The sequence below is a fragment of the Vulpes vulpes genome, chromosome 12 (genome assembly GCF_048418805.1).
Source record: "Vulpes vulpes isolate BD-2025 chromosome 12, VulVul3, whole genome shotgun sequence".
Taxonomy (NCBI): Eukaryota; Metazoa; Chordata; class Mammalia; order Carnivora; family Canidae; genus Vulpes; species Vulpes vulpes.
This window is the reverse complement of record NC_132791.1, coordinates 49,193,252-50,270,893: the sequence shown is the minus strand read 5'-3', so window position 1 is coordinate 50,270,893 and position 1,077,642 is coordinate 49,193,252. Positions and strand designations below refer to the sequence as shown.

The 1,077,642-nt window shown below is 43.0% G+C and overlaps 1 protein-coding gene, 1 long non-coding RNA gene and 2 pseudogenes across 2 annotated transcripts; 3 read left to right on the top strand and 1 right to left on the bottom strand.

Annotated features, from left to right (window-relative positions):
• Nucleotides 1-274,452: 274,452 nt before the first annotated feature.
• Nucleotides 274,453-299,222, top strand: LOC140594897 (uncharacterized). Its single transcript, XR_011996174.1, has 4 exons — nucleotides 274,453-274,688; nucleotides 276,168-276,302; nucleotides 277,601-277,807; nucleotides 299,159-299,222. It is a non-coding gene; the product is annotated as an uncharacterized lncRNA (long non-coding RNA).
• A 33,149-nt stretch (nucleotides 299,223-332,371) lies between these two features.
• On the top strand, nucleotides 332,372-334,270 carry LOC112921925 (G2/mitotic-specific cyclin-B1 pseudogene; annotated as a pseudogene).
• Nucleotides 334,271-491,286: 157,016 nt separating this feature from the next.
• Nucleotides 491,287-982,120, bottom strand: SPOCK1 (SPARC (osteonectin), cwcv and kazal like domains proteoglycan 1). The gene is made up of 11 exons (XM_072728537.1): nucleotides 981,882-982,120; nucleotides 981,134-981,319; nucleotides 759,967-760,012; nucleotides 644,317-644,431; nucleotides 623,888-624,014; nucleotides 576,119-576,233; nucleotides 511,292-511,408; nucleotides 507,569-507,790; nucleotides 502,677-502,739; nucleotides 495,316-495,453; nucleotides 491,287-494,811 (listed from the first exon to the last, which is right to left on the bottom strand). Exons 2-11 carry the CDS (start codon nucleotides 981,317-981,319, stop codon nucleotides 494,621-494,623), a joined length of 1,320 nt encoding a protein of 439 aa, XP_072584638.1. The 5' UTR covers nucleotides 981,882-982,120; the 3' UTR covers nucleotides 491,287-494,620.
• Nucleotides 611,776-612,125, top strand: LOC112921946 (small ribosomal subunit protein eS24 pseudogene; annotated as a pseudogene).
• Nucleotides 982,121-1,077,642: the final 95,522 nt, after the last annotated feature.

Here is a 1,077,642-nt window from a genome sequence, read left to right as displayed (position 1 = left end):
TAAAATAAAAATTGCATATTGAAGAGTTTATTGACTTAGAAATGCTCTCTTGAACTACTGGATTTAACATTTTGTTAAGCATCCCAAGGAATAATGTGAACTTACTGCTAGGACGACACCTGAAAACAGGAAAGAAAACAAGTGTTCATATACACAAAATTGAAATGACAGAATTTCCATGGCAGAGGATAAAAGGAATGGAATAAAAAGCTTAGCACTCTGATTGATTTCACAAATCTAAGTTCTCTATTCCCTTCCATATAAAAAAACTTATCAAACTCAACACTCAAAAAACAAAAAATCCAGTCAAAAAATGGGCAGAAGACACAAACAGACATTTCTCTAAAGAAGACATTCAAATGGTCAACAGACATATGAAAAAAATGCTCAACATCACTCGGCATCAGGGAAATAGAAATCAAAACCACAATGAGATATGTCACACCTGTCAGAATGGCTAAAATTAACAAGTCAGGACACAGCAGATGTCGGCAAGGATGCAGAGTAAAGGGGAATCCTCTTCCACTGTTGGTGGGAAGGCAAACTAGTGCAGCCACTCTGAAATACAGTATGGTGGTTCATTAGAAAGTTAAAAATAGAGTTACTCTATGACGCAGTAATTGCACTACTAGGTATTTATCCAAAGGATACAAACACAATGATTTGAAGGGGCCTATGCACCCCAGTGTTCAAAGCAGCAGCAATGTCAACAATAGTTAAAATATGGAAAGATCCCATTGACAAATGAATGGATAAAGAAGATATGGCACATGCACACGCACACACACACACAAAGGAATATTACTCAGCCTTCAAAAAGAATGAAATATTGCCATTTGCAATGATATGGATGGATCTAGAGGGTATTATGCTAAATGAAATAAGCCAGTCAGAGGAGGACAAATACCATTTGATTTCACTCATGTGGCATTTAAGAAAGAAAACATGAACATAGGGAAGGGAAGGAAAAATAAAATAAGACGAAAGCAGAGGCAAATCATCAGAGATATTGAACTCTAGGAAACAAATTGAGGGTTTCTGGAGGGGAGGTGGGTTGGGAGCTGGGGTAACTGGGGTGATGGACATTAAGGAAAGCACTTGAGTAATGAGTGCTAGATGTTATATGCAACTGGGAAATCACTGAATTCTACTTCTGTAACTAATAATATATATTAATTAAATTGAATTTAAATAAAAAAATTAAAAATAAAGAGCTTATAGACGTGAGGATATTGAAATGAGTATCTTTGCCTGGAAGGCGCATGAGCCAATTATATTCATGGAGCCTAGAGGACACATCTTTTACCAAAGGCAAAAGAAATGCACTCATTAGAAGAGCACCAGTATTACACAGTTTTCAATGTAGTTCTTCTTTGTAGGCCAGGGCTGACAGTAGCACGGTCTCTTACAAGGCTTGGTTCACTGACTGCAGTGGGCATAATAGAACCCTGAAACAATGGAGGCCAGATAGTGGCACTTAAACGTCCTAAACCAGACTGTTTCATTGCTGTCATTACCAGCGAGAATGGAGGGGCAGTCAAGAGCCTACAGAGTAATGGAAATGGTTATTAGAAGATAGCATCTCTAAGGAGAAAAAGGATGGGTAACTGACTAAGGTAACTAAGTTTGTGGCTATAGAAAAATCAAGAAAGGGGTACTTAGTGAAGAAGCCTTTGTGAAAAGACTGTATACTGTATGATTCTATCTATATGACATTTAGATCAATGATTGCCAAGGGCTTGCAGAGAGAGAGAGAGAGAGAGAGAGAGAGAGAGAAAGAGAGAAATGAATAGACAGAGCACAGAAGATTTTTAGGGCAGTGAAACTCTTCTTAATTATATTATAATGGTGGATATATGCTATTTTACATTTGTCAAAATCTATAGAATGTACTACACCAAGAGTGAACCCTAATATAAGCTGTGGACTTTGAGTGATAATGATGTGTCAATGTAGGTTCATCATTTGTGACAAATATGCCATTCTGGTGGGGCATGGTGATAATGGGGAGGGCTGTGCATATGTACGGGCAGAGAATATATGGGAACTGGCTGTACTTCTGTTCAGTTTTTCTGTGAATCTAAAACTCCTTTTAAAAATATAGCCTTCATTAAACAAGTCACGTTCCTTGTCCAGTTTCTGGATCTGATCCGTTTTTCAGTTCTGGAAACCATTATTGAAGTGGTGGGCAAATTCCTAGGAAAAGAATACGTATTTTCTTTACACGTTAATGCTTCCCCCAGCCCTTCTCCAAAGGGTCCTACAGTCATTTACTAGAATAGCTTTTCACTAAGAAAAGAGAAAAGGGAATGGCCAGCTATTTTGACATTTCTTGGACACAGGGTCTGAGTTGACATTAATATCCAAGGACTCAGTGCCTCATCATGGTCCTCTTGTTAGAGTGGTGGTATAGGATGACCAGGTAATAAATGGAGTGCTGGCCAACATTGAGCTTACAGGAGGTCTACTGGGTCTATGAACCTACCTGATGGCCATTTCCTTGGTCCCAGGATATTAAGTGACTTTGGCATACTTGACAGTTGGTATAGCCTACACTTTGGGTCTTAGTCATGTGGGATAAGAATTATCACAGCAAGCTAAGCAAAGTGGAAGGCTTTTGAAACTATCCCCCACACTCCCTGCAAAGCCAAGATAGTTAAAGTAAAAAACATCCCAGAGAAGGAAAACAGTGAAGATTAGTGGTATCCTTTAAGATTTAAAGGGTACAGAGTTGATAGTCCCATGGTATCTCTATTTAATTGGTCAGTCTATGCTTCCAGAAGCCAGTGTCCCCAGGGTAGTAAGTGTAGACTGCTGCAAGTTGAAGCAAATAGTAGCCCCAGTCAGAGCCACTGTACTATATGTAGTGTCTTTTTGGAGTAGATTAATAGGCCTCAGGTGTGTTGTAATTATTTTGGAAAATACGTTATTTTCTATCCCAAATTATCAATGAGGATCAGATATTCACATGAAACAGACAATTTTGCTTGAGGACTTATGTTAACTGTCCTACTCATTGTCATATTATAGAATAAAGAGATCTGAACTGCCTGAGCATACTGTAAAACACCATATTAATTTATTAAGTTGATGATGATGATATTATATTGACTGGACCTGATGAGTAAGAGGTGGTCAGCATATTGGAGGTCTTGGTAAGACAAATGCACTCTAGAAGATAGGAGATGAAACCTGTGAAGATTTTTGTTTTTTCTACATCTATAAAAAGTTTTTGGGCATCCAGGAATTAGGAACATACTCATACATCACCTCCAAAGTTAAAAGACCAGTCATTGTGTCTTGCAATCTCCTACCCAAGAAATGTGTGCAGTTTTTTCTAAAACTAAACAGCATGTATTGTGTCTTTTGCATGATGATCTGAATTTAATCTGAGATCATAGTCTAATTTTTATGCATAAGTCTGGTTTTTTTTGCACTGAGCAGAGTACTGCTACCTCAGTCAGTATTTTTTAGTTTGCCGTTCCCCTCACCCTCTTGGCCCCCATTCACCTCCACCTCCACCTCCACCCTGAGCCCTGGGCTGGCTACTTCACCTGTAAGGTTCCTATGGTTCTGTTTATATCAGTCTTAATAAGAGGTATGACTGTTCTCACTTGCGCAGAAAACATTTTTCCAGATTCAGTCGACTACATTCATGTTCCCCCACATAGTTTTTATGGTTATTTATTATAATGTCTAATGTATTTTATTGTAACAGACATTGTTATGCCAACATTGCCTATTTCAGTGGCACTTCACAATCTAGTTTAAAAAGGAAAATAAAAGATTTTAAATGGAAAAGAAAAACCAAAAAAACCCAACAACAACAATAACAAAGCAGAAGGTATTATGGATCTGGCGTCAGCATATACTACAGCTAAGGATTCTGCTCAGCCTATATTTCAGGAAGCATGGAAATTTGCCAGCTTTGACTGGAGACTGAGCAGGAAAAGAATCTGTAATAGGATCACATTGTAGTGCAAGGGGCACTGCTCTTGGGCCATACAGTCTGGCAGACTAAATAATATTAGGGGTTATCATTGGTGGGAAAATATGTCATGTATAGTTTGTGTTAAGCCACAATGAAAGCATCATAATGTGAACTTTTGGCATTCTGGAGCATGAGGTGCAGTGGAGAATTACATACCTTTTGAAAAACAACTTCTGTCATGTTACTGGGTTTTGGCAGAGATGAACCATTCAACCATGAGAAACTAAGTGACCATATGTCTAGAGTGGTCCATCATGAGCTAGCTTCTATCAGATCCAAAATTCATAAGGTCAAATGGGTCCGGGAACAATTCATAGTAAAATGGAAGTGGTATATCTAGGAATGAATGGTGGCAGGGCCAGCGGACACATGAAAACTGCATGAGCTTTAACAGGTAGCTAGATCCCTATGGCACTCACCATACTGGCACCAGTGTCCTTTACTCAGCTTATATCTATGGTCATATGGAGATTTTAATGTAAAGAGGAGAAAAAGTTTGAATTCAGTATATAGATGAGTTAGCTCAGTATTTGTATATGTGTCAAAAATGGATGGTAGCTACACTACAGTCTTACTAAAGATGGCCTTGAAAGATAAAGTAAATCCTCTCAATACTCAGCGGCCTAAAACAGAAGTTATCCCTTTTGCATGGAAAGAAAACTAACCTGAGGTTAAGTATATACAAAGTCATGGACAATGATAAATGATTTGGCCAGCTGATCAAGAGCCTGGAAGAAGAAAGAATGGAATATTATTGATAAAGTCTGGGTTAGAGACATGTGGATAGACATATGGAGTGATATGAATTGTGAAGATCATTGTACATGTACATTGGACATGTTAATGTCCACAAGGTAGTATCTACTGTGAAACTGATACTTAATGTCGCACCAAGTAAACAAAATTACCTGTTTAGCTGATAGCAGCCAGTCTCTGCCATCACCTGCCGCAGTGCTGGCACAGAGGGCACATGAAAGATGTTGGCAAAGATTAAGGATATGCAAGACCCCAGGAGCCTGGACTCCTGTTTATGAAGGCTTGTCTTTCTGAGTATCGAATATGCCAGCGACAGAGAACAATATTAATATGACACCATTATTCAAGAAGACCAAATAGCCTGTAGATTGCAGGTTGACTACATTGGGCTCATTTGATCCCGGAAGGGTTAGTTGTTTATTTTTATATGTCTTACAAGAGTGGATGTATATTCTGGGTGAATTTGCCTTTCTTGTCCATATGGTCTCATTAGTAGGGAAATACTATAAATGCCACATAAATGCCACTTTATAGCAAAAGAGGTTCATGAGTGAGTGTATGACCATGAAATTCACTGGCCGTATCACATTCTACTCCACTTAGAAACTGCTGGCCTGACAGATTGTTGGAAGCTCAGAGACAGTGGTCTACACAGATGGGATGCCATCTTCTAGAATATTCTATATGCATTGAATTAATGACTTTTACCTGGTGTGTCTTCAGTAATATGTGGACACAGGGATCAAGGGGTGGAAATAGTAATGACTCTAGTTACTATCACTCTCAGTGACCCACTGAACATCATTTGTTTCCTTTCCCCATAATTATGGGCTCTGTTGGGTTATAGGTCCTGTTCCCCAAGTTGGGGGGGGGGTACACTCTCAAGTGGACACAGAAAAGTCCCATTGAATTATAAGCTTTAGTTGTCACTTTTTACTTGTTAACCTCCTTGTTTGGGGATCAAAAATAAGATGAGTCACTCTATAGACAAGGTAATTGATTATTTAGGGAAGATAGGGCTGCTATTACACATTGGAGGCAGGAAGGAATATAGTAGAACTCCACTGATTTGCTTGAGCCTATCTAAATATTCCCTTGTCCAATTGTGACTATAAATGGGCTAGTCTAGTGACCCCAGCCAAAGGGCATGATAATCCAAGGCTCAGATCCTTAGGGCTGAAGGATCTGAACACTAGCAAGTAAGTAGCCAGACCAGGAGTAGTGGTAGCTAATGGTTAACAGAATCTAAAAAGGACGATGGAAGAAGAAGATAATTAGTTGGGACTCTGAGACCCACCTCTGCTTTAGTTAGGCACTGTAGTTATCTTACTAACATCTCTCTTCCAAGCATCTTTTATGAAGGAGGTACACCAGATACTGGGAGGAGCTTCTCTTCATTCTTGATGGAGAAGGAAACTGAAGTAGAAAAAGAGGTGGAAGGGCCACTCAGCTTCATGTCAAGGAAGGACTTGTTGCTACTGAGGGTATTCCCATCAGCAGACATATTTCAACTTCTTCAGAGGCTACCTCACTTCTAGAGACCCACCTTGCCTGATCTCACATCCATGTTAGGGAAGCCTGTGTCTGGTGACTAATTGAGGAGGGGAATATACCTACCAGTATGGCTTGCCACAGGACCATGCTCACTTCAGAGCACCCTGCCAGGTTGGCGGAAGTTTGATCAGGTCTGCATTTTTTTTCTGTCTCCAGTCCTACTTCCTCCCCTGTAAAAGTGTTGATTACCTGTGAGTATCTTGCACTGCTCAAACTCTTTGTTTGATCTGTTTCTGGAGAAGATGACTTACAGGAATATATAAAATGCAAAACAAATTAGAGATAGGCAAAAAAAGAATAGGATAATGATGATAGGGACATAAACTGTCAGATTTAAGCTAATATGTAGATACTTCTTTTGAGTTCTATCCACAGGATATAGATAGGCTCCAGATTTTCTAGAAGCCAGAATGAAATAAAAAGAAGCCAAGTAACTACTGGAAAGCATGTTTTCAGGGAAAGGACAAAAGTTCCTCATCCTAAGAGCAGAGGAATTTTTTTCTGAGAAAGGACCCTGTATAATGAAATGAACAACCTTAACAATTACAGTTGTGCTGCATGGTTAACTGGATGGCACATTGCCATTTGTTACATTTATTTCAAATGGAATTACAATCAATCACATTATCCTAAGCAGGTTTATTGTTTGCATCCACAATTCACAGGCTCTGGATCAGTAGGCATGTATTAGTCATTGGAACCAATTATCCAAGGGTGTTTGGGTAAGATGGTTTAATTGGAGTTGGAGTATGCAGAACCGCAATGGCTAATGGTGCTCCACACACTATTATTATTTATTTCATCCTCCTGTGCACCAGGATGTTTGCTTGAGTTGATTCATTTCTCCTTATGGTCCTTCCCCCTAAACGGCGATGCTATCAAGTGCAGAAGAGGACACTGGCAAGTAGGAGAAGTCTAGAAGGAAAAGTAAAAAGGAAGGGCCTAGAGAATTCTTTCTTGAGTGCCTGAAGCACGGGTCAGCAAGGTGTCTAATTTTGAGCCCTTGATTTTCTAGGAAATTGAAGAGAGATACATTATTGGTTTCCTTATGAGAAAGTGATCTTGTTTCATTAGACTAATTCTGAAAATAAATCATTCCTTCCAAAAATCAAAATATTTGTTTTATGGGAATTATCAATCCTTCAAAACTGGGGTTATATTTGAATTTTGCTAAATTAGGATATATAAATAATTAATGGATTTCTTAAGGTGTAAAATGGAATGTTATATTTATTAAAGCTCATATTTCTAAAAACATTGCATTAAAATGTAGCACCTAGAGATGAAAAGATTATTGAATATAAATTTTATGCCTCTGATCCAAACGTTTGAATTGCTAAGCATTATTTGTTGTTTTGAGTGTGTCATACAGTCTAGATTTTATGTTATGATTGATAGGTACACGTATATCCCAAATTCTAAGACATATAAAAAGTGTTTTTAAATCGATATTTAATAAGGCTTAATAACTTTTAAAAATAAAGTAAATCACTTTCTTAAAAAATGCAGCACCTAGGGAAATTATAAAAGATAAAAAGAAATTTTTGCTTCTCCTAAGTATCTATAAACTCCTGCATTTATTGTATATGGCTTATAAATTTCTTTTTTAAAAAATTCAGTTTTAGTATTTTAGAATAAAATTTAGATTTATTTTGTTCAGTTGTTTTCAGTTATGTTTGATCTCAATCTCAGTCACTTGGATGTTTTTAATTTCTGCAGGGCTAATTCTATTTTTGAAATCTTTCTAGTCCTATCCCTGTATTCTTAATTTCCTCAATTCTGCTTCATGCCAAATGTATACACAATAAATAGCTCACTGATCCAGATTATTTTCAGAGAGATGATTGAACTATAAGAAGATTGTATTACAGTCTGTCCTTAAATCCACATATACCTTTAAAAATTTACTTAGAGGAATTTGGCTCCTGGAGTGTTAATAAGTTATAAGTTACTAAGTGTTAATTAGTTAATACATTACAATTTGTTGTAATGAAAAGATAAAAAGAATTCTTATTTTTTCCAGAGTATTGTGCTGCCCCTTTGTCCTCAGAACAATTCTTTTTTTTTAAAAATTATTTATTTATATATTTGAGAGAGAGCACAGGGGGAGGAACAGAGGGAGAGGGACAAGCAGACTGGGCTTAGCTTGGAGTCTTAAACAGGGCTTGATCTCACAACACTTAGAACATGACCTGAGTGGAAATCAAGATTTGGATGCTCAGATGACTGAGCCACCTAAGCGCCCCTATTCTCAGAGCATCTCTTGCCCCTCTTCCATCTCTCTTCTATTTTGCAAGAGAGTTACACTCTGTAGGATGTATGTCCCAGGCTCCTCGTGAACTGATTTCCATCCAGATTTGGCCAGTAGGAACCACTGGTGGGAGATTGGAGGATGGGAAGAAAGGAAGCATTTCTTTACCTATTTCTGTACTTAGGCAGTAAGTGCAATTCTCGGAGGGCTTCAGATCTTATTGGACCAATGGCCATGATTGCTGCATTGGCTTGGTGCCCCTAAACCCTGGGTTTCAGGAACATCTCCTTCTCTATTTGATACTTCATCCCAGGGCTGATGGTGGTTTCTTGTGGTTGCTAGTCTCAGAGCTTGTTTGACTTCTCAGCTATCCATCATTCACAAGACAAAATCTGTGCCTCACGTTCCCTCTGCTTTAGAAAATAGGCAGTCTTAAAATAAATGGCTTTGGGACAACTGGATAGTCATTTGAAAAACAAAACTAGTTTCATATGTCATACCAATTGCCAGATTAGATTCCAAGTGAATCGGAGATCTAAATGTAAAAAATGAACATGGCTGATTTATGTCTTGACCAGAGTGTGAATAAACTTAGAAGCTTTAAACCCCAAACCCAGAAACAACAAAAGATTGATAATATCAATCATATAAAAATAAAGAAAATATTTTTTATATGGAAGAACACTGTAGGCAAAGTCAAAGGACCAGTAAAAAATCAGGAGATTTATATGATGGTCAAAGGCCTAATTTCTATAATAAATAATTCTTAAAAATTAAGAAAAAATCAGAAAATATATATAGTGAACAAAACCCCTTACATAGTTCACAGAAACAATATAAAAATGGCCTTTAAATACAAGAAAAGATATTCAAGTTTACTTATAAAAAATGTCAGTGAGAACTTGAGAGACCATTTCTCATCTATCAGATTGGTAGGAAGTCTAAAATCTAGATAATACTTTTGTCAAGGCTGTGGAAATTAACATATTTTTATATACTTCTGCTTGAAATGCAAAATGATAATAACCCCTCTGAAGGGGTTTTTATTATATTTAACAAAATTATGTATGCATTTACCTTTTGAAATGGAAACTCCACTTCTAGAAATTTGCCCTACGACATACCTCCACAAATATGAAACAGCGTGTGTGCAAGGTTTTCATTCAGGAATAAGTTGCAATAACAAAAGACTGTAGTCATTCTAAATGATGGCTCAAAGGAGAGTGATTGGCTTAAATGTAGTGCTCCGTACAATGGTATACAGTGTAGTCAGAGGAAGAATCAAGAAGCTCTCTGTAAGTCCAGGATATGGTGTGCATATTTACCTATCATGTAAGAAAGAAGAGCAAATTGCTTATTTTTGCAAAAGGAAACAAGATATATCAGAAATTAATGAAAATATATACTTACAATGTAAGTAGGGATAGTGTGGAGTATATAGGGATGAATGTGAAATTTTTTTTAAGTAGACCACTTTTACATAGTTTTGATTTTGAACCATGTAAATATCTTAAATGTTAAAAATATAGCAAAAACAAAAAGACAAACATTAAGTTTGAATACAAACAGAAAAAAATAACCCAACTGCATGTCAAATTGATAATAATCAGACAGAGAAAAAATTCAAGTAACTTAGAGCATAGGACTTCGATGATACACACCCTAAGTGGAATATATTACAAGGTCGAAAAGAGCTGCAAAAGGACTATTAACAATTGCTTAGCAGCTTTGTTCTTGGTGGTCGTATGGGTGATAGAGTTATTAAACTCTTTCATGTGTATAATAGGATACAGCATATGAGGAAATATGTTGATGTTTTTGGGAAGTAGAGTTTTTACATTCCAGGTAAGGACAAAGGATACAGGGTTGGATTTCAATGAGAGACATCAATATGAGCTCATGGTATATGTATATATATATATATATTGACAGATAGCATGAGCACACATACACATTTCCTACCTCTGTTCCCTGAAAGAGCTTTAAGCGAAATCTACTTCAGTAGCATTGACTACACTTGACGCCTAGATCTGGATTTCTAAACATTGATCACCACTAAAATGTTTCTTAGAGAAATGGCTATTTCTAGGCCCAGAGCAGGGAATTTACAAGGTAAGCCTGAAAAATCTCATGTCAAAAAGCAAGTAAGTGCAAAAAGACTAATGGGTTCATTAAAAAGAAAAGCATAGAAACTGGCTTGGTACAAGTGACACATTAAAAAGAATGATGATAATTGATTATAACATGCTGAATAAAAACTGAATTCATGAGTTCATAGTGATGAGATTGGGGGTGGGGGAGCCATCAAGAGAGATCAAGGGAGAGAAGAAAAGCTCTTTTTATAAAAGAATGGTAGCCAAAAAATGTAGACATAGTAACACAATTAGAAAATCTGCATTTTACCTCATGTAATCAGTTATTAAGTGTCAATTTTTTTTTAAAAAAGAGTTATTTATTAACTTGAAAGAAAGAGAAAGCATTCCCAGGTTGAGGGAGGAGCAGACAGAGAGAGAGAGAGAGAGAGAGAGAGAGAGAATCCTCAAACAGTCTCCCTGCTGAGCAGGGAGCTCGATGTGGGGCTTCATCCCAGGATCCTGGGATCATGACCTGACCCGAAATGCAGAGTCAGCTGCTTAACTGACTGAACCACCCAGGTGCCCCAAGTATCAATTAATTATTAATTACCAATTTTTTCAGCTAGAATGATCAATGACTACTGAAGCTATTGAGTGAAAGATTGTTGGGGAACAGGATATTTATATGGTCTCAAATCATCACCCCAGAGATTAGTTGAGGTAAAAGGAAAATGTGTTTTTATAGTGGACATACCTGATATTTTACACCTTAACCAAGTAATCAAACCTGGGATATCTTAGAGTGGGGTAATCTAATATTATGTGCCTCCTGAAGGAATGCAGTAGGAAGTACAAAATGTCATCTAGGTGGTATATTTGCTAAAAATATTTAATGTAAATATAGGTCATTTTGGTAAGTTTTGTTTTTTGAGGAATTTATCCATTTCATCAAAGTGGTCAAATTTGTTGGTGTAAAACTCTTTATAATATCCACTCATTATCCTTCTAAGATTAGTAGTTTTTCTGTTTTTAGCAATGTCATGTCTTTCATTCATAATATTGGTAATTTGTGCCTTCACTTTTTTTTTCTTGATCATTCTTGGCATTTATTAATTTATTTTTAAGGGAATTTTCTCTCTTGTCTGGTTCAGTTTTATTAATTTCTATCTACGTTATTTATTCCCCCCTTTCAATTTACTCTGGATTTGACTTGTACCTTAGGTCACTGATTGAAGACTGTTTCTTATTTTCTAACATAAGAATTCAGAGTTATAAAGTTGTCTAGATTAAAAATAAAAACCTAAAGGGGCAGAAACAATACAGAGAAGCTTATGAACCTTGAATAGATCTTGGATCAGGAAGGGAAAACCAAAAATAATAAAAGGTTGGGGACATTTGAAGAAATGTAAATATGAACTGAATAACCTCATTTTATTGAATCTTTTTGGGTATGGTTAATGCATTTTACTTATGTAAGAGAATGTCTTTATTTTCTGGAAATGGTTGCTGAAGTATTTAGTGATGAAGTATTAGGCATGAGATCTGCAACTTATTTTCAGATGGCAGAGAGTGAGAGAGAGAGGGGGAGAGGTGCAAAGTGTGAAAAATTGGTGAATCTAGGTAAAGGGAATAGGGTTATTGTACCATTCTTTAACGTTTCTTTAGGTTTGGAATGTCTCAAAATAGCAAATTTGGAGGAAAAAAACCCTCCCTCTGGGTAAATAATTAGGCTAATTTTCTTGATTACTAGTTAGACCCTAGGAATCAGGTAAGCATTAGGCACATTGATTTAGTTCATAGTACAGCCAGCACTATTGTTACCATCACTCTTTTGCTGAGCCAGAGGAAAAAAAAGATTAATAATGTTGCTGGTGTTGCAAGAGTTAATTTTAAGAGCAGTAGGAGGTAAGAGCACTCAGACTTGAGTGACCAATTCCGCATGTGTTCTAAACCTCTATTCTGTCTTTCTCATAGATTAGCTCCCCAGGTGCTTGAGTTCCTCATTTTTTTTTTTTTTTTTTTTTTGGTTAGTAGTTTTATCTTTCTCTGCATAATACATGTTTTCTCCACAGGTAGACTAGAGTTAAATTCTGCCCATTCCTAATTGGGCTTCTGATGGCCAAACCTAATGAAGTTCAACAGGTAACAAAGACTTTATTCAAGGCTACTCCAGCAAGAGCAGAGGCCAGAACCTGATCTGACTTCTGCTCTAGCAATGTATGGGGCCAGAACATTGGGACTGCAGGTGGGGAGGATCCTAGGCTGTTTGCTAATTGGCCTTCCCCAAAGGAAAGGTAAACTTCCTGTCTCTTTGTGACAGGAGATGGTTGTTATAACTTGAAGTAGGGTGTCCATGGGACATTAGTCTCCTATCCTCCCGCAGAAACAAGGAGATGGGGTGCTATCTACATTTCAAAGGATGTCTTTCTCCTCAAGAAAGACCTTACAGGATTATAAAACTGGTAAGAAGCTTTTTAACAGATTTACATCTCAGAGAAGCTGAGAGAAAGGATTTACAATGACAGTTTTCTAAAATAAATACTCTGAGAAAAGGGAAACCTGTTTAACATTTAGTCAAGCTGGAGGAGGGTGGGGTTGAGCCATTTTGGTCATGAATTTGTAGGTTTACAGAGGTCTTACTGAGAGATGAGCAGCTTAGGTGTCCCTCCGCAGCCCTCACTCCTGACTTGATCTTAATCTGCTCAGGACTCCAGACAAATCCTTCTTTTCCTTTTGAAAAAAGGAGTACTTTCTGTTCTCTGTTGCACACCTTTCTTCTTCTCACCTTAGTTCTGCTGAGTATTCTCCTTATAGACCCACGATTCCCCACTCTCACTTTTTTTCCTGAACTTCTAGTCCTCTTTGTTCTTTGTTTCTAGGGATAGACCATCTGTTCCATCCCTTCTGGTACTGACTCTTTTTAGATCTTCATAAAAGGTGATGACTGGAAAGATTTTCTCTAATACCACAGGAGTAGCAGAGTGAATTGGTGATGGGCAGGAATTACAGAATCAGAGAGATGTGGGTGCCAGATTTGCAGTTTGCTGCATAGCTTTGAAAAAACCTATTAACTTCTCTATACTTCAACGCATTTGTTTGCAAAATAGGAGTAACAAATACAGTACTAACCATGAGTGTTAAGGTAATGGCTGTAAATTCATGGTGTCAAGTATTTAGTAACTAATTACTGTTTCTTTGTGGGCGGAAACAAACACAAAGTTTTGCCCTACATAATGTCAAGAGCTGCTTTGAGAAGATCTAAGGTAATATTTTCTCAGGTAGAGCATTTGAGTACTTCCTTTTTTTATTTTTTTATTTTTTTATTTTTTTAAATTTTTATTTATTTATGATAGTCACAACACAGAGAGAGAGAGAGAGAGAGAGAGAGAGAGGCAGAGACACAGGCAGAGGGAGAAGCAGGCTCCATGCACCGGGAGCCCAACGTGGGATTCGATCCCGGGTCTCCAGGATCACGCCCTGGGCCAAAGGCAGGCGCCAAACCGCTGCGCCACCCAGGGATCCCCTTCCTTTTTTTAAATTTAAATTCAGTTAGCCAACTTACAGTACATGATTAATTTCAGATGTGTTCAGTGATTTATTAGTTGTGTATAATACCCAATACTCATCACATCACATGCTCTCCTTAATGCCCATCTGAGTACTTCCTTTTTGCATTAGATCTAGCCTCAAAAATGGGTGTGGTAAGTTATGTTGGTCAACCTAGCTAAAACTTCATTTCCCAGAATTCCTTTCCCAGAATAATTCCAAATAGGTTGGACCATAGAGGCATTTGCAGGAGATATGGCAGGTGGAATTGAAACAACAGCCATATTCTTTATGCCCAGGAGGTCAGCAAAGGGCACAAGGTGTTGCTGTACCCCCCTGCATGTTGTCACATGTTTTAGATGATCTCCTGGCTTACCTCCAGCTTCTGCTGCATTTCTGCCTCCAGGCTTCTTTGATTCTGGGATCACACCTATGCTTCGCTCTGTGAAGGAGGGTGCCAGCTCTCCCTGCAGGATACCACCATCATCACAATAGGAGCTTGGAGGCAGCAAGAGCCTGCAGTGGGTACTAGTTTTTTCTATGCATTCTGATAGTTTCCAATTTCTCCTTGCTTCCTCCACTGCCTATCTGTCTGCTCTTCCTGATGCCCTTGTCTGCAGATTCAGGCTCCAATACCATAAGCAGGTGGAATAGCTTCACATGGACTACTTAGCCTGCTCCACTAGTTGTGTAAAGCCAACTCCAAGTGATTCATCTTTTGTTATATCTGATTTGTCATAGTGATTTTGTTTCTCAGAGTGAGCCCTGTCAGATACAATACATAATGAGTTTCATCAGAGAACTGCATCGCTCAAGCTTGATATATCTTAGTTAGTAGGATAATTTCAGTAAAAAATGACTGTTTCCTCAGGAATAAGAAAGGAGGCTCTGTGCCTGGGCCTTCAAGTTCTCTCCTGTGAAGGGAGAGAGAGAGAGAGAGAGAGAACAAGCGTGAGCACACATGCACGTGTATGTATTTCCCATTTCTAATTCTTTTGAATAAGACTAATTCTAGGGTAATGTTTTTACTCCATCAAAGATTACAAGTTATAATGATAGCCTTTCCAAATGTGGTGACAAAATATCGCAGAACTTTGCAGATGTGACTTTGGTAACTTCTAATCCAGGCATTGAATGAGTTACACAATTGGTGTGTGCCAAACTGCCAATTTTCACATTTTGAAGATAACATGCAACAGGAGTACCTTTTGCAAGATAAGATATGCAGTATAAAATATAATGAAAAAATCTGAGTAAAATTTCAGAGAAGCAGCCAATTGTAGTAGTTAGAAATGTAGAATTGGCCCAGACAGCCTGGAGTTTTGATTGTTAGCTCTGAGCTTACTAATCATATGATTGATGCTGGGTGATTACTTGGCCTTTCTGTGCTTCAGTCACCTCATGGACTGTACTGAGCCAGGTAAGAGTGGGGCGGTTGTGGTAATGCAGTAATGAAAATGCAGAGCTTGGAGCTGTGTGTGGCACAATGCAGGCAGAAGCTTTGGTTTCATTAAACTAGGTTCTTTCATATAAAATAGAAAACAATGGGGCACCTGGGTGGCTCAGTGGTTGAGTGTCTGCCTTTGGCTTGGGTCATGATCCTAGGGTCCTGGGATTGAGTCCCACATCAGATTCTCTGCTCAGGGGGAAGCCTGCTTCTCCCTCTGCCTGTGTCTCTGCCTCTCTCTGTGTCTCTCATGAATAAATAAATAAATAAAATCTTAAAAAAAAAAAGAAAACATTGATTTCCTCACTCTAGGAGGGTAGGGATCAGGGCTTTCCGCCCTTTTATCCCTTACCTACCCCACTGAAAGTGTATGTTGCCTCACACAGATCCCACTTCAGGATGTGGGTTCTGGATTCCTGCATGTGCTGGGAATGTTGTCCGCTAATCTGGCAGCTGAGTCCCTCCCCAGGAGTCGCCTTGGGCCAAAGGGACCTTCCAAGGTTAGGCTTCACCTCATGATGAAGTCATGAGTCATATCTAGTCACTAGTCATATCTAGTGACTGGTGGAAGTGGGATACACAGGATGGAGTCCCTTGTCACTTGGGATGATTTGTCTCCATGTGGGTTCAGCCAGGCTGAGCCTCTGTCATCTCTTCATCACAGTTCAACCCCAGCCCTTTCTGCCTCCAGTCCTACTGCATCCAGCCCAGCTCCTGCACTGGTGGTGGTCCTGACAACACTCCGGCCAAACCTATGCACAGACAGCTGTTTCAGAGCCTGTTAAAGAGGCGCAAGGAGGAAACTTTTGGGAGTGATTGAGATATTCATGATGTTTGTTTTACAGATGGTTAAAAGGGGATGTCTATGTCAGAGTTGTCATAATACTTCAGTTTATTCTTTATTTATTTTTATTTATTCATGAGAGACACAGAGAGAGGCAGAGACACAGGCAAAGGGAGAAGCAGGCTTCCTGCAAGGAGCCTGATGTGGGACTCGATCCCGGGTCCTGGGATTGCGCCCTGAGTCGAAGACAGATGCTCAACTGCTGAGCCTCTAAGGCATCCCAATAGTTCAGTTTAAATATTTGTGGCTAATTATATGTCAATTATACTTCAATAAGGAAAAAATTAGATAGTAGGAGAAAAAAGTAAAGTACATTTTGGGTATGTTGTATTGTTTGTGTTTTTCTAATGTGTTGCTTGCACCCTTCATTATACTTTTTCTTATGAACCTTTACTGCACATTCAATCCAATTCCTCTTGATTCCATCTATTTGCATTGTCATTCTTTCTCTTGGACAGATGTTCTCTGAGCACCCTACAAGCCCAGATTCTAAGTATTTGGGCTAAAATGACAACTTGGGCACAATCTTTCTCCACTGAGTTCATGGCCATACAGGGAGACTGAACCATAGGTAATCCCAACATTCATGACCCTCCATAGGTTGACTTCAGCCTGTGATGGCAGAAATAGCACAGTTTATGGTTCAAAATGAGAAAGGTGCAGTACAAAATAAAGAAGAAACTAATGGTCACATTCTAGTACAGGTACTTATTTATCATTTTATCCTTTCTCCTGTATCACTGAATCTTCTCAAAAGAAGCTTCCTTTGTTAGAAAGATTTCTTTAGGGTCACATTGGGACTAACCAAAATGTGGCAGGATTTCTTTTTTTTTTTTTTCTATTTTTTACATTTAAGTTCAATTAATTAACATGTAGTGTATTACTAGTTTCAGTGGTAGAGTTCAGTGATTCATCAGTTGCACATAATACCCAGTGCTCATTCCATCATGGGTCCCTTTTTAATGTCTGTTACCCAATTATTTCATCCCTCCACTTCTCTCCCCTCCAGCATCCCTCAGTTTGTTTCCTAGAGTCTGATGTGGCTGGATTTCTAGCCCAAGTCATTCCATTTCTAGTTCATCAGCCTTTTGGATATCTACAGCTCTGCACTCACCCACAGAGTTCAAAGGATTTCAAAGAGGGAAGAATAAGGTCCACGTGTTCAGTAAAAGGTAGTCAAGTCGAAATGACCCCTTTGGATGTTTTAACTATGGAATTGGTAAAAGGGCTTCGTTGGGAGCAGTGAACATGCTTGGAGAAAACAAGTGTGAAAAACTAGAAGCTAGTTGCTCTGGTTGGCCCCCTCCACTGTGAGGTGGTGTTTGAACCTGATATCTCTGGTGCAGATTTAAAAAAGATGCCTTGTGACTAGGTGGAAAACCTAAGAGGAATTCATTTCGTTATATTGAAGAGCAAATGTTACAACAATAATAGCTACAACAAAACAAATTTAAATAAAAACTAGGAAAACAAACATTAGCTATTTTTATGTAATCTGGTTTTATGCCAAGTGCTGTGTATGATCTCATTGAATTCTCACACATCCTTATGAAAAAGACACTTTCCATTCCAACTTTGAGGAGCCTCTGACACACAAAGGTTGTGTCACTTCCTTAATGTCACAAAGCTGTTAAGAAATGAGCTGGAATCCCCACTGGAGACTCCTTGACTCCATAGGCTACATTGTTATAGTCCTTTTTCTTTACTTGTATGGAAGAAGCCATTCACAGCATCCCTTTTGAAGAGCTTAGCAATATAAGAAAAATTCCGTGAAAGCTGGACATGTGGACTTTGAAAAGGTGCCATTTTGTATTGATTTTGAATTTTATTGTCCTGTAGTAAGAATTCAGTGTTTGGTATTGATTGTTTGGTGAAAACTTCTTTTATGGTACAGAACATTGTCAATTTTTGTGAATTATCTATATGTGCTTGGAAAGAATGTTTTTACTCTATTTGTAGGCTATGTCCGCAGGATCAATATTGTTTGTTTTGTTATTCAAACTTGTATTGTCTTTATTTGTTTATTTTTTTTTGCCTGTATGGCCTGTCGGTTTTAGAGAGAAATGTGTTAAAATATCCAATGGTGATTGATTATTTTCTCCTCTCAAGCCTACTTACTCTTTTTATACATTTTGAGACTGTATGTTTGCATTTATACCAAATCAGGATTCTTATATTTTCCTGATGAATTTTTTTTCATCATTAAGTAAGATCTTATTTTATCCCTAAAGGTTCATTTTGCCTTAGTATAATTTGATAATATCATCATATCACATTCAGTTAATATTCTTTGCTTTATATTTCTTTACTAAACTTTTAAAAATGTAAAAAAGGATTGTATGTATGTGTGTGTGTGCATTGGATGTTTACTTGTTTTTGGGAATTCAATTAATCCAAAAATTTATAGAGAACTTCAAAAAGGTAGTGATAGCCAAAACTACACAAAGGAGAAAGATGTGATGGAGGAGATTGGTCTAGCTGATATCAAGATTGACTTTAAAGCTATAAAGGTAATTCAATGAGTAATTAGTATACGGATAGAAAAACAGACCAATGAATCTATATAGAAAATCCAAAAATAAACTTCACAAACATGGAAACTTGATTTCAGACAAAATTGGAATTGCAAATTAGTGGGGGAAGGGATGAGCCTTTCAATAATAAATGGTACTGTGTTCATTTACATATTAAATATATAATTGGATTCCTTCCTAGAATACAACAAAAAATTAGAGTGAAATTGGAATCATATAACTTTAGGAAACAATATTGGAGGATATATTATGACTTAGAGGTAGGAAATGATTTAAAATAGTGGCAAAAATTCTAAACTACAAAGGAAAGATAATTATATTTAAGTACAGTAATGATAAAAATTTTGTTCATCAGGAACTGTCATGAATAAAGTGAAAAATGCCCCCAAAATGAGAGATGATGTTTACAACACATGTACTTAACAAGAATTAATATTTATAATATATAGATATCTTCTCAAAAACTCAATAGTTTTTGAGTATACATATCATGCACAAAAGATAAGCTAGTCTGTCACAGAAGAAAAAACTGAAGTGACCAATAACCATATAAATGGAGATCAACCCCAGTAATAAACAATTGCAATTTAAAAACCATCCTTTTTTTTTTTTAAGATTTTATTTATTCATAAGAGACACACACACACACAGAGGCAGAGACATAGAGAGAGAAGCATGCTCCATGCAGGGAGCCTGATGCAGGACTCGATCCCCAGACCCAGGGAACTTGCCCAAAGGCAGACATTCAACCACTGAGCTACTCAGGTGTCCCCAAAGTCCCATCCTGATAAAAACTTTCATCAAAGCAGCAACAGAATACAACCTCCTCAACTGAAAAGATATATACAAAACGCTGTGAAAGACAAATACTTAATGGCAATGGACTGCAAGCTTTCTCCTTCATAATAGGAACAAGACAAGAATGTCTCTCTGTTATCAGTTCTTTTCAATCTTGTACTAGGTATTCTAGCCAGTGCAAACAGGCAAGAAAAAGAAATAAAAGGCATCCATGTGGAAGCAAAGATGTAAAACTGTCTTTATTCACAGATAGCATTAATGTCTTTAGCATTGGAAAATATGAAAAAAGGTCAGTATAAAAATCAATTATATTTCCGTATTGGCAGAAAACAATTGGAAATTGAAAAAAATACTACTTATAATGGCACTGAAAAATGTAAAATACTTAGAAGTGTGACAAAAGTAGTAGAAGATCTATACATCAAGAGAAATTAAAGAAGACTTAAGAAAGTGGAGAGACTTTATTTATGGGTTAGACAACTCAACACTGTTAAGATAATACTACTGGTCATCAGATATTGTTGATGAATCACAAAATCACAGGTCTCCCAAATTACTTCATAGATTCAATCCCAATAAAATTCCTGGAAGGCTTTCTTTTCTTTGTAAAGATATTGACAAACCAAATTTAAAATCCTATTGGAAATTCAAAGGACATGAAATAACAAGAAAACTCTGAAAAAGAACAAAATTGGTGAGCTAACTACTAATTTTAAGACTTATTATAAAGCTACTGCAATTAATATCATATGACAACACTGCAAAAAAAGACAAATAGAAAAATGGAATGTAATAAAGTATCCAGAAGTAGACTCAGATGTATATGGAAAACTGATCTTTGACAAAATCACTATCAAGTGGAGAAATAGTGGTCTTTAAAAAAAAATGATCCTGGAACAATTGGACATCCATATGCAAGAGTAAACATACCAATCAAACAAACAAAAGGGCTTTGATCTTACCTCACATATATTCAAAAAGGACCATGAACTGAAATGTAAAACCTAAATCTATAAAGCTTCTTGGAGAGAATATGGAAGGAAACATTTTTAAACTTGGATTAAACCAACATATCATATATGACACCAAGAGCATGATCCATAAAAGAAAAAAATTGATAAGTTGGGCTTCATCAAAATGAAAACTTCTGCTCTTTGAAAAGCTCTGTAGGAGAATGAAAGGAAAACCCAGAATTTGAAAACATGTATTTGTAAAACCTGTATCTGAAAAAGGGCTTGTATCAGAATATACAAAACTCAAAATAAGAAACTCAAAATAAGAAAACAGTCCACAGATATACTCTTAAGACTCAAAATAATTATGCTGAATGAAAAATATTACATAGGAAAAGAGCACATGCACATACTATGTGCAACTGTTGCTTGTCTGAATTCATAGGTTGGGACATAATGGGAAAGGGCAGGAAAGAAGGATTGCAAAGGCTTATGAGGCAGCATTTGCCACTGATGAATATATGTTCATTATCTTGATTGTGGTAGTGGCTTTGTGGGTGGTGTACACATATGTCAAAATTGATGAGATTGTACACTTGAAATAGATATAGTTTATCATGTCAGTTATGATGCAATAATAGTGTAAAACAAACAACCCTGAAAAATTATTTTATCTGTGAAGAGATTGATGTTTGGAGGTTATCTTGCTTACTGGCACACAGGAAAAAAATCCAGCTAATGCGTTTTATGTATGTTGACTTAATCTTTATGACAATTCACAAAGATATGTTATACCTGTTCCATTTTACAAAAAGGAAAAATGAGACTGATAGAATTTAAATAGCTTGTCCATGGTCCAACTCGTGTCTCTGTTCCCTCCAAAGCTCTTTTTACTGCTGAGCATCTTGATGTCTTTGGGCACTAGATATGATCTCGGAGTCCTTACACATTAAAAAGAAAGAAAATTACCTCTGAACCTTGAGAATTCCACTTCTAAAGCAAGGCTTCTGGCTGTGCCCCAAGGAGCATGTCTGAACCTCTCTCCTACCTCAATACATGACGAATGATGTTTTTATGTGTACAAGGCACTCTATTTGGTATTCCTGAGACGGTGAGCAAATTCCCACAGCCTAACTACACGTACTCCAGCCTTTCCCCGTCATTCGAGAAATCATATCAGAATGTGGGTCAATGAAAGTGATACCTTGTGAATTTAATTTATAAAAGCAAATAATTTATATGCTTTACTCATTAAAAAGAACAGCTAACAGTTGTTGAGTGTCAGACACTCTCTGAGCATTTTATGTGTATTGTTCTGTTTAATCCTCAAAATGTGTAAGAGGCAGGTCTTAATATTATTTTCTTTAAAAATAAGGGAACCCAAGCTCAAAGAGGTTAGAGTCATTCCCAAGGTCATGCAGCCCCAGTCAGTGGAGAAACCAAGAGTAGAAATCAGCCTAATTCTAGGATGTGCTTATTGTCATGCTGAATTGCCTTCTAGTATTTTAACTCTTATTTAGCATATTTCTGGTGGAAAGTGATTTAAAGCATACTTTGTTAGAGATCATAGCAGCCTGTGGTGCTTGATCTCTGCTACAGAAAGAACCCTGGATGGCCCACGACCCCCAACAGTCTGCAGTGACTCTGCAAACCCAGCAACGGATTGTAGGCTCTTTAGGAGAAGGAGGAGGTCTGGAACACCAGTTTGATTAAGAAGAATTAACTCAAAAAAAAAAAAAAAAAAAAGAAGAATTAACTCAGCCAGGGGAGGTGAAACATCAGTGACCCCTTTGGGATTACTGATGTTATCACTGTTAGGATAGATTAAGGGAGCACAGCAGATGGCACTCTCTCTGTAAAAGCTTCGAAAACTAACTAGGGGTGGTGGAAGGGGAGGTGGAAGGGGGGTGGGGGTGACTGGGTGATGGGCACTGAGGGGGGCACTTGATGGGATGAGCACTGGGTGTTATTTTATATGTTGGCAAATTGAACACCAATAAAAAATAAATTTATAAAAAAAAGAAATTAAAAAATAATAAAAGAGCTTAAATTATCAAAAAAAGAAAAGAAAAGAAAATGATGTCGGCACCTTCCCTGTCTTCTCTGCACACTCTGAAGTGAACAGGTCTGGTTCCTCAAATTGGGAGAGAGACAAGATGAGCCAGAACTTCTCTGTCAGAATGATGCAACCCCCAGCTTTAGCCCCCCTGCTAGAACAACCCAGTTTACAGGACATTTAAAAAGTTCACTAAAATTAATAATTAATACGCAGTCTTTAAGTATTGCAAATATAAGATAACAATGCCAGAGATTCTTTAGGATATTAAAGATTAATTACCATATGCATGATGGGAAGTGGTCTTTTTGAGCTCTTGTTTTGTTTTGTTGGCAGCATGGGACTTGTTTTCAAAGATTTCACACATTTTAAAACAGATAAGGCTTTTTATTGATACAGGTTGATGTTGTGTTTTATTATTCATTTCTATAGTCAGCCAATGTCTCTGGTCTGATGGCATAAATATTTGAAATTGGACATCATGGTGGTACACCTGGGCTCACAGTCGTGTCAGCCTCTTATGAAACTAGAAGCAAACCTTGGTGGGACAGTGCAAGGTGGAATGTTTGGTGACATGGTTTGGAGCTGCAGGTTTGATGGATATAACAGGAGAGTGATTCCCGTGGCTGCAGAATCCAGGAAAAGCTCCAAAAGGAGTTAGGATTGGAGTGAGAAGGGATTGTTGGTGAAAGGGATCGGGATGGGATGCGGGTCTAAGTAAATTATCTTGGTCCTATGTCCTTTTCTGTACTTTGCTAAATGCTCACGACCTGCTTATTCACTGAGTAGGGTCCTAGGGGAGGGACAGGAGTACAAAGTATGAAGCAAGAGTTTATATCCTCCCAATTTCAAAAGGCTCATTAGGTCATGCCTGAGGCTGCCATGTTCCCCTGGCTAATAAAGTTTGTCAGAACTTCACTGTTAATTCATGGAGTTCATAGGGACTCTGTTTCCTTTGGGAGCAGCCTGGAAAATGGGTGGTACATAGGTGTGAACCAACCCACCTGCATAGACTCTGTCCATGCAGGCACCCCAAAGTGGACATTTTGATCAATTGGTGTGCTGATTGATTTTTTTTGTGACTTTCTTTATAATCATTTCAGAACCTTTGACACGCACTTTGCTCTTACCTCTTCAAGTCACTACCATGTCTCATGAGATTCTGCACGTGAATATGTGAATACACCCAGCCCCTCCTAGGTGCAGATACTGAGCTGGGTGCTTTAAGGACATCCAGGAGTTTAGAGGGTGGGGTGAGGACACAGGCATCAAGGAAGGTACAAAGACAGTTCAGCATAATTGGTTTAACTACAATAGGGAGCTGTGACATGGCACAGAATGATTAATTGCCAAGTGAATTATGCCGACAGTTGATGCTCTGGGGGTTCAAAAGAGGAAGGCAGGAATTGTCAGGGAATGATTTACGGAGGATGCGGAAACTGAAGAGGCGCTTGGGGCATGGAGAGGCTTTAGGCATCAGAGGGTGTACTCACCCGGTGGAGAAGAAACTTGGAGGGCAATGCACACTCTCTATTCGGCAGGCAGTGGGCAAACTGGGCAGAAGGAAAAATAATATTTTTGATTGGAGATCAAACCTGAACAATGACAATAGAGCAACGACACTGAACATTTATTGAACATGTAATTCTTGTCATATACACAGCTGAACACATAATAATCATAATCTAAGTTAATTCTCATAAAATCATACGAAGCAATCAGGATTCTGCTAGCCTGGTAAGTGAGAAGGTAGTACCCCTTGGGCAGACATACCTCATGGGAATGTGGCTTGGAGTGACTCAACAACTTTGTGCAGTGCACAGCTGCTGAACTGGACATGGTGGGAGAAATAGTCATTGTGTTTGCCTCATGTATTTTAACTTGTGTGTCACATGGGTGTTTTCTTACTCCTCATAACTGCTCCATGAAGACTGTGCTATTCATTTCATTGCACTCCATACAATTCTACTTTGGGGGGATGGTGCTAGTAAAGTAAGCTGAAACGAAATTATGGAATGTCTTTACTATAGGCTTGGGAAATAGGATCTTATTCTGTGGGCTTAGGAGACTTACCCCAGTCACAGGCGAATCTTTGGCAAAGGCCGTTTGCCAAGGCCTACAGGCTCAGCCAGGGTAGGCTCTCTCACACACTTGCCACATGCCTGCTCCATCCTGTCCGTCCACTTCCTGCTTCAGTGAAGTCACTGGTCTGGCTGGACACTCCCCCTTAAGGCTGGAGCAGAGAGCTCTCTGGTCTCTGTGCACAGGAGCCTCTCAAAGGCAAAGGCAGTCTCACTGGGCCCTCACAGCACTAACTGCAGCCCTTTGGATTTAGCAGCAGCTGTGTGGACATTTCCCAAGAAACTCCCCTTCCTCAGAATTTCCATTTACTCAGTTTAAAATTACCCCAGCTTGGGATCCCTGGGTGGCGCAGCGGTTTGGCGCCTGCCTTTGGCCCAGGGCGCGATCCTGGAGACCCGGGATCGAATCCCACGTCGGGCTCCCGGTGCATGGAGCCTGCTTCTCCCTCTGCCTATGTCTCTGCCTCTCTCTCTCTCTCTCTGATGACTATCATAGATAAATAAAAATTTAAAAAAAATAATAAAATAAAATTATTCCAGCTTAAAGAGCTTGACCGTGGGTGCCTTTGTGGTTCAGTGAGTTAAGTGTCTGCCTTGGGCTCAGATAATGATCCTGGGATCCTGGGATCAAGCCTTGGGTCCAGGGGTCCAGGATGGGGAGCCTGCTTCTTCCTCTTCCTCTGCTCTCCTCCCTCCTCCTCCCTCTCCCGGGATACTGGGATCAAGCCCTGGGTCCAGGGGTCCAGGGTGAGGAGACTGTTTCTTCCTCTCCCTCTGCCTTCCCTCCTCCCCCCTTCCTCTCATACTCGCTTCTCTCTCTTCCTCTCTCTCTCAAATAAATAAATACAACATTAAAAAAATAAAAGATCTCGACCTCATCGACTTACCTCACTTCCAGGCACTCATCATTACACACTTGGTGTTCCTGCCTTACTAGTTTCAGTCCATATCAGGGCCTTTGGATACTAACTCACCTGCTGCCCCAGATGTTCATCTTCCCTGCTATTTATCTATTGTTTCTGGCTGCCAGGCTACTGGATGCTGCAGGGTTCTGACAAAATTATAAGATTGTACTTTTGATCCCTCATTTGAATCATTGCTGAGTATCAGTTGCTTTTTCAACCTGACTCCTTCAGATAAGAGGAACAAGATTTTGGTTCTTCTCTTCCAGTCTGGCTGCACTAATTAGATCACCTGCAGAAGAGGGACCTTGGTACTTCTTATTCTAGATGGGGTTATGGTTTCAACTTCAGATCTCACTGACTAGTCCCAGGCAACACAGGTTGTTCAATATTTTGAATTTCACTCTTGCTTCCAGCCATGGAAAGCCCAGCCTACCTTCTAACACCATGCTTGTGGAGAGAGGAGGAACATGTTCAGTAGAAGAAAAGCTTCTGGTCCAGGTGAAATGGGAGCTGTTATTTATTAAACATTCACTCTTTATCATGTCCCGTGCTGAGCACTTTACTTGAAACACTTCATTTAATTTTTACAAAGGCACCTTTGTGAGGCCTCTACTAAAGTTATGCCCATTTTTTTCTTGGAAAAAAAAGGCTCAAGAGGTTGAGAACTTTCCCAGGACTGGTAAGTGGCAAACTGAGATTTGAACCCATATCTCTTGGGCTACAAGCCCATGGAGTGGGATTTGGATAATCTCCATTTCCATTAAATCTTCTTGCCCACTAGACTCAAAGTGTACCCAAGGAGGTCCTCCTTTAGTTATATCTGTCCTCCTTGTGGGCTGCTTTGATTCTGGTGAGCATACTTGGGTGTGGTAAAACACTGCAGGTCACTTCTCACCAAGATTTGGCAGGGAGAAACTCTACTCTTCTGAATGACATCATTCCATCCATTTGGAGAGTCTACATGTAGACTCTTCAAAATAGCATCCAATGAATTGGGCCTTCTTGTATCTGTAGCCTTCTTGTGTCTGTAGACTTTGCTGTTTAACTAATAGAAATGTACAGTCTTTCTTCCTTCCTTCTGAATCTGGACTGACCCCATGACTTGCTTTGACTAAGACAGTATGATGTTAGAAGTAATGTTCTAGCATTTGGCAGCCCAGATGTTAAGAGTCTCTGTAGCTTCTGCTTTTGCTCTCAGAATTTGGCCACCATGTAAAGAAAGGCAAGCCATCTTGCTCAAGGGAGGCCACTTGGAGAGGAAGGTCATTTAGAGGAGAACTGAGGCCCCCAGCTCACTGGCAGCACCGAGTTCCCAGACATGTGCATGAGGCTTTTTTGGATCTCTGTTGCAAGGTCAGTCAACTCAGCTTACCCCCTATGGAGCAAACAAAAGCCATCCACACTGAGCCTGGCCAACCCACATTGTGAGCAATAAAATGGCTGTTATTTTAAGCCATTGAGTCTTAGAGTGGTTTGGGATGCAGCAATAGGTGAGTGAAGCAGTATATAAAGGAGAGGAAAATTCTCTTAAAAGTCAAGGCCTAAAAAAATGGTTCATAATTGTTAATTCTATCAGTATAGATGGACTTAACAACACCTCTGCTCTTTGTTCTTGGCTGAGAGTTAAACAATATGTTATACAGAGAAATGTCATAAATACAAAGGAAGTCAAAGAAAACTCTTCATCTAAGGAAATTACTATTAAAACATACCATTTGATACCCAACATCTCCCCAAAGTGAATAGCTGAGCCAGAATAAAGGATGCCCTTGACAAGATCAGCAAATGATTTTCTTTATTTGGACCTTTCTTTGAAACTTCCCTGATTTGTTACTTTTAATGCAGTGGTAAGATGAAAGTAAAGATGTTAGAACCCACAGAGGAAGGTGGCTACACCTCTTGGTTCCCTTTTGTGCAACAGGCATTTGGACACATCATAGATCATTACACGTATGCACGTCATACATATAGGTACTTGTAATTAAATCCAGCAAGCACTTATTGAACACCTACTATAAGTAAAGGTAGAATCATACCTGGATAAGCAAGAGTGTTTGAAAAAGATCTATGAAAATTCCCAAAAGACTTCAACAATTATGTAAAATCTCCAGTCTCTTCCTAACAGTTCTAATATTTTCTGATGCCAGGTTCTGGATACCAATTAATTGGTGGAGTCTCTGTATGTATTTGTTGAATCAATGAAATAATAAATGATTGGAGAAGCTGATAAAAGGGGCCTAAAGGAAGGAGAATGAGAAGAATATTCCAGGACCTTGTGGGAGGTGGGAGGCAGGAAAATCTAAACACATTATGATCAGTTTCTGGGTGACGGAATTGGCTGAGTCTTTCTCAGTCAGGAAGATTATTCTCTACCAGAAAGAGCTTCTATACCTTAGGGACTTTAGACACCAGGCTGGAGGGAAACTGAGCACAGATGGATATGGCAGTGTGGGACAATTGAGCATCATTTTTAGCTGTGTTTAGTGTGTTGTTGTGTAGTCCTGGCCTGTGTCCGGGACAGACCACCCTTGTGGTTATATGTCTAGTATGGACAGACCATTTCTAGGTGACAAAATCAGAGGAATACTGAAGTGGATAGTGAGCATCTAGAAAAATCCTAGGAATGTCTGATGGGATGAAGAGTTGAAGAGGCTGAGATGTTTAGTTTTTAAAAATGGCTCATTGCTCTGCTTGACCTCAGAGGGCAGAGGGTGGATCAGCAAGCAGTAGTTGCAATTCTATAGGATACATAAATAATAGTACTGAGGGGGGAAGGAACACCAGATCCCAAGGCAGACTCTGTTCTGGAGAGTTGTATTTAGATTCTTTTAGCTATTTTGTGGCCCAAAGAAGTAGGGCTCTACAGTAGGATCAAAGATAAAGATGGCTGAGGGGACACTAGGAGACAGGAAGACATCCTTACCCAAGGTATGAAGAACAGGGATTCTGGAGCCACATGGCAAGTGACTTAGCCTCTCCTTGACTCCATTTCCTTATGTCTAAATGGAAATAATAATAGAACCTACCACACTAGGTTGTTTGAGGATTGAATGAGTTAATATTTGTGATCACTGAACATTGTAAGAAGTGAGAACCTTGGGAATGTGAGCTGTTATTGTTGAATTCCTACAAGAGGGACAGGAAGCATCAGCCTGTTAGCTGGGTAGCCATCTCTCCTTTCAGAAGGCATGATGTTTTACAGTGCGCAAAACTCTTTCACATGTAGCAACCGATTGGGTCCTCACAACAACCATGCACTATCCATAATGTCCATATTATTTTTCCTGGGAAAGAGATGAGAAAACAGGGTCAGGGTGACTTAACAAGTGAGGAAGGCTTGAGTTCAAGTTTTTTGTCTAAGTCTCCTTCCTGGTTTCCAATTTAGTAATACAGCTGAACAGCAGTGACTTTAGGATGAACCTGAATCAGTGACTCCATCTGATTTTAGAGAGCATAGTCGTCTTCATTCTCTAGCCAGAGTCCAAGGAACAATGCACCTGTGATTTTTATTATAATATTTTTCCCGTTAAAAGTAAATAATTAACTCAGAAAGGAGGTTACCTTCTGGCACTCGCAGTATCCTTTTACGATAAAATTTTCATGCCACGTATTTCAGCTGTGTTGATTGAAAGTCAAATTATGAGCCTCAGGGCAAATGCAATATGAGGTTTCCAAGCGCCTTCCTGAGCTTATTACCAGTTTTCCCATATTAACTTCTATGAATTTATCTCTGTGCAAGAACTGATAATACAAAACATAAAGTGAAATGATAAATATTTTCCCTGGTTTTTCACTTGCAGATCTAATGAGGTCAGAGCCACAAGTGCTAAGAAAGATACTCGTTCTCTGTAACTTCCCATGTTCTCCATCTCACTCTACCTGGTCTCGGTGGCTATTTTGTGGGGGAAAGAGAGCCTTACCATTTTCTGTGAAAAAACTGGGCTTCAAGCACTCAGAGTCTTATTCCCTAAAAGATTGCATGTTCTCATTTCTAAGATGAAATTAAGGGAGATCATGTATGTAATAGTGTCTGACTCATAGTTACAGCTTAGTAAATGCTGAGCAGAAGAATCAAGATTAGCCATTCTGTTGGCTCTACCATTCAAATACAGGGAACTTTATTTTCTTTGTAGTGCTTATCTACACTCTGTTTAAGTTTATTATTTTGTGTATTATATTATTGCTTATATTGTTTATTGCTTGAAATCTCAAATACCATGAACAGAAATCAATGTTTTAGTTATTTATTCAACTAAAATTTATTGAGCACATGGTATTAGTCAAAGAAATGAAATAATTGCTTTCAGAGAGCTCAGTCTGGTGGAGAATCAGATAACTAAGAGGTAGTAAGGTACTATTTTGATGTATTTAGTACTGTATTTGGTTATTAGAATTTTGGGGAGAGTCCTGTGTCACATTCCTTATTTAAACTATACCTCAAGGCATTCTTTGCCTTTGAAAGAATTTTTACAGCAAAACACAGAAAGGTATGAGTCTCAAGGAATCAAGTCTTGGGATGGAGTTTCAAGATATGTTTGAAAACTCAGGGCACAGATAATAGTTTGAAAGGAAAGACTTGTAACTTCTAAAAGCTTAGAGATCTGAGGTTTCAAAAACCTTTGCCTTGAAGAGACTCAGGGTCTACAGAATATAAGAGTCATCAATCAGAGTTTGAGATTTTTCCCTCTTACTCCATAAAAGATAAAACTTATCTAGGCTAAAGGAGGAGAATTGTAGGGAATGCAACAGAACTATACACTGAAAAAAAAAAAAAAGAAATATACATTGGTGCTGTTCCCTTAAAAGGGTCCCATGACTCTCAGGGTGAATTCTGGGGAGGCTGGGTGAGTCAATTGACAATATATCCATGGATTTTTGGGATAACTTAGAAGGACATCTACACTTAATTTTCTTGGGAGAGCCTGGAAGGATGGCAAGAATTCTTGAGTTGTTCTTCATTTGTCCTGACACCTAAGGGCAGTAGAGAGGAATATGTGTAGTGTGTAGGGCCAGTGGCCTCAGGAGGGCTTCTTAGAGCTCAGCATTGCATAAAGAACAGGAACATGATTTGCACATGCCCAGAGAGATGCAGAAGTAAGCACATAGTGCTGGACTTGGAGAGGCAGATCATGGAGCAGAGGATCTGAGGGGAATGGGCTGCATCTCAGCAGATGCCAACATGTGTTAATGACAACAGCTGAGGAACAATGCCTCATCCATCTCTCTCCTCACCCCACCCCAATCTCAATACTGTATGAGACCCTGAGAGCCCAGAGCAAACTGGGAAAGATGTGGCTTGTTGAGGGTGTGGCCAAATTGGCTGAGAATATCTTAAGGTCATTAATATTACTGGAAGTGACTGAGATTATGATTTGGGAGCTCAAATGGAAATGAAGGTCAGTTTTTGAGCAAAGAAGGAAAGGTATTCTTTATGCACAATTTTTTTGGTATATTTTTTTTATTGGAGTTCAATTTGCCAACATATAGCATAATGCCCAGTGCCCATCCCGTCAAGTGCCCCCCCTCAGTGCCCATCACCCAGTCACCCCAACCCCCTGCCCACCTATCTTTCCACCACCCCTTGTTTGTTTCTAAGAATTAGGTGTCTCTCATGTTTTGTCACCCTCACTGATATTTCCCACTCATTTTCTCTCCTTTCCCCTTTATTCCCTTTCACTATTTTTTATATTCCCCAAATGAATGAGACCATATAATATTTGTCCTTCTCCAATTGACTTACTTCACTCAGCATAATACCCTCCAGTTCCATCCATGTTGAATTATTGGGACTTAAGATAAAAAGCTTCTGCACAGCAAAAGAAACAGTCAACAAAACTAAAAGACAACCTACAGAATGGGAGAAGATATTTGCAAATGGCATATCAGATAAAGGGCTAGTATCCAAGATTTATAAAGAACTTATTAAACTCAACAGCAAAGAAACAAACAATCCAATCAGGAAATGGGCAAAAGACATGAACAGAAATTTCACAGAGGAAGACATAGACATGGGCAACAAGCACGTGAGAAAATGCTCCGCATCACTTACCATCAGGGAAATACATATCGAAACCACAATGAGATACCCCCTAACACCAGTGAGAATGCTGAAAATTAACAACACAGGAAACAACAAATGTTGAAGAGGATGTGGAGAAAGAACCCTCTTGCACTGTTGGTGGGAATGTGAACTGGTACAACCACTCTGGAAAACTGTGTGGAGGTTCCTTAAGGGTTATGCACAATTCAGATTGTGGGCTGAGATGCTTATCTGCAACACTAGCCATTCTGATTCTGTGTGATATTGGCATTGATAGGAGAAGGACAAGGTCCTATGAAAATTCCTAAGAGGTCACCTGACTCAGCTTGGGTGGGAGGGGATGTCAGGGAAGGCTTTCAGAGAAGGTGATGCTTGGATGGAAAGAAATAGAAGCAGGCTAGAAGGAAGCAGACAAGGGAATCCTAGGCAAAGGAAAAAGCCATGCAAAGATACAGAGGCATGAAACACACCATTTTCTCTTCAGAAATGTGTATCTCATCCTGTGGAGTAAGAGTTAAAGCAATGTATGTCAGGAAAGGGAGTGGACTAGGTTGTGAAGGTCTTAGGTGTTAATGCTCATTTGGGGAGAAGAGGAAGGCTCTCTTGTGACTGTACTGAAACAGAAGTATCTGTACACATGTAGAGGCCCAGGAGGCAGTGAACAATGGAAATACAGACTCCCGTGTCCTCAGCTGAAGTGAGGAAATGGGTACCCTGAGCTGTCACCAGCCAACATGGGATGGGCTGTTACCAGCTTTTGAATGCTAATTCTGTTCTGCCTTGTGCTAATTTCTTTGTGTGCATGAAATCATGTAGCCAGTATAGCAACTCTGTGAGATGGGTGTTACTGTCATTTGGGTTACAGGTGAAGAAACTAAAGTTCAGAGAAGCTAAGGAAGTTGCTTGAGGTCACACAACCAGCACCTAGCCTTGCTGGAATCTGAACTTGCTCTTAACCATAAACTCCACTCAATCGGGGGACATTCCAGGCGGGCAAGGAGTTGGGCTGTCAGCTCCAGGGGAGAAGAGCAGGCTAAGCTTCAGCCCAACCATGGGTCCGTCAGTTTAGAAGCTATTTGTCAAGGGTTGTTTCCATGCCCAAGTGGACTCCTCCTTGTTTTGGAGGGGTGATCTGGCCTATCATAGCAGCTGCTCATGGCCATCACCAAGCAGATGGATTTTGGGACTGAGTTGGACCATCTAATTCTGAACATACCAGGCAGAGGTGGGCAGTTGTCACAAATGCTCATGCTGTACCCTGCCTCAGTACCTCCAGGAAAGCCCTGGACAAAAACATCTCAGTGTAGAGAAGCTTACAGAAGAGTAGGGGATTCTACAGCATAGGCCACGGCTGTGTGTGAGAGAGCAGAGGCTGCACTCTATCCTGGGGATGTGCCTCTCAGCCCAGGTTCTCAGAAAGGTACAGATGCCCTGATGAGGCCCATTTGGGTGATAGCCAAAATCACTTAGCAAGAGAGGCAGGCATTGTACAGAACAGCAGGATCCTACTTGATTGCTGAGCTTGCAAAGCCAGTCTAATGTTCCCTAGGGAAAGCTTTGATATAGTCTCTCACCTTGGAACAGACTTAGTTATTTATGTAAATTATCTCCAAAACATTATTTGGTTTGGTCAAATCCACTTTGGAGAATTCTTGGACAGTTTCATCTTGGCCAGTAAGGCATGGGACAGGTGAATGGGTGGAGCAGAGAAACAACCCTTTTTCTTGGAAGATGGATCCTCACAGCCAAGAGGGAAATGGCCTTGTGGAGACCTCAGCCCATGTCTCCTTGAGCAGGGAAAGAGATTTGCAGTCTCTGAAATCAGGTGACCTGCACCCTCTCCCCTGCTCTGCTGCTCACTATCTGTGGGGTATTAGGACAAATAACTTTCCATTTCTGGATCCCATCTTACATTTGCACATGGGGTCGTTAATGCTGCCTTAGGTTGTTATGGGGTGAATAGGAGAGGATGTGTGTGAGTGGCTCAGAAGAGGTCCTTGTGCACAGCAACTCCTGTTCATGTTAGCTCCAATCCCACAATTGTCATTGTCATATTTATTGTTCTTACTGTGAATCTGCAGGCACAGCTGTGGCTTTAGGTGGGGGGTAATCACCTGGCTTTTGTCCTGCCGGAGGGTCTCCTCCAAGTTTCCCTCAGAGTTCAAAGTGGCACCCATCCCCCGGGGAAGGAGGAACCCGCACTGAGGACCCAGGTTTCCTTTGAGTCCCTTGGCAATGAAGATGGGAGTGCAGTCCCAAGGAGGCTCTCTCCTGAGTGTAACTTAACAGAGAGGCTGGAAAGGAGCAGGTTGTTTGGGTAGAAATGATAGTGTTGGCTCCTATGCTGATCCGCACACAATGAAGTTGGGCCTGAAACTCCACCTGCTGGAGATGAAGTGGAGGCTGGCTGGCGCCATGGCTGTGGCTCTCCTTGGAAAAACTGCAGCTCCCATTTGTTCTCCCAAGACTGGTCCTGAATTTCTGAGGGAATTGGGTGAGGAGGGAGGTTTTCGACAAATTTTGGATGGAAGGTTCTCCAAAACTTGGTTTGGGGAGTCAAGATGACAAAAGAGCCCAGAGCATGGGTTTTGATTCCAGACACACTTGGATTTAGCTTCTGATTTTGCTATTTATCAACCATGTGATTTAATTTAATTAACATATACTGTATTACTAGTTTTGGAGGTAGAATTCAGTGATTCATTAATTGCATATAACCCCTAGTGCTCATTACATCAACTGTCCTCCTTAATGCCCATCATGCAGTTACCCCATCCCCCTACCACCTCCCCTCCAGCAACTCTGTTTCCTATAGTTAAGAGTTTTTTATGATTTGTCTCCCTCTGTTTCCTTTTATTTTTCCTTCCCTTCCCCTATGTCCCTTTGTTTTGTTTCTTAAACTCCACATATGAGCAAGATCATATGATAATTGTCTTTGTCTGATTGACTTATTTCACTTAGCATAATATCCTTTAGTTCTATCCATGTTGTTGCAAATGGCAAGATTTCATTCTTTTCAATGGCTGAGTGATATTCCATTGAATATATATGTCACATCTTCTTTATCCATTCATCTGTCAATGGACATCTGGACTTTTTCCATTTTTTGGTAATTGTGGACATTGCTGCTACAAACATTAGGGTGCATGGGCTCTTTCAAATCCCTATGTTTGTGTCTTTTGGACAAATACCTCATAGTGCAATGACTGTTATAGGGCAGCTCTATTTTTAATTTTCTGAGGAACCTTCACACTGTTTTCCAGAGTGGCTGCACCAGCTTCCATTCCCACCAACAGTAAAGAAAATTTCCCCTTTCTCTGTATCATTGCCATAATCTATTATTTCCTGACTTGTTAATTTTAGCTGTTCTGCCCAGTGTAAGGTGGTGTCTCATTGTGGTTTTGATTTCTATTTCCCTGATGCTGAGTGGATGAGTTGCTTCTGGAGCCTCAGTTTCCCTGGTAAATACCAGTGGTAATTTAAAACTGCCTGCCTTTTGGAATTGTGAGAATAGTGCTTGGCAGAAATTAAGTGCAAATTAAATGGTACTGAAAATGATAAAGGCATTTTAGAAATACTCACGTGACTCTTTTTATGTATCAGGCACTATTCTAAATATTTTGGAGATATCATTTTGTTTATTATTCTTAGCAACCTTCTGAGGTGTAGATAATTGCTTCTCTTTGTTTTACAGAGGTAGAGACTGAGGTATGGAGAGGTGAAAAAAACTTGTTCAAGGTTGTACAGCTAGTCACTGGACTCTGACCAAGGCAGTCTGACTCTGTGTCAGTCTGTACAGCCTGATTATTATAATGATGTTCCACAGAGGATGAAGGCAAAGGCGCATGAAGGTGTAAATATGGACTAGAATGCAGAGGATTCCCCCACTCTAACCAATATGTTGCTAGCACTTTAGTGTAATGAGGTTCTGCAATTCTTGAGGGACAAAATGAATCCATACTTCTAGTGACCAAATAGATGATTTCCTGAAGACCTAGCTATCTCTATTCTGTTTCCCCTTTAAGAAGCTATTTTTCTTGAGGCACCTGGGTGGCTCAATTGGTTGAGCATCCAACTCTTGACTTTGGCTCAGGTCATGATTTCAGGGTGGTGAGATGGAACCCAGTGTTGGACTCCACTCTGAGTGTGGGACCTGCTTAAGAGTTTCTCCTTCTCCCTCTACCCCTGTCCCCCTCTCTTAAAAACAAAAATTTTTAAAAAAAGAAGCTATTTTTCTTAAGTAGTTCAATAAATAGAACACCATGGGCTTGGTTTATACGTTTCACTTTGTGTTCAAGCTCATTTGCCTGTGGGTTGGATAGATAAAGCCTTAAAGGGTTCCCCTTCCTCCATAATGAGAGTTTCTCTAGGTCTAGAATAGTGGGGAACCCCAAATCTGTGGGACAAAGTCTGCTTTGGTTCCATCAACCAGGTATCTGCTTTGTTCTTGAGCTAAGCACCCATCTCTGTGGCTACACAGCTCCCTGTACACACACTATCCTCATCACAGTCCTTCCCAGCAGTTTGAAGTGATATGCTTATGTGAGTGAAATGAGGTAGAGAATTTCTTGCAAAAATAGCAACTACATGAGAAAACAACTGCTCTGCTCCTTTCTGAGTAGAGAAGACTGGGGCTCCAGTCTTCATAGGAGTCACTGGGTCCCCAGCTTTCCTGGGACAGCCTGGAGGAGGCTTTGTCATAGCAGCCACTTCCAGCAGGGAAGTGCTGTTTCATGTTGAGGGAAGAGAGAAGGAAGGGCCCTTGTAATTAGGGCACCAGGGAAGCCTTGAGAAGGAGCCAGATGCAAGGATGGCCTCAGAGGCTCAGGCACGTGGACCTTCAGAGAGATTAGGAGATGAGATGGGAGAAGGGGGGATTAAAGACCAGAAGAATGGGGGTGATGAACTGGATCACCTTTGATATCCTTTGAGAGATATAACTTAGAAGTGCATTTTAATTACTTTTAATTGTGGTACTTATTTCGTTGAACTCATCATTTAATCAAGACTGAGGTATGTGGGGGTCCCAGGACTTATTTTGGTCACATGTTTGTTTTTTCCATTAACTGTGTTGTGAAGTTCTTGAGACACTGTGTCTTACCCTCTCCATATCCTTAGCACCTAGCCTGGAGCCCAGGACAGAGTCACTGGACTTGCAGTGGGCCAAACTAGTGTGACTGGTTTGTATTGGTTCTTCTGGCACTTTCCTGGATTTAGCATGGGAAGCCTGATGTTCAAGAAGACCTGAGTACCAGGCAAACTACCACCCTAGGCTGAATCAACAAAAACTGAATGCTAATAGTGACTTGCTCCTGTGCCTTTAGCTGTAATTAACTTGAGAGACTAAGTAAATGTTCAGTAGAAATTCAGTTGCACCTCTACTCAGACCATCCAGCATGGAGTCTCTTGCTGTCCTCTCAGTGGAAGTGCTGTCTTTTTCCCGCATGAGTCATTTTCATTGGATGGTAAATGTACAGTGATGCCGGCCTGGCTACCAGGCCCAGCCTAGCGGTCTCTCTTTCCCACAAACCCCAGCAGCTGTTAGGTGCTCATCACTGCTTCCCCAGTTTCGAGAAAGCATGATCTTTTCTCATTCTGAAAAAAAACTGACTCCATATCACTATAGCATAAACAACTTTTGTGTATCAAGGTATTGGGGGAAAATAAATTTTCTTAATCTAAGATGCAAGATTTTATTGAATGCCCACCAATCCCAGAATCTCATGGAGTGTATACTTTTTAGTGTCTCCAGCCCAGTCTGCTTCCTCCCCCTGGGCCTTGGAATATGCTATTTCATTTGCCTGGCATTTATCTTTTTCTTCACCTGCTCAGCTGCTCCTCAACTTAAGTAACTTCCTCTAGGCAGCTCTCCCTACCTCTTCCATGAAGATAAGGCCTCCTGCCATATGTTCCCCCAAGAATCCTTTATGGGGTCATGACCTATGTGCATGACCTATGTGTTCTCTTCTCTACTGTGAGTCCCTGAGGACTGGGCTATGTTGGAGGTACTCTCCTTTGAGTCTCCTTAGCCAAGTGGGTGGAAAAGGGAGTCCCCTGTGTGTGACAGGATGACTTTGGAACATGTCATCTCTCAGAAATCTGTTGGATCACCTGGAAATGAGTTTGCCAAAGATGATTATGACTTGAACAGAAGCCTTGGCTGAACATGTGCTACAAATGGATCACAGAAATGTGAAAAGAGAACAGATAATTTGTCAGAAGGAGCTTAGAGCCAGAAATCTGATTACTAGCAGATATAAGATGAGAAGCTCCCTGGCAGCTCTTTGGCTATTATTCTTTCATTTTGTGGTGATGGAAGAAGCAATTCTTGTTTATGGAGTCTCTGTTACACAAACATGTTTTTACACCTTTCCTTCTCTAGGCACAAGATAGAAAGTGGCCAGGCAGTTCTCCAGCTGCCTTAACCAAGTCTTAGGGAAAGAAAACTGGCCACCGAGAAAGTCTTCATGCAGAAAAGAGTACTGCAGAAAGAGCCAGAAGCCTGTGTCTCCGACCTGGCTCTGTCCATCCCATATTATGACCTTGAGTAGTCTTGTCTTTTTTTTTGTGCTAATAACATACATTGTGTGTGCTAGTCATCTCATATGTTTCATCTCACTTATTATAAAAAAGAAAATATCTTGAGAAGTAAATTTCCCCCACTTCATAGATGATGATCCTGTCATTCGGTAACTCTCTAACCAGGGTTTGTAGCCACTGTCACTCAAGTACTATGAGAAGTTGGGGTTCAAACCCAAATCCATTTGACTCTATGGCTGAGCCCTTAACTATGAAAGAGTATTCTTCTTGGTCTCTTTACCTGTTAAATGATGTCTCTTCTAATTCTATCATTCTTAGCTGTGTGAGGATAAGCAGGTCATGTACATTTTTAGCCATACTAACAGATGAAAGCTGTCAGAAAAGAAGATACCACACACATGCATTTTGAATTGAATGGTTCATGGAAAAAGTCTTAGGGTAACACCTTCAATTCTTCCTCTGAGCACCCCAACATTTGGTCTTTGCACATGTCATTACTCTGCCTGAGGAAAACAGGAGTCAGCAATGTCATTCTGAGATGTCTTAGTGAAGTCACTGGAGGAAGTATCTTGCAAATGTGAAGGCAGTACATGGGGACATAGAGTTAAATTCTTCAAAGATCATAAAAAATGATACCCCCCTCCACCTGAAAAGGACTGATCTTTTGGATGAAAAAACAAACATACATTCCTCCAGTGTTCACTTCAAGCAAGCTGGGATCACTCAGGTTTTTGATGGCATTCAAAACAGCTAAAAGGATTGCTCTCACTCTCAAAGCCCAGTAGAGTGTGCTGATTAAAGCAAAGATAATGGAGTCTGATAGAAAAGAGTTCAGATTTCAGATTTTGCATGTGGATTCTAGGAATCAGCCCTTTCCTTTTAGGCCAAGGGAAATTCATGTTTCTGGGCCCCAGACCTTTCAGTATCTGGTGAAGTTCATGAACCCCTTTTCAAATAATGATTTTAAGTGACTAAAATAAAAAATGTAGGATTTTATAGAAAATCAATTATATTGGCTATGAAAACACATAAAATAATATATATGCTTCTTTATAATGCTGTAAATAATGGGATCTAGTAAGGGATCTAATAGCCACTGATTTTGAGGTAGGGATAAATTCTTGAAATATATCAACTATAATATGATATGAAGATATCTGTGCCTTTTATTGGTAAAAATGTCACAGTAGTATTAATTCTTCTGTAGATGGTTACCCTGTATTCAATTCCTCTTTATCTCAAGTATCTAGAGTGGCTTCTGCTTTTGAGTTATGGAAAAAAAAAATCCTAGCTCTATCTCTTACCAGTTCTGGTCCTTTGGTAAGTTAATAACCTATCTGTGCCTCATCAGCATCATACCAACCTCAAAAGTTTGTTGTGAAAATCTAATGGTGCAGAATATAAAGCAGCTCTTGTACATAAAGAGCTTTCTTTCCGTATTAGCCAGGAAACTATGACCTAACCAATTATGTTTATGTTAAAATACCATTTCAGAGAAAGTGGATTCATTGCCTATAATTGATATGGAAATCTCATCTGTTTGAAGTATCCCTTTGATATAATTAAGTAGGGTCATCTATTTGTTTATAAGGACAGTTTTAAAAATTAATGAAAAACATCTGTAGAAAAAATAATGAAAACTACTATTACTAATGTTATTCATTTGCTTTTGCTAGTCTTAAATGTAGACCCTTGGACAGTTATGCTGTAATGCCCCATGACCAGCCTAGGTAAACTCAAACTCTAGCAAGATTATGTATAATAATGATTGTAATTTCAAGTCACCTTATACTTGTGGCTGATCTCTTCCTCCTTGCATTTTAAATAGAAATAAACAACAATATTAAATGTCAGGGCAAATTGCCTTCATCAAACTCAGAAAAGAGAATATTTTATCAGACTCTTAGGAGCTAATGGAGTATCTGAACTGAATTCTTTGGATAATTTTACAGATTTCCAATTTTTTTTTTTGTGGACAAAAGATTTGTCAGAAAAAAAATATATTAAATTCCTGGGGGCAATAGCCCACCACAAAGTGGGAAGGGAGGGAAAGGAAATAGGATAACCCTTTGAGAATAAAAGTTACAATTAATGCATACTGGTCAGAACAGACCTACGTTAAGAGACCTAAAGGAGAAACTGGTCCTCCATTCAGAAAGACTGTCTAGCATTCACCTTATCAAATAAGAGAAAGGCAGAGGAGAGCTATAAAATGGTGCCTAAGCAGTGTTCATCTGACCAGAAAAGAGGAAACTTTAAGCAACAGATTTCAAAAATTTTGACTCCACTGATAAAACCTTCCATATATAATAGAGATGGGCGTGCCATACTTCTTGGATGATGCCAGTAGACATTAGATTCATCCTAATGTGCGGACCCCTTGCTTCCCAAGCAACACTGTGCTTATGATGTCACTTTGCCATGTGGATCTGCTTACAAAGACAGAATGGGATGGTAAGAAAAGTAATACCAACAATAATAGCTAATCTTACGGAGTGATTCCTATCTGCCAAGAATTGTTCTAGTATATGATTTGATTTAATCAAATAATATGATTTGATTTAATTAATTTAATTGTTCTAGTATATGATTTGATTTAATCTTCTTAATTAAGAAGATTCTATTAATATCTACATTTTACAAGCAGTAAGACTTAATGAGACTTAGGCACAGAGAGGTTATACAACAAAACTGAAGTCCCACAGCTAGATCCCAGAGTTGACACTTGGAACAATAGATATCCCTGATATAGCTCATTTGCTTTTCTTTTCAGCTATGTTTGTGTTTTCAGGTTTTGATCTTTGTTTTATTCTTTTTCATGCTTTAGCATGTGTGGAAACAATAAATTACCATATATGAGTGATGATAGCTGATTTTGCTTTCTTGAAATACTGATTACATTTCTAGTTGGCTGCTTCAGAAATCTGTTCTGTCAGTGGAATTGGTGAGGGGAGGAAGGCTTGACAGGCTGTATTTTGTAATTCCCTTATCTATAATTTCAAAAGCAAATCCAACAGACTTATTTTTGTCTTTACTAAGGTTTGCTTTTATCCACTTCACATGACCTCCTCTAAGCCATGTCTTACCTCAGGTGATGTCACCTCTTTTATAGAACAGCTTTCTACTTTGGTAGCCAAGGACCTGGTGTCTGTCTGTCAAACTGGAGAGGCTTAACTTGAGAGCTGGGCAGTATTCTCAGTGCACCCCTATTACAAGAGGTTAGGCCTGGGGGTTCTGAGGATGGGCAGATCTTTAATGTCAGCTCCAACCCAGTGTCTTGTACTCCTGAAGATGTACATTAGGGGCAGGCAGAGCTGGAGAACGAAATGGAGCAGGAATGAGGAATGATGGTACCCACCTCCAAAGCTATTTGCTATAGACTATTCATGAAATAGCTAGAAAGTTCAGGTTTTCTTGTCTGTTACCCAAAGGTTAGAAATGATACAGTTCCAAATCAATTGAAAGACCTGGTAAGCATGCCGCAAGAAAGGAGGGCATAACTTTGATTCCATGTAATAGGCTTCTTACAAGTAATGAAGCCTATCCCTACCTCTTTTGGAAAGACTGGAGCGGCTTAACAACCAAATGCAAAGAGTGTGACACAAAGATGGGCACAAGAGGAATAAAGGGAATGAGAGAGAAGATAATGTATACATAGGCATACATGACCTGAAGAAGGCACACACTGTCTTATCACAGTAGCACTCCTGTGGTGAAAACCTCTGAGTTCCCATGAAGATTTCTGATTTTATGTACATTAAGTCAACTTTTATTCAATAGAATCCCATGACCACCGAATAACCCAGAGGGACCTTTTGTGTTCATAGTTGGGATTTTATCTCTGTGTAAATGTTCCAAATATTTTGCCTACACAGGGCAAGGTGCACACTCCTGAGAATTGGACTCACTTTTCAGATATTTATGTCTTTTGTCTCGGTCACCACTCTGACATGGTTTAATGGAAAATTCTCATCCTGTAGTTCAAAGGTCAGGGACCAGGAACAAAGCAATGAAAGGTTTTGAGTGCTGCTCTATCTGTGTAAGTCGTTTTGCAGTAGCATATACTCATGTCAGACAACTACATCATCTCTTTGGAGATTAAGTTGTTGTTTTACTTTTCATTAGTTTGCTTTTTAGCTAAGAAGAACTAAAAACAAAGGCTAGTCTGAAAATACCCATTTGCTTAGGTCTTGGAAGCAAAGGGTGCCAAGGCAGAGAAGGTTACTGGGAAGGGAGCAAGTCTAGTCCACTTGTCAGTTGAGGAAGCAGTGTGGGTAATAATTAGGGAAAATGAATAAAGAAGCCCATTTGTGATATGTCATTGTTGATATGGGGGTGGCCTTCTTTTGCCCTTTAAGGCCAAAGGTGTTGGTATTAGTTATTCAGTTATCCCAAACTTAGCAGCTTAAAGCAACAAACAGTAAATATCTCATAGCTTTTGTGTATCAGGAACCCAGGAGCAACCTAGCTGGGTGGTTCTGGCTTGGGATCTTTCAGGTTAAACTTTTGGCCAAGGCCACAGTCTCTGAAACTTGACTGGGGCTGGAGGTTCCTCTCCCAAGCTAATTCATGTGGCTATTGCAGGACTTGCCCCTTGGGCCTGTCTATAGGGCTGTATATGACATGGCTTCCACTAGTACAGTGACAAGGCAGGGGATGGGAGCATGGAATATGATTGAAAGCTGCAGTCTTAAAAAAAAAAAAAAAAGAAAGCTGCAGTCTTTTTATAACCTTATCTATGATGGCAAACCATCACTTTTGTGGTTTTTCTCTTTGTTGGAAGCCAGCTACTAAGTTGAGGCTGAGCTCTGGAAGAGGGGAGGTAAGCTTCACCTTTCGAAAGCAGGAACACCAATACTTTTGTGGACTATTTTTAAGGCTAAATCAGTGTCCATGCTTAGCCTGAGAAAACATTAGGAATAAATGCTTAGGAGGCTCCAGATGAGGAGGAGGACAGGCAAGAGAGGTGAGAAGCTGTCCAGGCCAGTGTGGACCAGAGAGGCTTAGTGTGGGCACAAGATCCTGTGTATTAAAGAAGAGCTCTGATGAGAGAAAAAGTTCCCAAACAAGAAGAGCTGAGATCAGAAAAGACAGAGGCTAGCTGTGATGGAGATTCATTGCAGAAGGTGGAGGGCAGCAACTCTGAGGTTAGTAGTCTAAGCATAAAAGGAGACCAGCAGAATCAGCTAAGGTGAGGTGATAGAGGGAACAGACACAGCCCCAGGGCTAGTGTGAGGGTCAGATGAGCCTGGGTCTGGGCTGAACATACAGCGGCCTACAAAGGTTGAGAAAGGGCCCTGGAGGCACAACCCGGCTTGACCACTCACCCATTCTGAGGCCTGGGGAAAATTATTAATTTGCCATTTTTATTAGACAGAAATGATTGAATATAATCAATCTCGTGGTTCAATTGAATATTTTGCCTCCCTGAACTTTGATGTCTTCAGCTCTTAGATGCAGATGATAATATGTACCCTGAAGAACTGATACTGAGATTAGAAGTAATGTGTGTCAAAGGTCTGGTTCCATGCCTGGCATGTAGGGGACACTCAATAACTGGCAGCTCCTTTCATTATCAGGTTAACCCTGGTGGGGGCAGTGGCTGAAAACCATCACCTAAAGGAACCAAGGACCATTTAGCTTAGGAAACAAGGGCCAGATTCATCCTTGACCATTACTGATTCACTTAAAGCAGTTCCCTTCCCCATCTGGGCCTTAGTTTTTCCACCTTTAAGATGAGATTGGCTTAGAAAAACTCATGACTCTTCCAGTACAACTGAGAAGCTAATAAAATAAGACAGGACTCCATTGGTATAAATTGCTCTATTTTCACCAGCAAAGTAGAGTGTCAAACTCATGATAGAAGTAATGGTCATTTTAGTCCCAAAGCTTGTTACTAAGTTAAAGATGCTTATATGTGTGTCTGTGCACACTAGTATGTGCCTCCCATCTATTTGTGTGTATGTACTGTGCAGTGTCTGAGACTTTCTGTGGATCCGTGTTTCCCTGCATGTGTCTGTGGGTGTAGGAGGGAGAGGAGTGAAGACAATAGTCAGAGAGGAGACACCAGGAATTTTTAGTGTTTTTACTCTGGGCCAGGGACTGAGCAGGGAGCTAGGAATTCAGCAGTGACAGATGGGGTCTCTGTCCTTTCAGAACTAGTGGCTTAGTGGTCCTGGCTACTGCTTCATTCTGTACTCAAGTGTCTCAATCTGAGAAATGGAGTTTCTGGAGCCTTGGAACTACCTTCAGGTCCATATTGTAAATATTAATTATACAGTCAAGAGCTGTATGCACCAGGGGAGGTGAGTGTGTGTTATTCGTCTTCTAGGAGTCTACTAGAGAAGCCTCATCCCTTGTTTGGACTACAGGCTGCAATGATTGATGGTACATAGAAGCATGGGGCAGGTGGCCCTGAGCTTGCACATGGAGCAGTTAACATTTTATGGCTCCTCCACTCCCTGCCTCTCATTCAGAAGGCAATACTTGGCTCAAAGCCAGCCTTTCCAATTATGCCATCAATAAATTTAGTGACACTGGCAAGAGAGGCAAAGGAAGAAAGTGTTTGCTTTGCCTCAGCATCTCATTTCCACCCTCACTCTCTGTCACCTCTGTTTGTAACTTCCTCATGGACTATTTGAGGAAAAGAAAAGGAAATAATCATTTAATGGTCATGCTGGAGATTGTTGATTTATAGAGCTAACATATGTTCCCTGATGAGCTTTTTATTGGAATACTGCCCCCCACAAGTCATTTCCTTGTCAATCCAGACAGAAGCTGATGGCACTTAGATCCATAAATGAAAGGGTCAAAGTTAAATTCACCAGGGAGTTGGTTGAAGGTGGGCCTAGAACTACATGCCCAGGTTAAGTGGCTAGTCCTAGAAAGAAAACATTCTGGCCGCATTGGATATTGCTTGCCTTGGAGTTGTCTTTCTGATGTGTATATATATATATGTGTTTGTGAAGTTTTGTCTGTGATAGTCTTTGTATTCTCATTTCCGTGGGGCTGGGAGTATATATGACGTGGTCCCAGTGGGGCTTAAGAAATGCCAGAGAGCTCCGGATGAATGGACATGTTGGAACATGGGCCAGTTAGGGTTTGAACTTGTTATGAGCTCATCATGCTGAGTTAGGTCTATATAGAGTCTCTCACTCATCTCTTCCTGGGGCAGTCAGCCACTGGTATAAACGGTGACCCATAAAGAATCGGAGGAAAGAGGAAGGAAAGAGTGATCTTTTCCCCCAGCCCCCATCTCTGAAGGATCCTGAGGAAGGCCATCTCCATTGCTGGCAGAAGGGACATCTCAGGAGCCAGCAATCCCTCTTTTAGCTGGGTATTCAGCTCTGAACTTTTTCCTTAAACAATAACCCATTCAGCTAGCATATGTCATGTCCTGAGTCCTCTTTAATTGTAAATTAAATGGCATCTTTTTTCCAACAGAAGGCTATTTTGTCTACTTTGAAAATCTGTTGTTTGGTGTACCATCTTCATGAATGATCTTAGCTAACCCTTGGATGACTTGCTGAAGCTTCTCCATCAGCACTTGCTGCTTCAACTTGTACTTTTATGTTATGGAGATGGATTCTTTCCTTAAACCTCATGAACCAACCTCTGCTAGCTTGAAACTTGTCTCCTGCAGCTTCCTCACCCCTCCCAGCCTTCTTAGAATTGAAGAGAATGAGGACCTTGCTCTGGAATCTACTTTGGCTTAAGGGAATGTTGTGGCCAGTTTGCTCTTCTATCCAGACCATGAAAACTTATTTCACATCAGCAGTAAGGCTGTTTTTCTTCTTATCATTTGTGTGTTCACCAGAGTAGCACTTTTAATTTCCTTCAGAAACTTTTCTTTTGCATTCACAACTTGCTGTTTGGTGAAGGAGGCTTAGCTTTCAGCCTTGCCTGACTTTTGACATCCCTTCCTCACTAAGCTTAATCATTTTTAGCTTCTGATTTAAAGTGAAATGTGCGACTCTTCCTTTCCCTTGAACAATTCAAGGCCATTGTAGGGTTATTAATTGGCCTAATTTTAATATTGTTGTACCTCAGGGAATAGGAAGACTCTAGAAGGAGAGAGATGGGGGAGGAACCAGTGGATGGAGCAGTCAGAACACATATGTTTAACAGTTAAATTCAGGGTCTTACTTGAGTGTGGTTCTTGGTGCCCTCAGACAATTATAGTAGTTACATCAAAAATCACTGATCACAGCTCACCATAACAAATACAATAATAATAATAAAGAAGTTTGAAGTACTGCAAGAATTACCAAAAGGTGACATAGAGCCATGAAGTGAGCAGATGCTATTGGAAAAGCATTTGCTCATTGGAAAAGTGACACTGATAGACTTGCTTGATGCAGGGTCGCCACAAACCTTCAATTTGTAAAAAAACACAATATCTGTGAAGTGCAGTGAAGTAAAGTGCAGTAAAACAGGGTAGGCCCAAAAGGTTTTCTCCCTTGTTTCTTGGCTTAGGCCTCTGTTTGATGTATGACTAAGTCCTGTGGTGAGCGGGGGGCTGGAGAAGGTTCTAAAAGGAGGTGACTAAGAGCATTATTTCTGGATCCCTCTGAGAGCAACTGAAACCTTGGTGACTTTATAACCCCTTTGCCATTTTGAGTACCCCAGGGACCACATCAAAGGCACTCAGTTCCACTGAGAAATGGCAGCAGGGTCTGGGTGAGGAAGTGGGGCCCACTGTGTCTTCCTAACATTTGTAACATCGGTGAATCCTGCTCTCTCTTTTTTGGCTGTCCACATAAATGTAGAATACTTGGTCCTTATTGCCTCCTAATTTAGCTTTGGAAATCTACTTTTTTATTTGGAAAAAAAATGACGCATTTTCAAGGAACTTATTTGCCAAATTGGGCCATCAAGTTTATTATACTGCTGGTTCTTAAAGGCTCCAATTTACCAAAACTGCACTTTCATACTTGGTCCTGCTGTGTTTCTGCCATCATGTGACCTCATTTTTAAGTTTTGGGTTTAATTTTTTTTCCCTAACACATAGCTGTATCCCCAGCAGTCTCTTGTGGATTAAAGAGCCTAGAAACCATCCATGCTGGGATCTCTGTGTGACAGCACTGAGAGTGTCATCTGAATGCAGCAGGAAGTCTGACAGACATGAAACTTTTTTTTAGAAGCTAGAAATCCTGCCATTTGTGGAGTTGAAGACAGTTTCAACATTTCTGGATGAACGCTGCCATTTGTCTTTGGAATGGAACCTCCTCAAATTCTTGGAGGACCATCTCCTGGAGGGGCCCTTCAGTCATAGACTGGAGCAATTAACAACCCCCTCATTGTCTTGGGAAAGCCCCCATGTGTACCAAAGGACAAAATGGAAATGCTGCAGGCTGAGATTTTCAGTGTTTTCATGTGAAAAGGTGGCTGGCAGGGCTGACAGTGTGTCTTGTCCCTGCAGAGATACGGACCCGTTTTCTTTTGTTTTGCTGCTGCCTCTGGATTTTGCCTGCCCATGCCTATTCTTAGAAGACCCATGAGTCTTCTCACCCCAGCATCTGCTCATGGTACAAGGTAGCTCAAGGAAGACAAGAGAGGGTGGGACACAGGCCTCAACTCATCTCTTCCCAGTGAAGTGAGATGATGAAGGGGGCTGGAACCAGGCTTGGAGAATGCAGGTGGGACCCCAGGTATATCTCATGCTGTCACTTCATCTAGGAAGAGGCCAGTGTTGCTAAATTTTCTTATGACTGACCATTATGACTGTCTTTTCCAGGGTGTGGTTGTGGGTTTTTCCTGAAGCAACTGGGATTTCCATGGTCAATCTGAGAAGTTAATCCTAGGGTCAGAAGGGCACAGTGTTCATGAATGGAGTTGTGGAAAGACCTCTTCCTTAATTTGGAGCCAAGAGGGAAGGGAGTGTGGCGGAGGTCAGAGACATGAAGGTGCTGGGAGCATCCTACTGAAAGCAGTGAGTTGGGCCCCACCATCTGGTACAGGCTAAGAGGTAGGCTGGGGCCAGCTGCTCAGTGGGGTAGAGCCCAAGGGCCTTTAGCACAGTTCCAGATCTGTGTAGTTACTTTTTTAGAAACAAGTTAGGCTCATCTGAACCTGTGCTATCTTGTTACCATCACAGTACACTGTGGGGAGTTAGGAAGCCCAGGGCCCTTTCCCAGAAGTTTAGAAGCTGTGTTGATCACCAGCAGAGAGCAGGAGAAGGCATCTGTGTCTGGTCAGAACAGCAGGTTCCCGAGGAAGTGCTTAGAGAAGTTGCTGGGGATTTGACAGAGGAATTTATATAAGTGGGGCTTATGCCACAATAATTTGAGTGTAAAAAAATGGTAACTTTGTTTTGTAGTCACAGACTGGTGGTAATGTAAACTTGGTCCTTTCTATGGGGATCCCCACAAATGTCAACAAAATGTTGTTTATCTTTTTAAACTCAAAATTAAGTTTATATAGGCATGTGGGATTCATGCCAAGGCTCAAGAGTGGAGAACACAGGGAGTAGGCAGGACCAGAAAGACAGAGGCCAAGGGGTTAGGACAAATGGGCACATGGTCACACCTATGCGAGTGTAGATGAGGGTAAACAAATTTGTTCTGTAAAATTACTCATTCTGGAGGATGTAGGGCTGGCTGCCTGCTTCTCTGCTTCACTGCTTTCCTGCAAACCAGGATTCGTGGAGTAGGATAGTTACAGTGCTGGCCTCCGAGTTTTAAAAAGAGAATAGAGAATGCAACATTTGTGGAAAATATAAGAGCTGGAAGGAGGTGTCATTATAGAAACAAGTTCACAAACTTGCCTTTCCAGAGACTCTGATATGAGAAGCCAGTAAGAGAATAGAAATAATGGGTTTCTAAACTTACCACTGAACTTAGAGCATTGTTGTGTGATTCTAGTTTGAGGAGAGACTCCAATTCTCTGTGACTTGGAGGAGTGCCTTGCCTCACTCTGGACTTCAGTTTCCCTCCAGTGGAATGAGATGTCAATCTTAGCTAGTGCCCATTCCTTTCCAGCTGTGATAGCCTCTACAAGGGGGCTATCACTTTCTGGATGCCTGGTCTTTCTCAAAATGAGAGGCTTTGAGTGCTGCCCTAGACTACACACAATCTGATAATGGCTTAAGTAGAGGAAGACTGGCTTACAAGTGCCTGAGTGTGACAAACTGAAAAGGCCTGTGACTGGGGCAGCCTGGATGCCTGATGGTCCCTTGTCTCCCTGCAGTGCCCCCTGGTGTTTCTGGGCGTCATATTGAGGCATCCAGCTCACTTGCAAGAAGCCAAGAACCTATTATGTAATGCTGGGAATTCATCTTGAGGCTGTGAGGATTGCTGGGTCATTTCCCTCAGCCCAACTTCACATCCAAAATGGCAATTTTCAAATGCTGGTTATTCCCAATAGAAAAGCAGAAAGGAGCATAAAGCAGCAGTGCTGCCATTTCTGCATGATTCCAAATCCCAAGCACGGACAGGACCAATGGGAAAGAACACAAACCTGGGAGGTACAAAACTTTTTTCTCTAGAAACACAGTAATTTTATCGTGAGCCTTAAGTTAAAAGTGTGTCCTGAGCAGCTCTTGGCTTTTGGCAGCCAGTGTTCCTATCACGTTCCAGTTTACAAGCAGCTGATATGTGATTCTGGGTATAACAGTTATCTGTAATTGAAATCATTATAAAACAAATCCCCCCTGCACTGACTGAGACAGTAATCAACATCAGGAATACTGTGTATACAGCATTCAGGACCCATAAAATATGCAAGATTAATTTGCTGAACTTCATTCAGGCTTCCAGCAGCGCTGTCACCTGGGACCAGAGAAGCAGCAAATTAATTCTGAGCCTCCACTAGTTTCAAAACATCAAGAGCAACCTCCTTCATGTGGCTGTATTTTGTACTGTTTCTCTGCTTGTGCAGATGCTTTCTGGAAAAATCAAACAGCAAATCAGTAGAATGCAGAATTCTGTTTGGCTGTCGAAGGTACCCCAGTGTCCCTCCTGGTTCCCAAACTCTCCTTCCTTCCCGTCTCAGTGGCCCTCATTTCCTCCTTCAGGTCCCTAAAGCCACACACTCAGGAAAATGGAAAGTCTTGTCTTGGGTGAGCATACTGGGAATTGTCGCTTAGATATCAAGTCAAGGAAGGGAGAAGTGCCTGATGTCAAAGCACTAGGATTCAAGTCAGGAAGCAAGTCTAGTCCCAACTCTGACACTAATTGCTGTGTCTCTTTGGATAAGTTGCTGTCCTCCTTTAGGTTTTAGTTACACATTTTAAAAGAGAACTTTGAATTCTTCAAATCCCTTCTCATTCTTTTATACTTTGGTTTTGCAAGGAAGGCCAGCTAGATGCTTTTAGGCTTCCACTTCCTTCTGCTCAATCTGATTTGTTAACTTTCCTTCTATAAGGTTCTATATATTAAAATATTAGAATTTATCTTCCCTTTTGTCTACTCTCTGTTCTCTTTGTTCTTGCATACTGTATTTTTGTTTATTCCTTAACTATTATTTTAGTAAGTTTAGTAATGTTTCAGACCTCAATGTACTTATTCCATCCTTTATGTTTACCTTGAAGTGGCTATGACAGTTCATCTTCCAAATACAGTGGAGCTGTGAGAATCTCATTATTCCACATGAGGAAACAGAGGCCGAAGAGGTTAAGAAGATTGCCCAAAGGCACACAGTAAGTGACAGAAGAGAGATTTGAACCCAACACTGCTTTTTAACAAAACCTGTGTTCTTGGCTACCTGACTGTCTTGGCATTGTGGGATCTTTGGCAAATGTTGTGAATTTGGCTCCCTTGTGTTTACCTCTGACCTCTACAACACCAGGGTTCTGAGCTGCTGAACTGAAGAAAGACCATGGACCATGGCAAAGAGACCACAACAAAGAAAGGCTATTCTGACAGACCTGTGAGGGACAGTCTGCCAGCCTTTTCCCCTGTGCATCATTGTACATACAGAGAGAAATGTGCCTTCTTTTGTGATTTTAATTTCTCCCTAAAATATATGGTCATCTGGCCATCTCTGCAGTGGTGGCTAGAATCAGAGTGAGGAAGACAATGTAGGGTCTTCTTTCATGCACACTCTTGTTATTATTTTTTATTTAATTGAAATTTCTTTTGAGGTATGTGTAGATTCACATGCAGTTATAAGAAATAATGCAGGGATATCCCACATACCCTTTAATCATTTTCCCCTGAGGGCAACATTTTATGGTTTATTATTATTTTTAAGAAACTAAATACTATATTAATACATTTTCATCATCATAGGTTCAGATAATATCAAAATATATAGAACAAAGCATGAAGGTCTATTTTGAACCCTGTTCTCGTGGACTGTCTCCTCATCTGGGCCCAACTCTAATGGGCTGTGCCTCCTTCCTCCATTCTTCTTCCCTTCTTTCTTGTTACACTGGCTAGGGTCATTCTGGGGCAAAATGGAACTTTGGGATTTCTGGCTGGTCTGACAGCCTCAGAATTCCATGGAACCCGCTCTTTGCTCATGATGGTAAGTGACATCAGCAGCTCTCATCTCCGTTCTTCTTTTCATTGTCTGACAGCCTCTCAGTTAATTGATCCCACGCTTCTGTGTACCCAGTCAGAAAGAAATAATATGTAGTGTGTAATATAATATAGATATGTAATATCTGTTCTGTACTTGGTAGGATCAAGTATTATCTCAGGTCCTACTAAGTGGTCTGTATTTGGTTGAAGACACTGACTTTGGCCTATTTAACACCCTACCATGAACTATTCTAAGCATTTTAGAAATATTAATTCATTTCACCTTTAGGAGGTGGGCATCTCTATTATTTTCATTATATGGGTGAGGATATAAGGTGTAGAAAGTTTAGGCAGGCTGCTGTAGGTCACACAGCTAGTAAATGATGGAAACAGGATCCAAACCCATCAGTCTGGCTTCAGAGTCTACTCTTAACAACTTATGCAGCCAACCACTTATCACCTCTGCTCTGCATTGATAGAGTTCACCTCTTTTCCTTTTCTTTTCATCATATTTACATACTTTTCCCTCTACAGCAGCTCCTTTCTTGCACGCTATCAATGTGTTCTAATATTTGCCGCCCTAAAAGATACACACACACACACACACACACACACACACACACACACACTATCTTTTAGGCACAAAATGCTTGTGCCACAATGCCCTTGTCTCTAGTTATCATCCCATCCCTCTTCCCTGTGCACATTCATAGGGATCCTGGAAAGACTCCCTACAGTTGCTATCTTCTCTTCTTCCTCTGACTCCCTCCCTGGTGGAGCTGCTCAGTCCCAACTCTTGGCTTCACTGCTTTGGGGGACTGCCCCCTGCGTTACCAGAACCATCATTTCCCCTTACCTCTCCATATATTGATGTCATTAATTATATTACTGCATTTCCTAATATGGAAACATTCTGGCACTCACATCCGTTCTCATTCTTTAAACTTAATGCTAGATTCAATTTGCTAATATTTTATTTATGATTTTTGTTAGCATTAGATGGACGGACTATTTCCTTAAAACTTAGAGGAACATAGGAAGTTCTTTCTAGTTCATTTAATTTCCTTGTTAATTTATAGGGGTTGATTTCCTTGTATAAATAGTTTTACTCTTTGTATTGTTCATGTCTCTCCCCATGGGATGTCTTTAGTCTACCAATTAAAAGGGAAATAAATGTGTTTTCTAATTATCACTGAATAGGCATGTAAGGTAGTACCTTCACATTGAAGCACGAATTAGGAAAGCTAGAAAAATTGGATTGGCTTTTACACAGGATTATTTATTTTTTGAGCCCCCAGAAAATGCAGATTGGCAGAAAGAACATTCTCTCTTGAGAAAAGCCTGAGGGTAACAATAACGATAGTGACAAAAGGTTCTTTTGAAAAAAGAGAGAGGGCAGATAGCATATTTTAAGGACTTCGCTGTGCCAGTGGTTGGGTCGAGGGTGCTGAACGAGTTCCTTCCCAGGATGGAAAGTCTACAGGGACAACCATGAGGACTGGCTCCATGTACCTCTGTGAGGCAGGTCCTACTGTTACCCTCCCTTTACAGAGGAGGGAGCCGAGGCTCAGGGAGGGGAAGTCACTTGCCCAAGCTCACTGAGAAGGACTCTAGAATGGACTGCTGGTTTCTCCATGAAAAGGATTATTTTTGTATGTTTTTTTATTGGAGTTCGACTTGCCAACATATAGCATAACACCCAGTGCTCATCCCATCAAGTGCGCCCTTCACTGCCCATCACCCAGTCACCCCAACCCCCTGCCCCCCTCCCTTCCCACTACCCCTTGCTCGTTTCCCAGAGTTAGGAGTCTCTCATGTTCTGTCTCCCTTACTGATATTTCCCACTCATTTTTAAAACTGTGTTTAACAGGCAGCAACAGCGTCAGGCCTCTGGTCAGTACAGGGCTTCAGGCTGCCGCACTCTGGCAGGCGGAGGGACCATCCCTTCATGTCTGTGGCTTTACAGGTGCTACTTCCCCTCCCTCAAGTGTCCGGAGCCCTGCTTGCCTGCTCACGCCACTTGCCCTTTGAGGGTTGTTCAGAGTTTGTCCCTTCCTCCCCTCGTTCACTGCCTCTCTCCCATCTCTGGAGCATGTTCCTCTCATGGGCCTGACAGGGGGAGATCTCCTGCATGAGGTGGGCTGCTTGGTTGCTCCTAGTGGGCCAGGGACCTCCAGGACCTCTTGTAATGTATTGTTGGGTGAGTAAATGGTGAGAGTCTCCTGGTGGTTCCCCTTCAACCTGAGCCTGGCTCTGGTGAGCTCTCACCTCCCACCCTCCTCCGGGCCTACTCCTGCCTCCCACAGTGTTCGTGGTAAGGCCCTTTGGGGTTCATGTACTCACAGCCTCTGACCATTCTCTGTCTTTCTAGGGGAACCCCCGCTACCCCATTATTCAAGAAAACACTATACTTTCCTCCCAAAGAAAACTACGTTATTGCAGATTATTAATAAGCCAGAAAACTCATTGAGCAGGAGGCTGGAAACAGCTTTAAGAAAATCCCACCGAGGTCAGATACATTGGGATTGGGACGCCACAGCCCTCAGAAATGACATGAATCTCTGAAAATCCTTTTTCTGAGTCTTCTAACTAGTTCTTGAAGAAAAACTGCATCCAAACAATCTTTTCTTTGTGATAAATATCGTAGTGTTAGACTCTATTAGAGTAGGTCAGCTTATCAGTATTTCTAGGGGATGCATAACTTATCAGAAGATGCTTTTTTTTTTCTTTTTTTTTTTTTAGAAACAAACATTTCTTTCTATGGGATAAGTACATGGAAGAAAATTCAGAAAAATACATCATGCTATTCAATCCAGAGATAGATAGAAAATTTCTAAGGAGATTCTTTTCTAGCCTAGAGTAAGAACAGAAGAGAAAAAGCCATATTTGTATATCAAAATAGAGATCGTGGGGGAGGGGGGAAGACACTGTGATTGTCTCTGCAGTATGCCTTTTTCTGTTCATCTCCAAAATCTCAACTTTTCCTGACGTTGAATCTGCAGGTCAGGATGACACAGGTGAAGCAGTTGTCAACCCTGCAGATCACTGTTTTCTGAAAGCAGGTTTGTTCATGGGAGAACTACCAGTACTTGTTCACTAGCCCGCCTATCTGTGTGGGTCACAGCCACATCTCTCAGGCCTCTGACTGAATTCTCAGGACTGAGCTTTGAGCCTGGCACCTAGTCAGAGTTCACTTAATAGATAGCAAGTGGATAGATGAGTGAGTGAGTGACTGCATTCAGTCCTCTGACACGTCACACTGTGACTGGCCTCTGTATTATACTTTGTAGACATAGACATAATTTTCCCAGAATCCTGCCCACCCTTAAAGCCCATCTATGGTGCTCTCATCTCCATGACATAGTGAAATTGTGTGAATACAGAGGACAAATCACCCAACTTTGCCTTAGCTCATTCGGAAAGGCTTTATGGAGGAGGTAGCGTATGAGTTGAGTGTGCGTGGATTAAGAAGCAAAGAGAGAAAGCTTTCTAGGAAGAAAGAGGGGTGCCCCTGCAGGTGAAGAAGCCTAGGTGAGGGAAAAGGCATGCTTCTCCCCACAGTTTCAGGTATCACATTCCAGGAAAGCTAGGGAGCATTCGTACGCCATCACAGAGCTGTGAGGGGAGCATGTCAATTGCCTTCTGCTGACCTCCCCAGTACACAGCCCTGGGCCTAGCACATTGCAGGGCTTCATAATTATTTATTGAATGCTTAAATACTAAATTTTGGAAGTGATTTTTCATTACCACACTCCTCCTCAAAAATAACCCTGGATTATGTCTTCATTCTCCGGACACTCAGTAGAAGAGTGATTTGGAACATTTCCATCCCCACTTCATGTTCAGACAGTGAGTTGTTCCTGTTTTCCTCTGGGTCAGTAATCATACCATGACATGAGGGGATAGCCTCTTGTCCAAACTGCAACCAGACATGAAATAGAATGGCTCATTCTGCAGTCAGATCTTATTAGCAGTAAGAGGGCTGGTCTGGTCCCAGGGATGTGGGAGACAGGTAAATGGCAAGATTAAGTGCATAGGAATTGCAATCGACCCAAGACCGAGCAGCATGGTGAAAAATAATCCAGTATGTTGTAGAAAGGCTATTACTCCCAAGAACATGGGAATGATCACTTTTGAAACCCCTGCCAGGCATATTGGCAGTAGAGGGGAATTTGAATGAGCCAATAATGCTCAGAGCCATATCCCTTCCTTTCCAGCCATGGTGAGTCTCTGTCTCTGCTTATGGCTGGCTCTATGACTTGGTACACTGAATTAGTTCCAGTAGCTGAAAGATCTTATCATAGGTGAGATGTTAGGACAGATTTCCTCCTGGAGGCATAATGGACTTGAAGTTGTGACCCGTTTCAGGCATTTTAGCAGGTGATGCACTCTGCCTCTCTTTCATGCACCTCCTCCTTGCCAAACCATGTTTCTGATTCTTATCCCTTGTCTCACTGTAGACAAATTGTAGCAGTCTCCTCTGTCCCAGTCTCCTCTGGCCCCTGGTTCCTCTCCCTCTTCCCTCCCTAATCCATGCTAGCATGCACGAAACCTGACCACATTCTTCCCAGGTGAATGCCTCCTAGTCATTTGCAGAGTAAAATCGGAATCCCTCGTATGGGGCCTGACCCCACATGGTCCTCGTCTACTTTCTCCTTCTCTATCTCCCTCTTCCTTCATCTCTCTTGATCTCTCCTCTGGCCTCCAAGCAAACTATGTGTTCTGCTCCTTTGCCTCTGCTAGTAATTTTCTTTCTCAACACCACCATACCTTTCTCGTTCCCTGAGCATATCTGAGTGTTTTCCCTTAAAATTTTGTCGCCTCCCCTGAGAAACCCTCTTCCTGCCAATCAGTCATCCCCTCCAGTGTTCCCAGAACACCTAGACAAGTCCTATCAGAATGTTTTTCTCATGGTATTTGTTTGCTTACTTTACTACTCAGTGCTGTCGATGAAGGTGGCAACTGTGTTTGATTCCCTGTCACAGGATTCTCAGACATCGGCAGAATACATGGGACATAGCAAGAGGTTACGTGCTGCTGTCTCTACACATTTCCCACCGCCTGCTGGTTGATCATTGCAGTCCCTTTCCTCACACCACACGGATCTTTAGACACTCAGTTGTCAACATTTTAGATTGATTTACATACATATAATCAAATGTATATATCTTCAGTCTATGTGTTTTGATAAACATATGCAACCATGTAACTCACCACTCCAGTTAAGATACAGAACATTTTAATCACTCTGAAAGTTTCCTTAGATCCCTTTGCAGCCAACTCGTTACTCATCTTATTGGTCTAACACTGATCTGTTGTGTATATAGGAGTACTCTTGCCAGTACTAAAACTTCATGTAAATGGAATCATACAGTATATATCCTTTTGTGTCTTTCCATAATTGGCATGTTTGTGTGATTCACCTGGGGTATGTGAGTTAGTACTTTGTTCCTTTTTGTTGCTAAGTAGCATTACATTGTGTGAATATGCTGTAGTTTGTTAATCCGTTCATCTGTTGATAGACATTTGCATTGTTTCCAGTTTGAAGCCATTATGAATAAAATTTCTACCAATATTGTCATACAAGTCTTCTTGTGGATATATATTTTCATACTTCTTAGGTAAAACATCTAGGAGTAAATTTGCTGGGTCACCGGGTTAGTATGTATTTAACTTTTTAAGAACTGGAGAAATAATTACCTGAGGTGATTATTTCATTTTATGTTTCCACTGGCAACATACAAAAGTTGTTGTTGCTCTCACTTCGCCAGTACTGCTATCATCTTAATTGCAATAATTTCCGTGGGTGTGGGGTTGTAGATTATCGTGATTGTAGTTTGCTTGTTTCCATATTTAATATCATTTCATGTGCGCCTCCTCCGTGTGTGTGTCCACTTTCTTGTTGTGTCCTCTTCAAGTCACCTATCCATCTTTTATTGGCTTGTTTGTCCTTTTACTAATGTTGTGTATCCTGTATAAAGTATTTGGACTGCCCTAGGGTTGTGGATATTTTCCCTTTATTTTCTTGTAGATGCTTTATGGTCTTAGCTTCTAAGGTTAAATGTATGATTCATTTTGATTTAGTTTTTGTGAATGGTGCAAGGTGGGGAGTGAAATTCAGTTTTTATATGAATGTTTAATTGCTCCCTGTCTCTTTACAAAAAGGCTGTCCTTTAACTATTGAATTGCCTTGGCCTGTGTGTCAAAAAAAGAGCAATGTATTGTATATATGTGGGTCTTTTTCTGGATTACTACTTGGTTCCACTGATGTACAGTCTATCTGTACACCAGTCTCATTATTTTCCTAATTGTTATAGCTTTATAATTTATCTTTAAATGTGATAATAGAAGTCCTCTAATTTGTTCTGCATTTTCAAAATTTTCTGGAATCCTAGGTTCTTTAAATTTTAGAATCAACTTGATAATTTCATTTGTTGAAAGGCTTCTAAGATTTTTGTTGGTATTATATTGATTCTATGAGTTAGTTTTTGTGAGAAATGAGTTTTAGTTTTTTGAATAGAAGTCTTAGCACCTCTTTTGTTGAACTTATTTCAAAGAATTTTATGGTTTTGATGCTATTGTAAATTTTATTATATTTTGAAAAATAAATGCTCTGTTTTAGAACAGTTTTGTATTTATAGAAATATAGCAGATAGTACAAAAAGTTCCCTTTTACCACGCATCCAGTGTCTGCTATTATTAACATCTTACATTAGTCATAATTAACAAAACAAATCTGACTGTTATTTTTAACTGAAGTCCGTACTTCATTCAGATTAGTTTTACCTATTATCTTCTTTCTGTTGCAGGATCCGATTAGGGATATCACAGTACATTTAGAAGTCATGTCTCCTTAACTACTATTGCCTGTAACAGTTTCTCAGACTTACATTGTTTTTAATGACTTTGATAATTTTGATGATTTGTGGAAGTTGATTCCACAGTTGGAATTTTTCTGATGTTTTTCACATGGTTCGTTTGGGGTTATATATTTTGAAAGGAAGAAAACAGAAGTAAATTGCCATGTTCATCATATCTTATCAAGTGTACCTACAATTAATATACTTATCACAGTTCATGTTGACTTTGACCACCTGGCTGAGGTAGTGTGTGTAGTGTGTGCCAAGTTTCATTACTATAAAGTTATTCTCTTTCTCCTTCCATACTGCACTCTTTGGAATGAAATTGCTATCTGTAGCCCTGACGTAAGGAGTGGGTGTCTATGCTTCCTCTTTCTTGAGGGTGAGGAGGTATCTATATGCATTATTTGGAATTTTACTGCACAGCAGATTTGTCTCTTGTCACATCTATTTATCAATTTAATCATTTATTTATTTAAGTATGGACTTAAATATATTTATCTTAAACTTTGGTTTATAATCCAGTACTACATTTTGTTGCTCAAATTTTTTTAAGCCTTGGATACTGGGAGCTCTTTCATTTGCTCTTCTGTCCCTTTGATCTTCTGTCCCTCCAACGTTGTATACCTTTTTAAAAATTATTAGTTTTAGGGGTAGAATTTAGTGATTCATTAGTTGTGTATAATACCCAGGGCTCATTACATCACATGCCCTCCTTAAGGCCCATCACCCAATCACCCTATCCCTCCACCCAGTTCCCCTCCAGCAACCCTCAGTTTATTTCCTATGGTTAAGAGTATCTTATGATTTGCCTCCCTCTCTGTTTTCATCTTATTTTATTTTTCTTTCCCTTGCTCTATTTTGTTTCTTAAATTCCACTTATGAGTGATACCATATGGTATTTGTCTTTCTCTGACTTACTTCACTTAGCATGATACCCTCTAGTCCCACTTTTTTTTTTTTTTTAAGTTCTTCTTTACTTTCTGGTACTACAGGATGATCAAGGCTCATTTTATATACTTTCTGCTTCCAACCTAGAATAATATATTTCTCCAAAGAACAGTGGTTCCTTTCAATGGCATTAATGGAGAATGATATTAAAAACTCAACTGAGAAGGGATCCGTGGGTGGCTCAGCGGTTTGGCACCTGCCTTTGGCCCAGGGTGTGATCCTGGAGTCCTGGGATCGAGTCCCACATTGGGCTCCCTACATGGAGACTGCTTCTCCCTCTGCCTGTGTCTGTGCCCCTCTCTCTCTCTGTGTCTCTCATGAATAAATAAATAAAATCTTAAAAAAAAAACTCAACCATTGGAAACCTCTGGTTCCATCCAGGTAGAAGTAAATGGTGGGGGTCCGTCCTTTCCAATGGCTGAGACTGGCATACTATATGTGCTCATTGCTGTTTGATGCTGTTATTTCTAGGTTCTCTTTCTCAGCAGACAGACCAAGAAAATAATATATTAATGTGTATATACACATATCTATCACTATTTCTGTATGTAGCCATCTGTGTTTATATTTAGGTAAACGTGAGTTCATACTGATGTCTGCAGCTCTGAGTCAGTACCACATGGTACTAGCCTCTAGCCTCTTGACCTTGCATATCTGTAACTTCTCATTCTGACAATTTACCATTTACTAAATTGTTCACTTCTGGTATATGTGTGTAAACAGCGTCAGGATTGTTAACCAGTACTCACTCACATGGGGAACTCTATCACCTGGAGCCCAAGGTTTATATAGAGTTTCTTTTGCCTTTAGTCTTACAGATTTCACTCATTTCAAAGTTACGTAGGTCAGTACCTTGTACCAGTCCCCTGAGGTTGTTTTATATATAGTTAATTGTTTTGTCATTTATGTATTTCATCTTGGGACTCTCCCAAATAATTTCCTAAGTGATTTTTAAAATTTGATGTTCTATGTTTTATTTTTTTTTGTTTTAAAGATTTTGCTTATTTGAGAGAGAGAGAGAGAGTGAGTAGGAGTGGTTGGGGAGGGTGCAGAGGGAGAGGGAGAAGCAGACTCCTTGCTGAGCAGGGAGCCAAGGTGTGTCACAGGACCCCGAGATCATGACCTGATCCGAAGGCAGCTGTTTAATCAACTGATCCACAGAGGCACGCTTCTATGTTTTTTTTTTTTTTTTAAGATTGCAGTTTAGCAGACACACCATGTTATATTAGTTTTAGATGTACAACAGAGTGATTTGACAAGTCTGTTATATCTTATATCTTATGTCATGCTCACCACAAGTAGCTACCATCTGTTACCATAAAAACATGTTCTGTGAGTTTTGACAAATGTGTAATGTTATACATTCACTGTATTCACTAGTATCATACATAATGATCTTACCACTCTCAAAATCCTCTGTGCTTTACTTGTTTCACACTCTTTCCTCATCTCAGACCCCTGCAACCATTGATATGTTTACTATATATGCAGTGTTGTTTTATTATATAATTAGAATACTTTTCAGATTGGCTCCTTTCACTTAGCAATATCCATTTAAGGTTCATCCATGTTTGTTCAAAATTTGTTAACTCATTTTTTTCCCTTCAGATTTATTGAGAAATAATTGACACATCACTGTATAAATTTAAGACATGCAGCATGATGGTTTGATTTACATGTATGGTGAAATGTTTACTACAATAGTTTCAGCTAACATCCGTAATTTCATACAGATACAATAAAAAGAAGAAAAATTGTTCTCCTTTTGATGAGAACTCATAGGATGTATTCTTTCTCTTCACATGTTTCCTGTATACCAGACAGCCCTTTTATTTTTATTTATTGATTGATTAGTTTAAAAATTAATTTTTTACTTAAATTCTTTCTTTCTTTCTTTCTTTCTTTCTTTCTTTCTTTCTTTCTTTCTTTCTTTCTTTCTTTCTTCCTTCCTTCCTTCCTTCCTTCCTTTCTTTCTTTCTTTCTTTCTTTCTTTCTTTCTTTCTTTCTTTCTTTCTTTCTTTCTTTCTTATTTTTATTGAATTTCTATTTGCCAACAATACTATAACACTCCATGCTCATCCCATCAGGTGCCCTCCTCAGTGCATGTCACCTAGTCACCCCATCCTACCGCCCACCTACTTTTCCTCTACCCTTTATTCGTTTCCCAGAGTTAGGGGTCTCTCATGTTTTGTTTTCCTCTCTAATTTTTCCCACTCATTTTCCCTCTTTTCCCTGATAGTCCCTTTCACTATTTCTTATATTCCATGTATGAGTGAAAGCATATGATGATTGTCCTCCAATTGACCTACTTTACTCAGCATGATACCCTCTGGTTCCATCCAGGTAGAAGTAAATGGTGGGGGTCCGTCCGTTCCAATGGCTGAGTAATATTCCATTGTATATATAGACTACATCTTCTTTATCTATTCATCTGTCGAAGGACATTGGTGCTCCCTCCACAGTTGGGCTATTGTGGACATTGCTGCTATAAACATTGAGGTGCGGGTGTTCCAGCCTTTCACTGAATCTATATCTTTGGGGTAAATCCCCAGAAGTGCAATTGCTGGGTCATAGGGCAGATCTATTTTTAACTCTTTGAGGAACTTCCACACAGTTTTCCAGAGTGGCTGCACCAGTTCACATTCCCACCAACAGTGCAAGAGTGTTCCCCCTTCTCCACATCCTCTCCAAAATTTGTTGTTTCCTGTCTTGTTAATTTTCACCATTCTCACTGGTGTGAGGGGGTATCTCATTATGTTTCATCTGTTTTTGCCTGATGGCAAGTGATACGGAGCATTTTCTCATGTATTTGTTGGCCATGTCTATGTCTTCTTTGGTGAAATTTCTGTTCATGCCTTTTGCCCATTTCATGATTGGATTTTTTTTCTTGGGTGTTGAGTTTAATAAGTTCTTTATAAATCTTGGATACTAGCCCTTTTTCTGCTATGTCATTTGAAAATAACTTCTCCCATTCTGTAGTTGCCCTTTAGTTTTGTTGATTGTTTCCTTTGCTATGCAGAAGCTTTTTATCCTGATTAACTCCCAGTAGTTAATTTTTGCTTTTGTTACATTTGCCTTCATAGATGTATCTTGCAAGAAATTACTGTGGCCAAGTTCAAAAAGGGTCTTGCCTGTGTTCTCCTCCAGGATTTTGATGGATTCTTGTCTCACATTTAAATGTTCATCCATTTTGAGTTTATCTTTGTGTATGGTGTAAGAGAATGGTCTAGTTTCATTCTTCTGCTTGTGGCTGTCCAATTTCCCCAGCACCATTTATTGAAGAGACTGTCCTTTTTCCAGTGAATAGTCTTTCCTTCTTTGTAGAAAATCAGTTGACTGTAGAGTTGAGGGCAATTTCTGGGTTCTCTATTCTGTTCCATTGATCTATGTGTCTGTTTTTGGGCCAGTACCACACTGTCTTGATGATTACATCTTTGTAGGACAGCTTGAAATTTGGCACTGTGATGCCCCTAGCTCTGGTTTTCTTTTTCAAAATTCCCCTGGCTATTTGGGGTCTTTTCTGATTCCACACAAATCTTAAGATTATTTGTTCCAACTCTCTGAAGAAAGCCCATGGTATTTTGATAGGGATTGCACTGAACGTGTAAATTGCAGTATAGACATTTTCATAATATTAATTCTTCCAACCCATGAGCATGGAACATTTTTCCATCTCTTTGTGTCTTCCTCAATTTCTTTCAGAAGTGTTCTGTAGTTTTTAGGGTATAGATTCTTTACCTCTTTGGTTAGGTTTATTCCTAGGTATCTTAAGATTATGGGTGCAATTGTAAATGGGATTGATTCCTTAATTTCTCTTTCTTCAGTCTCATTATTACTGTATAAATGCCACTGACTTCTGGGCACTGATTTTGTATCCTGCCACACTGCCAAATTTCTATATGAGTTCTAGCAATCTTGGGGTGGAGTCCTTTGGGTTTTCTACGTACAGTATCATGTCATCTGCAAACAGGGAGAGTTTGACTTCTTCTTTGCCAATTTGAATGCCTTTTATTTCTTTTTGTTGTCTGATTGCTGAGGCGAGGACTTCTAGTACTATGTTGAATAGCAGTGGTGAGAGTAAACATCCCTGTCATGTTCATGATCTTAGGGGAAAGGCTCCCAGTGTTTCCCCATTGAGAATGATATTTGCTGTGGGCTTTTCGTAGATGGCTTTTAAGATGCTGAGGAATGTTTGCTCTTTTCCTACACTCTGAAGAGTTTTGATCACAAGTGGATGCTGTATTTTCTCAAATGTTTTCTTTGCATCTATTGAGAGGATCATATGGTTCTTGTTTTTTCTCTCGTTCATGTGATCTATCACGTTGTTTTACGAGTTTTGAACCAACCTGCATCCTGAGGATAAATCCCACTTGGTCATCATAAATAATCTTCTTAATGTACTGTTGGATCCTATTGGCTAGTATCTTTTTTAAAAAAAATATTTTATTTATTTATGAGAGAGAGAGAGAGAGAGAGAGTGAGAGAGAGGAAGGCAGAGACACAGGAAGAGGGAGAAACAGCTCCATGCAGGGAGCCTGACATGGAACTCAATCCCAGGTCTCCAGGATCCCACTCTGGGCCGAAGGTGGCACTAAACCGCTGAGCCACCGGGGCTGCCCTATTGGCTAATATCTTGTTGAGAATTTTTGCATTTGTGTACATCAGGGATATTGGTCTATAATTCTCCTTTTTGGTGAGGTCTTTGTCTGGTTTTGGAATTAAGGTGACACTGGACTCATAAAACAAGTTTGGAAGTATTCTGTCCCTTTCTATCTTTCAGGACAGCTTTAGTAGAATAGGTATTGTTTCTTCTTTAAATGTTTAATACAATTCCCCGGGAAGCCATTTGGCCCTGGACTTGTGTCCTGGGAAGTTTTGGATGACTGCTTCAATTTTCTCCCTGGTTCAGGTGGAGATGAAGAGGGACGCTATATTATACTTAAAGGGTTTATCTAATAAGAGGACCTAACAATCATGAATATTTATGCCCCTAGTCTGGGAGCTGCCAAGCATATCAATCAATTAATAACCAAAGTAAAGACATACTTAGATAATAATACACTAATAGTAGAGACTTCAATACGACACTTTCTGCAAATGACAGATTTTCTAAGCACAACATCTCCAAAGAAACAAGAGCTTTAAATGATACACTTGACGAGATGGATTTCACAGATATATACAGAACTTTGCATCCAAATGCAATGTGGAGAAGGGGGAACACTCTTGTACTGTTGGTGGGAATTTGAACTGGTACAGCCACTCTGGAAAACTGTGTGGAGGTTCCTCAAAGAGTTAAAAATAGTGCTACCCTACCACCCAGCAATTGCACTGCTGGGGATTTACCCCAAAGACATAGATTCAGTGAAACGATGGGACACCTGCACCCCAATGTTTACAGCAGCAATGTTCACAACAGCCAAGCTGTGGAGGGAGCCCCGATGTCCTTTGGCAGATGAATGCATAAAGAAGATTTTGTGTCCAGTTTTGTGTCTTGGGCAGTTTGATGACTGCTTCAGTTTCCTTCCTGGTATTACCCTGTTCAGGTTTTCTATTTCTTCCTGTTCCAGTTTTGGTAGTTTGTGGTTTTCCAGAAATGCATCCATTTCTTCTAGATTGCCCAATTTATTGGTGTATAGCTGCTAATAATATGTTTTTAAAATCTTTTGTATTTCCTTGGTATTGGTTGTGATCTCTCCTCTTCATTCATGATTTTATTATTTTGAGTCTTTTCTCTTTTGTTTTTAATAAGGCTGGCTAATGGTTTATCTATCTTATTCATTCTTTCAAAGAACCAACCTCTGGTTTTGTTGATCTGTTCTACAGGTCTTCTGGTCTCTATTTCATTGAGTTCTGCTTGAATCTTTATTATTTCCCTTCTTCTACCTGGTGTAGGTTTTACTTGCTGATCTTTCTGCAGTTCCTCTAGGTGTGAGGTTAGCTTATGTATTCGAATTTTTTCCAGTTTTCTGAGGGAGGCTTGTATTGCAATGTATTTCCCTCTGAGGACTGCTTTTGCTGTATCCCAAAGATTTTGAATGGTTGTATCTTCATTCTTATTAGTTTCCATGAATTTTTAAATTCTTCTTAAATTTCCTGGTTTGACCCATTCATCTTTTAGTAGAATGGTCTTTAACCACCATGTGCTTGAGTTTCTTCCAAATTTCTTCTTGTGATTGAGTTCTAGTTTCAAAGCATTTTGGTCTGACTATATGCAGGGGACAATCCCAATCTTTTGGTATTGGTTGAGACCTGATTTGTGACCCAGCATGTGGTCTATTCTGGAGAAAGTTCCATGTGCACTTGAGAAGAATGTGTATTCAGTAGCGTCCCTCTTCATCTCTTCCTACAGTCTTTGGGATAAACTTTACTTTATCTGATATGAGGATTGCTACCCCAGTTTCTTTTGAGGACCATTTGAATGGTAAATGGTTCTCCAACCTTTCATTTTCAGGCTCTAGGTGTCCTTAAGTCTAAAATGAGTCTCTTGTAGATAGCAAATGATGGGTCTTGCTTTTTTTCTAGTCCAAAATCCTGCGTCTTTGATGGGATCATTTAACCCATTCATGTTCATAGTAACTATTGAAAGATATGAATTTAGTGTCATTGTAATATCTATTTGGTCCATTTTTGTGGATTATTTCTTTGGGCTTCCTCTTTCTTTTACAGGGTCCCCCTTAATATTTCTTGCAGAACTGGTTTGGTGGTTACATATTCTTTCAGTTTCTGCCTATCTTGGAAGCTCTTTATCTCTCCTTCTATTCTGAATGAGAGCCTTGGATGGATAAAGTATTCTTGGCTGCATGTTCTTCTCACTTAATATCCTGAATATATCCTGCCAGCCCTTTCTGGCCTGCCAGGTCTCTTTGGAGAGGTAAAAAAAAATTCTGACATTTTTCCTCACATAAGTTAAGAATCTCTTGTCTTTTGCTGCTTTAAGGATTTTCTCTTTATCTTTGGAATTTGCAAGTTTCACTATTAAATGTTGAGGTGTTGAATGGTTTTTATTGATTTTTTTGGGGGGGGGGGAACCTCTCTATCTCCTGGATCTGAATGCCTGTTTCCCTCCCCAAATTAGGGAAGTTCTCAGCTATGATTTGTTCAAATATACTTTGTGGCCATCTCTCCCTCTCGGCGTCTTCTGGAATCCAAATTATACATAGATTCTTCCTTCTGAGGCTATTCTTTATTTCCATTAACTTTTCCTCATGGTCACTTGTTTTTCTCTTTTTTTCCTCAGCTTCCTTCCTTGCCATCAATTTGTCTTCTATGTTGCTCAGTCTTTCTCCTGCCTCATGTACCCTTGTTGTTAGGACCTCCAGTTTGGATTGCATCTCATTTAATTGTTTTTCATTTTGTCCTGATTAGATCTAAATTCTTCAATAACGAAGCCTTCAGAGTCCTTTATGCTTTTTTCCAGAGCCACCAGTAGCCTATAATTGTGCTTCTGAATTGGCTTTCTGACAGCGAATTGTAACCCGTATTTTGTAACTCCGGAGAGTAGTGTTTCTGATTCTTTCTTTTGTAGTGAATTCTTCCTTCTGGTTCTCTTGTTCAGTGCACTGTGGCTGTATGAGTGGGCTGAGCTAAAATTATCAACCACGACCTAAGTAAATTCCACTCTAGATGATTCCAACGAGGTCAGAAAGCAGAAAATGAAAAGAAGATCAGAACAAAATAAAACAAAAGGACTACTAAAGTGAAAAATTTTAAAACAAAGTAGTAAATAAAAGGCCAACAACTATGAAGAAGAACAAAAAAGAAAAACAATAAAAAAATAAAAGGGAAAAAGAGATAAAAGTAAAAGGGGGGGGACTGGGAGATGGTGGTGGTGAAGAGGTGGTAGTGGAGAGAGAATGTAATCTACCTGAGGGGTCCTAGAGGGTGATCCTCTTGGTTCTTAGTGTATTTTGTTCTGTATGTTGAAAGATGCTCAGTCCCAGTTTATATAAACCAGCAATACTTACAGAAAGCCCCAACATTGACCACCAAAACATAAACGAGATAAAAGAGGGGGGCAGAATGGGAATGAAGAGAGAATATAATATCACAGAATGAACCAGCACAGTATTCCACTTGATTCTGGGTGCATACTGGTCATGTTTTATGAGGTATTAACTTCCGCCATTGTATTACAAAACAAGGCAGAGAAAACAAAAAACACAAAACAAAAACCCATATCTTGTGTATCTCCCAGAATTGAACTGAGTATGTTGAAGGGAGTCCAGAAGTGAAAAAATATATCTAAGACATGTAATTGTAGAAATATGAAAGTCAAAAATGAAAAAACTTAAAAATGAAGAGCTATTAATATATTGTAGTTAAGGTGGGAGAAGAGAAAAATATTGGAAATTTTAGTCTGATACAAAAAGAGTTGTAATGGAAAAAGGAAAAAAAATTTAAAAAGAGGGGGGAACCTCTAGTTCTATATACTATATCCCCTCGATATTTCCTTGGTTCTGGATCTTTCCAGTGCTGCTCGGTCAAGAACTTGCTCTTCCCCGTCCTTCCAGCTGGTCTTCTGGGGGAGGGGCCTGCTGTGCTGGTTCTCAGGTGTGTGCACCTGGGGGAGCTGCCCTGCCCCCTGCCGGGTGCCGGGCTCAGTGGGTCTGTTGACCCTGTGAGGCCCCTGTTCCTCGGAGGCCCTGCCCCTCCTGGGCACACGTGAAGCGAGGAGGAACAACCACAGTGGCCAGTGTCAGGTCTCCCGCTGTGGACTCAGGTCCCCATGAGTAACACCTCAGTCTCCCCGTCTGCACTGGCCTAGATGCTCCTGGAGCTGGCGCGGGGGTGCTGATCCATACAGCTTTGCGGCGCCCAACAGCAGGAGAGTCCTCACTGTCCCGTGGCCTCTGCACTTCGCCCGGCCCCAGGGAGTGCAGGATCCCCGCTGTGTCTGCTCGGGCGTCCTGGGATCCGGGTCCTGTGCTGCTGGGATCGCGCTCCCGGGGCCGCCTCTCCAGAAGGGATGGGGCTCAGCCACCTCCGTCTGGAGCCCTTGCCTGACCCACCGGCTTCTCCCCGAGCCCTGTGGGCTGCACACTCCAGCCCTTTATCGACATCCGCTCGGGTGGATGTTTGTTCTGAGCTCTCCACGAGCATCCCTCCCCTACTAGTGACTCCGGGAATTTGGAGGCTCCCCTGCCCCTCCTGTGGTTCTGCCGGATTTCCCTGCTGAGCACTTTTCCCTCCGGGAAAACTCCTGCGTGGATTTTTTTTTGTAATAATAAATTTATTTTTTATTGGTGTTCAATTTGCCAACATACAGAATAACACCCAGTGCTTGTCCCGTCAAGTGCCCCCCTCAGTGCCCGCCACCCAGTCACCCCCACCCCCCGCCCTCCTCCCCTTCCACCACCTCTAGTTCATTTCCCAGAGTTAGGAGTCTTCATGTTCTGTCTCCCTTTCTGATATTTCCTACCCATTCTCCTCCCTTCCCCTCTATTCCCTTTCACGATTATTTATATTCCCCAAATGAATGAGACCATATAATGCTTGTCCTTGTGGATTTTTAAAGTTCCCGCTTCACCAGGGCTGGGCTTTCCTGTCCCGGAGGCTCTCTGCTCTGCTGCAGCCCTGCTCCTCGTGGGCTCCTTCCTTGCTTGACTCTTTTTAATTTTTTTCCTGCCGTCTACCTTGTTAAAAGTGAAAACTTTTCGCTCTGTAGCGTTCCAGCTGTTCTCTCTTTAAATCTCAGGTCGGATTCATAGGTGACCAGGATGTTTTGAAAGTAATCTAGGTGAGTTGGTGGGGCCAGGTGAGGTGAGGACCCTACTCCTCCGCCATCTCGCCCCGCCTCCTGATCCCTTTTTCGGTGAGTTTTAGTTTTTGGTATTTTTGTTTTGTTTGAGATTCTATATGTGGGATCATACAGTATTCACCTTTCTCTGATTTATTTCGCTTAGCATAATGCCTTCAAGGTTTATATGTGTTGTGAGTGGTAGGGTTTCTTCATTTTTTTATGACAACATTTCTCTGTGTGTGTGTCTGTGTATTGAAAATTCTTTATCCATCCATCCTCCATGGATATTTTGTTTTCATGTCTTGGCTATTATAAATAATGCTGCCATGAACATGAGGGTGTGGATACTTTTTTGAGTTATTGGTTTTCTGCCCTTTGGATATAGTCCCAGATGTGGAATTGCTGGGTCATATGGAGTTCTACTTTCAAGTTTTTGAGGATCCTTCATGCTGTTTTCCATATTGGCTCTAACAATTTACAATCCTACCCAACATTATAGTGTTCCTTTTTCTCCACATCCACTCTAGAATCTGTTAATATCTTATCTTTTTGTTGATAGCCATTGTAATAGTCGTGAGGTAATATATCATCCCTATGGTTTTAATTTGCATTTCCTTAATGACTAGTGATGTTGATCATCTTTTCATGTACCTATTGTCCTTTCATATAGCTTGTTTCTAAAAAATATCTATTGGGTTCTTTTTGCCTATTTTAAAATTGAGTTATTTGGATTTTTGTGCTGTTTTGTTATTGTATGTGTTCTTTATAGATTTTGGATATTCACTCCTTACTAGATGCACAGTTTGCAAATTTATTTTCCCATTCTGTAGGTAGTCTTTTCACTTTGTTGATGGCTTGTTTTGCTGTGTAGAAAATTTTTAATTGGTTGTAGTATCACCTGTGTTTTGGTTTTGTTGCTTGTGTTTTAGGTGTCCAGTCATTACCTGTCCAATCATTACCAATCATTTAACCAGTACCCATGTCAGTGAGCTTAATTCCTATGTTTTCTTCTATAGATTTCATGGTTTCAAGTATACAGTTAAATCCATTTGAGTTCATTTTTGTGAGTTCTGTAACATAGGGGTCCAGTTTTATTTTTTTACATGATGAATATCTAATTATTTTAGCTGCACTTATTGAAGAGACTGTTTTGTTTTTTTTTTTATCCCCTGAGTATTTTGGGCTCCCTTGGCAAATGTTAGCTGTACATGCTTGGGTTCATTTCTGGACTTCAAATTATGCTCATTTGGTCTATGTGTCTGTTCTATGCCAGTTTTATATTGTTTTGACGACTGTAGCTTTGTAATATACCTTGAAATCAGGAGGTGTAATGCTTCCTGCTTTGTTCTTTTTCACCCAAGATTTCTTTGATATTCAGGGTCCTTTGTAGTTCCATATAAATTTTAGGAGTGTTTTCTAAAAAAAGATTTAATTTATTTATGAGAGAGAGAGGGAGAGAAGGAAAAGCAGGCTCCCAACAGAGCAGGGAGTCTGATACCAGACTCAATCCAGGACCCTGGGATTACCACTTGAGCCAGAAGGTAGACTCTTAACTGACTGAGCCACCCCGGCACCCCTAAGAGTGTTTTATCTACTTCTATAAAAAACAGAATCTTGATAGGGATTGCATTGACTCTAAAATGGCTTTGGTAATGAAGTTTAACAATATTAATTCTTCTAGCCCACAAACATGAGATACTTTTCCATTTACATCTGTCTCCTTTGATTTATTTTAGTAATGTCTTAGTGTTTTCAGAGTAGAGATTTTTTATACCTCCTTGGTTAAATTTATTAAGTAAGTATTTTATTGTTTTTGATGCTGTTGTAAATGGAATTGATTTTTTCCAGGAAAAGTGTTGTTACTGTAAAAACTGTACTGATTTTTGCATCCTGTACCTTTACTGAATTCATTGATGAGCTCTAACAGTTTATTGGGTGGATCTTTAGGATTTTCCAATTATAAAATCATGTCATCTGCAAATAAAGACATTTTTACCTCTTCCTTTCCAATTTTGATACCTTCTATTTCTTTTTCTTGCCTGATTTTTCTATCTACAACTTTCAGTACTATGTTGAATAGGGGTGGTGAGAATGGGTACTCTTTTCTTGTTCCTGATAATAGAGGAAAAAGTTTCAGCCTTTCACCATTTAATATGTTAGCTGTTGGCATGTCATATATGACTTTCATTATGTTGACATGTGTTCCTTTTTTTTTAAATATTTATTTGAGAGAAAGAGAGAGAAAGAGCAAGCATAAACCGGGGGGAGGGGCAAACGGGAGGGATAAGTAGGCTCCCCACTGAGCAGGAAGCCCAACTTGGGGCTCAATTCCAGGACCTGAGCCGAAGGCAGACACTCAACATACTGAACCACCAAGGCACTGGAGATGTTTTCCTTCTATACCTAATTTCTTAAGAGCTTTTTTTTTTTTTTTTTTTTTTTTTTTTAAATCATGAATGGTTTGGATTTTGTCAAATATTTTTTCTGCATCTTTTGAGATTATATGACTTTTTTCTTTCATTCTACTAATGTAATGTATTAAATTGATTTAGGTATATTGAACTGTACTTGAATTTCAGGAATAAATCCCACTTGATCATGGTGAATGATCTTTTTAGTGTGCCACTCAATTTGGCTTGCTAGTATTTTACTGAGAATTTCTGCATCTATATTTATGAGGGATATTGGCTCATAGTTTTCCTCCTAGCAGTGGTTTTTTTTTTTTATAGTTTTTAAATCTGATAATGCTGACCTCATTAAATGACTTTGGGAATATTCTCTCCCTTAATTTCTTTTTTTTTTTTTTTTTTTTTTTGGAAGAATTTGAGAAGGATTGCTATTAATTCTTTGAATGTTTGACAAAATTTACCAGTGAACCATCTGGTCCTGGGCTTTTCTTTAGGAGATTTTTGATTATTGACTCAATTTCCTTACTGGTAATTGATCCGTTAGATTTTCTTTTTCTTCTTGGTTCAGTCTTGTAAATTGAATATTTTTGAGAACTTATTTATTTCTTCCATGATGTCTGATTTGTTGGCATATAACTGTTCGTAGCCTCTTGTGGTTCTTTGTGTTCTGGTTATAATGTCAAAATACCTGTAATGTCTCCTTTTTCATTTATCATTTTGTTGGCTTGGGGTCCTCTCTCTTTTTCCCCTGCTTAGTCTAGCTAAGGGTTTCTCAGTTTTGTTTATCTTTCTAGAGAATCAACTTTTATTTTGGCTAAAACAATTTTTTTCTGATGTGTTTCTTTTCTCCATTTTATTTATTTCTACTATTTTTAGTATTTTCTTTCTTCTGCTAAATTTGGGCTCAGTTTATTCTTCTAGTTCTTTAAGGCATAGAGTTAGATTGTTTATTTGGGATCTTCTTTGCTTTTTAATGTAGATGTTTATTGCTGTGAACTTTCCTCTTAGAACTGTTTTTCCTAGATTCTATAAGTTCTGGTATGTTGTGTTTCCATTTTCATTTTTCTCAAGAGACATTTTTGTTTTCCTTTTAATTTCTTCTTTGATCCATTGGTTGTTCAGGAGAGTGCTGTTTAATTTCTGTGTGTTCATGAATTTTTCCAGTTTTCCTCTTGTTGATTCTAGTTTTATGTTATTGTGGCCAGAGAAAACATTTCATGTGACTTCAGTCTTCTTGAATTTGCTAAACTTAGTTTGTGGCCTCACATGTAGTTTATCCTAGAAAATACTCCAAGTGTGCTTGAGAAGATGTTCTCTGCCCTTGTTGAATAGAATGCTTTGTGTGTTTCTTTTAGGTCCAGTTGGTCCATTGTGTTGTTCAAATCCACTCTTACTAATTCTGTTTGTATATCTATCCATTGTTGAGAACGGGATGTTCAAGTCTCTAATTATTTTTGAAATTACTGTTTATTTTCTCCTTTTAGCTCTTTTAATTTTTTAAGACTTATTTATTTATTTTTAGAGAGAAAGAGGGACAGAGAAAGAGCGAGTAGGGGTGGGGTGGGGAGAGGTATAGGGAGAAGGAGAGAGAGAATCCCAAGCAGATTTTATGCTGAGGGCAGAACCTGATGCAGGGCTTGATCCCATGACCCTGAGATCATAACTGGAGCCCAAATCAAGAGTTGGACTCCTAACTAACTCAGCCACCCAGGCTCCCCTAGCTCTCTTAAGTTTTGACGTATAAATTTAGGTGCTCTGTTCATTGGCACATAAATGTTTACAATTGTTTTACCTTCTTGATGAATTGATCCCTTTATCATTTTGTAGACTTCTTTTTCTCTTTTTATCATTTCTAAAGTCTGTTCTCTGTGATACAAGTACAACACATCTGATTTTTGTTGTGTTACCATTTGTTGAAATGACTTTTTCTATCCCCTGCTGTTAGTCTATGTGTGTCTTTATGTTCCAAATGAGTCTCTTGTAGGCAGCATATTGTTGGATTTGTTTTTTTTTTTATCCATTTAGCTTTTCTATGTCTTCTATTGGAAAATTCAATACATTTGCATTTAAAGTAATTATTGATATACCAGGACTTACTAATGCCATTTTGTTAAATATTTCCTAGTTGTGGGATCCCTGGGTGGCTCAGAGGTTTAGCGCCTTTGGCCTAGGGCATAATCCTGGAGACCCAGGATCGAGTCCCACATCAGGCTCCCTGCATGGAGCCTGCCTCTCCCTCTGCCTGTGTCTCTGCCTCCCTCCCTCTCTCTCTCTCTTTCTCTCTCTGTCTCTCATGAATAAATAAATAAAATCTTAAAAAAATATTTCCTAGTTGTTTCATAGATCAATTTACTTTTTATCCTTTTGTCTTTTGGTGTCTTTTGTTATCAATATATTTTGATTTCTTTATCAAGTTATTTTGTGTTATTGCTACAGGACTTTCCCTTGTAGCTACTGTGAAGCTTTTATAAAATATCTTAAAATTATAACACCCTATTTTAAGCTAGTAACAACTTTAGTAGAATTCTTAAACTTTATAATTTTACTTCTCTCTCTCACACATTTTACATTATTGTTAGAATTTACATATTTTTTATATTGTATAACTAATAGGTTATCATAGTTACAGTTATTTTTACTCAGTTTATTTTTTAAAACTTTAATTAACTTCTGGTTAGTTAACATACAGTGTAATATTAGTTTAAGGTATATAATACAGAGATTCAACATTTCTGTACATCACCTGGTGCTCATTATAACCAGTGCATTTCTTAATCTCCATCACCTATTTCACCCATTGCCCCACCCTTCTACCCTCTGGTAACCATCAGTTAATTCTCTGTAGTTAAGAGTCTGTTTCTTGGAGTGCCTGGGTGGTTCAGTAGGTTAAGCGTCTACCTTTGGCTCATGTCATGATCTCAGAGTCCAGGGATCAAGCCCTGAGTCAGGCTCCCTGCTTTGCAGAGTCTGCTTCTCTCTCTTTCCCTCTGTTTCTCCCCACATCCCCACTTGTGCTCACTCTCTAATAAATAAATTAAAAATCTTAAAAAAAAGAAGTTATTTAAAAAAAGAATCTGTTTCTTGGTTTGCCTCTTCCCCCCCTTTGATCATTTATTTTGTTTCTTAAATTTCACATATAAGTGAAATCATATTGTATTTGCCTTTCTCTGATTGACTTATTTCACTTAGCATAATATTCTCTGGCTCCATGTATTGCAAATGGTAAGATTTCATTATTTTTTTATGGCTGAATAATGTTCCATTGTATACACACACACGCACACCACATCTTCTTTATCCATTTCCAGTTAATGAACACTTGGGCTGTTTCCACAACTTAGGTATTGTTGATAATGCTGCTATATGAATATCAATGGATGGATCATCTAAACAGAAAATAAACAAGGACATGATGACTTTGGGTGACACACTGGACCCGATGGATTTAACAGATATATTAAAAACATTCTATTCTTAAACAGCAGAATACATTTTATTTTCAAGTGCATTTGGAACATTCTCCAGGATAGATCACATATTAGTATACAAAACAGGCCTCAACAAATACAAGAAGATTGAAGTCATACCATTAGCCTTTTCTGACCATAATACTATGAACTAGAAGTCAACCACAAGAAAAAATCTGGAAAGAGCACAAACACATGGAGGTTAAACAACATGCTAGTAAACAATAAATGGGTAAATCAGAATATCAAAGAAGAAATAAAAAATAAAGTGAAAACACTATGTCCCAAATTTGGAATGCAGCTAAAGTAGTCTTAAGAGGGAATTATAGAGTAATACAGGTCTACCTCAAGAAGCAAGAAAAATCTCAAATAGACAACCTAACCTTACACCTAAAGGAGCTAGAAAAGGAGCAACAAATGAAACCTAAAGCTAGCAGAAGGAAAGAAATGATAAAGACAATAGCAGAAATATATGATATAGAAACTAGAAGTAACCAATAGAAGAGATCAATGAAATCAGAGGCTGGTTCTTTGAAAAAATTAATAAAATTGATAAACTTCTGGCCAGATTGATCAAAAAGAACAGAAAAAGGACCTGAAGAGATAAAATTACAAATGAGAGAGGAGAACTATCCATCAACACCACAGAAATACAAAGAATTATAAAAGAATACTGTTAAAAACTATATGGCAACAAATTGGACAACTGAGAAGAAATGGGTAAATTCCTAGAAACATACAAACTATCAAAACTGAATCAAGATGAAGTAGAAAACTCAGACCAGTAGTCAGCAAAGAAACTGAATCAGTAATAAAAAAAAGCTCCTAAGAAACAAAAGTGCAGGACCTATATAGGCTTCACAGGTGAATTCTACCAAACATTAAAGAAGAATTACTACCCTATTCTTTTGAAACTATTCCGAAAAATACAAAAGGGAGGAAAACTTCTGAATTCATTCTATGAGGCCAGCATTACTTTGATATCAAAACGAGATGAAGATTCTACCAAAAAAGAGAACTGCTGACCAATATTCTTGGTCATGGGTGCAAAAAGTTTCAATAAAATATTAGCAAATCTAATCCAACCATACATTAAAAAAGCCATTTACTACTTTGTTCATTTTTTAAATTTATAAACTGGAATTGCAAGTGAATTATGCATCACCATTACCAAATTACAGAATCTAACAACTATATTTACCATTGCCAGTGAGTTCTACATGGTCTTTTTATGGTTTTATGATGTTAATTAGAATTTGTTTTGCTTCCACACAAAGAACTTCCTTTGGTGTTTCCTGAAAGGCAGGTCTACTAGTGATAAATCCCTCACGTGTTGTTTTTTCAGGAATGTCTGTATCCCTCTTTCATATTTGAAGGACAGCTTCACTGGGTCTAGAATTTTGACTTTGCTATTTTTTAAAAAATTTTTTGAATATGTCATCTTATTCCCTTCTGGCTGAAATGTTTCTGTTGAAAAATCACCAAAAGTCTAACAGTGTTCCCTTGCATGCCACTTCTCTCTTTTTTCTTCTAAGTTTAACTTTCTTTCTTTGTCTTTGACTTTGGGAAGTTTAATGTGTCTTAGTATATAGAACCTTCTTCAGGTTTAACTTTAGGGGTTTTCTGAGCCTCATGGATCTGGATGTCTATTTCTCTTTCTCAGGTTTGGGAAGTTTTCAGCCATTATTGGTTTGAATATACTTCACATCCCTTTCTCTTCTCCTAGTGTGATTTCCATAATACAAATATTGTTTCCTTTCGTTGTGTCCTATAATTCCCATAGGCTCTCCTGATTCTTTCAAATTATTCTTCTTTTATTTTGCTCCTCTGACAGAATAAGTTTTAATGTCGTATCTTGCAGGTCATTGATTCTTCTACATGTTCAAGTCTGGTTTTGAAACTATCTATTGACTTCACTTCAGTTATTGAATTTTTCAACTCTAGGATATCTGTTTTATGGGGTTTTTGTTGTGTGTTTGGAGTGGTTTCTATTGCTTCATCAGACTTCTCATTTTGTTCATGTGTTGTTTTTCTAATTTCATTTAGTTGTCTTTCTGTATGTTCTTATAGTTCATTAAACTTCTTTAAGGAGATTATTCTGAATTCTTTGTCTGATAGTGTGTAGATTTCCATTTCTTTAAGATCAGATATTAGAGCTCTGTTAGTTTCTTTTTTTTTTTAAAGATTTTATTTATTTATTCATGAGAGACAGAGAGAGAGAGAGAGAGAGAGAGAGAGAGAGGCAAAGACACAGGCAGAGGGAGAAGCAGGCTCTATGCAAGAAGCCCAATATGGGACTTGATCCCAGGACTCTAGGATCACGCCCCGGGCCAAAGGCAGGTTCTAAACCACTGAGCCACCCAGGGATCCCATCTGTTAGTTTCCTTTGAAGGTTCCCATTTACCTGTGTTGTTTTTTTCTAGCACTTGTAGTTTATTCTTTTTTTTTTTTATGGCTTTTTTGTTTTGTTTAGGTGTTCCTTAATTCATTAAACTGGTATCTGCATATTTGAGTTATTTGATTTTTTTCCTCCAGCCTTTACATGTTTGCATTGATAGAGATGGTTCTTCACCAGTTAGGTCATTTAAGTGTCTGCTGATAATGTTCTTGGGCAGGTGGAGTTGCTCTTACTGCCATTTTAGAGGCAGGGCAGCTGTTTCAGCTCTGAGGACAGAGATGGTGGGGAGGGTGTGGCACTGGGTAGGACTGTTGGATTGATTATCTACCCATGTAAGGCAGTAGGATGGCATTTGCAGTTGCCTGGATTCTTTGTTCAAGTTGACCAGGTGGTTGGGACTGAGTACTATACTTAGTAGTATTTGGAGCTAGGAATTAGCTTCTTTGTTTTTCCAGGGCAGCAGGTTGGGACCCAGGGCCTACATGGCTTATTATTGGGGATCTGAATTAGGAGAGAGTGTGCACTGAATTTTCTGGTCAGGTGAGGCCCCTGGTCTTCTCCTGCAGATGGGAAAAGCCATGGGTTGGACTCTCTGTTCAAGTGTCACTGTGAACAGGGCTGTTGGACAGGCTACACAGCTTCCTGTGTGCTCTGGTTAGGTTCTCTGGTTGGGCAGGCTGAGGTCTGTGTTGAGCAATGAGTAGGGCTATGAATTGGACTCCCTGTCCTGGCACAGTGGGAGAAGCAACTGTGAAGCCAGGAAAGCTCTTTGTTTTCTTAACTGAAACTGACCCACACCCCAAGTTTTTTAATGTACAGTTACATTGACTTTGTGAATTCTGTGCAGCCTGCCCTCCGCATGGCTCTACTCCTTTTAGGCAGCACAGCTTCTAGGTGTTCTCATTAATCTTTCTGGTCAGATGGGACTGGAGGCCACAGCAGGTAGGGCTATGTTCCAGCTCCCTTGCCTGGCCAGGAAGGAGATGAGGGTCACTCTAGGCAACTCTCAGTTTCCCAAACAGGCTCTCTAGTTGGAAGGGACTGGGAGCTATCCTCATTTCTTCTTATTGTCGAGCAATATTCCATTATATGCATGTGCCAGTTTGTGTATCCATTTGCCTATTGAAAGACATTTTGGCTGCTTCCAGGTTGGGGTGATTATAAGTAAAGCTATCATATAAATGGGTGTGCGGATTTTGTGTGAATGTAAATTTCTGATCAGTTTGGTAAGTACCTAGACGTCTGATTGCTGAATTGTATGGTAAAACTATGGTTAGCTTTGTAAGAAACTGCCAAACTGACCTGTAAAAAAAGTACTGTACCGTTTTCATTTCTCACTAGTCATTCTATGTTCTTAGTAGCGATTGATATTGTCAGGTTTATTTTTATTTGTGTCACCCTAACAGGTGTGTTGTGGTATCTCAATATTGTTCTACTTTGCAGTTTCCTAATGATAATATGATGTCAAACATCTTTTCTTATTCTTATTTGTCATCTGTTTATCTTTAGTGAGGCTTTTGTTCTAATATTTTCCTACTCTTTGATTTTTTTCTTACTGTTGAGGTTTTTTTTAAGATCTTATTTATTCATGATAGACACACACACACACACAGAGAGAGAAAAAGAGAGAGAGAGAGAGAGAGAGAAAGAGAGGCAGAGACACAGGCAGAGGGAGAAGCAGCTCCATGCTGGGAGCCCAACGTGGGACTTGATCCCGGGACTCCAGGATCACGCCCTGAGCCAAAAGCAGGCGTTGAACCACTGAGCCACCCAGGGATCCCTCTTACTGTTGAGTTTTAAGAGTCTTTTGTATGTTTGGGTTACAAGTCCTATATCAGATAGATGTTTTGGAAAATATTTTCTCCCAATTTGTGGCTACTCTTTTGGTTCTCTTAACAGTGCTTGATGTCAGCTATAAGAAAGGATTTTCTTTTCTTTCTTTCCTTTTATTATTATTATTATTTTTTTTTTTACAGAAGGAGAGAATCTTAAGCTGACTCCATGCCAGCATGGAGCCCAACGTGGGGCTCAATCTCACAACCTTGAGATCATGACTTTAGCTGAAATCAAGAGTCAAATGCTTAATTGGCTGAGCTACCCAGGCACCCAAGAAAGGATTTTATTTTCTGATGAGAGTTAATATTGTTAAGATAATATTTCTTTAATTCATCAAACATTTTCAGTTATTTCTTTGAACATTCCTATATATTTTAATACCTTAGTGTGCTAAATCCAACATCTCAAGTCAGTTTTTAGTGATAGCCTCTTTCTTGAAAATAGGTCACACATTTTCATTTTTATTTTCTGTTTCTGTCTCTGTTTCTTTCACTTTCTGTCTCTCCAGTAACTTTTGATTTTGTGCTGGATGTTGGTAAGAATACATTTAAGAAATTGTTGAGTCTATCATTTTCCTCAGAAGAGTATTAATTTTTATTGTCTTAGCAATTCACTTACTGGTTGATTGTTTTCAACCTATGTAGACTTGGTTTTATGCTTTATTTAGAGTAGATCAGTGAAAAACCTGAGGTGTTCCCTAAACTGCTCAAACTTGGTGGGACTCAGCCTCCAAATTTCTCTCCCCTTATAGATCTTATCAGTGTTGGCATTAGGCTTTTTAGGATAGGTGTAGAGTATGCCTTATTTTAGGATGCAGTCTTTACTCCTTTGACTTAGCTTTTCTGGTCTCTCAGCTCTACATCTGGGATGTCAATGAGATACTAATGAGTTTTACCCTCTCAGGCTAGATTTGACATCCCACATTCCATAGCATTGCTTGACTGCTGTTTTCTTTGTTCTGATCTCAACTATGAAGCAGCCAGTAGATCTAACATTGTCTACTGTGTATAATCACAGCCCAGTTTCTAGCCAAAGCCTTGTGGGAAACTCCCAAGTAGGCTGTGGAGGATACTTTTGCCCAAGTCCCATGTAGTTGGGACACCACTCTTCAGATGTTAGTTACTCCAGGTGCCCAAACTGTGATCTCATTTTCCTTGGCACCATGGGAATGCCTTGCTGGGTGCAGTTTCTGGCTCACTGTGCACTGGTCAAGAACTTGTTCCTCAGCAGCTGATGGGGGGTGCAGAGCAGGGCATTGTAGGCCTCACTTCAGACATCTCCTTTTCATAGGCATCATGCATTTTCACTGCTTGCTGGCCAAGGTTGAAAAACAATTGCCTCAATATTTTTTTTCAAGTTTTATATTTGTTTCCAGTGGGAAGGCCCCTGAAATCTAGGGCCAATAACTCTTTTATAGCTAGAAAAAGAAGTCGCAATACAACAGTATTTTAAAATTTTTCTTGTCTTTCAAAGACCCTCTTAAATACTACTTCTTTCTTGAAGTATCTCATAATAATGCCAGGGAGAATGACTCTTTCTCCTTTTCATGTCCATTGTGTTTTGCACTTTCTGATCACTATGAAGCATGAAAGAAGTAGCTACTCTGAGATCTGCTTATTTGAGGAATGCCATCATTGTATTACAGCTAATGACTGGACTATAGGATAACAGGACTGGGGAGGGTCTGTCAGAGTTTCTGATTCTATTCAAGATCAGTGACCAGTAGGATGCATTCCCACATGCTGCACGTTTTTCTCCCCCACTAGAAGGTAGCTCCTCATCAGGAAGGATTGTATGGTGGTTTTTTTTGTTTTTGTTTTTTTTTTTTTTGGTATTTTCTTATTGGAGTTCAATTTGCCAACATATAGTGTAACACCAAGTACTCATCCCGTCAAGTGCCCTCCCCTCAGTGCCTGTCACCCAGTCACCCCAACCCCCCACCCACTTCCCCTTCCACCACCCCTTGTTCATTTCCCAGAGTTAGGAGTCTCTCATGTTCTGTCACCCTCTGATATTCCCCACTATTTTTCTCTCCTTTCCCCCCTTCACTACATTTTATATTCCCTGAATGAATAAAACCATATAATGCTTGTCATTCTCCGATTGACTTACTTCACTCAGCATAATACCCTCCAGTTCTATCCATGTTGAGGCAAATGGTAGGTATTCTTGTTTCTAAGGGCTAAGTAATATTCCATTGTATGCATAGACCACATCTTCTTTATCTATTCATCTTTCGATGGACACTGAGGCTCCTTCCACAGTTTGGCAATTGTGGACATTGCTGCTATAAACATTGGGGTGCGGTGTCTCGGTCTTTCACTGCATCTGTATCTTTGGGGTAAATCCCCAGCAGTGCAATTGCTGGGTCATAGGGCAGATCTATTTTTAACTCTTTGAGGAACCTCCACACAGTTTTCCAGAGTGACTGAATAAGTTCACATTCCCACCAACAGTGCAAGAGGGCTCCCTTTTCTCCACATCCTCTCCAACATTTGTTGTTTCCTGTCTTGTTAATTCTCACTGGTGTGAGGGGGTATCTCATTGTGATTTTGATTTGTATTTCCCTGATGGCAAGGGATGCGGAGCATTTTCTCATGTATTTGTTGGCCATGTCTATCTATGTCTTCTTTGGTGAAATTTCTGTTCATGTCTTCTGCCCATTTCATGTTTGGATTTTTTTCTTGGGTGTTGAGTTTAATAAGTTATTTATAAATCTTGGATACTAGACTTTTATCTGCTATGTCATTTGAAAATATCTTCTCCCATTCTGGTTGCCCCTTAGTTTTGTTGACTGTTTCTTTTGCTGTGCAGAAGCTTTTTATCCTGATTAACTCCCAGTAGTTCATTTTACTTTTGTTTCCTTTGCCTTCATAGATGTATCTTGCAAGAAATTACTGTGGCCAAAAAGGATCTTGCCTGTGTTCTCCTCCAGGATTTTGATGGATTCTTGTCTCACGTTTAGATGTTTCATCCATATTGAGTGTATATTTGTGCATGGTGTAAGAGACTGGTCTAGTTTCATTCTTCTGCATGTGGCTGTCCATTTTCCCCAGCACCATTTATTGAAGAGACTGTCCTTTTTCCAGTGAATAGTCTTTCCTTCTTTGTCAAAAATCAGTTGACTGTAGAGTTGAGGGCGATTTCTGGGTTCTCTATTCTGTTCCATTGATCTATGTGTCTGTTTTTGGGCCAGTACCACACTGTCTTGATGATTACATCTTTGTAGGACAGCTTGAAATTTGGCACTGTGATGCCCCTGGCTCTGGTTTTCTTTTTCAAAATCCCCCTGGCTATTTGGGGTCTTTTCTGATTCCACACAAATCTTAAGATTATTTGTTCCAACTCTCTGAAGAAAGCCCATGGTATTTTGATAGGGATTGCACTGAACGTGTAAATTGCAGTATAGACATTTTCATAATATTAATTCTTCCAACCCATGAGCATGGAATATTTTTCCATCTCTTTGTGTCTTCCTCAATTTCTTTCAGAAGTGTTCTGTAGTTTTTAGGGTATAGATCCTTTACCTCTATGGCTAGTTTTATTCTTAAGTATCTTAGGATAATGGGTGCAATTGTAAATGGGATTGATTCCTTAATTTCTCTTTCTTCAGTCTCATTGTTAGTGTATAAATGCCATTGATTTCTGGGCATTGATTTTGTACCCTGCCACACTGCCAAATTTCTATATGAGTTCTAGCAATCTTGGGGTGGAGTCCTTTGGGTTTCCTATGTACAGTATCATGCCATCTGCAAAGAGGGAGAGTTTGACTTCTTCTTTGCCAATTTGAATGCCTTTTATTTCTTTTTGTTGTCTGATTGCTGAGGCTAGAACTTCTAGTACTATGTTGAATAGCAGTGGTGAGATGTTAGGGGAAAGGCTCCCAGTGTTTCCCCCATTGAGAATGATATTTGCTGTGGGCTTTTCGTAGATGTTTTTTAAGATGCTGAGGAATGTTTGCTCTTTTCCTACACTCTGAAGAGTTTTTATCACGAGTGGATGCTGTATTTTCTCAAATGCTTTCTTTGCATCTATTGAGAGGATCATATGGTTCTTGTTTTTTTCTCTTGTTCATGTGATCTATCACATTGATTGTTTTACGAGCATTGAACCAGTCTTGCATCCTGGGGATAAATTCCACTTGGTCATGGAGAATATTCTTCTTAATGTACTGTTGGATCCTATTGGCTAGTACATTGTTGACAGTTTTTGCATCTGTGTTTATCAGGTATATTGGTCTATAATTCTCCTTTTTGGTGAGGTCTTTGTCTGGTTTTGGAATTAAGGTGACGCTGGCCTCAAAATGAGTTTTGACGTATTCTGTCCCTTTCTATCTTTGGAACAGTGTTAGTAGAATAGGTATGGTTTCTTCTTTAAACGTTTAATAGAATTCTCCTGGGAAGCCATCTGGCCTTGAACTTTGTGTCTTAGAGGTTTTGGATGACTGCTTCAGTTTCCTCCCTGGTTATTGGTCTGTTCAGGTTTTCTATTTCTTCCTGTTCCAGTTTTGGTAGTTTGTGGTTTTCCAGAAATGCATCCATTTCTTCTGGATTGACTAATTTATTGGTGTAGAGCTGCTCATAATATGTTTTTAAAAATCTTTTGTATTTTCTTGATATTGGTTGTGATCTCTCCTCTTCATTCATGATTTTATTATTTTGAGTCTTTTCTTTTTTGTTTTTAATAAGGCTGGCTAATGGATTATCTATCTTATTAATTCTTTCAACGAACCAACTCCTGATTTTGTTGATCTGTGCTACAGTTCTTCTGGTCTCTATTTCATTGAGTTCTGATCGAATCTTTATTAACTCTCTTCTTCTGCTTGGTGTAGGTTTTATTTGCTGTTCTTTCTCCAGTTCCTTTAGGTGCAAAGTTAGCTTTTGTATTTGAGTTTTTTCCATTTTTTTGACAGATGGTTGTATTGTGATGTTTTTCCCTCTTAGGACTGCTTTTGCTGTATCCTAAAGATTTTGAACAGTTGAATCTTCATTCTGATTAGTTTCCATGAATATTTTAATTCTTCTCAAATTTCCTGGTTGACCCATTCATCTTTTAGCAGGATGCTCTTTAACCTCCTTGTGTTTGAATTTCTTCCAAATTTCTTATTATGATTGAGTTCTAGTTTCAAAGCATTTTGGTCTGACTATATGCAGGGGACAATCCCAATCTTTTGGTATTGGTTGAGACCTGATTTGTGACCCAGAATGTGGTCTATTCTGGAGAAAGTTCCAGTGCACTTGAGAAGAATGTGTATTCAGTAGCATTCAGATGGAAAGTTCTGCATATATCTGTGAAATCTATCTGGTCCAGTGTATTATTTAAAGGTTTTGTTTCTTTGGAGATGTTGTGCTTTGAATATCTGTCATTTGCAGAAAGTTCCATGTTGAATTCTCCTACTATTAGTATATTATTATCCAAGTATGTCTTTACTTTGGTTATTAATTGACATACTTGGTAGCTCCCAGAATAGGGGCATAAATATTCATGATTGTTAGGTCCTCTTGTTGGATATACCCTTTAAGTATGATATAGTTTCCCTCTTCATCTCTTACTACAGTCTTTGGGATAAACTTTAATTTATCTGATGTGAGGATTGCTACCCTAGCTTCTTTGAGGACCATTTGAATGGTAAATGGTTCTCTAACCTTTTATTTTCAGGCTGAAGGTGTCCTTAGGTCTAAAATGAGTCTCTTGTAGACAGCAAATAGATGGGTCTTGCATTTTTATCCAGTCTGAAACCCTGCGTCTTTAGATGGGATCATTTAGCCCATTCATGTTCGGAGTTACTATTGAAAGATATGAATTGAATGTCATCGTAATACCTCTTCAGTCCCTTTTTTTGTGTATTATTTCTTTTGTCTTCCTCTTTCTTTTACATGGTCCCTCCTTAATATCTCTTGCAGAGCTGGTTTGGTGGTCACATATTCTTTCAGTTTCTGCCTATCTTGGAAGCTCTTTATCTCTCCTTCTATTCTGAATGAGAGCTGGATAAAGTATTCTTGGCTGCATGTTCTTCTCATTTAGGATCCTAAATATATCCTGCCAGCCCTTTCTGGCCTGCCAGGTCTCTGTGGAGAGGTCTGCTGTTAATCTAATATTTCTCCCCATATAAGTTAGGTATCTCTTGTCTCTTGCTGCCTTAAGGATTTTCTCTTTATCGTTGGAATTTGCAAGTTTCACTATTAAATGTCAAGGTGTTGAACGGTTTTTATTGAATTAGCAGGGAACCTCTCTATCTCCTGGAACTCAATGCCTGTCTTCCTCCCCCAAATAGGGAAGTTCTCAGCTATGATTTGTTCAAATATGTTTTTTGGTCCTCTGTTTCTCTGTACTCTCTGGACTCTACCCAATTACACATAGATTTTTCAATATGTTTCAATATACGTAGATTTTCAAATATGTTTTTTGGTCCTCTGTTTCTCTGTACTCTCTGTACTCTAACCAATTATACGTACATTTTTCCTTCTGAGGCTATTCTTTATTCTTTATTTCCCTTAACCTTTCCTCATGGTCTTTTAGTTGCTTTTCTCTTTTTTCCTCAGCTTCCTTCCTTGCCATCAACCTGTGTTCTATGTCACTCAGTCTTTCTTCTACCTCATTAAACCTCATCGTTTGGACCTCCAGTTTGGATTGTATCTCATTTAATTGATTTTTAAATTCAGCCTGATTAGATCTAAATTCTGCAGTCATGAAGTCTCACAATTTCCTTATGCTTTTTTCCAGAGCCACCAGTAGCTTTTAATTGTGCTTCTGAATTGGCTTTCTGACAGCAAATTATAATCCAAATTCTGTAACTCTGTGGCAGAGAGTATCTGATTCTTTCTTTTGTGGTGAGTTCTTTCTTCTAGTCATTTTGCTAAGTGCAGAGTGTCTGTATAAGGGGATGAGTTAAGAATATCAACCACTACCTGAGTAAATATCACCCTAGATGATGCCTCCAAGGTCAGAGACCAGAAATTGAAAACAAAGATCAGAATGAATTAAGATAAAAGGACCACTAAAGTGTATGTATACAATGGAATATTACTCAGCCATTAGAAACAACAAATACCCACCATTTGCTTCGACGTGGATGGAACTGGAGGGTTTTATGCTGAGTGAAATAAGTCAATTGGAGAAGGACAAACATTATATGGTCTCATTCATTTGGGGAATATAAAAAATAGTGAAAGGGAATAAAGGGGAAAGGAGAAAAAATGAGTGGGAAATATCAGAAAGGAGACAGAACATGAGAGACTCCTAACTCTGGGAAACGAACAAGGGGTGGTGGAAGGGGAGGTGGGTGGGGGGTGGGGATGACTGGGTGACGGGTACTGAGGGGGGCACTTGAGGGGATGAGCACTGGGTGTTATTCTGTATGTTGGCAAATTGAACACCAACAAAAAGTAAATTTATAAAAAAGTGAAAAAAATTTAAAACAAAGTAGTAAAAAATAAAAGGCCAAGAATCTCAAAGAAGAGAAAAAAAAAGAGAAAAAAGAAAAAAGAAGAAGAAAAAAAAGGGAGGGGACTGGGAGATGGTGGTGGTAATGAAGTTGTAGTGGAGGTAGAATGTAGTCTACCTGAAGGGTCCTAGAGGGTGATTTTCTTGGTTCTGAGTATATTAGGTTTGTATGTTAGAAGATGCTCAGTCCCAAATTTATATAAACCAGAAATACTATTAGAAGTCCCCACCATTGACCACCAAAACATAAATGAGATAAAAGAGGGGGGCAGAATGGGAAGAAGGAATCTCACAGAAGGAACAGGCACAGTATACCACTTCATTTCTAGATGCATGCAGGTCATGTTTTAGAAGGCATTAACTTCTGCCATTGTAGAACAAAATGAGGCAGAGAAAAAAAAAACACAAAACAAACAAACAAAAAACCATATCTTGTATATCTCCGAAAATTAAGTTGAGTATTTTGAAGGGAATCTAGAAGTGGAAAATATATCTAGGGCCTGTAATTGTAGAATATGAAAGTCAAAAAGGAAGAATCTTAAAAATGAAGAGGGTGTAAAATATTGTAGTTAAGATGGAAAAAGAAAAAAAAATTGGAAATTTACAGTCTGATATAAAAACGAGTTTTCCTGGAAAAAGGAAGAAAAAAATATAGTAGGAGAACTCTGTAGTTCTATATACTGTAAAACCCTCTGACTTCCCCTGGAGCTTCACAGCGCTGCGTGGTCAAGAACTTGCCCTTCCCCTGTGCTTCCAGCTGGTCTTCTGGGGGAGGGGCCTGCTGTGCTGGTTCTCAGGTGTGTGCACCTGGGGAGATGCTCCGCCCCCTGCCGGGTGCCGGGCTCAGTGGGAGCTGTTGACCCCGTGAGGCCCCTGTCCCCTGGCGGCCCCGCCCCTCCCAGGCACAGGGTGACACCAGGGGCACAACCCCACTGGCGGCGGCCAGGTCCCCAGCCCTGGCGTCAGCTCCCGCAGTACCGACCGCAGCTCCCCGTCCGCACTGGCCTGGATGCTCCGGGGGCGGGGGGCGCTGACCCGCACAGCTCGGGGGCGCCCGGCGGCGGTGGCAGGAGCGTCCCCGCTGTCCTGGGCCCTCCCCGCCCCCCTGTCCCGGGGGGAGCGCAGGATCCTGGGCTCCGGGGCCTGCGCTGCTGGGGTCGCTCCCGGGGCCGCGGCTCCCGAAGGCAGCAGGGCGCAGCCCCCTCCGCCCGGAGCCCCCGCCTGACCGACCGGCTGCTCCCCGAGGCCCCGCCGGGCGCTCCAGCCCTTCACCGCGCTCGGCCCGCGGGGTGTGGGGCGCCCTCCCCCGGGCGCACGTCCTCTGTCAGTGACCCCAGGAGGCTGGAGGCCCCACGGCCCCTCCTGCGGCTCTGCCCGGGCTCCCTGCTCAGCGCCTTTCCCTCCGGGAAGAATCCGGGGCGGATTCCAAGTTCCCGCTTCTCCGGGGCGGGGCCTCCCTGTGCGGAGGCTTTCACCGCGGCCTCGGCCCGGCTCCTCGGGGCCTCCCCCACTGGATTCTTTTTTATTTCATTTTTCCACACCTCCCTACCTTGCTAGAAGCGAAAACCCTTCCCTCTGTAGGGTTCCAGCTGTTCTCTCTAAGTCTCAGGTCGGATTCACAGGTGTTCAGGATGGTTTGGAAGTTATCTAGGTGAGTTGGTGGGGCCAGGCGAGGTGAGGACCCCAGTCCTCTGCCTTTCTTGCCCCGCCCTCTGTATTGTATGTTTTTAATATTTGTTTCCCTTCATTATGTTGAGCATAGTGCCTGACTCACTGTTGTTGTTGATGACAGTGATACATATCTGCCAGGAGCTAGACAAGACATTTTATGTAATGAACAATCATCTAAATGTCATTTACCATGTGCCAACAATCACTCCGAGCCCTTAAAAATATTACTTTACATACATCAAGTATCTCATTTAAGCCACACAATAACTTTATGTAGAGCTCTATAACTGTCTCCATTTTATAGGTGAGAAAATAGAGGTTTGAGAAAATTGAGTAACTTTTCCAAGTGCTCATATATCTAATAGGTAGCCAGGTGGAGCCAGTAGGTAATCAGGAGATATTTTTGAATTACATAAAATTTCCATCTTCTGTTTGGTGATACTCCACTGCACCTTAATGGGGAATGATATTTTATCAACATCCATAGTGTGTACTTATCCTGCAGTGATTTGTCTCATCCTTCCAGCTGGCTGCATACCTATATCCTGAGCCAAGGCAGTAGTGTCAGCAGTGAAAATTTATGGAAAAGGAAGTCCTGTTGGGATTAGGGGCCTTCCTTCCACAATATTCCATTTGATGGATGCAGAGCTGCCAGAGCGAGTTAGGGCTATGTGGCTGGATCCAAAACAATAATGGCCCAATTCTTACTGTTTGCAATCACTGCTTCCAAATTATATTTTGAGCAAAACAGCAGACTGTTGAAATGACCAGGAGGAATGTTATGCTTCCCCAGAAAGATGAATCAGGTAGTGAGTAGGTACAATAGTCCCACTATATCTGTGATTTTTGCTTTCTGCATTTCCAGTTCCCTCTGGCCATTCTAGAAGCAGTCTGGAAGCAGATGTCCCTTGTTCTAATGTATCATCAGATGGTCAGCAGTAGCTCAAAGGTACATCACAGTGCCTATGTTATTTCTCTCATTTCTTTTCATCACATAGGCATTTTATCATCTCCTATCATAAAGGAACTAGGGTGAACACAGAACAATAAGATATTTTAAGAGAGAGATCACATTCACATAACTTCTATCATAATATATTGTTATAATAGTTATATTATGAGTTACTGGTTTTTGTCCCTTACTGTACCTAATTTATAACTATAATTTTATCAGAGGTATGTTATGTATGTACAGGAAAAAACATAGGCTGTGTACGGTTTGTGTATATGTATAGCCATGGTTTCAGGCATCTACTTGGGTCCTTGCAGGTAAGGGACAGACTACTGTATTACTCACGTTAATTCAGGTTTTATGGGGTTGTAAGACTCAATAAGACAGGTTAGCCTGATGTATCAAGAAAATCTCAGCACAGTATTTCCCAAAGAGCTTCATCTTCTTCCTGCCAGCGTGGATAAGGAGAGGGAGAAAATTCCCCTGGTCAAAACAGATGCTGCTGGGCTCCAAATTGAAGCAATCTAAGAACACAGGAACATCTTTCCTGTGGTGTAAACCCTTCCCATTCCCCCAGTAGTCAGAAGATCTTACCTTTTCATTATCCTGCAACTTGTTATTTCTTCTAAATCCTGAAGGATTTTTAGGGGAAACTTAACTCATTTTCAGAGCTCCTGTAAATAATTGCATTTGCCTTTTGCATGTACCGATTTTTAATGAGATTAGCCTTTCCCTAGTCCTTGTACTGCATGTGTGTGCATGCGCACAGGTTGGTGGTTATATCCTAGTGCTAGCACTGATTTTGAAAGCAGTTCAAGAGCACATACTCTCCTGATCCAAAGATTGGTATTGGTCTCAGGATGAAGAAATTTCTTATAGGACACAATTTAGGGAACCAGTGAAATGCTTAGTGAACTGAATTGAACTGTGACTTGTATTGTTAAGGAACCAGGGGAGGTGGTATAAGGAGGTGGTAATGAGTACTATACTATGGAGTGAGATAAGTAAATAAACATATGACATTTCTTGAGTGCTTGCCACATGCTAAGCAGTTCCCTACTTTTTTTTTTTTCAAATTATCTCATCCAGTTTTCATAGTAACCCTGTAGGACTACAATTATCATCCCTATTACAAGTGCTGAGCTGATATTTAAATGTTTATTTACTCAATGTCACAGGGCTTATAAGAGGCACAACCAGAACTGGAATCCAGGCCTGTCTAACCCTAAAAGACTTACTAACTTGCTGACTGTGTTAACAGACTACCTTTCAGACACAAGGGCTTCTACATTAGCTGCAAGATCCAGGGCAGTATTGAGAGTTCCACAGTGTTCAACCTCAACAGCCACCCTCATGTTGATCCTGTTTCTGTGTTTTTAAAATTTTTCTTGATTATTTCATATGCCAAGTAACTTGACACTTCATTTGTAAATTCTGAAATAAAGTTGGCCATCAACAAAATGGAACAGCTCACACTGGGATTTTAAAAATTATTAACCATTAGGCATTTCTTGTGAACCTATTGGAGTAATATTTTGATTGAACCTAAATACTTACTAAAATATCTGGCAGTACAAATTTATCCCAGGATCAAGTTTGAGAATCATTTATTTAAATTAAAAAAAATCACAGCTTTTTTTGTTTTTCTTTCTTTCTTTCTTTTTTTTTCCCCATAGGAAGATAAAACATTTTCTCTACACCTACTTCTTGAATTCAGGATGAGTTACTCTTCCATGAATAATATAAATAATTATTATCCTCCAGGCTCATATTATGACTAACAAAATGATGCAAGTAGGGAATGAAGTATCTCAGCATCTTGAGAACAAAGCACTAGATTAAAATATAATTTTTATATTGTTCTTCCTTTTAAAAAATACTAGATTGGCTTTTTAGACTGACAGTTGCCAGGTTATGATACAAAATGTGCTCTAATTCCTGTCTGAAGTTGAGCCATTTGACAGGAGGACAAGTGAATGCAGAGTTGGGAACTTGAGTACTAATTCCAGAGGCGCCAGCTACTAGCTGTTTGACTAAAGGAAGCTGTGCATCCTCTCAGGGTCATGATGACTGTTCGTGGAACGAGAAGACTACAGGCACTGCATTATTTCATTTAATACTCACAAGAGTTTTGAAAGGTTATGTTTGCCCCAATTTATAAAAGAGAGAACTGAAGCTTGTAGAGTTCACATACTTTTTTCAGAGTTGTGTTGTAATTTGACACCTTCAAGGCAAAGTTGATGTACACAGGTCCAGAGGTCTAGCCTTGTCCTAGATGCACACGAATAATAATCTATCACAATTCAGTTGATTCTGGTCTTTCACACAGTCCTTGAGGTGTGAATTGCATGGGGGTAGATTTCAAATGAAGCTTCTTGGAGGAACCGCCTATGCAAGATGACTGCAAATGCTGTTTGGCATCATTTAAATTAGATTGGGAATGTGCTGAACAGAGGACTGACTAAAATGTTAAGGCACTGTGTTTGGGCTGTATTCGAGGACAGCTGAAATAAAAAGTGTAAAGCCAGCTGCAGAGGAAGAAGACATCAGATTGGCTGCATCAGCTGATGGCAGCTCTCCCTGGTCTCAGCTCTGCTTGGCAGCTCTCCTGTCCCACTGGGCAGCTGCAGTGAGGAAAGCTTCAATGGGCAGCCTCAGGAGAGAAAGAGCCTGCTGGGTGGCATGTTATTACTGTCAGATGGGAATCATTCCTCCAACCAGAATGAATATTTTTCTACTGATGTCATCTTTTAGCAATTAATTGTAATTGTGAATATTATTGAGATATGTGTGCTTTGTCACTCTGAACATTTGCAGACCAAGACACAGCTACCCATTTTTAATGAGTTCAGTCTGCAATGTCTATGAAGATTCAGCTCAAGAAGAAAAATGTAGAATTTTTTATCTTTCCCTGTTGGTTATAGTTTTATCTTGAACGCCCACTATGTGGATTGTTTTGTATGCTTGGAATAAGCATTTGTGAACAAGACAGGCAAAGATCCTTGTTATCAGAGAAATTAAATTCTATTAGTTTACATTAGTAAGTGGAAAGGACACCAGCTTTGGAGTCAACCATTTCTGCGTTCTGAAGTTAGTCCCACCATTTCTGAGCCATGTGACCTTACCTGCCTAAGCCTTGCTTTTCTCATGGGTAAAATGTAGACTATAATTCTAGCTCATAGAAATCATGAAAGGCTCAAAATGAATAGTAGATACTAGCTGACTTATGAATAGTAGATAAAGCCATGCTTGGTCCCTGGGAAGTCCTCAATAAATGCTACCTCCTACTTTACCCTGACTGACTTCCTTCACAACACATGACCTTACTTTTTACTCTGCACCAGGCAGTTCCACACCCAGGAATTTATTCTGTGCTCAAAGCACAAAATTTATTCATCCTTTTCCCAGAGTTGGATTTTCAGCTACAACTGGCTAGAAACTAGCAGAAAGAAGGGTGAGCGGATGGATAATGTTAGCATTCCTGCAAAATTCATCTCTTGACTCCCAACCCCCAATGTGATGGTGTTAGGTGGCAGAACCTTTGAGAAGTAATTAAGGTAGGAAGGAATCATTGAAATCACGAGGTGAAACTTTTGAGAAGAATTAAGGTAGGAAGAAATCCCTCTCATGGGATCAGTGTTCTTATGGAGCAGGAAGACACTAGCACTTTCTCACTTTCATGCAATGAGGAAAGAGCATGTGAGCATACAGTGAGAAGGTGACTGTCTACAAGCTAGGAAGAGGGTCCTTACTAACAACAGAACCTGCTGCTGCTTTGATCTTGGATTTCTCAGCGTTCAGACTGTGAGAAGGAAGTGTTTGTTGTTTAAGCCATCCAGTCTATGGTACTTTTTTAATAGCAGGCAGAGCAGACTAAAGAGGTAAACTTGATGCCACCTGGTGAGGTAAGATGACCATTGGTGCTGATTCATCCATTTCATTGGTTTGAGGACTCCCTGATAGTCACTTGGCATCTAAACAGGAGTTTTCACAGCCATGTCTCTCCTTCACAGGCACATTACAAAGGTGGGACTTCAAATCTGGCCCACCACAACAGGTGCTCCTAGAACAGGCCATATAAAACAGTCTTCCCTCCTGCAGAGCTCTGAATTATAGTCAAACCTTCTTTATTTTTTAATTTTTTTGGGGGGGGTGGGGAGGAGAGGGTGTGGGAAAAGAGAGAGGGAGAGACTCCCAAGCAGGTTCCATGCGTAGCATAGAGCCTGATGTGGGGCTTGATCTCACAACCCTGAGATCATGACCTTAGCTGAAATCAAGAGTCGGACACTTAACTAACTGAGCCACTCAAGTGCCCCTAACCTTCTCTTTTTGATTAAATTGTGGTTAATTATTATATTTTCCATTGGCACCAAAAATGCTGATTGACTTCAGAAATGCCATTTCTTAATATAAGTTAACATTTTTGCCTCTTGTATCTTTTTGACACTGAGTTTTTCTTTGAATTTCTATCTAATCTTGGGGTGCCTGGGTGGCTCAGTTGGTTAAGCATCTGCTTCCACTCAGATCATAATTCCAGGATCCTGGGATGGAGCCCCATATTGGGCTCCCTGCTGGAGCCCTGCAACCTGCTTCTCCTTCTCCCCCTAGTTGTGCTCTCTCTCTCTCTCTCTCTGTCAAATAAATAAAATAAATAAAATCTTTAAAAAATGAATTTCTGTCTAATCTAAACGGAAATTAATAATAGCTAAGAAATTTACTAATGACCTTTGATACAGCTTAATCAATGGAGGTATCAATTTCAGTTTTCACTAGATAGTTTTCAGGAGAAAGGTTGAGAGAGGAAAATCTTTTAATTGTGCTATATTTTTAATATTATATTGCTTCAAATGTAGTAGGTAATACATATTCATGATAAAAAGTATAGAGAATAAACAAAAATAAGGAAATAATATTCTTTGTAATCCCAAGATCCTCTGATAAGTTTCATAGTCATTTTGATAGTTATTAAAGACTGGTAATATACTTTTATATTTGTCAACCTAGTTCATCAACCTAGGTAATCAATTTTTATATTACATCATTTTTTCTCTGTGGCTCAATTTATTTTATTCCAATTACATAACACCTCTTAATAACTTCATAGTGCTCCATTATATGCAGTACTATAACTTAATAAATCTCAATTTAAAATTTTTAAAATAAATTCCCTGCATTATACCTTTCATCTTTGTGACTTATTCATTCCATAACCAGAAGCACATGACCTACACCACCCTCCCATTCTTTACATCTTTACATTTATATGAGAATCTATGTAGCCAAATATTTTATCTCTTTCATGCTGATTTCTTTAGGCTGAATTTCTAAAGGCAAAAAGGTGGATCTCCACATACAACCAGATTCCCATTAATTCATGTATTTATTTAGCAATTATTTTTAAACACCTCTTACTTTCATACAGTAATAGACCTGGAGAATAAAATCATGTGAATGAGGTACAGAGTCCCCATCCTCACAAAGCTTATCATCTCATGAAGTTGTCCAGTTTATCTTTCTGCAAGCCAAATATAGGAGTGTCTTTCATAAAATATGAATTGGCTTCTTCCAAAATGCCTTTAAAGTGTTTCATATACATTTGTTGAATTGTTGAATTGCAAAATAAAAACTTGTCCACTGTTCCAGAATTGTTCTATGTGAAGATGCATGACCGAATTGCATCAATGCGTTGGGATGGCTGGTCAGAAAATGATGACCTTTTAGTTCTTAGAAGTGAGCATAGACTCATTAAAATTGATAAACTAATGTTTTTATGTCTTGACTTGACATGTTTTATGCTTAAAACCTTATGTGTTCTTCATTTTAGCACCTCTGGGTCTGGGTGTTTGGTGCAACCAAGTCTTGGATGTTCTGTTTGAATGTCATGGTATTTGTGTCCAAACAAATTAGTGTCCAAAATGGCTCAAATGGAAACACCTTCCCACATGGGGCAGGGGACTGGATTAGATGGCTTTGAAATGCCTTCCAGACCTATTTTTGTCCCCTCCTGTTGTCATTTTAAAGAGAGAAAAGGGTCCTCAAAAAGCACAAAATCTGTTTGAGCTCAGATAAAAATTATTCTAAATCATTAACAAAGAAACACATCTATCTTTCCTCAACACAAAGAGATCCCAAAATGTCATACCCAAATCTGCAACATGGACAATCTGAACCATTGAAAATCATGCATTAACTATGGTTATAAGATAGTCATCTCATCTCAACAGCTAAAAATACACTGGGACAGTCAGAAATATTGCCATTTTTTATATGCAGTGAAATAGCTTCATTTTTACTCCACAAAGAAAAAGGCTCCTTTGAACACTGAACAATATTAAATTTGCTCTTAACTCCCATTATGCCACATTCTGTCTTAAGGTCATTACTGCCAGTTCTTTGCTGGCCAGGGTGCCTCCACTGTACTAGGGTCCTCCCAGGGCCCTCCCACATTCCTCATTCTTGGTGAACTACAGCCCTTCTCACTCGGATCTATGTCCTTCATACTCTTTCAGTGTCTCCCACAGCTCTTAAACACCCCTTACTGCCCACCATGCTTATTTAATGGCTAGCTAAGCCAAAAGTGTGGGATTGAGTTAGTGACAGCCTTTAGAAAGGTGACTTGTGCTGAGAGAATAGGGACTGACACATTTCTCCAACACTTTCAAGTAAGGCTTTGGGCAAAAGAAACTGATATTGGAAAGAAGAGGTGTGAAGTCAGTAACCTCAACATCAGAAGTGAAGATAGTGAGGTAGGGAGAAATGAGCCACCAAAGGATCATTTGATTTGGCAGAGTAACACAAGCTTATGTAACAATTACTATTATGTGTTTTCCTGCTTAGGAACATTATATTTTGGAGAACTCTAAACGACTATTTCCCTGAAATGCCCAAATCAATTTTAACTTAAATTGGAGCCATTTACTTTCAAAATACTCATGAGGCTATATTTTTCCATGAGTTTATCTAGAATTAGACCAGTCTGTTGCACACATCAGTGAGATTAAAAACCTCCTGGAGACCTTGCTGTAATGCAGAGTCCCAGGCCTTACTCTCCATTTGTCTTCATCTAGGAGGTCTGGGGTAGATCCAGATAGTCCTGATGCAGGTGCATCTAGAGATGACGTGCCTGGCGCCTGGCTTTGGATATATTATGGAGAAGTATGGACTCATGTTTGGTGAGGTGTGAGGGTTTGGAAATCATACCAAGATTTTTAGCATAGTAGACCATAAGTTGTGTGATTTGGTGAGTCAAGTTCAGACAAAAGAAGGGAAATAAATATCCATGTTCCATGAGCTAATGGGGGAACACACCATCATGCAAGAAGGCATAGCTTTGGTTCTGAGCCAATTAAATATCTCAGACAATTAAAAGCCTGCAAGTCTCAAGTAGATTAGATAGCACAGGCCCAAGTGTAGGGAAGTGAGTTACAGGTATTGAAAGCTTTTGATGCCCAGCATGAATGCTTGGTACCTCAAATTCTTATTACAAAAGTGAGTCTGAGGGCCAAAAGATAATTTATGTAAATTAAAGAGTAAAAGAATTGCCTTATTTCTGGTCCCTCTTACCCTTTCTGATCTGTTAAAGGAGGGCTCTATCACCTATAGGCTAGAGTCCCTACTTTCCCAGTCTGGTACATCAATGCATTAATAATCAGCTCTGTCTACCTGACCAACCTACCTGCTCCAATTCCTCAGCACTCCCCATACACACCGTCATCTAGTCCCATCAACTGCTGGAAGTCCCTCAAGTACACACCCCTAGAGAGCATGCCTTCCCCTCATCCACTATACTTCCACAGGAACTGTGCTCCAGAGCCATCATAATCACCTCTTATACCTCTGTTCTGGAGCTGCCTCCTCTTTGAACCATTTCCTGAACTTCTCAGCCATAGCAGTGGAGTATCTGGGTTTTTCTTAATGGCCCCACAGCAGTCTAAACCCACTCTATAATGGATTTTAGAGCAAATTATTACATTAACTTGATTTACTTGTCTGTTTCCCCTTATTAGACTTGCAACCTTTCCAGGCCACAGGACAACCACGTGTGTGATGGCATTACAGAGCCTGGATATGAGCAGATATTGAATGAATATTTTTAATGTGAAATACCAAGACCATTAGTTTCTTGGGCAAACTTAAGGACAGGGAACTAGCATTTTAAAGCTTGTCTCCTTTTATAATACTTCTGTCTGGAGCTAAGCAGGATTGTGTTGGGGATGTCCCTTTACATTACCACAGTAGTCTGTGGCTTTCTCAGCTTCAGGGTCTTTTGTTGGGGTGTATTTGAATGGGCCTCTAATCTCTGTGCCCAGCATCTGTTCACCAGTCACCATGTGCTCTCAGAGGCAGAGCCTTGAGAGCTCCCCAAGTCAGATAGGGCCACAGGTGAATGCCTTTATTCTTCATTTTTCAAGATTTTTATTCTTGAGGCACCTGGGTGGCTCAGTGGTTGAGCGTCTGCCTTTGGCTCAGGACGTGATCCCAAGATTCTGGGATCGAGTTCGCATCGGGCTCCCCACAGGGAGCCTGCTTCTTCTGCCTATCTCTGACTCTCTCTCTGTCTCTCATGAAATTTTTTTTTTAAAAAAGCCCCCCCTTTTTTTTTTCTTGACCTGAAGTCATTCATTTTAACAGTCCTACATCTGAAATCCTGTTATTTTGTATATTTGGTGATTTATATCACTTGATCAGTTTTAGACATCTTTTTCTTTTCAATGAAGAAAATGGGATTACTCAGCAACTCTAGACTGAATTTTCTCCTGTTTTATAAATTAGTTTTTTCAGTTCTATCCAGACACAAGACTGGTCTGGCTGCTTGTCAAGAAGTAAAAGAGTGGAGTGGCAAATCCTTAATTGCCCACACTGAACAGCCTAGAACATCTTCACCTCTGAGCTCTAGGGTGGATGCCAATTTAAGGAAAGCTGAAGACATTTATTCATGAATTTACATTCAGTGATTTATTCATTCATTTTAATATTCGATGAGTCCCTCTCTGTGTTTAGAGAACTGGAACTTGGTCTAAGGTGATGACTATTTCTGGCCTCATTGGGGAGACCTATGAGTATATAGTTACAGGGCATACAGGGTTCTGAACTTGAAGAAAGTGTGGCATTGGGCACCCTGAAGAGAAGCCGGGGAAGAAAGAACTCTGTGGGTAAAAGTGAGCCAGGGCTTCCTGGTGGGAAAAGTGCACCCAGCAGGACAGCATGCCTGTGGGTTGTGAGTAGGACAAACCAGGAGATAAAAGGGCTGCTAAAATTCTTGGAGGACATATCTTACTTGGAGACCACAAATTCGTTGGTCTAGCCAGAGTATTGGGTACAGATATGAAGGTAGAGACAGGAGGCTCTCAAATGGGAGAACAGTCCCATATCTAAAGGGCCTTGCCTGCCAGGTTACTACAGGTCCCCAGGGGATGAACTTGTTTTAGACTTTGCTTTCTATTGTGGCTTATCTTCCTATCAGCATGCAAATATACATCCATATACTAGACAAAAATAAAACATTAGAACAGCTGGACCATAAAAAAACATGAGACTACAATGATAATATAATGCATTTAAAATAGTACCATGCCAAACAGACTGATTTGATCCTTGTTTTCTCCCCCACTAACGTGCTTCTGCCACCTGCTTTGGAGGAAGGGCATCCTGACAGCATCCCAAGCACTATGGTTTCCCCAGACTCCCCTTGAGCGCAGCTAAAACAGAGAACATGCTTCTAATTGCCAGAGACATCTTTGTTCTCCCTACAAAGACAAGCTTCTTTTAGCCCTTTGTACCGTCATCTCAATCTATTAGACACTTTCTGTTGGGTGTGGGTTTTGCCGTGATGGGTTTCTTTAACAGGCCTCGCTGTTGCTTTTTATCTGAAATAAAGGGCTGCAAGAATTCAATGGATTATTTATTAAACAGCCAGTCCTGCTTTGAGAGACTTTTTTTTTTCTTTTGAGTGTTTAATAACGATTCTCCTCTTGGATGCTCTCTGCATAAAAGAAGTTAAACCACTGAAGAAATGATTTAACCATTTTAAAACTAATACACTTTAGAATTCTGATTTGAGATAAGGTAGAATTTTATTAACAAAGGGCAAATCTCATTTTCACCAAGTGGCGATGTGTTCCTACTGGAGGACAAAACCAGAAGACAGTCTGGGAAAGTGTGATTCAGGTGATTGACAGCTCAAGGTAGAAGTAATGTAGTGCTCAATGTCCTGTTCCTGAAACCAGACTTTCCTTGCCCTCTGACCCCCTCCTTCCTCCCCTCCCTGAAAATAAGTAAGACCCAGAGAAAGATATATATAAAGGTAATATCCCTCATATATGGCTTTTGGCCAGATCCTTGTGTAAATGAGCAGATAACTACATGTTATTTATTCATAATATTAGCTAACATGCATTGCGTGCAGAGATTTGCAAAGCATCTCATAGGTGATATTACCTTTTCCTGTATAGAGCTCTGTGGGGCAGGCATAATGATTTTACTCAGGGCCCGAGGGGTTATATAGCTGCCAAGTTGTTAAACAGCTTCTAAATATCATTGTCAGCATCCAAATTCTAGTCCATCCTCAAAGCAATTGAGGGTTTTTGACAATGCTGTCACAGTCTCTTGATATTTTTTATTAGTTTCCTTGATAAAATTATAGGACTTCCACCTCTAACAATCAGTCTTCAAAGGCCTGATAGTGATAGGCTTTTTCAAAAAAAAAAATTTTTATTTATTTATTTATTCATTCATTCATTCATTCATTCATTCATTCAATCATGAGAGACACACACAGAGAGAGAGGCAGGGGCAAAGGCAGAGGGAGAAGCAGGCTCCATGCAGGGAGCCCGATGTGGGACTTGATCCCGGGACTCCAGGATCATGCCCTGGGTGAAGGCAGGCGCTAAACCACTGAGCCACCCAGGGACCCCCTAGTGATGGGCATTTTGAAAAGAGTCCAAAGGAGCTTATTTAACATAAGACTTGAATTCCTGCTGCCACCACTACCACTAATAATGGCACCTGAAAAGTGTACATTTTGTATAAGCCAGTACAAAGCATTGAAAATAATCATGTGTAGTCATTGTTAGGGCTACTAATTATAATTACTTATGATTTTATAATAGATAAAATTATGATTTTTTAAGCATTTGGTGTAAAATCAGGTCAATTTCAGGGCTTTGGTGCAGAGAACTGTTTCTACCATTTTGCAGAGGATGGAGAAAAACAGGAAGAATTTAGGAATAAGCTGCCTGGGAAATTACAGAGCGTCTTGAGAATTACAGCTCATGGAAAAAGGGAAAAAAATAGACTCAAGTCATTGTATTTGATTCAGTACTGAACACACAAGTTGGTTGTTTCCAGAAAGAAAGTACTTGTTTTTCTTTAGTTGCATACTTTCAACATCTGGATTAAAAGTGTAAAGCTGAGTCAAGTAAGTCAATTGGAGAAGGACAAACATTATATGGTTTCATTCCTTCGGGGAATATAAAAAATAGTGAAAGGGAATAAAGGGGAAAGGAGAGAAAATGAGTGGGAAATATCAGTGAGGGAGACAGAACATGAGAGACTCCTAACTCTGGGAAACAAACAAGGGGTGGTGGAAGGGGAGGTGGGTGGGGGGTTGGGGATTGCCGGATGGGCACTGAGTGGAGCATTTGGTGGGATGAGCACTGGGTGTTATACTATAGGTTGGCAAATGGAACTCCAACAAAAAATATCCAAAAAAAAATGGATAAAGCTTTTTAATTATCTTGCAGTCAACATCTGGATGCAATTTTTTTTTTAAAGAGGTTCTGTGCAGGCAAAGACAGGTTGTGAAGACCTTTCCTGCTGTCATTTCTAGTAGGCTCATTTTCATCATGGTGAGTCTATTTTAGGTGTTAAGAATAATTACAAAACTCTTTCAGCTATAATCCTGTGCTCTCTGCCCACTCCAGTATTACTCCAGTTAATGATTCAGTGTTTATTATTCCTCAAATAGAAGCTGGCTTAGACATGCCATCATTATATATGTATGTTCTTACCTTCATCAGGACTGTCTTCCTGCCCCTTGAAAATGTCAGGCACTTTTCTGCCTCAGGGCCCTTGCACCTTCTTTTATCTCTGATGCCCTGAGCATTACTTCCTTCCTCATTAACTTCAGACATCCTATCTTAGTCACAACCCCGAGCACTCCTGTTTTTCTTTCCCCAATTTACTTCCCTCCATCAGCACTTACACACTCTGATATATGTTTTGTTTTACATTTGTGTTCATTATCAACTTCCCCTCGCTAAATGTAAGGTCCATGAATGTAGGGACTTCTGTTGGTTTTATTCACTATTCTATCCCTAGCATTTGAAGCTATGCCTGGCACATGGTAAGTGTTCAGCAAAATTCAGTTAAGCGTGTTATAAATAAGTGCATATTATGAATAGAAAACACAAGATGCCATATGTGCTCATTAGAATGTAGTGTCCATGGGGGCAGGAACTAAGTTTTGTTCATGAGCACTGTCTCCAGTGCCCTGATGAGGGCCTGACCCATAATAGCCTTTCATTATACCTTTATGCATTGGGTGGATGAGAACTCATTAATAAAATGATTGGGAATATTACTAGATTTTTAAAGGGGAAGGGAAGGCAGGGGGAAAGAAGAAGGAAAGAACAAGAGAGAGAATGAGTAAGTATTGATATATCAGAGCTCACTCCTGTTTCCCATTGGTCTTACAGAGATTACGTGTAGTTTATTAGGTTAAAGATAAAATTTCAAATAAAATTTGCAATCCCCAAGAACAGAAAATCAAATTGCAAATAAATAATACAGCTTATTGTGCAAACCCATACTGACTCCCTGTAAGCCACTTTCTATGTATGTATGTATGCATGCATGCAGTCCTGGTCACTCTAAAGTGGGGGAATGTGTTTGATCTTATATCTCATTAGTCTAATGATATTCTCTTGTCTTTTTTTTTTATTCTCCTGTCTTTAAATATATTGGATTCATACATTACCTAACAACCACTTACTCAGCGGAGAAAATAAGAAAGGTTATTCTTGTTGTGTTTATTCTTTGTGGACCCAGAGACCAAACAGACAGTTCAGCTCCACCATCACCTAACCATCATCTACCTGGGAAAGTGCAGGGAAGGGTCAAACTATAAGATGAATTTTAATGATGAATAGGACACTGGCATTTGAAGTGACTGTTTATTACAAAAATGGGAAAGCTTCAAAGTTATTCTCTCTGCTGGTTGGGAACCAGAGCTAAACAGAGAAAGGAAAATTGCCTTTGATTGAAGCATGTGGCCAGTAGCCACTGGCATGCTCCAAAAGCAGAAATAGACATTATAAGATAGTTTGACCCAGATCACTGTTTGACCCAGAGTTCTCTTTAAATATATTAAAGCACATTTCTTAACCTAGAACAATGTTAATAACAATATAAAATTTTAGAATTTGGAACTTAGATGCTTAGATCTTTTTTTTCTTTTTTTAATTTTTTAAATACATTTATTTTTTATTGGTGTTCAATTTGCCAACATATAGAATAACACCCAGTGCTAATCCCGTCAAGTGCCCCCTCAGTGCCCGTCACCCATTCATCCCCACCCGCCACCCTCCTCCCCTTCCACCACCCCTAGTTCGTTTCCCAGAGTTAGGAGTCTTTATGCTTAGATCTTTAATTTATTTTATTTTATTTATTTATGATAGGCACACAGTGAGAAAGAGAGAGAGGCAGAGACATAGGCAGAGGGAGAAGCAGGCTCCATGCACCGGGAGCCGGATGTGGGATTCGATCCCGGGTCTCCAGGATCGCGCCCTGGGCCAAAGGCAGGCACTAAAGTGCTGCGCCACCCAGGGATCCCCAGATCTTTAAATAATCAAAAGTATTTAGGTGTAAGACCAAATGAGGTAGAGAACATAATAACTATAAAGAATAGTTAAATAAAGATGAGGAGGAGATTATGGTGGCAAAATACTACGTTAGCCAGCAAATAATTCATTAGGAGAAGAAATCTTAATTAGTTCAGGAAAAATGGACAATCAGACCCACCTATGCCTACGTGGACCCTATGGTTCATTATGTTACTGTGAAAATAATGACTAAAACTAGCTCCCAGCTCATTTCTAAGGGAGGAGTTGACTTCCTGACTCCTTGACAGCAAGCTAAGGAATATGATTTTCTTTTGTCAGTGAAATATAAGTGGAAATGGGATGCGATGCTTCCTAGCAAAAACTTTAAGAGCCCTCACGAGAATCTGCCATTTCTCTTTGCCCTCTACTGTGACATCAGATGTCCCAGATAGGGACTGTTCTTCAGCCCAGGTCCCCAAATGAGAAGGACATGTAGTATATTCATATCCAAATTGTAAGGGCATAAATGTGAGCCCAGTGAATTAACCTTTGCTTTTATAAGCCACTGATGTTGGAAATCTTTTATTCCTGCTGCACAGCTTAGCCTAAGCTGATGAAATTTTCTCTACATCTGTAGAGGATATTGAGAAAATGGTCTGGTCTTCTGAGAGGATGTTCTGAGAGGAGTGGTATTGTGACCTAGAGAACAACAGAGTTCTAGGAATTCCAAGCTTCTACAAATGTGATTCCACATCAGAATTGCCTAGGTGCTGGTGAAACCTGCAAATTCACAGGCCTCATCCCTTCATCGGCGGATCTGAATATCTAGAGAGGGGTTTATGTTTCTGCATTTTCATGGACTCCTCAGATGATTGTTGTACCAACCCAAACCTGGTAACTGCTGAGCAAGATGTTTACCTAAGACTTAAGTGTAAGAGCAGAGAGGCAGTGAATAAGAAGTTAAAGATCTTATCTCTGGAGAGCTTGAGATTGGGTCTTGATTCTGCTACTCATTAGCTTTGGGATCCTGAGCTAGTCACTTTAATTCTAGAACTTAGCTATCTCATGGCTAGCATGGTTTTGATGAATAGCCATCTCCATTGCCTCCCAGACTGTTATGATAAAATAACTCAAAAAAACTTTTTACACTGAAAAAAAACTTTTCATATCAAGATATTGGGGTCTTGTCAAGATGTGGGCTGGGAAAGGGCTTTTCTCTCATGACCCTGGGAACCTCTGAGATCATATATTGAACTAAGATGGAAATCCACAGCACAGCATTGGAAAGCAGGCCCAGCCCAGTCGAAGCTAATTCTATTTTGCTCATTTAATAACCAGTAGGAAAATGAGTTAGAGTTTCTTCATGTCTAAGAGATAACTTAATGTCTAGAGTCCATCAAGTTTAAGCTGTAGAACTGAGGAGATAGACACATCTTGCTATTTCGTTTAAGAATCCAGGATTCTTAGAGAAGCCAAGAAGGGAGAACCTGCCAAGTTCTACTTAAACAACTCAGTTATGGGTGGATATAAGTTCTTCCAGGATCTTTTCCATTCCTGCTAAGATAGTAAGCACATTGATGGATCATCCATCAGGTCCTAGGAGTATTTCTAAGCATTTTTACCTGAGGCTTCACAGTAATTTCAAGAGATAGGTAATTTCAGCCCACTTTTGCAGATGAAGAAACTGAACCTTAGCGAGGTAAAGTTGTTTGTCAAAATGACCCCTCTAATAAATGACAGGGTCAGGATGTGAGCCAAGTTTCTGCCTGACTCCAGAGTTTTTGCTCTCAGTAACTATGACTACTTTCTCTCTACAAAGCAGATATAATTATTGTGGGTGAAAGGGTAAAAACGCAACAAGTGTTATTGCTTTTATAACCAGAAAAAAAATGAAAGTGATACTTGGAACCACTGAAACTCACCACTGAAACACCAAGGCATTCTATGTAGCTAGAACAAACTCAGATCTCTAGGAAAAACTGTAAAACTGCAGTAGCTCTTATATGGCCATCTTCTTACCCTACTTTAAAAAGTAATAAGTACAGAAATGCATGGCTGTGGCATAGCTGTCTTTAGATTTGAAATGAATAAGTGAAAAGAAATAAAAATCATTGTAACCTTTAAGGTTTTTTTTTTTTTTAATGTCAGAGGAATCTAGACAAAGCTCTAATGATGAAGGAAAAGAAAAACACATCAAGTGCAGCCAGCTCTTTTTCCTGCAATTATAACCCATTTAAAATGGGCATCCTGTGTCTTCTTAAAATGCTTTCCTTGATTTACTTATCAATATAACTCAAAATCATTCCTAAGGAAGGCATGCCAAAGAAAAAATGCCCTGACAATCAGGAGAATAAAAATACTCACATGTATATTTTAAAGTTACACACTGTACTGAATCATGGTTAAGTGCTTTACTGTCTGATTGTCTGTTATGTTCCACACCTAATACTGGGCCAGGAGAAGATGCTGCTCTGGCAGTACAAAACTGTTCATGTGCTAATACATTAAAACATAATTTATAAATATGAATTTCCTTGACATGATCTCATGCACGTCAGTTTTTGGACCATCCTCTGCCCACCAAAGCTCCAATGGCTCTCAGTCTTTAAAATCCTTGTAAAACAAAGCTAATATGCAATACGGGCTACTGTGTGGAAAAAAAGCTGTTTTATCAGAACAAATGGAGTACATAAAGAGAAGTAATAAAGCCAAGGAAGAGCTTTATAGGACTTTAAAATTAATTTAAACCCATAATAAATGGTGACAGTTTGCGTTCTTGGAAATACTTAGGAATTCATTTAACCATTTTATTAGTCACTTTCTTAGGTGTATTTTAAAACATATGGAAATGGTCTTTCTTTTATTTTCCTCTCTTTCTTTTCCCCCTTCTATTCCCCTTCCTGTTTCCTTCCTTGGGTTCTTCTAGTCTTTCTTCCTTTTATTTTTACCAGTAGAAGAGGCAAAGCTTGATTATTTAGGGAAGCATTATAGCAAAGGTAAAATGCAGCTGTACAAACAAAGAATCCTTTGTTCAGACTAAATAATAAATAAAACAAATCTGTGTTCCCACTGCTGCTTTTTAAAAAAGGCCATCCCAGGCTCGTTAATCGTTCAGTCATCATTTTTCGAGTGCTTACTATGTGCTAAGCTGTAGTCATTTTTTTCCCTTATATCCCAGCCAGGAAGGAGGAATAGCTGCAGAACAGGGAGAAAATCTGTGAGGTTTTGCCTCCCTTTCAGGGTGAGGTCAGAGGCAGACCCTCAAGTTCAAGGCAGCTAAGGGTTCCCCTCCTTTGCATTTCATTTAGTTTCACTGTAATGCCTCTGCCAAGTTGATGTTCCTTGTCTGAACATTCCTCACCCTGAATACTGCTGGAAATTGGTAACCAGCGTACCTGGTTGGCTAAGGACTGCTGGAGAAAATTATGCCATCTGGCAGGTTGGTTCCATTGTATGTTCATGGTCTCAGCTTCAGCCAGGCCTTCGGTGTGGACTTCTTTTGGCTCAATCTGTTCCTGTGTCTGCAGAAGAGGTCTAAATTCCCTTCTCTGTCCTTCATCAGAGCAGATGATCTGTTGAAGAGGAGGCAGAAGACATGGGAGAGGAGTTCCTGTGGCCCTCTCAGCAAGCCTCTCTGCCTTCCTCCTCTCAACTCCACAGTACTCTGGATTCTCTCTCTTCTATCTTTTTAGGAACCGAATGCTCCCAATTATTGGCATTCTCTGTTTCATCATTGTGATCTTCTTGGCCACACTTAACAAGTTCTGGTTTCCCTGGTATCAGACACAACTCTTCCTGAACATTCCTCCAGACTCATTATACTTTCTCTGCTTTACGACAATGCCAGATTTCATTTTGGCAGTGATTTTGTTAAGATGGCTAATGCAAAGTGGATCTTGAGGGAAACATGTGTTTTTCAGTCTTAATAACTCTTGTGAAGAACTATTAAGACTTCATGGACTGAGGGTTCCCCTCCTTTGCATTTGATTTAGTTTTACTGTAATGCCTCTGCCAAGTTGATGTTCCTCGTCTGAATATTCCTGACCCTGAATACTGCTGGAAATTGGTAACCAGCCATACAGAAGGTGTTTGTTTGCTGATATTTACTGAAACAACGCTTCTATTCCTGTAACCAAAATCAGCAAGCTTAACAAATAATTAAAGGCTGCTAGAAATAGACCTTGGTGCAAGGCATATCTTTCTCCATTTTTCCTCAGTGGCACATGTTTCAGTGCAAAATATTCACTTGATCATGGGGAAAGGGTAAGAACATAAGGGGAGGAATGCATTAAAAAAAAGAAAAAAGCCAGTGTCTGAGTGTATGGTTGATGGCTGGCTGCGACTTGAAAGATCAGAGGAACAGAATTTTTAAAATCTAATTTCCAGTGGGCCAGAAAAATCATTCCTTGTCCCTCTACTCTGGATTGTGTTAAAAACCTATACCCAGTTTCATTAGAATCGTGTTCATAAGGACAAATAAATAAACAAGGACCAAAAACAACAATAGACAAAACCAGGCACCTGAACAAAACTGCCTCTGATAGTTTGAGATAAACGGGCACATTCTGATACTCTTTCTGCACATGTATTCCAAAGGTCTACCTAAGTAGGAAGGTTTGGCTTTCAACTGCAGAAAGCCCATGCCCGAGAACTCTTGTTGCTAAAACCCCCACCCAGCCCCTGTCTACCGGCAGCTGGGAGCTGGCGCCCACGAAGAAGATGGATGTTTATAATTTGAAGCTCAGCTCCTGTTCCACGTAGGAGAATCAGCTTTTTTCAGCTATCAATATCAAAGGCAGGATTAATGGCTTCATAACATTTTTACTATTACTAATAGTAGTAATAAATCTGGATTTTATACTGACCTCTGTCCCAAAGCTCTTCACAAGCATAACAAGAAATACAAACTCCCCCAAATATTGTTTTATACAGTCAAAAACCATTTCCTGTGAAATGAAAGGCACTTGTTGTTTAACAACCCACAGATACATTAGACAACAATTTAAGGCAGGATTATCCAATTGTAACCAAAGCCAGAATTGATTTAGGTAGAATGCAATTACCTCAGACACTCCTGATCTCCACTTTACTTCCCATGTGAACAGACACTAAGGAGGAGTCCAGTTATTACCCACCTCTGTATTTGGTCCCATCCTGAGTCTTTTAGGAAGATAACAGAGCAGGTGGTGTATGTCCCTACATGGGAAAACTGTCTACCTGACCCCAGGGCACGGCACGGCGTGCCTCCATGAACCAAAGAGCAGTGGTCTCATTACCAGGTGTTCTCGCCAAAATGGTTGGATTTCTCTGTTCAGCTGTTGGGACTCTCCTTGTGAATTTTTCTCTTAGCTTATACCTTGTTTTCCTGGCCAGTCTGTTCAGAGGCTCAATTAATTTGACTGTCTTTCCCTGGGCCAATTCCCAGCTCTCTCCCAAGAAAATCCCTTGAAATATGGGCCACAGCAGCACGTGTTGCCCATTGCTTCTCTACGAGTCACTATCCTGACAAAGAGTCATGAAAATGGTTTGGTGAAACTGCTTATTGTATTCTCCCTTTGGGGGCTTTCCTCATCTTCTAGCAAATTAAAGGCTCTGCGAATCCCAATAGTAGATACTTTGCTTAAGTCAACACTTCCCAAATCCGATGACATTCTTTTTTCCCCTTTCATGAAACAAATATTGACATCTCATAAAACTTTGGCTCCAAGGAACACTCTTTGAAAAGACACTGTTTTATGGAGTGTCTCAGAGATTGAGTTATAGCTACATTCAGGTTTTCTCATCTATAGAATAAAAGCATTAGACTGGAACCTTTCTGAGACTCTTGTCAATTCTAAAACAACAAACACATAATGTTAAATATAGTGCTGGAGGAATCATTCTCAGGGTGACCCTGAGTCTATAACTAAATACTCCTCAACCTATACTTTTTTACACAGTCTCTCTCAAAATTCCAGATGTTTTTCCCCTGCTAAGAACTGGAAATCTCTTGTCAATAAAATGTAAAATTTATTGGTGGATGGGTTTTATTAGTTGGCAGACACAGGAAGCAGAATTCCCCTGAGAAGAGTGTATCCATTATCTCCACTCTCCTAGATGTTAATCTATCTGAACTTGAGATATTAGTTAACAGAGTCCATATACTACGTAAAATTGACTCATTGTGAATCTTGAATTAATAATGGGATACAGAGCTTGGATCCTCATTTGGATCTTTCGTGGTCAGTCTAAAACAAAACCTCTGACTTGGCACACAACAAATTAGCATATGAAAAGAGCCCAAAGACAAAAAGGAAGATATATCCTAAATTTTCCTTTAGATCTCTGGAATATTTCATTCCATCCATTCAGTGATGACTTGGAGAATCTAGACAGATCTTTCAATAATGGATACTGAAAGAGTTTAAGGTGTGGAGGGTTAGGGCATAGCAACTGATGTTCACTGAGACGTAAGCATCGTCAAGAGACCCTGAGAACATAAAATAAATACTTTACCTGTCTTTTTTTTCTTCCTTTATTACCTAAAGTTTGACATTGGTTGGTGAGAAATTTAGTAAATTTAGTAAAGGGTATATGAGAAAGGAAGTACCTTGCGGCCATCCATCCACTTAACAAGAATGCATCCAGCACCTCTGGCGATCTGGATGCTTGGTGCTAGAGCTGCAGAGATGGGAAGGGCACAGATGGGTATGTTTCCCTTTCTTTGCACCTGGGAGTGTGACTGTGAAGAGAGACATGGACAGTATTCACATAACTACATTGTTCATTCTGTGAGTTCATACTAATATACAGTCTCTGAATGCAAGAGGCCTGTTTCTATGACAGCATATATCTAGGAGGCCTGGCCTAAAACAGTGGCATAGACTTCTCAAATAGAAGGATTTGATGGATAAGAAAGAGTTCCCTGAGTTGGAAAGAAGAAACAACAAGAACCAATGTGCAGTGGAAAGAAATTTTCTCACAGTGTGTGCAAGGAGTAGCACATTGTTGGTATTTTGGAGTACAGGTTTCTTAGATACCTTGGTACATTTTTTGTGGGTATATTTCTTTTTTTAAAAAAATATTTATTCATGGGAGACAGAGAGAGAGAGGCAGAGACATAGGCAGAGGGAGAAGCAGATTCCCTGCGGGAAGCCCAATGTGGGACTCAATCCCAGGACCCCAGGGTCATGCCCTGAGGGAAGGCAGATGCTCAACAATTGAGCCACCCAGGCGTCTCCAGATTTGAATATATAAAACTAATCTTAAAATATTTTTAAAGCAAAAAAAAAAATAATAAATAAAATAAAATATTTTTAAAGCATCATAGAAAATTCTCCTTAGAAAATGTACCTCTCTGAGGCACAATATCTATTTGGGAATAGGTTTTATTCATCAGAAAAGGTGCATCGAATGTGGTATTTGTAAAACCTAAAATTTTAAATTATAAAGTCCTATAAGATAATTGTAAACATTTAAAATGATACAAACGTGTACAATTAATTTTTTTCTTCCCATGGCCTATGCCACTTCTAGTTTCATTGCCTAGGGAGGTAAACTTAGAGTGTCATTGTTAAAAGTTTGCTGTGCCTCCACATTCATGGTCAGTTGATTTTTGACAAGAGCATCTAGAGATTTCAGTGGGGAGAGAATAGTCTGTTCGACAAACAGCTCTGGAACACCTGAATATCCTAAGACAGAAGAACTAAGTTGGACCCCTTCATCACAGCCTCTACAAAATAAACTCAAAATGGATTGTGGACCTAAAAGCAGATGCTAAAATGATAAAACAATTAGAAGGAAATGTAAGAGTAAATCTTTGTTGGTTTTAGGGTAGGCAAAGCCATCTTAGATGTGATACCCAAAGTACAGGTAGATGTAAGACAAAAAGACTAGTTGTACTTCATCACAATTAAAACAGCCATTTGACTGACTGTATATTTCTCATGAGAAGCTGCAGAGGCAAGAAGACAGTGGGACAATTTCTTTAAAATATTGAAAGAGAAGAACTGTAGGCCTAGTATTCTAAAAATAATAAAAATATCCATAAGGAATAAATCCAAAGTAAAGGCATTAAAATATGGAGGAAAAATGAACAAATTTGTTGCCAGCACCTTTGCTCTATAAAAAGCATATAAGAACATTGAGACCAGAGGGAGGCTTAGAACTTCAGAAATAAGAGGATAGGAACAGAAATGGTAAATATCTGGTAAATAAAATATTATTAAAATAGTACTAAAAATAATAAAATAGTATTACCATTGATAATTTAATAAATTTATTTATCTAAAATTTATTTATTTATCTAAAATTTATTTATTTATTTATTTTTTAATCTAAAATTTAAAATATGACATCATCTGGTGGGGTATGTATATATACGTACACACACACACATATACATATATAATCCTAAGGAATCTATAAAACACTCTTAGAACTAATTTGTGAATTTCTTAAGTTTACAGAATACGGGATGCCTGTGTGGCTCAGCAGGTCTGCCTGCAGTTCAGGGCCTGGGATCAAGTCCCACATTGGGCTTCCCACAGGGAGCCTGCTTCTCCCTCTGCCTATGTCTCTGCCTCTCTCTCTGTATTTCTAATGAGTAAATAAATAAAATCTCAAAAAAAAGGTTTACAGAATACAAGGTCAGTTTTTTAAAAATGAATTGTATATATACTAAGTGGACAACTGAAGATTTAGAAAAATACACTATCATTTATAAAAGCACAGAAAATCTGCAATATTTATGTATAACTCTAACAAAATGTGTTAAGACTAATGCAGTGTAAGGAATCATAATCTTATATTGCTAGTTAGTGCCATCACATTTTTCTGCGGTCCCCCAAATTGACATGTATGAATGAATTGTTTCCTTAATTAATCTGTTTCTTAAATGTGGCATTCATTTGTCTCTATCATTGAAAAAACAAATCCTAGACACAAGGAAATTGAAATAAGCCAAATACTTCTAGCAAAAAATAAGAGTTCTTCCCAGAACAAGAGGACTAATTATATGATAATCAGGAAAAAAAAGAAAAAAAAGAAAAAAAAGGCCCACCACTGTCTATATAGACTCTGTTCCCTTTCTCCAGGGAGCTGAAGTTTCTGAATGGCAACATAAATAAAATAAATAGCATGTGGGGCAGTGACTCCTGCGGTATGTGGCAGAGAGGGAGGTTTTTTGGGAGAATTGTAGTGTTAGTTGAACTCCTCTATCTCAGAGGTTTGCCTGAGCAAGGGCTGTACTGGGCTTCGCGGTGGGAATACAGTGAGAGCAGCCTCTGCACTTGTCTCTAGAGAGTTGTGAGGGAACTGACTTGGAGTGAGTGATTTAGGGCCTCAGTACAGACAACCCGGTTGACTTCTGATCATACCAGGTGAGGAGGGCTGATGCACAATCATTGAGAGGTTAGGGACTGTTTTAATTTAAAGGGATTGCTGTTTACTGAGTTTTCCAAATTCCAGGGTACTGTTTAGTGTGCTAACAGGATGTATTAGGGAATGTTAGACCTTAACTTAGAATCCTATTAAAAGCAGGAGAAACCAACCCCGCCCTGGAGGGTAAAACATTCATTGCAGATATTCAGACTTTACAAATGCCTGTGATTCCCTAAAGAAGAAAATGCCTTTAGACAGGAGAATGTGAGAACCAAATTCAGGAACTGGAGGCAGTGGCAGTGGTGGACCGAGGACAAGCATGAGCGAGGTTGGAGGGGGCAGATGTGTGCTTGTCTCTGCCTCCAAAGCATGTCTGCATGCTTCCTTCCCTGGGCTCCTCTGACTCCTTCTCACACTCCCTCAGGCATCTTGAAGCATGTAAGGGAAGGAGAGGTGGTGGAAAAGAAAGGAGGACACTATGGCACCGCCATGGATTAAGTTTTCCTCCAGTGACTAGTGTTCATTTCTATGACTATGTTACCTAGTATCCATGGTTGACTTCATGCACTTAAAAAAAAATCCTCTACATTTTTGGACGTACTTCCAAGTATTTTCTCATGTAATGGTTTGGTGGTGGGTCCCTGAGTCATCTACATTTCCTTACTCACATTTTAGAGGATAGAACATCCCATTATTTAATTCTGCGTATGTGTCCCAATTGTCACTTCAAGCTTCCAGCCTAGATTTCCAGCACAGGGTCACAGTTGGATTGTATCGCAGGTGGTGATACAGTGTACCTCTGTTTGTTTTTCCATCTGGAAATGAATCACTAAAATCTCAAAATTCATTCTTAGCCACCCACCTATAGACAACATGCTAATAGAATGTTTCACTCCTGCAGGTTATTGGAATGGAAAAGGGGAGCTAAAATGCAGTGCATCATTGGCAGAAATATTTCTCTGATGGAATTTATTAGTTAAGCCACTATGGAGGAATACAGATTTTCTCTGATGGGTTTCATTCTGGTTTGCTAGGTATACAAAACATTTTTTCAAAGAAATTTATGAATTTACACATAGGTTGGAGATGAAATTGTTCTTGAAATCTACTGCTTAGAACATTTGATCAAATACAGCTTCAATTCATTCTAGATATAAAATTTATAAAGAGCCTGGCCAAGCAATTGATGAAGGGTCACCTTTTTTAAAAAAGAGAAAATTAATAGAGAAGATTCTCATATGGGTAAGCGTCCTATCTCTATGGGTAGGGATTAGAAGATGTGTGCTTTGGACAAGGAGGTGATCACATGGATCCATTCACATTCTGCCACTGGGTTATGCTTATAGTTGTTCAAGATTTCCATGGTCTTGTTTCTTCTTCTGCTTCTCAGGCTCCAGCTTTTCTAAAGCACCAGGATATTGTTGATTTTTCTGTTGTTTGAAATAAGCAACAGTGAGTTGGGCAGGAGTACAATGGACAGGAGTTTGTTGGTCAAAAATTGCCTTATAATTTTTGAATTTTCAAAAAAGCAAACCATTACTATATGACTACGTAACACCTTCCTAGTGTTGTAGTTGCATACAAAATATTTTATCATCCTAGATTTTCAGATTAGGTTCTGTCACTCCTAAAATGAGGGTTATTAAGTTGCAGTCCAAACATTTCTTGAGCATCTACCACATAAGGGCATTTTCCTAGCTTTTCCCAATTGTGAAGTCGGTGACACCATTCTGAATTCAGTGAGGAACCAGCTGCTTTCTAGGAAGGGATGCCTTTCCAGGCTCAACTTTAGCTCACATAAATCCTTAGCATGACTGAAATCCTTTTTTCTAAACGTGAAACCTTATGGATTCAGTCCCAAGGCCATGGTTCGCTGAGGATGGATGGTTTCCATTGCCTTGTTTGTTGTGTAGCATTTGGATCTTCTCCAGCCAGTGGGAGTCAAGGCAGACTGTTCATTACATATGCTTAATGGAACGGGAAATTAACACAATGGAAAAATATGTATTGCTACCCAGTCTCTGAGAGTACTTCAATTTCAACTAAGTACAGAAAGGTGATACCTTGTTATTTTATAACATTGTTTAATTACTCAAGCAATACATGTTTACTGTAGAAAAATAAAGATAAGCGGAAAGAAGAAATAAAAGTCACTTACCCTCAATACCTAAAGATAACTAGTATTAACATTTTGATATACATCATCTCAGATTTGTTTGTGTGCTTAGATTGGACCATACCGTTTGTGTTTTAAATTCTGTTTTTCTTTGGTTTAATCATATTTGATTAAAAACTTCCTCTGTTGATAAATCTATTTCACAACATTTAAAAATGGCTCCTTAGTTAGTTGTGGCACTTTATATACTCCTATCCATTTAATTGAACCCTCCTTTGGTAAATGTGTAGTATTTCCAATTTTTAGATATTATATGTTACATCATAGTAAATGTTATTGACATCAATTTTTTTACACTTATTAATTATTTCCTAAGTAAAAATTGCTTAAAGTTTAATGCTTTGTCAAAAGGCCTACATTTTTGTGTATTTTGATAAATATTGTTAAATTGTCTTCTAGGAAAGTTATGCCGGCTTCTTTTCACAATAACATTATATGAAGGTACTCATTTTCTCTACATTGCTGGCAATTTCAAGTATTATTAATTTAAAAATCACTACCAATTCTGAGAGGTGAAAACTAGTAATTTATGGTCTTAAGTTAAATTTCTTTGGTTACTAATGAGTTTCAGTAATGTTTTTATGTTTAATGTCCATTTTCACTTTTTCTTTTTAAATTGCTTATTCATATTCTTTGTCTATTCTATCAATGTGTATAATTTTCTCTTATTGAAGTAATCATTTTTGGGATTTCCATAACAAGATGGTTTTTATGTAATATTTGTTAGTAGTTGAGGTAAAGGAGCCAACCATCCTGGACTCACCCAGAGCCCAACACTGAAGATGTTTATATTAATAGTTGGATTGTAATACCTGTTGTTTATTAAGCACAGTTTAAAATAATTCTCCACTGCTTACCATCTCAGAAAATACCCGGCCTCTTCATCATTTTTTAGTGGTATACCATAGTAAATGAGTGAAATAAATATTTTTCTCTTACATAGGATTTTTGCTTCAATCTATCTGCATTTCTGTGTCCCGTTAGATCTGCTTCCCTTTTTTATGCTCACTAGTTCCCAGTGCATTTCACTATAAACATCCACCACCTCCATTTCTTAGTGGAAGTGCTGCCCTCTTGCTGTCTTAACTCACTTTCCCATCAGGGCCCTTTGAACACATTGCCTAGGGACATTCCATAACCAGTGGCCATGGCTGTACAGCCTCCTTGTCCCCCAAGAGGGCCAGGACTGAGGTGTGACTTATCCCATCTTTGAGCTCCCATGTGAGACTGAGCCAAAGCCACCCTCCACGGGATTTTGCTTCCTTTCACACCCCAGCATGATCTCTTTCCTTCCCAGTTCCCACTTGCCCTCTCCCACTTTCCTTGAGAACATTTACTGCAAAATCACTTTCACAAAATGCTTGTTGTTGGGTCTGCTTCTGGGATATGTCCCCTAAGGCACATATGTCAATATTTAGAACTTCAAGGAATGTGGCAGTGAAGGTCAGTTCATATTGTGAACTCTAATGGCGAATAATAGCTACGGTAATTGGCATTTTTGAGACATTACTATGAATTTAACACCTTGATAAATGCTTTCTCATGAAATTAATTTCTCATCTGATCCCCATATATGGTATCTCTGTTTTTTTTTTCTCAAGGCAAGAAAACTAAGCTAAATTTGTTTATGTTCATATAGATTCTCAGTGGCCAAAATGGGATTCAGAGCCAAGTCTAGCAGACTCCAGAGCCCAAGATCTGTAATTATACCTGAGAAGAGGCATAGGGTAGGCTGTGGCAGGGTCAGAAATTGTTCTCAGGACCCTTGGGCATTCTTGGACACAAATTGAGGTGCATGGACACTGACTGACCCAAGCAGTGTGTGACTCAACATTCTCCTGAATTACAAATGTGTACAAGGTGCCTTTAAAGGACTACTCCCCCCTATTTTTTTCCAGCTTACTACAGTTTTGTAGGAGAAGGAAAACATGAAAAAAACCCCTCTCTGTTGGGCAGAAAGTCAAGGTAGAGATATATTTGATAACACAGAATCTGGATCATCAGAGATTTTTTTTTTCATTTAGTGGCCTAAGTCCTATGCACTTATTAGCACACAAGCACAAGATGTGCATAATTATAAATTCTGCAGTTAGTGACAGGATGCTTTCTTTTTTTTTAGAATTTTTTTTAATTTTTATTTATTTATTATAGTCACACGGAGAGAGAGAGAGAGAGAGAGGCAGAGACATAGGCAGAGGGAGAAGCAGGCTCCATGCACTGGGAGCCCGACGTGGGATTCGATCTCGGGTCTCCAGGATCGCGCCCTGGGCCAAAGACAGGCGCTAAACCGCTGCGCCACCCAGGGATCCCCAGGATGCTTTCATTTTGACTTTCTCCTACATACCCAGACCAAAATCACAAACAAAACTGAGATTTAAGAGACTTGTGCAGATTGCAACTCTTCTCCTGTTGGCTAACTCAGCTTTAGAAGCCCTCAGTAGGGTTCCCGATGGAAAATAGCAGCAACAACACCAAGATGCCCATAGAAATTTGAATTTCAGATAACCAATGAATGATTTTTTAATATAAAGATATTCCATACCATTTTTCTCTATGTAATATTTGGGGCCTACTTAGACCAAAGGACTATTTGCTGTGCATCTGAAATTCAAATTTAACTGGGCATCCTATATTTTATCTGGCAACTTACCTTCCTTAAACCCCACCTCCACCCCCATAGCAATGCTCTTTGTGTTATGGCCTGCTTGTAGGATCTTACTGTTAGGCTCATGTATTCAAAAGTATCCATCTCAAGACAGGTAACATCACCACGGGTAAGCTCTTATTGGGCCCTCTGCTTCCAAGTCACTAGCTACAAACCACTTTCCACCCAGGTGTCTGAAAGCATTCCAAAACACAAATCATACCACTCCCTTCCTTAAAACCTTTTAGTGGATTTCTATCACATTTAGAATATAATCTAAAGGATTATCTGCGTGGTCTATGAATTTTTCTGTGATCAGACCCTCTTTTCCTCACTGACCTCTATCTTGTCCCTCTTGTCAAATAAGAGAGCAGTTCCAGATTAATTTCTAACCTTGCCCAATCCCCCAAAGGGATCAGGAGGAGAGTCTTTCCCCTTCAGAGGAGCTGGGCTTTCATCCTCTTAGAATAGCCAGTCATTGGCTAAGATTTACCCCAGAAACATGTTAACTCCCAAAGAATCCTTCAAAGATTCTCTTAAAAGCACACTGCTATGTTTTCTGATCGCTGCTTTATAATTGTTATAATCCATCAATTTAATATTGTTATGAAAAATTCTAATAAATCATGACTTAGTCACAACTGATAAGACATGACTAGCATCCTGGGCTATGTGTTGAGTCCCCCTAATTTATTATCCCATTTATTTGAAATCGATTGAAATTAAAGATCTTCTCTGAAGGCTAGGTAAATGGCCTTGGGCAGAATTCCATCCAGTGTTCAAATTAAGGAATTGCTTTTCAAGCTGAAGTTGGGGTCTGAGAGATTTTATCTGAAAACTCTTTTCCTGTCTCTCTGTTCTGGAGATGTGAGGGCCTGGGGCACACCCGGTCCTGCTTCTGTCTCCTGGACTGTAGACTATGAATCCCTGACTACACCCACGCCACTCCTACCAGTGCTACCCAATTCTAAATAATTCAGGCATTTTCAAGGGAAAATGTACTGTGAAATGACATTTTCAGAATCGAATAGACTGATATCTTTGATTAAAAAAAATTGTCTCAATCAAAAAGGAGCCAAAAGTCTTAGCCACTCTCTTTTAAAATTAATTTCCTAAATTATCTTTTTAATCAGAAACTTTGGTTCTTTATTTTTTTATGAGTTATTACTGTTTCAAAAGGCCAGATGTCCCAAAAAACTCACTCTTGGTTTATAACGTCAGACTGCCTCATATGCATATTAAAAAAATGCTTTTTTATAGTTAGATCCATGCATCTGGCTCATTTACAATGGTGCCAAGTAATAAAGCAAATGTTTTAAAATGGGAGTTACGTTTTAAAATTAATAAAATTAACTGGTAAATATGTGAAGAGACCTCCAGTCTTAGTAATAATCAGAAGAAAATGAACTAAAACAATAATGAAATGCTTAAAAAGTCAGATAATGCCGGGGTAGGGGGAGTCAGATGCAAAGAGATAGGACTCTATAATCTCCCATCCTCCTCTAGACATATACCAGAGCACAATGAGGTGAGGGCTTTGCTTGTACAAATGAGAGTGTGAATTAGTACAAGCAATTTGGCAATAGCTACTAAAATTAAAGATAAGTAAAGCCTATAAACCAGCTGTTTCATTCTGAGAATGTAATACCACATAATTCTTGTGCATAAGTACCAAGAAACCTAAATGAACATCGGTTCATTACAGGGTTGTTTCAGAAAAAAAAAAAAATCTCATAATAATCCAGTTGTCCTTCAATAAAGGAAAGGAGAAATTCACCGTTTTATATTCATAAAATGAGATACTATTATGCAGTAAAAAACATCTATAGTAATAGATATAGTTTAAAAAAGATCAGTGTGATCAACAAAGGTAGATCTTTTGAAAACAGTATTGCGTTAAAAAGCAAATTGCCAATGCTATGTATAGTACAATATATTTTTTAATAAAGATTTTATTCACTTATTCATGAGAGACACACAGAGAGAGGCAGAGACATAGGCAGAGGGAGAAGCAGCCTCCCTGCAGGGAGCCCAATGCCGGACTCTGTCGCAGGACCCCAGGATCACGCCCTGGGCTGAAGGCAGATGCTCAACTACTGAGCCACCCAGGGGTCCCTAATATAATATATTTTATGTGGAAATAATATATTTTGCTAACTAAAGAATGTATACATAGTTAAAAGTATGCAATGGTGTAGATATATGTTAAATTTATGATAGAGGTCACCTCGAGGGAGAGGGGATAAGAATGTAGTATGGTGGAGAACAGAGGAGACATCACCTTTATTCTTAGTTTTCTTTAAGAAATATGAGGAAATATGATAAAAATATTAGCATTTGTTTCTCTGAGTGGTAAGTACATGGAAATTTATTATCCTTTGCATTATGTATTTTAAAAATAGTAACAATAATGGAATGGAATAATGGAATAATCAATCAATATAAAAGCAACAATCACCCCAAAAGAAAAATGGGCAAAGAACATGAACAGGAAATGTTGCACTAATATGGGAAATTTAAGAAATGAAATGGATGAACATAGGGGAAAAGAGAGGCAAACCATAAAACAGACTCATAACTATAGAGAAGAAAATGAGGGTTGATGGAAGGAGGTAGGTGGAGGATGGGCTAAGTGGGTGACCGATATTAAGGAGGGCACTTGTTATGATGAGTCCTGGGTGTTACATGTAAGCAATGAATCACTAAATTATACTCCTAAAACCAATATTACAGTATATGTTAGCTAACTGGAATTTAAATAAAAAATTGAAACTATGAAACAAGTAAAATTACACTGTGTATGAAAAAAATGAAATTCCTAACGTTGTATAAAGTAATGCAAATTAAAAGATGTAAGTATTTCACATACAAGACTGCCAAAGATTAAAATGAATGATAGAACTATAGAAGGTAGGGTCCCTGGGTTGCTCAGCAATTTAGTGGCTGCCTTCAGTCCAGGGCATGATCCTGGAGTCTCGGGATCCAGTCCCACATCGGGCTGCCTGCATGGAGCCTGCTTCTCCCTCTGCCTGTGTTTCTGCCCCTCTCTTTCTCTCTGTGTCTCTCATGAATATATAAATAAAAAATCTTAGAAAAAAACTATGGAAGGTATAAGGAAGTATGATTTCTTGACACAGCTAAAATCAAGGGAGGTTAATACAGTATTTCTGTAAGGTAATTTAGTTATATATTAATGATAAATAGGTATGTAGATAAATTAAAATGTGCAGTTATGTTCATCTAACAATTTTTCTTTTCGAAATTTATAACAAGAATATAGAAATATATCCATGCCATTATTTATATTTGGTAATGCAGAAAATATGTATTGAATGACACACAAAAAAAGTGGTGAATGTCCCTCTGAGAAAGGGGATGGGCAATATTTGAAGTGATATAGGGAAATCCATTATATATTTTTCATATACTCTGATTTTTAAAAGTTTTTATTTAACTCCAGTTAGTTAACATGCAGTGTTATATTAGTTTCATGTGTACAATATAGTGATTCAGCAATTCTTATATCACTTGTCATGATAAGTGAACCCGTTAATCTCCATCATCTATTTCACTCATTGCCCCACCCACTTCTCTGCTAACCATCAGTTTGTTCTCTATAATTAAGTCTCTAAAAAAAAAGTCTCTATCTTGGTTTATCTCTCTCTTCTTATTCCTTTTGCTCATTTGCTTTATTTCTTAAATTCCACATATGAATGAAATCATATAGTATTATTTCATACTGACTGACTTATTTTGCTTAGTGTTATATTCTCTAGCTCCATCCATGTCTTTGCAAATGGCAAGATACCATTATTTTTATGGCTGAATAATATTCTGTTATATAATATATATATTCTAATATATGTTATAATATATTATATATAATATAATATATAATTATATGTTATTTTTACTATATTTTATACTGCATATCTTTGTCTATCGATGAATGCTTGGGCTACTTCCATATCTTGGTTATTATAAATAATAATGCACTAAACATCAAGGTGCATGTATCCCTTTGAATTAGTGTTTTTGTATTTTTTGGGTAAATACCCAGTCATGTGATTGCTGGATTGTAGGATGCTTCTCTCTTTTTTTGCTTTTTAAAAAAGATTTTTTTTATTTATTCATGAGAGACACAGGGAGAGAGAGAGAGGCAGAGGGAGAAGCAGGCTCCACGCAGGAAGCCTGATGCGGAACTTGATTCCGGGACTTTAGGATCACACCCTAGGCCAAAGGCAGGCGCTAAACCACTGAGTCACCCAGGAATCCCCCAGGATGGTTCTCTTTTGAACTTTCATACCTCCATACTGTTTTCCAGAGTGGCTGCACAAGTTGGCTTTCCCACCAACAATGCAGGAGTGTTCCTTTTTCTCCATATCCTTACCAGCACCTGTATCTTGTGTTTTTGATTTTACCCGTTCTGACAGGTGTAAGGTGATATGTCATTGTCATTATGGTTTTGATTTGCATTTCCCTGATGATGTGTGATGCCAAGCATCTTTTCATGTATCTGTTGGCTATCTGGATGTCTTCTTTGGAGACATGTCTGTTCATGTCTGCTGCACATTTTTAAATTGGATTGTTTGTTTTTTGGGTGTTGAGCTGTATAAGCTCTTTCTATATTTTGAATACTAACCCTTTATTGGATATGTCATTTGCAAATATCTCCTCCCTTTCCATAAGTTGTCTTTTAGTTTTGTTTCCTTCACTGTGCAGAAGATTTTATTTTGATGTAATCCCTTTAGCTTATTTTTGCTTTAGTTTCCCTTGCCTCAAGAAACCTATTTAGAAAAAAATTCCTTATAATCTGATTTTTAAAGTCAGTGTATGTGTTACTTTTCTTTATGACAGCTTTGTTGAAATATAATGGACATATCATAAGCTCAACCTTTGAAATTCTATAATTCAGTAGGTTTTAGTATATTCAAAGGGACCATCACCATTATCTAAATTTAGAGTATTTGCATCATAGTAAAAAGAAACCTCATATTCTGTATTTTACACCTTCTAGGTTTAGGTTTACAGCCTTAAAACTTCACCTGGTTGCAGACATTTAATACATTTTCAGTCTCTATGGATTTGCCTTTTCTGGACATTTTATATAAATGGAACCATACAACATGTGGCCTGGATTCTGTTGCTTAGCCTGTTTTCAAGGTTTATCCAGGTGTAGCATGTGTCAGTATTTCATTCCTTGTCTTGCCGGCATAATATTACATTGTATGGATATGCCACATTTTATGTATCCATTCATCAGGTTGATGGATATTTATTTGGGTTGTTTCTCGTTTTTGGTTATAATGTATAACACTGCTGTGAACATTGATGTACAGTTTTTTGTGTGGACATGTTTTTATTTATCTTGGATATGTAACTAAGGAGTGAAATTGCTGCTTGATAAGGTAACTGTTTAATGTTTGACAAACTTCCAGGCTATTTTCCAGAATGGCTGTACCACTTTACATTCCTATCAGAAGAATATGAGAATTCTAATTTCTCCAAATGCTTCCCAACATTTGGTATTATCTGGCTTTTTTGATACAGTCATATTAGTGGGTGTGAAGTGGTACCTTACTATGGTTTTGATTTGCATTTCCCTGGTAGCTAATGATGTTGGGCATCTTTCATGTACTTTTTGAGCATTTGTATATTTTCTTTGGTAAAACACTTGTTTAGATCTTTTTGCCCATTTTTAAATTACTTTTTTATAAAGATTATTTATTTATTGATTTGAGAGAGAGAGCATGAGCAGGGTCTCCTGGGTGGCTCTCCTGGGTGGTTAAGCATCTGCCTTTGACTCAGCTCATGATCTCAGGGTCCAGGTATCAAGCCCCACCTCTGGCTGCCTTCCCAGCAGGGAGTCTGCTCCTCCCTCTCTCTCTGCCTGCCGCTACCCCTAATTGTGCTTTCTCTCTGTCAAATAAATGAATGAAATGTTTTTTTTAAAGATTTTATTTGTTAATTCACGAGACACACACACACACACACACACACACACACACACACACACGAGAGAGAGAGAGAGAGAGAGAGAGAGAGAGAGAGAGAGAGAGAAAGAGAGAGAGAGCGCGGCAGAGACACAGGCAGAGGGAGAAGCAGGCTCCATGCAGGGGAGTGTGACATGGGACTCGATCCCAGGTCTCCAGGATCAGGCCCTGGGCTGAAGGCGGCGCTAAACCACTGAGCCACCCGGGGTGCCCAAATAAATGAGATCTTTTAAAAATATGGTCTCTTATCAGATACATGATTTGAAAATATTTTCTCCTATCTATGGGTTATATTTTCACTTTCTGATAATGTCCTTTGAAGAGTAAAGTTTTTAATTTTGATGTTTAGTCTAGTTTATCTGTTTTTTCCTTTTGTTACTTGTGATTTCGATGTTCTATCTAAAAGACTTGGCCTAACGCAAGGTTACAAAGATCTGCTAGTATATTTTCTCCTGAGATTTTAAGTTTTATACTTAGGTCTATCATCCTATTTTTTTTTAAAGATTTTATTTATTCATTCATTCATTCATTCATTCATTCATGAGAGACACACAGAGAGAGGCAGAGACACAGGCAGAAGAGGGAGAAGCAGGCTCCCTGTGGGGAGCCCGATGCAGGACTGGATCCCGGAACTCTGGGATCACGCCCTGAGCCAAAGGCAGATGCTCAACTGCTGAGCCACCCAAGCATCCCTCTTATCATCCTATTTTGAATTAATTTTTGTACATAGTGTGAAGAAGTGATCCATTGTTATATTCTTTTGTGTATGTATTTCCAGGTATTCTCATACCATTTGTTGAAATACTGTTCTTTCCCCCATTCAATTATTAGGACAACCTTGTCAAAATCAATTAATCATAAATAACCATAAATCATAAACATTTATGCTGGACTCTTAATTCTATTCCATTCATTTATATGTGTATCCTTATGACAATATCACACTGTCTTGATTATTGTAAGCTAGTTAGGAATAGGAAAGTGTGAGTTCTCCAACTTCAGTTTTTAAAAAATTGTTAGCTATTTGGTGTCACTTGTGTTTCCCTGCGAATTTTAGGATAATGTTGTCAGTTTCAGCAAAGATGCCAGCTGAGATTTTGATAGGAATTGCCATGAATCTGAAAAGCATTTTGGGGAGTATTGCCATCTTAACAATATTAAATTTTCTAGTCCATGATCATGGTGTCTCTTTCCATTTACTTATATCTTCTTAACATACTTTACCAATGTTTTATACTTTTCAGTTTACACTTTTGTTAAATTTATTTCTAAAATTTTCTTTTTTGATATTATTGGAAGTGACATTATTTTCATTATTTCAATTTTGCAGTGTTTATTGCTTCTATAGGTAAAGACAGTTGATTTTTGTATATTGGTCTTGTATCATGCAACTTTGCTGAACTTGTTTATTTGCTCTAATAGATTTTTTTGGTATGGATTCCTTAGAATTTTCTATCCACAGGATCATGTCTTCTTGAAGAGAGAGTTTTACTTCTTCATTTTCAGTCTGGAGCCATTTTGTTTCCTTTTCTTGCCTAATTACCCTAGGTAGAACCTCTACTATAGTTGACCCTTGAGCAACATGGGTTAGGACAGCATGGGTCCACTTATATGTGGATTTTTTTTTGTTGTTAATTAGACTACAGTATTATAAATGTATTTTCTCTTCTTTATGATTTTCTTAATAATTTTTTTCTCTATCTAGCTTTATTGTATATATAACACATGTACACATATAACATATATAATATATATACACATATAACACATATAATATACACAATATGTGTTAATTGACTGTTTATGTTATTGTTTAAGCTTCCAGTCAACAACAGACTATTAGTAGTTGTTATGGGGGAGTCAAAGTTAGATTTTCAACTGTGCAGGGATCTATGCCAGAACCCCTGTATTGCTCAAAGGTCATTATATAATATTGAATAGAAATGATAAGAGCTGACATAGACATTTTTGGCTTGTTTGGTTCTTTTTTTTTTGTATATAAACTGATGTTGTCATTTGAATGTTTTCTTTTTTTTTAAGGATTTTATTTCTTTATTTGAGAGAGAACTCAAGAGAGCACAAGCAGGGGAAGCTGCAGAGGGAGAGGGAGAAGCAGGCTGCCTGATGAGCTGGGAGCCTGATGTGGGCTTGATCCCATGACCAAGGGGATCATGACCTGAGCCAAAGGCAGACACTTAACTGTCTGAGTCATCCAGGCACCTTACCTTGGCTTGTTTCTGATCTTGGTAGAAGAGCATTTAGTCTTTCATTATTGACAATGATGTTAGCTGTGGTTATTTGTAGATGTCCATTATCAGCTTGAATAAGTTCCCTTACCTTCTTAGTTTTCTGAGTATTTTTATCATAAAAGGGTGTGAGACTTTGTCAAATGCGTTTCTGTCTCTTTGATCTGATCATGGGGTTTTTGTCCTTTATTCTGTTCATATGATTTTTGAATGTTAAGCTATGATTGTTAATTTTATATGTTAACTTGACTGGACTAAGGGATATGCAGATGGGTAAGTAAAACATTATTTCTGAGTGTGTCTATGATTGTGTTTCTGGAAGAGATTAGGATTTGAAAAAGTAGACTGAGTAAAGAAGATTGCTGTCCTTAATGAAGGTGGGCATCATCCAATCTGTTAAGGGAGATGAATAAAATATAAAGGTATAGGAGAGGTGAATTTGCTTTCTTTGCTTGAGCTAGGACATCTGTCTTCTCCTACCTTTGTATACAGGTGCTGCTGGTTCTTTGGCCTTCAGACTCAGACTGGGATTTACATCATTGGCCCCCTCAACTCTTGGGCCTTTGGACTAGTGCTTAAACCATTGGCTTCCCTGGTCTCAGGCCTTTATACTCAGACAATTATGTCACCATCTTTCCTGGTTCTCCCTCTTGCAGATGGCAGATTGTAGGACTTCTAGGCCTCCATAATCATGTGAATCAATTCCTATAATAAATCTCTTCACATATGTCTATATATATTCAATTGTTCTATTTCTCTGGAGAATTCTGGAAATTAACCAAAGACTTGGAACAATACAGTGAAGGTCTGTTTAAACAAAACGGCTGAAATCTTGTTAAGAACAGCCAGTTTTGTGGAGTTTTACCTAGCACTGTTCTCATCCCTCTCTCCTCATAACCTTGAGGGCCAGCAGTATCACAATTAATGATGCTGGAAAAGCCAGCAGGCTAGCAGCCACTGGAGGGGGCAAAATGATTTGGAGCTACCCCAAAGCCCCATCTCCTAAGATTATCATTATTTGACCCATCTAGCAGCTCCTGTCAATCTCCTGTCCCAGCATTTATCTTTGATTTGACTCAGAGTTTGCTGGGGAGTCCTATCCCCAGGGTATTAATTGCCATTCCAGAGGTACTTCTCTCCATGTATTACTTTTGCAGTGGAAATGTACTTTTGAAAATGTTTGTACAGCATAATTAAGAGTTATTTATACTAGTGATCAATTGGGAACAATTAAATGTTTAAAAATTATTTTGAAAAGCATTTAGAACAAGCATTTGGGTGTGGATAGTGTGTGTGTAGTATGCTAAATAATAATAGGTAGTAACCTTACATATGTCTATAAAAGTTACAAACATATCCCAAAATATTAATAATGGCTATTTGGGGGAGGAGTTGGATTATGGATAATACTCCATATATAAATGTGATATAAACTTTAATATTCAATTAAAGTATGATGAATATATCTAAGATAATTATACTTCCTAATTCAAAGAATACATTCTTTTGTGCCATAATTTTTTAAAAATAAAAGTGTTATAAACTTGCCAGCTATTTGTAATCCATAAATGGACACAGGTTACTGTTTGATAGGAAATTTGCTATCTATATTATTACTTTGAAATCCTGGGTCAGAGGGATGAAAGATCTTAGCTCTTGACTATTAGGTATGCATGCCACTTTCTTAGTTTTATTTAGTTGGGTTCAAGAGACACTAATACCAATTCCCAGAACTACTTTTGCTTTTAGAATCTGCACAGATCCTGAGAATGTATAATTTCTCCATTGCTTAGCAACTGTTCCATTATTTTCAGGAACTTGTTAAATGAATGAATGCATTTTGATGACAAGACATCTTTATTCATTCCATGCTCTGGGCCACCATGTAATAATAAGAGATAACGAAATGAAATATTGCAAAGATCATGTCCCTAGTCACTTCAGCCCTCCAAAACCTTCAGAAGAGCTAGGTTGAAAAGAAACTTTTATGCAAACAGATTTTAAAAGCTAATAGAAAAAGCATATTGATTCTGAAATAATTGTCTATATACATTCACATTTTCTCTTTATCAGTTGTTGAATGACCTTCCATGGAAAAAATACAAATATAAATTCTATGTGGATATCAGTCTTTAGCAATTTCAAAATTCCTGAATTGGCTCTAGTTTCCCTTATACTAATGCATGTTATAAACTCGGACCTGAGTTGGAAGGTAGCTGATAATCAAGGCTCCCACTTTATTTTATTATTTCTCTATTTATTTATTTTATTTATTCATTTATTTATTCATGAGAGACTCAGAGACAGAGAGGCAGAGACATAGGCAGAGGGAGAAACAGGATCCCTGCAGGAAGCCAGATGCGGGACTCGATCCTGGGACCCTGGGATCACGATCTGAGCCAAAGGCAGATAGATGCTCAACCTCTGAGCCACCAGGTGCCCCAAGGCTCCCACCTTTAAACATTCAAAGATCGTCCTGGAAAGATTGCACATCCTACAGAACCCATTTCCTTTGTTGGAAAGCAAATGCTGTATGTTAATCCCCTTCAAATGGAAATAACAATTCTAAACCACGATGGTTAATATAGCTACATTTTGGTTTTAACTCTGAAAAAGCTCAGAGTAAAATTTTGGCACCTAAATTTCAGTTTACTGTCAGGTCCTGACAAATTTTATTTTTTCCTAAGCCTGTGTAAGGAAACATGTACACACAAACACACACGTTCATAGCAAATGACGTTAACAATAAATATGAAAAGTTGAAAATATATTAGGTTCTAGGATTATGTCACCTAAAATATGTATGGTTGAATAATGAAATTTTGAGAACTGGATATATTTATAGGCTTAAAGTCAAGGAGCAGGGGCAGGACTTTAGAATCTTTCTGCTTAGTACTTTCTCTTCAGCCCGGGAAAGCTTTAATGCTTATCTAAGGTCGAACCAACATTGGGAATCAACATTTCTATTTCCAATTCATGCTCTTCCAACTCAGTGCCTCTCTCTTCCTGCCAGAAACTTTGAGCTCAGGGTTAAAAATAATTTTGAGGTTTTTTTTTTTAAGTAAAACTAATGCTGTAATAATAATCTAAGTACATGGAGTAAAATTTAATATTTCTTTTTGAGTCTTCACATACAAAATTTGTATGTATGTGTATAATATGCCTCTTGATATTTCAGAGAAAAACAAAAATAGACTTTGATTAGGTGACTCAATTTAATTTAACATTTAAGTCTACAAGCATCATCATTTGGGAAGTTAAGGCAAGCTGGGAAGAGGAGAGGCAGAGGACATCATACAGGTGTGTGTGAAATGGCTTTTGTCTTCTGCCAGCTTATAGGCTATTTTGGGACAAAACTTGGATGGGATCCCAACAATATGAGGATGTGTAGTTTGCAAAGATATTATGTAATTCAGAGGAGAGTAAATATTAATAAATGTTTCATGAAGAAAGTAGAATTTTAGGTGGATCTTGAAAGGAGGGTGAGATTTAGAGAAGTAAAGGGAAGAAAGAAAAATTGAGATTAACTTCAATTTGCGAGCTACATTCTTACCAGAAAAATTGTAGTGTGGCTTATAAGATCAACTGCCAAGCCTTTTGTGCCTTATTTAGTTTTCTCCTTGGTAAAATGAGATAACAAAAGTAGAACCAGCTTCATGGGGTTATTGTGAAGAGAAAGTCAAATTCTCTATCTCCATAGTTTAGAATAAGGAGCTAAAGACAGCAAAGGTACATTCAGTGTTTACTACCTGAACCTCTGGTATGCAGCGTGAAGTGTATAGGGTTACATGAGGCTTTGCAGAAGTTTTGGTCATTCTTGTTTGCACTGAGGAGAACTGTGACATTCAGTTTGATGAGGCAGGTGAATGTGGAGGGGATTGCTACCAGATGAAGAGGGTGGAAATCACAGTCAGAGTAGCCAGCCATTTCCCAGAACCTGTGGCAGGGTGTTTTACTACCACTTACTTCTTTCTCTTGATGAGCTTGGAACTCAAATAATCTTCAACTTGTCCTGAATTCTCTTAGCTTAAAAGCAGTGTCATTCATTCATTCTTTATTTATTTATATTTTTATTTAAATTCAATTCACCAACATACAGTCCAGCATTTGTTTCACATGCAGTTTTCAGTAATTGGTCAGTTGCGTCTAACACTCAGTGTTCATCACATCCTGTGCCCACCCATTTGCCCCATGCCCCGACCCACTGGAGGGTATTAAACCATGTCTTTTCGAATTTAGACTTTAGGCTCATCTCAACTGAATATCTTGATGTGCTGGCTTCTTAAGCTTTTGAACCATAGGAGAGTAGCTGGGCTCCAGCTCCCTGCATACTCTGACCTGAGAAACCTGAGTGGGTCATTTGTCAGGACTGTCTCCAGTCCCTCCTCCGGTGTCATCCCACATCCCTAGCTGTATCCACGTATCTTTCTGAGTCTCATGGCTGCCCATGTTTCTCTTTCTGACCAGCTTTCATTCAGATGTGTGAACTAAAACAATAAACCTTGCTGTTCCCATTTTCCTATTGCAGAAACATTTTTGAGTCAAGGGTGACTCAAAAAGCTCACAATTACTTCTACAAGAGCAGCCTAGAAAAATCAGTTCCTTCTGAGAGAAATATACTTGAGTGCAGTCACCTATAATGTGAGCAAGGAAACGTTTCTTTAACAAGAAAAAATAATAATTAAAAGGAGTGGTTGTGGGGGGTGCGTTTGATCAGTGAAGAGAGTGGAAGGGACTTCATAGGTGACAGGTTCTGTGAAGAAAATCTGTCTCAAAATGGGCTTCTTATCAAAGAATTGTAGCCTCAATTTGAAAGCAAGAGTTGCATTGCTTTTTTTTTTATTGCCTTTACCTACCTTAAGCCTGTTTTAAGCCATTTCTGCTGTAGAACATTATAAAGACAATTAATATAAAATAAGCCACATGTAGCTTCTCTAGAAGACCCCCCAGAACTTTGTAGCACCCCAGAAGCTTCTGACAGCCTCCACCCATTCCCATCTCCACTTTTGTGACTTTTATAGTAATCACTTCCTTCCTTTATATCAAAACTTTATTCCCTAAGTATAAATCTCTCAGCACTCTAGCTCATTTCTGTGTTCAAAATTAAAATAAGTTGAATCGCATGATATGTGTTCTTTATGTCTGGCTTCCTGAGCACAGCTTTCACTCTTGTTGTGTGTAACTGTGTTCATTTCTTTACATTGCTGTATGGCACTCCATTGTGCGTATGTATCCCAATTATGTATTCCCTACATCTGTTGATAGACTTTTGGATTATTTGCAGTTTAGGATTAATACAAATCATGCTGCTGTGAGTATTCTTGTGCATTTCTTCTGATGCACATGTGCACACATATTTCTTGGCTGCATACCCAGGAGTAGAATTGCTGGATCACAGAATATGCAAATATTCAATTTCAGTAAACAATGCCAACAGTTTTCCAAAGTGTTTGTCCTAATTTACACTTTCGCCAACAGTATTTGACAGTTTTCTTCTTTACTTTTAAGAGAGGAAAGAAGGCTTTTCAGTATGCTAAAATGTCCTCATCTACATGAAATCCATACATTTGGCCAGTGCAGAAACAGAGTGAATTTCAGGGGGAGACTAAGTTCCTACAGATGGTCTGAATGCTGTGCTCAGTAAGTGCTCTTGCTCTGGACTGTGACAAACCTGAGTTCAAATCTTGGCTCTGCCATTTATTTGCTCTGTTACATTAGGCAAGGCATTTAACATTTTAAATTACAGTTTCTTACCTGTCAAATGGATGAAAATGGTATGTAGTTTGCAGGATTGTGTTGATTTAATGAGGTAATACATTTAAAGTGCCTAGCATTTTGTCTGGCATATAGAAAACCTGAATATAACAGTTATAATTACATTACATTATTACTGCACTACTGCCTGCACTCAGGATTTCCTTCTGACCACAGAGTAGTGAGAAACATTAGGAAGCAGAAAGTTAGACTCAACCATCTGTATTTGTACAGAGTCCAATAATGTCCACCCTCAGGGAACAGTCTCAGAAAAGGAGAGTTGAGATATTTATAAGGCGGGGCTTAGTTTTGTTTAAGTGGCATCAGCTGGGTGAGTAGACGTTTGTCAAGAGATGACCTCCCAGGTTACCCTGACCATTCTACATCTCTACACACCTCAAAGACAGAGTAGTTGGAACCTTGAACTCTCCAGTATCTGGCCAGGGAGCTTGAGTGCTCTGGTGCTCTCATGCCAAGCACAGCCACCTGGTGTGCTCCCGACTTCTGAGACCACAGCTGCGGGAGCAGCGTGGCAGCCACATCCAGTTGGGCCTGCGTTCTCTGCCACTCTGGGATGCAGCTGCCAGGAGCTTCTCCCAGAGCACTGTGCTGGCTGGCAGCCAGCAACACTGAGAAACAAGAGTCATAGAATCCAGGACAGAGGGTAGAAATGATCATAAAATATCCTACAGTGAGTGAACAGGAAGGCCGCCAGTGTTCTTCTGTGCTGAGGTTGAATGATCCCACAGCAGCTTCTCTGAAGCACCGGCTCCTTTGTCCACCCTTCTGTGAAGATGCCCAGTAGGCATCAGGGAGATGGCATATTCACAGGGCTTTGACAGTCCTCTGTGTGGAAGACTCATCCCGGTTCTGTGGTATGGGGCCCAGATTGGAGCTCCTCAAAGAAGGATGAATGTGACACCACTAAGGGGCAAGGTCAGAAATGAGTCAGGTTCTTGGTCTGAAAGGAGATGTCCAGTCATGATCTTGATGGGGGGAGGAGATTCGAGAGAGATTATAGGGTCTGACTTTGGGGATCTGATTAAATTGATCCACTTACTCAATGACATCATTACCCTTCTGAGGTCAAGCTCCCATTCCTGACTTATTTGTTTTATTTTTATTTATCCATTTTTTTTCTGACTTCCTTGTTTTAGAGCAGAGATGTCCTAGGAAGGACTCCAAGAGCCTGCTGGATAGGGAACTTGAGTCTAAGTCAGCCGAAAACCTGAATGAGAATACAAACACATGTATAGGCATGTGCATGCATGCATACACACATACGTGCACACACTCAGTGACACTGAAGAAACTAAATAGGGTCTTGTATCCGAGATCCTATTCTAGTAAATCTTGGAGTCATTCAAGGGTACTCATTCTTTTCATGCTGTGTATCAGGTTTTTCCACTCTTTGTCACTTGTCTCTTTGCAATGTGCTTCTACTGTATTTCACCTTCTTCTTACTTTAAATCCTGCTATCTTTATTCCTTTCTTATTGCAAAGATCTCCCACTTCAATCAGTCCTTCATAGATTTGTCAGTTTAATGTTATTAAAACAATACTTTTATCATTTCATGATGAAAATCTTTTCAAAAAGGTTCCCATTGACCTATGCAACATTCCTCAGCCTGCAACCTAAGGTCCTGTAGAATCCATGAATTTTTGTCCCCATTTCCCACTATTTCTCAATGAATTCTATGTCATACTCAAATCAGGGGGAGTCACTGTCCCTGTAACCAGCTATACCCTCTGTTCTTCCATGGCTAACTCCCCAAAACAATTCCCTCACTTTCCCTTTCCTGTCAAGCTCAGTATTGCCTAAGTGTGGTATATGTATCTCTAGTGTCACACAATTAGGTGGGAAATCAAACTTTTAAAAACTTTACTAGGTACAGTTTTAATACATATGTATCAGGGAATTATCACATCACATCCGCAACTTTCTGGACACGTTTTCCAGGATGGACTAGAGCAGATTCTGCTGCAGGGTCTCCAGACTGTACAGTCACGGGTGGCTCACATTACCATGATATAAAGGGGGTAGTTGCATATCCTTGGCCAGACTGGTCCAGGAAGGGGCACGGGGTTCAATTCAGTCCAGTGAGGAGAGGTCTGGCTGGGACTTTGAGAAAGCAGTTTCTTCAGTCCAAATAGCTGGCCAACAGAAATGGCAGCCTCCCCTCTCTCTCTGACTGAGGAGGGAGAGGCCGCAGAGAAGATTGAAACTGCCATAGGTGTGTGGGTACCTTAAGGGAAGGCAGCCTGAGGTCAGAGTCAGGCTCCACTGAGGACAAAGATCGAGAGAAGAGAGGTCTCTTAAACATTTAATTGGTTCTAATTGGATTTTTAATGTATTTCCTTACTGGTCAAGCCAGTTTGAGTTGGTGCCTCTGCCACTTGTTTCCAGAGCATGCTGATGGATTATTCACCATCTATGATACAGATTGCTAAGGTGGATCCATGCTTCCTCAATTTTTGTGTTTTATTGGCCATAGTAGAAAAATGGAAGTAATTGTAACATACTGCCATAAATGGATAATATTACTCATAATCAGAGGCAAGGAGCCCTGGAACCTGTGGCAGCATCAGCTCTACAGAGTTGAGGAATCAGTATCTCAGGAACTTGTAATCCATTTGCATCAAGTGTAACAATCCAGAAGTTGGGACTCTGGAAAAAGAAGAAGAGAGAGGAACACATTTTGGAAGGAGATTCTAGGCTTAAAGTGACCCAGGTCCCTTCCACTCACTTTCTACTGGCCAGAACTTCGTTGTAGGACCTGATTTGCAATATGGTTCTTTCTTTACACCACTGCATGGAAATTTCATTTCTAGAATCTGTTATTCATTTAGCAAATGAAATATAACATTAGAGTTAGGATTTCGCTCTTGGTTTTTCTCTTGCCTTAGACCTATTAGCAGTGGTTAACAATCAAACCTTTACAATGTCAAGGTGAACCCATTTTGAACCTATGAGTACTAGTGATGGCTGGTATTTAAATGGTTACATTGGAAGTTAAATCTACTGACCACTGTGCTCTGGCAAGCTCTATGGAAAGGTAGGTGCACACCAGCACAACTTCTATCTTGTCCTGAAGTTCTTGGACTTTCAGATAGAAAGGTTTTGAACATGGGTTGCAAATCAAATCTCCTCACCCCCAGCATGACACTCTTTCCCAATCAATCAGCCTCTGCAAAATAATGAAAATATGCATACTTGGGGCAAGCCATAAGCTTCATTCATTTAGAAGGTGCTGGTGAGGAAGAAGATGAAAAATTGAGTAAGGCACATGTGAGCAAAATGTATTGTCTTTTTCAGCTCCAGAGATAATGTGCTGGCTTTGAATGAGTTTAGCATTCCTAGAGTATAGAATATTTAAAGAAACCCCATATATCATATTTTTTAACATAACCATGGTGTGGAAACAACCTTTGTGTCCATCAACAGATGAATGGGTAAAGAAAATATGGTGTCTACATACAATGGAATAATATTTGGCATTAAAAAAGAAGGAAATTCTGCTAAATGTGATACTGTGGATGAACCTGGAGTTATGCTCGTGGGAAAAAAAGCCAGGCACAGAGGACAAATACAGCATGATGAGTACTTATAATGGTCAAACTCATAGAAACCGAGAATAAAGTGATCAGGTTTTCAGGGGCTGGAGTTAAGGGAAATGGGATATTTTTCAGCTGTCACTTGTGCCGGATGAACCTGCTGTGTGATACCATGCTTATAGTTAACAACACTGTGCTGTGTACTTATCCGCTTAGAGGGTAGTTCTCATGTTAAGTGTTCTTACTGCAAAACAAAAACAAAGGGGACAGTTGGTGATGTTTATTACCTTGACTGTGGTGACAGTTTCATGAGTGAATACAAAGCTCTGAACTCATCAAATTGTATGCATTATATAAGCCCAAAACGGTTTTGTATAACACTGTTACCTCAATAAAGCTGTTTTTGAAAAAGAAATACCATTTAGGATTCTGTTTGCACAGAAACAGTTTTTGAAATATGCACGATTGCTCTTTATAAACCAGAGAATTTTTACATTTAGCTTGTTCTGTATGTAGTTGACACATAGAAAAGTCTGACCAGAGCAGGTCATGGCTCTTAAGGGAAATGAATGTGGGATCATTTAGGAACGGAGACACTTCTCATGCTGGGTTCTAGAAGCTCCTCCCAGCACACCAGTCAATGAAGAAGACGAGAGAGGAACATGTTGGAAGGAGATTCTAGGCTGAAAGTGGCCCAGGTCCCTTCCACTCACTTTCTACTGGCCAGAACTTCATCGTAGGAACTGATTTGCTTTTTGCCATTTGTTAGGCCAAGGAAGTAAAGAGCTCATGGATTTTGGAGACCACCAGCTTTCTCCACACAGTTCTAACTCTGTAAATGGCAGCCACACAGTTAACCAAATTAACAGATTATACCTCCTCTAGCAAGGCACTGTGCCCACTAGGCAGAGCCATCATATCTGTTTACGGTGAGAATGCTCTAGAGACCATGGCATCCTGTTTGTGGCTCCCAGAACACAGGGGCAAAATCCTCAGGCAGCTTCCACTTTGGAGAAGCTGGCCTCACAGGTGATACAGCCCTTGAGTCTGTGGCCTGGGGAACACTTTTCCAACAATTGAAGTTGTTAGGTGTCAGGGATGGGCATGAGGGTTACAAGAACCCAATTTATTTTCAGAGTATGAAACAGAAGGAATAATGTCTCTGGCATTTTCCTAAAAACTCCCAAGATAATAGGCTCTGGACAGACAGACTGCATGTGCCCAGTTTGAACCTTTCCTGAACAAACTGTGCTTCTGTTTTCTTTCAAAGTACTTTTGTCTCAAAGGTGTATTTCCTTTTGCTGCTGGGAAATAGAAATGTGAGGAAGAAATGATAACAGGTTTGCAAAAAAAACTCAAGGCAGGCAGCAGTTTTTGACACAGATGGAGGCTGTGGTGGCCTGAGAATGCATCTTACCACTCTTGTACTTCACAGAGCATAATTGAGGCCCCAGATGCTACTCTTTGGACATGGGCTTGGTTTTGCACTGATGCCACACTTCCCCTGAGCAGCTGCCTGCTTCTGATAGCCACCTGTGGCAACTCCCTGGGCTTTGCTTTGACTTTGTCGTAGTCGCAGACACTGCTACCTGACTTTCTCTCCTCTCTCTCACCTGTGTCTGACTCACATCACCATCTGTTGGATCTCCCAGCGTATCCTGGTTTCCTCCTTATTCCCTTTTCCTAAGACTCTGCACGTGCCTCTTGGCATCTTCTTGGAAGACCCAGACTGACATGAAAGCTCTTGCTTCATATTAGCTTATTGACTATCCACCTAACAAAAAATATGCATACCACTCATTTCCACGAAAGTCAATTCTAGTAAATCATTAAAACTCCTATGAATTAAGAGAAGGAACTGAGTAACCAAGAACTTGTGAAGGGGTATGTCTGAGAAATCATGAGGTTTGGTACAGTATTAAGTGGTATTTGGTTAGGGAATCAGGGAGTGTGACTTCTATCTTTCGAGATCCTTGAGAGAAGAATACATACAGGAAACAAGTAGGTAATTATGTGCCACTTTAATATTTATTATGTTTATTATTGGCTGATTCAAACTCAGTAAAGAGCTATATAGTAGGCTAGGATGCACTAGGCTTAAGCATCCAACCTAGCCTATGGGCCTAAAGGACTTTACCAAATCTTTAGGTCAAACCAGATTTACAGAATCTGTCTCCCCTCCAGCCAGACCCATGGGGCAGCAGACAAGGAAGCAAGAGTAACTAAGCCCATGTGTTTGAAGAAAAGAGAGAGCAAAATGGCCAAGTCACCTCCCACATGAGCATGGACTCTGCTTACTTCACCACATAAGCCACAAGAAGAGGAGGAAGAAAAGAGGGCAACCTGGAAATTCACACTGACCCCACTATCTACTGAACATGGCTCAGAATCTTGGAAACCAATCCAATCCGATTACTATTTCCTCTTCTCAGGTGAAATGAAGAGGAGAATAGGGAGGGGCAGATAGACTTTCTCTCCTCAGGGAATATACTTAGATCCGTACTGAAATATGCATCAGTCAGCTCAGACCTGTGTGTGTATGTTTGTGTGTAAGGGGTTTATGGGAGGCAGTATCTTCCTTTGAGGAGATGAAAATTGAATTGGGAGATCAAACACATACATAGAAATAGGATAACAATTCTGTGTCCATCTCCGTTGTTCTGACCAGTAGGACATTTGGGAATAGTGTGGGCCAGGCTCACCAGCCTGAACTTCCAAGAAGAGTCAGGCCTGAGCCAGACTCTGGTAATTACACCAGGGTCAGAGAGAGGGAAGGAGAGGCTGTGGCATTTGAAAAAGGTTCAAATCCTCATTCCACATCTTGTGAGGTTTAGCAGGTTTCTAAATCTTTCTGAGCTTCAATTTCCTCATCTATAAAATAGAAATAATAATCTTATGTGACAGGCTGTTGCAAAGATGAAGTGAGATAAAACATGGAAAGTGCACAGGTTTGTGGTAGATGGCCACTTACTGCGATAGGTGGAGGCAAAGACCCTTTCCAGCAGGGAGCAGCAGCAGGAACAGAGGTGTATGTGGGAGACCAGGAGAAGACCAGTTGGCCAGAGAGAAGAATGCACTCTATAAGATGGTGGGGGGTCAGGCTGGCTGATGTGATGGACCTAGGTAAAACAGCTGTGGAAGACTGGCGAAGAGTCCAAGTTGATGCAGAAAGAAATAAGGAGAGAGAAGTTTTCCAGTAATGAGTGGCAGTTGGGGGGTGGGGGGAATTGAGTGTTTAAGTACTTTAATCTCTAGGAAGGTAAAAGAGTAAAAGGGTTCGGCTGGACTAGTTTGTCAGAAATGAGGCTGTGTTCCCCCCCCCCCCACCCGCCCCAGATGGAAGGTCCTATAGCATGGAAGAGAAGATTGCATTTTTTCATCTCAAACAGTCCCGAATGCTATCAGAGAAACTTGTGGAAAGCCAAGTGAAAAGTTTGCTGTTGCAGTACCAATTGCTTACACAGTTGTGTTAATATCCCATAGCTGCAGCCACATTTGCAAATAAGATATGTAAGAAAGTTAAATGCAGAATGACAGTGTGGAGTCTTACTGAAAAAGTTACTGCTCAAAAATGTACAATTTACATTTTTTTGATCAATCCCAACACACCTGGATAAAAGGCACTTTGACCTCTACTTTGTATCCCGCCCTAATTACAAAATGTCTAATCTATTTACTGAGCTGTTCAGTCTTTCCCATATTCCCATCTTCTCCCTGCCTGTTGAGTCCAATACACATCCAAGCTTGTTTGGTTCTTGGACTGACATGGATGTGATTTTTTTTAATGTAATTTTCACATTAAATTAAACATTCCTGGTCCTGGGGCACCTGGAAGATCAGTCAGTTAAGCATCTGACTTCAGCTCAGGTCATGATCTCAGGGTCCTGGGATTGAGCCCTGGTGTCTAGAGGGCTCCCTGCTCAGGAGGGAGTCTGCTTCTTCCTCTCCCTCTGCACCTCCCCTTGCTCATGTACTCTTTCATTCTCTCTCTCAAATAAATAAATAAAATCTTTTAAAATAATACTCCTGGACCTTACAGACTTTTTCCTCCATTGATTTAATCTTGACCTTTTTCCATAGTCAAGATGCATACTTATCGGTTTTTATTAAGATATTTTGTTCTGCCTTGGAAAATAAAAACTGCATGTGATGTAGCCCATTGGGATTTTAATCACAGTAAAAGTGACAGCAGGATTAAAGACTCACAGCTTGATTTAAACATCCTTGTGAATAAATACCCCCTTCCTCCCCTATTCATTCCAGCCCCATGTTGTTTTACTAAGCATTAGTTTGCTGTTGCCTTGGTTCTGGTCTGTTGGAGACACTAAAATCTTTAGGCCTTATGACTTCTCTGCTTTCCAATATATTCTGGCTTAGTCCAATTCTAAGCCAACTTCAAGGCTATTTTTGTGGCTAAACTTTAGAGTCAGATTTTTTTCCTGCCTCTCCCAGGCTAATGCCCCAACATTGCTCCCCGTTCTGCAACCAAGGATGCTCCTGAGCCAAGGGAGAAGCAGAGGTGGCTGGTGGATTTGATATTCATGGATGCTCATGGATGGCTTAACAGAGATGTCGAGATTGATACAGAGTACCATATGAAGAGCGTTATCAGGGTCCAACTGCAGCATGCATCAGAGTGGTTTAGGGATAACCATGCATCAGTATTGCTTATGATCTGTTTTTCTAGTGCTGATGAGGAAGGAAAGACTGTACGTGATGGAGCTTTGTGGTTGCTCCGAGGAAAGGAGTATGGAACTTGATCTGGTTGCTAACTGTGCCCAAGGCAGCCTCTCTGAGCTACCACACAAATTTAGTAAAGGCCTTTCCACCACCTCAGAAGCCCCCGATGGAGAAAATCCATGCCCAGAAGCAGCTGTGTGCTAGGAGAGGAGAGAAATATGGAGAAAACAGAAGGCCATGGAATAAGAATAATCAGGGAGAAAAAAGGAACAAAGGATTCATATTATAGAGAAGGGCAAGGAAGGGACATTCATTGATGTCCACAGCTACAGCCTTGACATGTCTGGTGTCCTAAATTGAATGGCCATGAGGACCTGTGCCCTGGATTTTCTGGGAAATTTTCCATTTCAAATCACTGTTCTTGTTGTCATACTGTGGATCTTAAATTTAGGTTCAGGAAAATGGCTATTGGAAGGAAAATAAAATGAAAATAAATGCCCTACAAGTAACATGGACCCTGCAGACATATTTAACAATCAACTTCTGGCCCCCGTGAGCATATTGAAGGGAACCTGTTATTCAGAGTGAATGAGTTATGTATCTTACAATAGACAATATTAGCTCTGATGATTGCTTCTCTGAATTAATTATAGTTGGCAGGGATTTCTTGGAACTAACTTGTGCTGTATTCATATTTTGTTTTTCTCAGGGACTGTGTGTGTGAGCCTTATTTAGTTGGAATTTCTAAAATGCTTTTAAAGTTTTAGAAGTCAGACCTCTAGGAGGAGAGGACAATGTTATTTAGCCACTGGCACTTTTGGTTCTAATTTTAATCCGGTAGATGGCATTTAAGGAATAACATTTTTTTAAAGTTACAGAATGAGTAAATGTTCATTGTAGAACATTTTCAACATACAGAAAAGCATAAAGGAAAAAACTCAGTATTCAATAGTCTACTCAAGAATAACAACTGCTCACATTTTGGATTTTTATTTGTGACCATCTAGCCTATTCTCCACATGGTGTGTGACTGAGTAGTGTGTGTATATGTGTGTGTCTGTGCATACTTCTTCCACAGCTATAAAAGCTGGGCTCACAACTTATATACTACTATTCTGTGGGCTGTTTTTTCACTTAGGAGTGTTGTGATTTTATTTCCACATCGTTAGCTTTGTTTCTACAGTGTATTTTTAATAGCCGCATTTTATTTTTTCATATAGTTATACTATAATTGATGGAAATGGTTTTCTGTTATTTGACATTAGGTAATTCCCAGATTTTTGTTTAAAAAAATACTGATATTTTTGGGACGCCTGGGTGGCTCAGCTGTTGAGTGTCTGCCTTTGGCTCAAGGCGTGATACTGGAGTCCTGGGATCGAGTCCCACATCGGGCTCCCTGCATGGAGCCTGCTTCTCCCTCTGCCTATGTCTCTTCCTCTCTCTGTGTGTTTCTCATGAATAAATAAGTAAAGTCTTTTTAAAAATGCTGATATTTTAAATACCCCAGTTTATTAGTTTGAGGTCACAACAACAATGATTTCCTTAAGATAAAATGCTTCTAATTGGACTCTCTGAGTCCTGAGCATTTTAGGGGCTTCTAATATGTATTATCTAATTACCCTCCAGAGAGAGAACCCAACTTGAGTTTCAATCTTGGGAGCAGTGTGAATAGTTACTGTCACTACAGTGGGTATTGCCCATTGGTACATTTTCATGATTGTATCGAAATCATATTCATTTAGCCATAGTGCAGGATTATAAAATATTAACAGCTATACACTGGGCCCTTCCTAAGGCCAGATCCTATGCTGAGCATTATACACAGAAATATCTCTCTTAAAATTCCCAACCATCTTTGGAGATGATGTTCTTAATATCTGTATGTTTTAAAGATAAGAAGAATTATGGATCTGGGTGGCTCAGTTGATTAAGTCTCCAACTCTTGATTTGGGCTCAGTTCATGATACCAGGGTTGTGACATGGAGCCCCATGTTGGGCTCTGTGCTGGATATGGAGCCTGCTTGGGATTCTCTCTCTCCCTCTTCTCCCTAAAATCAATAAATAAAAAAGAAAGGAAGGGCGATTGGTGAAGTAACTTCACCACAGCTCATAAGTGGAAACTTATGTATAGACTCCCACAGCTCATAAATGGAAAATTTGAAACTAGATTTGTCTCATTTCAAAGCTTGAGTTTTTACTAAATTAGCCTGCTTCAGTGGTAGATAAATCCTAGGACTTTAAGTTTGCAGATGCTACATAAACTTTCTTAGGTTGGTTCCCCAGAAAGGGACTCTGAGACTTGGGAAATTTGCATGCAGGAGGATTGCTGGGCAGTGCTCTTGGGCACAGCCCCTATGGGTACAGGGCAGGGGCAGGGAAGCAGAGTGGGCAGAGGGAGAAGGTGAACAGCAAAAGAGTGGTGACAAAAGGATGATATGCATCATCCTCAGTTGATGTCAATGTGAGTTGGAACCAGAGTGGTGGTGGAGTGGATGTTTCTGAGTGTTCAGAGTTGAGGTGAGAAGGCCAGAGCTCTGTGTCACTGAATGTAGGCCTACCCACATGGTGGCTTAACCTGATGGGAGGTAGCTCCATTTGCCCAAAGTCAGTTCCCTTCTGGGAAAAGTGTACCTTTCCAGGGAGTTTTGCCTCTTTTTCTAGGACTAGTTGGGGAAGGTGAATGTCACAGGTCTGTCTTCAGCTTCAGAACACTGGAGGTGAGACTGGGGGGAAGAACAGAGGCCGTGGCCAAAGGGAGCCCAACAGGTTATTATGCAATAGCCAGTGATGTCACAGAGGGCCTTGTAGAAGACAATTTTTGGTGTCCTGTGCCAGTGTGCCCCCTTTTGCTTCAGGAATCACCTCATCTCCATTTTAAGTCTGTGTGTCCATGAGGCCAGCCCTTTCCTCAGCCCTAGGCTAACCCTTTCCTCACCCATGACTGGGTGCTTCCATCTTCCAGTGACTGGTTAAACAATAAGCACATGACTTCTCTCAGTTAGTGACTTTCAGGTCTGAGGCCTTGGGTGAAATTGGGGGAAGGAGACTTTTTTCCCAGAAGAGTTACTCCAGCCTGGTCTTGGCTTCTACTTGGAGATAACTCACTGGTAGAAAATGAGGGAAAAGACACACAGAGGTAGAGAGAGACAGAAACAAAGAGAAGGAGAGGGAGAATGACTTCAGTGGCATGGCTTTAGTACTTGAAATCAGACAAGCCTGAGGTTATGCCTTCCTTATCACCGGTCTTCAGGCTTTTCAATTACCTGAGCAAATAATTTCCTTTTTCTCCTCTTAAGAATGTTTTACTTGGGTTCTGGCCTTTGCTTTTGACAGAGTTCTGATGACAACATAGATATCTGAAGAGCCCAGAACCCAGATAACAGGGTTTCTTGGCCACCAGCAGCAGTTGAGAAGGGTCTAAATATTCCTGAGTACTGTAGAAGGCCACCCTGAGGGCCAGAGAGGGGCCAAGACTAACCCAGGGTCACACAGATGCTGGGAAATACAGAGGACACACCTCTCCAAATGTACAGAAGGGGCTGCATGTATAATGACCTCAAAAAATATGCAGTAAATAATATGGGTATTGATTGCTGGTGAGGTGAGATGGACTCCGTGCTGTGCTGTGAAAGATACAGAGACGAGTGAGTCAGTCAGCAACTCTGGCCTTCGGGAGCTGCTGTCCAAGATTTTTCTTTGACTTTGTATACTTGAGGTAGAATTTTTTTTTTATTGGAGTTCAATTTGCCCATATATAGCATAACACCCAGTGCTTATCCCACCAAGTGCCCATCACCCAGTCACTTCAACCCCCCACCCACCTCCCTTTCCACTACCTCTTGTTCGTTTCCCAGAGTTAGGTGTCTCTCGTGTTTTGTCACCCTCACTGATATTTTCACTCATTTTCTCTCCTTTCGCCTTTATTCCCTTTCACTATTTTTTATATTCCCCAAGTGAATGAAACCATATAATGTTTGTCCTTCTCTGATTGACTTATGTCACTCAGCATAATACCATCCAATTCCATCCCCGTCGAAGCAAATGGTGGGTATTTATTGTTTCTAATGGCTGAGTAATATTCCATTGTATACATAGACCACATCTTCTTTATCCATTCATCTTTCAATGGGCACCGAGGCTCCTTCCACAGTTTTACTATTGTGGACATTGCTGCTATGAACATTGGGGGGCAGGTGTTCTGGCGTTTCACTGCATCTGTATCTTTGGGGTAAATCCCCAGCAGTGCAATTTCTGGGTTGTAGGGCAGGTCTATTTTTAACTCTTAGGAAGCTCCACACAGTTTTCCAGAGTGGCTGCACCAGTTCACATTCCCACCAACAGTGCAAGAGGGCTCCCCTTTCTCCACATCCTCTTCAACATTTGTTGTTTCCTGTCTTGTTAATTTTTCCCATTCTCACTGGTGTGAGATTTGTATTGTGGTTTGATTTGTATTTCCCTGATGTCCAGTGATGCGGAGCATTTTCTCATGTGTTTGTTGGCCGTGTCTATGTCTTCCTCTGTGAAATTTCTGTTCATGTCTTTGCCCATTTCATGATTGGATTGTTTGTGTCTTTGCTGTTGAGTTTAATAAGTTCTTTATAGATCTTGGATACTAGCCCTTTATCTGCTGTGTAATTTGCAAATATCTTCTCCCATTCTGTAGGTTGTTACTTGAGGTAGAATTGATACAATTCAAGTGTGATGGAATGGAGGAGAGGAAAGGGATGATGGAATCAAGAATGACTTTAGCCAAAATAATTGATTAAGGTGAAGAGAAGAGAAGCTGATGAACATAATTCAGTTAACTGAGGTTTACTCCTGAGGAAGAGTTGTGGCCCCTGCCATCCTTCCCCTCCCTCTCCCCTACCTTTCACTCTTTTTTTTTTTTAAGATTTTATTTATGAGAGAGAGAGAGAGAGAGAGAGAGAGAGAAGAGGCAGAGACACAGGCAGAGGGAGAGGGAGAGGGAGAGGGAGAGGGAGAGGGAGAGGGAGAGGGAGAGGGAGAGGGAGAGGGAGAGGGAGAGGGAGAGGGAGAAGCAGGCTCCATGCAGGGAGCCTGACACGGGACTCGATCCCGGGTCTCCAGGATCAACCCCGGGCTGAAGGTGGTGCTAAAACGCTGGGCCACCAGGGCTGCCCCCTTTCAGTCTTTAATACCAGAGTAAATATTCATGAAGTTGGAGAGGCTGGGATAAGAAGTACAACATGTGACAGTGGAATGACAGTGTCAGAAAGTCATCCCTGTGTTATATTCCAGGAATAAAATAAAATCCTCATATTTTTCCTGATGCAAAATTATTTATATTTATCTGCTCTTCCATCCCTTCCATTTTAAGTGGAAGAAATAATGTTTCAGAGACTCTTTTCCTTAATATAAAGCTCCTTGTTTGCCAGACCCTCTCTCTTCTCCTCTCCATTTTCTCTGTTGAATCTTATTAAACGCCAAAAGTTGATAAGAAATTAAAATAAAATGTACAAGTTGTGTCTAAATAAACTTAAATGTTGTGTTCATTTTTCCTCATTTCCTAAATTGTCTAATTTTATCAGACAATGACCTCAATCTAGCCTAGAATAATAAAGGCAATTATCAGCTACTCTGCTATATGAATAAGCCCTAGTTTTACTTTGCCAAGCATCCCATTAAGTATTTGCTGGATTCTTCCATTTTCCTTCTTTATGTCAGAATAAAGGCAAGCCAAGTCGCTGCACTGCTGATGGGAAGATAAGAGCCAAACAAGGAAAATAGACTCAAAGACAACAAATTTTCCCTAAACTAGAACAACCTATTCTGATCAAGGAAGATGAGCATCACTTAACATTTGACAAACCACTCTCCATGGAATGTATTACCATGGCAACTCAGGGCTACAGAGCACAAAACTTCTGGATCAGTCCCATTTTGTGGTCATTGGTCACAGCCTGTGCCCTATGACACTTATTGAATGCCTCCTATGTGTAAAGCATGTGATGAACTTCCATCATTAATGAAAAAAATTAACCAAACCAACCTTTCCAATTCAAAATCTAATTTAGGAATAAGATGGAGCAGAAATAGAATTCCATTCCCATGTCCAGACACTATGCAGGAATCCATTTGGAATGAGGTAACACACATCAGGCTTAGTCCTAATGCTCCAGGCAGGCTCACTTGGGCACACTCTGAGGGATGAATCCAAAAATATAACACAAATTCAGACATGTGTCCAATGGACTACACAGCCAGAGAAAACACTGCGGAGAAAACCAAGTAAAAAGCGATGCTTCCAAGTCGTGGCTGTATATTCACAGATAGACCTAAATTAATCTGTATTTGACTGTGCAATGAGAAAGCATCCTTAAATTGGATTGATGTCCAAGAACCTGCAAAAGCGAGGTAGGATTTACATTTGGCAAAGAGTAACTACCATCAGAGAAATATACAAAACTTACTCGTTGTCAGAAATCCCCACCAGGCATTCTAGCCCTGTGGGAGCCTTGCCAAAGCTTTGAATGTCTGAGGATTCACTACCAGTTTGGCAAATCTCCAAAAACTTTATGCATCATTTCAGACCATCCAAACTCTGTGATATAGATTGAAATGAAGCCCATTTTACAAAAGGGAAAACTGAGACACAGGTTAAGTAACTTGACCAGGGCCATAAGCTAGGAGATGGGAGAACCAAAGAACCAAAGAAATAAGACTCCAGAGTTCATGTTTTTTTTTTTTTTTTTAAGATTTTATTTATTTATTCATGACAGACAGACAGAGAGAGAGAGAGGCAGAGACACAGGGAGAGAAGCAGTCTCCATGCAAGGAGCCTGATGTGGGACTCTATCCTGGGTGTCCAGGATCACACCCCGGGCCAAAGGTGGCGCCAAACCGCTGGGCCACTGGGGCTGCCCTGGAGTTCATGTTCTTATCAGATCTGCTTTACTGCCTCAATCACCAGTTTATTTACCTGGCAAAGAAAACTCTTACGTATGGACTGTAGAGCCCACACAGAAGCACCTTCTCTGGGATGTCATTTAATATTGCTCCCACTGCTTTGCCAGATGTAAACAAGAGAGCAACCTGGGTGGACCACGGCCTTGTGTCATTTGTGGAAATGTAGGTAAAGGTATTTGTTCCTTGCTGTGCCCCAATTCAAGAATTGAGTAGATCTTTTCTAAGTAGTTTTACAAATTAATTTGGAGGCAGTATGCTGTTGTGGTAAAGGGCACGGTGCCAGGAGTCATCCTGCTTGGGGTAAATACCAACCCTACCTGTGGCTGCTAACCTGCCCGGCCCTCAAATCTGTGATCTTTAAAATAGAGGTAATCATAGTTCCCACTTCGGAGGTTGTGAAAAGTAAAATAAAGTACTTAAAAGTGTGCTGGGCATTGAGGAAGCCCTCAGTAATCATTAGCTTTTTATGGTTTTTGCTCAACTTGCTGTTTTCAGAAAGTAAATGTAGTTCCAGAATCTCTTACCTAGAATTCTAGCAGCCAGGTGTGCTCTGGAATTCAGAATCTGGGAGATTTTAGAAAGGCACCAGGGTATTTCTACTGAACAAGTGCTGTGATGTACGTTTCTCGGGGGGTGGGGGGGTGGGCTGGGGCAGCACACCATCATCTATGCAGGAATATTTCTGTAGCAAAATGCATGACTTTTTATTCTCAGGGCATAAGTGGGGATGATATGAGAACTTTGTGTCGGGTTTGTGGCCACGTGATTTTTCCCTGATACTCCAAATAAGTAAGCAAATAAACAAGCTGGCTTTCAGAACTCCTTGAATTTCAAAAGTGTCGTGAAGAGCTGTAGAGCTTAATACCATGGTTTCCCTGGGCATCCAGTCCTCTCCTGGGCTCCCACTGCCTCCCTGCTACAGGGGATCCCTGTTCAGTGCTTCCAGGGCTCACTCACTCACACCCAGCAGCAGAAAGGACACTTTCTGTCATCTCCTGCTGGCACTGTAGGCTTTCCCACGGGACCGGCTCCTCCTGCTCCCTGCCCCTCCCCCCAATCAGTGGCTTTCCAGGGTTTAGCCCCCTGAGAATTCCACCTTTCCAGGCAACCCACTGCTCTGACATGTTGCTGGTGCTCTCCACTCTCTGTCTCCCCAGTGTCTGCCCTGGTCAGCAGGGCCCCCACAGCTGTCCCCCTCATTGCTCATCCCAGTCTGGTCATCTCCCACCTGCTGCCAGGCCCATCTCCCCTCACTGCCACTCAGATCATGCTCCTCCACGTTTGAAGAATCCGTGTAGCATTCAGGAGAGTCCTAGCTTGCCAGCCAATGCCTAGATGTCCTTGGAACCTTTATGGCCTCGCCTGCCCTTGCTGTACCACCCCGAGGTCCTGCTGTTTTGTTACATGCCCGTGCAGCCATCTCTGTGCTTGTGTCTCCCCACTGAATTAATCCTCCCCATCTCCATCTTTTGAAATCTTACCTTCCGTGGACAACGCCAGTTGCTGCTGCTTTCTTGAAGACTGCTTTGATGGTTCCAGCAGGAAGTGTTCCTGTCCTCCTCTGATGCCTTTGTTTGTTGCTTCCCTCATACTCCAGCTCCTCTGTTCATCATGCTGATTTGCAGGGAAGCTGCACAGCATCATGGTCAGGAGTCCAGGCCCACATCCAAATCCTGCCTCTTGAATTTGCAAATGTGGCTTCATTATAAGCTCGGTGTCCTCATCTGTAAAGCTAGGAACTAAAATGACCTCCTTCATGAGGTGGTTTTTAGCACCTCACTGGAAACCATTTAGCATAGTGCCTGGGGGACAGTGAGTGGTCTACAAGTATTTGGTATTGTTTGCATTGTTTTTATTATTTTGTACATTATACCATGAGCTTCCCAGTTGAAGAAATGTATGTGACTCCTTGTTCAAATCCTACATGATGCTTTTCATACTTTCACGCACCATGGATGCAATGAATGTTTGTCCGGTGAAATTCTTAAATCTTTATACCCTGACACTTTGCCAACCATGCTTTTTGGAGTAAAGGTCCCTGAAATGCAAGAGCGGGAAGGTATAGCCTAAGTAAAAAGATTGGGTTCACATATATGGTATTTTTTTTAAATATACAAGGGTCACAAGGGAATATATGCATTTATTTGAATAGTTCAATGTACCTAGAATCTGGGAAAGTCTATATCCATTAGTGTTACTGAGTAATAGCAATATAAAGAATGAATGAAGGGGCATCTGGGTGGCTCAGTCGGTTAAGCATCTGCCTTTGGCTCCAGTCATGACTCCAGGGTCATGAGATCGAACCCCACTAGGACTCTTTCGGTGGGGAGCCTGCTTCTCCCTGTCCCTCGGCCCCTCTCCCAATTTGTGTGTGTGTGTGCACATGCACATACGCTCTCTCTCAAATAAAATCTTAAAAAAAGTGAATGAATGAGAAATAAATCAGTCTGGAGTATGAGAGCAGGACCACTTGGCAGAGGTAGTGAGAAGCTTTGTTCAGTAAAGTCTGCTCGACTCTGAATACTAGGTCAATAACAGGGGATTTGCCGTGAGCTCTCGAAAACTCTGAGTGTGCATAATTGTATTTTGTAATTCAGCCAACCCCTTGACCTTTTGCGATGCTTTGCTGTCAATCCTGCTGGTGTTCCAGGTATTTCCCTTCATCCCAACACTGCTCCCCCGGGTGTTAAGTGAGCCAAGGCAGCAGAGGAGATAAAAGCCTTCCTGTCACTGGAATTGGACCTGTGACTGACCTCTGCCACAGCCCTTCAGTGTCTGATCAAATCACCGTTGGCAGTGCCTGGGGGCGGAGGCAGCTGGGAAGCTGAGGCAGAGGCAGAACAGGGACCTGAACAGAAAAATTACCTTTAATCCAAGTTATCAGATTCAAAGGAAAATGCACTCATGACAGGGCTTCTAGGCACACAGCAGTTGCAGTTTAAATCCTACAGAATCATAGATGGAGCAGAGAGGGTCTGCCTTCCTCCACCATCTCCAGCCTGGAAGGAGGTGGGCACTGCCAGGAACTCCTCAAAATCCTAAGCTGGACACAGTGGGGACTCAGAAATGCTGTCCTGAGTGTGGATGGCCTTTGCTGGATTTTCCCTCTGCTCATCTATTCCTGAAAGCACAGCAGGTTCTTCTGGGGGAATTAACATGCTCCATGGTGTGCGGTCATGATGTGGTACTAACCCAGAGCATGTGCTCTCCCATTCTGTGGTTGAATATTCCAAGCCAAGCCTATTAGCCTTCACTTTGTTATTGCAGGCCTGCCCATAGCCTTCCAGGAAATTCTTTTTCAGGTGGAGTATGCCAGAGTAGGTTTCTATGGCTTTTAATAAAGAAACACGACTTTTAATGTTGGCCTTTCTACAAATACCACTTCCATTACTTCTAGTCCTCTTTCCCCAGAAAGCTTTTGGGTATAAGGGAGCACTCCCCAGAAGTAGAAGGAAACAGAAAACTCCCATGAGCAAATGAGTGTGGGAGCCAGATGCAGAAACAAGCCTGGGGCTGCTCAAGCTCTGAAGCAGCTCAGGCTAGCCAGACCCTTGCGGGTGCGTGCAGGCTGAGCTGACGGGCTCACTGAAGGCCCGCTAAGCTAAGCATCCAACTGAAGTTTATGTTCTTTGTTTGAACGCCTTTTCTAACACTTACTGATATGTTTGCAATTTCTGAAAAAAAAAATAAATTTCTGCATCAAGCTATAATGCACCCTTACTGCCCACTTCTTGACACACGTGGCACTTTTGATTTTGTGCTAATTCCTGTGCTGAGTGCCTACGGGCTGTTTAGTGTTCTGCCCCCACCCTGCTTCCTCAGTTTTGGAGAGTCATCTCTCATTTCTAACCATTATTTGTGTCTGCACACTCTCTGTGTCCTCTAATTTCCTGTTGGCTTAGAAACCAGAAAATCAAGCTGGTTAAAACTAAGTGTAAAGCAAGAGGGAAGAGGGTTTGGGCTGTGAATAGAGTGACATGTCTCAGGGAGGATGAGTGCCAGCATCAAATGAGGACTCTAATATGTTATTTATTTACCTACTGCATGTTTGTCTTTTCTGTAGTGTTTCATCTTAGATGCCAAGGGATCAGAGGGCATCTAAGATGGGTTCTTAGAAAACCCACTAATTTTTGTACCATATGGTACTTAGCAATGTATTGTCATTGGTGCTGCTTTTGAAGATTTGCGTTTTTATTGTATGTTGCATTCTTACTGTGGTCTCTTTCTTCATACACAGGTCTGTGAGAGATCCAGGGCCATCTATCTCCTGAATGTATGAGTGAGGGATCCAGACTAGAAGTTTAATGGCTATTTAAAGTCATAAATCTGATCAAATCAGAGGTGAATCTAAAACCCCATATTATGACCCCTTCCACTTATGGTATTGCTGGCTTTTAAATGTATATAATAGTTTATCGATCTTTTTCATGAATATAAAATGAATGCACTTATAACCCAAAAGTCTAAACAAGAAAATAAAAATTATTTAAGAGCCCTGCACCCAGAAGTGACCACTTGCCCAGCTTCTGGAATCAGTTGGCTCTATTTTCTTTGTCTTTAATATTACTGGAATTATATGTGTATATAGATTTTTACCCTTGGTTTTTGTTGTTTGGTTCATTTTCCTTAAACTTAGATCAAAAGAGCATTTTTCCATACTATTGTAAAATCTTTGAAAATATAACATTAAGGTGCTGCAGTGATATTATGTCATATGCATAGTCCATTAATTATTTAATCAATGCCCTATTATTTGACATATGAATAATTCCTTATTTTACTATAATAAATACCAGTGAAAAAGTTAATGTATAAGTCTTCTCTTATATTTATGAGTTTTTCTGTAGGACATATTGCTATAGGGCTACAGGATCAAAGCCATCATGATGGTTAAGGCACTTGACATTTCTTAAATATTAAATCTCTCCATTAAATTGGAGTGAAATCAGACTGTAAAAGAACATCTCAGTACTAAGCAACAGGGTTCTTTCTACTGGAAATTCTTTTAGGAGAGACTGGAGCATATTCAGTGGATAGCAACTTTGTTTCACCAATTAGACCCTCCGTCGAGATAGTTAGTAATTTCCTTAATGGACTTTGCTATCTTCTGGTCTCTGTGTCCCTGTTCTAAGATTACATTATCAATTCTTCAAAATTCACCATTATGAGAGTACAAAGGGGGAGCAGGAGGAAACAATGAAAGCTGGTATCTAATCCAGTACCTCCCTTCCTTTGCATCATTTCCTTCTGCCCAGAAACCAGGCCCTTAATAATACTCAGAACAGCCTTAATCTACATACTCCAGGTTGCCCTTCAAATGCCAGTTCAGTTTTGGCTTCCTCTGGGAAGTGTTCTTTGACCTCTTTCCTCTAACTCTCACTGTTAATGGCTTCAAGAGTACCTCATGCTTAGTGGTGGTATTTATCACATTTGCAACTTTATCTTTATTTGAATTGATTAGTGTCTGCCTCATCTACTAGATTGTGAAGTTCAGTCACATCTGATTTTTGCACATTTTTGTATCTTCAGTGCTTGTCATATAGAGATTCGATACATATTTGTTTGATTAATAAATGAGTGAGGGAAGGAATGAATGAACATAGCACTTTGTAAGTACCAAAATGGAAGAAGTCAGGGGACAGGGAAAGGTAGCAGGGAGGCAGATGAGTATGGCTATAAAAGAACAATATGAGGGATCCCTACGGGGATGGAAATGTTCCCTAGTTGGACTGTATTTGTGTTGATATCCTGGTTTGGCAAGATATGAGTAGAGTGGGTAAAATGTGCACAGAATCTCTCTGTATTATTTTTCAGAAGCCATGTGAATCTACAATTACCTGAAAATGAAGTTTAATTTAAAAAATAGGAGTAATGTTCAATCCAGCCAAATTGGCTTGAAACCCTGTTTTGTTCTTGGAGTTAAAGTATGAGACAAACCCCAGACTGTTTCATGTGGCTGCTGGCAGAATCTCCACTCCATGAAGAATTAAGAATCGTGAAATAGCTGTGTGTGTCTGCACGCTCTTCTTTTCTAAATGATGGGCTTGAGAAAATCCAGGTGCATGGTTTCTGAGACATATAGAGGTTATCAAATTTGAATGGAATATTTAAGAGCCATATTTTGTAGGGAGTAAAGGGTGGTTCTTTAGAAGATGTGATACCCTTTGTAGTCATGGTCTGCCTTTGCTGGCATTGTAAGATGGGAACACACCATTCAGACCTATTTATAAATATCCTGAAGGAAAATATCTTCTCATGCTTTATTTTTTTCCCCCCCTAGCAGAAACTTCTAAATTTATGATGGAAGTGACTGTTCCTAGGCTCTGGTCAGAATGTTGCCTGAGACCTACAAAAGCCAGGGTATGTGCTGATGGTTTAGAGAGCTGAGAGAAGAGAACTTTCAAGATGTCAGTGATAGTTAGGCTCTCTTCCCTAGGGAGGGAAATAATTATTGCAAAAAATGGAGACGAGGCCTTGTCAATATTAGGATCAGAGCTAGAGATCATCTTTTGATTCTTCTTTAAAAGCATTATATATTTCATCAATTTATTTTTATATTATATATATTTTTTGTAATCTTTAACAACATATTAGACTTTTTTTTCTCCTTAGGTTTGTTGTATTAATTGTGGGAGGATTCCTTTAAAATTTGGTTAGTGTCTGGTTAGTATAATTGTGCATGTATTTTTCCTGAAGGACAAAGACAATTTTGTTTTCAGTTCTTATCAACTACATTTTCAAGGGAAAATTTGGTTTTTGTGTTTCTTATACAATTCTTTGAATACTTCTTTTGATTTTTCTCCCAACTCATACCCTGCCTCTTCCTTTCTTTTATTTTCTCTGATTACTATCCTCCCATAGAATTTGCAGGACAAAATAACTCTGCAATTATATGTTGTAACTGTTCAATAATTGCAAGCACAGTGCTTGAGTGCTTCACACAATGGGATGGTACAAAAACAGAACCCCTCCAGATCATCTCTGCTGGAGATATTTATTATCAGACAGATGTGAATACAGTCATCTGGAAACTTTTTATAAATTAATTCAAAGGATGTTGGGTGAAAGTGGCCAATGTCTCATGGTCCTCAAATCAGCGAGTAAATGAGAATAATAAAATACAACTCACAGAAGCAGCATTTGATTGATGTTGAAATGAAAGAAGGTTTCAGGGAAGGAGGCTATAGTGCACAGGGTAAGGCCAAGTCTTGTTTGGCAATCTGATTACTAAGAACTAAGAGGAAGTAAACAGCCTACTGAATTAAGGCCTGGTGGGAACCATTCAGCTTCTCTCTGAGCACATTTGCTAAGGCAGTAATAAAATGATTGAGATGTGCAGAGACGCGGATCTTTCTAGCAGGAGAAAGAACAAGGAAAATAGAGATGAGAGTTGGTAAATATCTTCCTGCAAACTTGCAGAAACTCTCTTCTTTGCAACTAATGGGTAATGTGTTAGTCTTGATAAAGCTGAAGTCTAGCCTTGAAAGATGTGGCTGAAAAACAAAATGCCGCCAAGAAAATAACTTGAAAAACTTGAGGTGTAGAACACTGCAGAGATAAGTTATCTACACTCTTTGAAAATCTCCTGAATTAAGTAGTAATTATGGTGAGGCCACAATATCACATATTTAAAATGACTATAGGTCAATTAAATTATTCAGCCTGGGGAACAGAAAGAAAAAGGAATGACAAAAAATAAGCAAAGCCTAAAGAGACCTGTGGCAGAATCTATAAAATAAAAAACGATACAACCATATGCTGTCTACAAGAGACACACTTCCCGTTCTTAAGTACAAATAGGTTGAAAGTAAAAGGATGGAAAAAAGATGAAAATTTTGACCACAATAGAACTGGAAATAGCTATACTAGTATCAGAAAAAAAATACTTTCATACAAAAATTCTTCTTTTTTTATACAAAAATTCTTAATAGAGACAAAGGAGGGCACTTCACAATGAAAAAAGAATCAGTGCATCAAGAACATGTAATCTTTATGAGTATATATGCATGTAACAGAAGAGCCCCATGAAGCAGAAGTGGTCAGAATTGAAGGGAGAAATAGACAACCCAGCAATCACATTTGAAAGACTTCAATAGTTCATTTTTAATAATTGATAAACTAGACAGAAGGTCAACAAGGAAATGGATGATTTGAACAAAGCTATAAACCAAGTCGACCTCATAGGTATCTGTAGAGCACTCTACCCAGTGATAACAGAAAACACATTCTGATGGAGTGCCCATGGTACCTTCTCCAGACTGATCACATATTAGGTCCTAAAACCAGCCTCAACAAATTTAAAACGATTGAAATCACAGCTTTTGTGCCAGTACCATGAAGGAACTAAACTAGAAATCAATAAAATAAGGAGATAAATAAAATAAGGAGGAATCACAACTATGTGTAAATTAAGCAACATACTCCTAAATAACCACTAGGTCAAAAAGAAATGAAATTAGAAAATACTCCGAGATAAATGCAAAGGAAAACACAGCACACCAAAACTTAACAGGGTGCAGCTAAAGCAGTGTTTAAGGGGGAATTTGTAGCTGTCAATGACTATATTAAATAAAAAAGTAAAGATGTCAAATTATAATCTAACCTTTCATCTTAAGAAACTAGAAAATGAACAGCAAATGACCCAAAGCAACAAGTATGACAGTAATGGAGACTGGAACAGAAACGAATTAAATGGCAAATAGAAAAACACTACAATAAGTCACTCAATAAAGCTAGTGAAGTGTCTTTATGTGCCAGTCACTGTACCAGGTATAGCTTACAGAATGTGTCTCATCTCCTTGACCATTGGTTCCTTATGGGAAGGAGTTTGAGTAAATGGCCTTTGTGGTCTCTGCAGTGCTTTGTAGGTAGTACCCAATGACATTTGTTGAACATGGCCCATGTGACTGAACAGTTAATACTCTCTGCATACCATACTTCTATCAACAACACTAAGAGGTGCCTACACTCAGCTATGGCTCTTTGAGTAATAATGACAATGGCTAGAAATTATTGTATACTTTCTAAGTGCCAGGCTGCACACTGATATTCAAAGTAACTCTCAAAAAGATATGTTATCAACCCTTTTTATGTATAAGGAAATGAAAGGTTGAGGTGTGTAAGACACACCTAGCAATGTACATTAGAGATGAGTTTTGACCTGAAGCCTGCAATACTACTCCCACCACACCATGGTAGAGCAGTAAAATAAAGCCTCACTTGCCTTTGGAGAGAATATTATGTGAAGACAACATACTAACAAATCCATGTCCCAATGTGCTAACCTAAATGACCTCTGAAGAGAGCTGTCCAGGTAGGCACAGCTGTCCAAGAAGGATGCCTCGGGATGTCCTTTTACAGCAGCTGCTGCCTTTCATGAACAACAAGCTTTCAGATCTCAATGCTGAGAGCTATGTAAGGCCTTCCAAAATTGATTTTTTTTTTCCCCCTGGGATGGCTCTTGTACCCTTTAGAAACCCAAGCTTATTTTTTTGATTGAACTAGACCCTAGTAATTTCCCGACTAAATGGATTTCAGAAGATCTGAAAGGCTGAACTATTTGAAAAATATGCAGCCTACATGTGGCCACAGAGGGAATCTTCCTCTTAAGCCAGCTGCCCTCCGAATATTGAAATGTCATTTTCACAGCTAATACTGTTTTTCCAGACGGATTATTTTTGCGAATTGGTTGACATTAGCAGAAATATAAGTTTTGTTATTAGAAAAACACATTTCTTTGGGTTTGAAATGAACAAGTTTTAGAAAGACTATTCTGTGAGTGGAGATGTGAATTAAGATGTTTTTAATGTCATTTTTCCCTGATGGAGTTTTCCCCAAGGATGTTGTCAGCAATGCACTGTGATACTGTTGAGTAAGGAAAGGAGCTACTTTATAATACCTAGCAATCTCTCCAGGGTTCGTTCTCTAAGGGACAGTCAATACTTTGATTTTGGCTGTAGTGTATGATGGTCATCTGAAGTAAGTGCCCTTTCCACCTGAAAGGCAAACTTGCAAGCTAAATTCTGGATTTTATCTTGATGAGCCATCATTTTGTCATGCTGTACAATCTAATTGTCAAGTGTCTGTGTTGCAAAGTTCTGCTTTTAACTTCTTAATAGAGGCATGAGCTGCATATATAGTTAGGTGTATAAATCTTCAGTGGGCAATTCAATGAATACTTCCATATGAATACATCTGTGTAAACACCATCCAGATCAAGGTGTAGAACATTTCCAGCACCCCTTGAAAGCTTCCTTGTGTCCATTTTTAGCCAATAGTCTCCTCAGATATCCCCATATCCTAATGTCTGTTACTAGACACTTATTTTGCATGTACTTGAGCTTTGTAACCATAGAATCATGTAATATATACTCTTTTGTTTCTGATTTCTTTTGTTCAACATTATTTCTCTGAGATTCATCCTCGTTGCATGTAGTAGTTCATTCTTTTCCATTCTGTGTACTATCCCATCCTACCACATTTTCTTTTAAGAAGCATAAGTAAGTGGCACCTGAGTGCTCAGTTGGTTAAGTGTCTGATTCTTAATTTCGGCCTCAGGTCATGATTTCAGGGCGTGGAATTGGGTGTGGAGCCTGCTTAAGATTCTCTTCCTCTCCCTATGCCCCTCCCTCACTCTCCCTCTCTAAAGAAAAAAAAAGAATCATAACCAAGATGACAACCATAAATTCACTTAATGTGGTATGCAAAGAACCTATCACTGCCAGAGGAAGATAAATTGAATTAAAAAATATCCTATGATCTAATTTCCTCCTAGAGAGAGAGAGAGAGAGAGAGAACTACCATCATCTATCCAGAAATGTTCATCTCAAGTAGGCAGCCTTGTCAGAACTGCAGCCGAGTCACAGGTTCAGTACAGAGAGCTACATGGAGTGTATAAGGACCATGAAGAAAGAGGCTCTACAAGGACTTGCTCACGACAGACAGGAACAAGCAGAGCAAAGTGAGATGGGCCAGGAGCTTCAGTGGAAGAAAACCTGAGACTAAGGGTGATTTTATATAGAAATACAATAGTACTGTGAGGCTAACACATATCACACTTATAGGAGGGTGGAAATGAATCAAGAAACAGGAGCATAGATCACCTCTGAGTGTTCAAGGCTGTTTATGATCTTGCAGAGGGTGCTGAGACATTCAGAGGTCAATTCAGCCTAAAGTGGATGAAAGTCCAGACCTTAGGGCATTGTCATGGCTTGAGCCAACATCCAAATAGTCATAATAACTAGAAGCAGAGGGGCATTTGATATAATAGTAAAGAAGGAGATGAAAGTATGCTGCCTATACCTTCAAGTCTGTGACTATATGTATAGTTTTCTTTTTGCCTTTGACATTTGTACTTTTTGACTCAATGCTTCAGTAACTCTCTGCGCCCTTTACATATCCCACAACTAATAACTATGGTGCTTGCTTACGGAAAAAAAAAAATGAATCGAGTTGAGAACTCAGAACTATGAACTCAGAGCTCCTATATCCTGACTATGCATTTTCTGGGTATGGTTTATGAAGGAACAACAGAAGGGTTTGCTTAAGCACAGAGAGAAGAGGAAAGGAGGCATTTGCCTAAACTTTGGGATATCTGTAATGAAGCCCTTCACTATTAGCGACCCCCTATTACAGGAGGGGAATTTGGTTTTCTCCATCCTTTAGCTCCAGATGGTCTAAGAAACTTTTACCTATTATGGGGGTTGCTTAGTGCCCACTAAGAGGTGTAATTCTGGGGCTGAATTAGGTTTATTATACTCGAGAAAAAATGTCTGAGGAGGAGAGAATGGAGAAAATGGACCAAAGGAACGAATCTGGAAGGAAAGTATTTGACACTAGTTGAGGTTACAATATTACAGCATGGCTCCTATCTGTTGAACACTTACTGTATATGAGACCCTGTGCTACTCCCAAGCATGCATTATCTGAGTTAAGCTTCCTGACCATCCCATGGAGCAGCTACTGTTGATTTTATTGCAGATTGCAGATCAGATACTTTTTCTAGATCACAGAGCTGATGAGCAGCAGGCCTGGGATTTTAACTCTGACCCAAGTGACCCTAGAAGCCATGATTTTAACCAGCTGGCACGCTGTCCGTCACCTCTATCTCTGGGTTGAGACAAGAGAGGAGGTAAAAGATAGAGTGATTTTTACTAGGAGGTGAAGATGGTCAAAGGCAGGGTTAGCTGCTTGTTCAGAGATGCAGAAACGAAGGGACAGTTCCTCAGCTTGTATAAAAGCCAGGTTCTCTGGGCAGCCCCGGTGGCCCAGTGGTTTAGCGCCGCCTTTGGATCAGGGTGTAATCCTGGAGTCCTGGGATCGTGTCCCACGTCGGGCTCCCTGCACGGAGCCTGCTTCTCCCTCTGCCTGTGTCTCTGCCTCTCTCTCTCTGGAATAAATAAATAAAATCTACAACAACAACAACAAAACAAACAAACCAGGTTCTCTGCAGACATCAGAATGCTCCGTCCAGTGCATTGGGTAGCTCTATACTTGGGGTATATCGCGGCCAGCCAAACCTGGATATGTCCTTCTGGGGAACCTTGATTTTCTCATGTTTATTTGCTAACCACTCTAAAGCTAAGCAAAGATTTCTACAACTAGAAAAGCTCATGAATCTTCCAAGAGCTGTCTTTCTTGAAATGTCTTGTCTGCATCTTACCATACTGCTGTAAAGTATGGAGCAGACAAAATTACTTCCTTTTCACAGATGAGGAACTTGAGCCACAGGACACTCATGGAATCCGGACTGGCTGGCTCCCTGGTCCTTCCCTGTCCCTCCAGAGTGGCTCAGCTGTTTGTGCTTTAGTCTGTATAACCGTAGACCAAAGACCAGGGCCAATTCTTTTTTTTTTTTTCTCCAGGGCCAATTCTTGTCTGAATTTAAATAAAATTCCAAAGGGTTCACAGGATTTCTTTATTTCTTATTTTTCTTGGCTTCCCCCCTTCTTTTTTTAAGGAAAAAAATTATATATTCAGTCATTAGAGTCTTTCCTAGAGCCAGGTCGCTCACTTGCTTGCTTGTTTTTTCTTTCTTTTTAAATTTTTATTTAAATTCAATTTGCCAACATATAGTATAACACCCAGTGCTCAGTCCATCAAGTGCCCTCCTTAGTACCCATGACCCAGTAACAACTCTTTGTTTCCCAGAGTTAGGAGTCTCTTCTGGTTTGTGTTCCTTTCTAATTTTTCCCCACTCAGATTCCCTCCTTTCCTTGATAGTCCTTTTCACTATCTGTAGCTGTTTCTGAGAAATGAGTGAGCAGCAGCTTGTCCAGCTCTTCTGAAGCCTCTGGATGGGCAGAGCAGTGAAGAGCCCCTTTAGTGATTCTAGAATCATTAAGAAGAACTGTACGACCAACTGGCTCTATCCATGCATGTTGGACTACAGCCATGCCCTGCCTCCTCAAAAGCACCAACTCATTATTCTGCAGGCATTATGCTGTGTGCCACGGATTTATAGTGAAAGTCTGTTCTTATCTTTAAGGAGATCATAGCTTAGGTGAGTGAGGTGTGTGAGAGGGATAAACATGTTAACAAGCTACCCCTCTATCAATCAAGCATGAAACCAACTGCATGAATAATGTGCTACAGGATGAATGAGGAAGAAAGAATCCATTGTGCTTTGGGTAAAGAGAAAGAATGAAGAGGCTAAGGTGAACTTTGAGACATGAGGAGAGTATTTTTTTTTTTTTTTAAATCAGGCATCATAAGCAAAAGGGAGAAAACATAGGAATAGTTTGAAAGCAGTAACTCCAAAGAGGGTTTGGTGATTTTAATTACTTCCTTAAAGCCTTATTCATTTACTTGTTTATTCAGCAAACATTGGCTGGGTTGCTAGCTGGGCCAGGCCCTGGCTAGGCTCTGAGGATGCAGCAGTGAGCCACACTGGCCATCTCATTGTGCTATGGAAAATGAAAGTCTCATAGAGGGAGACAGAGGCCAACCATCTACTGACAGAGTGATTTATTTGGTGACAATCATGATAAATAGAAGTAAAAGGGTGCCTAAAAAGGAGTTTGAACTTTTCTCTGGAGAGTAAGAGGCAGTTGGGATGGGCGATGTTTGTTTGTTTGTTTTTAAAGATTTTATTTATTTATTCATGAGAGAGAGAGAGAGAGAGAGAGAGAGGCAGACACAGGCAGAGGGAGAAGCAGGCTCCATCCAGGGAGCCTGACGTGGGACTCGATCCCAGGACTCCAGGATCACGCCTTGGGCCAAACCCACTGAGCCACCCAGGGATCCCTGATGGGCGATGGTTTAAGTTGGGAGGCAGAAGATGGTTAGGGTTTAGGTAAGTGAATGGGAAAAGCATCCCTGATACAAGGAGGTGTTAGGGACTGAACTGTGTACCCCTCAGATTCATATATTGAAGCCCTAAGCCCCCAGTAGCTCAGAATATGACTGCATTTGGACATAGGGCCTCTACAGGAGGTGGAGTGAGTACTGATTTCATCAGACTGGTATCATTGTAAGAGAGGAAATTGGGATGCATAGAAAGATAATAGGCATGCATGTGTGCAGAGGAGAGACCATGTGAGAACACAGCCAGAAGACAGCTGCTTGCTTGCAAGCCAAGGAGAGAGGCCTAAAAGGAAACCAGCTCTGCTGACACCTTGATCTTGGAATTTTGGGCATCTAGCTTCTGGAACTGTGAGACCATGTGTTACTGCTGCTTAAGCGACCCAAGTGCTGGTATTTAATTGTGGTAGTCCTAGCAGCTAATACAGGGTTGGGGAGTACAGAGCCCCTCGGGTGTGCAGGAGCTCTGTTTGTGGACTGGAAAGGTGGAGGATGTGGCTGCTGACACTCTTTTGTTTGACCTGGTTAAGTCTCTCCCTGATTCCTGGAAGTTGGTGTTCTCTCCTGGAAGACAGAGGTCCTGGACTGACAGACGTCGCTGAGGTTCCTCCTGGGTCTGTGATGCTGTATATTCAACGCATTGAATCTTTATAATCCCAGGACCCTGGGGGATAAATGGACACGGTGATTATTTGGGAAGAATTCAATAAAACTCATGACACTTTGACAAACATTCTTATATTCCAGCTCCTCCCAGCTCAAGTGAAGTGTAATGGAGAAATAAAAGTATATATATTTAAAGTGTACAGTGTGATGGTTAGATACACATATAGTTTGTGAAATGATTACTACACTCAGGTTTATCATTGCATCCGTTGTCTCACATAGTTACCTTTTTTTTTTTTTTTGTGGTGAAAACACTTGAGATCTGCTCTCTTAGCAGATTATGGTATTCTGTAACTATAGTCACCGTGCTGCATATTAGATTCCCAGAACTTACTCATCTTATAACTGAAGGTTTGTACCCTGTGGTCAGCATCTCCGCATTTCCCCCAACATCCAGCCCCTGTTTATCATCATTCTCTACTCTCTGTGAATTTGGCATTTTTTCTTGTTACTTTACACATATAAATGAGATCATACAATATTTGTTTTTTTCTATCTGGCTTATTTCACTTGGCATTATGTCCTCTAGTTTCATCCAGTTTGTTGCAAATGGCAAGGTCTCCTTCTTTATCATGGCTAAATAATATCCATCATATCTATATATATCATATCATATATATCATATCTATATATAAATAATATCTATCATATTATTTATGTATGTATTTACATATATATATATATACACACACACACGATGGAATATTATTCAGCCGAAGAATAATACTTGTCATGTCTTGTTTATCCCTTCATCCATCTATAGACACTTAAGATTGTTTTCAGAACATCACTATTGTGAATAATGTTGCAGTACAAATGTCTCCTTGAGACACTGTTTTCAGTTTCTTCAGAAATATACCCAGAAGTAGGATTGCTGGATCAACTGGTTGTTCTATTTTTAATTTTCTGAGGAAGCTCCATATTGTTTTCCATAAAGGCTGAATCAATGTACATTTCACATCAACACTGCAAAAGGTTTCCCTTTTCTCCACATCCTTGCAAGCATTGACCTCTTTTCCATAAAATCCATCCTAACCAGTGTGAGGTGATAACTCACAGTAGTTTTGATTTACATTTCCCTGAAGATGAGTGATGTTGGTTATCTTTTCATGTACCTGTTGGTCATTTGTATGTCTTCTTTGGAAAAATGTCTACTCAGTCATTTGCCCATTTATTTTATTTTATTTTATTTTATTTTATTTTGTTTTGTTTTATTTTATTTTATTTTATTTTATTTTATTTTATTTTATTTTATTTTATTTTATTTTTTAAGATTTCATTTATTTATTCATGGGAGACAGAGAGAGAGGTAGAGACATAGGTAGAGGGAGAAGCAGGCTCCCTGCAGGGAGCCTGATGCAGGACTCGATCCCAGGACCCTGGGATCACACCCTGAGCCAAAGGGAGATGCTCAACCACTGAGCCACCCAGCTGCCCCTGTTTGCCCCCCTTTTTTTTTCAGTGATAAATGATAAGGTCTTTATTGAGCGCAAGTAGAAACAGGGAGGATGAGTGACCTGCCTGGTCTGAGATGGTCCAGGGTGGGTTTTCAGGGACACAAGGTGAACTGGGGAAGGGGTGTTTGGATGAGGAAGGCTCCATCCCAGGAAGTCTCAGGGACCTAAGGGCACTCTGCAGGGGCCACCTTCTTCTCCACGGTGCTCCCCTCATGCATGACCAGGCAGCTGAAGCTGCTGTGAAATTTCCACTTGTCAGGTGTCAGGCTCAGGTAGCTGCTGGCCGAGTACTTGTTGTTGCTCTACTTGGAGGGCTGGTGGTCTCCACGCCCCAGGCGATGGTGCTGCTGTCTGCCTTCCAGGCTACCATCAGGCTGCTGGGGTAGAAGTCGCTGATGAGGCACACCAGGGTGGCCTTGTTGGCGCCGAGCTCCTCAGAGGAGGGCGGGAAGAGTGTAACCAAGGGGGAGGACTTGGGCTGACCTGTCTCATAGGCTTCGAAAGCTGGACATGCGCCTCCTTCCTGCTAGGGCTCTGCTCGGTGGTGCTGCATTGGGGACAGGGGGCCATGGGCATCCATGGCCAGGCTCAGCTTCAGTAGGGGCTCTGCTCCAACAGGGGCCTCACAGCCCACCAGGCCTGTCTTGGGCCTCTTATGCCCTCAGGGTGGAAGCTTGGCTTGAACTTCCTGAAGAGGCCCAGTGCCTCTTGTTGGCAGCGGCTTCCCAGTGTGCCTGGCCCAGATGGCCCTGTCCTTGTGCCCAAGATTGCGAATCCGAGAAACCACCAAGGAGCCAACACTGATGCAAACACAGGAGGGTTTATTACAAGCTCGAGCTTGGGTCCAAGTGTACCCGACACAGCAGAGCAGGGACTTGGACCCCGAGGCTAAGAGGCATAGCAGCTTTATAGGGGCCAGTGGCCCATGGGATATGCAGAAAGTTGCACAGTCATGTCAGTCCACATGCAGGGGGCCGATTGAATTACATTTTACCCTAAAGTATCCGTTTGAACTGGCCTATCACTGAGCCGATTTCCGATCAGGGTGTGCCCAGTGGCTTGACTAGTGTGGGGCAGCGCCTTAAGCAATAAGCAGGTCATGTGGAGGCGATACAGGAGGTGGCTGGTGCAGCACAAAATGGAGTTTAGTCCTGCTCTGCTTGTTCAGGGGTAGGGGATTTTTGTTAAATTTCCTGGGTCCCACAGTCCTCTGCCTGGGCCTTCTCTGGTCCCTGCACCCAGTGCCCAGCCCTCTCCAGAGCCCATGGCTGTTACTCCTGGGGAGCTCCCTCAGAGTGACATCTGCCAACTGCCCTGCTGTGGTCAAGTCCTGGGCCCCACCTCCTTCCCCTGAAGCCTTCCCACAGTCCCCACCCCTGGAGCCCCGGGCTGGGCATACCTGACCTGCCTTATGTCCCTATTATTCCCCAAGGGTGTCCCAGATCTGTGGAGCATCTCCCTGGGGCTTGAAGCAGCCGTCGGGAGCAGCTGAGTGCCCAGTGGGTCAGGAATCAACAAGATCCGATTCCTTGGGGTGGAGCTGAGGCTAGGGCTCCTCTTCTGCCCAATACCCCCAGGCTGGGTCCTTGCGTGCTCCACTTCCTTGGTGAGTTTGGTCAAGACTGGCTGGTTCCCCTGTGGTCATCTCAGCTTCTCAGCTGTGTTTGCCCATTTTTAATTGGATTATTTGTTTTGTTTTGTTTTTGTTGCTGTTGAGTTATATAGATTTGTTATGTATTTTGCATATTAACCCATCATTAAATACATGGCTTACAGATATTTTCTCCTAACCCATAGTTTGCCTTTTCATTTTGTTGATTATTCCTTTGCTGTTCATAAGCTTTTTAGTTTGATGTAGTCCCATTCATTTTTCTTTGTGTTGCCTGTGCTTTTTGGTGTCATATCCAAAAAGTCATTACCAAGATTAAAGTTCAAGGAGTTTTTTCCCTATGTTTTCTTTGTTGTTGTTTTTTGTTTGTTTGTTTTGTTTTTAATAATAAATTTATTTTTTATTGGTGTTCAATTTGCCAACATACAGAATAACACCCAGTGCTCATCCTGTCAAGTGCCCCCCTCAGTACCCGCCACCCAATCACTCCCACCCCCCGCCCTCCTCCCCTTCCACCACCCCTAGTTGGTTTCCCAGAGTTAGGAGTCTTCATGTTCTGTCTCCCTTTCTGATATTTCCTACCCATTTCTTCTCCCTTCCCTTCTATTCCCTTTCACTATTATTTATATTCCCCAAATGAATGAGAACATATACTATTTGTCCTTCTCCAATTGATTTATTTCACTCAGCATAATACCCTCCAGTTCCATCCACGTCAAAGCAAATGGTGGGTATTTGTTGTTTCTAATGGCTGAGTAATATTCCATTGTATACATAAACTACATCTTCTTTATCCATTCATCTTTCTATGGATACCGAGGCTCCTTCCACAGTTTGACTATTGTGGACATTGCTGCTAGAAACATTGGGGTGCAGGTGTCCCAGCGTTTAATTGCATCTGAATCTTTGGGGTAAATCCCCAGCAGTGCAATTGCTGGGTCGTAGGGCAGGTCTATTTTTAACTCTTTGAGGAACCTCCACACAGATTTCCAGAGTGGCTGCACCAGTTCACATTCCCCACCAACAGTGTAAGAGGGTTCTCTTCTCCGCATCCTCTCCAACATTTGTAGTTTCCTGCCTTGTTAATTTTCCCCATAAGATACCTAGGAATAAACCTAACCAAAGAGGTAAAGGATCTATACCCTAAAAACTATAGAACACTTCTGAAAGAAATTGAGGAAGACACAAAGAGATGGAAAAATATTCCATGCTCATGGATGGGCAGAATTAATATTGTGAAAATGTCAATGTTACCCAGGGCAATTTACACGTTTAATGCAATCCCTATCAAAATACCATGGACTTTCTTCAGAGAGAACAAATTATTTTAAGATTTGTGTGGAATCAGAAAAGACACCGAATAGCCAGGGGAATTTTAAAAAAGAAAACCGTAACTGGGGGCATCACAATGCCAGATTTCAGGTTGTACTACAAAGCTGTGGTCATCAAGACAGTGTGGTACTGGCACAAAAACCGACACATAGATCAGTGGAACAGAATATAGAATCCAGAAGTGGACCCTCAACTTTATGGTCAACTAATATTCGATAAAGGAGGAAAGACTATCCACTGGAAGAAAGACAGTCTCTTCAATAAATGGTGCTGGGAAAATTGGACATCCACATGCAGAAGAATGAAACTAGACCACTCTCTTTGACCATACACAAAGATATACTCAAAATGGATGAAAGATCTAAATGTGAGACAAGATTTCCCTATGTTTTCTTATAAGAGTCTTTAATTTCAGGTCTTATATTTAAATCTTTAATGCATTTAAAATTAATTTTATAAGAAGTGTAAGACAGGAGTACAGTTTCATTCTTTTGCATGTGAATATCCAGTTTTCTTGATGCCATTTGTCAAAGAGACTATCCTTTCTCTATTATATATTCTTGTCACCCATGTCCAGGATTAGTTCACTGTATTATGTGTGGGTGTTTTTCTGGGCTTTCTGTTCAGTTGACTTCTGTGTCTGTTTTTATGTCAGTAACATAGCATTTTGTTTACTATAGCTTCATAATACAGTTTGAAATTTAAAAATGTGATATCTCCAACTTTGTTCTTCTTTCTCAAGATTGCTTTGACCATTTGGAATCTTTTGTGGCTCTAAAGAATTTTTTTTTTTTTGCTTTGCTCTTTATCCTACATCTTTTTTTCTTTTTTTATTAAGTTTTAAATTTTAATTCCAGTACTGTTAACATACAGTTTTATATTAGTTTCAGGTATACAATATAATGATTCAGTAATTCTATATATTGCTTAGTGCTCATCAAGATAAGTGTGCTCTTAATCCCCTTCACCTGTTTAAACCCGCCCCCCACCCCTGCCCTCACTGCCCCACCTCTCCTCTGGCAACCATTAGTTTGTTTTCTAGAGTTAAGAATCTGTTTCTTGGTTTGACTCCCCTTTCTTTCTTCCCCTTGCTTCTTTGTTTTGTTTCTTAAATTCCACATATGACTGCAATCATATGGTACCTGGCTTCTCTAGCTGACTCATTTTGCTTAACATTATACTCTCCAGTTCCATCCATGTAATTGCAAATGACAAGATTTCATTCTTTTTTGTGGCCCAATAATAGTCTGTATATATACATACACAATGGACTATTATTGAGCCACAAAATATACTGTATATTTGTGTATACTACATCTTCCTTATCCACTCATCTACCAGTGAACACTTGGGCTGTTTCCATAATGTAGCTATTGTAAATAACGCTGCTATAAACATAGAGGTGCATGTATCCCTTTGAATTAGTATTTTTGTATTTTTGGTAAATACACAGTAGTGCAATTACTAGATCATGGGGTAGTTCTATTTTTATCTTTTTGAGGAACCTCCATATTGTCTTCCAGGGTGGCTGCACTGGTTTGCATTTCCCACCAACAGTGCACAAAGGTTCCTTTTATTCTGCATCCTCACCAGCATTTGTCGTTTCTTGTGTTTTTTATTTTAGCCATTCTGACAGGTGAGAGGTGATATCCTACTGTGGTTTTGATTCTCATTACCCTGGTAATGAGTAATGTTAGGTATCTTTTCATGTGTCTGTTTGCTATCTGGATGTCTTACTTGGAGAAATCTGTTCATGTCTTCTGCCGATTTTTAATTGATTTATTTGTTTTTTGGGTATTGTGTTATATCAGTTCTTTATATATTTTGGATACCAACCTTTTATTGAATATGTCATTTGCAATTTTTTTCTCCCATTTCATAAGTTGCCTTTTAGTTTTTATTGTTTCCTTCACTATACAGAAGCTTTTTATTTGGATGTAGTCCCAATGGTTTATTTTTGCTTTTATTTCCCTTGGCTCAGGAGACGTATCTAGAAAAATGTGCTATGGCCAATGTCAGAGAAACTGCTGCCTGTGCTCTCTTCTAGGATTTTTTGGCTTCAGGTCTCCCATTTAGGTCATTCATTCATTTTGATTTTACTTTTGTGTATGGTATAAGAAAGTAGCCTACTTTCATTTTTTGCATATAGCTAGCTGTCTGATTTTCCCAACACCACTTGTCAAAGAGACTGTCTTTTTTACATTGCATATTATTACCCCCTTTGGCAAATGGTAACTGACCATATAATAGTAGATTTATTTCTGGGTTTTCTCTTCTGTTCCATTGATCTCTGTATCTGTTTTTATGCCAGCAGCATACTATTTTGATTATTTCAGTCTTGTAGTATAAGAAAGTCTAGAATTGTAATACCTCCAGTTTTATTTTTCTTTTCAAGATTGCTTTGGCTATTTGAAGTCTTTTGTGTTCCATACAAATCTTAGTATTGTTTGTTCTAATTCTGTGAAACATACTATTGGTATTTTGATAGGGATCACATTAAATTTCTAGATTGCTTTGGGTAGTAGTCATTTTAACCATATTTGTTCTTCCAATCCATGAGGATGGAATGTCTTTCCATTTGTTTGTGTCATCTTTAATTTCTTTCATCAGTGTTCTCTTGTTTTTAGAGTACAGGTCTTTCACCTTTTGGGTGAATTCACCTTTTAGGTTTATTCCTAGGCATTTTATTATTTTTGGTGCAATTATAAATGGGATTGTTTTCTTAATTTCTCTTTCTCCTGATTTATTATTAATATCTAGAAATCCAATGATTTCTATACATTGATTTTGTATCCTGTGACTTTCCTGAATTCATTTATCAGTTCTAGTAGAAGAGCAGGAACTTGTATCTAGCAGCCTGTCTCTAACATACCACACTTTTAACCTCTATTCTATATTTCCTCAGTATAATTAGATTATCTATGTCCCAGGGACACTGTGAGGACTAAATGAGATATTGCGTGCTCTAATCTGTACACATAGGAAACATATATTGTATTATTAAATAAAATGCAGAAAACAAATATTGGCTCTGATTTGCAAAGCTCTTCTATTATGTTCAGTGCTCACACCCTAGTACAGAATAGTCAGTGACAGATACAGATGTGCTGACACTCCCGTGTCTGAGAAGGATGGAGGAACGTGTGGCACTAGTTTCTGAGGGGCTTAGTGGGGATGGGTCTTGAAGACCTCATGGGGAACTGGCTACTTCGGATGACCAGCAACAGGATCTCCTGACTCCAGATACCTTTAGGAGATCATTTCCTGGTCTTGCCCAGATCCTGTAGCACAGACATGACCTCTTTTTCTGCAGCCTGGTTTCCTAACTTGTGTTTAGCTTTGGCAGCCTGCTCAGGTGCCCTTCCAAATTTCCATCCTATTTAAATAACCTTACTATGGCCAGAGAGACAGGTGGAGTTAAAGTATTCTCCAGTGATATCAAATAAACTGGCAAGGTATCTAGGCAAACTACACAACTGGAATGGTAGTGCAAGAGATACTTTTCACAGTGTGCCTGTTTCAGGCTTTTGGCTCTATATCCTGTGAATGTATTATTTATTTCTGTAACGTGAAATTCAAAACTAATATGTAAATAAACAAATACATAAGTCATGTTCCCTAGGTGATTGTGTTACACCCCCAGGTTTGAGAATCACTGCATGAACTCATCACAAGAGGGGAAAACAAACTCAAATTGCTTAGCCTGTTTATCAACCTTCTAGTGTAGTCATCTGCCTTGTATCCCCAGTACTTGCTACAGAACCTGGGGGGAGGACACTCAGTAAGTGTTCGTTGAGTTGCAGGCAATGCTTCCCTTCTGTCTAAAACAGACTGAGATGGGCGTGGTTTGTTAAGTTCTGTGTGTATCTTAGATACTACCTGTACACTAGGGGCCACCTCATCACATCCTGTGTAAAAACCTTCAATTTCCCAATGTCCAGTGATGAAGTATATTTTATCATGTCTAACACCAAAGAACAGTGAGGCTCCTTTTCTCATCCTGGTCTTGCCAAATTGTAAGTTGGGGTCTTTTGACATAAATTTGGAAATGACCTTGGGCACAAAGTCAGAACTGTATGTATGCATGGTGTAGTGGGAGTTTAGGGAAGTCTTCGTGAGGAAGGCACATCCTGACCAGGCCTATGAGAATGATTAAGATTTCAGGGTACAGTCCATCCGTGGGAAAGGTAGATCTGGGGGCCTAAGACACTCCAGGTAGGGGTACAAGAGTGGGAGAGCATAACATGGGGAAGAGCTTCAAGGAAATAAGTATATGGGTGTTTGGGAAAATAGGGAGCAATTTGCTGTAGAAAAGGAGACCAGGAGATGCAGGCTGGAGAGAGGGATGGGGCTAAGTTGTGGGAGGCTGGATGCAAACAATGCCAGTGTATGAGACTTGATGTACACACACAGGAAATTGTAATTCTTGTAGTATTAGAATTAGACCTGCTTGGGGAGATGATGCAGATTATGGCCTTGAAACTAAATTTAGGGCTGCGATTTTCAATGAGAAATGTGTCCCAAAGCTTGGTGCAGCAGCAGAACAGTACATGTGAAACCATACTCTCCAGGAAAAGAATGAGTTCTTAAGATAAATTCAGCCAGGTTTTGATGTTGAACCTGCTGAGAATAATGAGGAGAGAGGTAGTGAGTAGGCAGAGTAAGATGATAATAATTCCTTAAAGAAAGAACTGTGGAAGGAGAGAAAATCTGTTTTCTCCTCTCAGTGTAACCAGGAAAGAAAGGCCGAGATGGGTGATGATAAAGGTGGTCTGGGAGGATGTGGAGTGTGCAAGTACAACATCAGTTCCCAGATGGCTGCATATCCATTTGGGGCTCAGAGGCAGAGCCAACCTGTACTTGTGCTCTGTATCCTCAGCTCAGTGAATTCCTCTCCTTTTCCCTGAAGTGCTTCTCACTGAACCATTGCTGGAAAGGTTGGGATGTTCTCTTCCACCCTGATCTGCAAGCTGCCAGACAGCCAGTGTGCCCTGCTTTGACACGCCTTCCCCCAGATGGCGAGGAACCCCAGACAACACGAAAGCGGCCTAATTAATGGAAAATAGAGCAAAAGAAAGCACTCTGTATGTGAGCCCCATGTGCCCACAAGTGTTTGGAGAGAGGAAATAGGAAAGAAATCATGCACAATTATCTTCGTTCATAAAGTCTGTTCATCTCCTCCAGGACAGCAAGAGGAATCTGCAGCCTATGTCCCCTGCTTACAAACTCCACCCCCACCCCACAGAGGGTTTGGTTTTGAAGACTAAGAACGGTTAAAAGGTGGGACCTTTTGATGTACCCTGATGCAGAATGTCTCTTGCCCAATGAGTTTCAGGTCTTATAAATCAAGGCACATTCCTGAACAGGATTATTTTTTTCTGTTTGTGGTTTTTACTGTTCCTATGAACAGCTCTTCACGTGTGAGATGAGGATAGATTTAGAAAAAGATGTTCTTCAGGAACTAGATAGAGCCCACAGTCACCCTCTCTGGCTGAGTGAAATTTCTCATTAGGCTAGCACATAACTAGCTTTCTCAGTCTGGGTCTGGAGGGGCTATTCCATGTTAATATGCACAAAAGTCTAAGGGCGCAGCTGGAGATCAGAGTCCCTCTGCTACTATGGCCCAACAGTCAGCCTCGGCAAGGCCAGCAGAGGGTTGAGGTGAGGAAGGTGCCTGAGGCCACAATTTAAGCAGGTGCTCACTCGAGGTGGGGGGTGTCCACACAAGTGTTGGGTCAACCTTGAGTGCTTCCTTACATTTTTGCTCTCCGAGTACCTCACTGTTGTCCCTGCCCCAGTCCCATTTGCAAATAAGCAACTGGATCAATATTTATCCAGTAAATGTATTTCTAAATATTATTCACAAATATTGAGAAGCTTTATCTGTTTCTTTGGATCTTCTACTGGCAATGACCGCAACTACATTAACCTCCTATTTTCCCTATTGCTTCATGCAGAGAACCTTAAAAGCACTTCAGGAAGTTGACATTAAATGCATTGATAAAAGAAAAATAATCTTGGGGTGTTGTTAATGATCACCACCTGAACTTACCTGTTTTACAAGTTTGTTTTCACATTTTGGTTTTCTACAAGCTGAGTCCACCTGTGGTCAGTTTGGATTCCTCTAATACACTGTCACACAGACCAACCAAATGGCTAAACAAAGTAAAAGTGACCATCACTTTATTGCCTACCCACCCTGCATACACTCTAAGTCAAGGCTATATACTGTATTACAGTGTATACAGTACCCAACTGATCATGGATTCTCAGGGCTGAATTGATTGAGGGGCTACTTTAACTACCTGGAGAAATGGATTCTTTCATCCTATAGTTCTTGAGTTAGCATCTTGCCAAACAAGGGCATCTCCATCAATCTGGATAACAAGATTCAAATCCTTTGGTTTTAACCCTGTGGTGTAAAATCAAGAGGTCAATCTTGGCCAGTTTGAGGGTGAATCTAAGACAGTTTTAACACTATATACAACAGAAGACATCTTAAAGTCACTTTGTTCTGAGTATCAGAAAAGTTCTGCTGTCTCTGTAAGTTATTGCTGAATGCTGTGGCTAAAAGATAACTAAATATCTAGGAGGGATCTTAAATTTCACATGGGTGGCTCAATCATACTTTCCTTTGTGACTATTTCCATTGCTTTTGTGTTTTAAAGGTGTCCTCCCTTGTTTACTGTTAAAAAGCAAAATTCATCTGAGTATATTTTATGTATTTTATTGGCTTTATTCAACAATTCATGTATCAAGGAGCATCCAAGATAGCCAATAGAAGGGAGCTCCAAAGAACTGTACAAAGTGAAAAACTTTTACAGGCAGAAGAGAGCGGGAACAAGGTCATTCTACTAGGCAGAAAAGCAAGTTGGTTGTTGTAAAGTTACTTTCCTTTAGGGAAGGCAGGCATCTTCAGGCAATTCCTGCACAATTCCATTCCCAGGAGAGCCCAAATTCGAGTTAAGTCTCGCATTGGTGATGTGGGGCTTATCGTGAGTGACTCCAGTTGGGGCCTGCTGTCTTGTTGTCAACAACCCCCCTTTCTTATTAGACTCTCAGCCTAAGAGATGTGTTTTTTAAAAAAAATTAAGGCAGTAGCTTACCAGCTCCTCCCAGCTACTGCTCTGGAGTTCTTACACTTTTTTGCTGAATGTCTGTGAGCTGTTCACAGGTCATGATGTATGTAGGGTTCACTTTCTCTAAGTCAATTATTCTCATCGTGCCTTTTCCGTCTTAGGGAAACCATTTGCTTGGTGACTCCTGTCTTTTAGATTTAGAGCTGTTTGTCTTTGGAATGCTTTTCTTTCCCTCTGGGTACATAGTTTCATTTAACTCAGGGAAGAAGCCTAAAAACAGTTTCTGTTAGGCTCTGAATATTTGCTTTAATTTGGGGCAATTTCTGGCCAAAGAGCTACTTAAAAAAAAATCATTTCAAGTATTTTGTCAGATTTCAGCCAGGACAAACAGTAAATATTCTTGGCAATATTGAACAAAGCCCTTGGACCCCAGAGGTGTCCCCCAAGAGGGTACAAAGAATACTACCTTTGAAGATTCAGTGCCACTACCAAAAGTAGCCCAAAGAAAGAAAGACTTAGATAATTTACCTGAGAGCTGGCAACAATTCGTAGGACCCTTGCTGCAAATGAAATGTAACCCACATTTCTGTCCAGCCATATTTTGGGGCTCCCACCCTGATGACAGAACTGTCTGCATACATCTGAACTGGCAACCTGCATGTCTCAGCCAGGCAGAAAGCCAAGCCAGGTTCTTAGGACACAAAACAAGACAAGGACATAGCCTCCCCTGGTAGAGAAAACATCAGCAACCAACAGGCACCCCAAAACTAAATTCATAGAGTCCATATTGGGAAAGGAAGGGGACACCCTGAAATTTTACCCCCTTCTATCTACTGGGCAGTACAGAGATCCAGGAAAACTGACTCTGGTAAGAATTCTCAGGTTTTGCTGGCTTCTATCAGTTTCCCCAGGTCCCTCTTTGCAGGCTCTGAAGTGAGTGAGGCTTCAATTAGGGAGTATAGTGCTAATATCTATCAGAATTTGGCAACGTTTACCGTTAATTTTAGTTTCAGTTTCCTCTTGGCCATTTGAGGGAATAACTTACAACAGTTTACTGGAGCATTCCTCAGAATCCCTTCAACCATAGGGTGGGCCCAGGTGGTACAGGGACAACCAACTTGGTGGACTTTTGTTTGTGGTCTTAGAGTCTCTTCAGAGGGAACACACAATTCAGAGAGAGGATTAGCAGACTGAGCACTCAGGTAGAGCAGGGTAGAGGGGAGTAGTAAGAGTCCCATCAGCCTTATAGTCTTGTTTTAGGTTACTCTTGTATCTTTAATTTTCATTAGACTTTTGGAATATTGAAACCTTTCAGAGCCTCCTACATTCCGATTAAAATAGGTATCCTTATCTGTTTATTTGACTGGGGAGACCTTGCTTTCAAGTACATTTCTTGAACAAATGATCTCATCTAACTGGGACATGCTCCATAATGGCCATTGTAATTCTAGGTTGCCTTTGTAAGATTGTGCTATTTTTGGTGGACACGTACAGTTTCTAAGACCACAATTATTAGATATTAATGGAAGTAGGTGTGCTAGAAGGTAGCACATTCATTTCTTTGAAACTTCTAAGCCTTGGATCTCTCAGAGCCAAATTAGTACCTAAGAGGCATTAAATCCAAGCATATAGGGACAAATCAGTGACCACAAGATCTCCATAGTATTGGCATTTTTTTTGGAGGAAGAATGGAACAACAGGGTAGCATCTTATAGAGCCAAGACCATGAGAACTCCAACATAGTCAATAGATATTCACTGGAAAGCACAGCAGGCTGATATGAAAACAGCAGTAGAAATGAGGAGGGGTTTCTTCTCTCTAATCCCAGAGGAGTGTGAGGAGTCCACACTAAAAAGATTTGAGGGATCAGTAGTAGTCCAGGCCTTGAATTCTCTACACCAACCAGCCAGAGCTCTTGCCAGGACAGGGGCGTGCCCTGATGTTTAACTGATGGGAATAGCAAACTGAGCTGAACAGAGACAGAGGGACAAAGAAAGACAAAAGAGGGGAGGGGAAGAGCCAGGAAAGTCAGGAAGCTGTCCTATTTCTGAACATTATAAAACAAGAGAAGAGGGAACTTTGAGAAATTAGGAAATCCTGTTATCCTGAACCACACCTCATTCTTATGCAAGTCAAATCCATACCAAGTTATTGTCAGAAAAAAAGAGAATAGGGATGCCTGAGTGGCTCAGCAGTTGAGTATCTGACTTCCGCTCAGTGTGTGATCCCAGTCCTGCGATCCAGTCCCACATTGGGCTCCCTGTGAAGAACCTGCTTCTCCCTCTGCCTGTGTCTCTGCCTCTCTCTATGTGTCTCTCAAGAGTAAATAAATAAAATATTAAAAAAGAAGAGGAGCAGAATAGCATTCCTGCAGACAATGAGAGCACACCAGAAAGAAATGCTCTCAACATAGATTAAAACTATTAACCCACTAAAAATAAACTAAAAGAAATTAAGAAAATGATATAACCTTAAACGACAGTAAAAATCAGAATTAGAAAAAAGTCTGAAATGAGGTGGCGACAGTCAGGAAAAGACTCCAGGTAATGTAAGAATCTGTGGTGTTCATAGAAATTATTTTTATTTTATTTTTTTTTTACCAAATGACAAGGTTGACATAGATGTAGGAGTGTAGTGCTAATATCTATCAGAATTTGGCAAGGTTTACCATTAATTTTAGTTTCAGTTTCCTCTTGGCCATTTGAGGGAATAACTTATAGCAGTTTACTGGAGCATTCCTCAGAATCCCTTCAACCATAGGGTAGGTCCAGGTGGTACAGGGACGACTAACTTGGTGGACTTTTGTTTATGGTCTTAGAGTCTTAGAGATACTTGTAAAACTAAAATTCAGTGAGGGCTAAGGACAGGTCTTAGTTTATCATCACTATATATTCTGACAATGTAGATATAGTAGAACTCTAGTAAATGTTGGGGTGGGGGAGGAATGGGTACAGCATGTGCCAAAATAATTTTCATATTTTCAGTAATCATATTGTCACCACCATCACTATTAGTATCAGTGTTGTTACTACAATACTGTCATGTATATATAGTACATGAAAAGAGTAATTATGGAATATGCTTCTTTGGTCACTCCTGCTGTCCTTGAAAGCCAAGATTCTCAGTGTGAAAGAAAAGAGGTGCATATATAATAGAGAAAAGGCTAAATAAATGTTCCTCAGGCTTAAATTTGAATTATAAGAGCAAAATGAACTCATGAGGTCTTCTGTGTGTGTGTGTTTGCATGTGTGTGCTTGTGTGTGTGTGTGTGTGTGTGTGTGTATTTCTTAGCTCTGTATACTACTGAAAATGCCTAGAGATAATGACCAGGATAATAGTAATGAGTTAGTTGCTAGATTGTGGTCTTGTAATAAAATTTGTCACTGAAAGAAACATGGGCTTCCTAAAGAAATAGCTTATTTCACGTCTAGGGCAGAAAAGCCATGATAAGAATGGATCATCTTGGCTCATATCTATAGAGGGAGTTGCCAGGAGCCTACCAAATCCTACTTGCATCATGACAGAAGAACTCCAGAGATGACTTAAAGAGTCTCCCACTAGCTAAAAGGTGGGACAAATTGCATTTCAATAGTGGTAATAATTATAACAGGTTGAAACTGATCAAATATATTTAAATCCATGAGTTTATAGCATTAAAAATTAATTACCTTCAGAAAATGACAGGAAACTACTACTTTATCTTAAAAATAGTGAGTAAATGAAAAGTATTTTCCTATCTTTATGAACTGTACCATGAGTAATCCAAGAGTGGAAGAGGACAAGTACCTCTTTATCAAATAGTCCAACAAATAAAGTCATAAAATGTCTCACTCCATGTTCTGATCTTTGACTGCTGACAACATTTAAGCCTCATCCTCCCTCTTTTTGCCTTTTGTCCCATATCTGGGCAAGCCAGAAAAGCCTGACACTTTTTCCTTTAGCACCTGGAGATGGTTCAAACCATCCCAGCTCCATCTGTACATGGAAACCCTCACCTTAGCCCCTCCTTCTAATCGCTATGAAAACTACACACCAAGGGGCTCCTAGGTGACTCAGTTGGTTAGGCATCTGCCTTCAGCTCAGGTCATGATCCTAGGGTCCTGGGATTGAGCCCCATGTTATGTTCTCTGCTCAGCATGGAGTCCGCTTTTTTTAAAATTTTTTTTAATTTTTAATTTTTTTTATAATAAATTTATTTTTTATTGGTGTTCAATTTACCAACATACAGAATAACACCCAGTGCTCATCCCGTCAAGTGAGTCTGTTTCTTCCTCTCCCTCTGTGTGCTCTCTTTCTTGTTTGCTCTCTCTCTCTCCTCTCTCTGAAATAAATAAATAAATAAATAAATAAATAAATAAATAAATAAATAAATATTAAAAATCTTAAAAGAAACCACACACATGCCAATCTCCTTTACCTGCTTTTCCAAGTCATTCTTGGGCCACCATAGAAAGCCAGCCATGCTCCTCCAGAAGCCCCATATGAAAAGTAATACACCCTTTCATTCCCTCTTCATGTGTGTGTGTATGGCGTGTGTTTACCAGTCTTGACATCCAAGCCAGTTTTCTTTTTTTTTTCACTTTTAGAGTCTGTACTGTTTTCTTTTATAAATTTATTTTTTATTGGTGTTCAATTTGCCAACATATAGAATAACACCCAGTGCTCATCCTGTCAAGTGCCCCCTTCAGTGCCCGTCACCTAGTCACCCCCACCCCCCACCCACCTCCAAGCCAGTTTTCAATGGGGATCCATCCTATCTTTCAGAATGATCTCACCATAAACAAAAATGAAAATATAAGCATAGAATATTGCCATTCATAACCCCCCAATTAAAAAAAAATGTTTCTAGGCATGCAACATTAAAGGCTGCTAACATCTTAAAATGAGAGCTACATCAGATATTGTGTGCCTCCAATGATTTTTTTTAAGATTTTATTTATTTATTCATGAGAGACACAGAGAGAGAGGGGGGGGCAGAGACACAGGCAGAGGGAGAAGCAGGTTGCATGCAGGGAGCCTGACGTGGGACTCAATCCCGGGACTTCAGGATCACGCCATGGGCCGAAGGCAGGTGCTTAACCACTGAGCCACCCAGGGATCCCCTGCCTCCAATAATTTTGATAGCTTTTAAATGTGTGTGTGTGTGTGTGTGTGTGTGTAGAATAATTGAAAGCATGATGGATCCAGTACTCATACCCTGCTAATGAAAATATCAGTACAAAAATAATACATCAGTATATTTTTCTAGAAAAAGATTTGGTAATAAAGTTTAAGAAGCTTAAAAGCTGTAGAGCTCTTTTTCATGTATCTTGTAGATACCAAATCTAAGGAATAATTAGTGACATGATAAAAAATTATATATAAAGGTTTATAGTGTGGTAATGTAGTATCATATAAAGTAGTTAAAGAGGAAGGGCATATAATCTCTAAACATAAAGGAAAAAGCTAAACAACATGCCATAAATTGAAAAATGCCTTTGAAAAAATGTAATAAGCATCAGTGCTTGAACTATATGCCCGAGTGTTGTTGTTGTTGTTTTTAAGGAAAAAAACAAATGAGTGTTCAAAATGGATATATATGTGAAGAATGAGAACACTGGGAGCAAATGCAGCAATGCAGACCGGTGCACACCAGTGTGGGAGCACTGTTCTTGAATTGGCCTGTGAGAATGACACTCCCCAGCAAAGTCGTCAGGTGGCACTCGGCACACTTGAGGTTTTATGTTCACTCTGGACCATGTCTATAAAACGTATTTCTTGGTCCAAATACTCTGGCAATAAGTGTGGAAAGGAATCTTAAAACTCCTTATAAAAGGAAGGACACTGGGAAATGCCCTTACCTTTTCAAATAAAAGATGCAGATTATTGTTGCCATCATCGTCACCGGCACCACAATCGGCATTGTGGTTTTTATGCTTGTCAGAGATGGGCTCACCCGCCACGGAACCCTGGGGTCCATCAAGGCAATTTTATGCATCAAACTGCAGCACACTCCCGAGAATTTCAGTCTCCCGAGTAGGACTATGGCTTCTAAGGAACCTACTGCATGTCCCAGATCCCTGCTGGAACTCTGGCTCCCAGCCCAGAGGCTGGCACAGAGAATACCTGATTAATATTTGTCAAATGAAAGAACAAATGTTCCTGTGACAGATGTGCTCCTGGGGAACCAATTCTCCAATGTTTAAGCCCTCTTTCTCTAATGAGAGGTGGACTGACGTTATTTATGGGAAAGAATGCCATGTGCCCTATACCAAGGTAATGGATTGCTATTAAATGTGGGAGGCTGACTACTTTGGTATCAACCCTGTCTACCATTTGTTGTATCCTAAAAGGTGGAGGCATTGTGCCGAGTAGTTCATAGTCATTATATCTAACACTTAAACTACCTTACCTCTCTGTTCATTTTGCCAATATGGAAATTAAGACTCAGAGAATCAGTGTGGCAAGGCCAGGATCACAATAGCGGGGAGCTCCTAAGTCAAAGTGACTGTTTCAATAGCTCACATAGGATCAAATCAAGAAATGAAAGAAAATGAAAGTTATCTCTAGATGTCTCCAAAGAAGAGAAGAAAGAGGAATGTCATGAGTAGGCAGTGAGCCTAAGTTGCTGGGAAACTGAGAAAGCTCCCAGATATTTCAGCTGGTTTGCTTAGTTTTATATGAAAAGGAAATAAAGAATAGAGTTCTTCAAAAAGATACCTTAATCCTTCAGGGAAGGCAAAACATGGTGTTAGAGATGAGAGCAGCTTTTCTTTTCTTTTTTTTTTAAGATCTGTTAAAAATTCTTGAAAAGGTGAAACACAAAGGATGTTGAGGGAAATGAGGGCTTGAATCAAGCAGAGATTTTTTTCAAGTTTATGATAAACGTTCGCTATATGGAGATTCATTATTGAAAAGTGAAGACGAGAGAGCAGTTGGAATACTAATGGGACACAAGGCTACAGAAATGAGACAAATATCCAAATGATGACCAGTTTGACAGTTTCATCTAGAAATATATACACATGGAACTTTAATTTGACCGTTGACACTAAAAATAGAAATTCAAGGATAATTTCTGTCCTTAAATCACTTGTTTAATAACAGGGAATTGAAATGCTTTCATAAATGGGATTCAAAGCTAATATTGAAAGGAAGAAAGTTAAGATTTAAGAACAATGAAAAACTGGTTGTTAACTACTATTCAACCAATGAATAATAATAATAAACTCAAGGATTTTAGCTATGCTGACATTTTTAGAGGAATTTTCAAGTCCGTACTTGAGTAAGAATTTATTTTACCACCCTGAGACAGAAAATATCCTAGGTATCTTAGGCAAAGTTAAATAATATACAAATCAACAAGATTCTTATTGTCTATTGCAGACCATTGCTTCTCAATACTGCCTACATATTAGGATCACCTGGGCAGTTTAAAAAATATTCATTCTTGGTCTCTACTCCAGATTAATTAAACCAGAACCTCTGGGAATGAAAATCAGATTTTTTTTAAAAAAAGCTTCCATGATGATTGTATTTTGCTGCCAGGTTGAGGGTCCCTAATTTAGAAAGTGAAGAGTAAGTTTATAAACAGAATGAAAGTAAGAACCATGCAAGATTTATTCAAAACATTGCCTGGGACATGATAGATACGCAATAGAGACTTACTGAATGAATTGAGTAATTTAGTAATCCTGTGGCATATCTATAATTAGGAAAGCCTACCACTGCTTCCCACCCCAGAGTGTCATTTTAAAAATTGCCTGTGCTGAATGATAACGTATTTTCAGTTCTCCCTGAGCCTGTGTTCAAATAATAATATTTTCTAGTTGATAATTTGAAGAAATGAAGGTCCTATAAGTTGGGGCTGAGTTTCTTGTCCCACAAAAGGAACTGGTTCAAATAATAATATTTTCTAGTTGATAATTTGAAGAAATGAACGTCCTATAAGTTGGGGCTGAGTTTCTTGTCCCACAAAAGGAACTGGCTACCTGTCATGCCATCACTGTAAATGGTCCCTTAGCAACCTCACAAGGGGTGAAAAAGTGCTGAAGTTCTGGCTCAAGAAGCTATGCTTTCGCATTTTTTGATGAGGATCCTACCATAAGACATATCCTACATCAGAACCAGTGTATCCATACATTTAAATCCGAAACAGTAATCAGTACTTACCTTTAATATGTGAGATAATCCCTGATGTTTTCTGTTCTGTTTTATTAATGAAAAATGCTTTAAAAATTTAATTTCATGACCTACCAGGGGATCTGCAATCACAGTTTGAGAAACACTACAGTAACTGGAAAGTGCAAATAGCACAGCCAAGGAAGAATAGCAATGAAAGAAAAGCAAAGAAAACTTGCTGTGGAAGAGAAGGCAGATTTTCAGGACCTATAACTAACTCATGTTATCCTGGTTTGTTATACTTTCCAGATGTGTATTTTATTGTTTGCTATTTCTTGCAACATGAGTGTATGGCTCATGCAAGCTGACCTCCCATCTGCCTTGTACACCACTGTATCACCAACTAGATATAAATACAGTGCCTGGTTCATATCAGAGTTCCAGGAAATGCTCATTAGATTGTATGAACACATAAATGAATAAATGCCAAGTATAATAGTTTCTCAGATCCAGTATATTACATGTTAGTTTCAATTTTTTTCCAAACAGCTTTGTTTTTTCCCAAAGTCTTAGTCAGACAGTTTTCATCCTCTTGAAGAATTAGCTGTGTCATTATTGTTTTTAAAGGGATTGCTAAGAAGATCCATGACATATTCTTTTTTTTTTCTTTTTTTTTCCATGACATATTCAATGGAAAATGAGCCGTGGTGCTCCTGCAACTCATCCCCAGGTTGGAAAAAATCATCTTGCCTTGAAGTTAATGACCCTGAAGCCAAGCACCCCCATGAACTAAAGGAAGAAGAGAAAATGTATCTTCTCAATATTTTTCTGGGAGTAACACTTCCTAAGTACGTTGGCAGGGAAGTAGGCTGACTTTGGAAGTAAGAGAGCCATCAAATCAGGAGCCTGGGAGGCAAGTATGATGAATGCCAGTGAAGCTGCCAAAGCACAGGAAGTCCCTGGCCCTTGGGAGGGAATTGAGAAAATGAGAAATAACTAGTAATAGGCACAGGATGGAGGAAGCGAAGAGACAAAGGGCTATACGGCAGGAAACCTAGGAACACAAATGCAACCCAGGAAGAGAGAACAGAGAGAATGGTGAGAACATAGATCAACTGCTATCCATCCATCCATCCATCCACACAGCACAGCACAGATATTATGTAAGTCTTCATCAGCTAGGGCTCAGGGAGCCAAGTGACTCATAAGTTTCAGTTCAAAGATTTGTTGTGCTTTGAGATTTATAGTCCAAGTTTCTCGTTCTGATAGAGGATGAGAACCCATTCATTCACTTAGGCAGTGATTATTTACTGAATGCTTGCTTGCCTCGTGCAAACATTGGGAACAGAATTATCAATACAGTATACACAGTACCTGTCCTCAGGGAATTTCTATTCTAATGGAGAATTTAGGCAGATAATATTAATATGTTAATTATGTAATTAATTATCGATTGCAAATTTTAAGAGTTATGAAGATGCCCAGTAGTACCGTAAACACTTGAGCTATGCTCTAAAGTGTGAAGAGGAGCCAAGTGAGGTATTCCAAGTAGAGAAGACAGCATTCGCAAAGGCCCCATGGCAGTGGAAGTATGTCCCAGTTGAAGACAGTGTAGCTGGCATGCAGTGAGTGAGGGCAGAATGTAAGCAGGGTCTGGACCAGGCTGGAGGTTGCAGGGCATGCTGAGGATCTGCTATTTTCTCTCAAGAGAGAAATATGAAGCCACGCAGGGGTTTTGAACAGTGTTCAGAGGGGTGCCAGTGGGGAGACGTTGTGGGGAGGATTTAATGTGCACCTGTCTCAGGTTGATCCTGGGCAAGTATTTCAGCAGGCTGGTGGTCAGTTGTCTTGAGCATCTCATTCTAATTCTAGCTGATGTGGTTCTTCTGGACAGAAGAGCTGTAGTTCTGTTCCTCAATCATCTTTCAGTGTAACCCTGGATCTGTCCAATTTACTGTGCAGAGAAGTTCCCCAGCTTAAACTGTTTCTCATTAGAGAATGATTTAAAAAGAAAAAGGCTTTGCCTGCCTATTACTACTGAAGAAAACGTTCTGGGAGAGAGAGAGAGAGAGAGAGAGACTCCCCTTAATCTGGAGCCTGTAACTCATGCACTCCAATAATGATTTGCAGTAAATCCCCTTAAATCCTCATCGTGTCACCCTTTTAATCCTCAGCTCCTTCTCTACATATCAAGCTTGAGAGAGCACAAATCCCCTTATTTATGAAGAAAAACCCACAGAACCATAACCTGAGAATGTAGTTTCATCTGTACAAGAGTGCAGCCAAATGCATCTTTGTGAAATTTTGATGAAAATGAAACTTTGCTTTCCAGATGGGGAAAGTGAGAGACCTTGGGACTCCAAAGAGCCCTGTCTAGACAGCTAAGATGCATCTTTCCAGGGCTTCTCACACTGATTTTAAGATTAGATCAAATTCAACCTGACAGTGAACTATTGTTTCTAAAAAACCTATTCTTGAAAAAATTCAGGTGTAAAAATCTGAATCTAGGTAGGAGCATTTGAGTTTAGTCACCACATCTAACACTGAGGGAAAAGTGGGAAAATTCTTTTAAATATTTAGTAAGGGATTGTTGTGTGCCAGGCACTGTGCTGAAGCTTTAGAAGCACTGCCTCATTTTACCCTCATAACTTTTCTCTCTAGTAGATGCTGTTAACATCTCCATTTTGCAGCTGAGAAAAATTAGGCTAAAAAATGGTCCATTCATGGACACCTGGGTGGCTCAGTTGAATGAGTATCCTACTCTTGATTTTGGCTCAGGTCCTGATCTCAGGGTCATGAGATACAGCCCAGTGTCAGGCTCTGCACTGGGTGTGGAGTCTGCTTGAGATTCTCTCTCTCCCTCTCTCCCTCTCCCTCTACCCTTCCCCCTGGTTTCTCTTTCTCTCTCTCTCTCAAATAAATAAATAAATATTTAAAAAATGGTTCATTCACTACCTGAGACTGTGAAGGAGCTGCTATCTGAACTCTGTCTCTACAACTCAAACATCTACTCTTTTCATTCCCATATGACACAATAAGATTCTCTAAAACGTAGTAGCACCAGGGCAGGGTATGACAGGTTCCTTGTATTGTCGAGTACCATGAAGTTGATTGCTCAGGATGGCATCTAGGAAAGATAGTGACTTAAGGTTTAGAAATCCAATCCTTCCCTCCCCTTCCATAAAGTGACCAAAAAGACCAAAATAATCCAAAAATAGGAGGAAGAAAACCTGCATCGATAAAAGAAACCAGAGAGTGTGCCATACCTATGTCAGAAACTTGCAGGAATTTCTTCTGTAGTACCCAGAATGGAATAGGTTTAAAGGAACTACACCCTTGGAAGGGGATGGCAAAGACTGCAGGACAGAGGGGTCTCCTCCTGGGTCCCTCCTGCATCGGGGATCAGTCAACAGCAGAGTCAGCCCAGCAGGCAGAGGTCCCATCAGACAAAAAGCCTTGGAGAGGTGGACTGCATATTGAGAGGCAGTTTAGGAACATCTGGGTAGAGTTATGTTTTCTCTCCTTCTATGAACATCAAGAAGGTAACAAAACATTACCTACAGCAAATGTTTAAATCAGAACATGCAATTCATTCAAAATATCAACTGTTCCTTAAAAAAAGCCAGTTCCAAGGATTGGAGTATGCATTTGTTTTTTAGCCTTCGGATGACACAGGGAGGAGTCTGTTGGAATATGTGGTACAGAGACAAATATGGTGCACTATTTGCTGGTACTCAAGGTGTGGAAATTTAGCACTTACCTTTCCTTTATTTTCCTGGTGTCTGAACCCCACTCCCCACTCATTGTTTAAGACCCAAGCTCAAATGCCCACTCTTTCATAAAGCCAATCCTGTACCCTTCGAATTCTCATCTCCCTGAAGCAGAGGTAATAGCTACATTTATTTCTGTTTGCTGATTGTTGTTGTTTGCTTTAAGTTTAAAAGATGTAGTGGGTAAAAAAAAAATTAAAACTAAGTATTTAGGAAGGCATACAATTAAAATATATTTCCCCATGGCCCAAGCCTCAGTCTTCCTGTTTTTAGCTTCTTGAATGTCTCCAAAGATGGTTGTCTATACCAGAAAATAGAAGTTCCCTCTGCGCACTGTTCTGCCTCCTTCCTTCTTCATCTTAGCATATATCTTTTTTTTAAAGAAAGATTTATCTATTTATTTGAGAGACTGAGAGGGGGTAGAGAGGCAGAGGGAGAGAGAGAATCTCAAGCAGACTCCCCACAGAGCCCAATGCAGCACTTGATCCTAAGACACTGAGATCATGACTTGACCTGAAACCAAGAGTTAGATGCTTAACCAACAGAGCCACCCAGATGCCCCTCTTCTTAGCATACATCTTTGGAGATTATTTCACATCAGCCATGAAAATAAATGGCTAGCCAGCATACCCTTACAGCTCCCTCTTTTGAATCTCAGCGGTATACCTGCATTGCCACTGTTGTGCTTTGTATCTTGTTGTACTTGAGATCTAGTGTCCACATACTAGGTCTCTTCTCTGCTGGATTTTAACTCATTGATGGTAAAGACTTTACATCATTCTTTGTCACATTTCTTTTGGGCTTATTATAGCTGAAGGAAGAATTGTGAAATAAGTAAATTGCAAAGCTCTATGCAGCTTTTCTCTGACCATTTTGTCATAGAACAGCAGTTTTCTTTAATTGAGGTATAATTTTAAAACAATGAAATGTACCAATTATAAGTATTCAGTTTGATAAGTTTTGAGAGTTGTAACTACCAGTCAAATCATGATGTGGAATATTTCTGTCATTCTGAAAAACTCCCTCATGGAGCCTTCCAGTTTGTTTTTACCCACCCCCTCTGGTACAGATATCAAAGGCAGTGATTTTCTGATTATTATATACCAATCTTCTATATTCTTGTACTTAAGTTAAATGGAATAACATAGTACATATTTTCATGAACATTGCTGAGTAGTATTTTATTTTATGAAATGTGTTTATTTGTTCTCTTGGTAATGGATTTTCATCCCTCCCCAGTTTTACTTATCATGAATAAGGTTGCTATGACCATCCTGGTATTAGTCTTCTTGTGGATCAATGTTTTTATTTCTCTTAGAAGTGCAGTCCCTGGGTCTTGGGGCACATAAGTGTTTGACTTTAATGAGGAACTACCAAATGCTTATCTGAAATTGTTGTATCATGTTAAGTGCTGCCAGCAATGTAGAAAGGTCCCGATATTCATTTTTGCCCACCTCTGATATTTCTGTCTTTATATCGGCTATTCTTGTGTATGTGTGAAATAGTGGTTTTAATTTGCATTTCATAGTGAGCAGTGATGTTAAGAAGCTTATTGACCTTGTGTTCATCTTATTTCAAGAATCACTTGCAGTCTTTTGTCCATTTTTTTAACTCATGTATACATATGGGAAATATTCTCTCCTAGTCTACAGCTTGCCTACTTATTTACTGCATGGGTTCTTTTGATGACCAGAAAATTAAATTTGATAAAGTTGGATTTACCTTTTGTTTCTCCCATTGTCACAAGTGGGTTTTTGTGTGTGTATGTGTGTGTGTGTGTGTGTGTGTGTGTGAGTGTGTTCTGTATAGGAAATCTTCTGCCTATAAGTCATGAAGATATTCTTTCCTGTGTTTTCTTCATAAAGCTCTATTCCCCTAAGCTTTCTGTTTAGGTATATGATCTAACTTGAATCCATTTTTTTGCATATGGAATGAAATAGTGGCTGAGATTTCTTTTTATTCCATACAAACATCCGGTTATTCCACCTCCATTTGTTAAATAGCATTCCTTTCTCCATCGTCTTTGTGCCTTGAAATTCAGCTGTCCATGTATGTGTGTGTCTCTGTCTGGAGTCCCCATTCTTTCCTGCTGACCCACTGATATATCTTATACCCATATGATACTGTTGTGATTACTATAACTCGATTTCAAAATCATAGAATATAAATTCTCCAATTTGTTTTTTTTGTTGTTGTTGTTGAAGATTGTTTTTCTTATTCTAGACCCTTTGAATTTCCATATGGGAAGATTAGTCTGTCATTTTCTTCCACATTCCTACGGGATTTGGCTTAGGACCATATTAAATCCACAAATCAATTTGGAGCCAATAGACACCTTAACAATTCGGAGGTTTCTGATCCATGACAATTGTATACCTTTCCTTTTAGTTAGATTTTATTTAATTTCTCTAAGGACGTCTTGTAATTTTCAGGGCAGAGGACTTGCATATCTTCCATTAGGTTTATCCTAAGATGCTTAATATTTTGGTTGCTATTATAAATTTAATTGTATGTGCCAACTGTTTATTATCAGAATAGTACAAATACAATCGATCCATGTATGTTGCATATGTCTTATAATAGTTACATCTTGTCAGTGAATTGCCTTTTTAATCATTATGAAGTGTCCTTATTTTTCCTCTGGTAATTTTCTGTGTTCCAAAGTCTACTTTGTCTGATATAATATGGCTATGCCAGCTTCCTTATGTTTTGTGCATACAGGGTTTATGTTTCCCAGTTATTCTGTCTTCAACCTGTCTATGTCTTTATGTTTAAAGTATTTTTTAAAAATATTTCATTTATTTATTCATGAGAGACACAGTGAGAGACAGAGGCAGAGACATAGGCAGAGGGAGAAGCAGGCTCCCTGCAGGGAGCCTGATGTGGGACTCAATCCCAGGACTCTGGGATCACAACCTGAGTGAAAGGCAGATGCTCGCCCACTGAGCCACCTAGGTGTCCCTAAAGTATGTTTCATATAAACAGTCTTGCTTTTTTATCTTTTCTGACAATGCCTGCATTTTACATGTACTGCTAAGTATTGATATTGTTGGATTTTATGTTTGGCTTCTTAATATTTATTTTCTTTGTCTCTATTAGTTTACTGGGCCTGCCATAGCAAAGTACCACAAGCTGCATAAAAAACAGAAGTTTATTTTCTCATTGCTCCAGAGGCTGGACGTCTGAGACATAGGTGTCAACACAGTTAGCTCCTTATGAGCATGGGGAGGGAAGGGATGTCCTGGGCCTTTCTCCTTGGCTTGGAGATGGCCGTCTTCTCTGTGTGTCTTCACATCCACTTCCCCCTTGTGCCTTTTTTTGTCCACACTTCCTCTTCTTCTAAGGATACAGGTCAGATGGGATTAGGACCCACCATTAATGACCTCATTTTAACCTAATTACTTCTTCAAAGACCCTCTCTCCAAATACACTCACATTCTGAGGTATTTGGGCTCAGGACTTCAACGTACGAATTTTGAGGGGACACAGTTGGGCCAATAACAGTGTCCCATAGCTCCTTAGTCCTTCATTCCTCCTTTCCCACCTTTTAGATGAATCATATATGTTTACAGATTTTTATCTTACACTTTTCCTTGACTTTGTAGCTTTACCTCTTGGGGTTATTTTTTTCGTTGGCCATCCTAGAGAGTACCATCATCGGCGGCTTCAGCCTCTTACAGCCACCTTCAGGGTTTTCGCGTGGCCCTTCTGTTGACCTCACCCTGACATTTGTGTTCTATTTGTTTTATACTGACTTTGACATCTGTTATGAACCCCACAATATGTTTATTGCTACTAATCTTACCTTAAATAATTATCTTTGAAAGAAATGTGAGAATAATAAAAAGTTGGTAGTCTTTAAGCAGTTATATATATATAAGAGATAATAAAAAGTTGTATGGTATTCTAAAGAAATATAAAGATACACAAACATTTATTTATATACATTATTAATTATTTATAATTAATACAATCATAATCACATATGATTACATTAATATTTATAATAATATTATATTTATATAGGATATATAAATGTTATGACAATTATAATTATATAATATATATTCATATATTATATTTAATTTATTTAATGTATATTAAATAAAATATAATAATATATAATAATAATATAGATGACCTTTTATATTCACCCAGCAGGTTAAGCATGCTGTTCTGTTGGCTCTGGCCTCCATGAAAACAGCAATTTCTATTGCTCTTATCACCAGAGAGGTAAATGCTCTGCACAAAGGCAAAGTCCCAAAGAAGGACAAATCTCAGTCTTCCATGTAACACTGAGCTTATAAACTACCACTCCCACCTGGATGTAGAAGTGCAGACATAGGAATGCTGCAGACATAGGAATCCTCCTCTACCATAGCCCCAGGAAGCTCTTTGTCAGGGCTTTGGCATACCTGAAGAGAGATAAACCTCCCAGGTTGTAGCATCCAGTGAATCTGTATACGAAATCACCGTTGGACTCTTCATACCCCATCTGTTACCCTTTGCAAGGTTGATGGGAAAGAGCAGAGGCAAACAGAGAAAAGGTGCCTTCTTTTTTTTTTTTTAATATTTTGTTTATTTATTCATGAGAGACACACAGAGGGAGAGGCAGAGATACAGGCAGAGAGAGAAGCAGGCTCCTCTCAGGGAGCCCAATGTGGGACTCGATCCCAGGACCCTGGGATCACGACCTGAACCAAAAGCAGACGCTCAACCACTAAGCCACCCAGGAGTCCCAGAAGAGGTACCTTCTTAAGGTAGGAGTGATGTGGTTTCCAGGGGTGACTCTCTACTGGTGACAATCCTGGGATTTGGAGAGGTTGCAAATGTTTTGGTGTGTAATTATAGAGCTACCAGTGAGTGGAGTGGTTTCATTGGTCCTCTCTGTCCCCCAAGCAACCCTTCATTCTTCGTATCACATAGCCTTAGGGCCTTGATGGCAGAAATGAGTCAAGATGCAGCGTGCTAAGTGTGGGCATCTGGGAGTTAGCAAGGGGGGTGCTGTGCAAGCATGCCTCTTTCTTGACTTCCCATACTCCTGGCTGTCAACCTTGGCAGTGGCTGCTCTCATTTCAAACTGAGGGACTGAGGAGACCCTAAAGGCCCTAGTATCAGGCAGGGTCCAACTGCCGGAATGAGAAGCAAGTCACTAAATTCAAAATGAGAATAAGAGATGGTAAGTGTTTCACCTGAATTATTTCATGTACATAATGCTTTAAAATTCACCACATATGAATGTTTTATCAACCTGTGATATTCCAAATGTAATTATCTTAACTGATGAACTTGAATTTTGAATATAAAACCTCATTAGAAAAGGCCATTATGTGGTAATCGTTATGATCTGATAGATTTGACAGATACTCACATGTCCTATTTCCAAATATAGGTTACTGCAAATATCCATAAGGAACTCTGCTTTGAAAATATTGCTAGGTATTTGTTTTCCACAAACAGTTAATACTTGGAGTGAACATACTCATGCGATAAATTGAAGCAAATTAAATAATCTCAGAGCCTGCTTGTCTATTGTTACTGGTTAGGAATATCTTGGTTGTAAAAGCAGAGAAAAAAGAACTCAAATGAAATTAAGCAGAAAATGGGAATGGGGAGGGTAGTTCTTGGCTCACAGGTTCAGAAATATTTCTGGGTTCAGGCATTGCTTGATCTGGGAACACCTATGTTATAACCAGATCCTGATTTTTCTGTTTCGCTCTGACCTGTAGTGTTGGCTTCATCTTCAGACTCCACACATTGCACCTGTCCTCATTCTGAGCAAGTTTTTCTTTTTCACAAATGAATGCTGCTAACTGCGACCTCATGGATGTCCTTGAATGACCTTGCCTAAGGGAAGAAGAGGGATCCGCTCTGGTTGTTTTTTTCTTTTCTTTTCTTTTCTTTTAATTTATTTATTTGAGAGAGAGAGAGAGAGAGAGAAAGAGAGAGAGATTGTACACATGCAAGTGTAAGAGTGGGGGAAGGGGCAGAGAGAGAGGGAGAAGCAGACTCCCCACTGAGCAGGAAGCCCGATGCAGGGCTCCATCCCAGGACCCTGGGATCATGATCTAAACTGAAGGCAGCTGCTTAACCAACTGAACCACCCAGGTGCCCTACCCTCTGGTTGGTTTTGCACCGATCCTTAGATACCCCTTCTCTTAATGGCTCAGATTTGTTCTTGTATCCATTTTGAATTAATCATGGTGCAAAGAAGAAACCATGCCTGGCTTAAAGCAATCAAGACCTGGCCATGGAACATAGGGTGGGTCAACCCTGCATGAACCACATAGTGTCAGAAGGAGCAGGGGAGGGATGGCTCCCCACCATGGTCTGGGGATACTGGTCTGCCACCTGTGTTAGCATCTTGCTAATGCCATCCTTGGCAGTGGTGACCTAAGGAGCTTAAAATCATATTCAATCCTTCCCTTGTTTTCTGAACCCCAGGCTTTGGAATTTTTGTTATTACATAACTATTGCTTCCATTCAGGACATACGTAGGCTCATTTCACCCTTAACAGGGCTCTCTCCTTCTTTTAAGGGCCAGTTTATCTTCAGGCTATTAAAGTACCCCTAATTCAAAGGCCTCTAGGAACAAAATTAAATACTGTATGTTTCATTTCAAAACATACACTTAGCTTTTTTATTCCTGGGTACTCCAACAATGTAGTGTGTATCTACACTGAAGAATTGCTTGAATTACATCATCATCATCATCATCCTCATCATGTTCATTACAGACACTGTACTAGGCACATTGCATCCTGCTCTCTTCCACTGCTGGAAATCATTCCTTTTTAAAGCCACACATGTTTCAAGGCCTGGCTTTAGGTCTTCTTCATCCAGGGGACCTTCTATAATCACTCTCAGGAGTATCTGCCTGGGATATTTTTGTTTAAGTATTTTCTCCTGCTCTACTTTGATCTGTCTTCCCAACTGGGTTGCTATGTGCTCAAGGGCAGGGGCCTCAGCTTCTACTTTCTGTATCCCTGGAATCTACCATAGTGGTTTGGAACATCAGGAGTTCAGTCATTATTGATTATCACTCTAGTCTTCAGAATACTCACTCCTTAGAGGAAATTGGGAAACCTTTGTGCCACATGGGAAAGTTGTTTATTTAGGCCACATATCAGGACAGTCTCCTTTGTCTGCATGTTTGCAAGTTTATTCTGCAAAATTACATTGCTCTGAACATGTCTCACACTAAGGAGACTAAAGAGCGAGGATCAGAAATGGTTTCTGTTAGCAGTTCTGTTTTCAGCAGCATCGCTGATAATGGCCTTCAGGTAAGCCTTTGTTGTATCTGACCTTTGTGAGTGTTGAAGCAGTTTGTCATGAAGCAGAAAGATCACAGACCTTGGGTCACATAGATCTGGGTTTAAATTCTAGGCCTACCACTTACTACCCGTATTAGCTGCTGTTTCTCCCATAAATGTAGAAATCTAATTCTTATCTCAGAAAGTTGGGAAGTATTCTTGCCTCCATCCCAGCTGAACACACTGTGCTACTCTTGAATTCTGCTGTTAACCAGATGGAGTTAGTACCAGACTCCACAGATTTAAGAACTAGGTCTATAACAAGTTTGCCCTTGACACTAATCATTGTGTGTCCCCCGGCCACCAGCACTTCAGGCTATCAACTCATGAGGTTCCTAGAGTGCCCCTCAGGTTTGATAATTGGCTAGAGCTATTCAAATAACTCAGGAAAACAATGCATATCACAATTTTATTATTAAAGATACCCATAGGACAAGGTCTGGGAGGCAGCACAGAGCTTCTCTGCCCTTTCCCCATGGAGTCAGGGTTCATCACCCTCCCAGCATATCAGTGTATTTATCAACAACCTAACTCCACTGAGCTTTGGTGTCCAGAGATTTTATTGGCAATCAGTTATGTAGGTATGATTCATGAGATCAATGGCCATGTGCTGGAACTCAGTCTCCACCTTCTTCCTCTCCCAGAGGTTGGGCTGGTCCATGTCTCAGCCCTCTCATCATGATAGATCTTTCTGATGACCAGCCCAGCTAGCACAATGGAAGCCATCTAGGGTCTCCACCGTGAATCCCTTTAATAGCATAAGAGACACCCCATCACTCAGGGAATTTCAGTGGTTTTAGAAGCTCTGTATCAGGAACAAGGGACAAAGACCAGACAAATTCTTTATTATGCTAAAGGAAGTTTGTGAGATAATGAATGATAATGCACCTTTATTGTGAAAAAGAGTCTACATCAAACTAATTAAAGCATTGAGTTGAAAAGCTAAGTTTTATGATTATACTATTAGCACTGTTGTACCTCCTTCCTTTTTTCTCTGCTTTCCAGAACTCTACCAAGATTCCAGCCATTTAAAGGATCTGGCACATATAGTGAGTGGTATAGTTGTGGCATAACTCAACATGAAAAAGGATCTTCCATAACCTATGTTCAGATGTAATTAATGAAGTATAGGACAACTTCTGAACAAAGAAACTACTTTAGACATTCTTCATAAATGTTTCTGTAACAAGAACAACAGAGAGAAGGCTAGATGACCTCCCTCGGATAATTAAGAAGGAGGAGTGACAGTGGAAGCATGCTCAGTTCTTGCCAAGTTATAGATATGAGGAACACACTCGCTGAAGACTTAGTGGGCCAGAGTAAAGAGCTGTGGTCTTTACATTTTACCATACTATTTTGGAACTGCATCCCTAGATGAACTCTGTTTGATCTTCTACCAGGTTTTCATGTCACCAGTGGCCTTGCAAGCAGGCAAAAAACTGCTTTGAGAAAGCATTTGAGTGGGATCACTACAGTGAAACTGCCGTCAGCCACACATCACTTCCCAATCATGGCATGTTATACCAGGTCAGAATAAATTATGTAGAGTAGTGTTCGTGTGACTATGCTCAGTGAAAAAAAAAGCAGGTTACAAAATTAAGCATGAATATGATCCTAATTCCTGTCCTTATGCACACATGCAGGTGGGCATAAAAAATACGAGGGAAACATATAAAAATATCAATACTTTAAAATTGTGATTCATGGCATTACCATTTATTTTTCATTCTCTTCTTTATTCTCTTCAAAACATTTATATTGCTTATGCATTGTTTCATCATAATAAAAATAGTTTAAGACAGCACTGCATGACTGTGTATACCCTGCCCTGTGATTGTTTTCACTTTATTCCCTGTGTGCCTGAATGATAATCTTCTCTCATCAGGTGGAATTAAGCTTGGGGCATACAGGCATGAAGCCTCTTATTTTATGTGCATGGTTGCTTTTATGTTAGGTTCTCACTGTTCATCAGTTTCTGGGTGGACACATTTGCTGCCAAGGCTTGCTTGCTTTGCTAGAGGCCAAAATTTGGTATGAATGTGTAAAGTTTGTCAAAATATTGACAACCTAAATTCATCTTAAAACTCTATACAGTTTTATCTAGCCCCCCTTTCCAGTGAAGCCCATGCAGGATTTTTAGAAGGCCGGGATGCCTGGGTGGCTCAGTCAGTTAAGCGTCTGCCTTCAGCTCAGTTCATGGGTCCTGGATCGAGCCCTGCACTGAGCTCCTTGTTCAGTGGCGAGTCTGCTTCTCCCTCTTCCTCTCCCTCTCCCTGCCACTTGTGTTCAATCTTTCTCTCTCTCAAATAAATAAATAAAATCTTAAATAAAAAAGATTTTAGAAGGCCATCCTTCCCTAAGAGCCTGCTGCTCGTGCTGGACATGGCATACATATCGCTTCCTTCAAAGGCCGACAATTCAAACAAGAGGCCTGAAAGTAGATTGCCTTCAGAATGAGTGTCAGTTCATTTTCAGAAGTACAGGATTGGTAGGAAATATTGAAGAATGAGTAATATTTTATCATAGAATCTGACAAAGCAAAACCATTAATTGATTTAAAAATATCATGTAACAGCTTGTAGAATACTATGGTGAGCAAAACAAATAACTTGCATGGAACTGGCCCCTGCGATGTAGCTGAAAATCCCCTCAGCGAATAGATAACATACACGTTTTTCCCAGTCCCATGATGCCTCATTGTCAGCAGGTGTTGGCTATAGAAATAGCCTACTTTGAGCTTGAAGGCACCACCCTTTCTATCTTGCTGCCTCATTTATTCATTCCTCCCCTCTCTCACGCACTTACTTACTCATATGAGCAAAATTCAAAAACATATGTGATCACTTTCGATATAGCTAGGCATTGTGGGAGTATAGGGGGTACCATACTTGGTTAAACTTTCTAATGAAAATCATCACCCGATAGACCTTATGCTTCTGATCAATGATGTGTGTATTACCTGGATTTCAGAGCTTTCCTACCCTTCAGAGCCCTCAACTTAAAATGGCTGAATTGCTTCCCCCTCCCACCCTTTTTGTGATCTGTTAAATATAAACTTGGAAATAACTTAGAACACATGCATTTTGAATATACCAAATCTTACAAGGTAGAACTTTTTCTGCTCTCCAGATAACTGAGGAATAAGGAAACAAGATTCCTCTCTGGGTGTTAAACTTTAAATCAAAGTAACAAGACCAGGGATCCCTGGGTGGCTCAGCGGTTTGGCGCCTGCCTTTGGCCCAGGGTGTGATCCTGGAGACCCAGGATCAAGTCCTGCGTCGGGCTCCCAGCATGGAGCCTGCTTCTCCCTCTGCCTGTGTCTCTGCCTCTCTCTTTCTATGTCTATAATAAATAATCTTAAAAAAAAAAACCCAAAGTAACAAAGACCCTATTTTCTGTCCTATAGAGACTGGCCATGGTGGCCCTTGCTGGCTTTCTTCATATAATGCCCCTGCCATCACCATGAATTAAGTCTTGACAATAGAAATTTCACCAGACAGAATTAAAGAATTCAGAAAAGTTAAGAGACTTTAAGAGGGTCAAAGGGGAAATGCATACATTAATAGGTAAAGAAACAAATTTCCTAGAAATGTGGTGTAGAAATATGCTTTTGGGGGATCTCTAGAAGCTTCCTCTCCCTCTGTGATACTAAGAAAGGAATGGGATTCTGGCAGAAGGTCTTACTTCATTTTTTTCTGCCAAGATGAATTCTAAACTAGGCATTTTCTAGTACATGTCTTGTTTGCGAGAATTGCTTCCCTGATACTGTGGCACAGTGATGCCTTTCCCTTTCATCTAAGTCGTATGTGTTTCCCTATCTGACCATTCAAGCTATTGCAGCCAGAGACACAAAAAGAAATTACTCTGGCTGATTTCCCGAGATGTTGGGATAGGTGCTAGCATTTATAACCACAGATTAGGAGAAATCTCTTGAAGGGGCAAGAGAATCTCCCTGTGAAACTTAATCTGTTTCATTGCAGCATGATGGAATATGAACACTATCACATACTGTGTTTTCATCCACTGACTGAGTAGGTGTTTACTCCTGAGTGATAATGACAATACATATAATCCGTGACTTACTAACAAGAGGAATAGGAATTTACAATCAGTCATCTTATAAAAAGCCCAAAATGCAATTTGAAACTGGAAAAAAAAAAATTCAAGCAAAATTGAAATTCCCCAGGGTACTTCTGGGCCCATCGCCCAGAGCTTTCTGTCTCCATGAAGAGGTACCTCTTTCTCTGTACAATATGAGCAGAAGGCTCATCTCCCAAGACCCTGACTTCATGGAGTTTGTGTTTTACCCCCAGGCATGGCTTCAGGGGTTTCCCTTTCATGCCAAATATCATTTGTCTAGGAACTGATTTGGTGTTTCAATAGATTTACTCTCTAGTACACTGTATGCTAGACAATCCAGTGATTTGCTTTAAAAAGGTCATATACCAGGTCAGTTTAGCAAACAGATCTCTTAGACTTAATGTCTGGTCAGCATTTATTGAAATTTTGCACAAAGAAGGACACTTTTTTCATTCCTAAATATTTATTTTTCAAGGGCTTAGTTTATAGTGGGTGATGTTGTAGGCCCTGGGATTTGGCAAGAAAAGGGTAAATGTCCTTCTGTCATGATACGTATGAATATGTTGGAGAGGAGCCCCAATAGGTGAATTAGCAAGAAGAAAGAAGGAGGGAGAAAAGAGAGAGAGAGAGAGAGAGCGGGAAAGAGAGACAGGGCAAAGGAGAAAGAGAGAGAAGGAAGGAAAACAGAGCACAGGGAAGGTACAAGGGAAGGAAGGAAAAAGAAGGAAGGAAAAAGGAAGGAAGGATAACTCTGAAGGAAACAAGGGACAGGACATATGTATGGAAACCATGGCATTTATATATCTCACAGCTCTGGTACATGTTTGTGCTTTACTCCTGGGCATGAGTTTTAAAGATCAGAGGCCTTTAAACTTCAACCCAGCAGGTCTGAGTTATTTCATTGATAGTTCATGGCCACGTTGGTTTCTGCAGTGTTCCTAAAAGACTGTGTAATGTGGAAACAACTTCCTACTCCCCACTCCCACAAAAGAAAGCACCAAGTTTCAATTATACTCCCCTTTGTGGAGAGTCATAACTGATATTACCATATGAAAGATTCTGGAAAAGTCCTGCAATACCTATTTTATTAACAATTCCCCAATCTTATTTTGGTATGGATTTTTTTTTTCCTGTCCTAAGTACTAAGCTCACACCTTGCTTGTGTTCCAATGGTTATCACATAAGTAGGCTAGCTAGTAGAAGAGGGATCATTAAACCGAAAACATTATCAACTAGGCACTCAAACTACTGGAGACAGTATGGCTATAAGACAAAAAAGCAGTATCCATACACTCGGAATTTGTGATATGAGTATGAGTCAGTTCAGTTTACTTGCACCCATTCTGTAACATAAGTCCTGGGCACGGAGAGAGGAGTACGGCACAGGAAGATACAGTATAATAGGGAATGTGTTTACATGTAAATTAAAATTTATGATTCAGTATTACTTGATATAGTAAAAAGAAAGGCACAGAATTCCAGAGGAGCACAGAGATCACCTGGTTAAGCCTGAAGGAAATATTACAGCAATCATGGAGGACTTCTTAGAGGAAGTGGTAAGAATTATTCATATAACATTACAGGGGACTAATCCATGACCATCAGGAAATATGTGTATAACATCACCTCGAGAATAATTCATGATACTATGTGATCAAGAACTGGATTGTGTAGTGCAGATGGCATATCCCATACGAATTCAGAAACTGGAAGGAAGGTCATGAACGCTTGGTGGGATATGAGTTTTGATTAAAATAGTGGAACATGAGGGATCCCTGGGTGGCGCAGCAGTTTGGCACCTGCCTTTGGCCCAGGGCGCGATCCTGGAGACCTGGGATTGAATCCCATGTCCGGCTCCCGGTGCATGGAGCCTGCTTCTCCCTCTGCCTGTGTCTCTGCCTCTCTCTCTCTCTCTCTCTCTCTCTCTCTCTCTCTGTGTGTGTGTGTGTGTGTGACTATCATAAATAAATAAAAATTTTTAAAAAATAGTGGAACATGAGCCAGATATTGGGGGAAGTAGAGCCAATAATTATTTATAATTATCTATAATTAATGATATTATTAGCTTTCATTAACTGGTTCTCAAGGACCTTCTCTGTATCATACTCTTTGCGGAAGACTTTTCACAGCACCTTATCTACTCTCCCAGCAGCTCCTTGAGGGAGGTGTTACTGTTGTGTTCTTCTAAGGATGAGGAAAAGAGGCTTTTGAATTCAAAGAACTTGCTGCAGGTTACCTAAAGGTCAGGGCAAGGATGGAGAGTCCATCCTCCCACATCTGTGACCTGTATTGTGATGCTGATTACAAAACCTGAACTCCATGCATAGTGGCAGGGTGGCTGATGTTTAATAGCATATTTTGAAAGAAAGATAGGTTAAGAAATACTCAAGGAAGCTTTGAATGTAACACATTCACTAGACTATGTTCCCTTTGGATTTTTTTTTAAATTTTTTTTTTTTAATTTGTGATAGTCACACACACACAGAGAGAGGCAGAGACACAGGCAGAGGGAGAAGCAGGCTCCATGCACCGGGAGCCCGACGTGGGATTCGATCCCGGGTCTCCAGGATCGCGCCCTGGGCCAGAGGCAGGCGCCAAACCGCTGCGCCACCCAGGGATCCCCTCCTTTGGATTTTTGATACACAGGGCTTGATGATAAACATTTACAAAATATTCATGACCTGAATACGAATCATAAACTCTGTTGAGGTCTGTGTGATATAATGGTACCAAAGAATTCTTGCATTCTGTTCGAAGTTTATACCACACTTGTAAAAGCTCCTCTTCTCAGTACTGCTATGTTTCTGAAAAAGGAACATTAAATATAGAGCTCAGGATTCCGTCGCCTTTGAGAAGAGGATGTATGAGAACAGGAAAGGGGCTTCTGCACTTTAAAAGATGTTCTCTAGTGAGAATCAAAGTGGTTGCGATGTTGGCATTACAAATATTTGTGAATCTCCCTGCTTTTAGAGAAACAGAATTTAAAGGTGTAATCTCAGTGTCTTGGTCCTTGGGAATCTTCTCCGTCACCTAGGTAAAAAAGAGGTCCACTTCATTTTACGTTTCTGTTTGAAAGAAAAACCTGATGGGGGTCTATTTTGTTTTCATGTTGCTAAGAAATCATTTTTTTTTAATTTAAGTTCTACATTTCACTATTACTCCAAAAATATTCTTTAAAGGAAGGTGATACTTAGAGCACCTGGATGGCTCAGTGGTTGAGCGTCTGCCTTTGGCTCGTGGTGTGACCCCACAGTCCTGGGATCAAGTCAGGGATCAGGTTCCCTGCAGGGAGCCTGGTTCTCTCTCTACCTATCTCTCTGCCTCTCTCTCTGCGTCTCCCATGAATAGATAAATAAAATCTTTTAAAAAAAAAAGTGATACTTGTCACAGAAATTCAAGAATGTCAGGATGCCTGGGTAGTTCAGTAAGCATCTGCCTTTGGCTCAGGTTGAGGTCCTGGGGTCCTGGGATCAAGTCCCACATCCGGCTCCTTGCAGGGAGTCTGCTTTTCTCTCTGCCTGTATCTCTGCCTCTCTCTGTGTCTCTCATGAATAAATAAATTAAAAAATTCAAGAATGTCAAATATATGCTCCCACCCTTGCCAAATCCTAAATTTCTTATGAGATTATTATTTATTTGTTGCATTTAGTGCTGGATGTACATCATGTTGGTTTGTCTTTTGATTAGGAGACGTGACGCGCACCGTTAGGACAGTCCATACAAATACGTGGCAATGTGGCATGTGCTTTACCTTTGAATGCTACATATAGAGATAGTAGGTGAATGGTATTTAAAAGAAAATACCACAGGGGTATGTTTTAACCCCTGTGTCCAGAGCCTCAATTTTCTCATCTGTAAGAGTGGGTAAAGTAAGTAGAGAAAATATTAGTGGATAAACAAAACCTTTTCCTTTCTTTAAATCCCCTTTCTCAGGACCTGGTTTTCCTGCAGCGCTGCCGAAAGCTCATTAGCTCACTCTGTCTCTCTACCCAGGACTCGAGGGTCAGCTGGTGGAGTGTGTGACCCTTGTAGCCTACCACTGTCACTTCTGAACCATTTCCTCCCATCCAACTGGCAAATGAACATCAAACAAAAAACATCTTTTCTCTTGGGTCCTGTGCCCTCTAGACTCCCGCTTTTTGCTTTTCAGATTCTTCCTGCCGCTCTCGTCCTTTCCCAGGTATCAGAAGGGTGGTTCCCTGTCTTTCTATCTTTCTTTCCACCCTCTGCTCGGCTATTGTCCTGGGGGACTTTAGTGGCTACGTGGACAACCCATCTAGCAACCTGGCCTCTCAGCTCCCTGACCTCCTTTTTTTTTTAAATTTTTTATTTATTTATGATAGTCACAGAGAAAGAGAGAGAGGCAGAGACACAGGCAGAGGGAGAAGCAGGCTCCATGCACCGGGAGCCCAACGTGGGACTCGATCCTGGGTCTCCAAGATCGCGCCCTGGGCCAAAGGCAGGCGCCAAACCGCTGTGCCACCCAGGGATCCCTCCCTGACCTCCTTATCTTTCTTGTCATGACCATTCTACCCAAGACTTCCAGTCTGATCCTTATCATCACCTCAGACAGCTATCTTTCAAGAATCTAAAGTTCAAGCATTCCCCGTCTCTGCCACCATCACTTCTCTGCCATCTTCCCTGTCCCCCAGTTGTCACCTGGTTTCTTCTTCAGCCACACTGAAACATTCTTTCCCTCCTTGACATTTCTCTCTGCCCAGCTGACGTTCCAACAACTCTGTCCATGCCTTCTCAAACATTTTTGCACCTCTTTCTTCTCAAAATAGCCATCTAGCAGAACCTTGATTTGGAAGGAACTACATTATGTCTTTTCCCTCTGCCTGCACTGAGCCATTGTGTAGGGCTGGGCAAAGTCACACAGTAGGACAAGGCATTCCACTAAGAACAGGTATCATAAAGTGAGGTAGACTTTCAACATTCTCATAATCCTGCTATGCATAGCTGCTGACTAATAACTCTGTTATTTCAGACCTCCTCCCCTGTCTTTGATCATTTGACCTCCACCATCCAGTCTTTGTTCCCTTGCTCTCTCAGTAGTTGACCCCAACTCTTGCTTCATAAGGAAAACTGAAGCCCTCATCTAAGAAATGCTCTCAGCTACCCAACCAGAACTCTATAGACTGCTTTTCCACCTGGTCCCACCCTCTCTCCTTTTCATTTCCACTCTGCTTTTCTTATATGAGGCTTCTATGGACTACGGAGTCTTTCTCTTTCTCCCTTTAATCTTCTTGAAACCAGGTCCTTCCTATCAGCATCTATAACATGCTTAAGTTCCTCTGTAGTAAAGCAAATAAACAAAACCAATCCTCCCTGAGGAAATCCTCCTGGTACCATGTCCCCCTCCACTTACCTTCCCTTTGCAGCCTATCATTCTGTGAGAACTGCCTTTACTCCTGTCTCCAGTTCCTCACCTCTTAACTCTTAACCCAATGACTTCTGATCCCATTGAATCAGCAGGATAGTGCTTGCTACGATAACCAGTAACCACACTTCTAAATTCAGTGACTGTCATTCAGCTCTCCATGATTTAACTTCTCTGTAGCATTTCTTGGTATAAATTGACTACTCCATCCTCTCTTGAACTACACTCTCTCTTTGGCTTTTGTGACATGACATCTACTTGGTATACCCCTAGCATCTCTGTTCAATCTCTCTTTAGGTCATTGTTTATTAGAACTAGTCAAGTTTTAATCATAGGGCTCCTGTATATTTCACTCTGTACTTTTGACTCTATACTATGCTTTATTCCTAAGTTGTCCTATTGATGTTCATAGATTCAGTTATTACTTCTGCACAGATGACCCATTAATTTAAATCTTCAGCCCAGTTTCCAACACATATATCTAACTGCCTGCATGACATCTATACTTGAATGCTTCTAAGTACCTTGATCTCAACATATCCAAAATATCAAGTGTAGTCCCTTTCTAATGTCCTCTGTCTCAGTGACTAGATCCCTATCCATCTAGTATCATAAGCCAAACTTGTAGAAGCTAAACTTAACCTCCTTCTCCCTCACCTCTGCAAATCTAATCTACCAACAAGCTCTTTCAACTTCTAAATCTGTGCATGTCTCTTGCCACTACCAGACTCTTAGTCAAAGTGGTCATCATTTCTCACTCATCTTGACTATGCAGTTAGCCAAATATTTTTCAAAATGCACACTGACCAGGCCTCATGCCTACCCTCAGCTTGAAGACCATAATTTTTAACATGGTCTTCAAGGCCCTTCTTTTGTTTATTCATGCATTGCTTAGTTCATTCTTTTAAGAAATACAGCATACCTTGAAGATATTGTGAGTTCCATTCAAGATCACTGCAAGAAAGCAAGTGTTACAAATAAATAAGTTAAATAAATATTTTGGTTGCCCAATGCATATAAAACTACACTACACTGTAGTCTAGTAAGTGTCCAATAGCATTATGTCCAAAATTACCACAATGTACACATTTTAATTTAAAAATGATTTATTGCTACAAAATGCTACGCATCATGTGAGCTTTCAGCAAGTTAATATCTATTTGCTGGTGGAGACTCTTGCCTCGAAGCAAATTGTTCCTGACTGATCAGGGTGATGGTTGCTGAAGGTTGAGAGGGCTGTGGCACTTTTTAAAAAAATAGGACAACAGTGAAATTTGCTGCATTGACAGATTCTTCCTCTCACAAATTATTTCTCTGTAGCATGTAATGCTTACTTGATAGCCTAATAGAACTTTTTTTAAAACTGGAGTCATTCCTCCCCAACCTTGTTACTGCTTTGTCAATTAAGTTGATTTAATATTCTAAATCCTTTGTTATAATTTCAAAAATCTTCACAGCATCTTCACAGGAGTAGCTTCAATCTTAAGAAATCACTTTCTTTGTTCATCCATGAAAAGCAGCTCCTTATCCATTCAAGTGTTATCATGAGATTGCAATTCAGTCACGTGTTCAGGATCCTAGTTCTCTTGCTGTTTCCACCACATCTGCAGGGTCTTCCTCCACTCAAGTCTCTAATCCCTCACATTCATGAGCGGTGGAATCCACAATTCCCAGACTCCTGTGCACACTGATGGTTTGACTTCTCCCTGTGAATCACTGATGTTCTTGAGGGCATAAAGAAAGGCAAATCCTTTCCAGAAAGTTTTTAGCTTACTTTACACAAACCCATCAGAGGAATCACTGTCTATGGCAGCTGTAACCTTAGGAAATGTGTTTCTTAACGAATAAGACTCAAAAGTCAAGATGATTCCGTGACCCATGGGCTACAGAATGGATGTGTGTTAGCAGGCATGAAAACAACAGTAATCACATTGTATATCCCCATCAGAGCTCTTGGGCAACCGGGTTCATTTTCAATGAGTAATAGTACTTAGCGATCTTTTTTTTTTTTTTTTTTTGCAGTAGATCTCAACAAGAGGCTTAAAATACTGTAAACCATGTAAACAGATGTGCTGTCATCCAGGCTTTGTTGTTCTGTTTACAGAGCAGAGGCAGAGTATATTTAGCATCATTCTTTAGGGCTCTAGGTTTTTCTGAGTGGTAGGTAGATGAGGATTGACCACCATTTAAAATTACTAGCTGCATTAACCCCCAAAAGAGAGTCAACTTGTCTTTTGGGGCTTTGGGGCCAAGCCTTAACTTGTCTTCTCCAGCTATGAAAGTCCTAGAGAGCATCTTCTTCTGATAGAAGGCTTTTTTGTCTACAATGAAAATCTATGTTTGATGTAACCACCTTCATGAATTATTGTAGCTAGAACCCTTGGATATTTTGCTGCAGCTTCTCCTTCAGCACTTGCTGCCTCACTTGCACTTTTATGTTCTGGAAATGGCATCTTTCCTTAAACCTCACAAACAAACCTCTGCTAGCTTCAGACTTTCTTCTGCAGCTTCCTCACTTCCCTCAGCCTCCACAGAATTGAAGAAGTGAGGGCCTTGCTCTGGACTAGGCTTTGGTTTAAGGGAGTGTTGTGGCTGGTTTGATCTTCTATGCAGACCACTATAACTTTCTCCATGTCAGCAAGAAGGACGTTTCAGTTTCTTATCATTTGTGTGTTCACTGGAGTAGCACTTTTAATTTCCTTCAGGAACTCTTTCTCTGCATTCACAGTTTGGCTAACTGGTGCAAAAGCCTAGCTTTCTGCTTCCCTGAGCTTTCAACTTGCTGTCCTCCCTGAGCTTAATCATTTCTAGCTTGTGATTTAACATGAGAGATGTGTGACTCCTCCTTTCACTTGAACACATTGAAGCCATTGTAGGGTAACTAAATGGCCTAATTTCAGTATTGTTGTGTCTTAGGAGATAGGAGGAGGGGAGGTAGGGAGATGGGGCAATGGCTGGGCAGTAGAACACTCAGAACACATATAACATTCATCAGTTTTGTTCACCATCTCACATGGGCTCAGCTCTGGGTACCTCAAAACAATTACAGCAGTAATACCAGAGATCACTGATCACAGAACATCATAACAAACATGATCATAATGAAAAAGTTTGGAATATTTCAAGAATAACCAAAATTTGACACAGAGACACAAAATGAGAAAAATGCTCTTGGAAAAATGGCATCCATATACTTGCTGAAGGCAAGGTTGCCACAAATCCTCATTTCATAAAAATGTGGTGTCTGTGAAGCTTAATAAAGCAAAGTGCAATAAAACAAGATATGCCTATATATCTTGAATGCACACACTGTTCAGAGCACCATGGAAACAGTGGTGAACAAAACAAGCAATTCCTGTCCTCGTCAAGCCGTAAAAAGAATATTTCTTTCTTTTGTGGGGAAGATCAACAATTAAAAAGTATAAAAAATAGAGGCTTATTTTCAGGAGATGGTAAGTACTATGAAGAAATATTTAGTATAAGGAGTTAAGGAGTAAACAGCTAGGAGTATTTTTAGAAGGAGGCGGAAGAAGCCTCTCTGAGGAGAGGGCTCAATGAAGAACACAAAAGGAGGTGAGGGCATATGTGAGGCTCTTGCTGTCTGCCCTCCCTTGTTCTCCATGCTCTAGGCTGGAATTGTTTGTTTGTTTGTTTGTTTTTTCTTTTAATTCCCCAATTCCTAAGGCTACCCCAGGGCCTTTACACATGCCCCCAATTCTTCCTTCTCCTCTTCTTTCTTCCCCTGCTTTTTCCTCCTTTTCATTATTCTCCTCCTTTTTAAAAATTTTATTTATTTATTTATTTATTTATTTATTTATTTATTTATTTATTCATTCATGAGAGACAGAGAGAGAGAGAGAGAGAGAGAGACAGGCAGAGACACAGGCAGAGGGAGAAGCAGGCTCCATGAAGAGAGCCCGACATGGGACTTAATCCTGGGTCTCCAGGATCAGGCCCTGGGCTGAAGGCGGCGTTAAACTGCTGAGCCACCTGGGCTGCCCTTCTCTTTTTTAATACTTGAAATGTTTGTCTCTTTTCCCTTCACTGGACCTACTTGTTTCTTAATCTTTAGCTCTAGGCTAAACTTACTTCTTTAGGGAAAACCTTTCTTGTCCTCCAACCCAAATCAAACTCTGTTATTATGTATTCTATATGTATTCTATTGATCGTGTTCCTGTCTTCATATTGTCAGTTTATTTTTGTGTTCTATGTGTGTGGACTTTCCACATTCAATGAAATATTTACCATTTACTTGTATTTTAATTAACACTAAAATTACTACAATTGAAATTTTTGAAAACTGGGTCTTCTTAAGCTTTACTCTCAATGATGAATTATGTTTTTAAATTTGTGAATCTAGTTAATTTCTGTATAAAATTAAAAATATTTAATTTATTATTTGATTTATGTAATTTGATTAATGGGAATGTTAATTATAAATTTAACAGATTAAGCTTTCTATAAAATTTAACCTGCCTTCCTTAATTAATCAAACCTCCCTAGATATTTTAGATGACAGTCACAAATATTTTGGATCTGATTCTTCCAGAACACAGCTGTAGGCAGACCTACAAGTTGAACACAATTTTCTTAGCCACTTAAATGTTGCTTTCAAAACTAATAAATCTCAACTTTCAAATGTAATGGGTCAGATTATCAAATAAACATCATTTACAAATATAATCAGTCAGATTATTGTAAACATTTCAAAATAAAATTACTAGTACCCATAGCTGTTTAAAATCAAAATAGCAAGTCCAGTGGTTAATGAGCTTACCCATTTCATATACCTTAAATTGGCATTTACCCACCAGTCTGCCCAATGTATCTCAAGAATTGATGCCCTCAATCTGTGGGGCAGGCAGGTGAGCCTTAAGGTGGCCAGAGTCCATGGTCTGATTGCATCCTGCCCAGAGCAACCTCATACAGAGTTCCAAACCCCGTCAGTTAGCAATCCCAGTATTCCTTTGAAATATTGTTTGTCCCATGGTAAAAGTTGGGAAGCACTGCCATGAATAACAAACACACACAAGTTCTTATGATAATAAAACCTTTCAAAGCCACATGCAAAAGTGTTAATTCTTTGGGTGTGTTTTACCTATTTTATCAATTCTAGACTTATTTCCAGACTTCCCAGGGTCGAATAGGGAGAGCAGATGTGCCATCTCTGGTCAGCTGAGGTCACTGGCCTAAGACATGGGGTACTGGTGGATTTGGCTGCAGGTGCAGAATAAATCTACCTGAGCCTGAGATTGAGAAGATGAGCCCCTATTTTACAGTCAGGCTCTGTTTCCCTTCCTTGTTCTCAGAAAGCTGTGACCTTGTTCACAATTGAACTACCTGATTTGTCCTGCCTAGACTGAAACTAACCCCTTTCCATAGTGTGGTGACTTTCTACACTCGTTGTATGTTGGCTTCTCCTCTCTTTCTTGCCACCATTATTCTACAGACTTTCACTTATATATGATGTTAGCACAGTTGTAATTTCACAGTTAGGTCCTCGGCCACTTGAGTGTCATCTCTTTCACTGTGGACTCCATTTGGGCCACAACTCTGTCTACTTTTTTTGCTCAATCCTTTATCTCTGCTCTGTGGGACAGGACACTCAGATGATAAACTTATCCAGAAAGTGAGGAAACAATGAATAATTGTCCAGAGAAGCCTACTGCATTTCACCTATCCTCAAATCTGGGGGAATCCTGTATACCATTTTCAAAACTTATCAAATAGGTAATACATAGGTATTACATTGAGAGATATATTCCCTGGACAAAGACTTGGGCGTAACCAACACTTAATTGCTCTCTGAAGAATGAGGAGCACACCAAAACATAAGAGATCAAGATAGATGTACATGAAGTCAAAGATAGAAAATATTCTAGGCCAGCAAGATTGGTTTGATTTTTCAATGAGAGGATGCTCCTCAGTGTGATGCTCACCAAGGGAGATCCTGATGTTAGCCTTCCTAGCAATATCCAGAGAAAAAGGTGCCCCAGGATAGCTGGTGTGTGGACTTTGAGGAAATAATATTCAACTTCAAACATCCCTGCAGAGAAAAAGGCATTTGTGTCCTCTCCCTTCCACCTCTTACCAGGCTTCTCCTCGTCTCCTACCCTGTCATCATTCTTTAGGTATTAGCTCCAGGAGCACTGCCTCCATGCTTTGCCCACCTCACCTATCCTCCACTCCAGTCCCTCATTCTTGGATGGATGCCTCTTCCTGGGGCCCCCACAGCATCATACACCTCCCACACTACATTATACCAGTTCCACATCATTTCACAGTTACTTATATGCCTGATTATATACTTTAATAGGTGGTGAATTAGATGCTGGCAAGAACGAGGTATACCTGCTTTTCCCTCTGCCTTTGTCTCTACCTCTCTCTCTCTGTGTCTCTGATGAATAAATAAATAAAATCTTTTAAAATGGGGTGATACACCTGGGTGGCTCAGTGGTTAACCATCTGCCTTTGGCTCAGGTCATGATCCAGGGGTCCTGAGATCAAGTCCCACATTGGGCTCCTCACAGGGAGCCGGCTTCTCTGCCTGTGTTTCTGCCTCTCTCTCTGTGTCTCTCATGAATAAACAAATAAAATCTTAAAAAAAAAAAAAGGTGAGGTATGACTTGTTCATCATTCAGAGGATCTCATGCAGAGCCACCCTTGTAGCTGCTGTTTAGTAAATGGTTGTTGAATGACTTCATCACTGTGACCCCCTGTTTAGGTGGCCACTTTCTGATTATCACTGGCCTTCACATGAAGCGAGTGTGGACAGGGAGAAGGAAGTGAGTTGAAAGTAACCCATGTGCAATCCTCTCAGAATTTCTAATTTTTACTAGAAAGTGGTTGGTTGGCATTCTGGCCTCTGGCCACTTAGTAAATGTGAGTCCATTTTTGAGAGAGAATTCTGTTTGGCTGGGCTCTACCCAGGTCCATCAGCAGCCTCCACCATGCAAACAACTTCTCCATTTGCATCTTGTTCTGACCCCAAGCTTTGCTTTAAAAATATGCATGTATGGGAAGAAAAGCGATTCAAGACTCAACCTGAAGGCAGTTCTACCCTGAAAGAAATGAGCATGCAGATGATAAAAAGCAGCCTGCATAAAGACTGCATTCATCGGAGGTGCCGTGATGTTAGACTTTTTATTCACTTTAGTTAGCTGTATAGCTATTTAGCTATTGAGTGTTATGATCTAAATTTATTCTACATTTGAATTTGCAAAGTATTTAACCTGTAATGAAAAAAAGAAAACCAGCTTGTTTTACTGGTTTTATCCCAGGAACCTAATTTCCCCTTAGATGAAATATTATACAGGGCTTTCTTCTCCTCCTTTTCCCAAAACCTTGGGGTTTAGTGAAAATGAAACTCGAAGCAGAGGTGGAGAACTACAGAGGGGCTCTGGCTGCTGTTGGGAGAGGCCATGTCCCTGTGTGCGGCCTCGGGGGTGGAGGAGTGTTTTCCCCTCCAGGCCAAGATTGTCTCTGTTATTCTGGGCTCCACTTAGCTTCCATAATGATCAGCTGACAATGAGGAAACAATAAAAAATTCCAGCTCTCTTTTCGGACAGTCCTGGCCGAAGAGAAGAGCTATATATATCAACAATGCTTGCCAGGTACAGTAGAGACATGAATCAAGGGGAAAATGTAGTTTTTCTCTGCTTTCTAGTTACGGATTTGAGTGCTTTATTATTATTTTTTGTCTTTTCCAATTAAGGTCTTTATTTTCTCTGTGTAAACACTTAGTAGCCTAATTAGGGGATCAAGAGGTATTTTATTTTGCATATTTTTTATTGGAGTTTGATTTTCCAACATATAACACTCAGTGCTCATCCCGTTAAGTGCCTCCCTCAGTGCCCGTCCCCCAGTCACCCCATCCCCCCCACCCATGTCCCCTTCCACTATCTCTTGTTCGTTTTCCAGAGTTAGGAGTCTCTCATGTTTTGTCACCCTCTCTGATTTTTCCCACTCATTTTCTCTCCTTTCCTCTATAATCCCTTTCACTATTTTTTATATTCCCCAAATGAATGAAACCATATGTTTGTCCTTCTTCGATTGAGTTGCTTCACTCAGCATAATACCCTCCAGTTCTATCCACGTTGAAGCAAATGGGTATTTGTTGTTTCTAATGGCTGAATAATATTCCATTGTATACATAGACCACATCTTCTTTATCCATTCATCTTTGGATGGACACCGAGGCTCCCTCCACAGTGGAAGGACTACTTGGCTACTGTGGACATTGCTGCTATAAACATTGGGGTGCAGGTGTCCCAGCATTTCACTGCATCTGTATCTTTGGGGTAAATCCCCAGCAGTGCAATTGCTGGGTCGTAGGGCAGCTCTATTTTTAACTCTTTGAGGAACCTCTACACAGTTTTCCAGAGTGGCTGCACCAGTTCACATTCCCACCAACAGTGCAAGATGGTTCCTCTTTCTCCACATCCTCTCCAACATTTGTTGTTTCCTGTCTTGTAAATTTTCATCATTCTCACTGGTGTGAAGGTGGTTTTGATTTGTTTTCACCTGATAGCAAATGATGCGGAGCATTTTCTCATGTGCTGTTGGCCATGTGTATGTCTTCTTTGGTGAAATTTATGTTCATATCTTTTGCCCATTTCATGATTGGATTGTTGTATCTTTGCTGTTGAGTTTAATAAGTTTTTATAGATCTAGGATACTAGACCTTTATCTGATATGTCATTTGCAAATATCTTCTCCCATTCTGTAGGTTGTCTTTTAGTTTTGTTGACTATGTCTTTTGCTGTGCAGAAACTTTTTGTCCTGATTAAGGCCCAATAGTTCATTTTTGCTTTTGTTTCCCTTACCTTCATAAATGTATCTTGCAAGAAGTTGCGGTGTCCAACTTCAAAAAGAGTCTTGCCTGTGTTCTCCTCTAGGATTTTGATGGATTCTTGTCTCACATTTAGATCTTTCATCAATTTTGAGTTTATATTTGTACATGGTGTAAGAGACTGGTCTAGTTTCATTCTTTTGCATGTGGCTGTCCAATTTCCCCAGCACCATTTATTGAAGAGACTGTCCTTTTTCCAGTGGATAGTCATTCCTGCCTTGTTGAATATTAGTTGATTGTAGAGTTGAGGGCCCATTTCTGGGTTCTCTATTCTGTTCCATTGATCTATGTGTCTGTTTTTGTGCCAATACCACACTGTCTTGATGATCACAGCTTTGTAGTACAGCTTGAAATCTGGCCTTCTGATGCCCCTGGCTCTGGTTTTCTTTTTCAATATTCCCCTGGCTATTCGGGGTCTTTTCTGATTCCACACAAATCTTAAGAGTATTTGTTCCAACTCTGTGAGGAAAGTCCATGGTATTTTTTTTAAAGATTTTATTTATTTATGCATGAGAGACGCAGATAAAGAGAGGCAGAGACACAGGCAGAGGGAGAAGCAGGCTCCATGCAGGGAACCTGATGTGGGATTCGATCCCAGGTTTCCAGGATCACGCCCTGGGCTGAAGGTGGCGCTAAACCACTGAGCCACCCAGGGTGCTCAGTCCATGGTATTTTGATAGGGATTGCATTGAATGTGTAAATTGCCCTGGATGGCATAGACATTTTCACAATATTAATTCTTCCAATCCATGAGCATGGAATGTTTCGCCATATCTTTGTGTCTTCCTCAATTTCTTTCAGAAGTGTTCTGTAGTTTTTAGGGTATAAATCTTTTACCTCTTTGGTTAGGTTTATTCCTAGGTATCTTATGCTTTTGGGTGCAATTGTAAATGGGGTTGATTCCTTAATTTCTCTTTCTTCAGTCTCATTGTTAGTGTATAGCAATGCCACTGATTTCTGGGCATTGATTTTATATCCTGCCACATTGCCAAATTGCTGTGTGAGTTCTAGCAATCTTGGGGTGGAGTCCTTTGGCTTTTCTATGTCCAGTATCATGTCATCTGCGAAGAGGGAGAGTTTGACTTCTTTGCCAATTTGAATGCTTTGTATTTCTTTTTGTTGTCTGATTGCTGAGGCTAGGACTTCTAGTACTATGTTGAATAACAGTGGTGAGGGATCCCTGGGTGGCGCAGCAGTTTGGCGCCTGCCTTTGGCCCGGGGCACGATCCTGGAGACCCGGGATGCTCCTGGTGCATGGAGCCTGCTTCTCCCTCTGCCTGTGTCTCCGCCTCTCTCTCTCTGTGTGACTATCATAAATAAATAAAAACTAAAAAAAAAAAAAAAAACAGTGGTGAGACTGGACATCCCTGTTGTGTTCATCTTAGGGAAAAGGCTCTCAATTTTTCCCCATTGAGAATGATATTTGCTGTGGGCTTTTCATAGATGGCTTTTAAGATACTGAGGAATGTTCCCTCCATCCCTACACTCTGAAGAGTTTTGATCAGAAATTGATGCTGTATTTTGTCAAATGCTTTCTCTGCATCTATTGAGATGCAGCTTTAGTAGAATAGGTATTGTTTCTTCTTTAAATGTTTAATAGAATTCCCCTGGAAAGCCATCTGGCCCTGGACTTTTGTGTCTTGGGAGGTTTTGGGTAACTGCTTCAATTTCATTCCTGGTTATTGGCCTGTTCAGGTTTTCTATTTCTTCCTGTTCCAGCTTTGGTAGTTTGTGGTTTTCCAGAAATGTATCCATTTCTTCTAGATTGCCTAATTTATTGGCATATAGCTGCTCATAATATGTTTTTAAAATTGTTTGTGTTTCCTTGGTGTTGGTTGTGATCTCTCCTTTTTCATTTGTGATTTTATTATTTTTAGTCTTTCCTCTTTTCTTTTTAATAAGGCTGGCTAATGGTTTATCTCTCTTATTAATTCTTTCAAAGAACCAATTCCTGGTTTTGCCAATCTGTTCTACAGTTCTTCTGGTCTCTATTTCATTGAGTTTTGCTTGAATCTTTATTAACTCTCTTCTGCTTGGTTTAAGTTTTATTTGCTGTTCTTTCTCCAGTTCCTTTAGGTGCGAGTTACCTTGTTTATTTGAGTTTTCTCCAATTTTTTGAGGGATGCTTGTATTGTGATGTATTTCCCTCTTAGGACTGCTTTTGCTGTATCCCAAAGATTTTGAATGGTTGTATCTTCATTCTCATTAGTTTCCATGAATCTTTTTAATTCTTCTCAAATTTCCTGATTGACCCATTCATCTTTTACCAGGATGCTCCTTAACCACCACATGTTTGAGTTTCTCCCAAATTTCTTCTTATGATTGAGTTCTAGTTTCAAAGCACTGTGGTCTGAATATATACAGGGGACAATCCCAATCTTTTGGTATCTGTTAAGACCTGATTTGTGACCCAGAATGTGGTCTCTTCTGGAGAAAGTTCCATGTGCACTTGAGAAGAATGTGTATTCGGTTGCACTTGGATGCAAAGTTCTGTATATATCTGTGAAATCCATCTTGTCCAGTGTATCATTTAAAGCTCTTGTTTCTTTGGAGATGTTGTGCTTATAATATATGTCATTTTCAGAAAGTGTCGTGTTGAAGTCTCTACTATTGGTGTATTATTATCCAAGTATGTCTTTACTTTGTTTATTAATTGATTGATATGCTTTGCAGCTCCCAGACTAAGGGCATAAATATTCATGATTGTTGTTGGATAGACCCTTTAAGTATGATATAGTGTCCCTCTTCATCTCTTACTACAGTCTTTGGGATAAATTTTAATTTATCTGATATGAGGATTGCTACCCTAGTTTTCTTTTGAGGACCATTTGAATGGTAAATGGTTCTCTAACCTTTTATTTTCAGGCTGAAGGTGTCCTTGGGTCTAAAATGAGTCTCTTGTAGACAGCAAATAGATGGGTCTTGCTTTTTTATCCAGTCTGAACCCCTGTGTCTTTGATGGGATCATTTAGCCCATTCGAGTTGAGTTACTATTGAAAGAAATGAATTTAGTGCCATTGTAATACCTATTTGGTCCATTTTTGTAGATTATTTCTTTGGGCTTCCTCTTTCTTTTACAGGGTCCACCTTAATGTTTCTTGCAGAGCTGGTTTGGTGGTCACATATTCTTTCAGTTTCTGCCTATCTTGGAAGCTCTTTATCTCTCCTTCTATTCTGAATGAGAGCCTTGATGGATAAAGTATTCTTGGCTGCATGTTCTTCTCATTTAGGATCCTGAGTATATCTTGCCAGCCCTTTCTGGCCTGCCAGGTCTCTGTAGAGAGGTTTGCTGTTAATCTAATATTTCTCCCTATATAAGTTAGAGATCCCTTGTCTCTTGCTGCTTTAAGGATTTTCTCTTTATCTTTGGAATTTGCAAGTTTCACTATTAAATGTCAAGGTGTTGAATGGTGTTTATTGATGTTGGGGTGGGGGGGGGGAACCTCCCTATGTCCTGGAACTCAATGCCTGTTACCCTCCTCAAATTAGGGAATTTCTCAGCTATGACTTATTCAAATATGCTTTCTGGCCTTCTGGCCCTCTCAGCACTCTCTGGAACCTCAATTATACATAGACTTTTCCTTCCGAGGCTATCTTTTATTTCCCTTAACCTTTCCTCATGGTCTTTTAATTTTCTCTTTTTTCCTCAGCTTCCTTCCTTGCCATTAATTTGTTTTCTTTGTCACTCACTCTTTCTTCTACCTCACTAACCCTCATCGTTAGGATCTCCAGTTTGGATTGCATCTCATTTAATTGATTTTTGACTTTGTCCTGATTAGATCTAAATTCTACAGTCATGAAGTCTCTTGATTTCTTTATGCTTTTTTCCAGAGTCACAAGTAGCCTATAATTGTGCTTCCTAATTGGCTTTCTGACATCGCATTGTAATCCAAATTCTGTAACTCTGTGGCAGAGAGTAGTGTTTCTGATTTTTTTTTTTTTTTTTTTTTGGTGGTGAGTTCTTCCTTGTAATCATTTTGCTCTGTGCAGAGTGGCTGTATAAGTGGGGTGAGTTAAGAATATCAACCACTACCTGAGTAAATATCACCCTAGATGATGCCTCCAAGGTCAGAGACCAGAAATTGAAAATAAAGATCAGAATGAAATAAAACAAAAGGACCACTAAAGTGAAAAACAAATTGTAAAACAAAGTAGTAAAAACTAAAAGGCCAGGTATCCCAAAGAAGAAGAGAAAAAAGAAAAGAAAAGGGAGAAGAAAACAAGGCATGGGGGAGGGGGGACTGGGAGATGGTGGTGGTGATGAAGTTGTAGTGGAGGGAGAATGTAGTGTACCTGAGGGGTCCTAGAGGGTGATCCTCTTGGTTCTGAGTATATTAGGTTTGTATGTTAGAAGATATTCAGTCCCAAATTTATATAAACCAGAAATAGTGTTAGAAGTCCCCACCATTGACCACCAAAATATAAATGAGATAAAAGAGGGGGGCAGAATGGGAATGAGGAATCTCACAGAAGGAACAGGCATGGTATACCACTTGCTTCTGGGTGCATGTAGGTCATGTTTTAGAAGGTATTAACTTCCGTCATTGTAGAAGAAAGTGAGGCAGAGAAAACAAAAGGCATAAAACAAAAAAACCCATATCTTTTATATCTCCCATAATTAAGTTGAGTATGTTGAAGGGAATCTAGAAGTGGAAAATATATCTGGGGCCTGTAATTGTATAATATGACAGTCAAAAAGGAAGAATCTTAAAAATGAAGAGGTGGTAACTATTGTAGTTAAGGTGGGAAAAGAGAAAAAAAATGGAAATTTACAGTCTGATATACAAATGTGTTGTACTGGAAAAAGGAAGAAAAAAAACTAGGAGGGGTACCCTCTGGTTCTATACACTGTAAATCCCTGGACTTCCCCTGGAGCTTTCCAGCGCTGCTGGGTCGAGAACTTGCTCTTCCCCCGTCCTTCCAGCTGGTCCTCTGGGGGAGGGGCCTGCTGTGCTGGTTCTCAGGTGCGTGCACCTGGGGAGATGCTCTGCCCCTGCAGGTGCCGGGCTCAGTGGGAGCTGTTGACCCTGTGAGGCCCCTGTCCCCTGGCGGCCCCGCCCCTCCCAGGCACAGGGTGACACCAGGGGCACAACCCCACTGGCGGCGGCCAGGTCCCCAGCCCTGGCGTCAGCTCCCGCAGTACCGACCGCAGCTCCCCGTCCGCACTGGCCTGGATGCTCCGGGGGCGGGGGGCGCTGACCCGCACAGCTCGGGGGCGCCCGGCGGCGGTGGCAGGAGCGTCCCCGCTGTCCTGGGCCCTCCCCGCCCCCCTGTCCCGGGGGGAGCGCAGGATCCTGGGCTCCGGGGCCTGCGCTGCTGGGGTCGCTCCCGGGGCCGCGGCTCCCGAAGGCAGCAGGGCGCAGCCCCCTCCCCCGGAGCCCCCGCCTGACCCACCGGCTGCTCCCCGAGGCCCCGCCGGGCGCTCCAGCCCTTTACCGCGCTCGGCCCGCGGGGTGTGGGGCGCCCTCCCCCGGGCGCACGTCCTCTGTCAGCGGCCCCGGGGGGCTTGAGGCCCCACGGCCCCTCCTGCGGCTCTGCCCGGGCTCCCTGCTCAGCGCCTTTCCCTCCGGGAAGAATCCGGGGCGGATTCCACGTTCCCGCTTCTCCGGGGCGGGGCCTCCCTGTGCGGAGGCTTTCACCCCGGCCTCGGCCCGGCCCCTCGGGGCCCTCCCCCACTGGATTCTTTTTTATTTCATTTTTCCACACCTCCCTACCTTGCTAGAAGCGCAAACCCTTCCCTCTGTAGCGTTCCAGCTGTTCTCTCTAAGTCTCAGGTCGGATTCACAGGTGTTCAGGATGGTTTGGAAGTTATCTAGGTGAGTTGGTGGGGCCAGGCGAGGTGAGGACCCCAGTCCTCTGCCATCTCGCCCCGCCCTCCTCTCAAGCGGTATTTAATTTTTTGAGGAACCCCCCCAAACTGTTTTCCATGCTTCTACACCAATTTGCAGGTGGAATTTAAGAAACAAGAAAAAAAGGAAAACAGACTCTCACAGAAAGCTGGTGGTTGCCACAGAGCTTGAGTGCTTTAAGGTAGGAAAAGACACGTGAGAGTAAGCGTGTCATATTCAGTGTGATGTAGAGTAAACCCTCAGATAAGGCCAATCATTTGTGCTCCATGTAGATCAAATAGGTAGCATCTAGTAAGAAGAAACTCGGTTACATCAAATTAGTGTGAGTGATTTTGGTCTTTATTCAAGAAGTATTTATTGAGTATTTAGTTTATTTTATGGAAGGCTCTGTGCCAGATGCTGGAGACTGCCCTCCCCCCTTAACTTTCTGGTATGGTTCTGAGATCATAAAAAGTTACTAAAGATAACTAATGATGACCAAAAGGTGACATGGGCTCTAAATGCACTTTACCCAGAGCCAGGTACAAACCTTCCTCTTCAAGGCCGGGGTCCTGTGGGGGTGGGAGAGGCCCATGCTGTGAACCAGCTGCGCTCATCCCGGAGTGTGGACCTGCCGAGGAGCCCCTCCCACATCAGATAAGTGGTGTCACCAAGTCACTGCCAGGGCATGTTTCTGCCTTCTGAATAAGGATTTGGGAAAAGGAAAAATACGGGTTATTGTATAGTGCTCAGCTTTTATTGAGCTTGTTATCTCAGGATGCTTCTCATCTTTTTCTGTGTCTTAAAGAAAGCATCTTGGGTCTAAGGAAAGAGCATTCTCTAAATATGCCTTTTGGGGGGACTTCTAAGACAATACCAGGCTGTTGAAATCCACTGCCTCTTTCTCTCAGGTCTGTCTTTAAGATACACAAATCCTCCCTCCACACCAGCAGACTTTGTGGCCCATCCCTTCTTTTCAAACTTCCAAAAGGATTTGTCTAATCTGAAATATGTGACTTAATAGATCACATAATAGTCACTTAGGACTTCGAATGTAGCAGATCCTGTACTGAACAGGTTTTTTAAATTATTTTTTTAAGATTGTATTTATTTATTCATGAGCAACACAGAGAGAGAGGTAGAGACACAGGCAGAGGGAGAAGCAGGCTCCCTGTGGGGAGCCGGATGCGGACTCATCCTAGGACTCCAGGATCATGCCCTGAGCCAAAGGCAGACACTCAACCACTGAGCCACCAAGTGCCCCCCTGAGCAGTTTTATAGGTGCTATGTCAGACTGGTTTTCTTCTTAGGCCCATTGTACAGATGAGGGAAACAGAGGGTTAGCAGATTTTGGCCATTTGCTGAAGTAAGCAACAGAGCTGGGGCCAGGTGCAGGTCTGATTTCAACAGCCCTGACCTTAAACGAATCCAGATGCTCTCTGTTCAACCAGTAGTTACAGAGCGCCTGCTGCGGCCAGATCCACTAGACACTGGGGATGCAGAGTAGAGGAAAACAAAGTTCCTGCTGTAGACACTTCTTTTGGGATGATGCTGGGGGAACAATGAACCATGAAATACAGTATTGGGGGTGAGGGCTGTGTGGGCCATGTGGTCTGTGTGTGTGCTACCTGGATATGTGCTTACAACCAACGTGCAGAGGTAAAAAGACTAGGAAGACATATATCCAGAGGGGTGGTTATCTCTGGGGGTCAGATTTTTATTTTCTCCTTTACACGTATTTTTGAAATTGTTCAAATATTCTGCAGCAACAGAATATTTCTAATATAATCAGATGAAGCCTGTAAATGTCATTAAAAATGGAGTTTAATCTTAGAAAATCTTGACAAATGGCTTACAGTTTAGGTTCCATCCTCTTCCCTCTCGTGTTTCGGTTCTTTATATTATAAAAGCAGCCTAGTTTGTTTTCTTTTGTCTGTGCCAATGTCTAAAACATTTACTACCCCACCCCCCACCCCCCCACCTCCTGCCCGGGCACCATGCTGGTTCCCTCCGTTTTAAGCTCTGCTGAGTTTGTGCAGGTTAGGGCTTCTCACCCTGGGCTCCACATTTGAATCTTTCAGGAGTTTTTCAGATCTGAGGCTAAGGCCTCGCCCCCAATCCTGCTAAAGCCAAAGCTCTGGGGTGGGGTCTGGGCCTTCTTCTATTTCAGAGTTCCCCAGATAACTCTACTGTGCAGCCAGGGTCTGGAACCCTTGGAGAGTGGGCTCCCTCCCCCTGCTCCTCAGAGCTCCCAAACTCACTCCCTGGGGATCGGCCAGGGTGGAGGGGGGCCTCCTTCCTCTGTCTCATCAGCCCCAGGGTGGCCAGGGAGCAGGAGGGCGAGGGAAGGGGCCTGAGCCGGTGGCCAGGACCAGGCAGAAGCAGGGCCCATCCCGCACCTGGCTGCAGCCCTCAGCACCTCCCCTGACCTACTTACTCAGAGCCTGCAGTGTGAGGGACTCAGAGCTGGAAGTCAGCAGAAATTATTAACAAAGCCAAACATCGTACAGATGGGGAGCGGAGGACACACTCCAGCCACACTAGAATCCTCACCGTTCCGGAACACAGCACTCCCTGTCACAGCTTCGGGCCTTATGCCCGTGCACTCTCATCTCAGACTGAAATCTCCCCTGATGCCAACTCTCTCTTCCTCTGGGACCCACTTCTGCTTCCCCTTAAAGGCTCAGTTTTGTGAGTTCCTCCCTGACCCCCTGCTTCCCAGGCAAAGCACATGCTCCACCTTTATCTGTGGCTCATCCCACCCCCCCCCCCCCCCCCCCCGGCAGGAATCTGTTTCTAGCATCAAGACGGTGTTTTGCAGCCCCTGTTGCCTGCGGAGGTGTCTTCTTCCCTGACCAGGTGGGGAGCCCTCGAGGGTAGAGTTGGTCCTCATCCATCACAGCATCCCCCATGCCCCACACAACTGACTGTCAAGTTGAAGTTGGACAGAACTCACTCAGCCTTTGGCTACTCACCTTCGCAGGTTAGAAATGCAGAGTCCCAGGTCCCAACCCAAACCAGAATCTGCATTTAATAAGATTCTTTAGGGGATTCTAATGCACATTAAAGTTTGAGAAACATTGGTATTCTCCTTAATCCTCAACTTCCTCTGCTGTGAAATGGGAATAGTAACTGCTGATTTACAGGGCTGCTAAGAGGCATGAATAAGGAAACGTCCTCACGGTTTTGGATGGAGACATTGTCATCTGCTTCTGCCCTGGAGAAGACAAGAGTCCTCTTACATGCAGTGGCCCACGTTAAGGGGTCTGGACTCTACCCTAGTGAGCCCTGGGCAGTGAAGTAGAGCAGGCTTAGCAGCCCTACAGTGGGGAGAGGGTGAATGGGGAAGACAGAGTGTCATGGTGGCCCAACTTTGAGTAGGGCCTGTGGTCTCTGCTCAGCTGCTGCTTCTTCTTCTTCTTCTTCTTTTTCTTCTTCTTTTTAAAAGATTTTATTTATTTATTCATGAGAGACACAGAGATAGGCAGAGACATAGGCAGAGGGAAAAGCAGGTTCCCTGCGGGGAGCTTGATGTGGGACTCCATCCCAGGACGCCGGGTCATGACCTGAACTGAAGGCAGACACTCAATCGCTGAGCCACCCAGGAGCCCCTCTGCTCTGCTTCTTAAGGGGTCTTGATCCCCACCAAGAACAAGTGCATGCTGACCTGTAGTGTTCTGCTTTCTGAGCCAGACCCCTGGTGAAGACCACCCAGATCTCTTGCACTTTGTCAAGTCCCTTATCTGAACGGGGTGAAATCCTCTTTAGTTTCTCAGAGAGCTGCCAGCAACTGAGCAAGCTGTGGAACAGAAAAGTGTGGCTGTTTGGATTGGGCATTTTTAAAAAATTAATTAGACCTTCATACTGATTAATATTGATCCAGCACAAGGAAGCTACCACATTTCACATATATGAGGACTTCTGCATCTGCCATTTCATTTTATATGGATTTATTTAATATTGAGAATCTTGATGAGACTCATCCAGAGATCAATTTTGAGGGAGAATTACTGGTGTTTCAAAAGATAGCCAGAGAAATGCTGTTCCCATGTAGTGTATTCTCCCCTTGGAATTCCCTGACTCAGTTGCTGCTGGAAAGTGGGCCCCCTGTCTATCAGGCCTGCAGGCAGCCTTCCTCTGGGGCAGCAGCTGGACTGAGATACCTCTCTGCTTATCTGTGCTCTCCTCTCATCAGATCCTGCCAGCCCATCAGGGCAGATAACAGAGGGGAATGGTTAATTCAGTGACAACAGCTTCAATTTTTAACCTTTAGACCTTGGGCCCAGACAAATTAGATCAAGGTTACTCTCAACCTATTCTCTGGGACATAGCTAACAGAAGCCACTAGAGAGATGCAAAAACATACTGGCAAGAGGCATGTGTCTTTATCAATGACATGGCCTGAGGTCGGCTCTGGTCAGAAAAGAGAATTTGGGATTCTGGGCAGTCAGCAGGCATTTTTTTGATAGGGCTACTACCAATTGGCCAAGGTGGGGCCAAGCTGGTTTCTTATTACAACAGCACAGACTCAGGACACACTTAATACAGATTGAAGTTGCCAGGAAGGTGGCAGACCAGGGAGCAGGAAGCCAGCAGGTGCAGGCCCAGGGCCATCTAAGTCTGAGGATTCACCTTCCAGGACCTTATAATCTAATAGGAGACCTTAGGCTCCCAGCTACAAAGAGTTCAGATAAATGCAGTCATTGCCAGAGTGAGTCAGCACCTGCTCCTGCCTGCAGTCTCAGATCAGAGCTCAGAGTAGTAGAGTGACTGGAACCGGAAGGCCAAGGGCTGAACTCATTTTTTCCCCAGCATCATGGACAGGTAATTGACATATGATAAATTGCATATACTTAAAATGCACAGTTTGATATGTTTTATCCTGTGTGTATGCCTCTGAAATTAACGCTACACACAAGATAATGAAAATATCCATCACTGCCAGAAGTTTTCTTGAGCCCCTCTGCAAAATTTCCCATCCATCCCTCCCTGCTACCCCAGTCCCCAGGCAATCACTGATCAGCTCTCTGTCACTGTGTCCTAGTTTGCATTTCCTAGAATTTTATTAAATGGAATCGAACAGTATACACTCTAGTCAGACTTTTTTCACTTAGCGTAATTATTTTGAGATTCACTCATGTTTCATGAGCCAGCAGCTCATTTGTTTTTATCGATGAGTCGTATTTCATTGTGTACAACAGTTTGTTTATTCATTCACCTGGACATTTGAGTTGGTTGTGTTTTTGGCACTTAAAAATAAAGCTGCTATAAACATTTGTTTACAAGTCTTCATATGGACACCTCTTTCATTTATCTTGGTAAATACATAGGAATAAGGAATGCATCATACACTACATGTATAGTAAGCTTTGTAAGTAACTGCCAGACTGTTTTCCAAAGTGGTTTTATGCAGGCAATATTTAGGACATATTTATACTAAAAAATTATTTATCTGATGTTTAAATTTTACTTGGCACCTTGTATTTTATCTGACAACCCTATCCTCTGGAAAAGCCCAAGATCATGACCGTTTTCTCCTAGATCAGTGGTTGGCAAACTTTTTCTCTAAAGGCCCACATAGTAATTTTTCTAGGCTTTATGGGCCATGCAGTTATAATTACTCAACTGCCATTATATTTTGATGCCAACTATAGAGAATATGTAAATGAATGAGCATCGCTGTGTTCTAATAAAATTTTATTTACAAAAAACAGCAGATAAGCTGGAGTTGGCCCACAGGTCATCTAGTTACTAACTCCTATCTTGTATCAGTTTCTCAAAGTGTGACTCCAGGATCCACAGTGTATCACCTGGGAAGTTGGTAGAAAAGCAAATTCTCAGGCTCTCCCCCAGAACTGCAGAACCTGAAGCTCTAGGGATGGGGCTCAGCCATTTCAGCATGCTGCTGAAATTGTGATGCACACTGCAGTTGAGAAGATTCTAGTTCAAGATTCTAGTTCCCAAACGTGGATGACCAGCAGAATCACCTGAGGCATGTCCTCAGATACCCCAGAGTCCAGCAGATCCTCTGACCATAAATGCAGTACAAATTGGGAGTGAGCATGGGCAAGCTGAATATGAATGTTTTAGAAGGTTTTACAGTTTAGAACATTTATAATGAGTGATCACTAATATTAGATGCAGGGCCTGCTCATGCTTTAAGATTTCAAAGCATGAATGTAAAAAGAGTTAATCTCCCCAAATTAATGGATCTTTCACATCCTCAGTTATCCCATAATAAGGAAATGCATAAAGGTGAAATTAGGTTCAGATTAGGAATATAAAAACAATAATGTCCTTTATTCAAAGATCTTTTTTCTTTGCCCAGAAACTAAAAATGCATTTAATAAATCCCATTAACTGCATTCCCATGATGCTGTCCCTCTAGGCAGATTCCTCCTTTCCTACTGGGTAGGAAAACTAACATCATTTATACAGGCTAATATACTACAGTTCTTTACTACACAGGATATTATTCTGCCCAAAGATAAATAATTAAATCAGCCAGCCCTGTTTCCTTTTGGCTAATTCCCCACTCCCTAACCTTCCAAATATTTCCCACCCTGGCAAAGTACAAATATGTCAGAATATTATAAGCATAGGAAAGGAAAACACAAGAATTCATTTAATGCCCCTTTTCTTACGAAACAGCCTCAATTAATGTCTTAGTGCCTTCTCTGCCTGATAGTTATTGACTTGTTTTATTTCATTAAGAACAAGTGATCAAAATGCTTTGGGCAGAGGCCTTTGGTCTCTCCTTCAGAAAAAGTATTATTAATTAGTTGGCAAAATGAGAAGTCCCTAGGAAGGCGTTCCTAGGTCTGAAGCAAAAGAAGAAAAAAAGCAAATAACACTCCAGACCCTGGGGAAAAAACAGCTTCCCATGTCTGCCTCTTAAATTTTACTTTGAATACCCCATAAATTTGAACAGGAAACTTAAATAGTCATCTGGCTCCCACTCTCTCTCTAAAATAAATAAATCGTAAAAAAAAAAAAAGAAAAAAAATAAGGTAGGGGACCCCCTAGGTGGCTTATTCTGTTAAATATCTGACTCTTGATTTCAACTCAGGTCATGATCTCAGGGTCATGAGATCCAGCCCTGGGTCAGGCTCTGCCCTCTGTGGGGAGTCTGTTTAAGATTCTCTCTATAAAGAACTTATTAAACTCAACAGCAAAGATACAACAATCCAATCATGAAATGGGCAAAAGACATGAACAGAAATCTCACAGAGGAAGACATAGACACGGCCAACAAGCACATGAGAAAATGCTCTGCATCACTGGCCATCAGGGAAATACAAATCAAAACCACAATGAGATACCACCTCATACCAGTGAGAATGGGGAAAATTAACAAGACCGGAAACAACAAATGTTGGAGAGGATGTGGAGAAAGAGGAACTCTCTTGCACTTTTGGTGGGAATGTGAATTGGTGCAGCCACTCTGGAAAACTGTGTGGAGCTTCCTCCAAGAGTTAAAAATAGAACTGCCCTACGACCCAGCAATTGCACTGCTGGGGATTTACCCCAAAGATACAGATGCAGTGAAACGCCGGGACATCTGCACCCCGATGTTTATAGCAGCAATGTCCACAGTAGCCAAACTGTGGAAGGAGCCTCGGTGTCCATCGAAAGATGAATGGATAAAGAAGATGTGGTCTATGTATACAATGGAATATTACTCAGCCATTAGAAACGACAAATACCCACCATTTGCTTCGACATGGATGGAACTGGAGGGTATTATGCTGAGTGAAATAAGTCAATCGGAGAAGGACAAACATTATATGGTCTCATTCATTTGGGGAATATAAAAAATAATGAAAGGGAATAAAGGGGAAAAGAGAGAAAATGAGTGGGAAATATCAGTGAGGGAGACAGAACATGAGAGACTCCTAACTCTGGGAAATGAACAAGGGGTAGTGGAAAGGGAGGTGGGCGGGGAGTTGGGGTGACTGGGTGATGGGCACTGAGGGGGGCACTTGACAGGGTGAGCACTGGGTGTTATGCTATATGTTGACAAATCAAACTCCAAAAAAAAAAAAAAAAAGATTCTCTCTCTCTCTCCCTCTCCCTCTTCCCCTGCTTCCTCCCCCCACCAAAATAAATAAATAAATCTTAAAACAAACAAACAAACAAACAGTCGTTCAGGCCCAGGTGAATTAAGCAGCTCTGAACAGGAGCACTCAGTCTGGGACGAATAAGACCAAGAGATTGGAAAATCAGTTTGGCAATATCTTAGCAAGAGTCAAAGTGCTTCATGACTTTGAGATCGAAAAGAGAGGCGGGATGAGGAATTCTTCCAAACAGCTCCAAATCTCTTCTCCAAGTATGCTTTTGAAATATCTCATAGGGATTACTTCTCTCTTAAAGATTTAGTGAGTATGAAGGACTGGGAAATTTGAAATGTGTGTGTGTATGAAGAAAAGTAATACGTAATAATAGGTATAAATACTTAGAAAACTAAATATCTAACAATATATATGTGTATATATGTATTTTATATATATATAAAGAAAACTAAACATAGCCATCCATGGAGAAAAGGTGCTCACTTTCGCAGTGAAGGTGATATTTGCGAATCTCTCCCAGCGGGATAGTTCTGAGAACTCCTTGCTATAGTGGAGCTCTACCTACTCTTTAATAGTTGGCCAGATGTAGGGCAGCTGTCTATGAATGGCTGATCTTCTGAAAAATAAACCTGCCATGTGGCAAAGTCTCCATGTGTAGGATGCAATGTATATTTGCAAATGAATAATCAAAATGTCGACCACAGTTTCATTCTTAGAGGCTATCATATGTCATGTATACTTGCTTCTTAAGAGCTTTACGTACTTTAAATGACTCCTTTCCTCACAAGAACCCTTCTAGGGAGATACGATTTTCTTCCGTTAACAAAAAACCAAATTTCAGAGTCAAAAAATAGGCAGTTTGCCTTAAGATGACATTGCTGATGAGTAAAATAGAAGAGCTGTGTGAACTCAGGTTCATTCAGTTTTATTTTATTTTATTTTATTTTTTTATTTTTTATTTTTTTTATTTTTTTATTTTATTTTATTTTATTTTTTTCATTCAGTTTTAAAGCCTTGTCCACCCCACATAGTTTCCTCTGTCCAGTTTCTGTACACCTGGGCAGATAATAATGGAGTAGCTGTTACTAAGAATACATAATAAAAGTAATAATTTTTAGGTGCTTGTTTTTATTAACTTTTACTTGTCCTAATTCATTTTCTTTGTAACTCAACAGAGTATAATCATTGTAAACAAATTCTAAAATGTTAAATTTGTAGACAGTCAAAACCAACAAAATCAACAGCAAGACTATGTGTGAGTGCCAGTATTTCCTTTACTTTTTTTTCTTTTTTTTTCTTTTTTTTTTTTTTACTGGAGAAATGCAAAATTTCTTCTACCCCATTCTCTTCGATTCTAGAGACTGAATAGTGGTCAAGACCACGGACTCTCAGATAATACAAATCCAGACTCACCCACTTGTAAACTACATGATTTGGGGGTAGTCTCAATCTCCCCATTTGTAAAGTGGGAGTAGTAACAATGCCTATTTTATGGGGTTGTTGGAAGGATAATAATATATGAAAACCATTGGCCTATGCCTGGCACATAATAGGCATTTATCAAATTTTTTCTCCCTTTCTACTTTCCTTCTGATCTTGTTTGTTAAACGTGGCAGGCAAATCCATTGTTTATAGATAAAGTTGAAACACTGCCCCACTATACATACATATGTATGTATGTAAATAAAATTTTTCCTTAGATTTGTGGCATATTTTTTAAAATCCTGTTATCTAAATTCTTTCTGCCATTTCTTTCTGTGAGCAGAGAATCTCTCTCCAAAGATTTCTTTTTCTATTCTTTCAGTCAGCAAGACAAATAGACTAAGCAGACCACAGGAAGAAAAAAAAAATATGTAACAAAACAAAAACACCAGGGGAAAGTGGTGCACATCAGTCAAAAATAGAAGGAAGGAATCTTGCCCATCTGAGAGCCCCTACAATCTCTTTGAAGAGTCAGAAAATAAAAAAAGAAAAAGCACCTTTTTCATTAAGAATGAGTGAGCACCTCCTGTGCCCCTCTCAGCCAGGTGCAGAACCAGCCTGGTGCCCCAAGGGCATCATTTAGAGAACTGAGGGAGCAGCCTGGACCAGCGAGCCGGCCAGGAAGGTTTTTATGCTTTGGGAAGCTCTCCGCCAGCCCCCTGGCTCCACTGCCCACCGCACCTGCCAGATCAGAAACACGGAGCTGCTCAGCTCCCCTAAGGAGCGGCTCTGAGGTCCAGCCAGGCATGTTGAAAGACCTGGCCTGTGTTCAGGCTTCTCCAATGGTCTTTTCACCATTATCCAGTGATATCACTCTTCTCTGTGGAGCGGTCTTCCAACACAGGTGTTCCCATCTCCCAGGCCCCTCCTTGGTTTAGTAGGAGGCGAAAAGGAGAATTTGAGCGTGCAGTAATACAGTTTTCTTTGGAGTTAGAGAGAGGTGACAGCAATGACTAGCCCTCTCTGTGAGTCACTCATCTTCATATCTTTACATATAACAGCTACTGTGGGGCAGCCTGGGTGGTTCAGCGGTTTAGCACCGCCTTCAGCCCAGGGTGTGATCCTGGAGACTCAGGGTCGAGTCCCATGTCAGGCTCCCTGCATGGAGCCTGCTTCTCCCTCTGCCTGTGTCTCTGCCTCTCTCTCTCTCTCTCTCTCTCTCTCTCATAAATAAATAAAATCTTTTTTAAAAAACATAACAGATACCGTGTATTGGGCATCGGCAGATGGGACTCCCAGCACTTCTTATACGTGATCAGATTGGACCTTGATAGCAACCCTACAAGATAACTCTTTTTTTTTTTAAATTTTTTATTTATTTATGATAGTCACAGAGAGAGAGAGAGAGGCAGAGACACAGGCAGAGGAAGAAGCAGGCTCCATGCACCGGGAGCCTGACGTGGGATTCGATCCCGGGTCTCCAGGATCGCGCCCTGGGCCAAAGGCAGGCGCCAAACCGCTGCGCCACCCAGGGATCCCCAAGATAACTCTTATTATCATGTGCATCCTGTAGATGAATAGACAGAGGCTGAAAGAGGTTAGGCTACTTTCCTAGGGACAAGCAGTCAGCAATCAGTGGTGCAACCCAGGTTTCCTCCCATGCCTGGGCTGGCTTTCTTGTTTTCAAAGGGTGGACACTAAGTCCTAAAGGGGGAAGCATCTGTGGATACTTAGTGATCCGATGTGCACGTGGCTCAGGGTTTCTCCATAAAGTCTTCCTGGCTTGACATTTCAGAGAAGAGTCTTTGTGCAGGCTATTGATTCGGGTGTTTGGACAGCAGATACGATGGCGTCGTGCCACCCTCGTTCCTGAGTATAATATGCCTTGTGCGAAACCTGGGTGCCACGTGGGGTGCACACTGAAGCTTTGACCCTGTTGTGAGAAGGAGATCCTGTTGTGTACAGGCCCATTTTTTTCATGAGGTCAACCTTTGGATAGGTGAAAACAGGATGATAGGCCTTCTTCCCTGAGACTATAAAAAAAAAAAAGCAGATCCAGAGTGAAGGGGGGCCTCCACCAGTGAGAAATTACTGTGGAGGAAATGTCTCATTTCTGTTCATTGTGGAACCACCTTGACGTGAAATTTTGTGGCCATGAAACAGAGGTAAAAGTCAGGGAAAGGGCAGCACCTCCAAGAACAAGGACTGTTGAGATGGGCAAAGCGACAGGAGAGGAGAGGGCATTGCCACCATCCTCATATGAGGCTCAGGACTGCTCAAGAGGCTATCGGCACCTGTTGAGCAAGTTGGTCACGTCTCCCCAAAATTATATGCCCCTGGCCAAGGCAGCCTCTGGCAGCAGGAAGCGTGGACCAGGAGAGGTGCCTCATGGATATCCCTTAATGTTTAATGAAAAAATAAAATGCATGTTTTTCTATGATGTCTGAGAACTGTTTTACACTGTTTAGAGAGGCTCCACAGGTGGTTTTGGGATCTAGTTCTAGCTCCAAAGGAATCCCCACCCAGTGTAATGGTGCGAGAACAGGTTTGACCTCCCTACATCTTTTTTAAAATCTGCATTTCCCACACTCTCCATGGTCCATCAGGAAATTAAGGGACCCTTGATGTGACAGCACTGTCTTGTAGCACTCTATCCCCACTCCCTGGCATGGGGACTCCCTGCGTATTGGTTGTTGAACTGAATTGAATTGATCAAGCCCATTAGTTCCTTGTTTGTTATGGGACTCCCTATCTAGCCCAGTTCTCCAGACCTAATAAATCATTAACACCGAGAAGCCCTTCTTGATACCCTTGGTGTGTTCACTACTGATTTTGCAGAAGGTTTACATGGTGTCCGGGGTAGAGGGTGGGGTCTGCACCCTGCCCATTCAGCCTTGAACTCCAGTAGGTGACAAAGACTCAGGACCATTCCCTACCCAGGACATGACACCTGTCCTGGCATTCCTGACATTCCTTTGACAAGGCCCCTCTGCGCTTGGATTCCACCATCTGTTAGGTGCCTGTAGTCCCCTGCTGATGTCCCAGAGGTCAGGTCTGGCCTAGGCAGGAGGGGGAACTTCTGGCTAGCATTAAGGACACACGTGAGAGTCTACCCTAACTGTGTGACATGGTTCCTCAGTGGCCTCACTGCAAAGCTGGAGCTGCAAAATATTTCTCAAGGGTTGTTCAGATGAGCACATGTCCCTGGAGAGTAGAGGTGCTGGCATGGCAGTGAACCCCAGACCCCTTCATTCAGTCACTCACCCTCCTCTCCATGTGTCCACTGGTGTGTGGCTTCTTTGGAAGAGGCTGACAGGGCACTAGTAAAGAGGGAATGAGAGGGCATCCTTATTAGCTGTGCCACATGGAAGCTTTTCTGATTACCCTTGCCCTGAGTTTGAGAACCTAGACTGGAAAATCTCAGTTTGCATTGCTTCCTTTTTCAGCTCTTGCCAGGGCCATTTGCCACTCTGGTTTCATGTGACCACAGAGACTTCAGTTCCTTGAAAGGCACTAGAAGAGTGAAGGATGACAAAAGGCACAAAAAGAAAGTGGGTTTGGAAATCATAAATTGACATTTGTTTGAAAAGGTGGTGTTAAGCTGTTTACTACGCTACTGCCTGTGTGCAGAGGACATGTAGGTCCATGCAGGCTGCAGGCACATGCGCAGAATGTGCGTGTGAAGTCGTCATCCTCTGGCTCACTGTGCCCCTGCCGTGTCCAAGCTCTGGAGCTTACTGTTAAGTAGCGATTCACAGTCACCTAAGTGTGTGTCAAGAAAGTGAAAAGAGCAGAGCTGCCACCAAGCATCACTGGTGTGGGAAGTGAGATTGATTGGCAGCTTGAAGGATAGAAGCTCAGGGAATGTAAAGAAGTGCAAGGTGAAGCAGGCAAGGGCAGAGAGTGAGCAAAAGCACAGAGGCTGGACACCAGGAGGACAGGCTGAGACAAGGTATGGGCTGTGCATCCTCACGCCACCTCACTGTCTCAGGACCTTCTTTAGAATCTCAGAGATTGACCTGAAAGGAGCCAAATTGTAGAGCCACCCCTCCTACCCTGGGGACAGAGGCTGAATTTACAATGCTCGAGATCCCAGTCTCCACAATGGCTCCTGGCACAACCACTTACAGGCTGCAAAACTGAGCATTCACTTGCTCTTGATGGGCCTCCTTTCCTTGCCTTAAAATCAGGGAATTTCTGACTCTGCCTCAAAGCACAGTTGTGAGCATCACATGAGGTGACCCATGTAAGACATTCTGTGCTATGCTTGATAATGGCTTAATACGTTGTTAGCATTATAACTATCACTTTTAACTTGCTGACAGGGCAATGGAAACTTAAAGAAGTTAAATAGTTTATCAGGGTTGCACAAACTAGAGACTGTGTTAGGACTAGAACCCATAACTCCTAACAGCCAGCCAGATGCTTCATCTCTGGGGGAGAAATGGAATTTTTGGTAAGGAAGTAGAGTTGCATAATGTCTCAGGGGCAGGTTTTGGTGTCAGAAGGCTCTACCCCTCAGGAATGCCATGACCAAGTAAATCACCTAATCTCTCTGGGCTTTATCTTCTTTACTGGAAAGTGGAGGTGCTGTCACCTGCCTCATGGAATATCGTAAAGATTAGATGAGGTAAGACACGGGAGGGCTTAGCAGGCAGCCAGGCACACAGCAAGTGCTGGATACATGGACTACATATTAGCTCACCTTTGGAGAAGAGCACAGAATCTGGCCCTAGTGCAGCATTTGTGTGAAAAATGGGTCTCAAATGTTACTACAAGGGAAGGTTGCTTCATGTCATAACTGGAGGCAGAACCCACAAAGGTGACGAAACTAAATGAGCTGATTCACTGCCTGAGAAGCTTTCAACCTTATGTATCTCCCTTGGAAGAGCCAAATAAACACCTGTTGCTTGAGAGAGCAGAGCTTTCCTGAAGAAGAACTCTGAAAGCTGCCACTCAGACCCACCGGACAGAGCCTGCCTGTCCACCAGAGCCCTTGAGATTAGCACAACAAAGCAGGGAGTCCCTGTTGGGAGCTGATCTTAGCATTTGCAATGACATCCATCCCCTCCTACCTTTTCATTTTTGCTGATTCTGGGGAGGACGCCAAGTCAATTCAACAATGTATATTGAGCACCTTCTGAGGGCTATACTTACCCATATACCCTCATGCCCCCAACTGAGGGCAGGAGCCACTGAGGTATGTAGCCTGCATCACCAGCCTGGGTTACAAGGAATTATTAACTATTTCATTAATAATATTTACTTAATAAATACGTAAAGTGTCCCTGGCAATGAGCTAAAGTACTTGACTTAAAAGTGTTATTTTAATTAATCATCCCAGCAATCTAGTGAAGTAGGACCTATTCCTACGTGTGAGGCTCAAAGATACCAAGGGCATGCAGGTTGCAGAGTTAGTAGGTGGTAGGACTGGGTGTGAATTCAGACTCCGGAGTCCACATGATTCACCGGATCAGAAAGGCAAGATCAGTCAGGTAACAATGTGAGAGTCAGGAGTCTGGCTTATCTGTCCCTTGGTCAGAATCTGCGCAGCGTCAGGGCTGAGGTATCAATGCCACGTGTCTTTGTGGAATGGGGTCATGACAGGCAATAAAAAATAGAGGAATCTGGGAATGACAGCTTTTGCTCTAAGAAGTCCCTTCAAGCCTCCAACCTCCTTCAGCTCTAGCTGGGCCACCTCCCCTGCATGGCTCGACCCTGACCAGGAGTTTTGGAATGAGGCAGACCTCTATCCTGCTGCTTCCTGGCCTAGTGACCTTGGATAGGGCCCTTAGCTTCTCTGAGCCTTGGTCTGGGTTGTCTGTGGAAGGATATGATATTACCTGATCCTTGAAGTGCGTCACAGATGATAAAATGAGTAAACATGATGTGAAACTGTGTCTGCCACAGAGTAAGGGTTCAGTGAGAACCTACCAGACCATCCCCCTCTTAATTCAGAGGACCCCGGCTGGCCTCTGAGACAAGACTTAGTGTAACCATTCACTTTTGCCTCTCTCCTAGGATTGGACAGCAACCTGATATACTCATTTGATATAGTATTGCTGGCTTTGGTACCACAATACTTGAGTTCAAACCCTGTCTCCATCACTGACGGCCTGTGTGATCCAGAATGAGTTGCTTGAACTTTCTGAGCCTTGATCTCCTTATATGTAAAAAAGGAATAGAAATGGGTTACTCTGAAAACTCAATGAGATAATCCACGAAAAGCATATATAAGACATTCAGTAAATGTTAAACATAAAAAGGAAAAAAAGGTATAAACTAATGTTTATGCAGCATCTTCTGTGTGTTATCCTAGCCCTGGCTGCTGGGGATACTATTGTAAGTGAAATCAATCCAGTCCCAGCCACCATGGAGGCCACAGAGTCCAGTGAGGAGGACCCATAAGCCAGGAAACCAAGAAATAAATCTATCATTACAAATTGTCATACAATCTGGGGAAGAAATGAACATGGTTTGGTGGTATTAACAGGTGAGACATACTTGATGGAGGTCAAGGAAGGTTGTGAAGGCTAGAAAATTCTTCATTCTATAGTTCCCCTCTTGGAAATTCATAATACTCATTAACATATTAAAGACTGAAGAAGCATCAGTAAAGAAGGAAAGAAGTCCGTGTAATTTTGTTTATCCTAGGTTTTCCCAGATCATTTTGACTGCACACTATTTTCCCCTGTAGAAGACCTTTTAATCATCTTTTTAAATTAGTGTTCTCCTGAACACATTTCAGAGACCTGAACTAAGCTAATATTTCTGTGTAATTAGCTCTTTTTGGCAGCTGGAGGCAGGAATCTTTCATGGGGTTATTCTTTAGACTATAATGACAATACCACTGGTGAAAAACGTCTTACCAGGTGTCACATTCATCCTGTTTTTCTTCAATGCTATTGATTTCTTCTCTCTCTTTGGACTTCTTTCTTGGCACATTTGTTCATGTCTCTTTGTTAGCAAACTACTTTTCACTCTCTCTTTTTGCAGAGGGGTGAAAAAGATGCTTTTCAAGGGGCCATGAACTCAGGTGAGTTATGTGGCAGGCATCACAGTGTGGAGCCTTGACAGTATTTTCCTGGAGCAGCCCGAGGCATCTGTACCTGCATGGTGACCGCAGATGTCCTATTTAGCATTCAGAAGTGACAATGAGGCCATGCCAGCTGGCAGAGAGTCCTGGGCATTCCCTGATTGGCACCAGCAGGTAAGAAGAGCAAGAAAAGAAGCACAGTGCTGCCAAACTCAGGGTCACTCTCCAGAATAAATGGGGCTCATCCGTTGCCATGAAATGCCAGGGTAAAGAGTGTGGAGCAGGAAAAGGATGACCTTAGGGCACAAGAAGATCATCTTGTGCACAAAATGTTTCACGCTTCAAGCTTAAAGGGGAGCTAGACACCCCACCACCGGGTCTACCCCTGGAGGTGCTTAATAAAATGTGAATATTTGCTGAAATGAAATTGCGAATATTTCATGAACTTGGGAATCAGATGGACTTGTGTTTGTTGACTGCCTTGGGCACCACACTAGCCCTGTGACCTTATATACTCCTTTTAAGCCTCAGTTTCTTCATGCATAAAGTAGGGATATTGCCACAAACCTCACATGAGGATTGTGTGTGAAGGTAGTAATAGTGTAATCATAGGCACTTAGTATTTTAAAATGTCATTTTGCCTCCTCTGCTCATTGTGGGCCACAGTCCGCTATTAACACTGTAGGATGAGTAACTCACTAGATTAGTCCTGTTAGAGAGCTAGGAGCAGGGGACAATGGGGAATAGAAAATCCTGGAATAATCAGAAATATGTGGAGTGTAGAGATTGCAGGCTCACATCACTGGCTTTACAAGCAATAAAGCGTGGGGGCGTGGGGACGTGAGAAACAAAGAAGTGCAGAGAAGAATCTGGAAGGGCTCCACGTCACACTTTGGCTTCCTGACACCATTGCTCAGAGCAAGACATGGGCTGGCAAGGCACGGTGAGCACCAGTGACCAGATGTGTGACTGGCAGTGATGATTTGTTCTGTGCCCCTGCTGGCCACCTGGATGACAGGAATGCTCCATCTTTTTCCTCCTGAGAATGCCGTGGAATATCAGCAGAGAGAAATGTACAGAACAGGGCTTAGAGAGATTGTCTCGCTCTCCATCCTCATTTCCCTGGCAGGGAAACTGAGATATGGGAGAAAGACTGGCCTACTCAAGGGGTTAGTTTAATCTAAGAAATCACATTCTCAACTCTCTGTTTCTTCTCTCCACTCTAACTTAATACCACATGCCAGGGGAAATGTCCTGAATGAGAAAGGCTTCCCTAACAAGCTTTTAGTTTGGGGACTTGTAGTGTCTCAGACCTGGCATAATGAATAGTGATAGGTGGTGTATTTGAACCCAAATATTAAGAAGCCACCTAAGAGACCTCTCTTTTTCTTCCCCTCTGCTCCTTCCCCTTTTTGTCTTTTCTTAAAATGGTGATGGTACAGTAACCATTTTTTTGACCAAGAGATACCCCGAGGTTGGGGCCAAGAGCCACGGAGGCAAGACAGAAAAGTAGAAGGAGGCTGGGCCATCACAGGCATCGGAGAGCCATCGGAGCTGTCTAGAATATCACCTCTGGGCTTATTTGACCTGAGGAAATGTCTCCATTTTAGTGTGTGTGGGTGTCCACGTGTGTTCATGTGTCAGACAAGCTTGGTTTCAAATCCCAACTCTGTATGACTTTAAACAACCTCGTTCACTTTTCTTTGGAATTTCCCTGTCTTTATAGGTCACATAAATAATAATTGCCATTAGTTACTCTGTGCCAGGAGTTGTGCTGTGTACTTTATATATATCACAGAGTAGGTATCATCTCTGTTGTACAGATAAGAAACCAAGGCTGACATTAGCAAGTAACTTGCATAAACAGGAATTCAGACCTGGGATGATCTGACTTTGGACCCCCGTGTTCTTAAAACATGGGTGTCCATACAAGACGGATGAAATTCTTTCTACCTCGCTGATTTGTTAGGATCATGTAAAATTGGTTACCATGGCCTATGGGAGGCACTTATTAAATGGTAGCTGCTTTAATATTGCCTACAGTTCTGTTTTTTAGTTTTTAGTTTGTTTTTCGGTTTTGTTTGTGTGACTTACGAGATCTAGAAAAAAAATCTGTGAACAAAAGGAAGCAATCCCAAGAGGTAAAGAAAAAACATTAGGATGGGAGGAAGTTTTTTACCTCCTGGCAGTGGCCAGTTATTTATAGATAATTGGAGGCTAGTACTTTCTACTGTATCTAGAGGCCATTCACAATGGGCCCTGGACTTCAAAAAGCAGAGAATGTGTTCTGGTCCAGATGATAGTAACTCATAGCGTGATCCTAGGCAAATCCCTTCCATTTTCTGGATCCTAATACTCACATCTATAAAAGGAGTTGATTGGATTGGGTTGTCTCCAAGGACCCCTGCAATTGCTCCTCTGATAATTTCAAGCTCACTGAGAGTGGCCACACTACCTCACCCCAGTAGAATGCTTATTTCAGTGAAGTCTTCATTCAGTCATTTAGAAATATAGTCATATATATATATTAATTTTAAGACTGCTGCTCATGACATATGTTAATTCCAGCATCACTGAATCATTTTCCTGTAAGACATATACTATAGCTACTTCTTAAAATTCCTTTAAAGACATTAGAAGTAAAGAAAAACCTACAGACAAAATCCAAGTATCCATAATCCTCAAATCTGGCTTTCTTTCCAAATTGTGTCCTGTTCAGATTGTTGTTGAAAATGAGTCTGTATTTCCTGTCTGACAGCATCAAAAGGTGCTTACGAGATTTCAGGATAAAGAGAAAACAGCCCAAATTACATATGCACTCTTCGACATGGTGTGAATCGGTTGAGTGACCCTGGCAGCTGTTCTCATAAAGGCTGCATTCTACGCTCACTCTGGACCATTTTACATTGGAGACCCGATGGCTAGTAAGCTGTCAGCTTTGGAAATAACAGATTCAGACAGACTGTGGGAGGATACCTCTCTGGGAGGTTGCAAGGACCTGGTGCTTTCCTCTCAGTACCCACTCCTACATACCCATCCACACCCAGAGGGCAGACCAAGAGCCCTTGATGAGGAAGACTTAGGGAAGAACTTCTAATGACAAGCCATATACATGCAGTGGCTCTGTCACTGTCGGAAGGCAGGTTGAGGTCAGGTGACCTCTTAGTCACAACGTCAAGGAGGTCAATCTAGATGAAGGGTTGACTTTGATGAAGGTCATACTCCCTTCTTCAAGACTCCTGACTAGAAGTGCAGGTTCTGTTTGCATTCCCGTTGACTAAATTCCAGGCTCTATTTGGATTTCATTTCTTTTTCTGTTATTATCCTCTGTTACAGGATCAAATCCAAGGAACCACAGTGCCCTTGGTCATTATGCCTCCCGAGTCTCCTGAGGTCTATAGCAGTTTCTTAGTCTTTCTTTTCTCATAACCTTGACAGTCTTAAGGATTGCTGGCCAGGTACTTGACGGAAATTCTCAGCCTGAGTTTTTCTCATGTGTTTTGCATTATTAGACTGGGGTTATGGGGTTTTTGAAAAATACACAGAGACGAAGTCATGTCGCATCAGGGGACCCGTGACATCCACATGACAACACTGGCAACGTTAAGCTTCGTCACTTGGTTGAAGTGGTATTTGCCAGAGCTCTCCACTGTTTTCCCTGTTTCTCTCATCTAGATAGGAGTCACTAAGTTAGCAGAAATTAAGAAAAAGCTCCATAAATGATATCTTCTAAAATTGTATTTTGAGCAATTTTTGTTGGTATTTAAAAATATGGTTGATATTTTTCAAGTGACCTTGCATCTAATGACCTTACTCTTTCACTTACTAATCATAGTAAACTTTCTATGGGTTGTTCTAAAATTTCTATGCATGAAATCACATCTATTGTGAAAAATGACGACTTTACTTCTTCCTCTCCAGTGCTTACACATTTATGTATTTTCCTGCCTTATTACACAGACTCTTTCAGTACAATGTGAAGTAGATGCTGCTACAGTCAATATCATTTTCTCATTTTAACCTTAGAGTTTTCAATATTGTACCAATAAGTATATAAATACCCTGTGTGATATTTATAAAGTTCTCTTCTATATTTTTGAGAGTTTTTCTTGTGAATAGATATTGTATTTTAGTAAATCTTCTACCACATCTCTAAAAATGATCATATGGTTTTTATTTCATTTTGTGAAGGTGGTAAAATATACCAATCAATTTTAGAGTTAAATCAACCTTGCCTTCCTGGGTATGATCAGGATATATTATCCTCTTTGTGTGTTGCTGTATTTGAGTGGCCACTATTTTGTTTGGAGCTTTTGCAGCTGTATTCATGAATCATAGCTTCATTAAGTCAGGTGGGAAGTGTTTTCATTTTCTTTTCTTTTTTTTTATCATCAGGAAGTGTTCTAAAAATTGTTTTCTTTCCTCCTTAAATGTTTAGTAAAATTTACCTCAGGAGCCTCCTGAGTCTACATTTGGGGGCAAGTTTTTAATTATGACTTACATTTCATTAACATTTATAGTGGCATTTCTATTTATATTTCTTCTGTCAATGTTGAAATTGTTTTTATAGGAATTTGACTATTTCATCTAAATTTTCAAATGTATTTGCATACATTTGTTTATAATATCCTTATCTTGTGGTGCTTCTTTTTTTCATTCCTCATGTTATTTGTGTTGACTCTTACTAGTGTTTTTATGAAATCATCTTTTTCTCTCTCTTTCAATGATTTCTGATCCTATCTTTATTGTTTGTTTCCTTTTACTATGTATTGATTTACTATTCTTTTTAGTTTTTTGAGAATGGCTTTTGTTAATGCCTAAATTGCTGATTTCATGTCTTTTTTAAAAAATTTGTATTTCAGGTTATAACTGTCCCTCCAAGCACATTTTAGCTTCATATCACAATTCCATTGTTTACCTTTTTTATTACTTGTTTCAAATTTTTCAGATTTCTATTGTCCTGGTCCATGGTCTGTATAGAACCATGTCTCTTAATTTTGAAACATATGGTAATATTCTAGGATACTAGAATAACATGTGTGTGAGACACATACATACAACACTACCCTTTCTGGTTGTTCTCAGTGGTAATGTTGGTCTGAAATATTTAATCTCCCATTATCAGGAGCAGACCTTCTCTTCCTCTTTATTTTTGAATACTGAAGACTTACTTCTCCATTAAACCTTCCCTAATTATCCCCATCTGTTGTCATCCCTCAGCATATCCCATCTATTGCCCTACAGCTCAGTTGACTCCTGTATTTCTAACAAGAGTCATGCTCCTGCTTCTTTTTTCTTCTTGTTCACAAATATTTATAGCAGCATGATTCCCAGTAGCCCCAAAGTGGAAATAACCCAAATGTTCATCGACTGATGGTTGGATAAACAAAAATTGGTACATACATACAACGAACTATTATTCAGCCATGAAAAGGAATGAAGTATTGACATGTGCTACAATATGGATGAACCTTGAAAACATGCCGAATCAGAGAAGACATTCACAAAAGACCAATATCATGATACCATTTATATGAAATGTCCCGAATAGGAAAATCTGTAGAGAAGAGAGCTCTATCAGTGGCTTTTTGGTGTAGGGAGTATGCTCCTGCTCCTTTCCTGTTGCTCCCTCCCCATTCTGCTCCACCAAAGACAGTGTGTTTTAAGTCATCCGTGCCTCACCTCAGCACATGATGTAGAGGGGGGGATGCCAGGATGTGTTCCAACACTGGACCGACAGGTTAGCCTGCCACCAGTCACACCCCTGGAGTGAGCACCAACCAGGGTCTGCTGGTACAGATGATGGCCAGTGACTGACTTTAGTGACTGGTCACCCCACCAAACACATAGTCAGTCACCGTCACAAGAATAGGGACATTTGTTTTTCTACTCGGCCTCTCTCCTTGTTGATCTGGCACTCTGGCTCTGTTGTTTGAGGTCAGAAGTCCTGAGTATCTCGGGAACAAGAGGAATCTGAATTGAGGCCTGGCCCTTCTGGAGCTCAGATGAGGCAACCCGTAGAGATGCTGTCAGGTCAGACTCTTATCACGATTGTTTGGAGAAAAAAATGAGTGTACTTGGGAGTGATTTAATTATATGGATTGCAATGACTTGCTCTGTTATTGATTTTATATATTCAAGGAGTCTTTAAAGTGATTATTCTTGGAATGGGCAACCACCACCACATTGATTTCTGTGAAGTTGATGGTATCTGGAGGGGAGCCAGCCCTGCTGGGCAGAATGCATTTGGGAGAGAAGTGACAGACTGTTTCTAATGAGTCTCTGAGAGAAGAGCATGGAGTATGGAGGAGCAGGCTGATTGCTTTAGGCAAAGCCAGCATTGTCCACATATGCTCCCATCTTCCCTTTGTGGGCCAAGCTGGTCCTGTCCTTGGGACTGGACATCAGTTTCCCCTCACCTGCCCCAACCTGGCTAGGATAGAGGGGCCTCAGAACATTTTAATATAAAAGATAATCACTTAGGGGAGCCCAGGTGGCACAGTGAGTTAAGCATCCAACTCTTGGCTTCGGCTCAGGTCCTGATCTCCGGGTCCTGAGATCGAGCTCCACCTCAGGCTCTGCACCAGGCAGGGGAGTCTGCTTAAAATTCTTTCTCCCCCTCTCCATCTGCCCCTCCCCAAACTTGCATGTGCTCTCCTCTCTCTCTCTCTCTCTCTTTCTCTTTCTCAAATAAATAAATCTTTAAAAATACTAAATAAAAGGTAACCACTTAGTCATAGTGCCATTTATCTTTGAATTTATATTTGCATTTGAAAAGAAATATGTGTAACAACAGAAAAGGCAAACACAACTAGTGGTAATTACTTCCTGGTAGATAAAGCATGGATCATTATAGTTTTCTACAATTACTTTATATTCAAAAACATATTGGTATGGCCAAAAATATATTTCAAGAAAGAGCTATCTCCTCTGACCTAGTGTTCGCTTGTAGGAATACATCCTAGGTTCATAATTTAAGACACAGAGAATATATTTATGCATAAATGTGATGATGTATAACAAACGAATTATTTGTAAATGAGCTATGCTTTTAAAAATAATCTAAATATTCAGTAATAAAGAGCTAGGGGATTACATGTTGATACACTTGTAGATAGAATATGTTTTTCTACCCGGCCTGTTTAAAAACATTTTTAAAAACGAAAAAAAAAATTTTTTTAATGTTTTAATGTTTTATTTTTTAAGTCGAAATATAATTAATGTGGGATGTTATACTGGTTTCCTGTATGTAACATATTGTTTCAGTAATTCTGTCCATTATGGGTCACCATGGTAAGTCTCCTCACTGTTTATCACCATGCAACATTAGCACAGTATTATTGATCATATTTCCTACTTTTCTTCTCTGTGACTTATTTTTTTTAACCGGAAACTTATACCTCTTCATCTATTCATCTATTTCACCTGCCCCTCCATCTACCTTCTCTCTGGCAACCACCAGTTTGTTTTCTGTATTTGAGAGTCTGGTTTTTTTCTTTTGCATTGTTTGTTTTGTTTTTTAGATTTTATTTACAAGTGAAATCATATGGTATTTGTCTTTCTTTGGCTGACTTATTTCACTTAGCATAATACCCTCGAGGTCCAAACATGTCACAAATGACAAGACCTCATTCCTTTTTTATAACTGAATAATATTTTCCATTATATGTTAAAAAAGTATTTTTAATGATTTTGAGGAAAGCACAGTACATACTGTGAAAATAAAATGCAACTTACAAATTTTATTCACATTATAATACTAATATTTTTAAATATGATTTTGATTCTATAAAACATACAGAACTATGTTCAGTAGGTAGTTTTGGGAAGCAAATCCCAAGTAACTTTTCTTTCTCATTTTTTCTGTCCTATTTTGTCTGAGTTTTCATTAACAAATATGGATTACACACACGTACTCAATGAGAAATTCATATCAGAGAGAATTTTAAAATCTTAGAGTTCAAGCTTTGCTTACTTAAACAGAATAATTGAGGCTTAAGTGAATACAAGTTTTTATATTCATTTGATTTTCTCTCTCAATTCAAGCTTGAATGTTTATGCAATTATTAAACCAATATCTTGAGTAATTTCACCAATTATATGGAAATCATGTTAACTGTGAGTACAAGGGCACATGTCTGAAGTGAGCCAGAGGCTCTGAGGTCATTTGTTACTCCATTTTCAGAAGATATTCCAAGTTTATGCACTAATCAGCCTCTGTCTTTTTTCTAAAGTAATGCTTATTTTACTCAAAGATAGTGGCCTAATTTGATCTATCTATATTTGAGGGTGTTAGCATTTATAATTCACTCTGCATTTTGGATTGCTGCTGCATTTCTCACACTGCCACTAAACTGTATCACTATGAGAGGCAGTGTTCTGGGTGTACAGCGCACCCTGGAGCACTCAGTGAAAGTTGGCATCTCGGGGAATCGCTCTGCAGAAAGCATTTTTTTTTAATTTTTAATTTTTTTAAAAGATGTTATTTATTTATTCATGAGAGACACAGAGAGAGAGAGGCAGAGACATAGGCAGAGGGAGAAGCAGGCACCCTGCAGGGAGCCCGATGCAAAACTTGATCCCAGGACCCCAGGATCACCACCTGAGCCAAAGGTAGATGCTCAATCACTGAACCACCAAGGTCTGAAACCTCTAAAAACTGTTTCAGATCTTCAGTGAGATTCCATGGGATGTTATAATGATGGAAGAAGAAAAGGCTGTTCGTTAACAAAAAAAAAGAGTAATCTAATAACAGCACATGGCTAAAATTAGAAATTAAGAAGGTAATGAATTGAAAATGGATAAGGCTAGAAACCAAACTTATGAAGATGGAATCTAAATTAAACTTCACTGAATTAAAAAAAGAAAATTAAAATACATTTTACCCATCATGTTAGCTATGTCAGCAAAAATGTGGGTTGTTAGGTATCCAAAGAAATAATTTTTTTTTTTTTACCTTGCAGAAAGCATTTTTTACATAGCGTTCTTGTGGGGATCAGGGGCCCTGAATTTTACCCAAATTCCTGCTGTACTTGACTCTTCACATCTCTCTTCCTATCAAACTTCAGTATTCAGTTGGGTTGTGTTTTTCATATTAGCTAGTTGGGTTGCGTTGCTCATATTTTATAAGAATTAAATCATAAGAGGAAGAAGAGGTGGTCAAAAATGTAGGGAAATCAGAGAGAACTTACCTAAATCAGATTCCGTAATCCCTAAAATAAGAAGTATTTTAAACCTCATTTCCTAAATAGGAGTGTACTGACTCTACAATTATGGAAAATGGTGATCAATTCAATACTCTATATTATTAATATTATATTGTGATGTGCCAAGTTTGAATGGGAACAGGAGGTTTAAAGTAAGGTCATTAGCCTGATTGGCTGAATTGTTTAAGTGATTGCCTATTATGATGATTGTATATATGAAGATTTAAACAAAGCCAAGCTCCCACTGCTCCCTCCACCAAAAAGAAAAAAAGGATAAAAGTAATTTTTTTAAGTGTATTACAATGACTGAGCTATGCTGCAGTAAAATAGATTTCCCAAGTTTTTGGCTTACAACAACCAAGTTTTGTTCCTTACCTCTAACAGTTTGATATGCATTGAGGATGTTCCCAAGTGACTCTTCTCCAAGCGGTGACTCAGTGGTTCAGGGTCTTCCATCCTGCCATTCCACCATCTTGGAATCTTTTGATTCTGATTCTTTGAATAGATGACAGAGAGAAGGACCAAGGAGAAAGTGCTCCCATTCTTAATGACCTAGGACTAGAAGAAACAGATCCCTTAGATTCAAGAATTACTCATGTGACCTGCCAAAAGATGCTTAGTAACTGGATATTTGGAGAAGATTAAAAGCCTGTGCCACCAGCAGTAAGTGAATTGTTGCCTCCTAGTTGGAAGAGTTTATTCCCATGAGAGAGCTCTTACACCTTCTGTAGCAGCTTGGTGCTCTGGGGGTCACCTGCATGAGTGCCCTAAGGAGAATGAATCTGTCTACAGAGCCAGTGAGTTCTAACATCAAACTCAACTCTTTTTTTAAGTTATTATTTTTTCTTTTTATTTACTTAGTTTTTTGAATTTTTATCACTAAGTCAACTGCAAATTATCAGTTGTCAAAATGTCACTTCAAGAAGTTTGTTCAGGGGCAGCCTGGGTGGCTCAGCGGTTTAGCACCACCTTCAGCCCAGGGCCTGATCCTGGAGACCCAGGATCGAATCCCACATCAGGCTCCCTGCATGGAGCCTGCTTCTCCCTCTGTCTGTGTCTCTGCCTCTCTGTGTCTCTCATGAATAAATAAATAAAATCTTTTTAAAAAAGGAAGTTTATTCACATCAGAAATTCAGCTATCCTTTCAATCACAGTCCCCTGCCCTTTGGTCACATTTTATATGAACTAACACATGCATTCATACATTATTATAGGACATGCATGTATCCTGATGCTGCTACTTGCTTGAGAATTGAGCCTTCTGCTTCTGGACTTTTAGTCACCTGTTCCTTTCTCCCATAATCACTGCTCTCTTCTGACTCCAAACCCTACTTGAAAGTCTTCATTTCTTCAGACACATTTTGAATGAATGTGAATGTAAAGTCACATAGCTTCACTTCCATTGTGAAGCCATCTTTGAGCCTATCTGCTACGTAGTCATTGATTTAACAGGTGTTTATTTATTGAGCATCTCTTAAGTGACAGGCAGTGTCTTAGTCCCTAAAGAACTAGCATCAAACAAAATAGATAGATCCTCTCATCTTGTGGAGTTATTTCTCAGTTGAAGAAAATATAGTAAAGAAAAAAAATCACCAATTCAATTTCTTAATCACTCAATTTCTTAATCCCCAATTGTAATAATGGCTATGACAACAATAAAGTAGGGAGATGGGCTGCTTTCAGTTGGGCAAGGCCTTTTTGAGAAGGTGACATGTGGGCTGACACTTGAATGTGCGCTCTTTCCTCCTTCAGGGGCCCACTGCAGTGTGTTCCTAGTACTTGTAAAATCATTCTCATAATCTACACCATATTTATTTTGCATCTGCCTTCTGTTTTAATCTGTGAGACTGTGAGCTTTTTGAGGGCAAGAGTTATGTTTTATTGTCCCTTATATAGAAATAACTTTAAATTTAATTAAATAGTTAATGCCTAAAGAGCACTTAGTAGGTGCTCAATGAATGGAAACTTTCCATTTAGTGAACACACACACACACACACACACAGAGGATAGGTGTGTTCAGACATGGCTGTTGGATTTGAAGAGAATGGTACTAACTAGGCATCATCAGAAGTAACTCACAGTATTAAATGTGGTTTGTCTAGCTTGACAGTGAGTTAGTTTCCCTGTGGCATCTCTCAAGTCAAACAGCATATTGAGAGTCATTTCTACTTCCTTTGTTTGTCATTCTGAACACACAGCTAATTTCTTACACACAGAGAATTTTCTTAGCATCCAAGGACATTTCTTTATGTAATTTACTGGCTAGGGCTCATGCTTAGAAAAATAGAATAAAATGTATTCTTCTACAGACCATGACATCTTGCTTAAGACTCAATTGGGAGCAGGCTAGACAGCTCTAGCTATTAATCAGTATGGTCTTGGCCAGTTTCTGGGGTATTGAGCGGAGAAGGCCATGCTGGATTGAATGCCCCTGCCATTACAAGGCAAATTATATATAATACTGTTGTTGTTGTTGTTGTTGTTGTTGTTGTTTTGTGTCTGAACAAAGCCTTTGACATGTCTTAGTTTATATAACCCTCCCACCAGCTGTATGAAATTGATTCTGTTATTACCTTCATTTTCCACCCAGAGAACTGAAGCTTCTCAACCTTAAGAAACTTGTCAAGTTTCCAGAGCTGGTAAGGGGCAGAGCCCTGTTCAGAATGAGATGTCTGATTCCAGAGCTCACATGTGACATCACTACCCTTAAGATAGATGTTCTCTTCACTTGGCACTGCTTCTCCTGTTTAAGGTAGGGGACATTTCTCAGGACTTTCTTCGCCTAAGGTTCTAGGTTAGAGCCAGAAGAGGACCTTGTGTGAGATTTGGGAAGTGGAAGTGAAGCTCAGGTGTCCTCACGTTGGCAAAACAGGCACTATGCCGAACGGTGCCAGCCCCTGCGTTCTTCCTGTTGCTCATGCACTCTGTTTCTGCCAACCGACAGCAGCCTCAGGCCCACCACCAGGTGCATGGCTGCAGGCTGCAGGTGTGAACTGTGAAGGAGTGACCAATTCCCCAGAGGCCAGGGTTTCCCAGACCTCTCCAAGAACTCCACCTTTGTGGTCCCGTGTTAATAGCCAGGTGCACATGGCTTCTCCTATTTCCCTGTGAGCTCCAGCTTATCCCCCCTCACCAGTTCATCAGGTGGATGTCGCTGGAGACTCTGACTCTCTAACACTCACTTTAAGACTTTCACTTTCCCTTGGTATAAACAACAATTCTATTTAATCCTATATACTCATAGTACTCATAGAAGCTCTGTTGACATAACTGGTGCACATGTGGAATGGAAATGATAAAAGATAAATAATAAGACCACCAGTCCCTGCTTATGTTCCAGCCTCATGGGGTGGAACCCTCATGGGGAGGCTTATATTCCAGACTCATAAGGGCTCTATATGTACTACCTGGTGATTATGCAGATTAATTCTTTTTTTTTAAAGATTTATTTATTTATTTATTCAAAGAGAGAGAAAGAGAGAGAGAGACAGGCAGAGGGAGAAGCAGGCTCCATGCAGGGAGCCCAACGTGGGACTCAATCCCAGGTCACCAGGATCACACCCCGGGCTGCAGGTGGCACTAAACCGCTGCGCCACTGGGGCTGCCCTGCAGATTCATTCTTACCTGAAACCATTTCTGAGTTACTGTGGCTATCCTTTTAGCAAAGAAGAGGCTCGTTTCGTATAAAAGTTATTTGTGGCTAACAACACTAGCAAGGTGACTTTGCCAAACAGGTAGAGCTTTGGTGCTGATGGACCTGCCTATGTGATTGACCTCCCTAGTGCTTTAGTCCCTTCGAGGGATGATTTTCATGAGTCCTTAATGACTGAACTTACATGGTAACATGTATCCCTCATTTTGCTGGAACTGAAAGGTGTTAATCAAAACCTTTATGAGATGACTCACCAGGTATGTTCTTGCCAAACTAGGATTTGGTGTTTCAGAGAGCCCCTGTGTCAAAATGAATAGAAACTTCACATTTTACTTCCCATCTTTACAAATCTCTGTTCCCTTCAGTAATGACTTTATAGCTCCAGCTCTATGGACTGTGTGGTAAATATTTTTATGCAAAAAATTAACCTTGCAGAGGACAAGCATTGTCCTTGTTTCCTGAAGATGTCCATGAGAGTCTCATTATTCACGGATGATGAAGCTGTTGGTGCCGTCATTATTAATTAACTGTGATTGACTAAGTGATCATGCCAGGCTGTGTCCTTATACCAACACCCTGCTTCTATCTCTCTTAAGAAGTTTCCATGTATGGGGCTATACATCACCGCATATCCAGAGGCAGGAAGCCATATGCAACTCTTTTGTATTTCACCACTCCAATTAGTCACATTGCATGAACCCATAGGCCTTCAAAGCTTTGTCTGCAAAAACTGTCGATTCCCAGTAATTGGATACTGTACCCACCTATGCCCTCCATTTGAGAAATTAAAAAGCCCACCTTACAGGAACACCCAACCCTCATTTGACCTCATAGAATTAAGGGATGTGGAATCCAGGCCCAGGGTATTCAAAAGGAGCTGCATGTCATTATGGGCAGAAGAGGGACCAATGATTCTGAAAGTGGATACCCCATAACCCCTTTTGAGGCAATAGTGTAATGAAGTGTCCGCTGCTCCACCAAATGAATCCTTGACACTATTCCTTGATCACTATGAGCCCATAGGTCCAATACCTAACTCTCTACCTCCCATAAAGAAAAAACATAGTAAATCGTAGATGAATGAATGGCAGATGAAAAAGTTTGTGAGAATCCATCCACATGAAGAGGATTTCCCTTCTCAAAGGGAAATGACTTAAATCACAGCATAGAAATAGGTAGTTTCAAGGGACTTGAATGCCTATTTATTATGTCCTCCAAGGTAAGCTTTTAACCCATTTCTACCTAGTGAAAATATGGCATTTCAGACTTCCTTCATTGAGAGATATGGACAGATGGGTGGCCCGAGTGTCTGCTCAGTCACTCATTTGACTTTCCAATACAGTCCAAACAGTACTTGCAAGACAGGCAGGTTTTCAGGTACAGGGATATAAGTTGGAGAGGCAGACCCTTGTTTGACTGAGGGTATGTGTTTCCAGAACACCGCCCTGAGACTGGATGTGCAACAATACATGGTCATCAGATCCACCAATCCACCTAGGAAGAGTCAGGTTCTTGCCTCATTGTCCCAACCTTGCAGCCAAGTAAGTTCCCATAGCACAGCATTCCCTTCTCCCTTCGTTCAGTAAGTGCATATGATTCCAGTGGCAGTGGCTATGACAGCAATGATGATGGCGATGATGATGGTGAGCACTTAAGAGGGGCTTAATATGGGCTGAGGCCCCCTTTTAAAGATATAATCTTCATGCAGTAACAGTTGTTTTTCTCATTTTTATAGATTAAAAAAGAAACTAGGTCTTAGATTAAACATTTTGCTAAGGTTAATTAGAGCTTGATGGGCTTACTTGTTTGATCCTTTGCATTCTGAGGAGAGCACTCTTGTTTTCTTCTATTCTGACTAATTGAAAATCAATTCCTTCTACCAAAGGTTTGAGAAATACCTATTTTACATCTCCTTCAAAATCCATAGGAAATATGAATCTAAGTTCATTACATTCCTTTCCAGTTTTTCTTGGTATGATTCAGATTGCTTCATTGGGCCATGTTGATCAATAGCATAATGGAGTAAAGATGTTTTTAAAGCCACAAAGATCAGCACAGCATTATTTATAACACTAGCCATAGACACATACGTATCTTAGAGTGTTTAAAGCACTCATCATATTTCTAAAATTGAAATTACCCAAACAACATCATTAAGGAGGAAAACAAAAATGTATAAAATTAAAGCGATCTTTGGAATGACACGGATTTTGTGACAAGCTGTGGGCTATGTCAGGAAAGGGTCATTTCTGGTTCTTTTATAAATGATGTTTGGGAATTCTTCCCAGGGTTGTTAGAGATGGATGCAGAGCATCAGTTCTTAGTCTGAATCTCTCTGCCAACCCTGTGATCAGCAGGCTCCATGTGCTCCCTGTAGAAAATGGATTTGGGCAAGAGCTCGAATATCCTGTTCTATCATCTTACATGGCTTTCATCTTTGACTGATCAGAGTGCCAGACCTTAGAGGCATGAGGCAGTAGTGTAAAAAGACAAGGTAAAGAAAAGGGGTGAGTGTTTCATGGCAATGCGAAGCCAAAGGCGTTTTTCACGTGTGGCAGTTCCCCCACAGAATTTGGCCAAGCAATTTGATTCCCAGGCCAACTTCCACCTCCACGACCGTACCTGACCCAGACCTGTGGGATATTCAGAGAAGCGGTAGGATTCAGAGCCTCCTTGGCTCTGGACTGGCTGTTTGGGTACAAGCACAACATAACTCAACCTCAGGAAAGAGAACAGTTATAGGGGCACATGCTGGACGATAAGAAGACCACTTCTTGTATTATTTCAGACAGGTCCTGGGGCAGGATTGAGTTCTGTGAATGCCAAACAAAAAACAAAAAACAAAAAACAAAACAAAACAAAAAAAAAAACAAAAAAAGTAAGATGGATGAGCATTCCGGTCTCTCCTTCTGGCCTTGCCAGACTATTTCTAGGTCTAGTGTGTTTCCTGCTTCCTCCTGGTGACATACATTGGCTTTGTAGGCAGCCACACAGATTCCTGTTTGCCCCTATCTGGTTTAACAACATCCTGCTGCAGGCAAAGCATCAGGCCTCAGGGTACCACCCACCAGATTACCCGACAGTGACTCTACTCAGTTTCCTCTGTTTCTCCTGAGTCATCTCAGAGATATTTACTATCAGATTTATTTCACTGTGTCATCTTTGTTTCAGCTGGATTTTGTGAGTTAAGCTTTTGTATTTGGGAAGCAAATGGTTTTCATGCTAATTTCCCCCTAAGACTCTTTAGGCAATGTGTAAGCCAATATTTACTTTGCTGTAAGTTATAAGAATAGTGATATTTATGCAAAACACATTAGCTTCTTTGGGCCTTTTTCCTATTTCCAAGATGTATGTTCTTATAAACATACCTAAAGAATTTGGGGTAAACATACTCCTTTTCTTCTTTGCTCATTGGATATCTATTAGATTATCTATAATAAAGTATTCAGTTGTCTTTCAGTCAGCCAGAAAAAGAAACAGAGGAGACCGGTGTGCTTTGGGTCTATAATGGAGTTGAAAGGCTTATGAGGTCATGGCCCTGAAGGGTGCTGGCACAGTGACAACAGACCTGTGGGTGGGAGACTGTTACAGAGGTTATGTCTAAAGGTGTAGAGTCACACAGAGCTGGGGTTCAATCTTGGTCTGGTATTGACTGGCTTTGTGATTTACGCCTCCTAATCTCTCTCAAGCTTGGGGTTTGCAACAATAAAGAAATTGATTTTATGGAGGTCATAGGGTTAGTGAAAGGATGATATGAATTTGTACCAAAAGGTACTTACCGCTAAGCTCAGGGTATGTTAAGTATTCATTACAAGGTAGCTTTTATTAATATGAAGGAATTTAGTGAAGCACCTGGCCAATGTCTTATAGACTATTGTTGACTCAGACCCTGACATCAAGACTTGTGTGAACCCATATTTGGATTTACAGTTATAAGAAATTAAGTATCAGCTTTCTACAAGGCATTGACTAGATCACTGAAATCACAGCACAATTGGCTATTTTCACACAGAAACTGTGTCCACAAAGTAATATTTTTGGCCTCATATCTTCCCTTACCCAATTCTTAAATCCTTTTTAATACCACTAGGTACAGAACATCACAGGGGATATTCTGATACCTGTTCTTCCAGCGTGTTTCCTCATACCCACCCTCTATTTATACTCACAAACATGCACACAATGTATTACATAAAATCAAATGGGATAATAACATGCATCATCTTTTAGAGCCCTTTTCTTCACAGAGTAAAATACTGATAGTGTTTTCCGTATCCATAAAGATTGTTCTACCTGATTAATACTGTACGGTGTCAAAGTTGACTTCATCAGATGTTTGAAGTTTATTTCCACTTTTTAAATTTCCTCAATGGCATTTTGATAAGGATCCTGAAACATTTATATGTGTACTTGATTGCTATTATGTTCTTACAAAAACTTGTAAATGTGGAAATCTGGGTTCATAGAATATGTACACTTTTTTTAGGGCTTTAGTTGCATCTTGCCAAATTTTCCATCAGAAATTCTAGACCAATATTTATTCTACTAGGTGAATTCCAGTTTCCCCTCATGATTGCCAGCTAGGCTATAGTCATTTAAAAATGCTTGCCCGTTCGAAAGATGAAATTGATACTTCAATCTTACTTTGCTTTATGTGTCTTCAAACATTTTCACACATTTATTGGCTTCTCTTGAGTGAACTGCTTTTTCTAAACTTTTCCTTTATTAAAAAATCAAGGAGTTGTGGAATGAAGTTGGGAATACAATTCCTTTCAAAATATTTTGTTGGCTCTCAGGACTGAGAGTAAGCAAAACATGACGGTACTGTAGACAGCTGTTTTTTCACAGCAGAAGCATTGCCCTGTAGAACACAGCGGGCCCTCGATGTGCCAGGTGTGCTGTGGACAGTGGATGGTGGTGAGAATGAGGCCTCCCAGTAGTAACAAGTGGTGATAATTAAGGACTTAGGCCCTAAATAGCCACCATAGACAACAAATAACTCTTCCATCCTAAAATAAAAAGGTTTATTATAGGCTACCAGTGAATGCTACCTGTACCAATTTCCGGAATTTTGTCGGGAATCTGGGAAAACATTTATATAAGTCATACTTACAGAGTCCTAAGTTAAGAGTCATATAAAGAAACTTGGGAGCTAAGATGTATATAGAAGATGTATAGATGTATCATGGGCAGCCTGGGTGGCTCAGCGATTTGCTGCCTCCGTCAGCCTAGGACGCGATCCTGGAGACCCGGGATCGAGTCCCACATCGGATTCCCTGCAAGGAGCCTGCTTCTCCCTCTACCTGTGTCTCTGCCTCTCTCTGTCTCTCTCATGGATAAATAAATAAAATCTTTAAAAATAAGTAAATAAATAAATAATAAAAATATCATATATATTATATACATAATATATGAGAGGATATACATATACTTATAAGAACGTCAATCTTTTCATCATTTCTGTTTCTATTTTATAGGAGGTATTTAGCCTCCTATAAAAGGTGGTGGTCATGGTGACTTCCATGCCTATGTTGACCCTAGGCTTCACATTGAAAATGGAAACTTCAGAAGGAAGCATCTGCCATAAGGTAATATACCCAGGATATCTTACAGAGCTCACCCATGTATACATCTTATCAGGCCTACACATTCACCCCTCCTGGACCCAAGCAATTTTAAGTGACAAATCCTGGGGTGTGAGTCTGTGTGAATGTGTTTGTATGTTTCCAGGAATACATGGACAAATTTATGGTTATAGGGTGACCATCTCATAACTTGAAGAATCAAGAGTCAAGGGTTGCAAACCTAGATGCCTTAAAGGAAAAGACTGTCCCGCAGAATTTGAAGAATGCAGCTGCAATTTAATTGACTTCCTTTCCAAGATCCAGTGCCAGGTGGAACACTTGTTTGCCTCACCCACGCACCACAAGCCCAGTGCTCTTACACACACACACACACACACACACACACACACTCACGGGCACATAAACACACTCCCCTTCCAAAAGCTCTGTCTTTCACCGCCAACTCTCACGCACACTTTGCCGGGAGATACAGGATATTGTACCTTCTCTGGCTCTGCCCTCTAGAAAAAATAGAGTAAAAAAGTTAATTCGTGGTAATCACACCCCAGATTTAAGGAGCAACACAGTAAAGAAGACGGCGGCCTATGTTTCAGAGCTGAACAATAAGGACACACGCTGGCTTCTGCCGCTTTCTAGCCCTGTGACCTTTAAAAGTGACCTTAAAAAATGTTTGAAAAAAAAGTTACCAGTTTCCTTTTCAGGGAAAAGAGCATTAAAAATAGCATCACCTCCCCAAGGTAGTCATGTGGATGAAATGTGATAAAATGTGCAAGGCAGCCCAGAGTAAGTGTGCTGTGATTTAAGCTCTCATTAGGACGGTTGTTAGGAAACTTTCCAGATAGCTTCTGCAGTTAAGAAGAATACTGGTTCCGAGGGCCACACGGGAGGGAGGGGGAAGGAAGGACGGGCATTTGTACTATTCATGGATAACACAGGATTGCTAGACATCTCTATAGATTCTGTCCCGCAACTCCTTTCTGTTGCTACTGGCTGATTCTCAACACAAACATAAGCACCTGTTTAAATTTTTCCACTGAAAAAGAACACAAAGCCGGTTACCTATCACATTTTAAGAACTGAAGGAGGGAGAGAGTTTGCCGAGGTCAGGATGTTGCTCCCAGGCTCAGAGGAGCTGGGGTCTCCCGCGCTTGCATGCCGTGTGCTCTGCTGGGCCCCCGTCCTTCTGCTGGCTCCTGGGGCCAGGAACCCGGCGGCACACAGCTGAACCAGTGTCATCTTCACCGGCACAAACATCTCAGACTAACCTATTTGTTGGTGCCTTCATCTCCTCTATGAAAGGGAAAAAAAACGAAACAGCTGAGTATTTTTCCTTTTTAATGTTATCTCCACTATAATTACAAAGGAACGTTTATATAAAAAATATTAGAAAATACTCCCCAAAAATAGAGTAAAAAATTTAATTTGTGGTAAATCACACCACTCGTAGGTCGTTATTAAGATATTAGTATATATATTTCCAGACTTTTATGTATGTTTTTAAAAGATGGGATATTTTAATAGAATATGAATATATGTCCATATAAATAAATAGTTGTATTTAAGATAGTCGTATTAAAAATATTCTACCTTGGAATGATAGCTTTATTTAACTCACCTCTTATTTTTTGTACATGTGGCTTATTTGTGATTAACTTCTTGTAAATAAGTGAACAGCCTTTTATGAGCCTATCCAAGAGTATGTCTTTAGGAAGAATTAGAATTGTGGGTTAATGTGTGTATGTAGTTCAAAAGCTTCTGATACGTTTTGCCTAGGAAGTTTGCATCGACTTCTACTCCATCAGCAGCATTTGAGCTTTAACTCACTGAGAGTGTAAATGTTAGCCAGTCCAAGCCAGTGGTGATAACTACACGTCCCTTCCCGGTGATTCAGCTGGCCATGGGCACATGACCCCATCCTGGTCAGTTGAACCTGAAGGGATTCCTTGAGGACTTCTTGGAAGTGGGTCACTCTTTGATGAAAAGAAACACAGAAGGAAAAGCAGTCCATTTTTCCAGTTCTCATAGTGGAAGGGGATATCTAGAAACAATAGGTGCTGCACTCATAATGTGACCACGAGGATCACACATGGAGGACAAGAGGCCATGTGCAAAGAATGACAGAGATGGAAAAAGTGGGTCCTGGACAGTGTGGTGAGTCACTAGGTTAACTAGCAGTGATCGACTCCAGGCCAAATTCTTCTGTGTGAGATAATAAACATGCTGATCTTCTGAGCTACGTTTTCACCAGGTTTTCTGTAATTGCAATGAAAAGGATCCTACCCTTCATAAGTAAAACTGATATATAATGGTTTTCTTTTTCATTTTCTTGATTACAGTGAACTTGAACTTTTTCTTTTCTTTCTTTTTTTTTTTTTTTTAACTTGGTCACTTAGGTTTCTTCTTTGCTAGATTACCTCTTATGTCTGTTTTTGTTTTTCTATGGGACCATTCCCTTCATAGTGATTTATAAAAATATCTTTATATTTAAAATATTAACACTCTGTTGTAAATGTTACAGACATTTTTCTTCCAAACTTTTTAATATGTTGAAGCCTAAAATTTTTCTCTATTTAACATTAATTTTTTTTCTCATTTTCATTTGCTTTTATGTGTAGTGTTTTATCACACAAAGAACAGATAGTCATCTTTATTTTGCTCTAGTTCTTTCTAATTTCTAATGATCTAATTTTTTTCCATTAATTGTTTAGCATGCATTTTGGTGAATAATATGAAATAAAGATGCAGGTTTTTTAAATGTAGGCAAATTCTAACACTATTTTATTTAGAAAGGACAAAACTTCCCCGGTTGATTTGTGGTATCCTTGTCTATATCAGTACTATCCCTGGGCCTGTTTTGAAATTTTCTGTTCTTTTTTCATGGATACCTATCTGTTCTCTTACACTAGTGTCATAGTGCTTTAGTGACTGTAACTCTTTAATATAGTTAATTTTCAGACAATATAAGCCCAGCTTCACTGTAATTTTATAAACACTTTTCATATACTCTCACTGACTTTAAATGTTTTAAATCATGTTTAAAATGTCCCTCAAAATTCTACTAGGCTTTTTAAAAGATTTTATTTACTTATTCATGAGAGACACAGAAAGAGAGGCAGAGGCATAAGCAGAGGGAGAGGCAGGTTCCCTGCAGGGAGCCTGATGTGGGACTTGATCCCAGGACCCCAGGATCACGACCTTGAGCTGAAGGTAGACTCTCAACCACTGAGCCACCCAGGTGCCCCTACTAGCCTTTTTAAAAAAAAAAAAAAATATATATATATATATATATATATTAAAATAATAATGTAAAGAGAAGTAACTTATTTATAATATAGTGACTTCTTATTCAGGACTGCATTTCACTTGCCAATCTTTTAAGTCTTATTTGATTCCCCCCCCCCCCAGTATCTTGTTTTAATTTCCTTCATGTAGGTCCTATCTTTTAATCCCCCCCCAACCAATGATTAGATGTTTGCAAAAGTGATACATTTGCCTCCATGGTTATCAGAGAAACAATCAATGTTTTTTAAAAATTGTATGATACAGATGTCAGTAGCAACACTTCAGTACTAAATATAGCCAGTTAATTATGCAGCTCTCAATCTTTCAGAAAATATTAATGCATATTAGACAGGTATCAGAGTAGACACTTAGCTATCTTTTGGTGTCCTTAATGTTACGAACTTCCTGCTAATGCCAAGGTGGTAAACAATCTCATTTGAGAAGGAGAAAAAGATACTATCCATCCAATAAACCTAAACTCTCTGAGAGGTCAGGCAGGTTAAGATGATCATATTGATTACCAGATTTCTGCCACAACTCCCTTTTATATACTTCACTTCAAATCAATATAGTATGAATACTACCATTTTTACTAAATTGCTTAAAAATATTTGTAAGTCAATCTCCCACTTGGCATTATTTACATAAAACTAAGACTGTTTTATAGCACAAGATAAAAGAGTTGTGTTTGGAGGAAATTTGAAAATACCAAGCAGAATCCTGCTTTCTTGTAAGAAACTCAGCCATGTTCTGAGGAGTCCCAGCCCCTTCCTCCTGTCTAAACAAATTCCCTAAAACTCAAAGTTATTTCTTACCTGTTTCCAACTTTCAAGGCCTTACCATTCCCTACATTACAAATTAAAAATGTCATTTTGATTTCTTTAATGTTCTTTTCCCTATATATATTTTTAGTTATGTTTTCTGGTGGTTGCTCTAGGGTTTACTATCTGCATTAACTGAGAGGAGAGTCTGCGTCAAATGTGTATTAGCTTAATTACAATATTATATAGAAACATCATTCCTGGGGTGCCTGCATGGCTCAGTCGGTTGAGCCTCTGATTCTTGGTTTTGGCTCAGGTCATGATCTCATGGATCCGGGATCCAGCCATGTGTCAGGCTCACGCTCAGCACGGGGTCTCCTGGAGATGCTGTCCCTCCGCCCCTCCCCCTCACTCTCATGCTCTCTCTCTCTCAAATAAATAAATATTTAAAAATAGAAGAAGGAAAATTCATTGCTATAAGCGTTATGTCCTGTACCTCCTTTTCTGTGGTATAGCATTATACATAGTGCATCTACTAATGTTACAAACCCAAAAACATTTTGTAATAGTTGTTGCTTTACCATCTGTAGTAATTTCCTGAGCCCAGTACAGTTTTGCTCCCACTTACCTCGTTTGGTGCCATTATAAGCAAGTATATTATATATGTATTACATTTTGGTATGAGTCCAACATTACATTATATACATATTATTTTATACTGATGCTTTTTAAACAGCTTAACAATAACCTACAACCCTCGGACCAACTTACTGTTGCTTTTTAAATCAGTTATCAGAAGGAGAAAAATGTACATATATACTATTTTTTATAATTACCTTTACCAGTGCTTTTTATCATTTGGATTCACATTACTGTCTGAGGTTATTTCCTTCTACCCAAAGAATGTTGTTGAGTATTTCTTGTAAGGCAGGCCTGTTAGCAATAATTACTTTCAATTTTGTTATTTTGGAAAGTCTTTATTTCACCTCCCATTTTTTTTCTGAACAAGTTTGACATATATATATATACACATATATGTTTATATATGTTATAAACATATATATACATATACACATATATGTATATATGTCAAATATATGTGTATATGTGTGTATATATGTGTATATGTATATATACACACACACATATTATAGGGCACCTGGGTGGCTCAGTTGGTTAAGTGTACGACTCTTGATTTTGTCTCAGGTCATGATCTCAGGGTCTGGGGACTCTGCGCTGGGCATGGGGACTGCTTAAGATTCTCTTCATCTCCTTCTGTCTCCCCCCGCCCCACTCTGTCTCTTAAAAAAAATGCATCCAATATCTTCAAGAACACAAACTTTTTAAATTCCAGTATAATAATGTACGGTGTTATATTGGTTTCAGGTGAACAATATCATGATTCAACAATTCTGCACATTATTCAGTGCTCATCACCTCCAGTTTTGAAAGATAATTTGGCTGGAGATAGGATTATTGATGTTTCTTTAATTGAGAATTTTGAATGCCATCCCACCATCTTCTGGCCTCCATTGTTTCTACTGGTAAGTCAGCCATATTCTTGTTGGGATTCCCTTTAAAGTGATGTCATTCTTCCCTTTTTTGTTTTCAGGATTTTCTGCTTATCTTTGATTTTTCAGAATTTTTACCATGATAAGTCTGTGAATATCTTTGTTTTTATCATACCTGGAATTGATTGAGCATCCTAAATGTGTAGGTTGTTTCTCAGATTTGGGAGCTTTTCTGCTATTAATTTTTTGGAATATTTCATCTACTCCTCTCTCTCCTCTGGTACTTTCTTTTCATGCAGTTAATGCATTTGATGGTATCCCACATTTCTCTGAGCTCTGCCCACTTTTTTCTTTCCTTTTTATGCAATCCTTTGGCTTGCATAAGCTCTACTGATCTGTCTTCAAGTTTGCTAATTCTTTCTTTCTGCCAGTTAAAATTTACTGTTGCATCCTCTAATGATTTTTTAAATTTCAGTTATTGTACTTTTCTTCCTTTAAAAAAAAAAAGACTGTCTATTTGAGAGCGTAAGGGAGAGATCAGGGGCAGGAGCAGAGAGAGAGAGAGAAGCAGACTTCCTGCTGAGCAGGGAGCCTGAGGCAGGGCTCACTCATAAGACCCCAGGGCCATGACCTGAGCTGAAGGCAGATGCTTAACCGACTAAGCCACCCAGGTGCCTCTATACTTTTCAACTCCAGAATTTCCACTTCATTCACCCCCCTTTTTTATATAACTTATGTCTCTTTATTGATATTTTCTATTTGATCTGACATTGTTATTGTATCTTCCTTTACTTCTTTAGTTTTGCCATCCTCTAGGTCTGTAACATAGTTAAAATGGCTATTGGGAAGTCTTTTTCTGCCATATCTGAGATCTGATCTTTCACAGGCAGTTTGTGTTGCCTGATTTTCTTTTTTCTTTTTTCTTTTATGTTTTCAGTGTGGCAGCTCTGGGCATTAGTCTCCCTCCTCTGGAGCTTGTTGTTATTATTGGCTTGTTTATATTTTAGTGACTGGCTGGGTTATTGTAGTGGAATGTATCCCCCCTTCCACACAATGTAGTTAATTAAGCCTCTGATGTTGCTCCTCAGAAAGACACAGCTTTGGTTCACCCATGTACCTGGGGTGACAATAGTATTGGTAGGGTTCCGTTTCTCTCTATTCCTGATCATATCCAAATGTACATTCCATTGAATGCTCTATTGCTTTAAACAATTCCCTGGGCATACATTGCATTACAAACTAATCCTGTCAAATTGTGGTTTCTGAAGTTGGTACCATAGTCATCCCACCCACCCACCCACTTATTCACAGGGGATACATTCCAAGACCCCCCGTGGACACATGAAACTGGATAGTACCCAACCCCATATATACTGTATTTTTTCCTATATACATACCTACTATGAAGTTTAACATATAAATTAGACACAGTAACAGATTAGCAACAATAACTAAAAACAGAACAATTAACAATATACTGTAATAAACATTATGTGAATGTGGTTTCTCTCTCTCTCAATAACCTATTGTACTGTGTTCACTCTTCTTCTTTTGATGATATGAGATGTTAAATGCCTGCCTTGTGTGTGACAAGATAAATGAGGGGAATGATGCAGACATTGTGATGTAGCATTAGGCTAGTACTGATCTTCTGCGGATACCTCAGAAGGAAGACCACTGCTCTTTGACTACGGTTGGCCGCAACTAACAGGAGCTGTGGATAACGGGAGATGTCTATATTTGATCTTTGTTCTGACCTCAGAAGTGCTCCTCCCAGAGATTTTATTCCATGGATTTCTACTCCAAAGTAGGGAGCCTAAAGTACAGGCTGTGTCTTCACTAAATCCACCAATCTCCTCCAATTGCCTCTTATTACAACCTGCTCTATTCTTGAGGGCACCTTTGAACTTCTCAGCTCTCCTTTGAAAATGAAATCAATTCCTCTGCAAAGTGATTATGAGCTCTCTGTTTTATGGTCTACTTCCCACCTCAGGCAAAAATCTCTCTGCCAGGGCTCTGGAGCTGGGGATGGGGATGATGACAAGCTACCCTCTAAGTGACGCAGTTGCTCTAAGAGTTGAGTACTCACTGTGTGTGTGTGTTGGGGGGCGGGGGGGTTAAGGACTTTTAGCAGGCTTTGCTCCTCTTGGCCTGCCTCTTACATGGAAGCACTACCTCATGAGCCAGGCAACAGTGATGAAGGGATCAGTATTCTATATGTTCAAGGTAGAGCCTCCTTTTCACAAATGAGGGTTGGGTGGAAGAAGGGAGCTGCCACCTCTCAACTGCATTTAACTTGGACTTAGCCATAGCAACAGATACCTGAAGCCTTGCTCTACCCCCTGACTGGGAGCTGGGGGAAAGAGAGCCCTGTGTTCTTGCGGGGAGCAGTCACAAGTGATATCTCTGCCTTGCTGAGCTAGGAGATGGGAAAGAAGGAAAGGTTTTGGTTCAAATAATGCAGATTCTAGAATTTGAACTCAGCATATTTGTAGTAAAAAGAACAATTCAGAAAGATAGGGAGGGAAGCATGTAAACCTTGTATGTGCCAAACTTTTATGTCTATATAGCAGTCACAAATAGGATGAATTTCAAAATGAAATCCTGTCTTATAGCTTCTTCGCCTCCTTTGTTTTGTCTCAGCCCCCATGCATTTAAGACATTCAGTGCAGGCAATAGTTCTAGTCCTAGAATCAGAATTTTAATTCAGGCACAAGACCCCATGTCTCTGATTTCTCATGTAGTTCCCATGACTACATGACTGGACTCATCATCCATGTGCCCTGATTTTTGTCCTCATGCACCCGGGCCCATTAGAGCTCTTTGCCCTCATTGGAAGACCTCTTCCCAGCTCTTGACCTTCCTCCCTGCGTGAGGTGGGGCAGGTATAGGAATACTTGTGGGCTGTACTTCTGCTTTGAAACAAGATAAAAATAGAGAGCAGAGGGTTTAAGCAAGTTCCCAAAGGTCACACAGCTGGTAAGAGGAAAACCAGAATCTGATGTTAAGAAGTCTTGTTAGCATCAGTGCTCTTAGCTACCACCTTCTTCCTTCCTCTCCTAGCAAGTGTTCAACCAGCATTGGTTCCCCATTCTCTCCTTTTATATAATGAACTCTGTCTGCCCTGGCAGTGAGGACTTGATTTATATTTGGAGTCATGAAATACCAGACTGGTTCAGGCCATTTCTCTCAATCTCAAAAACCCTTACACCAGGGATTCTCAAACTTGGCTTCCCATTGCAATCACCTGGGGAGCTGTAGAAAATAGTAATATCTGAGTCTCATCCCCAAGATTCCGAGGGTATTGTTACTGGCTATGTCCTGGGTATTAGGATTTCTGCAAGTGCCTCAGGTAATTCTGATGTGTAGCACGGCTGACAACCCCTGCTCTGATAACCCTGAGCATAATCTGACTCAACTAGCAAAGACAGTTTCACTCCATCTAACCTGACTTTATTTACAGATGTTGACAACACAAGCCAACATACATGAAATATATTGGCTTAGGCACCCACATGAAGGGGAGGATGAGGTATGTCACATTTCCCCAACACAGCATCACACATGTGCCAGTAGTTGCCAGATCCCTATTTTCATATGTCTTTCACCACCAGACCCTGGAAGGGTGTGTGTGTGGGTGTAATAGCACGGGGCTGTGTCTCAGACTATTTATCCTAATCCTACAGCTGATGAAGCTGTCACTTTGTAAATGCCATTATAATATGAAGGGCTCTTCTAAAAATAGCATTTTAATCTTCCAAAGTCAGTGCTAATATTGTGGAATACATGTGGCTCCTGTGCACCTATAATAAAGATAAACACCCTCACTTACTTATCTCCATTTTATACCTGCCGGTGCTCCTGGGAAGCCTTTCCCACCTAGCAGGGACAAGCAAGTGTTTAGCACATGTGGTCTTCACACTGAGGGGTGAGATCTCAGTGGGGCAGTGGGCACAAGGGCTTGTGAGAAGCCATGGCCACTCCCAGTAAAGTGACCATCTGTGCCCTCCAGGAAGGCTTGCCCCTTTTCCAGGGAAGAATCTGAAATGCAGATGGGTTCCAGCAAGCTATATGTCCTGGGCTGCTGCAGGTGAAGAGGGAGCCATGGAAAGTCAGAGCTCAGGATTCCCTCACCCAGCCATTCTGCTAACCTGTTCATGCCACTGAGCACCTGCCCAGCTTCTACAAGGCCCCGGGACTGGCAGTGAGCAAGGCAGGCATGGCTTCTGTCTTATGGGGTTCACAGGCTCATGAGGATGGACATTTAATGTTGAAAAATAAATATAAAACTACAAATTGTAATGAATTCTGGAAATGGGGTGGAGGAGGTGCTGTAAGAGAGAATAATAGAGGGAATCTTGTTGAGTTTGGATGGCAGGTGAGGGGAGGGGCAGCTACCCTGGGCCCAAGGGGTGAGTGGGATATAGGTGGGGGAGGGAGAGAAGAGTATTCCAGAAAGGGGGCGTTATGGAGGAATGCTTAGCACTCTCCTCAAGGAATTGGCACGACTAAAGGCAGTGAGCAAGGACAAGAAGGATACTAGTAGAAGTGGAAGAGGGTCAGATCACTGAGGGCCTTGCAAACCAGGAGAGGGATTTGGAATTTTATCCTGAAACCCATGGGAAGCTTTAGGCAGCTTGAGTGAGGGTCTGATGCTGGGGGTGCTGGGGAGGCTGCCTGACCATCATTGGTCTTCTAGGAAGAGGAGGGATTGAAGAAGCACAAATGGATATGAGGTCATCAGAGAGAAGGTATGAGAGGATGGCTTACACTGTCCTCACCCTTCTGATCTGCCTCACCCCTCTCTTGCCTGGATCCTGGGTGTGAGGACGCAGCAAGTATGTCCCCTGCACATCCGCACCTGTGTTTTCTGTGCCTGGAGGAATGAGGTGGCCAGGGTAGGGGTTAACTCCTCCTCCCTATTGCCCACCGTCATCCCTGCCAGCCTCGGGGACACAGCAGAGTGGCAGGTGTTTGCTTCTACAGTGACCTGCAGGATTCTTGCCTTTGGGAACATGTCGCCTGTCTGTGCCCTTTGGTGGTGAACAAACACCGGGGCATATTTACTCTCCCCGTCTCTCCTGTCTGTCTCCTCTTTCCAGCCTCTGCTGACGTCTCAGTTCAGGCCCTGACCCTCTCTGACCTGGTTTGCTGCAGTGGATTTCTAACTGTCTCCTCACCGCCTTTAGAACCTCAATGTCTCCTGCTACTCGGGCCCACCTTGACGTCTGACTCAGCTCTCCAAGCCACAGCCTTCAGGACACCACTTCCCTGACTTTTCATGGCTCATCATGGCAGCGTGAATTAAAGGGAAGTTCTCAACATCTGCATCAAGTCCCCAGAGTGCCTCTGCCTTTTCATCCACCCCTGCCCCCCGATGGCTGAGCACACAGGGCCACTCTCTGCCCTGGCACCGTGGCCTTTGCTGTCCGTCGCCTGCCTTTGGAGTTGGCCCTGCTTTACGAGCTGAGCTGAGTGATGCTCGCCACCCGCCACCCGTGAGGGATGAGGGTGTCCTCCTCCTGCTCTTGACTCCTGGCGGCAGCATTGATCTTCGGCGCCCGCCTGTCCTGTGTGTTCCGTGAGGGCACGAGGCGTAGCTTATTATCGACCCCCACCCCCGCCGCCGCCCGTCTTAGCCACAGGGTCGGACAACACGGAGTGCACGTGGCCACGCACACCTGCAGCTTTGTCCCCCCCACCCCTTCCTCACGGGGCGCTGCCAGGTCAGCAGTGGAGCAGCGCTGAGACCCCCCTTCTTTACAGCTAGATGCCTGCTTTCCTTCTCGCCCTGCTTTGTCTCTTGCAGCGCCAGTCACCCCAGCCAGTGTTTTCTAACAGAACGTGGGGCCTCAGGGACTTTTCCTTCTGCTGGTGTATTTACAATGTCACCTCCATGCTGTCAGCTGCTCAGCTCCAGTGGTCTCTCTCTCAGTGAGGGGAAAATAGAGAAGGACCAGTTCCATTTTCACCTGTCCTACTTGTTAGTGGGCCACAGATTGGTAGTGCGAGCCAGCTTTTTGATTCAGTCCCCCTGAAGGGAGCCAAGAGGCTGAGTGTATGAACCCCGGAGGTTCACAGGCTCCCAAGTGTGCGGACCAGTGTAAGTGGGCACATCACGAGGCCTTAGCACATCGTTAGCTCAGGCAGAAAGTGCCCCCGACAAAGTGTCCCAAAGCATATTTGTGGCCTCTGAATGGTGTGCCTTCCAACACGACAGCTTCTGGTCACTGATTTCTCCAGTATCTTTGCCAAGTTTTGGGGACATCACAGCTCTTAAATGTCAAAGAAAAGGGGATGGGTGAGACTCTGGACTTAACCAGGGAAATGTCTGATGACAGTTGACAGGCTTGGAGCAATGTTGCACAGAAAGCTGCACGGTCCCCGTGTCCTGCCCTCCTGCACACACACCTTGTCAGTTTCCAAACTCAAGAACAAATCATGAAAAGACTGATCACACCAGATATTACTAAGGATTTGGAACAATAGGGGTTCTCATACATCATCGGTGGAAACCTAACGTCATACAACCACCACTTGGAAAAAAGGCTGTTTCATATCTTCTAGCTTATGATCTTAGGCCTTTACGCGAGAGAAATGAAAACATACCCGTAAGGAGGCTTCTACCCAAATGTACACAGCAGGCTAAGGGTCCTTCAGTAGAAGATGCAGGAACAAACCGAATATTCATACTGTCTGTATTCATACAGTGAAATAGTCACTGCACGTTAACAGAAGGAACACACAGCCAGCAAGGAGCATGGCGTGGATGAGCCTGGAAGACACAGGTTTAGGCTGAGTGAAAAAGGGGTCATACACAAAGAGGACATATTATCTGATTGCACATAATTCATATGAAATTCTACAACAGACAAAACTAACTTACTATAGAAGACATCAGAGCTGCAGATCCCTCTAAGGGAGCTGAGGGCAGGGATCATCACTGGGGAAGGGTAGAGACAGAACATTCTGGGGCTGGGGTGATGGGTGTGTTGTGTATCTTGATAGGGACTTTGGCTGCTCTGGTGAATGCATTTGTCAAAACCTGGACTATGCATTTACAGCTCGTGCAGGTCATCATATGCAAATTCTCATCAGAAGAAAAAACTTGGTGGGTATTAAAGTTCAGCATTCATGCTGGAATATGGAGAAGGAAGTACACTGTTGTTTGCAATTTACTTTGAAACAAAATGTAAGATGGATCAGCGGAAAGAGGGATGGGTGGTTGGGTGAATATGTGATCCAAGAAGCAGAGCATCAGAGCTAGAATTCAGGTGGTGGTTGTTAGGTGATCACTATAAAATTCCTTCAGCTTTGCTGTGTGGTTGGTATAAGGCTCAAAAATAAGGCTCCCTGTCATGGCCACTCTGACCGGTTAAAATCAGGAGGGCATCCGGTGGCCCTACCACAGCTTCCCTCCCCGCTCTACTCCAGTGGATAAGGTCCTCTAGCCAAATCTCCTGATCCCGGGGGCCACACACAGTCCCTGTGCTCCCTGAGTAGAGAGTTTCTCTTCCCTGCTGCAGAGTCATTTGGCCAGTTGTATCCTCCCATGAGGCCAAGGGGTACCCCATCTTCTTGATGCCGCAAAGCCTGCCCCCATGGCCCCTGCTTCTCCCCCTCCTTCCCCAAGCACAGCCCCCATGTGGCCCTGCACAGCATGGCGTGGCCTCCTCCCCAGGTTGTGCGTGTGACTTGGAAACCTTAATCGGTCCAGGGTCAGGTGTTTTGGGTTAGGCCATCCCTAGAACCCTAAACCAGAAATCCCTCCTTCACAGGCGGAATGAGTAAGAAACAATTAAAACACGTCGTATGTTTGCAGTGGTCATAAAATGTTGGGAACAAACTTCCCTGCCCAGCAGTGTATGACGTTACAAAGGAGGAGGCATTGCCGCTAACTTTACTGAACTTACAGTTTGCTTAGGGGAATTCGAAATGGCATTAAGTCACACACTGGTGACGTCTGTATGTCACACACCGTATCTGTTCTCTGTCATATAACCCTGGCTTGCCCAGGCTCTGGCAGTGAGTCGAATAGTGTGAGAACCCATGTAGCAGGTGCAGTGGCCTGATGCCCTTCAGGGTAGAAAGCCCTCCCCGACTTACTAGCTTCCTTACCTTTTGGCAAATCACTTCCCATCTCTGGGCCTCTGCACTTTGTCTATAAAAAGGAGCAGGTGCCACAATTCTCCCTTCCAGCCTACCAGTCTAAAGACAAGTAGTTTTAGGGCAGCCTGGGTGGCTCAGTGGTTTAGTGCTGCCTTCAGCCCAGGGCAGGATCCTGGAGACCTGGGATTGAGTCCCACATCAGGCCCCCTGCATGGAGCCTGCTTCTCCCTCTGCCTCTGTGTGCATGTGTGTGTGTCTCCCATGAATGAATGAATAAATAAAATCTTTAAAAAAATAAAGATAAGTAGTTTTAGAATTGGCACAAACTACTGCACTTACAATTACCTTATGACAGGAGAAAGGAATGGAGCATCTTATTTCTGGGCCCCTGATCCTTGCACTATAACTTATTTGGGAGATGGATTATTCTAGTGCCACCATGCCCTCTAATATCCACCTAAACATGAGCCACCAAAGAGCAGGAGTTTAATTGGTTGCCTGACTTAATTGTCTGGTCTTGAGAATTTGCACATTAGCCGGGGTAAACAAAATTAGTTGTTTTTGTGACATGAATAGTTCCCACTGTGAATCACATAGTCAAATAATTGAACCCCCCTTCCTTCTGGACAGTCTTTCAGAGGTGAGCCACAGTTTTCTCTACCTCACAGAAAGGTTAGTGCGAGCATTTCATAGCAGGGCAGGCCACATCTGTGCACTGAAGCTGAGTGTGCGACTAAGCAATCTGGATGTGCGGATAAGATTGTCACACACAGCCAGGACAGATTCCCCGCATGCCTAGGGAGATAACAGCTTTTTCCTTTTATTCTTCTCAGGCTTCATCTCTTTGAAGATTAGTGGAAGATGATGGCTGATCTGGGGCATATTCACTGAGGACAAAACGAGATAGATGTACCTGGGGGTACATTAAAATCTGTCTGAAAGCTTGTGGGAGAAAGGACAGTTAATTCTTCATTCTGGGAGACAGTTCTAGCCATTGTCGAGTGTTTTAGCACCATCCCTAGTCTCTTACCGGGAGAGGACAATAGTATAACCCTAGTTGTGGATCAGAAGCATCTGCGAACATGGTCAGTCTCCCCAATTGAGAAGAACTGTTCTGAAGCTAGGTATTCAAGAACAGTTTGAGTAGGGTGAGGAAAGGAGCTGATGGCCCACCACCCTGACCTCAGATGGCATCAAAAAAAGCTTAGTTTCTAAATACTGCCTCCAAGTTGGCACACATTTTTTTAAATTGTGCTAAAATACACATGACTCCTAATTTTCCATTTTTAAGTTTACAGTTCAGTGTTCTTAAATCTATTCACATTGTTGTACAACCAATTCCCAGAACACTTTCATCTGCCCAGACTGAAACTATACATCTTCCCTGGGGACCCCTCTGCCTAGCCCCTGGTAACCATCATTCTACGTTCTGTCTTTAGAAACTTGACTATTCTAGGTACCTCACATAATTGGAATCACACTGTATTTGTCTTTTTGTGATTTATTTCACTTACCATAATTTCCTCAAGACTTATCCATATTATAGTCTGTGCCAGAATTTTCTTCCTTCTTAAGGCTGAATAATTCCACTGTGTGTATCATATATATCACACTTTGTTTATATATTCATTCATCAAAGGACACATGGACACTTTGGTTGCTTCCACCTTTTGGTGATTGTCAGTAGTGCTGCTATGAACATGAGTGTGCACATATGTCTTCAATGCCCTGCTTTCAATTCTTTGGGGATTATACCAGGAGTGGAATTGCTGGATCGTATGGTAATTCTGTTTTTAATTTTCTGAGGACCTGCTGTGCTGCTTTCCATAGTGGCTGTACCAATTTACATTCACAACGGCAGTGCCTGAGAATCCCAGTGTCTCCACATCCTTGCTAGCACTTGCTGTCTTGTTCCTTTTTCTTTTTCTTTTTCTTTTTTTTTACAGTAACCAACCTAATGGGTGTGAGGTGATATCCCATTTGGTTTTGATTTACATTTCCCAGATGATTAGTAATGTTGAGCATCTTTCCATGTGCTGGTTGGCCTGTATATCTTTGAAGAAATGTCTGTTTGAATCTTTTGCCCATTTTAAAAACTGGTTTATTTTGTTGTTGTTGCTGTGTTATAGGAGTTCTTTATATACTCTAGATACTAACCCCTTATTTATAGCTATATGATTTACAAATATTTTCTCTCATTCCATAGGTTGCCTTTTCACTCTTAATTTTGTTTTTTGATGCACAGAAGTTTTAAATTTTGATCTAGTCCATTTTAATTTTATTTCTATCACCTATGCTTTTGGTGTCATATCTGAGACATCATTGCCAAATCCAATGCCATGAAGCTTTTCCCTCTGCTTTCTTATAAGAATTTTATAGTTTCAGGTCTTTTATTTAGGTTTTTGATACATTTTGTACCATATACTTGTATAATTCATACTATTATATGCTATAGTTCCCTGAGGCCTGAGAGCCAGGCCTCCACTGATGGCCCTCATCTGGAGTCATGGTTACAGTGATAAGCTAACTTTTGCAGGTTCTTTCTGATTTGCTACAACTTCCTGTAAGGTCTCTGCACTATTCCCAGGAGTACCAGGGTGGCCTCACCTGTGTACTCAGGCCACTGTAGTGAACTGACATGAACCATTATCCCTCTGACTGGGTACCACCAGCCCAGTGAATGCTACTGCCTTGTGCAGACCTCTCTCTCATCTCCTGCCAGGTTTGCCTCTGCTTTTCCACTAACCACTGCCATTTCCCATAACTCACTGCTGCCACTTCCACCAATTTGCATGGGACCACCAGCACCATCCTCAAGAGGTGCCAATGCTACATGGTTTGTTTTATTGTAGCAATATAGTGTTTTCATGATTTGCTGACAGTGTCTTCTCTCCTTAAATCCCACACATGAGTGGATGGGGGTGAGGCTAAGTTCAGGATATTACGTGGCAGGGCAGCACTCCACTCTGGTGACAGAGCCTGCTACCTGGGTGAAGCTCATGGAGCCTGGCTCTGCTTTCCCTCTGGATGAATGTTTTTCCATGAGGATCTTTAGTTCCTCATGCAAATGGACTTTTGTCCCCCTGCCTCTCAGTACCCCAGCTTAGTGGTCCACTAAGACACCCACCTGAATTCTATTAGAGCAATTGTGAGCTCAGGAGAGCAGCCTCACTGCCCTGCTGAGGATTTGCTGTGAGTTAGTCACAGCACAGCATACAGCTCCAGTGTAGGTGTTCCCAAGCAAGTAAATAAATCTCATCTATTTGGCACTGATGAAGAATCTCTATTTAGAAGAGATATTTATCATATACAATCAAATATTTACAAGTTAATTTGAATCCCTCAATGAAACAAAATGCAGTATCTAACCAGAAAACCCCAAGAATCCTTCCATTATGTGTCACTATTGACATACTTGTTAATTTTCCTCTAATTGCAGTCTTACTCCTGATATGTTGGCATCTGTGTGGCAGTAATTCAAAGTGCCCTGAGGTGAGGATAATGGGAAAACAGCACAAAATAAGCTGGCGGCAGAGCCAGGGGAAAAAAGGACCTAGAAATTGCAGCATCTGGCTACCAGCACCTGTTAGGCATGCAGAAAAGTCATGTGGCACCAACAGCCACTAGAACTCACCCCCTTGCTTGAACAATTTAAGGGAAATTGATCCTTAGATGCCTGGTCCAACGGCCACTAGAACATCCCTCCTGGTTGGACAAACTTCCTTTGTGCCTAGGGCTCTCATTGAACTCATGAATAGGTTTCCCGAAGTTATATATATAATAACAACTGCATTAGTAGTTGAGAAGTGTAGTGAGTATTAATGAGGTGCTGCAAGGAAAACAGGCAGCACGGTCCCTGGTATTCAGCTTAGAAAATGGTGGTTAAAAAGAAAAAAAAAAATGACAGTAACTTTCTATTTCCTTTTACAACATATGCTGAGGGCACAGTGTGCGTTGGGAGAAAGAAAACAGGCTTTGGAGTCCTACAGTTGTGACCCAGTGGCACTACTTAATAGTCATTTTTCAGTTACCCTGAGAGCCTCGTCTGCCTCATCTGTAAAATGCAGGCATCACCACCTTCAAAGAATTGTTGCCAAGATTGACACAGTGCCTAGCAGAGCACCTGGTTCATCAGCATCATCAGGTAGCAGTAATGCCAGTTGACATTTATTGATCACCAACTGTATGCCCAACACTTGGCTTAACTTCTAAGTAGGTGCTTTTATTATATCTGCTTGACAGATGAGGAGCTGAAATTCAGGGAGGCTAAGGTCACATAACTCATAAACACTCATTTTTTAATTGAAGCCGTAATCAGTTTGATGCTCATACTCGTGAATTAACCACTCTGCCACATGGACCTGTCCCTTTGTTGTGGGGATTTCTCAGTAATTCAGAAGGAAGGCTAATGAGGGCAGGGATGGGTGAAGCAGGAAAAAGAGAGAGATAGAAGTTAATAGTTCCAGGGTGCTCTATGAAGTAGCTGTCTGTGGAATGACTATGGACATGGTGGGGGTACGGGGGGGGGGAGGGATGGGGGAGGGGGCAGAAAGGGGTGTTAGAAAACTAACATGAAACCAAACGAGTAATGGACTGAGGAAACTGAGCAAGTCGTATGGTTAGAAGGCAAGAGGAAGTCCCTAACCATCTACACAAGAGGTCTTTTCTGCAGGCCACTGTGGATCCATTGGCTCCTTAAGGCTTTTAAGAGAGAAATGCAAGCATACCCTTGTGTTGTAATGACTGGATTCAAACAGTCTGATACTTGTGGGAATGAAATCACACCAGGAGGTAGTAAGCCACAGTAATCCAGTATCGCTCATACTATAGACAGCCTTCTCTAAAATGTTTCATGGTTGAAGAAGAAGGCATGGTTGAGAATCTCAAGACCATAGGAGAAAAATAGAGTTAAGAGAACCAAGGTCACAGGAAACTCTGTGAACACCTTATAAAACTTTCACTTTCATCAGTGCAAAATAAATCCAACCTGACTCTCCAAAAAGAGTATCAACTGCATTTAATATATTTTAAATTAATAGTCATTGGTACTATACAATAATTTATGTGTCATGGAAAATATTTTATATGATCCTTTCTTGGAGCTTCAGAAGAATGCCTGGAATTTCATTATGCTTTGTCACACCTATCGTATCACTTTTCCCTATTTAATTGTCAATCCAAATGTTTGACTCTTTTTTGATGAGATGACTCAGACTTCTTGACTCCCATATCCCTGGTCTTACTGTGGGGCCAGTGACTGAGCCCAAAGCACCGAACACCCATCTGTATGCTCTTAGAGATTTGTACTCAGCTCTGTCTCCCCAGCAGACATCAGGCCATAGGTCTAGGCTTCGGTTGGCTTCCTTTAGTTTTTTTCCTCCCTCCCGAGTCTTCACCATAAATTTCCGTTCTACTCTCTTTTCTCTTCCCAACCCTAATCTCTCTTTTCCATGATAACAGCTAATAGGAGTGACTCATATGGTACAGTCAAAGTTCTTACGGATGTATAAAAGTTGACACAAACAAAGCTCTGTGCCCTCGTATTTTAAGCATAGGATGTGCTTGTGATTTAGAAAGAATCATAACCTGGTGTTTTGACATCACAATTGGAAGTTTTTTCATATTTTTTCCCTAGTAAAAAGTTTCTCTACAAATACAGCTTTAGGGATGTCCAGTGAGCTCTTCCTCAGATAAAGCTGGGAAGGTCAGCTCTGTCCACAGCTGCCTCACGGTGGAGCCTCACGCCCCTTCGTTAGAACTATATACAGCATTGATTACCAATGATACTCCTAATACCTATACCTTGCGACTGTGCTATGTTTGGGAAGTTTGTACCTTGGCTTCCTATTTATCTGCAATGTTATTTTCCTAAGGAAGAGTGTTTATATTATCTTACTTGAGTAATTAAAAAATATATTTGAAGCAAATGTCAACGTGTGAGAAGTTAATATAATATAGGTGATGGACCTTTTCTTCTTTCTGCTCTTCTCCATTTTTCACATTCTCAAGGTATATGTTCTGGTATTCTCCTATTCGGCTACAATAACTCTTACATCATTTACTGAGTGCTGCTCATGTGTCAAAGATTCTACTAGCACACGCATCATTTCATTTAACTCTTTAAAAAATATATTTTACTTATTCATTCATGAGAGACATACCAAGAGAGGCAGAGACACAGGCAGAGGGAGAGGCAGGTTCCCTGTGGGGAGCCTGATGAGGGACTCGATCCCAAGACCCCAGGATCACGACCGAGCTGAAGGCAGACGCTCAATCACGGAGCCACCCAGGTGCCCCATTTCATTTAATTCTAATAACAATCCTGTCAGGTACAGGTTGTTTTCAGATAAGGACGCTGAGGCTTGCAGGATTTAGGTGCTTGTCCAAAGCCATTCATTAAAAAAAAAAAAAAAAAAAAAAAAAAGCCAAAGCGGAGTTTCTAAGTCTCTATCTCTGCCTCCAGAACTTACAGCCATAACCTGCATGCTATAGAAGAATTTCCACCTCTTGTGAAATATATTGCTGTTACTGGAGTCTGTTGGGCTGAAATCCAGGAAAAGATTCATGCCCTTACATATGCACTGAAATATTTTTTAGGGACACCTGGGTGGCTCAGTGGTTGAGTGTCTGCCTTCAGCCCAGGGCATGATCCTGGCGTCCCGGGATCAAGTCCCACATCGGGCTCCCTGCATGGAGCCTGCTTCTTCCTCTGCCTGTGTCTCTGCCTCTCTCTGTGTGTGTGTCTCTCTCATGAATAAATAAATAAAATCTTTTTTAAAAAAGAATTACTTGTTTATAATAGCTAAATTTTGTAGATATGGTTAAATAAACACATGTTTATGGCAGATCCTTATACAGCTCTGAAAAATGTTTTCAGATTAACAATATTTAATGTCATGCAGGATAAATATTTACCAAGATATTAATCAAAAAAGCAGGGTATAAAAGTATGCAGAGGAGAAGCCAACTTTGTGACCCTACATGATATAAATGAGAGCACAGAAAGAAAACAGCCTTGTCTGAGTTTTCCAGCTTTGCCGTGTATGGAGAGAAGGGTTACCTACGGCTTTACATGGAGGGTTTGGGAATCATTTCTTGCCCATTAGTGGGTGGGGGTTGAGAACAAAAAAAGACAAGAATAGATATTAGTGAAAAAGTAAGAAACTTTGAGGAGACAGAAGGTAGAGGCTCTTGACTGTCAAGAGGTATAGCCCTAGAATTGGATGCTGTTGAGAAAAGGGATTTCTGACCCTGGCAGTTTCAAAGGGGAAACTGACACACTGCGTTTGCAGCAGGCTTAGTGAGTCAGGGGCCTGGATTTCACCATCCCTGAGGAATCTGATCCACGTCTTAAAGGCTCAAGCATGATTACGGAGGGAAAGTGATTTGCTTTCATGCCTCCTTCACATCACCTTCGTGGCCAGTCTAGTCTTCAGCATCCTCTTTCTGTCCCAGATTATCTGGGAGCACAGTCACCCTGCAGAATTTGGCTGCTTGCATTTTACAGAAACAATTTAAGGGAAATTGACCTTAGATTCCCAGTGAATTGCTTCAATTTTTGCCTCAATACAATCTTACCCTCTGGCTACTTACAGAAACAATGATGAAGATGAAGCCTACTTTCTCCAGATTTTTAAAAAAACAGTTAAAAATAGAGTTGCTAGTATTTTTTTTTTCAAAAAAACAAATAAGTGGTTTCCATTGAAGTAAGTTTTAAAGTGAGTAGCGTTTAGGGGCACCTGAGTGGATCAGTTAAGCATCTGACTCTTGATCTCAGCTCTGGTCTTGATCTCACGGTCATGAGTTCAACGCCCGTATAGGGCTCCACGTTGGGTGTGGAGCCTACTTAAAAAAAAAAAAGTGTGTAGCAGTTTAACTACTAACAACTATTAAAGATTAAAAATTGGTGTATTATTAAAGATTAAAAATTGGTGCTGCTGTGATAAAAAGGATGGCATGTGGAAAACTGAACACTGCACCAAGTAGTATCAAGTTGGAGAGAAATGTATGTACTTTCAATGCTATGAGTTACAAAAGCAATCTTATCAGCACAAATGGTATAGCAGTGAAATAAAGAGTCTAATTTAGCTAAATATACTGTGTGAATATTGTAAAACTCCTGAATAATATGTTTGAAGAAAACAAGCCAACAAGAACCTTAAAATATTGAATGTCAGCCACACACTATATTGGTTAAGATGATTTTAAATGCAAGAAATATTAACTCCAACTGACTTTTAAAGTAAGGAAAATACTGATCTTGCATAACAAAGCCAGGAGGTAAGGCAGGATTTGGGGTTGATGAAGCTAGAGTTTAACCATGTCATGGTGGAGCCATATTTTTTGCGCCCATGGGGACTGCCATCCACAGTATCAGAGACATCCTAAGGCTGGTGTGTGTCATGGTTCTGTGATGCCTCCAGTGACAACTGGAGACACAAGCTTCCCTGTTCACATCCACTGAATTACGGAATCCTAGTCCTTTCCTTCTCTTCGATGGACAAAGTCCACCCATGTGCCCCCTTCCTAAATCTCCTGAGCCATAACCATTGCCAGGGACATGCCATGTACTTCTTTGGTAACAAATCATCATTTACTCCTGGGCTTGTAGGAGCCAGTTAATTTACTGTATGTTATGGGGGAGGAGGAATAACTGAACAAAATTGGGATTGTGTTATGAAAGAAAGAAGAGGAAATAGCTGCTAAGTGAAAAAGCCATAGTGTTTGCCCCACTCATCTTGATGGTTCCCAACGTGTAGACCCACCTGTCTTCCATGCATATGCTTCAGCAAGCCTGACACATGCATGAAAAACTCACTCACATGCCTCAGTCTCAGCTGCAAGATCTCTGCATGATGTGAAGCCTTTCCCTTCAGATCTGATCAGTTGAGAGAGGATCAGGAGATATCTGGGTTTTGTGGGCTGAGTTCATACCATTTGGGAGTCCTTATTTAAGAAAAATACTGATTATAAATACAAAATTAAGTACACAAAAGCACCATTTACTTAGAATAAGAAAATAAATCACAAGAGATTATAAAATTTAAAAGGCCCAAATATTTAAAAAATAGAAAAAATAATACATTATTATATAATGAACATGTTTACTAATTAACTCCCTAACTCATTATTTTCCTACATTTTTTCTGTTTTTTTCATTGCCTCTTCATATGACTGATTTCGTGATCCAAATGATTACAGAGATAATAGAAAGATAATGCCACCTTTACTTTTTTGTTTGAAAGTTTAGAAAATTCCTTTCACCTTTACAACTTCTTATCTGTAATACAATTGTAACACTCGTCACTTTTTCTTATACAGGTAAATCTCCTGCTTCGAGATGAAATACAGGAGAATTCCAGCCCTTGGTCTCACAGGACACAGGTCACATTTCAGCTTCCATGGCAGCCAGTTCAACCTGGTCCTTGGCTCCTCCAGTCTTTCCAGCCCCACCACACTCAACCAGGGTTGGGATGAGCAGGTGGTGAGAAATCTTGAACCATCCTGGCCTTCAAACAAGGAGCAGAGCAGCCTCTCCATGGGATACTTCTCCTTTGGGTTAAAGGTAAGGTCTTGTATTATCCGGGTTCTTCAGAGAAACAGAACCGATAGCACGTGTATATATACATCGAGGAAGAGATTAATTTTAGTGAACTTTCTCACATGATTACAGAGGCCAGCAGGTCCAAAACCGACAGGGCAGGCAGGCCAGCTAGAGACCCAGGGAAGAGTTGATGTTGGAGCTTGGAGTCCAAAGGCAGTCTGGAAGAAAAATAGCCCTCTTCTTTGAGGGACCTTCCATCTTTTTCTCTTAAGACCTTTGAATGATTGGGTGAGGCTCACCCACATTAAGGAGAGTAATTTGCTTTACTCCAAGTCTACTGATTTAAATATTGATCTCACCTAAAAATACTTTCACAGCAATGTTTAGACTGATGTTTGACCAATATCTGGGTACTATGACACATTAAAATTAACCAGCACAGCTTCAGATGCTAAAAAGTGTTCCAGAAGAGATGAGGTGTTTCTGGGGGTTGGACACGTGTAGAAGTAGGGCTGATAGCCCACTGACCCTCCCTGAAGCATTAGGGCCATGCTTGGGTGTAGAGAGTAAAACTCCAGTTTGGACAATATCCTCTGCCTCCATGCTGTGTCCTGTCTCTTTGATGATAGAGGTCTCTTGTAAACTTAGTAGTTCCATGTCTTTGCTTCTAGGAAATGCAGTGGGCACTCACATACCCAGAGTTGGGTATCTTCTCTGCTGCTGTGCTGTGTTTGCCCCCCTAGCAGAAAGTTGAACCTCCTTACCTTGAATCATTTCAAACCAAGGGCTTCATTTGCAAAAGCAGCAACAATAATCCTCTCCTTACCCAAGCTTCATTCTAGATACAGCTTCCCAGTGGAAAGGGAGTACTTATAAGAAGGTGGTGGAAAGAAGCCTGTGACAACAGGCTTTTCTTTCCCCGCAGTGTTACCTATTTCTAAGTCTTCTTCTTCTTCCATGTCCAACTTTAGCTTGGAGTGGAGAATCCAGCCTTTCTGACCTTGACCATTTCCAAATTATTGGCCCTGCATTCAACTTGGATTGAGCAGAAAAGGCCTCCTTTGAATAAAGCTGCATCATCTTCTCTCTCTGCTATTAGAGTTAAGCTTAAACTTAGCTCTTGTGAGACCTCGCTGAAGGCTGAAAGAAGTGGCTAAAAACATACCAACAGGCTGCGTTTTCCTACCACATCCCATGCTGAGCCAGCCTCTCCCAGCACATTGTCTCTGCCCTCAGGTACAATAAATAGCGGTACAGCATAGTGTTTCCCCACAGCATCACTGGAGTAACTCATTTGCTAAATGGAGTAACAGATCCTCCAAACTGATGACCACAGAGGACTGGGCCATGCGGGGAGTGACTGTAGTCTAATCTACAAATCTGTGCTAGATTCTCAAAGATGTGAGGATTACCTTGAGCTGCAAGTAACAACAGCAGCTCCAACAATGAAACAGAGCCACAGTGGCTTAAATCTGTAAGTATATTTGTTGTTAATGACAGATATGAGTCTGGAGACAAATGATCCCAGGCCTGATTCAGAGGACTAGCAATGACAGGGCTCCATGTCTACACCCTGGATGCGCTTGGCCTTTAACCAGAGTGATGAGGTGATCCTGAAACTCTGCACTTTCTTAGGTAAGTACAAGGATGGCAAAAGGCTCATTCCTCCTGTGATATGCTTTCTTTTATTATGAAACAGAGGGTCCCTCAGCGGATGTCAGCTTAGTCCCACTGGCCAGACTGGGTCACACACCCACACCGGGCACGGTCACCAGTGGGGATGCCTGGGATGACCTGGCCAGCTTAAACCCTCCCACCCACTCCCCAGGATGTGAAAATGCCAGGCTGTGAGCTGATTGCTGCCCAACTGCTGCCAACAAACTACAGCTCTGTCTGTAAGGAAGCCTGAATGATGGCTGAGGGAGGGGTGTCTGCCACAGAGCTCTAGAAGGAAGGAGAAAGTCTGAAGAGTAGAGAAGGTGGCGCCCAGCAGATGTTAGATTTTTGTACAATCCTTTTGGAGGCATGCTAAGTAAGGCTTGAAGACCTATATCCAATTTCTGATCCACTGACTGAGAGGTTGTAGTGTGAGGTATAGACAGCAGAAAACAACCCTCCAAGAAAGGGAAAGCAGAGAGCAAAGGAGTGGGATATTAGGGAATCGCATGGAAAAGGAGAAGGAGAAATTGAAGCACACAGGGAGGCAGGAGCAAGACTTTTTTTTTTTTATGATTGTGATTCTCACAGGGAAATGATTATGGAGACAGAATCTCAGCAATTTCTTTTGAGGAAGTTGGGGGCCATCAGGAGTGAGGGAACCCGAAGGCAGACAGCCTGTGACCAGGGTTCAGCCCAGGTTGTGGGGGACCTGAAACTTGTACAGTAAGAAGAGACTTCCTAAATAAAAAGGAGGAAAAAAAGGTACAAATTGCATAAAATTCGGTTTGAAAGTGGATGTTTATTTAGAAGGCAGAAAGGAACACATATAAGTCACAAACTTGAATAATATATCAAGTATTCCGAAAAAAAAGATACGGTTTTAACTGGCTGACATGTCATTAAAGAATGACATCTTTAATCATTCTTCTTGCACTTTTTGCCTGTATACTCTGTGCCCCCTCGTAGTACTGGCAGTGTTGTGCTGTTTTTTTATAGCAAGCCCAGAGGGTAAGTCAGTCATTGAGCAGAAGTGGTTCACAAAGGATGTTCTTTTAAAAACAAAAACAAAAACAAAGGATATTCTTGATTATTGTTGGAAGGCATGAAACCCATGGCTTCACGCTCAGATGTCCTCACTGTTTGTTGATCTGCTTCAAGCTTGTGTCCTAGAAACATGAGTACTCCTTTAAATTTTATTTCACAAAATTCCATTCAGAAAAGGACAAAACATGCCCGGCATAATTATAATTCCACTCGGGGTATATTCCTGACAGGAGGCAACTTGCATTTTGACAAGATGTCACTGGGAATGAAATCCTCTGCTTAGAATTTTGCACATGTGTTGGAGAAGTTTTTCTGGATCAGCTTCTGCCTCTACATTGGAAGCCTTGTTCCCCCTCCACTATTTTCCACTTCTGATGCCAGGCCCCTGAAGCCTGTATCTGGGCTGGTAGCCCACACCTTTGCTGCTGTGAGACCAGGTGAGTTGGAGGGCATGGCAGCAGTGAGCCTGGGTACCACTCAGACACCAGATGGCTGGCAGTAACGATGCACAGAGAGGATGGCACAGTCTGTAAACATATCTCACTAGACTCGAACTAACTGTGTTCAGAAGCCAACTTCTCCTTAGCCAGATCCCAAAAAAGTTCTCACAACTACTCTAACACTGCCTGAAACAAGAGGAAAAGCCACCGAAGGAAAGTCGCAGAGGGAAGAGACCAAGATCTCAACCGATTGTGGTTCCCATATCTGACTTTTTTCCAATTTCACAAAAACATAGGACAATGTGAAGACATAGCCAAGCCCTTAAGACCTAAATCAGAACCTAAATCTTGAGCTTCCTTTCCTTTAGGTAAAACTACCTTCTTCTGGAGGGAACAGAGGGTATGGATGGGATGATGGGGATCACTAATAATCACCTCCTCTTCTTGTTTACCCTTTGGCCCAGTCCTGCCACTGGCTTCCCGACTCAGGTGCCCCTCTGTGACCAAGGCAAGACACCATGCTGTTGACCTCTGCTGTCACCTGTATGTGTCGTGAACTGGCCCCTCAAGGCTCTGCAACTCCATCTCTATGACGTGTTCTCTGATCTCCAGAGCTCAGCTCACTTCCGTTTTCTTCCTTTGATGCATCAGTGTACCTCTTCCAGCCCTCCTACAGCCTCTGGAAACACTCACTTAGACTCTCAGATCCCTGGAGGAGGGACAAGAGCTGAAACCTGTTTTTCCTCTCTGCATTTACTACTCCATCACCTCAGTTGAGAGGAGAGGAATGTAGTATAGAGAGAGGAGAGCACATGCTCAGGTTTACCAAAGGCATTTGTTATAGGTCTGAGTCAAGGGGCCAAGTCTCCACCCTCCATCCAATGGACTTGATCTGCACTGTGATCAAGTCTAACCTCACTTTTGGGAGTCTACTCTTTTTCTTAGGATGTAAGACTCATTGGGAGATATTCTCAGTGACTTAGAATGATTTAGACAAGCTCTCTCTTGAGTTATCATGATTGAGAAATGAGGTTTTTCTGTGAAGATCTACATTCCACCTTTCTTCCACCGATCTTTTCATCCTATAATTCATCTAAATATACAAAGCCCTAGTAGATATGACTGTATAAATATAGTGAATTATAATTTGAATCAACTTTGTGAATTATATTTTGAATCTTTGCTCTTCTTTTTTCTTCAAAGGAAAATCATTGGTTTTATCAAGTTGATGGTGATTCATACTCAGCCAGTGACGTTAGATCTATCAGTAGCAGAAATGAATATATTATGAGTGTTGAAAACTGAAGTTGGAAGACAGAATTTGAGTCTCAGAGCACTCCAACCTGATTTACATCCGAGAAACATAAAATTCATTTGGGCCAGAATGGAATGAAAAACACCTAACTAGATGTATAATAAATGCCTCACTGAAGCCTCAGGTTGTCTGTCAGTGGAAATGAGCCAGCAATGACCAACCTGGAACCTCACGCCCCCGATGGCAGACTGGGGCTCCCTGAGGCCATGAAAGCCAGCATTTCCCCCCCACCCCCAGTTTTCTCAGTGCTTCCTTGAGGCTTCACTTGGGCACTGCTCACAGACTGTCCAATGAACCTGCTGCTTCCCCCACAGTTCTAGTCTTTTGTTTCTCAGACTCCAGCAAGTTATATTTTCTTATCACCAAGTTCTTATCTCCTAGCACTCTTGCTCTTTCTTCTTCTCACCCCAAGACAGTTTCAATTCCTCCATCCTCACTTCCTTCACATCCCAAAAGGGCCAGCTGAGGGATTACATTCATTCTAAGGAGTGAGGTTAACAGTCACAACATCTAGATGAAAGGCTCCTAGATGGAGAGTAGACATGTGAGTCCTTGATTTAGGCCTACATTGAATTCCTTTGGTAACTGTGACCAAGTCCCCTTGCTTTTCCCTTAAAATTATCATGATAAACATACTTTCAGAGTCTCCAGAATTCAAGTAACACATTAGCAGACAGAGAGCTGGCCAGATTTGTCTTTAGAAATCCATACTGTTGGAGTGCTTGGCAGGCAGCTCAGTCGGTTAAGCGTCTGCCTTCAGCTCAGGTCATGATCTCAGGGTCCTGGGATATAGCCCCATATCGGGCTCCATGCTCAGTGGGGAACCTGCTTCTCCCTCTCCCTCTGCCCTTCCCCCTCCCCTTGATTTCTTTCTTCCTCTGTCTCTCTCAGATGGATATATAAATTTTTTAAAAAGAAAGAAAAAAGAAAGAAAAAGAAAGAAAGAAGAAAGAAAGAAAGAAAGAAAGAAAGAAAGAAAGAAAGAAAGAAAAAAAAAATCCACACTCTTTATGTGAAGCTCACATGTTGCTTCTAGATCCAGCCTCAGCTTTGTGCATCCCACCTTTAAGCTTTAGACCTTTCTTCTGCCAAATCCTAATAGGTCTAGCCCATCTTCTCTAAACCTTGATTCTTCTTGGTTCTTGTACTCTTCTCTTACTTCTCCCTAATAACAAAGTTGATGGGACCTTTAGTTCACTTTATTATAGCCCACTTTTGGGGTCCTGAAAATCTGAAGCATGACTCTGGCCAATGGGGAAGATACTCTGAGATCGGTCTTGGCCATGGAGCAGGTGTGGACAAGTGTTGGGTGAGCTGCACTGAAATGAGGGGTAGATTTTTTTTTTTTTTTTTTTTATTATGAGGGGTAGATTTTATGGCATCTTTTCAAGTCTGACTTTGGTTACTCCACCATTCTGCTGCAGATGGAAAAATAAGATCTAGAACAAGAAACAGACAAGGCCTAGAAACAACACCTCTGGAAGGCAGCAAGCCCCTCTCTCTGACTCCTGGAATATGTGGAAGAGCGAGCATGGTAAGCACCTGCTGCTTTCCAGGCAGGACTAAATCCTTCCCAGATTTAGGCTGACTGCACTCAGCTTTCTAATTTAACAGACAGACCATCCTTCTCCAATCATACTGTAGACTCACAGGTGTCAGATGCAACTTTGACCTTTTTTGTAGTATCGGATATTTCACAAATTCATCTACTTCTCTCCCTCCTCCCTATGCCACCTTAGTTTGTTTATCCAGTCACCTAATGAAGGACATCTTGGTTGTTTCCAGTTTTTGATAGCTATGAATAAAGCTTCCATAAATGTTCACGCACAGGTTTTTGTGTGAAGATAGGTCTTGAATCCACTTTAGTAAATATCTCAGAGTAAGATGGCTGGATCATTTGTTTAGCTTTGTAAGACATTACCAGGCAGTCCTTCAAAGTGGCTGTGCCATTTGTGCTCCTATCAGCAATGAAGGCATTCTTGTTGATCCAGGCTAGCATTTGGTATCATCAGTTTTCTCTGTGTTAGCCATTCCAATAGGTATGTAGTAGTACCTCATTATTTTTTTCATTTGTAGTTCCCTGGAAACAGATAATGTTGAGCATTTTTCCCGTGCTTATTTACATTTTTCTTTGGGAAGGTGTCTGTTCAGATCTTTTGCCCATTTTTTAGCTGTTGTGTCTTTACTACTTTAAGAGCTCTTTGTGTATTTTTTACAGGTTTTTAAATTTAAATTCAATTTGCTAACATAGTATAACACCCAGTGCTCATCCTTTTTGAATAAATCCTTTATCAGATGTGTTTTGCAAATATTTTCCATCAGCTTTTGGCTCTTTTTTTTTAATTTTTTAAATTTTATTTATTTATGATAGTCACAGAGAGAGAGAGAGAGAGAGACAGAGACATAGGCAGAGGGAGAAGCAGGCTCCATGCACCGGGAGCCTGACGTGGGATTCAATCCTGGGTCTCCAGGATCGCGCCCTGGGCCAAAGGCAGGCGCCAAACCGCTGCGCCACCCAGGGATCCCTGCTTTTGGCTCTTTTGTAAGATTATTGTATGATTGCACCTCCTCCTGGAGAAGTGGTTGCTTCTCACCGCCTCACCAGGCTTTCAGCAGAGCCGCTATCTGTTTACATTATCTTAGCTCAGACACCCTCTTCCCCAAAGAGAAGGAGGGGAGGGAAGAAGATATGAGGGATGAAAGGAAGCACTGTCTTGCCATGCTAGCTATTATTATTGTTACCATCATTGTTATTTCTGGCATCTAGAACTGCCTGCTGCTTGACTGCTTCTCTGACCTCTCTGTCGCTTCTTCAGACCCTGGGTATCCCAACATAAACACATTTCTCTTTTGAAGTAACCTGATGAGCCTCTGGCCAAAACAAGCTGATGTCCAATCCCGTCCCTGTCCTGATCTCCTTCCCTCAGTGGGACAAAGACAACTTATGCTGCAGGAGGAGAGGGAAGCACCATTCAGGTGCAGCTGTTTCCATAGGAAGCAGAGAAATACAGAGTTTGACACCCACCATTTCTGATGGCTTCTTTTTTAATGACAAATGCATTGAGGAAGAAGGCAGCTTTGAAGGGTGTCTGCTGGGAAGGACCTGGCTGAATGGCATGCAGTGAAGTTACTGGGAACATGTACAGAACTGAGTCAGCAGCTCTCGCTGTTGCTGCGTCCCCTAGGCCACCTCCCCTTGCTCCTGCCCTTTCTGTTCCATCACCGGGGCTGAAGGTTAGCCCTCCTGACTCAGGGGAGGTCTGGCCAGAAGACAGGGGGCCAGCCTGCCCTTCCAGCATCCCTGTTTAGACACACCAACCTTGCACATCAAAGGAGGATGAGCAACTTCACTTTCTGCCCTGAAGGCCAAAATAAATAGACATCATAATGCCAGCCCTTAGGGAAAGGAGGGGGTGCAGCACCAGAGCCCTTTCATCCAGTTCCTTCATATTAGCATTTCAAATCCAGAGGGCTGGATGCTTTTGTTCATAAAAGGTCACAAGAAGAGCACTTTGACTCCAATAAGCATTCTTAAACAGTCACATGGGTCAGGCCATTCCCAAAAGGTTGGCTTTTGCAAAGCCACACCACACAACAACAAGAAACACAAAGGGGCCAAGAGTTGGCAAGTTCAAAGTTCTTTGTCTAACTACCCAGAGTCCACTGTTTTCCTCCAGAATGAGTTTTGAATTGTGGTCTTGTTTCCATTACATACTGGCAGGTGACCCCCCGACCCCGCCAACACACACATACAATGTGGGGTCTTAGTTTCCTCCTTCTACAAAGTGAGAGGTTGGGCTGCACTAGAACACACATCTCCAACTCTGGCTCCACTTTGGTATCACCTGGCAAGCTTTACATTTTTAACTTAATGAATGCAGATTTCTGGGCCCCATGCCAGGCTTGCTAAGTCAGGGTCTCTGGCTGTGGCCTGGGTCTTTGCTCATATTTGGTGAGCTTCTGTGGATATGCTGAAGCATCCAGCTGGGTACCCATCCAAACGCCCTTTGGGAGCCACTGAGCCGAATGACCTTTCAGGGCCCTTTCTTCTAGAACTATTTTTAAAAATACTTAATTGTGTTGTAACAACATAAAACATAGACATTTTTAAGAAAAATCAGAAAAGTAGAGCAAATAGATATTTTTGATGATAATTACTCGACCAGCCAGGGACATCTCTATGTTATCATTTATGATAACACCTATGTACACATAGGTTCCTAGGATTTTTGTTTTTGTGCAATTATAACCACATTATAAACACAAATGTGTATCTTGCTCCTTCACTTAGCATTATCTTATAAACATTTTTCCCATGTTTGTTTTCCCATGTTAACGTGGCACTCCCTTTTATTAGGCATAACATTTGGCTGCATGAAATGAACCACTTGCAGAGGGAGGGGAGAGCAGGGGGTGGGCTGTCTACCCTTGTTTCCTGGCTTGCAAGCAGCCCTGACACCTCGCAAGCTGCCCACGGACTGCCCTACTTTAGCATTTGTGCCAGGTGAGGCTAACCCACGAAGGCAGATATTGCTGTGCGAAGGCAGCCTTGCCTCCTCTCCATTGCTCTCTGCCTCCTCTCCTGAGAACACTGAATCATTGCCTCCGTATTCCAGAGTTTGACTTATACCAATTGCAAGTAAATATACTGAGGAGATATGAAAGACACTTCAAACTATCAACCAGACCAGGACTTAACAAAGCACAACTTGTTGAGATAGTTGGTTGCCACTTTAGATCTATTTCTGTGAATAAGAAAGACACCTTAACATATTTCATCTACTCAGTGAAGAATGACAAGAACAAATCAGCTCTCGAGGTTGATAGTGGTGTTCACCAGGAGAGGTGGAATTGAGATTAAGACTTGGATGTTCAGATGTTCAGACTGTTTACTGTTTTTTCACACATAGAAATACTTCTTGTGTATTTTTTTACAGAGGATTTCTCTGGTTTTGTTTTCTTTGTTTCTTTTTTTTAAAATTTTTATTGGAGTTCAATTTGTCAACATATAGCATAACACCCAGTGCTCATCCCATCAAGTGCTCCCCTCAGTGCCCATCACCCAGTCACCCCAACCCCCCACCCACCTCCCTTTCCACCACCCCTTGTTCGTTTCCCAGAGTTAGGAGTTTCTCATGTTCTGTCTCCCTTTCTGATATTTCCACTCATTTTTTCTCCTTTCCTCTTTATTCCCTTTCACTATTTTTTATATTCCCCAAATGAATGAGACCATATAATGTTTGTCCTTCTCTGATTGACTTATTTCACTCAGCATAATACCCTCCAGTTCCATCCACGTCGAAGCAAATGGTGGGTATTTGTCGTTTCTAATGGCTGAGTAATATTCCATTGTATAAATAGACCACATCTTCTTTATCCATTCATCTTTCGATGGACACTGAGGCTTCTTCCACAGTTTGGCTACTGTGGACATTGCTGCTATAAACATCGGGGTGCAGGTGTCCCGGCGTTTCACTGCATCTGTATCTTTGGGGTAAATCCCCAGCAGTGCAGTTGCTGAGTCGTAGGGCAGGTCTATTTTTAACTCTTTGAGGAACCTCCACACAGAGTTCCAGAGTGACTGAATCAGTTCACATTCCCACCAACAGTGCAAGAGGGCTCCCCTTTCTCCACATCCTCTCCAACATTTGTTGTTTCCTGCTTTGTTAATTTTCCCCATTCTCACTGGTGTGAGGTGGTATCTCATTGTGGTTTTGATTTGTATTTCCCTGATGGCAAGTGATGCAGAGCATTTTCTCATGTGCATGTTGGCCATGTCTATGTCTTCCTCTGTGAGATTTCTCTTCATGTCTTTTGCCCATTTCATGATTGGATTGTTTGTTTCTTTAGTGTTGAGTTTAATGAGTTCTTTATAGATCTTGGATACTAATCTATCTGATATGTCATTTGCAAATATCTTCTCCCATTCTGTAGGTTGTCTTTTAATTTTGTTGACTGTTTCTTTTGCTGTGCAGAAGCTTCTTATCTTGATGAAGTCCCAATAGTTCATTTTTACTTTTGTTTCCCTTGCCTTCGTGGATGTATCTTGCAAGAAGTTACTGTGGCCAAAAAGAAAACCATTAAAAAAGAAAACCATAGCCGGGGGCATCACAATGGCAGATTTCAGGTTGTACTACAAAGCTGTGGTCATCAAGACAGTGTGGTACTGGCACAAAAGCAGACACATAGATCAATGGAACAGAATAGAGAATCCAGAAGTGGACCCTCAACTTTATGGTCAACTAATATTCGATAAAGGAGGAAAGACTATCCACTGGAAGAAAGACAGTCTCTTCAATAAATGGTGCTGGGAAAATTGGACATCCACATGCACAAGAATGAAACTAGACCATTCTCTTACACCACACACAAAGATAAACTCAAAATGGATGAAATATCTAAATGTGAGACAAGATTCCATCAAAATCCTAGAGGATAACACAGGCAACACCCTTTTTTAATTTGGCCACAGTATTTTCTTTGTTTCTGACTCTGTTAGTTGTAAACTTGTGTAAAATAAGGTTTCCTGGATTCAAAAATATTTTAAATAAAGGTGATTACTATTTATATGCATGTATCTCTCCTATCTGGGTACTGGTATGTACCATACCTGTGCTCAAAGGCCATGCCATTCCAATGTCCTTTCCAGGAGTAGATGAAGGGAGAAACTGACCTTTGACCTAGAAAACTTCTGATCGTTCCCTGTCAGTTTTCATGCACTATGGCTTGTTTGGCCATCCGAAGGGTTGCCATGAGCTTTGGTATTAATTGGTGAAATCTCAAGTCTGGGAAGCTCCTTTACCGACCCAGTCACAAGCTCCTTCAGACTAAGGAACAGGCAGAAAGCTCAGGACTAGGCTTTGGGCAGAGAAGATACTCAAGATCCAGTGGATTGGAGAGGTACTGTTTCTTCTCATAGATGGCACAAGCCAGAGAATCCAGCTAAACCATGCATTCTTACTGGAGGAAGCTGAGACTTTTCTCAGAGGAAAGGACTCAATCTGGCATCTTGCCGTGAGTGTGCAGCAGAGCATGTTGGCTAGGGCTGGCTGCCTGCCCGATTTTAGACTGAAATGTTGATTCAGACTGTCTGTGACGGGGGCTTTGGGATGTTCCAGGAGCTCAGGATCTCCTGTCACTCCTCCACCCAACCGCTCTGCCTCAAAGGCCATGTCATTCCAATGTCCTTTCCTTCCTTTTTCCCTCCCTTACTTCTTCTCTTTCCTCTTCCCTCCCTCCTCACTTTTCCCCAAAGTTTTCTGAATGTCAAACAAATGGCAGGTAAGCTGCTAGAGATTCACTAGGTTCCCCCACCCCGGTCACAGGGACAGGCCAGCTCACTAGCTATTTCTCTACCAGCGTGATGAATACATGGTGGCTGAGGGAACCAGTGGTACACACCAATCGTAGACTTGCAGAGTAGAGTGGCTTTCTAGAGCCTCTAAGTCAAATCCTGAGGACCAAGCAGGAAATAGCCAGTTGAAGCCTGAGGAGGAGAAGGAGAGCCTTCCCTCCTGGCAGAGAGGACAGCTTATGCAAAGGGCTGCAGGTAAGAAAGCACAGGACATGCCTGAGGGACTGCAAGCTATTCTGTATGTGGGGCCCAAAGAGTACACTGGGGTTGTGCTTGGATGTGAGAGTGAGGATCACGACAAGACAAGAAGTAGACAAAATGGAAGGGCTACAGGTTCTAAACGGCCTTAACCAAACCCGGTGATGAGGAGAGGAGAGGGGCACATTCAAGGTATGCGCTGGGTGTGTTTGTGGCCACGGAGGAAAGCGTGGAATGGCAGACAGAAATTAAGTGAGAAATGGTGGTCCAAGCCAAGGCCAGGCTGTGGGGAAGGTAAGCCATCAGGAAAGATCCCTGGTAGGGCACCTCCTGCCGCAGGACTGCAGAGTCCTTGGTGAATGCCACTCACCGCTCGCAGACTGCACCCAGAGGCCCCAAAGCAGGCAGCGAAGCTACACAGCTCAAATTGCTAAGCCTTAGCCCTCTCTGGCACCCGGCCCGTCAGAGCCCCCGAGGCCTGGAAAAGCTGGCTGGCCTCCACGTGACACATGCCTTCGGGCTTCCTGCTGGATGGAATCTGCTGCTGGTCAGCTAAGCTTCGGAGGTGCAGGTCACTGAGCACTGCTAGGGGGAAACATGTACACCGCTGATGACAGTTCATTGAATTTTTGAGACCAGGGGCACCTGGGTGGCTCAGTTGGTTAAGCAACTGCCTTTGGCTCAGGGCGTGATCCCAGGATCCTGGGATCCAGCCCCTAGTCGGCTCCCTGCTCAGGAGGGCCGTCTGCTTCTCCCTCCTCCTCTCTCTCTGCCCTTGCTCATGTGCGCTCTCTCTCTCTCTCTCTCTCTCTCTCTCCCCCTCTCCCTCTCTCCCTCTCTCCAATAAATAAATACAATCTTAAAGTCTTAAAGAAAAGCGGGGGGGGGGGGGGGGGGGGGGGGGGGGGGGGGGGAGAAGAACACTGGTGTTTTGTTCCTCCTTGTTATGTAAATAAAACAGGTGTTTGTAAATACAGGTTTTAGAAGATAATACCCAATTTTTCTCTCACCTAAAAATCCACTGGTACAGAATGGTTTTGGTACCAAGTCATACTTAAAAATTGCATTTTACTGTAAGTTATTTGCCTTCCTCTGACCCAGCCGTTCCATCTTGTCTCAGAAGTGTGAATGAAGTGCAGGGCCCTGGGGAGAACACAGGTGCTAAGTTCACATCTCCGGGGAGGGCCAGAGTCCTGGAACCTGTCCCTGGTAGGAGTGGCATCCCCCAGACCGCTGACAGAACTCTGGCAGCAACAGTCTCTGCTCTAGCAGAGGGCGGAAGACCCCAGTAAAGTAGGGATGGGATCAGGAAAAGGCTATTATATTTAGCCATTCTCCTTGGTTGTCGTCTCTATTCTTCCGGCACCTACTTAGGCAGGCCCCCAGATAGGCACTGAAGGGATAGCGCACAGGCTGGTTAGGGTTTGAGGGGGAGAATCAGACGGTGTCTGGAGGAGAACTTCCCCAGGTGGCACAGCACTCTGATGGTCCCCGGCAGCAGGGCTGGGGGGCAGCAGCAGCCGAGGACCGGCTGAGAAGGAGGGCCGGAGAGGCCCGGCCTGGCCTGACTCTGCACCAGGGGTATCCCGGAAGCCACCAGCTTCCTTGTCTCTGGACTCAGAGCTTCTAGTCAATTAAAACCCAGTGCCATGGGTTTTCTTTTTCAAAGCATCTAATTTATTAAAACTTAAGTGCCATGAATAAGCGTTTTTGTTTTATCATGATAAATAACGGTCTAAGCTTTTTTTTATAAAAGTAATCTAATTGAAGAGTTCAGACTTCGGTCTTTATGAAATTAGCATAACTTGGGTCACACACTAATCCTGGGTGACCTCAGCTATAACTACCTACCAAAAATCAGATTGCTGGACATTATCAGTCATTTGGATTTTGTTTGTTTGTTTAAATCTGCAGTCATTCTGTGACTAAGGATGTCACAGAATCGTTTCATGGGCATCCAGGCCAGCTCATGTCTGTTCTCTGGATACAACGATGAGGTGGCAGTCTGGAAATAACAGGAAGAAAAGAGACCTATGGCCACTGAGTGACTCCTTCACATTTTGTCTTTGACCTTCACCAAGAGTCTGGGAGGCAGGTTTTCTCCCCTTGTTTTATACCCAAGGAAACTGACACTGTATAGGGGGTAATGTAGCCCGTGGAGGCGGGTGGGCACAATTCTGGGGTGACTGCCCATGACCCTCATTCTCCTGTAAGTCCTTCCCTTTCAAGGTGATGGGACAGCACTCTCATAATTAGGTTTTGTTACATGAAGAAATAATTGTGCAGATGGTATGAAGGTTATAATCATTTGACTCCGAGGTCCTCGAAAGGGTAACTCCCCAGATGGACCCTTAAATAAGATGTGGTTTATGTATACAATGGAATATTACTCAGCCATTAGAAATGACAAATACCCACCATTTGCTTCAACGTGGATGGAACTGGAGGGTACTATGCTGAGTGAAGTAAGTCAATCGGAGAAGGACAAACATTATATGTTCTCATTCATTTGGGGAATATAAATAATTGTGAAAGGGAATAGAGGGGAAGGGAGGAGAAATGGGTAGGAAATATCAGAAAGGGAGACAGAAAATGAAGACTCCTAACTCTGGGAAACGAACTAGGAGGGCGGGTGGTGGGGGTGACTGGGTGGCGGGCACTGGGGGGGCAACTGACGGGATGAGCACTGGGTGTTATTCTGTATGTTGGCAAATTGAACACCAATAAAAAATCAATTTATTATTTAAAAAAATCTGCACAGAGAAGGCAGAGAGAGAAAGTAAGGGGTCAGAGGGACGAGGTCAGCTGGACATGAGGGAGACCCTCCCTTGCTGGCTTCGAAGTTGGGGAGGCCAGGTGGAAGCATTCCCAGCCGCCAGCCAGCAACAGAGTGGGACCGCCCTCCCATAACCTCCCATAGCCTTGAGGGACTCAGCTGTGCCAGCAACGCGTCTGAAAGCCCTGAGCCCCAGGAAGGAGCGCGCACCTGCAGTGCGATCCTGTGAACCTCTGGGCGCGGAACCGGCCTGCTGCCCTGAGCTTCCGGGGCCCTGGAGCCAGGAGATGAGGAGCAGGTGCCCTCTGGAAGTGCTTCACTTGCGTTAACTGCTTGCACCGCGGTAGGATGAATCCCCAAGGGGAGGAACCGGAATTTAACCTGGAGGCTGTGGGCGCCGGGGTGGAGGGCGCCCCAGCTGGTGGAGAAGCCCCGAGGGAAGGGGGCTGAGCTTGGCCGGAACCGCTCAGGAGGCCCAGCGGGAGGGTGGGCAGGCAGACAGGAGAGGGATGGGAACCCGCCACACCCGGTGGAACCAAGCAGGAAGGAGAGTCCATGGCGAGGGCTTCGACCTGCAAGCGGGGAAAGTCCGAGCTGCGGTCCCCAGGACGCCCGCGTCGCTCTCAGGCTGAGGGACCTTAGGAGGTGAGTGCGACATGTCTGCTATTTCCGCCGCCGGGCTACCCACCTGTCTTCTTCTGTGCTTGGATCCGGGGAGCTGAGTGGAGGGAACGAGGAAGTGCAGGGGTGGCAGGAACACACTTGGTGTTCGGGGATGGTCTGGCCTCCTCTGCTGCTCTCTGACCACAGCTGTGAACTGCAACTTCGGCAAGGTTGTTGTGTCCTCTTACTGCACCCATGATGGCCAGCTCTGGTGTGTCCCTAACATTCATGACTCTGGTTTAGTTCCGTTCTCCAAGGAGCCACGGGTGGGCGAAAGCAGTGACAGGCACACACGATAAATCTGAGTTGCATTAGGCAGCCTGGGGAACCCCGGACTACCGGTTGCAGAGGGCACAGGGGGCAGGTGGAGCACAGCGGGGATCCGGCCAGGCAGGGACGGCGGGCCTTTCCTGCTGGGACCCAACGGTCAGGCCAGTTCTGTAGCCTGGAGAATAATTTCTCTGTTCTGCTGGCCCTGCCTGCCCAGAGATCTCAGGAAAATAGAAAGGCAGCTTCACCAGACAGCATTCTGAGCTGCCTTCACATGCATGAAATCTCAAGCTCTGTGGCTTCAAATGGCTGTCGTGCCTTTGGTCAATTCTTTTCATCTCATTTAATCAGATTCATTCCACAGACACTTCCTGGGCAGCAGCGCTTGCCGGACAGTGTGTTAGGTCCAGGGGCCCAGCAGGAGCCATGGGAGACCTGTTCCCAAGTTGCTGACCGGGGTTGGAAGCTGCATTGACCCTCCCTGGGGTGGAGGGCAGGGCAGGAGTGACAAAGATTAGGAAACCATCTCCAGAGGGAGGCAAAGGGAATTTAGCTCCTGGGAAATGAGGAAGGCACCAGAAAACATCAAAAGCTTCCCTTTTCCAAAACATTCTGGAACCCTCTCTGCTCAGAGAAACTGTTGCCTCTAATGAATAACTGTCAGGCTTCAGCTGGGAATTTTATGCAGGTTACCAGAACCAGTTGAGAGAGAGCAACTGTGCCAAGCTTAATTGGATACTTGGGACTGAATTTCCATGAATTCTTTGCCTTAATTGCATAATGGCTTCTTTTCTTCATTAAAATTTGACATAATAACATCATAGGCAATAAAACCTGTCAAAAGTCATTGTGGAAAGGACTGTGTATTTTCCTATAGCAGACATCTCTTTGCTAGTTTCAAGGTTAGAAGTTTTTAATCAAAAAAAAAAAGTTTTTAATCTGTTGTAAAAAAGGAGTTAAAAAATGAGCGGAGTAGTGGAATTGTTCTTAGTATCTTGACTGTTTTCACAAGTACATCAGTCTGCTCAGGCTCCCAAAACAAAATGCCGTAGAGCAGGGAGCTTCAACACTGGAAGTTAATGTCTCACGGTTCTGGAGCCTCAGAATCCTAAATGGAGGTGTCAGATAGTTCAGTTCTTCTGAGAGGCCTCTTCTTGGCTTAGAGACAGCTGCCTTCTCACTGTGTGCTCACAAGGCAGGGGGAGGGAGGGACAGAGAGAGAGAGAGAAGCTGGTGAGGACCAGAGGGCATGGTGCGAGCCAGTGAGGGAACTCTGGTGTCTCTTAACTCTTCTTATAAGGCTGCTAATCCTATCATACTGGGACCCCATTCTGTGACCTTACATAATCCCAAATCTGTCCTTGGAGGCTGCGTCTTCAAATACAATCATATTGGGGGTTAGGACTTCAGCATATGAATTGCAGTGGACTCAATTCAGTCCATAGCAATGGACATATAGATCTGTCAGACTCATCAGTTTGTGTACTTGCAATGAAGGCAGTTTATTTAAATAAACTATACCTCATAAAATTGTTTTTTAAAAAATGGAACAGGCTAGAGATAACCAGAACTTGATCCTGTAGATTTAATACAGACTTAAAAAAAAAGTAAATAAAAGGTTAGTCCTCATTCTAGAATTGAATAAGTCACTTGTTGTTCAGGGTAATAGTGGGAGCAGGAAGTGCCACCCTTCCCCACATCCCCCAGTGCCCTGGGCTTTTATCTACCTCTCTGTGACCTGGTCCAGAGGGTAGGGCTGGATGCGGCCTCCATGCCCCCTGAGCCCAAGCTAGTTCCTCCTTTCCCCCAGTCAGCTTTGGGCACTGCTAACCACTTGCACCATACTTGGTTGCAAGGGCTCCCAGAACCCAAAGAGAAGACTGACCACCTACCCTTGCATAAGCTGTTTCCAAAGAGCCCTGGGAGAGCTGTACAGTAGATGAAGGGGTTCAGGTAGCCTTTGGTCAACTGTGCTGCCCCCATCTACACCCTCACGCCCCCAGAGGCTGGTCTGTTCCCAAAGGGCTTTACGGTTCAGTGTTTCCTATGCTGTTCTGCATCTCCTCATGACATGTGGTTTCTGTCTTAGGCTCTGCAGACTCAGTGTTCAGATCATGTACTGGTAGACGGTAATAGCTTGCATGACACAGGGTTGCTTCTGAAGTTAACAGAAGCATTCCAGAGACAATGTCTGAGTCCCAAGAAATCTTGATGCTTTTGATCTAATTCTAGCCTGTGTACTTTAACCATGCCAGGGGGATTTCCCTAAAACCTGGAGTGGGTCACATCACTTGATCGATTATTGTCCTCTGTTACTCATTCCTATATTCATTCAGAAATTAAATATCAAGTTTCTGCTGTTCAGGAATGAATGAGACATAGCTCCTACCCCATAGAAAACCACTGTATAGCAGAGGAAGATAGACTTTTAAATAGATTAATGTCACAAAGGGCTCTAAGTGTTTTAATGAAAGTGATTATAGGATTTAGCAGAGCCCAAAGGAAGAAGCTGTCACTTTTCCCCAGGAAAGACGAAGGTGTCAAGGAAAGCTTCAAAGAAAAAGTGACCCTGAGCAAGGTTTTGAAATGAGAGAGTCGAGACATTCCTAGAAGGGGAAGCAACATTGAGCAAAGACATAAAGCAATATTTGTGTGCTTATCCCATCTCACTTATAAGGATGAGTCTCAGAAAGGTTAAAGCTTGCGCTTGGCCATACTATCCATATTGTGGGAAAGAGCTTTTATGAGGTTTCATTGGAGGGGATACAGCAAGAAACATGCAAGTGTAGGAGTCTCTCCACTCTTCAACTGCAACTGATCTTTTCAAATCAACAACTCAATCAAATATACCTACTATGCATATGTGAGAAAATATACCAATGAGTTTTTTAATGCCTCAAAACCTATTTGTTACATAGGAAAGGAGACTTTGCACAGGCACAAATAGTTAAGTCACCCTTTCAACTTTGCGATGTTAGCTTGAAAAAGAAGAGGATCGTTGTTTTATTTTCCTGATGACAAAGTGCAAACATTACAATAAAACCAGTCTTATTGACCTGGTACTTAGCACTTGACGAATGTTTTTATTTATATTTTCTTATGAACAATATAAAATGAGCTCTGACCCAAAGGTAGTTGGGTACTGTTCTATTTGTACTTACACTTAGGTCATATTATATGAGTTGTTATTGTGAGAAAGGTCAGTCTTTGCAGTTGGGTCTACCATGTAGATTGTCCTGTTTCCTGAAGAGGGACCCCTGAAACCATAAATGAGAATCAATACTCAATCTACTTTTATGCCAAGAAGCTTTTCACATAGATGCCTGGCTGTCAGAGGAAAAAGCAATCATGAGATCCAGATAGATAATGTCAGCATCCTACATGCCATTTGTGGGTTAAGCGAAGGTGAATCAAGTCATCTCAACTCAAGTCTTTACATTTCCCCTATAGGCTTTGCTGAGCTGGGCCAGTGGTATCCAGGTTTGATGGTATCCTGGACCATAAGACAGGAATTTGAGCATCACTTCTCTTGGATGGGAGAGAGGGCAAGAGCCCAGGAACAATTCTTGCTCACTGATCTCAACCCAGAGGTCCCATCCCCAACTCACTCCCCAGGTAACCAACAAGACCTCTGAAAGCCTTACTTGGCCCTACAAGGGGAAGTTTCAGGTCCCATATTCCTACATATAAAAGTTGGGGGATCAAGAGTACATTTTACTAGATTTTTTCAGTGCCAAGGGATCCAAGAATACCACTTACCAATAATAATACATCACTCTCCATATAAATGTCCATGAGAAATAATGTACAGAACAAAGATAAAGGATTCACTTTAGTATTAGCTTGGCCTTTGACTCTGAATTCCAATATAAAGAGTGCCAGTAAACTGGACTGGGCTGTGGGTAGCACTATTTTCTCCCATATTAGTTGAACCCACTCCCCAGCCCTGGGCCAGGTGCAGATGCCACTAGTCAGTTGCTGTATTCTGTTGATCTCAGATCTAGCCTCTGACTTTAAGTACAAAATGTAAAGAAGTAACTTCTAATTCATAAAATTAGTATAATGATTAAGCCATTAGCCAGTTTTGGCCTAGAGGATGAGTGAAACTTGCTTTGTACTATCCTGGTCTGGGCGCTTCCCACTGGCTTTTCCTGCTGTTCTAAGCTAGACTGCGTACCCATAGATTTCATGCTATGAAGGAAAATGTCATATACTTGGATTTGGGTTCCTGAAGCTCAGCCACGTACCTCCTCTCCTTCCTTCCTTTTTTCTTGACTCCTACCAACCAAGTGATGAGAGAGCATTGCATTCTCTTGGTCTTCCATTTGGGTTTTTCCCTCACTCTGATTTGAGTTATGCCCTTCTGCTTGGGTTATCTTTTGTTTATCCTCTCCCTGACCAGCTCATATTTGCTAATGGTTTCCATAAAAATCAAATCTCAGAAAGGTTACACAGAGAGTAATTTAAACCTTCACTCTCATTGTTAATAACCCACAGAGGCTTATGTGCCACATGTGCTATCTCTTACTCTGGTGTCTCTTAATTTATAACTGAAAATGTTGTCACCCACTGTTGCAGGGTTATTTTATGTCCCACTATCTCATGGTGTCTCTGAGGCTCCTGTTAAATAACATTCCTCTCAGCAAAGCCTCAAACCTCTCTGCTTCCAGTAGAAAATTTCCTTTTTCTGCTTGACTCATAGCTCCCCTTGGATTCCCAGTTAGGGCCTGAATCTCCATTTATTGCCCTTGAAGGAAGTTCGGGGAAAATGCCAGTGAATGGACTCTCAGAGTCAACTAATAATTTTTGCTTCCTTAGAGGATGGTATTCAATCAGTGTTTCCCTCTGACTCCATTGATTGCACTCTGAGGGGGGTATTAATCTGATTGGTCAGATTTTAGGGACTCATTTTTCCAGCAGGTGATAAGCCTCAAGAGTATAAACAAACCCTGGTGGACAGGCAGTTTCTCTCGTTGATTCCATCCACCCTGTAGCTGACAGATACGTTTCTTACATCATAATAATAAGATTTAAGGTTTGGGTGCTAGGGGAGTAGACGGTGAGGAATAGGCAAACTGCTCTGTGTCATCTTTTGTCTAAATTACTTAGGCTCCACTAAGTCATTGCACATATTCTGGGATGATAGGTGTCCTGAATGTCCCTTATCAGGACACTTAAATTAACTCTTCACAAGCCTCTAATTCTCCAGCCTTACCTTCTTCTGAGCCATCCTGTACTGGAGGCCATAGTGATTTTAAGAAATGTGCATCTGCTCCTATCTCTGATTTTGGAGAAGGACACACATCCAGAGCTGTGGGAGAGAGGGCTCAGAGAAGTGGTCCTGCTTAGAGGAGAGTGACCCCAAGCCATGACTTATTGGAGAATTCACATTCTGATAGAGAGTCACGTGCACTTCAGCATCTCCAGCAGGGAGGTGGTGGATGGTGGGGGGTGGGGGGTTCAGGGAGCAGGATGGTGAGAAGAAAAATAAGAAGGAACTAGAACACAGTTTTTTTAAAGTAAAAATTGGAGGGTTTGGCAAAATCAGTCAACTCTTATAAGATGACACATTTTGAATTCTTAAGTAAGTGCATATGTGGTTGCCTCCTGAGTGGGGAATTCTGGGTCCACTCATGGACAGGACCATGGGGCTTTGTGCCCCCGCAGGGAAGACTGGTTTGTTCTCCTTTGTGGGTGAGGCCAAGAGCAGGGCATGGAGGGTACAGGCTTCCCCACATCCCCTTCCAGGATTCTGTGCGTGATGAAGCAGCAGCTCAGAGGTAACTGCATGGGCAGGAGCTTCCATTCCTTAGAGGTTCAGCTGGAGGCAGTCGCAGCCCCTGCCAGCACTGGAACATCAGAAGCCCAGGCCCAGGGAATGGAGTGCAGGTGCAGAGGAGGCAGAGTGGGACCTGATGTCAGACGTGGGAGTATGAAATGAGGCCGAGCTGGGGCAGGGAGGGTGGAGGGGTCTGGAGGCTGAGGCTAGGTCAGCTCCACAAGAGACATCTAATCTAAGCAGCATGAGAAAATTGGAATTTGGGGTCAGATTCAAGGGCAAATAGAGCTTGTTGGGAAGTCAGGGCGAGCTTTCTCCAGTGAGGAGAAAAATCACTTCAAGGGGATGGAAGGCCAGAGGCCAAAGCCATCTTCAGTCTCCCTCTTCTGAGAATTTCTACCTCCTCTGGTCTTAAAGTTACAGACATCCAAAACTAGTGTCTGGTGTGATTGAGGTGCTGGCCCCAATCATGCTGTCCAAAGACATTAGCATTAGGTGGGGAACCTGGGCGGGTTCTACATCTCAGCAGAGGGAAGAATGCATTCACTACTGGTGGTTCAGGGTCACATTGAGCACCACAGCCCTTCTTTATATCCAAAGGATATGCATTAGCAAGGGTCTTTTACTTAACAAACATTTTAAATTTTCTATCATGGATTTGGAGGGAGTCGTTCATCCTGAGGCATCATCCACGAAATTTGAAAACCACAAGTGTGACCAGTGTGCAGGTAGCTTTGCAGATAAACAGAAGGTGCCATGTGCAGCGTCATCCCTTCCTCCTGTCTTTTATGAGTATCTACAGAGCACCTTCCTGTGCCAGGATGACCTTCCTCTGTGGGGTGGACACCCTGAGACAGGCTTCCCAAACACTCCGGCATGCTCTCTCCAGTCTTCTACTCTCCAAGGATCAGTAGGGCTGGCTGACTATTTTTTACAAATTTTGAATTTGAGATTAAAAAAAAAAAGTACCATAAAATGGGATTTTCAAGAGTCAAAATAACCAGCAAAAGGTCAAGATACCATCTTCATGACAGAGGAATGCCAGATAAGCATAGTGTTTATGTTTTTTTTTTTTCCTTTCCATGATATCTCTTTGCTCCTAGAGGAGAACTTCATACAATTCTCCCATTTTAAGTGATATGTGATCCAACAGGAAAGAGAGGTGGCCAGTCTAGCTTCACACTGAGAGATCTGACCCATCCTCTTAATTTTAATGTCCTCAGCTTGCAATGCCTTGACTTGACTTTGAACATCAGCAAAGGAATTCTCTTATCATTTGGTGCTTGCAGCCTAAACTGGGAACCATCAGACATCATAAAGAAATCCCCCATCTCTGATGCTAGAACTGGCCAGGGTGTTTGTTAAGGAATAACTCTCTCAGGCACCTGCGTGATTCAGTTGGTTAAGTGTCTGCCTTTGACTCAGGTCATGATCCTGGAGTCCTGGGATCAAGCCCTGTGTTGGGCTCCATGCTCCACGGGAAATTTGCTTCTCCCTCTTCCTCTGCCCCTCACCCCTGCTGGTGCTTTGTTTCTCTCTCTCTCTTTCTCAAAAAAAAAAAAAAAAAAAAAAAAAATCCTTAAAAAAAAGGGAGGGGGAGGGAATAACTCTCTTCATTTTGCACAAGCATTTCCCCTGTCTGAAATATCAGTTCCTAGCCCTGGGCCATTGCCAGCTACAAGGAGAAGTATGAGAATAAGGCACAGGTGGCACCCAGCCCTGCTTTCCTCCATGATCTGCTTGTGTGGCCCTCCTCTATCCAGGGCAGCTGGTATACTAGGAAGAGCATAGTATTTGGCAACAAAATCACTCAGAATCAGATCCTACTACTGGCCTGTGGGCTTTAGAAACAAGATCCTTATCACTGAACCTACTACTTTGTTGGAAAGATAAAATGAGGTGACAGAAAGAGAACATCCCTATTATAAAACTGGATTTGAAGACCCACCAATGTGCATAAGAGTAGCTTTGAGGATAAAATTAACCAGACGGGGTCATGTGCAGCCTCTTTTCTTCCTCCTATCCTCCACAAGCTTCCTGAGCATTTCTCTGTATCAAACACAGAGCTAAACCCTAGAAGCACCGCAATCATTAAGAAAAACATGCCTCTTACCCCACAGAGCTTAGATGTAGAGCCAGCATCTCAAAGTACACTGTGCCCTGGCACATGGTAGCCCTTCAAAAAATGGGCGGTTATTGCTGATTTAATTACTGAATGCCCTGAAGACAATTGTGCTCCTTTAGCTTTGTGTAAATCCACTTTTTCCAATACATTTCACTTACCCTCGTTTGGACACCCCAGCCAAGGAGACAGCAAGAACCACTGTGCTTTCCTCTATAATTGGTACAACATGCCCAAAGGTCAAGAAAATGTTCATTATTTAACTAACTACCTTTAGCAAAACTCAGCTTCCAGGTGAGATGTCTCTGACCAGCATCCGGCAGCATGAGTAGCGTATTGAAAATCACACCTTGAACTCAGAGCTCTGGGTACAGAGAGAAAAGAAAATGAAGAAAGGTCCTTGCCCTGCTCCTGAAGGCTGGGTTGGGCAGGGGCAGTCCAACAGGACGATGCAGGCGGACCCCCCGAGGATTGCAGGTGCAAAGGGAAAGAGAGCTCAGGCCTGCCCACCAACACCTCCTGTTTGCCTTCCCCATTTGTCTGCTGAGAGAAACACCCGATGAGGGTATTCGAGGAAAAAACAAAAAGCACATGAGCCCACAAAGTTGATTACTTGGCGTGGCAGGGTGGAGGCGATTTAACAGCAGGTGGAAATACGCTCCTACAGTACATGAGCTCCGCTGTAGTGACAGTGGAATTGTGAAGCATTGTGAAGTGAGGCTGCGACTGGCCAGCCCTCAGCTCCTGGCAGCGGTGCCCAAACCCAGCCTGATGTAATTAAAACAGGGGAACCTCCTTCCTGGGAGAGAATGTGCCGGGAAAACCAAATAAAATAGCAGGTTCTCAAAATGGATTTCCTTTTCCTTCCTAGTTCAAGACAACGCTGATCAAGGGAGCAGGATCCATTCATCGTGTATCTAAAAGAAGAAAGCCGGTGTCTCTGATGGTGAGGTGAGGCCCCAGGCCCTCCCTGTTGAGTGGAAGCTCTTCTATCTTTCAGGTCACAGGACGGCAACGGAGCCCCTCCTCACCATAAAACAAATGCAGCAAACCCCTGCCAGATTTCACTGCTGCGTTCTATCAGAAATGGGGCCAGCTTTCAGGACAGAAAATCTGGAAACCCAAGTAGGAGAAACCTCAGATGGTTTCTAGCTTAGTTTTATTCTCATTGTTTATAAATCTCATCCAGGTGGACATACCCATAGCACAACCGAATTCAGTTGTGTCATAAATGACAGACAAGCCAGGTGGCAGGCCACAGGCACACCTCCCTCAGACCTAGCCCCCCTTGTGGCCCTCTCCTTCCCCGCAGGCCTGGCTCGGCTCCCTCCTCAGGGCCTGCCCCCTGCATCTGATGAGGCTCTCTTTCTGCAGGTGCTGCCTTAGTGTAAGGGTTTGTTTACCTGACCACCACTACTCCTGGACAAAGAGCTGCTGCGGGGCAGGGGATGTTAAGGCCTGTCTGAGTCTCGCCCACATAGAAGTCTCTGGGGCTGCTGGAGGTGGGAGGCGGGAACGGAGAGAGAGCAGCCGACACAGGGAGGGGGTGCCGGGATTGTGTGGAGCACTTACCTGAGGAAACCTGGGGTGGAAGAGGAAGGATGTTGTACATGCCACTGCTGCTACCAAGAGGCCAGCGCAGACCGATATGGAGAGGAAGCCGTGAAGCATCACAAAGGAGTGGAGATTCTGACTTGCTTATAGGGATGATGGCTTGAGGGAAGGAGGAAATCCTGAGATCATGGAGGAAGGTGTTTCCAGAAACCCTTTCTTAGGTCGACGCTCTGGAGAAACTCAGATTCGTGTGCTCAGAAGCCATGCATAAAAAGGCTCATCTTCATGTGTTAGGCCCTGCAGAGAAATGGAACCAGCAGGATGCGTGTTTATATGGAAAGAGATTTATTAGAAGGAATTGGCTCACCTGACTGTGGAGCCTGCCAAGTCCCAAGGCCTGGCAGTGTGAGCTGGCAGGCTGGAGACCCAGGAGACCAGTGGTGTAGTTCCAGCCCAAAGATTAACAGGTTCGAGGCTGAGGGAGAGGCAATATTTCACTTTGAGTCTGAAGGCAGCAAAAAGTGGATGTCCTAGTTCAAAGGCAGGAGGAATTCTCTCTTGTTTAGGGGAGAGGAGGCCTGCCTTGTTGTCCTCTGCAGGCCTTCAGCTGAGGCCCACATCCATTAGGGAGGCCATTTGCCTTCATTCTACTGATTTAAATGTTAATTTCATCCCAAAACATCCACGTAAACACTCAGAATAATGCTTGATCCAATATCTGGGCACCCCATGACCTAGTCAAGTTGACATATAAAATTAACCATTACAGTTTACAAATTGCAAAAATATTCAAAATAAATATCTTTCAAAAGGGTAATGGATCAACATATTGTGATATATCCATACAGTGGGATACTGTGCTGCAGTGAACATGCATGAACCTGAGCTAAATATGAGAATGATGTCCCGTATAAAAAGAAAGTTGCAAAATATAAAAACTATATTTGTGAACTTTTAAAGGACAAAACAAGGCCATGGGTGGATGTGTATCAGGATAGTGATAGTATAAAAACACGAACAAAAGAATAAACACCAAATTCACATTTCCCTTTAAAAAAGAAAAATTGAGGGGTACCTGGGTGGGTCAGTCAGTTAAGCATCTGCCTTCAGCTCAAGTCCTGATCCCAGCATCATGGGATCTGGACCTGCATCAGGCTCCCTGCTCAGGAGAGAGTCTGCTTCTCCCTCTGCCCCTCCCACCTGCTCAAGCTCTCTCTCTGGCTCTCTCTTAAATAAACATGGCAAGAGGCTAACTTGAAAATTAAAATCTGGGTGTGTATTTTTCTGTGAGTGCAAAACAATTTCATGAGCTGTTTTTTTTTAAGATGTGATTTATTCATTCATGAGAGACAACATGAGCTGTTTTTGAAAGAGAAGGAGTGGAACCAAGGGCTTGTGCTAATCTGAAGACAAATACACATGGCCAGGCTACTAGTTTGTCTCTGTAGGGCAGAGTCTCTTGAAAATACACACCTGCTGTCAGGTTTGGGTGAACATCCTCTGCCTACTTGGGTGCTTGAAAAACTATCATGTCTTTAGGTAACAGGAGGATTTGGGGCACGCTGGGGAGCATTCTGTCTCAGTGGAACCTGATGGTCAGGGTGGGGGAGAGTCACTATTTCAGAGATCCTCTCTGTAAGAAGGCTGGCCTCTAGGACTAACGGGAACTGGGACATAAACAGGACCTTCCAGTGTCCTGAAGGGTCACCCTCCAAGGTGTGGCCAGACAGACCAAGTTCCAGTCTGGCATGCACCAATCTCATGATCTGGGGCAAGTTTGTAACCCCGGGCTGCTGTTTCCTTGTCTGTGCTGTAGAGACTGTGACATCTCTTACAGTGTTGTGAAAATGAAGTGATAGGCCCAGCTGCGTAGCCCAGATAAGGCAGCAGATCTCTCTTTTTCCACATCCTTCCCATCTTGGAAGGGGAACTTCCTGCAGAGTAGCCCAGTACTTATTCGATGGCCATGGGATTTGCGCTTTACAAATGATTATTGTCAAAGCACCCAGGGAAGAGGGAAGACACATTCCAAGGCTTTTGTTGAAAATGGACGAGTTTGTGCAAATCCTTCTTCCACGTGCAGAGACCGACACTGAGGTAGAGTCGGAAGTGGGCTGCCCCAAGTTCTCTGTGCGACCCTGGGGAGCCTCACACTGCATTGCCAGGCCTCTGTTTCTCCATGGTTAGGAGGAAGTATGCCTAAAGTCTTTATAGCAATAAGATAATATAATTTTTAGAACAGAGCAATGTAAGGTAGTAAGAAGTGATGGTAACTATAAGGGAAAGCTTTTATCTTTATTCAGCGTATTCAGTCACTGATGGATCCATGACCTAAAACTTCTTTATATCGCCATCATGAAATAGGAGTACGGGAAGCAAAACTAGCTTGGCCCTTATTTGATGACTCTTGCTCAAAAACAAGGCACAGAGTGAGCCCTGTTATTTTTGCCATGTTCTGACAGACCTATCGGAGCCACCTCCCTAAGTGCGGGTGGTGGAGGTGATGACGCACTCACTTCCCAGGTTCCCTTAGCTTCAGGGACACTTCGTCTAGTACATTTAGCGAGCAGTTCCTACTGTGAGTTGAATTCTGAGATTTAAAGGTTGTTAAGGGGAGAAAGTACCTGACAATCGGTTCTCGAAATTTATTCAGGTCACCACTATTGAGCTTTAGGTTACTGGAAGTTGTCATTCCCTTCCCGGCTTGGGAATAGTAATTGTCCTTATGAACCTCCTTGGGGCGACGCTGTGTGCCTACTTCCGAATGCTGCCTGCGAAGGCTGGAAAGCCAGTGGGGAGTGCTAGGAGGCTTCTCAGCCCCCACAGGTTGGTGTAAAGAGCCTATCTGGCTGAAATAGAGTTAACTAGAAAATACTCTGTCCACACATATGTCCGCTGACTCGATATTGCGTTGTCTTTTTGCTTTCAAATGAAAGATACATTATTTGCCGCTGGATGGCACGCTCGCTGCCTGGCGGGATGGTGTGGGCTTTGTTTATGTGCTACCGTGAACTAGTCTGGTGCTTCAGGAAAACACTCTGAACCCTCTGAAGCTCAGAATGCTGGACACAGAAATCAGAGACCATCCGAAACGTTCTGTGTGCTGAACCATTGGCCAGGTTCGGCAGGTGGCACGGAAGGTGCAGCCTGGAGTCAGCCTCAAGAAGCCTTACCAGATCGTGTCAACCCCAGCCCAGAGCCGTCGATATTTCCCTGTGCCCACTGAACAAAGTTCTGGGAATAACATGGAATCCTATCTGTGAGGATACAGGAAATAGAAAAAGGAAAGGGACTCTCTCCGCCCCCAAGATCTGTAGCTAAGAGAGAAAGGCCTCGTACTTCCTAACATAGCAATTGCTACTGAGCCAGCAGCTCAATCAAGTAAAGGAAGTTGTCAGTGGACAGGACCTCAGGTTGCCCCTGTGGGGACCTCTAAAGGGAGTGTTGAGGAGGACAGAATGGACTCTGGGATTCTGGGTCCTAGGACCTGTGGCAGCGATTCAATAGCTATTTACCACGACCATTTCTCTCTCCTCCCAGAAACACAGCCAGCCTATATCCCAGCCTCCCTTGCAGGTTGGTGGGACTCTGTCACTGACCTCTGTCCAACGAGATGTGGGTAGAAGAAACCTTACCTAACCAGACACATGGAAGCCTCTCTTACCCAAATCTCTGCAGCACCAGCCACCCGAATACCGATGTCAACACATTGAAGATGGCAGAGAATCTGTAGCCTAGGCTACAGAATGAATGTCCCTGGCACAGGTTAGACTCTGCAAGAGTAAGAAATAAACTTATGCATTCAACTGAGGAACATTTGGAGTAAAAATGGAGTAAAAAGGCATTCATATCATCAGTTACTACATGACATGTAGTCAGCTAAATGACAGCTTTTACGGGTTCACTTAATTATATCAGTAAACCATCCACTGTGGTTCTGATACCAGTTTCTATGGTTTTTTTTTTTAAGATTTTATTTATTTATTCATGAGAGACAGAAAGAGAAAGAGGCAGAGACACAGGCAGAGGGAGAAGCAGACTCTATGCAGGGAGCCCGATGTGGGACTTGATCCCAGGATCCCAGATCATGACCTGAACCAAAGGCAGATGCTCAATCACTGAGCCACCCAGGCGCCCCTGTTTCTGTGGTCTTAATGAATGAATGGATACTGAATAAGTCATTGGATAGATCAACAGTGGATAAAAAAAAAAAATCATTGGATAAATGAACAGCCCTGTCAGGAGATGGTAAAATGGCAAAAATGTTTCCTTCCCTTTGCCTTTCTTTGGAAAAGCTTAGAGCAACCCCTGATGTACTCGGTAGGCATCAGACATACATGGTCATGCAGGCCTAGGACTCTGTGAGGCAGTTAACAGGAGGCTCAGAAAGAGATTGACCATTGTCACTGCCCAGCTCCTGGGGTGGGAAGAAGGACATAGAGCAAAATGTGGAAGTGCTGTCACTTCAGTCAGAAGCCAGGGCGATGGCACCTCTGGGAAATGGGCAGAAAAGAGGCTGTTTCCCCACTAGTCTCCATCCTATGAGGTAATGTGTGTACAGTCATAATTTTCAAACAATTAAAAGCACGACTGTGTTATAATATAGAATGAATATGTGTCAAAGATTATTAATTAAACAGTGAGGGAGCCAGTAAGATGATAAAGGTAGTTCAAAGAGCATTTTGAAGAACAAGAATGATCTCATCTACGAGAAAAGGCGTTCTCAAATAAATTTGCTGAGTTAGACATAAATCTGGAATATCTTACAGAGAAGTGAGGCCTAACGTGTAGGGTGTCTTTTTTACATTAGAGAAATCTGCATGATATGTGTGACTCCACTGGGTCTAGTGCCTTAATAGCAGAGCCAAATACAGATCTGTTTCCCTGGATAATTAATTAAGTAATCCCCAAGCCTGGGAAACAATTCTCCAGTGTAACATGGAAGAGATAAGCTGCCCTCTGCCTTTTTTCGAAATTTTAAAAGATTTTCCCTAACCATCCTCCTGTTTTGATCATAAATAATACCCAGAGACAATTCTTCACCATCAAAAAGGCTGGTCTTGTTATGTTTCAGCTTGATTGTTTACAAAGGTGAAGTAAGAGGTGTTTCTTAACCATGTGATGCTCCTTGAGCCAGAGATACTAAAGCCATCCAAAGGCCAGAGAATTAACTTTTGTCTGGAAATTTTATTAAAGAATCTCAGACTGGGTTTTTTATTTATTTTTAATTAAGATTTTATTTATTTATTCTTGAGAGACACAGAGAGAGAGGCAGAGACACAGGCAGAGGGAGAAGGCTCCCTGCAGGGGAGCCTGATGTGGGACTTGATTCTGGATCAGAGATCATGCCCTGAGATCTGCCCAGAAGGCAGATGCTCAACCACTGAGCCACCCAGGCATCCCCAGATTGGGCTTTTCAAAAGACTTGATTAGTTTTGTCTTCTAGGGCTAGAAACCAAGGTCCAAAAAACCCCACTAGATCTCACATGCAGTATTAATAGATTTCAGTGAATTCCTCTTGAAGATCACCCAGATTGTAGTAAGATCACTGGCATGCCAGGAAGGACTTCCATAGCTCCTTTGAGGCAGGGAGCCTGAAAGCCATAGAATACATCTCAGGCTGGGTTTCCTGGGAGGACTTTGTAAACACTGATGCCACATGTTAAATACACCTTTGTAACGGTGAGCTTGTTCATAGTTGATTAAGTGAGGTTAATTTTCAACATGAGACTCCTGACATGGACTTGGATGCACAGCTGATTTGTCCAATTATATCTTGCGTAGAAAGGGGACCAAGTCCTCACCAAACCTATGCAAATAACTATATTGTTGTGCAAAGTAAAGAAACCAATAAATGTATTATTTTCTGAGTTCAGAGGTGTCGAGAACCAGATATCATTAAAAGTGTCATAGTTCAGTTGCTAAAGCATAGTGTACTGAAGTGGGATAGATTAAAAGTGGAAGAAAAAAGGTTTCCTCTTATACATATCAGAACTAGAACATTAAAAAATTACAATATTCCAAAGTAAATAACTATCATTTAACTTTAAGTCTGTGTTTCTCTCATCGGTTCTTTCAGCCCTATGAAACTGAATTTATTCCACTGGATCTTGTGTCAGCAGCTCCTTTCATGACATTATCTACTTCTGAATTAAAAAGAACTCTAGGAGTTCTGGTCAGTCCCCTGATACACTCTGACAGTCGTCCTGATAATGTCGGCTTTATCACTCTGGAGCTTGTCTTTGTTATATCAATAGTTATTGGTATCCAGTATGGTCCTTTCCTCGAGACTGTGAGTTTTTTTGTTGTTGAGGACATAGATTCTAGCCTGCAGGCCTTCAAGAAAAGGTCAGAGGAGAGGGAAAATCACCTGTGGACCAGACTGTGTGTCTGATGTTCATTTTGTGTAGTAAATAATCATTTCAAAATGGGGGGTGGGGTAGATTCTCTGTTGGGATGTAATACATAACTGTTTTGCTGAGAGTTCAATTAACGTTCCCTCTTGGGCAAAAACATATTATGGATACCAAGAGCCCTGGCAAATCAGGGACCTCCTATTTCCTTCTGTAACATGGGCACTTCGTGAAACATTCATAACATTTAACTATTACAGAACTATTTTTTGATTTAACAGATCATTTGTTGTTGTTTAGCTTTTACAGCTGTGTTGAGCTGATTAAGAAACCTGCAAAAACAATCCTAATTATTTCTAGCATCCTTTTAAAAATAAGATTAAAGAATAAATTTTTGTGAGTTCCCGTGGGAACTTTGGGACATCACAAAGATGTTTAGGTGGAAAGGATATAGCAGTGTTTTCCCTAAATTATGGTCTGATTTGGGGATGGCAACATCAAGAATTATGAGAGGAAATTCGGCCGCTTGAATAAGATAGAAACAATAGCTTGTTTACTTATTGATCAAAGTGGCAATGGAATACTTAAATATAAAAGGAAGTGACACAGTTTCATGAAACCTTAGCTCCTTAAGAATCCAAGGGATGATAAGTAAGCACAGAACACAGAAATTATTCTGGTGAGAATTGGAAGCTTGCTATCTAGACGGAGGACACAGAAGGTAGTGAATAAAACCGTGTACTCTCCCTTGTAAAATCAGGCTACATGCTCTAAGATCAATTTATCATTTTAACAGAAATAAAATTCTAGTTTTAAATTAATATCAGAGCTGGCAGGAAGGATTCTGCAGCTCCTCCTACCTCCTTTGTTAAACTGATCTTATGAACAAGCCCATCGGCCCTGAGCAAACTTCCAAAATTTTAGCACACACCTTTGATTATTTCAGACTCATCATTTGCAGGTATTCTAAGCCAAAAATCTAATTTATATAAACCTCTTACAACTTCCTAAATTCAAGTTTTTGTCTCTCATTATTCTTTTCCACATTCGGAAACACCCAGACACTTTTGGGTCAAACTTACCCCTCCTTTCCCTTAAGAGACACGTTCCATTGCCCTGAAAGTAGTAGCTCTTTGTCATTACTCCTAGTGTATAGTCTTAACCGTTTATGTTGATTAAAACTTTTAACTAAAGCAACTAAATTTTATCTTAGAGAAATGAGATCTAGGTAGGTAATGGAGAACTCCCACTCATACACCATCACTTACGTAGATCAGAAAGCTCACAAGAACATGTACCGTGATCCCCTAGTCTACACACATGCCTCTTAACATCTTCTCAAAGTGGCAAAAGGAACACATCAATTAACAGGACCCAAAGACATAACTACTCTGTACCATGAAAATAAGAAGCAAAAATATTTATATTTACATATTAAGACTCTACTAAGTAAGGAAGATTTCTGGATTCTATTTTTTTTTTTGAGATTTTATTTATTTATTTATTCATGAGAGACACAGAGAGAGAAACAGAGACACAGGCAGAGGGAGAAGCAGGCACCATGTGGGGAACCTGATGCGGGACTTGATCCTAGGTCCCTGAGATCACACTCTGAGCCAAAGGCAGATGCTCAACCACTGAGCCACCCAGGCGTTCCTCTGGATTCTATTTTATTTAGAAATTACCTACATACCCAAAAATCATTCATTAATTTACTCAATTTAATCTTAGTCTGTGATTTTAAAGTTAACTAAGGATGTTGGAAATTATGTTCAAACTGACACATAGCTGCGGTTGCTATAAAATGTTTTTTAGAATTATCATTCAATGTAGTTAAAATTTTTATATTTTTCATAATCCTCAATATTAGGAGTAATATCAGGAGTAATATCAGCTTATCTAATCAGTAAATTAGTTCTAAAAGTTTAGGAAATTCAGATTGACTAGTTTCTTCATGAAAAAACATACTGAAACTTGCTTTTAAAGATTCTTATATTGTACCTCATGCTAATAAAACCAGAGAAAATATGTATAACTACTGCTAAGCCATAATGACTTAATCAATTAGATTTTCTTAAAGATTCACCTTGATTACTTGAATTTTGATTCTTATAGAAATGCTTCTTAGCTAGTATTTTCTGTAAGAAAGGATTTTTGTAAGTCAGCCCATTTAAAGTATCAGAAGTTCAGTTTCTTTATTTTTGGGGTAATTCTGGGAATATGTGTAATTTATATAAGTGCTTAAAATCTCTACAAAGCAATTATTTAATTTCATTTATGAGACATTGTAATCTAATTAATTAATACCCTTCAGGAAAAGGAACATATTTCACACTCAGAGAAAAGTAAAGGCTTTTCTTAATTACACACAAATCTTCAGAGAGCCTGTAGCTTCAGTTCTAGAAATGCCATCACCAGTCATGAATAGACAGAAATATAAAAATTCACTGGTCCAGACCTCAAAGGGCTATCCTTCATTCCAGGAAGAACAAAATATTTTCTTAATTGATTTGAGGTCACAAATGACCCAAGAGACCAACAAACAGAAGAGACTAACAAACTGGTTTCTTCGCCAGCAGAGTATAGATGCCATCATCATTCCAGTAGAAATCACCACACGATCAGCCCAAAAATCTGAGGTCCCACTCATTGTAGTCACCAATGGCAAACAACATACTGATCATGTACATATCAGAACCAGAGCTAAAGTTGGTCAAGGACCAGAAATTAAAAGAAAAACATTACCTTAGATCAAAGAGAGAGAGTCAAGGAAGATGAAGTTTTATTTTCATTTGCGATCCACCCCAGGAGCCAAAATAGCATGCTACGCTGACCAGCCTATGAGGTCCAGTTCCCACGCATTATAGTTGAGTAGGTATTGGTGGGTTAGTCCACTTGGCAATCTCAGAAAAGTCTCCAGAGCAAGTATAATTACTATAATTTTCAAAAAGTTAAAAACATACAAACAGAGAATAAACATGTTAAAGATTTACTGACTCTTCAATAAGGGAACCAGTAAGACTGGTAAGGATAGTTAAAATTGCATTTTGAGGAACTGGGGTCACATAGTTTACCAAAAAAAGGGGTGGAGGGCATTCTGAAATAGTAATAGTCATTATAATGTTGTAGGCTAAATATAGTTCCCCAAAGATGTCAACACGGATCCTGAGGACCCATATTCATGTGATTTGACCTGGCAAAAAAGATTCTGAAGATGCAAGTTAGGTTAAGGATCTTGAGATACGGGGATGATCCTAGATAACCTGGGAAGGCTCAATTTAATTACAAGTCTTCAAAAGCGGAAGATGAAGGCAGAAATGCAGGTCAGAATGATGTGATGTGAGAAGGACTTGCTCTTGCTGACTCTGAAGATGGAGCAAGAGGGCCATGTGCTAAGAAACAGAGGCCTCTGCAAGCTGCAAATGGCTCTGGGTTTACAGTTAGCAAGGGCAGGGGGACCTCTGCTCTACCCCTGAAAGGAATTGAATTCTTCCAACAGCTGGAATGAACAGGAAAAGGATTCTTCCCTTGAGCTACAAGAAGGAAAGGCAGTCTACCTACAATTTTGATTTTTGTCTGGTGAGACCTGGTTTGAACCTCTGGCCTTCAACTCTGAAAAATAATAATTTTGTGTTGTCCTAAGCCACTGAGTTGTAATAGTAATTTGCTATGGCAACGATAGAAAACAAACACACCGAGACAGATAAAATTTGTTAACATACTATAGGCAGTAAAACTGTAACCTTTGAGTTCCCTTTTCTACCTGATGGATACCTACATGGTGCATTTAGCTTCACGAGAGTGATTTCATAACTACGGGTAATAGCAAAGTCAACCATAGGCACAGTACTCTAGACACGTAAACAATCTGTGTGTGAATCTGCCATACGGTTCCCCACTGACACTGAAAGAACACTCTACTCACCTTTTGCCTTCTTTCCAAGTTTAGTTAACTTTTTTACCAGATGAGATGAGGAAGTATCATTCCATTTTTGAGACTATAAGCTCCATGAGGGCATCACTTATTTGTATGGATTCTTGTTGTCTTGGCACAATGCCTAACCCATGGCAGGTGTTAAATGAATATTTGTTGGTTGAATAAACCTCTCCAACCTCATCTCTGAATGTTTCCTGCTGTGAAATCTAGGACTCAGCCAGAGTGAGCTCCTCCTATTCTTTAAATATAAACAAACAAGCCATGCTCTCCCTTGCCATGAGACTTTTGCATTTCCTTTTCCCTGGCCTGGGGCCCCTGTGTCCATCCAGGTGGACTGGCAAGCAGCCCTACCTTAGTTTTTGGCTTAGACAACACGTCCTCTGGGAAGTAATGTCTGGACACCTCATCTTCCCACATGTGATTGCCTCTGCTCTCACAACCTCCCTGCTTAACGACACAGCACTTAACACATTTGCCTTGTGCAGACCTCCCCTTAATGGTCTCATGAAGCAAACTGTCATAGTTTAAGCAGCAACTCTATAGAGTCAGACTGATGAGGTTTAAACCCTGGCTTTGCAACTGACTAGCTGGGATCTTTTAAGTTAATTGGTCTTTTTGTGACTCCGTTTTCTTATGAGTAAAACAGGCATAAAATGAATGCATCTGCTACGTACAGCTATGGTGAGGGTCAAATAACAAGGACTTAGAGCTTGGGATGTGGCTAGCATGAGGGAAGCAATTATTGCTTTGTAAGTTCCTTGAAATCAGAACCACCATCTTGTTCAACACTGTCCTCAGTTTCTGCTGCAGAATGCCTGACTAGAGTAAGTGCTCAGTACCCTTTGGTAACTTGAGTAAAATGGCGGGCCAATGAGGACCATCCCTTTTGGGGCCCCAGAATTGGAGATAAAAGAGCAGTGTCTTGATAGTGTGATAAGCTACCCAGAGAGGCTTACCTCCAAAGCCAGGTGAGGTCTTCCCCCAAAAGTCTGGAAGTCAAAGAATTAAGCAACACCAGTTCTCCCAGGAAGGGGTTGTTGACTTAAGCCTTCTGGGACATATGCTTCATTATATCACAGGTATAAGCAACCAGTACCAAAAGGAGTATGGATTCTTAGCAATGGCAAGCCCTTCTATTCCCACCTCCCCAGTATGCATGTGCACATGTGCACACACACAGATACACATATACACACCTCCCTCTATCCCACCCTCATGCTTCCTAGATCAGGAAATTCTCCAGCAGGAGCACCAGGGTGGCTTAGTCGGTTAAGCATCTGCTTTTGGCTCAGGTCATGATGATCTCAGTGTCCTGGGATTGAGCCCCATGTTGGGCTCTCTGCTTAGGGGGGAGTCTGCTTCTCCCTCTGTATGCATGCTCTCGCTCTCTCTCAAATAAATAAATAAATCTTAAAAAAGAAAAGAGAAATTCTCCAGCAGCCTTGAGACCCATTCCACTGATGCTAGGGATCAGCCTTTGAATTTCTCAGGTTTGCATAGATCCAGGGTGTCCCTTGGAGAAATATCAAAGTGCTTGCTCTGGCTGAGGAAACATAGCACCACTCTTTCATTTGTTTGACTACTGGGGTTGCTGAGCCATCACATCCTTTTTGGTGCCCAGACTGAGAATCATCCACCTTTAGCCTTTCTGCCCTGTGGGGTCTGGAAGCACCAGCCTGGCCAGGAACAGTGCAGAGCCACCCATACAGGTAGAGCCTGCAATGGCTTTAATCAAACTCACACTACTGTAGGCATCTGTGTTCAGTCCCCACAGAGTGAAAAGAGGGCATAAATTATGAGAAAGACAGAATCACTTTGCAGAAATTACCCCAAGCCAGCATGGAATTTGTACATGGACAGAAACTGAGAGTTAGTATGAATTTTTAAAGACCTGGCCTTATTATATGCTGAACCGGTGTGGGCTGCATCCAAATGAGCAATGAAGAAAGCTCCGCAAGGATGGTCTACACCCTTCCATTTGGCCATTTGTTACTGAGCGAGGTTTTAGAATCATTACTTGTGCAATTCTCATTTTAATGCTTTTATTCCCCTAACATGAAGGAGCTTGAAAACACTACATAAACAGAAGCATTAAAAATTGAAATAAAACTAAATGGCACCTCCTTGAATTATTATTCTTGCTTTGCCTTTGAGAAAGATGAGCCAGGAAAGTTACACAGAGTATCGTAGGTCATACAGCATTATAGCCACAGAGACCAGACCCCTGGCTACCAGATTTCTAGAAATACTGCCTCATTATGTGAGTTGGGTTCTGTTTTTCCACCACCATAAAACTCAGCAAGCACTCCCTTGAATGGGGGAAGACTGAACACAGTGTCTGATAGAGCAGATATTCGAGGAAAAAATACAGTTGAATTTTGTGGCTGAGAATATTTTAACAGAGAATAAGGGCATTCAAAAAGCTTAACAGTATTGGTGAAGAGTGTTCCACATGCCATGCCCAGACTGACTTTCTGCCTCTTGTCCCCCTGAGGAGAGCAGCTTGTTGACATTTGAAGGGTCATTGTCCCAAAAGGCAGCTTGCCCAGACCCGTGACATGGCCAGAAGTCACAAGACCAAGCAGAAAAGACACAAAGAAGCTCCCTCTCTGGCCCCAGGCATCTCTGGCTTGAATAAAAGATAGCATTTTAGCAGTACTGCACTACAATTTCAAAGAATAGGCTGGCATCATCCCTTTGAGAATATCATCTGGGGTCCGCGTGACGAAAGGATAGGAAGTAGAATTTTATCAAGCCTTGTCCCCTCCTACCACTTCCATCCCCTCCAGCTCTCCCAGGTGGGTGGGCAGGTTGCTAAACACCGATGTTGTAATTGGGTCAAGACCCTGCCTCGACAAAGGAGGAGCAGAATATGCAGTTCATCCTTGAACAACACAGGTTGGAACTGCATGGGTCCACTTATATGCAGATTTTTTTTTTACAGTACATTGTGTTTTCTCTTATGATTTTTTTAAAGATTTTATTTATTTTTTCATGAGAGACACAGAGAGAGAGGCAGAGACACAGGCGAAGGGAGAAGCAGGCTCCATGCAGGGAGCCCCATGCGGGACTCAACCCCCAGGACCCCGGGATCATGCCCTGGGCCCAAGGCAGGCAGACAGATGCTCAACCACTGAGCCACCCAGGTGTCCCTCTCTTATGGTTTTCTTTCTTTTTTTTTTTTTTTTTTTAATTTATGATAGTCACAGAGAGAGAGAGAGAGAGAGATGCAGAGACATAGGCAGAGGGAGAAGCAGGCTCCATGCACCGGGAGCCCGATGTGGGATTCGATCCCGGGTCTCCAGGATCGCGCCCTGGGCCAAAGGCAGGCGCCAACCCACTGTGCCACCCAGGGATCCCTCTTATGGTTTTCTTAATAACATTTTCTTTTCTCGGCCTCTATGACAAGAATACAGTATATGATATATGTGCATGACGACATGACATAGGAAATACAGGCTGATAGATTGTTTCCATCATCAGTAAGGTTGACAGCAGCTCTCCTTTGTTCAGTCTGGGGGGTCAGAAGTTACACAGGGGGTTGGGACTGCGTGGTGGTTGGCGATCCTAACCTCCCGTGTGGTTCAAGGTTGTCTGTAGCTTGCCAGAGGCCCCCTTTCCCAGCTTCTAGCCTGATGTTTTTCGGTTTCCTCTGCCCAGGAGCGCCCTGCCCGACAGAGCCCGGGCTGCCAGACTCTGCGGCCTTCACCGCCTCCCCCAGCCTGCAGCGGAGCGCACAGCACCGGGCAGCTGCCCCCCGCGGGTGTGCGGCCACGTCCTGCGTCACCGTCAGTACCTGGTGTGGGGCGGTGTCTGCTACCTACCAGGTAGTATGTTTCTCTTTTCACGCAAGTCTTGAGATGATATTTTTTTAACTGTCTTTTAAAACTAAGTACGTATATTACTTTAATAGAAATTATATAAAGGAAGAAAATCACAGGGGCTCTTTCAATGTCGTACGTTAGTTTTCCCCTCTGTAGGTCAAATGATTGCATTTCTATAAGCCATTCCCTTTGAATCAGTCATTTTCCACTTTTTATTCTTTGATGTGATTGATTCTCCCCTGTGTACTCCCCCAGGAAAGTCTAACTAAAATGCTTCCCAACAGGAGCCTAAATTACATGTGGTCTGATATATGCTTCCACATTCTCAATTTTTAAAATATCTTTTTTTTACGTCTTTCTTGGTACTTACCACCAATGTCTAATTAGTTTATTATTATTTCTTAGACCATGAAATCCCTATTTATTTATTTTTAATGGAGGTATAATTGATATACAACATTCTATTAGTTTCAAGTGGACAACATAATTACTCGATATTTGTCTGTATTGAGAAATTATTACCACAGTAAGTCCGGTTAACATTTGTCACTGTACATAGTTACCAAATTTGTGTGTGTGTGTATGTGATGTGAACCTTTAAGATTTACTCTCTTGGCAACTTTCAAATATACGGGACAACATTATTAACTTTAGTCACCATGCTGTACATTCCAAACCCATGACATATTTATTTTACAATTGGAAGTTTGAGCCTTTTGACCACCTTCACCCATTTGGCCCACCATCACCCCCACCTCTGGTGACCACTGACCTGTTCTCTGTATCCATGACCTTGCTTTTTATTTTTTTGTTTTTTGTTTTTTAGATTCTCTATGTAAGTGAAAGCATATGGTATTTGTCTTTCTCTGTCTGACTTACTTCACTTGGCATAATGTACTTCTAGGTCTGCCCATGTTGCTGGAAATGGCAATGTTTCATCCCTTTTTATGGCTGAATGATACTCCTTGGTGTGTGTGAGTGCACGTGTGTGTGTTTGTGTACACCACATCATCTTTACCCATTGGTGAATATCCAGGTTGTTTCCATAGTTCAGCCATCGTACATAATAATGTCTCAATGAATGCAACGTATGTATAACTTTTCAAACTAGTGTTTTTATTTTCTTCAGATAATTATCCAGAGGTGGAACTGCTAGATCAATGGTAGATTTGTTTTTAATATTTTGAGGAATCTTCATACTCTTTTTTTTATAGTGGCCACACCAATATGCATGCCCACCTACAGTGCACCAGGAGAAATTCCATTTCTCCACATCCTCACCAGTACTTGTTATTTCTTACCTTTTTGACGATAGCCATTCTGGCAGGTGTGAGGTGGAATTGTGGTTTTGGTTTGTATTTCCCTGACGGTTAGTGATGTGGAACATATTTTCCTGAGTGTGTCCTACATCTGGATGTCTTCTTTGGGAAAATGTCTATTCAGATCCTCTGCCCATTATTTCATTGGATTGTTGTTTTGCTATTGAGTTGTAGGAGTTCTTTATATATTTTGAGTGTTAACCTGTTATGAAATATGTGATCTGCAAATATGTTCTCCCCTTCCATTGGTTATCTTTTCCTTTTGTTGATGCTTACCTTTGCTGTCTAGAAGTTTTTTAGTGTGATGGAGTCCCATTTGTTTATTTTTCCCTTCTATTGCCTTTGCTTTTGGTGCCAAATCTAAAAATATCATCAGCAAGACTGCTGTCAAGAAGCTTCCACTTGTGTTTTCTTTTAGGAGTTTTATGGTTTTAGGTCTTCCCTTCAAACTTTTAATTCATTTTGTGTTAATTTGTGTGTATGGTATAAAATAGTGGTCTACTTTCATTCTTTTGCATGTGGCTGTCCACCTTTCCCAGCACCACTTAATTAAAAGACTGTCCTTTCTCCATTGTATATTCTTGGTTCCTTTGCCGTAAATTGACCATCTATGTATGGGGTTTACTTCCATCCCATTGACCTATGTGTCTGTTTGTACGTTAGTACAATAATGTTTTCATTACTACAGCTTTGTGATAGAGTTTGAAATCAGGGAGCATGATCCTTCTAGCTCTGTTCCTCTTTCTCAGGACTGCTTTGGCTGTTCCAAGTCTTTTGTGATTCTATATGAAATTTATGGGTTTTTTTTCTCTTTCTATGAAAAATGCCATTGGAATTTTGATAGGGATTGCCCTGAATCTGTACATTGCTTTGGGTGGTATGGACATTTTAACAGTATTAATTCTTCCAATCTACAAGGATGGATTTTATCGTTCCATTTTATCTTTCCCCCTATTTGTGTCTTCTTCAATTTCTTTCATTGGTGTCATAATTTTCAGTGTATAGGTCTTTCATCTCCTTGGTTAAACATATTCCTATGTGTTTGGTTCTTCTGATCCAATTTTAAATGAGATTTTTTTTTTTTTTTTTTTTTATTTATGACAGTCACACAGAGAGAGAGAGAGGCAGAGACACAGGCAGAGGGAGAAGCAGGCTCCATGCACCGGGAGCCCGACGTGGGATTTGATCCCGGGTCTCCAGGATCGCGCCCTGGGCCAAAGGCAGGCGCTAAACCGCTGCGCCACCCAGGGATCCCGAGATTGTTTTCTTAATTCCTCTTCCTGATTGTTCATTATTGGTGTATAGGAGCACAATAGATTTCTGGATATTGATTTGCATCCTGCAACTTTACTGAATTCATTTATCAGTTCTAACAGTTTTTTGGTGGATTCTTACAGGTTTTATATATATATATATTACCATGTCGTCTGCAAGAGTGAGAGTTTACCTCTTTGTTTCCATTTTGGATGTTTTTCATTTTTTTCTTGCCTAGTGCTGTGGCTATGACCTCCGATATTAAGTTGAATAAAAGTGGTGAGAGTCAGCATCTTTATCTCATTCCTGATCTTAGAGGAAAAGCTTTCAGCTTCTCACTATTCAGTATGATGTTAGCTGTGGGCTTCTCATATATGGCCTTTATTATGTTGAAGTATGTTTCCTTTATACCACTTTATTGAGAGCTTTTATCATAAATGGATGTTGAATTTTGTCAAATGCCTTTTCTGCATCCACTGAGATGATCATATGATTTTTATCCTTCATTTTGGTAATGTGCTGTATATTAAATACCCCTTGTATGCCAGGTATTGTATTCAGAAGTATTCAATAATCACCAATCATGGCTCCTGCCTTTAAAATCTTCCAGTTGGATTTATAAGTTTATGAGCCCTAAATCCTTTCCTTCTTCTTGCTTGGAGAAATCCATCCTTTTCAGTGTTTGTGGAGTGTGCCAGCCTCACCTGCACATAGTGGACAGAGCAGGAGTATGGGCCATCTTCCTGGTTCAACCTGTCCAGAGCACAATGTAAATATGGATTGCAGTGGTGGGAGAGAAGCATAGCCTCTGTCTTTTGCCTCACCATTCAGAGGCTCCTACTGTGTATGACAGTCCCTCCCAGGGCCACACTACAGCTAGTTACCCTTTCAGGCACCTGCTCTCCTGCTGACTTGGTTGGTCATGATCTAGCACACCAGATGCCAGAACTTTCCATTTCCTCACATCGAGTACAAATCACACAGCATTATGTAAGACAGACACCAGCACAGCCCTCTTGGTGTTCCTCCCTTGGCAAATGGAGATGACAAGTGTATGCTGTGGAGCAGGTTACAGCTGTGTCTGAGGCAGTTACTTTCCTAAGCCCTCAGCTAACCTGAGGGATAAGTAGTACCAAGAAAGGAGTGGAAACTATCAGAGCTTGAGCTCACTTGCTCAAGACCGCACAGGATTTGAACTCAGGTCTTGCTAGATCCATAGCTGGTGCTTTCCCCACTACACCAGACTTGATGGAGCAAAGTGAAGGGCTTTGTTCTGAAAAAGCAGGGAGTAGTTTGCTGAAAGGAACGAACCTAGAATCTTTGCCGTCTTACTGGAAGTTGTGGTGTTCCCCCTGTGGAACTGGAGTCTTCCCTCTCACAACCCAAAGAAAAGCTGAGTATCTGCTGGTGGAAGAGAACTGACAAGAAGGAGCTCAGGGTTGGGACGCCTGGGTGGCTCCGCCGTTGAGCGTCTGCCTTTGGCTCAGGGCATGATCCTGGGATCCAGGACCGAGTCCTGCATTGGGCTCCTGGCGGGGGGCCTACTTCTCTCTCCGCCTATGTCTCTCTCTCTCTCTCTCTGTGTCTTTCATGAATAAATAAATAAAATCTTTTTTTTTTTTTTTTTTTTTAAAGAAGGAGCTCAGGAGAGCTTTGCCAGGAAGAGGTGAAGTCACCGGTGCCCCCAGTCAACTATGGCAAATGCTTCCCTCCTCAACAACTTTATAGTTGAGCCGGGGCAGCATGCTGCCTGACGTTCCAGTGAGATCCCAGAAAGATGGGCTGAGGCCAGCTAAAATTGAGACTCATTCCCAGAGGATGTCATGAGCTGACTTGACTGTTGGGGTACTGTTGAGTACCCCATCGTATCCCGCAGGTTACAGTCATGGTGGCCAATATGTGGCATGTGCTGGCTCTGGGCAGGACTCTGGGCTGGGCCTATGCTTGCAGCCATGAGACTGGCAGCGCCCATGGGGTGGTGAGGTGGCAGTCAGATGGATGAGCCTCCTGCAGAAAGAGAAAGGCTAAAGTAGGGTAGCTCCCAGTTACACCTCTGCAAGTGTGAAGAGTAGCCCTTGCCCCAGTGCAGCTGATAGCTGCTGTGGCCTGCGTAAGACAGGGCACAGATACCTGATGGTGAGTGACACTCGTTCATTCAGGGGACACCCATAGGCCGATGAGAAGACAAGGCTTACTAGAAGCTAGCACTCCATCTTGAGTGCCTGTCTTCTGAGCATCATTCTACAAATTTTACAAAAGAGAGAAAGCACTACCAGAAGGCTTCTTAACTTGCTTGAGGTCGTGGGGTCAGTGTGTGGCAGACATGGGATTGGAACACTAGAGTATCTGACCAAATAATAGATGCTGAAATAACTCTACAGTGGTTCACAAAATGAATTTCAGGTTGTCCACCTCTGTCTTGAAGTACTCCCTGGAGTTTGAAGAAATGCTTTGATATAAGGCCAGTGTCTTGTTCATGAGCTCAATCGGGTCAGTTGCCAAGAGGCCTAGAACGAGCCAAGCTGTGGTAGAAACTCTTCCTGAGAGCCAGTTCACACTGGAGAGAGACAGACCGTGGGTCCTGGCATAACAGCCCAGTTAGATGCTCTCCGCAGCAGACACAGATCCTTCAAGAAAGTACTTGCTGTCCAGCTGGGGACATGCTGGCAGCAGATGTCTCTTGTTATTGGCATTCAGGATCACTCAGCTCCGCCGCAGAGTGCCCTCTCACCTGGGGCTGCACCCATTCCATACGGCCCCTATTCAGTGGTGCAAGGCCTGGCCATTTGGGCCCAACACGGAATGGGTGATTCTGACTCCCAGATCCCCACCACGTTGGCTGAGGTTCTGTAGGGCGTACATCATATGGACTTCTCCCGCTGTTCGCCACCATTCCCTTACCTTTCACAGGTCCTGACCCCAACAGATATCCAGTACTCCAGGCTGTCTCAGCACCTGCTCTCAGACACTGACCTACAACAGTGCCGAACACCGTCAGGGATACGCATGTGTGAGCAGAGGGCTGAACGTGAGAGATACGCAGGAACAGCCAAGCCCTGGCTGTGAAGATGCTCACCATCAGGCGCAAGGGGAGAAGTGTGGGTGGCCCAGCTCAGACTCCCTCTGCAGGAGATGAGCTCAGAGTAAAATCCCCCTCCCTCTGCCCCAGCACCAGTACAGCGGGGCTGTCCTTGGCATTCAGGCTGCTGATGGAGAATCACACAGGACTAGGGCCCCAGCAGGAGATCTTCTGGTCCCAGGTGCTTCCTTCTTCCCAGCTGACATACCAGTTACTTTGCTCATAGCCTTCTCTTCATGGTCACTGATACCATCCTGGTCCAAGCCACTGGCATCTTCACCGGCCTCTCCACCAGCCCCACCTCCTTCCCCTGCTTCTAGTCACTCTCCCCACCACATCCACAGTAACTCAAAATACGAGGCAGATCACTGCACCCACTGCTTAAAACTTCCCAGTGGCTTCTTACTGCTTTTAGAATAAAATCTACACCATTCATATAGTCTAGGATGTTCTCCATGGCCTGGCCCTGCCTCTGTTTCAGATTTCAGAAAATATTTTTTTGAATGTCTGCCATACGCCAAGAGATGTGTTATGTGTTGGTGATACAACAGTGAACAAACAAAGTTCTTCCCTCCAGTGAGCCTCCACCCTAGTGGAGAGAGACAAACAACAAGCAAGCAAATAAATAACAAATGTGTCAGATCATGGTAAATATCCTGGAAGAAAAAAAGGGAGATCTTCAGAGGTAGATGTGGAGGGAGGGGGCAGCTGGGCAAAGGAGAAGGTAGAGTGTTCATACTAAATTGACATGTTGGCAGAGACATAAAGGGCTTTAAGAGAGGGAGCCATGTGGATATCTGGTGTGGGGAATGGGGGCAGGAAGTACTCCAGCAGAGGAAGAGGCAAGTGCAAAGGCCCTGAGGTGGGGGTGTGCTCAACATGTTTCAGGAAAACAATGTGGCCCCAGGAGCACAGTGGGTGAGAAGGGGTGGAGGAAGAGCCAGGAGCACGTAGGGTCTCATGGGTGATCACGCCACTGTGTAATGCACACGTGTTATGTATATCACATCGTGGTCTGAGTGAGGTGGGAGCTCTGAGAGGGTTTGCGCAGAGCAGCACCATACCTGACTTATGTTTCTGGTGGGGAGGGCTGGGAGTGGAAGCCTGAGACCTGGCAGGCATCCTCCTACCGGGCTGGACTGGGATGGGGCAGGGGAGGTGAGACACCGTGGCCAGAGTCTAGTCCTGTGGAGCTGCCTGGACTTGCTGGCAGTTGGCTCTAGGATATGAGAGAGGGTCAGAGATCCCCCCGAGATTTCGGACCTGGGCAGCACCGGAGGGCGTTTCTCCTTCCTGAGATGGGAGAGACAGTGGGGTGGGCAGGGTGGGTAGGGAAATCAGGAGCTGCTCTTGGACATGCCAGGTTCACCGTTGCATCTCTTACCCCTCATTCACTGTGCTCTCACACTAGTTGTCCATCAGTTTCTAGAAGATCAATTCACTGGAAAGCCTTGCCCTGTGGCGCCCGCGGCCAGCTCCTCCCCAGTGTGTGTGGACAGTGGCAGCTGCCAGGTGACACACAGACCGGGCTCCGACCCTCAGGCACTTTCTCCCGTCAAGGTCTCCCGCGGGACAGTCCCTTCCTGTTCATGCCCTGAAAGTTAGCTCCCATCCCCTTCCAGCCACATAGGTGTGCTCTCTGTGGGCACTACTTATCCCCATCTAGGACTTTTTTGTTTGTTTGCTGTTTATTTGCTAGGCTCTTAGCTCCACAGGAGTCAGACCATGGCTCTCCCCCTCCTCAGCCCTTAGCTGAGGGGCCTGGCACGTGCTGGTTGATCAATAGACATTTGTTAATGGAATAAGAAGGAAAGACTGCCCTATGCTGCAGGGGCTCGCAGCCTGGAAGAGGAGATGTCACCTAGTGCTAGTTACGCATGGGAAAGAGCGAGCGCAGACGGGGCCAAAGGAACAGGGTCTGGGGAGGGCCGAGGCTCAGAGACAGAGTGGAGCCCGGAGGGCGTCGGGAGGAGGCGGCTCGGGGCAGAGCGCGGGAGCTGGAGCCCGCGCAGCGCCGCCTGGCAGCAGGCGGGGGAAGGGGATGAAGGCCGGGCCCAGGTGCGGCGGGGGCGGGGGGAGCGGCGGGGGCATGCAGAGCTGGCGGGGGCGGGGGGATGTTGGATGGGGGTGGGGGACAGAGCTGGCGGGGGGCGGGAGGGTGCAGAGCTGGCCGGGGGCGGGAGGGTGCAGAGCTGGTGGGGGGCGGGGGGGGGGCGGGAGGCAGAGCTGGCCGGGTCAGGTGGGGGGGCGGGGGAGGGGCAGAGCTGGCTGGGGGCAGGTGGGGGGCGGGGGCAGAGCTGGCCGGGGGCAGGTGGGGGGCGGGGCGCAGAGCTGGCCGGGAGCAGGTGGAGGGCGGGGGGCAGAGCTGGCCGGGGGCAGGTGGGGGGCGGGGGGCAGAGCTGGCCGGGGGCAGGTGGGGGGCGGGGGGCAGAGCTGGCCGGGGGCGGGGGGGCAGAGCTGGCCTGGGGCGGGGGGGCAGAGCTGGCTGGGGGCAGGTGGGGGGTGGGGGCAGAGCTGGCCGGGGGTAGAGCTGGCCTGGGGCGGGGGGCAGAGCTGGCTGGGGGCAGGTGGGGGGCGGGGGGCAGAGCTGGCCGGGGGCAGGTGGAGGGCGGGGGGCAGAGCTGGCCGGGGGCAGGTGGGGGGCGGGGGGCAGAGCTGGCCGGGGGCAGAGCTGGCCTGGGGCGGGGGGCAGAGCTGGCCGGGGGCAGAGCTGGCCGGGGGCAGGTGGGGGCGGGGGGCAGAGCTGGCCGGGGGCAGGTGGGGGGCGGGGGGCAGAGCTGGCCGGGGGCAGGTGGGGGGCGGGGGGCAGAGCTGGCCGGGGGCAGAGCTGGCCTGGGGCGGGGGGCAGAGCTGGCCGGGGGCAGAGCTGGCCGGGGGCAGGTGGGGGCGGGGGGCAGAGCTGGCCGGGGGCAGGTGGGGGGCGGGGCGCAGAGCTGGCCCGGGGCTGGGGGCGGGGGGGCAGAGCAGGCCGTGTGGCCCGGCCCCCTCCAGCCCCGCGCGGGGGCGGGGTGCGCGGCGCTCCACCGAGACAGGGAGCGGCGGGCGTGAACTCCAGCGGCCGCGGCGAAGCCACCGCAAAGGCCCTCCCCAGGCGGCCGGGGGCGGCGCGGCAGGTGGCGCCGTCACGCAGAGGGGCGCTCCCCAGCAAGTCCTCCCGGACGGGGCACGAAAGAAGCCCCCTGGGCCGAGCCACCGGGCCCGCCGGCCCACGGCGAGTCCTCCGCGCAGCCCCGGCTCGACCCCAGCCTCGATCCCCGCCACCGCCCTCGCCGCGCCGGTGCGGGGAGGTTCTGACCTTGCGCCCGGGCCCCGCGCACCCTTGCGAACCCGCGCTCCGGCCGAGGGCGGGCGGCTGGCGAGTACCGAGCGCTCTCCGCGCGTCAGCGCCCCCCCCCCCGCCCCCGCCGGGCCCCAACCCCGCCCGCCCCCTCCCCGCGGGCGAAGGCTTCCGTGCGGGGGGCCTGGTCGCCCGCGGCAGGGTCGGGTTCCTGTGCGCTGGGCCCGGGCGGGGGAGGACCGGACGGCGATGCTGGCGGTGCCATCGGGAGACAGGCGGTCTGGCCCAGCTGCTGGCGACTGCTGGCGCTGGGTGCGCTTGGCAGCGGGCTCCGGAGCGAGCTGGGTCGAGCGATGGGCTCCTCTGCCCTGGGGTGTTTTCCTGGCCCCGGGGAGGCTTGGACAGGCCGGCCTCTGTGCCAGGGTTGAGGTGCTGGGCTGAAGGACAGGAGCCCACTGCAAATCAGCAGTGTGTCTACGACAGAAGGGACATGCCCAAGTGAAGAAACGGCAGCCTCCCCCGCCCCGATGTCTGGGTACCCCGGGTCAGCCCCAGGGTTTCAAGGACTATGGTGGCATATGAACAAGTGGGGGAACGTAGGAAGGGCTTGGCTGTGGGTCATTCCCCTCCTCGTGCTTCGCCCTCCCCCAGACCCTGTGGGAGAGCCTCTCCCGGGGCCGGGGGTCAACCCCCCCCCCACCCCCCCACCATGGCTGCACGGTGAGGGCACCGCGGCCTCAATTCCCCTCTGGAGCACCTTCCCGAGGCTCCCGCCAAGGTCACGGCTTGGTCCTCCACTGTCCCCCAGTGGTTGTCTTGCCTCACTGCACCCTGACAGCCTAGCAGGCTATTTATTTTACTTAATTCCCTCAAACATGATAGACATCGCATTCCTACCATATGCCTAGCCCTCTCCCTAGAGCTCTAAGGGACATAGAACCTGCCCTAAAAAGGGTATATATATTCTCTCCAGGAGGTGAAGGCATACCTGCAAGGGAACAGTGAAACCGAATAGAGTAACATTCACTTTCAGGGAAAGTGATATTGTGATTTGTAATAAGAAATATACATTTGGTCTTTGTCCACTCTTCTTGGCATAGAGCACCTAAAACCCTGGGAGTTTCCTAAGTAGCAAGAGTGGTCATGGTGTCTTTGCCCAAGTTAATGAGGTGACTTTTGGAATACCTCCTGAGATTAGGGGCTGATTGCCAGGAGAACCAACCTGTGGCTGGAAGTTTGGAACTCTCAGTTCCACCCCCAGACCTCTGGGGAACGGAGAAGGGCTAGAGGTGGAAGCAATCACCAATGGCCATTGACTTCATCAATCAGGACTGTGTAATGAAGCTGCTATAAAAACTGGAAAAAAAAAAGAAAAAAAAGGACTGGGTTTGGAGAGCTTTAGGGTGGTGAATACATGGAGATTCGAGGGGAGTGGTGCACCCAGAGAGAGCATGGAAGCTCTGCCTTTTCCCCACACCTTGCCCTGGGCCTCTCTTCCATCTGGCTGTTCCTGAGTTCACCCTTGTAAAATAAACCAGTAAGTAAGATGTTTCTATGAGTTCTGTGGGCCACTGTAGCAAATTAATTGAACCCAAAGAAACAGTCGTTGGAACCTTCTATCTGTAGCTAGGCCCAACCTGGGCCTGAGGCTGGCATCTGAGGTCTCATGGGACTGAACCTTTAACCTGTGGGATCCTATGCTGTCTTAGGGTGGATAGTGTCATCATTTAGTTGAATTGTAGGATACCCAGCTGGTGTCTGAGAATTGCTTGATGGAATGGAGCACGCGCGCGTGCGCGCGCGCACACACACACACTAGAATTAGATCCCAGAATCCTTTCTGTCCATGTCACAAATGTGATTTGCTAGAACAGCACTGGGTCATGGAAATGTGGTTTGGGAAGAGACAGGATGACAGGATGAAAGGTCCCTGGGGGTAAAGAGCCTGGGATTCCTGGGTGGCTACGTGGTCCCCTGTGCTCTGGAGCATGAGCTGTGCCATACTCAGGTACGACAGGTAAAGGTTACCAGTGGAATTTAGAGAGAGATTCAGCTTCAGAGTAGGTGAGCCACTGGATCTATAGAGAAATGCAGAATAATGAGGATCACACTAACAAAATCCTTTGGTTATTGGTATTCGTAATAGCTAAAATGAAAGTAAAAGGAAGCCCTGGATTGGGCCTTGATGCTAAACCAAGATCAGATCTGGGCCTGGGTGCCTCAGATCCCGCCTCCTGGGCGGGAGCCTGGGTGCCTTCACTAGCCTCAAAGCTGCCTAGAAAAGGGGGAAAGTATGCAGGGGCAACAGAAAGTACCTCTGAAACGCCTGATCGCTAAGAAAGTTGTCACTGTGGCAGAGGAAAACTAAAAAGATAATGAAAACAGGGATATGGTATGGAGGAACGACCTCATTTTGTGGGTCAGTGTCAGTAGCTTCCTGAGGAAGCCTTACTAAAATGAACTGTGAAAGCATCACTAAGAGCCGCGTCATAGGTTTTGAATGTTGCAGTGCAGAGGAGCAGGTGTAGGTTGATACGGGACCCACAGCTCGCAACGGAACAGTCACACATGGTTACATGGGATCCGGACCCACAGGAGGCTCTTCTCAGGGGAGCACTGTGAGGTCGGTCTACCCTGTGAGGGGGTACTGTCTTCCCCTGTGAATGCCAAGTGGAACACCCGAGCTGAAGCAGCTAGCTGGTGGGTTTCACACGCAAGCCATGTGGGACTGGCTTGAAGGTGACTGGGACACTCACCTGTTAAATCTGCCTGTTTCTTGGTTTGGGGGCCGAGCTGTGGCTCAGGGGGCCCCATTCGCGTGGGAACCCCATATAGCCTTGTGTTGCCATACCTAGAGACAGTTCAGGGAGACTTCCTGCCGGCAGAGGGGGGCAGAGCAAAGGCCAGGCAGAGGTAAGCAGTCTCTCTCCTTTAAATCCCAGGAATCTCAAAACAGAGATGCAGGACGAGCCCAGCAGCTGAGCAGTGGGTAGTGTAGGCTCAGTAGGCTTCAAGGAGTAGTAAGTGTAAAGGGGCCCTGGTGTAGCCCAGCCACGGAGAAGGGGAGGTCTGCGTGGGTCTCGACTGTGCTTGGGGTCTCCTGGCCTCCGGACTTAAGTCCCACTGTGACTTTATGTGGGAGGCATATAAACTGTCCCCACTTCACAGATGGGAAAGCAGAGGCTTGGAGAGGTCAGGTATAAGGTCACACAGCTGGCAAGTGGCCAAGCAAAACTTGACGCTCCCCCCCCCCGACATTCCACAGTGGCTGTCCCTGCACGAGTGCTCGTGGTCTGCATGGTGCCGTGGTCTGCGTGGTGCTCTCCTGCGATTCATGTAATTTAATACCCACCTGAACCCCACAATGCTGGAGGTTTTGTTCTGTTTTATGGAGAAGAAAAGAGCATCTCAACGACATAATGTGCCCCATGTCTCAGACGTTGCCTAGTGGGTGGCCGAACTCAGATTCAAAATTCACGCACCGTTGCGCTGGTCACCCAGGACCCTCCGTGACGCCACGAGGTTCCATCTTGTGTCCCCACCTGCCATTAAAGTCTGAGGACTGAGCTTTTCCTAGGCAAGCTCTCGTGCCATCTCCCAACCCAAGCTGGGTGTCACTTGAGCCCTGTCCCCACCCCTAAGCCCCTGTCCCATCATGGGCAGTCGGTGGCACATGCCCTCCAAGGACAGTCCCCACCCTGCATCAGCAGGCAGGGCCGATAGGTCGGTGGGTGTTGTTGCTGCTGCCCTTGAGCGTCTAACCCCATCACTGGATTCTGGGATGGGGCGCTGTTCAAGACCAATGTCCCCGCGACTGCCACCAGCAGCCCTGGGCGTGTCTTGCTGGAAATGTCTCCTGCCGTTTCCCCTGGGAACCCCTTCCCTGGAGCTGGAAACTGTAGGGCATTCTTGTCGGCGTCTGGAGGCCTTGCCGGTGAGAACCGCCCCGCAGGACGGAACACTATGCCCGAGTCCAGTCGGACACGCATCCGGAGACCGGGCGACAGTGGCGTCCGCCCTGAGCTCGGCACCCCGGGTGACTACACGACAGGAACATAAGAGCAGCTCAAAGCCACCACTGGAGCAGCGCAGGATCGGAACCAGGGCTCGTGCTTCTTGGGAGCTGACCTGCCAAGCGCGGGCGGCTGTATCCCGGGAGAACAGGGTAAGGAGCCGGGAGGGCGGGTTGCCGTGTCCCTGCCCCGCGATGGGCGAGCAGAGGCTCGGGGAGCTCAGGGCGTTGTCAGGGCTCCCGAGCCGGTCAGCGTGGTCCCCTCCCCTCCGTTCCTAAGCACGGTGACACCGCACCCAGGGCAGGTGCTCTCACAGCGCCCGTCCACAGAATTTTCCAATAGGTCCGGGTGGGACCTGAGAATATGCATTTTAACAAGTTTCCGAGTGACCTGGGAACTCTGAGAACCGCGGCTCTAGAGGCAGGAGGCTAATGAGTAGTTTGCTCGCGAGCAGCCCTGGGGCAGGGCGGAAGGCGCTGGTTTCCTTCCCTGTGCCATCGGGCCTCTGGGCTGAGGGGGGCGGCCAGTGCCCCCCGCTCCTGGAGCCGCAGCTAGCTGCCCCAAGCTCTGCACCACTGCGCCTTACAAGAGTCCAGACAGGAGACCCCGGGCTCTGACCTGTCAGGTGTAGGTGGCACCAGAGCAACAGGCTCCAGGGGCCCGGAAAGCAGAGAAGGCCGGAGGCCGAGCCGGGGAGATGCGGCCAGCCATGAGCGCGACCGGGGCAGCCCAGTGCTCCTCTTTGTGTCCAAACAACAATCTGAGTTGTGCATCCCCAGACGCGTGATTTCACTGTCTCTGGATCAAGAAGCAGACACACTTGCCGCATCCAGTGCCCGGAGGGCATACGGCCTCCTCCCCGCCCCTGGCCCACACACATCCGACAGGAGACGATGACCCTTGGGAGGCGAGGAGAGGAAGGAGAACGAGGTAGCAGCAAGGGGTGGTCCACGTGGGAGCTCAGGAAAGCGCACCCCTTCTGGCCCTAGGCACTGCCCCTGCCGGTGAGGACTGGCTAAGGTCTAGGTGCAGGTGGCTAAGGCCCAGGTGCAGGTGGTGGCAAAAGGTTTAAATTCACCACAGGAACTATAACCATCCTTTCCTGTGTTCTGCTTCAGGTCAGGCTGACCCGGGGCTCTTAATGGGGACAGACCGTGCAAAAGCATATAGACTGCGTGTGTGAGGGTTTGTCCAGCTGGCACACATGCTTTCTAACAATTCCACACTTTGGACCTTCATTAACAGCAGTGCAGGATCTCCAAGCAGGGAATTGTAGGAGCTCTGTCTAAAAGCCTGTGTTGAACATTAACTGCTGTGTAGCAGCCATGTGTTACACTTCCAGGGTTGCCCAAAGGTCATGCATAAGCTCTGCAACTGGAGCCATTGTGATCATATAGCAACATCCAACCGGAAGACATAAATGATTTTCAAAAACCAGTTTTAGGGATGCCTGGGTGGCTCCGTTGGTTAAGCATCTGACTCTTGATTTCAGCTCAGGTCATGATCATGGGTCATGGAATCGAGCCCCACATTGCGCTCTGCACTCAACAGGGAGTCTGCTTGAGATTCTCTCTCTCCCTCTCTTTCTCTTTGCCCCTCCTTGGCTTTTGCGCATGATAGATAGATGATAGATAGATAGATAGATGATAGAACAAATCTTAAAAAATAAAGAAAGGCTTTTAGTATATGAAACATGCCAACACGAAGCCAGCTGTGTAGATTGGGAAGCAAAAGCCACAGTTCCATTTGTCTTATGTCTGTCCGAGATTCACAAAATTTTTAAATCGAGGTACATACAAAGCAAAACAACACAAAGGAGAAGGAGAAGCAAAATAAGAAAAACTACATGTATCATCATGGAGTTGTACCATCAACTGCTCAGATCATGCAAAACGTCTGATCTCCTAGACGAAGGGGAAACACTGGTGAACAAAGACAGAGACACAGCTTTAAGTCTACAGAAAGCAAAAGAGCGGTCAGAGCCCAGCAGGGAGAGACATGGCCATTCACAGGGAGCCTTCCCTGTCTGGCCCAGCCTGGGCTGGGGGAGGAGTCCAGATTTCAGCTTTCCTGGGTTTACAGGAGAATGTGAAAGGGCAGGAAGACACTAGGAGTCCACTGCCCTAATTAGCTACTTAGATCAATAGCAGCTCAGTCTTAGTTGAGGATTAGAATTATCTAGGGATCATTTATAAGTCTTAACCCCAGACCAATTAAATCAAGGTTGTGGAGAACCGCACAGCAAAAAAATTTAAAAACCCTTTAAGTGAGTCAGTGGGCAGCCAAGGCTGAGAATCCTTGCTCTAGGATACTCTTAATGACTTTGAATATACTAGATTATTGGCAGATTTTCATAATCCGCTTTATGCCCGCTAGCCATGAAGTCAATTAAGACCTGTCTCCAAATTCTTCTGATTGCCTATTTCTGTTACCCTGTTTTTATTTAATTGCATTGATTTCCTAAAATGAGCATGAACTGGTTTCAAATAATTAATTCATACTTTAAAAAAAATGAATGAGTAGAATTGTGGAAGTATTTCCCAGTTGTCCCAGCACATGATGTCTTCTAAGAATACAGTGACACGGTGTCTGACTTCTCTAACCACAGATGCCCTTGGAAAATAAACTCCAACCTTTAAATACATCAGCAAGCCAAACATTTCTTTTGCTATTTTCAATCAGTTTCTTGATTTTTATCTCTAGCCTCAAAAAAGAAAGAAAAAAATGAAAAAGAAACCTTTTTCAGAAATCTGCCACCTTTTCAAATAACTTTTTTTTCCTTTGGGTACATGTGATAATGTGGCAATTCTGATTTTTTTTCCTAAGGAAAAAAAATTATACCAGACAGACAGGTCTTAGATAATTTTTCCCTCTTCACACCAATCTCTTGTCCTATTTTTTTTTTTAAGTTCTCTTAGAAGTGCCTCTTCCAATCAGAGGAAGGCCATTTATTTCAAGATCCATAAATAGCTGTGAGTCTTTAAGATTCTCCTAGCACATTGTATTCCTCTGCTGTCTGCTGTGTTCATTTTCTTCCCAGTTTTTGTATTCCTACACAGTCTGAAAAATATTTCCCCACGGGGAAAGCTGTGACAAATGCACTAGAACAAAAGGGGCCATGCCAGGTGCTCAGGGGGTGCTTGGTTCCTTAATGAATGAGTGGTAAATGGCCCAGTGTCTGCCCAGCCCCAGTATAGGTTTCAGCACTGTGAACTGCCACACATTCCCAGATAAACATACTTGTTGCAGTTCTGGAAAAATACCTGGAGAATACACTGCTATTAGAAACTTTGCCAGGGGCCACAGCCATAAGCCAACAGTCTTACTCTCCAGTCTCTGCCTTCATCTCTGCTCTGAATCTTTAAATGCATCTTGGGGGAAATCCTGTTTGGATCCAGAACCCAAGGAAAAGACTGAGATTATTTGGTGATTTAGGGACTCTGTTTATTGTCAGTGAAGATAATCAAATTAGATTTTATAAAACAAAATCTAAATTGATTCATCTCATTTCTGTATTAATGTCTGTATCTTGGTCCTATCTTTAAAACCCTGTGTACTTCAGGGATCCCTGGGTGGCGCAGAGGTTTGGCGCCTGCCTTTGGCCCAGGGCGCGATCCTGGAGACCCGGGATCGAATCCCACATCGGGCTCCCGGTGCATGGAGCCTGCTTCTCCCTCTGCCTGTGTCTCTGCCTCTCTCTCTTTCTCTCTGTGTGTGACTATCATAAATAAATAAAAAAAAATTAAAACCCTGTGTACTTCAGTATGACACACTTAGCCATGCTTTCAAGCTGTCAATCACCTAATCTTTAGTAGCATTGACTGAGCAAAATATTTTGTTTTAGGGATGAAACTGAAGAACAATTTGGTATTATGTCTAACAGAAAATTATCCCCAGAATAATAATAATAATCATCATCATCCTGAGAATCATGCTCAGATCTCTAGCTGACCCATCTTGTCTCCTTCCCAAGTCCAGGGTTTGACAGTTCCATGGGAAAAGCCCTAGATTTGAGAGGAAACTTGTGTTCTGGTATATTCTGTGCTCTTTCTAAAGGCGTATTACTTTTTCTTTTCTTTTTTTAAAGATCATTCATTCATTCATTCACGAGAGACACAGAGAGAGGCAGAGACATAGTCAGAGGGAGAAGCAGACTCCCCGCAGGAGGCCCAGTACAAGACTCAATCCCTGGACCCTGGAACCATGACCTGAGCACAGGCAGACGCTCAATCACTGAGCCACCCAGGGGCCCCTGTTCCATGCTCTTTCTAAAGGTGTATTACTTTTTCAAAGAAGATTAAGAGTTTGTTGTTGGGAAATTTTGGATAATAGGGTGGGGTTGGTTATTTACGTCATTGTGTTAATTGTTGACCTGCTCCATGATGACCAGCCAGTCTTAAGGATGGAGAGAACACAGATAGAAATGGGCGCAAGATTTGTCAGCCCCCCCGTCAGCTAGACTGTTTAGCACACCAGCCCACCTTGTTTCCACAGTGGAATTCTTTCACAGCATTTCTCAGGGAATTTGCAGTTTTCTGAATCCCCGCTTTTGAGGAAAAAAAAAAATTTGATCCAGAAGTAAGGAAAATGGGAAACAAGTATTACAAATCTTCTTTGAGATTTAAAACTTAATACGTAACAGAGGCATTACTGGTTGGAAGGACTCATCTGCTGACTTCAAGTTTAAAGCAAGAGCGGAAGCTGAAAAGGAGAAAGGTTGAGGAGGACATTTCTGGGAGCCTGGATGATCACAATCTACTCTGCTCCTCTAGTCGCTGTTGCTGTGTTTGTGTGTCCCTGGCCTTGTCCGCTGCTAATGGTGAGTCATCCCTGAAAACAAAATGAACATTAATAAGCTTATATCCGTAGTATACTTTATACAAAACCAGTGAGTGATGTTCCAAGAAATAACGAGTTTTGCAAACAAATGAGGTTCTTAAATTGGTGATTTTGACATGTGATTCTCTGTAGTGTCTTTAATCTTGCCAGGAGATCTGAATGCTACATTATTGGAATACTATCTTAAAACATTTGCTGGCATTTTCCCAGTGAATGTTGCTACAAGCTACAGTTCTTTGTAAAGACATTGCAGTTAAAAATTTCTTATTTTTTTTATTTATTCTTACATACCAGACAAATTTTTCAGAAAACTGTAAGAGTGATTAAGGAGTATAAAGAATGTTGGAAGTATTTTAAAAGAAACCTCTGATTTAAAAAAGAAAAAAAGAAAGAAAAAGAAAGAAAAAAGCAAAAGAAAAACCTATGATTTCAGAAATTACAGAGAATTCCCAGGTTTCCGATTTCTTCTTTTCAAATCCTAAAGAGCTTCAGGAATCTGGAAATACTATTCTCAATTTTATCTCCTGAATTTCCCTGGGAGTCTGATGGTTTGTCTCTGCCCCTGCCCTGAGCTGCCAACCAGCCTCTTGGCTGGTTCCTTCCAGTCCATTCTCTGTACCAGAGCCAGAGCAACCCTAACAGAAACACAGGTCTGTTCATTTTGTCCCCTTCCATAAGGCATTTTAGTGGATGCCCACGTGAAAAGACACTCAACCTCATTGGTAATCTGGGGAATAAAAATTAAAACCACAATCAGAGATCAGTACACACTTATCAGATTGGCACAAAAATGTTGAGTCCCAGCTCAGAGAGGCAGGGACAATATCTGATTTTACTCACCATTTTCTTTATAAGCTTAGCACAATGCCAGACAGTTAGTAGGTGCTCACTTCCCGTTTGCAGATGGATAAATGTGTGAATAAATGCATGGGAATGAGAAATGCAAGAGCCTTCATGCTACGTACTACACACAGTGTCACCCACACACCTGGCAAAATAGAGGGACCTCTGGGCATTGTCCAAAGTGGTTTTTCGGTGTGCTGCGGAGGACCGGCTGTTGGCCCGCAGGCCTCAGCTCCGGGCTCCAGGTTGGCGGCGGCTCCCATGCTCTCCTCTCCCCCCGTGAAGACACGGCCATGGCGCTCCGGGTCACCAGGAACACAAAAGTTAATGTTGAAAACGAGGCGAAGATCGGTATGGCAGGGGCGAAGCGGGTGCCTCTGGCCTCTGCTGCAGCCTCCAAGCCCAGCCCGAGGCCAAGAACTGCTCTGGGAGACGTTGGTAACAAAGTCAGTGAACAACCACAGGCCAAACTGCCTCTGAAAAAGGAAGCAAAAAGTGTGGTTCCTGGAAAAGTCATTGCTAAAAAAATACCAAAGCCTCTGGAGAAGGCACCTGAGCCTGTCCCTGTCCCTGTGCCAGAACCAGAGCTGGAACCTGAGCCAGTTAAAGAAGAAAAACTTTCGCCTGAGCCTATATTGGTTGATACTCCCTCTCCAAGCCCGATGGAAACATCTGGATGTGCCCCTGCAGAAGAGTATCTGTGTCAGGCTTTCTCTGATGTAATTCTTGCAGTGAATGTTGTAGATGCAGAAGGTGGAGCTGATCCAAACCTTTGTAGGGAATATGCGAAAGATATTTATGCTTATCTGAGACAACTTGAGGAAGAGCAAGCAGTCAAACCAAAATACCTACTGGGTCGTGAAGTCACTGGAAACATGAGAGTCATCCTAATTGACTAGCTAGTACAGGTTCAAATGAAATTCGGTTACTGCAGGAGACCGTGTACATGACTGTTTCCATCATTGATTGGTTCATGCAGAATAACTGTGTGCCCAAGAAGATGCTGCAGCTGGTTGGTGTCACTGCCATGTTTATTGCAAGCAAATATGAGGAAATGTACCCTCCAGAAATTGGTGACTTTGCCTTTGTGACTGACAACACTTACACTAAACACCAAATCAGACAGATGGAAATGAAGATTCTAAGATCTTTAAATTTTTATATGGGCCGCCCTCTACCCCTGCATTTCCTCTGGAGAGCGTCTAAGATAGGAGAGGTTGATGTTGAGCAACATACTTTGGCCAAATATCCGATGGAACAATCTATGTTGGACTACGATATGGTACACTTTCCTCCTTCTCAGATTGCAGCAGGAGCTTTTTGCTTAGCGCTGAAAATTCTCGATAATGGTGAATGGACACCAACTCTACAGCATTATCTGTCATACATCGAAGAATCCCATCTAAATGTTATGCAACACCTGGCTAAGAATATAGTCATGGTGAATTGTGGGCTTATAAAGCACATGACTATCAAGAACAAGTATGCCACCTCTAAGCATGCTAATATCAGCACTCTGGCACAGCTAAATTCTGCAGTAGTTCAAGATTTAGCCAAGGCTGTGGCAAAGGTGTAACTTGTAAACATGCATTGGAGTATTGTAATATCTGCAAATAAAATTGGCACCATGTGCCATCTCTAATATTATATGTTACCTTTACTTCCTTTTAATAAGGCTTGTGGTCCTTTTTAACTTCTTATACCTTAGCTCATTTGAATGTGGCTACTTTTCTACTTGAGGATAACCTAAAAGTTGTGTTAAAGGTCTGATGGGGAGTATAAGAAGTGCTTTTCAGTTTATCGGGACCCAACTCACATATGTAATTGTTATTTGTGTGGTTGTTGTTTTACGTATCTGGCTTTGCTTTCTTGATATGGATTACTACCGTCATGAAGGCATTTAAAGCCTTTCTGTAGGGCATATTGCTCATAAGCCCAATCATCTTGGAGAATATGCAGCCTCGTTCTGCTTAAAAGTCTGCCACTTAACCTCTAGACCCCCCGTTTTCTGTTTCTTCTGGGTTGCAGCCATAACTCTTAGGTAGTTTTTACTTCTACCACTATTTCTTAAATTATCAATTGTAGCTAGTACCAATTTTTTCACTTGGAAAAATAAGAACTTTATATTCTAATCCTACTTTACTTTTTCATTTTATTGATCAAATAAAAGAGGATCCTCAAAACATACAAAAGTATCTAAAAGTTAGAGAAATTTCTAAGAAATGGGATCATTCTCTACAAAAGCACTTTCTTTTAACATGTAGAGAGCTTGCCTGGATTTGGCCATTCCATTCCATCGTACGGATATGCTGCAGCATATTCCACCATTCTGCTGGTGACCTTCACATTCATTACTTTTCCTCTTTGCTCTTACAGACAGAAGTATTTTTCATTAAATAACATACTTTCCTTTCTGTATGCTGGGTTCTGTATGTTCTAAGTTTTGGCTGGTACTGCCAGGTGACTTTTCAGTGTCCTCAGCAATGTACAAAAGCGCTGGATTTCTCTGCGTCCTTGCCAGAATTGAAAGTAATGATTCTCAATTTCCGTGAATTTGGCAAAAAATTATCTATCTTGTTGGCTGTTGTAATGTATAATTCTGATGGCTAGTTGAATAAACTTTTGTTGACTACTTCCAAAAAAAAAAAAAAGTGGTTTTTCTTCCCTGAGGCTGGTGGTCAAGATCCCTTCTTTTTCAACAATGTTTTCACTCCTACTATAGCAGTGAAATTGATCCTCGTGAGCCCGGTTTTCCCATCTTGAACATGGGGAGACTGTGCAACAGGCCTGGCATCTCCCTCTCTCCTCCACTCCCTTCCTTCCCTCCTTCCTTCCTTCTTTTTTTTTAAGACTTCATTTATTTATTTATGAGAGACACAGAGAGGCAGAGACACAGGCGGAGGGAGAAGCAGGCTCCATGCAGGGAGCCTGACATGGGACTCGATCCCAGGACCCCAGGATCATGCCCCGGGCTGAGGGTGGCACTAAACCACTGAGCCATCTGGGCTGCTTGCCTTCCTTCCTTCTAAAAAATACCAAACTATATCAAATTATATAAAAATCCATACAAACATTGCTTAACATTAGCAGTATTATTTCCTCCTGTTTTGCAAAATTGCAGTGAGAAACAAGTGAGATAATGTACATAAAAGTGCTTCATAAAGCACAAAGCATCATGCAACATTAGTGTCCCGCATTATTAAATGGGCATGCCTCTGCTTTATAAAGCACGTTCCCTGTCCACCTAAGCTTGTATCAGAGGACCTGGGCTCAGCCTCAGCCAGCCCGAAGCAATCCTTTTTCTACGTGGGAACCCCTTCTTTCCCAGTTCTCTTTGCCCTGCTTCGAGTGCCCCATATTCTGACAACTAACCTACTTACTCAAGGCTCTTGTTGTATTTGGACAAAAATGTGTTTTAGAATAAGACCCACCATGCTTTGAATTTGGGTTTTGCAGCTTAGACTTTTCTTGACCCTTGACCAGTTTCTTCACAGTTCTGTACCTCAGTTTCTGCATCTGTAAAATTAGAATGACAATCTCCCCCTACCATGGGTGCTTTTGAGAGAACTTCTTACTATCTGGTTCATACTGAGTATAAGATATACATTAGTTCCATTTCCCTCTGAGTGATCTTAACTGATTAACAAGCTCATCTTGACTAATAGAAGAGGGCAAAAGCAGATTTTCTTGAGTAAGATAAAAGGTGCAAATTTCAGGTTGGATAAAATAGTTATTAGTCCTTTAGTTAAGCAAAGGGTTAGATTTGTAGTTATAGAAGCCCATCAGCCTCTCCCAATGACCACTGAACCTTTTAGGCAATGGAAGGATTGGCATACCCAAGAAAAGTTGCTGACCAACTGAGCAGAGACTCTTGTCTGAAAGTAATTTCTGGGAGCATGGTGATTTTCCAAGTCTCAGAATCATGGCCGGCTCTGGGTGGATCCCTTTCAACACATTCTGGGAACCACACCAAAAATAATTGGGTACCAGTTGGTCACCCCCCAATCACTTATTCCTTCCACCTGGACTTTCAGGTCCAGGAATCATCATCTTGGACTGAGACTTGCAATAATAGACATGACCTTGTCAGAGGCTTGTTATGAGGGTTTGTATAAGACCACCCTCATTGGGCCTCAATCCACCCCTTATACACTGAGCAGTTGGGGCCCTCCCCGTAAAAGGCCCCACCTTGCATCCTGTTGATCAATAGTCTAACAAAGGTCTATCCATGGCAGCTTGTATCTCAGAATCAGAGAATATTTCCCTTGGTTTTAAATCAACATCATTCTTGCTGTCTTTGAAGTCTGTTCCTGTACTTCCTGTTCTTTTAATTGAGAAGGAAAGCCTTTCACTGTTACCAGCACCCAGAGACATCCTTCCTCTAGTTTCTGATTCTTGCTGCATGCTCAGGCTGAGGTTCCCAGCCTCAGCTCCTTGACCGCCAGGGTGCTTGCTGCTAGCACAGCAGATGTCAGGTCATCCCCAGGGTGCCTTTATTCTGGTCCCCGTCTCTGTCACTTTCAGACAAACAAGTATTAGGTGCATACTACACAGGTTTGCTTTTTTCCACTCTGACTCCATAAATGAGTTGAATTAGAAGGGGCCTGAGATGAGCCACAGGAGGCTCTTAGCTGGAACAGCCTCAGGTTGGAGATTTCTCAGAAGAGTCCCAATTTCAAATATGAATTTTATTTCCTGGTCAGGAATTCTGAATGTTCCTCATGAAAATAGTCATTGTTGTGAGAGTGGAGAGCAGGAGAATGATTGTGAGATTGACCCATGTCAGAGACAGAAGTGCTGAGGAAAATCCATGCCTGCTGGTCAGGACAGAATCAGCCCAGGAGAAAGGAAGCATACAGCCTCGTGATAGCCTTTCTTCACTATGCTGTCACCCAACAAGAGGATAAGAGGGTGTGTGTGTGTGTGTGTGTGTGTGTGTGTGTGTGTATGTGCGCGCGCGCGTTTTATTAGTGTGGTTTTCCTGCCCTCTAGTGTCTCAGAGTGTTAAAAACTTATCGAACCTGAAAATGCCTTCTCATCCACCACTGGCCATAGATTTTACGGGGTCACAGAACACAAAATATAAGAACTCAGAGGAAAAACCATTAGAGATAATCTAGTGAACATCATCACCCTTTGGATGGGCGAGGAACTGAAGACCAGAGAGGAAAGAATGTGTGCAAATTGCCAAAGTTAGAGACAGCACAGGGAGACCTAATCATTCATTCGGTGATCATGTATGTTTATCTTACTACGTGATATAGGTAAAAACTAATCACAGTCTTTGTTCCTTAAATTAGATAATTTTCTTTGAGTTCCCTGAGGCCATAAAGTTACATCTTTCTGACTCCAGAGCCAGCGTTCTTAATTCAAACTTTGCTCCCAAACTCTTTTATGTCCCTTAGGAGAGAGGAAAGACCAGGTCCTTGTCACCCATGACTCTTCCGGGTACTTTGCTGAGTTTGGCACATGTTAGGTATTAAATCAGTATTGGTTGAATTAATAAATGAATGAGTGGCAGAATAATTTGTTGAAATATTAATTATTGTGTTTTTGTTGTTCTCATTGCTATAGGTATGCAAGCATTTTCTTGAAAGAGCAGAGTTTAACAGGATCTGATCATAAAACAACTCTCTCCCAACTACTGCCTTTTCCAATCTGCTTAGTGGGTAGTTGTTCTTTCCTTCACACATTGATTAAATCTTGGGGTAGGTCTTATGACTTTTGTGGTTAATTTCAGATATACAAATGACCTGTGATCACTTTTAAACACAATGATTTAGTTTTCCAATCACTTAAAGGTGGACTCTGCTGTTCTAGTGCTAATCCTAGACATGGGGATAGGATAATGATGAGATATCACTTACCCTATCAATTTGGCAAAGATAAAAACATATAGCAGTGAATTTCTGATTCTGGAAATATCAGAGTAGGTTATTTCAGACATCCTTTCCTCACAATTAGAAAGGCTGAAAAAAGAAAATACCTGAAGAATAATGTGTCTGAAGGGGTTAGAGAGTTAGAGAAACAATTAAAACTTGGAGATTCGAGATTTCTAAGAGATGACAAGCCCAGAGAGGGGAGCCCAGTATTTGCAAAGCTCCCCAGTCCAACCTGAAACAATTGGAGATTGGAAATCTGTGACGAAGACTGAAAGATAAGCAGAAAGCAGTAGAAGAGAAGGTTCTTACCTGAGCAGAGATATTTATCTGTCTCATGCAATTGAGGAAAAATTGGCTTGCCAGGGGTTAGGGGGTGGCTGTTAAGTATCCTAGAATGTGTTTTGACCTCTCCCCCCAAGATTTCACAATGGATTAAGCTTTCCTTCATGAAGTATGAATTTCATTCCCTGACTACATTAAGATGATTTGCCCCCAGCGTAGCTGGCTGCCAGAAGTAATACAAAATCCTCTCTGGAGGAAGGCAACATACTCTAGAGACTCAAATGGTCTCTACAGCTGTTTAAATACAAGGCTCATAGTGAAAATTAACCAGATGTAGAAGAATATAAAATATGACCCCCCAAAATGAGCCAGACAATAGAAACAAACCAATGGGAGATATGGGAGTTATCAGATGAGGACTTTAGCAAGGCCATGATTCAGAGTTTAAAAACAGAGGCTTAGACTAAATAACTATAAAACATATAGAGAATATAATAGAAATTCTAGAGCTAAAAAATAACTGAAATAAGGATTTGATAAAGTTAGAGTCAATGAACTAAAATATAGGTCAGAAGAACATATCAAGACTGAAGCAGAGAAAGACAATTTTTTAAAAAGATTTTATTTATTTATTCATGAGAGACACAGAGAGAGGGGCAGAGACACAGGCAGAGGGAGAAGCAGGCTCCCTGCAGGAAGCCCGATGTGGAACTCGATCCTAAGACCCCAGGATCACAACCTGAGCTGAAGGCAGATGCTCAACCCCTGAGGCACCTGGGTGGCAATTAATAGAAGAATAGAGAGACAATTTAATAGAAAAGAGCAGAAGAGCCAATTACAGAAAAAAGCACAGGAAACATACATATAATTTGAGTCCCAGAAATTGAGATAGGAAAGAATGGATCAAAGGCAATATTTGAAAAATTTTCCAGAACTGATGGAAGAAACCAAATCACATATCCCACCTAGAAGCTTGACAGATGCAAAGTAAGTTAATACAAAGAAAATCACACCGAAGTACATCATCATAAAACTCGTTTAAAAAGTTAAAGGCAGTGAGTCTGGGAACAGTGTCAAAAAAGGGCATGGAAAAATAGTGACTATTCTCACTAGAGAATATTATATAGCAGTAGGGATAAACAGTTTAGATTTACTTTCAAGAATTTTTTTTTAATCTCTATGCATAACATTGAGTAAAAGAAGGCAGGCACCAAAAAAACCATATATTTTAAGTCCATAAAAATCATGAAACAAAAGAAATGAAATCAGCATAGATTTATAGTGAATGAAATCAGAGCAATGGTTAACTGTAGGAGAGATAAAAGTGACTGGAAAATGAGAGCTAATGTGGTTAAATCTAAAAAAGGTTGCATTAACCAATAATAATGTTCTGTTTTCTGAGATTTAAATATGTCCAAACATACACACACGTCTATATGTGTATGTATTAAGATAAAATATTTTATTTTTAGATATGATAGAAAAACATAAAATTATAATATATGTATATTTAAATAAACAATAACAATACCCAGCAGCCAGGAGAATTAAAGTGTTGCAGTGAAAATGGAGTTAAAATGTTCTAAGTACTTTGCAATATCCAGGAAGTATAAAAAAAATCCCACTATAAATTAGGAAATACTATATTTTAATATTTAGATGATAAAAAATTTCAAAAGAATATGTAACTGACAAGAAAATATAAGAGAAAAATAAAAATAAGTATCTCAAAAAGAAATTAAGATTTAAAAATGAAATTATAGAATATATGGCTGATAGTAGATTTAAACCCAAATGTATCAACAATCATGTTAAATATGAGTAAATGAAATAAACATCCCAATTAAATGACAAAGACTGTCAGGCCACGTGAAAAATTTTTCAAAAACTGCTGCTCACAAAAGACACACTTTAATATTTAAGGATAAAGAAAGATTAATAATAAAAGGATGAAAAAAGATAGACTTCATAAACATTATTGGTATGATCTGAATGTTTGCGTCCTAGCAAAATTGATACGTTGAAGTCCTAAGGCCCAAAGATGATAGTATTATTAGGAGGGTGGGATCTTTGGGAGGCAACAGGTCCTGAGGGTGGAGCCCGCATGAATAGGATTAGTGTCCTTATAAATGAGGCCCCAGAGAGCCTCCACCACGGGAGGATGCAGCCAGAAGTCTGTCACCTGGAAAAGGGCCCCTGCTCAACCACCCTGGTGCTCTGGTCTCAGACTTTCAGCCCCCAGCACTGTGAGCACTAAAGTTCTGCCGTTTATAAGCTGCGAGGTCTACGGAAACACTATAAACGGTTCCATGCTCAGAGGCACCCACCTGCTAGTTACAGGGTCATGTTAGAACACACATCTTTTCTGACACCGAACTCATGTTCTCTTTCTATTGGCTCGTCTCCTCCTCTCACCAGTCTTAATAATTTAGTGTGGCCTATTCCGTATCAATAAAGGGAGGTTTAGTGGATGGAGAGGCTGGACTTGATGTGGCCGCCCGAGCGGTCTGGGGCATGTCACCTGGTGGCATGGAGTGGAGTGGAGTGGGAGGGCACGGGCCCGCCTGCAGGAAGCTGCCCTGCCTGGCCACTCTCTCCTGCTCGGGCCTCCCAGCTCTCTTTGCAAAGTGCGCATCTGACGCTTTCAGGGCACTATCGCTCTCCAAGTGACAGATCTTAGTGCTTCTAATTGTCACCCATTATATCATTGTTACTTTTTCTGTGGAACCAAAATCCTTTTCATGGAAGGGCAAAGAAAGTTCAGCTGCCTGACAGCATATCCCAAACCTTTTTACTGGGTTAGTTGGTTCTTTAAAATTTGTAGCTGTGACTCCAGAGTGACATTCATTATCTTTCCCCGTGGCAGTTTGTGGGCAGGATGTTGAAGTCACATAGTAACCTCTGCTGTTAGTGTTTTCATTTGTTTTTTATTTTTAAAAACTTGTATTTATTTTATTACTTTTTTATTCTTTTTTTTAAGTATTTTCATTTTAAAATGAAAACTGCTGAACAGTGCATCCTTAAGGGCAAGGCAATACCTTACTAGGCTGCAGGTGCCTGGCACAGAGTCTGACATATTGCAGGTGATCATTAAATACTTAGCAAACTAAATTAACGTGTCTGTACCATTCCTTGTTTCAGACACTTTTGAACCTTCGGCCTTTGAATCTAGGACATGGCCCTCAAGTTTAATGGAAATAAACATACTTAGAATGACAGGAATAGAAATTTGGCGTCTGATTTTATAGGTGAGGAGCATGAGACGCTGAAATGTGGAAGCCAGTGGCTACACAGCAGAACCACAGCAGAGGCAAAGCTCAGGAGCGATGAGCAAACACCTCTCTGCAGCCTCCTGTCTCGACCCTTCCTGGACCTCTCAGAGTTACCTTGCCCTCCTCTTTCTCCAACCTCGCCGTTATGGAATTCCCTCCTGTCTGAAGCCCATGCCCACGTTACCAGCAGCTTGGAGATAATAAGCCCTTGCTCACCAGGTCAGAGCAGGGACCCAGGTCAATCACTATGAACTCCCTCTCATCTGAGTTCTGAGGAGCATCTTAAACTCATGCGTCAAAAGAGAGTGACTGGCATCACATTCTGTGGCCATTGTCTGGTGGCCTGTTTGTCACCCCCACCCCAGGGGGGTGGCTGGAGGCTCCCGGAGAGGCTATGGGCCTCATGGAGAGAGCTCAGACTCTGGGGTCACACTCTGGCTCTCTCGATCAGTAAATGTTGCCTGCCAGGTGCTTGGGGGCATCATGGTAAGAAGACAAGTATGGCTGCTGCCCTCATGGAGCCTTCAAAGCTACATCTGGAGGGTAGGCGCTTGATGGACGAATTAAAGCAGAGCTAGTATTTATGAGTGCTTATGGTGTTCTGGTAAGCACTGTGCTAAATGCTTTCCATGCATTTATTTGCAGATGAGCCAGTAGGTGGCTGAGCTAAGAGATTCAAACCATACCCACATCTGTCTGACTCTAAAGCCCAAAGCGGTGAAAAAGGATAGAAATTACCAAGTGAAACGTCTGGCACTTAGCGGGCTGCATGGTTGAGCGCACTGAATCTGGATTTGGATCAGAACCGGGCTCAAGTCCCACCTCTGCCCCCTCTGTGATGGTCGACCTTGAGGCCCGAGGCCACCCTGAGCTCCGTGGGGCAGGGGCAGGCCAGACAGCTTCACCACCTTACCTGTAGCGTCCACCACGAGAAACGTGCCTCGATTCATTATATGGACCTGACTTACAACATCCTGGGACGCTGCATCGTGGATGAACCTTGAAAGTACAACGCTCAGTGAAATAACCCAGACACAACAGGGCACATACTGTATGATTGCACGGATATGAGGGACCTAGAATGGTCAACATAGAAAAAGGAACCGGAAGAGAGGTTACTGGGGGCTGAGGGAGGGGAGAAGGAGGACTTGGTCTTTCACGGGTTTCGCATTTCTGTTTGAGATGATGAAAACATTCTGGAAATTGGTCATGGTGATAGTTGCATAGCATTGTGAATGGACTCCATGTCACCGAGTCCTTCCCTTTAAAAAATGGCTTAAAGTGGTAAATTTTCTGTATATTTACCATAAAAAATAAATGACATTTTTAATTAAAAAAATAAACAGCCTTAGAAGTCAAGCTCTGTTGCAGAATCTTAGAAAACGTTCTGAAGGGACAGAACTGCAAGATCCCAATGAGGAAATCATTTCTTGATGACATGCTGTGGCTGATCAATTATTGATCAGCCTCTCACCACTAATAATAACCTCTTCCCGCAGACTGAGGCACTGCTGTGTGTGCTCTGCTGCCACCAGGATGGAAGCCGTTGTGTCCGTGTTACACAGAAGAGAGCTTCGGTGCATCCCTCTCGGCCCCACAGCCAGGCGGTGGGAGAGTCTGCACTTGAACGGAGGTCCTAGATGTGACCGTCCCAGCAAACCATGCTTCCAGAAGCTCCTTCCTGGGAAAACACCCTCAATCCAAACAGCTCCTGACTTGTTCTGTCTGGAAGCATGCACAATTAAGGTAACAGCAAAGTTCTCAGCACACCCGTATGCTCTGGGGGCCAATCAGATCTTCTGCCAACCGGAACTGTCTGGGAATCATGGTGCCCGTGGGGCAGAAGAGGAAGGCTAGCCTTTATCAAATGGTCTAGCCTGCAGTGGCCCCTACCCACCCCCATCCCCGAGGAGGGGCGGCTGCATGAGGCTGGGCCCTGTCCTGGACACCTGCCCACTGCTCCTTCTAAGGCCCCTCAGGCTCCAAGGACAGTGGCAGCAGTCTGTCTGTCGTCCTTACCTGGGGCTTCTCCAGACATTGCCATTTGTTCCCGGAGTGGGGGGCGGGGGGGAGCACAAATGCGCACATTGCTCCTGGTTGAGAACTGCTGCCTAAGGAAGACCGCTCGGGGGAGAGGCTGCTTAGGTCTGGGTGGTTAGTCTTTGTCCTCTGCCGGCTGGTGTGCTGCCGGAGCTGGACCGCGGGGATGACCCACCCTGGCTTCACGGAGCGATTCCTGCTCCAGACTTGCCCCACATTTGTCCTGCTGCACCTGGAAGGCCCTGGAGCCTGGAGACGTGGGCAGTGCGTCTTTCAGTGATGTAAATGAATGAAGAAACGAGACATTGGGGGTGGGGGTGAGTACCGGCCCCAGTGGACAGATCCTTGTGGTGGTAGCTCTGCGAGGCCTACCCGTGGAGTCCCGAGCACTGTACAGGCCGGGCCTTAGCAGGGGTGTCTGGGGCAGGGTGCTCCTCGGGCTAGGATCAGGGCCCCGAGGCCTCCTGCACCGGGGGTGCTCCAGCAGGCCTCTGCAGGGGAGTGGGCGTGAGAGTCAGCCCACCTCCGGGCGGGAGAAAACCGCAGAGCTATTAGCAGTGGGTCACGGGAAGGCCACACACAGTGGGGGAACGAGACGGTGTGTAACCTGTCGTGAGCATTCAGTAAATGCAGTCGTGCTCTTTCTTCTGGGTGTCATGAAGGAGGCAAGGTATTCTCTGCCAGGTGAGACAGGACCTGCTCCCTCTTCATCACAGCTTCGTAAACAAAGGTCAGCAAGTTCTGGATAAAATTCAATTTTAGAGTCACCTTTTCTGTTTACTGGTTTTGTTCATCTTGTACTTTTCCTTATAAAATGAATTATGAAGGCGACGTTTGTTACAGAGAATGTAGCTACCAAGAAGGGCAACAACACAGGAAAAAAAAAAAAGCTCACAAATAATCCTACTGCCAGAGAAGGTGCAGCAAGCAAATCTGATGTTTTTGTCACAATTCTGTCCAGGTTTTTCTCTCCTGTGAGTTTTACTTATTTTTAATGTTATAAGTGACATATTGTGTTACAGTCCCCGCAAAAAAATAAGAGTAAAAATTTAAAAAAGCATATGATACACTTACACTGAGTAAATTGAAGAGAATTTAGTGAAATTAGTGTTTGTAAGGGAGCCGACGGGTTGTAGGAAGCCAGAAGCTCTGTGGGTGCAAGACCAGGGGCTCCCATTCCCATCCCACAGTCTAATGGGGAGGAGGGAGCAAAACAATGGTCAGACCCAACACGGTGAGCTGGGGAGCCATGTGGGGAGGGCCCCTGGACAGGAAGAGGGTGTGGGGGGCACCATAGGAAGGGAACACACACCCTCCCCTTGATCTTCGCCCTCCCTGCCAATGGCCCCAAGAAACCAGGGAGTATGGTTGCCCATCAGTGCAGTTGGCCACCCTAAGCATGGGATAGGTGGACAAGGGTAGAGGTACAGTCTGGAGGGACAACCAGAAGACATCCATCCCAAATAGCAGCACAGTCCTGAGGTCTAATATTCCAACATGACAGATAAAGCTACCCCTGCCTCTGAAGAGGTGACCATTTGTTGAAGTTTGGTACAGATCCTTCCAGACATTTTTCCATGTAGTTACCTGTATAATATATATCCTCATAAAATGTGCAATTTCCTTCTGCCCATGTGGGTGTGAGTGTTTTATAAATGGTATGATATAGTGTGCATTGTTCAATAACCTGCTTTTGTACTCGGCAATATGTCTTGGACTCTGCACGTCAGCTGGTGTAACCCAGCACAGTATTTTTAACCCCTGCAGGATGTTCCACGGGGCATGGTCTGGGGGAAGGCCATTTCCCAATATCTCAGCTGTGCTCTTTCCTGGGACATGACAGCATTGTAGTTCCCCACTATTAAAACTCAGGTGTGCTAATGTAATTTCTGTTGAGCAAGGATGTTGAAGCCAAATTCATATGTATTACTTCCATGCAAAAGCTTTAAGAGCCAAAGAGAGCTGCACCATCTCTCTTCCTCTGCCAGGGGGTACGAGGGATGCTTTGGATCAGCTCTGTCCAATAAAAATATAAGGAAAGCTGGTCTGCAATTTTAAATGTTCTAGAAGCCACATTTCTACATTTAAAAAACAGGTAAAAGTAACTTGATAATGAATTTTATTTATCCAGTATATCCAAACTATTCTCATTTCAACATGAAATCAGGATTATAATTAAGATGTTTAACATTTTTAATACTAAGCCTTTGAAACCCAGTTTACACTTACAGTGCATACCTGCTTCAATCAGCCCCGTTGCCAGTTGCCAGCGCTTAGTAACCACATGTGGCTAGCAGTGACCACATGGCTCTGCCTGGATCTCAGGATCCCCCAGAGCTGAATCCACAGCAAAAGTGCGATAGGCATCCAGTGTGAATGAGAAAGAAGCCTTTTTTTGTTTTCTTAAGGCATCAAGATTTGAATGCTGTCTGCTCCTACCTGGTCTATCCAGATAGGCACACATCATAATTCATTTGATCATATCCCCGTGGATGGACATGCAAACTGTTCAGTTTTCCACTGTTATAAAAACGTGTTGACAAATATCCTTATGTGCATTTCTTGTGTTCATAGGCAGGTTTTTTTTTTCTGGAGTAATCATTCATATGGACACTTTTTGCTGAACAGATAGATCTAAAAGGCTGCCCAGATTGATTTTACAAATTTTCGTTTCTAACAGCAGTGTATGAAAGGACCCATTTTCCACTTCTTCATACTAGTACTTGATATCATCAAATGTTTTTCATTTCAAAGGGTTTTTTCCTATTTCTTTTGTGTACATCTCTGATATTATATTTAACACGATATATAGCCTGTTCTTTTTAACATCATAAGTGTGTTAATCTAATGAATATTGTAAACCTTGATTTTCGATGGCAGCATGAACACATGGTATGGATCTAATGAGCTTATCAAACCCTTAGTTTTCTGGACATTTGGGTTTCTAACTTGGATTATACATAATACCATACCATGAACATCTCTGTACATTGAATTTTTTCCACACTTATTTTTCCTTGGGATAAATTCTAAAAGTGTAACTGTTGGGTCAAAAGATTTGTAAATTTTGTTTAAGGTCCTTGATGTTTCCTAGCAGTTTCTTTTTTTCCCAAATTATATCCATGACGTCCATTTATGGAAGTTTCAGATGTTTATATGACATATATCAGACACAGTTACCATCTGCAGATGCTTTTAGATGCATTGAGAGCTCACAAGGGCTCTGTGAGATGGACAAAGGGGAAAGGAGCTGTCCAGAGTTGCATGGTAGGTAGGAGGCAATGCTGACACTTGAACTCAGCTTTGGACCACAGATGTCAGCATTTTGTTTGCTTTGTCTTGTTTGACATGTCGCCTGTCTCTCTTACACTGCCCGCAGAAAAAGAGCCTTCGCCTCGATCCCCATTTCAGCCACAACTCATGGCCCCAAATAATTTTTTAATTTAGGTTTCTGAGTAAAATTAATATTAGCTATGGCTTCTCTCTATAGGAAAGACGGCTTCAGTGTCGGGAAAAGGGAATGTCAAGCTGTAGCCCCAAGACTCCAGGAGAGGGCGCGGCTGGACCACAGTCCGCTGCAGAAAAGGCCAGGCTCTCCCAGAAGGCTGCCCGTTCCTGAAATGGTTTCCCTGGGCATGTGGGAGGCCTTTCACTAAAGGAGTATTAAACTGCTGTTTGGCTCACAGAGCTTTTTTCCCAATGAGACTCATTGGGGTTCTCTGTCCAGGTGATTTATGCACACAAACGAATCACGTTGTTTCAAAATGAAAGTGGAGCCCCCAATATCACGTTCAACTGTTTTAAGTGGAAAGCATCGCATGGATTTCTCAGTATAGTTCTTACTATTACAGACAGCAGTGAAATGCAAATGGGGAAGTGAGGCCAAACGCAAAATTTCCTTTCAATGTTTAATAGAGTTGAGTGCGTCAGGAAAGGTCAGAAATAATCTCTCGACATTTCCACATGTTGTTCCTTGGACGTGCTGTAAATGCTGGCGGAAGGTTGTGCTTCCTGAGGAGGCACAGGCATCCCTCCCCTGCTGGGACCTGAGTTCCTTTCTTGCCTGGGCCTCCACCACAGTTCCTGATTGGTTTCCCCCAACCCCCTTACCCCCCCACCCCCGCTGCAGCATCTCCCCGCCCCTCTGCCCACCCCCACTTCCCAACCCCTACTCCTTAGCCTGAATGAACTTTCTATAAGACTTAAGTCTCATCACCACCCTCCTGAAAGCCCCTAATAGTTTCCCACCATATGTAAGATGAAAGCCTTCTCACGTTGTACACTAGCTTCAAAACCAGGCCTCCCCCTGCTTTCCTGGTCTTGTTTTAGCCACTCTTCCTACACCCACTCCTGCTCTGGCTCCGTGCTCTGGCCACAGTTAACCTGTGTCCCCCAAACATGCTTTGCTCTGTGGCAAAGCTATAGGCTTTGCACCTACTCTCCCCACTGTCTGCCAAGTTCTTCGCCATTTTATTCAACCTACCCTCCAAATTTCTGCCCATTCTTCAAAACACAGGTGATAAGTCACCTCTCCCTGCTGTCTTCTCTACATCTTCAGGGAGTCACTCCTCTGTTGTACTCTCATGGGTGATCATAAGTTTGCATCATGTTATTTCTCATTTTGTTTGTCCATCAGTACCTAGTACAGAGAGCTTCTAAGGGCAAGAGACTGTATCTCATCCTTCATTTTATCTCCAAATCCAAGTTTATGCTTGGCATGTAATAGACCCTCAGTATGTTGTTGTTGTTGTTGTTGTTGTTAATTGCATTTTGGTTAGAGAGGCATTGCATGAACTTCAGTCATCTAACAGTGTGCCCTACTTACTATTCTGAGAATGTTGAAGTTCTGAGCTATCATGATGTATAATTCTACAATTCACACTTAAGATGATGTGGTTCGTGTATGCTTACTTTCATTCCTTTCTTCTTCTGGTTGATATTATTATGAAAGAGGATACCTGACACTAGAATTTGGACTCAGGCCAGCGTAAGTTTCCTAAAAGAGATGGAATTTCTCTGAAAGGATTTCTCTGATCATTTGGCAGAAGAGTGCAGTTAAGACTAAAATGGAGAAAGAAGCAAGGAACCTTGGGAGCTGGTGTGCACTACTGTAGACGAGGAGAGGCAGGAGAGGACAGGAGTGAAAGGGAAGGACATAAAGGCATTTACTCCTCCTCCTCTAATTTCCATTTCTCCCCCCCCCCCCGGGGGCAGGAATTAACGTTGGGGAAAGACAATTGCCAAGTTTCTACCAACTCTCCATATTCTTCCAGATGAGTTTTGAATGATCATAACCTCTTGGAATATAGAAGGTCACTAAAGGGAAACTTATTCACCCAGAGATCTGTGGAGCTTGTCACTTCACATTCTACTTTTAACGAGTCCTGAAACTCTTCAGAGAGGTCCTATACCCACACGGAGAGTCATAACCAGCAGGCTCTACAACTACATGGGAGTCCCCTCACGCACATGCACAAACATGGGATCTCACACATCCGCTGGCCCACTTGTGGATGGCTCCATTTTCCTCTTGATGGATGGACCTCTTGGGTTGACAGGAATCATCTGTCTCCCCAATAGAGTTTCTAGTGCTTCAATTACATCTCCAATAATCACTTCCCCTAAACACATTAGTGGGAAGTGATGTAAAAAATAATTAAGTGCAACTACCCACTGTATTAGAAATTGATGATATCTATGTTTTGTAAATTACAGACATGTAGGAGAAAATGGTTATTCTCACAACTCATTGCTGCGGGACGACCTCTTCATTGTTGCATAGAATTCATCCTAGTTAGAGGAATATGGGAGAACTTGGTGTTTCAAAGGAAAAAAGCAAAGGACACGATGTACTTCAGTGGAAACCAGGTGTCCCAACTATGAGTCCTATGGGATCATACTTTATTCCCAGGAAGAGAGTCTGTGGAATATTTTTGTAGGAGGGGACTTGTCAAGCAAAACACTTGGAGCCTGACAGATTTGGCTTTCAAATATGATTCAACAACTTAAAAGCTAGATAATTTTAGGTAAGTCAATTAACCTTTCTGAATCTATATTCTAATAGAAATGTTCTAAGAATTTAATTAGATGACACATATGGAGTGCCTGACACAATGCCTGGCATGCAGACCCGGATTATAGGTATTGATTCTCTTCACTCCTTCACAGGGTCTTCAACATCCACCCTGATGATCTACTTGACACCCTGACCTCATGATCTGAAATGGGGAGCTCTCTGTGCTCCATGGTCAACTTAATGGAATATCTTTCTTTTGTGCTGTGACAGGCTCCAGGTGCCCTCTTCTAGGACCCTTTCTAATTGAACACTGAATACTGTGGTTCCTCTTGGCAAGGGTTCTACACAGCTTTGTGCTTATTGGCAAATATACCTCTGATTCACCCTTGTGTCTTTGGCTCTCAGAGTGCCAATGGTAGCCTCCATGGGGACCTCAAGGAAGGCTGGCTAAACTGCAGGGAGAGGGCAGCAAGCAGCTACATCATGTGGAAATAACTCCCATATCGCTTGGCATCCATGTGGGCAGGCAAGAATGCACTACTCAGTCTCTTGGGCTAAGTCAGATAAGGCCCAGGACTGACATCTCTGTTGAGCCTATGGGACAAATCTTAGAGGAAAGGCAAAGGAAGAAGGTTGGGTTTGGGTCCTGTCTGACACCCTACCCATCTTCTCCCTGACTGGCATGACTATTACAGTCTTGACAATATTTTGCTCACCCTGCCCTTCTTTCTGGAACATTCTTACATCTCCAGTTCTCCAGATTGTAACCATCCTTTACACTTCAATTGCAGTCCGACCTCCCCTGGAAGCATCTGTCACTGCCCCAGCACAGAGTAAGGTTCTTGCCCTCTCTCCCTTGTGTTTGAGAATCAAGACTCTGGAATCAGACAGGATGGATCTGAATTTCAGCTCTTCCTCTGATGAGCTATTTGATCTCTAGAAAGTGGCTAATCTTTTCTAAGGAAGATTTCTAAGGTATCTTTGTAAAAAATATGTATCACATAGTAGTCTTATGAAGATGAGATAAGGTAATCCAGAAAGAACATAGAAAAGTGCCTTGAGTACATTTAAGTGTTTAATAAACATTTTCTAAGTTACTTACATTTTTTCACTGTAAGTTTCTGTGGAACAAGATTGACCATCTCTCCATCCATCCTTCCATCCATCCAACCCTCACTGGGGATCCAGAGATAAACCAGACCCAATCCATGCCCCCAAGGAGCTGGCAGTCTTATCAGGAAAGCAGAAATGCAAACAAGTTCATTATGATGTGATGTATCTGAAAAGCTTAGCTGTCAAGCCAACTTGGAATCTGTCAGTCTTCCCTGCTGACATGACAGTTAGGACAACAGAGTCTCATTTGGCTGCAGTGTGCTGTCCCTTCATTGCTCCTGGCTGCTTGTTGAAGCTCTTGGTCCCAGAGAGAAAGCTGGAAGCTATGGTTGCACACAGGTCTGGACAGACCTGGGCTGTATTCTGTATTCTGATTTCAGTGCCACAATAATCTCCTCTTTCACTGCATGGGAAATGGAAGCATTTTTAGCTCAGACTGCTGGCGCTTCTCAGAAATTTGTCAGAATCTTAATCTATCCAAACCAATTATTCTAAACCGAGAGTCAGTGGACCACCTATGGATTTGATCTGAGAGCTAGACAGCAAAGGTTACAGGTCACCTGATGACCTCTGCACCCCTTCTGCCCAAAAGCTCTGTCTTAACCATCTCAGACAAAGAATAAAATAAGTCCTGTCTTTGGAAGATTTTTCAGGGGGGTCAGTTCCACCGGGGAGGGGAAAGGGGACTTATATGAGATTAATCATAAAACCTCGGAATCATTGGACAAAGCTGTGGGAGCACAGGAATGTAGGTATAATATCCAATTAGTTTGGGGGATTACACTAGCTTGTGAGCATGGCCTTAGCCAGGGCTGTGGCCGTTATATACACCAGCTGGTCTCTGATGCCTGCAGACTTAGTGCTGATCGGACAATATGCGGTCCTCGGGGTCCAGCAGGGAACATGGGTAGCTCTGCAGAGTCCCCATGGCCAACAGTCGAAGGCTGCATCCTGAATTATCTCTGTACCTTTGTACATAATGTTCTTTCCAATTGGCACCTCTGCCCATCTGGCAGATCTGCTATTCTGAAGAAACATCACTCGTATGTCCTGTCTTTTGTGAAGTTTTGCCTAATATACCATCAGTCACTTGATGCTTTCAGTTCTGTTCAATAAACATTTATGAGGCTCTCTTTTTACTTAGATGTGCATATGTCACTACATTTTATGACTTGTGTACATGACTTGAACTTCCCAAAGGCAAGGACATGTCTGTTTCATGTCTGTTTCCTATTCTAATGCTCAGCACAGAGTTGGAGTTATAAGAAGTGAATGGATAGGACTGGGTAGATAAATAAGAAATCGTAGCTTCAGCCACACTAGTGGGGAAGGTATACCTAGGAGGGATGGAGGAGCTTCTGTGGGTCTCTCGGGTGAGTGGAGGTGCAATGGACATCTTCCGGGGCTGACATGGAAGAGACCAGCCCGACCCATTCTTGGCTGTTTGGCCTCAGAGCTTTATAACCCTTTGATCTCCTGTCAAACCTAGTTTTGCGTTTTTCCTAATTATTTTGCTACATTTTACAATTTTCTAGGTTCTTGAGGTTATTTATTTCTACTGTGTCCTAAGGTGAAAATATTATGTAATGTACACCATACCAATACAACAGATGTAAACAACCTTAAAAGCCTAGAAAATAAAATACAGCAATTAGAAAGTGCTAAATTTTGAATATACATTACCTTTGCTTTTAATATAATTTATTTAATCATAAATATATATGATTTAATTTTTAACATGGCTTTGTTTAACAGCCAGCTTGGAAAATTCCTAAAATGATTACAATCAGCACATGTAATTACAATGATTAACTCTGATCATTGCCCCAGACCACCGCGGCAGGACTCCACCCACCGTAGAGAATCTACACACCCAGGACTACAGGCTTGAGCCTCAAACTTGTTCAGGTGTATGCTAAAGCAAAGGAAGTCTGGCGCATCAAGGACCAGAGGCTGCCGGGTCTGAGTCTCCGGAGCGGTTCATCCTATCCTTTCTGTGTTTGTGGTAGGTTGGGGTTGCCTCCTCGCACCCCTTGTGGGGAGGAGGCAGGAGGACTCTGACTTAGAGATGTGTGTTTATCAGGGAGGATTCCTGGGAGGGAGTGAAAGTTGGACGATTGGGCAGAGGACGAAGGTGAGGGTTGATGGAGATGCAGTGAGGGCCCCAGCTGAGGCCACAGGAGCTTCAACACTGGGAGGGCACTTCCGGCCTTTGTATGTCACATCGCCCAGTTGTTGGGCATGAGCTGTCCCTGGAGAGAAGCATGACATTGGACATACAGCTGCCTCCACCCAAGGCGGTGCTTGAGGAGAGACTCAGCTGGGAGCCCTCCAACAGGCAGTACTCTGGGCAGCAGGGATGTCAAATAAAGGTCTTGGTTCTGCAGGAGGCCTGGCCTGCCCCCCACAGCATCCCCTACAGTGAGTGGGCCCTGGACCAGTGTCAGCTGGGGAGCTTGGTAGAAATGCACCTTTTTAGGCCCCAGCACAGACCTACCGAGTTGGAAACCCAATGGAGGCACCTGGCTCTGTGTTGTAACAAGCTCCCCAGGTGATTGTGATGGGGACTGGAGTCTGAGAATCCCCGCCTTCCCACTCCCCCAAGCTCTCAGACTCTGATTTCAGCCTCTTACCCTCTGAAAACTTGCCTAGACCCCCAAAGAGCTTTATATTAATGTGTGTAATATCTACCTATATTTACCACGCTAGAAATTAAAACTAAGAGATTTAAAAGTTGCTTTATCAGTTTATTTAAAATAACAAAAATAGGCTTGTAGTTTTCATGAAAAATACCTAGATTTTCAAAATGGGAAAAAAATTAGTAAGAAAAGTGGTACTGTTTCACATGTTTTGCAAACCTCTTCAATGTTTGGCTTTCATAGAAGATCGCTGGATTTGCCTATTTACTTTTATATTCAATAGATCTTGACATCACATGTCATGTAGCTTCTGGAAAGCTCCACTGTACAAGTGTAAGAGAATGAGAAGGAAAAAGGCAAATAACATCTTTGCATCATTATAAAATGGGCGCTGAAGGGGTTCTAAGGACCTTCACTTTGGGAACTACACCTCACCATCTGACTAGGGGAAGGAGGTATGGGCCTCAAGGTCAGGGACTGTTTGTTTTTCACGTACAGAGTAGTTTTGAATTGTCTCTTGGGCCTGGTGAATGTCACGTTTGGGAGACTGAAGACTGTGTTATGTCCTAGGCCGAATTTTGTTGTTTTTATTTGCCAGGACGCAGCACATCTGGTTGGGCTCAACTAGCAAGCAAGCCCTGGCTCTTGGGCAAAAGCTTATCTGGAATCTGTTGTGTGTGTGCAGGGCTCAGGGCTGAGCCAGAGACTGGGGCATAGTTTACACACAGAATTTGGGGCTCTTCCCACTCTGGATCCGTCCTTTCTGAGTTCCCCTTCACCTTCCAGCAGCTATGATTGCCTCAAACTCAGTCCTCTGGTTTTTAACACCAGGAAGATTATTGGGTTTCTATGGAAGTTTTAGCCACCCCACAGACTGCAGCTTCAGCCTGCCCTTGGGCCCCAAACCCCGTCTCACCATCCCAAAATGTCATCAATTTGTTCTGAGTGTCCTGTCCCTTCCATATTTTTATAAACTCTCAAGTCTCAGATGCCTGTGGACAGTTGTGTTTTGGTGCTTTGTTCAGTCTAGTCGTTATCTGCAGGGGGTCAGGTGGGCACAGGGCAGAGGAAGGGCACGGGATTTGGTGGGGTTTCTTCCCAAGCCCCGCTTGTCCTATCCTCCTCAGTCCCCTCTCAGGTCCTCCCACGAAGGAAGAATACTGAGGTAGATTCTACAAATTAAATGATTGGTACATGGGCGCCATTCTCTTTGTAGCTGCTTCCCTTCCTGTGGCAGAGGGGCAAGCAGCCACATGTCAGCTTCCTTCAGCTGACCCAGATGGTATCTGTTTCTTTCTTGTTCCTCTTTTTTTCTGCTAGGCAGCTGGCCTGGAACGTCTCCCTCAGCTGAGGTCCAGGGTGACTCAGCACTAAGTACTGGGACCCCAAACCCTTTCTTCTGTTGCCGCTTCTCTCTGATTACATTCCTTTCAGTGGTGGGTTTTGGACCAACTTTTGGCCTACTACCCTTTAGGCCTAACTAGCTGAGGAAGAAGGCTACCAACTTTCTGCAGTTCTCTATTTTGGTCTTGGAGGCAAAATCACAGTGGACAAGACATTGTTTTGTTATATTTGCTATATTATTATTATTTGTTTTTGTCAGGCATTTCCCTGTATTTGTCTATCCTTCTGGGGCTATAAACAGAGGGATGTTGATTGTCAGGGTAGGATTAAGGAGTTCCCAAGTCCTTAGCAAAAATAATACATAGTGGTACCTCAAAGTCACCATCAATGCCAAGTGGAGAGACACTAATAAAACTTGACAGCCATGTGCCTCCTCTCAGACCACACCCCAGAACCACAGGGCCTGAATGATTGAGGCACAGAGTCCAGAGTCTGTCATCCCTGAGTCCCAGGCCTGAGTCCCAGGCCATCCATGCAGATGGGAGACCCACATGTGGGACAGAGGGCACCTAGGCCTTAAGGCCTACCTGGGCCACATGCCATTCAGGCCCCTGCTAGGTGGTGGGCATAACTTTCTTCTGAAGCTGCACTTGCTGGGCTGCTGTGTTTCCTTTCACACAGGTCTCCTCTGTTGGACTAGCAGGGTCTCAGCTTCCAGGAGCTCATCTTTTCCCTTTTATGCTCACTAGAGTCTTGGTCCATAGTGTTCTATTTTTTTTCTCAGACTTAGCCTGCCCAGAATCAAAGTCTAAAAGATTAGTTCTGCTTCAAATCCTTGTCACATTACCCAAAAAGGGTCTGCAGCACCATTCAGTGTGACCCCCATTCTGGTCTCAATGATCCCTCTGCACAGGACCTCTCCCCATGCTCTCTACTGGCCAGGGGACCCTATTGCCCACTTCAGCCCCCTTTCTCAGGGATGATCACATGCCTATCTCACTGATAACCTGTCCTCTTCTCTAATGCTTGCTGTGTTTGCTGTACCTGTTGGGGACCAGCAGGGGAAAATGGCATATGTTGCTTGCATAATTTAAGGAAAATGTGATAAAGGGATTTTCACAAAGTGTTGGTCAGGGTTTGTGGTTTTTTTTTTTTTTTTTTTTTTTTTTTTTTTTTGTCAGGGTTTAAAGAAGAATCAACAGATGGTGCAGTCTAAGACTAGGTACAGAAGTGAATGTTAACTGGAACCTGGAGTGGGAACTCTATGGAGGAGGCCATCTGATAAGAACTCTGGCCTGTGGTCCAGGGACACAGCCAACCCGCAGGCCATCAAGGAAATACACCCCATCATCACTCTCCTCCTGTCTTCTGACTTCCTGTAGTTGACTGCCACTAGCTTAACTCAACCAGAAGCCGGCAGGCAAAGATGCCCATTGAAGCAATACACTGAGGCCAAACTCCTGGCCTAAAGGCAGGGTAATGAAGGTAGGTGGTGATGGGTCTGGAGGAGCAAAGATAAGATTGTCCAAGATACTCTCCATCTTGTCCTACTTTCTTTCTTACTGATTCAGGGAAAAGGAACTGAGTGATTGTTTTAGTCCAAGGGAAGTAGCATAGTATAACTAACAGACATTTGTGGTCTAATCTCACTTACCTGCTGTATGATCTTAAGCAAACCATTTAATTGATATGCATTCAGTTTTCACATCTGCAAAATAATATACATTTTACATGGCTTTTATGAGGCTCTTGTGGTGGGTATAAGGCCCATAGGATGAGGCCTATCACAAAGGAAACCTTACTAAACAGCTTGTATCCTTGAGAGGCCAATCTTTCCTTGTGTGCCCTTAATTGTATCAGTACTCCCTCTTGATTTTGCAGCTTCATTCTCTCCAAGGAATCCTTCCCTTTTGTCAGAAAACATGCTCAGTCACTCCTTTTCCTAATTCTACTTTTGTTCCATTCACAAAAATAAGTGCAGTGATGGGCATTTTCCTAGACTTGCCATTCCCGGAGAGTCAGAGGCCAGTGTAGTGTGTCGCCTTGGACCAGCAGCATGCCCGCACTCACCCCAGGGGCTACACACAGCGCATTGCCTCAACTATCTGGCTGTCTCAGACTGTAGAAGCCTAGTGAAGGATAATGTTTATCAGCAAAGGCATCACCAAAATTGAGTGGCCGATCCAAACAGGTCTGGTAGTGTTGAATTTTCCATTAGAAGGGAGCAAAAGACAGGTCTTGGGATCCCTGGGTGGTGCAGCGGTTTGGCGCCTGCCTTTGGCCCAGGGCGCGATCCTGGAGACCCGGGATCGAATCCCACATCGGGCTCCTGGTGCATGGAGCCTGCTTCTCCCTCTGCCTGTGTCTCTGCCTCTCTCTCTCTCTCTGTGTGACTATCATAAATAAATAAGAATTAAAAAAAAAAAAAAGAAGGGAGCAAAAGACAGGTCTGGAAAAGACAGCCTATCTCTGGGTGTGATTAATTATGAAGCATGCATGTATATGGTTTACCGGCCTTTTCTAGTTATATCCTAGATGTAAACAATCCTCAGGCTCTAGGAGCCAGAGAGGTCTGTTACTGGTGATGTGATAAGAAAATCAGCCCTTTGGTGGACATCCATCTACCACCAGGGTTGGCAGCAGGTAAATGATACAAAACTGTTAATACCTAGATCCTCTTTGTATTAGTTTGCTAGGGCTGCCATGACAGAGTACTATAGACTGGGTGGCTCAAAGAGCAGAAATACATTGTCTCACAGATCTGGAGCTAGAAGTCCAAAGTCAGTGTGTCAGCAGCATTGGTTCTTTCTGAGGATTGTAAAGGAAGAACTTTTCCAAGGCCTCTCTCCTTGGCTTGTAGATGGCCACTTCCTCCCTGTGTCTCTTCACATTGTCTTCCCTGTATGTGTGTCTTTGTGTCCAAATTCTCCCCTTTATGAGAATTTCAGTCATGCTGGATTAGAGCTTACCCTACTGACCTCATTTACCTCTGTCAAGACTGTATCTCCAGAAGAGGTCACATTCTCAGGTACTAGGGGTTAGGCTTTCAACATGAATCTGGGAAGGAAGGTCACAGTTTAACCCATTATAACCTTCAGTCAATGGGAGCTCATAAAAATAATTATATCTAGAAGATTCTCAAAGTGGCCACATCTCCATTGTTAATATTCCAAACCATTTTCTTGCCAAGGGCAAACTCCTTTCCCATGCTCCCTTGTGATTTATTTGCTGGCTCGTGTCTATAGATGCCAAACTGACTAAAGAATTTACATGCAGTGCAGGGATGTTGACCACTCTGGTCTCTTCCCTTTGCACAGCAAGTCCCTGAGCATTCTCAAAGGAACTAACTGTTAGAGAACTCACAGCTTCAGCCAGGACCTGTCTGCTTCTAAATCTGCTTCTGTCACATCTCTGGATAATACTGTCTGAGAGCCAGTATTTGTCTTGTCAACACAGTCCAGTGAAAGAACATTCAAACTGAGTTCTCTCAACCCGGTTTTTTCCACATCTTGTCCTGCACCTCATGTCCAGAATCCCAGGGTATGGCTGGCACCTACCCCAGGGCAACATGAAGAAAAGACTTTTTCTCTTCAGCTCTTAAAATGTTTGGATTGATTCTCTAGCTCCAGGCTGCTGAATCCACAGATGTTCTGTGGCAGAAAGCTAATGTTTGTCTTGGGCTCAGGGATGAGAGTGCCTCTGAGGCAGGAGGGAGAGGAGGGGCGTACAGCTCCCATAACCAGCATCTGAAGAGAACTGTGTATTAGAAGCTGAGCCAGATGCATTGGAGACAGGAACTATCTGCCCTCAAGGGACTCATAGCTGCTCTGAGACACTTTTGAAGACCATGAGGAGACTCAAGCTGAGGGGCTGGAAAGGCACTGACCTGGGTGTATGGCCCTGCCCAGGCTAGACCGTCTGTATCTCATCTGAGAGACAGATCTCACAGATTCTTCTTGAGACTGAATAACCCAAGCTCTGGAATGTATTGATGCTGGTCTCTTGTATGGTTTTCCACTTCAGCTCTTAGGGTCAAACTAGTGATGGAGTTCCTCCTGAAGGGATTAAAAACAGCACCACCCATCATCCAAGGCAAGACATGATCTGGAAGACAGGCTGTAGATTGGGGGAAGGTAAAGCTTTCCTCCCACCCAGCATCCATCTGACCCTGATTCTGAGCCGGGGAAGGGGTGGATGGTAGGGTGGGGAGTTCACCTAGCCAAAAGGAAGCTGCTCAGTTATGAGTAAAAGAGGTAGCAGGATGAGAGACCCTAGGATTGGACTTGCCTGGGCAGTGATTGGATATTGTTCCTCTATATTACACTTTTCTCTCATCATTCTTGATACTTTGATAAAATCTCAAAGATGTAGTCTGGCTCATCTGGCACTAGTGTGGGTGGTTAAAAGAAGGGCAGGTCCCCTGTCATGGAGAAGTCAACAGGATGAGGGAAGAAGGTTGTCTGAAGCCAAAGGGTGATGGAAGGAGGGGTTAGAGGCATGGGAGGCTCTGTGTGCTCAGATACCAGCCTCTATGAGGAGACCCCTGAGGCATCAGCCAGGAGGCAGGTGGAAGGGGCCATTTCCCCATGAAAGTGCTGGTTAAACACATCACTGTGGTTTCAGTTACACACATAAGTGATCACTTGTTCAGTCTGAGACATCCTCTGCCACATGTCTGCACAGGTGTGAAGAGAATGCAGCTGCAGTGCGGACAGTGGTTCAAAGCATAGGAGTTTGACTGCAAAGAATAGCTCAGAGCTTTGGTTCTGGCATTAGACAGCTTGGTCTGAGGGAAGTTGGCACCATTTGCTGGCTGTGAGATCATGGGCAAGTTAATTTTGTTAAGGCTCAGTTTCCTCATATAACATGGGGATGGTAATAGTACATTGCAGGATTCTTGGGGTGCCTGGTTGGCTCAGCTGATTGGGTGTCCAACTCTTGGTTTCAGCTCAGGTCGTGATCTCAGAGTCGTGAGATTGAGCTCCATGTGGTGTTTAGAGTAAGCCCTCAAATAAGATAACAATATGATCCCTCTTATATGTGGAATTTAAAAACACATATCTGAGCTCATAGATACAGAAAACCTGTTGGTGGTTGCCAGAGGTAGGAGTTGCAAGAAATGGGTAGAAGGTGCAAGAAATTGGTAAACTGTGTTGTTGTTATTATTGTTTTTTAGTTCAAATAAGTAGAATATAAATAAATAAATATGAGTAATCCAAGCCAATAAGCTGCTAAATAAGATACCTATCTTCTTACCTTCCAAGTATACTTTCATAGAAAAAAAAAAAGAAAATGTCTTAGTAAATGTCTTTATGCCTTATACTACTAGTGAGCAATATGTTGAAATATTGTCAACTATGTTGCAGTGTTGGACAATTCAGTTTAGCATCCCATGATTTTTAAAAACTCTTTATCATCAGAAAACAATAGAAAAATCTAAGGTAGAGATAAACTGGGATATTAGGAAGGAAATCAGGGGAGGGGCACTGATAACTGTTTAGATATTATTGGCTAGTTCATCATCAGTCATAGAGAAAGAAAGTGAATGGCCATGGGATGAATTGCAGAAGATGGATATTTCTATGAAAAACAAAACCCAACCAGAAGTTTGTTATCAGAGAAGTGAAGTGGTTCTAAACAAAGATAAAGGAGAAGGAAATTTAAAATTTTGGGCAAATAAGATAAAAAAGTCCAATTTTTTATAGTCATGGAGAAATATATTCAGTTGTTCAATAAGCTGAAGGTATCCCTTGTGAGTAAAATGCTAAGAGGATAGACATTATTTCCTTACAGTTTTGACTCTGTGCCACGGTGAAAAGGTGGGGATATTCCAAGGTGTTTGAATGGTGTGTCCAGCTGTGAACTGGCTCCAGACCCTAAAGAGGCCAATTGCAGAGGCTGATTGTCCAATTAGTCTATTTTCACATTCTTTCCCTCAGTGTTTGTCTTTTCTTCTTCTTTGTTAGCAAAAGAAGCAACAAATGGCTTTGGGGAATAGAATTGATCGATTTTGTGTAAAATGCTAACCTGAATTTTAGGTATATATAGTTGGAGATTAAGAAAATCTCTTAATTTAAATAGAGATTGGGAATTTCTTGAAGGTTTCACTTATTCATGTATTTTATGCCTGAACAAACTACTCTCCATCTGTTTGTGTATTTATCCCTTGCAATAAGATGTTGGCAAATAGTACCAGAAATACACTGAAAAATTAAATTTTCTTTTCACGAAATCTGCTGAAGTATGCAATGATGAACAAATGATTTCAATGATATTTTACACATTAAATTCTTTTTTTAAAAAAGATTTTATTTATTTATTCATGAGAGAGAGAGAGAGGCAGAGACACAAGCAGAGGGAGAAGCAGGCTCTATGCAGGGAGCCCGATATGGGACTCCATCCTGGGACTCCAGGATCACGCCCTGGGCCAAAGGCAGGTGCCAAACTGCTGAGCCACCCAGGGATTCCCCCACATTAAATTCTGGATTATTTCTACTCCCAAACAGTAAACTCAGGTATTTCCGATTTGAAGCAGCAAAGTGTAACTTGCTAATGACTTTGGGTTCTGTTTTTTTCTCGAAGATATTTATTTTGTGTAATTCATGCCAGAGCTGCCTCATTTTATTTCTCTGTATTTGACTATGGATTGGATAGTACTATTTGAACAAGGATTAAAATGTTCTCCCTGACTTGCTTCATAATTTTCCAATTTATTGTGTGGGTAAAATTTCATTTTATTTAAAAATATTTTTATATTGATGATAAGAGTTTGATAGTTTTCCCATCAATAAAAGATGACTCTGAGGGGCACCTGGGTGGCTCAGCGGGTTTTATGTCTGACTCTTGATCTCAGGTCAGGTCTTGATCTCAGGGTCGTGAGTTTCAGCCCCGTATTGGGCTCCATGTTAGGCATGGAGCCTACTTAAAAAAAAAAAAAAGAAAAAAATGATATTTTACACATTAAATTCTTTTTTTTTTTTTTAAGATTTCATTTATTTATTCATGAGAGACACACAGAGAGGCAGAGACACAGGCAGAGGGAGAAGCAGGCTCCATGCAGGGAGCCCGATGTGGGACCCGATTCTGGGACTCCAGGATCATGCCCTGGGCCAAAGCAATGGGGAAAAAAGAGACAACAAGGCTTATCACTCCTTGAGACCCATTTGGGGAGAAAAGCAAAGGGTGAGTGAGGGCATGAGAAGGTGGGGTAGGACCTCTGTGTGGGACCCTCAGCACAAGCACACCTGGGGGTGACATAAGGTATACCCATTGGGATTCGAATGGCCATAGGTGGTCTCCCCATGCTTCTCTTGCAACCAGCCAGGTTCCCCTGAGGCAGACAGTATCTCACCAGCTTTGTGGCCCAGACATGCCTTGTTGGAGCCCACAGAATACTGTTACTTACCTGACTGTACTTTGAAACAGCCTCCACCAGCCATCTGGCTGAACTGGAGTGGTTTCTACAAATGGAAGAATCTTGCCTCACTTTTCAAATTCCGGTGGCACAACCTTCCCATTATTCTACAGGTCAGAATGGGAAGAGCAATTAGAGAATGAGAGAATTATGCAGGACTACAGCCTGGGAGAGCAGAGAAATTAGCAATTCATTATTGGAATGGAAACTGTAACAAGGGGATTTTGAGAGCAGCAGTACCCTGGCTGAGACCGCCAGCCTGTAGAAGATTCTGGCAACACTGTAATGAGTCATTTCCTAATTCAACTGAACTAAAAGCTCCTGCTGCCTTAGGAAATTGTACAGCGCTCTTTCCCCATCATCTCAGGGCCCCTGCCATCCAGAGCCTGCCAGTGCGGATGTGATGTTTGCAGGGCCCATCTGCAGAGAACCTCCATTTGTTTCTGACTTAAGCAGTTCTCTGTGTGCCCTCAGCCAGTCAGCCCCTGTGGTCTGTGAGGGGGTTGTTTGCATTTGCAGTGTTTGCTATGCAGGAGCACTGAATGGGCTCCTCACACCTGCCTGGATCACAGCGTACCCCTAACAGAAAATCCAGGCATGGGATGCCCACATTGGTACCGTCACATTCTGGGAGCCCAACTCAAGCCTTGTAACCCATCCAGAGGTGATAATTATGGAAAAAGAATAGCTAACATTAACCATGGAGTAGTAATTGCTAACCTAACTTGAGTTCCTGCTGTGATTGAGGGACTTTTCCAAGCATTCTACATGCTCTGTGTTATTGTCCTCACAAAACTTCCGCAGGATAGGTAGAGTTGTGAATTCCACTTTGCAGATGAGGAAACTGAGATGAGGGGAGTTTAAGTAGCTTTCCCAAAGTCACTTGGTTGGTAAAGGGTAGAGCCAGGGTTTGAATTCAGCGGAGCATCTCAGGGCCCTTGTTCCTCACTACTACATTGCATTTCATCTCGCTTCTCCTTGGGAGGACATGATAGGTAACTGTGGTTCCACAAGTTGCTTTAGTCAAAGGTCTGTGCAGAATCTGATTCCCCCTCAATTTTAGGGGGCTTCAGGAAAGCCGTGTCTTTTTCTGTGAGGTCTGATTCCCTACCTTGGTTTATGTGATTCTATTATCCACTCCTTAAAATACAATTGGGATGGTCAGGAGATCGCTTGCACTAATTGTTCAACTGTTTAAAATGAATCGGCCTTTTATCTGTAGTCTTTGCATAGATTTTTACAGGAATCAATCCAACCACCTGAGGAATCTGGGTGGGAGTATTGCCCAAGAGACCAGGATTCCTTTCCCTCTGGCTATGGTGATTTTATCTTCTTCATTTCACCCATAGTTGAATAGTGATGACTAATATTGTTGAAATTATTCAACTAGGCAGCGCTGCCTTGTTGTAGAAAAATTATAAAGCTCTGTTTTTTCATTACATTATTCTCCATATTCTTCTGAAATTTAGAAATTTAAAAATTATATATATAATATATATATATATATATATATATATATATATATATATATATAACACAGGTTCTATTAGAGCATTACATTGATATGGACAGAGGTGGGGTGTTATATATATTCCAAAGTTGAATATCTGAGAATATGGTAGAAGGATGAGAAAAATTATATGAGCACCTCAGATGGGGCCAGAGAACAGATTATGGGAAAAGGGCATGTTCTCATGAGTTCTGTATATCACTTCTGGATGGATGCATGCATGCATGGATGCCTGAATGGATGCATGGTTGGGGAGATGGATGGTTGGATGGAAGGATGCACAGATGGATGGATGGATGGATGGATGGATAGATAGGCATGCAGGCAGATGAACTAGGACAAGAGTAAGTTAGCAAATGGGGAAGAGAGTGCATTTCAGGTATCAACAAGGTAATACTCTTCTTTGTGACCCTGCGAAGCCGTGGTCGCCCTCATGAGTTCTTGGGTAGGGAGAGATTGTAGTACAGTGTCCCTAGCAGCCCCTGTTGCTTTGGACAGTGTCCAGAGGTCTGCACAAACTGTCATTATACCTCGGCTTTGGTCTCGTAGGGTAAATCTATTCTGTCTCTTTCCAGGGGCAGAGAGCAGGGGATGATTTCTACACCATAAGGACAACTTTGTCTTCCTCTGCTTCAGAGAGCAGAAGCATGCTGAACCCTCAGGAACAAGGCAATCACCTGAGGTGCAGACACAGAGAACCAGCACTGTTTCTTTCTCGGGGATTAAAAGCTAAGACTAAGATATACAGTGTCCCTGGATGGCAAGAGCCAGTGTTGTGAAGATGTCAACACTCCCCGATTCCTCTAAAATTTCAGTGAATTCCAAACCAAAATTCCCATAGATGTTTTATAGAAACTATCACACTGATTATAAAGTTTATATGGAAGAGAAACTGTTTTAAAAGAATAAAGGATAGGGACACAATTCAGTGGTTGAATGTCTGCCTTTGACTCAGGTCTTGACCTGGGGGTTCTGGGATCGAGTCCCACATTAGGCTCCCCTGCAGGGAGCCTGCTTCTCCCTCTGCCTGTGTCTCTGCCTCTCTCTCTGCGTCTCTCATGAATAAATAAATAAAATCTTTTTTAAAAAAAGGATTATTGAAAAAGAAGAGTAAGAAATGTACTTGATCTTCATGTATCAAAATATACAACAAAGGTGGAGTAATTAAAACAGAAGGCATTAATGAATGGGTTCTTGGGATAAAGCAGAGGAAACAAATGTATATGCAAGAGTTCAGCTATGGGAAAGATGGAATTTCATACAGGTAGTCAAAGGATGAGCTATGCTCCCCCTCAAATGGAAAGCTAGTTGTCCCAACACCATTGATTTAATATAGCTAGACCCACCCCAGCTCCCCAACCCCAGCCTCCAAATATTTCTGATAGGTGCTAGAGAACTGTATATTTAAGATAATGATGATATTAGATAAAAATGGCTGAAACTCTCTCTCTAAGAATTTATTTATTTATTTATTATTTATTTATTTAAAAGAAAGGGAGAGAGAGCATGTGAACAGGAGGAGGAGGGGCAGAGGGAGAGAGAGAATCTCAGATTCTGTGCTGAGCATAAGCCTGACATGGGGCTCAATCCCACAACCCTGAGGTTGTGACCTGAGCTGAAATAAAAAATCAGATGCTTAACCAACTGAACCACCCAGGTGCCCCATGACTGAAAAAATTTTGATAAACCTTAGAGTAAGCTAGGTATTCTAGATAGGATACAAAGACCAGAAGTTAAACAAACAAACAAAAACTATTATATACATAAAATGAATTTAAACGCTGTATGCAAAAGGCATTATAAAGGAAGTTTAAAAAATAAGCAGCATTCTTTGAACTTGCTGAACATTTTCATAGTAAAATTTGGAAACAGTAAGCAACAGACCAGGAGAAAATGAGGGAACTTATAGGTAGGATTAATATTCAGAATATATAAAAGCCACCTATAAAAGCCAAATATTGAAAAATGGACAAAGAATAAAGATGAGCAGTTAAGAAGAAATGCCAACAGAGTATAAATATATGAAAAGTTGTTCCATTTGACTAGTAATCAGGGAAATGAAAAATCAACAATTAGCTAACATTTCTTATCCATTAGATTGGAAATAATTAAACATATTGATCATATTCTGTTTTGTAAGGAAACAGACAATCTCACCAGCTCTTGTTTGGAGTATTCATTGCAAAGCTTTTGGGAGAGCAACTTAGCAGTATTATCAATATCTTAAATGTACACATTCGTTAATCCAGAAATTCTGTGTCTCAGATGTATTCCAAAGAAAGACACATTTTCTTCGAGATTCCTGTGAAGACATCGGGAAAAATGTCCATCTTTAAAGGAATAAATAAACTGTTGATATACATAAACTATGATCATTAGAAAGAATGCAGAAATATATATGTATTGATCAGAAGTGTTTCCAAGGCATTTTTATTTGTCAGTGAAAAAGGCCAGTCAGAAAACAATTCATAGAACATGATTCCCATTTTATGAAGGGAAAACAAAAATACTTGGTTTGCATAGAAACATGACTGGAAAGATGGGCATTGGCCAGAGCCTCATTTCTGTCTCTCTCTTTCCCTCTCTCCCCTCTTCCCCCCCGCCCTCTCTCAAACCTAGCAGTTGAGCCATGTCTCCCTAACCCCTTTACACACATGCACTCGTGAGCATCGCTTGCAGAATTAGGTCCTAATTCAATTCTAAGCTTCTTTCCTGACTCTGTGTTCTCATAGCACCCTATACCTCCACCACCTTCATCTCAATCACAACTGTACATCCAACCTCTTTTTCCTACACTGGCCTCCAGAAGAGAGCCACAATATGCTACATGCCATGCTCTGTACATGGGCCTCGTGATACCCTAGCCCCAAGGCCTAGCACTGTGCTTAGCACACAACAGGCACTCAATAAGTGTTCATTGAATGACACTCCTTTGTAAAAGGCAGCATTGAAATACGTTAATAGTTCATTGCTAATTAATACATAAACATATTATCATCCTGTGTATCAAATGACTAACTGGAGGAAGAGATTTGCATGTGACAAGGTTTGCATGTGAAAAGACAACATTGAAATACGTTAATAGTTCATTGCTAATTAATACATAAACATACTAATATCCTGTGTATCAAATGACTAACTGGAGGAAGAGATTTGCATGTGACAAGGTGTCTCATGAGCAGCCCTCCTCCAAGAAACTGTGTGCATCATTGTGCTTTCTTCTTGTGCTTTCTTCTGTGAGACTGCAAGCTTCACCTGCTGGTCTTTGTGTACCTCTGATATGTGGAATCACAGAGGAGAAAAGGCGGGGCCCGAGGGAGGAGAAGTTTTCTTTTAGAGTTTATCCAGGTGAATACTGGCACCTCCATTTTTATTAAAAGAAGAAAAAAAAATCCAAGCAAGGATAATATGGAGTTTGGGTTCCAAAACACAGATAAACGGTGGAAGTAATTCAGCTCTCCTGTAAACACAGATAATGCGTTATGACCAGAGAAACCCAGCATCTCAGGGGTGGAATGAATCTGAGAGGTTATCCACTCCAGTGAAATTACATTTGTTATAACGTACAGGTCTGCGGTAGATCAGGGACGGATAAAGCCACATGTGGGTGCTGGGAGGGAGGAGGGGCAGGTGGAACTTGTGGGGGAAACTGGGTAAAATGAGCCCCCTTGTCTCGGTCTTAATCTTCACACCCGCCTCCGCTCCTGTTTGCACGTTTCCAGCCAACCCTCTGGCAGGATGAGGCAGGGCCACTGCTTGAGCTAGAGCTCTCTGTGCCCTGTCTCTTGCCCATCCCTGAAAATCTGTGAGTTGCCTAGTTCTCTGGAGCCAGGCAGTGTCAGGGGGTGGTAAGCAGAGAAAGTGTATTGAATTGATAATGTCAGATGCTTTCTTTTTTTCCCCCCACATGGAAATGAGAAGGTGGTTCTTTATTTGAAAATGATTAAGTGACTTTGGAAGATGGAGACAAAGACAAAAAGTGTGACTATCTCTTTTATCTCTGAATTGGTCTTTGGGATTTGGTGTATGATTTTTTTGCCTGGCTTGATAAATAAGACCAGAGGCCTGGAGGCTCAAGATAAAGTGAATCATAGGCTCGTTTTTACTCTACTCATAGGGGACTATTGTGTATCAGTTTCCCTTTGGGAGGGAACAAGTACACCAGAAGGCAGGGGAGCAGAAAAGTGACCCCATGTTTTTCTGTTGTGCCTACTGTATTTTTCCTCAATAAGCTTTCTTCAACTTTGTGGTTCTGCCCATAATCCTCTTCCCTGGGAATTCCCTCCATGCATGCAGAGTCCATTGAAAGCGCAGGCCTTGCCAGGGAGTAGTGGCAGCCATGCTGTTGGGAGAGGAGCTGGATGAGAGTCAGTGGGGGAGAAAAAAAAACCCAGAAATCCAAACACAGACTCCATGGCCATCTGCAGTGACTTGCCAAGGGCCACCTGTGAGATTGCTTCCCTATGATGAATGCCCTTGAAGGGATCCTCATTTCAGTGGACATCTATTCCTCACTCCCAGTCATCTCTAAGACAGTTTTGGTTTGATAGAAATAATCCCTGTTTTGGTGTGGGGAGTATGTGCATGCGTGCCCATCTCCTGCCCCTGAGGGTTCAGCTGCCAGTCTTTTCAGGCTTCTGTGTGTTCTCTACCAGAAAAGACACATGTCCATGAGCAGATTGTCACATTAAAAAAAATACTTTATTTATTTATTCATGAGAGACACACAGAGAGAGGTAGAGACACAGGCAGAGGGAGGAGAAGCAGGCTCCATGCAGGGAGCCCAATGTGGGACTTGATCCCAGGACTCCGGGATCATGCCCTGAGCTGAAGGCAGATGCTCAACCACTGAGCCAACCCGGGGGCCCCAATTGTCACATTTTTTATGTTCTTTAAAAATGAAGCTCTCCAGGTAGGGCTTATTGAGGGATGTTCTGTCTAAAACAAGGCCACTTTGAATACAAATCCCATTCTCACCAGTCTTCCCCTGGCCAGTTGCATTTAGCCTTTGCCTGGTAGCATATTTATACTCTAAAAGACTTAAACTGTTAGGTCCAATCCTCTCTTTTATGCAGGAAGAAACTGAGGCCCAAGAAGGCGAAGGGACATACTTTCCCAAGGTAACAAGGTGATCTAGGACTGGACCTCTGGTGTCCTGAAGTGTGAAGCCCCACAACACTCCTTCCTCAGGCAGTCTCCGTATCCTGCCAGGGCTCTGTCATCCCCAGACTGCAACAGGCCCCTTTGCCTGGCTGAATCTAAACTTAGCCATTCTTTATTTCGTTGCCAGTGAAGTTTTTCCATATGGTCCTTTGTATAATTGGTCCTCAGCTAGAAGAGAAAATGTATGCTGGTGTCAGGGGGTAAACCCTCTGACTGTTCCAAAGTTAGCTTTCTGCCCACTGCATTTTTCAGCTGCAGAGCCAAGTAAATCTAGGACAAATGCTCTCATGAATCACTGATGGGGTCTGTAAAGAAGGATGTTTCCAGGACCTCAGAGGCCTGGCTTAAGAAATGCAAGTAGTTTTAGAAAAAGAGAAAGACTGTAACTCCTCAAACCCATACTTTGTCCACCCTCTAGGTCTCTGACCCGCAAGCACAATATTAGCTTGAACAAACATGATCCACTCAGCTTCACCTGGCTTGCCATCTCAAATCCCCAACCAGCAGTGTGTCATATTTGAGGAGCAGCACTGTTTGGAGGCAGAAGGCAAGACTACAAAAGAACAGAATAACAAGCTGAGGAGAAGCCAGCAAGGCAGGGGAGAGAGACAGACACTCTGTAGTGGCCAGGAGTGCTGGAGCTACAGGCAAGAAGTTCAAGGACGTCACAAAGTCTCATTTCCCTGCCATGGTCCTCCCCAAGGCACAGGTGTGTGCTGCTGCGAGAGGGTGGCTTGAAAGGGCCAGGAGGAAGGAACTGAATTACCTGAACTCAGCTTCTAAATCCTTGGGATGAAGAAAGCAAGGCTTCAGAATTGGAAGCTTAATCAGCCATGTGGGAAACACAGGGCCAGCCTTTAAGCCTCCCCACAGCAAGGAGCCTGTGCTGGATCCTTCTGAGGGAAGCAGGTACTACCTGTGGTGGCGGGGGCGATTACCCTAAACCTCCTCACCTCGCGTTGTCCTGGGCACTCTTTCCATGAAGTAAGCATTCTTTTGTTCTTCCCTGAAAGCCTAGTAGGAAGCTTATCATCCCTGTCTTCCAAATGAAGAAGCAGAACTGTGCAAAGTTAAAAATCTTTCCCAGTATACACAGGAATGAAGGAAAAAAGAAAAAAGCCTGGATTCAAACCAAGGTCTCTCTGGCCCTAGAACCTACAGCTGAAGTCCTTGGGCTAATAAATTACCCCTTGGACTGTGTTTGCTCTACAAGAACTTGCTGACCCTCTTGACATCCATGGTCCTTCCAGAGTAATTCAGAGGGCCCAGGCCTCCTGGCCAACTTGATCCGCACATACGACGCTCTGGAGTACGCCACTTCTTCCCTCCATCTTCTCTCCCCTCCTCTTTCCCTTTCTTTTATTCACTTTCTTTTTCTCATTCCTTTTCTCTTTCCCTCTACACCTAGTGACACTCCCCGCTGGCCCCAAACAATATTGTTGAAGCCAGTATTTGATTCCCTGTGTCAAGAGGTTTCCTGTTTGGTGACAAAGGTCATACTCCCTCTTTTTGTAATTTCACACTCTTTACTTATCCGAACTTTCTTTTCAGGATCTAACATTTACAGCAAAGTGTAAATGGTTGATGAGTCTCATAAAGGAGGTGCCAAGGATGGCCCATAAAGAAATATCACAAAAGGCCAAGACCACAGAAGAAACCCAATCAAAGTGGAGATTAAATCACCAAGGGAAGGAGTCAGTCACCAACAAGAGCTGAGATGTCATCACAGCAAAGAAGGGGGGTGGAGAAGAGATGGTTGGTAGACTGAGTACATGAAACTCTTCAGTGGACTTTGATACTACCAACTAGCAATGCTCTTCCTTCTCCCAAGGCTTTCCCGTGCTGCCCAGCCCAGGACATGGCCAGGTTATCTTCTTTCTGTGCCCTACTTGCCATCTTTCTTTAGCTGGTCTGGATTCCTGATGCATGTCCTGTCCCACCTGCCATGACTGATTTATCCAGACCAGGAACAAGGAGTTCTGTAGACACATGCCTCTTTCCTCCTCCTACCTCACCACAAGAAAGTGTAGGGGGGAATCACACCTAGAATAGGCCATTCCCAGGGGTAGTCTCAGAATTTGCAGCTTCTCACTCCCAGGGTGAACAGAGAGGCTCAGGGAACTGCCATTGCAAGCCACGGAATTACAAAAACAGCCAATGCCACTGAGGACCATCTCTCCCCATTCCTGTGTTTCATTAGCTCAGCTCCAAATGACTTAACTAGAACAGACAAAGGCTCATTAAAATATCATGTTGGATGAGATGTAATTCTCAGAATAATGTTAACATCAAACAAGCAGTTGGGAGGCAGCGTTGCTCTGGTCTTGCAAGTGAGGAGGTATTTTGCAAGGTAAGCACTCTTCCTACCAATGGGGTTTGGATGCCGGGTAGGCGGAAATGATTATGGATGAAGAGGCTGTTGCTGTGAGCATCAGAACTCCATGTTGACTAAAACGAGCTCTATCTAGTCAGCTCTATTCTCTGAATATTTGGCTTCTCAAAACATAATTCTTTTATAAACCTGAATTCACTAATTACATCTTTTCTAAATTGACCGTTCAGCAATTCTTCCTTACAAATCAACCAACCAGTTTTATGAGAAGCTACCAAATTAGCATTAGAGTCTGGTGGAGTCATCTTCCCTGTAGAGAGGACCAGTCAGTTGTGAAGCACGATGAGAAATTTCACCATGGCAAAGAATTCCAGAGGCAGCTAATTTGGGGTGGTATGAAGATTGCCTCAATTTAGAGGTAACTTTTGGTACTAGCTCAGTCACTACACTGGGTGAAACAGTGTACCCTCCAAATTTGTGTCTACCCAGAATCTCAGAGTGTGACTTTATTTGGAAATAGGGTTTTTGCAGATAGAATTAGTCAAGATGAGGTGATATTGGATTTGTGCAGGTTGGAGTGATGACTCATGTCCTTATAAGAAGAGGAGAGGCACACAGAGACATAGAGAAAGAAAGGCCATGTGAAGACAGAGCCAGAGGCTGAAATGAAGAGCTTCAAAACAAGGAATGCCAAGGATTTCCCAGAGCCACCAGAAGGTAGGAAGAGTCAAGGAAGGATTCCTTCTTAGAGCTTTCAGAGTGAGCATGGCCCTATCCACACTTTGTTTTAGATCTAGTATCAAGAACTGTGAGAGAATAAACCTCTTGTTTTAAGCCACCCAGTTTGTGGTGATTTGTTATGGCAGCCCTAGGCCACTGATAGAGTCACTCATCAGCTGAGGAAACTTGAACTGGTTATTTACCCTCTCTAGTCCTCAGTTTCTTTATCTAGGCCAGTTTAGACCTATATATTTGCTAAGTTATAAAGTAACTCTATTTCCTCATATTAAAATGAGAGTGATATAATTTACTTTTTTGAATAAAGAAAATTAGCTTTTCCATGTGTGGAACACTTAGGACATCACAACCACTTACAGGCATCTCACTAAGTATTTGTTATCTATTTTCATATCCTGCCTTGATCTGAAAAGAAATTGAGAAGGCCTAACAAATTCTTGCCATAAATAAAGCATGACAGCCTTGCAGAGAACTCGTTGTTTCCCGATACCCAGTGCGAAAAGGGAAACATGACATTTTGTGTGCCTAACAGAACCACAGGGCAAATGATCACAATTTTATCCAGGCAAACTTATGGAAGATATTAGTGGGACAGCCTGTACAATCCCTTAGGCCCAGAGGTTTCCTTTACATGTTCCCAGATTTGATTTGGCCTCATATTTATTAAATTTCTTGTACTGTATCCAGGGCTCACAATAGCAGATATAAGGGAAGACCCAATTTCTGCCCAGAAGGAATTTCTAGTTCATTAGTAGGGTAGTGAATGGAAGGCATTCATACAAGCCTACAGGAAACTGATAAAAAGCAGAATAGGATTGTGTCCTCAGTCCTTTGAAGGTTGAAGGGATGATGGATTAAAAAAAAAATCAATACCATTGGGAAACATCACAAATCCATGCCTTAACTTGCAACCAGGGGATGAATTTCTCACCAAGTAGTGGCTACTCCAAATATCTCACCTCCTGCCCCCAGCCCAGTGCCCAACTAAGGTAGTTCAAAGGATAAGGGGCTTCATTTTCCTGAAAAATCTACTATAAGGATTGCCATTACCAAGATTATCGAAGTCTGAGAATTGAAGCAAGAAACAGTATGCTGAGTGGTCAGAATACTGATGGATAAAAACAGACGAGATCCTTGCTGTGATGGAGGTTATACTGTAACAGGTTTTCATGAAGAACTGATGTTTGAGCAGAGGCCGGAAGGGTGTATAAAATGTATCCAGGAAGAAAGGAACATGCGCGAGAGAGTGTACAGCATGTACAAAGGCCCTGAGATGGCAGAGCTTGACTAGTAGGAAGGACTGAAGAGGACCCAATGTTAGTGCTTTGGAAAGAGCAAGGCAAGTCTCAAAGGGAGGATGAGGCTGTTGAGTTAGAGGCCAACAAGACTGTGCAGGACCTTGTTAGCCACGTGAGGGTTGGTTTATATCCCAACAGAAATGGGAGGCCCTGTGTGAGTTCGGAAGTTTGCTACACACTGTGGTCTCTGGATCAGCAGCATGGGCATCACTAGGGAACACATCAGAAAGGTGGGATCTCAGGCCCACCCCACACGTCCTGAAACAGAATCTGTTTCCCAGGTAATTGGTGTGCATATTAAAGTTTGAGAAGCACTGGCTTAGAGCATTTTCAGGTAGTGCAGGAATTGCCAAATGGGGAACGTCAACTTGAAACACTTGTGTAATTGAGTATGTGTGTATGTGTGCATGTGCCAGGGAGGGATGATAATAAATCCCATCAAAGAAATCCAGTTAATGGCAGCACCTGTCATTATGTTGTCCTGTATGGACTTTCCTTGAGAGCAATAACTGCATTTTTTACTACAACAGGGCTCCTCTGTGCTCCTGAGACGGTGCTCAGGGTATTTGGTCTACTCCATAATCAGTGCAAGGCGTAATGAAATCTCTCTCTACGGTGGCACGTCTAAGGCACTCAGACACAGTGCCTGGGTGGGGCCGGCTCCAGTTTCTGAAAGACATCTCTAATCGGTCAGGCTCCTTTCTACTCTGAGTTTAAATGTGGCCTGAGACTCCCCACACAGTTTGCCAGTGTTTACCAATTGATCTGATTAGACGCACAACGTTAAAGCAACTTGCCGCCCCTTGTTTCTTTGAGCGAGGCATGAAAACAAATTTCAGTAACAATCATTATTTCTGGAGATTCAGAGGTATTTGCCCAGGATCCATTTGGCTTGCAAGCCTAATTGCTGAGAATACTTTTCCAGGAGGTGAGCGGAATCACACCTCCATGGAGCTTGGCCATAGGAGGCCATGGTGGTCACACAGCAGGCTTCCCAGTCAAAAGAATAGATACCAGCTCTGAAAGCTGGCTTCTACAGAGCACCAGTGGCTCAGGGAGGAATAGCAGAGACTTCTCCAAGAAATTATTTGTTCTTTTGAATCATCAGAGCTGTCTCTGGATCTGCAAAGAAGGATGACTGGAAGCTGTTCAGAAAGACAATTTAGCAGCTGGACAACTTCAGCTACCACAAGCTTAGACAGAGATGGATAAGCTGTCAAACCCCACAGAATTAATCCTGACTGTCTGCACCAAGCAAGATTCCCAGCCTCATGAGTAGCTAGCTTCGTTTTTCCCTCAATTGTTCGTAAAAGAACAGATGAAGCTTTCTCTTTTCCAACACATGTATGGAGGTGAATGACAAAACTGTGTTTGCTACCGTCTGTGCCAAATCCGGTACTTGCTCATTCCTTTCAAGAACCAGCATTTTTCTGGACTCTTAGATGCATGACTGTAATCAAATGAGATTGATTATGTGTCTGAATCAATCAGCTTCACTTTTTTAGAGTTAAATAAACTTGTCCTAGGTTAACATTAGGTGTGTCCATTTGGTAGAGTCACAGAGACCATTGGGCACTCTGTCTCTGAGTTTCCTTTGAGTAAGAGGGGCAAGCAAGAAACTCAGGACACAGCTACAGTCCTAAATATCATCACCACATAATTAAACGACATTTTATGTATCCATGTGACATCAGCAAAGGCACACCTGGTAAACAGGAATAACATCACACAACCAAACTAAAGCATTTGTAATGTGCAGAAGAACTAACAAGACATAGGTAACAACACAGTACATAATGATACAGAACCTAACATAGTTTAGCAGTAAGTGCAGTGCTACTAACCAAGTCTGCAGGCTCAGAGGAAGAGGGGAGCCATGTGATGAATGCTTAGAACTAAGAAGAAAAAGTTGAACTATTGAGCCAGTCATCCAGTAGCTTCATTGAACATGTTTGAAAACTCTTAGCCAACACTGTGCACCTGGCACCTAGAACAGTCTTTTCAAGGAGTCAGTTGAAGATGGGTCAGATTGGCAAATCTTGTAAAAACGATCATTTAAGCCAGTACTTTCCAAGTACAAGAAATCCCAAGTAACTTCTTTCTCTGCTATGTTCAGAAAGGTTTGCTCTGGAACACAAAAAGGTGGTGACTCATTCAAGGTTTCATATCTGAGCACTCTAATTTCCATATTCCCCTGGGAGTTATTCTACTGTAGTGTTATTTTATTACTATGTTCAGTTTTATGCATAACATGAAAACCTAGCTTTGAGCCACCAGCTTCCATGATGCTGATTCAATGTATTTTATACATGAGTTAACTCCTCTGGGGAAAGTACTATTGAGATATATTTCTGTGGGAGAGAGCTATGATTGTGTTAATATACACGAAGCCCATTGCTGAACAAAATTCATGTATCTGAAGGTGTTTACTGTGCATCCTTGGCATGAGTGTAAGGCTCTTTACACAATAAGGAATGTGTGAATTTATTTGTCTGCTTGTTTCTTTGCTTATTGAAGTAGTGACTTCCATATGGTATTTCTATTTTTAATTTTTTGAGGAACCTTCATGCTGTTTTCCATAGTAGCTGTACCAGTTTACATTCCTACCAACAGGGCATAAGGGTTCCTTTTTCTCCACATCCCATCAACGCTTTTTATTTCTTATCTTTTTGAGTCTAGCCATTCTGACAGGTATGAGGTGATACCTCGTGGTTTTGGTTTACATTTCCCTGATGATAAGTAATGTTGAACATTTTTTCATGTGCCTGTTGGCCATGTGTATGTCTTCTTTGTAAAAATGTCTATTCAGGTCCTCTGCCCATTTTTAGATCAGATTGTTTGTTGTTTTGGTGTTGAGTTGTGTATGTGATTTATATGTTTTGGGTATTAACTCCTTATCAGATGTATCATTTGCAAATATTTTCTCCCATTCAGTTGGTTCGCTTTCATTTTGTTGATGATTTCCTTTGCTACGCAAAAGCTTTCTATTTTGATGTAGTCCCAATTGTTCTTTTGTTTTTTTGTTTTTTATTTTGTATCCCTTGCTAGAGGAGGCATATCCAGAAAAATGTTGCTATGGCCAATATTGGAGAAATTGCTGCCTGGGCTATCTTACAAGATTTTTATGGTTTCAGGTCTCACATTTAGGCCTTCCATCCATTTTGAATTTATTTTTGTGTGTGATACGAGAAAGTGGTCCAGTTTCATTCTTTTGCATGTAACTGTCCAGTTTTCCCAGCACCCTCTATTGAAGAGACTGGGTTTTCCCATATGATCCAATAATTCTACTCCCAGGTATTTACCCAAAGAAACTGAAAAGTAATTCAAAAAGACATATGCACCCTTATGATTATTGCAGCATTGTTTATAGTAGCCAAGATATGGAAACAACTGAAGTGTCCGCTGATAGATGGAATGGAAAAGAAAGATGTGAGATACACACATACACATGGGTTCACACACACATATTGGAATATTACACAGACATGCAAAGGATGAGATCTTGCCATTGGTAACAACATGGATGGAGCAACAGGGTATTATGTTAAGTGAGATAAGTCAGACTAAGAGAAAGAAAAATACCATATGATTCCATTCATATGTGGAATCTAAAAAACAACACAAATGATTAAACAAAAAGCAGAGTCGGACTTATAAATACAGAGAACAGACTCATGTTTGGCAGAGGAAAGAAAAATGGACAAAATGGGCAAAAGGGAGTGGGAAGTACAGGCTTCCAGTTGCAGAATGATTAAGACACAGGAATAAAAGGCTGAGCATAGGGGATATAGTCAATGACACTGTAATCACATTGTGTGGTGACATATGGTACCTATGCTTGTAGTGAACACAGCGTAACATACAGAGAACTTGGGCACCTGGGTGGCTCAGTGGTTGAGAGTCTGCCTTTGGCTCTAGTCGTGGTCCCGGGATCCTGGGATCAAGTCCCACATCGGGCTCCCCGCATGGAGCCTGCTTCTCCCTCTGCCTGTGTCTCTGCCTCTCTCTGTGTCTCTCATGAATAAATAAATAAAATCTTAACAAACATGCAGAGAATTACTATGTTGTACACCTGAAAATAATGTAACATTGTCATCAATTATACTTAAAAATAATTAAAAAATGGAAAATAAAATAGTACCTTTCCATTTATTTTTTTCTAGCTTTATTGAGATATAATTGACATATAACCTTGTGTGACTTTAAGGTATACAATGTGTTGATTTGATACACTATGTATTGTGGAGTGATTACCACAATAGAGTTGGTCAACCCCTCTATCACCTTCTATAATTACCGCTTGGTTTTTGGATTGGGCAAGAGAGAAAGGGGCCTCTTTGGCAGTGTCTTGCACAGCTGGGGAAGCAGGGTGCTTGCTCACATGATCTCTCTTTTCCCCCATGAGGGAAATCATAGTCTGAGAAAATCCCACTTGGCCCTGAGCAGTGCTGCTCTGGGAGAGGGGTGATGTAGAAAAGTTCTCTAATGTGTCCAAGCTTATATATATTCTTTTGCTCCAGTGGAGTGCTGCACTTCTCCAATGGAAACCTGGACTTCTCTAGAGGTTTTCTTGTCTGTGAGTGATTGCCTAAAACAGTGTTTTCCAGGGGCTTCTGGACAGTACCTGAGGAGGGCTGGAGCTAGTTCATGAGCCACTTTGGTGTTCAATCCCTGGACTGAGGTCCATGTGTATATTACCTGTTGCAACAGTGGGCAACACTCCTTCTGGGGCACTTGGCATATGGGTGATCCCATACTTCTCACAATGACACTTTTTGTCTGTGGATGGATCCCAAATTGTTGTGGAATGGGGGACATGGCGAGGGATGTCTTATTCGGTTATGTAGACATAATCTATCGGTTTATTTAGAAAATTGGTCATAGTTGTAAATTTCCAACAGTGACATCTGGATGAGTATAGAATTTAAATGAATTGCTTGAAATTCATCAATGCAATGGTTTTAATGAGGGAGATATGTACCAAGGAGCCTTCATTTTATTTAGCTCACTTTTTTTAAAATTTATTTTTTTTAATTTTTGATTTAATTTTATTTTTTTAATAATAAAATTGTTTTTTATTGGTGTTCAATTTGCCAACATACAGAATAACACCCAGTGCTCATCCCATCAAGTGCCCACCTCAGTGCCCGTCACCTATTCACCCCCACTCTCCTCCCCTTCCACCACCCCTAGTTCGTTTCCCAGAGTTAGGAGTCTTTATGTTCTGTCTCCCTTTCTGATAATTCCTACCCATTTCTTCTCCCTTCCCTTCTATTCCCTTTCACTATTATTTATATTCCCCAAATGAATGAAACCATATAATGTTTGTCCTTCTCTGATTGACTTATTTCACTCAGCATAATACCCTCCAGTTCCATCCACGTTGAAGCAAATGGTGGGTATTTGTCGTTTCTAATGGCTGAGTAATATTCCATTGTATACATAGACCACAGCTTCTTTATCCATTCATCTTTCGATGGACACTGAGGCTCCTTCCACAGTTTGGCTATTGTGGACATTGCTGCTATAAACATCGAGGTGCAGGTGTCCCGGCGTTTCATTGCATCTGTATCTTTGGGGTAAATCCCCAGCAGGGCAATTGCTGGGTCATAGGGAAGGTCTTTTTTAACTCTTTGAGGAACCTCCACACAGTTTTCCAGAGTGGCTGCACCAGTTCACATTCCTACCAACAGTGTAAGAGGGTTCCCTTTTCTCCGCATCCTCTCCAACATTTGTGGTTTCCTGCCTTGTTAATTTTCCCCATTCTCACTGGTGTGAGGTGGTATCTCATTGTGGTTTTGATTTGTATTTCCCTGATGGCAAGTGATGCAGAGCATTTTCTCATGTTGGCTTGTTGGCCATGTCTATGTCTTCCTCTGTGAGATTTCTGTTCATGTCTTTTGCCCATGCAGAAGAATGAAACTAGACCACTCTCTTTCACCATACACAAAGATAAACTCAAAATGATGAAAGATCTAAATGTGAGAGAAGAATCCATCAAAATCCTAGAGGAGAACACAGGCAACACCCTTTTTGAACTCGGCCACAGTAACTTCTTGCAAGATACATCCACGAAGGCAAAAGAAACAAAAGCAAAAATGAACTATTGGGACTTCATCAAGATAAGAAGCTTTTGCACAGCAAAGGATACCGTCAACAAAACTCAAAGACAACCTACAGAATGGGAGAAGATATTTGCAAATGACGTATCAGATAAAGGGCTAGTTTCCAAGATCTATAAAGAACTTATTAAACTCAACAGCAAAGAAACAATCCAATCATGAAATTTAGCTCACTTTCTTGAAATGGAAATCTAAAACCAGAGTGACATACTATATATTTTAAGCAGTAGATAAAAAGCAAATATTATCCAAGAAACAATATTCTGCTCAATTCTGATCAGAATAGAATAGGAAAAATGTATTTAGATCTGGGATCTTCTTAACAAACATAAATGTTCATGGGAAAGTGGCTAGGGTGGCAAAATATTTAGAAACTGCATCGTTTGGGGAATAACCGAGGATAGTTAGCCTAATTTTAACCCTGGGAGGAAGGTTTCAGAAAAGTGTCTTTGAAGGACAGAAAATTACTTTGTGGAAGCAAATTCATTCTGCAGTACTCTAGGAAGGCAGAAGCCATAAAGAAGTAAGCACAATGGTAGAATTTTTCAGTTATTAGAACTTCCCAGTATTTGAATGAAGAGTGGCAGAAGCAGAACAAGATGAGACACACCAGCAGCAAGAACCATCTGGGACAAGGAAAGAAAAAAGAGAACTGAGTCAAAGAGAGAGATACTGAGTCCTACACCATGATTCAAAATCTCTAAATGAAAGGAATCAGAACCTGGATAGCTTTTAAGAGAAAATAAATAAATAAACGTTATTTTTAAGAACAGGTTTAAATGTACCCAAGAATTTAAAAGGTAGTACAGGGTTCCCATATACCCCATACCCTGGTTCCCCTATTATTATTATTATACTATATAATGGTTTATATAATATATATGATTATAATAATTTATTATTGTATTTATTTAATAATATATGATGATAAAAATATATATAATTACAAATACGTAATTATCATTTACATGGTATATTTGTTATAATTAATGAACTAATATTAGTGCAATGGTATTAACTAACTAGAAGTCCAGACTTGATTTAGATTTTCTTAGTTTTGCCTAATGCCTTTCCAGGATCCCATCTAGGAGGCCAGATTACATTTATATGTCATATCTCCTTCGGCTCTTCTTGGCTGTAGGAGTTTCTCATTTGCCTTATTTTGGACGACCTTGACAGTTTTGAGGAATAGTGATCAAGTATTTTGCAAGATGGCCCTCAGATAGGATTTATCTGATGTTTTTCTAATAGATTAAGATTAGGGTTTGAGAAAGATAAAGCTCCACTTTCAACACACCCTAACAAGGTACATATAATCAACATAGTTTATCAATTATTGATTGTTTATCTCAATCACTTGACTGGGATACTGCTTGTCAGTTTTCCTCTGACACTTTCCTTTGTCACTCTCTTCCCCCATTTCCTTGCCGTACTCTTTGGAGGGGAAGTCACTATGTGAAGCCCACACTTACAGAGTCAGAATTTATGCTCTCCCTTCTTGAGAGCAGTGTCTACATAATTCATTTGGAAGTCTTCTGCAAGGGAAATTTGCTCTTTTCCATCGATTATTTATTTTTTTCAGTCATTTATTTATATCAGCATGCATTGGTGGATATTTATTTTATAACCTTGGGTTATAATCCTGCACTATTCTTTTTATTTTGTTACTCAAATTTTTCTGTCTTTGAGCACAGGGAGCTCTTTCATTTGGATCCTGTGTCCTTCTGACAATGTCTCCATCACTGTAATGTGGTTTCTTTTTTAAAATTTTTTGAGCACTTTCTAACTTTTTGTCACATCAAGATGCTCCAAGCTCTTGGAGTAATAAGTAATACACAATGTCATATCTTCTTCGGCTCATATTACACAGTAATACCCTGTGTATTTACTGCCCAGATAGTAGAATCAGTCATTTCTCCAAGGAGTCCTGGCATCTTTCCATGGAGAATGGTATTGCAGACCAAGACCTGGGTGTTGTCACTTCTTGGCCATCTCAGCCAACAGAGCAAGGAAATAAATGTAGGTGTACTAAACCATGTGTATACATTTATCTCTATTTATGTAGTATCTGAATGTGTATTAATACTCAGTTCTTCTGCTCTAATTACCATAAAGGTTAATCCAGGCTCCCTGCCCTTTGCTTATTTGTAATCCCCATTGAACACTGTTTAACCTGGCTACCACTGTGTACCATCCATTTACTTAACTTTTCAGTTCCAGTATTTGAATTGTTCATACAGACCCCCTAAGAACCAATTTTGTCCACTATTGTACAGTGCTTATGTGCATTCCGTTTGCCTTTAGTCTTACATATTGTGTTTACAGACTCCAGAGGTACATATCTTTCCCCCTCCCTCCCTTCAGGAAAGTAGTTTCATATACTTTTTTTTTTGTATTTTTTTTATTAGAGTTCGATTTGCCAACCTATAGTATAACACCCAGTGCTCATCCCATCAACTGCCCCCCTCACTGCCCATCACCCAGTCACTCCATCCCCCCGCCCACCTCCCTTTCTGCTACCCCTTGTTCATTTACCAGAGTTAGGAGTCTCTCATGTTCTGTCTCCCTTACTGATATTTCCCACTCATTTCATCTCCTTTCCCCTTTATTCCTTTTCACTGTTTTTTATACTCCTCAAATGAATGAAACCATATAATGTTTGTCCTTCTCTGATTGACTTGCTTCACTCAGCATAACACCCTCCAGTTCCATCCATGCTGAAACAAATGGTGGATATTTGTCATTTCGAATGGCTGAATAATATTCCATTGTATACATAGACCACATCTTCTTTATCCATTCATCTTTTGATGGACACCGAAGCTCCTTCCACAGTTTGGCTACTGTGGCCATTGCTGCTGTAAACATTGGGGTGCAGGTGTCCCGGCGTTTCACTGCATCTGTATCTTTGGGGCAAATCTCCAGAAGTGAAATTACTGAGTTGCAGGGTAGCTCTATTTTTAACTCTTTGAGGAACCTCCACACAGTTTTCCAGAGTGGCTGCACCAGTTCGCATTCCCACCAACAGTGCAAGAGCGTTCCCCTTTCTCCACATCCTCTCCAACATTTGTTGTTTCCGGTCTTGTTAATTTTCCCCATTCTCACTGGTGTGAGGTGGTATCTCATTGTGGTTTTGATTTGTATTTCCCTGATGGCAGGTGATGTGGAGCATATTCTCATGTGCTTTTGGCCATGTCTATGTCTTCCTCTGCGAAATATCTGTTCATGTCTTTTGCCCATTTCATGATTGGATTGTTTGTTTCTTTGCTGTTGAGTTTAATAAGTTCTTTATAGATCTTGGATACTAGCCCTTTATCTGATAGGTCATTTGCAAATATCTTCTCCCATTCTGTAGGTTGTCATTAGCTTTGTTGACTGTTTTCTTTTGCTGTGCAGATACTTTTTATCTTGATGAAGTCCCAATAGTTCATATTTGCTTTTGTTTCCTTTGCCTTCATAGATGTATCTTGCAAGAAGTTGCTGTGGCCAAGTTTAAAATGGATGTTGTCTGTATTCTCCTCTAGGATTTTGATGGATTCTTCTCTCACATTTAGATCTTTCATCCATTTTGAGTGTATTTTTGTGCATGGTGTAAGAGAATGGTCTAGTTTCATTCTTCTGCATGTGGCTGTCCAATTTTCCCAGCACCATTTTTTGAAGAGACTGTTCTTTTTCCAGTGGATATTCTGTCCTGCTTTGTCGAATATTAGTTGGCCATAGAGTTGAGGATCCATTGCTGGATTCTCTATTCTGTTCCATTGATCTACATGTCTGTTTTTGTGCCAGTACCACACTGTCTTGATGATCACAGCTTTGGAGTACAACTTGAAATCTGGCGCTGTGATACCCCTAGCTCTGGTGTTCTTTTCAATATTCCCCTGGCTATTTGGGGTCTTTTCTGATTCCACACAAATCTTAAGAGTATTTGTTCCAACTCTGTGAACAAAGTTCATGGTATTTTGATAGGGATTGCATTGAATGTGTAAATTGCCCTGGGTAGCACAGACATTTTCACAATATTAATTCTTCCAATCCATGAGCATAGAATATTTTTCCATCTCTTTGTGTCTTCCTCAATTTCTTTCAGAAGCATTCTGTAATTTTTAGGGTATAGATCCTTTACCTCTTTGGTTAGGTTTATTCCTAGGTGTCTTATGGTATGGGGGTGCAATTGTAAATGGGATTGATTCCTTAATTTCTCTTTCTTCAGTCTCATTGTTAGTTTATAGAAATGCCATTAATTTCTGGGCATTGATTTTGTATCCTGCCACACGGCTGAATTTCTGTATGAGTTTTAGCAATCTTGGGGTGGATACTATGTACAGTATCATGTCATCTGCGAAGAGGGAGAGTTTGACTTCTTTGCCAATTTGAATGCCTTGTATTTCTTTTTGTTGTCTGATTGCTGAGGCTAGGACTTCTAGTACTTTGTTGAATAACAGTGGTGAGACTGGACATCCCTGTCATGTTCCTGATCTTAGGGGAAAGGCTCTCAGTGTTTCCCTATTGAGAATGATATTTGCTGTGGGCTTTTCATAGATGGATTTTAAGATGCTGAAGAATGTTCCCTCTATCCCTACACTCTGAAGAGTTTTGATCAGGAATGGATGCTGTATATTATCAAATGCTTTTTCTGCATCTATTGAGAGGATCATATGGTTCTTGTTTTTTTCTCTTGTTCATATGATCTATCACACTGATTGTCTTACGAGTGTTGAACCAGCCTTGCATCCCAGGGATAAATCCCACTTGGTCCTGGTGAATAATCTCCTTAATGTACTGATGGATCCTATTGGCTAGTATGTTGATAATTTTTGCATCCATGTTCATCAGGGATATTTGTCTATAATTCTCCTTTTTGTCGGGGTCTTTGTCTGGTTTTGGAATTAAGGTGATGCTGGCCTAATAAGATGAATTTGGAAGTATTCCGTCCCTTTGTATCTTTCCGAACAGCTTTAGTAGAGTAGGTATTGTGTCTTCTTTAAACGTTGATAGAATTCCCCTGGGAAGCCATCTGGCCCTGGACTTTTGTGTCTTAGGAGGTTTTGTACTGCTTCAATTTCCTTCCTGGTTATTGGCCTGTTCAGATTTTCTATTTCTTCCTGTTCTAGTTTTGGTAGTTTGTGGTTTTCCAGAAGTGCATCTATTTCTTCTAGACTGCCTAATTTATTGGCGTATAGCTGCTCATAGTATAGTTTTTAAAATCATTTGTGTTTCCTGGCATTGGTTGTGATATCTCCTTTTTCATTCATGATTTTATTATTTTGAGTCATTCCTACTTTCTTTTTAATAAGGCTGGCTAATGGTTTATCTATCTTATTCTTTCAAAGAGCCAACTCCTGGTTTTGTTGGTCTGTTCTACAGTTCTTCTGGTCTCTATTTCATTGAGTTCTCCTCAAATCTTTATTAACTCTCTTCTTCTGCTTGGTGTAGGTTTTATTTGCTGTTCTTTCTCCAGTTCCTTTAGGTGCGAGGTTAGCTTGTGTATTTGAGGGTTTTTTTTCCAATTTTTTGAGGGATACTTGTATTGTGATGTATTTCCCTCTTAGGACTGCTTTTGCTGTATCCCAAAGATTTTAAATGGTTGTAACTTCATTCTCATTAGTTTCCATGAATCTTTTTAATTCTTTTCTAATTTCCTGGTTGACCAATTCATCTTTTACCAGGATGCTCTTTAAACTCCATGTGTTTGAATTTCTTCCAAATTTCTTCTTGTGATTGAGTTCAAGTTTGAAAGAATTATGGTCTGAAAATATGCAGGGGACAACCCCAATCTTTTGGTATCAGTTGAGACCTGATTTGTGACCCAGTATGTGGTCTATTCTGGAGAAAGTTCCATGTGCACTTGAGAAGAATGTGTATTCGGTTGCCATCAACTTCTATGTCTCTCACTCTTTCTTCTACCTCATTAACCCTCTTCGTTAGGACCTCCAGTTTGGATTGCATCTCATTTAATTGATTTTTAACTTCATCCTGATTAGATCTAAATTCTGCAGTCATGAAGTCTCTTGATTTCCTTATATTTTTTTCCAGAGCCACCAGTAGCTTTATAATTGTGCTTCTGGATTGGCTTTCTGACATTGCATTGTAATCCAAATTCTGTAACTCTGTGGCAGAGAGTAACGTTTCTGATTCCTTCTTTTGTGGTGAGTTCTTCTTTCTAGTCATTTTGCTCAGTGCAGAGTGGTTAAAAATGAGTTGTACTGGAAAAAGGAAGAAAAAAAAAAAAGGAGGAGGAAAAAGGACAAACAAGAAACAAGCAAAGAATAAACAAGGAGGGGAACCCTCTGGTTCTATACACTATAAATCCCTGGACTTCCCCTGGAGCTTTCCAGTGCTGCTGGGTTGAGAACTTGCTCTTCCCCCGTCCTTCCAGCTGGTCTTCTGGGGGAGGGGCCTGCTGTGCCGGTTCTCAGGTGTGTGCACCTGGGGAGATGCTCCGCCCCTGCCGGGTGCCGGGCTCAGTGGGAGCTGTTGACCCCGTGAGGCCCCTGTCCCCTGGCGGTCCCGCCCCTCCCAGGCACAGGGTGACACCAGGGGCACAACCCCACTGGCGGCGGCCAGGTCCCCAGCCCTGGCGTCAGCTCCCGCAGTACCGACCGCAGCTCCCCGTCCGCACTGGCCTGGATGCTCCGGGGGCGGGGGGCACTGACCCGCACAGCTCGGGGGCGCCCGGCGGCGGTGGCAGGAGCGTCCCCGCTGTCCTGGGCCCTCCCCGCCCCCCTGTCCCGGGGGGAGCGCAGGATCCTGGGCTCCGGGGCCTGCGCTGCTGGGGTCGCTCCCGGGGCCGCGGCTCCCGAAGGCAGCAGGGCGCAGCCCCCTCCCCCGGAGCCCCCGCCTGACCCACCGGCTGCTCCCCGAGGCCCCGCCGGGCGCTCCAGCCCTTTACCGCGCTCGGCCCGCGGGGTGTGGGGCGCCCTCCCCCGGGCGCACGTCCTCTGTCAGCGACCCCAGGGGGCTGGAGGCCCCACGGCCCCTCCTGCGGTTCTGCCCGGGCTCCCTGCTCAGCGCCTTTCCCTCCGGGAAGAATCCGGGGCGGATTCCACGTTCCCGCTTCTCCGGGGCGGGGCCTCCCTGTGCGGAGGCTTTCACCGCGGCTCGGCCCGGCTCCTCGGGGCCCTCCCCCACTGGATTCTTTTTTATTTCATTTTTCCACACCTCCCTACCTTGCTAGAAGCGCAAACCCTTCCCTCTGTAGCGTTCCAGCTGTTCTCTGTAAGTCTCAGGTCGGATTCACAGGTGTTCAGGATGGTTTGGAAGTTATCTAGGTGAGTTGGTGGGGCCAGGCGAGGTGAGGACCCCAGTCCTCTGCCATCTCACTCCAGCCCCTCATACACTTTTGATCCAGTTAGATTTTCGTGTCACAGTCTAATTTTTCCCTGGGATCCCTGTCTTAATTCAATAATATGCCTACATGAAAACATATCCTTTGTACTGTAGAGTTCTATGGGCTTTGAAACTAAAATCATATACCCATTACTACAGGATCTTAGAGAATACTTGCCCTCCGTAAAGATTTGCTGTGTTTCACCTGTTTAACCCTCCATCCTTTCCACCACAACCAAGGCCACCATATCTATTGTTTGTCCTTAAAAAAAAAAAAGATTTATTTATTTATTTTAGAGATGAGAGTGAGGGAGCACATGCAAGTGAGTGCGAGTGGGGGAAGAGAATCTTCAAGCTGACTCCCCCACCGAGTGAGGAGCCCCATGTAGGGCTTGATCCCAAGACCCATGACATCATGACCTGAGCAGAAATCAAGAGTCAAATGCTCAATTGATTGAGCCACCTGGGTGCCCCTGTCTATTGTTTGTCTCTTATAGAACGTCATATGATTGGGATCATACAGCATGTAGCTTTTTTGGGCTAGCTTCTTTTGCTTAGTAGTATCCATGTAAGGTTCATCCATCTCTCTTTGTGGCTTGATAGTTCATCTCTTTCTCTCCATGAATAATATCCCATTGTGAACACAACGTAGTTTCTCTGTGCATTCACCTACTGGATGATTTCTAGCTAGTTTCCAGCTTGTGTTGATTATGAGTAAAGCTTCTATAAATATTGACTTGCAGGTTCTTTTGTAGACTATGTTTTCAAGTAAATTAGGTAAATACCTAGAAGCATGATTCCTGGATCGTATACCAAGTGTATATCTAGTTTGAGGTGGCTAGGTGGCTCAGTTGGTCATAACAGTGTCCAACTCTTGATTTCAGCTCAGGTTATGGCCTTAGGATCCTGGGATAAAGCCATGGGTCAGGTTCTGTGCTCAGTGAAGAGCCTGCTTGAGATTCTCTCTCTCCCCCTGCCCCTTCCCAAACTTGCACTCTAAATAAATAAAATCTTAAAAGAGGAGTAGGTTTAGTTTTTTTTAAAAACCTGCCAAACTGTCTTCCAAAGTGACAGTTCTATTTTTATTTCCACCAGCAATGAATGAAAGTTCTTAGTGCTTTGCTTCCCTGCCAACATTTGGATTTGTCATTTTTTCTTTTGTTTTTAGCCATTTTAATATGTATGTGGTATTTCATTACTGTTTTAATTTGAAATTCCTTAATGACAATATTGAGAGTCTTTTCATTGGTCATTTCCCATCTATTTATCTTTTTTGATGAGGTGTATGTTCAGATCTTCTGCCAATTTTTTAATTGTGTCCTTAGTTTTCCTGTTGTTGAGTTTTAAAAATATTTGCATTTTAAATACAAGCTTTTTATCTGATACAACGTTTGCACATGTGGTCTCCCAGTTTTTGGCTATCTTTTTATTCGTTTAATAGTGTTTTTCAGAGTAGAATGTTTTAATTAAAGTTCAGTTTATCAATTTTTCTTTCATGAATCATGGTTTTTGTGTTGCATCTAAAAATTCATAATCAAATCCAAAGTCACCTAGATTTTCTACTATCCTTCTAGAATTTTTATAGTTTTGCATTTCACGTTTAGATCTATAATCCATTTTGAGTTAATTTTTGTTAATGGTACAAGGTTGTTCCAGAAAGCTTTTTCTTTGTCTTCATTTGGATATCCAGTTGTTCTAGCACCATGTATTGGAAAGATTATCTTTTCTCCATTGAATTGTCTTTGATATATAGATCAGTTGACTACCTTTGAGTGGGTCTGCTTCTGTGCTCTATTCTGTTTGTTGACCTATGTGACTTTTTTTTTTTTCACCAATATCATACCATCTTGATTATGGTGACATTAAATACATGTAGCTTTAACTACTTTTTGTAGTTATGAGGTGTTAGTCCTTTAAGTTTGTTCTTCTTCAGTATCATATTGGCTGTCATGGGACTTTTGCCTTTCCATGTAAATTTTAGAATAAATATGTCAATGTCTATCACACAGTTTGCCTGGTTTTTTATTGATATCATATTGAATCTTCAGAAGAAGTCTTGGGAATAATTGACATCTACAAATATTGAGTCTATCCATGAAAACAGATACAGAATGTCTCTCCATTTATTTTGATCTTATTTTATTTCTCTCTCCAGAGTTTTGTAGTTTTCTGCACATAGACCTTATCCATATTTTGTTAAACTCATTACTGGACATTTCATTTTTGTACTATTGTCAATGGTAATGTGCTTTTAAAGAATTCTAAATTCTAGGGGCACCTGGGTGGCTCAGTGGTTGAACATTGGCCTTTGGCTCAGGTCATGATCCTAGGGTATCAAGTTTCACATTAGGCTCCCTGTAGGGAGCCTGCTTCTCCCTCTGCCTATGTCTCTGCCTCTCTGTGTGTGTGTCTCTCATGAATAAATAAATAAAATCTTAAAAAAAATTTAAATTCCAATTCTTCATAGAAGTTGAAAGATTGCATTGGGGTGTGTGTGTGTGTGTGTGTGTGTGTGTGTGCATGTGCCATGGGACTGGCAAATCTGAAGTCTGTAGGGGATGCTGGTAGGCTAGAAATGCAGCTAAGAGTTAATGTTACGGTCTTGAGTCCAACATTTCCAGGATAAAGCAAACAAGCTGGAAACTCAGGCAGAACCTCTGTATTGCAATCTTGAGGTTAAAGTCCTTCTTTGGGAAATCTTAGTGTGTTTTTTAGGCCTTCACCTGATTGCATGAAGTCCACCCACATTATGGAGGGTAATGTGCTTCATGCAAAGCCTACTTATGAGATGTTAATCCTATCTAAAATAAATAACTTTCATAGCAACATCTAGACTAGGGTCTAACCAAACAAGTGGGCACTATAACCTAGGAAGGTGACACATACCATTAAGCCATCACATCGATGTGCCCTTCAATTCTGTTTTCTGGAAGAGATTGTAGAGAATTTATATCATCACACTCTTAAATGTTTGATAGAATTTGCCAATGGAATCATATGGGCCTGGTGCTTTTATTCTTGTAATATTATTGGGTATTGATTGAATTTTATTACTAGATATAGGCCTTTTTAGATTGTCTCTTTCTCCATGAGTGAGTTTAATAGTGTGTGTCTGTCAAAGAATTGGTCCATTTCTTTTCTTTTTTTTTTTTTTTAGAATTGGTTCATTTCATATAAGTTCTCATACTTGTAGGCAGAGAGTTGTTCATAGTATTCTTGTATTATTCTTTTGGTCTTTGCGATCTGTAGTGACAACCTCTCTTTCATGTCTGATATTAGTAATTTCTGTTTTGTTTTGTTTTGTTTGCTTGGTTAGGCAAGTAATCCAACTTTTCTCTCTGCACAATTTCATTGACTTCTCCAATTTTTATTATTTTTCTTCTTATTGCTTAATTTCTTATATTTTATGTTTTTTTTAAAGTGGAGCTTCAGAGAGATTATTAATTTGAGACCTTTGTTCTTTTCTAATATTTACATTTTGGCACTATACATTTTCCTCTGAATGCTGCTTTTGCTGTATCTCACAAATTTTGATGTTAATTTCCATTTTAATTTAGTTTAAAATATTTTAATTTTATTTTTTAAAGATTTTATTTATTTATTTGAGAGAGAGAGAGCACAAGTGGGGTGAGGAGCAGAGAGAAGCAGACTCCCCAATAAGCAGAGTCCAATGCAGGGCTGGATCCCAGGACCCCGGGATCATGATCTGAGCTGAAGAGAGCTTAACCGATTAAGCCACCCAGATGCCCCATAGTTTAAAATATTTTTAAATTTCCTTTGAGTGTTCTTCTTTGACCCATTTATTATTTAGAAACATGTTCAATTCTTTTAAATTTGTTACATTTTATGGCCCAGAATGGGGGCTGTCTTGGTGAATGTTCTGTGTGAAGTTGATTAGAATATGTATTCTGCTCATGTTGGATGAAGTATTCTATAAATGTCTATCTGATTCAGTTGATTGATAGTGCTGTTTATTTCAACTATATTCCTGCTGATTTTTGCCTGGTAAATCAGTAGGTTACTGATAAAGGATTATTGAACTTCTGATTATAATAGATTTATTTATTTCTCCTTGTAATTCTATAATTTTTTGCCTTGCATATTTTGATCCTCTGTTCTCAGATGTATATATAGTAGGGGTTATGACTTTTAGAGAATTGAGCACTTTATTATTATATAATGGTCTTCTTTACCCGTGGTAATTTTCCTTGCTCTGAAGTATGCTTTGTCAAAAATTAATATAGCTAATTCATATTCTTTTTAAAATTAATATTAGTATAGTATATCTTTCTCCAGCCCTTTACTTTTAACCTATCTATACCTCTATGCTTAAAGTGGGTTTCTTATAGACAACATGCAATTAGGTGTTGGCTTTTAATCTACTATGACAATTTTTGCCTTTTAATTGATGTATTTGGACTATTCACAATGAAGATAACTATTGATCTGGTTGGATAATATTTACTATGGTTGTAAACAGTTTATATTGCACTTCTGTATTTCTTTTCTTTTTTAAAGATTTCATTTATTTATTCATGAGAGACACAGAGAGAGAGGCAGAGACGTAGGCAGAGGGAGAAGCAAGCTCCATGTAGGGAGCCCAATGCGGGACTCGATGCAGGACTCCAGGATCACTCCCTGAGCCGAAGGCAGATGCTCAACCACTGAGCCACTCAGGCATCCCTCTATTTCTTTTCTTATCTTCCTTTTTTTCTTGCCTTTTCTAGTTTTAAATGACCACCTTATATACTTTCATATCCCTCTCATCTCTTACCATATTAATTACATTTCTCTCAAAAACAATTTTGGTGGTTTCCCTAGAGACATAGTCCACTTCCAAATAAACCTATACCACTTCTCAGATGGCACATACCTGATAACATAGTATTCCCAGTTCTTCCTTCTCATCCCTTATAAAATTGCTGTCACTTATCTTACTTCTCCATGTGATATAATCATACAGTCCATGTTTATTATAATCTTGGACAGTTACCTATTAAATCAATTTAGAATAAGAAAAAATTTATTTTTCTTCATTTATTCATTTTCTGATGCTTTGCCTTCTTTATATAGGTCCTAGTGTCTGAGCTATTTCATATCCCTCATCCCTGAAGAACTTAACATTCCTTGCAGGGCTGGCTTGCTGGTGATGAATTACCTCAGTTATTATTTGTTCAAGAGTTTTATTTTCCTTACTTTTGACTTGATTTTACTGAATGTAGAATTCTAGGGCAGTAAAATTTTTTTCTTGCAACATTTAAAACATTTCATTCCACTCTATTCCTTATATGGTTTCTTATTAGAAATCTAATTAGAAATCTTATTAGAAATCTGTAGTAGAAATCTGCTACATTTTTTCCTTTTGCTGTGGCTTCTTTCAACATTTTTCTTTGTTTTTAGTTTTCTCAATTTGAGTATGATATGCCCTGGTGTAGAATTTTTATATCTGTTTTGTTTGGTATTCTCTCAGCTTTCTGGATCTCTGTTTTTGTGTCTGTCATTAATTGCAGAATGCCATTATTACATCTGTATTTGCTCCGCTTTGTTTATTCTTCTCCTTCTGGTATTCCAATTAAGCATATGTTGTTAAACCTTTAAAAATTCCCACAGTTATTGGATTTTTTAAAATTTATTTTTATTCTTTTTTTTTTTTTTTGAAAGTTAATACTGACTTATCTTTAGATTCAGTGACATTTTCCACTGCTGTGTCTAATCTATTAGACACAAAAGCCTTGGCATTTTATTTCTGACTATGTCTTTCATTTCTAGCATTTACTTTTGATTCTTTCTTAAAGTTTCCATCTCTCCATTTACATTACCATCTGTTCTTGAATGTTGTCTACCTTTACCATTAGAGGACTTAAGAGATTAATCGTGGTTATTTTATTTTATTTTATTTTTTAAAGATTTTATTTATTCATGAGAGACAGAGAGAGAGAGAGAGAGAGAGAGAGAGAGAGAGAGAGGCAGAGACACAGGTAGAGGGAGAAGCAGGCTTCATGCAGGGAGCCCCATGTGGGACCTGATCCCAGGACTCCAGGATCACACCCTGAGCTAAAGGCAGACGCTCCATTGCTGAGCCACCCAGGAGCCCCCATAGTTATTTTAAATATCTAGTCTGATAATTCCAAAATCTGTGTCCTATTTGAGTCTGATTCTGATGTTTGCTTTTTCTCTTCAGACTGTTTTCTCTTGCCTCTTAGCATGACTTGTAATTTTTTTTCAAAGCCGAACATGATATATTGGGTAATAAAAACTGAGGTAAAGAGGCCTTTAATATGGGGCTTTATATTTATCTGGGTAGAATTGGAATGTGTCTGATATACAGTGTAACTCTGGATGCCTGGGGCTTCAAATTAGCCTAGTATCTTTGCTTTCCTCCCTCCTCACCCTCCATTGTCTTTGAGTTCCTAAGAATTCCTTAAATCGAGTCATGCTTTACAACTGGAGCACTGGTGATGTGGTGGGAAGGAGTAGGGGAGAGAAAATGTACTGGGGATGCCTGGTTGCTCAGTAGTTGAGTGTCTGCCTTCAGCTGGGATTGTGATTGGCTTCTGGAGTCAAGTCCCACAATGGGGCTCTCTGAGGGGGGCCTGCCTCTCCCTCTGCCTGTGTCTCTGCCTCTCTTGGTGTGTCTCTCATGAATAAATAAATAAAATCTTTTTTAAAAGAAAATGTTCTATAATCTTATAATTAGCTCTCAGTCTTTGAGTGGGTCTGTGTCCCTGGGCTCTGACCCTCACAAATGTTTCATAGCTCTACCCACCCCCCATATCTTTAAATGAGCCAGAGAGGCAGAGGGGGCTGGAATTGAGTTATTGCCCTTCTACCTCCTGCCTCTATGATAAAAAGTCTTTTTCACCGGGGAGGTTATTATTATAGAGAGTGTTCCAAGTACATTGCAAAGTGTTTACTTTTCCCATCCTAAAAGAACCATGAGGTGATATTTTTTTTTTGGCTCTTCATGATGAGAACTTTGTGGGTACTTGAAATTAAAACCCACAAAAGTATAGCCCACCCAAGAATCCAGTCCCCGGGGTCTTCTCAGTCTCAAATTAGCCCACATTCAGCCTTATCATCAAAACTTCCATTGAAATATTCCTATAGGTATATGGCTCCAGAGGTTTCAATCCTAGGGAAGCAGAATTCCCTGGATTCCTGCAGAATCCTGGCTGTGATTCCCTGTATTTGAGGATGGTGATTTGCCTTACAACCTTAGTACCCTGATGAGTCCCAGAAAAGTCACTGATTTTCAATTTGTTCAGCTTTTGTTGTTGTTGGAAGGATGGAAGTGATACCTTCCAAGGTATTTACATGTTGGCGCTGAAACCAGGAGACCTTGAGAGGAAGAGACAAGGAAATGAGTCACAAGGGGGATGCAGATTCCTAATTTTGATTGTTAGTCTCAGAAAGGATTTTCAGCTGTGTCCTACTTTTCTTCTATTGAATGAAGTAGGCTGTGGGCATGTAGCGTAAGATGTTGATGTTTAGCTATAGAGATAGATGTTTAGACATCTATTCACCCAATTTGAGGCCACTAAACATCAGAGAAGGCAGATTTTGTAGGCTTCCCTCAGATGTGGCTTAGAGGAGAGAGTGAACTGCTCATGATATCTGTGTCCTATTATGTGCTCTAGCAGAGGGCACAGAACTGGAAAACAGACTGTTGTCATTTGCTAGCATTGTTTTTTCTTTTGTTGAGCCAGAAGAACTTTACTTATTAATTGTTAATGTTTGTATCATTTGCTTTATCTTTATATATAAACAGGTGCTTTTTTTTCTGAACCATTTGAGTTGCAAATGATTTTAGTTGCAGCCATCTTATTGCTTCTGTTTATATTGCCTGAAAATAGGAATTCTCCTGAATAACTGTAATATAGTACTGGACTCAGAAAATTTAATTTAGATGTAATATGATAATCTAATAATATTCAGTTCATTTCAAATCTCCCCATTTGTCCCCCAAAGGTCATCTATTGTAATGTTTGATCCATTATTCAATCACAGACAATGACCTTCATCTAGTTGGCATATGTCTTTAGTGTTCTTCAATCTAGAATAGTTGTCCACTTTTTTCAGTTTTTTTCAATGATATTAACATTTTTTAAGAGCTCAGAGTGTCCCTAATTGTGTAATTGTTTTCTGATTATTTAGTTAAGATTAAGCGTCTCAGGCAGGAATATTACATTAGTTATGTTGTGTCCTTTTAAGGAATTACTTCAAGGGACGCAGGATGTCATTTTTTCCCCTCTAAAGGTGACTTTAAATCACTTTCTTTAAGGTGGTATCTACCAGTGTTTTCTGTAATACAGAAATGTTTTCAAAGTTTTAGTTAATAAGTAATTGGTGGGAAGCCACTTTGAGATGTTGTGAATCTTCAGTTCCTAACATTCTTTCCCTCAATAGTATAAGTATCTTTGATGTTTTCTGCATAAGTCAGTTTTCACTCTTGGGCTACAGAATGGCAGTGATTTTTCTATCATTTCTTCTATGTTTATGACTTGGCATTTTCTGTAAAATAGAGCCTTTTATTTAAAAGATAGAGATAGCTGTTTAGATAATTTATTAAATTTTTTATTTTAATTCCAATATATTTAATATATAGTGTTATATTAGTTTTAGGTGTACAGTAGAGTGATTCAATGATTCTTTACATTGCTCAGCACTCATCATGATAAGTGTACCCTTTTTTTTTTAAGATTTCATTTATTCATGACAGACACAGAGAGAGAGAGAGAGAGAAAGAGAGAGAGAGAGGCAGAGACACAGGCAAAGGGAGAAGCAGGCTCCACCCCGGGTCTTCAGGATCACACCCCGGGTTGAAGGTGGCACTAAACTGCTAGGCCACCAGGGCTGCCCAGTTAAGTGTACTCTTTAATCCCCATTACCTATTTCACCCATTCCCCTACCAACTTCCTCTCTAGTAACCATCCATTTGTTATCTACAGTCAAGAGTCTGTTTCTTGGTTTCTCTCTCTCTCTCTCTTTCCGTTGCTCATTTGTTTTGTTTCTTAAATTCCACATATGACAGATACCATACGGTATTGGGTCTTTCTCTGACTGATTTATTTTGCTCACCATTATTTTCCATCCATATTGTTGCAAATCTCAAGAATTCATTCTTTTTTATGGCTGAATAGCATTCCATTGTTACATCACATCTTCTTTATCCATTCATCTATCAATGGACACTTGGACTATTTCCATAATTTGGCTATTGTAAGTAATACTGCACTAAACATAGGGGTGCATGTATCCTTTTGAATTAGTGTTTTTGTATTTTGGGGATAAATACCCAGTAGTGCAATTACTAGATTATAGAGAAATTCTATTTTTAACTTTTTGAGGACCCTCCATACTATCTTCTGCAGTGGCTGCACCAGTTTGCATTCCACCAACAGTGCAAGAGGGTTCCTTTTTCTCCACATCCTCGCCCTCGCTTGTTGTTTCTTATGTTTTTTATTTTAGCCATTCTGATGAGTGTGAGCTGATACCTCTAAACCTCATGATTTAGATTTGCTTTTCCCTGATGATGAGTGATGTTAAGCATCTTTCTATGTGTCATTCGGCCATCTGATGTGTTCTTTGGAGAAATGTCTGTTCATGTCTTTTGCCCATTTTTAAATTGTGTTATGTTTTTTGGGGGTATTGAATTGTATCAGTTCTTTATGTATTTTGGATACTAACCTTTTATTGGATATGTCACTTGCAAATATCTTCTCTCACTTCTTTTTTTTTTTAAAGATTTTATTTATTTATTCATGAGAGATACACAGAGAGAGAGGCTGACACAGGCAGAGGGAGAAGCAGGCTCCCTGAAGGGAGCCTGATACAGGACTCAATCCCAGGACCCTGGGATCACTACCTGATCTCAACCACTGAGCCCACCCAGGTGCCCATCTTCTCTCATTCCATAGGCTGCCTTTGAATTTTCTCAATTGTTTTCTTCACTGTGCAGAAGCTTTTTATTTTGATTTAGTCCCAATACTTTATTTTTGCTTTTCCTTCCCTTGCCTCAGGAGGCATGTGTAGAAAAATGTTGCTATGGCCAATGTCTGAGACATTACTGCTTGAGCTTAGGGTTTTTACAGCTTTAGTTCTCACATTTAGGTTTTTAATCCACTTGTGTATGATGTAAGAAAGTTGCCCAGTTTCATTTTTTTGCATGGAGCTGACCAGTTTTCCCAACACCATTTGTTGAGAGACTGTCTCTTTCCCATTGGATATTCTTTCCTGCTTTGTTGAAGATTAATTGATCATATAATTGTGGGTTTATTTCTAGGTTTTCTATTCTGTTCTATCGATCTATATGTTTTTGTGCCAATACCATATTGTTTTGATTACTACAGCTTTGTAATATAACTTGAAGTCTGGAATTGTGATTTCTTCAGTTTTATTTTTCTTTTTCAAGATTGCTTTGGTTTTTTGGGGTCTTTTGTGGTTCCATATAAATTTTAGGATTGTTTGTTCTAGCTCTGTGAAAAATGCTGTTGCTATTTTGATAGGGATTACATTAAATCTCTATATTGCTTTCGGTAGTATAGATATTTTAGCAAAATTTGTTCTTTTTTTAAAAAATATTTTATTTATCCATGAGAGATACACAGAGAGAGGCAGAGACACAGGCAGAGGGAGAAGCAGGAACCCTGTAAGGAGCGCAATGTGGGACTCGATCCTGGATCCCAGGATCACGACCTGAGCCAAAGGCAGATGCTCAACCATTGAGCCACCCAGGCGTCCCACAATATTTGTTCTTGTAATCTTTGAACATTGAATGGCTTTCTATTTCTTGGTGCTGTCTTCAATTTTTTTCATTGGTGTTTTAGATTTTTCAGAGTACAGGTCTTTGGTTAAATTTATTCCTATATATTTAATTATATTTGGTGCAATTGTAAATGGGATTGTTTTCTTAATTTCTCTTTATGCTGCTTTGTGCTTAGTGTATAGAAATCCAACAGATTTCTGTACATTTATTTTGTATCCTGTGACTTTACTAAATTCATTTGTCGGTTCTAGTAGTTTTTTGGTGAAGTCTTTAGGGTTTTCTGTGTATAGTATCATGTCATCTGCACATAGTAAAGTTTTACTTCTTCCTTACCAATTTGGATAGTTTTATTTATTTTTGTTGTCTGATTGCTGTGGCTAGGACTTCTAGTACTATGTTGAATAAAAGTAGTGAGAGTGAATACCCTCGTCTTGTTCCTAACTTCAGAGGAAAAACTTTCAGGTTTTCCCCACTGACTATATTGTTCACTGTGGATTATTATTAGCCTTTATTATGTCAATGAGTATTGCCTTTAAACCTACTTTGTTGAGGGTTTTTATCATGAATGGATGTTGTACTTTGTCAAATGCTTTTATTGCAACTATTGAAATGATCATATGGTTCTTATCCTTTCTGTTATTAATGTAATTAATGTTATCACACTGATTGATTTGCAAATATTGAATGGCCTTGCATCCCAGGAATAAATCTCACTTGATTCCACTTGAATGGTTTTTTAATGCATTATTGGATTCAGTATGCTAGTATTTTTTTGAGACTTTTGCATCTATGTTCATCAGAGATATTAGCCTGTAGTTTTCTTTTCTTTCTTTCTTTTTTTTTTTTTTTTTTTTGTGGTGTCTTTATCTGATTTTGGTATCAGGTAAATGCTGGCTTCATAGAATGAATTTGAATGTTTTCCTTCCTTTTCTATCTTTTGAAATAGTTTGAGAAGAATAGATATTAATTCTTTAAATGTTTGGTAGAAATTGCCTGTGAAGCCATCTAGTCCTGGGCTTTTGTTTCTTGGGAGTTATTTTTATTAGAGATTCAATTTCATTGCTGGTAATTGGTCTGTTCAAATTTTCTACTTCTTCCTGCTTTAGTTTTGGTAGGTTATATGTTTCTAGGAATTTATACATTTCTTCTAGGTTGTACAATTTGTTGGCATATAATTTTTCATAATATTCTCTTACAGTTGTTTGTATTTCTGTGGTGTTCGTTATCCTTTTCTTTTATTAGTAATTTTGGTTTGTTTTTTGTTTGTTTGGTTGGTTGTTTTTTTTTTTTTTTTAGTTCTCTCTCTCTCTCTGTGTGTTGAATCTGGCTAGTGGTTTTCAATTCTGTTGGCCCTTTCAAAGAACTAGCTCCTGGTTTTATTGATGTATTCGATTGCTTTCTTTTGTTTCTGTATGATTTATTTCTGCTGTAATCTTTATTATTTTCTTCCTTTTGCTGGTTTTGGGCTTTTTAAATTTTCTTTTTCCAGTTCCTTTAGATGCAAGGTAGGTAGTTTCAGATTTTTCTTGCTTCTTGAGATAGGTCTGTATTGTCATAAACTCCGCTCTTAGAACTGCTTTTGCTGCATCCCAAAGAATTTGGACTGTTATATTTTCATTTTTGTTTGTTTCTATGTTTTATTCCTTCTTCGATTTCTTGGTTGACCCATTCATCATATAGTAGCATGTTATTTAACCCCTATGTATTTGTACTCTTTCCAGATTTTGTCTCGTAGTTGATTTCTAGTTTCATAGCATTGTAATCAGAAAAGAGGCATGATACAACTTGGATTGTTTTGAATTGGTTCAGACTTGTTTTATGTTCTAATAAGTGATCCACTCTGAAGAATGTTCCATGAGCACTTTTAAAAAGTCTATCTTCTGCCGTTTTAGAATGGAATGTTCTGAATATATCTGTTAAATCCATTTCATCCAGTATGTTACTCAAAACCACCATTTCCTCGTTGATTTTCTGTTTGGATGATCTGTCCACTAATACAAGTGGAGTGTTAAAGTCCCCTACTATTATTGTATACTATCAACTAATTCCTTTATATTTGTTATTAACTGTTTTGTGTATTTTGGTAGTCACATGTTGGGTTCAAAAATATTTACAATTCTTATATCTTCTTGTTGGATTGTCCCCTTTATGATTATATAATGTCCTCCTTTGTCTCTTGTTACAATCTTTGTTTTAAATTCTATCTTGTCCAATGTAAGTGTTGCTATCCTCTTTTTCTTTTGACATCCATCCCCTCACTTTCAATCTGCAAGTGTCTTTAGGTCTAAAATGAGTCACTTGTAGGCAGCACATAGATGGGTCTTGTTTTTTTTTATCCACTCTGTCACCTTATTTCTTTTGATTGGAGCATTTAGTCCACTTATATGCAAAGTAATTATTGATATATATGTTTGTATTTCCCTTCTGTTGCTTGTTTTGTGGTTTTTTTTTTTTTTTTGTAGTTTTTCTCTGATCCTTTCTTTTCTTGCTCTTTTTCATGATTTGTTGGCTTTCTTTAGTAATATATTTGGATTCCATTTTTTAATTCTTTGCATATCTATTACTTGGTTTTGATTTGTAGTTATCACTAGGCTTATATATAACATTTCTGCATATAGTGCTCTATATTAAGTTAATGGTTTCTTAAGTTTGAACCCATTCTTCACTCCTCTCCCCACCATGTTTTAAATTTGTAGTGTTATATTTTACAACCTTTTATTTTGTGAATTCCCTGATTTTACAGATATACTAATTTTTACTGCTTTTGTGATTCCTACTTTTCATATTCTCACTTATGGTCTTTCCTTTTCACTCAGAGAATGCCCTTTAATATTTCTTGTAGGGCTGCTTTCATGGCCATGAATTGCTTTAGTTTTTGTTTGTCTGAGACACTCTTTATCTCTCCTTTTATTCTGAGTGTTAGCCTTGCTGGATAGAGTATTCTTGGCTACAGATTTTTCCCTTTCAGTACTTTGAATATATCATGCCATTCTCTTCTTGCATGGAAGAAAAATGTTGAAAAATTGTTGAAAAATCCACTAATAGCCTTATGGGGTTTCCCTTGTATTTAACTGCCTACATTTCTCTTGTTACTCTAAAAATCTTTTCTTTACCACTACTTTTTACCGTTTTAATTACTATATGTCTTGGTGTGGACTACCGTGGCTTGATTTTTGGGGATCTCTGTGCCTCCTGGATCTGGATCTCTATTTCCTTCCCCAGATTAGAAAAGTTGTCAGCTATTATTCTTTTCAAATAAAATGTCAGCCCCCTTTTCTCTCTTTTCTTCATCTAAGAATGTGAATGTTATTACACTTGATGGAGTCACTGAGTCCTTAAGACTATTCTAATTTGCATATTTTTCTCTCACTTTCTCAGTTTGATTCTTTCCATTACTCTAATCTCCCAAGTCATTAATTAGCTTCTCTGCTTCCTCTACATTATTATTTATTCCATTAAGTGTATTTTTAATTTCATTTATTGGTTCTTCGACATTTATTTATTTATTTAAATTCAATTAGCCAACATATAGTACATACTTAGTTTCCTTTTTTTTTTTTTTTAAGATTTTATTTATTTATTCATGAGAGACACAGATTGAGATGCAGAGACACACAGAGAGGGAGAAGCAGGCTTCTCCCACAGGGAGCTCGATGTGGGACTTGATCCCCAGACCCCAGGATCATGCCCTGACCTAAAAGCAGACACTCAACCACTGAGCCACCCGGGTGTCCCCATACTTAGTTGCCAATGTAGAGTTCAATAAATCATTAGTTGCGTATAACACCCAGAGCTCATTACATCATGTGCTCTCCCTAATGTCTGTCACCCAGTTACCCCATCCCCCTACTCACTTCCTCTCTAGCAATCATCAGGGTTTTTTTTTTTTCTCTGTTTCTTATAGTTAAGAGTCTCTCATGGTTTTTCTCCCTCTCTTCTGACTTCCTATTCAGTTTTTCCTTCCTTACCCTGTGATCCTCTGTGCTATTTCTTAAATTCATCTTTGATTTTTCTTTTTTATCTCTTTGATAAGGGTCTCAGTGAAGTCCTCCATTCTTTTCTCAAGTTTAGTATCTTTATGATCATTACTTCCAATTCTCTATCAGGCATATTATTTATCTCCACCTCATTTAGGTCTCTTGCTGTGATTTTGTCCTGTTCTTTCATTTGAGACATACTCCTCTGTCTCCTCATTTTGTCTACCTCTCTGTATCTTGTTTCTGTGTGTTAGGAAAGGCAGCTGTTTCTCTTGCTCTTAAAGGATAAACTTGTGAAGACGAGGCCTCTAATGACCTGCAGTGCAGTGTCCCTTCCTCCCCAGGATCTGGAGCTTCTAGCAGGATCTCCTATGTGTGTTGTGTGTACGTTGTTGTCAAGTCCTGGCTGCTTTTTCCTTCAGTCCAGTTATCTGCAGAGGCTCTCTTTACCTCTTGTGGACAATATGTGGTCCCTAGCTGGGTGGAGCATGTTTTAACAAGGTGTGCAATGATCTGCTTGCAAATGAGAGCTGCTGGTGCTGCCACGGGAACTGAAGCCCCACAAAATGCATAAATCAGAAATGTGGTGTTGGCAGGGTTTGCTTAGGTCTTCTGTGGGAGGGGACCCATAGCACAAGGACTGAGGCAAGCATGACTGGAAAAAGCAGAGCCTCTGGAGCAGGGTGAAGCAAGGCTTAGTGTTAGCCTGTTAGATAGTGAGTGTTGGCACTGCACTGGTTCATGCAGGTGGCTATGAGTTTATGCCAGCTGGTGGGAGAGGGAAATGGTGCCTGCCAGTTCCTTTGTACCTGGAGGGCTCTCCCTATGATTCTGCCTCCCTAGGACATGCTCTGAGATAAAAACAAAACAAAAACAAAAACAAAAACAAAACAAAAAACAAACAAACAAAAAACTATCCCTCCAGGTGCCCCAGATATTTTACAAACTGCTACTTACATGCTTTATCTCTGTGGGCTGTTGGTCATGTTATCTCATTCATGGCAGGGACTCACCTTCCTAATACCCTCCAGGCTCTCCCAGAGCCAAGCCCACTGATTTTTAAAATTCTAGAATCTAAGTCCGGCTAATTGTAAGGACTCACAAAATTTGACCCCTCTTGCCTTCAAAGCCAAATTTTATGAGGAAATTGTCTTTCCCATGCAGCCTCCCTGGTGTGATAGTCCATTTCTTACCTTGCCGCATGCCACCAGCTCCCTCTTGACTGTAGACTCCCAAATTATGTCTCCACCCTTCCAACCTTCTTCAACCATGTGGCCTCTTCTATAGCTTTAGGTGTGGATTTTTTTCTGAGTTGTTTCTGACATGAATGTTATCTGGTTGTATGAATGTTATCTGGTTGAGGTGAGCTTAAGGTACTCCTGCTCTGCCATCTTCCCAGCCTACCCTCCCATAAATATATGTATATATGTATATATGCAGACATTATCAGCATAGATTCATGGGCCTCCTTTTATTAAATTATCATAATCCATTCTTGTGGTTTTTCATTTTTATACTCAAATACACTCTAGTTTGGCTAATAAGTACCCCTGAAATCTGGCTGTAGAATCCTTTTGACATGTTCCTTTTAGTCTTTGAACAGATTCTTATTTTCCATCACAACAAGATGTTCTGCTCTTGCCTAGTCCTTTCTATGTGGAAGACCTGATGTCAGCCATTTCTCAGAGAACCCAGGTTCCTTTTAGTGGGAAATGGTATTTAGAAATCAAGATCTAGGCACTCCATGTGCTCATTGCTATTGAGGTTTCATTGCTCCTAGATTCTTTCTGTGGACAAAGCTAAAATGTGTTTATGAATTATGAGTTCATACTAATGTCCCTATCAGTCCAACACCACAGAATTCTTCTCCTTCATCCTACATCCCATATTTGTATTTCTCTTCTCCCAGTGAGGACCAACACTGTATGAATAGGTGGAGGGAGAACTCTGGTTCCCAGCATCAATATACTCATTTGCCCAAATCTATAATACAAATAACAGGAATTGCAGAGTTGCTACACCAATACTAATACCAACAACAAATCTCCTAAACAAGGTTAAAATTTCTTTGCTGTTCTTTTTGCCTTTAGAATAAATCTCAATGAAGTTATCCAAAGCAATGTATTCAAAAGTTACTTGAACAAATTGTTTTTCTTTTGTATGATGTTGATATCCATTTGATATTAAGATCGGCTGTCTGTGTTCATATTTAATCTTTTCCTCATCTTTTCCAATTTATTTTGATTGTTTGAATATGTAAAACAGTAATGTAGAATCAAAGCTAAAACTATATAAAAAGATATAGTCAGAGCAGTCCCAATTCCTGCCCTAGATCTCGCACTCTATTTCTACTCCTCACCTCTGGGTTTTTAATTAAGTAACTAATTTCATTAATTTCTGGTTATTTATCCTCCTAGTACTTCTTTTTGCAAAAATAATATCATGCACACATTTTATGATTACTTGCTTTTTTTTTACATAAAAGGTAAGAATAATCTTTTGTACTTGGCTTCTTTTCACTTAAAGAACATATGTGAGAATTCACAATCACGCCACATCAGATTATAGGTATCTTCTTAGTCTATTTTTACAGATGCCTACTATTTCACTATGTGGATGCATACATAATGCATATTCAGACTTTTAAGATAGGTGTTTAGTTTATTTTCAAGTATTTTGCTCTAATAAATAATGTCTCTGTGAATTTTCTTGCTCATTTAGGTGTTTGATTTTGATGTTACTGGGGATAAATCTTTATGGTAAATTCCTAGAAGTGAGATTGCTGGCTTTCCAGGTTTTATTGTGTGTTTTGTTTTTTTGGGTTTTTTTCACTTGATATGAACTCTTAGGTTCAATTTTGAAAGCAGATTTTTTTTTTGTTTTGTTTTGTAGAGAAATGGAGAGAAAGATAAATGTTTTGGTTATGCAAAATTGTCAAAACTGAAGCAAAAAAGAGTTAAACTCTTAAATGAAATAATGTATAAGTCTAACTTCTCTGTTGTAGAACTATATCAAGAGGCAGGCCTGAAACTGGGAGTAATGAGGAAACTAGCTTTATTCTCACTCTAGACCTCAAAGACTTTGGAACCATCCAGTAGGGTAGCCTTACTGCCAGCTCCAAGGGACCTATTCATATGGAATAGGATTTAAATAGTGTCTCCTAGGAGTTAAGGCATATGGCAGCTCTGGGAACTTGGACTCCAGAAAGGAAGAGAGCTGTTCAGATGATTGACATTCGGGCACAAAAGGGAAGGCTGCCACTAAGGTTTGGAGAAACAAGGAGCATTCAAATGGTATCACCAAAAAAGTCCCACTGTGTGGAAATTATTGGATAGGTTCAATGCCATTCAACTCACATACACAGGGAAGCTGAGATTCAGGTGTTTCATGTCTATCGGATCAACATGTTTTCAGATGGTTAGTTCAGCTCCTTACCGTAGTATAATCTTGAGTAATTCAAGTAGCCTGAGACCCAGGCTTCTCGTCTGAAAAAAAGGGGGGGGGGGGAATGATAGGAAAATTGGCAACGTAATCTAGCACAGCCTTGTACCAGCAGCATGTGTGTCATCTGGGAACTTTTTAGAAATGCATTCTCTGGCTCCATCTCAGAACTAGTCCTGCAGAGAGTGGGTTTAGCAATTTGTGTTTAATGAGCCTTCCAGGTGATTCTGAAACCTTCTGGAGTTGGAGAACGAGTAGTGTAGAGGTTATGGATTCTGGAGCCTGACTCGATGGATTCTGGATTCTGGAGCCTGACTTGATGGATTCTGGATTCTGGAGACTTGATGCTTTTGAATTCTGGTAAGATTTTGCTTTTTAGCTGTACAATCTTGGTTACATTATCTCTACTCAATCTGAGATCACTCAGTTGTAAAGTGGAGATAAAAATAGTACCTGCCTCGCTGAGATTGTTATGAGCATGTAATGTACTTAAGTACAACAATCAGTATTTTATAGCTATTTCTTAAATTGAACGCATACAAATAGGGTTGTTGGGGGGATTTAGATAATGTGTGCAAATTGCACTTGGCATATAGTATGTGCTCAACAAATGTTAACAATTATTATGGTTAGTAACAATAATGCCATAATAGTTTGTTCTAAACTCCCAGAGTCATCAAGAGACATCACTAGGACTGGAGTGAGCTCTGTTCATTTCTAATGTCCATACTCTTGCTATACTTTACACTGTGCCCCACGTGAACACACTCTCCATTTCCAAAGGAAGATAAACATCAGACACCCAAACCAAGAAGTGGGCATGCAGGCAAGATAAATGTAGGAGCTAAGAAAAGATGCCGGCAGAGCTGCAGGAAACTCAGAAATCCTATGTTAGCCTCAGAGGCAGGAGGATGTTAATCCTGGGGAAGTGGTAGAGGGAGGAAGTTGATGACCTGCTGGGTCAGAATTGAAAGGGACACCTCATTTCAGCTGGAAACACTCAAAACATCATTATTGTGAAATTGCCAGGCAAATTCAATGGCTGGCATTGCTGTGCTAATGTGTTAATAATAATTCTGCAGTTAGAGACAAGCCTGGGCTGTTAGCATTCAAGGCCACTTAAATTTTAAAGAGTCATTTTATGGAAAGTTTTAATTAGCTCTGGATTGTAACTAACATTCTCTTTAAAACTGTTGTGGGCCTTTGATTAGGTCTGGGTTCTAGTGGAGGGAAATCAGAGCTGGATTTTACTCATTGCTCTGCCTTTGGGGCCAAGGCAGTTCATCCTTTCCGTGCTTCAGCTTGAGCTCTGTGCAGCCGGGCATGTGCCTGACGGAGGATTCAGGCTTGGGCGCCCTGCGTGTTCTGTGCAAAAGGAGAAGGGTAGAAGGGCCACTCAAGGTTGAAGGTCCATCTGATCCCCGACGGCAGCCCCTGCCTCTCTCCTCCTGGGTAAAGCTGCACATTCCAGCTTCACACTGCCTTTCACCTCCCTTACAGAGCCCCACCTGGATGTACAGGCTCTGCTTTGTCTCCCCTTCATTTTTGGAGCATGACGCAGTGGGACCGACATGAATGTGGTCCTAGTGGACCCAGGTTTGAACAACGCTTTGCTACAGATGAATGGTATTCCTGAGGCTAATTCATCTCTCAGGCTCAGTTTTCACATCTGTAGAATGGGAGTAAAATACCAAACAGTGTTACTATGAAAAGTGGAATTAATCCAATTGGCAGATAGTAAATATTCAAGAAAAAATTATTATGATCATTCTCCAATCTTTCCAACCGTGCTAACATTTCGTCGTGTTCTGGCTGTGTCCTTCTCACGCTGCTTTATGGTGTCTTCCCTTCCACCCCTGAGGGCAAGGACCTGGCCAACCTCTTGCACTTCCTCTTCCTGTTGCCCCTACCTAGGCCCCTCCACGATAACCCAAGTTTCGTGTTGACTGGAAGATCCACAGCATAGGGCCACTGGGGGAATCAGGATTACTGCAAGTTTCCCAGACTAATGATGGAGGAATATAAAATGGCTCTGGTGGCGGAGCACTAAAGCAGACAGAGAATTAACCAGATGGGAGATCTGGAGTTTTAAAAACGTTGCTGGCCCTGGGGGGCAAGGAGTCCAGGTGTGAGGGCTGATCGGTACCAGTACCGTGGTGCAGCTGTTATGTGAGGACAGGTGAGGCTTGCAGGAAGAAGAGGGATTCAGAAGGGTGTCGGGCATCGCAGGCATACCTATGCTGGGCAGCAGGGTGCAGAAAGCCAAACAGGTACATGGCACAGGTACATGGAAATCCGTGAGCAGGGAATGGGGGACTTCAGGCAGCTGTCCTGCGGGGTCCCAGAGCTTTGGCCAGCAGAATAGAAAGAGGAAAACCAACTGGTACCAGAGAGTGGGCAGTGATCATCCTTGGGTTTCTTCCCCACGATGGACTACCCCACACCTCATGACTATCTTTCTGCCCATGTATCCATCTGTTCCAAATGTGGCTATGACTTCCTTGAGACCTAGAGCTCTGAGTTTTGTGATTAGGAAACGTGGGTCCTTATCTGTGCCTGACCACAGTAGGGAAGCCTAGTGGAAATATGGGGAGAATATGGTCTTTGGAATTATCTGGACCTGAATTTAAATTCAGGCTCCAGCATCTACCAACCTAGTTACATTGGACAAGTCACTTTGTGTCTTTGCCTCAGCTTCTCATCTGTAAAGTCAGCAAAATAAGGCTTGTCTTTCAGCTGTGAGGTTTCTCTGTTAAGGCACGTGAAGCATATTGCCTGTTTCAGTGAATGGTAGCTGTTTGGTGTTCACATTGGTGGCTCTGATAAGATCATGGTCTAGAAGATTCAGTGAGTTGTTCAGGGGATGACAAACGAATCCCAAGTGATTGAGGTTCTCCTTTTTTTTTCCCCCCAGTTAATTTAGTCCAACTATCTTTAGCTAATTCAATCATATCTCATTCACCAGTAGATAAATTGTCCTCATCAGAGGCTTAACCATGCAGCTAATATGTTTTTAAGATAGATTGATTAACAAAGCCCTAATTGAGGCTCAATAAATGAGATAAATCCAGAAGCCTGTATGATCAACCAACAGGCCAGAAAGGACCATTGGCAATATTCAGTCACCCAATTCATTTTGCAGTATTTCTGCAAATACTTATTGTGCATCTACTTTATGCATGCCAAGGCTAGGACTATGTTCTTTGTCCAAATCGGATATTAATGAAATGTCAACTCAGCCATGATCAGTCTGAGTAGAATACACTTAAGACAGAGGAGCACTGTGGGGTCAGAGCTAGAGCAGAAATTTTAAGGCAAATGAGAAGATGGAGACAGAGTTAGAGAAGAAATTTTAAGGCAAGTGAGAAAGGGACCAGAAGACAAGGCCAAGAAACCACAGGGAGTTGACCCAAAGGTCCCCAGGTAGTAATCATCTGCCAGAGTTGGGGAACAGAAATGGGAGAAACAGAGATCCCAGAGTGATCCTGCTGAGACCAACCCCTGTGCGAGTGGTGAGTAGGTGAAGGCTGGCATGGAAAGGTAGAAGAGTGAGCATACAGATTTCTTTTCTTTCCTGGCTGGGAAAAGGTATATTTGCACATGCATGGGTGAGCAATATGATTTATAGGAACCAACCAGACCACACAATCAATTTTAAAGTATGACATTCTTGAGTCAAATATGAACTGTTGGCTTTAGAACTATGGGCCTATTTGTCCTTCCCACTAAGAGTAGGTAACTGCAAGGACAAACAAGTGTGTGTTTACTTTCTTTGATTTTGTGGTTTCAACACTGAGCCCCTGTCTTCTAAACGTACTATACACCATACTTTCTGGCCAGTGACATCACATGTTGGCTGAGCTTCCCAAAGTTGGATTCACTGGCATTGGATATATGTTTTTGCACAAAACCACCGTAGAGGCTATTGGAAGTCTTTACTCAGTATCTATTATATTTGTCCAATTCAAGCTTACCACCTTTTCCTAATAAAAATATCGATCAGTCTTCACCCAAATCCTGTTAGCTCTGTCCCCTCTGGCAGCTACGGATAATAATAGAGCAGAGCAAGAGGCTCTGGAACCTACTCAGGTGTTTTTAAACAGATCCTTGATCATCTCTTCTCTACTCCCATGCAGACATAGTTTAGGTGAAGGATATTAGAACCTCTATGTGTTTTCTTCCCTCTTGTGTAATCAGTTGGTGTTCTCTTATTTCAGCCCTGGGGTGGATTTGCTTCAAGTATTAGCTAACAGAGCCTCTTTCATCAGCCTGGGAACTTTGTATCTTGGATTCTCTGTTCTGCCTCAGAGGAATCTCTGCTATTTAAAGGAAGTAGTCTATTGTGTGGCACCAAATTACTCTCTGCCTGTAGTTCTAGAAATCAAGGTTCCAGAAAAGCTGTCAGTTGAGGGGAAAAAGTTTCATGGGAAAATAGAAGTATTCTCCAGCAATATGTCCCTGACCTTGTTGGCTCCTAAAGATGCACTAGGTTTCTTCTGATGTCTGAGTTGTTAATAGTTGGTGTTGAATGTGGTTGATCAGGGACTATATCCCACCATAAAATGCTGAGGGTACTCAGGGAGCCAGTGGAGCCCTAGAGAAGGTTTAGATGGCCTCAGGCTCTCTACTTCTCTGTCCTCATTTTGAGTTTGTCATTCTTCTGTAAAATAGAGATGGCTTTGCTTCTTGAGTCCCATTTTAGAAATGCAGCCTGTAAAAGAAAGCTGATCAGTTTTCCAACTAACCATGTTGACATCTGAACCAAAGTGAAGATGACTGTGGAAAGAGAGATCATTAATTTGAAAGAAGATCAATATCCTCCTCATCAGGCTTCAGCTATGAAGGTTACACAAACCGAGGAGAAGCTTCCATTCAGGAATATTTGTATGCTCCCATCACAGATGTTAGATACCAGTCATGGAATCATGAATGCCACCTGTTTAATGTTTCTAAATGAGAATGAACTCGCTCTTCCAAGTCATCTGTCACAGAGAGCTCCAGGAATAGAAAAACTTGCCACAGAATGTTTTCCTAGTGGGTCTGACTAGTAGGTGGTGTTTGGAATCCTTAGGCCTGCTCCTCAACCTCTCTGCTTTGAAATAGAAAGTCATTCCTTGAACAAAGCATTTGTTAATTTCTTTTGTTAGCTAATTATTTAAGTTAGCCCTATGACTGTTGGTTCTCACAGGCTAAAAACCTCTCTAAACATCCCGTTTCTCAGCTCATCTACTTCTAATCTAAATTCTTAGAATGTATTTTTAGAACAAGTATGCTTAGAAGTAGGTTTTTGACATTTTCAATTATTGAAATTTGGAGCATTTTTTTCTGTATCAAATGCACAATGGCAGAATGTATCCTTAATTTCAAGAAGACTCATTAAAAACTTCCATCTTGATACATAATTAAGCAGAGTCAAAGTGGTCATGATTAGTCAAGCCTCACAATTAAAATCCTCTGTTTGATGAACTTTTGAAATAAAATGCCATTATCATCTAAAACCTCAGTCATCTATGATAATGAAGCTCTCAATTAATTCTTTTGTTCTTCACAAAAAGATTAATAATGCTAGTTCATATATTTTTTTTAAGTATCAACATCTGCAAGAGGCATACCATATAAACCATATGTAACTAATCTCTTCCAAAGGGAGCAAGAAACAGATTTAGGCATATGTTTTATGGACAGCTAATATTTCCCTATAATAATTGTTCATGCTAATTATCTTTCTTGAATTGATTATGTTTGCAATAAATTATTATCTTTATGATTATTGCTAGTTTCAGGAAAATGTTCAAGAAATAAATGGTGGTTAGTCTAAATGACCTTGCACAGAGTTAGTGTTTCAGATAAATGCCACATTAAGTGGATAATTGCTGTGATCTGATCCTCACCCTTAATAGCTCCTTCTGGTCCAGCTGCTGCTTGGAAAATCTTGAGCACCAAAGCAGAATCCTACAAGTAGTAAGACTACATTGAAACCTACTGGATAAGTCCTTAAGTTAATGTGGAATATTGTCCTGCACATGATTACAACTTTAACTTAAGTGACCACTTGTCACCATAGTGATGGCCTTTACTTGTCTCAAGGTAGTGATTCATCATAGAAGCCAAGGACAGAATGATACTTTACTTGCCTACAGGGCCCGTGGCTAAAAATGTAGCTGAGGGCGATGTCTTATCCTCTTTCTCTGCAAATTCTCCTCATGTGCACAGTCCTCACAATCCAGAAGATCTTCCTTAATAATTTAGATTTATTTTTGCATCATGTTTATCCTTAGTTGCAAAAATAACTAGGAACTAGATGCTCAAGCTCTATGAATCTTTGGTGGACCACTGAGAGAAAGTAACAATGTACAGAGAAGATTCCCAGAGCTAACAGCGTGTGTTGATGACCTATTGCATGCAGGCATTTGCAGAAGGCTTTTTATGCTCTAGCTGAGGGGACACCTCATGAAGTCATCAGGTACAAATGAGATATGTGCTAAAAGTCTACCTTCAGTGCATTAAGCCTAGGATCTGAATATTTCTCAGTTCTTACTTTTTGTACCTAACATACCACCACCACAGCATCTTGCAACAAATATGTGAGCCATTAGTTAGGCTACATCCTGCAGAACACAGATCTGAAGAAGACATCCTTTTCCTCTGAGCAGTCTTGTGAGGGATATCAAAAAGGTAATGACCCAAAAAGGAAAAAGAAAAATAAAAAGGAAAAAAAAAAAAAGGTAATGACAATACAGTGTTCTGGGGCGGGAGGTACATGGAACTGCAGGATCACACAGAGGTGCCGCTAGCCTAGCAGCGAGTGGGAGAAGTCGGCCTGGTCGAAGGGACATCAAAGTCAAGTTTTAAGCAATGAACAGGCCTTAAGAGAATTTGGGGTGAGCTGGGTGAGGGCTGGGAAGGCACATAGATAATCTTGTTGAAAATACAAAAATTCAACTGAGTAAATTTGAAGATCTAATTGGCTTTATTAAACAAGGCATAAATCAAGCAGCACCCCATCTAGCTAAAAAGTAGCAGGAGCTTTGCTGAGCCAAACAAAAGAAAGGCCTTTGTGTGTGTGTGTGTGTGTGTGTGTGTGTGTGTGTGAAGGCAGCAGCAGCAAGCAATGGGGCATTTAAAAAAAAATGAAGAAAGGAATCTATTAGCAAGAAGTACATTGTTGAGGCAAGATTGCCCTCCTGTTGGGAGTGGAAGGGGTCTATTAGTAAATTTCCTACTATTGACCAGGAAATTCTATGTTAGCTGGTTAATTACATCCCGAGCGGGGTGGGGAGTGGAACTGTAGCTGGATTAGAGATTAAGTCGTAGTTTGTGGACTTGGCCTAAGTGACACCATCTGGGGACGGTGGAACAGAGGACAACCTATTCAAGGTTCTAGACAGTGGGAGCACGTATATATGTTCTGACGGCCAGGAAGAAGACAGAACACCTTGGGAACAATAATAGAAATTAATTTAGTATGGCTGGAACCTAAAGTACTTGTTGTAGTTGAGCCCGTAGACCTAGATGTTTGGCTTTCATACTGAAGGCTAAGGAGAACCATTACAGCGGGTTGGGAGGGGAGTGATGTGATCAGATATGCATCCTAGAAAATGTACTCTGATAGGGCTATGATGAAAGGAGGATGGGGTGGGCATAAAGAAACTGGAAATGTCATCTAGGACTAAGAATGGAGCCCCTCCAAACACTCTTGTTTGTCCATGTCCTCTGTAAGTAAAAGCCACTTTGGGAACCAAGTCAACAAGTCAAGGGTGTTTTCAGTTATTCTGGAGCAATACTGTAATCTGCTTCATAAGAGAAAAATGCTATTTGCCATTGCTGAAAAATGTTCAATTGGTAGTTCTCTGGGAGAAACTATTCAGTTTGCTAAAATTTAAATACCCACAGAGTAAAAACAAAAGCAGCTAATAAGAAATGTGTCATTGAAATTGAACAGAAGCTGGAGAAGTCCCATTTCTTGTTCTTTTTATCTTTTCAAAAGCATGGCTCCACAGCAATTTACCCATGTTATCATTCATCCTTTGTATCATTAGCATTTGGGAAAATGCCTGAAACTGTCACCATGAGACAAGCAACATGTTGAAACTGAAAATGCAGTTTGGGGAAATGAGAAAATAAAACTCTGAAGGAGGAGGATTGAACGTTTCATTAAACATAAAGATGATGCTAAAAATAAAACCCTTCCTGACTTCAAGAGTTGTTGGCCACTGAAATGTCATCATCAATTAGGCCTCTTTTTGCATGCTCTGTGGTGCAAAACCAATTACTCTGACAATCCCTGTCCTCTGGACACCGAGACCACAGATGTGGGAGATAAAACAAGCACTGGTTTTAAGCCAGACATATTTTAAAGCAGGTACAATTTTCAAAAGAAAGTCATTGGTAATCATTCATTCATCTGCTCATTCATACCAGTCCACACCATTCACAAGGCAGGGAGCATGGGGGAGGCGCCAGGAGAACTGGATGTGGGCTATGCCCATTGCAGGCTTGTTACGATCTAGGGGAAGGGTTAAGTCATGGCCTTAAATGGCAAAAACAAAGTGGAAAGTAGTTATCAGTAGAGACTGGGCTTTCAGTAAAAGCAGTAGAGGATCAGCTGGGGATTAGGGACTAGAAGGATGAGGAAAAGAGTAGACCAGGCCCCCCTGTATTGTGTGTGTGTGTGTGTGTGTGTGTGTGTGTGTTTGTGGGTGTTTAGAAAAATTTAATAGTTTGCTGGTCCTGGGATCTTGGTTGCTGTTGGCATTTGCTGGACTCTGTGGTACATTATTTGATTTCTGGTCTACCCTGGAGTTGAGGTCTCAAGGGAAAGAAGAGATTCTAAGTTTGGTTTCAAGATTTTGCAAACTTCACTAGGTCAAGGAACCATGTATACTCTTCAGATAGCAAGACAGAGGGCAAGGGAACATGGGGCTGAGGAGTTATGGGGTCTCTTCTCATGTGGTGCCAGAATAATCAGTCCAGGTAATGGGGCTCTCGGGTTTCAGGATTTCAACATGCCAAGGAATGATTCCTGCAAGAGGTGGGGGCACAGCTGGACCCGTGAAAGTAGGACCTGGGCAAAAAGGGAGACCAAGGAAATCCTCAGAAGGGAGGAGAGCTGAGAACATAAAAGCATTCTTCCTTTTCCAGAAGGATAATGTCGATTCCAGTTCAGATGACTGAGCAGAGACTTCTCTGACTCGAGGGGAGGAGACCAAGAAGTAACCCCATGAAGGCTGCTTGCACACCAGAGATGATCTGGGCCGTGGAGGGTGGAGGAGAGGTGTTTTAGAGAAGCAGTGAGTGGGAGACAAGGAAAGGCTGAGCTGCTCACTGAGTCCCCCCTGCCACTCTCCAGTTTGGAATATGTACAAGTGCACATTTTCTTAGTTTTGACAAAGGCAGTTTTAGGCGTGCCTCTAGCCCCTCCTGACTTCCAACTGGGATGCATTCCTGAGCCCCTCTTAGAGCCAACACTTGAGAGAAGGCTAAGTTAGGAGAAGAGAGCTGGGGGTATTAGAGTATATCACTGATTCTCCAGCTGTCGCGGGCTCCTCCTGTGTTGTAGATTGATCTACTGCTTTGGAGGTTTCCTTCTGGCCCTGGTTGGACCCAGTAATAAACACCTCCGGAGTTGGAGAGCTCCTTTCTGTCTGAACGTGGCACCCTCTAGTGAGGGTTAGGGCCGTGGGAGAGATGGTCAATTGTTGAAGGTAGAACATAGGATTTGGAGACTTTGGGTACATTCTGGATACTGAGTTCAGTCATAGCTGAGAAATGAGAACAAATTTATTTCTATGAAAGGGGGGTGACATGGAATTACTCTTGCTCTTCATCTTATTTATAGGAAAGCCAGCTGGAGTCAGGGAAGAGAGAAGCATTAGGTTCCCTCAATAGCCCTCCACTCCTCCCCTGAAAGTTTGGCTCTGTGATACATGGCTTAGATGTCATGAGCAGATAGATGACTAATAAATGGACAGAATTCTAAAGAGCTCAGCTCTGTTTGTAGTGGAAGGAACTCAGTTGAAATGACCCTGTTGTTTATAGGTGAACTTTTTGGATAGAAGACACATGAGATGCAGAGAAACAGAGTACATACAATAGAAGCAGATGGAGCACTCCCAAAGTGCCTTTCAAAAGACCTTGGGGGCAGCAGGACATTTCTTTCATCCTTCACTTCAGTTCTGGGATGGTGAGGATAGTGGATTTCAGTTGGGAATGTAGGAATCTATACTTTCTCCTGCTACGATCTTTTTTTTTTTTTCTCAAGATATTATTTTATTTATTCATGAGAGACACAGAGAGGCAGAGACACAGGCAGAGGGAGAGGCAGGCTCCCTGAGGGGAGCCTGACGGGGGCCTTAACCCAGGATCATGACCTGAGCCAAAGGCAGATGATCAACTACTGAGCCACCCAGGCACCTTCTGCTGTGATCTTTCCACATCCTAGATGTCTTCTTGGGCAATAAAATTTCTTTAGGAGATACCCTTGGTCTCTTTGACAGCTCTTTGTTCCAGCCTGCTGTCATTCATTCTCCCACCCAAGAGCAGTCTGACTTCATGTGGGACAACAGGAACTACTATGTGGGTAAATCTTTAAAAACAATCTCAATGGGCAGCCCTGGTGGCACAGCGGTTTAGTGCCGCCTGCAGCCCGGAGTGTGATCCTGGAGACCTGGGATGGAGTCCCACGTCGGGCTCCCTGCATGGAGCCTGCTTCTCCCTCTGCCTGTGTCTCTGCCTCTCTCTCTCTGTGCCTCTATGAATAAATAAATTAAAAAAAAACAACAACAAAACGATCTCAACTGAGCTGGTATGCAATACATAGCAAGTGTGAAATAATTCTGGTTAGACTAAACTGAGTATTGCCCCAGGTGGCAGGGACAAAAAGTAAAATCTCTCCTGTCAAACACTTGGTGGGGGCAAGGGAGGTGATGGTGGCAGGGTGGGGGTGGTATCATTGCTTTCCTTATCTCCAAATTAGAAAATATATACATCATGCCAAATAAGTCAGTGGCACAGCTCTGTTCTTGAGGACGTAATCATCGCTACACAAGTTCACATAAGGGCTATATTTTGATGTGTTATGAAAAAAATCAGTGTTATTAGAGTGGCCAAGTGAGCTTCACTGTTTTAGTTTTTATGTAATTCTTTCTTTAGTCTCCTTGATCACGTCAGTGGAAGCATAGGACAGAGCTAGAGATGTAAAGGTGATTAGGAGAAAAGAGAAGGAAAATGATGAGATACATTTAGGTGTTCAGTGGAAATTGTCAACTAGATTTGTAGGAAAGATTAATTAATGTTAGCCTATTTAATGTAATTACTCCTCTATACCACTGTGAACTAAGAAATAGAATAAAACATCTTCAAATGTACATCTTTGAAATGTACTTTACACAGGATTAGCACAAATTCTTGAACCATCTCTTTGTTGAAAAAGATCCACACATTCAGTAATTGTCTTGATACAACAGGATAACTATTATATTTTTCTAGGTTAATTCTCTCCCTTACATTATCTTATTAAAATAATTTCCAGATGAGCTGAAAGTGCTTAAAGAAAGCATAGTTAATGTATTGTAAACCGAGGACAGAGCTGGTCTTTCCAAATGTAATTCTGAAGAAGGAACTCACCAAAGAGATGGGGAGGGAGGAGATAGGACTGGCTACAATAAATTATTACTAAATCTTCTCCATACAAAAGATACTGTAAATAAAACTAAAAGGAAATTATAAAATCTGGAAAAACATTTATAACCTATGACAAAAGAAAAATAAAGGGGAAATAAATTTTTTAAAAGAAATTCGAATGTCCAATAAATGCACATGAAGTGTCCAACTCCCCTAGTGGTAATGCCAAAGATATAGCATAACAGAAAAGATTTAAAGGGGAACAATGCTAAGAGAAATAGACTCTTCTAGTCCCTGGTGCTGGGAAACGATCTTTCTGGATCACAATTTAGTAACTCATTTCAAATTTGGGTGCAGTTTTTACCTAGAAATTCTACACTTAGGAATTTATCATATGGATTAATAAAAAAATTAGGTTACAACTGATGCCTACTGCCTTATTTACTGTGTTCGTGACCCCATTCCACGCACTTTACCTGCTTTATCTCATTTAATCTTCCCAGTAATCCTGAGACTGGGGACATGTCCTCTTCTTTGTTTGAGGAAAGAAAGAATCATTCAAGTAGTAGATAGTTAGCAAATGAAATACTTCCCATTAAGTATTATTTTAAGTATGAAAAATTGAAACAGCTTAAAATTCTAAGAGAGAGATTTGTTAAATTATGTAACAATTATAAATTTAGCCCTGTTGACACTGAAAATAATGGCATGGAATATTTTTGCCGTTAAAGATGACTATTACATATTAAGTGTGAGACATAGATTACAAGAGAGTATGTACAATGTGATCCCATTTTTGTTTAAAAAAGAGGTGTTTGAATATTTTCCTCTATATACAAACATGTTTCTGTAAGTCTCAAAGGCTAAATCAAAATATTAATAGAATTTATGTCCAGAGGGTGAGATTGTGTATGGCATTTATTTTCTTCTTTTTGTTGATTGCTTACGTTGAACACATTTTTACTTGTTTAATATATAAGATTGTTCCCACCGTGAAGTCTTTTAAAAAAAATAAAACTAAGTCAGTTAATAGTTGTTAATTTTGATCTCAAGTGGAAAATTGAAGACCCAAGGGCAGTGCACTCAGGGGACAATAAAACAAAGAAGACTCAAGGGAAATAGATTTCAGTTTGACTTTCTAAAGATTTTCTTGACTAGCAGTGAGTAAAAATTGAATTACACAGCAGAGGTAGATTGTAGAGCTACGTAGCTTCATAAAGAGCAAAAAGGAGGCTCTCTGAAGCTGAATTGCTCATTTACTCAAGTGCCTCCATCTAGAGCAGAGATTCTAAACTTAGGGCACAGCAGGTCCCTGAATGCAATTAAGGGAGTCCATGAACTTGAGCAGAAGGAAACTGCATCTTAATTCTCATTAATGTCTAGCTACAAATTAAAATTTCTTCAATTGTAAATGTAGGCAACAAATCACCTATGACTTCAGCAGTACCTATAACTATGGCCCCAAGAGAAAGCCCATATATTTTCATGTCATATCACAGATGTTTATATTATTCATGTTTTTATTCCTGTGAAGTTATGACAATTACTAGATTTGCTACTTAGTCTTATTAATGAATGCAATAATACAGAAGCATATATATTACCATATCATATATAGCTTTCTATTTTTTTCATATATAGCTCTCTAAAAATACTTTGCTAACTATATTTCAATATCATGGCTTCCTTGGGAATGCTATGCATGTTAATCTTAAATGTTTAAAAACATGATTGTTGGGCAGCCTGGGTGGCCCAGCCGTTTAGCGCGGCCTTCAGCCCAGGGAGATCCTGGAGACCTGGGATCAAGTCCTGCGTCAGGCTCCCTGCATGGAGCTTGCTTATCCCTCTGCCTGTATCTTTGCCATTCTCTCTCTCTTTCTCTCTCTCTCTCTCTCTCTCTCTCTCTCTATCCCTCCCATGAATAAATAAAATCTTTAAAACAAACAAACAAACATGATTGTGAGAAGGCGTCAATAGATTTCACCAGAATGCCAAAAGAGCCCATAGGGCACAGGATAGGTTGAGTTCTCCTGATGCAAAATCTGTGGACCAGACAGGTCTGGTCACCTGTCGGGCAGAAGACACCTCTGGTCCTCTGAGATGCTTCATGAGGCCTCTTGCCTTGAAGCTAAAAGATAGGTCACGGAATTTCTGTTTACAAAAGTGAGAGCACAGTGGCTGGCAGGCAGCAGGTGCTTTAATATGGGTGTCTTACCTTCTTGATTCCCTTTCCCTATCCTCCTCCTAGAGAAGTCAGTGGCTCTCCCCACCCATAAATTGGTTAACAAATAAGTAGTAATGGACTATTTTTTTTTAATTGGCTATTTGTTTAACAGCATCCAATGGAGCTTTTTTCATCTGGCATATGTGTAAAGAGATTATCCATTCAAATACCCACCAACAATGCACAGTACAAGACCCACAGTATAGTCTTTGGAGGCACAAACTGTTGACTCCTGTTGTCAAGGAGAGCACAGCCTGCCAGGAGATAGGAGGTGCATACAAATAGGCAGAAGGCAGACAGCAGACAGAGCAGTTGAGTTTGATTTTGAGGCATGGATCTCTGTGCTTGCCTACATTTTTCTTCATAGAGGTTTGGCTTATTTTTGTGGTGTTCTTGGGAAAAAAACAACATCAACAACAAAAACATACTTACCGCCCTTTCTCTCTTCCTATTGGAGTTTGTTTTTCTGTTTCCTTCACTGTTATATTCCCTCAGTTGCCACTGAGCAGCACATACTAGGCATCCAGCTGTTGTTTGCAGATGGAAAAAGGTGGCATGCATTCTGCTTTATGAAGTGCCTTCGCAACTGTTGACTTATACCAGTGTTTCTCAAAGGGTCATCCAAGAAACAGAGATTGTTAAGAGTAAATCCCTAGGGTTGTCTGCAGTCTACTGAGTCAGAAAATTTGAGATTGGGTCCCAGAAACCTGGATTTTTAAACAAGTGCTCTCTCTTCCCTTTTTTAGTCTACTCCTCCAGTGATTCTTATGCACATAAAAATTTGAGAACTACTACCTTCCATGATCTTCACAAAAATCCTATAAAGCAAGTAGGTTAAGCACCATCAGCTCATTTTAGAATTTTAGATACTGAACATGGAAGAGATTAAGTGGTTTGTTTCTGATGATATGTTTGTACCGTGGCACCAGGGAGGATCTTATTCAGAGAGTGGAGCTGGTAGGGAGGGGGAAATGTAAAGAAAATTCCTGTCAGCCAGAAGCTCCAGGCACACGGGATGGCAAGTGTATTGTGGGCATGGTAAGGCTGAGGTCGGGGCAGAAATGTCTCTCAGGAGCATTAGCATTGGCAGATTCTGTGTTTGCAAATTCACCTGCTTGCTAAAATGTATTTGTAACCCCCCAAATCAATACTTAGAGTGTATTTGCTGATATTCAGAGATGTGCACAGAGCGGTGACAAATTTTTGTCTGACACCCGTGTTCCCAGCTGAGGTGGAACAAGACGGTGCTCTGTGCTGTTGCAGGTCTCAGACTGTATGCACCGGTCTTTTTGGCAGTCTACTTAGGAGTGCTACATTTTTGTGACTCCTTTTCCTTTTTTGTGGTGACTTTGCTGTTTAAAATGGCCCCTAAGTGTAATGTTGAGTGCTTTCTGGTGTTCCTAGTACAAGAAGGCTGTCACGTGCCTAATGGAAAAAATACAGGCATTAGAATAAGCTTCATTCAGGCATGAGTCATAGTGCCATTGGCTGGGAGTTCAATGTCAATGAAACCACAATGTATGCTAACTGAGGTGTTTCGAGGTAGAAACAAAAATAACACAAAGTTATGTATCGATCAGTTGATGAAAATGTGATTAGGGCTTCATAGAAACCTAATCCTGAATTTTCCTAAGAAGCAATGGCCCAATGTCTATCAATCCACTGCACTTGGTGTCTTTGTAAAGAATCACTGCCAGGAAGAGCACGAATCACCTGTGAGAACCGTAGCAACAGCTGGTGGCATCCCCTGTGTACCAGAGTCTCTGTGCTTTGGGTTGCTGCAGTGCATTTGCCATAATCTATGTAGCAAGGATTCAGAGACAGGCTCAGAATTGAGTTGATCCAAAGTCACTTAGTGAAAAAATGACTAAAGCAACTTTGCCATAGACATTTCAGTGTCACAACCAGCAGGGTTTTCCTTACTATTGGGATGGGCGGGCATCCCACTTCCTGAGCAGGAAGGCAGTGTTGTTGCCAGACAGAAGAGCAGGCTAAGATTTTAGGTGGAAAAGTGAGACTTGATTTTGGATGTAGCTTTGGAAGTAACCCACCAAGATGCATTTATTTCTTTTCAATATTTATTTGAGTGGTGGCGGTGGGAAGGGGCAGAGGGAGAGAGAATCTCAAGCAGACTCTGCACTGAGCAGGGAGCCCAATGTGGGGCTTGATCCCAGGACCCTGAGATCATGACCTAAGCTGAAACCAAGGGTCAGACACTTAACCAACTGTGACCCCCAGGCGCCTCCTCCCCACAGAGATGCACTTCTATGGGAGACAGTGAGACACAGCCCCCAACCCAACGAAGAAAGAGAATCTGAAAAACTTTTCTGCATATAGGAATAAGGGCGAAGAGACAGGAGCAAAGAAGCAAAGAGAACAAAAGCAACAAGCAGAAGTAGGGACAGAGTAGGAGACACGAAGTAAAAAAAAATAGATTTTCCAAAGAGGCAGACAGAAGATGGGCCGTGGTGTGAGACACTCGGAAAGGTCAAGCAGGATGAAGACGGAGAAAAGGTCACTGCGTTTGCTGATAGAATGTCACTGGTGACCTTTGGGAGATCAGCAGGCAGTGGGGACAGAAGACAGGGAAGTAGTGAGTAGGGCTGAGCGCACGAGGCCGCCGAGCGGGACGGCTGTCTCCGGGGTGCGCATCTCCAGAGGACGAGATGGAGCGGGAACTTTGAGAGGAGACAGGAACAACCTGGGGGACGAGGAACGGAGCCAGGAACAGTGGAAAGGCAGGGCCACGTGTCATTTTGAAAACCCAGAGGGTGGTAGGAGGGGAAGCACAAGCAGATGTGTCCTTGGAGAGGAGGAGGAGGGGACAATCCTCTTCCCGAGGTGGCACGTGGCTGGCCCCTACTCAGGCCCGTGGAGACGCAAACCAAGTTTCTGTCTGGCGAGTTTTTGGGCCAACATCCAACAGAAGTGAATCAACCGCAAGATAGATCGGTGCACCTGCTACAGTCAGCGTTTCGGTGTCAGAGATGCTCTGTGGAGACCTCATCAATTCTGTTTGGAGGCCTCTAGTCGTTTCGGGAAATGCCGTTGCTGGAGAGAGAGACCATGCTTTCAAGTGGATAGAGTTGCTTGGCTACTTTTAAAAAAGTGATGACCTAGAAATCTTGCTGAATCTGCTTTTGCCATTAATAATAACTATTTGGGCGCTGGCACTTTTAGGCAGACACCTTGTTTCAGTTCTTTGTAAGTAAAACAAAAACTCACTTAAATCCCTCAAGTAGGTTAAACGTTTCCCATTGTCTCTTGTCTGTTTTCCTTATTCATCAAGAAACCTGGCAAACCTTTTAACTACAGATGTTGCAGAGGCAAACTTGAGCAAGGCTTATGTTAAATGGTCGCAAAAGCCCACGTTAATAAGACCTGACTTCCTCTCCCGAGGGCCGGCTAGACCTGGGTGCCCTTAATTGCGGGGCCCGCGGGAACAGGAACGGAGGCCCGGCAGTTTTACTGCGTCTTGCCTAAGGCCTCTCAATGATAAAATGCTTCCAGACATGAAATGTTCCAAACTGCCCGTTCCCTGGGAAATGCTGTGTAGAAGCTGATGGGTAATAGCACCTTGCTCGGCCGAGCCCAGCCGTGAGGACTGAGGTAGTAAAGTTTGCTACGCTGATGTGCTAGGGGCGCGCTTCTCCGCCTGGACGTGGCTCACAGCCGCCACCCTCCCTGCACCGCCACTGGGCACAGAGAGGAATTGCTCGTCCTTGTCATCTGCTCAGCAGCCTGTGGCCTCTTCCCTCCGGCTGACCCCTTCTCCAGGGCTTCTCTGGAAGGCCAGGCCCAAATGCAAAATCAGCCGTCCGCCTCACCCTTGCAATAGTGTGACCTACCAAGCATTTGTAAAAAAAAAAAAAAAAAAAAAAAAAAAGGGTCGTCCTGAGATGCACACGAGCATTTGAAACACTCACAGCGGCTGGTACCACGTAGTACTATTCGGTGGCCCGGATGCCAAGCAGTTGCCTGTTTCAAACCCTCCTTATCTCTCTTCTCATCTCAGATGCCGGTAAGGTGGGCTCATGGTGATGAGTCACACATATAGCACTGTGCGGAGGAAGCCTTACCAATTTCCTCTTCCTTCTCTTCTAGCACCTCCTCCACCCTTCCAGAAGTATCCATGGCTAAATTTTGTGGGTAATCTCTCACCTTCCTCCCTACTCACACCAACACATACATAATGTCAGGGGCTCTATTTACCCCCTGAGTACATGTTGATGTTGTTTCACAAAAATGGGATCATTCTGCTTTCACAAATGTCTCTCTAGGTCAATATTACCAATAAACTTACTCTTTTGAAGAGCCACATGTTCTCCTAAACAGCCTGTTAATAATATAATCAGGGCAGAATATAATGTCACTGTAATCGTCTCGACCAGCCTTCTACTGATGGAGAGTCAGGCTATTTATAGTTTTGTTTCTCCAGGATAAATAATGTCATTATTGCTATTGTTCCATTATAGGCAGAAAACTGGGCCACAGCTTGGATTGGGAAAACCAGATTCCATAATTATGGCTCATATTATGCATTTTTTTTTTCTTTCCTACCTTTATATGCCTTCACGTCTCCTCTCTGCCTATCCCCCTCTACCCCCTCCACCTCTTCTCCCTCTTGCAAACCACGCTTGTACCTCTCAGCCCTGATACACCTGGAAACAAAGGGACAGTGAAGCTTTGTTTCCATCCCTCCATTTTATTGGATCTGGCCTTTGAGGAGCCTGTCGGCATTGTGTGAGAGGACTTTGCAACCCTGAAGCAAAGGTGTTAGGTAATTTAATTACCAGGCTGTGCTCTGCTGGGTTGGTGAGCACCCTGATAGGGTCATTTTATTCCTTTAGTCTCCTCAGGAAAATCAGAAATGTGAGATTCTCTTAAGCAGAGGAGAGCTCTTATTGCATTCTGGAGTATCTTTTAAAAATTTTTTTATTACTTTTTATTTTTTTAAAGATTTTATTTATTTTTTCATAAGAGACACACACGGGGGGGGGGGGGTTTGGGAATGAGAGAGAGGCAGAGACCCAGGCAGAGGGAGAAGCAGGCTCCATGCAGGGAGCCTGACGTGGGACTCGATCCTGGGTCTCCAGGATCAGGCCCTGAGCTGAAGGCGGCGCTAAACCACTGAGCCACCTGGGCTGCCCCTGCATTCTGGAGTATCTATGATAAAAAAAAATTTCAACAAATTCTGTGACCAGCAGCATTTTTGGATCTGAAGGCTTCGGTGCATCAACTGCTTCTGAGAGTTCAGCTCATTCACTTCTTCTCGTGCCTTCTGCCTCTATCACATGTAGACACTGTGGTGATTTTGAAGCCAGAGACCAAAAGTCTCGGCCCATCTTGCTATTCTGGGGGTGTCTACAGGTGACCAACACTGGACACATAGTGGCCCAGGCCAGGGCCAGCAGAGAGGGAGGGAACTGGTCCCTGGTAGGGGGGCAGATCCTAGCTTCTAGGGCAGGAAAGGATAGGCTCAGACAAGCTTTCATGCTTCAGTTTGGCAAAGAGAAAATTAAATTTTGCCTAAGGCACTATATTCAACCTGTAGCATCTCAGTCCCTCGTAAATGTCTTGCCCGGGTATTGAGTTAGATCTACACTCTGCCCTAACTTAGGTACTATTTCCAATTCAGGGGTTATGCCCCTCCCCACAAACACACGTATATATGCTTCTTGATTGCAAGATTCTAGAGCTCTCACATCATACAGAGCAGAGAGACAGGGGAGGGGTCTAGTTGTGGCTGTCTCTCTGGGGACTCCTTCCCCATTCTCCTGGAACTGGAGGCATAGAAGTTACCAGTAGCCTTTGCTATGCTCTCTGTATTGGCCTTTGCCCTCTTGAGCATCCTTGGTGCTGCCCGAGTCACTGGCCCGTGTCCTGATCACCTCCCCACCCGCTGCAGGCCCACATGAATCTGCCATGCCAGCTCTGGCTTGCAGGAGGAGGTTGGGGACCAAGCTTCGCCATGCTTCTTTCTCCCCTTGCCACCCTGCCACCTCTGCTGCTTTGCCCATTTCCCCACAGAGCTGCTGCTTAGGAAGTACCAGCTGAGAAGCAGGTGCCAGACCTCATGTTTACAGTCAGCCCTGGACTGTTAAGAACGTTCTCTGGAAATCGCCCAGAGAGGCAGAAACATTTGGGGCATATAGTTCTCCTGCCTTCTTGACTTTCCCCAAGAGCTCCTCTTCTCTTTTTCCCCAGTCCTGTTTTACCATCTGCCGTGGTGGCAAAACCCACTAAGCCACTTGTGCTTCATTTTCTGCTTGGCGCAGATTGGAAGTCTGGTCCCAGAAGGTGCATCTCCTTGCATTTAGAAGATGAAGGATTTAATCTCTCTGGTTATCAGCTGTGAGCTTGCTTTTCCATAACTGGGCACCGGAGGGAGGACTGGGCTAGTGGAGAACCGGAGAGAGCAGAGAAGGCATCTCTTGGTGACAAATTCGTATTACTTTGTCCCAGAAATCTAGAATCAACCGTGTGATTCGTCGCTTTAGTTTCAGTTTGCTATTTGCCGGGGGAGCGGGTGTGTTCACGGTGGCACAGAATGTGCTGTTCACTGTTACATCCTGGCACTCTGCGCCACACCTGCCACATCACAGGTGCCACAGTTAATATTTGCTGAACGAACGAATCCTCCATCCAGTGCCCACAGTCAGAACCCGCCTGCCCGCGGAGACCAGTTCTGCCAACCACGGGGGGCTCCTCTCCCTCCATGGGGGGCTGACTGCTGCTCCTCCACGTTTTCATCCGAGGGCTGGAATTGGCACCAGAAGCTAGGGCAGCCCGATGAACACTTGAGAGAAGAGGGGTGTGGTCTGGATTTGGGGAAGGAGGTGCGACCTAGCAAGGGGAGGGGATGGACTACATCCTAACTAGGAGTCTCCTGGTCTGCGATGCCACACGTGGAGGATGAGATTCTTTACCTGCCAGGGCAATAGTCCAGCTGTCTTCATCTTCAGCGGCCATTGTCTCTACCTTGACTTGGGGTGGATCTGTCAAGGAAGAGGAGAAAGGGTTAAGCCCCAGCACTTCGCTTTTTCACTTGGAAGGGCTTTGCCTGTGCCTGAGTGCAGGTGACCAAGGTCCTCAAGCGTGGCGCTTCCTCTTTCTTCTTACCGCAGCATGTGTCATTCTCGACTTGATGTGGGAGGCAGCATAACACAGTGTTTAAAAGAGCTTGGAATCTACAACTTTTACCCTTTAGCCATATGACCTGTTGTTAAACTCCCTAAGCCACGATTTACTTATGGGCAAAACAAAGGAATGTGCCTGTGCTGAGCATTCAATAAGTGTTAGCTTATGTAAAGGGCAGAGAAAACACCCCTCACACCTTTACTTGCATTGGTCAGTTACTTTTGTAAACATTATGCCAGCCCAGTTTCATGCCTATGATTATAAACTCATTCGTTTCACAAATCTTTCTTGAGCCACTGCAGGGTAGCTGCTAGGACCACAGACTTTGGGAGTTCCACCATCTGGGTTTAAATTCTTGCTCCCATACTTATTTACTGTCTGGGTCTCCTTGGGCAAGTTACTTAACTTCTCTATTCCCCAAACTCCCATTTGCAAAGCAAATATATCAATTGCACTTATTTCATAGGTGATTGTGAACAGTAATTAAGTTAATGCATTCAGAAGGTGGAAAGTACCCAGGAAATATGAGCCCAACGTACCTGGTGTGAGCCACTGTTACAGTTATGAGCCAGACACTGTGCTAGAGGCTAGGATACGGCCGTTAAGTAAAAACAGATGTAATCTCTCAACTAACAAGGATTGCAATCCAGCAGGAGAGAGGGTTTGCAAATGATTAGATGAATATTCTTATAGCTGTCGGTAAGCACTAAGAGGGTAACATAAAAGGGGCAGTGAGCTGCACGGGCAGAGACTTGATCAGGAACAGGTGGAGAAAACACCCATGAAAAACCTCACAGCAAAGTGACAGTCAAGGCTAGTCCTAAGGACAGGGGAGATTTGGCCACGCAAAAGTCAGAATTCTAGAGAGAGAGAAGAACATGGACAGAGACCCCGGCATACACAGGAGCAGGGCAAGTGAGAAAAGTGGAGGATGCTGGTGTTGTGGCCAGGAGACAGAGTGTGGCCCGGCTGGAGACGTGGGCGGCCTTCGAAGTCAATCAAGGCTAAGCGTTTTAGGCTTGATCCCCGAGAGCATCAAACGCAAGGGGTTTTAACGGGGAGCCATATGATGACTCCCTCCCTGCCTTGTTCTATCTGTGGAACTACAAAGGGTGATGAGAACAGGGCCTTTTGGCCCGGGTCATACTAACTCTCTCCTTCAGCACCTGTCTGTCGGCTAATCAATCTCCGCAGTCTCAGAGCCAGGGATAAAGCTGGGAAAACTCAAGGGGCTGCACATTCAAATCCTCAACCGCTCCTGTCTGACATCCCCCCTAAAAGGACACACTTTGGGACATACTTTTTCTTCTCTAGTCACTTTCCCAGTGCCTAACACGGTGTAAGATGTGATCAAAATGGACCCATCCATAAATGGCAGATGTTCGGAACCATCCCTCTGCTGACATCACTGGGAGCTCATCACTCCCCGCCCAGCCAGCTTTTCACTCTGTTTTCTGCCTGGGACGGTGGGCCTGCCCATTGGGCTCCTTCCCCAAAGCCCTGGCCCAGCAGGAGTCAGTTATTTCGGCTGTCAGGGAAACTGTGAGGTTCCCAGAGACAAAATGCTGTGACACTGCTTTGCTTTATTTCTATATTTCACTTTTAGCACCCATTTGTTTCCTCCTCTTGTGCCGCTTTGAAAAGCTCCCCATTCCAGAAGGACTGAAGCCATTTGCATTACAATGCACTGCGTTCCCAGCCCAGCGTCTGTGCTGGTGCAACCTTCCCTTGATCACACACCACAGCTACTGCGAGCCTTTGGAACAGCGCAACACTCTTCTGCTGTGCCTGAGGAGTGTATTTCAAGAAGAAAACATTGCATTCTCTGTGTAATAAATCATACCTGTCAGGTAGGCTGCCCATCTCTGGGAGCATTAAGGATGGGGTCCAAACTCCGCTGTCTTCCCTGGACCGCAGCTGATTCCTCCAGCTCTGATTAAACGGCGAAGGCGCCGTCTATACAGGCAAATATAGGTCATCTTCCCCTTTGATGGCTGAATTGCTATCATGCAGCCAGCGCTCCCGCGTGTCAGATACCTAACGGGGTTTTGTTTTACATTCCAAACACAACAGGCTCATGGAAGCCTTGCCACCCACGGAGGCTCCCACTCTTCAGCTCCTCCCGCACAAGCGCGGCCCTTCCCTCCTACCACAATCCAGGGACTTGAACCAAATGAAATAACAGTGCAATTCAATTCAGATTCAGTTTAGGGAATATTTTGATTTTCTGGTTGAATAATTCCAGAAAAGATACAGGTTTAGTCCCAGGTCCAACTGGCTTATTGGATTCATGTATTTAAAAACAACTTTGATTTGCTTCATAGCTCACTTTAAAATAAGCTGGGCTCAATCTGATTCTGGCAATGGGTGTAACCTATCCCTGTTTTCTGCTCAGTGCTCTCGAGACCCTGGGCCCCACACATGAAGCTAAAGGAAGCTCAGTTCTGAAAAGTAAACGTTTCACGGTCCTTGTCTGATTGTGCTTCGGACCCAAGGAGAGTGGGAAAGGCCTGAGAAGCCCATTTTAAGCAAAGAGTTGGCCTACAGATGACTTGAACAAAAACACGTTTACTTTTCTGCAGTGACCCTAAGACCAGCCTTCTAAAGCACCAGAGAAGCTTGCAGGAGAGTGACTACCCTGGAAAATTAACAGCTGATCTAAGTTCTTCCAGGAACTAGACAATTAACTGTGACCCAAATCAAATTGTAATGGGCTAAATGCTTCTCTCTTAATGCCTCGTGTGTGTCTCACCTGTTCTTGATCCCCCAGAGTCCTGAAGTTCATTATTCCTCATGCTGTCCCCAAAACCAGGCACGTGACCTAAGAGATAATAATTTGTTGTGTGTGAGTTGGATTGAACCTCACTCTTACCTTGTAGAAAGAAGTTAAGAGTAGATTGGCTGCAGGGAACCAAAATTCCTTCACTGGTGACTTCATAAGATTGAAATTGGTTTCTTTGTAGTGTACAAGGAGCTCAGAGGTGGGCAATCCAGGGCTGACTTTACATCTCTATGATGATCAAGGGCCCATTTTTGCTCCTCCATCTGTGCTGCATAGTCCTCCTCCTGCAACACGTGCACACACACACACCTCAACACATCATCATGAAACAAACAAACATAAAACCCATATCCAGGTCAAGAGAGAGAACATTACCAGCACCTCAAAATTCTCTTTTAGGTTCCCACCTAGTATCACCTAGTATCACCCTTTCCCTCCACCCCCAACCTCCAAAAAACTACCATCCTGACTCTTGTAGTTGTCAGTTCATTATTTTCCTTATAGTTTTATGAATTAAGTTTATCTTGATATACTACAGTTCAGTATTGTCTGTCCTGAAGTTGTTTTATTAATGGAATTGTACGGTATATATCATTGTACATCTGATTTCTTTCTTCAACTTTATGTTTTTGAGATTAACCCATTCTGTCATGCAGAGAAACTGTTTTCCTTATTGTACAGCATTCTGGTGAGTGCACAGTGGTATCTCATTGTGCTAGGAATTAGGTCTCCCCTCCATTACTAATATAGTTAAACACCCTTTCATATGGATTTTAGCTACTTGGATAACTTCTTTTGGGAATTACCTGCTCAACCCTTTCATTTTAAAATTTGCATGATCTGTTTTATTTATCTGCAAGAACCCCTTGTGTCTTCTGGGTGCAGTTTGTCAGTTACCAGTGTATTCCAAGTTGCTTCTCATACTCCATGGCTTGCCATTTCCTTCCTATCCAAGTGTCATATGATGGTAGACATTCTTGCTTTTAATTTAGGCGCAATTACCAATCTTTTTCATTATGGTTCATGGTTTTGCTGTCTGGTTAGGAAATCTTTCTGGACATAAAGAGTTTCTCCCATGTTATTTTCTAGAAGCTTTGTTATGTTGCCTTTCTTATTTAGACCTCTGATCTCCCTAGGATTGATTTTTATGTGTGTGATGTAAGCTCAAGTGTTCCCGCCACCCCATGGGATATCCTGCAGTTCAGGTACCTATAATTAGCAAGCCTACCATTTCCCTCACTGCTCTGCAGTGCTCCCTACGCCATTAATCCAGGGTCCGTATATGGTTGGGTTTGTTTTTTAAGCGCTCCGTTTCATTCTACTGATTTGCCTCTCTCTGATTCAGTACCACATCGTAAAAATGACGATAGCTTTATAGTCCGTTTTGATATCAAACAGAGCCTGTCCTTTCACTTTGTTCTTCAACAGCGTCCTGGCTTTACTTGGCCCTTTATCTCTATATAAATTTCAGATCAAGATTATCAAATTACACACGCAAGAATTTCATTAAATTTATAGGTCAAATTTGAGGAGAACTGACATCTATACAATACCGAGGTTTCCAATCCATGAACATGACATATTCTACCTTTTAGTTAGGTCTTCTTTAATTTCTCTCAATAATGTTTTATAGGTCTTTGTGTGAAGCTCTTAGCCTACGTTATTCCTAGATATTTGACATTTAACATTATTATAATTGTGCCTCTTAAAATTCCACTTTCTAACTGACAACAAGTTTTCTTTTTTCACTTTTTTTAATTTAAATTCAATTTGCCAACATATAGTAAAATACCAGTGCTCATCCCCTCAAGTGCCCTCCTCAGTGCCTGTCACCCAGCTACCCTATCCCCCCACTCACCCCCTTCCACAACCCTTTGTTCGTTTCCCATAGTAGGAGTCTCTCCTGCTTTGTCTTCTCTCTAGTTTTCCCCACTTTTTTCCCTCCTTTCCCCTATAATCACTTTCACTATTTCTTATATTCCCCATATGAGTGAAACCATATAATATTTGTCCTTCTCTGATTGACTTACTTCACTCAGCATAATACCCTCCAGTTCCATCCATGTCGAGGCAAATGGTGGGTATCCATCCTTTCTGATGGTTGAGTAATATTCCATTGTATACAGAGACCACAACTTCTTTGTCCATTCATCTTTCGATGGACACTGAGGGTCCCTCCACAGTTTGGCCACTGTGGACATTACTGCTATAAACATTGGGGTGCAGGTGTCCTGGCGTTTCACTGCATCTGTATCTTTGGGGTAAATCCCCAGCAGTGCAATTGCTGGGTCATAGGGCAGATCTATTTTTAACTCTTGGAGGAACTTCCACACAGTTTTCCAGAGTGGCTGCACCAGTTCCCATTCCCACCAACAGTGCAAGAGGACTCCCCTTTCTCCACATCCTCGCCAACATTTGTTGTTTCCTGTCTTGTTAATTTTCCCCATTCTCACTAGTGTGAGGTGGTATCTCATTGTGGTTTTGATTTGTATTTCCCTGATGGCCAGTGATGCGGAGCATTTTCTCATGTGCCTATTGGCCATGTCTATGTCTTCCTTGGTGAAATTTCTCTTCATGTCTTTTACCCATTTCATGATTGGATTGTTTGTTTCTTTGCTGTTGAGTTTAAGAAGTTCTTTATGGATCTTGGAAACTAGCCCTTTATCTGATAGGTCATTTGCAAATATCTTCTCCCATTCTGTAGGTTGTCTTTTAGCTTTGTTGACTGTTTCTTTTGCTGTGCAGAAGCTTTTTATCTTAATGAAGTCCCAGTAGTTCATTTCTGCTTTTGTTTCCTTTGCCTTCATAGATGTATCTTGCAAGAAGTTGCTGTGGCCAAGTTTAAAAAGGGTGTTGTCTGTGTTCTCCTCTAGGATTTTGATGGATTCTTGTCTCACATTTAGATCTTCCATCTATTTTGAGTGTATTTTTGTGCATGGTGTAAGAGAATGGTCTAGTTTCATTCTTCTGCATGTGGATGTCCGATTTCCCCCGCACCATTTTTTGAAGATACTGTCCTTTTTTCCAGCGGATAGTCTTTCCTGTTTTGTCGAATATTAGTTGACCATAGAGTTGAGGGCCCATTTCTGGATTCTCTCTATTCTATTCCATTGATCTAGGTGTCTGTTTTTGTGACAGTACCACACTGTCCTGATCACAGCTTTGTAGTACAGCTTGAAATCTGGCACTGTGATGCCCCTGGCTCAGGTTTTCTTTTTCAGTATCCCCCTGGCTATTTGGGGTCTTTTCTGATTCCACACAAATCTTAAGATTATTTGTTCCAACCCTGTGAAGAAATTCCATGGTATTTTTTTTTTAAGATTTTATTTATTTATTCATGAGAGACAGAGAGGGAGAGAGAGGCAGAGACACAGGCAGAGGGAGAAGCAGGCTCCATGCAGGGAGCCTGACATGGGACTTGTCCTGGGTCTCCAGGATCAGGCCCTGGGCTGAAGGCGGAGCTAACCTGCTGAGCCACCTGGACTGCCCCAGTCCATGGTATTTTGATAGGGATTGCGTTGAATGTGATTGCGTCTGGGGTAGCATAGACATTTTCACAATATTAATTCTGCCAATCCATGAGCATAGAATATTTTTCCATCTCTTTGTGTCTTCCTCAATTTCTTTCAGAAGTGTTCTGTAGCTTTTAGAGTATAGATCCTTTACCTCTTTGGTTAGATTTATTCTTAGGTGTCTTATGGTTTGGGGGTGCAATTGTAAATGGGATTGATACCTTAATTTCTCTTTCTTCAGTCTCATTGTTAGTTTATAGAAATGCCACTGATTTCTGGGCATTGATTTTGTATCCTGCCACATGGCTGAATTTTTGTATGAGTTCTAGTAATCTTGGGGTGGAGTCTTTTTGGTTTTCTATATCATCTCCCTGCAAAGAGGGATAGTTTGACTTCTTTGCCAATTTGAATTTTTCTAAACTCAATTATTCTAATTTTCATTTCTCTGTGGATTATTTTGAGTCTTTTACATATATATCTATAAAGTTCCTTAGGTAATACATGTCTGTTGAAGTTTTCTATTTCTTCTTGAGTGTATTTTATTAACTGCTCTTGTCTTTATCTCAGTCTACTTACTTTGTGCTTGATTTGTTCTTTTTCTAGTTTCTTAAGATATGTTTAAAATTTTTTTAAATAAAAATTTAATAAATAATTTTTAATGTAAAGTTTTTATTTAAAAAGCTGTAAAGTTTTTTTTTTTAAAGAGTTATTTATTTGAGAGAGAGAAAGAGAGCGTGAGCAGGAGGGGCAGAAGGAGAGAGAATCTTTTTTTTTTTTTTTTTTAATTAATTTTTATTGGTGTTCAATTTACCAACATACAGAAAAACACCCAGTGCTCATCCCGTCAAGTGTCCACCTCAGTGCCCGTCACCCATTCCCCTCCAACACCCGCCCTCCTCCCCCCTTCCACCACCCCTAGTTCGTTTCCCCGAGTTAGGAGTCTTTATGTTCTGTCTCCCTTCCTGATATTTCCCAACATTTCTTCAAGGAGAGAGAATCTTAAGCAGACTCTCACAGGGCCTGATTCCATAACCCCGAGATCATGACCTGAGTCAAAATCAAGAGTCCAACACTCAACTGTGTGAGCTACTCAGGTATCCCAAAGATTCAAGTTTAGATCATCAGTTTGAGTCCTGTCTTTACTAATATAGCTTTTTAAACTTATAAAATCCCTGCAAGAATTGCTTTACTGTATCCTAAGAGTATTGGTATATTTGTGTTTTTGCTACCCAGTTCAAATATATTTTGATTCCTCATGTAATTTCTTTTTTGAACCAAGGATTATTTACAATTGTGCTATTTAATTTCTGAATACCTGAGATTTTCTTGGTTACTTTGGTTATTTCAAAATTTTTTTGCAACTTGATTCTCCCTTCTTCAATGTTATTTCAGATGTATGTATAGTTACTGTTTGATATCATCTAAAACATCCATATAATTCTGATCATTTCTTTTTTAAATCTTCTTTCCCTTTCTCCTTCATCTTGCATAGCCTCTATTAATGTATCTTCAGGTTTGCTTATTCTTTCCTCTCTCATGTCCATTGGTCTATTAAGTCCATTCTATGACTTTTTGGTTTAATTTTAGAAATTGTATATTTTGGTTTAGGATTTTTCCATTTCTTTCTTTTTTATTATTTCTGTTTTTCTGCTGAGACGTTCTTTTACAGAAAGATGTGTTATATTACTTCATTGAGAATAGTTATGACAGTCCTTTAAGATCCTTTTATGCTAGTTTCAATGTTATGTTCATTGTTTGGTTGGACTCCATTGACTGTTTCCTCCTGAGAATATGGTCCATTTCCTTGGTTTTTTGAAAGTCAGGTAATTTCAGATTATATCCCGAACATTATGCATGTTAAGTTAGAGTTTTGGAATTTGTCATTTTTACCCAATTTTAGTTGCTTAGTTTGTTTCAGGAGATAATTTCTTTGGCTGGGCTCGAGTTGCAAATTTTATTTTTAAGGAGCAGCATTGGTCTTAATACAGATCTTTTCTCTTTATCTTAGCTTCTCTAAATCTGGCCCATGCCTGAGTCATTCAGGGGTTTTAGAGAGATCTGAGTAAGCACAGTTCGAGGATGCTCATATGGCTCTTTCCCTTTTTAGGGCCCTTCATTCTCTTCAGCACCCATGATTGCCCAGCTTCACTTTTCTGGTTCTCCAGGCCAGACAGAGTACAAGGTTTTTTTTCATGCCACCTCACCTACCTCTCTGAATGCAGCTGAGCCCCCAAAAGCCTCCAAGCCCAAAGCCTTGGATGTATAAGTTTATTTGTATAATTCTCTGGCTCCCTCCTCTAAGCTAGCATGCACTCCACACCAGTCCATTTGTTTCTCTGCACTTTGTAACACCATCAGGCAGTTTGGTTTCCTACTATGTCAAGCATTAGTATTTATTTTCTGTAGGGGAAAGGGGCTATATCTCAGCCTATTATACCCAGAAGTGGAAGTTCTCTCTCAGAATTCCATCGCGGGGAGAGGAGAAATTCAAAGGCAGTGAGACAGGCTCCAACCTGGCCTATTGCTCCACTTGTTATAAATATTTCAGCTGTTGGGATACCTGAATGGCTCAGTGGTTGAGTGTCTGCCTTCAGCTCAGAGCACGCTCCTGAGGTCCTGGTATTGAGTCCCGCATCAGGCTCTGTAGGCAGTCTGCTCCTCCCTCTGCTGTGTCTCTGCCTCTGTGTGCATGTGTATCTCTCATGAATAAATAAAGTCTTTAAAAAAATTCAGCTGTAAATTTCCTTGTTTCTGACATTGGAATATGAGTACAGAGTCAGACTGCTTCTCCTCCTACCCAAAATGAACAGATACACTGGCCTCTGAGCAGGCAGTCTCAAAGTGGACCCAGGGCATTCATCCACACTGACTGTATTTGGACAATTCTTGGGCTTCAGACATAGTCAGTGGGACATAAGTCCAGCCATTAGAATCTCATGTTCTGTGAAGAGGACCCCTCCCTGACATTTGTCGCCAATTTCCCCCAGTAATGAATATATGGTCTCATAGAAATCAGAGACAGAAGAATTGATCAGGAGAGGCTGGAAGCTGGAGGCAGACAGGAAAGGCGTATCCTGAAATTCACATCAGGAAGTAGAAACATAGAAGGCACCAGGGTTTATTAGGTATTGACTTACTGTGCCATCTGGGAAATAAAGTCAAGAGCGAATTATGGGCAGGCAAAGGGCTACTCAGTGGGTCTATCTGGGGCATGCACTCCACAGGGAGAGGATAACTGGATTTTGAGTGCCCACTGTGCTCTGGAGCTGCCTGGCCCCTTCACAGCCCCGTTTGACAGAGGAGAAATTGAACCTCAGACAATTATTATCACCTGCCCAACATTTCACAGCTGGGGAGCAGCAGAGTCGTGGTATGAATCAGGACCTGCTGGGCCTCAGAACAGGTAGGATGTCAAGCCAGGGGAGAGAACTTAGAACTATTCTCCAGATCTGAGGTTCTCTGTCTTTGCTGTGGTATAAATAAGACAGACAATGGATCTTTATCATGCATTCAAGAAAGCAAATTGAAAGGCAAATAAGCAAGACTGCTATTGTTAAAAATTAACCATGAATCTCAATTTATTTAAGAAAAGAAAGAAAAAGTCATCTGCCTGTTGCAGGATCTTGATCATTATTCATCACAGATTCCTTGGGCCACTATGTCATGTAGCACCACACTTCAAGGTGAAAGTACTCAAGGAATGTTAACTTGGGAAAAGGAAAGTGGAAGTATTTGGATGTAGGAACTCAGCGGGAAAGAAGCTGAATCAGACCATTTCCTGGGTGCTGGCAGCAGAGAAGCAAGAGACAACCAACCAGAAGCCTGGCTTCTCCCAGTGGTTCCCGGCCCCTCTCCACCTCCTAGGCTCCCTCCTGCCTGCAATCAATCTGGCCTCTTAGAACTATTGACCGGTCTGCCTGAAAGTCATTGCCCAGATTCCATCTCCTCTAAAATCCATTTTCCCCGCCTCACAGAGAACCAATTGGATTTCTCAATTATCAAATTGTACAGTCGTGAGCTTATATACTTCTAAGAGGTAATATGGTGTAAGTTTCTTTTCCATGGAAATGTCATATTGGCTCCTCTGGGGAGTGAATGGAATATTTAAAATACTCTTCTGGTCTCCATGGCCTGTTAAGGGGGGTACAAAGGTGAAATGGGACTTTGCGAAGGCTGGAATAAAAACGGGCGTTCTCTGAGAAGCTTTGAGGCAGTTTGCTTCTCTGATAGCAACCCTGCCTAGTCTTTAATCTGTTTCTCTTTCTAGTTTTCCCCATGGATTAAAAAGTACATAAGTGGGTGAAGGAAATTTCTCTGCCAACACACACCTTTGACACACATAAACTAATTTTTTGGCAATATATTTTGCACCTTTAAGGTTAATCAAATCAGCAATGCTTGCTTATTTTTTAAAATAATGAATGCGGCTACGTTTGTTGAAAGTGTACTTTGTGTCACGCAACACTTGGGCACTTTACAAATACTATATAATCTTAAAATTAATTTTTGGCTTTAAAAATCATATACAAACAAACAAATTTAAATAAGTTAGGTGACCCTGAAGTTAATTTGATCTCCATCCTTGTCCTCATCCAAGAGTATGCTGTCCTAACAGAAAGTAACCACTTTTAAACCTTTCTGTGTCCTTCCAGAATTTTCTACCTACTTACGTATATTCCTATAGAAGCAATTTAGTGTGGAGTTTGTTTTATAAATAGAATCATCACTATTTTTCATGCTATAGTTTGCTTTTCACATTCAACAGTACATCTTGGATGTTTCCCCATAGAGATAAGAGAGTTCTGGCTCCCTTCTTTTAAACTCCTGCTTCGTTGTCCAAACAAGATAACACCAAACTTTATTTAGCTATTCCATGTTAAAGCAGGATTAGGTTACCTTTTCTCCCCCTTTCCCTCTTGCTATTACACACACATGGATAAATTTCTATATTCTTCAGGACTTTAGCATTTTATAGCTTCCTTGTTACCAGCAAGAGGATACCGAAAGTCAGACCAAGCCTAGTGTAGATGGTACACAGATTTCAAAAGCTCAGTTCTAATACAAGATGACAGATGGGATGATCTGCATTTTAGGTCAAGTGTGGTAGGGAAAGGGAGAAAGGAAGGGAAAAATGCTGAAAACACAAAGGATAGCTCTCAGGTTATCACCTCTGGGATCAATTACATATTCAGCCAACGAATAAAAGGACAACTGATCCATAGGAAACATATGATTGTTGTTTTCATTTTGGTTTTGTGTGTTTTTGACGAGAAACCAGCAGAAATCTCCCGTGGAAAGGAGAATAGACTCTTTCCTAAGAGAGTGCTAGGTATGTGGAGATCCTGTTTCATTTCAGCGGTTCCTGGTCAAGGTTGTCTCCTGCATGCCCCATATGCACACGGGCCACAGCACCTGTGGTAGGCTGTGACTGGAGCTACCCTCCCTCAGGTAGCCCTGCTTGTATCCTGCAGGCTTCAGGAGAGCAAAGCACAAACATGCGTATACGTATTTGTTTATCTTTTCAAATTAGTAGTGTTTAGGAGGTTTTATGTAAACCTGACTTGTTCTCATATGAGATATTCAAGCAAGATGGAAGCATTTAACGAAGTTAAAAACATAGTCTCCCCCAGTTTCTCTCTCCCAATGTTAACATTCTGGTAAATATCTTCAAGACCGTGTACCTTCTCTTTCTTACCTCTGAGAAAAATAATTTTCTATAAATGGGATTTTAGCAGCCATGCTTTTTAAAAAAAGATTATTTTAGAGACAGAGACAGAGAGAGCACAAATAGGGAGGGGCAGATGGAGAGGGAGAGAGAATCTCAAGTAGACTCCCTGTTGAGTGCAGAGCCTGTCATGGGGCTCAATCTCAGGACCCATGAAATCATGACCTGAGCCAAAATTAGAAGTTGGATGCTTAACAAACTTAGCCACCAGGTGCCCCAGCAGCTGTGCATTTTTAGAGCTAACTTTTTCACTTGATATGTTTTATATCTTTCTTTAACAATGCTAATAGGTATGACCTGCCCTTGATATTGAGTAAATCATCATCAATCACTCAACAGTATGGTACATTTAACCATTCATTCATTCCCTCATCCATTTATCTCTAAAATCTTCATTTGCAACTTGTACATGTCAGATGTCATGCTAAGCATGGGATATTCAACAGGAAGTAAAAGAGGGCAGACAGCATGTACAAAGGCCCAGAAATGAGAGGAATCCTGGCCATTCTGTGGAAATGAATATATTCCATCTAGCTGGAACACGTATTCTGGGCATCTAGAAAGAGATGATGCAGTAACATTTGAGCAGTTACATTAGCCTGGCTCAGTGGTCCTCTACACTGAATCAGCAGCTATTTTTCCCTGCATAAATGTATTACATCTGTAAATCACCTGGTTAAGCTCAGACCTGGGTGTGACTCAGACAAATGGATGAGCAAGTTAGTTTCATCTCTTTTGCTATATTTGTGGGAAATGGTAAATATGACCAGAGATGTTCATAATACGGAGAGACCATGGATTGGTTCTTTTTCCAATGCAAGGGACTACTGACTATGTATGGGAATAGTTGCCCAGATGTCTGTGTGTCCGTTGTCCGGATCTGCCTGGGTTTATGAGTGGGTGGGTTGCAAGTACAGCAATCCCCATGAAGATTATTAAAGTATTAATATTATAGAAACATCTGACAAGATTTTCAGCATTTGTGGGCATCGTGAAGCAAATAAGCAGGAACAGCCAGGCCATGCTAGCTAGAGCAGGGTGAGACCAGCAGGTCACTGTAAACTAGATGTGGATCCCTTGTACTTCAGGAGTGTGTGCAGGTCTGGAAGAGTGAGACTGGTGAGCGATCAACATGGGAGACCTGGGACATAAGGGATAGCATGAAGAAGACCCCACCCAAGAAAAGAGAAAGCAAAAGCCCAGCAACCAGCTGTGGAGCACATCACCCCAGGAAGCCCCTAGGAAGCAGGCCAAGCACAGGAGGTGGGCTGAGGAGATGTGTGCATCCTCAGGAGGTGGAAAGGGGCTGGAAATGGGCCTTTGGTCCCAGCCTACTTGCATAGATTTGACTACAGCCTTATTAGAGATCTACTATTGAGCTCATGTCCTTTCAGTCCTTGGGCCACCCTCAAGAGTCTAAAAGCACCAGCCTGACAGCAGATAAGGCAAGGTTTTAACCTTGGCTGGGTCCCTTGCCTGTGGCGTGTCCTTGGGTAAATAACCTTCCGAAGGTTGTTTTCTCCTCTTTAAAATGGGCCATTGACAGTGCTCAGCTGAATTCAATGATGTCTAGAGCTGGTGGCGGCTGGCAATAGTGGTGGCAACCACCCTCACATTTCTTGGTGGCTTTGTGTCAGCTATCTCCAGCAGGGAGAGGATAAGAAGGCACAGAGAAGAGGCTTTCCCTGGACTCCCACAGCTGTGCCTGGGCAGAGCTCCAATGGACTGTCATTACTCTACATCCCCATGGGATGAGATTGAACCTGTTGGGGACTGAGGGGCCTACTGAACAGGTATCAGTGTCAGAGTCACTGGTTTTGAAAGACTAAGGGCAATGAACGATGTTCTGATCTTAAAGATGGGGATAAAGAAGGGACTAACACAGGGAATCTGGGACTAAATAATAATTTGTAATTTGGGCATCTAAAAGGAGCCTAATTTCTCAAGTGTGGGTTCAAATGGGCATTTTTGTATCCCCTCCCCCAACACGTACACACATCAAGGGAGGTTCTGGTAAATGAAGGCAGAGCCATGGTCCTCCTTGTTCTCCAAATTCTGTAATTCCCTGAGCTTTCTGGTTAAAATATCCATTTTTCCCCTCTATGTAGAATAAAAATTGAGTGCCTACTGGGACACAGTAAATCAGACACTGTCCAAATTATCAAAGGAAAAAATATCTTTGATCATATCCGGACCCCAGTCATTAGGTTGGAAGCACATCATTCCAATACAGTGGGAAAGGATTTGCAAATGAATTAAGTCCCAGTGACTGATACTACCGGTAGCTTATACATCAGAGGGAAATGTTTATTGACTACATATTACACTAAGAAATAGAACAGATAAATATTTATGCTTCCTCTGAGACACATTCGAAATTCCCAAATACCCATTGTATAATCTCCTAAGCAATTTGCCTAACTGTTCTGCATTCTTTTCTGAACAGGTGATTATAATATTTATTCTAGTCTGTGTGGATTTGTTATTGGTGGTTATTTGTAGTTGTTGTTTTTCTGTTGCGTTGGGTTTTTTTTTTCTTTTTTGAGGGTGTGGTAACAATAGAAATTATTTATAAGGTTATTATGAGTCTCTTCTGATTTTTTAAAATCAGAATTGATTTGGCTTCTCCGTTAATACAAATCCACAATCTTGAAGATTAGTAGTTAGTATACACTCTGCTTGCAAAGTCAAAGAACTGGCTTTTCTGCTTTATCAAATACACTGGTTAATAAAGTATCATCACATATAGAACCAGAACACAATAAAATGTATATTATCAAATTAAGATCTCACAGATCTTTTTCTTTGGTGTGAAGGGAGCACCTCAGGATCTGAGAATGCCTTGAGGGGTTTCCATTCATCATTTCTTACAACGTGGAAGACCAGGGGAAATAACAACACAGCAGAGAGCTCTGATTTCCAAATGCTGAATTGCACAGCTCACTATGCATTTTGCTCATTTCCTGTTTTCCTATTCAGAGATTGATTGTTCAGAAGTCTAAATGGAATGAAATGCAGAAATATTTGCCTTGCAAGTGTACATATGGTAGACAGGATTCAGAAGAAATGGAAGTGGTGAAAAACCAGGATAAATGCAGGCAAGAAGTGAAGAGGATCTTGACAAGGATGAGGACAGTAGAGCTTTTGAAAAGAAAAGGAAAAAAGTTGGCCAAGAAAGAAGCCAAAGAGTAGAGGAAAGAAGCCAAAGGTATTCAAGTGTTAAGGCAGGAGGTATATCTGGATTTGGGGGAAATAGGCATTTGCTTTATTACTTGCAGAGACTGCAGTCATATAAGGGACTGCGTGGTCCTTGGGTCCTACTGGTGTTCCATGTCTCGGAGAGCTTCGTTAGTAGGATTCAGTTGATCACAGAACTTTCCCTTTGTGTTATAATAGCTTTTGCATTTCTCTTTCCCAAAACCATGAGGTCTTTGGTGGCAGGGCATTTGTCTTTCATCTTTTTATTCCCAAAGCACCTAGCACCCTACCAGGCACATGATCGGTATGTTTGGAAAAGGAAGGATGTGGTAAGGAAATGGAAGGAAGTGAAGGATTAAGTGGGCATTTGTTATTTGATATTTGCCTTAAAATTTCAAAACCAAAAGGAGCAAATTCTAGAGCGACATTCTTAGTTGACAGAATGGTAAACTGAGGCTCAGGTAAAGGAAGCAACTTGTCCAACCAAGGTCAAACAGTTATGGAGAGAGAAGTAGAGTCAAAAACAAGGTTTGTGCTATATGCCCTTCTGGTAAACTCTCTTGCCTCCTCCCAAGAATGCAGTGCCTTGTTGAAGCTCTCTCAGTGAACGAGTCCAGGACACAAAACGGCAACTATATGAAAAATGTCTTAATAAACTGAGAGTGAGCCATGATGACTCTGACAGAGCTAGGTTCAAGCCCATAAGATGGACCACAGAATACATGGCTAGGTTCTAGAAAATTGAATTTCAAAAATTACTACCTGATTATTTTCTTGATTTGAAACCTTAAAAGAATGAAGAGGTATAGACAAATAGGTAGTGAGACATCTCTTCCCTGCCTTGGACCCCAACAGGCCAGTTTCTACCTGCCTTGGAGGTATGTACACTTTTAGTTTCTTATGCATCTTCTGGAGTTTCTTTGTGGTGACACAAGCCAAATGTGAATAAATTTTTTTGTTTACCTTCTTTTTACTGCACAAAATGTAGCATATTAGATGCTGATCGAAATCTTTCCTTAAATGTAAAAGATATCTTGGAGAACTCTTGTATCAATTCAAAAAGAACTACTTTTACCTAGCTACGAGGTATCTATCAGATGGATGCAACGTAGTTTAATTAAATGGTCCCTTATTGGTGGACATTTGGGTTACTTCTAATCTTTCGATGTTAGGAAAAAAATCTTTTAATGGCTAACATTGTACATACACAAAAGGTTTGTGTATTTGTAATTCTGACATATTGCCAATTACCTTCCTAGCGGTGTGCCAGTTGACATGTGAGTCAGCAGTCTGAGAGCACCTGATTCTTCACAGCCTCTACAGCAGAGGGTGTTATCAAGCTTCCACATGTTAGCCAGTCTATGGGGTGAAAAATGCCATGTCAGGGTAGTTTGATTTGCATTTTTCCTAGGAGTGAGGTTGAGCATATTTAAAATGGAAGACCATGGAGGTATACAGAAAAACCACAACAGAATCTCCTCTTCTTACCAAGGTCAGTAGCCAGCACCCACCTGGCCCCAGAGAAGGAGGCCTCTCCTCCTCTGAGGGGCATTTGTGGCACACCATCCCTCACTGGACCATCTTCACATTCACAAGTCCTCAAATGGTAGGTGCTGTGGTCTCCATTGTACAGATGAGGGAACTTGAAAGAGGGCAACCTCCCCATGATCTGGGGAGTGGCAGTGCAAGGCCTGGGCCTCAGGTATGGAGTGCTCCAGGACCCTGGTCCACCACCTCTCTGCATTGCTGAGGATGCCATCTTTATGTAGAGTGTGAATTAGGTCATTTGTATGCTGTTCTCTTCCCATCAGATTTATGCCCTTCTCCCTGGCCCCTTTGGCCCCCAGCTCTGTGCCTGCATTGAAAGGACATATTTTCTCTTGAATGTTGCTACAGTTCGTTGCTTTTCCCTGTAGGGTTTTGAGATACAGCAAGTTTGCCCCTGGGTGATCTCTCCTTCTGCATTTTTCCCTTTTCTGCTAGTAAAAAGCCACTGTGTTCACAGCAAATTATAAATATTGATCTGTTTTCTCTCTCACCTTTGTATAAAGACGGGAGTTGGGGCGCTAGGCTGTGTAATGATAACAAATGAAGTAACTGGGGAAAATTTATTATTTTCTTAAATCTGTATGAGAGATTAATTCAGCGTAATTATGGGAGAACAAAATAACTTAGGACTAGTTGACTTCTAAACTCTCCACAACTGGACTTCTTCTAGATTACCTGGGAAAGGCTAGTTCTCCCCATGTAGAACTCTTACTTGGAAAAGGCTGGAACATTCAAAGACAGAGTGAATTACTAGCCTTCTACCAAGTGGTACTCACTCACTCCTTAGGTGGCCCTATCAGCGGCAGCTCTCTATCCAGGAAGGCTCCATCATGCTGTAAAATAACTAAGGTATGCTGGCCTCTTTCCTCAGCAGGTCTGTTTGCAGACCCTTCCTTTGATGTCATTCTTGCATCTAGGCATCTGCCCCTGGTCCCACTAAGCCACACTCAGAATACTCTGTGGCCACCCAGGGAGCTCTTCTAGAAACCACTTCTGCCTTCCCAGTCTGGCCCTCTCAGTTCTTTTCTCCTAAAGCCTCAGCCTGCCTGCTGAAGGAGGACAGGCCAGGGGCTACCCCCATGAAACTTGCCTCATCACCAACTGAGGCTCATCCTTGGGTCATAAGTATGCTGGAAACCAAGGAGGACGTTAAGGTTATTTCTAGTCCAAATCACCTGGGCAAATCCAGTCACTTGAAAATTGCTACAAACATACACTTTTGAGATGGCTGATATGCAGTTCAGTTGAGGGTCAAAGGAACGTAAGGATCTGCCATCCCATGTACTGCTACTTACCTCGTCCCAGGGCTTCCCTCAAGCTATTGTTTTCTGTCCTCAGTTGTCAGGAAGAAGGGCTTGGTTGGCATCCTTCCTTCTGGTTCCACTGTGGACAACCCCCTTTTACTTGAAATGGTGTTTTTCTCTTGGTTGTACATTGGAATCACCTGGAGAGTTTTTAAAAATACTGATAGCTAGGCTCCATTCCCAGAGATTTGGATTCAGATAGTCTAGGTGTGATGTGGATGCTGAGTTGTCTTAGAACTCCCTGGAGGTGAGCCTGTGTTCACAGCAGCAGCATTCATCAGAGCCAGCAGGTGGAAGCACCCCAGGTGTCCATCAGTGGACAAATGGATGAACAAATGTGGTATATCCATACAATGGAATAGTATTCAGCCTAAGAAAAGAAGGGAATTTTGACACATACTACATCACAACTGAACCTTGAGGATTATGCTAAGATAAATAAGTCAGATATGAAAAGACAGATATTGTATAATTTCACTTGTATGAGCAGTCATGGATTTTTATCTCCCATCATGAGTATCAGTGGTACCCACATGCCAACCTCCAGATTAGCTTTATAGAACTTCCAGGGTTCTCTTGGTTCCTTCCTAAGATTACAGAATTGAAATGTCAATGGTGAGAGCCTGAGGTTATGAATTTAAATAATTTCCTAAGTAATTTTGATGTTCTGCAAGAGTTGGAAATCACTGGATGTCATGAAACCCACACTCCTTGGTCTTACCTTAAGGTCTTGGGCAATCTGGCTCTAGCATATTTTTTTCAGCTTTACTATCTTCTTTGTGTTTCCCAGATGAGGCTTTTTAGTGTCATAACACCTTGTATCTACACAATGCCCTAGTTAGGGATTTTTTGGCTGCCTGGAATGCCTTTACTTCTCTGCCTATTGTAGTCCTCCTCAATCTTTAAGACTTAGACTGACTTTTACCTCTTCCACAGAACTTCGTAGATTCCTTTCTCATCCCCTCTTTTCTCCCCTCTCTTTGACCACTGGGTACAATGGGTACAATTAGCTTTGAGCTTTAGGACCCTTTCCATTGTAAGCATGTATCTCTCACTCTCGGCATCTCCAGAATATGGTCCTGTGTTTGAGACTGATTCATCCCAGCAGAGATGAGGCTGGTGTTGCTATAGTGGGAGCAAGAGTTCAGTATTTATTACATTCAATTGAATTTAATTTTCCAGCCCCAAACTTACTTCTAAGCTCCAGATAAATATATTCAGTGACGTCCATGATGTCTCAAGCTTTTCAGTCAAAACACAGTCAAAACAAGTCTTGATTTAACCTTGCGGATTTCCCCTTCCCACAGTCTCCTCTTGTCTCAGCAAGAGCATCTCTGCCCACTCACTTGACTGCTCAGCTCAGAAGGCTGAACATCACCAGCTTACATCTCTGCATTTCTCACTTCCTACATCCCATCAGACATGAGGGCCTGACAGTTCCATATCTGAGATAAATCTCAAACCTGTCCTTTTCTCTTCATCTTTACTGTCACCACCAGGCACCAGATCTTTCTCTATTGGGAAGTGCCAGCTGGTCTCCATGCCCTTGCCACTTGGTTTTTGTCCTTGCAATCAGATTGAAGGGTATAGTGTATCTGACTATGTTACTCCACTCCTCAAAGCTTTTCACTGGCTATTCAGCCCCTGATAGCCATAGTTTTTAATATCTAGAAGGGTCTGCTGGTGCCTTCTGCCACTCTCCCTGTTTTTACTTCCCATTGTAGCAACACCAGCCCCATCTCTGCTCTCTATACTTTGGCCTACGTCTTCCCTTCCTTAGAAAATGTGTCTATGATGTCCTTTCTGCCTATAATGCTGGTACTGCAAGTGACAGTAATATTGGCCACATGCTACTCTTCTTTTAGACTTTACTCTCAAGTTTACTCCCTCAGCAAGACCTATCCTCATCCCAAGTGTAGTAGGTCCTTCACTTTCCTTCCCAGAGCACCCTTGATTTTTCCATCATAGAATGTAATATGAGTGTGCTTATAAAAAAAAATAATTGGATAGTCCTACTCCATTAGGTTCCTTCTCTGATTGTATCCCGAGTTTCAAGTATCTGTAATTGCTCTGTAAATATTAGCTGCATGAATCAGCTCCATACAACCCATCTACTTGAACAGACCATCCTTTTTTTTAAAAAAAGATTTTATTTATTTATTCATGAGAGACGAGAGAGAGAGAGAGAGAGAGAGAGAGAGAGAGAGAGAGAGGCAGAAGAGGCAGAGACACAGGCAGAGGGAGAAGCAGGCTCCATGCAGGGAGCCTGATGTGGGACTTGATCCCGGGACTCCAGGATCACGCCCTGGGCTGAAGGCAGGTGCTAAACCACTGAGCCACCCAGGGATCCCCATGAACAGACCATCCTCATTCTCTGGGACCTACTGCTTTTCAACCCCAAAGTAGAAAAAAATAATCATTAATATCTGCCGCATAACCACTCCTCTTGTGAATTGGCCCAAGATAATCACTGATACACAAAGTGAGGAGGGTGGGGTTAGGAAGGAGAAATAAAGAAATAAGGCCCTGCGCCTCATAACCATGAGGTGCTGAAGCACCTGAGTCCTCCCTCACATCTCCCCTGACTTCCAATCATGTCTCAGAACACAGTTCTACAGCTTCTAGCCCCCTACCTGCCAGACTGCCCACCTAAGGAAGTTTTAATATTAATAGTTAGGAATGTGAGGAAAAATCCACCCCTTCCTCTTTCCCTCTGTGTGCACATCATTGTAAACAAAGGAGGGAGAAGAAGGAATAGTTCCTCCTGATGAATGCTGCATTTTAAACAAAGTTTCTTAAGCATTTAAATGGTCATACTTATTTAACATTCAACAATAGTTTCATTATATACAGTGTGAATTCTTCTAAATGTTAATGTAACATTGGTCTGAGAACCTTATATATGGAATAAACAGACCAAACTATGGCCTTATGACATTGAAAGTTTACAGAGCCCAGTTCTCTCTCTGATTTAACTTGTTTTTGGTAGAAAACAATTTCTTATAGTTGTAAAGAATATAGCCTTTGAAGTTAGAAAAATCTGGGTTCAAATCCTAGCTTTGGTAACTGGGTGATTTTAAGAAGATTATTTATTGTTATTGAGACTATAGGATTTTTGAAAAGATCACATGAGAGTGCATATATCAAGTGGTGAGCATATAGTGCATTTAGTTTACAGTATATTGTATATCAATATAAATACAGTATATAGCCAATACTCAATAAATGATAATTATTAATAACTATTAGTATTGTAAGTTCCTTCTCATTTAATTCAGCAATAATGCTTACCTGGGATCCAATTGAAACTTGCCTAACATCTATCATTCATTTAATAAATATTTCTAGACCCCCTAATATGCTTCAGGCACTGTGGTAGGTACTAGATAACATTTGGGTGAATGAAACAGGCATGGTTTTGTTCACATGGAGCTCGATGTTCAGTGGGATATAAAAGAACAAATAGGCAAACCAAATAATATATAGCTATAAAATGGAATAAGTATCATAGGGAAATAAGCTGTGCTCTGGGAGGAAATGATGAAGAGGGTTTCTACAGAGGAGTAGTCAGCAAATGAACAACAGCTAACTGGCTAGGTCCATTGGTTTATTCCTGTTCCCAGCCCCACAACATGGTTTCAGAAGAGGCTTGGCCAAACACCTTGTTTATCCGTTCTGGTACTCATCAAATTTCCTGAAATATTTTACAAAACTAGCTGAACTATAGTGAATGTGGAACATGCAGCCAACCTACAAGTCAGTAGATTTTTAAAAATTGCAGATAAAATGCTAGCAAATTAAATCCAGCAGCATTTGAATAGGATAATCTAAGACAACCAAGTAAGTTTATTCCCAGACTCCAAAGGTGGTTTGGCACAAAGAAATCTGCTAAAATAATTTATTCTATCAGTTGGACAAAGGAGAAAGACTATACCTACATCATCTGTAAGTAGGAAAATCCCTTGTGTTTAACATTCAGAATAAGGCTTTTCTTTATTATTCATTGCTGTGGTTAGTTTGCCTGAAGTTGTAAGGCTTTTGGCAACCAAGTATGAAGATTAAAATAAGCAAACCTTATAGGTTAGCCAAAAAAACCCAAAGGATGTGTGTGTGGAGAAGTATAAACTGGCCATCTCCCAGGTTAGTTTTAGCCTGTATCCTATCCATAAGACCTCAAACCAACATAAGCACCATTTTTGCCCAATCCTTGAAGTCTGTTCAGCCCAGCAGTTTTGGCAGAAATAAGAGAAATAAACCCCCAAAGGCTGTGGCTGCTCACTAGTGACATGGTTTATGCCAGCATATAACTGACTGACAGCTTCCATTTCTGAAATTAATTACTTTTCTTCTGGAGTTAAATTTGCTGATGATGTTTCTCACAAAAATATGAGGCCTTTACATAGCAAATGCTCTAATTAAATAAGAATAAAGGCAGGAAACTTCCAGACCTAAATGAGATACATTTATTCCATGCATGTGTTTGAATCTTTAATAATTTGAAATGTAACTGTCTCTTCCCTCCTGGGATAGTGATAATATCTTGCTCTTTCCTATATTTGAATCCATTTCCCTTCTAATGTTTATTTATGACTATGGTGAAGAGGAGAGAATCATTCGTTTCCTTCTTCCCTTACCACCACCTGCCCAATCTCCCAATCCCCAGTGCTATCATTTGGATTGTGTCCCCACAAAATTTTTATATCAAGCCCTGAACCCCACTGTGACTGTATTTGGAGGTACAGCTCTTAAGAGGTCATTAAATTTCAAGGAGAGCATAGTCATGGGGTCCTAATCCAATAGCATTGGTGGCCTTCTAAGAAGAGGATGAAATCCTTGTCTGTCTCTTGATCCCTCCATGCACACATGCTGAGGAAAGACCCTGTGAGTTTGCAGTGAGAAGGTAGCCATCTGCCAGCCAGGAAAAGGGCTCTTACCAGAATCTGACCATGCTGGTACCCTGACTTCTAAATTCCAGCCTCCAGAACTGTGAGAAGATACAGTTCTATTGTTTAAGTCACCCAGGCCATGGTATTTTGAAATGGCAGCCTGAGTAGACTAAGGCACTCTGTGAGGAGAGAAGAGGATAGCTGGGAGTATAAGAAAAAAAAAATCCAGGGGTTTCTGGGTGGCTGAGTCAGTTAACTGTCCAGCTTTTGGTTTCAGCTCAGGTCATGATTTCAGGATCGTGAATCGATCGTGAATATAGATTTTAGGCTCTATATTCAGTGCGGAATCTGCTTATCCCTGCTTCTCCCCACCACAAGCTCACTTGTGCGCTCTCTCTCTCTTAAATAAATAAATAAATAAATAAATAAATAAACAAACAAACAAATAAAATCTTTTAAGAAATATTCCAGCTTTGTCTCATTTCTCCTGTCTAAACTTTCTTTCCTGCTTTCAACACATGGCCCACTCATGGAAGAAGGCTGTGTCTTTTGAACTTGCTTCCAGGGACCAAGGGCATAGGGACATCAGTATTGTTGAAGAACCACCATCTCTTTTCTGCATCCCTTCTCCTCTCCTTCACTCTCATCATGTGAAGATGCACAGAAGGATCAATGAGTACTTCTGTGTGTTAGGTACTGAGCCATGCCACAACCTGAGATCTGCCTCTTCCATCCTCATATCCACAATAGTAGGAGAAGCACAACGAAAGAACCCCATGTCATACCTCCCTTAAGTGATAGAATTTAAGTGTGTGTGGCTTTGAAGCTAGAGCTCTTGGCACAATTCTGTGCCCGTATCATGCTGCTCTCAAGAGCCCATTATCTCAGGAGCTACTGTTGGCCAAGAATAGGCATAATAATGCAGAGACCAAGTTGATTTCCCAGTAGCCAGGCTACTATCAAGTGTTATTCTCCCGCATCTCCCCGTTCCTCTCACCCCAGACCTGGATCCAGTAGATAAAGGAGATCGAGAAATCCCAGGTGCTCCAAGCCCTCAGAGCTCCAAATGTTGCTCTTTGATGTCTTGGGGTGGGGAGAAGCAAAAGAGAAAGATACCAAGTAAGAATCTTTGAGTTGCAAGGTAGCTTGGGTAGGGATGTGGAGGGATTTAATGAATGAAGATGGTACATCTCACAGAACCCAAAAGCAGAAAAGTGGCTTAGCCTTCCCAAGCCTTAGCAGAATTGGAAACTAGAAACTGAACTGGATGCTTTCCATTGTCTTGTTCTGAAGAGAATACTCTCTTAATGTCTTCATCCTTCTCTCTCAATATACCAGTTGCTTTGCTTTTCAAGTCTATAGATGGAATATGGGGGCCCCACATAGTCAAAGTTACTTGTTCTTGTTTCAGCTGTCCAGAGACTTCTGGGCTATCTTTTAGTTCCATGTGTCTATCCCTAGGACATAGGACCTGATTGGCCCAGCATTGGTGAGCCTTCCATTTTTGGTCTAAGTTGCTGTGACCCTGCTGTGGTCTAAGAGGCAGGACCAGAGTAAGCCAGAAATGGGATGGAAACAAAAAGACCTCTCCCTAAAAAGCATATATCCCAGAAAAAAGAGATGAAGACTGAGGAGGAAGGTAACTGGTTGGCTTTTGTTGAGTTCCTACCAGGTATCTTTATATGTTCTAGATGCCCAGGTGAACATAGGAAATAAAGTGTGATCCTCCAAGGGGCTAGCTGGGTGGACCAGAAAGACCTAGAAGAGACAGTTTCTGAACATTATAACACAGTGTTTACATAAGACCTAAATTATGTGGGCCGTATGCAGTCTTCAGAAGTTTAGAGGGTGATTAGGGTCTGTGGCAGTGAGAAGGAAAATGAAGTTTACTGTGGCAAGCATCTGCTGGATGTGTTCTCACCTTATGCCTGACTCCAGCCTCTCAACAGCCCTGTAAGAGAGATGCTACCTAAGAAAACTCCCTGGAGGAGAGGGCATTCTAGTGGCGCTAACAGTATGAACCAAGGCTAGGCAGTGGGAAAGGCCATGGGCTTGTGCAGGGGAGATTCAAGTGATTGGTCTAAATGAGGAAGAAAACACTTTGGAAAGGGAGAAGTTTGTAAGAAAGAAGTTTAATAAGAGCACACACTAATAAAATCATCACCATTCTTCTATTCCATTTACATCTTGATCCCTATGATGCTGTGCCAGGCCTGGAATGTGGCACTGGGGATAAAGAGAAGAACGAGATGTAGTTCAGACTGTAAGAAGTCCACAGTCTGGTGGGCAGAGAAGCAAGTGATGGAAATAACAGGCATACTCCTCACACGTTTCAGATGGTGACATATCTCCTGTGGATTCCGGTTTCTTGGTCAACGAGCCATGTTTTGCCATGATAAGGAGGGAAGGCAGAGGATGAAGCCTGGGACATCACGATTGCAGGTCTCCATGTGTCTCTATCATTTTAAAGGATATCTAAAGAGATTTTAAAAAAAGAGCCAATAATCAAATAGCCAAGACTTTGGGGTATTTTAGGGTGACCCAGTACCCGAAACAACAGCTTGCTGAAGACACTAATCTGCAGTACCAACTCTGCAGATTACTCTAAAAAAAGTTGCTGCCATACCATTGGGCAACAACTTTGCAATGCTGTTCATATAGAATAAATCTCATTTTTAATAAAAATGTATCTTTAAGATATACACAACGATTACCCTAGAAATAGATTGAACTGTCTATTATATTGATATATACACAATCTCAGAAATTGTCTCTAGTGCCTGGTTTACTATACACCAACAGAATTTAGAGCTCCATAAAAATATTTTATAGCATTCAGGCTGCAGTGTTCCTATTTCTTATGCGGATACATTGGAAATGTGGTTGGGACTGTCATTCATCCCTGGCACTTAAATGTTTTTCACAAATAGTTGCTGCCTTAAGAAAGCATCACCAAATAAAATGATTTTATTTGGTTCTTTGATGATATGTCAATAGACATTAAAATAAAAACTTCCTTGTACTGAGATGCTATAGCCCACTTCAGAATATTTTCACAAGCAGCTGGGGGGTCTCTGAAGACCCATCAGTGAGGGTGAGGAGGGAAAGTGTGGAGGGGGTGTTATTACCTCTTAGAAGGATGGCTCAATCTATTGGCCACTTTACTTTTACTGGGAAGGTGGGAACATAATAGAATTTTATTAAGATGTACCCTTACCTGTCCAGAGGAGGATCATCATATCCCTATGTCTCCTGTCTGTGCCAGTATGAGAGGGAGTACCTGCAGGGAACACTCAAGTCTCTATTCTCCAGACACCAACTGTATGGAGGTGTCCCCTTATTTAAGCAAATTCAGTCTGTGACTATTTTTGCTCATTGGATGTGGTTAAGGAGGATAATGATATAAAGACTTTCAAAATGATTCATATATAATCTCTTTAAATAAGGAGGCCTGATAGGACATTGAAAACAGACTTTTGCATCCATAAATTAGATTGGCCTGCCCAACTGTATTGCTTGGAATGGTTCACATAAATATAATAGTATTACTAAAAATAACGATAGCACTCCCTTAAGCCCTCTTCCTTGCTTTCTTTTTTTCCATAGCACTTATCATTGAATTTACTATTTGCTTTATTATTTGCTTACTGTTTATCTTCCTCCACTAGAAGTAAGCCTAGTACAGGCAAAGGATTTTGTCTTTTTTTCTTTTTTCCCCTCTACTACCTATGTCCTCAGTACCTGGAACATGTCTGGCTCAATGCATGTGTTCATTAAATATTTTTTGAACACATGAGAAAGCTAACCTTTAGTAAGTCTTGATTGTTTCTTATATAACATTTAATTACTACAATACCATGAGTAATGCCATGTAGTAAAATAATAAATGAATCTGTTTTGCATAGAAAGAGTTTAAATAACAATAGAGCCCAGAGTATGGTCTTCAAGTACCATTTGCCAGTAAAACAAACCAAGGCTTCCTAGAGAAATGGCATGTGACAGATCTGGGGTGGGAGGTGCACAGGATGAGACTGGAGCATTTTTTATACAGAGACCAATGGAGCAAAGACTATTTGAGTTGTATCAAAAGGTTTAAGAGGCCAACCTGAAAGTATTCCCATTGGCCAAAGATGGGGCAGTTTAAGTGTAAAAAGAATAACTTCAGTTGGTTGAAAACCTTAAAGTCTTAAAATCGATTGGTTTATCAGGGTAGTTTTTAAAAAAATTCAGATTGACCACCTGAAAGTGGTACATAAGAGAAAAGAATCAAGACTTCCTGTTCAGCTCAGAGAGGGAGAGCTCAAAGAAGAGCAGCATTGTTCCTACACAGCAGGAAAAACCAGAGATGGAGAAAAAACTAGAGGGGGGGGGGAACTAGAGATAAATGCATTTTTTTGAATATTCAGAATGACATCACAGGGCACATCACTAACCTGAAATCTGGAGTCAGAGACACAATGCAGGCGACAATTAAGGAGATGATTTTATTCAGACTATACTGCAATAGGGCCATCACCCCAGCTTCAGAGTGTCTATCTCAGCAGGATGGTTTTGCCTTACACTTTATAGGAGTGGAAGACAGGTTACAAGTGGGGGGATTTACAGGTGGGATTGTTTTGTAATCAGAAGTCACAGACAGCCATACTAAAAATAGCCATTTCTTTCTCTAGGTGGTTTGAGGTGGTGGAGGATAAACAATTCTAACTTAAGCTATTCATTCATGCCACACAAAAACAGGGAGTTGGCTGCAGGTGAAAGAGGAAGGGCTTTGTCAGAGGGTTCAGGGGCAAGGGGAAAGGCCTGTGTTTGGCCCCCTCACAGGCAAACACAAGAGTCATCTTGAGTCTTAGCCAGTCCGTGACAGAGAGTAGACAGAAAAGTTGATCTCAGTCATAGGGGGAAGGGTAGTTGTCTGTGCTAAGTCACTTCCTGGAACACAAGATGGTGGTGGGGATTTTCCAAGTGTTTCTGTGTGAAGGGAGCCCAGGACTCCGGTTAAAGTTCATCATTGTCACTGGAGAGACAGGTGTCTGCAAGTATCTAACAATCTGCAGCTGCTCACCTAGGACAATCAACCAGGTGCCATAGAAGTTCATAGATAGAGGTAGAAACTTTTAAGGAATTCCTAAAGGTTGGGTGTGGCTTATATTAAGAGTGTGAATCCCAGACATAGGAGGGGTTTGCAAACTCTCAAGCTGTGTTTTTCTCAGGAACCCCACCAGGTGCTCAGCTCAGTTCTGGCTGGCAGAGGCCAATGACAGACCCTGCAGGAACTCTACTCAGATCTATCTCCACTGTAATACAAAAGCCTTCATCTTTCTGGGGAAGGGCCCAAAAAAACAAAACCTCAGTGAGTTGGAGGCAATCCATTGCAGCTGAGTAAGGGGGAAGTGCAGGGGGTGTGTGTAGAAGGGCAGGCATAGAGCGTGTCCCACCACTAGGATTGAAGTTGGAGCAAGACCACTGGTGAGGCTACACCCCCGCTCAGCGAATGCTCATGCCTGAGGCTCAGAAGATCGGAGGACATCTCCCTTCCTGCATCTCCCACCAGCACACTATCCAGTGTGAAGAAAAAAAAATCACAGTGGAATATGTGTGGGAGAAGCACAAGAGAAATTTTTCTCTGAGAAGTGGGGCAAAGGGAAGACCCAATGCCAAGCAGGGAGCAGAAACAGAAAAACACTCCAAAGCAAGGTAGGCCTACTCATGATGGAAATGCATTCATAGGTTCCTAGCTGGTGTGTCTTTGATTGGTATAAAATAGTTCTATTTTGTCTTTTTCTCTTTTGTTCTACTTCATCATGTATCAGTAATTAACTTTCTTGTTATTACTTGCCATGTATTTTTATCCCTTTATTTTCAATCTTCCTATATCATTTTGTTTCAGATATGCTGCTTGTAAAAGCTCATGATTGTGTTGTTGGTATTTGCTGCGGTGATGTTTTATAAATGGCCTCTTAGAATCTCTCCAGAAATGGATCTGAAATAGGATCATAACCTTGGTAAAGAAGTTTGTTGGGTGTAATCCTCTGTTAGAGCATTTCCTTTACTTTGTATATTCTCTCTCTACATGGGTGCAACCTTTTAATAGTCACCTGTCTAGGTGAAACAGTTTCTTGTAGTTAGGAGTGCCTGGGGAAGGAGACTGTTGAAGAGTCTCCTCCAGATGATAGATAGCAGGTTCATGTTGGGGCTTTCCAAGCAGAGAGTCTCTCACTGAGGATTTAGCCAATTCATAAAGAGGTGTTGTAATCTCAGAAAAATATGGCACCCGTTGTCTGCAATATCCAGTTAAAATCTAAGTCCTCTCCATTTTCATTTGTGAGGAGTCTAAGATATATTTAAATCACCTTCAGTCTATCAGGAGAGAGTATTTTTCCCTCTTTAAATAGGTCATGCCCTACATAATAAATTATTTGACAGAATTTAAATGTAGCTTTTTTTTCTTTTCCTTCCTCTTTTCCTTTTTTTCCCCTCTTCTTCTTTTCTTTAAATATAGCTTTTGAAACTTGATGTCCCTTTTCTCTTAAGGCTGAGAGCAAGTCAATGGCATCCTTTTACATAAGTTTCCTTGTCCTCTGAACAAAGTAACAGGTCCTCTACATGTTGTATCAGAACTGAATCACAAGGAGAATTTAGGTCTTTTGAGTCTTGATTGAGGACCTGGGACATGTAAAGAGGAGATGTCAGTGAACCCCTAGTGTATGACTGTGCAGATATCCTGTTGCCTTCCCCAGGTAAAGATAAAAGGGTACTGACCATTCTAGTCTAAAGGCACCAGGAAAAGAAGGCAGAGCTAAGATCTGTAGTGAAGCCAGTGGCTTCAGGAGGAATTGATGACAGCTTGCTACTTGGGTTAGGTACTTGTGGGAAGCAAGGGATAATAATTTTGTTGATGGTCCTAAGTTGTTGAAGAGATGGCTATCCCCATTCATTGGTTTCTTTGCTGGCAGGATAGAAATGTTACACGAACTGGGATAGAATATGAGATGACTACCTTTGGATATAGGCTTCCAAATAAATTTGATCCTTCTTTTCTTCTGGACTGAAGGAATATTGTAGAAGTTTAGGTCATGGTAGTATGGTAGGATCAATCTGAATTTTTATATCTTTTCTTCCAATTATTATATCTATTACATGTGAAATGTTTAGCCCAAAGAGTATCAGGTACAGTAGCAAGATCCTTATTTAGGATATGCATTAAACATAATGGAGGAGCACTTGAGTGGTTCAGTCCATTGAGCATCTGACTCTCGGTTTCAGTTCAGGGCACCATCTCAGGGTCATGAGATTGAGCTCCACACGGAGCTCCCCATTCAGTAGGGAATCTGCTTGAGATTCTTTCCCTCTGCTCTTCCCCACAAATGCACTCTCTCTCAAATAAATAAATCTTAAAAAAAAATAAATAATGGAGAAAGCAGAGGTATATCCAGAGCAGACACAATTTGATTATGAATAGAACAGTCCCCTAGAACCTGAAGAAATAGCCCCTCTGGTGTGTATTTGATTTTACAATTCAATTTGCTAAGTAAGTCTTTCATTAAATGTTCACAGATAGTATCTCTGCGCAGGAAGAAATGTTTTTCAGTTAAGGACCCAAGCAGAAGGTTAAGGGCTTAGAGATAGGGAAAACCTGTTATTTGATAGTTAATTGAAACACATACCACCTGCGTCCTGTGTTTATTCAGAGGAAGAGGTCGAGCAAAGGTGGCCGGGTTTAATGCGCAGAGAATAGCACAACATCCCTTCAAGTGTGATTAGCACCAGGAGTTGATGAGGATGACTGTTTATAGTTAGTTCTCTTTAAGTGCATCTGTTTTGAGTTTAGCTAAACTCCATAGTGTTGCCACCCTGTCACCTATTTTGTGTGGCCAGTTGGCCTGAAGGGACCTTGAACTGATGCCTCTCCCTCAAGTGCATACCCTAGAAAGCCGCCCACAGAGTCAGAAATTAAGGCAAATTCCTGGTATGACTCCTCCTACGGCCCCTGTGATCACCAGTCTCCCCTGCCTCCCAGGACCTTCTACTGTGGACCTCTTAGATTAGCCTTAGATCAGCCTCAGATAACCTGAGAAACTTAACAAAACCTCCCTCTTTTGGTTCAAATGGACGACTCTGACCTTAGCCTACAAACCCCAAAATGGTCTGCTGTGCACTCCAGTAGGGACATGTGCCCCAGTTGCTGTGCTCCACCCCCACTTGCCCTACCTGGCCCCAGGAGGTGTGCTTTGTATTTCTCCAGGACCCAGTAAGGATCTCTTCTTCAATCCTTCACTTCCACTGTGGGTTTTTGAACTGAGGCACAGCATCTGACTTCCTTGGGGCTCCACTTCACAAGTGTTATTTTAATGAAATCACAATAGTATGGCAGGAAACTGGACACTTTATCCTTCCTTGGAGCACCCAGTGAAGGGATTTGTCTTTGTATTGGTTTTTTATAAGATAGGACATTTGTTTTCAGTGTTCTTCTGTTAACAATATCCACAGGCACCCTGTCAATAGGTGGTTGGTTGTGGTGTGAGCTACCTAGGCATTGGGTCTGTAGGGTGAGGTTAGTCTGGTCCCGTCTTATTTTTGTTCTAGAGTCCTATCAAAATGTTCTGCAGGGTGTTGTAGTTGAGCTCATGGGATTTTTCCTGTTCTAAATTCTGTTTTTGAATTAGGTCTTCTATTTCAGGTATAACTCTGTTGACAAATTGAGATGAAAGGCCCCTCATCCGTTAGCACCTTTAACTCTTTTTTTTTCTTTTTAGAGATAGATTTATTGATTGATCGATTGATTTATGAGTGAAAGAGAGAGAGAGAGAGAGAGAGAGAAAGGAGGGGCAGAGGGAAAGAATCTCCAGAGTCCTCACTGAGCACAGAGCCCAATGTAGGGCTCAATCTCACAACTCTGAGATGACCTGAGCAGAAACCAAGAGTTAGATGTTCAAATGACTGAGCCACCCAGGCACCCCTAACTCTTGACTATTGCCACAAGTTATTTTGTAGACAATCCTGAGAATCTTCTATAGCTTCATCTTGTTTCTTTGTTTGCATGATTAAATTATGCTCCAAACAGTTTCGGGGAATGCTTCAGGTATGCCTCTTACCAGATGCTTTGCTGGTTTTTTTTTTTTCCTTTCCTTTCCCCTCCTCCCCTTCTTTCTTGACTCTCGGGTTTATTGTGGAAAGAAGGACCCTGTAGGTCTCTTTCCAGATCAGTCCAATCAGCTTTGCCATCCAGGATTTAGCATCTGAGGTTCTGACCAACATAGGTACTAGTTGATATATGTCAGGTAATCCTAGGTCATAAGTACCCAAAGAATTCTAAATTCTCCTATGAATATTTGCTTATCTTGTTTGGGTTTAGGGAAATCTTTAGTTTCTACTCTTAATTCAGCCCATGTCCAAGTTCTTCAGCTCCCTAGACACCTGGTGCATGGGAGGGATAGATCCTCATAGACATTTGGGAACTTTAGGAAAGTTGTTAGGAAAAGCTAGAGGGTCTGGACAAGGAGAAGGATGGCCAGAAAGTGTGCAAGGAAAGAGATGAGAAGAACAGGGAAGAGGAATATGGGACATAGAGAGACAACCAGGGGATGAGGAGGGGAGGATTTACTAGGCAAGTGAGTCTCCTTGTTTCTTGCTTAATTTGTCACATTGCCCCTTAGCTTTGACCAAAGAATCTTTTAGTGAAGCGATTCCTTATTCAGAATTTCATTTAATGGTCTTTGCATAGTAATAAAAAAAAATGCTGCTTAATGGGCTTGTGAAAGATAAACTCAAAATGGATGAGAGATCTAAATGTGAGACAAGAGTCCATCAAAATCCTAGAGGAGAACACAGGCAACACCCTTTTTGAACTCGGCCACAGTAACTTCTTGCAAGATACATCCACGAAGGCAAAAGAAACAAAAGCAAAAATGAACTATTGGGACTTCATCAAGATAAGAAGCTTTTGCACAGCAAAGGATACAGTCAACAAAACTAAAAGACAACCTACAGAATGGGAGAGGATATTTGCAAACGACATATCAGATAAAGGGCTAGTTTCCAAAATCTATAAAGAACTTATTAAACTCAACACCAAAGAAACAAACAATCCAATCATGAAATGGGCAAAAGACATGAAGAGAAATCTCACAGAGGAAGACATGGACATGGCCAACATGCACATGAGAAAATGCTCTGCATCACTTGCCATCAGGGAAATACAAATCAAAACCACAATGAGATACCACCTCACACCAGTGAGAATGGGGAAAATTAACAAGGCAGGAAACAACAAATGTTGGAGAGGATGTGGAGAAAAGGGAACCCTCTTACACTGTTGGTGGGAATGTGAACTGGTGCAGCCACTCTGGAAAACTGTGTGGAGGTTCCTCAAAGAGTTAAAAATAGACCTGCCCTACGACCCAGCAATTGCACTGTTGGGGATTTACCCCAAAGATTCAGATGCAACGAAACGTCGGGACACCTGCACCCCGATGTTTCTATCAGCAATGGCCACAATAGCCAAACTGTGGAAGGAGCCTCGGTGTCCATCGAAAGATGAATGGATAAAGAAGATGTGGTTTATGTATACAATGGAATATTACTCAGCGATTAGAAACGACAAATACCCACCATTTGCTTCAACGTGGATGGAACTGGAGGGTATTATGCTGAGTGAAATAAGTCAATCGGAGAAGGACAAGCAGTGTATGTTCTCATTCATTTGGGGAATATAAATAATAGTGAAAGGGAATATAAAGGAAGGGAGAAGAAATGTTGGGAAATATCAGGAAGGGAGACAGAACATAAAGACTCCTAACTCGGGGAAACGAAGTAGGGGTGGTGGAAGGGGGGAGGAGGGCGGGTGTTGGAGGGGAATGGGTGACGGGCACTGAGGTGGACACTTGACGGGATGAGCACTGGGTGTTTTTCTGTATGTTGGTAAATTGAACACCAATAAAAATTAATTAAAAAAAAATGGGCTTGTGAAATCTTACTCCTTTCCTTTTCTAAGGCACCTCTCAAATGAACAATTTTATTCAAATCAAGTGTTCCCAAGATTGACTATACAAGGTCCAGATTATCCATGGTGAAGCCTTGCCATTTGGAAAGATAAACACAAGAATTAGGATTGTGATCACAGTACATATAAGAAGCAGGGGTTTTAAAAAAAGAAAAAAGAAAAATAAAAAATATTTTAAAAAAAGAAGCAGGGCTTTTCCAGGTGGAGGAGAGGATTTAGATTTAGATCACCCCATGAAAGCTGGTGATAGTCAGCAGGAACATAATGCTTATGTGCTGTGTGTCTCGGGCTCCTGACCTGACTGCTGGTCACTTTTCAATGAAGACCTGACATTGTCTGCCCTCAGCAGGTGGAAAACCAAAGACAGCATTTTCTCTGATCAAAGCCAAGCTCTTAGGACACAACATGAAGGAAAACCTTATTTGCTGTCATTGGTGACCTACAACAGTTTGTCCAGTGGATGTCAGTCTGGTGAGAAATGAAAACCAAATGGTGTGAGGCCAGTTCAAAAAACAGGCTTTTAGGGCCTTCGCCTGCATTCTGCCCTAGGAGCCTCCTTCTTGTAACACTATTAGGCACTGGGGGGAAAAAAAGAAAGTAAGATAGCAAAATGGAGATGAAAAGGAATGTTCTGACTCAACCAAGGAGCCAATAGAAGCCAATAATAAAATCCATATACCAAGCTGAGGAGAAATGGCCCAGGAACTCAACAGAAAGAGTAGAGTTCAGAACCAGTGCTGTGCCTGGCACAAGGGAGCCTCGTGGGTCCCACAGCTGGTTGAAGGTCAGGCCCCTGTGGTGCACAATGCAGATAAAGCTCAGGGGAGCCTCTACAGTAACTCTGGAAGTATGCAAGGGCCTAGCAAATTAGAGCAAGCAAAGGCTGTTTATTCACAGCTTCTGACGGCAAGGGAATCAGCTACCATCACTTGCCTTGGCGGAGACTCAGAGGCAGACAGAGGAGGGAGGGAAATGGGAAAGCTTCTGGAAGGAAGCCGTGGGGAGACTAAATAGAAGCAGGGCATTGTATAGGATGGGTTGGGAGTACATCCTTTACTTTCTCTGTTTGGTCTTAAGTTGGAATAAGGGATAAAACTTGGGAAGCTGTCAGTAATTATTAAAGTCCTGGCCTTTTGGGGATGATTATACAGAAGTTGATGTTTGGCTTTGTACAAGTCTAACTTCTAGAAAGCAGCCTGGCGTCTTTTGGTTAGTAACCTCTTCTGGAGCTTCCCAGGAACTCAGTAGGTGGCGGTTGTAATAAACCAAGGGAACTTGTCTACAACGCTTGTCTTGGGTGGCCCCAAGGATCCCTGCACCTGCTCACCGAATCTTCGAAGTTTATAGAGAGGCCTTAACTGGGTTCAGTCATGTATTCCATGGAGGTGTTCTCAGTATCATCTACCTGTCTCAAGGCTGTGTCCTTGGAGCAGCCTCCCAGAATGGGGAAGGCAAGCAGATCCCTCATTCAAAGGACAGGGTGAAGGTGAGGAGCCTCTAATCTCCTGAGTCCAACTCACAAGTCAGGGGGCAGCCATGTCTTCTCGGTGTTCTTTTCCAACTGGCTTCCTAGGATGGATAGTGTAGACGATAGTGTAGAGACTGATGTAGGTAATAAGCACCTGGGCTGGTCGCTGCAGGCTGTGGGTAAGACTTCTATATCTACATATAATCTGGTTGTCTACTGAGTCTTTCATGTCACTGATGTTACTCTATGTGTAGCTTTTCTGAGTTTCTCAGATTTTAGAAATTTACATGTGTCCCTAATACAATCTTGCTAGAAACTCAGTGATCTCTTTCAAAATGAAGATTCATCAGTATCCATCTTCACTTCTTGGCTGTTATTTCTTGGCTTATTGCTATCTCTCCATTATGAATCCCCACCCTCTCCAGAACTTCTGTTAGAAGCCTGTTGGTTTCTGGATCTGTATTTCACATTTTCTGACCTTCTTTCTTTCCCTCTTACTATCCTTTCAGCTGCAGTTGAAACAGTCCCATTAACTCAGCCTTCTAGCTTGCTCTTTCTCTCTATGTATTTATTTGGCTTTTTAGTCATCTCTTGAGAATTTTACCCCCATTATTTACATGTTTTCACTTTAGGAGGTTAATAAGCAATGTGTTTAGCTTAAAGGGTTCTCTTTCAGTATGTTATCTTTTAAAAAAAAGGCTTCTTCCGAGTGCTATATTAATTGTTTGTTCTCAGATACAAATTTTGCCATTGGTCAGATTTGTTGCTCTTTCAATACTGGATGATTTTCCTGAATTTCCTCCAATATTGGATGATTTTTGATTGTGTGTTTATCTCAGTGATTGACATTTCCTGTGAAATTATCCATGGTCTCTACACTTTGGGATCTTAGCAGGTGTAACTGTTTTGAATGAACTGTGTATGGTGAGAATTGGCAAGGTGGATGAATGGTTGGGTGGAAAGGTGGCATTCTGTGCTTAAGCACCCATTTGTCCTGGTGCTGGGCATACTGTCTAGCTTCTTTGATCCCAGATCCATCTGCAAACAGACACCCCTCACTGTTGCCACCTGTTCCCTAAGGAAGAGCAGGAATGATGCAGGAGGTTTTATCTGCCTGGAGTGCCTCAACTTAGCTACCACCTGATTCATTGTTTTTTGGTGACATTCAGGTTTTAACTTTCATCTTCTCAATGCAGGGGGCAGCTGCGTTGCCATTTCCAATTTTTTATGCCAGAATGCTGCTTCACAGAGTCTCCGATCCTGCCATGCGTGCACACTTAGTTTTTTAAGCATAGCCATACATTTTTATTTTAACATGTTTTCTGTAATTTATTCCAAATAGTTGTGGAAAACAGAAGATTGCAACATGTGTTTGAAATCATGCAATTGAAAACTTTTTAGTCTAGCTGTTACTAAAGTATGGCCCAAGAATCCCTGGGGTTCCCTGAGACCTTTTCAAGGATTCACAGGGTCTTTGCTTTGTCAACTTTATATTTGTGCGAAGGTAGATTCTCTTCATATACTTCAACCAAAACAACATAGTGCAGTAGACAGAGTGCTGAAGCAGATGTGAGAATTCAGCTGTCTTCTATCAAATCAGACATTAAAGAGGTTTGCTTAAACACTGAGCAGTGCTGTTCTTCTCATTAATTTGTTCTTGTTCGTGAATATATTTTTTATAGAGTATATGTTAGTATGCAACAGGCTTATTATCCTTATTTGCATTAATAAACTTAATACAAATATAATGAACCACATAAACTATTGATCTTTGAGATCTTTAATAATTTTTAATAATATATTTTTAAAGATTTTACTTATTCATGAGAGAGAGAGAGGCAGAGACACAGGCAGAGGGAGAAGCAGGGTCTCTGTGGGGAGCCCAATGCAGGACTCGATCCCAGGGCCCCAGGATCACACCTTGAGCTGAAGGCAGACGTTCAACTGCTGAGCCACCCAGGAACCTCAGTAATTTTTAAGAATTTAAAGGGATCTTGAAACCAGAGTGTTTGAGAACTGTAGTGTTAGTCCCATTTTATGTGCAAGACTCCTTGCCAAGGGTCTGAGCTAGGGAATGGTGGCACCAAGACCCACGTGTTGGGACCCAACAATCCATGTTGTGTGATTGCAGAGCTGATGTACAGAACCACTGTGCAGTTGTTTTTTTGTACTGCAGCCATCTCCCTATTATCTGCAAGTGTAATTTTTGTATTACTGATTGTATCAAAGAGAAACTCAAAGTAGTTACCATACTGGAATAGGGCATGTGTATATGGGGTGTGCATGCACACACAAATTTTTCTATCCCTCTTGTAAAGAATAGAAATGGATTGATTGATCTGTTTATTGCTATGTTATCATTGCCTATCCGACCTGAGACTTTGGATTTGGAACTTATAATTCTAGTCACGGTCTTTGGGATTGCTATGGATGCCACAGTCTTTGTTTTACCTCTGTTTTACCCCAGCACCTTTCTATCCCAAAAGGCTTTTGTGTGTGTGTGTGTGTTTTAAATTAAAGATTGAATACATACAAAAGAGTAAAATGTATAGAATAGAAAGAAAAGCAAACTGGACTGTATAGACACGAACATCAGAATCTATCAGTGCTCTAAATCTGCTCTCTGACCCCACATCCTCTCCTATCATCCTGAGGTAACTACTTTGCTGAATATAGCGCTTATCATTTTCTTGTCTCTTCATGATTTTATCACATATGTTGGCATCCCGAACCAAAACATTTCCTTAAGTCTTGCCTGTATATGACCATGCATAGAACTATGTTATAGGACTTGTGCAAATTTCTTTTTCCCACTATCGTTTTCTTCTCCTTCTCCACCATCTCCTTCTAGAGATTTACCTATATTGATATGTGAAGTATACATTTTTCATTTTTCTGCTGTATAGCCTTCAGTGCATAAATACATCATTGATTACTAATCCAGTGTCCAACTAAAAGAACATCTAGATTTTATAGAAGATTTTTTTTACTCTTAAAAACAGTTTTTCTCTATTAAACTTATTTTGCTATGATTGGATATTCACATGCAGTTGTAAGAAATACTCTAAGGAGATCTCTACACTCTTCTCCCAGTCTGTCCCAATGGTAACATATTGCATAACCATTGTGGTATCACAGCCAGGAAACTGACTTGATAAAATCCACTTACCTTATTCAGATTTCACCAGTTTTCATGCACTTGCGTGTGTGTGTGTATGTATGTATATGTATATGTGTACATATGTATTCAGTTCTATGATATTTCATCACACAGTCAAGATACAGAGAATTTCCATCACAGTAATCCCCTATGCTATTTTATATCACAGCCACCTTCTCCCTTTCTTCTTCCCTGATCCCTGGTACTCTGTTCTCCATCCCTATAGTTTTGTCATTTCAGACCTGCTCTATAAATGGAATCACACAGTGTGTAGCCTTTTGAGATGGCTTCCCCCCCACCAACTCATAATTCCTTTGAAATCTATCCAAGTTGTTGCATGCACCAATAGTTTGTTCCTTTTTTACCAAGTAGTATTCCGTGGAATAGTTGTGCTCAATTTATTCTCTGTGAAGGACATTTGGGTTGTTTCCAGTTTTGACATAGTTCACAAAGCTGCTGTGAACATTCATATGCAGTTTTTTGCCTGAAGGTAGTGTTTATTTCTCTGGGATAAATGCACAAGAGTGTGATGGCTGGGTTGCATAGTAAGCACACATTTAGTTGTGTAGGAAACTGCCAAACTTTTTTCCATTTTCCGTTCACATTTGTGAACATTTTTATATGTCATTTTGGTGTAGACACTTAAGACACTCCTATGTGTACACCTGGGAGTAGATTTGCTGGTCTGTAGAGTCTACACATCTTCACCTTTATCACAAAATACGAAGTAATTTTCCATGAGGCATACAAGAGCATGTTTTTCAGTACATAAGAGCTCTGTTTACTCCCTGATCATGTTTGACATTCTCATTTCCTCCATTTTGGGGAAGTATAGGGTGATGTCTCGTGGGATGAACTCACACTTCCTAAACATCTTTTGTATAATTAATTGCCATTTAGTTTTCTTTTTCTTTTTTTTTTAAGATCTTATTTATTCATGAGAGAGGGAGAGGGAAAGGGAGAGGCAGAGGCACAGGCACAGGCAGAGGGAGAAGCAGGCTCCATGCAGGGAGCCCCACGTGGGACTCCATCCAGGGTCTCCAGGATCAGCCCTGGGCTGAGAGCGGCGCCAAACCGCTGAGCCACCTGGGCTGCCCTAGTTTTCTTTCTCAAGGATGTCTTGTACACCTCTCGTCCATGTTTCTCTTGGGTTGCTCATCCTCTGCCTTATGATACTACAGCCAGATTATTATAATTTTGTCAGATATGAACATTTCAAACATCTCATATCTGTGGTTTGGTTTTTTGTGGCCTCTATGAAATCTTTTTGGAAATAAAAGTTATTAATATAAATAAAGTTAAATGTATCAATGCTTTCTTTCATGGTTAAGGTTCTCAAGTCTATTCTCCTATAATCTAGACGTTTTGTGGGCTTATCGTCTCTGCTTAATCCCCTTGGAATTTATGTTAAAGCATGGTGTGAGGAGGGAAGCCATTGTCACTCCAAATGGATACCTATTTTTTTCTGGCATGCTTTACTGCATCCTGTATTCTGTTCCCAATGATTTGCAGTGTCTGCTTTGCCATATGTCAAGTGTCCATTTAAGTGTGGCTCCACTTCGGGGCTCTTTGTTCTGCTATCAGTCAACATGCTAATTATACAGAGCTTCCATTATTCTAACTGTGTAATGAATCAGGATGTCTGAATGAATAAGTCTCCTCTAACTCCAGCCTGGTATTTTTTTTCCCAGGAGTGTTTGTCTATTCTTGGCCCTTCTATGTAAAAATTTTTAGATGGCTTCTCAAATTTCATAAAAATTGCAAATGATTGGAATTGGATTAAAACTATGTAAAGAGAAGTACATCTTTATTGACTTCCAGCCCATGAATATGGTACCATTTCCTTCATTAGATCTTCCAGAAATGTTTGTGTAGCACTTGCTAACATACTACTTCCAAGAAAATTTTTCACATCTTACAGTTGCTTTGGTATAGGTAACATATATTTGGTTACTATTGTAAATTATGTCTTTATTATATTTTCTAAGAATTTGCTAGTATATAAAAAATCAGGTTGCTAAATTACCATCTTTCTCCCATTGCCCTTAGTATCCTTTTCTTCCATTAATCTTTCTCTGTAGTTAGCACTTTCCAATATACTATGTAATTTTTTTTTACTTATTTTGAATTTGTTTTCCTTCACCAGAATGTCAGTTACATAAGCATAATGATTTTGTCTCTCTCTTACTCTATCTCTAGTGTTAAGTAGGTGTTCAGTAAATATAATTTGAATGAATGGGTGAATTCTTATTAATTCTAATAATCATTATAGATATCTTGGGGCGACCTTCTACCGTGCAGCTCAGTCATATCATATGCAAATAAGGACAGTTTAATTTCTTCTTTTTAGCCCGTGTCTTTTTTTGTTGTCCAGTTGGTCAAGTTACTTCCCTTCATGTAACATTGGGTAGAATTAGTGATATTGGTGGTAGTGGTATTCTTGTCACAGATTTTAAAAGTAAAACTTATAATATTTCTCTTACCTCTGTACATGTGATTTTTATGAGGAGAGATCTTTTTCTCATTTTAAGAAAGTTTCTTTTAACATCTTTGCTAATTTAAAAAACAGAAAAATAATAGGATAGTAAATATTTGATATCTTTTTATCTGTATCTACTGATAAGATCATATGGATTTTTCCATATCCAATTAATTAGTATGGTGAGTTGGATTAATGGTTTTTAATAATAAACTGGTATAAATATGACTTGGTCCTGCCTTGGTTTACTTGGGGCAAATCTGACCTTTAATATTCTCTTAGGTTGGACTATTTGGTTTGCTAGCCCTTTTTTAAAAATGATTTTCATATCTATGGTCATGAGCAAGACTAGTCTGTAATTTTTTTTAATTCCTGTAATATCCTTCTCTGGTTTTGGTGTGAAGATTATGCTAACTTCATAAAAAGATTTGGAAAGAATTCTTTCTTTTCTGTTCTTGAAAAAGTTGGTATAACATTATAATCAATTTGTTCACTGGTTTGTAGAATGCTTCTATAAAATCATCTGAGCCCAGTCATGCTTGAATGAAAGTTGTTATTTTTTAATTAATTATTTAATCTTTAATAGTTTAAGATTTTTTTTCTTGAGTCAACTGTCACAGTTCATGTTTTTTTTTTCAAGAAGTCTTCCATTTAATTTATATTCTGAAATTCACTGTGTTACAGTTCACTGTTATTCGCTTTTAAATCCCTGCTCCATCTGTGGTTATGTTCCATTTTCATTCCTAATGTTATATATTTCTTTTCCCCTTTCTTATTGTATCTTTTCCCCGATTAGTTATTCCTAAATTCCATACATATGAATGTTTTTCTATTTACTTTTTGCTATTGATTTTTTAACGTTGAACTTAGAGTTTAAGGTCTATGTGATATTTATCACTTGAAGTTTATTTAGCTCTTGTATATGCCCTGATATATTCATTTGTTTTCTCATGTAGCATTGGTTCTATACCTGTCTATTAAATCAGCTGTTAATTATGGCATTCAGTTCTGCTATAGCCTTAAGTCTGTTTTATTGAAGTATAATTGACATACAATAAATATCTTATTACTTTCAGGTATACATCATAGTGATTTGATATTTTTATACCTTATGAAATGATCTTCATGGTAAGTATCATTGCCATCTGTCACCATACAAAGTTACTGTGATGTTATTGACTCTATTCCTTATGTTGTACACTACACTACATCTCCATGACTAAATTATCTTATAACTGGAAGTTTGTGCCTATTAATCCTTTTTTCCTATTTCCCTCACTCCCCAAGCCATCCTTACTCTAGTGACCAGTAGTTTGTCTCCTATAACTGTGATTCTGTTTCTATTTTGTTTGATCGTTTTTTTAGATTCCACATATAAGTGGGATCCTATGCTGTGTCTGTCTCTGTCTGATTTGTTTCACTTAGCATAATACCCTGTAGGTCCATCCATGATGTTGCAAATGGCAAGATTTCATTCTTTTTTTTTATGCCTGAATAATGTTCCATTGTATATATGTACTGCATCCTCTTTATGCATTCATCTATGGATGGACACTTAGGTTGCTTCCATATTTTGGCTATTGTAAATAATGTGGCAATGAACATAGGAGTGCCTATGTTTGAAATGTTTTAATTTTTTTCAGATACATATCAGAAGTAGAATTGTTGGATCCTATGGTAGTTCTATTTTTAATTTCTTGAGAAACCTCCATATTGTTTTATTCAGTGACTGTATCAATTTATATTCCCACTAACAGTATATAAAGATTCCCTTTTCTGGACATCCTCACCAAGACTTGTGTCTTTTTTTTTAAATCTTTTTGATAATATTCAGTTTTATGGTTACGAGGTGATATATCATTATAGTTTTGATTTACATTTCCCTATGGTAGGTGATGTTGAGCATCTTTTCATGTGCCTATTGTTTATTGGTATGTCTTATTTGCAAAATGTGTATTGAAGTCTTTTGCCCATTTTTAAATTTTAATCTTTATTTTTTTTAAAAGATTTATTTATTTGAGAGAGAGCGTGAGAGCACCTAATCAGGGGGAGGGGCAGAGGGAGAAGAGACAATTAGACTCTCCACTGAGTGTGAGCCTGACAGCAGGGCTTGATCCTAGGACCCTGAGATCATGACCTGAGCCAAAATCAAGAGTCAATGCTTAACCAGCTGAGCCACCCAGTGCTCTTTGCCTGTTTTTAAAAAAGATTTATTTATTTGAGAGTGAGAGAAGGAGGTCACATGTGCATGTACTCAAGAGTTCGCATGCATGGTGGGAAGGGCAGAGGAAGAGAGAGAGAGAGAATCCTTAAGTGGACTAGACTCTGTGCTTAATGTGGAGCCCAATGTAGGGTTCAATCCCAGGACCCTGATTCAAAACCAAGAGTCAGCTGCTTAACCAACTGAGCTACCCAGGTGCCTCACTTTTGGCTGCCTGTTTATCCATCTATCTATGATCTTATTTTATTTTATTTTAATTAATTAATTAATTAATTATCAGAGAGAGTGAGCACAAGCAGAGGGAGAGTGGCAGGGAGAGGGAGAAGCAGAATCCCTGCTGAGCCAGGAGCCTGATGTGAGGCTTGATTTCAGGACCCTGGGATCATGGCCTGAGCTAAAGGCAGCCACTTCATGGACTGAGCTACCCAGGGTACCCCCTTTTGTCCATTTTTTTAGATCAGGTGTTCTGTTTTTTGATACTGTTGAGTATAGTTTTTATATATTTTGGATATAAATCCCTTATCAGATGTATGATTTGGAGCTATCTTTTCCAGTTTATAGATTGCCTTTTCATCTTGTTGGATTCCTTCACTGTGCAAAAACATTTTAGTGTGATGTAATCCCATTTGTTTATTTTAGCTTTTGTTGCCCTTACCTCAGGAGACTGGTCCAAAAAAATACTGCCAAGAGTGATGTCAAAGAGTTTACTCCCTAGGTTTTCCTTCTAGGATTTTTGTGGTTTCTGGTCTTACATTCAAGTCTTTAATCCATTTTGAATTTATTTTTGTATGTGATGTAAGATAGTGGCCTAGTTTCAGTCATTTGCATGTAACTATCCAGATTTCCCAACACTATTTATTGGAGAAACTGCATTTTCCTTGACTGTGTATTCTTACCTCCTTTATCATAAATTAATCATATATGTATAGGTTTATTTCTAGGTTCTCTATTTGGTTCATTTGATCTGTGTATCTTGATTTCTTTCTTTCTTTCTTTTTTTTTTTTTGTTTCTTGATTTCATGTCAGTACCATACATACTGTCTTGATTACTGCAACTTTGTAGTATGAGTTGAAATCAGGGAGCATGATGCTTTCAGCTTTGTTCTTTTTTTCTCAAGATTTTTTCTTTCTTTTTTTTTTTTTTTGACTCTGGGGCCTTTGTGGTCTGATAAAGTTTTAGGTTCTTTATTCTAGTTCTGTGGAAAACAGCATTGGTATTTTGGTGGGGATAACACTGAATCTGTAGATTAGCTGTGGACATTTTTGCCATACTAATTCATCCAATCCATGAGCATGGTATATGTTTCCATATTTGTCTCATCTTCAATTTCTTTCATTGGCGTCTTACAGTTTTCAGAGTATAGGTCTTTTACCTCTTTGGTTAAATTTATTCCTATATATTTTGTTCCTCTTAATGCGTTTATAAATGAGACTGCTTGCTTAATTTCTCTTTCTGATAGCTCCCTATTAGTGTACAGAAATGCAGCTAATTTTTATGTTCATTTTATATTTTGTAACTTTACTGATTTGTTGATTCTAACCATTTTTGGTGGAGTCTTTAGGGTTTCCTATAAACAATGTCATACCATCTGAAAATAGTGACAGTTTAGTTTCTTCCTTTCCAATTTGTATGCCTTTTATTCTTTTTCTTGCCTGATTGGCATGTCTAAGACTTCTAGTACTATATCAAAGTGGTGAGAGTGGGCATCCTTATCTTGTTCCTGATATTAGAGGGAAAAAATTAACAGCTTTTCACCATTGTATGTAATGTTAGCTGTGAACTTGTCATATATGGCATATATTATGTTTAGGTACATTTCTTCTGTACCTATTTTGTTGAGAGTTTTTATCATAAATGGATGTTGCATTTTCTGCATCTCTGGTGACAATCATAATATTTTTACCATTTTTGGATAATATGGTATAGAATGTTTGATTTGCAGATGTTGAATAATTCTTGCATTTCTGGAATGCATCCCACTTTACTGTGGTGTAAGATCCTTTTTTTACATTTATTTTAATCAGTGATATTGCCATATAATTTTCCCTTTCTTGTGGCCTTCTTGCCTACTTTTAGTATTAGAATAATGCTGTCCTCCTAAGATGAGCTTGGATGTGTTCCTTCCTCTTCTTTTTTAGGGAATAATTGAGAAGGATAGGTACTAAGTGTTCTTTAAATGGTTGATGGAATTCACCTGTGAAGTTGTCTAGTCTTGGACTTTGGTTTTGGGGATTTTTAAAATTACCGATTTAATTTCATTACTTGAAATCAATCTACTCAGATTTTCTAATTCTTTGTGACCTACTAGGAGGTTGTATTTATAGGAATTTATCCATTTCTTCTCCATTTTCCAATTTGTTGGTATACAATTGTTTGTAGTTGTCCCTTTTGATCCTTTGCATTTCTGTAATAGTTGTAAATTCTCTTTTGATTCTTTTATTTGTTTAGACTTCTCTCCTTTTTTCTTAATAAGGCTGGCAAGAAGTTCACCAATTTTGTTTATTATAATGTGTATTGCTGTGAATCTCTTTGAGGTTACTTTGGGGCTCTCTATGCTTCCTGGACTTAAATATGTGTTTTCTCTCCCAGGTTAAGTAAGTTTTTTTTTCAAATAAGCTTTCAGTCTCTCTTGTTTTTCTGCAACCCTTGTATTATTACCTTGTTGCCCCAAAGGTGACTTGAATTGTTCTCATTTTTTAAAATTCATTTTTCTTTGTGCTCTTCTGATCAGGTGATTTCCACTATGTCTTCAAGATCGCTGACCCATCTTCCTGTACCATCTAGTCTGCTGTTGAGTCCCTTTAGTGTTTTTCATTTCACTTCATATATTCTTCAATTCTCATTAGTTCCTTCTTAGATTCTCTCTTTGTCAAAGTTCTCACTGAGATCCATTCTTCTCCAGAGTTTGTTAATCATCTTTGTGACCATTACTTTGAACTCTTTATCAGGCAAATTACTTATCTCCATTTCATTAGTTTCTTTCCTCTGGGGTTTTATCTTATTCTTCTGTTTGGAAAATGTTTCTGTCTCTACTCATTTTGATTTTCTGTGTTTGTTTCTGTAAATCAAGCAGAACAGCACCCGGTCTTGAGTGGCCTTGTGTAGGAGTATTACCTATGTAGACTGTATGTCATTGGCAGCTTTGGCATGTTTTCTGGAACTGGTGCAGGTGTGGGCTGGAGGTTCCTGGGGGTACTACACCAAAGCTACCCTGGTGGGACAGCTGGGGTTGGAGTGGTTATGGGCTGTGGGGTCTTGGGGTGTGCCACACCATGTGGTGCATGGAACACCATGGTGATGCTCATCCAGAATGGTGGGGGATGGAGTGGGTGTAGGCCACAGGGATCCTAGAGCATCATACACCAAGGTCTTCTTGGTGGGGGAGGAGTTGAAGCTTCAGTGGACACAGGTGGAGGGTGGGTTTCTGGGATATGCTGCACTGAGGTTGCCTTAGCAAGATAGCTAGAACTGGAGCTGGAGCAGGCATGAGCCAGGGGGATTCTTGGGTGTAATATGCTGGAGCTGCCTTGGCAGGGATGCCTGGCTGGATGCAGGCCAGAGGGTTCCCACAGCATGGCATGCCAGGGTCTTCTTGGTAAGATAGTTCAGCTGGGTGCAGACAGGTGCCTAGGTAGGTGGAGTTCCTGAAACACACTGCGCCTGGTCTTCCTTGGTAAAACAGCTAGATATGGTGTGGGCTAGGGGCTTGGGACCTGCTGGAGTGGGCCTAGCAGGCCAGCTAGACTACCTAGTCATTGCTCCTTCCTGCATTTTCAAGGTGGATGGGGAACTAAGAAATGATGGTCTCAGGCATCTTTGACCTAGAGTTTAAGCAGTTCCTCATGCATTTGGTGGACACCCTAGGATTAGGAAATGGATTTCCTTCATCTATAGTCTAGTTGCCTTTTAAACTTCTATTTTTTTCTGTGTCCCCAGGACAGATGCATCTGTCTACAGGTCCCTCAGTAATATTCCTCCTTAACTAAGTCGCTGCACTGGGAGGTGTGGTTGCCATCCTTACAATGTCTCCTTCCCTACTCTTCTTTTTTGGTCCCTCTGTTGTTGCATGGAAGCTCTTCTATTAGCCCTCAGTTTTTCTTCAGGAGAAACTGCTGTATATGTAAGTACAGAGTCAGTGTGTCTCTGTGGGAGGTGATGAGTTTAGGATCTTCCTACGCTGCCATCTTAGATCTTGGACCTTAGCCTTACTCTTTCCTCCCCTGCATTTGACTTATCAGAGAGGTGTGTTTTTAAAAATCTCCTATTATGGTGGATTTATCAGTTTCATATTGTAGTTCAATTCAGTTTTTTACTCTGTAGGGTTTAAATTATGATATTAGGCATATATAAACTTTAAATTTTAATTTTCCTTTTTGTTCACTGCTGTATCTGTAGTGTCTAAAATAGTGGTCAGCACACAGTAGAATGTAAAAAATATATTTGCATGAATAAATTGAATTTTTGATCAATACATGTAGTGATTCTATAAATCTCAGTGATTTCTGCTGTGTAAAGTTTATTTGGTCTGAAAATAACATAGCTATGACAAAATCTTGGTTTGTATTTATTTGATACAATTTTTAAAATCATTTTTCCTTTCATTTTTTTTCTAAACCCTTGTGTTTTACATGTATCTTATATACATTGGGTGCCTGAATCTTAATTTTTAACATCTGACAGTCTATATTTGAATTAGAAAGTTTAGTTCGTGTGTACTGACAGTGATTACTGATATGTTTAGATTATTTTCTGCTACCTAATTTTTTTCTTTTTGTAAATTTTTTTGGAATATATATATATATAATATATATATAAAATATACATATAATAGGAATATATATATATATATATACACACATATATATATATATATATATTCAATATCCTTCTATACATTCCCTTAAACTAATTTGGTTGTTATATATTCTGGTTCTGTTCACGTAATAAATGTATAGGAAATTTAAAATTTTTATAAGTGTAATTATTGTTTGTTTGTTTTTTTAAAGATTTCATTTATTTATTCATGAGAGACACAGGGAGAGAGAGGCAGAGACATAGGTGGAGGGAGAAGCAGGCTCCATGCAGGGGGCCTGACGTGGGACTCGATCTCGGCTCCCCAGGATCACGCCCTAAGCTGAAGGCAGCGCAAAACTGCTGAGCCACCTGGGCTGTCCTATAAGTGTAATTAAATCGATATGTATTCTCTTCACATAAAACAAAGAACTTAAAATGTTTTAAATCTGCCCATCCCAATCTTGACCTGTATGCCTTTGCATTCTAGAGTATTTTTTAATTTTTATTTTTTAAATATATTTTTATTTATTAGAGAGCAAGCACAAGCAGGGGGGCCCAACATGGGACTTGATCCCAGGACCTGGAATCATGACTTGAGGTGAAAGAAGACACTTAACCAACTGAGCCACCCAGTTGCCCAGCATTCTAGAATATTAATTTTAAATTAACTTCTGTAGTCCTTCAGAGAAGAGACCAATGTTTTTCTTTTGCACGATTAATGTTGGTTTAAATTAATCCATGTTTACCATTTTCTGTGCTTGCATATTCCCTTTTCCATATCAGATCTTCCTTATGGGTTAATTTTATTTCTTGCTGAAGCACATATTTTAGAAGTTATTTCAGTGGAACTCTTTGGGTAACAAACATTCCTTTTTTTTTTTTTTTTTTGTTCATCCAACAAATCTGTATTTTGCACTTGTTCTTGGAAGATAGTTTTCCTGGGTTTCAATTCCAGGTTGACTGTTATTTTTCTCTGCATGCTTTATAGATATCATTCAATTTTCTTTTCTCTTAAACTGTCGCTCTTTATAATGCAACTGTCAATCTAATTCAGTGGTTTTTCAAAGGGTGCCCCCTAGATCAACAGCATCTGTAACACTTTGGAGATTAGTAGAAATATATTTCTTCAACCTTAGTCCAGACCTACTGAGGTCAAACTCGGTAGCTGGATCTCAGAAATAGGTGTTTTTAAAAAGTCCTGCATGGGATTCTGATGCACAGTAAATTTTAGAGTCACTGATTTAATTGTTACTCTTTGGTGGGGAAATGTCATTCATCTTACATGCTCGGTTATTTTTAACGTTTCTTTTCTTTGTGTTTGGTATTCTATGGATTATGATGAGTCTAGGAATTAATTTACTTTTATTTGTTTTGATTAAGATTTCCTGGGCTTCCTGAACTTAAGGGTTCATAGTTCCATTAGTCTTAGAAATTTATAGCCCATTATCTCTTGAAATACTATATTCTATTTTTTTCTATTATGTTCTTCTGGAACTTTAAATAGACTTCTACTGGACCTTCTACTTTATACTCCATATTTTTAACTATTTTCCCATATCTTAATGTATCTTTGTTACCTTTCTTGTATTTGGGGTCATTTCTTCAGGTATCTCCCAAGGATGATTTGTACTTGTTTCTGATAGAGGTACATTAAGTGTGGTTTACATCTTGGGTTTTTGGACCACATAGGTAACATTAATTGTGCCCTCAAACCCATATGAATTCGGTTTGTTAGAAATTCTCATAGGAGTGTTTTTTCCTCCCCCCAACCTCCACCCCATCCCATTCCTTGTTGTTATCCTTATCGTTGTCCTCATCCTCTTAGTCCTTGTCCTCCTCCTTTACCTCCTCCTCTTCCCCATCCTTTTCCTCCTTTCCCATCTTCCTCCTCTTCCCCCATCTTCTTCCTCCTCCCTGTCATCATCCCTGTTGTCCTTCCTTGTGCTTCCCCTCATCCTCCTTCCCATCATTCCTCCTTCCCTTCTTCTGTGTTCTCCTCCTCCTCCCCTTCACCTTTGTCATTCTGCTTCATAGCGAGCCAAGGCATACATACATACTTGTATGTATCCTACACCCCCAATTTCCAGTGTTTGTGTGTTTAACAAACTCGTCCACTGAAGTCATTGTGTTTTGAGGGTCTTGGTTTTCCTGGAATTTCTGTGCTTAACTTCATCTTTGTGAGGTCTAGTATTTCTCTCCTATCTCTTGTACCCATAGACTTTTAAACCACAGCTAGAGACCATCAAAGTATTGGCAGAAGCTAGTTCTAGTATGAGCTTACCCTGTGAATTTTTTTTTTCTTCCAGTTCAGGAATTAATCAGTGGTGGATTGATGGCTGAGTTCTCAGGAAAGAAAAATTAATTTTATTTCAGTATTTTGGGAAATATTATACTAAGAGTGTTTTCTCTGGGTACCTTGTCAGCTTATCACCAAACATTGAAATTAATTGAGTTGCTTATTCTTACTCCTCTTAACACTATCTTCCTCCTTGAGTTCCCTGCACCTCATGATAGCACTCAGTGGATAGTTTGAAGAATTCATTTCCTCATAGGCTTAGGAGGTGGGGTGATAGGTTCAAATGCCTTGAGTGACCCATAGGAGTTTTGTCCAAAAGAACCCAATCCTCACTCTGGCTTCCCCAAAGTATCCTGGCTTAAGATAACCTGGTAGTCAACTTGTAAGAGGTCGGCTTGTGGGGTCCATGCCCCCCATTTCCCTTCTATCTTGACTCAAAAGGGGCAGGTCCAAATGTGTCACAGAACCACAAACAAGATAGGCTGCAGGTCAGAAATGATGGAAGTGGGGGCAACAACATATTGGGTCTAGAATAAGTAATTATAGTACCCACAAATATGGCCTCATAGTTTGGAAATTCTTTTTAAATGTCATAGATGCCAGAGTTGGTGGGGGGGGGAAGGAGCCCAACTAACACAGCAAAATATTTTTTGAAAAATGAGTTCACAAAGATCTCCTGGAGCCTTGGGACCTTAGGTGGGAGTTCTAGTCCATGACTGAGCCCAGCTTATTGTTCTGTTTTGTAGTTCTTTCAAGATGAATGTGTATTGAGCATCTTTCCTGTATTGTGTGTTGTGCAAGCTGCATAAAAATAGACTTGATACTTGCTGTTAGGACCTTTCAGTGTGTTTGGTTCATTCCTGGAGCATGCACCAGCCCAAAGGCTCAGGGCTGTGCGTTTGGGGGCAATGGAGAAATGACCCTTTCTGATGGTTTAAAGGAACTGTAAGATATGGATAGAATATCACCAGGAAGATCTCAGGAGTAATCAAATGTAGAGATGGGAAGAAATTAGAGTATTCCAGAAACAGAAAACTACTATAGGGCACAAGTACAGTAGGTTGAGGGCCAAAGGGTTAATGTGGAAAAGGAGAGCAGGGCTGATGATGTTAGTACACTGAAGAGAAGTTGTGGAGGCCAGGTATTATTTAGGTAGCAAATGGGAACCACAGGTTTTGACCAAAAATGATCCAGGATATTTTCATGTTAACAGAGGTGGTTGACTGAACCCACAGACAGGCCAGATATTTCCTGTTGGGGTAGGAGGATTTCAGGTTGTCTCTAGAATTCTCCTGAGAGTGGATTGGTACAGCTGGTTTCAGGTGTGGAGGGCCCGTCCTGTGTCTGGAGTGGAGGGCTGGCGCCCTTGGCCGGCCGGCTGCCGCATTATGTATTATCATCACATTAAATGGGATTCTGGAAAGTGGCTTCATCACTGTTGGCTAACATTTGTCGGATCCTAAATCCTGCCTTGGTGCTCATCCAAAGTGCTAAGATCCTTTGTTGGGGAACTATTTGTTAAAGTATAAAATGACTCAGGAATTATTCTGCACAAAATGTCAAGTGGCGGAATAAATAACCATTCCCCTCATTAATCCCTATGGGCAGCGTCTGTTTGAGAGCCTGGCTTTTCCATAATGAAAATATGTCAGCCCTGAATATATATTTGCGCTATTGAGACCGAACAGTGAAATGAAATGAATTCTCCACTCAGCCACAAGTGAAATATGGCAGTTTGTGGTGAACGAGGCCCGCAAGCTGTCAAGTTGAGATCTGGGCTCGGAGCAGTCACAGGGAGGCCGAGATCAAGCGAGAGAGGGGAGGGCGGCGGGTGATTAAAGTGTGGAGCAGCCCCAAGCAAAGTTCATCTTCATCTACCCCCACGTAAAAGACAAAGCCATGCCCAACAGTACAGCCGGGGGTTTAAGGACGGGGTGAGGACATCAGAAACCCCAGAGGTGAGGATTTGATTTACAGGAAATGTGGTCCACAGGAAGCCTCCAGTGCATACAGAACCCAGAGGCCTCCGAGACCAGTCGGCCCAGTGCCTTTGTTTCCTGGGTGCAACCGATGAGGCCTGGAAAGGAAGAGACCTGCCTGCCTAAGGAGTCACAGGGAATCAGTAAGAGTCTCCATTCATAATGGCCTGCACTCGGACTCGCTGTTCGCTCCAAACCGAGCCGGGCCCCAAAGCCCTCTCTCTGTCCTCTGTCCTTATGGAAATCATGACTTTGAGGACAAAGCACATCTCGCCATCAGATGGTGCTTTGTACCTGGTAGATGTTAAATGTTGCCTGTTGACGTATTGCCAGACATTCTCCCAAGGTCCAGAGTGTCTGTTTTATGTGTGGGTGTGTGGTTGCCTTTTATTTTAACTGTCTTCATTTCATTTTTGAACAGCATAACAGTTGTGAACTCAGGCTTCAGAGCGAGCCCATCCTGAGTTCAAATCCTCACTCTGCCATCTCCTAGCTGTGTCACTTCAGACAAGTTGCTTAACCTCCCTATAAGATAGGAAGATTCTTCACATCTCCCTACAGAACTGTTGCAAGGCTTGTCTGAAATCTTGTAGACGTGGGTGAGCGGCTCCCTTACCAGGCACCCTGTGACAAGATACAATGTGCAGAGGTTGAAGTGCATCCACTTAAGACCTACAGAGTCTCCAACTCTGCATGAGAGCATTACTACTCTTTCTCACTTGCGAAGAGGATTCGAGTCAGTGTTCTTCACGGTGGGAAAAGAACGTGAGTCACCGATGAGACTTAGGTTAATGTCCTGTTAAGCACAGATGACCAAAAATAAGCACAGATGACAGCTAAGGAAACGCTGCTGAGAACCCTGGATCCAAAAGACACAGAAACAGTATCGTTCAGGTCTCTATTCTAAGTACTGACCAGAATTTTCATTAAGAGCTATCTTAGATTTTATTTTATTTTTTTCAAGTTGTTTTTTTAGTTTTTTTTTATTTAAAGTCAATTAGCCAACATAAAGTACATCATTAGTTTCAGATGTAGTGTTCAATAATTTGTCAGTTACTGATAACACCCAGTGCTCCTCATATCGCATGCCCACCTTGATTTTGATTAGGTTCATTGTTTCTTTTGCCAGAATGGGATTAGGTCTACAGGTTTTAAAATTAATCTTAGTTTTATATGAATAGAGGTCAGATTTGTGAAAAAAAATAAGCAGATAGAAAACACTCTTATATAATCCTATGGTTCCCTAAGTCTTTTTTAAAAAGAGGGAAAGGAAAGGGTGAATAAAATAGTAAAAACAACAGGAATGTCAGAAAAAGAGGGTAGTCTTCTGATTTTGGAGAGCATGGGGTAGTAGCTATTTAGTCTCCAGACCCACGGTTGAGAAAATTGGCAGATCATTATTTGGCATCCGATTTGCCATCTGAATTTCTAGTCCTCAAACCTGTGAACAGTGGAACCCAATGACATGATGGATTTGGGATCAGTGGTCCCACACAAGGCCATGTGTTACAGGATTCCATTTATGTGAAGTGTTCAGAAGAGACAAATAGATTTCTAGAGGCAGAGAGTGGTCTGGTGATTGCTTGGGCTCAGGTTGAAAAAGGAGAAGGGACTATGGCTGGGCCTGTGGTTTCATGTTAATACCCTGAAATTAGCGATGATGGGGCTGACAGCTCTATCAATTTAATGAAAGACACACTTAAAACAGATAAATGTATGCTAAGTAAATTATACCTCAATAAAGCTGTTAAATCAAGCTATGAATTGATGGAAAAATTCAACCTTTGTGAAGGTATTGATCAAATGTCACCCTTTCTGTGAGGTCTCTTCTGTTTTTCTTTTTTTTTTCTTTAAATTTAAAACCTTTCTAGGGAGAATTAACTCATCAGTCTTTTTCGGTTCCCATTACCATTTGCTCGTATTCAGCATTACATCTAACAGACAGGAAGTGGTAACTATGTGTTGGGCGCTGAAGAATGAGAGAAAGATAGGACATCTCTTGTTTTGTTTTGTTTTTTCTTCTTTACTGAAATAAAAATACATATAGCATAAAATTCAGTGTTGTAACCATTTTTAATTGTACAGTTCAGTGGAATTAAGTAGATCCACATTGTTTTGCAACCATCACCACCCTCCATCTCCAGAATTTTTTCATCATCCCAAACTGAAACTCTACATCCTTTAAACACTTACTTTCCATCCCTTGCCTCTGTCCCTGATAACCTCTCAGCTACTTTCTCTGTGAATTTGACTATTCTAGGTACCTCGTATAAGTGGAATCATAAAATATGTCTTTCATGTTTAGTTTATTTCATGTAGTGTAATGTTTTCAAACTCCATCTAAGTTGTAGCCTATATCAGAATTTTCACATTTTCTTTATCCTTCCATCCATTGGTGGACATTGTGACTGTCCTGTGAATGATCCTATGAATGTCTCTGTACAATGATCTGTTCAAATCTCTGGTTGCAATTTTTGGGGTATATACCTAGGAGTGAAATTGTTGGATTTGGGGGGTCCCTGGGTGGCTCAGCAGTTTGGCGCCTGCCTTCGGCCGGGGTGTGGCCCTGGGGTCCCGAGATTGGATCCCACATCGGGCTCCCTGCATGGAGCCTGCTTCTCCCTCTGCCTGTGTCTCTCCCTCTCTCTCTGTCTCTCATGAATAAATAAATTTTAAAAATCTTTGAAAAAAAATTATTGGATTGTGTGGTAATGCTGTAGTAACTTTTTTTGAGGAACTACTAACTTCCATAGTGGCTACCACATTTTATATCCTCACCTTCCGATGGCTTCACCTTCTGGCCAACATGTATTATTATTATTTTTTTATAATGACCATCCTTAATGATTTGAAGTGATATGTTAACATGGTTTTGACTTGCATTTCCTTAATGATTCGTGATGTTGAGTATGTTTCCAAATGCTTATGGGACATTTGAATACATTCTTTGGAAAAATGCCTGTTCAACTCCTTTGCCATTTTTATAATTGGGTTCTTTGATATTTTGTTGTTGAATTGTAGGTGTTCTTCCTGTCTTTTGGATATTAATCCCCTATCAGATATACAATTGTAAATATTTTTTCCCATTCCATGAGTTACCTTTTCACTCTGTCAATAGAGTCACATGGTGCACAAAAGTGTTCAGTTTTTTTTTAAGATGTTATTTATTTGTTCATTAAAGATATATATAGAGAGGCAGAGACACAGGCAGAGGGAGAAGCAGACTCCCCACAAGGAGCCTGATATGGGACTCGATCCCAGGACCCAGGGATCACACCCTGAGCCAAAGGCGTCTAGACGCTCAACCGCTGAGCCACCCAGGTGTCTCAAAAGTGTTCAGTTTTGATGAAGTCCCTTTTATCTATTTTTTCCTCTTGTTGTCTGTGCTTTTTGGTGTCATATTCAAGAAATCGTTGCCAAATCCAATGTTGTGAAGCTTTCCTCTTCTGTTTTCCATTAAGAGTTTTATGACTTTAGCTCTTATTTTTTGATCTATTTGAGATAGTATTTGTATATGGTATAAAGAAAAGACCCAATTTGATTCTTTCGCAAGTGAATGTCCAATTTTCCCATCACCATTTTTTTTAAAGACTTTCCCCATTGAATAGTATTGGCATCCTTAGAGAAAATTATTTAATCATACATTACAAGGGTTTATTTCTGGGCTTTGTGTTCTGTTCCATTTGTCTATATATCTGTCACATTATTTTGATTACCATAGTGTTGTAATAGGTTTTTAAATCAGGAAGTGTAAGTCTAGCTTGTTTCTTTTTCAAGATTGTTTGGCTCTTTATAGTCTCTTGAGATTCCATATAAATTTTGGGATAAAATTTCGGGGAAAAAAATACAACTCACCATTTTTGGGATGTTGGTATGGATTATTTTGAATCTCTAGGTCACTTTGGGTAATAGTGACGTCTTAAGTATATTTAGTCTTCCAATCTGTGAACATTAGATGTTTTCCCCTTACGTCTTCTTTAATATCTTTTGGCAATGTTTTGTAGCTTTCACTGTGCATGTCCTTGTTCCTTGGATACATTTACTCCTAAGTATTTTATTCCTTTTGATGCTATTGTAGATGAAATTGTTTTCTTAATTTCCTTTTCAAATTGTTCATTGTTAGTATATAGACACACAGCTGATTTTTGTGGGTTGATTTTGCATTCTGCATTTTCATGGATTTTTTTTATTATACATTTTTCCTGTAGAAACTCTAAGGTTTTCTACATTTAAGATCATGTCATCAGCAAACAGAGTTTTACTTCTTTCTTTCCAATTTAGTTGTCTTTAGTTAATTTTCCTTGCCTAATTACTCTGGTTAGTACTTCCAATACTTGTTGAATAGGTGTGGTAAAAGTGGATGTTCTTGTCTTGTTTATGATCATAAGGGATAAAGCTTTGTATTTCATCATTGAATCTGATGGTAGCTGTGGGATTTTCATATGTGTACTTGATTATGTTGAGATAGTTTCCTTGTATTCTTAGTTATAGCCTATGTTTATCTTTTAAAAAGTGTTAAATTTCATCCATTTTTTCCTGCATCATTTGAAATGGTCATGTGACTTTTTCCCCCTTCATTCTGTTAATGAGGTACATTATGTTGATTTTTTTCTTATATGGTGGAACATCTTGAATTTAAGGGATAAATGGTTTTGTCATGGCTTATAAATCTTTAATGTGTTTCTGAATTTGATTTGCTTATTTTCTGTTGAGGATTTTTACACAAATAGCTGTAAGGGATATTGGTCTATAGTTCTCTTGCAGCGTCTTTTTCTGGCTTTCAGCATAATGCTGGCCTCATAGATACTGAGCTAAAGAAGTGTTCCCTCCTCTTCGTTTTTCAGGAAGAATTTGAGAAGGACAGATGGTAACTTTTCCTTAAATGTTTGGTAGAATTTACCACTACACTAGTCTGAGCCAGAGCTTTTCTCTTTTGAGAGATTTTTGATTTCTGATTCAATACTCTTATTTGTTACAGATTTATTCAGATTTTCTATTTCTTGACAATTCAGTCTTGGAAGGCTGTGTGTTTCTAGGAATTTGTCCATTGAATCTAAGTTATTCAATTGCTGGCCACTCTATTCTAGTGTGTGTGTGTGTGTGTGTGTGTGTGTGTATTTAATATATATAATATATAAATTATTTATTTCTATAAAATCTGTAGCAATGTCCCCTACTTCCATTTCTAATTTTAGTAATTTGAATATTCTCTCTTTCTTAGTCAATTTAACCAAATTTTTAGTCACTTTTGTTAATCTTTTTGAAAAACTTTTGTGTTGATAGTCTGTATTTTTATTCCTTATTTATATCTGTTCTAAACTTTTATCTCCTTCCATCTTCTACTTTGTTGTTGTTCTAGTTTCTGAAGGTATAAAGTTAGGCTGTTGATTTGAGATCTTTTGGTAAAAAATAACAGCATTTAGAGCTATAATTTGCACTCTTAGTCTTGCTATCATTGTACCCTGTAAATTTTGATATCTTTTCATTTTCATTTGTCTCAAGGCATTTTCTAATTTCCTTTGTAATTATTCTATTTGACTCATTGTTTAAGAGTGTGTTGCTTAATTTTGCATATTTTTAAGTTTTCTTTTTTTTTGTTACTGATTTCCATTTTCATTCTGTGTGATCAGAAAAGGTATTTTGTATGATTTCAGTCTTTTAAAAATCTATCCAATTTCAAGTCTTAAAACAATGAAACTTGTTTTGCAGTCTCATATGTGGCCTATCCTGGAGCATGTTTATGTGTAAGGAAAATGTGTGTTTTTGCTGCTGTTGGGTAAAGTATTCTGTATGTGTCTTTTAGGTTTAGTTGGCTTATAGTGTTGTACAAGGCCTCTCTAACAGATGCTCTGTTTTATCCATTATTGAAAGAAGCTCCTGATATCTCCATTTATTATAAAGCTATTTATTTCTCCTTTCAAGTGTAACAATATTTTTCATATATTTTTGGTGCTCTGATTTCTGGTATCTATAGGTCTATAATTGTTGGATGTTTTGGTGAATTGACCCTTTCATCACTCTCTGATGACATTCTTTGTCACTTATATTTGTGTAAGCCACCGTTGTTATCTTTTGGTTAATATTTTTATGGACTACCTTTTCCCATTTTTATCAATTTCAAACTATTTTTGTCTACATATCTCCAGTGAGTCTTTTGAAGATAGCAAGATGTTGGATCATGTTCTGTTTTTACTGTTGGTTTTCATCCATTCTGCTAATAATCTATGCCTTTTGACTGTGGAGTTTAATCCATTGCTTTCACATAATTGCAGAGAAAGACTTACTCTTGGAATTTTGTTTTTTGCATGTCTTAAAGTTTTTTGTGCTTAATTTATTCCATTACTGTCTTCCTTTGTATTTATTGATTTGTAATGATACATCTTGATTCTCCTCTCAGTTCCTTTTGTGAATATTCTATAAATATTTTGTGATCAACATGGGAATTATACTTAACATCCTAAAGTTATAAAAATCCGTTTTAAATTGATAGCAACTAAAAAAAATAAATAATAAATTGATAGCAACTTCAGTTGCATACAAAAACTATAGCTCCATCCATCCTTTTTATATGTCACAGATTATATCTTTATATATTATATATGCATTAACATAGCTTTATAATGACTTCTTATGCATATATCTTTAAATCCTTTAGAAAATAAAAAGTGTTACAAACCAGAATTTCAATACTTTAAAAAAGTATTTGCCTATGTATTTACCTTTGCCAGAGAATCTTACATCTTCATAACAGTTTTAGGTTATTGTCTAGCGTTCTTTTCTTTCAACCTGAAGGACTCTATTCAACATTTCTTGTAGGACAGATGTGGTGGTAAATGAACTCCTCAGTTTTCATCTGAAAGTATCTTAATTTCTTCCTCATTTTTAAAGGACATTTTTACCAGGTAAGGAATTCTTGGGTGAGTTTTTCTCCCCCTTTCTTTCAATACTTTAAATAATTTTATGACATTGCTTTTTGGCCTCCAAGGTTTCTGCTGGAAAATCTGCTGATAATTTTACTAAAGACCCCTCGTATGTGACAAGCCTCTTTTCTTGTTTCTTCAAGATTCTCTCTTTGGCTTTGACTTTGAAAAATTTGATTATGATGTACCTTCCCATTCACTGAGCTTCTTGGATATGTAAACCTGTGCTTTCCTCAAATTTAGACCTTTTCAGCCATTATTTCTTCAAATAATCTCTCTATATTTTTCTCCCGTCGTCTTCTGAGGCTACCATAATACGTATATTAATCCACTTTACAAAGTTCCAGAAATCCTATGGGTTCTGTTTCCCTTTCTTTACTTTTCTTCTTTCTTTTCCTCAGACTTGATAATTTCAAAAGTTTTATCTTCAAGTTCAATGGTTTTTTTTTTTCCCTGCCTGCTCAAATCTGCTGTTGAAACTCTTACAGTGAAATTTTTGTATTTAGTTATTGTATTTTTCAGCTCCATTGTTTCTTTTTTTTTTTTTTTAATAAAGATTTTATTTATTCATGAGAGACACGGAGAGAGAGAGAGGCAGAGACACAGGCAGAGGGAGAAGCAGACTCCATGCAGGGAGCCTGACCTGAACTCAATCTGGGGTCCTCCCTTCCCTCCCTTCCCTCCCTTCCCTCCCTTCCCTCCCTTCCCTCCCTTCCCTCCCTTCCCTCCCCTCCCTCCCCTCCCTCCCCTCCCTCCCTTCCTCCCTTGAGGGAGGCAGAGGAAAAAGCAGGCTCCATGCCGGGAGCCCAACGCTGGACTGGATCCCAGGTCTCCAGGATCACACCCCGGGCTGCAGGTGGCGCTAAACCGCTGCACCACCGGGGCTGCCCTGGGCCATGCTTTCTTGATGGTTTATGTACCTTGTGATTTTTTTTTTAATTTTTGAAAATTTGGGCATTTGAGAAAACCAACCGTCTCTCTTAGTCTTTGCAGACAAGCTTTGTGCCAGTGCAGTTCTTCACTAATTAACTGGGCATTTCTGAGGTTTGGGATCAGCCCAAGGTGAAAATGTAAGGTTTTCCTCATGCATCTTGACTCACTGTGCATCCAGCCTGGACCTGTGTGTGACATTGTCCCCTCTCCCATGTACATAGGTGCTTTTGACTATTTCAATTTCCCAGAGTCTTACTTTAGCTTTCTTCAGAGCCTTAGATGGTTTATTGTATGCCTTTATCCATAATCTCTTGTCCTAGGCATTTGTGGGTCTGTAATCCCCCTGAATCTTTCATGATAAATTCCTATTTGTCTAAAGTTTGAGTTAGGTAACCCAGAGACTAGTCCCTTAAATAGCCTCATGATAGGTTAGAATAGTGCAAAAAAATGTTTTTTTCTTCTCTTTGTGATTTATGGAACTGGGAATTGGGCTGCCAACTGCTCTAGATAAAGACCATGCTGCATCAGGAAGAGAGTAGTCTAGGGCAAGCAAAACCACCATGAAATGTCCTACCATTTTGAATGTGGCTTTTTCTTGATTGGATGTTCAGTTATATGTTGCAGAATTTAAACATTTTTACAGATATTTTATTATTTTAGTTTTGGGTGTTTTCAAATGTTTCTGTGAGGGAATGAAGCCTTGGAGCTTCTTATTCTGCCATTTTGTTCTATCTCTTTTTTTATTATTATTACTAGTTTCAGGGGTAGAATTTGGTGATTCATCATTTGCTAATAACATCCAATGATCATTACATCATGTGCCCTCCTTAATGTCCATCACGCAGTTATCCCATGACCCCACTTACCTCCCTTCCAGCAACCCTCAGTTTGTTCCCTATCATTAAAAGTTTCCTATGGTTTGCCTCCCTCTGTGTTTCTTTTTTAGTTTTTCCTTCCCTTCTCCTAGGTTCATCTGGTTTTTTTGAAATTTAAATTCAATTTGCTAACATATAGTACATTATTAGTTTCAGATGTAGTTTTCAATAATCCATCAGTTGCACAGAATACCCAATGCTCATCACATCACATGCCCTCCTTAATGCCCATCAATCACCCAGTTACCCCCATCCCTCCACCCACCTTCCCTCTAGCAACCTTCAGTCTGCTCCCTATGATTAAGAGCCTCCTATGGTTTGCTTCCCTCTCTGTTTCTATCTTTTTAAATTTTTCTTTCCCTTCTCCTAGGTTCATCTGTTTTGTTTCTTAAATTCCATATATGAGTGAAATAATTTGGTATTTGTCTTTCTCTGACTTATTTCACTTAACATAATGCCCTCTAGTTCCATCCATATCTTTGCAAATTTTAAGATTTCATTCTTTTTGGTGGTTAATATTCATGTGTGTGTGTGTATACACCACATCTTTATCCATTCATCAGTCGATGGACATCTGGGCTCCTTCCATATTCTGGCTATTGTGGACATTGCTGCTCTAAACATTGGGGTACATGTGCTCCCTTCAAATAACCATTTTTGTATCTTTTGGATAAATACAGTGCAATTGCTGGGTCATATGGTAGTTCTATTTTTAACTTTTTGAGGAGCCTCCATGCTGTTTTCCAGAGTGGCTACACCAGTTTGCATTCCCACCAACAGTGGAAGAGGGTTCTTTCTCTTGCCTTTAAAGAATTATACTTGATAAGAGAATTGGATATGACACAAAGCACTATGTTGGAGATACACAGCGTGCTAGAGGAAAAGAGGAATAATACCCGATTCTGCCAGGAGCAATAGAGTAAGGTTACCAGAAGAGTAAAAATCAAGTTGAGTCCCCTAGGCATTCCAGGTAAAGGAACTATCAGCACACAAGCAAAAGCTTGAGAAGGGTGGAAGTGCTTAGAAAAAAATTAGAATTTGAGATGTGAGGAATGCAAGGAGACAAAGAAATACAGAAGAATCAATTGCAAAGGAGCTTGTTTACCAAGCCAAGTAGTTTATATGTGGTCTTGAAAGTAAGGGGAAACCTTGAAAATTAAGTAGGGTAGTGACATGATCAGATTTTCCTTTAGAATGAACTACTCTGGTGGCAGCAGCATGCTGGATGTATTGGCGCTGGTAAGGATAAAGCAGAGACACTAGTTAAAAATTTCCTTGTACAATGGAGAAAGATGGTGGTCAGAAACATGAAAGCAGAGGTGACAGAGATGAAAAGATATTTAGAAAGATGAAGACAGACTCTAGACATGTAATACAGGTTGGGAGAGGAGGTCAGAGATGGTAGTGCCATTTCTGAAGTTAAGGTACGTAGGGGGAGAAATTGTGAAGAGGAAGCTGATGAATTATTTTTAAACTATTAAACTTGTAGATGAGTTAAGACATAATGATATATTGCTTTTTTACTTAAAAAAAGTGAAATATGGAGATGAGGCTGATGCCCTTTTTGACTATAGACACAATCCCAGTCCCCCTCTTAGAAGTCACCACTGCTCCCAGCTTACTGCATGTCCTTTCAGGCCTTGCACAGTACTTCTCCATACTTCCCATATTGCCTTTTCGATACCTAACATATTCTGTATTTTATATACACCTAATTCTTTTCTTCACACAACTGATAATGTAGAAGTTTTGCTAATTTAGTGCGTATGAAGTTATATCATTCTTTTTGGCTATTGTATAGTATTCCAGAGTAGTCACCCAGCATGACCAGTGATGGATGTTTAGTTTTATCCTGGTTTTCCTGTTCTATCAATGTTGTTGCAGTGGATATACTCTTAAATGTTCTTTGTAAATCATGTGATCCCCCACTCTAGTAGTAGTTACTGAGAAGTAGAATTTCTGGGCCCCACAGTATACATTCTTACTTTGATAGCTGTTGCCAAACTGCCCTCCATGTGGGTGCTCTAGCTGTACAGTGTGCAAGTGTTCTTTATACCACATTCTCGTCAACACTTGACATGGTTTTTTTTTTTTTTTTGAGTGAAAAATGGTAGATCCTTGTTTTAATTTGTGTTTGTCTGATCATCAGTGAGCCTGGGTATGGTTTCCTTGCCATTTGTCTGTCTTCTGTGAATTGCTGGGTTTTTTTTATCTTTTCCCCATTAGTCGGTGGGGCTGTCTTTCTCTTACAGATTTAGGAGTTTAGAAAATTTTATATCCTAATCCTTCATCTGTTTTATGTCATCAATATCTTCTTTGGTGTCTTGTTTATCTTTTCAGTTTGTTTATGATGTTAATAATTGTGATGGAAAAAATTTATCAATCCTTTCCTTTATGGCTCATGTTTTTCAGAATAGCCATGCTGACTCCTGCTGCCATAGGCATATTCATACTAGGTTTCATTTTATCATTTTCATTTTTTAAGGTTTGAAATTGACTTATCAGTGGGAAATTCAGGTAGAATTATGTAAATAGCAGGTGATGCCTCAGAATGGAGTGAGAGTCAAAATGTATACTCAAGCTATAGATTGTGGGCTTCTCAGAGGAGAAGAGATGGTTGAAATCAGTGGTATACATGATATTGTCTAGAGAAAGCAGGTAAAGTCAAAGACAAGTGTGCCACAGAAGTTACCAAGGAGGTAACTTTACATAGAAGCAACCAGGTTTTATTCACATTTACATTCCTAGAACTGATGTGGTGCCTGCCCATCATGGCATTCATCAGTCCAACATATATTCATTTATAAATCTATAAATCTGCTAATAAATATATAAAGCTTTGCAAAGTGAATAAATTTAAAAATATTCCTCTTTCCTTGAATCAATTTGCCCAAGTAAATCTCATAAGTGAAAAAAAAAAAATCTTATAAATGAGTAAGCATTGTGAGAAGGTGCTATGACCTTTTTGCTTACACTGTATTACCAAAGCTGGGACGCTGGCTTCCAGGTGTCCTTTGTTTGGTCCTGACCTCTAAATGAACCACTGTGGCATCTGTGAAGTTATAACTGGAGTAGAAATGTGATATTGGACCTACACAACTGTGCTGATTTGAGATGAATTTGGAAAGTGTCCACAAATGCCTACTTTTCTTTAATGTACCCTATAACTACCCTGGAGGCTTCATACTGGTCATTGTTCTCTTGACATTACTTATTTTGTGGACTTACGAAGCACCTTTCCCTGAACTGTCAATCTACAAATTGTCTGTAAAATCTACTCTGGGGGGTAAAGGAATGGAATTATTCATAAGATAGTATCTACCTTAGTTTTTGGTGAAATTACTCACTCAGGGTATAATTAAGTCATAGGCACACTGGCCCGAATGTGGATAAAGCTGGAAAGGAAATAATTCCCATTCCAATTTGGGTGCTTTCTGATGTTTGACAAGCCTCTGGTGTGTTAATCCATGAACTGAGGAGAACTCAGAATCCCCTGTAAAGGAGAAGTTCGTGCTTTCTCCCCCCACCCTTTTCTTCTTTCTCTCTCTCTCTTTCTTTCTTCTTTGTTTTCCCCTTCCTTCCTTCCTTGAATTGGAGAATAACTAATGGGTGTGAAAGAATAAGCAGAACTGGAAAAGCTTAAAAGTTGTGAACAGGACGACAACACTGAAATCTGAGAGGTAAAAACTAAGTGACAAAGTGGAAGCCTAAAGGAGGTGAACGCAGCAAACATTGGGGTTAGGTGATATGGTTTTAGACTGTTTGGGCACTGAGTGTCCTGAGATGGGCCTGGACAGGCTGGACCTCCAGCAGGTCCACCTCCTCTGCCACATACGGGAGCCCTGGAGGAGGGGCATCTGCATTGGCCGTCCTCCTTGTCTATCCATGTTGTTTGTTTTCCACAGACTGAGTATAGACATGCTTGGTGAGATGACATGGAACCTAAGAAAATAAAAACACTTAGATGTTGCAGACAAATCAAAATTTATTGAGACAGACAGAAATGCACCTACTCAAGGACTACAGTTAAGCATTTACTATTAACCAAAGAGTCGTGTTCACATTCCAGATAAGTCTACGTGGAAAAGCATTCAGAATTTACTAGATTTTTCTACATCACTATTTCACCTACCATAGGGACAACAAAATGACACTCAGGATTTGGTGGGCTCTCATTACAATGCTACACATTAAACAGGGACAAACATCAGTGACTTTGAGAAAAAGGTATAAAAAGACCAAAACCACCCACTGTAGAAAGGGCTCTTAGATGTTACTGTACAATGTGGTCAAGGTGAAAAAACAAAACCCAAATGTGAATGGCATTCTGGGGAAAAGTAAGGGGCAGACCTGGACAGATACATAGTTGTTCACTGCTGGGTGTGGGGCCACGGGCATAAAGAAGGGGGAATTGATAATAAAATCTCAGATTGAGCAGTAAGGTATTACCCATGCCTTGAATATCTGTGGAAACAAAATATATTAATATCCCAGATAGCTAACCAGGGTGGAAGAAAATTATGAGATTTAAGGTGGATGCTGAGGAAACAGTACTAAATAAAAGAACTGTTTGTGGAATAAGAATAAAGCTATTTACTAGAGAGTTTCCAAAAAGTGAGTAAGCAAGGATTCAGTTCAATCCCTGTCTCAAAAAAGGGAATGCATTATCACAGTATTTTTGTTTATTCAAGATTTTTATGCATACTTAGTTGCTAGCAAAAGGACTCCTGCCCAAAAAAGAGGGAATCACAGATTCTACTTCTAAGGTTAGGGTAACTAGAAAATTGAATCTTTAGTACTTTGGAAAAGTAGTAAAGCCCTTTAAAAAGCTAACGCTGTCACGCCAAGTGAGGCATGAAAAGTGGTGTTAGTGTTGCTCTGTTGATTTGGGGTTCCAGTCTTAGGAGGGCTTTTCATTTAATATTTTAATGAATCAAAATATCTTCTTGGAATATCTTTAAAAACGAGCATCTCGTTACCTTACTGGGATCTGACTGTTGAGCCCACTCTTCTCCATCATTAAGTTAATGCTAAGAATCTTTAAGTGTCATCTTAATTTGACACTTGTCATAAGATAATTAGGCAAATTAAAATCAGTGGTTCTCTGTTCCTACAAGTTTTTCTAAGTGAAATCAATTTGTCGATTTTAATTTGTTCTCTTGTGTGCATTTCCAAGCTCAGAGGAGACAGTAACGATGGCTGTCTTTGATGGTCTAAACTGAAATTTTTTAATATGCCTGGATTCTCTTATATACTCTATTATGATTTAGCTGCAATTAAGCACCTGTTTTTCAATTACTATCTCAGTGTTTTGTTCAAGTGAGGGGGGAAAAAAATAGAAACAGAGGTGATGAAGTTGACATCCCAGTACAGAGATCGCCCCTGTTCTCTCTATACCTAGGGCCTGGCGGTACCCATGTCTATCAGGCCAAAGAAGTTTATTATACCATGTATGTTCATTTCTCATCTGAGATTAACTCTAGGAATGATGCCACCTTGGCCAATGCTAGGATTGGAAAATGCTGGTTTGAGGCAGGTTGGTAAAGTACAAAGAATTGGTCAATTTGAGGTGGGGGAGGGATTGGTCAGCTGCCATGGTGACCATGGTTTGGCTGAGTATATTTTTTGCCTGGTGGATGGGCTGGAGCTCATGAGGAAAGGAAGATAAACAAATGTGGGCCAGAGAGCCTCACTGAGGGGGGTGCTGACTAGGGTAGCCAGGTATTTGGAAACCAGCTAGGGCAGGAACCTAAGGGTCTGAAGAACTGAACCAAATGGGGCCACTTTGAAGATTATTCTTTGGTACTTAGATCTGAGCCAGCTTGATGGGGACAGAAATCCTTGAAATGATAGTGATGATGACCCTACCAAATTTGGAGACAGACTGGAATTATGAGCTCAATTAGGGTAAAGAAACACTGGTGGATGGCTTTCTTCATTAGTATCTCTACACTTGTGCAGGTGCAGCGATTGGCGGGGTGGGGGGGAGGAGTTGGGGAGATAGATAGCTCTTAAAAATCCAATCCTAGCTTCTGTGTGCTATGATGAAGTTCTTTTTGGCCTTCATCTGGGATTTTTTTTCTTTAGAAATGAAGTGGTCTAAAATCTGTATAGCTTACGTGCCCTTGTTATGATTGGTGGATAGCAATGGGGCAAAAGCAAATCACAAGGTTAAGAATCCTGAATTTTCCTGTGCTAAGGAACACTGTGGTGTTGTCTTCTCAGAGGGCAGGGGATTATATATGCCTTGGGAAAAGCCCTTGTGTAGGTGGGGAAGGGGAGAACCTGTGGCAGACAGGATTGCTATGGCCCCCAGGGTGGGGGTGGGGGCCTTTGAGCTGAGATGAACGAGATGGCTTGTGAAGTTGCCCATATGGGAGTCTCATGGCTTCTGCAGGAAAAGTGATTTCAGGGACAGAGGCTTATCCAAATCAAAGGGCTTCCAGTAACTCTCCTAATGCATAGGGAAAGGAATCTCCTCAGGCTGCAGGTTCTGTTATGCAATAAAGGACTTTGATACAAATTTCTTATTCCAGAAATTGTGATCCAGGTCTGGACAAGCTGAAAAATTTATAATAGTTTTTCAAATGAGTTTTTAGAAGATACTGAAACACTTTTTCTGAGAGGTGTGTGTGTGCCTTGTACACATATACAGTCTACTCTGTACGTACATACATATTTATGCAAATACAGAGAAGCATCCGGACACCATTTTTAATAAACTCAATTCCCCAAAGGAACTCTTGACTGAATTAAGGCTGTTGTTCATAGGAAGCCAGATATAGTGATATGAAAAACTTTAACTTTTAATTGTTAACACGAGGGGTGGTGGGGACTGGGGTGGGGGGTTAGAAAGTACAGTGTGGTGTGTTTTCCACGACATCTACAGGACACAAGAAAAGCACTTAGACACCGTAAGGCCGGGAACCATGCTGGAATAACCATTGGTGTGGGTAATCAAAAAGCATCTTCGACGTTTACAAGGTGGGGGCTCCCTGCACTGTCAGAATCCCACATACATCACATGCTCGTTAGCAAAAATCTCACGGGAGGGAAGGAGGCTCTAATTCAGCCAGCCAGTCCCCTGTCTAAAACACAAAACACAACACCCTTCTTCCCACACAACTGTATGCATAACCAGAATGCTCTGGGGACAAGGAGTGGTCTTCCAAACCTCGGGTCAGGTACAGAGAGCAACAATGGAGAAGAGGCCTTGGTGCTGTGGAGTCTTAGATACAAATGCAGGAGTAGGAAGTGACTTGGAATTCTGTGCCAACCTCGTGTCCTCTTCCTTGTGGGGACTACCATATGTAGCCAACCTCATCCTCTTTGTCGTCGTCCTCATCCTCATCATCCTCTGTCACTGCTCGGGTGTGCACCCTCAGCTTCCCCAACTTGTCCTTTGGTCCCAGCTCCCGTTCATCATCTAGATCATCCAGCAGGACCACGGAGCCGCCACTGCCGAAATCCCCTGAGGTCTCCTGTTCCTCTTCTGAAAGAAGAAGAAAGAAAAGATGGGAGGTTAGTTGCTGCTTATACCTCCTGACCGTAGGAGTGGTTCCTTTTCATGTGACTTAACTGTAGGGAGAAACCATGCAATTTACTCTCTGAATATTGGAGCATCTCTGCCTAGATGGGGTTAGTCTACATGGCATGGACCATGAGCTCTGAGAGCCCCTGAATTCTTGAGATGCTGCTACCTTCCTGGGTAGAACCTTGAGCAGGGGGTTGGGGAGGGGCTATCAAAGTCATGCTCTGTCAAAAAAAACAAAAACAAAAACTGATCCAATCCACTGGTTGTGGTGAGTTCCTGCTCCTCAGAAAGCTTGCTGTGCATAATCTCCTGTGACTTCGGGGGTATTGTGTTTCCACTGTAAACGTGTTTACTGTAGACCACAGATACCTCTCGAAAATTCTTCTGCCCTGATCTTTATACCATAAAGACCTGCAAGTCAACAAAGGTCATCATAGGGCTGATGCCAAAGTACTTACTCACCACAACTCACGGTGCCCTGTTTCCTGGAGCCAGCCAGCTCGTTGCCATATTTATCCACACACCAGCACTGCCCTGTGCTGCCATGGCATTGCGTGGCTTTGTAGTAGCCCTCCTCATTACACCGAGGTATGAATGCTCCTGAGGGAACAGAAAGTCCAATTTGAGTCAGATGTGCACTGATACTCAGGGTTAATGCCCTCCATGAGAGGGAAGAGGGCTAACACATCCTGCAGAGCTAGGAGGGGAAATGGAGTGGTTGGTTATTACTTAGTCCAGATTTCCAGGGTCCTGGATTTGCCCAAGGTCTGACAGGATCCTTTCTTTGATGAGTTCTTATTGCTCCCTTTATAATATGAATGGGTACTACTCTTATTAATAACTTCTTAATGTTTTCCCAGTTTTATGGAGATAGAATGGATACGTAGCACTGTGGAATATCACGTGTACAGCCAAATTGGACTTATTTATGCTGTGAAATGATTATCGTAGTAAGTTTAATTAACATCCATCGTCTCAGATTTAAAAACTGTTTTTCCTTCGTGATGAGAATGCTTAGGATTTACTATCAACAACTTTGATATGGACCATACAGCATTGTTGACTATACTCCTCATGCTGTACATTAAATTCCTAGTACTTATTTGTCTTGTAACTGAAAGTTTGTACCTTTTGACCACATTTGTCCAATTCCCCCTCTCTATGGTAAACCAGTCTGATGTCTTTTCCTATGAGGAGTTGTTTCAGATTCCCCATATAGGTGAGGTCATATGCTATCTGACTTATTTCACTTAGCATCTTTTTTTTTTTTTTTTCACTTAGCATCTTATTCTCAAAGTCATTCCACATTGTCATAATTGGTAAGACTTCATGTTTTATGGTGTATAGTATTCTTTTTCTTTAAATTCAATTAGCCAACTGATAGTACATCATTAGTTTCCTATGTAGTGTTCAATAATTTATCAGTTGCTTATAACACCCAGGACTCATCACATTAATATTCTATTGCACACACACACACACAATTATTGATCTGTTGATGGACACCTAAGTTGTTTCCATATCTTGGCTATTGTAAATAATGTTCCCATGAACATGGGGTACAGATATCTCTTTGATTTAATGTTATTTCCATGGGATATATTCTGAGAAGTGGAATTGCTGCATTATATGGTAGTTCTATTTTACATTTTTTATTTTTTTTTTATTTTTTTATTTTTTTACATATTTTTTTAGTTGGAGTTCAGCTTGCCAACATATAGCATAACACCCAGTGCTCATCCCATCAAGTGCCCCCCTCCGTGCCTGTCACCCCCACCCCCGCCCACCTCCCTTTCTACCACCCCTTGTTCGTTTCCCAGAGTTAGGAGTCTCTCATTTTCTGTCTCCCTTTCTGATATTTCCCACTCATTTTTTCTCCTTTCCCCTTTATTCCCTTTCGCTGTTTTTTATATTCCCCAAATGAATGAGACCATATAATGTTTGTCCTTCTCCTATTGACTTATTTTACATTTTTTAAAGAACCTCCATAATGCTTTCCGTACTGGCTGCACCAGTTTGCATTCCCATCAGCAGTACACAAGGCTTCCCTTTTCTCTGTGATCTCACCAACATATGTTGTCTATTGTTGTTTTGATGACCACCACTGTAACAGCTGCACAGTGGTATCTCATTGTGGTTTTGATTTGCATTTTCCTAATGATTAAAGATGTAGAGCATCTTTTGATGTACTTGTTGGCCATCAGTATGTTTTCTTTAGAATAGTGTCTATTCTGGAGTGCCTGGGTGGCTCAGTTGGTTAAGTATCCAACTCTTGGTTTCACCTCAGGTCATGATATTATGAGTGGTGAGATCAAGTCCACACCAGGTTCTGTGCTCAGCAGGGAGTCTGCTTGAAGATTCTCTCCCTCTGCCTCTCCTCCCACTCTCTCAAATAAATAAATGAATCTTAAAAAAAAGTCTATTCAGATATTCTACCCATCTTTAAATCAGATTTTTGTTGTTGTTGAATTGGGTGAGTTCTTTATACAGTTTGGATATTAATCCCTTATCAGATATGTGGTTTGAAAATATATTTTTTCTCTGTAGGTATTCTTTTCATTTTGTAGATAATTTTGCTGTGCAAAAGCTTCTTAAATTTTTTGTTGCTTGTGCTTCAGGTGACACATCCAAAAAATCATTGCCAAAACCCATGTCAAGGAGATTTTTTTCTATGTTTTCTTCTAAGAGTTTTATGGTTTCCTTTACATTTAAGTCTTTGATCCATTTCCAGTTAATTTTTGTGAGTTTATAAGATAGACATCTAGTTTCAATTTTTTACATGTGAATATTTGATTTCCCCGGAGCCATTTATTTAAGTGACTGTCTTTTCTCTAGTGAGAATTCTTGGCTCCCAAATTTTAGTTGACCTTACATACATGAATTTATTTTGGGGCTTTTGATTCTGTTCCTTTGATCTTTCTGTTTTTATGCTACCATGCCCTTTTGATGACTATAACTTTAAAATCAGGAAGTGTGATGTCTCCTACTTTGTTCTTCTTTCTCAGGATTGCTTTGGCTATTTGGGGTCTTCTGTGGTTGTGTATTTTTGGAATGCTTCCAATCCATGAACATGGGATTCCTTTCAATTTATTTGTGTGGTCTTCGATTTCTTTCATCAGTGTCATATAGTTTTTAATATATAGATCTTTCACTTCCTTGGTTAAAACATATCATCTCAAAGAAAATCTTTTTCATTTTAACTTGGATGCCTTTTGTTTCTTTTCCTTGCCTGACTGTCCTCGCTAGGGCTGACAGTACTATACTGAATGGGAGTGTTAAGAGTGGGCACCTTTGTCTTGTTCTTGATCTTGGAGGAAAAGCTTTCAACCTTTCACCGTTGAGTAGGATGTTAGTTGTTGTGTGTGGCGTTTACTATATTGAGGTTTGTTCCTTTTATACCTAATTTATGTTGAGTTTTAATTTTTTAGTACTTTATTTATTCATGAGAGACACAGAGGCAGAGACATAGGCAGAGGGATAAGCAGGCTCCCTGGGGGGGAGCCCAATGAAGGACTTGATCCCAGAACCCCAGGATCATGCCCTGGGTCAAAGGCAGATGCTCAACCACTGAGCCACCCAGGTGCCCGTGTTGAGTTTTTAAAAATCATAAATAGATGCTGAATTTTGTCAAACATATTTCTGCATTTATTTAGATACCACATTGTAGTAATGTGATGTATTTTGCGTCCCAGGCTTAAATCCCATTTGATCATGGTAAGCAATTCTTTTAATGTACTCCTGAATTTGGTTTACTAGTATTTTATTGGGGAATTTTTGCACCTATAGAGACTGGCCTATAGTTTTTTTTATAATGTCCTTTCTGGTTTTGCTATCAGGGTAATCCTAGCCTTGAAAACAAGTTTGAGAGTGTTTCCTTTTCTTTGATTTTTTTTTTTTCAGAAGAGTTTGAGAAGGTGTGGTAGTGATAATTCTTTAAATGTCTGGTAAAATTCACCAGTGTTGGGGGAAGTGAAATTCACCAGTGAAGCCATCTGGTCCTGAGCTTTCTTTTGAACCACTAATCAAAAATATCCCAACAATTTCCTTAATAATAATTGATTTGTTGCTATTCTGGAATAAATACTACTGACTGAATATGCTGATCCTCTTGGATGACTGTTCCTAGGTGATTTACTAGATGATACAGGCATGTAGTTTTATTTCTTCTATTTTTGTAACAAGGTGACTAATGCATGAAATGATTCTGGTATTATTCTTTGCCTACTACAGACATTTTGAATAAGATTTCTTCTCTGAAGGACTCACTCATTAAAATATTTTGGGCATATAGTGCCTATTTCTTTGGTTGTGGGCCAGTGAGGTTAGCATTTTGATTTAAATAGATTTCATGCATTTTCATACAGTTGGGTCTTCTGTTTCTTCCTGATCCAAGTGTGGTAATTCACAGTACTTGTTCAACTACATTTTCATAATTCTGTAAGTTGGGTTAGAGCAGTGGTTGTCAAAGTGTGGTCTCAGGACCAGCAGGTGTACCATTACCTGGAAACATCTTAGAAAAGCAAATATGTCGGCCCCACCCCAGATCTATTGAATCAGAAACTTTTGAAAGCAGGGCCTAGCAAACTATGTTTTAATAAACCTTCCAAGTGATTCTAAAACATGCTGAAATTCGAAACCGTTGTCCCATATGTGAACTTACACTCCCGTTGTTAAATTCACAACTCTTTGGCAGTAGAAAAGGCTCAAATACTATTTCACTGTTTTCTACATTATTCTTAATTTCACTTTACTTTATTTCCATAAAGGCTTTTAATTAGAAAATTTAGTGATTTTTTTAAAGTGCATTTATAGCTAAGTTTCACTTTAGTTGCTTTCACTTCTATATGTTTTTATTTAATTTTTAAAATTATATTCCACCCCCTAGTATGGGATTTTGGTAAATAATCTCATTTTTAGCTTTTACTTGTGTTGTAGTGAGTGAATTTAATCTGTGATAGGTTTTGGAGATTATTTAGTTTTCCTTTGTGGCATAATTCAAGGCAAATATTCTACTGTGTTTGAAAAGACTATATATTCCACGCTTATATACAGGAATACATGTATGTGAATGCTAATGAGTCACGTTATTTGTTTCTCCTATGTACTTAAGCTAAGTTTCAAGAGGTATGTTAATGTGTCTGATTACAATTGAAGATATGACAATTCCTCCTTGCCGTTCTGTTTTGTTTTAAAATTATGGGCATACGATAATATGGTAAAATAAAAAGGAACATTTCAACAAGATGATACTCTGTTTTTAGAATTCAAAACAAAGGAGTCTTATAGGACTTTAGTCCATTTACATTTATTATGATTACAGATATGTGTTTGGTCTTTTTTCCTCCTTTCCTTATTTTTGTTGAAATGGTCAAGTTTTTAAAGTCCATCTTTTTCTTCTATTAGTTTAAAATCCAAATATTCTATTTCCTTCTCTGTGGGGAATTTAATGATAAGGTTTAAAATTAATCTGCATTTTCTTTTCTTGCTGAATAAACTAGAAACTTACCCCAAACATTTTTGGGGTAAAAAAAGTGTTACTTTTATTTTCACTCCCCCAAACAGTCTGAAATTTTAATTCTTGGTTGCTACAAAATATTTCTGCAGGTCACATTTTATTTAGATTTAGCAGCATGTCTTCTTTTCCACAAATGGATCTAAATAATTCCTTCTGGGATTGTTTCTTTAGAGTCAATCCTTTGGTGATATTTTAGTAAGTCTGGGGTTAGTAAACTAAATCTGTGGTTTGAGAATACCTCTATCCTCACACTTGAATGCTCTGATTTTCAGTTTTGGTTTTTCTTAGGGGGTGTGTATGTTTCATGATTATGTGCTCATTTTCTATGGGAGAATACTCCTGAGTGTGATTGGAGTAGTAACGGTGATGTGAAGACAAAGGCCTTTGCTTACCACTCTTCATTTTATTTCAGGTAATAGTAAAATCCCACTTGCTTCTGGAATTTATTTTGAACCTGGATTTAACCCCAGATCCAGCTGATTCTAGCAACTAGTCTTAGAATAGATGACCAGGCTGTCAGAGATCAAATGGATAATCACAGAAAACCATTCGAGGTGGTGCCCACACTCTCAAGATCTCAGCCAGTGCACAGCACCCCTAGTCTTCAGGGAGAAAGAGGAAGGAAAAGAAAACCAAAAGGCAGAGAGACTTGTGAACAGATTTTCAATCAAGGTCTGCAAAGGAGAAGAACTACCAGAAAGCTGGGAAAATACTGATCCTTCTCCTTGTGCTGTAGTTGGAAAACAACAGCACTTGGTAGATGGAAAAAATAGCCTCCAGGTTGGTAAGAAGCAGGTGTTGCTCTAAATCTATAATGTAATAGAATTGCCTTTTTTTTTCTAAATAGGCACTAATTATAACTGATTATTGTTGCTTATTTTTTAAATTCAAATGTCCCTGAAAAGACATTTTGAGATTTCCCCATGCAAAAAATAATGTGAAAGAAGGTCAATGATAATTTTATGAGTCATCAGAGAGATGTGATAAACTTTAAAACTAGGTAGGATTCATGGTAGGACAAAAGTAGGCATTTTATTCGGATAAGCTGGGGAAAATGGAAGATGAGACATTTTATCTCAGACTACATACCTTATAAATGTCTCATTCATTCTCAGTCAAAAGATATCCATTGCCAATGAAAATAAAATTTTAAAAATAGATTTCTACTCATAACTACCTTAGGTACATCACTTAAATCCCAAATAACCTCCTACATGGAAAATCAGATAAGTGAGCATAAGCCCTTGCACTGGAAAGATCTATGGAAGGAAGGACCCAGCCAATTTGCCTCACATCAGAAAGACACCTTTGTCTTTTTAGAACCTAGGTCCACACAGGTCAAAATAACAACTTTTGTGTTCTTTGAGTCGAACAGGGGGCGTTATCAGAAGTGGAATGTCTGAGGCAAACCAATGAAAAAAGTAAGTTTCAAAAGCAGAAGGAAGAAAGAGTATTGAGATACTCTGAGATGACCCCAAAATTGCCAGGGTTCACAGACTGCCTACATTTGACAATTTGCAGAAATTTTCTTTAAGTAAACAGCAAGCTGCTTAGGGAATGCACCTGGTTCTTACTGCTTAACAAGAATACTTCTGAATTACTGTATTGCCACTGTCAGCTCTTTTTAAAAATCAAGGAAAGCAACACAGACTCCTTCTTTCAGCAAACAAAAGAGGTTTAGCATTCTCTGCAATGGCCTGGTCTGAATGCCATGACTTCCGTCTCCCCCGCCCCCGCCCCTCCCCCCAAGTGCTGGAGCCAGAGGACATGCAGCTGCAAGGGAACACTTCAACAAACCAGCATTTGGAACCTTTACCTCTGCCCCAGATTGGCATGTCACAGATTGGCACAGTTAACATTTAGATACAGAAGAAAAATATGCTTTCCTCTACAGATTAGTATGCACACTGAAATCAAGAAATGCTTTTAAGCACACCCAAGTCTTTTGAGCCTTCTCTGATAAACACAGAAGAGGGTACAGTTCATCTTCCTCCTTAAATAAATGGACAACTTGATCTGGGGAATAATTCTGGAATTTACAGACCAAGTAAGGGAGGAGTAGAGATGGTGCTGGATCCCAGCCCTTGCAGCCCTGCGCATGAGTCCTGGGTTAACAGGGTAGGCAGCATTTCTCAACCAGCAGCCCAATCCTCAGATTATGTCTGGCCAGCTGTCTGGGGATGAAGCGAGACATTTCTTTCAGAAAACACTGATACCTAATTGAATAACCATTGCTGTGGCTCAATATTACAAGAGACGTGGATGTTTTAATTAGTTGTTTAAACAAGTGACAAGAAATTGTACTTACCCAACAGGCTTTTCCCCTTGCTCAGCTTCTGAATCCTGTTCATTTCATTCTGGCAAGGGAGACCTAAAAAATAATTTATGAAAGTCAGTTTCCAGATGGTGTGGGACATAATCTCTAATGATTGGCTTCACTCTTGACGTGAAATATATACAATGACACACCTGGGACTGGAATTACTCCATATGCTGTTATTATAGAGCAAAACAAAATCATGCCATTACTGTTACTAATTTATTTTAAAAAAATCTTACACCACAAAGTATTTAAATAGTACTTTGGGACTACTTGCATCGTATAGTTTTTCTGCCCACCTTCAACTCAAGGAAATGCTAGGTTCCAACTAGGTTATCTGGTAATAGACATTTTAATCAGGTGAGAACCAGAATCAAAGCTTCCTCATGGTTAAATGTCCTGAGTGCATACATCAGAGCCACTAACCAGAGGAAGGGTGACAAATACTTAATCTACCCCAGGTCTTGCTCCAGGAGAGTAAAACACAGGCCTCATGGGACAACTATGAAACTATCCAAGAGATGTAGAGAGGCAGTGAATATAGAAAAGTGAAACCTTGATTCACCTCTGCCATCTCATAGCTCAGTGCTTTGGGCAAGTCTCCTCCATTATAGAGTACCTGTTGTGTTTTTTTTTTTTTTAATTTTTTTTATTGGAGTTCAATGTGCCAACATTCAGCAGAACACCCAGTGCTCATCCCGCCAAGTGCCCCCGCTCAGTGCCCACCACCCAGTCACCCCCCCCCCAAAAAAATAAAATAAAATACCTATTGTGGTAAAAGATGGGTAGGGGGAGCTCAAGGCTAAGTAGGGCATATGAGAGTGTGTGGTTCTCCTACAAATCCATTTTAAGCTTAAAGCAAGATAGCCTCACCAGTTCTTGAGCATTACCATGACTTGCCTGTGCAGATCCTGTGGCTGTAGGGGTGGGGGTGCTCTGCTATGTCTTCAAGAGCCTCCAGACTCTTCTGATTTTGAGGGCACTTACACTATTTCTGTTCAAGAAACTTTGGGCCTGTAGGAAGTACTCGAGCATCTCTTTACATCTCTTACCCCGTAGACTGCACATCACCACCCAGTCTGGTTTGTTCCTTGAGAAAAGCTAATATACCTTGTTCACTTTGACTATCAGAGAAAGAGAACAACTGAAAACAAGAAAGAGAAACAAATGCCATCTTTGAAGATTAAAGGTAGCATTTACTAGGACAAAGGTACCAGAAAATGTTCTAGAACAATAATCCTACAGAGTAGGCATTGTTATTATTCCTATTTTGCAAATAGAAAGGCATATCTTTGTGTGAAACCATAGGCATTTGGAAGACTGTTCCTGAAGACAGCACAAGTCACCTGCATTTACAGAAACATGGTTTCTGGAATTGAGGTCAGTTCCTCAAAGTGTCCCATGGTAAATGTAAAAATTCTGCTTCTCTTTCAGCAAGGAGACATGAATCAGACTGAGACCTACTAGAAACTGCTGCAAGAAAAGAGTTAAGAGCAAGACTGAACTCCAGAAGAATTCTAATAGAAAAAATGGCTGCTGAGCAGATGATAAGAGTTACCAAAGACTTCTCTAAGTAGTCAAGGATGCTAAAAAGACACTGTGTGATACTGGAGCTCAATTCAGATAGAAAGACTCAAGGACAAAAATGACATTGAAGAAAATTAAACACTTAAAGGAAGGCTGTGTCTGAAGCCACAGAACTTACGCACAACATGTATGTTACTGATGCTCCTAAGGGAAGACTAATCAAATGGAACCAAAATTCTAATTCCAGAGCTTACAATGCATGACATGTCTCCAGAAAAAGATCTATAGCCTGAGCCAAACTAATTCACGTCTGAGAAAATTCATGTCCTCAAAAGGGAAAAGAATAAGCATGGGTTCCCATTATTCTATAGCTAAACCCAGTGCTTGGAGAATCATGTTTAAAGATAACAGTACAAGAAACTCTGGCTGCAGGAAGTTTATCCTTAGCATCTTTGTTTCTGTATTTTTTTTTAAAAAGCAAATATTCAAGTGGTATTTCAAGGGTTATAATTCCAGTGAGAATTCTAGAGGAAAAAATATCAAAAACAAAGTGTGCTCTCAAAATTTTCTGGGGCCTAAGAAGCACTTAGTCTTTCTTACTTGTAGAATACCTACACATTTATCCTCATAAAAATACCACATATGTAGTAACTATGGTCTATGGCTAAAAGAGTGCCTTGGAGAAAAAATTTAGTTTTGAGTATATAACATATATTAATCAACAGTAAATATGAAGAAATGTGGGGAACAAATAGAACTAACTGCCAGAGCTGGTTCTGGGTCAAGGAGGGAGGTGATGGGAACCCAACAAAAAATAAAGAACCTTACTTAAGAAAGAGAGAAATGCACAAAATGAGAAACAAAAAAGGAACTACAAAAAAAATTTTTTTAATGGTACTTGGCTCCACTTCTACTTAGATGCCATTTTATGCCATGCAAGGGGGGTCTGGCCTCCTTCAGCTGTTGGTCAAAGGATGGCCCACACAAGAACATCCACATGGCACAGTGACCACCTCTGACTCTTGGTAAAGGCAGTAACCTCACTCTCAGGGTCCTGCCGCCACACCTCTGAGGTAAGCCCTAGCACTGAGACTTTGCTTATTTTTTTAAAGATTATTTATTTATTCATCAGAGACACAGGCAGAGGGAGAAGCAGGCTGCCTGCGGGGAGCCTGATGCTGGACTTCATCTCAGGATCCCAAGATCAGGACCCAAGCCTAAGGCAGACTTTCAACCACTGAGCCATCTAGGCATCCTGAGACTTACCCAGGGTTCAGTTTAGCCTAAATAAGCAAAAGTCACATGATGTCTTATGGACTCAAGCCATCTTAGTATTGAATCACTCCAAGTATTTTTATTAAGATAAGAACATGGCTATCATTTGACACTGATTTGGAAATACTAGCTGATAGCATGAGAAAACAGAAAGAGATGGCAAAGGATACGATTGCATACCTGAAAAATCAAAGGAAACCAACCAAGATAATTACTCCAAACAAAAGAAGAATTTAGTAAGGTGACTGCAAACAAAATTGATACTGAAACAACCACCAGCAAGGACATATACTAGGAAAAAATCAATTTCATTTACAAGGAGAATAAATATAAGGGAACTATAGTATCAGTGAGAATAAAACTTAAAAATGTAACTCCATTGGTTAATAGATGCTGTTGTAGAATAAAAGGATTAAATATTACATAGCTATCAATTTTCTCTGGAGTCATCTTACTTTGCTTGCTTCTAAAGTTCAAAGAGTTCAAATACAAAAGGCATAACAATAACATAAGAATATCCAGGAAAAATCTGAAAGAAAAATGAGTGGCAGGAGAGGGTGGCTCCTCAAGATGTAGGACTAGAGGGATCTACATAAAGAAGCTTTATATACAATAAAGGGAGCATTCACATTAGAGGAGGAAGATGGGTTAGTCAAAACTAGAGAGGTAACTGAAGGGTCGGCTGGGACCCTACTTGACCACACACTGAAAAAATCTAAAGTGAAAAAGATTTCAGTAACCAACCAACCAACCAAAAGATACTGAGGAAAACACAAACAAATTGCTTTAGTATTTCATTGTACAAAATACCTTTCTAACCTTAATGTAAGCCTTCCATCAAAGGTGGAGAAACTTTTCATTATTCCATTTAAAAATTTTCTTCCTAACAAAAATGCACCAAGTCAAAGTTGGGGGAAAAAATATTTGCAATACATGTAACCAGAAGAGGACTAATGTCCTCCATTTAGAGAAAATTCCTAAAAACACCAAAAATGACACCACAGAACTAGGTATTCTTGATAAGAATAAAAATTGGTACAGTCTTTTTTGGAAAGGCAATTGGAACTATTACCTAAATTAAAAATGCATATGCCCTCTGCCTAGTAATTCTGCTTTTAGGAATGTATCTTGTAGTCTTATAAACAAATACATGTACTTTACCCTGAGTGCCCTTTTGTAATGCCTACATTTTCTGCTCTGTGTATAGCGACTCTGAACACATGCGGGCATACACACACATCTAATTTTAAAACTGTAATATTCATAGCCATCTTCCTTCCATTCCTGGGGGCGGGTTCTCACAGCCATGCTTATAGTAGATGATCCATAGTACCTGATGCTTGCTACGCCAGAATTGAGGCTTGAGACTGGAATTCAGATACAAGCTACTCATGGGTAGTCCACTTAGCTGTGGATCACCACACCTGTGTTTATAACTCTAGGAAGTGAAGACAGAAGTAAAGGCCAGACCATGTGGCCCCTCCAGGAGACTTAGAGTTCCTGCCTCTGGATTCCTAAGAGGCTATAGGGAAACCATGACATAAGATACTCCTGTATTCTTTGTATTTCCCCTCAAATCTTATCTCTTTCCTAAGTTAGCTGGAGTTTATAACCAAAACGTGCTTGCCTATGAGATTCGAAGTAAATCCATATTTACCCTAGAGAAGCTGACAAGAGGCCTTCTCTAAGGGGGAGCATGGGGAAGTCATGTGACAAGGGGAATTACAGTACTTTTACATTTGTACAGTATTTCTCACATTAAGGATCTCACAATGATTTGGGGAGTTATATAACAAAAGTTTCTACACTCATTTTACAGATGAAATAGCTGAGGCACAAGATGGTTCAGAGATATTCCCAAAGGGAGACTGAGGAAATGGACTTTTTCATTATGTTCTTGGGTTTTCTAATATACGATAGAAATAAATGAGAAGAAAAGAGTCTGGATCTGCCATTCAATTGGCTGAATGTCCTTCTGCCTGCTGACCTCCGCCTGCCTCCCTAGTATGTGATATGCAGGCCTTCCATGCCCAGTGTGGCTGCCCTGAGCTCCAGACACGCCCCTTCTCCTGCCTTACCTCCAGGCTTCTGGAAGCAGTAGCACCACTCATTGTTGGAGAGCTTGCCATCCTTGAAGGAATCACAGGAGTTGAAGAGAGGCTTGATGCAGGGCTCATACTTATCCAGGTAGATGGCATTGATCTCTGAGTGGTCAAGCAGGAGGTCATAGTTCATGTCCAACTTGTTGAACATCCAGCCTAGGGAGTCCTTGCAGATTGGCAGGATGCTGGTGTCAAATCCTGTGGAGAGAAGGGTACATCTCAGGCAGCCACCAAGCCTGGGCTGGCCCTACCCAAGAGGAAGCCCATGGGCCCACCTCCAACCCATCCTTTCCTGAGGCTGGAGGCACCCTACTAGAAGATATTGTTGGTTGGGGGTTTTAAATAAAATCACTTAAAATGCCCTTAAACAGAAGTCAGCATTTGAGGAAAGTATGTCCCAAAGGGAACCAGTCCCCAACACTAATTCATCTGTGATGTAAATATGAGTTTTCATTTACCAGACTTGCTTAAAACAAGGGTATGGCCCAAAGGAAGAGTACAAACAGGGTAAGTAAAAGGAAAAACTTATAATTCTGCAAGCTACACTTTTATATTTAGGGGAAAATATTTGAAAAACCAAAACAAAAACTATTGTAAAAAAAAAAAAAAAAGATGGCAGTAGAATGAAACTATATAGCACAATCCAGCGGCACTGATTACGTCCCAAAGGACTGTTAAATCCAAGCAGTCTGAACATTAATGGGAAAACAAGCCAGGTACCTGCCTCTGTTCCCCATTCTTCTTTTCTGCAGTCCCCTCAAGAGATACATGATATGGAATCCAAATTGACTCAGACAATAATTTCTTTCTTATTTCCCTGGGGGAGGAGGGGTAGTTTTCTTAAAGAATTATTTGTTTCCACAATGGGAACCGTATGCACTAGAATAATAACACTTTGCTTAACACTCAGGATATTGAGTCTACTGTAGACAACCCCCAGAGAGGGCCTGCCCCAAATCTAAAATTGGTCTTTCTTTCAGAATCAAAAGCACTATGCAATTTTGAGTTGTTCCATAAGTTGGATTTGTAGAAGTGGTTTTATTTTCCCAGGAAAATTTCGATAAAAGTTCACTTCTGTGTTATTTAAGGTATGCCTCTAAGTGCCTTATTTTTAATTATCTCACTGAAAACTTCTATGAGTCCTTGAAAATGCTGTATCCCCTCTACCTTACAGATGGGAAGAAAAAAAAAAAACCTCAAGGCTTAAGTTATTTGTTCAGGGTTTGGGCTTGACCTGTGAGCTGGGCTTCCAAGGCAGGTGGCCCTGCCCTGAATCTACATTCTCAATCCCTCTTCTCCCAGAGTTGCCTCTACCTCACATGATCCTCCTACCCTGAGGACATCCAGCTGGCTTGTGGGCCATGCTTGAGGATGGGCAGCGCAAGGCAGGTGATACAGCGGCCATGGCTAAGGTCCTAATGCAGTTGACTGCCCACTCTCTGCTTAGCAGGGGCGGGTGGTGAGGGGTACCTATGTGCATTACCAGTCCATGCTTGAAGGATGTAGAACATATAGCAAAGTGCTTAAACCCTTTTAAAAGCCCCTCCCCCACCTTTTTTTAAAAAAGGGCCTATACTGTCCAGAAACCAGTAAAGTTAGTGCAGCACCACCACCTCTGAGCTCTCCTAGAACCCTCTGCTTCCTTTTACTGTCAGTTCATCATTTCATTAGATGCTAAGCTCCTCAAGGGCAGAGACTGCCACAAGTAGCCTCCGCCAGTGCAAGCACATAGGAAGTGCTCAGTGAAAGCATTTGTTAAAAGAAGTTCTCCAGCTACTTACTGCAGTTTGGCCCTTCCAACATAAAAATCAATTTTTATTAAAAATTAAAATCAATTTTTAACTTTATTCCCATTGATACTTTAGAACATGGCCTAGAAAACTTCCCCCTTCTCAAGGAAAACTCGGGGACAAAATGTGGCCTGTTCTTTGAAGGTCATGATTGAACAATCTCTATGATGAGGATGTCCTTAGGGCTGCTAAGGAAAGCAAGATGATTTACTCTGACACGAAATGGCTCCACAGTTTTATATAGAATATATTAGGTAATATGCATCAATTTTATAGGATATTAACATTTTAATACATGGCAAAGAGAAGCTTACTGCTCAGTAACCACCAAAAAGAAGTGCCAAGTTTGTTGGGCAGTAGTCAGTCTAAAGGTCAAGCCCCGTCCCCCAATGCCCATTTGGAAGGTTCTAGAGAAAAGGCATCTGCATCTGTTATCAAGAGGTGGAGGAAAGAAAATAGCCCTTCTCGTCGGCCCCAAGCATGTGGAACTTGTAAGGATCTGTGGTTTCTTCTTCATAACTCCTAAACTGATTAAAACATCTCTCCCTTCTATGGCCTTGTGGGCTAACCAAGCCTTGTTCCTTTATATTCCCTTCACTGCAATTACTTCAGGACATCAAATCTAAAAGCCTCTTTAGGGACTCAATTTGCTTCTGGCCAAGGGCAGGTCTTTTGCTAGTTCCCCAGCTGTCTGCAAAGGAGTCTCCTGGGACTTGAGGCTGCAAGGAGCAGCTCTCTGCACATCAATCTGCTCTTCCTTGAAAGGTTGTTCAGAAAGCCTGAGGGCCTGGCTGCTCCTAGATGATTCCAGGGAAAACTTCCTCTAGACCATCTGTGAATTAATTGTTCACAAACTCCCAAGGAAGCCTCTGGCAGGAATGGAAGAAGAAGAAACTATCTTCTTCTTTTCCACAGACTCAACCACCTGAAACCACTCTTTGGATACTTAGATCCTGAGGAGCAAGATCCAAACTAGTGAAAGAATTGGTCCCCTAGATCAATATTCTCCACCAGCAAATACAGCTACAAGCTGCAAAGAATAACTCAAAATTAAGGCGATCATTTGCATGCTGGCCAAAGTGGTTAAGCTCTAGATCCCAACAGTTGCAAAACTCTAGGTCATTGAAAAGCTGTGTTGTTGAGTATGACAGTCTGAGCCAATGGAACACATTGTGGAGAAGCTTACCCTCAAGGGTCTTTGAGTTCAAGGCACTGAGAGACTCCAACAAGGTACAAAGATGCTGACCCACTCTGAGTTTTCTCTTTAACTTATGAAGAGTCTCCAAATATATGCTCTGCCAATGCACTCAAGGAGGAGGGGATAAATTATTAAAGATATACAGTGTGGCTTATAAAAGTTGAACATCAGGAATGACTTCAACACTCCAATACAGAGGTCTGATTAAATAAATTATGCCTGTAACTTGGGATTCTATGTAAGCTGTTACAAAGTGTAATACTGCTCAACAAAATAGAAGGTCCAGGTATGCTGCGAGGTGATATAAGGTCATAAAACAGCCTGTGAAGTGTGTGTTGTATGTATATACAAAGACACAGATGATTTTTTTTCCTGTATGGAAAGGAAAAAAAAATGGAAGTATATACCACAACATGCTTACAGTTGTTAAATAGTTTAAATAGTTTTTGTATTTTTATATACCCTTAATGTATTTTCCAAAATCTATACTAAGCATAGGATAGTTTTGTGGCCAGACTTTAAAAAAAGTAAGTTGTTATATGGAAGAAGGGGAAATGCTTTGGATTCAAGAAAATATGTTAAGTCAGTGTGTACATTTAATGTACTTTCTTTGATTACCCGAAAGTGCTATTGCTAAATCCACAGGGTCCAGTAACTAAGGAAACACGGTATATAAAATGAACTAAATTCATGACAGTGAGGTGGGCTTACTGCCTTGGGCTCCATCAGAGCTGGTGGGCTTGATGACTCTGTTGGCATCCTCGTGAAGGGCTCCAAACCAGTCTTTCAGCCGGGAAGCAAGGTTCCTCAACTCCTTATCCGTGCAGGCTGCAGAAGAACAAATGGAAGAAACAGTGACTTTTGCATGGACTTTTCCCATGGACTTTCCTCTCATTAACTCTCTGGCCTCAACATGCAATGCCATCCACAAAGCCACGCTCAAAACAAACCTCCCTCTCCAACCATGATGCAACCCCTTAGCAGCTCCTCCCCCCTCCCGCCCCACGAAAACAGCCCAAAGATGCTGCCATCACAGGTAAGGAGCTCGACAGAAAACCGAGACTCCTGGGGTAAACCACATTGTTCAGAACTGAATCTGGACTGCCTCTGAGCTGTTAAAATCAATGCTAATGGTCTCACAGTTGTGCACCAGCCTCCAAAGACTGTCACAGATCCCTCACGCTAACTCGATAGAACTTGCTGTAGCAGTTTGCCGGAGATCACATTTTCCACTATGCTCATGCCAAGAGATTAACACTCAGGAATAGCGAACATCCTAGGCTGCCTACAACTCTGAAAGATCCCAGTAACAACAGCTTATAAATTTTATTTTATCCCAAGGTTGGGATTTGTGCATGTGGTCTATTTTGCTGGCCTTCTGGTAGACTGACTTGACTTTCCCCTACAGACATTTGGATGTCACCTTCATGCAAGAGTCCTTTCTATTTGCACACAGCCTATCTCTAACTATGAGGCTCCTCTTTGGGGTTCATCATAGGAACTGGAGCCAAGGAATACTCTGTTTGAAAATAGGAAGAAAACCTAGATGGATGGATGGGTAGGAGGGTGCAAGCTCTGTGACGGTCTCTAGGGTGCTGAAGTAGGGCTTGAGGGGAAAATCTCCAAAGGAGGAACAATGATGTGGGTAAGGGAGCTGATCCACCCTCCCTTCCAGATATTACCCAAATGCCGGGTATAGAAAATTCTGATTAAGGGTCCAGGCAGTGGCCTACTGCCAAGGGGTGGAAAAACCCACCGTTAGCATCTGGAGGGGCAGAAATTGGAGACCCAAGCAGCCAAAATTCCAATAAGAAGGGACAAAGACACGGGCACTGAGGGGGGCACTTGACAGAATGAGCACTGGATGTTATGCTATATGTTGGCAAATTGAACTCCAATAAAAAAAATATACAAAAAAAGGGACAACGACATGAACCCCACAACTGTCTTTTTGCAAATTCTAAAGCTACAGGAGCCAGGCAGCACAGAAGCCAAGCAAAACACCATTATAGCACTGAACCAAGTTCTGAATATCTCATGGAGCTGATGGGATGTAAATAAAGGCTGGACTGCCAGTCTAGACGGATCCCCAGCATCAGGCTGTCTACTGAAAGGCATGGGGGCAAAGAGGAATGAGTAGACAGTCTTGCCAAAACTCCAGTCCAGCCTTCAATCAATGCAGGCTCTCACTGAATTGAGGTCATCAGCCTCCATCTGCCTCCCAAAGAAGAGAACAGTATCCTACGGATCTTCTTCCGAGAATACAGCCAAACTTCCCAGACCTCAGGTGGAAAGTTCTTCCCGACTCTCCATTTGACTAGGGGATTGGGGGGAGAGGTGTGGTGAGCAAGCCCAGGCTGAGTCTGTAGAATCTTAGTGCTCCCATAACTGCTCTCCTCATTCCAGCCAGGATCCAGATCTATACTCTGTAAGGCATGGAGGGTATGCATTATTCATATTCATGTTATTAAGGACCTCAAGATGCTTAGCTTTGCTTTTAACAACTAGGACACGACTGTATCCTAAAACACCACCCAGGTAATGGGACTAAGACCTGTCGTTTCCAGGCAGCAAAGTAGAACAGCTCTGTGCTCACAGTGCCCCTGTAATGAATCCCAGATTTACTACTTCCTCACTGTCTGACCCTAAGAAGTCACTACTTCTCAGGACCTCAGTGTCCTCCTCTGTAAACCTAGGGTATCATTACGTGGCCATGAAGTGGACCAAGTATGTAGAGGACTTACATAGCACATGGTACATATCAGTTGTTCAGCATGGGCCAGCTATGATTTAATGGGAGGTTTATAGATAAGCCCCAAGCACACATCACAGCATTCAGAAAGCCAGTAAGACAAACAAACCTCAACCAAACTGGCGTTGGCCACATAAGAGGCTGGGGAAAATGGATGCCTGCACTATCCAGTAGAGCTGCCATGAGTCAGATGTGCCTATTTGCATTAACAATAATTTAAATAAATAAAAAAGTTAAAATCTAGTTTTCCGGTCACATCCACTGCATTCCAAGTGCTCCACAGTCACACATGGCTGGGGAGACCATGTGGGATAGCACAAGTATAGTGTTTCCTCAATGCCAAGTAACATCAGATGAAGTCAGCTATCCCTTTGGGATTTCCAACTTTTTGAGTTTCATCATGATATTATGTATCTGATACCTCCTGATACTCCTTCCCTTTGGTATTTTAATTTTGGGAGTTTATTTTAGAGAGCGAAAGAGCATGAACACGGGGGAGAGGGAGAGAGATTAAGATCTCATAACCCTGAGATCAAGACCTGAGCCGAAACCAAAAGGCAGACACTCAACTGCTCAACCGACTGCACCACTCAGGCACTCCCATCCTCCTTTGGTGCTTACAGTTGGGTGGAGGAAGATCCCACAGCTGCTCAAGCCAGGAACCAGCATCTCATGCTAAGCCATGCACATCGCCAGAAGGGGACTGTGACTCAAGGGTTTGCTTCAAGAGCAGGTCCATGGTGACACACTGATTGGCAGCCCCAACTCCAAAGCTCAGGATAGAGCACTCACTTTTATGACTTTTCAGATGCCAAACAGCTCATGTCGGGAGAGGATGTGGTCTGTTTTCCTGATGGGAGTGGGGTGTGGGCTCTAGAGTCAATCTCACATTTGAAAATCGAAAATTAATAGCATCTATTTCTTCTCAATTGCCATGCACACCATCTATTCTAAATGTTCTCTGAGCAGAGAAAATTGCCAAGTCAACTTGCAAAGGAAATGAATCCTCGTCTCACACTGCAGGATAAATTAGTCAGTCATGTTTAACTAAACCCTGACAGATGTGCAGGTAATCTATATCTTTAGAAGACTGCTGAATTTCCCACAGGCTTTCCAAAGTACACAGGCTCTGGATGGCTGATGGAATCAGGCACTGGAATCTTAAAAGAGCGAATCTGTCACTCAGGGAAAGGTGCGCAAGCAAGATGCCATTGGCTTGGGTGGAGAGAGATCAGATAGCTGGAACAGAGATAGGAGGCACTCAATTAGTGGGTCCTATTCACTTGCTGTGTCCTCCACTCAATGGTCCTTTTGGGGACAAAGTCAGGCACAGTTGGCCTGGAGCTAGATACATCCCAGGGAAAGAAAGAAAGATGATAGCCTGCAGAGCACTATTTGTTAAGACTGGGTATTCCAGCCACAAAAGACACACTAGCAACGGGCAGGGGAGGGGGCTGCCTGCCTTTTAAGGTTCCTGTCATAGTCTTGGATAAAGGTATGAACTGAGGATTGATGTTTTCAGAAATGGGGGGATTCAAAGGGTACCTCCCACACACTCCATTCCTTCCTTGGGGAAAAACAACTTTTGGGGGAGAAGAAAACCTTTACAAAACCACAGCCACCTGCCATTTTCACTTGGTGCCCTGAGGTAGACCAATCCTTGGGATTTCTCAAGAGGGGGATCTGAGCTCTCCTTCCAGTGACAGAAGCCAGCACTCAGGCCACAGGCATCAGGCCCCTGCATGTGAATCCTCAGAGGAAGAGATGGTGCTGCTCTGGAAGAGGATTTGATTCACTCATGCAGGCTAGGACTGGATCCCCTTCGCTGCTGGGTTACCTTGGGAGTAAAGGAGGCCAGCCTGTCCTCTTTGTTCCCTACCTGCCTTTCTTTCCCCTCCTGCCTTCCACCCAGGCTTTGGCTCACTTTAAACTGCCCCTATTCTCCCGAGTGTCTCTGCCAGCATTCTTTTCCTCAGGGATTGCACACTTGCCTTCTTGTGGCCACAGGTTAGACCTCATCAGTTTTTACAGGACCTCAGTCCACTCCGGCCTGCCTGGAGTGTAGGCAGCATCCCTGCCTCCTCCTCTGGTGGAGAAATGGCCCTACCAGGCACTCGTATCTTCAGGGCACACATCTGGGAAGTGTCGTGGATCCCTACAGAAAGTGCTCTGCCTCTCGCCAGGCTCTACTGCCTTCATTCCAGTCCTCATCCCCGCCCTTACCTCCCACCAGGAAGACTGGATCAGGATCCTAAGTGGTTTCCGGTCTTTTATCCTATGTTCTCCTTCTCCATCCAGCAGCCAAAGTGGTCTTTCTAAAGTGATCAAGTCACTTTCCTGCTCAGCTACTTCAGAGGCTCCTCATCACTCCACAGGCAAGTCCAAATCTATAGTGTGGCCTGTGCATTGATGGCAGTGCCCTGTCCCCCTCTGATCTCCCTCCTCTCCTCCTTGGGCTCCATGCTCCATCCTCACTGTCCTTTCCAGATGCTGCTGCAACCCTAAACACTCTCCTCTCCTTGTGTGCTAATGCCAATTTCTCCGTCAGATCTCTCAGAGGGCTTCCCTAACCCTCAGGAGAGAAGAGTTGCCCATTTATGGACTTCCAGTGTCTTGCTCCTGGGATGGGATTCATCGCACCTGTGACTTCTTCACTGTCCCTCTTCCCCTCTACATAGTAGCAGCACAAAACACCCCAAGTCTGGCTCAGCTCATGGGACCCAGCATCTTAGGCAGCCAGTTCCTGGCATGAGGAATGCTCTCGACACATACTTACTAACTGAGCATAATATAACCCTCTTGTTGCCTTTTGTAGACTTCAATTTATCCACCTGCAACATGGCATAATAAAGCTCAGCTCACAGCATTATTGCATGGAATGGGATAATATCAGTAAAACACAGCTCACAGCTACTGGTATATAGCAGAGACTTAACAAATCTACGTTCCTCTTCCCATATCCCAACTGTCTGCATAACGTATTACCATTTTATCCTTATGCTTAAGCCTGAGGAGATGCTTGTGCTACAGAAAATAGTATCTCTCCTTTACTTATTTGGTAGGTGGGTCACAAGATTCGACTTGCAGCATATGGCTGCCTTCTCCCAAAGAGAAAAGCTCCCTGATGGGCGGGTTTGGTCTGACTTTCCCTGTGCCTGTATTCTCAGCACTTACTAAGGATGGACACATAGTTTTCCAAAATATATATATATTAAAAGAAAACAGGAATGCACGAATGAGCACAGTGGTTGCAAGTTCCCAAAGTCACACAGTTATCAAGTGACAGCGACAGGATTTGGATCCAGACTGTGTTCTTACTGGGCTACTCCTGGGTGCTGGACTGGCTCTTTGCATTGACTGGGCTCGAGGGAAGCCAGTATTAACTGAGGCAGTGAATAGACTTGGTCTAGTTTCTGGGTTGGAAAAAAATCAAAATATCAGGCCCTTGCATGTGAAGGAAGCTTTGCCAATGAAGCAGGTGAGGCAGCTGGATGAGTGTTAGAGGAATGAAACCAGGCTCTGCCTTCATTAGCTTTGGCGTGAGAACAGCAGTCCTGTGGAAGGCACAAGCAGCCTGCTGCCTTCCTGTTATGCTCCCTGAGGCCTGGATCACATGTGCAGCCGCTGGGGCTTCATTAGAGAAAAGCATAGTGCCACTGCGCATTACTCCAAAATGGACAAAAAGACAGCTTTCTCCCCTAGGAAAGCCTGGCACTCAGGCAGAGAAGGGCCCAGGTAATTTGGTGCTCTCCCAGTGGACTTTTCCAGTCTGTTTGGAAAATATGAACAAAATGCAATAAGCAAGTGTAAATAAGGCACATATGCCTCCATGGAAGGTATACGGCACAGGGAAGGAAACGTGATCACTTTTGCCCCCTGAGCACCCTCTCCCAGGTCCACCCAAGGCCTAGAGCTTTAAGGGACTTTGAGCTAGACTGGATTTGAATGCAGACAGTGAGCAAGTAAAACAGGAGAGGGGCACCTGGGTGGCTCAGTGGTTGAGCGCATGCCTTCAGCCCAGGGTGTGATCCCCCGGGTACTGGGATTGAGCCCCGCATCGGGCTCCCCGCAGGGAGCTTGCTTCTCCCTCTGCCTATGTCTCTGCCTTTTTCTGTGTGTCTCTCATGAATAATAAAATCTTAAAAACAAAAGGTAGGAATACATCATGAGCGACCCAACTGATGGATGAGAAAGAGGCACCGGTGCCAATACTATAGGGCAGAAAAGTGGTCATAGGGTTGTTGCAGCCCTAGTGAGGTGCTAAGGGAGGAGAGAGGGGTGTTCTCATCTGTTAATATTTGCTTGTGGGGCAGTGAGCCCAGGCCATAGGTCCTGAGGGACACAGAGAGGGCTGCTTCTCAAGTGAGTATTGGTTAATGGGTTCCACCTGCCCCTGGCCACCGTTGTGCCATCTTCCCTGTGTCCCTCAGACAAGGCCCAGGGCTGGCAAAGAGCTGGTGAGGAAGTTTCAGATAAGTAATGGTACCTGGAAGGGAGGAGCCAGGAGCCAGGAAATCCAAGCTTCTAAAGTGCTTTCAAAGGGGGGAATTGGTATTTCAAGCTGGTGTCGGCTTATTGATGACTCTGGGGGATGAAGGATACTCTAAAAAGGCCCCTCGGAGGAAAGGACAGAAAACCAGAGGCAAGGAGACAACCAGAAAGATTAAAAAAAACAACAACTTGGAAATGATAGAAAGTAGAGGTGGAGACAGAAACTCTGTATTCCCAGCTACAGTGTTAATGTCTAACAGAATAACAGCTAGTGAGTGAGCGTGTGTGTGTGTGTGTGTGTGTGTGTGTGTGTATGTGTGTATGTTAAAATTCTAACTGAAGCCCCATTTGAACACTCAACTGGGGACGTGTGAAAATGGCAGACCTGACACACAAGTGCCGCAGGCTACCTGGAGACTCGGCCAGGGCACCAGTTACTGGTGGACTCTTGTAACTCATGAAGTCCTTCAGCTAAAGGGCCAAAGAAGAAAACACTTCATCCGTCACGTGGCCCCAGTGCCTTCTGCCACCAGGCCTCACCGAATGCTTAGCTCAAGGCTCCAGAAGAGGTTAGTATGAAAATGGCTAGAATTTAATTTAAACTTCAGTGCCTCTGAAGATAATTAAGCAGTTGGGCCAGACCAGCATTGTCCCTGGAGCAGGTGGGCAGGCCTCAGAAATGGAGACCTTGGAGGCGGTCTTCCCCGGCCCTCCTGGGTGCCGTTGGGCGCAATTACTTAATCACAGCAACACAGGGTCAAGGCACGTCCGGGTGCACGCAGTTAGCCTCCTTCAGGCAGAGGTGCAGGGCTGAGCAGGGCCGGGTTGGAGCATCTCGAGGCTGCCTCCCTGCGCCACGCCCGGGATCCACGTCACCCTCGGGTACCTGCAGGGTCCTGCCCCCACCCCCCCCACCCCTTGGGCCTGGGGCCCTCGAGCGGGTGTAGACTGAGCACCCGGCAGGTAGCCGGATCGGGGGTTGCACAGGAACCCTGAGGACGGTGCTCACTCCCCGGGGCTTGAGGGAGCGGGAGGCGAGCGGGGCCACCGCCCGCAGGGACACCTGCTCCAGCAGACCGGGCCTCTCAGGGAGAAGGGCTGCTTCTGCTCGGAGGAGCTTCGAAGGCAGCCAGCAGGCCCTGGTTTCACGGGGTCCCGGGGCGGCGCAGAGTGAGGCGAGGCTCTGGACAAAGCTGGGGCTGGGCTAGGTCTGCTCGGCCCTCCCAGCTGCGACCAGACAAGTGACTATTCCAGCCTCCAGCTCCCTCAGGTGCAGGCAGGTGAAGCGCAGGCACCGCAGGGCCTGTGGGAGGGCCGCACTGGGACCCCCGCCCCGGGGAGCTGTGTGGGCTCATGTACTGTTGATGTGTGTGGACACCGGGCAGCACCAGAACCCACCAGAGGGAGGAGTAGGGACATGAAGGTCACACGCGGAGCATCTTCACATCAGTGACCACCTTAGCTAGCCAGTAAGATACGATTCTCCTGGTTTTTCCAGAGGTTAGGTGACATCAGCAAGGTCCTGCGAATGGCCCGTGGCAAGACAGAGATTCGAACTCAGGTCTCTGAATTCACAGTGCACTTGATCGGCTCTCCCGCCACAACACCAGGGGCCTCAGCGGGACCTCCACCCAGGCCCCGGCAGGCCCAGGGCCACCTCCACACAGGAAGGTCCTCACATGCCGAGTGCAGGAGCCTGGGCAGGACCGCGCGCCCTCCCCACACACAGCAGGCCCCGTGGCTCAGAGCCCGGCTCACGGGTCTCACAGCCCTGGGTTTGAATCTCCGCTCCCAGTGTGTGAGCTGTTGTTCTCTACCTAAATCCCTGTTCTTCTCGAAGCCTCTCCCTCCCACCCATAGGTACATGGGGATACTGAGAGTATCAGCCTGACCAGGTTGTGGTGAGGATTTGGGGCAAGGATTAGGCTTTCAGAAACCAACAGGCAAGAATGGCCACCTTCCCTTCAGAGGAGCTTGCACAGCAGGTAGTGCTCACCTCTGGGAGGTAACAGATGATGAACTCTCAGCCTAAGCAGGTTTACTGACCAGAAGCATGAATGAGGCTTCCCAAGGGGATTTCTAAAGGTTATATAAGGTGAATCCCTATTTCTTTCTTTTTTTAATATTTTATTTATTTATTCATGAGAGATACAGGGAGAGAGAGAGGCAGAGACACAGGCAGAGGGAGAAACAGGCTCCATGCAGGGAGCCCGATGCGGGACTCGATCCCGCGACTCCAGGACTCCAGGATCATGTCCTGGGCCAAAGGCAGGCGCTAAACTGCTGAGCCACCCAGGGATCCCATCTATCTATCTATCTATCTATCTATCTATCTTTCTTTCTTTCTTTCTTTCTTTCTTTCTTTCTTTCTTTCTTTTTCTTTCTTTTTCTTTCCTTCCTTCCTTCCTTTCCCTTTCTTCTTTCTTTCTTTCTTTCTTTCTTTCTTTCTTTCTTTCTTTCTTTCTTTCTTTCTTTCTTCTTCTTTCTTTCTTTTCTTTCTTTTTTACATTTTATTTATTTATTCATGAGAGGCACAGAGGCAGAGATACAGGCAGAGGGAGATGCAGGCTCCCTGCAGGGAACCCGATGAGGGGAATCAATCCCCCCACCTCAGGATCACACCCCAAGCCAAAGGCAGATGCTCAACTGCTGAGCCACCCAGGTGCCCCTGAATTGCCATTTCTAATTGGAGATCTTCTAACAGAGATCTGAGCCAGGTCATACCTGCTAAATTAAATTGCGTTGTTATATGTAAATCCAGTTTTGACTTTTTAACTCTAAAACATCACTATATATGCATGTTCTCCCAGCCTGGGAGAATGTACTATTTTATGCAAAAACAGGCCTGAGCAAAGGAATGAGGGCCCCATTATTAAGGAGCTTGCTGATAAAGTCCTTCTTAAAAAGCTATCTTTGCAAAAGCTTAAAATACTGACATGAAACTTGGAGGAAAATGAGTTAAACTAATTAATGGTAGAACCTACAAGCAAAGATGGATAAATTTCCCCATTAACCCCATTACAACTATTCTTAGTAACCTGATTGGAGGAGACTTTAATGTTTCCCTTGATTCAAATGATAATTCTTCATCTGGAAAAAGAAATACATTTAGAACTTACACAACATTTGTAAATGTGCATTAGCAGAGTAACACTTATTTTTCCCGCTGAATAATCTAGACCAGGGAGGTTAGCTAAATGAAAAAAAGCTTTTAAAGCTTCAGATCAAATCCATAGCTTTTTTTCCCCCCATACTCCAGGGTAAAAAAAAAAAAAAAAAAAAAAGTGGATGTGCACACTATTGGTCAGAAATGCCAACCTGGGCTTTAGCCTTGCCTGTTTCCCAGGCACTGGGTAGGCATTTCCCTGCATGGGAATCTAGAAAAGATTAGCAGCACTGTAGAAAACAGCACCATAAACTGCAGTTTTACTGCAGGGCCTCATGGCCTTTGACTAATAAAGACACAATTAGAGAAATGACAACTGCTCTTCTTACCTAAAATCAGCAATGGTAAGTTCTTTAGGACAACCTGAGGGATACAGGCTCAATCCAAACTTCTTCATGTAGCAGGAGTGGGCATAGCCCTGGGAAAGGGGTTGGGTTGGTGATGGCCAGTCCCTGAGTGGGCAATCCCATCCACTGAAAAGAGGCAGCTGACAGTCACTTTGCATTTTGTTCATCTATTAGCTTAAGTGGCTGGGAAGGCTTCCAAGAGGAGGCAGAACTTGAGCCAAAGTCAAGTGCGGGCAGGACTTAGAAAAGGAGAAGATAGTCCAGATAGTCCTCAAAATAATAAGGAAGCCAGTTTGAAACGAAGTGACTGTTTGATTTTTGAAACTGATTTATACTTAAGATTAGCTTTGCTCAGATTAAACACACCTTTAGCATGATTAGATCTAATTCTAAATCATAAACATATATAAAAATCAAACACTTATAAATGTGTGTGTATATAAATGTAAAATGCTGTGGGTTTTTTTTAGATTTTTATTTTTATTTATTCATGAGAGACAGAGAGAGAGAGAGAGGCAGAGACACAGGCAGAGGGAGAAGCAGGCTCCATGCAGGAAGCCCGACATGGGACTCGATCCCAGGTCCCCAGGATCAGGCCCTAGGCCAAAGGTGGTGCTAAACTGCTGAGCCACCTGGGCTTCCCTAAAATGCTCTGTTTAAAGACATTCCAATATACTAGAGATTATATTAATTCTTATATACATTTTAAGGACCTTCTTCTAACCAGGTAGCTCTGAAAGTACCAGGATTAATATTTAAGGGAGAGAGAGAGAGAGAGAGTTGGGAGGGGCAGAGGGAGAGGGAGAAATCTTAAGCAGATTCCACGCCCAATGTGGACCCTGACATGAGGCTTAATCTCATGATACTGAGATCAGGACCTGACCTGAAATCAAGAGTCAGATGCTTAACTGATTGAGCCACTCAGGTGCCCCCAGAAAACCTATTTTTAAGATACAAGTAAGATGCATCTCCATTCCTACTTGGTGATTTGTTCTCAGTTTAACCTGCTCAAATTCAACATCCAAATTGGGGCATTATTAAATGGAACTTAAGTTTCTATGTTTTTCAACACCTAAAGTATCAATACAAGCATTGTAAGTTTCTACCCTTAAATATGGAATAAACTTATACTGTTATTTAATGGGTCAAGAAGCCACAAAAGACTGGTAGAGAATTGTGAATGCTAAGCTTGGAACTGGAGATCTGATCCTGATGGTCTAGGATGTGTATGGAACCTGTGATTGCCTCTTTAGTTTGGGGGTGAGAGGAGGTTGCCAGCATACTTTCATTCACAGTTAGGTGGGGGACCAGGAGTAGATTTGGGCCAAATACAAAGAAACACGAGCTTCAGTTTATCCCCTCTCACCACTGCTTCCTCTCTTAGACCAGAAGGATGATGATGTGCTATATGGACTGATGGGATGGAAAGCAGCACCACACCCTTCTTGTGACAAAGGCCCAGCAGTGCCTCCAGGGCTGCCAGAATCTTGGGTAAGAGGGTGGAGATTGGGGCTGGCATTGAGAACTCCCATTTGGGATTGAGGTCAGAATGGAATGGCCTCGAGAATACCTGGAGCAAACATGGCCTGGCATCTTCGCTTTCATGCTTCTGGTGGACAAACTGACAGATGACCTAGATAGATAGAGCAGAATCTGAGGAAGAACTGCCTCCTGACCCCATCAAGGGTATCTTAAGCTATTCCAAATCCTGCCAGGTTCAGTGTTGGACTCATTGTTCTTCTCACCCTTCAGATCGTGTAACTCTAAATTTATCTCCACTCTGGCAGCCTGAGGGCATAAATGAGTAGAGCGACCCAGCTCCATGTGACTTCCTATGGGCTCCAAGAGGACCTTGTGCCTGGCACAAAGATGAAATAGTAGCAACTGTGATTTCTATAGCTAGAAACACTACTATCTTTGATCAAAATTGCCTGTTTGGAGACCTAGTATCTAACGCAGCAGCATGACATAGCTAGCAATTTGCCTCTTCCTCTCCAAATATCATATAATCAACAATATAAACAGAACAAAATCATAAATTCCATTTTTAGTAAAACTACAGGAGAGATAAAGAATCCCTAGCTTTCAACAATATAGCAGAAGCCAGCCAGACAGAGGCAAAATGTCCAGGGCCAACAAAAAAAAATAAAAAATATGTTTCTGATAGGCAAAGGGCTCCTCCTGAAGTCATAGACCAGTATTTTCTGTTAAGTAAGGACGAAAGAATCTAAAGGAAAGGATAGGGTACAAATCAAGCAGAAGCTGCACGGGAAGAAAAACCAAAAGTAAAAAAAAAAAAAAAAAAGCAGAAAAAAAATGAAGTGGTTTAGGGCAGCAGGTCTCAGAAAATGCCCACAAAATTGTTCTTCCTGTAGGCAAGAGGCTCACTCCAAAGTTCAGCTGTGATTATAGCATGAGAACTGGAGAAAGGGTGAGCAGAGCTGTTTCACAGAAACAGGAAAGGCAGAAAATATAGAGCAGCCATTTTATCAGAAAGTCCTGTTTCACAGGTGACTGAGTGAAGCAGAAGCTTTTAGATTGTGAAGTCTACAAAGCCAGATGAGTTCCTCCCTTCCATCTACTGGGCTCCCTTTGAAATAGGCAGGCAAATCAAGTCTAACTTATTCCAATATATTTTTTAAAGATGCTGGCATGTTCATTTATATTATATATGAAGAAACTATGGAAAAGAGCAGTAAAAGGTAGCATAGAATACTCAGCAGAAAAAATGGAAAAGGTGAAAATGTGGCCCAAGTATAACACCATGAATTAAAGTGAAACAATCACCTTCATGAAGAAAGAAGATAAAACAACATACAAGAACTCAGAGATGAAGACACACTAGTGGAAATGGCATGTGAGCACTTAGATACCAGGAAAAGAGTAAGAAGGAAAAGCAAGTGCATAGAAATGAAGGCACAGTGAAAAAAGCACAAAGGAGTACAGACACTAGAAAACTCAGTAAAAGAGAAGGATGCCAGAAAGTATAAGGATGCCTTGTAATATGACAAGGAAAGATGGAAGGAATTACAAAGGATTACAAAGTAATGACAGTGGCAGAGGAGAGGCAAAGGAATTCCTACATGTACATAATGGAAGCCTCTAAAGAGACAAGAGAAAACAATGGAGCAGGGCATATATTTAAAATATAATTTGGGGCACTTGGGTGGCACAGTCAATTAAGCGTCTGCCTTTGATCAGGTCATGATCTCAGGGTTCTAGGATCAAGCTCCACATTGGGCTCCCCACTAAGTGGGGAGTCTGCTCATGTGCTCTCTCTCTCTCTCAAAAAAAAAAAAAAAAAAAAGCCCTACATATTGAAAAGGCACAGCACCAGCCAGGGAAAAATCAACCTCGAATGGCCAGTGCCAAGATCAATTCTAATGAAGTTATTGGATTTTAAAAATAAATACTGACACAGCAGCAGAAAAGATATCCAAGGACCATGTGAGAGAAAAAACAATAAGGCTGCCCGCAGATTTCAAAACAGCAAAATTCAAAGTCAGAATCTATAGAACAGCATCTAGAAGGAAGTCAAGGAAATGTTGAGCCATAACTTTTATATCCACATGAACCACCCACGAAGAATAAATGCTACAGAAAACCACTTTTAAGCATACAGTAACATGGAGAGGATGGTTTCCATGAGCCCTCCAAAGGAGCTACTGGAGGACTCACTGTAGTCCACTATGGAGAGGACTTGGAAAATGCATTTATTTATGAATGAACACGGGTAGAGATTAGAGTGACAGATAAGAATGCAAAAAGGAAAAAAAAAAGAGGGGAAGGGAAGTTGCATTGTAAGGCAAGTGTGCTGGTTGCCTCATTTGGGGATCAGATAAAAGCACCAAAAAAATGACAAATCAAGTAACAAAAGAGTAAATATGTTTTATAGAACAAAGGAAAACCCTAAGAGGAAAAGTATGTTAACTATTATCAAGTGACAGAGGTGAAGTGAAAACAGGGGAAGGAAGGAGAATGGAAGGATCCTATTAGTGTCACCATTTAGGTGATAACATCCCTGATTTCAGAAGAAGGATACACATGTCATCTCCCTGTAACAAGACAGAAGATAGAACACACAGTGGAAAAAAATAATAAAGGAAGACATAACCAGAAATAACTGAGCTGATTGAACCAAACATAATTTTTTACATCAAAAAATCTAAATGGGTTAAATCTGCCTCTTAAAAGGGTAAGATTTTATTTTCAGACTGGGTCACAGAGAAAAACCCAACTCCATGCCGATAACAAGAGACATGTAACAATGGTAAAGTAATTCAGAAAGGTTCCTAGATGTTTTTTTTTTTTTTTAAGTTCTTATTTATTTGAGAGAGCGAGTACACATGAGTAATGAGTAAGGGGATGAGCAGAGGGAAAGGGACAAGCAGACCCCATGCTGAGTGTGTTGCCAGACTCAAGGCTACATCTCACAACCCTGAGATCACAACCTGAGCCAAAACCAACAGTCGAATGCTTAACCTACTGAGCCACTCAGGCACCCTAGTTGCTAGATAGGTTTTGACTCCAAAATCCCACTTTGGGACTGTAATCTACAAGAATGTATATATGCACATTGGAGGTAACATATATACAGCTATGCATTATGGCATTATTTGAAATAGCAAAAGCCTGGAAATAATTGAGATGTCTATGGTTAAATCAATTATAGTATATCCACCCAATGGAAAATTCTTTAACAGTTATGTGTATGATATCCTGGGTTTCTGAGATACCTTAAGTTTAAAAAGCAAAGTGTATCATATGCTACTATCTGTGTTAAATGGGGAAAAATAAGAACCTGAACTTGAGTTTACTTCAAGATGTGTCAAGAACCCCTTTAAGGATGTACAATAAACTAGTAAGAATGGCCTCTGTTTTATGGGGAGTGGGACCAGGAGAGACAGTAGATAGGAACGGGACAATTCCTGAATTTCTTGCATTGGGATGTGACTAAAGAGCTCTTTGAAAAATTAAAGTCTGCCCACCCCCTACTAAATCCTGCGTCTCCTTGGTGCTGATTTCACGGTCCAAAACCACACGTGTCCAGGTGAGGTTTGCTGACCAGAAGAACAAGTGAGCAAAGGAAGGAACAGATGCAGCACGGGGTGGGAGCCCTGAAGCAGGAAGAAGCCGCAGAACTGTGAGCACAGGAGTCCTGTGAACCGTGTAACTCAGGGCAGTTTGTGCTGTCCCCCGCCCCCTGCCCAGTCAGTTCTAATGCCAATTGCTAACATTTTCCTTTTTAACCCAAAGGGTAAAAATAATCCGTAAGCTTGGGATTTTTTAAATCAATACAATCTGTGTGCTGTTCTCCATTTTGCCCCGTGACCTTGGACAGGCCTAAGTCTAATTCCAGCCCTCCCTGCGTCAGACACTCAGGGGGACATAGAGATGATTAAGATACCGGCCCTGGCTAGTGCTCAGTCTCCTCTCTCCTTATTTGTAAAAGAAGAATGTTTTCCCTCCACTGAGTACGTAGAATTTTAACAGTGAAGACCCAAGGTGCTTTCTCTCCCCAAAACACTCTTTTTCCTGGAGAACCAAGGTTCAGTTCAAGTGTGTGGTCATCTGTGGCATCTTCCCACTTACCCTCCAGGAGGATCTGATGGCCCCCTCTTGGAGTGTCTCCAGGGCCTCAAACCTCTAGTTCTGCTTTTCTGTGCTACACCACAGTGTAGTGGTTTTGTCTCTTCTGGACCCTGAGAGCCAATATAGAGCAAGGATGCTGCAACAGTCCCAAGTGTAATTATCCCCATTTCCTAGGCAGGGTATCTTGTTACAAAAAGGCACTGATGCAGGTTTGCTGAGGCACCAAGAAAATAATATGAATACTTGGAACTATGTGAAAATACTGTCCCCACCACCATAAAAACACCAAGAATACACATGATGAACAGGTCAAATAAAAAAGTGGCTGGTTGTTTGCCACTGAGGATGGGTGCAGGGGAGACTCATAACTGCCACCAGGACAAATAACTTCCAGCCAAAAGAAGATTGGACTTTGTGGGGGAAAGTGGCAGGGAGCCCCAAGTGTACACCTAACTCAATTATGGTGACTGCGTACAGAGACACACACTGTCTCCGTGAGGCCTTAGGATGCCTGGGAAGGTGACCCTATTCTCTACTTTACAGTTGAGAACTCCAAGGCCTACACACATGACAGACTTCGCCCATTCTCACCTCCACTCCCCTCAACACACGCACAAATCCTATGACTGGCATTCGAACCTTTTACCAAATGACCCAAGCCATGCTCTTCATTCCACCCACACTGACTTGCTTATGGGAATAATGGCCTGATTCTTCCACTACAGATATCACTCCGACTCCCTTGCCCAAGCAAAGGAATTACGGGGAAGCCTGGCAGCTCTGAGTTCAAGGGTCTGTGGCTACAATGAGGTCCATGGGCTTATAGATTGGCACTCACTTACGTACTAACACCTCAGACTGCAGCAGCCGAGGGTCCCTGACATCTAATTTTTCTGTTTCTCTATATGCTGTGACTGGGGGATGCTAAAACGATCCCACACACCTGGCTGGTTTCACCACTGGCTTCTCACTCCTGTCTGGATAGTTGCCACTAAGTAATTTCGTTTATCTGTGTCTCCGTGAGCTTATTTGGAAACCATGGAACGCTGCTTACAGAAAATTAAGCTTCATTTTCTTTAAGCACCCAGCCACTAGTGCAGGCAGGAGATGGTGATTTGGAGGTAACTGGCTTATGCATATGTAAACACGATGCATTTAGCAAATTATGGAGACTTCACACTTCAGAGCATTGAAGAAAACAAAAATACCTTCCAAAGAAACTCTAGTGCAATAGAGTCATTCTGAAAAGAATACAGAGTTATTGGTTTGTAAGAACAGTTGAACTCAGATACGAATGGAAAATAATGGTTTACAATGTGCAGCATGGGGGGGGGGGGCGGCGGCGGCGAGGAGCCACAAGCCCAATGTGAACAGGTTTCATTTTAAGCGGTGTTAAGGCGTCCCTAAGGACTTTCAAGAATTATAGCCCACAACGTGCCTTGAGATTGTATTACTGGTGTGATGAGGCTGCACATTTCCAACTCAATTCCACTGAGACTCTTCAGCTTCACACAATTTCCCAGCATATGTTTTTCTTCTTGGGCCTAGAGAGAGAATTCTAGGTCGACCTCAGGCTCAGAGCACCACAACCATTGAAGCACCTTTAGTGACACATCTGTCCCATTTTCCACTAGGGCTGCTGTTTCAACCCTTCCAAGATGTCTTTAGCAAGACATCGCACCAGGGAGGTGATCACGAGTCTCCTGCCACTAAGGGAAACCTTACAAGCCAGCATGGTGGGCCTGAGGACGGCTGGGGTGACTGGGTTAGGGTACTGGACTCAAGGGTTCCCAGTTCATACACCAAAGGAGAGGTGGTTTGTGTGTCTGTGGGTACTGCCTCCGTGGGCCACTGACCTGCAGTGCTCCAATGGCCAGCTGTCGCCCCTAAGGGCAGGTCCCACTCATCCACAGTAACAGCAGGAGTAATAATTTGTCCCAAGAGCTGCCATATATTAAATACCTGCTAGTGCTAACAACCACTTTGCCTTCATTGTTTTCATTTAATTCTGGGGATAACTTGTCAGAGTCATTATTATTTCTCTTACTGATGTGGAAAATAAAGCATAGAGAGGTTCGGTGGCTTTTTTTCTAGCTGCCACTGAGTGCTTATTATATGACAGGTGCTATGCATACAAGGAGGATCTCACTGAATCATTAGACCTATGAGGTTGGAAGGCAGAGACTTTCATTAATATCCACTGTCCAGCCTGTGAACTGGAAGAAGGTCTAGAGCTGGGAGTCACATTGAGGTCAAATTCAGAGCCATGTCTGTCTTGCTGGGTCCCACATTATTACTATGTTAAAAGAGCCCCTCGTTGCCAGAAAATGATGAAGAGCCAAGGAAGGAGCAATTTGGGCATTGTGGAAGTCATGCTGGTCTCTGGGACCCAGTACTTCCCCTTTCTCTCCCTAACTTCCTCTCAGCCAGAGAAGCATGCACACACACACATGGCTTCAAGTGAGAAACTTGTAAATCCTTACCACTCTTAGAGGCAGGCACTATTATTATTCCCATTTTATGGCTATGGAGACTGAGCTTGGAGAAGTTACGTCAACTAATTGAAATCAGCAAACTAGGGCTCAGGGTTTACACTCAGGCTGTCTGACTCTGGGTGGGCCCCATTCTTAGCCAGGAGGCCCTGTGACAGTCCATCTAATAATTAGAGACATGGTACTGATGGTCCAAGAGCTGGTTCTAATGAAGGTGCTGTCTCATGATGAGGAACACACACTGAAATAATGACCCTATAGTCGATTTTATGTAAGACATAGGTCAAGTGAGGATGGAAGGCTGCAAAAATATAGTTGTGCCATTACAAACAACTACAGTACTTCTAATACTAAAAAAAGATAGCAAAAAAACAACCAACCAACCAGAGTAACAGAAAGCAAACCTGGAAACCAGTGTCCAATAACAGGGATTAAATTATGGTTCACAAATGGATTGGCAGTCTGAGATGCCATGACAAGTCTGACACAGGACATAAAAATGCTTATAATAGGTTAAATAAAAAGAGAATATGAAAGTGTCTATGGTTTGATCTTACACGACATGGGGAGTGCAGACATGTGGAGAGAGAAACAGAAGTAGAGACGAGGCAGAGAAGTGGAATTATGTGATAAAAGGTAAACAGTGGGTCTGGTATGTGGAGGAGAGGAACTTTGTTCCTGCTTTTCTTCTACCTGTGGCTGTTTCCTAAGGTCTATAATGAACATCCATTAGGATATGATTTTTAAAAAGTTGTGTTTTAGGCCTAAGAATGTGTACATAGGTGAGACCAAGACAAAAAAGAGAGGATGCCTGGGTGGCTCAGTTAGTTGAGCGTCTGCCTTCGGCTCAGGTCATGATCCTGGGGTCCTGGGATGGAGCCCTGCATCAGGCTCCCTGTTCAGAGGGGAGCCTGCTTCTCCCTCTTCCTCTGGCCCTCCCCCCAGCTCATGCCTCCTCTTGCACACTCTCATGCTCTCTCAAATAAATACATAAAATCTTTTTTGAGAGAGAGAAAGAGAGAGAGTGTGTCCAACGAGGCTCAAAAAAAGTTGCCAGAGACCAGAGCATTCTCCTTGAATCGAGAGTACATGGTATTTCCAGAAAACAGTTTCATGGTGAAATTCATTTGGCAAACATTCTTTCTTTGGTGACTTGAACTGCAGAATCTCACATTAATGAGAGTTCATTTAAATTGGCTTAAGCTGAAGGATCCCAAATTTTTATGACCACAGAACACATGCATGTGTGTATAGGACATGATGTCTTGCAGTCCTGTGGAGCCCACCTTGGGAAGTGTTTGCTTACATCCATGCATAGTCCAAATGCCAACCTCTCTCTCCTAGGAACTCACTTTTCTAACATCTGTGACACTAATTAAGTTTTTCCTTTCAGCATCTCTTACAAATATTTTCAGAGTTGAAGTAAAAGCAGAATAAATATTCTTCCTCCTTTTACACAGGGGCCACCTGGATCTGTGGACATCATATCAGGTCAGAATCCTTGGTGACACACGAAACACCATTTGGTGCCTTCAGGGCTGCTGCTGCCAACAAGTATTATCATTGAACGGTATACTTTTTTTTTGAGAACTTGTTTGGCACCCTAACAGCAAGCCTGGATACTTCTCAGAGGAGGTCAGCAGGCGGCCAAGACAGTGGTGGCTGATATGCTAAACAGCATGGAGCAGGGCAGTACTGATGGCTTGGGTTATGTGGGTTCCTTATTGGACCCAGTTTTACTTGGCTATGTGGTTCCTAGTGGTGGTGTTGCCTCAAAACATTCAAGTTTACACGTATTGCTAGTCCAATGGTGGCAGTCTCAGGGCATTGAGGTTTGGGGTGTTACTGGAAATATGGCCTCGAACATAATTTATGAGCTACTTAAGCCTGCAGTGTCCAGATTATAAGTGTCCAAGACAGAGGGAGAGGAGTGAGACCCTCTTTGGTCCCTGGGCTCTATCTGAAAAAGGGACTTTCTGTGTCAATATGCCTGAGCTTATCATGCATAATAGAAGATGTACATAGCTAAAACTCAATTAATCCAATGTTCTACATCAAGGGATATAAAAGTTCCGACAGGAACAGATTCCCAAAAGGGTCACAATACAGCCTCTGCATTTAGTTCCATTTCCTTTTTAAATTCTGTGTAACCATGTGAAACCCCCACAAACTTCAACAGAAACCACCCATTTCTCTGACGGGTGTTATTCTGTATATAGCAATGGTCTTGCCAGGAAAGCCTGTCAGGGCAAAGGGCCAAAAGCCAAATGTGTTTGGAGGGGACTTCTCCAGGATGCATGATTATGATCCTATGAAATGAGGCCAGGACAAATTTAAAAAGTCTCTTCAGGCAAAAGTGAATTCTGAAAGACTCATTTTTCTACTCTCACCAAGAGAGGGCTTAAGTAGCTGTGGAGGAGAGTGTGTGCCGTGGTTATCACATTAGTCTTGGGAAATGAAATCGGCCTGTCTTTTAAAGAGCTGGGGAAGGATCCAGATGCTAGTGTTGGCAACATTCCCATTCCCATTCAGGGCACTTTTGCCACAAGAGTCTCTTCTCCCAAGACGAAGGCTGAAGGAGTCAGAATCCCTACTGGAAAGAACAGTCAGTCAGGGCTTGATGAGGTCCTGCTCTGACGCTGTAGTTCCCTGGCCCAATCTCCACAGGGAGGGTCAACAGGCCTGTCTCAGTATTTGTACACATGTGAAGGTCATCAACTGTAGAGGAACAGGGTCTCATGTTCCCCTGGGACACACGTATTCTGGACCATGTCTGTGCACCTCCGGAGGCATGAAGGGAAATAGAGACATGTATGGCACTGTTTCTTAATGTCACTAGGTCTGGACCTAGAGGACATGACACTGAACCTGACAACATATGGCAGTGAAAGGATTCCAGTCAGATGTGAGGGGTATGGAGGGAAGGTGAAGACAAAGCATCCATGTCCTGGATCTGAGACTTGGAGTTTGAAGGACATTCTTATGAAATGGCTCGAGTTAAGGCCAATGTTGCTGCTGTAAAAGGGAGGAAAGCCAAGGAAGATGGGGTTATGGGTTATGTGAGGTAGGGGCCCCTCTGGAACAAGGCCACTATGTATTGCAAAACCAGACCCCTGACAGACACTCGTGGGTTCATCCTGGGACCTTAAAAGACATGAGTTGCACTCACTATCTGTTGTGTTTTCCTTGTGAGCTCTGAGAGGGCACTCGTGTGGAGACCCACCTCACACTCTACCGTGAAGACTAAATGTTGGGCATGCAGTGCCTCAAGCATAAACACCTGGTGGGTGGTGAACAGGGTTGTTGTTCCCCCCCCTCACCCCCCGAGAATACTCACTCTCTGGCTTGCTTACTTAGGATACTTCAGAAGTGAGGAGCTGAATCATCAAATGCATATGTAAGTTCAAATTCAAATGGTATTTCCAAAACAAGCAGACTTAAAAATTTGTGGAGAACAGATTCATACCAAAAGGCAGAACCCAGATTATAAGGATATGGAGTGATGTGACAGGTCAGTCTGCCACCAACTAGTGTCTACCAGTGTAACAATGAAGGCACTTCCTGATTCTCATATATATATATATATATATATATATATATATATATATATTTAAGATTTTATTTATTTATTTGAGAGAGTGTTTTTGTATGCATGAGTAGGTGGAGGGGCCAGACAGAGGGGGAGAAGCAGACTCCTCGCTGAGCAGGGAGCCTGAAGTGGGGCTCAATCCCTGGACCCTGAAATCATGACCTGAGCTGAAGGCAGACACTTATACCGACTTAACCACTGAGCCACTGGGACACTTAACCGATTGAGCCACTCAGGTGCCCTTCACTTTAATAATTTTTTAAAATATGTGATAATATTGCAGGAATCTTTAAATGGAACCAACAAATATATAACCCTGAAAAATAATTTACTGAATACCTTAGGGAACATCATAATGAAGTCATTCACTAATGGCATCACTACATTTGGTATTCAAAGAAAAGAAACAGCAAAAAGTTAAAGCCTCACCTGACAATATACATCAATGGAAATCTCACATGGATTAAAGGCTTAAGGTAAAAACAATTAACAGTACAAATTATGAGAAGATGAATAAAGGAGGACTCTGCACATATCAAAGCAATCAAAGAAACAACAAACTATTAATAAAACGGAACAAAAATGAAAGGTTCGTGTTCTTTGAAAGACTTGCCATAGCCCCACACTGTAGAAGAGAAACCCGTGGGATGTCTGGGTGACTCAGTGGTTGAGCATCTGCCTTCAGTTCAGGTCATGATCCCAGGGTCCTGAGATCAAGTCTTGCACTGGGCTCCCTACAGGGAGCCTGCTTCTCCTTCTGCCTATGTCTCTGCCTCTCTCATGAATAAATAAATAGGAAGAAGGAAGAAGAGAGACCTGTGGACAGCCAGACCCAATCCCATCAAATTTCCAACAAAACAAGGTGAGCCTGAAAGGTTTGTAAATTATAACTTAATTTCAAGGCCTCAAAAGCCCCAAAGGGAAGCCCTAGCTTCCCCTGCCTTGTGTCATCTTCATCTACAACAGGAATTTGCAAGGGAGGCCAATATTGCTCCTTCCCCTTGCCCCCTGTCAGGGCACAGATGTTATAGCATGGAGACACTTTAGGCTGTCACAGGAGCAACAGAACTCCCAACAGGAATGCTACTCACTACCTCCAGCAGCCAGGATAGCCCTTGGAACGAGTGACCTGACCCAAAACATTCACCATGCCAAGGTGAAGAACTCTGCCCAGAAAAGGCAGTTTTGCAGCACTCCTCCCTGACAGTGAAGATCGTCTAGGTGAAGAGAGAAAGAGAGAGACACAGGTCCAAACCTTGGGTCGATCAATGGAAAGTGGAAAAACCAGTGGGCTAATCCCTACCATGAGCCCCATTTAAAGCTTTATCTTGCCTATAGTGGTAGCTTGCTGCTGCCTTCACTTTACTCCCTCTAGCACACCTTACAGGGATCATGAGGAGCCACATGGTAGAAAGGTGTGAGGATGGCCTACTAAATATCCAGATAGAATGTAGGGATCTGTACATCCAGAGGGGCAGCAGAGGAGACAAGTCACCCCCACACTCCTGTCAGTTATAAATTCTAAAGAAACTCTCTCCTAGTTATCTAAATGTATATTAGAATATTTATTCAATGTATGTTTTACCTTTATCTGCAATTATGCCTCTCTCCCTTTTTTTTTTCAAAATGTGCCTGTGAATTATTTTTAAAATCAAACATTAAAACAACCTAAGTTACTAAAAACATGTTTTTTTTTTTTTTTTAGGTTAGGCAGGCTCAATGTTCTTAATATATAAAGAGTGTTTTCAAGTCAAGAGGGAAATCATTAGGAATGTAATTGAAAAATTGACAAAGGGTATGAGCAAATGTTTCAGAGAAAGAAGACATACCAATAATCAGTAAACACACACACACACAGTATTTGACTTCAATACTAATTTAAAAAATGGAAATAGAAATAACAAATACTAGGGTATACATATAAAATTGGCAAACATTAAAAATATAGCTGCTACTCACACACTGCTGGGGTGGAAAGTGAGTGTAAATTATCCAATCTTCTTGAAAATCATTTTGATTATGTGTAATTTTAAAAAATAAATAACTGATTTCTAATTATAAATGTTGGGCTTGCTTTTGCAGAAAGTTTATAAAATACTGAAAAAAAGCATAAAAATGAAAATCAGAATAGGTCCACACCGCAACTGAGAAACAAATAATTTAAACTGTCTGTATATGTTTTCCTCAGTCTCTTTTGAGGGTGTCCTTGTGTGTGTACCGTCCTGTACATACAGTTTCGTATGTTGCTTTTTTTTTTTTTTGACTTAGGACTGTGTATGAGCATGATCCTGTGCTGTCTTGATATCTTCAAATATGTTATTTGTAATAGTATAATATATCAGATGGATGTATCCTTGTAACAATCCACTCCCCTTCTATGGGACATGTAGGATTTTACTCTTTTATTTCTGTGTGTCGTTAACAAGGCTATGGAAACATTGTTGTAACCTGGTATTTTCTTTGTCTTCGATAATTGCTTTTTTGCTGAGGTTATTCTTAGAATAAGAGGAAAACAAATATATTGTGAGACAGACAAAAACCTGAGAAACTTTGCCACACACAGACCCTCATTACAGCAATTTCCCAAGAACATACTTTAGATAGAAAGTGACCTCCAGACAGGACTTATGACGTCACACGAGGTAGAAAGAGAGGCGAATATGTGGGGAACGCTAGACAACGTGAACTGTATAAAACAATGGTAATATAGCTTAGAAGTTACAAGAATGTAAAACTCAAACATACACCACCTGTAGCAGGTAAGTTAGAGCCAAAGTGTCCTAAAGTTTGTCCTTATATTGTCTGGGAGGAGGACAAAGATACTGAACAAGGGTAGGCTCTAAAAAGTAAAGTATGTATGCCAAAATTTCTGGATTCATTGCTAATAAAACAGAAATAGAGTTTCTAGTTTTAAAAGTGATGGATACACAAAAAAACTTAAATTAGGAAAAAAAATATTCCAAGGAAAGAAAAAACAGGAGAGAAACAACATGGAAAGGCAAAACAAATAAAAGTAGAATATATTAGTAGGAGAGGGGAATTACCATAAATATGTGGCCTGAATGCTTTAAAGATTATAACCCAGAATTAAAAATAAAACCACGGTATTTGCTGTTAACAGACAACAAAGACTAAAGGATTTTTATTTTTATTTTATTTATTTATTTATTTATTTTTTTTATTTATGATAGTCATACAGAGAGAGAGAGAGAGAGGCAGAGACACAGGCAGAGGGAGAAGCAGGCTCCACGCACCGGGAGCCTGATGTGGGATTCGATCCCGGGTCTCCAGGATCGCGCCCTGGGCCAAAGGCAGGCGCCAAACCGCTGCGCCACCCAGGGATCCCAAGACTAAAGGATTTTTAAAAAAAGAAAAAGAAAAAGTGTACTAGGTTGATACCAACCAAGAGAGCTGAGGGAGGTGGCTGTTCTATGGGAAATATGTTAATTTCAACATCAGGATTCTTAATTATCAAGATTTAAAGCATAAGGACTACTGAAAACAAAGAGTCAAAACATAATGACAGGCTCACATGACCAGGAAAGCAGTCTTCCCAACCATGTATGCAGTTAAGAAGACAAAAGTCATTCCAGGGATACTGGATACTTGAATACCAAAGAAGACAATATAAGGCATTCAGAAGCAACTATAATAGAATATACTTATGACCTCAAGGTAGGGAATGAATTTATAAGACCCCAAAAGTGCTGACAATATGAAAAGTCTGAAAAACTGGACAGTACTGAATGAACAGTTTCTATGTATTAAAAGATACCACAATGAAAGTCAAAAGCAGCCCATAAACTGGAAAGGATATTTCCAGCACATAACTGTGAAAAAAAAGTTAGTATCCAGGACAGAAGAATACTCCTATAAATAAGTAAGAAAGAGACACTTCAATGGAAAAACTGACAAAAGACTTGAACAGGAACTTAACAAATAAGAAAGCCAGGATGACCAATAAATCTCAGGAAAGGTGTTCGTAAATGCCAAAGAAAACCACAATAAGACACCATTTCATATGCAATGGGTTGGCAGAATATGTTTAGAAGAACACAGAAAGGAAGTACTGGCAGCGGGAATGTGAAGTAACCAGGATGTGTGTATACTGAGGGTATAAAGAGAAATGGAGCAATCACTGGGAAACACGACACGACGTTTCTAATAAAGTTGAAAGCAAGCATTTGTTATATGTCAGCATTTTCATTCCTAGGTGTATGCCCTGGGAAAATGCTTGTATGTGTATTCCTGGAGACACACATAAGAATGTTAATATCAGCATTGTTTATGATGGAAAAAATGGAGGAAATAAATGTGCAAACAGTACAATATGTTATTGTTTACAATGCTGAATGCTGTACTATTGAGAACGTGATTGAAATCCAGCTACATGCAGGAGCATAGATAAATCTCAAAATACAGCACTGAATGAACAGATATGGTATGATGGCAACAGCAAAGTCTTACTAAAGCAAGCAAAACTAAGCAATATATCCTCAAGGGATGCAAAGAGATGCCAGACTGTAAAGAAAATTAATGTAGCAGTAAACACAGAAGTCAAGATGGTGGTTACCTCAAAGTGGGGAGGAAAGTGGATGACACAAGGGGACCTCAAAGTTAAGGCAATGATCTACTTCCTACTGTTGCTGATACATACACTGGTGCTCTTGGTATTGTTATAATACTCCATGATATATTTGTATTGTTTATCCCTTTCATGTGTTTCATTGACAAAAATGACTATCAGCTTTATATTAAATAAAAATAACTCTAAAAATTAAAACCAGTTAAGTATGCTAGTAAAAAATGTTTATTCATTAGTGTTAAGTCTCACCCTAACCCCGTTCACAATAACACGGCAACCACAAAGGAACATCCCTCTGTGAACCAGAAAATAAATGTGAATAAACCAAAATGGACTGTGGTTATACTACAAATTATTCTGGATGTATTCACCACCCCTTGAATTAGTCTAAATTATTTATGTTTTGCTTGGTCTTGAAGAAGAAAACATTTTCAGGTGATTCATACTGCTTGAAATGTATACTGATTTTTTTTTTTTCTTTTTGGATACCCTAAATGTTTCACTGGGAAAAGACCTGTTATCAATGATGAGTTGAAAGAGAAATATCAATGCTGATAGAAATCTTTGCTTGATGAAAGAGTTTTAGTTTTAGAAGAAGAAGAAATATTTTAGAAAAAGGTATGTAGGGATGCCTGGGAGGCTCAGTGGGTGAGTGTCTGCCTTTGGCTTAGGTCATGATCCTGGGATCCTGGGATCAAGTTCCACATTGGGCTCCCTGTGGGGAGCTTCTCCCCCCTCTGCCTGTGTCTCTGCCTCTCTCTCTATCTCATGAATAGATAAAATCTTTAAAAAAATAAGAAAAAGGTATGTGGCAGACTGTACTTTCTAGACAGGGCTATAATATATTCTTCCATTTAATATGACCTGGACAGAACTCACCTAGGAAAGTGGTGTCTCTCTTCCCTCTCCTTGAACCTAGAATTTTCTGTCAACCAATAGCATATGGAAACAGTGATGCTTAGTGACTTCTCAGTGTAGCTCATAAAATGTGACTAAGCTAACTCTCTTTCTGGACACTTGCTCTTAGAATCCAGCTGCTAACCTCTGAGGAAGCCCAAGAGAGACCACATGGGTGTTCCAGCCAACAGCCCAGCTGAGGTACTAGCTGATATCCAGCATTGATGCCAACACAGAAGAATGTGTTCAACATGACTCCAGCGCCAGTCATCACCTGATGACAGCCATAAGAGGGACTCCGAGTGCTAACTAGCCAGATGAGCCCAGTCAACCCCAGGCACCATGACAGATAATAATAGGAAGTGATTTATCATTATTCTATGTCGTGGAAACTGGGGTGGTTTGTTACGCAGCAATAGGTAACTGAAACAAACTATAACATTAAGCTCCCTTAAAGTAAAGGAAAGATAATCATCAAATGGATACCAGAAATCCAAAGTGTGGGACACCTGGGTGGCTCAGTGGTCGAGTGTCTGCCTTCAGCTCAGGGTGTGATCCTGGGATCCTGGGATTGAGTCCTGCATCAAGCTCCCCACAGGGAGCCTGCTTCCCCCTCTGCCTGTGCCTCTGCCTCTCTCTGTGTGTCTCTTATGAATAAATAAAATAAAAAGTCTTGGAAGGAAGGAAGGAACCCAAAGTGTAAAATGCAGCTTTGCCACTAACTAGCTATCTCTGGTTAACTTTTGGAACCTCTAGTTTCCTCAGTGAAAAACTAGGGATTCGTATCAACTTATACCTCTCAAAGTTTTTCAAACAAAGGATTCAATATGACCGTACTGTATGCTGTGAACAGGAATCAATAAAACCCAGCTGATGAAATCATGGGGTTTGGCTGGCTCCCACTCTCCTCCAGACCTCTGCTATCCTTAGGAGCTACAGCTAGAATTCTCCACCGCTTACCAGCTGGGGAGGCATCAGTCTGTGACTCTCACGTGAGGGACCATTTGGTCTGACTTCTGTCTTCGAGTTCTCTCTATTCCCCTATTTGTTAGAAGTGGTCATGCTTCCTCCACAACTCAGCCTAGCAAGTCGGAGAGGCAGCAGCGTGTGGTGCTAAGGGCACAGGCTCTGGAGCCTGGCGGCCTCAGCTCAAATCCCAGCTCTCCCTCTCACGAGCTTTGTGATCTTGTACATTCTCTGTGCCTCAGGTTTTTCATCTGAAGAATGGAATTGATAATATTAATGACTGCATAGCAGTATCATGAGGATTCAATGAAGTGAGTTAACATGTACAGTGCTGAGAACTTGACTGGCACTGAGCAAGTTCTTCAGAAGCACTGACAGCACTCAGTCAGGAACTTGGGAGAAAGTGACTTATTTTGGTAACTCAAAGAGTAGAACTCAATAAAAACAGAAGGGCTGGCTTGCCTATGAACCAGCTCCCACCAGGGAGCCGGCACTGGGCTCTGGCCAGGGGCCTGTGTGCTCTACAGTGCCATCCTGAGGAGAAGCACCAAAAGCCATAGCTCGATAGCCACTAGGGACAGAGCTGAGGGCAGGATGCGATTCACTAACAGTTGGCTGTACCTTAAAAACCTGCAACAGAAAACCCATGCCCTGAAATAATGGACGTGAAAAGCGTGACACACATACCAGACAGTGTCTAGAAGAACAGTTTAGAAAACAAGAATCAAATTGGTCCACTGATGGTGAGAAGGCATAATAAGGAGGAAGGCGTCCTTTCATCCACAATGTGGCACCCGGACGTGCTCAATACCCAAATTATAATACATGAGGAAAACTGCCAATCCTTTGCCATCCTAAGCGATGCTCATGCCCTGTGCCTTCCCCTGTTCTGCTCTCAGAGAGATGGAGAGCAGGGCACGTGGCTCCTTTAAAAGGTGGCTCCCCCCGCAACACACACGTATCATTTGCAGGAAGCACTCCTCTAGCACAGTGCAATTGAAGGTAGTAAAACTCACATAACCATAGCAGGCGACGTGGTAAAGTTGGATATAATTAGCAAGTGTCAGGATAGTGTTCCCTGCTAACTTTAACACTTGCATCCTTCACTGTTTCAAGAAGTCTGCAGATGATTTTGTTAGACACGCAACCTAACAGCTTGTACTTCCTATTAAGTCGTTTTATATTAATAAGGTAGCTCCTCTCTGAAATTCCAGTGTCGTGCAGAAAGGCAACTCTGGCTTCTGAGCAGCCGAATCCAGCAGCACCGGTACCACTCCCGTGATAAGGTTTGTGCAGAATGAGCAAGTGCGGCCGAGGGTGACAGGTGTAATTAAAATTACGTTCGGCTGCTGATCTGCCAGACAGATAAATTCCATAAGCACTAAACTGTATCAGTTTACTGAAAAAAGTTATAATTGACTGCTCGCTTCTTGTTCAATACAACACTGATTTAAAGGCAGGATCCTGGAACTTCATTGTCATTAATAAAATCTCACTGGGTCTTTGGAATAAAAGGCGCACCAATCTCTGGCCAGTAAAAATGTACCAGGTATTAATGCAGATCAGGGGAGAGAATGTCCTGCTTCCTGCCATCCACACCACCGTTACTCTACAATTTGGATACTTGCATGATGAAAACTAATTTCTTGCAGGAGCACTGAGCAATTCCCAGGAAGAGGGCCACTCAGCATGTGAGAACAGTAGGAGATTCAGAAAGTTAGGGGTGAAATGAAAAAGACTGAAGAGCCCCTGATGCCATGATGTATCAGTAACCTCTACTGTGCAGGTGTGGTGAGACTGGAGGCAAGCACAGGTGAGACAGGCCTGGAAAAGAGACCTTCTCAGCAAGTCCAACAACAGTGGGAAAGAGCCCTACACTGATGGTGTTTGCAGCATACTGATGCTCCTGCCTCTACCACCCACTTACAGCACATTCATTCAACTTTTATTTCACAGGTAGTATTTCAGGAGCATCTATTATATCCTAAGGACTTTGTTCTATTGACAGGATGGTGAATATAATATAGTCCCAGTCCTCCAAGATGACAAGGGCAAACAGGCCAAGAGGAAATTCTAAAACTGAATCAAAAGTACTGCAGAGGTTGCATGAAACAACTATTATCCCATTTTACAGATGAGGGAACTGAGGTTTGGAGGTCAGAGCTGGCTGATGGTGGGGCCCAGGCTGCCATCCAAATCTGTTTGTCTTCAAGGCTATAATGTTTCCACTGTGTCACAAGCTTCCTTCTATCTGCAGGAGGAAGAACTACTGAAGGCAGATGGGGAGATGATCCTCCCCACCAATGACGTGTAGGCTCAAGGCACAACCTATAAACAAGCAGTGAAGAAGAAGGCTTGATGAATGTTTAAGCTAGTGCTAAGTAGAAGTGCAGAGAAATGTTATCTGTGGGGTACATTTTCACATGCCCAAGTCCTGTAGCCTCCTGGTGGGATAGAAGAGGGAATAGGACTGGCTAGGCGAAAAACCACATCATAGTGGGAGGGCACTTGGGTGGCTCAGTCCGTTGAGTGCCCAACTCCTGATTTTGGCTCAGGTTGATCTCAAGGTCATAAGATTGAGGCCCTCATCAGGATCCATGCTTGATTCTCTCTCTCACTCCTTCTGCCCCTCCCTCTAGCTTGCATACACACTCTTTCTCTAAAAAAAAAAAAGAGAGAGAGAGAGAGAGAACCACATGGGGAGAACATCTATGCTCACAGTGTAGACATGAGGAGAGGATCAGTGTCCCAATTTCACCACATGGAGGTAAAACAAGACTACTACAATGGTTAATTTTATGTGTCAACTTGACTCGGCCATAGCATCCAGGTATTTGGTCAAACATTATTCTAGACATTTCTGTGGAGGTTTTTTTTTTAGATAATTTAACATTTAAATCAGTAGACTCTGAGTAAAGCAGATTATGCTCCATAAGGTAGATGAGCCTCATCCTATTAGTTGAAGACCTGACAAGAGAAAAGATGGACTTTCCCCCAAAAGAGAGAAGGAATTATGCCAGCAAACTGTCTTTGGATTCAAAATGCAGCATCAACTTTTCTTAGTCTTCAGTCCACGGGCCTACCCTGCAGATTTTGGATTTGTCAGCTTCTATAGTTGCATATACTGATTCCTTAAATCAATCAATCAATCTCTATATATACATAATATATACATGTGTGTATACACACACACACACACACATATTACACACACCTACATCCTATTAGTACCGTTTATCTGGAGACTCAACTAATACAACTACATTAAAATACAGAACTGAAAAGCCACACCCAGAACAGGATAAATACAAAGCTGGCTCCGGAGTAGTGGAGCTGGTGGTCTGAGTAGTGGGCCTACCATCTCCACAAAGAGATGTCTTCCCTCCACTGTGGGGAGCAAAGACAAACAAGAGACTCAATGACTTAGTCAATTTATTTCAGAATAAGCAGTTTATCTAATCATTTCATAGATATTTATTGAATGAATGCCTACTATGCGCCTTGCCCTGTGTTAGGTGCTAGAGAATCTGGGTGGCCTCTGTCTGATACCTAATGAATGAATAAAATCTTTGATCTAAAAACATTAAACTTGGGGAACCTGGGTGGCTCAGTGGTTGAGTGTCTGCCTTTGGCTCAAGATGTGATCCCGGGGTCCTGGGATCGAGTCCCTCATCCGGCTCCTGCATGGAGCCTGCTTCTCCCTCTGTCTGTGTCTCTGCCCCTCTCTCTGTGTCTCTCATGAATAAATAAAATATTAAAAAAATTAAACTCACTTATTTTTAGGATCATTACATTTTCTGAAGATTTCCAGGTCAGGTGACTTGGTCTGGCACTCAGATTACCTGGAGGGCAAGGATCATGTGCAGACTAGGGTACCAGCAGCAAGAATTCCTAATGAGAGGCATAGGGTTCTGGGACCCTGCTTTGCGAGCTAGAGATTTTTCTCTTTAAGCTCTTTCTATCTTTTGAACTTGATTCTTTTATTAGTGGGAATGTGTGTGTGCCATATAGAGAGTGCCTTCAGAGACAAACAGGCCCCAATTTACACAAATAATGTAGTCTTCAAAAGCTCTAAGGCTTGCTCTATATAAAATCAATACTTCTAAAAATGTTCTAGTATTAAAGGAACCCCAAGGTGAATTCTTTCATAGAGCCAATGAGAATTCCCTGGAACGGTGCTAACAGAACTTCTTGTGTCAATAGAAATAACCATAGTATCCAACACAGTAGCCACTAGCCAACTGTAGCTACGGATCACTTGTAATGTGGTTAGTGTGACCAAGGAATTGAACTTTGGGTTTTATTTTGGTTCATTTTGTGGCTAGGAGCACCTGGGTGGCCTAGTTAAGCGTCTGCCTTTGGCTCAGGTCATGATCTCGGGGTCCTCAAATGGAGCCCTGTGTCAGACTTCCTGCTCAGTGGGGAGCCTGCTTCTCCATCTCCACCCCCACTTGTGTGCTCTCTTGCTATCTCTGTCTCTCTCTCTTAAAAAAATAAAATCTTTAAAAAAAATAACCATATGTGGCTAGTAGCTTTTCTACTTGAGAGCCCAGCTCCAGGCTAACTGAATGGTGTAGGTAAAAGGCCATTTTAACAGGCTCAGTCTTTCCAGCATGGGGACACTCTTCCATCAACCCCATTACAGTCAGATGAGACTTTAAGCATTCTAGCTGGCTGTGATCTCCCCCCCAACCACCATCCCCATGCCCACTGCCCCTGTGTGTTCCGTATTCTCCTTTGCTCATGAGGAGGCAGGGAGCTAAAACTTAAGGAACCCTGTGATTGCCCAGCTGAAAAACCCCCTGGCCGAGGGAAGTATGAGGATGATGGGGGGACCCCAGCATGGACAACAAGTAGTTGGTGTCTATGAAGCCCTTTGGTAAACTTACCACCCTCCAACTTCTGTCTCCTTCAAAACGGAGGAAGCCAACTATCACTTTTTTCCCCAAAAATGCTATGGCTGAAGGGGAGGGGATTTTTTTTTTTTTTGCCTTAGGGTACCCACACCTCCCTTGCTCCTTTATTTAAGTCAGGGTGAGCCTGACATATTAGAGGTTCTAACCATCACAGGAGACTTGTCTCCATGTCAGAGTTGTGAATCTCCTCTGTGGGAGGCAAGCTACATTCCCAGGACCACAGGAGAGGGGCTGTACAAGTGCCAATTACAGCAGGAGGATGCACATTCTGTGGCGTTGTGACAGAGAATAGAAAATATTTAACCATACATTTGACGGGCAAAATGCTATGTCCTGAAGGAAACATAATTCATACCATCATAATTTGCTGACTCTAAAGGACAGAGCACAGGACCTAGCAGAGAATGTTCATAAATCCAGAATGGCAACATGGTTCTGGTGGGTTATAGTGTGTTTACAAACATGTTCAGCGGCATCTTAAAGCAGCATGAGGTTCTGGAGGGATTCCCCTGCTCCTTGGGGACACTAACAGATAAAGCATATGTTGGAGAGGAGGCCATCTCTTGGGGCATGGTTCATATCCCATCCCGATGCTTAAGGTAGGAAGTCACAGATGGTCATGGGATAGAGAGGGAAGTGAGGTATGTACCTGTCACCTTCCCAACCACTCAAGAGCCTGAGAAAGTTTTATTTAGTTGTCTACCAACTGAATTTAGCCTGTTCATTGCTGAAATTGGCCTCCTAAAGGAAGTATATATATATACATATATATATATTCATATATATATATACATATATATACTTTTATATATATATAAAAGATGCACACATCTACCAAAATAATGTGAGCTAAGAAGTTTCCGCCAGTTCGTGAAATCATGCGCACTTTCTAGGAGTCAAAATGCATCCCTTAAAGATGAACCTGTGTGGTGAAGGGATTCCTCGTTTGAATTCCTGCATTCCTTTACAGTGAATGAATCACACTGTGTGGTAAATTCTCCTTTAGAGTGAAGTTCTTGAGAACAGGAGCTAAAGCCCAGTACACAGCCAGTGCATTAAAAACTATATAGGGCAGAGTGATGATGGATGAATGGATGAATACAGAAGCCATGTCCTGCCATTCTTGAGAACAACAGCCATTAGTTCTTGACCCATGGCCATCTAACTACTGCATTATGATTCATTTAGCATTTATTCTGCAAACATTTATTGCTGGGCAAGTGACCAGTTTAAAGGTCTGATCCAAGATGACTCAACCCAGCTTAATGAACCACTAATGACCATGCCTCAGCAATTCAACCCGAGCCAAGATGTTTGACATGGCCTCCAAATATAAAGGACACAAACAATTCACAAAAGAAGAACTATACATAGCCAAATTAAGAAAAAAAAGTGTTCTATCTCACTAGTAATCAAAATAATACAAACAGAACACTGACTAGGAGAGAGGTCTAGCAAATGGGCAATATTAAAATAAGATTTCTTGGTGTCTTATAAAACAATAGTACTAGAAAGGATGTTGGCAAATGGCAGGTATGAAAGAGTGTAAGTTGGCACAGCCTATTTTGGCAGGTAAGTTGGCAGTATGGGTGAAAAGACCTAAAATGACCTATATCTTTGACTTATTAGTTTCATTATAACCATTTACCCTATCAAAAATGTGTTCAAAAACTTACATATAAGGTTGTTTTTGAGGGAAGTATTTGTAATAGCAAAAAGAAAAAAACAGTAACATCTTAAACCGAGAAACTAGTTAAATACATCATGTAAGAGAATGCTATGCAGCTGTCAAAATCAATTTCTCGAAAAAAAATTATTTGGAGAAAGTTTGCAATATATTCCAAAGTCAAAAAAAGAAAGAAAGAAAAGAAAAGAAAAGAAAAGAAAAGAGAAGAGAAGAGAAGAGAAGAGAAGAGAAGAAAAGAAAAGAAAAGAAAAGAAAAGAAAAGAAAAGAAAAGAAAAGAAAAAGAAAAGGTTTCAAAGCACTACCCAGAAAATCACACTGTCACCAAAGTCCATATTCTATATTTGAGATGTATTTTCTTTTCTCTATGTTGAATAATTAACACACATTATTCCATCATTCTACTTTGAAAATTGTTTAAGTCTCACAAGGATAACTGATAAAACCTCTGAGGTTCCCGTGGAATCTCATATTGTAGCCTTGCCCTCTCTCTACACCCCACAGCGGCCTTGACCAGGCAAGAGGTGATATGACATGTCTACTGCTTCCTCCTAACTCAACCTCAGAGTGAGGAGGCCTCAAGCTCAGCTCGCTCACTTCATGAGAATTATTTGCATTACACAAATGCTGGGTTTGCCAATTAACTGGTGACAATCTCCAAAATTTATCAGATCTCATGGTGAACTTCTCAGAGTTTGTATGACCCAAATGCTTTGCAAGTGGCAAATTTAATTATGCCATTTGTGTAGATGTAAATACTCTCCAATGGGAGAACATAGCTGCTATCACATTTTTAACTCTAATTCTTCACCAAGAATTTTTTTAAAAAATTATAATATGTATAGTAATGAAGAGTTTTGTTTTGTAAGCGTTTTTCCTCAGAATCATGAAAGCACATTCTTCCTGGTAAATTATACATGGCATAATTACAAGAAGATGGGCTGTGCTTTGGGTCTCATTTCATGGTGATTCCATTTTAAAGCATTCTCTTTAATAGACTTAGAACACTAGCAGCCTCCACTGTGGAGCTACAACGAAGTTTTGTTAACAAGATCCACATCCATGTTAGTGAATTCTAATTTTAAATGGTAGGTACTAATCCTGAGGGATTAGTACCTACCTGGGTTAGCTTCATTCCAGAAAAAACTCTTTATCATCATAAGATCAGGAATTAACAGGATTTTGAAAATGACAGTGTTAAGAACAACGTACAACTATCTTGAGTACGAGACCAGCTTGTGGGGGGAACCATCAAAAAGGAGCTCAGATGGGATGCCTGGGTGGCTCAGCCATTGAGTGTCTGCCTTCAGCTCAGGGAGTGATCCCGGAGTTCCGGAATCAAGTCCCGCATTAGGCTCCTTGTGTGGAGCCTGCTTCTTCTCCCTCCATCTATGTCTCTGTCTCTCATGAATCAATAAATAAAAATCTTAAAAAAAAAAAAAAAAAAGGAGCTCAGAGTGATTGGTAAGTATCATCATTTCGCCAGGGGGCAAATCATTTCTCTAGCTTCTTCTGTGTCTGTCCATCTCCCAAAACACGCTAGAAATTTCTGGATGGCCTGATATGTGGGATGAGTTTGATACATGTTTGATGGGTAGCTGTGAACACCAGGCAGAAAGACACCCCCCCCCCCAACACTCCGCCCCAAACCCCAGGGCCTCTGCGTGTTAACACTGAGAGAGTATTCCAAGGTCTGGGGCCAACATAAGCCAGAGTGAAAACAAGTCAGGATGAGGTGTGGGGAAAGTGAATTTATGAAGCCGATTATACCAAAAGGGACATACAGCTGTGCCCCAAGTAGTGGTTTTAAAAGGTTCATCTGCAGGTGAGGTTCAGGGGGTGAAAAGGAGAAAAGATGCAACAGGAGACCCTGCCAGCAGGCAGTGCAGGGCAGCAGGTGGAGGTGACAAGGACCAGGATGATGTCAGTGGAAGAAGGGGGGAAGACAGGTCAGAAATGGATTAAGTTGTGGACTGGTGCCATAGGGAAAGTGATGGGTCAGGTGGGAAAAGCAAGGAAGTGAGCACAGTTGGGTGGGGAGAAGCACTTTCAAAAGGAAGGAGGTGGTCAACATTCCCCAATTCCACAGAGAAGCTGTGGAGGAAGAAGACTGGATGTACCTCAGCATCCAGGGCTCAGGATTGCTGTTTGGGCCTGAAGACCAAAGGAAAGTGCTCACGAGGATGAGCTGACAGGAAGGGATGAATCAAGTGTCTTCCACAGGACAAACCAAGAAGCTTGAGGCTTATGAGGTGACAAGACAGGGGCTATGATCTCCCTGGGTACAAAGGATAGAAGAACAAGTGGAGAGGGAGGGGCAACAGGATGAAGGATGGAGGGACAGATGGACACCAAGGGTGAGCCCAAGAGCTCAGCTCTAGGCCTTCAGCATGGTCAGAGCAGGAGGAAGGGCAGCTGCTAAAGGGATGGGGCCGGCGGGAGGCAGGGCTCAGCAGGAAAGCAGAGGCCCTTTCCTCACTGCTCCGCCCACATGCCAACTCCATTCTTCCATCACTGCTAGGGGCTTACCTTGCAAGCTGACAGCCAGCAAGCAAACGCATTAAGGTGGCTCCCCAGGGGACAATTTTCCATTGGCCTCCTTAATACCTTCTTTTTTTTTTTTAAAGACTTTATTTATTCATACATAAGAGACACAGAGAGAGACATACACACAGAGAGAGAGACACAGGCAGAGGGAGAAGCAGGCTCCATGCAGGGAGCCCGACGTGGGACTCGATCCCAGGTCTCCAGGATCACGCCCTGGGCTGAAGGCCGTGCTAAACCGCTGAGCCACCCAGGCTGCCCTCCTTAATACCTTCTAATCCTTCCAACCTCACATCAGATACCACCTCCTCCTGGAAGTCCTCGTTTCCTGGGCCACACCCAACAAGGCCAGGGGCTACTGGTCCCTCACTGCATCTCCCACGTTTCTCTCAGTCCTGATCACGTGACATGCTTTAGCACTACATTCTGACTGTCTTCTCTCATGCGTCACGCAAGCTCCACGAGGGCGGAGACCATTTCTGTTTTACTCTGATACCGGGGCTCCCAGGACAGTGCCTGGTCTCCCCTGGCAACATGGCAGGCTCTGTCGGGGAAGACCGTCTCAGGCATCTGTGGGCGCTCAGGGCCTGGCACACGATAGGTTCTCCCTGCGTCCTGCTTGCTGATGGGCCGCCTGCCTGGCTGCACTTGGGAGTAACTCCCATTGGGGCCCCAGTTCCTGGTTTGCTAACAGGACAGCTAGAGCTCCTGAGCTCGCAGACCCTCGTGGCTAGAGGGACCTATGACAACAGAGTTCTTGGCAGGTGGAGTGCCTGCTCCTGACGGTGGAGAAGGAGACAGGCCCTGCCTTCAAGGGGACCCCAGCTTAGGGAGGGAGATACATGGAAATGAGGCTTTTCTCCTCCAGCAGGAAGAATATGGTGGGACTGTCCGGCTTGGGGGGGATCCTCTGCCACCTACGGAATACTTACTGATCAAGGTAAGTGCTTCCCCGAGATGGCTCATGTGACTCCTTGCAACAGTCCTAAGTGAGCCAGAGGGGTTGTCAGCCCTGAACAGGCAGCGGTCGGTAAGAATGCCAGTGGCAGACGCATGACGGACATATGCTAGGTTCCAGGCCCTACATGAACATCACCTCATGGTTGTCAGACTCTCACGGGCTGCACATTATATGTGAGGTTGGCTCCAGGAAGTGAAAAAGATTTGCTCAGGCACAAAGCTGGGATCTAACAGAAGAGTGAAACCCGGGTTGGAAGAAGCCCAGAGCTAACTAGGAACCTACAGTTAAAAGTCAGCCTGCAGTCCCCGGAGGAACCCATGGCGGCAACAGATTGCTGGTTGAGAAAGGGCCCCGCGGGGCTGGCATCCGGGGCCAGCCTGGCATGGACAAAGGGCATGCATGGTGGGCAGCTGTGCGCTCCAGCTGACCAGGCTTGAGGATGGTCGGCACAGGAGGGTATGACCACGAGGTCCAGAGGGTCCAGGTGCGCAGCGGCACCTGGGGGACGGCAGGGGGGGCAGGTTCAGCTACTGGGGACTCGCCAGAGCCTGGTCCCTCCGCAGCTGGGGCTCCTCCCCTCTGAGTGAGACCACGAGGAGCTCGCGGAGCTGGGGCTGGCACACAGAGCACCGTCCACGTTAGCACGTCAGCCTAAGTTAGGCCACCAGGTGCTAGTTCTGCTGCAGTCTGTGCTGTGACCCTCCCTTCACCCCCAGGCAGAGAGCGAGGACGTGAGCAGCCTGGGGAGCCCGCTGTGCCAGGACCAGCCAGCTGCCTGCGGCCCACCTGCCTGCAGCCCACAGCTGGACCCGGGGAAGCTCCGGGGGAGACTCAGGATGCTCTCACCGCCCAGGAAAGTGCTTCCAAGGAGACTCTGGTTTAGGAGGCCCGGGGCAGCTACCTCCTTCTCCAGAAGGAATGGGCAGGTGGAGAGAGGGGTGGTCAACGGGGGGGGGGGGGGGGGGGGGGGGGGGGGGGGGCACGTGGGTGGTGAGCCCCGGGGACAGGCTGAGGAGAAGAGGCTGAGGAGTCACGGACCTGTTTTCTGGAGGGAAGGAACCTCATACCTTCTGGGCACCAGAAAGTCTACATCATTTCATTTTCTAGCAACTCTTACTCAGTGAGTGCCCCTGAGCAAGAGCAGATGTGTTTAGCCACAACCAGTAGTTTGAGAGAAACAGTAAGGAGGAATCAAAGGGAAGAAATCTGAAGCCCTCTCGGACTCCCTCATCTGCCCGCTTCCCCTGCCCTCAGGCTCTGTCTCTCAGTTCCCTTAGCACTGTCTGTCACCCACCATCACCGGACATATCACACACTGTCATGACCTATTGTCCATCTCTCCTGCCGAACGGAGTTCTTTGAGAACAGAAGTGGTGCCCAGCACTCCATACAGCTCCCAGGAAACTATTATGGATTGACCACTGCCATTCCTCGTTACCCTGCAAGCATGCCTTTCCTGTTGCCAGCTGCAGGAGTCCAGGCCCCTCCCAAGAACAGGCAAGAATGGGGTGGGAGTGAGGCCCTTCAGCCTCAGGAGCTTTTCCTGTTCCAGGCAGCTCGCCTGCCCTGAGTGCCGCCCTGGGCTAAGCCCCAGGGAATCTGCTTCATAAACACTTACTTAGCAAGACATTTAAAATACTATTGATTTCTCTCCTCAGAAGGAGAGGTGAGACAGTGATAGACACTGTGAGCAGTTAGCAACAATGAGCCCCCTCCACCCCAACTGGAATTTATTTCCCTTTCAGATTACCAGGCTGGCAGCCCTGGAAGAGAGGGAACATGCTAATGGAGGAGCCGCTAGAACCAGCAGGTGCTCTGGCTCCACGAACAGCAATTAGAGGTTTCATCTCCCTTGTCTATGAGACAATGAAAAATAAAGCTGATTTCAGACAGAGTACTTGCCTGCAAGGCATCTTTGTCTTCTATTTAGGAGGAAAGACAAGAGGCCACACCTCTCCTTCAAGAGCCAGACGCTTCTGGTCAATGTCAAGCCATCATGGACAAGATCTTCAAACACCTACTAGAGGCAGGACATCAGATACAGGAGGATAGATAGCAGGGGCAGGTGTAAAAATATAACCCCCTTGTCCTCTTGTGATCAGCTTGCGTCTGGGTAGAGCACCAGTGTATGCTGGCCGGATGTGTGCCACCCGGGGCATTAGCTCCATGAGAACAAACCAGTCCTGCTAATTTGCTATCTGGGGTCTGTTGTGGACTGTGACCATCCCACCCCCATTCATATGCTGAAGTACTAACCCCCAGCATGATGGTATTAAAAAAAGGGGCTTCTGGAACGTCATTCAGTTATGAGGTCATGAGTGTGGAGCTTCCATGATAGGATCAGTGCCCTTATAAGAAGAGACCAGAATCCAGTCTTTCTGCAGCATGATATGAGGATGCAGCCAAAGGGCACAGTCTACAGGCCAGCAAGAAGGCCTGCACCAGTAACAGAACCCCTGATCTTAGACTTTCCAGCCCCCAGAACTGTGAGAAGTAAATGTCTATTGCTTACGCCGCCCAGTCTGTAGTATTCTGTTTTGGCAACCCAAGCTAGGAGAGGGTCCTAGCACTTAGCACAATGCCTGTCTCCTATAGGTGCTCAATCAGCATTCTTTGAATTGATTTCTGTACTTGACAAGGAAATGACAGCTGCTGCAACAGATAATCCCCAGCACTAAGGGGTTTGGTATAAAAAGTATATAACCATTCACCACCCCCAGCAACTTAGACAAGGGAGTGCAAGAACGTCATGCATGTATCTCAGCCTCATTTACAGATTTCTTTGAGGAGGGGTTTGCTCCTTAAACTCAGAGGTTCCAACCTAAAAACAAAAACTCCGGATGTATAAACATGCATTGGAAATAATAAAACCTACAAACGAAGTTTCAGAAACTCCAGTCCCCTGAACCCGATAGTTGCAGGCCAAGGCACAGGGCACCGGACAGAGGTGACCCAGAGGTACTAGGCTCCCTCCCACTGGGGGAGTGCTGCCAGTGGCTCCACTGACATATTTTAATGATCATATGAATGGGGTTTGTGGCAGAGGCCAAGACACATTTGTCACACAACAGAAAAATGCCTTTGGGAAACTAGGCGTGAGGGACCAGCAGACATTTCTGCCTACCTGCAAGCTGGCTGAGAAGCGCTCTCTTGCCTGGGGCTGGAGCCATCTCTCTTGTGGTGTGATTATTACAGCAAACACTGGGTGGAAACCCTCAGGACTGTGTTGAAGCAAGAACAGCCACTGAATTGATTCTCTCCTCTTCTGAACAGAAGGCTAGACACTTGAAGCAGCTACTCTAGATCTACTCTTTGGGTCACGTAACTCTAGGGCTCGTGGAAGATCTCACTGGAGGTCCGACTATTCTGTCCCAGGGGAAATCTGTACCACTGAGACCCCATGGAAACTCCCTGGATCCAGAATGCGCTCATCCAGCAGGGAGGAACCAGGTAGAAGATGTGCAGGAACAGGAAGATCACAACAGACATTTAATCCTGCCCCCTGCCTTTCCACCATGCAGAAATCTGCTGAGTGCCAACATTTCCGGCAAGTGAGTTGGTTCTAGAGAGAAGGAAGGAGGGTGGAAAAGGGGAGATTCAAGAAAGGAGAGAAGGAAGTATGCAGTAGTGGAGACAGGGAATATCTACTTTATGCCAAAATAAAAAATCAGTGAGATTTGCTGAGGCTCCGATTTTCTGCTCTTTCTCCTCTCTGGCTCGCCCCCACTTTTCATGGAAATGGTGCCTTAGCGACACAGATCAACAGTGTTGTTAAACCAAGAGAAGACCTTGTGGGTCAGGGCTGTTTGTAAACAGATGAGTACCATTATTTTGGCTTTCCAGCAATCAATAACCACACTCAACATTGTTTATTTTTATAATTACTGAGATTTAATAGATTTATAAGTTTTCACTCCTAGAAGGTATACGTTTTATGAGAGCAGAAACTCTGTGTAAACAAGTCTGTATTCTTGCAGACTGGAATCGAGGAGGGTTTTATGATTTTGACTTAACGCAACACTCTTATGATAGCAAATGGGAAGGATTTTTAAAAAATTTTTATTATTTTATCCGTCTATTCATGAGAAACACACATACACACACACACACACACACACACACACACACACACACACAGGCAGAGGGAGAAGCAGGCACCCTGTGAGGAGCGTGATGCAGAACTCGATCCCAGGACCCTGGGATCACATCCTGAGCTGAAGGCAGAAGCTCAACCGCTGAGCCACCGAGGCATCCCATAAAGGATATTTTTCAATGAACTTTCCTATTGCCAATAATGCTGAGGAAGAAGATGATGATGACAGTGGTGGAAACAATGGCATTTATTATGACATTATTATAGGGTACCTGGCCCGCACAGTGGGTAGAGCATGTGGCTCTTGATTTCGGGGTCATGGTTTCAAGCCCCACAGTGGGGGTAGAGTTTTCTTAAAACAATTATTTTTATTATGAGGCTATTATACACCAGGTCCCATTCCAAGTGCTTTCCAATGATTATTCCATTAAACCTCAAAACAATCCATGATGACATGTCATTACTAGGATTCCATTCCTCCAATGAAGACATGAATTCAAAGTGATTCCAGTGTTTGTTAAAAGTCAACCAATGAGTAGGTTTCTGAACTGAATGTGGATCTGTCTGAATATAGAAACAGGACACACCACTCTGGTTTTCTGACTGCCATGCCAGGGTTTCTGCCACAGGGACACTGTGCTCAAATCAGGAGCCCTGACAGGACAGAGATAAACCTGAGGCATGTACAGACAGAGAAATTATGAATCTTGATCCTTGAGGACCTCAGTGCCTATCCAGACTGATGATGACTGGTGGAGTGCCTGGATTTTGGTTACTACTCCATGATGTCTTTCCACCTTTTGCAGAAGACTTGAGCTGGATGATGCAAATTCAGATCGCAAACCCTCATCTACCATCCTTCTGGCTCCCCTACAAACCCTGAGCATGCTTGCACCAGGTGCCCTCAGCCCTATCAACAGGCCCCACACCTGCAGAAAGCAGGGCTTTATGAACATGGCCCAGAGGGCCCCGGGGATGATTTAGGCTATATACCCTCTACTGCTGGTACCTTCTGCTGAGCCACCACATTGGGCTGCCCTGCAGGAGAAGAACAGAGCAGCCCACTCAAGAGGAACATTGGCTCCTGCCTCCCATGTACCCAGGACAATGCTACACATCCACAAGTGCACAGGTGGCAGGTGCATCATCTAAACAACAGCCTCCTGCCCATGCCAGCCTTTCTCAGGTTAGGGTAGGACCAAATGCCCCCACGTGTAACCCACTTATTGCTTAGATGCCTTGAAAAGTAATAAACCCAGCTGCTAGCTTGGATCTGCCAGGGCTGGCTTTTCAGAGAGCTTCCCTGAAGGTTAAATTGGAGCTGTCACACACAGCTAGATTTTTACCTGGGTTTCTGTCATTCCTCCTGCATTGGACTCCCTGCTCTGTTTCTGTCCAGCAGCGGCCCAGGGCCTGCTGGGCATTGGTGCCAACCGAGGCTGGGCTCTGAGCCTGGAGCAAAAGGGCCGTCAGTTCTGACTGGCTTCCAGCTGAAGTGGGCCCGCCCAGCCATCCAAAGAGGCAGGAAGGATGGTGTTAACAGCAGGCTAGCACTTCACAAGGGCTTGGACAACTGTTCTAATGCATCCTGATGAGCTCCATCTGTTGCCAATCCACACTGGGCATATGTCTCCTCGCCCCAGCACTGCATTTTGGCTGGAAAATTCATCGCCAAGCATGTATATGCCTTGCAGAGAGGAGACAAATACTGGAGACAGCCTCCCAGCCTATCTGGGAGCAAAGGAAGGCAGGCAGGAAAGAGCATTCTGCATGTAGACCCACCAAATGCATACAGAATGGATGCACTTCCTGAGATAGTCACCAAGTCCCAAATCACCAGACAATACCAGAGCATAACTGTGACCCATTAAAGTCTTCACACTGGCTGTAGCCTTAGCCAAACCGGTCTCATGACCTGCTTTTTCTTGTCTCTCTGTGGGCTGGTCAGTGCTTTTACTTTCACTCAGTTCTGAGCTCCAATTTATCTCAGATCTTGACTTTTTGGTTAAGAACCACCAATTTCACAAACTACTTCCTAGCTCTTCACATTAATGATCTTCCCTAAGAATGAGTTTTCTTCTGGGAAATGCAAGTAAGAAATGCTAAGACGCAAGAGCTCCCTGAGATGGCCTTGCCTGACTGTCTGCTTGCTGCCTGCTGGTTCTGAGGGAGGTTCCCCTGCACTGGCCTGGTTCCAGGAAATCAACAAGTGACAAACGGGTGGCCCACCACGTGCATGGATTACCCAGGCGAAGTACATATTCCAGGCAAAAAGGCTGGGGACCAAACATGTTTCCTTTTTAAAAAATATTCTATATTACAAACATTTTAGAGAGTATTATAATACTGACAAAGAAAAAGCAGGAGAGCTCAAAACACCAGATTTCAAGATTTACTCAAAGGCTGTAAATAATCAAGACAGTGTGGTGATGAGAAAGTAACAAATCAATGAATAGAGAAGAGGACTGAGTCATAGACCCATACAAATGTAGTCAGCTGAATTTGCCAAAGGAGCAAAGGTAGCAGATTCAGTTCAATGGAGAAAGGATAGTCTTTTCAGTAAATGGCGCTAGAACAATTAGATGTTCAAATGCCAAAAGAATGGACCTATTCAGGGGCCTTATACCTTAACACATAATTACAATGGATGATAAGCCAAAAAGTAAATTGCAAAAGCATAAAGCTTCTAGAAGAGAGAAGGACATCTATGCGACCTTGGGTTTGGTAATAAATTTTTTAGAAATAATGCCAAAAGCATGATCCATGAAAACAAAGATAAGTTGGACTTTATTAACATTAAAAACTCCTGCTCTGTGAATGTTACTGCTACAAGAAAACATAAGCCTGGGAGAAAATATTTGCAAACACATATCTGACAAAGAACATGTATCCAAAAGGAAATACTCTTAAAACCCAACAACAGGAAAACAAACAGCCCAATTAAAAAAAATATACAAAAGATCTTAAGAGATACCTCACTGAGTAAGATGTAAAATAACCATATGAAAAGATTCTCAACTCCAGCTGTCATTAGGGAAATGCAAATTAAAACAATGGCATGCCACCACAAGCCTATTAGAATGACTTAAAGTTAAATAAAACAACTGACAACACCAATTGCTGGCAAGGATGCAAAGCAACAGACACTCTCATTACTGCTAGCATGAATACAAGATGGTATCCCCACCCAAGAAAACAGTTTGGCAATTTTTTTTAAATCTAAACATCCTGGGGTGCCTAGGTGGTTCAGTCGGTTGAATGTCTGACTCTTGATTTTGACTCAGGTCATGATCTCAGGGTTGTGAGATGGAGCCCTGCATTAGGTTCCACACTCAGTGGGGAGTCTGCTTGTCTGTCTCCCTCTGTTTCTCCCCTTTTCCCCAAACTCTCACTCTCTCTCTAAAATAAATAAATAAAATAAAATAAATCTAAAAATCTTAACATGTGATCCAATGATACTTTGAAATATTACAAGGTATTCACCCAATTAATTTGAAATATTACAGCAAAACTCAAAAAAGCAACACCTCAATGTTTGTATCAGCTTTATTCATCATTGCCCAAACTGGAAGCAAACAAGATATCCTTCTTAGGGCAATGGACAAACAAATCACAGAATTTCCATACAATGGAATACTATTCAGTGATTAAAAGGAATGACTATCAAGCTACAAAAATATGTTTGAATCTTATATGAATATTCCCAAGTGAAAAATACTCATAAAACAGGCTACATGACATATGGCTCCATTTATACGACATTATACAAAAAAACAAAACCATAGAGAGAGTGAACAGATCAGTAGTTCCCAGGGATGTGAAATGGGAAGTGAGAGTGGTTGAAAAGTGAAGCAGAAGGAATTTTTTCAGAGTGGTGAGCCTATTCTTTATGACACTATAAGGGCTGATATATGACACTATAAATTTGTCATGACCCACAGAACACAGCAGCATAAAGAGAGAACCTTAATGTATTCAAATATTTGAACATCATTTAGGAAGTTGGGAGATCCTAGGATGAAATGAAGATTGTGAGAAATCAATCTAACTAGATGACAGACGCGCTGACCTGAGTAGCTTTGGAAATGACTGGAGACTATGAGACTAAAGGCAAAAGGACTATTTATAAGTTATGTGCTCTAACTGATAAAGTCATTTCCCATAGACATAGGGATGAACAATTCTGACACCTCTCTACATACTGGAATGAAAGAATTAGGTACAGCGGTGGCACATGTGGGAGCCAAGTTTCTCACTGTTGGGGTAGGAAGTTAAAGACGAGGGAGGAGGCTAGGATGATCCATGTGCTAATGGATTAGAATTGAAGGCATGAGTATGAACTCATGTATAGCTTAATACAGATAAGGATGGATTCCCATAGAATTTACAAGATTATGTGTGACTTTATTAGTATGCACACAACTATTTCCTTGCTCTGTCAGTTGAGAGGGCAGGAAAGCAACATTCCAGTAGTAATGAGCACCCCTAGTACCTAGATGCCCAAATCTTGGCTTCTAATACCTTTCTCTAGTAAAAGGAACCAGGGCTTCTTGGAGAAATGGCTAGGATTCTATGGCTGGGGTAAAGAATACATAAGATGAGTCTGAGGCTCCGTAGAGGGCCAGAAAATAAAGAAGTGCTCAAAAGTAAGTAAATAAAATAAACCACAATAAGAGTACATCAAAGGGATGTGGGAACCAACAGAAAGAGCTCTCAAGGTCCAAAGCTGAAACAACCTGCACAATAAAATCTTAGGGGTGGACTAATTCAATAGTACTGGATTCAAGTACAAAATAAATACTTACGAGTTCATAAGTAAATGTTTGAATGAATGAATGAATGAATGAATGAATCAGGAAGAAGAATCAAATCTCTGGTGCAGAAGAATTTCCTATGATTTATATAGGCACCCCATCCTCAACGGGATGGAGCATTAACTCCCCACTCCTTAAGTATGGGCTGTGCCAAGTGACTTCCACTCAAAGAGTCAGTATGAAAAGGGAGGGAAAGAGTAGCATTACAGTGGAGAAACCTGACAAATACCACCTCAGCCAGGTGCAATGTTCACAAGAACAGAGTTAAGTCGTGTTGATAATATGAACCCTTGATATGGTGGGATGGTAGCACTCAGTCTCTATGGCCTTCCTCTCCAAAATCCATAACCCCAGTCTAATCATGAGAAAAACATCAAACAAACCCCAAATGATGGACATTCTAGAAAAAAACAACTGACCAGTATTCCACAAAACTGTCAAGGTCATCAAAGAGAGTCTAAGAAAATGTCATAATCAGGAGGAGCCTTAGGAGATAAAATGACTAATGTACTGTAGTATCATGGGTGAAAGTCTGGAACAGAAAAGGGAAATTAGGAAAAACTAAGGAAATCTGAATATGGACTTTAACTGATTATAATGTATTGTTATTGGTTCATTAATTGTGACAAATGTACCATACCAAAAAAAAAAAATATGTCAGTAAGGAGAAAATGGGTGCAGGGTATATGGGAACTCTACTATCTCTGCTCTATTTCTGTAAATCTAAAACTTTTCTAAAATAAAAAGTTTATGCAAAAAAACAAGAACCTTAAAGCAATAACTTCAGAAAACAGAATTTTTTTGGATACCAAACGCTGAAAATAAGAGATACATAGTGATCTTTCCTATCTTGGCTCTTATAAGTAATGCCACAATAAACATAGGAATGCATATGTCTTTTTGAATTAGAGTCCTCCTTTCTTTGGGTAAATTAGCAGGAGTAGAATTAATGAATAATATAGTATTTCTATTCGTAATTTTTTGAAGAATCTCCATATTGTCTTCCGTGGCGGCTGCACCAGTTTACATTTCCACCCAAAGTATTCAAGGGTTCTGCAACCTATCAAAGTGTCCATTGATAAATGAATAAAGAAGATGTGGTATATAAACAGACAGACATAAGCATATGTGCACACATGTGTACACACACAAACACACACACACACCCTGGAATATTACAGAGCCATTAAAAAGGGTGAAATCTTGCCATTTAGGACAACATGGATGGACTTAGAGGGTGTTATGCTAAGTAAAATCAGTGAGACTGAGAAAGTCAAATACCATATGATTTAACTCATACCTGGAATCTAAAATAGTGAGATGAATAAGTAAACAAAAATCAGAATGAGACCTATAAGCAGATGGTTGCCAGAGGTCGGGGAGCATGGGGTGGGTGTGAGGATGGGCAAAATGTGTGAAGGGGAGTGGGAGATACAGGCTACTAGTAATGGAGTAAGTCATAGGAATAAAGGGCACAGGAAAAGGAATATTCTCAGTGATATTTTAATAGCATTGTACAGTGACAAATGGTAGCCACACTGGTGGTGAGCCGAGCATAACGTATGAACTTGTGGAATCACTATCGTGTACTCCTGAAACTAAGGTAACATTGTGTGTCAACTATATGCAAAATATTTTTTAAATGGTGCATAATGATCAAAACATGAAGAATTACCAAAAATTAATGCACCCAAGTAAGCAGGGAAAGGCTCTTCTGTAAGTGATGCATGAGGAGTTCTCCAAACCCAACACAGAGGGACAAATGGGGCAAAGACCTTCACAACCCTCCATCCACAATTGTGTCCCAAACATGAAGCCATCATACTATGGATTTCTTGGTAAAGCACTATTCTTTATTCCACATCCTGAAAGCTTTAGCTAAAGCAGTGAAACACAAAAAAGATGTTTAACATACACATACTTCATAGAATGAAGCAAGAGTCAGACTGATCTGGGTCCAAATTCTGGCTCTGCCACTTGTTAGATGCATGACCTTGAGCAATTTCAATTAGCAAAGGTCCATTCTCTTACATTTAAAATAGAGAGAACAGCCCCACCCATCACTGAGCTTTCAGAATGGTTAAATGCAAACATATGTATAATACACAGTGTCTAGCAATAGTGAGTTATCAATAAGTGGCAGCTGTGTTTTAAAGTTTACATTGGCGAGAAGAAGATAAAACGTCCATTCTCTATAGATGAGACCATCTTCTATAGAAGATCCAAACTGATAAAAAACTAGCAGAATCGAGACTTCCGATTTAAAAGAAATAATCATTTTAACGAAAATAGAAAACAGATTTCATTCACACAAAAAAAGCAGTCATAAACATCAACTCTCCAGCTCTAGATGTAGTGAGAAATACAGGAGCCTCTATCAAAGGAAACTGCAGACATTTCCTGAGGAAATTTGGATGGAGAAATGTGCCATGCTTCCAGATAGAACAACTTAACTGTACAGTTATCAGTTCGTCTCAAATTACTTTGAAATTCAATCTAAATCTCATCTTCCGAAAGTTTTCAAAATGATTTCTAATATTATCTGGGAGAATAGGCAAGAAGAGCCATAAAAATTCTGAAAAAAAAGAGTAACTTGTTACATGAAAAGATGAATGACAGAGTAAAATCATTACAAAAACTAGCTATTTAGAAAAGAGAGAGAAAAAAAAAAAGAACCCAAGGCTCAATTTCTCATTGTGCCCCGAAGTATAAGCTTTTGATGGATTAAAACGGTATTTTTTTCAAATCTTGGTCACATTCCATGAGTGGGTTACAACCACAGTTTTCTAAAATATGAAGTATAATGATAGAGAAGAGGAAACAGTGCCCATTATGCAGAGTAAGAGTGAGCACTGCCTGGTGAAAGCTCTAACCATATCGGCTCACAGTACAGACTATTTCTTCCTGTTCCAATGCCACTGGCCTAATGCACCAAACATGAAACATTCAAGCCATGAAAGAACAAAATGAAAACATAGGTGAACTTTTTTATCTGGCTTCTGAGTTGGGGAGAGATTTCTAAACATACATCAAAGGCAGAAACTCCAAAAGAAAGGCATGGTAGACCTGACTGGGTGAAAACATCAAAACCTGAGTCTATCACAAAACACCATTAAAGGCAAACGACAATTCGGGAAAAAATGTGAAATATATATGACAGATTCCTATCCTTAATATGTAAAACAATCACCTTACAAATTACTGAGAGTAAGACTCACATCCTAAAAGGGAAAGCACAGGGAATATCAGGCAATCCATAAAGAAGAATCACAATTAGCCTTTATTTTTTTTTTCATATATATAAAAAAATAAAAGTTAAATATGCCCTATACTCAAAGAAGTAAAAAAAAAAAAAAAAATCAAACTTTGACAGAGTCAAGTAATTGCCTCCCAAGATCCATTCTTCTGCTTTTCTTTGGTAACAAGAACAATGATTTTTAGAGGGCTTGTTGCTTTTCTAGCTTAAAAGTCCACATTGTTCAGCATCCAGGTGAGGTCATGTGACTAGACACAGCTCAAATTCAGAATGAGCTGGCCAGAGATGGAAGCAGGATTACATCCAGATTCATAGAGGTCTGTTAGAAGTAACGTAGTGTGTTCCCTGCTCTTTTCTTTTTCCTGTTCACTAGATTATAGAAAAAACAGCTGGAGCTGGTGAGAGCTGCTGGCCCATGAGGTTGTATGCTAAGGTAGTCAGAGCAAGAGATACAAGGGTCCATACCTGGACATCCTATTACTTGATTTATTTTATACAAAAAGGAAATAATTTTTTTTTTTGCTTAAACCACTGTTATTTGAGTACCAGAGTGTCGATTATGTACTGCTCAAATTCTAACTAAAGAAAGTACCTTTTTTATCTATGCAGTGAAAAAATTCTTTAAAAAAATCATGGTCTCTAAAGCTGATAAGGTCCTGTGAATAGGTATTCTCATACACTGCTTAAGGTAGATGCTTTCTGGGAGAAATTTTGCTAGTACGTAACAAAAGAGTTACAAGCTGCATATCCTTGTATCCAGAAATTCTACTACTCAGAATGTATTCTATGAAAATAATTAAGATATGTGCAAAGTTAATACGCAATGATGTTCACAAAAGCAGTGTTTGTAATAATGAAAAATTAGAGAGAAGCTAAATGCTTAATAATAGAAGACTAGTTATAAAAATTACAGTACATTTATAGAATCAGACACCACACAGCCATTAAAAATCAAGTTTTAAAAGAATAATTGATGATATGGGGATACTATCAAGTATTAAACTAATAATGAATATTTTAACATAGTATGTGATTATACTCAGTTTGGGAGACTCTGGGTAATTCTAATACTTTATTCTTAGTATTTTTCAGAATTTCACTAACACAAACATACATAACTCCTACAATTTTTTTTTTTTAGCATAACTAAAAAATCTCCATGTGTCTACTGCCTTTGGCCACATAGCTCTCTGCTCCAGGTGGGGGTTGGGGGGTTCCTTCTGCTTTCCTGCATGGACAGTGTGTTCTGATCCAACATGCCTCACTAGTTTGCACCTCTGGAATATGCTTTCCACTCCCCTATGAGTAGTCTTTACAAAGGATAAGGAACACTTGACATATGACCATAGTTCACTTACTGGTCAGATGTTCCCACTCCAAACCAATCCAATCCCCTGCATTCTGGGATCTACATGCTTTTGAGACACTCAGAGTATCTCATTACACTCTGAGTGATGTTCCTGGGGCCATCTCGGGTCTCTCCTTCCCTAAATACCAAGATGTCATCATCCTTGACTCCCTGGGAGCTCCTGGCCTCACATCAATATTGCCTATCTTGAGGCAAACAGTCTTTAAAAAGAATGTGTTCTATGTTGATTAGAAAGTGTGTATTTAGCTGCAAGTAACAGAGAGTTTGATTAACAGTGGCATAAGTTCATGGAACTTTACTCTGTGACATAAGAAGTTAGCGAATAGGTAGTGATGATGTTGGTTCAACAGGGACCCACATTCTTCCCATGTTTCTGCTTTGTCATCCTCAATAGGTAGACTTTAATCCACAGGCTTTTCACCTTGTGGTCACAAAATGGTTGCTGGAGCTCCACATAAACCTCTGCAGGGAGGAAGGATAGCACCCATTGCGCATGAAAGCAATAGCTTTCTCAAAAACCTCCAGAGGACTTTGCATGTGTTTCATTGCGTAGGACTGACTCAAAGGGCCACATCCTCAGCTGAAGAGAGACTGGAAAATTGGGAACATAGCTGTATACATCTGTCCTCAAACAAAACCAGAATTGAGTGAGTACAAGAAAGACAGATGAAAGAATCTGCTATGTGTTGGCAAGATTGATTCTAGAACCCCAAGGTCTCTGGGAAGGGAGAGCGTTACCAAACTACATGAAGAGCAGATCAAGTTATTCACATACATAGGGTGTGCGTGTGCACGTATGCATTACCTCATGAAAGACGGAGACCTGGTAGCCATTGAGTGTCTATGAGAACCAGCTGCTTTTGTAATTATCTCTGAGAATTCACTTCACTTTCCTAATAACCTCCTCAAATAGCCCTTATTCTCTTTACATTTGCAGATGAGAAAACAGAGATTCAGAGAGATTAAGTAGCTTGCCCAAATCCACACAGATTTGGGTCCGTTCTTCAATCTCACAACTGCCTAATTTCACAGCCCATGCTTTCTCTAGCACAACAAGTATACAACTTGCCTTTCAGCAAGTTCTCTCATAGGTACCTAATAGGCAAATAATGCAGCATTGTAAGGATGAATGAGTTTGCATCAAAATTTGAAGATACATGGTTCAAGACTCAGGGGAGGTCTGATGGAAAGCAACCTTCTATGGGAAACAGAAGGTGGTAGGTATGTGAGCGACCGTGACTGTGATCTCTCCTGTAACTGCTGCTCATGGACAAGGAGGCAACAATCCAAGACTCCAAAGGACCAAGAATTCAACTCTGGTTATCACAGAAAAAGATCGAGGAAAACAACCCCAAGATTCTATTTTATTTTATTTATTTTATTTTATTTTATTATTTTATTTTATTTTTTATTTTATTTTATTATTTTATTTTATTTTATTTATTTTTTATTATTATTTTTTTTACCCCAAGATTTTAGATGCCAACCTCAATCAGAAGTGTCAGAGTAAACCAAGAAGTCTGTCTCTGCCACATGTAGAAGGAACAGTAACTCAGAAAGGAAGTAGAGAGGCACCCGATGTAACCTGGATATTTATTTAATAGTGATCATATTAAATGTGTAATAAGACATGTTATAGACTTATATTTACACTTAGTTTGTTCATTCCTTCAACAGACCCTATGCCAGGGATACAATGATGAATAAATTAGTCATAATCCCCACTTCCAAGGAAGTCACAATCAAGTTCATATACAATGGCAGTATATCAAGGGTTGCAAAATATAACAGTATGCCCCTATTTTTAAGTTAGTTTCCTTGTCTCAACTATGTGATATGAAGTCTAGCCCTTCTGACCCCTGAGACTATGGTAGCAGTAGGTCAAAAGTATAACAAAGTACTCATAAGGCAATAAAAAGCCTTTGGAGTATCAGACATATAAACCCAAATCCATAAAGAGATAAAAACATCCCAGCTCTAGACAATTGTCACCTTGGGACATAAGTGAACTCCACATGAAGACACATGAACAACATATAATTGATATATTTGATGTTAAGAGTTCTTATCATCCCAGTTAGAAGATAGCACAGGACCTGAGCACAGAATAGGCATTTAATAAATGGCGGGTGGGTGATGGATGGATGGACAGATGGACACCCAGGTGGACAGATGAACGGAAAGACAGATGAACAGATGGCTAGATGATGAAGACACATTATCACTACCTCCAAACTCAATCACTGCCCTCAACTTCAGAAAACAAAACAGAGTAGCTGTCAGAGTAAGACCTTAAGCTTTAAATTTTAGTTTTATTTTTTAACTTTTTTAAAGATTATTTATTTGAGAGAGAGAGAAAGAGAGAGGGGGCAAGCACAAGTAGGGGGAGGGGCAGAGAGAGAGGGAGACAAGCAGGCTCTCCTCTGTCTAAGCAGGGAGCCCAACATGGGGCTCAATCCCAAGACCTGGGATCATGACCTTCTCAAAAGCAAGAGTCAGATGCTTGACCAACTGAGCTACCCAAGTGTCCCTGAATTATTTTTAATAGGCTTAGAGGACTCCAGAGCAAGGTACGTGAAGTCACAGATTGGTGTTATTTTAGTTCACTAAGTCTTTCCCCGAACAGGCACTTCCTACTAGATTCAGAGATAAGCAGTATTTAATTTAGCTACTGCACAACATAGAGATATGCATGATACTTGTATTAGAAACTCTCAATCCAAATGAAAATTTTTCTAGCTCCAGATACTCCCCCCTTCACCTAGAAATGCTCTCTGTGTTCTCATGAGAGCCTGAGTCAACTCTGAATAGAAAGTTCTATTTCAAAGGATACAATACTTCTGTCATCAAGGCAAAAATATTTGCTTCCAGAGGCATCTTGAGGCCTTTTCCTAAGCCATGGAGGCAGGACATGGGGAGAGAGACCTGCCTGAGGCTGATATGGACGCCACCTGTTCCCATTCTGGAGGAGCTAGGAACACACACAGCAGTTAGGTTCTAACCTGAGGCCAAGCCCCAGAATGACTGGCCCAAGGAAGGCCACAGACTGGCACTGGGACTCACTGAGCCTGCCTCTTCAGGCTAGGGACCTAATTTGCTTACAATACCCAACCTTTCCAAGTATGGGAACATGCTTTGAAAACCGTAATAGTCTATACATTTTATCAATTAATTCATTCCACCATGATGGAAGACGGCCTCATCTCTGCCTTGCACTGGCCCATACACTGTGCTGGGCACCTCACATGCAGAATCACAGACAAGAGACTGCCAGGTGAAGGCACCCCATAGCAGCCACCCTTTAAGACCTGGGGAGGAGTATGGGGGTAGGGGGAAGGTCCTGGCCCCTGGGCACAGCCAGCAGAATCCCCACCCTGAAGGAACTTGGTCGGAGGGAGGCTGGGCTCTCAACACACATCAGGCCAATGGAGCAGGAGGACCAGATGCTACACAACTCCTGTCCTGGATCTCTGAACAATCTCTGGGTATTAGCTTGCTTTAGGACAGAGTCTCCTAAATCCTAAAACCTGGAGAGATGTAGGGACAGGGATCCAGACCTTTTTAGCCTCAGTAATGCCTGTCAGGGGAACAATTCCAGAGGATTAATAGCCTCATAAAAAGAAGGGCTTTTTTTTTTTTTAACTTGGCTTAAAAATAATTTTTTGCAAGTCATTTTTGGGGAGTATTTGTCCCTGTGCATTGGGACATGATCAGAATTCTGATCAAAACCCCTGTCTGCCCTAATTCTCCGGTCTTTGACACCCAACTTCTAAATCTGGTTTCACAGCGTCAGTATTCCCTGCCTAGGTGTTTTTAAAGCCAGGGCTGTGCTCACATCTCTTGCTGGGGTGGGACCCTTAAGACTCAAGTCGATTGCTAGCCCTGCCCTGCCTCCACATGTGACCTGCTGGAAAGAGCCTTTCAAGAGACTCAGGCATAGACAAAGCATAGCCAGGCCAAGAAAACTAAAATAAACTGATGGTCTCTAGGCTGGGGTGGGAGGAAACAGGCCCATGTAACCAGTTTTCTAGGATACCTCAGCAAATAGGTAAGAAGTAGGCTGCATTGGTTTTTTACACTGATCCTTTTACACAGCAAAAGTTAGTCAGCATGACCTGCTACTATATCATGGGGAAATCTGAAAGCAAGAATTCTCATGTCCTACAACCCCCTGCTCATCCTCATCACCTCTTCCGCCCTAGAATTATGGCACCTGCGCTTCCCAGAACCTCACCTATGTGGTTCTGAAGTTCTGTCTCCTTGCAACACATCCCAGGTCTTGAAATAATGAGATTCCCCAGCAGAACCCCTGCTGTGTAAGGAGGTCGGCCTTCTCTTGCTACAAAACTCCTTCTTGTCAAGCAGGAGGGGCCCTTAGGGCTACTCTTCCGGGGTTGAGAGAGGAACACACACTTTCTGACACCATCACGATTTCCATCTGTCTCTTCCCTCTGTCTCTTCAGACTGAAGAAATCAGGCTGATTGTTTTGTTTTAGTTTTGGCTGCACATCCAACCAATATAAATGTCTAGTACTATCTATGCAACCGACTGCTTATTCTGTGCTTTTATCTACCATCATCATATATTCCTCAAGGTAAATCATAAAAGCGACATTCCTACTTCCTTCAGGTCTAATTACCACTTTTAGTTTTTAAACAGAGAATCACCATCATCACCATTAAGGTAATGATGATAATGACACAACAGCTGTAGGTTCTGAACTCTATGTTTCCAGTTAAAAGTGAGATCATCCATTCTCACCACACCTGTTAGGATGGCGCCCCCCCCCCCCCCGCCCCCTTCCTAACTCCTCACATGGCCAATGCTCTCACAAAGTCTCTGGGATCCAGAAAGAAAGAGGCCCACCAACATTTTACTAAGCAGCTGGCATTGTGGGGTGGCAGCCACTTGCTTTCTTCTGATTATAATTTCAATTTATTTTTTATTGTAATGCTGTCTTTTCTTTTCGATAGATAGCAAGGCAATGGAACAATAGTCGACTTCAGGACAGATTACAAATGAATTTTTATCTTTAAGGAGCTAGCTTGGAAACCTGCGGCTATCAGAAAAACATAATACGGTGGTGAGCGATGAGCCCATGCCAGTGCTGTGATAAACTTCAGAGAGCTAAGCGTGCCTACAGAAAGGAAGAGAAGAAAATGAGCAAGGACGTTAATTCTCTCACCTTGGACAAAGCCTGTCAGGGAATGCTGGGCTCTCAGGGAAGGAGGGCAGGCTCTGAGAGCTGAAAGCACACACCACCCAGTGAGGGGTACTTTAAATGTGTGGCTCTAAGTCTGCATATTTATTTTTCTTTTTCTGAAGAAAGCCTGCCCTTTCACTGGACATTCAATTTAGGTTAAGAACACAGTCTAATATGAGCGTAAGAGAGTGAGCTCCAGAAAAGCCTTCAAATCTCTGCTCTGTCATTTATTAGCTGTGTGGCCTTGGGCAAGGTACCAGATCCCAAATTTTCCCACCAGCTACAGAGATGACATTATTTGGTTAGAAGAATTGAATGTATACATCACAGGCTTAGCTGGTACACACATAAAGCACCTTGTACAGATGACCTCTTGTCCTGATAAACCATTTTGTGGTCATTTTAAACATTGTAAATTATGGTACATCTATATACAGGATAACTCTTAGAATGAGGCAGAGTCATTCAACATTTGGCATATCCTTGTTGGGAATTCAGACAAAACACCCTCATATAACTTCCATTCTAGTTGGGTGAGACGAGACAATACAGAAAAGAGGTCCATGTGATCTAGTAGAAGGTGATGAATGATACAGAAGAAAACAAAGGAGGAAAGGGGGTAAGAGGTGCGAAGGAGACCTCCTGAGAAGGTGACATGTGTGTAGGGATTTGAAGAGGTGGTGGATGGAACGCACTGTGGAGGTGTCTGGGCAGATGGGCCAGGCCAAGGGCTCCTGCAAAGCTCAGAGGCAGGAGTACCAAGAGCTCTCCTGAGGGTCCCCATGGGCCTATTTGCCTAGAGCAAAGCAAGCAAAGGGTACAGCAGCAGAAGACGGGCATAGGGATATAGCAGGGGATCTGAGCACGGTGGGCCTTGCAGGTCACTGAAAGGACGTTCCTTAGCTCTTCCTTTTAATCAAGAAGGTAAGTCACCAGAGTGTTTTGAACAGGGGATTATACTATTTGACTTACACTGTACAGAACTGGTTTAACTACTGCATTCAAAAGAGGATGTAGGGGCCCAGGGATCAATTAGGAAGCTATTAAAATAAAAGAGGAGGATATCTTGGACCACTAGGGTAGTGGCAGTGGAGGTGGTAAGAAGTGGATATATCTGGAAATCTCTTTGAAAGCATTGAGCATTTGAGACAAAGAGGACTTCCTTTTCACTTCAGCCAATCAAAAGACGAAGGTGCCAATTATTAAGATGGTAAATACTGCAGGAGGAAGCAGCAGTTTGGGGATGAAGATCTGCGGTTTGATTTTGGACATTAAGCTTAATATGCCCACAGGCATCAAATGGAAATGCTAAGCGGTCCTTATATAAGTCCGAAGCTCAAGAGGTTGGCTAGAAGGAAGGATGAAGGAGAAAAGATAGATGTCCTCAAACACACATCTGTGTACTTAGATGAAAAACAAATCTATGATATATAAAAGTGGCAGTGTATAAAATATTACATAGAATGTATTCCTAATTTAGGATGAGTAAAGTTTAAAAATTATGTTACTATATGTATATTGAAAACAACTGGGAGCACATGCAACAAAAGGCTAAGAGGAGAAATCTAAGAGACTTTTGCCAAATCATTTAGATTTTAAAGAAGAACGTGTATTAATTTATAAATTTAAAACAAATCTGGGCAAAAGAAGAGTGCCATTTCAAAATGGCACTTTGAGTGAACTTTCAAAGCCAGTCATTTCCAGCACAGACCTTTCTCTGGACTCCACTTATGACCATGGCCATGCTCTGCCTCAGTTTACCCTTCTCTCCTTCTGTATCCACAACTCTCTCCCATCAGCTGCTGCCCCATAGACTTTTGAATGACTGGGAGAACCACTACTTTGTCAGGGCTGAACCCACAGAAGAGGAAGATCCTGAGTTTAAAACCAGAGTCAGCAGTGACTCCAAGGGCCCTGACTAGTAAGTTTCTCTTCTTTGTAGTTGCCAATTTAAATTCTGAAGCTTTTCTTTTCTTTTTTCTTTTTTTTTTTTAAGGTCATGACATTGAGAATAACAAGGCCCTAAAAATTAAACGTTCCTTTACATGTTTAATTTCTGGCTATAGTGCAGCACCGAGTAAGTGAACAAAGCTGAATGGGCATGGCAAGGTTAAGACAAACTGCTTTTAAATTGCAAGTTTGCAAGCCAGAGGCCTTCCCCCGCCCCATTACACAATAGGCATTAAAGAAAAATGTTCTTTCCTGGATACAAAGATAACCCTCCATTTTGCTAGGAGCTTCTGCAGCAGGATTCTTTTAGGGTTTTTCCACTGAGACATTACAGCTAGGAAGAACTCTTTATCCCATCTCTTTGGCACCACCTCCTGTTCTCGGTTAAACACTTTTCCCAACTCCACTTGTGATAAGTAATGGAATTAGACAACCGTCTGTCAACCCAGGACTTTTTTTCCCCCAGAATCTAGCCTGGGGTTGAAATCACCATTTGAGAAAAGAAAATCATCGTAGACTATTTTTTCTACTGTTTCAAATAGCTCAGAGGCAGGGAAGCTGTTATTCCCTCTTCAGCACACCCTGCTAGAAAGACCTATTGCAGCGCACCCTTTCCTCCCTGGCCTGAACCACTCACACCTCCTACCCTCCCCCTACTTCCCCCGCACACATCAGGCCGGGGAGGGGGTGACAGTGTCCCAGCCTTCTCCAGCACGCCAGGTTGCCTGCTGACCCATATTCCCTTTCTCCAAAGCTAATCCATGGCAACTGAAGCAAAAGAGCTGTGCTCAGAGACAGTGATGTTCTCGCTGCTTCCTCCTCCAAAGACAGAGGAAGAGGGAAGTGGGACAGCTTCTGTGGAATGCCTTTGAAACACTGCTACTTGTGGAGAACACAGTGACATTCTCAGCTTGACTGGAGACGCTCCAAGATTTGGGCAAGTGACGTCACCCCCTGGAGGGTGCACAGGCAGCTGGACAGAGCCACTAGCCTGGGAGTCCAGAGGCTCAGGCTAGGAGAGAGCTTCAGGCCCATCAACAGTCTGGCCTCAGGCAAGGTTCCCGCTATCACTGGGCCTTCCAGGCTCCTCCACTGGTACATGGGACCAGCACAAAGATGACTGGAGGTCAAACTCTTTTCCTACAGATGCAGTGAAATGTGGTAAAGCATAAAGATAGAGTCATTTCTGGGGGAAGTCTGAGGCCCCATCCCTCTGGCCTTCCCTTGGTCCTCATGGGAAACCCAAGGCATCTTTAGGAACACAAGGGTCCCCTCAACACAGCATGGAAGAAAAGTGACATTTTTTCCTGATGTTATATCCTACAACAGCAGAATTTCCACCTCAGTGATGGGGGAGCCTCAAACCCCTCCTTCAGATGGAATAAGGCTGCCAAGCCCAGGTTGAGGGGAGAGGGGGTGTTTTGTTTCTGGAGAAAAGGGAGGATAGGTAGAAGGAGCCAGGTTCAGCTGGGAGGCGGGGGAATGTTGGTGAGTTTTAAAATGTATCCTAAGGACTTGCATGGGAAGAGACTATATTCCCCTCAGATTTTCAACCACCATGAAGAAATCCAGAAGCAAACACGTAACTTTCCTCACCTCCTTCACTAAGGATTGAAGAAAAAGCAGCAGAAATAGCCCCTAAGCTAAAGAGTTAATGTCAGATGTAAGAACTGACTTCCTAACTGGGCTGGCTGTTGATGACTGGACAACACCAAGAGAAATTCAACGTGAATCTTTCTGGGAAGACTCTTAGAAATAAGCACAGAAATCCAGGCCTAACATGAGATTTCAGTTTCATCTCCCTCTTTTCAATTTCTTTCTTTCTTTTCTTTTTTTTTTTTTTTTTTTTTTTTTTTGGACAATTGCTTCTTTATACTCTAGGGGCTGGCAACACAGAGATGAGAGGTTTTAAAAAGCTTTTTTAAGCTTTATTAAGTCACTTGTCCAGGGTCATGAGGTCATTGAGAGGTGTGGGAGGAAACATTCCTGGATATCCAAGGATGACTGCACCTTCTACAATGTCTTCAGGGACCACGTCAAAGGAGAGATGAAAAAAAAAAAAAAAATCAAGAGAATAATCAACCACTTCACTTTGACTTTCTAGAAATGTTCTTAAAACTTAAAGCTGAGATGAGAGAGTTCTGATGTGCAAGAACTGGGTATATTCTAATTCAAAGACCAAAGGCTGGAAGAAGCAGAGTACTCTGAGATTCACAGGACAAAGCACTACCCCTGGCACTCACATACCTTCAACACATCCTGCAGTGGTCCAAGCTGATGCTACAAGAAGTGACATTTTAGAAAGGAGACAAACAGATCAAGGCAGGTGAGCCCCCACGAAAGGTTCTGCTCACCGCTGTTCTTCCTATGTCCAACCCAACTCTGGGTTCCAGGCAGGAAAGAGGCACTTGTGAAACCACAGACAGATGCACAGCCCCGGTGACAAAGAGGACCTGTGCTCTCCCACCCACTGGGTATCCCATTCAGGGCCAGCTTTATGGAAATGTCCTCTGCCTAACATGGAGGTGGCTGTCAAGCAGATCCAAGGCCGGAGGGCCTGGCATAGCAACCTCACCAGTCCTGCTTGACACTACCAGTTTATGGAAGTATGTCCACAACTTTCCGTGGCCCTGAAGGGGGCCAGAGAAGGGCTGTGTGAGGACTAGTAAACCCAGAAGAGCAGGACATAAAGGAAAGAGCACTGGGTCTGACCCAACAGTCGTGGTAAGCACAGTTCATGACGGAATCGCCATCTTCCACGGACGCAGTGAGCATGCATGCTGCCAGCCAACTAAGTGAAGGTGGTGACAGCTCATGGAGTTGGATACCAAAGACAGACAACAGAAGGAGCCACTTCCCAGCAATTTCACAGCTCAGAAGCCAACCTCTTATTTCCCAGAAATTAGATACGTCCTGGAATTAGCATAAATTATCTAGATGTGACACCATTACTGTCACAAGAAACCAAAGTTCAAAAGAGAGACAAGACTGACAATAGAACGTCATCAATGCCAACCACAACTGCCACACCCCTGACACACCTGCGTCTGCAAGACCACCAAACATCATTTCTGCAAGAGGCACAGGAGCAGGACTGTCCTGACATGGTGCGGAGCCCCGACGTGTCTCAGAAAGGGACGGGCTTCCCCTCCCACGGCCCACAGCCTCTGTGAGGTCACTGCTCATCATTTCACCTCCGACCTCTCTCTTGCACCCTCTCTGTCCCTTTCATTCTACCTGCCTGTGAAAGCAGGCACTTGCTGATAAGAACCAATGGCTATAGTTAATTTATTACATACCCAACAGCCTCCTCACAGAGAACAGTATAATCCCCTATCAGGGTGTAATGCTTAACTATTCTGCTTCCCCCTCATGCAGGTATTAAAAAAACAAAACAACAACAACAACAACAACAAAAACTCTGCAGTAAGTCACAGCCCAGAAAGTGGGTCTTAAACCAAGGAGGACAATCTCAGAGCCTCTCACAAAGAACTGTACTGAGTTTGATCGATACTTCAAGTAACAGACTCATCACTGTAAGCTTCCAGGGTGATATTTCTTAGACAAGTGCCAGATGATACGAGACACGGTGTGGAGTTCCAGGGCTCCTTTGGGTGCAGAGGCAGATGACTTCATAAAAACCAACTGCTGACCCAGGAGCCAGTGGAACAAAAAATAATTACACAGGACTGAAAGAACTGATGAAGGGGATATAATTTTGATTATTCGTTTTGGAAAACTGTTGGTGTTACTTTTTATTGTCATCATTTCTGATAGGTTTATGAGGTCCCTTCTCATTCTTCCTGCTTTATCTCTTATATATTAATCTTGTAGTTCACGCTTTTTCAAACATTTTCAAATGAAACACTTTTAAATGGCATTCTTGTTCTCACTGACCTTTCAGGATTCGCAGACAATACTCTTGTCTAAAGTCTCTTTACTGTTAATGGCAATGCAGTAACTTGCAAAGGTTCAGTAAGAATCTGTTCTAATTTTTACCAGAACATGATTAAACAAATGCATGGTACAGGCAAGACTATACCTGGAGTGTCCTATTTGGGAGTGAATCTCATTTAATCAGGTGTGACAAAGCCCACCATTAAGAGATAAGCCTTGGGGTGCCTGGCTGGCACAGTCGGTAGAGCACATGACTCTTTATCTCTGAGTAAGAGGTTTGAGCCCCATGTCAGGCATAGAGAAGAAGGAAAAGAAAGAAAAGAAAGAAAAGAAAGAAAAGAAAGAAAGAAAGAAAGAAAGAAAGAAAGAAAGAAAGAGAAAGAAGAAAAGAAAAGAAAAGAAAAAAGAGAAGAGAAGAGAGAGAGAAGAGAAGAGAAGAGAAGAGAAGAGAAGAGAAGAGAAGAGAAGAGAAGAGGAGAAGAGAAGAGGTGTTGTACTTCATTTGGAGACTTCCCAGGAAACCAGTTTGTTACCTTACCATGGCAAATCAGGAAGCCTAAATAGATTTGGAAGCCCCCGAGGAGAGGTGAATTCACCCCTTTGGAGAGATATCACAGGCAAAATGGTGGAGGTGACTTTCCTGGTTTGGGTTCCTCACCTCAAAATAGGAGAGTAAACCAAAGCGGGAAACAACAGACTGCAAATAACAGAGACTATTGAAATTTCTAGGATTATTAAGAAATCCCCAGACAGAAGTGAATTTTCTGGATATTGTCACTGCTTCACACCAGGGCTTTGGGTTTTCGGACAATACTCCAAGGGGGTGTGTGTACATGAATGAACATTCGTCACTGCAGTTATTTAAATGAATCAGGCCCAAAGACAGCACCATCAGCATCTTGGAACCAAGAGGAATTTATGGGGATTAGCTGTGACCCTATTACCGGCTTACAAGTCCTTCCATGTTCTGAGCCAAATCTTCCAAAGAGCATTGTAACACAATATTCCTGTGACCACCACTGTAAACACGTGCACATCCAAGCAACCTCACCGATGTGCCCTGGAAAAGTCAATACGACCCACGAAGAGGGAAATGCCTAAACACATACACCCTGATCACCCTCTCCCATTACCAACAGAAGATGCTTTATTTTATTATTTTATTTTTTTATAGATCCCCACCCCTCCAGAAGATGCTTTAGAAGAAACGTGTGCTTGCGTGTGTGCATGCACACACACACACATGCACATGCACACAGAAATGTGCAACACTTTCCATGGAACTAGCAGCTACAGCCAAGAAAGCCCAGCTTCACAGAAGGCTAATGCAAACTTCCATCTTGGGTCTTAAAGAGGGCTCAAAAATGGGCCAAGGCCAGAGGGACAGCCTTCCTTTCTCCATCACTAAAATATCCAAATAAGGCCCAACCCTTCCTGCCCCTCTCAGCCATGAAAGAGAAACAGCTGCCCCTGGAGAATTTTTGTTTTTATATATCCTCTGGCTCCATGCTGCATTCTGAGTCTGCTATATTAATGAAGAAATCCTTTTTGGGGAGAAGACTCCCCGCCGTTGTGACATCACTGCAGTCTCCGTTTTGAAACTTGGCCTTGAGAAGTTCAAATGGCTTAGACATTAAAGTTCAAGGAAGCTCCGGATGTACCACAGAGCAGGCCCTCAGCTGAGATGCTAAAAAACCCTGCCCTTCCCGTGCTATAGCCAATTTGACCTCTCCAAGAACCCAGTACATGCCCTTGTCTAATAGAATTCAAAGACTCTTAGCTCTTCTTTTTCTTTTTAATGGTAGCTGAAGGCAGTTCAGTTTCAAGTCCCTACCAAGCTGGAGCACTCACCGGGCTCCTCCATTTCCCCTACATGAGCTCCAACAGCTCTGCCCAGTGCCAGCTCCTGGTATGGGGGCAGAGCATGGCCGTGTCAACCCCCCTCCAGGGGCTCTCCTGGAATCCCACTCACCATTCTTTTCTGTCTTGTGTTTTGATGGCTCAGGCTCCGGGAGACACGGACAGGGCCCATCACAGAGGATGTTGAGGCTTTTGCCAGTAGAACAAGCATGGAACTCCAACTTGCACTGCAAAGGGAAACAGAACAGGAGTTAAGAATGCAGCCAAGCAGACTCCTCCCTGGCTTCCTCAGGAAGCAGCCAGCGCCTCTCCAACCAGTCACACTCCTGGGAGCAAAGGCAGAGAAAGAAGGGGTCTCTCTCAAGTCAAGGTCCAAATGGCAGAAGGCTAAATAAGAAACGACCTTTTATGTCTTCCCAAATGCCTGGAGTAACACCTAAAATCACTGCAGAGCATCACAGCACTTACTGTAGTTAGTGATAAACACAACTGTAACTTAATACAAGTACTCACCTGCAACGATATCTTGGAGTCCTGGAAGTCCACAAAGGCTCACCCACCTAGCAGAAGGCCACTCCCCCCAGTCCTGTCCCTATCCCTTTGCCCCAACACAGGGATCCTGGGCCCTCTCAGCTGCTCACAGGCTCCCCCTGGGCCCCAAGGCACAGTAACCACCTCGTCAGCACACTAGGGTGATGTACATGAGACCCAGCTCCTCCCATCGGGAATAAGCAAGGACCAGAAGCTTTTGTTTCAACCGTCCCAAACCTGAGTGTTACACAGTCCTTACTCCAGAGGATGCCTATGGGGGTCTCTGGCCTGGGACTGGGTGCAAGCACCCATCTAATTCTCAGATTCAATGGTGAAGCCCAAAAGCTAGCATCTCTTCTTGTCAGCCCTGTATCAGTCACACTGGTAGTATTTTTTTTCTTTTATTCATGAGACACACACACACACACACACACACACACACAGAGAGAGAGAGAGAGAGAGAAAGAGAGAGAGAGAGAGAGAGAGAGAGAGAGGCGGAGACACAGGCAGAGGGAGAAGCAGGCTCCATGCAGGGAGCCTGACTTGGGACTCGATCCCCGGTCTCCAGGATCAGGCCCTGGACTGAAGGCGGCGCTAAACCGCTGAGCCACTCAGGGATCCCCACACTGGTATTATTTTGGCCACTTTCCACCAGTTTAATTCTTTCTGCTACTTTAATTGTCAAGTTGCAACTGATTCAGAACACAGGCCAGAAAGGATGTTGTTTATAAGAGCAAAAGAGCGCAACAATCGGCAACATTTTTAGGATCCTGACATTCAGGGATAAGAAACAGATTCAGGTTAAATAACCCGTGAAAGATCATGATGCTCATACAGGGTGGATTCTGATCCCCCACATCCTGCCACGTGGATGGGTGTGAAAGAGCAGACACTTCATACAGTACCCCAAGATGCTACTGGCCTGGATTTCAGTTGCCTGACAGTTCATTCCTTTTTTTTGTTCATATTCCCAGGATCCAGGCCTGTGTATAATTGGCCTTCTACAAAGGCCGAGGGGCCTAGAACCATGTGTGTATCTGATGGAGGTTCCAAGGAAAAGGAAACAGGCAACATTTACTAAGCACCCACTTTGTGTGCAGTTCTTACCAGAGTCCATCTGGCACCTTTTAAAAGGATGGGAAGAGGATATATAGTCCCTGTCCTTGGAAAACACAAATGCATACTTCTGAAAAGCCCACTGGCATGTGCAAAGCAACACACCTGAGGACATGAATACCGGCTCATGTGAGGGCTGAGCTGCTCAGTCCCCACACCAGTTACAAACCAAGGACAAGAGTGCTTCAAACCTGGCTCTAGGTGTACTGGGTCACTCTGTGCAACCTCAACTGTCATGCACTGGCGGCTAGCTTATGGACAGAGAGCAACAGACAAGCCCACAGGGTGATGACTTCTCCTTGATACAACTGCCTTTGTATGTATCTGTCAGGTGTCCAGTATGTGCCTCGTGTGGCTGTAGGAGCAGTGGGGACTGTATGAGGGACAGCCATGGCCCAGACCTCCAACCTCATCAGACTTAATGAGGAAACAAAACAGAACACATCCTTCTAAAGTCTGTGTGGCCAGGATCGTGGAGTGAGGCAGGAGTCACAGGTACAGAGGGAGGTGGCACAAAAAAGACCCACAGGGACAGGACATGCCTGCTGACAGATGGATAGAAGATGCACAAGGAGGAAGGCTGCAAGCAGGCAGGTGGGCTGCCCGTGTAAGAAGCTTCTTCTCAAATACTGCGGGCTGTGTGCACATGCCCAGGGCTGGAGAGAAGGCTGCTATGGGCAGTCTCGCCTCGTCCCTCTGCCCTGGTGCTCTGGAACAATCCTGTTTCAGACTTGCAGTTCTCCAACTGTTTTCTCAACAGAATCCCCACAGCTAATTTAGGGGCAACAATATATGAAAATTGATCATAAAGTTAAAGATTAATACATTTACATACTATAAAGCCTTCTCCTGCTGTTACTAGAATTGCCTGTTTGTCTCTATGAAGACTCTAATATTCTCTCCAAACATCCTCTGGCCTCCCTGAAGGAGAAGTCTATACTTCTCTCATCGCTCCATGGGAAAATGGGCTTCCCCTCCGGTTGACACTGGTCCCCGCCAGCCTTGCTCTGCCTGTGGACTGTGAGGTGGCGAGACAGGCTAGGTGTGAGCAGATGTTTGAAGAACCACTGTGTGGTTATTACCTCTCTTGCTCTTCCCTCTACCCTCAAAAGGACATGAGCCAGACAAGGGCTATTTCTCTGGCCTGGGGCCCAGAGGGCAGAGGGCAAGGAACAGAGCTGCAGGTAACCCACAGCTAACACGCAATATGAACAAGGGATTAACATATGTTATTTGCCATACGCCCTGGGGTTTGGGAATCCTTTGTCAGGACAGCATAATGTAGCCAAAGGTAGCAGTAGCACTGACTTCCTGGTAGACCATGGGGTACTTACCATAGTTGGAAAAAGTCTAAGTCACTGTCTTACCCTGGGCACACAGTAGGTGTTCAGTTAACAGATGCAAAATGATAAATAAAGGCAGAAAGTGGTGGTGATCACTGTGCCACTTTAAGCCTCTGTCCCAGTCACCAGGAGTAACCCACTCCACCTGTACAAAGAACACAGGGGCTGGAGCTCGGTATTCAACACATTCATGGTGAAGCATCCTTGCCCCACACCCGCTGCCTGAGTCCTCCCTGTGAGGTCCACATCCAGTACACGGCCTTCCAGCCTCCTGGCTCACCCCCAGCCATCACCGCAGTAGGAATCTTGTCCATCTGCTCCCCAGATGCCCAGAACACTCGTTCCCCTGGGTGGCCTGGCCTCCCCTGAGAGCCCCTGTGGACTGTAATTCGAGTAACTTGGCTTTCTTGTCTTGGGGACAGCCGTTGTCACAATCTGTGGAGGCAGCCAGGCCTCTTCCCTGACCCTAGGGAGGTGCCACCACAGAAAACAAGATTTATCTGCACCAGTTAAAATATCCATGTTTCAAGAGCACAGGTCTGCTTTTTTATCTTCCAGGACAGTATGTGGCATTTAAATGAAGCTCAAAGGACTAGAATTCCATTTTTTTAATAAAGCTTAACACATGCTATTTAGAGATAGATAAATGAGTATAAATATGTAGGGGAGGTAGGGTGACAAATACCAAGCAAGATAGGGGCGACCTCTGGAGCAGAGGCAGGAGGATGGCATCAGACAGGAACCCAGAAAAAAACACTGAAACCTGAGACTGGTTTCTTTCCCAAGCTTCGTAGAACCTTCTGAGGCTTTTGTTGTTGGGGTTGGCAACTTATATAAATAAGACATTTACATTTATGTATCAAATATTTCATCATAAAATATAAAAACAAAGTTTACATGCTTCTATCAAAGTGACAACCAAGCTCTACCCACGCCTCCTGGGGAAAGTCGCTAGGAGGAATAAGTGGGAGTACACGGGCTACCCACGGGCAAGGAGATAGGGTACCCAGCTCTGAACCTGAGACCTGGACTGTTCCTGGGCAGAGGCATCATCAGGGCACCATACATATGTCCCCTTCCCACAGCACTTCCCAAAGTCCCACCCCCACTTCCCTGGTTCTTGCTGGAGAAGAAGAGTTAGAGGCTGAAAGGTGGTCACTACACCAGCTTTACTCACGGGGCCCAGATAACTTCCAAAACACAGGGCTTCCTGCTACTCCGGGCTGCACACTCTGACAGACCTTCATGCCAAGCAAAGGACTCCAACGCCTTCTCCCAACCTGCCGGAAACAGATGCTTGGGAAAGCCCTAGACAGTCATCTGGAATTGCAAGTGGAGAAAATGCACAGACCTGGCCAGGCTTTGTAGAAGTGTGTCCTATGCTGTGTATACACAGATTCTGAAGACACAAAGCAGGTGTGCTAGCCCTTCTGTATCAGGCTGCCAAAAGAACAGAGCCAAGAGAAAAAAAGAGGCAACCCATGTTATTTTTCCAATGCAGTGATCCTGTGCTCCTGACCCAGGAGACACTAGACTCCCTCCAATCAGGACATGCGCAGCCTTCCTTGGGAAAGCAGCAGCAGGAGCAGAGCATGGGAGTACAAATTCCCCTACAGAGACATGAGGAGGGAGAAATAAGTGTATCCCCACACCACAGGGACATTACTGGCTCCTTTCCCAAATGACAAGCTTCCAGAATTACCACACCTTCTTTCTTACGGTGTGCTCAGAGCTAGAGCTGCAAATGGGCAAAATCATGGATGGTGATTTCTTTGCAGTAAGGACTTGCTTGGGTAGCATTTATCAGCCCCTCTACATCTGCCCTGGAGGTACCAAGGATGCAGGCAATCCACCTGCACCAGCCGGGCTTTGTTGACCCATGTCAGAACAGTGTCTGTGGAGCTCCGACTTAAAGAGGGTAGACTGGGAGTCTACCCCTTAGAGTCTGTGGCTTGGAAGTAGAAAAGTGAAAAACAAAACAATAATTTTTAAAAAAATGACAAAATGACATTCTTGGGAACTAATAAAGGAGCACTCATAAAAAATTATTTTTTAGAAAAAACTGTGGGGAGAGAAGAGGAAGAAAGAGGTATAAATGAATGTTTTGGATTTAGAGTGGAGAGCTAGTCAGTTACTCAAAGCTCCCAAGAAGCCAAGGCTGTAGGCATGTCCTGGGGCTCCTGCACCAAAGGGGAAAGAGATACACTGAATATATGTAAAGACCCCTCAGATGGTCACTGCCTCCTGTGGGGAGGAGCCCTTCCAGCTCTGGCCCATATTAAAAATGGGTCTAAGCAGAGAGGAATCACCACTGCCCTGGCTCCCACGTACCCTCTATAAGAGACAACTTCGTACCTTATGTTATGTATTGAATTATATTCCTCATAAAATATATTTAGGAGTCCTAACTCCCAGTATCTTAGAAGGTCTTTATACAGATAATCATCTTAAAATGAGCTCAAGAGCATGAGTCCTGATCCAATATGACTGGCATGCTTATATGAAGTGGAAAGTTGGACACAGAGACAGACCTTCATAGAGGGAAGATGGAGGTGTGAAGTGACACAGGGTTAAGATGGCCATCAAAAAAGAATGCCTGAGGGACACCTGGGTGGCTCAGTGGTTGCGCTTCTACCTTTGGCTCAGGTCATGATCCCGGAATCCTAGGATGGAGTCCCACATTGGGTTCCCTGCAGGGAGCCTGCTTCTCCCTCTGCCTGTGTCTTTGCCTCTCTCTCTCTCTCTCATCACGAATAAATAAGTAAAATCTTAAAACAAAATACAAAGAATGCCTGAGGCTACAAGAAGCTAAGGAAAGGCATGAGACAGATGCTCACTCACTGCCTCAGACGGAACCAACCTTGCCCTCACCTTGGCTTCCAACTTCTACCTCCAGGGCTGTGAGATAGTAATTTCTATTATTTGAGGCACCCAGTTTGTGGCACTCTGTTAGTGCAGCCCTGGGAAACTAATACACTTTCCACGCAGATGTTTAAAAAGAGATAGTCTCTAAGGAATGGAAATGCCTTGTCTTAGGTTTATAAAACACAGATCTTTGTTCCAAGATGACTCGAAAGGAAAGCAAGGAAAGCAAGGAAAGGAAAGGAAAGGAAAGGAAAGGAAAGGAAAGGAAAGGAAAGGAAAGGAAAGGAAAGGAAAGGAAAGGAAAGGAAAGGAAAGGAAAGGAAAGGAAAGGAAAGGAGGAAGGAAGGAAGGAAGGAAGGGAGAAAGAAAGAAAGAAAGAAAGAAAGAAAGAAAGAAAGAAAGAAAGAAAGAAAGAGAGAGACACACACAAACCTTGGAATAGCAGCCTTAGGATTTGGGCAAGTGGACATACAGAACTTGCCCGAATAATCAGCTGTGACACATGGGCAAAAAATAGCAAGTATGAAAAAGTCAAGACTTTGAAAAATGTATTTATTTTTCCTAAGAGACACACAGAGAGAGGCAGAGACATAGGCAGAGGGAGAAGCAGGCTCCCTGCAGGGAGCCCGATGTGGACTCAATCCCAGGACCCTGGGGTCACGACCTGAGCCGAAGGCAGACGCTCAACCACTGAGCCACCCAGGTACCCCAAGACTTTTTTTTTTAAGATTTTATTTATTTGAGAGAGAGAGAGAGAGCAATTGAGAGAAACCACAAACAGGGGGAGGAGCAGAGGGAGAAGGAGCAGCACACTTCCTGCAAGCGGAGAGCCTGACTCAGAGCTCCATCCCAGGACCCTGAGATCATGATCTTAGCCAAAGGCAGATGCTGAACTGACTGAGCCACCTAGGCGCTTGAAAAATTCAAGACTTTATACTGATTTTATGATCAAGTAGTGAAATAAATCATCAGCCCTAACTATATAAAGGAGAGCCCAGAAAGTGAGAATTTAACAACATTTAAACTTTGTACTGGAACCCATATTCATACAAACACAAACAGAAACACAGACATAACCTCCTGAAGCTTCTATACCCCTCAACCTGCTGGGAGACAAATGTCTTCCCCAGTTTTCACAGAAACGCAGAAGATAGAGGGAGGTGAAGGCTTTGCGAATGGACAGAAATATTCAAAATGTTGACCTATTTAAAAATAAATGAGCTAGCAGATTTCCCAACCAATCTTTCCTTCCATTTTGCATAACACACCAACACGTCGGAATGAGTGAATATGACTGCAAACGGCCAGTAAATCTTTCTCTTCTGTGATTTGTAAAGCAAAACTAATAACCTCTCTCTGGTTCACTGCCCACAAAGGTCTCCACTGAGTACATTTCCCCACCACCCCACACTCTTTGCTTTGCCTGGCATGCTTTGGGTATTATTTTTAACATTTTATTTAAATTGCTTTCTCAACTCTATTTCATCAACCAATCATCTATTTTTAAACCAGACTGTTGACAGTTCACAGTTGACAATTTTGTTCACAGTTGATGAATTCTGATTTGTTTTTATTCCCCAAAAATCATGTCAAAGAAAGGAGGGGTGGATAATCTCATGGCTCTGCTGGCTTGAATGAGTGGGCAGGAATTGAATGGATGCTAGCAATACACGTTACCCCTGACAGACAGAAGAACAGCTGTCCATATCTGTTCTGGGCTTGAGTGTCCCTGTCGTCGTATGGAAGAAGCAGTGAAGAGAAATAGGGATCTTTGGATTCATTCAGAGCCTTACAAAACATGCATTCGTGTAAGGGTCTCTTCTCACCTCCAGATATTTATTGAGCACCTCTATGGGTCAGGCTCCGTACTAGGCTCCAAATAACAACACGGTTCCCATGACGTTTATATGGCAGGTACTGACAAGAACTGTGAAGCAGCACAGAGGAGAGTAAGAAAGAATAATGGAGATGGAAGGGTCTATTATATGGGGTGATCAGGCCATCTGGGAAGATGACATCTGGGAAGAAAAAAGAGTAAAGTGAGTCATGCAGCCCCCTGGGGCAAGGGGATTCCAGGCAAAGGTCCTGAGGTAGAAGATGCTGACTGCACCTAAGCATTATCAGAAAAGCAAGTGTGGGTACAAAGGAGTGAGTGGGGTGGAGAGTGGAAGGGACTCTTGGCTGAATGTGCAGAGGCCTGTGTGTGACTCAGGGCTCAGGCTCCCCCCACCGCCCCCTCTACCCACACACACATGTGCACACACTGTTCTGAGTTAAGAGTTCCAAAGAAGGCACAACCTTACACCTTAAAACCAAGTTGTTAAAAATGTGAAAAAGGAAACACTCATCTTTACAGAAGAATGCCAGCTAAATAAATTGAGAAGGAATGTTAAAAGTAGAAAATCATTTGGCAATCCCCCATGTAATAATTGAGTCAGAAAAGGATCATTTGATGTTTATTAGAAATCGTGGGTAAAAATATTTGGGGAACAGGACAATCACACCATTTCAAAGTGCCACCCACAGAACACACACCTCATTGCTAAATGAGGAAAATGTACATTTTCAATAAAAATACATGGCAGTCACCCCTTCATGCAGGGATGGGGCCAATTTAGCACCACCAGCAGTGGGATCAGCTGGCATGGCACTCTTGATGTACTTCCTACACAAGGAAGCTCTACACAATAGTGCCTCCAACAGATGGGTGCCAAAAACGCCTCATCTCAAGCTATTCATTAGAGAACAAGTCCAAAATTGAAGACATTTGGGGGCACCTGGGTGGCTCAGTTGGTTAAGCGTCTGCCTTCAGCTCAGGTCATGATCTCAGGGTCCTGGGATTAAGCCCCACATTGGGCTCCCTGCTCTTTTTCTTCACTCTCTGCCTGCCAATCCCCCTACTTGTGTGCACTCTGTCTCTGTGTCAAATAAATAAAATCTTAACAAAAAAACATAATTAAAGACATTTTATAAGATAAATGCCTGAACTTTCAAAAAAAAATAAACCACCACAAAAAACTTTGGGGTGAGTGGGTCACTCTTCTAGATTAGAAGAAATTACATATGTAGAACAAACACAGTGGGTGAGGCTTGACTGAATCTTGAAAAATCACAATGACACAAAGCTGTAGGAGACATTCCAGGAAAAAGTGCTGTGGTTTTAATGAGGACTGCCTATTACATGACATCACTGGATTAGTGTTCTCGTGGGTATAATAATATCTACAAAGGTGGTCATACGGGAGAATGTCTGTTTCCCGAGGGGTGAGGCATCTTAGCACCCGTAATTTTTTTCCAAATGGTTCAAGGAGGAAAGCATGTAGGTTATAGAGAGGGCGTGAATTCACAAAACATTAGCAAGTGCCAAATGGGTATGTAAGTACTCCTTACTTTTTTAAAATTCTTCCATACGTTTAATAATAATAATACTTATTATTATTTTTTTAAAGGCAGAAGGAACCCGGGCCCTAGGCCCTACATGACCATGAAGCTACTGTACTTGTACTTTCTCCAGAAGGTAAACCTTTTTTTTTTTTTTTAAGATTTTATTTATTCATAAGAGACACAGAGAGAGACACAGGCAGAGGGAGAAGCAGGCTCCATGTAGGGAGCCCGATGTGGGACTCGATTCTGGGACTCCAGGATCACACCCTGGGCTGAAGGCAGGTGCTAAACCAATGAATCACCCAGCGATTCCTATTTAATAATTATTAAACCCATCTCTCCACATCCTCACCAACACTTGTTATTTCTTGTTTTTTTTTCTTTTCTTTTTTTTATTCTAACCCTCTGACAGGTGTGAGGTGATACCTCACCATGGTTTTGATTTGCATCTCCCTGATGATAAGTCATGTGGTGCACCTTTTCATGTGTCTGTTGCCCATCTGGAGGAGTTCTCTGCCCAAACGAATTGGATTGGTTTTTGGTATTGAGTTGTATGAGTTCTTTATATATTTTGGATATTAACTCCTAATTGGATGTATCATTTGCAAATATCTTTTCCCACTCAGTAGATTGCCATTTTGTTTTGTTGATGGTTTCCTATGCTGTGTGAAAACTTTTTATTTCAGCATATTCCCACCAGTTTAATTTTGCTTTCATTTTCCTTGCCTGAGGAGACACATCTAGATGTTGGTGGGAATGCAAATTGGTGCAGCCACTATGGAAAACAGTGTGGAGGTTCCTCAAAAAAATTAAAGATAGAATTACCATGTAATGCAGTAAATCCGCTATTGGGTATTTACCCAAAGAAAGGGAAAACACTAATTTGAAAAGATATATACATCCCTATGTTTATTGCAGTGTTATTTACAACAGCAAAGATATGGAAGCAACCCAAAGTGTCCACTGATAGATGAACGGATAAAGAAGATGTGGTGGTATATACACACACACATACATACACACACACACACACACATATATATACACACATAATGCGGTGGTATTTATATATGTGTGTGTGTATATATACATATATATGCACACAGGAATATTACTCGGCTGTAAAAAGAATGAGATCTTGCCATTTGCAAATGGGTGGACCTAGAGCATCTAATGCTAAGTGAAATAAGTTAGCAGAGAAAGACAAATACCATATAATTGCACTAGTATGTAGAATTTCAGAAACAAAACAATGAAAGAGATCAAAATCCCCCCTCTTAAATACATAGAACAAACTGGTGGTTATTGGGGGGGGGGTCATGGGAGGATGGGCAAAATAGGGGAAGAAGATTAGGAGTACACTTATCATGATGGGCAACGAGTCATATACAGAATTACTGAATCATACTGTACACTTGAAGCTAACATAACACTGTATGTTAATTATACTTCAATTTTTTTAAAAAAACCACTATTAATCCAAAAGCTAGAAAAAAATAAATGTAACTTGCTTTGCCCAGCGGTGCTGAGAAAATTCTTCCAGACCATGGTATGCCATGTCTGTGGTCTCCCCATACCTGTGTGCTCCCGACGGCTCCGCACATGGTGCACGGGCCTGGTGTCTACTGCAGCGACGTGTCCTCCCGTGCTCTCCACCAGGGGTGAGCTCTTGGAGGGCATTGGGGATCCTCTGTTCTGCTATCAGCAGGAAGGGCAGGCCTTCAACAAGAATTTGTTTGACCAATGACTGAGGTTTTTCTGGAGCACTTCTCTTCCACGACAGAGGACAGCAAGGCTGCAATGGGAAGGGTAAATGCAGGTGCACAGGGCGGCAGCATCTTAGATCTTGCAAAGACCCTCTTTGGTTGTCTTTGGGGAGCAAAGGTTGGAGATGGACACACATTTTGTCTGAGGTCATTTTCTCAAGTAACTTCTCTACCTCCTCCTGACCTTCTTCAGTTTGTCAACAATTCAGCAAACTCCTTTTCAGCAAAAGAGGAGGCTAGTTTCAGGCCAGTTTGTGTACAGGTTGTCACAGGTTTGCATTTAGAGGCAAAGCTGCATAAATTTCCTCTAACTTGTGTAAGAAGACCAGTGGAACGCTGTGCACGTGAAATGCCAAAGGAAAGGGCAAGGCTCCATGTGTGGGAGCCTAAGAAAAGATGCCAGCTCCCCAGAGGTAGGTTTAAGGGACAAGTTCCAACTCTGAACTAATTCCTGCAGCCTTTGGTTCGCGGCACTCTCCTTCATGCCATGCCTCTGGCAGTGAGGGCACCTCTGGTGAGCAGAGACATCTAGTAGGGTGCCTAACCTGCCCTGCAGGTTCCCAGGCTCATCACCACTCCTCCCCTGTCCCCAGTCCATGATTTACACATCCCAATATCACACGCCTGGAGCTTCCACGCCTCACCTCCTCTGCCTCTCACTTCGGGGACTTTGCCCTGCTGTCTCCTCTGCCCAGGATCCTCTTCAGGCTGGATGATGTTTTGAGATTTCACATGTCTGTGGGATTTCCCCTCTATCTAGGATTTGGGGGAGAAGCACCAATACAGAATGACTTGCAATTCCCAGGCTCTGCTTCCTACCAGCCCACTGGGGAGACCATAGACCCCATGGAGACAGAACTGCAAGGTGTGTCTCAGCACAAGTGGGACCACATGCAGCCTGGCCCAGCATGGCCTGGAGCAGCAGACAACCCCACATCCAGAGCAGCCCTGGACATGGGGACAGTTAAAGGTCCCCCTCTGTGTCCCTCATCTTTCGCAAGCTTTTGTTCAGATGTCACCTTCCCAATGAAGCGTTCTCTCAGGACTCTTGTATGATCATAACCAGCACTCCTGACCCTCCCACACTGTTCTCATTTATATAAATACAAGTATATATATATATACATATATACATCCATATATACATATAATCATTTATATAAATGTACGTATATAACCATATATATACACATGTATATATATATAATTTTAATACACTGTATGAATTTGTTTTATTTGCTGTTTCCTGTCTCTGTCTCTCCTCCTTGCTAAAATTTAAGTTCCATGAGGAAAGGGATGTCTTTTCTGTTCCTGCTATATCCACAGTGCCTAGCACAGTACCTGGCACATAGTAGTTACTCAGTAAAGACACATGGGGTAAAGGAATGTGTGAACAAAAGCAATGGCCTACGTGCCCAGGTGAGTAACCAGCAGATCGCATCTCCAATCTACCCCCAGTGTTTGACTGTAAGTATAGTTCTGACAAGTGACAGGACCCCAAGGAAGAGGCCAAACTCCCAAAAGGAGTTCAAGTTCCCATCTAGCCCTCTAGGAAAAGGGCTCCAAGGAGAAATGAAACTGACTTCCTTAAAAGTGAAGAGGCACACAGCCACCTGAACGTGAGAATAGGTTCAGACCCTCCCCTCTTCCTGGCCTGGCTCCTACCTCCCCTCCAGACAGGCCTCCAGGGGGCCTCTGTGCCCCTGGTCCACCACACTGCACATGCTTATCTGTCTACACAGCTGCTTCTGAAGAACACATGCGTCTTTGTGTAGATCCCAGCACCCAGCAAGTGCTTCACAGGCATGCTTACTTATGGGACATACTTTCTATGACACTGTGTAAGAGCAGATGTGGGTGGGCCCATTTCGTGGATTAAGAAAGTGAAAGCTAGAGAAAGCAAACGACCGGCTCAAGGTCCCAAGGCCAGTAAATGGCAGACTTCATTTTTAATCCAGATCCTACAACTTCTCTTTAGGCCACTGCTGTGTGTGGTGACTCACAGGCTTCCTGACATTGCAGGGTCTGGTGCAATCTTTCCAGGCATCTCGGGAAGGCCGAATGGAGAGGCAGAGGATACTGAGGGGAGCGAAGCAGACAGGAGTCTGCTGCTGGAAGCTGCCATGGTGCAGAGCCACAGCGAGGGGAGGCAGGTAGCTGACCGCTGCCCTCTGACGAACACCACCTGACACCCTCGCTCATTAACTGCACTGGTATCACTGATGTTGTTCAAAGTCAGTTTAAACTGTCACAATATCTGTGACAGTTATCGTAGTTATCTGCTACGATAACTAGCTGAACTGAAGCGGATTAGCCAGCAGGGCTGAGTAAGACGACCAGGTGCCTTCCCTAGTGTGCTCTAGAAGCTGACGGCGCTGGGCTCACCTGCCTCGGAGGCTCAAGGGCTGTGGCTGCTCTGGGCAAACAGTCGCTGTCAAATGCTATCCCAGGGCTCTCCTGCCTTCAGGAGCTGGCAGTCCGGAGTGGCCCAGCCCGGGAGGGCTCCAAGACCAGGCCTCTGAGCCTGACTCCCACCATGGGAGAGAGCTTCTGGGGAGCATACTCAAGGGCAAAAACTGGACAACAGGGTGCTGTTCATGCTCACATGCCCTCGGACCACACATAAGCCCCACACCTCGACGTGGGTAGGAAGGACCTGCTGACATTAGTCATCTTGCCAGGAGCTCTGGGGGATTCAGGAGTACATCCTATTTCACAGACGAGGGGGGGGGGTGGAAAGGTAAGGAGGGAAGGAACACAAAGAATGAGGGAGAGGGGAAGAAGAAGAAAAAACAGCAGAGGAAGTACAGCAGAAGGAGAAAAGGAGGGGATCCTGCAAGTATGGGAAATAGCAGCCACCCTCCAGGAGAGACTCCAGGCGGTGCAGGAGGCGGGCTGGGAGCAGGGGCTTGCTCGCGGTCTCTCGCCAGCCTGACTGTGTGGGCTCAGGCAGCTCTAGGAGAAAGGAAGAGAATGTTCCTAGCTGGCACCTGCTTAAAATAAAAATGTCTCCGCTGCTATAAATGCCCTTGGGATGCCTGCCTCTCTGGCTGTCCTGGCTTCCTCGGAGGTGCCCTGCCCACGCAAAGCCACCTCTCCCAGCCACCTGCACTCCCACACCACCGCCGGGGCACATTTCCCCACAGACAAGATTCACAGGAGGTGGTATCTAGGGGAAGGTGCCACCTAATTTCCATCAGGACTCTTACCTCTCCCACTGTGGTGATGGATGGGAAGGGGCTTGCTGCCCACGCTCAGTCTGCCCCTGTCACTGCAGGACTAAAAGGGATGTGACCCTCGGGGGCACCACTGCCTCCCAGAGAGAAGAGTCTGAGCAATTCACAGAACCTGCCCAAGTCTTCCTTTCTTTATCACTAGGTAAAGCCATCCCCGCTCCTGCAGCTGTCAGGACAGAATGGGGAAATGGGGGTCCTCTAGGGTCTGGCAACACCCCTGACACATGGTGGGCAGCAAATCTCAGTTCATGCCACCAGTCCTGCCAACCCGCTTCCATCCTTGCACTTGGCCAATAGCTGCTCCGCACCTGGAGGATCTCTGTAAAATGCTAATGTGTGCACTTCTCTGTCCCAGTTCACACCCATTCCTTATCCCCTGTCATCCTCAGATGAGTGTGAAGATGTGAGCCCACACGAGGACCCTGATGATCTACAGCCCACGCAGCCTCTCACTTCGTCCCTTGGCTTCTCTTCCCAATGTATGCTCATTCTGCTCCGGCATACCATCCCCTAAACGGACCCTCTGTGCTCCCCTTGCCACCATCCACTTCGATGTCTTGTTTTGTCTGCAGCCCCTGGGGATCCTGTGGCAGGTTTTCCTCGAGAGCACTCACCACCTGTGCCCACCTCCATTTGCTGCCCTGAGCTGCAGTGACTGCTTTCTTGCCTGTCTCACTTATAAGCTCCACAAATACAGTGTTTTAATTCACCCGTTTGGCTTTAGTGCCTAGAAAAAGATCTGAGAAAGAGGAGGCAGCCAACAAACGCCGATGCCTGGGCAGATGAACAGGCATCTCGCTACCTACTGAGTAATCACAGAGCTTGGAGGCCATGAGCTGTAGTCAAGTTACCCAAATGAAGTCAGTCATCTCTCACCAAGAACTCAAGGCTTTGACCCTGCTCGGCCTTGTAGACAGCACTCGGGCTCTCACAGTTCATTGGACACAAAATCTGCATGGTCCCTCCTACCAGTTGGATTCTCCCTACTTACTGGGAAGTCAGGCCAAAGATCCCCATGTGCTGACATTTTCCTCACCTGGATTAAATTCTCGTTCTTGTTTCTGAGGTATGTCCCCTCCGGTCCTGATCTTGCCTCACCAATAACTGTGCTCTAGTTCTTTCACAGTGGCTCCCAGGTTCCCTCCACTCTCATACTCCTGTCACATGGGAGCCTCTTTCTCCTATGTGAAGCTTCCCCACTTGGGCCACATTCCCCCTGGGACATCCCTGACCCCAAGCACATTTCCAACCTGTGCTCCTGCCCTCCACAAGCCCACGCCTGCTTCTTATGGCTCCCAGTGTTTCCTTCCCATTTGTGACTGAGCTGCTGGACTGCCTGGCTTCTGTGTAGTATATGTGTGTATCCCTCAGGGTCAACCTATAAACCCAAGGTTTATCTACAGCCTCCATAGTACCAATAGAAATGGCTTCAAAGTCTTCATAATATACATAAGGGTCACTACAATTAGTCATGTAAAAGGTATGGTGCTAAAAGCTTTTCCTATACTCACTCCCTTAATTTCCACCCCAGCTGCTATACAACAAGAACTCTGCTAGCAGCAAAATTACCTACAAAGAAACTGGGGCTCAGAAATCTTTGCTCAGTGAAAGCCAATTCTACACTGCAGAGATCAAATTCAAACCCAGGCTGTCTGACCCTAAGGCTTGTGCTCTTAAGGGGTTAATTATATGGTCCCTTGTCAAGATGTTTAGCAAGCTCAGAGCTGTACTGACAGTGGTCCTCCCAGTCAGCCCAGGGTGCCTATAGGAACTCCTCTCCTACAAAGAAAGCCCAGTCTTACATTCCGTGCAGAATTCTCCCTGGACTACGCTGAGGTAGCGTGTGCTGAGTTACATCATTCTGCATGTGGAAAGGCAGAGAGGAGGTCTCTCTCCCAAGTGTCTCTGTAGGGCTCTTGTCATGGTCCCCCTGGAACGTGGACCTCAAAAGAACAGGGATCCTGGTCTTGACATTCACTGCTACATCTCTCGTACCTCAAACAGTGCCCAGAACACCGTAAGTGCCCATATGTGTTCAAGGAAAGAATAAAGGAATGAAACAGGAAATAAGCACCTGAAGCCTTACCAGAACTACAGCCAAATTAAAAATCAGTTTCTTGGAAAACTCAAAGAAGACAATCACAGTTGTTGTTATTGTTGTTTTAAGGAGGCTCACTCACTGTGGAGCCCAATGAGGGCTTGAGCTCACAACACTCACTGTGGAGCCCAATGAGGGCTTGAGCTCACAACACTGAGATCAAAACCTGAGCTGAGATCAAGAGTTGGATGCTTAACTGACTGAGCCACCCAGGTGCCCCAATCATACACATTCTAAATGCTATGTGGGACAGCACCTCACAGCCATCCACAGGTATGGGCAGGATGACTGTGTCACTAATGAAAAAATTAGAGCAAACAGAAGTCTGTATCAGATCCATAACCTCCACAGAGCAACCCAACCAAGGCCTCTTTCATGGCTTCAAACATACTTTCTCCTGGTTGTGAACTTCTTAGGATGCAGGCTCATAAGTACTTAATCTTTGGAACTTAGACAATGGTGAAGCATCTCTCCATTCTGATCCTCCTTTGGAGGCTTTGCCTCCTTCTGTCCCAAAGCACCCTTGTGGATCTGCTTTCTGAGGGGCAGTCCTGAGCCACCTTCCTCAGGTTGTCTGCTGTCTCTGTCATCACTATCAAAGAGTAGAGCCAGACTCTCATGACTCCTGGTTTCTCAACTGATGACCTCTCCTAGAGCCTCTGCATAAAAAGCCTCTTTCTTCACTGATAAGGAAGAAGAAATGCAGACAGAGAAAGAGTAGCAGAATTCTAGAGTGATAGAGTCTGTGTCGCATCCCCAGCAACCCCTATCATTCTGCAGAATGAGAAAACAGATGCCAACTAAGCATATCCACCAATTCTTTCCAAAGCTAACACTCCCCAAGGTCAGAAAAAGCCATTAACATCTCACCGTGGCCTGACATGAGATAAACATCACCAGGCAGGCAACCTCACTTTGTGTCTGCTTTAGACAATTTCTTCCTCTCTCCGCCTCTACTTGCTCTAGAAGAATAAACCCTAGATGCCTTTCTGAATAAAGCTTACATACACTCCCAAGAGCCAACAAAAATGAAGCTGTAGGTAAAGGTGACCAAAAATGCCAAAGCAGACTTTTGACCAAATGCAACAAGATGAAGGTGATACTTTTTCAATGAAACAGTAACTTAAAATTTGAATTACTGCCTGATTTTACTGCTTAGAGATGAAAGACCCTGTAGTGCTGAACAAAAAAGTCATATAACTCAAAGAGGATTTTCTTTGCTTGGCATCACCTGTGTGAAAAATACATTTAAGTAACAAAATGTCCTTGCAAGAGTTCATTCTCTGATAAAGAAGCTGAGCTGTGGAACTGGTGAGGGGCAGACAGTCTGTCATTTTTCCTCTTCTGATTATGTAGTTTTCCCCCAAAATAGATCTCATCTCATCTAATTTCTCCTAGAACATGACAAAAGGTGAGCCAAGTAGACCAGCTGTCCCATGAGGCTGACCCTGGTTGCCATTCTGCTCCACGAGGTGAGTGTGAGCCGATGATTCCTACTGTTCATCCCAGGACCACAAATGTCTAAGTCCCACCACTCACAGGGAATCTCTTCTCCTTTTGTACTTTCTAGTGAGGCTAAAACTGTAGCCCCAGTGAGATTGCCATAGCTTGATACTGAGATCACAAAGCTGGATGACCTAAAGACATCTGAGGCTGGAATGTAGGTATCTGACTCACTTCTGATGATGTCTAAGAAGATCCAGGTCTGAGTCCAGAAGGTCAGTCATGAGGACAAAGGGGGGCAGAGACATGCCCAGCACTTTCAAAAAGCTGAGTCTTGTGAGGAGATGCCAAGATCTCAGTCTGGTGGGAGGGGATGGTTAGGTAAGCAACTGGCAAGAGTCCACACAGGAGGGACAGGAATAGAGACTCAGCTATGAAGAAGCAGGCATTCAGGAACAAGATGTCACTGGAAGTCTCCATGAAGATGGCAAGGGTGGATTTAGATGATGGTGCATGACAGTCATCCAGGTACTGAGGAAATGAGACACGAGAAGAGGTTTGGTACACATCCTGAGGGTCAGTTAGCCTTAGGTTTCCACCCTGACCTCCTGCCCTGGGGCAGGGAATGGGGCCAGGAAGGCTGCAGAGACTGGGCTGGGCCTCAGTCTACAGAGGTCTGAGCAAAGCAACATTGCTTCAAAGATCTAGGAGCCCGCTACACATGCAGTCCTCAGCTCCAATCTTCACACAAACCTCTCCTTCCTGTGATTTCAAAATCAGCAAGCTCGAACTAGTTTCCTCCCACCCCTACCAAGTTTCTACTTGCATATTTTGATGTCAATCCAGAACTTGTGTTAATCAGGCCAAAATTCATTAAGGAAGGCCAACTGTGATCTCCAGGAAGCTAGCTGCTCTCCATCTAATATAATTTGTGTTTCATACAGCCGAGTGATTTTTCAAACACTCTAACACCAAGCTCTGGGTGGGGGGGGACCCCCATGAATGAAATAGAACAGCTCCTGTCTCACAGTGCCTATTGCAATGTGTGTGCTCCCTCCTGTTTGGGGGAATCCTGCGCTGCAAAGTAATAATGACTACTCATGTTGTGGTACCCTCATCATGTCACTGCCACAGATAATTAAGCTCATCAATTATCTCCTTCCCTTTGCTACTTGGGGAGGATGCCACTCGCGAAGTTCACAGGAAAGCCAGTATATCAGCCACTTAAGCCCTCCGCAAGCATACTGGTGACCTCCCAGGAAGGCACAGTGGTTAGAACACAGGCTCTGGAATGTGTTACCCTGAATTCAAATCCACCCTGGCTCTTGACTTCCTAGCTATGGGAAAGTTAGTTAACCTTCCTGTTCCTGACTTTCCTAATTGCTAAAATGGAGGAAATAATTCTACCGGTCTCAGTGGCCTTCTATAATCCATTTATTCAACTGACATTTTTTTTTTTTTGTTAAGCACCTACGATGTGCCTGGCAATGTTCCAATTGCTAGACATATAGCAGTGCATAAAACAGGAAGGTTTGCTGTCCTCAAGGGGGTTTACATTCTAGAAAAGGAAGCCAGATACTAGGAAAGAATCAACATGAAATGAAATGATACATATCAAGTGGTCAGCACAAGGCCAGACACAGAATATGGCCTCTGTGACAGATGGAAAGCACCAGATACATTCAGGATACCCGTCACCCCACCACGCCCACCCATGGAAGGAATGGACGTTCTTTCAGCCTACATCTTGGGAAATCCCGGCGGGCTTCTTTCCCTCCAGTGTCACAGAAGTGAACAATGACATAGTAAGAATCCTACAGGAGTCATGAGTGGGGAATTTGGAGACAGACAAACCCAGACTCAAATATCAACTCTTGTTTACTCACTCATTGACCTAGAGCAAGTCACTTAACTCTGTGATGTTCTGTTTCTGCATATGTAAAATAGAAATGACAATGGCACCTGACTCTGAATTGTGAGGATGAGCCAGGATTGTGATTGGGGCTCAGCCGGGTGCCTGACACAGGGTAGTGCTCATTCTCCTCTGCCAAACCTACTCTCACCACCCCTCAACCCCAACTCAGCTGTAGCAGCTATGGTGCCTCCATTCTACTTCAGAGACTGTGCCCAGAGTGCCTGAGTCATTTCACTTGCCATCCATGAAGATGTCATAAATTCTATCCCCACAAAGTGGCTTTGCCCCTTCTGCTTCATAATGGTAGTGCTGAGCAGTGGGATGTGCTCCAAGCTGCACAGTTGTCCAGGGATTGCCCATAACTCTCTGTCAACCTTGGAGCCATGGTGGGGTGATGGAACGAATATCTCCTCCCTTCCCAACTATAAGGTCCTGGCAGGCAGAGGCTGCCCATCCCACTCTCAGCATTTGAGATGTTGCTGGGACATGGAAAACACTTGAGGGCTTAAAATGAGTTGAAACAGAACCAGTCTGGGGGGATAGGGAGAGGCCACTATCAGAGAGGAAGTGGTCATTTGAATTCCCCCAACAAAAAGGCCCCTGTAAGAAGTATTAGTGAAAAAATGAATGCTCTGCTAAAGACATTGTGGGACCACAGGGGAGGTTATATCAAAAAGAAAACCTCAGTTACGGTTTTCCATCTCCTCCAAAATTTCTCTTGAGCTGCCCACTGACTGGGTCCCTTCCTCAGAGACAGCCCTCACTTCCTTGGCTCTGGAAGTTTTTCCTTTGGATCCACAAACCCATCATTACAGTGAAGTAAAGGCCCTTTTCAGGAATCCACCACCTGCAGAAGCAAAAGGATTATACATAGCACATAACTTTCCACAGTCACACAAATATTCTGCATTTATTGCAGTTTTAATGAGAACAAAGCAATATAACATTTTTAAAAACTCTAAAATCTCTATATTTCTAGAAGACAACCAAATATGCAATTCTAACAGAGGGGAATATCAGTATCCAGCGTGACAAACCATAAAAGGAGATCACAGATTGAGGGTTCCCTAAGCAGCACCAGTGAGATCAACCAGAACAGCCCCCGCCTGACCCCACCCCTCCACACCCATACACAACAGGTGATGAAGGATGGCAACCTGATGGGAGCTGTCAGAAAGGACCCATAAGTTACTAGAAAGGAAAAACCAAAGTTTAAATTTAGGGCCATGACAAACCACAGCTCAGAAGCATTTGAGAGGCAAGAGCAGGAAAGTGACATTTCCCCAAACAGAAGCTCAGCTCCAGGGAAATGATCCCACTTGCCATCTGTACTGGTGGAGAGCTGCTGGCCAGCCTCCCCTCCTGGCTTTCTGACACCAGAAGGAGTGAGGAGGCTACTAATAGAGAGGGCTGGGAGGAGATGGTTTATAGAAAGAGATCTGTGCCCTGGCCAGCACTGTGAACACTTTCACCCTGTGGGGTGGGGAGGAGGAACCTTGCCTTTCCTAAGGGGATGCTGAAATGGACACCCAGGTGCATGCCCATGTGAAAGAGGATGACCAAGTCCAGTCCTGGTTCCATCATTACTGATGCAAATGACCATGACAGAAACTATGGGGCCGATGTCTCCTTAAAGTAGGGCATTGCACTGATGAGCTGTGATCTTCACTTGCCAAGCCTGCTTGGTTCTTCAGGTATTGGCCAATAGGATGGTTGGAAATGGCATCACACCACTGTTTCACCAGCACAACACCCATCCCCCATCCTGCTCCCACAAGGCAGCGCTGTTCAGGGCTGGGGGCCACGGGCTTCACCATGTGAGGGACCTTGGCTTGATCCCAGTGCCACCACATACTAATTGGAGTCTGGTTCACCCATCTGTAGACTGAAAATAACAACACTCCCTTCGGGCGCTGTTATATTTAAGGCAAGTGAAATGAAAAATGCTCTTGGAGTGTTGAGCACCGGGACTCCCCATCTGGTCCTCCTTCCTTTTCCTACAAAGGGCCCCACATCTTCCTGTCCCACTCCCTAGGTGAACCTGCTGCCTGACAGCTGAGGACACCTGAGCTCCACAAAGGACACAAAGAACTATTTCCTGAACTCTGGCTCTTTCCCTCTGCTCCTCTCTGACACCTCTCCCTACAACTCACACTCAGCCCCAACCAGAAGCTTTCTTGGTTAGAGGCAACATAAGCCACCCCAAAGGTGACAAGACGTCAAGGCTCCCCAACCAGCCGCCACCTCAGTGCAGAAACTGAGCAAGGACAGCCGCGCTGCTTCTGTCATCATTAGCTCTGTGTGATGGATGAAGAAATGGAGACTCAGAGAAATCACATGATTTGTCCAAGGTTACCAGGATAATACCGAGGAAAGCTGAAACTTGACTAATGTCTTCTGAGTCCTGATCAAATGCTCCTGTTATGTAACAAGCTGTCATTCCCCCAGCGGCCAGGGAAGTCCTCGTAGGTGTTTGTGGAAATGAATTAGATCCATACGATAGGGACACATCAGGCAATGCTTCCTGAAGAGAAGGATGATGGGAAGAGTGTGAAGCCTGGTTTTCTTTCCCTTCCAACAGAGTAAGTGCATCAGGACCAGAGAAGCAAAGAGTCACTGGGTGATCTCCTTTCTTCCCTAGCGTGATGGCCATAACCATAGGCTGTATCCGAAGGGGCTGCAGACTAGAGGTCTCCACCCCCCAGACCTCTGCTCTTCCCGAGAGACCCTGATTAGGTCTGGGTCCTGAGGCATGAAATCAGAGAAGTCACCTCACCTCTCTGAGCTTCCATGTCTTCCTCTGGAAAACTGCCACTGACATTTTGGGGCTATGTACTAAGTGGGAGAACAGAGCTAAAGCTTGTAGCATGGTGCAACATGGATAAACAGTAGCTATTTTATCTTTATTGTTCCATTATCATTACCATTATCAATATTGTTCCTATCTTCAGGTTCACCTAAAAGAGTTACCTACTCAAGATCGCTCACCCTCAGAACTCCTATACCCCTGGGCCTCTGCACAGCAGGGAGGGCTCACAGTGGCTGGCAGCATCTTTCCCAGTGAAGGCACAGCATGGCTGCTGGGGCAGGGGACCCAGGGAGCACTGTTTTGTGACATGCAGGCAAGGCTGGAGTCAGAAGTACAGCATCAGCTGGATCTTTCAGAGGCCCAGAGATGGCTCCCTAGCCTCATGGGAGAGAGACCGAGAAAGACCGCAGAAAGAGGTCAGGAAGCAGGCAGAAAAAAAGAAGGGAAAGTGAACCAAAAAAAAAGCATGTAAACCAGGGAAAACACACGGTAGCTCCCTAACTGCAACTTTCCACCCAGGATTTCTGGGTGCTGCTGACACTATATGTTTTCTCTCAGCTTCCTGGTACCCACAAACATCTGTCACCCTTTGATGAAAAGCTCTTGTGTGGAAATCAGGAGGCTCAGGTTCTAGTCTCTGCTCAGACAATAACCTGACTTCTCCTGGGCTCAGTCCTCACATCTATAAACCTCAGGGAAGTCATGGAGTGGGCACCAGGAGGCTGGACCAGTTAGGTTCTAAGCTTCTCTCCAAATCAAATACACTGTGCCTTCATTAGCCAAAAGAAAATCCTACCTCGAACGGATGTGGTCTCCTGTCCAGGGAGAGCCTACATCTTTTCTTCCCACAGAGCCACCCACAAATGTGACTGCAGTCTGAGTGGCGTCATGAATGGGAAGTCACATGACCACCTCCTGCATATTCATTAGGTAAATTTAACTTCCTACCACCACCGGGTTTAATCTATGGGAATTTAATCCTGTACATTTCTCCTTTGCTCAGCAGTATCTCACAGAGTTGAAAGATGAGCAGTCTCTGTCTCCCAAATGGGCTTGTTTCTACTTTGGGATACAAATCACCTGATTGGCTTGCTCCAAGGCATTTATAAAGAAAGATAAAAAGAGAGATATCAGGATGTCAAATCTATCAACCTTGTAGAGCAAGTTTGCTAATCCTCCTGCTGCTCATCTGACCCACCATCACCCCACCCCTCGGATGTCCTAAGCTTTTCATGCCAATCACCTCTATTCTGGCAGAAACTGTATGTTGAGAGATCCACAATGTAGTCGCAAGGTCATAGTTCTTGACCTCAAAGAGTTTTCAAGTAGATTAACAAATGGATCAACTAGCATATTATACTAGATTGGCCACAATGACATTGTGGACCATGGCAGGTGACTCTCAGCACCATGGGAGCTGGAAGATGGCAAACCCACGTGAGGACAACTCTTCCTGGTGGCTGTGCAACTTTGTGCAAGATTCTGAAGATATGGACACAACATGGCATGGAGGAGACCAGGAGCACAAAGATTAGGAAAGAGGCTTAGAATCCAAACTAGAGCTCATTTTTGTCATGAGGCACAACAAGAAACTACTGCATTTGCTCAAGCAGAGGAGAAGCACAGCCTATGTACCTGGAAAAGAGGCCAGGAAAACCACTGTGACCTTGGCCGATAGGAGGTACTGAAGAACTACACAGGACAGAAATGAGGAGCTAGAACAAAAATGCAAGAAAGAGAGAGAGGATGAGAGGGTCGGCTCCTGACAGAGCCAGCTTATCACCACCCCTCCAGGCTTCCCATCTCCCTTCTTGTCCCTGCTCATAAGCATCAAAGTCTTTGACACTCCCTCTGAATCAAACTGGAAGAACACAAAACCAAAAATCTTCAAAGCCACTCTACCTCAACAGCTTCTTCTAATTTTCTGTTAGCTCTGCTGGGGAAGGCAAGTAGAAATGCCTACAGGCTTGCAGAGTCAAAACTGTAGGGACAGCCCATACCTCAGATCGAATACACTAACCCTAGTGGTCAACCTATTAATTCCGTGGATATGGCCACCCTCCTCCTTCTCCCATACCTGCCACAAAGTGACGGCAGAAGGCCTTGGTGTCCATGTTCTGAGAGCAACAGGACACCAACAAGGTCATCTTCATATTCAAGACCTGGAGAGCTATGCTGCTTCCTACCAGTGCCTCCTGAATGATCTCGTTAGCACAACTGCTTGTGATTTCAGTCAACAGGAAACCCAGGGGCTGACTTCTAGAAACCATGCAAAACAGACAAGGCTTTCATCAAGCGACATTCTCCACTGAACTTGGATGTCCATGCAACTCCAAAGTCCTCTCAGATGCATCACCTCATAGTGAGACAAAAATATCCACGCTTACACTAATTTTTAGGGGAAAAATAGGTACATAAGTTGAGAATAAGCTTTTAAAAACTTGTTTTTGAATACCCCTTGGAAAGTCCTGGGCTAGAAAGCTTTTTAACTGTAAAAACTCTATGGTTTAAGCTAGAATATGGAAAAAAAATGACACCTTCTAAAATATACCCAGAAGGTGACCGAGGAATGTGATAGAGGCCACCAGCAGGCTGGCTCATTCTACTCCCCAAATAATTGCCTGGGATATAAGCACTGGATCTAACACTTGGGTGCTAGATATTTTTTGTTCACTGACTTGATTGGGAATCCATGGAGAAATGGAATCAACTTGGAAATGGTCCATCATTTAAAACAACAGAAAGGGAAGCAATACTTTCTCTAACAAAATGTGCAGATCCCACATGAGACAAGCTGCTAGTATTAAGATTTTATTTCAATGAAAAAGGGTTGAGCTTGCCTCAAGAACAAAACAATTTTTTGCAAAACAGCAATTTGAAGTTCATCCTTTTGTCAATAAAATTGCTGTGCAATTTCCAAACTTCTCAAAGAGAAGCAATTAGTCAACAAACATATTCGTGAGTCATGGCACAATGGGAGAAGGAGAAGAATCCCAGCTCTGTTCTCCACCTCAGAACATCTCTGTTGTCCTAGTCTGAAAGAACTAGGACTTAACCCTTGGTCTCTGTCTCTGGCTGTATCCAGGCCTTTCTCCATGTGTGGATGTCAGGCTTCTGACACACAGATATAGGCTGCCTGAGGACATCTGAACTTCCATTTCAGTGCTGCTCACTGAGCAGCCAGCCTAAGTAAGCGGCAGCTATAAGTGCCAACTCCTAGAGGGCAGGCACCATGTCCATCCTGTCTCCACACTCCCCAAGGCCCAGCCAAGTACAGGGATCAGAACACAGCCAGCATTTTTGCTGCCTAAAGTTAATGAAAGAGTAGAATCAGTCAAGTTCAGATGCTATGGAGAGTTTCATCTTGAAAGCTTGAAATGCCTCTCAAATGCTCCATAGTCCCCAAGTTGGAAAAGGAAAAGGGTCATGGCACAAATAGAATAGGCAGATTTTGTAAAAGGAAAATTCCTTTGTTCCCTTGGGCTTTTAAGCAAGGGGCTTTGACAAGAAGAAACTTGATTCTCCTGAGACTCTAAAGCACCTGTCATCATGAAGCTCTTTTCTACAGTTCTCTCTGGCTTGGTTTCAGATTCCAGTCTACCTCCTCCCTCATATTCTCACATGTTTATGCAGCCATGGAACTGAGCCAAGTCATGGGGAAAAGGCAACACAAAACAATAAAAACTAGGCCACAGGTTCTCTTCCCACCCTTCCGTCTTCAGTGACCAAGAGGCAAAATGTAGCAGAGACACAAATGGACAGGGTTGGTGGAGTGGGCCAGACAGGGTGCACAGATGTATCTAACAAACCTGACAGTTTCTTTAGGAGTTTGAGGACTCCATCCTTCACACTTGGTAGCCTATAAGTCATTTCCTCTGTCTTTTCAAGGACTGTCTCTTCTTTACTCCACCCCTTCCTTCCACCAGCATTTATTGAGCGCCTACTAGCTACAGGCACTGTAGAAGCTGTTAGGAATATGAAGTAACAGGTCTAGCAAAACAGCACCAAGCCACTACAGGATGACACTTGCAAGGGTTATCCTAAACTGAAATAACAAAATGCTTGCTGTAGGTGAGGATAAGAAACAATTTCTTCATAAAAAGCATCAATACCAGGCTGCTACATGCCCTGGGCTGTCCTTGAAAAGGGCCTGTGCACATCTCCACTGGGACATGTGCCCACTGGCAGCATCTACATTTAATCTTGGTTTACAGGTAAGGACAAATAAAAATATCAGTTCTTTGGACAGACACAGTTAACGCTAACTTCTGGGTCCCGCTGGCTCCCTGAACCTTCCTCTGTGTCTGCACTCCAAGTTTGCTCATTGTTGGAGGATCACAGACCAACCCTCCCCTCCAAATGTACATTACTGCCAGGGAGGAGCCCTGAATTGTTCATTTCTGTCATTTCCAGGGCCAGACACAAAGGGTGGCATAAAGGTACAGGTACAGTGAATGGTGAGTTGAAGTCTTTTCTCCAGGACTGAGAGTCCCAGAAATGGGAGTTCATTTGTCCTTAGAGATTTTTACATTAGGTTACATTTGCTCACAAAGCTATTCTATCTAGTATGACAAAAAAAGAGTCCCCAAAGTACTCATTCGTGTCAGTCCTTACAGAACAATAAACTTACATTTCCATCATTTTCCTGTCAATTCCACTAGGAAGCTACATAGAATCCTTCACGGTTTGCCCCTGCTCACCTCTCAGGCCTTATCTTTCCCACTTCTCAACCCACCTATGTTCAGTACGCAAGTGTCTACTGAGTCACTTCTCTGTGCGAGGCATTGTGTAAGCCGCTGGGAATGAAGCAGTGAGCCAAATATAAATGCAGTTCCTATTCTTAGTTACTCATAGTTTATTGGGGGAGAGAGTTATTAATGAAATAGCCTTACAAATACAAAAGTAAACCTTATCTCTGGTGAATGCCAAGAATAAAAGGTATCTGGTACTGTTGACATGTTTAACAAAGGGCCTAACATCCCGAGAACATTGGAGAAGGCATTCACAAGGGACTTACCTAGAGCTAGGATCTGGAGGATGAGCAGGAGTTTGCTATGGTGGTGTGAAGGGAGAGAGAGCCTCTGATGGGCTCACTTCCATGTCTGTCAGCATCCTTCACACTTCTCCCACATAGCTCAGCTATAATCTCCTCAGAAGACCCTCCCTAACTTCCCAGGTGAGATATGACACCCTTCTGTGTGCCCTTGTGGTACTCTGCACATGCCCATCTTTATGAAGCCACTTAACACCACAGGGCTTTCCACTTCCCTTTCTGAAATGAGAAGTCTATGAGGGCAGGGGCTTTACCTAATACATTTTTAAATCTGCAGCCCAGAGAGAAGCAAGTAACCAGTATATTCTTGATGAATGGAAGGAGAGACAAATGAACAGATGGATGGATGCAGTGTTGGTCATTCTCATCCAGCTCTTTCATCTCTCTCAAGCATATATATCTATACATGTCAACAGCAGTCAACGCACCTTTGTCTTTAGCATCATGATTTTATGCTTTCCCTATCTCCCCAGACTCCTAGAGGGCAATCAGGAGAAGTTGTCATTCTCATCAGTGGGCAGGAGGGTATAATCATCCCCGATCCCCAAGAGATTCTAGACTGGAAGAAGCCCAGAGCTATACTCCAAAGCTACTCCAGCCCATTTTGAGGACTCTATACTTTATTTGTTCATCAAATCTTTCATTCACAAATATTTACTGAGTCCCTCCTATATGTTACACACTATTCTAGAAACGAAGCAGGAAACAAGACAGACATGATCCCTGCCTACATGGAGCATACGGTGTAGAGAAATAAGTAAAATAAGATGATGGGAGACACAGGGAATTGGCTGGAAGAAAGCAAAGCAATGCATTAGAAAATAAGTGATAGTGAAGCTGACTCCGTTGTGTCATGGTGGTCAGGGAGGGCTTCTCAGAGGAGAGGACCTGCTAGCTAAGACCTGAATGATAAGAAAGTAGCATCCATGTGAAGTTTTGGGGCAAGAGGATTCAGGCAGAGGGAATGGCATGCACAAAAACTCTGATGTGGGACACGTTTGACACACCAGGGGGAGATATGCACATCAAGGTGGCCACAAAGAGAGATGGACAGAGAGACATGGCAAAATATGGTTCGACAGAGGTCAGATCATGGCATATGTGTGAAGGAGGCTAAGGATTTTAGACATTCTGCAGGTGATGGCAAGTGCACAGGTGTTTTAATTGCTTGCTCAGCTGCTCTATAAGGAACCAACCAATGGCAGCAAACACAGACGGAAAGAGGCCAGTGAGGAGGATGGCAGGGGCCCAAGTACAAAATAATGGTGGCACTGGTGTCATGGGAGTACCAGCAATGAGCTGTAGTCAATTACACACAGTTTGGAGTTTAAGAGGACAAGGCTTGAGAATGGACTGGCTGAAGAGGATGAGAGAAAATGAAGAGTTCAAGAGGGAGAATCACCTGTTTGGGCCACAGTGAATAGGAGATACCAATTCCACATCTGAGTGAACAGTCCTGGCAGGCCATTCAAACACCATTGAGTAAACACACTGTACTATGAACTTTCACTGCCATTAAACCAGCAAAGTTGAAGCGTTCCCATACTTTAATGACTGAAAGAGACTGGAACTGTTTAGGTTCTGCTCCACTGAGGTTCAGATCCAACTCTGTCACTTACGGCTGTAGGATCTCAGGTAAGGAACAACCTGTTTGTGATGCTCGGTTCTTCTGTGAAAATGAGACCAAAACCAATCTACCCCAGGGTTGAGAGGACCTGACTGGTTGGGGAGAGGCAAGCACCCAGGGTGGCAGCAGGTGTAGGCATGGCACCGGGCACCAGCTGATTGGCCTTGTTCCTGACAGCTGGGCCTGCCCACCAGCAAGGAACTGGGGTTCACCATTCTTATCGTTAGCTATTATTCTCCCTAGGTTGATGAAAACTTCATGGGGGAAAAGAGCCCAAGAAATTCCAATGCAATACAGTAATACTGTTTTGAGTGACTGAAATAGCGGGTCAAGAAAAATGACAGCGACAGGGATAAAAATGTGGATCTACAAAACATGCAATCAAGAAAACCTGTGAGCTGTGAAAACCAAGTAACCTCAGGACCCCTCACTCCCTACCCACAGCACCAGCTCCCAGTGCTACCCAAGAACCTGGCAGGGTGAGGGAGAGGTGGATGGGAGGGAGAGGGTGCACTCTCACTGAGAAGGTAGGGTCCCTTAGGAGACTAGACCGGGGAGGCTATTAGCACCAAAGTATGTGGCAGGAAGCACTGTGTTTACGTGATACAATAATGGAGTGATGAGAACAAGCCCGCCTCATCCTCGGCCCCTGACTCTTTGTAGTGGCCCTGAAATTGCTCAATGATGTGCTGAGCTTATTTTCTGCTAGTGGGCACATCGTTCTTTCCACGTGTCTGGAATAAAACAACAGCTTGCTGCCCAAGACAAAACAAAAACATGTTTCCATGAGGACAGCTTCAGAGCAGGATACTTGGGAGAGGGCAACACACAGAGGCAGTGCCAGTGGGGTCAGCTGCCATCCACAGAGACCAAGCTCTCCCCTGCATGCCACCAATACCCAGATGTCCTGATCAGGTCTCTGAGCGGGCCTGGGTCATCTGATCACAGTTTGGGAAAGAAGTGTGCTAAAAGGGAGGAGTTCATGTTCCCTGTGGGGAACATTTCAACTATTCAGGAAAAGGGGCCACTCGTGACACTTTAAAAACCAGTAATCCAGACACCTGGGTGGCTCAGCATGTAATTCCAGGTCTGGGGATCTAGTCCCATACCAGGTTCCCTGCAGGGAGCCTGTACCTCCCTCTGCCTGTGTCTCTGCCTCTCTCTGTGTCTCCCATAAAAAAATAAATCTATAAAAAATAAAAAATAAAAAAAAATAAAAGCCAGTAATCAATAGAAGCACAGTTGTGTTCAAGAAATCCATAAACTGGCCCAGGCCATTATCTATATTCAATTGTCACCATAGGATTAGCAGATCCTCAGACTAGAGCCATAGTATTTCTTTGAACTTAGGAAAAAGAAACTTCTTTCATTAGGAACTGATTTTCTTGTCACTAATTGACTTCCACCCATCCCAGATTACTCTGAATTAGTCACTTCTATTCATGGTGTTGGGACTTCAGTGGTGTTGGGATGAAGACCATCTGGATTTCACAAGTCATCACAATAACTTTATGGTGAAGCCTGGCTTCTCCACTTAGAGCTGAGAGACCAAGGCAGTGTTAATGGTTAAGACTCTCTCTCTCTTCATTATCTCAAGAAGGGGTTTGATACTACTGTGTAGCTGAGAGAACCAGTGTAAGAAATAAATACGATCTTGTCATGTCATGTGTGTAGCATGGTGAGTGGCACATGGTTGACACTGGGTGTGGTGTGAGCACTGCTACTGGTGTGGATCACTGTAGGTGGTCAGCAGTGCAAACATGGGCCTGGAGTACAGTGCCCAGACCAGGGGACATGAAGGTGGCCCCTGGAGAGGGATTCTGGAGTGGCCCACATGCTCATGGCCATGTGACTGGAAGGCCTGCTTTTGCTTACTTAGAATGGGGGGGGTGGGGGAGCTTTCCAGGAAGGAGCAGATCTAGGCCAAGTTTGCTGCTCCACTTGCACATCTGACAGACTCGACTAGGACCACATTTCTGTCTCCTTCCAGTCCAGAAATGGTCAGGATATGGCCAAAGTCACTGTCACTCTGTCCTCCAACAGGACACGGTTGCAGAGATACATAAACCTTGGCTTACCAATCCCAACAAAGCTACTCCCAAATCCTAGAAAGGGCAGCTGGCTCAGTCTACCTGCATTGGCAACCTGTACATGTACTGAGGACATCACAGGGGCTCAGCAAGCCTTTGATGAATGAACCAGCAGCAGAGAGAAGGGTGAGATGACAGCAGGGTGAGTGGAGCAGAACAGTGGGTGTGCAGAGACCATTCCCACTTGCAACCACTTCCTCACCATCCTGCCACTTGATAATAAGTTCTCAACTTAGGCCCACTCTCATCACCAATAGGATATTGGCCATGTCCAACCCTGCTGTGGCGTGGTGCTCACTATACATCCACGGAATGAGTTACGATGCACCTCAGTGCCATTTAACACCAACGGGCCAAGCATCTACCTGCTGGGCATTGCCAGGAGACCATGCTTCCATCGTTCAGAATGTGGAGCAACCCCACCTGCTCAAGACCTCAGGAAGACAATGTCAAGTGTGAGGTAAAATGTGGGCTACTGGGGACAGATGGGGACAAGTTTTCTGGAACAGGTCCTCAGATCTCCTTTGGGAGGGGACAGATCATATTTATAGATGGCTTTTCTATGTGCCAGATACCTTTCTTAGGACTATGTAATCACTAATTTGACCTTTGCAAAAAGTCTGTGAGGTAGGTATAATTATTTCCATTTTGTACACAGGGAAACTGGGGCAGCAAGAGGCTTCAGAAGTTGTTCAAGGTCATGGCTAACAAGCTAACCTGAGATCTGAGCAGACACTGTCCAGCCCCATAAGACAAGCTCTTAACCAGGACACTGATGTGTGAATCCTCCATCCACGCTCTGACACACGCCTCACCTGCCCACACCTCCACCATACCCCTCACCTGGCTGACCTATGACACCCTCACTGTCTATAGTCTATCTTCCCCTGAGTCAGGAAACAACTTAGGGCCAGGACCAGTATCTGCCGTGGTGCTGGTACATAGCACTGATGCCTGGAGAAGTCACCCTGGAGAAGGGTCTCAAGGCTGGCCCCAAAAGACTTGGTGGCCTCTCCAACTCTGCAGACATGGAGGTGTGAGACAGGAATCAGCAAACGGAGCTGAACACTTGCAGAGGCAGAAGATTGAGGCAGCCCATCCTAAGCACGCAGCCCTCGAAGGCACTGTCTCCCTTGTTCCCATCATCTAGGACTGATGGCTTTGTCGTGGCTGTCACAGGGTCCATGTCAAACATGTCATCTTTCCCCTCACCTGCACTGACCATGAGTTCTTGCTCTTGGGCATTTATATACTTGGTGTAGTTTCTTCTTGCCGCACAGTGAACCCTAACCATCCCTCTGGCCCAAGCACTTTCTCTGAGAGGCCATGAGGTCTGCAGGTGCCACCGGCCACCCTGGGAGACCTGCCTTGGGCCAGCCGCTCCCAGAGTCATTTTTCTGGCTACTGCTCAGTGTCCTGAGATCTTTGCTTCTCAAAGAGGGACAGAAGGGAGATGCCACAAACGAACGCCTGAAACCCAGGCTCTGTGTCTCAGGGAGTGCTACAGGTCAGGACACGCCCCAAGTACAAGAGGACTCTCCAGGAAAGAAGAGCCCAAAGTGACTGAGTGTTCACAGTAATGTACGTCTTTTTCTCTTTACATGTTAAACCAGGAAAATCTGTGGATGGTGTTGACTCTATTTTCCGACATTATTTCCCAGCCCAGATGAGGCCACAAAGCAGGAGGAGGTACCAGCACCACTCAAGAGAGACCTGCAAGCTCACCGTGGGCAAGTGGACCACTGTGCTATGCTCAGGACACCCTCTGCCACTCTGGCCATCTGTTTACAAACTTTCTAAACAGTGCTACTCAGGTACAGTTGGCATACCATAAACCACACATATTTGAGGCGTCCCGTTTGAAGAGCTTTGCTAAACATAAATACACATGAGACTTCTGCTGGAATCAGGGTGATGGACATACCCATCACCCCCAAAAGGTCCTTCCTGCCCCTCTGTAATCCTGCCTTCCCATCCCCTCAACACCAAACTACGGGTTAGCTTGCAGTTTCTGAAGTTTTATATTAATGCCAACAAATAGTAGATACTATTTTTGCCTGGCTTCCACCCAGCATAATTATTTTAAGATGTATTCGTGTTGTTATGTGTATCAGGAGTTTATTCCTTTTTATTTCTGCACAGTATTCAATTGTGTAGATGCATCACATTTGTTCATCTAGTCACTTGATGAATATTTGGGTTACTTGCAGTTTTTGGATGTTACAAATAAAGGTGTTATGAGCATGTGTGAACAACTATTCTGTGTGCATGTACGTCCACTCTCTTGGGTGGAGATCTACAATTAGAACAGCTAGATCATATACATGGCACTTTAAGAAACTTCCCAAATGTTTTTCACAGTGGCTACACTATTTTACATTCCTTCTAGCAATATAGGAGGGTACTGTTTCCTCCATATCTTTGTCAGCACTTGAAATGACTGGTTTTTTTAAATTTTAGACATTCTAGATATTGTGGAATCTCACTGTGGTTGTAAATTTGCATTTCCTCAGTGATAATAACATCGAGCATATTTCATGTGCTTATTTGCATTATCTTCTCTGATGAAATGCCTGCTCAAATCTGTCCCCCATTTTTATTACTTTGCCTGTTTACTTATTATTGAAATTAAGGAGTTCTTTATATGTGTTGGACCCAAGTCCTATACCAGATACACAATCTTCAAGTGTTTTGTACTAGGCTGTGGTTGCACTTTTCACTCTCTTAATGGTGTCTTCTGAAGGCAGAGATGAAAAATGTTTATCCAATTTATATTTTACACAACACTGTTCCAGTGTTGTATGTAACAAATACTTGCCTAATCCAAGGCCACAGAAATTCTTCTATTTTTTTCTTAGAAAAAAAACCACAAGTTGTATAATTTTAACTTTTATTTTTAAGCCTATGAGGTATATATTTTTATGGCTTTACAAATTTATCACTTTGGTTTTTCCTAAAACTCTCTTACATACACAGCTTCCTTCTTTTTGCTAATATTCACTTTATTTATTCAACACTGGAGGTAAGATTAACAGGAGATAGTTTCTCCCCTCAAAGAGTGCTTTCTTTTCTTTTCTTTTCTGTTTTTTTTTTTTTTTTTTTTTTTTTTTTTTTTTTTTTTTTACTTAGGAAAAATTTTTGATATATGCCAAAGTAGAGGAATTAATATAGTGGATCTCCACAACCTCAGTTTAACAATTTTCAAGATTTTGTCACACTGGCTTGTCCATCCCTCCATCCTTCCATCCTCCCTTCCTTCCTTCTTTCCTCATAAATTGCCATATGGCAAATGCTCTATGTTCCTCACAGTGTATCTCTTGTAAAACTATGGGTTTTTCTTACTCCACTACAATGCTACCACCGTATCTCATTCCCACTTCCCGATAAATTTTCCTAAGAGTTCCCCAAATATCCTTCCTTCTTACAATTTTGCTGGTTTGTTTCTCTTTGGGTTCAACCAGTGTTGACAAAACATTTGGCAGCTATGTGTCCCACTCCTCCTTTTTTCATGCACTAACTGGATCCATTTTCTGGCTCCCTGAACACTTCATGTTCTGAATTTGTCTATCTGCCTCTGTGAGGCCTCCCTGAACACACTCATTCACCCAGCACATCCTGTCAACAGAAGGTAGCACTGTAGGCTTGACTAGATTTAAGTTCAACTTCTTTTGCCAAGATACTTCACATCCAGCTGTGTGCTCCCTACCACAGGACACCTGAAGACAAACAATGCCACTTGTCCATTTCAGTGATTCTGTGATTTATCTGAAGGTTCAGGAGTTAATAGCCTCAAGTTCATTATCAATCTGTTGTTTAATGGTTTCATCCAGGTTTGACTACTGCCCATATCAGCTGTACCATTAAAGGCTGAAAAATGGTGATTTCCCAGTTACTACTTCTGCATTTATTCACTATACGAAGTTCTTCTGTAAAGAATTTTCCCCTATTGAATAGAGCTTTATGGTTACCCTGAAATATGATTTGTACAGAATAGTATCTGTTTAACTGCTTGTTTTTAATTGCAAAATTTAGAATAAGGAGCTGAAGCCTTGGTTTCTTTTCCAGGGTAAAGAAATTTTCATGTGTTTCCTTCATTAAAATGTACTTTTAATGATTCTATTTCTCCCTTTCAGAGTTGGCACTTTCTGATAGCATCTAACTCATTGCTTGGGTTTTACACTGTCATATTTTTATTTAAACCCTTCAAACATTTGTACTGATTTTACATGAAAATCTACCTTTCAGTTTCTACTGTTGATTGTCTGTGCTGCCTCTTGTTCATGGTGGCTTACTTCACTCTATGTTTTAAAGAATTATGAGTCATGTTTGGCAGGGTTTTGAGGGAATCCCGTGAAGCTTGAGCTGATGGCTTAGTCCTCCAGAGACCATTTACATCTGCAGGAACCTCAGCGCATTCTCACACAAAACTACTTTAAGTCAAATAACCAGATTCAGTCTTTTCTTCCCCGGCTACTTGAAGCTCGGCCGCCATCATGAACGACACAGTAACTATCCGGACCAGGAAGTTCATGACCAACCAACTGCTTCAGTGGAAACAGATGGTCATTGATGTTCTTCACAAGACCACACCAGATGTCATATTTGTATTTGAATTCAGAATCCATTTTGGTGGTGTCAAGGCTTTGGCATGATTTATGATTCCTTGGATTATGCAAAGAAAAATGAACCCAAACATAGACTTGCAAGACATGGCCTGTATGAGAAGAAAAAGACTTCAAGAAAACAGTGCAAAGAACACAAAAACAGAATGAAGAAAGTCAGGGGGACTGCAAAAGCCAACGTTGATGCTGGCAAAAAGTGAGCTGGAGATTGGACAGCAGAAGGAGTAAAGATTCTGCAGTGGATTTATCTGTGGTGATTGTGCAGATTTTTCATGAGAGGATTAATAAACTAAGAATGTTAAAAAAAACCAAAAAACAAATAACCAGATTCAGGTTTTCGATACCATGCCAAGAATATAAATTGCAACCACAGGGCAACCCCGGTGGCTCAGTGGTTTAGCGCTGCCTTCAGCCAGGGCCTGATCCTGGAGACCTGGGATAGAGTCCCATGTCAGGCTCCCCTGCATGGAGCCTGCTTCTCCCTCTGCCTGCATCTCTGCCCTTCTCTCTGTGTATGTCTCTCATGAATAAATAACTAAAATCTTTAAAAAAAATAAATAAATTGCAACCACATACTCAGGTCACCATTCACACGGTACACCACAGGACAGCTCAACGGTTGCTCACTGACTGATACATGTTTGTGTCTCATACCAGGCATTAAATGTCTGGTGTACCACCCTTGCCCTATAGGAATGAATGCAGGTTCTTTCTTAAAGAGTTTTTTTTGTGGGTTTTTTTTTGTTTTGTTTTGTTTTTACAGGTGATCTTTTTCCAAGCCAGAATCCAGGCTGAAATTTTCACATGTTCTTGCTATCTGGCTTTACCAACGGGTAGATTTTTTTTTCCTTTTTAAATCAAGCCCATTCTTTAATTCGGGGTAAAACAATTGAAGCTTTGGGATATACGTGTGAAGTTTCACCTCCAATTTCTCACCTTGTAAGAACTGATGGCCTTGTCTCCAGTCTGCGGGTAAGCTGTTGCCCTCTAAATATTCTTTTTTTAAAAAAGAAGATTTTATTTATTTATTCATGAGAGAGAGAGAGAGAGAGACGGGGGGGGGAGAGGAAGGGAGAGAGAGAGAGAGGCAGAGACACAGGCAGAGGGAGAAGCAGGCTCCATGCAGGGAGCCTGACGTGGGACTTGATCCTGGGTCTCCAGGATCAGGCTCTGGGCTGAAGGCAGCGCTAAACTGCTGAGCCACCCAGGCTGCCCTAAATATTCTTGATTAGATCAGCTGCGTTCCACCTTCCCATGCCCCAGGGCACCCAGGGCAGTGGTCAGTGTCCACACTGGTTTTCCTTCTCCCCATCTCTCAACCAGGGATTTCCCTTACATCTTACAAACTCAGCTATTTAAGAGGATATTATATTGAGGAGTTCTGTGTCATAGTTTTAAGACTCTCTAGCTCATCAAGCAGCTGTACATACACTTACCTATGAACAATGCCAAGGTGGTGTAATAAATGTGCCAGCAGAAGTATATACCTGGTTCTGATGGAGCTCAGGAGAAAGAAATGGCCTAAATTAACATGAAGGGCTCACAGAGGCTTCACTGAGGAGATGCTTAGGCTGATCCTCAGAGCTGAAATCTCAGGAATATGGTTATTTCCTTTTTGTCAGAGATAGATCATCTTCTCATGTATGTTAAAAGGAAAAAAAGGAAACAAAAACAAACCAATAGAATAAAACAAAACCAACCAACCAACCAACCAAACACCAAGTTGCATCCCCTCTACTTCACCTCTGTCTTGCTTTGCTTGGTGCCAGGGAATTGGGCTGTATGTTGGTGTACTCACAAGAGGGGCTAGGTGTCTGGTCCAGGGAGATTTCAGCAGGAAATATGGAACATAATGAGAGGTGTAGCAGAGTGTGCTCTCTGCCACCTTTGGGGCATCTCATCCATGCTGATACACAGTCTCATCTTTTGATCTCTTTCATAGGAGAGGAGAAAGCAAATGAACCCTTATCATGTGTTCCATCTGATCAATCTGGTCGGGGTCCCCAGGTTACTATAGCAACCTTTGGGTATATCTCCTTTGGGGAGATGTGAGTTTCAAAGCAATCCTTAGTTCCTCTGGATAAAAACTTGGGAAAGTTTCTCTTTTGGATACAGGGTCTCTCCTGATGCCAAAAGCTGCTGCTCTGAGCACCTTACTGGACAGAACCCAGTATCTCAGGAAAGCCACCCTTACCAGAGGATGAGGCATTTCTGTTCCATGCAATCGTATGTGAACATGCAAAACTACTCCATTTGTTTCAGAAAGGGGAAAAATCCAACAACTAACTTGGGTAAAAGCAAAAGCATTATCAAAGCCATTTCTCTCAATATGCAGTTATGGCATCGATTCATGGTAAATAAACTCTAACCTAGCACATTCTCTCACATGACATATATGGGTACTAACCCAAAGCTTAGATAATGAGATCAGTTTCTATGAGCATTACCCATATCTGTGGCTCAAGTTATCTTGGAATATGTTGTGAAGAAGCCTGATAGAGAGCATACCTACAGGGAAGATTTTGTTTCTTTTAAAGAAAAAGAAAAGCGATATGATCATGAACTTAATTAAAATTGTTTTATGATGATTTAATTAGATGTACAGCACTGTGCAAATTCACTCTGGCCAGGGACCTTTCTGTCTCCTAAAGTAAGGGTTGCCAAGATCTCCTGGGCTTTGCAATTTTACCTAATCCTTAATTTCATCTCCTGATGGGGTGAAGATGAACATAATTGTGTTCAGGTAATTGCTTTATCAAATAGTTTAATTGTGCATTCAACAGAACTGACAACAAGAAGGTTATTCTTCCTAATGTGTTTTTAACAAAAGTGCTAACTAATTACATGGCATCCTATTCAGGGCATTTGAGAAGAAGAAATGAATACGTATTCTTCCAATCTTGGTTAAATGTGTGTTTGCAGAGAACATAGAAATAAGTAGTAAAATAATTAGCTGAATTGCTTCTTTCTGCTGTAACTGCATAACTAATCTGCATGTTGAAGTAGTCTGTATAAATTCTGCGGATGCATTTTCACCATGGACGGTGTTTGAACATCTGTGCTTCCTGAAAATGTCACAATAACCATTTTACCTGAAAGTTTATCCTCAGGAGCCAAGAAACCTGTGTTATCTTGGCATGTTCCAAGAAGAAATAAATGCTTAATATAAGTAGGACAGATGTGCCACAGGATCAGAAGGAAGTATTACAACATTAGGCCAAATGGTTGAAAAGAATTTTGAATTAAAATAAGGCCGAATCTACTCTATTTTGCATGAACTCTTTCTTTAACAGGATAACTAACATGTCTGGTATAGACTTGGCTTCTATGCCTGTCTGTGCCTATCATTCATAGACACTCAGAATGCCCTAATAACTTCTTACGGGCTCAAGCCAGTGTCATTTAGCTGAAGCTGTTTATGAGGTTACTATATTTGACATTTTAAGAGGTGATTATGTAGTACACTGCTTTTAAAATTTTACCTGATCCAGGGAATAATCTTGCCCTCCTTCTCCAGAAAAAAATATTACCCTTGATCATAGTGAATGGCAGGGAGGAAGAAGGTCAGACGGCCACTGTATTCGACTGAAGGTTGGACATATGATTCAGAAAGATCCAGGTGGAATCCTTCGCTGCTGTTGAAGCACAGACACTGGTACATTTCTTTCGAGTTCCTAGGCTGGGAGGAAATGAATCTGGGGCTGTCAAAATCGCTATTTTCTGCCAAGGGGAGAAAGCCTCTTTGCAGAATGAAGCCAAGCAGAGATAGACAGAGAGACAGAAGGAAACGTAGTGTTGTCAACACTGAATTTCCTCTTCTTTCTCTGAGGTCTGCCTTCCCCAGTATACTTTCTAGCCTTATATGGCAGTAAATCTTCATTTGGGGATTAGGGAGAAAGTGAGTTATGTTTATGTCACTTGAAATCAAAAGCATCCTGATGATACAGCTGGTATTTTACATTACTTTTCAGATGGCTTTGCATTCATCGAAGTAAAGACTGATTGGAGAATAGGACCAGTGTTCGAGGATGTCGGCCCTGCTGCTTCCAAGCTATGCTGCCCTTGGTAAAGTTCCATTGTTTCAATGATCACATCTTTAATTTGAGACTAATCACAGTACTATCTCATAGGTTTGTTGTGGGAATTAGATGGGATAAAAGAGGAAATAAAATACTATGGCACTTAGCACAGGTCACAATTCTTAATACATATTTAGTATAAGTGCTATTGTTTTGTTGTTCTTAAATAGTCATTATCAAGACTATTTAAAATATTACTAAGCTAGAGACTGATAGGGACCCCTAATATCTGCTCTATCCTTCAATTATATAACTCTCAAATTTTAGCTAGGCACATAGCTGCTCAGAATAAAAACTACATTTCCCAGACTCCCTTGCAACCTTTGAAGCCTTAGGATTGTGTCCAATAGAATGTGAGCAGAAGTGACATTGGTGACTTCTAGATTGTGCCCCCTTCCATTCCTTCTTCTTTCTGGATGGGGCACAGGAGCCACCTTGGACCCAGATGCAGAAGCTCAACAATTTCACTTGCCTGGAAGCAAAATAAGCTGAAAGGATCCTAGTCATGACCAGCATTGGGCTGCTGACCTGTAGAATGTTTGCATGAAAGAGAAATAAGACTTCATCCTATTTTAGACTCTGTTTCATCTGGGTTTTTGTTACAGCAGCCAGAACCTATATCCTAACTAGGACACAATCACTCTTTTATATACCATTCGTACTTGTTTCTTCCAAAAAACCCTGCGAAGGAGAAAAGGGGAGGATAGCTAAACTAGAGCAAGAATTCTATTTAAACTAAGAGTCGAGGGTTTTTGTATCCTGAATTCTAGCTCTCATTCTAAATGATACCTGACTACTGCTGACAGAGGAAAGGAGGGTGAAAATGAACAAGACCTGAGGGGAAAAGGCAAAGTTGGGGCATCTGCCATGGGAGATGTGTCCCCAAATCTCAAACTGTTTAACATATAAAACACAACTGCTTAGAGTTTGTTAGAGCCACTATTTCCCCAATGTTATAAAACCTCTCTTGCCAGCTTTTTCTAAGCAACAGAAAATCAGAATAATGAAACCTACTGCATGACCCCCCTCATCAGACCCTTAGTGTTCACATAGTCCACAGGTACACTACTGCATTCTCCCCCTGCTACCTGACAGTACACGGGGATGGGGTCAGGATTTTTAATGTTTCTTGTCCCTCCCCAGGGCCACCAGATGGACATATCTAATGGCTCCCCTATTTGCCACTGGTCCTCTAATCCTTGGGCCAATACTATCACTGTGTTCCAGTCCCCCGAAGCACAGAATATACAAACGCAAGCCCTTCAGCTTTTGTTTCCCATCATCTGACTTTCTGCTTAGCCAGAAGCAATGAGCCACTTGCAAGTGAAGATAGTTCTCAACCAGCAGGTTCTATGGAGACAGGGCTAACCAAAAATATCCCCCAGAACACTGACACGTTCAGCTCTGTTGCAAAGCAGAGGAGCTGTACCTAAAAGGTTCCCATGCGTGTCATGGTAACAGAGCCACAAAAACGGGGGGAGATTGGGAAGAGACACCAAGTTTAATGCTATCTTGCAAAGTCTTAAAATCCACATTGTGGATTGCTCTAACCCTCAGAACAGCCTGTGCATGGGAAATGCCGGCCAACAGAGAGAGACTCCATTTGCCAAGAACTTCAAACATGACCTTTACTTGGTAGCAATTGTTGGAAACTATTAAGATGACTCTGAAAATAATATAATCTGCGGTGACAATATGTTGAAAGAAATGCCAACCCTGTAAAGCAAGCTCTCTCTCTCCCCCTCCCTCGTGTGTGCACACTCAAAACAGAAGAGAAACATTTTCCTCCACAGCAATTCTTAACTCTGCATCTCTCTTCTGCGTCTAGACATAAATGAGCCATTTGCTAATTGTTTAACAGTGATTAAGGAAGTAAACGTTCTGGGGAGGAGGGGTGACAGCAGAAGGGTGTTCGCCTGCTTGTTTTCCAATTACCAATAGCCACATCAGCGGGAGAATGGAGCTGACTCTCAGGAGCTCCCAGCTTCATTTGGGGAGCCCTCTCCTTGAGGTCAGGCCAAGCACTGGTGGCTTCTGACTAGGAAATGAGCAATCCTAGCACAGACATCTGAGCTTTGGTCAAGTGGGTCCAGATTGAGGGGATTCAATGAAGTCCTCGTGAAAGAGGAATTTCCACCCCAAACAGGATGTGGAGCAGTAGGGCTCTCCTCCCTTCCAAGTTGGGGACCCCAGAGCCACTCCACCTCCCAAAAAAGCTCTCTCCTCCAAAGGAAAGAAAGTTGAGCTTGTCTACTCCAAAGCACAGGCTGCCAAACTGTGGTCGGCCATGGCTATGTCCCTCTGCACACAGGCAAAATGAAAAGCTGGCAGCCAGGACCCCAATAAGCTTTCATCCTTCCATGGGATGACTGGAGAGGAAGCAATGGGGCTCACAGATGAGGGGTTCCCAGCTGGCCCAGGCTGCGGCCAAAGAGGTATTGGCAGGAGGATCTTCAAGTCCTACCAGGACTAAGATGGTGAAGAAGTCCTTTTGCTAAGCTCAGTGCTGAGATGATTTTCTTTATTTGAAATTCACAATCACCAAGACCAGCTCCAACTTCCTGAACGCCTCTAGATGTTCTAGAGTCTAGAGACTGCTTTCTGCCCATCTCTGTACCAAATACAAATGTCGAGACCTCATGCCTACCAGAAGGCCCCTCAGAGCTACTCTGCTTCTAGTCCTGCCCCTGACCATTCCCACACTTCAGCCAGTGTAAGTGACTCTGAAACCAGAAACTCTCAAAAGGATCCCCAGCCCTGTGAGGGCAAAGTCCAGCCCCTCACATGGCCATCGAGGCTGGGAAGAAATGGCCCCTGATTGCTTTTGAACCTCATTTCTGTAGCTAAAACCCTGTCCCTAGTCCTCATGTGGTCAGTCATCCTAACGCTGTCACCAGCTCCTCCAGGGGCCATGCTGTCTTTTATCTATTTCTTCAACCACCCTCTCCCATCTGTTGGATGAGCTTCCCTCTATGCCACTCTTGCTCTGGCTGATTCCTTACAGCCTTAAAGTCTCAATAGAATTACCATTTTCCCTCTGAAGACCGTTCACACCTCCTAACTGGTGGAGGTGGTCCTGCTCAGTGTCCTACAGTACCCAGAATGTCCCTTATCTGAACATCTTCTCTAATAAAGGAGATTGCTTTTCAATTTACCCACCTATAAGTTCCATGAAAACTAAGGCTTTCCTTGCTTTGTCCTTTGCCACAACACAGCAATTAGGACAATGCATAACACATGGTAAGAAAGAATAAATGTTCACCAAGCTTCCAGACTACTTCAGTTTTTCTGGCCAGGAGAACATGACATCAAGGATCATTAATGACTAGGGGGATGCTAACTATCTCCAACCTAAGTCCAAGGGCCTACTTAGAGCCTTAAATTAGCTGTAGGCCTGGCCTTCAATTTATCTATCCACCCCCTTGCTGGTTTTCAACTCCTTCTCTTTTATGGGTATGGAGTCTGAATAAACATTTACTGCCATGTAACGTATCCCTTCGTATCAAGACTTTGTGCATTCTTGTTCCTTTATCTCTGATCCTGGAGGAGTCATGAAACTCTGAGTGGTGTCCCTGATGCTAGGACACTGAAACCATAAATCTAACCACAACTCGAACTCCAACCCTAACCCCAACCCTAACCCCAACCCTAACCCCAACTCCAACCCCAATCTGAACTCTAACCCCAACCCCAACCCTAACCCCAACACCAACCCCACCCATAACCCCAATTCCAACCCTAACCCCCCCAAATCCAATCTCAGTCCTAACTCTAATCCCAACCCTAACCCTAGCCCTAACCCTAACACTAACCCCACAGAAAGGGGCTCCTAAGCACATTCCTCCAGTTCTAGGATGGTCTGACTTCTGGGTGTAGAAGCAGAAGTAAAGTTCATGTGATGTCACCTGAAGATAAATACCCAGGAACCAGAACAGAGCTGATGTGCAAGCTCTTTCTTCTTCCTATTCCTAACAGTGTGCCCTATAGCCTTCAGATCCAACCATGAAAGTGCAACACTTCCCGTGCAGTACTGTGATCATTTATTAAGGGGTGTAGTTTTCCCTGATGATGATGGGGACCAATGCTACAATATATTTTGCCCACGTTAATTTTTGTGAATTTGACTTATGGTATCAAATCCCTCCTGTGAAACATGTTTCATGGTCTCATCTGTCCTTTGTTTCCTGACCCCAGTGGCCATAACTCCAGGGGATGGGGTCCATTAATAGCGCATTCACTCTTATTAACTGACCATCTATCTACTCATGGTCCTCCCAACAGCTTTGTCTGTAAGACTAAAATGTCCTCTTAAACCTCCATAAAAAGGTGGCCGTGTATTTGGGGGTAAGAATTCAAACACTTCCAGTGGTAAACCAGACCAGACTGAAGTATTCCACATGGAAGGAAGTCTTACTGAATGCCACTGGGGCTTAGAACTTTCCTCAGGTTCTGAGGCCTTAAAGCAGTCAACACACAGCTATTGACTATTATTTGATTCATTTCCTCAGGACAAAGAAAATGCCAACTCTAGAAGTTCAGACAAGGTAGAAAACTATCGGTCTACTACCAGAGACCAATACCCACATTTTCCTCTGCAGTGCTACCCCTCCCTGACTCCTTCCTTTTGTTTTAACTTTAAATGGGAGCAGCTGATTATAGACATGGAGACAGGAAACCTTGGGTTTCAAACTCCATCACTGTCCGTGGCTCTATGGACCTCAGTATGCCGCATATGGAGAATGGGGAAAAGGATACTACAGCTCCTAATAAGAATACTTTAGGTCTCTTCATTTGCTTCCAGAAAAGACAGCTGAGCTGATCTGGGAAACTGAGGACTCTGTTTCAGCTAGTGCTGGAATTCAAGGAAACTAGAGCAACAACATGTTGTGGCCAATGAAGGCTTTGCGGGCACAGCAGTATCTGGAAGTCATACTTCTTAGAAGAATCAGGAGTCATTGCAAAAGACTCTTCCAAATCCTGATCCTGCCTTTCAGATAAGCTATTTATCAGTACTGGTGAGCAGGCAACCTTCTCTAACAAAAAGCCAACTTTCTTGCCCAGACTGCAGGGGGGCCATGCCCAGCAAGCATTTTCTGAGACATTCTCTGGGCAACTGACAGCACTTCAGACCATGGCTGATGGGTTACTCCTTGCAGCTCAGAAGTCAAGGGGAGCTGGCATTTGAGGCTCTTTTTGTGAATGAGAGGCGTAGGCGAGAGGGCAGGTATTGCTGGTTTGATATGCAACCCACCACTTACCCCAACAGCCCTGATCACCCACTGACATTTCATGGCCTGTCTTCAATCCCAGGCTTGAGGATCAGACCATTTGCTCCAGAGCTGGAAGGAATAATTTGAAGAGCCAGACTGGGTCTTCATAAGGAGAGAATCACTGCAAGGAGCCTCTGACTCTCTGCCTCCCACCAGGGTGGGTGTTTAGCTAAGTGACTCAGCCCAGGTTGGGGACACAGCTTATTTTTCTCAATCACTGCGCTCTCTGCAATCCATTCACTCCAGTCCCAGATGGGTTACTCATTCCCTCTCATCCAGAGTCCTTGGAGGCTCCCCTCTTGTCCATGAAACTCACAGAACACCCACTATGTACTCCATCTCACGCCTGTTGAAGGTGGTGACAGGCACTACCTCTGTCTCTAGGGCCTCCCATCCTTAAGGCAGACACAGAAAAGAAGGCAGTTATAGTAACGGGTGTCCCCCAAGCCAAGCATTGCCCGATGATGTGCTCACCTTCCAGCTTTGGCTTTAGGTCTCCTCTTAGACTGTTCTCTCACCTTCCCTCTCCCCCCACTTCACAATGTGGCAGCCACACGGGTATCCTCTTCTTCACACACACCATCCTGCCTTAGAGCCTTGGCTCACACTATTTTCTCTGTCTAGAACATTCTGCCCTCTAATCTCCATTTAAAAGACACCTCCTCAGAAAGGTCTTCCCTTAGTATCCCCTATAAAACATCCTCTCTCTCTCTCTCTCTCTCTCTCAGCCCCATTGTAACACTTGCCAAAATTTGAAATTATATATTTGTTTGGTTATTTATTTCTGTCTCCCCTACCACACTGCAACCTACAATTGAACTGGAATGGTGTCTGTCCTATTCCCCATTGTCATGCTCTGCACAGGCCCTAGAAAAACTAGAAGGGTTCAAAAACTATGTGCTACCCAGTAAAGGAAGAAGCTTTTGTATAAGGACTGACAATGGAGTAGGAAGGCAACAGACTCTGGAAAGCTCTGTTAGTAATGAGAAAAGGTCTGGGTTTAGTTTTAGCAGGAAGAAGAAAGACACCCAGGCATTTTAACAGGGGGAGACACACAAACAGACCTTTATTACAGAATCCTCCCTACCTCTTCTGTCATTTGGAAATGGCCTTTGGGAGCAGAGGAAGGGCAGATGGCAGGTGAAGAGATCTAGGAGGAGAGGTCTATAAAAACCAACATCCTCACTATTTAGTGTAGTCCGTTGAGCAGCAGCATGGATGCCACCCAGGAGCTTGTTAGAAATACAGGATCTCAGGCCCCATGCGAGGCCTGCTATATCACAACGAGTATTTTAGCAGAATCTCCAGGTGACTGTTCACATCCCTGGAAGTCGGGCTTTATTGGGAGACAATGCTGGCTACATCTGCCTTTGGGGAATGGGGGACAGAACAAATGCATCAGTGCCCCCGAAGAATCCACAGCTCCAGATGCATGCAAGGGGGCAGAAGCAAGCCCTGTTACTACAAACTATCTCAAATGGATTCCATCACGGGCCAGGGACAGTAGGGTAAAGGGTCAGGGGTGGGTATGCAGAGCCGAGCTGGGCTATTTAACCAAGATGTACTGGCTGTGACCCCTGGCAGAGAAGCTGCAATTCCTAGGTAAGGTCTGACATTGAGGATGTAAGGATTTCTGATTCTAGCTAATGAAGATATGTGAATTCTTTTATTTCCATTCTAAGTTTCCCCAGTACCTGGCACAGAGTTTGATACCTAAGAAAGGCTCAGATGATACGTGTTGAAAGAACAAATGGTCAAAGAGTGATCATGATACTGACATCATAACACAGATCACATGGGCCTGGGTAGAAGCTAGACATACTTTTTGCCTCCCTGTTTTGTTGGACATATCCCCTTTAGTTAGAAAAATGTGAAAATTTGAAAGGATACAACTCTGCTTCCAGTGAACAAACATATATCACCTGTGCGACAGAGGATCTACGGGAAAGTATGGCACAGTCTCAAAATAACCCAAAGAAGCCTCTGAGGACAGCAGGTACTAAGGGCTCTCCCAGGCTTGTGGGGTCTCCATGGTGTAAAGGGTGGGATGGTGAGGGGCTCACAGGAACACAAGCTGTCACCTGGGTGCAGAGAGAGGGAGGGACCAAGACGGGACCCAGTAGAAAAGCCCAAGTACCACATGGTAGGGGGACCACAAGTGGCCAGGGTATTGCTGACAGCACCTGTCTTTAGCCCCAGAACCTACCCACAAATGAGGCTCCCAGAAACAACAGGAAGACAGAGAGAAAGCACTGCAGCTTGAGCTGTAGCACATAGGCAATCACATCTTACAGCAAACTCCAGAGACACCCACTGGCTGAGCTATATGACTTATATCTTTGGAACAGCTTGCTACCTGGCCTTCTCCATGAAGCCTGCCTGGATTGACTTCAGGATCACATGCCACTCTCAGAACCACCCTTTCCTCATAGTACTTGATCCCTCTAGTTACATGGAAAGTGACATTTTTATCCTGTCTCTTTGGCTAGAGAATCCATTCATGTGGCAGTCTCTTGAGGTCAAGGCCCAGAGCCCACCAAGATTCACAGACCCCAGTTTTGGTACAGAGACTTGTCAGAACAAGAAGCCATGGGATATTCTCAATGACAAGATAAAAGAACAGAGATGACTGACCTTGGAAGTATAGGTGTGGCCATCAGAGCCGCAGACCATGGCTGACTGCGCCGCGGGGCAGGGCTTGCACTTCACCAGGTTCGAAGGGCCAACCCAGTGTTTGTAGGCCACATTCCCCTTCTTTTGCCTGAGGATGGAGAAAGAGAGGTTAGGTTCGCCGAAGCTCTGGTCCCCAAGGGTGTCCCCCTGCAAGTTGCCTGGACAAAAGCCCAATAAATAAACCAAAAGGCTGGTCCCACAGCCGGGCGCACCCTGGAGAACTCTGGGGGTGTTCCCATTGTGCTAACAAGCTGATGGGGACAAGCGCATCTGTTCCTAAAGCCCTGGTCCAACCTACCAGGTGAGCCAAGGACAACATGACCATTAGAAATAATGAAAAACGTGACTTGGTGACATGAAAAAACATTCACAACACATTAAAAGAAACAAGGAGGGAGTGGCTCCATCAGCTCGCAAGCCCCCGGGACAGGCTGCAGCCTGAGCTCACAGCCCTCCTAGGGGGCTGCCCCACAGACTCAGAAAGCAGTCTGGACAGAAACGCATCTCCAAACAACCCATTGGCATCATCACAGCTGTGGCAAACGATCTCTGGATACATTTTGAAGCCCTTTCGGTCTAGCCTCCAAATGGCCATTCTACAGAGGCCCTGGCATGACATCACTTGCAATGGCTGAAATCATCAGAACTCTACTCTTCTGCTCAGCTCCAGTTTCTCCCATCCTAACCTGCGTCATCATGATAAATGATGCTGTTAGGGTGGCTTACGGCCATGGAAGGAACCCTACCCCCGAATCATAAGCCACTGCAGTGACAGCGCCCTTCTCCTGGGGTCCAGATGCTCTCCGCACAAAGCACGGGGAGGGATTCTCATGGCCCCACGGCCAGCTGCAGCGGGAGGATGAGCATCTCTGGACAGCCCATCCACCAAGTAATCACAGTTGCCCTGCAAGTTTTTTTCATGGCGGTGCTACCTGGAGGTTAACCTCTGGGTTCTGGAGTCAGAAGACAAGTGCCAATCTCAGCTCTGCCACTTAGTCACTGTGTGATCTTGGCAGAATATGTAATAACCCCAGAACTCTAAGTAAGCCTCAGTTTCCTCATCTGTAAAATGGAGAGAAATAGACCTACTTCAAGTCAGTGGCATGAGACTGAATTAGCTGATGCACATACTCGGTATAATGCTTAAAAAGCAGAAAGCCATAAAAATATCAGCTGTCACTAGAATTCTTATTTGCCCCAACAACAGATTGGGGTAGAGAGGAAGAAATTACCACCGCCAGAGAAACGTGCCTTCATTCCTAGGCCCGAGACTTGGAATGGTATTTAACTCTCCAGAAGAACGCGTGCGGCCACACAAGGAAAGCATTTCCACTCCATATGAATTTGGGTTTGGAGTTTGAGGTAACCCACTTTCTTCCAAATGAAGGAAAGTAATGTAGGATGAGCACCTCCCCCCAATCTGGTTCTTATCCTACCTCAAACCTTCCCTCATCATTTGGGGGAGGCAGTCAAAGGAGGAATGACTCTTCAGGAAACTACCTTTGAGACTGACCATGTATCCACAGCCTAACCCTTGGGGCCACCAGGGGAGCCCAAGCTGGCAGGGCCACAGGGCTTGGCCTGTCTGAACAATGAACTGAAAAAGGAGGTCCTACAAGGATGCTATAAGATCACCTACTCCAGAAGTGAAACCCAAGTTGGCTAAGAGCCTTGCCCAAAGTCATGAAGACACTTGGTGGCTAGGCCTATGATGACATTCACACAGCTGCACAGTGGCCAAGGATAAGCTCTCTTCTTCAGCCTCTATCAGCCCCGCCTACACTACTAACTTGAAATTTCTTCGGGGGCATCTACATGTTTGTCAGGGATAGTTCTCTCTGACTCCCTGCTTCCATAGCAGCTATCCACCTGACCCTGGCCCTCTCTGTCTGGAATAAAAACATCTGCATTCCTAAATCACACAGGCATGAGGCTTTCCATTATTCTTTGCCAAACATAGTTTACTCACTCAAAGTCTGTTTGGGACTAGAGGAAAAGGAAGGATGGGTGATGGGACTCCACGCAGGCTGTCAGCACAGGGTGAATCTGAGAGTCCATGATTCCTTCAGCAGAACATCGCACATTTATCATCATTCACACAGCAGACTGCCTGACACTGATGATGAATCAACAAATACAGGGAGCAGTTCTGGCATCTGGCAACCCCTCTCCTGGGTCAGTCTCCAGCGTGCATGGCCAATGCTGAAGCAATTCTTGTTATGAGTTACCAGAAAGGGGCTATAAAGTCCAAAGAGTGGCAGCTCTGCTGGGGCAGACATAACCATGTTCAAGGATGCACCAGAGGAGAGAAGGAGATGAACCAAAGGGAGAGGAGGGAACAGGGAATCCCGAGCCAATGGCTTTGAGGAAGAAATGAAATCACCATGAACTACTAGTTAGGGATAGGTCATCCCTGCCCCTGGGCCTGAACTTGACTATTAAACTAAGTTCATTATGGGGACACAAAGAGATGAGGCTGACTGGTATATACTAGCAGATTGGGTGCATCATGGAGGCTCCCTAGATCCCTGTGGTGAGTTTCTATGTGCTGACCATCGCAATGGGCACTCAGAGGTTCATCACAAAAATCACAGACTGTCAGAACAAGAAAATACCTTAAAACAAATCCATTCCAACAGCTCTATTTCATATAGGATGAATCAGACACAAATGGGAAGGGAGTTGGCCAGTGGTACACAGAAATATAGCAAATCTACCTCTCATGTATTTGTCCAAATGAAGTTATCCTGGAAACAGCTACACTGCTTTGGGACCACTTTATTCCCTATTTTGGCATCTGTATTTTCAACATCAGGACTCAATTTTATACATAAAGCTCCTCTGAAACATTGTCCCTGGCTCCACAGCTACAAAGAGGTAAGCTGAACATACCCCATGTCTCGTGGAAGGGAAGCACCATGTCTTACCTCTCATAGTATGCCTTGGGGACTAGAGGTAAAATGGCCAACCCAATATAAATTTTCACATTTCCAGTAGAACAAGCACACCTGTTATATTGGAGCAGACTCAGATGTCCGTTATCTTACTAGGACTCTAGTGGGCATGGCACACAAACCTACAGTCTCTGTCCGGAGACCATATTCTATAAAATTATGTACAAATGTATGTGAACCCAAGGAGGCATAACTTCCCTGGCTACATAAATTTCAATATCCACAATTCAGTCCAAACCCTAAAAATTAACCAACACAGTCAAGGCAAGGGACCAAGTTTTCTGACTATAAGGTATTTCACTTTTTAAGTCAAGAATGAAATCCTATGAAGGTATCTTGATGGAACTGCTATACTCAATGTCCAGACATTCATCATCTGGGGTGACACAAGCAATTTAATCTGGGAAGCAGGTCCTGCCAGCCTTTCAGTTGGCCACAAAGTCCTAATTCCACCCTGACCTGGCTGGTGCTACGGGCAATCATACCTCCTACCCTGCTGACAGTACGGCAAAGAAAATCCCAACCCAGCATCACCCCACTAGGGAGAGAAGACAGATAACTGGCAGGCCACAAGAATTTCCTTTTTCTCTTGTGCTTAACTGCTTATTCTCAGTATTTTTTTTAAGTTTACCAAAATTTCCAGCATTTATGTTTTTGAAGAAGAGTGATGATTCTTCAGTACAAATCTGATGATGTGATTTCCATACTTAAAACCTCCGTCTTTTTGCTACCTCCTAGACCATAGGCTGAATTCCTACTAGTTTTAGTGTTAAACTGACTGACCTACCTTTACAGATCAGTGTTTGCTTTGTTCCTCCTTCGAGACACACACACACACACACTGACCACAACCACCAAGTATTTTTGCTCCAGCCAACTTCTGCTGTTTCCCAGAGCCCACTAACAATCTTTGTGCACCTGTGCCACCATGTGGACTTTTCCTCACTCTGACACATCTTCATTCCCACTCACATTTTTCCCCTCCATCTTTTCTGCTTCATAAGGAAGGCTTCCTTCAAGGCCCAGTTCAATACCCTCCTCCTCCAGGAAGCCTCCTGGGGCCCCTCCACAAGCAGTCAGGCTGCTTGCCCATGCCATCATGGTCCTGGCAATCACTTCTAGTCATGCTCTGGACTATTTTTCCAATGAGAATCTTGCATCAACTTTGATCAAATTCTAAGTGGCTATGATTATTCCAACAGGACATGGGGCATACTCAGGCTAAGAGCCTTGGAGCCCATCCTGGATACCTCTTCTTCCTGCCCTCACCACTTTTCCCCATCCCTCAGTCCTAGTGATCCAACTCCAGCTAGCCACATGAGCCTCTTACATGTTTCTTGCATGTGCCATGCAAATTTAAGTCTCTACGACTGAGCAAACACTTTCTGCCTGACTAGCAAATGTCTGTCCCTCATCCAAGCTTCAAATCAACTGCTTTTCATGAAGCCTCTCCTGAACCTGTGAGCCTGATCTCAAGGAGAACTGATCATGACAGTATTTGTTCCAGCATTACACCTTGTTCAGACCCAGCTGTGACATCCACTGTTACATAAAGCAGTCCTTTTTGAGTCTATCTTCCTCAATGAACTGTGCACGCCTCAAGGGAAATGACTGGGTCTTACCATTTTTGTGTGCCTGGGGCTTGGAAACATAGTCAACTCTCAACGTATGAGTTTGTTCAGTGAAAAAAGTAACTCTATTAATCTAGACCTTTAGAACTTTCTCCCTTTATCTCTGGAAATTACTAGCACTAAACAGACAATAACATATCATGTGATTTTAAACAACAAGAACTCAAGAGACCCAAAAATCCTGAGTCAAACTTGAAAAAACAATTAGCAAAAATTTCTAAAGACAACTGAGAAGTGTGGAGGGAATTCTCCTCTGCATCTCAGGGCCTAAAGGATCCTCCTATTCCAGAGGTTGAACCACTTCCCAAGCTGGCTAAGGACCTCTGATGGGAGTGGTTCTAAATTCCTAGCAGATATCAATTTTTAGGTTTAGGAATGAGAAATCACAATTCTCAGGAATCCTCAAGAACTGCTGAAATAGTAAGTTTCTCTATATTCTTCACAATATTTACATGTTTTTTAAACTAAAAGTAAATATTAGGCTTAGTATTATTTATAAAGAAATCTAGCCTGAAGTGAAAGTCCAAACAATGGAAATTGTCAGGAAACATTATTGAGTAGTATTCAAATGATGGGACCTCTGGATTTTCTAGCAAGTTAACAGCACAACACAGAATCACATGTTAATAGTTTCAATTTTAAGACTTATGTCTTCCAAAATGATTCTTTGGAACACCACTCAGAGGATTTCTCTTAAGTGTATGTAAATAAACTTATTAGTGTTCATATTATTTACAAGAGCAACTCACACTCTTACAAGAGGGCAGCAGCTATAAGCAAGACTGGCCAGATTGTGACCATTCTTTCCAACATGTTCTGTCCTAGTTCCTGGAAAAATTAACCTTAACCCTCAAGTCCAAGAATTTCTTGCTCTTGCTTCCCACTGGATCCTGTTGCTCCTCACTCAAATGTCCCTACCCTCACCAATCAAGGCAAGTCCCATCTCCTGCCAATTCTCCACAATTGACACCAAGGAGATCTTTGATGACATCAGTTGCGATCCAGCATTTCACTTGGCCATGGCCAGAGTAGGACCATAGCCAAGGCTTAAGGCAAAATAATGGCAGGACAGACACATTTGGAATAATTTTTTAGGTGGTAGATATGCAAATATACATTTCCTCACATCCATCCTGCACAATGAAATTCAATAGTTTGTGTCCAAAAAATTTCAAGGATATACTGGGGGTGGGGGTTGCTAACAGCATATGTAGGATGGTTGACTTTTTTTTTTCTCTTGGTTATTGAAGAAGGGTCCTTCATGGTATAATACCCTGGTATTCTCACAGGTTTGCATAACTTTAAATAAAATTGCTTTACTCTGTGTGAACAGATGGTCAAAGATTGAAGCGATTCTAGATCTTAAGTCACAGTAGCAGGACTTTAATAGTTTGGTGTGACTATCACCTGCCAGTCTAAGTGCCCTGAATACATCTCCCTGACTCCTCATGCACCAGGACCCTCTGACAGTAGATGTTATCATTAGCCCCTTTTTACAAAGGGGAGAAACGTGAGACTTACGAAACAGCCAGCCACACTCTCAGGACCTTTCCTTCTGTTCTGTGTTTATTCTCTCATCAGCTCTCTAAAGCAGACCTGTCAGCACAGAGCCATGGAGAACCCCACCCAAGAAGGGTCCCTTTCCAGTAATCCCAGTGTTTGTTTGCTGGCAGCCAGCATCACAAGCATTTTATTGTCTTGTTAATATCAAACTGCCCATTCAAAAATAAGTTTGAATTTGTTTGCAAAATCAGAACTAATTGCTTCTAAAACAAGGATGGAAGATACTCAGATAGCTGACGTGGTGGCTATTTTGAACCAGAGACAAAATAATGATGTTAATTGAAATGAAAAACATGTTAACTACTGAAATAATCTGTCATGTAAAATGATGCTATAATTCCTCTGTTGTTAGGGCTATTTGAGTCATTATACAAAGTCATAAAATTATACAGGACGAGCATAATGGCCTGTGTCATTTACAAAAGCTGCTTTGATGACAGAAACGGGCTCTCATGTCAGACACTCTCCATCCTGGTATCCACGGGCTCATGAGTCTCCATCCTCTTCCAAAAGAAGAAGATTACAGACACAAGATCCTGTCCCAAGAGAGTCCAATTTTCCTAATGTACAGATATCCATCAAAGAACAAGAGGAAGAGTTCTCAGTATTCATGGACTAAAACTACGGTGTGCCTAGGAATGTCCCAAGTGCCACTGGGCACCCATGTGGTACAAAGACATGCTGCTTACAGATGCCTGAAATTTAAATGGCAGATACATAACAGCAGCTATGCATTTAGTGAGGACTTACTGTCCCCCTGATACTATTACTACCACCAACAGTAACTGACATGTTTTAAGCTTTAAGTTTCAGGTATTGCTTTAAGCCCTTTATGCAGTACTGTGTCTCATTTACCCCTTCCAACATCCCCAAGAGGGAGAAAAGATATGGTGAACATGGGAAGCTGTGCTGGGGAGTAATTGGGGAGGCTTCAGGAGCAGAACAGACCTGCAGAGACAGGAAGGACCACACTCACATGGTGGGTCCCAGTCCTCAGGGTGAAGCACCGACTGATCCACTGATTCAAGCTGGCAAATCAACCACAGGAAAGTCAGCATCTCTGTGTGGCTTTCCTCCATCTGACTCGACCCAGGTAAGGTCAGTGAGGCTCATAACATATTCCAAGTCAAGGATCAAATACCTTAGTAGAGACAGATGTCCTGGAATGAGGAAAAAGCCCTTGGTTCATGGGCATGCTTCCAGACCATCAACAAAAAGACTTCTCAATCACCTTCAAACCCATAGGAAAAGTGCCTATTTTACAGTTTTAGAGTAGAATCAGGGCCACCAAAAAAATTATATGCCTGGTATGCAGGCAATTCCAAAAGCAGGAACATCTTTCCAGATGTATGTCAATGTCAACTCGAGTCTCCCTGACCTGCCTGTCACCTGAGCTGTGTCATGGCCGAGGCAGCTAGGGATGCCTCTACTTTTCATAGATGAGAAGATTCAATAGCCAGATGAGAGTTTGCAAAAACACTGGACGTGACCATGGAAATGAACTCAAAGTGGTGATGAAAGCACACACTGTCAGTGAGAGAGGCCTGAGGGTATGAGAAAGGGAATTTCTGCTTTGTGACTCTGGATGGCTAATGTCTAACTCAATGACAATAATGTGCTGCTTTTGTCTCATTTGTTCCAAATCTAAAACATGAAATGCATTTTCAGAATTTCTAAGGAATTGCATGCTGCCAAACCCACACCTGAGGGGTCCCCCAGGTCTCTGGTCATGTTTGCAGAAGCTAGGGTGGTTGGAATGGAATAAAGTTCTCCTCAGTGCAGGAAGGAGGGCTGGGAATAAAGGGGCTTAGCTTACCCAAATAAAGGTGATGCAGTCTCAAATATTTCAGTGAAGATTAAGGGGTCTGATCACTGTATCTGAACTAAATTCCCAAATTATTTTGAGGGTTTAAGCAGAGCTAGAATTCTAACACAGTCTTTGCTGTTTCAATAAATACTTAATAAATAACTGCTATGTGCCAGAAATTGGGCCCAGAACTCAAAGATAATGCTAACGTTGTAACTAATAGACTTCTAACACACGTTCCATGTCACCACTATGGTCCTATTTAATTACTCTGAATGCCTGGACTGATGTGAGGGAGGTGTTACCTGAACTCCTTTACTCATATACCTTGATACAGTAAAGATTCTCACAGACTGCTACCTCATCCAGGAAAATCTCTACGTCCCATGAAATCATGCCATCTGTTTCAGAAACTCACCCCTCCCAGCCCTTCTACATTTATGAGGGTCAGAAGCCACGTGTGTGGCCAAAAGGGCAGGAAGAAAAAGAATGTGCCAAAAGACAAATGCAGATCTCTCATCTTTCTCACATTTCTCAACATTATGTGAAGTCGAGGTTTCCTTATACTTGGAACTTAATATATATGTCCAGGGATCCTCATCAAACCTACTTTTAGCCTAGACTCTGCTCTGAGTGTTTCCTGACCGGATCAGGAAGATTAGCGGGTTGATGTGATGATGGAAATTCCACTAATGGGTTGGAGACTCTGGTCTGCAGTCATCTCCCATTAAGAGAGTGACAGAGCATGGCCAGGGGCACCAAAGGGCGCTGGGAGGCACTGATGGTAGGGTTTTAATTCAGAGTTCAGCTCAGGGAATGAACATGGCCTACAAGCAATGACAGCCCGCATGCGTAACGTAAGTAAATGTGAGTGAACAGTTGAGCCTTCTTTATTCCCATAGCAAAGTGGAGAGTGGTGTATTCAGTTTTAAAAATCCATTTTCCCTAAAAGGGGGCAGAAAAGAAATTGTGACTATTACCCGCTGACCTTCAGCATCCCTGTTTGATTTGTTTTACTGTTCTTGATGTGCTGGCCCAATAAAGAGAGGTCCTGTTCCAGCCCTGAGATCTTAGTGGAAATCGTTAGCAATGGACACGCTAATTGGGAAAAATCAAACGATGCACAAGAAAGCCCAAGGCCGAGAATTTCATTTGGCTTCCCTCCTTGAGCATTCAGAATCCTGACTCTTTGCAGAAGGGGCCCAAAGAACTGAGGGTTCTGCTAACACAGCTTCCAGCTAGTTGTTTTAAAGCTCAGGTGTGCCCACAAGGGCGTGTGCAAGTGCACATAATTCCACCGTCAGCTCTGCTGCTATCATCTTAGAAAATATTTGCTTGCATTCCTGGGGGTGGGGGACAATTCTTATGAGCTTGTGTATGAGGGAAAGAACACCCACATGTGTATGATCTACCTTGGGAAGAACAAGCTAGCAAGATGAAGCAGAAGTAGGGAGACAGCATGATCAGGGACACTGCTATTTGCAAGACAGGCCCAGAGACAGACAGGAAGCTGACAGGCACATGGCATTTGAGAAGATTAGCATCATCACCCACACCATCTCCACACCATCAATAGCTGGCCATTCCCCTAAAGCTCTGAACGAGGTAGAAGCAGCCCCATCAGTACTATCATTTTGCCCCTGATCTGAAGGCTTTCTTTACATTGTCATATGAAAGAAGCAGAGCCCTGACAAGGCTCTGTGGCCCTCACCAGCAGAGAATTTTCTGGATAGGTGGCCAGGAACTAAGGCTAACTCCATTGGCCTGGGACTTCCCTCACACTGACCTTCCCCTACCACTATCTTCCCTCCCTTTCGCAAGTGTCCACTCACATGCCACCTCCCTCTGAGGCTCTCTCAGACACCCTATGCCTTCTTCTGAGCATGTGAGGTCCTATGTTCCAAGTCCCTTGGATGTGCCCTCCAGCCCTTTATCACAAGTCACTCTGAGATAACCTCAGTCAGGTTCCCAGCTGTTCCCACGTGATACTACAGAATGTGCTGGCACAGGGAGTGATAAATGTGCAAGTCCAGTGCTGTTCCACAGTAGACCCTGGACTAATGTGCAGGAGTTACCAACAGAAAAGCCACTCAACCCACTATAAGGAAGGTGCCTCACACAGTGAGTGAGAGCTGGAAAGAAACTAGCTAACCTCTCAGAGCTTCTAATTAAAGACACCAGTCTGGTCCTGCATCTCCAGCTTCTTTCTTGGCTGAACTGACCCACTCGTCCATTCAATATGTCACCAACATGTGCCAAGACCTGAGCTTATGTTCCAGAGGGAGTGTGGGCAGTGCAAGTAAGGGGAGTGAGTGTAACAAGGAGTGGGGTGTGCATTCTGCCAGCAGGGAAGATCCCACACTGCCAACTGGACAGTTGTCTGTCCAATCAGGACAATTGATACCATCCAGAAGGTTAATAACAGCTGAGCCATTGCCTGTGTGATCTCAAGTAGGCCTGAGCAACTCTGCAAGGTCTGCAAGGGTTATTCCTCCATCTGAGGAACTAAAGACTCAGACAGGAGATTAACTTTAATTGAGCATCTACTATGCACCAGCACCATGCCTTCTGTTTCCTTGTCACAATGCCACAGGCTACTTTGAAAGTCAGCATTTCATAAAGAAATGGAGATTTAGCGTAGGAAAGTGTCTCCAGGGCAGAGTAGCCCTTATGGAGAAGATGGGCTTTGGGGCAGCCTTGCCCTGACCCCATACCTCTGCCACACAACTGCAGGGATGCCATTACGACATCTTGCTCTTATCCTACCTCATCCTGCTCTTATCCTCTCTTATTAGATTCTTAATTTCTTTTTTTATCTCTCTTTTCCTGTAGACGTTACTCTCTGTAAAGCTAGATTATGTCCATTCATCACAGAATTCCAAACACGCAGCAGGGTCTGGCAAATGGAAGGCACCATAAATATTTGTTAAATCAAGAAATTATCACAGACTCCAACTTAGTGGATTCTGAATTAATGACCTTCAACCTACCATCACTGGTGTACGTGAGCTGTTTCCTGAGGGCTAGTCCTGCCAAAATCATGACAGGAGGGATTCAAGTCCTAAAGCCCTTGGTCACCATCACCGTATCCATGGATGGCCTCCCCTGGCATCTACCAAGAGGAAGACTCCAATTCCAGAGCTCTGCCATTTTGCCCTCCACTGGAGAATTACTCATAGCCAAGGGAAGTTTGAGCCAGCGCCACTTGTGGTTCAGCAGGAAGCAGGACACACCAGCATCTCCAGCCATGGTAACCATGGACAGACTGAAAAGAAGGCCTTTCCCAGCTCAGTAATAGAGCCACATCCGTTTCAGTGTGTGCCCATTAAAAACATCATTTAAGAGAGTGCCTTGGAAAGGTACCAAAGTCCCCAAACTAATCAATTTTCATCTCTCCTGTCCCTCTGTGCATGGAGGGTCTTGCCCTCTGCCCACCCTTTCCATGAGGAACATTAAAGACAGGACATTAGCCTGAGAACATTCTATTTAAAACAAAAGTACTTCTAAAGATATCTTTGGATGCTCATCTAAATCATCCTGAGTCCATTTTCTGGCCCCAGAACCTGCATGCTCAGTGCCCCAGACGGGCCCTACTGTGGTGCCTGATATCCATAAAGAATGTCTTTCATGGTTCATTGGTTGAATTAATCGGATATAAAATGTCTAAACTGAAAACCTACGAGTTGAGATCTTGATGAGTTTCGGCAGAAAAGCAAGCAGTCCACAGCAGATTTATTAATAACAAAGGTAAAGGAAAGATATTTCAGAAAATTAAAGCAGAAGTTAGTGTAAGTGAGAAAATTCAATCTCACCCCTTGTGTAAAAGAAGATGATGTGTTTTGTGAAGGACCACATGGGCTTTGGTCCCCGCCTTCCACCCTGATACTCCTCTCTCTGGATACCATCAAGGGCCCCCAAGAGGCACAAGCCACAGAACATCTTCAGTGAGCTGCAGGGGGGCTTGAGCTTGTCTGTTTCCTAGTGTTTAGAGATGGACATGCTGATGTAATGCTTCACACCTGTGTGCTTCCCAGCATGCCCTGAGCCCTGGTGGGAATCACACCTAGCGATTACCTCCTTGAAACCTGCACCCCCACCTCAACCTCCTCTTTCTAATCCACTTGAATCTGATGCATGAAATATGCCTCTCTGTCCATCTCTTAATAGGCCAGGACATCAATAAACAGAGCAACTGCAGCCTGTTTTCCTGAGGAGACCCCTAGCACAGCGTGGTTCACTCAGGCTCTCTCAGACACAGAGGTAGGAGTCAGGAGGGCAGTGTTAACATCAGTCCCTGGCCCAATTCCACAGACTCTTGGCTTTCTAGCTTTCCAAAAGTTCTGTACCTGGGCACATGCACATTCTGGGGATTCAATGATAAAAACTTTCCAATTTCCTACAAAGAGAATGTGGCAAAAAAAAAAAAAAAAAAAAAGGTAAAAAGAAAAGAAAATGATCCAGTGCACTTAAGGTCAACCGGAAATATGAACTACCTTCTCTGGAAAGGGCTTCTGGAGCAATGTAACTGGGGAGGGAGAGATGAGCACCTGGGTGGTGGGGGCTGGAGAGGGCTCTTGCAGGGCAGAGGCTCTGGTCCCTAAAAGTCACAGTCAGAAACAACTGTCCAGCCAGGCAAGATGCCATCAGACTCTCCGGGAGAGCTCACTTACTCTCATAGTAGCTGTCCTCATCTGCCCTCCATCTTCGGGTTTAACCTGTGTGGCATTGGCAGTAAAGTTTAAAACATAAATAAATAAAGGGAAAACAAGGCAGGGCCAAATTTGGGTCTGGTAAATTTTACCGACAGTCATGATTTTAATGTGTTTATAAAACTCGCCTAGTGAACCGCCTTACAAAATAAGATCTGCCTCTCACTTCATCCCCTTTGTTCCAAGGGACTAAAAATTCTACACAATTACTCAGATCTCCATTATGAATTGCTTTTTCTCTCTGCTGCTCTTGTTGTCAAGCCTGTGTAATCAATACTCTCAATTTCAGAGGGAAAACAAAGGAATAGAGAAAGTAACTGGTTTCCTTGAGTTATGAAATCTTGCTCACTGAGGTCCCCAGAAGCAGCCAGGTCCTTACAAGCAGAGGCACACGATACTTCCATTAAAAAAAAAAAAAAAAAAAAAAAAAGTCTGTGGTTTAAAGTAAATAAATACCTCTTTATGTTTAAGTGACATGTGGTTTCAATGACACCTTTCAGGAAAATCACAAAGGGTAAAAATGAGCCCAGAATTACCACTTTGGGCACAGAAAAGGAGGAATCAGGTGTTCCCAGGCCCCTACCCATGGGTCTGTGAGGTGCAGGAATTAGGACAGGTCACCAGTCCACACACACAACCTCAAGGGCCAAGAGCAGGCTGGCTGGTTGGCTAGTTGATGGTGGGCTTTAGTACGGATGGAAAAAGCCAGTTAGAGCTCACACCCATGATTCTACAGCAAAGGTGGCCTTGGGATAGTCCTCCATTCTGGTTCAAATCTGCCCTTTATGGGCCCTTTGCCAGTAACGTAGTTACTGACAGAACCTCAATAATCCCATCTGTCAAATGGGGATCATAGGGGTGCCTGGGTGGTTCAGTGAATTAAGCGTCTGCCTTTGGTTTGGGTCCTGGAATCAAGCTCCATGTTGGGCTCCCTTCTCAGTGGGAAGTCTACTTCTCCTTCTACCCCCGTCCTGCAGCAGTCTGTGCTCTAGCTATCTCTGTCACTATCTCTGAATGAATGAACGAATGAATAAATGAATGAATGAGTGAGTGAATAAATAAATAAATAAATAAATAAATAAATAAATAAATAAATAAATGTATGTCTGTCTTTTTTTAAGAAAACGGCAATTGTAATGCAGACCTATACAACTACTGCGAGAAGCTGGCACTATCCCTTCTGCCAAGTGTGTCTAACATGGTAGGTGGCCAAGAAGCAGTGTCCCTCGAACCAACCACTTTCCCTCTGTTTTCCTCAGTGACCATGGGTAAAGAGATCACAGTAATGGTTTTCCTGTTTAATAAGGTGGCTGATTCAGAAGTGGCCTCAAACCCAAAACTCAGCTGCATAAATTCCACCAACGGCCTAGAAACAGCACCAAGCCCTCATCAGAGCTCTACCCAGGCCCAGAGAAGGGGGGAAAAGGAACAGCTCCTGAGGTTAAAATAGAACACAAGGCAATGCGCAGGCCTCTTGGAGAAGAAGTGTGAGCTCTCTAAAGATAAAAATGTAATGCGGGATACAAGCATGATCGCACTTTGGTAACTGGCAAGGTCTCGAGGTGGGAGGTACCAGAATGCCATGCAGACACCTACGAATCACCCACTTGCCATGTGGCCATGTGTCTGCCAAACCCAGACAGACATGTGTATGTATAATCAACCCGTTCAAAGCCCCTGTAGCAGGAAGCAGTGCTTTGTTGTAAAACAAAACTGAGATGAAATAACCACCATCCTTTCAAATATCCTCTGAGAGTTTGGTATTTGAGGCACATTCTGTCATGTACTTCTCTCTGACCTCAAACACTTTGATTCTTTTTTCCAAGTTCACATAAAAGACAGAAAGCTCTCAGATTGGTCTACAGTACCACGAGCCTGGACTCAATCTGAATTCTTCGCTGGTGCAGAGAATTCGTTGTTATTCCAGATAATTAGGAAGCGGAGATAAAGGGCCATTACGTTGGAGAGGCCTAGCCCACTGGGAAGACTGGCCGTCGGCTCCTTATTTAAAAACAGATTAGTTCCCACTGCTCCCAGAAGGCTTCCAAGGGTACGCTCAGATATTCTAAGTCCCATCCTGACACCCTCTCCTCCTGTTCACAATACACTTGCCGAATTTGAGAATGCGGCTTGTCTGCAAGGCTTAAAACAAATGCTTCAATTTTCCATTCTCCAAATGAAAATCAATGGTAACAGAGAGGTAAAATCAATGTTCATTGCTCTGTAGGGAGAATCCCACCTCCAGCTCCTGCCCAGCCAGAGCAATAAATCAGCAGCAGCCATCTTGACAGGCAGTGAATCCCTAAGGGGGGAGCCCTCAGTGGGTTCTATGACTTTTTGTCCATGCTTGTTTCCTGAGAGGTCATTTTCTTTAAGACAGCCTATGACAATATTTCTAAACTTAAGTCAGGAAGAATAACACATTGCTGCATTAAAAACTCTTCATCCCTCAAGGAGTTCTTTTGCCGGTGGGATTTTTCGCATCTAATACCAGAGTGTAACTATTTCCCCAAAGACCCATTCTGTATTATCTAGCTTTAAAGAATGCTCAGACACCCCACCGCTCTATTCTCCTAGACAACCAATGATCTGCTTTCTATCACCACAGATTAGTTTGCATTCTCTAGGATTTCTGGTAAATAGAAATTATAGAGTACATATTCTTTTTTTTTTTTTTTTTTTTGGTCTATGTCCTTTCACTCAGCGTAGTTATCATGAAATTTATCCATGACATTGCATGCATCAATAGCCTATCTCTTTTTATTGCTGAGTAGTCATCCATTGTATGGATATACCACCATTTGTTTATCCACTCACCTGTTGATGAGGCAACCTTTGGGTTGCCTCTAGCTCTTGGCTATTACAAGTAAAGCTGCTGTGAATATTCATGAGTAAGTCTTTGTAGGGACATATGCTTTCGCTGTATGATCCAGATGCAAACCTTTTGTAAGATCTGTGTTTTACAGTGTTTTCTCTTAGTATGGCTTATCATTTTATTACTGTGTTTCTTGAAGATCAAGTTTTTTTAATTTTGATGAAATGATATTTATTATTATTTGCTTTTATGGTTCATGCCTTTCTACCTATTTAACTAATCTCTGTCAAATCCAAAGCTACTACTGTTTTCTTCCAAAAGTTTTATATTCTTAGCTCATATTTAGGTCTATAATCCATTTCAAGTTATTCTTCTGTACACTATGTCATATAATCTTTAAAATTTGTATCTACAGAGTTATATATCATAAAAACACTCATTTATAAAAATTAACTGAAGAGAGTCCAAATTTTTATATATAAGATAGGCACCCCTTGATGATCAAGTTGTAAGAACAAACCAATGGATAAAACCCAGAAGTAGAAAAAAACAATGGAAGGGAATGTGCTGGAACGTTTAATTACTGTTTTTAGCTTGTGTGACCATTGCTTATTTCCTGTTCCTTTTTACTTCTCTGTATTTTTAGTGTTTCCTACAATAAGTATCAAAGATTGTTATATCAAAAATCAATTAAGATATTTTTAAAAAGTTATTTCAGAGAAGGCTTTCCGACTCCAGGCAGCCTTCCTGGTGCATAAATGGCCTCTCTGGAGAACCTGAAAGGTGAACACACAACCCAGAATTCACCCTCTCCTGAGCCCATTCAGTGTGGCTCGATAGTAGGAAGAGGTAAAACAAAGAATTTCCAAGGAGAATTCTCCAAAGAAAATGTGAGATTAGCTGAAGCCTCTAGATGAATCCAAATGCAAACCCATATCCAAATACGACCCTAATAAAGGATAATTCCAGCAGAGAGAGACTGCTTGCCCCACTTGGCACCCCACCAAAATGCTGGCCCATCCACCCAGACACTCTGTGGTCACAGATGTGAATGTCAAACAGCTTCTTCCCTGGCTCAATCTCTGTGGGCAAGGAAAGCTAATGAAATTCTCTCACTGATGTGCTCACCGTCCTCTGTCTCAATACACTTGACAAGACAGCCTAAATCTGTAGCCTCACAATCAGCTGAAGGCTGGCCCAGCCGCCTCTCCACGTGTGTGCACTGCTGACTATCTGGCAGGCGGGATTTACCTCTTGAGCTGCTGCAGAGGCCAGATTGGCTGATGGGACTGTCTACAGATGTTTCACAGAGAGAAAGATTACTTCCCTGACTGATGAATAAATAGAGTTGTCAACACCATCTCCTTGGTCAGAGGGGACCCTTGAAGCATAATGCAGCAGGACAGATGTTTCATCGGAGAAGGTGTCCAAGACCCTAAGAAGAGGTGTGCACTTGGCTGATATGGCAGGCTGAGTAATTCAGCCTCCAAGAGGGAGGTGGGGAAGGGGGCCCCACCACCGCAGCCAACACCGCTGCTGAGCCTCCCTGGCTTAGACCACTTCCCAGGTTCTGATAAGGGAGTGGGCATGCTGTCTCAATCACAGCCTCCTCTTTGGGCTGTTTTTCCAATGAACAAAAGGTCCCTATCATGAGAAATGTGGCCGTCTTCTTAGTCCTTACCTGCTGTGAATCACAAAGTGGGCAGAAGTAATGATGCCGTACGTAATCCTCATGCTAAACCTCACAGCTTCCTCCAGAAGGAAGGAAAAGCAGGCACAGTCATACTGGTAAGGAGGCAGGGCACCTGGAGGGGCTGCCTTTTCAGAAGCATGCAACTGTGGGGTTTCCTGGCTGACCTTTCAGAATGAGTGAGACAGTGACAGTAAGTATGATCATAATTGGTTTAGCAACTGAAAGACCAGCCATTATCATGTGATGCACCTGCATCTCATCAAACTCTCAGACAAGAACATGCATGCACAAAATACCCTGTGCAGGAACTAACCACACTTACTACCCGTAAACTCTCTGCCTAAGAATTCCTAGAGGATGTCTCCCAACAAAGAGGAAAGAATAATGGGTAAGTATTTTCATCAAATCCATTCTACAGATGATAAAGCACCAATTCAGAAAGGCAAAGTAACCTGCCAAGGTCACCGAGCAAGGAAGTAAGTAGCCAGCCTGGGAATGGAGCGCAGATTGGTCTCATTCCCTAATTTGTGTTCTTAGTCACTGTAATTTTGTGGCCACCAGGAGATGTGGGAGACGAGGATTACACTTTCAATGCAAGCAAACAACTGGTGGTATTTCCCACAGGGAAACACGGCAAGCCCAGACAAACACCGCATCCACCTGAACATTCCTGGTTCCCACCTCCACCTTGCACAGATTTGAGTGTCATGCTGAAAATCTCCTGGGTGGCACTTACAGAGGGGCTATGTTCCAGGAGGAAACAGGCAACAGACTATCCATGTTGCACACCCACACACACATCTACTACCAGATGGCTGAAACCTAGAGGGCTATCCCAGAAAGGGCATTTGGGCATTTGTGGCAAAAGAGGCCCCATCACACACAGCAAGAGAACCTAAGATAGTTTTCTCGGAGTACGTATGCCTTAAGAACATTTTCTAGTAATAATAACAACCAAGTGTTTTTATATCCCACTCCACAGCAAAGTTGGTTTTCCTCCAGGGTAGAGAAGTATGTAGCTGTAGGGTGTAATGCAAGCCAGGCACATGGGAGGTACTCGATACCTTTCTGTGAAATGACAGTGAATGAAGGGATAGATGAGGACAGGACAAAGGGAGAAGCCAACACATGGTAGTAACGGGAAACATAAGCTTTGGAGCTGGATAGTCCTGGGTCTGAATCCTGGCTACCACCTACTAGATGTATAAGCCAATTGCTAATGCCTCTCTTTATCTCACTTCTCTCATTTTCAGAGTAGAAACAAAAATAAATACCAGCCTGAGAAAATGACTGGAAGAACTCAAGGATGTGGTGCTAAGTACAAGGCCTGGCATATGCAAGGGTTCAGGGATGAGATCTACCTTTACTTCCAGGGAGAAGATTCCTGTCTGTGGGAAAGAGCAAAACACACTATACTCTGCATCTCAGTCTTACAGAGACCAAGGATGACTGTTTTTAGGTGGCCATGGAGGCTGGGTCAGGAGCTGCAGGGACTAGCTTTGCAGATGCAGACAGGGTGAGGGCTCTGCTCCAAACGATTTTTCTGCTGGACCATGATGGAGCTTCCCAGGCAGGCTCAGAGGAAACCATTTAGGAAACTGAAGGAAATTAGAACATGTCCCAAGAGGAGCAGCCAAAGGGATGAGCATTGCCTATACTTCAAGAAGTGTGGGAAGAGACACCTGGGTGGCTGGGTGATTGAGCATCTGCCTTTGGCCCTGGAGTCCCAGGATCGAGTCCCACATCGGGCTCCCTGCAAGGAGCCTGCTTCTCCCTCTGCCTGTGTCTCTGCCTCTCTATCTGGGTCTCTCATGAATAAATAAAATCTTTAAAAAAAAAAGAAAAAAAAAGTGCAGGAATGGGTGGGCGATACCTGGGTGGCTCAGTCAATTAACCATCTGCCTTCGGCTCAGGTCAAGATCCTAGGGTCCTGGGATGGAGCCTCTCATTGGGTTTCCTGCTCATAACAGAGCCTGCTTTTCCTGCTGCTCCTTGCCCCGCTCAAGAGCTCTCTCTCTCTCTCTCTCTCTCTCTCTCTCTCTCTCAAATAAATAAATAAAATATTTAAAAAAAAAAGTGTGGGAAGGGACAGAACCCTTCCTGTGTGGGCCCAGGGTCAAAATAGAGCTAAGGAACAGAAGCTAGAAGAGGCACCTTTCTATGGGAGCCATGTTCCAGAAAGGCTGTGTTTCTTTCCTGAGGTTCTGGCACTGCACAGGTGGATGGAAGATCGCATTGCCAAATCCCAAACTAGTGTGATGATTCCAGTGCTCATGGCTACACTTCTCCACCACACAGCAGGACAAGAAGAAGGGTGAACAGGCACTGAAATCACCTTTCTCCCACCCACACCAACCCAACCCCACTGTTAGAGGAAGTCTCATGTGTGTGTGCGGGGGGGCAGGGGTTCACACATGTGCTGGTTCTTTTTTCGAATATTTTTATAGGACTGACGGTATATGTAGTCCAAATTCAAAGACTTTCTGTCATCTACAGAAGCCTAAGCCCACTGGATGGATAAGGCTGGGAGGAGGTAAGGGTAACAGACAAAGGCTTCAAGGATCCTGAAGGCCAGTGGGGATACCTACTGTGTCTTGGGTGGGGAAGATGAGACATCAGGTGCTGCATCCTGAGAAAATAGCAAGACACATCCTCAGGAGGAATGGTGGTGTGGTGGTCCTGAGGAGGGAGGATCCCAAACCAGGGTGCCCAGCCTGACAAAGATGCCCACAGGCATCTTTGTGGGCACAAAAGCAGACAGCCTGCAGACAAGGAACCTCCAAGGATGATCCTAGTGGCACATGAGTGGTAACCAGGAGACTAAAGCTCAGAGGCCGCCTCTTTGGCTACAAGCTTCCTGGATTTCTGGGGCCATCCTGGAAGGAAGAATGCTCCCCACCGTGACCAAGAGGGGATTTTTTGTTCTTCTGCTCAGACGAGGGCTCAGAGACATATAAAGTTGATTGAATCAAAAAAAAAAAAATAAAGTTGATTGAAAGCAAATACAGATATTGAAATTCTTTGCAAATCTGTGTTTGAGAATTGAGATTCATACCCAGAAGGACTGCAGGCACCAACTACCATATAAAATGGTGACAGAAGCACATGCTTTCCTCCTGCCTCCACCTCCTTGCTGTCATTCCCTCCCACCCCCCTGTCAGAGATGGGCTACCCCCAGATCTGTCAGCTGGAGGGCGCTTCCCAGCCTGCTGCCTTACCTGGGGAGCAGGTGCTTGCGGCTGACACACAGGGCAGTCTGGTAGTCCTGGGTCACACATACTTTGTGAGGGCTGCATTTCACCTTCAGGCAGGGGTCTTTGGACGGGTCCAGGGCTGAGGCAAAGAGAACAAGAAGAGGGGTGTCAGGACTTCCAGGGATATTTAATTTTTCTTTCTATTCAAATAAACAAGTGGGAAACAAATAGACCTTGTGTTTGCACACTCCGTGCTATTTTCTGAGGCTGTTGGGGATTGGATCAGATACCGAAACCAGGGGCAATTCTGTGTCTGTGACACTTACTCTTTTTCACAATCAGGACAGTTATTCCATTGTGTTTTGGGGAGTTTCAGCTTCTCCACCTTAGGCAGGAATGACTTTAAAAATCCTTAAGAATCTTATATGCTCGAAGGACCAAGAGCTACCTTTCCCTCTTTGGTTATCTGCCTGCAATTGCTTTTTACGACTTCATCCATGCCTACCTTTACTTATACCTTACAACGTAAAAAGTCCTTGAGGACAAAGCTTTTTTGGCTCCAGTTCAATCAACATGGACTGTGTGCATCCATAAGCCTGTTTTACATTTTGTGAGGAACCTCAGGATGCGTGAGTCCATTTTGTGCCACACAAAGTCCCAATATAATAAGGAGGGGGGGAAGTTGATCCATAAATATTTATTGTGCGAGGCAGGAGGAGGTAAGGGCCATGATGGGCATATAAAATGATAACAGAGCTCGAGAGACACAGAGATCAATTTCTGGGGCCTGGATTCATGAAACATTAATATGTGAGCTGGATCTTGAAGGAGGAGAAGAGTTTGGGAAAGACAAGTTACAAAAGGCCACTGAGGCACGATGACCACACACACCACCAATGCAGGGAGGCATCCGGGGTGATGGCAAGGGGCTCCACCTGATTCCTGAGTGCAGCCTGTGGGCAGGAATAATGGGGGCAGGGAGGGAATGTCGATTCAACCCAGGCAGCAGAGGAAGGGTCTACCACAACTGCAGATCCAACTGCAGTGTTTCCCAGAACGGGCCAGGCAGGGGGCCCTCCCTAGTCAGGGCGCTGCAAGCGGAGGCACATGGGCTCCTCAGAACAGAGGAGAGGCCACAACGATTCTCTGCAAAACAAAAGCAATTGTACCATCTCCCAGCTCCAGGCCGAAAGCGTATTCGGCAATAAATCTTTCACAACTTCTCTCCACAGCCAGAGGAGGTGATATTTCCCCCTGTCCTCTCTACACAGATATCTGGTTAAACACAGTGGCATCCCGGGGTGCCTAGGGGGCTCAGTGGTTGAGCATATGCTTTTGGCTCAGGGCGTGATCCCGGGGTCCTGGGATCGAGTCCCGCATCGGGCTCCCTGCATGGAACCTGCTTTTCCCTCTGCCTGTGTCTCTGCCTCTCTCTCTCTCTCTCTCTTTCTCTCTCTCTCTCTCCCTGTGTGTGTGTGTGTGTGTGTGTGTCTCATGAATAAATAAATAAAACCTTTTTTAAAAAAAAGTGGCAACCCAAGCAGGGAGGGCAAAACTGCCGTGAGAAATGCCCTCATCCCCTCAACCACAGGGTCTCTCGGGGACCATGGCACCCCTGAGCTCCGGGAGGTCATGATTCCTCTCAGCCCCTGCAGGCCCCAAACCTCAAGACCTCCTGTTTCAGGCGGCTGTGGGGGACCTGAGCACACTGAATCCAGAGGCAGCTCTGCTGCCTGAGTAGCTCAGGGTGGCTCCCTTTCCTGCAGCAGCTTCAGCCGCCCTAAGCACAGGCAGGATGACCATCAGGCAGTCAAGTCTGCAGCAAGACTCAGGGCCTAGGCCCAGGGGCAGCACGTGACACAGCCTACTCCCCAAGGGACTGCCCACTGCCCAAAGCTTAGCATAGGGAAACAAGCCACAGGACGAGAAAAGAGGCTGATGGAAGCCCCAGGGACAGGGTGTTCACTTCGAACTCTTCAGCTGCGGGCTTCATCCGGGAGGCAAAGGGCAGTGGGGCCTGGGTCTGTTCTCTGAGTCCTCCAAGGCTGGGCCTCCCAGAAACTCACAGAGGGAACTTCCTGGCCCTGGGTGGAGTGCTCCTGGTCCTGGGCATGTCCCCATGAGAAGCTCAGGCCACTGGACTTCCTGTAGTGTCACTCACTGACCCTGGGGAGGCTGCCCAGCCAACCCTAACCGGCTTTCCAGGACTCATGCAAAATTGAGCCAACCTGTACAGTAACTACAGATGACCCAAACAACAACCATGCCAACGCTTCGCCATCTCTCCTCACCACGGGATGGAAGTAAGATGGTATGGATCAACAGAGACTTGGGGACCAAACCACAGGCCACTCCAGCCAAGGTTCCAGCTTCGGCATTTCCATGACAGGTGCTCAGGGTTGCAGAAGCCCAGGGATTTTCATTGGAGTGTGCTGCTGAGGTGGAAATGGACAGGGTGATGGACAGCAAAAGCTGGAGGACCTCATGACCAGCTTCACGGCCAAACTTGAGGTTCTCTTTCTTTCTGGAGGCAACCCCACAAACATCCATGTCCACACTGCAGCCCAGATTGTCCTCAATGGACAGTGCTGGCTCAAAGCAACCAAGTGAGACTTGCATAGCACAGAAGAGCAAACCCCAGGACTAGTGTTTTCTGAGTTTGAATGCCGGCTCTGCTGCTTACTCAAACCTCAGTTGCCTCTTGCACATAGTGTGGGTAATACCATCTGCTATTGCTTAGATTGTCAGGAGGACCAAATGAGTTAGTATTTTTGAGTACTTAAAACAGATCTGATGTATGTGACACACCTCATAGGTGTTTGCTGATTTTTTTTTAACATTTTGTCCCCAAAATGATTAATAACCCTTCATAATAACAAAAATAACATCCACTTCTTCAGAGATGCAGGCAATGAAGCACACCCTATAACTGGATTACTATATTTAGTTTTCCAAACCATCTGAAGAGGTGGCAGCTGTCAATGTGCCCATTTTACAAATGAAAGATTTCAAGAGTCATGGATGAGAGGTGCAGAGGGTATCTGACACCTAGTCAGTTGACTCCAGAATGCAAACTCCTCACCTCCACAGGCCAGCACCATGAGAATCATCCAGGATCTCCTCTGAAGAGCTGGCTGTGGGGCCCTACCTCACACCAAGTAGAGCGCACACGTGCACCAGTGCACCACGTTCTTGGGAAGCCCTCAGGGCAGAAAGAGACTCCAGGGGTCTAGGTATAGGGTAGCCAGGAAATCTGGTGCCTCTTAGGCCAGAAATGCAGGACTGCCCCACGGGCCTCGCACAGCCCCAGGGTTTCCGGAGAAGGTGAAGTGCCCTGCCTTGGAAAACCTTGAAGCCCTCTGCTCACTCCTCTGCTGGAGTTACCTTTCAGCTCACTCTACAGACTAGTGATCCAGTCCATTTTCTTTCTGTAGCCTTGCCACATGTCAGGCTACCATTAGGTTAACTACTACAGATCACTGTTCCTCCAATTCTCAAAGCCAGCATTTCTTAAAATAAAAAAAATAATTTAAAAAAATCCAACCAAAAATACTAGTAAATGAAAATCATTTAACTCCATACACATACTTAACAATTTGCATATAGAAATAAAGTCTGCCAAAAATTAATTACCAGGGTCTGAATACTTCAAACATGTATGCGAATTATATTGAGTAAATGAACTTCACAGAACAATAAAACTAATAAATCAAGCTGTCAGCATTCATTTAATCACCACGGTGCATTTTGTGTCTGAAAAACGGCAATGTTCAGATTGAGAGGGGATGAGGACAGTGCAAGGAGCGTGTCCTTTCCCTTTAAATGCAATCTCCCAAATGTGCTTTTCCAAGCTGCCCCAAGGCTCGCAGTGACACCGGAGTGCAGCAGACACCCGCATTGGCCAGGGCTGTGTGGCTCCACTTTCTAAAGAGAGTGATAACAGATCAGAATAATAAGTGGCATCTGAGAGGCCTTTTGGTAAGGTGCAGGGAAATTGTGCAGGTAAAGAGGTAGGAGGAGAGCTGAGTGTCAGTGATAACTGGGAGCAGACCTATAAGCTTCCTTTTCAAGGGGCTAATGATTTCTGGAGCCTGTGCTCTCTCTCCCACCACATGCCTGAGGACAGGATGCAGTACTGCCCCCCCTCCCCAATGGCAGAACACTGGACCCCCTGCCAGTGTCCCTTGCGATGCCCACAGGAACTCTGTGGACCACAGCAGGAGAACCTACCTGCACAGGGCACACACCCACAGAAGGTGGATTTCATCTCCCCACCCATTCCCCAACACCAATCAAGTGTCAACTGGCACAGAACCCATGTCCAATTAATTCGTTTAATAATTTTTACAAAAAAAAAAAACTTTTCCAAAAAAAAAAAAAGAACAAATTAAAGAGAGATGTGTTAAGCTGGAAAATGCTGAATTTGAAAGCAAGTTCATTATAGGCTTCATGTAATTTTTTTTAATTAATTTTAGTTTTTAAGCTCACTGCTTGATCTCAATTAAGGTAGTGATATTTTAATTATCTTAATTGTTTCTAAACTTGTTTTCCAGTTCGAGTTACTTTTTAATTAGCCACATTGATTTTAAAATCCAGAATCAAGCCTTTTCGCTGTTGTGGGCACATCCCATAAGCCCGCTGGCAAAGGGTCGTAACACCCATGTGAGTGGGGGATACTACCTCAGAGATGCTGAGATGAGGAGAGGACGTTCCCTTTGTGGGTTGGCTACAGAGTCCCTGAAAGTGACCTGGGACACTGACACATTTATTTTATTAATACCCGCAGAGCTCCCGTTCTGTGCAGCACAGAGAATGCCACCTCTAGAGTGAACTGATGGTGTTCCTGCCCACGGGGGCTCATGGCTCAACAGGGAGGACAGGCAACAGGAGGGTAAGTTCAGCAGGTTTGGAGAGAAGGGGTGGTACCTCACTTTGCCTGTCAGGGAGTGAGACTTCCCTGACAGACAGACATCTATGGAAAATGGGTTTAAGCCAGCTGATGGGATGAGGAACATTCCAGGTAGGAAAAGCACCTTTCTCCCCAGAGAAATCAAGGCAAGTCTGGGGAACTGAAGTGTTTCATTGGGCTCCTAACAGGCTGGAGCTGGGGTGGTAGATGGCAAAATGGGAGAGCGTGGCCACATTACCACGAAGGGCCTTGAAGCCTCAGGGAGGACTCCAGAGGCCCATGGCCCTCCAAGTGCCACCATGATGACACGTATGTCAGAACCCGATGACTGCTGGCACACCTGTCCATGCTGAAGTTAGCAGAGGGGTGTTACTTTTTTTTTCTTTTTTAAGCAAAAGTGGCACTTTGATAAGAACAAACAAGCCCCTCCAAATGAGGAGTATCAGGGTGGAGGTCTCCAGGGCCAGCTCTTAGAGCCTCGTTTCCTCCTGTGAGGAACCTCCAGGGACCCTAAGACACAAAGGATTCTGGGAGGCAACAAGTCCACCCAGTGAGTCAAACAAGCAAAGACATCGTCTAAAGCAGCCATACGAACTTGTGGTCCACTCTGCTAACTCCAGGAAACTTCCACAAACAAGAGGCCATTCATTTACAAAAAGTTGACAAATTAATGAATGTTTGTTGTCTCCTGGTTGCTTTCAAGACCACTCTCTGCCTGAATCATGCTCAACCAAGGTTCATCCAAAGAGTGGACACTCCCCGTGATTCATTAGGAGTAACTTAATGGACGGATGACAGAGAAATTACTCCAAATTGCTAAAACCTCATCAAGCTAAGATCCCCAACACTTATTACAGCTTGTCTGTCCCCATGGAAACCTGTGCACGCATCTTGCTTCCCCCTCCTCTCCGGAGGGGCTTGTTTACTAGCTGACAACAGAGCCTCACAGAATACAAAACAGAAGATTCCACCCACAGAATTTTGCTGGAACCAGATAAGAATGGCAGTCAGGAAGACTTCTGTCATCATTTTCAGTTCTCCCATTAAAGGCACTGGCCATGCTCATCGGAGGCTGGACAAAGGTGTCCACTGGCCACGCATCTAACTCAGACAGATAGTTGAGTGGCATAGGCAGCTGGCCACGTATGCCCAAGGATGAGGGAATTGGAGTGGGTGGGGACATAGGTGGATAAGAACAAAGAGGTAGAAGATAGAAAGATGCATCTGACCAAAGGTACCCCTCCTGAAAAGAGATATTTTCTTTCCCTTTCAAACCAAACACCTGAGAACTCTCTCTGTATTAAAACTAAAAGCAGGGATGCTCAGTGGTCAAGCGTTTGCCTTTGGCTTAGGGTATGATCCTAGGATCCAGGATCAAGTCCCACATCAGGGTGGTAGGGGCCAGGATAGTATAAGCTGGTAACAGCCTTTTTAGTAGGGCAATGAATCTGCCAAGTTCCTAAATGCTAACAATTGTTAAGTAGAGGTGAATGAGTATATAGGAGTTTATTATATTATTCCCTCAACTTTTTGGTATATATGTAAATTTTAATATTAAAAGGAAAGGAGAAAAAAAAGATATATCCCATTAGCCAGCAAGTCAATATGTTAGGCAAAAATATATATCTTAGCAGTCTATGGTAAGGGAAAATTATCAACAGCTAGAATGTCCATCTACTCTACCCTACTTGGGCTCCCATAACAGACTGCCAGACTGGGTGACTTTTATCTCTCATAGTTCTAGAGGCAGAAAAATCTGAGATCAAGTTGCCACCACGGTCAGTGTCTTATGAGAGCACTCCTCCTGGCTTGCGGAGGGCTACTTCTCACTATATGCTTATATGGCCTTTCCTCAGTGCACACAGAGAGTAGGCCAGGGTGCTCTGGAATGTCTCTTCTTATAAAGATACCCATCCTAGAGGATCAGGATGACCTTATTTCACTTTCACTACCTCTTTAGAGGCCCCACCTCCAAATACAGCCACACTGAAGGTTAAGGCTTCAATATATAAAACATTCAGCCCATAACACTCTCTACAGGGAAACAGTTACTTTAATTACAAGACATCCCTTCATGAAATCCTATCCAGCTCTTATAAAAGAGGAAGTAGATCAGTAGGTACTAACACAGGTACAGGTTTATAACAAATTAAATGAAAAAGCAAGTTAAAATATTTAAAATAGCAAAGTAATTCCCCAATACCACATGACTAGTAAATGGCAAAGTCAGTACTCAAAACTAGATCTGTCTGCTTCTTTTTATTTTATTTTAAGATTTTATTTATTTATCCACAAGAGACAGAGAGAGAGGCAGAGACACAGGCAGAGGGAGAAGCAGGCTCCATGCAAGGGAGCCCAATGCGCGACTCGATCCCAGGACCCCAGGATCATGCCCTGAGCCAAAGGCAGATGCTCAACCACTGAGCCACCCAGGTATCCCCTGTCTGCTTATAAAGGAGATCGCTTTCCCTTTGCTATCCTGCTGGCCTTGAGAAGTCCCTCTGCCCACAAAGTCCTAGTCTCCACCCACTCACACACTAGAACCTTCAGTTTTTCCACTGTCGTCTCCATTCTGGGGTTATCCTTGCAATCACCAGTGAATGAAGTCAGACTCCCTATGCCCCCAGGGACGACACCCCTGCTGCTGCCTGTCACTGACAGGTTTAGAAACATCACCTGCAAAGAGTACTCTCCTGCTTCTTGGAGAATTTTGCCTGCAGCAGGGCAACAATGAAGTCACGACCATTGCTGGGAGCAAGAGCAAGTGTCCGGGCTTATGAGAATTTGGAATTTGCATCCAAGGTGTAAAAATGAAGGACAACCAGTGCCTGGCTAGAAAGGGCTTTGTCTTTTGGCTCATGTGCAAAACAAGACATTATAAGCAACCACTGTTAAGTCTAACATGCTGATTTACAAGTCCTGATCATTAGAAAAGAATGCATTAAGACAAGGCTACTAGAGCAGCAGTGGAGATATGCTCCATAAAATCACAAGCCACAAAACTCTATAACCCTGGTCAGCCAATCCTGCCTTCCCAAAGCTATCATCCTATACCTTCCCCTGCTCCCCAGATGCTCTGCAATGGTAAAGACCAGGACCCTCACTTCACATTTCTGCCAAAAAACTAATTTCCCTGTAAAAGTGGGATGGGGGGGGGAAGGTGGATAAAGGTGAGGGGTGTGGGAAAACTAAGTGGAAACAAAGGGAAAGAGAAAGCATTTTATGACATAATACATCATCCAATTAGGGAGCTGACAATGGCAATAGTGACATCTACCAACTTACAGAATAACGTAATATTACTCTAATTAATCAATGAAGACACAGATGCAGAGATCAGTTGAGTATTACTTTACTAATGAGGAAACTGACACGGAGATGGTAAGACCATATTGCCTATGGTCACATAGCCGGTTAAACTAGAAAAGTTTAAACTAGAGAAGTTCCACACCAGAAGTGATGCTCAGAGCCACTAGGTCAACTCATGAAAACAGCTTATGATGGGGATAAAGGCGACAACTACAGTACCAAGCAGCAGCATGTTGAATCCCTTTGTTCTTCTCCCCCAAGAATCATGTCACCTATAGGATCCTCTAAAAAGAACTTCTTACTTTGAAGAAAACACTGTACTATCAGAAGGCAAGGTCAGACTGTTGAACATTTGAGTAAGCTTATATTACTTTTATAATGAATATGAAAGTCAAAGTTTCTTTAAGATGATGCTCATGCCCAGGTAACTTAACTTGAAAAACAATATGGACTAGGTGAGCATTGTGGTTCTTTTTGTGAAATATTCTCTGAAGCCTATCTTTGGTCCACATCACTGACAAGGAGATGGAGGACACCTGGTGGCAACATGGGACGGGATGAGCAGCACAAACAATAGGACCTGAGGATGACCTCCATTCTCAGTGGAGGGATAAGACACCATCCACAGAGAAGTCTTAACCTTCCCAACCATCAGAATGGCCATAATTCATTAAAATCCTATAATGATAAAGGCACTTGGGTTCTACTTCATGGTAACTGGCAGAGATTATTCTTCAGACATTTATGAACAAAGGAGACAGAATTACTGAAAATACATAATACCATAAGGAAAACAAGAGGACATAAAAAGCACAATAAAAATCAAGTATTTCCAAGAAAAGGGTATTATTAAAAGAATCTTGTAGCTCATTAAGTCTATGTTTTGTACCTACACTTCATTTTAATACAATTAAAATTCCTATAAAACATGCAGCTTTTCACAAAGAATGAATTCCTTTGTGCTAATGAACATGACTCTGTCACTATTCAGCAGTCCTTGTAGTTGAAGAATGGGGAAATACAGAAAACTCTACAAATTTCAAAAAACAACAACAACAACAACAACAACAACAACAAAAAACCAAAATTAGTGTGTCCAGAAGAACAGCACCCATGGATATGGATCAAAGAGGTAAGGGGTATAAAAGGAGAGGCACAACTATGCCACTTCCTGCCTATGTGGTCCAAATGAGTTACTCACTCTTTAGGATTCAAAAGCAGACAAAGAGATCTACTTCGCTTCGGTATTGTGAAGGTCTGATGACATAATGCATGAAAATTTCCCAGCACAGGGCCTGGTACATAGTGTGTATTCAATTATAATCCTCGCCACTCATCTAGCTTGCTCTTCAAATACAGAAAATGGATATACACAAAGAGCAAGGAACCCTAGACATTTCAGAGACTCAAGATACTGGGGCAATTAATAAATGGGCAGAAGACATGAAGAGACACTTCTCCGAAGAAGACATCCAGATGGTTAAAAGACTCATGAAAAGATGCTCAACATCACTCATCATCAGGGAAATTAAAATCAAAACAATGAGATCTCACCTCACAGCTATGAGATGCTAAAATAAACACAAGAAACAAGTGTTGGTGAGGATGCGGAGAAAAGGGAACCCTCTAGCACTATTGGTGGGAATACAACCTGGTGCAGCAGCTCTGGAAAACAGTATGGAGGTTCCTTAAAATAATTAAAAATAGAACTACCCTATGATCCAGTAATCAGACTACTGGATATTTACCCCTAAAATACAGAAATGCTAATTCAAAGGGATACATGCAGCCCTATATTTATTGTGGCAATACTTAATAGCCAAACTATGGAAGCAGCCCAAGTACTCATTGATAGATGAATGGATAAAGAAGATGTGGTATACACATACAATGAAATATCATTCAGCCATAAGAAAGAATAAAGCACTGCCATTTGCAACAACTGGATGAAGCTAGAGAGGAGACAGCAGAGGCCAGAGAAAGACAAGTAGCATATGATCTCATTCATATGTGGTATTTAAGAAACAAAGGAACAAAGAAAAAATAAGAGAGAGAGAGAAACTAAGAAATTTATTCTTAACTATAGAGAACAAGTTGATGTTACCAGAGGGGAAGTAGGAGGCAGGATGGTTGAAATCAGTAATGGGGATTAAAGAGTACACTTACCATGATGAAAAATAAATAAATAAAGTTAAATTAAATTCAACTTAATTTAATTTAAAAAATATCCTGGCGCTACAATGCTGTAGCTTCCAATTTCAAATGAGAGATTCATCTGTACAAGGACAAACTTGAACGTTTCTCTTTGAGCATCATGCTCAGGGTCTACTTTATCTAGAAAACTTTTGCTGATTAGCCAGATCTATACCACTGCCAGATCTACCATATGAAAACTAAGGAGTTCATGTATCTCTAGCAGAACTGTGTTCTACTCTGTTTCATCTCAAAGATTATAAGATCTGGGAATGAAGAATGAAAACCTTTTTTTTGCTCTAAATTACATGCACTAAGAACTAACAACAAAGCCTTGTCAACAAACCCACAAGGTCATAGTCTTTGTTTTGAGAGAAGGTATTTTGGGCTTTGAAAAGTCTCTAGTGGAGAGTCATGGAATTTGAGTCTTAAGGTATCCTAAGGCCTACATTCAACCACCACTGATAAAATGCTGGGGGTGGGGGGTGGACACTGATTAAGGAGAAAGAATCTGGCAAACATTGTTGATCCAAGCAGACGAGGGCCCGAGTCCAAGGAACTTGGTAACATGGGGTATGCTGGGCACAAACAGGCAGCAGGGTTTAGCAAGGCAGGCTTTGTGCACAAGGCTTGTGCTTTCTGATCCTTAGCCAGAGGCTGTCCATCTGACTGCTTCGACCCTGTCTTATAAAGCTTAGCAGGAATAGGTGTTAACTGAAACCAGAACAATAAAGTCTGCAGGGAAATCTTGATCCAAATTAGACAAAAGGATGGATGTTCAAATGCCCTCTAAGAGCCTCAGATGAGGCAGTTGCTTCCATAATGTGGCATTCTGAGAAGTAGAACCTCAATCCAGAGCTCCAGTGAGGTGACATAATGCTCATTCACTGGCCACCTCTGTGTCCAGTCCAAAAATCAGTACGAGAAAGCAAAATAGTCCCATAACAGAGGTATCTACCACAGGCAGGTCTTTTTTTCCTCTTTTCCAAAATCTAACCTAGTTCTTACTTCTCAGACTATAGTGGGCAAGGGAGAATGCAAATCTATAGTGAATATCCCTGTAGCATCTATTTTACTAGGTGGTAAATACTTTAAAACTTTTCTAAAATAATAAGGCAATCACTGGTCTACTTTAGAATACAAAATTAATATAAATTTGTATAAAGAGACTCCAAAAATGTATGTGCTTGCAGTAGATTCTGTCCCCTGAATCTCAAGATAGATGTTTGTTCTAGCTTGCCCTTAGAGGCTCTCTGGTAGAAAAGTCTCAGAAGTGTTGAAAGTGTTTACCAACTTTAAAGGGTCTTAAGAATGAAGTGGAGAGCTCTCCAGGGTACTGATATCTGGGATGGAAAATCAATAGCACTAAAAGTACATACAAAGAACTTTCACAAGCAAATTGTTCATTCTTCCAGGACCATTTGAAGCTAGTTAATCAAAACTGCATCCCACACCCCCTTGAACAGACTCCCCATGCCATCTGTTTCCAGGAATCTCAGTCCCACTGGTAAAAGTCCCCAAGATTTTTCAGAGAATTGACCCTGTATAATCCAAAGCTTTTCTGAGAGCATTCAATGTGTCAAACATTGGGTGAGGTTTACAAATGAGTTACAAAGCATTTGTCATTCCCTAGGTATGAATATCAAAGTTTAAGCTTTTATTACTTTCATCCCTCCCACTGTTAATTTTTTAGAAACACTTGGCCCCAGATTTATAAACAGGTAATTGGAGACTACTCATTTCCAAGTCCTTTCTTTCTCCAATTAGGGCAGATTCATTTCTGCTTCCTTGGGATGGTTCCCAAGGCTATTAAATTCCATTCCTTAACTGATAACATTGAAGCAGTCATGACAAAGTTAGTGCTGATTGGAACAGAGGTTTCTTTGGGCACCTTCTAAGCTATTAGAAATTACTTCAAACTGAGAGAAGAATGGTTGTATCTCCCACTGTAGGATTCAGTAAATCTGTATCATTTAAGTCTCATGTATTCTTGTTCCTTTGTTTTGTGTGTCCCACCTTATACAATCATTGCTAAAATACTTTTTCATGTGCATCCAAATCAGCCAAGCAATTCACAGTTCCAACCTTGCCCACAGCCAGCTCTCTTTTCTACTTTTCTCTTCACCCATATGCCCCTTGATGTCCAATTACCTCCCTTACATTAAGATAAAGCCTATACTGTTAATATAAAATATAAATCAGGTCTTAACTGCACATAGAAGACAGATCCAACAATAAATAATGAGAAAGGACCTATGAGGTTTCCTAAAATAAATATGGAATAAACACAAGGAGTAAAATTTTCATTTTCATTCTTCAGCAATAAATACTGAGTACCTAGCAGGTAAAACAGAGCAGGGAGATAATCATCTTTGGATACTCTAATGGTTGCAATGTTTCTTTCACTAAAGGAGTGAAAATGATGTTTTTGTTAAATTTATGGATTCTAAATTTTATATATATTTTTAAAAGAATTTTATCTCCCATTCAATAGGTTGCCTGAATTTGAGATGACACTGTTAAAGGCAATCTACAAAATGGGACAAGACACTTGCAAATGCTATATCCAATAAGGACTTGATATCTAAAATATATGAAGAACTCATATCACTCAATAACAAAAACAACCATACAACTCATGAAAAATTAGGCAGAGGACCTGAATAGACATTTTTCTGAAGATGATATAGAGATGGCCAAGAAGCATATGAAAAGAGGCTCAGGGAAATGCAAATCAAAACTACAATGAGATATTACCTTACATCTGTCACAATGGCTACTATCAAAACAAACAAGTGTTGGCAAGGAAGTGGAGAAAAGGAAACCATCACGTACTGTTGGTGGTAATATGAACTGGTACACTCACTGTGGAAAACAGTATGGCGGTTCCTCAAAAAATTAAAAATAGAACTATTATATGAACCAGCAATTCCACTTCTGGATAATTATCCAAACAAAATAAAAAAATAATTTTAAAAGATATACTCAACCCTATGTTCATTGCAGCATTATCTCCAAGGTCCTAAATATGGAAACAATTTAAGTGGTCATCTATGGATGCGTGGGTAAAGAAGAGGTGGTGTACACACACACACACACACACACACACACACACACACACACAGTGGAATATTACTCAGCCACAGAAAGGAATTAAATCTTGCCATTAGCATCAACATGGATAGGCCCAGACAGTATAGGCTAAGTGGATTAAATCAGAAAAAGACAAGAACCACATGATTTTTTTATTTATATGTGAGATCTAAAAAGCAAAACAAATGAACAAACCAGAAACAGGCTCATAAATACACAGGACAAACTGGTGGTTGTCAGAGGGGAAAAAGATGAGAGGAGAAGCAAAATAGGAAGGGAACTAAGAAGAGTACAAATTTCCATTTATAAAATAAGTTATGAGGATGAAAAGTATAGCATAGGGAATGTAGTCAATAATTCTATAATAACTTTGTGTAGTGACAAATGGTAACTAGATCTGTGAGGTGATCATTTCATAATGTCTAAAAATACTGAATTCTGAAATATAATATTGTATGTCAGTTATAACTCAGTAAAATAAGACCTTCATGACTTTGTCTTCCATAATCTGGCTTCAAACTTCCCTTCCAGAAGTTGGCTCATATTCTCAGTCTGTATCCTCCTCATCCTCCAAGGTTTAGTCCACCTTCAGTTACACTGGACAACTCACCAACTCTTCTTTTGCTTTTATGCACTCAGACTTTGTGTCCAATACAATGAACCATTCCACTCTTTTATATTTTTTAAGATTTTATTTATTCGAGAGAAAGAGAGAGAGCAAGCACAACTGAGGGGAAGAGGCAGAGGGAGAGGAAGAAGCAGGCTCCCCGTTGAGCAGGGAGCCCAACTTGAGGCTTGATCTCAGGATCCTGGGATCATGCCCTGAGCTGAAGGCAGACACTTAACTGACTGAGCCACCCAGGTGCCCCATGAACCATTCCAGTATTATAACTGCCTTATGAGACCAATATTACCTCCACTTGACAGATAAGAAAGAAATTTAAAACTAACCAAAGTTAGTTTTATATAACTAGTATATAACAAAGATGAACTGTGACTCTAAGTCTGTTGTAATCCAGTAGAAGCTTCAGGAGACCAGAGTGAGTGTCTATCCAGACTACTGCATGCCCCTCACCTAAGTGGCATCTGGAATATCATAGGGCTTAATAAAAATTGAGCACATGCATGAATGGCCCCCAGCCCATGGACCTACTCACAACTCTCTCTTGCTCTGTGAAGCTAAGAATGAAGTCTGGCTCATCATTTTGGAACCCCAAGTTCCCTGGCATGTGTCTGCTATAAGGAACATGCTCAGTTAATGCTGAATAAACTATCTATGAAGAGTATCTTTGGATGAATATTATAGGCTGGAATTTCTAGGTCACAAAGATCCAGAACCAACTTGGACATTGCCTCAAGACCAACAAGTTTATATTTAACATAGGGAAGACTTTAACCCCTCAATTCAGTAAACATTTATGAAATGACTTTTATGTGTCAAGCTGGTTATTCAGAGATGGGTAAGACACAAGTCCTTGCTCTTAAAGGAACCAACATTCTAGTAGAGGGATAATAGTAAAGGAAGCAAGGGAAGGGGAAAGAGAAGGAATAGCAAGAAAAAGAAGGAAGAGAGATGAGGTGGAAACAATGGATACTTAGAAATGCTAAGCAGGTCATTTTAAAAGAATGATGCAATAGAGAGCTCCTGAGTAGCCACACTGGATTAAGTAATCAGGCAAGACCTCTCAGAGGAGGTGACATTAAATCATGATCTGACAAGAAGGAACCAGACTTTAGAGGATCAGGTGAGGAACATTACAGATAAAGGACTGTAAAGGCCCCAAGGTAGCAAGAGATCCTGGAGTGCTGGATAAAGAGACAGGTCTTGAGAGGTCATATGGCTTTTTTTTCAAGGACATACAGCTAGCATAGGACCAGGACTTAACTTAAGAAAGACCAAGTCTCAGTTACGTATCCTGAGAGCAGTGAGTCCTAAGATATGAGACACGTTGAGACCTAACAGAGGTGCATAGGCAACCACCTGCTGGCCTCACTCCAGACCTGGACTCACTTTCACTATGGCCTTGCCCAAACAGGCCCAGGGCTCTACTTCGACACTGGGGTCTTGACAAGTCATCACTCAGGTTCCAAAGCTAAAGATGAATAGGCCAGAGAGAACAGAGATTTAGGGCTTTCTGGACACCATCTTTGCTCATAAGAGCCAATGACCAATATACATGATATGAATTATATGGTAAAGTTAAAGAAACATGAACTTTGTGCTCTAGACAGATCCAGTTTCACACATGAGCTCAGCTGCTTGGATGCTGTGTGATTCTGGGCGAGTTATACCGCCTCTTTGAGCCATAAAGGGGAGTAGTTATGTCTCTCTTACACGATGGTTGAGAGCACTGATGAGGCAGTATGCCTGATGCTGAACATTGATCTTGGCAAGTCTTCAGTCAATGTTAGTTTCAACTCTTTCTCCTGTGATTCCCCTTAAACATTCCTTAAAGATCCACTAGTCCAAACTGAACCTCTTTTCTTCTCCAGATTTCTCTTCCAGGTCATCTTTATGGCAAAATACAACCTTGAAACCATCTTGCCTCCAATATCTATTTCCCCAGAGACTCCAGTTAGCCTCCTCTGTTGCTGGCATGGCCCCGCCCTCCACTGTAAGCCCTCCGGGGAATCTGCACAAAGCTTCACTGGCCCAGGAGGCTCCGTCCCACCCTCAACCCCTCAGGGAAGTTTTGCTGCAAACCAATATACCGAGCACCCTGTAAATTTTTTCTTCTCCTTTCACCAGGGTGAAAGGAGAAGAAAAAAATGAAATAAAGGAGGGCCCCTTGTCAGCCAGTACTCCTTCTCTATGCAAATGTGTAACAGAGATTGTTGGCCTCAGATCACCCCACTGGCTGGGACTAGAGCAGCCATCAGGCCTTTTGTGATCCTGAAATAGCTAATGAGGGGATGTGTTTCTGTGTAATCCAAACACTATCCATTTCATGCCCAACCGTTTTTTAAACGGGCAACAAATCTCCCTCGTGTGTATTCCTTCCTCTGACAAACAGAAACTCTATCTGGTCTCTTTGTGGGCCCCTCCAATCAACAAGGGCAAGAGGCCCTTGATGCTGATTCAAAGTCACCAGCACAAAGGCAGACCCATGGGGCATCTCCCTCCCTCCACCCTTCCCTTTCTCCTGAAAACTTCCCTTCACTGGAGGCCATCACCAAACCCAGGATTGAGAACACAGACTGATGAAGCAGCCCATTGATTTTTAACTCATTTCTAAATTACAAGTTGCCAACATTTCAGACTAAATTCACTACTACAGGCAATGGCCTGAACAGATAGAATATGACAAAGCTTCAGAGATAGGATAGAAATTCCCAGGACTACAAAGTAGGGGACCTCAGGAGTCCAATCATGGGGCAGAAGTGCCTCTGCAGCCTGAGACGTAGGGAGGGGCTGTGGCTGAACAACTCACACGTGTTACTGCAAAAATGTAGTGACCCATTGGATGTGGTCTGAGGTGCTCAGAGGGCATCCTTTATTATTATTTTTTTAATAAATATTTTATTTATTCATGAGAGAGAGAGAGAGAGAGAGAGAGAGAGGCAGAGACACAGGCAGAGGGAGAGGCAGGCAGCCTGACATGGGACTTGATTCAGGGTCTCCAGGATCACCCCCTGGGTGGAAGGCAGTGCTAAACTGCTAAGCCACCCAGACTGCCCAAGGGCATCCTTTATCATGCGCTTCCAGGGTCATGAATATCATCTCAGCCCATCCTGTCCCCACCAAGAGGTGGCACAGCCATCTCCTAGGGAACAATTCCTTATGGGAACACATCTCCTTAGCAACCAATCCCCTCCCCTGTGGCTTTCAAAATGGAAATCAATAGGTCATGGACATGAAAATAGGTAAGTTACAGAGATCAAAGTCCAGCACAAGAAATACAGCCAATACTACTGCAGACACTGTACGGTGACAAAGGGTGACTACACTTGTCATGGTGAGCACGGAGTACAGAATCATCGAATCACTCTGTTGTACCCCTGAAACTAATATAATATTGCACGTCAATTATACTTCAATAATAAAAAAAATCATAAGAGAACAGGGTTGACTCTACAGTAGATGAATTTCCAATGATTCATCTATTCATTAAGCACAGACCTTCACTGAGTCCTACTCCATGGCAGTCATCATTGTGGGTACTAAATAAAATAAGCCAGTCTCTATACTTTGGCAATGATAGCCCTTGAGAGCCACCAGGTACCCACCCCATCTAGATCTCCTGGAATCCAGAGGCAACCTTATGAGGCAGGTGTTTCCATCATGCTCATTTTAAGATCAAAATAACCCAGTCACCTCACAGGTGTGCTTTGACCGGCCGATGGGCTTTTACAGTTTAAGTAAGTTGCTAGCAGTAAAAAGGAAAGGAAAGGGAAAAGGAAAAGGAAAAGGAAAAAGAAAAAGAAAAAAAGAAAATATCATACAAAGATCCAGCACACATTTCTGGATTATTTTTAATTGAAAGATGTAGCCGCACCTGGGCTCACATTCCCACATGGATACCTGCTTTTCCCCCAGCATCTTCTGCATCCCTCTCTGCTCTGTGCTTTGCTTCCTCTCTTCCTAACTCCATCTCCCCTAAGTTCATTGGCTGCCTGGCCCTGAAGGCACTGGCATGTGTACCACCCATAGAGCTCCCAAGAATTTATCTTTTCTTCACAAAATAAATAAATAACTGCACCATTCATATTCTCTGTTTCTTTCACTTAGCAAATACTCTCAATACAATTAGAATAGAATGTTCCAGAAGGGTTAGTTTTCTTGAGTTTAAAAGCAGTTCCCAGTCCACAGTATTTCGGTGTTTGGCAAACAAAACAACATGATAACTTTTTTTTTTTTTTTTTTTTTTAGCTTTAACAGCCTGTCTAATTATTCTTCCTTTGAATTTTCACATCTGCATAATTAACTTAGCGATCCTCTGCCCTGGAGAATTTCCCACTCTTAACAGGCTTTACTCTGCTTTTTTTCTTTGAGTCTTGTCTATGCTGAACATCAGTCTTAGTGTGATCAGATCCCAGAGGTGTCTCTGTGATGGGAATGGTGGAGGGACAACAAAGGGACCTCCCCCCGCCTAGTATTTTCCCCAGGGCTGGACTTTCTCCCTCTGTATGCCAAAGCGGCACAGGAGGATGTCTCCCACACAGCTTCCCAGTCTGCAGAGGTTTCTGCTCATCACTTGGTCTGCAACCAACATCTTCTCAACATCCTAGCCCACAGACATTCCATTTCCTGAGTACTCATGTCAGAAATCATAGGAATGAGCAAATTCCTTTGGATGAAAAGTTGTTAACCAGGGTTCTGTGGATAAACTTCAGAGGATCTAAAACTATATCTAAATTTTTATGTGCACTTTTAGTGATGTCAAGGATCCAGAGTGAATGTTTACCTTGAATCCTTCAGTCCCCTTTGCTAGTAGTACCCCATTTCCCTACATGGAATCTCTCTCCCCACTGTGCACAGGCTAGGCAGGACAGTGGGTTGAGAATGCCACTTCCCACTAAAAAGACCTGGGGGATCGATGCCCAGTGATCCCTCCTCCTCTTCCAACCCTTGTGCATTCAATCCCACTGACCTTCCTGAGACTGCATCGTGAAGAGGAGGCTCCAGGGAAGAGAGGCATTATTAGCCTGTGTCTGCTGCTGCCTACCTGCCTAGGGCTCCCTTAGTCCCAGTTCCAAGCCAGGATTCCCACTCCAGCTCTCAAAGCTTCTGGGACCTCGGCATAGCCTGTCCATAGTATGTGAGTCAGGTTCTCTTGCCAGATTACTCTTAAGTGAATTCATGGCATCTAGAAAACATCACAGGAGCCTGTGGTTGGAAACCTTGAAGGCAGTGAACAGTCCTGAATGTAATATTAACTTCATGTAATAAACGTATACAGCCCGACACCAAATGTTCCCTTACCAGACTACTCTCTGTGAAGACTGTATCCTTGGTAGCTGTCCTAACTTGGGCTTGAATTAAAAAAAACTCTTCCTTAAAAAAAAAAAAAAAATTCTAAAAAAAAAAAAAAAAAGGTCCTTTTTTTATGTAAAAAGGAGATATATAAAAAATATATATAGATATTATATAGATCTTAGATATATAGATATATAAAAAAAACCTTTTTTTTTTTTTTTGCTTTGGTTTGTTGTCCCAGTTCCCCAGTAAAAGACCCTTTAGAAAAAGTGTCATTGGGGGCTCAAGGAAAATGGGTGGGAGGTATCCGTGCGCCCCTAGTGGCTGAGTGTGGTGGTGGCCACAGTACCGGGAAAGGAGGCCAGGCAGGTATATGAGACACCAGGTGAGTCAGGGCAGCTGAGGATGGACCATTCCTTCTTTGCCTGGAGCCTCGCTCCAGATTCCTCTGCTCTTTATTTCAGAAGGACGACCCTGCTCTTTCTTATTTCAGAAGGCTCCCAGCTTACACATGAACTTGGCAGGAAGCAGGTTCCCACTAGGCAGTAATGAATGAATGAAGCCAATTAACACACTAAGCCATCACTGTTCTGAAGGCTCTGAGTAACTGGTGTCAAGGGACCATTGTCAACATCACAGCCTGCAGAAAGCTGCTCCCTGGACATGAATGTTGTGCATAGCCCTGGAATGTGGGTATTGAGATTTACACAGAACACTCCTGTGAAGGTCAGTGGTGAGGGGATGTTGGCTGTGCCATAGAAGGGCAGGAGTCTTGGGGCCTTGTGATGAGGAAGAGCCAATGGAAAGAGGATAGCTTGGGCTCTGAGAAGACTCCCAAGCAAACCTCATCCTTCTCAGGATGGCTAGGGGATAACCTGGTCTAGGGGCATCAGTGACCAGTACCCCCAGGGTCTCCGTCAGAGGAGGCAAATCACCACCTTATCATGGCATCTCCATGCTTCATGAGGAAAAGGTAGCTCTGTCACCTCCCAGATTAATAGGCAGAGTTCCAGGCACATGAAAAGACTGGTGAGCCTCTTAGTCCTACAATCAAATTCTCAGCCCAGAATCAGATCCAACTGGAATCAAGTGTTCATCTGGACCCAATTAGCTAGGGCCTGAGGTAAAAATTCTCATCTCAGAAAGCAAACATGGCTACCAGGAGAATACCCATAGGACTTTCTCCTTTTTTGAGTAGAGATAAATGTTTCTAGAGAATGGGTAGTTTTGAGTTGGGAAGATACCTCCAAGGACATCAACCTTAGGAATTACATGAGGGGAAAAAAAAAAAGGTTTTACAAATGGGATCACCTCTGTATTGAAGAGTCCAAGCCACTGGAATAAGTACCACAGAGTTGACACTTGATGTCAAGTGTATGCTGTCTCACCAATTTCCAAATGCAGCTAATTAGGATCATAAGCCACCTCCAGATGCTTGAGACAAAGGGCATCACAGTGTCCCGTGCTCCTCTGGAGCCTCAAAACTCCTTCTCCAAGTAAGGCTGACCTCCTATCCTGTCAGCCTGAGCTCATACTTATATTTCTTTGGGTTCCATTGTCAATTAATACTTATGCTGTAGAAGTATTATTGCTTTCATCTACAAATTTAGTTATGATTTCTATTTCTACCACCTTTTCCTTGTGTTGCCTACCAAATCATGAGCTGTGTCTTATATTTTTACTTCTCTCAGAGCATCCAGTATCATACGTCTGTTGACAAAACATTATCAACAAGTTTATAGTAAACACATTGTTTATAATATCCTGGCACCACTGAAAATGTTTTTTTTTCTTCCCCTCCAAACTGCTTTTGTATTCAAGAATCTCTAGGATGTGCCTACATCTAAGATGTGAGCAAGATGGAAGATTTTAAAAACCTATGTTTTTTCATCAAGTATTCAGAGCCACCACTACCCAATTTCCATGATGTAAGAATAAGATCCAATAGCTGTCACAGTCTGAGTAAGATCTAAGAGTTGTCATTCCCTATTTGCATCTTTGGTGGTATATTATACATGGTATTATCTCAGTGTGAATCCAGGTCTCCAGTGCAATATTTGGGCTAGCTTTGTATTTTCACTTTCAAGCTGATAAGGTAGTGGTTTTCTTTTTCTTTCCCCTATCCCTAGGGAAAAAGAAACCTCTGATCAATATACTATTCCCACTTGCTTTCGTCTCCTAAGAAAACCTACTGTCTGCTTACAGTGTCATCTAAAGTAATGCTAAGGAACAATTTTTTATGTTTAGATCAGGGGTGATCTGCACACACACACCCCTTTTCAGGAGACATGTGGCAATGTCTGGAGAAAATGCACTTCTTACAACTGGTGAGCAGGGGTGGGGGCAACGATACTATTGGCTTTTAGTAGGTAGAGGTCAGAAATGGTGTCAAACATTTTACAATACACAGGACAGCCCCTCACAACAGAGAATTATCTGGTCTGAAATGTCAATAGTTCCAAGGTACAGATACCCTAACTTAGATATATAAAGTGTGTTCATTTCTACATGAAGGATGAGAAGTGAGCCTAGCTAGAATTGGAGGCCTAAGAATAAGGAAGCAGGAACGGAGGTTGTGCTCCTAGAGAACCTCCAGAGAGCACATCTATGCCATGGCAGCATTGGAAGGTGTTCCAGAAAGCATATAAACCAATTTCCTCATGATATTGTAGAGGAAATGAAGTCCAGAGAGGAGAGCCCAACTTGTCCAAGGCCCCTTGGCAAGCCAGCTGCAGAGCTGAAATGAGAACCCCAGTCTCATGTTCCCAGCCCAGAAATCCATCTGCTCCATCACACTGGTCCAATGGAAAGGAGGAAAGGGGATACGGCTCCAAATGCACCACTGGCCTTGAAATTCACTAAGAGAGATGGGAAGGAGGGAGATACCTTTCTGATCCATGAAGAAATCAGATGCACATTCTAGAGACTTGAAGGCAAGGGATTTCTTCCACAACAGATATGCATTTAGGACCTACTATATGCCAGGCATTGGTTCAGGTGCTGGAAATACACCAATGAATGGGAGAGACAAAGTGCCTGTGACTTCACCTCTGGTAATACATTGCAAGAGTGGCAGGTTTAGCCACCAGGAAAAGGGAGAGAAAACCTAAGACCAAAGCTAGATGCAAAAGTAAGCCTAGTCCCCTAATATCCCCTCCAGGGCTCAAAGAGCTATATAAAAAGGCAAACTTCCTAAGTACCTTTAAAAAGGATGATGCAACATTTTGCTTCAGGCTCTAAACCTTTCATAGGTCACTACGCATTGCATTACCTCCTCATTACCTAGGAATGTGTTCCTAGGTAATGCAATAGTAGTGCTAATCCTAACAGCCAATATTTCCTGGGCATGGGTTTGTGTGCAGGATACTGCATTGTGCACTTAGACACATCATCTCATTAAATCCTAACAACCCTGGGATGTAGGTATCATTACCCCGATTTATAGATGCAGATACCAGGGTTCAATGATGCAAAGTACCTAGTCCAAGGTCACAGGGCTAGAGGAACTCAGCCACTGAGACCTAAGATCTTAAGGACTAGGATGGAGGGTATCAAGACTTCCTAAGCTTTCAGAGCTAAGACCTGCCAGTCAGCATGGCTACCATGTGACTCTCAACTTCCTGTTCCTCTACCACAGCCCAAGTGGCATGCCTGCAGTTTATTCATAAGGTCATATAGCAAACAATCAACTACTTTCATTAATATATATTATATTTCTTTCTGTTCAATGTGGCTTCTCGGGAAATTTAAACTGTCAGCAGGATATATATTTCAAACTCATGCAGTTCACACAGAACATAAAAAGCCACCCTGGCAGGAGGACCACCTTGTTTGAAATGTAAATGTTCGTATGCTGTTAAACCCTGAAAAGCAGGGAGGTTATATGAAGTATTCATTTGCACTTTTGAATACCATCAGGCAAAACAGATTGCTTGTTGCCCCATAAATTTTCACCACTAGATTAAATTTTGTTAATGGGACTAAGAACATCTAAAATAACCCATTTTTCTATGTGAATATTGGATCCAAGTCATTAGTTCTCTACCAGATTAAGTTTGAGTTTTTTGGTTTTTTTTTTTTTTAGTTCTGTCAAGAATCCCATCAAATGGCTATCCATCTCGCCACATAACCACTGTGGTTGGAAGGTCCACACACAGAGCAGCAGAGTCAGGACAACACAGGACTGGAGACAAGAAGCTGACCAAATCTGCTGAGTCTCTGAACACTTTGTGGATAAATGCTTGAGAATCTCATTCAGCCAACGTTTAGAGAATATCCACTATACTTCTGAAACTTTTTAAGTGCTTTCAAACGAGTTGTCTTATTTAAACCTCACCAGAAATCTGGGAAGTAAGAATTACTTCTCCCATCTCATTAATCACAAAAAAGTAAGGCTCAGAGAAGTTCAATTACCTCCCTGGGGCACACAGCTTAGGACATGGCCCAGCCAAGATTCAAATCTATTGTTCCAAATCCAAGCTCTGGTTCTCTCTCTCCTTTGGCTGGTTTCCCCCTTATACCAATCACTTAAGAGAGGCAGCCATACATACAATACAGCCCTGGCCTCGAGGAGCTCATGAGTTTATAGAAAAAGAGATGAACCTGTACAACTCCAGAAGTTCACATTTAAAGAAGACTTACCACGTGCCATGTGTTGGACTATATTCTCTGCAAACATTAGCTACCAGCAACCAAATAAAGGAGGTGTTGCTATGGACTGAATTGTGTTCCCCTCCAAATTCATATGTTGAAACCCTAACATACAGTATGATGGTGTTTGGAGATCAGGTCTTTGAGAGGTAGTGTTACAAGAGTCTAGGAGAGTGAGGGCCTCCCAGTGAGGTTAGTACCCTTTTAATAAGAAACACTAGAGAAAGTGCTTACTTGCTTGCTCTCTGTGTGCATGGAAGCAAGACCACGTGAAGACAGGGTGAGAAAGCGGCATCTGCAAGGCATGAAGAGGACCAACCACGGCTGGCATCCTGGTCTCTGACTTCTGGCCTCCAGAACTGAGGTCAAATCAATTTCTGTTGTTCAAGCCCCCGGGCCCCTGGTAGAGTTTATTAGGGAAGCCCAAGCTGACTACTACTGGTGCTATTACCATTAGCATTTTGAAACTAAGGAAACTAAAGTTCTGGGGGCACCTGGGTGGCTCAGTGGTTGAGTGTCTGCCTTTGGCTCAGGTCATGATCCTGGGGTCCTGGGATCGAGTCCTTCATTGAGTTCCCGGAGTCTGCTTCTCCCTCTGCTTGTGTGTCTGCTTCTCTGTGTCTCTCATGAATGAATAAAATATTTTTTAAAAGGAAGAAAGAAAAGAAAAAAAAAAAAACTAAACTTCAGAGAGCCTGTGCCTATCCCCTAAGTGCGCAGAGGAGAAAGCTCCAGTTGGGTTCTCCTGTGTGTGGCCGCAAGGCCCTTCCTACCCGCACCCCCTCCCCCCCACCATGGACTCTAGCACTGACCACCATGTGTGCAGTGAACCCAGCATGAGACTGTCTGCATAGCAGGCATGTTACTGCCTGTGTTCTAGGGACCCATGGGGTGGGGCATCCCCCGGAGTGAGCAGGGAAAACCCACAATGGAACTCAGAGAGGAGCAGGCCTCAATCTTCCTCAGACCTCATGGGCCCCAACACCTGCATACCAGCCAGCAGTGCTCCCATGCTCTGCTCCTTCCCTGGACTAGTCCATGTCTGAATTCCTTCTTGTCTCTGGGCAGCCTCACATGGGGCTTACATTCAATTCCACAAGCCTGACACAGCACACGGCCATTGATCTACCATTTTGACTTCTCTTTCTCCTTGACCGTGAGCTCCTCCAGGGCAGAGAATGGATCTCCCTTGTTCCTCTGCTTCCTGTAACTCCCACTGGGCCTGTGACAGATCAGCCCCTCTAGAAATGCTTGCTGAACAGAACTGGGAAGAAACGTCCTTGCGACCACCACACAGAAGGGTGGGTGACACTCTGTGCTACATGATGTGAAGGCTCAAAGTCTAGCTCCTAGTGGGTGCTCGGTCAATGCATGCTGAATAAAGGACCTTCTACTCATCAGTTTTAAGCCACAGCAGAGATCTGGGTTAAGACAGCTTCAACTTACTCTAGGATCAAAACCACCATCATAAAAACTTAAAAATGACACAAAGCAAGAAAATGAAGACGAGAGAGAAAAATCCCATGCTGGCACATAGTAGGCATTCACCAGCACTCCCTTGCCTGCTAAACTCATCGTCTAACAATTCCAACAAAGGGAAACTCATGCTAGAGTCTGAAGTGCCATTCATACGTGAGAGGACAACATGACAACCGCCGTACCTTGCTAGTAAACACATGTTATCTGTGTGCCTCCAATTATAAAGGTTACCGCAACTTAAAAATCCATTAGGAGTACCTGAGCAGCTGTTCTGGGGCACTGTGCGTGCCTCACATATTAACTCACTGTGGACAATCTGCCTGCCTGGCCAGCAAGTGGCCTGAGCATCTGGCCTTCGAATTAAGTTCTCATACGTCACTTCTTTAAAAAAAAAAAAAAAAAAAAAAAAAAAAAAGCTTTTGCAAGGAATTTAGTGGTGAAGCACTCAAACCCTTCCCACCACAAAATGCATCCCTAGCCCTCAACATTGATCCATGATGTTTCTAAATTTTCCAAATGGGTAAGAAAAAACAAAATAGCACTGCACCAACTTCCAAAAACATGGTCAGACTGGCCCTCTAACGTAGCCCATAGAAAGTACCCGATCCTGCAAGCTGATTTATGTGAAACCACCGATAGTTTGCTGTGCCCTTCCATTCATTGTGATGCCTCGTGATGGCAGGATAATGAGGATTTGGAAAACAAGACTCCATTAATAGATAGGGCGTGATATGGTGAGGGGAATGGTAACAGTACCGCCAAGCGATCTCAGTTGCCATGTAGAAAAACCAATTATCCAGAGGCCCCTCTCCCCTGCAGGAGGACGAGCCCTCTGTGCATCAATATTTCATGCACTGTCATCTGTGCATTATTTAATAAAGCAATTGAGGGATGAGTTTATTTTATTTTTCAACCTTTCAACCAGAGACCGAGGCCTCCAGTACACAGTGCTGGAACTCAGCTGGCAATCAGAGAGATGTATTTGCTGGTTTTTTGAGGCCACGGGGCTGTTTCTAGTCTTAACTGCACATTCCCAGTATCTAATACACACTCCCTACCCCAGGGACACCCAATCACCATCTGTTCCTGCTGACAGAAGTGAACTCACTTCAGAATCCAATAAACAGTGATGCAATCAATCACCAGATCACCAGACGGTTAGTGAGTGCCACAGTGGGAAAGATGAAGTATATGAACCGGGATCCCTGTCCTCATGGAACCTGGAAGGGTTTCCTTAGAGACAACAGGAAAATAAACAGGTAAACGATGGAGTCCACAGATCAGCTAAGCACAAAACCACCACACTGGTGGTTCCCAGGGTCCAGCAGAGCAAAGGCATTGTGCACGTCCACATCCTTCTTCCCATGCCATCTTTAACTCCTTCTTTCTGGCACCAGACTCTCCTGTGTGTGTGGAGTTTGTGGGAATGAGGTTTCCATGGATGCTTTCCTTTTACCCTGTGGTGACAGGGACCAGAATACCTATTTTTCCTGAGCCCTGGCATACAGGGGTATCAGGCATGAGGTCTGTTTGGGAGTCTTTAAGGAGTGACTCAGAAAAACCAAAGATCCAGATCACCACAGCCCAGGTGCTAGCACTTAGACTTGACCATTGTCAACATGTAGCCTTTAGCAGGACCCTCAGTTTCTATTCACTGTCCAAGCCCCCCCACTCCCAGTAGTTCTCTGAGCTCCTGCCATCCTTCTAATAAGTTACCTGCTCCTTAAGCTTTCTTAAGTCAAGAGATTTGGCTTCTGCTTTTTGCAACCAAGATGCTGCCTGTTCAAGAACTGTTTGTTGAGAGAGGGAGAAAGGAAGAGAGAGAGACAGACAGACAGAAAGGAGGGTTGGGGAAGGAGGGGAGAAGGAAAGAAGAGCTGGAAAAAATTGCTACTTGGTCTCATCACCAGAGCTGGCTTAGCCAACCAGCAGACTGAGCCTATGCTGGGGTTACTAAAAATATTTGTATAAGATTGTGATATTTCAAAAACAAAAGCTAAATGCCACCAAGCTGTGGACTAGAATCATGGGAAATGGAATTGCATTGGTCCTTCCTGCATGTATTTTGCAGTTTAGCATTTTTTAAATTTTGCATTGCATATGGGAGGTCAGTGCTTAGGAATCTGAAAAATTCTAGCCTGGTTTTGCTCACTGAACACTCGCCTCTGCATTTATCCCATCTCCTTAACCAGGATACTGACTCTTACAGGGTAAAGGAGGGGCATTTCTGGTCATCAGTATCTAGCTACCGCATGTCTAGCACCACCTATGTGTTAGGTAGCTACTAAATTCTGTGTATGCTTGGTACCATTTAATCCATACAACAATGACACAAAGTGCACATTATTATTATTAGCATTTCTTAGTGAAAAACGTAGAGGCCAGAGAAGATAGGTAACTGGTTCTAATTTATCTACCTACTCTAAAAGGCCTAGCTAAGATCAGAACCTACTCTAAGGGATTCAAGAGCTTCTGGACCTAACCAAGTCAATCATTACGTTATGTCACATAATGGTTACTCTCAGACACATCTTATGGTATCTTTCACAGTAAACTCCAATGACCGAGTCCTGTGGCTAAAAGAAACTTGAGCTGTACCTAAGCTGGTCTCCAATTTCTGCCTAAATTTTCCTCTGGAAAGGGGGACACCTTCTCCTACTCTGATGTGAGCATTCCATGGCAGCTCATGCTAGCAGATAACAATCCCACATTTAGCAGAAACTGCTCCTCTTCAAGTTTAAACATACTTCTCTCCTCTCCATGGGGAAGAGACAAGCTGACCTAACTCCGTGGCATAATTGGTTTTCATATGCTTCAAGACAATTACGAGGTCTCCCTGCAGGCTTTTTTTCCTGAGGCTACAATTCCTAATTATTTTTCATACATGCCCTCATTTCCAACTCCACAACCAAATCTGCTGCTCTCCTTTGAACCGTGTCCTAGCTGTCCTCTGCAGTTAGTGGTCCTGCCACATGGGCATCCATGCTCTGGTGCCTGGTCATGTCCATCCTCTTATGCCTGACTCAGGTACCTGTATCACAGGGGCAGGGTAAAAGGTCTCTTCCAGAAGGTGGCTGACAGACCCTATTCCTAAAGAAAGGGTTTGCCTTGATCCGAGATTCTATTCCAAAGCTGGTTCATGGGCAAGTCCAAGCCCCCAGAAGTTGGGAGGAGAAAGGGAAGAAATACCATCCTGACTTGGCCTCAGGGAAGTCCTGGCCCTTCACTGGCCCTGGGTGTCCTCTAAGGAATGACAGAAGAGGCCAGAAAAGACAGGTCTGGCACATGTGCACAGAAAGGAGTGAAAGGAAAGGGGTAAGATATGCCCCATGGGGAAGGCATCACCTAAGAACAGTGCATTGCCAGGGACAAGGCGGCCACCATCATCTTACCACACTGTATGGCCATGTGTACATACACATGCACTCCCATGCAGATCTAATCCTACTCTTTTTACAGGTGCCTACGACTCACTTGGTCTCTGCCCTCAGAAAGCTTATAAGATTACAAAAAGACACCAGGTGTCACGGGGGGAAAAGTAACAATTACTTACTATTGGAATGAATGTTATGAGGAGAGAGAAATTACTGCCCACACCCGACATGAAGGGGGCAAGGGACATGGGGATGATGGGAGTGGGCACTGAAAAGTGGGTGATAGTACAAGACACATGGAAACTGTGGGGCCGGAAACCCTGTGTCCAGGGGTGATAATAAAAGCCCTAGGAGTTTGCCTGGGTAGGGGGAAACTGAGGACCTTGAGTAAAACCCTGAAATGACCAGCGCTGTATATGTTACATAAGTAAACTGAAAACATCTTTATGAGTGCAAATATTCAACCTCTCTAATCTCCATGGAAGCTGCTCAGGGGCAGAGCACAGTTGTGTTGGGAAGAATAGGATAAAAACTTGCTGTCATGGTCTGGTCTACCCACCCCTGGGGTGGACTGTTCCACCAAGGGTTACTGTCAGTCAGTATAGCACAGTCATTAAAAGCAAAGGCTCCAGGATCCCTAGGTGGTGCAGCGGTTTGGCGCCTGCCTTTGGCCCAGGACGCGATCCTGGAGACCTGGGATCTAATCCCACATCGGGCTCCCGGTGCATGAAGCCTGCTTCTCCCTCCGCCTGTGTCTCTGTCTCTCTCTCTCTGTGACTATCATGAATAAATTAAAAAAAATAAAAAAAAAAAAAAGCAAAGGCTCCAGGTTCTAATCTTGGGCTTACCATTTATTAGCTGTATCATCTTGGACAAGTTACTTAACTTTTCTTGACCTCAATTTCTTTATTTTTGAAAAGGGGGAAAAAAACAATTACAGCTATGTCATAGGGTTGTCAAATAATAAAGCAAGCAATTCATATAAAGTGCTTTGCAGAGTATCTGGCATGTAGAATGTTCCCCAAAGCTCCTAAACCATCCCTTCCAGTCATGCCAGTACCCTCCCCCATGGTCATCCACTGAGATGAGCATGATTTATATCTGTGTCCATGGACATACTTCAACACACGTGTGTGCACACACACACTTGTTTATGACAAACATTAAGCAATGACTCTCTTGGGGAAATGTAAAATTTGTTCAAAGCTCACAATTAAATTAAAATGCAACTACAACAGGGAGCTTGGATGGCTCAGTCAGTTAAGCATCTGCCTTCGGCTTAGGTCATGATTCCAAGGTCCTGGGATCCAGCCCCACATCAGGCTCTGTGCTCAGCAGGGAGGCTGCCTCTCCCTCTCCCTCTCCCACATGCACTCTCTTGCTATCTCTCTCTCTCTTTCTCAGATAAGTATTTTTTTTTAAAAAAATTTTTTAAATGCATCTACAACAAAATTAAAGGCAGAATAGGGTGCCTGGGTGGCTCCATCAGTTTAGCATCCAACTCTTGATCTCAGTTCAGGCCTTCATCTCAGGATCATGAGTTCAAGCCCTGTGTTGAGCTCCATGCTGAGCATGGAGCCTACTTCAAAAAGGAAGGAAGAAAGAAGGGATGGAAAGTAAGGGAAGGGAGGGAAGGGAGGGAAGAGGGGGAGGAAGGGAGGGAGAAAGAGAGAGAGAGGGAGAAAGAGAGAGAGAGGGAGAAAAAGAGAGGGAGGGAGGGAGGGAGGGAGGGAGGGAGGGAGGAAGGAAGGAAGGAAGGAAGGAAGGAAGGAAGGAAGGAAGGAAGGAAGGAAAAATATAAATGCAGGAGGTTTTCACTGCCCAGGTCTATTTTCTTTGTCCACTGATGCTCACTTAAATGCTACAGAAAGAGGCTTCTGGACCAGGCCATCACCCCAGGGGAACGCCAACGGCACTAAATTTTTACCCAATCTTCCTAATGACTGAATTAATCTGAGGCAACAACCATTAAAATCACCAGCCCATCTTGCTTTATAAGCTCCTAAAATGAGAAGCACCAAGCAAATCCCAAAACAATGTTTTACTTGTCTTCAAGGGAGGAAGATCCTGTCCCTTAATCACGTAAATGGCCAACGTGCCTTCAATTCTCTTCAGCATTTGTCATCAAGGTCATCTTGAACAGGCTCAAGGGGAGGGCTTTCCTGAGGCCCTGAACTACTTCCTAGAGGAAAGAACCTGCTCCCTCCTTGGCAGTGGGCACAGCAACAAGCGGGTGCTGACCTGATTTGCACATGCCTTAGAAGCTGGGATGATCCCTGAATGTCACCACAGACATTCAGACTTGGGTAGAGTGAGCTACAAATGCTGTAATTGAAAAGCTCAGAATCCTGAGCCTTCCCAGGGATGACAAAAATCTCTCTCCCCACAATGCACCACGTCTGCATGTACACACACCACACATACATATATGTGTACGTGCATATATATTTTTCCTATCAGTAATTAAACTTGACTATAAGAACCTATCACCCGTTAAGTCCTCAGAGAGATGGTTACTCCATCAGAAAAGGCAGTAACCCAAAATGATGTTCTCATCAGTAGAAATCAGCCACAGGAACAGGAGGGCTAAAGGGTGGTGTGGACAGAAAAGAAAAATGATGCTAATAACCTATATATGGAGCTAATAAACAGCGAATGGTTCACCAAATACCACGACAGTTGGTGCAGTGAGAACAAAATCCTAGGGACCCTGTGTCTGGTTCTTACAACATTCTCCTAACATGCGTCCTCGGTGGTGGAGATAGTGGTGGGCAGGCACGGACTGAGGTGTGGTGATGAGGTGGCATCCTAGTGGCATACCCACAACTCCCTCTGCTTTCCTGTTCTGCAAGTTCAGATCGTGTTCTCTGCTAGAAATGATTTGGTAGCACCAAAGCCTAGAAGTGCAATGTACAGAAAGGAGTAAAATCCCCAGAGACAAGAGGAATTAATCCATTAACATTAACATAAGGCTGGATAACCTGTGCTCAGGGAAAGAAGATGAATGGATGGCCTCTTAGAGTAGCATCTGCCCCCCCCTCCCCGACTACTGAACGTTGGGTGTGCATTTTCCTTGGTATCTGCAGAAATACCTCCCAGAGAAAATCCACCATGTGGAGTTAAAGACAACATTTGCTTTCTTTGAAATCAGGGCAACTTCAGCCAGTAGGCAAAGCAGGTGTCCTGTGGCACAGGTGTGCCACGGGCCATCCACACTATCAAAGACATCTTCAAAGGAGTCCCAGGGTGGGATAAATAATGCACAGAAAGGAGTCCAGAGGCCGTTTCCCTGGGAAACAGCCCCTGGCAGCAGCTGGGTTAAGGAGCTGAGGGCGCCCAGCATGGGGAGAAAATAAAGCTGAGAGGGAAGCAGGGAGACATGCATAAGGGGGAGAGGTGGGAGTCCAGAGGGAGGGACAAGGAAGAGAGGAGAAGATAAGGAAAAGGCAGACAGAGGTACTCTGGGAAAAGAGGCTTAAGGAGGTCAGGGAGGGGAGGAACGGAGGCTTCAGGAAGGAGAAAAATGAAAATGGAGAGCTTGTAAGATAAGAAACTTTCAAACTCCCTTTCACATTAACGTACATAAAAAAAAAAAAAAAAAACTTCCACAAAAATGCTGTCGGACTCAAAGATAAGAGGAAGGGGAGCCCCAAGCATTCACTTTGAAGAGTCTTGTTAAGAACGGTCTTTGGTGTCAGCCAGTGGAGATGAGGGTGGGAGGGAACAGAGATCTCTGACTCGGTGTGTGAGGGAGGCAACGGGGCAGAGGCCTGCAAGGGCCTTCAGGTGGGGGTACAACAGGCCAGCCGGCAGGGAGCCAGCAGTCGGGAGGGGTGGCCGCCGGGCCACGGGAGTGGAAGGGCCTCGGAGACCCCAGGACACCTCGGTGGCTCCCTTCTGGAGGTCACCCCCTCAGCCAGGAAGGCAGCAGAGAGCGGGCGGCAGGTTTGGGGAGGTGGGTCTCTGAGGCCCTCTGATCCCCTGGCATCCGGCAGCCGTCTCGGGCACATCCAGGGACACCCGCCCGGGGGACAGCTCACCTGTGTGCGTGTTCCCCGCGGATGTCCCTCCTGGGGCACGAGCTTCGCAGAAGAGGAGCTTGTCTGTTTACCCCTCAGTTCCCTGCGCTTAGCACACGGGCGAATGCACGTTGATGGCACAGGAGCCGCGCGGCGGGCGCCGCCTGTTGGGGCGATGGGAGGACCCGGCACGGCTGCCACGTCTCGACGCCCCAGGCACTTGGCTGCACGGTACCCCTATATCACAGTCTCACGGAGTCTGGCACTGAAGGAGCCTGAGGCTCAGGGGGTCAGGGGCTGGACTTCCTGCATCACCGAAGAGCGGAGCACACGTCAAATTCAGAAGCCGGAGGTCCCTTCTCTACAGAGACTGGGGATAACCGAAGCCAGCACTGTGCTAGCCCACCCAGCTCACCCCCTGACACAGCATGGCTAGAGCCACCCCTCCTGCCATCCTCTGCCCTCGGAGTGACAAGGGAACAGGACCGAGCAGTGTCATGTGTTCAGACTCAGACCAGTGCCGACCAAGGTCTCTGGCTCTGGATTCCCACCCCCAGGGGATGCAGGGATCAATTCTGGAAGGACAGCAAGTGTCCCAGAGAAGCTTGTGAAAGGGGTAGCATTTAAGAGCTCCCCTGGTTAGAAAAGGGAGAGAAGGTGCCACGGGCTTCTGTGAGTGGCCTGGGCCCCCTGAGGGCAGGTGGCACCCCATGCCCACATTCTGTAGGCCTCACCTCTCCGGCATCCTCACCCAGGACGTCACTTGCCCAGCAGGTAGCTCACACTTAAAGTTCCAAAGCAACACTCTTCACTCTGGAAAACCCAGCGCTCCTCCCATGCTTTCCATCCCAGTAAAGGACACACCACCCCCTCGGCCCTGCAGCCAAGGCCACGTTCATGACTGTCTCTCCCCATCACCACCTACCACCCATCCGTCCAGGTGGCCCCTTCCCTCCATCCTCACTGCCTCCCCAGCTCCCACAGCAGCCCCCAGCTGGACTCCGCTCCTCCCTGGGGCCTCCCATTTCCCCGCTGTGGGCAGCCAGAATGGTCAATTAGAACCGTGAGTCCCATCCCAACCCTCTCCTGCTGGAAATCTGTCTGGTGACTTGGAAAGCCCCGGCCATGGCTATAACATCCTGCACAATTTGAACCTTACTCTCACATATGGCCCCCCTTACCTTCTAGTCCAGCCACAACAGCCCACCCTTCTTCCGACCCTTTGCAAGAAAGCTGGTTCTAGCTGGCGAGCCTGTTCTGTTCTAGAATGCTCCTCCTCAGGTCTCCGCACGGCCCCTGTCAATCACATTCCGCCTGTCTCCAAAGGGCCCTCCTGAGCCACCCTTTCTAAAGGAGCTGCCTCCGTCGTGCTGTCCTGGCTTTCTCTATAACATGTAGTACTAGTTCATCTACTTATGTGGTTCTATTTACATCTCCCTCCCCAGGAGAGGGCACCTACAGGAGAAGTGATCTTCTATGTTGTGGAAGCCACAGTGTCCCCTGGGCCGAGGAAGGTGCCGGGAGCACAGCAAGGTATCAGGATGACCTGAAAGAAGGACTCAATGCCTCCCTACATCTGCAGGGACTGGCACAGCAGCTGGCCTAGAAGAGCAAGTGCATCAAAAACCGATGACACAGTGGGTCGTGACCAGTGACTTCCCCTCTAGGCCAGCCTGTGAAGCACGTCTAAGGTCATTCAGGCTGTTTTAACTCTGGTATGATTTTTTTTTTCTCCAGTATTGGAAATAGGTCTTGATTACATACACAAGACTTTGCAGCTAAGGCAAAATGCAGCCCCAGTCCACTCAGGACCACACCCACAGGAGTTAAAAAAAAAATTACAGGGACCAGTTTTCTATCCGTACCCAGTGGAAAAACAAGCTCTCTGTCCCTATTTTGCCCATTTGATCTAAAAATAAAGGCCCAGCTCTGAGTTCCTGTGAGAGCATCTGATCTAAGATTTGATTCTGCCTCAGGAAAGGCAAAGCCATTGGCTTCCCCTAAAAAGGGCATAATGCCACCAGTTAGCTAGCTTCCACGTGTAAGTTGTCACATAGGGTAGATTATGGGCTCCCAGGGCTGGCAGACCTACAGGGGTCACCCTGCTCTCTCTGCACAGGATTGGGGTATTCTGGAGGCCTGGGGATCCTTCCTGCCTTTTTTTTTTTTAGATTTTATTTATTTATTCATGAGATGTAGAGAGAGAGGCAGAGACAGGCAGAAGAAGAAGCAGGCTCCCTTCAGGGAGCCCGATGTGGAATTCAATCCCAGGACCTTGGAGAATGACCTGAGCCAAAGGCAGATTCTTTTTTTTTTTTTTTTTAATTTTTTATTTATTTATGATAGTCACAGAGAGAGAGAGAGAGGCAGAGACACAGGCGGAGGGAGAAGCAGGCTCCATGCACCGGGAGCCCAATGTGGGATTCGATCCCGGGTCTCCAGGATCACGCCCTGGGCCAAAGGCAGGCGCCAAACCGCTGCGCCACCCAGGGATCCCCAAAGGCAGATTCTTAACCACTGAGCTACCCAGGCTCTCCAAATCATCCCTGTCTTTAAGAGGTTACCATCTCAGGACACCTAATTTTCTAACCACCTTTACAGCCAAAAGTTCCTCCGACAGCAATGTAAGCACCGCAGAGCACTAATACTGCCCACCCTGCTCTGTTCTTTCCACAGCAGAGACAACCTGAGGTTCCATCCCCAGGCCGGGGAGCAAGAGCATGAGGCAGCAGACCGGCTCCAAGACCCAACTCACTCACTTGCCAGCTGTGAGATTTAGGGCAGGCCCCCAACAGTGTTGAGAAGGAGGGGTGTGCATGACAGCTCCATCCACTTCACTGGCCTTCTGTGAGGCGAGAACATAAACAAAGCCATCTCGCACCTTGGACCATGCACTCCTCGGGACCTAAGGCCCTGCTTCCCTCTTGCTTCCCTTCTACATGGCCCTTTACCAATGTGCACTGTGTCTTCACAGGATGCCAGGCACCAGAGCTACACAAGAGCTCACAATAACCCTCCTCAGAATAATGTCACTAAGTGCGTATCTGTGTCATGAATTTAAGGGAAAAAATTGAGCAGCAGAGAAGCTAAATCACTTGGCCAGGATCACATAGCCACTGAGCGGCTGAGCTGAGATCCTGCAGATCTCTCCACCAGATGAGGACCTGCAGATTCACCAGAGCCTGCAGAGGGGGAAGCGTTAGCTCCACCCCATGCCACACCCCCCACAGTGGGCCCAGAACACCAGCCAGCTGGCATCTGCGATCACTTACTGAGTTGAGTGTAATGTACTTTGTAAAGCAAGCAAGCACGACTTGACGTTAAGCTGCTACTATTAATTTAGATTACTTTTTGTGCTGATAATGTTTGTAAGCCTGACCTGAACCAGTTTTAAATAAGGAGGTGAGGTGGGAAAGAAGAAGAGAGATCTGACTCCCTGAAGCACCGGGCATCTGACTCAAATTATCACATCTTATTCCTCAAAGACTCTGGGCTAGACAGTATGATCACTTTATAGGAAAGAAAATCAAACTCAGAGAAACCTCCAGCTTTCCTAAGCCTGAAGCCAGTGGGCTTTATTTCCCAAAGACCCTGCTGTGAGACTCTCAGGTTTTAGTCATTGCTCCAAAGAGTGGCCTGATTCCCAGGCACCATCCCCTTGGCCACTCAACAGACACCTCCAACTATGGCCAAGACACCTCCTACCTTGCTACCCTTGGGCTGAAAGAAAACCAGGAGAGCCAGGGGCTCCAGAATATTCAGGTCAGGGCTGTGAGGGCTCATTTCCCCACTCCAGCTTTCCTCCTTCCCACACGCTGATAAGCACAGATTCAAACAGAAAGTCCCTGAGTTCAGGCACTGGGAGAATGGAAAAACATGAAAAGGCCACAAATGAGCCGCTCACTATCCCGATCCTCAGAACAAAGGACAAATACTATGTGATCAAGTAGATTGCTTAGAACAGAATCCAGAATCCAAGCCTAGGCTGTGAGATCATGGACTGGGCACTGGGGGGGAAGATGGAGAGTACAGGTCACCTCCAGATTCTAAGCTCAAGGATCTTCTAACTTAGCCAATGACTCAAATTGAGTCCAAAAACATGGAGTGAAAGACACGGACACCACCTAGCAGAAGTGGAAAGACTCCATGGAGCTAACAGTATTGTATTGGGCAATGAAGAAGACAGAGAGTTTCCCAATCCTAGAAGCTTTCAACTTGCCATCGGCTTTGTACCTCTCTTTTGCTACATTTGAATAAAACATTAAACAGAGCTGGAACTGTGGTCCCCATGGAGGCTGCAAACTTGGAGCATTAGCTGACAAACAGGCTTGCTGCTGCGCAAACTCCCAGGGCAAATGCAAAGTGTGAGCTAATCTTGCCACCGTCACCAGTTCTCTGAGCTGAGGATAATGTATGATAATCTAAATCGGGCTGGGCAGATGTCTGCCTGGGAAATCTGATTAGGATTTGCTTGATGATCACTTTTCATCCTCTGGGACACCGTGGGACATGGCAGACCAGACCTGGTCATGAAACTGACATGCTCCCAATATTCTAGTCCCCAAGGCACGCATCCAGTGATCTTCCATTGTTGGCTAAAAGGGACATGAGGACAATAACGTGCCAATAATTTTGTACTGGTGGGTTCATAGGAAGACCCCCACAAAGCTGGAGAGTTCAGAAGTTCCCTCTGTATAAGCATGGACCACATGAAAAGCACAGGCTCAGTTGTGCCACTTGTTGGCTTAACATATTCTGATAGTTACTGTCAATTCTGCAAGTTTAAAATGCTCGGGCAGACACAGCTCTCCAGTCTTTACCACCCATGGCTCCTGACCATGGACCTAAAACTTCATGTCTCTGTAATAAATGAACCTCCAGCACCTTCTCTCATATACTACACACACCTCCATGCCTTTGTTGGTACAAGTTTTCTCCATCCAAGTGCCCCTCTTCTCCTGGATAAATCTTACTCGTTATTCCAAACACCACTCAGACATCTCCTTCTATGGGAAGTTTTTGAACAGTGTCTCAGGCTTCAGTTATGTGACAAATATTTGTCAGTGTTTACTGTATTCATAGGTCTAGTGCTATTATGATTCCTACTCTTGCAAGGAGGGATTCCAAAGAGGTTACCATGCTGGAGGGCACAGAGACCCAGCCCAGATTCACCCAACACTCCAGCCTGGGTTTCAGAGCCCTTGTCTGAATGACCTTCCTGTTCACACTTAACCTCTGTGTCAACATTCTTCTGGGTCTGTCTTTCCTACCAGGCTGTGAAGTCCCTGAGGATAGAAACAGCCCAACCCTTCCCTTGGACCAGCATAGGGATTCTTACCTGCTCCAAGGGCTTTCAAGAGTCCCAGAGATGAAGATCTCTTAGCTGAAGGCTGGTGCAGCTGGCCATGGCACCGTCAGGCTGAGTTTTTCAACTCTTGACGACCCCCTCTCTAGACCCACATGCCTTGGACTCTGGCCAACCACCTTCTGGACCCGTGTCATCAATGTTCATGGAGATATGGTGAAGGAATGAGAATATTTGAGTGGAGAGCCACTCCCACAACTGCAGAAACAACTCCTTGTGTATCTGTTAGATACAAGGCCCCAGAACTTGTGTTCTTGGTGTGAATGGCATGAGAACCTCAGTGAGCTCCCCATAGTCTCTACCAGGAACAAAAAGATAGCCCTCTATAGAAACACAGGATATTTCATTATATGTAAATACATCCTTTTGAATATCCCTTAATCCTATCAATCTGTATGGAGAACTCACTACGGAGCAGGGACTGTGGATAAACATGAGTCAAAACCTAGTGCCTGCCCTTGGTGAGCATCTGGCAAAGGCAGCGAGCAGGTGTGAAAGTCTACATGGGACAAGACAGCAATCTGTATGGGGTTACCAAAGGAAGAATGGTCAACTCTACAAAGATCGAAGTCAGGAAAAGGGCCCTGGAAGACACCTTGGCCTGCAAACCATTATCCACAATGCAAGTATCTGGGTCCATGTTCTCAAACCCAACTGCACAACAAAATAAGGATTCTTCTATTTCATTTCCTGAAATCAGAATCCTGGTAGCAAGGCCCAAGATGTTGCACATTTAAGTTGCCTCTTCTGCATTCTGTGTGGCATTGGTCTGGGAATGGGATGTGGGAGCTACTGCTCCAGGACCCCAGGGACCAGAGGACACCAAGGAAGATGAGAGAAGGCTGGAAGTACTGCAGACTAGCCAAGAGACTTGCACTGAAGTCCAGTCCCTAGCTCTTGCTGGCTGCATAGACAGGGGCAAGTCTTCAGCTTCTCACACCCTTTTCTCCCCTTTCTAGGCCATGAGGCACAAAGGCCGAGAGTCAGAATGCCCAGAAGAAAACCCCAGCTCCACTATTAAGCTGGGTGACTCTGAGCAAATCCCTTATCCCCTCTCTGTGTGTTAGCTTTCCATACTTATAACATCGAGCCATGAATATCCTATACCTTGGAGGAGACAATCTATCCTGCACATTTGGCACAATAGCTGACACCTGACATTCACTGGATGCCTATGTACTACTATGATCATCATCATTACCATGGGATGGCAGTGTGGCCTTAGGATTGAGTCCAGTGCCCACCAACGGAAGGGTTCCCCAGGATTGGAACCATCCTTATTCAATTTTTAAAGCATAGCTTTGCTTTCTTTAATTACCATGTAAAGTACATATTCTCCAGCGAGTACTTGGGGCTTTGCTTTCTCCCAAGGGTACATAGCTGTGTTTAGGAGACGAACAAAATAAGCTCATGAGTAGATTTAATTCAGACATCCAGAGTCAAAGAAAGCTGCTGAAGCTGGCACCAGCCTGGTGCCATTCTCCTTGACTGGTCCTAGCAGCCAGCTGCAGAAAGCCCTTCTCTGTCTGCACCTCGTCCAAGTAACTGCCGACTCAGACAAGGTCCTTCTGCCCTCTTCCTTGCCCTAGGACATCACCTTAACTCCCCGGCATCTGCTACACAACATGGCTCATACTCCTGTCAGTTTGAAAGAAGGTAAAGAACTGCCCCCTGTGCTTCTTACTGCAGCTCTGCAGAGTTTCACAAAAAAATCAGCAGCCCCATCCATAAGCTGAAGAAGTCAAACAAGAGACCACAGCCCAGTTCAGGGCAGTATGAGGACAGCCACATCAAAACCCAGATCCCAGCTCGGGAGAGGAGTATGGAGACAACGGACTCCCTCATGAGAATCTCGAAGCAAGTGTATTGGGGTGGCCTCTCTCCCCGGCCTCCTCCACCACCCTTTCTCCTCCCTCCTCCTCTTCACCCTCCGGGCTTTTGAATTCTGAGAGGTTCCCAGTATCTGTGCTGCTCAGAGGCTTTTGGTGCCGCAGCTTCCTCTACAGCCCCATCCCCCAGAGCACCCCAGGCCTGACTGTCTCACTGCCCAGGCCTCATCTGAATGTTCGCAGTCAGTCAGCTCACTCCCAAGCACCCTTCCCTGCCACTCTTTGTCACTGTGACCCGCGCATTCCCTTCACAGAACTGAACCGTGCAGTGATCCCCCCGTCTGGTCTTTTGTCAGTGTTGTTGGCCACCATATACCCAGCGCCAGCAGAGCGGTGACACACGGGGACTGGCTGAAAGGACACACAAAGGGAAGGGGCAGGGGTGAAATCGAGGCACAAAGGGGGGGGGGAAACAAGTTCAGCTGGGAGAGGGAGAGGAGACAGAGAGAGGCTGGAACAGAACAGAAGAGAGACTTGCTTCTATCCTGGGGAGCCAGGGATATTTTTATACCTTGTTGTCTATGCCTTGGAGGCCACAAAGGCACTACATAGTTCCACTGCTTCTATTTCCAACAGACTTGCTCTGGGGCTGAGGCCACCTTCTCCGAAGCCCCTGCCCCCAGATGTGAGGCCCCGTAAGGCCCCCAGGCCTGGTTGCTGGATAGGAGCCTGTGGGGCCTGAGCCACGGCAGGGACCTGGAATCGCGCAAGCAGATGGCACCGGCTCCAGCACTGGAGGAGTCTTAGCAATTATTTTAATTTGTTGACTTTCTCTTTTTAAGTCAGGAAATAGAAGCAGACAAATTAGCTCCACCTGTACGACTCTCGTACCTGACAGTCTGGTGGCAATCACGTTTCTGATCTGAGGCCCTCGGAGGTGCCTGGGCCTCAACAGAGAGAAAAATGAAATCTTCCTTGAGGAAAACACTGAGCACAACGGGGACTGGTGTGTATTAGGTGGTGGACCGTGGGGGGCACACATTAGAATACAAGTTCCCTCTGAGACCCAAATGATCTCTACCCAAAACAAAAGGGATGGGGACCCCCAAAGGCCTGTCCTTGCAGGCAGAAGGTCCTCCCAAGTCCAGATGTGCATTTGGTGGGGTTGCTGAGCACCGGGTCAACCCACTGTTAGCAGAATGACCCTCAGTCCCGTGCCCCCTCCAGCTACCTCCCATTTGCTCCCCTTTCACAACCAATCCTCATGAAGGTTAGGGTCACTGCCCAGCAATACTGCTAGTGACCGTCCCGAGGCCCCATAAGTCAGACAGAATGCTTTCATCAGGCTCCTCCTGAGTGAAGCTACGTAACGGCCAGCGCTGCTCTTATTCCAACTCTCTGTTTTGGACAGCACCTACTCTCACCAGCACCATCCTGTAAGGACTCAGTTCCACTCCAGGAAAATGGCTCCAAGCCCTGCACCAAGCTTCCCACTGGTGACAACAGGAAAGGAACAAAACCTGGGGCTTGGAGGGCATGCCAGTTACTGCAGCTTCATGGAGGCTCCATGTTTGGGGCAGGCGGAAACAAGGGCGTGTCTGACACACACGGGCCCCACAAGATTCCCACGTGTGATCCAAGTATTTCCGCACCCCCATTCATCTCTCAGGGACCTTAGTGTCGGCTGAGGGAGGGATAGTGCAGTAAACCTGGTCCTGGTCTGCATCCGATGTGGTGCATCCGCTGTCATTTCGCTCCACAGAAACTGTTCTGACCAAGAGGCCCACGGCCTCTAGGCTACTCCAAGGGCCACATCCCAGTCCTGGCTTTGCTCTCAGCTTCTCCTGTGCTCCCCGGCCATGTCCTGCCCTCCTTCCCCATGTGTCTCTGCCCACTCCAGCCAACTTCCAGCCTCTGACACCTCCTTGAAAAGTCAATGCTCCTCCTCCTTCTTATCCCTTCCATGCTGCTGCATCTTAGGGCTCCTTCCTCATTCTCTTTCACTGTGCTCTCCTAGAAAGGGCCCAGCCACCCTCCACCCTATTCCATGGCTTCCAAGACTTCCTTTACAGGGAGAGCTCCCAGACACATCTGCAGGCCCACCTGTCCAGGAGCCTACTGCTCCTCATCCCAAGGACAATCCCACAGGACATATGGCAGCCTCTGGGGCTCTATGTTTACCTCACCCTTCCTCTTCTCAAACCACCCCTTCCTGCTGGGCTCCTGTCCAGGCATCCCAACCAGAAACATAGTCATCTGTGGCCCCTTCCCCTCACCTGCCTCACACTCTTCCCTCTACCCTCTAGCTATTCCCCCAATCCCTTCCCACCAGCCCATCACAATTCTCCATCTGATCTATAGCAACAGCTTTCTTACTGAGATCTCCCTGCAATCCACTTTCCAACCCATCATCATCTGTCTAAAGCCCATCCATGCACGAAGCACCCACTGTGCATTGGGCAGCACGGACAAAAAGCTAGTCTTGCTCTGGGCATGTTCCCAGTGGCTCTAAATTCTAGACAAGACATAAGCAGACTGTTAAAATTGAGTATGTTAAAAACAGGGATCTATCCTGAGTTCTGTGGGAGCCTGAAAGAGATGGATAATACCATTCATGTCACTCCCTATCAACAACCTCGGGGCCTCCCTAATGGATGCCCTCAATACAGATACCAGTGGTGGCGTCATGCTCCACAGGAGGGTATGATCCATTATGTGGGATCCCAAGTAATTAGTAAGCATACATTAGCACAGGAGTAATGGCCCAAGACCATTTGTTTTCAGATCGTTACCTTTCTACACATCAAAGCAGATATAAGGCCATGGGGTAATAACAGCCCTCTTACTTCCTTGCAGACAGAAGGGTAGGAATTGCTGTCTTACAAGGTAAGCATGAGTCCAGGCAAGTCCACAGGAAATTCCAGATCAGGGAGTTACCATAGAACAGAGGATGGAAGCTTCTGGCCTTTCAGACACTCTCATGACTGGCTAAGGTTCTCAGACCACTGTCCCACCTTACCCTGGCTCATACTTGTCTCCCACATGCACCTTGCTCCATCCACACTTGAGCACCACTTTCTGACTATACTCCCAAGACTCTGAGATCTTTCTCACGTGGTCATTCCAGGCCTGAGAGGCTTTTTCCACACTATCTATCATCCTGCAGGTCACATATTACAGCCCAGGAGAGCTGGACCAACCTCTTCCCTCCTCAGAACTTTCATGTTCTGATATGTCTGTGGTCTTCCTCCTCCATGAGATCCAGGACAGGGCTGAGCAGGGCTTCTGTACTCAGAGTTTATTTTAGCCTCTGGCAATGCATATGGCTCCATATAGACTTCCTGAGCAAATCAAGAACTCATTGTAGGGTATAGCTACTGTAGAGCCTTAAAAAAAACAAGCCTTCCCAGGATAAGAGAAGGGAGCTTTGAAAGAGCTTCCTATCTATATCCTGCCCTTTTCATCTGAGAATAGACTGTTCTAGGCTGGGTTTTTTGTTTTGGGTTTTGGTTTTTTTTTCCTCCTCTCTCTTGGTTCTCCTGTCTTATCTTGCCACATGGAGACTGTAGGGGGCCAGGACCTAAAAGAAACAGAAGAAAGATCTCAACTCTTCCTGTCTATGGGAACTTAAGCTGGTTACTGAACCTCTTTGACTCTCTGGGTGTTTCTGCTTCTTTAAATGAGAAACACAAAACATTGCATGTGGGTTTTATGAAAAATAATTTAACATGTGATCTACAGAGCACAGAGTAAGTCCTCAGTTAACGCTATATTCTCTTCCTTCCATCCCCCCTGGTGGCAAGCTTCACTAAGCAAACCACAGCACCTCATACCCACCTGTGTCCAAAGGAGGCCTGCACTGTGCCAGGAGCCTGCTACAGTGGACTCCACAGCATAGCATGTATTTGGGGGCTAAGCTGTTAAGTTCAAAGTACTTGGGTTCTGAACATAGAAACCTTTGTTTAAAATAAGGTAGGTTTCATCTGGTGGTTCAAAACCTTTGCATCAATCACAATTTTCCTTTTTGAGGACTGTAGAACCTGACCTGTAGTATGAATATGTCACTCATACCCTTCCAGTATCCACACAGTATCAGTGGCCTCTCAGGAAGAACTGCTTTGAGCTACTTCTTTCTTATGGAAAATGAGTTTGCTAAGAGCCAGCCACTCCACTAGCTGGATCTCACTGCCTTTAGACAAGGTCACAGAGGGGTGGATAAATTTGAGGGGAATAGTCCCTAAAGTCCACAAGTCTTAAAGGTGAGGTGCTTATCTCCAGAATGTTCCCAGTATTTGCACTGTAACAAGTGCATCATCTGCCCTTCTGTAAGAGATACAGAAAAGAGGCAAACAAAAAGAGAGTGATACGCAAAACCAGCTCAGAAAGAGTCCTTCCCAGGACTGAGAGGGAATGAGCCCTGTAGCAGAGACTGGCAGGTGTGACAGCTTGGCAATGGTGCATAAACCCACCTCTACAGACATGAAGCCCACAGCAATGGCCCCAAGGTTACTTGTTAGTGACTCATCAAGAGCATCTAGTTGGGTTGGAAGAAAGACAAGCCCATGGTTAGTCTAGGTTAGAAGGATCTGTCCCACTCCTGAGGCTGCCTCCCTCCTGGTGTCTGTCTATGTTGGGCTGGGTGGTCACCGGCAGGGGTCAACCATACGGCCTGGGACAGCCTCCTCTTTCTGCACTGAAGGGATGTAAGCAAGTGAGAAACACAATCTGAGCTACACTCTAAAAATATGGCTCACTATCCATCAACACAAGGATGGACAAAGGAATCATGCTCACAGAAGTCTACCGGCAACTAAAGTGAATGAGCTGAACTGCATGAATCAACATGAATAAACCTTCTAGATATTTGAGACTGAAAAAAAAAAGCCATCTGTATGAGGTTTAGAACATGTGAAACATGGCACACATTTTTACTTTCAGATACACACAAAGTGAAAACACACAGCAATGAGGAAGTCAGTATGGTAGTACCTCTGGGGAGGAAGGAAGGGAAAGAGATCCAGGAAGGACATACTGAGGTACTCACCAACAAATCTCTCTTGCTCTGTTAAGTAAACGGTCCATCGCCTAGAAGGCTGTGTTAAAACTGGGCAAGGGTGCCTGGGTGGCTCAGTGGTTGAGTGTCTGCCTTGGGCTCAGGTTGTGATCACAGGGTCCTGCGATCAAGTCCCACATTGGGCTCCACTTGGGCCCCCCCGGGGGAGCCTGCTTCTCCCTCTGCCTATGTCTCTGCCTCTCTCTCTGTGTCTCTCATGAATAAATAAATCTTTATTTAAAAACCTGGTGGGCAGACACAGAGGCATATTTATAAATATGTCATTTATGAGGAATGAGACATAACTGTGGTGGCTGTGTGGCAGGTAGATAGATAGGAGGGGGCCAAAGGGGAGACAGGTGGACCATTTGGGAAGTAAGCAATAGTTCAGACAAGAGATAGGAGGAGAGAGGGGTGGCACTGGAGATAATAAGACATAGACAGATTCCCCATGCATCTTGGAGGTGACCCAAGAGGCCTGAGATGTTGATGGGATGTTCAGGGCAGGTTGGGGTCTGGATGGGGAGGAGGCACTTTGATGTCCTGTTTCCTGGTCACAGTAAGTGGGTGGCATAAGCACCAAAGCAGGCTGAGGGCAATGGAGTAGAGCAAACTGGCCAACCCAAGGACACCTGGAACCAACCATCCTCAGTACCATTCCCTAACAAATGAAGTGGGACACAGACATCTCTCCTGACCTATCACGGGTCTCACCATGGAGTATCATGAGAATTCTCTTTATAAGTCATGTTTGGTGCCCACCTTTGATAAAATAACCCAATTAAGAAAGGGATGGGAAGGACAGAGCTGAAGCCCTGGAGTAGGAACGCAGCCTGCACTTAATTTTGCCTACAAACCATTGGGTACAACAAGCAGAGAAAAATGGGAGGTTGAGATGGTGCCTATGAATAGTTGATGGCTCACTATGGCTTTGGGGGCACAGATGACTATGAAAAGTGAATGGCGCCTGGCCACCTCCGGGAAGTTACTCTAGTGGTAATGATGGGGCTACAGGCACCGAGTGCTGCTGATTTATTTCCCCTTCAAGGATATGTTATGAAAGGCAGACTGAACAGTGTGGAAATGAGGCTGGGTGAGACGGAACAGCGCCACCACATTTGCCACCCGTCAGGCCCCCCAGCCCCACAAGCCCTGGGGCCTGCTCTCCTCCTCTCCCACGGGCCATGTGGATGCGTCTTCTCCTGCACACACCTGGAGTGGAGTGGGCAAATGTGCAACTGCTCATCCAACTCACAGGCTGGAGTGGGCAAATGTGCAACTGCTCATCCAACTCACAGGCTGCTCAGGGGCTTGATTTTCAGTGTACACGGGATGGCCGCGAGCCTGTTTCAGACAGAACATTCCGAGAAGGCAGAAGTTGAGTCAGGGCCTGCCATGCCATGCAGAATCACCGATAGATGGGCAAAGGGATGGATGTCACAGAGCATCCTCTTCCTTCGAGCTTGCAAACCAATAACCCCCCTTCTCATCACCAAAGGGAGAGAAGCCATAGGGAGGTTCGTCATTCACAGTCTACAAAGAGGTATGAAGTTATCGACCGTGACGGGCACCGTGCCTGGCTCTCCATGTGCCCACTGCACAGAGGACAGACAAGTGGACGGGCACGAGAACCATCCAGAAAGCTTTGTGGCACAGGGAGTGCAGGGGACAGGTCATGTCTAAGAGGACCACTCCAGAGCTGGCAATTCTTCCCAGGGGAAGCTGAGACCTGAAAGGCGAGAGGGAGGTGGCGAGGTGAGGGAGCAGAAGAGTGTGTCAGGCAGGGGAACAGCACGTGCAGAGGGGCAGGAGTAAGAGATCATGAGCCCGCTCCCTGGATCCACTGCACTTCAGTTCTGTCAAAGCACAGAGCAGCAGGTGCAGTGTGCGGAGACGAGAGGGGACGGGTACGTAGGGGCCCATCACCTCCCGCCCTGGGAGACAGGGAGAGGCAGCCAGCCCCACCCTCCAGAAGCTCAAGGAAGAAAGCCAAGCTTTCCTCCTTCACCCTCCACAGCCTCCACTTCCCTGAGAAGCCTGCCCCCGACAGCAGGCCCTGCTGGATTTCCCTCCAGGATGCAGCTCCCACCCGTCCACCGAGAGCCCCTGCTGATTATAACCCTCCTGGGTCCGGAGGAACATCTTACCTGGGCCGTCCACAGATCACTCCCTGTTTCTGGTCAGGGTCTCCTGATCCAGCCTACCGACAGAGCATATGGCAGCACAAGGGACTCCTTCCTGTCTGCACAGGGTCGCTAACCGTCACAAGGAAAACAAAATGCTAAGAGCAGTCACTCTCTCCCTGGTGCAATTCGGTCTCGCTCCACGGTCAACATGTGAACTAGAGAGACAGGAGGGCCTGGCAGCAGTTGGTGATTAAAGCCACCAGGCAGCCAAGGGCTCGTCCATCACTGCTTTCCTTTCCCTCATGCTCTTAACAATGTGAAATGACCCTCGCAAAATCTCAAGTAAATAAGGCGATCTGGCTTCTCTTTTTAATTCCCTTCTACTATGAGCATACCCACCACCCGTCCAAGGTTTCTGACTACCGTCCCTCAAGTCGTAACTATCTTTCCAACTTTAATGATTCTCTGCCCACATAGGTGGTTTGGATTCCAGAGAAGGTTCCGTCATACAGGTACCACCCTGTCGTTTTGCCTGGATGGAGGTGATCAGCAATTTACCGCCATCTCACAGACATTTTAAAAGGTCATGATACAGGGCTCTGGTTTTGCCTAACATGATCTTTTTGTTAAAGACCTCTTAACAGCAAACAGGTGGTCATGACCATACCTGGGATCTGGCCCTAACATCACTATCCCCTCTACCAGGCAAGGGGGAGAAGATATGGGAGCTGAGGCAGTGGGGCCATGGACGAAGGCTGCCCTATAGGGCCACAGGCTGCAGTAGGTCAGCCTCGAGCTTGGGAAGCTCACTCCCAGTGAGCACAGCAGGATGTGGGGATGTGTGAACTTTATATCAGTCCTCACCCAGATGGTTGCCAAGTTCACTGTCCCCTGTAGCTGGACATGAGAAGAGTTATGACTATAGGTTCATCCCATGGAAGCACCAGGGGGGACATCCCTCCAGGGATAGCTGGTATAGACTCCTCTAGGCAGGAAGGGAGATACTAGCACTCTAGGTGGCAGTTAAGATTCAGAATCATGGGGACCCCTATGAGATACTGTGATTTATAGGAGGAAATATGTATTTTATCTTCAGCCTTGTTCGTGACACAGAACTCCTAAATCCCCTGGAATTTCTTAAGTGGTGAGAATGATAAAGGTGGCTTTTATTACATTAATGAAGTGCCTTTGGAATAGCCCTTAGGGATGGAGCTGGTCACCTGGAGAAGCAACCTTGTGATTAGATAGTTGGAACTTGCAGTCCCATGCCCAGATCTCCAGGGAGAGGAGGGGCATTGAAGAACGAGTTCAACCATCAAAGGCCAATGATTTAATCAACCATGCCTATGTAATGGAGCCTCTGTAAAAATCCTAAAGGACTAAGTTTGGAGAGCTTCAGGGTTGGTGAACACATGGATATTTGAGAGAGTGGTGCATTGGAAGAAAACATGGAAGCTTCACCCTTTCCCCACACCTGGCCTTGTACATCTCTTTGATCTGGTTACATTGTTTTATAATAACCAGTAATCTCATCAGTACAATGTTTCTCTGAGTTCTGTGAGTCATTACAGCAAATTCATCAAACCTAAGGGTGGGGGGTTGTTGGAGCCCCCCATCTAGAGAAAGTCTGTCAATTGGCATCTGAAGTGATAGGAGAAGGGGACTAAGATAACCCTCCTTTCAATCCCTCTTAATTACTCTACTACTTTTCCATAAGAGGGCATTTCAACATCCTGATCCCTCTGCCCATTCAGCTCCCTCCATTCTCAGAGGGAATGCAACTTCCCGAGAAAAGCCTTCCCAAATCATCTCGATGTCGTCTTCCCTCTATAACCATTTGGAATACAGTGTGCCTACTTGGCACCCACTACTGTCTATAACCTATGCTTACTTATGTAATCACTTGACTAATAGGTATCCTCCATAAACCATAAGCTCTAGGACAGTCACTGTATGGTCAATACTCCATAAGGTGTCAGGTACACACTATGAGCTTAGTGTGTATTTGTTGAGTCAAAGAATCTTGACCTCCATGGTGGTGCAACAGCTAGTCTAGCTCATGATGATTCATATCTAGTTTCAAGAAAATGGACACCCAGAAATGGAAATAAAATAGCCACCCAAGGTATTTGGAGGAACCCCTGGGTGATGAGGAGGACTCCAGCTGCGCTGTGACTTAAGAGAAGGTTTTGAGCAGGATGTTCACGAGAAGATACCCACCACCTTCACCTTGATAACACAATTGGGATCCTAAGCCCTATGGACACCACTGTGAGAAGCTCAGTGAATCTACAAAACCTCTAGAATGCACTTTGGCATAAATCTCTCCCCACTGCCCACTCCAAACCTACTCTGGACCCTGCCTATGCAGGAGCTCTGCGAGCCCTGGGCATCCAAATTGCGCGACTGTCCTGAGCAAGCTGCTGATGCCTGTTTGATGCTGCTCCACCAAGGAAGAGATGTCACTCAGAAAACTCATGGAAAGATCATGATACTCCATGAAATGAGATAAGAGAGAACCTGCTTCCAATGGAAGCAGAGGTATTTCCAGTCTCAGCTCTACTAGGCACTAGCTAGTGACCACCACCAAGTCACTGGGCTACAGGTCAGTTTTTTCATGTATAAAGTTAGGATAAGAATCATAATATCTACTTCTGAGGCAGTTGCAAAGATAAATGAAATAATACGTATAGCTTGCCTGGCACAGAGTCTGCAAATTCTAGTTTCCATTACAAGAGAAAAATCCCGATCCTACTTCTCTATAAAAATAGATAAGCTTAAAAATCAAATTTGGGAACACACTGTATTCCTTTAAAAATAATTAAGGTTCTTCTTTACTGAGTATCACAGTAATACATTTTCACTGAGAAGCAATAGGCCGTAGGAGATAAGGACCCACTGAACAGATTCAAACTCAGTGCCACTTCCTAAAAGCTGCTTGGCCTGGGACAAGCTACCTCACTCCGCAGCCTCCATGCTCTGCATCTGTAAAATGAAGGTGGTAACATTTCCCAGTTTATAGCCTAGCTGTGGAAATTAAATGAGATAACTTACGTGAGGTTCTTGATACAGTATCTGACACCCTGTAAACATTATTTCAGTTGTCACCATCATCACTGTCACTACCAGTGACTTTTCAAAGCCCGAAACATACAGAAGTGGGAAATGTAATTTATAATGCCACCACCCGTACAGAAACATTTTACTGTTTCTTCTTCCTGATAATGAGTCAATACGTTTACAGAATTGAGGTCATACATTATGAACTTGGTTGTATTCCGATATTTTCACTTTTTATGCCATCATTATTAAGAACATGATGTAAAAGTTTCAATAATATTCGATCATATGGTAGTATTAAAATTAACTCATCCTAATCATTTTTACTAGATGTTGGTCTTATAAATAATGCTGCAATAAACGTATTTCTGCATATGACTTTGCCTTCATTTCTAATTATTTCTTTAGGACAGACTTCTAAATGATGAATTGCCATATAACAGAGCACTTGGATTTCCTTAATTCTTAACATGTAACACAGTGCTTTCCACAATTTATATGGTGCCTACCACAGAACTTAACATTCTGAGGGGCTGGATAAAGAGCTATCACAGGGAGAAAATAGAGGAAGCACTCTTAAAATATATATAGGCTTACTAAATACAAGAAAGATTTTATCTTTTATTTTACATTTCTTTGAATGCCAATGGCATTGAATAGTTTTTCAAGTTAATTTAATTTTAATCATTTTTTCATATTAATTATTCTTTTATGAAATTTTGTACTCGTCTTTAGTGAAATTTCAGTATTTTTATTAATTTATAAATGCTTTTTATATATTAAAGCTATCACCTCCATGACTTGTGACAATATTTTTATGTTTTATTTTTGACACAAATTACATTTTAATTTTATATAGATTTTTTTTCATTGAAGTTTGATTTGCCAACATATAGTATAACACCAGTGCATATAGTCAAGACTTCTGATTTTAGTTTCGAGATCTACTACTCTTAGGGTTGGATGAAGATTCAGTCATGACCTCTCTTAACCCTTGTGTGTTTTTACTTTTTATACATAACCCTTCCTGAATAAATGAATTTCACTGGATGGCAGGAGGTAATTACCTATCTAAAAGTATTTTGCAAAATTTCCCAGTACCCTCTGTAGAATAATTCTTTTGGTGCTGCTGCTGTAACCATAGGCCAAAGACCTACCACTGACTACCAGGATTTATTTCTGACTCATGGATTCTAGTCCAATGTTATATCCAATGAATTTTACACCATTCAAGCTGAGCCCTTAAGAGGAAAAACTCATCTTCCTCAGAGCCCGAGTCAATGGATTCCATCATACTGTGACCCCAAGGACATCAGTATTGCTGCTTTCCTTCAGACAACAACCACCTGTCACAGAACCAGCCTGGGCATTAACATGAAGACCCAAGTGCTACCCAAGAACATAATGTCAGTGTGACATATGTCTTCGATATCATTGACACCATTCAGGCCCAGAACCCTAACCTCCTGAATTCTCTTCGAAGCCACACTCTATGGTTGTTCTCCGTGTATACTCTCTGAAGTCCAGACTGGTCCAGAAAGAGCCTGCTGGGGCACCCGAGTCACCACCCAGCTAATTTTTTGAACAAACAGTTGAAGCATCAAGGAAGTTCTCAGTGATCTGTGGCTACTACATAAACCTCATTGGCTCCCAGTCCTTGCTTTACTTGCTCCATCGGCTTCATGTAACACTGCTGCTCTCTCCCTCTTCCTTCACACTTCCTTTACCCCAGTCCAGGAAAATAAGCTGTCTAGGTTCTCCACCTTGTTTCTAGAAATTCCCTCTTTGTATTTTAGAATGCCCTCCTCATTTTCCCAGCTTCTGTATTTTGGAGATCTGAGGCCTTTGTCCTACTCATCAGACCTCTTTGCCCTTCTGCTGATATGCCCTCCCACGGTGATCTCCTCCAATCTCAGGATTTTAAATACCAAGGACAGGCTGATGACATTTCCAGTGTGGACCCTTCCCCAAACATTCAGATCAATGTATCTAACAATCAGCAGTTGGACTTCTAACATGTCCCATAGTGAACGGACCTTCCTCAGCAAATCAGCTCCTCCTATGGTCTTCTCCCCAACAGAATTCACCAAAACAGAGCCAGAATTCAACTGCATCTTTCCTGAATTCTGCCCCCTGTTCATGTTTGTCCAGATGCCTCTGTGATTCCCCAGACAACATGGAAAGACCCTCTGGGCCTTCGTATCTGCTGCCCCCCTCCCCAGTGGTCCTGGTGCATGACTCTATTTGTCAGCACTTTCCTCATTGTCACCTTCTCCAGGAGGCCTTCCCTGATCCTAAAAGAAATGTCAGTTCTCTCAAAATAAAAGTAACAACTCCCTACTTCATACGCCCTTTTCTTGCTTTATTTTTTCTCTTTGGCACTTATACCAAACATACTCTACATTTTACTTACTTTGCTTGATTCTTGACTGCCTCCCTCACCAGAAACTAGGCCCCATGAAGCCAGGTATTTCTGTCGGTTTACCGCTAATATCCAGAGAACCAGAACGGTGTTTGGCACACGGGAGAATCTTAGCTACTCAATGCATGAATGGATGAATCTGTGGATAGGTCAACAAATCGCTTTTTTACCAACAAGAAAGCAGAGTAGTCAGAAAGCCTCCCTGGGTTAGAATTTCAACTGAGAATTGACTGTATAAGGGGGTGTCTGTTGACAACACTGGGAAAGGAACAGGGGTTAAGGTGGTGACACTCTATAGACAGCAACTGGATCTGTTTAGCAAGTCCTGTTCTGCTTTACAAGGCACCAGGCTGCCTGTCCACTGACATTCTTAGAAGGTAGTTTTTTGAGGGGAAAAAAAAAACTAAAGGGAAAACAATGTGAACCCCAACGCAATCCTCTTCTTGAGCTGGCCCAGAAAGGGAGAAAGACATCAGCAAGACAATGCCCAACAGTGAGTGGGAGAGCAGAGATGGATCTGACTGAAAGAAAAGGTATTAATTCATCACAACAAAAGAGACCAGGATGGCTGGACCAGCTGAGAAACACAGTGCACATGTCGGGGCCCCACGGATGAAGTGGTGATTACAAAACAAAACAGTCCTAATAAGATTACAGCTGATAATGAATCTGCTACAAAACTCTGGAACGATGTTAGGATTTTAATAAGCATCCCCCAAAGAGCACTCAGTCAATTTCACAAATGCCCATTCTCATCACTTAATTCTAAGGGGGGCGGAAGGCGGCTCCACCTAGCTGTTTCTAAATTAATAATGTGCTTCATTTCTGTTATGCCTCAGAAACAAAGCCACTGTAACATTTCAAGCTGTTTTGGGAGAATTTTAATATTCTCCCTGCTGATATAAACAGAACCTTATTAACTAAGTCCCAGAGATGCCACATTTGGGATGTAATCCAGGCCCTGGTGCCAATTGCAATGTTAACATTCGAAAATACTTCATGTGCACACTTCATTTGAACAAGTAAGGCAATATAAGCTTTTCCCTAGAAAAATGGAAAGGAAATAAAAAAAAAGTAACTCTGTACCCCCTTGAGAAAAGTCGCTTAATCCCAATTTGGATAAAGACTATAGTAAATAGTACACACACACTGTCTCTCTCCTATTTCTCATCATCTATCCCATCACTGACTCTCCCTCAGCTCTAAAGAATCTGTGTTACAAATAAAGCTGGGTCCATTCTACAGAAGAGAAAACAAAGAGAGAAAACCCATGTGACTCATACAGATGGAAACTGCATCCCAGGAGGGGCGCCTGGTGGCTCGTTGGTTAAGTGTCCCACTCCTGATTTTGGCTCAGGTCACGGTCTTAGGGCTGTGAGAACAAGCCCCAGGTCAGGCTGCACTGGGTGTAGAATCAGCTTGAGATTCTCTTTCCATCTCCCTCGGCCCCCAACCCCATTCTCTCTCTTTCTCTCACTCGCTATCTCTGGAGAAAAAAGGGGGGGGGGGGGCAGGGGAAGTGCATCACAGGAGGCCACACATCTCTCAACCCAGCTGAGGTCCCAGATAGGGCTCCTGTGCCTCCCCCACCCACTGCTTCTGTGGCATCACCTGAACACACCATTGCCCCAGGGTGCTTCAGGCTTCCAGGCACAATAAGCTGCCAATCATGTGAGCAGAATGTGGCTGCGTGTCACCAGATGCAAGCATTTCCAAATAATCCTGATCCTGTTCTTATGACTCAGCCTCTAATGACAGCCCAGACTCTTGTAGCAGCAACAAATCTGCACGACTCTCAATAGCTACCCAGGAGAAGCAAGTCACAGAATAGCGAGGAGGACAAAGTGAAATGAAGAAAGAAGCAGGGAGGGACGGTTTGGTGTCTATTTGTGCATCATCTGGACAAAGTAACTGCCATATGAATATACTGCATCCAGACAGTTCTTTCTCAATGCTGTTCTTGAACTGGGAATAAAAGGGAAAAACCAGAAGGCATCATGCAATGTGACAAACCACAGAAGCCAGACCCAAGCTCAGAACAAGCTGGGATTCGGCTCCATTTGAGACCTGATTTTATGCGTCCTGATATAGTTGCTGACGAGAGTATACATACACAAATGCACGTGACATATCCATTTCTTGGTGCTCCCAACATATGCAAATGCCTCCAGGAGAAGCAACTAGTAACAACTGCGTTGAACGACACTTAGAGGCTTGCTCTGAGTTCAAAAATAATTTCCTCCATTTGTAAATAAGTTAGATGTTCACAGGCTGAGACGTCTCCTTCATGTAGGAGCTCAGATTCAGCAAAGGAAAATAACAACAAAGCATTCTCTTCCTTGAATTAAAAATCAGGTCACAGTAAACTCAAAAATAACTTTGTAAAGGCTAAGGATGAGAACAGAAGAGTTATTCTATAAATAATCACCAACATCCATATTCATTGTGAGCCTTTGAAAGTCGCTGGACAAGTAGTTTCGAAAAAGCAACGGCTGATCTTGCTTAAGGAGCGCCATCTATATTCACGTCCTGAATGTGCCCTAATCAACAAATCAAAGTGCTCGACTAATTAAATGCTGATTGCTTGTTGCACAAGGGTGAAAGTCAACCATCTTAGCCAAGGTTTGAGTTATTCTAAGAAATGATGATAGTTAAGCTTTTTCGAGCCATTTTATGCCTAATGAGTACATTACCCTTAATGAAACTTCATTTCAGCTAATGCTTACCTTGGTTTAACAAATAACTAACTGATGACATTCTGGTTTTTATTCCCCCAAGTTTTGTAACTGACACTGTGGACACGGCTGATAGACTTTGAACACTCTCCTGTCTTCGACAACTGACAGCCTAAGCATGATCTGGTGAATGGTAAGCCCCCAAGTCATTGCTCAGCCTCATGATGGGGGGCCAGTGGTGGCTGGTCTGGTGCCGTAAATAACAGCTTTGGTATTGCCACCCTTCAGGGAGGAAACATCACCCAAACTCCAGGTGGTGAGGCAAACATACTCTTGAAATAAAAAGGGCAACGAAAAGATCTCAGGCCTGAGCATCTTCTCACTTCTTCCCCAGGGAAGTCCCCAGAGCAGCTTTTAATTGCTGATGTTCAGGGTATGATTTCCTTATCATTACTGCTATTTACCCTTTTTTCCTTAGGATGGCATTACCATGTTTACCTGAAGGGTAATGCATGCTTTAGCTAAATGAGAAAATCATTCTCTCTTCTCTAATCCTTAAGAATTTTGCATATGATGCTGCTTCAATGAATTTAAAGTATCTTGCCAAGCCATCAACAAACATTATTTACTCTACCTGGCTCACAACTTTTTGATTTACAGGGTGCTTTCCATCGGTGCATGTGTAAACAAGACACTACTCACATCAGGAGCGATGTCATTCTTGTTTAACTGTCTCTCCTTCAAAAATTAATCAGGCTGACTGGAGGGACATTACAGAAAATCCCCCTTAAGTAATGTGGATTAATGATGTGCTGGCACTTCCCAAGGGAGGGGGGATGTCGAATTCTTCCAAAACATGGAGCTCTGGCAATATGGGAAATAAGTCTGCCTACTGGGTAAGAGCCTAGGCTTTGGATGCGGACAGATCTGGATTGCAATCCCATACTCTGCGTTTGCTGGGTGGTCTTGGCTGATTAACCAAACTGTGCTTTGGTTTGCTCCTCTGTAAAATGGAAATCATTACCTTCAACTTTTGGTTTGTGATTAGGCACCAACTAAGATGCCTACAAAGTCTATAGCACTGGCTTGATAAATATCACAGGCTAATATTTTTAATTTTATATCCAATATTAGTAATGTCCAGGCAGTGGCATAACAGTTCTGAAAAGAGTAGAGATTTTTTTTTGTGAACTTGACCAAACAAGACCTAAAGACCTTCATGCATCCCTAAACTGTGTCTGGGAGAAAGCCCTATCGTGCCAGAAATGGCTTCTCTCTCAGGGAAGTAAGGCAGCGGACTGACAAAGGGAAACGTATTGATTGGTTTCCAAGAGTCATCAATAAATGATACCATCCCCCAAGTCGCAGTTGAGGTAGAAACCTAGGATTCATCCTTGATTTCACCTCTTTTCTCTCTTCTCTCAGCCCATCACACTGTACCACAGATTTGACCTTTAGACCATACCCCAAATCTCCTGTGTCTCCCTGCACACCCAGCACCCCACCCCAGGCCATCATCTGTCTGCTTCCCTGCAATGTGGCAATGAGTCCCATAGCCAGTCCCCCACTCCTTACCTTCTGTCACTCCCAGCCCCCCCCAAACCCAGTCTCCACCCAACAGCCAGAGTCTGCTTCATACCCTTTAACGGATTGGGGTCCCCAGGCATCTCAGTCGGTTAAGCATCTACCTTCAGCTGGGGTCATGGTCCCAGGATCCAGGGATTGAGCCCCACATTGGGCTCCCTGCTCAGTGCAGAGTCTGCTTCTCCCTCTACCCACTGGCCATCCAAGCTCTCTTACAGGCATACACTCTCTCTTTTGCTCTCTCAAGTAAATAAATACAATCTTAAAAACAAGAAACAAATGAAAACAAAACCCTTTAATGGCTCCCTACCACCTTGGAAATGAGGCCCAAATCCCACACAGGCCTCTGCCAACCCGCGCAAGCTCACTGGCCGCCACTGTCCCTCATTCTGTGTTCTTGGAGCACCACCTCTGTCCACCCCCAGGCCCCGGCACAGCTTGCTTCCTCTGGAGGACGCACACCTCCCTTGCCCTCTGCTTGGCTGGCTCCCTCCCCGCCAACAAGATACAGCTGCAACATTCCCTCCCAAGAAGACGACGAGCTATTCCTCACAGCACCCAATGTGTTTGGGTTTCTTTTTTTTTTCCAACAATTTTCTGCATTTTAATATCACTTTGGCTTCTTTACCTAAGTCTCTCTCCGGTGGCGCCAGGTTCCCAAGAACGAGCGGGGGTCATCTTTCCCTCAGCACCAGGCTGCCTGCCCCCGGCGCGGTGCTTCGCACACGGGGCAAACGGCCCGACACGAGTTATTGGAGGGCGGTGACGGGGCAGACTGGGGTCAGGGCTTTATTCCTCACGGTCGCAGGGAAAAGAACCAACCTGTGTGAGAGGAAGCGGGGAGGCAGCCACACACCTCAGGGGAGGAAGGCGTCTTTGCCTCGGAGAGCGGCCGCCTTGTGAGTAGTGAGGCCCCATCCCCGACAGTGTTCACAAGCGGGGACTCGTCAAGGGGCCACAGGAAACAAGTGACTGAACTGCACACGCCAGCAGCGGCTTTCACGTCTAGGGCCCCAGGAAGCGCCAGAGCTCAGCCCTGGGCAGCGCCCACAGCTCCCCACCTCAGCTTGAGAGGAGACGCACCTCACGCCCAGCCCCGCTGGAGGCCAAACATCCGTCCTCACCAGCTCCTGGCCAGCGAGTGGGGACGGTCTCCGTGCCCGGGGAGGGGGGGCCCGCTTGTCTCTGGGAAGAGACGCAGGGAATAAGAGGGAGGAAATCACAGGCGCCTGAGCCCAACGGCGCTCGTGCGTGTCTGAGGCAGGCCCCACTCGACCCGGAGACGGCGCCGTCAGGGCCACCGCGGGCGGACGTCGAGAACAGCGACCTGCCCGGCCGAGGCAAACGGCCCAGCGCAGCCCCGTCCTGCAGGGGCCGCGGGAGACGCGGAGTGCACAGCGCAGCACCCCGGGTGCTCCTCAGGAAGGGCCGCCCGCGGGGGTCGAAACCCACTCACCTGCCTTAAGGATGCCAGACGGGTGGATTCCAGGGAGCCAGCTAAGGTCCCGCAAGTCAGAGCGTGTCTGAGGCTAGGCGCAAGCAAGGCACGCCGTGAGGGCCAGCACAAAGCCTCGGATGCCCTGGGAAGTCTGGGCCGGGCCCTGAAGCTTCTGGCAGTGAGCCCTCCTGCCCCCAGAGGCCTGCGGTGAGCTGACCCCGGCGCCCCGCAGGAGCCTCCAGCCTGCACGGGCCTGCCAAACCACCAAGGCACCTGCAAGGGTCCCTGCTGCCTGGAGAGGCCCAACGGGGGGAGTTATCTCAGGGAGGCACACAGAGGAGCAGGTGAAGCCCAAGAAGCTCTCCATCGAATCCTGAGGCCTCCTGCTGGGGCACGTGAGGCGAGGAACCTGCCCTTCTGGGTCACCGCGGACCTGTATTCCCCAACTGCTCCCTGAGCTGTGGCAATATGTGGGTTAACAGACGCATTCAGCAAATGCTAACATAATCCAACAGGTCAAAATTGCTTTTACTATGTTACAACCAGTGTAATTAATACAAGCAGGAGGAACCTCACATAAATCCCGTCATCGCAGACATTTATTAAGCATCAACGACATGCCAGGCAACGTCTCATGCAATATACTTGGGTTGTTGTATTTAATTCCCAAGCGCCCCCATAAAGATAGGACAATTAACCCTGTTCTACAAGTGAGGAAACTGAAAACAAGAAATTAAAGAACTTTCCCAAGGGACACAATGCCTAGTAAGGGTCAGAACCCAGACTCAAGCCCCGCAAGGGGACCGCAGAGGCTGCAGGCTGAGCCGCACCTTACCAGCCTGTTGGAAATAGGGGAACATGGCACGTTGTCCCTCAACACAGGCATCTTCACCAGTAGAGGCCTTGTCTCAGGTGCCACAGTTCTCCTCAGATTGCATCTCCTCTTGCCCAAGGTTCTCTGGTGTCCAGCTCGAGAGCACCGAGTGACGCGCTGGTGAGCCCCTTCCCTGCCTGTCACACACCAGCACAGCTGTCCTGCCTGGGGGTTGCCCTTGCACACTCCCCATGAACGGCCCCTGAAGGCCTGGGGCAGGCCAGTGAGCAGAGGGCCTTCCCAGGCGGCGCCACTCTAAATTGGAAGCCCACACGTGCTCCAGCACTCTCTTGATTTCCTAATAAGGGATGGCAAGGGAATGATTCACAGGTGCACAAATGTTTCCTTCGTGGTCTTTGCAATTGAACGTTTCTTAACCGTCAGGGAAGAGGTACAGGCTTGGGCCCAGCACTCCACCACAGCAGACTGCCCTGGGGCTGTCCTGGCTGAACCAGTCACCTGGGTTCCTACCGGCTCAGTGTGAGATGGTCAGGAGAGGCCTCATCCTCCTGCCTGCAGCAGGAGCAGGGAAGGGGAGGCGGTGGCTAACCGGGGCATGACTCCGGGCAGAGGAGAGGGGGCAGGCATCAATGTTTCCTGAGCAAAAGAGCAGTGCTGGGCTCTATGTTAGAGGCTTCCTGGGGCTGCCTAGAGATTAAACAAGAGGACACACCTGAAGGGCTCAGTCCCAGGCCTGCCCTGTACAGGCTCCAGAAATGCTGACTGTGTTTGCTCTGAGTTACCACTATCATTATTATTTTTAGCTATTATCATCCTCAGTGAATCTGAAGTCCTGCATGGTTTAAAATCATAGTTTATTCATTTAACTTTAAAAAAGGAATTTCGGGCAGCCCGGGTGGCTCAGTGGTTTAGCGCCGCCTTCAGCCCAGGGCATGATCCTGGAGACCTGGGATTGAGTCCCACATCGGACTCCCTGCATGGAGCCTGCTTCTCCCTCTGCCTGTGTCTCTGCCTCTCTCTCTCTCTCTCTCTCTCTCTCTCTCTCTGTGTGTGTGTGTCTCATGAATAAATAAATAAAATCTTTAAAAAAATAAAATAAAAAAGAATTTCATTCACAAATGTCTCCAAAAGGCATTTGAAAGGATCTAAATATACAGTCCAGGCAATCTGATCGACACCCCTTCCCCTCCCACTGATTCCTCTCCCCAAGAAGAGCCGCTCATTATATGCTCATTGTATGCACACCCCCCAAAGCCTCCATTCACTCCCCATCTAAATGTCCCTATTTCTTTGCCCCTAATTATTTTGACTGGCTCAGCTTCTCTTCCAGTCAGGAAAACATCTCCCCACTATTTACATGGGGGGAGGAGGCGGGTGGAGAAATGGGACCAGCAATTATTGTGCTCTCCGGTAGCTGGGAGAGCAGGGAGCTCTGTGGACACAGCTCTATTAATAATTTTGTCCTATCCCAGTATCATTAATATGGACAATCCTGTCACTTGGGAATACTGTCCCCATTTTCACAAGATGCAGAGATGACACTCAAGAGGAGTGCAGACAACCTCCAGGCCACACACTCCAACGTGGAAGAGACCATCCTGCTTCCCCAACAGAACTTTGCCCTCCAGGATGCCTCTTCTGTTCATAAATAAAACCACACAGAATTCCAGTGGTGCAGGAGTGAAGGGACAAAAGACATGCAGGCAGCTCTGCCACAGTGTGAGGCACAGTCTCTCTTCTTCCTGCCACAAGGACGGTCAGTCCACTAGTTTCCTGACCCATTCCACCTCCACTCCCTCATTCACACACCCGGAGTGATAATATTTATTTCATAGGGTTGTTGTGAGAATACAGAGAGCGTACTATTTCCTCCCTTCAACTTGATGAGCCAGTTAAAAAAAAAAAATCTATATGTTGTCTCCCGAATGTGGAAGCAGCAACTTTTTCTCCCGTTTGCTATCAAATCCCACACCATGGGAAGAATTACTCGAAAAAAGTGTTTACTATTTCCCATTTCCAAAATATATTTTCCATTAGGTAATTCAAAGCTATTAAGGCTGCCAAAGCCCTAAATAACCAGGCCACATCACAGCCAGCATTGCATGACCCACACACTATAAATGAATTGCTTCTAAAAGTAAGTAGATACGGAGGTACTTTGATTTTGCTCTGATATGACTCAAACTGATAGAAACACTGTAAATATCCTGCCCAAAGTTGGAAGCAGACAACATTACCATTGGCAGAAAATGTGAAACCATTTTCATAATAATCTGCTGAGCCCAGAACCGCAAGAGTGGCTTGCGTGACAGATGAGAAAGCACCAGGCTTGATTGAATCAGACTAACCACATATTGCTGGACTGTACTTTGCTTCCATTATGGGCCCCCTGAGAGTTCAATCCCAGTGTCAGTCTCGAGATACAAAGCAAGAACCCAACCTTTCATGGAAAGGTTGAGAATGTCCAGGAAAGTTATATTAGAAGGTGAAAAATTGATTCACGTAGTCAAGGAGCACACAATTACTGAGGTCAAGTTTTAAAAGATGCATATAATACACTTTGTACACAAATACAAAACCACAAAAAATGCAGGGAAATATAAACTCTCTCAAACACTAAATGCAATAAATCCATATTTTATGTTCTTGGGCATTAAGACTCAAGCACTTTTAGTGATTTCAATGTTCCAATGTAGCCTTTTCAAACTTGTGTATTTGCCAACCCAACTAGATTTGATATTGATTTTTTTGTTACAAAGCCAGGAACGGAAAGAGCTTAGAACCAAATCTATGATTCAGGGTAGCCAGCTTTTCTCCACACATTTCCAATTTCATAGATTTTTAGGGTGACACTTCCATCCTGTTATACATAGGACAGTTAAGCAAAGTGCTGGGAGATGTCAGTTGTATAATATCATTAAGTGAGTTGCAATTTCATTCCATGTTGTGTACAATTCCCTTCTTCTTTCACATACACACACACACACACACACACACATACAGGAAAAAGCAACTGAGCCAAGTTTTCTATTACTTCATCTCAAAGAAACACTGAAAATGGGATCATCTATAGAAACAGTCCCCAGCTCTCCAGTTACTTCCAAGGCTAGAGCTGAGGACACAGTTTAACTTGAGGACTTGTGTGGCATTACCCTATCTTAGTCTTTGGAGCATTAACACTGAGCCATTTGTGCTTATTTCTGAAACGCTTTCAAATGATCCATTTTGTTTACAAGTCATGTCATTCTCCTCTTTGGAGCCTCCCAGAAGCCCTATTTAGTTTCTCAGAGAGATACAGGAGAGAACAAGGCACCTAGAACGTAGTTATAATACAGGTTGGGCACCCAGTCCAAGATGAGGGGCATCTGGAGAGGTAAAGTAGGCCTTTAGGTGCTAAGATGGAAGTCCCAGAGCTTTCCTACTCTTGGTGAGTCAACCATTGGGTAAGGTGTGCAAGAGCAGCTGGGGGTGATAGGGGAAGGAGGCTTGCCTGGGGCTCCACATTACAGCTCTCATTTCCTCATTACCTTATAATGTACTCCCCCAGTACCATTTTAAGCCAGTTAAGAAACAAAGATATTCAAGATCCAGAACTGCCAATAAGCTTGGCCTGTGTGGTATGACAGGAGCACGGGCTTAGTCCTACATTATAATTCTCCGAGGACTCTTTCCACAAGCCCATGAGCTATGACTCTCACCAATGAGCCAAAGTGATGTGGAAATGTAGTTCCCTTCACACCAGAGAGCCTCAGTAGCAGGGATGTGAGCTCAGCCCAGTCCTGGGTATTTCAGATGCCCAGAGGGAAGACACACCTAGCATGGCAGCTCTGGCAGGGACTTTCTGAGCCCTAGCTCTGTGCTATTTCTTCAAAGATAAGGAAAGTGAGGCCCAGAGAAGTAAAGGACCATTATCCCACACTTGAGCTCCCAATATCCTGGGTTGCATCTCAACACAATGGTTAAGAGCAAGGTCTTCCAAATTAAACACATGTCTGGTTTCACCTTAGCTACCCCTCAGCTGTGTGACCTTAATCAAGTCTCTCAGCATCTGAGCCTGAGACCCACAAGTTTGAGTGTGGAGACTAATGGTGCCTCAGCTCCACAGGGGTGCTGCTAAGAATCAGTGGTTGTTCATAGGAAGTGTCTGGCATGGTGCCTGGCATGAAGTATATAATAAGCTGTAGCGAACATAATGATGATGATGTAATTTCCTAGCATCCCATCAAACAACAATCCTTTCAGGATTAATTTTCTTCAGTGCCACAACGATACACTAAACATACACCCTGGGCCAGGCACCATGTGGAGTCAACAATGAGGACGAGGTGGCAGGGCTCTGTCAACAGCCTTGGACTGAATGGCTTGCATGGTGTCTCATTAACAATCTCCTCGTGGTCAGGTATAGGCACCATGTGGTAAACTGTCTGATGCATGCCCGACATAGAAGCCCTGAGCCAGGGGCAAGGAGTTGTAGCCCTTTAGGACTACATTTCCAGCATCTCCTGAACTTGTATTTTGTGTTGTCAGATTTGCTTCCCAGCAGCTGAGCTTCCTCACAACGGACAAGGTCAGAGGCCTGGTGTCTGGCACATGGGTAACACCTCCAGGTGGTAGTTGGACCGAGAATGCTATACTGCCTATTGAAGGAGGAAAGGGCAGGAGGAGGGAGACATCCACAGCCCTGGGCTCTGCCTCTGACCTTCCCGACTCTCTCTGCCACCATCTGGGAGGCAACCACTGAGCCGGGTCAGGGAGAGGTCAGGCAATGAACCCTGATGTCAAGGCCCTGCAGCAACCTCTACACCTCACCGAGTCCTCTCAGGGTAAGACAAGAGCCAGCTAATGCAACAGTCAAAGAGCATAAAAGGTGTTAGTGTGAGGCACACAGTCGTGGGTTTCATTTCTGATGAAAGAAGAGAGGTAAAGTCCAAAATCATCAAGCATCGCAGTCAAAGTGATAACTGACCCTCACAATCAGCTGCTACTCGGGCTGCATGTGTTCACCTTCAACGTCATCATTGTACTCATGAGGACACTGAGGCTTAGCCAGCATGAGTAACAAGTTGCAGACACAGACCTCACACTCAAGCGGCCTCAGAGATTCTCGGTATGACTACAGTTACCCCAGCACTACCACTGGCTCATATTCATAGACTACGAGCTGTACTCTGCAGGGAGTAATTACATCCTCTCATTTCATCTCCACCAAACCTCTATCAAGTAGGTCTTATGTTTCATTTGGCAGAAGAGGAAGCTGATGCACAAATCATGTCACATTAGCAGGTGGTCAGTTTTAGTGTCTGATTCTGAGTTCCCAGGTGCCATGCTCAGGAGAGGACTAGATGAGGCAACAAGGAAACCTGGTTCAAGTCCCACCTTCACCTCCTAGTGACCACAAGCTCTCAGCTAAGTCAGTAACCTTGATGGGCCCTGGTTCCCCATCTGTGAAATGGGGCAACTGTGCCTGTTTTGGGGAGTTCCAGCAAGGTTTCCAGGTAAGGGTGCAATACACACTTAGTGGGGAGTAGTTTTTACTGTAATGATGGTGACCTCTCTCTCATCTGGGTTTGTTTCTGGATGCAGCAAGTTCATTTTAACTCATCCTGGTGCTGTCATTTTAACTCATCCTCATCTCAAAGCAGTAACAGTTTCAACAGAATATTCTGGGGGGAAGAAGCCACATGTGTAATATAAATCCACTCATTCACAATCAGCATTTATTTTATACCAGCACTAGGAAACTCAGACCAAGAAAACTGCTACCCAAGCTCTTTGGTGAGAGCAAGAAACGTTGTCACCATATGCATGTATTCCCCAAAACTTAGCAAATCACCTAGCACAGGGTCTATCATATATAATAGGAACACAAGTATTTCTAAATGATAGCAAATAGTTAATTACTATTATTCACTGCTGTGAACCAGGCACTGTGTTATCCTAATCTCTTCCAACTATGAAAGAAAGATCAATTTTAACCTTACTTTACAAGTGAAAAAAAAAAAAAAAAAAGCAAGCTCAGAGAGAAGCTGGCCAAGGTCACAGAGCTGGTCAGTGGTGGAGCCAAGATTCCAACCAGGTCTGTGTGAAGGTCACCCAAGGCCCCTCTACAACACAGCCACCCAAGCACAGTCAGAACCACCCCAACACCAGACACTTACATCACTTCTAGAGGGCTGAATGTGCCCTCACAGTGACACTGGTTTCATTCTTCATTCAGAAAGAAGAGATCAGGGGTACCTGGTTGCTCAGCAGTTGAGCATCTGCCTTTGGCTCAGGTCATGATCCCAGGGTCCCAGGACTGAGTCCCACATCAAGCACCCCACAGGGAGTCTGCTTCTCCCTCTGTCTGTGTCTCTGCCTCTCTGTGTGTGTCTCTCATGAATAAATAAATAAAATCTTTAAAATGAAAAGAAGAGATCATGTTTACCTATATCACCATGATTCCCCCAGAGTCCAGCATACTTTCTGCACATTTGGCACTCAACAACAAGAAAAAGTTCAATGACTGATGAAGGATTTACTCATAGCAGTGGTCCACACCTTCACACCAATTAGGACAAATAGTAAGATGAAGGCATAAACAGGTAAACAAAAACAATGCCTCACACACCAAGTGCCAGTTCCAGGATACCAATGATGAGGTCTAATGGGTGTGGAAGGAGAGATTAGTGGGACCTGAGGAGCTCAAGAAACTGAACTTAAACTCAATTTTTAAGGAAGTTTATATCTGATTAAGAGATGATGATAAGCAGGATGTATATAGCACATTAAATCATAATCGTTTTGTTGTAGAAATATTTCATTCCTATAAAATATGTATTTTACTTATCAAGTCCTACTCTCAATTTAAAGAAGGAAACAATATATCCATTCTGAGGGAAAAATAAATATTTATTCTTTAATTAGATGTGGACCAAAAGAATACTATGTACTAAGCACGAACAATCACTGACTCTTGCAAATGAAAGATAAACCCTTGCCCACAGAAAGTACTAGATAAATGCAGACTGGGATGGATGAGTGGTAGGGTCTACAATTTCAATGAGACAAAACATCTTTGACCATTAACTACGTGCTTTTCATAGGCTTTCTCATCTAGGACCCACGAGGAATCTGTTTTAACCTGTATGGAGAACAAGCAAAACTCTTCCAACTTAATGTCAAGAATCTGCTCTCCCCCAGATAAAGATGCAAATTGTCTTCTCTAAGCAGCCTCATCCCCTGGGTGGACTCATGCTCCATCAAGGTCGTCTGGTCTCCTAGCCAGCAGAAGGTATACCCCCTGAGATCCAACTTCTTCCACTCACCTGGAGAGGACTACCATCACCCAAGCTCTCGGGAACGAGAGAGAAAACTAGGCCACCACCAGAACTAGCATGCGGTGAAAACAGGAGCATTCCATTCTGGAATGCAGAATTCAGTGGGCAGTCATTTTATATATTTTCATACTAAGATAAACACTGACAGATTAAGAATTCAAAATGTGTATGAATTTTTAAAGATGAAACCTAAGACTTCAAAGGGACTTAAGGTTTATGGAAGACTGCTTCAGGCCACACCCTCACACCTCCTAGCAATGCAGCTCATGTTTCTCCTCCACCGGGTGGTATGATAGAAAGTTCTCTAAGACTCCAGGTAGTAAAACTCCACAGATATGGAAGCCACAGAGGAACTCTGAGGTGACTGCACATTGCCAATCTGGCACATGAGAGTTCATCTGTAAGCGAATCCCCAGACACAAAGCTAGTTGCGAGTTCTTGGAATCATAAAAATACCTATTCTGGTGAAAAAGAAATTGAGATTTAAAGAGCTCAGCATCTGGCGCGACATCAAAAAGTGGCAGAGCAGAGGCCCAATCTCAGTTCAAATTCAAAATACAGCCCTTGTCTTATAGGAGCAGACGATCCAGGTGGCACACAGGAATGTATAATGAAGAGATGTCTTATGGCCAAAGGCTCTCTAATAAATGAGCTCTAGAGCCAGTGGTGATCCCACAGCAGTCCAGGCATGGCAGGGGAATGGGGTACTGACATGAGAGATCCTAAATGACAGGAAGAACTCAGAGGGGTGAGGAGAATGGGCAATACATCTGATAGGTAAAGACCACCTTGGACAAAGACTGGTCACCATTTGTGACTTTCATTCACCAGCATAAAAGGCAGGGCATCTGAAATCTCACAGCCCATATTCAAATCCTAACTATCACTGACTAGCCAGGCCTTGTAGACAACTTCTCTCTGGCGTCTGTGTCCTCAACTCTCAAATGCAGACCCTAACTGACATGACCTCACAAGGACCTCCAGATAATGAGACATGTATAAATGGCCCAACATTCACAACTCAGACATTATGGCTCACTCGGACATTGAGACCTGCATTAAACACTTGCTCCAGGATGGGACTCCACTGGTGATGAGGAATAAAGAAGTGCACAATACAACATTATTTCCTTTAAGGATTGTGCAATACATCAGTAAAAGAAGTAAGAAGAGGGAGGAGTACAGGACACCAAAACCCAGCCCAGTTCAGCCTGGAGGAGTCAAGGGTAAAGGATGGGGAGGTTGTGAAGCCACCTCTGGGGAAGCCTTCAGAGCAGTGATGTTTGGACTGTCTTTCCAGATAAACAGGAAATTATAAGGAAAGGAGAGGGGAGAAGGTACTCCAAGGGGAGAGGAGGCCTTTCTCCAGAAAGGCCTGGGGACTGCAGCTCAGGGGGGTGCTGTGCTGGGGCCCAGGGCAGTTACAGGGGACTCAGGAGGCCACGGGGGCCACGTTTTTATCAGAGGCATGCTGTGGTCAGAGGCATGTTTTGAAAATAGACATCAGACAGGAGTATGGAGGCTTGAGGGCAAGGAGAGGGAGTCCAGAGGGAGAGAGGCGAGATTCTGAAGGTCTCATTCTGCAGGAGTGGAGCTAAGGCGAGGCTGGGAAGGTAGAAAAGACAGGAAGACTGTGGGAAGCCACAGGGAATTGAGATAAACCGACAAAGAAAATAAAACTCAGTTGACTGAAGCATTTCTTTCCGGTACTAGAGGCTCTTCTCAAACATAATGAATAAATAAATATGCTTCCAATGACTACAAAGCAGCACTTGGCTTCCCTTCAAATCGCTCCCCAGAGCCAGACACTGTAAAAGCCCCAAGTGAGCACCCATCCCACTGAGTGGCTTCTCCTCTCCTGGTCAGGGCCCCCAAGCTGGGCAGCTAGAAGCACATGGGAGAGAGACAGAGGTCAAGGACATGACTGAATTTCAGGACAAAACCCACCTTGTCCTCACCTCACCCAGTGATCTTGCACAACAGCCTCCCCCACCCAGGCCTAGGGTTTACAGATGTCCCCTGTAACCTCGTGGCTTCTAGCTCGTGAGTTCCAGGGCCGACCGTAAGAATGGCATTTCTGGCCACAGTTAGGCCATGACATCCCTCTGCACTGCCCTGGAGTTCTCATTCATAACCGTGATGTGGGCAAATCCTGTGTGATTCAGAAGCAAGGGCTGTTACTTGAGAAAGCACTGGCCACAATTCTTATATGAGTAATAACAGCTCAGCCACATTTTTATTGATCACCTGCTGTGCAAAGTACTTAAAACACATGACCTAATCCTTATAACATTCTTCTGAGATAGGGACTGTAGTATTTCCCTGTTGCTGATAAGGATAGTACAGCTAAGAGAGGTTAAGCAACTTGTCTATGGTGTCAGAGCTGATCAGTGGTGGAACTGGGACAGACATCAGGCGGGAGGACCCAACTCCACTCCTACTGTCTATGTTGTCCTATCACACGTGTATTATCTCACAGCTTCCATGTCACAATACATGGGGAAAACATCACAAATTGGAGGGTCTCTGACAGTACCTTCCTGAGGGATGCCACTACTCACCCTTTCCTTACCTGTGCCAAACATAGCTAATCAGTCACAGAATCCCTCCCCCCTGACTTATGACCACAGATCCATTTCTAATTAGTCAGGGTTCAAGATGAAACCTGATCCCTTGCCTTCATCTTCCTCTTTGCATGGGAAAACTGAATCCTGTCAGAGAGATGTGATTTGTTTAAGCTAACACAGCTTGCTGGTGAGAACTGGAACACAAATCTTGGTCTCTCAATGGACAGCCCACCAAGCTGATGGTGAGATCTCCCTGCACAAAGGACAGGGCCCTTTCTAACAGACCAGAGCTCAACAGTAGAAGGGATATATATAAGATAACCATGCCATCAGGTTCCAGGAGGAGACGGTCCCAGGTTTAGCCCTAATACATGATTCTCGGTATTACAATTCATCCGACTACTGGTCTACACAACACTACACAACAGCATCTCTGCTTTGCTCTGACTGAAATGAGTAATTCGTAAAGCTGAGAAATTAGTGGGTTTTTTTTTCAAGCTAACAAATATTTGAACTGGGAATCCCAGGAAACTCATGAATTAAACAGAAGAACAATAACACCACTCACTCAATTCCTCCTGGGAGGGACTCAATTTTCTTCAAGCCTTGCAGGGTAAACTGACAAGTTATGGGACTCCGCTACATCAAAGGCAGGAGCCATCAATCTTAGTCCCAGGGGAGAGCAGAAGCAAGCTTCCAGGATGAGTCCTAGAGGGGCCAGCCCGTCTCTGTCTACCTCTGACACACACTGGACAGGTGGCTCCAGACCTGCCCAGGAGGTGCTCCTCATCTGACACCACCATAGAAGGAGGGAAGGGGGAGCCCAGGTGGCACTGCTGAAAGTCCAGAATAAGACATCAGCCGTCAGGCGCCCGGGCAGGGGCAGGCATGGAAATAACAAAGGTCATCACTGGAGAGGAAGAAAGCAGTGCCTAGGCCTCCTACAAGGGGGTCTCAAGTGGGGCAGTCAGAAAATGCAGGGCTGCCTCCCATGTACCACCTCCTCCTTGCAATCCCTGGGTGGGAGGAATCTTAAGGAGGCAAACAAGACACCTGCTTGATTCAAAGCTGCTTTCCCTTCAAGCTCACCTGGAAACTCTCCAAATAGATGACTACTGACAAATCTGCACCCAGAAAATGCTATCATCGCCCCATCAATTTGTCCACTGGCCTGTTTACATAAATACACTGTGTTCTTTGTGTGAACAGGAATAATGATGCTAAGATTATAAAAATCACTCATCCAAAATTATTTGCAGAGTGGTAAGCAAGCGGGATTCTGGCAGTGGAAGTCTCCAAGGTCCTTTCATTAAATATTAACTCTTACTTGCGAGAGGTAGAGCTGATTGGGGGCAGCAGGGACTGGAAAATGTTAGAGGATCCCCAAACTTGACAGGGGCAGCCCCAGGGAGAGTCATGCAGCTCCAGAGCTAGGCCAGGCCTAATGAGCCAGGAACTGGCATTTCTGCAAATGTTTCTTTCTAAAAGGAGAACTCATTATTCTGGAAATTGCATTTCTGAATTCATGAAGGTAAAATTACACCAATTAAGAATCACGCCTTTTCTTCTCCAAATGAATAGAAGCTCAAAATACTGCCAAACAAGATCCCAGGTCAAATTCCATGAAAAAAATATGCCTTCTTACCAGAAACACACACACAGATGTAGAGAAACAATAACTGGCACAGTGCCTTCATTTAACATTTTATACCTCACCATGATCTTAAGTATTCACTCACTCACTCATTCACTCATTCACTCATTCATTCAACAAACATCTGTCAAGCACAGGGCCCTGTGGTAAGTGCTCAGAAAGGCAGGGTCCCAGCCTTGGATGTGCTCCCAGTCCGATTCACTGAAGATCACCTCACATGCTGTGGTTTAGGAGGAAAGAGGGAGACAGCTATGAAAACACAGCGTCTGTCCTGCCATTTCACTGCATCTGTATCTTTGGGGTAAATCCCCAGTACTACAATTGCTGGGTCGTAGGGCAATTCTATTTTTAACTCTTTGAAGAACCTCCACACAGTTTTCCAGAGTGGCTGTGCCAGTTCACATTCCCACCAACAGTGCAAGAGGGTTCCCCTTTCTCCACATCCTCTCCAACATTGGCTTCAACGTGGATGGAACTGGGGGGTATTATGCTGAGTGAAGTCAGTCAATCGGAGAAGGACAAACATTATGTGGTCTCATTCATTTGGGGAATATAGAAAATAGTGAAAGGGAACAAAGGGGAAAGGAGAGAGGGCAGCCTGGGTGGCTCAGCAGTTTAGCGCCACCTTCAGCCCAGGGCATGATCCTGGAGACCCGGAATTGAGTCCCACGTCGGGCTCCATGCATGGAGCCTGCTTCTCCCTCTGCCTATGTCTCTGCCTCTCTCAATCTCTTTCTTTCTCTCTCTCTCTTTCTCTCCCCATGTCTCTCATATAAATAAATAAAATCTTTAAAAGAAAGGGGGGGGAAGGAGAGAAAATGAGTGGGAAATATCAGAGAGGGTGACAGACATGAGAGACTCCTAACTCTGGGAAACGAACAAGGGGTAGAGGACAGGGAAGTGGGCAGGGTGATGGGGTGACTGGGTGACGGGCACTGAGGGGGGCACTTGACAGGATGAGCACTGGGTGTTATGCTATATCTTGGCAAATTGAACTCCAATAAAAAATATATACAGAAAAATAAAAAAAAATTTTAATTAAATTTTTTTTTAAAAAAACAGCAGCACAGAACAGAATCATGTGACTTCAAAATCACATCCCATATATCCCATACCAACAACTCTTCATTCTCCCAAAGCATTATTTTGTTAAGTTCTGCGACAAAACAAAAAAAAAAAAGGCCCCTCCCATCTTTTTCCTCTGGGCACACAAGTGACTCTTTCACTCAAGCTGCCCTGCCTGGTGGCGTGTCCCTGAATACACTGCGAGTCATTCTCTGTGGCACATGGATGCTCCTTTATTGAATGGATCATCATTATCTGGCAGCAACAAAACTCTAGGTGCCAGGACCTGTACTCTACATGGATTAGCATCAGTTAATCCTCAAGTAACCCTAGGAAGTTGGTGCTATTTTTAATCCTCCTTTACAGATGAACAAACCAAACCACAAAGGTTATCTATAAGTCATTTGGCCAAGGTCATGCGGGGCTGATGCCTAAATCTAGTCTCCTCCTGCCCCCTGGAGTCCCCATGGCCTCCAGCTGTAATTACTGGACTGGGTCACAGTCTCTACTCTCAACTGTGAGGACACTATAAGCCAGGACTGAGTCAGGTTCTCTCTGCCTCCCCAGCACCTTGTAGAGGGACCAGTATACAGCAGGCACTTAGCACATGGTTACCAGGAGGATAATAAGGGAGTAAGTAAGGGAGTGAGCCAATAAGCCAATGTTGCCAGCCACCATGCTGAATCCTCAGCTGTGTCACTAAGTAGAAACCAGTAACATCCAAATGAAAGTCAAGTAAAAAGTCTCCCGCTGTTGTCTATCTTCAAGATGTTTGATTTATCATCCATGCTTTAAAGCATTTTCACAAATGTTCTCTTTTAAAATGACTCACCTAGATTAACGACCTGCTACAGTAAAAACAATAGCTGCAGTAACGTGGACAGCAAAATCACATCTGCTTAGATGAATATCCTTCACTTTAAGAAAAACGAAGATACGGGGGCACCTGGGTGGCTCAGTCACGTAAGCATCAGACTCTTGATTTCATCTCAGGTCATGATCTCAAGGTCACGAGATGGAGCCCCACATCAGGCTCTGTGCTCAGTGTGAAGTCTACTTGGGAATCACTCTCTCTCCCTGTCTCTCTCCCCGCTCCTTTACCCCTCCCTTTTACCCCTCACTTGCATGCTTGCTCTCTCTCTCAAATAAATAAATAAAATCTTTTTTAAAAAAAACAACAACAACAAAGAAAAACTGGGATATGAATCCCACATATCTGTGTAGAAGTATATACAAGGGAGAGGCACTCAGTCATAAAAAGGATTCACCATACGTTTCCTTCAAATAGTCTGTTGCCTTGGAAATTTCAGTTTTAAATGTCTAATTTCAACATCCTCCAAAAAACAAATCTTTTTAACTTCTATCCATCATAAGGGGAAAAAAATGACCCATCAGTTACAGTTACAAGCAGCGTGCATGGCTTCACGTTATAAAAGTCCAGGCTGGTGTCAGAAACTTATAGGTATATCTGGCAGGAACAAAACTCCAGAGCTGTAACATCACTAACCCTGCTACAATGGGAATCATTGCAAGGCAGCATGGTATGACATATTTAGGTCTCGTTTCAAGGAATTAAAACAAAAAACTCAAAGTCTTTCCACTTTCAGTCAATGAGGTAAGAATAGATCCCAATTTTAAGAACTTACCTTTATTATTACAGCCATGAGGGTCAGACTATCAGAGCCATTCATTATGATATTTTCTCAGACTATAATTAAATTCACATTATTTACATGAATATTCATATTTCTGCATAATTGTTGGTATAAAAGTAAAAGCACAAATGTCAATCTTCTATCCAAAGAAAATTAGCATCTGAAATATTTCTATGGAGAAACAAAGCTACCTAAAAGGATGAATGAATGCTTCTCTTGCTGGGAATGCACACAACCATTTATTTCTTCTGAGGCACTTCAAGGAAAGCAGCATCCACCCCTGCACAAGGTTTTAGGCACTGGCTCTGCCTAAGTCTGATGGGAAAGCCAGAGACTCCGGTCTGAGAGGGTCCTTCTGGTTGCTGGCATCTTAAAGGACACACACCAATTGTCCTGCTTCTGTTACTAGTCCAGTCACACAGGACAGTGTGAAGCCTCCAGTTCTGTTTTATTTAATGCAATAGAAACTGCTGGAATTTATCACACCATGTGCATAGGCTATGGGAAAGGATGCAGGAGAGGTTGCAGATTATCGAATGATCTGAAAACATGCAACATGCCTGGGTAAATCCAGGGCATACTGAGCAGATGCACTGAATAGCCTGTTTGGCTCCCACTCCTGCTTCTAGAGTACTTGAGGAGAACTTCTGTCTGGGTGAGGCCACCACCAGGGCCCCACGAAATACTGCTGGTGGCTCTGTCACCAAACATGACCGTTTTAGTACCGCTTAAGCAAGAACAGAGCTAATGCCAGAAGCCAGTGAGAACATTTAGTGGTGTGTGCACTGGCTTTCTGTTTATGCACTCATCATCGAGGAGACTCATCTACAGGTTTAAATAAAACTGTCCATTAAAGTATCCCCTCCCTTGAGTGATCACAGACTCTTGAAAGAAGAATGAGGACTTGATACAACTGTAGGAGGGACTTCCTTCTCACACCTGTCAAGGGCTCAGCCAACATTTGTACCGCAACAAAAAAAAAAAAGGGTGAAATTTTAGAAAGAGATACTTGGAAACTGTTACTAAGCACCAGCCCTGCTCCAGGAACCCTTGTTGGCTTAGAGCTAGCCTGTGCATTCCAAAAGGGGCAATGTTTCTTTTCAGGAGATTAAAGTGATTTCTCAGGGATAAAAAAAAGTCTTACTTTTGTAACATATAAATCACAGATATACACAGAGTACATAGGTACATGGTATATTTGTGGTACTGAGATTTCATGGAGGGGGGGCAATGAAGAACAAAGAGTCCATGAAGTCTCCTTAAGAGAGGGAGAATGGGAAAAAAAAAAAAGATTGAGAAACACAATTATAGCTAAAGGAACAGACACAAATTCTTAGCTTCATGGAGCTAATATTCTACTTGCAACAGAAAGATGACAAATACTAAGTATAATGAATAATTTATTAAGCCTAAGTGTTATGGAGAAAAATGAAGGAGGGAGAAGAAGTCAAGTCCGGCCAGGAAAGGACAGAAGACGATGGAAACAAGGAGAAACCACCATCTCCACTGATCAATTTTCCTCCCCATCATGGCTGCTAGTGAGATTTGTGACTTCACTGTGAGAAAAAAAATGACATTTTGATAACAAAAGGGCAGCATCTAGAGATTTATGTACTATAAAGTAGTACGTAACGTGCTCTACTATGGAAAGAAAAATTAAACGTGAGATGGTCAAACAACAGATTTCTATGTTGTGGGAGTGGGGGGAGAGCCTATGTCTGAAGAATGAAGAGCAACATGTAATTCTTAATGACATCATTTTTAAACAGCATCTTTGATAACATATTTGCAGAGGCTCATACATGCCCTTTAATTTCCTTTCTTCCTCACAACTGAATACCCAGTTGACTGTCTTCATTCCAATATCTGTCCATTTGAGACTAATGATTTGCCATGTGGGGCATGCTTAATAATTCTTGATGTTATCTCCACATTTCTGAGACCTAAACTTCAACACCATTATTCTCATTTTATCACATGTGTTTATGAAATAATGAACAGGGGAAAAAATGCACTACAAGCTTAAAGAACTGCTCTAACATTCAAGTTGTACAAGCAAAGGTGATGACCCAAAAACATGAACTGAAAGCCAGCAGGCCCTCCCCGCCAAAGCGCAGAATGTCTGTGCACCAGGGAACATGATCTAAAACTCCTAAACTTAAGGACATCCATGGGCATCGTTCATAATGTACTGACTCTCTTTGCTTATGCAAAAGTTGAATCTCAAGCATATTTTCCTGTATTCACCTCCTGGATAATAAGTTTGAAGAGTCACTTCAGGAAGTTTACTCCAGAAGCATTTTTCCCCTAACTAATCAAATAACGCCACGAAGTTTCCAACTTCCTGCAGTACTCCATCTTTCCAGATGCTAAACAAAGTTATTCTCCAAGGAGAGACTGATGATTTGAAAAGAAGAACAGTACAGCTCAGCAATGTTTGTAGGCTAAGCTCAGCCTCCCTGTAGCTTTGCCACTTCTTTTCTATGGGGAAATTAAAAAGAAAAGCTCTCAGCTTAATATATTATTGGAACTTGGCTACAAGCTAATTGGGGAAGAGAAATCACAGGGAAATGCAGCCCACTGCTGGATGTCTCCAATACAAATCTGGAAAATGGTGAGACACTTAGTGGACAGAGGATTATTGACAATACAAGCAGGATATGTTGAGTACATATGATTTACCCTGTATTTAGCTACATTTTTTCCTTGGAATAAGGGACATGCTTTCAAAGTGCAGACTACAAAATCACGGCCCATAAGACAGAAATAGCCAAACAGAAATCCTTAAAGAATTTTAGCTCGGAAAAGAAGTTGGTATTAAAATCAAAAGGCCGGTTCATATCGGCCTTCATATCTGAGTCCCAAGACACCCATCTACCTACAGATTTGAAAGCCAGCAAGAAACTTGAAAAGGCATGGCCGGTCACCCTGGAAGCGGCAGGCTGAAGTTCGGAAATTGTCTCTGCTAAGCCTAATGAAACAGCTATCTCACACACATGCCCTCATGGAGTCTTCTAAAACTCAGCCAAGGTTCCTTTTTTCCGCCATCCTTAAATATAATAAAATCATTACTGCTGCCTATTTATAACGAGAAGCAAGTCCACGAAGAAATGTGCAGACAGCAGGAGACCCCCGTCCTCTCCCACAGAGCTGCAACACCCAGGAAGACAGTTAACCAGCTCACCCTGCAGGTTTTAATGGCCCCAATCATAGGAGACCAGGAGTGCAGGCCCAGCCCAGTTTAATAGACACTCGCACATGGTACGTTTCAAGTGTAAAACAGTTCACTTCATTTTCTTGGTTCCTGTTTGTGCTTCTAAAGGTATTCTTGGAGGGATTAAGTACATTCTTATCCAAGAGCATGAAAGCCCTTCATGCTCAAACCCTCTGCAGGACTCTATTCTGAAATAGTTCAACCAAGCCAGGCTAAGAGCCATATGCAGGAAATTTAGTGCTGTTAAAGTGGTCCCCCTGCTGCTCCCCTTGCTGTCCCCACCCAAAGTGCCTGCATGCCAAGAGAGCAAGGGGGGTGTGGACAGGAGCTGCCAGGAACACAGGCTTTGGGTACAGCACATATCTGGACTCGGGTTCCAACCCGGTCACTTTCTGGGTGGGTGACCTTAATCCAGTTACTTGCTATGAGACTCACTGTGATAAAATGGGAATAGGAAAAGTACCTCACGGGGTTAAAAGTGAGGATGAGGTCCTGCACACAAGGCTGGGCAGTGTGACAGCACATTGCACCTGCTCAACAGCTGTTAGCGCTCACCAGCAACATCACTATTATGTACCAACAGATATTGAAGAACCCTCGGGATTCACTCAGCCCCTACCCAATGGCTCCCTCTGCTTGCTTACTTCCCTGCACAGAACCTTCTCTGAATGGCTGAGACACCCCAGCTCCAACACAAACTGAGGTCTTCCCTGTACTTATATGATAAGGCATGGAGTGCACAAGCACAAAGCATATACATGAGCTGAAGCAGAGGTTCCTAGCTTGAGTGTGCACCAGAGCCACCTGGAAGGCTTGTTAAAATGCAGGTTTCCGAGCCTCATCCTCAACAACGCACACTCAGTACATCTGAGTTGAGACTCAAAAATTTGCAGGCCTGGTGCAGACAGCCAAGGACCACATTTTGAGAATCACTAGCTAAAGGGGTGAGAAATGAAACAAGCTCAAGAAGGGAAACGGGTATATGAAAACAAAAAACAGCGTTGAAAAGCTCAGAACCCAAGGGAGTCATGCCCTTGATAAATCCAGGGGGCACGCAGGCAGGCATCCTCCCACTGTGGAGGCAGCCATCCAGAGCTGACCCAAGACCACAGCCCAACAGGAACATCCAGACCACAGCTGGGCCCCACAGAGACATGGGTTTTCTGGAAACGAGACTACTAGTGGGCCAGTCACCATCTCCTCTACGTGTTAATGCAATGCTGCACCCCGAAGCTTGCTCATGGGGAGATTGATGGGTATATTTCATGCTAATTCTTTCTTTGGGAAGCTTTTATTTTCCTCATGTCAAGAAGAAAATGACGGCAGACATTTCCAGTAGAAATGCCACTGCATTCTTTATAATGTCATTCAGCTGCTGCCAGAATTAAACTATTGACCAAATTAATCTGTTTACCACACAAAATGTGGCTTGATCTTCATGCCCTGAGGGCTGAAGTGCCATGCTGCCGAAGCATCCACATTTATTCTAAGTGATGCCAGACCATGAAGCACCACCTATACAGGTGAGGACCTTAATGCTATATAAGGAAGCAACACCGAGAGGCATCTCCTACTTAGGTGTGCTTTCCCCTTTCCAGGGCTCCCTACCTCCCTTGGGGTTATGTGCAAACCTTTAAGCAGTTCATATGAATGCTATATGGTCAGGCTCATTACTTCCATAGCTTCATGTGTCCTCAGCTCTGATTCCCTGAGCATGAGGCACCTGCACCCAAGGGCTCAAGACTCTGCCATCTTTGGGTCTTTCCATGGGCTGTTCCCTCTGCTGGAAGACTGTCCTCTCCTGCCTTCTCTGTATGTTCAACTCCTATTCATCCTTCTACTATCAGGCTAAGGATCACCACTGTGTGCCCGAAGAGTACTTGTTATCAGTCATGTTCCCATCCTGGGAAACACACACACACACACACACACACACACACACACACACACATTCCACACCAAAAAAAACCCCTCCTTTGTTGAAGGTCTAACTCCCAATATGGAGGCATTTGGAGATGGGGTCTTTGAGAGGTAATTAGGGTCAGATGAGGCCATGAGGGTAGGGCCCCCTGCTAGGATAAGTGCCCTTTTAAGAAGTGGAAGAGCCACTAGAGCTCTATTTCTGCCATGTGAGGACACAGCAAGAAGGTGGCCACCTGTAAGCCAGAAAGAAAGCTCTCACCAAGAATCCAACCTATGGACACCTTGATCTCAGAAATCTAGCCTCCAGAACTGTGAAAAATAAGTGTCTGCTGTTTAAGCCACTCAGTCTACAGTATTGTTAGAGCAGCCTGAGCTGATCAATGTAGTGTCCCTGTATCTCCCCTTCAGAGCATTTAGGGTTCTGAGAATTCTATGTATCCAGACTGTAAGCTCTGTGAGGCCAAGAGACACTTACTGACCAGAGTGTCTCCAGAATATAGTAAATCTTTATAAATAGGTATAAGAGTTTAGCAAATATTTAAAAATGAGGACATAAATCAATGAAAAATGAATGAATGAATGAATGAATGAATGAATGAATGAACAGCTAGCTAAGGGAGAGCAACTCTGCCTCTTTCAGGGCCTCCCTTTATCCATCCACAAAATGAGGCATTGTGACTGAGGACTTCTAGTGAAATTTGCAATCAGTGGACATAGCAGGGACTCCAGAACAGCTGCAAAAAATGAAGCTCAGAGCATTCAGGGCATCAGATCACCCTGTTGCAGGCCACTTCTATGCTCTAGGAGCCATTTAGATTTTAAGGCAGTGCAGAAGGACTTGTAAAGTGGCAGCCTTCAAAGCAGGGACCTTGCAATCCTGGGCCTCCAAGGAAGAGTTTCAGAATTCCTTACTGAAGGCAAGGCCTAGGCAAACCTTCGAAATTCTGCTCTAACCAGTTGCTTAGGTTCTAGGTAAGTTTAATTTGACAGAGAAATAGATTTCGCTGCTTGCCAAGAAGATAAAATGAAATCTGAACGTCATGATTGTTTTCTAAAGCTTTGGTTTCATCCAGTCCCACTGGCCTTGTCTCTGGAGAACTTTCTAAGGATAGCAAGTTGAATTATTTGCTGTATTATGGTTTATATCAGATCATTTCATAGGGTCTCAAAATGCTAGTGACACTTTGATTCTGTAATGATCAGAATAAAATAAGAGCCTTTGGAAATCTGTCATCTATTGCCCAACTCGGTGCCAGGTGTTGAGACACACACAGGAGCCAGAGCGCCTGCCATTTTGGTTTAAGCGAAAAACCAACTTGCATAGCAGTGTCTGTAGGGTCAGAGAACACAGGCCATGATACAAACCCAATGAGTCTCTTAGAAAAAAAGAGGTCCATAGACCTGTGGACTTTGCCAACAGACACAAAGGCAAATTATCAAATGTCCCACAGGAACAAAGGAACAGCGATACCACCACTAACTCTTGAGTACAGACCCCCAAAGCAGATTTGTGACAAAGGATCATGCATCTCAGACCCTGCCATCCTCTGGGTCTTTGCTGTCCTCCCCCTGGGGGCTTCCATGATGAACAGGGGCTGCCATGAGACAGACACAACTATGAGCAGAAACCACAAAACTCTGTCCTCTAGACAATTCCCTACCTGCATCTAACACAGAATGAATATAAGTCCCATTCCCTTAACAGAGCTGATGAAACCAAACTGCAATGATGAGCAAAGCTGGCCTGGCTTCACCTTCTCACTTTCCCTCTTCAGTTATTAGCAGAGAGGAATGGCACCACTGCCAGAGGACCTGAGGAAGCCATCGAGTGACTCAAACAAACATGGGGACTCACAAATGGTACATGGCTGGTACAGCTGGTACAAGTGCAGAGAGGGCTCCGGCCAACATCCACGACTGAGGCAGCTGCAGCAGAGCACTCCCTGTAGACACGGCTCCCAAGCCATCCTGGAAAACCTCTGAGTGGACACACCACAAAAGCACCTTTTGGCAAGACCCCACCCAATCCATGGCAGAAACACTAGTCATCTTCAGAAGAGCACTTGCATGTTGCTCAAGTGGAAATGTGGTACAAAAGTGCCGAGATTTTAAAAAATCACCTCTAGCAACATTTTAAATATGTTTTGCCAAGGGGCAGAAAGCATATACAAATATAATATTTTCAGTTTAATTACTACATAGCAGTTCTTGCCCAGATAATGGATTTACCTCAGAGCAATGTCAGAATTTAAGAACAATCTAAATATACCTCTGCAATCACCCATAGGTCTAGATACATGAATTCAGTAAGACTCAGCCTGGGTGATGACATCCACTTCTCCAACAAGAGGAGCTCACATGCTACAAATATAGGCAATGGGAGGCACCCAGGCTATACTACACCAGACTCTGTTCTGATTGTGGAGGATTCTTGATGAGGCTGGAGCTGTTCCTGGAGAAGCACCTGATCCTCACTAGACACAAAGAGAATCTTAAACTGATCTAGTCTAGGACACAGCAAGAAACCGAAAGAACAAAAAAGAGTAATGCAGTCTTTTTGGTCTCTCCTTCTATAGTTAAGAACAGTAAGATACAGGGGAGAAAAAAGAAAGAAAATAATGGCTATTGGTCTTGGGGAGAGTATGAAATCAGGATGCCTGAACACACGCAAAGGAAACCCAACACGAACCGGCCAAGCCAAGGAACACATCTTACTAGCTCATATAAGCCAAGAGCTCAAAGGGTGCCTAGTCGTGGGGATGACCGGTACCAGGGGCTGTTCTACCACTAGGTTATGAATGCACAACCTCTGGTAGCTTCCAGGCCCCCAAAACCACCAGAGTGAAGGGACATATGGCACAGGAAGACGACACTCTCATCAGAATCACAAGGCTACAGAGGAAGAGAAGCACAACTCCTAGAAAAGCAGCTGGCTACTGTTTGGACAGACAAAATAAGAGGTCCAGCAGAGAGAGCTCAGATAGAGACACAGTCTGAGAGCAGCCTGTCACTGCTTTTGGATGGCAGACAATGAAGACAGCCTCTGGCCCCTGAAGGAAAGGCAATCTGGGACTACCTAGAGTTCCACTCTTACAAAAGGACAGAAGCAGCACTGTAATGAAAAGGACTCATCAAGGACAGGATTGGATAATCTGGACCCTGAGCTCTCCCTTTCTTTATATGCAAATATCTATTGGCATCCCTCCAGTTCCCACCAAATTGCAGCTCCAAGCTGCTGAAGGCACATAGGAAGTGAGTTTGGTTACGTCTCACCAGCAGCTAGCTTCTGAAATGTGCGAGGGTCTTGTCTCAAATCAAGAGCATTTGAAGAGAGGCCCAGGTGGAGAAAGACCCTCACCCCCAAAGATATGGGGGATTCTCCTTGGAAAGAAAAGGTCAACCTTTTCTGCAAAATAAACCATAGGAGGAAACAGTGAGAGCAAACAAAACAAAATTAAAATGAAAAAACAAAACAAAACAAAAAACAAAAAAACAAAACCCCAAACCATTGCAGGCTTAGCCATCTACTGAAAAGCAAACACACAGGTAATGTCTATTTTATTCTCTGGGATTATTTGGAAATTCCAACTACAATGAATCTCCAGTACTTTTGCAAGAAGAAAAATAAAAGATGCTTCACTTTTTAAAAATTATTTTTGTAGGGCAGCCCCAGTGGCGCAGCGGTTTAGCGCCGCCTACAGCCCAGGGCGTGATCTGGAGACCCTGGATCGAGTCCCACGTCAGGTTCTCTGCATGGAGCCTACTTCTCCCTCTGCCTGTGTCTCTGCCTCTCTCTATCTCTGCATCTCTATGAATAAATAAATTTAAAAATCTTTAAAAAATAAATTATTTTTGTAGTATCCTTAGATCAGAACAAAATTCAGGTATTTATTAAATTCTAGCAGGCTATCCACTTTGGGACAGGACTTTTTTTTTAGAAGGCATACTGCACCAACCTTTTCTGTATACTCCTCTGAATATTTCATGGTGGGATTGGTTTAACAATTTTTAACACTTTCAAAATATATTAAGCTTGATTCCACCATATCACATACCTTTCTACACCGAAATTTTTGTAGAAAAATTTTTGTAGGAAATCATTGTAGATTCACATAAAGTAGTTAGAAATATTCCAGAGATTATATTCCATATACTGTTATCCAATTTCACCTACTGGTAACCTACTGCAAAACTACACAACATCACAACCAGATCTTCCTACAGACACAATCCATCCATCAAATTTGGATTTCACCAAATATACTTGTTCTCTGCGTGTGTGTGTGTGTGTGTGTGTGTGTGTTTAGTTCCCAGTAATTTCATCATGTGTAGGTTCATGTTCTACCAAATACAAAATCAAAATACCAAACAGCTCCATCATCATGAGGATCCCTAGTATCACCCATTTATAATCACACCCTTCTTTCTCCTGACCCTCCTTAGTGCTCTACCATCACTAATCACTGATAACAAAGCATCTTTCATTCATTTCTAAAAATTTGGCATTTTGAAAGTGTTACATAAACGGAATTATATACAGCATATGATCTTTTGGGACTGGCTTTTTCACTCAGCAAAGCCCTAGAGACTTCATCCAGCTCACTCCAACCATCAGTAGTGGATTCCTATTTTATTCCTCGATGTGGATATGCCACAATTTCACCAAATTCACCCACAGAAGAAATTCTGGCCTTATTCCATTTTTTTAGCTATGATAAATAGAGCTTCTATCAGTATTTGTGTGTACACCTTAAACTTGTGCAGTGTTTATGGCAATTATATCTCAATAAACCTGGGAGAAAAAAAAGAAAAAAGAATACAAAAAATGTTTGGTAGAACTCAGGATGCCATTTGGAAATAGGTTTGTTTGTTTTTTTTTCCTCCGTGTGAGCTTCACAGTATATCTGATTATGTTCATCAGGTCATTGGTTACAAAATTCATTTAACGTGATTATCTCCCATGCATTTCAGTCTTAGTCATTCACATAAACAATCCCCTATGTTTAAGAGAAATTTGTGTACAGGTTTTTTGTATGAACCCAAGTTTCTATTTTCTGGGATAAATGCCCAAGAGTGCACTTGCTGGGTTGCACGGCCCTTGCATCTCAGAGCCCCTAGACCATTTTGCATTATGACAAGTGACTCTGAGGACTTGGTTTCTCTACATCTTCCCAAGCTCTTTTCATTCCAGCCGCTCAGACAGGTGTGTGGTAATACCTTGCTGTTACTTTAATTTGCATTTCCTTGATGGCTAATGATGCCCAACCTCATTTTAAAAATGTGGGTATTTGCCATCTATGTATCTGCCTTGGTGAAATGACTCTCCATGCCTTTTGTCCATTATATGGTTGGCTTCTTTTCTTACTCTTGAGTTTTTAGAGATCTCTATATATTCCAGATACTGTTCCTGGGTCAGAAATGTAGCCTGTAAATATTTCCAGTCTAGAGCTTCTTTTTTTCATCTTCTTAACATGGTTTTTCACACACTGCAGGTTTTTAACATTTTGATGAAATCCAATTTACCCATTTTCCTTCTATGCATCATGCTTTTGTTGTCAAGTCCAAGAATTATTGGCCTAACCCTAGATCCTGAAATTTTTCTTTTCCCTACAAGTGTTATAGTTTTACATTGAAGTCCATGATCCATTTTGAGGGAACTTTTATATAAGGTACGAGGTTTTGGGTGAGGTCTCCTTTTTTTTTTTTTTTTTTCCCTTTAGACATCCAACTGCTCCAGCATCATTTCTTGAAAAGGCTAGCTTTCCTCCATGGAGATGCTTTTGCACCTTTGTCAAAAATCAATGGAGCTTATTTCTCTGGTTCTATTTCTAGGCTCTCTATTCTGGGCCACTGATCCCTGTGTCTGTCCCTCTGCCAATATCACACAGTCTTGATTACTGTAGCCATCCAGGAAGCCTTAATACATGGTGGACTTATTCCTGCTGTTTTGTCTTTCTTTGTCAAGATCATTTTAGCTACATGAGGGCCTATGCCTTTCAATATAAATTTCAAGATAACTTTATTGATGCCTATAAAAAAACCTTGCTGGATTTTTTATAGGAATTGCTTTCAAACTATGTTATCAATTTGGGACATCTTTACTATGTTGAGTCTTCCAATCAATGAACAAGATACATCTGTCTGTTAATTTAGGTTGTTTGATTTCTTTCATCAGTTTTGTAATATTCAAAAAAACATACCCTATATATGATATAAAGTTATACTTAGGTATTTTTCTTTCCAGCGATAGTTTTTAATTTCAGATTTTACATATTCATTGGTAGTATACAGAAGTACGTTTGATGTCTCTGTGCTAATTTTATGTTGTAACCTTACTGACTGTACTTATATAGGTTCCAACAGACTTTTTTTCACTTCTTTTGTTAATTCCTAGGGGTTTTCTACATAGACAACTATGTCACCTACAAATTGGTACAGTGAAGTGTGGCCTTTCTTACCAATGCCTTTTCTTTTTTTTTCTCATCTTACCATGGTGACTAGAATGTCTGTCAAATAAGAGTGGTAAGACCAGACTTCTTTGCCGCATTCCTCGAGACATGCAGCCAACTCTCCCCAGTTGGGCTTTCCCCAGTCCGGGCCAACTGCTATCTGTTGGTTAAGGATAGTTGGACCCATGGTGATGAAGCGATGTCCCAGAGTGTCAGGTGGGCCTCCCCCAGCTACCCAGGTGTCTCTAGGTAGGAGAACAGAGTCACGGGCTCACAGGGACAAAGAAGCCTCCCAGACTGGATCACTTACTGTGGAGGGGTGGCTTTTGCTGGTGTTCCCCTGCTGTACTCACCCTGATATTGCAGAAATTGCAGGCCAGCGGGGAATAGAAACACTTGCCTTGACTACCAGTCTCAGTGAAGCCAAAGTGCTGAGTTCCGTAGTGTTAGTGAGGACTCCTACTGTGTCAAGAGAGGGATGAGCCCAGGCCACATTCTGATGCTAAGTTATAAGTCAAGAAACATCAGGCCTCAGCCACCTTCCATCAGGCCTGTGGGAAGGAACTCAGACGCCCTGCTGCTGTGACGTTCTTCCAGACCTAGGATCCTAAACCAGATCGCCTTTCTCTTACCACCTTCCAGAGTTTTCCTTTGGTTAACTCTTATGCTATTTCCAGGGTTTATTGTCATACTTAGCTAGGAGGAGCAAGATAAAGCAACTCTATGCCATCTTGTCTGGACAGGAGGTTGCACCAAACACCTTTCCATCTATTTAAAAGTGAGAGTGAGTGAAACCTTTCTTACAGAAGAATGCCAAGTAATTACCCAGATACTGTTCCCTCCAGGAGGTGGAGCTTAATTCCCGGCTTTCCCCTCTTGAAGGCAGGCTAGTCATAAGGACTTGCTTTTCAAAAAAGCAAGTAGGGAAAAGGTAAAGTGGTGGCTTTTCAGAGGAGTGGAGTGAAAAATACTACTTCTACAAAATATGCAAGTCTAGAATTTAGTTAACAATGATTTGCCAATACTAACTTGAGTTCTCACAAAAGGACTATAGTAACATAAGATGTTATGAATGGGTCAAAGTCGATGATAGACACACAGAACCCTCTGTAGATGCACCTGTGCAGCTTTTCTATAAATTGAGTGTTCCAAAATTAAAGTTCATTTTTAAAAAATTAATTGAAAAATAATCCTACTACCAAATACCAAACCTATCTCCAACAAAAAAATTTCTCATCAGACATTTAAGTATCTTCTGCTTCAGGGTGAACAAGACACTGGCATTAAAGAGCTTTAGGGCAAATACTGCTCACCTGGAAGTGTTCCACAAAGCACCTAAACATCCCATCACAGAGACAACACTGCTACTGAAGTGAATAAAAAGAGTGAACTATTGGGGCGTCTGGGTGGCTCAGTGGTTGACTATGCTTGGTCACTGGTAACCCCACAGCATCCTCGTAGCCCCAAACCAATGCCGCTCAGATCTAATTACTCTGGGGTCTGCCTTCAGCCCAGGGCATGATCCTAGGGTCCTGGGATCAAGTCCCACATCAGGCTCCCTGCATGGAGCCTGCTTCTCACTCTGCTGTGTCTCTGCCTCTCTCTGTGTCTCATGAATAAATAAATAAAATCTTTAAAAAACAAAACAGAGTGGGCTATTTGCTCCTGGCTTCAAGGGGGCAGTGACCTGAAGATTATATGGGATTGAATCAGTGGTTAAGTGGGAGGTAAGGCCTAGGGAAGATCCAGGGTCACTCAGTCTTTCCTGGATGAGTTTCTCTGTGTCAAGGGAGCTGTGGCCAAGCAATGTGCCCTGCTAGATGACACAGATCAGCCTTCAGCAGGACTGTGTCCCCCACAAGAACACAGAAGATACTTGGGTGTTTGTTCCAGATTACCTTACAGTCCTCAGAAACTGCGATGTGAGCAGCTGTCACTACCTGCTAATGAGCCAAAGGCAGACCTTCAACAAAGTAACGGCGCCTGGAATCTGACAGCCTTTATTTAAGCCACTGATGTGGACCTGAGCCCTGACCATGTCAGTGATGACATCTGCTGATAAGAGGAACATCCCAGATGAACTAAGTGTGGCAGCCTGAAACAGGATTATGAGCAAAAAAGATGCCTAGGTGTGAAGGCATGTGTGCATGCAAAGAATAAGTGGGTGTGTCTACGTGTGCAAGGCCTACGGGAAGGCACCTGTGTAAATATTTAGGACAGGAGTATGGATGCCACAGAATGGCAGGCAAATGACAATTTCTGTGTGTTTCTACCCAAGAGTAGTGTGGCTCTGTCATTACGAGTGCAGGAGTGTCAGTGTGAGTGTGCAGGGTGGGCAAGCACCATCTGAAGCTCACATGGGGGCTCAGAGTATGATCATCAGGAATGTTAATGGCTGTGTGGCTCATACACCTGCACATATAAGCCTGTGTTTAAGGCTTCTCCTTCAACTCAGGCCCTGGATAAGTAAAACTCTACTGACACTTCATGAGGCCAAGACCATCATTAGACCCACACAGAGGGGCCCTCACCCTGACCTAGATGGGGTGGGGTTGTTTGGGGCTTAGGAGGCATGTCTATCCAGAGCTCATACTTCCTCTATCTACATCATGTCCTTAGTCCCTAAAACCAAAATTTCCTACCCGAATGGCCCTGAGCCAACTTCCACTCCCATCTGTCTGAACCTTTTCTCTAGATCTGTCCTTTCAAAGTGGCCTGAGCTTCCCGTGAGAGCCCCCTGTGCCCAAGGAGAGGCTCTAGGACAGCAGCTGGCAGTGAGGAGAGGGTTTTATGATCAGAATTCAGACAAGAAGCCTGGTGTCTGCAGGCATACACGCAAAGCCCCTCACAGAGCAGGATGAAGCGAGGGTGGGAAGTGAAGGAGCACTCCCGCCACACTGCCATGTCCCAAGTCATGACAAAAGGTCCCTCATCAAGGCAGGGGGATAGAACACATGTTGCTATTAGCAGCACGTTCATGTGATTATACTACAACTTAATTATTTAGAGTATATGAGCCTCCACTTAGAGTCTTGCCGTAGGCTCCCGCTGTACATCCATGTCTGTGCAGCCCCCTGGCATCCCTAGCCCCACTGACCCCAGTCTCCAGCCCCGAGGTGCTCATCAGTGGGAATAAAGACAAAGAAAGGCCATTTCCGACCAAGATTGGGGGTGGACGGGCTTTACTCAGAGTCAGCTCACAGAGGCACCTATACTGCAGTCCCTGGAAAGTGATATACTTAGCCTATCAATACTTACCCACCACACGCACACCAAGGAAGAGGCTACTAACCACAGAAATATGTCAATCTGGAAACCCCTAGACCTGGGCAAGGTACCTGAATGTAATTAAGAACTAGTTCTCAGCAAACTACGCTTGGTTGCTGGTAAACCCACAGCATCCTCGTAGCCCCAAACCGATGCCGCTCAGATCTAATTACTCTGGGGGTGACAACCAATGCAAGGACAAGAGGCCCATTATCGAAAACCACTTTAGCACTGCTCCAGCTCACAGCCACGCTGCCCTCAATAATGACTTTACCCAATTAGCTTGCAAGCAGTCTGCCTTTTGTAAATCAGTGATGCCAGTGAAATGAATTCTGTGCCTGGAAGGGAAGGGCAGGCAACTGGCAAGTGCATGGAAATCATTAATTGGCTTGAGCCTTTTGAGGTTAAGTGAATTATCATGATTTCCTCGGTTTGGTGGCATCGTGCGGCAATGAGGTCAAGTGGGCATCCCACCGTGATTTTCACCTTCCTCCTGGCATTTGCTCATTCCAGGAAACAGAACGAAGGCCTCCGGGTGCCTGTCTGCGAGGCAGAGCTGAGGCTGCTGGGTCCCGGCTCTCCCAGCACCCACTTCTAGTTAGTCTCAGGAGGGCCTATGGAGAAAACAGGCAAATCTGCAAACTACTCACATTTGGAAATGAAGTCTAATTAGTTTGCTTAAGACCTGTGCCCAGGCTGAGAGGGGCCAGCATGTTTCATTGTCCCAAGTTCACAGGGAGCTAGGCTCAGCAAATATGCGCTTTTGTGAATAGGCCATAAGGTGTGAAACAAATGATTAGTCCCTATTTCTGGAGAGCAAATGGAGAAAGGGAAGACTATTTACCCTTACTCACAGCTGACAAGCTAACAACTCCTAATATGCAGACTGCAGAAGGGAAGAACAGTCTGTCATTCTTAAGGCAGTGGTTCTAGAACCTTAGTGTATATACATCAGGATCACACCAAAGCTGGGCCTTATCACCAGAGTTTCTGCTTCTGGAGACTTGGTAGTGAGTGGAGGATAAAGGGGCGCTTAATAATCTGCATGTCTAACAAGTTCTCAGGGGATACAGATGCTGCTAGTCTGTGGACCACATTTGGAGGCTGTTTTTCTTACTTCTAATTACCTTTAACAACTCAAATTTGTTTAAAAAGCAAATAGCATGTGGTTGAGATTATGGATACTGGGGTCAAAGAGATCTAGGTTTCAAGTGTGATTCCATCCCTGACTTGGGAAAGTCATGTTTTACCTCCTCAAAGTCAGATTTCCCTTCTGTAACTTGTAAGTAACTCCTCCCAGGGCCATTCGGAGGCCCAAAATGAACTAACAAATGTAAAACCCACCTACTACATATTCAGCTAATTAATGAATCTAGTTAACCAGTGATTATTCTTGTTAGTTCTTATTAATGCTGACAAAATGTTAGTAAATTATTTTCAAATCTTTATCTCCCCAAAGAGACCTCAACAGTTTAAATTTGCACCCACATACATGAATACACTCCTAAGCAATCCTTAAAACTACATGTTCCTTTAAGCTAGACATGTTTCCTAAAATTGTGTTCTCAACCTGAAATTATTGTAAAAACCCTCCTTCACATACAGAATCTTCTAATTGAAATGCAAAACCTCATAACAATTATGCATAAAAGAAAACCCAAGAGCACTGTCATTCATGAATATCATGCAGAAAACAGCACAAGGAATCAAGTAGCACAATAAAAGGTTATTACATCATGATCAAATGGAATTTATACATGTAATGCAAAGATTGCTCAATATTAGTAAATCCATCATACTAGCTTATTGTAATCAAAGAACTCAAGAATAAAATCATGTAACCATGCTATACACATTGAAAAAATACTGCATAAAATTCAACAACCATTCTTAATAACAACAGAAATCATTCAAACAGAAATAAATGTACACTTCTTTGACATGATAAAATATATTTATCTCAATCCCAAACCTAGCATCACTAGAATGTAACACTAAGATACAAGCCAACAAGAATTAGGACTAAAACAAAGGTGCTATCGTTATGTTTATTTTATATCATATGAGGGGAAACCAGAGAAAGCCTGAAGAAGTACAAAAATTGGAAAGGAGTCACAAAAAACTAGGGCTATTTAAAGACAAGTTTATCATATTCTAGGAACGCCAAAAAAAGAATATCAACTAAAACTATCATAAAACAAAGGACAATTCAGAAAACTAGCAAGATACAAAATTAACTTGTAGATAGCCACAGCTTCCTTATATACAAACCTCCACCAATCAAAAGATGCACTTCAAAAAACAACCTAAATTATAATAAAATATAAAATACCACAATAAATAAAATAGAATCCCAAGGAATTAACTAAACAGTAAGTGTGCAAAACTTTAGGAAGAAAACCTTAAAACCTTTTTAAAGGACATAAAAAAAGGATTTGCACAGTTAGAAAGATATACAATGTTCCTAGACAGGAAAATAAACTCATAAATATGTGCAGTTTTTTCTTAAGATAATTTATAAATGTAATGCTTTCCTAATGAAAACATCATTTTTAGTTAGGCAATTACACAAGTTTATCCTTAAGTATATTTAGAAAAATATGTAAGATTATCAAGACAAAAAAAGACTCTGAGAAAGAGAAGTAACAAAGGGCAGCCCTATCAGAGAGTCTAACATATTTTGAAGATTTAAATAATGTTACTTGCACTGGTTTTGACTATAAAAAAAGACAAATGGATCAAAACAAAGTCCAAAAGTTGATCCAAATTCAGTACACAGTAAAGGGGAGCATCTCTACCAGTGTGTGTGTGTGTGTGTGTGTATGTGTGTGTGTGTGTGTGTGTGTGTGTGGCAGGCAGAATGTATATTTGGCTACTGATATAAACACAACTGAATAGCATCTAAAGAAAAAGACCACTTCTCTATCTTACAACATACACTAAAATAAATTCCCAACCTGTAAAACAGGTTGGGAGAAAAAAAAGTGGGAGGAGGGATTGTTGATTAACCTCGAAGCAGAAAAAGCCTTTTGAGTCTTGCCTAAAAATCTGATTTCTAATCCAAGAAGCCACAAAAGTCAATACCAATAAACACAAACACACAAAAAATTGAACTTTTACTTAGTAATATACTATAGGCAAAGTCAAAAGGTAAACATCACCATGGGAAATATTTTATTTGCTTTCAAATAACAGGTTAAGGGCTAATATCTCTCATATATAAAGAGCTTCTGGAAATTAAAAGACTTTGGACTTACTAGAAAATGGGCAAAGGACTGGAACAGACATATCTTTGGCAAAGCGGTTTGGAAACAGTTATTCTCAAATACTTACCATTATTGGGGGGGGGGGTCAAGGAATAATTTGACAGGAGACTTCAGAATTATAAATGCTTGTATCTTCTGATCCAGTAATTGCTTTTCTGGAGTTTACCATTTGAAGAATGTGCACATGATGTGTAAAATGTCATATATACAGGGTTACTTGTTGCAGCACTAGCTTAAAATACTAGAAACTTAAATGTCCATCAGGAGGGATGGATTCAATAAGTCATTTGTACCCTAGAATACCACACAGCTTTAGAAGAAGAAAAAAAAGAGGAAACAATGATCTCCACACAGATGTGGAAAGATCTCCAAAATATACTGACACTTGCAAAAAAAAAAAAAAAAGGCAAGGTACAGAACATTGCCTATAATATGCTGTTATGTTTTATGAAGAAAAAGAATACACATACACAGCTAAGTAATAAATGCTTAAAAATATTTCTGGAAGGATACACAGGAGACTAATAACAGTGGTTACTGGGTGAGAAAATTGGGCACACGGAGACTTTTTACTGTATTCCTTGCTATTTATTTTCATTCCTGAACCATCTGAATGCATCCCCCTACTTAAAAAACACATTTAAAAAACAAAGAAAGAAAGAAGAAATGGGATCTCCTGGGAGATGATTTTTTTTTTAGGAGATTGTTCTCCAGACATGCCCTGGCAGGTGCCTCACCCCACTTACAGCTGAGCCCCTGAAGCTCCCCTGGGTCTTCTCTTTTCCCCAACAGCCAGGATCTGGGGAAAAGTCCGCAGAGGTCGCAGGACACCGCACCATCAGGAGCTATTTTAGATGTCTCAAAATTACAGTAATAACCCATCCACAAGTCGAAGGCAGGCTAGGGTAGTGTGTTTTAAATTCAGCACTAGAGCCTCTGTTTTGTATTTTCCAAGAGCCAAAGACATCATTAAGAAAGTGATTTTGCAAAATCTATAGAAAGAGAGGTTAGTCCCTAAACAGACTACCACCTTCATAAGTGGGGGACCAACCAGAAAGAAACTGGTTTGAAGCCTCTGCGATACTGGGAAACACCGCAGCTCCATGGCTTATCAAAAGATCCTCAAGGCCTGAGAAATGGTTCTATCCAAACCCACTATGATGTTTTTACAGGAATTCTGTAGGTAAATGCCATCACTTAATGCACTGATGGTGCTGCTGATTCAATTTTCTGCTTGCATAAATATCGGCTAAATCCCTTATTATGAATGAACAGGGCTGGCCTGAGGGATGAGACCTCTGGTCCTAATCACTGCAGCCACCAGAATTAATGACAATAATGACTCGACACTGATAAACCAGCGGGCTGGCTTCACCCACCACACTGTGCTGTGGGCTCACATTAGCAGCACTGGTGAGGGGAAGCAGCCTCCACAGCCAGGAATGAACGAATGAGGATTAAAGGATTATTTCATGAGATAAAAGCAATGAGGATGAAGCCGTTTCTAAGAAGGTGGCAACAGCACTCTTTCCAGAGAGTGGCAACAATCTCACAAAATATTCTGGGGAAGGGTAGGAAGGGTATGGCGGCTTATGTTATTATTGATGAAAGATAGAACTGTAATAAAAACGCAAGGAGTATAAAAAGTGTCAGAGATGATTTCATTTCATGTGTAATAAAGTAAGGCACATAAAAATAACACATTGCTATAAAGACACTACACTGCATTCAACACAGGTACATGAGAGCACAAAGCAAGGTGCTTCCAGAGACTGCTGGGGGCACAGGGACCCGCAGAAAACAAACTCCCAAAGTTCAGTGGACACAAAATTTAGATTTAGGCTGGGGCTTAGAGAGAGACCCCACTGCCGAACACATGTCCTTCAGGCAATGTTGAGTTTGTAACTTCTACTATGGGATTTATAAAGTGAAGCACATTAGCAAGAAAGACACATTGAAGGATTTGGAAAAAAAAAAATAGGTACTAAAAAAGAATCAGCATAAATTGCAACTCATTTCTAGGGATCTCCCCAACAACATGGCACCAAAACGGAAAAACTAATTTCTAACACCTAAAAAATGGGGTGGGCAGTCTCACAAGTTTAAAATCACGAGAACAGGGGCACCTGGGTGACTCACTCAGTTAAGTGTCTGCCTTCGGCTCAGGTCACAATCCCAGGGTCCTGGGATGGAGCCCTGTATCTGGCTCTCTGCTCAGTGGGGTGCCTGCTTCTCTCTCCCTCTGCCCCTGCCCCTCCCCCTGCTTGTGCTCTCTCTCAAATAAATAAAATCTTTAAAATTAATTAATTAATTTTAAAAAATCGCAAGAACATCAAGTCTCTGGGTCTCAATTTAGGAGTGTCCTGCCAGAAGGTAGAGTCCCACATGGACATGGTCAGCAGGGTTTTGTTCCAGCCTCAATGGTCAGTGTGCACACCTGAAGAAAGAATTCAGGACTGCTGGACCTATATTTACGAGGGCAAATGAGTCCACGGGGCACGGTTCTGGGCCAACACTGGCACCTGGGCAGGCCTGGCCTCACCAGATGCTCCGTCATGCCTGCACCTGTCACCTTGGCCTGGTGTCCTCCCACGTGGGAACTGAAGTCAAACCCCAAAGGGGCAGGGAAGTCAGATTCTTCCAAACAAAAATCTTTGACAAATTATTTTTTAAACGCTAATTTTGCAACACCCAGGACAAATTTTATCTGCATCTAAGAAGACAGCTCCCCAAGAAGGATAGAAGTGAGTAATACAAAGTAACCCTCTAAGAATTTCCAGAAAAAAAATCATTCTCTCTCTTTCCCAGCTCTGCAAAAGTTGAGAAGGTATTAGTGAACATGACCACCTATCCCACTCAAACCCGAAAATAAACCCTCCTGGCATTAAGTGGCCAGGTGAGAGCTAACATAATTAATTGTAAACACATCATGTTTCATTAGGATTCTTCTTGATGCTAGTATAAAAAAAAATCAATGATCTTTTCAACTTAATAGCCAATCTGAAAAGCAATTTTAGAAAAATAATTGGTTTCAGAAATGAAAAAAACACATGGACAGAAGTATACCTTTGCCATTACTTTCTGGAGCTTTACAGAACCATTCCCAGAACTCGTATAGCATTTATAAGAATTAATTATACTCCAAATGATTATTATACCAATTGTTGGTTCTAATCAATAGTTAAGGACATAAGCAGAGGAGGGAATTAATTACACATTCAATACACATTCAATACCGCTCCTTAAAAATAAAAGCAAAATTGAGAGCAGTGTAAGGATGAAGAACTGGCAGACGTGAAAAAACACATGTTCTGTCTGCAGGTGCCCAGGCACAGAGGCAAAGGCACCCAGATGGCTAGGAGTCAAAATCGTGGGGACATGAACCACCTCCAGGGAGCTGTGGTCACGTGGCCCAATCATGAATTCTCCCAAGCATGAATTTCCTCATAGCTGCCTTGGTTAAAAAATGTCTTATAAGGAGCTTTAACAACCTGAGATATTCTTCAAGAATGTAGTCTATGGTAAGGAAAAAAAAAGAGTCTAAATAAGAAGAGTAACAAGGAAGGGCAGTCTGAAGGATGCAGAGGTATGAGCCAGGTCAAAGAAGAAACCATGCCCGGAAGGGGGAACAGAGCAGGTGGTGGCTGAGCACAGGCAAGGCTAAAAACTAGGACCTGATAGGAAGCCAGGTGGCACAGTGGAAGAGTGGGGTGGGGAACAATGAGAGCAGGACACACAGGCGAGGGGATGCCTGGCCCAAGACCTGTCATCTAGCCAGCTTGCTCTCACACCAAGGCCTGGAGGAACCCCAGTGCTTTGCAGCCCAGAGGCACATTCATCTATGCTAGACTCACCCTTGGTTCAGGTGCCACCAACCACATAGAAATCTTGGTTTTGCTCTTGCTAGGACCCACACACCACCCTACAGTTGTAGAATGAATGCAAATATCCTGTTTCCTTAGCAATCTTCCTTCTGTATGATTCTCAGTAACACATTAGACTGCAGAAAACCTAAAAGACCCATCTCTTTTGGACCCATCAATACAATTACTCATCATCATGTAAGTTCACAAGGAACTTTAAAAAAAAAAAGGATATTTCTTTTTTAGAACAATGGTCTTGGGTTGCTGGAGGGGAGGTAGGTGGGGGAATGAGGTAACTGAGTGACGGGCATGAAGGAGGGCTCGTGATGTGATGAGCACTGGGTGTTATATGCAACTGATGAATTATTGAAAACTGTATCTGAAACTAATGATGGACTGTATGTTGGCAAATTGAATTTAAATTTAAAAAAAAAAGAAAAAAAAAGCCTTGTATTAACTCTACTTTCCTCCACATTAGGAGGCTAAGAATTGGCCACAAAGCTAAGTTTATATACACTAGAATTTATTCTTTGGGGTTTCATTTCCAGGGAAGAAAATATAGAGAAGTATACGTTTTCTGAGCCCTTGTCACCCGTGAAAGCCTATAGCATCTTGATCTGTATATCCTACTACATAGCCCTAAAAATAATAAAATAAATCTCAGATTGTTCTCTAAGTATTTTACTTGCAGTTGTCTACTTCATTCATTTAATCATTCGACGTGTGCCAAGCACCCTTGTGTGCTAGGCTCACAGGTCTAAGCAACATACCATCCTGTCCTTGGAACTCACAGACTAGCAGAAAAGCCTGTTTCCATGATCATCTAAGAAGCAGGAAGTAGAAGCAACATCTAATTTTATAGGTTCACTGGTAACTGCTGATGAACCTATCCCTGTCATGAAATACAGGAAACTTATAAAAGTTTGAGAAAACAGAATGCTTGGTGGTCAAGAATGGGAGTTTGAGAGCCAAAACTGGGTTTATAATCTGGCTGCACCCCTACCTTGCTCAACGGCTCTGGGCCTCTGTGAACCTGTTTCCTCACCTGAACCAAGATGAGGTACATTCCAATTCCAGTGTTCTACTGTGACCACACACACTCCACGAGGCGGTTCCTATACAGGGCTGAGGACGGAAGCTGGAACAGTCAGTCAGTACTCAGAACTACTAGGTGTCACATGATGTCCGTAAGCTATTAACACTGCTCCTTGGGCTCTGAGAAAAATTCATAGGGATGGACCATAGTTTTCAGCCACCACTGTTGCCTCCCCATCAAAGAATCCTGGCCAGGCAGGTCCACAGCACCTTGCTTGGGTTCTTCGAGAAAAGAGGACTCTTCTTTACATAAAAGTCAAAGATCATGTTGAGATCCAGGACCCAAAACCTGTCACCATTCCTTACCAACTAATTTTCTACCGACTCTTCAAGATGAAACACGGACCTATTTCCTCACCAAACAAAAGACAATGGAGGAGTGTAAATGTTACAGGAGTCAATTCCCACCCCCCACCCCACCCCACCCCACCCCCAGCAATGCTGCTCTCTGCAGACGTTTGTTGGCTGGGGCATATAACCTGCTAGAAATTTCATGTAAGAAAAACATTAACGCACCAAAAAAAAAAAAAATCTCTTTTGATGCAGTAGCCACTTCCAGGAACTCATCCTACAGAAATGTTTATAAAAGCATGCCAGATTTACCTGCAGCAATAGTCAATGAACTATATTTGTAATAACTAGAAAAAAACTGGAAATAACTCAAATCCAAGAATGGGAACATGGTTAAATACATAGCAGCGCTTTAGGAGTACAGACACAGAAAACTATATATCCACTGAGAATAATGTACCAGGACGCCTGGGTGGCTGAGCACTTGAGCGTCTGTCTTTGGCTCAGGGCATGACCCCGGGGTCCTGGGATGGAGTCCCACATCAGGCTCCCTGTAGGGAGCCTGCTTCTCTCTCTGCCTGTGTCTCTGCCTCTCTCTGTGTCTCTCGTGATAAATAAAATCTTTAAAAAAATAATGTACCAATGGACGAAATTATAAAGTCAAAAGCCTTCCTTGAAGAGCTGACATGAAAAAGGAGGGATGGAGATCAAAGTCAGTGAACACGCACACACATTCCTATAGCCCTAGAGCCAACTTCCAAAAGCGTGGCCCAAGAAGCTGCTCATAGTGGTTAGCTTTGGGAAGAATAACTAAGGAATAAAAAGGGAACAAGGCAGGTAAAGCACTTTACTTCATATTTTCTATACTTTTGAAATGATTTTTTTACACTACGCACATGTTTGTCTCACTTAAGAAGAAACTTGACGTTTTCAAGCTGTCAGTTCAAAAGCCAAGATGCCTCTCCAAATTATAATTAACATTGAGCTATAAAGAAACAAGTTCATAGGAAATTAAAATTAGACCTTCCTTGAAAAACTTGACAAACTTCATGATTAAGGCAAATAGTACTTTTAGTACAGATTTTTAAAGGGTTGTGCTTTGTTTTTTGGTGGGTTTTTTTTTTTTTTTTTTTTTTTGGTAGAAAAACAAGTTGACAGCCACTTCTCCTTATCTACACCATAATGGAGATTAAAACCTGGTTGTAGACACACATCTGGATTTGGACCTGGATTTGAATTCTAGGATACTCTAAACTGGGAACAAAAACCAAGAGCTGAGGGGCCAAATCCAGAGCCAAATCTAGCATGCCACCAGTTTTTGTGTCCTACGACAATAACCTTCACATATTCAAATGGTTGAAAAATAAAATAAGTAATATCTCAGGACATGTGAAATTTTTATGAAATTCAACAATGTCCATAAATAAAGTCTTATTGGAACATAGCCAGGTGCACTTATTTGCATATCGTCCATGGAAGCTTAGGCAAAACTGAGTTAAAGAAAAAAAAATCATATGGAGCCCAAAGCCTAGAGTATTTACTATGTGACCCTTTATGGAAAAAGGTCGCTGGCCTCTGCCCCATACAACTGACTTAACTGAGCCTCAGTTCCCTCAACTATGAAGTAATTCCAGTAATAGCCCCAATTTCATGGGGCAGTTGTGCAGATCGAATGTAATGATGTGGGAATAGTGTTGAGCACTTTTTAAAATACTGTTTTTCACATTTCAATATTGAAGTCAGAATTTTCTTCTTTTATAACTAATGGTGTATCAGTTTAATGTGTGTGTGTGTGTGTGTGTGTGTGTGTGTGTGTGTGTGTTACTCAAAGCAATATGTCTTTCAACTGATGGTGTCAGAGATTAGATGAAAGAAGGCAGACCTGTCACATGCTGGTTACCTAATACTTTTGGCCGTAAATGTGAGCACCATGACCTTCAAGGGTCAGTGTCCACACTCTGATCCTACACGGATTGTGGTCACCTGCCCTTTGTAATGATGATCCTCTTTCCCAGAACCAGTCTTCCCAGGTCATTTTGTGGGGGCCATTCACAGGCCCTGGGTCAGCTTTACAGCACAGCCTTCCTGGCCGCTCCCTTGGCCACATCCTCCCCAGGTTCCCTAGAGCTGCTCTGTGTGCATGTGAGCAGCTTTAGGAGGCTGAATCTGCCAGAGAGTGCCTCAGGAAGACACATGGGATGGCCCTGACATATAGGAATAGGCTGTGTTATTCTACGGAGAAAGAACAAAAGCAGCTTCAAAGGCACATCGTGAGAAACAGCGACACTGGTGTTTACCAGTCCAGGAGAATCAAACCAAATGCAAACCCCAAGCTTGATTATTTGGGTAATGCTGTACAGATCACATCCACTTGCACCCTGTGCTGACTCTTCCAACAACTCTGCTGGTTAAGTAGGACCATCCCCATTCTCCAGACAATGAAACTGAGGCCCACAGATGTCATGTGATCTAGCCAAGATCCTGGCTGATGGAATGGGGACCCAGAAAGAAAAGTCCATCTTCTATCCTTTTCCCCAGTGGCTCTAGAACTTGAGCGCACATGAGAATCACCCTGATTGCTGGGTCCCCAACTCAAAGCCTCCCCCATTCCATAAGTCTGAGGGCCACACTTTGAGAACCACTGAGAACTGAACCACTGTAGAACTAAGTCACTATAACAGAAAGGCCCTCACCCCTTCATCAGTTTTCCCACCTCCTGCTCCTTGAACCAAATCCTACCCAATCTCATCCACACAAAAAGAATATTTTCTTGTCTGTTTACCTCTCTGCCTTTAAGAAAATAGTCATTCTCTTCTTCCTGTTGCAGTCTTAGGGCTGACTATAAGACTGGGGGCCTGTGGGCCAGTCCTGACTAGCCAGTAATTAGTTTTTAGCAAATGATTTCCCCTCTCTGGCCTGTTTCCTCCCTGAGAAGGGAGAAAGGCAATGGGATGATTCTCAAGAGCCCTCCAAGCAGAGCAACAAAGCCAATGCTCAGATTCTGACAGAGCAGACTCCCTACCCTCGGTGCTCACTGGGAATCCACGCAGCTCCTCGAGGGGTCCCCTCAGTAATGAAGGAACTGCCCAGGACAGACTGAAGGAGACAGAATCATCCAGGCACCAGTGGAAGGATGCCCCTATCAGTTCTGGATGCCTACATGACACCTGGTTTCAGGTAGTAAATAAACTTGTAAATCATCAGAGGAGATGATGGGGAAAATCCAGACATCATCATCCATCCTAAAAGAACTCTTATTTTTCCCTCAGGTTGTGCTAAGATACAAAGATCTCCTGCAACCCTCCCCCCGCAACTCTGCACCTCTTCAGGACCTTTCTTTGACTAAAAGCCTGTCTGTCTCTCTTTTAAAAGCTTCGGTTGAGGATAAGGCTGATAAATGATTTAGCTTTTGCTGTTTCCACTGGGCACTGAAACAATGTGGCCTCAGAGCAGGCTTTGTGCCCAGCGCTTCGGTGGGTACCAGGCATCCCACACCACGTGGCTGATGGTCCTGTGGGGCTGAGGGGAGCACTGCACTCTCCAGGGTCTACTCAGGGCCAGCTGCCACTCTGGAGCACAGGTGCTCAGCTTCAGCACTACCTGCCTGTTAGGTGAGGGAACATCCAGGGCAGGGTTGGATGTTATCAGCATCCCTGCCCTCAACCCACTAGCTGCCAGTACTACCCTCCCCCAACCCCACTGGAAAACAACAAAACTATGTAAAGAAATTGCCAAATGTCCTCAGGATGGGGGCGGGGGGAGGAACCCCACCAGATGAAACTACTGCTATGGACATCAAGGGTGTCAGGAGGAGAATCCAAGCTTCAGAGCCAGATGGGCTGGGGTTCAAATCCCCAGGCAGCCACCACACCACCCAGGAGATATTGGGCACGTCCTTTTCTTTCCTATACTTTTTTATTTATAAAGAGAGACTCACAGTAAATTCTTAAAATGAAAGTACATAGAATATTACAAAGTAAAAACTAAGAATTCCTCTTGTTCCTCCCAGCCCATTCCTCCAAGATAAAAGGTCACAATTTGGTGTTCAGATAGTTGGCATGCAAATACAGGCCCATCAGCTACACACAAACATCAACACTTGGTTTTCTGTAAGTGGAATCCTGTTAGATACACTGCTGTGCTTCTAAGGATACTTCTCCAGGTGACTGTGTATACCCTTCCTGAACCTGCTTAAAAGACGCTGCTGAGTATTTACTCTCAGGATTTGAACCCAGTTACCCAGTTTCAAAATGGGAGCAACCATGTTTTTTGTTTTGTTTTGCTTTGTTTTGTTTTGTTTTATCCAGGTATCAGTATTAGGAAGACTGTGCAGGAGCACCTGGTGGCTCAGTGGTTGAGCATCTGCCTTCAGCTCAGGACATGATTCTGGGGTCCCGGGATCGAGTCCCATATTGGGCTCCCTGCATGGACCCTGCTTCTCCCTCTGCCTATGTCTCTGCCATTCTCTGTGTCTCTTATGAATAAATAAATAAAATCTTAAAAAAAAACAAGACTGTACATGTGCACACACTTTTTTTAAGAATAGACGGTACTAAAAAAAAAGAATAGACAGTACTTGCATACAGTAGGTACTCAATAAATGGTGATTATTCTTCTTCCTAACAACTGCTAACTCAGCAGTTACTCTGCACCCAGTTCTGCATTGGGCCCCAGAGATACACAAGTACACAGGACACATGTAAGCCTGCTCCCAATGAGATCACAGTCCCGACAGGAAATCAAACAGGAAATAATTCTAGAAAATTATTAAATCACAGTCGTGTAATGATGCAAAGTATAGGCTCATAGGAGCCAAGTGACCCAATGGAGTCTAGGGTCAATGAGAGGAGATTCCCTTGAGGAAACAACACAGAAACTGGGACCTCAAAAAAGAGCTGGTCACACAGCGTAAAAGAAGGGCAGGAATACATCAAGCACAGAGAAGAATGTGTGAAGGCCCCAATGCAAGCTATTTGCTAATTATGACAATATTACAGTGAATTCTTAAAGAAACAGTCACACCACTGAAAGATGAAATAACTGTTAATTCTCTCTCAATTACAATCCTAGCTGAATACTACACCATCCAGATAAACTTCCGTTTTGCACACTGCAAGAATCAAACAGACTAGAAATCAGGGTCCTGAGAAAAAAGGAAAACATACAGAGCAAAGAAGAAAAATATAACAGTCACGAACGCAGCAGCCACTGAGAATATTCTACAGAAACTCTCCTGCAGCACAATTCGCCCACCACTTCAGACCACCACCCCTTGATCTGACAGTTTAGCCTCAATGTCCCTGGAGACACACACAGCCCTTCCTCCCCTTTTCCCTCCAGGGCGGACCCGCTCAGTGTTGACCAGATGTAAACACCAGGCACACACTTTCTAAATACATGATAATCCTTCTTTATCTGAGAGTTCCAGGGTCTCTTCTTCGGTGTCTGAGATAGCACAACGTTCTAAACATTGAGGGAGTCATTATTCGATATGCGAACAAAACCACATTTAATCCGGCATGTACTTCCCGATTTCTCCAACAACACGAGCTGTCAGATGACAGGAATTTGTAAAAGCAGGCCCCTTGGAGGCCATGGCAGGGGATCCCTCGACGTGGCCCTAACACTTGAAGACAGACAAGACACACGGAGGGACCACGCTTTCTCTGAGGGTAGAGGCCAGCCTAATCTATTTCTCCAGGCTCTCAGAGGCTTCTCTAAGAACACGGTGGCTTCCCAGATCCTTCATGCACGATCCTCACCCTCAAGCACCTGAACGTAGAGCAAAAGCATTTCTTTCTCCATGGAGGACAGCCATCTCTCTACAGGAGTCTTACAATGAGAAATTTCAATGCATTTGGAAATTTATGTCTGCATCTGCAGCTCTGGCAAGATAACACATGGCACCAAGGCCATATAGCCCCCTGCCATTCTTGCCAAAGACAACAGAATCCATTCACAGAAGTGGGGTCATTTCAAAAGGATGGAAGCAAAGATCTAAACTGCCTGGATATATCACTTTCCTTTACAAGAACACCAAATAATCCTGCCATTTTTCTTACTCAAGTCCCTTGTATTTGCAGAGAATGAGGCTTCAATTGAATAAAACCAAATGCATTTACATATTAGGCATTCTGGTAAAGCTGCATAGACCTAACTCTGTTAAACTGAATCTACCCACAATGTATCAATTAGGCAGGTTGTTTGAGAAAACCCTACGGGGAATAATTTCTATTATAAAATAAATTATCGCCTCTCAACAGACTTCCCTTATCACAGGACTACATAAATTCAAAGTCAGAGGGAATGTCAATGGTAAGTCCCCTGTCCCCCAACAGCAAACCAGCTGTGCAGCTGCGCAATCTTAGGTGTGAACATGCTAGTAGTGGTGACTCATCCCTGGTGGCAGATATCCCTTCCCTATACAGCTTGAGCTGTGAGAAGGCCATACTTGTAGTAAATCCACATCCATCACTTTGCAACTCCCATTCACTTTTTCTGGGACTACCCTTTAGTACCACACAATCTTCAGCTTCCTCTCTGCAAGAATCCAACCAACATCTGAAGACAGCCATGATATCCAAAGGAGTTCAAAATTCCACCCACTGCTGGCTTATATGAAGTCCTGCCCACACCCTGGTGCCATGTCACCTCACCTCTACTTTTAAACTACATCTAAAGTACCTGAAACCATTTCTGAATGAAGAAATCTATACCTCGTATGAGTGCCCCCCCCCCGAAGCTGACAGTATAATTTTGTCATCACCAAAGAAAAGATAACTCAGGATTAAATCGTAAACATTTGGAATGCCTGGGTAGCTCAGCGGTTGAGCGTCTGCCTTCAGCCCAGGATGTGATCCTGGGGTCCTGGGATCGAGTCCCACATCGGGCTCCCTACATGGAGCCTGCTTCTCCCTCTGCCTGTGTCTCGCCATTCTCTCTCTCTCTCTCTCTCTCTCTGTCTCTCATAAATAAATAAATAAAATCTTTAAAAAAAAGTTGTAAACATTTGTAAATGGCACCCTCCCCTTCACACCCCAAAAAGTAGCCATCATGCTAATAGGTCTGCTGCTGGCTCAAAATTTTCTAACAACATCTAATATGAATTTGGCAATATCTTCAAATAAAATGTGAATTTTACTAAGCATATCAGCATCTGGACACATCTGAGAAGCCGGGATGAACATGTACACGTATGCGTGCATGGGAAGTGTTTCCCACGCATGCCGAACTCGGATTACATCGTTAAGCTCCCATGTGATACCTTTGTAACCACCTGGGCTTGCAGTGGGGTGTGGGGAAGAACACTGGAGTTCATAATCACCCATCTGCCATAAGTTGATCTACAGTCTCGGCATAGAGGAAGGTGACTATCCATTCAGGTATCAAAATCCCAGCTTGGAATTCTGGAATTCTTGGATTCTAAATTTCTGGCCAAGGACACTGGCTTTACCTGCCACTTGGCTGATAAGAAGAGATCCATTTGCTTCTGCTAATTGGCAGCAGAGATCATCTGAACTTCTTGTTCCTGCCAGGAAAAGCCCAGAACTCTTCAGTTCCAATGCTAATCAATTACCAGAAACAAAACAATCAGAGTCTTCCCTGATGGAGACACAGGGCATCCATTCTTCCTGATGTCATCAACTTTATCCATGTGTCAAGCCAGACCTTGAGAAGACTGTGTACCCTGCATTATTCTGGCTTATCACTGAATGAACTTACAGAACTGCACTTTGGCAGCCAGCCATCCGTGTGCCCGGAGAGACCTAGGAGGGAGCAGTCCTAAGAAGTGACTGTGGCATCTCCCGTTGGACACGGCCAAGAGCATCGCCCACCCTGACACTCCCGTTTAGAGAACTTGGGTGGAGGAAGACAACTCTGGCCTCACTAACTGAACCCCTTAAGTATGTCCTGAACCGCTGCCTTATTTTCACCTCATGAGCACCATGTTTCCTCTCTTACTCTGGTTGTAAGGAAGCTCTAGGGCCAGCTCTAGAAGTGCACAGAAATGTGTCATGCATGTATTTTGAGCAGCACCCTTGCTGCAGCTTTATTTACTTACATGTTTTCTTATATCCAAATATTGCCCATCTACTCATTTTCTGCCTGAGACCAATATATTCTTGAAAGTTACATTTTGAGAAGGGGGACAGGGAAAATAATATTTTAGAAAACAAAGTATCATGCTATCATGCATGCTATCATGCACCATATCATGCTATTTTTGGTTACAGATCTGAGGGTGGCTGAGTGATGTTTCCAGTAAACTCTTGTAAGGGAAGTGAGCATTCATGGACCCGAAGTGAATACAGGAGGAAAACAAGTACCTTTATGTGTGTCGTGAAGTCATTAGGAAGAGAAGGGGCTGGACTAGAATGTGAGCAAAGGCTCATGGATGTCACTGACCCTGGGCCAGACCAGGGCATCCAAGGGCTCAGAAGGACAATCCTTTACCTCACTGGGATCTTCTTTCCCTGGCAGTGAGTGCCTCTGATGCCTCTGATGTTGTCCACTTTCTCTGTCCCTTTCTAGCATTCTTCTGTGGCCAAAAAGAAAAGGAGCAGTGCAGGGCCAGCTTCTGAACACGGCACCCATCTCCTGCAGTGGCTCCTCCAGGCCAGGCTGCCGGGGCCCACGGCGCTGCCCTCACCCTCCCCAGAGCAGGGAGCCTCAGCACCTAAGTAAGTCCCTCCTGATTCACACGGGCTTCCCCACAGCTCTCTGGGGAGTGGTTTGGGTTTCAGAATCCCTGAGGCACCTGTATTATATGAACGGTGTGCTCGCATGTGGGCAGGGGCAGGTTTCCTTCTTCTCAAGATTAAAACAATCCATCTAAAGGCAGTGTGGGAGGCTGCAGAGGACCAGCAGTAATAAGCCAGCACTCTGCCTGGGCTCGTGCTTCCATCAGGCCCCCCGCTCATTACATGTGGCTTCAGGCCTCACTGCGTCCAAGTGCAGCCTGGGCACGGATGACTTCCACTCAGGCAGTGTGTCCTCAGCTCTGCTGGGCGCTGCCTTCAGGTCGGGGGGACTCCGAGGACTCATGAGCCTCCAGAGCATACATACCACAGGCTAAAGACGAGGTCTGACAATGAGGCCCCCAGCTTCCCTCACAGGGAGAAGCTCAGACAAGAAACCCAAAGACACACTGCCCTCTCACAGGCGTTTTTCTGTTTGATAACGGTCTTGCAAACACTGAAGAACTGGGTCTCACACAGGTCAAAACTTCTTCATCTCCTGCTTCCCTTGAGAAATGAGAAGTGCTGTCACCACTGGGTCCCCGGCCCTCTGAGTACCTTGGGCTGGGCCGGTCAGCGTCATGGGCGCTCTCTGGAGATGGAGTTGGTGCTGGCGCACCCGAGCCCTATTCTCTCCCTGTTCCTGTGCAGATGGCCTCTACCTGTTCACAATCACGGCTCTGGGGATATCTCAAGGGGCCACCAGAGGGATCTTGAGAGACAAATGGGTAAAGAATGAACAGCCCAATAAAGCAATAGCTTACATACTCCTCATCGCTCCTAATAAATGGTTTTTATAAAAGAAGCAATCTCATCAAACTGCACTTCTGTAGCAAGTGAATGCCCACCTCTCAGGAAGCACTTCCTCCCATCAGATGCTGCTCACCAACCCGTGCTTCTCTCCAGACATCTACTCAGCCTTGAGAGGCTCCCAGCGCACCTCCCAAGGTCCCTTCCCTGAGCCTCCAGAAACCACTCGCTGGGCCCTCACCAGAGCACCCAGGGTGCCCCCGACATATCCTCAGGCATATTTCATTGCCCATGTGTCCCGCTCTTGACCACACAGACTCCAGAGCCCTGTGGAGAGCCTCCCTGGCACTCCCTCTCACAGTTCCTATGTGAAGAACCCACCAGGCACCTACCAGGTCCTCAGGTAAGCACTCAACTCAACAATTCGCTGATCTACCACGAGTGCACTGCATCAGCTAAGTGGACGTACCAAGGACCTCAAAGAGCCTTCCACATCTGAGACTCCAGAAGAAAACCTTGGCCCTGCGTCTTTTACCACAGCTTTGTTGCCTTTATCATGATCCTTGGGGCAAGACGGGATGGGCCCTATAGCAGGACTTTGACGGCTCTTAGGAGCAGTAAACGTCAATTTGTATTTTATAGAGAAGGGGAAACGGGCTCAGAGAATGTAAGAACTTGCCTCAGCACACACAGCGACTAAAGGCAAGAGTTGGGAATCAAACCCCACAAGAAATAAGGACCTTTCCAGTGCAGCACACCACCTCTCATCCTGCGCGGCGATCGGCGCAGGATGGACATCAGACAGGCACCCAGCAATGAACTGCTACGTAACTCAACTGAAGACCTCAGCAACAGGAAGAAAGTCTCCATGTCAGGCATGGGGCCTGGGGGACCTGGGTGATTCCAGCAGCATTCCCCCCACCCCCCGCCAGCAGCCACCTCCCAGCTATGAAAATGCTCTAATCCACTCTACAGTCTCAAATGAGGAAAATTTAAACAGCATTATTGATTGACTTTAAAATTCTGCTGACATTTTTTCCCTATTGAGAATTTCCCCAAACCAGGGCTTTTTCATTAGGACTCAACAAATACACTATAATTAATTCAGGGGCCGTTGTTCTAGCAGGTGGAATAGCAGGAAGGATTTTTTTCTCCCTATTTTTATAAAACTAACACTACATTTTATGAGTTTGGGGAAAAGTAATAAACATGTCTTTAAAATGGATTTGTCCGTGCTGAAGGAACCTCTTAAACACAGTAACGGGAAGCCGCAGAGCCTCATAAGTGCAAGGGGAATGTGACTACCCTGCATGACTCTGTTATTCCACCCGGAGGGTAGAGCACATGCCACCAGAATGGCTCAGTTCGGGAGGCCCAGGGTTTTGGGAGCCCCTAGCGAAGGCAGGGGGAGGCCAGCACAGAACACGGACAGAGCCATGGGCACCCCTCCAGGAAGTGGGGCCCCCACAGTGCCAGCTGATACCATCAGCTGACAGCAAACTGAAGTGAGTGTGCACAAGCCATTCAGTGGCTCATGGCTCTGCAGCACGATACCATTTAGTTTCCATTAATGCCCCACGAGATTGGTACCGCTGACCCCACTTTTTTTTTTTAAGATTTTTTTTATGTATTCATGAAAGATACAGAGAGACAGGCAGAGACACAGGCAGAGGCAGAAGCAGGCTCCTCACAGGGAGCTGATGTAGGACTCGATCCCAGGGCCCCGGGGTCACGCCCTGGACCAAAGGCAGATACCCAACCACTGAGCCTCCCAAGTGCCCCTGCAGGCCTCACTTTACAGCTGAGGTTACTCCAATGCATGCAGCAAGCTAATGGGGGAACTGTGCCTGGCACCAGAACCCTTGAAACCCTGATCTTCCTCCACTCCTTTTGGGGCCCACAAGAGTTCATGAGAAGACCAAGAAGTACCTTGTACTTTGGCCTTTTTTCTTTTTACTCTGAGTCTCCCTCCTCATCCCTGATGGTTTAAAGCCCCATTTAATTCCACTGGTTTTATCGCAGCTATATTCATACCTCATTGGTTCAACTGTAACCTTTGAAACAAGAGCATCAGGCTTCAGATTTTTCATTTTTCCTTCCTTTATGAGAAACACATATACAGACTCTATGCTGCCTGAAACCATGAGAGCTTAAAGACCATGGATGGAGAGGACTTTGGGAACCCCCTGTGTATTTCAGAAATAGGCTAAGTGGGGCAGCCCGGGTGGCTCAGAGGTTTAGCGCCACCTTCGGCCCAGGGTGTGATCCTGGAGACCTGGGATCGAGTCCCATATCAGGCTCCCTGCATGGAGCCTGCTTCTCCCTCTGCCTGTGTCTCTGCCTCTCTTTCTCTGTGTCTCTAATAAATAAATAAAATCTTAAAAAAAAAAAAAAAGAAATAGGCTAAGTGAAATTCAGAAAGGCTGTGTGTGTTGCCTGAATTTAACACATTTAAATAGTGGCAGAGTCATGACCCATGTCAACCCCTTCCTGGGATCCCAGGCTCTCCAGGACAAGCAACTTCAGGGCAGAATCAGTTGGCAGCGTGTGTTAAAATGCTGAGAAAAAGCAGCCCGATGGCAAAACAAATAGAGTCAACATCAATGCCCACCAATGGGGGAATAGCAGATAAATGGAAGCATATTGATATAATGCAATGTAACGATAGGAAGGCATTAACTAGATCTACAGCTACGAACCAAAAACCCTCAGAAACAATTTTCAATGAAATAAACAGGTTAGAGAAGGAAACATTTACTTCTATGGCACAACATGTAACACCTTGTTTGTAGACACATCCATGTGACATAAAAGTGTAAGAACCTGGACAAAAAAGTCCCTTAATGATGTGGCACTTAAGACCAAGACGGGGCACCCATTGGATTTCAATCTCTTATCTGATGTTTTGATTTCTTTAAAATAAGCAAACAGGCAAAGGCAACCAGAGATGAAAGTTTTAACTTGATCTAAACTTCAAAGCAGATAGGCTGAGTAAAAAAAAAAAAAAAAAAAAAAAAAAAAAAAAAAAAAAAAGGAACATACCAAGATTTGAATTAACAGCTTTCTGTTTCTTCTCTGACAGAACTGACTTTGGACACTTAAAAATCAATACTACAAAAATTTAAAAACCAGTAACTATTTTATCATCATAATCCAGAAAGAGAGAAGAAGGGATAGCAAAGGGAGAGAAGCTAATGGGGCTGGGGCAGAGCAGGGAGGTCTGGGGTGGGAAATGGTGAGAGGAACTGCCACTCAGGCCAAAGTGTCATCATGACGCGATGTAGAAAGGCAGAGGTAGGCAGAAACCAAGCAGACCAGGCATGAGAGAACCAGGAGAAAATTATTAAGATGCTTCCCACAAACCAGACCAGCGGCCTCTGAAAATCAGCAGCTCAAGCGATCAGATAAGGTGAATAGATCCTTAAACACTGAGAAATGTTCAAGGCCCTATGAATGCAAATCAGAGGCTCTTTTTGGGGTGAGGTTAAATTCCACATCAAGAGGAAAGCTGCGGGGACTCAAGATTTCTTTTAAGCCTAGCATGTAAAACTTCAGATTAATCTAGAGGAAAAAAAATCCCTTCTGAAGAATCATTTTATAAATAAGCAATCTTGCCTCCTCCAGAGCACCATTTACTTTTTTTTTTTTTTCAGAGCACAATTTAGAACCAGGACAAAATGTGGATGCTGCCATGATCCACAGGGCTCTGGTTCCAGAAACACAGCTGGAAGATGGGAAGGACTCTCTCCTTTTGAGTTTTAGAATTTTTGCTTCAAAACAGTTCAAGGCTTTGGTCAGAATTTGAGCATGTTGGGATCTTAGTATAATAGATTGGAAGTCAAAGGGCAAGGGTTTTCTTCTTTGCTTCAATTCAAGTGAACAGCATGAGTGAAGAGAGCCCCTGACTTTCTGAGCTTTATTTTTATCTGGAGATCAATTCCTACAAGTTCATATTCTGCTCTGAAGATCACCGACATCGGTGGAGATTTAGTCACAGCCAAGCTGCTCGGGAAGAACGATTAGTATTCACTACAGAGGAAAAACATTATCCTTAAAACCAACAGCTATACACTCCATCTAAAACATTCATTTATTTCACATTAAAGGAACTCACTTGGTTCAAAAAGTTCCATGATCCATCTCCCTTCAGCCATTTGTCCTAGAAAGGCCTGCCTCATCAAGCAGAACATCATAACCCAAATAAATTGGTGGGCTCTTTCCTCAGTGGACCATGTCCACAGGAGAGAACCTAAAATAATTAGTGTTCCATCACTCTAGGACTTCTTCAAGTAATCGGAATTCTCTTCTAAAGTCAGGTATTGGTTATACACATAAATTACCTTCCCAATGTCCCAATGCAAAAACAGCAGCAATGACACCTTTCCTTCAACAAAAACTTTGTGATTAAAGCTTCAAATTTCTTTTTCCAAAAAGACCAATCAAGGAGCTTTGAACCAACTTTTCAGAATTCTTTTTGCTTCTTGTTCATCCTCTATTCCATGACACAAGGCAACACCTTTTATTCTTTTAACACAATACCAAGGTTCAGTAAATTATCTCTTTGACACCTTATGGATTTCCCAGTTTCCCAGACCAATACCCCTCACCCGACCCATGCCCACCAGCAGCTCCTGGTGCTGCCGGCCCTCAGCATCCCCTTCTCAGTCCTTACACCCTCTCTAAGCTTCAGACCTTAGATGGATGGCTATGACTGGCTGATAAGCGGGAGCATCCCACAGAGAGGCCTTTCTTAACATGGTCCCTGTTAACCAGCACAGCAGGCTGAAAGGAGGAACATTTGATAACTGTGGACAGGCGGGAGAAAGGAAAGAAGGAATACACTAAAAGCCTTAACTTCTTCAGCCCCCAAAACGAGAATCAGGGTACACCAGTGCAATGCACCACCCACCTAGTATGAAGCAGGCCAAGTCCGATTTGCCCTGAGAGCTTCAGAGCACTGCAACTCTGAAGGCCTCCAGAAGGGAAGAAATGAAGAAAGAAATAAAACCTCAGTGGAAAAGGAAGGAAGCAACAGGGAGAGACAGGCAAAGAGGAAGAAGAGGCACTGAAAAAGATCAATTGTTTGGTGAAGCAGCATTTATGGAGCACTTACTGTATGCCAGACATTAACTCATTTAATCCTCCCAGTGCCTTTCCCGGTACCATTGCCAGATTGGAAGCCTTCAGAGCAGAGAAGTTAAACAAGTTGCCCAGAATTGCTCAGTAGTAGCTGGCACAGTCAAGTTTCAAATGTGGAGAACCTGACTGCAAACCCCAAGTCCCCATGCTGCACTTACCAGAGTGCATCCCACAGAACACCCTACTTTCTCTAGGCACCTGTTAAGTGTGGGGTGAAAAAACAAATATGTGGTCAAAAGCAAATTGAGAAAAATTCTGAGTTAAATGGGCTTCTTTACTAAAAGCCTTTTCTGAGCTTTTCAATCACTACTGAGCCCTATGAATCTCCAGAAGACAGGAGTTCATATGTGCTCTAAACTTATTGGACCAGGGACAGTTTTCTTGGAGAAGCACTTTGCTGGACCAGATACCACTTTTGGAAACATAAACCCTTCCCTGCTCAACACCCACTATGGGCTCCCAGGTTGGTTAGGGGCCGAGTGATGGAATAGGCTCAAAGGGCAGAGACCACCCAAAACCTGGGATTGTGCCAGAGCCCTGCAGCCTCAGCTGGCCTCTTGCAGAGGTCCACCCCAGGGCCTCCACCCCTGCCCACACAGGACAAGAACCGTTTGCAACAGCCCATGGCCTCTCCAACTGGGCAGCCTGCCCAGCTCTCCCCGCAGGCTGTCGGGCTTTGTGGAACTTCACAAAGGCAATGTCTCACCTGAATGAGTAATCATTCTCTTCAATTCTGAACCCCTCCCTGCCCCTTCTGTGAGGAGATGTGGCATCAAATTGTTATAACCACTAAAAAAAGGATATACTACTTTACCCAAATCTCCACAAAGAATTCTTAGAAAAGCCTGAGGTTGATGGCTATTATACTCCACTGACAGAAACATTAATGATTCGCTTGAAGATAACAAGTTAAAGGCATGTTCCATCTCCTGGAAGGAGACCACCAAGGGAGGCACTTTTCTTCTAAAGGCCTTGGAGTCAATTACACGATAAGTGCTTCCCCTATGAGGCCCTGTTGTCCAAAGTTCGGTAAATATCCTGAAGGCGAGTACAATTACAGCCGAGGAACTACTTCTAGAATACTGTGAGTGTCCTAACTATTCGAGCCAACACTTAAGGGAATCCAAAGCTCCAAGGGCATTCCAGAGATCCAGCTCCAGAACTGGATGCTGAGGCTCACCATCTGTGACAACCAAAGCTCAGAGCTCTGAGGCACTGAAAGGTGCAATGGACGAGTCATGCAACGGTCCTGCAGGATGGACGTCATTTAGCAGATGTGCCTTGGGTTCCTCTCACGGATGCTGAGTCACCAAACCAAGTCCTCTAAAACGCTGCCTTCATCACGTCACTCCTTTGCTTAAAACCTTCCTACAGTCCCCCACTGCTGAGAAAACAAAGTTCAAGCTTCACTGATTGATAGGAAGTGTCCGAAGACCTGCCTCGAACCCACCTTTCTGGCTATACTCTCCGAGAATCCCTCGTGGCCTGCCTTCCCTCCCCCTTCTCCTCTACATTTGAAGGTCACCTCACCCCAGTGCCAACACAAAGCCCCCGTCCATCGCCCCCCCCCACCTCAGCCTGTGCCAGTGCATAACTGTCATGTGAAACCCCGCAAGATTTTTCAACATGTTCAATTTCTACAAACTCAAGGTTTTCCCCAACCACAAACCCACTTGAGCCATGTTGGCTTCTTTTTCAGCTCAGGAGGGGAAATGACTTCTCTCTGCAGCTGACAACTTTCACTGGAGTTCAGCAATTCTCCTATTATCTGGAAGATGAAATGCTCTACATCTTCCATGCCAATGGTTTATATTTCACCAAGCGGTGTCAGCACTGATATAGTAACCTCCCATTTTTATTGAGCAGCACACGATGTAATTGATGACATCTGCTGGGGCTGATATTTTAAGTGAAGGCTATTCTCAGCCCTGCTGCTCTCCCCATGCCTTTGTATATAAATAGCCAACAGCGGCTACACCTGAACTACAAAGTGGGGCTCCTCGGCTAAGGTCCTCAATTATGCCCCATAAAGTCATGAGGTTTTATCGAAGGAAGATTTATCTAAGCAGATCCAGTTTTCAAGCCTGCAGAGCTAGAAAGAGAGGGAGCAGGGGTGGGAATCTGCTGGATATGCTTGTCGTCATTCCTAGGAGAGAAAAATCCCTCTTTGGACTTTCTGGTTCAGCAGATGTGAATACCATGCTCTTTTTGATGCTCAAAGTATCTGTATAAACCCCCAAATCAAGGGAAGTTATCAGGTACCTCCCCAAGAGGCCAATGAGGCCCACCTGGATTAAACACCAGGCTCCAATGTTTATTAGTAAAAATGAAAATGTCTTCCCCCGGTAAAGTTTTAGTATTTGTTTGCAAGTCTTGGGGGAAAGATAAATCTGGCAGTTACTTAGATAACATCTGATCCTCAAAGGACAAGAACCTATTTCTGGTTCAAGCTTGGAAACAATGAGTTCACTGCCACCGTCAGTTGAAGCGCCTTCGTAGGCAAAATCCTGGTGGGAACGTTTATAGAAGGGCTCGTTTGTCAGGCACGGACAGAGAATGTGTTGCTCTGTATCTGAGCATTCTTCTGAAATGAAGGCATACCCTTTCAAAAGAAATGTTTAGAAATTTCAACCATCTTCAATGGAAAACTTCTAAATTAAATTATAAACATCCTCTCATGCTTTAATGTAGTTTATTGTGATGGCTCAGTCATTGGTAAAGTTGCAAAGGCTCTTGGAGGCAGCTAAGATATGAAGAAGCCTAGACCGATCTCCAAAGGAGAGCCTTCCCTGGCACCTGCTCCTGAGACACATGCAACATACAGTATGTTTCCCACCTATGGATCCAACACCTTCCCCTGCATATACCTGCATCACAGCTCTCAACATATCCCAATGAAACTGCTGACTGGGTTACATCCTGGCACTCTACTCTGAGCTCCTTCAGGGTGGGCGCCACAGTTTTTGTTTTATTCCTGGATCCTGGCTTGGTGCTTGTGTACACAGTGGGTATGCAACATCTGAGAATGAATGAATGCATGGATGAATGAATAAAATGTGTCCTACTTGGAGGCAGAACCTAAAATGCATATGTAGAAATTTTAATACCAGTTTTGTTTATTTAAAAAACCCAGATTCCAGGGACAGTGGGACCCATTAAAGTAACAGAGGACAGAATAGGAGGGGGCCCCTGCTACCATGTTACATGTCAATGCCTTCTTTGATTTCTCTTTGTCAGGGTGACCACCATGATCACATCAAATACTTAAGCCACAGTACTGAAGCTCATCCTCAGAAATGTGAACCTTTGATACGTGGTCGGTCATCTTTTTCGTCCAGGTTTCAGTATTAACTGCTACACGTACTTCAAGTACAATCTAGCGTCATTTTCAGAGGCCGGTTCTGCAGCAACAGCAGCCACACATGGAACAATAGGAGCAGGGACGTGATTCACGGCAGGTCCTCAGTGTGTCTTAAATAACGCACATGAGCTCACTGGGACTGATTTACGATGGCCATCAGGAGACAGGCTTCATGCTTGCTGGTGTGAGCGCAAAGAGCCCTCTGAGGACCCAGCTTACACCCAAGTGGTCAGTGAGCGGACTCAGAAACAAGCTTCTATTTAGAAACCATGAAGAAGTTATTTAGCAAATGAAATATTAGTGCCCTTAAAAGCCTCCTGGGACTAACCTGTTTCTAGAAAAAAAGTTTCATTTTTATAGCTCATGTCAATTGCACAGCATTTCCAGGCAGTCTGTTCCACGAAAGAAATCACTGGGTTCAACCTGACAACTCACCAGGTGACAAGCATTTTACTCTTTTGTTGGGTTCGTGTTTAAGAAAAACAAAAACAAAACATCCAATGACTATAGTCAATTCGTTGCATTTTTAAGATTTTGTCTTGCACAATCTCAGACAAATGAGCAAACTGACAAAATAATTTCTATCACCATAGTCATCTCAGGCCTCCAAGTCAGTTAAATAAGACAGCTCGGGCCTTCTCAGAAACAGTAACTCAGCACGCAAGGAAGGAAAAACGAGACTGCATTGCCCACAGAATACACACGACAAGGAATAATGCATCCTTTACCTTGGTCAAAGGGCTTGTTGGGATTCCAGTTTCTGAAATAATCATCCTATATAAGGAAAAAAATAGAAAACAAAGGTCAGATTTCAGAAAGCTTCTCACATAACTGCACAAAAATCTGTTTTTCTCCCCACCTCCTAAAACACAAAGGAAAGTGCACACATGGCTTAGAAATCTTTCCCCAAAACAGACATTCATCTGAAATCAAAAATATAAATTTACTTTTCAAATTCTTGTCTTTCAAACTGTATGGATTAAACACCAGGCATAGTAAAAACATTTCAGCCTAATACGGAAACAACGCTGCTCTTCTTGGTTTGACAGATAAACTGAGACACCTTCTAAGTGCAAGGTGCATCTGCTATCAATTATACTCCAGGTGATGCCTTGCTGCCCTCACTTGTGATGAAGGCTCTGTGTTTGTAACAGCTGATAATTTCAACTGTCAACATTCTTTCCAGGTGGAGACATGTAGAGGCGTACAGTTCCAGTTTCCCAACACTCGCCAAAGTTAAAAGCAGACTGGCCCTTCAACTGCTAGAATTAACGGCAGGCATACACATAGCTTTGTACCACTTGTTCTGGGTGTGTGACAATGACATCACAGAGGCTGGCCCATCTGGTCAATTCAAAACCATGTATTTCTTGCATGCTGCTTGTTTCAATTTCTGCTTTGAGCCTAGATGCCTCAGGACTTTGAGATTCCCAGAGTCTAGGCCACTCACTTATTCATGGTTACACTAACCTCCACTTTTAATAACCTTTCCTTCCTTCCTGTTCCCCATGTCCTCCCCACCCCACGCTGAGCTCAGCGTTCACCCACCCGTGCTGTCCCCTAGCACACCCACCCTGTCCACGCAACCGGTTTGCAAAGAGAAGAGGCTTCAGCCGTGTTTGTCAGCCCTGTACCACCTCACAGCTCATGCAACTCCTCTGTTCATCTGCTCCCCGCCAGAGCCCAAATCGTTTGCCGTATGTGTTTTGGGCAGGTGCTCTGCATGCCACAGACGGTTTTCAGAGAGCTGCCTACAATGAGGCCTCCATTTCTCTTCCTGAGAAGTTCATTTACATCAAAGTGCACAATTAGTTTAAATTATTGTCCACGCTGTCTCCTGCTGCAGTTTATCTCCGACATGATCTCCCATGAGTTTTATCGGCCTCTGTGTTGTTCAATTACCTGGCTTTATTAGATCCTTGTTGAGTTCACCTAAGCCCTTAAATAGATTTTTAGGAAACTGGATTTAGAGTAAAATCACAACATATTGCTTCTTGGGCAGTGATTCCATTTTCCAGAGCATGAATAAACATGAACAGGTTCCTCGGGATCCTGGGGATTCAGCATTAAATTATTCTTAACTCTGAGGAATTGGCCCACTTTGCCCTGGCTTTAATGTTATGGCGTGACTGACCTTCTCACCCAGCTGGTCAGGAAGTCTCCAAGGGCAGCACCATAAAATATCACTGGAAAGTTGAAAACAAGCCCTTTGCCATATCTCTGTCCACCTACAATTTTAATGCAAGCCTAACCTTGTGAACTATGTGGTTTGAAACTCAGCAGCCAGTGCTAAATGAGTGTAAGTTAAGGACAGGATGCTAGGCAGGAAAAATTGAGCACCTGGTTTCTCAGCTCTATAGCCAAGATGCTCTCAGCCCTAGACACAAGCATGTTACCCACACATTCTGCTGGTCACAAGGTCATGAGAAGAATTAATCCTGGTGGAACCCATCCTCACCAATGGAGAAAAAAAACAATATCCGTCCTTCTAATTGTGCCCTCTTCACATACAGAGGCCAGCCTCCCATCCGATGACAATGTGGGATCTTGTGAAATATTTTCTACTTGGACATGTTCTTTTTCATACATGGAAGTCTTTGGAAGCTTAGGATGTGTGTCTGACAGAAAGGACTGGAGCCAAAGACAAGTTCTTGGACTTTAATTTCATGTGCTATATTCCCTTTGATGTCAACAAAAGGTCGGAGCAAGTCTCAAGAACTGAATATTCCCTCATGATTTCAACTGACCATGTAACTTGGATGGCATGTGAGGCATGCTTCTGGACTCCGTGTCACTTTTCCAGGTCAACTACGCTGGCCATTTCTACAAATTTCTTGGGGAAAATCATGGCTTTAAATACAAAGCCTTTCTGTCATAAAAGCAGGTGTCTGCATTAGAATATTTTAAGCTGATTGCAAAGGTAATAATACTGCCTAATTGCGGCCAAGATGTGAAAGCACACCTTGAGAGATGGCTCATTATGCAAAGTGAGTCCTTCAAGCGGCCCCTGGCCCAGCAAGGCCAAGCACGGAAGGAGACTGATTCCCTATGCCTGGATGCTTTTTGCTCTGCTTTAGGAAAGTGGATGGTCTAAGCAAAAACCAATGAGCCCCGAGCAGATAAAACAGTGCACCTGTCTGGCTAGAGCTGAGAGAGACCCTATCCGATGCCAAGATCAGGAACAGGTAGGAAGCATGCTAGAGCCAGAACCTGCCTGGGGGATGGTCAGGGAGCCCCAGGGAAGGGGCATGGCCACAGCCAAGGGCACAAAGTGCTGCCTGCCATGCTATAGCCACCAGGCCTGACTGGCTGGCACGCAGGGCTGTATCCATGGAGCCCTTCCACAACTGCGGGATTTCCAGGCCAGGCAGCCCCTACGCTCAAATGGAAAAAGCCACAGATGAGAGACTGCCTTTTTTAGAGCTGCACCTCCCAACAATGTGCTCAGACCAGGATTCCACTTCTCAGGATGCTCAAAGCACATATGGATGACTGTCTGGGGGCACTGAGCCAACACCTGTCAATCCCAGGGCTGGTCATTTTTCCAAGCCCCAAGACTGAAGGTGAGGGCCGGGGTGGGGGAGATACCACCCCAACTTGTATCTCATTTTTTAATCTAAATTAATACAGCTACATCCTATTTATGTTGTCCTACAACAGACCCATGACTTCCTGTGCTGTGGACAGTTGTGCCAGTTTTCTCAGAGTTACAATACCCACCCCGGGGAGTACTGTGCCTGTACCCACACCAGCCCAAGTCTGCACTGTACAATCTGTGTTCCTGCTGCACGGACCCCAGAATCCCTTCCACATACTAGCGCAGTGCAGGACTTTAAGAGTCCTGCCTTCTGGCCCAATAAAGTTGTGACCTGCTGAAATTCAGACTGTGGGGAAAGGCATACCAGATGTGATGGTTGCATCAAATGTGCCAGGAGAGGTGTAGGCAGGTGTCTGAGCTGGCCTCTTAACCGGTAATTTTATCATCTTGTGATGAGGCTTTTAAAAATGACTTGCAAGGGCCCCAGCAAGACTTAATTTTTAAAACATAAACCTAAATAGAAAGATGCATATCTAAATGCAGTCATTTATTAAATTCAGTAACTCCTATGAGTACATTATACATGCTCGGGAATGAAGGATGGCGGTGTTACTACACATGTATATTTTATGGGCTCCACTGCACAGTATGATGGCAGGCCTCTACTGGACAGGGCAGGAAACAGTCTTCCTCCAAATCTTAACCAGATGAAGGAAAGGCTGATTTCATTCCGCTATACCTCGTCACAAATGAAAATTACCCAACTCTTTAGGGACTGTTGAGATCGGAAGAACCTAGAAATGTAAACGGTATCAAACTTGAGCATGCTGACCTAGGTCTAAAATCATGAAATATCTCAAGGCAGGATAAAGCCATAAGGAAGCATGAAAAGTCAGCACAAAAATAACAGTGAAAAAGTGACACAGCATTACGTGTGTAGGGTGAAAGAGGTGGTGGTGGTCCTGGTGTCAGAGAAACCATCAGTGAGGGGGCAAGATTACAGCCCTAATTATTTTAATCCTCTGTAGCTGATCAATACAGAAAATGACATATTTCTCCAACTATTTCACTAACTATCCTACTAACACAGAAAAGGATCCTGTAAAAGCTCCAGCACCCAGTGGCTAGTGCTAAGGAATTGAACTCTGGGTTTTCAACTACTTTATAGATACTCTGTTTTGATAGACATTTATGGGAAAGGAAATCTATTCAAAACATATAAACAGAACACATATTGTATATTATTATACAATGAGTATACAGTTATTCTGCTCTGAAATTCATCTCCAATAAAGTCTTTAAGCCTCCCTAACAAGAAATATTGAAAAAAAAATACTCATGCTATCATTTGAGCAATTAGTTCTCTTCATCACGGATGATCATAACCAATTGGAAAATATCTCTGGTTCCAGCCCATTTTGAAGAGGCACCTGAATCTTTCTTTCACTGTCCCAGAGCCCAAAATGGCCAATGCAAATTTAGCTCAAATATTTCCCCAGGGATTTGCTACTCCGGGGGTGCTTATGTCAGCTCTAAGGAAAGTCACAGCAGACTCTAAGGAGGCAACGAGGAGGCAAAACACAAAGGAGACTGGTTTCGAAACTCAACTGCCTTCCCTTCAGCTCCGAACATGATGATGTAATTCATTATCTACCTTCCAGCTCCAGATATTACAGATCAAACACACTTAGCTCACATGGCACAGATCATTTCTCCTTCATACATATTTTAGCTAAGTTGTTCAAACCCTCCAGTATCATCTGAAGATTACCGGAGATAATACAGATAACCAGCTTAGAAAATAAATGGGAGCCTCATTGGTCTCAAGCAAGAGTGAGCGACAGGAACAACAACAGAAGGAAGGCAGGTGAAGCCAGGGCAGGCGGGCACTGTGGTGTCATCTGTGAACCCTCGGCAGGTAAACGCAAAGGGGAAAAGTGCTGCCCCGCAAGGTAAGGGAGAATAAAGTCTGGTGTGCAGATCCTGGATGGGGGAGATCCACCTTCCCAGGACCCAAAACCTTTTACAAAGAGATCCATGAAGGGATTATAAGCAAAGCATTCTCAAAAGGATTCACTGCCAACTAGTCTCATTAATTTTCACACCACTTGACTGGGGAGAATAGAAGGAGGGCTGGTTGGCAGGTAGAAAGGGCATCACTAAAAGATAACAGAAGTCATTGGAAAACTGAGATTTCCAGATGACATTGTATAAGTGTATCGGCCATATAATTCAACATTTGACTGCAATTTTAATTGGTGTGCAATAGAAATTTCTACTGATCCAGCCACTGGGGAGGTACCAGACATTCCATTTGTTTACTGGGAAAGAAGTTGGCTTCCCATTCAAGCACCTCATCTCTGAGCTGTTTCTGGTTTTACCTCTGGGTAAGCGACGTTCTGCTAGTCTCTTCTCTACCAGGCCTGTCCCACCCATCCCTGACAAGGACCCCAACCCAGTGGGGATCCTTCTGAAGGAAGGGGCTCAAACAACTGGCCTGACTTGGGCCATGACTCAAGGCCCCACCCGGCTCCCCTCCATAGACCCCACTCACAATAACCGTGTACATCAGTGAGTGGGAGTGCAGGAATCCATTTCCCTGTGAACATGTCACTCCTATATATACCTGAGCCCAAGGTACTTCTGAGCAGGGAAGGAAGATGTTACTCACCTGCATATTTCCCCAAGGCACCACTCAAAAGTGCACAATAAATCCTACCCAAATTGTATAAAATACAAGTAAGCTGTTCCAGGTTTAACATCTTTGTATTCCTGCAAAATCCCCAAAACCGTTACTGGTAAGTGTGTAAATACAGGTGGGTATGTTTATAGAGACACTCTAAATCACTTTCTTCCTGAATAGAGCGATTCTTTGATAAATTGGTCTGACATTTGGTATAAAGTCCTGCAGGCCCTAGACAAAATGATTTAGAAAATAACCATGTCAGTTGCTCTGCTCTTTCAATAAATAACACACCAGTAAAACACAGATAATAACTGACAATCATACTTGTACTATAACTAATGAGAAAAGATAAAGCAGCAAATGGACTGTTTATATGCATTTGATAAATTGCATCCCCTGGATATACCAATGAGAAATAAATGTGTGCAGTGCTGGTTCACTGAACTAAAACAAATATTTACCACTGAGATTTAGGATTAAGAATGAAATTTACATTTTATTTGGCAACTATTTGGATACTATGTCTACATACAGTTGAAAAGTCAGAAACCTACCTCAACTTCCTGAGTACGAAAGCATTATAAATGAGAAAAAAATAAAAGAATCACATCAAACAATAGGAAGGAATGTAAACATTTTTTGATAATTGCATCAAGTTTTCATTTTATCATAACATTAGAAAGGTCATATGCAGATATTTTCCATCAAGTCACCAACCATCATACCCTTGAAAAAGTCCCATCATTCATTAGGTTCATGGGGAAAAACATGAGATTATCAGGTAAAGTAACACCAGGAGGGAGCAATCTGAGTGCGCTAGTGATCCGTGTCACTACAGCAGAATAGCTAGCAAAATCACGATTAACAACCAACATCCAGTTATGATGACTATGAGAATTTCAAGTGATTAATTCCCTGTGACATTGGTCCAAAGGGTGAAATTCAGTAAAATCCCAACATAACATCAGAGACAATGAGTAACAGACCTTCTACATTTCTGCAAAGAAATTCTTTTGCCTTATACCTCCAACATAGCTTGAAGGGGTCTAAAACCTAGGAAGACGGGAATTTAGGTCTTTAAAAAGTGTTAAATGAGTTAGATTGTCATGACACCTCTAGGTAGTGAAAAGATTATAATCAGCATGGAGAGATCCCCCATCCTCAGGGCATTGCAGGTCTCCCTGTCTGTCCATCGAAGCTGAGGTTGGGGAAAGTGACCCAATGACTTGTTCGTTTCTCAGAGAGAAAGACAGAGTCTGAGATTTCTTCCCCAAAGTATGCTCTACATGTGGTTTTTGTTCTGGGAATATGAATGGGTATAGGAGGCTCCATGAGTACTCTGACAAGCACAAGAGCTATCTCCCCAGACTCAAAACCATCCATACCCCTGACCTTATTACCAATATTACTGAAATGTCTGTGCTAACCAGGAGCTGCCTTCTGCATAACTGGGACTATGGAGGCAAAGGGAGAGACAACAGGATACATTGGACAGGCTCTGAAGGAAATAGAGGTTTTAATTCTGCCTCTGGCACTCACTGGCTGTGTGGCCTTGTACAATCCACTCTGCCTCCCTGATCTTTCTCTTATCTTGCTGTAAATTAAGACCACTTCACCCACCTTAGAGGACAGGTCACAGTGATGCGTACTAATGTGGCCAAGTATCTGGGAGATTGTTGGGCACATACAATTACTCAATAAATAGAAGATGTACATTTTGGTGTCTACCTCCAGAGCTTTGTAGTACTGAGATGTCCCAGGAACACTGGGAGAAAGAGGCTTTTGTGGAAATACAGTCAATTCCTGAATAACACCAGGGGTAAAGGGTGCCGAACCTCGATGCAGTCGAAAATCTGACTCCCCAAAACTTAATTGTTTTGTTGACCAGAAGCCTTACTGAATTCATAAACAGCCGGTCAACACAAATCTTGTATGTTGCATACATTGTACACTATGTTTTTACAATAAAGTTAAGCTAGAGAAAACATGTTAAGAAAATCTTAAGGATGAGAAAAAACATTTATAGGATTTCTATTGAAAAAAAATCCTTGCACAAGTCAAACCCATGTTGTTCAAGAGTTAATGCAATGTGTTTAAAATTTCAATAATGTGCCTCCTTGTACATTTGAATCTTACCAATGAGGCCCAAATGCAGGGAGACTAAAGTGTACTTGGGAACAATAATTATGAAAGATTTTAAATGCATGCGATTTTATTAGTGTCACGTACAAAGAGTGGCTGAGAAAAATACAAATTCAGTGAAATTTGAAGAGTGGAATTCCAGGCATGTCTCTGTTTAAAGGTCAGGCTTATAGTCTCTAAGATTTAGTGACCCTGTCTTTAAAAAAAGAGAGAATACTTACACCACAGAGCTGTTTTGTATATCCATCCAGTGAGTTTGAACCACTGTTAAGTATTACTCATAACTAAGTTAAAGTTTTAATTATGAGCAATTATATCCTGATACGGGAATTGGGCATGCTCTGAACACGCAAAATTTCTGTGTTATCATTATATGCAGAAAACAGCACAGGCACCTGGAAGAGGACTGTCTCACTGACACACCAACCAAGGCCATTGCCACCTTGTAGCATGTGAGCCTTTACTTCACAGAACGTACCAATTATGCTGGCATGAGGCCCAGCCTTGTCCAAGGAGCACAAATTCCAAGTTAAATAGGTTCTGCCCTCTTTCTGTGAAGGCCACGCTTGCCACACCCCTAGGCTGGCCCACCTCCATCAATGTCCAGATGCTACCCTTTAGAGTGTAAGATAGAGCTATTAACTATCATCTGCTTCTTCCTCCCCACCCATCCTGCATGGGAGGCGCTGACAGCAGGGACTGGGGAAAGCAGTGGTTGTCATCCTTGGCTGATGATTGGGGTCACTGGAGGGCTTTCCAAATACTGAGGCCTCAGCCAGGAGATGCTGCTTCACTGGTCTAGGCTGTGGCCTCCACAGTGTGATTTTTTTTAAGTTACCCAGATGATTCTAATGTTTAGTTAGCCCTCATTGGCTAAAGGAAGTCACACATCAACTCAATTACAGGAAATGAGGGGAGACCCAGGGACAGTCAGACCCATCAAAGGTAGCAAGCCAGGTGCAGCCCACCAAAAAGCTTCCAGAGCTTTCTAGAGTTGTCTCTTCCATTCTCAGGCTAACCCCTCAAGGCATTCCCAGCTCCATACACTGCAAGTTGCCCATGCAAGAACCCAGGCCTTAGGATGGACTCCTCTCTCTTTCTTCCTTTAGCTATCCAGGCAGTGATTTCAAGGGGGCAGAAATGGGAATGTCAGAGCAGTAGGGTGATACTGAAAGGTATTGGAGGGGTTGACCACGCTGTATGGAAGACCTGCAGGTGGAGCTCTGCCTGACGCCCTCGCTCCATGTCTACTCATGCCTGAGTCACCCCAAGGAACAAGTAGCCCTCCCTCCTGCCTTGGCTCACCACAGCTGTGCTGGAAATCAGGACTTGTAGCAAATTAAAGTTCACATGAAAAAGTTGAAATCAAATCCCAAAAATCAAAGTAAGAGTAGTATTAATATTGATCATACAGTAATAATAGCAGCTACCATGTGTGAACGGCCACAATGTGCCAGGCACTATGCAAAACCCTTTGTTTTATTCCACTGAACTCACACAATAGCTGTGAAGAGAGGCACCTCTGTGATGTAACTGGGGAGATGGAATCTCAGAGAGAGGAAATTACTACACAATATCACATAGCTACTAAGAAGCACAGGGGGATTTGAACCCCCTATGGCCTGACTCTGAAGATCACACTCTAACCATCACATCACGTCACCTCAAGGGCACCATATGAAGGGAGGAGTAGCATGTCCATCTAAGCTGGAGACCTTGGAGAGAGGACACAGGGCTGGCTACCCTGGGAAGATGCCACCAAGAGAAACCAACAGATGGGAGATGAGCATATAGACCACAGGCCTCCCAAGAGGCCCTCTCTACTGCTGCCATGACCCATGTGTGTCTGAAGCCTCAGCTTTCCCATCCCTAAAATAGAGGATATAAATACCTGCTTCACATAGTCTTTGTGAGATGGGGACCAGAAGTCCATCTGTCACGCACCTGGATCCACGAAAACAGGGAGGACATCCTCACTCCCTGATCCACCCCCACCCAAGAAGGCCACCTGGATTTCATGGCCATGGCCATCAGCCCTGACAAAGCAGCCTCAGAAGTCCTCTGTCTTTGTGCGCTCTGGACTCAGCACTCACATCTGTCTGCCACCAGCACTCCCTGGGGCCCAGTTCAAAGTGAAGTATCCAATGCGACATCAAGGCACAGCATGGAGGAGGTGGTGGCTTTGGCACCAGCCACCTCTCTGGGAAGCTATGGCTACAGACTTTGCATGAAATTTTCATTAGCTGCACAGCTAGGCCTGCTACATTGCCTCCCAGCCCTGCCATTCAGCCTCTTCTCTTCAAGGGAACATCTGGGAAGCGTAGCAATAAAGACTCCCTTCACTGTGTCCCCAAGTGTCCTAGCAGCCACTCTGCCCACCCGCCTCTGCATCCTGAGGCTCTGGCCCCTGGACAGTTACACAGCAGATACTCCCCAGCAATAAAGCCCCAGAAATAAATCTGGTCAACGTCTTTTGTTCACTTCAAGTCACTGGTGTTAATGTCAGGATCTGAAGTGGCATCCCCCCATGGTAAGAGGTAACCGGAGTAGGCAAGCCTGCCACAAATGGATACACACGCCTGAACCACAGTATTCCTCTATAATCACCTACAAGGCTTCCATGGAGAAGGGCAGGGGGCCCCCTCTGACATTACACTCATTGCTAAAATCAGGGCTTGCCAGAACAATCCTCTCAAACTGAAGACTCCCAGAGCACTCACACTGCCAACAGTAGCTGGGTTCAACGAACACTTGATTACAAGATAGGCTACCTTTCTTCTTAGTCAACAAGCACTTACACAACTCTGTGATGGTTGTAACGCAGGTTCTCACTCCCAGCACTATGAAAAAGATGTCTGCTAGACTCGGGAGGCTTACAGGATCACAAAGCACTACAGCCAGGCTCCGCCCTTGGAAACCAGCTCACTGGACCTCTCGGTCCCAGAGATGATGTACTTATGTCAGATGACAAGATGGAGAGCCCAGAGAAATCGCAAGAGAACTGTTCTCATACCCAGAGCAATGTATGTTGAGGCCCCTAATGGGTCCAGTCCCTTCTTTTGTGGAATCCATGTCCAAGTCCATGAATTCATGTCTGTCTTGTTCCTCTCCAGGGAAATTGCTAAGATGTGGCCATGCTCATTTAGGGCCTGGAGCACCCACAGAGACAGAGTGAAGTTGAAGCTGCAAAAGAAGCTGGGGCCAGAGGCTCAAGGACCTCAATGTTTGAAAAGACAGGCAGACTTTAAAGCACCGAGGAGCCATTAGAGGGCTCACTTAGAGGTGGACCCCAACAAATCGGTATTTTCTAAAGCATGCTGGGTTCACTGTGTGTGGGACAAATTAAAGGGAGCCCAAGTGCACCCAAGGACACTGGTGAAGAAGTCCATTCTACATGTTCACAGTCATTACTTATGCAACGTTTGCTGCACATCTGCCCATGGGCTAGGAAGCAGATATGACATACACCCAGCCCTTAACCCTCGGGAAGCTCACCATCTGACTAGAGGAGAGAGACCCAGAAACACAAGCAGATGAAGCAGAGTAGTACCTGGTAATGTGGTGATTTCAATAATAGTTGTTATTATTACAAAAGCTACAGTAACACAGAAGAGGAAGCCACTCATTATTCCCAGAAACCAGAAAAGACTCTACTGAGAAAGTGGGACTTGAGCTGGAACTGGACAGGTGAGCAGCATTCTAGGCAAAGAACATGCAATGGGATGCATAAGGGCACTGCAGGCAGAGGAACCAGCAGGGGCGGCGAGCAATGAGCATGAGCACAAGTCTTTGTTGTAATAGCCACCAGCTCAAGAAAAAGGCAATGAAGCCTGAACCCACGAGCAGCCACAGAGACAAGACAACCAGAGGTGTCAGCCAGCTTTGCTGAGGATCTCCCAAAGCCCTCATCACCACACTGCTCAATCTGTCCCTCCTCGGGGCTCGGGAGCTATGCAGCTACTGTGGCTGGCCACTGGCACCCATACCACCTGTCCATTCTAGCTGGAAGGCAGAGCAATGACACTATGGCTGGAGAAGCCATGCTGACCCGCGCCTGCCACCCCCAGAATGAGAGCCAGCTCACACCCTGGCATTTCAACCTCATCAGCCAAGAGTCGCCATCCGCCTGCTAAGGACATGACAGAGTCATTAGGGAGGGACCCCACGGAAAGCGGCTGTCTGCGTGTCTGCCCCCTCTCCATCCTGCAGGGCCTACCGCCAGCTTCTCTGTCTTCCCTCGGAGTTAAACATCTTTCCCTTCAGAGGTGAGCTCCCCAAGAACAGGGGCCATGCCCCGTGACTATGCTCTGGGAACTAGGCCCCCCTCCCAACCCACTGTCTGTGGTGAGAGTTAAGGAAGGCACTCACTCACCTTTCAGAGGTCCCACTCTAGTTTGCAGGGGACAGGGCAAGGGAGAGGGGTGACCCAGCAGAGTTCTCAGTACCTATCTTTTAAAAGCAGAATGCTCCAGAGTAAAATTATCAAGTGAGATCATTTAAACGGTAACAAAACACACATTCAACAGATGCATTTATTTTTTGTGGAGGAACTTAGCTGGTGGAAACCATCATAATACCTTAATTTTTACACTCTTTTTTCATTTACTATTGGTGGGGGGTGGGGGCGGATAGGAATGTTGATAATAATGCAAGTTCCTTCCAGCCACAAAAGTCTGTGATTCTAAATATGTCAAATAATCAACTATGCCTGAAAGCTCTATATAAATAAAGTAGGAGCAATTTTCACGGAGTAGCAGGGACTATAATGCACTAGAGGAATCCAAGATGGAGCAAAGCAATAAGCTGCTTTTGCTTTTATTTTTATTTTTACTTACAAATGGAAGGACCTAATATGAACACAAAGAGTACCTATGTCCTAGGTCTTTAAAATCTTCTATGAAATGACTTAGGAGCCTTAAAGAAAGAGTCCAGCTGGATTTTTTTTTCCACATGATGCCCAGAGGTACTGAGATAGAATCTCTAGAGGGAAAGAAAAAATCCAAGATCAAATTATTTGGCTCAGTTACCTTCTCATGGCGGGGGGGGAGAGGGGGGGCGACTCCTGGTAGAAATCACATATGAGGACTGGGGAAGAATACAAAAAAGACCAAGAACCAGTCAAGAGGGCCAAAGAAGCAAGGGCAGTTACTTCATCCACTCCATAACCATGTCGTCTCGGGACCCAGAGCCCTGCTCCTCAGAGGCCTGGGAAGGAAGAAGGGGCAACCATGGCACCAACACACCTGTGCCAGGACAAGGTGGTGACACTGGGGTGGTGCTGGGTCCTGTTCATTATAATCACCTTCTCATTCAGTCTGCTACAGGGCACCTTTTCTAGGGATCTCAATATCCTTTTTTTTTTAATAAATTTTTTTTTAATTTTTATTTACTTATGATAGTCATAGAGAGAGAGAGAGAGAGGCAGAGACACAGGCAGAGGGAGAAGCAGGCTCCATGCACCGGGAGCCCGATGTGGGATTCGATCCCGGGTCTCCAGGATCGCGCCCTGGGCCAAAGGCAGGTGCCAAACCGCTGCGCCACCCAGGGATCCCGGATCTCAATATCCTTAAGTCATGTCCACCACCCAGAGTAAGCAGGAAAAAATCAAACAAACAAAAAACAGAAAAGGACTATGGAAAAACCAAAATGGTTATCAGTGGTTGGGGGAATATGGTACTGCTTCTACTGTATTGTTTTTCAATTAAAAAGATCTGACATGAATTACATTATGTATTTGTATGTTGTCTACTCGAGGATCTGTTTACTCATTCATTCATTCACAGTCCTGTGGGACAGGGAATATGAGGACAGCATCACTCTAACATGACAGGTGGGGAAACTCTAGTGCATGGAGGTATGATCATTTGGACACGAATTCATACAGCACCGAAGTCCGCAGCCTAAGGTCCATGTAGACCAACAGCTTAGGCTGAGCAGTATACCCATGTCCCAGACACAGGAAGTAACAGTCAAGAGCTCCTTGGGCCATGACCAAGGACAATGACAAGGAGCATTGCCAGGCAGCTGAATGGAACCACAAACCCTTATAATTAGCCCGTTTGTAGGCTGGCACATAAGGTTGACATTATTCCTTTGTCTTGGCATTTGGTCTACCCCAACAGAGAATGAAAGACTTGGGATTAGCAGGGGGTGACCCTCAGCTCCCTCACCAATGCACGGCCTATGGCCCCTGGCAGAAACATGCAGAGGGGCCCAGGGCTCACAGCAGAAATCACACATTCACCCACAAGGCGATGACAGCTCCGGCAACTAACCCAAATTGTGGCTCGATTTAATAAGGCATCCAAGGCTCAGATACCTCATCTGATGTACCAGCAGGACACACAAATCCCAGCTAGAATTGGAGGCACCACATCAGGGCTGCCTGCTGGAATTATTTGGGAACAATACCACATGGGTTATTTTGGTGTTGCCCATCAAAGCCTCATAGCTCCTTTCTCACATCTCTCTTTTCACAAAATTCAGCTCTTAACCCAGCTTGGGGCTGAAATCAATGGCTCTGCTTCCCAATTGGAAGCATACAAAAGCATAAAAGCCTATGGCAGTTTCTTCACTGGTAACTTCTCTGTCTCCACTGCCGCTGCCTAAGAGACTCTGGGCAAGCAATTCAACCTTTGCGAACTGGTTTCCTCACCTGTAAAATGAGGGCAAAGGTGCTTACTCCACAGGGAAGGCTGGAAGGGTTATTTCAGACATATATGCCAAATGCCTGGCACGTGGCACACACCAAAAATGATAACTGTATTTTTTAATTGATCTCTGTGTGTCCTGTGCTCTGAGCCGGTAATGGAGTCTTAAAATCAGACTGCTAGCATCCTCTGGATTAGCATACTTGTGATACTGCCATCCTGACTCTGAGGAGATTTTTAAGAAATGAAATCTGGGTATGGCTGCTTTGGAAAAGCAGCAGCCACTGCTCTGTGTGAAAGTGTAAATAAAATGCCACTTAAGTAATCACATTACTCACAGCTTAATGCATGTGATCCAGAGCTGCAAGCAAGCCCGCGCGTGTGTGATGGATTTCTCATTATCTGTCGGCTGCCACTGCAGTCCGTCTGACCGTCTGCGGGCGTCCTGGCTGGGAACGTCTCCATGAGCTCCCGATGGGACCCCCACTCCTGCTATCAGTGGGCACAGACTCAGCAGGAAGGAGGTGATGCCTTCATAATAAAGTGATAACACAAACAGACATGTTTGCTTGGGGGAGAGCTGCCAGGGTCTAAGCCATTAAAGGTGAATTCTTCAGCTCACAGGGGCTCCCAAAATAGATTGGGCCAGATGAAATTTCTAGCTCAATCCTCCTGGCCCCTGTCACTTAGAGATGGAGACTCCTCAGATGCCATGATATGGCCTACTTGCAACTTAACAGTGTCCAGTGCCAGACCAAGCACCAAAGGAGGGAGCCAGGCAATGCCACACTCAATCTACCTTCTTTGTGAGGAAGGTTTCTGAAATCCCAGGGTGTTCCATTTGATGAAAACTGCCCACAAACTAGCTGGTATATGTGAGGTCCTTAGACCATCTATGCTCTGGATAAATACAGAACCTCCAGAAAAGCTATTTCAGACCCCAACTACAACATTAAGTCTAGGTTCACTGCTGCACCTGCCACCTTGTCTCAGGGACAGAGCTCCCTAAACATGTGTGGCTTTGATGGAGACCAGGCTTCTCCTCAGGGCCTCTGCCCTTCCCGCCCCCACGTCCCAGCAGGGCTTCTGTGCCCTCATGGTCTCCCCTCCCCTGTGCTCACTCATCAAACCTGAATCTATGGCATACCTGGTCAGCCCGGTCCAGGTAAGGGTAGAAGGTGAAGAGGATGGAGAATGAGCAGGAAGAGGGAAAGAAAATGGAAGAGTCTATGAAGAGTCATGAAGGGAAAAGATACAGTGACCTGAAAAATGAGCACGGGCAATGTAAGGACATTTTGTGCCACAGATCCAAAATGGACCCCACAGACAGCAGAAGGGCCAGGGCCTAGGGAGGTGCCAGTGCTGTCATTTTCTAAGGGCGGTGGTTCAAGAAAACAGCGGCTCAAGCCCATATCCAACTTACTCTGGGAAGCAGCACGTGTCTATTGAACATCGACAGCCAGCTGCGCACTGTGCTCTGTACTTTACGCTGATTATTCCTCTTGATGGTCACAGTGCCTTTGCATTGCAAGCATGCAGACGGCCGCTACCCTTGACAGTTGCAGCTCAAAGAGGTCAGCTAACTTGTTTGAGGTCACACAGGAGAAAGCACAGCAGGGTTTCAAATCCAGCTCTGTCCAACTGCTGAGCCCTGGGCTCTCTCCACTTGCCATGATCGCCCGGTGCCCCAAGATAGCTGCGCGTCTCACCAAATTCTAGACCATTAGCTCCCAAAAGGTGGCCTCTGCTGGACCCAGCTCACACCTGAGTTCAGCAACTAGCTGAACTCGAGTTGATATGTGAAAAACTTAGGACTTCTTTCAGCAACCAGTGCCTTAATTCTTTCGAAGGCAAATGCCCACCCTTGACAAAGCCCCAGGAAGCTGAGCCCTTAAGGCTGAGATCTAGGTAAAGCCAGAGTGTGGAAAGAGAAGGGAGAAGAACTGAAATCCCAGGAGACTTGCTGGGTTTGGGGGGAGGGCGGAAGACGCTATCACATCAGACCTCCCCATGGTTGCTGGGTGGAGCTGAAGGCCAGAGGATTCAATAGGAGTCACACAGCATGGAGCAGCTCCAGGCAGAGCCCCTTCACACTGGAAAGGGGTCCACCCTGCTAAGTGCATGGGTTTGCAGTCTGATCCACGTGTCACTCCAGCTGCAGCATAAGCTTGGACCTGACCCCACAGCCCTGCAGGCCAGGGGTGGCTCCTGAGCGATCACCACGTGAGCACATACACCTTAACAAAGCCAGGGTCTGCCTTACAAACACCAGATGCAAATTCGATATGGGTCACTGCTTGTGTTCCCTGATGCTCCCTGCACTCTCCCACACAACAATTACGTCTAAATGGTAGAATTGGAAAAAAATATTTAATAAATTATGACCACATGCACAACCACAGCAACCCAGACCTTTTGGGCTTATTAACACTGTCTCTCTGCTCTTTAGAGGACAGCATTATTCTTAAATCTTTTGCAACTTAAAGGTACCCGGGAACATAAATCTTCCTCACCGTAATGTGAACAAGTCCCGTAACAACAGCGGCAGTTCATTACCACGCCATTTTGGGTTGTATTTCTCCAAGAAAAATAAATAACCAGTTTAAAAACTGTCAGAAAAATGTTCCACTAATACTCGGTTTAAACATGATTATTTATTAGAATGTAGTGAAAGCTACTCACACCTGTGGTAACCAGAAGCACACATGGTCCTCAGTGAGTTTTTATTTAAAGGCAGGAAAAATACATAAAACACAGAACCGCTACACATTTCCATTTTGAACACATCTCTATTTTAGGCTGGCTCTGGCCTCTGTGGCTGATGTTGTGATGGAAGCCAATGCACCAAATGCCCAGGCAGGGAAAAACCGGGGAAAGATGATGCAAGAGATGGGAGAGAGGGAAGGAAACAAGATGTGCTGAGCAGCTACCTTATGCCAGGGCAGGGCTCACCCCTCCAAATTAGGGTCCCCCAAACCTTTCCTCTCCAAGGCCAGAAAGTAAAAACTGTCTGCCTTTGTAGACCACACATGTACTCCGTCACTCAAGGTGATAATGTTAAAAACTAGGTATTTTAAAGGAAGATTTATGAAAATTCTATTCCATTCAACAGACATTTATTGACTCTCTTGATCTCAGAGTGTATTAAAAGATGCCAGGAATAGCTGGAGAACTCCCTTACCATCTTGAGGTTTATATGGTGTAGTTTCCATCCCTAACAAAAATGGATGCCTTAACCTGAAAGTGAAACAGAAGAGACTCTTTGTGATGACTTTTCAGGCACTCGTGGGAGCTGCTCTGCCACAGTTCACCTGACCACTGCCCCCAGGGCCGTCACTCCTCCCCTACCCACACATTAGGGGGACCTAAAAGGCCCCACACAGCTGTCCTGGCATCAATTGTTTCTGACAAGAGTTCACTGGCAAACAACTGCCAGGCCCCAGTCCTTAGACCACCCATGTGTGCTGAGCCACACACTCCACTTCCTGGGCCCAGATTCTCTGTCTAAACTTGTCTGGGAAATGACCAAGGTGTGGTGGAAAGGGAGGTGGGCGGAGGGATGGGGTGACTGGGTGACGGGCACTGAGGGGGGCACTTAACAGGATGAGCACTGAGTGTTATGCTGTATGTTGGCAAACAGAACTCTAATAAAAAATATACAAAAAATCTAACTCTGTCTCTAATAAATACATAAATAAACAAACAAATAAACAAACAAACTGAGGTCCTGCCATGCAGAGGTCTGCTCCTGATTCAGCACTTGGGGGATACTTCCCTGGGGTCATAGCACCAGGAAAGAGTCCTTAAGGACCCATGAGACTTATTTTCTCCCACATCCTACCCAACTAGAAAACAAACACACTCATAATTGTCTTCCCAAGACCTCCATGGGTGAAAAACTTAAATTGTTGGAAATGAGTTAACCAGGGAAAGAAACTGCATTTCCTGTTCTGTTCTCATCTCCAACTCCAAGGACAAGATTTCTCAGATGCCCCTAAAAGTTTCTCCAATTGTCTCTAGACAGACACTAGTGAGGAGAGAAAGCAAATTGCTCTCTGCAATTACTAAGCTTTGAAGTCCCTAAACAGCCAATCTTCATGCTGCCATTGTAGTCGCGTCTACGGACGGCTGGTTCAGGCGAGGGCAATCATTCCCAGAGCCCTTCGCTATTGCTAAACGTTCGAAAGGCACTGTGGAAAATTACCCAGAAAACAGCTGTTTATGCTTGAGGCAGTTCATACGTGGGGAGAGAAGCAACGGGCGGGTGGAAGGCAGGAGCCATAAAATTGAGAAAATACTGTTTTCACGTTAAATGTGAAGGGACATCCCTCTGCAAAAATCAATAGTCAAGTTGGGAGCACCATAAGACAAGACCCTCCCCCCATTAAGGAGAAAAGGCAAATGGCAAGAGTCACCCCCAAATGACCAGTCACTAATCCCAGAGAGAGTGAATGCACCATGGTTATAGTCCCTGGAGCACTAAAGGTGCCTCGCCCAGCATGGCAAGCCAGGCCTGAGACCAGCTCCTCTAGGATTTTCTCCTTCGGCAGCCAGCTGCACACTGTGCTCTGTACTTTACGCTGCACACCACTATACAACACAGGGGGAGCTTCTAAGTCAACTGTAGTGAATTGTGCTGCTCAAGGCTCACTGCTACTGACAGATAGTGACAGCTATTATTCCCCTCCAGCCATTAACCAAGTATCTTAGAGACTTGGGAACCCCTGGATCTACCCAACCCCAACTTTGTGCCAACCCTTGCCAATCAGCTGCCCACAACATGGAGGGTCCGGCACAGCATCTTCGGTACTATGCAGTACTTCCCCTTAGAGGGCCCTATCTCCTCAACCAGGGCCCATCTCCACCCTCAGAGTTGTGAACTTGACTAGGAGGCTGGAAACTAAGGGTCTTCAACCAATTGAGAGAGTATCTGAGGGGCGCCTGGGTGGCTCAGTGGTTGAGCATCTACATATGGCTCAGGTCATGATCCTGGAGTCCTGGGATAGAGTCCCACATCAGGATCCCTGCAGGGAGCTTGCTTCTCCCTCTGCCTCTGTGTCTGCCTCTCTCTGTGTGTCTCTCATGAATAAATAAATAAAATCTTTGAGAGAGAGAGAGAGAGAGAGAGGATCTGGAAGCAGCTAGAGATTCTAAACACTGGTCTCTTCTAGGTTTCTGAGACCAGGTAGTCATTAGATGCTATACTTGAACAGCAGGATACATTTAAAAGGGAAATCTGGACTCACAATGATTTTTTCATATGCAATTCTAGACCAGGTTGTTGCTAAACATTGAAGTCCAGCACATATTATCCAAAACTTTAAGGTCCTCCTATTGCACATGGGGAAAAAGACATGATGCCTTCCAGAATGCGGAGAAATAAAACCACTTTAAAAGGCCCTAAGGAGACAATCAGCTTCAATGATTTATCTCTGAAAGGGAGAACAGGGCAGGGGAAGAGTGAGGGGGGAGCTAACCAACTTTTTAAAAAATATTTTATTTATTTATTCATGAGAGGCACAGAGACAGAGAGGCAGAGACACAGGCAGAGGGAGAAGCAGGCTCCATGCAGTCCCCGATGTGGGACTCAATCCCGGGCCTCCAGGATCACACCCTGGGCTGAAGGCAAGAGCTAAACTGCTGAGCCACCCAGGGATCCCCGCTAACCAATTTTTACATCAGGACTGAACTATTCATAGCAGGAGGCCTGGAATGTGGTTCCGCTGGCTTGATCCAAACCTGCAAAGAGCAAGGATGCTTCTACACCATCAGGGCAGCAGGGTAGAGAACTGAGCTCTGGAGCCCAGCAGAGCCCACTCTGAATGCTGGCTCCACCATGTACTGACTGTGTGACTTTGGAGATGTATTGAACCTCACTATTCCAATCTATAAAGTGAGGTTATTAATGAGGCCAACTTCTTAGACTTTACAGAGTCGAATGAGGTAGTCCATACATAGTGCATAGCCAAAGGACTGATGAATGTTAATCAGTAGCCACTATAAGCAGAATTATTATTTAATAGATGATCTTCATTTATGTTCATTATAATCCTAGATTTCTCTTTTTCAAAGACTTTCCATCATTACTATTTTAGGGGAAAACAATTTATAGAGAATGTTTGATTGGCCTGTTACTTTTTTTTTTTAAACACCACATTTTCTGGCTCTATGGTCTGGAAACAGGTCCCAAAAGTCAGTGACTTAGAGTCAAAAAAAAAAAAAAAAAAAGGAGAAAGCAAAAACTCTACCTCACAAGTAAACCAGAAGGAAAAGTGAGCAAAGGTGATTCTGTTTTATCATAAAGAGAAAGCAATTCTTGTGGAGGAAAGACCATAAGTCCCCCAGCTGGAGACGTGTTCAGGCTGAAGTAGAACAAAGCTGCAGAGAGCTGTACACTATGCTCAATAATAGCAGAAAAGCACATTTTCCTTGATGCAACTTTAAGGTGTGTAAGGAAGGGGCGCCTGGGTGGCTCCATCAGTGAACCATTTGCCTTCAGCTCAGCTCATGATCTCAAGCTCCCAGAGGGATCTCGGCCCTGCATCTCAGGCTGGGAGGGATCTTAGCCCTGCATCTGGCTCCCTGCTCAGTGGGGAGGTGACCCTCTCTTTCTGCCCCTCCTCCTGCTCATGTTCTCTCCCTCAAATAAATAAAATCTTTTAAAAAGTAAGTATGTAAAGGAAACAGTACACAGAGAAGAAAACTCATAAAGCATCTTCCTCATCAAGAAACACCAGGAGAATTAAAGAAGCCAGAGTGAGAGAATATATTCGCATCATCTAAAACCAACAAATGGCTTGCATCTGGAATATGAAGACTGTACACAAATGCACAAGAAATAGAAAGGCGACCCCTGAAAAATACCCGCAAGAAACCTGAACAGGCATTTCACAATGTGGGATACCCCTAGGCCAAAATACATTGGAAGGGCCAAAACATCAAACCAGGACCACACCCCAGTTATGAAAAGATGGGGGGCAGCCTTGACGTGGTGTCAGAAGACGGCTGGCCGGGATGAACTGCAGAGGGCGCCAGGTAGCCCTACGACCCTGGGACTCTGCCCAGGACACACCCCACAGAAACGAGCAGGGCACTGGAAGGGGCGGCCGCCCACAGAGGGACTGCCAACGAGATGGCTGGGGTCCAGCCGCAGCCGCGGGGAGACGCGCTCACACGGGACCGGGCAGCGGACACAGGTGAAGCGGCCCTGCACACAGCACATCACACCCCAGGCCGCCTCGCAGGCATCGGACCCCCAGGAAAAGGCCGGAAGGGCACAAATCGCATGATGTCACTCACATCAAGCTCAGAAGGGGCAAAACGAATGCATGGTGAGAAGGGAGAGCAGCAGTCCCCTCCTGAAAGGAGTGAGGCCAGGAGGCCAGGAGCGAGTGGTCCTGGGGAGGACGCAGCAGACAGATGTGCCGGGACCCCTTGACCACGGGTTTGCTCCCTTGGCGGGAAGTCTACTCCATTCATGACACTTGGCCCGTGCATATCAGACCGCAATAAAAACGTATCATGAGTGAGTAAAATCGGTCGTGTATTCCACTGTTTGTATGCAATCTATGCAGGTCACTGCTGGGTTGGAAATCAAGAAATATTATGAGCCAGGAAAAGAAATTTCTGGGAATCATTCACATGGCAGAAGGTGTTTTTCTGACACGAGGCGAACCACTGGACAGCCACATGCTGGGGTGACACTGGGGGGGGGGGTGTCACCAGCTGGGGAAGCCAGAAAGGCAAAAGGGAAACCCAGGATCAACACACCCAATAATTAATGTATTAACTGTCCCCTAAGCATCGGCATTGTTTTTAAACACTTCAAATGTATTAACTCATGTAACGCTCATCAATTCCTACCAAATAAGCACAGAGGAGTCAAGCGGCTGAAACAAGTTGACATCATCAGCAAGGGACAGAACACGGGTACATTTAGTCCAAGTGCTCTTGGCCTGGAATTCCCATGCTTAGGCAGGTGCTGGGCCGCCACCATCCACAACTACGTGATAATCCAAGGAAGAACAATTGATCCAACCATCCACGTCAGCAGAGGCACTCATGCTGGCAATGGGGAGAGGGAAGATGGGCCAAGAGGAGGAAAGCCATTGTTTACAGAGCACCTACTATATGCCAGGCAGTCATATAGTATTGAGAGGTCAAGGACTCCCTCAAAACCAAATTTGATTCTCACAAGAATATTAGCAAGCAGCTACTTTAGCACCCCTCTTGGACAGGAGGAGGAAATGAGGCTGGGAAAATATAACTTCCCACAGCTGGGGAAGAGCACAGGTAGGGTCTAAACCCCAAACTCCCCCAACCTGAAAGGTCGCTGAAGTCTACAAGCCAAAATAGGCCCTGAAAGCACCATGTTTCTATGGCAACTCCAAGGAAGCCACCACCACTGAACTGGGTTTTTGACGAGGAGTTCACACCTGTGGGGTTGCTTTATAGGACCAAACCAGAGCCAGACCGACCAGCAAGAATGGAGCCCTCCTGCTCTGGGAGAGGGGTGGGCTGGCTGATAGATAAGGCTTCCTATACAATCAAGAGCTGGAGTGAGACCCAAAGATGCCCCACCTAGAGTGGTGGAGTAGACATCGATACCAGAGGGTCCTCCTCTTCTTGTAAGAGAACGCTTTACCTATGACTCAGCCCTGGCTTGCCATATCCACCAGCCACATAGAGGGCCCCATGACTCAGGCTTAGCCAGGTTCGTCCTCCTGGCCATGCCACAGTGATTCATCCAGGCATTAGTACACGATCCTACGGATCAGTAAGAGTGCTCCGTGAGCTTGCATATGGATGCCAGAAAGAGAGGGTTCTCTCCATGTGACTCTATTAGGAAGACATGGCTTAGAACTTCCCCAGAACATCCTTCCAGTCACTTGGGAAAAACATGTCTACGAATAAAGCCAGCACAGGTCTCTGAATGAGATAAGATCCAGGTACATTTTTTAAAACCAGTGATGACAGATTGCATGCAGAAAGCCGAGCAGCCTGAAGGACCTCTAAGGAAAGTTCTAAAAGGGACCTATCTTAAACTGAACCCCCAAATCCCTTAGTCTAGGAAAGGAAAAAGGAACATAGCAAGGATTCATAAGAAAACTCTAGTGTCTCCATTCACTGGTGTAGTTGGTGAGGAGAAAAGGGCAAAACAAGAAAAAGAAAAAAAGAAAAAGAAAGGTAGAGGGGTGCTAGATCCAAATACTAGGGCAGCTACTGTGGTGCAGAAGCGATCCGAAACAGATGAGTCACCCATCGTCATTCAGAGCAAAGAGCCGTCAGAGCAAAGCCCCTCCCCGGTAATGCTGAACACAGCCTGACTTGGCTCCGATGAATGAATCTCTACGGTGTAATGAATTGACCCATCTTTAACAAGATTTTCCTGCAATTTTAATTCCACATGAGAGTCAGCCAGTGAAGAAGATCAAAATAGTATTTTACTACCTGTAGATCCACACCTTAATTTTTAAATTCCTCCCTTCAGATAGGAAGGGGGTCAGCAATAAGAGGAAATTAAATCCATAAATCCACTGATTTATCACTGCACAAACAGAACTGGCACCATGACAGTAAACTCTGTTCACTGGCTGTATTCCCCCAGAGTCGGTGCTGCAAACACAGTGGAAAATCCTGATTTGGAATGAGAAATAATTCCATTTTAATCTTGTTTATCTTCTCGGTCTAGTAATCCCCTGTGGCCACTGCCCATCTGGCACGTTCCTGTAAGAAAACTGTGGCCACTGTTGCTTAATTCAATTCCGTGGTTGGTTTGTGCAATTTTTTTTTTTTGCACTGTATACTCCATAGGCCATTGGGTATTGGGCTTATTTTTCTTAAATAAATCTAATAAACCAACACCGAGCACCATTTATTTCAGGAATATGTTGAAAGTACAAATAACATGTAGGCAGCTTTTATGAGACCACATGAAATGCTATCTGCAGGGGAGTTAACAGAGCCCAGCAAATTAGTCTAATCTCAAGTGGACCAGGAGGAAGCAAACAGACTCACCAAAGCAAAATGCAATTAGTAACAATCTTCTACAATTCTGTAGTTCGCATCATTGGAGCATCAGAGGACGTGCAACATGCCTTAATTAATTCTGACAGCGCCCCTTAGAGCCCCCAACTGCAAACTTGAGCCTGTACTGCAATCACAGAGGAAATGGTTAAGAGACGTCAGTCTCACCCTCAGAAATTCTGAATTGGAGACTCTGTCATGGGGCTCAGAAACCTTACCCCAGAGGCTCCCCAAAGTGAATATGATTATGGAGGTCCAGAAACAGCATTATGAAATGTCACAACCAAGCAGCATTACTCATCACACACGTGGACGAGAGCTCTGCACAAGGAGGGGTTTGCAGTGTCCAGTAGAGCTCCCTGTGATGATGGGCACGTTCTGTTCCCTGCACCTGCCAAAGGAGACAGGAGCCACTTGTGGCTGATGAGCTCTGGAGACAAAACCAGTAAGAATGAAGCATCCAATGTTCCATTTTACTTTATTTCACCTGGATTTAAATGGTCACATGTGTCTACTGGCTTGTATGTTCAACTATGTAGCTCTAGATGGAAGGGCAGCATTGGAGGAAAAAAAGGAGGTGAAATGGATGAGACCATGTTCTTCTCCATCTTTAACACATTTTCGGCCATTTCTTTTTCCTATCCATACACATTAACAAAACGGCATGGTCTGCGTATTTACTGTGGTCATAAATCCCATCAGGTAAGTGTTATAGATAATGAAACCAAGGCCCAAAGAGGCCACAGATGTGTTCCAAGTCACAGCGCTGGACAGAGTCAAGTTTTGAACACAAGTCCTGCAATTCCAACACCACACAGTTTCCACTATGACATGTCGTGTCCACATACATGAGCTCAACTCAAAACACAAAGAAGAGGTCATGGAATTTGTCACCTTATCCTCAGCTCCCAACATTTTTCATCATTTTCCGTGTGCCAAATAGTGGTTTTATGCAGGGTTCTATAAAGTAAACATAGTATCACACAGAAAAAAAAGAAGCTCCCAGGGGCCAACCACATACTGCAGAATTTGGCCCTCAGTGTCCCCTGCCAACCTTCCTATATGTCCTCTGCTCACTCCATGCCAGTCACATTGGTCTGCTCCTGGAGCAACAAAGCAAGCACACTCCTACCTCAGGACCTTTGCACCAGCTGTTTTTGCACTGACATGCTCCTTCATCAGATACCCATATGGCACACTCTTGAGATCTCTGCTCAATTGTCATTTATACATGAGTTCTTCGGTCACTATTTTTTTAAGTGACCACCCCCACAAGCCACTACTCATGGCACCAACTCTCTAATTCTTCTTTGCAGTGTTTATGGCTTGTTTATTATCTGTCTTCCTCCACTCCCATTAGGACAAAAGCTTCATGAGGATGGGAACTCTGTCTGGTTCGCTGACAGATCCTAGCACCCGGCCCATGGAAGGCGCTCAATCAATACTCTGAATAAGAACATAGACATATGATAAAGGTTGACCCGCTTGGTTGCAAGAGAGGTGTTATCTGTTCTTCCCATCATCCTACATTTCCCCAATATTCTACACTAAACATCCACATCCCTTGCAGTCATTAAATCAAGAAGTATTCTTCACATGATCCTACTGGGCCATCATTGTGTAGGCCTCAAGTCCTCCCCTCCATCAAGTTTCATACTCACCCCCACTCCACAGCTTCCTGCACTGAGCTCCAGTGTGAACAGCACAGTCCCTTGAAACAGAGACGGTCAACTCTGTATTTCATCAAACCTGCTAGATCCAAGGACTTCAAACACAGAGGCCTGCTAATGAGTCATACCAAAGTCCTTTTACCTAAAAGCTCTAATTCCAACAATCTTACCATTGCACATGGGACTAAGAATTCAAGGTCCCAGTACTTGCTGAAATAGCTGTGCATTGTTCCCCCAATACAGGCCAACTGTAAACACTGCTTACAATGCTGGCATCATGAAGTTGGGAGTATGCTCAACTTCACTGACCAGGCATGCTTAAATAATTTATTTTTTACTGGAGAAAAGAATAGATATTATTGGATGTGGGTTCCAATTTATATCAATCAACTATCAGTGAACTTCACATTACATATAAAACAATAAATGCACATGGTAATCACTTAATTTTACAAAGGTCTTTCTCTTACATATCACCTTATCGAATCTTCCCAACCACTCAGTAAGGTGGGTTTTATTATTATTCCTATTATTCCTATTCCTAAAACACAGAAGGGCAAGAGGACTTCTCAAAGGTCACAAGTCATGTGGGTAAACAGAGGTGAAGTTAGAATTCAAACTCAGAGCCTGTGTTGAGTTAAAGGACATAATCTCTAATTATGAAAGTTAGGAGTCAAGCAGCAATGATGTCTAGACAATAGAGAAGCTGTGATGGGCAGCCACAAAATGCAGCATGGCTGGATGCATATGAACTAAAGGAGCACCCAGGCTGTGAAATTGTGCTCCTGGCTTTGCCTATGAACATTATTGTTTGACAAGTGCTGCCCAGTGAATTGGTAGATGGAAAGGCTTTTCCACTGGCCTGAAACTAATGCAGGGACTCATAAGTAAATAGCACTCATCTGTGACAAGCACAGATAAATCCCAGTTTAGGGCCTTCCTCTGGAAGGGTTCATGGAGGTGTCCTGATGTTCCACTAGCACAATTCATCATCCCAGAGAGACAGGTTAAAAGGTGCAGTCAACGCCATGCACCATCTTGATACAGGCTCATACAGCAGGGGCTGGGGACCCAGGATCTGATGGAGCACACGGACTGGCAAGCACGGACCTCCACAGAAGGATTCCTGACATGAGGCCACCTGAGCCCTCCAGCAGGAGGGTACATGGCAATAGCTAACCCCAATGAATCTTAACACATTTGCTTAAAGAATCTTAGTTTGAATGAACTTCAAGAAAAGGCAAAAAGAGAGGCACAAGACTGTGTATGTGTGTGTATATATATGTAACTTAATTTACCTGTAATTTACCTGTCTGACATGTATATGTACACATACATATATGCCTACACATGCATATATACATACACTACAGATCATACATACACACGAATAAATCTGTGTCAGAAATTATAGCTAAGAAAGTCAGCGGACGGGCAGCCCAGGTGGCTCAGCGGTCTAAGCGCTGCCTTCAGCCCGGGGTGTGATCCTGGAGATCCAAGATCGAGTCCCACATCGGGCTCCCTGCATGGAGCCTGTTTCTCCCTCTGCCTGTGTCTCTGCCTCTCTCTCTCTCTCTCTCTCTCTCTCTCTCTCTCTCTGTCTCTCTCTCTCTCTGTGTCTCTCATGGATAAATAAATAAAATCTTAAAAAAAAATAAAGTAGAAGGTCAGCAGGTGCCTGCAACTGAGGTACAAAAGAAAGATTTTGGTACATACTTAATAAAAATAGAGAAAGTACGTGAATTGGAAAAAGTATAGCTATAAACTGTAAGGATAGACAATAGACAAACCTTTATCAGGGAAGACCACAGTTTCAAAATCTCATCAAGGAAGGAAATGCAATACACGTGCATGATTAAGAGACCATATGTGAATGTGGTCCACAGAAGGACCTCTGGAGCCAAACAGCCTGGCCCCAACCTTACTTCTCCTACGTCCTAGCTATGAACTTTGGGAAAGTCACTTAAGTGTTGGTTCTCCAGCAAAGAAAGCTGCTTAAAATTACAAGCCTTCGTGTAGACAAAACACCCCTTCACACAGCGTGCTGTGTGTATAATGAGACTCAGTCGGTGTCACTGCCTTCTCCTCTCCTTGCAGTGGGCTGACCATAGCCCACTCTGAGCAGAGGCTACCCTTGAGCTTCAGACATCAGAATGGGGCATACCTAGAGCTCCCGTGGGGACCGCAGACATGGCATGATTAGGCTTACATTTACTTGGAATTTTGTTACTAATTCGATTCCAGTGTGACCCAAGATCTCAATCCTTTGAAATATAAGCCTTATGTGATGACACATGATGGCCTTTCTTGACAAACATTCCACGTACACCTAAAAAATAAGTATATTCTTCTATTGGGTGGAGTGTTCTTTGAAAATGAAATTGGTCAAAGTGGCTGTATTCTCATTTCTTACTCAATTGTTCTGTCAATTACTGAGCGATCAGGGGTGAGAGTTCCTGCTACAATGAAGAACCCGTCATTTCCTCCCTTTAGTTGTCTGTTTTCGTTCAACTATGTCAAAGCTATGTTCTTAGGCACACACGCATTCATGATTGTTAGATCTTCTGAGTAAACTGATCCTTTCTTATTAAGATATGTCCCTCTTTATCTCATGTAATACTTCTTATTTGTAGTCTACATGGTCTGATATTAATTTTATCACTCCAGTTTTCTGATGCTTATTTTTTGCCTGGTACCTGCCTCTCTAGGCTTTCATTTATTTGAAACCTATCTGTCCCTCTATACTTAGAGTAGGTCCCTTGGACACAGCAGTTAGTTGCCTTCCCTTTCTACCTGACAGTCTCTGCCTTTCCTCTGAACGTTTAATTTATTTACATTTAATGTAATCACATGGCTGGACTCAGGTCTGACACGTTCCTATTTGTATTCTAGTCTACCTGTTCTTTAGTGTTCTCATTTTCCTTTCCTTTCTTTTTTTTTTTTTTTTGTTATTTTTTTTTCTCTTTTTATTTTATTTTATTTTATTTTATTTTTAATTAATTTTTATTGGTGTTCAATTTACCAACATACAGAAAAACACCCAGTGCTCATCCCGTCAAGTGTCCACCTCAGTGCCCGTCACCCATTCCCCTCCAACACCCGCCCTCCTCCCCCCTTCCACCACCCCTAGTTCGTTTCCCCGAGTTAGGAGTCTTTATGTTCTGTCTCCCTTCCTGATATTTCCCAACATTTCTTCTCCCTTCCTTTATATTCCCTTTCACTATTATTTATATTCCCCAAATGAATGAGAACATACACTGCTTGTCCTTCTCCGATTGACTTATTTCACTCCTTTCTTCTTTGGAGTTAAATTGAGTTTTTTTTAGTGTACCATTTTAATTCCTCCGCCTATTTATTTCGTTTTACTTTTATTAGTGACTGATTGAGCGGTTACAGTATGTATCTTTAATCTGTAACAGCCTATTTCATAGTGTACTAATTAATGGAAGAAACAAAATAATTCTATTTACCTCCTCCCCACTTTGTCCTCCTAGGTCTTTGTTGATGTTCATATATACAAAAATATAGGTACACTATACTGAATATATATATGAATATATTCCACATATACTATAGTCTACACATATTATAAATCAAATACAGTTCTTTGTTTCAAATAACCATATGTATTTTAAATAAATCAAGAGAAGAAACATACACAGACAGTCCTATAAAAATATATCATCTGTGTTGTCATCTGCCTTTAGAATAAAGAACTTCCTTTAGCATATCCTGTGGTGCAGTACCGCTGATGACAAATTTTCTGCTTTTACTCAACTGAAAATATGTATTTCACTTTTCATGGGAAACTTTTGCTGGAGAGAGATTTAACAGGTGACAGATCTTTTTAAAGGATTTTTTTTCTTAGTATTTTAGATGTTCCATTGTCAACTGGTCTCCATTATTTCCAGTTTTTTAGTTTCATTTTTAGTATCATTATTCTCACTCCATATAATGTCTCTTTTCCTCTCCTCCAGGTGCTTTCAAGATTTCTCTTTGGTTTTTAATACTTTGACTGTAATGTGCCTAAGGGCAGCTTTCTTTGTATTTATCCTGCTTTGGGTTTGCTGAGTTTGCTATACCTGTAAGTTGATTTTTTTTCACCCATTTTAGGAAATGTTAGGCCATTATTTCCCCAAATATTTTTTTCTGCCCATTCTCTCTCTCTTCTCTCCTTCTGAGATTCCAATTACAAATATACTGGACTACTTTGTATTATCTCACTGGTCCCTGACACTGTGTTAATTTTTTTTAACTGAGTAACTTTTTTTATTGATCTAACTTCAGATTCACTGGACCTTTCTTCTGCTATTTACAATCTGCTGTTAACACAATCTAATCAACTTTTCATTCCAGATATATTTCAAAGTTTGAATTTGCACTTTTATAAGTCTTCACTTCTCTGCTTAGATTCTTCGATCTGTTTATTCATTAAGATTCCCTTGTCCTGGGGCACCTGGGTGGCTCAGTGTTTGAGCGTCTGCCTTTGGCTCAGGTCATGATCCCAGGGTCCTGGGATGGAGTCCCATGTTGGGCTCCCTGCTCAGTAGGAAGCTCCCTGCTTCCCCCTCTCCCCACTGCTTGTGAGCTCTCTCTTGCTCTCTCTCAACAAATTTTAAAAATAAATAAAAATTTAAATAATTTTTTAAATCTTAAAATAAAAGATTGCTTTCTCCTTTAAGTCTTTGAAATACACATACACACAGGCACATGTGCACATGCACACACACATACACACACAGAGATTTGCCTTAAAATAATTGTCCTAAGTCCAACATCTGCATCATCTCAGAGCCAGTTTTGTTTAATTGCTTTGTCTCTTAACCATGGCTTACACATTCTTGTTTCTTATAGTAATTTTTATTGTATTGGTATCGCATAGGATATATTATAGATGATTTCAATTCTTTGATTTTTTTGAAAATATTTTATATTCCAGCAAGCAATTAATTTGGCTAGATTTAAACTCCAATTTCAGCTTCCCCTGCAAAGGGTAGCAGCTAAAACTTGTCAATTCCTTTAGCCTTTAAGCAGTGCTTTTTGCTGGGAACCTTGCAGTCTCCCCCATTCACATGAGCTCAGAAGTTGGCCAATCATTTGGACCGAGTTAAAAATGATCTTCATAGCCCCATTTTGTATTTCCCTCCTCTCTGAAATCTCCTCTCTTATTCCCCATTCTGGCTCCCAACTTCCCAACTCACTATTAGCACAGTTTTCACTTGATTGCTAACCACCCTCCCCCCCCACAAGCTCCAAGAACTGAAGAGTACTCTCAAGTAAAAAGCCATATAAATACAACTTTTATCAAGTGCAATTCTCTTCTTTCAAGAATCAATTTCCTTGTAGTTTCTTCTGGTACACCTAAACCAATTGATTTGTTTCTCAGAGAGAAGAGACTTCTTTAATAGTCTAAGGCTATAAGGCTTGATAAAAGAAAATGCTCATCCTTAGCAAGACATGGAAGAAAGAGACCTATGCTTGAGAAACTTCCAATTCCTTAACTATCCTCTTATTCTCTTAACCATGCCACCTCTGGACTTTCTAACTGCCTTGAAACCCCCACCTCTGGGATGTCCTGATCCTACACAGGGGCATTAATCTCCCTCCTCAACACATAATGATGGCTCCTCTCTACTCATGCTCTCAGGCTCTGCCAGTGGATGCTTAATGAAAGAGCAGCTCTCTAATGCTACTTGTGGCTGTCCACGACCCACTAGAGTCTGTTGTCACTAAAAGCAATTTATCAACTAAGAGGCATTCATGACAATCTATCTATGTATACCCAGGCAGCCACAGGAAGCTCTGTTTGGAACAGGAGTGTACCTGGAGTAATGTTCTCTGCCAACACCAGTGGCGAACTGCTTCAGAAAAAGGAATAACCCCACATGAATGTCCCTCCACTTACACCATCAGTTCCCCCTGGTCTATTCTGGAGCAACAGTAAATACTAAAACAATAACTCCTCGTGTCCTTTTTCTTGGGTATGAACTCTGGTTGAGGCCATTAGGAACTCTACCAGTAAACACACTCATTAAGCATTTCATCATCATCCTTGTTAAGTCCTCATTTTTGGCAAGGCTACTCAGGCCACAAAAGGAAGAAGAATCACACAGTTTACTGAACTTAAGTTCAGTAACTGAACTTTGGTAAGGTAATTCTTTGCCTTACACCATCTCCTATAAGCAGAGACATTCTAGAGGATAAAAGAAATCAGTATCTCAAGTCTGTATTTTGACAAGTCCAGATTCATAAAGTTTCCCAAAACAGTACAGTTTCAGACTCACAGGTGAATATTTTTTTAAAGATTGTATTTATTTATTAAAGACACAATGAGAGAGGCAGAGACATGGGCAAAGGAGAAGCAGGCTCCATGCCAGAAGCCCAATATGGGACTCGATCCCGGCACTTCAGGATCACTCCCTGAGTCAAAGACAGACGCTCAACCGCTGAGCCACCCAGGCGTCCCCAGGTGAATAATTTAAATGCTGAGAAGACGTTAAGGGGCTCTAAGTATGCTGACTGACATCTACAAGCACACTCTAAGTGGCCCATAATGCTGAGGGTCATGACATTTCTAGAACAATATGCTTCCAACCATTATGAAATTGAATTGGCTCTTGAAGAGGAATCTTATAAATGGCCTAAACTTAGTAATGCATAATACTGCAGGACCTAAAAACAGACTAACAGAAATTCAGCCTAGCCCTACTTCATGGAAATGGGACTTTTTTGAATCAGAATGTAAAGGAGAGAAGAAAAATCAAGTTTGATTATGTAGTTCTGGTAAATTACGGAAGGGTATGCATATCATAGAAGACTCCCTTCATTTTACAAAATGAGTTAACCTTGAGGCTCCTTTAAATTCATTTCAGATCCCATTGGAAGTCTAATTAAACTGTATGGTCTCTCCCAAGAAAAAAAGCACATATGCATACACATGCATTACAAATAATTTCAGAAGTTTGTTACACCCTCTAAAGTGTCCAGGGACTCTCACATCCATTAGAAGTTCATGGCTCAAGGTTAAGAAACTGCATGATGCATCTCATTTCCTACCCTGTCACCCCATCCTAGTGTGTAACAATGGGGAATTATAAGCCTAGGATGTTCCAGCCACTTTCAGCACTGTCTTCAGAGCCATGGACAGGTACGAGACTGGTACAAAGTAGCTGCTTACCAAAGACAGGTGCTTGAAAATACTATTATTGTATCAGGAAACAGCAATTTCAAACAAGGAGAGCAAAGAACAAAACTTAAAACATTAAAAAGCCTTTACCTACTAAAACCAGAAAAGACAGCATTACTGATAATAAAAAATTACTGAAGTATTTCTATCCATTAGAAACTAGGTTTTAGTGATCAAAGGCTTGAATTCACACCCAACACTGAAGGTAGGAAAGGAATAACGTTCTGTTTCTATCTCCCCTAGGCCCTGGCATGCAGCACATTGCCAATAAACCCTTGTTAGCAACAGCATAGAAGCCCTGTTTCAGGCTTCCCAGCATGCCAGCTTCCACAGGCTTCCAGAGGCTCTCTGGAAGAGAAGACACACGCTCTGCCAAATGTAGCAATTTTAAGTGTGCCCAGTAAGATGTAAGCCTAGTTGTGCAGGGCTGGGGCACAGGACCTGCAGAATGTGCGGGACAAGCAGCAATAGGGTTTTTAGAGTGGTAAGAAATTACATCCATGCCCCAGAAAGCCCCAAGTTGAGATGTGTGCCATGAGGAACTGGCAGGGCAGATGAGGAAAGCAGCCCCAAATCTGATGGGTGAACAAGCACATTGCCTGGGTCCACCAAGGAGCAAGTCTCCATGCCGCCCTGGGCCAGTGATTCATTTGCTGCATGAAGCCTGCCAGGATAGCCTCCTCCCAGTGAAGAGAGGGGGTGAGGCTGACCAGGCTCTGCCATGGCTGGATGTGTGACCTCAACAAGTGACTTGACCTTTCTGTGCCTCAGCTCCCCCCACTGCCAGCGGGGGCTACGATTTCATCTATCTCACGCCGTTGTTGGGGTGTATGTGAGTTTCCTAGGGCTGCTGTCACACCACGTCATAAACCAGGTGGCTTCAATCAAAAGAAACTTATTGTCTCGCAGATCCAGAGGCTAGATGTCCAAAATCATGGTGCAGACAGGGTGGTGCTCCCCCTGAAACCTGTGGAGAATCCTTGTTCGCCTCTTCTGGTAGCAGCCAGAAACCCACAGCATTCTCCGGCTCGTAGGTGTAGCACTTTCATGTCTACTTCCATCAGGATTCTCCTTTATGTACTTATGTCTTTGTGCCTTTTTATAATGACACAAGCCCACTCTAATGGCCTCATGTTACATGGGTTATGTGTGCAAAAACACGGTTTCTGAATCAGGTCACACGCACACGTATGAGGGGTTAAGACTTCAACATAGCATCTGGAGGCCACAGTTCAATGCCTAACAGGGAGGTCCACTGAGATAGGGGCTGGCTATCTTTGCATGGTACCTGGCCACAGGAAGGGCTCCATAAGTCAGCAGCTCTGCTGACTCATCAATAACACGGACGGGTTTTGGGACAACCATTCCCATCATCGACTCACTCAAGAGTCCCCTAGAATCAAGGCAGGCATGCCATGAAGGTAAGGAAGCCACCTGAGAGCCCCTCCTCACACATGTTCCTCCCACTACTTTAGGATGGGCCTAGCAATATGTTGTCCAAGAAGATTCTAAGTAAGCCTTGTTAAGAGATCATTCAAAATAGCACATTCAATAGCACAAAATACTGAAAAGCCAAAGCCTATACACATCTCCTGTTTCGATTTTGAATACCGTGGCCTTCTGACTTTTTTCAACTACAACCCCCTGAATGCACCCCCTAGAACACATCCTTCTACTTTGGACTGAAAGACAGATAATGCTTCTACCTGCTAAATAGCCAGTCATGTATTCGTGGGTTTAACTCCGCTGGCGCCAATCACAATTCCCACAAAGAAGGGCCCATGACATTGTGGGCTTCGCCTTTTGAAGCCTGCACTCCCTGCTTGCAATATGGAGTACACTTGCGAGATGTTGGTGGATGCTGTATCTCCTGACTGCAATCCCTAAGATTCTAAATAAACACTTTTGGTTGCTCTACAGCCTCTTCCTCTTGGGCGGCATGATTCACATGGATATGTATTTGCATCAAATGCATACAAGATCTTTTAACTACACTGTTAGGATCTCCATCCCTTCCATGCTCATGTCTCACTCCACCATATTCCACCTTGTTCCAACTAGCAGAACCCAGGTAAGAGGACCTAGGTGGAGATACAGGGAGGCAGGATTCAAGGGGATAAACTGTGGGGTTTGCGAGCACTCTGACATCCAGGTAAAGTTACTACTGGCTATTGTGGTGTGAGGATGGCTTTTAGGAATGTTACCATTCACCCACTATCATGGTAACACAGAAGGGGGCCAGAAGTCAAGTCAAGTCAAGAAGAGAGGAAGAAATTTTATGGCGCCCAGCACCAGGAGTGAAGCAGAACCAAGGTCTGAAACCTCCAGAGACGGACTCCAGGCCTTTGAACCATCTTCCAGCAAACAGCCATGTAAAACACTGCTTTTTCTTTCCTGTTTGAACATTTATTTTTATTTATTTTTTAATTTATTTATTCATGAGAGACACAGAGACACAGGCAGAGGGAGAAGCAGGCTCCATACAGGGAGCCCGATGTGAGACTCCATCCGGGGTCTCCAGGATCACGCCCTGGGCCAAAGGTGGCGCTAAACCACTAAGCCACCCGGGCTGCCCTCTTTCCTGTTTGAAACAGAAGTTCTCTCCCAAAAGGAAGACAGTGGATGCAGCAGCATACACAATTACAAACGCACAAGCTTCATACCTTTATTTCTTAGTGGGAGTCACACGATGTAAAATTAATTTGAATCCCTGTGCTGGAGGGGTAACACGTTACAAACAGTGAGTCCATCTGTGTGAGAAATGGTGGGCTTTGTGCATCCGATCATCAAAAATAAAAAGCAAATTTCATCAGCCATGCTAGGGCAAAGACTGACTTATCTTTCTAATCTCTCTATAGAAAATATTATAAAATTAATGTCATATAAAGAGATAACCAAAAAGCATGCAACCAAAAACATACTAGGGAAAATTTATTATAGAGGTATGTCAGGCAGTTAATTTACAATATAAATCTGCTATTTTCTCGACTGGGTCATGGTAGTAGTATGCATCAGCTTTCTAAAATTTATAATTTTTTGATGATTTGTTTTTTTAACCTAAACAAATAACTTTATTCCTAATTTTACACATGTAATTTTGGGATGTTTGTCATAAAGAGAGCGCCTACACTGTATATGCTGCTGCCCCCATGAAACCTAGATCCACCCATACTTATGCTCCTCTAGATCTCTGGGTTTACATTTTTTATCCAACTCACTTGGGGACTGTTTAACTCTCTGAGCCTCAATTTTCTTGGCTGTAAAGTGGGGAGAGTTTATATGGTGGTTTAGACACTCAGACCCAAGTAAATTACTTTCCCAAGTACTGCGCTAGGAACTAGAGATACACTCAAGAGAAAAAATGGACATAAGGTCCTTATCATCATGCGGCATAGCAATCAGAGAGGACCTAGGCCTTTGTTGAAGGGAAAGCCCATCCACTTAACTACTGCTTGTGAAATCTTTTCCTAACTACCAAAAACAGATACTCACGTAAGCCACAACAGCACAGTTTCAATATGTATCTTTTTTTTTTTCTCCAGTTGCTGCTTCTGTTCCCAGCCAGGGAGAACAAGCAAAGGTGTCCAGCCGAACCTCTCAGCCAGCAAGTGCTCGGCCACACAATCTTGAGTCCATTCAACCCCGCAGCATGTGTTTACTCTGTGACCTTTTCCTCCCAAGGAGCTTGTGTTTTAGTCAACAGCTTTCCCTCTGTGTGGTTGACACCCATCACGGTTCCCCAAAACTGGATAGCATGGGAAGAATGTGGCAGAGGAAGATGAAATCTGCATTCTCTATGGGAACAGAGGTGAGCTGACTCTTGGGGATTCATGACAACCTAGGGGTCTAGGGGAGGACATCATCAAAACTGCTGCAGTCTGGATGGAATAGCTCCCACCGATCAGAAACAAGAGTGAAATCAATGCAGATGGAGGCCCACATGACCTCAGAGAGTTTGCAAGGATGCATAAGCACCAGCCTCTGAAGATTATACCCAGCGAGGGAGGGGCTCAGGTATTGGGGCCCTGGGGTGCTGACTCAGTGAGCCCTTTCATCCCCAGGAACACATCCTGCACTCAGGGAAGATGCATTTCTATCATGACACGATGAGACAAATGTTAAGAAGAAATGGAATGCAGTTCTATGAGCCATGAGGATTAAATGGCCAACCACAGCAAGTGCTGAGCCCAGTGCCTGGTGGTTAGTAAATGCTCAACAAACAGTGGCTGCTAAAGTTATTATCCCCACAACGACTGCAGAGCAGGGGGGATGGCTCTCGGTCTTTGCGCTCCCAGGGATACTTGGGCCAGTGAGGGCATACTACACGGCTTAAGAGACAGCACCCGGTTAATTCTACCCAGTGTTTCTCCCCACACACAAAATACTTGGAAGGGGGACACTGGGTGGCTCAGATGGTTAAGCATCTGCCTCCTCCTCAGGTTATGATTCCAGGGTCCTGGGAACAAGTCTCACATCGGCTCCTTGCTTGGCAGGGGAGTCTGCTTCTCCCTCTCCTGCTACCTGTTTGAGTGCTCTCTCGCTCGCTCGCTCTCTCTCTCAAATAAAAGAATAAAATCTTAAAAAAGAAAAGAAAAACAACCTTGGGACATGGGTGCCTAATTCCCATCTTGCCAGTCACTTACCTGTTTGAGGTCAGACCAATTCCTAACTCTTCCTTGGCTCCGTATCAGAGGGAAAGACATTTCTCGACTCCTTGGACTTCTGGCTACAGCAAGATCACCCCATCCCACAGGAAGCAGAGGTGGATGTTGAAAGAGCAGGGAACAGGGAGAAGTCAGGTGTCCCACCCCCACTTCCCATGCTTCCAGGGGCACCTTGGCAGTAACTGCCTCTTCCGTGGCCTGGCTCCTGTGGACAGCCCTCCCTGTCACACAGGCTCAGGCACCACAGCCCTTGCCAGGGTCCTGACTCCTGCCCTCTGCAACTCTCCCTGCAACCCTATGCCCCCATGGCTCAAGGGAAACAATTTCCTGTGTGTCTCAGCTCTTTCATCTATTATGTAAACCACTCTCTGTATTCAATTTTCTTCAGTGCAAACACTGAAGTTGATTTCTGTTTTCTGTTTTTACACAATCCTCCAATAGGGCACGCAGCAGCCATCAGGAACGACAGTACATACCCAAATCTACTGACATACAGATGCGTGGCTGAGGGCTGGGGTTAAGACAACATGAGGAGCATGAGACAGCACTACACCCAGAAAAAGACAATGAGACACAGGTTCGTATGTGCATTTTAAAAAGTGACTATAGACATATACATGGAATTTTGACTTTGGTTTTCTCCAGGCCATGAGATGATGGATTTAAAAAAAAAAAAAAAAAAACAACTCTTTGTGCTTTTCTAAAAAGTGTGATTCTTTTGTCTCAAGTAGGAATTTCTGTTCTATCAGAACGCTAAAAATGCCAATTCCCCAAGACAGGGAAAATCAAGGAGATCAACCTTCAAAAAGAAGTGAAGGGTCAAGTATTTGACTGGCATCTCTCTATTTCTTCTGAACAACTCAGAGACTCCTGATGGAGAAGGCCTTCCAAGCCTACTCCTGGCAGGAGGATGGGGGGATGCAGGGACCCCACAGAAAGACCGCATGGGTGAGAAGGAAGGGAGTCAGAACCACCAGAATGCCTACAGGTACAGGCACTAGTACCTGCTCTTCTGGGCCCTCCTCCTGGCTGCTCCATGTTGGTCCTGACTGAGGACTGTCCACACCACAGCCTCTCTGCCACTCCTCCAGTGCCCTTCTAGGGACCAAATCAAACACCTCCTCCAGAAGCCTTCCTGCTCTCCTCAGCCAGCTGCTCTTTTTCCCAAGCAGCCTGCTCCTTTGCTTTTTCTTCTCGGCACCGGCAGACAACACAACCTAAGCGTCCGCTCAGCACGCGATCCTCTGCCATGGGTGAGCATGCTGTGGTGTGACTCCCACTGGCTGTCAGTATTTGTTTCTAAGAAGCTCAAACCTGAGTCCAAATCCTAGTTTTGCCATTTAAAATCCATGAGTCCTCAAGCAGATTACTTTTCTTCACTGAGCTGTGAGTTAAGGCTACAGACACTTATCACAAAGGATTATAAAGATGATTAAGAGGGAAAACTCTAAGTATGTAGCATGTGCCAAGTCGTAGGGCCTCGGATAGTAGGACCACCACACAACTCATGGGTCCAGCCCCCACTCGAGGCGCTTGCACAGCAGAGGCATTCTGCCAAGAGCTGTTGTTCACAGGCTTTTTTACACACAGATGTCACTCATGTCATCATCAAAGAACACTCCCGTCAAGATGCCTGCCTCTTTGTACAATGACGCCAGATGTGCAGAAACAGAAACAGCATCGACTTTGGAGCCAGGGTCCTGTGTCTTGAAACCGGGTTGGACCCTCACAAGCTGTGTACCTCAGGCAAGTTATTGACCTCTCTGAGCCACTTCTGTACAATAGAGATGATACCACCTTCCTTAAAAGGATTTTTCTAAGGATTAAGTGAAAAAATGTACATGCAGTACTCAACCCAGGTCTCAGTATTGAAGACTCTATGAGGATTCACCTCTGTCACTCCCATTTATACAAATGCCACCAACTCTTTTCTTAATTCATGAAAAAAGGAAACCTCACTACAATTATCAGCAGCAAGGCATAATGGCACCCAGGTGGGACCACATGAGTGTCACCATCATTTAGGAATTTTATATCGTTTACTGATTTATTAACCATAAGAAGCAATTCCCCAGGGGAGATTAGAGTTGAAATAATTGTTTTGAAGAAAATAGGGTGGATCAACACACCAGAATCATTAATGATCAAAACTGTAACATGCACTTGATGAGCCAGCCTCCACAGAGCTTGCCTTCGACAACAAAATGGGGATTTGCACAAAAATCTGTAGCTGTGTCACCCAACAATTCATCAGTATTTCCCCTGTGTCTGCCCTGCCTCACTCCACAGTGGGGGAATCGGTGCCTAAGAGGCACAGTTCCCACGGAGGATGGGCCTCCCTCATCAATCACTGCAGGGCAGCCAGGATTTAATGAGCTTATTAATGAATAAAAAATTCAGTGAACATTTACTGGCTATTTTCTACTGAGTTATGTCCGTGAGATACTGCAAAAGAGACCCTGGGAATGAGAGGCTGGAAGGCTGGACAGGAGCAAAAGCTGCCTCCCCTGGATGCAGGTAAGACCCAAGCCCTACAATCCGTTTGGCATGCGTTAGAAGGTAACAGGACTGCTCTGCTCCCAAACACGCCTCAAAAGAGGACAGGCCTCAGGGAACCCTCCTCTCTTTAAAGAGCAAACTTCCCACAGTCTGGTCTAGAAATCTGTGCCGTTTTCATCTTAAAAAGCACATGCCTCAAAGTGCGTACTAATCTCTCAGGCCGCAAGATAGAGCCGCTGGTGCTGGTCTAATAAACATAACTAATCCATGAGGGATAGATTCAAAGTCACTTTCTTTCCCCCATTAGCTTCAGAATGTCATGGTTTTCTCATAGGAAGAGGTAAAAGATTGCAGAAGAGGATGGCAATGTTCTAAGCGCTTACGATAGCTAAGCACCATCCTTGACTATTTGGGGGGAGAAGATGGGTGACTCCAAATTGAAGTCTATCCCAGAGCCTCCCACTGATGGTTGGTTTTCAATCCTAACTGTATATGAAAACCATCTGGAGAGTATTAAAAATACGAACGCCTTCGATTCTTGTCAAAGAATGTTCTCCTTTGATGATTACAACAGGCTGGGAGAACAGATAGGGTTACTCCTGCTCTGCTGCATCTCGGCTTCTTCATCTATAAACACAGGTCACTTATCCAACATACTTTTCAATAAGTTCAAAGCATATACTTCTTTCCAGTTTTTCTAGAGTCTAATCTTTACACACTCACACATTTTAAGTGCCCTTCCCACATTATCTGAGCAACATCACAAGTACACAAACAATGACAAAATATAAAAAAGAAGAGAAACCATAATCCTCCACAAACTGACCTCTAGGAAGAGCCACTATGACATTTCCATGTCTTCCATGTCAGTCTTTTATGTTTTTTTAAATTACAACAAAATAGAATCGTTCTGCACCCACTCTTTTGTAACATGCTTTTTACACTTGATAAAGCATGAACTTTTCCCCATGTTATTAAATATTCTACAGCATCATTTTAGTGGCTGCCTACTATGGCAGTGTATGCCTGTGCCTAATTTACTTAGCTTGTCTGCATTAATTAGGTGTTACTGTCTCACAGAAGTTGCTCTTTCATTTCTATACCCAAACCAGAAAAAGCACGTACTGAGGTATCTGAAAATGTGGAGACCCTTTCATGGCTTGGTATGTAGTTGGCATTAATATGCCAATTCTTTAGGGTACTTCTTTTTCAAAGGGATTCTAGACACTTCTCATTTCAAAAAAAATGTCTGGAACGGCTGTAGGATATGGCTCAATATTCAAACTCAGCTCCCTTAAATCTCCAGCAGCAGCACTGTGCTCAAAGAGTTCCCAGTGCCTACATCAGGGCAGCTTCCTTTGCAAGATGTGAGGTGGGGTCAAAGGTTGCCTTGCAGACCACAGAGACTAGGCTCTGGCCCAGGCTCATGACCTCAGAGAGTCACGTGTCCACTTGGTTTCACCCCTGGCAATGCTCAAAGGAGAGTGTCACTCTTTGGCCAATGAATCTCTCCTGCAGGAACGTTTGAGAATAAAGCAGAAAATTGCTGAATCCCTACAGAAAACCCTGCCGTAAACATTCAAGGCCCTCCATCACCACACTGGTGAGGAAGGTGCCAGATTTTTTTGCTTTCTTTTTCATAATCCAAATTCAGAAACTACATTATAAAATAGACTATACCAACAAGTGCCAACACAGGAACCCACAGCTGCCGGGAGTCTAGAGTGGTTCTGGATGCTGTGCTCTTTGAGAAGCAACATGCCCCATGCTTCTGACAGCCAGGGAATGTGGTACAGGGAATAGCCAAAGAGCCCACTGGGGTTCAAAGTCTCAAGTATCTGAGAAGAAATGATTTCTTTGCTCCAAAATCCCACTCCCATCTCTCTTTCATCTTCCCCATCTGATAAATATCCCACCAAAGGAAAATACATCTGTGCTAGGAGGCCTTCTTTGAAGAGTAAATACTCCTGGAAGAGAAATGTCCACTCTTCAGTGGATCTGAAAGCCAGTGCTACCAGAAGACCACAGTGAACCGGACCAGGCCTAGTTTTCCACCATCAGTTAGATGTAGAGCCCAGCCCAGAGCACACGGGTTACCATCCTCCCCTGGCAGCACCCCAGATCAACAGCAAGGCTGGACCAGCAGGGGAACACAGTTCAACTCCATGAGGTGACAGGGGGTAGAGCCCAACTGTCCTGGACCTAAACATGTCCCCACTCTCCCATTCCCAGCAGGCACTGGAATTCTCACAGGGAGTCTCTCCTAGGAACTCGGTGGGGATGCGGGGGTTGTAGTAAGCACAGGCATCATGCTTTTGGAGAACTGAAAGGGTGACATGTACACTAGGCCCTGCTAGACTGCTGCCTTCAGTCAGCCCACTGCAGGCATTACAGCAGTGCAGCTGGAAGCAGGCATGAGGCAGGGCCACAGCAGAGAGGCCGGCTCTGCCAGGATGATGAGGCAGGAGGGGGCCACGACAGAGGCCGAGCCCAGCCCCGGCCATGGAGACTGCCTCAGGTGGTGGCCCCGGGAAATAACCAGGGCAAGGATGGGGAACATGGCTCACCCACCCCACGGAACAGGCATCAAAACCTCAGAAGAACCACAGCTCCAGCTTCCCTTCCATCCCTTCAGATGGAACCTGACCCATCCCCCTGAGCTCCCAGAACATCCAGGATGTGGATGAAAGCTGCCTCAGGCCGCTACAGGCCCCCCAGTGGCCAGGAGCCCACCCTGCTCTTCTCCCTCAGTTGCTTGGACCAGGGCCTGTGTCCCTGGGGGGACAAGAAAAGGAGCAGTTTTCTTGGCTGTTTCCACCATTTGCTGCAGGGCCCATGGGCAGCCCCCCCGGGGAAGGAGCCCCCTCATGAAGGCATCCCCTGGGAGGGAGCAGCACAGCTGGCCGATTCCCCACAGGGAGCCGTGCGGCCCCTTCTGGCCTGCCCAGGTGGCTTCCCCCGCCCAGGGGTGGTCCGGCCCCCGCACCACCTCAACTCAGCGTCACCCCAGGCTCTGAGCCCCACCCCTCAGGCTTACCTGCCCTTGGGCGTGATTATTTTCATCCTATTTGTGCTTTTCTCCTACAAAGCCTGGCAGAGGGGTCTACATGGGCCTCTGCAGACGAGGGGCGACCGCATCATGCCCGCTGAGCCAGACCCACAAAATGAGGCCCCAGGCCTGTCACTGCTCAGGGCCGAAGAGAAGCAAGGAAGCATTGTGCCCGCAGAGGATACTGGGATAATCCCAACTCCCCTGATCCGGTTCCGAGAGCTCCAAACCCAGCCTCCCCAAGACCCCCCACCTTGGCATGCCCGTAACTGCACCAGCTCCTCCAGCTTGATGGAGAATGAACGGAGGGTCCCAGAGAAAGAAGACAGGACTTGCCACAGGAGAAATCTGTGTTCAGATCTCTGCTCTGCACTTCCCAAACTTTCTGAGCCCCACTTTCCCCACCTGAACAGCAGAGATGATTAAAAAAAAAAAAAACTGCCTTGTGGATTTTTAAAAAATGAGAACTGCCATGTATGAAGTACTAAGCCCAATGCCTCAAACACACGCTGCTCTCCCTGAAGGGGGTATTAACATCTGTCATGGGCCTGCGGTTCTCTGCGGCCACTAGTCACAGCACAGCTCGATTTAAAGGACGTGTGTGATCGGCTGCTGTTGACGTGCATCGTTCAGGGACCGCATTTCCTTCTCTGCCCCCCCCCCCAGCTCAGTGCCACACAGGCACCCCACACATGAGGTCCATGGGACACATGAGGTCCATGGGACACTTTCACGTCTCCAGTCAGCTTTGCTGAGGTCTGAGGCGCTGACATGGTCTGCCCACCCCGCCCACTGGCTGGGCCTCTGCATCCGGCAAAGAGGCGTGTTCAGGCTGGTGCAGGCACACCGCAGCATGCACCAGACCCGGCAACTTGTGAAAGTGTGTCACGTCTCAAATCAGAGCCCCTGTCCGTGTGCTTACCCCTGCCAATCTCATCAAGTCCCTCATGTCCTTGGGGGAGTTTATCAAGTGACCACAGGTAGCTCTGAGAGGATCAAACCATCACACCGGCTAGAGCCAGAGCTATGCTGGGGCAAAGTTACATCATCCCTCCTATGAATTCATCTCTGTCCACTAGGAAGCCCTCCTGGATTCCCCCAGACAGAACGTGACGCTAATCATCAGGGCCAGTTCCCCAGTTCGTATTCCACAGGGCTGAATCCTGTCCATCCCCTCTGTCATCCCGAGGAGGCTGTGAGTGGTGGTCCATGCTACACAAACACAAGTACAGTTTAGGGTAGAGACAGTCTGCAGTTATTTTAGCCCTGTGCAATAGACACCGCTCTGTATCCCTCCTTTCCTGAGACAACAGAAGCTGAGAGAGGCTGAGCCCTCCTACCTGGGATCCCCTCTGCTTTCCCCCAGGAGCAAAGGGGACCTCCATACCAGGACACCGGGGTTCAAAGTCTTCAGGATCTGAGAAGAAATGGTTTCTTTGCTCCAAAATCCTACTCTCATCTTTCTTTCATCATCCCCATCTGATAACTATTCCACCAAAGGGAGATGCCACCAGGACACATCAGGCAGCCTCTGGCCACACTGACGACATGAGGCTCTCAAGGACACATCTATGAGATCAGTTTATCTCATTCTATGATTATTCACTGCCCTTTCTTCTAGATGGTGAGGTCCCTAAGGCCTGACACTGCATCTGTCCCCTCTCACTGTGTCCAGCACTAACAGGGCATCTACGGTAGGTTCCCATAAAGATCCAGGGCAAGCTCGCAGAGAGCTCACCTGTCCCACAGTGCCTCCCATACTTCACTGTTCCTCCCAATCCCCGGAGCATCTGGTCAAAAAGCAGCCTCTGGTTCAGTAGGGCCAGGGTGGAGAGTGAGTCAATATTTCTAGTAAGGTCCCAGATGATGTCAAGGCTGCTGGAAAAGGGGTCACGTTTTAAGAGATGAGGCAAGTAGCTGGAGGCTCCTATAGCCAAAGCTAATTCTCTTTTCAAAATAAACAACTTTCATTTTTCATTCCTGGGCACCTCGAGTTGTCCTTTCTTTCAGCCAGGTCATGAGACCTCCTTCCTGGTGCTTGGTCTCATGATTCCCAAACTTCAGACCAGAGCTTCAGTCCTGAAGAGCTGAGGCCTAATCTCCTCTCTGCTGGCTCCCAGGCCAACCACCAGGCCTGGGACTCACAGTTCTTCACTAAAAACCCGACCACACCACAGGCGCGTTAGCAGATGCCTCTGCTTTTAAATCCCTGGAATTCAGAACTGCACATTCCAAACCTCATTCTCACTACATTATTTCCCCTACAAGTTTCATTTCTAGCTTCTCTACTCTCTGAATATTTCATTCAGGCCCAGGACAGAGTCTTAAATTGCAGGAAACTCAAATTCTGCTGATCAATTAGCCTAAGCGAATAACGTGTCATTTTACTCATTTAACAATTAGAGTAACACGGTTTCTCTGTTCAGCATAAGCCTGCTGCGTGCACCTAGAGAACAAATCTACCTGCCTTTAGAGAAGATCCATTGAAGAGCCAGAGCCCCCGACTGTGCTGTGTCATCTAAAAGGGGTGACACTTTGATCCTTCTAAGGATTATTCTTTTTTCCAAACTGATAAGGGCTTGGAATGGTCCCTGGGCCAGGAAGAACAAACACCCTGCCTTTTTCAGAGGGCCCTGGGTATCAACTGTTTCCTCACTGTACTGTCTGGCTGAGTCAGAGAGATCTCTATTGGTGGAACGGAGTACTCATGTTCTATAGACAGAGTCCCAAGTCACCAATCTCCAGCCCTTGCTCTTCTTCCCCAGATTCTACTACAGCCACATAAACACAAAGGGCTTTGGGTGGGTGGGGGGGAGCATTAAAGTGGGAAACAGAAAGGGCCTTTGTTCTTAGTCCCTAAAGTGAAACTGCTGGAACCCCTTACCTCTTGTTCCCTACCAACTCATGGCCATGGAATGAGGACAGAGAGAACTCATCATCCCTGACCTTCAGGGGCTCCAAAACTTTGTTCCTGACCTACCTACATTGCTGCTGCTTCGGTGCAGTGCACGATACTGGGGAGAATGTGGGCTCCAGCGTATCAGGAAGGCATGAATTTCAAAAATGATGAAAGGTGGTCCCAAGAAGGTCAGGTAGGGGTGTTAAAGAAGAAGTTTCATAGTGTGGTTGAATCTACAGACAGTCAAACTATCTTTGTCAAAAGTATGTCTTCAAAACATACCATTTCAGCAAGTAAAAGCTCAGCTCAGCAGGTACCATTCCTTACCAGGGCTAGCAAACTAACCCTCCAAAGTCATCAGATTGAAGAAAATCTGACACCCACATTAATACACATTACTGCAAAGCCCACCTTCTTCCACCAGAGTGTGATACATTTATAATAAAAGAGAGAATTCACTAACCATTCACCAACCATCTACAAATGAAGCCAAGTTGTAATAGACGCATTTTCTTCATCAGATGAAGCTAGCTTCCAAGACCTACAGAACTATTATTCTCTACCACCACCACCCCATGCATATTTTTATTTTTCTTGGCAGACATTTTATTTTTGTAAGTTATACTAAGTTTTGTTCTGATAGCTCACCAAAACCTAGGGTAACAAATACTTTTAATTTGATTATTTTAAGTTTCATTAATTTTTCAAGCCACACAACATACAGAGGCACAAACATATTCACCAGACATTCACTGCAACCTGTGAAGGTTAATAGTCATTTAATGTAACTGCATATGGTACAAGCAATCTTCCTGTCCCACTGCATTTTCAAAGACCACATAAATATGTAATCTATTCCTCTCTTTTTCTATCATAACATTCCACTGGGGTGATTCTGATGAGCTGTCCCCCTGCTGCCTCCACGGTAAAGTGCTGCACGATGCCTGATGGATAGATACTGGGTTTGAGTGAGGAGGATTTCTGCAGGCATCCATAAACCCAGCTCATTTAAATTGCTAGCTGTCGACTACTTGAGAAGAAAAAAAAAGACTGTCTTTAAATAATAAAATGTGGTTCTATTGTCTAGAATGTCAAGCAGAATTCCAATTTCCAGGCAGCAACAGTGAGGGACCACTTGCTCATCATAGATACCTTAAAAAGAGGTAAGAGTACTCAAGGTGGTTCTTTCTGTAACCAAGTTTCTAGTGAGTGTAGAGCCAGACGATTGTTTAGATGGCCAAGTGGATCCTCAGTGGGAACAGAAACAGATCAAGGATGCCACTAAGAAAAAAACCCTCTTACAAAAAATGGAATTCAGAGGTGAAACAAGCACTGACTATTTCTGAATTTGTCCTCTGTTACAAGTAAGGTGCTTAGAGCAAAGGCTGGGATTCTCAAAACCACAGTATGCCTAAGAAAGCACAGAATAGACCCCATTTGGGGCATTTTACCTGATAGAAAGAAAATTTTCCCTAACCCCAAGATATACAGCTGAGGGCAGAGAGGCTCAATATTGTATATTTGTTGACCAATTCATCTCCTTCACTGAAGGAAATAAAATTTCATTCATTTACAGACTTGCTCAGTCACAGTTGAGGTTGTGCGGACACCACTCTGCTCAGGGCATACAATTCACATTTGAGCCCCTAAAATTTGCAAACTAATGCTGCTGTAAGCTAAAAAGCATAGTAAGTCACTTCCTCCACTCAGCAGCTCAAGTTTGTCCAACCTTTGCCTCAGAGAAAAGAGGAGTTGCACGCAAATTCCAAGGCCATACATCACAAAGATTATGGAGCCTGTTTGAGACATCATGAAAACTACCCAGCTGAATTTTAAGCCGCCTCTCCCCAGAGAATTGAGGATTCATGGATTCGCAGAGAAAGTGCATCTGGAGGAAAAATTCTCTGAAAGTAAAAACCCATAGTGAGTTCAATGATTGACCTTTCCTTTGGCCTTTAATTGATTTGCAAGCAATACTCTGTGGCTAGCATTGGATGAAATACCTATTAATATAAAGCAATTCATTATCCCTTTCTTTCACCCAATACATTTTTCCAATATGCTTATTGCTCCTTATAAGTAATAGATTGACAACCGTTGAAGAGAAAATCTTAATACTTGTAAAATGATTTCTTGAGAGGCATCAATTATCAAACTAGCTCTGTTACCAGAGTAATACTGAGTTACAATTTTAGGAAATGCTATAAAACTACACTTTGTATTCAAGTGATATCAGCAAGTTGCAAAAAGAAGCAGCCCTGGATTTCATTTCCCCTCAGAAACACCAACAACAATCTACAATCCAAAAATCCTTTGTAAGAACTCCAGAAATCAATTAGGAAGTCGCAGTACTCTAGGCAAGTTCAAGGCCAAGAATAACTGCACTAAGACAGGTAACAAAACCAATTTCCTGTCAATCATGTTCATCCCTCCCTCAACCTGACACTGCTAACAATCAGAAAGAAAGGCCTAACTTGTGGCTTCAACCTTGGGAGGGAAAAAATGAAATATGCATCAATGCTCAGGCTTTTCACGGGGTTGCCCAAGGCTGTGGTTTCTATCTCATCTGATTCAGAGCACTGATGAGGAAACAGCAGACCTTGGATGCCTGGGGGCTGGAAAGAACAAAATAGGGCCCAGAAGTTTGTGGCAACACCAGAGAACTTGTAATACTGCAAAAGGCAACTGACACAGCTCACCGCAATTGGGGAAAAAAGCACAGCTTGTGGCTTCTCTCTTATTAGAAAAGAGAAGAGTGAAACATGCATCAAACAACCCAGCTTTTCAGAAGGCTGCCTGGGGGACTGATTTGTCTCACATGACTCAGAACACTGATGGAACCAGGATATACCAGACACTTTCAGGCCACAGGGAACAAAAGAGAGCTCAGTGGCTTGTGGCAAGACCAAAAAACCTTGAGTACCACAGACACCAGAGAGATTAAGAGACAACAAGCTCCTGAAAAAAAAAAAGTGGCAAATCTCTCTAACTGGGAAATTACATACAGATGTCCAGAGATTACACATCCCCAGAAAGATCTGAGAGGCTCTCAGAATCTTAGCCCAGCTGATTGGTGAAGTTTTTCCATTTGATCCAAACCTGTAAGCACTGAGAGAAATGGCTATTTGTTTCAAATGTGCATATCTCAACACAAAGTTACAAAGTACATGAAGGTTACAAACCAAAGAAACATGGTCCAATCAAAGGAACAAAACAAATCTCCAGAAACCAGCCCTCCAAAAATGGGAGGTATATGAATTACCTGACAAAGAATTCAGTATAATCATCATGAAGATACTCAACAAACAAGAAAATGATGCATGAGGAAAATGAAAATATCAACAAAGAGAAAGACTATTTTTAAGAAGAAACAAATTCTGGAGCTAAAGAATCCCCTAACTGCACTGAAATGTTCAGTAGAAGGGTTCAACAACAGACTTGATCAAACAAAAGAAAGAATCAGAGACCTCAAAGACAAGTAATTTGAAATTATCCAGTCAGAAGAGCAAGAATAAAAAAGAATGACAGAGTGAAGAAAGCCTAAAGGACTTAGGGTAGTCCATTAATAAGATCAATATACACACTATAGGATTCCTAGAAAAAGAAAAGAGAGAAAAGGGCATAGCTTGTTTTTAAAAAAAAATTAATGAGTGAAAACTTCCCACAACTGGCGGAGGAAATGGACATCCAGATCCAAGAAGCCAAAGAGATTTCAGCTAAGATGAATCCAAAGAAATACACGTCAAGATACACTATAATCAAATTCTCAAAAGTCAAAGAATGAATTTTGAAAGTAGAAAGAGAAAAGTAATTAATCACATACACAATAAATCCCCATGAAACTTTAAGTGGGTAACCAGTAGAAAGCTTGTAGTCCAGAAAGCAGTGGGATGATACATCCAAATGCTCTTAGGAAAAAAAAAAGAAAAGAAACAACCAAGAATACTATATCCAGCAAAACTGTCCGGCCTTCAAAAATGAAAGAAAATAAAGACTTCCCCAGACAAACAAAAGCTAGAGGAGTTTAAAACTACTAGAGCTGCCTTGCAAGAAATGCTAAAGGGAATACTTCTAGTTGAAATGACAATGTGTAGAGAGCAACAGGAAAGCATTTGTAAGTATAAAGCTCACTGGTAAAAATACATGCACACATATCATAATGGTGCTATGTAAATAACTTTAAATTCTCAAATAGGACTTAGAAAACAAAATTATAAAAATAACAATCAAAAATAAATTGATACACAATTTTTAAAAATTTTGTTTATAGCATCAATAACATGCAATGGGGAGAAGTCAAAGAGTAGAGCATTTGTATGTGATTGAAGCTAAGTTATTATTCACTTAGATTGTGATATTTAATCTCCATAGTAATCACAAAGGAGATACCTAGAGAAGATACACAAAACTGGAATTAGGAATCAAAGCATGTCACTACAAAAAAAAAAAAAAAAAGCACAACAAAAACAAAATAATCCCCTTCACAATATCATTCAAGAGAATATAGTATTTAGGAATAAACTGAGGCGGTTAAAGACTTCTACAATAAAAACTACAAATTGTGTTCAAAGAAATTGAGGGTACAAATAAGAAATATCTGCACTCCCATGTTCATTGCAGCTTTACTTACAACAGGCCAGAGTTAGAACAACCTATCTCATCAGCCTCTCTCTTCCTATGAGGAAAATGAGGTGTGTATGTATATGTGTGTGTGTGTGTGTGTGTGTGTGTGTATGCATATACACAAATATACACAATGGATTATTATTCAGCCTTTAACAGGAAAGATATTGTGTTATATGCCACAACATGGATAAAGTGTAAGGATATACACTAAGTGAAGTCAGTTACAGAAGGACAAATATCGCATGATTCCACTTGCATGAGATATCTAAAATAGTCAAATTTTAGAAACATGAAGAGCAGTGGTCACCAAGGGACAGGATGAGGCAAGGTGTCCAGGTGGTGGTGGGAAATGAGGAGTTGCAGTTCAATGGATATACAGTGTCCAGTATGCAAGTGAAAAAATTTTAGGGATCCTCTGTGACAGCAATGTGCATATAGTTGATACTGTACTGTACACTTAAAAATTTAAGGTAGCTTTCATGTTATATATAATATAACATATTATATTATATAATATATATATTAGCACAGTAAAAAAACAAAAACAATACTTTTTGTCCAGGTTGGAAATTTCAGAAAAATCTAGATGCCAACCATTTCAAAAGTAGTTTTCCACCATTCCCAAAATTTAGCTTCCAAGAGAAAGAGAACCACCACCATCATTAACCATACAGACACATTTCATGACTCAGTCCTGAAAACAACATGAGAGGTTAGCACTCATCAGGAAGCTGAACTCTCTTCAACCTATCTCAGCCCTTAAGTCTGATATCTGCAAGTGGGAATGGTCACAAGTATGTATGTAAATATATATGGCCAACTATTAACAGCACTGACATTCTTGGGGGGATAGGGAGAACACAAAGGCCAATGGCTAAGAAGTGATCAAGACGCTTTAGCCTTATGAGTCATATTAGAATCTTTTAAAAGAAAATGTTGATGATTTAGTTGTGAAATTGAAAATCAAGAAATTTTTTCTTGGTTAAAAAGCTACAGGTGACCCTTGAACATCAAAGGTCTGAACTGCATAGGTTATTTGTGAATTTTTTATAAATACAGTACACTACTATAAACTCTCTGTCCCTTATAATTTTAACATTTTATTTTCTCTAGCTTACTTTATTGTAAGAATATAGTATGTAATACATATAACATTCAAAATCCGTATTAATCCACTGTTTGTGATGTCAGTAGGCTTCTCTTCAATAGCAGGCTATAAACAGTTGAGTTTGGAGGGAGACAAAAGTCATACATGGATTTTCAACTGCACAGGGGGCTGATGTCCCTGACTCTCATGTTGTTCAAGGGTCAACTGTATCTATCAATTGGCTCTGGTATTCTTTCTCGATATATTTTACTGATCTGTAAAAAGACACAAGCCCTCCCTTGCATGGTATTCCTTCTCGGGTCAGAGATATTTTATCCTTCTGTTCTAGACAACCCATTCAGTTTTCTGGCCACTCAGTTCATTGTCCTTTGTTCTCTGAGACCAGGACAAATGATCCTAGACCCTTGCCATCAAGGGAGCTAGATCTCATGTACATATTTTTTAGAGCACCTATATCTTTCCTCAAACTAAGAGCACATATGTGGTTCCCAGGAGCTAATAGCCCAACTCTGTAAAGTGTTTATCCAAACAGAACTTTAAGGCAGTAACTTGTAATTAGATGATTCCACCATCATTAATTAAGTACCCACTCTGCCAGACACGGTGCTGCTCTCACCAGTAGACAGACAACATGGAACAAAGACTCTGCCTTCCCAGAACTCACACTTGGAGATACAGACATACAAATTCAAACATGGATAAATAAAAATGTCAGAGAGTGTTAGAAGCTATGGGAAAAAAAGTAGGGCAAAATAATACAGAGAGTAAAGAGTGGTGATAGTTTAAATGGAACAGTCAGATACAACCTCTCTCAGTAAGTTACATTTGATGAGCACTGGGTGTTATTCTATATTTTGGCAAACTGAACACCAATAAAAAATAAATTTATTAAAAAATAATAAAGTCACACTTGAGCTAAGAGGTGAAATAAAGAGTGAGCCAGCTACACAAACAATAGTGTGTAAAGCAGTCCAGCAAAAGGAAACAGCAAGTGCAAAGGTCCTGAGGTCTTTTTTTTTTCTGAATAGATAACAACAAGTTGAACTCTAAAAGGACTGCACTGATTCACATTCACCAGCAGCATCTGGGAGTACCTATCGCCCTTCGTTTTCATCAGCAGCTCACTTATACCTATTTACTCTATTTTCTCCAAGGGCTTTGAATAGATAGACTTAAAGGATGGAAGGAGAGGAAACGAAAGAAGGCAGCATCCATTCTTTACTTCCTATACCATGTACAATGCTCCTTGCTTTATAGATGTTTCCATTCATCCTCACATCAACCTTATGAGAGAGACATTAATTACCCTCTTTTCCTTTAAAAAAGCTAAAGCCTACAGACCTAAGGAAAGACTTGAAGACAGGCACTCAATCCATAAGCTATAACTGGAATTGATTTCAGATGGGCCTCACTCCAGAGCCTGGGCTCTTTTCACAGCCATGGGCTGCCTCCCAGTGCAGGGGCACAGAACAGCTCCCTCTCTGCAGTCGCATTCAAACAGTGTGGAGGCCTATTCACTCCAGGTTCCTGCTTGAGTGGAGCTGGTTGTCCTGGGTAATCTCTTGCATATGCATTTAATTTTCCTTTCACTGTATTTTTTCAACAGTAGAAGCCAGTATTTCCCAATGCACCAGGAATTTATCTACAGCTAAAGTAAGTTACTGTCAGGAAGATGTGGATATGAATAATTAAGCCCCTATTAAACTTGCACACATCTTGTAATAAATCTCAAATTAGAATGTGCCAAGATCTTGTTAAACCTGCCAACACAAATTCTTAAATAAGGTGGGAATATAATTTGGAGCTTATCTGGAGATCCAACCCTTACCAAAAGATGCTCTTTGTCCAGAATTTTAATCCGAAGATTACCTGAATTTGTCTCGTCTATCATTCCATTGTGTTTGTGCCCACTGTAAAAATCAACCAGGTAATTTCCCCCTGGATATTCTCAAATAGGGTGCATTTTAATACATATGGCATTAAACCTCATTATTTTGGATGAATTATTGTCCAAAAAAGCCTCACCCTGAATATAATTTACCAAAACTCTAAAAAATAATTATTTGCATTCATCATTGATTTAAATGGAACTTTTCAAAAAGCGCAAGTGTAATGCTTCCTGTTGTGGAGAATGATAGAGAACTTTGCTTATAAGCAGAAAATCCTTAATCAGACTGATTTCCTGTCTTAGCTCCAGCTTCTTCCCAGCTGTACAATAGGAACCAAAGGAACGGATTCCCTGGGAATTAGGATTCCCTGGCTATTAATCTCCTCTTATACCACCTGCCTGCTCTGTCATAAGTGGGTAATAAGTGTCATTTGCAATGCTTATTGCTCGGTGTATCCCAATAATGCTAACTGATAGTAGCTGAAACATACTACTAAAAGATTGTAAAATCTTTCATTTTTCTGAAGTAAAAATAATATGGGTGTATTTTCATAATCTCATTAAAAATCCACAATAACAAATGAGAAAATAAATCTTAAATATAATATAATGAAGTCTTTTTTAAAAGATTGTATTTATTTATTTGAGAGACAGAGCAGAAGCAGGGAGAGGGGCAGAAGGATAAGCAGACTCCCCACTGAGCAAGAACCCCAATGCTGGATCAATCCCAGGGCTCCAAGATCAGGACCTGAGCCAAAAGCAGCCACTCAGGTGCCTCTAACATAATGAAGTCTTAAATATCCTTGTGACACTGACAAAAGCCCACACAGTGATCCCCATTTGCCATCAGGAAAATTAAGACATCCATGGTTGAGAAACTTGTCCTCAACCTCCCAGAAAAGAGGAATGAAAGAGAAACATGCACAGCTTGCCACAGCTCTCCAAATGGTGTCTGGGGGCTTTCCTCCCCCCCAAAAAAGTCTAGTCCATTCTTTAAATATAAGCCGTAACTCTACATATAAGCTGTGAAACTGTGGGGCAAAGCAAATAACTAATCTGTACATTAGAAACACACCTCTCCTAGAGTTGCTATGCATAAAATGACTAGTGTGTCAGGTATGCCCTGCTACACACACATAGCATTTGCCAACATGAGCTGCTGGGAATGTGCATCCACCTGCCTTTTCTAGGCTTAATAATTTGGGAAATAGTCCAGATTCTCAAGCTGAATGAACAGAAGGAAAATGTCTTGGCAAGAAAAAAGAATATGAACATATCATTCCTGCAGAGACCCCTCAGATATAAAGACCTTGGAATTAACCACCCATTGTCCATGGCTACCTGCGATGCCACTTAAAATGTAAACAACAGGAGTTCATCACAGTCCCTTCTGCTGCCTGACATCCAACTGATAGCTGAGTTCCTCTTTGCTAGTAATTGGAGAACCACCCGTGAAACATGCATGGTTGGCCCGACCAACAAACATGTGCCAGGAACCCACTGGAAAGACAACCTTGTGATTTTACATAATCTATAAATTGGGCCCAGCTGGAAGGCAAAATATGCTGAAGTCCTTAGGTCAGGTCCTCAATCCCTAGCCATGTGAACATTGAGGCTTTGCTGCCAAAGCTCCTCATCTTCCTGTGCAGTCTGGGAATAGGGACAATAGCATGAGGATGGGCCTAGGAAAGGGGGACAGTTGGCCAAGGCCATCCCAAGGATGTTATATCTCCTCCTCCAAAGAATTAGGTCTCCTCTCATTTAATGATAAAGGAAAAAATCCAGAAAAGCAAACATAATCCATGTGGTCTGCAGGGGAGACAACAGATGTGAATCTACTTCCGGGGCAGACAGGCCACCAGGGAGTCCCTGCAGAGAAAGCATCTAACTCTGTACTGGGCAGAGCACTTTCACATCATGTATCTTGACTCTAGGCATTAACCTCCCGCTCACCACAGAACGTAGCTCTAACAACAGCCAGCATGCCACAGTCCGAGGAGCTTTGCTAAGTATCTTACATGTGTTATTTTATTTACTCCTCATAACAATGCTAAGGAGCAGGTGCTATTATCATTTGCACTTTCCGGCTGAGAAAACTGAAGTTTAGCCTCGGAGACCTGCCAGGATCACACAATTAGTACGTGGAAAGGCTATATAACACCAGTCAGAGCCTTTCACATCACTACCTCCAAACTGTATCACGTCCACATAACAGGGGTTTTTCTTTTAAGTCATTTGGGAATTGGAAATGACATGCAAAGGCATAAATGGCCCCTAAGCAGGTAGACATCCCCCATGCCAGCTTTTGGATGCGGTGATGGTTAATCATATAGGCCAAATGGACTGGGCTATGAAGGGCCCAGACATATGGACAAACATTATTCTGGGTGTGCCTGTGGGGGTATTTCTGGATGAGATTAACACTGAAAGGCAGATTCAGTAAAGCAGATTGCCCCCTGCCCCCACAATGTGGGTGGGCTCCATCCAATCAAATGATGATCTAAGTAAAACAAAAAGCTAAATAAGAAGGAATTCCTTCTGCCTAAGTAATTGGGCTGAGCCAGCGGTCTTTTCTCATTATTGTACTTAAATGCAAAAATTGGCTTTTCTTGGATCACAAGCCCATTGGATTTTGGTCCACAAGTTACAGTATTAGTTCTCAGGTATTCAGACTCAGACTGGAATTACACCATCAGCTCTCCTGGGTTTCCAGCTTGCCAACTGCAGATACTGGGACATCCCAGCCTCTGTAATCGCAGGAGAAAATGTCTTATTTTGTGTACATTTATCTTTGTCCTGTTGGTCTTGTTTCTCTGGAGAATTCTGACCAACACAGATGCCTTAGAGAAATCCCTAAAGCCTTAATTAACAAAGCAGTTTTTTATAGGTTGTTTAGATATTAAGCATCCAACAGCCAGTTTTTACAACTAAACTTTAGATAAATGTCTGACCCAAAGAAATGCTGCTTAAACATAAAACAGGTATGGCAGCCTGGGTGGCTCAGCGGTTTAGGGCTGCCTTCAGCCCAGGGCATGATCCTGGAGACCCTGGATCAAGTCCCATATCAGGCTCCCTGCATGGAGCCTGCTTCTCTTTCTGCCTGTGTCTCTGCCTCTCTCTCTCTCTCTCTCTCTCTCTCTCTCTCTCTCTCTCTCTTTCTCATGAATAAACAAATAAAATCTTAACAAAAATTTAAAAAAAAACAGGTAGGGATTTGAAATAGGGATTGAGGGGAAAAGAAGGGAGGATACGGAGCATAGTGGGCTCCTGTGTCCCTGCTGTGCCTTTCCACATCACTGCTGCTTTGTTGGCTCCTCTAACAGAGCACATCCCTTTGAGCACAGACACTATCTCATATGCAAGTTTGAGAAGCCCTCCCCATGGCCCACTCAGCCTATCCCTCATGTCCGAATCTCACAGATTCTACAGCTGGATCTGGAAGCATCTGAATCAATGGTAGAAAGTACAAGACATTTTCAAATCAGAACCCTCTTTGCAGCTCCTGTCTCTTTCCCCTCTTGAAAAGACAGAGTCCTCTGGCCCTCACACCAGGCTCCGTGGGGATTAGTCTGTCACTGAGCTGGAGCCAGATCAGCCATTATGTTGCACGCAACAGTAGAGCTGGGACCTCACCTCTGCTCTGCTAGGCCTCCCTCCAGGCCACAGCTCCGGAGAATTAGCTCTTTCATCATGCCCAAAGCGCAGGAGCTAAGAGATGACCTATGGGCACAATTCATAATACGTTCCGGCCACTGCCCTGCCTTCTATCTCTACTTGGTACCTTTGGCCAGCTGAATCTAAGATCCCCAGATATTGTAGGGATGGAAATTATAAATGCAATTCCCAGAAATGGGTGACTTTTAAGATGAGGGCTGCACCTCTACAATGTTCCTCCACTTCCCAGCTCCCTCCACCAGCTTCAACCAAGATACAAGCTGATGTTGCCTCTGTGGTTAGATTAGGAGAAAGCCAGTTGAATTCACTCCTTAAACACATCAGCACTTATTTTAAAGCCACATATCTCTTAGATCTCAAGACATGAACTCGCTCCAAATCTATCATCAGATGTACTGTGAATGTTCACATGAAAAGCTAGACATTCAAATAAAAATGAACGTCAGTGCAGGGCTGATATTTGGTTATGGCGCTTGTTATAAGTTCTTGAGAGCGAAAATATTCACCTATGTAACATTTCAACAAATATGTGTGGAGGAACCACCATGTGCTAGGCACGGGCCACAGAGTCACAGAGGCCTGGGAAAGCTCACTATCCACCAAATGACTCCACCAAAGCCTATACAAGTGCCAAAAATGGTTCAGTTTATCTCTGCAGAGATCTGCTCCACCAAGTATACACTCTGCTAGTTACAGATTTCGCCAAAGGGAGCCATGTGCCAGGCATTACCCAGCCACATGCCTTGCCAGCCATTCATTTCATAAGCACCTGCTACTTCAGGCGCTGTGATAAGTACCGTGCACATTATTTAATCCACCCGACATCTCCACAAGGCAGGTGTTAGTGTGATGACTTTACAGCTGAGGGCCAGAGAGATTACACAACTGGCCCAAAGTCTATAAGGAGCAAATGGTGGTAGAGCCAGGATTCAAATTCCCCATCTATGTGATGGCAAAGCTCTGATGTCCCCGGGCACCCACTATGATTCCCAAGGGGTTCCAAAAAGGCCTGCTCCTTAGTCGGCCACTACAACACCTTCTACCACTTTTCTCTGAGTGAGGGGATGGTTCACCCCTCAGAGATGAAGGAGCAGCTACGTGAGAAGCAGGGCTGCAGCTGTGCTCCCCAGGCAAGCTGCTTCCCCCCTCTCTGGAATCTGCCTTGTCATCTATCAAGTGTGCAAGGTCAATAAAGTGATCTAAAGGACGTCTTCCAACCTCCAGGTCTTCCAAATCTCTGCAACTGGAGGGCCTGTCCAAGGGTGGACATGAGGATCTAGCTCATTCCCAGGGCACGCGGTACCACAACCAGGCCTTGACAAGCAGCCCAACAGAGAGGAGCTAGCTCCAACTCAACAAGCCCGAGTGCAGTCAGGCATAAGCCCCCAGAAATCCCCTCAGTGCTCCTTATAAGTCTACCCTGTCTCAAGTCCTTTGCTGATACAACAGTGTAAGTCACATGTTCAAGTCTTACACAGCTCTGAGCACATCACTCCTCTGCATTAATGGTAATGTACCCCCAGTGGCTGGCTACATAAATGCCTCAGTAGAGCCTATGCTCCCTCGCTGGCCTTGCCTAGGACTGAGCCCCCTCTATCAGTCCTCCAGCCCCACCTGGTGCTCAGTCCTTGTTCTTCCCAGTGTGCAACCCTTTCCCCTCCCTCCTCACAGGCCAGTTCCCCTGCCCTTCAGACCTGGTCTGTGAGTCTCCTCCTCTGAGAGGCCTTCCCACTGGCCAGTCACTATTTCAGCCTATCTGGTCCCTCAGGGCAGGTATCACAATTCATTTGTCTACTTTGGTTTATGGATCATCTCCCCCAATGGAGGCTTTGCTTCAGCCACCATCTGTACCCAGCAGAGTGCCCTGTACCAAGCCAGTACTCAGTGAAGACTTGCTGAACATCTGAAAACAGCACTGCCTGTCTCGATAAGCCAACATCATGGGTCTTGCTCAGCCAATGCAGGCTGGATGCACGAGGGAGTGATATGGCACTGGATCATTGTAGAAAGCAAGGTCTCTGCTCCACAGGAGCCCAGTGCCACGTGCAAAAGTGTTTCCAAACTAGGAAGCACCATGCAAATATAAGGTGGTTTTATTTAGGTATATATAGCTGGCGTGAAAATACATCTATGACACAGTCAAATCATGGTCCAAGGCAGAATGTGCTAAGTACAAAGTCAGTATCATGAAGAACAAATGCTACCAAAACAAGAGAGAATGAGCACAGTGAGAAGCAGGCGCGCCATCCCAGGGAAGCCAGGCCCTACAAGCCGCACATACTTAGAGATGCCAACAGCCAGAGAAGCTCAAGGGTAGCCCCTACTCACCAGCATCAGTGATCACCTGATACGCCGGCTAAAAGCACAGATCCCTGGGCCTCACCCCAACCCACTTGCTTAAGCTCTGGCTAACTATGCGTTTCATCACATCCCCAGTAATCACCCAGTGAAACATAAGCCCACCACCCAAGAAGGCCTGATGGCACCCACTGTGATTGTAGGGCTGTAATGTGGGAGTTTCTAAAATAAGAGTGATAAAAAGGCAGAAATGCACATTAGGGCTGGAGAGTGAGGGGGGTGTTCTGAATGTCTGGTTCAAGAGCTAGGTCCAGATTCTACAGGTACAAGATTTTGGAGTAAAGGGATGCCCTGGTAAATGCACAATATTCCAGAAATTGAGGCAAACAGCTCAGGAGGGATGAAGAAAACCACCAAGTGAGAGCAGAGGGAGACTCAGGAAGCCAGAGAAGCCTCCAGCAGACATGGGGCCAGCAGAGCCCTCCCCTTTCTCCTGGTGGCCACTGCTAGGACCACGCAGAGACATCAAGGAGAAGACACTGTTGCCTCCTTCACAGGCACACGCTCTATCCATCCAGCTAAGTCCAGGCCTGAGGACGCTCTGACAAAGGAAACACACAGGATCTCAAGGCCTGAGTGAGAAAATCTTATTTGTGGGCCAAGAGAGTAAGAGATCCTTCAGAATTCAAGTGCTCAAACACTGGTATTGGCAGGGATGCGCAGTATGCCAGGCGCCCAAGTTCCTGGAAACAAATAAATAGTAACTGTAATCCGGTCAAAGCCGAGAACCTGCTTTTTTGGGGAAAAGCTGGCACATGCACATGGCATCTATAAATACATGGAGATTTCTGTGAATGCTAAATGTAAGTGTGATATTTTCTAAACAAGTCGTGTCTGTTTGTTGCGAGATGAATCTCAATGGCCCCAATGATTCAAGAAACAAAGAAAGAAACCAGGAGTGGGAGGATATATAAACATCGCATCCAAACCATCATTATTAAAAACACAGTGAGTAGTTTCTCTCCTGATTGGGGAGATTAAAAGAAACCCTGCTGGAGCCCAGCAGAGCCCCACCCTCCAAGGGTCTCTGCCAAGGGAGCCATCCTGCCCCTGCACCATTGCCATGTCTACGTGGCTCTCCCATTTTTAGTTATGCAAAATTTACAGTCTTTGTTAGAATCTATAGATTCTGATAGACTTGTCTTAGAACAATGTAGGTGCACACCTTGGACTCAAAAATGATAAAGTATATAAAGCATCCAAACAACTTTCTTTTCTGCTGAGATAAATAGAATATAAGTGACTTTTAAAAAGCTTCCCTCTTTGAAATGCACAAAGAAGGCTCCAGCCCAAAGAAACTTCATCATCTCTCCTTGTCTGGAAGCAGATAGGCTGTACACATTCCAGGAAGATTTTGGGGGGCGTCCTTTAAGCTCTCTGTAAGAAAAGAAATTGTTTGAGAAAGGTCTCTCTAATTAGCTGACTGCAAAGAGAGAGCAAAAATGTTTAAATTCCAAGCTCATGGGAGAATTTTGTCACAGAAACAGGTCCCTGCGCCACTTGCCCTGTCACCCCACATTCTCTCCAAAGCAGACAATGCTTTCCCGGCCCTTCTGGTTTCAAAGATAACCTTCATGGTGAAAAAAATCAATAGCTATAACTCAGTCCTTGGTTCAGAACAAAGCAACAGCCCTGGCCCTAAGATGAGGTCCCCTGTTGAGGTCAACAGGACGCTGACACAGAAACCTCATTTTCTCTTCACAATCATGTTAACATTTGTAATCGCTGCCCTCTCAGCACTTAGGCAAGAATCCAACCCAATGCTGAAGACAGACATGGATGCAGTCTTGCCTCTCTCAGGAGAGCAGGGTGCCTGACACACTCAGCCCAGTGGAGCCCACTTAACCCCAGCCCTGGTAAGAGGCAAGCATGTCAGCGGGACCTCCAATGGAGACCCCTAAGGCGTGGAGCCCACCATCATGACAATGGGGCAAAGAAGTCTGCAGCAGATGACCACATGCAGTGGGATTCTATTTATGTGCCCTGTTCCTAAAAGGCACATTCATAGAGAAAGATCAGGGGTGGAAGTGGGGACTCGGTTACCTGGGAGGGGAAAACAGAAATATTCCCAAACTGGAGTGAGGCAATGGTTGTACAGCTTCAAAATTTTACTACAACTTCCTGAACTGCTCACTTAAAATGGGCTAATGATATGATATTAAAGTATAGCTCAGTACAACTATAAAAAGCACATTCATTCATTAATGATATGAGAAACAAGTTAAAAGAGAGAAAGAGAGAATACCAGGTGTGAAATCATAGGCTCCTAATCTACTTTAAATATACTCATGGGCACACACAGCTTTAAGAGCAATGAAAGAAAGAAACATACCAATTTATAGTCATTATTTTCTACATAATGAAATTGTGGGTGATATTGTTTTTTCATACTTTTTATACTGTATTTTCCAAATTTCGATCATCAGTGTGCACTGCTTTCAAGATTAAGAAACAAAACTGTTGGGGCACCTAGCTGGCTTGGTCGATTGGACAGCTGACTCTTGGTTTCAGCTCAGGTCATGGTCTCAGGGTCATGGTCTAGAGCCCTGCAATGGGCTCTACGTTCAGTGTGGATTCTCTTCCTCTCCCTTTGCCCCTCCCCATGCTCTCTCTCTAAAATAAAATAAAATTAGAATAAAATAAATGAAATAAAACAAAATAAATTGGTACTCAGTAATCCATTTGTGAAGTAACTATATATAACATCACAAGGTCAGAGCAACATTTGAGAACATTCCACTTCCAGTTGCAGAGACTGAGCAGATTCCTAATTCCCTGGCTGTTGCTGAAATTCAAAGACCTCAAAGAGTTAAGGCCTCTCATTTGGAGTGAGCCCTCCTTGGTGGGTCCTCCATGGGTGTTCCCAGAAGGGGGTCAGCACGGGGAACGCAAACATTAATTGTCACGCACTGAACATGCATTCATCAGCTCCCTGTTAATACACTGGAACAAATTTCAATGTGTTCAATTCAATTAAACATGGACGAGAGGAGCTGGAATGACATTAGCAAGCATAAGCCCTGAGGTGCCCATCCCCAACCCAGAACAGAGCCTATTTGTACAAATGCCTTTCTTCCCCCATGAGAAAGGCTCTTTATTTTCTTGGAATACACAGTCTTACTGTAACAGTGATTTACTAGCCCCAACTAATGATTTCCCATCCTTCAGAATTAATATCACGCACTGAATCTCTAGGTACTTTGCTGATACAGAATTTTCTAAAACAATAAATACTTTGTACCATGCTAACACAAGAGTTTCTCTACCACAGGTGGTAATCTGGAGGGCAAGGTCAGCGGAGGCCAGTCCTACAATGTGCCAGTCTGAATTATACTGAAATGAGGCTAACAGTATGTTTCCTTGATATGGCCCAGCAGGAAATCTTGGTGGTGGAATCCTTAGCCTGCCAGCATTTTTCCAAGAACTAGCCCTCTGCCTGTCATAGGGATGGGACCTGCAGCTTGTTTGCACTACAGAACCTACTACTCCCTCTCGGATCACAGCTGCTGGAGCTATGGGCAGACCGCTGATCCAAGTATCCTCTCTCCTGACATGAGAACTGCAATTAGGCATACTATTGCTCTCTACTGGTCCTTGGAAATTCAGATCTGTGTCCCAGGGCTCTGGGGAAGCTACTTCCCACCAATGCATCTGGTGAACCAGGTAAAGTCAGGAGAGAGCAGGGTAATACAGAGAACACAGATGGAAGAGACGGACAGTGGTCTTCTGGATCCCTAATTGTTCACTAGTCCCTGTGAGGGTAGCTCCCAGGTTGTATAAACCACCCCTTGCACCTCCTGATTACTCTTTCTAGTGGCTTGAACTGAGCCTGAGATTTCATGAGTCACATCCAGAGGAGCCTTAGATTAAAAAGTTACAAAACACATGCCATTCTAAAAACAGGGCATACTTCTCTGGACTCCGCACTCAGAGGCATTAGCAAATGGTTGGCAGACGAATACAATGCTCTCCTTCCCAGAAAAGAGGCCAAGAGACTTCAAGTCCAAGGTCCTAAGAAAAGGGCTCCCGTGGCAGGTATCTAGGCTGGAAGCCCAGTGGAGCCTCCAGAGGGATCCACTCAAAGGGAGAACTCCCCACAGACAGGGACTAGGGCCAGTGCCTGCCTTGCTCACTGCTGTATCCCATACACCTAGGACACTGCCTAGTGCTTAAGGCTCAACTAGCACCCACCAGATTAATGGATACCTAAATATTTATCATCAACTTTTTGTAAAAGCCCATTTCAAGCACAAGTTTAAGAAGTTCCATATACCAACATGGAAGTAAAAAAGTACAGGGTCTGCCCAAGGAGCCTTTGGAAAAAGACCCATTTGGTGGAAACACCAAGTATATTTGAAGAGCTATAAATTACAAGCACAAGGGAGAAACTCGAGTATCAAGCTAAAAAAATAGTCCTACAGACGTCCTGTCTGTAGGTTGACCCACAGCACAGCTAACATTGCTGTAGACCAAACCACATTCCCCGTGCACTTTCTTAATCCCCCATTTGCTACTCTGTTGTGTCACTTTACCTTCTAAGTATTTCTACTCACCCACAGATATTTAGTATCGTCCCTTTCTGTACCAGTACTGTGAAAATCCTAAATATGCTAACCCTGCCTTCTCAGGCTCCCTAGCCTCCTCCAGCTCTGGACATTCTGACCACCAGCGCCAAGTTACAGAGCAAGCAAGACATACCACAGTAGCTCCAACAAACATCCAACTGAAGGCAAAGAACAAGGATCAGTTCACACTAAGACCAAGGACTCAATCCTCTCCGTTTCTACAACAGTATGCTGATACACACACACATGCAAATGCACTTATATGCTCGTGCATGCACACACCCAGAACTCAGTTGACAAGTGCACTGGGGAGCAGCCCGGGTGGCTCAGCGGTTTAGTGCCGCCTTGGGCCCAGGGCCTGATCCTGGAGACCCAGGATGGAGTCCCATGTCGGGCTCCCTGTGTGTAGCCTGTTTCTCCCTCTGCCTGTGTCTCTGCCTCTCTCTCTCTCTCTCTCTCTCTCTCTCTCTCTCTCTCATAAATAAATAAAATCTTTAAGAAAAGAAAAGAAAAGTGCACTGGATTCTGGCCCTCCTGAATGAAGACACTTCTGCTTCTTCTGTCTAGCAAGAAACATTCACAAACATCCAATTAGCTTTCAAATATATATGTCTACAGGAGAGAGTAAGAGATTTGGTGATGGAGGAGTGGCCAAGAGACTAGAATAACTTCTCACTGTAGTGTCTCCTCCACCTGCACCTAAAGTAACTATGTGACCCTGCAAGACATTCCATCTCCCAGAGTCTGTTTCTCCATCTGTAAATTGGGACTAATAATTCTCCTTTATAGTGTAATTTGAAAAATTAGGCCAGAGAATACTCATCAAAGTCTCTAGCAGTGGCTGCCATATGGTAAGAACTCCACAAATGGGAGTTACAACTCTTACTTCTGGTTTTATTAAGTGAATGTGGTTAGGTCCATGTAAATACGTGGCCAGGTCACAGCTACATACCTACTTCTGGAATATGATCAGAGGTGCACACCCTCCTCTGGCCTCACACATATTGCCAGAGAGAGCCAGCAACCAGAGAACCAATGAGACCTAGCATAACAGGAAGTGAATAGTCTTTATATCATGACCACCAGCATCCATCTCCCTTCCTAGGGGTTCCTTTGGGGAAAGAGCTCTTCTCCCACATTTACTTCTTTGCTTTAGACCAGACTCCACCCCAGCTCCAGGATGGAGCATGTGACCCAGACCTAAGCCCACCAATGCATCACATCTTCTTGGCCATAATGACTGGTTCATGGATGGACACACAATGCAGAGCCAATGCAATGCAATGAAGTATTTGTCAGGATGGCTGGAAGACATTTTCTACTAAATGTAAATGTGTGAGGCTGTAAGCCCAGAGCTGCTGCTGCCACCACCTCCTCCACTCCCTGCCACAGAGCAGACCCAGTGCATAGCCAATACGGCTCAGAAATGGAAAGTGGGAATCCAGGTTGTAATGACCTCTATAATCCCCTACATCAAGCTAAATCTCAAGCCAGAACTAACTCTTGAATTCTTCTTGGTTTTATCCTAAAGTTTTGTTATTTTTTTTCCTTCAATCAATGTGAAATCAGAACTGTGTCCCATGACACTGGGTCAGTTGTAACTAATGCAGAGTAAGAGTATTTGGGGCTGCTTAGAGGTGGGGAGGGAGCAGAGGTGCCCAGATTATGCTTTCTGAGCTCAGATTCACTTTGGTGTGTAGAACAGATGCTCTAAAGAAGTGGCCACACCTGACAAACAGCAAATCCAAAAGCCATGGATGTGTGCCCCTAACCTGAAAATGGCACTCTCACCTGCATACCTGAGGTCTGCCCGTGAGGTCCAGCCTGGGTTTGACATGCAGAGTTCCGGGGCCCAGCACAGTGTGTGACCTCCTATCTGTCCCATCCTTCCGGGTGGGAGGAACCATGACATTTACAAATGTCACGTTCTCTGGAGCACACAGTGTGGAAGCTCTTCATAAATTCTACTTTACTGACTACTTTAAGAAAACAAAACAAACAAAACCTCTTGGTTAAAACACACATAGGATAAGTTGGACAGTGAAGGGAATCTCAGTCTCCAGCCATCTTCACTGAAGGAGATCTTGGTCCTGAATTGTCACAAGAAAAAGGCATTTTGGGAACAACTGGGATGATATGCTCTCCTGACACACACCCAAAATAGGTCATTATTCAGACATTGCAGCCACCTGAAGGCTTGATGATACCTCCTGGCTGCTGCCCACAGCCTCCCCAAATCCATAGCAGGATCCTTACGGAGAGGCAATGAAGGAGAATGGCTAGTGCCACACTGCGGAGGCAAAGTAGCCCAGGGCACTCCTAACCATGACCTATGGCACATCATTCTACCTCTCTGAGATTTCGGGGGTGGTATTCATAAACTAAGGTGAATTACTACTACATTCTCACAAGGCTGTTGTGAGGCTGGAATGAGAAGGAACTTAGTGGGTAGGTGGGTAGGAGGTTCTAGCTTTGTTCTATGTGTAAACCAAGCCCAGGGTGGTTGAGTGACTTGCCATGGTCCCAGAGTTCATCATAGCTGTGGGACTGGGGGCTTGCATCCAGGCCTGCCATCAGAGCCCTTGCCCTGGTCACCCTTCTTCATAACTACACAGCTGGCCCTCTGGCACCCCATGCCTAACAGTCAGGGACACAGCCACACCTGCGATGCCCCTTGAACTATCTCTACTCATGCAATTGCCACAGCAGTAAGTCTCCATTCTCCTCAAGGGAAACAACTTCAAGTGACACATTCTACACATACTTTGCAAAAACTTCATGCTCCAGGAGGCAAGGTCTCAGAGAGGAGAAGATCCTATCTTCTCCAGATATGTGTGTTTGCTTGGAGAGCCTTGCAGGCACATTATAAATGTAGTTGCATTTTAAGGTCTGTTCAGAATAAACAAACCTGTTCCCAGAGCCTTTACTCTTCATAAGCGTCAAGATGTCCCAACAATTGCACAAGTGTATCACCATACAAAGGAAATTAGGATGCTGCCAAGGAAGATGGCTTAGGCCTGAGGGATGTGATCATCATGTCTCAGGTTGGGGGAAAAGAAAATACCATCCAAAAAAAGAAAAATGAAATGGAGAACTCTCTGGATTTTGAGGTTGTATCACTAGCACAGAGGACGTTTATGCAAACCACAAGAGGTTTACAATGCTATCAATTTTTTTAAATGAACCTTCTTTATTCATCTGTTCCATAAATTCTCATTGAGCTCCTATGCACCAGGCACTGTGGCAGACCCTCAGATCACAAACCACCTCCCCAACCCCGAATAGGCAGGCCCAGCCCTCCCACTGGTAGTGAAGCCAGCACTTTTCAAGGGCTCAAAACAGGTTTACCAACACTTCATTTTTATAACGATGGGTAACAACTAATCTTGGGAAAAAATCATTGCATGGAGCAACATCTCTAAAAACCTGTTCCTTCTAATAAGGTGTCAAGGGAAGAAAACAAAAAGCGTTTGTGGCCAAATTAGTTGAGAATGACTGTTTTTAAAGCCGGAGCCCCAGATTCTCTATCACAGGCCTTCTCCCACCCTTCACTTTGCAAATGCGATTGGCAAGATACCCCAAGAGAGACCAGGCTACAGCGCGAGGGTACACAGTGCTTGGTCAGTTCTAGAAAGTGAGCACAAGTTTGTACATATGCTCGTGATCAACTCTTCTCTGTAGAAGATTTTGAGGGACCAATGTTCCACCGAAAGCACTGCAGAACCACTGCCATCAAGGAAGGTGGCTGAGAAAGATCTAGGATGACAGGAAAAGCCAGGATTACCATGTCCCCTTCTCACCTCATACCCCATGTCCCTGATATGCCTGTATTTATTCCTGTATTTCTCTTACACCAACCATTTCTTTCCACAGAAGAAAAGAAAATTTAGAATCTGAAAGCAATTTTGTTCCCTACATCACTAGGAAGTGTCTTGTGTTGGGCACCATGAATAAATACAAGTGTGAGTAAAAAATTCATTGAGGGATCCAGCCAATCTCTATCATGCACACTGAGCGAGGTCATAACTGTCATCTAAGAGGCCTTTTCAGGACCTCCTTCCCACCCATCCAGGATCAGATAAAGTGAATTCCCAGTGAAGATGGGCTGGCAGAGGGGTGGAACAACAGTGTCAAACAGAGATGGCAGGCCCCTGGGAGGGAATATGGGTCCTCACACATTATTTTCAATAAAGAAATCTGCTTATTTCAGGTGCACCCGGGTGGCTCAGTGGTTGAATGTCTGCCTTTGGCTCAGGTCATGACCACGGGGCCCTGGGATTGAGTCCCACATTGGGCTCTCCGCAGGGAGCCTGCTTCTCCTTCTGCCTGTGTCTCTGCCTTTCTCTCTGTGTCTCTCATGAATAAATAAAATCTTATAAAAAAAAATCTGCTTGTTTCAGACTAGAAAGAGCAGAATGAAATGGAAGTTGCTGAGCTATTCACAGACAAGGGCCTGTGCTGAGGAAGCCACCAGACGACCTCCCCCTTGGCAACACTGGGCAGTAGAAGTCTCTTTCATCAGCTCTCGTCTCCAAGTTAGGTGCCGTTTTCATCCCTCCTAGGTTTTTGTTCCATTCTTCATTCTTACCCGAGCCTCTTGGGAGTGCAGTATCCATATTCCCCTTTCCCAGCAAAATCTCATCTCTGGAAATGAGCTCAAATGCACTCACACCAAAACACAACAACTAGCACTAGATGTATGATTTGATGCCAGATCAGGCGGGAAACCAAAAGAACCACACTCCTGAAACAGGCTTTTAGCCATCTCAGAGCTGCTGGGTGAGTATGTTTGAACGCAAGGGCCTCTGGCTAAGTCCCCATCTCCCGTGAAGCCATCCCACCCCCACAGGGCCAGAGGAAGAGGCTGCAGGAAGGCTGGGACTCATCCACGTCAACTCACCTACGTCCAACTTCAGGTGTCAGGCTGACACAGAGACTAGCTGCATCCATAGTCCTTCAGGAGGAGAGGAGGAATTGACAGGGGTGGTGGGGCAGGGGAGCAGAATGGGATCAGAAATTCCACAGCATCTCCTTCTCCCCTCCCACTGCTGGGGACCCTCGTGTCCAGGCTCACCCACAATAGAAGAGATGCTGAGGCCACAAGCCCCTCTCTTCACAAGAGCCATACAATGGGAAAGCTGTAAGTGCCTTGGAGAAGTCTGAGCTCAGCACTCCCACTCACAGGGGGAGAGATGAAGTCCAAAGGGCAGGGGCTTCCCCTGGGGTCCCTCAGAGGACTGGTGAGAAAGACTTACAGAAATACCTTGTTGCTTCCATCCCACACACCTGCTATGCTCCAGGTCCCCATCACCACCACCTGGAGGACTCTAGGCCCTCAGCCCTGGTGAGTGGCATGGGAAAGCATAGTCACACAGGGCCCCCTAAGGGCCAATCCCAACCCAACTCTCTGTTTTAAGAGAAGAGTAAGTCAATGCCTTCTACAATATTCTCACATTCATCCTGTGACAGGTTTCCTGTCTTGCTACAAAGACCCTCTGTCCCAGGGCAAGGAGACCAGAAGGCCCAGCTATCAGGACCAGGGAGGTGCTCCCCCCAGTTAACATGTTCACACCAGAGGTATTAAGTCCACATGTTCCCCTCCAGACTTCACAGGTGCACACCAGAGATTAATCCAGCTCCACCTCACAGAACAAGCTTAGCAACAGTCATTTAACCAAACTGTACCCCACCACATTCTCCTCCCCATACTCCATCTTGTTTGTAATGCTTTCAGAATATGTGTTTGCTACGCAGAATTATATCTCACACAATAAACAGCCCTTTTACCCAACTGGAAAAGCTGACAGAAGGTAATTATTTTCAAGAACCTAAAAGAAATGATGCTTTCCCCCAACCCCGCCTCTACGTCTCCCATGCACCAGTAGCATGAAGCTGACATGGGAACCTGCAGACGGCACACAAGTGGCCACCCTGTGGGCAGTCAGACGCCCCCATTCAAGCGTGGGGAGTCATTAACGCCAGTCCACCCTTCACAATTCTCCTTTAGGACTATTTGAAAATCCAAATAAGGGTCACAAGGCCAGATGTCTATCCCACTACAAGGCAGAAGTCACTGCACGTTTACATTAGTAACCTCCTGTAATGATGGTTGACCGATCTCAGCTTTTAGTGACCCTGTGGTCTGCGCTTGTCACTGAAATGGGCTGGATGTTCACGACATGCTTCAGATCAGAGGTGCTGAAGTGGGAGCAGTTTTGCCTACCAAGGGACACTGGCAATATCTGGAGACATTTTTTTTTTCCTGGAGACAATTTTGATCGTCACAGTGGGAGGGGAGGTGCTACTGCCATTTAGTGGGTAGAGGCCAGGGATGCTGCTAAACATCCTCCCTTGCGCAGGAGGGTTCCTCACACAAGGCATTTGCCCACATAGTGCAAACATTCTATCGTGCCCAAGGCTAAGATACCCTGATGCAGAACAGTGGTTTTCAAACACTGAGCATAAGGTTTACATGAAGGATTTACTATGAATATAGGTTTCTACATCCCAACCCCAGAGACTGTTTCAGCTGGAATAGGAATTTGTTTTTTTTTTTTTTCTTTTCTTTCCTTTCTTTTTGTTTTTGTTGTTTTGTTTTGTTTTTACACAAAGACGTCTCCGCCTACCCAGCTGGTTTTGATGTTATTTCCTCAAAACCACAGCCTTGCAATTCCAGGAGCTGCCAGCAGGTAGCACTGCTGTTAGCTTGGGTAACCAAGTTCTCAGGCGACCACACGTGCTCTATTTCCCCACAAAAACATAACCACAGTTAAGTGCCAACACGGGCTGAATACAGAAACTGAATAAATCCACATAATATAGTGCAACATTTTAAAGGAATGCAAATACCATACATTGGGGACACACTGCTAACATACAATCACCTCTGCCTAATTTAACTTCTACTCAATCTTTCAGAAACAAGTGACTTCAGAGCTAGGACTAAAAGCATCCAGTCCTCGAGCCCTGTTTTAACCAATAAGGACACAGAGCTGGTTTCTAGAGTTTGTTACTTGCCAGGTGGTGCCCACTGGCAGCTCTAGCTGTCAGCACTTCAGGGAACAGAGCTCTTTCCCTGGTGAGCTCTTCTCACTTAAGGTCTGAACCTGTCTGCCTCAAAAGCACATCCCCAGCCACCTGAGCCTCTTGCAATAAATAGCCCCACAGAGGTGGGCATGACCTGGATCCTAGAGCCTAGGATTACACACACTTGGCTTTGTCCTGAGAATCACTTGGTCCTACGCAGAAACACAGGTCCTACACTAGGAGAACCCTTTACAGTAGGGCGGAACAGAACTGAGAATCTATTTTAGTAGACACCAGGCAAGGTGGTTATTTAGCTGCAATTCCATTCCAAACTCTTCCAAAATGGGATCCCCATGAGAATCAAGTGGGCGTCATTCCAGACTGGGTCATTTTAGATGCCTACTGGGGTGGGAATGTATGTTTTAACAACGTCATGAACGATTCTTTTGCATGTTAATGTTGAGAACCCTTGGACTCCATACAAAAACAACTTAGAGCACGATGCTATTCCCTGTCTTATGGGAGCATCATCTTTAACAAGGGTGAGGGGTTTGCTGAATAAATACAAACGTATCAGCATTATTGCAAGCACTCCACCAGACGCTGGGGGCATCTTGCTTGTTAGCATTCATCTCTGCCTCATCTGGTTCTCACAAACCTGTGTGAAAAGGATTGTCACCGCCATTTTATCACTTTTTTTGGGAAACAGACTTGGAGAAGCTAAGGAGCTGCCCAAAGCCTTGGGGCTAGAGAGTTGGAAGAGCCAGGATTCAAACTCAAGTTTGTTCCATGCAAAGCCCTTTCTTCATTTAGACAGGCAAGGGGCAATTTAATCAAGGCCTGGATTTTCCTTCATCCATGAAATTCTTTTAGGCTTCCTCTCTCAGGAGCATAGCAAGAGACCCCAAACAGTGAGAGGTGCAGGAAGGCTGGGAGCTTGCATTTCCCCCACGGTCTCCTCCTGCCCTCAGATGCAGTTGCCTGGGAGTATGAGCCACAGAGGGAGCAGAAACCCCCTGCCCCCCTCCCCCAGCCTCTCCCTCCACAGTCCTTATCCCAAATGGCTAATATGAATGGACAGAATTTATAGGATTCAACTCTGCATTTTTGACCCCAACCTGCTTCCAGCTTCAACTCCCAAGTCAAAAGGCAGGAAGTCAGAACAGGGAGGAGAGAGAGACTGAGATAATCAGCCCTTGATTAACACTGAGCCACGAACGCACCAGCCTTTCTAACGCTGCACTGAGGGCTGAGGGCTGTCGGGAGGAATGCAGATGAGACAGTGGTTATGAGTGCACCACCTGCACCGTAAAGCACCATACAGACAGGAGTTATCGTTCACATTAAAGACAAATAAACAGAGAAACACAGCTTTTTCCAGCCAATTCTCCTCCAAGACTCACCTTCTGCAGCTGAAGAAGGGCAAGCTCTTACAAAAACTGGATACCAGCTCAGTAAGAGGACTTCAGGTGGCATTTAGTGCCAGGCTCTGTGCTAGGCACTCTAATAAAAGCAAAAACATGCAAGGCAGGGCCCTGTGTTCAAAAAGCTGATGATCTGGAAGAAAGGGGAAAAGAGAAATACCCCGCCACATGACATGTGTCTAATGGGACAGTCTATAGGACTGGAGAGTCAAAAGCAGTATACAGACTTTCTGCTGGGCCCCAGCACATGACACCTCCTACGGGCTGCTCTCCTGGCTCTTCCCTCCCCAGATTCAGATCCTTCCAGTTCTGCCCCCAAACCTGTCGCAAAGGCTTCCACTCATGCCCGCCATGTTGCCCAACCTCAGTGCCAGCGTGTCAACTGTTGCCTCGATAGCACTCAGCTCTACCTTGCACCAATCCATCCCCCACACTGTATGAAAGTGATTTTGCAAGAATCCACCATGTTTCTAAATCAAATCCTATTTAAATATCTTGATGGCTCCTTGTAAATCTCTCAGGAAAGGTCAAAGTTCTTGTTTGTGGGCCCTCCTTCAGTTGACAGCTGATCTCTGGGCCTCCCAGAGAGCTCTGAGCTCCAGCCACAAAGGCTGTGCTTCCTCCAGCAGGCTATAATCACCTCCCTCAGGGGTTAAGCATATGTGGCTATCTAGATCCTGAAAACACAGGCACTCACCCCTCTCTACATGCTGTGTGCTCTGCTTCTTTATCTTTCTGAGTTCAGCTGAAACCAGCAATTCCTTCCCCAGAGCACCTCTCATTCTAGCAGCGGCATGACCTGCTCCACCCCCTTAGAATGTCCTCTAAGTAAGCATTTTCACACCCTATTGAAATTACTTGTTGCACTGATATTTCTTGACAGGAATAGGCATTACCTGGTGATCTTGTTAAAACCGACTCAGTCTGGAGTGGGGTCCATGGTGCCATCTTTCTAACTGGCTCCCAACTGACGTGATGCTGCCAGGCTGTGGACCATGATGGGTCCACACTGGGCCATGCTCATTGTGGTCACCATAAATCACTGGTACCAAGCCCAAACCTAGCCTATGTGGGTGTTCAATAAACTTCTACAGAATGAATAAATGAGGAGGGTAGAAGGGATGAAGGTAGATACTCAGGAATTCAGGGTTCAGATAATAATTCTATTAGGGTCTCAGGAGATACATAAAATTAACACTGTCCGCTACAGTGTTTGACCTTCCTGATAAACAGGTAAGTGTCTATTCATAAGGCTGGTATTTGTCTGAATTCAATCCACAGAGCAAGTGCAAGACCAAAATAGAACATCTGAACTTGGGTGATTTTGTGCCCTTTACCAAAGCTAAACAAATTGCCACTTGCTGCAATCTCAGACAGGGGGCCGTAGCGCCCGTGCTTAACTGTGAATTATTAATGTGAAAGATTTGCATGTGCTTTTTATGATTATGGCCGACTTTGATGTCTTTGTGCCCTGCTTAGGGCTTCCAAACACAACCATAATTTCTTTACCAAGGGGAAAAAAAAAGAAAGAAAGAAACAATTTGCATAGGCCAAGTATAGGAAATGTGTTAAAGTGGTTTCAATATAAAATGAAATTGCAACAATTATATTGCTCCTCTGTTGCCAAGGGTAATGTGGATGCTCTGAAAGGATGGAGCACGGGGACTTGTTTAAATCACCGTCATGAGAAAAGTAGCACAACATCTCTTTGGAAGCCTGACTCTTAATTCTGCAGACCAGTGATTTCAATATCACTGAATGGGAAAAATGGAGGCAAAGTATTTGCAACAACTTCAATAACTGGCTGCAAATCAATTCAATGCTCTAAAACAGCCTTCTTCGTCCTAAGCCTTCCAAAGAGCTCGGTCCAACTCGCAAGATTCCTTACAAAGATCATATTGTACGAGTCAACACACTGATGCGAGCTGTGTACAATGAAGAAGAAACTGGTGAAAAGAGAACTTTTAGGTAACTCTCCCAAGTCAAAAATCAATATTTCACTGAAGAATAGGGAGGCAGGCATGCTGCTGAGATCTGATTTACATACATGTGGCTCTCAATATAGGCCTGCCCCTTAGCTGAAAGAAGACATCAATAGTTTCTCTCAGGAAACCTGCAGTACACAGGGACAGGACAGAGATAAAAGATGTTCAGGGGTTTGTATCTCTTTTTAATTTCAATTCTGCACATTCTCGGGGTTATCTCCACAATCGCTGAACCTCTCTTTAGAGAGTCTATAGTATTGAGTGCCTGATTCTAGCTGGCCCAGTTTTGGGAGCCAAGAACTCAGGCTTCTGGCTTGCGCAAGTTGAGAGATGGGGGAGCCATTTACGGGGACCAGGACTCCAGGAGGAAGAGCAAGCTGGTGGAGAGGACAGTGCCAGGGAGTGTGTTAGCATCCTAGGGCTGCTGTAGCCCACTACCCCAAACCACAGAAACAGATCGCCTCATGGTTCTGAAGCTAGAAATCCCAGATGAAGGTATAGACAGTGTCGCGTCCTTCCCACGGCTGCGAGGCAAAATCTGCTCCTGGTCTCTCTCCTAGCCTCCTGTGATTTGCCCACAATCTTGGCATTCCTTGGCTTGGAGACAGATGGCCCCAATCCCACCCTCATCGGGAAATTTTCATGATATTCTCCCTGTGTCCTCATGGAATACCCCCTCTCTGCATGTCCATTTCTCTGGCCAAATTTACCCTTTTCCTAAGGATGCTGGTCATATTGGATTAAGGGCCCACCTCAAGGATCTCAGTTTAACTTAATTACCTCTAAAAAGATCCTATTTGCAAATAAGCTTCCATTCCTCGGTAGAAGTAGTTAGGACTTCAACACATCTTTTGGGAGGGACATGATGCATCCTCTCACAGGGAAGTAAGGGAAGATGTCAAATTCAGGTCTCAGCATGATGAGAGGGAGCTAGCTGTGCGTGCAGGGATCCTGAGATCAGAAGACAAATTTGCACAAGAGATCCAGAGTTGCGAGATGTATCTTTCTACGTCTGTAACACATTTATCTGCTAAAACAGGAAGAGATATTTGAAGGCCCAGCTTCTGGGTGAGGAGGGCATGGCTGAAGCCACAGATATGAATGAGAGCACCCCAAGAAAAGGTCTAGTGCTTTGTAGAGAAGGGGTACTGAAAAAAGAACCTCAGAACATCAGTACTGCAGAGGCAGAAAAGGGAAAGGGGGGGCTCATAGAGGAATCCCATGAGGGCTGCCAAACAGGTGGGAGAAGACTCAGGAGGGCAACACTGCTGATGCAAGGGAAGCAGTCAGAAGGAATGGGTCACTGCTTCTATGAAGGGACCCCAGTATCTGTCACTCCACTACAAACTACTCCAAATTTAGTAGCTTAAAACACCTGCCAAAAAAAAAAAAAAAAACACCTGCCGATTGTCATCTCTCAGTTCCATGGGTCAGGAATACAGGAGGGGCTTAGCCAAGCAATGTCCCTACACCACAACATGGCATCAACCACGGTCACCTGGTGGTATTCATCTGGGGGATGGACGGTGCAGAGGGATTCCAATACTGTTTCCTTCCCATGTCTGGCACCTGGAGGGTGGGGCAGGGGAGATGACCAGACACAGCTACAGTTGTCAGACGGGGCACCCACTCAGGCACGTGGTGTCAGAGGCAGAGCAGCAGGGCAGACTTTCTCTGACTCATATTCTTTTATCCTCCTGGTCTCAGCAGAAGCAACTTCAGCTGCAAAATGATAATGTAGGACTTTTTGCACACAAAGCAGGCCCAAGTGTCACCAGATATAGAAAAGGAAGTGTTCTTACCACAATAATAACAACAGCAACAAAATTTAATGAAATAATCCAAGTAAAACTCTCAGCCCAGAGTCTGGCAAGTGCTAACCATCCATCGTATGGGAGCTATGACTTAATCAGTTCTACAAGGCTTATTATGAAAAGCAATATAAACATCCATTTCCCTCTCCCCAGAGGTGTGTTGGCAGCTATTTTTATAAACTAGCATTCTTATGTCAGGAATGGGTCACGCATAAAGAGAGTAAGTCTGATTAAATTCAAAAATGATAAAGCTTTAAAAGTGGTTAAGACTTGGAGCACCTGGGGGGCTCAGTCAGTTAAGCGTCTGCCTTTGGCTCAGGTCATGATCCCGAGGTCCTGGGATCAAGCCTCACATTGGGTTCCTGCTCAAGCAGGCAGTCTGCTTCTCCCTCTCCCTCTGTCTCCCACCCTAACCCCCATTTATGCCCTCTCTCTCAAATAAATAAATAAAATCTTAAAAAAAAAAAAAAGAGTGGTTAGGATTTGATAGATAACCCTTAAAGAAAATCTGCAATTCCAAGTTAACAAGAGGATGGTACACTCCCTGAAAATGAAAATGGTTTTACTGAGAAATAACAGAACTACTGGTGTATTGGACATAGACATTTAAGTTACTTGGGCATGACTGTTATTCATAGCATCCACGTTACTTAAACATATTGGTTTAAAATGTTATTCAAACAACTCACGTGTTTCATCTTTAAATATAGTTGACCCTATTTTACATTGTTAAATGTCAAATATTTTTAAAAATCAGGAGTAAAAATACATAAAACTTGGCATCCAAGTGGGCATGAAAGTACCGCTGCCCCAGAACTGTTAAGTGTGATCAGCTCTCAGGCCATTTGGCTGGGACATGAGCACACCCCACATGACTTGCCCATGAAGAACTGATTTCAACTGTGGTCAGGACAGCCGATTCCATCAGGATCCAATTAAGCACAGGTGGTCAAACTTCCAACTGGGACTCAGCAGCAGGGTCAGCAAGTGGCCACTATGTGGCCCAGGAAACAGGTATAAGCACAACCCTGACCCCTCAAAGACCACAGCATTTGAGATGACCCCAGAGTCCAAAGCATCTGGGTGAAGATGAGAGCAGCAGAGCAACAGGATGCTGGATGGCCAGGAAAGGGAGAAGATCTGGGATGGAGTTTCACCCCCCAGCAGAGCAGACAGGCCACAGAAAGAGCTCAGTCTAACCACTGACACTGTCACTCATGGGCCAGGATCCAGAGCAAGGTGCTCAGGCACTCAGTCTCCTCACTGATCAAACATGATGCGTCCTTCTCCTGAAAGAGGTTGCACCAGTAGACTGGGCTCTGGACAGTATCTTCTATGAAAGGTATTGTCATCACCTCAGGCATTGTGTCTGATTCCAGTGGTCTTCCTTAAAACCATGATGTCCTTGTCCACCTGACAGGAGAACACAAGCTGGGCCAGAATCCATTTTGAGAACTATCATGTGCTCCATCCTGTGAGAGGAAGAAATTCCTGCATCTTGCCTCAGTGCCCTCCCAGTTCTGCTTTACCACCACCAGCCTCTTGCAAAAAGGCCTGACATCCAGGGATGTGAATGCAGGGCCAGTTTCAACTGCTGATCACATTGCATAGCAGTCAGTTTACATACACCACCATGATCCTATGGAAATACAATGCATCCCAACATGCTAAATGTCAGCACCCGTCCTATAATCATTTCCTTAATAGACTTATTTATTCTGAGAGAAAGAGAGGGAGAGAAAGCATGAGAGGGAAAGACAAAATCTGAAGCAGACTCCATGAGCTGAGCACAGAGCCCAATGGGGGCTCGATCTCATGACCCTGAGATCATGACCTGAGCTGAAACCAAGAGTTGGATGCACAACCAACTAAGTGACCCAGGTGCCCCTTCATGTACCCTTTAAAGTAGCAGGTCTGGGGATCCCTGCATGGTTCAGCGGTTTACACCTGCCTTCGGCCCAGGGCATAATCCTGGAGTCCCGGGATCGAGTCCCACGTCAGGCTCCCTGCATGGAGCCTGCTTCTCCCTCTGCCTGTGTCTCTGCCTCTGTATGTGTGTGTCTCTCATGAATAAATAAATAAAATCTTAAAAAAAAAAAAAGGTAGCATGTCTGAACACACTAAAAGGACACACACTGTGGTTCAGAACAGCCACATAACCCTGATATAAGTAGGACCCACTAAACCAAAATTAAACCAAAATTATATGACAGCCAGCCACAGAGAAACATTAATCCTAACTCAGCCTCTCAACAGCCTTCCTCTCAAAGGCACAGCTGAGAATCTGAGAACCTTGTTTGAGGCTCTGAAGAGAGCTGGAGACCAATTAACAGCAAGGCCAGGTAGAGAAACATGATGGGCTCAGGCTCTGGAATCTGAAGAACTTATTGGCTGTGTGACCTGAAGTCTCTTAACTTCTCTGTGCCTTCCTTCTCTCTTCCTCATGAGTCAAGTCCAGCCTTGCCAGGTTGCTGAGGTTTGAGAGAATGTGACAGGAGTATTTGTAAGAAGAGCTGATACACTGAAGACCCCCAATGAGTGGCAACTACTGTTATAGTTATTATCATGCCAGCATTTTAACAGACGAGGTGTTTTCTCCAAGGCACAGAACTCAATTCCATCTAAAAGACATCTCCATTAATCACTCGTTAAATATACAAGGAGCCTCTGATGTAGTCAAATACTGTGGAAGAGAAAGACACCACAGAAGTGTGGCATCTCACCTCCAGGTAGCTATGATGTCATGAGTGCTACAAATACTCCATTCTTGGACACAAGGGATGGAAAGAATTTTCTAAATGTTTCATCAAGTTGTAATTCATCTTTTTACATCTAGGACTATGGCTTCCATGAAGGGAAAGCCACTGGAAGGACCAGACTACATTGGCACAGAGCTAGGATAGTGCCAGGACAGCAAGCACAGGAGCTCACCAAGAAGGAAGGGGCAGGGAACGGCCGGGGATGGGGAAGGGGTTGGGCAAGACGTGCAAGGCAGAAATCCCTGGAGGAAGGAGCCATGTCATATGCTGAGAGACACTGACATGTGGCCAAGGACGACTGCTCAGTGCTTGAAAAGCCTAGTAAGGTCGTTTCTCTAATTCAAAACAGAGAAAGGAGACCAGATTATTTTTCATGTGTGGGGTGGCATAGGGGCCATCACAGGGCTGTGCCGCTGTATGCTGTTGGCTCCTCTCATCCACACACACCTGTTACTTTCTGTGTTTGAAAAAAACCCACGAAGCCTTCTTGAGAGGTGTTTTCCAGCATGTGCACAGCAGACAGCTTTACAGTTCTGGAGCTACCGAGCACTGCTACAGGTCTGGTCGAGTCGGGAGAAGACAGGCTGATGGGACACAAGCAGGAAACATAGAATGCTTTCCCAAAAGTGGCACAGGAGAAGCAAACCCACTGCTTCTCCCCAGCAAGCCAGAAGGATCACCAGGCCTTCCGCTGGCCTCACATCTGCCACCACACACCCTCAGTGGGGGGCTCCCTCTACACCCGAGAAACGGGTATCTCTGAACACATAAGGGGGCCCCTTTCACAGACACCAGTTACAGAATCCCCTGGGATTCTTCAACTACTGCCAGGTCCTTCCCAGGACGTACCTGATGATCCGACCGAGGGAGAGACAGGAGCAATGCACAAATCAAAGGTCCCCAGAACACAGCACACTCAGCACGCATCAGTTCATAGGCTAAAACCCCTTCCTACCCGGGGAGCCCCACATGGGGAGCCCAACGCAGAGCAGCAGCAAAGCCCTTCCTGTGCTGTGTGCCCCACAGCAGGCCCACCTGCTTCCAGGGCGCTGATGCCCCACCCTGCCTCTGCAGACACCTGCTGGCCTCTCCTGCACCACATCCTCCCTGCCAACCCGTATGGCCAGTTTAACCTCTCAGCATCTATGGAGGTGCCCTTAGGGGCCTATGTCAGGGTTCCTGAAACCACCTACACTCTTTAAAAAGCCTCAAGGACACTCCCTACAAAAAGCTTCTGTATCCACCTTCTTTGCCCTCCCACCATCTTCGCCCAAGTTTGGACCTCTGAGAGCCCTGAAATCAGATGTCCTTGCCTCCAGCACCCTCCACTTACCCATGTCTCCCCACACTTAGGCTGAGGTGGGCCTCTTTCCTGTTACAGGAAACCCAGGGGTTGGTCCCCTACTTGTCACCACACTGAGCACAAATCCCTGGTCCTGACCTCCACCTGTCTGGTCCTACACTTGCCTCCTTACACTCTCCACTCTAGCCAAAGCACCCCAAATCCCAGCATGGACTCTGCCCCCACCAGTGTCCCCCTCTCCACTCCTCAAGGGCTACCTGGAGGAGGGGCCTCCCTTGTGCCACCTTGCTGTGTGCTCTGCTTCCCCCCACCACCCCCAACTCTGAGCTCCAGGGAGGGAGGGCTACACCTCCTTCTCCCTTCTGCACATGCCTCTCATGGCACAGTCTCACACACCACGGGCTTTCAGTCAGTATTTGCTGAACATACTGTCTAATCAATCAATATGGCATAATGTCTAGAGTGAGGGCCTGGGCAGCAGCTGCAGATGCTGGGCTGACAGCTTTATTTTGAGTCTCCACCACCAGAAGCCAGCCTTCCTGAGAACAGTCCTGTCTGCCTGGTCCCCGTTGTGCTCCAACATGCAGACCAGGACCTGGCCCTTAGGACACCCTTAGGGACTGTTTTGTTAATCGAGTGACCTGCTCTCAAGTCTCAGCTCTGCCACCTATTAGCTGTGTCACTTTGGCTCAGTGACTCACTGCAACCTCGTCCTCTCCTCTGTGAAATGGGGGAACAGCACAGTGTCATCTCAGAAAGCTGCCACAGGGCGTCAGTGAAGCAACTCAGAACAAGGGCACAGTGTATGCAGCTGGGCACAGTGCGTGTCCACGGAGATCATCAGGCCAAGACCATCCGGGATGGGCTGGAGCCGCCAATGTCCTCACCACACTTTTTTCATCCTTCAGTTTGCTTTAAAAATCTAGTCTGTTCGGTATGCCTACCAAGGCTTGGAACTGTGCCCCGAGCACCTTGCACACTCCTCCCTGGAAGCATCTCTGGTGCCCATATTCCCTCTCCCTCCTCAGCTCAGGTCTCACCCAGCCCCAGAGAGGGTCCTGTACACTTGCTCTTGGAGAGTCCAAAGCACATCGGGCTAAAAGGAGCACAGGCTGGGCTCCGGGACCTCCCTTCACTAGATGCATCCCACAGGGGCATTTCCATCCTCCCAGGGAAGCCCTGAGCCTGGAGAGAGGTTCAGTTCCTCCCCAGGGACTCCTGCCAGCATTCTTCAGGGGGAAGACAGGGAAGCTGTGCCTTGCTGAGACCTCGACTAGGGGGCCTGGCCGGCGGGGTCTCATCTCGTCCAAGTCCCGCGTCCCAAGCTCCCCTCCTAGGGACCTCCCACCCGCTCTACCTCATGGACACCCAGGTACCAGGCTGCCCTCCCCATTCCCTGTTTCCTGATCCCAGCTCGGTCCCCATGTAGCTTCTCAAGCCCTCCCACCACAAAGTCCACCTATTAACTAAGGTAAACCACCAGGCGAGGTCAATTTATAATTTAGATCAGCTCTGCATAATGCATAAGGTATCTTGTTGTAAATTATTCACCCACAAATTGCCATCTGGACATTGTGAGAACTTGGGGGGACATTTGCAAGAGAAGTAGGCATCTGCCCAGCACTGTGTCAGAAAGCAAAGAGTGCTGGCTAGGTGGTCACTGCTGTCTTCGTCGCCAGGAACCTGAGCAGATGGGCTCCAGTCCTTTCCTGCTAAAACCACCAGAGAGCTGTGAGGTGACCAGCCCAGAGTGGGGGGACAGCCGGGCAGGCTAGAGGGCTACCCATCCCTGGCCTCCCCCTGCTCTGGGGCCCCGCATGATGTCACGCTTTTATGACAGCTGCAGGGCCCCCACTTATCCCAGGAGCGAGCTTTGTATATCTCAAAGATACAAATGAGAACAGCTCCTTACTTCTGACCAGGTGATTAGCGGACTCTTTCCTCTCTTCTCCTCAAGCTGATGCAAAGAACCGACTTTCTGCTCACCCATAGCTCAGTCTTGCTGATGGAAGTGCCCCCACCCCCACCCCAAGGCAGTAAGAGCTTACACTGCAAGCCATTCATCAACTCTGGCATCTGAGGCTAGTCCACGCATCCCTCGCTGAGGCCCCTGAGCTGAGGCCATCCATCCGATGAATCAGAATTGAACATCTATGGCTACACCCAAGTACTGCACTGTTCACTGAGGGCACAGAGGTGAAAAGAAGACATCCTCTGCTATTCTCTATTAGGAAGTTCACTGACCAGAGACACCAAGTACCCATGCAAGCAAACCACTACACGACAAATTAGCCCTGATGCCCACTTTGCTCTAGGTACAGTCTGAGGAGACGAGAACTGTAACATAAACTTCACGTCCAAGGTCAGCAGGGATGCAGAAGAGTCTGTCATCAGTCCTGCCTGTGGAGGAAGAGGATCGAGGAAGGCTGCACGGAGAAAGCAATGCATGAGCTGGGTCTTGAGGGATGAGTAGGAGCTCTCCAGGGAGACAAGGGGAAAGAGCATTCTCAGAAGAAGGGCTGACACATGCAAAAGCTCCCAGTCATGTGCCTGCAGGAACCCATGAAGGGACTGCAAGGGATTAGCACTCATAAATGCTGGAAGGGGCATGATGCGCCCTGAGTGCGCTGCTCGGACAGGCTAGCGATGCATCATTCCACCTCATTGAGACTCACAATCCTCAGAGGGTCTTTGTGAAGTTGGAAGGAAGTGGGATTTGCTTCATTCTTTCAAAATAGAATAATTAGAACACTTGCAGTCCCCTCTCCTCACCCTCTGTTAATATTTAACTGTTAATAATACCTCCAACAGAGGAAACTATCAGGACTGTAAGGTACCATTCTGTTTCCAAGATTCTTCCTGGAAGCCAAGAAATCATTGCCAGATCCACCTCATCCTGAAATACAAAATGCGAAAAAAGAAAAAAAAGAAAGAAAAAGAACAGAAACCTCACCTTCTGCCAAGGGCTTCCGGAGCCCTGTACCAGTGACTGTAGCAGTCACTGCAGATCCTGAAGGTTTTTCCATGTGCAAGTCAGAGAGCAAGGAGGGACCAAAGGAGGCCTGCTTATAGGAAAGGGGAGGGTGGGGGTGTGGCTGTGGCTGTGTGTCCATAAGAGACATCACAGGGCAATGACTGATAAAGACTGGTCGTGTTCCCACGGCAAATGTCTCTTTACCTTCCTTCAACCTACCAAGAATGCTGGCCCATGCAGCTGTGCCCAGGTGACCAGTACCACTGTCCAAAAGACAGAAGGGACACCGTGCCCACCTAGGGCATCACTCTTCCGCCTTCATCTGTGTGACACATTTTGCTCTGCTCACTTTCATGTAACAAATTAGATACACACATACAGAGATGGGTAGACAGATAGGTAAGTAGGTGGATAAACTGCTTTCTCTGCCAATAATATCTCCCTAGACAGCCTTGAGTTTCCATCAGCCATGATACAAAATGGAATCTGCCCAGCAGTTCTTCAGTGGTTTCCTCCAAAACTTCGGTGCTCCAGGTGGTGGTTGTGTATTTAAGAGACATAGTCTGTTGGTTTTTGATAAACTGTGTATATAAGAGTTTGATATTCTTCGGCTAAACCCTTTTCTGAGACCGTGTTCAAACAGATTAAACACTCAAAACTGTGAAGGGTTTTCCTTTGCCTCCTGGACAAAATTTCAAGACTTACACGATCAAATCAAGAATCCAGATACCCTGAACTCCAATTTAATAGGTGCTTTCAGAGGGTACTTGAAGTATGAGCTCATCACAAAGCCCACGGCATAGGAGAATGGAAGACAGCATGTTAAGGCATCATTTCTGGGATGAAGGCTAAAATTGTCGATCACAGCCAGCCAGCTTCCAATAAGCCTAAATAAACCAAGCCCACTCAAGAGCCAGTGCCTAAGACCTACATGAGAAAGATCTTGTAAGTCTTCCATTCTTAGGAAATACAAACTCTCTCTCTCACTGGGACACATACCCTGGCAAGAATAAAACTTAGGGTTACTGTACAGTAATATCACTGTATCTCAGGAAGCAACCTGGGGATTGAACTGGAAATTCACATTTGGATAATACTCTCATTTAATTATAAAGTACTTCTCTGACATTTCATTATCAGGACAAAAGCTGCCCCCAGGAAGGTGAACGACGAACGGGCGTGCATTTTCACAGACACCTCTGTCTCTGATTAAAGACCAAGACAGGTGACCTAGAGCATACAAAACCAACAAAGAGAGTGAATATACAGAATTTTGGACCATGATTCAAAATTAGCTGTTCTATCAACAGAAATTACAACTTCCATTTACTAAGTATCTACTGTACACTGGGCAATAGGTCAAGGACATGTTCTCTTGAATGGAATCCTAACAATAAACCCTACAGAGTAGTGGCAACCCCCACACTGTACATGGGAAGGTGAGGAAATGCAAATTTTGCTGCTTTCTGCCTTGCTTGCAGGCCTTCGTTAATGAAAATTCTTTTTTTTTTTCTTTAATAAAACACTGTATTCCACACTCAGGAGCAAATATGGTCAGCATTTTTACATGCTTGCCCAACAAAGATAAAAAACCAAAAAGAAACAGATTCAGTTCCCGAGTTGGACTATTCTTCCTCTGTGATGGATGTAACATAGCAGCGCCCTCTCCCCACGCCACACACACACCTATAGGGCTGCACTGTCCCTGCTGGGAGGCACCTATGAACCACAGACCCACCCTGCAACAACCGCAGAGACCCTGGTGGGGTCAAACACACCAGGAAGTACCCACAAGGTGGTCCCTGGATGTCCAAGGAATAAAGCGAGCTACCTGTGTTTCCCTCACTCAGAGACGATGGAAGAAAACCAGCATCAGCACCACGCCTCCCTGCTGCACACACCCTGCTCTCAGGCCCAGCTCAGCTGCCAATCATCAATGTGCCAGACTCACACTGCAATCAGTTTGTCACAACAGGCATCATGCCCACTGTCACTCCTCAGGGGAAACATGTAAAAACAAACACACACACACAACATGCAAGACAAAACGCAGGAGGTGGGCATTTGTGAGCGCAGAACTTTGGAACAGGCCCAGGCCTGACCTTTGCCCTGGCTGCAATGTGTCACACCACCTCTTATGAGGCAAGCAGCCTTGCCTCTAGTCATCCAACGGCCACCTGCACCCACATGGGTCTCAATCATCTTCAAAGTCACCCAGAGAGGAGTCATGATTCCTCAATAGTGCTGCTGAACCTTCAAATCCAAGAGCATCTCCAAATACCACACATCCTAGGACAGGTCCTTAAGTCCTGGGAAGGGATTCTGTGCAGAACACTGCCTCCTATTTCAGGAATAAGTTCAACATTTCCAGAGCAATCTGCCAGCTTTCATCTCTGCAGTACCTCCCGTGATTTCTGAAGCGCTCCATGCTAGGGAAACAGTCTTTTTTTTTTTTTTTAAGACAGTCTTGGTAATAACAGAGTACAGTAATATTTGCCGTTATGTCACTCATTGTAACTACTAATTTCCTTTCCTCCCATCCCATTCGAGTGAGCATTTCTCAGAAGACTGTCAACGATTCCAAAGAGAACTTGCAGGTCAAGGTTCCTTGAGCTTCCTCCAAACCGATGGCCACAGAGACTGGGATTAGCTTGGTCTGGAAAGGCTTTCAACACCATTTCAGGAATGATACCCTTCCACCTGTGTTCCTACCTATCCCTTCACCCCACATTAAAGGGCTATCATGTGATTTTTGCTATGGTGTGCAGCCTCAAACTTCCTATGTTGAAGCCCTAACCTCCAACGTGATGGTGTTAGGAGACAGGACCTTTGGGAGGTAAACAGGTTTAGATGAAGCAATGAGGGTGGAGTGCCCATGATGAGATTACTGCCCTTTTTTTAAAGAATCTATCTATCTATCTATCTATCTATCTATCATCTATCTATCCATCCATCCATCCATCTATCAGAGACAGAGAGAGAGAGAGAAAGTGTGAGCACGAGTTGAGGGGGACCAAAGAAGGTGGGAGAGGGACAAGGAGAGTACGGAGCTTGAGGCAGGGCTGGATCTCCAGACTCTGAGATCATGACCTGAGCCGGAACCAAGAGTCCAACAGTTAACTGACTCAGCCACCCTGGGGCCCCTAGGTGAGCACCCTTCTAAGAAAAGGAAGAGACAAGAGACCTCCTTCACTCCACCATTTGAGGACATAGAGGAAAGGTGACCATATGTAAGTCAGGAAGAGAACCCTCACCAGAACCTTACTATGCTGCATCCTGGTCTCAGACTTCCAGCCTCCAGAGCTGTGAGAAACAAACATCTATTATTTAAGCACCCCCCCCCCCAGGGGATGGGGTTTTGTTGCTGCAGTCTAGATGAAGACAATGTGATGATGATTAATTCTCTCTCTCCTCTCTGTTAGAGCACAATCTCCATAAAGGGAAGGAGAGGATCTGTTGGTGCTTACCACTGTACCTAGCACATCCTTGGTGCTCTTCTCTGACACCAGCACTTCCCTGGTGTTTACCCCTGGCACCTAGCACACAGGTTGGGATGTGAGAGGCACTGAAGGATATAGGTGTTAGGTGGATGAATGCATGCCTGCACGAATGGGTGGATAGGTAAGGGGATGCACGTATACATGCAGAGATGAAAATTATGGTTTTGAAAAGCATTCATTGCTGGAGGAAATGGTTATGATATAATAAGTAAAAATGCAAGAAGTAAAATTATATAAACAATGTGATTTCAATTATGTAAACATTTACACATGATTAGGAATCTGGAAGGAAATATGCTAAAAATGCTAATAATGGTTATCTCTGGGTGGTAAGATTAGGATTGATTGTTGCAGTTTTCATTCCCCATGTTTCCATAAATTGCATGTATTACATTTATGATCCAAAATAAGATTACATTTTTAAAAGGGAAATTACCAAGAAGGGAAAAAAAAAAAAAAGACCCTCTGTGTTTTAGGAGATTTTTCTCCTCTAAAATCAGGGCAGAGAGACTCAGGGTGGCAAAGTCAACACTTGGGTAGATTTGGAGCCCAGAGATTGGGAGCTTACATGTCTCTGGGTTTCCCACAGCTCACAGGATCCCGACACACAACCTCCCCCCTTGCTCAGATGCTTTCACAGTGGGCATCCCTACGAGGTGTCGCTCTGGCCCCAGCCATTTAGAAGCAAGGACTGTGCAGAGGTGCAGATGGTCTGGTGACAGCCCAAAAACGATGAGGACTCATCAGGCCAGGAGAAGAAGGCTAGGAACAAAACTTGACTCAAATCTTGAAAGCCATAAAGACCAAAACTAAGGGAATCACAAAGGTGTTTGCCAAACAACTGAGTTGCTCCCACAGCACGAAGAACAGAATAAGGTCATTATTCTACAGGCACTTGTTTGAAGAAAGGGGCTCACATCATAGGTAATGACACCAACTCTAATAACAGAAGCGACCGTCTGCAGGGCCTAAGCCGGAGTGGGCAGACTTTGCCTCTAAAGGGCCAGGGGATACTTTTAGCTCTGCAGGCCATGTTGTCTCTGTCACTCAGTTCGGCTGCTGCTGTGCAACACTACTGTGTTGGAATAAAACCCGACCTGAGAAACAGCAGCCAGAGTGGGCCCAAGCACTGTAGGCTGCTGACAACTGACCTCACGCAGCAGGCACTGTGAAATCTCTAATTTAATTCCTACAACCCTCAAATAGGGAGACTAGGGTTCAAAGAGATGACATCACTTGCTCAGGTTATGCCGTCAAAAAGTGGCATGACTTGACTCAACCCCACGTCCAATTGACTCCAAAGAGCCCACCCTTTAACATCCTTATTGCCAGCATCATGTTGAGGATGGGGATCCAGGGATGAGTAAGATCCAGACCTTGCCTTCCAAAATTTATAACTGAGGATGGGGATCTGCTCCAACAGGTACCTATGGAGAACTCCCGCCCAGCAGAATAAGAGGTGTTAAGAACACCACCACCCGGGGCACAGACATACTACAGGTTTACCTAATTCCCTTACAAAGGGCTTTCAGCCTCTACACAAGGACATTGCTAGAAAGTGAACTTAACTGGGCTTTTAATTATTGGTTTATACATCTGTGAGTCCTGAGTGCAGAAGCCAACAGACAAGTCACAGCATGAGGAGCCCTGACCAGAAAGTCACTGTACTGAGTCACAGTTTAGCTTCATGGTTAAGACTATACCTCCTGAGGGGCACCTGGGTGGCTCAGTCAATTAAGTATCTGCCTTTGGCTCAGGTCATGACCTCAGGGTCCCAGGGTTGAGCCCCGCATCTGGCTCCCTGTTCAGTGGGGAGCCTGCTTCTTCTCTCTCTGCTCCTCCCCCTCCCCCTCTCTCTCAAATTAATACTTGAAAAAAAAAGAAAAAAAAGTATACAAACTGAGGTCAGACAGACCTGAAATGGGAATCCCAGCTCTGTGTGATCCTGGGCAAACATCAGCTAGCTCCCCTGTAAACCAAAGTCTGGAATCCCTCACTGTCTTGGAGCTGTTAGGAGACAACATGGGGCAAGGGTGGAGCAGAAGCTGCATTTGTTTTGTTCATCGTCATATCTGCCGTACCAGGCACACACAGTAGGTTCAAAACCAAGGTAGAAAGATCAATTATTTCTGAAAACCTCCATTTTAAGTCAGCAGGAAAATAGGATTTACCTTGTGAACAACTTCCCAGGAAAGACATCCAGCACTGGAAGCATGGACAGCTGTCTCAGGGAGTGTTGGGCAGGCCAGGCACCAGAAAACAGCCCTGAGATGCACGAACCCACCTTCCCAGGGAGCCAGGGAGGCCCTTCCCTGCCAGGAGGCAGGTGTGGATGGCAGTTAAAGTGAGCAGGGAGGGTACAGCACAGCTTCTGTTTACCCCTCTCAACACCAACACCCTGAGATTCCCAGACCTTGGCTCCACCTCCAGCATGGCCCTTGTGGCTCCTGCATTTCCCTAAGCTGCCCACCTCCTGCTTCGGACCCTAGAATACACTCTGACCTTATTAACATCCGGCAAACAGGGAGGAGAACAGCCAGGCTGCACCCCCACACACACACCCTCTTCCACAGGCCTCTCTGGGAGGGCGACCTAATTTGAGGAGGTTAAGGGTTAAATGTGAAACTTTGCAAGTGGCCGTCCCTAATGCAGAACCACCATCTGCACACTTGGGGCTCCTTCATCAACCGTAAGGCTAGAGGCTAGGGAAGGGGGGAAATAGTGATATTTTTGCACCTATGGTGTTCCACAGCCCAGGAAGTTACACAAATGGTGCCATTTTATCTTGATGGCAATCCCGAGAGGTGGGTGTTAGCATTCACATTTTACAAGAGCTCAGATTGGAGTCCAAGGGCTCTCCAACTCACTTTTACCCAATAGCCAAGGCATTGGGTGGTCCCTGCCCCCCACCTACCAAGCCCACTTGCCCCACTTCCCTGTTGCCCACTACGCACAGCCACCGTGGCCTCCTTTCTGTTCCAGAACCTGCTGGTCCCCTTTCTAGAATGTTCACACCCCTTCTCTTTACCTGACTATTCAGCCTGTGGCTCTCAGCTCAGTTGTCACATGCTCAGCAAGATCCCCCCCACCATCACCCTAGGCACCATCCATGACAAGAGCCTAGGTTAACCCTCCACCCTCATCACTGTCACCCCTGCTGTGACCCTGAGTCTCTTCCCTCCTAACAACTGTAATCCAACAGCAAGGTGGATGATATGGTTTATGGCTTATTTCCCAACTAGGACAGTGGGCTTCGGGCAAGGCAGTCATTATGTCTGCACTTTACACTACTAAACCCAAGTACTTCCCACAGTGCTTGGCACACAGGTGTTCAACTCTGATGAAGGAATGAATGGATGGATGAGCTGATGAATGAACGAAGCACCACCCATATACATTCCCTGCACATTTTGGGAGGTCCCAGCATCGTCGTTGAGTTTAGTATAAGCATTAATGATACACACACACACACTGAAAAACCAAGATTACAAATCATCCATCACTCTTCTCAGATTATAGCAGAACCAGAACCCTACCCTGCAATTTCCATACCAAACCTTGTGCATGTCCTTTCTAGATGCGGCTGCCACTTTTTTTTCCCCATTTCCATGCAAGTGACCTGATGAAAGAAACTACACAAAATCAGGAAAAACGGACTGTTTTTATAAAGTACTGGGTGAGAGGTGGATATGCACAGGGCTGCAGAATATAAGAAGCTTTTACACAAAGCCCCACAGCGCTGGCCATACCTGACTGTCAGACAAGGGGGTAAATTCACCCTCTTACTCAGGGAAATTTCATAATAAGGGCAAAATGTGGACCCTCCCTGAATAGGGCCCATACAGCTGGGACTGTGCCCATCACCTTTATACCTACAGGATCAGGTGGGATTTGAGAACCAAGGCTTGGAGCTGGAGTTAGGCAAAGCTAGGTTCAATAAGGGGCTACACTGCTTACCACCATCTGTGTGGCCTTATGCCTCCTTGTCTGTAAAACGGGACTAATACCAGCGCTCCCCTCTAAGAGGTGCTGTGGGCTGAGGTGGCTTGACTGCAGGCAACCTACTCATTCAAGCTTGCAGCATGACAGCTGACACCCATCCTCTCCCCCGATGGAATGGGAGCTGCTCATAGGCAGGAATCAGGTGAGGGTGCACTTCATGTTTAAGCACCCAGCACAGGTCGTGGCACACAGTAGGAGCTCAGGTTGTGCTTTCGAGGAGGACACTCATCCCAGCTTATAGGCAGCATCCATACATATCCAGCTCGCAACGGCCACTGCTGCTCAGTTGCCACCTCTCCTCGAGCTGAGGTTCTCAGCACAAGAATCTCCGCTAAGACCATCCTGAGGACAGTGCTGGGGCTGGGAGCAGGGTTAGGAAGCCTGGGCATTTTTCTTTATCAACACAGGAGTCTCTGGCCAATCGGAAGTGATTTCGGTTTCCTCCCAGCCATCTACTCAAAGCCTGGATTCAAGGCTCACCCCTCAAGGCTGAGTTCTGACCTTCTCAAACCTTACTTACAGAGTCAAGTTTGGGAGGAATTCTAGAATCTATTCATGGATGGACAGAAGTGGGTAACCCTTCTTCCGTGAAAGCAAGTTTTCCCTCTTTAAGGGATTATGAGACATCTCTTTAAAAAAGGAACACCAATATTAGGACAAACCTTCTTTTTGAGGGTCTTACGTAGTGAGCTACAATCTTCCTTTAAAAATGCCAATTGCTGAGCAATCTGCCTGCTAATCCATTCATAACTCAGCCATTCAAGTCTTAGAATAATTTTCCCATAATTCATGTTAATCATTCTACTCTCATAGCATGAGTCATCTGTTTAATGGAAACTTTCACCAGGATGGGCAACAGTCACTGGATCTTGCTTTAAAAATCTCTCCAGAGCTCAGAAGGTTTTCTATTATTGACAGAAAAGTTACTGTATTTTTAGCAAGCACTTTAAATATTACTCATGCAATCAAAGCTGTTTCCCTAATTCAACTTATACAGTTTTCAAACATGTAATATAGTTGACCTTATTAAATATTCCATAATTCCACTCACACACAACGACATATAAAAGTACAGTCTAAAACTTTTGGCAGCACTTGGAAAAAGGGAATCCTCATGAAATGTCCCAGAGGGAGCAGCAAAGGTTCTGAGGCTGGCAGAGACTGCCAACCAATGCTACGAGAGGCAAAGACAACAGAGCTCTTTGCACAGAAGTTCAGTAGGTGGGCGAACAAAGACTTGGGTTCTCTGCACTTTAACCAAGAACAGTACTGAATGGTCTGAGAATACTCTTCACGTGCTCCAAGGACAAGATAGCATCTCTCAATCCTACTAAAATTCAGGATGTCACATGGGTAACGGGATGATGACGATGTTTTCAAAATAGAAAACTTGAGACTGTCTCATCAAAATCTATAAGCTAGATAATAATGCCACAAAAAGCCCCCATTTATTGAACACTTACTACCAGGTACTGTGCTAAATACTGTGGAGATTTAAGATCTTCATCCTCAGGACAATCTTGTGAGATAAGTACTATCATCTTCGTTTTCCAGATAAGAAAAGAAAGACACAGATGTTAACAAACTTGCCCGTGGCCACTCTGCCAAAAAAAAAAGTGGCAGAGCCAAGCTGGGAGCTGGGACCTTTTGGTTTCCAACACCCACATCCTGAATACTTAATACCAAGCTGGCCTGGAAGGTCAAGGCTACAGTCCCCTCCCACCCCCACCTTAGGACACAGGGGTTACTGCCATTTACCACCAGCCAACTGTCAGAATAGTTCAGCTCTTCAAATGGGCAGGTTGCTGAGGAATACAGAGGCATCAGTGATTAAGTAGGAATTTAACTGGAAGCAGCTGAAGCAAGAAGTCCATTACTGCTTTCATGTGGAAAGTCCAAAGAAGAGCCAGAGGGGGGAGAGCATGATCTAAGGAAAAGTGGGGAAAAAAGGATGCTCCAGCTGAATGTGGATGAACTTTGCAAAACAAGAAATCAGACCAATTAGGGGCACCTGGCTCAGGTGGCAGAGCATGGGTTCTGATCCATGCTCCATATCTTTATCTCAGGGTTCAAGATCCATGCTGGGTGTGGAGCCTACTTTAAAAATATTTTTTTTTTCAGACCAACTAAATGAGAATATTAAATGACTGGGTGCAAATTTTGAACACCAGACCTTAAACTGCTACCACTGCTGAGGCAGAGACAACAGAGACAAAGAGACGAGGAGAGAGACAGAGAGGGGACGCTGTGACAAATGAGTCAAATGGGCTTCTGTGCTTCGAGTGCTCTCGTTGGTTTCATTTGTTCATCTACTCATACCTTTTCAAGTAGATGAAGTGAAACACCTTGGGTTCCACTTACTTGGTACCACCCTGCTCCACAAGAGAGGGCTCTGCTTGCACTTAAGGCTTTGCCTGCTCTAAAGCTTTCCCTGCTCTAGCCGACGCCCCTCATTGTGTTCCAGAGAGTCCCGCACCCATACCACATAGCCACCACTGCTGGGACACGGACGATGCAGAGAGGGAGTCCTGGCCTCTCCTGAGTCCCATGAAGCCCTCAACATCCCTGTTCAGTCAGACCCACCACTGCAGTCAGCCGTCAGCAGGAAGCAGCACTGCCAGTGAGCACTGTGTGGGGAGGAGCATAAAGTAGAAGGTTTGGGTTTTAAGTTTTTCTTTAAATTCCAGTTAACATACAGCTTAATATTAGTTTCAGGTATTCAATATAGTAACCTAACATTTCTATACAGCCCAAGTGTGCATCACAAGTGCCCTCTGTAATCCCTATCACCTATCTCACCCATCTCCCACCCCTCTCCCCTCAAGTAACCACCTGTTTGTCCTCTATAATTAAGAGTCTGCCTCTTGGTTTGCCTCTTTTTTCCCCCTTTGTGTCTTTAATTCCACATGTGAGTGAAATGATATGGTAGGTGTCTTTCTCTGACTGACTTTGCTTAACTTTACATTCTCCGGCTCCATCCATATCATTGCAAATGGCAAGATGTCATTCTTTGTATGGCTGAGTAATATTCCACTGTATACATATACCACATCTTCCATAAAGCAGAAGTCCAAACATAAGCAAGTCTCTGGGTACATCTAGAGTAGCCCCAAGGGATTGTGGCCCTGACTGGATACATGGCAGACACTTCTGCTTAAGTAGAGCTTAATGGAGGAAATATGAGTAACTCCACTAGACATCTACAAGCATAGAGAGACAACAGGCAGACAGCGAGGGGACCGCAGGAGGTGCTAATACACGGGATCTAAGAGCATCATCACTGTCCCACTCCAAGCTCCTGCCTCCCCTTTTTTATCTGCCCACAGTACCTCATGCTGACCTGCACAAACCACATATCCCAACAAAGTTTCTCAGCACAGAAAGTCTGGAAATCTCCTGTACATCTTCTCCTCTCTCTTAAATTGTTTAAACCTATACCTATTAGGTACCAACTCCCTGCTGGTGACTGTGCCAAGATCTTAGGATGCTCCAACAGACAGCATATCCCTGCCCTCAAAGTCTGGGCAGGAGGCAGAGAAGCTATTGCTATGTCTGCAGCAGAAGTGCCATGAGCAAGCATAGGAGCCCCCAGTGGGAGTATCGGCCTGGATGCCCACCTCCGCAGGCTTCCCTGCCCTGCCTAACCTACCTACCCCGCCAACTCCGAAGGGCAACTTCACAACCTCGTGGCCCTCTCCTCAAACTGGAGCACGTATCCTAGAAGACACACTCAGGAGCTCAAAACAATCGGGCCAAATTCCCCTTCAGACACCTGTCTGCACCTAATAGTCACAGAACCAGGGTCAGCTAATGAGGGGCTTTCGACTCAGCGGGTGCTATTGAGCTCAGCTGGGAGAACCGTCTTCAAGCACAAACGTACTAATCAATAGGCAAACGAATCCAGCTTCTGTGAACTACTACCTAGTGAAGCAGAATAAACCAGGCAAGCCAAAGCAGGGTGAGGAAGGTGGACTACATTACACTTGGCATGGAAGGTGCCATAAAGGAGGCAAGCTTGGGGCCCTGAGGGTGGAGCATGGCCCCTGTGAGCTAGCCTGGGGGTCTGGGAAGACGAGCCCTGAAGGAGGAGTGGAAGCTATCTGGGCAGAGACAAGAGAGGATGGTCCAGGCTGGGAGAACAACATATGCAAAGGCCCAAGCAACCCATACAAAGCTGGCCAGGCCAGAGAGCACCCCACACAGCTCCAGGGTGGCCCCACACTGCTACAAACCCAGGCTGGACCCAGGTTTGGGATCCCTACCATATGTAACCAATGGTTCCCCCCAAGAAGCTAATTGGGCTGGCCTCACTGGGGGCTGGTGCCCTCAGTGCCTCCCTCTCCCTGTCCCCTCAAAACCCTCTGTCCCTGCGTGCTTCTGCTTCTCCCCTGGGCACCCCCTTCCCCCCACAACAATGGTGCACAGGACGGCATGTTCTGGAGAGGCACAAAGCATGTGGTCTGGTCCTTTATTAATCTTGCTGTATCTTATTAAAATGGCCTGGTGCCTGCCTGGTGTTCTGCACAGAGCAGCGGGGTTTATGCAGCAAGGGGCAGCGGGGTGAGCTGTATTTCTTTTTGTGTGTGTGTTGGAGGAATGACCTAGATGCTGCTCTGTACAACAGACTCCCACTTGCAGGCATTAACCCCTCCTTCCCCATCCGGCCCAGTGTGCAGGTAGGAGCAAAGGTGTGGACAGACAGAGTGGAGTCAGCTGAGCTGCCAAGCAGACAGAGCGCCTGAAGATTGTTCCAGATGGCCATGACAGTGCCCCCTGAATGGGAGTGGGTCTCTGGGGAAGCCAGCTGCAGCAGAGGTGTCACTGGGGACCTATGTTCATGGGGACTTGGACAAAGGTCATGAGTGAAGGGAGAAGGTGAGTGACCTGCTGCTCCCTCCAGCTGCCTCTTTCCTTAGGTGGTTCTCCTCCTAGGCTGGCGCCACCCTCATTCCTCCCTTGCTCTCATTCATGCTGCCCATACCTACTCACCTGCTCTTCTACGCAGGCCCCACGACAGACACAGAGACAAAAGGCAGGCCCAGAAGAGCTGTGCCCAGGGAGAATACAAATACATAACCTCCTCCCCGCAGAGAGGCAGAGAGGAGGCAGGGAGACTAGGCCACAAACGGCTGCCTCACACTGCCCTGTGGGTGGCAGACGGCCCAGAGAACTTGGGTAACCATCTTTCACTGGTAAAACTCAACAAGGACCCATAAGGACCACTGTCTTGCTCAGCATTGGCTGCCACAACAAAATACCACAGACTGGGTAGCTTAAGGAACAGGGAGGGATTTCTGACAGTCTTGGAGGCTGGAAGCCCAAGGACAAGATGCCATGTGATTCATTTTTCTGGGGGGTCCTGCTTCCTAGCTAATAGATGGCCACCTCCGCACTGTGTCTCCACTCAGCAGGGAGGGAGAAGCAGCAAGCCTCCTGGTGGTTTTGCTTAGAGATCACTAACACCATCATGAGGGCCTCCCCCTGATGACCTCATCAAAACCTAATTACTTCCCCCAAGGTCCCACCTACAACTATCATCACATTGGCAGTTAGAAATTTTGGAGAGAGACTACTCATTCCATAGCAACTACCAACCTCATAGGACAGGTATAGGGACTAAGACCCAATGTTAACACAGAGCCTCATCCTTGGAAACACCTTATGCTGGTGGGTCACTGCTAGCTTGCCTGTCCCTGTGGCAACTGACATCTGCCTTATGCAAAAGGCAGGTGGAATCTGTCATCCAGGCCCCAGCCTGCCGTTCATGGCACTCAGGTTTCTGCATACTCCCCACACCACACACACACACACACACACGCACACACACACACACACTTCTGGCCCCTACCTCCCCCTTCCAAGCCAGAGCGTGACTTGGAATTGAACTTTTTCCCTCCAGGGCTATGAAACGAAACTGAAAACACAAGAGATGTGATTAAATGCTGAGCTGGTCATCCTGCCACAAGCTGACAGTCACACACGTGGACCAAGTCCGGTGATTTTCCACCTCTTAATCAAGTCCCTGCTGGATAAAAAAATGCAATGAACATCAATGAGAACAAATGCTAATAAGGTTCTAACAGGCATTGGATGTCAAGAGGTGAGGAATAAGCCTTGCATATTTTGACTGAAAGGGGGTCAGAGAGGAAATAATCGGGATACTACACAGAAATCTTTTATTCACAAGGAACGGCTTCCCTGAAAGGCAGCTGCTCCAATCAGTGCCTTTAACGCTCTTTAAGCTCGTTCGTTAAAGAATGTGCTGCTCAGTGTCCTGCAGCAACAGAAACGCCCAACTCGGCGACACATCGCTTTCCTGGCATTTAGCTAACGTGGTCAAATCCCGGCAAATTTACATCAGGCCTAAGTGAAAGATGAGGTCCTTTCCTGACACACACAGTCATTAGACTTTTAGCTGTCGTGAAATTTCTCCAGGAAAACACGGTGGCCTTGGAAACATTCTATCAAATGCCTCCTTGAAGCAGCACAGCCAAAGTTAATGCATTTGTCAAGTGTCTGGGACAGCATTTTTCTCTACCTCTCCAGGCGCTTCTGGTGAATGGACTTCAGGACCATGGAAGAACCCTGTGAAACCATCCTCACTGAGACAAAGGGACAGCCCAGGGCCAGGGCCGTATTGCCCCCCACCCTCACCCTACCACTGGGCCACAGCATGTTGCTGGCCACCTTACTCTTCACTCTGCTTCCAGAATCAGCCGTGGCCAGAGGATTCTCAACCACTTTCTGGGCTTCCTCTGCCTTCAGACATACAGTCTCTCTCCACTTCCTCAGATACCCTGAAATACCCAATCTGCTGCAGCCTTGAGTTTCCTGATTAAGAGAAACTTGCTTTGAGTGCTAAGGAGGCAGAATAATTTCAGCATTAGACAGACCTGGGTTCAAGGCCCAGCTCCCTCATGTTCTATGAAACTTAGGGTTCATCCTTGGGCTAAATCCTGGTTCTACTCCACCACAAACCGGGGAGGTCAATACCATGAAAAGCACTTAGCATAGAGCTAGGCATATGGGAAGCGCTTCATAAAGGTTAGCTATTATATAAGAGGTTTCATTAAAAAATGGATTTTTTACTCCAATACAACAAAGAAGCCAGGTAAATAAAGAAGCCTCAGGGGATTCTATAAAGCGGGTCACAATGAGCAGTCATCCCTCTAGGTAACAGGTTTATTATGAATTGTACAAACCACCTTCCACTGTAGAAATGGGAAGTCAAGATCAGTGGGACTCTCAGAACACTTGAGAACCCTAAACCATATAGAACCTCTTAGAAGGATTTGAGCTTAACGTGGAACTAGGAAACTAAACGTCTCCAACCCCAAATGTTCTCCTAGCTTAGATTTCCATCCTTGACGATGACATGACACAGACATGACAGTGCCTACAGTGCCATGAGCGCTTATCACATGCCAAGTGCCAAACTAGCCTCATCCATGCGCCCATCCTCATGACACCTCCTCAGTCCTACCGTTCCAGAGAAATGTTACATAGAATGCAATTGTGAGCCATGTATGGTGCTTTCATTTTCCAGCTGACGCAGAAAAAATTTTAAAAAGGGTGAAATTAATGTTCATATCTTATTTAACCCCATGCATCCAAAATAATATCACACTGACCTAGCATCAGTATTTTAAAACATTAATGATCTATTTTACTTTTTGTCCCCCCCTCCACTAAGGCTTTAATGTCTGGCATGGGTCTTACACTCACAGCTTATCTCAATTCAGACTAGCCTTATTTCAAGTGCTTGGCAGCCGCATGTGACTGGTGCTCACCATACTGGACCGTGCAGATCTCAGGAATAAGCAAAATACAAAGAAGCTCAAAGAGGGTCCCACACAAGCCATGCTCTTAGCTAGTACATTGAACCGCCCGTCATCTCCTGAGCCCATTAAGCCCCACATTCTGCAGCCCACCACTGGCCCCAAGAAACTGGCTTCATGCTAAGGCCTGGAAGCAAATCCCTCCCTGCATACTGAGGGAAAATGCAAGAGACATCTGCAAATACATGTTTAAAGATAAGATCCTGAGAAGGCACCATCACTGAAACCACTAAAAATGACCCCAGGCTGAGGAACAGCTAAAGAGAAGACAAGCACTTCTTTAAAAACAGCACCCAGCTGATGTCAGAAGTTGGTTTGAAGCTGTCAAAAAAAAAAAAAAAAGAAGAAGAAGATAAAGAAAAAGAAGTCCAACCTTATGTCAGAAAATCCCATAAAGGGAAGAGAGAGTGTTGCAGAGATTAACTACAACTTGGTAAGGATTCCAAAGTAAAATACCAGAAAATGACAATACCGAAGACAAAACATATGGAGTAAGAGAAGGTAGCACATACTTGATTAGGAAACAGGCAAAAGCATATTTAACCTGAGACAGAGTAGGGCAGGGCTATGCAGCTGGGGAAGGCACCTACCGGTGAGCCGCCCCAAACTGCCTGCATCTCATCTCAGAGTTGTCGCCTCAAAGACATGGAAATTATTCAGGACAGAGGCTCTCTGTGGCTATAATTTGTGGTATAATAGCATAATGGTAATTACTTGCCGCCAACTATACTGTGACTGAAAAGTGCATCCAAGAACCAAGACAGCTTGGAAGGCCTCCCATGAGACTGGCATGACCACCAGACTTTCCAGCCCAGAGATGGCCACTGGGAACACCCCAAGCTTAAAGAGAAAGGGGGTGAAAACCCCCAATGTGAACTGCTTGGTCTTGAACTAACCACAGGACCATCCCCCTGTGCCCATAAGACAAGGATGGGTTTTCTCTCCTTGACCACCCCCTCCAGCCCTACCGTCCAAGGTCCCAGACAGAAATGCATGCCCAGTGCCTGCAGCACAGGGGTGAGGAGCCCAGCCAGAAGCCCACCACCAGTCCTCCATCCTGCCCGGCCATCTGGAGGCGGCCGAAGCCTGGACCTGCACAAGTGAGAGCTCTGAGTGACCTGAGGGGCAGGTGGCATGTCCTTGCTGAACCATGCTGGGTACACCGCCACTGGTATAAGCCAACACCGAGCTCAGCTCAGGGTATCATCTCTCCATCGCACTCCAAACCCAAACCTCCATTCTTTTGCGAAGGGTCTCCAAGTCCTGTACAGGAGGATGGAAACCAGCAGGAGCTCATCGTCAAACAGATCTGACTCTGCCTCTTACTAGCTGTGTGACTGTGGCTGAGTTAACTGCTCTAGGCCTCAATTTCTTTTTCTATAACAGAAACATTCATTCATTTAACAAATATCTCTTAAGCACGTACTATTCTAGCTTCTGGGGATACAATAGTGAAAAAAAGAAAAAAAAATCCCTCCCTATGAAACTTAATTCTAGTTCGAAGAGGAGGTGCCCAGTGGGCAGATCAACATGTATAAACACATATAATAACAGTACCGACTTCACCGGGGTATTATGAGGATTCAATTAACTAGCACATCCAATGCAGATGGCATGCACTAAATAAATGTTAGCTATTGTTATTAGGAATAGTAATAGTAGTGATATCTAATCCTTCCAGCTCCACCTGGGCCTGGGCCTGGCTCCAGAGGTCCAATTTGGCTGGAAGCCAGCATAGGATAAAAGCCAGAAAGGCACTCCATTCTTCCCACCCTAAGGTCTTTCTGGACTTATGCCACAAGAATGGAGCCCCATGCAGCCTTCATTTAGCAGACTTCATCATCCCATCAAGCCCGGGTGTGCTGCAGAAGGTGGGTATGGGAAACAGGTCTCTGGGGCACACTGTTCCGCTGGCCCGTGGAGCACCAGCTTTCTACCAGAGCCAACATGGAGTGCCATGCGTTTCTCCAAAACACTCACAGCCCCGCAGGGAGAAGCGCCTCAGAGACACTCCAGCCAACAAACTATGGCTTATCACGTCTTCCCAGGGCTGGAGGGAGAGCAAGAACTGCGATCCTGCCACTGGCATGAATCTGTGGCTTTGCGATGGTGCCCCAGGGAATCCTAGGCTCCCACAAGATGGGAATGATGATGACAATGCCCCAGAAAGACAGCAGGGCTCCCACACCACTCACAGAGCACACTCGAAATGGCCACACTGTGATGCTTGCCCTGCACGGTCTTTCTTATTGTTTCCAATAACCCTATGACATAAGCACTCCTTTTTTTTACATCCATTTTGTAGATAAGGAAACAGGGGTTGAGTAATCTGTCCAAAGATGCACAAGCAAGGGGAAAGCAGGCAGATGGTCCAACTCCTGCAGCCAGGTTCTGAACCAATAAGCTAGAGTGCCTCACCCCAGGGCCACCCCAGGGGAAAAGGAAGGCAAAGAGGCCAGGAGCTCAAAGCCACCAACCCCCAATGACATTATAGCAGTTCACGTTCCGTCTATTTCTTATGAACAGAATCCAGACGTTTCCTTTGGAAAAAAAGAAAACGTCACTGCTAGTTTTTTTTTTTTTAAATCCCTAGCATGAATGACGGCCGATACTAAAAGATGGCTTATATGTGAAGCTTTTGAAAATGTCACAACCAAATGCCCATCAACAGTAGAACAGATAGACAAATTGCGGTAACATGTTCCTATAATGGAATACAACAGAACGATACAGAACTACTTATAGATGCAACATGGTAATCTCACAGACATGATGAGTGAAAGAAGACAGTTATAGAAAAATATATCCTGGGTGAATTCATTTTATAGCAAGTTTGAAAATGGGAAAAATGAAGCAACAGTGATAAAAGAATGGTGGTTACCCTTGCTAAGGAAGCAGTGGCTGGGAAGGGCATGAAGGAGCATTTGGGGGTTCTGGAAAGCTTCTTAGATCTTAATGGGATAAGATTACAAAGGAATGTTTAGGGGTTAACATCATTGAGCTGTACACTTAAGATCTGTGTGTTTTCTCATATTATACCTCAAAAAAAAAAAAAAACATTTAAAAGCTCAGAAATATCTCCATAAATTACTTAATCCAAGATCCTGACTTAGGTAAAAATGAACCCAGATTCCTTTAAGAAGGAAGGCAATTGCCTATCTTGCTTGTTAAAACAAAAACTAAAATAAGGATTAAAAAAAAAAAAACCCAAACCAAAAAATTAAGCCACAACACCACCAAAACTCCGATGCAGTGGGATGAGTGGGGCAGGGAGCCCATGCTCCAGGTCTGCTCAGTTGCCTGTGACCACCCACTACCCCCAGCCCTCCCCGCTTCGGAGATCCACTGTTTGAGTCTCCAAAGATGTGTCTTGCAGAGAACAAAGCCCAAGCCGCCAGGCCACTTCAAAGGAGCTTAGAAGAATATTCCTTTCCTCTGCGCTCAGGAGCATCAGGCCTTTTCAGAAGGCACCACAAGAAACTCAAAAGCCACCTCAAAAGCACTGAATGCAATAAAACTGTTGCTGGCCATCTCAGCAACCAAGTACATGGAGTTAAATGGGCACACGTGACAAAAGGGAACCAGCAGCCACCAGGCACTCATGCAGAGAAGACTACTCCAGGCACACTCGCCTCCAATTATTTCCAGGTCTGGAAACAAGCAGAGCTTAGAATAAAAGCCAGGACCGGCCCAGTTATGGCCCCAGCAGGAAACCCAGGCCCCAGGTATTCCGGACCCAGGAAGGGAGCGGCACAGCCACCCGCTCCTCTGGAGGCCAGCAAGTACCTGTTCCCCCGGCCCACCCTCGCTTACTAAAAGTGAAGCGGACCTGCTGGTAACCACAGGTGCAGAGCTGGCTTCGTGGCCACCACTGTGAGTGGTTTTGACGCAAGGAGCCAGGGAGTAATGAGAGTCCCCGGGTCTGACCACAGTCACTCGGGTCTGAATTGCACGTCAGCAGGCACGAGGTCCTCCGCCTGCGGACCTCCCCTGGGATGTGGGAAGGGGTGGGCTTTTCAAAAAGAAATCAGACCCTCACGCTTCTCTTCCCAAAGCATCTTGGCAAGAAGTCTGTTTCACAGAAACCGGCATCCGGCACCAGGGAGAAGCAAACAAGCCTTCCGGGCAACCGAGCCCCTGGATTCACTCTACAGCCAGGCCCCTGTTTTCCTTCCCTGCCTGGCCGCCCTGCCCCCGCCGCCCTGCCCAGCCCTCGGGCCCTCTGCACATGCACAGAGAAAGATGCCGCAGAGCGCCGAGGTCCGCTGCAAGGTGTCGGCAGCCCGCTTAACAGCACCGCTGACAGGAACCCGCAACCTGCGCTTTCTTGTTTTCGTGCACGTGCCCATCAAAAACGGTAGGCCGTTCAGAAGTGCTCTGCTGCCTTTTGGTTCGCGTTTGTCCCGCCGTGGCAGGTCAGCAGGGACCGGCTTCGCTGATGCTTGGAGGAGAGGAGCGGCAGGGCCTGCAGAGCCCGCTCACCCTGCCCCGCAGGAGAGCTGGGCCCCTCTCCCAACAGGAAGAGATGGAAGCTGGTGCTTCAAGCCCTGAACCGAGGATGGGCGTGCACAGGGACTCGGCCGGCAGGGAGGAGCCCTCGGAGCCCTGCAAGCGGGGCCAGAGTGCGGGCGCTGGGCAGCGCGGCGGTGTCGGTGCGGAGCTCGCTCAGGGCCACGCCGCCCCCCGCAGCCCCCCGGTCTTGCCTCGGGAAGGGGCCCTGGGGAAGGCTCCACAACCCCCACCCCTGGAGCCCCCCAGTCTTGCCTCGGGAAGGGGCCCTGGGGAAGGCTCGACAACCCCCACCCCTGGAGCCCCCCAGTCTTACCTCGGGAAGGGGCCTTGGGGAAGGCTCGACAACCCCCACCCCTGGAGCCCCCCAGTCTTTGCCTCGGGAAGGGGCCCTGGGGAAGGCTTGACAACCCCCACCCCTGGAGCCCCCCAGTCTTGCCTCGGGAAGGGGCCTTGGGGAAGGCTCCACGACCCCCACCACTGCCCCTGCAGCCCCCCCGTGTTTGCCTCGGGAAGGGGCCTTGGAGAAAGCTCCACGACCCCCACCCCCACTGCCCCCCAGTCTTTGCCTCTGGAAGGGGCCTTGGGGAAGGCTTGACACCCGCGGCGCCCCGCCCAGGCTATCTCAGCAAATTATGCTTTACGTTGATTTAACTTCAGGGTAAAAAATGTCACGTGTGTGATGTCTCGCTCTCCAAATATCAAGGAACAATTTGTTCCTGTTACTTTTTCTTTTCTCTCTTTTTTTTATTTTCTACAAGGAACATGTATTACTCGTGGAATAATAAATTAAGTTTTTGGCACAAAGCAAGACACAAGCAATTAAATAAGCTGACAGATCAATCGTGAGAGGAGGGCTACTTGTTCTGCTTCCACATGACCACCAGCTGCAGGAGAATTCAGCATTTTCCTCCAATGGGTTGAGAGCAAACTCCTCAATGTTTTTCTACAAAGGACAGATTCTAGTCAACAAATTAATCATATTAGCCCTGAAAGTAAGTCTTTGGCCTAAAGAGAAATGAGACTGGCCTAAAAGAAATCAGAGGAGACTAAATGAAAATCAGGAGACAGAGTCAGAAGAAACGCAACACAATCACCTGGCCCCTTGTACGTCTTAGCTCCAACCCTGCATGGGAACTGCCACCCAAGGGACAGTCAGGGCAGATGGCTGGGGTGGGGTGGCTTCGGGAAGATGTGAGGAGGTAAGGATGGCAGCAGTGAGAAAGAGGTGGTACCGGGAGTACAGGTGTGAGAGGACAGCCCCTCCAGCTCCGTAAGATGAGGATAAGCCAGCTGACCATCAAAGCCAAAGCTGAAGGCTGAGCTAAAGAGCAGCCGTTTGTCTCTGGCACAGAGGGCTACGGTTTCTGAGCTGGAAACACAGGTGGCCAAAGGCACCTCATGCAAATGAGGTCAGAGTCCCTACCTGAGCCAGAGAGGAGATAAAGATGCTACCAACCACCACATGCTGATGGCCCCCTTTCTGAGCAAAGTGGCCAGATGGGGTTTCATGACCATAGGTGAGCATGTTCTCTAGCAGGAGCCCTTCCCCCTGGCTTCAGCAGCCCAGACCAGGGCCCAGGGCCCAAAGCAAAGGCTGTTTTGCACAGTCTAGCCAGCACCCCATGATCACCACTACTAACTCCGTTCCCTCCTAGGGAGCAAGGATGTGAGACCCGAGGCAAGTCATCAGCAGGAAAGAAAAGCAGCAGAGGCAGGGAAAGGCACTTACTACGTCCTGAGGTGTCCAAGGACTCATCTACAAGATGGCTGGGGCACCCCGAGGCGCCTCACAGTTCTCCGCAGCCTCGGCTTTTGCACAGCTGGGACTGCTTCCTGAGCCTCCTCCCCTCCCTGCCCCACTCTGGCCATGAAGTACACCCTGCTCTCCCACAGGAAGCAGAGAAAGCCTAAAAGCAATCAGAACACTCTCCCATCGCCACCTAACGTCAACGGCAGGCCCCCGGGCTCAGAGTGCTACAGAGGAACGGCGGCGCTGGGTAAGAAGTGTCAGCCCACCACCCGCCTCCCGGTACTGATAATGTCAGGATCATGTTTTTAAGCCACTAGAATGAAAACTCATTCTGGCTTTCTTTCACAACAAAGACAGATGAACCATCTGAAAAGAGTTTCATCGTAATAAATTTATTTTAATTTCCTTCAAACATGAGAGATCAAACATATACAGATTTATCTTCACTGCAGAGAAAAAGAGATCCTGGGTAATATGCGAATGTGTTCCTTCTGTGCCATCCTGTGGCTTTAAATAACAAAAAAAGGAGGGTTTCATGTTCAAAAAGACACTGTTCAAGTGACAAGGTCTCTTAATACTTTTTCTGTTCCCCAAACACACTGCAAATACTTCTGAGCAGCATCTCTCACCCACTGGAGGCTACCAGTGCTGCTTTAAAAAATCACATAAGATGAGCCAATGATTTTAAAGTTTTCACTCATTTCTTTGGCTTAATAGCCATAAATCATACATTAAATCAGCATCTGATTTGAATGTGAAATTTTCCTTCAATATGCCAAGACATGTCTGGTGGCACCATCAGGCAAGTCACTCACCAGGACTTGCGTGACAACAGAGGCTGTGGGGCGAGTGGGGCTGAAGACTGTCCTCTTCCCAGAGTCCAGGTAAACTCATCTCTCGGGTAATTCAGACCTTAGTGGTGGATCAATTCATGAGCCCCAGTGGTGATAACACTAAAACCAATTCCCCTGCACAGACTGAGTCATCAGACTAAATATTGCCACTTTAACACTTAGTGAGTAAGAATTAGAATGTCAGGGAAGAGCTTTCCAAGCATTCATCATTCTCCTTTGCTTCCTCTAAGATATTCATATAACAACTCCCTAAGATCCACACCAAATAAACTCACCAGACCGACAGCTTGGTGGAGCAAATGTCGTGCACGTGAATCACGCTCCATCTAGACTATAATATATCTACCCTCCACTGTAAGGACATGATGAGGGCAGAGATGGTGGGGGCTGGGGAAGGGGGGACATGGAGGAGGTAATGGAGCAGGTTAGACAATACCCAAAGCAAAAAATGGATGTAACAACAGAAAATACATTGATGTATTTGCTATACCAGTGAAATCATGACAATAGCTTCTGGGTACATCTTCCTAAGCAGGTAATGAAACAGCCCGTGTGTTTCTAGTATGTGACTGTGAGCTCCTTAAAGACACTGTGGCTTAGGAAGAGGAACCCCAGGGGGGAAGACTGGGCAGCATTGCCCAGTGGGAGGAAGTAGCCTATTCGTGCTCACCTTAAAATGAAGGCGCATGACATACAGCTCAGAAGTCTGAGTAGCTGCTGAGCCAGGACTAAGTCAAACTGCGAAACATGTCAAGATAGTCCCTTGGCTTTTTACCCCTCTCCCACAGTCCCCACGCAGACCACCTACTGGGAGGCCCCACCTCACGTTCCCCTCCCGGAGAGCACCTCCTGCTCCAGAACCAACTGTTGAGAGCAAGACCTTGGAAGTCAGAAAGACTCTGGGTTCAAATCACAGCATGACCACTTTCTGCGACTCCTTGGCTCCATCAAGTAAGGCCTTAAACCTCCTTTCCCTGGGCATAAAATAGGGATATGAGACCATCTCCAAAAGCTCCTGTGATTTTTCACAAAATAAAAACAAGCAAAAAAATCATGGTAGACTCCAAAAGTGTCTCTTCCTTTCACCCTCTGGGCCACTAGGCCCTTAGTTTCCAAGGCTAATCTGATGAATTGATCTGACAAAACCAGCAGCTACTTGGCTGGCTGATCTTTAGCTACCTGCCTCCCCCAGAGAAGAGAGAGGCTGAAAAGGGAAATTGGATGGTGGAGGTGGGGTGAGAGCCCTGGCAGCCTGTCCCCCAGGTGGATGCAGGCCAGCGTCAGCCAGCCTATGGGGAAGGCTGGCTTCCCACGGTGATCTCCTCAGGGCAACTTCACTCCTTCCCCTCTGCCTGCTGGGGAACACAGCCTAAGACCGAAGAGGGCAGCACCACAGGCTCTTCTCAGAAGGGCACATTGTGACGTTGGGTCAGCACGGAGTCGGAGCCACACCTGAAACTTAAAGCCCTTGCAGCCCAGAACCCATGCTGCTCTGCCCAACTCTGCACCTGCAGGCACCCCTACTCAACTTCCAACAGGGGTCACTTTCTCAGGTACCAGGATACAGGACTTGGAGTCATCTTTTGGGGGGGATCCAATTCAAGTCTGCAGTGCCCATCACACGGGGTTCTTCAGATTGAAAGAAACAATGCCTGGGGCATGCTCTGAATGGTATTAGTCCCGTGGTCAACAGTAACAGTCCATGTTCCTATCTTTCTCTTGTCTGCCATCTTTCTCTTGTCTAGGAAGTCTTCTTGTCTTCCTGGTACCTTTTTCCAAAAAGGACTTGAGACAATTCAGACCCCCCCTAGACTACAAACCCCTTAAGATCAGGGACCAGGCTCGTTGGCATCCACTTGCTAAGTGCCCCCATTGAGTGTAGGGGAACAGTCTCAGCAGGGAGACCACAGGTTCCGATGTCAGACAGACCCAAGCTTAGAACATGGTTCTGCCACTTTCTCAGGGTATAATGCTGGAAGGTGAAGCAATGTCTAGGTCTCACATTATCATCTGAGGAGCAGAGGTATTGCAGGAAAGTTATGAACACCTCAGACAACACATAGGCAGCCCAGTGTGGCCAGCAAGTAGTATGTGCTCCATAACTGCTGTCACCTTATTGGTGCTCAGCAACTGTTTGGCTCAATAAATATCTGATAACTAGATAAATGGATAGCAACAGCCACTCCTCTCCCAACAGAGGCACCAGGTCACACTAAGTTATGACACCCAGCCCTCATTCCTGAGATTGAACCCACAACCTCCCCTCGTCCACAGCCCCTAGGGATGGACACCCCACCTGCAGAATGACAAACTACTCCACTCAACCATTTTTCAGGCATTCACTGAACACATGCCTTGCCATGAATCTACCATGTGCCAAGCACCTCCTGGGGGTCTTGAACAGGGGTCAGCAAACATTTTTCCATAAAGGGTCAGAGAGTAAACAACTTGGGCTTTCTGGACCATATGGATCCCACTGCCACCATTCAACTCTGCATTACAGCATGGCCATGCTCCAGCACCACTTGATTTATAAAACCAGGTGTTGGGCAATAGTCTGAGACCCCAGCTTCTGAGGATATACAAATGAGTAAGACTCAGTAGTCACGTGATGATGGACAAAACTCCCACAGAGAAGACAGGACAAGCTAAGAACAGAGAAGTCTCTCATTCCCCCCTCAGGCTGAACTAGGTCCTACCTTGTCCACCCAGGACCAATTAAAATTGCATCTAAAACCAAGGACAAACAGGAACAGTTAAGCCAAGACTCTCTGTCTGTAGCAAAGAGGAAATATTTATAATATCAAGTCCAATCAGCATATAGGAAGAGTCCGTTCACAACCACATTCAGTAAGTATTTATTCAGCTCCTGCTGTGGGCCAGACCTCTGCTAGGGATGTAACAGCAAGCACAGCAGACCCGCTCCCTCACAGGCCCACACCTAATAGACAAGAGTTTCAGCTGCTGGGTGAAAGCATGGTGCTAGCTGCTAACTGAAAAGACCACAAACCATCCAAACCCATGGAATACACAGAAACCCATGAAACACCGGCATCCTTTCCAACATTGAGCCAGGTTCTTCCTATGTTTGTTGATCTCTGTGGGCAAAGAGGGAGCTGCGGTTGATATCATAAGATACTGAAGAGCAAAGGCAAAGTCATTCAATGACATTTTTAAAAATGACTGTTTTTCTCAACTGTCCAGGGTTTGAAGGCCCATGATGACTCAGGCCATCTTGTACCCTTGGAGAACACACGGTATAATGGCATTTAAGGCTCCAAGCACATGGATTTCCCTCCAGGTCTGCCCAGTGGCATGTCAGCCACTCACCCCTTCCAGCTCTGCGCGGACATGGACTTGGTTTCCATGTCTGGGAGACACTCACACACAACACCAAACGTCACACCTCTGGAGCCTCTGCCGGGGCTGGTGATGCCGCTCTGCAAAACCCTCTTGAGTGCTCAGCTACCTCTTCAAAACAGTCAGAATTAATTTTAGACAAACATTTAAGAGAAAAGGAAAATCTATCTGGAGGACTTGCCAATGCTCACAGCTGTGACAGTGACAAGAAAAGGGCGGCAGAAGACAGAACTCGCTGCAGACCATTCACTTGTCATCACATACCATCTCTGCACAAATTGGCATAATTTAGGTAGGCAAGAAAATAGGCCAACTACAGCAAAACACCTAAGGCTCATTCCAAAGACCAATCAAGACAGGATATAAAAGGGACAAATAAAGCGCACTGCCACACACTTCCTGAGAGATGGGTTTTATCACAGTCTTAAAAATGATAATCCAAGGATCTCGGCCATCTTTAAAATAGTATAGAAGCACCTCCAACTGTCACATGCTCCACAGTCACCCAGGACTAGAAGGACCAAGAGCTTTCCAGAGTGCCAGAACACTTTGCCCAGGTCCTGTCTGCCCCTGGGAAGCTTACGGCCTTCTCCTCTGGTAGGCACTGTCTGCCTCCGTGGTTCCTGCATTTTCATCCCTCTTCTCTAACACTGCTTGGACTTGCTTTAAGCTCTGATGGCACAGTGAACGACTGAACCACCTTTCATCAGGGTTCCAGGTGTCAATGCTGAGATGAAACAGAAGCTGGAGAAACCTCTGGCTTTGCTAATGTCACATGCATGGTTCCAACACTGGAAAAGCAATCCCAAAGCTGGGGGCAATGGAAAGAGGCCCCACTTATGACCAGTACTATGAGCCAAGGACGTATGGAGCACCACACAGCAGCATCCCCACTTCTCACATGTGGAGCCACAATGCTGCAAGAGGCAGGGCTGGTGCTCCAATCCAGGACTCTTAGATGCCAAAAGTGCTGCTAAGGAATGGACTGGATACAAGTCCCTGGGGGTTGGGCTATAGAATAAAGACCAGATCATCTTGGTTGACCACATCATCCAGGTTCCAACACAGCTTAGCAGTGCTGTGCTAACGGCCAAGAGCAGATAAACTCTCATTAAGGTTCACATAGGGACAGACAGGTTCCAAGCATGAATGATGCATTTATAGGAGAAATCTTAAGCTATAAATGGTACCAACAAATTCTGGAATGTGAGAATGTCAGGGAACCATTGCCTTATCCTCCTCCACTCTCTGGCATCCCACCCACCCAGAGGCATGCACATGGGCCAGGGCATATCTCCATGTCCCCTCAATTCCACACAGGACTTTACATTCTTCCTTACTCTTGCACACAACCCCACGTCTTTGTCCTGTGTTCTCTATTAAGTTAGAGGAGAACCTTTCTCCTGTTCTCTCGACAAGGGACTCTGCAACCTGGGGGTACTTAAGGATTTTCTATTTAATAAAAAAGGACAAAATACAAGACAAGTTGGCAGACAGAAATCCCCTGTGGCCTGAGACAAGGTCACAGAGGAGTCAATGTGAGGAAATGATGCTTGCCTGGAAGCTCTACATATCTATGAGCAAATAAAGGCCATTTGTTCCCGTGACTGCTAACGCAATGACCCCAGGGACCCAAATAGCCTCCCGGCCTAACTCATATATATTTTTAATGAAAAATTGCAAATTAGATTAGCTTAATTTGACCACATCTGCCTTTTTAAACAAAGGAGATTACCATTTTAATGGAATGCCAGCTATTTGTCTAAAGGAGAAAGGTCCTTGTGAGGTCTGCTTTGCCTGTTCTATTTCCATTTTAAAAAAAGAAAAAGAGGACTGCGGGCAGAGGGCAGTTGGTCAGGCTTGAAAAACACACAGGAGTTGTGGCAAGCATGACAAAGGGGCTTAGAAGCACCAGGGAAACCCCTACCTGCAGAGATATTCTCAGCCACGAGGAATAGCACGGACTTCTCATGTGTCAACACCGCCCATGTCAACTTCCTTCAGGAAGGTTCTGCTGAGCCCCTAATGTGCGCCAGCCATGGTGTGGGATGCTGGGGACTCAGCAGAGATCAAGGTGCTTTCCAGAGAAGAGATGCAGAGGAGAAGCCAGAGATCAACCATCAACCAAGGCCCAGACTTATAAAGGAGCGGGTACAGGTATGGGGGGTCAAGCACTCCAGGCAAAAGGAACAGAGGAGCTGGAAGTACAGGGGGTGGGGCTGGATGGGGCTGAAGAGCCAGCAGGAGCCCCAACACAAAACGCAACCAGCATGAAAGCCACCTTAAGGAGAGCAGGCTTTATGCTGAGGGCAAAAGAGAACGTCAATGGTTTTCTTTTCAAAAGATCCTCTGGCTGCCGTGTAGGGAGTAGGTAACTGTGAGAAAATTGAAGCCAAGTGAAGATGCAGCAATAATGATGCTGCCCTGCCACTGGACACCCTTTCCTCCCAGCCCTACCTAACCTCACATGTGCTCAGTGCCTTCCCCAATGGCTTCTCCGCCCTCCCTCCTCCATGCCTGTCCCTGACCCCCACCTTCCTGTGTCCCTCCTGGGGTGGGCTCCTTGGATGAGCCCTTCTCTCTCAGGCATCCCCAGTCACCTCCTTGTGACCTGCCACCCTGTCACCCTCAGACAGCCCCTGCCCTGCACTCACAGTGACCCTGACCTTGGCTACCGAGTGCCCAAAGCACAACTTCGAAAGCTGACCCTCAATCCTGTCCTTCTCGGTCACTCTGCTCAGGAAGCCACCCACCTTCTGTGTCCACTGCTTCTCCAAAATCACTCTGCTGGCAGTGCCCCTGGCCTCCCCACTGCCAAATCCTTTACCTCTTCTGTTTTCCTCCTCTGGTGGTGATTCCCACCCCTGACCATAGGCCATCCCTCCACTGGAGAACCCCCCTCCTTCAGTCTCAACCAACAACTAAATTCTCTGCACAGTTTTTACCCACCTTTCAGCTCACTCCTTCACAGGTTCTTCTTTCTCTTTCCAATTCCGGGACCTGCTAAAAACTCTACTCTTAGGGCTCTCAGCTCTTCCTATTTTCCTTTCGTTGGGCAGATGCCACGAGTCCACCCTTGACCACTGTTCCCATTCACCATCCAAAGACACGTGACTCCCTCTCGAGCTCAGCAATTTTAAAACCCCAATGCCAATGCACAGAAAGACTACAAGTCTTTCTGTTGTGTCAAGAGTCCCCCTCCTACAGCTAGAAAGCTCACATCCACAACCTCTTCCTCTTTTCTTCCATAAACTGTTACCAAGTCTCGTCAAATGTCTCTCAACAGGATCCTCTACTACCAAGAGTGAACCCAGAAGTGAGAATGGAAGGTATGGTTTCTAGGGACAGACTGCATGTGTTCACATCCTGGTACTTCCACAAAGCAGCTGTGGGACCTTGGCTAGACCAGCAGTTTAGTTGTTCTGCCTCAATTTGCCAGTCTATGAAGCATTTGACCCAGTACCTGGTGGCACACAGTAAGAATATAACTAATGAAAGCCAAAATGATTAATTCCGTTGTCTCAGTCCAGCTGCTCCCACTTCCTTCTACCTCTATGCCCATACTTGGATTATTCACTACATGCTGACTTCTCCTAACCGAGGCCATCCTATATCAGCTGACCCCCAGAGGACCCACAGACATGCTATCAAGACCAGTCAAGAAAAGTCTACCCCTGCTACCTCCAGACATGAATACTTACTATTGTATGTCAGTGATCTCTGTGGTTGTCTGATGGGCAACAGAGAAAAGCTTACAGTGTATGACAGGGGGATCAAAAGTAAAGCAGTAACAGAGCATAGCACTAGCTGAAAGTGAGTGTATGTGTGCATACGTGCATTTGTGTGCATGCTTACACAGTTGGAAATATATATTGATATTATTGTCTTCCAGCCTGAAGGATTACATCCTTGGGGAACCACATCTGCTTTATCATTATAGACTTAAGCACCTAACTCAAAGCCAGGAACATTTGTAGACTCTGAATAAATACTGTTAAATTAATAAATGAGTGGATTTCCATGAATGTGCACACATCCAAAGGTCTAGAGGTTTTATACAAAATGATCAGAGGAAATCATCTCCAGCTGCTTAGATGATAAATGGTATATGTTTTAGGTTTTGGAGTTTTTATAAAGAGTATAGTCTATTTTTCCATGATTAACATGATGATAATAAGACTTAAAATAAATTCTTCAAGGTGAATGAAGGTCCCTGGATTCAGGGCACAGGCTTTCCCCATCAGCAGAACTTTGAGTAATACTTTCCTTCTCTACAGTCTCAGTATGTGCTCTCAGCCATTCTTACACTTGTATCGCTTATTTGTTGGCAGGGATCTTGTTTCCATGAATAGATTGCTAAACTCTTACAAATGAACACAGGAGGGGCACCTGGGTGGCTCAGTCCGTTAAGCATCTGCCTTCAGTTCAGGTCATGATCTCAGGGTCCTGGGATCGAGCCCCACATTAGGGTCCCCACTCAGTTGGGAGTCTCCTCCCTCTGCCTCTCTGCCTGCTTATGCTCTCTCCCTCTCTCTCTCTCTCTCTCTTTCTCTCTCTAATAAATAAGATCTTTTTAAAAAATGAATACAGGAGCATATTCACTCATAATTCTGAAAAGTAGAAAGTCTTAGGGTATAGAGGTACAAACCTTCAGTTATGAAATAACTTAGTCACGGGGAAGTAGCGTGCAGCATGGTGACTACAGTTAATAACATGTATTGCAAATGTGAAAGGCACTAAGGAAGTAAATCTTAAAAGCTTCCATCATAAGAAAATTTTTTTCTAACTTTGTATGAAGACAGATGGTAACCAGACTTATTACGGAGATCATTTCACTGTGTATACAAATGTCAAATCACTTAAAACTAACATAATATTGCACATCACCATGCAAGAATAAAAAAAGAAAGTCCTAGAGTCTTTGACTTTATCATACATATGAAGAAACCGAGGCCCGGTGGACCACCCAGGATCACAAAAGGCTGAACGAGAACTCACCACAAGGTGAGAATCAGACTCAAATCCCAATTCTTTCTCCAGTGCCAGTGCCAGCACTAATTCCAGCCATCACCACCACCAACGCACATGCCCATGTGAACAGCCTCCCTTCAGAGACTGGCTTTATACCTCACTCATCTCTGCACCTCATCTGTCCCACTGCCTCACATCCAAAATAGCCTCAATAAATGTCCCCTGCACTGAACCAGGAAACAGAGCCCATGAGAAATGAGGAGTTTAGCTCCAAAAGCCAGTTCTCCTGGTCTCTTCCTCCTCTAGAGAAGAGTGTTAAAAAGTCGAGTAAGTTTTAAGATGGTCTTTAGGACAGGGAGAGACTGCTCGGCCCACTGGGTATGGAAATCCTTAAACTGATGCTCGTGGCTGAGCTTCAAGAGAAATACCAAGCCTGGGTTTTCTGTGAGAAATACTCTCTGGGTTTGTTCATGTTTTCTAAGGAAAGGGCAAAGCTTTTATCGGATATTCAAGTGGAGTCAATAACCCAGCTAAGCTGCGGTCCAGCAAGATGACATGACTCCTGCCCAAAGGCAAATGGTGGTCAGTGGGCAGAGCTGGGGCCAGAGCCAAGACCTCCTCATTTCTATCCTGAGTCCTCTCTTCTTATAGAATGCTCACCCTGTGGCACGTTTATGTCAATGACAAGGTCCCAGAATGCTGCATTTCTGCCACTCAGAAAGATGGTCAGACAGCTTTATAGCTTTATTGAATTTTGTTTTCCGCAGACCACAATTTTTTGTAATGGTAAAATATTTTTGACGTGACCAGGATTCATTCCTTTAATTCATAAGCAATCCATACAAATGTCAGGCATGCCAAAGTAATTTTCTTTGAAATGATTTACCAGCCATATGAACACAAGTCATCCCGTCTGATCTCTGGAATTAAAACCACATTTCTCTTCACAAGAGAATGAAAGTGCAGTCATGACAAACAGGATGCATTTTCATTGGTCTGGGATGAGCGGGTCGCAGTCAGTAAGTAACGTGGTGAACACCAGGACACTCTGTCCAGGCCTGCACCTCTCTCTCCATCCCACTAACATGGGATCAATGCCTGGTGACACCTTCCCAACTGATGGCACTTAATAACTACTATAATCACCCACCTACAGCCAAATTACAGGCAGCTGTTACACTGTGTGCACAAAGTGAAAGCAGGGGATGCTGTGGCCATGATGAGGTGAGGTGGTTAATGGAGCAGAAATCACATTCCCGCAATGCAGCTTGGAAGAGCCTGCAGAGCCTTGGGGCCACACTCCTGAGAGGTGAGTAGGTAAGCCGAGGAGGCCAATTCAAAGCATGCTGCTGGCCTGGGTGCAATTCTATCCTGGGTGTGCAGTGGCCCCTGAAAAGCCTGAATCAGAATGTCAAACTCAGGTTACTCACTTAGTTTGCTCCCAGAAGGATCTAAGGCCCCCAACACCAACATGAAGGCTGTGATTTCAGGCCAGTGGTGCCCCATCAGAGCTTTGAAAGTCTCTCCAAAAGGCGTTACATTTCTTTGTAGCCTGTAATACTCCTCAGTTTTTGTGGCTTTGTCAAGGACTACCCTGGATCGAGCTTTTGGGTTCTACTATCAAGAGAGAGAGATGGAGCTTCCAAACCTGAGGACCCAAATAAATACCAAAATGAATTTCAATTCAGCCAGCTCTATTCCTCAAATTGCACTCGGATAAAAATATTACCTGCAATTCAGTTCATTCTATTCCTCAAACTTCCTCATATAAAAATGTTCCCTTCACCAACCAACCTCCAAAATGCCTCCAGTATTTCTTGAGAAATATCAGAGAAAACACTTCCAGCGGGCATGAAGTTATCTCAAATACATCCAATTAGCACAGCGTTTCTCATACACCACTGGAGATTTGGGGAAGTACACAAAATGTTTTAAGTAATTTATGTTATATGTATTAAACCTGTAGTCTCATATCTACTATTATTTAAAATGAAATTGGAGAAAGGGAGAGTGATTTAAAGAAAAATTTTTTTATAAATTCAGGTGTTCAGGAATGTGGCCAAAACCAGGACAGGGCACCCTAAAGTCTGGGAGACACGGGATTGGAACTTAGATGAGAGATCCATTCCCACTGCACCTGCAGCTACCTGTGAGCATGCGCACAACGAGGTTGTGATGGGGGTGGGTCATGGGGGGAGAGGGGGTGCTACTGACACTCTCTAAGCACCAGCACTGCTTCCGGAGTGTTTCGTGCATCATCACATTTTCCATAATGATCCTGCAAAGGAGAGCTCGAGCTCCTTACTTTATTGACGAGGGAGAAAGAGAGAGGTTAAGCAGTCATGTAAAGTCACACTTACTAATTCCATGTATATGAAGTGGCTTATCTGGCCTCCAAACGTGGCTGTGTGGATTCACTGCCATCCAAGAGAAGGCATCTCAGTGGTGAGTTACCTCCCTTCCACCCAACAGAATGAGAAAATATAACATTAAGAGCATTCTCTGCAAAGAACATTAAACTTTCATGCTTTGAAATGTTTAAATGCTTTCACAACCATCAACAGCTACTTACCTTAAGGTAAGTATTGCTTTCAGTTGACAGATGAAGGAAACCAGTCCAGAGATGTTCAGCAAGTTGCCCAAGGTCACTCAGTAAGTGAGCAATAGAGGCAGGATCAGAACTGAGGTTTTTAGACTGCTAAACCAGAAGCTCAAAATCCTGCTCCATGCTCCTTTCAGGATGCCAGGTCAGAGAACCAAAGCTTTCCCAAAGAACTCCTTCAGGGCATGGGATGGAGGGAGCTCCATGGATGTCTTATGACCCCCAGAATTACAGTGGCATCCCACTCAGCAAGAGCTGGTCCAAGAGTTGAGGAGAGGAATGCCCATCCCTTCTCCATATCAGAGGATGGTGCCCTCACACGGCGAGTGTGTTGATGCCAGTAGTTATGAACTCCTACTGTCATCCCCTGGAGATTGACATCTGGCTGTACACATAGCCATAGTTACTATTTCTATCAACTAGAGCTTTCTCGGCCTTTTCTAGTTAAATCATACACTGCTTCAGGAAAGGAATCGAGCTTCTCTCTTCACCCTCAACTCCCCTCCCTCCATAACACCAGCCCTGAAGGAGGTTAGATTTATTCACTGTCTTCTCAGTCATCACAAATGCCTTCTTTAATTTCCTTGTTTTCACTGGTTCAGAATGGGGTTTTGCCTGCCTGTCTACCACTAAGTTACAGTGACAGAGAGTGTGGGCTCTGGAGACAGACTTCATAAGTTCACATACCAATTCTGGACCTCCGGCAAGTTACTTACCCTCTTTGAGATTCAGTTCCTCCTCCATCTAAGAGGAATGACATGAATGCCCACTACTCAGGGTATGAGAGGCCCACCTGAGTTAATCTGTGTGAATCATTTCACATAGATCTCTTATATACTCTTCAAGACTCAGTTCAGACATCATCTCCTCCAGGAAGCCCTTCCTGGACACACCTACCCTCCCACCGTTGGTGCCTAGTTCTACATCCACTACCCAGAAAATATTCAATAAATATTTATCAAGTGCATGTTTAAGGAGAATTTGCCAAATGAAGGAAAATCCTCAAAGCCCAAAAGAAGAAATATGAATTATTGGAATGGTAATAGTAGGGCCAATCTCCAGGAGCCCAGGGAGCCTGCACAGGACAGCAAAGAGTCCCCCAACCATTACACACTCTATTGATGACTGCTTCTATCATCCACACATGGGACTATTCTGCAGGCTGACAAGACTTACAATGAGGCCTGCCTGCCTGCCAGCAATTCCCAGGTACATGTATACCTCAGCAAGGCAGCCTTGTTAGCTGATGGGTTGGGACAAGGTGGCAGGATGACAATAACTCGTGCCTTTGAAATAATTGGTGCCCAGAGACTATATTCGGTCCAAGATAAAGTGTCATGAGGCGGATCCCCAACACCCCGGGACCCAGGCCGGAGAAAACCTGAACTGCATGCAATCTATCCTTGCCTCCCCTCCACCCCCAGGAGAAGCAGGACTTAACATGGCTGTGCCTGGCATTAAGCAATGTATCTGGCCTTGGATCATTAACTTATATCGCTGACGAAAATACAGTAACAAATCTGAAATATTTGCTTAATTTATCTCTCTGCCCCTAGCCCTTCTAGCAGCTTCTGATAGGATATGCAGAACACATTCTTCTCTCAGGAAGACAGAAACAAATCTTTAGGGAAATTATGAGAGTAAATAAAGCAGGAGTCACCAGGAAACCACAGCTAAACAAATACTCAACAAATCTAATTGATTCACTAATTTGGGAATTTGGCAGATTAACAAGGGTTTACTGCAATTTTATGGATAATATTCCCATAATTTCTTCCTAGTTAAGTGATCGACAAAATCTAACACTATATCACCTGTTTATTCCTGAAAATGAATATCCAGCAAGTAAAAGACTTCAGAAAGGATTCCAAATGCACCAGCCTGTGCTCGCTTCAGCAACACATATACCAAATGCACCAGCCTGCCATGACCTGGCATTCACAGACAGGGCAGAGAGACCTACTCAGGAACTATATTGTACAGCAAGACAGTTGACTTCCCAACAACCTGACAAGGTAGGCAGCTGGGAGCCCCAAAGAGGGCCAGGGGTTTTAGCCAAAGGAACTGGGTGGAGTAGCGCCATCTGTGTCCCAATGACATGATCCTGAATGATGCACAATGGAAGGCAAGAATAATTATGTCCCCTGGGAGATGTGCACTTACCATTTATATTTTGGTAACCTTTTTATTTTTCCCGAAAGTTCTATTTTTCTAAGTAGCAGAAGCCCACATAGGATGTCCATCAGGAGTCAGGACATCAAGCAATCATGATAGCTAATACTTTTTGAGGGCTAGGCAATGTGTGGAGCAAATTTTTGCAAACAAGAGCTCATTTAATTCTAAAATACCTACCAGGGAGAATTCAGAGCCCAGGTTCTTCAATGTTGGGTTATAATGTCCTGTGATTTAAAAAAAAAAAAATCTGTGACTCCATCTCCATCACTAAAAAAATACCTATTCCGCGCAGATGTCCCCCACCTTGACAGCTCACAACCAAATGGAGCCTCAGGCACAGACCAGATCATCTGTACTGCATCCTCACCTAGAGCAGAAGACAGGCTCATATAGGGACTAAAAGTCAGTCTTTGCAAAGTTTATTTTATAAATTAATGTATTTTATTTTTATTTTCAAGACAAAATTTTTTGTTCATAAAGACGAAAGAAACCACAAGGCTTGCTTACTCTGGGAGAGTTTAACTTCTGCCCTGGACTCACTATCTCGGAGGTCAACATTCCCCGAAAATAACATAAGTCTTCAGCTTCTCAAAACTGTCCTGAAGCGAGTCTCAACCACTGAACTTGAATAAGTTGGCTCATCCTTAGAGGCCTGGTTGCCTCTCACATTCTTTAAGATGACCATGGTCTTCCTGCCATCATCATGAGGGCAGCCATGCATCCCAAAGCTTCAGCCAAGGACCCTACAGCCTCTGGCCAGGGCCGTAATTACCAGGCCATGGGGTAAAAGAACAGTATGCTAAATGCAGCTCCAGTAAGGGCCCTGCCTGTCCCCACCACCACAGGCTGCTCCTAGCTAGCCTGCCATCACCTCCTCCTGCACACGCAGACCTTGCAGTTCCCGGTGACACATATGAATGACTCCGGGAGAGACTCTCATTATGGCTAGAGCCTCCACTGGGAAGAGGCTCAAGCCAGCTCGGGACAGGAAGATTAACAGATGGACAAGGAGACTACTGAGTCCTGCAAGAAGGCCACACAGAGTCCTGAACCTTGCCGGCGCCCAAGAGATGCCTGTTTTTTCCTCATCTACCTTGTCTAACCAGAAGAGCAAATCTGCAAGATACACTGCATCTCCTAGCAAGGGAAGGTCCTTGGAATTAGAATACATTACTCCTATTTTGAGGAGTCAAGAGGAAGAGCTTTTAACATAACTGGTCTCTGGAGTCATGCAGAGAGCATGGCAGGGTGACGCCATGGTGGTCATCCAAGGGCTCCTTGTAAGGCCCTCGTACAGCCCTTGGGACTTCAGACAGCTCTCAAGAAGACAAGCCCTGCTCCTAGCCAAGGACCTGGGTGCTACATGGCACACACCCAAACCCCGATGGTGCTAAGAACAGCTGGCAAGGAGGAAAGAAAAGGATGGATCAAAGAGAAGAAAGTCTAGATCCAGACAAAGCAGGGGTGGTTCCCGCTAACACTCACACACTTAGCAGCAGAGCACCCACCAGAAATCCCTCCCCAACCTCCCCCTGAATGCCCTGCTTTGCTAGAGCCAGAGTCAACAGATGGGTATTGGCGCAGAGCAAAGAGAGGGCCTGTCTCCTGATGCAGGCTGCAGGGCATCCTTGCACCAAATACCACAACCAGGGGCCAGGAAGCAGGGACTAACCCTGATGATTCCAGTGGACTAGAACCTCAGGGGAAGTGTGGACCATGTCCCACTCACAGAAACAGTGTAGCTGGAGGAAAAAGCAGTAATGCTCAGAGTTCCTATCTTTGCATTGTTCCAACAAGCATAAGGAACAGATGCATGCAAGGGGTTTGGGGAAGCTTGGCAAAATGATAGCTAATAAAAAAAGATGATAACCAATAAAGACTAAGATTTATTGAGTGCCAGCCATGTGCTGGCTTTACCCATATCGTCTGATCTGATTCTTACAATGATGCTTCGCAGCTGGTACTCCTCACATTCTCACCCAAGAGTTGGGAAATGGGGGCTTACAGAGGATGTGTAACTTGCCCACGGTCACAGAGCTACCTCCAGGAAAAGCCTGCTTGCTGGAGCCCCTGTAAATATGGATGGGTGTGCGCACACCCCACGCCCCTCTCCACACTCACAGCAGGCCCTGCCCCCTGCCACCACATGAATCCCAGGATCTGAGCTCCTCTTTCTTCCAGAACAAAGCTAAAGGGACCTTTCCTCCAGAAAGGCTTGCATTCCATCTGATATCTCAAGGCTTGAGCCTCAGGTTTCCCCAGGAAGGAGGGTACACCTTTATGACTGTTATGTTAGAGGAATTTCTCTGTCCTTCCCAAGAAGCTAGGAGGGAAGATCTCACCTCAGAGTCAACACTGAAAAGTCAGGGAAGACAGGTTACAAGTGCAACCCTGCCATGTCCGGGAGAAAATAGGCCCATTTATTCCAGTTCCCCTGAGTCAGAGGGGGTTTTCATTCGTTTCCGTAGAAGCTGTTAGGTTTCTCTCAGAAAAGCTTTTAGGAAAATGTATGACCGTTGCAGATATGCTAGTTCTCGAGAGATTAATATGCTTACAGACATTATAACAAAACAGACTTGCACATCTCCCCTAAAATGAATTTAAATTATGGAAGGAAGCATTTCACAGGTTTGAATTTAGTCAGCGTTTTTAAATGTCACTTTTTATTGACAACCATCTGGAGTGGGGATGAGGTGTGTTTTATGCCACTTGGCCGAGGTGATGTTTGGCCTGTACTACTTCATCTTTCACTGTAATTAATTTTCTATTAGTGAGTAGGGATGGAGGTGAAAATGTGAACAACTACATGAGACCCCACAGTGTGAATATGGGGGCTCCTAGAAGCAGTCCCAGGAGGTCAGATCTCAGCCAGTCCCCCCAGGAACAACATTAAAGCTGTGGCTGCTAAGGAGGCGCTCTGAAATCCTGTCCTCCTTCACTAAGTGAAGGGGAAAAAGTCTGAGCCCAAAAAGCAATTTCTAACAGAAATACAAAAAAATCAGAAAAAAATCTATTTTGGGGGTACCTGGGTGGCTCAGTCAGTTAGGTGTCTGCCTTCAGCTCAGGTCATGATCCGGGGTCCTGGGATGGAGCCCCATGTCGAGCTCCCTGCTCAGCGGGGAGTCCGCTTCTCCCTCTCCCTCCGGCCTTCTCCCCTGCTTTGTGTGCTCACTCACTCTCTAATAAATAAATAAATTTTTAAAAAGGAAAAGTCTATTTTTAATAGCACTGAAACAGATTTTGGAAACCATTCAGAACCTTGGAGTGCAGGGTGAAAGGTGCATGTAAGTTCACCCAGAGGTGCTCCTGAGCATGAGCTGCAGCGGCGGCCCCGGTGTGGTGACGGGGTGGGGGCCGCGCTGCCCTCGCAGCTGGGCTGGAACAACAGGCCCTCCGCTCGCCTGGCCACCGCGCCGCCCCTCTCCGGCCCTCGCCTCCGGTCCTCGGGGCTCCGGTTGACATGAAACACAGGCCGCCACCTTAACCCTCAGCGGCCGCGAAGAGATGAAGCAGCAGGAGGCCGCGTGGGGTGTGGGTTCTGGGCAGAGGCCTGGGCCCCCGGGCGCCCCTCAGGCCGCTCAGCACCCCGCCGCCCGGCCCCTCTGGGTGCTGGGCCCTGAGGTGCCAAACAGCTCCCGCTCCCAGCCTGCTAAATTTCAATCACCTTGAAGGTTTTAAAAAAACACTCTGTGATCTCCACTACACCCCACCACAGACCGTTTATTACCGTCTACGAAGCGCCAGGCATTGTTCTAGATGCCCGGGATAAAACGGCGAACAAAACAAAGATGCTTGTCGCTGTGGGATTCGCGTGGTAGCCGAGCAGAGGCAAAGGGTACACGCCATCAAGACACACTTCATGCGCTCAGGGAGTAAGAGCTACGCCCAAGGGGAAATGTGGAGCCCGGCAGGTGGACGAAAGCCCGGGGAAGCGAGCGGGCGTGGGCCGCGGTGGGACCGCAGGAAGGGAGGGGCGAGCCACGCGGCCACCGAGGGAAGCTCGGGGAACAGCTGGCAGGCCAGGGCCGCCGGAACGGAGCGAGCGAGGGGACAGCAGGAGGCCAAGCGGCTCAGCAGCAGGACGCCAGGCCACGCTGACCTGTCGGACACAGGGTGCTGCAGCCCGGAGGCGGCCCCGCGGGCGACAGTCCACCAAGCGAGCAGGCCCGCGCCTGCTCCTCAGCTCCCGGAGCCACAGGCTCAAATGCCACACACAGTCAAACTGATGAGCTGAATGAACAAGGTGCACCCGGTTCACACGGGGGCAAAGCGGCCCACACCCGCCAACCGTCTCCACAGAGCGCGCTGAGCCAGCTGGCCGAGCCTGAGCATCTTCCACACCAAAGAGGAAATCCAAATATATGGGGTCTCGGGGAACATCTTGTAATGTCTTAATGTTAACAAACAAAAAAAAAAAAAAAAAGATTTTTTTTTTTTTTAACAAACTGTTCAGACCCAACAAAACACATCTGCAAGCTGGATTTAACCCCTGGGTTCATCACTGCTAATGCATCCGTGCTAGCAGCTTAATCTTTGAAAAGCCAGCCAACTAACCTATCATGCGTTATATGACATGGGGACTACCCACAAAGTTTGTTTGCAGAGCCTTGTGATTTCTTATCCTCAAGAACACACCGCTGCTCATTCTGACCCCATCTGTGAATGCAGCAAGCATTTACAGCAGGAGCCAGCAGGCTGAACTCCTCCAGGTAATGCTCTTAATAAATAATTAATAATTAGGAAAATAGAGACAACACACACTCATCAAAGATGCAGGGAGCCTTTGTCACTCACCGTGCAGGCAAACTTCATCAGAAACCCCACCCTGCAGTGGATGCAGCGCAGAAGTTATCCTGAGCTGAAGGAAGCTAATGTCTAAATTCATCACCGTTTAGGTCAAGAATGCAAAATCCACCTGAAATGATTTTGCAAGCATCCGAGGGAAGAAATAGGGAAATCTCCTCATCAATTCATATAATTACTGACATCTCGCATAATGAGCTTATCTTGGCCCCATAAATCAGCTGAACCACAAGTTATTAAGTGTCTGAAACGGGAGAGAAGCTTTAGGTGTGATTTGTGGGTGAGAAGCCCAAGGCAAGAGGCAGAAGGCAAAAATGGAAGCTGCTGCCCCCACCTCCAGGCAGAGACCAAGGTCCTCTCCAAGCCACACAGGGACAAGTACCATCAGACAGCCTGCCCCAGTCCCACTGTTGTCGCCATGAACAAGCCTAGGGGCTTCCCTGCCCCCACTGGCCCAAAGAGGGATGCCCCTCTTTCTCTGAGGCTCCACACAGCGACCCCCCCCCCAACCCAGCCAGAAGGACCAAGAGGAACAAGCCTGCTGACAAGACACGGATCGCAGAGCCCAAAGCAAGGGGAAAATTTGGCTAATTTCCTTCCCGGGTAAGCCAAATACATTTTAGTTCCTAATTTGACAGGATCTGTCTTTACTCGTGCTTGAAAAAGCGAGCAAGGAACCCACAGCTGTGTTGTGGATCAACCGTGCAGCCTCACAGGGTCACCCCATGGGCTTCCTGCAACGGCCTAGCCCTGGACTCTGCTCTGTTCACCCATCTGGCCCAGCCACTGAGCAGAGAGAGGAAAAACAAAAGCTTTGTAGCCAGGTGATAGCCAGACTCCGTGATCCTGAGTTTGGCACCCCCAGGAAGCTGCTGCTGTGCAGGCTCCTGTCCTGGTCCCACTGAGAGGAAGCCCGTTGCTCCAGGGGCTAAAATAAGAAGATGTGGTCTCCCCACTCAGGGAGCCCAGCATCCTCCACAGGAGATGTGGACACACATCTGCAGCCCAGGAGCCAGGCATCTACAAAGTCAGAGGCTCACTAGACAGTCACACCCAAAATAGGTGCCAAGCCCTGGCATCGCACACCTGCGCCAGACCCCGTGGGTGCTGAGGGCATCTGGAGGCAGGCACTGATCCTGAGGGTGAGGTGCACACCGGTGAGCGGGGACTCCCACAAGAACAGGAAGGCCAGGGAAGTGTGCACGCTCAACCACAATCCTGAAGGCAGCCAGTGTGCCTGGGGGCACGGCTAAACCCCAGGCTCCTGACAGTCCCTCCTTGTCAACCCCACCCGCTCAGTGCACAATCCGTCGTGGGCTCCAGGCACCGAGGGACTGTCGCCATCAGCAGGAAGCCCATTCGGATCCAAAGCTTCTATCTTTCTACTGAGAAGGCCTCCAAGAGGACAACTCTTCAGAACTATAGGCAGACAGACGGGCAGGGCTCAGACTACATGTGTGGCACTGGGATAAGGACAAAGCATGTGTTTCCCACTGCAGTCTCTAAGGGAGGATCCACAGGAAACTTCAGCTAGGTGCTCAGAGCACAGACCCTGGCTTTCTATCCCAGCTCGCCTACCTTCCAGCACAGTGACCATGAGCCTCGACTGAACTGTACCTCAGTGTCTGCATCTGTAAGATGGAAATAAAACAGTAATGGCCCAGTAGGGCTGTTAAGAGGATTAAATGAATTAAGTCAGTGCTTCAAAAGCCTAAGTGTGCATGTTAGGTACCATTAACTTCTGCTAGCTTATCAATTTTACACTGAGAACAAGGAAGCTCGTAGAATAAAGTAATTTGCCAAAGGGCTAGTAAGTAGCAGAGCTGGGTCTTGAGCTAAGGTCTCATCCTTCCACACTGAAACATCAACAGCATCCTGAGATATCACCTAAAATGGCTGAAACAAACTCAGAAAGAATTAACAGCTTAATTATATCGGTGAAATATGTACTGGAACAGGACATAATTTCATGGTCTGGAAAAAGAGATATAAGATCTATTCAAGCCCATTGCTGTCATTGTAAACCAACTCCTGCCCAAGGAGAATGCTCAATTTTAAGGGAATCGATCTTTTTTTTTTTTTTTTTCCTCTAGGGAAAGGTGAAAACACTGTGCTTTACTTTAAGCTATCCTTCACAACTGGTGAGAAACCTGGGAAGAGACAGGAGACAGTGAAAGGGCAGCAATGACAGGCTGAACCCAAGAGCATGCTGTGATCATAAAAATTACACCCACCTGGAACCCAGGACCCCAGATTCTTGCAGTCTAACTGGCTGGGTGCGCCTGGAAAGGCAAGTGCTGTTAATGTTAGGGAAGTATTCAATGAACCCATTAGATGGTGACCTAGGGATGCCTTTATTATTATTATTATTATTATTATTATTATTATTATTATTATTTTAGAGAGTGAGAGCAGGGAGAGGAGCAGAGGAAAAGGGACAAGCAGACTCTGCACTGAGCATGGAGCCTGACAAGGGGCTCTATCTCATGACTCTGAGTGCATTAGCTGAGTTGAAAACCAAGAGTCGGATGTTTAACTGACTGAGCCACCCACGTGCCTCAGCCCTAGGGGTGCTTAAATCCCACCTGGGCCCATCTTCTTCTCTTCAAGGTCCTTGAGGAAAATAGATAACCAGAGAAAGCACAGAGCACTATTTTCATGAGTCTAGACCCCAAAATAAAATCCTGGCTAGACCACACACAGAATTCCCCTATCACTTGGGCTAAGACAAAGATCCTCATTCTCCAACTGGAGAATCAAAAACTCAAAAACTGGATCATAAATCTGGATCACAAGTCCCTCTGCTCTGAGAAAAAACAGTCCATTGTACACCCACCACCATTGAATAAAATGGAGCAAAAATATAACAATATTTGGAACATACATCAGGTCACATCACTCCCTAACTGAACACCCATTAGTGGCTTCCGCCATGCAGAGAATGACATCCAAGGCTCGCTGCCAAGCCACAAGGCTCTGTAGGGTCTGTGCCTGCTTGCCTCTTCTCCCACACTTCGCCCCTCGCCCCTCACCCCTCACTCACTCACTCTGCCCCTTGCCACACTCCTCCACCAACCTCTCACCACCTTGGAGTCTTTGCAAATGCTGTTTCATCTCCCTGAAAGGCTATTTTCACTGAGTCCCAATTTATTTCCTTCCTGGCACTTACTATCATCTGAAAACATGATTTATTTGTTTCCTGGCTTATTGTCTGTTTGCCCTCCTAGACCATAGGTCCCACAAGGACAGAGGCCTGTCTTTGTCATTCACTGCTATGTCCCCAGCACTCAGCATATATTGCAGGAGGCAGAAGGTGCAGGCCTCCCCAAGTCCACCAGGATAGAATGGTTTGGCAACAAGATAGAAGAAAGTGGAGATGAGCAAAGACGAGAGGGACACAGACCCAAACTCAGGTATGACTGTCTGGTCTTGCTCTCACATAGCTCCACTGGGATCCTCAGGCCACTGACAGCAAAGACAAAAAAAAAAAGACAAGAAAAACTACATGCCTTTGCCATGACATTATCACCACATAAGCTTCACCTCTGGAATACAATACCTCCTAAGGATTCCTGACCTTGCAGCCCATCGGTGCTCTCCCTCCTCCTCAGGGATAAGGAGCTTGTCTTCAATTCTAATCCATCCTTGAAGTAAAGTACAAGAAAGAAAGAGAAACACCTTAAGCTATCGGATGTGGCCACCATGTAAAGAAGACCTCCTCTCTGGACTCCCACTCACTATTTTTTAAAACAGCATGATGTTGTAGAAGAGGACACAAGTCTCCCCCAAGCCTCCCAGGCTGATTCCCTGAGAAAGTGAAACAGTATGGCAAGGAAAGAACATGCATTCCAGTATGAGACAGATAGGGGCACATCCCAGCTCCACCACTTACTGGCTGTGCAGCCTTGAGCATGGTTCTGAGCCCCTCTGAGGCTCAGCTTCCTCCAGTGTAAAACGGGAGGATAATTGCACCTTCCTCCCTGGGTGGAGGGGAGCACAGGCCCTCACACTATGCCTGATGCTGATGCACAACTTACATTGTGTGAGGCCAGTCCCATCTTCTTCCCAACCCCTTCCCTAAAATACACACCTGTGAACACAGCTCACCAGGCTCTGGCGCAGGAACTTCTAAGTCTAAGGGAACCCCAAGTCATCATACAATCACCAAAGTGTTGTGACAACCCACGCCCAACTCCACCCAAGAAATGCCAGACATGGTCCCCAATTTCCTCCATTGTCCAAGAGGATTTTCCCTCTCTTCATTCAAGAGAATGAGACAGTACTTTTGATGTACTAAATGGGTATGTTTAACCCCTTCACAGGTGATACATGCCTTGGAATCCAAGGGAGAAGGACAGAACAGAATCTATTTAGGGAAATTCTAAATCCATGAGCAGTGCACAGATGGAGAGGGAAGCTGCACCTCATTCACTGCCCTGAGGCTCCCCAAACCAATATGGGATTGGGCTGCAGGCAGAGGAAAAGGCAGTGTAGCCTGGTGATTCAGTGCATGGCCAGTCAAATCTCCAATCTGCCATGTCCTGTGTGTATAAGCCTCCAAGTCCCTTTCTGTAAAATGTCCTAATAATAGTATTCACCTTATAGGGTTCTTGAAGGTTGAGATAATGCACATACCCACTCAGCACACAATAAGTAGGACATGGGTAAGAGGTACACAGCAGGTGCTCATGGAAGACTAGCTGTGGTATTAGCAGTCACTGGGTTGGCAAAGTTAGTTTTGTTTTGCTTTTCTGAGGTTCCTCTATTAGGTTGAAAAGATATACATGCAAATATACCAATGACTCCGTCCTTCAGCATCCATTAAATGTCTGGCCCATGGGGAGCCTGTGGCCCAGAGAACAACCATGGTTGAGCACTAGGGTGGGGTGGGGAGATCATGTTGGAAGGGATGCTAAAATGAAGCAGTTGTGAATGGTATGGCAATGGACCACTGTGAACAACCTGCTCAGGCCGTCACACAACCAGCCCTCCCGAGCACTGAGAACTTCATTTCTTTTCTCGGGTTCACCACATCTCCCATCATTCCACCAAGACCTTATTACCTTTCAAGTCTTCCCATTTTATACCCTTATTATCATACTTCTGATATTGTGTGTTCACAGACACTTAATCTAGGTGTTCTAGGTTATTACAATACCTTCCAGCTGATATATTTCCCCTTATCTGGGAACTCCACCACAGCACCCGCTGGTGTTTGAAAAGATTCTTCCTGAGGTATCATTTCACTTGTTCATGATGATAATTAATTTTAAGAACTGATCAAGATGTTCAGGAGACCCAGACTTTGGAAACTCATGGCCAGGGAGGTTTATCGTGACAACAGGGCCTTTGTAAGATGTTACAAGCAGGCTGGCTGCTGGAAGCAGGGAAAAGTCTGCCTTTTGATAACCATCTTGGTGGCTGCATGGATCATTGCTGTCAAAATCTGTTATTAGTTTCATTATTCCCAACAAGTTCCATTTTGTGCTCACTGGATAATTGGCCAAGAAGACATCACTGCATTTTAATGGTGCCAACAAGTATTAAATAGAGACTAAGTCCCACGCAGCCTAGGCCACAACACAAAGAGCAGACAAGTAGGATGGGAACAGTTTCTGACTCCGGTGTTCACAGCCCTGGGCAGAGCTTGAGGTAGGAGGCGAGGGTGCCACTCCAGCTCTCCGACCAGCACCAGCCAGGGAACAGTCAGAGATATCCCATGCACATGGGACAGTGGCCTTCTCTCCTTAGAAGTCTGGATGGAGAGGGAAGCTGCTATACCACTGGAGGCGGGAAGGATGGGTACAGGTAGAGGGAAAGGCAAAAATGCCACCTTGGGAAGAATAAGCTTCACTGAGGAGCACTCCCAAGTTTGGAGATCACAGGAAAGGAGGTTTCCTAGCATCTTGCTTTGGATAAAACCTCAGGTCAAGTCACAAATTCCCATGCTCCTCAGAACCAGGGGCCACATGGATTCCAGCAGGAAGGCCTTCACCCAGCATGTTCCTAGGGACAAGGCATGGTTCTGGGCCCGACTAAAATCCAGTGTGTTCCATGTCCCCAAAGTCCAGTGGGGGACACAGGCCAATGGAAACAGGTGGCACAAGAGCAGCTGAAATAGCTACTTAACCCAGATAGAGATTTAGCCAAGACTTCCCACTGGGGCCTGTGAGCAGGGGGCCTGCAGGGTGGGTCACGATTACCAGGTACCAGGCCCCGTGGGCCTCACACAGGCATGGCTTTAGCCATATAAATGAGGGCACCCCAAACTGCAGTAGGTTAAACAAATGCAACAGATAGTGACAATTCCCCAGAACACCAAAGTCTCACTTCATCCCACGGCTTTAATCCCCTCTAGGATGATTTAAAAAAAAAAAAAAATCTATTTAGATCTAAAAAAAAGAAGACAAGTATGGAATATGAGTTTCCCCTGGTCTCTCCAGTCCTCACCCACACAATAAAGAAGGGGTTGAGTGCCTGATACAGCCACCACGGGAAAGAGGAATGTGAAGGAGAGGCACTCTAGGATGCTGTGATGCAGAGCCCTCAGACTCCAGGTGACCCCAAAATAAACAGTAAACCCCAACAACAAAGGGCTGAGGGAAATAACCACATGTCATGAAGATAAAGTGCGTGAGCCCAATGCAACAGTTACCTCATTTTCCAGGACCACAAGCCCCACTCAGCTCAGAAAATACTGCTAATTCATCTGAGCACAGGTGTGCACCCTGAAGGCCCATGGTGCCTCATGACCCCACTGAGAAGTGGCTGGGGTAGAGATGAAGCTGTCACCCAATTTTGGCCTGCCAGGTGCCTGGCTCCAAAGTGAACATCCAGCGGCCACAGAGAAGTTGAGCCAGAGTGGAAAATTAGCTGGACTTCTAGCTGACAAGCCTGAAAACGGTGACTCATGGGAGGCAGGTATGTGTGGGGGAGAGGCTTCTGAACCAAAATTGCCACTGTTGACATTAAGGAATTAGCAGACAACTACATGGCTGTCTATTTTGTTTTAAGCAGGAACACAGGAGAAACTAGGTCTCTGCCTAAAAAAAGAATTTCCAGGCCAACAGAAAGAAACCTGACTCATGGAGAGCCCCTGAACACATAAAAGAGGACAGAATGGCTCCAGGTCCTCAGAGGAAGCCTGGGAACATCAGTAGGGTGTCCACCGGAGTCTGTAGCCCAAGTCAGGGAGAGCATGCTGCCTTCTGACATGCCACAAGTACAAGAAATGAAGAGGTCATCCTACAAGAGAGTGTGGCGAGTATGCCAACATACATGAGCAAGAATGTCCTCCAGCATCCTGTGAGGGGAGGCCGGGGCAAGAGAACTCAATTTCATTCAACAAAAATTTGGAAAAGAGAGTCCAAGTGTCCTCTGATCATCTATCTCAGTCCATATGTTCTAACATACAAAGCTGTCTAAAATCTAGCGGTAAGTGGTAAGAAGTTACTTTTGAATACAACATGCATTGTGGAATTCTATTTTTAAGAAATCTTAAGAGTTCACTTTTGCGGGGGATGGGGGGTGCTTACCAAGAAATTACAGTAATCATCTCAATGAACCCTTTGATAGACAGGTGTCTACCTGTCTCATAATTGAATTGAGGACATTAACTCAAAGTTCTTCTCAGCTAATCCTGCTGAATACAGACTACACTGCTTCTCAGGAACCAGTGTAAGCGCTCCTACTGCAAACTGAGCTTTTTCCCCAGGATTCCACTTCATCTGAACATGAACGGAAAAAAAAAATCAAAATGCATAGGCAAAAAGGAATTTTCTTTCACGGTGACAAGGGAAAAAAAATCATAAGGGAAAACCAAACACATGTACACTATAATCCATGATTCCACTACTCTTATTTCAAAAGTGATTTTGATACTGAGCATATTAAGAAGTTGATAATTAATGGGTAAGTGGATAGATGGAGGGGATTTTAATTCCCTTACCTGGGAGCTCTAGCTGCCTTCCTAAAGGCTCTTCTTCACCAAAACTATTCATTCCCAGCTCCGGGATAAGCTTCATCCTATCTGAGCACAAATCACAGCCCCTCCACCAGGACCTGAGCTACACTGTGGCTTCTCTGAAACTACCACTTTTGGAGGGAGCTGTACCATACCCAGATCCTATGGTTCTATATGGAAATCTTCTGACACTAAACAGACTTCAGTCCCAAACATGTAAATAAACCTTTACCCTTCACAATCATGAAATACCAAACAGCTCATACTGAGCCCCTACCTGTTCCCATCAGCAACCAACTTGCCAATCACCAAGGTCCAACAAGTTGGTGGATGACGAGAGGCTATATTTAATCAATGCAGCCCTCACTTGTCTTTTTTTTTTTTTTTTTTTTTTTTTATGATAGGCACACAGTGAGAGAGAGAGAGAGAGGCAGAGACACAGGCAGAGGGAGAAGCAGGCTCCATGCACCGGGAGCCCGACGTGGGATTCGATCCCGGGTCTCCAGGATCGCGCCCTGGGCCAAAGGCAGGCGCCAAACTGCTGCGCCACCCAGGGATCCCTTTTTTTTTTTTTTTTTTTTTTTGAGAGAGATCATCCCTGCTCCACTCACCTGTTCTTCCTAAATCCTGCCTCCAATTTGCCTTAAACCAAAATAAGAGTGCCTGCAGGTCAAACAGCCCATCCCCAACTAATGGATCTAGAAAACATCATCTGTACACAAACTACCTGAAGTGATTCCAAATGAAAAGAAAATAGAGAAAATCCTTTCTCCAACTCATAATTGTATAAACAAATTTAATATAGAAATGGAAAATACCCATTCTAAGGAGTCAGGTAGATATGACTTCTTTCCTATCCCTCCTCCATCCTTCCCAATCTGCAATCTCGGACCCTCCTGCTCCCAGCAAGCCCATTGGCTAGGTGAGAGAGGTAAGCAGGCCGGTGCCTCTGAATGGCAAGAGACAGTGACCAAACATGCCTGTCCTTTGTCACTAACCACCTTTCTTGTTTCCCCTTCTGCTAAGCCATCTGCAAGAAAATGTCAACATGTGCTGCAGGGAGAAAATGTATTTGCTAATTTATGTGCTGGGTAAATTCACTTATTCGGTAGAATAATAAAAATGTGACTGCTCACCACCCTTTCCTTCGAGAGTAAAGACATCTTTATTAATGATTTTAAAACCTGAAGAAACGGCAATGCTTGCTCTGTTTACATTTCCCTATATTAAATGCAAGACATTCTCTTGCTGGTGGCAAAACATTGAAAATACCCTTCTGGTCATGATTTATTGCTGGAGGAATTTTATTAAATTGGGATGTGACCATGTGTCTAGCTATCAATTACATCACTGGGAAAAGAAAACAACAGAGATTTACATTTTCAGTAATTCCTGAAATAAGCACTCTGTGTTCCTGGAGGTGTTAGAAAATATTTTCCAAGACTTCATATTTTAACCCTCCAAGGTCCAGAGCTTCAAACTCTGCATATTCTGGTGCTAAAGAGAGTCATAGATGATCCTAGTCTTTCTTCCCCTTGCACCAACTGGAGGATTTCATATCCTATCCCCCATGTGCTGTAGCTTTGCTGATCAAAGCCTGTTCTACCACAGACCTCCTTGATTCTGAATTTGGCCTGAATCCACAAATGAGCATTCAGTTAGGACCAGAGAAGCATTCAGATTTGGGCTAGCACAGTTATAAGTAAACCAGAAGAAGAAATACAGGATGACATGTTTAAGTCCTAATTAGAGGATCTGAGCCATTTCGGGGGAGGGAGTTAAATTCCAAGTAGATACAGAAAAAAGGTACTTCAGGATTAGCATGTAAATAGAGATTTATGAATAATTTCTGGACTAAGAAAGAAGGTGTCACAGAGAAGGTCCCCAGTATTTGAGATTCCTATAATAAAAGACAGTCCCTTCCTATTAGCACACAGATGGTTCCAAGCTGAATCAGTGCTACTGATAACTCCCCAGGCTGCCTTTTAAAATAGGATTTCAGAGAGAGTAGGAGAAATCCAACTTATGTGTTTACATGGCTACTAAAGGCTACTAGCAGAAGGAACAAGTGTGAACTCCATAGATCCAGGGTGGAATGATATGCACCAAAATTAGAAAGGGCCCCTTCAATGCAACTGAGGTGGAAGCTGGGTCACCACTGTAAAGAATAGTGGGTACTATCTGAATTCCCATAATAGGGTAAAGAGACAATTCCCTGGTCCAAACAAACCATTCATCATATCCTAGAAGCTATATCCCAATAAGCACGGAGCCAGAAAGCCACAATTGGGAAAGCTCTAACTGGTCAAGTGCACAAATGAATAAAAATTAAAGTAAAGGCACTTATTTTTATAATGCAGATTCTGGAAGCAAGTTCACCTTGTGAAAAGAAAAACTTCTGCTGAACCACATCCACTTACTTTGTTAATTTGAATGAATGAAAAGCTCATTAACTAGAACACTTCAGTGTTACCTTGGCAACCCTGATAAATCACATACTCTTAAATACTATAAAATCTCAGGTCATCTTGTTCACTCTTAAAAACCTACACAGGTAAAAACTATAAATCCACAGATCCAAGAACCTGAATGAACATCAAGCACAAGTAACAGGAAGAAAACTGAAGGCATATCATAACCAACTGCACAAAACCAGTGGTAAACAGAAAATCCCAAAAGTAAACCAAAGGATAAAAAGATGTCACATACAGAAGAACAAGAGAAAAGCAAAAGAATAAATCTCATCAGGGAAACAACACAAAAACACAAAGGAGCAACATCTTTAAAGTACTGAAAGAAAAACTGTCAACCTACAATTCTATACTTGGCAAAAATGTCTTTCAAAAATGAAGTTGAAATAAACAATTTTTCGGAAAAACAAAAGCTATACGAATTCCTCAGCAGCAGACAAGAAGTACAAGAAATGTTAAAAATGATACTTTGGGCAGAAGGAAAGCTACACCAAATGGAAATATGGATCCACACAAAGATACAAAGAGCTCTGCAAATGGTAACTGCATGCACTGTCAGAATCCACATTGTTATATATATTAATTGCTTTCCTTACAGTAATTATCTTGCTGAAAATATGTTTTAACCTTTTAGCTCTTGCCTGTATAGTATTGCTTTCTTTGATACTATCTTGAGTTAAGTAGAAATGCAAAGTAATAGCTTTATATAACACTGTTCAAAGATAACAAAACCCAGGACTCTAGAAAATCTATTATTCTCCTGAAAGAGCTATAAAACTGGGGGAAATGAGATAACATATACAGTGGAGGAAGCAACCCATAACTCACTGAAAAAAATCAGAAGGCCATCAAAAATAACATGAATAAGAAACTGCCAAACGTTTTTCCAAAATCACTGTACCATTTGACACCATTGACAGCAAGCCATCAGAGTTTCAGGTATTCCACATCCTTACTAACACCAGACACTGTCAGTCTTTTAAATGTTATCCAGTATAATGGATGTGAAACAGTGTATTATTATGGCTTTAATTTGCATTTCTATGATGACTAATGGTTTTGATCTTTCCATATGCTCATTGCCTATCTGTAGATCTCCTTTTATAAAGTTTTGTTCTGATCTTTTGGTTATTTCCTAACTGGGTTTTCTTCTCATTATAAAGTTGTAATATTTCTTTATATATTCCATATTCAAGTCTTTTGTCATATATATACATATGCACATGCACACACCCATATGCACACACATAGAGATATATCTATTTTCCCAGCCTCTGACTTGTTTTTACCTCTTCCTAATGAGCTGTTTCAAAAAGTGCAAGTTCTCAGCTGGAAACAAACCAAATGTCCATCAACAGGTGGATGGATGAACAGATTATGTTATACCCCACAATGGAATACTAATCAGCAATAAAAAATAATGAATTATTGATATACACAATAACAGAAATCTTAAAAAGATGATACTAAGAAGCCAGACATAAAAGATTAAGTACTATATGATTTCATGTATATGGTGAAACTCATGTACAGTGACAAGAAAGTAGATCAGGTCTCCTTGGGCTGGAGAATTGATTGCAAAGATGCCAGAGAAAACTTCCAGCAATGGAAATGTTCTAAATCTTAACTATGGTGGTATTTACATAGGTACATACATTTGTTAAAAGTGAAACTGTACAATTAAAATTGGCAAATTGTATTGCATGAAAACTATTCTTCAATAAAATTGACTTTTAAAAGGCAGTCTTCCCTGTTATCAGTGGGGACTTTCTTTTTCTAAAAGTTTACGGAAGGGTCTGTTTACATTCGTAAGTATGAAAGATCACACTTACAGATATAAAGATGCTGGCTGCCCCTTATTTCTATTGACTATTTCTAGAATGCTTTCACAAGGCTAATATTTTAACCCAACACTTAAGATTGGGCTTAGCACAATGGATGGCCTTACCCAGTAAAGACACATTTATTACTAATGTACTTATTGATCTCTCCTGGTTGTTTATTTTCCAGAGTCCCAAAAAACCATTGGTATGGCAAAAGACTATGATGCTGAAGACACGGCAGAAATATTCAACACAAATATATTCCACTGCCTAAAATCTCCTGTTCCCCTGTGTATCTTCCCATCTGTGTCACCATGCAAACAACCTTTCCAACCTGCTCTGCAAAGAGGAATGACCTGGTATTCTGCTGCCAAATTCATCTCCAAAAACAGAAATATGGGTTGCATTTTTGGAAGCAAACAGTAATTCTCCTAATGCTGATGAATCACAATACAACACAGCCCAGCAGGGTCCTGAAGCTTGCCCAGGCAGCCATGTTCACACCCCAGTCCCTGAAAGCTGATACATCTATAACTTCTAGTTTACCAAACCATGTATTGAAGCTTCTCAAGCTGGAAACTACATACCTCTAGCAGTGTCCTGCATCTTACCAGGGAGCACATTAAGCCACAAAATAACATGGTCTATATTTTCTGGAGCATAAATTTTATATGGATGTTTAGCAAGGATAAAATGTTTTTATGTTAAAAATAGTCATTCTGCAAATACCCACCATTTGCTTCAACGTGGATGGAACTGGAGGGTATTATGCTGAGTGAAATAAGTCAATCGGAGAAGGACAAACAGTGTATGTTCTCATTCATTTGGGGAATATGAATAATAGTGAAAGGGAATATAAAGGAAGGGAAAAGAAATGTTGGGAAATATCAGGAAGGGAGACAGAACATAAAGACTCCTAACTCGGGGAAACAAACTAGGGGTGGTGGAAGGGGGGAGGAGGGCGGGTGTTGGAGGGGAATGGGTGACGGGCACTGAGGCGGACACTTGACGGGATGAGCACTGGGTGTTTTTCTGTATGTTGGTAAATTGAACACCAATAAAAATTAATTTAAAAAAAATAGTCATTCTGATTATGGAAGAGAAAGCAATATTCATATGACTGGTTTTTAAAAAGACACTTTGAACACATTTCCTACCTGCTATAGCTGTTTCAGATTAAACCCCAAAAATCTTCAAACCCCTCTAGGGTACATAATCCCTTTTCTATGTTAAGGGTGCATTCCAGAAAAACAAAAGGCTACCAAAAAAAACCCAGAATATTATTGAAACCATTAAACTGATGAGAATCAGAAAACTCACATTTTGGCATGTTCCCAGTCTCCCACCAACTGGTTCTAACCCAGGGGTTCTGCAGAAGTCACATGCTAGACCCAACAACCACAGATTTAGCCCTGATTTAACCATATATCTATGATACCACTTCAGAAGAACTGCTATAGTTTTTACATCTATAAAATAGAGATGACAACAATACATAATTTATAAAGTACTGTGTATTTAAATCACCTGGCCAATATGAGTGATAAGTAAATGCTGGCTGCCTATCATCATTGCTGTTGTTTTATTATTGTTTTTAATCTCTATATAGCATAGCATAACATCTTAAAATTTACAGCAATCCATTCAGTAATAGATTATTGACTATTCACTCCCAAATGCAGAGGGAGGTAATGAGAATTCTGGACATGTAATTTGAATGCTCAGCCTTTCAAGAATCCTTATTGAGACTGGTATACTCCCTGGGTATCAAGTGACATCTACGAAAGAAATAAGGGCTTTTTCTGGCTAAGCTTCAAAAAGTGACCCAAAGCAAGCTCTGGTCTTCGGTTATGCAGTACAGATGTGTTTAAGAAGTAACTCAATCCTTCTTAACAAACATAAGATCAATTTGTACCTGCAAGTGTCCAGGTATATATTCATACACAACAGGAATATCTATGACTAAAAGCCTGCCATTGACACAAGGAGGTCCCATCATTCTGAGTAGGAACTCCCAGAAGGCCACCACTGATCAGAAGTTTGCCTTGCAATGACAGAATGACAGCCAAGACAGTAGCATGTTTTCAAGGGATGTTTCTAACAACGTCAAACTGATGAGTTATTCTCCTATATTCCAGGGATATTCCTACTTAAATAATTTGGGCAATCTTCCCTGACAAAACACTGGAGAATTCTTATTACATGTCATCTAAATTTCCTCAAGCCTCATCAATACTTCTTTCCCCAGAGCCTTACCCCAACATGACATAAGACCTCAAGCTTCCAGATTTCTCATCCAGTTACTTCTTGGAATTCCCGGAAATAAAATACATAAGTTGATAAATAATCCTTCCCAGTATAGTTCCTCCTTTTTGATGTGTTTTACCTGAGCAATACCTCGAGAGCACTGCTATCCCTGCAAAGGGCACAGTCTCTAAGAGCCCTTAAGACCAACGACACAGAAAGTGTACTATAATATTGCTGTGTGTGATAGAGTTAGTGGTCCTCAGATTCATATTCCCCTTTCCTAGACAAGAAGTGTTGCTAAGCAGTTGTCAAAACATGGACTTCATTCTCTATCCCCATTTGCATCTAGGTAGGACCATGTGACTAATCCTAACTAGTGAAGTAAAAGTAATGTACGCCCTCTCCAGTTTGAATGGCTAAAAGAAGTGGGTATGCATTCTCCATGCTGTTTCTTTCTCTATTTGCCAGTGGATACATGTTAAAACTAGCAAACTCTCTGAGTCCCTGAATGACTCTGGGAAGCAGAGATTTGGGGATTTGTCTCTTACAGCAGCCACCAACACCTTAACTATGATACTATGTTCACCACTGCAGTGTAGAAGGCCCTGTGATGCTGGGGCCCCAAAGCAATATGGATTGTGCTCACAAGTCTTGCCAAAGACCCAATGAAAACAGGTGGCTTCTTTGGTTTACTCTAAAAGAAACAAATAGGCAGTGCCATTGTTGGGAACAAGCCAAAGGATACAGATGAGAGCCAAGCCCTCCTTTGTGTCCCTTGTTTTCTCACAAAGGTCTGGCCAGAATTTGGTGGTCATGGACTCCCCTATGAAGTAAGACATCCACCAGAACAAGGGGTCTCTGGACTATGTTCTCACTACTACCTCTAACAACCTCAGAATCCAGAAACTTAAACCACCATAAAAGGCAAAACTTGGACTATTAAGCCAGTCATATCATCCTGGGCAAAGTTCAGGTTCCATGCTCTAAATCACTGCTGTGCCAGGAGCCATCTCCCCCTACTTGTGTCTAACTATAGAGCCCAGAAGTTTTCCATTTCTGTCAGTGAGATGGAAATGCCATGCCATGACCTGCCACAATCTGCCCCCCTAGGACCATAGCAACACATACTGACCTCTTTATTACCTTGGCCAGATTCACCTTACAAATGGGTTAGCATCTGCAGATGAGAGAGAAAGTGGAGAGGTAGTGACATAAGTGAAACGTGAGATAACAAAGAGTCATCAGAGAAGTTAAGCAAGAGGATTCTAAGACACAATCATATCTGTGATTCAGGAGAAAGTCATGTGGGGAAAATGTAAAGGCAGGGAGCCTATCACAGCCAATCAGGAGAGATGACCACGTGGCATCCAGTCCCCAAACTGTCCTTACTCGCAACTGCCTCAGCTCCTCCTGCATATACTTATGGTTTGCTGGGATGTATGGGATCTAAGATCCCTTTACTCTGACTGCATCATCTGTCCTCATTCTGCATCCTTCAATGAAAAATATGTAGGCTCTGTCCACTCACTAAATGGGAGTTTTGTGTCCTCCTTCAAACGCACTTTAACAGAGGAGTAATCCCTTCCTGTTAGATAAAGTCACCTCTTCACTGTCCTGCTACCAGCCTTCTGATTCCCCTTCTGGTTCTCCTCAGTGGTCCCTTGCCCACCACCATCCATCCCCAATTAATGACCAATCAGAATTGTCAGAGCCATCAACAACCTTTCTCCCCAGTTCCCTCCACCTTGGGCTAAAACCCCAAATCCTACTGATTCTATTTCCTGAATATGTCTCAAGGTCTTCAACTGTCATTCTTCTACACTGATGCCACCTAATCCAAGCCAGTAGCAACCTTCTCAGAAGGACTAAATACCCCCCCCAATCCTGGAGGTGCCATATCTGTTCTTGTTCCCTCCAACCTAGTTTCCATACTGCAACCAAAATGATCTTTCAAACACTTAGATTCTCAGTTTAAACCCTGGACTTTCAACTAGGGGTGATGGAAGGGGAGGAGGGCAGAGGGTGGGGGTGAATGGGTGATGGGCACTGAGGGGGGCACTTGACGGGATGAGCACTGGGTGTTATTCTTTATGTTGGTAAATTGAACACCAATAAAAAATAAATTTATTATTAAAAAAATAAAAATAAAATAAAAAGAATCCTAGGGAAAAATAATAATAATAAAAAAAAAAACCCTGGACTTTCAATTCACAGTTCAATCCCTGGCCCACACTGACACCTAAATCCCTTTGGCCCCCTAGAGATAAATCCATACCGTTATTCAAGGGAGAGTGTTAAACCCAAAGATTCATGTTCAAATCCTGGATATGCCACTTAAAGCTTAGAAGGTTGTGGCAGAAATTAAACAAGGCACTGTGATACTGTGATGGGCACAGGCTCAGCCACATATCATCTCTCCAAGGGACATAGCTGTTCAGAGGACAACTCGGGAAGTCTGTTCAATTCCCACGCGTCAGCCTTGATCAGGCCACAATGGTCATATCCTTAGGAAGGCAGGAAAGCATTTCATGATGAGCAGTTACTGTCCCCTCACTCCAGGCAGCAACAAACAGTGTTTGATGAAGACGATAAACACGCGACACCAATCTTACCACACAGACATGTGTTCAACATCAGACACATGGAGCCAAGTGGCAGGTGATCCATCTTAAAAAGATGGCATTGCTAGCTACCTGATTTCTGCCAGCCATGTATTTATGAGGAATTTAAATTTTGATTTAAATGTACTGAAAGCATTACTATTGAATATACCAACGGCTCCATTCTAATGTGGGCAGAAGAGCCAAGCCATCAGCCTCGCTCAGACTTAGTCAATGCCCAGAAGCTTCGGCCTCATGCAGGAAAGTCGATGTCCTGGAAGCTTTTCATCATTGGCATACTGCAATGATGTTTCAGCCAATTTTGTAATCACCTATTTTTTTGACCATGATGTGTTAGGCCCTTTGTGAGGCCCTGGGGACTCAGCAATGATGAGACACAGCCTCTGCTCCAGGAAGCTCACAGACTAGTGAACTACACTTGTAAAGAAAGCACTTGACAACCTACTAGGTGATTTCTACTGAAACCTTTAGCCTGTCTTTCCTGGTATTTTTATTATCATTGTATATGTCTTCCTTGGTCTGAGAAGAATTTAACGAAATTTGTTTCTAGTTAAAATTGGGCCAAATTGCTTAATTACCTACATTTTGGCTTTAGGATGATTCTAAGTGGGAGGAACAAATTCTGAATTTCTCTAGCAAACAATGTGGCAAACTGCTGAGTAGCTGCCCAAAAGCCACTGCAAAGCCCCTTTTTCCTTTCTGCCTCTCACAAAGACACGCACCAGCCTCTCTTCTTGTGAGGGGTCACCATACAACCTAGTGCCCAGCCCAACACACAATGTCTCTAGGAATCTGTTCCGGGGCTTCGAGGATAACCTTTGCTCTGATTTTAAAGAAAGACATTTCCAGCTGCCCTGGCCCTTATTCCTTCTCACTGTCTTCACATCACAGAGATGTAATGCTTGCAGCTGTGAGAGCCATCTTGCAAAGAGGAGGCAATTGAAGAAGTCTAAAGGGAAAGAACCAGAGTCACTTTTGTTGATAGTGCTGAGCCACTGAAACCATGATGGCCAGCTATATCCTTTCGGACCATTCGTTAAGAAAAACCAAGGTCTGGGTGTTTAAACCATTGTAGGAGAGACTTTCTATTACCTGCAGCCACACAGTCCTGGAATACATAGCTCAGGGCATGACTTGGCACATGCCTTGGAACTAGACACACTTGGGCTTACTACCCATTCAGGAGAAATTATTTAACCCCTCAGAGTTCAGTATTTTCCACCTTATGGTAAAAAAAAAAAAAAATACTACACCTGCTGGCAAGAATGCAGGAGGGGGAAGCACTAGGGAAAACAATGGGGCAGTGCCTCAAAAAATTAAACACAAGGTCACCTTATGACACAGCAATCACTTTTGGGTACACAACCAGAAGAAACTAAAGCAGGGACTCATGAAAATATTTGTACATCTGTGCTGATGGCAGCATTACTCACAAAAGCCAGACATGGAACCATCCAAGTGTCCACCAAAAGATAACTGGATAAACAAAATGTGATGTATGTACAATGGTATATTACTCAGCCCTAAAAAAGGAAAGAAATTCTGCGACACACTACAACATGGATCACACCTGAAGACATTACACTAAGTGAAATGAGACCATCACAAAAGGACAAATACTATACGACTCTTTCCATCCGAGGTACATTGTCAAACTCATCAAGACAGAAGGCCGAATGGTAATGGTCAGGGACCAGGGGAGAGAGAAACAGTGCTTCCATTTTGCAGGATGAATAAAAGCTCGAGAGGTGGATGGTGGACAGTCTCTCTTAATGTGCATACAGTTAGTGTCACTGAACTGCATACTTACAAACAGTTAAAAGAGCACTTTTATGTTAGATATATTTTACCATAATTTTTAAAAATAATGTTTTAATAAAAAGAAATAATTTTAAAAATAGTTTTAGAAATTTAATAAAATGAAAAAAAATTATTAGTGAATTCATAGCTTGTTAGACTACATGACCACCTTAGCTTGTTGGGCTGACCACCATCCCCAGGTCAAGTCCTGTAGTAGTTGCCCAGTGTGGATTTGTCCCAGATCAACAAAATACTTCATCCACACAGCCAATAGGCACAATCACTTATCTCTATAGGAAGTCCATGGTTTCCTGCCCTGAGAAGGGGAAAAAGATTTCCACAAATAACCACACTCGAGGAAAGAATGTAACACCTGTTCCAGAGAGTGAAAGAAAAAAAAATGCAGTATCTTCAAAGATTAGAGTCATTGCTCATGGCTTTGGAATCTGAGAAATGTTTCAAAGGAGAGATAGCATGGGAACTAGACTTCAGGAATGAGCACATTTACCACAGAAACAGGGGTTTTAAAGATGCTCCCAGCTAACAGCAACAGCAATGTGAACCAAGATGGCAGAGCATCCCATGTGGTTGGAGGATGAGCAGGAAAAATGAAAGCCAGATGAAGCCTGAAGTGCCAGGCAAGAAAGTCATAACTTTGTTTCACAGAGGAGGACAGGAGATAAAGATGTATGTCTGTACCCACACCACTGAAGACCATTCTAAGCATACCCCGAGTTCTCAATAATTGTTAACTTATTCAGGGGCCAGCAGCATCTCCAGAAATCTGCCAAATGACTAGTGATGGTTTACTGAGGTCCCACTCAGCTGCCACAACCCCTGCCTGTAGACCACTATTGCCTGGACTACGTCCAAAGACAATGAGGAACCACAACAAACACTTCAAAAGGAGTTTGGTTACTGATGGACACCGCAGGCCACTCCTGGCACCCCAGGATCCCTTACGCATGCTCTCAGATGGGACCGCACCAGATAGAATAGGGCTATCTCCTTGAAGGAACACTGGCCCACCCTCCTCCCAGCTCAACTCCAAATCTGGGCATCTGGCTTCCTGAGTACATCGGCCTATGTCCTTCTCTATATTCAAGGCAAGTAAACTAGCCCAAATAATGAAGAATAAAAGCAGAAAAAAATGGATAAGGAGATCCAATGTAAAAAAAAAAAATTATTCAATTGAGTCCAATTTTAAGAAATTATTTCAAAGTTCTAATCGCTATAAGTGATGAAACAATTCATGACAGAAATTGCAATTACGAAAGAAATGATCTGTTCTGCAACAGCAATTTTAGTGACATTTATAACACACAAGAAATCATGAAGCTTAATTATTTGAATTTACTGGGGCTACAGATGCCGTGTTGAAATCTAATTAAATAGATCCACCGAAACTGGCCAGCTGAAGAAATGGCAAAGTTGCTGAACCATGCATTGGTTTTTAAAAGCAGTTCGTGAACAGCCTCCAAATAGGCAGTGACTAATGATCTATCTTTCTCCCTCAACTGTCATTTGAAAAAAAAAAAAGAGACATTTCTATATTGATCTTCAGTCCTTCACAATAGAATTTACTTCAACTCCTAAAACACTTCCCTCATTCCAATGATCTTCAATAGATCTCCAGGATAAATGGAAACTCCCCCACTACTTACCTTTCAGGTCTTACATCCAAAGTCTATCAGGTCTCAAGGAAACAAGTACAAATCCCCAAGTGACTGAGAAAAAGATGTCCTTCCTCCATTTTTTAAGAATGTTAACAAATATTAGCAGCATTGAGAAGTTCTACAACTCCTGAAATATCAGTGAACTGACTGTTTAAATACTAAGTATTCCTTGCAGAGAAGACTCTGATTTATAAAAACTGACAAACACTCAAAGAAGAAAACAGAGAAAACACCCAAATGTATGAAAAAAATTTAAACTGCCAACAATCCCAACCACATATAACCATTTCAGTCGCTTTCTTTCCAATGTATTTTCTAAGCATATCTATTTTTTATCACAACATGGCCACATTGTCTTTATCATCTTTACATCTTATTTTATTGTGAAACATTCTCTCGGGCACATTTAATGTGATTTCTTTAAACAATCCGTTATTTCTGGATTTACAGCTTCTTCCCATGTTTTACACTTTTATCAATAAACTGACTCACATCCACATATGCAAACCTGCATCTGCATCTCTAATTTCTGAAGAGGGATTCTCCAAAACTCACTCCTGGGACCCTGTTCACTGACTTTTTAAGGTTCCTAATAAGAGCAGCCAAATTGCTTTAAACTAAAAGTTATACCAATCTACATTTCCACCAATGGAGTCAATGAATAGCCCAAATTGAGAACTATTTTTTTTTCTTTGCAAATGCATTGTTCAACTTTCAGTGTATGCCCCCCCAGTTTCTTTCATATGTTTCTCTTTGTTTTACAAATCATGCTGTTTTGCCCATCCCTAATTTGTCCCATTTTCCATTAACATTACAATTATCATTAAGGTCTTTAAGCTTCTTTTAAAATATGATTCTCTTCATGAGCACATGTAGGCCATCATATCAAATGTATTTCTTTATATACTTTTATAGGTTTTATTTACTTACTTGCTTATTTACTTATTTATTTACTTACTTACTTACTTGAGAGAGAGTGCATGCCCAAGAGAGCACAAACAGAGGTGGGGCAGAGGGAAAAGCAGACTCCCCACTGAACAGGGAACCCAATGTGGGGCTTGATCCCAGGACCCAATATCATGAGTCAAAGGCAGATGCTCAACCTACTGCACTACCCAGGTGCCCCTCAAATGTATTTCTTTTAAGAGAGAGGTATTGAATGGCTCACAAGTTTTTCATGTTTACCAGAAATTGGCATTTCCTCTTCTGTTAACTGCCAGCTTATATCCTTTGTCAATTTTCCTATGAGGGATTTAGTAGTGTTCCTATATATTTATGTATTAACCAAATCCTTTGTTGCATGTTTTTCCAAGCTATTTTATCAGTATTTTTTTCTCTTGGGCAAGTTTTTTGACTTCTAGAAATGTTCATTTTATGTATAGTTATCAGTCATTTGCCTCCTTTGAAACCTTACTTTTGCTGACTCCCCCAGTATTAAAAGAGTCAACTACAGTTTTTCCTAGTGTTATTTTTTTATGATGGCAACTTTTGTAGTTAATCCTTTAACAGAACTAAAGTTTGTGTTAGTATATTGTGTGAGGAAAGGCTATAATTCTATTTTTTTCCCAAGTGGCTAATTTAGAATTTGTTAAATAATTCATCCTTTACTTCATCATACACTAACCCCTCTTTCCTAATAGACTCTGTGTCTAGACTACTCTGTTCCAGTCAGCAGTATGTTCCTGCACTAATTAAGCACATGGTCTTCATTAGCATATTTGGGTACATTTTATATCTGGAAATGCAAATCTCCTCCGACTATACATCATTTTCAAAATTTTCCGGCAATCCCAGCCAGCTTATCCTTTAAGAATTTGAGAATAATTTGACACATTCCAAAAAAGAAGAAAGAAAACCCCAGCTGAGACGGTGATTGGAATAGGGTGAAATGACACATTATTTTGGAAGAACTGACATCTTTATCACACTGAGAGAAACTGGCAGCACGCACCTCCATTTATTTGAGTCTTCTTTTATGTCAGTCAATAAATTTTTGTGATTCTCTTCATATGTATTCTGCAGCATTTCTTGTTATGTTATTCCTACATGTCTTATATATTTCTACTCTGTAAACTGCACCAAGCAGAGTCTGAAATGATATGCCTAAATTTCAACACCACAATGTGAAAGATATGCTTGTCTCTCCAGAGCCTGACAGAGAGACTCAGCATATCAGGAAGAAATGAACAGAATGAACAAACAAATGAATGAATGGGTGGATGAATGGATGGATGACAAACGGATCCAAAAGCCCTGGTGTCAGAGAAGAACTGGGTGAGCTACACCATGTAGCAGACTCGTCATGGTCTCCCATGCTCAATGCTCACTTGAGAGTTCCAAAGAAAAATAAATCATCTTAAAATATATATACAACTACCCCTGGCAGTTCTGTCCCTTCTAGTACATTCTCCCATGACTCCTGATCTTGCACTCCATCCCAAGGGGTGGACACAACCATGCCAAGGTCTTTCTTGGGAACTTGAGTTTTGAACAGAATGTCACCATCTTTGGAACTCAGTCAGGATGTTGTTAACCTTGGTGGATATTAAAAAGGTGATCTGAAGTAAAAGAGAGAACAATTTTACTGTGATATCATCCATACACCGTGCAGTTGATTCATTTAAAGTGTACAATTCTATGGTTTGTAGTATCAAGAGGTGTGTAACCATCACCATCCCCCCCCCCCCAAAAAAAATCCTTTAGTCATTTTAAGCTTTTTAAAAATTGTGGTAAAATATACCTAACATAAAATTTATCATCTTAACTATTTTCATAGTGCTACTTTTATTCACACTGTTCTGCAACCACTATCTAGAACTTTTTCATCTTGCAAAACTGAAACTCTGTATCCATTAAACAACACCACCCTATTCCCCACCCCCTTTTTAACCCCCTGGAAACCACCATTCTACTTTCTGTTAATATGAATTTGACTACCCTAGATATCTCATGTAAGTGTAATCACGCAGTGTTTGCATTTTGGGGACTGGCTTATTTCACTTAGCAAAATGTCCTCAGGGTTTATCCATGTTGTATCATGTTTCAGGATTTCCTTCCTTTATGAGGCTGAATACATTATAAGCTCTTTTAAGAGAAAGAGAAGGAGGGAGGGAGAGGTAAAGAGAGAAAGAGCCAAGAAGGACAAAGACAAGCAGCCGGGAAGCTTTTGCACTGGTCCCAGCAGGAGATGACGATGGCCTGCCCTAGAGCAGTGATGGGGAGAATAGTAGACAAATTCAAGACATATTTTGGATTAATAAAATATACTTAAAATCTTGTTATTAGGTTCCTCTAGAGACATGGGCTCGGGGGCTAAAGTAAGAAGGATTAGCTGAAATTCTGATCAAGAAGCAATCAGGCCTCCAGATGCTATCTGCCACTCTGAGGAGCTGAGTACCGCACCTCCTCTACCATGGCAAAACACCGGAGATTTATTCATAGGAGGGGGAAATGAGAGGGTTTCTTCACTGAAGGACCCCAGGCATAGGTCCAAGGCTAGTATGCCTCACATAAAATAAGGGCGATAAGCAAACAAAGGGGGGATACCAAGACAACACCCCAACAGACACCCAGCCCTCTCATCCCCACTGGCTCCTAGTAGCACTCGCGGCCCCATCTTCACTTTCTAGGCAAAGAAGGCTATGAGACTTCTCTGGACAGCATGAGCAACCCAAGAGGCAACACCTGAAGATACTGATACTAATTTTTTTAAATTAATTTTTAACTTTATTTAAACTTAATTAATTAACATATAATGTGTTGTTGGTTTCAGTGATTCATCAGTCTTATATAACACCCAGTGCCCATTACATCACATCCCTCCTTAATGTCCATCACCCAGTTACCCCGTCCCCCTACCTCCCCTCACCTCTAGCAACCCTCAGTTTGTTTATTATGATTACGAGTCCCTTATGGTTTGTCTCCCTCTCTGATTTTGTCCTGTTTACTTAATCAAAGAGCCAGGCAGATCACCCCACAGACTCAGTGTCAATGAGCTACACCTCCAGCTTTGTAGTCCCTCTTACAGATGAACCAACAACTGAGTATCATCAAACACTGGAGGAAAACCATAAATATAAGAGACAAAGACCAAAACAAAAGGGGAAAGAAAAGTGATGAACTTGAAGGAAAAAAGACTACAGGGTGGGGTAAACAACTTAAAAATAATTACCATTAATATCCTCAGAAATAGGGGATCCCTGGGTGGCGCAGCGGTTAGGCGCCTGCCTTTGGCCCAGGGCACGATCCTGGAGACCCGGGATCGAATCCCACATCAGGCTCCCGGTGCATGGAGCCTGCTTCTCCCTCTGCCTATGTCTCTGCCTCTCTCTCTCTGTGACTATCATAAATAAATTAAAAAATTAAAAAAAAAATATCCTCAGAAATATAGGTAAGGATACTCTCACCCTGAAATAAAAATAGTATAGTACAACAAAAGACTATCTGAAAAACCAAAACCAAAAACAAAAGCAAAAAACAAAAAAAACAAACAAAAATCAAAAGCCAAAGGTCTTAGAAAGTTAAGTTTCTGTATGTGTGTGCACTCACAAAAAAGAAAACCTAACAGATAATTGGAAGAAGAACTTGAGAACATCTCCTTGAAAATAGAGCAAAAAGACAGAAAACAGAAGATAAAAGATCACATAATTAGAAATATAAGTTATTTAATATTAAGAGTTGCATAAAATAAGTGGAAAATGAAAATAATCCAAAACAATTCCAGAAAAGAATTCAAAACATTTCCCAGAGGAGAAATATAGGAATTTTCAGATTTAAAGGGCTCTCCAAGTACTCCCCCGCAAAAATAAATAAATAAATAAAAATTAGCACAAATTAAAGCACAGCAGCACAAAATTTTAAAATACTTAGGGGTAAGTAACATCCTACAAATATAGAAAAAGGGAAAAAGAAATGAGCAACATAGAAAGCAGGAATCAGGCCTTGACTTCTCAGGAGCAATAGTGGACTCTAGAAGACAGTGGAGACTTGTCTTCAAAATTCTGAAAGAAAGGTATTTCCAACTTAGAACTGTATATCTAACCAAGCTACCAATAAAGTGTAAGGGTATGCTTACACTCATTCAAGATCTCAGTGCACCCCCTTTCTCAAGCAACTACTAGAAGATGTTCTCCACCAACAAGAAGAAGTAAATGAAAAAAAGATGTATTGCAGGAACCAAGAAAGCCAGAGCAGGAGACAAGTGAAGTTAATCCCAGGTGAGGGTGCTAGAGGTCATGATGACAGCTCTGCACCAGGCCCAAAAGGAGAGCAGCCCAGAGTGGCAACGGGCCAAGGGCTCTAGAAAATGAAACTGACAGAAATCAAGATGCACCTATGAATATCTTCAGAGGTCATTTGCAACTTGCAACAGTTCAGAGGTTAAATTAGTGATAAATATACATAAAACCAAGCAAATCCAAAAGGCAATACAATTATTAATACCAGAGAAAGTAAAAAAATAAAAATAAAAATAAAAAATACCAGAGAAAGTAACTTGAAAAGCAAAGAAAGTTCAATTAGTAATAAATATATATAAAACCAAGCAAATCCAAAAGGCGATAAATCATTAGTACAGAGAAAAATAACTATGGAGAAAAGAAAAGGGAAAACAGTTTGCTACATGGTTAAATTATAGTGTATTCCTAAAATGGGATACTATGCACCCACAAAAAAGAATGATGATGTTCTCCATCTGTTCAAATGGAAATCCAAGATAAACTGAGAAGTGGAAAAAAAGACAGACTAAACAGTATAATAACCTATCTTTTTTTTTTTTTAAGTGGGGTCGGTAAAGATACAAAGCAAGTTTTGCTTTTCATTCTTCAACTTGGGAACTCTGGGAAGATGGAAACACATACGTATATTCACAAGCTAATAGAAGTGGTTACCTGGGAAGTCAACAGTGGAAATGATGGATAGGGGATGGGGTAAAAAGAAAACTGTTCATTTAGACCTTTTTCAACAATGTGAATGTATTATCCATTTTTTTAATGGTGCCGAATTACCACGCGACACCTCATAGCCTGTGATTTAGCTACATTATGGCTTCCACAGATTTTTGTAAGCCACCTGTAAGGCAGCCATGCCTTCAAGCATTAATTCCAGTACAAATGCCTCCAAGCCTGTGTAAACAGTCAACTATAAACAAACAACAAAACTTATACACATAAGTTCAAGCTGCCAGCATGAAATAAGAGGGAAAGAAGGAAGGAAGGAAGGAAGGAAAAAGAAATGGAAGAAAAAAGGATGTCAGCTTGGGCTGTCACAGCATAGTACAATAGTCTGGAGGCACCTCGCTGCTCAGCTGGTACAGCCTGCAACTCTTAAGCTTGGAGTTATGAGCCTGAGCCCCACACTGGTAGCAGAGATTACTTTTTTTAAAAAACATTTAGGGGCACCTGAGTGGCTCAGTCATTTGAGCATCCAACTCTTGATTTCAACTGGGGTCTTGATGTCAGGGTTGTAGGTCTGAGCCACACGTTGAGCTCCACACTGGGTGTGGAGCCTACTTTAAAAAATATTTTTTAATATTTTAAAAATTAAATACTAAAAAACATTTTAATAGCCTGGAAGGCTTAAGAAATATAAATTTATCAGAGAAGAACAAACATTATGTGGTCTCATTCATTTGGGGAATATAAATAATAGTGAAAGGGAATAAAGGGGAAAGGAGAAAAAATGAGTGGGAAATATCAGAAAGGGAGACAGAACATGAAAGACTCCTAACTGTGGGAAACGAACTAGGGGTGGTAGGCGGGGGGTGGGGGTGACTGGGTGACGGGCACTGAGGTGGGCACTTGACGGGATGAGCACTGGGTGTTATTCTATATGTTGGCAAATTGAACACCAATAAAAAATAAATTTATAAAAAGAAAAAACATAAATATAAATTTATTTTCTCATGGTTCTGGAGGCTTGGAAGTCTGAGTTTAGGGTGCCAGTATGGGCAGGTTTGGGTGAGACCCTTTTCTTGTCTTGCAGATAGCTGCCTTCTTGCTATGCACTAATGGGGCAAAGAGAAAGAGAGGGATTTCTCTTCCTCTTTTTCTAAGACCATCAATGCTACTAAATTAGTATTCTATCCTTATGGCCTCATATAACTTTCATCACCTTCTAAAAGCCTTTCTCTAAATACCTCAACATCTAAATTTCGGGGAGACACAATTCAGTTTGTGTAGAAAAAAAGGGAATGAGTTTACATGGCCTGAGGATGTAACCATAGGGTATAATATGTACACCCAGCTTTGGAATCATATTCATCAAAAAGCAAAATAAGGATCAATAGGAATGGTCAGGTAAGGGGGGCTTGGAAACATGGAATCTTCTGATTATGGCAGACATTAACCTCTACCACTTGCTGTTCACCATCTTTCTCAAATGCCCACTCCACCCTCCCTGAGTACATCCATAAGGCCTAACTGCACCTTTCCTTATGAGCAATCATCTTACAAAACTCTGAATTGAATTGTGAATCTAAACCTCATCACAGTAAAGTGCTGATATAAATGGAAATGGTACAGCACTTTGGTTTCCTGGAAGTTACATTTTACTTTTTGTACCTAAATTCGATTCCAGCTTTATTCTTAAAATTTTCCAGTTTTATTTTTTTCCAAAAGCCTATTGCCCCAAAAGCAAATTCCAGGAAAAAAAAAAAAAAAAAGACTCTCTAATATGGAAAAAGAAAGATAAACGACTTATGAAAATGACGTCTATTGACCCAGATCCCGCTGAGCAAGCGGGAGAATCCTTGGGTGTAAATGAGGCACTTATTACTGCTATTCAAGCCTCAGGAGGCTTAATTTATTATATGCCTGTCAGAGGTACTAATAGTTCTTTAATAACCTGAAGAGCAAGGGAGTTTCCTAACATGACAACTCATCTTCATGCATTGGGCTGCAAATGACCGAGCAGTCATCAAACTATCTCTGTGGTTCTGGAAAGAAGTAACAGAGAAAATCAAATGTTCAACATCAGCATCTAAGAAGGAGCCCACCCAACGTCTACAGGAAGACTCGAGAGGTTTCGCCAATCTCTTCATCCTCTTCTTTTCCAAATTTATCAGGCAACAAGACCAGCCTTAGAAACATCTTCCAGTGAGATATTTGAAGTGCTTAGCCCCAAAAATCAGAGGTACAAGGTGGAGGGCTGTCTTGGCATTCCATATCAAGACACAGCCAAGGAAATAACCTCCTTTCTCTAGGCTTTGTGTTCTCCTTGCTAGTTAAGGGGATTGGACCAAGGTTCTTTTCAGCTCCCAATGGCTACAATTCCAACTTTTATCAAATCACACTACTTAGTAAGATAAATCCAATCAGCAATCTGAGCCGCCTGCTGAGCTTAAACCACTGCTCACCACAGGCCAGTGAGCAAATGCGTATTTGCAGGACTACCCGCGAACAGGAAGGAAATGGGGAAATGGCTAATGGTACAGTTTGTAATCACCTCTGAGGCTCTGACCTCAGGCTCTGGTCACACAGGATGGGCAGCTGTGTCTTATGCTGCATGGATGGCAAATACCAATCCACTGTGCATGGATCATTGACTCCTGGATAATTCATTAGCAAGAGAGCACAGAATCACCCAGTGACAAAGGAAAATCCATAAACACGACTTCACAAACAAAGAAAATGTTTCCAAGGGTTAAGACGTTGGCTATTAGTAGGACACTCTCTCCAGATCTCTGGGGACGAGCAGTTACCTATTCACCACTGGGCAGGGGCAGAACTCCCAGCAGAGCCAGAGAGTAGGCTCCCTGCATAAATCAGTACCCACCCCCACTCTGAGGCCACCCCTACAGGCCACAGAGTACAATGACATCACAATTTCCTGAGTCTCAGAAATAACCTCACTCTGCCTCTAAAAAAGCAAACAAACAAAACCCTGTCAGTGCCGAGTCTGGCGTGCTTGCGTAAGGGTGATGTTCCTGCAGAGTGTGACCCACCACTCCTGGAGCTATTGCCACTCCAGCCAGAGAGCCAGGTCTCTGCACAGACTGCTGTAAATCTTTTAGGCCATTCAACCAGTTTCTTCAACAACCTTGCTAGTCCTTTGGGGTCCTCAAGGAGGATCCTAGTTTAGGATCAAAAATAGCAGATTAGAGCCAAGGAGGCTTTGGCTGAATGAGTAGCCAGATCACAACAAATGGGAAAAGATGTACAGAATAACTGGAGAAGGTCAGTGTGAGGTGGGTTCAAATCCCCAGTCTGCCACTTCCTATCCGTGGGATCCTGGGCAACCTGTTCACTTTCCTCAATATAGCTTTTCCACCAGAAAAACGAAGATGGTAATAATTACCTAACTCACGGGGCTGTGCCAAGAGGTAAATAAAAGAATACATGTACAACACTCAAGTACATCACCTTGTACTCCATATGTGCTCACTGAATGTCAGACACGGCCGTGTGCGCAGTCATACAAACTGCGGACCCACACACGCACTTCATAACGCCACAAGACAATTCTAACACCAGGACCTTAGATGAAAGCTGATCCATCATGTGCACTCAAGGAATAAAAAATAAATAAAGAGCCACTTGCCAACAAGAGGAAAAAAAAAACAGAACTAATTATAGTAGGTCCTCTGTGTCTTGTGCCCAACAGAAAATGAGTTTGTTGCTAGGCTCCTTTTCTGGCCACAATTCATGATGCAATTAAAGCACTGGCATTGTTTCCCACGTTCCATTTTAAACAGCCTCCTTGTCCAGGTCTCCTTGAAGGGGCCTGTTTTGTGGGGCCAGGTTAGGAAAAAGGCAACGGCCCCCCCTTAGCTGTGCACCTGCAATGGTCAAGTTCCCCACACCGGATGTCTGCCCGGGTTGCTGAGGTCACCTGAAGGAGGAGGGTTTTATGGACTCTGGCGCCTCCATCCCTGCTGCAACCACCAGTTCTTTTCTGGGGCGGGAAAGAACACTGGCTTTGAAAAATGACAAGTCTGCCAAGAGGTCTGTTGTTGCAGGTTTAAAGAGATGCAAGAAGCTTCCAGAATGGTGCCTGAATCATACTAGACCTTCAATTAAAGGTAACAGCTGCTCTGGCCATGCCCTTGGATTCCCTCTTACCTCTCCTGCTTGTCCTTCTTACCTTCCTCTTTGGCTCTTTGTAGACTCGAGGTTTTTTGTTTTGGGGGGGTTTCTTTTTTTTTCTTTTTCTTGCCTTCCCCTTAAACACAGGCAGCCCTAAAGTGTAGTCTTTGATTTCCTCTTCTTTTTATTTTTCCCCTCTTCAACATACTCTCTTCCTGGACAGTCACATCCATGCTGATGGTGGCGATGATCACCCACAGCCTAATGACTCCCGAATGGCTATCTGCAGCCCAGTCTTCTCTTCTGGACCTCAACCCAGCATTTCCAGCTCCATACTTGACTTCTTTTCTGGCTTCCCCATGGCCCCTAAACCATAAGTCTAAACACACCCCACTAAGCCTGCTCTACTCAGTTACCCTTAGCCCCCTCGACAGACAGCCATTGGTTCACCAAATGCCATGGTCTGTACATTGGGGATGCTTTTGCCATTAGTGCTCTCTTCCCTGACTCCATGACCACTGCTCACTGCAGGCTATCACCACTACTTCTGCCTTCCAACCTCTCTACCACCTCCTGAATCATCTACCCAACTCAAAATTTCACCCTGTCGCTATGATGTTTAGAATCCTACAGTGGGTTCCAATACCTATGAGCAAGATAAATGTATCAACACGTCACTTATTAACAAACCTAACCCTTTGTAGGGGTGAAAAGGGGACACCACTCATAATTGTACCAAGTTAATAGGCATAAACTGGGACTATCCCGAGAAATTGAGGACAGTCACCCTTGGCTAGGCTTGCAAGGCCCTTCATGATCTAGCTCCTGCCTGTGAAAACAACCTTGCCTCCCATTCCCTCTCAAACACCACTGCTCTGGCTTTATACACTTGCTTCATCTCTTCCCAAGAGTCATTCTTTCGCTGACCTGGCATGCCCTGTTACCTCTGTCCCCCATCCATTACACAAGGTCCTGCACTGCCCCTCCCATGGTACCTCCTCTGTGATGTCCTCCCTGCTCCCCTAGCACACTGGGGCCTTCCCATCCCCTCTCCAGTGCCTGACACACATCTCTATCTGAGCCCTCATCACATGGGCTCTACCTGCATGTTCCTGTCAGACTCTAGCTATGTGTGACAGCAATGTCTGGTGCAGATACATGTAGATCCACCCAACAAATATGCAACCAATGATCTCCTACCTTGGTTCTGAGTCCAGATGAGATGAGGGCACTGAGTCACAGCAGAGATGATGAACTGACCCAGGCACACAAGGACCAAGCCACTGAGCTGGCCTCCAAGGAGATCAAACCCAGACCTCCCCAACAAGCTTATGATATAGACCCAAAACTCTAGCTCTTCTCCTGGAGGCTCTGTCTATTCCTAAACACCTTTTTTAGAAATAACAGAGCCAGCCTCACTCCAGCTCAGAGGTGAGCTAAAGAGAAAAGGATTATCTACAATGCAAGCATAGGAATGCTGAAGGGGCTGTGCCCAAAGGGCTGTGGCCAGGCCCGAGGACAGGGCTGGGTCCCAGCAAGCAGAAAGTCATCCTACTTATTCTCAAAGCTCTTCTCTCCCTCTGCTAATGATTCTCGTCCACTTTCTCTGACCACTGGGCAGGCCCCAGCTGTCCAGCTACCATGACACAAATTCCTTTCTCAGTTCCTAGTCCAAATCCCAAAAAAGTGACTCGAGTGGCACCGCTTAGGTCCAGGCAGGGCTCATCTCTAGCTCAGTTAACTACAAATACCACATAGCAGGCTTCCAGACAACAGTCCCTGACAGTCCCACTCCTATAAGTGGTGGTAAGTGACAGGGAGGGGAGAGTGCTCACTGTGAACTCTACAAACATCCCAAAAGGAAACTCAACCACCTATCTCCATCCTGGCTAATTTGTCTTTCCCTCCTTTCTCTATATTCCCATCCCCCTATGTATGCCATTTTTCCTGTGCTAGATTCATCTTCATCAATTTTCTGCCCATTTTTCAGAACTCAGACCAAACTTCACCTCATCCAGGAAGCCTTTTAGGGTTAATTCTATTTAGTTACAAAACACTATTCACAGTGCTTAAGGAAGCTATGTTTTATCCATCATCATACCTTTTCCTCAACCCTGTGAACTACTAAAATTTACTATGACTAGACATTAAGGGCCCCTCCTGTGTGCTGGCCATGAGCTAAAGGCCTCAACCCAGTCTCAGGAAGCGTATCGACTCCTAAGAAGAGACTGACGAGGTCCCTGAACAACATTATACATGTTGGAGTATAAAGTAAAGGTAAGAAGGGGTCAAAGGTGAATGCAAACATTATCTCCTGAGAAAGGTTAATTCAAGGGCAAATTTTTTCAGGTTATGCAAGTTTCCCATTTTCAAAATGATTTAATGCAGCCATCGTCTAAGAGCTGGTCCATTAGGGGGATCAAGTTCAAATATTGACTTTTGCACCTGGCATGTGAAGTACCTGTCTTGGGTAGAGGAAGGGCAGCCCACACAGGACATGAGACATGGTAATGACCATTTCTCACCACAGACAGACTCAGCACACAATCATGCCGAGCTAATAGAAATATGCTGTGAAATGAGTGGCTTTTAGATACCTGGCCCTAAATACAGTTTTATAAATTCCAAGAGGGTGCCCCAAGGAAGAAAAGGAGCTGACGATACAAACTGGGACTGAGATCTTGTTCTGGCTCCACCATTACCGCTTCCCTAATAAGGACCCCACATTCCTCCTTTATCAAATGAGAAAACTGAAATAAAAACTCTCAGAGATCCCTGCCAGCACTAAAATTCTATGTTCTACATTAAATTATGTATACACAGGCTTCACAATATCCCTTTGGACTTAAATATCACACTAAAAAGCAGTGCCAGGCATTTATTAGCAGTAAAAAAATTCAAATGATGCAGGGAAAAAAAAACATTTTATCTGTTGGGGACACGGAAGTACTCAAAGACCTTCTTCCTGCTGTACTTTGTATAAATTTGTTAACAGCAGAGTGACTGCAATTAAACCAAAACAATGATACAACTCATCAATGCAGCTGCAGAGAACAACACAATGTTTGGATCTCCAAAGGGCAGCTGCGCTGGGAAGGAAACAGATCACAGATGAGACCCAGCGAGGAAGAGCAGCAACCAGCTCAGGAGAGCCCAGAAGGGAAGGTAGCATCTGCTTTGGCCTCTGTAGGATGCACAGGTAAGTGATCCCAAAGTAAGTCTAACCTGGATTCTGAGGAATCCCCAAAGGAGGAAGGTATGGGAGGTACACACAGAAGAGAAAATTGGGTCTGTGCCCACACCAGGGGCAAGATGAAAGATCCACACAAATCAATGTGCCTTAGAGACTTGAAAAGGTTATTTTTTAATAATTGTGGTAAAAAAAAAAAAAAAAGAAACAGAGCACATACAATCACCATCTTCACCATTTTTAAGCGTACAGTTCCCTAGTATGAAGTCCATTCATTTTTTGTGCAACAATCTCTGGAAACTTTTCAATGCAAAACTGAAACTCTACACCTATTAAACAACTGGTCCCCATTTCTCCTGCCCCCAGATCCTGGCAACTGCTATTCTACTTCCTGTCTCCATGCGTTTGTCTCCTCTTGGAGACACTTCACTTAAGCACAATCATACTGTACTTGTCTTTTCTGTGACTGGCATTTTTTTCTTTTTTTTTTTTTTTAATTTTTATTTATTTATGATAGTCACACACACACAGAGAGAGAGAGAGAGGCAGAGACACAGGGAGAGGGAGAAGCAGGCTCCATGCACCGGGAGCCCGACGTGGGATTCGATCCCGGGTCTCCAGGATCGCGCCCTGGGTCAAAGGCAGGCGCCAAACCGCTGCGCCACCCAGGGATCCCCTGGCATTTTTTTTCTTAGCAAAATGTCCTCACTATCCATCCATCCATGTTGCAGCCTATACCAGAATTTCCTTCCTTTCTAAGGCTGAATAATATTCCATTGTGTGTATATGCCACATTTTTTAAATCCATTCACTTATCAGTAAACACCAGGGTCACTTCCACCTCTTGATTACTGTGAATAATGCTGCCATGAACATGGGTGTTTAAGTGTGGTGATGATTCTCCTAAGAGTCTCATCAACTGTTCTGAACCAAAAAGTCAGTTTAAAAACTCATTTACTAAAAAAAAAAAATAATAAAAATAATAAAAAATAATAATAAAAAAATTAAAAAAAAAAAAACAACTCATTTACTATTTTCTAATATAAACTATCACTCCTTCTCATCTACAGTGGAGAAAAGGAGGGCAGGATCTGAGAAAGCCCTTCATCAGCAAGAAGTAGACAGTCTGAACTGAGGGGATGTCATGGTGCTACCAGAAACTTGCCATTCATGGCCCAGCCACAACCCAGTGGCAGGGGCAACGGCTCCTCCCTAAACCAGCAGTCCCCCACCTGGTATCTGTTTGTATAAGGAGACTTCTTTAAACAAGAACAACAATAAAATCTACAAAAGAATGGAGTGACAAAAAAGCTACTAGTAATTCAGAGTTGTTTTAAAATAAATTGGTGTTGGGATGCCTGGGTGGCTCAGTGGTTGAGCATCTGTCTTTGGCTCAGATCATGATCCTGGGGTCCTGGGATGTAGTCCTGCATCAGGCTCCCAGAAGGGAGCCTGCCTCTCCCTCTGCCTGTGTCTCTGCCTCTCTCTCTCTCTATCTTTCATGAATAAATAAATAAAATTTTTAAAAATAAATAAAAATAAAATAAATTGGTGTTTCATTACATCAACTCCATCCACTAATATATATATAAATAATACAAGCAAAGCCTGACAGGTATATACCATTGCAGAAATCACCCCATAGATGACACATACCACCTCTGCCCCAGCCACCACCTCATGCAGGGCTCTAAGATCCAGAGGTGGGAATGGCTCCCTACGCCAACCCTACTCGCCTGTTCAGGCCTATCACCCATACCTGGATGACAAGACAAAAACTGGGAGAAATGACAAAAATTTGATCTATGCCTGCAAGAAAAGTCCTAAATAAACTTAACACACCTCTGTAAAGCCTACGGCAACATTAAGAACTCCAAGGTATGTGATACAATTTGGATAGGCTCAAAGCCCAGGGGCCTGATGCCTGGTTTTCCCTACTATTCACATTGAGTCTCTAATATCAAGTAGACGTTAAGCGTGGGTATTTAAAAAAACAAGCACAAGTTTACAAGTACCTGAAAAAGAACCACCCCTGACCTCACATGAGTGTTACAGAGAGGCGGTTGCTCTGAAAGCAGGCAGCATTCACCCCTTTTTTCTAGCATCATGTGATTAGAAACCAGATAGTTTCAGCAGATGCCCCCAGGGTGAGGAAAAGTAGACAGAAGAATCCTACTGTGAAATGCAAACCGTGAGCTCCCCAACACCTACAGGGATCAGCTGAGCCACTCTTGGCCCTTGGCCAGGAAGCCAGGACCAGAAGACCCCTTCCTATAAGCCAGAGCCACTAAGTGTTGTTTGAATAGAGCTAAGTTCATGTGGGAGTGAAAAAAATCAGACCTGTTTTGAAATTTGACAACTAAGAGTTTCTTGAATTTCCAGTGTTTAAACAGCAATATCCTGAAGGGCGTATTTTTCCCATCAGTCAATGTGAACCACTAATTTAGAATTAATTCAATGATAGATTTCAGATTCCAAAACAAGCAGATTCTCTGTTGTTCTGACATCATGGGCTTAGCAGACACCTTGTAGAAACACAGCCTGTATTTGGCAGGGGGTTGCCTTGCCAGCCCCACCTCATGGTCCTCCTTCAGATGGAGCAGAGCTCTGATTCAGAAAAGCAGTGGCCTGGAGGGGCTGGGCAGGGCTGGGCAGGGAGGTGTGATGTGCAGCTGGAACTTGGCCTGAGACTTTGTTTCCACTGACTTGGCAGCTGGGTGCCTGGGGAGAGGAGACAGCCCTTTCCCCTCAGGGGCCAACTTCCCTTCCATAACCTTCCAATCATCTCCCTCCCTCAGGCCCTGCTCCAGGGCACCGGGACACCCAGGAAGCCTGGGAGAAGCTTGGCTTTGGTCCCCAGGACATCTGGATAACCAGGCACCCCCCCCCCCCCGCCCCTCCAGTCTGCTGACTGATCACAAACCACACAGTGGAAAGATGATTTCTCCTTAACCAACCCAAAGGCTCAAACCTTGTGCCCAGACAAAAAAAAAAAAAAAAAAGAGCCTGTCTCCTCCAGCAGACCACAGGCCTCCCTGGGCCAGTTCATCAGAGATGGGTAACACCTGACCATGTTTTTCAACCTTGGAAAGTTCTCAGCCTCTCCTCTTGACCCTGTGTCCAAAAACTAGTCAGTTCCCTCAGAAGATAGCTTTTACTTGAGTTCCACCACAACTTCTAAACAAATCTTGAGCAGTTTGTATTTTTCCATGGCCAAGAAAAAAGGGCAGCAACACACAGAGAAATGGGCTCTGCTGACCACTGGCTATGGGGTTTTAATGGATTGCCTCTCTATGCCTCAGTCTTCCTCCCTGCAAAATGAAGTAATAATGCTCATATCAAAGGATCCAATAAGGTAGCATTCATGAACACACTCTAAAAGCAGTGAGTCTAACAGAAGCATAGTAGACTCTCAAAAAAAAAAAAAAAATGTTAGTATCTGCTTCCCAGGTCAGAAGAAGGAAGATGCCCAGGGAATCATCAAGCAATCATCCTGGAAATCAATCATCCACCTGGGAAGCAAGAGGTTCATGGGGGAATGAGAGCAAAGACACTAGGCATCTTCTAAAATCCACTTCAATAGTTTTCATTCAAATTTCAACTAAGGCAGGGGGTAGCTCGGGGGTTGAACATCTGCCTTTGGCCCAGGGCGTGATCCTGGGGTCCTGGGATTGAGTCCCATATCAGCGCTACCCACAGGGAACCTGCCTCTCCCTCTGCCTGTGTCTCTGCCCCTCTCTTTCTGTGTCTCTCATGAATAAATAAATAACATCTTTAAAAAATTTTTTTCAACTGAGGCAAACTTATGGGAGGGCCACAGACTCCTCCCCTATTCTGAAGAATTAATCACATTTGAAAATGAGATTATCACTAACAATGGGACAGAAAGGATTCATTTCTACTCAGATTACTGTGGTTCTTGTCCCTCAGCCTTGGCCCTGACCCTGTGGCATTCTGCACCCCTGCATGCTGGCCTGCCCTGTTCCTTTTTTCAAGCTTTTCCGGGCATGGAGGCAGATACTCAGGAAGGGTGTGGGAGGCATACGCCCTTTCGCACCTCTGATTCAATCAAGGCAGACCTCATGGTTAATGACCAGTACATTCATACAGGGCACCAGGCTTAGAAGGATTGTACTCTGTTGTCACCATCTTTAAATTCTTCTTAATTTTTGAACAGGCCTGGAGTTTTAATTTTTCACCAGGCACTGCAAATCACATATGCAGTCCTGAGCTCCACATTTCCTGACTTCCTGCTTTTCTCCCAAACCAGTTCGTCCTGTTCCTGATAATGGCCTCAGTATCTTCCCCATTACCTGAGCCTAGAATCATAGACCTTCTTGCTCATGAGCCCCTCAAACTGAAACGTGCCAGGCACTTTCAGTTCTATTTAGATCTTACATCCGTATCTCCCTCTCCATCCCCACTGTGGCTGTTCTACCTCTCTCTCACACCTGGGCTAATAAAATACCCCACCCCACAAGCTAGTCTTCCCTTCTTCAGGCCCTTCTATCACTCATCTACCCTGCCTGCCCATGCCAAATTAATCCCACCAAGGCAAGGATAATCGGAGCATCCTCCTGCTCAAAGCCCCTCAAAGTGCCTCACTCTCTCCCAATGCAGCAGCTCTTTTGCTCTGAAGCTGCTGATAAGTCTCCACCTTGGACCAGTGTAGGAAGAGACTCACACACTGCCCAGGACTGTTAAATCTTACAGGAAAACCACAGGCCAGGGGCCAGGTGCTTCTCCCTCCTTCACTCTTATTCTACAACAAAACACCAACCTCTTCCTGATTTACATATTATCCTTATTATACTGCATGTTCCCTGCAGTCAGAATCCATGCTTGATCCATTCCAGCTCTGCTCACCCCAAGCACTCCAGCACAAGGAGGAATTTTTTTAAGTGACTTCTCATAATGCGCATTTTCAGTGTTGCCCCAAGCTCATGTTACAGCCTTCATGGGGGTGAACTCAATGCTATCATGGTACTTTTTACAACATACTCAATTTTGCAGGACATCTGTCACCTCCTTTTCTCCTTCCTTTTTTAGTGACAATAAACACAGAGGAATTTCATTAAGCATAAACAGACTCTTGAAATCTACCTTGGCATAATATGAAAAATCTTTACTAATCCAGCTAATGTGCTTTCCCTCCAACACCCACTGAGATCTGGTTCTCATTTGAATATTTAACAAGCATCATCTTGGTAAACCTCTTTCCCTTGATCTATGTAGAAATGAAAAAATGGATTTAGCCCATTCAGACTGTGTTTGGTCTTGCACATACATTTTATGCCTCCATTCGATGTCTTAATCCTATCGCAGCACATTAATTCTGGTTTGTATGAAATGGTGCCAGCAGAATCCAGTCTTTTGCTTCATCCATTTATATTAGTTTCCTTCAGTGAGCCTTGTAATGTTTTAGCTCAGTAAATACACATGTATGTTTTCTACCTCTACAGATTAGGATAATTTCAAATACAGTAATAATTGTCTATTTCAGACCATGAACCAACAGAGAACTTAAAAATGTGTTTTATAAAATAAATCAAGATCTAATAATCTATATTTGTAGTACATGTCTTCCATCATGTGCTGTGTTTTTATCACAACAATAGTACTGTGATTAAAAGAGCTTTTCACCAAGAAAAAAACATTTTTGTATCAGTTCTGAAGGCTTACTGTTGCACAGTGAAATAAATAAAAATAGTGTGTTTTGCTAAGTTATTATGAAACCATCATTTTGAAAGGGTGGTTCTCATTGAATCCCAAGTGATTTAGTAATCCTTTCTCCCATTAGAGTTGGCTATTGTGTACTGCCACTTGGAAAACATAGTAAACATGGATTTGAGTCAAGGTTTTTAACAATAATTTTGGAAGAATTCCCCTCTTTTAATTGGATATATCTAGCAGATATCCTAATAACTGCTACTGTAATGTGTATGGCTAGCATGCCCCATTCAATACTCATATAATAATTCATTGTGGAAAAATAACAACAAATTCCCTGGATATACTTCTGGCAGTGGCATTTGTATTGTTATGACTAGCATTTCAGATGCAAATACAAAGCATCACTCTCTGCTTACATGGTATCCTTACTACATGGGCAATTATTTATCCTATGTCTGTTTTTCCACTGCTGTTAGCTCTATGAAGGCCCAGCTATAAGTCATATATATATATATATATATATATATGATTATTATATATAGGTATATACTCAATTATTTATACCACTTTTTATCCTAGTGCTGCTATCAAAGTGTTACAGGTATGTGAGTGAAAAAGAAGCTTTCCCTTGTTTTCTGACAATCTTCTAGGGCACTAGTAGCCTATGAATCCAGGACACTTTCAAGCCCATGAATTTGAGTTTTAGAAAAAGAGAAGATGGAGGTTATTTGACTTTTTAAGTCCCTTTCCACCTTACTGTGTTCTTCACCGTCTTTCAAACCAAAGACAAATATTAAAGGGCTTCTTTTTGCCTCAAATGTCACAAGTAGCTGTTTTGCTTAGCAAAATAAGGCATGCTTCTGAAATAAAACTCAAAAACAGAGCCCATTTGGTTCTACCAGAAAGTGATTATAGAATTCGCTGTCAATGCAAACAGCTCCAGAAATACATCCCCAAGCCCCCTGATTCCACTAAAAAGCAGTGCAGGGAATTCAGAATGAGAGGCTGCTTCACATACACCTCTCATTAAAAATAATTGTCAATTCCCTGTGTGCTCTCTGTGATCCTCTGGGGTAGCTACAAGAAAGGAAAAATGAAAACATGAACTGTATATACCAAAAACAGCCCACAAGTGAGAAACTCTCCCAATATCTAAGACCAAGAGAACTTGGGCCCAAAGTATCAATGTACTGAAAGCTAAAACCATTATTTTGACTCAAACCAGTAAAGTAACTATCTTCAATTCTCTACTTCATTCAGTATGACAAAGCCTAGCCACCAGAATCTAAAGCTTTAAGCTCAGGAAGCAAAAAGTTTCATTCCATTTGAAGCTGTGTTCTTGCTCAAGATTATAGTACATTTATCAGCAGCACCATGGACAGTTCAGAGCAGCTTTACAGAGGAATGTTGCTACTGAACCAGAAACCTCTACATCACAACAATGATGTAATTGGGGAGTAGAGAGGGAATCGAGATGTCATTGTGTGTTTTATTTTGCCCTGTTGTGTTGGGAGACAATGTGGGATGAAGGGTGGAGAGACCACAGAAAGTTAACAAAAAAATCAAGGTCTTAGAAATCTATTATGACTGTGGTGACATCTCTTACCCTCTGGATTTCACTTTTCCAAACTAAATTTAGCTGTCAGTGCATGGATTAACACAAACATATACCATGCTCCCCAATGAGAAATATTATAATGCATGAAGATGTCAAAAGCAGGAACAGAAGACAAACATTAACCGGGATAAAGGGCAGAAAATGTAAGAAACACAAAATCTCTGCATCCATCCACCATACTCAAGGAAAGAGCAGGTGAGATAAATCTTCACAGAACAAAAATAGGATCATTTTGTCTCTATCAGTGTGGTCCAGTCTGCACAACTTAAGATGGGCTTATCTGACAAGCATAACTTTGGGCTAAATGAGTGTTGATGACAATTTAGCAATAGACAAAAAGCCAGGTTTAAGAGGGCAGTTGTTCCTATCCCAGCTCTGGCACCAGTAGAATAGATTCTGAGTCAATTAGAAAAGACCCTCCAAAATATCCAAGAGAGTGGAAAACACATTCAGAGGATCATTGAGCTGCTTCTTAGATGTAGTTCAATAATAATCCCATGAAGGAGTGTTGAAAATCTCTTTTATATGACTGGAATGCCTCACTGGCTCAGTCAGTAGAGCATATGACTCTTAATCTCAAGGTCATGAGTTCAAGCCCCAGATTGGGCATTGAGCCTAGTTAAAAAAAAAAAAATTTAATCTCTTTTGAATGACCAACAGACTCTGGAGAAAATTTCAGATCCCCATAAATCCACACAAGCACCTCAAAAGCCTGCTGATGTGGGGGTGGGAGAGAGATTTAACTTTCTGGGGTAATGAAGTGAGTCCACTAGAAAAATTCAAAATGATTTCTCCCAGCAATATTTGAGAGGGGTTCACAGTGATTAGTACTCTTAATGAAAAGTGGATATTGATTCCTCCATGAAAGCATTAATAAACATGAAAGTTACATGATTTGCATGAGAATGCTGTTTCCCCTTAATTTTGTTTTGGCAAAGTACAATGAAGGCCCTTGGACAATTAATCACAGTTGCTGAATTATAGCAATAAATGACAGATCTTCTCAACCCCAGGCCAAGAATGCTGTCAAATCATATATAGGCAGAGTGTATTTTTTTGCCTTTAGATACGAGCTTTTTGAAAAGCTGTCACACATAATTTGGAACATTTGAAGATAAAGCAGATATCTATCTGTTCCTCTTTTTTAACTCAGAGAAAATAATATATGAGAAAATTACTCCTTTTTCCAAATTAAATTTAACACCAAACCAGACATACATTGTCTTAAGGGGCTTCTTTGAAAGCCCCTTAAGACGTTCAACTCTCAAATCCTTGTACAGTGAGTTCATTCAACTAGGAACTGAGAATCAATGAAGGCAAGTCTTGAAGCATTAACAATGGACTCTGCATCTTACACAAGAGAATGTACCCATTTTTCAACATCATAACACTGCTTCATTTTCATCTTCCAGAGCATCTTTCCTTGAAAGATCTGAGTCTACTGACAGATATCACTTTATTTTAAGGACAATGAAGAAGTTATTTTCTTCAAATGAGAGGGCTATAATACTAAAAGAGGTGAAGAGACTTGTCTGGAGTCCCAAAGTAATTCATCAAGAAGGAAAGATCCTTCTTCACAGATGGTTTTGTTTCCAGGGCAGCACCACAAACATGAGGCAGCCTGAATCAAGTCAAGCTAGCTGCTCTCAGAATATCCAGCATGTCTCCTAGGAGACAGGGGCCATGCTGACCTAATGGGGTGTATGGGAAGTAGAGATGCTTTCTGGAACTAAATAAAGATAGTACTAAAGATATGGCAGCCAAAGTCATAGTCCTGAGATGTTCTGAATGGTAAAAACCATTTTTCCATGGGTGTGTATGTTGATGTGGTCCACAACAGGTTGCTCCTTGTCTCTTGGACCTGCAGACTCAAAATCTGAGAAGCTTCAGGATCTTTTTTTTTTTTTTTTTTTTTTTATTTATGATAGTCACACACACACACACACACAGAGAGAGAGAGAGAGAGAGAGAGAGAGAGGCAGAGAGAGAAGCAGGCTCCATGCACCGGGAGCCCGATGTGGGATTCAATCCCAGGTCTCCAGGATCGCGCCCTGGGCCAAAGGCAGGCGCTAAACCGCTGCGCCACCCAGGGATCCCAAGCTTCAGGATCTTTACTTAAAATGGGATCATTCCTGATCCCAGGTAGCTCAGTCAGTTAGGCCTGTACCTCTGGATTTAGGCTCATGGTCATGAGAACAAGCCCCACTTCAGGCTTCATATTTGGCATGAAACCTGCTTAGGATTCTCTCTCTCTCCCTCTCCTTCTGCCCCTCCCTGCCCCCCTCTAAAATAAATAAGTAAATAAATAAATAATAAAATTGTTTTGCCAGCCAGAAAGCCAACTTTCTCCACAGCTTAGAATTCAGATACTAATGTATTTTTCCAGTGTGATTTAATACACCATACAGGTCACACAAGAGATCAGAGGCTGAGCCTGAGAAATCTTGGTAGCTATGCATGGTCCTTGATCATCACTGCTCCCCGGTGCTCAGCTGCTTCCCCTAATCTTCAGATACTCTTACCACTTATCAGGAGACAGGACTGGCATAAAACTAACATAATCAAATAATTCATGCATCACAATTTATGTAGCTGCTTACACACCTTTCAATATTTACTAACAATGATTTCTTCTCCCCTTTTGGTAAATTGAGATGCAGCGTGTCCCTTATACCTTCCCTATGATTCTCCAGCTATATGAAATGCTAAAGAACCTCAATAACCCCTGACCCCAGATAGCAACTTCATATCCAGTCACCCATGTTCTGATCAGCTTAAGACTTTTGATAAACTTATGCAATCAACAAACACTCACTGAAGAGAAATTATGTTCTGGCATAATTATCACCACTGGGAGTGATATGAAGAGACTGTTTTGTCCTCAAGGAGCTAATAATAAATGATGGCAGCAAAAATCTGTAACCAGTAAGATGACGATCCATAGGAGCTGAAACAGAAGTCTGTAATGGATACCATGGTAGATCCAAACAATAACTGGCTATTTAAATACAATGGGAAATTTATATAAATTTTAGCAGAGACTATAATAATGATACCAAACATGTTACTTCAATATAATACAGCTTAACATCTACAGAAGAAACTGATCGTTAACACACACTACCAACTACTGCACATCTGCTAGTGTATATTAACCTGTGTTTCAAGAGACTATTCAATAAATATGAAACAAGTCTGCAAGTAGTTTGGTCACAGTGTCTTCCAGTACTCATCCCACTTAATGGTCTAGGGCTTCTCAGTTTAGCTTGATATCCAGGAGAGAGGAAATTGAAATTGGAGAGCAACTCATCGACGGGGAAATCACTAGGTAAGATGAGGCTTCACTATCAAGGAGGAGTTTCACATATGGCTGATTCTGAACAAAAACCTACATATGAGCAGATACCTGCAGAGGTCCTCATGAATTTTTCAGAGGAAGATCAAAGAGAAAATAGACATGAATGGGTTGGAGCAGAATGATATGAAGTGGAAACAGTGCTGGTATGGATTGGAATTTAGATAAAGTCTATCCATGCAGGATGAGCTTAAGCAGAATACAACATCTCTAATGAGACAAATGAGTCATGTCAGTGTGGGACACTGGGAGAGTATGAGCAGCTCCCAGCATTCAACTCAACACCAATAAGAGACTGTTAAAAACATACCAAGAATCAAAATGCTACTCAAATCTCATATCCTGGAATGACTATTCCTTCTAGACAAAGTTGCCACAGCCACTCTAGTGGGATGGTGCATGTGAAAAGTGTCTCCAGAATTACACAGTGATGAAAGCCCTATTTCAAGGAAATTAACCAGTAACTTTGTGTGAGCATTTAATTCAGAAATTTAATGAGCCAAGTTTTGAGTGTGAGTACCTACTATGTGCTAAATAGTGTGGAAGAACCTGAGATGCAAATTAAAAGCACACACTCAGAATTACCACATCCCTTTTATTTCAACAGAAATAACCAGAAATGTGTTGGCTTTTCTAATTGTCTTGGAGAAACAAAAGGAGGAATTTGTTCCTCAAACAACATAAATCTCCTTCAGTTCTAAACCAAGTGGGAGCTCCATGTGGGGGCTAAAGCAAAGGACACAAGATGAGAAAATCCTCAGAAATGACTCACTTCTATTCAGTGGTTACTGAAAATAAAGAAAACAGTGGCAATCTATACATTGCTAAGAAATATAGGCAGGTACTCAGAGAAATGCTGACATGGCTTCTAAGGAGAGATTGTTTCTTTGGGGACCAAACATCATCATTCCAACGATAGACGGGGCTCACTGTTGGTCAGGGCAGTACATTTCAGAAGGAAAAAGCCATGGGTGACCCATATCTGGCAAAGTCCTTATATATACAGGCATACTTTACTGTAGGTTTGAGGCATATGCACTGGGCCAGCAAAACATTCCTCAAGAAGCCATATCTTTAGTCGCCATTTCCAAAAATGGCTCCCAAATCACATTCTCCTAATCAGTCTGGAAGAGACTTGGCGGGTGGGGCGGGGATTTGCCTGTACTTCCTAAATTTCCCCAAACAAATATATATTACTTTGTAACAAGAGAAATCATTAAAACAAACAAACAAACAAACAAAAAAAAACGGAAAACATTATGTATTGCCTGGGGCAACATCTTTTGGCCCTCAAAGCCCTAGCTTTGCAAAATAAGCCATTTTTGAAAAAGTCAGTGAATCTGGCCTTCAGTCAAGTTTTTATGGTAAGAATTTGTGTTGTGAAACTCAGGAAACATTTCTGTTCTTCAAATATCTTATTTTCTTCCATCTAAATTTCTCCTGGGGTGAGAGGAGAATCTCCTTTCTTGATTCTTAGCTTTTATCAATAAAAACAAGAAAACATCAAGCATTCTTGAATACATCATATTGTCCCTTGGAGAAAACACATGTGACCTGTGGATACAAGGGAAGCACTTGACCACCAAACAAAATACACCAATTAGCCCCCTGCTATAGGAACACATGCCAAAATGAGTAGGAGAGGAAGCTGATTTGGATGGCTTTACCATCTTTTGAGACCCTAAACGTAGAGCACCATCTTGGTTGTGCTTATGTGAAATGACGTTTACCCATAGGGAAACAGAAAACACACAAGTGGAAAGAGTATATATCCCCTCATGGTTTTCTCAGTGAAGTTGCACACAGTTAAGAGTGGGCGAGCACCTCTAAGCATAAAAGCCCTGTGTTGAATGAGCCTCTTGGCCACCACCTTTCGAACAAGCACAACCCACCTCTTACTCAAGGGGAGTGGGTGTGGATGTATGAGTCATACAGTTTCCTAGGAGCTTAAACAAAACTCATTACTGAATTCAAGGGCAAGGGAATCTCCTTGAGGTCCGAGACAACATTTTTCAAATAAATGCCCGAAGCAAGAAGACTGTCCCTGTGACCAGGCCCAACCATCCCTAGACCTGACTTCCCTTCTCAGATAAAAAAAAAGGGGGGGGGGGGCACTTCCAACTCCAAAGCCCTGGGCAGGGGGCAGGGGAGGTCTCATCGGTGAAGAGGTGGTCCCAAGGACAAGACATTCTTGCACTCAACACAGAGATAGAAGCTAATACAAGGCAATAGGTAAAATAAACCATCATTCCTCACAGCTAGAGTTCTGGGGAGACATGTCAGCAAGGGATTCCTTTTAGAAACTCTCTACAGAGCTGACCAAGACTGCCTGTAAATTTAAATGATGCTGCCCCCTCTTTCTGGACTATTCCATCTAGAATATACTTCCACTCTGACCTGAAGTGTGTGGTTTCCAGCTTATTCAGATTCTTATCATCCCTGAAGGTTTTATCAACATCAACAATAAGACACCTGCTTCCTTCAAGAGCTGATGGTACACTGGGAAAGACACAAAGGAAAAATAACCACCACCTGGAGAGTTATTACAAGGTAAAACTGTAAGCACTTGCACCATTCATAAGTATGCAAAATACCTTGGGGAATTAAAGCCATCAAGAAAGACTTCCTGGAGGAGTGGGTTTGAAAGTAGAAGTTCAAGGTGCACCTGGGATGTTAGGACAACAGAAAGGTGTGCTACAAGAGGGGCTTGGCAAGCATGAATGCATGAGGGCAGGAAGTACAAGTATTTAGAGACTGCACGTAAGTAGAGTAGGGAAGAGAATCTGCATAGGAGCATGAGAAGGATGAGTCAGTAGGATTGAATTGTAAAGGGTCTTGAAGGTCAAGCTAAGAAGTGTGGGTTTAGTTCATCAGCAATGGGCAATCTTTGAAAGCACCCAAGTAGGTACATTTAAAGACAATATAGAAGATAAATATGGAGCAGTCTGCCAGATGGTCTGGAGTAGAGGAAGCCTACACTGGAGAATGGGAGAGGAAGGTTCCTGAAGTCCAAGATGCCTGGCTCCTACATCTGCAAGGCTGAGAAGGTTACAGACTAGGATTCTTATGAACCTCCTGCCTTATCTGCTTAATGATGCTCCTAGAAATAGGAGCCAGCCCCTAGGAGACGAAGCCCCTAGAGAGACTCTTCCAGGTCAAGGACAAGTCAAGATCAACCCGTCCACTACACTTAACAGACAGAGAGGAGCAGAAAAAAATAGATCTCTGAAGCTACTCCCAGCCCCCCCCCCAAGTGCCCCAGCACTACAGAAAACAAAAGCACTTTGTCCATTCAGCCAGCTGACTAAAGGTCCAGGCAGATCCTGCACATGTGGGGAGGACAATAATGATGGTGTCCAACACAGAGGCAGGCAACACAAGGTCATAAAGACTCTCTAGGCAAATTCACTCTGGGTTTCTACCTGTTCCACTTGAACTTGAGGCAAGAGTCATCTCTAAGTTCTAATAAAATTCAGTTCCTGGGACGCCTGAGTAGCTCAGTGGTTGAGCATCCGCCTTCAGCTCAGAGTGTGATCCCAGGATCCGGGATCGAGTCCTGCATCAAGCTCCCTGGGGGAGCCTGCTTCTCCTTCTGCCTGTGTCTCTGCCTCTCTCTCTGTGTCTCTCATGAATAAATAAATAAAATCTTTTTAAAAAATGAATTTCCTACACTGGCTAAGAGGCCCTACACAATCTGCAAAGCCTTGCGTGGCAATTTCACCACACTTTTGCCCACTTAATATACTCCAGACACATATCTTTTCATTCTTCCACTGTGCCACATCTATTCCCATCTCTGGGCCTCCACACTTGCCACTCCCTCTACCTAAGCATGCCTTTCCCCACATTTTAACTCAGCTGCCTCCACTTGGCTTTCATCCCTATTACTAAGACCTTCCTGACCAAAGTTTTACGCCCACAAAAGACGCACATGTCACCTGCGCACTTACCACATCACCCTGCCATGCCATCTTTTATTATGGAAGTGCAGTTGCCAACATTCTATTAGTTTCAGGTGCACAACACAGTGATTTGACATTAATATACATCCTGAAATGCTTGCCACGGGAAGTGTAGTTACCATCTGTCACCCATGCGTCATTATTACAATATTATTGAATACATTCCCTGTGCTGTACTTCTCATTCCCATAACTTATTTATCCTATAACTGGAGTTTGCACCTCTTAATCCACTTCACGTATGTCACTCCCCTGCCACTCCACTGCCCCCCATCTTCTTATTCACACTTAGCCCTATCAGAAACGTAAGTTAGCTAAGTGTTTGCTTTGTGCTCTGTCCCTATGACAATGCAAAATACAGAGAAGCAGGGACTTTCTCAAGGCTTGCTCATTTCTGTCTCTCCTGTGTCTATAAAAGTGTCTGGCACATGACAGTGCACAATAAATATTTGTCAAGTAAGTAAAATAAATAACCAATTAATCCATGCCTTGAGGATCCATGAATTTCTACCTCCCTGAGTAGAAAACCTGTTTAAGACTGTGATGCAGATCTTAAAGAGACTAGAGCCATACAGTTTCTAGTTTCTTTTAAACCATCTGCATCTAAAATGTTGGCAGCTGGGCATTGTATGTATTCACATCAAACAGGGAAAAGCAGTGGGGAACTTGCTAAATACACAGTCAGTGAGAAATGAAACTTCCAGAAATGCCTTCATTAACAAAGTGACTTTTTGGGGACAGCCCCTTGAAATACCACCTCTCTGGTAATACAACTCCCCTCACTGTGGAGTTAAAGCCAAGCGAGAGAGGGATAAGATCTCAGGCAAACCCCTGCAACAGAAGTAAGAGAGCCTAGAAAGCCAGGCTGAAGTCATGCAAGTCACAGCAAGCTCGCGGGCCTGTGTCTTTGTTCTGCCCTGGTGTCTGGGCTCTAATGAGGCTTTAGGAAAAGCAGAACTCCCTTTTAAGAAAATTTCATCCTAACCTGGAAAGAGCAAAATGGAACCAAGGCTCACTTACTGGGACTAACAAGGTGGAGAGACAATAAATGAAACCTTCAGATAATTCAGAAACATCTTCCAGCAAACCTGTCTGTGATCTAATAATAACAATCACTACCATTTCTATGGCACTTGATCATACACAAAGCACTTTCACATCCTACTGTCTCCCAGGATTCTCACACTACCCATGAGGCCGGTGTTGGCATCATCAGCATTTTGCCGACTAAGGAACTGAGCCTCAGAAAAATGGGGGCAGAATGGGAAGCAAGACCTTGGCCCACTGAGACAAGGAAACCCTGCCAGGGTGAGCTCTTCCTCACTTGGGGCAGCTATGAGAGGACAGGATGTGGGAAGGTCCTACAGGGCCCCATGCTCAGCATGTACCAACCTCCCTGGCCCCCATCCTGAGGCACTGTGAGCCTCTCACCTACACTAGCCCTGAGCACTCACAGAGACACCTTTAGTTTCTTTTACTTTTTGCTGGTGGACTTTGTTGTTTTAAAACTTCCTCCAGGGGTTGTTTCTTCCAATGGCTCACTTCTCCTCAACAACCAGGATGCAGAAAGGCCCAGAAGACAGCAGCTACATCCACTGGGCCTCCTCTTGCTCCAGTAGCAGTCAGACACTGGCATCTCCAGCCAGGGAGGCTGTCGGGGCCTCTGTGGCTGGATGCAGACAAGCCTGTAGCTCTCACACTCAGGGGACAGAGGCCTCCTTAGGTCGGACCCTTTCCTGTGAGCCATTAGCACTGGGATGCTGCAGGTCAAGGGGCAGATTCGTGGTCCAAACATCTGGCTCAGAACCCCAGCTCAGCCACTTCCCAGCTGTATGACCCAGGGCAAGTCACTTAGGCTGAGACTCAGTTTCCTCCTCTGAAAAATAAGGATTCCCATGGTGTTGACCTCATGGGGCTAATGTATTAAATGAGCAAATGCTGCAGAGTACTTACAACAGTGTCTACCACTGTAAAGCAGGTGCTTAATACATGGTAGCAGCTGCCATTAACTGGTCTCACTTCAGACACAGGATTCTTGAAAGTTAAGAGAGTCTGCAAAGGAGAAGGATGGGAGGAAACATGCCCGTGTGTAAGTGACAAGGCAGTGTGCTTCATAATATTTCAGAGAGATGAACCAAGCCGACTGAGAGCCAAATGTGAAGCCAGAAACTCACCAAAGAAGGAGAGAAAACTTCACTAAGAACACGAAGTCTGTTCCAGCTTCAAGGCCTATGTGTACACTATTCCTTTGGCTTGGCAAGGTCTGTACCCACATCCCCCCATGGCTGGCTCCAATGTCCTTTTCTCAAAGGGCTTCTCTGACCACCCACCTAATGAGACTTCCTCCCCCCTCCCCTGCCAGTAGTCATCATTCTCTGAAAGGATCTGACGTGTCTACTTGCTTACTGCCTACTCCTCTGCCAGAATATTAGCTATATGTAGCAAAAAGCATGGCCTGTTTTGCTCACTACTGCTTCCCCAGAGCCTAAAACAGGGCCTAACACAGAGCAGATACATAAAAAATTGGCTGATTCTATAGCTGGACACTGAACTGAGCCATGAAGTATCCAGGTTGAGAAAAGATTTTCCCATGAAGGTAAATGTGTGTCTGGCCTGAAGTTAGATGATTTCCCATGAATATGAGCTCCACAGTGTGGTAAAAACCCTACTTAAACTCTGAATCTCCACTCAATCTTTCTAGAGCCGAGCATTCCAGTAGTTCAGCCAGGCAACTAACAACTCTCTTACCTGATAGTCTCATCAAAGCAGGGGACAGGGGCTCTCCAGCCTCCAGGGGAAATCTGTCATGTGAGATGGAAAGACTCATGGGAGGATATTCAAATGTGATTGAAGTGACATAAAACATTGCAATGGGAAAAAATACATTTGAAAATTAAAAATAATATCAGATAATTTTGTTATATATAATTATAAATTACATTAAAGATTATATATTAACGGCAGTAGCTAACATTTATGAGGCTTCTGCTTAATAGAGCTAGCATTTTGTTGATTCTTGCATCAGTGGAGAACTGAATTTATAACATAAAAATATATGCAAATGTAATCATTCATTCATTCAACCAAACATTCATCCACATCCTAATTTATGCCAGGCCCTGAGATGTAGTAATGAACAAGTCACAGATCATTTCCTCAAGGTGCTCATAGTTCTAGGTGTGACAGAGGAAGAAATGATCAACTTTGCTTGGGTGGGTAAAAAACAATAAAAAAAAATTTTTAAGATCACATAATAATGATGATGATATCAGCAAGTAACATTTATTGAGCAATTATCATGTCCCATACACTGTTCTAACATACACTTCACCCACTTAATCCTCACAACATAGATATGAGGTATAAATACCATTACTTGCATTTTACAGATGAGGAAAGTGAGAAAGAAGTTAGGTCACTTGCCCAAGGTCATAGAGCTAGTCAAAGCCTTAAGAGGTTGACTGTGCTTGACCTGGAACAAAGTAGAAAGAGTTTATCAAGTGGTTTGGTCATGTTTCTCAACTTCAGCATTCTTGACATTTGGGGCCAGATAATTCATTATGGGGCTTGTCTATGCTTTGCGGGAAGTTTAGCAGCATCCCTGGTGTCCACCCACTAGATGCCAGTAGCAACTGCCTCCTGTTATGATAACCAAAAATGACTTCAGACACCAACAAGTGTCTCCTGGAGGGAAGAAGCTGAAAACCACTAGGTTAAAGGGAAAGCATGCTCAAGGCACTCTGGCAAGGAATGGCACATCAGATCTAGGAAACTCTGATGTGCAGTATGATTCAGGGAATGACAAAGGATGACATTAAAGGGGTGAGCAAGACCCAAATCACGGAGAAGCCTCATGGCCCACAGCAAGAATCTTGGCTTGATCTTGAGGACAATATGGAGCCACTGAAGCATTTTAAGGAGGGACGTGACAAGACCCAGATTTAGGTTTCAGAAATATGGAGCTAGAAGCAAGACAGAAGATAGCTCAAAGATCTTATGGAAAGAAATTAGGGAATAGGGGGCTAAATTAAGATACTGACAGTCAACTAGGGAAGAAAAGATGCCTTGAGAGCATAAGAGGTAATGACAGGAAGGCTCAGGTAAGGGGTAAGAAATATCCAGGAATAATACAACCAGCCCATAGGCGGCTGAATGAATAGAAATACCACTCACAATGACAAGAAGCAGAAGGAAAAGGAGCTCCATTTTACACCGACAGAGAATAAACTGCATCAGAGAGAGACCATCCCAGTGGAGATATCACTATACAACGAGATCATCAGTGTCTTGAACCTCTGACCTGGGCTGGAGACAGATAGTCAGAGTGTGAAGTATATGTGGTTGTGAAGCCTTCCCTGGCGAATGAAATTTTCCAGAAGAGATTAGCAAATGGAGAACAAGCCCGAGGACAAATCTGAGGAATCATCAATATTTAAAAAGCTGGGAGGAAGAACAGGACCTAGACAAAAAAATAAAGCCAGAGATAATCAGGGAGGCTGTGTCAGAAAACCATGAGAGAACAGTGCTTTGGCTTCCAGAGAAAAAGGGAGATAAAGAGGAAAAAGGGAGATACCAGGTAACACCAAAATCTAGGATTCATGCCTGAATGAGGAGGTTTAACTAATAAGCACCCAGACCATCAATTTGATTACATTCATAAAATACTACCATGAGGAAAATTTAAGTTACAAATATAAATAAACATGTTCTCCAAATTTATATAGTTGAAGAGACTACCCAATTAAATACACTTACTTAATTCACTTGTGATCTCACTGAGAACAAAAAACAATCCCAACGTCAAAAGGCTGCCAAAATCATGACAGCTGAAAAGAGATTCAAATCATGACAGCTGAACATTGTGGGCAAAGCAGAGCCTTGGAATATAAAATCCAAGTTCCATCCAAATTCTTTTTCATAACAACATGAAGACGGACATACAAGTTTATACTTTAGACAAATTGTAAAATGATCTTTTCATAAAAACCCAAACTTGATTCTTGTTTATCTGGAAAAGTTCTGTGACCTCTCAGAGGTTTTTACTAAAAGACAAACAGGTATGTTTCCAGAATTTAAGGTCTTATTCAAAGCAACACTTCAAATAGTAACATACCTAGTCTACGTGTTATACCCAACACTTACCTGAAGTATGTACATGCCTGGTTATTTGTGCATCACTCAAAGAGAATCTCTTTGACTTAGTAATTATGACGCAACTTCACAGTACTCAAGAAGTTGGCAAAGATCTATCCTGAGGCAGGAGATACACAAGCACACCAGAGAACCAAAAAAACACACAACAATGGACTCCCAATCTTCAAATTTCTCTGGAAGAACATAAACTCCAGAATTCAGTGCTTAAAGTCATTCTGCCCTCAAAAATTAGCTCCCAACACAAGGCCTTGGAACTTTAGAGCCTGCATCCATAGTTACCTTATACAACAGTAGCCTTTTCTTTTAGACAACTTGCATATTCTGTTCTGTTGTATTTTTAGATCTATAGATAAATAAAATGGAGCATAAGTTTAAAAGACTTTATTACTGGTTAAAATATTCACAATGCCACAATCTGCCACAGACAGAGTCATGTGGTTAAATGTGCAAACAATTACTCAATTTAATTTCATCTCGCAGAAGTTGAAAAACAAGCTGTAATCACAGTGGACGCTGTTCATTTTATTCCAAAGCCACCATCTTTTATGTTCTTGATTGGATTTTATTCTTGGACACAAGAGGAGTGGGCTTCCACACTAAGCATGCTAATTCACAGGGCATTAAGAGGGCATGCCTAAATAAAGCGACAGCTGGATCCCTCTTAAAGGGGCTTGATTCCAGTTCCTTAAAGAGACAGGGTCCAAGATGAGGCATTGCCCAAGTCCTTATACTAAACAGTCTCATACCCCACTGCACTGAGTCCTGGAAACCCACACAGCCCGCACTCCTGGCCTTTAGGTGAGGAAGGAGCCCAAAGCCACTCCAGGCTGTACTCTACCTATAGCACAGGCTCCAGGATTACACAGTACCACTGTATTCTGCCAAGACCTTGAACAAGTTACTCAACCTCTCTTAGCCTCACTTGTCTCATCTGGAAACTGGAGATAATAATAGAACCTACACCACAGACTTAATGTGAGAAGCAGATAAGAGTGTACATGTTAAGTATTTAGCACAAGATCTGACATATATTAAGTTCCCATTATTATCACTAATATTATCTAATAAGCTAATAGAGAAAAATTCACACATTCATTACCTATGACTGTATAACAAATTACCCCAAAACTTAGTGCCTAAAAAAAAAAAAAAAAAAAAAAAAAAAAAGAAGCATGTATGAGCTCACAGCTTCTGTAAGTCAGGAATCCAAGCATGGTTCAGTTCAGTACGTCTGCCTCAAGATGTCTCACAGGCTGCAGCCAAGTTATTGGCTGGTGTCTCATCTGAAGGCTCAACTGAGAAATGATCCCCTTTCCAAATCATTCAGATGTTGGTTGTCAGGAACCAGTTCCTCACAGGCAACTGGACTGAGGGACTCTGTTCCTCACCAGCTGGCAACGAGAAGCCTCCCTCAGTTGCTCACCACATGGCCTGTGCCTCCCACTAGGCAGCTTTTAACATGGCAGCTGGGTTCCACCAGAGCAAGCAAACAGAACAAGAGAGGGCACACATGACAGAAGCTATATTCTCTTTGTAACCTTATTTCAGAAGTGGCATCCTATACCTTTGCAATATTCTATTTGTCCAAAATGAGTCTCTAGGTTTAGCATACACTCAAGGGTAGGGAATTATACATGGGCATGAAAACCAAGAGGTGGGATTATTAAAGGCCATTTTAGGATCTAATACAATCTGAAAAGCCCAAATCTTCACAATGAGATTGCAACTCTTTTTTTTTTTTTTTTTTACTTCTTTCAACAAACATGTCAGTATTTATTCTATGTTAAGCACTGCACAAAGGCCCTGAGGATATGTTGAAAAACAGAGACATGCCTTTGCTCTCATGAAGCTGATAATCTAGCAGGGCAAACAGACATTAAAGAAATAAATTATGATTGAATTAAAGTTGTGACAAGTGCCACGAAGAGAAAGTACACTGTGTAAAATTGCAGGAAGAATGTGATCCACTAATGTAGAGCTTCCCCGAGGAAGAGAGCCAGGCTGAGACAAAAAGGATGGCCAAGACATAACCAAGAAAAAGACAGGGCCAGGCAAGAGAACAGATGTCCAGACACAAAGGAATGGACCATAGGAAGGTTGCAAGGTCAGATCTATCTTGCACATGCTGGGTTTCAATAAATGGGAGTGGTGGAGGCAGAATGGTGTCCAAGTAGCATTAAACAGGTAAGTCTCTAACTGACCCCTATTCTCAACTAAATTAAATTCACAAAACACAATTCAGATATATTAGTTTGAGTTAGATCCACAACCTATCACATAAACAGTTAATAAAACCCAAGTAGGTCTCAATCCTCCAGACCTCCAAACCTGCAGTTATTGGGGGCTTGGGGTTATTTTAATAATTTGTCCATGAAGACAGGCTTCCATAGTAAGACACACTATCCCTAACCAAAATCAGATCTCATTCCGATGAAATATTTGCTAACCAAAAAGCACTCAAGACAATGAAGACTCATTCCATTTCATTAATCAATTTTTCCATAAATAATGCTGCTAAATGACTCCTGGAGTTAAAGAGAACACAGAAATGCTGATCCATGTAGGAGATAGACTCAAACACTCAAAATAAATATACTTTTCTCTTGATTTCCCAAGGTTAGAGAACAGACCCAGAAACAGATGCAGCCCAGTGGGGGTTTAAGTAAAGGACTTTCCTCCAAGGCATTCAAATTCTGCTCGATGCCCTCTCTTGCTTATTAGCAAGCTGCAAGTTCAAGGGTCAAACAGCCACAAAAGGACACATTTCAATAAGTCTGAAATCCAACACATTTGTATAGGAAACTAATTTCTTTAGTAGATCTTCATTGTATGTATGTTAACCTGGGCTGAGATACTTATGATAAATAGCCTACATTGTAATCCTATTGACAAAAGGCCATCTTTCCTATCGATGCTGTGAAAACTCCTCGTTCACTGCCATAGTCAATCTATACATAATAACGTAATTAAGGTTTGGGAGGAGGTGACACATGTTTATTGCACTCAAAAGTTGAATGCCAACTGTTAGCCAGCCCTGGTAACAGCATGCTTCCAGTCCCACTCCCCACAGACTTAACACCTGGATGGAATTCCCAAAGTCCAGAGGCATAGAACAAAGTAGAGGTGATCAAAATCACATGTTCTCCTGGAGCAATGAAGTGTAGTGGGATAAAACTGAGGAAGAAGGGTTGCGTGTGTGTGCACGCATACACACACACACACACACACACACACACACACACACACAATCTCCAGCTGGTTATCTGGTCACCCATGTCATCACAGCTTCATCTGTGATAATGTGGAGAAAGAGTCAAGAAGGATGGACCAGGAGAAAATAAGGTATGAAAGAGTTGAGTAAGATTTAAGGTAGCTTTCATAAACAGCAGGAGACTGGAGGACCCTACATTTGAGTTTGTTGGCTGGCAAAACAAGTCTTTAGCTGGAAATTTAAAGTATTGTATTCCAGTTTCAACTAATTAACTCTTTGGCATTTAGCAAACATCTTCAATCAAGTAATTAGCAAGTAATTATTGAGTGGCTACTATGTGGTCAGTGTTCAGCTAGCTGTGGAGTTGACACACAGGAGGTTAAAGTTCCAATGCTGCCCTCAAGGAGCTTAACATTTTAACTCGAGACTAGAAACAAAATATGTACTAAAACTTCAGTTTTTCAGAACCTGCTGGGAAAAACTCCTTGTTACCAAGTCCTTGCAGAGCTGGAAGCTAAAATTTTAAGCACAAGAGCTCTTCATAGCTAAGTGCTTTTAAGATGGATATCTTTCATAAGTATATGATCTTAGCATTTCCAAAGATTTTTTGAAAACCCCACAAACTCTGGTTCTGCTGGATATTAATAAGATTATGCCAGGGGCACCTGGGTGGCTCAGTTGCTTAAGCGTCTGCCTTCTGCTCAGGTCACGATCCTGGGGTCTTGGGATGGAGCCCTGTGTCAGCCCTCCCTGCTCAGCGGGGAGTCTGCTTCTCTCCCTGCCTACTCCCCTTCCCTGCTTGTGTTCTCTCTCTCTCTCTCTCTCTCTCTCTCTCTCTCTCGTCCTCTCCTTCTCCCTCTCCCTCTCCCCCTCTCTCAAGTAAAAAACATTTAAAAAAAAAAGAATTATGCCCAAAGAGAAAAATGTTGGAGGGTCTCACGGTCAATAAGTTTGGGAAACAATGGGTTGAAAAATTTGTGAATTGTAAGCATCTAAAGGGAGGATATGATATACTTCCCCATGAAATCATTTTTCTCCTTGATTAAGGTTCTGTGCCATGTACTTTGGAAAGACTATGCTATATACACTTCCTGTTCTCCTCAAGTAAATGGTATCACTGGCTCAGAATTGTCTTATCACGGGGCTGAGTCACTGCCATGGGCCGCTGATGAGGAAAACTACTGCGCTGAAAATGCCTGCCCCCCAAGGGCCACCCTTGGCACAATGAGCTATGTCATGGTGGCAGCACTGAACACCCCAATCACACAGCACACCTGACTGTGCCACTGCCGGGGGCTTTCACAGGAGCACAACTATAACACTCAACCTGACACCCAGAGGCTGGCTAGGAGGACCTAGAATGCTCCACCTCCATATGCTGCTTCACTGCAAGTTATCCGCACTCTAGAAAATCCCGCTTCCTTTAAGATTCCAGACCACCCTGACCTTTCCCTGATCCACTCTGAGCACAAACAGCCTGCAAGATGTTCTTGGCACCTACCTGGGCACTGCCTTCTGACACTCCTCATGGTTCCCTTTATGACTATTGTCCTGTTTGGGCATTTCTTTGTGGAAGGATTTGTGGGCACATCTTCAACTAAACAATGCATTCCGCAAAGGCTGTAACTCCCTGGGGCACCAAGGATATGGGCTTTTAAACTTTTGCTGATTGACCAAAGAAAATTTAGAGAAAAATGCAAGGTATTGTTCTCAAAAGAGGTCAGCCAGCTTCACACTGGCCTACCTGAGATAAGGGCTAGGCTGTCTGTCTTATTTACGGGCACAGTATGCGAGAGAGGGTGTCCCCCCGGCTGTGACAGTGCTGTCAGTAGGAAGGCCAGACTCCAAAGAGACAGAAGAAGCCACGAGCATATCTGGAAAACCTTCTGAAGTACAGCTTCTGAGTATGGAGCCCACAAGACCCCAGCAGGCCCTGACAGGGAATCAGCCATCCCCAAATCCAGTCTGGGAGTTCCTGCTGCCCAAGAGCCATGCCATCTGCACCATCTGGAGACCGCCCTGGTCATGAGGCTCACCGGAGGCAGAAAGGAAATCTGCCTTATAAAAGTCACTGGTCTGGTCAATCAGCAACATGAACAGCAACACATCCTGCCTTCTTTCCCACCAATAACCAAAGAGAGGATCTGCCTGGAGGAAGTACCCAGATGCCTGGTGGAGTTTCTCCAGCCTCATGGGAGGTGGTGCTGCATGATAGCTAAGGGCACAGGTGTCTGCAGACAGACAACCCAGGCCTGAATCATGGCACCATGGCGAGGAGCCGTCTCTCCTTGGGCAACTCGGTTGATATTCTGAGCTTCAGTCTCTTCATGTATGTAAATTGGAGTGAAATAGTCCCTTTTCCATTAGAATGCTGTGAGAGTGTATGTGATGAGCACACACAGGGGTCACCCCAATATTGGGTACAAAGTAAATGCTCACTGAACACTTGCTGTTGTTACTAAAGCCCTACCTCCCCAAGCCACACTCAGCTTTGTGCAAGGCTTAGTTCTGCCCAAATCTCCAGCGCAGACTGAGGTCCACACAGCCACATAGGGTGATCCTACGCCAATCTCTTGACATAATATAAGCTCAAGAAATGAGAAGTATGTTTTGCATAATCAGAATTGGAGATTTTGCTGTGTTCTACACCAAACTAGAATATTCCCCCAAGTCAAATCACATGTGTACTTTCTTGCTTCTTTACCTAATAGCTGTGAGGGCATGGGCCACTTCCTCATCTATAAAAATGCAGATGTTCATAGCACCTACTTTGTTCCATCACTGAAAAGCTGGAGATCAGTAGATCTGATGGCAGGGCAAACCGTGAGAGGAAGGGAGTTGAGGCAGGGTTGGCAGCAGCATGTAAAGGGGCACCTCCTTAGAGAGGGAGGGACCTCAGTAGTCTCCCCACCTCTGAGTGGACACACAACAGGCTGGAAACTCTGCAGCAGAGCAATCAGCACGTAATCACACGTCCATAGGCCCTGAGGGCATGGAAAGTAATGGGGCAGAGTGAGTCAGCCCAGGTAGATTGCGCAGGACAGGGGGAGCCAGTAACTGATGGGGATGAGGACAGAGGAGAGATGAAAACATCCCTCCACTTGCTAGCTGCAGCCCTGAGGAATTCAGCTGGAGAGCAGCAGATGAAGGACCCAGTGCCATGAATTCACGGGAGGACATGACATCCGGGGGCTAAGCGCAAGCACTGCCAGGAGACCATGTGCACGTTTGGAGTGGACCTTAGGAATGGGGCCACCTTGGGAATGGCTTAGTGTGCCAACTCCCAGAAGCAGAATTCCTGGTCAGACAGGCAGTGGGGCCCTGTCGTGCAGTCTTCCCTTTGAACATCCCTATGATATTACCTGGCCAGGAAGAAGGGAGATCTGCCAGGAAAAAAAAGGGGGCCCAAACCTTAAAAGAATATTGTAGAAGACCATAATGTAGACAAACAAATATCTCAAGTATATGAGAAATGCTCAGTGCAAATCAACACTTCACTGAGATGGCATGTGTCACTAGCAGGACAAAAATCCAAAAAACAACCCAGTCTGCTCACTAGCTGGGAGGAAAGTTGCATTCACATACACTGCTGGTGGTGGTGTTAAGTGGGGCAACCCACAAGAGGGACATGGAATGTGGCAATACCTATTCACATTACTAACACATAAACCCTTTGCCCAAGCAAATCCACTTCTGAAATTTAGCACACAGAGCTGAACCAGAGTGAAGTGTCCAAAGCAGCTTTCGTTGTAGCACTGTCACAGCAAAACATAAAAAACAAAACAAAAAAAAACAAAAAACAAAAAACAAAAAAAACACTCCAATTTCTACCAACAGGAGGCCAGGTAGATAAAGTATATGCAAACAGTGAAATACTATACAACTTAAAGAATAATGAGGACCCAAGAGAAAAATGGGCAAAATTCATAAACAGTCCACAGAAAGAGACACACAAAATATACAAAAAATGCTTCACTTGTTATAAGAAAAATGCAAATGAATACTACAGTGTAATACCATTTCTTACCTGTCATGGTTGCAAAAATTCAAAAGCTTCACCCCATAGTCTGTCAGTGAGGTTGTGGGGAAACCAGACCTGTCCCGTGGCACTGGATGGAGTACAAAATGTTCCAACCCCATGGAGGGGGATTTGGCAATTTCGAACACAAACGCATATTTTTCTACTCTGACCCAGCAATCTCACTTCTAGGAATCTGCCCCAATGATGTAATTCCACCAACATGAAACAATGGACACATAAAGTTATTCACTTGCATCATGAATATGCTAGAAAAATGATGAAGCAATATAAATGGCCACCCACAGGAAGCTAGCTGAATAAACTACTATAAACCCATACAATGGGGAAAAAATCTGCACCCTTATTAAAGAATAAGAAAGATCTTGATGAACCACTATGGACTCCTTCTAGTATGTATTATTAAATGCTAAAAGCAAAGTGCAAAAGTGTGCTTGATATATATACACATATACACACATGAAAAGAGGAAATAAAAGCACTTATTTTTGTATAGAGAAACAATTAACTTGAAGCTAATGAAAAAAGTTACATATAGAAGGTACATGACACAGAGAAGGATGGCAAAAGGAAGCAAGATTCCTAAGTAGATCTTATATAGTTTTGATTTTAAACATGTAAATATTTTATTTTTTCAACAAATAAACTTTAAAATGACACAAGACCAAAACCTGAAGTTCAATATGAACAGTAATAAACCTAAGTGCATATTAAAATGGTAACAAAATCATTTAGAAAATAAAATTTTTTTCAAGTAATTTTGAACACATGACTCTAACTATAAACTCGTGGTGGAGCATAGTCTGAGGACAAAAGAAAAACTGCAAAGAAATACTCAACCTTATTTAATAGATTTGTTGTGAGTAGTAGCACTGGTGCTACAATTCCTAGATTCTTTTGTGTATACAGGAAGATAAAGTTAAAATAGATAAGTAGTTGTATTGATTATTAGGAACCAGGGATCTTATTCTGGGAATAATAGAAATTTATGTCATCTAGCAATATGTTGTTAGATTTACAGTGAAAGTATCAGTAATAGCTCATAATGTATTTAATTCCTAAACTTCATGCACTTAAAGAGTATAAAAGTAACAAGACCCAGTACTGATAAGCACACCCAACATCCAAATCTGGGTTTCTAAATACCAGTTCTCATTAAAAGGAACCAGAACTCTTTGAATAAATGTCTAATTCCAGGACTGGGAAGGGAGAAATATGAGATAACCTTGGAACATCTTATTATGCCAGAAAGCAAAAGGACATAAAATTAGGCTTTTAGTATTTCACAGTCAAACCTGGGACAATTTGAGAATCTAGAGGAATAATGATGATAACACACTGAATGGTATTACACTGATTTTGTTAAAAATCCACATGTCCACAGTGCCACTGTACTAAAAATGCAGGGGACTGATGAAGCTCCTTTTTCCTGAAAAATATTAACTAAAAAATGTATTCTTTTTAGAATATTTAATGAAAATGATTACTTTGCTATCCCCAGTGTAGTAACTGATACTGGCAAGAACCATTAGTGGATGCTAAAACCACTGGGTAAAAGGTTTTTAAGAATAGGATACTCACAGGGTCTCAAAATTAATCTCACAGATTATTAAATACAAAGGGTAGAGGGTACTTTTGCTATTGCGAATTATTAGAGATTATTAGCAATCTGATAAACACCATCTTAAGCCATCAAACTAACCATCCCCAAGGGTGAGACAGACTGGCACTGGGTGCCTTATGTGATACAGCAGGAAGTCCATAACATCACCCATGAGGTCTTAGTGCCAAAATGTCTAATATGAATGTGATCATGAAGAAGTAATTAGACAAAAACAGATTGTGGGACCTTAAATTGAACAAGTAACCTCAATTCTTCAAATCTATCAATGTCTACTCCCCTTTGAAAAAAGGTGGAGGTACTCTTTTCTGGACAAAAGGGACATTACAACCAAAATTAATATTCAATAACTGACTAGATCCTGGAATTTTTTTTTAAAAAGTGACATGATTTTTCTAGAAGAAATTTTTATGTAGACTAGATAACATTTTTTAATGGTAATTAATTTTGTTATTTTAAATGTAGGAAATACGAAAGCTAAGGTGTCTTAAAAGTGAAGAAGGAAGGGGGCACCTGTGTGGTTCAGTGGGTTAAATGTCCGACTCTTGATTTCAGCCCAGGTCATAATCTCAGGGTTGTGAAATCGAGTCCCACACTGGGTCCCATAGTGGGCATGGAGCCTACTTAGGATTATCTCTTGCTCTCCCTTTGCCCTTCCTCCCTCCCACTCTCCCTCCCTTTTTTTTCCTCCCTCCCTCTCCTTAAAAAAAAACAAAAACAAAAACAAAAAAAAACTATGTTCTAATATTTTTTAAAGACTCTCCAGAATATTTTACATCAAAAAAGGCAAGATACAGAACAATGTAGATAGAATCCTACCTTGGTTTAAAGAGTGGAGGAGAAAGAATAAACAATACAGTTGTATTAGCTTGTACACACAAATGGAATTTGGGGAAGGATATACAAGAAATTATTAATAGCATTTACCTGTGGCAGGAAGCAAAGAGGAGCAGGGAACAAAATGGCACAGGAGGGACAGAATTGGGAGCAAGCATATTCAATGGGTATCTTTTAAATATTTGGGGGGCTCCTGGAGGACTCAGTGGGTTAAGTGTTTCAGGTTTCAGGTCAGGTCATCATCTCATGAGTCCAGGGATCGAGTCCCACCTCAGCTCTGCACTCAGCAGGGAGTTTGCTTGAGGTTCCCTGCCTCCGCCCCCCCCCCCACTTTTGTACACATACACACACATGTGCTCACTCACTCTCTCTCTAAAATAAATATTTTTTAAAAATATTGGAACCATGACTACTAGCTACACAAAAAAAGGTGAATACTGTCTTTAGAAGAGAAACCTAAAGACCTAAAAAGTAGAAAGAATAGGTCAATGAAGAGACCTATGAAGGTCTCAATGAAGTCAATGAAGAGACTGTCTGAGAGAGGCCCTCATCTTTTCCTAGAAGTGTCAATGGCATCCTGGGTATGACAAAACATGGTCTTCCCATGCAGAGTGGGGAGAGTCATATATAGTTCAAGAGGACATGTCAAAAGTCTTAAAATTTTGCACATTCTTGTTTCCTAGCAATTTGGCAATTCTTTTCTAAAATTTATCTGAAGGAAACAATTGTAAAGATAAACAAATATTTAGCCACCAAAAATGTTCATCACAACATTGTTACACTAGGGAAAACTGAAAACAGCCCAAATGTAAAAGCAAACAAACAGATACAGGCTTATTTAAATAAATTATGGAATATCCACCCAAAGGAGATTAGGAAGATACAGTCAAAGTATATGCCATGAAAAAGAAAGATGTTTATTCAGCATTTTAAAACAAAAAGGGCACAACCATTACATGATCTCATTTAAAATTATATACATGAGAGAGATAAAGGCATAAACCAACACGCTATCTATGAAATTACATGTGCTTTATTTTTGTCTTCCTTCTATTTATTTAATTTCTTCAAAAAATGAGATTTTATAGCTGTAATTTTTTTAAGTAGTAAATTTATTTTGTAAATAGGTGGAAAAGCTCTATGCAGAAAGCTTCTGGAGAGGTACAATCTAGACTCCTCTTCCACCAACCTCAAGGCTAGGAAGAGACTTACAGGCTACTCTGAGTTTGGGGAGCTCTTAGAACATTTCTCAGTATAACTTGTGGAGGAAGGGGGCAGGGAACCAGCTCACTGGCTAGGATTTCAAAACAAACCTGTCAGCCTGCCAGCCACCCCTAAGAGCTGCTCTGCACAAGAGTAGGTCAACATCCACTGGACCATGACGATGCTTCCCCACTCACTCCCCAGGGAATGATCACACTTGAGGGGGGAAATACAGTCTCATCTCAACAGAGCACCCCTGGCTCCGCTCCACATGTCAGCTCAGGCAGTACCTGAAGCTAATGACTGCTGAAGAAGCTGACAGAAGCAACACACACGTGTCAGCACGTCCTTGTGACTCTGGAAAGAAGGACATGGACTTCAAGCAACAACGTTGAAAATCCCAGTCTCTGTCAACTTGCCAGCTGCCAAGCCAGCACACAGGATGAGGCTGACTTCTAACAGCCTCCCAGCATGCTTAAGAATGGAGGTTTGGAGTCCAACTCAGATTTGAAGCTCTTACTCTTTCCATTAGTGCTTCTACTTGGTGAGTCTCTTGCCCACTTCAAGTCCTAGGCTCCCCAGGGATCTCTAGGAGAGCTCCAAAGAGGAAATGAGCTATGTGTAGAGGGCTTGGTACAGCAGCTTTAGTAGACATGTGGGTATACACACACACAGAAGGAGGGCTGATACAGCAAAATGATGACAAAACTGTTGTAGGATAGTGCCTGGCACATACTAAGTCTCAAAAGATATTAGCTATTATTATTGCTAGAGCAAAGGTTACTGAGCTAGAGTCATCCACCAACAGAGCAGATAAACCAAACATGACAGCCTGAAACCCAACCCCATGTGGCTATACTCAAAGTCTGCAGGGATACGACTGGCATTTGTATCCCAAAATGAGAAGAAGTTACTGTATTAAAAAAAAAAAAAAATCACATCCAAGTCCCATATATATCAAGAGCATTTAGATTTGAAATAATCACTATTTCCACTTTAAATAGGACATGAACTGAAAAACTTTTTTTTTTTTTTTTTTTGGAAATCAAACTCTCTCTCAAGCTCCTAATTTGAACAACAATGAAAAGAAATTTGCATTCAGCTAAGGTCCCAGGGTTAATCAACAGAAGATAAGTTGCAAGTCTAGAGGATTTTTAAATTAGTATATATTAGTTAAATCTCCTATTTATCAGTGAACCACTAAGCCATCATGCAGAGGCCTCTTGTACCAGGAATGTATTGTTTCAACAGGACTTACATTGCTCCCCACAAAATTTGACTAAACTGATCTAGGTATCAAATTCCTATATATTCTGGGGGGGAAAGAAGGTGGCAATAAGCTTCCAGGTGTTCAAAAATGACTTCCACCTAGGACAATGTAGAAAGCAGCAGAACTGATCTCAATGCAGGCCCTCACCTGCTCCCTAGGACATATGAGAAGACCAGAGTGGGGAGTATATTTTCCTTCTGGAAAATACAATGTTCAGCAGGTTCCCCCAGCGAGGTGTACTTCCACTCTCTGGTGCAAATTTTAGGGGGTATTATAGGAAAATAGCTTTAAAACTGGGGCAAATACAAGAGAGGAACATTTGTTTCCTCAAATGAAAATCTCCCCAGGCAGAGGGTTTGCTAGTCTGTCTTATGACTAAGTTAACATGGAAAAGAAAACTCAAGAGGATTGGCCAAACATCAAGAAGTGGTAGCATTATGAAAGTATCTGTCCCCACTGTTTAATAGAGCAAGGAGACAAGAGTTTCAGGAACAAAAGAACACAGAAATCAGCTCTAGGACCATTTGTATGTATCTATCCATGGGGACCACCTACAAAGTAAAAGGACCTTTATTAGCATAAGGCTGTGTGATACAAATGTCTAAGAGAACATGCTCTTGGGATGTTATCAATGCCACTGGCTAAATATATGACTTCTGCTTCCAAGTACATGACGGGATTACCCTTAAATGTGACATGGATGGAACTGGAGGGTATTATGCGGAGTGAAATAAGTCAATTGGAGAAGGACAAACATTATATGGTCTCATTCATTTGGGGAATATAAAAAATAGTGAAAGGGAATAAAGGGGAAAGGAGAAAAAATAAGTGGGAAATATCAGAGAGGGAGACAGAACATGAAAGACTCCTAACTCTGGGAAATGAACTAGGGGTGGTGGAAGGAGAGGTGGGCGGGGGGGTGGGGGTGACTGGATGACAATACTGAGGTGGGCACTTGATGGGATGAGCACTGGGTGTTATTCTATATGTTGACAAATTGAACACCAATAAAAAATAAATTTATTTTTAAAAATGCTCCCATGGAAGTGGAGTCTGGCCATGTGACTTTCTTGCTAAAAAAAAAAAAAAAAAAAAAAAACAAGAGTGTCTCATCTAAGATGCCATGAGTTGCTAATGCAGGCTCTGCAGCATAACAGTTATGAAAGCATGGAAATGGAGTCTTCATCAGCCTGCTGTCCTAAGGACAAGATCAGAGCTCCTACCAACCCATGAGAGATGTGCAGCATGAGGGAAAAATAAGCATTCACTATTTTAAGACAAAAAGCATGACTATTTGTTACCACAGCATGAACTTACTCATCCTGACTGATAAAAAGGGGAGAGGAACAAAAGGGAGGGATCTGGAGTCAAACTATCACATCAGGGAGTCATGTAATAGGCAGGTCCTTGCCTAGCCCTCCAGAAGAGGCCACCTTGACGCTGACCTTGGGAGGAAGAGGGCTAAGTCATCAATCATATATTCAGCACAACACTGGCTCCTTAAGCCACAAGTCTATACTATGCAAGTAAAGAGATAAAGATTTTCCAAATTGGATATGAGATGGAAGTTTCAACATCCACTGGATTTGGTTTTAAAACCAAAAATGATGGCAAACTATGGAATCCCCCTGAGATGTTAGTAAGGGAAAGCAGCAATTAAAAATAAACAAAATTGTCTCATGTTTATTTCCCAAACTGAAATTCCTCAATAAGCTGGTTGCTCATACATGTTTGATAAACAAGGACATGTGTTTATGACTGGTCTCAGAAAACTGCAGCTGTTCACATTTGCTCTCCTTAAAAAACACACAGGCACATGCGCACGTGTACACACACGTATTACTGAAATAATTCATAAAAGACAATCAATACTGCCCCAAGACAATCAGTCCTCATCAGCCCTATCAACCACAGTACGTTAATCCTATTATGTGGGCTTCCTGCTTCTTGTAGAGATGAAGTTGTTTTTCTCTGCACAAAGAAGGTACACCCTACAGCGAGAGTGAAAAGATTAGGATATCTGAAAATAATGTGTCTCAGAGAAGTAGATTAGAACTCAACTATTACCATGAGAGGGGTGTACAGTGAAGTGCCAAAATGTGGACCATGGGCACAACAGGGAGGTGATTTGTTAACATGTAAAGGTTCTCCAACTTCCCACTCCGTTTTACCTACCCCCTACCCTCTAAAGAACAATTGTGTCTTTTTCTCAGCCTAGGAGTCAGGATGGTAGCAAAGTACCTGAGAAGGCAGAGGACACCGCAGAAGTTTTAGCCAGGAAAGACTTGGTCAAACTATAAAATAAACTGCTGGGAGAAGAGGAAGGAAAAGGCGAGTTTTATGGGATTGTCATATAAAAGACTCCTGAGTAACAAAGGGACCAAAAGAATGAGGAAGAGGAGACCATAGTTTTTGAGAACTGTAGTTGTGCATTATGAATCAGGTTCTTTAACATACATTGAAAGATAGAAGGGAAAACTGGAATTCCTTTTGAAACACTTTGGATGCTGGACTGGACTATGCATCCTGAATGGAAATGCAAACAAAGCTTTGGTTGTGTGGGACCCTGGGATTTATTTGAGCAACCAATAATTCTGCAGAAACTCCTATTTAGCTGTTTATCCAAGTAGAGCACCAGCTCCTTAGGGCCAAGATTTAGTTTTGAATTTCCACATTCCTTAGTCTGGCACCATGCCTAGCACGAAAGTATTCAATAATTAAGATGATCTAGTCTCTCTCAAACTCCAAACTTTACGCGACCAAAATAACACGAAAAAAGTGATTCTTAACCTGCTCCCCTTATCCCTATAACAACTGAGTTTCTTGCCTATGTACCAACATCTGTTATCTCTGCAGAGGCTCAGCTACCCTGCAGGTCAGTTCTATGTGTTCTGAAAACACCTCACATAAATACTAACCCTGGGGACGCCTGGGTGGCTCAGCTGTTGGGCATCTGTCTTTGGCTCAGGGCGTGGTCCTGGGGTCTTGGAATTGAGTCCCATACCAGGCTCCCTGTGTGGAGCCTGCTTCTCGCTATGCCTATGTCTCTGCCTCTCTCTCTGTCTCCCTCTGTCTCTCATGAGTAAATAAAATCTTTTTTAAAAAATAAATAAATACTAACTCTGTGTAGGGAAGAAAAAAGTACCTGGAAAAAACCACTGTAGAAGGTATGTTTGGGTAATAGTAGTAGACAAATACAAACAGAGCAGCAAAGTCAGCTACAGGTTTATATAAACTTCACAAAGGAAGAGGTCTTCCAGAATTATGGAAAGGAGAGCAGAGGTGTAATCACAGAGGTTTTCTTTTCTTTCCTCCCTGCCTCCTCAAGTATGCCCAAGAACTCAGTGGACCTTTTGACATTAACTCAAGGCTAGAAAGGTCTTAGCTTAGCTTAGCAGCTTGGCTTAGCATTGCATAGGAGTTATGTTGGCAGCAAGTTAATCCTCCAGGTAATAAAGGTCTTTCAGACCCTACAAAAAAGACCTTTTCTCCATACCTCCACACATGCCTAACATCCAACCTTCCCAGGAATGAGACCAAACAGGGCAGAGACAGCAACCCATGCTGGATGTAAGGGACAGTAATTGGTGAGGCTTGAGGATAGATGCAGTGTAAAGGGGGAAAAAAAGAAGAGTGGTTTTTACAGAGGAAAGGGACACAGTAAAAATGCCCAAGGACATTTCCACGGAATAGGGTACATCGTACATCCCATACTCCTGAGCTAAGTGTTCATATCCATGAACAGAAGATAGAGAAATACCCAAACAGTCATGATACATTACTCTTCCCATCTCCACTAACATATGAACTCAGTGTGGACTCATATCTACTCAAATCAGAAGCAAAGGCTTCAAAGGATATCCATTAGCAAGCTGAGTGGACTGAACCACTTTCTTCTGGGCTGTGCCCCTTTCCATTTGCAAGTAAGAGTGCTACAATGACACAGAAGAAGAGAAAAGGCTCCCAGTACAACCTTAAATGTGTACTGCACATTCGGCAGCCTCGGAAAGACCAGAATCCATCAGCCTAAGGTCCTGGAAGGCAGGAACTCACAATCCAGATGCACCTCTAATAGACAAAATAAGAATTCAACCTGAGGAATGCATAACCCAGTATAGAGCCATGGAGTGGCTCTGGCTGTCAGTGCTACAGAATTCAGAGGAGCAGGTCATTAAAATTTGCTGAACAGTATACAAAAAAGAAAAGAGTTGTGAACAGAGATCATTTTGTTGGAAATAATGGCTACTACTCGGGATGCGTGGTGAAACAAGATCCAAGGGAGAGTAACCAGGCCATCCATCTGGAGATTGCCACTTCTTTTAGGGAAGAGAAATATTTTTAAACTGAATTTTCCTACTCCTCAGGGAAACAAAATCAAATAGCCTCTCTGATTCACAGTGCAGCCAATTTACTGTGACTCACAGGTAAATACATGTCACACAAAAATTCCCCATGGCTGTTTATCCTGGCAAAAATAATAAAAATTATATGATCTTTATTACACCTGATTGGCTACAATGATGCATCAGATTTCCTGAGGATATAAAATATAATGTATTTATTTGATTGATCCCCTCTTCTCTTGGCTCTAGAAAAGTCAAATAATTGTAACAACAGGAGTCTATGCCTTAAAATGTATAACCTACAAGGACAAACAATTTTGTATATTCTGTTTATGGCTATACCCCAGACCTAGGACAGTCCCTGGTACATTAATTTCTTGAGTCCCACGTCAGGCTCCCTGCACGGAGCCCACTTCTCCCTCTGCCTGTGTCTGCCTCTCTCTCTGTGTCTATCATGAATAAATAAATAAAAATTTTAAAACAAACAAACCAAAAAAAACAATGAAAGAAAGGCTCATCATATGCCCCCCACACTCAATTTTGTCCAGCTACACTACACCTGACATTAAAAAGTAATAATCAGGCAGTGATGTCACCAAGATGGCAAAACAAATCATTCCAGACTTTGCTCCCACTTATGAAAACAACTAACAACTACACAAGAATGAGACACCACCAAGAGAATCCCAGAGCATGAGGATGAAACTGAAGAATCATTCACCTATACCACAGAGACCAGGACAAACCACATTAGAAGGTAGGAGAAGTGGCAACACACTGAACACATTGCCTCTTTCCCAGGCCAGGGCACCACCGAGCAAGGAGTCTGCTCTGAGCCTCCAGTTCCTCCAGTGGGAAAAGGGAACCCATAGGGGACCTCAGGATGCACTTGCAGCACTGGGGTCACTTTGTGAGAGCCCCTATTCTGATCTCACCCTGTATATGTTGCAAGGGAATCTGCAAGGCTCAATGACTGGGAATCTGACTATAATGGAGGAGGGAGAGACTTGCAAAAACCAGTACAATGATCCTGGAAGACCAAGTTCACACTTGCAGTATCCAAGTAGTAATCCCAACCAGCAGTTTTACTCATCTGCACAACCATCCTAGGGGTACACTCTGACCAGAAAACATGGTAGAGTGCAGATATATCTGAATCAGATTCTCAAATGAGGAATTTTGCCAGCCCTAGAGACCAGTTTTCCCACACTCAGACAAGGAGTGGAGTTATGGCCCCATCTACCGTGGAGAGCATTTTCCAGCTACATCTGACCAGAAGGACTAGAGATGACTCCAGGAAGCTGCGTGGCCCAGCAGCACTTGAGCCAAGAGGAGGCTAGGCAGAGCTGATGGCCTCCAGAGCAAAGCCAGTGCAAGGCATAGAAGATTCCTGTACTATGCACCAGTAGGGAGATTAGTTCACAGCTAAGGCTGAAGGTAGCTCCCAGGCCCTCCTAACCAGGGAGCCCATTTGGGAAACTGAGAGTAGCCTGGAGTGGCCTGTGCCCCTTCCTAGGCACGGATGCTAATACCAACCCCAACCACTATAGAGGGTGTCTTTTAGCCCCATCTGACCATAAGGGCTAGTAACAACTCCTGCAAGCTCTGAGGACCAGCAGTGCTTGAACCTAGAGAGAAGCAGGCAGTGGCCCTGTTCAGCTATCAAACTTGGAGTGTGGGTCAGCTTAAGTTAAGACAACAAAAAGTTGTATTGGTTTTAGAGCAGCTTCTCCTGTTGCACCCAGGCAGGGAATCTAATTGATAACCCTGATTATTACTGAATATAGACTTCAGCCTGTCCCACCAGAGAACCTAAGCCAGAGCACACAAGAAGCTGTGTAGTCCATTTAACAGCCCTACATGGCATTTGAACAGAAACCACAGCCTGTGGCTTTCCCCATCTGCAGAGCAAAACTAATGGCCTCACCTGACCAGGACATTCAGTGCACACTCTAATTTGATTTGGGTCCCCAAACAACAAGCTACATAGGCCTGGGCCTCATCCTGCTGACCTGTACCTAGATATCATCATCAGGCAATCATCAGATAAGCCTGATCAGAGACCCAGGCAACCACAGAGCCATACCACAGCCTCACAGTAGACAGGAAATCAAGCCAGCAGTCCTATCCAATTGTTCTTAGAGGCATGCTCTCCCATCCCTGTCCTCAGAGCTCAAACAGTTGCCTTGCCCAAAACTAGATTATAATAGCAGGTCCCATCTGCCAAAGGACATTACCAGCACAGACACTTGCAAACCCAAACTGAGCTGATTGGTGAAGAGAAATCTGTAAAATCTGGAAAAGGAACTCACTGAAATGCACAGATACCAATACAAGGAATCAAGGATCATGACCCTGCCTAAGGAAACTAATAAAGCTCCAATAACTGATTCTAAAGAAATGCAGACATATTAACTGTCAAAGAATCCAGAATAATCTTCTTAAGGAAGTTTGGCAACTACAAGAAAACACACACAACTAAACAAAATTATGAAAACGACATATGACCAAAGTGAGTTCAACAAGGAAATAGCAAATCACAATAGAGATCAAATAGAAATCCTACAGTTCAAAAATAAAGAACCAAAGAATGCAACACAGACCTTCAAAAGTAGAATCAAACATGCAGAAGAGAGAATTAGTGACATGAAAAATAAAAATATTAGAAACAGCCCAGTCAAAGGAGCAAAATTTTAAAATGATGACAAAGAGTCAAGAATGCCTATAGCAGTGTATGTTCTCATTCATTTGGGGAATATAAATAATAGTGAAAGGGAATATAAAGGAAGGGAGAAGAAATGTTGGGAAATATCAGGAAGGGAGACAGAACATAAAGACTCCTAACTCGGGGAAACGAACTAGGGGTGGTGGAAGGGGGGAGGAGGGCGGGTGTTGGAGGGGAATGGGTGACGGGCACTGAGGTGGACACTTGACGGGATGAGCACTGGGTGTTTTTCTGTATGTTGGTAAATTGAACACCAATAAAAATTAATTTAAAAAAAAAAGAATGCCTATAGCAATTATGAGATATAATGAAAAGAAACAATATTCATACTATGGGAATTTCAGAAAAGTAAAGGAGAACAGGACAGAAAGTATATTTAAAGCAAGAAAGGCTGAAAACTTTCCAAACTTGGGGAGAGAAGTGGACATCAAGAACTATGAGGCCTGGGCAGCCCAGATGGCTCAGCAGTTTAGTGCTGCCTTCAGCCCAGGGTGTGATCCTGGAGACTCGGGACCGAGTCCCACATTGGGATCCCTGCATGGATCCTGCTTCTCCCTCTGCCTGTGTCTCTCTCTCTCTCTCTCTCTCTCTCTCTCTCTCTCTGTCTCTCATGAATAACTAAATGAAGTCTTAAAAGAAAAAAAAAAAAAGGAACCATGAGGCCCAAAGGATCCCAATCACAATGAATCTGATTAAGCCAACACCATGGCACATGATAATTAAATCGTCAAAAGTCAAAACAAAAGACTTTTAAGATGAAAGAGAGAAGTTACACACAAAGGAATCCCCATAAGACTATCAATGGATTTCTCAACAGAAACTGTTCAGGCTAGGAGACAATGGAGTAACATATTCAAAATATTAAAAGAAAGTCACTCTAAAACAAGAATTCCATACCCAGTGAAACTGACCTTTAGAAATGAAAGAAAGAAAAGACTTCCAGAAGAAATAAAAGCTGAGGGAATTCACTACCACTAAACTTGCCTTACATGAAATATATAGGGAGTTCTTTGAGGGAAAGTCAAAGAACACTAACATAAAAACCCTAAAATATGATATAAATCTCACTGATAATGGCATGTAGATAGTCTTAGTTACATTCTGCTGTTTGGTAATAGTGGTGCATACTTCACTGACAATTCTAGTTTAAACATTTTCTTAGAAGTAGCAAAATAACCTTAACTAGAATAATCTGTTATTAGTTTACAATATTAAAAAACATGTAAATTATGACAGCAATAACCTAAAAGATGAGGGGGAGGAGAAATAAAAGTATTATTGAAGGTAAGTTGTTATCATTTTAAAATAGGGTTTGGAGCATCTGGGTGGCTCAGTCAGTTAAGTATCTGCCTTTGGCTCAGGTCATGATCCTAGGGTCCTGGGATGGAGCCCCACATCAGGCTTCCTGCTCAGTAGAGTCTATTTCTCCCTCTCCCACCATGCCTTGTCCCCACTCATACGCTCTTGCTCTCTCTCTAATAAATAAATAAAATCTTTAAAAATAAAATAGGGTGTGGTATGTTTCAGGTATTTTAGATAAGCCCCATGGTAACCACAAAGGAATATATTGCAATAAATACACAAAAGAATTGAAAAAAAAAAGAAGTCAAAGCATAATGATACCAAAACACATCAAACCACAAGATATTAAGATAAGAAACAATGAACAATCAATGTATGTAACAATCAGAAAACAAAGAACAGGGGTGGCACTTGGGTGGCTCAGCCAGTTGGGTATCTGCCTTCAGTTCATGTCATGATCCCAGGGTCCTAGGATTGAGCCCCTCATCAGGGTCCCTGCTCTTTCTCTCCCCACTACTCATGCTCTCTTTCTTTCTCACCAACTCTATCTCTCTCAAATATATAAATAAAATATTTTTTTTATAAAAAGAAAACAGGGACACCTGTGTGGCTCAGCGGTTAAGAGTCTGCCTTCGGCTCAGGGCGTGATCTTGGAGTTCTGGGATTGAGTCCCACATCAAGCTCCCTGCATGGTGCTGCTTCTCCCTCTGCTTGTGTCTCTGCCACTCTCTTTCTGTGTCTCTCATGAATAAATAAATAAAATCTTTTTAAAAAAGAAAAGAAAAAGAAAAAAGAAAACAAGGGATGCCTGGGTGGCTCAGCGGTTGAGTGCCTGTCTTCGGCCCAGGGCATGATCCTGAGGTCCTGGGATTGAGTCCCACATCAGGCTCCCTGCATGGAGCCTGCTTCTCCCTCTGCCTGTGTCTCTGCCTCTCTCTCTGTGTCTCTCATGAATAAATAAAATCTTAAAAAAAAAAAAAACAACAGAATGGCAATAGCTCTTTACCTATAAATAACTACTTTAAATGTAAACAAAATTCTCTCAATAGAATGGCAGCATGGATTAAACACATGCACACACACGCGCACACACACACACACACACACACAGCCAACAATATGATGCCTACAAGAAATTCACTTTAAAGACATACATAGATTGAGAGCAAAAGGATGAAAAAAAGACATTTCAAGCAAATGGTAACCAAAAACACAAGGTTAGCTTTACTTTTATTAGGCAAAGTAGAATGTAAGCTAAAAATGGTGAAAAGAGACAAAGACGGTCATTATGTGATAAGGGAGTCAATGCATCAAGAAGATATAACAACTATAAATATTTTTTAGCCCATCAAAGAACCTAAATATATCAACCAAAAACTAATGGAGCTAAAATGAGAAATAAACAACACAATAATAGTGAGGAACTTTAATATCTTACTCTCAACAATGGATAGACCATCTAGACAGATAATCAATAGGGGAATAGCAGATGTGAACAACACTACAGACCAAATGGACCTAACAGACATATACAGAACATCTTATCCAACAATGGCAAGATACATATTCTTCTCAAATGTACATGGAACATTTTCTAGGATTGTCTATATGTTAAGTCACAAAACAAGTCTCAGCAGATTCAAGAAGACTGAAATCATACAAAGTATCTTCTTTGACCACAATGGCATTAAACTAGAATTCAACAAGAGGAAAACGGAAATTCATGAACACATGGAAATTAAACAATACTCCTGTGAACAATCAATGGATCAAAAAAATTAATTAAAGGAGAAATAAAATTTTGAGAAAAACAAAAATGTAAGCACAACATACCAGAACTTAAGGAATGCAGCAACAACAGTTATAAGAAGTTCGTAGCAAACATGCCTACATTAAGATTCAAGATTCCCCCCCCCACCCCAATAAAACTAATTCTATACTTTAAGTAGAAAAAGAACAAACTAAGCCCAAAATTAGGAGAGAATATAATCAGAACAGAAATGAATAAAAAGATAAATCAAAAGATTAAAGAAATGAAAAGTTGTTAGATTGAAAAGATAAACACAATTGATAAACTCTTAGCTAGACTCAGCAAGGAAAAAAGAAAAAGGACCCAAACCAACAAAATTATCAATGAAAAATAAGACATTACAACTGATATCACAGAAACTTAAAGAACTATAACAGGCTACTATGAAAAACTACATGCCAATAAACTAGACAACCTACAAAAAATGGAAAAATTATTGGAAACATATAATTTGCAACAGAAAATCTGAATAGACCAATTACTAGTAAGGATATTGAATCAATAAGCAAAATCTCCCAACAAAGAAAAGCCCGGGACCAGATACCTCAATTGTGAATTTTATTAAATATTTAAATAGAATTAATGCTAATCCTTCTCAAACTCCAAAAAATTTAAAAAGAGTGAACACCCTCAAATGCATTTTACAAGGCCAACATGACCCTAACACCAAAACAAGAAAAGGATGGTACTAGAAAACTAGATATTGGTACAAGCCAATATCTCGGATGAATAAAGATTCGAAAATCCTCAATAAAATGCTAGCAAACAAAATTCAGCAGAATAAAAGGATCATCCACCAAGATCAAATGAGACCTATCCCTAGGTTGCAAGGGTGGTTCAACATAAACAAATCAATTAATATGACAATATACAACATACAATATACAATTGTTTCAAAATATCAAATAAAAGTGACAAGATTCAACATCTATTCATGATAAAAATTCTTAACAAATTAAGCATGGAAAGAACATGTCCCAACATAATAAAAGTTATATATGACAAGCCCACAAGTAACATCTACTTCACGGTGAACAGCTGGAAACTTCTCCTCTAAAATCAGGAACAAGACACTCCTAGTAATACCAAAAGTCCAGCAAAGCAATCAGGCAAGTAAAAGAAATAAAATTCATCAGAATTGGAAAAGAAGAACTAAAATTGTCTTTATTTGCAGATCACATGATTTTATATATACAAATCCCAAAGTCTCAACCAACAAACTGTTAGATCTAGTCAATGAGCTGCAGAAAACAAAATTAACATACAAAAATAAGTACTGCTTTTATATACTAAAAGTGAATTTTCTGGGAAAATTTAAAATTTGATTTAAAAATTTAAAAATTGATCCCATTTACAATAGCATCAAAAACAATAAAATATTTAGGATTAAACTTAACTAAGGAAGTGAAAAATCTCTCTTCTGAAAACTCTAAAACATTAATGAAAGAAACTGAAGAACACACAAATAAATAGAAAAATATCCTGTGTTCATGGATTGGAATAACTGATATTGTTAAAATGCCAATACTACCAAAAACCATCTATAGGGCTCAATGTAATCCCTACCAAGATTTCAATGTAATTTTTCAAAAAGTGGAAAAAAACACTCCTAAAATGTATATAGAACCACAAAAGACCCTGACTAAACCAAAGAATTCCTAAGAAAGAAGAACAAAGCAGAAAGCACCACACTTTCAGATTCCAAGTTGCACTATAAAGCTACAGTCATTAAATAGTACAGTACTGGCATAAAAAAAGTAGAACAATGGAACAGAATTGAAAGCCCATAAATGAACCCGAGCATTTTTAGCCAACTAATATTTGACAAGGGAGCCAATAATGCTCATTGTATAAAAGACAGTTTCTTCAATTTAGGAAAACTGGATATTAATATGAAAAAGAATGAAACTGGATCTATATCTTATACCACTCACAAGAATTAACTTTAAATTGATTAGACTTAAATGTAAGACCAGAAACCATAAAACTTGAAGAAATAAAACATATTTACATCAGTCTTGGCAATGTTGTGGAGTTTGTTGTTGTTGTTGTTGTTGTTGTTGTTGTTGTTGGATAGGACACCTAAAGGACACCTAAAGCAATAAAATCTAAAACAGAAAAAAAAAAATCTAAAACAGAAAGTAGGACTCCATCACACTAAAAAGCTTCTGCACGGTGAAAGAAACCATCAACAAAATAAAAAGACAACCTATGGAATGGAAAAAAAAATTTACAAACCATATATCTGATAAGGGGATAATATCTAAAAGAACTCAAACATTCTGAAAGCCAAAAAAAACCAAAACCCCAATTAAAAATTGGGCAAAGGACCTAACTAGACATTTCTCCAAAAAAGATACATGACAGGCCAACAGGTACATGGAAAAGACACTAGCATCACTAGTCATTAGGGAAATTCACATTAAAACTGCAAAGATTATCACCTCATACCTTTAGGAATGGCCATAATCAAAAAGGCAAGAGATAAATGGTAGTATGAATGTAAAGAAAAGAGAACCGTCTAGACTACTGATTGGACTGCAAATTGGTGCGGCCACTATGGAAAACACTAAGGTGATCCTCAAAAAAGTAAAAATAGAACTACCATATGATCCAGCAATTCCACTTCTGGGAATACAAAGAAAACAAAATCACTAACTTGAAAAGATATCTGCACCCCATGTTCACTGCAGCATTATTTATAATAGCCAAGACATGGAAACAACCCATGTGTCCACTAATGGAAAAAACATTATATGGTCTCATTCATTTGGGGAATATAAATAATACTAAAAGAGAATAAATAAACAGGAAAGGAGAAAAAATAAGTGGGAAATATCAGAAAGGGAGACAGAACATGGAAGACTCCTCTAACTCTGGGAAATGAACTAGGGGTGGTGGAAGGGGAGGAGGGTGGGGGTGGGGGTGAATGGGTGGCGGGCACTGAGGGGGGCACTTGACGGGATGAGCACTGGGTGTTATTCTGTATGTTGGCAAATTGAACACCAATAAAAAATAAATTTATTATTAAATAAAAGAATCTGTGTTATCTATACAATGTAATATTATTTGGCCAGAAAAAAAAAATAAATGTTACCACTTGAGGCAAAAGGCATAGACTTTGAAGGCATTATGCTAAGTGATATGTAAGGCAGAGAAAGCATGACCTTGCTTATTTTGGAATCCAGAACAAAACAAAACAAGCCCAATCCAAAGGGGAAAAAAAAACAAACTTGCAGGGACTGCTTGCAGTGGAGGCAGTAATGGAGGAAGGTGGTCAAAAGGTACAAATGTCCAGCTATAGGATAAATAAGTACTAGGGATATAATGTATGACATGGTGACTATACTTAACAGGGCTGTATGGTATATAGCAAAGTCATTAAGGGAGTAAATCCTAAGAGCTCTCATCATAACAAGAATTTTTTTCCTTTTTTCCTTTCTTCTCTTCTTTTCATTGTATCTGTATGAAAAGATAGGTATTAGCCGCATCTACTGCAGTCATCACTTCACAAGATATATAAATCAAACCATCACACTATATCTTAATCTCACATAGTAACATGGTATGTCGATTGTTTCTTGACAAAACTGGGAAAACATCATCATAAAAGGAGTAATTGTGGGGTGTCTGGGTGGCACAGCTAGTTGAGCATCCAACTCTTGGTTTTGGCTCAGGTCATGATCTCAGGGTTGTGAGAACAAGCCCCCCCATCAGGCTCTGTGTTCAGCATAGAGTCTGCTTAAGTTTCTTTCCCTCTTCCCCTCTGCCCTGCTCCTTCTCTCTTTCAAATAAATAAATCTTTAAAAAAAAAAAAAAAAAAAGGAGCCACTGCATCTCTAGGTCAGCATTTCTCACTTGGCACTGTAGACATTTCCAGGGAGGAGGCTGTCCTGTATGTGGTAGGATATTTAGCAGCATCCCTTGACTCTATTCACAAGATGCCAATAGCATATCCCCCATGCTCCCTAGTTGTGGCAACCAGAAATGTTTCTAGACCTTGCCAAATGTCCCCAGGGGGCAAAATCTTCCCTGCTTAGGAATCACTCCTCTAGGCCTATAGAGAGCCCCCCAGTTGCTGACAGATCCAGAGAACTGTTTTGTTTTTGTCTTATTCATGATGCTGAGATGGCAGCCAGGGGAAACTCTCTCCCTGCCTGCTCTAGCTGAGTGCACCACACAGGTCTGCGGTGAGAGCAGTGGGAGGAAATACTGGGTAATGAAAATCAGGCAGGTGTCTTGAACACAAATGAAGATGGAGATGTGGGCTCAGGCCTTGTCTGTATTCGACAGGAGAAACCACTTTACTGCCATGGTGGGGATGGACTTGGTTTTTAATGATCTCTTCTCACCCTCCTCCACCACAAGGGCATTAAAGCATCTATACATTGTACCAGTAGCAAGGGATCCGTAAGCAGCAATTTGACTTGAAATCTGGCTTGGAGCATCTGCTCCTGCTCCTAATTATGAATGAAGCTAGGATTCATTAGTATCTCCACAATGAGTTCAAGGGGCTCTTCAGAGAATAGGCTCTACACAGCATTTACAATGCCAGGTACAAACGTGAGAAATGGCAACAGCTTTATGCTCCCCAATTCTGGGTCGGCTGCTGGTCTCTCACATCTGTGCCCCTGACAAAATCAAGAGGGATCAGAGAAATAGTCCTCCCAGTCAGGACTCTTGCATATATCATCTTACCTATGCTGGTTCAGTAAAGACATGTATCTTGGCATGCCAGGTTTCTATCATACTCTACTTCTTTACCCAAAAAATCACTAATAGCCAATGCTAGCAAGGGTACAGCAAAAATACATTCTATTATTCTGGGGGTATAACCACTATAATGTAGTAACATCCATCAGTTGCCTTTAAAATTCACACACCAGTAATACCAAATATTTCTACTTCTGGGAATATATCATAAGGAAAGAATTATAACTGGAAAAAAGCTCACATGCCCAAAATATTCATCATATAATCATAGAGAATAAGGAAAAATGGAAACCACCAATCGTCTGCTGTTAGGTATTGTAGTTTGTTATACTGCAGTATTCAGTGGACTAATATACACCATTAAAATGTCATTTACAAAGAATGCCATCATACGATACTAAAATGTTTATGCTGTGTCATTAAATGAAAACACAGAGAATACCAAATCATATCAACAGCATGACATCAACCATGAAAATAAACATTCTAGCATTAAAAACTCTTCTGAAAGCAAACAGACCACCCTCCATGCCCCCAAAAAAAGTGTTAACAGTGACTGCATATGGGAGGGAAACTATTTCTCTCTCTCTCTCTCTCTCTCTCTCTCTCTTTGTATCTTCTAAATTCTCTTTTTAAATCATCTATTTCAGGGCACCTGGGTGGCTCAGTAGGTTAAGTGTCTGCCTTCAGCTCAGGTCATAACCTCAGAGTCCTGGGATTGAGCCCCATATAGGGATTCTTGCTTAGTGGAGAACCTGCTTCTCCTTCTCCCTCTGCTGCTCCCCCTGCTTGTGCTCTCTGACAAATAAATAATAAAAATTTTTAAATTTTTTAAATCATCTATTTCTTTACAATGGGAAAAAAACAACTTAAAGTCAAAAGAATAATGGTAAACCAGGGCCTCTGGGTGGCTCAGTTAAGCATCTGCTTTCAGTTCAGGTCATGATCTCAGGCTCCTGGGACCCAGCCCTGCATCAGGCTCCCTGCTCAGTGGGGAGTCTGCTTCTCCCTCTGCCTCTGCTCCTTCCATCTGCTCATGCTCACTCTCTCTTTCCCAAATAAAATCTTTTAAAAAACAGTAATAAGTCAAAAGAATAATGGCAAACCCACACCTAGAACACAAATACATCCTCTATGTATTACCTTTACCCTAGCTTTTTTTTTCCAGTTTTATTGAGATGTTATTGACATGTAACATTGCCTAAGTTTAAGGTCTATGATTTGATGATTTAATACATGTATATACCGCAAAATGATTACAAGATTAACATATCCTTCATTTCACATAATTACCATGTTATTGTTACAGTGAGACATTTAAGATTTACTTTCTTAGCAACTTTCAGATATACAATACTGTAAACTATAGTCACCATGCTGTTCCTTAAATCCCCAGAACTTACTCCTCTTATAACTGGAAATCTGTACCCTTTGGCCAACAACTCCATTATTTTGTCTGTAGCACTTACAACCCATTGTTGTGTCTTATTCTTAGCATTATTTTTATCCCCACCTGGAATACAGGCTCCATAAGGGTAGACAAGTACCTAATATATAACATATGCTCAATATATTTTCTTGAATTAAACATACAAGTTAGATTGTAGAGTTTGTTCGTTTTTTTTTTTTTTTTTTTAATTCCTCTTCCAGTAAAGCAAGCACACTGTAATGGTGAGAGAATAATTGGAATGACCACTGGGGAAAATGTGAGAGTTGAATGTTCACCTATTTTTTGACTAACGGATTCTCTACTTCAATATGTACCTGTAAGAAATGTATATATAGATTCACCGAAAGACATTCCCAAGAAGGTGCTATTACATAAGAGCCAAAACTTGGAAACTACCAAAAGGTCCTTCAATAACAGAACAAGGAGAGACTTCTGCAGAAGATGGTGGAGTAGGAGGACCCTAAGCTCACCTCGTCCTACAGACATAACTAGATAATACACACATCAATGGACATAACCCCAAAAACAACCCAAAGACTGACAGAACAAACTCCCCACAGCTGAATGTAAATAAGAGCCCACATCCAAGAGGGTAGGAAGGGCAGAGACACAGCTGATGGACATGCAGGACTGCCTGGGGAGGGAGGATCACTGAGGGTGTGGAGAGGAGAGAGAAACAGACACTCCAGCCCCTCCACGCAGGAGGAATCCCCATGTTTGGCTTTGAAAACCAGAGGGGCTGAATTCCACAGGCTTTTACAGTAAGTTGTGCTTAATACATAGAATTTTAAAAATCAGGGCTGCTCTGGAAGAGCTGGGAGGATGATAGGAGACTGAGTCCCTGCCTGTAAAGAGACAGCACAATGGGGTACCTGGCAGGCTCAATCAGTAGAGCATGCAACTCTTAATATTAGGGTCATGAGTTCTAACCCCACATTGCACATGAAGCTGAAGGAAGGAAAGAAGGAAGGAAGGAAGGAAGGAAGGAAGGAAGGAAGGAAGGAAGGAAGGAAAGAAGGGAGGGAGGGAGGGAGGGAGGGAGGGAGATTAAAAAACTATAAAAGAAGAAAACTATAGGACAATATCCCTGACGAATATAGATATAGAAATCGTCAACAAAATATTAGAAAACTGAATTCAACAATATATTTTAAAAAATCATTTACCATAATCACATGGGATTTATTCCTGGGTTGCAAGGATGGTTCAATATTCTCAAATCAATCAATACGATACATCACATCAATAAGAGAAAGGATAAAAAAAAATCATATGATCATTTCAGCATACGCAGAAAAAGCATGTGACAAAGTATAGAACCCACTCATGATAAAATCCCTCAACAAAGTAAGCCTAAAAAGAACATAACACAACATAATAACAGCCATATATGAAAAACCCACAGCAAACGTCATACTCTATGGGGGAAAAACTGAGAGCTTTCCCCCTAAGGTCAGGAATAAGATAAAGATATCCACTCTCACCACATTTATTCAACACAGTACTGGAAGTCCTGGCCACAACCAACAGATAAGGAAAATAAAATACATCCAACTGGTATGGGAAAAGTAAAACTTCCACAATTTGCAGAGGACAGGATACTTAGAGACTCCATCCAAAAGCTACTAGAGGCTCCATCAAAAAGCTACTAGATGATAAATGAATTCTTTAAGGTCAGATGATACAAAATCAACATACAGAAATTCAATGCATTTCTATACACTAATAATAAAGTAGCAGAAAGAGAAATTAAGAAAACAATCCCATTTACAACTATACCAAAAATAATAAAATATCTAAAAATAAACTTAACCATGGAGGTAAAAGACCTGTACTCTGAAAATTATAGGACACTGATGAAAGAAATTGAAGATGACACAAACAAATAGAAAGATATTCCATGATCCTGTTTTGGGAGAACAAATGCTGTTAAAACGTCCATACTACCAAAAGCAATCTACAGATTTAATGCAATCCCTATCAAAATACTGATAGCATTTTCTTTTTTTTAGATTTTATTTATTTATTCATGAGAGACACAGAGAGAGAGAGAGAGAGAGGCAGAGACACAGGCAGAGGGAGAAGCAGGCTCCACGCAGGGAGCCTGAGATGTGGGACTCAATCCCGGGACCCCAGGATCACACCCTAAGCGGAAGGCAGATGCTCAACTGCTGAGCCACTCAGTTGTCACTACTGATAGCATTTTCAACAGAACTAAAACAATCTAAAATTTATACAAAACCACAAGACCCCACAGAGCCAAAGCAAACTTGAAAAACAAAGCCAGAAGTATAATCCTAGATTTCAAAACATACTACAAAACTATACTCATCAAAACAGTACAGTATTGGCACAAAAACAAACACAGAGATCAACAAAACAAAGAGCCCAGAAATAAACCCATGATTATACAGCCAATTAATCTTCAACAAAGGGGGCAAGAATATGCAATGGGGAAAAGGCTCTTCGATAAATGGTGCTGGGAAAACTGGACAGCTACATGCAAAAGAATGACACTGGACCACTTTCTTACACCATATACAAAATAAACTCAAAATAGATTAAGAACCTAAATATGAGACTTAAAACCATAAAAATTCTACAAAAGAACATAGGCAGTAATTTCTCTGACATTGGCTATAGCAACATTTTTCTAAATATGTCTCCTGAGGCAAGGAAAATAAAAGCAAAAATAAACTATTGGGATTTCATCAAAATAAAAACCTTCTACACAGCAAAGGAACAATAAACAAAACTAAAAGTCAATCAACTGAATGGAGAAGATATTTGCAAATGATATATCAAATAAATAATATCTAATATAAAGAATTTTTACAACTCAACACAAATAATCCAATTTTTAAAAATGAGCAGACACAAACTGACGCCTCTCCAATGAAGTCATATATATGGTCAACAGACATATGAAAAGATGGTCAACAGCACTCACTATCAGGGAAATGCAAATCAAAACCACAATGAGATATCACCTCATATGTGTCAGAAGTGCAAAAATCAGAAACACAAGAAACAAGTGGTTGTGATGATCTGGGGACAAAAGGAACCCTCATGCACAATTAGTGGCAATGCACACCGGCAGCCGCTGTAGGAAACAGTATGATGTCCCTCAAAAAATTAAAAATAGAATTACCATATGATCCAGTAATTCCACACTATTTACCCAAAGAATGCAAAAACACTAATTCAAAAAGATATATGCACATCCACATTTATTGCAGGATTGACAATAGCCAAATTATGGAGGAAAACCAAGTGTCCATTAGCAGATGAATGAATAAAGAGGATGCAGTGTATACACACACAAGTGCGCATAAACTCAATGGAATATTACTCAGGCATAAAAAAGAAAAATATCTTGCCAACGGCAACAAGGATGGAACAATAGGGTATAAGGCTAAGTGACATAAATCAGCCAGAGAAAGACAAACACAATATGATTTTCATTCATATATGGAATTTAAGAAACAAACAAGCAGGAAAGAGACAAAACAAAAACAGACTCTTTTTTTAAGATTTTATTTATTTATTCATGAGAGACACAGAGAGAGAGAGAGAGAGGCAGAGACACAGGCAGAGGGAGAAGCAGGCTCTATGCAGGGAGCCTGACGTGGGACTCGATCCCAGGTCACCAGGATCACACACTGGGCTGAAGGCGGCGCTAAACTGCTGAGCCCCCAGGCTGGCCAAAAACAGACTCTTAATTAGGAAAACAAAGATGGTGACTAGAGGGTATGTGGGAGGGGGAGATGGGGATGAAGAGTACATTTACCTTGAGGAGTACCAAGTAAAATGTATACAGGTGTTGAATCACTATATTGTGTACCTAAAGCTAGTATGACACTCTGTGTTAACTATATTGGAATTAGAATTTAAAAAAATAAAGACAAAATATAGAACTGGTAAATAAATTGTGGAATATTCACACAGCAATGAGAAAGAACAAAGAACAGCAACACACAACAATCTATCATAAATTTGATGTTCATCAAAAGAAGCCAGGTATAGACATCCTTACAATTCTGTTATAAAAGTATAAAAGCAGACAAAACTAATCTACAGTCTTAGAAGTCAGGAGGGTTCTTGCTTGGGATGGGGACAGGCAGGGACAGCAAGCGACTTCTCAGATGCTAATAAGATTCTGTCTCTGATCCAGTTGATGGTTGTACAGGTGTGTGCACTTTAGGGAAGTACACCAAGAGGCAATATATTTATGACTGGCACCCTTTGCTCTATATATGTTATACTCCAATGACACATATTCCTTACCAATCCAGACCTTGATCTAGAGGACAGACGAAGCTAAATACCAAACTTCAGCATTCATACACACCGGACCCTGTCTCATCTAAATGCTCCATCTCGACTGTACAGACCAACACCTCTCTGTTGGTAGCACCTGGGTCCCTAAACTTATGCAGAACATCAGAAGCACCCTATGTGCAGATATCTGTAAGAGTTGAGGTAATCTCAAGCGACCTGACCCCCAGACAGATTAAGAGATGAAGGTTTATGCTTCCTCCCCATAGAGACATGGCTGAGGTCACAATGTCTCTGGATGTCCAGTTTGTCAGGACTGCTCTGGGTCCTTTGTAGACCAGGGCTCTTCCCTCAAAAGGTTCTCAACTGATGAGCACCCCTTCTTCTTCACTTTATCTCAGACAAGCAGTCCACAGACTCCAGAGGACAGGAATCAACTTTGTTTTGCTTCCTCCTACACTCTAAATGGTCAGCACTGTGCCTGGTACACAGCAGCCTGACCAGTAAGTATCTGTGGTGGGAATGTATGAATATGTGAACAAATGGAACTACTGAATCTGTGTACCAGGATGTGATTACTAGAAAGGTGAGATGTAGGCCAAGGATGAAAATGGAAAGAAACAAAAACAAAGTTACTTTTAAAAACATATGCCAAGGTCTTTCTGAGGTAGAAAGAAAATTTTAAACCATCTACCTTATCATATAAAGAAAAATCACAAAACTTATCTCACACTAGTAAAAATGGCAGTATATTATCTTTACTATAGATAACACTTTTATGCTCTCCTTCACTTATTCAACTAGTCTGGTCAAAGGTTGAAGACCAGATCCAGAGTCAAAGCAAGACTAACTGTTTCATATGGGAAACGATGCCTTAGCCTAATGAAAGTTCTGGACACCACCCAGCCTACCAAGCCCACCAAAGTCACAAAGAAATTAGCATATCCAATGAGCATAAAAAGACATGGAAACTACCCAACCATCCCTTAACAACTGGGCTATGAAAAGACTCCAAACAGCCACACAAATATGTTCAGCTATTATCTATTAACTATAATCTCCCTCTTGGCAATGGTTTTATCAATTTAAGGTACCATTAATTAGAAGAAATTCAGCAACATGGGGTAAAGCGAAGTTTAAGACTTTGTTCAGTGGGCAAGGGGAATGGCTTCAGAACAAGGACTGCCACCATGTCTCGATGATCCTTAAAAATTCCTTATTACACACTCTTAGCACCACTTCAACACCCATTTCTCTGTAAACTAAAGCCAATGTCAGAGTCAACTTCCTTCAGTTCATTTGTGCAGAGAACATATCAATTCTGCTGGAGAAGATGCAAAGGTCACCCAGAGTGGGCTGGGTTCAGGCCCCTGCGGAGACATGAAGATGTGTTGAGATGACCCCCTAGGACTTTATCACATAGAAGGCTCTACATCAATTTCACTGCACTCATGTGCACAAGTGTCCCTAGAAGCCAGTCAAGAGTCATATGTCATTCTGCCTCAGGAGCACTGGCTGCCGCTAAGGCTAGACAGAAACACACAGTGGAAATCAAGATCTTTCTTAATTTTTTTAAAGATTGTATTTATTTATTCACGAAAGACATAGAGACAGAGGCAGAGACACAGGCAGAGGGAGAAGCAGGCTCCACGCAGGGAGCCTGACATGGGACTCGATCCTGGGTCTCCAGGATCACACCCTGAGCCAAAGGCAGATGCTCAACCGCTGAGCCCCCCACGCATCCCAAGATCTTTCTTTCTACTGGTATCAATGGTAGCCCTACCGCTCAAAGGGGAAGACACTGCACCCATAATAATTTTCTACTACATAAAATGCTCATTTTGTCTAAAATGTTACTATTCATTGGATCATATTGTGTTGGCTATTTAGGATGAATAATAATTCTCCAGGATTTTTCTGGAAATACAGTCTGAAAATTACCTGCATCATGATTTTCAAGACTGCTTATTTAAAATGCAGCTTCCTGGGTGTCCCCTTTGACCTACTGAAGCCTCTGGATTCTGGACTCCGGACTCTGAGATCTACAGTTTAAACAAGCCCCCTAGTGATGTTTCAAGATGTGGAAGCCATAAGTATGAAAACCACTGCTCTAGCACTTCACTCTGGGCATTTTCTCTTTTTGCCTTGGCCTGGCAGGCTTATACTCACTGCATATTTGCTTTCTGTTTTATCTGTGTGAAGCCTGCTTGGAACACCTGTGCTGAGCTCTGCTTCCCTGCTCCAATCATGGGCACTGACGGACTTTGCATAAATGCCTGCTCACCCAGCACAGAATTATGCAGGGGAACATTGATGGTGCCCTCCTTAGTGCGACACGTTGCAGATCACACAAGAAGAGTTTGCAAATTATTACAAATAGTTGTATAATACGTCCTTCCTTCCTCCTCTCCCCAATATGCCAAATTTTTTAAAAATTTCATTTCAAAAGATCAAGGGAGAGAGTCTCCTGAGGGACATACTTACATAGCACCCTAAGAAAAGCAGTCCAATCAAGTTACCGTGGACTTTAGCAGAACCCTTCCAGAACAATCTCCAGTAACTCACATCACTCATTTGTCAATCCACCGTTTTTCCTTCTGAAAAAGAAACCGTTATCCTCATGTCTGTGATAGGGACACTGGGAGGACCCAGACGCAGGGGCTATGAAATGCCCCACACTACTCATCACTCCAACATGGCACTGAAGGAAGTGCATGCATATCCATCTCTCCCCCTTGAGGGCGGTAATCTTGGTTCTCATCTTTAGTCTCTAAGCCTAGCACCCAGGTGGTTCTCAGCAGTGATGGAAGGGAAGGGAAGGGGGAGGAGAGCAAGAAGCAGACCATTTAAACTACTCTCATTTTTGAAATAAATACTTCACCAGTCATCACTCCATCCACAAACTCTATGGTACCTTTCTAAAGAGCAGTGGGAATTGCAGGAGCTCTACAGCCCAGGACACTGGACTACAGAGAGAAGGAGCTCATGGGCCACAGACTCTGGAGGAGTAAGGACTTTCTGAAAGGGGGAGACAAAGCCAGGGATGATATTTCACAACAAAGACACCTGCTGATACCAGGGGGTACAAAAGAACAGGCCATCCTTCCACATATCTGGTCCATCTTGTCACAGGTGACTCATTTCCCTGCCCCCCAAATATATGTTAAACTGCAAATGAGCAAAGTATGCTTTTTAAATGAACTAGGAAAGAGCTTGCTGCTTAACCAATCTTAGGGCAAACATGTTATGGACACACCTCGGGGTCCTTTCCACTTCAAGACCTTTAGACTTGCTCTTCCCACTTGCTAGCTGGAACATAACCACCTCCTTCTCCTCGCCTAGCTCACTCCCATCATTCAGTATCTATCAGCTCTGATGACTTTCTCAGGAAGGCATTTCCTGACCACAAGAGTCATTTAGCCCCTTCCCCTCACCTTTACATAGTCTCAAGGCTTCTGTACCTCTACCTTATAGCACTTTTGTCTACTGTAGCTAAATGATTATTTTGTTATTGTTTATCGGTTTGCCATACTAGATGGTAAACTCCAGGAGGGTACAAACCATGTCTGTCTTACTCATTCATTCATTCATCCATTCATTCATTCATTCATCACTGTGCTGGGTTTAATGGTAAAGGCCTGGGAACACCAGGATCTACACCACAGTGCATCCTGAAAAGGGTTACAAGGTTGTAAGGTTCCAGCTTAGAGATAGAGATTAGACACCCCACACACACACCAAAAATGTTTTGCAGTATGCGTATGATGTAGAATTTCCACCTACCAAAAACTGTAAAAGCACACATGTCTGTAATTCTCCTATAGGCTTTCTTTCCCAGGGTTACATCAAGAGGTGTGCTTAGAAAAAAATTCAAGTCAATACACACCACCTACTCTGTGTCAAGTATGATAAGACTCGAGCACTTACTTCAGGAAGCATCCAATGATTTAAAAAGCTAAAATATAAATATATACAACTATAAACTGAGGAATAATATATAAAGTATCATAGTTAATATTTTAAAAAATAGCCTCCACCTGTTGAGCATTTATTACATCAGACATTTGCTAAGAGCTTCACAGGCATTAGCCAGTTTACTCCTCGTGCCAACCCTGTAAGGCTGGTTACCATAGTGGAAATCCATGTCCCCTTAAGGAGCCACCCCTCAGCCCTCCCTTCCACCATGTGATTCAATGGCGCCCCCACCACCACTTTAGCCCCAGGTCCCAGGCCTGGACAATCAGCATATTCTACCCAATTGTCCAGAGTGATTTACTGGGGATGGGTATATAAAACGGGTAAATCTGACAAGTCTCAATTCTGGGAATTTTGTCGGTACTACTGAGATATAAAAACTTTATGATGATATAAATCTGTGCTTGCCATGAGCCCACCACATGGAATTAATGAGCCTGACAGCAAAACCAACATAGGGGAAAGAAAGCCCAAAGATGGGGAGGCAGGGGGAGAAGAGTGACGAGCATATACATCCAAGTCCTATGATGTAACCTGAGTGTCTGGATCCAACCTTACCTAACGTTATAGCTCACCAGTAGAATCTTCAGTTACAAAGTAAGTAAATTTTCTTTCTCATTTCAGCCAGTTTGAACTGGATTTCCAGAGTCCTCACCAGTAAGTGTGTTATTATCCCCGCTTAACAAATGAAACATCAGGGATTCAGAGAGGACAAACAATCTGATTATCTTAACTTTAATTAACTAAGGCTTTGGGAGGTCACCTGGTAGTAAGCATTCAGACCAGAAACCTGCAAGAGTCAGCCTGCTCAAATGCCAGGGGCATATTTTTTCCCTCCATCCACCAAGGCCAAGGTAGACACATGCAAGTCACCTTACTATGGTCATTTTTCTGCATGGTGGGTTCATTTCTTGTTTACCTTTACAGTGAACAGGTGGTCCTCTCGGGTCCCAGCTTTACCCAAGGGTCTGTTAAATTCTCCATTCTGGGCACTCTCTTCTTTCTTAGAAGTACACAAAAATGGTGCATCTTAAAAGTAAAGGCATCTTCTATTAGATGAAATAGGGTAAGAAAACACTTGTAACCTTGGACAAATTATTTAATCCCTCACAGGAAATTATTTTGTTTGTAGTTATCTCTTCTGGGGAGGTGAGATCCACTGTGATCCTAGGCCTGAGGAATTTCCTGAGGAACATTTATGATCACCTAAACAGAAGAAAGGTGTTCAAGTTCAGACACTGGGTGTGCTTGGTCTGAAACACATATTAGGTAAGCCAGATATGATTTGTTATATTTAATTACTAATATTACTTTCTCTCTCCAAGAAAGATAAAATAGTTGAGCTAATGTTTAGGTCCCACTCCTCTAGGGGAGTAGTACAGGCCCCATGATCCATTGGGAACCTCTTCTTGCTTTTGAAGATAATATCATCATCATATAGGACAGAACTCATCCTCTCAGCAACCCAGCTCAACAGACATTCTCGAAGGCAGAACTGGTGGAGGACCAGGAGAGGAAGGGGAACTCAGCCTAGGAAGGTCACCTGGGGCAAGAAGCTCTACTATCCTTGCCAGCAGGAACTAGGGTTTCTCTGGCAAGGATAAACTGTAGGTAAGGACAGAAAACACAAGAATTGTCTCAGGCCTACTGACTCCCCAACTGTCTCTTTACAATGATTCCTGTGAAATAATTATTTCTATCAGTGGTCATTTAGTACAGGGGATTTAAGATAGTGGGTTCATTAGAGAGAGTCAGGATCACAAACTCATTTAAGTCTCCTTGAACTTGTTTAATCAAAATGATTTTCTGCTACTCTTTATTACAAGCCTAGTTTCTGTGGTGACAGATTAATGACTGATCCACTAAGCCATACCACCTCTCTTGTCACCAACTCTACCGACTGAGCCAGCCACTATTCCATCAATAAGCTCCATTTGCCCTTGAAACTCATTACAGTTGAGATGTTAAGATCAAATAAGCAGATGAGATGCTCACAGGCACCCCGGTTCTGCTACAGAGGCCACCAAATCCTACAGAGTGAACACCAAAAGGAAAAAGAATGCAAGCTGGTCCTTGTGGTCTCATTAGAATTACAAACTCAGGTCACTCTGGAGTAAGATAAATGCCAGCCAAGGCAACATTTCTGATTCTTCAGGCCTGCTCAAGGTAATTATCCCAGAGCTAAATGTCAAGCTAGTTTCATGTGTGCAAAAGAAAGAAAATGTCATGTTTGGTGTAAGCAACAATATTATTTTAATCAAATCAGAAGCTCATTATTAGCAGAAGATAAGCCCTGGTGTGACCCCTACAGTAAGCTGTATCTACCTGGCTTTCATTCCACTTTGTCTCAAACTAAGATTCTTCACTGATTGCCCTCAGACATCAAGTAGGAAAGATTTAACAGTGTCATATCAAAGGAGCTTCACACCCTAAATCCACTCCACTCTTGATTGACTGCAGTGCACAGCAAGAATCTGGAATCAGACTGCCTGGGTCTCCTCCACAGCCCAACTCTGTAACCTGGGGCAAGAGCCTTAACCTCCCAGTAAGTAGTTGATAATAACAGTACTTCTCTCCTGAGATGGTTATGAACATTAAATGAGATAATACATGTAAAGTGCCTTAAACAATGTGCTTGGTTAATTTTAGGTATTATCTATTTCTGCAATGTTTTAATTTTTTAATTATAACCAGAATGTATGAACATTATAAGAAAAAAACTAATTAAAAAAAAAGAAATGCATGAAAGCCTAAGTTAAAGGATTTCCTCCAGTAGACAAGAGATTACTGAGAGAAGAGAGATTATTTATCTTGTGCACCCTTATAGCCCACTGCCTCGCACACACTACACAGTCAGGTGTTGGAATGAATGTGCAAATGAATGTAAGAATGAACAGAGGAACATGTCGTTAGGGGAATGACTATGGAAAGCAAAGTCACACTGAGGAAAAATCCAGAGAATGACTGTAGGATCCTTCTATCTCAAACCACAGAGAAGTTGAATGTGTGACAAGAGAAAGCCAGAAATTCTTGTACAACTCAATACAAACATCTACCTTCTTCATCTTCTCCTTCTCAGTACTGTATTTGTGCAAAAGTCTTGATCTCCATCTGACCAAAAATGCTCATCTTTGTAAAAGGATGATGACCAAACTAACAGACCACCAATACAGTTAGATGCAAACATCTCCTAATATCTCAACGTTGTTCTGTTTCTCATGGATGCATCACTCCAGGGAACAAACCATGGAGCAGTTCTGAAAGTTTTGTTTCTGTAAAGGAGATAGTTATTACATGTGTACCTAGAGCGATAGGACTGCCTCAAAGTGATAAGTAGTGGCTCTCAGGTCACCACTGGCAATGTCACAGCTCACTCAGTGCAGGGGAGCATGGAGCACACAGCCAGCCATCATTTCCATTTCAAAGTGATCCCAGTAACAACAACCAAAGGGTATCATCAACTTTCTAAAAGGAGCCTTTAGTTTTTAGTTTCACAAGATCAAAAATCACTTGTAAATCTTTCTCCCCCAAGTGCCTAAGTGGCTCAGTTGGTTAAGCGATCAACTCTTGGTTTCAGCTCAGATCATGATCCTGGGGTCTTGAGATCAAGCCCCCCCCCCCCCTCAGGCTCTGTGCTCAACGAGACTCTGCTTGGGATTCTCTCTCTCTCCCTTCTCCCTCTCCTCCCTGCCTACCTTACCACTCTCTCTATTACTTGTTAAAATAAATAAATCTTTAAAAAAAATACAAATTAAAAAATCTCTCCTCCCTGAGTGCAATAGAGTGACAAGCCAGGAGAAAGGCAGCAAGATTTCTCCACAATGACTTTCAAATATTGACAAGCATCATAACAGTAATCTCAGGACACAGTCTCAGTGTGTCCATGAGACTCTTCAACAAAGAGTTGAGCAAGCGATTCCAGTACTTGTCCCGGTCGTACTGGGAGACGGTGCTCAGCCACTGGTCACCAAGATAAAGAGTTGAAGAGTCTCTTCAACAAAAACACAAAAAGAGTTTGTGTCTCTTCAACAAAACAACTAAAACACTAGCAGAGAAGCTAAACTTTGTCAACCTTAAGCAAGACTTGACTCGGTGCAAACAATCAGGCTGACTGAGCAACTGCCCCATTAGCTGGAGCTGTGTCCACTGTCAACTGAACATCTGGTTTTTAGAGCAAGCAACCTTTTATTGCCTAGTCCCAGGGGACAGAGGTTTAGCCGTTACTCCAAATAAATGACCCAGTGAAGATGCCTGATGCTGGAGTAAAAGAGCATTTAGTTTGAGTTTCACAACTTTGAAGAGGTTAATAGCCTTCTGTCTGGGCCGCGGCTGGTATCACAAGACCCCATAAAGCATATAAAATGGTTCGTGATAAAACACTGAGATTTTTAACATTTTTAGATGTTTTTAATGGTATGCTGGATTAAATTATCATTTTTTAAAAAGATTTTATTTATTCATGAGACACAGAGAGAGAGGCAGAGACATAGGCAGAGGGAGAAGCAGGTTCCCTGCCGGGAGCTTAATGCAGGACTCAAGCCTGGATCCCAGGATCATGACCGGAGCCAAAGGCAGATGCTCAACCACTGAGCCACCCAGGTGCCCCTAAATTATCATTTTTAAAAGTATATATGCTGGTAAAAATACTAACTTAACACCTAAAATTCTCCAGAAACGAAATAGTAGTGTGTCTGAATATAGAAGCACTTCTCTTTTTATTAAGTTTCAGATATTTTTACAACATTTAAGGCAGTATTCCCTAAACATAATAAGAATGACCAAGAACGTTTATTTAAAATATAGTTTTCCAGCAGTCACTCCAGAAATATGGAATCAGGCTCTCCAGAAGAGGAGTCTGGGTGCTAAAATTTAACAAACACCCCAGGTAAGCTTCATGATCAGTGAGGCCAACATGGTTAGTGTCAGGACAACACTGACCGAAGGATTTAAAAAAAAAAAAAAAAAGTCACCATTTGCAAGCAAGATGAGAGAGAAAAGCTCAACTTTAAAAAATTTAAAGCTTAATAAAAAATAAGAATAATGCCTTGCTTGTGATACACCAAGACTAGAAACCCTCGAGCAGATACAAAAGCACAGGAAACCTTTCCACGCCCAGGAGGCCAACCAGCATGACTACTTCACTCCGACCGAGCTGCCACTCTAACCCAGGCATCCACAAAGGTGTCCCTTCTCTCTACCTGGCTCAAATCTTCTAGCAGGGTTAAGCATCTTCTTTGTCCCTCCATTCCATCAGAAATGTAATAAATTTTAAAAAGCAAAATGATTTCTACCCTACTGAGTCCATGAATGGATGCTTCTTTGGGGGCACCTTTGGGGCAGTTTGTCATCTCTCTCAGCCTCAGGCAAATAAGGTCATCGCAGGATTCCTCCAAACTGAACAGAAAGAGGATGCAAGCCGGTTAACGGAGCAGGTCAGGGAGAGAGGGGGTGTGGAGGTGTGCCAGGGATCTCATGGCTGGGGGAAGCAAAGAGGAAGTCTGCTGCCTAAGTAAAGCTCAAAATAACTGAAAGTTCATTGAAAGTGTTTGAAAGCACCTTTCTAGGAGAAGCCGCCCACACTCAACTCCAGAGAGGAGGAAGAGGGAGAGAGAGAAGAGGGATAAGCCCTCACTGGAGGCTGCAGGCATGCCTGCCGCCCAGGATGGGACCTGGAGAGGTGCTTTACAAAGTACAAGAAAATAACTGGGTTCACTGGGCCTCCTCAAACTCCCCCCCACCCCCACAAGGGTTTGAAGAGACCCGAAATGGGGCTAAGACCAATCCAGGAAAGGTGGGGTGCCTCCCGCACCCCTGTCACCTAAAGAGCCCTGTGACAGGAACAGGGATCCTGTGGCTCGGGTCTCTCCCAAGGGCAGGAATTCCTAACCCTAAGCATCAGACCGGTTTCTCTCCCAGTGCCCCCCCCCCAGGCGCAGGGCCCCGCCACCCCCACCCGGGAGGGCCTTTGAAAGAGCTGTCAGCAGCTCCCGGAGCACCCGAGGGGTTGCCATCTGCTGGAAACGCGGCGCCAGGTGCTCCTCGTCCTGCCTCCTCCGGGACCAACCTGGGGAGCAGCGGCCAGCCTTGGGGCACACACAGGCAGCAGGCGTGCCCCCGGGGGAGCGAGCCCGGGCCACCCAGGCTGCTCATCAGCACAGGGGCCAAGCCCATGAGTGGCCTGCTCCCTCGCCAAGGCGCCAGGGTCCAAACCAGCAGCCCCCATGCCCCGCCGTGCAGGGCGCAGGGCCGTGGCCGGCAGGCGCCTCTGACAGGCTGGACTTGGCCCCAAGCCTGAGGTCTGCAGCTCGGGTTCTCGGCGCAGCCTCGACGCGGCCCAACCGCGGCTGCCCGGGAAGGTAAAGTTGGGCGTCCCCGGCCGGCGGCGTCCCGGCAGCCCCACCCCGGCGCGGCCACAGCACACACCCGGACCCCGGGTCGCGGCCGACAGCGCCACGCTTCCAAGTTGTCTTCAAAGTTCCCGCCTGGCGCGAGGCAGCAACAAGCTGCGGCGGGAGGTCCGGGTCCGGGTCCGGGTCCGGGTCCGGGTCCAGGTCCGGGTCCAGGTCCGCGCCCGCCCCCGCCCGGGCCCGCGCCCCCGCCCCCGCGTCCCCCGCCCCCGCGCCCCCCGCGCCCCCGCCCCCGCCCGGCCGCCGCGGTACTCACGTCTCGGAAGCGGTTCCAGTACTTGTCCCGGTCGTACTGGGAGACGGTGCTCAGCCACTGGTCATTGTCTAGGAAATTGCCGTGGTTGGGGCCCGCGCCCCCCGCCGGCGCGTCCAGGTGCCGGCTCTCCGCCTGCAGGAAGCACCACGCCGCGGCCGCCGCCGCCAGCACCGCGATCGCGGGCATCTGTGGGCAGGGGGCGGGGGGCGGGGGGCGGGGGTGAGGCGGGAGGGCGGGAGGGCAGGGCCGGGGCAGACCCTCCCCGCGGGCGCCCCGGGTCTCGGCGCCTCCGCCCCCCGCGCGGCCGTGGGGCCGGGGCTCTCCCGGCGGGGAGGGAAGGGTCGTCCCCGCACCCCGGGGGCGCCTGCCGCGGACCCCGAGGCCCCGGGACCCCCTCCCGAACCGGACCCCCCCAGGCACCACGAAGAGGCTGCGCCACGAACGAGGGCTGCCACCAAACTACAGAGCACCGCGGCCGCCCATCTCGGGGCGCCCCGCACACCGCCACCCTGGGGTCGGCGCTCCCAGCACCCCGAGAACCCGGGCCCGGGTGGGCAAGCCGCACTCCCGCGGGGGCGCGGGCCGCAGCCAGAGGGCCCCGGCGAGCGGGTGCGGGCAGCAGTACCCGGGGGCCCTTCTCCTGCCCTGCCGCCTCGGCGAGGGGGCTCCGGCCCTGCCAGCCTGCCGGGGGCCGCGGGGAGGTCCCAACTACGCCAAGTTGGGGCGCCGGCTCCCGCGGGGCACGTACCGTGGGGCCGGCCGGGTCCCCGCGTCCGAGTTCCTGGCGCTCGCGCGGCGCGGTCGCGGAGGAGGCTGCCCGGCGGCGGAAGCCCGGCTGGCTCCCGGCTGGCTCCCGGCTGATGCCCGGCCGATGCCCGGCCGATGCCCGGCCGATGCCCGGCTGATCCCCGGGCTCCTCCGCCCGCCGCCGCGCGTCCGGCCGCTTTGTGAGCCCGCAGCGCTCTGGCTGCGCTCGCTCTCCGCTCGCTCGGGCGCGGCGACCGCGGGCGGAGGAGCCCGAGCGCACGAGCCGAGGCCTCTGGCGACCCCTGGCGGCCGCCCGCCGCGAGCCCTGGCCCCGCCGCCGGCCCTGGCCCAGCAGCCCCCGAAGCCGCGATCCACGCAGCGCCACGCGGGGCTCAAAGGAGCCTTCAGCTCAAGCCGCCCACGGCCCTCGGGGGCACTGAGGGCGCAACGGCAGGACGCCGCCAGCGTTTAGACATCCCCGAAAGGCGGGCGGCGGGCCCCCCCGCTCAGAATCACCGGGGCCCCCTGGGGCAGGAGAGGGCTTAAAATGCCATTCCTGGCTCAGGCCCAGACGTGCGGCAGCAGCATTCCTCAGGGCCCCCCACTCCCCAGTGTGTGAGTGTCCGCGCCCCTGGCCGGTCCTGGCCGTGTGCCACCTGCGCCTCTGCACTCCCGTGCCCCACACCATGCCCATGGCTGTCAATCCCTCTAAACAGTCCATCTGGCCTCCTTGTCTCCAGTTTCCACATCCGCGAATCCCCTCGACATCCCTCTGCAGAGAAGCCCAAGTCTGCTTCTGTTCCCCAACCTTGAGAACTGGCCCCTGGCACCAGCCTATTGGATTTTCCTCAAGGGCAGGAAGAGGAAAACTTGACCAGGCTTCAGGAACAGGACACATAGGGGGAGGGAAGGAAGGGGTGATGGGCGGGTTTGGGCGGGGGGGGGGGGGGGGGGGGGGAATGGACTTAACCTCCCCCTCCCCCACACCCACCCTCTGGTTTCCAGTACCTGGTCAAAATGGGCTGGAGAGGAATTGATGCAGTGCTCTATCTGCATACGGGTGACCCTCACTTGCCACCCTTCTCCTGTACGACCACACCCCATTCCCCAGACACCCCAGCGCTCTTTTAAAATAAGCCAGATGCACTCACCTCGCTTTCTTCAACACACACGTGGAAAAACCCTTCATGTGGCTTTCCTGATAAAAACCAGGATCAGTGATGCCCCCAGACCCTGAACATCTGTCTCCACTCCAGCTGCCTCTCCCACAGTGCCTTCCTCCTTGCCTGGTTCCTTGGACAAGTGGGTCTTGGTACAGACCCTGGTGGGGATAGGCGTCCCCCAGCACTGGAGGCTCACCCTGCCTGGCCACGGTCCACACCCACCCCAACACAGGCCTCACTGATTTCACCCTTGTAGTTTACACATCCTGACCTCTTCAGAGTAGCTCTTGCCAGGCCTGTGCACCAGGCCAACACCCTAATGAGGCTCTCCTTGAGAACACACTTTTCCAGCTGTCAGCTCTCAGCACCTGAAATCCCTTATTCTATGTGCATGCTCCCAACTGGGCTGCATTGATAGGAAGACAGAGGCCATGCTTGGCTTGCTCACCTCCGCTCCCACTGCCCAGAGCCATACTCCTGACACAGGGTGAATGCTCAGAAGATACTTGATGAATGAATGAATGAATGAATGAATGAATGAATGAATGAATGGTACCCAGCCACACTTAGCCAACATTCCCCAACCTGTGTGACAAGGTCAGTTATAAGGTGTGCCACAAAAGATTTCGGTCGCATATAGTATCATGTGTAGAAATTGGATTGTGATTTTTTCCTAAAAAGTAGCAGATGCTTATCCGAACATTATTCTGACTGATTTACATTCCTAGAAGCATTCTTGAAAGGGAGAAAAAGGCGTGGAGGCACCGCTATGTATTGGGGACTGCATGTCATCCGCAGTTTATTTCATCATGGAAATAGGTTAGGTTTTTCGTGTCCTGGCTACATCCAAGTGAGAGAGAGGTTTAGAAATGATGGAGAGAGCGTTTCTTAGTTTTCAAAGAAACCCAACCAAGCCACCACTTCCCCATTTCTCTGCCCAATTTGACAGCAAAACTTCTCCCAAGAGTTGTCCCCAAATGTCATTCAGCCTCCTCAGCTCCAGTTCTTTCTTTCTTCCACCCACTCGAATGTGCTTCTCATCCTCAGTGACTAACTGAAGTGACTTGTCACCATCAGCAACCTCCTCCAAGTCATCACACTGAGTGGGAGACCTCAGTCCTCCCCTTCCTGGCCTCTGAGAGGTTCCAGGAGGCTCCTGTGGCACCAGCCCTGCTGCCCTTCCCACTCCCTGCTGGTCCCTCCCCACCAGTCAGTTTCAGGGCGCAGGTCTGGGCCCTCGGCTTTGTCTACACAGCGCCCCTGGGTATTGACATCCAGTCCTGCGCTGAGATTCTGCAGGTGCATTTCCAGCCCAGAAGTGTGTAATGACTTCCAGCTACATGTCCAACTTCGTACTTGCCATTGCCACCACCCATCCCATGGGATGTCAGACTTCCAGGTGAAAGCAGGTGTCTAGATTTTCCTCCATGCACCTGTGCTCTGAAATACTGTTGCAGTAAGTGTATCCCTGTGTTCACGGCTGCGAAGCCCAGACACCTAGGAGGCACCTTCAGTCTCTTGGCCTCCCTGGTGCCTCGCCTCCTGTCTGTCAGCCAGCTGACCCATCCCACTGCCCAGCACCCCTGCAGCCCAGCACCCCTGCAGCCCATCCACTTGAGTTCTCCAGCATGGTGCTCCCAGGTCCCCACAGCCACTGCCTGTCACCTGGAGGACTGGGGCTCCTTGGTTAGTTTCCCTGATTCCTTCCTTTCCCCTCCAATCCATGATCATTCAGGATAATCACTGTCAAACAGAAATCACTCCCTAGAAAAAACCGCTCAATGGCTCACAGTGACACCGAAACAAGAATCCAGACTCCTTCCTGGGACTGATCCAGCCCTGCACCATCTGGCCCCCGCCCCCTCCCTCTTCCCCCCTCCTACTCGCTGGATTCTAGCCACGCTCCTTGTCACGGTTTTGCACACATGCCAACATGTTCTCACCCCAGGTACTAGGCACTGGCCAGGTCCTTTGCCTCAAGTGCACTTCACAGGTGAGCTCTTCCTTGGCAGTCAGATTGCAGCTTGGTGTCACCACCTCATGGAAGGCCTCCCTGATCACCACATCTAAGACACGCCCACCCTAGCCCAGCTGCATCACCACTCTCCATTCTTGTACCTGGCAGTCCCATTAGAGTATTTGGTTCCTCCATCATTCTCTTTCCCAATCCAATTATTCATTCCAGAAGGACACACATAGCATCATTTTTACTCCTGTATCCCCAGGCTTTATCTCAATAAACATGTATCTGTGAATGAATGAATGAATGAATGCAAATCCCATAGCCCTTCATGCATTCAAAAGTTTGAAAACTGTCTAGAGGCATTTCTTCTGGTAGGCCTTGGATCCCTTGTCCTGCAGATCCAAGCTCCGTTTTTCTGGCAGGGCCTGTCCCCAGTTTAATCAGAGGGCATCTGCTCTTGGCCAGTCTCCAACTTCACAACTGGAACCTTCCCTGGAACCACCCACTAGGGTGGGAAGGGCAGCCAGAGCACCACGGGCAGGTGTGGGGGTGCTGGATCTGGCCAGAGCCGTGAAAGGACATAACCTTGAAACAGGGGCAAGGAGGCTGGAAGCTGGAGACCTGCCATCAGCGCAGCCAGCACTTGAGGGCAGAAATGTCAGATTTATTCGGCTGTGGGAAGTACCCGCGACCAAAATCAATACTGAGCCTTGGGGCTGTATTTCTGCTTTTCATTGGCTTACGCACAACTATAATAACTCCTTGTTTTAACATAGTTCTTATTTCCAAAGTGCTCCACATGTTTTATTTTCAGTTTAATGGATCCTCATACACGTGCTCCCGGGTAGTCTGAAAGCAGACATAACTATCACCATTTTATGCTGAGGATAGGGGAGCAGAGAAGGGTTAGATGCACTGCTGAAGGTCACAGAAGGAGGTAGATGGATCTCGTAGTGGGAAGTTCTAAGGGTAGCCCCCACTCCACGATGCAATGATGACTAGAATGAGGAACACCCATGGGGCTCCATGGGATAAGAGAGGTGCCTGAGAAACTCACCTTGTCATCAAACCAGATTTATTTTCAGCCACAGACTCCTAGATACCTCCTACATGGCATCTCCATTTGGCCATTTCGCTGCCACTTTGAATTCAGGATGTCCAAAACCGAGTGCCTGAGCCATGACTCCTAACTGAACCTGCTCCCCCACCTGTGACCCCATCTCGGGAAAACCAGCACCCACCCCAAATGCCAGTGTCATTCTGACCTCCTCCTCAGCCCCCACTTTCTATGAATCACCAATATGTCAAGTCTACCTCTGCAGTATTTCCAGCTCCAGCCACACTGCCCACTGCTGCACCTCTAGAGTCCACACCCCCACCACCTTTCATCTGCACTGCATGGAGCCTCTCACAAGGGTCTCTGCCTCTCTGGTAGACATATGTAATTTACTCCCCAAGCAGGCACCAGAGCAAGCAGTCCTCTCTCAGTATAAACGTGACCCCTTCTCTCTCCTTACTGACCTGCCCGTGCTGGCAGGATGAAGATCAAGCACCTAATCATGATTCCCTCTACACTCTGCTGAGCCTGGGTGCCACCAGGCCCCTTGTCCCAGATATCCCTTTCCTCCGTTCCCTCTCATCACCTGTCCCCTGCCCCCTCAACCTCAGGGCCTATTTGTGGGGGCGCCCTACAGCCTGGATGCTCTCCTCACTCTCTGCCCTTCTGGCCAGCCCCTGCTCACCTTTCAGGTTACAGCTTCACACCAAGTCCTCAGAAAAGCCTCTCCTGGCCCCAGCATCCTCACTCACCACACTCATCAGAGCTGCATAATGTCAATCTCCTACCAGACATTCAGGGCACAGGGGTCTGGGCATGTCTGTCTTGTTTGCTGTTGACCCTAATACAATGCTTAAAAAAGCATCTGGTACCTAGTAGGTACACAGTAAATATTGAGTGAATCAGTGAATGCTTATAGCTCAATGTCTTTATTTCCTTCCCTTCTTAAAAGCAAAGAAGCTCCCAGATTTATATCGATATCTTAACCCCTAAACACTCCATGGATGGAAGCTGACAGCAAAAAGGGATGACATGACCACTCCATTCCCAGGCTGTTCTGCTGGTTTGAGGCTGAACACATGCTGGCCCCAAGAAGAGGAAAAATGAAATAGGTGCATTTCTTGGCACCACTGAAAAGAGGTCACCTAGCAGAGCCTATAACTTTTATGAAGATGCCGATTTCAACTATCGATTATATGTATACAACCAATCCAGGCTCACTCCATCTTCCTACATCCCCCATGGCCATTCCCACCCCACACACATACCGTCTTGCTTTCTTCTCCCCATGCAGAGCCATGGTATATGGCTAACCCAGCTTGGGAGAAATTGATTTTAAGCAAATGAATACCTTACAAATAAATGAAAATAACCATCAGTAAAGACTAATGACCAAGCAACTACCTAGGGACAAAGAAGAGGGAGCCAAAGTTCTGACCACAGGGAGAAAAAAAAAGAGAGGGTGACAATATCAGGACCACTTGCTGACATGCACTGGACATGTTACAGATCCTGCAATCCTATGTGTCATCTAATATATTGTTCACAACAACCCCCTATGAAGTAGGCACCAAAATAAGCCCCATTTCACCGATGGAGACACTGAGTCTCAGAGTTGTGTTACCACTCATCCAGGATCCCTCAGAGAATAAGTAGAAGAGTCAGGATTTGAACTAGGCACTACCTGATGTCAAAGGTTCCCTATGATCCGACAGAGCACTCAACCCCACCACTGCCATCTCCCTCCCTGCCCTCTGCGTTTCCCTCACCTCCCACACTAATTCTCACACTAGTGAAAAGTCACCTTTTCATGTAAACGGGCTGTTCCTAATTCATTTATACACAATATCTGTTGTTTTCATGAAGTTTAGTGCCCATTCCCATGAAATGTATAGACTAGTCAGCAAGACGTTAAAATGGGAAATCATGCTAATTATTTACAGTCCTATCTGTACCTCAGAAGGCACTGACACTCAGAAAACTATAGAACACTCATGAAAGAAATTGAGGAAGATACAAAGAAATGGAAAAACGTTCCATGCTCATGGAATGGAAGAACAAATATTGTTAAAATCCCTATGTTACCTAGAGCAATCTATACATTCAATGCCATCCCTATCAAAATCCATCAACATTTTTCACAGAGCTGGGACAAAGAATCCTCAGATTTGTACAGAACCAGAAAAGACCCCAATTAGCCAAAGGAATGTTGAAAAAGAAAACCAAAGCTGATGGCACCACAATTCTGGACTTCAAGCTCTGTTACAAAGCTGTGATCACCAAGACAGTGTGATACTGGCACAGAAACAGACACACAGATCAATGGAACAGAACAGAGAACTCAGAAATGGACCCTCAAATCTACAGTCAACTAATACTCTTCAACAAAGCAGAAAAGAATATCCAATGGAAAAAAAAGACAGTCTCTTCAACAAATGGTATTGGGAAAATTGGACAGCCACATGCAGAAGAATGAAACTGGACCATTTCCTCACATTATAAACAAAAATAAATTCAAAATGGATGGAAGACCTAAATGTGACATGGAATCCATCAAAATCCTGGAGGAGAACACAGGCAGCAATCTCTTTGACCTCAGCCACAGCAACTTCTTGCTAAACGCATCTCCAAAGACAAGAGAAACAAAGGGGAAAATGGGACTTTGTCAAGATTAAAAGCATTTGACGCCAAAAGAAATAGTCTACAAAAACAAAAGGCAACCTACAGAATGGGAGGAGATATTTGCAAATGACACATCAGATAAAGAATAGTATCCAAAATCTATAAAGAACTTATCAAACTCAACACCCAAAGAACAAATAATCCAATAAAGGCACGAACACACATTTCTCCAAAGAAGACATAGAAGTGGCCAACAGACAACATGAAAAATGCTCAACATCACTAGGCATCAGGGAAATACAAATCAAAACCACAATGAGATACCACCTCACACCAATCTGAACGGCTAAAATTAACAAGTCAGGAAATGACAGATGTTGGCTAGGATGTGGGAACCCTCTTGCATTGTTAGTCGGAATGCAAGCTGATACAGCTGCCCTGAAAAATAGTATGGAGGTTCCTCAGAAATTTGAAAATAGAGCTACCCTACGATCCAGCAATTGCACTACTATTTACCCCAAAGATACAAATGTAGTGACCCAAAGGGGCATCTGCACCCCAATATTTGTACCAGCATTGTCCATTATAGCCAAACTATGGAAAGAGCCCAGACATCCATCCATAGATGAATGGCTAAAGAAGATGTGGGATATATATATGATGGACTACTACTCAGCCATCAAAAAAATGAAATCTTGCCATTTTCAATGATGTGGTTGGAACTAGAGGATATTATGCTAAGTGAAATAAGTCAATGAGAGAAAGACATTATCATACGATCTCACTCATGTGAAATTTAAGAAACAAAACAGGATCATAGGGAAAGGGGGGAAAATAAAACAAGACGAAATGAGAGAAGGAGATAAACCATAAGAGACTCTTAATCATAGGAAAGAAACAGGGTTGCTGGAGGAGAGGTGGGTAGGGGCACAGGTAACTAGATGACAGGCATTAAGGAGGACACATGATGTAATGAGCCCTGGGTATTATATATAATTGGTGAATCACTGAATTATACCTCTGAAACCAATAATACATTATATGTTAATTAATTAAATTTAATTAAGAAAAAAAAAGGCAGTGACAGCTGTGACTCCTTGAACATGGTACCAAAGGGCTTAACAAAACTAGGGATCCATGATGAGGATGTAACCTCATCAGCACGGAGTGTAAAATAGTATTTGAGTACCAGGGGCCACATGCTTGGTCCTCATCCAGGAACTCTAAGGCCCTCTCCACCTCAGAGCAATGGCTGTTTACGGGACACCTGGTGAAATGGGGCGAGGTACTATCTTAACCCAACTCTGTGGCTCTGCAGGGAAAATCTAATCAGGTGCCTAAGGATTGTGGAACAGAGACTTCCAGGGACAAATGCATCTGTGAAAAGTCACTGGGGATGGGAAGGCAACCTCAGAATCTCCATTTCATCATTCAACAATCAGCTATGGAACAGATCCTTTAGGCCAGGCTAGATGATCCTTAGGACACAACAGTTGAATGGGACAGATAGAGCCCCTGCCCTCAAGGGGCTTACTTATTCTAATAGGGAAGACCTCATTGGTGATTTGCAGCACTGGAGGCAAGCTTGTTTGGCCAGCTGGAGAAAAATCATCTCTGTGTGATTCCTCTAGGTTTTTGCAGGTATGTCCCCAAAAATCTGACACCCCTCTGCCTAGAACATTTTCCCAGTTCTCCAGTGCCTAAAACAATCCCTGGAGTTTGTAAGACACTGTCAGTTGTCAGAGGCATCCCATTTCGGAGAAGTTAAAACAGCATACATCAACAAAACAATGTAATGCTTACCTCATATGACTATCAAGAGGATCTGGAGAGCTTAATTAACTTGCTCAGGATTATAAGGGATCTGATCCCAGGCATCCAGAGATGGATCCCAAGTCCATCTCCTACACCTTGAGGTGGAGATGGAGTGAGGTGGCCTCACTCCATTCCCCTTATACTATACTCTGAGATGGGAAATAGGAAGATACCTCATCTATGTTGAGTGAACATCAAGCCCTTGGAGACTTGAAGACAATTTTCTTTTCCCCTCCCAGAAAAGTCATCTAAGCTCCTTTTTTCCACTAACTTGGTGTTCATTTAAAGATGAGAAAAGCACCCATGTGTTGGCATCAACCTTTGTACAGAGTACAAAGATTCACAGGGGGCTGCCAGGGACCTTCTTCCCTCTCAGGAACAATGCCAGAATTCTGCGTTCAGAAGTGTTTTGGTTTGGGGATCATGCAGCTTCACAAGGTGGAGGCTAGGGAGTGCCTTGTCCACAGAGAGCTTGGTGGTGTCGCCAGAGAGCAAGGCCTGGTCAAAGAGGTCCCAACTCAGCAAGGATCCCAAGATTGAGCACAGAAATTGAGTTCCTCATGAAGGAAGCTCTCCAAGAATCTTTCAAGCTGAGATGGAGATGACAGAGCAAATTTTGAGCTGGAGAAGCCACACAGAGCCAAGTGGGCCTTAGAAACACAATAAAATAAACCAGACTAGTCTGCTGAGCCCTCAGAGGAGCCCAAGTGTTAACTATCTTACTGGAACATGAACTAACAGGAAAGGATTTCTAAGACTATTTAGCAACTAGCTTGAACTAAAACCAAATTTCCTGTAAATATTTCCTACCCCAATTCCTCAAATGGAATATAGATGAGTCAGGAATGACCTACACACTCAATTGAACTGGCTTAGGCCCACAGGAATGAACAATGCTACGAAGGCATCATCTCAAGGCAAGACAGTTCCAGAAGGCCTTGATGGATCAGTGGGAAGACACAAACCTTCATCACTGCACTAACTACACAGAGCCTGGGGGTTCTGGTGAACCTTAGTTCAAATACCACCTCAGCCTGCTCCTAATAGCTAAGGATTTTCAGATTAGTTGATTAATCCCTCCAGACTCCTTTGTTTGCCTGTAACATGAAGAAAATAATGGTGTACCTTCTTTATAGGGCTGTGAGGAGGCAACTTACCGTGTGATTTCTTATGAAAATCTCACATATGAGGCTCACACAAACAGACACATTCACCCCCTTAGAAACTGAAAACCTTGGCTCAGAGTAAAAATTGTAATCACTGGGCAGCCCCAGTGGCTCAGTGGTTTAGCACTGCCTTCAGCCCGGGATGTGATCCTGGAAACCTGGGATTGAGTCCCACGTCAGGCTCCCTGCATGGCGCCTGCTTCTCCTTCTGCCTGTGTCTCTGCCACGCACCCCACCCCCCCGTCTCTGTCTCTGTCATGAATAAATAAATAAAATCTTTTTAAAAAATTGTAATCACATACTCCTCTCCACTAGATTTGTCTTAAAAGTCAAAGTATTGGGAAGACTTTGCCTGGATACACACAGATTTGCCTATAATTTACAGATGCCTACAACTATGAAAGACATCATCAAGGAATTTGCAAGTTAAATTTGTATCATTTCACTCAAGGCATGGAGTAACAATAGAGTTATCAAACCAGGGAGAACTGTAAGGGAGACAGCAGAGGTCCCCAGCTCTCCCAAGATCTTCAGTGGGATAACACTAAATTTGGAAAGTTAGCATGTGCCCAACAAAGGCATATCATGCAGGTTATTTAAAGGATGGCTATAAAACCCATGAAGCAATATGGAGTCACATAGGGTAATAAAAGAAAAAATCTAGTTGTAGAACTGGATGTCCAGAAGGATTTCAGCAGGAAAGAAGGTTAAAAAAAAAAAAAAAAAAGTAAACACACCAGACTAGCGGTGGCTATGTTAAGGCAGAACTGTGGGCAGTGTTCTTTCCCTTCTTCCAAAGATATCTCAATGTGGAAGTAGAACAGAAATAGTATATCCTATATTAGGAGCATATACCCTAGAGTTAGAGACCTGGGTTTGGATCTCAGCTCTGTCACTTGACGCCTCTGCGATTTCCACAAGTTTTTCACTCCCTACATGCTTCCATTTACTTATTTGTAGTATGTAAGTAATGACAACCCATACCTATCAGGATTTGGGGAAGATAATAGCATATGCATGCAAGACTTTGAACCATATCTGCTCAATTAATTTTAAATGAGTATTCATAAGAAAAAGGAGAATCTCACTCTTCACTCCTCTTTATCATTGGAGATTGGCCAATAGTGGCTGCTTTTCTGCTGATTCTTGTCATTCCTCATTGCTAATGAAGGCAGTGGAGAGAAAATTATTTTGGGAGTTGTTAGGCCCAATTTTTTTTTTTAGGCCCAATTTTTTTGAAAGAGAAAGAGAGAAAGAGAGAAAGAGAGAAAGAGAGAAAGAGAGAAAGAGAGAAAGAGAGAAAGAGAGAAAGAGAGAAAGAGAGAAAGAGAGAAAGAGAGAAAGAGAGAAAGAGAGAAAGAGAGAAAGGAAAAGAAAAGAAAAGAAAAGAAAAGAAAAGAAAAGAAAAGAAAAGAAAAGAAAAGAAAAAGAAAGAATTTAGTTATTTGAGGGGGAAGGCACAAGTAGAGGGAGGAACAAAGAGGAGGGAGTAGAAGAAGAAAGAACGGGGATCCCTGGGTGGCGCAGCGGTTTGGCGCCTGCCTTTGGCCCAGGGCGCGATCCTGAAGACCTGGGATCGAATCCCACATCAGGCTCCCGGTGCATGGAGCCTGCTTCTCCCTCTGCCTGTGTCTCTGCCTCTCTCTCTCTCTCTCTGTGACTATCATAAATAAATAAAAATTAAAAAAAAGAAGAAGAAAGAACCTCATGCAGACTCCATGCTGAGCACAGAGTGTAATGTGGGGCTCAGTCTCACTAGCCTGAGATCATGACGTGAGCCGAAACCAAGAGTTGGACAGTTAACTGACTGAGCCACCCAGGTGCTCTGTGAGGCCCAATTAATGCTATATTTTCCTGGATGTTCCTAGGAATCCGTTTCTCCTCTCCTGAAATGGGCTATAGCACCTCTACCCCAGCATTTAACTCCGAGGAGGTATAAGGTGTGCCTTTGACATTAACAATTGAAGTGTCTGTATACTTTGAATCCATTACAAAGAAAATTCAAACAAATCAGTAAAGAATGAAGCAATAAGAAAATGGGCAAAGGCTTTGAACAGACAATTCACCAAAGAAATACAAATGGCAAATTATGAGCCAACTGCCTAGTAACTAAAACAAAAGCATGTTAAAATAATAAACTATCTATCAAAATTGCAAAGATTTATTTACTATTTTCTGGTTGGCAGATATGGGGAAAAGTCTCCTTCCTACACTGTCTGTGGGCTTAGAAACTAGCAAAAGGCTCCTGGAGGCCAAGTTCATGGTATTTATTTTAAGAGCCAAAAAAGATTTGTGACCTTTCACTTTACAACTTCACCCATAGGAATTTAGCCTAGTAAGATAATTTAGATTTATCAACACTGATGTTCTTCTTGGCATTATTTATAATAGTGAAAACTTGGATACAATCTAAATGTCTAGAAATGGGACTAGTTAAATAAAATACATTTATATGAAAGAACACTAAGTGTCTAGCAAGATGTTGCTGTGGCCAAGGTCAAAGATGTTGCTGCCTGTATTCTCCTCTAGGATTTTGATGAATTCTGTGTCACATTTAGGTCTTCCATCCATTTGGAATTTATTTTTGTTTATGGTATAAGAAAATGATCCAGTTTCATTCTTCTGCGTGTGGATGCCCAATTTTCCCAACACCATTTGTTAGAGAGACTATCTTTTTTCCATTGGATAGTCTCTCCTGCTTTGTCAAAGATCAGCTGACCATAGAGTTGAGGGTCCATTTCTGGCTTTTATATTCCATTCTATTGATCTACGTGTCTGTTTTTGTTCCAATACCATACTATCTTAATGATTACAGCTTTGCAGTACAGCTTGAAGTCCGGAACCGTGATGCCTCTGGCTCTGGTTTTCGTGCTTGACATCATTTGGCATCAGGGAACTACAAATCAAAACCATAATGAGATACTACCTCACACCGATCTGAATGGCTAAAATTAACAACTCAGGAAATGACAGATGTTGGCAAGGATGCAGAAAGGGGAAACTTCTTGCACTGTTGGTGGGAACACAAGCTGGTGTAGCCACTCTGGAAAACAGTATAGAGGTTCCTCAAAAACTTATTAATAGAAATACCCTATAACTCAGCAACTGCACTACTAGGTTTTATCCAAAGGATACAAATATAGTGATTCAAAGGGGCATCTGCACACCAATATTTATAGCAGTGATGTCCATAACAGCCAAACTATGGAAAGAGCCCAGATGTCCATTGGCAAATGAATGGAAGATGTGGTGTGACTGAGAATGGGGAAAATTAACAAGGCAGGAAACAACCAATGTTGGAGAGGATGTGGAGAAAGGGGAGCCCTCTTGCACTCTTGGTGGGAATGTGAACTGGTACAGCCACTCTGGAAAACTGTGTGGAGTTTCCTCCAAGAGTTAAAAATAGATCTGCCCTACGACCCAGCAATTGCACTGCTGGGGATTTACCCCAAAGATACAGATGCAGTGAAATGCCGGGACACCTGCAACCCGATGTTTGTAGCAGCAATGTCCACAGTAGCTAAACTATAGAAGGAGCCTCGGTGTCCATCAAAAGACGAGTGGATAAAGAAGATGTGGTCTATATATACAATGGAATATTACTCAGCCACTAGAAACGACAAATACCCACCATTTGCTTCGAGGTGGATGGACCTGGAGGGTATTATGCTGAGTGAAAGAAGTCAATTGGAGAAGGACAAACATTATATGGTCTCATTCATTTAGGGAATATAAAAAATAGTGAAAGGGAATAAAGGAGAAAGGAGAAAAAATGAGTGGGAAATATCAGAAAGGGAGACAGAACATAAAGACTCCTAACTCTGGGAAATGAACAAGGGAGAAAGGGAGGTGGGCAGGGGGTGGGGGTGACTGGGTGACAGGCACTGAGGGGGGCACTTGATGGGATGAGCACTGGGTGTTATTCTATATGTTGGCAAATTGAACACCAATAAAAAATTTAAAAAATAAAAATAAAAATAAAAAGATGTGGTGTGTACACACACACACAATGGAATATTACTCAGCCATTAAAAATGAAATCTTATCATTTGCAATGAAGCAAATGGAACTACAGCGTATTATGCTAAGCAAAGTAAGTCAGAAAGACAAAAACCATATTATTTTATTCATATGTGGAATTTAAGAAACAAAACAGATGAACATTAGGGGAAAGGAAGGAAAAATAAGATAAAAACAGAGAGGGAGGCAAACCATAAGAGACTCTTTACTAAAGGAAACAAACTAAAGGTTGTTGGAAAGGGGAGAGGGATGAGGTAACTGGGTGATGGACACTAAGGAGGGCAAATGAGGTAATGAGCACTGGGTGTCATACGCAACTGATGAATCACTACCTTCTTCCCCTAAAACTAATAATATATGTTAACTAAATTGAATTTAAATTTTAAAAAATTTTTAATATGTGGCCATTAAGTTATGTTATTTGGGAATATCTAACAACCAGAAACATAGGATATTAATAGAATACAAATAATCAGTATTATCTGAGATTGGTTCCATAGAAGCAGTCTGAGGGAAGGATTCCTGAGAAAGTGATTTATCGAGAGGGTGCTATGGGAAAGAGGGGAGCAAACAGAATAGGAGAGTGCAGGGGAAGAAAGCCAAGCAAGGTGTGGTCCCTACTTAGAAGAGTTTTAGCCTGGACCCATGGGAGCTTTGGAACAGAGTTGTACACCTATGTTGGTATCCCATGAAAGTATGGTCTCTCATTTCCCCATGGCATTGACTGCTGACTAGCAGAGATGTGAGATCTGAGGGTTTATAACCTCTCCAGACATCTCTGCTAAGGTTAAGTCTCCTGACATTCAGAGAATGAAACTGGATCACTCCCTTACACGAGACACAAAAATAAATTTGGAATGGATGAAAGACCTAATGTAAGACAGGAAACCAAAATCCAAGAGGAGAAAGCAGGCAGCAATCTCTTTGACCTTGACCATAACAACTTCTTAATAGACACAGGTCTCCAGAAGCAAGGGAAACAAAAGCAAAAATGAACTACTGAGACCTCATCAAGATAAGAAGCTTCTGCACAGCAAAGGAAACAACAAAACTGAAAGGCAACTGATAGAATGAAAGAAGATATTCGCAAATGACATATCAAATAAAAACCTATAAAGAACTTATCAAATTCAACACCCCCAAAAAACAAATAATCCAGTTCAGAAATGGGAAGAAGGGGATCCCTGGGTGGCTCGGCGGTTTGGCGCCTGCCTGAATTCAGCCCAGGGCATGATCCTGGAGTCCCGGGATCGAGTCCCACATCAGACTCTCTGCATGGAGCCTGCTCCTCCCTCTACCTGTGTCTCTGCCTCTCTCTCTCTGTCTCTGTCTCTCTCTCTCATAAATAAATAAATAAAATCTTTAAAAAATAAAAAAATAAAAAGAAATGGGCAGAAGACATGAATAGGTACTTTTCCAAGAAGACATCCAGATGGCTAACAGACACATGAGAAGATGCTCTGCATCACTCATCAGAGAGACACAAATCAGAACCACAATGAGATACCACCTCACACTAGACAGAATGGCTAAAAATTACAACTTAGGAAACAACACATATTGGCAAGGATGCAGAAAAAAGGGAACCCTTTTACATTTTGGAAGGAATGCAAATTAGTACAGCCACTCTGGAAAACAGTATGGAAGTTCCTCAAAAACTTAAAAATATAACTACCCTATGACCCACCAATTGCAGTACTAGGTATTGATCCAAAGGATATGAAATGCTGATTAGAAGGGGTGCCTGCACCCCAATGTTTATAGCAGCATGACCAAATTATGGAAATATCCAAATTATGGAAAGAGCCCAAATGTCCCTCAACTAATGAATGGATACAGAAGATATGGTATATATACAATATATACATTAAATATATATATATATATATATATATTTATATACAGTATATTTATGGCTCTGTCAGTTAAGCATCTAACTCTTGATTTCAGCTCAGGTCACAATCTCAAGGTCATGAGATCAAGCCTCCAATCCGTGGTGTTTAAGATTCTCTCCATTTCTCTCTAAAAAAAAAAATGATAAAAACAAGGAGGTAGGCAAACCATAAGAGACTCTTAAATATAGAGAACAAACTGAGGGTTGCTGGAGGGGAGGTGGGTGGAAGGGTGGATTGAATAAGTGATAGGCATTAAGGAGGGCACTTGTTGGAATGAGCACTGGGTGTTATGTTTAACCAACGAATCACTAAATTCCACTCCTGAAACCAATACTACACTGTATGTTAACTAACTTCAATTTAAATTTTTTAAAAAGTGACCGAAAAAAAGAAGAAAAAAGAGTAAGTCTTCACTCGCTCCTCATGTTAAATTCACCCCATTCACCCACAACTTCTCCAGGATTCTGATAGGTTATACTCTCTGAGAAATCACACAAGAGGAAGATTACTTAGTTGCTGCTGCACTTGGTCTTGAAGTTATGACTGGCGACTGTTCTTCCCCTCCCTTTGGCTATCCCTTCTGCTAACCCAGGTGACTTGCCTGGAGGGCAGTGCAGACCCTCATACATCAATAGTCTGAGCCCCAGATCACCATGCCTTTACTGGGCTGTAACTGCTTTCTTGCCCATTTATAGCTACGCTCAGCCATGGAAGTGCCAAGGGACCTCAAGGGATCACTTGATACAAGATGTAGTTCTCCTTACCACCACCACATAACAAAGTCCCACCTTCTCATGATAAACGAAGATCAATTAGTCCGTTTTGTACTTGGTCTTCTGGTGTGAGATGGGGAGCCCACACTGACAAGGTGGCAGCCATAGTTTAAGTTGAGTGGAACACCTACTGTGTTCCATAGTGGAAGTATCCCCCATCTGGGACATTGGATCTCTAGTTGCAAACAGGAAGTGTGCCATTTCTCCAGATGGGTCATTGAGGATGATGATGAACATGGATGCTCCTTCTTACCATCCTTGATTCTCAGACCCATGTATCCTGTTTGCTGAGGACACAGCACCATAGAATGGCATTTGGTTTAAGATGTATACTCAACCTAAAGAATGTTGCCCCATCCTTGCAGGATATCAGCCATAAATTAAAACTTTAGCTACAGCTTTAAGAGGTTGTTCCAATCCTTAATCAGGCCAGCAGCTTCAGGATGGTGCAATGTACAAAAGGATAAGTGGGTACCATGGTTATGTGCTCACTGCCATACCGCCTTTGCTATAAAATAGTTTCCTGATCCAAAGCAATATTACGTGTCAGTACATCAAACACTGATTTGATCCTTATATCTGCTAGTGGTGCTGGCTAAGGCAAGACATGCTGGAAAGGCAAATCTGAACCCAGAATATCGGTCAGTCCTAGTCAGAATGAAACATTGCCCATTCCAAGTTGGAAGAGATCTGAAATCCAAGGATTCAGCAATAGTTTCTGCGTTTGGTAGGTCAACATTCAGCTGTAGCAGTAGCTAAGCTGACTTAGCAGCAGCTAATTTTCCCTTAGGGAAAGGGAACCCATGTTGTTCAAACTATGAACAGCCTTCATTTCTGCCACAAAGACCACCTATTCATCAGCCTGTTGTGCAAGAAATATAGATGTATGTATGTGCATGCATTAGTACACATACAACATGTTTTCTAGCCCTAGCTACTCCAAAAGCCTAGAACCACCACATCCCAGTAGCAATGAGCATACCTAGTACCCAGATCTTGGTTTCTAAATACTATTCTTTAATAAAAGAAACCAGGGCTCCCTGAGAACTGGTTGATTGCTGGGCTACAGCAGGGAAAATAAAAGATGAGCTTGGCACATTTTGTAGTGCCAAAAAATAAGAAAGTACTCAAAAAAGATGTGAGCTTGTCAAAAGAACAGAATCCAACCTGGAGAAGCTCCTAATAATGGCCAAAGCTGGAAAAATTTTGGAACCAGAATAAATCATTGCTGTATTGGATTTAAACCATAGAATAATAATATAGATGTCCAGGAGTCCATACTGGTAGAATGAATGAATTAATGGTGAGAAAAGACCATTCTTCCTTACAGTAGAATTCCAGTTAATAAATGTAGAAGGAAAAAGGAAAGTAGAAAACCACTATTAGTCAAACACCACAATAATCATTGTTGCAGACAAGATCCACCAATGGGTGGTAAAAGTAATAGGCTGAAATTGGAAGAGAAACAGGACATGATTAGTCTCCAAGTATCTCTCATGATATTTATTACAAAAGGAATGTAGTAACTCTACAGTGGAGAAACCCAGCAGAAACCACTTTAAGCAAGTGATGAAAGTCAACATCACCAGTAATGACAATATATTTCTTTTAAAGATTTTATTTATTCATGAGAGACACGCAGAGAGAGAGAGGCAGAGGCACAGGCAGAGGGAGAAGCAGGTTCCACGCAGGGAGCCCAACGTGGGACTCGATCCCGGGTCTCTAGGATCACACCCTGGGCTGCAGGCGGCGCTAAATCGCTGCGCCACCAGGGCTGCCCCAGTAATGACACTATATTAACACCATGATATGATGCACAAAAAGAACATAACTAATTCCTTTAGTATCCTTGCCAAAAAAAAAAAATGTGTAACCTCATTTTGAACATGAGAAAACACCAGACAAGCCCAAACTGAGGATATCCAACAAAATAATTGATCAGTATTCTTCAGAAGTACAAGATCATGAAAAATAAGAAAAACTGAAGAACAAGAACTGCTCAGAATTATAGGAGACTATAGACAAATAACAACCAAATGTGGGATTCTATGGTAGAAAAGGGACAATGGTAGAAAACTGGTGAAATAAAAGTTTTTATTTGATTCACAATATTGTACCGACGTTAGTATCCCAGTTTTATACCATGGTTCTAGTTGATGTTATCATTAAGGTAAGCTAGGTAAAAGATATAAGAAATCTCTCCATATTATTTTTGCAACTCTCCTGTAAGTCTAAAATTAGTTGAAAATTAAAAGGTAGGGATCCCTGGGTGGCACAGCGGTTTGGCGCCTGCCTTTGGCCCAGGGCGCGATCCTGGAGACCCGGGATCGAATCCCACGTCGGGCTCCCGGTGCATGGAGCCTGCTTCTCCCTCTGCCTGTGTCTCTGCCTCTCTTTCTCTCTCTGTGTGACTATCATAAATAAATAAAAATTTTTTAAAAAAAGAAAATTAAAAGGTAAAAGATAAACATCCAAAAAATAAAATACACTTCACATTTTATAAACCAAGAAAAAAAGTACAGACCTATATAATGCAAACTCTTTCTAGCATTACCTAAGTCCAAGCAAAACAAGTAACTCAGGTAGAAAAATTAAAAATCATGTCTACTCCTTAAACCAAACAGAAACTGTATTTAGAGTTTCCACATGCTGTGTTCTTCCATTAACATGGATAATTGGAAATTGACTGCCTTTAGAAATGATGCCCAGTTTCTCTCTCTGAGGACAACACAAGATAAATTCCCAGGGCAACGGCCTATGTTATTGAGTCCAACAGTAATTAAGTTAATGTATCCTATCTTGTGTATAGAGGTGTAATTCAGGTGGTACAAATCCTTTATTGAACTCAAATTCAATAGTCATGTACAATTCCACTATTTGTGGTGTGCACAAAGGCTGTAGGAAAATTATAAAAGGTGATACATTATAATTATATTCCTATGAAGGTTGGGTGTTTCACCTGACACAAGCCATTCATAGAGCACCCTTTCATTTGCACAGAGGAAATGTTCAGGTGAGTAAACATCAACACATAACAAATGGAGCAGAAGCCTATGGCTTTTCCTAGGATTCTTTTCTCTTTCCTTTGTAAATATGCTCTGATTTCCTTGAGACACCACCTCCTCCCTTTTCTCAGCCCATGTGATCCAGGAGGGCAGGTGCCACAGCGTGGTGGTCACATGATCTCAGCCTGCCCAAATGGCATATAATTCTCCTGGCCACAGTTCAGGAAGGTTCAGGGAGGACAAATGATCCCAGCCTGGCCAACAAGACTCCATTCTAGGGCTTCTGTTTGAACTACTATGAAAGAGAAAGGCTCAGTCTTTCATAGATGATACTATAGATGATATGAGGTAAGCTCAGAGTCAGGGGTGCCCATATTCCTGTGATCTCAGAAGAGATCCTTAATGAGAATAAAAGGTGGAAGGGCAGAGCTAAGAGATAGAGACTAAGCAACCAAGTACATTTGTCAACAACACCTTCCTTCCTTCCTTCTTTCTTTCCTTCTTTCCTTCCTTCCTTCCTTCTTTCCTAAAGCCAGTTTTAGTTGGTCTTCTAATACTTACTAATGTAATAAACAATTTAAAATAAAGATTCTCAAGCCAAAAAAATCTTTTATTTGAAATCTCAACACCCAGATCTGTCTCTAAATTTACTTGTTATTATACCACTATAAATAATTCGATCTTTGTGATTCTTCTAATTACCTTCTCTCTCACTTTCCTGGCGTTCCCTCTTATCTCACACCTCAACAACACATACAAAATCTCACCTCTTCCCAGAGCAATGAAGTATCCCAAATATCCCCTTCCCCAAGTGTCACACACTTAAAAACCTCTTTAACTCAGACTTGGAATTTTCTCTCAGCTCTAAAATAAATGGAAAGGGGGGGGGTGTGGGGAAGCTGGGAATAGAAAGACTTGCATGATCATTCTGGAAGTTTATTCTAGCAGGAGAGGCAGCTAGCCACCAACAAGCCCAGCAATCTTGAGAGAGGTACCTAAAGACACAGGCTTCAGTGCTTCAGCCTGGAAGGAAGGGTTACGTTGAAAGAGCAAGGGAGCTTTTTCTGCCATAGTGTTTTAATCAAGTCAAGTTACAATGTTCTAAAACTCAACATTTTACTCACCTTCCTCTATTCACCTGTAGGACAGAGACCACCCACCTGCAAACAAGGAAGAGCAAGATTGGCAGCCAACACTTTCCGTGGAGCTACTATGTGCCATGACTGGACGCGCTTCTCTCTGTATGTCCAATCCTCACAGAAATGCCTTGAGGTCTGTTATTTTAGTCTCCTTGGTGAAATAAGGAAACCAAGGGGTTCAACTACTTGACTGAGATCCCGCAGCTAGGAATGTTGATACATTATTCGAACCCAGATCTGGCTAGGCAAAAAGTCCCTCCCTTTCCTCTGTGTCATGTTCCTTCACAGAAACCCTTGTCCTTTATTACCTTCCAGCTTAACCAGAAGAGCCACAAGCAGAAACACCTGTGTTGATCTAGTATTACTGGAGAGGCACTGGCAGTGGTATGTCTGCAATGTAGGAAAGACCCAACAACCACCTCTAAACCTTTCACCCAACGAGAAAAAAAAAAAAAGACTATATCTCAAGCAATAATGATAAATAAAAAGTATGAATTTCCAACATATATTAAGGGGATTCATCACAACACTATTTATAATGAAGAAAAAAATCTAGAACAATCCACCTGGGGAATGGCCAAGTGCCACTGATCACTAGGAGGGAGATTGTGTAGCACTAAAAAATGATATTCACTATTTTCTACATAAAACAAGATCAAGCAAAAAAGGGGGGAGGGGAAACCAAAAGAATAACATCAATTATAACAAAATAACTTTATTTGATCATTTACTATGAATAGCATATTACATGAATTATCTCTTGTATACTCAACTGTAATTCTATAAAGTAGATATTATTATTCATCCCCATTTTTCAGATGAGGAAACTGAGGCTCTGGTTAAGTCAAATGCCCAAAGTAATTAAAATAGAACCCGCTTTAGAAAAAGCAAAATTTTACTTCATAGCCTTATCTTTCAAGCATTTATCACAACTGTGAAAATGCAGCTACAAGCCTGCATTTACAAACAACTATAGGAATACTTATATATGCCAGGCCCTTTGTGGGGTTCTGTGATACAGAATCAACAAAACAGACAAGGTTATATTACTCATGGAGCCCACATTCTGGTGGAAGTAGAAGACAGACAAATGTGCAGTGGAAATAAAGACTATGAAGAAAATAAAGCAAAGTAAGAGAACAGGGAGAGAATAGGAGGGTGCTAGTTTAAATCTTTAAAGAGGGTCATCCAGAAAGTCCTTTTTGAGAAGGTTCCTCCAGAGGAGGAGGAAAAAATTGTCCAGCTGCTGTCGAGTGGGTGTTCGAAGTGGGGTTGTTCCAAGAAGATCCATTTAATGCTAAGGAATGCAAGAATGGTGCACCATGTTCAAAGAATAGCAGTAAAACCCAGTGTGCCTGCAGGAGGAGCTAGGGGAGGGACAGGATGTGATGGGCAGGATCCTGAGGACTTTGCAGGCCATTGCAAGGCATACAGATTTTATGATATAGGAAAAACCTTAGAAGAGTTTCAAGTGAGAAGTGACATGATCTGATTAGATTTTAGAAGGATTGCTCTGGCTGCTGTGGGGAGAACAGACTGGCAAAGCAAGTGAGTACAAGTGGTAAGAAATACATTAGGATTCTGAAAATATTTTGAAGACAGAATTGATGCCATTTCTTCACGATTTGGATGTTGGATATGGAAACAAAAGACAAGTCAGGAATGAATCCAAAGGAAGATCTGACAAGGATGAAAAGGGAAGTTACAAAGAATATTGTAAGGTAAAGGAAACTTTTCTATAAAATGTTTGAATATATAATGAATTACATATCCCTAAAATTGAAATGATAAAAATAATTATATACAAATTGAGCAAAGTGGTCCAGTCACTATGAAAAACAGTATGGTGGCTCCCCCCAAAATTAAAAATACAAGTATCATTTGACCTAGCAGATCCAGTTCTGGATAAATGAAAAATTGAAAGCAGGAACTCAAACAGACACCTATACACCCATATTCAGAGTGACAGTATTCACAAAAGCCAAAAGTGGAAACAAACCAAGTGTCCATTGGTAGATGGATGGATAAACAAAATGGGGTATATACATACAATGCAATATTATTTAGCCTTAAGAAGGAAGGAAATTCTGAGATATGCTACATCATGGATGAAACTTGAAGACATTGTGTTAAGTGAAATGAGCCAGTCATTAAGAGACAAATACTGTATGATTTCATGTATATGAGGTACCGAGAATAGTCAAAATTATAGTGAAGCTGGCATCTACCTTGTAGTTCAGATGATAAAATAAACACTACAAGTCATATCACCCCCAGACTTAACCAGACCAACCAAATACCATGTAAGACTAGGCTCAAGGGATATGAATGTTAGCTTATCACTCAAGGGAACCTGTAGGACAAGTAAGTTAATCAACATTACCCTAAAGATATAACCACCAGATATAACTAATGAAATCTCTAACATCAAGAATAAAAATATTTTTTGGATTCCAAGTATCTTGAGATGGAACAGACCTCCAGGGGAGCATACAAAGCAGCACCAGGAAGGATCAAGTAACATCTGCTAACATGACCTCTAGGCCTCCAGTCAATGATATCCACCTTCTCAGGAGACCCCTGCCACAAATTTTGCCCCTAAAAACCCTAGCTTACAAACCATAGGGGAATTTGGGACTTTGGAGCATTAGTTCTTCATTCTTCTGTGTGGCCCCACACCAATAAATAGCCCAACTTTCTTCACTGCAAAAGCTAAGTATCATTTTTTATTGGCTTGCTGTGCATCAGGTAAATGAATTCCTGTTTGGTTCAGTTACAGTAGAGACAAAAAGTAGAATGATGATTGCCAGGGGCCAGAGGGAAGGGGAATGGGGAGTTACTGTGTAATGGGTATAGTTTCACATGTACAAGATGAAAAGATTTCTGGAGATGGATGGCCATGGTGGCTGCACAACAATACGAATGTACTTAATACCAATAAACTGTACACTCAAAAATGGTTACATGCTAAATATGTTACACGCATTTTATCACAATAAAAAAAAATTAAGTCATCACCAAACCACCACCACCCCCCAAAAAAGGAAAGGAGCAGAGAAATTACTAGTCTCTTGAGGCAGAGCCACTGTTCCTTGTTACAAGGGTGAGTCTTCTCATACCTATTATAAACAGGCCCAGAAATCGGCAGGGTATTTGAGTGGGGAAAGAGTAAAACGGAGTTTGGAAGCCTTGACCTCTCTCTGACTACTCAAGTATCTCAAAGGGAAACTGTAACAAAAAGTGCTAATAAAAAAATTAAAAAAAATTTTTTTTAAAGTGCTAATAGAAGGTGTGTTGTTCAAGCACCTATTAGAAGAACAAATGATGGATTCTATTCCAATTTAATGAAGCAGAGATCATCAAACACACATTGCAAGCTATAAAACATCCCTTCTCATTGCAGACTCCCCAGGGGAGGTTGCAAAATAGATGGGAGTTAATATCTGAAGATTAAATAACACGATAGCAGATTCTTCTCTGTTTGACCTACTTTTTGAGAAATGAACAAAGAATTTTTTACTCATCACCTTTGATAAACAACCTAATAGGTCAGTGTTAAACCCACTATAATGATGATGGCAGCAAAGGGAGACATAAAGTGTAGGTACCTATTTATTACAAGGACCAGATAGAATGTGTGGTTGCCAAAAAGACAAACACTTCAAATTAGGCTAGCAGGACCTCAGCAAGGACTTCAGAGCATTCTGCAATTCTCCCTTCAGGCCCACAGGAAAAGAAATGGCCTCCCATTTTACCATCACCCAACTAGAGAAGACAACTCATAAATTGAGCCAGAGGGCCCCGTTTAGACATCCTGCTTCTGGTGAGCCTAAAAGGAGCACAGAAACACAAATTTCAAACTCAAAATATTTGAATTCTATGAGGTCTCTGAATGGTACCTTATCCATCTACAGATGGGAAACTGGTCCCAAAGATGGCTGACCCAAGGTCAAACAGCCAACATGTAGGAAAAAGCCAGTTCCTTTAAGTATCTGCATGACCCTCAACACAGGAAAGGAATAAACAAAGGGAAAAGGATCTCAATGTTTGAAATCAAAATGAATAAGAAACTATAGGTCTCCTGAAGCATAAGGACAATGAGGCCTTAGAATCTCAGTGTTCTTATGTGTAAAATGGAGACGACAATTACTTCACAAAATTTCTTTCAAGAAAATAAGACATGTACACTTATCTAAGTGTGGTTGACACACTGCACTGTGGTCACCCAATTGAGGAAGTTTTCCTGGTCCCCAGGTGTCTACAGGATAGAATCTAAATAATGATCACCAAGAACTCATCTTAAATTATTACCACTTAGCTAACCAATCCTTCCTAGCCCATTATTTCTCAAGTGGTATCAGCCCCTAACCAACTCTACACATGTCCCTCTTTCATTTTCTTTATAACCCTGATTTTCTTTTTTTCTATTCATTTATTTTTATTGAAGTTCGATTTGCCAACATAGTATAACACCCAGCATTCATCCTATCACGTGCCCTCCTCGGTGGCCTGATTTTATCTACTCACCTGCTTGTTCATTTGCACCGCTGTATCCCAAGTACTTGAAACCATACCTATTACATAAATATTGTCCTCCATGGTCATTGACTGGATTGCCTTGAAATTAAAGACCTTCTACAAGACCCTCTTGAGAATGAAATGGTTCCCAAAGGACATTGTGACACCCTCTTTTCTGTTGGAATGGCTTGAATACAGTCTTGCCAATGGGCAGACAGTTGGAGAAAGAACTTTTAAGGCTCTTTCTACTTTTTAGAATTGTTTAACCTCTCCCTATGTCTATTTGCCACTAGAAAATCTGTCATTTGCAAGAAGAAATAATGAGTTAGCAGCACCTTCCACTTCCCTATGAAGCCTTAAACCCATGTAAAATTGTACAATCTGGTCACGCAGTTGAAACTCAACTCTTGGAATGGAAGGAGGGAGAGAGCTTTTTATACTCAAGAGCTAAGACTAAAATATGTAAAGAAAAATAACAACGCTGGCAGCAAGTATTGGCAGCTTCTCTGACAGCAAAATTCAATTTTAAAATAAATCAGGCAATTCTTCAAACTAGAGCTAGACTTCAGGAAATTAGGGTTTGTGTTCAAGTGGGCACATTACAATTTCATAAAAACTGTCTTAGTTATTTCTCTGCTGAGGACTCTGGAAGATGATGATGTGCTTAATATTTCTGATTATGTTGCTGGGCAAATCAAGGACCATGGAATAACTAAAGAAGCAAGGACTGAAAGTGTTGCAAAGAAAGAGGCCAGTGGCCATCCTATAAGAATGGTGTCTTAGGCTCACAGACTGTGCCAGGCCCTCACACCATGCCTCCACCTCACTCCTACTTGTACTCTAGACCCTTTCAGGCAAATTCAGCCAACAGAGAGAGAAGATCCTAAGTCCATCCTAAACAAGGACTGAATGTTCTCTTTTCAAAGAGATGGTGTTGAAGGGAGAAGATTCCCTGCTGTGTGACAAACATAATGGGTGAAAGCAGCAGGGAAGGCCTTTTTTTAAAACTGACGTGTTACTGTGTCTTCCAAACTAAGATTAGCCTGAGTCAAAAAAAAAAAAAAAAAAAAAGATGGTTAACAAGAGAATTTTGGTTTCATCTCCCAGCAAGGAGACTCCATTAGTTTAAGTTCAGAAATGCCTTGCCTTAAGAACACCCAGCATAAAGAAATCAGATTGTGTGAAATGAAAAAGTAATTGGAAGGAAGCCTACACTGCAACCTCTCTCATTCCACATGAAAGGAAACTGAGGCTGCAAAACATTGAATGTCATACCCAAGGGGATTCACCACAGCCGGAACAAGATCCCAAATCTTTTTACTTCCAACTAGGCTGACCAATCATCCTGGTTTGCCCAGAACCATACTCATTTTAATATAAGGCCCTCATCTGACTTCTACCTGCTGTTCTGGCATGTAAGGAGTTTTTACTTGTCCTAACAACAAGTAAAAAGCTGAATGAGCTAAAAAATCATCAGCTTTTCTTAGAACCATCAGAAAAGTGAGGTCACAGAGCAAACCACTACCCTCCAAATTGGAGACACAGCCAGGCAAAACAGAAAATCACAACCTACTGAGGTAGAAACCTACACATAGAAAGCTCTGTAGGAACCAATGCAGGGATAGGAAAACCTGAACTGTAACTGAAGGATTACTGAAGGTTCACCTTGGACATATGCGAGTTAAAAACTCCAGGGAGCCATCATAGGAGGTCTTCACATGCTTGTGAGTTTTATTTCCTGGAGATTGAACAGGTTCTCACAGCGAAGATGGAAGAAAAATGCTCCCATGCTTCTAGCTAGGAAGTAAGAAAAAAATTTGAAAAACATCAGAGCACTCTGTTCTTTTCAACAAGTCCTGCCCACAAGAGAAACTAGTTCACTAGAACATAAACTATTAGGGTTTTATTGGATCCCAGCTGGACTGGGGGAGGGAAATATCTAGCAACAATCTACTCCAGACTTCCACATGGAGGAAGGAAAATACACAACTCAGTCATCTCTAGCCAGTCTGCCCCACAGAAATGGGGGGAAGTCCTAAGGAATACTGTAAAGTTTAGTCCAAGGATACACTCATTAAAGATTGTGACTTAATCATAGATAGGACTGTAGGACTCCTCTTACACTTAACAACTAAACCACTAAACCGGTATTTATCACAGTTTATTTGACCCAGTGCATCATGTCTGGCTGTCAAGAAAAAAAATTATAAGGCATACTAAAATGCAGAAAACAGGAATACCCGGGTGGCTCAGTGGGTGAGTGTCTGCCTTTGGCTCAGGGCATGATCCCAGGATCCAGGGATGGAGTCCTGCATTGGGATCCCCACAGGGAGCCTGCTTCCCAACCTCTGCCTGTGTCTCTGCCTCTCTTTGTGTGTCTCTCATAAATAAATAAAAATGAAATCTTTAAAAAATAATAATAAATAAATAAAATGCAGAAAACAGTTTGAAGAGATGGAACAAATATTAGAACCAGAGTCAAGCAGGAATGTTGGAATTATCGCATCAGGAAATTTTTTAAACTATGATTATATGCTAAGGGCTCTAATGGAAAAAGACATGCAAGAACAGATGGGTAATGTAAGCAGAGAAATGGAAATTCTAAGAAAGAATCAAAACGAAATGCTAGAGATCAAAAACACTGTACCAAAAATAAAGAATCCCTTTTAAGGACTTGTTACTAGACTGGATATGGCTAAGGAGAGAATCTCTGAGCTTGGGGATATGTCAATGGAAACTTTCAAAACTAAAAAAGAAAAGACAAAAAAAAAAGAGACTGAAAAAAAATAGAACAGAATAGCCAAGAACTGTAGGACAACTACAAAAAGTGGAACATACATGTAATGGGGAATACCAAAAGGAAAAGAGAGAATGGAACAGATGGAGTATGTGAAGCAATGACTGAGAATTTGCCTCAAATTCAAAGAGCTCAGAGACCACCAGGCATGAAAAATGCCCCAAAAAACTATACCTAGGTATACCATCTTCAAACTGAACAATATAAAGGATAAATAAAAAATCTTGAAAGAACCCAGAAGAAATAAAATGCCTTACCAATAGAGAAACCAAGGTAAAAACTAAATCTGACTTTTCCTATTTAAACAAGAGGATGGGGTAAAATATTACTGTTGAGAGAAAAAAAAAATCCAACCTAGAATTCTATTTCCTACAAAAACTATCCTTCAAAAGTAAAGGAAAAATTAAAACTTGCTCTGCAAAACAAAAACCGAGAGAATTTACCGCTAGTAGACCATCCTTGCAAGAAATTTTAAAAGAAGCTCTTCAGAAAGAGGGAAGATGATATATATAGGCCAGAAATGTAGATCTACTTCCTTTTTAAAAAAAGAGTTTATTTATGAAAGAGAGATCATGAGGGAGTTGGGCAGAGGGAGAGGGAGAAGTAGACTCCCTGCTGAGCAGGGAGCCCAATGCAGGACTCAATCCCAGGACCCTGAGAGCATGACCTGAGCCAAACGTAGATGCTTAACCACTAAGCCACCCAGGCACCCTAAAATTTGGGTCTACTTAAAGAAAGGAAGAGCATTAGAGAAGAAATAAGCAAAAGTAAAATAGAAAACTTTTATTTTTCTTATTCTTTATAGATCTAACAGATAATAACTTATTCAAAATAATATTCAGTATAACTATTGAATTATATTGAGTTATATTGAGTACTGAGTTATATTGAGTATTATTCAATGATTATAGCTTTATATATAGGTGAAATGAGTGACAGCAGTAATACAAGGGACAGAAAGGAAGACATAGAAGTCACTACAGAGTACTAGCACTACTTATCAAGTAGTATAGTATTATGGGAAAGTAGACTTAGATTAGTTACACACATATATTACAAATGCTAGGATAACCACTAAAAATAGTAAAAAAAGAGAAGTATAATTGACAGGCTAAAAAGGAGAGAAAATGGAATCATATAAATGCTCAATTAAAACCACAGGCAGAAAAAAAATAGTGGTAGGCAGGAACAGGAATAAAGAACAAAAGCAACAAATAGAAAACAGTGACAAATATGGTAGATATTAACCCAACTAGATCAATAATCACTTTACACAACAATGGCAAATAGAAAATATTTGTGAAAGATACATATGATAAAGGACTGTCATCCAAAATATAAAAAGAACTCTTAAAACTCAACAATAAGAGAACAAATAGTTCAGGCAAAGACCTGAACAAACACCTCACCGAAGAAGAGATCTAGATAGCAACTGAACATAAGAAAAGATGCTCCCTCCCCATCATTCGTCATTAGGAAACTGTATGTTAATGCAGTGAGATACCACCACACCCCTACTAGAATGTCTAAAGTCTGGAGCACCGTCAACACCAAATGCTGGTGAGGATGTGCAGCAACAACTCCCATTCATTGCTGGTGGGAACGTGAAATGGTAGAGTTGCTCTGAAAGACAGGATGGCAGTTTCTTACAGAATAAACATACCCTTTGCATATGATCCAGCAATTGCACTCGTAGGGATTTACTCAAGTGAGCTGAAAACTTCATCCATGTGAAGCCGGCACAGGGACATTGCTGGAAGCTCTATTCATAATTTCCAAAACATGGAAGCAACCAAGATGTCCTTCAGTAGGTGAATGGAAAAATAAGCCATGTTACAATCAGACCACAGAGTATTATCCAGCACTAAGAGGAACTGAGCTATCAGCCCGTGAAAAGACACAGAGGAACCTTAAGTGCACATTACCAAGCGAAAGAAGCCAATATGAAAAGGCTATGCAGTGTGTGATTCCAAATCTAAGACATTTTGGAAAAAGCAACACTAGGAAGATAGTAAAAATATCAGTGTTGCCAGGGTTGAGGGGAAGGAGGGATGACTAGATGGAGCAAAGAGGACTTTCTTAGGGCACTGAAGCTATCCGTGTGATAGTGTAATTTTGGTATGTGTCATACTCGGCAAAACCCATAGAACATACAAGACCAGAGTGAGCCCTAACACAACTCACCATCTTCGGTGAGAGTAACAATTTGTCAAAGGAGGTTCGTCAGTTGTAATGAAGGCACCATTCTGGGGAGGGATGTTGAAAGTGCAGGAGGCCGTGGAGGTGTGGGGGCAGGAAGTATATTGGAACTCTCTGTACTTTCTACTGAATTATGCTGTCTGTGAAATTAAAGCTGCTCTAAAAAACATAAAATCTATTTAAAAAAATAATAAAGGGCCTTCATCTTAAGAAATCCCTCAGTCATGGGCAAATAGGGACAGGTGGTCACCCTACTCCCAAGCTAGGATGAGTTCTGTTTGTCCCTTACTCAGCAAAGAGGGCAAGGTTTCTCTGAAATAATCACAAAGCTTAATGGTGGAAACACAGGCTGATTTCTACAAGCTAAAGACAAGTCTTCTGAAAAGCATCTACTACATAAAGGAAGACATACCTATTTTAAAATCCCTATAAATCAAATATTTGAAAATGGGTTTCTTAAATCATGGGTTCAAATGAGTTATTTCAGTGCCTCTGTCCTCAGGCTGTGAGCCAGCCTCTCAAAAGAGAGCATTTGAAACAAGTCCATTTACACACACAAGCATTTAACGATTATTCTGGCATATACTTCATTGATCTGGGGAGGGGGGAAGGGGGAAGGTAAATTTGTTTTCTAAAATATGTGCTTTAAGAGTTTTAGAGAAATCATATTTTATCTATTAAGAAAAGTACTCTTGGGATAGCTGGGCGGCTCAGTCGGTTGAGCATCTGCCTCCTGCTCAAGTCATAATCCCAGGGTCCGGGGATTGAGCCTAACGTCAGGCTCCCTGTTCAGTAGAGAGTTTGCTCCTCCCTCTGCCTCAGCTCCTCTCCCCGCTTGTTGTTCATGCTCTCTTTCTCTCTCTCAAATAAATAAAATACTTTAAAAAAAAAAAGAAAGAAAGAAAAGAAAATTACTCTGCTTACCTTAGGGATCCCCAGATCCTTAAGGGCTAAGAAAGTTCTAACTGTTGCGTGGGGAAGTGGAGAAGTGAGGCCCTAGTATAAGGAATCCTTGCTCTGAACACACTGATACCAAGGAGGTAGGTGAACAAGCAGGATCACTCCTCACCTCCCAGGTCTGTCCCCACATACCTGCTTTCCTCTTATGTTGATGCAATTTGCTGGACCATGGTGGGGAGGAGGGGATCCTTTCCAAAATGAAGGTGCTCGAAAGCCCCTAGAACAAAAGGTTGGCCCTTTGCTTTAGAATTTCCTGATTTTTTTGTTTCACTCCAGCACATATGCTGAGTGTTCCCAGAAAATCTAAATTAAGCCCATGCCAGAAACACTCCAAGTGAGGTCAGTTATTACACTGATGAGACCAGCACTTCTCAGATTTCACGTGCATTCAAATCACCTGGAATCTTTTAAAATGCAGGTTCTGATTCAGTGGGGTCAGGGTTTGAAAGTTTACATTTCTAATATGCTCCTAGGTGATGCCAATGCTGCTGGTCCAACAGTAATAGGACTTGAGTGTCTCATGGCACGGACTATGAAATCATCCTTCACAGACAAATCTGATTCCACACAATTTTTCACAGAGTAGGATCCTTATTCTTTGAGGTTAAGAAACTTCACCACTTTGTTTTAGATGTCTTCCATATACCAATTCCCAAATTCATATCCCCAGGCTGGGTGTCTCCCCTCAGTTCCAGACCTATGAATACTACAGTCTGCTTAATATCTCCACATGAATGTCCAACACACTTAAAACTTACATGTCAAAAACTCCAACTCTGGATCTGCACCCCCATAAAATTAAAACAGCTAATCAACCAATCAACCAAAACAAAACAAAAAACACCTGTTCTACTACCAGACTTTCCCAGCCCAGTGGAAACTGACTCCATTCTTTCAAATTTGCAAATGTGAAAAACCTGAAATCATCCTGACTCTTCTCTCCCACACCAACATCCAATCTGTCATCAAATCTTTCTGGCTTTTCACCATTTCCCCTGGTACTGCTCTGGCCTAAGCCATTAGCATCCCCTGCATGGAGCGCTACAATGGTCTCCCACCCAGTCTCCTTGCTTCTGTCCTTGGCCCCTGCAGTGGATTGGATGTTCCCACAAAATCTATGTCCTAATCCCCAGAACCTGTGAATGGACACTTCCAGAGAAAAGGTGTCTTTGCAGATGAGTTAAGGATCTCTATGTGGGGTCATCCTGGATTTATCTAGGTAGGCTATAAATCCAATTGCAGGTGTTTTTCCCGGATTAAGGGAAAGGGAGATTTGAGGGGGTGGGGAGGTGGGGAGAGAAGGCTATGTGAAGACACAGAGATTAGAGTTATGCAGCCACAAGCCAAGGAATGCTTGGAACCACCAGGAGCTGGAAGCAGCAAAGAGATATTCTCCTGGAACCCAGGAGAAAATGTAACCCCACCAACAAACTTCTACCCTCCAGACTTGATTTCAGAATTCTACCCTCCAGAATGCTCAGAGAATACATTCTTGTTTTAAGGCACCCAGCATGTGGCAATGTGCTCGGTCAGCCACAGAAGGCTGATCCATGACTATAGTCTAATCTCAACTGGCAGCCAGAGGATCCTTTTAAATCAAAAGTCAATTCCAGACACCACTTTGTTCAAGAGAGAAGTTCCTGCAATGGCTTCCCATGTCCAAGTAAAGCCAAAGTCTCTCCAAAGGCCCTAAATAATCTGCCCCCTACCTCCTCCCCACCCCTTTACTTCTCTGATCTCCTCCACACCACTCTCCCTCCTGCCTTCCTCTCCAGCCCTTTGGCCTCCTCACCCCTCCCTAGCACACCAGGGACACTCCCATCATAAGACATTGACCCTCTCTGGAGGCCTGGATGGTCATTCCTTCACCTCCTTCTAGTTGAATTAAATTTCACTTTCTAATGAGGCCTGTCCTGACCAAGACAGCAAGCTCCAGCTCCCAACACCTTACACTTCTCTACTTTTTATTCTGGCTGACCACTTATCATCTTCTAACATATGGTATTATTTCCATATTTATCTTGTTTACTGTTTATTATCTGTTTCCTCCAAAAGACAAAATGCCAAAGTGGCAGAAATTTTTACTCCTTTGTTCAACTGATATATTGAGAGTGCCTTAAGTAGGGCCTAGCACAAATCAGGTATTCAGGACACGAAGGAAGGAAGGAAGGAAGGAAGGAAGGAAGGAAGGAAGGAAGGAAGGAAGGAAGGAAGGAAATAAACTTTTCTAAGACAATAGTAGAAAGGATATTCAAACCCAAGAGTATCTGGCTCCAAGGCCTTTACTATTTCTAATCCATGCAACACCCCTAGATTTTTGTTATACTACTGCCCTTGAAATGCCTGCCTTTGGACATCCTTGTAAGTGAAGCTCTCCTAAGAGGAAGACCTATTGGCCCCCTTCCATTAAAAACACTCGCGGAGAGTTTAGGGCATACCGTAGCCATACCAGGAGCTGGAGAACAGAGTGAGATGTTGGTCCTGTGCACAAGGGGAGTGAGTGGTTTGGGGAAGGGTTAGAGGTGAGACATATTTGAAATATGTCAGAAAATAAACCCAGAGTACTTTAAGTTATGTCACAAGGCAGTAAATCAGACACTTCCAAAACTGGAAAGGGGTCAAGAGCCACTCAAGTCCAAACACCCACTAATGCTGAATCACCTGCAAATCAACACCACCAAGAAGGTAACTCAATTCTTACCTTTAATTAATAACTTAAATTTAAGTTTTCTTCCTTCCATTGTATAAAAATAGCCTCTTACAGCGTTCACCATCAAATCCTCCAAACTAGGACTTATTCCCATATAGACAGAGGTCAGCACAATTTTTTTTTAAAGGACCAGCTAGTAAGTAGGCTCTGTAGAACAACAGTTTCTTTGGGAACCATTTAACCTTGCTATAGGAGCTAAGGAGCACAAAAGGAGCCATAGATAATATATAAGGAATGGGTATGCCTGTGTCCAATACAATTTTATTTACAAAAGCAGGCAGCAGACCCTAGTTTGCCAACTCCTGCATTAGACGACCCAGAACTAATCAAATTCTCTTTCACAGGTCAGTCCCACAAATCCTTTAAGATAAATACAATAACCTTTCTATTTTCTGGATCAAAAAAGTCTCATTTCTTCCCTTCTCACTGGTATGACCTCTAACTAGTTCCTCCGTGGGGACCCTCTTCTCACACCCTCCATCTGTCTGTAAAGTTGTCCGTGGAGGTCCTGACCTGAGTAGAAGGCTCCGGGGTGACCAGGCCACAACAGAGAGAGCCTATCAACTCCCTCAATGTAGCCATCATGCCTCTGTGAACACTGCCCAGGATCACATGATTCCCTGCATCCCACATCCCACTACTGACTGAGAATGCACTCATACTTGGCTGAAACACCAGATTATATCCACATAGACCAAGCCCTTCCTCCCCATGCTGTGTCTGTGCCCTTAATAACTTAGACCTTACCTTTACTCCCTAAGCTATTGCCTCATTGGATTTCAGATTTCCCCTTCAACCAGTCAAGATCTCTCTGATTTCTAAATCTGCCACTCAGCATATTGGCCATTCTTCCTATCTCTGTCACCTCCTAGTTGATGAGCAAACCCATCCTATCTTCATCCAAGTCCTTGCCAAGAAATCTCTAGGATGACTTGGCCACTTGTCCCCCACCATGTCTACTCTTTCATGCAGCCCCTCTGTGGTACAGAATGACAGCCAGAGTCATGATTTCCCAAATGCTTTCTCTCTCCTTCAGACGCTGCATCACAGGGAGTATGAACACCAGACAGGGTAGCAGAGAATTGAGTGCAACATGTCCCATGTTACTGGCACTCAGTGGAGGGAGGGAGAAGGAGAAAGGGGTCTCTCCTGGATTCTAAGCAAAGGACATAGGAGTTCAACTCCAGTGCATTTAAAATCCAAAGATGTGCTTGCGCCCACTCTTTTGGGAAACAACATGACTGTAGTAATTTCACATGATTATCTCTGATGTGATATTGGATAGAGAAAGTCGGCTATCAGTGGCTTTTCTCTCACTACCACCAAGTCATTGAAAATGGAAACTTTTTCTAGTTTCTAAGCTAGCAGGGATTTTGATTGGGAATTTGGGGTTTTTTTTCTTCCTTTTGAAGTATTTTAAAGTGAAAAACAAATTGTTTTTCAATAAGTGCTGAGCTGTTTTTACTTGCTGTGCTTCTGACACCAAAATGGTAGAGGGTTTTTCTCACACCAACCAATTTTCCCACTCTCCAGACACCAAGTGGGCATCCTATAATTCAATTCAATTCTGACACTTACTACCAGGAGTTAGCATCAGATCCTGCAAATTAAAGGGCTCAATCCCACAAGACTGCCTCTGCTTCAGATCACAAGTCCCAGACCCCTCACACTTCCAACCAACCAGCTATGAACTGGAGATTCCCACCACCTCCTGCTCAGGCTCAATAATTCACGACAACAACTCACAGAACTCAAGAAAGCTTTTTACTTATTATTACTAGTGTATTATGAAGAATACAACACCAGAACAGCCAAATGGAAGAGATGCATAGGGCAAGGTATGGAGGGAAGGGCACAGAGCTTCTATGCCCTCTTTGGGTGCACCATCCTCCCAGCACCCTGATGCATTCCCCAACCCAGAAGATCTCTGAATCCTTTTGTTCAGGAGACTTATGGAGGTTCCATTAAGTAGGCATGATTGATTAAATCACTGGCCATTGGTGACTGAACTGAATCTTCAGGCCCTCTTCTCTACCCAAGGATCAGGGAGTTTGCTCAAAGTTCCAACACTCTACCACATGGTTGGTTCCTCTGACTACCAGTCCCAATCCTGAAGCTATCTAAGTCCCAGGAGTCACCTGACTAGTACAAACACACTGTGGTTGAAAGGATCTCATTATGAATAACAAAATATACTTCTGTCACTCAGGAAATTCCAAGCATTTACAAAGCTCTGTGTCAGAACCAGTGGCAAAGATCAAATATATTTTTTATTGTATCACAGGTACAAATCATTGACCTTTTTTTAAGTTTCAAACAGCACAAGGGAAAAGGGAAAGCAATTTGCGTCCCAAGGGAAAAGCAATTCAGAAGAAATATTGGTCAGTACCAAACTAGAATCATCTAGAGTTTCATTCCACAACAGGGGAAGAGACTTTCTAAATTAGAGAGAGCAGAAAGAGACAAAAATACAAAGTTTTTTATCGCAGCCCTAAGTGGTGACCCATGTTGAGACTGCAGTGACTTTCTCTTCTACGTGCATAGACAGAGGCAGGGCTCAGAGGATGTATGTGTGAGTGTGTGTGCTTCCAGCCAGTTACCCAAATAGAATTTGGTATTCATGAGTTTTATATTTGTCTGTTTAAGGATGCTCAGACATAAATGGATCTTTAATTACATGGGTCTAAATATAACCCCATCTCCCTGCACACGAATCCCACCTTTCAATTGCAAATACATTCATTTGCTCCTACTAACATTAGCTCCTACTGAGCTAAGACTAGGGAGAGTCAGGGAAGGAGCTTCTTATGTGCAAAGGGAAGACCCCCTTCCCAACAAGGAAGCCCTCCTTCTTTCCTGTGAGTCTCCCCCTTTCTAAGAAAAGATAGTGCAAGGAGCCAGCAGCTGCCTGCCATCAGCCTGGCCTGCCCATCTGAGCAGCTTTACCTTAATGGGAGGTTGTTACTAAGGGCAAGAAGCCTCCACACTGCTGCCCTGCATGGGAGGTGTCAACACCCAGGATGGAGGTAGGTGAGTCTGGGCAAAGACAGGACCTTCATGGTCCCTGTTGCCAGCAAAGTCTCTTGGTCTCTGGTTTTCCAAAAGCCTGCTCGGTGCACTGAAGTCTGTTTATTTCCTTCAGCACCAATGTCTGCCAGCTTCTTATTTGAATGTGGAGTTGATTCTGGGTTGGTGGGGAGGCAGTAAATGCTGTGGAGTAGAAATGCTAGGATGGGAGCTATGTTTCAGGCAGAAGAACCTGGCTGTGTATGCCCATTAGATTTGGGGTCACTGAGCCTCTTCCTGGAGACGCCCCAAGGCTTTCCTTGCTCCCTCCACTTGGTGAGCATACCGGAGCACACAGCCACAAGCCAGCTTCCAACTACACACTTGCACTTTCCTAACCCAGGCCTTTGAACCCTTTCTTCACAACCCCTGCTCTCTTTTCTTCTTCAAATGAGCTCAGATCACCCATGGGAGTGGGAGGAGGCAAGATCCCCAATTTACTTCCTTGAGCTTCAAACCTGAGACTTGTTCATCCCTGGAATCAAAAGCTCTGATAGCTAGCGTGCCATTACAACAGCCCCACACTGCAGCAGAGGCAATTTGCGTTTCAAAAGTAATAGAGAGTAAATTGCGGAGGAAATATTTTATGCAAATTAACCAAGCTTAACATTTTGATAAAAGGCTTTTTAAAAAATGAACCAAGGAATCCAATACTCCATTGCAAGTTTAACACAAAAGAAAATTTCAAAAGCCTGAATATTTTTAAGTACGCGACAGCAAAAGACATTAACCACCAATAAGATGGAGCACAGAAGCCAAAGAGCATAAAACTATTAGTTCAAAACAATATTTACGTGAGCTTATGGATTAAGGTGTTTCAATAATTTAAATAATTCTCTCCCTTCTTTTGAGTGGACTCGTTGCTAAGCCAAAACATATTTGCTGTGGGATCAATGCTACATCTGCAAGTGAGCTTGGAACTTACTATCAGAGGAGGCAGGAGGAGAACGAAGATTTGATGAGCATGAACTGTAGGCCAGGCGCTGTGCTAGGTGCTTCATGTGCGTTATCTCGCTTAAGCAGGCATGCTCTGAGTTCCCGGAGAGAAAATGACAAAGGGACTGGGAAAAAGCCATTTGTTGGTTATTCTGGGCACAGGCACTTCCATGTGGAAAGGAAAGAAACTGGCTGAGAGAGTACCATGAATGTCTTTTTCACCCATTCCTACTTGAATAAGATACCCCTCCAAAATCAAGAAAGGTGGGTTGAAGACAAAATATTTTAAAAGCCTAGTAATAGGGCAGCCCGTGTGGCTCAGCAGTTTAGCACCACCTTCAGCCCAGGGTGTGATCCTGGAGACCTAGGATCCAGTCCCACATCGGGCTCCCTGCATGGAGTCAGCTTCACCCTCTACCTGTGTCTCTGCCTCTGTGTGTGTGTGTGTGTGTGTGTGTGTGTGTGTCTCATGAATAAATAAATAAAATCTTTAAATAAAAATAAAAAAAATAAGTAAAACCTAGCAATATTTCCACTTACCCCAAATGCAGGCTTCCCAGAAGCCCCAAGCCCATGTCCTCACATTCCCTGCTAAAGAGAGTACAGAGAGAAGAGCTGGTTTCAACTCAGGCAAGAGACCTACTAAGATGTGGATCCCACTGGTGATTCCCAAATCTGGGAGACCTTAAAATTATTACAGAGAATTGAGCATCCACCAGTGCACCAAACTTGCAGATAGAACACATGCTTCACACACAGGTGCACTATTTCTCTAATGTAAGTGCTATGCTGATGAATACAATGCAAATTCATGTTAAAAAGTAACTGAATTTATAGTTTTTGGTCTAGGTCCTATGTTCTCCTTCAACAACCCTTAAAAATATAATCACTATCATGTGGAGGTTCACAGTGATTTTTACCTTAAAGAGAGTTCTTCAATAGCTTGGAAAGCAATGACCTTAAAAGGCTGGAACAGTTGTCACCAAACTCACACATGGTGCTGTGCAGAAAAATCTCGCAGACACACCCTATTGGCTCATCGATTCTTGCTTAATAAAAAATCGCAAGAAGCTTGATTATCAATTTTTTCCAGAATTAAAAGTGGCATGTTGGGAAGGCAGGAAAACATGAAAGAAATACCTGATTGATTTCACCATAAAACTTTTAAAACTTCCCAAGTGTCAAAAATGCCCTATAAACATTACAGAGTGGTTCAAGATGGCAATATAGGAAGATCCCGAACTCATCTCTTCCCACAGACGTGCCAAATCAATAACTACACATGGGACGATGTCTTCTGAAAAAGACCTGAACACTAGCTAAAGAGCTATACAACCACAAAGGATAAAAGAGCCACATCAAGATGGGTAGAGAGGCAGAGATGGAGTCTTGCCAAAAACCCCAACCTTGGAGCAGCAACTCATAATTGGGAGGTAGCTCACAAACATGGGGTTTCTCTTCAAGGAATGAGGGGCTCATACCCCACACTAGGACCCCAATCCTTGGGACCTACACTGGAGAGAAGAGCCCTCAAAACATCTGGCTCTGGAAACCAACAGGACTTACATCCAGGAGACCCAAAAGGCTGTGGAGAACTGAAAGTCCACTCTGAAAGGACATGTACATGGACCAGGATCCAGCACAAATGCAACAGTTTGAAAAGTGCCTACACCATTTGTGAGATACTTGTTTGCAAATCTTCAAGCATCTATCAGGGATGCCGGAGCCTGGTAGGATTTTCTCTGTGGAAGGAGGCACCATTGTGCGCCATTTTTCCCTCTACCTTGTTAGTGCTAGTGGACTTGCCCCCACCCCCACCCCCAGGCTCCTCCACAGCCCTCCTGGAAAAGGCAGGCTTGCCCTACCCACACATGCTCGGGTGGTTCCACAGCAGCCAGCAAGCCCACCCCAACCCCAGGCTCCCACATGGCTCTACTAAAAGCAGAAGGTATACTCAGTCCACAGAGGCGATGCCCTGTGAATGCCTAGCTCTGTGGCCATGGGGCCTGTAGTACTGGGCCTCCTGGGACTGAAACGATCAGAGAGCTATTTCATGGTAGGCTACCAACCCCAGGCCACAGAACAAAAGGCTGACTGAAACGTACTCATCTTCCTGTGAAAAATGCCTATTTACTTGTCCTAGAGCTTTAGCCTGAGGGACAGGCTTCAGATTTGCCACACATCCAGAGGCTATGCAGGCATTCTCAGGGAATGTAGGCCAGGAGAATACCAGCTTTGTGCCCTGCCTTGGCCTCACTACAGCTCGCCAGTACCTCCCAGAAGGAGCTCATACACTTGTCTGGAGCCCCATTTTTGCATCTTTCACCAAGGAGACACCTCCAAATCACCTGGTCTAGAGGCCAGCAGGGCTTATAACTGTGGTCCCACAAGACTATATAAATTTACATACTTTAAAAGCTGCTGCCTGAGGGTCTGGCTTCAAATCAGCCTGAAAGTAGGTGCTGAGTGAGACACTTCCCTTCAAAACAGACAAGACTTAGCACAACTTCAACAACTCAGACCTATCAGGGATAAGTCAGGCTGCTTAGATAATCACAAAAGTAAAAGACCAACAAGAATGAGGGCAAGGCTGAAAGATAAAGTTCACTGCCCATACAAAGCCACTCTTTCTAAATTGAGATCGTTGCATCACCAAATAAGAGAGAGAGACAGACAGAGAGAAAAGTGAGATGAAATAATAGAGGGATATGTTCCAAAGGAAAGGACAAGATCAAACCCCAGAAATAAAACTGAATGAAGTGGAGATAAGTAATGTACCTGTAAAGAGTTCAAAGTAATAGTCATAAAGATGCTTACTGAACTTGGGAGAAGAATGGACGTGGACTGTGTGATGAACACAGTGAGAGCTTCAACAGAGATGGAAAACTTTGAAAAGTACCAAACAAAAGGCACAGAACTGTAGAATACAATAGCTGAACAGAAAAATACACCAGAGGGGTTCAACAGCAGACCCTGAGACTGTCATCTGTGGCTAGTGTGCAGGACCCATTACATCTCTCCTCTGCTTTATCAATTTCCTCCCCTTTATCTTGCAATAAGAAAGCTTCAGCCCTGTTGCTTCTGACAGCACCATCACGAACACATGGATCCATGCCAACATTCATGCCCAAAGGACTCTCTCCTGATGCCCTCAGTGTTTTCAGAGCCACCGTCTTCCATACTCATGTGGAAAATGTCCTCTCCCTGACCCTATGCCACCCTGTCACATGGGCACCAGAGCATCCTTCAGCACTGCCTTGGTTCATGGCATCCTTTGTGAAAATAGCAACTTGAGCTTCCATCCCTAAAGTCACCAACAAATTTAGAAACTGGGCTGGGATCAGACATTAAAGCATTTCTCCACCTCCTTGTCTTTCCCTTCTCACACTGCTCCTGGAGCTCTGTCCACAAGAAGTCAGCTCCTTTGTTTTAGCCAAAATCCCAGAAGTCACATAAATTGCAATTCATGCAAATAAAGAGCTAAGAGGGTCCAAAGTGATTATATCTCCAATACCTATATTTCCAGCTATCTTATTGCCACTCAAATGGCCCATGTCTCCTCAGACTCAGTAGTGGGTAAACTGACTCTTCCTGCAAACCAGGCTTCCAACCCCCAAGTTGAAGAACCCCTTTTCTATTAGCAAAATTGTCATTCTCCTCAGAGTGAAACAGACCCTCAGAGTCCTCCTGACTCCTGTCAACTCCACTCCCAGTCACCAAGCCCTAATGACCCTTTCCTGCTTGCTTCTCTCTTCTTCCAGCCCCATCACTTCCTGCCTCACACCCAGACAGTGAGACAGCCCCTAAATGGCCTGTAAGCCCTCCTCCCCCTCTCTCTGGTCTATTGGACCACACTTTATGAGAGCAAGGGCTCTAAAACACACCTCTGGTCACAATCCATTCCATATGCACAGAGCAAGACTGGGATGGACAGTCACCCATGATCAGAGAAATTACCCTGGAAGGATCAGTAAGAATAGCCATTTGCTATACACCTGAGCCAGGTACTTTAAATACCATACACTTTGCCAATCTTTACACAACTCTGAGGTAGGAGCTATTGCTCCCTTTTACAGATGAGGAAAACAAGGTTCATGTACTTACATGAATAGAGGTTCCAAACCTCCTTGAGGTATCAGAACCCTGTGAGAATCTGACACATGCTTAAAAATTATAATGGAATTATAATATATATGCATACATATAATACGTATTACGTGTATGCATATAATGAAAAGTCCTGCACACTATTCCAAAGGATTAGCAGACGCAGGGAAGGAATCCTTATGTCCCCTGTTGGTGCACCCCAGGTTAAAAATCCCACCTTAACAAAATTTTTCACTCTCCCCAGAGGTAGGCATCTGAATTTTAACATTTTTTTTTTTTAGTTAATGGCCCTGAAGAGGTTTTTTTTTTAATCCTTATTTTCAACACATTTTATCCCCCTGGAATGGGGCAAAGGCAGCCAGCTCATAACTGTAAGGAAAGACAAGAGGAATGGGGGAGAACCATTATACCTGACACTGCCCCCCCAGCCCCCTTGAACAGCCAAATGCTGTTTCTGTGTATGTATAAGAGATGCCTCCCTGGGCACCCAGTGTAGCTCTGGAAGGGAAGAGCAGAAAAGAGCCTGTAACTTCATGGAAAGTAATCCACAGGGTTAAGAAACCAAGGACTATCCTTCAAAAAGATCAGAATTTAATCTGATTGGTGTCAGAAATACTTCCTTGCGGCACCAGGATTTAAACTCATGACACCAAAAGAACAGTCAACGTCGAGCTCTATAATCACTAAAATGCCCTCACCAGCCCTAGGTTAATAGGCTGTCATTCAGAACATGGGTTGAGCCAGAAAAAAGCCACAGCAATGACAAAACAAAATCTCTTCCTTTCCTCATTCACTCATCCATCCATCCAAAATTTATTGGACACCTATTGGATGCATGTGGATTCAGAAATGTCCCTGTTTTCAATGAGCCCACAGCCTACAGGGAGAGAGTGATGATTACAGATTACATGGATAATTACAGTGCCATCTGAATGTGGATAAATGTACATCATAAGGGACAGGTTAAATTAATCATGAAGCAGCCATACCATAGAGTGCTATATAGCCATTAAAAAGAATAATGTAGCACCATATTCATTGACATGGAAAGATCTCCACAGTATAGTAAATAGAGGAAAAATAGAAGATTGCAAAATAGTATTTACATCATTTTACTCTGTAGAATTGTATTTTACACGCACACTAATGTTGAAATCCTGTTCACCAAATTATACACCAGTTAGCTCTAGGTGGTACATTCTCAAGTGATTTACTTTATCCCTCATGCTTTTCTGTTTTGTTTGTACAGTTTAATTTTTCAAGAGGAAACAACTTTCTTTGGTGAAAATGAGAGGCACTCACCACAGAAAATTCAACATGTAAAGTTCAGTAATGAAGATACTGCCCGCACCGACCGACAGACACACTCACACCCCACTCACAGCGAGCAAAGGTTCTCTTAAGGATTCCTGAAAGGTGAATGGTGACGTCTTTTTTTGGCTATGTCTAAAGTTTTATTCTATTTTGGTTAGCTACCTATTATGGACTAGACTGTTTAAAGATTTGGGAAAATAAGAAAACAATACCAAATGACCCACAACATTCGCTACCTTCCATGGCAATAATGTCTCTGTTCTGCAAAAGTGAGCTTCCCTTGAGTGAGAGCAGCTGTTTCCTTTTCATCCTGCAGGAGTGATGAATCCTCTTGGTGGAGAAGGGGAGGGGGGGTAATTGGGTGATGGACACTATGGAGGGCACTTGATGTTATGAGCACTGGGTGTCATCCGCAACTGGTGACTCTAAGTTTTGTAAGTTCTAATAATATACTATATGTTAACTAATTGAATTTAAAGGGCAGCCCAGGTGGCTCAGCGGTTTAGCCCTGCCATCAGCTCAGGGCGAGATCCTGGAGACCCGGGATCGAGTCCCACGTCGGGCTCCCTGCATGGCACCTGCTTCTCTGTCTGCTTGTGTCTCTGTATCTCTTTCTCTCTGTGTCTCTGATGAATAAATAAATAAAATCTTCCAAAAAATAAATTGAATTTAAATAAAAATAACATACATGTTAACTAAATTGAATTTAAATTAAAAATTTAAATAAAAAACTCTCCTACACTCCAACCCTCCAGACTATGTCTACAAAACACATAGCAAATACATTCAGCCCTGACCCTCAGCCTCAGACCCACCTTTTCTGCTGTCACACTCAGGCAAGACTTGGGGTTTAAGATCATTTATTCACTTAAACATTTACTGAGCCACCCCCCCCCCACCCCACCCCAGCCCCACTCCCAGTGCTTAGCTTCCTTTAACAACTAACCTGGGGCCATGAACAAGACAGGTGCTGTCTCCACCTGTGTGGAACTCAGGTTCTAGTGGAAAAGGGAGCAGCAAGAAAGATGGCTCTGGAGTCACAGTCCCCGAGTTCCAGTCCTGGCATTGCATGGACTAGCTGAGTGCCCTGGCTGTGTTGTGTTGACCTTTCTGGGTATCAGCTTCCCTTTGTGTGAAAGGGGCATGATAAACCTCAATAGGTTGTTAGGGGATCAGATGAGATGATGCGTGCGGAATGTCTAGCACAGGGTCTGGCACACGGTGGCCCCAGACAAAGATTAGTTAATATTGTCCTAAACATTTACACTCGCAGTGAGTCGCAGTAAAAGACCCAAGCAATGCTCACAGCAGGGAAAGTACTGAGCACGCCCGCAGGGTCACTGCCGGCCTTCCAGATAACAGGTCTAAGAGGAGGAAGGGAAACTGTGATGGCACTTGGCCCCCTTACTCTAATTAAAATCATGGGGGGTCCCTGGGTGGCTCAGCGGTTTAGCGCCTGCCTTCGGCCCAGGGTGTGATCCTGGAGACCCTGGACAGAGTCCCATGTCGGGCTCCCGGCATGGAGCCTGCTTCTCCCTCTGCCTGGGTCTCTGCCTCTCTCTCTATGTCTTTCATGAATAAATAAATAAAATCTTTTTAAAAAAATAATAAAATAAAATCATGGCCCTCGGGGAGCCACAGCCCTGATGCAATCTCCCACCTCGTGGTTCCAGTTGGGCAGCGCTGGCAGGAAGGCAGGGGCCGAACGTTCATACCTCCCGTTCTGGGAAAATACCTAGCGGGAGCCCCACCACGCTGACCTCCACACGGGGTTTTGCTGCACTGGCGCCCTGGGCCTCCCCTGCAGCTCCAGGGGCTGGAAACCGAGAGAGAGGCTGGTCAGCCAATCGCATTGCGGGTTCCCGTGAAAAGGTGAGGAGAGGGCGGTGGGCGTAGGGCACCTGCGGCCGCGGGGGAGCGGGAAGGTGGGGCGGCCCCCCTGGCTCCCGGTCCTGCGCGGGGCCGCCCCTCCGCCGCCAGGCACCACCCCGCCCTGCACTGGGGGGTGATGAGCACCGCCGGGTCAGCACCGGGCTGGGGATCAGCGTCCGCACCTGACCGCCCCCGCCTCCCCCGACCTGCGCGCCCAGCCTAACGCTCCCGAGGCGTTTACTGCGTGAATCCTGACCCCGCGGTAGGCGTTGATGCCGCTGGCTGCGTAGACACTCCCCATGGCGGGAAATTCGGGAGAGTATTAGCCACCAGGAGGCACAATCAACAAATTCTTGATTCCAGAGCAAACAGGAAAAAGGAGACCCCGACTGTGAACGGAGCCACCGGCTGGGTCCCCGCTCAGCAGGCAGCGGCACCCTTCCCGGGGACTTGCAGGGCTGCGTGGAAAGCTAGGTGCAGCCCCAGGTCAAGGACGGGACTCAGCCGCAAGAGACCAAGCACTACCCCCAGGCGGCGGCAGCCCCCCTATTCCGTGGGCGCAGCCCCTGCAGGCCTCCTGCAGCCCAGGGCAGGGCAGGGCGAGCTGGCCTTATGCACGCATGCTCGCAAGTCACGGCAGGCAGTGGCCACGCCGCACTCCTGTAAAGGAGGCTTTGGGCTTCCCCTACCAGCTGCGACAGATGCCATGAGCCCTCACCCCCAGACCTCGGCTCTCCACTTGTAGGAAGCACCCAACACCCTGGCAGAGAGCCTCTCTGGCTGGCTAACGCCTCTCAAGCCTTCCTCCCTCCTGCTGGGTCACCCCAGAGAGGGACACGTCCCTGGAGCACACTTCTCTCCTGTGCACACGGTCTTTCGCAACAGGTTTATACCAAGCCTGTGCTTACTTGATTCATGCCAGGGTCCCCCCAGGAGACTCAATATCACGAAGGCAGGGCCAAGACTAGGTCTGCTCTTGCGCACCATTCCGCGCAGGTGATGTGCAAAGAACTACAGGGGCGTAAAGAAGGAACAGCTGACCGAGGTCAGCATCACCCAAGTTAGCATTACCCAAGTTGTGTCTTAAGGAATTGCTAACGTGCGCTCAATAAACAAATGTCTGAGAAACACTGTGCACTCTCACCTCACAATACACACCGGCAAATTATTTTTTTTAGCTCCCAGGAGTCCCACAAGAAAGAAACTCATCTAACTGTGATCCAACATTTCCTAGTTTCCCTGAATATGAGGTCAACTTTCTTTTTTTTTTTTTTATAAACATTCATTCATTTGAATTTCTTTTCTTTTTAAGATTCAATTTAATTTATTTATTTGACAGAGAGAGCACAAGCAGGGGGAGAGGCAGGCAGAGGAAGAGGGATAAGCAGGCTCCCCGCAGACATGGGGAGCCCAACACGGGGCTCCATCCCAGGACCCTGAGATCATGACCCAAGCTGAAGGCAGATGCTGAGCCACCCAGGTGGGCCTAAGATCCTCCTCTCTTTCCTTTCAACATCCTAGAGAGAGTGGGGTGTCTTGGGACATCAGTTTTGGCAACACTATCTGGATATTTCTTGTTTTAAAACATTCTCATTAAACAAACCAGTGAGGCCCCAACTTTTCAAGACTGTTCAGAGCCACAGCAGCATGGTGGTGTGTGAAGAGGTCTGCTGTGCCCAGGCTGCTTCCTGCCTGTCGCCGCCCTGCCCTTCCTCCGTGGTCTGTGCCCTAACAGGCTTGGGAAACCTCGCTGATAGATGTGCACAGAAAGCCCCCAAGGCTCGCTGCCCTTGGGCTTACGCCAGACGAGAAACCAGGCTGGCACCTGGGCCGGCACGGAGCACTAGGTCCTCCTCGGGTTCATGATTTCTTCACACCACAGGCTGGCCACACGGAATAGGAGCAGCCGTCGGCATTCACACTGTTCACATGATCACCGATGTTATGCTTTCTGTCTCTCAGGAAACCTCACAGGTAATCCTGGTACAATTTTTCTTATTTCAAAGAATAGAGAAACTGAGACCCATGGGCGCTCAAGGTCACCCAGCCTGAGAACTGCAGATTGGGAGAAATACTGGTCCTGTGCATCTCCAGCCCAGGCTCTTCCCTCTTCTGGATCAGATCCCTCTTTTAAGGCTAAAGTTGTGTCTGAGAGAGAGAGCTGAAGGCCCAAGCAGGTGTGCGAGCAGAGAGAGCACCCTCACACAGCGGGGAGGTAAGCCCAGCCTCTCCTGGGCCAGGAGGGCCCGACATCGAGAGCAGACGCTGTACACTGCTAGCCTACGCGCTGAATCTGACACCTGGGTTTTACTCAATCCACACGACCAGGTTGGTTTTTAGCTGTCTACACTCAAGAGGCAAGAAAATTCACTTTAAAATCTGGAGCGCCTGGGTGGGTCAGTGGTTGAGTGTCTGCCCTTGGCTCAGGGCATGATCTCAGGGTCCTGGGATCGAGTCCCCTACCGGGCTCCCTGCAGAGAACCTGCTTCTCCATTTGTGTCTCTCATAAATAAATTTTAAAAGTCGTTAAAAATAATAATAAATAAATAAATACAATCTGGATTCTGGCTTCTCTTGAAAACTCAGGAGACCTGGCCACCTTGGGTCTGCGTCTGTGGCAACCATGAGCTGGCCCGGTAGTCTGTCTCTCCAAACAGACATATCCCCCCTGCCTACACCCTCACTGGTTTACCTGCTGGGTCCTGTGGGCACTGGGGTGTGACCGCCCTCCCCTCCCTGCACTTTGCAGATGATGGTCTTATTTCCAAACCCGCAGCCAGGGAGGGAGGCACACAGTGGCCAGACACAGGGACCGCTAAGAGAACAGGGGGAAAGCACCAGGAAACACATTTTCTGAGGACTGGAACGACCACTTCCACCAAAAATAAAAACAGGCTTCTGCAACAAAGAGAAAATGCAGACATAAATTCCCTTTAACCAGCAGCCAAACACTTTAATATTTATGCCTGGATTTTCCAAGGCAATTTTAATTCACATTTGCACTTTTGCTATAGAAAATAAAAAGGAAGACAGGGGGTACAGAATGTGGAAAATACTCAAAAATACCATCATTTAAATGGAACTGAATTCCTTTCAAAACACTGTGTCCAGTGTAGCTGTTGCCTTGAGACGTGTGTTTTTTGTTTTTTGGGTTTTTTTGTCAGCTCTGTGCACAACTCAAAACCCATTAAAAGCCATAAAAAGCACCTGCCATCTCAATGGACTCCAGAGTCACTTGCTCCGGAGTGGGACTCTAATGTGGCCCCTTGGCAGCAGGCACAGAGCTGGGGGTGACAGCTGGGGAGCTGCTCAGGCCTGTAACAAGTGAATCTGTTATATTACATTTGGAAGCCACACATCGTTAGATAAAGAGGCGATTCCATGCAGGGGCTGTTGCATCCCAAACTCAACGTTGTCAGTCCTGGATGGCAGCAATGGGGACAACACCACTGCAGAAATAGTAAACTTTCTCAAGACCCTCAAGAGTCCCAGAGTTCACCGTGGCTATTTCTTCCAGCACATTCCCCCTCTACAGGTCGTGGAGCTGGCCAGCTGGGCACTGTACCGGTGTGGGGGTGAACCTCTCCCCAAAGCCAACTCTCAAAGCAGCCCACCTTCCCGATACAGATGGACCACTGTCTCCTCCAGGAAGCCCTCCATCATCTCCCCAGCCCTCCCACGCTTTCCTCCCAACCGCCAGAGTTCTTGGTCAATGTGACACTCTGCTGCCTCAAATTATTGCTTCATCTTTGTTACATGTGGACCCTTGGCCTGGAAGCTAAGCAAGCTGGTCCCTCAGGTGGGACTGGGTTTCCCATTTCTCTTCCTAAGTGCACATGCAGTAGGTGCTCTGCATAAACAGCCACCCTTATGTGGTAGGCATTCTGGACACAAGATTCGAGCTCCAAGAACAGCAAAGAAGCAGCAGGAACATGGACCTGGGGGACTGTGTAGCTGAGGGATGGGCCAGTGGGCAAGGCGTTTCCACACCTTTGGCACTTGCCTGAGTCCTGGCACCCCAATACTTCCCAGAATAGAGGCAGCGCCCAGCAATGACTGACACAGTTTCCACCAGCCTGGTAGAATAGAGGCTCCAATCCGCAGCCATGTTACACATCTGAGTTTGTGGGGAAATTTTTCCATTGGCCTCAAATCTAGCTCAGTAAGTGACACAGGGGAAAAAGGAACAGAGTGTAGGTTCTCAGTCTCCGTGCAGAGGAGGGAGGCATTGAGAACATGTGGGAGGAGGTTGCAAAACAGGCTCTAGGAGCAGAGAACGGAATGGGAGTGTGTCCCAGATCTGAGACTGGTAAAATAGGTTTGCTAAGGGAATCACAGCAGCTATTTGGATATGATTTCCCTACTGGTCTCAGTAGATACATGGACCTTGGCTGTCAGTCCCCCACTAAAGGCCACCTAGAAGCCCACAAAGAAGCAGGGCATCCTCTGAGCAGAGTTCTGGTCCCAGGGGAAGAAGAAGCGGGAATGCAAAAACCATGCTGTGTCACATGGCAGGTGGCTGTCCCCGACCAAAGCCTCAGGACTTGAATCAAAACCCCCTTCAGCAGCAAGAAGCAAGCCTGGGACATGGTTGGATGAAGAACGAAGAAGTCAATCCATCTCATCGAGGGCCACCTCTACCATTCGTTCACTGAAGAAGTGCTCACTTGGCACCAGCTGCCACCATACCCCAGCGGCCTGCAGCTGTTCTGGCAGAGGAGATACAGAGGGAACCAAGAGGACTCCGACAAGCTCGCACTCCACCTGGGGAAGAAGACCACCAAGCTCTGACCGATGAATCATTTCAGGTGGGGCTTGATGAGTAAAGCAAGAGGAGTAGAGGATGAACAAGGGTTGGAAGGAAAATTCTCTAATGGTTGCCTGCAGAAAGGGTGACATTTGAGCAGAGACGTCGGTGAAGAACGGAGGGGGAGTGTTCCCAGCAGGCGAAGAGCAGACAGGGAAGGCCTAGGGTGGGAGGGAGGATGCCCAGGTAAAGCAAGGGGCTGGTGTGGCTGAAGTAAAAAGGGGGAGCACACTAGAAGGAGCTCCCCTGCATTGGCACCTGTTATCCATAGGGGCCCGTGGCAGCAGAGCTGCCTGTCACTCATCTTCCTCCCCCTCCCATTCACACAGAGGGACACGTGGGAGGAAGATTCGCCTTAGCTGCCCCCACCCCTAAGATGAGCCTTGAGCGCCAGTAAGACCCGGTTAAACCCGAAGAGGAAGCTCATGGAGTAGTCAGTCTCACTGAGGTAAGATGGAGTATTTTCCAAACCACAGCTTTCTGAACTTCCCCTTCAGGTCCAACATTTGTGTTTGAGACCAGCTCAAAGGAGATTTTTCTCCCAAAGCATCAGTTACGTGCATCCTGATATCTTTGCAGGGAGAGGAGCAGGACCCCAAACAATGAGTCAGTTTAAAGAAGGCAAGGCCTCTCTCTCTTCTGCTTGGATCACTGAAATGATGCTGAGCTTCCTAGATGGAAACAGGAGGAAACCACTACCGAGGTCCTGAATCAGGCCTTTGTGACTGGGCCTGAGGGGACAGTCTGCACCTTGACGAGAGACCCAGGGACCTGCCCCAGAAGGGACAAGTGGAAATGGTGAGGTCAGAGGTCAAGGCTCAGCAATGCAGCCTGGTGTCCCCCATACGTCTCCCAGCCCCTCTGCTCCCCTGGGCCACAAACTGCCTCTCACAAGGACCCCATAGGGACAGCCTCAGCGCCTCGGGCGTATGGCCCACGCTGCCGGGGAGGGGTCACCCAGATGCCCTCTCTGCTGAAAACCCTTCCCACACTCCACACTGCCCTAGAGACAAAGCCCAACTGCCGTTACAGTCCCACCATCCTCAGCCCACTCCCTACACCCAGTGCAGCGGAACCAGTGCTTCTCAGAAACCTATCCCTGTGCTCATGACAACAAGTGCGTCTTGCAGGAGCCCCAGCACACACACCCACACAGGCTTCTGAAAACGGGTTTCAAGAAACCGTGATCCTTATTACGTACCATGAGCCCTGATGGTTCCAATTCCGCCTTATTCTGTTTGTTTTTAAAGCTGGTCATGACACAGTGAATTGGTTTCGTGACCCACCAGCAAATCATGAACTACAGTTTGTATAACAATATACTAAACCTATTTCTATAGTCTGTCCAAATCGCCTTCCCCTCCCATCCCTCTGAGATTCCAACACGCATCTCTTTCTGGTGGGATTTTTCTTTCTCTTCCCTATTCCCCTTTTCTTCTGCTAATTCAGTTTTCAAACTTGAGCACACATTAGAATCACACAGAATGCCTTAAAGATATACCAATGTCTGGGCACCCTCTCACACCGGTCCACCCCAGATTCTGATTTAATTGGTCAGGGTGGAGTCCTGCCCACAGTGCTTAGCACCCAGAAGTAAATATTCGCTGTATGAATTCATGAGGAAGGTTCATTTCACAGATAAAGAAACTGATGTTCAGAAGGCTGGGTCACCTAGCCAATGTTGTACAGCTAGAAGTACAAGAGGTGGGGTTAGGACTCAGATCTGCCCAGTTTCAGAGTCAGAGCCTCCTAACCAGCACAGGAACCTCCTCTTATAGCCCAAGAGATAGGAGATGCAACTCACAGCTGTTGCCAGGCCTAAGGATGAGGATCCAGGGAAACCACTAGGTATCCCAGCAGGACCACTTTTCTCCTGGCTCCTTTCTGGCCCTGGGTTCACACAGCATCCCCCCCAAATCACTTGGACCCCGGTCTTCTTGTATTGCCACTCTGCTCTCTCACCCCTTTTTTCAGTAGGAAAAAAAAACTACTGAATAATCATTTATAATTTAAAAGTAAGCTCTCATATTCCCTATGCCATCTGGACACTTCCAAAGGGACATCCTCTCAAATAATAGGACTCACCCCAAACTCATTCTCTCCTTCCTCTCACCCCCAGCATCACCACCACCCCCACTTCATGCTTCTAATTTCTAAATTCAAGACACTCCAACCTCAACATCTCTGGGACCAGTCCTTCCCTCCTCATTCCTCCAAGCCATCCTACTGGGCACCCAGTCTCCTGTATTGCTGCTCCCCATACCCCACCTCAAGACCCCACCGCTTCCTTGGCTTGCCGCCAGCTTGCTGCCAGTTCATTGCCACTTTCTCCTGGACTGTAGGAGTGGTCTCCATACATCTGTGTTTCCATGTTCTCCCCACCTATCGACCCCCACAAATAGGATGCCTGACCAAAGCCCAACTGTGGTCAGGTATCTTCTTTACCTAGCATCCTCCAATGAGTCCATACTAGCCCACACTGGTACATAAAACTCAAATGTCAGTGTCCACTGCTGTAAGCTGGTAGGAAGGGACCCTTCCAGCCACATTTCACCATGGCTCTACCACATGTGCCTCCATCCCCAAATAACAGATGCTAGGCAGGCCATTTCTCAGATATGCCTCCTACTCCCACCCTGACCCAGGCATCAGTATCACCCAATCACAGAAGGAGGGCTCAAGAAGAAATAACACCATCAGGAGGACCAGCCCAATAAGCCAAATGTTCCAGACGTTACTCACTGCTCTCCATGCTAGGACCACGGCAACAAGTCACAGTTCAGGTTCATTTATGAGCAAATAGTAGGACCATGGTGTGCTAATAATAACTGTGAAAAAAGGTGGGGATGGTAAAGGTTTCTAGCAGAGCCATGGGGAAGATAGGTATAGGTGAGGGAGCACAAAATTATGGCAGTGAGGAGGGCTGTTAGAAATCGTACCAGGTCATGGGACTTCAGTAAGCTAACAGGGGATTGGAATACTGGCCCCTGCTATACCCTCAAATGAGATATATTTTCATAAGGGAAGGAAACTTCCAGGATGTCCATCTGTTTTAGAGTAGGTAAGATTCAGAAGTCTTCAGGGAAATATTGTTGAGAAATATCTTCCCCTGCACAGAGCTTTCTTTACTCCCAGATCCAGGAAAGGTTGGAACCTTCCACACATAAGGAATCAATTTCTAGGTGTCCATTCCATGACCACACCTCTTCAATTGGATGCTCAGGAGTCCCCAGGTCAATTCCCCCTACCCTGCACCCTGTCTCAGGCCCCATGCTCCTTGCCTGAGTTAAGTTGATTGGGGTCCCTACTTTGGCATTCCAACTGCCTAATTGGGAATAATTACAACTCTTAATTATACCTCAATCATTACATACCAACACCACAGCTGCTTTTAAGTTTTATTTTTCATTAAAGCAATGTTTTCAAGAGCCTGTTTAAAAAGGAGGAAAAAAAAACTACTGAATAATCATTTATAATTTAAAAGTAAATAAGAACCAATTATGACCATGTTTGTGAAACAAAATGCTGTATCCAATCCAGTTAGTTATTAACCTGGAAATCTCTTTGAGTCACCTGGAGCTTCAGACTCATGCACCAAGCTCTGTGACTCTGATCTAAAATTCCAGGGTTAAAAAAAATAAAATAAAATAAAATTCCAGGGTTGGTTTCAAGTAACCACAGACATAAGTTATTTTCAGTTCAAAACCTCAAAACCTATGGAGTTTCCCGGAAAGATGGCAACGAAAAGTGTGGTCGGGCCTGAAGGATGGGTATTCCAAAGGAAAATATTCCTACAGACCATAATAATTGCACTGATAAAGCATTTCCTATCTTAGAACGTACATTCAGATGTATTTGTACATAACTCCAAGCCTCATTTTCTTTGTGGTTCTTAACCTTCTAAAGGTATAGCATTGAAAACTCTTCCCCAGAGGGGTACCTGGGTAGCTCAGTGGGTTAAGCATCTGACTCTTGATTTCAGCTCAGGTCATGATCTCAGGGTCTTGAGATCAACCCCTGCATCAGGTTCTGAGTTCAGCATGGATTCAGCTTCTCTCCCTCTCTCTCTGCGCCCACCCCCTGCTCATGTGCTCTCTTTCTAAATAAATAAATAAATAAATAAATAAATAAATAAATAAATAAATCATAAAAAAAGAAAGAAACCTCTTATCCAGAAAAATGCATATATACAAAACATGCACAAGATTTTACATACAATTTTAAGTGATTCACACATTCGTAAGGTGTGAATGGATTCACACACCCATGAATTCCTTAAGATTTACAATTTTCAAGATACTTCATTTGTTTATTTTTAGTACATGGAAAAGGCATCGAGGTACTTGCAAATTATATGCATTATGAAATTTCTGGCATGGTTATTTACAGTCCATTCTACAAAACACTGAGCGCTTACTATGTCCCAGGCACTGGGCTAGTTACCAGAAGACAGGAATGATGTAGTGATGAATCAAATAGGATACCTGAAGGAACTCAGGGGAAGATTCATGGGGAGGACACTCACTATACTGAGAAGGAAGGAGGAGGAAGTGTTGGAAGAATTTTGATTCCTGTGAGGCTGCCAACCTTTGACCTTATTGCCCTATGAAAGCTGCAGGTGGAGTGGGAGGGCAGAGAAGTGTCTCAGCACAGAACATGCAACAATGGCATCAATGTGAAGACCTAAGTCCCAGACTAGGAACAGAAACCTCATGAGTGCAAGCCCTTGAGCCTGACTCAGTGGCCATGGAATGTGACCAGGGCATTCATTAATTATCAGGGATATACTGTCTTCTAAGGACCCTACACAAGCAGTCCAGGAATAGAAACTCATGACAGAGCCATGTGCTTTAGGAAAGGCAAAAGCTAAATGGAGAAGATATGGCTAAATCCATTGATAGTTTGTTGGAACAACTGCTCCTGTGTATCATAACAGCCTCCTAATTCAGACCTCAGCTTCTGGTGTTTCCAACCTGTCACTTTGCCAAGTACACATTTGTTTGACCATCATCTACTACCATAACCATTTTTTAAAAATCATTTCATTGCTATTTAATAAGAATACAGAGTATTATTATCCTTACCAAGAAAAGAGCTGGAATTTCATACCATGTGTATACTCACAAAACACACACACACACACACACACACACACGGTTACATATCTTTAGTTTTCTTATTTTTCTAGACTGGAGAAATTTTGTCACAGCTCAACACAAGTTCACAGAAAAGCATTTGGAAACCACCATAGGAGGCTTAAGAAAGAAAGCAAGAGCAAAGTATGTAAGGAGCGATTGGCCCTGTCCAGGATAGAGAAGGGAGGTTTCCCAATGGGTGCTAAAAGATGAAAACAGATTCAGCTGGTGGGGTTGCTGGAATCACACAGACACGCTGGAAGTGAAAACAGGTGGTGAGAAAGAAGCACAGTGTCAACCTTGTTTTTGAACTCCTGTATCTGTCATGTCCTCAATGTCCAGGTCTGTACCTCTAAACTGTCCTTGTATTTGCAATTTGGACTGTTCTAATTGCTGGGCAAACACTTCAAGATATTGCTGGATGATCTTGCTCCCCAAACAACAATTAGGTTTTGTAAGCTTTCCTATATTTGTATGTGGGTCCTTATTTTTAAAAATACTTAAATATTAGATTATAGATGGGAAACCAGAAGCCTATTGCTAGAGAAAAAATACAAATAAATTTTGTATAATTAGAAAAAAGATGAGAATTACTTGGTGAACCAAAGCAGTATTTCTTTATTCCCAACAGTACTCAGTGGATGTAAGCCAACAACTACGTGTTTAATTTTGAAAAAAAAAAAAAAAAGTATATAAGACTTTCAGTTAAGTATAACCAAATGGTACAAGCATTTATGTTTTCTCCCTCTGAAAACTCACTAAAATAATAGTCATTTTTTAAAAAGATAAATATCCAAAGGAAAAAAGAATGACAAAGGAATGATCAGTGAATGAAAAATTTCCACAGATTTTGGGAAAACAGAAAATGGTTGGAGGAATGGTAACTTGCACAAGAGGGCCAAAAAAGCAGCCATTGATGTGCCCGCAAAATATCTATGATATTTAGACTAATCCCTTCTCTCTCATTCCAACACAGAACCCCAGAACAGCTTTAGGACTCAAGATTCTAAGTACCACGAAAAGCAGAAAGTGGAGAGAATGAAGGCACAAAGCTGAAAATGGGAGGATTTATTGAAAGTCAGAATACTGAAGTATTGTGCTCCAAGATTGCTTCCACAACCCCAAAAACCAGTTGACTAACTTTACCCACCCTAGCCCAAGGAAATCAAAGATTTATTTTCTGGAGAAAATAAATCTAGATAGGCTCTGGACTCAGAAACATCATGCATATTAGAAATAAAGGTAGATTAATTTAGTCTTCAGTTCCCATTCTTCCACCCCATTCCCAGAAAGCTGGAAACAAGGCATTCTTCTCTGAGATTGGAGACCAGAGAATTCATACAGAGGGAAAAGATGTCCAGATACTTAATTTGCCTGGTATCACTACAGAATACAGTAAAGCATACTGATTAACCAATCATACACACACACACACACACACACACACACACACACACACGTGTGTGTGCACGCGTGCATGCATACACGCGCACCAAACAGCATTTTGGAATCCTATTATTAAATATTAAGAGTCAACCAAGGATCATTTAACATATGAGGAATTCCTGATATGAAGACAAAGTAAAACAGAAAAAGGAAAGAACCAGGAAAACTGAGCTAATAAAGAGAAATGAATGCCAAATTTTTAATTAAAAGTAAGGTACTACATCTAAGAAACAAAGAGTCTATCTTTCTAAAGGGAACAGAGTTCCAGAGAGAAATTCACAATTAAAAATAAAATAGCCCAAATTTAAAAACCAATGGAAGATTTGAAAGGCAAAGAATTTACCCCCAAATTTCCACTTGCCTAGAAAGAAAGGCCAAAGAAAAGATAAATTAAATATGAGATACAGAAGATAATGGAGCAATGCTTTCAAGTGAGTTTTTAACCTGAAATTTTATAACCAGCTAAATTATCATTCATATGAGAATGATCAGATTCATCTTCAGACTTGAACTCAAAACTTAAGCAGGCAATCTGAAGTAGAATAGCAGTAGTATTCCTGGGTAATGCTGTGCCACAGGTCTAGAAAACAGTCTAAAACAGAAGCAGAAAAATGGGACACCTGGGTGGCTCACTGGTTGAGTGTCTGCCTTTGGCTCAGGTCCTGATCCTGGGGTCCAGAGATCGAGTCCCACATTGGGCTCCCCACAGGGAGCCTGCTTCTCCCTCTGCCTATGTCTCTGCCTCTCACTCTGTGTCTCTTATGAATGGATAAGTAAAATCTTAAAAAAAGAAAAGAAAAGAAAAAAAACTCCACAAGGAAAAAATAGAGAGAAAAAAGGCATTTACTCTAGGAGAAATAAAGTAGAAATTCCAAAGAAAGAAAACAACCATAACACTCTACTCGGCTTGTCACTGAACTACACTTACATAATTATAATAATGTAACCATAGACTTCTAATTCAACCAAAATAAATTTTGCGATTATGCAAGACAAATGGAGAAATGGGTATGAGGTGAGGAATGGAGAGTGAGTAGGAGGATGTGTGTGAGCATTCTAAACCTACCCATACTGTAATAAGAATTCAATAATGTTCAAATCAGGTAAATCAAGAAATAGTGGTATTTGTTTATTATTTATAAATTTGGAGGTAAATTACCAAAGAAATATTAAACTGTTAAAGGTGAGGGTGTTGCAGGTACTTAATTCTGGGGAACAGAAAGGAAAGGGATTGGGGGAAGGACAACTAATTGCTATTTTTTATTGTAAGCTTTTTAATGACAGCATGTATCACTTAGATAAAAGCAAATTTTATTTTTTTAAAATACACATGAAATATTAACATGTTATTTAAGATTATATTTAAATGGTGAGAGCTTTTAAAGATTTTGTTATTACTTCAGTTCTCTAAGCAAAGACACCCTTATAATTCATAAATCTAACATTCAATTTCTACCTATTTGATATGTGTACAATGGAATATTACTCAGCCATTAGAAACGACAAATACCCACCATTTGCTTCAATGTGGGTGGAACTGGAGGGTATTATGCTGAGTGACATAAGTCAATCAGAAAAGGACAAACATTATATGGTCTCATTCATTCGGGGAATATAAAAATTAGTGAAAGGGATTAAGGGGAAAGGAGAGAAAATGAGTGGGAAATATCAGAGGGAGACAGAACATAAGAGATTCCTAACTCTGGGAAACGAACAAGGGGTAGTGGAGGTGGGCGGGAGGATGGGGTGACTGGGTGACGGGCACTGAGGGGGGCACTTGATGGGATGAGCACTGGGTGTTATACTGTATGTTGGCAAACTGAACTCCAATAAAAAAATTTTTTTAAAAGAAAAAAAACAATTTCTACCTATTTGATTTTGATTTTCATCCATACTTTAAGGCATATATTATGTGGAAGAGCAAGGTTTTGACAGTTACCATTCTTCTACCACTCAGTAGCTAATGGATCTCCATCTGCAATTCTGAGTCCAGGCTTTCACTAACAATTTCATGGTTGGCCCATCCTGTCCATGCCACACCCTAACAACTTCATTCATTGTTAGCTGTGATAACAATGGGCTGAGCCATGATTTTCAACAGTGGAAGCCCCAGCATCCCATCAGGCCAAGCTACTACTTCTGTCTGTTTCAGAATCCACCTGCCTCCTCAGCAGGAGACAGGGAGCTACTGGTGCCATCTTGCTCCCCTGGCTCAACACTGAACACCAGGTTCTCCTTCAGTACATCCTCACTAGGAAGATGATAAGAGTGGCTTTTTTCAAGGTAATAATCCCACACATACAACAATAATCTCCCCATAGTGAATGCCACATCTCTCTGAGAAGCCAGTAGCAGTTAGGTCCCTACCATCTGTGAAGCCCCCTAGGACTAGGGATCTGAATATTCATGGCACCTGGGCCCTCCTTCCCAGAGATGCCAGAGGCTCTCCTTCTGTGCTGATGTGGTTGCCAGCTGATATAATACAGGCATGCCACTGAGTAGACTATCAAGTGGACCAGCTTGACTTGGACAGTCTCAGCCCAAATCCAATCATGTCCCAATCAGGTTTAATTGAGATTAATAACCTCTCACAACTGGCTCTAGGTGTTTCATCAACAGATATCCTGCTAAGAAAACTGCTCTGCAGGCTTCCATTCTGGCCAATTTCCATCTTCCTCCCTCCCTACCATGACTCCCAGCCCATCAGACCACCCAACCCTACAGGAACAAAAGAAAATACCAAGGTCACTTTCAGGACCCAAAGAAGATGGGAAAAGCAGAAGCAGAACTACTACTAAGTCAGAAGTATCAAAGCCCTGGCATAAGCCTCTTTGCCCCACTCTAATATCACCTATAAGAGTAGATATAGGAAAGTTCTAGAAACACTGTTTGTGACCATCGTTATTATGCTGTCTGCACTGTGGCTAATGCTTCCCAGCTCTGCCCACATGGGCTGCTGACAGTGGACTAAAAGGAAACATCAGTCATTTATTTCCTTAAAAGTTAACTATTAAGCACCTCCTCTGTGCCAGGGCACATGGAATTTAGTGAAGCCTAAATATGGGCACTAGAATTTAGTGAAACATAAAAAAGATAAGATCCCTTCCCTTAGGAGTTTAGAGTCTTGACAGAGAGACTGATGGAGCCAGTAATGTCATATGTAGACATGGCCCAAAAGTTTTAATAAGGGCTGTGAAGTGAGAGTAGGGCAGAGGACAAAGTGGAGAAAGGGAGCCTAATTTAGATAAAAGGTCAAACAAGGCCTCCCTAGCACCAAGTGAAGGATGAGTGAAAATTAGGTAGACGTGGGGGAAAAGAGCAATCCAGCCAGAGGAACAGTCTGTTCTGGGTCCCTGAGGTGAGACTGGAAGAAGTGGTTAGGCCAGCTGAGGCAGAGCCACCAAGACAGACCACAGAACAAGATGAGGCCACAGAACCGCAGAGGCTGGACTACGCCAGGCCAGGTGGGCCACAGAGAGGGCTGGATTTCACCTGGAGCACAGTGAGAAGTTACTAATGCAGGATACCTCCTTCTATGCTTTGAGGAAGATGCCTGGGCATAAACTTAACAGCACAGTCCCTAATTTTTGCTCTGGAGGAACATTTCCCTAGAGTAAAACAGGTTTATTCATTCATCCATCAAGTATATACCACAGGAATAAAACTAACTCTCCTACAACAGAAGTGAGATCAGTCTCACATGATCAAAGGTAAAGCTTTTTCTAAAGAGCTGCTGGGGGCTTCCATCTGCCCTGGGGAAATGAAGGCCAAAGGGAAACACATAGACCCCACCTTCAGGAGGCTGGAAAGAAAAGGCAGGTCAACCCTGCCTGTGGGTCCCCAAACAGGAAAAGCTCCTATCAGACTCCTGTTCAGATCGACTCGGGACTTCAGAAGGAAACAACTTACTTGAAAGGAGGTGAATTTCACATTGGAATGAGAATCATGAAAATGTACCATGTAATATCTTTCCCATATTTTGATCTCCTTCGAAGGGATTCTCTGCTAAGGGGGTGATCCAGGAGTTAGAGCTGTCAGGGTGAAGAGAAGGAGGGAGCACCTCTCTGCTTTTTCACACAGAAAAGCAAGAAAATCCCCCATCTAGCTTACCTCACTCCCATTAACTCACACTCTGCACAGGCTCTTCACAGAAGCACTTTTCAGAGAATCAGAGCTGAACACTTCAAAAAACTTTAACACTGAAGATGCTTTTTGATGGGGCAGAGAAGGTAATAGCTTTAGTCTCGAGCGTCTGCATTGGCGCCAACAGCCCGTACTGAGCCTGTAAGGTGACCCAACCCTTGGGAAGAGCTTTTCAGAAAAATTGGAAAGGGGCCCCGGCCTTATCCATTGAGGCCTGAATACCATGCCCATTACCCGAACTGCCAGGTATGAAAGAAGAGAACATGGGACCGCGGTCACAGTGAAAGCTGCAATTACCACCAGCTCTGGCTCACCTTTGTGCTCCCTCATTTCTACCGCTTTCTATCAGGTGTTTTTTTTTTCAGACCCACTGCAGCCCAAGTGCTGAGCTGAGTTCCTTTGTGTTGCCAGAGCTCTCTTACCGAAGCCTCCTGGGGAAGTGAGAAGCCCCATTTCTTGCCCTATCTCACTCCCCTTGTCGGAGGACGTCGGGTGGGGAGCCCCAAGCCTTGCCAAAGTTTCCTGTGAAAAGATAGGTGCCAGGAGCCTCTCTCTGCACAGCAAGTGGTTAAAGCAGGTAAAGAAGTGTGAACAAAGGGCCTGTGGCTGAAAGGGAAGCAAGGGCTAGAAGAGGCTTGTAATTTTAGAGCTCTCCAAAGCTTACAAATTTAAACGCCAGCCAATCAAGCAATCAATGACACAAACTCAAATTGTTCCATCGTCTCACTGCCCACTGCCTTTGCCTGAATGTAGGGACTGGCCACTTGTGTTCTGGACGATCAGAGCAGTGCCCGCCTCAAGCCTTGACCCTCCTCCTCTCCAGCTCCCAGATTGGGACTACACTTCTGCTAGAGTGGCTTTTCTCAAACTACGCTGTGGCTGTGTCTCTCCCACAGTGAACACTCTTCAACAACCAGCCACTGCCTATCAAAGGAAGTCCAACCAAGCTCCCTACAGTAACGGGCATAGCCTTTCAGATCCATCTCCTGTGACCTCCACTGTCTCACTTTCCCCTCTGCCCTACTCCTATCTTCCCCTATAATGCACATCCTTCCCACTCAACAGAAATACACAGCCAGTGACAACTCCCAGGATGTGCCACAGGGTTTGCACACCTGTACCTTTGCATATGCTATTCTTTCTGCCTGGAATGTTTTCTTCCTCTACTTCATCCATGCATAAAACTCCTCTTAAAATACTCACTTAAATGTTAGCTCCCTCTGGGGCTCCTGGGTGGCTCAATCAGTTGAGTGTCTCACTCTTGGTTTCAGCTCAGGTCATGATCTCAGGGCCATGAGATCAAGCCTCAAGTCAGGCTCTGTGTTCAATGGGGAGTCTGCTGGAGATTCTCCCCCTCTCCATCTGCCTCGGCCCCTCCCTCTACTCTCTGTCTCCCTCTCAAATAAATAAATAAGCCTTTTTAAAAAAATGTTTGCTCCCTCTGAAGCTTTCTCTAATCTCTGATAACTGATCCCCCTCTTCCGTTGACCAGTAGGCCATGTAACACTAAATGGCAAGCATTGGTCTACTCCACTAGAATGAGTTCCTTGGAACATAGATTAAAATTCCATCCTCCTCCAGTCTCCTCTCCAACATGGAGGATGAAAGTATCTTTGCATTGTCCAGAATTAGCTAAAATCATTCCCTTTTTATAATTGAGCAAACTGAGGTCTAAAGAGGTAAGAGTCACAATGCCAGTTGGCAGTAGACTTTGATCTAGACAACAGTTTCAGTCTACTCAACCCCTAATTCAGAGTATTTTCTACCAGGGCTCCCTGACCACCTGGGTCTGAGCCTGCTCATCTCCATAGAAGGTGACATCTTCAACCTTAAGTCCCATTTAGCCAGAGTAACATGATACAGAGGTCTCTGGGGTCTAGGCATCTTCTGGGCACTGCCATATTACCACAGAGCCTTTTCCCATTTCCAGGAAGCTCAGAAGACTCCCATGCAGAAGTTTATTTCCAGATACTTAAACTCATTCAAGCTCCTGAGGTTTCTGGAAGACCTCACTCCAAGCACTGTTTGCCAAGGAGTAGAAAGGTGACCTAGTTGCATGACCTCCAGCAGAGAGTCAAGGAAGAAACACAGCATAGGAGCTGAGAACACCTGTGTTCTCCACATTGTCCTAACCTCCTAGAGTCATAAGTACAGAGAAGGCCATTGGGAAGGAGTTTTTAATTACCTGCAGGTGTCCCAATTAAGCAGTATTGCCTCCCCAATTAGCAGTCCCTTCCATTGAAAATCATTAGGTGTAATTCCATTTCCTGGGAAACATCTTAATCAAGCAAGCTCTGTCCCCAACTCCTGAAGCAGCCAGACTGCTGCTGTTGTCAGCCTGGCCTTGTCTGGTCTAGATGATAATGCTAAATTGGGCTTTGGGTCAATTTCCCAATTAAACATATCCTTTTAATTACACTGTTTTCTAATGTTTATGGCCAAATCAAAGGTCTGTTTCTTACATGACGTACTAAAGGTAGAACATATTCAAAAAAAGCCCTTCCCTAAAGAAGAAGATAAATTAAATCACCTCTGTTATAAAAAATAAATCTGTAACACTATTGGATGAGAGTTACAAACAACAGTCTGTTTTTAAGATGTAAGACAGAAAAGCCTTAGGTGCCTTCACTCTCAAAGTCAGAAGAGACCCCCGTTTCTCTTCCCCTTTTTTCTTCACTATTCCCCAGTATCATTAAATTGAAGGTGACAATCTTAGGAGAGAGGAGATGGTCCTAGATGCAGGTGTCCATAGAGGGCTCTCCAAGTTCTCAGTCTTTTTAAGAGTTTTAATCAGAAGATGAAGGAGAGGGATCAGAGGAAGAAGAGGATTCAGAGTTGTCCCAGCCTGGATAAATGTTGGGGAATTATGGTCGATTACATGTCAGCACCAAAGCCAACTGCTGACCACCAGCTTTGTTATATTTTTAGAGATTCTCCTGCTTTATTGAGTCCAATTCTCTTGTCCCAAATTCAAAGAGCCCCAATCTCAGGCTGATAAAGGGTTCACTGCCGATGAAGGGGTTCATTTTTTTATCTACCTGATCCTGTAATCCTTCACACTGCAATGCTGGCAAAGCAGTTTTCCTCCCCATCCCAGCATAGCATCCTCCTTGCACTCTGCTAGTTTATCTCTTTCCTCCTTTTGCTCCATTCTCAACAGTAAACCCCCAGGAAAGGGGAAAAGGAGGGAAGCAAAGAACAAGATGGAATTGGTTCAATAGCAATTTACAGTCCCTCAAAACTTATCCCTGAAAAACCTTACAAAAAACAGCTTAATTTTCACTCTGAATGAGACTCTGAAGTTCAAATCAAATTCTGTTTCCTTCAACTTTTTTTCATATCTATGTTAATCATATTCCTATGAAATTGGAGAGAGAGAAGGGCCCCTCTCCTTGATAATAAATTTAATATGGAGATGATTAGAAGTGCATTTGTCATCGTTGCCTGGAGAGCTTCATGCATTAGCCCTCCAGAAATTAGATCAACACCTAACCATCCCTGCCACTCCCCAGGTCCTCACCACAGTACCAGCCTCTGTAATAATCACCTTCTATTGATTTTTTCCCCAAATTATTTATTTTTTAAATTTCACAATCAGCTTACCTTAATTCATTATTATTCAACATTTAGAGACAAACTCCCAAACCTAGAGGACTCTGGTCCTAATAGGTTAAAAAAATTGTATAAATACATAAATATATACGTGTTTGTGTGTGTGTGTGTGTATGTTTATATGTGTATGTGTGTGTGTGTGTGTGTGTGTGTGCATGTAAAATCTGAAGTCAGGTGCTTTCTATGGACTTTTACTATTTCTTCCCTTTCTTCTCAAAAGACAAAACTATTTAGATCTGATAAAGCATCTGGCCTATTATATGAGCTTCCTTTTCTCCCTTACAGAAATCCTGAATGAAAACATTGCTGTTGGGATGCCTGGGTAGCTTAGCGGTTGAGCATCTGCCTTCAGCTCAGGGCTTGATCCCAGGATCCAGGATTGAGTCCTGCATTGGGCTCCTTGCATGGAGCCTGGTTCTCCCTCTGCCTGTGTCTCTGCCTCTCTCTCTCTCTCTCTCATGAATAAATAAAATCTTAGAAAGAAAAGAAAACATTGCTGTTTCCCAACATACACAATAGCCAAACTATGGAAAGAACCCAGATGTCCATCAACAGAAGAATGGGTAAAGAAGATTTTATATATACATATATATATATAATTATTTATATATAAATAAGATTTTATACATATATATATAGGAATATATATATATGAATACTATTCAGCCATCAAAAAATGGAAATATTTCCATTTAAAATTAAGTGGATGGAACTAGAGGATATTATGTTAAGCAAAATAAATCAATCGAGAAAGACAATTATCATATGATCTCATATATGGAATTTAAGAAACAAAACAGGATCATAGGGGAATAAAGGAAAAAATAAACAAGCAAAATCAGGGAGACAAACCATAAGAGACTCTTAATCATAGAAACAAACTGAGGGTCACTGGGTGATGGACATTAAGGAGGGTACATGATGTAATGAGCACTGGGTGTCATATAAAACTGGTGAATCACTGACTTCTGCCTCTGAAACCAATAATACATTATATGTTAATTAGTTGAATTAAAATTTAAAAATATAAATAAATGGGGGTGCCTGGCTGTAGTCAGTAGAGCATGTGGCTCTTGATCTCAGGGTCATAAGTTAGAGTCCCACAAAAAAAAAGAAAAGAAACAAAAGGTTTCTGCTCCAATAGTAGTCTGGAGACATTTCCCTGGCACAAGCCACAATTTGTCACTGAGTTCACTTTCAAAGCCTTCTGGTTTGGGAAAATGGGACTCTTCAGATATTCCTTAACAAAGTCTCAAGTCAACCCTACAATTCAGATAACCTGTGTCCCATACCTTGCACCCCATACTGCCCAGGCCTTTGCACTAGTTCAAAGGAAGAAGCCAGGTAAAAGCCTTGTGACAATAGTAGAGATGGTCAGAATACTACCAAAACTACTATGAATAGTTAACATGTGAGCCCTCACTATGTTCCAGAAACAATTGAAAGTGTTCTCCCTATATTATTTCATTTAGGTGATAGCTATTACAATTACCCACATTGTACAGAAGGGGAAACTGAAGTTCAGAAAAGCCAAATAATTTCTTCAAGAATACATAGCTAGTAAGTATGCCCAGGATTCAAACTCAGATTGTTCTTTGGCCAAATTGCTTGAAATCTCAGAGTAGACGAGGGGGTATAGTAACATTGAGTTGGGGTTAGCATTTACTATCTTACATACTGAATTCCACTCCTGCTCTGCTTCCATGAATGAAAATTAATTCATTATTTTAGATCTGAACCTGGACTCAGGTTCTGACTCCAAGTGAATCATTTTCCCTCTGAGTCCTAGTTTTCTCATCTGTGCAATCAGAATATTGGACTGAGTCATCCCAAGGGAAAATTCTAGCTCCTACAGTCTGGGATTCTAAATAGGTAAGATATAGATGGTACTATGGATAGTCCTTTAAAGTTGGAGAAGCCCTGGAGTTGATCTAATCCAGGTATGTCAAATGCACTGCATACAAGCTACCATTTTCCTATACTGTGCCCAGAGCAGACATTACCAGTAGATTACCATCTTTCTCACTGACCCCAGTTGTAGATTCAGAATCCTTTTCAACTCTATGCTAAGGAGGCAACTGAGTGAGACAACAGCACATTAGATAAACCTATTTGCCATTCTGATGTTAACCAACTGTTCCAACTTACAAATGCAGAAACTGAAGCCCAGAGAGAGTAAGGGATTCAACAAACATCTGTTGAGCAATAAATATGTCACAGGACTTGTGTTAGATCCCAAAGATAAAAAGATGAACAGGACGTAGTCTTGTGTTCTAACGACTCAGCTGTTAAACAAGGAATTATAATAGTGTGTAATGAGCATTATTTGACCATGTGGGAAGCCACCTAACCTAGACTAACAGATTCATGGAAGGCCTCCTGCAGGAAACAGCACTTACACTAAAACTTGAAGAGAAATAACAGTTTGTCAAATGAAGAAGGGGAAGAAGGCCATTCTAAATAGGGAAGAATCTAACAGTGGAAGAAAGCCCAGCCTACTCAAAGAGTTCTAAGTTTCTAAGGATAGCCGAAGCCTTGGAGCACAAAATGCAATGAGTTAAGAAATGATGAACAGAGAAGAGGCCAGCAGCACCCAGCCCATAAAGAGCCACGCACGCCATGCTACAGAAGCTGCCCTCAGAAGACAGGCTGCATTCCTCCCACTGAAAAGTAGGGTCTTTGTCCCCCATCCTTGAAAGTTGGAAGACTTGTAACCACTATTATAGTACCATGGAAATAATGCCATATGACTTCTGAAGCTAAGCCATGAAACAATATGCAGCTTCCACCTTGTTCGTTGGAATTCTCACTCTTGGAGCCGTGAGCCACCACCATGCTGAAAGGGCTCCATGTAGGTGCGCTTCCCAATAGCCTCCTCTAAGCCCAGCCTTCTGGCCCTCCCAACCAAAGTGCCACATATGTGAATGAAGCCATCTTGGACTTTAGACCAACCTACTACTAGCTGAATATCACTGAGTGACCTCTGATGATGTCCCATGGAACAAAAGAATCCCTCAGCTGAGCCCTGCCGGAATTCCTGACTGAAAATTCATGAGATATAATAAAATGGTTGTTGTTTTAAGCCACTACGTTTTGGAGAAGCATTTTTATGCAGCAGTAAATAACCAGACAACAAAGAAATATTGAGAGCTTTTAGGAAGGAGAGTAACATGATTAGGTTTGCTCTGGAAGGAGTTGTTGTTGTTCTATGGGGGAATGAATTGATAGGTGGAGAAAATGGAACAGAATAACCATTGGGCTTACTGCATTTGTACAGGTCAGTGGCATCCAGGACAGTGGCAGGGAGGTGAAGAGAAATGCCACACTGATCTGAGTTGTATGTAGAAGGGAGAAGCAACAGAATGCAATGTCTGGCAGGAGAGAGGATCAAAAAAAAGACTTACTTTTCTGGTTCAGGTGACTGGGTGGATGGTGGCACCATGTGCTGAGATGGGGAAGATCTGAAGAGAAGCATGTAAGGGAAGCAAGGGGAGAGGAGTAAGTCTCTTTGAGATGTGACACAGCTGAGATAGTGCAGGATGGGGTAGGAAGTAGCTAGAGAATTCAGGAGATCCGGGTGTGCTAGGGACAGGCATGAGAGCCGTCCACTATAGGGTGGCAATGAAGTCCTGAGAGCAATTGAAGGACCAGGTATCTCACCTCAAGAAATGAAGAGTGGAAGAGTGGGCCGAACCACCAGGATTAGCATGGCTGAGACCGAGCAAAGATGGAGCACAGCCTGGCCACCCGCAGTTGTTATTCCTGGCTAACTCCCCTAAAAAAGCTGCTTACCATCCCCCTTCTCCTCTTGTCTCCTCTCTTCTGCTCCCTACCAAAGTTGGGGTCTTGAACATGACAAACACTGAGACTGAAGACAGATGAGACTAGGCTCTCTTCCCGTCCTGCTTATCAGAATTGCATATCCTAACCCATGGCAACTTCTTTCATTTTTTAAATGCTCTGTTCTACCCTCCTCTCTCCATTCCCTCCAGTCTGATTATCTTCTTTTAAATCCTCCTCATTTCTTTCCCATTTCATTTTCTTTCATCTGCAACCTGCTATTAAGGTTGTTTTCCCCACAGCTATTTTGACACCAAAGCAGTTTAATCTGTTCTCCTAATTAACTTGTGATACATACACAGAGTCCAACATCTCCTGCACAATAGTATTCTCTCCATTATCTCCATGGCTCCCCCAATAGAATGGAGTTTTTCCTCCTTCCCACATCCATCTTTCTTCCCTGCTGTTCCCATAGCCCCTCCAACCAGATCTTTCTGTTCACATTTGGGAGACCATGGACCTGGACCACTGTCCTGCCAAGTGACTATAGTAGCCATTTTTAGAGTAATTCCATGGAGTGAGACATTGTCTCCAGAAAGCCCCTATCCGAACATGTGCATTAAGCAGCCACTATGCAGTATTAATGGTTTGTCAGATAATCTTACTTCAAGAAAAGTACAGCACAGAGAACAGTCAATAATATTGTAATACACTTATCACAGTGAGCATTTCATAGTATGCATAATTGTTGAATCATGATGTTGCACATCTAAAGCTAATTAAATATTATGTCAACTATACTTCCATTAAAGTTTTAAAAATACTCTTTGCTGCATCTACTACAAGAATGAAGACTAATCTCAGCAATCAAACTGTCAACATTCCAGAAAATGTTGACATCCCTCAGAAGGGACGCATTGTTGTTGTGAAGGGCCCCAAAGGAACCTGCAGAGGGCCCTCAATCATGTCAATGTAGAACCCAGTTTCCTGAAAAAAAAAAGAGAGAGAGAGAAGAGGCACTAAGTGGACAAACGGTTGGGAAATGGAAAGAACTGGTAACTGTTTGCACCATCTGTAATTGCATATAGAACATGATCAAGAGCGTTACAAGGGCTTCCCTTACAAGATGAGATCTGTGTATGCACACTTCCCCAGCAATGTCATTATTTAGGCGAATGGTTCTATTGATGAAATGTGAAATTTCTTGGGTGAAAAATACATTTGCAGAGTTCAGATGAGGCCAAGAGTCACTTGTTCAGTATCTTAAGCCCAGAAAGATGAGTTAATTCTCTTTTTTTAAAGATTTATTTACTTATTTGAGAGAGAAAGAGAGTGAGTGGAGGGGAATGGCAGAGGGAGAGGGAGAGTTTGAAGCAGACTCTGCGCTGAACACAGAGCCCAGCATGTACTTGATCTCAGGACCCTGAGATCACTACCTGAACTGAAACCAGGAGTTGGACATTTAAGTGAGTGCATCACCCAGGTGCCCCAAGATGAGTTAATTCTGGAAGAAAATGACAATTAACTTGTATCAAACTCAGCTGCTTTGACTCAGTAAAGCCACAACGGTTAAAAATAAGGATCTATCAGAAAATTTGGGATGGTATGTAAGTTTCTGAAAAAGGAACACTTAAGCAGGCTAATGAAGAAGATCTAAGTTGGACAGCTTCAGAAAAAGCAAGATGCTGGATGATTTTTCAAATTTATCTGTGACATTTTAAAGTTGTAATAAAAGCTGTGTATTAATTTGGGGGGAAATTAAAAATTAAAATAAATAAAAGCAAATGAATAGATTTTTTTAAGTTAACAAATTCCAATGGACTAGGGAACTCATTCATAGGGGGAACTCAATTAGGACATTGAATGGAGGAACCAAACTTGGAGTCCAAATTTCGGGAAAGGTAGAGATGAACCTGAAGAGTGGACAGCAAGGTCTAGGGTATGGGGTGGGAGGTTGTGAGGGTGAGTATCTCATAATTAAGACAGATTTCCCTTTATTTTGGGGCCTATGCCATGTAGGGGAAGTACAGCAGTCTCAGAGAATCTCAAGGCCCTTGATTCCCTCCAAGTGCCTTCTAAATAAGCATGCACATCCACATTGCCTAATAAAGTTAATGAGCCTGCACTGGCCAGATTCACCTTGGAACTTGCACAACCAGCAGAGCAGAGCCCCAACACAAGATAGAAGAGTAAGAACCTGAATCAGGAACCAGAATATCATGCCTCTTTTCACAAACCCCCACTTTGTTAAACTTATTGACAACTGACTTTTTTTTTTTTTTGACAACTGACTTAATAGACTACATAAACTCATTTTTGCCTCATGATAATTCTGAGCATTTTCCTTGCCTTAAAGAGGCTTATAGGCAACTCCAAGAAGGCTAAGCAATGTTATAGATTTCTCAATATTCCCAGGGTTTCCCTCTAGTCTCAGCCAAGACCCTGAGGACCACCCCATGAAGCAGATGTTATCATGGGATAACACATATGGAGGGATTTACACCAGGCCTAAAAGGTAAGGTCCTCTCTGGACAGTTTCTTTAACTTCAAATGCCATGACTCCCCACAAGGCTTCCTACTGTGCTGCACACCAAGGTGCCTCACAGTGCCACCCATGACATTATCTAGAGGTGTCACAACACTATCTCTTGATGTGATCTGGGGATGTTGCAACATTGCCCATAATACAATCCAGCCAGAAGCACCACCAGTATTTTCCTCTGAAAAGAGCTGGTTTCTTAATCCCAAGAACAGTCTCTGTGGTCTGAATCCCCATCCCCAACTGCCCATAAAATGAAATATCAGTCCCCAAAAGAAAGAATTCATTATTATCTGAACTGCAAACAATGTCTGAAAATTCTCTGAAAAACCTACAACTACCTGTGACCTGCTTTTCTTCTTATGAAGCTCACACCCTCCTATCTAGCCCCCTACTTCTTTACAAGAAGATAACAAGAAATTCACCATAACACTTCGTTACACAGCTGCCTGCTCCTTTCTGAAAGGAACTTGGGCTACTCCAAACTCTCTTCCCAATATGTATCAGGCACCTTTCAATAAAGTGTATGGAAACTGGAGTCCCAAAATTATTATAGAAAATATATTTCCTAAGCAAGAATATGTTTATTCTTAGAAGCGATCTTCTTAATCTTCTCTGTCCTTTGCACTGCTAATAACTTCCCTAATTGAGTTATGATAATATTGTATGTTAAATCACAACTAATACAGTTAAAACAATGTCTGGGCCTGCATACCCCTGTCAGAGCTGTGGGTAAACACCTGCTTTTGAAACATCTCAAATCTCATTTCCAACGGCAGAAAGTAGAGAAACTGGAGAGATGTGTTCTTGCCCTAAGAGATAAAAAATTTGTTGCAGGTGGCTGATCTGAGGGAAATACAATGTGGCCAAGAACATGGGTTTTAGACTCTAGTAGAGTGGAATTAAAATTCACTGGCTCAGCCACTTAACAGACACATGGCCTTAGGCAAGTTATCAACTTTTTTGAGCACCTGGTTTTTTATATGTAAAGTGGAGATGACAACAGTACTTACTTTAGGGGATAATAAGAGAGAACATTATAAAGTTCCCAGCACTGAGCATGGCACAAGAAAAGTGCTCAACAAACATTAGTTATTAATAATACATTATGCTGGGATGCCTCTTATTAACTTTGAGCTTTGAGGTTTGGTGCAAAGGCTGTTCTTGGGATGAGAGAACCAGGTGTCTTCCAAAACTATGCTGGGTTCCAACCATCATGATTCAGCTGTGATCTCAGGAACCATATTCATTGCTGGCAATGTGCTTTGGTGCCACCAACCCTCAGGCATCCCTCCACCTTCAGATTGCTAAAACAAACAAACAAAAAAAAAAAAAACCACCAACAACAACAACAACAAAAACACCTGTCAATATCATTCACTCCAGACCATGGTCCACTTTGGGCTTCAAAATTTCCATTTTGTTATGCTACTTCAGAGATGGCTGAACAAAAATGAGCATGAACAACCATCTAGTCCAAAACCAAAACCCCACACATGGGGAAATTCAATCATTCAATTCAATAAACTCTCTATATATCTCATATCCTAGATCATTTCTTCTTTCAATTCACTCCTAGTCACCCTTCATTAATTGGGTTAGCAATTATTTAATGAGTATCTATTGTATTCCAGGAAGCATGTCAGGCAATGGAGGTAACAACCATAAACAAAATGGGCAAAATACATGACTCAGTGGAAGCTCTGTTCTAGTTGGGGAAGACAGACAATACACAAATAAATGAATGACTCATATAGAGAAAAACAAAGCAGATTCAGGTGGAAAGAGAATGGGAAAGATGGAGTCTCCCAGTTTATGTACAGTAGTCAAAGAAAGACTTTCTACCAAGGGCTTTGAGCAGAGCCTGAAGAAAGTAAGGCAGTGATACCTGGGAAGAGCATTCCAGGAAGAGGAAACCACAAATACAAAGACTTAAGGTGGGAGCATCATGAGTTTGATATATTAGAAGACCTGAAGGGAGACCAGAGTGTGTACAATTGTGTTATCAAGAGTGAAAGGAGGAGAAGAGATCAGAGAGATAGTGGAGGGCCAGATCAGTTAGAAACTTGTGTACTATGGCAGCAACGTGGGCTTTAACTCTGGAAAGACTGGCAGTCAGTATGGTCTCTGAATAGAAGATAGACATAAGTACACTCAGGCTTTTAAAGGATCCCTCTGGGTGCTCTAGAGAATGGACTTCATGTGCAGGAAGTTAGAAACAGAGAGGTCAGTTAGAGGTGGATCCTACATTATTTTAGGAGACAAGGGATGATGATGTGGACCAGGAGACGGCAATGGAAATGGTGACAAAGCTCAGACCTCACCTTCTACAGGAAACTTCATCCTCTCTCCTCCCCTGTTCTTATATCACTATAGCACTTTCACTCTGTATTTTAATAATTTCTACCTCCATTAACACTGAATTCCTTGAGGTAAAGGACAATATTTCATGTATTTCTATAATTTTAGCACCTAATCTAACACCTAGTTCAGGGTACTATCCTAATAAAATGAACATTATTTTTCCTCCTACTACATGGCAGGTACTATAGGGATGAACACTATTGATCTTTGGCTCTAGGGAATTGGATGGTTATGTTATTCAAGAGAAATCCTTGAATCTAAGAGTGATTCTGGAAGTCCATGGTTTGTTGTTTTGCTGAGGTTAACAACTGAATCTTTTGTTTGAAGACTGGTATATAAGAAAAAGACACTTCCTGAGCCCCAATTACTTTTCAGAATATACACTTCAATTTAGTTTTTCTCTCCTTTTTCTTCAGGGGCATTGTGAAGGGAGGAGATTCACATACTTTAGGATCCACAAAGATTTCCCTCATGAAGTCAAGAATCTATTTTACAATGCAGTCTCAACCTTCATCCGGCTCATATTCTAGTGGGGAGTCACAGACTGTAATAAAGTGTAAGTGCCATAATAAGCTGGAAAAGAGACAAAGAAGATACTTAATATCCAAAAATCAATGTTATTCTATATCAATAGAATAAATAACTAAAGCCACATGAGTATCTCAATAGATGCAGAAAAAGCATTTGATAAAATCCAACACCATTTCATGGTAAAAACCTCAATAAACTAGAAATAGAAGGAAATTTATTCAATAAGAAAAAGGATATTTACAAAAAAACATAGTTAACATCATAATAAATGATAAAAAATAGATCTTTTCTACCTAATATCAGAATCAACATAAGGATGTCCACTCTACTACTTTTACTGAACATTGTACCAAATATTCTAGCCATGGCAATTAGGCAAGAAGATGAAATAAATAAAGACATCAAGGTTGGAAAGGAAGAAGAAGTAAAACTATATTCACAGATGGCATTATGCTGTATACAGAAAATCCTAAGGAATCCCCTAAAAAACTACTAGAACTAATAAATAAGTTGAGCAATATTGCAGAATACAAGATCAATATACAAAAAATCAAGTATATTTTTATACACTAAGAATAAACAATCTGAAAATGAAATGAAGAACACAATTCCATTTACAACAACATCAAAAAGAGTAAAATACTTAGGAATAAGAGTAACAAAACTTACTACAAAGGTGCAGTAATCAAGTCCATGTAGTACTTGCATAAGTATAGACATATAGATTAATGGATTAGAACTGAGAGTCCAAAAGTAAATCTGTACATTATGGTCAACTGATTTTCAATAAGGATCTAAGAATACTCTTTCAACAAATGCTGCTGGGATAACTGGATAGCCAAAGCAAAAGAATGGAGTTGGACTCCTACCTTAGACCACATACAAAAATGAACACAGAATGGAGTAAAGACCTAAATGGAAGGGTAAAAACTATAAAACACTTAGATGAAAATATAGGAATAAATCTTCATGACCTTGGATTGGGCAATGGATTCTTAGGTATGACACAAAAAGCACAAGCAAAAAAAGAAAAAATACATAAACTGAACTTTCTCAAAATTAAAAACTATTTTGCTTCAAAAGCCATAACACTGAGGATTAGATTTCAACATATGAATTTGGGGGAGACACAAACATTCAGCCCATAACTAATGGGGTAAGGAATTGGGAGATAACAGCTAAAGGGCATGGACTTTTTCTTTCAGTGATTAAAAATTCTAAAATGTATTGAATGATAGTTTCACAATTCTGTAAATCTATTAAGAAAGCATTAAATTATATACTTTAAGTCAGTAAATTTTACAGAATGTGAACTACATTCCAACAAAGGAGTTGTAAAAACAAAGAGGCAAGGAAGAGAGAATGAAAGGATCTAACAAATTTAATCAGAGTCCCAAAAGCAGGAGAGAAGAGAAAGTGGGTCAGAGGGAAAATTTGGAGAGGATTTTCCAGAACATATAAAAGATGCCAATCCACATATTCAAGAAATGCAAAAATCAAAAAAATGATAAGTAAAAAGAAAAAAGAAGACAGACAGACAGGAAGGAAAGAAAGAAGGAAAGAAGTTACCTGATATGGAGTATCATGAAACCACAGAACACCAAAAAGGGGAAAAAAACCTCTAAAGGTCTTCAGAGGAAAATAACAAAGACAAATGAGTTAGATTGACAGCTGACTTATCAATAGTAATAATGGAAGTGTGAAGATGGAGGAATTATATGTAAAATATACCAAAATAAAATTACTACCAATCTAGAATTGTATAATATAAAGACAAAAACTGAGAGAATTCAACTCTAAAAGAATAATCTGAGAGAAAACTTTCTAGGGAATATCTGGTATAATTTTTGTGTGTAACAGAAGAGCTTTAGAACTAAAACCACAAGACCTAAATGTGATTCAAAGTCCTGCTACTGCTAGGGATAACAGAACTTGCCCAAGTTGCAGAACTTCTTGATAACTCAATTTCCTCAACTGTATCACAGGAATATCTGCCCACTAACCTCACAGAGCTGATATGAAACTTAAATACAATCATATCTCCTAAAGACCCATGAAATCTATAAAGAATGAGGCAACTTGATCTGTACTGATATGGAACTACTTCTAAGACATTTCATTAACCAAAAAAAAAGCAAGGTACATTATAGTGTGTACAGTAAGCTAACTTCTGTTTAAAGAAAGAGAATGTTAGGTATATACTTTTATATGCATAGAATATCTTATGAAAGATTCATAAGAAATTGATAGCAGTAAACTGCCTCTGGGTAGAAGTGGTTGGCTGGGAGACAGGAAAAACAGAGGCCTGCTTGAAAATGTTCAAAATAACATTAAAAAAGAACTATTAAAGTGTTTCACAAAATATATAGCAGTATATATTTTTATGATCTTAAAGTCAAAGGCTTTTTAAAATATGACACAAAATCCAGATGCCATAAAAGAATAGACTGACAAATTCAAATATCCAAAATTTAAATAATCCTGCAAGACCACGAAAACATCACAGCTTCTGTATGTACTATCTATTCAAAAAATATATAATATAATGAATAGTTAAATTTTTTAAGATTTTATTTATTAATTCATGACAGACACAGAAAGAGAAGCAGAGACAAAGGCAGAGGGAGAAGCAGGCTCCATGCAGGGATCCCGATGTGGGACTTGATCCCCAGACTCCAGGATCACCCCCTGAGCCAAAAGCAGATGCTCAACCAATGAGCCACCCAGGCGACCCTATTTAAGTGTTTTTGAATCTCTGGTATCACATGGTCCTCATAACATTCCCATCTCTCTCTATCTTACCATCCATCCCAGGACCAGTTCCACTAGGCACCTCAGTATTTGCCTCTTCAACAGAGGGCCTCCCCTAATCAGGACTATTAGAAAAGGTTGTCTACCCTAACAGATTCTCCCTTACTTCTGGGTAATATTTTTTATATTTGCATTATGACTCTCCTAGCTCTGGGACATTCTGTAAACTATGTGAGCTAACGGCGGCAAAATAGCGGCAGCCAATTTGCATGTCATTTGATGCTCTGTTCTTATGAGAATAAAATGTACACCAGTTTCTCACCCATGACTCCTATCAATGCCCATGTGACCAGGACCCCTAGACAAAACTTGCACTGCTCCCCACTAAGAAATACACAGCCCAACTCCAGCCCCACCACCTCTGGTCAATCAACTCTGGCTTTTTTCTTCGTTTTCAGTCTTACCAGGTGTCGTATGTCCCTCCCTAGTCAAAGCTAGCTGCCACAGATTTTGGCTGGGGCTGTCAGGAATAAAACATTTTCTTTCCTAGAACAATAGGAGACATAGTATTCCACTTTCAGCTCTGTAGCTTCTAAACAAATATGTAATTTTTTTCTACAAATTTTAATCGTGCCCCAAGATGATACTGTTAGATCATTTTAATTAAAAAGAATAATGAATTTGGAGACAGATGCACATTATGGTGGTGCTGTCCATGGTTCTGATCTTGCTTGCTAAGATACAGCTTTTTTATACAGCTTTTCCCAACCTGGGATCCATAGGATCTTTGAGCAACCTCTTCCAAGAATCTTTAAAAATATAGGGAAAGCAGTGGTGTGGGAGAAAGGAAGGATGGAAAAGGGGGAGGGACAAAATGGAGGGAGAGCAAAAGACAATTGCAAAGGCAGATATCCCTGAAAGATTAATTAGCAAAGGGAAAAAGAAGACTGTTATTCTATCTTTCAAACAATTGTAGTTACCAAGAAGCCGTAACCAATAATAACTGAAATATGAATTACAAAGTTACTGAGGGAAAGTACAAAACATTTCAAGGGTGCCAAGTGATTCTGACATTTGCTGGTGCATTCTTGGAGCTGGATGAGAAGAGCAGGTAGTAAAGATGATATGATTAAGTTATACCAAAGTTTCTATGATTTTTTCCTTGTTTTTCCTTTATATCTTGATGTAAACTGAGACCCGTGTGTTATAACTTACATAGATTCTTTCAAGTTTTTGTAAAAATCCTATCACATCTCCAACAGCTAAATTACTTTTCTCCCTGAGAGGCTGAGGGGCATTCCCCTCTCCATCCTCTTCCTCCATTGCCCATACCTCTTTGAGACCAGCATTAATAGCACACATCACATAGAGTACAACCCAACTGCTCAGCCACTGAAAGTTGACAAATTGCCAGTTCTTTCAGCAGATAGCAATTCTTCATAGCTTATTTTCAAAGCACTTGAACTCTATAATGTATGCTCACTCTGCTACAAGGAATTACAGAAAATTGATACACTCCTCAATACCAAGAAGCAGAATTATTGTTCTTGGTCTGGATGTTTACATGTCATCTGGGCTTTGGGGCACATGAGAAGAAACTGCAAAATTGAGGGCAATGTTCAAGGGGCTTTGAGTGTGAGATGGCTGAGAACAGCTCAGAGCCTGGTAAGGACTCTGCAGAGTAATCATGGGCACCAGCACAGAGGGGTCAGAGTTAGAAATCAAGGCCAGCTGGAGTGTTCTGCATGGCAGATAATTCTAATCAGTCCACTTTGGTGGCCCTTTTTATACTCTATATAATTTCTCAGTATTCCAGAATGTCAGAGATAGAATGGGCTAGATAAAGTCCACATTTTTCATCATTTTCATTTACAAGCAGACAATAAAACCCTGAAACCCAAAGACGTTGGGTAACTTCCAAGGTCACAGAATTTGTGAGATAATCAAGGCTAGAATCCAAGGCTCTGACTCCAACTCAGTGCCTATTCTATTACACTATGGTCATTCTGGCTTTACCACTCACTATCTATGTGTCCATGAGTAAGCTAATCACCTTCTCTGTGCTCTAATTTTTTTTATCTGTTGAAAGGGGACATAATATGAGCCTTTCTTTTTGGGTTCATATGAAGATCGAATGAGATAATTCAAGTGAAGTGCCTAGCATAGTGTCTGGTTCATAGTAAGTATTTAATAAATGATGACTCTCATTATTATCACTAGTGTCATTAACATTTCCATCTTAATATGAAGAAACTAAGTACAAGAGCTACAAAAAGGCCGAACAAAAGAAAAATATTTTATTTTTTTTAATAATAAATTTATTTTTTATTGGTGTTCAATTTGCCAACATACAGAATAACACCCAGTGCTCATCCCGTCAAGTGCCTCCCTCAGTGCCTGTCACCCATTCACCCCCACCCCCCGCCCTCCTCTCCTTCCACCACCCAGTCAACAAAACTAAAAGACAACCTACAGAATGGGAGAAGATATTTGCAAATGACATAACAGATAAAGGGCTAGTTTCCAAGATCTATAAAGAACTTATTAAACTCAACACCAAAGAAACAAACAATCCAATCATGAAATGGGCAAAAGACATGAACAGAAATCTCACAGAGGAAGACACAGACATGGCCAACACGCATATGAGAAAAATATTTTAAAATAAGTGCTTTCAACTGTAAATCCTAATGTGTTATGGACCCTGAGATGATTACTCTCAGCAACATGCCTCTTAGGACAAACATGTTCTGAACCAGCAAAATTGCACCTTGCGTACCTATAATGCCTCAGGGGCTCAGCTGAGAGCCCCAGTGCCCGGGAAAAAAACCGAACTCAAATTGCCCTTCATTTTCAGCTTCCTTATTCACAAAACCCAGGCTGGTCAATGAAGCCATTGGCAGACTGAAATTCTATATTTTGAATTCTGAACTGCCTATATCTTTAATTGCTTAAAATTCCAATTTTTGTTAATCCTCTAACCTGATTAATGAAGCACAATAAATGTTTGAGGATTAATGAACGTGTTAATAAGAAAGAAGAGAGGAATTTACCAAGGATGCCTGGAAGATAAAAGAATGAAAGCCATTAGAGGGAAAATATTAAAAGATGTGATTAAGTGTACATGAGAACAATGCAATTAGCATTGCTGTTTTCAGAAAGAACCTCATCACATACATCAGATTAAATTGCCCCTTTTTCCTGCAAATAAACGAGAGACTTGTCTCCTCTTTAATGGAATTCAATCCTTGGCTCTTATGAATCAGGATCAGATTGTAACATTCTTGCCTGATAAGACTGGAATTATTTCTAGCCAATTCAGAAGCTGCTCACTCTGGTTATATAGAGCATTACAGAACTAAAATATAGGAAAGAAGGCCCAGCTTTCACACAAATCAGGGGAGAGGAAAGAGAAAGGGGGAGAAAACCTGCAGGTTTCAATTATACCAGCTCATGGCCTTTGCATAATCTTAAAACTCACTCAAAGGACCAGATCAAACTCCAACTCATATTTCTATTCATCGGTCATTCCCTAAAAACTCATTCTTCTAAGAGAAAAGGCTACTACACAGATAAGAGGGAGGGATGGTGCCTGCCACTTCCTGCACAATATGTACATTTTGAAGCCCATTTGTGTGCATGATTCTACTCAAGATTTGTACCAGCTCTGTGAGGTCAGCAGGCAGACATTTCCATGTTACAGATGAGAACATTGGGTTTCTAAGAAGTTCTATGACTTTTCCAAAGTTTGGGTCAAGGGTTTTCTTTTTTTCCACAGTAGTTACCAAGCAAGGATTCAAATTCAGGTTTTAGTGGTTCCAGTAATAATGCTCTTCATCACACACACACACACACACACACTATTCAAAATACTGCCAGAAAATCCCCTATAACCTCAATTCGGTAAGAGAAATTTAGCAGAACATAAGAGTAGCATGCACACAGGAAGGATGTTAAATTTGCTACATACCTAATACAAGCTAACCACTCTGCTGGGCCATTCGTTTTAGCTCTGCAAAAGAGGTGCTACTGTCCTCATTTTACAAATGAAGAAACTGGGTCACAGGAAAGTAAAATGACTGGCTGGGGCTTCAGTTTTCTCATCTATGAAATTGTAAGATTGAACTTGATGATCTCTAAGTGTCTCTTCCATCCCTAAGAATCTGTAATTCCTCCATTCAGTGGAGGGGAACACGTGGGTCTTTCTTCCTTACTCACTAGCTCTTTCCCTGGTGTACAGGGACCAATCTCTTGAAAACATCCCAGGCCACAGAGGAAGAGCTGTCCTCTGAGAAGCAAGAAACTCAATGGAATTTTCCTTTGTCTCTCTTCATGTAAAAGATCCCTGTGGTTCTCAGGACACAACCCAGATGCACTAGCCTGAGGCTTTGCCAGGAAATGCAGCTCTGGCAGGCAGGCTCAGATACACACAGGAGGCCCCCATACACACAACTAGAACAAACATCCTGAAAGCCTCATGGAGCCTCCAGCCCTCTGTGTACCACTCCACAGCCCACCTGCTTTGGCCCTCCATCCTTAGAGCAGGAACCCACAGCCCAGAGACCAAGCCACACTGGGGAGAGGATTAATGCAAGTGTCTGGCCCAACCAAGGTTGACTTCCCTTTCCTGGTATTAATAACAGCAGCATCTGCTGCCATCTGTGCACCCTTACCCTGTGCCAAGCATGGCCCCAAGTTCTTTCCACAGCCCGCAGCATTCAGTCCTTTAGACAACTCTGTACGTGAGCACTGGGCTTACCCCTGTTTCATAGGTGAGGAAACTGAGGGCCAGAGGTTAAATTATTAGCCCACGGTGACACCACGAGGAAGGGACGGGTTTGGGAGTCAAATGTAGGTCTTCTGACCTGACAGCTTGCACTCTTTGCAGCCTCCCCCAGGGCCTGGCACCATGCCTGGTGCTCACCAAGTGCGTGTTGAAAAGCAAGCATGTCCATATGGTAAAAGGACAGGGAGCCCTTCAAGGGAAGAGTGCCTGAGCTCTGGGAGGAAACTCACACATGCCTACAAACATGCTACCAAAAAAGCAGTGCTCAAAACAGCAGGGACGCCTTTGCACACTACTCCAGGGAAATGAGCCACAGCCCTCACCAAAGGCCGGAAGTGAATACAGTTGTAGGGTGAGTGGTACCTGGTGTTTACACTTACATGAACTTCTTTTTTTCTTGAGGGTTGATTCACTGCACAGTCAAAATTCACAAGTTTTATAAAAAATAAAGTAGAATCATCTCCAGAGAAGGTCTTGATAGAGAAAGGGATGCAGTAGACCCAACATACTTCCATTAATTCGCTCAGCAAACATTCTGTGCACCAGTCTCTATCCTCACAGAGACCCCAGGGGAGAGACCTGAATAAAGCAATGCAAAAAGATATGGCACTAACCACTGTCACGGATTCAAAAAGTAAAAGTGAATTATGAGGGTATTTTTTATGGCAATTTGATTTAGTTTGATGAGGTCATAGCAGGCCTAAGAGAAGACATTTAAGCAGAAGCATAAAAGATGAATAGGTGTTCATCGAGGCAAAGGAGGGTATTAGGAGGAAAAGCATTATAGGATGAGGGAACAGCATATGCAAAGTCTTATAGACTGGGTACTGAGAAAACACTGGTGTGGTAGATAGATGGGCCTAGAGAGCTACAGGGCTGTGGTTAAGATGTCCCATTATGTTGCAAGCACCATGGCAAGTTACTAAGCTGGCAAGAGACAAGAACAGTTTCCTGTTTTTGGAAAGATCACACTGGCTGTTGTGCAGAGAATCAGTGGGGGCTTAGGGAAGCTGGAAGCAGAGAGAACAGTTATAAGGCTAATGCTTTTACTCAGGTAAGCACAAAGGGTGGCCTGGGGAAAGCCGGGCAGATGGAGGTGGTGAGATGTACACTGAGTCAGGTGGCATTTGTGGCAGGAATTAGGATAGGGGCATTAATATAAGACTGAGAAGAGCTGGCTCCCCATCAATATATTCTACCCAGACTTTGCAGCAGCTCCAGGAGCTATGGGTACTAGGATGAGTACCAGAAATGGGATTACCTGAGGTCTCAATCTTCCTAAACATCTCTCTCCCCATTTGGAGAAAGCCAAGGGCAGATCTGGGTACCTGCTCCCCTAGCTTTCTCTTTCATGTGGGACCCCTCCCCACTGAAAGCTACGTGGCCACACCCAACCAGTGCTCCCGGGGGTGGAGGGAGAGGTAGGACTCCTGAGAATAAAAGAGTTGAAAAGTACAGTTCTTCCTTTTACAGAGTGGAAGTCTGTGGCCAGTATGCCCCACAAGAGGGAGAAACAAGATATCAAGAGACAGGGAGGGGCACCTGGGTGGCTCAGTTGGTTAAGAGTCTGACCTTTGGTTTTGGCTAAGGTCATGATCTCAGGGTTGTGGGATTGAGCCTCACATCTCGAGACAGAGTCTGCTTGTACCTCTCCCTATGCTCTTCCCCCCACTTGCTCTCTCTCAAGGAAAAAAAAAAAAGAGGCTAAAGAGGCAGGGAGACTCAAACTCCAAATAAATGCTTTCTAATTAAGGACAAATCCCAATACCATCAGAAATATATACCATCATTTCTAAATGCTATCCTTTATCTCACCTCAAACTAACTTTTCTAGGGAGTTTCAGTAGACACATTGCCTCTCATCAAATGGCTGAATCCAGAAAATGTAGAGGAGATGGCAACTCCACCCAGGGAGGCAGCATGCCTGGCAAAGCCAACAGCCAGGGGCCAGGATGCTCTTGCCTTTCAGACCAGGCCTTTGTGGCAGCCCTGAGCCCTCCACAAGCCCACCCCCACTAACATTTCACACAACAACTCCCTGTGCCCTCACCCCATACACACACCCGCCCCAGGGCTGCTGGGTCCATTGTAATAACCCTGCTAATGATGACAATAGCTACAATTTACGAAGCATCTACTGGGAGCCAGAACAGCAATTCAGATAAGTAGTGTCATCCAGGTTATACAGATGATGAATTGGAGACTCAGAAAGATTAAGCAACTTGTAAGCAACTTAACTAGGACCAAACCCCAGACCTGACATCTGAGCCACCCTTAACCACTTTGGTAAACCCTCCCCTGTGGCCATTCCTTGAAATGCTTTGCCTAAATCAGCTATGGCCAGGGAAGTGGAGGAAAGCTTGGCAGCACCCTGTTCTGCAGGGAGAATGAGAATGACAGTCCTGACTCAGCACCCAGCCCAACAGTAAGGCCCTGTTGCCTACTGAGCTGAAACAAGGAGAGGGACCTCAGAGCAAAATAGGCCTAGGTATTGAGGCTGCTAGAGCGCAGCTCTCAGAAAGGGATGACCTGAAACCCCAAATCCAAGGCTGAAGATGATGCCCACCCCCACACCTGTCTCCATTATCCCCTGGAGCCTTGGGTAGGGAGATCCAACTTGACTGTCCTAGTGCCTGCAGGCACCCAGAAGCAGTCGAGTGTGGTGGTTGAGAGTAAGCCCTGAGGTCAGACCACAGGGATTCCAACCTTGGCAACTTTGAAAAATCAATTCTGCTTCCTGAACCAGAATTTCCCCATCTGCAAGATGGGAATGACAGTAGTAACAATCACCTCCTGGGGTTGCTGCAGGAACTGGATGAGACGACGCAGGTAAAGGTAGCACAGGACAGGCTGTGTCGGTTGTCACTACGCCCTCTACCCTAAGGGAGGGTCTGTCCATCTGGCGAGGACAACTCTGACCATGTGAGCCCTGCTGAGACTTTCTGGATGTGCGTGCGCTCATGTCCACATGCAAGAGAACAGGGCTGAGCACCAGCCTTCACAATCAGGAACCAGATACCTTCGCAATCACCTTCTCTGCCCAACTGATGTGGAAATAGAGGGCAGAGGGGCAAAGTGACTTAGCCAAGGCTACATGGCCAGAGAGGACTGGCCTGGGAAGAAATGAACCCTGATCAAGTGCATGCTGCATTACTTCACACCCTCCCTTTGTGCCTTCCTGTCTAAAGCATACCAATACGTGTTTTACCATTTATTTATTGAGGCTATATTCTGGGCCAGAAACTGCTAGGCTCTGCCCTCAAACATAAATGTGGTGTAAACAGATTATTGCAGCTCCAGGGGAGGGTGCCTCAAGTGTCTGCCAAGTTCCCTCAGGGACACAGAAGAGGGAGTAATCAACCCAGCTGGAGAGCAGAGGGTGGAAAAGCAAAGTGTGCCTGGAGGAGAGAGAGCACAGCCAGGTAGACAGGAAGGGATGGGGAAGGTGACGGGACCCAGGCATTTGAGAGGTGCTTCAACGGCCTGCGGCCAGGGCGGCCACCCACACCTGTGTTCCTGTCTCTTCCTGTGTGCGTGATGCTTCAGGCCACTCTCTTAGGACTCCCCCAGTTGGTTCCCAGTGGCTGCCCCCACTCTGTCCTCAGGCCCCAGCCCAAGGGCACAATATGCCACAAGTGCCATCGTCTAGGAGGCCACAGTGAGCTGGGCATCCTTGGCTGCTGACACTACAAGGAGGAGCCAACCAGACCCAGGCAGCCTCAGGCCCAGATGCACTTGAAACCCTCACTCATACCTTCCTCTGGGGTTGTTTCTGGGCGGGGAGCTGGGGACCACAGCGCCACCTGTGCTGAGTCACAGCACTCACCACCAAGGAGCCCCTTCGGCTCCCAGCTCCAAGGTCCTCCCCAGACTTCCCTGAGCCTGCTCATTCAGCTGCTTTCTTATTATCCAAAACTACTATTTTTTTTAATGCTTATGATATTCCAGACCAAAAAAATGTTTTTAATTAAAATGAATATTTTGCCCAGGATCTGCTATTCATGGTAACACATGCTACCCCAGAAAGATCCTTGAGTCTATCTCCTCCAGAACCTTCCTTGACAGGAAACCTCAGCTCTTTGTAGGCTGATACACTATCTTTCCTTGGGAGTGATGAAAGACCCTGAGTGCTTCTACTCCGGAAAGCACAGATATTTTAGAATTATTTCAGGGACAAAATGTCTCTGTGATAACAAGATCCTTTCTCTCCCTCCAAACGTGGATCTGTGCAAATGATTAAAATGAGAGGCCCGCTATTTTCTGGCAATCTGTAAAGACTGCAGCAATATACCCCAGAGTATCTCCAGAGATAGAAGAGTAAGATTAAATAATTTGAAGATAATTTCTTCCATGAAAAGAATAATGCTGCCATCAAAATGAAAACCCTTGTAATAAAACCAAATTATGCTGAAACCCGGGGAGCGCTCTGCCTCTCTCTCCTGCCGTTTTAAGACAGCGCTCCTGCAAAAACCGGTGCTGGAATTGTCACCACAGGCCTCATACCAGCGGCCAAGGCTGAGAAAACGCAGATGCTCACCTGGTCTGGCCGCGCCGTCAGTTTTCTCCAAGGGGCAACAGAACCGGGTCTAATATTAAGTACCAAGCTATTGAGCATAAAACAGGAAAACAGAGAGAGCATGGCTAACGCCAGGGACGTCAAAAGCAAGGTGTGTCAGGTCTCAGGGAAACCAGAACCACCAGTGGCAGAAGGGCAGCCACTGCTTTTGTCTCTCCAGTTGGGTCCAGTCTGGAGGGCTGAGGCTTTTCATTTTGTTTCGGGTCTAAACTGGGAGTGGGCTCAGAGCCAAATCTATGTGCGATTGAACGCCGACGGGCTGAGAGCAGAGAAAGGCAAGAGTTGGGGTGCGCAGGGGAAGGGGAGGGGCAGCCCACGGGGTGCCTCCAGGGTCAAGATCTGCCAGGACCAGGGAATCGAGCAAACCACCCAAGTCCCCTCCAGCGGCTAGTGTGAAAGGCATCGGGCAGAGAATGTCTTTGTGTATCTACATAAAGAAGGTTGAGTTCCTGTTGTAGCACAGCACACCAAAAGCCTGGGGGCATCTTTCCTTCTAATATTTAAGAGTATGTTTGAGACAGCTGGACTTAAAACACGGGACACACACTGCATTTTGGAAGCACTGAGCAGTTGGAAATGAAATGCAATGACTGACATCCAAGGACCAGCCTCTCAGGTAAAAAAGTAGATAGATACTACAGGCAGAGAAAACACATGGGAGTGTTTAGTGGATCCTAAAGCTGAGGCCCCAACGCCTGGCCTGCAGATCCAGGTTTGCAGTAGAGCACCTCCTTCCCAGGTAGTGAGTAGCTCCAGAAAAATACTAATTTCATGATATTTAATGACTGACCTGGGCTCCAAGAGGTTTATTGGTCTTCACAACTAGCCGGAGAGCAGAGAGGAGAAATGCAGAGTGTGGCCTAAAGCTGCAGTACGACCAGGTGCCCAAAGTATCCAGTTCCAAAGAGAGGATCTTTCTTCCTGCACCCCCAACGCACCCTCCCTACCCTGAGAGCACCTCTCCGGTGGGATGGCAGCAGGCTTCCAGGCACACCTGTCCTTCTCCCTCCTCTGACTTCCTGGGGTAGGACTTAGTTTTCTGAGGATGGCCAGAGCCCAGCACAGAGCTCACCATACAATGAGCACTCAAGGAAGGGTTTGGCAAGTGGTTAAACAATGAGTAACTCTTGTGGTCTAAGGCCTAAGGTCTGTGAGGTTAAAAGCAACTTGACAGGATGAGCACTGGGTGTTATGCTATATGTTAGCAAATCGAACTCCAATAAAAAATATACAAAAAAAAAAAAAAAGCAACATGACTTAGCTGTTCCACCTCCTACACTCCCCTTCATTCCCTCCCCTACTGAGCCTCCTCCTGCCTCTCTCAAATCCTGCCAAAAGGACCCAATGCCAGCATTTCCTTAGGTCTCAGGCCATTTTCTCAGCCCTGGGATTCCTGCATTTTAAGCAGCGTCCCTGGGATGAAAGGTGCTCCTATCTTGGAGGCAAAGCCTCCACAGACTAACCGGAGGGAAGGAGGGTAGGAAGAGGAGAGAGAGAGAGATTGAAAAGTGTTTGGGCACCTGGCGGGCTCAGGGGTTGAGCATCTGCCTTCAGCTCAGGTAGTGATCCCAGGGTCCTAGGATTGAGTCTAGCATCGGGCTCCCTGCATGGAGCCTGCTTCTCCCTCTGCCTGTGTCTCTGCCTCTCTCTCTGTGTGTCTCTCATGAATAAATAAAATCTTAAAAAGAATAAAAGAGTTTGACTTAGGGCAAGCTAAAGAAAATAAAGGGAAAGCAAGGAAAAAAAAAAGCAGAGAAGTCTGTAAGACCCCAAAAAGCAAGAGTACTATGACTCCTAAGATAGAAGAGAGGAAGAGTATTAGTTATCCTCTGAGAAGAGAGGAAGAGTATTAGTTATCCACACAGATCTGGATTCCAATTCTAACCCTGCCACTTTCGGGATCCCTGGGTGGCACAGCGGTTTGGCGCTTGCCTTTGGCCCAGGGCGTGATCCTGGAGACCTGGGATCGAGTCCCATGTCGGGCTCCCGGTGCATGGAGCCTGCTCCTCCCTCTGCCTGTGTCTCTGCCTCTCTCTCTCTCTGTATGACTATCATAAATAAGTAATTAATTAATTTAAAAAAACCCTAACCCTGCCACTTTCTAGCTGTACAATTTTTGATGAATTACTTGATAATTTGGGGCTATTTCATCATCAGGAGAAAGAGGACACCAGTACTAGGCTCCCAGGACTATTGGGGAGGAATAAAGGAGCTGAGGGAGCTAGATCACTGAGGGGAGTGCCTGGCACACAGAAGAAATTCAAGAGCTGGTAGCTGGTCCACTATTTGTATTTCTAAATCAAAGAGGGGCCTCTGGTGTGCAAATAAGGTATTTTCTTAAGTTATAGGACCATGCTGACTTTTAAAATCTATTGACCCTCTTCATACACAAGAGGAAAAGCTTCTAAGATCTCTGGCAGTAAGAGCAGAAGACAGCTAGCTCTTCACGAGAGAAATGCTTGGGGAAGTACACAGACAACTTGATGTTAAGACTCCCCACATGGCACAACTTATGGTATTTAAAAAAAAACTCCACAACTTAAAAAACACTGTAAATTTTACACTATTACAGAGGGCAAGGGGGAAGCCATGACTTAATTCACTATTTTGTGTAGCCAATTTTCATTTTAACTTCTGACAATTATAGCATATTTCTAAGATATGTGACTCTCAGCCCCTTCTCACTCATACCCAGAACATCAGAACAGTATTTTAGGGTTATGGGGGGCAAAGGAACACAAGGGCAAGTATTTAAAAATTGACCATAACAAATCAGGTTCATGTCTGATGCCAATTTCAGTTGACTGGCACAGGCTGCCTGTGTCTGGTCTTCCAGAGGCCAGTGAGACTGTGTCATAACAGATTAGTGATGCCCGGCTTGGGCTCAGAATAGGGTACCTAGGGCTCTCAGGATAGAGTTTTGATATCAACAGATTCTATGCTAATTCTCCAGCTACTTAGGAAGACCAATTAGAACAACCAGATGTCGTTCACCAGTTGCTAAAGCAGGGAGGGACAGCCTGAGGAAAGGCATCGCTGGCCAGAAGTAATGGTCCAAGGCTTAGTGTTTGATGAAAATGCACCATTTTGGAAGAAATGGAGGAACCTAACTTGGACGACTGGGACATGATGAGAGGCATCTGTGATGGTTAATTTTATGCGCCAACTTGACTGGGCTAAGGGATGCCCAGATAGCTGGTAAAACATTATTTCTGGCTGTGTCTGTGAGGGTGTCTCTGGAAGCAATTAGCATTTGAATTGGTGGAATGAGGAGAGAAGATGACATTCACAGATGTGGGTAGGTGTCCTCCAATTCTCTGGAGGCCTGAATAGAACAGAAAGGCAGACTCCGCTCTCTTTCCTTGAACTGAGACATCCATCTTCTGCCATTGGACTTGCGTGGACTTTCAGGTTCAGACCTGGGCTTATACCATTGGCCCCCTGTGCTCACACCTTCAGACGAAAGCTGAAAACCATCATTTTTCTGGCTCTCCAATTTGCAGATGGCAAATTATGGGACCATGTGGCCTCCATAAACACATGAGCCAATTCCTATGAAATTATACACATATTATATATATGATATATATTCTTTTGGTTCTGTTTCTCTGGAGAATCCTAATACACATTTTAACAAATTGTCACTTGACTACAGTAGTGATCCTTAGAAAATCTGGGGGGGGGGGGGGGGGGGGGAATGAGCAAATGTGGCAACAGGTTTTGCCCAAGAGCATAAAGAACCATTTGAGGACAAATTTCCCAAATGTTTGCTATCCTTGCAGAAACATTAGGTCTAGAAAGGGATGAAGGAAAGCAAAGGCAGATTCCTGTCTGCCTCTTCCAAGCCTGATAAGGACTGTGGTTTAATTTCTATGTATTTTGGGGGTGGAGGTTCCCCCAAAACCCTATTGTTACTGGTTTCCAGTTTAATTTAAATCCTTTTAAATGTACTGACACTTGTTTCAGGGCCCACATGTGGTCTGTCTTGGTGTATATACATATTGCGATAGCAAAGATGACCATAAGATTCTTCACCTACGAACAAAAGGTAGAGTCTATGTCTCCATCCCTTGATGCAGGGTTGGCCGTGTGGCTTATTTTGGCCAATAAGACATTAATAGATGTGACATAAGCAAAGACTGGAGAAGTTTTGCCCCTTGTAGCTCCATCTCTTGCTACGTGTGAAACCCTGGAACTACACCATGAACAAACATGAGCCCAGTCTGCTGGAAAATGAGACCCCTTCCAACAACCTACCAACCACCAGATACTTGAGTGAGGTTGTTCTAGATCCTCCAGCCACTAGATGACCTGTCGCCCCAGCAAAGATCAGCCAAACCGTATCAGGTCAGAACTTCTCAGCCCATCCACAGAATGGCTACAAATAATGAATAGTGGTTGTTGTAAGCCACTGAGTTTTGTTACGCAGCAAAAACTGATGCATGCAGATTACATACACATACTATATACACATACACATGCGCGTGAGCACACAGGCCCCAGTCATCCCTTTCCTCTCTTTTTTTCTATTTTTATAGGCTTTAGCATACACTGTGGTTGTTAAGTACACAGCCTTCAGGTTATATAATAAAAAGACAGAATCATCCCTCAACTAGAAGAGGAATAATGTCACCCAGAGATACGGGGACTGATGAAATTTGGGTCATCCCTTTTAGGGGGAAAAGGGTAAAAACATTTTAATTTTTTGCAGAGAAAAGTTGTATTAGGTTATAAAGGAACAGTGTGTGGGCGTGCCTGACTGGCTCAGTCAGGAGAGCATGTGACTCTTGATCTCAGGGTCATGAATTCAAGCCCCATTTCAGGCGTGGAGCCTACCTGAAAAAAAAAATCCATTTTAATCTACTGTCTCTGATTCTACAGCTTCCTATCTGTATCAGGGAGGCAGCACCGCCCTGGCAGCCTTGCTCTGCAGCACACGTGGAGAGCCACAGTAATCTCAACTCTGTTTCTTTACTTCTCCCAACAATTTCACAAGCCATGAAATATCCTGCTGTATGCCCCTCTCTTGCAACCTAACCCTGATGAGAACCAGTTCTCCTCTACTGCCACAAGGACCTAACCTTCCACATTCATGGACACCAACTGTGGTAAGAGAAAAGGAAACCAGAAACACATGAGATGCTGAGAAGTACCTATGGGGATTGTTCACATTTTTGAATAAGATTCAGTTTACCAGAGTAGATTAAAGTGGATTTTCCCTCCACACTAGCCAGCTTATGGAAGACTCATGAGGAAAACCAGAGGACTATAAGAGAAAATGATAGTGCATTCTCTCTGTTCATGTGACTATATGTCCATTTATGTCTGCCATATATGTCCTACCTAATTTTATTCTTCCAATGGCCCTACCCATTGAGGACTATTATTATCCCATTTCAAAAATGAGGTAACAACCTGGAAAGGGTGTATAACAGTAGAGTCAGGAGGTCAAGTGACACAGCACATCCTGGGAGCCTCATTTTTCACCACTATGCTATTCTGTCTCCAGTTTTTCCTCTTGGCCCCCTCGGGGCCCCTGGGCCCTTTGCACCCTCTCCTTGCAAATTTGCTTAGGCATTCACGCTCAGATAGGAACAACTGCTGAGGCTGTCAACTTTGATAACATCCCTACTGGGATGTTATCACTCTAATAACATCAAGGTCCTCTTTGACTGAGTTCTAAGGCTGAAACTTCATCTAAAGACAGCAAACATGTGTGGTCCTCCCTGGGTTCCAAGAACCACCCAGTCACCCAGTCTGAAAAGTACCTTTCCAGGTACTGTCTCCCAGCTAAGTAACCCCTACACACATGCCTCCTCCCAAACCCTGCCATAGGGAGAAAAACGGACCAAAGGTAACCCAGATGCACCTATGTGGTTTTTTAAAAAATATTTTATTTATTTATTCATGTGAGACACACACACACACAGAGGCACAAACATAGGCAGAGGGAGAAGCAGCCTCCATGTAAGGAGCTCAATGTGGGACTCGATTCCGGGACTCCAGGATCATGCCCTGAGCTGAAGGCAGACACTCAACCACTGAGCCACCCAGGGATCCCCCAGAGGCACCTATGAATGCCCACCTCACCCCTAGCCTGGGTGTACCCAAGAGGCAGCAGCTTGGGCCTTGGAAATAACAGGTCTGGCAGGGGGAGTCAGTGGCATATACATTGAGAATGATGTCCCTGATCCTCCATCAGCCACAAGGAAGCAGCCACACAGGAAAGCCTAGGGGAGAACAGTCAAGTTGCACCTCAATTCAGCCCTGACATCAATCTATTGAAATCCATAACTCTCCTCATATCTTCAAGGAAATCTGTTTAGGTGTAGGAGCATCTGACAGGAAACTGAAATATTGATGAAGATAAGTCTACACATTTTTTGATAAATAAGATGCCTTTTTTTTTTTTAATAAGATGCCTTCTGATACTAGATTTTAGTATAAACAAGTTGTCTAAGTATAAGCAAACATTTGCATCTCCCCAAGAAAGGATTAAAACTGAGGAAAATTTGCCCATTCCATTATTTTTTTTTCCTGTGACTTAGAGAAAACTACCTTCGCTGAATATTAGCAGTGGCGAGATACTGTAGTAGTTGGGAAGGGAACTCCTTACTTCAGCTCAGCACACATTTTTATGCTCTGTGCTGGGCACTGAAGATATATTCAGACACAGTCCCCGCTTTCAAATGAATTAATTCTTCAGTGGCAACAAATCTGTGGATGGTTGAACACAAAATAGCAGAGAATCATAGTGAAGAACCTGACTTTCAGCCCCAGGTAGACATGAATTCACACTCCAGTTCAAATTTCCACTAGCTATGGAGACCCTACACGTCTTGCTTAACCTTTCTGAGCTCATCTCAAAAGGGAGAGAATAATTCCTGCCTCTTAGAGTTGTCGTGAAGGCTACACACTAAAGGAAAACTTTAACTTTGCCACTTCCACCCTGGAAGCCTTCTGTAGTGGATACTGTGGGATGTGACTCAAACCCAGAGGCACTATCTCCTTGTGGAGTGTGGAGGGCTAAATGCTCACAGCTGAGCCCTACCCCAGGCAATGCTCTCGGCCTGAGGGAACTGCCCCACTCAAAGTTATATGACCTGTGGGGGCTCAGGGTCTGCAAACAAAATGACCCTTTTTATGGAGTTATAATACACATACCATAAAAACTCATCCTTGTAAAGTACAATTCAGGGGAGTTTCGTATATTCACAAAATTATAAAACCACTGCCACTGTCTAATACCAGAACATTTCATCACCCCCCCAAAGTGCCATTAGCAGTCACTTCCTTTTCCCTTTCCCCTCAAGCCCTTGCAAGTGTTAATCCACTTTCCCTATCGACCTGCCTATTCTGCATATTTCATATAAATGGAACCATACAACGGGCAGCCTTAAGTCTCTGGCTTCTTTCACTTAGCATAATACCTTCAAGATTTGGTGTTTTGTTTTTTGGTTTTTTTTTTTACAGCTCCAATTTTTATTGAACATAAATGTACATTGACATTCCAAAGTAGAAGTGTCAACCCACTTAGGCCAAAGAAAAACTACATACCTTCGAGGTTTATCCGTATTGGAGCATCAGTACTTCATTCTTTGTATGTTTATCCATCCATTAGCTGATGACTATTTGGGTTCCACCTTTGGCTACTAGGAATAATGCTACTATGAACATTCATGTACAAGTTTTTGTGTGGATGTATGTTTTCATTCCTCTTGGGTGTGTACCAAGGAGTGGAGTTAGCCAGGTCATATGGTAAACCCGTGTTTAACTTTTTGAGAAATTGCCAGACTGTTTTCCAAAAAGAGACTGTACCATTTTATGATCCCCCCAGCAAGGTATGGGAGTTCCAATTTCTCCACAACTTTGGCATACTTGTTATTGTCTTTTTGATTGTATCCATCCTAGTGAGCATGAAAGGGTATCTCATTGTGGTTTTGATTGACTTTTCCCTGATGGCTAATGATGTCGAGCATCTTTTCATGTGCTTACTGGCCACTTGTATATCTTTTGGAAGAATTGTCTATGCAAATCCTTTGCCCATTTTTAAATTGGGTTATCTTCCTATTGCTGAGTTATATATATATATATTCTCATATTCTTTTTTTTTTTAGTATTTTTTGTTTGTTTGTTTATGATAGTCAGAGAGAGAGGGGGAGAGGCAGACACAGGCAGAGGGAGAAGCAGGCTCCATGCACCGGGAGCCCGACATGGGATTCGATCCCGGGTCTCCAGGATCGCACCCTGGGCCAAAGGCAGGCGCCAAACTGCTGCGCCACCCAGGGATCCCCCTATTCTTATATTCTTATTAAATTATATTCTTATATATATTCTTTATATATTCTGGATACTAAATCCTTATCAGATTCATGGTTTACAAGTGTTCTCTCCCATCTGTGGATTGTCTTTTCACTTTCTTGATAGTATCATTTGAAATACAGAAGCTGTTAATCCTGATGAAGTCCAATTTACTTATTTCTTTGGTCAAAGACTGATTTTTGCAGAGATGCAAAAGTCTGTCCACTTTGTGTTAACTCAGGACAATGAAAGGCCAGCCCAGCTCCAGAGCTCCCAGGGGACTGGCTGAGGCCTCTGTTACAAGCACATTATAACTTCTCCCCCTGCTTCATTCTGCTCCCAGGTGTCACTGCTAGGAGCCCCCACCAATAACATTCGGCGTGAATGTCCCAGAGCCCCAGAGTCTGCTCCTTGGGGAGACCAACTTTGATGGCACTTCTGATGTTTTCCAGTGATCTCCAGAAAGAGAATTGAACCACTCCATGGTTTCAAGCCCTTTTGTGACATGGCTCCTGCCCAACACTCAGCCTCATTCCTCTCCATTCTCCCCTTATACTCGAGGGTTCATCTATTCTGAAGTACTGGTGCTTTCTTCAAAAGGCCACATTTATGGCCTCTGGGCCTCTGCACTGCTATTCCTTCTTCCTCTCTCCCCAGCACCTCCATCTATCCCTTTACCAGGCCAACACCCATCATCCATCTATAGTAAGATCTTAGCTTACCACCACTTCCACCAGAATGCTTTTCCTAACCTTTCTGTATGTGTCCACAGTCCCCTTTACTTACCCTTACCCTTACCATAGTGTATGGTGATTCCCTCTTTATTACTTTGCACAACTCTACAGGAATCCTGCCAGGGGAGGGACCCTCTCATGTGTATCATATCTATAGAGCTGGCTCTGAGCCTGACATCCAAGAGCTGGATAAATATGTATTGAATGAGTTAAGATATACTGAATACACACAAAGTACAGAATCAGCAAGAGCAGGCAGTGAGCCCCCCAGGCCAACAGTGGGAGTTGCTCCATTGACACAGTTCTAGGGTGTGGAGCCCACTTCGGCACCTCTGGGTCACATAGCACCACAGCAAAGCCCAGCTCTGATACTCATCCCACCCATGTCTACCTGGGCCTTCCTGGGTCAACCTGGGGGTGGTCCTCCTGCATTCCCAGGATCCTGGCATCTAACAGCCTCCCAAATCCAGGCAGGAAGTTTCTCCTAGAAGCTGCTAGACATTAAACCAGCCTTTCTGGGACACACATAAAATCTCCTCTGGGTGCCTGAAGATGATTTTTATGGGCTTCCTTATCAGGGCTGTGCAGAAATCGCAGGCGCCGAGACAGACAGTTCCTTAGTTAATCATTGAAATAGGAGGCCAGGTTACATTAAAATGATGGATCTGAGGCTGGAAAAATACATTTGGATGCCCTGTGTAGCCCCAGCCTTTCGCCTCCTTGATCCTCTCACCTCAGATCCAGGGTTCAGTTTAAACGTAGAGGTGAGGTCTGGATTCAGAGGAAGACCCTTGAGGGAGCTGCTACCTCCACAACAGTGTGGGCTCCCTTGTGGCTACTGTGTGATGTCTGTACTGACCTGTCTGTCCTCACAGAGTCTGGAAGGGGGCCCGGTAATGGGTGAACAGGGATTTAAATGCACACTAACTCAGACTCAAAGCTCTTAACCATGCAATGTTGTCGAATGATACTTTGAGACCAGGTCTCCAGGCTCTCCCTCCACGCCCTCTATGCTGCCACATATCCTCCTAGCCAGGTGCAGGGAGGCCCTGGGCCTCTGGAGCTCAGATAATCCCCCCCTTCTTGCTCTGTGGCCAGGGCTTGGGCGGCAGCCTTACCCAGCAAGAACAGACCTAGGATAGCTGCTTGGCAGCCAGACT

Bases quoted from the DNA above. Each gene is read 5' to 3' on its own strand.
- SPOCK1 (XM_072728537.1), bottom strand. From the start codon at position 981,319: ATGCCCGCGATCGCGGTGCTGGCGGCGGCGGCCGCGGCGTGGTGCTTC. The intron at 760,013-981,133 runs GTGAGTACCGCG...TTCCTTATATAG, and splicing joins ACTGGAACCGCTTCCGAGAC to GATGATTATTTCAGAAACTG. The intron at 502,740-507,568 runs GTAAGGCAGGAG...ATTATTTTTTAG, and splicing joins CTGCTTCCAGAAGCCTGGAG to GTCTCCCTTGCCAGAATGAA.